This window comes from Mastigoproctus giganteus, chromosome 8 (genome assembly GCF_048544385.1).
Source record: "Mastigoproctus giganteus isolate SK-2022 chromosome 8, ASM4854438v1, whole genome shotgun sequence".
In the NCBI taxonomy this organism is placed as follows: domain Eukaryota; kingdom Metazoa; phylum Arthropoda; class Arachnida; order Uropygi; family Thelyphonidae; genus Mastigoproctus; species Mastigoproctus giganteus.
In genome coordinates, this window is record NC_143582.1 from 171,372,454 (window position 1) to 172,525,886 (window position 1,153,433).

A 1,153,433-nucleotide genomic window follows, 5' to 3' on the forward strand; every position below is an offset into this window, starting at 1 on the left:
GATCAGTCAGTCGTTCGTAGATTAATTTGAAATGCCTTATCGTATGTTTTCATTTTTATTTGTTGTCAGAATAGCAAAATTGAAACCACGTTTATTTTATTGTTATTGCTGTCGTATGCACCCAAAGAAGTATGTTAAGACTTGCTTGCCTCAGAATCAGAATTTTAAGTTCGAAAGTTAATATTTTTCACTCCTAAACCGCCACGGTAATAATTGCTATTATAATATTTGATGTGTAAACAGCTACGGATAAAATTTGGCAATGTTTATTTATTTATATAATTCTTTGTGTTATTTTAGTGAATTACTGTGGTTTTAATTTATAATTCTGACGAGGAATGCAAAGGCTGTTACTTGGAAATAATTATATACTAGAAAGCCTAACATGCTGTTCATCTAATCATGTTAAGTTAACCCTAAGATACTATTGATAAACGAATAGGCATTAATACTACCGTCATAAAATTTACGACTCTGTCAAAAAATATGTTTAGAGGAATGAATTTTTTTTATAAAGCATGTTGAAGTTGGAAACCTGTATGTATGTAAAGTTATTTTACATCATGTTAGCAAACTGAAGTATTTCACTCGATGCTGTCGTTATATTGATTTCTTCACAGTCTTGATAAACAGAAGGTGCACACTGTGTGCCATCCATTACCACTGGTTGATGCTTCTTGTATAGTGTCGTTGATAAGCTTCTTCCCAGCAGGCTTAGTCGTGGGAGGGGTGGATGTGATATACCTGGGGGTTCCAAATTACAACAGGGGAGGCCCCCTCTCAACCTCAGACTTTAATTCTTGTAACTGAGCCTTCTAGGCCCTAAGGCCTTCCACCATTGCATTTGGTACGCAATTCCAACTTATGGTAATACTATCAATCATAAAATTTATGATTTGTCTAAATATACAAATAAGTGAATGATCAGTTTTATGGTTTGTGATGTGTTTGTTTAAATCGATGTGATCATTGTTGCATCGTAAATATTATGAAGCATACTATTCTAGGATTAAAATATTTCCAAGCAATCCTGGGAGCAATTTCAACAAATAAAATAATGCATCAAAGCTTGAGTAATTGCTTGGAGTCTAGGGGGGGGGGGGTATTAGACAATGTTCAAAACGGTGGTAAAATTTTTTTATTGTACCTTCCTTTTGCCCATTCCTTCTAATAATTGGTCTGCACCTTCTTTAACTCTCTTTTGGTTGTCTGAGTTGATTAGAAATTTGATGCAACTGCTTTTGACTTACAAATTACTTCAAAGTGGCTAGTGAGCCACCTTTTGGAAAAGCAGTTTGCTAATAGAGTGAGGAACAGTTAAGTTATATATAATAAATTGCTTGAGTTTGGGTTTTCTAGTAATAATTTATCTGCTTTGCCAACACAACTTGTAATTGAGAATAAATTTGTCAAATTTCTTACTATACACCGAAATATATTTGGAGAGATTCAAAATAAAAACTATCTGGTTCACCAATGAATAAAATACATTTAAATAATGTGCTGGTTTTTCATCTCAGATTAAAAAAAATCTGTCCATTTTTAAAGGACAGATTTTTTAATCTGTCCTTTAAAAATGGACAGATTAAAACTCTAACAATGGAAAAGATGGATTTAATATACATTTTTTTCCATTAGGATTTTAGTATGATTTTTCATTATTACTGTAAATCTCCATAAAGACTTTTAGTAAAAGTGTATTATGGGAAAATATTGTACCATGTTATTTTAATCCTGAATCAGTCACATGGTTGATTTGATCCTGACAATATTTAAGCAATTTTTGCTTTGACTCCATCCACACAACTGAATTTCCTTATAGCTGTTTTTGAAAAGGTTTTCTTTGAATTTTCCCAAAAAATTCCAGAAATGTTTGTTAATTATTGCACAATTAGGTAAATTTCATGATTTAGGAGATTAGGCAAGTGAAGGCAGATTACGAGAAATCTTTGACAAAGGATGCTAAGAAAAACAGCAGGGACTTCTTTACTTATATAAATTGTAATCCATCCTGTGATTTCAGTATGCTCCAGCTTATATAACAGTATCTCATACACTACTGAATCAGACTTTATTAAAGTCAAAATAAACAATATCGGTTATTTTCTGCATATAGCTGATGTGCAGGTATGGTGCTTGGCATCCTTTATCCAAGCACATTCATTGCTTCCCAGGTAGTAGGTAGCCCTTTGGGATCTGCAGTGGGTGGAGAGACCAGGTAGTGAAAAAAATTAAATTTTCTACAAAGCCTGATAATTATAATTTAAATAATTATCAGGATTATATAATTATATATATTTTAATTATTAAAAGAAAAAATTTAATTTTAATTATTAAAAGAAAAATTTTAATTTTAATTAAAATTTTTCTTTTGGAACCTCAACACATTTCCTACTAGATAATGTTACCTCTGCAAAGAGGTCCAGAACTAAAATCCCATCAGATCTTACACCTGATAATTCATTCAACTTGTGAGAAACCCATAGGGAAAATGGCATGCTTCTTTATTCGGAAGGGTTGGCAGGTGCCCTTAAATGTGCAAAATATTAGCATTAGCAAAGGCACGTGATGCAAGAAAGCAAGCTTATATAGCATCAGCCAAAAAAAAAAAAAAAACCCTTATTTCACCTATCCACTCGCTCCAAATGTATGTCAAGTTTTGCCTTGAATCTATTTAAGCTATCGACTTCTACAACGACAGATGGAAGTTTGTTCCAGCAATCAACCACCCGCTGGCTAAAGGCAAACTTCCTCACATCTATCCTACAACTGTCTTTCCTCAATTTGACTTTATGCCCTCTCAGGCAATTATTCTTAGCAAGAGGAAGAATCCCATCCGCATTGAGTATGCTCAAACCATTCAAGGCTTTATACACCTCAATCAGATCACCTCGCAGGTGCCTAGTCTCCAGACACCGTAATTTGCAAAACTTAAGCCTTTCTTCATAAGAGCAACTCTTTGTTCCATTCACTAATCTTGTTGCCCTTCTCTGTACTCATTCCAACAGTTCTACATCCTTCTTAAAATGAGGCCTCCAGACATGTATACAGTACTCAAGGTGTGGCTTGACCATTGCCTTATACAAGGGGATAATCACCTCCTTATCCCTGCTAGAAAAATTGCTGTATGTCATTGACAAGACACCATTAGCTACTCTTGCAGACCGCCTGTACTGTTCAGAAAACTTCATATCTGCCTGCACAATTACCCCCAGGTCCTTTTCATTCTCTACCACTGTCAGTGTGGTACCACAGAGTTGATACGTTACTCTGGGATTACTTATTCCCATATGTAGTACTTTACTTTTGTCAATGTTATACTTCATTTAAAAGTTACAGCTGACAGTTACAGGCTCCGCAAAAACGATAAGTGTTTGCCTTTTATTTACATGATTGTTATTTTATATTGTACTTAATACGTAGTCATATAGTTATAGTTACGCTGGTTATTTTTTATTTTAATTTAGATAAAGAGTTTTTGTGGATTTTACTTACGATAGGTAAAACCGTTATTTTTGTTCGATTTTTGTAGCCATTGTTTTTGTATATAGGGAATTCAAAGTTTTTGTAGGGAATTCAAATTTTTTAATTGCGGTAGCTCTAACGCATAATTATATAGTAATACGCTTCACTGTTTCTATTTCATAGTTTCTATTCAAATACTACTGACATTTAATTTATTGATTTTATTAATTTAAACTACCATGCCCCGAACTAGAGCAGCAAAGCAACGGGCACAAAGTAGCAGGAGTGTTGTGACTCGGGGGAGAACTGAGGGGGGCGATTCTCCAACGCGTCACAGCCTAAAAAAATGTGCAACTTGTGAAATGTTTGCCGAACTCTCTGGAACGGAACATGATATTGCCATGGGGGATGTCTTTGTGTGTGCGCGATGTAAGGAGTGTAAGGAAATCAGGCGACAACTCAGCGTTGTTATGGGCCTATATGAGAGTTTGAAGGACAGGGTGGATGCCCTCGAAGGAAATAAATTGAGGGGCCCATCAAGCTCTCAGCTGCCCACATCAACGCCAGAGCTTGCACTTGGTCATCACGCAACACAGCGGCAACCCCCAAGGCAGAATGCGCTGGTCCCACAGGAACTATTAGTTGTTGGTGACTCTATTGTCAGGGAAACGGGGAACATGCTATGTAAAAAGGATAGGTGGAACAGGACCAGGGTATGTCTGCCAGGGGCAAAGGTTAATGACGTTGTAGAGCGGATATCATCTTTCAAGGGCACAAAAGGTGATATAGTTGTACACGTTGGCACAAATGATATTAAGAGTAGGAGACCGGCAGAATTACTCAACAAGTACAGGTCACTGTTGAAAAAAAGCCGAGAATTAGGGTTGAATTTAAAAGTGTCTGCAATTCTGCCCAGACACGATAGGAGGGAGTATATGATGAGAGCCTTGTCGATCAATTCGGCCCTGGAAAGATTGTGCAAGGCTCAAGGGGTAGAATTTTTTTCAGCCTGGACTGTACTTGTTAACAGGAGAGATTGCTTCTACAGGGATGGGATACACTTAAATAGAAAGGGTGCAAGAATATTTGCTGATGCTATCGAGGCAGTGTTAGGTGGGTCGGAAAACTGCTAGCTTGGGGGGATACAAAGACTAATAGTTTAACAGTAACCGCAGGCAGAGGTGAAGGTGATTCTTGCACAACTTCTATTAGAATAAGAAGCGACCTGGAGCGAGGGGTGTTGGGGGTTTCAGGGACGGATGGCAGTCATCCTGGAATAGTTGGGTATATGGGATGTGTTAGGGTAACAAGGAATAGGCATAGGAGCATGTATGCTTGCATGTATACCAATGCTAGAAGTATAGTAAATAAATTTGATGAATTTGAAGTGTTGGTCAAGACATCAAAGGCGGATATTGTTGGGATAGCAGAGACGTGGTGTCACAAAGATATAAGGAATGCAGAACTGGAATTTGGGGAGTACAATGTGTACAGAAAGGATAGACAGGACAGAAAGGGAGGAGGTGTTATGCTGTTAATTAAGAAAAACATAAAATCAAAAGAAGTGCATCCAGTTGATATAGATGGACAGTGCACTGTTGAGTCAGTTTGGTGTGACATAAGCACTGCAAAAGCAAAAATAAGAGTAGGAGTGTGTTATAGGCCTAATGACTCGAATGAGTACAATGAACAATTGTACAGAGAAATAGAGTGGGCCAGTAAATCAGAATGTCTTATAATGGGGGATTTTAACTTCCCAGATATTGACTGGAACTTGTGGGTTGGTCACTCACACACTAGTCAGACTTTTGTGGATTTATTGGATGATTGTTTTCTGCAGCAGCATGTTCGAGAGGCAACCAGAGAAAGTAATACTCTTGATCTGGTTATCAGCAGTGATCATTCGTGTATTAAGAATTTGCAGATAAAGGAACCACTAGGTGGCAGTGATCACAGTGTGCTGAAGTGGGATTTACTCAAAGAGGTAACTACCGTCAGGGGTAAAGGAAAGGGTTTTTGCTTCCGTAAAGGGGAGTACAGTGGTCTCAGACAGTTTTTAAATTCTGTACAGTGGGATCGACTGACGATGTTACCAACAGTAAATTCTAAGTGGGAAGTATTCAAGGAATTAATCGTGGAAGCTACTAGACTTTTCATACCGATGAAGAAATATTGTTCAAGGTTTAGGCCTAAATGGTTATCAAATGAACTAATGAGACTCGTGACAGAGAAGAAAAATGCATGGGATGCATATAAATTATCAGGTGACGCAGAAGCCTGTGGCAGATATAAGCTAGTCTGTAATCAGGTCACAAAGGAGGTTTGGCAGGCAAAGGCGGATTACGAGAAATCTTTGGCAAAAGATGCTAAGAAAAACAGCAAGGATTTCTTTACTTATATAAACTCTAAAAGGAAGGGGCTGAATATGATTGGTCCACTTGACATCGATGGTTCGACTGTTGATGATCCTGCTCAGATAGCAAACAAACTGAATGAGTATTTTGCATCTACATTCACACGTGAGGAATCATTACAGTTTGAAAATGGAAGAAGGTTATCAAATTGTAGCAGTGTGCTTAATGATTTTGTAATAACTGAGAGCAAAGTGGAGGAGAAATTGTTGAAGTTAAACATAAGAAAGGCACCTGGGGCGGATGGGATCTATCCAGTTATATTAAAGGAGGCGGCAAAGCAACTAAGCAAACCCTTAGCCATAATTATGAGAGCATCCTTGGATTCAGGGGAGGTTCCCACGGACTGGAGATGTGCAAATGTATCCCCAATTCACAAAGGAGGTTCGAAGGGTGACACGAATAATTACAGACCAGTTAGTTTAACTTCTGTTCCGGGTAAAATAATGGAGTCACTGGTTAAAGATGCATTGCAGGATCATCTAGACAAGACTGCAGCAATAATTCAGACACAGCATGGGTTTGTTAAGGGAAAGTCTTGTCTGACAAATTTGATTGGTTATTATGATGTGGTCACAAAGGAACTGGATGCAAAAAATAATTTTGATATCATATACTTGGATTTCAGGAAAGCTTTTGACACTGTTGCGCATGGAAGACTACTGTACAAATTGGAGCAGAGTGGTATTAAGGGTAAGTTGCTACAATGGATAAAAGGATGGTTAAGTGGGAGAAGACAGAGGGTGGTAATCAATGGGTGCTGCTCTTCGTGGACTAATGTTATTAGTGGAGTCCCACAGGGTTCGGTGTTGGGGCCACTGTTGTTTTGTATATTTATCAATGATATTGATGAAGGTATATCAGGCTTAATGTCGAAGTTTGCAGATGACACGAAGGTTGGCAGGGTTGTTAATGACAGTAATGGCAGTGTGCTACTGCAACAGGATCTAGATAATTTGGGCAGATGGGCTAAGAAGTGGCAACTGAAGTTTAACCTTGACAAATGCAAAGTACTGCATATGGGTAGAAGTAACCCCAGAGAAACGTACCAACTGTGTGGTACTACACTTAAGGTGGTAGAAAATGAAAAAGACCTGGGAGTAATTGTGCAGTCAGATATGAAGTTTTCTGAGCAATGTAGACAGGCTGCTAGGGCAGGTCATGGGGTTTTGTCAATGATATATAGGAATTTTGCTAGCAGGGAAAAGGAGGTGATTGTCCCTCTGTATAAGGCAATGGTCAGGCCACGCCTTGAGTACTGCGTACAGGTCTGGAGGCCTCATTTTAGGAAGGATGTAGATTTGCTTGAGCGTGTACAGAGAAGAGCAACACGATTGGTGAGGGGAATGAAGGGATCCTCTTACCAAGAGAGGCTTAAGTTCTGCAAATTGCAGTGGCTGGAGACTAGGCACCTGCGCGGTGATCTGATTGAGGTCTATAAGGCCTTGAATGGGTTGAGCACGCTGAATTCTGATGGGATCCTCCCACTTGTTCAGAATACGAACCTACGGGGACATAAGTTCAAATTAAGAAAGGATAGATGTAGAATAGATGTGCGGAAATTTGCCTTTAGCCAGCGGGTGGTTAATTGCTGGAACAAACTTCCATCTGTCGTTGTGGAAGTTGATAGGTTAAATAAATTTAAGGAGGAACTGGACAGGCAATTGGAGGGTATGGTGTGATTTTTTTTTTATTTTTTTTTTGGCTGATGCTGCATAAGCTCCTACACTGCTTTCTTGCATCAAGTGCCACTACTACTTTTTTTTTTTTTTTTTTTCATTTGCCACCTCTCAGCCCATCTGCCCAATTTTCTAGATCCTGTTGCAGCAGTGTACTGTCATTAATAACTCTGCCAACCTTCATATCATCTGCAAACTTGGACATTAAGCCTGATATACCATCATCAATATCATTTATAAATGCAGAAAACAACAATGGACCCAACACTGAACCCTGAGGGACTCCACTAATAACATTAGTCCATGAAGAGCAGTGTCCATTGATTACCACTCTTTGTCTTTTCCCACTCAACCATCCCTTTATCCATAGCAGCAATTTGCCTCCAATGCCACACTGCTCCAATTTGTGCAGCAGCCTTCCATGTGCAACAGTATCAAAGGCTTTTCTCAGATCCAAATATATGATATCAAAGTTAGTCTTTGCATCCAGTTCCTTTGTGACTACATCATAGTATCCAATCAAATTAGACAAGACTTCCCCATAACAAACTCATGCTGTGTCTGAGCTATAACTGAGGTCTTGTCTAGATGATCCTGCAATGCTTCTTTAACCAGTGCCTCCATTAATTTCCCTGGAACAGAAGTTAAACTAACAGGTCTGTAATTACCCGTGTCTCCCTTATCAATGCTGTGGGGACATATTCATTAAACAAAATGTGAGCAGCACTCAAAACAGTTCCTGTAAGCCACTCTGTATGTGGAATGCCATTTACAGTAATTCCCCACAAGATTCTTAACTGAAAACTGAAGAAGTGACAGCTGCCAAATGAGTAGTTATCCGTAGGGATGGGAATCTATTCCCCACTAGGAATCTTTCAGTTGACTGTCTCATAATTCTGCTATAGCTCATTATTTGCACTCTCCACGTAGGCCAAATGTTCATAATCCACTGAAGTGCACCCAGTGCCAGAAATATGGATTCTCACAAATGGCCTGATGTGCTGTCCTTGCATACATATAATGTAGCATAGAGGGCCATAAAATTACAGTATGTTCAGCTCCAAAGCCCATATGTATTAACTGCTTTTATATGCTGAACATGTCAGTGGTAGAAAGAGAAAAAAGAGATTTTGACTTAAGACAAAGTTGATTATAACATGCTAAGAAGCAAGAAAAGTGGCAAAACCTATAAATAGCAGCAAAGTATATGCACATAAGGTTGCAGGGAAACATCGCAACAGAACACAAACTAAAAATGGCTACCTTACTTAAAGAATCACTTACTCCTCCATGCTATTTATTAATGTCACAAAAACCCACGGAGAAAGACCAATCAGTTGTCACTCACATCTATACCTCTTGCAGTGCCCCTTTAACAGAACTCAGTAGCTAAGGGAAATGCAAAAAACTGTAGTAGATCCCATAACAAAAAAAAAAAAAAAGGATTTGAAGTGAAGGAGCTACCAGATGAATCAGTCTTAGAACTTTTTGTAGGTGAACAAATGGATGCTGGTTAGTTACTGGCCATTCTTTTCCAAAAAAGTATAAAAAAAGGCTGAGAAATATTATGCCTCTACACTTTAGAAGCTGACCAATTAATTCACCAATTTAAAATAATGGCTAAATTCCTACATTGGAATTTTTGTGAATTCCAGCAAAATATAGATGAAATCAAATAAAAAAATAATGAAACAGTTTACTTTTGCTTGCTAGAGACAACTGAAGGTAAATAATCACCCAACCTTACATAACCTTGCCATCATTTGTAAGGATAGAAGTGGATCATCTCTGTAAGGATAGAAGAGATGATCCTCTTCTATCCTTACAAAAGATCTCCATTTAAGGCTTTGCTGCTCACGACCAACATTTAGGCAGTCAATGTTGGTCATGACTTGCTGTTCAATTTCTGTTAACAGTGTAATCACCATGTTTGTCACCTGGGACTGACCCTTCCCATCCAGGTGTTATGATCTTATACTGCAATTACCTTCCCCAGTTTTATTATTAAGGGATTTCTGTGTCCATAACACCTTATAAGGGTAGTGCTTACATAAATGAGAGGGCTGTTTATAGAGCATAGGCTTAATGACAGTGACCCTTTTAAAGGTTGAAACTAAGGTATATTATTCCCACATCGGGTGCGGTGCCCCCTAAAACCTCTCAGCCTTTTAGACTGAAACTCATTCAAAAGAGGGTAGTTAGTTTAATTAATGATCCATCTTTAACGTATTTGTGTGTGTGTATATAATAATTCACACATACTCATAATAAATTAAACCAACCATGAGTCAAGCAAGGTCATCAACAGTTAACCCACAGACATCAAATGGCCCAATGTGATTCAACCCCTTCCTTCTATTGTTAATGTAAGCATAGAAGTCTTTGCTATTTTTCTTTGCCAGAGACTAGCATAGAGTTGTTGCTTCATATACCTCCATGCTGCTGAGATAGCACAATTTGACAGCCATATTTTTTGAGGAAAGACAGTTGTAGAATAGATGTGCAGAAATTTGCCTTTAACCAGCAGGTGGTTGATTGCTGTAACACTTTTTTTTTTTTTTTTTCACATGCCTGCTTATATATTTTCTGACATCAACCTTTCAATCTGTTCCCTTTCTATCGAGCCTTCACTTACTTAGGAGGTGGAGGAGAACCCATATGGAAGTGATAACTTCCCTACTAAGTGGGGGGACCATGCTTCCCTTTTAGATTATCTTTGTGGAAGGTTAATCAGATTGAGTGGAATGCCTTCCAACACCTGGCAAATTTTGACATCACTGTGGTCAGTCAGATAGCCCCTTAACAATGGGGTGATGTACATCATAAAAAATATTGTCCATACAGCTGCAATTGCAGTTCTAAAAACATTGCACAGTTTCCTCCATTTCCAAAACCATGTTGTAATGTAGAATATACAGGAGCAAAAAACAAAGCTCTGGGAAAGCAAAGCCAGTGATTTGCCACAGCTAATCTCATAGCTTTTAAACATGCACATGTACTGAAGCACATTATATCTGATGTGACAGCCAGAAGCAATCCTGGACCTGTTTTGCTTCTTCTATTATGTAGTCAAGCAGCTCTAAAGTGGTCTCTTGTACCCTTCATTAATCCTGGAATATAGTGGATGCCCTTCAATACTGTTAGTAAGGGTATACCGCCAAGTGCAGTTTTGGAAACACTGCATCTAGTAGTATACTAAATGTGACTACTCAGATGTTAACCAATGTAAGGAGGGGTCGAGGTGTAGTGTCCACACTACATAGAGGAACACTACCCTTCTGTGTAACTAAGCAATATTAGGTGGGTGATGATTCTCATCTACCACCTGATATTAGTATTAGTAATGGCGCATGGTGCAAGAAAGCCTATGGCTTATGCAACACCAGCCAAAAAAAAAACCCGAATAAAACAATGATAAAAAATAAATAAATAATAATAATTAATAAAAGAAAAGGAAATTAAACCTATCATCCTATGCGCTTCCCTGACCCGAAGGTACTATCCAGATGACCTTTGAATTTCTCCAAACTGTCAGCCTCTACCACCAATGTAGGCAACTTATTCCAGTAATTTATAACTCGCTGGTTAAAATAAAACTTCCTGCAGTCCAATCTAAATATTTCCCCGTAACCTGAATTTATATCTCCTAGTTTTAGCATCATTTATAATCTTGAAAATTTCATCCTCATTCATTTTACTGATGCCTCTCAGAGCCTTAAACACCTCAATCAAATCTCCTCTAAGGTGTCTAGTTTACAAACTCTGCAACCCACATATTCAAAGTCTTTCTTCATAAGGACGCCCTTTTGCCGATCTCACCAGACGAGTTACCCGTCTTTGCACCCTTTCAAGAAGCTCGATGTCTTTCTTTAGGTGCAGTCTCCATACTTGAACACAGTATTCCAAGTATGGTCTAACAAAAGCCTTATATAATGGGATTATCACGTCCCTATCTCTACTTGCAAAAGTTCGATAGATCATCGATAGGACACCATGGGCCTTCCTTGCAACCTGTTTGCAATGCTCAGAGAATTTCATGTCTGACCGTATCGTAACACCCAAGTCTCTTTCCTCCAGTACTGGGTTTAGTTGAACTCCACCAAGCGAATAAGTTATTTTGGGATTACTGTTTCCCAGGTGTTAATACTTTACACTTTGTTGGATTAAAGCATAGCTGCCATTTTTCTGACCATTCCTGAAGCCTATCTATATCTCTCTGAAGAAGCTCAGCTTGACAGTGATCGTTAACTACTCTACCAATTTTAACATCATCTGCAAATTTAGACATCACGCCCTCTATCCCTTCATCGATGTCGTTTATGAAAATTAAAAACAACAGTGGTCCTAATACTGATCCTTGGGGAACCCCACTTCTTACATCAACCCAATCTGAGGAATAGCCATTTATCACAACCCTCTGCCCTGAAGCCATCCTGCTATCCATCTAAGGATTTTCCCAGTGATTCCAACCTGTTCCAGCTTATAAAGCAATGGCTCATGTGGGACTGAGTCAAAAATTGACTCTGCCTATCCAGTACCACCACTTTGCTTGGAGGCTTGAAGTGGTGAAACCCCATGTTTAGTCTGCAGAGTGAAGCTCCAGTAACCCCCATTTCTTCCATCATGCAGAATTATTAATATCTTTTGAGGTTCTGGTGGTGGCAGTGTGCTGGTGTGGGATTTGCTCGGGGATGTGGCTGCCATCAGGGGAGAGGCTTTTGCTTTTGTAGGGGTGACTACAGTAGTCTCAGACAGTTTTTGAATTCTGTGCAAATCTTCCTTCCATTTTGAGTGGACAGATCTAAAATAGTGTTGTCTGCTAAATATTCCACCACAAAAACTATTTGTAACTATCTAGGAGGCATCCACATTGGCTAGGGTATAATCTAGCTGCCTCTACTCTGCCGAGTAGTGTGTATGTGCAAGGCATTGTCAATGCCTCGTTATTGCAAGGAGCTGGATATGTTCTTGCTGTGTGTATGGCATATACAAAAATTTCATCATTTCATAGACCATGTCCCTCCCTCTACTTTTACTTTATCTACTGAATGTATCATGAATAGTCAAACTAATAGAACAGATTTATCTGTGAAAAGATCTAAATCTCCCAAACACTTATTCATTCATTTTACAGATATACGTGGTCTCAGTTCCAATGGTGATGATCCACTTTCACTTACTTTTTATGACAGAACCCCAAAAATTGGTTACTCATCTCAGTTGTCCTAATTATTTGCTGTACGATTCTTTTCGCTTCAACAGTGGTACTTTTGCATATGTCCACCCTGATATTCTCTGTTACAGACTTAGTAATTTGGAATTCCCCAATTTCAGTCTTCTCTTGCTTAAAATTTCTCTATCTCATTCTGTCAAATTCATTTGTTGCCTTTAATGTTCTCCTAATCCAAAGTCACTTGGAACTCTGACTTCCTTTCTCTGAAACTTAACTTTCTGCATTCCAGTGTTCCTAATACTGAGGTAATTTTTCTAAGTGATTTTAACATTCAAAACTCTTAACTGGCTTTAGTTTTGTAGTAACACAGACTCGGGCTTTTGCAATAACTAATGACCTTGTACAGATTATTAATTTATTTACCATAATAACTGAAAATCCCAGCCACACTCTTGAACTTTATCTCATAAACAATCCTTCAAAATACGCAGTCAAGGTGGGTGGTCCTCTAGGTGATGGTTTCTTCTCCAACGAGCCTTTTTCTTGTGGCCATTCTCAGCTCCATGTTTAGCATTATAGGAATGTGAAATGAGATGACCTGCAAGATTTCTATTCTTCTTTTCCATGATTGGAAAAGAAGAATAGAAATCTTGTCAATGTCAATGTTTGTTGTCTGAGGACGAGGAAGAATGCCACCAGCATTAAGCATACTCAGTCCATTCAAAGCCTTGAAAACTTCATTCAATTCACCTCTCAGGTACCATATCTTCAAATGATGCAATAATGCTGAATCCTATCTTGGTAAGAGAAAAACCTCACTGCCTTTCTCTGCACCTGTTCCAGCAGTTCTACGTCCATCCTAAAATAAGGCCTCTAGACCTGTATGCGGTACTCAAGATGCAGCCTGACCATTGTCTTATACAATGGTATAATCACCTTTTGCCTCTGCCAGCAAAATTCTTGTATATCATTGACAAAACCCAATGAGCTGTCCTGGCGGCCTGTCTATACTACTGAGAGAACTTTACATCTGACTGCACAGTTACCCCCAGGTCTTTTTCATTGATACTGCAAGTGTAGTGCCACACAGCTGGTATGTTAATCTGGGATTACTGCTACCCATATGTAGTGCCTTTCATTTGCACTGTTAAAATTGAATTGCTATTTCTCAACCCATCTGCATAATTTTTCTAAATTTTTTTGCAGTAGCATACCTTGATTACAAACAGCCTCCGTAGGCGAGTGGTCAGGAGCGTGAGTGCAGTAGCACACGCTCTTTGAGTAGACCGGAGTTCAAGCCCCTGACTGCTGAATACGGTCGATCTGCCAACCCGCACTGGACCAGCGTGGCAGATTATGGTCCATTTCCCTCAGCATGAATTGTTGAGGAGGCTTCCATCCTGCAGTGGGTTGATAATGGCTGCACTTCACCTTTTACCTTGATTACTGTCATTTACCACCCTGCTGACCTTTGTATCATCTGCAAACTTAGACATTAAGCCTAATTTGCCTTCATCATTGTCAAATATAGAAAACAACAATGATCCCATCACTGAATCCTGGGCACTCTACTAATACCATTAGTCTACAAAGAGCAGTGTCCATTGATAACTACTCTGTCTTCTACCACTCAACTTTCCCTTAATGCCACTGCTCCAATTTGTGTATTTTGAAATCCAAGTATATGGTATCAGAATTATTTTTTATATCCAGTTCCTTTGTTATTTGCATTATAGCATAGAATCAGATTGGTCAGAGAAAACCCGATTGGTCAGACAAAATGGATTTGCCCTTATTTTCCCTGGAATAGAAGTTAAGCTAATAGGTCTGTAATTACTCCTATCACCCTTTGATCCCTCATTGTGAATTGATAACACATTTGCATAGCTCCATAGGGCCCTCCCCTGAATCCAAAGATGCTCATAATTATGGCTAAGGGTTTGCTTACCTTCTTTGTCGCCTCCCTTATTATAATTAGATAGATCCCACCATCCTGGTAGCCTCTTTTTTTTTTTTTTTTTTTCTCGGCCTCAACAGTTTTGCTTCCACACTCTTCTCCCACTCAACCATTCCTTTATCCATAGCAGTAACTTGCCTTGCCTTTAATGCCACATTGCTTCAATTTGTACATCAGTCTTTTATGTACAACAGTGTCAAAAGTTCCCCCGAAATTTTGTAGATATCAGAATTACTTTTTGCATCCAGTTCCTTTGTTACTGCAATTCTCCAATTGGGCAAATTAGTTGATTTTCATCCTCTGAAAACTCAGCCCTGTCGCAAAAAAGGAGTAACTGCCCCCATGCTCATCTTCAATGACAAGATTGCATATCTCTATTAGGGATTATCCTGACTTTTCTTTTGACAAAAGCCCATCACAAATATTGCTTCCTCTATATCTAAAAATCTGTGTTTTTTCCTTTTGCACTCATCATTAATTTCTTCTAAACAGCTACTCTGTAGAAATCTCAAATATACACCCTACCGTGGAATTTGTTCCACAGCTGGGATTGTGCACCCAAAACCTCTATGAGGCTTCTCAACTTCATTCAGATGAATTAATGGCCCATCTTTTATAAAATTTCTCCTTTCTGTCTCATAGATGTTTTGTTTCTGCTGCATATCTTTTTTGTACATATTTCCATGGTCACTGTTCTTCTGATTTGTCATATGCCCTCTCCCTCTTCAAAACCAGTCTGAACATGTGCCATAATCAGTCAGCTTCATAATCTGAAGCTGACTGTCCAGTTTCAGACTCACAAACTCCCTTCAACTTCTGTTTTCTGGAACACTCTTCCTTCACATGTAGGTGCCTCTGTGGGCAGGAGCAGCAGTGCGTAGCACACGCTTCTTGATTAGACCGGGGTTCGAGCCCGTGACCATCAAATACGGAGGATGTGGAAAGGTCACGGAATGACCACTGAATATCCCTGGAGCAATATGGCCTTAGTTGCTAATGCTCCTAAAAACCAAATAACAACAACAACAACCTTCACATGTATTTCCTGAAAATTAGAATCTACAGAAATTGAAGTGTAACATTTACAAGTATCTTCTGGCTTCTCGTGGTACTAAGTACCATGAGAAGCCAGAAGATACTTGTGTTGATCATGACATGTATGTTCTAATACCTTTTGCATTGAGAAGTTTATTAAAGAAAAAAAAAAAAAAAGAGTAGGAATGAGTAATTCCCTGAAAGATAACATCGCCATCCAATGTTCTCCCCAGAACATTTTTCCAGCCGGGTGGCATTATGAAGGAGCCGGGTGGGTAGGTGTAATACTTCTCATAGTATGTTCGAATTAATATTGATCAAGATCAGTGAGCAGTACCTCGAAATCACTTAAATTTTAGCCAGGCGGTCAGTTAAATTCACCAGGCTGTGCACCCATTCAATAGGTACTGGGGAGAACACTGCCATCATATGAACTACCCCAAGCTGTTCCATTTTTCTGGCTATAACCAAATTTATCCCTGGTTGTCCCCGGTGAGGAGAATTCAGTGGCCAAACCATTGTGTACTGTGGAACTCCACTCTGTTGTCCTTTGTCACTTGGCAGTATGGCCTTCAACTACAGTTGAAACTGTCCTGTAAATAAGTGATCATAACAGAGACTGAGCCATGAAGTCTTGTATCAAATATCGCTCGCTCTCTCTCTCTCATGAACTGTGTGGATAATGATGTAAATATTTGTCATTTTATTTATCCTTCTCTTTCAACTATGTATATGTAATCTATAGTTGTACAATAGAGTTTACCTTTTACTTGTAACTGTATTATTTTTATTTACAATTAATAAATTTTTTTTGTAATTTTCATTATAATGTAGTGTGTGTGTGTGTATGTATATATATATTATATATATATATATATATATATATATATATATTATATATATATATATATAGCAAGTAGATTCAACTGCAATAACCCAATGCTCTTAATAAACATTTTCCAACATCTCTGCAGTATCATTTTACTCCCCAGCATTACCTTTTGAATGAAAAATGTAGAACAGACACTTGATTTCACATCAATGGTTTTACCCATAAAAGAGCTCTAGGTTTTATTAAGGCAAATGCTATTGGATCAGATGCCAATCCGTTTAGAAATTAAACACCTTTCACGAACATCTAAGGATCACTTGCTTCTTCTATATAACTGGGTGTTGCTATGAGAGCAATTTCTGGAATAAGAGAATTCCAGAATATCCTTGCCTTTTCTAAACTAGTTAAGGATAGTTCCAAATAACTGTCATCCTTCAGTCTTATCTGGTATTTGAAGCAATGCCTCTTCTCCAGACTGCAGTGTGACTTGTGAAGGAACAGGTCTACTTTAGACCTGTTAATTAGATTTAATTTAATTAGATTAGACCATTTAATTAGATTAGAAACATCTATATGAGATGCTTTCCTAAAACAAGAGAACAGTTCCTTCTGTTAAGTTGTATGACACAACTTGGAGATTTAGCATTTCAAAAGACCTTTATACCATCATCCTTCGATCATGTTTTAATTCATTTAAGATCCACCCACACTTGGGTGGATCTTAAATCTTGGCAAAGATCTAAGGATCTTTTGCCAAGATCTAAGGATCTTAGATCTTGGCAAAAGGACCCACACTTGGTCCTTTTGCCAAGAAGAGAGAGAATTCAAAGTGATTCCATTACAGAACAACTTGCTCTAACTGAAAATGGAGCTTTGTCAATGACTTCAGTTCATTTTCCAGTTATGCAGCATGAGGGTCGTTGAACGGCAACTGCAGCAAGCCATTGATCACCTCTAGTCCTATGCAGTGGTTAATGGCTTCAGGTTCTTACTATAAAAGACTGTTTGTATACATTTTTTGTAAACATAATATTCATTGAGAACTTGAATTGAGATAGAACAAAATTCTATTCCAGTAGTGTATACAAGATTCTTAAGACTCATATTTGATAACAGGTGGCCTTTCTTCATATATTCATCAATTATGCACAAAGTACATAAGTGGGTTCAACATCCTCCATGCTCTCTCTTCTATCTCATTAAATGCGTTCTGATGGGCGTCTATGAGAGCTTGAAGAGTCGGGTGGATGCCCTCGAAGGAATTAAATGGGAGGCCCATCAAGTTCTCAGATGCACAACTCAATGCCAGAGCACACTCTTATGCACCAGGCAACACAGCGGCAACCTTAAGAGCAGAATGTGCTGGTCCCACAGTAGCTAGTTATTGTTGGTGATTCAATTGTCAGGGAAATGGGAAATATATTGTGCAAAAAGGATAGGTGGAATAGGACCAGGGGTATGTCTGCCAGGGGCAAAAGTTGATGACATTGTAGAGCAGATATCATCTTTTAAGGGCACAAAAGGTGATATTGTACACGTTGGCACTAATTACATTAAGTGTAGGAGATCTGCAGATTTACTAAGCAAGTAGAGGTCAATGCTGAAAAAAACTTGCGAGTTAGGGTTAAATTTAAGTGTCTGCAATCCTGCCCAGACACGATAGGAGGGAGTATATGATGAGAGCCTTGCCAATCAATTCAGCCCTGAAGAAATTTTGGGCTCATGGGATAGAATTTTTCTCAGCATTGTTTGTGCTTGTTAACAGGAGAGATTGCTTCTACATTGATGGGATACACTTAAATAGAACGGGTGCAAAAATATTTGCTGATGCTATTGAAGCAATGTTAGGTAGGTCGGAAAACTGCTAGCTTGGGAGGATTCATACACTAATAATTCACAGACAGTAGCTGCAGACAGAAGTGGAAATTATTCTTGCACTGCTTCTATTGGAATGAGCAGCAGCCCAGAAAGCCAGTTGCTGGGGATTTCAGGAACTGCTACAAGTCATGAAACAAGTAAATACATGGGCTGTGTTAGAGTAACTAAGAATAAGAACAGGTGCATGTATACTTGCATGTACACCAATCCTAGAAGTATAGCAAACGAATTTGAAGTGCTGGTTAAGACATCCAAGGCAGATATTGTTGGGATATCAGAGACTTGGTACCACTCAGATATAAGGGATGTAGAATTGAAATTTTGGGAGTACAATGTATACAGAAAGGGAGGAGGGGTTATGCTGTTAGTTAAGAAACACATAAAATCTAAGCAGGTGCATCCAGTTGACATAAATGGACAGTGCAATGTTCAGTCAGTTTGGTGTGACATAAGCACTGGGAAAGCAAAAATGAGTGTAGGAGTTTGTTATAGGCTTAATTACTCTGATGAGTACAATGAACCATTATACAGAGAAATAGAGTGGGCCAGTAAATCACAGTATCTTATAATGGGGGATTTTAACTTCCCATATATAGACTGGAACTTGTGGGTTGGTCACTTGCACACTAGCAAGTCTTTTGGGGATTTATTGGATGATTGTTTTCTACAGCAGCATGTTAGAGAGGCAACAAGAGGAAGTAACACTCTTGATCTGATTATCAGCAGTGATTATTAATGCATTAAAAATTTACAGATAAAGGAATCACTAGGTGGCAATGATCAGTGTACTGATGTGGGATTTACTTAAAGACGTAACTATCATTAGTGGTAAAGGGAAGGGTTTTTTGCTTTCGTAAAGGTGACTACAATGGTTTCAAAGATTTTTTAGGTTCTATACAGTGGTACCAACTGATGATGTTACCAGCAGCAAATCAAAATGGGTAGCATTCAAGGAAGTAATTTTGGAAGCTACTAGGCTTTTTGTTCCAACTAAGAAATACTGCTCTAGGTTCAGGCCCAAATGGATGTCAGATGAACTAATGAGACTCGTGGCAGAGAAGAAAATTGCATGGGATGCACATAAATTGTTGGGTTGCTCTTACGAAGAAAGGCTTAAGTTTTGCAAATTACAGTGTCTGGAGACTAGGCACCGGTGAGGTGATCTGATAGAGGTATATAAAGCCTTGAATGGTTTGAGCATGCTCAATGCCGATGGGATTCTTCCTCTTGCTCAGAATAATCACCTGAGAGGGCATAAATTCAAATTGAGGAAAGACAGATGCAGAATAGATGTGAGGAAATTTGCCTTTAGCCAGCAGGTAGTTGGTTGGTGGAACAGACCTCCATCCCTTGTGGAAGTTGATAGCCTAAATAAATTTAAGGCTCAGCTGGACAGGTATTTCGAACGAACGAATGGAGGGGTGAAATGGGAGTGGTTTTTTTTTGGCTGATGCTGCATAAGCTTGCTTTCTTGCATCATATGCCTCTACTAATGCTAATTGTCAGGCAGCACAGAAGCCTATGATAGATAAAAGCTCATCTGTAATCAAGTCCCAAAGGAGGTTAGGGAAGCGAAGGCAGATTATGAAAAATCTTTGGCAAAGGATGCAAAGAAAAACAGCAAAGAATTTTTTACTTATATAAACTCTAAAAGGAAGGAGATGAATCAGATTGGTCCACTTGATATCAATGGTTTCACTGTAGCTGATCATTCTTAGATAGCTGCCGAACTAAATGAGTATTTTGTATTAACAGGGAGTTAAATGATTTTGTAATAACTGAGAGCAAATTGGAGGAGAAATGGAAATTAAACATAAGAAAGGCACCTGGGGCAGATGGGATCAACCAGTTATATTAAAGGATGCAGCAAACAAAGTAAGCAAGCCCTTAGCCATATTTACGAGCACATCCTTGGATTTGGGGGGAAGCCACATGTACTCGAGCCGTGCAGATGTATCTCCAATTCACAAAGGGTGATCAAAGGGTGATACAAATAATTACAGACCTATTAGTTTGACTTCTGTTCCAGGGAAAATAATGGAGTCACTGGTTAAAGCAGCATTGCAGGATCATTTAGACAAGACAACAGTAATAATTCAGACCCAGCATGGATTTATCAAGGGGAAGTCTTGTCTGACCAATTTGATTGGATACTATGATGTGGTAACAGGAATTGGATGCAAAAAAATAATTTTGATATCATATACTTGGATTTCAGGAAAGCTTTTGATACTGTTGTATATATGGAAGACTACTGTACAAATTGGAGCAGTATGGCATTAACATTGACAAATGCAAAATACTGCATATCGGTAGCAGTAACTCCAGAGAAATTGGAGTGTAACACCAACTATGTGGTGTTACACTCAGGGTAGTGGAGAATGAAAGAGACCTTGGGGTAAATGTGCAGTCAGATATGAAGTTTTCTGAGCAATGCAGACAGGCTGCCAGAGTAGGTCATGGGGTCTCGTCAGTGATATACAGGAATTTTGTGAGCAGGAATAAGGAGGTGATTATCCCCTTGTATAAGGCAATGGTCAGGATACAGGTCTGGAGACCTCATTTTAGGAAGGATGTAGAGTTTCTAGAAAGAGTACAGAGAAGGGCCACAAGACTGGTGGAGGGAACAAAGAGATGCTCTGATGAAGAAAGGCTTAAGTTCTCCAAATTTCAGCTTCTGGAGACTAGACACCTGCGAGACAATCTGATTGAGGTGTATAAGGCCTTGAATGGATTGAGCAGGCTTAATGCTGATGGGATTCTTCTCTTGCTCAGATTACAAACCTGAGGGGAAATAGATTCAAAATTGAGGAAAGACAGTTGTAGAATAGCCAGCTGATAGTTGATTGCTGGAACAAAACTTTCATCTGTTGTTGTGGAAGTTGATAGCTTAAATAAATTCAAGGCAGAACTAGACAAACATTTTGAATGAATGGATCAGTGAAATGGGAAGAGTTTTTTTTGGCTGATGCTGTATAAGCTTGCTTTCTTGCATCATGTGCCTCTACTAATGCTAAATGAGGTAGAAGAGAAAGAATGGAGGATGAGGAAATTAGATACACTTTACTGTGTCTATATCATGCACTTGTGTAATCAAAATTAGATTATTGATCCCAGGTGTATGCATCTGCCAGAAACAGTATTTTTCAGTAGCTAGAACCTGTCCATCTATTAGACTATTCACATTGCTATTGAACCATTTAAAACATCTCCTTGTCCAAAGTTTATATGTGGAATCAATGAACTGTCCTTATTTCTTTGATGAAAGCAGTTAACTCTACAGTATGCTTTTAAACTGAAATCCATACCATACCACCCCATGTGAATTTTTGAGCAACACTGGGAAATTTATATCAACACTTGTCAGAAACTGCCAACCATCCTTTCAGTATTCATATTCAAGAGCTACTCAGAGATTTAACCCTGCTACTTCTTTGTTAACAACTGATGAGACCTGGGGAAGGTCAACAATTACATCTTCTGTCTACCTGCAACTCTACTCAGTACAGTACACCAAGTTGAACATTCTAACTTCTTGTCAGTGTACATAGATGGTTTAAAGCTAGAACTGTCCATCAGATCTGCTCTGTCTCTCTAGATACTACAATATCTGAGCAGATTCCACCTGAATGCAGCATACACTTACAGATTGTAACTATAGAGCCGGCCTTGGATTACCACCACCACCAAAAATGTATTATATATATCTACTGATTCTGTCAGTTCATTACAGCCTTATCAATGATGAGGTATAATCCTCGTCCAGTTGTCCTGTTCCAAGCTTAGCAGATGTTACAATATCTTCAAGGAACAGAATTTAACATTTGCTTCTGCTGATTCCAAGCCACATTGGAATCGGGGGCAATGATCTGGCTCATGCTGCAGCCAAATCAGTCATTTCCTTGGATAACTATCACTTGTCAGTCCCTTATATAGACTACAGGCAAATAATCCACAGCAAATATTCTCAGTAGCAAGATTCTTGGCATGGAAAGACTTCAGACAAATTAAACCACATTAAGTTTGTAATTAAGTAGTGGCAGTCCAGCCAGCACAGGGTTCAAAGAGAGGAAAATGTTCTTGCTCAGTTCTGCATCAACATAGCCTTCAGTTACAATTACTACTACATCTGCATGGGACATAGTCATTTTATGCATTGTTTTCTGCTAAGAGCAAATGACCCTCCTGCTTCATCATCCTTACAGTTTTTCACATTTTAATAGATTGTTCTTATTTTATTCAAGCACAACATTTATACATTCTATTAAATCAATTTTTTCATGTTTTCCTAGATTTTCCTCTTATTTTTGCTTGACATTTACACTTTACTATTTTTAATCATCTGAAAGCTGTATATTCAGGCTGCCTTTTCTAACATTTCTGATGTTTTTAAAATTCTCCAGTGAATTTATTTGTATACTTGTATTTAAAAAAGTCATTTTAATTTATAAAACTTTACAAATTATAATTGTATTGTATTCTGATATGGCAATCTATTTATAGATTATCAAGGATGAGCATTTTATATTGATGCATTATATCCCAGGATGCTGATGCATCATAAAATTGACACCAAGAAAAAAATGTGTATCTGTTGCTGTGTACCAGAACGGGCTTTCTACGTGTGCTATTGCTGATAAAATAGACTGCCACCAGTCAACAGTATCCCGGGTGCTGAAATTAAAGCTTGAAACCAGTGATGTGAAGAGAAGACCTGGATCAGGCCGTAAGAGAGTGATTACACTTTCCCAAGATCAATATTTGAAACTGCTATGCCTTCGTAATCACCATGCCAGTGCTCTTGATCTAAAACTGGACTTTGAGATGGTCTCTGGTGTTGACACAAGTGCATGGACTATCCAAAGACGGCTTTCTGAATGTAGTCTGCATGCCTATCGGCTCAAGAAGAAGCCTTTGTTGACCGAACAAATGAGGAAGAAGTGACTTGCTTGGCTAAAACGAATGTTTCATGGACAAAAGAGTAATGGGACACTGTCATCTTTTCTGACGAATTGAAATTCAACCTGCATGGCTCGGATGGGAAGCGATATGTCAGAAGATGAAAATTGTAGGCATATTGTCCTGACTGCATAACACCTGTAAAGTTCCCTGCCTGTCAGATAGTCTGGGGATGGGATGAATTAAGTTTATTAATGGAATGGTGAATGCTATGTTATGTTATGTTATTTGGTTTTTAGGAGCATTAGCAACTAAGGCCATATTGCTCCGGGATATGCGGTGGTCATTCCCTGAATGACCTTTCCGCATCCTCCGTATTTGGTGGTGACGGGCTTGAACCCCGGTCTAATCAAGAAGCGTGTGCTACGCACTGCTGCTCCTTCCCACCTGGCTACGGAGGCGCCTAATGGTGAATGCAGAAACCTACACTGCTATCTTGGAGAAGTGCCTGAAACCCATTATTAGGGATTCTCCAGCATTTTTCAACAGGACTCAGAACCTTGCCACACAGCAAAAGTGGTAAGTTTTATGCTATTTAGATTTAATGATGAGTTTGTCTTCTCGTCTCACAAGGCTTAAAACATACTTACACCGTTTTCCCTCGTTTTTCTCCCTTAAGATGCAGTCATCCCACAGAAATGCTGGCATTACAGTGTTGAACTGGCCTGGCAACAGTCCAGATTTGAATCCTATTGAAATTTGGTGGTACATAATGTCATCTAAAATTGCTCAGAAGAAGCCAACAAATAAGATTCAGCTGCAGGGGAGCATTTTAACATTGTGGTACCATGAAATTGGACAGTCGTATATCCAGAAGTTGATTAACTCTATGCCAAATCATTGCAAAGCTGTAATTGCAGCTCAGGGAGGAACAACAAAATATTGAGGACTTATTTTGCTGATTTACAGTACATAATACTATTACATTAACTTATCATTTCAGTTTGTACACATAAATGCAATAAAATGTATGTTTGGTTGTCATGATTGCCATTTGCATGATTTCTCATGTTTCCATTAATTACGCATCTTACCCTTTGGGAAGATATTTATGGCAATTAGGTATATCAGGTGGAGTCTTTTTATTGAATTTCATTCACAGAGATATATATCCCATCTAACAAAGGCATTTCAAACATTTCTTCAACCCAAATACAGTGCAAAACACATTATTTGCAAAGTTCACAAGTGATGCAGTTTTTTTGTCCACCACTGTAGACTGTCACACCACTTACTTTATGGGGCATGGAGGCCATGATTGAATCAAATTTCACAAAACCGTCTGTCATAGAAATATTGTGTTACTTACACATCTCCTCATAACATAACTTCAACTTAGCAAGTTCAAGCTCAATTCGCAATTAAGTTGTAATCACATAATTTCACTGTTGAATGTTCAGTATTGACTTAACACTAATATAATTTACTTAGTGGAAATTTGGGTGAATCCTGCAAATAACAAAAAGACACAGACATTATGGCAACACATCCTTCACGGTCAATGATCAAATTGGCACAGCTCGCTCTGCAGTTCCTTTGACCTGTTTTGTCGCCTCTAAAAAATGGGTATTGGCAAATCACAGACCAGGCATTGAATCAACCACTGGGAGCAAAATGTGAAACTGTGTAGCGCTCAGTTCCGCCTACGGCTCAACTTCAAAGTTTAAAACGATTTCGTGTTTTTATTAATTTATTATTGAAATGATTATTGGAAATACAGGCATACCTCGAATAACGAATAGGATGCGTTCCACGAAATTACTTCGTTAAGCGAAACTTCGTTTTCAGAGGTAAAAATACTATGGCCAGAATAGGGATACGTTCCCACTTAAAGAAAATGAAAAGCTTTTTTTTTCGAACAAAGAAAAGTTTTATTAAATAAACAGTCAACTTACATACAAAGTGAAATCTCATTTTAAAATATGAGTCTAAAGTTGATTGCTTATGCTTTTTTTCTCTTTCATTTAACAATTGCCTATACGGAGTTATTGCATTTAACACTGATCGCTTAACAATAAAACTTCTTCCTAAATCAGGATCATTTTCACTAAAAAAAATTAAAACGTTTTCAATGTCATTTAAGCACCTTTTTAAATCTTCGGTTGTTAACACTTTTTCGGCAGGAACTTCTTTAACTTCGTCTTTATTATCTTTGTCTTCGTTGCTAACAAGGTTTTCTAAATCTTCCACTGAAAAATCATCATCTTCTGCATTCAATAAATTTCTAACATCCTCTTCATCGACATTTTCGAAACCTATTGATTGAGCCATCTGGATAACTTCATTTCTAATTTCTTGGATGTTATTTTCTTCTTCTAGTACAACTTCTGCCATATTTTGCGCCAAACTCCATTTAAGCATTTCTTAGTGACTTCTTTCCAAGAACTATCAATGTTTTCAATTGCGTTATTAATGGTGTAATTTTTCCAAAAAGTTTTAACTGTCATTTCCTCTTTATCCTCTAGTTCAGTTAAATTGCTTAATGTTCGACGCAGATAATAAGCTTTAAATGATGCTATTACTCCCTGATCCAATGGCTGAATCAGGGAAGTTGTGTTTGCTGGAAGAAACACAACTTTGACAGGAATGCATGTGTCCAACGTGTGAAGATCAGTAGGATGTCCCGGAGCATTGTCTAACAACAAAAGAGCTTTTTCTTCAAAGTTGTTTTTTTTTTTGACAATACCGTTTTACTTCAGGACAAAAGTGGTTAACAAACCAATCAGTAAATAACTCTTGGTAACCCAAGCTTTTCTATTTGCTTTCCATATTACAGGTAAATTCATTTTTATGTTACCTTTTAACGCCCTCGGATTTTCTGAATGATAAACTAATAACAATTTTAATTTATAATCGCCAGAGGCATTTGATCCAAAGAGTAACGTTAAACGGTCTTTGGCTGCTTTGAACCCAGCAGCGGATTTTTCTTCAATAGAAATGAAGCTTTTTGTTGGTAGCCGTTTCCAGAACAAACCGTTTTCGTCAACACTGAACACCGAATTTGGTGGAAATTTTTCACGTTCAGTTATTTCCTTTAGTTTTTCTGGAAACTTATTTGCAGCTTCTCCTGTTAATTTTACACTATGAATCCTGGCCCCTTTTTTAAATTTCTCGAACCAACCACGAGAAGCCCCAAAGGTTTCCGTAATTTCTTCAGTTTGTTTAGATTTCAGGTGATTAAACTGGAATATTTTTTTTATGTTAAATGGGACTTGAAATTGCGGACTTCGTTATATCGAAGCTTCGTTATCAGAGGTAACGTTAACCGAGGTATGCCTGTAGTTGTTTTCCCATGAACCAAAAGTCTTAGGCTGTGGTTGGGCCTGGATGGCCTGGGCTCTGTTTAATACTTGTATTAAATATAGCAATTCTTTTTTTAATTTAATTTAATTTTTTTTTATTATGGAAATACTATATGCGAGACCTGTTAATAAAAATATTCATTGCATTGCATTGTTCTTCACAAAATTTCATATAACTCTGTTGACTCTATATTTAGATTTAAAAAGCTGGGAGTGCTGTAGTTCTGCACTGCCAACCAATGAGCTGTACCTGCTGCTCATTGGTTGGTAGTGAGGGGGATCTTCCCTGGGCAAATTTTTAGAAAATTATGGTGTCAAATGTGCCAAATTTTTGAATTTGGGTATATTTTTTACAACGTTTTAAACAGTTTTTAATGATTTTTTTTTTTTCTGAGATCTCAAGAAAATTATTTTATCATTTTGGCTGCTTATTACTTTTTCCACTTGCCCTGCACTCTCGCTTCTTTGTTGCAATGTGTTTAATAAAGTCACCTGTTTCTTTATTTGATACTTAAATAATATTGTCCTTACATAATAAACAATGCTCTTTCTCATTCCCTAGTGGTGGTGCTTTTAAATAATGATGTCATAAGTGCTAATGTGACATTTCAAATTACAAAAGTATAGTAAATTTGACAACACTGATTTAATAGGTATTATTTATTTATTATTCAAAACATTTTTATAAACATTTTCACAGTAAAAGCACGTTATCATATTTCTTATTGCAATTTCTCTTTTTTACTGTTTGTCTGTGGCTGCATGATGGCCCTGAATAAGCCATGGTTATGGTTTTATTAAGCATTTTAATTATTAATTAAGTGTTGTGATTGGAAATATTTTATTTCTTTTTAACTTCCAGAATGCTGTTCCTGCAGAAAAATGAAGCTCTTTTACACACACACACACACACACACACACACACACACACACACACACACACACACACACACACAGTTAAACCTTCTGGCTGGAGGAGGTATTGCTGTATTATTTTCCTTGAAGCAAATGATTTTACTATGAGGATTACAAAAACTGGAGTTAAAAAATGTGCAGAAATGTGTATTTTTTTAAAAAATATTGTAAGCAATAAGTAAGGAGCCAATTAAATGTTATCAACAATTACTATTTATATATGCAACCGCACTTGTAACATTTACAAGTGATTGGAATAATTTAAGGATGTTGATTAAAATAATATTTTAAAGTTATCTGTTTTGTTTGAATGCCTTTTTTGCTTTAATAATTACTTTTTTAAAATTATCTACTACTTGAAATAATAAATTCAACAATTGTTCGTATTACTTCCATTGATTAAACCCCTAATCCATCAACAGTTGTTAAACTTTCAGTGAAATTACTGTTTCATTTCTTGTCCCATTATCACTGAACTTGTCTTCTGCTGCCCGGATCTGTATCTTGGCACTGGAAAAAATTTTATCCCCAATTTTCAAGGTCATCAGTGCATATTTCCCAAAAGTTATATCTGCTTGAAAATTTGACAGTTTTCCTAGCTGCACTAATTCCTTTTCAATGGATGATATCCCTTGTATGTCATTTTCTGGATTTCCCATATTAATTCCACAATTTTCAAAACGTTTTTTTAATAGTTTCATTGAAAACTGCCTGCCACACCTCTTTGATCTATTCAGCAACATCAGAGAAATTAATTTGCTTTATAAGTTGTTTTAAATTTTCTGCAGAGTCTATTTTTGTCACTAATGTTGTCAAAATCTGTGTCCTGTAATGTAGTTTAAACATTTAAATGATACCTTGGTCCAAAGGTTATAGGGTACTTGAAATATCAGCCAGTATAAATGCCAACTAAACATTTGACAATACATTTTTTGTATGGCATGTCAGATTATTTAAGTAATACTTTCCTTAATCTCAGGACTGGATCTGCTTGGTAGTTTTGTTTTTTTATTTTAGAATTTTATTATTTATTAGTTTTAAATGATTATTTTATTGTATTGTAATATTAAATTGTACCTAGCTGAACTTTTTTTTAATCATCACAGATTTTTTTTATTTATTTTTTGGTGCTGTTTGAGATTTGGACTAATTTTGATTGAAGGCTCCTTGCTCTTTGACTTAACAGTTTGTAATTATTGTATATAGTTTGTCACTAATTGTGTTTGATTTTGACTTTTAAACTGTATATAGTTATTTTATGTTACACAATACTAACTTATATCCTCCACAAGGGATTCAGACATTATGAATGAAGAATATGACCGAAATCGAGGTATTCTCTAGGAAAACTATTCCCAAACCACCTGTTAAAACAAGATCGTCATCACTCCACACTCTAAAAGGAAAAACTCAAAAGGAAAAGGTGCTGATGTAAGTCAAGAAGCACTTTCAGACTCTAACATTTAGAAAAAGGATAAAAATCAAAAAAGAAAGAAGGAAGATAGTATAACTGAGAAACCTGGAAATGAAGGATTAGAGTATGTCCAAGAAATCTGTAAAAGATTGAAAAGTTTTTTATGGGATGTGACTGTTAATGTCCCTATGGCAGAAATTTGAATAGTACAGCAGGCCCCCGTTATAACGCAGTTTGCTTTATGCTGATTCGCTATGATGCTGTTCTTATATTATAACCCATATCTGACTATAACGTTTCATTTGATGGAATCAATAGCTTGAAAATGAATAGCAAAACAGCATTAAAATGTTTCCCACGCTGACTTGAGAAATTTTCCCACGCTCAGTGAAATTTTCTCCCACGCTAATTTAATTGCAGTACAGTAACTTGTTACGTAGTTCCCAGATCAACATTTTAAAAAAATGATCAAGTATATTGCTTGTAATATTTGTGTTATATGCATTTATCCGAAGTCTAGTCATCACTCACTACAGTATTAGACATTGTGCGTAATGGACAGTTTACTTGAACATTGTATCGTACTTAATGCAACCAACGCAGTTACATTTTATAAGAGTTAATAGAGTTTTATATAAGAGTTTTATAAGAGCTAATTTTGCATTAGCCAGGTAAATCCCAAGATTTCTAAGGATTTTTTTTCCCCTGAAAGATGACTGGCTTTCATTTTACTTATATTGTACAGCAATATCAGAACTGTAGCACGCATTCCTGTGCTGCCAGTAAGCAAAATATAATTTGCTGTCCTAAATGCAGAATACTTACTTTTGTTGGGGCTGTTTACTTTTGTCTTTACCAAAAGCTTCAGTTTTTCATTACCAGCCATATTTGCACCAACCAAAACTGTAATTGTCTCCATACTATTTTTACCACCTAAACATTTATCACCTCAAATTTGATAGGATATTATGATGTGGTTACAAAGGAACTGGATACAAAACATAATTTTGATATCATATATTTGGATTTCAGGAAAGCTTTTGACACTGTTGCGCATGGAAGACTATTGTACAAATTGGAGCAGAATGGTATTAAGGGTAAGTTTTTACAATGGATAAAAGTGTGGTTGAGTGGGAGAAGACGGAGGGTGGTAATTAATGGGTGCTGCTCTTCGTGGACTAATGTTATTAGTGGAATCCCACAGGGTTCAGTGTTGGGTCCTCTGTTGTTTTATATATTTATCAATGATATTGATGAAGGTATATCAGGCTTAGTGTCGAAGTTTGCAGATGATACAAAGGTTGGCAGGGTTCTTAATGACAGTAATGGCAGTGTGCTACTGCAACAGGATCTTGAAAATTTGAGCAGATGGGCTGAGAAGTGGCAACTGAAGTTTAACCTTGACAAATGCAAAGTACTGCATATGGGAGAAGTAACCCCAGAGAAACATACCAACTGTGTGGTACTACACTTAAGGTGGTAGAAAATGAAAAAGACCTGGGAGTAATTGTGCAGTCAGATATGAAGTTTTCTGAGCAATGCAGACAGGCTGCCAGGGCAGGTCATGGGGTTTTGTCAATGATATATAGGAATTTTGCTAGCAGGGAAAAGGAGATAATTGTCCCTCTGTATAAGGCAATGGTAAGGCCACGCCTTGAGTACTGCATACCAGTCTGGAGGCCTCATTTTAGGAAGGATGTAGATTTGCTTGAGCGTGTACAGAGAAGGGCAACAAGATTGGTGAGGGGAATGAAGGGATCCTCTTACCAAAAGAGGCTAAGTTCTGCAAACTGCAGTGGCTGGAGACTAGGCACCTGCGCAGTGATCTGATTGAGGTGTATAAGGCCTTGAATGGGTTGAGCATGCTGAATTCTGATGTGATCCTTCCACTTTTCAGATTATGAACCTAAAGGGACATTAATTCAAATTAAGAAAAGACTGATGTAGAATAGATGTGCAGAAATTTACCTTTAGCCAGCGGGTGATTAATTGTTGGAACAAACTTCCATCTGTTGTTGTGGAAGTTGACAGGTTAAATAAATTTAAGGAGGAATGGACAGGCATTTGGAGGGAATGGTGTGTGTTTTTTTTTTTTTTTTGTTTTTTTTTTGTTTTTTTTTGCCTGATGCTGCATAAGCTCATACACTTGCTTTCTTCCATCACATGCCACTACTACTCCTACTCCTACCTTTAAAATCAGTGTCTTGTTCAGCAAACATTTAAAAAATAGGTATGTTTCATAAACTTTGAATATGTCTTTTGGTTTGTAGTCCTCCATAACTTTTTTTCAAAACTGTTTCTTTCCAATGGGTATAGTCTTCTTCGATTTCAACTCCACTTTCATCAGAAATAACTTTTTGGAGTAAGCCATGGCACTCTTCAAATTTGTCCCGCCAACCACAACTGGCTTGTAATGTTTTATGCCCAGAAAAGATGCATGCTCCACAGCCTTTTCTTTTATTAATGGCCCTGATATCAGCACATTTTGGTCCCAGATCAACTTCATCCACTGGCAGATGTAATTGTGATTATCCAAGGCAAACAGCAGTGCAGAAAACACTTCAGGGCAACACATAATGAAACATATGTCACTGTTCAAGGAACATAGAAGCAACATTAAAAGTGTGATCAGAAATCAGTATGCTTGTTATATTCAATCAGTTCAGTGCAGTTTCATGGCGAATGGAGACCTGAAGCCATTTTGGAACATGCTTAAAAATTTTAATAACTGCTTAACAGGAACCAGGATCATTGAGTCCAGTGCAAGCCTACAACTTGTGACAAAACTAAAGCAGATCTTTTTGCAACTTTTTTCACCTCATCTTCTGAGAAAACTGCAGCTACGGCTGCTTCAACTTATCAATTTCAAGTCATTAAGGATGATACACTTAATAATCTCTCGGTGGACACAGCTGATATTATTTAAGCGCTTCGGAAACTTGCAAACGATTTTTCAGTTGGGCCAGATAAGATTCCACTTATCTTGTGGAAGAAATGCTTTCCACAATTTAAATATATAATATTGTATATATTCAATCTTTCCATTAAGACCGGTATTTACCCCACTCAATTCAAAACAGTCATTGGTATTCCTATCCCAAAGAGCAGTGCAATCCACTCACTAGAAAATTACTGTCCCATCTGCCTTCTGAACTCGCTGGCAAGAATTCTGGACACAACCGATTAATGGAATATTTTCAGCACTTCGTCTGTGACAACCAACATGGCTTCACCAGGGGCTGCTCAACTATCACCAATCTTCTCACTATCTGGCAGCAGGTTCTAGACACCATTGATTGCGTAGGACAAGTTAATGTGATCTACACAGACCTTACTAAGGATTTTGACAGTGTCCAGCATGATCAACTTGCTAAAAAACTAAGTCACTATGGAATACTGGACCCTCTACTATCCTGGTTGATGAATTATTTTTTCCATCGAGAGGAGTACCACAAGGATTATCTCTTTGTGCCTCTTTTATTCGCCATCTTTGTCAATAATCTACTGCAATTTGTTAAGAGAGGTGATATTAAGATCTTAATGTTTGCTGACGATGTGAAACTATATTCACGTATCAACAGTCAAGGTTAATGCAGTTAACCTTCAGGCTGCTCTCAACTCTTTCACTAATTGGGTTGCTTTGAATGGTCTGGAGGTTAATCCTAGAAATGCAGCTCTATTTCCTTTGCAGCTTCGAGGAAAACTAAGGTTTTGGTTAATCGATATTACATCAAGGAGATGCCGGTTGCCAAAGTTAAAAATGTTAGAAATATATTAAACCAAGCGGAAAAAACAAATTGGCTTCATTAAATGGCAGACGTACAGATTTCAAGATCCACAATTCTCTATGCTCCTATTCTAAACAGCTGTACTCCGTATACTGGAGTTTGCTTCTCCTTTATTGAACCCACACTATACATACTTAATACAGCAAATAGAATCGCTGCAGATGAAATTTGTCCACTATCTTTCCAGATGTAATCCCATGTTTTACCACAGAATCTACTGGAATCTCTGTTCCTACTTCAAGCTTAAATCTTTGGAAACTCTGCAAACTGTTCTTGATCTAAAACTGTTGTACCATATCTTTGCTTGTTCAACCTACTTGGCGGATCTTTTATGCCATATTGATCTTCATGCTCCAGTGGTGGCTACTAGACAGAAGACTACATTCCACATTGGTAACTCTAGATTAGACAACTTTCCAACTGTATATGGCTGTGAACAAGAAAGAGTTTCATAGAACTATTTGCAGTAGGTTGACTGGTTGACAGATGAGTTCTGGGTCAATGATGTCCTCATTAATTCGTGGGTATGTGATGATGTTCCCTGCAGCAACCAGCTCTCTGCGATTTTCTTCATGGCACTGGACTTGACGTCACGAATACCTTTTTTAATCCATGAATTGGACTTTTCCCGTTTGAAGAACTCTCATTGTACAAAGTGTGTTATTATACTATTTATTTTTGTTTTGTATAATCTTTGTTCTGTTATCTTTTTCTGCTCTATTATACACTTTAACTGGGCACATGTCTGTTGTGTATGTTTAAAAAAAAAATTAAATAAATAAAAACTGCCTCAGCTACATTTTCATAAAGACATAATTTCGCATGCTTCCGACTGGGTCCTGTTTCTTTAAACAGTTTGAAAATTGAAACACAGTTTTTCAGAATACTACTGGCAGGAATACCAAATTTTAAAGCAATTTTTTTTATTTTTTTTTAACACCCCAATTTATACTATTAAGCATTTCCACTTTTTCACACTACATTCAAGGATTTCCTCTTAGGCACTGTAAGGTTATTTGTGCAGCAGCTAAAACAAAACTGAAATTAGGGAACAATTGTACCTACCATGTAAACAGTGAAATTTAGTAAAAGTGTGGATGACTTATTTATTCAAAACAATGGATGAATTTCCGGAATAAAGGAAAATCGCTCTCTCCTAATTCTCTAATAGGATGCTTACAGTAGAAAACAGGTTGACCAGACCCAATGTTCGCATCAGTAATATGCTTTAATCTTTGCTAGTGGCTCTGAACACATAGATAGCAGTTGACCAGTTCAACTTCTCAGTTCAGTAGTGTATAGGTTGTACAGGTTTTATTTCTTCCTTTTAGCCATTTCTGACCTACTGCTGGGCAAAGGTCTTTTCGAAAACCTTCCATCTTTTTCTATTCCATGCCGTTATTGGCCAGTTCCCTCCTGCAGTGTTTTATGGGCACCACTAAATTGTAGAATGTTTTAGTTCTTAATTTGTGGAATTAATCCCTTTATCTCCTAAAAGCTAAAGGAATTAATTCTTAATCCTTTTAGCTCTTAATTCATACTTTTTACAGCATCAGCTTTATTGCCTAAAGGCCAGAGGTGCAAACAATGCATACCCAGGTCTCTCATTTCATTATATGGAAATTTTTTTCATTATACGGAAACTATTTTCAATCTAATGACCGAGGGGGAATCAAAAAAGTTTGTTACATAGAAAAATTTGCTATATGGAAGTTCATTAAAGAGAGGTCCAACTGTATGTGTTTCCTAAACCTATGTATCCTAAGATAGTGATTTTGATATTGAGCCTCAGTGCTTTTTTTGTAAAAAAAAATAGGTGCCAGTACTCATTCTTTGCTATCAGGAAAAATTAAAAATTAAAAGGAAATGAAAATTACAGTACTCTAAAAAAAAGTATTTCCTGATATTGTTATTTAGTAGTAATGTTTTTAGAATAAGAACAACAAATTAACTATATTAACACAGTTTATTAAGCATAAATTTATTATTCAAGTACATATATAAAAAATAAGTGAAATGGGTAAAAAATAAGTAATAAGTAAAAATAATTTCATAATAAAGTTTTTATAGAATATTCCAAATTTTTATTGAGTTCTCATCCAACACACTATGCCGGCTTCTTTTCTTACTGTTTGTGCCTGTTGATGAATGATATTTCCGAAGCAGCCACCAATCAATATATTTGCTAGATCGAAGGAATCGAAGGAATAAAATGGTAGGCCCACCAGTGACCCTGTCACTGGTGGGCCTACCATTTTAAGAAATAGAAGTGAAGAAATTGTTTTTGGTCATCAACGAAGCTTTGGTTGGGCTGACGATCAGATTCGTTTGTGAAAATCTTCATTCATATTCACTCGATGAAATTGGTATCGTACTCAGAGCTTTCATCAAATGCTCTTCAATTTTTCCGAAACCGTCTTTTCAATTAGGTATTCTTGAAATCCACGAATTGTATCTCTTTCGTTTAATTGAAGCCTAATTGACAATTTTCTAACTTCATTTGCCAACATTTCACGTTTAGAAAGTTGAATACCTTCATTCCTCATTTTCCTTCTCTCGTCATCAATATTGTCAGTAGTTCTTAAATTTGAATTTTTTTCTTTCTTTTTTTTTTTTTAACTGTCCAAAATGTAATTGTCATTCGGATATTCAGCTACCATGACCATGTAAACAGAGATGGGAAAAATGTGGATAATGCACTTCCGCCAAGCAACATGATTATTTGTCAAAGTAAAATTAAATCACTCTCCTAATTTTGCTAATTATCAAAAAAAAAAAAAATCTCATTAAATGTTTTGTTTAGTAAATATAATCTTGTATTATACTTAATAAAATTTTTGAATATTTTCAATTTTAGGTTCATCATTGTTTTTATTTATTCATCTTAAGCAGTGATCCTTTTGGGTTGTAAATTTTCTAAAGTGAGCATTTAAAAGCAAAAATAAGATATTTTTTTTTTTAAAAACAAAAGAAAATCATATTTTTATGATTTGAATAAAATCTAAAATATAAATTAGTGACAGATTTGTTAAACATAAAAGTATTGGGAATTTGCATTTTTTATATATAGCCTGAAAATAAAAAATGGTAACATGAAAACAGAAACTTCCTTTTACATGTAACAAGATATGGAAAATGTAACGTACTAATTTTTCTCGAACCACTCAGTGCGGTCCCTGAAAAAATCTAACTTTGAATGTGGCACCTGTATCGGAAAAGGTTGGACGCCACTGCAGTAGAAGGTGAACCAGAGCCCATTGGGAATACCCCTTGATCTGCTCACTGTTGACCAGTGCAACTTCTCCGTATGTGGGACAGGTGGTCGGATAGGTTTCACCAGGTACCCCTAAGTTGTAGAATGATAATCCCTTTAGCTCTTTCAATTCTTGCTTAGCAGCAGCACTAATTTTCTAAGTTGCCTGAAGGCCAAAAGTGCGAACAGTGCGTACCCAGTTAAGTCTCTCCTATGCCGTTTGTTATATGAAAATTTTCTTTGCTCAACGGAAACTATTTTAAATGTAATTTCCAAGGGGAATTCAAAAAAAAATTGCTATAAAAGGAGTTCGTTAAACAGAAGTCCGACTGAGTAATTTAGAATTCTAAAAATGGTTATAAAGTTTTATATAGAAAATATCTTAACATAGACAGTGAAAAATGCAAATTTAGTTAAATAACTAAGCTTGTTTGAAAAGTAGGTAAACGTGTGAAAAAATTTACGGAATATTACAAATTTTGAAGTGTACAGCATCCAAATGTCACTGAAATATGGTTAATAAAGGTGCATGTATGCCGTACTATTGCGTTGTCCCAAAAAAAGCACTGTCGAGCCTGATGCTGAGAAGAAAGAATTGCTTAAACAGTTGTGGTTGAACAATTTTATAGATATTAATATAAGTGAGAAGAAGTTTTTAGAAGGAATTGAGGTTCAGACTGTAAATAAAAACAAAAGTTCTAGCATGAATAATTGGGTAATTCAAGTGTCTCCTGTATTATGGCAAATTATTAAGAAAAGAACAAGATTGTATGTCCATTGGACAGCCTGCATATTCAAAGAAATTTTGCAGTAGTTCAATGTTTTAAATGCATAATGTATGGACATGTGTCTAAATACTGTAGAAAGGAGGTGCTGTTCTATTGAAGGACACTCTTTCTGGAACTGCTCTAATAGAGAAAAACAAGCTGAGTGTTGTAACTGTAAGAGGAGAAAAGTTAATGCTTCACATGTGGCTGTTGATAAAAAATGTCCAGAGTATATTAGGACTTTAGAGATATTTAAAAAGATTAATTATGGGTAGAGAAGTAAGTGTTTTACAATTGAATGCCCAGAGATCTAAAAGTGTTGCAGCTCAAATTAGTTATTTGATGGAAAAGGATGATATAGCAGTTGTCCCCCTGCAGGAGCCATATGTAGCATGTAAACAAGTAAGAGGATACTCACCGAGGTATAAGATTATATCTGACAGTGACTCGCCGGGTGCCGCAGTCATAATTAGAGGCAATGACTTTGCTGTTACTAAGGTTTTGGCCTTATGTAGCAAAAATACTGTATGCTGTGAGGTCATCTGTGGCATTGGCAGGGTCTACTTTGTGTTCGTATATTGTCAGTATTCTGATGATATTGAGCCTTATGTGGGATGTCTGGAACGTGTTTATGAGATGGCTGGTTCCTGTGGGGGGGTGATAGTTGCTATTGACTGCAATGCAAATTCTCCACTTTGGGATAGCGAAGATACTAATGAAAGAGGATTAGTTCCTGAAAGGTTTGTAGCTGCCTCTGGGATGGAGATATTAAACACACAAGAGCATGCTCCAACATATTTAACAGTCTATGGGCAATCACATATTGACTTTACTATGGCAGCTTATGTATTAAAAATTAAGTTAAAAATTGGCAGGTGTTGGAAGATTGCACAACTAGTGATCATAACAGCATCTCCTTCAGTATTGTTAATAGAGATGAAATAAGAGAATGTTATGATACTAGGAGATATTTGATTAAAAATGCAGTGTGGCATAAGTTCCAAAGTTTGTTTTTTTATTATCATTTTTTTTTTTTTATGGTTTTTTTTTTTTTTCAAACCCCAAACACGAGAGGTATTAGCACCTATAGTACTTAGTACAGTGCTTGGGTTGGAGGTTGACGAGACGAAAGAAGATATGTGTTGACATTGGACTTGAACTTCTGCAGACTGTAATTTTCAGGAAATATGTATGAAGGAAGGTTGTTCCAGAAAACGGCAGTTGAATGAATGAACGAGGAAGATGAAAAGTTGGTTCTGTGAGTTTCAAGTTGGACAGTAAATGGATGTTGGCCGGTGATGGCACGTGTTCGGACTGTTTTGAAAGAGAGAGTGGGAATTATAGAAGCCAATTCAGAAGAACAGTGCCCATGGAAGTATCTGTAGAAGAGGCATGCAGCAGAAACAGTACATCTATGAGACAGCGAGTGGAGAGACTCTGTTAGAGATGAATCATTAATTAACCTAACTGCCCTCTTCCGAATGGAATCAGGAAGCTTGAGAGAAGTTTGGGGGCACCACCTCAGATGTGGGAACAATATTCCATGGCAGGGCAGATTTGCAATTTATACAGAGTGAGCAGCTGTTTGGAAGAAAAGTAACGTCGAGAGTGACAGAGAAAACCAAGTTTTTTAGATGCAGAGCAAGCAATATTTGAAATGTGCTTGTGCCAAGAATGATTAGAAGTCAGGGTATTCCCCAAAAGAGATATATCATTTTGCCTAGAAATCGGAGTGTCATTAAAGATAAGCATAGGAGCAGAAGAATCCTTTTTTGCAAGATATAAGACACGACTGAGTTTTAGAAGGGTTGAAATCAACTAAGTTGTCTTTGCCCCAGTGGAGAATTACCTGAAGATTGGCATTTAAGGAATTGGTAGCAGAATTTCGACAAGTTGAAGATGATTGAGCAGGGCAAGGTTTCTCAAAATGGAAAGTGGAATGCAATGTGCTATCATCGGCAAAATTATGGATAGGATTTCCAGTCAATGGAAGAAGGTCATTAATATACAAGAGGAAAAGAGTGGGGGAAACCGGCATTAGTGGAGAAGTTAGAAGACAGAGAGCCATCTACCATCACCCTCAGTGAGCAGTCAGAGAGAAAACTAGATAACCAATTACTAAAAACAGTTGGCAAACCATAAGATGGAAGCTTGTTTAGAAGACCTTTATGCCAAACACGATCAAAAGCCTTTGAGATGTCAAGAACAACTACTTGTGTTTCAAACCTTTCCATTGAATTAGTCCATAAATGGGTAACATAAGCCAGAATATTACCAGTGGATCGACACTGACGGAATCCATACTGGCGATCGTTGATCAGAAGGAAGGTTTCTAGGTAGTTTAAGAGTTGGCGGTTAATTGATTTCTCCATTACTTTAGAAGGAGTAGAAGTAATTGCAATGGGACGATAATTAGATGGGAGGGATTTGCACCCTTTTTAGGAACTGGCTGGATATGAGCAAATTTCCAAGCAGAAGGTAAAACACCTTTGGAATAAGAAAGTGAAAAAAGGCGGCAAAGAATAGGGGTAAATTCAGGAGCACAGGTTTTGAGAACAAGTGGAGAAATACCATTGGAACCTGGAGCTTTCTTAGCATCAAGACTCGTCAAAATCCTTCTGACATCCTTTTTGACTGAAGACCACAGGAGGCATTGAATGGAGCATGTTGGGAATGGTGGGAGGTGTTTTACCAAGATCATTAATACATGAGTTGGAAGAAAAATGGGATGCTAGCAGGTCAGCTTTATCCTTGGCTGTAGTGACAACAGAACCATCTGGTTTGGACAGAGTTTGGACAGATATTGCTCCCTGTTATAGGCAAAGTGTATACTCAAATTATTAAGAAGGTTTCATGTGGATGTCCACAAGGCTCAGTGATTGGCCTATTTGCATGGAACATTGTATAAGATGAATTTTTAAAGAAACTGATTTCCGGTATAATGTTTATAGAGTATGCTGATGATTTAGCTGTGTTAGTACAAGGAAATTCTTATTCTTTGTTTGAAAACAGAGTTGCAGAGGCTCTAGATATGTTAGAAAATTGGTGTCAAAATTATAAGTTGCAAATTTCCAAGGAAAAGACTGTTCAGATGCTTGTGAAGGGGTACCTTAGCATAAATCGTGCGCCTGCTGTTAGGCTTAATAGGGATGTGGTTTGGTATGTTAGAGTCACAAGGTATTTAAGCTTGTACCTTGAGGAGCATCTCTTTTTTTTACTGGGCATGTCAAGTTTTTAAAAACCAAGATTTGAACATTATATGCTAAGCTTCAGAGGATTGTTAGGACTAATTGGGGGAATCAAGGGACAATCTTTAGATTTATTATATGACTGTTTGTTCCTCATATAATAGGAGTTATTCTCAAGTTGATTTGAAATCTGAGAAAAAGAGAATTGTTTTGCAAATAATGAATATGTGGCAAAATGATTGGGAAAATGCAGAGAAAGGCCATCATACCTTTGCTCTTCCTCCATAATAAAATTATAAATCATGATCTATGCCTCTAGAGCTTGGGTTCATAGAATTAATAATGTTATTATACAAAAATATTTGATTCAAGCTCAGAGATTCGCTCTTCTTGGGTTGACACCTGCATGCTGAACTGTCTCCTCTGAAGCATTACAGATTATTTCTGGAAAGCTTCCTGTTCAGTATGGGGTTTTGTTGGCTGGATTATTATATATATATATATATATATATTTTTTTTTTTTTTTTTTTTTTTATGAAAACCCCAAACACTAGAGGTATTAGAACCTGTAGCGCTTAGTACTGTGCAGGGGTTGGATGTTGGGAAGATGAAAGAAGATATTTGTTGACATTAGATTTAAACTTCTGTAGACTGTAATTTTCAGGAAATACGTATAAAGGCCGGTTGTTCCAGAAAACAGCAGTAGAATGAATAAACAATGAAGAGGAAAAGTTGGTTCTGTGAGTTTGAAGTTGGACAGTAAATGGATGTTGGCTGGTGGTGGCACGTGTTCGGACTGTTTTGAAAGATAGAGTGGGAATTATAGAAGCCAATTCGGAAGAACAGTGCCCATGGAAGTATCTGTAGAAAGGGCATGCTGCAGAAACAGAACATCTATGAGACAAGAGTAGAGAGACTCTGTTAGAAATGAGTCATTAATTAACCTAATTGTCCTCTTCTGAATGGAATCTTGAAGCCTGAGAGAGAGGTTTTGGGGACACCGTCCCAGATGTGGGAACAATATTCCATGGTGAGGCAGATTTGCAATTTGTACAGAGTGAACAGCTGTTTGGAAACGCCGAGAACGAAAGAGAAAACCCATATTATACAAAACATAATATTACGAGGACTATTCTGGCATAAAACCTTGTCCAGAGGAAAATAGGAGTTATTCTCAAGTTGATTTGAAATCTGAGAAAAAGAGAATTGTTTTGCAAATAATGAATATGTGGCAAAATGATTGGGAAAATGCAGAGAAAGGCCATCATACCTTTGCTCTTCCTCCATAATAAAATTATAAATCCAAAATTAAAACCATGGCTTCAATTTGTTTTCATGCTACAAGCCTCGTTAAATGGATTGGCATATAAATTGCCATTGTTAAGATTTTGTGAGTAGGGTGGTCATGTGTTTGTGGTGAATCGGAAACATCTGAACATGTTATGCTGGATTGTCATTGTTACTTGAATATCAGATCTAAATTGGAAAGATCAGTTGGGTATTTTAGAGAAAAGGTGACTGGGTTCTTTTTTTTTTTTTTTTTTGTTAGTTATTGGCGCATCGGCTTCTGTGGCCATGATGTACCTCCCAAAGTTTTTCCATTTTTACTCTGATTCGAACCCACGACCTTTGGGTTGCCAGGCAGGCACTTTACCCACCTGGCTAACCCGGTCGGCACTCTGGGTTCTGTTCACAGATTGTCGCCTATTCGCATATTTTAATGATTTCATGAGTGAAGTATTTAGAAGACTGAATACTCTAATGCGAGATAGTGGTGGCTCGTGACGGGAACAGGAACCCACCTGGTTAAAATCTACAGATATGAAGTACTCAGGTAGATTCTTCATAGTTGGGGCTAAGTGGCCAAATTGGAAGTTCAAAGAGAAAGAAAAAAAAAAAAAAGGTTAATGGATGCTCTCCCCTTAACCTGGAAAAATCCCTCAAGTTATACTTCTAGTTCTAGTCTATTGCTAAAGTTGTTGGCTGAAACTTCTGTCTATCAATACCACCACTTCTGTTACATCCTGATGGTTCAATTGCATCCTCAAATAAAGCCAAAGCTAGCATCCTATTTTTTTTTTTATAATTCTTGTACTGCCGATCTTGGTAAACCACCTGCTGTCATACCAGTGCACTCTACTCAGTGCCTCCTGTGGTCGTGTGACAGAAGAATGTTAGAAGAATTCTGAACAACCTTCATACCAAGAAAGCTCCAGGTCCTGATGGTATTTCTCCACTTGTTCTCAAAACCTTTGCTTTTTACACTTTTTTATTCCACTAGTGATTTTCTTTCTGCTTGGAAATTTGCCAATGTCTAGCCAGTTCCTTAAAAGGATGAAAAATCTTTCCTTTATTCTAATCTTCTAATTTTCTATTAATGCTGATGTTCCCCAAAGTTCAGTTCTTTCTTCCACTGACTAGAAATCCTATCCGTAGTTTTGCTGATGTAGCACACTACATCTAACTTCCAGTTTGGGAAACCTTGAAGAACTATTCTGGAAGTACAAACAGTGTAAACTTTTCAAATATCCACCACCAATTTATTAAATGCTGAGCTTTGTCCCATTGCCAAATTATCTCCAGGTAATTCTCCAGTGAGGAAAATAAAATTTAGTTACCTTCAGCCCTGTCTTATTTCTTGCAAAAAAGAGTACTGTAATATTTTTTTTGCAAGAAAGAGTACAGTAGTCTGTACTCATCTTCAATGACCCTCAGATTTCTAGACAAGATCACATATCCCTATTAGGATTATTCTGAATGTCTGTCTCTCTCTCTTCTCTTTTGACATAAGCACATCACAGATATACTGCTTCCCCTGCATCAAAAAAACTTTTTTTTTCTTTTTTGTTCTCACTGTTACTTTTCTTCTAAACAAAATTGCTCTGTAAAAATCTGAAATCTTTCTTGCACAGAATAATATTGCTCAAAACTTCTCTCAAACTCATTCAAAGGAGGACAGGCAGGTTAACCTGGCAGTAGTGGCACCCATGTTTCTAGCTAAACTGGTGGTTGGGCACCTGTAACATGTCAGCAAAATAAAAATAAATTTGTATGCTTACGTACATGGCTTAATCAATACTGTACTGTAATATATATATATATATATATACACACACACACACACACACACACACACACACACACACACACACACACACACACACTAACTAATTGATATTTCTGTTCACTGACTTAATTTTTACAACCAAAAAAAAAAAGAAAACAACACAGTAAAGGCCCACTACCCACGTTCAGGTAAACCTGTCAGTTATTGCCTGCGCAGGCACGCCTGTAATTATTAATGATAGTCGAATAGGGAAATCCCCCAATCTGGCAGTGCACCTACCACATCGCTACACACGCTCAAGTTTGCCTGCACAGGTCACTCCGGTTCAGGCAAATCGAATGATTTTTCATATTTCCTCCGGTCGCCTGTGCAGGTCAAAATAACTGTGCAGTTTTATCATCCACACGCTCCGGCAGACCTGTGCAGGCATAACTGACAGGTTTACCTGAACGTGTATAGCGGCTTTAAAACTGCATAGTTAATTTGACCTGCACAGCTGACCGAGGAAATATCGAAAAATCATTCGATTGCCTGAACCGGAGTGACCTGTGCAGGCAAACTTGAGCGTGTGTAGCACCGTGGTAGGTGCACTGCCAGATTGGGGGATTTCCCTATTCGACTATCATTAATAATTCCCGCCACAGCACCAAAAAGAAAAAATCGATCCTTAATTATTAGCCAGTTTAGACCTCCAAAATCTAACTTTATGACAATGTCTTGCAAAATTGATATCACCTTCCCCATGAATTAGTAGCGAGTTGGACAAGGAGAGTTGGAAAAGAAGCTTCCTATATCAAAAACAAAGGTAAGCCTTGTTGATTCATAATAAATTAATAATTACATAAATTCTATGAAAAAAAAAAACGCTTTGTTGCAAATAATAAGCCAACTATTGTTGAAACGTCATCTGTCGATGCCATGGTCAGCCGACTGAATGAATGGTGACAGGTTTACTGGAGCGTGTGGATGCACTATGGACGTCTGGTAGACCTGTACAGGCATATCTGTGCAGATATAATTGACAGGTTTACCGGAGCATGTGGATGCACTATGGGTAAAAAAGATAAGCATCAGTCAATAACAAAGAAAATGATATGCACATATTGCAACTAACACGATACATGTTAGTCGGTATCTCACTTGCAAGTTTACGAAGCTTAAAAAATTAGGAATGAAGAGCAAATTCTGAAAATTTATTTTTGTTTTTTATATGATTGAAGATTTCAGTGAAGGGAAAACAAATTTCACCTTAATAATGTAAAAACCCACAGAATTCCAGCTATAGGTATTATAGCAAATGGAGGAAGATCGACTTGACTACCTATTTATAACAGATTGTACAAACAAAAAGCCCAATAAACTGAAAACTGCAAAATGGGATAAATCAGATTGGTCCACTTGATATCGATGGGTCAACTGTAGATGACCCTGCTCAGGTAGCTAACAAACTAAATGAATATTTTGCATCGACATTCATACATGAGGAGTTATTCAGCGAGAGGAATGCCAGAGATGTATTCAACTCTAGCAGTAAGCTAGAGAATCTTGTAATAACTGAGAGTAGTGGAGGAGAAATTGTTGAAGATAAACACAAGAAAGGCACCTGGGGTGGATGGGATCTATCCAGTTATATTAAAGGAGGCAGCAAAGGAAGTAAGCAAACCCTCAGCCATAATTATGAGAGCTTCCTTGGACTCAGGGGAGGTACCCATGGACTGGAGATGTGCAAATGTGACCCCAATTCACAAGGGAGGATCAAAGGCTGACACAAGTAATTATAGACCTGTGAGTTTAACTTCTGTTCCCGGAAAATTAATGGAGGCACTGGTTAAAGAAGCACTGCAGGATCATCTAGACAAGACTTCAGTTATAGCTCGGACACAGCATGGTTTTGTTAAGGGAAGTCTTGCCTGACCAATTTGATTGGATACTATGATGCAGTCACAAAAGAACTGGATGCAGGGAATAAAAATATCTTAGAAAGGCTTTTGATACTGTTGCACATGGAAGACTGCTGCACAAATTGGAGCAGTGTGGCATTGGAGGCAAATTGCTGCTATGGATAAAGGGGTGGTTGAGGGGGAGAAGACAGAGTGGTAATCAATGGACACTGCTCATCGTGGACTAATGTTATTAGTGGAGTCCCTCAGGGTTCAGTATTGAGTCCATTATTGTTTTCTGTATTTATAAATGATATTGATGATGGTATATCAAACTTAATGTCCAAGTTTGCAGACGATACGAAGGTTGGCAGGGTTGTCAAGGACACTACTGACACTATGCTACTGCAACAGGATCTGGAAAGGTTGAGCAGATGGGCTGAGAGGTGGCAAATGAAGTTTAACATTGACAAATGTAAAGTACTACATATGGGAAACAGCAACCCCAGAGCAACGTATCAACTCTGTGGTACTACACTGACAGCGGCAGAGAATGAAAGGGACCTGGGGGTGGTTGTGCAGGCAGATATGAAGTTTTCTGAGAGTGCAGATGGGCTGCAAGAGTAGCTCATGGTGTATTGTCGATGATATATAGGTATTTTACTAGCAGGGATAAGGAGGTGATTATTCCCTTGTATAAGGCAATGGTCAGAATGCACCTAGAGTACTGTATACAGGTCTGGAGGCCTCATTTCAAGAAGGATGTAGAGATGCTGGAACGAGTACAGAGAAGGGCAGACAAGATTAGTGAATGGAACAAAGGGGTGCTCTTACGAAGAAAGGCTTAAGTTTTGCAAATTACAGTGTCTGGAGACTAGGCACCGGCGAGGTGATCTGATAGAGGTGTATAAAGCCTTGAATGGTTTGAGCATGCTCAGTGCTGATGGCATTCTTCCTCTTGCTCAGAATAATCACCTGAGAGGGCATAAATTCAAATTGAGGAAATACAGATGTAGGATAGACATGAGGAAATTTGCCTTTAGCCAGCGGGTGGTTGGTTGCTGGAATAGACTTCCATCCCTTGTCGTGGAAGTTGATAGCCTAAATAAGTTTAAGGCTCAGCTGTACAGGTATTTCGAACGAACAGAGGTGTGAAGTGGAAGTGGTTATTTTTTATTTATTTATTTTATTTTTATTATTATTTTTTTTTGGCTGATGCTGCATAAGCTTGCTTTCTTGCATCAAATGCCTCTACTAATGCTAATGCTAATTGTTTTTGTTTTATGGTTGTGACTTACAGAAAAACGGTTTTTTAGAAAAATATCACAAAGGCATTTAAAATTGGTTCTTTTAAAACCGAACATATGATAACAATGAAAGTGTACAGCATTTTAATGATTTGAATTTTTTTTTTTTAAATTTGATTCTATAAAGCTGCTGATTCTACTAACCAGTAATCATGTTAACTGGCAACTACTTATTTTGTTTCACCTTACGATGGACTTACGATTGTCTCCAACCGGACCATGTGGTCCTTCCTCTCAGCCAATAGTTTGTAAATGCCCTGGCCCCTTGTTTTGTTTTTGCATCCTTTAGTTGAAGTGATTTTTTGTGTTGTGGTTATTTGGCATAAATTTATATAAAACTAATACAACTAATACAATACAGTTTTAAAAATGACCTTTTAGAGAGTAAAAGTTTAGTTATATAGTGAAAATTACCAAGGATTCTGAGGCCTTGGAATGAATTACCAAAAAAAATGTAACTGTGTTATTGGGTACACATTACGATATTTTTGCAATATGATGGTGTCTTTGGCAATGGATTAATAATGTAAAGTGAGAGTACAGTGTACTTCATTCTCCTGTGAAAGGATAGGCTTTACCAACCCCAGGGGCTCACATCTGGTGAGTATGGACTTGGCACACCCAGGGTCCTCAGCTGGATATCATCATTCTTCTCTTTCTTGGTGATTTCCTTCTACTTCTACCATATGGCTAATAATAATAATATATAAACATATTCATTTATTACAAAGTCCATTTTTAACCCCGTGAGAAATAAATATTCATTTTGTATGGTTAATACAAAGCTCAGCACAGTTGTTTTATTATTGCTCCATGATCAGCACCCAGTTTTCTGTTTCCCGAAAGATAGTACTGACTTGTTTATTTACGTTTATGTAAAGAAAGCCAGTTATGGTAACTACAACATAAATACATTAAAAAATATATATCAATTGCTAGTCAGTTGCAGTTGTTATGCCATGTTCAAAGTATCTTTTGTTATAATCTAATTTTTGTGCCATTTTTAAACGGATTTGAGCTGATATCTTTTTGGAGCTTGTGCCATTAAATTAATTCAGAGTCTGTTTATGTTAAAACTCACTAGCAGTTATGGCAACAAAGCCTAGACAGAGAGAATTAAACCTGGAAATTAAATTGAAAACTATACAAGAGCTTGATAGAATGGAACAAAGTAAAATTGGCATTGCAAAAGAATACAATATCGATTTACCTACTTTGTCTATAATACTGAAAAATTTTTTTTTTTTTTTTTTTATGTGAACCCCAAACACGAGAGGTATAAGAACCTATAGTACTCAGTACCGTGCTTGGGTTGGAGGTTAAGAAGACGAAAGAAGATATTTGTTGATATTGAACTTGAACTTCTGTAGATTGTAATTTTCAGAAAATACATATGAAGGAAGGTTGTTCCAGAAAACGGCAGTTGAATGAATAAATGAGGAAGACGAAAAGTTGGTTCTGTGGGTTTGAATCCTTGAAAAAGTTGGTTCTGTGGGTTTGAAGTTGGACAGTAAATGGATGTTGGCTGGTGGCGGCACGTGTTCGGACTGTTTTGAAAGAGAGAGCAGGAATTATAGAAGCCAATTCAGAAGAACAGTGCCCATGGAAGTATCTGTAGAAGAGGCATGCAGCAGAAACAGTGCGTCTATGAGAAAGCGAGTGGAGAGACTCTGTTAGAGATGAATCATTAATTAACCTAACTGCCCTCTTCTGAATGGAATCAAGAAGCTTGAGAGAGGTTTTGGGGGCACCACCCCAGATGTGAGAACAATATTCCATGGCAGGGCGGATTTGCGATTTATACAGAGTGAGCAGCTGTTTGGAAGAAAAGTAACGGTGAGAGCGAAAGAGAAAACCAAGTTTTTTAGATGCAGAGGAAGCAATGTTTGTAATGTGCTTGTGCCAAGAGAGATTAGAAGTCAGGGTAATCCCCAAAAGAGATATATCATTTTGCCTAGAAATCGGAGTGTCACTAAAGATAAGCATAGGAGCAGAAGAATCCTTTTTGCGAGATATAAGACAAGATTGAGTTTTAGAAGGGTTGAAATCAACTAAGTTGTCTTTGCCCCACTGGAGAATTACCTGAAGATCGGCATTTAAGGAATTGGCAGCAGATTTTCGAGAACTTGAAGCTGATTGAGCTGGACAAGGTTTCTCAAAATGGAAAGTTGAATGCAATGTGCTATCATCGGCAAAACTATGGATAGGATTTCCAGTCAATGGAAGAAGGTCATTGATATACAAGAGAAAAAGAGTGGGAGAAAGAACTGAACCTTGGGGGACACCGGCATTAGTGGAGAAGTTAGAAGACAGAGAGCCATCTACCATCACCCTCAGTGAGCGATCAGAGAGAAAACTGGATAACCAATTACTAAAAACAGTTGGCAAACCATAAGATGGAAGCTTGTTTAGAAGACCTTTATGCCAAACACGATCAAAAGCCTTTGAGATGTCAAGAGCAACTACTTGTGTTTCACCGAACCTTTCCATTGAATTAGTCCATAAATGGGTAACATAAGCCAGAATATTACCAGTGGATCGACACTGACGGAATCCATGCTGGCGATCGTTGATCAGATGGAAGGTTTCTATGTAGTTTAAAAGTTGGCGGATAATTGATTTCTCCATTACTTTAGAAAGAGTAGAAGTAATTGCAATGGGACGGTAATTGGATGGGAGGGATTTGCCACCCTTTTTAGGAACTGGCTGGATATGAGCAAATTTCCAAGCAAAAGGAAAAACACCTTTGGAATAAGAAAGTGAAAAAAGGCGGCAAAGAATAGGAGTAAGTTCAGGAGCACAGGTTTTGAGAACAAGTGGAGAAATACCATCAGGACCTGGAGCTTTCGTAGCATCAAGATTCATCAAAATCCTTCTGATATCCTTTTGACGGAAGACCACAGGAGGCATTGAATGGAGCGTGTTAGGAATGGTGGGAGGTGTTTTACCAAGGTCATTAATATATGAGCTGGAAGAAAAATGGGATGCTAGCAGGTCAGCTTTATCCTTGGCTGAAGTAACAACAGAACCATCTGGTTTGGACAGAGGTGGGAGCAGAGATGGGCAAAAGTTGCGGCCAATAGCTTTGGCAAGAGACCAGAATGCTCGGCTACCATTAGGGCAAGAAGCAAGTTTTCTACTCTTAGCCTGTTCAAACTCTAGTTTGAACTGATTAATAACTGCTTTACAATTGTTGCGAGCTTTGATAGGCAGAAAATGAAACTGAAGAATTAGAAACAAGCCAATTACGATATGCAACGTTCTTCTCTTGGACAGCCTTAGCACATTTATTGGAAAACCAAGGTTTAGATAAAGGACGAGATTTTAAAGTGGAGTGTGGGATAAAGGATTCCATTCCTGCAAGAATAATTTCACTGACACGATCTGAGCAAACGTTGACATCAGAAGTTTTGAAACAGTAATCAGACCAAGGAAAAGAAGAAAAGAAGTCTCGCAGGTCATCCCATTTTGCATTCTTGTAATGCCAAACAATACGAGGTTGGGAATAGCCATGAGATAAAGGTTCCATTGGAGAAGAGACAATCACCAGGTTGTGATCTGAAGTGCCTAAAGGACCTCTCACTTCAACCTTGTACTTAGAAGGGTTGTTTGTGAGAAAAAGATCAAGCGTATTGGCTGTATGATTAGGATTGTCTGGTATTCTTGTAGGTAAATGAACAATCTGTGCTAGGTCATTAGTAATTGCAAAAGCCTCAGCATCTCGACCTGCTGGGTCGGTGTGACTAGAAAACGGAAGCCAGCTGAAGTTGTGAACGTTAAAATCACCAAGGAAAATTACCTCACTGTTAGGAAAGTTGGAGTGGAGAAAGTCAAGTTGCAAAGAGAGGAAGTCAAAGAGCTCCAAGTGATTAGTGGAGTTGGGAAAATGGTAGAGACAACAGATGAATTTTACACAATGAGGTAGAGAGATTTTAAGCCAGAGAAGATCAAAGAGAGGAGATTCCAAATTGCCAAGTCTCTGACAGGGAATATCAGAACGGACATATGCACAAGTACCACCTTTGAGGCGAAAGGAATCATACAACAAATAATTTGGACATCTGAGATGAGCAGTAGTTGAATCAACTGATAACTGAGATTCAGTCAGAAAAAGTACATGGGGTTTGGAAGACTGTAAGTGGAAATGGACATCGTTGAGATTGGAATTGAGACCACATATATTTGTGAAATGAATTAGGAAGTCCTTGGGAGGTTTAGATCTTTTCGCAGATAAGCTTGCTCTATTATTTTGACAATTCATGGTGTATTCAATACTTGAAAAAATTGAAAAAACTTGACATTTTTGACACTAGAGCAGCAATAAAAATCTCGAAACTTTGAGTGGTACTAACAAGAACAGTTTGCAGAAAAAAGTGGAATGTCTCGGATGGTATCTGAAATGTTATTATTGCTTGTGACAGTATTGCATTAAGTGTAATAATCAACTGTTTTAGAACACTTGGCTTTGAAGAGAATATCATCAAAAAATTGGTCTAGAAAACAAATGTGATTGGCAGTGTCGAGAAATAGGGCCTTTGAATGGGCATATGGATGATGAAATTGCTATCACAGCAACACCAGAAGGGCTACCAAGTAAAACAAGTTTTTTTTTTTTTTTTTGTTACCAATGGTGAAATTGAGAAAGCACGCACTCTATCTTCTAAAAAAGATGCCCAAAATGAGTTGAACATAATACAGTAAACCCCTGCTATTCACGATCGCTGATTTAATATAAAATGAAACCAAAAAAAAATGTGAATTTTAAAGCGCAGTGAACATTTTCTGGCATAAAAAAACATGGGTGTGGCTAAAATTATCTTTCCCGGTAAAAACAGCACTCAGTGGGTGGGGGAGAGGTGACAAAATCGCGAGCGTGGATGTTTCTCGCTATTTCTTGTTCAGTATGTGTTATGTGCTTGTCGTGGAAGGTTTCGTCGTTTGCTTTTAATTTATATGCTTACAAAAGTGATAAATCTACCATTCTGCAGTGTAAAACAGACTTTTTCGAGTGTTTTAATGGAAGAAAGTGACTTTATTGTGGACAAGTTCTTTCTAACCCGTACAAAAATATGGCTACGAATAACAAAGGAAATGTGAAAAGATTAAAGAAGGTGATGATATTAGCAAATAAAATTGAGTTATTAGACAAAATTTCTAATGGTGAAAGTGTCTCCTCAGTTGGCAAAACATTATAAAATCAATGAGTCAACGGTACGATCAATCAAGAAATCCGAAGAAAAAACCCGCCATAGTGTCCGTGAAAACACGCTAATTGCTTCAAAAATTTGCTCTGTAACTCCTGATGTTAAATTAGAAAAAATTTAAAAGGCTTTAAATCTGTGGATAGAAGACCGAACTCAAAATAAAATTCCATTAAGTTCACTCATCATTCGTGAAAAGGCAAAACTCCTTTATCAACACTTTGGCGAAACTGGTGATAGCACTGGCGGGACAAGTGTTTTAGCTAGCAAAGGCGCTGGATCGAAAGATTTGTTTGAAATTTCTAATAAATATTACATTTAATATTAAATTGTTTCTTATTTTCATTTCGATGCCATATGCTTGCATTTCACTATGTACTGTCTATGTACATAGTCATATTATGAAAGTACATATAATACATACATGGACAAAATTTAAGACTAGTTTTTCTTATATATTTCATACTTTGGAATGGAACCCCTTTATTACTATGGGAGCCATAACTCAGTATTCGCGTTTTCGGTATTTGCGGCATTTCTCAGGAATGTAACCCCTGCAAATAGCGGGTGTTTACTGTAATAGAGAATGTGTTGGCCTGCAGTAATGTTGATAAAGAAACAACTATTAAAAATTTGATAATAATGCCCATGTTGTAGTTTAGAATATACATAAGAGAAAAACTGTGCAAACTAAATTAGATTAATTTTGAGGCAATGTTAGGTGGGTCGGAAAACGGCTACCTTGGGGGGATACAAGGACTAATAGATAGATTAATAGACTATTAGATTAACTGGCAGAGGTGAAAGTGATTCTTGCACTGCTTCTATTGGAATGAGCAGCAGCCTGGAAAACAAGATTCAGGGTATTTCAGAGCCTCCTGGGAGTCATTGCAGTACAAGTAAACACATGGGTTGTGTAGGGTAGCTAAGAATAGGAACAGGTGCATGTATACTTGCATGTACTCCAATGCTAGGAGTTTGGTAAATAAATTTGATGAATTGCTCAGAACATCAAAGGCAGATATTGTTGGGATATCAGAGAAGTGGTGTCACACAGATATTAGGAATGCAGAACTGGAATTTGGGGAGTACAATGTGTACAGGAAGGATAGACAACACAGAAAGGGAGGAGGGGTTATACTATTAGTTAAGAAACACATAAAATCCAAGGAAGTGAAGCCAGTCGACATCACTGGACAGTGCAGTGTCGAGTCAGTTTGGTGTGACATAAGCATTGGGAGATCAAAATTGAGAGTAGGAGTGTTATAGGCCTAATGGCTCTGATGAGTATAATAAGGAACTGTAAAGGGAAATAGAGTGGGCAGTAAATCAGAGAGTCTTATAATGGGGGATTTTAATTTCCCAGATATTGACTGGAAATTGTAGGTTGGTCACTCACACACTAGCAAGGCTTTTGTGGATTTATTGGATGATTGTTTTCTACATCAGCATGTTCGGGAGGCAACTAGAGGGAATAATACTCTTGATCTGCAGTAGTGATTCTTCATGCATTTTTGGCAGCGATCACAGTGTGCTGAAGTGGGATTTACTCAAAGAGGTAACTACCATCAGGGTAAAGGGAAGTGTTTTTGCTTTTGTATAGGTGACTGCAGTGGGACCATCTGATGATGTTACCAACAGCAAATTCAAAATGGGAAGCATTCAAAGAATTTACCTTGGAAGCTACAAGGCTTTACATACCACCTAAGAAATATTGTTCAAGGTTTAGGCCTAAATGGATGTCAGATGAACTAATGAGACATGTGCAGAGAAGAAAAATGCATGGAATACATATAAATTAATGGGTGACATGGAAGCCTATGATAGATATAAGCTGGTCTGTAACCAAGTCACAAAGGAGATTAGGCAGGCAAAGGCAGATTATGAGAAATCCTTGGGCAAAGGATGCAAAGAAAAACAACAGTTCTTTACCTATGTAAACTCTAGAAGGAAAGGTATGAATCAGATTGGTCCACTGGATATTGATGGTTCAACTGTTGATGATCCTGATTAGGTGGCTAACAAACTAAATGAGTATTTTGCATCTACATTCACCCAATGTCCACCCGGGGTGTACGGGATCTATCCAGTTATATTAAAGGAGGCAGCAAAGGAAGTAAGAAAACCCTTAGCCATAATTATGAGAGCTTCTTTTGACTCAGGGGAGGTACCCATGGACTGAAGATGTGCAAATGTGACCCCAATTTACAAAGGAGGATCAAAGGGGAACACAAGTAATTATAGACCTGTTAGTTTAACTTTTGTTCCAGGAAAATTAATGGAGGCACTGGTTAAAGAAGCACTGCAGGATCATCTAGATGAGACTTTAGTTATAGCTCGGACACAGCATGGTTTTGTTAAGGGAAAGTCTTGCCTGACCAATTTGATTGGATACTGTGATGTGGTCACAAAGGAACTGGATGCAGGGAATAACTTTGATATCATATATTTGGATCTGAGAAAGGCTTTTGATACTATTGCACATGGAAGGCTGCTGCACAAATTGGAGCAGTGTGGCATTGGAGGCAAATTGCTGCTATGGATAAAGGGATGGTTGAGTGGGAGAAGACAGAGAGTGGTAATCAATGGACACTGCTCATCGTGGGCTAATGTTATTAGTGGAGTCCCTCAGGGTTCAGTATTGAGTCCATTGTTGTTTTCTGTATTTATAAATGATATTGATGATGGTATATCAAGCTTAATGTCCAAGTTTGCAAATGATACGAAGGTTGGCAGGATTGTTAAGGACACTAATGACAGTACGCTGCTGCAACAGGATCTAGAAAAGTTGAGCAGATGGGCTGAGAGGTGGCAAATGAAGTTTAACATTGACAAATGTAAAGTACTACATATGGGAAGCAGCAATCCCAGAGTGACGTATCAACTCTGTGGTACTACACTGACAGTGGTAGAGAACGAAAAGGACCTGGGGGTAATTGTGCAGGCAGATATGAAGTTTTCTGAGCAGTGCAGACAGTCTGCAAGAGTAGCTCATAGTGTCTTGTCAATGATATACAGGAATTTTTCTAGTAGGAAAAGGGATGTGATTATTCCCTTGTATAAGGCAATGGTCAGGCACACTTTGAGTACTGTATACAGGTCTGGAGTCATTTCAAGAAGGATGTAGAGCTGCTGGAACGAGTACAGAGAAGGGCAACAAGATTAGTGAATGGAACAAAGGGTTGCTCTTACGAAGAAAGGCTTAAATTTAGCAAATTACAGTGTCTGGAGACTACTCACCTGCAAGGTGATCTGATTGAGGTGTATAAAGTCTTGAATGGTTTGAGCATGCCCAATTCTGATGGAATTCTTCCTCTTGCCCAGAATAATCATTTGAGAGGGCATAAATTCAAATTGAGAAAAGAGATGTGCGGAAGTTTGCCTTTAGTTAGCGGGTGGTTGGTTGGTGGAACAGACTTCCATCCTTTATTGTGGAAGTTGATAGCCTAAATAAATTTAAGGCTGAGCTGGACACTGCCATTTCCCAGTGAAATGGGAGTGTGTTTTTTTTTTTTTTTTTTTTTGACTGATGCTGCATAAGCTTGCTTTCTTGCATTATATGCCTCTACTAATGCTAATGCTAATTTAGATTAAAGAATTAATTGGTTTGTATGTTTCCTTTAATATTAAGACTATAATTTTTTTTTTACTACATTGTGATGCTAATTAAACACAAATAATATATTTTTATTTAAATTATAGTTTCTTTTTTCTTAGTATATCTTACAAGTAAAAGAAAATTAAAAAACAATTTATTATTCTTATTGTTGTTAGACAAGACTTTTGCTATTGTGTTTATTTTTGATTTTATTGTTTTATTTTGTTATATTTATTTCTTATTTTTGTTAGATGTATTCACAAAACAGTTAAGTTGTTTGATATGTGGTAGACCGTTACTTATAATGAGCTCAAGCATCATTATTACAAAACATGAAAATTTAGGTCCCCTGAACTTTTTATTAATGAGATTCTACTGTACATATTCATTGAGTTGGCTTTGCATTAGCAGCACCTTGTATAGGAATGGATTGGTCTATGATGCTGGTGAAGGCTAAAAGTTGGGAATTTTAAGATTGTTGTTTGAAAATATTCAGTTTTTTTAGTGCCTGTAAGGAAGAATGGATCAGTGTCAAGATGCCCAGTTGCCAGTATCTTGATAACAGCCAACAAAGTAAGTGGTCCCATTCTGTGGTATCATGTCTACTTTGACTGGCTCAACAGTGGTCAAACAATCAGCTTTAGGTCATATGTGGGACAGCCACTTGTGGTTAAAGCCCATGAAGAGCATCATGTGTCTCATCTTTTAACTTCAGTGACACAGCTCAAGGGCCCTGCAAACTACCCAATGCAATATAAAAATAGCAAGACCAATATCCACCTGAACTGGTGTTTTATATATATATAATATATATAAAATATTTATATTATATATAATACTGACTAGCAACACTGAGGGTTTCATTAAACTCTGCAGTGCTTCTCTGTGACGATTTCAGTACTCAGTAAATGCCAGATTATGTATGTTGTGTGTAATGTTAGGTTATGTTGTTCATCTGGCCACTTAACCTAGAGGCCCATGGAACACCATTGACCCTTAATTACCATACATTGACATGGGGGAAGAAACAGGCCTGCTTTGCTGTCAGAGCCAACCCCAGAGTCACCTGGACTTTCTAGGGACGGGCCCAGGAAGCCCAAGCCAAGTAAAGAAAAAAAAAAAAAAATCTTTAATGTGGGACCGGTGCACATTAGTAGTAGAGGTTGGGGGAGACAGGTATTCATGTGCCAGACACACTACAAAATAACACAAGAAACTGCCTTACATGGGTGCATCAGCACCAACATGTGGAAATCTGTTGCTGTCTGATGAATCCCATTTACAGTGCTATCGTATTAATGGGCATATTTGCATTTGGAGAAAGTCGCATAATGATGCTTGAGCTCATTATTAGTAACGATCTGCCACATATCAAACAACTTAACTTTTTTGTGAATACATCTAACAATAATAAGAAATAAAAATAACAAAATAAAACAATAAAATAAAAAATAAACACAATAACAAAAGTGTTGTCTAACAATAATAAGAATAATAAATTGTTTTTTTAATTTTCTTTTACTTGTAAGATATACTAAGGCCGTGGCACCTGGGTGTACTGTTGATGTTCAGCTGGAGATGTTATGGTTTGGGGACTTATTGTGACATGCCCTGGTCCTCTGACTATGGTTAATCAACAGCTCAGTAGGAATACCTACCTTTCTATTGTCACCAACCAAGTATATCCCTTCATGATGATAGTGTATCTAGACAACTCTGGTGTCTATTCACAAGACAACACATTATGCTACTAAGTCCAGCAGTTGCTTACTGTTTTCACGAACACAACAATGATTTCTTTGTCCTCCCACAGCTACCAAACTCACCCAATGTCAACACAGATGAGCATGTTTGGGACCTATTGGAAAAGGACATTTGATGCTTCCACCATCCACCTGACAGTGTGTGTTGGCATTACTCGACTTCTTGTGGACACTCTACAACACTTTTTGGAGTCCATGCCAAGGCATATACAGGCTATAAAGGCCACCTTTTGTCCTTATGGGCAAATGGTGGTCCTACGAGATATTAGGTGTTGCTAATGCAAAACTAACTCAGTGTGTGCAAATAAGAAGGTATATGTGCAAGTGCAATTTTTAAAGTTCACACTTTTAATCACTTTATAAATAGGAAAATGGAAGTAACTAATATTTTTTTGTTTACAATATAATTTTTTTTATTTTAAATTGAACTGATAAAAGTTTAGTTTCATTAATTTTGAGTTTTCAAACCTTTCAAGGATAGGTGGAATAGGACCAAGGTATATCTGCCAGGAGCAAAAGTAGATGATGTTGAAGAGCAGATATCTTTTTAGGGTACAAAAAGTTGATATTGTACACGTTGGCACTAATGAAAAATTTTGAAAGTTTCATTAAAAAATAAAGTGCATATAATTAAGCAATCCAATAAAATAAGGTCAGACATAGGTGTACTGCAAACAGAATTTAAAAAATCAGAAACGTTTCTTTTGGACAACAATCAGATGCTGTGCGACTGTTTTTGTTACAATTTAAGAACTAGGTACGAGATTAAAGAAATGAGTATAAGATTAAGAATTGTGCAGATGAAGAATTTTGAGTTCATGGGCACTGATAAGTATTTGGAAATTTTTACTTGTTTTTGATTAATTAATTTATTAAATTGTGTTTGACAAATAGTTTAATAGTCTTAGTCATGTTTGTTAGCTTATTTTTAAATTTAGCTAGAGATTTTGTCAGTTATGACTTATTATTCATAGCACTTTTCTATCAGTGTTTTGGCATGAATATTGTAGCATGTAACTAGTGGGTAATGGAATTGTAGGGTTTTAATTTTGATATAAGTGGCTCAAAGGTACTAATCGATACAGTAGACTGTCAAAATAACATGCCCCAAATAACGGAACATTCGAACTAGCGGCACATTGAGATCGGATGTTTACATACAGTGCAGATGTCTTGCAGTGCCAAAAAAAAAAAAAAAAAACTGCGTCACGTGATTACTGTATTTGTTTAAGTTTGCCATTTTGAAAGTGAATTCTGTACTGATATTATGGATTATACTGCTGTTTTACATTTATTTTAAATTAAAAACCCCTCACTATGGCTCCTAAAGTTAAAGCTTAGTGACAAACTTGATATAATAATAATACAGGGTGTCAGAAAAGTCGGAACCAATGGTAAAAATTTTTTCTTTACAGGTGAAAAATGGCATTAACACTGGATGAAAGGGCAGAGATGGTCCTTAGTGGTCATCAGGGCGATTTTGAGGATTCCTGAAGCACGGGTGTATGCTGTAAAAATCTGTTCCAGACTTTTCAGACACCCTGTAGAAAACAGAATGGGCATAAGTAGGAGTGTATTAATTGCAGAATATAACATAGGATCATCAAAATGTTTGTTTTTTATGTGCAGTTAATAAAATTGCATTGTTAATCTCTGTTTCTTATTTAGCCTCATTATTTCTGCATTAAATATATTAAAAATGAAACTTTCTAGATAACGGAAAAATCGAAATAACAGCATCTCGAATCCCCAAAGATGCTGCTATTCTGAGTCTACTGTAGTTTGGAATATATTTTTTTTTGTTTTTAGCTGAGAAATTTTACTTTTAGTAAGGATATAACATAGAACTCTGCAAATGTAACAGTATAGAGTAACATATAACTTGCACTTCATAGTGTAAGGTATAATATAAACTTCATAGCATAATATGTATGATTGCATTTAGGAATCTCAGCTTCCTGCAGTATTGTCAATTACTGTCTTTAAATGGAAATCATGCCCCAAGCTAGAGCAGCAAGGCAACTGGCAAATTTTGTTAGGCCATGATTCATAGGAGAATTGCCTGCAGTGGCTCGGGAAGAACCAAAGCAGGCGATTCTCTTATGAATTGTGGCCTAACAAAATATACAACTTGTGCATGGTATAGTGTATTTGTGTCTAACAGCACCAGGGGTTCCCCCATCTCCGTGTCGCTTTCATTGTGGGTGTAATAGTTCACTGTAAAGGCCAGAGATTTAAAAGTGTAGGGATTTTGTATATGTGTTGTGTTATGTACCATTGTTCTTCTGGCCATTTAGCTGGGCCCTAATGGATCCCAACGTTGCCTACACATAGCCCTGTACCCAGTAGTCTAATATTTTAGTCTGGCAGGCCCTGCCACCTAGTTTCCTGATATTTCAGTGGCTAGGACCTTAAAAAAAAAAAAAAAAAAAAAAACAGTGCACAATTCTAGGGGTGAGATGCCAATGAGGCTTGTAGTCAAAAGTGATACCCGATTGTAGCATTGAATTTAAATTTGGATTGTGTAGGGTGTATGTTGTGGTGTATAGTGAGTGAGGGGAGACTGAAGGCTGGGGTAAAAAGATAGAAGTATGGGGTCAGTAGGGAAGACGACCCCTATATGCAATGTTTGCAGACTTTCAGGAACGTAACATGATACAACCAAGGATTCTGTGTGTTCAGTGCAGAGGGCATTAAAAAATTAGGTACGAACTTGACATTCTGATGGGCATTTGTGGAACTTGAAGAGTAGGATGGATGCCCTCGAAAGAATTTATATGGGGCCTATCAAGCTCTCAGCTACCCAGCTCAATGCTACAGCTTACATTTGTGCATCAGGCAATACAGTGGCAATCCCCAAGGCAGAATGCAGTGGTCAAACAGGAGGTAGTTATTGTCAGTGAAATGGGAAATACATTATGCACGAAGGATAGGTGGAATAGGACCATAGTATGTCTGCCAGGTGCAAAAGTAGATTACATTATAAAGCAGATATCATCTTTTAAGGACATAGAAGGTGACATTGTACATATTGGCACTAATATTAAGAGTAGGAGATAAAGGATTTATTTAACGAATACAGGAATCGAACTGAATTAGGATTGAATTTGAAATTGTCTGCAATTCCGCCCAGACATGATAAGAGGAAGCACATGATGAGAGTTTTGTCAATTACTTTGGCCCTAGTGAGATTGTGCAAGGCTCAGTTGATAGAATTTTTCTCATTGTGGGGCCTGTGCTTGTAACAGGAAAGACTGCTTCTATAGGGATGGGATATATTTAAATAGAAGGGGTGCAACAATATTTGCTATGTAGTGATAGGTGGGATAGAAAATTGCCAGCTTGGGAGAATACACAGAATAATAGATTAATTAGAGGCTCGGGCAGAGGTGAAAGTGATTCTTGCATTGCTTCTCTTGGAACATGCAGCAGCCTGGAAAGCAAGGTGTCAGGAATTTCAAGCCCTGGAACAAGTAAATACAAGTTCATCATGGAACAAGTAAATACATGGATTGTGATAGGGTAACTAAGAGTAAGAACATGTGCATGTTCTTACTCTTGCATGTGCACTAAAGCTCTTGCATGTGCACTAAAGCTCTTGCATGTGCATTGTAAATAACTTTGATGAATTTGAAGTACTGATGAAGTTATTAAATGTAAACATTGTAAGGATAGCAGAGACTCAGACATAAGCTATGCTGAATATGAATATGGGAAGTACAATGTATACAGGAAAGGCACACAGAACAGAAGGGGATTGTGCTCTTAGTTAAGAAGAATATTAAATCTAAGGTAGTGCATTCAGTAGATATGGGAGAATAGTGCAAAACTGAGTCAGTTTGCTGTGATATAAACACTGGGAAAACAAAATTGAGAGTAGAAGTGTGTTATAGGCCTAATGACTATGATGAGAATACCAAACAGCTATACAGAGACATATAGTGGGCCAAATCAAAATATCTTGCAATGGGGGATTTTTGACTGGAATTTGTGAGTTGAAACATGTTAGAGATGCAATAAGAGGAAGCAATACTCTTGATCTGGTTATTAGCAGCGATTCTTCATGAGTTAAGAATCTGCAGTTAAAAGATCCACTGGGTGACAGTGATTACAGTGTACTAATGTGGAATTTAATTAAGGATATAGCTACTGTCAAAGGTAAGGGGAAAAGCTTTTCTTTTCATAAGAGTGATAACAGTGGTCTCAAACAGTTTTTAAATTCTGTACAGTAGAACCAAATGATGATGTTACCAACAGCTGATTCTAAATGGGAAGCATTCATGGAATTAATCTTGGAAGCTACTAGGCTTTTCATACACTATGAAATACTGTTCAAGATTTAGGCTTAAATGGATGTCAGATGAACTAATGAGACTCAAGGGAGAAAAAAAATGCATGAGATGCATATAAATTCTCAGTCGACACAGAAGCCTATGGTAGATATAAACTAGTCTGTAATCAAGTCACAAAGGATATTAGATAAGCTAAGGCAGATTATGAGAATTCTTTGGTGAAGGAAGCAAAAACAGCAAAGACTTCTTTGCTTATGTAAACGCTAGAAGGAAGGGGCTGAATCACATTGGTCCACTTGATATCGATTGTTCAACTGTTGGAGATCCTGCTCAGGTTGCGGACGAACTGAATAAGTATATTGCATCTACAATCACATAAGAACAATTCTTTAGGGAAGTGGATGCCAGAAGTTTACCAGACTCTTAAGAGGGAGCTAAATGATTTTGTGATAACTGAAAGGAAAGTTGAAGAGAAATTGTTGAAGCTAAGCATAACAAAGGCACCTGAGGTGGATTTAATCTATCCAGTTATATTAAGGGAGGCAGCAAAGGAGGTAAGCAATCCCTTAGCCATAATCATTAGAGCATCCTTATGGACTGGAGATATGTAGATGTATCCCTGATTCACAAAGGGGAATCAAAAGGTGACATGAGCAGTTACAGACCAGTTAGCTTAAAGTCTGTTCTCAAGAAAATAATGGAATCACATTATTTTCTTGGAATTATTTTCTTAGAATGGAAAGAAGTTATGCAGGATCATCTAGACAGGAATGAAATTATACTGCAGTCACAGCAGTATTTATTAAGGGGTGGCCTTCTGACAAATCTGATTGGATACTATGATGCAGTGACCAAGAAACTGGATGCAAAAATAATTTTGATATCATATACTTGGATTTCAAGAATACTTTGTTTTTTGATGCTGTTACAGACTGCTGTACAAACTGGGCAATATGGCATTAAGGGCAAGTTACTGCTATAGATAAAAGGATGTTTGATGGATGAGTGGGACAGATAGAGAGTGGTTATTAGTGTGCACTACTCTTTGTGGACTAATGTTATTAGTGGAGTCCCCAGCATTCAGTGCTGGACTCATTGTTTTCAATATTTATTAATGATATTGATGAAGGTATATCAGGCTTTATGTCTATATTTGCCGATGATACAAAGGTTGTCATGGTGGTTAATGATAGTAACCAGGGTGAACTACTGCAACAAGATCTTGAAAAAATATTTTGATGGGCTGAGAATTGGTAGTTGACGTTCAACTACCAATTCAAGTTAGTGTATATATGGGTAGCTATAATCTCAGATTATCATACCAAGTTTACACTCAGAGCGGGGGTTAATTTAGCATTCAGATATGAAATTCTCTAATCAGTGTAGACAGGCTGCTAGGGCAGCTCATGTGTTTTTATCAACGATATACAGAAACTTTGCTAGCAGGGATAAGGAGGTGATTATCCCCTTGTACAAGGCCATGGTTATGCCCCATCTTGGCTACTGTATGCAGGTGTGGAGGTCTCACTTTAGGAAGGATATAGATCTGCTGAAATGGGTGCAGAGAAGAGCAACCAGATTTGTGAAGGGATCAAAACTGAAGTCTTACCAAGAAAGGCTTCAGTAAAAAAGAATTTTGATGGCATTCTTTTTGTTTCTGAGACTACACACAAAACGGTGCATAAATTAAAGTTCAGGAAGGATAGATATGCAGAAGTTTGCCTTCAGTCAGTAGGTGTTGGAACAAACTTTCATCAGTTGTTGTTGTGGATGTGATTGGTTTAAATAAATTTGAGGAAGGAGTAGATAAATTTTTAGAAAGTATGGGTGGGTGAAGTGTGTATTTTGTTTTTTTTACCGATGCTTTATAAGCTTACTTTCTTGCATCATTTGCTAATGCTAATACTAATTTGGGGTACAGCATTTTCCAGGTTAGGTAGCAAACCTAGTTTGCTCCCTAATACTTACAAAATGAGGCTTTGCTTTATCTGTACAATAATTAATATAGCAGCTTGGCCATAGTGAATACCAGGAAAGTTTTTTTGTCTTATTGAGGAAGAATAGCTGTTGGTTGAAATTTGACACTTTGGGGGGAGGGTAGAAACTACCATCCAATCAAACATGTACCCATATGTTTAATTTGCTCAGTTTTTATTTAAGTAATTTTATATAAGTTATTTAATTGATTTTATTTAAGTGATTTTTTATTTTATTTGCTGTATTTTTCAAGATTTAGGAAAAGCAGAAGTAAAATAAAATAATATAAAAGTATAGGCAAAATCTGTATAAAACTTACTGTCATGATTTTACAATTTCTGCCCTTAAAAATGGCCATAGCATCTATTTTATTTTGTCAGTGAAACAGTTTCCTTGAGGTTGTCACAGACATTCTCTCAGATATGCCAGACAAGCTGTACTTGCTACCTGGGAGTCTAAAACGCTGATGGAACTGATATTCGGGTGACACTCAAGTCAAGTGGACCCAATTTCGGACGGTCCGTGACAGCCAAATCCTCTGCTTGCACCTTCACGATGGTGGGACTGTTAGTAATCCTGGGTATAACCTCCATGCACAAGTACATGGTGGGTGACCACCCAGGTGTGAACCAATGTAAGCAGGGGTCGAGGTGTGACGCCCACACCACACGGAGGAATGCCGCCCCTCTATGTTACCAGGCAGTACGAGGTGGGAGCTGGCTCTCATCAACCGGTGCAAAACCACCACTTTGCTTATTGAAGGCTTGAAGTGGTGGAACCCATGTTTAGTCTCTAGAGCTAAGTTCCTGTCAACCCTTCCCTATCTTTTCCATCATGCATTGACGTCCATCGTTGATGACTTTTAAGGTTATGATGAACATCGTGGCGAGATCTAATATTCCTTACATTTCAAGGGTACAGCTCTAAAATGGTGATCGCAGGAGAGCCGCTAGTTAGTACACCGGACCGAACCTGTTGGTAATTCTCTAGGAGGCTTCCGGATCAGCCACTGTATAATCTTGCTACCTCTACTTTGCCAGATAGTGACTGGAGGGAGTCCGAGTAGTGTGTATGTGGGGAGCATTGTCGAGGCCACGTTATGTCAAGGATCTGGGTATATTCTTACCATATCCAAAAATTTCATTACTTCATACAGCATGTCCCACCCACTTTTTCTTACTATTGAATACACCATGAATTGTCAAACTAATAGAGCAAGCTTATCTGCGAAAAGATCTAAACCTCCCAAGCACTTCCTAATTCATTTCACAAATATACGTGGTCTCAATTCTAATCTCAACGATGTCCATTTCCACTTGCAGTCTGCCAAACCCCATGTCCTTCTTCTGACAGAATTTCAGTTATCAGTTGATTCAACTACTGCTCAACTCAGATGCCCAAATTATTCACTGTATGATTCCTTTCGCCTCAAAGGTGGTACTTGTGCATATGTCCATTCTGATATTCCCTGTCAGAGACTTGGCAATTTGGAATCTCCTCTCTTTGATCTTCTCTGGCTTAAAATCTCTCTACCTCATTGTGTCAAATTCATCTGTTGTCTCTACCGTTCTCCCAACTCCACTAATCACTTGACTCCCTCTCTTTGCAACTTGACTTTCTCCAGTCCAACTTTTCTAACAGTGAGGTAATTTTCCTTGGTGATTTTAATGTTCACAACTCCAGCTGGTGGAGATGCTGAGGCTTTTGCAATTACTAATGACCTTGCACAGATTGTTCATTTACCTACAAGAATACCGGACAATCCTAATCATACAGCCAACACGCTTGATCTTTTTCACACAAACAACCCTTCTAAGTACACGGTCGAAGTGAGAGGTCATTTAGGCACTTCAGATCATAACTTGGTGATTGTCTCTTCCCCAATGGAGCCTTTATCTCATGGCTATTCCCAACCTTGTGTTGTTTGGCATTACAAGAATGCAAAATGGGATGGCCTGCGAGATTTCTTTTCTTCTTTTCCTTGGTCAGATTACTGTTTCAAAACTTCTGATGTCAACATTTGCTCAGATTGGGTCAGTGAAATTATTCTTGCAGGAATGGAATCCTTTATCCTACACTCCACTTTAAAATCTCGTCCTTTATCTAAACCTTGGTTTTCCAATAAACGTGCTAAGGCTGTTCAAGAGAAGAATGTTGCATAACATAATTCATTTGTTTCTAATTCTTCAGTTTCATTTTCTGCCTACACCAAAGCTCGCAACAATTGTAAAGCAGTTATTAATTAATCCAAACTAGAGTTTGAACAAACTAAGAGTAGAAAACTTGCTTCTTGCCCTAATGGTAGCCGAGCATTCTGGTCTCTTGCCAAAGCTATTGTCTGCAATTTTTGCCCACCTCTGTCCAAACCAGATGGTTCTGTTGTCACTTCAGCCATGGATAAAGCTGACCTGCTAGCATCCCATTTTTCTTCCAACTCATGTATTAATAATCTTGGTAAAACACCTCCCACCATTCCCAACACGCTCCATTCAATGCCTTCTGTGGTCTTCCGTCAAAAGTATATCAGAAGGATTTTGATGAATCTTGATGCTAAGAAAGCTCCACGTCCTGATGGTATTTCTCCACTTGTTCTCAAACCCTGTGCTCCTGAACTTATTCCTATTCTTTGCCGCCTTTTTTCACTTTCTTATTCCAAAGGTGTTTTACCTTCTGCTTGGAAATTTGCTCATATCCAGCCAGTTCCTAAAAAGAGTGCAAATCCCTCCCATCCCATCCAATTATCGTCCCATTGCAATTACTTCTACTCTTTCTAAAGTAATGGAGAAATCAATTAACCGCCAACTCTTAAAACTACCTAGAAACCTTCTGTCAATCAATGATCGCCAGTATGGATTCCGTCAGTGTCGATCCACTGGTGATATTCTGGCTTATGTTACCCATTTATAGACTAATTCAATGGAAAGGTTCGGTGAAACACAAGTAGTTGCTCTTGACATCTCAAAGGCTTTTGATCGTGTTTGGCATAAAGGTCTTCTAAACAAGCTTCCATCTTATGATTTGCCAACTGTTTTTAGTAATTGGTTATCTAGTTTACTCTCTGATCGCTCACTGAGGGTGATGGTAGATGGCTCTCTGTCTTCTAAGTTCTCCACTAATGCCGGTGTCCCTCAAGGTTCAGTTCTTTTCCCCCACTCTTTTCCTCTTGTATATTAATGACCTTCTTCCATTGCCTGGAAATCCTATCCATAGTTTTGCCGATGATAGCACATTGCATTCCACTTTCCATTTTGAGAAACCTTGCCCTGCTCAATCATCTTCAACTTCTCGAAATTCTGCTACCAATTCCTTAAATGCCGATCTTCAGGTAATTTTTCAATGGGGCAAAGACAACTTAGTTGATTTCAACACTTCTAAAACTCAGTCTTGTCTTATATCTCGCAAAAAGGATTCTTCTGCTCCTATGCTTATCTTTAGTGACACTCCGATTTCTAGGCAAAATGATATCTCTTTTGGGGATTACCCTGACTTCTAATCTCTCTTGGCACAAGCACATTACAAATATTGCTTCCTCTGCATCAAAAAAATTTGGTTTTCTCTTTCGCTCTCGGCATTACTTTTCTTCCAAACAGTGCTCACTCTGTATAAATCACAAATCTGCCCTGCCATGGAATATTGTTCCCACATCTGGGGTGGTGCCCCCAAAATCTCTCTCAGGCTTCTTGATTCCATTCAGAAGAGGGCAGTTAGGTTAATGATTCATCTCTAATAGAGTCTCTCCTCTCGCTGTCTCATAGACGTACTGTTTCTGCTGCATGCCTCTTCTACAGATACTTCCATGGGCACTGTTCTTCTGAATTGGCTTCTATAATTCTGCTCTCTCTTTCCAAACACATGCCGCCACCAGTCAACATCCGTTTACTGTCCAACTTCAAACTCACAGAACCAACTTTTCATCTTCCTCGTGTTTCCTGAAAATTACTGTCTACAGAAGTTGAAGTCCACTGTCAACAAATATCTTCTTTCATCTTCTCAAGCTCCAACTCAAGTACGGTACTAAGTACTATAGGTTCTAATACCTCTCGTATTTGGGGTTTACATAAAGAAAAAAAGTTTAGTCTAAATATATCAGAAACTTATTTTCAAACTCCTTCGGAAACTTTATTTGTCAGGAATAAAAAAAGTGCTGTTTTTAGGGAATAGTGTTTGCTAGAACTTCCTGTTCTATGAACTGTGTGTATGATATATTTTTTACTATAACACAAGTCATGGTTATATTCAAGTAGTGAGATGTAGCAAATTAGTAGAGAGTTATATTAGTACATAGACATTGAAATAATTTGAAAATATAACTCCCATTTAATGCAGGAGATGCATTCTTAACAACTTTGTGTTATGTGAAAATCCATATTAGCCAGGATACTATTTTTTTTTTTTGCAAAATTTTGTATAAAATATTTTTGTTTCAGTGACAAAAACATGACAAAAAAAGTTTTGCACTGTACAGTCTGTCCCTGACATACATAAGAGATATGTTCCAGGACTTATTACATAAATGAATTTTGCTCAGACTACAAACGAGGGGACTTAAATTCATACTAAGGAAGCAATGTTTCATGATAGATGTGAAGGGGTTTACCTTCAGCCAGCGGGTGGTTGATTGTTGAAACAAACTTCCATCTGGTGTTGTGGAGGTGGGCAGTTTGAATAAATTCAGGGAAGAACTGGACAAATTGTTGAAGGGATGAGCAAGTGATCTTGGAGGGGTTTTTTTCTGTTTTTTTTTTGACTGATGCTTTATAAGCTTGCTTCTTTGCATTCAGTAAGAATAATAATGATTATTAATATTGTTCAAGGTTTAGGCTTAAATGGTTGTCAAATGAACTAATGAGACTCGTAACAGAGAAGAAAAATGCATGGGATGCATATAAATTATCAAGCGACTCAGAAGCCTATGGCAGATATAAGTTAATCTGTAATCAGGTGACAAAGGAGGTTCGGCAGGCGAAGGCAGATTACGAGAAATCCTTGGCAAAAGATGCTAAGAAAAACAGCAAGGATTTCTTTACTTATATAAACTCTAAAAGGAAGGGGATGAATCTGATTGGTCCACTTGACATCGATGGTTCGACTGTTGATGATCCTGCTCAGATAGCAAACAAACTGAATGAGTATTTTGCATCTACATTCACACGTGAGGAATTATTAAGGTTTGAAAATGGCAGAAGGTTATCAAATTGTAGCAAGATACTTAATGATTTTGTAATAACTGAGAGCAAAGTGGAAGAGAAATTGTTGAAGTTAAACGTAAGAAAAGCACCTGGGGTGGATGGGATCTATCCAGTTATATTAAAGGAGGCAGTAGAGCAACTAAGCAAACCATTAGCCATAATTATGAGAGCATCCTTGGACTCAGGGGAGGTTCCCACGGACTGGAGATGTGCAAATGTATCCCCAATTCACAAAGGGGGATTGAAGGGTGACAGGAGTAATTACAGACCAGTTAGTTTTAACTTCTGTTCCGGGTAAAATAAAATAATGGAGTCGCTGGTTAAAGATGCATTGCAGGATCATCTAGACAAGACTGCAGCAATAATTCAGACACAGCATGGGTTTGTTAAGGGAAAGTCTTGTCTGACAAATTTGATAGGATATTATGATGTGGTTACAAAAAAACTGGATGCGAAAAATAATTTTGATATCATATATTTGGATTTCAGGAAAGCTTTTGACACTATTGCGCATGGAAGACTATTGTACAAATTGGAGCAGAATGGTATTAAGGTTAAGTTGCTACAATGGATAAAAGGATGGTTAAGTGCTAGAAGACAGAGGGTGGTAATCAATGGGTGCTGCTCTTCTTGGACTAATGTTATTAGTGGAGTCCCACAGGGTTCGGTGTTAGGTCCACTGTTGTTTTGTATATTTATCAATGATATTGATCAAGGTATATCAGGCTTAATGTCGAAGTTTGCAGATGATACAAAGGTTGGCAGGGTTGTTTATGACAGTAATGGCAGTGTGCTACTGCAACAGGATCTAGATAATTTGGGCATATGGGCTAAGAAGTGGCAACTGAAGTTTAACCTTGACAAATGCAAAGTACTACATATGGGTAGAAGTAACCCCAGAGAAATGTACCAACTGTGTGGTACTACACTTAAGGTGGTAGAAAATGAAAAAGACCTGGGAGTAATTGTGCAGGCAGATATGAAGTTTTCTGAGCAATGCAGACAGGCTGCCAGGGCAGGTCATGGGGTTTTGTCAATGATATATAGGAATTTTGCTAGCAGGTAAAAGGAGGTAATTGTCCCTCTGTATAAGGCAATGGTCAGGCCATGCCTTGAGTACTGTATACCGGTCTGGAGGCCTCATTTTAGGAAGGATGTAGATTTGCTTGAGCGTGTACAGAGAAGGGCAACAAGATTGGTGAGGGGAATGAAGGGATCCTCTTACCAAGAGAGGCAAATTGCAGTGGCTGGAGACTAGGCACCCTGTGTGGTGATCTGATTGAGGTATATAAGGCCTTGAATGGGTTGAGCACGCTGAATTCTGATGGGATCCTTCCACTTGTTCAGATTACAAATCTAAGGGGGCATAAATTCAAATTAAGAAAAGACAGATGTAGAATAGATGTGTGGAAATTTGCCTTTAGCCAGCGGGTGGTTAATTGCTGGAACAAACTTCCATCTGTCATTGTGGAAGTTGATAGGCTGAATAAATTTAAGGAGGAACTGGACAGGCATTTGGAGGGAATGGTGTGATTTTTTTTTTTTTTTCGGTTGATGCTGCATAAGCTCATACATTTGCTTTCTTGCATCACATGCCACTACTACTACTATTATAAATTTGGAATGGCAGTTCAAACCTGCCTGTGCACACACATTTTTGTTGACCTTAAAATTCAGCCTATAATTCCAAAAATTCAAATATTTTTTATTCTTTGTATAGTGCTCCTACTAATGGAAAATAAAAAATTGTGTAGTAATGGTAATACTACTCACTGGCAACTTTTTCTAGCATTTTCTAAATTATATTTGAATTAATAGTTTTGAGACATCTTAAGAAACAGTTACTTTTTGATTGTAGTAATACCACTCTGTAAATAAACAAAAACAACTTTCAAAATGTGGAAATTGTTTATTACAGTAAAAAGCTTTCATACAGCAACATCTGTAAGTCAGTGGAGGGCTTCACATGTTACAGTTAACATTAGTCTAAAGGGACATCATTGTTACAGTGCTGTACAGGATTAACAATAAAAAATTCAACAAGACTACTATATAACAATAAATACAACACTTGTGACCACTGTTTCTTGTATTTTCAGTGTCCATCAAGTTTTTAGAATTTCAAGGCTACATATTACTATTACCATCACAACAATCCATAATGTGTTTTGATGTCTTTCAGTGTGCCACTTTAACTATCCACTCTGCATGAGTTTTAAAATGGGCTTGTAAATAATAAAATCTGGAAAGTTTACTTTTATGAAAAAAAAAATAATAATACAAATGTATACAAGAAATGGCTAACATTTTATATTCTTTGGATGCCAATATAATAACAGCTTCAATTTAAAAATGTTCATCAGTACAAAGATACCACAATTATGTATATAAGAAACTTGCTTTTCACTGAATAGAATTAAAATGTGGAATAACACTGAATCGGTGCCATGTGTGGTAAAATGACTTATTATTAGGTCATTCCATATTCCATTTATAAAAAACAGTTAAGTTTTTATTCATTACTTTTTTCCCCCAAAACTAGAACATATTGCTAATTAAAAGTGTACCCATTCATCCCAACCATCATCTTTTCTTGTTTCTAATTAAGTGATTGTTATTCTTACTGAAACAATTAGTAGTTTGATCTTACTTCAGTATCCCGTTAAACGTTGGTGTTACTATTGGAGGAAGAAAATTTTTTACTATAACATTGATTACTTTCATTAAGAATAGACCCACCTGCCTCATTGCTGGAAATATTCAAATCACAATATAGCATAATATTTCAAACTAGTCTGTTTTACAGTATACTAAGAAAGAAAGAATACTACTGAACATGATATATTGTAGAATAATCAAATTCTTATCATAAACTATTAAATACAAGAGAATTGCTTTCTAGGTCTAATTCTAAAATAAAGGAAACAAGCATTTACATTTTCACAAATAGCTTGTTTCTTAAGGTAAAAGTTTATTTTTATAATGTAAAATCATTTTATTGCTAGTTATACTAATACTTATGTATTTTTTTTTTTTTTTTTTTTTTACATATTATTTATCTAGTTATAAGGATAATGATAGATGGTGTATATATAAAAATTAGTAGCAAAGATTGATTGCATATCTTACAACCAAGCACCCTTAAAAATTTACTTTATATTGTATTGCAGAGAAGGATGCAAACACTCTCTCACACAATTGTTTAATTTCCATATAAGAAACCATAACACAAAAATAAAATTTGGATGAATGACATACACCTGTTAGGCCTAGCCATATGTTGATTTTAATTTTTCTCCTTATCCATGTCAATAATGCCATAGATTTTATGTAATTGATATACTGTATGAATTTTTTCACATTCCTTAAAAAATAAGGAATAAACAAGAAAACTACAAAAATATACAATGGTGGTAGGTCTAAAGCAGGGCATAATGATAGCAGTAAAAAATCATGTTGACAAAGTATACTTTATTTGTGATATTGGAATGTTATATTATGAAAAGCATCTTGTTTATAAACCAGATTACTGATACATATACTCATTTAGTTAAGTGCAGTTATTGTCCTACATTGCAGTAATACAGCTAGAACATTCTCTTTCTCTCTCTCTCTCTCACACACATATGCACACCTGTAGTAAAGTAACAGGCTAATAAAATTACATTATTCCATTTGGTTCTGTAAATTGGATTAAAAAATATTGAAGAGCAATAGAAAATAAATGAACTTAAAAAAATTTCTGCAGTACTTCTAGTTAACTGGTAAAACTTCCCAAATAATAATTTCACAAGCCTGTACCCTTTGAATAATTTGCTTATTTTATTAAATATAAATAAAGCAAATGTTCAACTAGTTTAGTTCTGCATTGTCAATTACTGTCTTTTTTTTTCTTGCTAGCAAAGAAGGGAAGCTATGTAAATATAATTTGCAACTTAAATTATTTATTGAAGATGACCAAGACGTTACTGAAAAATTACCTTGAAATGACCATGCATTCTAAACAGAGATTAATAAACATCAAATTATGATAAAAAAATATTCTGATAAAGGTATTTGTAGCTGTTAAAATATATGTTGTTTTCAAGAGTATACCATTATGCATAAAACAAAAAGATTACAAAGTTGACAGCAACAAAAAAATAAATAATAAAACTTCATCTAGTAACAGTACAACTTCTTGTAAACTATGTTTACATCTTGCCAGCAAGTCTGACTAGCAGCTTATAATGAACTTAAACCATTAATCAATTAGTGATATTCTCTTTAGGCTGATGTGACAACATTGGCCTAAAGAGAATATCACTGAATCTACAAAACTAAAAGTTTAAAAATTTCATTTCAAAACATGAATAGAGAACTCATACATAAATTTCTACACTGATCAATCAGTAAAATTCGGAGTGGATGCTAAGTTATGGCAGGGAGCATACACAGTATTACAGGAGTGCCTATAACATCCACATGGTGACATATTTATCCGAGTTGATGGTATATCACATGTTGTGGAAGGCATTCAGACACAATCTTACAGGATCTATAACATGGAAGATCTTGTAAGATTGCATCCTGTAGAGGCTCTCCTGGAAGGTCCATCCTTCAACCCTACTCAAGATTTTCACTGTCCCTATGATCTCTTTCCTTCTACTACCAGGGTCAATAAACTTAATTTGTATTATAATTTTCTTTGTTGAAACCATCATAGCCTCCTAAGACTCTACAAACCACAGTTTAAATATCACAGACACTGTAAACATTAAAAATCCCAGTTAATCCAATTATTATGATTCATATGTTCCAGTTAAATGTTACAAATGAATGGAATCCTCTGGATTCCATTCATCTCATCTGATTATTTTAACTCACATGTGATTATTTTAACTATCCAACCAAAAATTCTTATAATTTTTCCACGTTTCTAAACACAAACTTATTAAAGGCATTCCTGCCTAAGAAATTTCCTTGTATAAGATGTCTAAATTTTTTAGTCCCAACATATTGTTCATAAGGCAAGTTATTTTCTCCAGTTTAAAGCTTTCCTGCACAAAATAGGAGTTTGCACATAAAATGTTTAAGCTTTTTCAGTATTTTACCATGTTTCTAACACATTCCTACTGTTTCTACTTCATAGTTTTGCAGAAGTTTTGCTGCTTGCTTCTCTCTCCTACATCATTGTTCATGGAACCCGTTCTCTAAGGCTGTTTATTTCAAATCAAGATACTAGAAGTGTTTTTGGTAAGGCACATTGAGAGAAGCAATAGATTTTCACCTGACTCCAAAGTTCATCATACCATGCCAAAGAACTGGTATTAAAAGTGGCAGGACAATATGAAGATGTGAAGAAGCAAAGCTTATATAGCATCCAACATAAAGAAAGCCTCTTAGTTTGTTTTCTCTCCTGAAAATATCTGCTAATTCTGATTTAAATCTATATGTTTTCTGACCCTGCAAGGCTATGTAGTAATTTGTTCCAGTAGTTAATAACCTTTGACTAAAAGAAAAATTTCTTACATCCAGTCATCTTTCTTCAGTCTATGGATTTCTACAGAGTCATCCTGTAGAAATATCTCTGTATTCATAACTACTCTTGTTCTCCTCTATACTCTTTTAAATAAATCTATTTCCAGGCCTGTATGTAACATGCAAAATGTGATCTGACTGCTGATTCATAAAGTGGGATAATTACCTCTTTATCTATACTCGAAAAATCATGCATATCTTTGACGGAATCCCATACACTCTCCTAGTAACCTTATGTGTTACTGAGAGAACTTGTTTCTGAACTAAACTACCAACTCTAGATCTTTGTCATCTTCGGCCATGTTGTGTATGTTATACACTAATTGAGAATTTAACCAAAGTTTACTGTTGTCTAGATGCGTCATTTAGAGTAATTGTATAATTGATCTGTCTTGTAGTAACATATCCTGGTTATTGCTATTAACAATCCTACCCACATTAATATCATTGAAAAATTATAATAAAAAAAAAACTCATGGTACCATTATTAGTAACATTAATTAAAATTATAAGCGCTACATGTAGTATATCAGCTTTCATTTTAGTGTTTGCAAGATGAAAATTTGTCACCCCTATAAGTAATATATTAAAATTATTAAACCTCAGCTTATTATCACCATAGAACTTCCACTATGCTTGCAGCCCCAGTGTGCACTGTGCCCTCAGCAAACATCTTGAGATGCTCTAAACTAAATTGTTTCACACGTTTCAGTTAGAAGAGCTAAGACAAAAGATATGAACCAACAGGCATCTTTAATGCCAAGAAGTAAGCCATTTTTATAAATAGTCTACTTGTTGGCATTAAAGATATCTGTTGCTTTTATGGACAAATCGCACCCCAAAAAGGTAAACAAAGTAAGGGGGAGAGGGTCAGCATGGCAACCAGTAACACCCATGGTGACCAACATAGAACAGTTTCATTAATCGCAGTCAGAGATTTGCTAATTGAGACCATTCAATAATCAATGAGTAACCAAATGTCAAAACATGAACAGGCTAGCATTTTTATGATGTTATTTGTTTAACAGTAGTGCTTCTTGACACAAGTTGTAATCAAGGAAGTTTGTTCTATCTTGAGAATTAAAACCATAACATTGTTTATGGAATTCTACTGGCTATCAAATACCTAAGACAAGATAATTCTCAGTACTACTAAGTTATGTATAATATGAACTTTCTTTTCCTTATAAGTTCTTTTGAGAATTATTTGTCAGTTAGTTCCTTGGAAAAATGTATTAACAGAATTTTACATATTTCTTTTAAGCTTTCCATGTTTGTGTACGTAGAATCTGTTTTTACATGGTCATTTCAAGTACACTTCATATGGTATATCATTTATGTATGAATTATCTTAATTTGTCTAGTTTTAAAAATCAGAGGACATCACACTTGTTGGCCAATGTAGTCTCATTTTGATTTACAAAAAACTGAAAATCAAGAAATTCTCTGGAATTCAGATCTAGAAGTTGATGAGATAAAATGTGATACATAAATAGATGTAGAGGATATTATTGCTTAAAATAAAAAAGTAATGATAAGTTCATTTTTTAACCATATTTTATGATTTTTTTATTATTATTATTTTAATTCTATTATGATTTTTGACAATAATGCTGAGAAATCATGTCAAAATAAGAATAAATTAATATTTAAATGCAAGGTTTTTATTTTTACAAAACTTAAAACTTTCATGAAGAAATTCACTCGCAGAACCCATATATGTCTGGGAAAATCAGTAATGAAAGGGTTAAGAACAAATATCAGATGAGAGTTAAAATCATGATTTAACACAATTTAGGAACCCTTGAAATTATATTTTCTTATATGCCATTATATCTTCTATTTATCATTAGTGATATTTTATAATTGCAAATATTACCAGTGTGCCAATAAATATACCCTTGAGCATTTTCTTTTAAATCTTCAAAATCACCAAACACTTTTTTTATTTTATCACCAGTTAAGAACTTGTTAAAGGAAGTGATATTGATAGACCTTGATTTCAACCTTTTTTGCATTTTTATTATTTATTTTATTTTAGCCTCTTGCAGCTATTTTATATGTTATTACTGATTCTTATATGTAAACCCTTTTAGCTTGTCTGTATTGAGGTATTGTCCCTATCTCGTTTAGATAGTAATAAATGATTTTATATATATATAAAATATATATACATACAGAGGAAACTCACATAAGTGTATAATGCTCAGGGCATCGTAAGCAAAAATGCATTTTAAATAGGAACCCTTTCCCCCATTTGGGGGCTATTATTTTATATTTCCTCAAATGTATTATGCTTTCTTTTTTGGCACCAACTTTTTTTTGAATGATATCAAAAAGAATAAAAAAATTTCATAAAAATTTTATTAGATTAAACTAAACATATATTAAATATTTTAAACATGATAAATGTAGTATTTTAACATAAAAATAATGCCTTAATAAAATTTCTTCATGCTATGGTAAATATGCACAAAAGATATGGATTACTGTGCTGGCAGGGAAAGCAGACAAGCAATGTTGAATTTAAAAACATGTGAATGCAATGATAAATGGCTAGACAACCAAGCTTTCTAACTTCAAGGCTTTGAGTAAATATGAAATGAACAATCATTATCTGTACCAGAAATGATTTCTATGAAGGAAACAAACTGCACTAAAAATGATTCATAGAATTCAGTCTCTATCATCCCTTTCCCAAAGAAGAAAGAGGATATATTCTAGGTTTATTCTTTCTTCCTAAGCTTTATTGCACCTTAAAGTGATAACAAGCAGGAAAGCATAAAAAGTTATAGATGTTAAAGAATGTATGGCTCTTAGGAAGATTGACATGAGGTCAGAATAAAAGTGTTAAAAGTGGAAGAGTGCTATAGGTAGGGAGTGTTACAATAGGAGTTTACTATATATATACCTTATATAATTAAATAAGGTTGCATATGGTGTTGGTTCTCACACTTCATGAATGCACACTTTATTGTTAAGTTTCACCTAACCTAAGTTTGAGAGGAATGTAACTTTGTGTCTTCGTTCAGTACTAACACCTTTTGTAGATTTGTTTTCTTGTGATAAATGGGTTATATTCTCATTTTCTAATTGAGAAAAAGTTTTGGTCCCATCATTTTATCCATAAGACGCATGCTATTTGTTCCAACATGGAAGGCTCTCACATAAGTATTTCCCATGGAAACATATTCCAATATTTTGTTACTTTCCTAACTCCATCTTTTTTTATGTTTATTTCCTTTTTAACTCCCATATAAAGCTGTTCTGTTTTGACTTATTATATTGATATACTCTACATTTAAATTATGGTATGCATTCAAATGGTAAGTTAGGTTGGTAAGGACAATTGTAAGGTGAATAATTTAACTTAACTTTTAACATTAAGTTTTATAAAATGAGCATATGGTAAAATTCCATGTGCCAGCACTCAAAACTGTGTATACAAATTTGGATACTTAATTTTTAAATAAATTATTCATAGTCCCCATATGATTTACCTGATAAACTACAAAATATAAAACATATTTTGCTGTGGGAAACAATATCAAACTAAGATAATATACCATGCTACATCATTTCGTTTGTTACAATAATTCATGATATTAATGAGTACTGCAGTGCATAATTGGTTGATTTTTTACCCTTTGTATCCAGACAGACACTGCTTAAAATGCCATAATAGCTACTTCTTAAGCAGTCCAATTTATATAAACTTTACAATTATCATCATCCTATTTATAATAAAACGAACAGAGTTAAAATTAACAAAGTATTTTTTAACTGCATTTAAAATTTCTTTCTAATATATTACTGAAGAAATATGTTTCACTAGCTTACTATTTTGTTATGAGAAAAAAAAAAGTTATTATTCAGCCATTAAAATTGTAGTTTTGATATGAAGTTGAAAATGTAAAAAGTATGTCTCACTATAATGTTGTCTTAGAGTTGTTAAATAATTATTTATAAAATACTATTTGCATATACTGATCAAGTAATTGTAATATTCAGGAATTAATCAGGAAAGCAGAGCACCCTTGAATTCTTTGTTAAAAAATAATTATTCACAAACAGAATGTAGAACATGTTTAATTTTTCTTTAAATAGAATTTTTTAAAAATTACTATTATAAATTTGCAATAAAGATGTAGAGGGTTTTACTCAGGTATTGTTTTTTACACTTTTCAGTTTTTGTTTGTTAGCAATTTGCACTTGCTCTCTCTTTAGTGCAGAGCAAATGTGAATTTCTACAAATAACTGTATCCTGTGTTATGAGTGTTTGTAATACCTTATGTTAGACTGTATATCTAGGCGCCTCCGTAGCCAGGATCAGCAGTGCGTAGCACACGCTTCTTGATTAGACCGGGGTTTGAGCCCGTGACAACCAAATACGGAGGATGTGGAAAGATCAGGAAATAACCACCGCACATCCCCGGGGCAATATGGCCTTAGTTGCTAATGTTCCTAAAAAACCAAATAACAACTGTATATCTAACAATTTTTCATTCTATTTTCAGATTTGTGTGTTAGTTCTTGAGGCATCAATAAATTTGGCACATTATCATTTAGTGATATTATCTGCCAAATCTGCATCTGGTTATAATAATATTATCTGAATATTATTGTGTAATGTTATTATTAACTATAATAATATAGTTAGTCTGTTGAGTGGATGAGAGTTAAATTTGATTCCTGTGATTTCCTTACTAGAAATTTTTGAGAAAACTGAGATCAATTCTGAGTTAACTGGATCACACAAAAGGTGTTCAGTTGTTTTCACCCCAACCTTGCTGCTCCAGTTTTTGTTCCATGAAACAGAAAAATTACTATTTTTATATGTAAAATTTTCAGATCGATTATATAGAATTAGATTTCAGTTATGTACACAGTTTATCTATAACTGACATCATTTAAGATGTGGCTGTTAATTGTTAATAAAAATTCTAGGGGAGTCCAGGAGTTAATATTTACAAGATTTGAGTACATAACGTTGTTTTGGAAGAAGACTGTCATAACTCAAAAATTATCATTTTTTAGTTTTTGATATGAAATAACTCCAAAAGACCTATTCTTTTATGAGAAAAGTGTCACAAGTTGCAGTTGCTTAGTAACTGCCAGATGGCCTTTGCGTCAGTTTGTGTTTCTCAACATTTCAAACATGATTATGCACAAGATTATGATAAGTCAGTTGTGTCTCTCAACTATTGTTGTGACAATATCACTGACAAGTGCTGTTATTTGTTTATTTTGCAGAATATCATCACGTTTTGAGTTGCACAGTGTTCTCCATAAGGTAAAGATAATTTCTTTGATTGTTTTTACTCTTTCAATGAATCATTTCAAGACATGCCATTATTCTCTAAAAATAGAAGAATTTATTTTGTAAATGACTGATGTGATAGTTTGGTTTTTATTATAATTTATTCATTATAACATTATGTATTTGAAAGATACAATGTCATAATATTGCTGACTGACTTTATTGTCTGTTTCAGCTAATTGTGCTGATCCCAATTTTACAACAGATTACTCACCTGTGGCATCTTCCACTGATTCTGACAACATTGAAAATTTTCAAGAAAATTAGAAATGAAGCTGGAATTAGTGAAATAAACATTGAGTAGTGAAGCTTCCTTGTAAAGTGGAAAAGACAGGAAACAAAAAAAAGTGACAGATAAAAAGCAAAATGTCTCAGAAACAGTGGACACAAAAGATCACAAAAGACTGGAACTTTTACAGAACAGGTAAAAGTAACTCGGAATGCTAAAAGGTTGTTACCTCCTTGTAAGTAATCATGGCATGTGATGCAAGAAAGCAAACTTATAAGCTTATGTAGCATCAGCCAAAAAAAAAATTCACACAACCATTCCCTCTAAATGTTTGTCCAGTTCCTCCTTAAATTTATTTAACCTATCAACTTCCACAATGACTGATGGAAGTTTGTTCCAGCAATTAACCACCTGCTGGCTAAAAGCAAATTTCCGCACATCTATTCTACAGCTGTCTTTCCTCAATTTGAATTTATGCCCCCTTAGGTTTGTAATCTGAACAACTGAATCACATCAGAATTCAGTGTACGCAACCTATTCAAGACCTTGCAGGTTCCTAGTCTCCAGCCACTGCAATTTGCAAAACTTAAGCCTCTCTTGGTAAGAGGATCCCTTCATTCCCATCAGCAATATTCCTCACCAAGGAATATTGGGAAATGGCAAATCTCCAAATACAGCATGATTTTATATCAGGGTACATAGATTCCAAATTCAAAAATACTGGTTCTGCTGATAACAAAAAAGGAAGTGCATTTTGAAGTACTTATGCCTTAAAAACCATAATGCTTCTTCATCTGAGCTGAAAAGAGAATGTGAAGAACATACAAGAGTAGTAGCAAGTGCAGTAACAGTCAGAAGATGCCTCTACAAAAATGGACTTGTAGCCCATCACACTAAGAAGAAGCCCCCTCGCACAAAAAATGAAATAGGCCCGATTAATTTGGTGTAAGGAGCATGTCAAATGGACCCCTAAGCAATGGAAGTCAGTTATTTTCTAAAATAAGAAATTCAACCTGCATGGCTCTGAGGGAAGACAAACGATTTGCTGCAGATGTGGTGAAGAATACCATCCAGACTGTATGGTGTCTATAGTGAAATTGCCTACCAGCCAAATGATATGGGGGTGCATTTCGTATCGCGGAGTAGGTCACCTGCAGTTTATAAAAGGTTCCGTAAATGCCAATGGATACCTGGCTACATTGGAAGGAAAATTGCTGCCAACCATTAGAGACCATTTCAACCTGCCAAGTAACTGCATCTTTCAGGATGGCTCTGCTCCTTGTCATCGGGTGAAAAGTGTAAGTAGGCACTTCTGTAGTTACTTTAGCTTCATTTCTGCATTAGAGGTTCAAAGTTTACATTTGTTACAGGTGAAAAAATGGTTAGAAGAGAACGGTCCGTTACAAACTTTTAGCTGACCAGGAAACAGCCCAGACCTGAATCCTATAGAAAACTGTTGGCATCGTGTGGAATCTGCAGTTACCAGAAAGGAACCAAAGACCCTTTGGAAATTTCAGGAAGCATAATTCGTGTTCGGAACCACAAACTATTAGTTGATTATCTTTAGAAATTGATCTTGCCAATGCCCCGAAGGTGTGCTGCTATCATCAGGGCCAGAGGCTGTTCAACTAAATACCAGTTTGCACCTGGTGAACTTTTAATTTTGTTTTCCATTTAAAATGATAAACTGAAGCAAATTGAGGGCAGAAGCTTTCAATTTGCTTCAGTTTGTCAAAAGATAACATTTCAGCCATAATTGTCATGTTTACCAAAACTGTTGTATAAAGGTTGCAAATGGTCATTTTGGAATATTTGAGAGCACCTGTCAAATAGTATTTAGCTTTGCCTTGACTATTAATAAATATCCTTTGTTTATAATTCTATTTGCAATGTGCTAGTCATTAATGTAACGTACTATCGTGAAAAAGGGTAAGAAATGTGAAATTCCTAGGTGATGCACTTTCTTTGAACACCAGTGTATATTCCTACATTATAATACTGTTTGACAAAAGATTAAAATTACTCTTAAGAAATGTAATGTTGTTCTAGTAGCTGGTTTTCATTCTTTTACACAATCTCCACAAATATTTATGCATAACTTTTCTTAGTTGAGTTCGATCACTTTTTGATTTTTTGTAACTTTCTCTAATTGTTTTGCTTATAGATTAAGTTTTGATTATAACTAAGTGAAGTAAATTTAATTATTTAAATTTAACAATTAAAATCAGTGGTTTTTAAATTGGATGGTACATCCCCAAATGGTGGTATGAGAAGTTTAAAAATTAGACGTGGAAAAACTAAACAATGAAGAAATATTGGGCCAACATTAGCCCTTTGCAGTATGCAATTTAAAGAAAGAATTAGCACTGTTGCATTTTATTATTTGCCAATTTATACAGTTATTAACAAATTCTTTCTACACTGTTGGCTATTACGTTTATATATATATTCATATTTTGATACTTTTAACACTAAAATTTCATCTGAGTTCTTCACTTAAAGCAAAAGTCATAGCAGCATAATTCAGCAATAATTTATACTTATGGCTTTCTGTATTTATATCAAAATTTTTTATTAAACTTTCAGTTGAATGAACAAATACTCTGCATGGAAACATATTTACTAAACTAAGGCAGAAAATAACTTCTTAATGATTATTCAAATGCTTACAGTTTTATAGAAAATTTTAAACTAAGTTAGATAAATTATTGATTTATATTTTGGAAGTTATTCAATGACTGTGGAGGGAATGTTGCATTATATCATTTGAAATTTAAATATTTCGGTACTGCAATAAAGTTTTGGTCAAGTTTTTTTTATTTTTTTTAACATTTTCCTCCATGGCAAAACTGGGTTCTTCCAAAATGAAGAACTTGCATGTCTGTTGCATGTTCTAAACTTCGTGCATCTGGTCTGGGCTGTGGTATGGAAAGGAAGTTCCCCCGGCCATATAAATTCTCTCCCTATAAATCTAAAATTATATATAGTTAGATATTTTATATGTCTAACTTTAAAATTTTTTTCTAAAATTTTTAGCTTGTTGGCAGCTATTTTATTTTAATAAATCTGTTTCTTTCTATGCAGAGCAGCAGTTTTTAATTCATGTTTACATACCTGTCCTCAAGTCATACATTAGTAATTTTCAGTTAAATTTATAAATACAGTACAACCTCGACACAATGCTGGTGTCACTTAACACTCTCATTATAAGCTAACCTGTTATAGCTGAAGATAAAATATTTACCCAGTTTTTTTCCCCCCTTTCTATTTATTAACATGAATATACAATGACTAAAGGATGACCTATTAAGCAAATTACATTCTGCACTTTCTTTTTAGTTTTACTATTTGGTTGTCAGATGAAATGGGGTTAAATCTTTTGAATGGTGAATGCACTGTCACCATTTTTTTAATAATGCTATACTTTAAAATTACTAAACAGCAGTTAAGGTTTCAAAATTGTCAGTTTTTGTTAACAATCTCATGCTGCTAAATGAGACATACCATAAATAAGAAATAAGTACAGCTACATAATCATAGCTTCAGACAAATATATGTAACATAATTATAATGTCACTTAGTTGACATCCTAAAAGTTTTGGGTTCAAGGGCTTAAAAAAAAAAAAAAAAAAAAAGTACAGTAATTTCATTACACCTACTATTTTATGAAGCGTGATATACTAACTTTGTTACAATGAGTTGTTTTATGTTTAATAATCAAATGCAAACAAATGTCTCTTTCCAATTTCTTTTGATGCCTTAAAGTAATAAGGCTTAATTAGAATAACATGTATCAATATTCAATGCTGCATTTCTTTACAGAAAGATATAATTGTTATAAACTTCTTTCAACAGACAAGTTGTATGGTATAAGCAAGTGTATGTGTAGTGTTGTTTTTTTTTTTTTTTTTTTTTTTGCTAACAGGTAATACTGGGTTTAAGGTATTCCTGAAAATTGTTGCATAGGCAAAAACTATTTCAGAAACCATTTCCCCATAGAAAATAGTGTAATAAGGGTGGGTCACCATCTGGATTCCAATGAGTAAAATCTACTATGAATAACACAAGTGAATTTCACAGTACTGTAGTATAATTACAGAGAATACTAACTGCAGCCAATAGCAAACTATAAAAATATACAAAATGTTTATCAATTTGTGCACTTATACCTTTGCCAGTTTTTGCTATTTTAAATGTGGTTTCATCTTGGGGGGGGGATATATATATATATACAGTTACGTTCCTGTGAAATGCCGCGAATACCGAAAACACGAATACTGAGTTATGGCTCCCATAGTAATAAAGGGGTTCCGCTCCAAAGTATGAAATGTATAAGAAAAACTAGTCTAAAATTTTGTCTATGTATGTATTATATGTACCTTTATAATATGACTATGTACATAGTGAAATGTAAGCATATGACACCGAATTGAAAATAAGAAACAATTTAATATTAAATTAATACTTATTAGAAATTTCAAACAAATCTTTCAAACCAGCGCCTTTGCTTGCTAAAAAACTTATCCCGCCAGTGCTATCACCAGTTTCGCTAAAGTGTTGATAAAGGAGTTTTGCCTTTTCACGAATGATGAGTGAACTTAACGGAATTTTATTATGAGTCCGGTCTTCCATCCACAGATTTAAAGCCTTTTCCATTTTTTCTAATTTAACATCACGAGTTACAGAGCAAATTTTTGAAGCAATTAGCACGTTTTAACGGATACTACGGTGGATTTTTTCTTCCGATTTTTTTGATTGATCGTACCGTTGACTCATTGATTTTATAATGTTTTGCCACTGAGGATACACTTTCACCATTAGAAATTTTGTCTAATAACTCAATTTTATTCGCTAATGTCATCACCTTCTTTGATCTTTTCACATTTCCCTTGTTATTCGTAGCCATATTTTTGTACGGGTTAGAAAGAACTTGTCCACAATAAAGTCACTTTCTTCCGTTAAAATGCTCGAAAAAGTCTGTTTTACACTGCAAAACGGTAGATTCACTTTTGTAAGGATATCAATTTATAAATTGATAAATTTATTGAATTTATAAGCATATAAATTAAAAGTAAACGACGAAACCTTCCATGACAAGCGCATAACACATACTTAACAAGGATGAGCGAGAAACATCCACGCTGCGATTTTGTCACCACTCTCCCCCCCACCCACTTAGCGCTGTTTTGACCGGGAAAGATAATTTTAGCCCATATTTTTTTATGGCGGAAAATGTTCATGGCACTTTAAAATTCACATTTTTTTTTTTTTTTTTTTTTTTCAGTTTCATTTTATATTAAATCAGCGACCTATGAATACGTGATACAGATACCGTGAATAGCGGGGGTTTAATGTATATCTATATATATATATATATTACATGCTGTTCCTTACAAATACATTGCAACTGACAAATATGGTAGTGGGTTCCCCCCCCCCCCATCAGAGGAAAATGTTTAGTTTTGTGAGTGTCCCATGTGCAATTAATGTTTCATTGATGTAATTTTTATTGTATCTAACTGAGGAAAGATAGGAGAGAAAATTAACATCCATAGTAATTATTTCTGTTTATAAAAATTGAATTTCTAATTGAGGGAATTATATTGGAGAAGAGAATGCAATAGCTTAGTGATCCACACTTGAAACCATTGCAGTAGCTGGTTCCCCCCCTCTGCAAGATATAGTCTGCCAGTTTCTGTTGTAATATTTTTTTTTTTTTTTATTAAACAGTGTGTGTACAGGTAGTTTTCGACTTTATGAGTTAATTTGTTCCTAGCACGCGCTCGTAAAGCGGGAATTTATTTCCCATAGACATAAGGTTAAAAATAGGGGTTACGTTCTCAACTATGAAATTAGTTAGCTAATTAGTTAGTTTAAACAATGATTGATTTTTCAAAAGAAATTAAAATGTAGCCTGTAAAATCAAGTAAATTATAATAATAGAGAAATTATTTACAACTTACAAATGTTAAAGAATGTTTATTCTTCATCATCATCGACTAAATGCACACTCGTTGATCATTCATTATTGGCTTGGCACTTGCTGACTCGTTTCGTTGCCTTCTTCAGAAATGTTTCAAGAGGCATTTATTTCCAAGATAATCTTCTCATTTAATTATAAATTTCATGATTGCATGCATAAGCAATTTTTAACGGCACACACAAACTGCAGCTAACAAGATTCGTGTGAAATAAGTTTCCGAAGCAAAAAAAAAAAAAAGGAATGAAGAGAAGATTCTGAAAATTTATTTATATGTTTTATACGATTGAAGATTTCAGTAAACGGGAAACACATTTCACCATAATAATGTAAAAAACCACACAATTCCAGCTATCGGTATTTTTGCAAATGCAAGAAGATCAAGTTTACTACCCATTTATAATTGCTTGCAGTAACAGAAAAGCCCAATAAATCGGAAAGTGAAAATTGTTTTTATTGTTTTATGGTCGTGACCTCCAGAAATGTGCTTTAGAAAAATATCACAAAGGCGTAATTGATTCTTATAATGGAATATATGATAACGATGAAAGTTTAGTGCATTTTAATGATTTGAATTGGTAACTAATACAATTTACAAACCACACTCGCGACCTTTTATATGGCCTTAAGGTCATGAGCGTGACCTTAAAAATGACATTTTAGAGAGATAAATAGCTTAGTTATACAGCGAAAATTTCAACTTCCGAGATCTTGAAACGAATTACCAAAAAACAATGTGTTATTGGGTTCACATTATGATATTTTAATGATGCGATGGTGTCTCTGGAACTGATTAATATCGTAAAGCGGGGTAAACTGTATTGTATAGCTATGCATGTGGTTTGGAATGTGGTATTTTTAAATGTATAACATTCATTTTTTGCAATTAATGTTCATATTTTCGATTTTGTTGATACTTGGGGGGGGGGGGGACTCGCAAACCCGGGAACTCAAAGCGAAAACTGCCTGTATATATAAGCAGTTTTGCATATAATGTGAGTGTAAACATGTTCCCTAAGAGATATATATATATATTATCCCTCTTAGGGAACATGTTCACACTCGCATTATATGCAAAACTGCATATAACGAGGTGGTATATTGAGATTGCACTGTGTGTGAGAATGAAATTATTTTTCTGATTTTATGAGGGTGATCAAATTAAGACTTTTAAAACCACTGAAATATTTTGTATTGGTCAATCAGGTTATCTTATATTTGGATCATAGCTTTTATGATTTTAAATGAATATATGCATTATAAGTTTTGAAAATTTAGAGCTCATATTTTCCAAGGGTAGTCTTAAAACAGAACATGTTTACTAGTTTCAGAAGACAGGTTCAGTAAAATAATAATCCCTGCCACCATTAAAACAATTTATACTTGTAGGACCTTAATGTCAGAAAATTTTTGAAAGCTTAATTTATTATAAATAAAGCAGTTTAATTTATTTTTAATATCAAAAGGCCATAGCTGACTAGTTTCCAAATCTGAAATGAATGGTGCTAAATTTGAGAAATTTTGGCAACTGTTTACAGTTTACCTGTTATTTAAATAATTTTGTTGTGCATGTTTTTTATCATATCTATGTGATCATTTATTAAGCTTGTGAATTTTTCTTTGACATATATTTCTGGACCTTCCAGATATATCATAAACTTAAAACCAAAATCTCTAGTTCTTAAAATATGAAATAATTTTTCTTAAAAGTTGAAACCATAGAAATAAACTTCATTTTATCTGTGAGGCTTAATGGATGAGCACATCACACCTGCCTTCTGTTAAAACTGAATCCCCAGCTTTTCATTTGCTCACTGCTGAATTGACGCTATGATAAAATTTAAGGATTTTTTTTCCCCCAAAAAGTTTTCCCTGTCTCCTTAAAAAAAGAAGGAAAAAAACCTTATCTGATAACTGGGGGAGCATGTGAAAAATTTGGAGGACAAAACATAGCTAAATAAATAATATCATTGAAATAGCAAAAATGAAATATGGGGGGAACATTGGAATAAGAGGATAATTAGAAAGTAACTATTTTAATTATAATGTAATACAACAGCATTCAAATCAGGAAAGAAAAATAAAAAAAAAAAAAACCTGTGTAAAATCTTAAGACTTTCCAATGTGAATACTAATATTTATTTTTATTTAATAATGACATTAATCTTTGGCTAAACTCAGCAACTGAGAAAATCATATTTCGCTTATTTCAATAAATTATATTATATTTTGCTTTATTTGACTGGAAGTGAGGAAAACCTAAATTTAAGAGAGATAAACATATCAGTATTTCTATCTTGTAATCTGCCAAAAATATTGTTGTATAAGATATATTTTTTTAACTGTTCTTTATGTACATTTTGAAACCTTGCGGCACTTTTTTTTGCTTAAAAACTGTTTTTTCTTGGCAAACATACACTATTTAGTTCTAACATTTTTTGGCAATATATATGATAGTTTGTTAGTTTTAAGGCAGTTCCATAATTTTATCATTCCGAATTATTTCTATGTCACAGTAATATGAAGTATGGACCTTTGATATTTGCATATTTTATCAAACAATAAAGATGATTGGCAGTTTGTCTTAGAAGTTTACACTTTTGATATGAACAAGTAAAACTTCTGATGACAGCAAGATACAAATGTAGTAATTTAACATTTGGAAATAATTTCCACTGTAAACACTAAGTGGTCCTGGAGAAACATTTCTATTTTATCGGAAGATTATATGAATTAAAACAGATAAAAATATTAAACTGTGTAATAGTAACCATTGACATTATGATTTTTATCAGATAAATCTTCCATATCTTACCTCACAAAGCATGTATTAAAAATGATTCACTTTGAGTTAGTTCATGGAAGACAGCATTAACAAGAAAACAAACAAACAAAAATCCTGCTGGATACACAAATATCCATACCTTTTAAGTACAGTCCCTGTTATGGGAGCCATACCAGTGCTCTTTGAATGTGGCCAACCTTATCAAGCTTACAGAACATTCATTTACATTATATCATTTACCCGGTAACAAAGATGCTTTCAGTGCATTTAACCAGTTTTTGAATTTTCACTAGAGGGGAGTGAGAGAACGTAGAGTCCTCATAAGAGAGGTAAGAGCAGTGGCTAATGTTGTAGCTTGGTGCATCAAAACCCCCATGTGAGGATTTGTGATTCCCCGACCAACTGCTCGTTTTGCTGCATCTACAGTATGTGAATATGCTAGTGCAACTCCTTTAAGTCTCTCTACTAAAGCTGACACTTGTGCTTCTGCTGCTGTGTGTGTAATTACTAGTTCACTCACTGTAAAAATTCTATCAAGAAGTGTAACACAAGAAGACATGTTTTCAACCATCCTATCAGATGATTCCATTGCACTTTTCACAAATAGCTTTGAAGCAGTAACAAACTGTCTGGACTCTGCAATAAGTGCCTCTTTTGCAGCAATAAATTTATCAATATCAATGTCAGTGGTACACTTTGGCTTATCGTAGTTCTGACCAAGATTTTTCAGATGCAGTACTAAAGCAGAAATTTCATGCTGGGCTTGAAAAAAAGCTCCATTTGGATCCAAATTTGGAGAGTCATCATCAAAATTGTGCTCCAGAGAGTCATTTGAAATGCCATTTGGATCAGCGTAACAGTCATTTAATAAAGAACCTAATTTAGAACTAGTAGGTGTTAGAGATACCACACTGTTGTCTTCACTACTAGCTCTTTCTCTATCAATGTTAAAACAACCATTAGTCATACTATAAACCATACCAATTCCACTAGGGTCCTGTTTTCTGAGTGGTGGCAGTATAGAGTAGGTAGAGGAGCTGATACCTCTTGTTGTTTCACCATTTAAAGAATTATTAGTGCAAAAAGAAATGCTTTCCATACCATTCACTGTATCTGAACATATCACTGGCTTTTGCAAAACTTTTCTTTGGTGTGGAGGTGTCTGCCCTGGTGAATGATTTCTTAGACCACCTGCTGGACTACTTCCTCTTCTTCTTAATACGGGAGACTTTCCTATTCCCACTGCTTTCCTAGGTGTTCCAGGAGTTGATTGAGATCCCTTATTGAAAGACCTCCTTAATCGATTCTAGAGAAAAATATACAGGATGAATAAATATTGATTTCTCTATAAAATGGTGGTTCTCAAATGTGTTCTGGATATAATAAACACTAGCTTTACAGGTTTTCTTAACAATGGAGAGAACAAAAAAGCATACAGTAAAATCTCAGTAATTCAGACTAGGGAAAGGCACAGTCCAAATTATAGAAGATAACAATATGTAAATATTTTCAAGTCATAGTTTATAAAACCAAAAATGTGTATTTATAGTCCAGCAACATATGTTAACTTATATGATACAATAACATAAATATGACAAAAAAATTATGAAAATGTTTATATCCAAAATAAAATTGGATGCAAAGAGTTTAAATCATATATAGACTGTCTCTCCTCAGCTTTAGTGTTTTTTGAATAAATTGGAGAATGGGGACAGTTATTAACGAATCTGGATAATTTTTTATAGTTGGATAAATTCCATCAGCTTTCGTTTTGTTCACTTTTGGTTGGAGTAGCTTCTCTCTTACTTTCCTTTCTGCTGTTATAAAATCATTTAACTTGCAATCCTATTAGAGAGAAATCTGCTAACCTTGTCTGTAAAAACTTTATATGTGAACAAAGATGTAAATTATTTATTCAGTTTATCAGCAACCTGTAACAGGATCATCAGTAGTTATGCCATTAATATCCAATGTACTTCATCCCTTTCCTTCAAGTGATACCATACCCTACTTTTCTTTGCAATCTTAGCTAAACTCTTCTCATAATCTGCCTTAGCTTGCAAAACACCCTGAGTAATTTGATTATGGACTAGTTTATACATACTGTAGGACTCGGTATCCCTTGAAATTTTATAATGCATTTTTCTTCTCTTCCATTAAGCTCATCAGTTAATTTGGCATCCATTTTGTTCTAAACCTTGAACATTGTCTCTTTGCGGCCTCTATGATTACCTCTCTGAACATTTCCCATTTGATATTTATACTTTTTTTGGTAACGTTTAGCTAGTCCCACTAAATTAAAAAAAAAAAAAAAAAAAACAGTTTAAAAAACATTTATTTGCTGATGTTATTAATTGCTGATGCTATCGAGGCAGTGTTAGGTGGGTCGGAAAACTGCTAGCTTGGGGGGATTCACAGATTAAAAGTAGCCGCAGGCAGAGGTGAAGGTGATTCTTGCACAACTTCTATTAGAATAAGTAGCGACCTGGAGCGAGGGGTGCTGGGGGTTTCAGGGACTGATGGCAATCATCGTGAAACAGATGGGTATATGGGATGTGTTAGGGTAACTAATAATAAGAATAGGAACATGTATACCAATGCTAGAAGTATAGTAAATAAATTTGATGAATTTGAAGTGTTGGTCAAGACATCAAAGGCAGATATTGTTGGGATAGCAGAGACATGGTGTCACACAGCTATAAGCAATGCAGAACTGGAATTGGGGGAGTACAATATGTACAGAAAGGATACACAGGATAGGAAGGGAGGAGGTGTTATGCTGTTAATTAAGAAAAACATAAAATCAAAAGAAGTGCATCCAGTTGATATAGATGAACAGTGCACTGTTGAGTCAGTTTGGTGTGACATAAGCACTGCAAAAGCAAAAATAAGAGTAGGAGTGTGTTATAGGCCTAATGACTCGAATGAGTACAAAGAACAATTGTACAGAGAAATAGAGTGGGCTAGTAAATCGGAATGTCTTATAATGGGGGATTTTAACTTCCCAGATATTGACTGGAACTTGTGGGTTGGGCACTCACACACTAGTCAGACTTTTGTGGATTTATTGGATGATTGTTTTCTGCAGCAGCACGTTCGAGAGGCAATCAGAGAAAGTAATACTCTTGATCTGGTTATCAGCAGTGATCATTCATGTATTTAGAATTTGCAGATAAAGGAACCACTAGGTGGCAGTGATCACAGTGTACTGATGTGGGATTTACTTAAAGATATAATTACCATCAGGGGTAAAGGAAAGCGTTTTTGCTTTTGGAAAGGTGAGTAGAGTGGGATCAACTGACAATGTTACCAACAGTAAATTCTAAGTGGGAAGCATTCCAGGAATTAATCGTGGATACTACTAAAAGTTTCATACCTATTAAGAAATATTGTTCAAGGTTTAGGCCTAAATGGTTATCAAATGAACTAATGAGACTCGTGACAGAGAAGAAAAATGCATGAGAAGAATATAAATTATCAAGCGACTCAGAAGCCTATGGCAGATATAAGCTAGTCTGTAATCAGGTCACAAAGGAGGTTAGGCAGGCAAAGGCAGATTACGAGAAATCTTTGGCAAAAGATGCTAAGAAAAACATCAAGGATTTCTTTACTTATATAAACTCTAAAAGGATGGGGATGAATCTGATTGGTCCACTGGATATCAATGGTTCGGCTGTTGATGATCCTGCTCAGATAGCAAACAAACCGAACGAGTATTTTGCATCTACATTCACACATGAGTTATTAAGGTTTGAAAATGGCAGAAGGTTATCAAATTGTAGCAGGGTGCTTAATGATTTTGTAATAACTGAGAGCAAAGTGGAGGAGAAATTGTTGAAGTTAAACATATGAAAGGGATGGGCTCTATCCAGTTATATTAAAGGAGGTGGCAAAGCAACTAAGTGAACCATTAGCCATAATTATGAGAGCATCCTTGGACTCAAGGGAGGTCCCCAGGACTGGAGATGTGCAAATGTATCCCCAATTCACAAAGGGGAATCGAAGGGTGACACAAGTAATTACAGACCATTTAGTTTAACTTCTGTTCTGGGTAAAATAATGGAGTCACTGGGTAAAGATGCATTGCAGGATCATCTAGACAAGACTGCAACAATAATTCAGACACAGCATGAGTTTGTTAAGGGAAAGTCTTGTCTGACAAATTTGATAGGATATTATGATGTGGTTACAAAGGAACTGGATGCAAAAAAATAATTTTTATATCATATATCTGGATTTCAGGAAAGCTTTTGACACTGTTGCACATGGAAGACTATTGTACAAATTGGAGCAGAATGGTATTAAGGGTAAGTTGCTACAATGGATAAAAAGATGGTTGAGTGGGAGAAGACAGAGGGTGGTAATTAATGGGTGCTGCTCTTTATGGACTAATGTTATTAGTGGAGTCCCACAGGGTTCGATTTTCGGTCCACTGTTGTTTTGTATATTTATCAATGATATTGATGAAGGCATATCAGGCTTAGTGTCGAAGTTTGCAGATGATACAAAGGTTGGCAGGGTTGTTAATGGCAGTGTGCTACTGCAACAGGATCTAGATAATTTGGGCAGATGGTCTAAGAAATGGCAACTGAAGTTTTAACTTTGACAAATGCAAAGTACTGCATATGGGTAGAAGTAACCCCAGAGAAACGTACCAACTGTGTGGTACTACACTTAAGGTGGTAGAAAATGAAAAAGACCTGGGAGTAATTGTGCAGTCAGATACAAAGTTTTCTGAGCAATGCTGCCAGGGCAGGTCATGGGGTTTTGTCAATGATATATAGGAATTTTGCTAGAAGGGAGGAGGAGGTGATTATCCCTCTGTATAAGGCAATGGTCAGGCCGTACCTTGAGTACTGCGTACAGGTCTGGAGGCCTCATTTTAGGAAGGATGTAGATTTGCTTGAGCATGTACAGAGAAGGGCAACAAGATTGGTGAGGGGAATGAAGGGATCCTCTTACCAAGAGAAGCTTAAGCCACTACAATTCTTCAAATTGTAGTGGCTGGAAACTAGGCACCTGCGCGGTGATATGATTGAGGTGTATAAGGCCTTGAATGGATTGAGCATGCTGAATTCTGATGGGATCCTTCCACTTGTTCATATTACGAACCTAAGGGGGCATAAATTCAAATTAAGGAAAGACATGCAGAATAGATGTGCGGAAATTTGTCTTTAGCCAGCGGGTGGTTAATTGCTGGAACAAACTTCCATCTGTCGTCGTGGAAGTTGATAGGTTAAATAAAGTTAAGGAGGAACTGGACAGGCATTTGGAGGGAATGGTGTGATTTTTTTTTTTTTGGCTGATGCTGCATAAGCTCATACACTTGCTTTCTTGCATCACCCACTACTACTACAACATCCAAGCCCATTATAATCACTTTTGTGAAAACGAAATCCCTTTCCTTTACAGTAGTTATTTCTTTGGATAAACCCCACATCAATATACTATAGTCTCTGCCACCTAAAGGTGCCCTTACTTGAAGATTCATAACACTACATGAAGAATTACTGCCGATAACCAGATCAACAATACTGCTTTCTTTTGTTTCCTCTCTAACACATTGGTTAGAAAGAAGTCACAACAGCAAATCGAGAAATGTTCTGTTACCAAGAGAGTTGCCAACCAATGTGTTCCAAGTGATATCTGGAAAGTGAATATTATCTCATGGCAAGACATTCTCATTAGTAAGCCACTGATCTTACGAAGTGATGAAGACAAATAACAATATGGACACAAATATACTCTTCACAGTCATTCTGACCACTAACAGACTCCTACACTTATTTTTGTTTTTCCAGCATTTATGTCATGCCAGACTGACTCAGTATTACCCTGGCCTGTGTCTACTGGTTGTACTGCTTTAGAACCCGTGTGATGCTTAACCAAAGTCATAACTCCCCCCCCCCCAATGATATGCTTGTCCTTTCTTTACACATTATAACTGCATATTCAAATTCTGAATCTCCCATAACAGAGTGACATTTTTCTATTATATCTACAATGTCGACATTTGATGACTTAACCAGTACTGCTAACTTGCCAAATTTATTTACTATGCTTCAGTTTATATATGTACCTATCTGTGTTTTTAGTAATTCTTACCTTTCCATGTAATTGTTTTTCCCATGTGAATCCCTCAGAGGCCTTATAATGCCCACCATACCTTGCTTTTCGGGTTACTTCATGCCACAATAAAAGTAATGCAAGAATCAATCCCACCTCAGTTTCTTTTTGATCTACTAATGCTGCTACAAAAGTCAATATCTTCTATTCGTTTGTGTATTTCATCTCTATAAAAGCAGTTCCTTTTGTTAATAAGCACAGGCCATGTTGAGAAATATTCTACCCCATGAGCATTACAGTTTGTCCAAGGCCAAATTGATTGACATGGCTTTCATCATAGACTTCCTCCAATTATGTCTTGGCAAAGTTCCAGACACTCAAATTAAGCTCTAATTAGTGACGGTTTCTTTAACATCTCATACTTGTTAAGTAAAGCTTCAGATTGCCTATATCTAACATTATTATTATGAAAATGCAGTGAAATATTGGTATAATGAATGCCACAGAAGTGAAATATTTAATATAACAAAATTACTTCAATGTCCCCTGCCAATTTACTACATTCTTATGTAAAAATATTTCATTTTAATGAATATCACTGTGATGAAAATATCAGTTTAGCACAATAAAAATGCACTGTGCTACAAAAAAATAACCATTATGACAAAAAATCTGCAAAACAAAAATCGTTCGTTTTGCAGATTTTGTTGTCACAATGGTTATTTTTTATTAATGGCAGAGAAGAAAAATGCATTATAAATCTGGTAAACACTTTTTTGGTCCTCAGCATCTGGCGGCACCTCCGTAGCCAGGTGGGAAGGAGCAGCAGTGCATAGCCCACGCTTCTTGATTAGACCAGGGTTCGAGCCCGTCACCACCAAATACGGAGGATGCGGAAAGGTCAGGTATTGACCACCACATATCTCGTAGCAATATGGCCTTAGTTGCTAATGCTCCTAAAAACCAAATAACAACATAACAACAGCATCTGGCAATGCTGTTATGTTCACTGGCAATGAACTCTCCCTTCTAAATGTGGGAATAAACGCCTTCTTCCACATGCATGCCTACCTGTACATATTATACCACTGATCTTTCTGTCTGCCTCTTCTTTCCTCCCCTCACTTACTTGAGAGGTTGAGGAGAACCCGTGTGGAAGTGTTCACTTCCCCGGGATAACCTCCTCATGTTGTGGAAAACTATCTTCCTTTTAGGCTGCTAACCCAGTGGAAGATTGATCCTTTTAATTTCTGGCAAATTTTCACATCTCTACAGTCAGTCAAGAGCCTATCAATGAAGCAGTCATGTACATCACAGAAATTGCCATCCATGCAACTGCAATTGTATTTCCAAAACCTGCTACCCAGTTTCCATTATTATCCATACCCTGGGAATTCAGAATGAACACCGGCAAAAAAAGCACAAAAGAAAGCTTAGGGGAAATTGTGACACTATTCTAACATAGTTAATTTCATATCCTTTTAAGGTGCACATGCTAAAGCATATTATATCCTATGTCAGTGCCAAAAGAAGGAACCCTAGATCCATTTTACCTCTTCTATTACCCAGGTGAGCAGATTAAGGTGGTCTTGGACAAAATCCGAAAAATGAATGGAACATACAAAGCACACCCCTCATCAGTACTGGAATATAACGGATGCACTACTGCGACTTTCTGCAAATTTTCTAACATCTCAGCAACATCATCTTACTCCCCCACAATTTCTGGTCATTGAACACAAAACTGAGAAATAGGCTCTTAATTTAACATCAAAGGGTGTTTACCCATATAATGGACCATTTAACATACACCAGCTGAAAACAGTTCTCACCCTTACAAAGGCAAGTGTTGTTGGATCAGATCACATCCATTATGAAATGATTAACCACCTTTCACCAAAATCCATGGACCACCTGCTCTTTCTATATAACAGAATCCTCCTTTCTATATAACAGAATTCATATTAGCATTAGCATTAGTAGAGGCATATGATGCAAGAAAGCAAGCTTATTCAGCATCAGCCAAAAAAAAAAAAAAAAACCCACTCCCATTTCACCCCTCCGTTCGTTCGAAATACCTGTCCAGTTGAGCTTTAAATTTGTTTAGGCTATCAACTTCAACAACAAGTGATGGAAGTCGGTTCCACCAACCAACCACCCGCTGGCCAAAGGCAAATTTCCGCACATCTATCCGACATCCGTCCTTCCTCAATTTGAATTTATGCCCTCTGAGGTGATTATTCTGAGCAAGATGAAGAATCCCATTGGCATTGAGCATGCTCAAACCATTCAAAGCCTTATACACCTCTATCAGATCACCTCGCCGGTGCCTAGTCTCCAGACTCTGTAATTTGCAAAACTTAAGCCTTTCTTCGTAAGAGCAACCCTTTGTTCCATTCACTAATCTTGTTGCCCTTCTCTGTACCCATTCCAGCAGCTCTACATCCTTCTTGAAATGAGGCCTCCAGACCTGTATACAGTACTCAAGATGTGGCCTACCCATTGCCTTATACAAGGGAATAATCACCTCCTTATCCCTGCTAGAAAAATTCCTGTATATCATTGACAAGACACCATGAGCTACTCTTGCAGCTCGTCTGCACTGCTCAGAGAACTTCATATCTGCCTGCACAATTACCCCCAGGTCCTTTTCATTCTCCACCACTGTCAGTGTAGTACCGCAGAGTTGATACGTTGCTCTGGGGTTACTGTTTCCCATATGTAGTACTTTACATTTGTCAATGTTAAACTTCATTTGCCACCTCTCAGCCCATCTGTTCAACCTTTCCAGATCCTGTTGCAGCAGCATAGCGTCAGTAGTGTCCTTAACAACCCTGCCAACCTTTGTATCATCTGCAAACGTGGACATTAAACTTGATATCCCATCATCAATATCATTCATAAACAGCGAAAACAACAACGGACCCAACACTGAACCCTGAGGAACTCCACTAATAATATTAGTCCATGTTGAGCAGTGTCCATTGATTACCACTCTGTCTTCTGCCACTCAACCATCCCCTTATCCATAGCAGCAATTTGCCTCCAATGCCACACTGCTCCAATTTGTGCAGCAGTCTTCCATGTGCAACAGTATCAAAAGCCTTTCTAAGATCCAAATATGTAATATCAAAGTTATTCCCTGCATCCAGTTCTTTTGTGACTACATCATAGTATCCAATCAAATTGGTCAGGCAAGACCTGCACTTAACAAAACCATGCTGCGTCTGAGCTATAACTGAATTCTTGTCTAGATGATCCTGCAGTGCTTCTTTAACCAGTGCCTCCATTAACTTACCTGGAACAGAAGTTAAACTAACAGGTCTATAATTACTTGTGTCAGCCTTTGATCCTCCTTTGTGAATTGGGGTTACATTTGCACATCTCCAGTCTATGGGTACCTCCCCTGAGTCCAAAGAAGCTCTCATAATTATGGCTAGGGGTTTGCTTACTTCCTTTGCTGCCTCCTTTAATATAACTGGATAGATCCCATCCACCCCAGGTGCCTTTTTTATGTTTATCCTCAACAATCTCTCCTCCACTTTCCTCTCAGTTATTACAAAAATCATCCAGCTCACTGCCAATGTTTACTTTACCTACATCATTCTCCTTCCTGAATAACTCCTCATGCGTGAATGTAGATGCAAAATACTTGTTTAGATTGTTAGCCACCTGGGCAGGATCCTCAACTGTTGAACCATCAATATCCAGTGGACCAATCTGATTCATCCCTTTCCTTCTCGAATTTAAATATGTAAAGAACTCTTTTCTGTTTTTCTTTGCATCCTTTGCCAAGGATTTTCGTAGTCTGCCTTTGCCTGCCTAATCTCCTTTGTGACTTGGTTACAGACCAACTTATATCTATCATAGGCTTCCATGTCACCCATTAATTTGTATGTATCCCATGCATTTTTCTTCTCTGCCACATGTCTCATTAGTTCATCTGACAACCATTTAGGCCTAAACCTTGAACAATATTTCTTAGTTGGTATGTAAAGCCTGGTAGCCTCCAAGATTACTTCCTTGAATGCTTCCCATTTTGAGTTTGCTGTTGGTAACATCATCAGTTGGTCCCACTGTATAGAATTTAAATACTGTCTCAGACCATCATAGTCGCCTTTACGAAAACAAAAAACCCTTCCCTTTACCTCTGATGGTAGTTACGTCCTTGAGTAAATTCCACTTCAACACACTGTGATCACTGCCACCTAGTGGTTCATTTATCTGCAGATTCTTAATGCATGAAGAATCACTACTGATAATCAGATCAAGAGTATTGCTCCCTCTTGTTGCCTCACGAACATGCTGATGTAGAAAACAATCATCCAATAAATCCACAAAAGCCTTGCTAGTGCGCGAGTGACCAACCCACAAATTCCAGTCAATATCTGGGAAATTAAAATCCCCCATTATAAGACTCTCTGATTTACTGGCCCACTCTATTTCCCTGTACAATATCTTATTATACTCATCAGAGTCATTAGGCCTATAGCACACTCCTACTCTCAATTTTGATTTCCCTATGCTTATGTCACACCAAACTGACTCGACACTGCCCTGTCCATCGATGTCGACTGGCTTCACTTCCTTGGACTTTGTGTTTCTTAATTAATAGCATAACCCCTCCTCCCCTCCTGTCCTGTCTATCCTTTCTATACACATTGTATTCCCCAAATTCCAGTTCCGCATTACTTATATCTGTGTGACACCACGTCTCTGATATCCCAATAATATCTGCCTTTGATGTTTTGAGCAATACCTCAAATTCATCAATCCAAGAGCTACTCAGAGAACTTAAAATCACAATAGAAAGGTTTTCTGATCACTGGCTGCTCAGTTACCAGCATGCAACTTCTCCCTTAAGAACTGGATGAAGTCTGGTACCCTGCCTTCTGTCTACCTTCAGATCTATTCAGAACACTGAGCGGAACATTCTGGCCTCTTGCCAGTGTCCACAGAGGTTCAAAGTTAGAATAGTGTGTGGGATCTGCTGCCTGTCCTTTCAGACAATACGATATGAGCAGATTCTCTCTATATGCTGTATATACATTGCATAGCTGCACTATAGAGTTAGCCTTGGATCACATAAGAACTCACTAATACCAATGGTCTATTACAAAGGTGGGTCAGCTCGGGTCCGTGAACGTGCATATTCCAGCCCATGGTCGTTTTCAAAATATATAGAATAAACAGCTTGCCAAAGAATATATATTATGAAATTATGTTTATATTGTAATTTTTATTATATTTGCTGTTATTAAATTGTTTTAACATTCTGATTGCACGACGTCTGTGAATCATTTGAATTTGTGCCATATAACATGACTCAAGTAGGCAGCAGTGTTGCGAAACAGTAAGCAAGCATAGCTTCTGGCAACACTGGTAAGCAGGCAGACTTGCATGCAGTCAGTAGTGGCTCCCGGACTCTTGGCTCTGCTGATTGTGCTTGCAATGCAAGTATATCATGCATTTCAATGGGAAATAAATCTTCTCAATAATTTGGAGATTTATTTTTTATGAAGGTATTTATTGAAACCTGGCTCAATGCATAATTAAAAATCTAAGATTATTAAGGTTTTTATAAAACCTTTGAAATTACAATAATTTTTGATTTAATTTTTTTCTTTTTCTGTCTATGAATATATTTATTAAAGATTATATATTTTTTTATTAGGATGGCTACACCATATAAACAGAGAAAGATAGATTTGGAACAATGTGCCTTTCGAGAACAGTGAAGAAACAACTAATTTTCGATAGAGAGAAATAATAAACAATAGTGTTTAATTTGTTTAGATGTGATTTTGATTAACAAAGAACATAACATCAGGAGACACTATACAACTAAACACACTAATTATGACAAGTTTATGGGAGAGGAAAGAATTATAAAAATTGAAAATTTAAAAAAATATTTAAATAAACAGAAGATGCTATTTTTAAAAAATACACACAAGAATCAAAAGCTGCAAAAGTAAGTAAGCTACATAATTGCATCATCATCATCAGTAATTCAGTTTTGTGACTGGTCAGTTCCTCTGAGCTGTTGCCATCTTTGTCTCTCCTGTATACAGCAGTGCATAGCACATGCTTCTCGATTGACCGGGGTTCGAGCCCGTGATCCACCAAATACGGAAAGGTCAGGGAATGACCACTGCATATCCCCGGAGCAATATGGCCTTAGTTGCTAATGCTCCTAAAAACCAAATAACAACAACAGCTCTCCTGTGCCATTTGTTTTAGTTAAAAGTTTTGAAGGCCTGCTTCATCCAGCAACATACCGATGAAGGTCTATTTTGGTGTACCCCTAGGTCATTTTCAAAAATTGCAATGTCCAAATTTTTTTTTTTTCAGATGGCAAATTTGTTAAAGACCGCATGCTAGCTGCAGTGGAAACAATATGCTCCGAAAATAAAAAGAAATTTGAAAAAACAAGCTTATCACGACGAATAGTAACAAGACAAATCGATGAAATGTCAGTCCATACAACAACAAAAAAAATTTCAGATTTTAATTATTATTCATTGACTTTTGATGAAAGCACTGATTTGACAGATACAGCTCAACTATATTTTTATCAGAGGAATAGATGTCGACTTAACTTAAAACAACGATGATGGGCGAAGACATATTTAATAAGATAAAAGAAGTTAGGCTAGAATACAATAACTTAATCGGAATATCCACTGACAGTGCCAGATCTACGGTAGGGAAGAACAAGGGTGCATTTCCATATTTGAAAAAGGATGTGGGAAAAAGTTTATAAGCTGAAAAATTTATTTTTCAATGCATAATTCACCAAGGAAGTCTAAGTTCCAAGATAGTTAATATTGAAAACAAAATGAACATTGTTGTAAAACAGGGGTGGGCAACAGCCGGCCCGCGACGATGTTGAATCCGGCCCCCTCGGTAAATGCATAAATATAGAAAATCCATACCTGACTACACTCGCCGTAAACGTTCGGCTTAATTCGGTTCAATCGGGAATCGCGGCCAGTACAACAGTAACCAAGTGATTCTACGCAGCGTCAAAGAGTTATTTCCTAATTATTATTGTAGCATCGATCGAACGAAGTTCCTTTGGGTTTGACTTCTTATTGAAAAAAATAATATTGGTGCGAGATATTTTATGTTTTATGCCTTTTCTAATTATTACAATTTTTAATTTAATATAATTTATAGCCCATAAAATGAGCCAATTAAAAAAAAAAAGAAAAATTGATGCCGAATGCCGCATTTTCAATGATAATTGGACATTCAGATATTTTTTTAAAAAATACATTAATAATTTGGTAATTCAAGTAATATAACATTTTTTAGGTTCTGATTTTTTTTATTAAATCGTTCAATCTATTCCGGCCCGCATCATGATGCGAAAATTTCATTCGGCCCACTGACGAAAAAAGTTGCCCACCCCTGTTGTAAAATGTATCAACGAAATTAAATCTAATGCCCACTTGGTCATCACGAATTTATGGAACTTCTGAAAGACACTGAATCTAAGTATTCCAATTTGACTTATTATTGCACAGTTTGATGGCTGTCGAAGGGAACAATGTTACAAGATTTCAGGGATTGAAAGATGAGGTCAAACTCTTCATAGATCTCAAAGGAAATCCTGTTCCTGAGCTAAGTGATTAAGAATGGATTTGAGATTTTAGTGGATACCACTATTCATCTGAATGAATTAAATGCAAAATTGCAAAAAATGAAAACCAAATAATAAGGGAACTATATGGAGCTGTGCGAGCATTCAAAAAGAAATTGCTACTATAGCAAAACCAATTTAATAATAATAATTTCTTTAACTTCCCTACGTTTAGCAGTTCATACAAGAAAACAAAACAAAAATTTATTAATCTTTTGAAAGGTGCATCAAGAGTTTGAAGAAAGATTCGTCGATTTTGCTGATAAAGAGACATTCTTTAAAATATCAAATGGAAATATTAGAAATGCAAGAAAAACAGAACTTAAAAATAAAATTTTTGGAATTATCTCAACATGAATTTTATAAAAATTTGAACTGAGAAGAATTTCCACAGGTAATAGATAATGCAAAGAAAATTCTGTCATTATTTGGGAGCACATACAAATGTGAAAAAATTTTTTTTTAAAAAATGATATTTATAAAATCCAAGAACAGGTCCCGAATTTCTGACGTAAATTTAGAAAATACTTTGTGCATTGCTACGACAAATATCAATCCAGATATTGATTCACTGATGTAAAATAAACAGTATCAAATCTCTCATTAAATATAAAAATAAAATATTGCAATTTTTGTTACTATAATTGTATTTTTCTTTTCTGATTAAAAAAATTAATTATATGTATGAGTATGTATGAATACTACAATAAATAACATAAAATTGTTTATGACAATTTTTTAATTATACACCATTTTAATAGTCCTAAAAAACGTTGAAAGCTGAAAAAAAATCTGGCCCTCACAGGCATTTTTTATTTGGTCCTCGTGTACCTCACAGACATTTTATCTGGACCTTGTGTACCTCACAGACATTGTATTTGGCTCACCATTTATGAAGGTTGGTCCCCCCCCTCTATTATATTCACACAATGATTCTTTGAGTGCCTTACAAGCTTTAACAGCGATGAGATGCACTACTCATCCAATCCTATCCCAGGTTCAGAAGATAAGCGCTCTCTATAAAGGTGGATTAGATATCCACTTTGCTGGATCCCCAGCCACACCGGGATTAGCAGAAATGATCTGGCTGACAGTGCAGCCAAATATGCATCAAGGCCATGGCAATCTGGTCTGTGCAAGGATTGTAAAGAGGAAGTGATTCTTGCTCTGCTCCACATAGGACAGTGTCATCTCACATATATTTTTGATGACCCTCTTATATGTGAGCAATGTTACACTGTTTTAACTGAATGTACTAATTTTCGAAATGCTCACTTTACCACTTTTAATCATCTGGCAATGACCATGTGTCAGCCAGCAGTTAATTTTTACACACTGTTAATGTCTATACACTTGTAGAAAATAAGACACTTTATTTTTACTTTAATACGACCTTTTATTTCATTCTACGAGGTGTGGCTATTAAATAATGAGACCACACACAGCGACTACATGCCAAGCACCAGCTGTGAAACAGCAGTTGATCTTTTCCGAAGTTACCTGCAAGTCAAGTTCCAATATGCTCATTTTCTTTGCAGTGAAACAGGTTTCCATTACCTTGTGTTTTTGCAATATCCCAGAAAAATCACACACAAAATTATTGAACAATGAATCAACCTCAGATTTTTAACAGAACTAAATAAAACACCAACTGAAAGTTATAAGTTATGACAAGGTTATGGGGAAGATGCTTTGTCAAGAACTTGTGTGTTTGAATGGAAAAGATTTTCAGAAGGAAGAGAACGTGGAAGACAAATGACCAAGCCATTTGGGATCCATTAAAACTGATGACAATGTGGATCAGGTAAGGATACTGATTAGAAGTGATTGTTGTTTAAGCATTAGATTATTGAATCAGAATGGACAAAGAAACAGACAAATTTTAACTGAAAATTTAGGCATGAAAAAAGTGCATGCCAAGATGGTCCCAAAAAGTTTGAATGAAGATCAAAGAATGAGAAGACTCCAAGTTTGTGAAGATATTTAAAAAAAAAAAAAAAAAACTGAAGGTCCAGACTTTCTGAGTACTGTAATTACTTGTGATGAAAGTTGGCTGTTCCAATATGCTCTATCAACTAAAATACTTTAGTATTAGCATTAGTTGAGGCATATTTTCTGCAGCAGCATGTTCGAGAGGCAACCAGAGAGGGTAATACTCTTGATCTGGTTATCAGCAGTGATCATTCGTGTTTAAGAATTTACAGAAAAAGGAACCATTGGGTGGCAGTGATCACAGTGTACTGATGTGAGATTTACTTAAAGATATAATTACCATTAGGGGTAAAGGAGAGGGTTTTTGCTTCCATAAAGGTGAGTACAGTGGTCTCAGACAGTTTTAAATTCTGTACAGTGGGATCAACTTATGATTTTACCAACAGTAAATTCTAAGTGGGAATCATTCAAGGAATTAATCGTGAAAGCTACTAAAAGTTTCATACCTATTAAGAAATATTGTTCAAGGTTTAGGCCTAAATGGTTATCAAATGAAGTAATGAGACTTGTGACAGAGAAGAAAAATGCATGGGAGATGTGCAAATGTATCCCAATTTACAAAGGGGATCAAAGGGTGAACCGAGTAATTACAGACCAGTTAGTTTAACTTCCGTTCCAGGTAAAATAATGGAATACAGGTCTGGAGGCCTCATTTTAGGAAGGATGTAGATTTGATTAAGCATGTACAGAGAAGGGCAACAAGATTGGTGAGGGGAATGAAGGGATCCTCCTACTAAGAGAGAGGCTTAAGTTCTGCAAATTGCAATGGCTGGAGACTAGGCACCTGTGTGGTGATCAGATTGAGGTGTACAGTCGGTCCTCGTATAACACGTGTTTACATTACACGAATTCGATCATACACGATTTATAAATAGGGGAACGATATCTTATATAACACGAACTGAATTCGCTTATGCACGATTCGCCTTTGCGTTTGCAAGAAATGGCAGCCGATCGCAGAATCACCCCAACTGAACGCAACACGATAGGAATGAAGAGAAGATTCTGAAAATGTATTTATGTTTTTTATATCAGTGAAGGAGAAACACATTTCACCATAATAACGTAAAAACCAACACAATTCCAGCTATCGATATAATCGCAAATGCAATTAGATGGAGTTTACTACCAGTTTAGCATTAGCATTAGCATTAGTAGAGGCATTTGATGCAAGAAAGCAAGCTTATGCAGCATCAGCCAAAAAAAAAAAAAAAAAAAAAAAAAGTAACATAAATAAATAAAAATAACCACTTCCACTTCACCCCTCTGTTCGTTCGAAATACCTGTCCAGCTGAGCCTTAAACTTATTTAGGCTATCAACTTCCACGACAAGGGATGGAAGTCTGTTCCACCCACCAACCACCCGCTGGCTAAAGGCAAATTTCCGCACATCTATCCTACATCTGTCTTTCCTCAATTTGAATTTATGCCCTCTCAGGTGATTTTTCTGAGTTAGAGGAAGAATCCCATCAGCATTGAGCATGCTCAAACCATTCAAGGCTTTGTACACCTCTATCAGATCACCCCGCTGGTGCCTAGTTTCCAGACACTGTAATTTGCAAAACTTAAGCCTTTCTTTGTAAGAGAACCCCTTTGTCCCATTCACCAATCTAGTTGCCCTTCTCTGTACTCGTTCCAGCAGCTCTACATCCTTCCTGAAATGAGGCCTCCAGGCCTGTATACAGTACTCTAGGTGTGGCCTGACCATTGCCTTATACAAGGGAATAATCACCTCCTTATCCCTGCTAGAAAAATTCCTATATATCATTGACAATACACCATGAGCTACTCTTGCAGCTCGTCTGCACTGCTCAGAGAACTTCATATCTGCCTGCACCACCACCCCCAGGTCCCTTTCATTCTCTACCACTGTCAGTGTAGTACCACAGAGTTGATACGTTGCTCTGGGGTTGCTGTTTCCCATATGTAGTACTTTACATTTGTCAATGTTAAACTTCATTTGCCACCTTGAAGCCCATCTGCTCAACCTTTCCAAATCCTGTTGCAGCAGCATAGTGTCAGTAGTGTCCTTGACAACCCTGCCAACCTTCGTATCGTCTGCAAACTTGGACATTAAGCCTGATATACCATCATCAATATCATTTATAAATACAGAAAACAATAAAGGCCCCAATACTGAACCCTGAGGGACTCCACTAATAACATTAGTCCACGATGAGCAGTGTCCATTGATTACCACTCTCTGTCTTCTCCCCCTCAACCACCCCTTTATCCATAGCAGCAACTTGCCTCCAATGCCACACTGCTCCAATTTGTGCAGCAGTCTTCCATGTGCAACAGTATCAAAAGCCTTTCTAAGATCCAAGTATATAATATCAAAGTTATTCCCTGCATCCAGTTCTTTTGTGACTGCATCATAGTATCCAATCAAATTGGTCAGGCAAGACTTCCCCTTAACAAAACCATGCTGTGTCCTAGCTATAACTGAAGTCTTGTCTAGATGATCCTGCAGTGCTTCTTTCACCAGTGCCTCCATTAATTTTCCGGGAACAGAAGTTAAACTCACAGGTCTATAATTACTTGTGTCAGCCTTTGATCCCCCTTTGTGAATTGGGGTCACATTTGCACATCTCCAGTCAATGGGTACCTCCCCTGAGTCCAAGGAAGCTCTCATAATTATGGCTAAGGGTTTGCTTACCTCCTTTGCTGCCTCCTTTAATATAACTGGATAGATCCCATCCACCCCAGGTGCCTTTCTTGTGTTTATCTTCAACAATTTCTCCTCCACTTTGCTCTCAGTTATTACAAGATTCTCTAGCTTACTGCTAGAGTTGAATACACCTCTGGCATTCCCCTCGCTGAATAACTCCTCATGTGTGAATGTCGATGCAAAATATTCATTTAGTTTGTTAGCTACCCGAGCAGGGTAATCAACAGTTGACCCATCGATCTCAAGTGGACCAATCTGATTCATCTCCTTCCTTCTAGAGTTTACATAAGTAAAGAACTCTTTGCTGTTTTTCTTCGCATCCCTTGCCAAGGATCTCTCGTAATCTGCCTTCGCCTGCCTAACCTCCTTTGTAACTTGGTTACAGATCAACTTGTATCTATCATAGGCGTCCGTGTCACGTGTTAATTTGTATGTATCCAATGCATTTTTCTTCTCTGCCATATGCCTCATTAGTTCATCTGACAACCATTTAGGCCTAAACCTTGAACAATATTTCTTAGTTGGTATGTAAAGCCTAGTAGCTTCCACGATAAGTTCTTTGAATGCTTCCCATTTTGAATTTGCTGTTGGCAATATCATCAGTTGATCCCACTGTATAGAATTTAAATACTGTCTCAGTCCATTGTAGTCGCCTTTACGAAAGCAATGCCCCTTCCCTTTACCCCTAATGGTAGTTACCTCTTTGAGTAACTCCCACTTCAGCACACTGTGATCACTGCCACCAAGTGGTTCATTTATCTGCAGATTCTTAATGCATGAAGAATCACTACTGATAATCAAATCAAGAGTATTACTCCCTCTAGTTGCCTCCCGAACATGCTGATGTAGAAAACAATCATCCAATAAATCCACAAAAGCCTTGCTACTGTGTGAGTGACCAGCCCCCAAATTCCAGTCAATATCTGGGAAATTAAAATCCCCCATTATAAGACTCTCTGATTTACTGGCCCACTCTATTTCTCCGAACAGTTTCTTATTATACTCATCAGAGTCATTAGGCCTATAGCACACTCCTACTCTCAATTTTGATCTCCCAATGCTTATGTCACACCAAACTGACTCGACACTGCACTGTCCAGCGATGTCGACTGGCTTCACTTCCTTGGATTTTATGTGTTTTTTAACTAATAGCATAACCCCTCCTCCCTTCCTATCCTGTCTATCCTTTCTGTAGACATTGTACTCCCCAAATTCCAGTTCTGCATTTCTTATATCTGTGTGACACCACGTCTCTGAAATCCCCACAATATCTGCCTTTGATGTTTTGAGCAATACCTCAAATTCATCAAATTTATTTACTAAACTCCTAGCATTGGTGTACACACAAGTATACATGCACCTGTTCTTTTTCTTAGCTACCCTAACACAACCCATGTGTTTACTTGTACCCCAATGATTCCCAGCAGTCTCTGAAATATCCTGCATCTTATTTTCCAGGCTGCGGCTCATTCCAATAGAAGCAGTGCAAGAATCACTTTCACCTCTGCCAGTGGCTACTTTTAATCTATTAGTCCTTGTATCCCCCCAATCTAGCAGTTTTCCGACCCACCTAACATTGCCTCGATAGCATCAGCAAACATTCTTGCACCCTTTCTATTTAAGTGTATCCCATCCCTGTAGAAGCAGTCTCTCCTGTTAACAAGTACAGACCAGGCTGAAAAAAATTCTACCCCTTGAGCCCTGCACAATCTTTCCAGGGCCGAATTGATTGACAGGGCTCTCATCATATACTCCCTCCTATCGTGTCTGGGCAGAATTGCAGACACTTTCAATTTCAACCCTAATTCACGGCTTTTTTTCATCAGTGACCTGTACTTGTCAAGTAATTCCGCCGGTCTCCTACTCTTAATGTCATTAGTACCAACGTGTACAACTATATCACCTTTTGTGCCCTTAAAAGATGATATCCGCTCTACAACGTCATCAACTTTTGCCCCTGGCAGACATACCCTGGTCCTATTCCACCTATCCTTTTTACAAAGCATGTTTCCCGTTTCCCTGACAATAGAGTCACCAACAACTACTAGTTCCTTTGGGACCAGCGCATTCTGCCTTGGGGGTTGCCGCTGTGTTCCGCGATGACCAAGTGCAAGCTCTGGCATTGGTGTGGGCAGCTGAGAGCTTGATGGGCCCCTCACTTGTAATCCTTCGAGGGCATCCACCCTATCCTTCAAGCTCTCATATAGGCCCATAACAACGCTGAGTTGTCGCCTTATCTCCTTACACTCCTTGCATCGTACACACACAAAGACATCCCCCATGGCAGTATCATGTCCCATACTTGACTGCTCCGCAAACATCAAGCAAATAGTGCATCTTACAAGGCTGTGATTCAGAGGACAACTGCCCCCCTCAGTTCTCCCCTGGGCCACAGCATTCCCATTAGCTTGAGCCCTTTGCTTTGCTGCTCTGGTTTGAGTCATGATTTAGATTTACTTTCAATAAAATTTCAATTTCTGTACAAAATTAAATCCTAAACTTGTATCCAAACACAGTTATAACGCTATATTTATGTTTCAGTAACGAGTGTTATCTACGGAATATTTACGTTTCAGTAACGAGTGTTATCTACGAAATATTTACGTTTCAGTAACGAGTGTTATCTGCGAAATCCCTTTATATAACTTTCGTATCAAGTTATGTATTAATTATTTGTTTTTACTAATTATTTATGTTACGTAACCTAAGTGGTTATATGTATAATTAATTATGTTAAATATAATTAATTATATTACGTTTGTAATCTAAGTCGTTATATGTATTTATTTAAACGTACAATTTAACTGCTAACGAAGTTCAACTAACGCTATCTAGTACGGTATATCGTATCACAAAGGCGGGAAAATTACGAACGGTTAGCGGAGTTGAAACACGTGGAAACCTTTACCGATACTTTTATGCAATTACAAGGCCGAGTAAAGAATAAATACACCAAATTAATCAGAAAATCACAAAATAATGTTATACTACTAAATTTAAATCAAAAGTTTTAGAAAAACAATAATTTCAAATCAATAAATAAGAAAAATCCACTTAGCGGCTTTGAAAACGACCGTCTCTAGTAGCCTGACATTAGTTTATAACAGATTCCACTAGCCGAAACGCAACTGGAAATTGTTTTTTGGTAGTAACCCCCAGAAATGTGCTTTAGTAAAATGTGAGGTGTTAATAGTGTATCTTGGCCTTTATGGTGTTGTTTATTCAGTTGCTACACACGCGCAGCTTTGTTTATGCGTATCAAGCGTGCCTCCTAGTTTTGTAATTGTGCTTTATTCCCTAAAAATTAGTAAAATACTTAAAAGGTATGAAAAGGAAGCGTCCTGGCGAAGACACTGCAGATTCAAAGAGAAGAGAAAAAAAAAAAAGCAATATCGATAAACAGAGGCGGACTGGGTCAAAAATTCTTACCCGGGAAAATTTATAGTGGCCTCATACTACGGTTTATGGCCAAAATCACACCGGCCACCGGGGTTACCCCGGTAAGACTTATGGCCAGTCCGCCTCTGTCGATAGAGAAAAAATATGAAATTGTGAAACGCTTTGAGCAAAATGAAAGACCATGTGATATTGCACGTGCTACAGACCGAAATGAGGCAACGCCGAGAATTGAAAAAATGCAGAGAAAATAAAAACAACTTTCATAGCAGGAACAACTCAAAGTGTAATTAAAATCCATTAGATTAAGACACAAAGAATTGGAAGTGATGCAACGGCTGTCATCTGTTTGGATAGAAAATCAAACAAAAAACAAGATTGCTTACAATAGAAGCAAAAGCAATATTTTATTACGTAATAGTCGTAATAAAATACGTAAGCATTTTATTACGACTTATGTATTATAATTTATACTTACGTATTACAAAATACGTAAGTATTTTATTACGACTATTTTATTTAATATAATAAATTTTTTACTATTTTATTAATAAACTTTTATTACGACTATTTTATTTAATATAATAAATTTTTTACTATTTTATTAATAAACTATTATTATTTAAATAAATAATAAAAATAAATATTTTTTATTATTTATTATATTATAATAAAAATAAAAAGATTATAATATTATTTTTATTACGTATTTTAATCGTTATAAAATACGTAAGTATTTTATAACGATTAAAATTACCCGATTATTTATTATGTTTGGTAATGTTTTGGTTCCAAATGTGTGTTCAATCTTGGGTGGTCGGCACCTAACCCCACTTTTCCCATAGGGCCTGTTGTTTATATTGCACGATTTTGCATTGCACAAGGATTTCTAGGAACACAACTATCGTGCTATACGAGGACAGACTGTATAAGGCCTTGAATGGGTTTGAGTACGCTGAATTCTGATAGGATCCTTCCACTTGTTCAGATTATAAACCTAAGGGGGCATAAATTCAAATTAAGAAAAGACAGATGTAGAATAGATGTGCAGAAATTTCCCTTTAGCCAGCGGGTGGTTAATTGCTGGAACAAACTTCCATCTGTCGTGGAAGTTGATAGGTTAAATAAATTTAAGGAGGAACTGGACAGGCATTTGGAGGGAATGGTGTGATTTTTTTTTTTTTTTTTTGGCTGATACTGCATATAAGCTCATACACTTGCTTTCTTCCATCACATGCCACTACTACTACTACATGATGCAAGAAAGCAAACTTATACAGCATTGGCCCAAAAAAAAAAAAAAAAAATTAAATAAATAAAATAAAAACGCGTTCCCATCCGGTCACTCCTAATGTTTGTCTAGTTCAGCCTTGAATTTATGTAAGCTATCAACTTCCACAACAACAGATGGAAGTCTGTTCTAGCAATCAACTACCTGCTGGCTAAAGGCAAACTTCTCGATTCTACATCTCTCTTTCCTCAATTTGAATCTATACCCCTTCAGGTTTTTAATCTGAGCAAGCAGAAGTATCCCATCGGCATTGAGCCTGCTCAAATCATTCAAAGCCTTGTATACCTCAATCAGATCACCTCACAGCAGCTGTCTCCAGATGTTGCAACTTACAGAATTTAATCCTCTCCTGGTAAGAGAACCCCTTTGTTTCTCTCACCAATCTTGTTGCCCTTTTCTGTACTCATTCTTGCAAGTCTACGTCCTTCCTAAAATGAGGCTTCCAGATCTGCATGCAGTACTCAAGGTGTGGCCTGACCATTGCCTTATAAGGTATAAAATCACTTCCTTGTCCCTGCTAGCAAAATTCCTATATATCATTGACAAAACTCCATGACCTGCTCTGGCAGGCCGTCTGCACTGCTCAAAGAACTTCATATCTGACTGCACAATTACCCCCAGGTCTTTTTCATTCTCCACCTCCCTGAGTGTAGTACCACACAGTTGGTATGTTTCTCTTGGGTTACTACTACAAATATGCAGTACTTTGCATTTGTCAATATTAAACTTCAGCTGCCACTTCACAGCCCATTTACCTAACTTTTCTAGATCCTGTTGCAGTAGCATACTGTTTTTACTATCATTAATAACCCTTCCAACCTTTGTATCATCTGAAAACTTGGACATTAAGCCTGATATACATTCATTGATTAAGCCTGATATACATTCATTGATATCATTAATAAATACACAAAACAACAATGGGCCCAGCACCGAATCCTGGGGGACTCCACTAATAACATTAGCCCACGTAGAGCAGCAATGTCCATTTATTACCACTCTCTGCCGTCTCACACTCAACCATCCCTTTATCCATTGCAACAACTTGCCCTTAATTCCATACCGCTCCAATTTGTACAACAGTATTCCATGTGCAACAGTATCAAAAGCTTTCCTGAAATCCAAGTATATGATATCAAAATTATTTTTTGCATCCAGTTCCTTTGTGACCACATCATAGTATTCAATCAAGTTGGTCAGACAAGACTTCCCCTTAACAAACCCATGCTGTGCCTGAACTATTACTGCAGTCTTGTCCAGGTGATCCTGCATCAATTCTTTAACCAGTGACTCCATTATTTTCTAGTGCAAGACAAAACAATATCCCAGACCAAAAAAAGCAAGAATGTCAAAAACAAAAACCATGCTCCTTGTTTTCTTTGATATTAAAGGAATTATTAAGGCTGAATAAGTCCCACCAAATCAGACTGTCAATCAAAAAAACTAATTGAAGTTCTGAGAAGGATGTGTGAAAAAATTTGAAGGAAGAGACCTAAATTGTGGAAGGATGGCTGGGTGCTCTAAGACAATGCTTCATCACACAATGTGCTCCCTGTTCACCAGTTTCTGGCCAAAAAAAAAAAAAAAACACTTGTGTGTGAACATGGGCTCTACTCACTAGGCCTAGCCCCTAGATGAAAACTGCCCTCAAAGGAAAGAGACTTTGAGATGTTGAGGACAAAGAAAAATTTAACTTGAGAACCCAAATCATCTTGAATGCCTTCGCTGACTCTTTTCAGAAACTTTTAGAATGGCATAATAAGTGCATTAATGATTACTTTGAATAAAAATAAAACCATTTTTGAGCTCCTTCATTTTGTGTTCTTTTTATTGCATCAGTCCAGAAACTTGATTGCCATACCTTGCATAATGTAAAACACACTATATTAATTATATACTCAAAAAATCATGGAAAAGAAAATATTCAAGAATTATATTTATCGTATGCCTGTTTATAAATTCTCACTACTTCTTAAACACTCAATTCTCTTCGCAAATTAGAAAGAGTAATAAAAAATACCATACCTGTTGTAAAGGAGATGCGGGAGGTAATGGTGGTTTTGGAGTTATGCCAGATATTCCATTATTCTTTATGACTAGTGGCTGACTTTCCATCTCTGTCATACTTGTCCATGACACTGAACGAGCTATGTTTGGAGATTGTAAAACCATGTTCAGTCCACTGCTAACAAGATCATCACAGCTACCACTGTGCAACACACCATTCTCCCTTGAATTCTCTGAGGTATGAACAAAATCTGTGTTGAAAGATTTTAGCATTACTGGAACACATGGCATGTGTAAATCTCCAAGGAGAATGACAGATGATGAATTGCTATCTGAGCTTGTTGTTGAGGATGGAGAGGTTACAGTTACTGAAGATAATGTATCAACACAGGATGCATATGCACAAGGTGCCAGTGGTGTGCTATTTGGAGTTGCAGGCCAGCTTACCACACTTTCATAGTGCGGTGTAGAAGCACAACTTGATGACTGACCAGAACTAAAACTGAAGTTTTCATAACCTTGAACTTCATCAGTAGAGTTATATATCTGACTGTCTGGATTATCATTTATCAGAGTTTCTCCATAAGATGTCATAGAAGAAGACAATGTTTCATAACCAGATGAATCACCACTGTAAAATTCATTATCTATCACTGAATTCAAATTATCAAGAGCTTGAAGAGTTTCTTGTATTAAGGGATTTTTGGTAGCATCCAGTGTTTGTTCCTGTTCATAATTTTTCTCTACTACCCAACATTTACTCAAATCTTGATTAATGGTTTCTACAGTTGGAGTTATTTCTATATCATCCAATCCACACTGGCCATCTGCACATTCCTTATTATCACCTATCATCCTCCGCATATCTTCTGCAGCTTGTCTAAAACGTGCAATGACTTCATTTTGTACTTCAGTACTAGGACTGGAACTTGGTGGAGGTGGAATGATATATGCAGTTATATCATCTTGTTCTTCATGATGAGAGCTGCTTTCTTTATTCTCTGTAGGAGGAGGAGGCACAGTTACACTGGCAATAAATGTATCAATATCTTCTGTTATAGGCAGTGTATCTAACATAACTGCAGGACTCTGAGGAAGTGGATGGATCATGCTACTAGCATGCAGCTCAGATAGTGCATCACAAAGATGGTCCAACTCCGCAACTACCCTTGCTGAGTCTACATTTCCTCCACCTGAGCTCTGTGTGGTATCATCACTTTCAATTCCTAGAAAAGGGAAAAGAACTGAAACTGGAAAAAGTTCACTGTTTCTGTGGCTTTATAGAAAGAAAGAAAATAAAGTAAATATAAAATATATACCTATTCCAATGAATTAAAATGTTTCACCATTTTACGCAAAACCTTTACAGATCTCTTTAGGTTGTTTGTTACAGAAATAAGTCATATAATCATTTTATTTTGTACTTCATTGTATCACTTAAATTCAATAATTTTACAATAAAAAGCAAAAGACATGTCCAAACTCACACACATTAATCTATATGTGCAGAGAAACAAACAAACCATAAAATTCTGGTATTTTTCATTACAATAAGTTGTACATTAAAAACTGGCAAAATTGGGTTCAAATCTGTAAGCTAACACAAATTATTTTATTCCAATTAAACAAAATTATTTTAGCAGTAGCATTTGTAGAGGCATATGATGCAAGAAAGCAAGCTTATACAGCATCAGCCAAAAAAAACAAAAAAACCCTTCCCATTTCACCCATCCATTCGCTCCAAATGTTTGTCTAGTTCTACATTCAATTTATTTAGGCTGTCTGCTTCTACAACAACAGATGGAAGTTTGTTCCAGCAATTAACCCCACTGGCTAAAGGTAAATTTCTGCAAATCTATTCTACAACTGTCCTCAATTTGAATTTATGTTCCCTCGGGTGATTAATCTGGGCAAAAGGAAGAATCCCTTCAGCACTGAGCTTGCTCAACCCATTCAAGGCCTTATACACCTCAATCAGATCACCTAGCAGGTACCTAGTCTCTGAAACTGTAAGTTGCAAAACTTAAGGATTTCTTCATAACAGCAATCCTTTATTCCATTCAATAATCTTGTTGCCCTTCTCTGTACTCGTTCCAGCAGCTCTACATTATTCCTAAAATGAGGTCTCCAGACCTGTATACAGTACTCAAGGTGAGGCCTGGCCATTGCCTTATACAAGGGGATAACCACCTCCTTATCCCTGCTAGAAAATTTCCTATATTTCATTGACAAGACACTATGAGCTACTCTTGTAGATCATCTGCACTGCTCAAAAAGTTTCATATCTCACTGCACAATTACCCCAGGTCCTTTTCATTCTCTACCATCCTCAGTGTAGTACCACACAGTTGATACATTACTCTGGGGTTACTGCTACCCATATGCAGTACTTTACATTTGTCAATGTTAAACTTCAGCTGCCACCTCTCAGCCTATCTGCTCAACTTTTCTAGATCCTGTTGTATTAGCATTAGTAGAGGCATATGATGCAAGCATATGTAGCATTAGCCAAAAAAAAAACCTATTTCACCCCTCCATTTTGTTCTGAATGCCTGTCCAGCTCAGTCTTAAATTTATTTAGGCTATCAACTTCCACAACAAAAGATGAAAGTCTGTTCCATCTATCAAAAGGTAGTTGATAGATGGAACAGACTTATTATCAAAATTATTTTCTGCATTCAGCTCCTTTGTGACCACATCATAGTATCCAATCAAATTGGTCAGACAAGACCTCCCTTTAACAAACCCATGCTGTGTCTTAACTATTACTGCAAATTTCCACACACCTATTCTACAAATGTCTTTCCTCAATTTGAATCTGTGCCCCCCTGAGGTTCTTAATCTGAGCAAGAGGAAGAATCCCATCAGCATTCAGCTTGCTCAATCCATTCAAGGCCTTATACACCTCAATCATATCACCTTTCAGTTGTCTACTCTGCAGGTGCTGCAATTTGCAGAACTTAAGCCTTTCTTAAGAAAGCACCCCTTTATTCCCATCACCAATATTGTTGCCCTTCTTTGTACTCATTCTAGCAAGTCTATATCCTTCCTAAAATGAGGCTTCCAGATCTGTATGTAGTACTCAAGGTGTGGCCTGACCATTGCTTGTATAATGGGATAATCACCTCCCTGTCCCTGCTAGCAGAATTCCTATATATCATTGACAGGATTCCATGACCTGCCCTGGTAGCCCATCTGCACTGCTCAGCGAACTTCATATTTGACTGCACAATTAACCCCAGGTCTTTTTCACTTTATACTTCCCTGAGTGTAGTACCACACAGTCGGTACGTTTCTATTTGGTTATTGCTACCCAAATGCAATTTGCATTTGTCAATGTTAAACTTTAGTTGCCACTTCTCAGCCCATTTCCCCAACTTATTTAGATCCAATTGGAGTAGAATATTGTCGTTAACAACACTGCCAAGCTTTGTATCATCTGCAAACTTGGACATTAAACCTTCATCAATATCATTGATAAATATACAAAACAACTATGGGCCCAACACCGAACCCTGGGGAATTCCACTAATATAATAACATTTGTCCACGAAGAGCAGTGTCCATTGATTACCACTCTGTCCTCTCCCACTCAACCATCCCTTTATGCATTGTAGTAACTTACCCTTAATGCCACACCTCTCCAATTTGTACAACTGTCTTCCATGTGCAGCAGTATCAAAAGCTTTCCTGAAATCCAAGTACAATATCAAAATTATTTTTGGCATTCAGCTCCTTTGTGACCACATCATAGTATCCAATCAAATTGGTCAGACAAGACCTCCCTTTAACAAACGCAAGCTGTGTCTTAACTATTACTGCAGTCTTGTCTAGATGATCCTGCAATGCTTCTTTAACCAGTGATTTTCCCCAGAACACAAGTTAAACTAATAGGTCTATAGTTACTTGTGTCACCTTTTGAACCCCCTTTGTGAATTGTTGATACATTTGCACACCTCCAGTCCATGGGAACCTCCGCTGAGTCTAAGGAAGCTCTCATAATTATGGCTAAGGGTTTGCTTACTTCCTTTGCTGCCTCCTTTAATATAACTGGATACATTCCATCCACCTCAGGTGCCTTCATCATGTTTAACTTCTACAATTTTTCCTCCACTTTGCTCTTAGTTATTACAAAATCACTTAGCTCTCTGTTAGAGTTTGATAAACCTCTGCACTTCCCTCATTGAATAACTCCTCATGTGTGAATGTAGATGCAAAATACTCATTCAGTTTATGAGCTAACTTAGCACGATCATCAATAGTCCACCCATCTATGTTTAGTGATCCAATCTGATTCATCCCTTTCTTTCTAGAGTTTACATAAGTAAATAACTCCGCTGTTTTTCTTTGCATCCTTTGCCAATGATTTCTCATAATCTGCCTTCATCTGCCTAACCTCCTTTGTGACTTGATTACAGAGTAGTTTATATCTGCCCTAGACTTCTGTGCCACCTAATACTTTGCATGCATCCCATACATATTTCTTCTCTGCCACGAGCCTCGTTAGTTCATCTGACATCCATTTAGGCCTAAACCTTGAACAGTATTTCTTAGTTGGAATGAAAAGCCTAGTAACCTCCAAAATTAAGTCCCTGAAGGCTTCACATTTAGAATTCAATGTTGGTAACATCATCAGTTGATACCACTGTACAGAATTTAAAAACTGTCTGAAACCCCTGTAATCACCTTTATAAAAGCAAAAGCCCTTCCCTTTAGCCTTGATGGTAGTTGCATCTTTAAGTTGTTGTTGTGTTATTTGGTTTTTAGGAGCATTAGCAACTAAGGCCATATTGCTCCTGGGATATGCGGTGGTCATTCCCTGACCTTTCCGCATCCTCCGTATTTGGTGGTCGTGGGCTCGAACCCCTGTCTAATCAAGAAGCGTGTGCTACACATTATTGCTCCTGCTCACCTGGCTATGGAGGTGCCACATCTTTAAGTAATTCCCACATCAGTATATTTTGATCACTGTCACCCAGTGGTTCCTTTATCTGCAAATTCTTAATGCACGAATAATAACTGCTGATAATCAGATCAATGGTATTGCTCCCTCTGGTTGCCTCTCAAACATGTTGCTGTAGAAAACAGTCATCCAATAAATCTACAAAAGATTTGCTAGTGTGCGAGTGACCAACTCACAAGTTCCAGTCAATATCTGGAAAGTTCAAATCCTCCAATATAAGACATTCTTATTTACTGCCCACTATTTCTCTGCACAATTGCTCATTATACTCATCAGATTCATTAGGCTTATAACACCCCCCTACTCTCATTTTTCCTTTCCCAGTGCTTATGTCACACCAAACAGACTCAACATTGCATGTTCACCAACATCAATTGGATGCACTCCCTTAGATTTTATATGTTTCTTAACTAACAGCATAACTCCTCCCTCCCTCCTTCCTGTCCTCTATCCTTAAGATATAAGGAATGCAGAACTGGAATTTGGGGAGTACAATGTGTACAGAAAGGATAGACAGGACAGAAAGGGAGGGGGTGTTATGCTGTTAATTAAGAAAAACATAAAATCAAAGGAAGTGCACCCAGTTAATATAGATGAACAGTGCTCTGTTGAGTCAGTTTGGTGTGAGATAAGCACTGCGAAAGGAAAAATAAGAGTAGGAGTGTGTTATAGGCCTAATGACTTGAATGAGTACAATGAACAATTGTACAGAGAAATAGAGTGGGCCAGTAAATCAGAATGTCTTACAATGGGGGATTTTAACTTCCCAGATATTGACTGGAACTTGTGGGTTGGTCACTCACACACTAGTCAGACTTTTGTGGAATTATTGGATGATTGTTTTCTGCAGCAGCATGTTCGAGAGGCAACCAGAGAAAGTAACACTCTTGATCTGGTTATCAGCAGTGATCATTCGTGTATTAAGAATTTGCAGATAAAGGAACCACTAGGTGGCAGTGATCACAGTGTGCTGAAGTGGGATTTACTCAAAGAGGTAACTACCGTCAGGGGTAAAGGAAAGGGTTTTTGCTTCCTTAAAGGGGAGTACAGTGGTCTCAGACAGTTTTTAAATTCTGTACAGTGGGATCAACTGACGATGTTACAAACAGTAAATTCTAAGTGGGAAGCATTCAAAGAATTAATCGTGGAAGCGACTAGACTTTATATACCGATTAAGAAATATCGTTCAAGGTTTAGGCCTAAATGGTTATCAAATGAACTAATGAGACTCGTGACAGAGAAGAAAAATGCTTGGGATGCATATAAATTATCAGGTGACGCAGAAGTCTGTGGCAGATATAAGCTAGTCTGTAATCAGGTCACAAAGGAGGTTCGGCAGGCGAAGGCGGATTACGAGAAATCTTTGGCAAAAGATGCTAAGAATAACAGCAAGGATTTCTTTACTTATATAAACTCTAAAAGGAAGGGGATGAATATGATTGGTCCACTTGACATCGATGGTTCGACTGTTGATGATCCTGCTCAGATAGCAAACAAACTGAATGAGTATTTTGCATCTACATTCACACGTGAGGAATTATTACAATTTGAAAATGGAAGAAGGTTATCAAATTGTAGCAGGATACTTAATGATTTTGTAATAACTGAGAGCAAAGTGGAGGAGAAATTGTTGAAGTTAAACATAAGAAAGGCACCTGGGGTGGATGGGATGTATCCAGTTATTTTAAAGGAGGCGGCAAAGCAACTAAGCAAACCCTTAGCCATAATTATGAGAGCATCCTTGGACTCAGGGGAGGTTCCCACGGACTGGAGATGTGCAAATGTGTCCCCAATTCACAAAGGTGGATCGAAGGGTGACACGAGTAATTACAGACCAGTTAGTTTAACTTCTGTTCCGGGTAAAATAATGGAGTCGCTGGTTAAAGATGCATTGCAGGATCATCTAGACAAGACTGCATCAATAATTCAAACACAGCATGGGTTTGTTAAGGGAAAGTCTTGTCTGACAAATTTGATTGGTTATTATGATGTGGTCACAAAGGAACTGGATGCAAAAAATAATTTTGATATCATATACTTGGATTTCAGGAAAGCTTTTGACACTGTTACGCATGGAAGACTACTGTACAAATTGGAGCAGAATGGTATTAAGGGTAAGTTGCTACAATGGATAAAAGGATGGTTAAGTGGGAGAAGACAGAGGGTGGTAATCAATGGGTGCTGCTCTTCGTGGACTAATGTTATTAGTGGAGTCCCACAGGGTTCGGTGTTGGGTCCACTGTTGTTTTGTGTATTTATCAATGATATTGATGAAGGTATATCAGGCTTAATGTCAAAGTTTGCAGATGACACAAAGGTTGGCAGGGTTGTTAATGACAGTAATGGCAGTGTGCTACTGCAACAGGATCTAGATAATTTGGGCAGATGGGCTAAGAAGTGGCAACTAAAGTTCAACCTTGACAAATGCAAAGTACTGCATATGGGTAGAAGTAACCCCAGAGAAACGTACCAACTGTGTGGTACTACACTTAAGGTGGTAGAAAATGAAAAAGACCTGGGAGTAATTGTGCAGTCAGATATGAAGTTTTCTGAGCAGTGCAGACAGGCTGCTAGGGCGGGTCATGGGGTTTTGTCAATGATATATAGGAATTTTGCTAGCAGGGAAAAGGAGGTGATTGTCCCTCTGTATAAGGCAATGGTCAGGCCACGCCTTGAGTACTGCGTACAGGTCTGGAGGCCTCATTTTAGGAAGGATATAGATTTGCTTGAGCGTGTACAGAGAAGAGCAACACGATTGGTGAGGGGAATGAAGGGATTCTCTTACCAAGAGAGGCTTAAGTTCTGCAAATTGCAGTGGCTGGAGACTAGGCACCTGCGCGGTGATCTGATTGAGGTCTATAAGGCCTTGAATGGGTTGAACACGCTGAATTCTGATGGGATCCTTCCACTTGTTCAGATTACCAACCTACGGGGACATAAGTTCAAATTAAGAAAGGACAGATGTAGAATAGATGTGCGGAAATTTGCCTTTAGCCAGCGGGTGGTTAATTGCTGGAACAAACTTCCATCTGTCGTTGTAGAAGTTGATAGGTTAAATAAATTTAAGGAGGAACTGGACAGGCATTTGGAGGGAATGGTGTGATTTTTTTTTTTTTTTTTTTTGGCTGATGCTGCATAAGCTCCTACACTTGCTTTCTTGCATCATGTGCCACTACTACTACTACTACTACTTTCTGTACACATTGCACAGAAAGGATAGACAAATTCTAAAAACTCCACAAATTCCAATTCTGCACTGCTTATATCTGTGTGACACCACGTCTCTGATATCCCAACAATATCTGCCTTTGATGTCTTGACTAGCACTTCAAGCTCATCAAATTTTTTACTATATTCCTAGCATTGGCATACATGCACCTGTTTCTACTCTTAGTTACCCTAACACAGCCCATGTATTTATTTCTTCCACTATGGCTCCCAGCAGTCCGGGAAATCTCCATTGCCTTGCTTTCCAGGCTGCTGCTTATTCTAATAGAAGCAGTGCAAGAATCACTTTTGCCTCTGCCTGCGGCTACTGTTAACCTTTTAGTCTGTATATCCCCCCCCCCCAAGCTAGCAGTTTTCTGACCCACCTAACACTACCTCAATAGCATCAGCAAATATTCTTGCACCTTTTCTATTTAAGTTTACCCCATCCCTGTAGAAGCAGTCTCTCCTGTCAACAAGCACAGAGTGTCATTAACAACCCTACCAAACTTTGTATGATCTGCAAGCTTAGATTTTAAGCCTGATATACCTTCATCAATATCATTAATAAATACAGAAATCAACAATGGATCCAACACTAAACCCTGGGGGCACCACTAATAACATTAGTCCATGAAGAGCAGTCCACTGATTACCACTCAGTCTTCTCCCATTGAGAGTGTGATTTTTGTGCCGGACCGTACCCATATCCGCAGCAGGTCTCCAAGGTGAACAGCCTCTAGTCGATAGAATAATGTCGGTAAGGGAAGTCAGCAAGACAGATCTGTAACCTCGGGACAAGGATTGGCTCTGATGACTGGGCCGGTCGGGCTAGGGTCCGAAGCGGGTATGGCACTGCACCGGGACTGGGCGAAACTGTCCAGTGATGGACCGGTTGAGCCCGGACCAGCGTCAGGGCCTTCTTGCGGAATGCCTCAGCTGCGCGGCATGCTGGGTGGCCCGCCTGGCATGGCTGTTTCATCCCTTTATCCATAGCAGCAATTTGATCCATGATGTGGTTGCAAAAAATTCCACTTCTATGATGTGGTTGCAAAGAATAATATCAAAATTATTCTTTGCAACCACATCATAGTATCCAATAAAATTGGTCAAACAAGACTTTCCCTTAACAAACCCATGCTGTTTCTGAACTATAACTGATGTCTTGGCTAGATGATCCTAAAGTATTCATTATTAGCCATAGGGTGCAAGGAAGTCTGAGGCTTATGCGGCACCAGCCAAAAAAAAAAAATTTCTGAATTACTCCGAGAGAGAGAGAGAGAGAGAGAGAGAGAGAGAGAGAAGGGAATCACCAAGAAAGAGAAGAATAGTGATATCCAGCTGGGGACCCTGGGTGTGCCAAGCCCATACTCACCAGATGTGAGCCGCTGGGGATCAGTGCTTCCATTACTTTCCCCGGAACAGAAGTTAAACTTTATGGCTAAGAGTTTGCTTACTTCCTTTGCTGCCTCCTTTAATATATCTGGATATATCCCATCCAGCATGTTTTTCTTATGCTTAACTTCAACAATTTCTTCTCTACTTTCTCTCAGTTATTACAAAATCATTAAGCTCCCTGTTAGAGTTTAATAAGCTTCTGTCCTCCATTTCCCTACAGAATTCCTTGTGTGAATGTAGATGCAAAATCCTCATTCAGTTTGTCAGCTATCTGAGCAGGTTCGTCAACAATCAATATCAAGTGGACCAACCTGATTCATCCCTTTCCTTCTAGAGTTTTTATAAGTAAAGAAGTGTTTGCTGTTTTTATTTGCATCCTTGGCCAAAGATTTCTCATAATTTGCCTTCGCTTGCCATGGCATCATTTGTGACTTGATTAGACTATCTACCATAGGCTTCTGTGTCAACTGATGTGTTTATATGCATACCATGCATTTTCATTCTCTGCCACCAGTCTCAGTTCATCTGGCATACATTTAGGCCTAAACCTTGAACAGTATTTCTTAATTGGTATGAAAAGCTTAGTAGCTTCCAAGAATAATTCCTTGGATGCTTCCCATTTAGAATTTGCTATTGGTAACATCATCAATTGGTTTCAATGTATAGAATTTAAAAACTGTCTGAGACCACTGCAGTTGCCTTTACAATAGCAAAAACCCTTCCCTTTATCCCTGATGGTAGTTACAACTTTAAAGTAAATCCCACATCAGTACATTGTAATCACTGCCACCAAGTGGTTCCTTTATCTACAAATTCTTAATGCATGAATAATCACTGCTGTTAATCAGATCAAGAGTATTAATCTCTCTGGGTGCCTCTTGAATGTGCTGCTGTAGAAAACAATCATCCAATAAATCAACGAAAGTCTGGCTAGTTTGTGAGTGACTAACCCGCAAGTTCCAGTCAATATCTGGGATGTTAAAATCCTCCATTATAATACATTCTGATTTACTGGCCCACTCTATTTCTCCATACAGTTGTTTATTGTACTCATCAGAGTCATTAGGCCTATAACATACTCCTACCATTATTTTTGCTTTCCCCCAGTACTTATGTCACACCAAACTGACTCAACATTGCACTGTCCATCCATGTCATCTGGATGCACTTTCTTAGATTTAATGTGTTCTTTACTAACAACATAATCCCTTCTCCCTTCCTATCCTGTCTGTCCTTTTTGTACACATTTTACCCCCCAAATTCCAATTCTGTATTCCTTATATCTGTGACACCAATTCTCTGATATCCCAACAATATCCTCCTTTGATGTCTTGACCACCACTTAGTGGTATTAGAATAGGAACATTGAACATTGGGACAATGAATGAAAAGAGCAGAGAGATTGTGGATTTGATGCAAAGAAGACGAGTGAAGATCCTATGCCTACAAGAGACTAGGTGGAGGGGAAATAAAGCAAAAGAGCTCTGTGAAGGGTATAAGTTGTTCTTTAGAGGAGCGGATGAGGGAGGAAGAAATGGAGTATTATGCCGACCCTATATGAACGTGGAAAGAAAGCGAGGACAAAGTAAAGATGAAGATGTCTTGACCAGCACTTCAGATTTATTTACTATACTCCTAGCATTAGTGTACATGCACCTGTTCATACTCTTAGTTACCCTAACACACCCCGTGTATTTTCTTGTCCCATGATGACATCCACCAGCCCTTGAAATACCCAGCACCTTTTTTTTTTACAGGCTGCTGCTCATTCTAATAGAAGCAGCACTTTCACCTCTGCCTGTGGCTACTGTTAATCTATTAATCTGTGAATCCTCCCAAGCAACAGTTTTCTGATTCAGTTATACAAGAAAGGAAGCTTATATAGCATCAAAAAAAAAAAAAAAAAAAAAAAAAAACTAAACCAAACCTTACACACTTTATTTGCCCATCTCTGCTTATAATTTGTCCTGTTCTTTAGATTTATTCAAATTACCAAAGGTTTTAGGATAAATGAAATATGCTTGAAAGGATATTTTTGCACATTTATTCTAAAACTTTTCACAATTTAAATTTATGTCTCCATGATCATTTACTTTATCAACCCATTTAAAGCCTTAAAAACTTCAATCAGGTCTCCTCACAGATGCTTAATTTTGAAGTAAAGCTGATTTCTTCAAGTAGATCCAACTCCCATACGAGATTTGTTTAGCTCAGGTGAAAGAAGAAGGTTCTTCTTCTTTCTCTTCTTTATTGTTGGTTTCAACTTCACTAGTACTTTCAAAATTACTCCACTTACTTGAGGAACAATAAGAATCAAGAGTTTGTACTAGGCACATCAGTGTTCTGAGGTTTAGCTGAAACTTGTACATCTTCACTGTTGGGACTGGATAAATAGCTGATGGCACATTTAGATGTTGCGTTGCAGCTTTGTTTATATTCAAAAATACATTCAAAAATAGCAGCTCAATGTATTTTTGGCTTTCATTATCCGTCTCTCATTTTCAACACAGATGACAGACATTATGCAGGGTTAATGAATTTTCTTTGTCATCCATTCTATCATCAAAATAACCACGATACCTTTGTTTTTCTAAAAGGCAGTGATTCTTTGTCTTTGATTCTGTAGCATATACTCCAAAATTAGAGTAAAATTCCTGCAGGCATAGTAAACGGAATCAGGAATTTTATGTACCTACAATGCAACATAATCTGAAAAAACATTCTGCATAAAAATAATAACATTAATAATAATAATTATTACATAACAGAGTTGGCATATATTTCTGAGAATTGTTCTTCTCATATTAAAAAATTTGTGATATTAAAAAATCATATTAGAAAAATCAAACTATTGAAGAAGGACTCACCTCTCTTTTCTAAGTTATCAGCCCCCCAAGATTCCACATAGTCTCCCATTTCTTCTTGTTCTTCAGCAATAGAGCCTGATACTCGAGCCCACTTTTCTAGTTCTCGGTGAAGTGCATTAGTGTCTAAGAATGGAGTAGGAGGGACATTTAATGGTAATGGAGCATCTCTGATATCCATATCTGGTGTTATGGGAGGAGGAATCATGGTTAAATCAATAATATCAGGGTCAAGGTAGAGAGTTCCTTCTGCAAATGGTAACTGGATTTGATTAGATTGTAACTGTCGTAATATTTCCACAATATGATTACTGGAGTCAATTCCTGGCAGTAAATCAGGACTGTGAAGACCAAAACTAGAATCTCTACGAACGGCACGGGGATGTGAATTTAATGAGTTCCTTATTGGTGTTGATCGATGAAGTGGACTGTCATTAGGTGTGCTATCTGTATCACTTTCAGATGGAGAAATCTCCTCATCCAAGATAATCTGTGCTTTTTCTGGTAATTGGTGTGAAACAAATTTATCACTATCATCAATCTGTGTGAGTAGAAGAAGTGAGTCTGCTGCTTTTAGTTGTGGCTGATCCAACCCTTCTCCATCATCTGGTTGTTTTCCCTCATCATCACCATCATCGCAAAGATAATTTTCTGCATCAATTACTATTCTGTTCATTTCAGTAATTCTTTTTATGACTTCATCATTCTTGGCTTCAAGGAGATGCTCATCACCTCCTGGACCATCTTCTAAAATTTCCATTGAGATAACACTTTGATAATCAATTATCCTACTCCTGTCATCATTATAAGACAAAGATGTTGCACTTGGCCTTAATTCTCTTTGTTTATCCTCAAAAGAACTGTTTTCATGATACAGTGAGGCTTTTGCAATTGCAGAATCGCTGCGACTAGCTGCAGTTATATACTGAGTTTCATTCATGTTGTGGTCTACAGATGAGGAAGAAGAAATAGGAAGAATACACTGTTCTCTGGAAGAGCTTCTGGATAACTGTTTTTCTTGCTGCTGCAACAGAATAAAATGATATTAATAAAAGTAATTAAGAGATGATGCATATCAATTATTTTTTCTAAATTTCCACTTTCTAAATGCTTATACGAAAACAAAACAACACTGACTTTAAGATTTGTGGAGTAGCAAACATGAAGCTGCCATGGCTTGCCTCTGCATAGGAGAATGTAGCTTTAATTAAATTTGAAATCAGCAAATCTTGGATTAGTTTTAGAAAAAAAATATTGGTGATGAGTACTAATGAGAATAATTTCCTTAAATGTTTAATTTAACAGTAAGTTACTTAACCCCTTTCTTTCACTCCATTACATTTTTTGCTCAGCTTTACTATAAAATGGTAAATGGAAGAATGTACCAGTACATAAAGTTAGTAAGTTTTCCAAATTTGATAATAAAATGACATTTATTTTTTAAATTAAATAACAGTATTAAATAACATAATAATATAAAATATTATGATATAAAACAGTAAAAGTTGAAATTTCAACTGGATAGCACCAGTCATCCTCGGAACTACAGTGATTTAAAACAAAGAAATCAAATGTTGTGGATCAAAATGAACAAAAGTTTTTATTTAGCCAGAAGTCACATTTCGAAATTCCTCTGGTCTTTAGCTCTTTCAGCTAACCTGGTAGGTCTTCTAAATGTGGATTACTCATGGGAATTGAGATCATCCTTGGCTTCTTTATTTGTTTTAGCACTGGTGAGAATGAGTCAAGGAATGTTATCAGGATAGAAGAAAAACTGTTCCCAGAAGAAAGGCACTCAGAGAATTCTTTGTTTTCACAAGATGTTACTTAAAGAACGTAAGTCACTTAAGTCTGATTTGGTATCCTCTTTAATCCACTTCACAAAAGAAGCTGTATATAGGATTTGAAGGTGGTAAGATTCCTTGAATTCTCATCATTATGCATACGTGTTAATGCACCTAAAAAGGTGCATTAACACATATGCATCATGCACCTTTTGTCCTCACTATGTCCATTTGTTTCCAATGGACAGATTTTTATGTAATTTTATTTTATATTTGTGCCTTTTAAAAATATTTGTTGAGCCATCCTAAATTTCATTAAAATAAGACTTGCATTACAAGGAAGGGAATAGAAATCCAGCAATTATTATTTCTTTGTCCTGTCTGTCTGCATGTAATAACTTGACTCCCAGAAGATGAATTTGTGTGATTTTTTTTTAATTCAGGCCTTTCAAAAAGATTTGTCCAGCCTTCCCAAATTAGAAAATCCAGCAATTATTATTATTATGTTTTTGATTTACATATACTATCCACATATCATATATTGTAGCTGAATCGCTGAACTCTATGCTTGTTGTCATGTGCTGGTTGAAGGAATGAATGGGCAATGTCACAGATGAATAGAAATGAAATTTTCATGGTATGCACATAAAAGTTAATGTTTTTTTGCTCTTTTTTTGTTTTGTTTTATATAAATTATTACTATTTGCTAACATGCATGAAATTGAACACATCTTTTGAATTCTTTTACTTACCCTCTGTACAACAATGAACACTGTATGAAGGCTTTTCTCATTTAGTTTAGTTTTTTTTTTTTGGATAGGTCCTGGTTGTTACACATGAAAAAGGTTCTCAGGGTGTAGTTCATCATAATACCAGGCCATGCCATGGTGAACATAGCATGGCCTGGTTCCAATCATATGGGAATAGTAGTTTTGTGAGTATGGATACCAAGTTATGCTACTTACTGAGTTATCTTGATTTCTATTTCCAGTTGTAAACTGGAAATATAAAATAAGAATTTAAATACACTCTTTAACATCTCATATATTATTTAATCAAACTGCAACGTGATTTAGATCCTGCACTCAGGGTGCCTATCCACCCACCAATGAGGAAAGAACAATCTCTGAAATGGTGCCATCTGGGTGGTGGTTCTCAAATGAGAATAAATAGCAGTTGAAGTGTTATTTATTTAAGGTGCATGAATAGGGCAACTTGTGGTGAAGGGATTCACAACATAAGATATATAATGATGCCATTTTATGCAAACTTACATTTGCTTTCATTACTATTACATATAGTTTGATGCTAACTATTGTATGGTTGGTGCAATACTCAACATAAACGTTACAAGGCTTACTTTAGTCTCTTTACTAGCTTTAGAGAAGAAATAATTAAATTAAAATTCAAAAGACTCAAAAATGATAAATGAACCATCACATATTTCTTCTAACTGGTGACTGTCCTGTTCCATGGAATACAGGATATTGAAGGGTGCATGTGTGCACACATGCACTGTGTTACTTCTCATTCTCTTGCAGTTCAAAGGCCAGTCTGCCACCATTCAATCTCAATATTTTTTATATTTTGTGTAATAATTCTTGAACCTTTTTGAATATAAATTTGTTTGTTTTCCTAAAGCTATTGAGGAAGGAAGGCATTTAAAAGTACTATAATCTACAGCTGAATATTAAATTGGTTGTTGCTATATTGCTTTACGTGAGGAAGGATGTTCTTCACATCATAGTGCCTATAGAGCGTCTTGTAATCAGTCGACAGGTGAGTAGATTTCTTTTCCAACTCAAGAAAACTGGTTCTGCTGATAGGAAAAAGGGAACCAGAAGCAAACGAGTCTCTGCGCCAAAACAAGACAGCGTTTTGAAGCGCTTATGCCTTAAAAACAGTAAAGCTTCTCTGTCTGAGCTGAAAAGAGAATGGGAAGAACATAAAGTAGTGGTAGCAATTGCAGTAAGTCAGAAGACGCCTCTTCAAAAATGGACTTGTAGCCTGTTGTCCTAAGAAGCTCCTCCTCGCACAAAAAATGCTCGATTAATTTGGTGTAAGGAGCATGTCAAATGGATCCCTGAGCAGTGGAAGTCAGTTATTTTCTCGGATGAGAAGAAATTCAACCTGCATGACTCTGATGGGAGACAAATGATTCACCATAGATGTGGTGAAGAATACTATCCAGACTGTATGGTGTTTGCAGTGGAATTCCCTACCAGCCAAATGATATGGGTGTGCATTTCGTATTGCGGAGTAGGCCACCTGCAGTTTATAAAAGGTTCCGTAAATGCCAATGGATACCTAGCTATATTGGAAGGCAAATTGCTGCCAACCATTAGAGACCATTTCAATCTGCCAAGTAACTGCATCTTTCAGGATGACTCTGCTCCTTGTCATTGGGCGAAAAGTGTAATTAGGCACTTAGTGTAGTTACTTTAGCTTCATTTCTGCATTAGAAGTTCGACAGTAAAGTGTTTACATTTGCTACAGGTGAAAAAATGGTTGGAAGAACAGTCTGTTACAACTCTTAGCTGGCCAGGAAACAGTCCAGACAGAGAATTGTTGGCATCGTGGAATCTGCAGTTGCCAGAAAAAAACCAAAGACCCTTCATGAAGCCATAATTCGTGAACTATCAGTTGATTATCTTCAGAAATTGATCTTGTCAATGCCTTGATGGTGTGCTGCTGTCATCAGGGCCAGAGGCAGTTCAACTAAATATCAGTTTGCACCTGGTGAACTTTTCATTTTGTTTTCCATTTAAAATGATAAACTGAAGCAAATTGAAGGCTTCTGATAACATTTCAGCCATAATTGTTGTGTTTACCAAAAACTGTTGTATAAAGGTTGCATTTGCTCAGTTTGGAATATTTTGAAAGCACCTGTCAAATATTACTTAGCTTTGCCTTAACTATTAATAAATATCTTTTGTTTATATTTCTGTTTGTGATGCTAATCATTAATGTAACATATCATCGCGAAAAAGGGTTGGAAATGTGAAATTCCTAGGTGATGCACTTTTATTTGAACACCAGTGTGTGTGTGTGTGTGTATATATATATATATATATATATATATATATACCAGTTATTGAGGTTAGTAGAGTGAAAGGTAAAATTTGTGATGAAGAGGCTATCAAGAAACTTGAAATATTAAAAGCATTACTTCATTATACATCAAGAGAATAATTATGTTGTCACAAAAGAGGATAAAACAAGATAATTGACATTATAAACAAGTTTTTGAACCAAAAAATACTATTTTTATATCCCATACAAAGATTGCACCCAAAATTAATAAAATAATTTTTATAAATTAAATAATTGTTATAATATTTATAAAATTGTTATAAAATTATTCCATAAATTCGGCATGAAAAAGTAATGAAATAAGTTTTGTTTTTCTGTTAATAAGTTTAATTATTATTATCGCCCTATACATTAAAAATTAATGACAGCTTGACATTAATGACAGCTGCCTCCATAATGCTCACCACCTCATACACATGCTTCACTCTCTAATTAGCATCTGATGATGCAATGGTATCAAATGTTCCACTGTAACTTTTTGTACATATTTTAAATATTTGTATAGTTTGTATTTATTTCAGTTAAATATTTTAGTCCTGCTCTTTCGGATGCAACAATATTCCTCATGCATTATGCAACCAGATGCAAAAGGCCTTTTCCTAAGTGATCTATGTAAATGCAGGTATATGGTATAAATAAAAAGGTAAATAATTACATAGTAATATATCGAGAAGGGCTTAGAGGGGAACAGGTATCCTGTGTGTTACCAGACACTCAGCCTAAAACACTGATGGATCCAATATCTCTCTATTACAGAAGATTTAGGAGAAGTCCGGTTGGCCTGCCTCCCTAAAATCCACTCATGCACACCTTCTCGATGGTAAGCCCTGTTACGTCACTTAGGTGGCAACGAACGTGTAGAGTGGTTCTCTTCAAGACGCCTGGTCAGCGTGAAGAGGAAAAGACCAAACCCTCCAGCAATGAGAGCACAACAATACAAATGGCCCTCAGTCCCCAGCAGCTTTCACTCTCCCTCTTACGGCAGCGAGAGGATCAGAGTGGAGACAGAGGGTGCTAAGAATCTCTGGGTACGACCAGGCTGCCATGCACGGAAATTGAACTTGGCCTGTTATAACGTACGATCACTCATCGGTGAAGACAGGATATTAGAGCTGGAAAAGGAATTAGAAAATGTGAATTGGAATATCATCGGTTTGGCTGAAACAAGAAGAAGAAATGAATCACTTATAAGTTTATCAAGTGGAAATCTGCTGTACACCAATGGAAACAGTGAAAGGAGTGAAGGTGGAGTTGGGTTTCTGGTCCATAAAGATTTTAAAAACAACATTTTGGAATTCAAAAGTACATCACCAAGGGTGTCAAGACTAATACTCAAGATTTCTAAGAGGTACAAGCTAAAGATTATAATGATTTATGCACCAACATCGAGCCATGATGATGAAGAGGTTGAAGAAATGCACACTGAAATTGAGTCTTCTAGATGAGCAGAAAACCCACTACACTATTATTATGGGGGACTTCAATGCTAAGGTTGGAAAAAGGCAAAACAGCGCAGAAAGAGGAACTGTAGGAAATTTTGGAATTGGTGAAAGAAATAAAAGAGGTGAAAGACTTGTGGAATTTGCAGCATCTCAAGGAATGTCAGTAATGAACACTTTTTTCAAGAAAAGGGTGAACAGAAAGTGGACATGGAAGAGTCCAAATGGATTAACAACTAATGAAATCGACTTCATCCTCACTAACAGAAGATATATTGTGAATGATGTTACCGTCCTGAATAAGGTAAATGTTGGAAGTGATCACAGAATGGTAAGATGTACTCTTGATATAGATGTAGGAAAGGAAAGGAAAAAACTGACTCGAGTAAATAATACAAAGTTCTTTGAAATAACAGAGGAGGAGAAAAAGCAGTATGTACTGCAACTTAAGAACAAGTTTGAGCTTCTGCAGACTGCTCAGGACCAAGATATCGACGAGGAATATTACAACTTTCTGAAAGTGATAAAGCCCAAGAAACCTATAGGGAAACAGAAATCCAAAGAAGAAAAAATTAGTCAAGAAACACTTGTCATGATGAACCAAAGACGACAAATGAAGAGCAAGAAAAACACTGATAGGGAGAAAATTGAGTATACGGAGTTATGCAAAGCCATTAGAAAGAGACTAAGAGAGGACATAAGAAGATTTAACACAAGAAAAGTAGAACAAGCATTAAGGGAAAACAAAGGATTTAAATCACCAGCCATGAGCAGTAATACAGAAAGACAAATGATACTGAAACTGAAGAATAGCGATGGTGTACTTATAAACAGCAGAGAAGGCATAATTCAAATAGCAGAAGACTACTATAGAGAATTATACAAGGATACCAGCAGTGGGGAAGATGGATTGCAAAGTAGCAACACATACGACATACCCGATATTCTTCCTGATGAGGTAGAACATGCATTGAAGAAAATGAAGAATCTGAAAGCCCCGGGGGAAGATAAAGTTACTGTAGAGTTGTTAAAATTGGGAGGAAGAGACATAACACAAAAACTGGCAAGGCTCTTCACAAAGTGCATTAGAAAAGGTGTGACGCCTAAGCAGTGGAATAATGCAATCATAGTTTTGCTGCATAAGAAAGGAGATAAATCAGAAATTGGAAATTATAGACCAATCAGCTTGTTATCCCATATCTACAAGTTGTTCACAAGGGTCATTACTAACAGATTAGAAAGAATACTTGATGAGAATCAACCGAAAGAGCAAGCTGGCTTTAGGACAGGATTCTCAACTATGGCTCACCTTCACGTAATATTACAGCTAATGGAGAAATCAAATGAATGTAAAACACCATTATGCCTGGCATTTGTGGATTATGAAAAGGCATTTGACTCCATACAGCATAAGGCAATGTTTCGGGCACTGGAAAGACAAGGCATTGATACCCCATATATTATGATTTTGAAGAAAGTATATGAGAGTGCTACCTCCTTTATTAGACTAGACAAAGACAGTAGGAAATTTAAAATCGAGAAAGGAGTTCGACAAGGAGACACAATATCTCTGAAGCTGTTTACTGCTGCTCTTGAAGAAGCTTTCAGAAGATTAGACTGGACGCAGAAAGGAGTCAATGTGAACGGAGAGTACCTAAACCATTTACGATTTTCAGATGACATTGTGGTCGTAAGCCACGATCCCAAAGAATTAGAGGAAAATCTTAATCAGTTATGCACAATTAGTAAGGATTTTGGACTAAAGATGAATATGGCTAAAACAAAAGTAATGATGAACAAGTATGCCACGGAAAGGGAAATAATGATTGAAGGAGCAGTAATTGAAAAGGTGGAGTCATATACTTATCTGGGACAAGTTATTAGCTGTAATAATGATAAATGGCTGGAAGTCAAGAGAAGAATAAATTTTGGATGGATAGCATTCAGGAAATATAGTCACATACTGAAGAGCAATATCCCGGTTTGTCTGAAACGTAAAATAATGAATCAATGTATACTCCCCACCATGACTTATGGAAGTGAAACTTGGGCACTCACCAAAAGAATGGAAGAGAAGCTGAGAACTACACAGCGAAGAATAGAACGAATTATACTGGGAATCAGACTGTAGATAAGAATGTAGATAAGAAGAGAAACACATGGATTAGGCAACAAACTCAAGTAAAGGACATTCTTATCAAAACTAAAGAACTAAAATGGTCTTGGGCAGGACCCATAGCTTGAAGACATGATGACAGATGGACTAAGAAAATAACAGAATGGTACCCAAGAGGAGCTAGAAGAAAACCTGTAAGACAAAAGCGGAGATTGATAGATGAAATTCATGAGTTTTTGGGTAGTAAATGGATGGCCAGTGCTCAAAACAGAAGCAACTGGAAAGTTGCTGGAGAGGCCTTCATCCTGCAGTGGATTGAAAATGGCTGATGATGATGATGCTTCAACAGATGTTGTTGTTATTTGGTTTTTAGGAACATTAGCAACTAAGGCCATATTGCTCCAGGGATATGCAGGGGTCATTCCCTGACCTTTCTGCATCCTCCATATTTGGTAGTCACAGGCTTGAACCGAGGTCTAATCAAGAAGCGTGTGCTACGCACTGCTGCTCCTACCCACCTGGCTACGGAGGCACTACTGTTCAACAGAGAATACTATTTTAAGGGACATTATGCGTATAAAAGAAAATGTCAAAGGATCAATCCATTTAAGATCAACAGTGATCCGAAAACAGCATTCAGGTGCTATATATCGAAGGTGGAACAGCTATTAATAATATGGATGGAAAATCAGATTCAGAAGCAAGTGCCCCTGAGTCCATTGGCCATTCAAGCAAAATCAAGAAGTATTTATTGAGATATTAAGGATAAGTACGGGGAACCCAACCCAAGCAACAAATTTTGTAATGTGTTGGAAAAAATTATTGATGAAGGCAGCAAATTTTTAACATTGACAAGACTGCTCTGTATTGAAAAAAAAAAAAAGAAAAAAAAAAAAGCCGGATTGAATGTACATTGCCAAAGAAGAAAATACAATGCCAGGTTTCAAGGCATCAAAAGATAGGGCCACGCTCTTGCTTGGTTCTAATGCAGCAGGAGATTACAGATTAATACCACTGCTTGTGTACCATTCTGGAAATCCTTGTACATTTAAGGGCATCAATAAAGCCACCCTACCTGTGCATTTCAGATTGAACCAGACGGCATGGATAACAATATCTCTCTGTGAGGATTGGTTTACATGCTTCTTCATTCCCGAGGTTTAAAAATATTGAAAAAACGACGTTCCTTTCAAGATTTTGCTTCTATTAGATAATGCTCCTGGACATACTATGCCCAAGATAATTTCACATGAGAGAGAATGTGAGAGTCATATTTCTACCACCAAACACTACTTCACTCATCCAACCTATGGATGAGTGTGTTATTTCGAATTAAAAACACACTATTTATGGACATTTGCTCAGCATTGTCTGCAGTACATGGTGAGAAAATTTATGTTAAGAGAGTTTTGGAAATCTTACAATATTTACCATGCCATCTTAAACATTAATAAGGGCTGGGCGGAAATTACTAAAAGTTGTTTAAATGGTGCATGGAAGAAAATATGCCCATGGCAAATAGAAGGGTTTGAAAATGATGAACATATGACAAGGTTACAGATAAGATTGTAATGGTTGCAGAGCTACTTCAGTTGGAAGTTGTTGCCAAAGATGGAGGATTTAATTAGCATTAGCAGAGGTACATGATGCAAGAAAGCAAGCTTATGAAGCATCAGCCAAAAAAAAAAAAAAAAAACTACCACTCCCATTTCACCCCTCTTTCATTCCAAATACCTATCCAGCCCAGCCTTAAATTTATTTAGGCTATAAACTTCCACAACAAAGGATGCAAGTCTGTTCCATCAACCAACTACCCACTGGCTAAAGGCAAACTTCCACACATCTATCCTACATCTGTCTTTCCTCTATTTGAATTTATGCTCTCTCAGGTGATTATTCTGAGCAAGAGGAAGAATCCCATCAGCATTGAGCATGCCCAAACCATTCAAGGCTTTATACACCTCAATCAGATCACCTCGCAGGTGCCTAGTCTCCAGACACTGTAATTTGCAAAACTTAAGCCTTTCTTCATAAGAGCAACCCTTTGTTCCATTCACTAATCTTGTTTCCCTTCTCTGTACTCATTCCAACAGCTCTACATCCTTCTTAAAATGAGGCCTACAGTACTCAAGGTGTGGCCTGACCATTGCCTTATACAAGGGAATAATCACCTCCTTATCTCTGCTAGAAAAATTCCTGTATATCATTCACAAGACACTATAAGCTACTCTTGCAGACAGTCTGCACTGCTCAGAAAACTTCATATCTGCCTGCACAATTATCCCCGGGTCCTTTTCATTCTCTACCACTGTCAGTGTAGTACCACAGAGTTGATACATCACTCTGGGGTTGCTGTTTCCCATATGTAGTACTTTACATTTGTCAATGTTAAACTTCATTTGCCACCTCTCGGCCCATCTGCTCAACATTTCTAGATCCTGTTGCAGCAGAGTACTGTCATTAGTGTCCTTAACAACCCTGCCAACCTTCTAAAGGTTGGCAGGGTTGTTAAGTTTGTATCGGCTGCAAACTTGGACATTAAGCTTGATATACCATCATCAGTATCATTTATAAATACAGAAAACAACAACGGACCCAATACTGAACCCTGAGAGACTCCACCAATAAAATTATTCCACGATGAACAGTGTCCATTGATTACCACTCTGTCTTCTCCCCCTCAACCATCCCTTTATCCATAGCAGCAATTTGCCTCCAATGCCACACTGATCCAATATGTGCAACAGTATCAAAAGCCTTTTTAAGATCCAAATATATGATATCAAAGTTATTCCCTGCATACGGTTACTTTGTGACCACACCATAGTATGCAATCAAAGTGGTCGGGCAAGACTTTCCCTTAACAAAACCATGCCGTGTCCGAGCTATAACTGAAGTCTTGTCTAGATGATCCTGCAGTGCTTCTTTAACCAGTGCCTCCATTAATTTTCCTGGAACAGAAGTTAAACTAACAGGTCTATAATTACTTGTGTCACCTTTCCATCCTCCTTTGTGAATTGGGGTCACATTTGCACATCTCCAGTCCATGGGTACCTCCCTTGAGTCCAAAGAAGCTCTCATAATTATGGCTAAGGGTTTGCTTACTTCCTTTGCTGACTCCTTTAATATAAGTAGATAGATCCCATGCACCCTGGGTGCCTTTTTTATGTTTATCTTCAAGAATTTCTGCTCCACTTTCCACTCAGTTATTACAAAATCATCTAGCTCATGCTAAGGTGCCTCTGTAGCCAGGTGGGAAGGAGCAGCAGTGCGTAGCACACACTTCTTGATTAGACCAGGGTTCGAGCCCGTCACCACCAAATACCGAGGATGCGGAAAGGTCAGGAAATGACCACCGCATTTCCCGGAGCAATATGGCCTTAGTTGCCAATGCTCCTAAAAACCAAAAAACAACAACAACAACAGCTCATGCTAATAGAGAATTGTTTGTTTGTTATTTGGTTTTTAGGAGCATTAGCAACTAAGCCATATTGCTCCGGGATATGCGGTGGTCATTCCCTAACCTTTCCGCATCCTCTGTATTTGGTGGTGACGAGCTCGAACCCCAGTCTAATCAAGAAGCGTGTGCTACGCACTGCTGCTCCTTCCCACCTGGCTACAGAGGTGCCAACTAATAGAGAAAGAAGAGAAGGGAATTATCTAACGAAGAAGTTACTGACTTGCAGTCAGCAACAGTGAAAGAAGAAAATGCTGACGAAGCTGAAGATGAACCAAATGACGCGCCGAGATGCTTCGTCACCAGAAAGATGGCAATAGCATTTCGTGAAATTTCATCGGCAATGGTGAGGTTTGAGAAGATGGATCCTGACAGTGAACGATTCTTAAAAGTTAACAGAGGGGTGAATGATATGATTACTTGCTACAAAGAAATCTATGATTAAAAGAAAAAAAACCACTGTCCAGTCATCCATTAATATGTTCTTTCGTAAGGTTGAACGGCTGACCCCTACTAAATGTGCACAGCGGCATACTTATCAGCTGAACACGTCAATTCTGGCAACGATGCTTGAGAGGTAAAACTGACACTATGCCTGTCTCCTCGTTTTTTTTTTTGTAATTGTATAATTTTTAAATTGCATTCTTTTGTCATTTTTCCTGCGCATGAGATAAAAAGTTGAATAAATACAATAAATAATTCTATCCACATGTTCGTCAAACATTTCTTTTTTGATTCAATCAATTCAGCGAGCACAGCTGCGAGTGCTGCACAAGCATGGGGAAAATTCCTACTTACGTAAAATCCGACTTACGTAGAGTTCCGCAGAACGCAACCCTTACGTTAATCAGACAGTGGCTATAAAAGAAATGCAGAATTGGAATTTGGAGAGTACAGTGTGTACAGGATGAAGCGACAGGATAGGAAAGGAGGAGGGGTTATGCTATTAGTTGAGAAACATAAAATCTAAGGCAGTGCATCAAGTGGACATGGGTGGACAGGGCAGCGTTGATTCAGTTTGGTGTGACATAAGCACTGGGAAAGCAAAATTGAGAGTAGGAGTATGCTATAGGCCTAATGACTCTGATGAATATAATGAACAGCTGTACAGAGAAATAGAGTGGGCCATAAATCAGATTATCTTATAATGGGGAATTTTAATTTCCCAGATATTGACTGGAACTTGTGGGTTGGTCAGTCACACAGTAGCAAGGCTTTTGTGAATTTACTAACTTCTTGTTTTCTATAGCAGCATGTTTGGGGGACAACTAGAAGGAGTAATACTCCTGATTTGATCATCAGTAGCGATTCTTCGTGCATTAAGAATCCACAGATAAAGGAACCGCTAGGTGGCAGTGATCACAGTGTGATTTACCCAAAGAGGTAACTACCATCAAGAGTAATGGGAAGGGTTTTTGCTTCTGTAAAGGTGACTATGGAGGTCTGAGACAGTTTTTAAAGTCAATACAGAGGGACCAACTGATGATGTTACCAACTGCAAATTCTAAATGGGAAGCATTCAAAGAATTAATCTTGGAAGCTACTCAGCTTTTCATACTACCTAAGAAATATTGTTCAAGGTTTAAGCCTAATTGGATGTCAGATGAATTAATGAGACATGTGGCAGAGAAGTAAAATGCATGGGATACATATAAATTAACAGGTAGCACAGAAGCCTATGAAAGATATAAGCTGGTCTGTAATCAAGTCACAAAGGAGGTTAGGCAGGCAAAGGCAGATTACGAGAAATCTTTGGCAAAGGATGCAAAGAAAAGCAGCAAAGAGTTCTTCACTTATGTAAACTCTAGAAGGAAGGGGATCAATCAGATTGGAAAACTTGATATTGATGGTTCAACTGTTGATGATCCTGCTCAGGTAGCTAACAAACTGAATGAGTATTTTACATCTACATTTACAGATGAGGAGTTATTCAAGGAGAGGAATACCAGAGGTGTATTAAACTATGGTAGTAAGTTAAATGAGTTTTTAATAACTGAGAGCAAAGTGGCAGAGAAATTATTGAAGATAAACATAAAAAAGGCACCTGGGGTCGTGGATACAGATCAATCCAGTTATATTAAAGGAGGCGTCAAAGGAAGTAAGCAAACCCTTAGCCATAATTATAAGAGATTCCTTGGACTCAGGGAAGGTACCAATGGACTGGAAATGTGCATATGTGACCCCAATTCACAAAGGAGGATCAAAGGGTGCAAGTAATTACAGACCAGTTAGTTTAACTTCTGTTCCAGGGAAATTAATGGAGGCACTAGTTAAAGAAGCACTGCATGATCATCTAAGCAACAATTTTTTTATAGTTCATACACAGCATGGATTTGTTAAGGGAACGTGTTGTCTGATCAATTTGATTGGATACTATGTGGTCACAAAGGAACTGGATACAAAATATAATTTTGATATCATATACTTGGATCTTAGGAAAGACTTTGATACTGTTGCATATGGAAGACTACTGTACAAATTGGAGTAGTATAGCATTAAGGGAAAAAAATACCGTAGACTAATGTTATTAGCGGAGTCCCCTATGGTTCAGTGTTGGGTCCCTTGTTGTTTTCTGTATTTATTAATGATACTGATGAAGGTATATCAGGCTTAATGTCTAAGTTTGCAGATGATACAAAGGTTGGCAGGGTTGTTATTATTATTATTAGCTATATGGTGGAAGGAAGCCTGAAGCTTATGCTGCACCAGACAAAAAAAATAAAAATAAATAAAAATTTCTCAATTACCCAGACAGAGAGAGAGAACAAGAGTCAGAAGTAGAATGGAATCACCAAGAAGAGAGAAGAATGATGATATCCAGCTCAGGACCCTGGGTGTGCCAAGCCCATACTCACCAGATGTGGTCGCCCCTGGGGTTAACTGTTAATGACAGTAATAACAATACGCTACTGGAAGAGGATTTAGAAATGTTGAGCAGATGGGCTGAGAGGTGGCAATTGAAGTTTATCATTGACAAACGTAAAGTACTGCATATGTGTAGCAGTAACCCCGGAATAACATATCAACTGTCTGGTACTACACACGGTTTTTTACTATTGTAAACTTTTCTCTTCTATTTCAAGGAATGTCTATTCTTCTTCCCGTTATCTTCTATGCAACTTTCCCTTCCCTTTCCTTCCAATCCCCATACTTCTCGTTCTTATCTCCACTTCCTTTCCCTAAACACCTTGGGGCTCCCAGGCTTGCCTGATAGCTCCAGTAAGTGTCTCTGGTAATAAAGTTGTAACTGTCGTGCCTCCTCGTGGCCATGGTTGGGAGTCAGTGGACAGGGGAGCAGGTGTCCCCTGGCTGCGGAGTCGCCAGGTGCCAGCACTCAACATAACACCACACATACTCACCAGGCTTGGCTTTCTGTCTTTCAGATGCTATAGCGGTATATAAGGGAAACCCTGGAGCCTGCAATTAAAAGAAACACATCTTGGCACATCTTGTATGGTACAGATTGAAAAGGACCTAGGAGTAATTGTGAATCAGATATGAAGTTTTCTGAGCAGTGCAGACAGTCTGCAAGAGTAGTTCATGGTGTCTTGTCAATGATATACAGGAATTTTTCTAGAAGGGATAAGGTGATTATCCCCTTGTATAAGGTAATGGTCAGGCCACACCTTGAGTACTGTATACAGGTTTGGAGGCATCATTTTAGGAAGGATGTGGAGCTGCTGGAATGAGCACAGAGAAGGGTAACAAGATTAGTGAATGAAACAAAGGGTTGCTCTTATGAAGAAAGGCTTAAGATGCAAATTACAGTGTCTGGTGACTAGGCACCTGTGAGGTCATCTGAATGAGGTGTATAAGGCCTTGAATGGGTTGAGCAAGCTCAATGCTGATGGGATTCTTCCTCTTGCCCAGATTAATTTTCCTGAGGGGACATAAATTCAAATTGAGGAAAGACAGTTCTGGAATAGATGTGCAGAAATTTGCCTTTAGCCAGTGTGTGGTTGATTGCTGGAACAAACTTTCGTCTGGTATTGTAGAAGTTGACAGCTTAAATAAATTCAAGGCAGAACTAGACAAACATTTGGAGGAAATGAATGAGTGAAGTGGGTAGGGTTGTTGTTTTTTTTTTTGGGTGATGCTGTATAAGCTTTCTTTCTTTCATCATATAACTCTACTAATGCTAACGCTAATATCAAATTACTTTTATCAGATCTGGCAAGAGCATTGGAATTTCACTCCTAAAGGTCTTGTCACAAAGAGAATCATTCCCCAAATTACCTTCATCAGCCCCCCCCCCCAGTTTGCCCCTGGTCTTTTTATCTCCTTCATTTTCACTGGCCATGGCTCCCTAAATGCAAAACCTGCTGAAAATTGGCATGTGGATTCTCACTGCTCATGTGGGTTCCCCAGAAAGCTGGGAACACATTTTGTACCACTGCCCAAACTACGAAGACCCCAGAGCGTGTCTTACTACATCCATGATGGCAAGGCTGGAGAAGAGCACTTTTCCCTTGCTGACCAGGACAGTTTCATCACGTGCTCACAATTCGCATAGGAAGAGTTTACGAAACGTAGGAAGAACCTGAGAATCCAGGCTAACTTGACTCCAGCTCAGTCTGAAGATTAATGTTCGACAATCTACATGGACTTGTCTATATAATAATCTAACCCACACAGGGTAGAACTCCTCCAGTGTACTTTGTTGTGGGACAGGTGGAACTGTCATCTTCATATGACCGATACCATTTGGCACTCCTTTCCCTGGTTGTGGATGGGCTCTCCAACCTAAGGACCTCGAAACTCTTCGCCTCTCCCTAACCTCACTCATCTGGAGGATGCCTTTGTCTTCATCCTCCCCCTTCTCACCTACCATTACTCCCCACTCTCAAACTATTTCCTCCACTCACTTTAATTTCGTCTCTCTTTTTGTTTTGTTTTTTTTCCCACTAGAAAGCTCAAGCAACTCTGAAGATTGCCTAGCCAAAGTTCTTTCCCTCTATTGCAATGTCTGGCCTAACCCTAAGGGGTTAGTTCTTCTTCTTTAAGATAAGGTAAGTATATATCTTATCTTATACTATGACTGGTATATCTTATACTTTATAATCTTCAGGCTGCGTCTTGAGGATCATGTCATCATAAGAGGAATATAATTCATCAATAAGATAATTTACATTTCAGATTCCTGTAATAACTACTAACTATCTTGGTATATTTTGGCATGTATTATTATAAAATAACAATAAGAACTTCTGGAACTAATCAGAAGTGCCTCTTCAATCAATTAAAATAAGAAAATATGTTAATATGGGTCATTCTATCATAAAAATAAATTATTTATTTTCTTCTTGAAAATTATTTTTTTTGTAAAGCTAATGTGTATACATTAAAAAAAAAAAACCTTACTTCACACTGTATATAAGGAGGAGGTGGAACTGCCAAATCCACTGTTCGAAGAGATGGTTCACCGGGACATGTTGGATAGCTCCATGGTGATTCTTGGACTGCATGGCGATTATGATAAGAAGGAACTAAAACAAAATGCAAAAATTAATAACAGAAATATTATCACAATTACTAATTCAGGCACTTTTTAAACAGCTGATTGTTTTCTGTAAATATTTTGTATAATCTACAAATAATATTTAAAAATTTTTTAGTAAAAATAGATTACAAATTATGTGTTGGCCATGTTATACATAAAGAAGCAGGAAAAATAACTCATTTTATAAAGGGCATCCTAAACAGTATTTCTTTTATATGTATGAAGATTATCCCAAAAGTAATGCATACTTCCCACATGCTCCTCACTCCAAACACCCATGGGACTGACATTTACCAAGATAACAATTTGAAGTGTAACCTCAACACAAGTGTGTTTGAAGCAGAGTTCCTGCATTGAATGTGCAGAAGATTTTTAAAAAAAGATAGTTATTATTATTAGCGGTATGGTGCAAGGAAGGCCTGTGGCTTATGCTGCACCAGCCAAAAAAAAAAAAAAAATTCTGAATTACCCTGAGAGAGAGAGAGAGAGTCAGAAGTAAAAGGGGAATCACCAAGAAAGAGAAGAATGATGATATCCAGCTCAGGGCCCTGGGTGTGCCAAGCCCATCCTCACCAGATATGAGCCCCTGGGGTTGATTTGCTATAGATTGAATTACAGTTTTAGATCAAAGAGCTTTGATTGTTGTTGTTGTGTTTTAGGAGCATCAGAAACTAATGGACATGTTACTCTGTGTATATCATCTGTAAATTGTGTGTTCCGAGGTCAATTTTCTGTTTATCTGGACGAAAAACCCAAGTTTCTGGGGGAGAAAAAAAAAACCAATCTTTTTCACAATGTGGCTGAGTTAATCAGTCTCACCTGAGACCTATTAACTCAGCCACATTGTGAAAAAGACCCATAAAAATTCATTCCATCATCGATAGGATTCGAACTCAAGTTTTTCCCAATTGGTGTGGGGAGGATGCTGATCCTACCAACTGTTCAATTTTGTTAAAAGAGCCAAAGATCTTTTAACAAAATTGAAATTTTACAGAGTCGAACACATAATTTGGCGCAAATTTATGAATTGTTGTGGAATGTGTATAGTGAGCCTACAGTAGATCATAGCACTATTTCACACTGGCCTCGGCAGTTTCAACAAGTTTGGACCAGTTTTGAAGACAAGAAATGCTCAAGCAGATTGAGAACATCTATAATTATTACCAACATTTTGAAAAAGATAAAATGTATGACCTGTGAAGAAACAGTCAATGAATCAGGAAGATCCTGATTTCATTGACTGTCAGGTGATCCACCTGACGGATCCCACATTTGCGCTTAGATGAGCAATGAGCAAAGCATAAAGAAATTACAGCTCAGTTACTCACATGTCACCGGATGTGAAGAGTATTTAAAATGCATTGTTGCCATTGGTGAGACATGGACATGCAACTCTGAATCTGAAATTAACTAATAATCAGCTCAATGGAAACATCCACCTTTGCTACACCCCTCTAATTGTTATCAGCAAGAATAATCAAAGGTGAAACAAATGGTCTACAATTACGAGGGCATTATTACCAGTGATCATGTGCCACTTGGAAGATCACTAACTGGAGACTACTGTGCAACATTTCTTCTTCAGAAATTACACCCAAAAATTCATCAGAGGCAGCCACAGATGCTGTGCTCATACTCCACAACTAAGGCCTCATATTACATAGTCTATACAGCTTATTTTCACCAATTACAAGTGAAAAACATACCCCCCCCCCCATTATAGCCCTGAAATGAGTCCTTGTGATTAAAATCTCTTCTCCAAGCTCAAAGAACTGTTGCATGGACAAAGATTTTTGTCTTTAGAAGCTCTGAGTGCAGTTATGACACAAAGCATCACACAGCTCAACAGACAGTTAAGTGGCATTCAAAAATTACCCAAACATTGGGAAGCAGTAATAAGGCATGAAACAGTCTACATTCAAGGTTTTTAATGTAAATTATGTTATAAAATATTAATTAATTTTAAATTAACTGCTTACAATGATTCTTGTACTACTTCTATTAGAACATGCAGCAATCTGGAAAACAAGGTGTCAGGGATTTCAAGACCTGTTGAGGGTCCTTGTCGAACAAGCAAATACATCAGCTGTGCTAGGATTACCAAGAGCAAAAACAGGTGCAGCTATACTTATATGTATACTAAAGCTAGGAACACAGTAAATAAATTTGATGAATTTCAACTACTGAACAAATGATCAAATGCAGACATTGTGGGGATACCAGAGACATGGTGTCACTTAGACAAAGGATACCTCAGAAATCGAATATGGGAAATATAATGTGTATAGAAAGGATGGACAGGACAGGAGGGGGGCTTATGCTCTTAGTTAAGAAGCTTAAAGCAGTGCAACCAGTAAAGTTGAGTCAGTTAGGTGTAATGTAAGCACTGGGAAAACAAAAATGAGGGCAGGAGTGTGTTATAGGCCTAATGACTATAATGAGTACAGTAAGCAACTGTACAGACATATAGAGTGGGCCAGTAAATTGGAATGTCTTATAATGAAGAACTTTAAGTTTCCAGATATTGACTGGACCTTATGGGTAGATCCCTTGCACAGTAACAAGACTTTTTGTGGATTTATTGGATGATCGCTTCCTACACCAGCATATTAGAGAGTCAACAAGAGAGAGCAGTATCTTTGATTTGGTTATCAGCAGTGATCCTTCATGCATTAATAATCTGCAAATTGTTTGTTATTTGTTTTGTTATTTGGTTTTTAGGAGCATTATCAACTACAGCCATATTGCTCCGGGATATGCGGTGGTCATTCCCTGACCTTTCCGCATCTTCCGTATTTGGTGGTGACAGGAATCTGCAAATAAAAGACCTCTAAATGCAGTGATCAAAACGTATTGATGTGGATTTACTTAAAGATGTAAATACTGTCAAAGGCAAGGGTAAGGGTTTTTGCTTTCATAAAGGTAACTACAGTGATCTTTGGCAGTTTTTAAATTCTGTGAAGTGGAGCCAGCTGATGAAGTTGCCAACAGCAAATTCTAAATGGGAAGCATTCAGGGATGTTATCATAGAATGCTACTTAGCTGTTTATACCAACAAAGAGATACAGAATAGAACTAAATGAATGTTGATCTGATGAGACCTGCGGCTGAGAAAAAAATATGCATGGCATGCTTATAAATATTATCTGGTGATAAGGAAGCCTAAGATAGATATAAAATAGTCTGTAATCAAGTCACAAAGGGGTTTAGAAAAGCTAAGGCAGATTATGAGAAGTCTCACAAAGAATGCAAAGAAAAGTAGCAAAGACTTCTTTACTTAAATATAAACAGTAGAAGGGAGGGGTTGAATCACATTGGTCCACTAGATATGACTAGATTAACTGTTGATGATCCTGTGTAGGTTGCAAACAAAACTGAATGGAATTCACACATAAGAAATTTTTTAGTTTGGTGATGCCATAATTGAGTTACTCTGGAAGAGAGCTTGATTTTGTGGTAACTGAGAGGAAAGTGGAGGGGAAATTTTTGAAGCTAAATATAAAAAAAAGGTACCTGTGGTGGATTGGATCTATCCAGTTATATTACAGGATAGACAAACTTCAGCTATAATTATGAGAGTATCCCTCAATTTGGGGACAGTCCCTACGAACTGGAGATGTGCAAATTATCCCAAATTCACAAAATTCAATGCCGCAAAGGCAATTGCAGCATCTGAAAACTAGTCACCTGCAAGGAGATCTGATTGAGGTAAGGCACTAAATGGATTCAGTAAGCTCAGTGCTGATGGAGTCCTTCTTCTTGCTCAGACTACACACATGAGGAGGCACAAATTCAAATTGAGGAAGGATGGTTGCAGATTAGATGTGCATAGAATTTGTCATCAGCCATAGGGCAGGTAATTGTTGGAAGAAACTCCCATCAGGTGTTGTAGAGGTGGATAGTTTGAATAAATATATGGAAGAAAACACCCTAATGGGTGTTTTCTTTTGACTGATGCTGTATTAGCTTGCTTTTTTGTTACATTTCCCACTACTACTACTAATAATAATAATAATAACCCTCATAACAGAACAGTCCAGATAGGTGGACTGTTCTGTTATGATAGGTGTTCGGATAGATGGACTATTAAAACTAACGGGGCTTGTGAGAAAGCTATGCAGGAATTTTGCCGCCAGGGACAAAAACATGATTATCCCATTGTATAAAATGTTTAGGCCACATTTGGAATATTGCATACAAATAGCCATTACTGTCCAAATCTCATTTTAGGAAGATTATAGATCTTCCTAAAATGGGATTTGCTGCTCTTCTCACCCTTTCTTGGAAAGGGTATGGAGAAGAGCAGCAAGATGAGCTGGAAGCATAATAGGATATTCTTACAGAAAGAATTCTGTAAACTGCAGAGTCTAGAAACTAGGCATCTACATGGTGATCTAATTCAACTATAGATGCTTTAAACGGATAAGTAAACTAAATGATGATGGCACTTTTACTGTTCCTGAGATGAGACAAATTTAAATTTTCAAAGAATGGCTGCAAAATAGATGTATGGTAATCTGCTTTCAGCCAGAAAGTAATAAGCTTCCACTTAGTGTTGGAAACATGGGTAGTTTAAATAAATTTAATACATTCACATGATGCAAATTTCAGCTGTAGTCCTATGGGTGAGCATGTTTTGATGAAAACTGCTCATTATTTCCCCCACTATTTCAGATGTATTTCTTCCTTTAAATGAGAGTTGGTATGATTTCATGATTAATTAGAGTTAATATCTGTGCTAATAAGTATTAATTACAGTTGCCCACCAGTAGGCTGCCTCTGCCTCGCAATATAACCTGCCACTGATGTAACGGATGCAGAAATTCACTAGTGTTCGTGCATGTTTGATGTTGCTGTAATAATCAGTTCGCTCATACTTTTCAGAAAGTAGGAGGGCATTAGAGAAGTTTATGTACTTTGCAATGTATAATAATGAATAATTAAAGATAAATTCTGTCAAAAATTGCAGCAATCCATCAGTGAATTACTCTGCCTGATGGCACTGATATATAACTGAGGGAGCAACCTCCCAGTGTTCAGTTATATTTTATGTGCTGCAATAGAAAATGTGATTTGTTTGTGTCCATTGTTTGTAAAACATCAATAATAAAAAAAAAGTTCCACACTGCTTTTTTTTTCTTAATAAGAAAATATAAAACATTATTTAATAAAAAAATAATAAAATACCATATTTGTCGGACAATAAAACACACCAGACCACAAGGTGCACTCAAATTTTAGAAGAATTTTGGAAAAAATATTTTACCACATATACTGTGTTTGAAATACACCTTCACAAGAAAAATATCATTTTCTTGGATGAAGGAGGACCAAAATGTTTTTATTTGGCATAAGAGAGAGAGTAGTTGGGTTTTCATACACTGAAGGTATGGAAGAGCTGCATAGCAATTTCCAGTACCCCAGGGGCTCAACACTGGTGAGTATGGGCTTGACAAACCCAGGGTCCCAAACTCGATATCATCATTCTTCTCTTTCTTGATTTTTTGGTGATTCCCTTCTACTTCTGACTCTCTCTCTCTCTCTCTCTCTCTCTCTCTCTCTCTCTCTCTCTCTCTCTCTCTCTCTCTCTCTCTCTCTCAGGGTAATGCAGGAATTTTTTATTTTTTGGCTGGTGCAGCATAAGCCTCAGGCTTCCTTGCACCATATGGCTAATAATAATATTAATAATAATAATCCTGTCCAGAAAAAGGTTCCCAAAGGGAAGTAAGGTACATTGTGGGGTCCTTTTTTTTTTTTTTACTAGCTCTAGGTAAGACATAGAAATAAAGGGTGGGTTCTAGTGAGATGTGTAAGATATGGAAATAAACAGTGACTTCTACTGAGATGCATAAGACCACTTGGATATGCTAAGCAAAGCAGTAACTTTCTCTGTTTTTTCTCTCTCAAGGGTGGCCAACCTTTTCATGCAGCATACTACATATGTTTATTAAAAGCGTCATCCATAAGCTACTACAACTGATACCCCCCCCCAAACTACAGATCATACCACCAAATGCTTTTGCTAACTACATAAAGGAATTAGAGTACACGCTAAGTTCTTGTAATAAAAAAATTCAAACAATTATGTTTATAAAATTAATTTTATTATTATTATTAGCCATATAGTGCAAGGAAGCCTGAGGCTTATGCTGCACTAGGCAAAAAAAAAAAAAAAAAAATTCCGAGTTACCCTGAGAGAGAGGGAGAGTCAAAAGTAGAAGGGAATCACCAAGAAAGAGAAGAATGATGATATCCAGCTCAGGGCCCTGGGTGTGCCAAGCCCATACTCACCAGATGTGAGCCCTTGGGGTTAGGTTAATGAATAAATGTACATTTGTCCTTATAGAATCGATGTCATGAGACACACTAATGCCTCGCAAGTGATAAATTAATTCTGAAAAGGAGAAAATATGAACCACGGGCTCCCCTCATGCTGAAATGTAGGCTATAATTTTTGGCAATAAAAGTGGAATATAAGCTATATATTCATTTCTCATTGTTTATGCATGTGGCACACATGCTGCAGGGTTGGCCATTCCTGCAATCTACAGGCTAATCTTGAAAAAAAAAAAAAAAAAATCATTGCATGCACGTTGTATACATTCATATCATAAGATGCAGCTTAATTTCAAGAAACATTTTCCTATGGTAAACAAACAAAGTCCTTTTGTAATCAATAAAAATTTTGCTCGATCAGGACAGATGCCTTTACAAAAGAATACTCTTTGAAGGAAAACAAAAATAACTGTTCCTGTATAATAATTAATTATATGTATCAAATATAATTGATATAAAAAGAGTGCAAGAGGATGGTAATGCACCTTCTGATCATATTTTTACAACTTGCTATAAATTGGAAAGTGTAGTGACAACTAGTAGCAGTAAACAGGAAGAAAAACAATGAAGATTTTAGCATTTCATATGTTGTTTCATATTTTATGGAGAAAATCATGCTCCCCAACATAGAGATAAGTTGGAAGAGCAGAGAGAAATATTCACAATTTTTTAAGGAAAAATAAAATATTTCAAAAATTGCAAATATGTCAGTCATATTCACATGATTTCAATAGTCTGAAGCATTTAGTGATTCACTGGTGGGTCACTCAATCTGAAAGACAGTTACTAAGCAAGGCACTAGTTTTGCAATAAAAAATAAAAAAATTTTTTTTCTCAAAACACTAGTAAACTAGGCAAAAGAATAAATTGTAGCACTTGTTGACCCACCAGAGGGTTGCTTCCCACTGCAGAAGCAGACAAGCGGTGAATCGTCAGTCAATCATTCAGCCTGATGAACAATCACTGAGCAACCTGCTGGTGGGTTGGCATTGTGTAAATGTGTTAAAGAAGGATTTGGCCAAATTATTTGAAAGAATGGGCAAATGGTGTGCATGTGTGTTTGTGAGTACTGTGTAAGCTTTGCTTCCTTGCATCATATTGGCAAGCTAACAGCATTTACCTGTTTCTGTCCTCCAAGGATCTTCTGCTTCCCACTGTACAGAAAGTTCTCTACCAGCTAGCAACCGATGGTATCCCTTCAGTAACAGCACTAATTCTTCAGCATCCCTGTCTTCTACACTAAATGTAAGGCTCTGTAAAAGTAATTTGAAATAGGTCAAATATATCACAATTTTTTAAAACAGGAAACTCCTGCAAAATCTGGCATTTTTCAGTCTGTAATTCTTTAAAATCCAGCACATTTTACAAAAACAATCATCAATTTACAATCTGGAATTATTAGGCAAAGAATGTGATGTTCATATCAACAATTGCATTTGTCTTTAAGAATCCACGAGGAAAAGGGTGACACTTAGTAATAATATTCACCATATAGTGCAAGGAAGCCACAGGCTTTTGCTGCACTGGCAAAAAAAAAAAAAAAATCAACACCAACTAGATAAGAAAATACAAATTATATGCTTCCCTCCTCATATAAGTAACTATCCAATTCACCTTTGAATTTATTTAAACTGTCAGCGTCAATTACCTCAAGGACAATTTGTTCCATCAATCAACAACTTGCTGGCTAAAAGAAAACATCCAATCTAAACCTCAATCTATGTTATTTGAATTTATGGCTCCTAGTCCTGGAATTCTTTATACAGGTGACCCCCGATTAACGCTGATCATTCGTTCCGGAAAAACAGAGCGCTAAGTGAATCCGCGCTATGCGAGCCCCGCTTTCCCATAAGGTAACATACGTATTTATGAGCTGCGGTCGGTGCCATAGGATATTTCCTAATGAATAATAAACAGTAATGAAAAGATGCACAAATGTCGGTCAAAATATTTAATATTCAAATATTTGCACATATAAAATATTCTGCATTACATACGTATAATTATGTGGTAACTACTTGCGTATCAAAAGTAAACTTAAAATTCCAATTAAAATGATGAATTTAATTGATTTCATTTAATTGATGAATTTAATCATGAAAAATGTGTGGATTCTGAGATGAACTTTGGCCCTCTTCCAAATAAACTAAAAGGGGTATTAATTTTAAATTCCCCGCAGCGTTACCATCCAACAATAAAGTCAACCGATCCTTTGCCGCTTTGAAACCTGGCATGTTTTTTTCTTCTTTCAATATGAAACTTCTTTTAGGCATTCGTTTCCACAAAAGTCCTGCTTCATCTATGTTAAAAACTTGTTGAGAAGTATAACACATAATACCCCTCTTCAATAATTTTAACAAGTTCTCTTTTGAAAGTTTCGGCTCCTTGATCTGCACTAGCGACTTCTCCCTGGACTTTAAATCTATTCTACCAGCCCTTACCAGTTTTAAATGGTTCCACTTTTTTTTTTTTTTTTTTTAGGCGAGTTTTCTTCAGATCATCATATTGGCTAATCTCTCTCTCTCTCTCTCTTTTTTTTTTTTTTTTTTTTTTTTAAATATTTAACTTAACTGAATTCTGCATTGGAATATTATCTTCAATAAAATTAAAGTCTTTCCATTTCAATCCTAATAGCTGGCCTAGTCCTAGTTGCTTGCAGTGGAACAGCTATCTTTCGCGCTGCTAAAATTAATTCTTTATTTTTTTATAATTGTTCTACAGTTAAAGTTGCAAGTCCTAAATTATGGCACACATCCGCTTGTCTTGGACCTGAATCGATTCGCTTCAAAACGTCTAATTTAATTTTCAAATTCAGTCTTTTTCTTACATTTATAGTCTTCGTACTGCGCCCAGACGTTGTTGCTTTTTCATTCCTATCGGTCATTATTAGCTATTCGAAAATGTAACTGCGTTGGTTGAATTAATTATGATACAATGTTCAAGTAAACTTTCCGTTATGCACGATGTCTAATACTCCACTGAGTGATGACTAGACTTCGGATAAATGCATATAACGCAAATATTACAAGCAATATATTTGATCATTTTTTAAAATGTTGATCTCGGAACTACGTAACAAGTCACTGTACTGCAATTAAATTAGCGTGCGAGAAAATTTCACTGAGCGTGGGAAAATTTCTCAAGTCGGCGTGGGAAACGTTTTAATGCTGTTTTGCTATTCATTTTCAAGCTATCGACTCCATCAAATGAAACGATTTCGTTAAATATGTCAAAAATGTAATCTGTAAAAGAGCGTTATAGTGATCTGTGACAGCGTTATAGTCAGATACGGGTTATAATATAAGAACAGCGTTATAGCGAATCAGCGTAAAGCGAACCGCGTTATAACGGGGGCCTGCTGTAACAGTGAAAATTCTGCTTCATTCATTTTACTAATCCCTCTCAGAACCTTATAAATCACAATCACATCTTCTCTGAGGTTTCTGGTTGCCAAGCTCTGTAGCCCATATAATCAGAGTCCTTCTTCATACAGTTGACCTCTTGCCAATCTCACCATTTGAGTTGCCTGTCTCTGAACCCTTTCAAGAAGCTCAATGTCGTTTTGCAGATGAGGTCTCCATACTTGAACACAGTATTCCAAATGTGGTCATACAATTGCCTTATACAGTGGGATTATGACCTCCCTATCCCTGCAGGATAACGTTTGATAAATCATCAATAGGACAGCATGGGCTTTCTGTTTATACTGCTCAAAAAAACTTCATTTCTGCCTGTATTGTAACTCCCAGATCCCTTTCTTCCTCCAGTGTTTTCAATTTAACCCCACCAAGTGTATAATTTATTTTGGGATTGCTATTCCCCAAGTGTAAGACCTTGCAGTTAGCTTCATTAAAATACAGCTGCCAATTCTCTGGCCATCTTTAAAGTGCGTGCAAATCATCCTGAAGGAGAACTGCTTGGCAATGACCATTAAGGATTCCACTAATATTTACGCCGCCTGCAACTTTTGACATCAGACCATTCCTTCGTTGATGTATTTTATGAAAATCAGAAATAACAGTGATCCAAGAACTGATCCTTGGGGGACCCAACTACTAACATTACATCAATCTGAAGAATATCCATTAATCAAAACCCTCTGCCATCTGCCCTGCAGCCAGGGTAGAAGGCAGAGATAAATTACCTTAAATTAAGGTAATTAAATAAGAGATAAGATAAAACTAAATAAATAAAAATGTAAGGAAAAAGTCAAATATGAAGTAATGGTAGGCTGGTGACAAATAAATAATTTATGAGTAAAAATTTGGTAAAAACACAATATGGTATGTCAAAAGTGGATAAAAATGCTGGCAAATGGTATAGGGGCAGAAAATAAAGCACGGTGAGGGAAAAGAAAAGTAGTGAAACAAAAGAGGTGAAGATACATAGAAGAAAGAAAGTAAGAGTGTCCATATTGCCCTCATGTTACATAATAGCTCAATGGACAGAAGAACGATGGGCAGAAAGCAAAGAGAAGAATTTACAGGATACCCAGGCAAGCTAGGGACATAAAGATCAAACTGTTTAGATAGGGCACTGGCTGAGTGAGTGTTAGTAGAAGAAGAAGAAGCTAATACCATATGCCCGTAATATATAATGTGTTTTGGAAGGGGGGGTTGGAAATATTCAATTGTGAATAAGACAGCAGTGAAAAATAAATACCCTGAATTTCCAAGAATTGCAGCATGTTTCCTTTAAAGCGGGAAAATGTATGGAAGAGCTGTATATCATTAGACAAAATTTGACATAAAAACATAGCAGAAAAGCTGGCACATTTGATTAGATGTTGAAAGGTGGATACAATAACTTTTTCTTTTATTTACACTTTTTTTTATAAACACTTTTTCTCATATCTAATTACCTTAATTGCAAACACTATGTCAGGGCTACCCTACTTATTTTTATGGAAGATTTATTGCTTTCACCCTCCTTTTTAATGAAAAAAAAAAATTATTATTTTTTTAATATGCACTTTTTTTTTTTAGTTTCCATTTAATATTCTTCTTCATAACTATATGTATGCATAGAAACAGTTTATTGATACATAATCAGGTAGTCCCCAATGAAATAACTGCATTAAGTACCAATCTTTTATAACAGGGGTGGCCAACTTAATTTGTGATGTGATCTACTTTTTTTTCTTCAAAATGTGGCGCAATCTACCATCTCAAGAATTTCATTGCACATGGTTAAAAAAGTTAATCAACACATATTGAAAAATGCTGTTTATAAATTTTAAAATTAAATACAATTGAAAATTCTTATTTTCACTATATGGCTAATAATAATAATAATAATTATTATTATTATTATTATTTTTCCACCTATTTGATGCTCAATATTTCTTTGCAATTTATTTATTATTTTTTAATTATTTTTTTCCTTATAGCTTCATTCCTTCTAATTGGTTTATTAATTCTGACTTTAATTTTGGATAATTTGATGTATCTTTTAGGTTATTTACGTTGTTTCCCTATCTTCCACCTTAATTTTTCTCTTTCCTACTAGTTTTGCCACCTTTACAATTCCATCTGTTTGCAATTTTTCTCTCTTTATTACTTCTACTTAAATATACATGAGGTTTTATATACTGTATTTCCCCATGTATAAGATACACCTTAATTTTGGGGCCCCGAAATTTGAAAAAAAATGTATTACATAAGGTTATTGAACTCAAGTTTTATTCATCATAAAATTCATACAACTCATCACGATCAAAACTCCCATCCATTAGCTTGTCCTCATCTGTGTCTGATGACGAATCACTGTCTTCATATATTGCCTCGTCCTCAGTTCCATCTATGGCATTTGAAATGCCGCACTTCTTAGATGACTTGACAACGATCTCAATCTTGATATTATCCCAGGATCTTTTCACCCAAGTACAAACTTCTCCAATAGTTGGTTTCTTCACTCTTCCTGCTGGTGTCAAGACTTCATCCATTGGTTCCATTCGTCTCTCATGGCAGCTTTGAAGGGTTTGTTAATGGTGACATCAAGTGGTTGGAGCTGGGATGTCAAAGTATGATGGCAAGTTTTGTTTTTTGCTCTGCAGCTATCTTCTTTGTATTTTTTGTAATGTGTGCCCTGAACAGATCAAGCACCAACAGGGCAGGTTTGTGTAAGAGCCCACCTGGTCTCCTACTCCAAACTTTCTCAAACCAGATCTTCATCCCATCCTGATCCATCCAATCCTTGTCATGAACGTGGACAATCACTCGTCGAGGAATGTCTTCTTTTGGCATTGTTTTGTGTTTGAAAATCAACATAGAGGCAGCTTGGTTCTGTCGGCACAACAAGCTAGAACAACTAATAATGGCTCTTTTCATGTACACTTGTCTTCACAGTTACAGTTTTCACCCCCTACTTATAAACAGTTCTGTTACTTGGGACATCAAATTGAAGGAGGACTTTGTCCATATTTGCAATCTGTCCCAACTCAAACTGATGTGTCGTCCAACATTGAATGACAAAACGATGAAATTCAAGGACCTTCTGCTGATAGCTTTCAGGCATCTTTTGGGCAAGTCTGGTGCATGTACGCACGCTTAGTCCATTCCGTTTCATGAACCTGAAGCACCAATTGTGTCCTCCGTTGAAATCAGTAACTTATTTTTCATCAGCAATTCTTCTTGCCTCATGCTGAACCATCTTTGTGAACACAGGAATTTCAATTGCCCTTTGCTCCTCAATCTATATCTTCAATTCCCTCTCTAAATTAGGCCATTTTGCTGACTTGCCTCTAATGGCCTTCTTCTGCCGTGGTGTTTTCAGTAGGGTTTCTTCTTCCCGTAGCCAGTCTTGGATTGTTTTCTCAGTTGGAGGAGGACCAAACTTACATTCAGCAGCACAATTTCCATTCACTTTTGCAAACTGGATCACTTTTAACTTGAATTCAGCACTGTACGAAAATCTTTTCTGAGCCATTTCTGGGCAGAACGTGGCAAAACGTAACCTAATATATCGGTAACAAGTGCGAAACAGCGGGAAATGCAAGTAAAAAAAAATCTCCAACCACTGTATAAGATGCACCCAGTTTTTAGACCCCAAATTTTTCAAAAAAAGGTGCATCTTATACATGGGGAAATACGGTACCAGTTTATTAAAAAAAAAAAGAAAAAAGAGAATAAGATGTGACTATAAAATAAAGAGGCTGACTTTTTAAGTATAAAAACACATGAATTTATACATCCAAAGACAACAAAAAACACGTGGGAAAGACTTTTTTTTTTCTTTTTCTCTTTTTGTGAAAACCCTAAAAACATGAGGTATTAGAAACTATAGTACTTAGTACCATGCTTGGGTTGAAGGTTGAGAAGACGAAAGAAGATATTTGTTGACATTACATTTTAACTTCTGTAGACTGTAATATTCAGTAAATACAGTATGAAGGAAGGTTGTTCCAGAAAACGGTATTTGAATGAATAAATGAGGAAGATGAAAAGTTGGTTCGGTGAGTTTGAAGTTGGACAGTAAACGGATGTTGGCTGGTGGCGACACGTTTTCAGACTGTTTTGAAAGAGAGAGCGGGAATTATAGAAGCCAATTCAGAAGAACAGTGCCCATGAAAGAATCTATAGAAAACGCATGCAGCAGAAACAGTATGTCTATGAGACATCGAGTGGAAAGGCTTTGTTAGAGATGAATCATTAATTAACCTAACTGCCCTCTTCTGAATGGAATCAAGAAACCTGAGAGAGGTTTTGGGGGCACCACCCCAGATGTGGGAACAATATTCCATGGCAGGGTGAATTTGCGATTGATACAGAGTGAGCAGCTGTTTGGAAGAAAAGTAACGCCGAGAGCGAAAGAGAAAACCAAGTTTTTTAGATGCAGAGGAAGCAGTATTTGTAATGTGCTTGTGTCAAGAGAGATTAGAAGTCAGGGTAATCCCCAAAAGAGATATATCGTTTTGCCTAGAAATCGGAGTGTCACCAAAGATAAGCATAGGAGCAGAAGAATCCTTTTTGCAGTCAATTGAACAGGGTCATTAATATACAAGAGGAAAAGAACTGAACCTTGGGGGGGCAACACCAGCATTAGTGGAGAAGTAAGAAGACAGAGAGCCATCTACCAACAACCTCAGTGAGCAGTAGGGAGTTTACAAAACTGGATAACCAATTACAAAAAAAAAAAAAAAAAAACACAGTTGGCAAACCATAAGATGGAAGCTTATTTAGAAGACCTTTATGCCAAACACGATCGAAAGCCTTGGAGATGTTAAGAGCAACTGCTTATGTTTCATCGAACTTTTCCATTGAATTTGTCCATAAATGGGTAACATAAGCCAGAATATCACCAGTAGATCGACACTAACGGCATCCATACTGGCAATCGTTGATCAGACAGTAGGTTTCTAGATGGTTTAAGAATTGGCAGTTAGTTGGTTGGTTGGCTGGTTGGTTGGTGTCGTGTCCATTTGAAGTCAAATTGAACCATGCGCTGATATCACTGCTTTAGCTAAGTCCACGATCTTTTCGTTATAAAGTTCTCCCTGAAAAGGGGATTCGTCCATGCTTTGCAAAGTCGCCTGAATTGCAGGACAGCTGAAGATGTGTTCCGGAGTAAGCTGTTCTTTCGGACAGTTTCTGCAAAGTTTATAAGTTCTGGTACCATCCGCACTAATTTTCATACCTGCCATGTGTCGAGTTCTCAGTCTGGCAATGGTCTTAGTGATGTTCCTATTTGCATTAATCTCGCAGATTTGGTGATCAGTTTCTATATGTTTCTGTCTGAGTCTGTGTCTGGCGATGGCGTTAGCATCATCTAGAGTTATGGTTTTTGAGGTGTTGTGATTTAAGTTTCTTGCCTCTTTTGCCAGTTTATCGGCCACCTCATTTCCTTCTATACCCACATGCGCAGGCATCCACTGTAGTGTGCAGCTCTTTCCCAATTGATGAACTGTCTCCAAATGTCGGTGAATGTCCTGTGTGAGTCCTGTGCATCCATGTTTTATTGCCAGCAGGGCCGCTCTTGAGTCGCAGAAGATTACAAGCCCTCTGGCTCTGTCTATGTCTCTTAGTGAAATATAACTATTTAGGGCCTCAAAGATTGCCCTTAGCTCACATGTAAAGTTAGAGGCGATGCTGCCTGCACCTATGCTTTGTTGCATTTTTGTAGTATTTTTCAGGGTGGTGTGTATGCCTGCTCCGCCCTTGAGGATCGTCTCGTCTGAGGATCCATCGGTATACATCTGTACTAAGTCACGCCTCGAATAAGTCTCAATTGTTTTGATTCCTATAGCTTTGACAATGGTCTCGATTTCTTTTTTTGTGCAGTGTTCCACGAGATCCAAGTTTATTGTGGTATTTTGGGGGATGCAAGATGGTAAGGTAGGCTCTTGAAGTATGTCATATTTTGTGAGTTCAAGATCAAGACTTTCTCTGATTTCCTTATCGTATTTCATGGTAGATGACCTTTTGAGTCTTGACCTGCAGTTCCAATTTATAAAGTTCCTACAGGAGATATGATCAATGTCTCTGCTGTTAGCCTTATTAGTGAATTTAATTGTGTGATATCTTCTTCTTTGATTTAGTGTCTGAAGGCCGCATTCCCGCTCTGCTTTGGTGTTGTTTGTAGACGAAACAGCCCCGATGATTATTTTGGCTGCTCTTGCTTGGATCCTGTCCAGTTTTCCAAGTGCAGACTCAGAAGCATGCGCCCATATTGGTGCTGCATATTCCAAATTAGCCCTGATAAGTGAGGTATAAGTTGTTTTAAGTGTTTTCGGATTTGCTCCCCAGGTCGTACCACATAAGCTTTTTAGGATGTTTAACTTCTTCAGTGCTCTGTTGGAGCTATTTTCAATGTGTTTGGTGAAACGTAGTTCTGTGTCGAGGGTTATACCCAGATATTTTGGGTTATCCATTTTTGAAGTGGGCACGCCGTCTATAGCGATAGCTGGGTTAAAGTTCTTTCTGCGGCTTCTGTCTGTGGTAAAAACTGTGTGGTTAGTTTTATGGGGATTTACCTGTAATTTCAGTTCTCTTGCCCAGTCCACAATTCCTTTTAGTGATCTGTTTATGGATATTTCTGATTTTGCCATGTCTCTGCTGGTATGCCATATTGCTATGTCATCTGCATAGCATGCAATCTTGGTGTCTTCGTCTATATGTTGATGGACGTTATTAGTGTATAGCAGGAAGAGCAGGGGACTGAGAACAGAGCCTTGCGGGACTCCCTGCCATGTTCTTCTGTCCCTGGAGTAGGCCCCATTATATCTTACTCTGATCTTTCTGTCTCTTAGAAAGTCTACAATCCATATTAGGGCGTTACCCTTTATACCATGTTTGTATGCTATTTCAATTAATTTCTTTCTCCAGACTGTGTCAAAGGCCGATGTCATGTCGAGGAAGACAGCAATAGTCTTTTTTGAAGGGTTTTCTTGCAAGCCGTCTATGATTGACTGACATAGATAAAAGAGTTGATCTTCTGTGGCATGTTGTTTCTTATAAGCTGTTTGGTAGAAATTTAATATTTTCGTTTTTGTGAGTTCATTCATAATTCTAGAATGTATTATACGTTCCGTGATTTTGCAGAGAATACTAGTGAGTGCAATGGGTCTGTAATGTTTACACTCGGTGGGCGATTTCCCCGGCTTAAGTAAGGGGACAATGATTGAGGTTTTCCATGCCTTGGGGAGTTTTCCCTTTTGCCAAGTTATGTTTATTATTTCCAGTAAGCATTTTGTAGCGGTTTCTCCAAAGTGCTTGACCATCTCCCCAAAAATTAGATCACTGCCTGGAGATTTTCTTGCATCAATGTTCCTGATCGCTGTCTTAAGCTCTTGGCAAGTTATAGCCAGGGGAGCCTGTAACCCCAAGAGGGCACGTCCCCAGGTGGAGGATCGGGGAATGCCTCCCATTGGGTGGTAGAAGGGAAATCAAATACCTTCCGCGGACCAACAGGTAGAAGTCCAACCTCTCTACGGCAATGGCAACCCTTTTTCCATGAGAAGTCAATGGCAGTTAGTTGATTTCTCCATTACTTTAGAAAGAGTAGAAGTAATTGCAATGGGACGATAATTGGATGGGAGGGATTTGTCACCCTTTTTAGAACTGGCTGGATATGAGCAAATTTCCAAGCAGAAGGAAAAACACCTTTGGAATAAGAAAGTGAAAAAAGGTGGCAAAAAACAGGAGTAAGTTCAGGAGCGCAGGTTTTGGGAACAAGTAAAGAAATACCATCGGGACCTGGAGCTTTCTTGGCATCAAGATTCATCAAAATCCTTCTGACATCCTTTTGACGGAAGACCACAGGAGGCATTGAATGGGGCGTGTTGGGAATGGTGGGAGGGGTTTTACCAAGATCATTAATACACAAGTTGGAAGAAAATGGGATGCTAGCAGGTCAGCTTTATCCTTGGCTGAAGTGACAACAGAACCATCTGGTTTTGAAAGAGGCGGAAGCAGAGATGGGCAAAAGTTGCGGCCAATAGCTTTGGCAAGAGACCAGAATGCTTGGCTACCATTAGGGCTAGAAGTAAGTTTTCTATTCTTTTCTGTTCCTGTTCAAAATCTAGTTTGGACTGATTAATAACTGCTTTACAATTGTTGAGAGCTTTGGTGTTGGCAGAAAATGAAACTGAAGAATTGGAAACAAGCCAATTACAATATGCAATGTTCTTCTCTTGAACAGCCTTAGCACATTTATTGGAAACCGAGGTTTAGATAAAGGACAAGATTTTTAAGTGGAGCGTGGAATAAAGGATTCCATTGCTAAAAGAATAATTTTGCTGACACGATCTGAGCAAATGTTGACATCAGAAGTTTTGAAATAGTAATCCGACCAAGGAAAGGAAGAAAAGAAACCTCGCAGGTCATCCCATTTTGCATTCTTCTAATGCCAAACAATACAAGGTTAGGAATAGCAATGAGTAAAGGCTCCATTGGAGAAGAGACAATCACCAAGTACTGATCTGAGGTACCTAAAGGACCACTCACTTCGACTGTGTACTCAGAAGGGTTGTTTGTAGGGCTTACAATACCAGGATCCTGAATACCGGGATACCAGGCATTTTTTTCTGGTATTAATTGTTGCTATTGATTGCTGCTAATAGATAAATAGTATTGATACAAAAAATATCGGTTTTTCAGTACTAATTTAAAAAAAATATTTGTTTATAATTTAATCACATAAAGGTTATAAAATCACCTCTGTGTGATTATGACATTGTTATCTCTACTAGCAAATGTTCGACAAAATTTTTTAAATTTCACTTCCATAATATCTCATTGACACAAAGGGTTTTTTTTTAATGTAAATATCGATACAAAGTAACTGTTCAGTTCATCTGCAACTTCAGCTATGTTATCTAATACTATCCCACATCCATTACATAAGGGTCCAATCTGATTTGTCCTTTTGTTCTTTGCATTTATATATGTGAAGAATTCCTTACCTGCACTCTTTGCTCTCTTCTTTATTCCTTATCCCCACTCTTTGCTCTCTCTCAGACTCAGTAAAGATACCTTTAGAAAATGATGAACATAATTCAAACATGGAAGACCAACATGGAACAGAACATCAGTGTTCTGCAAATTATTTCCAAAATAAGAAATTGTCCGACTCCAATGAGATTTTAAAAGATGAACTTGAGTTGGAAATTAATGAAATGCTTAACTATTTTTGCTAAAAAAGTTCAAAGCCTAGAAAATATGGACTGAGATCGTCTACGATTATCTCAGTACAATAGTACCAGAATAGAATTCGAAAGGGCATTTTCTGCTGCTAATCAAATACTGTATGTACCAAAATTAGATCCATTTTAAACGATCATACTATTGATTGCTTATGTTTCTTAAGAGCTCACTTCATTCAGGCAGGTAGTGTGGATGCTTAAACATAACTAAATTTCGCAGTAACAATATGTATTTTTTTTGTTTTTAGAATAACTGTATTTTTAATGATTTTTTTAGAATATTTATTATTGCAATAAAAGTTTATTTGAAACATGAATTCAAGTAATTACAGTACTTGTCTTTTTCCTTACTTTATTGCACCTAACTGTCATCAAAATTTATTGAGAAAAACGTTTGTTTTTGGAATACCGGTATCTCGGTTTCATAAATTAAAAATACCGACATACCAGTATTAAGATTTTGATCGGTATTGTAAGCCCTAGTTGTCTGTGAGAAATAGATCAAGCGTGTTGGTGGTATGGTTAGGATTGTCTGGTATTCTTGTAGGTAAATAAACAATCTGTGCAAGGTCATTAGTAATTGCAAAAGCCTCAGCGTCTTGATCAGCTGGGTCAGTGTGAATAGAAAACAGAAGCTAACTGGAGCTGTGAACATGAAAATCGCCAAGGATAATTACCTCATTGTTAGGAAAGTTGAACTGGAGAAAGTCAAGTTGCAAAAAGAGGAAGTCAAAGAGCTCCAAGTAATTAGCAGAACGGCAGAGACAGATGAATTGGACACAACGAGGTAGAGAGATTTTAAGCCAGAGGAGGTTCCAAATTACCAAGTCTCTGATAAGGAATATCGGAACAGACATAGGCACAAGTCCCACCTTTGAGGCGAAAGGAATATACAGTGAATAACTTGGGCAACTGAGATGAGCAGTAGTTGAATCGTTTGTTTGTTTGTTATTTGGTTTTTAGGAGCATTAGCAACTAAGGTCATATTGCTCCTGGGATATGCGGTGGTCATTCCCTGACCTTTCCGCACCCTCTGTATTTGGTGCTCACGGGCTCGAACCCCGGTCTAATCAACAAGCGTGTGCAACGCACTGCTACTCCTACCCACCTGGCTACGGAGGCGCCTTAGTAGTAGAATCAACCAATAACTAAGATTCTGTCAGAAAAAGTACATGGGGTTTGGCAGACTGCAAGTGGAAATGGACATCTTTGAGATTAAAATTGAGATCATGTATATTTGTGAAATGAACTAGGGAGTGTTTGGGAGGTTTACATCTTTTTGCAGATAATTTTGCTCCATTAGTTTGACAATTCATGGTGTATTCAATAGTAAGAAAAAATGGGGGGGGGGGGGACAAGCTGTATGAAGTAATGAAATTTTTGAATATGGCATACACATGGTAAGAATATACCCAGATCCTTGATGCCCCCCACATTCACACTACTCAGACTACCTCCAGTCGCTATCTGGCAGAGTAGAGGTAGCAAGATTACATAATAGCTGATCTGGAAGCCTCCTAAAGAGTTACCAATAGGTTCAGTCAAGTGTACTAACTAGTGGTCGGCCTACGAACACCGTACAAATGCCTGCTATTACTCAAAACTGGGTAATCTCATTTTCAGCCTGAAATTACTTCACAGAAAGTGCACGGTTATGAGGATAATTCTGCTGCTGAATTATCCTCACGAAGAAGCCACTCTCCAGCCACAATTCACTTAATTTGCATTATGAAGAATCTCTCAAAAGCATCAGAAGTTGGTTTATGCAGAATTACCTCAGGTATGAATTCTGCATCTTCCTACCTGCTAACCTTTAGTGCCAAACAAAAAATCTTGCTCTTGACATATTTAAATTTCATTCCCATAAGCGTCTTTTAATATGTCAAGTGTCTCATTTGCAGAGTTGTTTAACTTCACAATATTAATTCTTTGCTCTAAACGGTCAGCCGCTTTAGGGTAGATACAAAAAACATGCATTTCTACTCATTGTGAATGCTAGCACAAGACTGACCTGGCTGACCTAGAAGGTACTGATGCTACAAGTCAAAGCACATCAACATGTTCCTGTATCAATTTATGCTCCTCTGCTTCCACAAGCTAGTCTCAAAATTTAGTGTCCTTACTTTTTAGTCATATTTCATATATATATAATATACAAGTAGTCGTCAACTTACGACCTATGCGCTTTACGACTGATCGACTTACGACTGCATCTCGCACCGCGTTTCAGTCTGAACTGAGCATACATACAAGATTGTTGCTAGGAAGAATGCTATATGCAATTCAACCCCCTCTCTTAATTAATGCAATGCTCTTAGATTTTTCTATTACACTCACACGCCCTATCCTTGTGGTCCCCATAGCCCCAAAGCCTAATGGGAACAGTTGTGTGTGTAGCGTCGGCGCCTCCGTAGCCAGGTGAGCAGGAGCAGCAGTGCGTTGCACATGCTTCTTGATTAGACCGGGGTTCGAGCCTGTGACCACCAAATACAGAGGATGTGGAAAGGTCAGGGAATGACAACCGCATATCCCCGGAGCAATATGGCCTTAGTTGCTAATGCTCCTAAAAACCAAACAACAGCATGTAGCGTCAGTCCACTGCCCAGTAATGTGTGTTTGGTGCAAATAAGCTAGTCTTAATCCGTTTAGTCAGCTTTGCCATCACAGTTGAACAAAACATCTTACTGATGTATGTATGTCGTGATTCATGCATCTCGATCTCTGTTTGCATACATATTACATTCACTATTTTTGGTTCAGTTATATTTGTGTTAAAATTAGCATTTTTTTAAAACCCCTAAACATGTCAACCAAGAGGAAAGTGCCTTTGTCTACTCCTAGACCTGTCAAGAAAGAAAGAAAGGCCAATTATTTAGACGCAAAATTGAAAGTGATCAAGCAGCATGAAGAAGGTAAACGCGATCACACGTGATTTTAAGTTTTCTCATTCTACAGTGTCGACGATTTTGAAAGACAAAGAAAGGATTCGTGAAGTTAAAGGTTTGGCACCCATGCGAGCAACATTGATAACGAAACAACTTATAGGGCCCATCCATGAAATGGAAAAATTGTTTCTTTGGATGGAAGATCAGATACGGAAGCAAACACCCTTAAGCCTTCTTACAGTGCAGTCGAAGGCTAGAAGTCTCTTTCAGACGCTGAAGAAACGTGCCGGAAAAGATTACACTCAGACATTTATAGCAAGTACAGGATGGTTCAAAAGATTCAGAAGTAGATTCAACCTTCATAGGGTTCGAGTCACTGGAGAATCAGCAAGTGCGGATGTGGAAGGAGCTCAAGAGTTTGTTAAAAGTCTGGATGAAATAATTACGGAAGGAAGGTATCAACCAGAGCAGCTTTTCAACGTGGATGAGACTGAATTGTTGTGGAAAAGGATGCCAGAAATGCACTTACATTCACCAAGAAGCCAAAAGCATGCCTAGTTTTAAGGCACTTAAAGATAGGCTGACTTTGCTCCTTGGCGGGAACATCGCAGGTTTTAAACTGAAGCCTTTTTTTAATTTATCATCCTGAAAATCCCCATGCATTCAAGAATGTAAACAAGCACACTCTGCCTGTATACTTCCGTTCAAACCGAAAAGAATGGATGACTCAAGCATTGTTTGAAGACTGGTTTCTAAATTGTTTTGTACCTCAAGTTCGTGAATATTGCTTCGAGAAAGAAATTCCCTTCAAAATTGTATTAATCTTAGATAATGCACCTGGCCATCCACCTCCATCCAGATAGATGTTTATTTGCCGTCAAATACAACTCCACTCTTCCAGCCTATGGACCAAGGAGCGATTGCCACATTTAAGGCGCACTATCTTCGAACCACTTTTGCCCAAGCTATAGCCGCAACAGATGCCGACCCAGAACTATCTTTCCGAGAGTTTTGGAAACAGTACGATATTTATAAATGCATCAAAAATATTGCGGCCACTTGGGAGGCTGCGACAAAGAAATGCATGAATGGAATCTGGAAAAACTGTCCAGCGTTTTGTTAATACTATTGATGAATTTGATAGTGAACATGAACTTGAAATGGTTATGGAAAATATTGTAACACTAGCAAATGGACTTTCTTTAGAGATTGAAGTGGAAGATGTTGAGGAGCTGCTAGAACAAGGATCTGGAGAACTTACGAATGAAGAACTTCACTTTAGAAGAAGAAGAAAGGATGGAAGAAGAGAAAAATGAATATGAGGAAGAACTAGAAAGAAAATTCACCACTAGAGGGTTATCTGAAGGTTTTTCTCTACTAAATAAACTTCTTACACAATTTGAGGAAATGGACCCAAACATCGAACAATTTGCAGGGATTGAACGAATGGTACAAGATGCTTTTCGGCCACACTGTGAAATTTACGAGCAGAAAAGGAAACAAACAATTCAGACAAAAATCAACATGTTTATGAGAAAAACAACTCCCACTACATCAAGTGGCGGCACTGATGACCTGCAGCCAAGCAAGAGTGGTCAGTAAAATATTTCTTATTTATTTTCTACATATGTTTCGTTTAGTTCATTAAGATAAAATATTTTTTTTAGGTTTTATACAGTATTTGATATCTTTTTAATAATATTTTTTATTTTTGTAAACAGTAAACCAATTGTGTTGTACACAGTGTCTGATTTACCTAAACTGGTCCGACTTATGTCCAGATCGTTTTATGACCGGTCGGTTGGAACCTAACATGGTTGTAAGTCGACAACTACCTGTAGTATCATGCAATAGTCGCTGTACATTTGTAAATAATGATGGAATGAAAATAATAATTATTATGAAAAAAATACTATTAGCAATCTCACCTCTTTGTCTGGATCTTTCAGAAATAGTTCCACAGCATAAGACAGTTCATCTTCTTTTGTTACTTGAATGCAGGATACTTCTTCTATCTGAGCTAATGTGAGTGGCTAGAATAAAAATATGGAAGGTTTTTTTTTTTTTTTTTTTTAATCAAGTTCTAGTCTTTTTAAATGGGTAATGAAAATTCTGGAAGAGGAAGGTGAACAGAAAAAAAGCTGCAGGGATACCAAATTAGCTTTACAGGTATTTACATCCTTATATCAAAGATTTCAAAATGAAGTTATTCACTTCTCATTTGGTCTTAAATTAATCCATGAGCAGTCCTGCGTGGTTCTAGAGCCCATGATTACAAAACTATTTTCCATACAAAACTGACTCATACGAATCTTGGCAAGACTTTCAGCATCTGTGAAAGAGTAAACTTTCATTTGATACTTTGTGTACAGAGAACTGTTATCAATAAATGCCCTGAAAAGTGTTTGACGTGTCATCAGATCTGGCACACAGTTACCTAACTGATTAGCCCCTTCCACTTCAAAATTAAGTGGGCAGTCACTGATGAAATCTTCAGCATCTTTCACTGAAATATTACTCTTTTGTTCAAAATTTAAGTCCCACCACTAGGATCAGGTTAGAGCATATGGATGGATGCATGCATTTGAGATATCACTTGATCTCAATGTTCCATTTTTTTTAGAGAAAGTCTATTTGTCATAACACAGATGTGAATGGCAAGATTAAATTAGAAAGTAATGAAATTCAGTGCGATTTCATAAGTTTTTAATTTATTTTGCTTTTGGATAACTAGTTTTAAGTTATCCAAAAGAGTGATGTATGGAGATTAAAAAAAAAAGATACCTATAGAAAAAATGGGATATTAGGATATTAGTTTTATTATGCATGCAAGCCCCAGGCTTTGCTACGGATAAAAGCTGAAGCAAATCCAGGGGGCCAAAACAAAAACACTCTCTATGTATTTCCCTCCTCATTTAGGCACCAATCTAGCCATTGACCTTTGAATATTCTAAAGCTGTCAGCCTTACTTACCCATGAAAATAACTTATTCTGGTAATTAAAAACTTACTAAACCTAAAACTAGAAACCTACTATACCTAAAACTAAAACTTAAAAAAACCTAGCTAATAGAACAGTCTATATCTCTACCCTCATAATTTCAGTGAATGACCCCTTGTTTTAGTAATGTTTGTAACTGGAACAATTTCACCTTCATTCATTTTATCTCTCTCTCTCTCTCTCTCTCTCTCTCTCTCTCTCTCTCTCTCTCTCTCTCTCTCTCTCTCTCTCCCTCCCTCCCTCCCTCCCTTAAGGGTGCCCTTTTGCTAACCTTACCAGGTATGGTCTGTCTTGGGATCTTTTCAGGATTCTTTACATCTTTTTCTATAAGTGGTCCCATACTTGGACACAGTATTACAAGTGTGATCTCACAATTGCATTATACAGTGGGACTGCAACCACTCTATCCCAACAAACATGTTGATAAATCATCAATAGGGCACTATGGAGTTTCCTTACTGTTTGTCTACGCTACACAGAGAACTTCATATTTGCATGCAATTGTGTAGGAACGCCTTGGCATTGGGGCAGGTGCCAAGGGCACCAGTATCAGAAGGGCACCACTGACAGCTCACATCAGTTCTGTGCCAAGCTATTTCGACACCCAAGGCTAGCTTGGGTGTCAATATGGCGACAATGTCAAAATAGCTGATGAAATGGTGCCCCTAAACGATGTCCCATCAGCATGAGAGCAGGGGTGTGAAAATTAATTTTCACCAAATAGCATATTTTCAGAGGGCGATTCAAACCTGCATGCATCCTTAAATCTGAGTACAGATTTAAGGATGCATGCAGGACAGATCTATTTGCTGTCCAGAACTTAAGTTTGAAGGGACCAATCAGGCGACCACTTCATCAGCACATGCATCTTCTTCTTCAGGTTCCATATTCAATTTGAACGTTGTAAGCCAACATTTTCCAGCCAATTCTGTCTCTTGCTTTGTGAAATAGTTCTTGTGTCGTAAGACCCCCTGTCCATTCTTTGGTGCTATCAAGCGACTTTTTTCTTTTTCTTCCTTTTGCTCGTTTGCCTTTAATCTTAATCTTCCATTGCAGGATTAGTCTCAATATGCCCAAGGTAGACAGTCTTTCTCTTTGCAATTGTAGTTAGTAGTGCCCTTGTGGTTCTTGCCCTTACCTTGACAGATCGGGTCATTGGTGACCCGATCTGTCCACGGCATTCTTCTGAGCATCCAACATCTTGAAGGCTTCCAGTTTCCTGATTTCCGCATGACCCAGGTCTCACACCCATATAGGAGGGTGCTCCATGTGTAGCATTTGGCCATTCTATATCTTTTCTGGAAATCCACTTTCGTGTCACAGAGGAAGTTCTTAAGATTCTTAAATACCTCTTTGGTAATAGCAATTCTGCTTCTAATTTCTGTGTCTTGGTCATTATTATTTGTAAAGACCTTCCCTAGATATTTAAAGCTACTCACTTGTTCAATGGGAGAGTTGCCACAGCGTATTTTGGTTCCAGGCAAGGTGTTTGCTTATGACCAAAGTTTTGATCTTTGGCATTAATTGTTAAGCCTATTTGCTCACTGGCTGTTACCGCTATGTTGAGGAGTGTTTGTTGCTTTTCTTCTGAGGTTGCAATGAGGACAGTATCGCAGGTTACTGATAACTGTGTTGTCTCCTGTGTATACAATACAGGAGACAACACACATCATTGCCTCACTCCTTTCTGGATTTATACCCAGTCTTGTGTTTTTTCCCTCTACAGCAATTGCCGCTTCTTGCTCAAGGTATAGTAACCGTAGTATCTTTAATTCCTTGGAATTGATGTTTAGATTGTTCAAGAGCTGGAAGAGGATATCATATTTCAAGCAATCGAATGCTTTGTTAAAGTCAATGAAGCAGTCAAGTAGGTTTTCTGGTGTTCAATTTCTCTTTCTGCAAGTATATTCAGAGCAAATATTGCTTCTCCTGCCATTACAGTTTGTTTTTCTTATTTTTGATTACCTGCATTCCCTATACATAATTTTATCTTAGAGTACCGGTTGTTAAATAATTTGAATATCACTACTGGCTATACCACTGTCCTATGTATGGAAGTGGTATGTCCAATCCGAGAACTCCTAACATATAACATAAAAAACTTAAAAAAGTTGTACTAGCAGAGTTGGAAAAGAAGCTTCCTATATCAAAAATAAAGGTAATCCCTGTTGATTTATAATATAACAGAATATAGGAATTATCGAGCACTTAATAGCTCTCAATTATCTAGTCCAATTAAAGAAACCACTATTCTATGTATGGAAGTGGTATGTCCAGTTAAAGAAACTTTTTATAAACACAGAATATAAGATTGCTTTTAAACCTATGAGAAAAGACAAATGTTCTGGCTATAATTCACTACAAGCAAACAATCTAGTCTATAACATTTCATGTAGGGATTGTGATTCTTCATATTAGGACTCGACATGCTGTACTTTAGAAGAGAGGGTGAAGCAGCATTCGAATTAGTATATCATGCAATTACTGAAGGGCACACCTTTCTTCTTAATGAAGCCAAAATCCTCAACATTCAACATAATTATACAAAATTACTGTAGGCGAAACCCTCGAAATGAAACCACGAAAACTCGACTGATGTTCGTCATCCCTTTCTCATTTCACACTTCTGGTTGTTTATATGCATGCACCAGGGAAGTAGTTAATCTCTTCTTTTATATACTGCGTACATTATTCTTCGATGCTACCTGTGAACATGACACTCCAGTCGAAAAAGCTTCATCAGCTTTAAGGATAGTATTTTATTTGTATTTCTATTTGTTTTGTATAATTTATTTTATCACACTAGTGTCTTCCTTTTGCACTCATTTGGATTCAGGATGATTTATTATAGTTCCGAATGTTGCAGTTGGGGCCTTCAATTATTTCGGGTGCTGAAAAAATTTGTTTGAGTAATTTATATAATTTTAATTTAAGTAATATAGTGAGAATCAGAATTGAAGGGTTTCATAAGAAAATACTGAGGTTAATCTCTTCAATTAATTTGATTATTTATAACATGAAACAAATTGAATCTTGTTGTTCTTATATATTTTAATATAAACAATATTCTAGTAAAAGCTTATTTTTCCAGTACTCGGTACTTACCTCATTTATCTGTGTTAATTACATTGAAGTTTTTGAAGGTGAAGACATTAAAGAGAATAAATTAAAAGTAGAAAGATTAAGGTGCATTAGTAATTTAATTAATATTAAGCCCGGAGGAAGACATTTACCTCCATTCCCCTGGTTGTCATATATAAAATTACTATATAAACAGAAACTAAAATCTTAAACGTTGGAACGTAAAAAAGCCAAGAATCTAAACGACAGATTTTCAAAAACATTCATCGTCAGTTGACTGATGATTTAATGTCTTCACCTTCAAAAAACTTCAATGTAATTAACATGGATAAATGAGGTAGGTACTGGAAAAATAAGCTTTTGCTAGAATATTGTTTTGAGCAATTAACAAACGGTACTTTAAGATCTACTATAAATTCTTATTGTAATATTAGACCAATATTTTAATAATAATTAGCATACCTCAGCCATGCTGCATCACTTTCTATTTTCACTCTGTTTTCCCAGATGGATGCTGACACGACTAATAAGCAACACAAATATACTAGAATTTTTAAAAAATATTTCTTCAGCAAATTACACATTGCGTTCCTTAAAAAAATGTCTTGCTAACAACGTGATTCCAAATTTTGCTCGATCTTGTACAAGAGACACTTTAAAAAAATATCCATACATTATACACAAAACTTCACTTGCAATCATTAGACATGAACTATGGAATAGATTCTGTGATAAACACAGATTTTTACAACAAATACATTACATTAGCTATCAACTTCCACAACAAAAGATGGAAGTCTGTTCCACCAATCAATCACCCACTGGCTAAGGGCAAACATCTGCACATCCATTCTACAGCTGTCTTTCCTCAATTTGAATCTATGCCCCCCCTCAGGTTCTTAATCTGAGCAAGAGGAAGAATCCCATCAGCATTCAACTTGCTCAACCCATTCAAGGCCTTATACACCTCAATCAGATCACCTCGCAGGTGAGGCACCTCCGTAGCCAGGTGGGAAGGAGCAACAGTGCGTAGCACACGCTTCTTGATTAGACCAGGGTTCAAGCCCATCACCACCAAATATGGAGGATGCGGAAAGGTCAGGGAATGACCACCGCATATCCCGGAGCAATATGGCCTTAGTTGCTAATGCTCCTAAAAATCAAATAACAAACAAACAAACCTCGCAGGTGCCTACTCTCTCCTGGTGCTGCAATTTGCAGAACATAAACCTTTCTTGGTAAGAGTGCCTTTCTTCCCCTCAAAAGGTTCTATCTCAAAATGAAAATGCCAATTGAAGCATGGTCTGAGTTCATAGTTTTAACATAGTTCTATATGTTAAAAGCCATAGTTCATAGTTTTATATGCATATTAATGCCACACAACATATAGTAATCGGTAAACACTCTAGGAAATGGAACATGCTTACACATAAACCTCACACCCTTCAGACGTCTTCCGTCATTAATCTATCATCAAAAACATTTTCTTCTACAGAGTTCAGTATAGTTTCAATTTTGCTGTTAGCAATAATCAATACCCTATTAAAGAAAGCATAGCTAAATTACAAATAAAATTATAAAACCACCCTGATATACACCAGATAATGCACAAGACAAATGCTATTATTATTAACCTGGCAGAGATTCCTTTTAATTGAAAAAGTGCCAAAATGCTGCCAATTAATTGTTAAAACTAATTTAACAATAAAATTGTTAAATAGTTTATAATGTTTCTAAGCAACCAACTGAAATCTTGTTTCACAATCTTATAAAGAAATGTGTGTGTCATTTAATTAGCAGTCAGAAGTCAGAACTGTTAAAGCCTTCTAAAGAATACTTAATGTGAAATTTCGCATTTCATTTTAAAGCTGTGTGAAGCAAACCTAATCAGATATTAGTATCAGTAGTAGTGACAAATTATTCAAGAAAGCAAGCTTATATAACATAAGCCAAAAAAAAACAAAAAACATACCATTTCACATATTCATCCCCTAAAATATGTTTGTCTAGTTTTATTTTGAATATATTCAAACTATCCACTTCCACAACAATGAATGGAATATTGATCCAACAATTAACCATCCATTGGCTGAAGACAAACTATTCTGCACATCTATTCTTCAACCATCCTTTCACAATTTTAATTTATACATCGTGTCCATAGCCTGAGGAGAAAGAATTTCCTCAGCACTAAGTTTGCTTAAGCCATTCAAAGCCTGTAATGTGTTTAGGGCTAATGCCTCAGGCTGCAAGAAAGTCTAGACTATGTATAAGTTAAGTGCAAATGCATCATTAATACACAGCCAATTCTAAATTAGCAAAATATTTGCAAATGCGGCATCGTTTTAAGTTATATCTCATATTGTGAATATGTTCACAATGAGTTCCATGATATTGCACTACTTCGAATAAGTAACGCTTCACCTAAAGCAGAAGACTAATGTTACTTATTCTCAGTGGATACCACTACCCAGACGGCACCGTTTCAGGGTTATTTGGCCCTTCTTCGGTGGGTGGGTAGGTATCTATCGAAGAAGTACCCAAGTGATTGCAACATTTGGGTACCTACCTACACACCCGAAGAAGGGCCAAATAGCCCTGAAACGGTGCCATCTGGGTGGTGGTATCCACTGAGAATAAGTAACATAGTCTTCTCTTTTAGGTGAAGCGTTACTTACTCGAAGTAGTGCAATACCATGGCAACTCATTGTAAAGGTATTCACAATATGAGATATAACTTAAAATGATGCAGCCTTTGCAAATATTTTGCTAATTTAGAATTGGCTGTGTATTAATGATGCATTTCCACTTAACTTAGACACGGCCATTCAAAGGCTTAAACACCTCGATCAGATCACCTCACAGATGTCCAGTCTGCAGATGCTGCAATTTATAGAACTGAAGCCTTTCTCGGTAAGCCCAACCTTTTGTTCTCCTTAACAATCTCATTGCTCTTCTTTGCACCTGTTTCCAATAGATCTGCATCCTTCCTGAAGTGAGGCCTCCAGACGTATATGCAGTACTCAAGATGCTGCCTAACCACTGCATTGTTCAATGGGATTATCAACTCCCATCCCTACTAGCAAAATTTCTGTATATCACTGACAAAATCCCAATATATGTTCTGGCAGTATGTTTGCAATACTCAGAAAATTTCATATCTGACTGCATAATTACCATCCCCAGGTCCTTTTTCATTTTCCACTAACCTAAGTGTATTAACACAGTTACTGCGCCAACAAGTGTGTGTGTGTGTGTGTGTGTGTGTGTGTGCGCGCGCTCGCGCGTCAAAACCCAGGGGCTCACATTTGGTGAGTATGGGCTTAGCACACCCAGGGTCCTGAGTGCTGGATATCATCATTCTTCTCTTTCTTGGTGATTCTGTCTCTCTTTCTCTTCTCTCTCTCTCTCTCTCTCTCTCTCTCTCTCTCTCTCTCTCTCTCTCTCTCTCTCTCTCACCAAGTTAAACATAAGAAAGGCACCTGGGGTGGATGGGATCTATCCAGTTATATTAAAGGAGGCAGCAAAGCAACTAAGCAAACCCCTAGCCATAATTATGAGAGCATTCTTGGACTCAGGGGAGGTCCCCAGGGACTGGAGATGTGCAAATGTATCCCCAATTCACAAAGGGGGATCGAAGGTTGACACGAATAATTATAGACCTGTGAGTTTAACTTCTGTTCCCAGAAAATTAATGGAAGCATTGGTTAAAGAAGCACTGCAGGATCATCTAGACAAGAATTCAGTTATAGCTCAGACACAGCATGGTTTTGTTAAGGGGAAGTCTTGTCTGACCAATTTGATTGGATACTATGATGCAGTCACAAAAGAACTGGATGCAGGGAATAACTTTGATATTATATATTTGGATCTTAGAAAGGCTTTTGATACTGTTGCACATGGAAGACTGCTGCACAAATTGGAGCAGTGTGGCATTGGAGGCAAACTGCTGCTATGGATAAAGGGGTGGTTGAGGGGGAGAAGACAGAGTGGTAATCAATGGACACTGCTCATCATGGACTAATGTTATTAGTGGAGTCCCTCAGGGTTTAGTGTTGGGTCCATTATTGTTTTCTGTATTTATAAATAATACTGATGATGGTATATCAAGCTTAATGTCCAAGTTTGCAGATGATACAAAGGTTGGCAGGGTTGTTAAGGACAATATTGACGCTATACTGCTGCAACAGGATCTGGAAAGGTTGAGTAGCTGGGCTGAGAGGTGGCAAATGAAGTTTAACATTGACAAATGTAAAGTACTACATATGGGAAACAGCAACCCTAGAGCAACGTATCAACTCTGTGGTACTACACTGACAGTGGTAGAGAATGAAAGGGACCTGGGGGTGGTTGTGCAGGCAGATATGAAGTTCTCTGAGCAGTGCAGACACAGGCTGCAAGAGTAGCTCGTGGTGTCTTGTCAATGATATACAGGATTTTTTCTAGCAGGGATAAGGAGGTGATTATTCCCTTGCATAAGGCAATTTTTTTTTTTTTTTTTTTGGCGCATAGGCTTCTGTGGCTAAAATGCACCTCCCAAGGTTTTTGCAGTACTTTGATCCAAGCCCGAGACGGAATCGAACCCGCGACCTTTGGGTTGCCGGGCAGGCACTTTACCCACCCGGCTAGCCCGGTCGGCTGTATAAGGCAATGGTCAGGCCACACCTTGAGTAGTGTATACAGGTCTGGAGGCTTCATTTCAAGAAGGATGTAGAGCTGCTGGAACGAGTACAGAGAAGGGCAACAAGATTAGTGAATGGAACAAAGGCTTAAGTTTTGCAAATTACAGTGTCTGGAGACTAGCCACCTGCGAGGTGATCTGATAGAGGTGTATAAAGCCTTGAATGGTTTTAGCATGCTCAATGCTGATGGGATTCTTCCTCTTGCTCAGAATAATCACCTGAGAGGGCATAAATTCAAATTGAGGGAAGACAGATGTAGGATAGATATGCGGAAATTTGCCTTTAGCCAGCGTGTGGTTGGTTGGTGGAACAGACTTCCATCCTTTGTTGTGGAGGTTGATAGCCTAAATAAATTTAAGGCTCAGCTGGACAAGTATTTCGAACGAACGGAGGGGTGAAGTGGAAGTTTTTTTTTTTTTTTTTTTTTTTTTTTTTTTTGGCTGATGCTCCATAAGCTTGCTTTTTTCCATCATATGCCTCTACTAATGCTAACGCATAACTGTTGCATGCACACAAGTGTGTGTGTGTGTGTGTGAGAGAGAGAGAGAGAGAGAGAGAGAGAGAGAGGTTGAACATTTCACTATTATGAAAAAACTATTTATGAAATTTTTTCATGTACTTTAAAACTTATATTGAAATACTTAACTGCATTTACTAAACTTACAAATGTGTTCCTTAGACAAGTGATCTGACTGATTCCAAACTTGGGACTGATGAGTAGAGCTGTTTCTGGACTGGAATCCTATGAGATAAAAATCAGAGAATAACATCATACATGCATTTTTAGACCTATTTATTTTTAGAAATAATTTATAGAACTAGTACATAAAATTAATAAGGGGAAGACTCCACTTATGACTATGAGGACATACAAAATGAAAACTGGGATGATTTAAGTTTTCAAAGGGGAAAAATTTTATGAAAAGAATAAGATTAGACTCTTGGGTAATATAATAACACTGGTGTCCAGGCGCCTCCATACATGACCACCGCATATCCCTGGGGCAATATGGCCTTAGTTGCTAATGCTCCTAAAAACCAAATAACTAACTAACTAACCCTGAGTCCAAAGATGCCCTTATAATTAGCCTCAATGGTTCAATACACTCCCTCGCTCTCACCCTCAAACCTACAGGGCATATGCCATCAACTCTGGGAGTCTTTCTTGTCTTTAAGCTCAAAAGTTTTTCTAATAAACGGTCATCTGTAATTACAAGATCACCAATTTTGTATGGCTCCCCACTCACATTCACAGCCTCTTCTCAGCATGAAGGATCTTTCGTCAGTAAATACAGATGCAAAATGTAAGTCATTTTGAAAATGAGATTGCATACTCTAAGTTTGGGTGGACAATCCACTCAGTGCCTCCTGGGGTCTTCTATAAAAAGAATGACAGAAGAATTTTGAATAATCTTGATGCCAAGAAAGCACTAGGACCTGGTGGTATTTCTGCACTTGCTCTCAAATCTGTACTCCTGAGTTTACATCTGTTCTATATCACATTTTTACACTTTCTTATATTGGTTTTTTCCCTTTTGCTTTGAAATTATCATATCCGACCAGTTTCTAAAAAGGGTGACAAACCTTCCCATTGCACTTACCTCTACTTTTTCTAAAGTAATGAGAAATCCATTAACCACCAAATGATAAACTACCTCCAAACTATCCATATGATCAATGATTGCCAATATGGATTCTGTGGAACTCAGTGTCGATCCACTGGTGATATACAGGTTTGTTAAAATTAAAGTATCCTTATGTAGAGGGCTCTGGAGCGAGTTCTAAGGCTCTTACTGAAGAGAGATTTGGACAACAGGTACAATAAAGAATGTGCTCGCTATTTATTGGAAAATTATGTTATGCACATAATGTACCTTATTTGCATAATTGTAAGTTATTGCCACAGCGCCACTACTCAGCTCTACTGTACTGTATAAAAGCAAAGCAATCTCTTCCAAATCATACAGTAGATGTTTGCCTGCAGTACAGTAGCAATACCAACAATGTTGCAGGAAAAGGTGCTATTAGTGAAGCTGTACTATCAGAACAGCAACAATGCAGCTGCAGCTATCAGAGAATTCCAGCATTAGAAGCGCATAAGGTGTGGACCTGACTGTTTGTGCTGTCTGCAAAATGATTGCAAAATTTGAAGTGACAAGACATCTTCGTATTCAACCAGGTAGAGGTCGAAAACAAGTGGACTCCTCTCGTATTGAAGATGTGGCTATGACTGTCGTGGATTTATCAAGTCGATCTCCATGTGGTATGCAAGTGTGCCAGCTGTTTCTCGTGAAGTGGACATGCCATATTCCACTGTAAGGCTAGTAATGTGTCAAGTGTTGCGGTACTATCCTTACAAGATGCATATGCTACAGCAGCTAAAGCATGGTGATGCAGATCGTTTCACATACACACTTCAGTTTCTGGTGCGAATGGCAGTGGATATCACTTGGCCATGGAACATCCTTTGGAGTGATGAAGCCCACTTCTGCTTAAATGGACAAGTGAATATACACAACTGTTGCATTTGGGAAACAGAAAACCCTTGAGTTATCCAAGAGGTCCCACTGCATTCTCCAAAAGTGACAGTGTGGTGTGGATTTACGGCCACATTCATGATTGGGTTATATTTTTTTGAACAGATAACACTGACTGGACTCCGCACCTGCTCCGTCACTGGACAGCAATATTATGAAATGTTGGCAAATTTCGCAATACCAGAGCTGCAACAATGTGAGTGCCTCCGGGATACCACATTCATGCAAGATGATGTGCCACCCCACATCCACTGTTATGTCCAAAGATTGCTAAGGCAACACTTTACAGATGAATGGGTCATCAGCTGTTGTTTCCAGACATCTTGGCCACCCGATCACCGGACCTCACCGCCTGGCGACTTCTGGTTGTGGGGTTTTTTGAAGAACCAGGTGTATCGGAAAGGATGTCAAACTCTGGCAGATCTGAAGGTCAACATTAGACGTCATCTGCTGGCTATTCCAGTTGACATGTTACATTCTGCTGTAGAAAAATGCTGTTCTTCGAATGGAAACTGTTGTTGACCAAAATGGAGGGCACATTTAACAATTGTAGCACTGTTCAAGTGATTTGTATTGCCACAGCGCTATATAGTGACAAATTTTGTAACTATATTTTTTTTCCAATAAATGCCGAGCGCATTCTTTATTGTACCTGTTGTCCAAATTTCTCTTCAGTATGAGCCTTAGAACTCACTCCAGAGCCCTCTACATAGGGATACTTTAATTTTAACAACCCTGTACTTCCGGATGTTACATCTGTGGACAAATTCAATGTAAAAGTTTGGAGAAACTCAAGCAATTGTTCTTGACATTTCAAAGGCTTTTGATCATTTTTTGGCATAAAGGTCTTTTAAATAAGCTTTTTTTTTTTTCTAATTGAGTATCTAGTGTTTTCTCTAACTGCAGGTGATGGTAGACAGTTCTTTCTCCCACTCTTTTCCTCTTGTATACTAATGACCTTCTTCCGCTTGCTAGAAATCCTACCTATTGTTTTGCTGATGATAGCACATTGCATTCCATATTGCAAATATTGCTTCCTCTGCATCTAAAATGCTAAGTTTTCTTTATTGCTCTTGACTTTTTGGAACGAGATAAGTGCCATGACACAGAACTTTATGCTAATGCAAATGGATAAGGTTTTTTTTTTTTTTTTTTTAAATTTTTAGTCTTTTTGTTTAATTATCATATTTAATTGTGTTTTAAAAATAGCTTAAATAGTCTTAGTCACGTTCTTTAGCTTATTTTTAAAGTTAGCTAATCATTTTGTAAGTTACAACTCACTACTCATACCTTTATCCTATCAGTGTTTTGGCATGAATCTCGTAGCATGTATTGAGTAGTGCAGAGGAATAGTAGGGTTTTAGCTGTGATAAATAAGTAACTCGAAGGTTCTAATCGCTTGTTGGGCATATAACTTTTTGGTGTTTAGCTAAGGAATTTTTACTTTTTAGCAATAATATAACTAATTAAAATTGAGACTAACAGTTTAACTAAAGCTAAAGGCAGAGGTGAAAGTGATTCTTGCATTGCTACTATTGGTACATGCAGCAGCCTGGAAAGCAAGGTGTCTGGGATTTCAGGCCCTGCTGTGGATCATAATGGAACAAATGAATACATGTTAGTTAAATATTCTTCTTCTTAGTTAGTCTAAGAAGATTATTAAATTTAAGGGAGTGCATCTAGTTGACATAGGTGATGAGTGCAATGTTGCATCAGTTTGTTGTGATATAAGCACTGGAAAAACAAAACAGAGTAGAAGAGTGTTATAGGCCTAATGGCTCTTATAAGTGTACCAAACAGCTATACACAGAAATAGATTGGACCGGCAAACCAGAATGTCTCATAATGGGAGATTTTAAGTTTCCAGATGCAAACTGGAATTTGTGGGTTCGTCAGTCACTTGCTAGCAAGACTTTTGTGGATTTCTTGGATGACTGTTTTCTACAGTAGTATGTTAGAGAGGCAACATGAGGAGGCAATACTTTTGATCTGGTTATCAGCAGTGATTCTTAATGATGCAGATCCTTCATTAAGAATTTGCAGGTAAAAGATCCACTGGATGGCAGCGATCACAGTGTATTAATGTGGAATTTAATTAAAGACATAACTACTGTCAAGGGTAAAGGGAAAGGCTTTTGCTTTTGTAAGGGTAACTACAGAGGTCTCAGACAGTTTTTAAATTGTGTGCAGTGGGTCTAACTGATGATGTTACCAACAGCAAATTCTAAATGGGAAGTATTCAGTGAAGTTATCAAAGAAACTACTAGGCTTTTCATACCAACAGAGAAATACTGTTCAAGGCTTAGACCTAAATGGATGTCATATGAACTACTGAGACACATGGCAGAGAAGAAAGGTGCATGGGTACATGTAACTTGTCAGGAGATACAGAAGCCTGTAGTATATATAAATTAGTCTGTAATCAAGTCACAAATGAGATTAGGCAAGCTAAGGCAGATGAGAAATCTCTGGCAAAAAATGCAAAGAAAAACAGCAAAGACTTCTATGCTTATAATAACAGTAGAAGGAAGGTTTGAATAACACTGGGCCACTTGATGTTCATGGGTTAACTGTTGACTCTGCTCAGGTTGCAGACAAACTGCACAGGTATTTTGCATCTACATTTACAAATGAGGAATTGTTTAGGGAAGGGCAGCGGTTCCCAAACTTTTTTGACTCGCAAACCCCTTTCAACGTAAAATTTTTTTTAGCGAACCCCTTTCAACATAAACATTTTTAAAACGAACCACTAAGCCTATATTCTCTGAAAACTTATAATATTTCTGAATTTTAATTACAAAATATTTCTAGTACTATGTTTTTATAAGCGACACAGAATAATAATAATAATTTTAATTATTAAGTACCATTTATACTTTGTAAAGCAGTTATTAATCAGTCCAAACTAGATTTCGAACAGGCTAAGAGTATAAAACTTGCTTCTTGTCCAATGGTAGCCGACCATTCTGGTCTCTTGCCAAAACTACTGGCTGCAATTTTTGCCCATCTCCGTTCCCACTTCTGTCATGCCAGATGGTTCTGTTGCCACATCAGCCCAAAGATAAAGCTGGCCTGCTGGCATCCTATTTTTCTTCCAACTCATGTACTGATGATCTTGGTAAATCATCTCAAACCATTCTCAGTACACTCCATTCAATGCCTCACGTGGTCTTCCGTCAAAAGGATGTCAGAAGGATTTTGATGAATCTGATGCTAAGAAAGCTCCAGGCCCTGATGGTATTTCTCCACTTGTTCTCAAAACCTGAGCTCCTGAACTTACTTCTATTCTTTGCCGCTTTTTTTCACTTCCTTATTCCAAAGGTGTTTTTCCTTCTGCTTGGAAATATGCTCATATCCAACCAGTTCCTAAAAAGTGTAACAAATCCCTCCCATCCAATTATCGTCCCATTGCAATTACTTCTACTTTTTCTAAAGTAATGGAAAAATCAATTAACTGCCAACTCAAACTATCTAGAAACATTTTGTCTGATCAACGATCGCCAGTATGGATTCCGTTAGTGTCGATACACTGGTGATATTCTGGCTTATGTTACCCATTTATGGAAAAATTTAATGGAAAAGTTGGGTGAAACACAAGCAGTTGCTCTTGACATCTCCAAGGCTTTCGTTTGTGTTTGGCATAAAGGTCTTCTAAATAAGCTTCCATCCTATGGTTTGCCAGCTGTTTTTTGTAATTGAGTATCCAGTTTTATCTCTGACCACTGATTGGTTAATGGTAGATGGCTCTCTGTCTTCTAACTTCTCCATTAATGCTGGTGTTCCCCAAGATTCAGTTCTTTCTTCCACTCTTTTCCTCTTGTATATCAATGACCTTCTTCCATTGACCGGAAATCCTATCCATAGTTTTGATGACGATAGCACATTCCACCTTCCAAGTTTGAGAAATCTTGCCCTGCTCAAAGAGCTTCAACTTCTCAAATATCCACTACCATTTCCTTAAATGCTGATCTCCAGGTAATTTTCCAGTGGGGCAAAGATAACTTAATTTCAATCCTTCTAAAACTCAGTCCTGTCTTATATCTCGCAAAAAAGATTCTTCTGCTCCTATGTTTATCTTCGATGATGCTCCGATTTCTAGACAAGATCTTGGGGATTACCCTGACTTCTAATCTCTCCTGGAATAAAGCACATTACATATATTGTTTCCTCTGCATCTAAAAAAAACTTGGTTTTCTCTTGGCGTTACTTTTTCCAAACTGTTGTTGACTCTGTAGAAATTGCAAATCTGGCCATGGAATATTGTTCCCACATCTGGGGCGGTGCCCCTAAAACCTCTCTCAGGCTTCTAGATTCCATTCAAAAGAGGGAAGTTAGGTTAATTAATGTCTCATCTCTAACAAAAAAAAAAATGATGATCACCCCATATATTTATTGTGTCTGAAACTGACTAATTCAGCCACGGAGTGAAAAAAGCCCATGAAAATTCCTTGTGTAATCAATGGGATTTGAACCCGGGCCTTTTCCACCAGGTGTGGGGAGGACCATGATGATACCAATGTGCTACCACACAACAGTCTCATTTCTAATAGTCTATCCACTCTCTGTCTCATAGTTGTATGGATACTTCCATGGGCAATGTTCTTCTGAATTGGCTTCTATAATTCCCACTCTCTTTCAAAGCAATCCAAACATGTGCTGCAACCAGACAACATCCTTTTACTGTCCAAATTCAAATTCACAGAACCAACTTTTCTTCTTCCTCATTTATTCATTCAATTTTGTTTTCTGGAACAATCTTCCTTCTTATGTATTTCCTGAAAATTACAATCTACAAAAGTTCAAGTCTAATGTCAACAAGTATCTTCTTTCAACTTTTCAACCCATGCACGTTACACTAAGTACTATAGGTTCTAAAAAAAAAAAAAAAAAAAGTACCTGTACATAACAATGGTCCTTGAGAATCAAAAAAAAAAAACTTAGTATGAAAAACATTTATTTAACATGATATACTGTAAGATAGTAAACTATTTATAAGGGATTGTGGGAGATGTGGTTTATTTCTTTAGCAATTCTTTACTTTTTATTTAATTTGATTTTACTTTATTGTTTATTATTAGTTATATTTTGTAGTTTACAATAATATACCTAGGTCAGTGGTTTTCAACCAGGGTGCCGTGTAATTTCAGTTTAAGTTACCTAAAGTAATTATTATTTCTATTTTTTTATTTTTTTTTGAAATTTATACTTTTATTTCATTATAAAAAGGTGTACACTATCCATTGTACCATATCTTTTTAATTTTGTGGTGATCTATAATTGATCTTTATTTAGTACCTCTATATAAAGAATAAAATTATTATATAGGTATATGTCGAAAACCACTGTGTTGGGTATTTCTTTTGACTTAAGGGTGCAGTGAAAACATTACTGGGATACTAAGGGTGCCGTGAACCGAGAAAGTTTGGGAATCTCCAACCTATGTAAATCTAAGCACACGCCATTATAGAATTTTTAGTGCGAACCCCCGGAACACTTTCGTGAATCCCAGAGGTTCATGAGCCACCGGTTGAGAACCGCTGGAGTAGGAGGTACCAAAAGTTTATCAAGCTCTAATGAGGAGATAAATGACCTTGTGATAACTGAAAGGAAAGTGAAGGAGAAATTGTTGAGGATGGGGTGGATGTAATCTATCCAATTATATTAAAGGAGGTAAGCAAACCCTTAGCCATAATTATGAGAACATCATTGTTCAGTGGAGGTGCCTATGGACTGGAGGAGTTTGAATATATTCCCAATTCATAAAGGGGATCAAAAGATGACATGAGTAATTACAGACCTGTTCGCTTAATGCCTATTCCAGGGGAAATAATGAAATCACTGGTTAAAGAAGGACCATTTAGACAGGCATGCAATTATACTGCAATCACAGTATGGATTTTTCAAGGGGCAGTCTTTTCTAACCAATCTGATAGGTTACTGTGATGCATTGACTGAGGAACTGAACACAAAAAATAATTTTGACATCATATACTTAGATTTCAGGAAGTCTTTTGATACTGTTGCACAAAAAAAATACTGTACAAACTGGGGCAGTGTAGCATTAAGGTCAAGTTACTATGGATACAGGGTTATGTGGAAGAAGACAGAGTGGTTAACAATGGACACCAGTCTTCTTGAACTAATGTTATTAATGGAGTTCCACAGGGTTCAGTGTTGGTCCACTGTTGTTTTCAATATTTATCAATGATATTGATGAAGGTATATCAGGCTTAATGTGTAAGTTTGCAGATAATAGAAAGGTCAGCAGGTAGTTAACAACAGTCATCACTATCAACTACTAAAACAAGATCTTACAAAATTGGGTTGATGGGGTGAGAAATGGCAGTTGAAGTTTAACATTGACAAATACAAGGTATACTGCACATGGGCTGCAATAATCCCAGAATAACTTATCAACTATGTGGTACTACACTCAAGGTAGTAGAGAATGAAAAGGACATGGGGTAACTGTGCAGTCAGACATGGAATTCTATGATCAGTGCAGACATTCTGCCAGGATAGCTCATGGAGTTTTGTCAATGATATACAGAAACTTTGCTAGAAGTGATAAGGAGTTGACTATCCTTTCGTATAGTATAATGCAATAGTTAGGCTGCACCTTCAGGACTGTATACAAGTCTGAAGGCCTCACTTTAGGAAGGATGTAGATGTGTGAAGGGCAACCAGATTGGTGAAGGGAACAAAAGGGTGCCCTTATCTAGAAAGGCTTCAGTTCTGCAAATTGCAATGTCTTGAGACCAGGGACCTGCTGGGAGATCTGACTGAGTTGTTTAAAGCCTTGACTGGATTCAGTAAGCTGAATGTTAATGGTATTCCTACACTTGCTGAGACTATATGCATGAGTGGGTATAAATTCAAGTTGAGGAAGGATGGTTGCTTTTCTTCCAAACAGCTACTCACTCTGTGTAAATCTAAAATCTGCCCTACCATGGAATACTGTTCCCCTATCTGTGGTGGTGCTCCCCCATAACCTCTTTTCTCGGGCTTCAGGCTCCATTCAAAAGAGGACAGTCTCTCTCTTACAAAGTCTCTCCATTCCCTGTCTGCTGGATATTCTATTTCTGCTGCATGCCTTTTCTATAGATACTTCCATGAGTGCTGTTCTTCTGATGTGGCTCCTGTAATTTCCCCTTTCTCTTCCAAACCAGTCTGAATACGTGCCACCACCATCAACACTCACTTACTGTCCAACTTCAAACTCACAGAACAAACTTTTCTTCTTCTTCATTTATCCCTTCAACTTCTGCCTTCCGAAACAACCTCCCATCATACATATTTCCTGAAAATTACCATCTACAGAAATTCCATTCTAATGTTAACAAGTATCTTTTTTCACCTGCTCAACTTTCAAGCCATGCACAGTTCTAAGTACTATAGGTTAAAATAACTTTTATGTTTGGGGTTTTCATTAATAAAAAACACAGCTCAGAGACAATTTACTGACAATATAATAACTGGTGACAAATCCTTGATTCATTATTACTACAAGCCTGAAACTAAACAGTAGTATAGGGAGTAGGAATAACTATTTTTCACTAGATGACAAAGTTAAAAATATGCTCTGGCAGGAAAAGTTAAGAATTTTTTTTTTGTTTTTTTTGGGGAATTCATGGACTAATCCTTGTGAGCTTCCTGCCTAAAGAGTTAGCAAATAATTCAGAATAGCATAAATATTCTAAAGCTTAATTCCCCATATAAGCAAGGATGATTCCACATTGATTAAACATGTTAATATAATATGATAATACCAAACCACAGATACTATTAAATATTAAAAGTCACTGCAGAGAAGAAACAGGCCATATTTTGCATAAAGAATAGACCCTGTTCCCTGTGACTATTATTTGTTTAGGCTACTCAAGGGGCAATATTTTGAATGACATGATGACAACAGTTTTTGCTGCCCAAAAAAGCTGAGAGACTTTTTTGATGATATAACAGCACTGCTTCTATACTGCTAAAAATACAGTATGTGGAATGCAGATGAGACAATGAAAATATAAGTGTAGAGATACTGTCACCTTTTTACCTTTTAATTAACTAATACTATGTTGTTACTTCCAACTGCAAAAAAAAAAAAAAAAAATCTCAAAACAAATTCTCACAAAAACTGTTACTTTAGGACGATCCTCATAAATTTATTTTATTTTCCTACCTTAATATTTGTGGAGAAGCACTTGGCACCGTAACTGGGCAGCTCACTAATGATCTTCAAATAATGCAATTTTGCCTGGAGAGATGTTAGCTGTTTCTGTCCTGGAGCACAAAGACTTTGATTTTGCTTCAAAAAATGACTCAATAATTTTCTAAGTTCTTTTCTCTTCATTGTTTCCATTAAAGACAGTGGCACAAAACGATCCAAACCACTTTCTCGCCTATAAATGAAGTATATCAGTATAACTCTTATTTAATCCTACTGCCCATATATTTTTTATGGATAATCCCCAAACAGGAAACATTGTAAACCATTAATATTCTAGTACCATGGATAGGATGATTCCCAACCTGTACATGGTACTATATTTTGAACTATGAACATACATATACATATATATTATACATCTATACATATATTATACATATATATATTATACATTACACGTGGGTACAAATCATACATACAAGTGGGTTATACAGGTACTGCAAATAAAAGGGACTGGAATTTAAATATAGAAGAGAATATTCAGTTTTCTCCACTGCTTAAGGCCCAAATGTATTAACTGGTTAACTCTAACTACATTTATATCTTCAGCTTAAAGTGACTGTCTAAGCAATTTAAATTTTAAAATGCACATTTTAATATAAGGGACTACCCAAAAGTTATGAGTATGGCCATTTAACTATATTACTGATTATAGACTGACAATGATATGTTACTTATACTAGTATGACACTGATATGTTACTGGTAATACCTAATACTAATACTGGTATAGTATTAGGTACATTTATGCAACAGCTTTACCATCATTATATATACCATTCTATGTTGCATTAGTCATGTATGCGAAGCTGCTTACTACTCAAACAAACAACATCCTTTGCAGTTTGAAGTGCGCAATTCAAAAGGACAAAGCTTTTCTATGGACTTACAGAAACATATATGACAAATTAAAAGCAGCTTTTGAAGTTCTTTTATCAAATGCCCCACCTATACCAATAGTTTTTGGCTAAAGTGAAATTGCAGCTAAAAGGAAAGTATGTAATGGTACTGTGGAGATTCAGATAAAAATTACAGGAGATACTTGATTACAAATAATGACTTTTAGACAGGCTAAAAAAGAATAGAATTTTAGACACACAATAAAAGCATCATCATCATTCTTAATATTATGTTCCAAAGGCAATACTTCAAAGGGGATATAAACACAATATTAGTTAAGTTAAGTGACTCTTTGTTTTTAAATACATCCCCATAACTTTTGAGCAGCATCTTGTTTTCTAATTTGTTTGACCTATATGGCTTTGTTCACAAAAACTCTTACACTCTGAGAAACACATAAGGGGTTTATGAAATCGAATTTACATTTTTAATGAAAGCAGTGAAATGCAATGCAAGAAGTGAAAGAAATGATTGGAGAGTGGGTGCGAGAGTACACGTGAACAGGCGAAGTTTTTACGGGCTCCAGCAAATAGAGAAGTTTTGCTTTTTTATTGACTTAAATTGGCATATTAATTTATTTTTAGAGTTGCTTTATATTCCTAGTAACAATACTTTAGTTTAATTTGAATTTAGATAGAGATTTTGTAGGTTATTACTTAGTATCGGTAAGGGTATCAAATCTACGTGTTGAACAGGTATTGCAGCTCCCGCGAATGCAAAGTTTTTAATTATACTTAACCACTTTGACTTAATTGTTAGATTAAATTATTTTCTATAAGTAGCGTATAGACCTAGTCAAGCTCCGTGGTTTATTTTGAATTTATGTAGCATGATCTGGAAAGTAAATAATACCGCGTGTCTGCAGATTAACCATTCATAACTTGCCGCCATTGTTATATGATATGTGTGCAACGAACCAGATAGCGTAAGGTCTAACGGAAAAACTAGATAACGTAAGGCTTAATGGAAAACTAGATAGAGAGTACAGTAGTATCAATTAATCAGTAAAATTTATTAATCTTATTAAATTTCATTGTCAATTGAATTGTACTTTAACTAAATAAATATAGTGACCTAGTTAACACTCTATATATATATATATATATATATATATATATATATATATATATATATATATATATATATATATACAGGGTGTTTCAGTTAAACATTTCAGAACTTCTAAGAGGGGTAGGGTACATCCTGACAACTCGAAATCATATAGCAATGTGGGGTCGGAAATGCTTTCCTGAAGCGGTGTTGTACACAGAAGCACCATAAAGAAAAGAGGCTGTAAGTGAGAAATCGTTTTAATAATACATGAAAAGAAGCAAAAGGTACATGGATTAAAGTAAGTGTTCGAAGTTTCTTCCACGGGCTACAATGCACACCTCACATCTCCGACGCATGGACATCCGAACATTCTGGAATACTCTAGGCGAATTTCGAATTTCTTCGGCAGCTACTGCGATTCTTGCAACCAGCTCCTCAGCATTGTCAACAGGGGTGTCATAAACTAGCGATTTCATATGACCCCAGAAATAAAAATCAAGACATGATAGGTCGGGTGACCGAGCAGGCCAACGCACGGGACCACCACGTCCGATCCACTGTTGACCAAATGTGACATCCAGGTAGTTACGAGCATCTCCGCTATAATGGGCAGGGGCTCCATCGTGTTGGAACCAGATTGTCTGTTGTGTCGATGCAGAAATCTGTTCATCTCTCAAAAGTTGTGGCAATACTTGCTGCAGAAAGATCAAGTAGATAGGTCCGGTTAGACGACACGGTAACAGGTAAGGTCCAATGAGGTGATCTCCCATAATACCGGCCCATACATTGACCGAAAATTGAATCTGTGCTGCACGACGTCGTATTGCATGCGGGTTCTCGACCGCCCAGATATGGTCGTTATGCGTGTTGAAAATTCCTTCCCTTGTGAAGGATGCCTCATCGGAAAACAACACTTCAGCAGGAAAAAGGGGATTTGTAGCACATTTTCCAAGGTACCACTGTGCGAAAGCAATACGAGGTGCATAATCCTCTGGTTGCTGTGTCTGGACATGCTGCACGTGAAACGGATGCATGTCTTGTTCTCGGAGAATCCTCCAGACTCTGCAATGGGAAACCCCGACTGCGTTTGCTAGACTTCGTGTACTCGTTCTTGGATTCTCCTGTACATGCTGCAGCACATTCTGTTCGACGGCTGGAGTCCGTGCTGTTCTTACCCTGTCCCTGTCAGCTCTTTCAAATGAACCTCTCTCAGCTAACCTCTGGTGCAGTCTTGCAAAGAAATTATGACTGGGAATACGCCTCGTCGGATATCGTTCCGCATACAAACGCTGTGCGGCTGCCCCACTACAATTTGCAGCCCCGTACGCCAAATGCATATCGGCTAACTCTACGTTCGTGTAATCATCCATCCTACTAACTTGGCGTTCTTGTTCAAGAAATTCGAAATTCGCCTGGAGTATTCCAGAATGTTCGGATGTCCATGCGTCGGAGATGTGAGGCGTGCATTGTAGCCCGTGGAAGAAACTTCGAACACTTACTTTAATCCATGTACTTTTGCTTCTTTTCATGTATTATTAAAACGATTTCTCACTTACGGTCTCTTTTCTTTTTATGGTGCTTCTGTGTACAACACCGCTTCAGGAAAGCATTTCCGACCCCACATTGCTATATGATTTCGAGTTGTCAGGATGTACCCTACCCCTCTTAGAAGTTCTGAAACGTTTAACTGAAACACCCTGTATATATAGTGTTATAACTGCATTGGGATATAAGTTTAGGGTTATATTTTGTATTGGAATTTTATTGAACTTGAATAGAAATCATAACTCAGATCAGAGCAGCAAAGCAAAAGGCTCAAACTAATGGTAGTGCTATGGCTCAGGGGAGAACTGAGAGGGGGGGGAGTTGTCCTCTGAATCACAGTCTATTGAAATGCACTGCTTGTTTGATGTTTGTGGAGCAATCAGGAATGGGACATGATATTGCCAAGGGGAATGTCTTTGTGTGTGTGTGCGATGTAAGGAGCGCAAGGAAATCATGCGCCAACTCAGCATTTTTATGGGCTTATATGAGAGCTTGAAGGACGCGGGGTGGATGCCCTCAAAGGATTTAAATTGAGGGCCCATCAAGCTTTCAGCTGCCCACATCAATGCCAGAGCATTGCATTTGAACATCAAGCAACACAGCGGCAAACCCCAAGGCAGAATGCGCTGGTTCCAAAGGAACTAGTTGTTGTAGGCAACTAGAGGGAGTAATATTCTTGATCTGATTATCAGTAGTGACTTTATTGTCAGGGAAATGGGGAACATATTGGGCAAAAAGGATCGATGGAACAGGACCAGGGTATATCTGCCAGGGGCAAAGGTTGATGACGTTGTAGAGCAGATATCATCTTTTAAGGGCACAAAGGGTGATATTGTTGTACATGTTGGCACTAATGATATTAAGAGTAGGAGACTGGTGGAATTACTTAACAAGTACAAGTCAATGCTGAAAAAAAGTCATGAGTTAGGGTTGAATTTGAGTGTCTACAATTCTGCCCAGACAAAATAGGAGGGAATATATGATGAGAGATTGTGCAAGGCTCAAAGAGGTAGAATTTTTCTCAGCCTGGTCTGTGCTTGTTAACAGGAGGGACTGCTTCTACAGGAATGGGATACACTTAAATAGAAAGGTTGCAAGAATATTTGCTGATGCTATCGAGGCAGAGTTAGGTGGGTCGGGAAACTGCTAGCTTGGGGAGATACACGGACTAATAGATTAACAGTAGCCGCTGGCAGAGGTAAAAGTGATCCTTGCACTACTTCTATTGAAATTTAATTCAGCAGCAGCCTGGAAAGCAAGGAAATGGGGATTTCCAGGACTGCTGGGAGTCATAGTGGAACAAGTAAATACATGGGCTGTGTTAGGGTAACTAAAAGTAGAAACAGGTGCATGTATACTTCCATGTACACCAATGCTAGGAGTATAGTTAATAAATTCGACGAGCTTGAAGTGCTAGTCAAGACATCAAAGGCAGATATTGTCGGGATATCTGAGACATGGTGTCACACAGACATAAGCAGTGAAAAACTGGAATTTGGGGAGTACAATGTGTACAGAAAGGATAGACAGGACAGAAAGGGAGGAGGGGTTATGCTGTTAGTTAAGAAACACATAAAATCTAAGGAAGTGCATCAAATTGATGTTGGTGGACAATGCAATGTTGAGTCTTTTTGGTGTGACATAAGCACTGGGAAAGGAAAAAATGAATATATTATACGCCAAATGAATCTGATGAGTATAATGAGCAAATGTGCAGAGAAATAGAGTGGACCAGTAAATCAGAGTGTCTTATAATGGGGAATTTTAATTTCCGAGAGAATGACTAGAATTTGTGGGTTGGTCACTCACTATCAAGGCATTTCTACAACAGCATGTTCGGGAGGCAACTAGAGGGAGTAATACTCTTAATCTGATTATCAGTAGTGATTCTTCATGCATCAAGAATCTGCAGATAAAGGAACCACTAGGTGGCAGTGATCACAGTGTGCTGAAGTGGGATTTACTCAAAGAGGTAACTACCGTCAAGGGTAAAGGGAAGGGTTTTGCTTTCTAAAGGTGACTATGGTGGTCTGAGACAGTATTTAAATTCTATACGGTGGGACCAACTGATAATGTTACCAACAGCAAATTCAAAATGAGAAGCATTCAAAGAATTAATCTTGGAAGCTACTAGGCTTTTCTTACTAACAAAGAAATATTGTTCAAGATTTAGGCCTAAATAGATGTCAGATGAAGTAATTAGACATGTGACAAAGAAGAAAAATGCATGGGATACATAAAAATTAACATGTGACACAGAAGCTTATGATAGATATAAGCTGGTCTGTAACCAAGTTACAAAGGAGGTTAGGCAGCCGAAGGCAGATTATGAAAAATCTTTGGCAAAGGATGCAAAGAAAAACACAAAGAATTCTTTACTTCTGTAAACTCTAGAAGAAAGGGGATGAATCAGATTGGTCCACTTGATATCGATGGTTCAACTGTTGATGATCCTGCTCAGATAGCTAACAAACTAAATGAATATTTGGCATCTACATTCACACATAAGGAGTTATTCAGGGAATGGAATGCCAGAGTTGTATTCAAATCACGCAGTAAGCTAGATAATCTTGTAATAACTGAGAGTAAAATGGAGGAGAAATTGTTGAAGATAAACATAAGAAAGGCACCTGGGGTGGATGGAATCTATCCAGTTATATTAAAGGAGGTGGCAAAGAAGTAAGCACACCGTTAGCCATAATTATGAGAGCTTCCCTGGACTCAGGTGAGGCACCCATGACTCCAATCCACAAAGGAGGTTCAAAGGGAGACACAGGTAATTACAGACCTATTAGTTTAACTTCTGTTCCAGGGAAATTAATGGAGGCACTAGTTAAAGAAGCACTCCAGGATCATCTAGACAAGATTTCAGTTATAGCTTGGACACAGCATGGTTTTGTTAAGGGGAAGTCTTGCCTGACCAATTTGATTGGATACTATGATGCAGTCACAAAAGAACTGGATGCAGGGAATAACTTTGATATTATATACTTGGATCTTAGAAAGGCTTTTGATACTGTTGCACACGGAAGACTGCTGCACAAATTGGAGCAGTGTGGCATTGGAGGCAAATTGCTGCTATGGATAAAGGGGTGGTTGAGGGGGAGATGTCAGAGAGTGGAAATCAATGGACACTGCTCATCATGGACTAATATTATTAGTGGAGTCCCTCAGGGTTCAGTATTGGGTCCATTAATGTTTTCTGTATTTATAAATGATATTGATGATGGTATATCAAGCTTAATGTCCAAGTTGAGCAGATGGGCTGAGAGGTGGCAAATGAAGTATAACATTGACAAATGTAAAGTACTACATATGGGAAGCAGTGATTCCAGACTAACGTATCAACTCTGTGGTACCACACTGACAATGGTAGATAAAGAAAAGGACCTGGGGGTAATTGTGCAGGCAGATATGAAGTTTTCTGAGCAGTGTAGATGGTCTGCAAGAGTAGCTCATGGTGTCTTGTCAATGATATTCAGGAATTTTTCTAGCAGGGAAAGAGAGGTGATTATCCCCTTGTATAAGGCAATGGTCAGACCACACCTTGAGTACTGTATACAGGTCTGGAGGCCTCATTTTAAGAAGGATATAGAGCTGTTGGAATGAGTACAGAGAAGGGCAACAAGATTAGTGAACAGAACAGAAGGTTGCTCTTACAAAGAAATTCTTAAGTTTTGCAAATTACAGCGTCTGGAGACTAGGCACCTGCGAGGTGATCTGATTGAGGTGTATAAAAATTTATGCCCTCTCAGGCGATTATTCTGAGCAAGAGAAAGAATCCCATCAGCATTGAGCATGCTCAAACCATTCAAAGCTAAAGCTATGTGATTCCGATTCGTCTTTGTGCCCCCTACACCTCCTGCAAGTTGCACTGGTAGTGAATCACCCTGTATATATGTATATATATATTTGAGCAATACATATATACAATACATATATATAAATATACATATATTTGTATATATGTATATATATATTTGATAATGGTTTGAGCATGCTCAATGCTGATGGGATTCTTTCTCTTGCCCAGAATAATCGCCTGAGCATGCTCAATGCTGATGGGATTCTTTCTCTTGCTCAGAATAATCGCCTGAGAGGGCATAAATTCAAATGGAGGAAAGACGGTTGTAGGATAGATGTGCAGAAGTTTGCCTTTAGCCACCGGGTGGTTGATTGCTGGAACAAACTTCCATCTGTCGTTGTAGAAGTTGATAGCTTAAACAGATTCAAGGAAGAACTTGACAAACATATGGTGTGAGGGGATGGATGAATTAAGGGTGGTTTTTTTTTTTTTTTTTTTTTGGCTGATGCTATATAAGCTTGCTTTCTTGCATCATGTGCACTTGCTAATGCTAATACAAATTACTGTTTCTTCTAATATTAGTTTTAGAGAGAATTTCTTTATTCATATAGAAACACTATGTAATTTACATATACATCTACACAAGTTTGGAACACAATTTGCAAATGACTAAGTCATATGTTATGAATTCCTCTTGAAATTGCTTTCTTGGGAAATTTCAAAAAGGGATTCATGAATCACAAACTACAGATAAGGATTTTTGTAAATAATTATAAGAGATGTAGGAGCATAGCAAAAAGTGAAAAAAAAAATATATATATATACATATATACAGGGTGATTCACTATCAGTGCAACTTGCAGGAGGTGTAGGGGGCACAAAGACGAATCGGAATCACATAGCATTGCAGGGTCCGAAATGCCCTCGTTATGCGGTAGAGGACGTTGAACGGGAGGTCGCGTGAACAGCGATCTCGCTGGAAGTCAGCATTTGCGAACCGGTTCCCGAGGCAGTAGGATGGACGAATATTCAAACGTTGAACAGGCCAACATGCACCTCGCGTATGGAGCTGCGGACTGTAATGGGCGCGCCACTCTGTGCTTGTACCAGGAACGTTTCCCGCACATGCGTGCTCCTCATCATACGATTTTCACACGTGTGCACAGAAGGTTACGTGAGACTGGTTGTTTCACAAGAGGTACCACGAATCGAGAGCAAACAACGAGGACACCAGACAACGAGGAGAATATCCTATATCTTGAGAAGGCAATCCGAGTAAGAGTACTTGAGCGATAGGCCAACGATTGTGTATTTCCCAATCTACTGTACGGAGGATACTGTTGTTGTTGTTCTGGAGGCTTAATGGCACATAAGCTGCTAAGGCTATAATGTGCCTAGGAGCATACTGTCAACAAACCAAATGAGTTCATACCATCTGGAACGCGTCCAATCATTGGAGCCTGCGGATTATCCACTCCGGAGGACTCTTGCTACTTGGTTTCTTTAACAGAGTGCGGAAGACAGTGCATTTGCTGCATCCGTATTGTTCACAGATGAGGCAAGTTTCACAATCAACATAACGCCCATTTGTGGGCTTTGGAGAACTCCCATGGTACGCGAACACGTGCAACTCAATGCCGTTTCTCTTTCAATGTTTGGGCCGGCATTGTTGGAGACCATTTCATTGGACCGTACGTTCTGCCCCCATCGTCTGGACGGTAGGGCATACTTGATCTTTCTACAGCAAGTCCTGCTTGAACTTATTGAAGAAGCACATGTTCCTCAGTCATTGCGCCGCTCAATGTGGTTCCAGCATGATGGGGCTCCCCCACATTATACCAATGATGTCCGCCACCACCTAAACGTTACATTTGGACAGCATTGAATAGGTCGTAGTGGTGTGGTTCATTGGCCTGCAAGATCGCCGGACCTATCATGTCTGGACTTCTTCTGCTGGGGTCAAATGAAGACATTGGTGTACGAGACCCCCGTTGATTCAGTTGAAGACCTCGTCGCTCGCATCTCTGTAGCTGCTGGGGAGATTCGAGACACGCAAGGAATCTTTCAGAACGTTAGGGATTCCATGCTGCGGCGCTGTGAAGCCTGTGTAACTGCTTCTGGTTGAACATTCGAACACCTTCTGTAGCATGGCTTTTTACCAATGTAAAACTTGTCATTAAAATGATTTCTGTTAGACTAACGAGTTGTTCTTTCTGTTCTTTTTCTTTGCTTCTTTGTTCACGAGACCTTCCAGCATGACAAAGGCATTTCGGACCCTGCAATGCTATGCGATTTCGATTCGTCTTTGTGTTCCCTACACCTCCTGCAAGTTTGTCGCACTGGTAGTGAATCACCCTGTATATATATATATATATATATATATATATATATATATATATGTGTGTAAGTGTAATATATATGCTCAAAGCCCCGGAAGAAGCAGCAGACCGATAACAAAGTGAGAGAATGTTATATACAATTTTCATTGTTTATTATCATATTTCCAATTTCATTGTTTATTATCATTTTTATTGTTATTTTCATTGTTCATCATCATTTTATTTTTATTTCCATTTTCATTAATATAATTTTATATAGGCCTTCCAGGCTAAAGCTAGTTTACTTTTACTAACTTGTTAGTTTTTTTTTTATGTGGACCCCAAATACGAGAGGTATTAGAACCTATAATACTTAGTACCGTGCTTGGGTTGGGGGTTGAGAAGACGAAAGAAGATATTTGTTGACATTGGACTTGAACTTTAGTAGATTGTAATTTTCAGGAAATACGTATGAAGGAAGGTTGTTCCAGAAAACGGCAGTTGAATGAATAAATGAGGAAGATGAAAAGTTGGTTCTATGAGTTTGAAGTTGCACAGTAAATGGATGTTGGCTGGTGGCAGCATGTGTTCGGATTGTTTTGAAAGAGAGTGTGAGAATTATTGACGCCAATTCAGAAGAACAGTGCCCATGGAAATATCCTTAGAAGAGGCATGCAGCAGAAACAGTGCGTCTATGAGAAAGCGAGCGGAGAGACTCTGTTAGAGATGAATCATTAATTAACCTAACTGCCCTCTTCTGAATGGAATCAAGAAGCCTGAGAGAGGTTTTGGGGGCACCACCCCAGATGTGCAAAACAATATTCTATGGCAGGGCGGATTTGCGATTTATACAGAGTGAGCAACTGTTTGGAAGAAAAGTAACGTCGAGAGCGAAAGAGAAAACCAAGTTTTTTAGATGCAGAGGAAGCAATATTTGTAATGTGCTTGTGCCAAGAGAGATTAGAAGTCAGGGTAATCCCCAAAAGAGATATATCGTTTTGCCTAGAAATCGGAGTGTCACTAAAGATAAGCATAGGAGCAGAAGAATCCTTTTTGCGAGATATAAGACAAGACTAAGTTTTAGAAGGGTTGAAATCAACTAAGTTGTCTTTGCCCCACTGGAGAATTACCTGAAGATCAGCATTTAAGGAACTGGTAGCAGATTTTCGAGAAGTTGAAGCTGATTGAGCAGGACAAGGTTTCTCAAAATGGAAAGTTGAATGGAATGTGCTATCATCGGCAAAACTATGGATAGGATTTCCAGTCAATGGAAGAAGGTCATTGATATACAAGACGAAAAGAGTGGGGGAAAGAACTGAACCTTGGGGGACACAGGCATTAGTGGAAAAGTTAGAATACAGAGAGCCATCTACCATCACCCTCAGTGAGCGATCAGAGAGAAAACTGAATAACCAATTACTAAAAACAGTTGGCAAACCATAAGATGGAAGCTTGTTTAGAAGACCTTTATGCCAAACACGATCAAAAAACCTTTGAGATGTCAAGAGCAACTACTTGTGTTTCACCGAACCTTTCCATTGAATTAATCCATAAATGGGTAACATAAGCCAGAATATCACCAGTGGATCGACACTGACGGAATCCATACTGGCGATCATTGATCAGACGGAAGGTTTCTAGGTAGTTTAAGAGTTGGTGGTTAATTGATTTCTCCATTACTTTAGAAAGAGTAGAACTAATTGCAATGGGACAATAATTGGATGGGAGGGATTTGTCATCCTTTTTAGGAAATGGCTGGATATGAGCAAATTTCCAAGCAGAAGGAAAAACACCTTTGGAATAAGAAAGTGAAAAAAGGCGGCAAAGAATAGGAGTAAGTTCAGGAGCACAGGTTTTGAGAACAAGTGGACAAATACCATCAGGACCTGGAACTTTCTTAGCATCAAGATTCATCAAAATCCTTCTGATATCCTTTTGACGGAAGACCACAGGAGGCATTGAATGGAGCATGTTGGGAATGGTGGGAGGTGTTTTACCAAGATCATTAATACATGAGCTGGAAGAAAAATGGGATGCTAGCAGGTCAGCTTTATCCATGGCGGAAGTGACAACAGAACCATCTGGTTTGGACAGAGGTGGGAGCAGAGATGGGCAAAAGTTGCGGCCAATAGCTTTGGCAAGAGACAAGAATGCTCGACTACCATTAGGGCAAGAAGCAAGTTTTCTACTCTTAGCCTGTTCAAACTCTATTTTGGACTGATTAATAAGTGTTTTACAATTGTTGCGAGCTTTGGTGTAGGCAGAAAATGAAACTGAAGAATTGGAAACAAGCCAATTACGATATGCAACATTCTTTCTTGGACAGCCTTAGCACATTTAATGGAAATCCAAGGTTTAGATAAAGGACGAGATATTAAAGTGGAGTGTGGGATAAAGGATTCCATTCCTGCAAGAATAATTTCACTGACACGATCTGAGCAAACGTTGACATCAGAAGTTTTGAAACAGTAATCCGACCAAGGAAAAGAAGAAAGGAAGTCTCGCAGGTCATCCCATTTTGCATTCTTGTAATGCCAAACAACAAGAGGTTGGGAATAGCCATGAGATAAAGGTTCCATTGGAGAAGAGACAATCACCAAGTTGTGATCTGAAGTGCCTAAAGGACTTCTCACTTCGACTGTGTACTTAGAAGGGTTGTTTGTGAGAAAAAATTAAGCGTATTGGCTGTAAGATTAGGATTGTCCGGTATTCTTGTAGGTAAATGAACAATCTGTGCTAGGTCATTAGTAATTGCAAAAGCCTCAGCATCTCGACCTGCTGGGTCGGTGTGACTAGAAAACGGAAGCCAGCTGGAGTTGTGAACATTAAAACAACCAAGGAAAATTACCTCACTGTTAGGAAAGTTGGACTGGAAAAAGTGAAGTTGCAAAGAGAGGAAGTCAAAGAGCTCCAAGTGATTAGTGGAGTTGGGAGACCGGTAGAGACAACAGATGAATCTGACACAATGAGGTAGAGAGATTTTAAGCCAGAGAAGATCAAAGAGAGGAGATTCCAAATTGCCAAGTCTCTGACATGGAATATCAGAATGGACATATGCACAAGTACCACCTTTCAGGCGAAAGGAATCATACAGCGAATAATTTGGGCATCTGAGATGAGCAGTAGTTGAATCAATCGATAACTGAGATTCTGTCAGAAAAAGTACATGGGGTTTGGCAGACTGCAAGTGGAAATGGACAACATCGTTGAGTTTAGAATTGAGACCACGTATATTTGTGAAATGAATTAGGAAGTCCTTGGGAGGTTTAGATCTTTTCGCAGATAAGCTTGCTCTATTAGTTTGACAATTCATGGTGTATTCAATAGTAAGAAAAAGTGGGTGGGACATGCTGTTTGAAGTAATGAAATTTTTGGATATGGCGTACATGTGGTAAGAATATACCCAGATCCTTGACATAACGTGGCTTCGACAATGCTCCCCGCATACACACTACTCTGTCTCCCTCCAGTCACTAGCTGATCTGGAAGCCTCCTAGAGAGTTACCAATAGGTTCGGTCTGGTGTACTAACAGCGGCCGGCCTGCGAACACTGTTTTAGAGCTGTACCATCGAAATGTAAGGAATATTGGATCTCGCCACGACGTTCATCATAACCTCAAATGTCATCAATCATACTGCATGATGGAAGAGATAGGGAAGGGTTGACTGGAAGTTAGCTCTAGAGACTAAACATGGGTTCCACCACTTCAAGCCTCCAATAAGCAAAGTGGTGGTATTTCACCGGTTGATGAGAGTAATCTATCTCCTCGTACTGCCTGGTAACAGAGGGGGCTCCTCCGTGTGGTGTGGGTGCCACACCTCGATCCCTGCTTACGTTGGTTCACACCTGGGTGGTCACCCACCATGTACTTGTGAATAGAGGTTATACCCAGGATTACTAACAGTTCCACCATCGTGAAGGTGCAAGCAGAGGATTTGGCTGTCACAGACCGTCCAGACTTTGCCGAAATTGGGTCCACTTGACTTGAGTGTCACCCGAATATCAGTTTCATCAGCTTTTTAGACTCCCAGGTAGCAAGTACAGCTTGTCTGGCATATCTGAGAGAATGTCTGTGACAACCTCAAGGATCAAATTGGGTCCATTTGACTTGTGTGTTTGTTTGTTTTTTGGTTTTTAGCAACTAAGGCCATATTGCTCCGGGAATATGTTGTGGTCATTCCCTGACCGTTCCGCATCCTCTGTATTTGGTGGTGATGGGATCGAACCCCGGTCTAATCAAGAAGCGTGTGTTACGCACTGCTGCTCCTTCCCACCTGGCTACGGAGGCGCCGACTTGTTAGTTTGGTCCTTATACACCTAATTCCCTACTGATAGATACCATTAAATGAAATTGACTAATATATATATATTCAGTAGATTGTCGAGTTTCAGGGATAGATGGTAAAAAAAAAAATTCCCGGATAATCGATTTCCCAGTTAAACCAAAAATACAATATCTCCGACATACGTAAGAGATGCGTTCCAGGACTTCTACGTAAGTCGAGTTTTACGTAACTCGGGAATGACTAATAAAATATTGCTACCATATCCCTAATATGCCAAAATTACAAAAACTATGTAATATCCCCAGAAGAATGAAGAAAAATAGTTATATATTTTTAATTAGTTCAATTAAAAACTTTATCTGGGGACAGCGGTGAAATAGCGAAATAGCCAGAGTGGCACATAAGAAAAGAAAACATAAAAGAAAGAAAAAAAAAAAACGCATGTTATTGTACTGTGAAAACTGATATGTATTTCGTAGCCCTGGTTATTATAGTTGACTTCATTGATGCCAATCGCTTCACTGCTTCTCGTATTCTGACTTTCTCTTTTATTGTGCTCACAGTTGCCACTGACAAATCTGAATTCCGTGTGATACTTTTTAACATTTGGCCATTTTCATACATCCTTATTATTTTAATTTTCTGATCAACTCGATTGCTTTCCTTTCTTTATAGATTTACTAGTAGCACTGCCACTTATTATTATTATTAGCCTTATGGTGCAAGGAAGCCTGAGGCAAAAAAAAAAAAAAAATCTGAATTACTCTCTTAGTTGACACCATGCTAACAGTCAAAATTAAATTTTCTGAAAAGAACTTCTTATTATTATTACTATTATTAATAGCCATATGGTGCAAGGGAAGCCCTAAGCTTTTGCTGCACCAGGCAAAAAAAAAAAAAAAACTGAGTACCCTGAGAGAGAGAGAGAGAGAGAGAGAGAGAGAGAGAGAGAGAGAGAGAGAGAGAGAGAGAGACACCAAAAAAGAGAAAAATTATGATTTTCGCAGGGTTAAGGCGAAAACTCAATATTATCACCCCACGCAAGCTCACATTTTACTAAAGTTCAGTTCTGGAGGTCACTGCCATAAAACAATTTGCACTTTTCTGTTAATGCAATCTATTATAAACGGGTAGTAAACTTGATTTTATTGCATTTGCGCAAATACCAATAGCTGGAATTCTGTTGGTTTTTACGTTATTATGGTGAAATGTCTGTCCCCTTCATTGAAATCTTCAGTCATATAAAAAAAAAATATAAATAACGTAATGTAAGTCTGCAGCTAAGTAAATCGGGGACTTACTGTTTCGAAAAATGTTCACTAACCGATGTAAAAAGTATGGTGATAAATAAAAAATGATAAAACTTACCACCATGCGCAATCCGTGTGCCCAATAAAATGCTTCCCTTTATTTTTGATGTTGTTGAAATAGCTTCCCTTTATTTTTCACAATGTCACGTATGGTTTGGTCACCAACATTATAATGGTTCCTTAGAGATTTAAAAGATTCACAGTTTTCAAACTTTTGAATAATTTCAAGTTGTTTTCAATTGAAAGCACAACCCTTGTGTTTTTCCATCATTTTCGCGATTTCTAAACAAAAAAAAAAAATCGTTACTATAAAAAAAATTAAAAAAAAAAAAAAAAAAAAAAAAAACTGACTTCCCCTGACATAAATAACGAAACAAAATTTGTCCTTTTGTGGTGCGACGGAACACAATCAATGCGACACTAAAACAAACTAAACATTTGATCTCTTTTTTTTTTTTTTTTTTTTTTTTTAACAGCAGGTGCAAAGACAGCGGGGGTTGTAAAATAATACGCACACTAATCTCCCAACGACAACTTATATCTTGTTGCTTATTTACGACTTGAAAAACATCTGTTTATACCTATTCCGGTTATTACCTGAATTTTATGATTTCTGGTCGATTTTTTTTTTTTTTCATTTAGAATCTTTAAGTGTCCTGGTTAATCGAAAGTCTGCTGTATATGTTCACTAATTTATATAGTAATATTTGGATCACTGTAAAAGGAAAAATAAGCAAAATTGAGCTTCTGCTTAGATCAAATGACATTGATATTAGCATTAGTAGAGGCACTTGATGCAAGAAAGCAAGCTAATGCAGAATCAGCCAAAAAAAATAAAAAAATAAAAAAATAATAAAAATAAATAAATAAAAAATAACCACTTCCACTTCACCCCTCTGTTCGTTCGAAATACCTGTCCAGCTGAGCCTTAAACTTATTTAGACTATCAACTTCAACCAACCAACCACCTTCTCTGTACTCGTTCCAGCATCTCTACATCCTTCTTGAAATGAGGCCTCCAGACCTGTATACAGTACTCTAGGTGTGGCCTGCCCATCGCCTTATACAAGGGAATAATCACCTCCTTATCCCTGCTAGAAAAATTCCTATATATCATCGACAATACACCATGAGCTACTCTTGCAGCCTGTCTGCACTGCTCAGAAAACTTCTTATCTGCGTGCACAACCACCCCCAGGTCCCTTTCATTCTCTACCACTGTCAGTGTAGTACCACAGAGTTGATATGTTGCTCTGGGGTTGCTGTTTCCCCATATGTAGTACTTTATATTTGTCAGTGTTAAACTTCATTTGCTACCTCTCAGCCCATCTGCTCAACCTTTCCAGATCCAGTTGCAGTAGCATAGTGTCAGTAGTGTCCTTGACAACCCTGCCAACCTTCGTATCGTCTGAAAACTTGGACATTAAGCTTGATATACCATCATCAATATCATTTATAAATACAGAAAACAATAATGGACCCAATACTGAACCCCGAGGAACTCAACTAATAACATTAGTCCACGATGAGCAGTGTTCATTGATTACCACTCTCTGTCTTCTTCACCTCAACCACCCCTTTATCCATAGCAGCAATTTACCTCCAATGCCACACTGCTCCAATTTGTGCAGCAGTCTTCCATGTGCAACAGTATCAAAAACCTTTCTAAGATCCAAGTATATAATATCAAAGTTATTCCCTGCATCCAGTTCTTTTGTGACTGCATCATAGTATCCAATCAAATTGGTCAGGCAAGACTTCCCCTTAACAAAACCATGCTGTGTCTGAGCTATAACTGAAGTCTTGTCTAGATGATCCTGCAGTGATTCTTTAACCAGTGCCTCCATTAATTTTCCGGAAACAGAAGTTAAACTAACAGGTCTATAATTACTTGTGTCGCCCTTTGATCCTCCTTTGTGAATTGGGGTCACATTTGCATATCTCCAGTCCATGGGTACTTCCCCTGAGTCCAAGGAAGCTCTCATAATTATGGCTAAGGGTTTGCTTACTTCCTTTGCTGCCTTCTTTAATATAACTGGATAGATCCCATCCACCCCAGGTGCCTTTCTTGTATTTATATTCAACAATTTCTCCTCCACTTTACTCTCAGTTATTACAAGATTCTCTAGCTTACTGCCAGAGTTGAATACACCTCTGGCATTCCCCTCGCTGAATAAATCCTCATGTGTGGATGTCGATGCAAAATATTCATTTAGTTTGTTAACTACCTGAGTAGGATCATCAACAGTTGACTCATCGATATCAAGTGGACCAATCTGATTCATCCCCTTCCTTCTAGAGTTTACATAAGTAAAGAACTCTTTGCTGTTTTTCTTTGCATCCCTTGCCAAAGATTTCTCGTAATCTGCCTTCGCCTAACTAACCTCCTAACTGCCTAACCTCCTTTGTAACTTGGTTACAGACCAGCTTATATCTATCATAGGCTTCTGTGTCACATGTTAATTTTTATGTATCCCATGCATTTTTCTTCTTTGTCACATGTATAATTAGTTCATCTGACATCCATTTTTAGGCCTAAATCTTGAACAATATTTCTTTGTTGGTAAGAAAAGCCTAGTAGCTTCCAAGATAAATTCTTTGAATGCTTCTCATTTTGAATTTGCTGTTGGCAACATCATCAGTTGGTCCCACTGTATAGAATTTAAATACTGTCTCAGACCACCGTAGTCACCTTTACAAAAGCAAAACCTTTCCCTTTACCCTTGATGGTAGTTACCTCTTTGAGTAAATCCCACTTCAGCACACTGTGATCACTGCCACCTAGTGGTTCCTTTATCTGCAGCTCTTGATGCATGAAGAATCACTACTGATAATCAGATCAAGAGTATTACTCCCTCTAGTTGCCTCCCGAACATGCTGATGTAGAAAACAATCATCCAATAAATCCACAAAAGCCTTGCTAGTGTGTGAGTGACCAGCCCACAAATTCCAGTCAATATCTGGGAAATTAAAATCCCCATTATAATACTCTCTGATTTACTGGCCCACTCTATTTCCCTGTACAGTTTCTTATTATACTCATCAGAGTCATTAGGCCTATAGCACACTCCTACTCTCAATTTTGATCTCCCTATGCTTATCTCACACCAAACTCTCGACACTGCACTGTCCAGCAATGTTGACTGGCTTCACTTCCTTGGATTTTATGTATTTCTTAACTAATAGCATAACCCCTCCTCCCTTTCTATCCTGTCTATCCTTTCTGTAGATATTGTAGGAATAACTAAAATGTGGTGCTACCCTGAGATAGGGATGACGAATTTCATTATGGTGAATAAAATATGTTCAGGAGAGAAAGGAAGGTGAAGTTCGGGCTCTGGGAATAGTCTTGTTGCTTTCAAACTGCTTGAAAGCAACAAGATGGTTCCCAGAACCTGATCAAGTCTGGACAGATTAGCATTAGCATTAGTAGAGGCATATGATGCAAGAAAGCAAGCTTATTCAGCATCAGCCAAAAAAAAAAAAAAAAAAAAAAAAACAACCACTACTCCCATTTCACCCCTCAATTCGTTCAAAATACCTGTCCAGTTGAGCCTTAAATTTGTTTAGGCTATCAACTTCAACCACAAACCAACTGCCCGCTGGCTAAAGGCGAATTTCCGCACATCTATCCGACATCCGTCCTTCCTCAATTTGAATTTATGCCCTCTCAGGTTATTATTCTGAGCAAGAGGAAGAATCCCATCGGCATTGAGCATGCTCAAGCCATTCAAAGCCTTGTACACCTCTATCAGATCACCTCGGCGATGCCTAGTCTCCAGGCTCTGTAATTTGCAAAACTTAAGCCTTTCTTCGTAAGAGCAACCCTTTGTTCCATTCACTAATCTTGTTGCCCTTCTCTGTACTCGTTCCAGCAGCTCTACATCCTTCTTGAAATGAGGCCTCCAGACCTGTATACAGTACTCAAGGTGTGGCCTGACCAATGCCTTATACAAGGGAATAATCACATCCCTGTCCCTGCTAGAAAAATTCCTGTATATCATTGACAAGACACCATGAGCTACTCTTGCAGCTCGTCTGCACTGCTCAGAGAACTTCATATCTGCCTGCACAATTACCCCCAGGTCCTTTTCATTCTCTACCACTGTCAGCGTAGTACCACAGAGTTGATACGTTGATCTGGGGTTACTGTTTCCCATATGTAGTACTTTACATTTGTCAATGTTAAACTTCATTTGCCACCTCTCAGCCCATCTGCTCAACCTTTCCAGATCCTGTTGCAGCAGCATAGTATCAGTAGTGTCCTTCACAACCCTGCCAACCTTTGTATCGTCTGCAAACTTGGACATTAAGCCTGATACACCATCATCAATATCATTTATAAATACAGAAAACAACAATGGACCCAACACTGAACCCTGAGGAACTCCACTAATAACATTAGTCCACGTTGAGCAGTGTCCATTGATTACCACTCTCTGTCTTCTGCCACTCAACCATCCCTTTATCCATAGCAGCAATTTGCCTCGAATGCCACACTTCTCCAATTTGTGCAGCAGTCTTCCATGCGCAACAGTATCAAAAGCCTTTCTAAGATCCAAATATATAATATCAAAGTTATTCCCTGCATCCAGTTCTTTTGTGACTACATCATAGTATCCAATCAAATTGGTCAGACAAGACCTGCCCTTAACAAACCCATGCTGTGTCTGAGCTATAACTGAATTCTTGTCCAGATGATCCTGCAGTGCTTCTTTAACCAGTGCCTCCATTAATTTTCCTGGAACAGAAGTTAAACTAACAGGTCTATAATTACTTGTGTCAGCCTTTGATCCTCCTTTGTGAATTGGGGTTACATTTGCACATCTCCAGTCCATGGGTACCTCCCCTGAGTCCAATGAAGCTCTCATAATTATGGCTAGGGGTTTGCTTACTTCCTTTGCTGCCTCCTTTAATATAACTGGATAGATCCCATCCACCCCGGGTGCCTTTTTTATGTTTATCCTCAACAATTTCTCCTCCACTTTCCTCTCAGTTATTAGAAAATCATCTAGCTCACTGCCAATGTTTACTTCGCCTACGACATTCCCCTTCCTGAATAACTCCTCATGTGTGAATGTAGATGCAAAATACTCGTTTAGATTGTTAGCCACCTGAGCTGGATCCTCAACTGTTGAACCATCAACATCCAGTGGACCAATCTGATTCATCCCTTTCCTTCTTGAGTTTAAATAGGTAAAGAACTCTTTTCTGTTTTTCTTTGCATCCTTTGCCAAGGATTTCTCATAATCTGCCTTTGCCTGCCTAATCTCCTTTGTGACTTGGTTACAGACCAACTTATATCTATCATAGGCTTCCACGTCACCCATTAATTTGTATGTATCCCATGCATTTTTCTTCTCTGCCATATGTCTCATTAGTTCATCTGACAACCATTTAGGCCTGAACCTTGAACAATATTTCTTGGTTGGTATGTAAAGTCTGGTAGCTTCCAAGATTAGTTCCTTGAATGCTTCCCATTTTGAATTTGCTGTTGGTAACATCATCAGTTGGTCCCACTGTATAGAATTTAAATACTGTCTCAGACCATCATAGTCGCCTTTACGAAAGCAAAAACCCTTCCCTTTACCTCTGATGGTAGTTACCTCCTTGAGTAAATCCCACTTCAGCACACTGTGATCACTGCCACCCAGTGGTTCATTTATCTGCAGATTCCTAATGCATGAAGAATCACTACTGATAATCAGATCAAGAGTATTACTCCCTCTAGTTGCCTCCCGAACATGCTGGTGTAGAAAACAATCATCCAATAAATCCACAAAAGCCTTTCTAGTGTGTGAGTGACCAACCCACAAATTCCAGTCAATATCTGGGAAATTAAAATCCCCCATTATAAGACTCTCTGATTTACTGGCCCATTCTATTTCCCTGTACAGAATCTTATTATACTCATCAGAGTCATTAGGCCTATAGCACACTCCTACTCTCAATTTTGATTTACCTATGCTTATGTCACACCAAACTGACTCAACACTGCACTGTCCAGCGATGTCAACTGGCTTCACTTCCTTGGATTTTATGTGTTTTTTAACTAATAGCATAACCCCTCCTCCCTTCCTATCCTGTCTATCCTTTCTGTAGACGTTGTACTCCCCAAATTCCAGTTCTGCATTCCTTATATCTGTGTGACACCACGTCTCTGATATCCCAACTATAACTGCCTTTGATGTTTTGAGTAATACCTCAAATTCATCAAATGTTGTCATCATCAAATTCATCAAATGTTGTCATCATCAGATGTTGAGGACATGTGGTTAAAGATGACTAGCAGTAAAGAAGAAATGACAGTGGGGTTTATTACTTGCTAAAAGATTCTGAAAAGAACAATTCCTTAACTTAGTTCTCACTAAGAATCCAAGCAGTACCAAAAATAAGACAATTCAGGAACAAATAAAAGATTGGTTACTGAAACTGTCATTAGTTCAGAAGAAAGGGTCAGGGCTTTAATTAGAAGAAAGGAACTATGGTGGATTAAGGTACTTAAGCTATTTACCAGAGCTATTAATATGCTATTTGATATCAGTGCATTATAGCAGTGGTTTAAGGCATTTATCTTTGTGAAAAAAAAAAAAAAAAAAAAAAAAAAAATGCATTCATTCCAATTATGGAGTACTACAAGAGAAAGATGCCAAAATGGATAAAAGAAATGAAAGATTTAATCAACTAAAGGGGGGGAAAAAGTATGAAATAGTTATAGTTTATTGTGCAACACTACTTTATATAAATAATTACAAGCAAATATGTAATATTTGCTTGTAATTATGTAATCACTGACAGGGATAAGAATTACAAAAGCTGAGTATCAAAAATAACTAATGAAGGGAGCTAAGAATGGGAAAAGCAGTTGTCTCATATTCAAGGTGATAAGAACCTAATTTTCGGCATATGCTGTGCTTTCCTCCTAAAAAAAAAAGTTTGAGGACGCCATTCTGTCACATTTTTCACATAAAGTCATTTTTCTGGAGAGAAAGATATATCTAAATATAAGATATATACAAAGGGTACTAGGAAAGTTTTGCAATACAGCTTTGTTTATTTAATTTTTTCAAAGTAATTTCCTCTACATTCAATACACCTCTCCATCCTCCGAAACCAATCTTTAAACCAGTTCTGCCAAGTTTCACTAGGCAGTAAAGCACACTCGTTGTCCCAAGCCCGTAGAAGGTCCTCATCACTGGAAAACCGCCTCCCTTTTAGCTTCATTTTCACATGCGGGAACAGTGCAAAGTCGCAGGGAGCAAGGTCTGGACTGTAGGGAGGGTGCTCGAGAAGTTTCAGTCCTGTCGTGGTCAAATATTCGGTGCAGGCTTTGGCGCGGTTAGCTGGAGCATTATTGTGATGGAGGTACCAGGTGTCCATTCTTGACTTTGGCCGCAGGTTCTTCATAGATCCAATGACTTTAGGCAGGCATTGTTCAGTATACCACTTAGCTGTGACTGTCTTCTGCGTGTCCAAAACGACACGTTCCACAATTCCACTCGATTTGAAAAATACAGCTATCATTTTCTTCTTTACAGATCGGGATTTTCTGACAATTACGGGTGTGTCGTCATCATCAAAGACCCAAACTTTGTTTTGAGCCTTGGTCGGCAGATCGTAATAGTACAGCCAAGTCTCGTCACCTGTCACGATGTTGTTCACATACCGAGATTGTCCCTTATCAAACTTTTTTAACATCTCCCGGCACCAAGTCACACGTCGTGTCATCTGCTCTTCAGTCAGTTGATGCGGCACCCAGAGAGAACAAAGTTTCTTCACGTGCAAATGATCTTGCAGAATCGAACGAATTGCTGGTGCATTTAGGCCCAAAGTATCCTCTATCTGTTGGTAGGTCACTCGCCTGTTTTCGTCAAGCATTTTCCTCACAGCAGTAACGTTTTCCTCCGTAACTGACGTTCGTGGCCTTCCCGGCCTCTCAGAATCATCCAGAGTGAAATTTCCCCTTTGGAATTCTCTATACCACCGGAATATCATTGTACGATGTGGACAATCATCATCTAGTGCAAGAGTCATTTCTTCTAAGCACTGGTCTATGGTTAAACCACGCACGAAATTATACCACAAAACTGTCCTTATCTCATTTCGTGACCACGATACCATCGCAAGCACTTTACACTCTCACTACTAATGAATAACTGAGCCCATCGACTTGGCGCGGCGGCTACTATGCACGTATGAACATGTCTCAACATGCAGCAACAAGCAGCTTCCTGTGATTCATTGTTGCGTCATATTGCAAAACTTTCCTAGTACCCTTTGTAATATATATATCATTATATTTAGCATATATGACTAAAATATGAATAGCAAATGCTTAAAAAACGGTACTCACCTTGTATAAATCTGCAATAAAATTTTTTGGTAGATGGTGGTTAAATTTAGGTTGAAAGGAGCATTAAATAGAACTAAGGCGGGGAATGGATATAATACATATATAATATTATAAGGATACTATAATTTTACTATTTAGCATATATATAATGTATATACAGTAGAGTGTCAATAATATGAACTAATTGGGATCAGGGGTAATTCGAACTTCTGATTTGTTTGAATTTTCAAATTAAAAAAAAAAAAAAATTTTAGTAAATTTAGAAATAAAAACACTAAGTTGTATTTACGTATTTGTATGCATAGGTAATAAAACAAATGGAACTTTCAGCCACAATAACACACATGTTTAGACTTTTAACAAAAATAATTACTTTTTTTTTTGCTGCACCACTTCATTTCTTTATTACCAGATCTCTCATTCTTTTCAGCAAGAGTAGTTGAGTTGGACAGCATTCAGTTTGTTATTTGTTTGTCGATCATCATTCAGTTTGTTATTTGTTTGTCGATTCATCATTCAGTTTGTTTTTTGACTTTCACATATCATTTAATTTTGTTTATTGGTAAAGTAATAAGAGTGGTGCTTTATATCTTCATTTTTGTAGCCTGTGGATAATACTTCTCCGATTTTCGCTTATTAGAATTGCCGTTTAAGAGAAGCAAAATTTAATTCACAAACGTGATCACAATAACCACTGCTTACTGTAATTATTTTATAAAAAAATAAATAAATACAGGCTCGTTTGGATTACTGACGTTTCCAATTACTGACGTTCCCATTTTTGATGCTCGCTCTACTGTATATAATATATATATATATATATATATTAATATTTTATTCTTTAATTTAGAATAACAATTAACATAATAAATAGAATATAATATTTTTACATCTAACACTGTTGAAGTATAAGGATCTTGTAATATGGCATTAATGAGAACTGTATGTTTGGTTTCTCATGCACTAGTTACTGACATTATGTTATGCTGTTTACATCTTTAAAATCAAGACAAGCATCTTCATAATTACTGATAAAATAAGAGCATCAAAAATTTTCTCTTCATTCAGCAAAATGCATAAACATAAATGGGTTTATAAGGAAATACATTTGAGCAGTGAACACATCAAAAAATAACATCTTGAATGTACAGTATGCTAGCATTTTTATATCGGACATGGTCAGCCTTCTGATTTCAATTCTGCAATTTTGTTTTATACAAGCAAAACTTCAGAGGTGACATTAAATTCCCTCCCTGCAAGACACTCGAATCCCCCATCAGTGCTTTTTAATAATAATACTGAAATAACCATTTTTGACAAAGAGTATCCCAATGAAAAATTAAAATACACTGAAAGGACAGAATTCATGGGATACCTGTATCCTGGGCAATGCGACACGGTCACCCCTCTCGCTAGTGGACGAACCCCCCACTTGGCAGGTATATACGTACACTGCATCCACGTCGACGGTAATTTGATGCCAGTATGGATCAACATCACGAGTTAACCGACTTTGAAAGAGGAATGATAGTGGGTGCCCGAAGCATGGGTCACTCTATCACTGAAGTTGTACAGAAATTGTACTACCACCCGTTCGACAGTATCAGGAGTGTATCGGGAATACACCATTTCCAGAATAACATCTGATCGTGGACAGCACTGTGGGCAGAGAAAGGTGGTTGATGAATGTTGCCGTCAACTTATGTCATGCATTGTTTCAGCCAACCAGTGAGCAACAGTGGCACAAATCAACTAGGGAAATCTGCCAACTTCAACTAGGGAGGTGCCAGAAACATCTCTACCAAGACCATCAGGTGATCATTAGCTGCAATAGGTTATTATATTATTAGATATATGGCGCAAGAAAGCCCAAGGCTTATCCTGCACCTGCCAAAAAAAAAAATCCCGAGTTACCCTGAGAGAGAGAGAGAGAGAGAGAGAGAATCAAAAGTAGAAGGATATTACTAAGAAAGAGAAGAATGATGATAGCCAGTTCAGACCCTGGGTGTGCCAAGCCCATACTCACCAGATGTGAGTCCCTGGGGTAATGGGAGCCGCCAACCAAACAGCATCATTAACACTACGACAAAGGACTCTACGCCTCAACTTGGCAAAAGAACATAGGCACTGGACCTTGGATGATTGGAGACAGGTCTCCTGGTCTGATGCGTCCCGTTTCCAGTTATTTCAAGCGAATGAGAGGGTACATATCTGGTGGAAACTGCATGAAGCTATGTACCTGTCATGTCAAAAAGGAACTGTTCAGGCAGGTGGACAGTCAGTAATGGTCTGGAGTGTGTTCAACTGGCACACGTTGGGACCTTTGGTACATCCAGATGCACTCACGGGGCAATGGACTCTTTCAGCAGAACAATGCACCTCCCCACAAAGTCATGGTGACTAGAACATGGTTCGAAGAGCATTCCGCAGATTTTGCTATTATGGAATGGCCACCCCGTTTACTGGACTTGAACCCTGCAGAGCATCTTTGGGACTGTGGAAAGGTGCGTTCGAGCTTTGGATCCTCCACCCAGGAATGCGATGGAATTATGGACAGCGGTGCAGCAAGCATGGAAGGAAATACCTGTGGAACGCTTTCGTGAACTAGTGAACTCAATGTGTTGTCGTGTGACTGCCCTTATCTGGGTGAAAGGTGGGCCTTAAAAAAAAAAAAAAAAAAAAGGTAAAGTGCAGCCATTATCAACCCACTGCAGGATGGAAGCCTCCTCAACAATTCATGTTGAGGGAAATGGACCATAATCTGCCACGCTGGTCCAGTGCGGGTTGGCAGATCGATCGTATTCAGCAGTCAAGGGCTTGAACCCCGGTCTACTCAAATGAACGTGTGCTACTGCACTCCCGCTCCTGACCACTCGGCTGCTCTCTAAACCCTGATGAGTTTTTCTCATCAGGAATTTATTTCAATACAAATTACCATTATCCCTAGTGCAATTAAGAAAGATAAATACTTTCTTTAAATATAGCCAATAGAACAATACTCAGAAGTCTGGAACAGGGCTGTGATGCTATGCCAATATTCCCCCTCTTCCTTCATATTATGAAAATGTGGAAAAAATATTTTATTCGATCATGCAGAAGAATGAAAGTGAATGGAAGTTTTTATGCTAAAAGCAATATATAAGTAGTAACTGATTTTAAATTACTTGCTTGGAATATTGTTACTTTGTTATAAGGCAAAAAATGTCCTAATTAAAGACAGGATCTAGTGAAAATGACTAACTGAATTATATAGTGTATTTTTTCTTTTATGTAAAATGTACTGTATTTCCCCATGTATAAGACACACCCTTTTTCGAAAAATTTGGGATCTAAAAACTGAGTGCATCTTATACAGTGGTTGTAGGTTTTTTTACTTGCATTTCCCGCTTTTTTTTTTTTTTTTTTTTTCCGCACTTGTTGTCTTTGCGCTCATTGTTTCACACTTATTACCGGTATATTAGATTACGTTTTGCCACGTTCTGCCCAGAAATGGCTCAGAAAAGATTTTCATACAGTGCTGAATTCAAGTTAAAAGTGATCCAGTTTGCACAAGTGAATGGAAATCGTGCTGCTGAATGTAAGTTTGGTCCTCCTCCAATTGAGAAAACAATCCGAGACTGGCTACGGGAAGAAGAAACCCCTACTGAAAATGCCACGGCAGAAGAAGGCCATGAGAGGCAAGTCAGCAAAATAGTCTGATTTAGAGAGGGAATTGAAGATATGGATTGAAGAGCAAAGGGCAACTGGAATTCCTGTGTCCACAAAGATTGTTCAGCATGAGGCAAGAAGAATTGCTGATGAAAAAGAAGTTACTGATTTCAAAGGAGGAGAACACAATTGGTGTTTCAGGTTCATGAAACGGAATGGACTAAGCATCCATACATGCACCAGACTTGCCCAAAAGCTATGAGCAGAAGGTCCTTGAATTTCATTGTTTTGTCATTCAATTTGGGTTTTATTGGCGCATTAGCAACTAAGGCTGTAATGCGTGTTTTGTCATTCAATGTCGGAAGACATCAGTTTGAGTTGGGACAGATTGCAAATATGGACGAAGTCCCCCTTCAACTTGATGTCCCAAGTAACAGAACTGTTGATAAGAAGGGGGTGAAAACTGTAACTGTGAAGACAAGTGGACATGAAAACAGCCATTATACAGTTGTTCTAACTTGTTGTGCCGACGGAACAAAGCTGCCTCCTATGCTGATTTTCAAACGCAAAACAATGCCAAATGAAGACATTTGTCGAGGAGTGATTGTCCACGTTCATTACAAGGGTTGGATGGATCAGGATGGGATGATGATCTGGTTTGAGAAAGTTTGGAGCAGGAGACCGGGTGGGCTCTTACGCAAACATGCCCTATTGTTGCTTAATCAGTTCAGGGCACGCATAACAAAAAACAAACTTGCCGCCATACCTGGAGGCTTGACATCCCAGCTCCAACCACTTGATGTCAGAATTAACAAACCCTTCAAAGCTGCCATGAGAGACAAATGGAACCAATGGATGAAGTCTTGACACCAGCAGGAAGAGTGAAGAAACCAACTATAGGAGAAGTTTGTACCGGGGTGAAAAGATCCTGGGATAATATCAAGATTGAGATCGTTGTCGAGTCATTTAAGAAGTGTGGCATTTCAAATGCCATAGATGGAACTAACAACGAGGCAATATACGAAGACAGTGATTCGTCATCAGACACAGATGAGGACAAGCTAATGGACGGGAGTTTTGACAGTGATGAGGAGTTGTATGAATTTTATGATGAATAAAACTTGAGTTCAATAACTTTATGTAATACATTTTTTTTTTCAAATTTCGGGCCCCAAAATTAAGGGGCGTCTTATACATGGGGAAATACGGTAATTGATTTTTGAGTTTCTAGTTACTCTCTCTTATATAAAATGTGACAACTGCATCTGGATCTTTGACAATTACAGTCCGTACAGTTAACTGATTAATAATATTACATGAACCAAAAATAATATTACAGATCTTTTTTGTTTCTTTTAAAATATTAATGTTTCTAATATTAGGAAAGCCCTAAAACTGCAAGGAGGTAAAAATGACATCACCCTGGCATTTATAGATGAGTCCCACAAATGCCCAATTTTTCTTCTTCAGAGTCGTTTTGTTGCAGTTTTCATAATGAAAAATCTGTTCACCTCATATACGAATACAAGAAAAAACAGTAAATTAAAACTAAACAAGTTTTGCAGGCCCCGTCCCTTACGTCATCAAAGTGGCATTATAATCGACAACCCAGCAAAAATGATGCCTAAGTTGAGCAGATATTTTCCAACCTTTACTGTTTATGGAAGAGAAATTATTGAAGCTGAACTTTAAAAAGGTGCCTCGGGTGGGTGAAATCTATCCAATTATATTAAAAGAGGCAGCAAAGAAGGTAAGCAAACCCTTAGCCATAATTATGAGAATATCCTTGGATTCAGGGTAGGTCTCTATAGACTGGAGACATGCGAATGTATCCTCAATTCATAGAGAGATCGAAAGATGACATGAGTAATTACAAAATGTCTGTTCCTGAGAAAATAATGGAGTCACTGGTTAAAAAAAAGCAATGCAGAACCATCTGGACAGGAATATAGTTATACTGCAGTCACAGCATGGATTTGTTAAGAGACAATCTCATCTAACCAATCTGATGGGTTTATGATGCACTGACCAAGGAACTAGAGGCAAAAATCAATTTTGACATCATATACTTACATTTCATGGAAGGCATTTGAAACTGTACACATAAAACAATACTATACAAATTAGAGCAGTGTGGTATTAAGGGTAAGTTTCCGCTATATATAAAGGGATGGTTGAGTGGCAGAAGATAAGAGTGGTTATCAATGAACACCACTCTTCAAGGACTAATGTTATTAGTGTACTCCCTTAGAGTTCGGTGCTGAGCCCATTGATGTTGTCTGTATTTATTAATGATACTGAGGAAATAATATTAAGCTGAATGTCTAAGTTTGCAGTTGATACAAAGTTTGGTAGGGTGGTTAATGACAGTAATGATGGTATGCTACTGCAAAAAGATCCAGAAAAATTAGGCAGATGCCGGAGAAATGGCAGTTGAGGTTTAACATTTACAAATGCAAAGTACTGCGTATGGGCAGAAGTAATCCCAGAGTAACGTACCAACTGTGTGGTACTACACTCTGGATAGTGGTAAATGAAAAAGACCTGGGGAGTAACTATGCAGTCAGATATGAAATCCTCTAGGTAGTGCAGACAGGCTGCCAGGACAGCTCATGGGTTTTGTCAATATTATCCAGGAATTTTGCTTGCAGGGATAAGGAGGTGATAATCCCATTGTATAAAGCAATGGTCAACATCTTGAGTAGTGCATACAGGTCTGGAGACTTCAATTTAGGTACGATGTAGAGCTTCTGGAACAAGTACAGAAAAGGGCAACAAGATTGGTGGGGGAAAAGGGTTGCTCTCATCAAGAAAGCCTTCAGTTCTGCAAATTGCATCATATGGAGACTAGGCACCTGTGAGCTGATCTGATTGAGGTGTTGAAAGCTTCGAATAGATTGAGTAACTCAATGCTGATGGACTTTTTCTCCTTGCTTAGACTACACACATGAGGGGACATAAATTGAAATTGGGGAATGATGGTTGTAGAATGGATGTGCAGAAATTTGCCTTTAGCCAACAGGTAGTTGATTTCTGGAACAAACTTCAGTTTGATGTTGTTGAAGTGGACAGCTTGAATAAATTCAGAGAAAAACTAAACAAACTATTTGAGGGGATGAATAGGTAAAATGGGAAGGGTTTTTTTTTTTTTTTTTTTTTGGCTTATGACGTATAAGCCTGCTTTCTTGCAATGTTTGCCAATACTAATACTAAAGGAACTCAAGCTTGGTGCTGATCATTAAGTAATTTACCAATGTTGACATCATCTGCATAATTATGCAACACACCCTGGATCCTTTCATCAACATCATTAATCCAGTGAAATTGGATTAATTGGTCCCAGTATCAATCCTTAGAGAACTCACTTCTTACCTTAGCCCAATCTGAAGAACTGTTATTCTACAAGTTGGACTAATACAATCTTCTGAAACCGATGTAAATAATATTGAAATTATTTCCTACTTCCTGCTCACATGTGACACTGTCAAAAGAGCTATGCAGGATGATTAAACATTAAATTTCCCTTTACAAAACCATAAAAATCACTTCTATTTAAACAATTCTATAATGCACTCTTTATCACTGCCTCCATAATTTTCTCTACCACAAAAGTCACACTGACTGGTCAGTAGTTACTGCCTTCACTTTTGGAGCCACCTTTATGTTTTTGGGACACAGCATTTCTCTAATCCATATTTTCTGACAAATACAAAAAAAAAAATGCGGTTTTCAATGAAATCTAAATACATAATTTGGATAATAAATAATAAAATTTTCCACTAACTTACTCAACAGCTTTCACAGTAATCTTTCCTTGCATTCCACTATTCAGTGCATGTTGCTGAATATGCAGGGCTGCCAGTCGAAGAGCAATATCATACTTCAGTTCAGGAGCAAATCTTTCTTGAACAACATCATTACAGCACTAAAGGTAGAAAAAAACCTTCAAATATAAAAATTATTTTTTGACTTTTAAATAAAAATATTAATTAAAAAATTAAAAATAAGAGGCATGTGCACCGTTTTTTTTTATTACATAAAGATTATAAGAATGTTCACATTAGAAATTGTGTCTGTGAATAATTTATGAATCACATAATTAAAATTATACACTAAGTGATCACTGAATTATGACCACCTACCTAATACTTCTTAGGTTCTCCTTTTTGCACTCAGTACAGCAGCTATCCAATGTGGCTTTGATTCAACAAGATATCGGAAGCGTTCGGGAGGTATGACCAACCAAGCTGTGTGTAATGCAACCTGCAATGCAGGTATGGAGGTGATTGGTGTATCCAGACGCCTGATATGCCTTTCCATAGTGTCCTACAAGTGCTCTATGGGATTGATATCGGGGGAGTTTGGAGGCCAATCGATATGGTGGAAGTCAGAACTGTGTTCCTCAAACCATTCCTGCACAAGTGCCCAGTGCATAAGTAGAGGGCTCTTTGCTGTTTGAGAGAAATCTTTGGCAAAGGATGCCAAAGATTTCTCTTAATCTGCCTTTTCCTGCCTAACCTCCTTTGTGGCTTGGTTGTAGACCAGCTTATATCTATGATGGGCTTCCATGTCACCTGTTAATTTATATGTGTTCCATGCATTTTTCTTCTCTGCCACATGTCTCATTGGTTCTTCTGACATCCATTTGGGCCTAGACCTTGAACAATATTTAATCTCGAATCTACTGAAATGAGAGAAGCATGGAAACATTTTTTCAACTGTGGACTGTATCGGAATCATAGCTTTATTGCTCATAAGAAGTAAAATCATCAACATGTGCATGTTGTAAAAATGTATGGCCAGAGTCAGTTCATTCAGGAAATATTGTCGCACAGTCAGAAAACAGAATTGGTGCAATAGTAGACCTTGCTAAGGCAGTAGGAGAGGAAGATTTTAATGATAATTACTGAAGATGTTCAAGAATTACCGATAAAAAAAGAATCTAGCAAAGCAGATTTGGTGGAAATGGAATCGGAGGTAAACCAAATCAATTCAGATGTAGCACAGATAAAATTTCTGAAGTTCAAAATTTTACATTAAAAAGCATATGGAAAGGCATAAACTTAGCCGAGCAATTAGAATCTTATTTTTTGAATGCAGATCGTTCGAATGAAAGGAAAACAAAGTTTAAAAGGCAGCTTCAAAAATGTTTAGCTGCATACCATGCAATTTACAAAGATCTCTCTCTCTCTCTCTCTCTCTCTCTCTGAGTAATTCAGAGAATTTTTTTTTTTTTTTTTTTGGCTGGTGCAGCATAAGTCTCTGGCTTCCTTGCACCTTATACCTAATAATAATAATAATAATAATAATAATAAAGCATTGTCATCTTGAAAGACACCATCGCCATTCGAGAAAAAGTATAAAATAGTGGGGTGTACACAGTCAGCCAGCAGTTGACGATAGCGGAGACCAGTAATACATTGTTCCACATGCACCAGGGATCGAAGTTCCTGCCAGTGAAACATGCACACCATACAACTGCCTCCATCGAGCTGCACTTTTGATACCATGCATGATGGATGAAGAGCCTCGTGTTGTTGATGCCAAATCTGTACACTACCATCCACGGTGCGGAGTAATTAATGTGACTCATCCGACCAGCACTCCTTCCAGTCTTCTAATGTCCAACTTGCATGCTCTTTGCACCAGGCGAGTCTTTTATGCTGATGAACCTTGGTTAGGAGAGGATGCCGTAAGGGTCGTCTACTTGTATAGTCCATATGAGCAAGCATGCAATGCATAGTCATGCCAGATATTGTTCCGGGTTGGCCCATGTTGTATTGGGTAGTCAACTCTTCAACAGTGTTGCGCCTGTTTGCCTGTACGAGTTGTCGGACTCGGCACTCACCTCTAACATCAACCTTTCGCTGACCTTTGCAGTTTTGCCATCGGGTCGTTGTTTGACCATTTTGATGCCAGTCCTTGTACACTTTAACTACAGCAGCTCTCGAGCACCCCACCAGTTCAGCCGTTTGGGAAATCGAGGCACCAGCTCATCAAGCACCCACAATCTGTCCTTTATCAAAGTCCAATAAATCCTTCCTTTTACCCATCACGCTCAGAATTTTACTACCTACTGAACCACCGACACCTTATCTATGCTATGTAGATTGACTAACTGCTCACTCTCGTACCTCACGTGGTCAACGGGTCGCATTCAGTTTTCATAGGGGTGGTCATAATTCAGTGATCACTCAGTGTATATTAACTTTAATATAACTAAATTATATCAATTAACTTCAATCCTAAAATATGGTTTGTCTTATTTCTTACAAAAGAGGCTTCTGCACCATTCAACTTCAGCAACACTCAAGATTTCTAGACAAGATCACTTATTTTAATGGGAGGGGGTTAACACCGGTTCCTAATCTTTCTCAGCTAAAGCATATCAGAAATATTACCTACACTGTGTTTAAAAAAAAAAAAGAAAAAAGAAAACTATGTTTACTCTTTTCCTATTACTTTTCTTCTAAACAGCTACTGACTGTGCTGGTCAGCTGTACTATGGAATACTGTTTCCACACTTGAGGAGATACCCCAAAACATTCCCTTAAACTTCCAGATTCTAATCAAAAGAGAGCAATCAAGTTAACTAATGATTTCTTACTTGCAAACTCACTCCACTCCTATCACACAGATATTCAGTTTCTGCTACATATCCTTTCTACAGCTAATTCTACAATACATTATGTGTTGTTTGATGGGCTAAAACCAGCAAAAAAAGTTCATATCAACATGTGTCCAATTCTGAATTGTTAAGCAAGAAATCAATAAGAATAAATATGGATTTAGTATGAATAAACATTTTACTTGGTATGTCTCTGCTTATTCCAATTTACTATTTAATTATTGTAATTATAAATTATATTAATTAAAATTTGAACTATTAAAATAATTTTACTTATAATGAAAATAAAGCACTTCTAGAGATCAACAATGAATCTTCTGACTGTGTAATTAAAAGTGAGCACAGAAAAACTGCAGAACATGCATTCTAGGTGAACTGAAGGAACCATTATCATTAAAAGGAAATAGCAGACTGGCAACTTTTCCTCAGGAGACTACTTTAAAAGGGGGCTTGCAATTAAAATGGTTGCTATGAGGTATCAGTAAAGTTGTTGCCAACATTTCAAAATCTCTAATCAGAAGAAAAATTTGGGGCGAGGGATATTGTGAAGGTAATACTGAATTGTTTCTTTCCCAAGTAAAAGTAAAAAAAAAAAAAGTTGTTTTTTGTAGCTTATTTTGTAAATAATAATTTGTTAAATGTTTTTTTACCTGTACTCTGTAAGACTGTAATAGGTGCATTATGGTCTTAGTTACTGATACCAGTAAATCAAATAACAAACATTATTTCTAGGAAAAAATTAATACAGGGGCTTCTTTTGCGATAACTACTTACTTGAACAGATTTATAATTTTAGGTTTAGGGCCTTATCAATGCTACAGTTTAAGACAGTGGCACATAACCTTAGAATCACAAACAGCTGTACAGTTCTCTCTTTCCCAAAACTTTTCCATATAATACTATTAAAAAGGAATACAGGCATACTTCGCTTAACATAACCTCTGATAACGAAGCTTCGATATAACGAAGTCAGCAATTTCAAGCCCCATTTAACATAAAAAAATATATTCCAGTTTAATCACCTGAAATCTAAACAAACTGAAGAAATTACGGAAACCTTTGGGGCTTCTCGTGGTTGGTTCGAGAAATTTAAAAAACGGGCCAGGATTCATAGTGTAAAATTAACAGGAGAAGCTGCAAATAAGTTTCCAAAAAAACTAAAGGAAACAATTGAACGTGAAAATTTTCCAAATTTGGTGTTCAGTGTTGATGAAAGCGGTTTGTTCTGGAAACAGCTACCAACAAAAAGCTTCATTTCTATTGAAGAAAAATCAGCTGCTGGGTTCAAAGCAGCCAGAGACCGGATCAAATGCCTCTGGCGATTATAAATTAAAATTGTTATTAGTTTACCATTCAGAAAATCCAAGGGCATTAATAAGTAACATAAAAATGAATTTACCTGTAATATGGAAAGCAAATAGAAAAGCGTGGGTTACCAAGGGGTTATTTACTGATTGGTTTGTTAACCACTTTTGTTCTGAAGTAAAACGGTATTGTCAAAAAAACAACTTTGAAGAAAAAGCTCTTTTGTTGTTGCTCCGGGACATCCTACTGATCTTAACACGTTGGACACATGCATTCCTGTCAAAGTTGTGTTTCTTCCAGCAAACACAACTTCCCTGATTCAACCATTGGATCAGGGAGTAATAGCATCATTTAAAGCTTATTATCTGCGTCGAACATTAAGCAATTTAACTGAACTAGAGGATAAAGAGGAAATGACAGTTAAAACTTTTTGGAAAAACTACTACACCATTAAAAACGCAATTGAAAACATTGATAGTTCTTGGAAGAAGTCACTAAGAAATGCTTAAATCGAGTTTGGCGCAAAATATGGCCAGAGGTTGTACTAGAAGAAGAAAATAACATCATCCAAGAAATTAGAAATGAAGTTATCCAGATGGCTCAATCAATAAGTTTCGAAAATGTCGATGAAGAGGATGTTAGAAATTTATTGAATGCAGAAGATGATGGTTTTTCAGTGGAAGATTTAGAAAACCTTGTTAGCAACGAAGACAAAGATAATGATGACGAAGTTAAAGAAGTTCCTGCCGAAAAAGTGTTAACAACCAAAGATTTAAAAAGGTGCTTAAATGACATTGAAAACGTTTTAAATTTTTTTTAGTGAAAATGATCCCGATTTAGGAAGAAGTGTTATTGTTAAGCGATCTGTGTTAAATGCAATAACTCCGTATAGGCAATTGTTAAATGAAAGAGAAAAAGAGCATAAACAATCAACTTTAGACTCGTATTTTAAAATGTGGTTTCACTTTGTATGTAAGTTGACTGTTTATTTAATAAAACTTTTCTTTGTTCGAAAAAAAAGCTTTTCATTTTCTTTACGTAGGAACGTATCCCTATTCTGGCCATAGTATTTTTACCTCTGAAAACGAAGTTTCGCTTAACGAAGTAATTTCGTGGAACGCATCCTATTCGTTATTCGAGGTATGCCTGTATTTTCGAAATATGTTATTTTAGTGAAAAGTGATGGGATAATTACTATCCAAGATCAAGTTTCATACTTTTTTTCATGAGATGTAAAAACATAAATGCATATTTAAAGGTTTTTGTAATGATTTGAAAAATTAATATGGAAAACCAGATGTAATCAGTAAAATAGGCTTGAGTCAAAGAAAAAATTGTTAAAGCATTAGATCATAGTCAGACAAAGGTGGCATGCCACTAGTTGTGGTACATGACACAGATATTACATAGTATTGTGAGTAATATGCATTCTGAAAAAAAAATATATATATCTTATAACAAGTTACAATAATATCATATTCATCTCAAATTGGAATGGAAATTTTATTTTTTTCTTTACTATTCTATTACACATTAAAAAAAAAAAAAAAAAAACAACAAAACCCAGAACCTGAACTGTAAAATTATTGAAAAATATTGCTAACAGATTGTAAGTGGCATTTAATTTATACACTGTGATTATTGACCCTAGGTGGAAGTGATCATAGTGCATTGTTTGTGGGATTTACTCAAAGATGTAATTACCATTAAAAGTAGAGGGAATGGTTTCTGATTTTGTAAAGGTGACTACAGTGTCTTGGACAGTTTTTAAATTCTATACAGTGGAACCAACTGATGATATTACCATCAGCAAATTCTAAATGGGAAGTATTCAAGAAAATAATCATATAAGTTACTAGGCTTTACATACTATTCAAGGCTTAGACATAAATAGATGTCAGATGAACAAATGAGGCTCATTGCAGAGAAGAAAAATGCATGGGACACAAATTATCTGGTGATACAGAAGCTTATAATTAACTATATACTATCGGTGTAGGTACACCATAGTTTACCCATAAATTTGAACTACATATGTAGTGTAAAGGCATCGTTTTAATTGTATCTCATACTGTGAGTGCCTTCACAATGCTGGTATTACACTACTTCAAATAAATAATGCTTCTCTAGTAGCGAAGGCTACTGTTATTTATTCTCAGTGGATACTGAAATATAATAGATATAAACTAATCTGCAATCAAGTCACAAAGGATGTTAGACAAGATAAGGCATATTAAGAGAAAGCAGAAGGAAAGGGGTGAATCCATGGGTCCACTTGATATCGATGGTTCAGCTGTTGTTGATCCTGCTCAGGTGCTGATAAGCTGAATAATTATTTTGCATCTACATTCATGCATGAGGAACTCTTTAAGGGAGTGAATACCAGAAATTTATCAAACTCTACTAGGAGCTTAATAATTTTGTAACAACTGAGAGGAACCTGGAAGAGAAATTGCTGAAGTTATAAGTAAGAAAGCACCTGGGGTAGATGGGATCTATTAAATTATATTAAGAGAAGCAGAAAAGGAGGTACGTAAACCCTTAGCCATAATTATGAGAGCATCCTTGGATTCAGGGGAAGTCCTTGTGGACTAAAAATAACACTGAAAAAGAGAGAAATTCAAAGTTATAATATAGCTAAAACAATATGACTTGAGAGAAAGAAGGTATTTATAAACTATCTTGTTCTTTCATTTGTTTTTGCAGTCAGCAGGATTTAAACTACACTGAAATACAGTGGTCTTAATTCTCACAGCAGAACAATTTTGTCTTTGTAAAGAATTTCCCTGGCACTGCACTGCTTTCAAATAGAAGGTCTCATCAAAAGGTTAATCGGCCATTTGTGTGAAAAGATGAGATTGCTGTGATAACCTGTTTTAGGTGTAACCAGTCCCTCATCAGATAGCAGATAGTCTTTAACAATACTCAGACAAAACAGACAGCCTTAGCTATAGCACACCTTTCAAAAACTGTGATTTTGTATATCACATGGCAGCTAACATCGAATAACTTCTTTACAACTGTTCTGTCTGCATGTTGCCACGGGAGACCACCTGTTATCTGGATGAGGGGGATCAGCTATTCCCAAAAAAAAAAAAAAAAAAAAAAAAAAAAAAAGTTGTCATAGCAGTCCAATCTTTTAAACAAATGGTCGATTAACCAGGTAGGCCATTTGTTTGGAAGTAGTGCAATAACAGGGCAACTCGTTGCAAAAGCAAGTTTTTCTATCATGAGAATTAAGGCCATTGCATTGTCTATGGAGTTTAAATCTTGCTGGCCACAAAAACAATTTAAAGGCCAAGAAAGTCAAGTAAGCATGCTATAAGAAGAGAAATATTACTCTTTTGTTTCATAGATTCTTAAAACGAGTAATGGATTGCTTTCTTAAAATTATGAGCTTTTAAAATATTGATTTAATGTAAGATGTGGCAAATTTTAAAGGATTCCAGATTGTGCTGGATTTTGCAGAGTTTGCCCTATGTCTATGATGACTGGATTCTATTTGAGAAAATGCACTGTAGCAATATCTGTGGGTACTTTAGTTACATAACTATTATAAGGTTCATCTCTGCTGCATTATTTCTATTCCTAATTTATCAATTTATTTATGAGTTAATTTATCAAATGAGTGTATATTGTTAAATTAATTTGTAATTCTTAACTTAATTCAGTACATAGTGTATCATCTCTATTTCCACTATATCAATTTATTTTCATATTTTGTCTTTGCAAAGAATTAGCACACTGTCATATTCTTTATTGCTCTAAAAATCTACTGATTTCCAGTATTAGTTCTCCTAACTTATACATGAATTTATATTATTAAATAAAACTTTTGATTTCAAATGTTTTTAATTTTCTTTTAAATTTGTAACACCAAACTTAATTCAGTACACATTACAGGATTGGTTGGTTTGGTTTTATTGGCGCATTAGCTACTAAGGCTATAATGCGCCAAGACCATGTCATTTATAAAAAAGTTTAAACTTTCAGTGACCTAATTAGTTAGGTCACTATGTCCAAAGGTATAACAAATATATAAAGGAAAAATGTAAATTTTATATTCGATTAAAAATATTTATTGATTTCAAAAAGCTAAAAACAGCAGACACATTGTCATTGTCGGATAAAATCTGACTGAGTGTATATGGCTCAGTCAGATGACTAAAAGCGGTAAAACGGATATTTCTAAAATCTGGACAATCAATTAAAATGTGTCTCATGGATAAAACTGTGCCACAGTTCTCGCACATAGGACAGTCATCTGCCCTCAGCAGAAAAGAATGTGTAAGATGACCATGTCCTATGCGGAGACGAGCTAGAACAACTTCCTCCTTACGATTCCTGCGTAGACTAGACTGCCACGGTTCAATTACAGGCTTTATACGATATAATTTATTCGCAGTCTGTCTATTCCACGAATCCTGCCATTGGGAGTGAATCTTCTCGTGTATTATTTGCCTGTAGTCTGTATAAGGGACGAACAGGCAGCGGTTATTATTGGGAATTGCTGATTTGGCTGCGGCGTCAGCCAAATCATTTCCCCTAATCCCAATGTGGCTGGGAATCCAGCAGAAGCAGATGTCATATTCGCGTTCATGGAGAACATGAATCTTCTGCTGAATGCTAGACAGAACTGGATGAGGATTATACCTCACAGATATTAAAGTCTGTAACATGCTAAGAGAGTCGGAATATAAAATGAACCGTTGGTATTGGCATTTACTAATATGATCCAAGGCTAACTCTACTACGTACAGCTCTGCAGTAAATATGCTGCATTCAGAGGGAATCTGCTCTGATATAGTGCTGTCTGTAAAGACAGCAGCAGATCCCACATATGATTCTGACTTCGAACCGTCTGTGTAGACTGGCGCAAAGTCGGAATATTCAGTTCAGTGTGCTGAATGAAGCTGCAGGTAGACACATGATGGAGTGTCTGACTTTCCCCAGTTTCTAAGCGACAAGTCGCATGCAGGGACATGAGCATGCCAGGGTGGAAAGGGTTGCTTTGATGTTTGGGCAACCTTGTCTACCTTGATATTAAGTTCATTGATTGGCTCTTGGAGACGAATACCAAAAGGACGATTGGCAGTCTTACGGGTATTGTACAAGTTTTCCCATCGTGGCTCAAAAACGAAGGGCCACGTAGGATGGTCTGGCAGGGATTTCAGTTTTAAAGCGTACTTTAAAGACAACTGCTTACATCGAAACGATAACGGTGGTTCGTTTGCTTCGACGTATAAACTCTTGACAGGAGATGTTCGAAATGCTCCAGTAGCGATACGTATAGCCTGATGATGGACAGGATCCAGCCATCGAAGTACACTGTCTCTGGCTGAAGAATATACTTGGGACCCATAATCTAATTTGGATCGCACAAGTACACAGTAAAGCCGTAGAAGGGTGCATCGCTCTGCACCCCAAGATAAGGAGGAGAGCGAGTGGAGCATATTAAGGGCTCTTGTGCACTTTGTGCGGAGTTGACGAATATGATCCAAAAACGTTAATTTTTTATCGAATATGAGTCCCAAGAATTTTGTGTTCGCTGCTACTGGAATGGCATTTTGTCCGAGCCTTAATTCAGGTTCAGGATGAAGATTACGCTTGCGACAAAAGTGTATGCAAACGGTCTTCTCCGGCGAGAACCTGAAGCCATTAGCAAGTGCCCAGGAATTCAGACTATCAATGGCTTTCTGCAGTTGTCTTTCAATAACCCTCATGTTGCACGACTGGCAAAAAATGCTAAAGTCATCAACATAGAGACCACTGTTTACAGTTGGAGGAAGTTGTTCTGTGATGCAATTTATTTTGATGGCAAAAAGCGTGACACTTAATACTGATCCTTGTGGTACTCCCTCCTCTTGGCTAAAGGAGCGAGAGAGTGAGGATCCTACACGAACTTGGAACGATCGATTGGCTAAAAAGTTTTGAATAAAAAAGGGCAGATGCCCTCTTAGGCCTAGGCTATGTAAATCTTTTAAAATGCCAAATCTCCAAGTTGTGTGTTTTTTTTTTTTTTTTTTTTTTTTTTTGATTTGGTAGTTGTTGGCGCATCGGCTTCTGTGGCCATATTGCACCTCCCAAGGTTTTTGCAGTACTTTGATCCAAGCCCGAGGCGGGAATCGAACCCGCGACCTTTTGGGTTGCTGGGCAGGTACTTTACCCACTCGGCTAGCCCGGTCGGCCTCCAAGTTGTGTCATACGCTTTCTCCATGTCAAAGAACACCGACACCAAGTGTTCGCATTTTAGGAAAGCATCCCGGATGGATGCTTCCAATCTAATAAGATGGTCCAAAGTGGACCGGTTCCTTCGGAAGCCGCACTGGATGCTGGAGAGAAGGTCATTTGATTCTAAATACCATATTAAACGAGAATTGACCATTCTCTCCAGGATTTTGCACAGACAGCTAGTCAGAGCAATAGGACGATAATTGGTGGTGACTTTTGGATCCTTTCCTGACTTAGGAAAGGCAAGAACGATTGCCTTTCGCCAGGAGTCCGGAAACTGCCCTTCAGTAAAGATTCTGTTATACAGAAGGAGCAGACAATCCATAGATTTTGGTGAAAGATGTTTAATCATTTCATAATGGATGCCATATGGTCCAACAGCACTTGCTTTGGAGAGAGTGAGGGCTCTTTTCAGCTCCTCTATAGTGAACGCCCCGTTGTAGAGATAGAGGCCCTTGGACTTAAAATTAAGTACTTGTTTTTCCAGTTTATGTTTCAGGACCAGGAACTCTGGGGAGTACGAGGATGTTGCGGAGATGATAGAGAATGTTTCCCCAAGAGCATTGGCTATTGCAGTTGGATCTGCAATAGCGCATCCATTATAATCTAGGATTGAAGAAGGGTGGGATGTATATTTTCCCTTCATTTTCCGGATTTTATCCCAGACTACCTTAGAGTTGGTAGACTGGTTAATAGATGATGTAAAACGGATCCACGATTCCTTTTGACTCTGACAATGGATATATCGTGCTTTGGCTCGTGCACGTTTAAAGGCTATAAGGTTAGTCGTGGTATGATATCGGCGGAATATCCCCCACGCTTTGTTTTGAGCCTTTTTTTGCTGCTGTGCATTGTGAATTCCACCAAGGTTTGGGAAATGGTGGAAACTGGACAGATGTTTTTGGAACAGCATTCGCAGCTGCTTGGACAATATTTTCTGTGATGTACTTAACTGCATCATTGATAGGCTCTTGACTGACTGTGCTAAGATCAAAATTTGCCTGATGTTGGAAGGCAGTCCAGTCAGCCTGATCAATCTTCCACCGTGGTAACCTGAAGGGGAGACATGGTCTCCCACTGTGTAACGAGGTTATCACAGGGAAGTGATCACTTCCATATGGATTCTCCTCCACTTTCCAAGTGAGTGAAGGTTTGTTTGTTTGTTATTTAGTTTTTAGGAGCATTAGCAACTTAAGGCCATATTGCTCCGGGATATGCGGTGGTCATTCCCTGACCTTTCCGCATCCTCCGTATTTGGTGGTGACGGGCTCGAACCCCGGTCTAATCAAGAAGCATGTGCTACGCACTGCTGCTCCTTCCCACCTGGCTACGGAGGCGCCTAGTGAGTGAAGGGAGTAGAGAAGGGGAGCAGATAGAGAGATCAATGGCAGAAAAAGTACGGGTAGGCATGTGGAAGAAGGTGTTTGTTCCAGTATTTAGAAGGGAAAGGTCATTGTCATTGAGCATACGCTCTATGACTCGTCCCCTTCCGTTGATGTTAGCACTACCCCACAGGGTGTTATGTCCGTTAAAATCCCCGAGAAGTAAGAAAGGGGGAGGCAGCTGCGTAAGAAGATCATCAAGGTCTGCCTGGGGGATGTCAGTCCCAGGTGGCAAATAAATGGAGCACACAGTTAATAGAAATCCCACTGAAAGGCGAATTGCAACAGCCTCTATGCTGGTTGTAATTAGCAAGGGCTGCACTGGGGTCTGGTTACCCACAAGGATAGCCACTCCCCCATGTACAGGGATATCCGCAATTCTATCCTTTCGAAAAAATGTGATGTTGTGCATGGTGGGATCATCATTTGCCTTTAGATATGTCTCCTGCAAGCAAAAGCAAACTGGCTCGTGCTTTTGCAGGAGGGCCTTGATGTCATCAATATTTCGCCGGAATCCACGACAATTCCATTGTAGGAATTTAGCCATTATTTTGGCTTGGTGGGTCCATCAGGCGGCTTCCAAGGTGCCGAGGGCTTACTTTTATCAGTCTTGGATTTATCTTTTTTGGGGAAGAACGGATGCTGTCCCGTGTCCATTTCTTCCTCCGCAAAGAGTTCCAAGACTGAATCTTCGGGTACCTCCTTCTGCTCAACATCCATCTTATCTTGGATACTAGGGGAGACTTCCCCTTTCTTATTCTTTTCTTTCATAGTTACCTTTGTTACTTGTGGAGCGTTAGGAGGTACCGATATAGGAGTGGCAGCTGATTGGTCCTTCTGTGCAGGTTTTTGAGAACTTAAAAGATATCGCGCGATGGGAGTGAAAGACTCCTTTGGAGGAATGGTCATGTCCGTCTGAGTTCCGACGGAACATCTCCCTGCTACCTTCTGGGCGTAGGTAGGTTTGTTGATATTCAGGGGTTTGACCGATTTCCTTGCCTCCTGGTATGATATATTTAGCTCTGCCTTCAGCCGTTGAATTTCTTTTTCTTCTTTCCACCTCTGGCATGCTCGTGAATAGGCCGGGTGTTCGCCTTCACAGTTAATACAGGTGGGTTTTGCGGCTGAACATGCTGTTGCTTCGTGGTCCTTTGCACCGCATCGAGTGCATGCAAAGACTCCACGGCAGGCTATTTGAGAATGTCCATACTTCTGGCATTTAAAACACCGTAAAGGGTTCGGAATGTATGGACGCACTGAACAGTTGATGTATCCAGCTTTAATCTCATCAGGAGGTTTAGGAGAGTTAAAAGTCAGGATAATGCCCCTGGTTTTAACAATTTTTCCATCCCTTTGCACAGTAATTCTCTTGACGGCAATGACTCCCTGTAGTTTTAATTCGGAGCAGATTTCCTCCTCGGTTACATCGAGAAGGTCCCACTCCGAAATGACACCTCTCGATGAATTGAGTGTTCTGTGTGGTGTCACTGTTATAGGGATTCCTCCGATTGATGTTGTTCGGAGGAGATGTTCAGATTGCCTGTCATTTTTAGTTTCAATTAAAAGGTCTCCAGAACGAAGCCTCTTAACTGATTTGGGTGAACCTGCTAACCCATCTAACCCTTTTTGAATGAAAAAGGGCGACATTTTACCAATCGGTGTCTCATTGGTAGAATGCATAATTAAAAACCTTGGGACTGGCCCTGATGGTAATTCCGTCCGCTGCCTCTTTTTAGCGATAATGCTATCTGTTTCGCCGTCTAAATTTTCAGATAGGGACCGGGTTGGGGCCCCTGAAGAAATAAGTTTATCAGGATTCATTGAGGTTTTTATATTGTTCAGTGCCCGGGCTCCCCACCCACCACGGAGCCCAAAGGGATGCCCACTACCCGGCATGCAATAAATGCGCTCGGGAGTGGGACGCCAGGGCTACCCAGACACTATACCCGCACCGCCGCCAGCCTGAATCCTGTCCCTCGGACCATGAGGGTAGGGGCGTGGCATTGACACGGTTGACCCTCGCAGGCGAGCCTACTAGCAGATTGATCCTAGCTGGGCCTTCCAGGACCACCCGTCTTGTCGAAGCAGGGGCCAAAGTGGTGTATTGAAGCTGGGCCCCTCAACCACCAGGATCCCCCTTTCCGAATTTCCACGGGTCACAGCGCACGGCAAACACGCTGGATTCCATTGATGTAAGCCTGGAACCTGGGCTGTGGGCGTTGGATCCCAGTGATGCTAGTCTGGAAGTCCAGCAGCATCACTGGGAGGTCCCCTTACCGCGTACAGGTGCCCACGTCGAGGGGACACATTACAGGAACTACCATTCTGTTACTGCTTATTTCAAATTCATACACTTTTTTTTTTCTTTTTTTTTTTCATATTAACTACTTAACAACATTAACTGAATACACAAAACATTATGTCCTAGTGCCCTAGGTATAGCAGATATGGCATCTTGTGCATGGAACACATCATTTTACTTAGTTCACAATCTCTTTTGAATATTCATGTATTTTTTTTCTTCACATTATTTTTTTTAGCTGCCATCGCTCTTGAAGATATATATACATGCTTGCATTAACTATTAATTAATTTTTATTGTTTATACTGTCTTCTATCTCCATACTGTGCATATGCATGTGTGCATAGATAAACATCAGTTGATTTACAAGTACTCACCTGGACATAGAGATATTCAAAAGCAATTGAATCTTTCTGAAGTAAATCATAGGCATCTTTTGGAACAAATGTGACTCTAAATAAGCATCGTAGATGGTGCGCCCCTGGACGAGCTGCAATCTGAAATAGCAACATCTCTGAACAAAGTACATGTAAAAATTTTTTTAATGTTCAATTATTAACATTTTTGAATCTATCACTATTATTTTTATTTTTTATTTGTTCCAAAGGCCTGATTTTGAAAATATGCATATTGTTATATTATTAATATTATTGGCTATGCCCAAAATAAAAGCTTCTTTATAAAGTCTGTGTTTGTGCTATTTATCAGTGGTTAAGGGGGGGGGGGGGGAGTGAGGTGTGTTCAAAACCTCAGTGGTGGTTGGTGCTCAACCAAAGTGGTAAGCTAGATTGGATTTAGTTTTGTAGCCACAGACTATTCCATCTTACACTCTTTTATTCTATTGAAAGCTCTACTAGGAACAACTATGGAAAGTTCACCTAAATGACTGATTAATTTCATTTGGTGGTGACATGTTTACTAATGTTCAAAAAGATAACAAAAACTCTAGCAACAGACTGGCAAATTTGTTTCAGCAACTTTCCTAAGTCACCTAATTACAAAAGATATTCTGGACATGACAGACTTTCAGGTGGAGAAGGTTAATTTAGATTCATAGACACTCTCTACAAACAAAAGAATTGGACTAAGTATGAGTAATACCTTGGACATAGAGATATTCAAAAGCAATTGAATCTTTCTGAAGTAAATCATAGGCATCTTTTGGAACAAATGTGACTCTTCTCTCTCCGCCTTGCAGAAATTTTAATGGGGAATTCGAAGAAGCCGCCCTAGATAATTACCTCCTCCAACCTACATACTGGGGAAAATGTCTTATATTAACCAGATGAAATTGTGCAATTAAAGAATAAAACAATTTCAATAATTATTTATATAAAATACGCCCATGTATAAAGTTTAAAACTGAAATTGAACAAAACAAAAATTTACCAATCCTGGATCTCCATTTCACTACATGAAATAACTTCCTCCAGACAGTCATATACAGAAAACCTACAGACACTAAGGCTATTCTAAAATATAATTCCAACTATCCTCTGAACACAAAAATAAGCATCCTAAAGAGCTTCATCATAAGAGCCTACCATTTATGTAAAAGTGAAGGCCTTCAAAAAAGAAATTGATAGAATTTTCCGAAACTTCAGGAAAAAACAGTTACGAACACAAACTTATAGATACATATTTTAAAATAACAAATATTAACAGGCTAACAGAGTAACTTTCCTCTAAAACTTTAACTTCACTCTTAAAGTAACTAATTATTCACATAAATACTGCTTAATAATCATTCTGTGTTTTTTTTGGTAGTTGTTGGTGCATCGGCTTCAGTGGCAATAATGCACCTCCCAAGGTTTTTGCAGTACTTTGATCCAAGCCCAAGACGGGATTCGAACCCGCGACCTTTGGTTTGCTAGGCAGGTACTTTACCCACCCGGCCTTAGTGTGTAAGTAGACAGTGTAGCAAGGATGCAATTCAGGTATGTTTTTATTTATTATTATTTCATTTTATTTTTTATTTCTATTAATAACATTTGATCTACAAATATTAATCAATTAACCATTAAAATTTGTCCACCAATCAACAACTGATCAGAGTAAATTCATGTATTAATTAATCAGGTAAAGATTATTAAATAAGCTCAAAATTAATTTAAAAAGCACTGTAATTTAATTACCAATTAAATTACATTTAATTACCAATTAAATTATACAGTTCCATTACACATTCTGTTGTCTTTAGTCACTGAAGAACTGATATAAGAAGTACCATGAAATGCCAAGAATTATCTGGTTTTTTTTTGGTTTTTTTTAAGTTAACCTAGTATTGGGGTTGCAGCACTTTGTAGGTGCAGCTCCAAAATAATGTTTCCACATTAACCTTTACTTGATGATTAAATTTCTGAATTTTTTTTTTTTTAACCTTCCTAAACAGAGTAAAAATTTTACTGCCATAGTTTTGAAGGATTTTCTCATAGAAATTGGTTGCAAGAACCTGTCAGGTGCCCTGCCACTGTTTTTGAAACTATTTGGATTCTGCTTGAAGAATGGCATGTTACTCACAAACACCAATACTGCATTTGTTTAGTTTCAGGTTACAGTCAGTTCTGCTGTAATGTGGTACATGTGTTCCTAAAAATCTCTGCGTTATGCTATTTGGCCCAATAAAAATAACAGGGCTCAAAAAACAAAAAGAATAAAAAAAAGTTCATTCTGGTAAGTAAAACACCAAAAAAAGTTAGAAACCCAATAAAATTGCTAATACAGGTTTAAACATCTTAAATTTCTAATAAAAAAATAAATATTATAGTAAATACAGCACTATAACATATACATACTAATAGATATTTCTCTTCACTGACATCTTTTTTGTTGGATTGTAAAATTTAAAACAGAAAAAATATACACAATCAATAACAATGAACACAGCATGCACAAATTGCGCAAGTGAGATAAGGAGTAACAACAAGTTTATGAAGCTTAAAAAATAGGAATGAAGAGAAGATCCTGAAAACTTGTTTTTTATATGATTGAAGATGCCAGGGAAGAGGAAACACATTTCACCATAATAACGTATAAAACTACATAATTCCAGCTTATCACAAATGCAATAAGATTGAGTTTACTACCTGTTTATAATTAGATTGCACTAACAGAAAAGTCCGATAAAATGGGAACTGCAAATTGTTTTATGGCAGCGACCTCCAGAAATGTACTCCTCCTCTCACACTATCCCGCCTCAAGAAATTTCTGTTCAAACAGAAATTCTTGCGATAAATAAATATAATTTAAAATTTAATATAAAATACATTTAGATTTGAATATAAAATACAGTGAATGACAACAGTGTCTCCGACAAATACAACTACAGTAAATGGGAAATATAGCTCTCACACATTTGACGTTTGACATTTTTAAAGCTTCATAAACTTTTATGTATTGCTGCACAGGTCGCTATATTCAGCTTGGTGCTGGGTTTTCCATTCACCTCGTGTTACTTGCAGTCAAAATCGCGAATGAGCCAATGCAAAAATTGCATTATAGTCACATTGTTCCCTAATATATAAGTGGAGTTGGAGCAAATTCGCATTATAGCAGAACTGACTGTACCTGTTTTTCCTCTCCCACTAGGTCAATAAACATCTACCATCTTGCATTAGTTGTTTTTGAAAGGTTTATTGTTTTCCCACAAAGATGATAACTAGAAACTTTGTATTCTCTCAAAATGGTCACTACTTTCTGGGAAGAAACACGAGTAGTTTCAAATTTCATGCATTGTGAATGGTACCAAATTTGAAATAAATTTTGAAAATGGAGGTAATTAATAGTATGGAATACACATATTATTATTATTTTTTTATTTTTTTTTAATAATATTAGCAGTGGCAAAAAATAAACACTTCCCATTTCACCTATTCATTCACTCCAATAGTTTGTGTAGTTCTTCCTTGATTTTCTTTAAACTATCAACTTCCACAACAACAGATGGAAGTTTATTCCAAGAATCAAACACCCTTTGACTAAAGGCAAACTTCTGCACATGTTTCTGCAACTGTCTTTCCTCAATTTGAATTTGTGCCCCTTGTGTGTGGTCTCAGCAAGAAGAAGAATCCCATCAGCATTGAGCTTGCTCAATCCATTCAAAGCCTTAAAAACCTCAATCAGATCATCTCGCAAGTGCCTAGTCACCAGAGAGCAATTTCTTACCAAGAAGCCTTTCTTGGTAGGAGCACCCCATTTCTTCTCCTCATCAATCTCATTGCCCTTCTCTGTACTCATTCCAGCAGCTTTACATCCTTTCTAAAATGAGGCCTCCAGAACTGTACGCAGTACTCGCTCAAGGTGTAGCCAGACCATTGCCTTATACAGGGTGTTTCAAAAATGATGGTCGATAATTTAAAGGTGAAAAGTACAAACTAAAATAAGCAAAAAAGTCCCAGTGAACATCAGGCTGCAAATGAACCATTTGAGATAATGCACATTTTCTGTTAAGATCCACCACAGACTATGGCAGCACTAGTTTAGTAAAACTCTGTGTGAATCCTTTGCTAAGGGTGGTTTTATTAAACATAAGATAATACATTTTTAATTTTTGGTTTCAACACCACAGGATTTTACAGATATTACATGTTACAGGATGTTACAAAAGGTGTTAAAAATGTACTTGCATCCGTATGCAGCTTTGTAGTCTTCTCTGCATTGAGTTGCGAATCCTCTCAGGAATTCCTCGGTCATTTCTGATTTGCTGAAACGTTCCTTCAACCTGAAGCTGCAATTCCTGTGTTAATGTCAGAAGCGTATACCAAGCTTTTTACATGAACCCAGATACAAAAATCTATAGGATTTAAGTCTGGTGATCTGGAAGGCCACATTACAGGCCCACCTCTACCTATCCACCATTGACTATACCTTCTAGTTAGATACCGAGTCACAACTCGAGAAAAATGTGCCGGTGCACCATCATGCATAAACCACAGTTCTGGTGTTGCTGAAATGGAACATTATCATCATCAAGGAGGTCTGGAAGAACATTCTGCAGGAACTGAAGGTACAGCTCTCCTGTTAGCCTGTTTGGCAGAAAGTGTGGTCCAATTATATGGTCTCCTAGTAGTCCTGTCCAGACATTCAATGAGAGTCGTTGCTGATGTTCGTGACTTGTGAATTGCATTAGGATTATTGCCGGACCAAAAGTAACAGTTATGCAAATTAAAATACCATCATGAGTAAACCCAGCTTCGTCAGTGAACAAAATGTTGTTTAAAAATTGGGGGTTCAACAGGACACACTGTTGTTGCATCCACTGGCAGAAGTTCACTCTGGGAGGGTAGCCTGTATTGCTGAGACCTTGTGCATGCTGGATATGGTAGGGGTACAGTAATTGGCGAAGTAAAATTCGCCGCACACTGCTATGACTCAGTACATGCTCTTGCAGAGTAAGCTTCCTTGTCGAAACTCCTGCATTTTGTTCTATTTTTTCTAACACCTTTTCTCAACATCAGGTGTTATGTTTCTGGGCCTACCTGCTCGTACTGCATGTGCAAAGCACCCACATACTCTGCGTTGACGTACCCTGATTAATGTGCGCCTGTTGGGTGCTTTCAGCGGGGAAATGCTTCTTGGTACAAATGTGCAGCCTCGAGTGCACTGCCGTGGACTTTATCATACATGAAGTGCATGTCCGCATACTCTTTGTTGCTGTAACCTCTTTCCATGTTGACTATCCTTTGACAAGTACTAGTATGCCTGCTATGTCTCAGAGCATTGAAAGAGGGGAAAGGGAGAGAAAGAGCATAACCTGATCTAAACAAACAAGTCAGTGATGGAACCAAACTCTGTACCGTTCGCCTTGTAAGTGGTAGATCCCAACTAGAAATGTGCAATATCTCTTAAACGATTCACTTAAGGACCCGTGTTTACTAGGCTTTTTTTGCATATTATAATCTATACAGTTCACCTTTAAATTATTGACCATCACTTTTGAAACACCCTGTATATCATAAGTAGTCAGGAAAACATGAAACAATTTTTATTACCAGTAAACAAATGCAAGGAGCATATTCATTATTTCTGTAATGAAAGCAATTTGCACAATTTCTTAAACAACTTACCTTTGACAAAGTATCTTTGGGATCAAGAAGAGTTAGCCTATTTCTGTGAGCTACCTTAATGTGTTCCACTACCAAACTGAAGTGGTTCAAGCATTTTACAGATAACTTCTCTTGGAGGGAATTCAGAACATCCTAAAAATAAAATTAATATGACACACTACAAAAAAACTTAAAACCATTTATTATGCAATTAAATGAGCTGCATAAATGGTTGTACAATGTAAAATATGTAAAAAAATAGTTTCAGCTATGAAGTGGAGAAAGAGAGAGAGAGATTCTCTGAAATGGATATATCCATTTCAGAGAATCTATTAACAGCTGTATAATTTTTTTTCTGGACACTGCTACACAAAATCAGTCTAACTATTCACTATCATTTACATTTGTATTAGGAAAGTCAAATGCATAGTTGTAATTCTATTGCCAAAGAAGAAATGCTGGTGGAACCCATAGTAATCTAGCAAATTGTGTGAGCTGGGAAGAGAAAAGATACCTCTTGTTGTTCAATACGAATTTCCACAGATTCAAGAAATATATAAGGGAGAAAAGTTGGTCCCAAGAGCAGAAGTAGAAATGATAGAGAGAGAGAGAGAGAGAGAGAGAGAGAGAGAGAGAGAGAGAGAGAGAGAGAGAAACAAAAAAAACAGGCAGTTCAATGGGTACAAAACTGAACTACAAGTAGATGTCAACTAGCTGATGCAATGTTCAACTAGTTGAAAGAAAGAAACAGAATTATAGATAGTAATTCAGAAGAACAGTGCTCATACAAATATAAGTTAAAAGAAAAAAAAGTTTCAGCAGAAACAATGTCTGTGAGAAAGGATGTGGATAGAAAGGCTGCTAACTAACCTGACTGCTCCTGTTAGGAATCTACATATTCGCTCAAGATTCTTGGTTAACAATCCCAGATATATGAACAATATTCCAGGGCAGGTTAGTGAGTTTACAGAATGAAAAGCTGTTGTTTTTCTTCCTGAAGCTATTAGAAGAAAAAGCCTAGTTTTAATATAGAAACAATATCTGTGATATGCTTATGTCAACAAAGCTTAGTTATCTCCATAAAGATATATGAAATTTCAGTGTTCTTATAGAAGAGCATGGAAGCAGCTGTCTGTGTGTCTCTCTCTCTCTCTCTCTCTCTCTCTCTCTCTCTCTCTCTCTCTTTTTCAAAAGATAAGACAGGACTGGGTTTTATAAGGATTAATTATAAACTAAGTGTTTTCTTCCACAGAAGAATAGTCTGGAGAGTAGATATGATAGAACTAGCGGTGAGTATTTATAGATTTTTTTGGGAAGAGCAAGGTTTGCTAAAATGGAAAGCTGAAAATAGTATACCATGCAGTGGCAGATCCAAGAAGAGCAATCTGAGCACTGTCCACTTTTATATAAAGCCTAGGTACACAGGAAAAAATATCATGTTTTATGGTACTCATGTAAGTTATATGGTAATCCATGTTGTACATATATTATATAAAGGCTGGTTATAAATTTATGCTAAATTTAAGCTCAATTTTCAGTAAAATACAGACTCCCCGATTTACATAAATTCGATTTTACATAAGTTTTTGCCAGCTAGTGCAAACTGGGGGGGGGGACATATTTTACATCCCGTAGAAATAAATGCAGGAATGAAAGTATTGTGAAAATATCATAATGTGAACCCAATAACACATTTCATAATTCATTCCAAGACCTCAGAAGTTGAAATTTTTGCTATATAACTAAGCTATTTAACTCTCTAAAAGTTTCTTTTTATAATGGGAATTGTATTAGTTTTATATGTTTGTTTTTGTTATTTGGTTTTTAGGAGCATTAGCAACTAAGGCCATATTGCTCCGGAATATGCGGTGGTCATTGTCTGACCTTTCCGCATCTTCCGTATTTGGTGGTGATGGGCTCGAACCCTGGTCTAATCAAGAAGCGTGTGCTACGCACTGCTGCTGCTCCTTCCCACCAGGCTACGGAGGCGCCATTAGTTTTATATAAATTTATATCAAATAAGCACAACACAAAAATCACTTTTAACTAAAGGACACAAAAACAAAACATGCAGGCAACACATTTACAAATGCTACTATTGGTTGAGAGGAAGGGCTATGTGGTCTGGCTGGAGAATGCACTACAATCATTATTATCATATGTTCAGTCATAAGAATCAATTTTGAATGCCTTTGTGATATTTTTCTAAAGCACATTTCTGGCAGTCATGATCATAAAATAATTTGCACGTTCTGGTTTATTGGGCTTTTCTGTTAGTGAAATCTATTATAAACGGGTAGTAAACTCGATCTTATGCATCTGCGATAATACTGATAACTGGAATTGTGTGGTGGGGTTTTCATTATTATGATGAAATGTGTTTCCCCTTCACTGAGACACCTCCGTAGCCAGGTGGGAAGGAGCAGCAGTGCGTAGCACACGCTTCTTGATTAGACCGGGGTTCGAGCCCTTCACCACCAAATACGGAAGATGCGGAAAGGTCAGGGAATGACCACCGCATTTCCTGGAGCAATATGGTCTTAGTTGCTAATGCTCCTAAAAATCAAACAAAACAAACCCTTCACTAAAATCTTCAATCATATAAAAAACTTAAATAAATTTTCAGAATCTTCTCTTCATTCCTATTTACTTATACTTTGCACCTTACAGGATACAATAATACAGAGGTAAAATTTCTGCAGATCAACGCACAGAGGGCCAGAGCAGTAGCGGATCAGATCCGTATCAAGGCTGAAGAGGAGAATGTAGATGTCATGATAATACAAGAGCCATACTCACAGATGAAGATAGTCAGGGGATACCCCCTGACCTACAAGATAGTACAATTCGAGGATGACACCCCTTGGGCCGCAGTTGTGGTCAGAAATCCAGATATTACCGTGACCAAAATCACACAGCTTTGCACAGCCATTCAACTTCGCCACAAGATACCTCCAACTGGCTGCTAACAACCCTTCCCAGCGCTATAGTCGGTGCAGACGTGAACTGCCGGTCACCAATGTGGCATAGTCACACACCAGACAGACATGGCACCATAAACAGAACCATATTGGAAGAGTTCCTTGCAAATTCAACACTGACAGTGTTAAACCAACCAAACAAATTGCCCACATTCAGTAATATACTGTGGGAGGCTACCACAGTTGTCTCCTTGACTTCCAGGAACATCACTAATAATACTACCGACTGGTCCGTCCAAGAGGCCTGGACAATGTCCAATCATCGAGCCATTATGTTCTAACTCAACAGATCACTGATTAGGATACCTGCAGCTAGACAAACCACTCGCAGATATTACATTTCCAAAGCAAACTGGGAACTCTTCCAAAGTACCTTAAAAACCAGCATACAACAGAGACAGAGAGAGCTTGAACGCCTCGAAGATTCAGATCACCTCCAAGCAAGATAACAAAAATCATAACGAACACAAGTGAATCATTATTAAAAAGAAAAATCCAACTCCTGGGTCTGTGCTCTGGTGGAACCTAGAACTGTGACTAGGTTTGTGGTCAGAAGAAGCACAAACCAGAAGAAAGGCCTTTCTTACAAGGGTATCCCACAGACACGTTTGGGATTCACCACTGACATCACCAATAGCAAGACTATGGAAAAGAAAAAGCTGCAGGCTCACCTGCTGCAGGTGTGGCAAGATAGATGGGCCAACTCGCAAAAAAGGCGAAATCACCAGAAAGTTTCTGCCCAACACTGGCCAGGTTTTTCCAAACTCCCCACCCTGGTTCTCCACAGGCTTACAAGTAACATACCTTGTGACAGGACATGGAGCTCTGAATGCAAAGCTATCCCTACTCGGAATACAGGAAGATCCCACTTGCACTTGTGGGGGCCTGGAGAGCTAGCAGCACCTCATGCATGATAGCGAGCTATATGACGACCTCCGCAGTGCATTCATCACCAAAATACAGTATCTACCATACAGCCAGGAGCACATCTTAGACACCAGGGAGGAATATCGGGCTTTCTCCAATTATGTACTGGTCCTGTGCACAAGACGGAGAGCTCTTATCGCAGCAAACAGCAACCAACCACTTACACAATAAGGAAATGAACAAACCTTGAAGGCAGTAGTATGGCACAAGACGCCTGGAACCCAATGCCCTCTGCTAATCAAGGCACTAAACCCTGAATTGGACCTAAAGTCGAATCAATTAGAAATGACTCTATAAACATTGACACAAACACCACATGGATGGAAAATGACACAAGAAAGACTCCACAAATGCCGACAAGAAAACCTGGACCTTTTGACTGCAGAACGGATGGGAACCATCCCACGAACGATCACGCTTCAGTCCGATCTCTGCTGGGAACGGACTAGGACCACCAGCAGCTCTGCTGCCAAATGCTATATGGCGAGCTGAATGGGGGTACCCTAACCCTATTCATCTTTAATTCCCTATCCCCCGACAGGAGGGAGAGGAGACATGCTCTGTTTCTTCCCTCCCCTGCCGACCCATCTCTTCACCTGGTGAGGCATGGGCCTGCCTCACTGACTACCTGGGGTCGCCTTCTCTTTTGTCCCCATACTTCTGCCTTTCACCCCCCCACTTCAGCCTTCCCCCTACTCTACCTGTATACCCTATCCATGGCAGGGGGAGATAACTCTTCTTTGTCTCCCCCACCTGCCATCCAAATTTCCCTCTGGTGTGGCATGGGCATGCCACACTGCCTAGCAGGGGTCATCTCCTCTATCGACCCCTTACTTCTATCCTCCCCAGTCTTCAGCCTCCCCTCCCTCCCACTATTATCTTTCATCTAACATATAGGCCACACGTCTAAATTTAATAACAACAAAATTGTGCCCAACCTATTAGGCCTTTTAACACATCTCTCTCTAGCGTTCAACCCCAACCAGCAATTTGCTAACAGCAATCTTATTAAGAATTAACGTGAAACGCGTGGATTTTTTTTTTTTTTTTTTTAAGGTCCTAGCCACTGAAATTCCAGGAAACTAGGTGGCAGGACCTGCCAGAGCAACTTGTCATGATTCTGGATACACCCGGCTGGCCTCCACGTGGTGAGGTATGGGCAATGTCAGGCCCCACTAGGGGCCTGGTGGCCAATAAGCCAGACAAACAATGGGCACAACACATCACACTGCACAGACATGGCCCACACACTTTCAAGTCTCTGGCTTGACAGTGTACTGACCTTGATACAGCGAACACAAGCACAGATGGGAGAAATCCCAGGTGCCATCTGACACAAACATACCTTATACCTCTGCTTTCCAGTATTAGTCTCGTGACTCAGTCTTGTCTGGGTTATAATCTATACTACTGAATAAATCTATTGTACAGACAAAAATATCTGCCTTTTGCTCATGAGATTATATGTATTTTCAAGCTCCTACACTAGTAAGCGTTAATTCTAATTGCATATTAATTCCATTCAAGATTACATTCATTTCACCAATACATGGTCTCAGTTCCAATCCCAGTGATGTCCATTTCCTCATACAGTCTGCTAAGCCCCACTTACTTTTCTGACAAAACCCACATTATCAGTTGATTCAACTATTGCTCACCTCAGTTATCCTAATTATGTACAATTCCTTTTGCTTCAAAGGTGGTACTTGCACTTATGTCCACTCTGATATTCCCTATCAGACTTAGTAATGTGGAATTTCCTTTTTTCGATATTCTAGGTCTTAAAAATCTCTCCATTCCATGCTGTCAAATTGATCTGTTACCTCTATCATTCTCCCAACTAAACTAATAACTTGGAACCCTATCCCCCAGGGTTTGGTGTTGGGTACATTGTTGTTTTCTGTATTTATCAATGATATTGATGAAGGTATATCAGGATTAATGTCTAAGTTTCCAGACGATACAAAGGTTGGCAGGATTGTTAATGACAGTAATGATAGTACATTGCTGCAAAGCATCTGGAAAAGTTCAGCAGATGGGCTGAGAGTTGGCAACTGAAGTTTAACATTGACAAATGTAAAGTACTGCATATGGGTAGCAGTAACTGCAGAGTAAGATACCAACTGAGTGGTATTGCACTCAAGTAGTGGAGAATGAAAAGGACCTTTTCATTCTCAACTACGAAAAAACGTCAGATATGAAGTTTTCTGAACAGTGCAGACAGGTTGCAAGAGTAGATCATGGTGTCTTGTCAATGATATACAGGAATTTTGTTAGTAGGGATAAGGAGGTGATTGTCCCCCTGTATAAGGTAAAGGTCAGGCCACACATTTACCTTATACAGGGGGACCTTGAGTACTGCATGCTGGTCTGGAGGCCTCATTTTAGGAAGGATGTAGAGCTGCTGGAACAAGTACAGAGAAGGGAAATGAGATTGATGAGTGGAACAAAGGGTTGCTGTTACCAAAAAAGGATTATGTTTTGCAAATTGCAGCATCTGGAGACCTGGAAGGTGATATCTGATTGAGGTATATAAGGCCTTGAATGGTCTGAGCAAGCTCAATGCTGATGGGATTCTTCCTCTTGCTCAGATTACTCATCTGAGGGGACATAAATTCAAACTGAGGAAAGAAAATTGTAGAATAGATGTGCGGAAATTTGTTTTTAGCCAGCGGGTGGTTGATAGTAGGAACAAACTTCCATCTGCTGTAGTGGAGATCAACAACTTAAATAAGTTCAAGGCAGAACTAGAAAAACATTTGGAGTGAATGGATGGGAAAGAGTTTTTTTTTTTTTGGCTGATGTTATATAAGCTTGTTTTCTTGCAACATGTGCCTCTATTAATGTTAACTCTTTGACTTCCTTTCTTTGAAGCTTGTCTCTCTCTCCTGTCCAGCTTTCCTCATAGTGAGCTAATCTTCCTTGATGATTTTAACATTCACAACTCCAGCTGGCTTCTGTTTTCTATTCAGACAGACCCAGCTGGACAAGATGCTGAGGCTTTTGCAATTAGTAATTTTCGTTCTGCTTGGAAATTTGTTCATTCCAGCTAGTTCTTAAAAAAAAGGATTACAAATCCATCCTATCCAATTGTCATCCCATTGCACTTCTAACTTTCTAAAGTAAAGGAGAAATCCAATAACAGCCAACTCTTAAAGTATCTAGAAACCTTCTATCTGATCGACATTGCCAGTGTGGATTCTATCAGAGTTGACGAATCGAATCAAACCTTGCACAGATTGTTCATTTACCTAACAGAACATCAGACAATTCTAACCACACAGCCAACGCTCTTGATCTTTTTCTCACAAACAACCCTTGCAACTACACTGTCTAGGTGAGTGGGCCTCTAGGCATCTCAGATCACAACTTGGTGATGGCCTCTTCTCCAATGGCGCTTTTTTTCTTGTGGCTATTCTCAGCCTCGTGTTGTTTGGCATTACAAGAATGCAAAATGGGAAGCTCTGGAAGATTTCTATCCTTCTTTGTTTCCTTGATTGGATTACTGTTTTAAATATTCTGATATCAATTTTTTCTCAGATTGTGTCATTTAAATTATTCTAGTAGGAATGAAACCTTTTATTCCACACGTCACCTAAAAATCTTGTCCTTTATCTAAACCTTTGTTTTCCAATAAATGTGCTAAGGCTATCCAAGATAAGAATGTTTTACGCTGCAAATGGCTTGCTTCCAAATCTCTAGGTTCATTTTCTACCTACACCAAAGCTAGCAACAACTGTAGAATCAGTCTAAACTTGACTTTGAACAGGCTAAGAGTAGAAAACTTGCTTCTTATGCAAATGGTAGTTGAGCATTCTGGTCCGTCTTCAAAAATATGGATAAAGGGGTGGTTGATGGGGAGAAGACAGAGAGTGGTAATCAATGGACACTGCTCATCGTGGACTAATGTTATTAGTGGAGTCCCTCAGGGCTCAGTGTTGGGTCCATTGTTGTTTTCTGTATTTATAAATGATATTGATGATGGTATATCAAGCTTAATGTCCAAGTTTGCAGATGATACAAAGGTTGGCAGGATTGTCAAGGACACTACTGACACTATGCTGCTGCAACAGGATCTGGAAAGGTTGAGCAGATGGGCTGAGAGGTGGCAAATGAAGTTTAACATTGACAAATGTAAAGTACTACACATGGGAAACAGCAACCCCAGAGCAACGTATCAACTCTGTGGTACTACACTGACAGTGGTAGAGAATGAAAGGGACTTGGGGGTGGTTGTGCAGGCAGATATGAAGTTCTCTGAGCAGTGCAGACAGGCTGCAAGAGTAGCTCATGGAGTATTGTCAATGATATACAGGAATTTTTCCAGCAGGGATAAGGAGGTGATTATTCCATTGTAGGCAATGGTCAGGCCACACCTAGAGTACTGTATACAGGTCTGGAGGCCTCATTTCAAGAAGGATGTAGAGCTGCTGGAACGAGTACAGAGAAGGGCAACAAGATTAGTGAATGGAACAAAGGGGTGCTCTTACGAAGAAAGGCTTAAGTTTTGCAAATTACAGTGTTTGGAGACTAGGCACCAGCGAGGTGATCTGATAGAGGTGTATAAAGCCTTGAATGGTTTAAGCATGCTCAATGCTGATGGGATTCTTCCTCTAGCGCAGAAAAATCACCTGAGAGGGCATAAATTCAAATTGAGGAAAGACAGATGTAGGATAGACGTGCGGAAATTTGCCTCTAGCCAGCGGGTGGTTGGTTGGTGGAACAGACTTCCATCCCTTGTGGTGGAGGTTGATAGCCTAAATAAGTTTAAGGCTCAGCTGGACAGGTATTTTGAACGAACAGAGGGGTGAAGTGGAAGTGGGTTTTTTTTTTTTTTTTTTGGCTGATGCTGCATAAGCTTGCTTTCTTGCATCAAATGCCTCTACTAATGCTAATATTGGCCACAACTTTTGTCCACCTCTCCTCCTGCTTCTGTTAAAGCCTAATTGTTCTATAGCCATCTCAGCTAAAGATAAAGCCTATTCTGTGTCGCTTTTTTACACTTTCTTATTCCATTTCTTTCTTGTCCATATCCAGTCAGTTCTTAAAAAAGGATGACAAATCTCTCCATCCAATTGTCATCCCATTTCACTTCTAACTCTTCTAAAAGTAATGGAGAAATCCATTAACAGCCATCTCCTAAACTACCTAGAAACCTTCCATCTGATCAACGTTGCCAGTATGGAATCCATCAGTGTCGATCCACTGGTGATATACTGGCTTATGTTACCCATTTATGGACAAATTCAATGGAAAACTTTGGTGAATCTCAAGCAATTGCTCTTGACATTTCAAAGACTTTTGATTGTGTTTGGCATAAAAGTTATTATAAATAAGCATCCATCATTTGGACAGTCGACTGTCTAATCTGTAAATGACCAACTGGCATCCTACTTTTTCTTTTAACTCCTTTACTGACGACCTTGGTAAACTACTTCCTGCCATTCCCAGTATGCTCCATTCAATTCCTTCTGTGGCCTTCCATCAAAAGGATATCAGAAGAATTTTGAACAGTCTTGATGCCAAGAAAGAACTATGTCCTGGAGGTATTTCTCCACTTGTTCTCAAAATCTGTGCTCCTGAGCTTACTTCTATTCAGTGTCGCCTTTTTCAGTTTCTTATTCTACTGGTGTTTTTCCATCTTCCATCTGCAGTGCCGGCCACAAGCATGTTCAACGGTTCTGTCGAACAGGGCCCCATGCTCAAATGGTCAAAACAATATTGTTGATTAATGTATTAAATATTTTTTATATTTAACATTTTCTTCGGTATAATATAAAATTAATCATGTCTCAGTTACTGCAAAATTTGAAAAATTAAAAAAAAAAAAAAAAAAAAAAAAAAAATCGCTATTACACAAACACCCCACAAGTTTTGAACAGGGTGCTGCAAATTTTGGGGCCAGCTCTCTTCATCTGATCAATGTTGCCAGTATGCATTCCATCACTGGTGATATACTGGCTTATGTTACCCATCTATGGACAAATCCAATGGAAAAGTTTGATGAATCTCAAGCAATTGCTCTTGACATTTCAAAGGCTTCTGATTGTGTTTAGCATAAAGGTCTTCTAAATAACCTTCCATCTTTTGGACAGTTGACTGTCCAATCTGTAAATGAGTAATGGCACTAGGAGATGATTAGATGCTGGAAAAGATAAATATGGATGCACTAGATCTTAATAATTATAATTAGTAATGGCCAAAAGAGAAAGGAAAACAGGGCTTTTGCTGCACCAGTTAAAAAAAAAAAAAAAATCTCTCTGTCAAACTAAAATTATATCCACTTTCATCATAATCATTTTCCACCAGAAGCAACCAATCCAGTTGTCCCTTAAACTTCAGATTATCAACCTCCATCATCCAGAGGTATTCAACAATATGGATGACCAAACAATTTTCTTTAGATGCAGTCTATTACTTTTCCCAATAGTATGCCCAATATTTATCCTTCCTGGTTTAGAAGGTGGACAAAATTTTAAGACTCAACAAAGAGAATGCAATTCTTCATTGCATCCTCTTTGTTGGACCTTTAAGTTTGTTTGTTTGTTATTTGATTTTTAGGAGCATTAGCAACTAAGGCTATATTGCTCTGGGGATATGCGGTGGTCATTCCCTGACCTTACCGCATCCTCCGTATTTCGTGGTCACGGGCTCGAACCCCGGTCTAATCAAGAAGCGTGTGCTACGCACTGCTACTCCTTCCCACCTGGTTACGGAGGTGCCGGACCTTTAAGTAAACTAGTGAAAACTTACATAAAACTTTATGTAAACTAATGAAAATAAACATTTATGCAAATTAGTGAAAATAAAAGAAAAATATAAAACAGTGCTAAAACTTAAGAAAAGACAATAATGTGATATTCAATTTACCTGAACACTAGTAGTACTATCATATTTGAAAGACTTGGTTTGGCCATTTTCCAGAAATACCTTAAGGACATTTGGCATAAAAGGAACACAAGATTCCAAGGGTGAAGGCTAGATATATACAAAAAACAATGAATAATTTAATACAACAGAAAAAAAAAAAAAAAAAAAAAACATGCCTTGTCTTCTTACAAAAATATATTCATTTGTGAGTGTTATATAAACAGTAAATTTATTTTTTAACTCAATAACCATTTTAATAAATGTTTGCTTAACTAATAGTACAAAGCACTCACAAGATCTAGAAACACCTCTGAATTCAACATTAATTTTTAGGTAAATAAAAGAACACACATGGTGTTCTTTTATTTACCACAATAACAAAGGCATATGGTGCAAGAAAGCAAGCTTATATAGCATCAGCCAAAAAAAAAAAAAAAAAAACCCTTACCATTTCACCTATCCATTCACTCCAAAATTTGTTTGGCTGTCAACTTCCACAACGACAGATCGAAGTTTGTTCCAGCAATCAACCACTCGCTGGCTAAAGGGAAATTTCCACACATCTATTCTACAACTGTCTTTCCTCAATTTGAATTTATGCCCCCTCAGGCGCAGTATCTGAGCAAAAAGAAGAATCGCATCAGCATTGAGATTACTCAAAGCATTCAATTTGAATTTATGTCCCCTCAGGTGCAGAATCTGAGCAAAAGAGAGAAATGCATCAGCATTGAGCTTGCTCAAACCATTCAAGGCCTTATAAACCTGAATCAGTTTACCTCACAGGTGCCTAGCCTTCAGATGCTGAAATTTTTGCAGAACTTAAGCCTTTCTTTGTAACTGCAACCCTTTGTTCCACTCACTAATCTCATTGCCGTATCTCTGTACTTGTTCCAGCAGCCTTACATCTTTCCTAAAATGAGGCCTCCAGACATGTATGCAGTACTCAAGGTGTAGCCCAATCATTGCCTTATACAAGGGGATAATCGCCTCCTTATTCCTGTTAGCAAAATTCCTATACATCATTGACAGAACTCCATGAGCTACTCTAGCAGCCCATCTGCACTGCTCAGAAAACTTTATATCTGACTGCACAATTACCCCCCAGGTCTTTTTCATTCTCCACTACACTCAGGGTAGTGGAAAATGAAATCTGATTTACTGGCCCAAAAGAATTCAATGAATCTCTGTACAGTTGTTCATTGTACTCATCAGAGTCATTAGGCCTATAACACACACTCCTACCTCAATTTTGCTTACCCACTGCTTATATCACACCAAACTGGCTCAACACTGCACTGTCTAGCATTAGCATTAGTTGAGGCATCTGATGCAAGAAAGCAAGCTTATATAGCATCAGCCAAAAAAAAAAAAAACCTTCCCATTTTACCCATCCAATCACTCCCAATGTTCGTCTAGCTCACCATTAAATTTATTTAAGCTATCAAACTTCCACAAGAACAGATGGAAGTCTGTTCCAGCAATCAACTATCTGCTGGATAAAGGCACATTTCTGCACATCTATTCTACAACTGTCTTTCCTCAATTTGAATCTATGCCCCCTCAGGTTCTTAATCTGAGCAAGAGAAAGAATCCCATCAACATTCAGCTTGCTCAATCCATTCAAGGCCTTATAGGTGCCTAGTCACCAGATGCTGCAACTTGCAGAACTTAAGCCTCTCTTGATAAGACCACCCCTTTATTCCTCTCATAAACTTGTTCCCTTCTCTGCACTCGTTCTAACAACTCGATATGCCTCCTAAAATGAGGCCTCCACACAAATACTCAAGGTGTGGCCTGACCATTGCCTTTTACAACAGGATAATTACTTCCTTGTCTCTGCTAGAAAGATTCCTATATATCATTTACAAAACTAACTGACATGACCTGCTCTGGCAGCCCATCTGCACCACTCAGAGTACTACATATCTGACTGAACAATTACCACCAGGTCTTTTTCATTCTCCACCTAAACTGTGTAGTACCACACAGTTGGTACATTTATCTTGGGTTACTTCTACCCATATGCAGTACTTTGCATTTGTCAATGTTAAACTTTAGTTACTACTTCTCAGCCCATCTTTTCTAGATCCTGTTGCAGTAGCATACTGTCTTTACTGTCATTAACATCCCTGCCAACCTTTGTATCATCTGAGAACTTGGACATTAAGCCTGATACACCTTCATCAATATCATTAATAAATACATAAGATAACAATGGACTCAGCATCGAAACCCTGAGACATCGAGGGAATCAGCATCGAAACTCCATTAATAACATTAGTCCACATAGAGCAGTGTCCATTTATTACCACTCTCTGCTATCTCCCACTGAACCATCCCTTTATCCAATGCAGCAATTTGCCATTAATGCCATATGGCTCCAATTTATAAAGCAGACTTCCATGTGCAACATATAAGAAGCTTTCCTAAAATTCGAGTATATGATATCAAAATTATTTTTTGCATCCAGTTCATTTGTGACCGCATTGTAGTATCCAATCAAATTGGTCAGACAAGACTTCCCCCTTAACAAACCCATGCTATATCAGAACTATTACTAGTCTTGTCTAGGTGATCCTGCATCACTTCTTTAACCAGTGACTCCATTATTTTCCCCAGAACAGAGGTTAAACTAACAGGTCTATAATTTTTTGTGTCACCCTTTGAACCCTCTTTGTGAATTAGGGATACATTTGCACATTTCCAGTCCATAGGGACCTCTCCTGAATCTAAGGATGCTCTAATAATTACGGTTAAGGGTTTGCTAACTTCCCTTGCTGCCTCCTTCAATATAACAGGATAGATTCCATCTGCCCCAGGTGCCTTTTTTAGGTTTAACTTCAACAATTTCTCCTCCACTTTGCTCTCCATTATTACAAAATCATTCAGCTCCTTGTTAGAGTTTAGTAAACTTCTGTCCTCCCCTTCCTTACAAAATACCTCATGTGTGAAGCTAGATGCAAAATACTCATTCAGTTTGTCAGCTATCTGAGTAGGATCATTAACAGTCGACCACCAACATCAAGTGGACTAATCTGATTCATCCCCTTCCTTCTAGAGTTTACATAAGTAAAGAAGTCTTTGTTTTTCTTTGCATTCATTGCCAAGAATTTTGCATAATCAGCCTTTGCTTGCCTCACCTCCTTTGTGACTTGATTACAGACTAGCTTATATCAACCATAGGCTTCTGTGTCACCTGATAATTTATATGTATCCCACACATTTTTCTTCTCTGCCCCAAGCCACATTAGTTCATCTGACATCCATTTAGGTCAGCCTTGAACAGTGTTTTTAGTTGGTATGAAAAGCCTAGTAGCTTCCAAGATTAATTCCTTGATGGCTTCCCATTTAAAATTTGCTTTTTTAAGGATCATCAGTTGATCCCAGTGTATAGAATTTAAAAACAGTCTGAGACCACTGTAGTTACCTTTATGAAAACAAAAACCCTTCATGGTAGTTAGATATTTAAGTAAATCCCACATCGGTACACTGTGATCACTGTCACCTAGTGGTTCCTTTATCTGCAAATTCTTATGCATGAATAATCACTGCTGATAATCAGATCAAGAGTATTACTCCTTCTGGTTGCCCCTCGAACATGTTGCTGTAGAAAACAATACTCCAATAAATCCAAAAACGTCTTCCTAGCGTGCAAGTGACCAACCCACAGGTTCAAGTCAATATCTGGAAAGTTAAAATCCCCCATTACAAGACATTCTGATTTACTGGCCCACTATTTTTCTCTGCAAAATTCTTCGCTGTACTCATCAGAGTCATTAGGCCTATACTCCTACTCTCATTTTCCCTTTCCCAGAGCTTAAATCACACCAAACTGACTCAAAATTGCACTGTCCACCCATATCAACTGGATATACTTCCTTAGGTTTTATGTGTTTCTTAACACCATAACCCTTCCAACCCTGTCTATGCTTTCTGTACACATTGTACTCCCCAAATTTCAATTCTGTATGACACCATGTCTCTGATATCCCAACAATACCTGCCTTTGATGTCTTGATCAGCATTTCAAATTAATCAAATTTATTTACTATACTTCTAGTACTGGTGTAATTGTTCATACTCTTAGTTACCCTAACCAGCCCATGTACATGTATTTACTTGTTCCATGAAGACTCCCAGCAGCTCTTGAAATCCTCAGCAACCTGCTCTCTAGGCTGCTGCTCATTACAATAGAAGCAGTGCAAGAATCGCTTTCGTCTCTAACTGCAGCTACTGTTAATCTTTTAGTCTGTGAATATCCCCAAGCTAGCAGTTTTCCGACCCACATAACACTGCCCTGATAGCATCTGCAAATATTCTTGCACCCTTTCTATTTAAGTGTATCCCATCCGTGTAGAAGCAGTCTCGCCTATTAGCAAGCACAGACCATGCTGAAAAAAATTCTATCCCATGAGCCTTGCACAATCTGTCCAGAGCTGAACTGATTGACAATGCTCTCCATCCTATACTCCCTCCTATCATGTCGGGGCAGAATTGTAGACACTTTCAAATTTAACCCTAACTCACAAATTTTTTTCAACTTGTACTTGCTAAGTAAAACAAGTACAGGTCAATGTTGTAAATTTACAGTAAATTTATTTACTATAGTCCTAGCACTGGTGTACATATAAGTTCTATATTCCTAGTATTGGTGTACATACACCTGTGCAAATGTCACTTTCACCTCTGCCTGTGGCAACTGTTAATCTATTAGTCTGTGGCTCTCCCCAAGCTAGCAGTTTTCCGACCTACCAAACACTTCCTCCATAGCATCAGCAAATATTCTTACACCCTTCTTATTTAACTGCATCCCATCCCTGTAGAAACATTCTCTCCTGTTAACAAGCAGAGACCACACTGAGAAAAATTGTACCCCATGAGCCTTCCACAATCTCTCTAGGACCAAATTTATCAACAAGGCTCTCATCATATACTCCCTCCTATCGGGTCTGGGCAGATTGCAGATACTTTCAAATTTAACATCTACAACTTTTTCAACAGTGACCTGTACTTGTTAAGTATAGTCTGCAGATCTTCTACTCTTAATGTCATTAGTGCCAACGTGTACAACAATATCACCCTTTGTGCCCTTAAAAGAAGATATCTGCTCTGCAACATCATCAACCTTTTGCTTCCAGCAGACATACCTTGGTCCTATTCCACCTATCCTTTTTGCACAATATATTTCCCATCTCACTGACAATAAGTAGCTCCTGTGAGACCAGCACATTCTGCCCTGAAGATTGCTACTGTGTTGCCTGATGCACAAGAGTGAGCTCTAACAATGAGCTGGGCAGCTGAGCGCTTGATGCCCCACCCCCATTTTACTTCCTTCGAGGGCATCTACCCTACTCTTCAAACTCTCATAGGCACCCATCAGAACACTGAGTTGGTGCCTAATTTCTTTAAACTCTGCACCTAGCACCCACAGAGGCATCCTCCTTGGCTAGATCATGTCCTGTCCCAGAAAGGTCCGCAAATATTTCATGTTTCACATTTTTTTAAGCTGTGATGCATTTGAGAATCGTCCTCTTCTGTTCTCCCCTGAGCCACAGCACTCCCGCTACTTTGTGCACATTGCTATCCACATAGTATGGTAGACCAAATGTATAAGAGCAGCTGCAGTACTTCAGTACAATTATTACAGGTATATTGTGGGAGAGGTAAATGATATCACTGAACTCAGAAAGGCACCATCATAGACATATGAATAGTGCATCATTGCAGGCAATAATGGCATTCACTTTTGTATCAATACATATGCCTATGATCTTCAATCAATGAATAATTATGGGGAAAAACCAGAAAAGTGAGGTACAAATCCAGTATGGAAGGGCACACTCCACAACCCAGCCCACTATGTACAAAAATCAGGAGGTAATATTGCAGGCAATCACCAAAAATCACATGGCAAGAACCCATTTTTACCAGGATAATACATGAAGAGCTCAAGACAATGTACGGAAATATGCAAGTCTTTTCTATATGGGTGGAACAGAACAATACATTGTCAAAAGTGATGTCAGAAGGTGGCAATGATTGATGAACTGGCAACACTTAATTTAATCAGACCAATCACAGTTTCTTAGTTGCTTAGTACTTCACATTCACATGTGGATGTGAAGGAAGCCATGTGAAGTAATGGACCCAAAATACTTTCTGCTTACAGCCCGGGATATTGTTGGCTGCATTATGATGAAAGGAAGCAAACTTATGCAGTATCAGCCAAAAAAAAAATATTAAAAACTGTCCACAATGTTTGTCCATCCCTCATTGCCACAAATAAAAGTTTGTTTTGATCATTAATTACTCTCTGGCTGAAAACAAATTTTTGAACATCTGTTCTGCAACTATCCTTTTTCAATAAAATTTACATCGACTTATGTACATCATCTAAGAAAAGAGTAAGGATGCCATCAGCATTTAGTTTACTAAATCCATTTAAGGCTTTGAAGTGTTTAATCAGATCACCTCATAGGTGCATAGTTTCCAGAACCCAAGCCTTGCCATGCCATGTCTTTAAATAAGACATTTTCCTCACAGGTAACATTCATAAAGAACTAAACTATTCTAATGCATTATACGCCACAAAAAATAATTTAAGAAATAAGCATAGAGTTACAAATCCTTTCACAGGTTCTTCTACTCGTGCAAAATGAGTAAGAACAAGGATTAAAAATTTTCCTTTTTCAAATTGCTAACATTGTCTTAAAAGAGGCTTCTCTAATCTAGTGTATAGCACTTCTTACAGCTATATTCTTTGGCACCCACCTCTAATATGCTCCGTTAATTCCTGCTTAATTTTATTGTTGACAAACCTATTCCACAATTCTATGTTTCCTCCCTTCTTTATGTTTAAAGCAACCTGGTTAAATTTCTTGATATAAGACAGTGGTATCCAATCTTTTCCCATGCGGAGGCCACATTCAAAGTTAGATTTCTTTTGCGGGCCGCACAGAGAAAAAAAAATTGTGTGTCACATTTTTTATATCTTGTTACTCGTAAAAGGAAGTTTCTATTTTCATGTTACCTTTTTTCTTTTCAAGCTATATATAAAAAAAAATGCAAGTTCCCAGCACTTTTATGTGTGCAAAAAATTTATGTTAGTGATATATTTTTTAGATTTTATTAAAATTATAAAAATATGACTTACTTTTTTTTGAATATACAGTCGAACTTCCCTATAACAAATTCGATAAATCCAGCGAAAAAATTCGTTATAGAGAAATTACGTTATACAGAGAATATCTTTTTTTATTAGAAACTGTTATCTAATTAGAAAATGAAAACGAATCTACATTTATTTTTAATGTATTTTATTTCAAAAACATACTTATTTAAATTACGTTTACACAATTTTCGCTGGTAAGTATCACAAATTAAAATCTGTAATTTTCGTTTGCACAGTACAATTAAAAAAATTGTCTGATTCTCAAAGAAAATCTCACATTTGTTCAGAGCATTAAAAATATTATCAGGAACATTTTCACAAAACTGTAGACCCATAAGAACCGTTAATCATTTCTTTGCGAGTTGGCTTTTCTACGGGTTGATCTGATGCGTCATCGTTAATTTCTTCGTGATCATGGTCGCGTTTAACACTGTTCAGCAGTATTTCATCTTCATTTGGATGTTCCGCTGTGATCTACATAAACATAACTATCCAGTGTTATTTCATTTTCGATGTTTCGGGACGATTCTAATAATGTCCAAAAGTTTTTCAGTTGTGAAAGGGGCAGTTCATCTTGTTCGTCCAGTCGTTGTTTGACTTCTGTATTCAATGCAAATCCCGCTTTCGAAAAACAATTTTGAATAGTATATTCAGTGACATCGTTTGTCCAAACTTTTGCCAGTTCAGAGATGCAATTTCTAAGGTTAATTGTAACCTCCAAGTTTCTATTTTCTGATAACGCATTGACAATCTTCATTATTATTCTCTTTCAATAATGAAATTTAAAAATTTTAATAATGCCTTGGTCCATTGGCAGGAGTTTTGACGTTACGTTTGGTGGTAAAAACAACTTCGCACTTTTAAGTTTGGCAGAAATACTGACAGGATGTGCCGGACAGTTGTCAGTTACCAACACGATTTTCCTTTTTTTATACGCTTGTCTAGTTTTAATATCCATTCTTCAAAAATATCACTTGTCATCCATGCTTTTTTATTAAAAGGTGTAGTTAACTTCCAAAGATTGTGCCTCTAAAACATCTTGGGTTTTTTGATATTCCGATGACTAAAAGTCTTACTTTTTCACTTCCTGTCATATTTGCTCCAACTAGCACAGTGATTCTTTCTTTGCTTTGTTTTCTGCCAAAACATTTATCATCCTTAAAAGCAAGTGTTCTATTCGGTAAACATTTAAAGAATAAACCCATTTCGTCAGCATTAAAAACATCCTTACGCTCAAATTCTTCCAAAATCTTCTTTAAGGCATTGTTCCTCCAACTGTTGCAATCGTCTTCGCTGACATTAACACTTTCTCCACAAATAACCTTTTCCACAATTCTGTGGCGCTTCTTAAATTTATCTAGCCACCCAGTGCTCGCATTAAATTCTGTATGTCCAAAGGACTGTGCAAATTTCAGAGCTTGTTGCTTAATTATTAGGCCCAATATTCTTTTCACGCATCATTTGCACCCATTTTAGAACAGCTTTATCAACATCTTCGTATATACACAATTTAATTTGCTTCTTGTCTGCTCCTCCTTCAATAGCATTTAAAATTGATTCTCAATTTTTTTTAAAATCTTAGATAAACTGCTTGCAGATATGCCATATTTCTCCGCAACATCTTTTTTCTTAAAACCTTGGTCAATATCATAACAATCTTTGCTTTATCATTACTACTTAAACACTTTCTCTTCGACATTGTTTTCGCAATTTGGCAGAAATACTGACTTAAGTAAATTAAGAGACACAGGGGAATCTGTATTCGTCCCCTCTTCAAAACTGTGATTCTTGGATGGGATGAATGGTTTTGGCTTACACGCTCCCGAGCCATTTTCGGTTCCGGTGCATGTATGGAGGATACTGCCCTTGCTCCTGGGGTGATACATGCTGTGAGCCATGATGCTGCCGATATTTAAGAATGTACTATAACGCATTAAGTATTACTGTTGATAAAGGAGGCGGATGCCTTTGAAAGATATGGTTGTGTTTTTATCACTTTTATTCTGTGATTAATATCATGTTTTATTTTATTGTACAATTTATATGCTTTATTTTTATTGTATAAAGAGTGTATATTATTTTGTTTTATTACCAGTTTAATTTTAATCCAGTTTTCACTATACCATTTTTATTGTAATAAAGTATCAGTTTTACGGTTGGTGTAGTTATATTGCAGTTATTATGAATTTGAACATATTCAACTCCAGAGGCCTGTTTGAAGGACTATCTTCTCGAGGTTAAGTGTGGGCAACAGGGGGTCCCCCACTAGAGGCCCAACAGCTAAATGGTCAGAGGAATAACTATAACACGACACTACACAACACTAATGGACACATTACACTTTTTGAAAACCTCTGGCCTTCAGAGTACACATTGCGGAGATGGGGGGAATCCTTGGAGCCGTCTGACAACTAACACACACTTTACTTCTTACGAAAAACTGGGGTGCAACATGTCATCAAAGATTTATTTCTTGCACTCACACCTGGATTTCTTTCGCCAAACTGTGGTGCTGTCAGCAACGAACATGGCGAGTGCTTCCATCAAGACATCGCAGCGATGGAACAATGACACAAAAGCAAATGGAGTTCCGCCACGTTAGCCGATTATTGTTGGATGGTGAAAAAAGGGATGCTCCCAAAGCTGAATACAAGTAAAAGGCAAAAAGATCCCATTTTTGATATAGGTATGTAGCTACATCTTACTGTAGCTACATCTTACTGCCATAAAAATAAAAAATACTTTGTATAAATATAAAAAACTTTTTTCGAAAACAAGAGCCAATCTGCCATTGTAAGCACTATTTCCAGGTTTAGCACCCAAAAATATATAAAGTAAACTTATTTTTATGCCTGTAACAAGATAGAACCCAAAATTTGTTGTTCAGTGTAATTAAAAAATAAAAATTGGAAAAAACTTTTTTGGTTACAATATTTATCTTGTTTTTGTGGTTTAAATCAATCAGATGTAAACTAGTGTTTATCCTTTCTCTTGAAATGCTGAAATGAAAACAGTAAGTCTTATGACTCATCCTGAACATATATTTTTATATAAATCTTTTAAATATATTATACACAAAGAATAATACTTACTGAATACAAGGGTGAACCATTAATGACAACTCCTTCTGCAAATCTAACTCTAGAAGGATTATTTTTTAATTTTGCTTTTTTGGCTGCAGTTAGGAGAGCGGATTTTCGAGTAGTCTGAAAAACCAATGGAGACTCACAAAACTGATATATTAAATATTTTTGCATTACCATTTAAAATATATACTCAATGTACAATACTTCTAGCAGACGAGCTTATTGAAATCAATGGGATAATTACAAAACATAAATATTAAATTATGTTCAAATTTACAACATTAAAATTGACTGTGTACAATAGGCTTTAAACAGTACAAAATATATGTATGAACACCGACAAGAGCATTATTGTTCTACTGCTTGAATCATACCAGTTACTCAGTGGTAGTAACTAGTGTTGGAGAGTACATACTAATAGTATCAATATATCAGTTACTTGAGTTTGAGATTCCAGGATGACTGCCTCATTGTTTACAGTACTTCAGTCAGTCAGCCAGTTTATTACCCTTGATCCCAATGTGGGTTGGGATCTAGCAGAAACAAATGTTGAAACAACATTCAGAAAGAGAATGAAGTGTCTACTGGACCCAGGTAAGGTATGGATGAGGATTACATCTCATTGTCGATAAAGCCTGCAGTATGCTTAATGAGTTGGTATACAGCATTACACCTTTGGTAATTGTGGATTTTAATGTGGTCCAAAGCCAACTTTAGAGTGTACAACTCAGCTGTGTATATGCTGCATTTGTAGCAAAGCTTCAAAGATATAGTGTTATCTGGAAAGATGGCAGTAGATCTTACAAATGACTCTGACTTTGAATCATCAGTGAAGACAGACAAAACGTCAGAGCATTCGGCTCAGTGGGCAGCATAAAGTTGTTGGTAGACATAAGATAGGGTTGATGGCCTTACCCCAATTTTTAATGGATAAGTCACATGATTTTGAGCATGCCAGGGTGGAACTAGTTGCCATGGTGACCAGCAACATACTCTACTGTGATGATAAGCTTCTGAGCAGCTCTTGGACATGACCAAAGGAATGGTTGACAGTCTGACGGGTGTTATAAAGAATTTTCCATTTTCCAAGGGATTTTAAACTGAAAGCACACTGTTGGGATAACTGTTTCCTACAAAGCAACAACGATAGCTCATATGTTTCGACACTGAGACTGTGGACGGGAGATCTTCGAAATGCTTCACTGGCAATAAGAATCGCCTGATGGTGGATGGAGTCCACCACCGGAAAGGCTCACCTCCCAAGTGAGTGAAGGTGGAGAAGAGAAGCATACAAAAAAAATTGAAAAATCAAAAGCAGAAAACGTACAGGTAGGCATATGGAAAAAAGGTGTTAGTTCCCACATTTAGAAGGGAAAGGTCATTGTCATTGAGCACATGCTCAATGATACATCTCCTTTCATTAACGTCGGCACTACCCCACAGGCTGTTATGTCCATTAAAATCTCCCATTGGTAAGAAAGGGGGAGGCAACTGCATGACAAGGTCATTAAAGTCTTTCTAGAAGATGTCAGTCCCAGGTGGAAAATAAATGGAGCAGACTGTTAATAGAAGCCCAACCGTAACATGAACTGCCACCACTTCTAAGTTGGTGGAAAGCGGCACGGATAGGAATGGGGTCTGGTTGCCACAAGGATGGCAACTCCTCCATGGGCAGGTCCATCCCCAGTTCTATCCTTACACATGATGGCAGTATTATGAAAGGAAGGGTTTTCATTTGCTTTCAGATATGTCTCCTGCAAGCAAGAGGAAACTGGTTCATGTTTCAGCAGGACAGACTTCATGTCTGTTAGTATTTTTATGGAATCCATGACAATTCCCCTGCAGAAATTTAGCGATTATTTTGGCTTGGTGGATCCATTGCGCAGCTGCTGAAGTGCTGAGAGCTTACTTTTCTCGGTCAGGGAAGTATGTATGCCGTCCTGTGTTTGTTTCTTCCTCCACAAAGAGTTCCAAGACTGTTTCATCAGGTACCTCCTTCTCTTCAACATCCATTTTTTCTTGGGAAGTAGCAGGTACTTCAGGCTTCATATTTTCTTCTCAAGCAATTTCTTTGGTTAGTAGTGGAGCATTAGGAGGTCCAAAATGGAAGTGGCAGTGATTGATCTGTCTGTATGGGTTTTTGTGAGCTTAATAGGTAGCAATACAATGGGAATGAGTGACTCTATTGGTGGGATGGTCATTTCTGTCTGAGTTCTGATGGAACAGATCCCTGCTTCCTTCTGAGCATAGGTAGGTATGCTTATACTCAGTGGTTTCACCACTTTTCTTGCTTCCTGATATATTCAGCACTGCCTTAAGTCACTGAATTTCTCTTTCTTCTTTCCACCTCTGGCATGCTCATGAGTAAAAGCTGGGTGTTCTCCTTGGCAATTAATGCAGGTGGGTTTTGTAGCTGAACATGAAGTTATGTGGTCCTTTGCAGCACATCAGGCACGTGCAACACTTTCATCAGGTACACCTTAGAGGGTTTGGGACATGTAGCCGCAACAGACAATATAAGCAGCTTTGATTTCATTAGGAGACATTGGTGAATTAAATGTCAGAATGATGTTTCTTGTGGGAGCAAGTTTCCCATCCCTATGCATGAAAATTCGTATTGCAGCTGTCACCCTTGGGGTTTTAATTCAGAACAGATTCCCTTCAGACACTTCCATGTGATACCAATCGGTGAAGACACCACAGGATGAGATCAGTGTCTTGTGGGTGATAACTGTGATTGGCATCCCCCCCCACAGATGTAGCTTTGAGGAGCTGTTCTGTATGTTTGTCACTTCTGGTCTCTACAAGGAAACATCATCATTAATTACCTTTGCCCGAGCCAAGCCACATGACAGATTTAGGAGAGCCTGCCAGCTCTTCCAAACCCTACTGGATAAAGAAGGGTGCTATTTTTCCTATAACTTTCCCACTTGTAGATTGTATTATCAGGTTCTGGACCTGATATTATCTCTGTTTTCAGTCTTTATGCTGAGTTGACGTCAGCAGGGTCAAAATTCACATTTTCAGATATAGACTGGGTTAGGGCCATAGAAGAAATACTTTTATCAAGATTCATAGTTTTTTGTTTTTTATCCAGTGCCCAGGCTCCCCACCCACCATGAAGCCCAAATGGGATGCCCACTACACAGCAAGCAATAAACGTATTCAGAAGTGTGACACCAGGGCTACCCAGACACTATACCTGCACCTCCGCCAGCCCGAATCCTGTCTCTCAGACCATGAGAGTACAGGTTGACAAGGTTGACCATCGCAGGTGAACCCACTGGCCAACTGATCATGGACGGGCCCTGTCATTTGTCAAAACAGGGACCAAAGTGGCGTGTCGAAATTGGGACCCCTCTTTCCTAATTTCCATGAGTCACAGCACACAGCAAACACACTAGATTCCTATGATGTTATCCTTGAACCTAAGCTGTGGGCATTAGATCCCAGTGATGCTAATCTGGTAGTCCAGCAGCATCACTGGGAGGTTCCCCCCCTCACCATGTGCCAGTGCCCACATCGAGGGGACCTGTATGCAGAACTCAAAACATGGCCTTACCATTGCCTTATACAGCAGCATAATAATTACCTCTGTATCCTTGATGGAAAATTACTGTATATCGCTGACAGAACCGCATGACTTATCCTAGCAGCCTGTCTACACACCTCAGGAAACTGTCAAACTGCACAATTATCACCAGGTGTTTTTGTCACTCCACTATTTTGAATTTGGTATTCTAGGATTACTGCTTCCCACATGCTGTACCTGGCATTTATCAATATCAAACTTCACTTGCAACTTCTCATCCCGTATCTTTAATTTTTCTAGAACATGTTATAGTAGCATACCCTGGTTACTGTCATCATGTTGCTAGCCTTTGTATCACCTGAAAATTTGGGCATTAAGCCTGATATACCTTCATTGATAGATACTGAAAACAACAATGAGCCCATGTGGAGCTCCACTAATTATATTAATCCACAAGGAGCAGTTCCCGCTGATAAAACTGATTGGCATCAATTTCCTCCCTGAAATCATTTTGACAGATTCTAATAGGAAATATATTCAAAAATTCAGATATGTGCTTAAAAATTTCTCATCACTCTCAGCTTTCAAATATCACAGGTTAATTACCGAAACCAAGACCTGCAGTTGGTTTAATCATCTTTTCCGCCTATTTTATCTACTTATTTATTTTAATTTTTCTTTCTAGCAACATTTGAGAGATTTCTACAATGTTCGAGAATGTTCCAGAACTTTCTAGAATATTGTTATGTGTGGAAGAAAGGTCAAAATGTTTCTGGAAGATTCTAGAACTTTTGACGGAGTGCTCTAGAAAGATTGTGAGCCTTCTAGAAACTTCTCCACCAGTATATATATATATGAGTGGGTTCAGCACCAAGCAAGCACTCGCTCTCTGAAATACATACAAGTGTATGTATTTCAGAGAGAAATTGGTGAACAAAGTGAACAAGTGTTTTAGTGAAATAGCATTTGTAAACAAGTGTTCTGTGCATTAGTGTAAATCATGAACCAAGTTTAAATTATAAATAAAAATCTGCAATTTCTAAATTGTATTCTTAGGTGTGCATACCTCAACCATAAATGAAATATGTCATGTTCTTGCCAAAATAAGCCTCATAGCTTTTGCTACATTTGCAGAGAAGTGGTGTTAAAATGGCAGCAGGAACCACTGTCACAGCTTGTGAGAAAAGCCAATGAACTCTGTTTTGGATGCAAGGTTGGAGATCAAGATAAAGTATAGGCCCAAAAGATCTCCTATAGCTCATGTTCAAGGACATTAACAGGCTGGCTTAGAGGTAGTCATAAATCAATGCCTTTTGCTGTTCTGCTGACAAGGTTGCAACCTCAAGATCACATAAACAATTTTTACTTTTGCATGACCGATATTTCTGGTTTTTCTGAGAAATCCAAGCATAAAATAGAGTATCCTAACATATGTTCTGTTCTAAGGGTGGTTCCTCGCAACAATACAATGCTGGTGCCAAACCACCAGAAACTTATGAACTCGATTCTGATTCAGGATCAGAAAAGGAGTCTCCAGAAGATGCAGAACCCAGAACAAGTACAGATCCAGACTTTTCAACTCTGGATACTGCAAAGCTACATCTAATCAGACAGGCAGTATTAAATGATCTGGTTAGAGGTTCATACCTCTCCAAAACCAAGACTCAATTACTAGGATCATGGCTTCAGCAATGGAATCTTCTTGATAAGGGTGTCAAGATGTCATTTTATACAAAGAGGCAATCTGACATAGCAACCTATTACTCCATGGATGGTACTTTGGTTTATTGTAACAATGTCCAGGAATTAATGAAAGAGTTACATCTGGAGCACATCCCCGAGCAGGGGTGGCTCTTCATTTATTCATCCAAGGTCAGTTGGAAAGCAGTTTTACTCCATAATGGAAATAAGTATCCATCTATACCATTGGCCAGGTGAAGGAAAGAAACGTTTGAGAACCTACAGGTTCTTTTGAAAAAAAATATGCTATCAAGAATAAAAATGGAATATCTATACTGACCTAAAAGTGGTAGCTTTGCTGACTGGGTTGCAAGGTGAATACACTAAGTACTGCGGATTTTTATGTGAGTGGGACAGCAGAGCAGAGAATTGCCACTACAGGGTAAAAAATTGGCCAGACTGTTCAGAACATCACCAGGCCAGAAAAATGCAGTGCATCTTCATTTGGTGGATAAGTCAAAAATCTACTTACCTCCACATTGCACATCAAGCAAGGTTTGATAAAAATATTTGTGAAAATGGTGGACGAAAAAGGAGAAGGATTTTCCTGTATGAGACAAAGGTTCCCTCAAATCAGTGAGGCCAAGATAAAAAAAAGGAATTTTTGTTCTAAAGTCAAATTGCTATTCCAAGATGAGGAATTCACTAAAAAATGAAATGCTACAGAAATAAGAGCCTGGAAAGCATTTGAAAATGTCTGCTGGAATTTTTTGGCAATGAAAAATCAAAATTACAGTAAAGTTGTGAATGAGCTAATTTTAGCATACAAAAGGTTGGGATGTAATATGTCATTAAAGCTTCATTTCCTACATTCCCATTTACTTTTTTCCTGAAAATTTGAAAGCAGTCCCTGATAAACACAGTGAAAGGTTTCACCAAGATATTTCTCATATGGAAAAAAGATGCCAGGGAAAATGGAGTCCAAATATGTTAGGAGACTCCTCTTGGAATCTTGTATGGAAAAACACCAATCAATGATTATAAAAGGCAAATTGCTATTCCAAGATGAGGAATTCACTAAAAAATGAAATGCTACAGAAATAAGAGCCTGGAAAGCATTTGAAAATGTCTGCTGGAATTTTTTGGCAATGAAAAATCAAAAATAGAATAAATAGAATAAGGTCAATAGACCCATTTTTCAATATTTAGTATTGTATGTTTGTATTGTTGAAATTGTTTGTTTTGTATTGTTTGTATAGTATTGTATTGTTGAAAAAAAGCCGTGAATTAGGGTCGAATTTGAAAGTGTCTGCAATTCTGCCGAGACACGATAGGAGGGAGTATATGATGAAAGACCTGTCGATCAATTCGGCCCTGGAAAGATTGTGCAAGGCTCAAGGGGTAGAATTTTTTTCAGCCTGGTTTGTACTTGTTAACAGGAGAGACTGCTTCTACAGGGATGGGATACACTTAAATAGAAAGGGTGCAAGAATGTTTGCTGATGCTATCGAGGCAGTGTTAGGTGGGTCAGAAAACTGCTAGATTGGGGGGATACAAGGACTAATAGATTAACAGTAGCCACTGGCAGAGGTGAAAGTGATTCTTGCACTGCTTCTATTGGAATGGGCAGCAGCCTGGAAAATACGATGCAGGATATTTCAGAGACTGCTGGCAATCATTGGGGTACAGGTAAACACATGGGTTGTGTTAGGGTAGCTAAGAAAAAGAACAGGTGCATGTACTTGCATGTACACCAATGCTAGGAGTTTAGTAAATAAATTTGATGAATTTGAGGTATTGCTCAAAATATCAAAGGCAGATATTCTTGGGATTTCAGATACATGGTGTCACACAGATATAAGGAATGTGGAACTGGAATTTGGGGAGTACAATGTCTACAGAAAGGATAGACAATAGGAAGGGAGGAGGGGTTATGCTATTAGTTAAGAAACACATAAAATCCAAGGAAGTGAAGCCAGTCGACATCGCGGAAAAATGCAGTGTCGAGTCAGTTTGGTGTGACATAAGCAGGAGATCAAAATTGAGAGTATGCTATAGGCCTAATGACTCTGATGAGTATAATAAAAAACTGTACAGGGAAATAGAGTGGGCCAGTAAATCAGAGAGTCTTATAATGGGGAATTTTAATTTCCCAGATATTGACTGGAATTTGGGGGCTGGTCACTCACACACTAGAAAGGCTTTTGTGGATTTATTGGATGATTGTTTTCTACATCAGCATGTTAGGGAGGCAACAAGAGGGAGTAATACTCTTGATTTGATTATTAGTAGTGATTCTTCATGCATTAAGAATCTGCCGATAAATGAACCACTAGGTGGCAGTGATCACAGTGTGCTGAAGTGGGATTTACTCAAAGAGGTAACTACCATTAGGGGTAAAGGGAAGGGTTATTGCTTTCGTAAAGGCGACTACGATGGACGGACTGAGACAGTATTTAAATTCTATACAGTGGGACCAACTGATGATGTTACCAACAGCAAATTCAAAATGGGAAGCATTCAAAGAACTTATCTTGGAAGCTACTAGGCTTTACATACCAACTAAGAAATATTGTTCAAGGTTTAGGCCTAAATGGATGTCAAATGAACTAATGAGACATATGGCAGAGAAGAAAAATGCATGGGATACATACAAATTAACACGTGACACAGAAGCCTATGATAGATACAAGTTGATCTGTAACCAAGTTACAAAGGAGGTTAGGCAGGCGAAGGCAGATTACGAGAAATCCTTGGCAAGGGATGCAAAGAAAAACAGCAAAGAGTTCTTTACTTATGTAAACTCTAGAAGGAAGGGGATGAATCAGATTGGTGCACTTGATATTGATGGGTCAAGTGTTGATGATCCTGCTCAGGTAGCTAACAAACTAAATGAATATTTTGCATCGACATTCACACATGAGGAGTTATTCAGCGAGGGGAATGCCAGAGGTGTATACAACTCTAGCAGTAAGCTACAGAATCTTGAAATAACTGGGAGTAAAGTGGAGGAGAAACTGTTGAAGATAAACACAAGAAAGGCACCCGGGAAGTAAGCAAAGGAAGTAAGCAAACCCTTAGCCATAATTATGAGAGCTTCCTTGGACTCAGTGGAGGTACCCATAGACTGGAAATGTGCAAATGTGACCCCAATTCACAAAGGAGGATCAAAGGCTGACACAAGTAATTATAGACCTGTGAGCTTAACTTCTGTTCCAGGAAAATTAATGGAGGCACTGGTTAAAGAAGCACTGCAGGATCATTTAGACAAGACTTCAGTTATAGCTCAGACACAGCATGGTTTTGTTAAGGGGAAGTCTTGCCTGACCAACTTGATTGGATACTATGATGCAGTCACAAAAGAACTGGATGCAGGGAATAACTTTGATATTATATACTTGGATCTTAGAAAGGCTTTTGATACTGTTGCACATGGAAGACTGCTACACAAATTGGAGCAGTGTGACATTGGAGGCAAATTGCTGCTATGGATAAAGGGGTGGTTGAGGGGGAGAAAACAGAGAGTGGTAATCAATGGACACTGCTCAACGTGGACTGATGTTATTAGTGGAGTCCCTCAGGGCTCAGTGTTGGGTCCATTATTGTTTTCTGTATTTATAAATGATATTGATGATGGTGTATCGGGCTTAATGTCCAAGTTTGCAGACGATACAAAGGTTGGCAGGGTTGTCAAGGACACTACTGACACTATGCTGCTGCAACAGGATCTGGAAAGGTTGAGCAGATGGGCTGAGAGGTGGCAAATGAAGTTTAACATTGACAAATGTAAAGTACTACACATGGGAAACAGCAACCCCAGAGCAACGTATCAACTCTGTGGTACTACACTGACAGTGGTAGAGAATGAAAGGGACTTGGGGGTGGTTGTGCAGGCAGATATGAAGTTCTCTGAGCAGTGCAGACGGGCTGCAAGAGTAGCTCATGGAGTATTGTCAATGATATTACAGGAATTTTTCCAGCAGGGATAAGGAGGTGATTATTCCATTGTATAAGGCGATGGTCAGGCCACACCTAGAGTACTGTATACAGGTCTGGAGGCCTCATTTCAAGAAGGATGTAGAGCTGCTGGAACGAGTACAGAGAAGGGCAACAAGATTAGTGAATGGAACAAAGGGGTGCTCTTACGAAGAAAGGCTTAAGTTTTGCAAATTACAGTGTCTGGAGACTAGGCACCAGCGAGGTGATCTGATAGAGGTGTATAAAGCCTTGAATGATTTAAGCATGCTCAATGCTGATGGGATTCTTCCTCTAGCTCAGAAAAATCACCTTTGTTGTTGTTGTTGTTGTTATTTGGTTTTTAGGAGCATTAGCAACTAAGGCCATATTGCTCCGGGATATGCGGTGGTCATTCCCTGAATGACCTTTCCGCATCCTCCGTATTTGGTGGTGACGGGCTCGAACCCCGGTCTAATCAAGAAGCGTGTGCTACGCACTGCTGCTCCTTCCCACCTGGCTACGGAGGCGCCCCCAAAAATCACCTGAGAGGGCATAAATTCAAATTGAGGAAAGACAGATGTAGGATAGACGTGCGGAAATTTGCCTTTAGCCAGCGGGTGGTTGGTTGGTGGAACAGACTTCCATCCCTTTTGGTGGAGGTTGATAGCCTAAATAAGTTTAAGGCTCAGCTGGACAGGTATTTTGAACGAACAGAGGGGTGAAGTGGAAGTGGGTTTTTTTTTTTTTTTTTTTTTGCTGATGCTGCATAAGCTTGCTTTCTTGCATCAAATGCCTCTACTAATGCTATACATGATCCTGCTCGGGTAGCTAACAAACTAAATGAATATTTTGCATCGACATTCACACACGAGGAGTTATTCAGCGAGGGGAATGCCAGAGGTGTATTCAACTCTGGCAGTAAGCTAGAGAATCTTGTAATAACTGAGAGTAAAGTGGAGGAGAAATTGTTGAAGATAAATACAAGAAAGGCACCTGGGGTGGATGCGATCTATCCAGTTATATTAAAGGAGGTAGCAAAGGAAGTAAGCAAACCCTTAGCCATAATTATGAGAGCTTCCTTGGACTCAGGGGAGGTATCCATGGACTGGAGATGTGTAAATGTGACCCCAATTCACAAAGGAGGATCAAAGGCTGACACAAGTAATTATAGACCTGTGAGTTTAACTTCTGTTCCAGGAAAATTAATGGAGGCACTGGTTAAAGAAGCACTGCAGGATCATCTAGACAAGACTTCAGTTATAGCTTGGACACAGCATGGTTTTGTTAAGGGGAAGTCTTGCCTGACCAATTTGATTGGATACTATGATGCAGTCACAAAAGAACTGGATGCAGGGAATAACTTTGATATTATATACTTGGATCTTAGAAAGGCTTTTGATACCGTTGCACATGGAAGACTGCTGCACAAATTGGAGCAGTGTGGCATTGGAGGCAAATTGCTGCTATGGATAAAGGGGTGGTTGAGGGGGAGAAGACAGAGAGTGGTAATCGTTTGTTTGTTTGTTATTTGGTTTTTAAGAGCATTAGCAACTAAGGCCATATTGCTCTGGGATATGCGGTGGTCATTCTCTGACCTTTCCGCATCCTCCGTATTTGGTGGTGATGGGCTCGAACCCCGGTCTAATCAAGAAGCGTGTGCTACGCACTGCTGCTCCTTCCCACCTGGCTACGGAGGCGTCCGAGTGGTAATCAATGGACACTGCTCATCGTGGACTAATGTTATTAGTAGAGTCCCTCAGGGTTCAGTATTGGGTCCCTTATTGTTTTCTGTATTTATAAATGATATTGATGATGGTATATCAAGCTTAATGTCCAAGTTTGCAGACGATACGAAGGTTGGCAGGGTTGTCAAGGACACTACTGATACTATGCTGCTGCAACAGGATCTGGAAAGGTTGAACAGATGGGCTGAGAGGTGGAAAATGAAGTTTAACATTGACAAATGTAAAGTACTACACATGGGAAACAGCAACCCCAGAGCAACGTATCAACTCTGTGGTACTACACTGACAGTGGTAGAGAATGAAAGGGACGTGGGAGTGGTTGTGTAGGCTGATATGAAGTTCTCTGAGCAGTGCAGACGGGCTGCAAGAGTAGCTCATAGTGTATTGTCAATGATATATAGGAATTTTTCTAGCAGGGATAAGGAGGTGATTATTCCCTTGTATAAGGCAATGGTCAGGCCACACCTAGAGTACTGTATACAGGCCTGGAGGCCTCATTTCAAGAAGGATGTAGAGCTGCTGGAACGAGTACAGAAAAAGGCAACAAGATTAGTGAATGGAACAAAGGGGTGCTCTTATGAAGAAAGGCTTAAGTTTTGCAAATTACAGTGTCTGGAGACTAGGCACCAGCGAGGTGATCTGATAGAGGTGTATAAAGCCTTGAATGGTTTGAGCATGCTCAATGCTGATGGGATTCTTCCTCTTGCTCAGAATAATCACCTGAGAGAACATAAATTCAAACTGAGGAAAGACAGATGTAGGATAGACGTGCAGAAATTTGCCTTTAGCCAGCGGGTGGTTGGTTGGTGGAACAGACTGCCATCCCTTGTCATGGAAGTTGATAGCCTAAATAAGTGTAAGGCTCAGCTGGACAGGTATTTCGAACAAACAGAGGGGTGAAGTGGAAGGGGGTATTTTTTTTTTTTTTTTTTTTTTTTTGGCTGATGCTGCATAAGCTTGCTTTCTTGCATCAAATGCCTCTACTAATGCTAATGTAACATTTTCTTAAAATATATGAAATGCTTTTTACTAGAAACTTAGTTTTTGACTTTAATCCCTTCTCCCTTAAATTTGATGGGTGTTATTACAGCAATATGGTTGCCATATTTAAATTCAGCAACATCGAATCCACAAGAATCACCCTGAATTTTAACAGCGAGCAAAAAATTTGGGTTTTTTTGATGAACAGTGTGACCACTCTCTGTCTTTAACCACTCAGACATCCTTTTATCGAGTTGAATGCTCAACTTTTGAATGGGTTGAGCATTCAGCTTGCTCCACCCATTGAAGGCCTTATACACCTCAATTAGATCACCTCACATGTGCCTATTCTCCAGGTGCTAAAATTTGCAGAACTTAAGCCTTTCTTGATAAGAGCACCCCTTTGTTCACCTCACCAATCTTGTTGCCCTTCTTTGTACTCATTCTAGCAACTCTAAATCCTTCCTAAAATGAGGCCTCCAGACCTGTACACAGTACTCAATGTGTGGCCTGACCATTGCCTTGTACAATGGGAAAATCACCTCCCTGTCCCTGCTAGAAAAATTCCTATGTATAAATTGAAATGTTTTGGAGTAATGTTTGATATGAAATTATGCTATAATGAAACATAATAGTTATTTAAAGCAGAGATTAACTCTTGCTTTTTGGGATATAAAATGCAATTTAGTATGTGTGTATAAAAGAAGAATAATTTTAAAATGATAATAATGCATATTTAGTTTCTTTAATGTTCTTTGCCTTGAATTGTTCATGTGTGGGCTTTTCAAAAATTGAATCCAACTTATGAGCAGAATACTGAGTCTAGAAGAAGTGTAATCTGAAATTTGGTTTACCAGCTATGATTTCAAGTTAAATATTGAAAACAACTAAAAGAAATTCCAGTCTTACATAAATGAAGATATAGTAAATTCCTGTTATTTTATTAAATAAGAGTACCTATCTGCAAATTTGATCATTCACATACTGATATTTTCCATATTATGTGGTTGTTGTGGTATTTCTGGCATAAGGGCTACTCAGTCCATAACCCCAAGAGCTCACATCTGGTGAGTATGGGCTTGGCAAACCCAGGGTCCTGAGTTGGATATCATCATTCTTCTCTTTCTTGCTTTCTTGGTGATTCCCTTCTATTTCTGAATCTCTCTCTCTCTCTCTCTCTCTCTCTCTCTCTCTCTCAGGGTAACATGGGATTTTTTTTGTTTTGGCTGGTGTAGCATAAGCCTCAGGCTTCCTTGCACCATATGGCTAATAATAATACTGCACCTTCCAAATTAATTTAGTTCACTTATGAGAACTGCATGAGGAGCAGTTAGAAATGGTTATACATTTGTGTTAAACAGAGAAAGAATTCAAAGATTTGCTTCTTTACCTATGATATATTGAAAGATAGAGGTTGTTGTAAATCTTAAATGAAACAAAGACGTTTGTCAGGCATTGTTGAACAAGCTACATTCAAGGAGTAAATGTTTTACTGTAAATGAGTGTGAGCAGTGCGCACACTGTGGAGCATCATTTCCTGTAAGCAGGTAGAGATGTGTGAGGTGAATGTGACCTATTCGGGTTCTGGCTAAGATTACTTCTTCTTTTCTATTTTTACAAAGGCTAGATGCCCATACTTGTGGTTCAGATTTTAGTTCAAATAGCTTGTTATTTGTTTGCATTTTCCACAGATTATAGGGTTAGAAGGAGTTGATAAATAATATTTTAACATTGTGGATAATGCGATAATGGAAATTGTAATGAGTTTAAAAAGGAATTTTTATTATGCAGAAGGAAGTCAAGTTCTATAATATACACAAGTTGTATAATAAGTTGAATATCCTACATATTTTTTGTAGGATATTCCTGTAACCTTGAGTTTATTCAATTTTTGCAGTACTTGAGGTAGTTTATTTTGTACAAATTTTTATAATTTTTTCACAGCCATTTATAGAACTATTTAATTTTCTAAAACAACCTTGATCTAGAAGCCTAGAACAAGAAAATAACATTTTATCAATGATCCATAGACAAGAAGGATACATCCATCAATTACTCAAGATGGGTAGGCTATGTCTAACAATTCAGTTGCCCTAAATCAGACAGACTTCCAGCTTGTACTGACATGTGATGACAAAGTAACGATTGATGTACAAACAGGTATAATTATGCATATAAAATGTTAATAATATAATGACAAAATGAATGCCATAGATACAGTGATTAAAAATATAAAAAAAAAATATATGCTAATGGCACAAAACAACTTTAACTTCTTACCTGGGATAACATATTAAACAGCTTCAACTACATAATTAAAATTGGGATTTTATCAATTTATTTGCTTATTATTAACTTGTATATAAGTGAAATTTTTATAATGTCCAAAATAATTAAAACTTCTGCTTACATTGTTTGTGTATGGCTGGCAAACAGTGAGATTTACTGAATATTTGCAAGACCTGAAAAAATAAAAAGAAGAAAACTTTTTTGTAAAATTTTCTTTAAAAATTTTTTTTGAATTAATATAGTTAAGAATTTTAAAGCAGAGCATATATATACAGATATATACAAACCTCTCGACTTTGAGGAATCAGAAACCGGAAAATTTTATATACAGCTTTCAGCTGGAAGAACCCAGAAATTAAGAAAAATTTCACAAAAACATATTTTAATGAGAACTGCGATAAATGCTTTGGTGTAGATTAGATTGTGTTAATTACTTCAATACAGAAATTTTAAAAATACAAAGATACAAATAAAAATACAGAAATATAGAGATAATTTAATTCCATTACTTATCTATATAACCTATAATCCATATAATTAAATTCAAGGAAAATGATTAATATTATGTCTTATCCAACCACTGGTGGATATACAGTACTTCAGTTCATATAGGGGCATTTGATAAGGAAGCCTTGCAAGTGGAGTGTTCTAGAATTTGTTTTTGGATCTGAATTGTAAAGAAACAATTTTATGAGTTCCAAGGTGGTTTATACATACTCTCCTTTAAGGAAAGGATAAGCCAGGTTATTATACTTTAAATATAAATTGGCTGATATTAAATATCATTATTGTTTTCTTGATCAGTCCTAATGTCAAGATCTATTTATCAGAAAATCATTATATTAAAAATCTGTTTTCATTTAGTGTAGAAGGATGAATATCCAAACTTCTAGCAGAAAAAGAGACATGAACAAAGGCATTATTTATTTCAAATTATAATAAGTAATTAATGCATATCGTATATCATCATAATGGGAAAATTATCCATGTCATTATGAAATGCTACAAACCAAAATTTAAAGTAATTTGTTTGTTTGTGTGGTCTATGGTCTAAAAGCTTTTATTTTTATTTATTTTTTATTTTTTTTTCATTCAATTATATAGCGTTGCTACTAAAAAATTTTGTATTTGCGGACCTCTTTGCTGAGGAGGCGCTCCTGCAAAAATTAATATATAAATCTTTATTATAAAAAAGAAGTACAACAACCCTTCATAGTGAGATGTTAAGGGTAATTTAAAAAATAATTAGTGCTACTTAAAAATCAAACAAGGAAATTAAAAGTTAAATCTTACTAAATGGACTCGCCATAATCACATAACATACATTAAAACATATTCCAAGGATTATACATTAAACATACATTAAAACATATTCCAAGGATTATACATTAAACATACATTAAAACATATTCCAATTAAAATACACCATGCTTTGACTACTGTCATAATGTGAAACAATTGAAAGAAATAGTAGTTTTTCCTAATTTCAAAAAATCTACACTAAAAGTGTTTTCATAGAATGCACAAAATTATGCATTTTAAAACTGAAATTAATTGAAGAATTTTATTCAGCATAAATGATCTGAATTCTGGTTTATTACATTTTTTGACAAAGAAAAAAACATCTCTTATTCTGCATCTGCATAGCATACTGTGAGGAAGAATAATGATGCGTAAAACAATTTTTGACGTCTTATGATATATCTCAATCCCATTCTACTTCATCTGTACTGACAAACATGGCCTATTTTCAACAGTCATCTATTGCTTCTGAACCTTTGAATCACACAGGGAGATAATTTTAGTGATTGAGATATGAGAAGTATACTATGTTATAATTGGGAGCTAAGTGATTTTACTCTGTGATAATTTATACAACAGGAGTAAGATGCCTGGGTTGACAGAACCCACCAATTATATTAAAAAAGGCAGTAAGAGAGGTAAGCAAATGTTTAGCCATGATTATGAGGTCATTCTTAGATTTAGAGGAAAGTCCCTGCTGACTTGAAAGTGAAAATGTCTCTTTCTGTTCATAAAGAGTGAGTAATTACAGACATGTAACCTTGAATTTCATCCCAGGTAAAATAATGAAGCAGCAATTAAAGAAGTACTTATAATCTTCTTGACAGAATGCAGTTATACAGCAATTACAGTATGTATTTGTTAAGAGAGAAACTTGATCTGACCAAATTAATTGGATACTATAATGCAATAACAATGGAACCAGATGCAAAAAATAATTTTGACATCATATAATTAGATATCAGAAAAGCTTTTAATAAGGTACCACACGAAACTATATATTAGAATTAGCATTAGTAGAGGCATATGATGCAAGAAAGCAAGGTTATACAGCATCAGCCAAAAATTCCCACCAAACGTTTGTCCAGTTCTTCCTTGATTTTATTTAAGCTATCAAACTTCCCTCAAGTGTCCACATAATCTGAGCTGTTGTTGGGTTTTTAGGAGCATTAGCAACTAAGGCCATATTGCTCCGGGAATATGCGGTGGTCATTCCCTGACCTTTCCACATCCTCCGTATTTCGTGGTGACAGGCTCAAACCCTGGTCTAATCAAGAAGTGTGTGCTACACACTGCTGCTCCTTCCCACCTGGCTACGGAGGTGCCTCATAATCTGAGCAAGGGGAGGAATCCCATCAGCACTGGGTTTGCTCAAACCATTCAAGGCCTTATACACCTCAATCAGATCACCTCGCAGGTGCCTAATCTCCAGATGCTGCAATTTTTAGAACTTAAAACCTTTCCCGGTAAGAGCAACCCTTTGTTCCCCTCACCAATCTCGTTGCCCTTCTCTGTACTTGTTCCAGCAGCTCTCCATCCTTCCTAAAATAAGGCCTCCAGACCTGTATGCAGTACTCGCCCAAGGTGTGGCCTGATCAACTGCCTTATCCCTGCTAGCAAAATTCCTGTATATTATTGACAGGATGCCAAGAACTGCCTAGGTTCCCTGAAGTGCAATGCACTTTTCTCAATGATGCTCAACTTCATACTAAAAAAGTTGCTACCCTTGCAAACCAAGTTGAGTGTGGATTTGCAGAGGAGAGTGACTTTTTTAGAAACCATAGAACAATCCAGTTGCTCACAGCATATATCACCTACTTGCATGAGTAAAATTATTTGCTCCAGCAATATATCAGAATCTGCTGAACTGGTTGTAGTGGCATTTGTATTTCTTATGGCTTTGAGAGAATTGAACAAGTCAGTAAAAATAATAATTTTGAGATGGACTTTTCCCAGATATGGTTTAAAGCTAGTAGAATGGCTTGCAATTTGGCAGTGAAGATTCTGCATTCATTTGGGAGCTGCTGAATAAAGATGGTATTTGGGTATACTGGACTACTACCTCAATTTTCGTCTCTGTTTTTGAGATATTAGTGTAAATCTGGGTATTGGACTTCATATGATGAATGCTACTGCTGAAGGTTTACTTTAGATAATGAAGTTTTTCTCCTGTGTTCAAATTAGAAATTGCATAATGGTTAACTATTTCCTACAGTGAAGTCATTTGTAAGATAGAATTTGCAATATTGTCCAGATTGAGGTGTCTATGTAGTAATAGTTCTTTTAAATGTATTCCTGGGGGGCAAATGACATTTGGATGCACTTGATTGATGGGTGAAAACAAGAGCTCCAATTCTGAATGCACTATATTTTGGTAGCATAGTATATTAAAAGGTTTTTGTCTCTGTTACTGTAGTGGCAGTCATATGCTTCAATGTAGAGACTTTCTACAGGAGAGGTGCAGAATACTCCTGAAACTAGTTGGAGCACATTGTAACATATGGGATTTAGCCATTTTAAAGCACCTGGTTTTGCAGAAACATAAATTGCTGCACCATAATCAAGTCGAGATCTTACTAGTGTTCTGTACACTACTAGGCAGAGTAGTAGTGTACATCTATCTGCTTCCCACTTCATTGCTGATAGGCCTTTCAGGATGATTAACTTCTTTAGACATGTAATTCAGAGTTGTTTAACATGTTTTAGAAAGGTTAATTTCCTGTCTAAGATAAGGCTGGAATTATCTTACCTTCAAAATTTCAGTTAAAGGTCAAGGTTCCTTTTTCTTCCTTTTTTTTTTTTTTTTTTAGTACAGATTCAAAAGTCATATGTTTGTGCCCATTTATGACTTCATTTATTGGTTAATTTTAATGGAAAATGGGGTACTGACCTCTGTGGAACTCTCCTCTTTGGAGAAAGACTTGAGAGAGTGGTATTTGCACATACCTGGAAAGTCTGATTATACAGAAAGTTCTGGATGTAGAGTGGAAGGTGTCCCTGTAGGCAATATTTATGTAAATCTTGGATAATTCCATGCCATCATGCAGTATCGTAAGCTTTTTTGATATCAAAACAAATTCACGATTTGACATTCCTTTCTAAAAAACACATTTTGTAATGTGTTGTTTACTAACTGTATGAGTAGATCAACTTTTAATCAGTTTATTTCAGAAGCCACAGGGTGAAAAAAGATGTTGTTTTCTCCTAAATACCACGAGCCTTGTATTAATCATTTTCCCCATGACCTTTCAAAGGCAGTTAGTTAATGCAATGGGCTGGCAATTTCTTGGATTTTTGAGATCTCTGTTTGGTTTTGGGAAGACAAGACTACTGCATGGTGCAAACCGTCTGGGAACTGATTTTTTAAGAAAATTTATTATATAAATTAAGTAAGGCTACTTATCACTGGTCAACTAGCTGCTATAACAACATCATATAATTAATTCTGTTAGGACCTACTGCACTTTTATTTGAGTGTGAGAGGGCTCTTTTGACTTCTGGCATTGTAAATGATAGATTGTACTGTTCACTTTTTTTTTTAGTAGTAAATTTTACAGAAGATTTTTTACATACACACACATATATATATATATATATATATATATGTGTGTGTATGTAAAAAATCTTCTGTAAAATTATTCTTCTGTATTCTGTGCCATATATATATATGGCACCTCCGTAGCCAGGAGCAGCAGTGCTTAGCACACGCTCCTTGATTAGACCCGGGTTTGAGCCCGTTAGCCACCAAATACGGAGGATGCGGAAAGGTCAGGGAATGACCACCGCATGTCCCCGGAGCAATATGGCCTTAGTTGCTAATACTCCTAAAAACCACACAACAACATATATATATATATATAGTTTAGAAATGGCAGAGTATTATTCTGGTTTCATCTTTCTTATTTTGTTCCAAGCACTTTGTGTATTTCTGTATATGGTTGAAACAAATTTGATCCTGGATGCTCTTTGACTAGCTCTTCTGATATACTGTGCTTTTATTCTTGCCTTTTCAAAAAGAAGGAGGAGATTGTCTATGGTAGAAAATATATGAAAAACATTCCTGGCCTTCTTTCTCATCTGGCTTGAGAGCACTCTTCATTCCAACAAATTTCTGATGCATGAGGGAATGCATGTACATCATCAGTAATGACTGCTCTGCAGCATAAATTTTCATAACTGTGACATACACAATTGCCATATCTAATGTTTGTTTCTGAATATCCAGTTTGAGTATGAAGTCCTGCTAGCTGTCTGTGCTTTTTTTCAGTCAGCTTTGTCTATTTTCCATCTAGGATTTGTCAAGATTTGGTATGCTGTCTTTTTTTTATCATGTTAATGATTACTTGATAGCAGTCTCTATTCAAAGGATTATTATGTATTTACAGTTAAGTATCATGTTATTTTTATCATGTTAATGATTACTTGATAGCAGTCTCTATTCAAAGGATTATTATGTATTTACAGTTAAGTACTGGACATAAAGCAGATGGTTTCTGACAAGTACATATATGTACAAATGCCATTGTTTAGTAGAGAAGTTGTCCTGTTCAATTAGCTGAACTCTTGGATTAATATCTGTATTTCCCCACAAGGAGTGGTCCATTTAAATATTCCAGCATGCAAAATGAGGGGGGGGGTAAAAACTAAAAAAAGTTTTTTATGAGGGGGGGGATAGTTGTCTTACTCAGTAATCTGAGCGATTTAAGGTTATTTCTTGGTTTAGCAGTAAATATATAGTTACAATTGTTATTAGCACTCCAACTGCTATACATACTGCAATTACTTCCAGAGTGGAATTTAATATCAATAGTTGTGAAGGTATGTGTGAGCTGACAAACACAGAAACTCCATCTCAGATCTCATTGTCTGCTATTTGGTCTTTCTGATATAAAGTTATAAAGTATAGTTTTTTGCTAGAAAGCTTCAGATATGTTTCTTGCAGAGATAAGCACAAAGGAATACATTGAGTGATGAGGTCTTTAATATCTTCTACATTAGACTGGGAGCCTTTGCAATTCCATTTAGAAAACTATACATTATTTGGTTTTAGTGAATCTTTTCAGCGTCTTTTTGTTCAGCGTCTTTGGCCTTTTTGGTTTAGGTTTCTTCTTTGAAAAAATATGGTTTCCCTGTATACATATCTTCTTAAGTAAAGATCTTGCGTATAGATTTGTCTCTAGTTCATTTTTGTCTTCTGTTTCCATTTGGTTTGTTTTTTTGTTCTACACTATTTTATTTTACTTTACTCTATTCCTTTTTTGAGTTCTCAGCATTGGATGCAATAGAGATTGGTGTGTTGATCATCTATCCTAGTTGTTTTGGTTGGGTCAGTCTGAGTAACTCTTGGGACCAGTTAGCTATGGATTCATGAACTTTATAAGAAACAAAGTTGTGACTAGAAAACACTAACTCAAAAAGAACTGTCTCTTTATTGCAAGAGTTATGTCACTTAGAAATTTCTTTGGTATCACCTCATTGCTAACACTTGGCAATTGGTCCTTGAGGTTGTCACAGACATTCTCTCAGATATGCCAGACAAGCTGTACTTGCTACCTGGGAGTCTAAAACGCTGATGGAACTGTTATTCGGGTGACACTCAAGTCAAGTGGACCCAATTTCGGCGAAGGCCGGACGGTCTGTGACAGCCAAATCCTCTGCTTGCACCTTCACGATGGTGGGACTGTTAGTAATCCTGGGTATAACCCCCATGCACAAGTACATGGTGGGTGACCACCCAGGTGTGAACCAACGTAAGCAGGGGTGGAGGTGTGGCGCCCACACCACATGGAGGAACGCCGCCCCTCTATGTTACCAGGCAGTACTAGGTGGAAGATGACTCTCATCAACCGGTGAAATACCACCACTTTCCTTATTGAAGGCTTGAAGTGGTGGAACCCATGTTTAATCTCTAGAGCTAAGTTCCGGTCAACCCTTCCCTATCTCTTCCATCATGCAGTATGATTGATGACTTTTGAGGTTATGATGAACGTTGTGGCGAGATCCAATATTCCTTACATTTCGAGGGTACAGCTCTAAAACGGTTTTCGCAGGCCGGCTGCCAGTTAGTACACCGGACCGGACCTATTGGTAACTCTCTAGGAGGCTTCCGGATCAGCTAGTGTATAATCTTGCTACCTCTACTCTGCCAGATAGTGACCGGAGGGAGTCCGAGTAGTGTGTATGCGGGGAGCATTGTCGAGGCCACGTTATGTCAAGGATCTGGGTATATTCTTACCACATGTACGCCATATCCAAAAATTTCATTACTTCATACAGCATGTCCCGCCCACTTTTTCTTACTATTGAATACACCATGAATTGTCAAACAAATAGAGCAAGCTTATCTGCGAAAAGATCTAAACCTCCCAAGGACTTCCTAATTCATTTCACAAATATACGTGGTCTCAATTCTAATTTCAACGATGTCCATTTCCACTTGCAGTCTACCAAACCTCATGTACTTTTTCTGACAGAATCTCAGTTATCGGTTGATTCAACTACTGCTCATCTCAGATGCCCAAATTATTCGCTGTATGATTCCCTTCGCCTCAAAGGTGGTACTTGTGCATATGTCCGTTCTGATATTCCCTGTCAGAGACTTGGCAATTTGGAATCTCCTCTCTTTTATCTTCTCTGGCTTAAAATCTCTCTACCTCATTGTGTCAAATTCATCTGTTGTCTCTACCGTTCTCCCAACTCGACTAATCACTTGGAGCTCTTTGACTTCCTCTCGTTGCAACTTGACTTTCTCCAGTCCAACTCTCCTAACAGTGAGGTAATTTTCCTTGGTGATTTTAATGTTCACAACCCCAGCTGGCTTCCGTTTTCTAGTCACACCGACCCAGCAGGTCGAGATGCTGAGGATTTTGCAATTACTAATGACCTAGCACAGATTGTTCATTTACCTACAAGAATACCGGACAATCCTAATCATACAGCCAATACGCTTGATCTTTTTCTCACAAACAACCCTTTTAAGTACACGGTCGAAGTGAGAGCTCCTTTAGGCACTTCAGATCACAACTTGGTGATTGTCTCTTCTCCAATGGAACCTTTATCTCAAGGCTATTCCCAACCTCATGTTGTTTGGCATTACAAGAATGCAAAATGGAATGACCTGCGAGACTTCTTTTCTTCTTTTCCTTGGTCGGATTACTATTTCAAAAGTTCTGATGTCAACGTTTGCTCAGATCGGGTCAGTGAAATTATTCTTGCAGGAATGGAATCCTTTATCCCACACTCCACTTTAAAATCTCGTCCTTTATCTAAACCTTGGTTTTCCAATAAATGTGCTAAGGCTGTCCAAGAGAAGAATGTTGCATATCGTAATTGGCTTGTTTCTAATTCTTCAGTTTCATTTTCTGCCTACGCCAAAGCTCGCAACAATTGTAAAGCAGTTATTAATCAGTCCAAACTAGAGTTTGAACTGGCTAAGAGTAGAAAACTTGCTTCTTGCCCTAATGGTAGCCGGGCATTCTGGTCTCTTGCCAAAGCTATTGCCCGCAACTTTTGCCCATCTCTGCTCCCACCTCTGTCCAAACCAGATGGTTCTGTTGTCACTTCAGCCAAGGATAAAGCTGACCTGCTAGCATCCCATTTTTCTTCCAGCTCATGTATTAATGATCTTGGTAAAACACCTCCCACCATTCCCAACACACTCCATTCAATGCCTCCTGTGGTCTTCCGTCAAAAGGATATCAGAATGATTTTGATGAATCTCGATGCTAAGAAAGCTCCAGGTCCTGATGGTATTTCTCCACTTGTTCTTAAAACCTGTGCTCCTGAACTTACTGCTATTCTTTGCCGCCTTTTTTCACTTTCTTATTCTAAAGGTGTTTTTCCTTCTGCTTGGAAATTTGCTCATATCCAGCCAGTTCCTAAAAAGGGTGACAAATCCCTCCCATCCAATTATCATCCCATTGCAATTACTTCTACTCTTTCTAAAGTAATGGAGAAATCAATTAACCGCCAACTCTTAAATTACCTAGAAACCTTCCGTCTGATCAACGATCACCAGTATGGATTCCGTCAGTGTCGATCCACTGGTGATATCCTGGCTTATGTTACCCATTTATGGACTAATTCAATGGAAAGGTTCGGTGAAACACAAGTAGTTGCTCTTGACATCTCAAAGGCTTTTGATCGTGTTTGGCATAAAGGTCTTCTAAACAAGCTTCCATCTTATGGCTTGCCAACTGTTTTTAGTAATTGGTTATCCAGTTTTCTCTCTGATCGCTCACTGAGAGTGATGGTTGATGGCTCTCTGTCTTCTAACTTCTCCACTAATGCCGGTGTCCCCAAGGTTCAGTTCTTTCCCCCACTCTTTTCCTCTTGTATATCAATGACCTTCTTCCATTGACTGGAAATGCTATCCATAGTTTTGCTGATGATAGCACATTGCATTCAACTTTCCATTTTGAGAAATCTTGTCCTGCTCAATCAGCTTCAACTTCTCGAAAATCTGCTACCAATTCCTTAAATGCCGACCTTCAGGTAATTCTCCAGTGGGGCAAAGACAACTTAGTTGATTTCAACCCTTCTAAAACTCAGTCTTGTCTTATATCTTGCAAAAAGGATTCTTCTGCTCCTATGCTTATCTTTAGTGACACTCCAATTTCTAGGCAAAAGGATATATCTCTTTTGGGGATTACCCTGACTTCTAATCTCTCTTGGCACAAGCACATTACAAATATTGCTTCCTCTGCATCTAAAAAACTTGGTTTTCTCTTTAGTTCTCGGCGTTACTTTTCTTCCAAACAGCTGCTTGGAATATTGTTCCCACATCTGGGGTGTTGACCCCCAAAACCTCTCTCAGGTTTCTTGATTCCATTCGGAGAGGGCAGTTAGGTTAATTAATGATTCATCTCTAACAGAGTCTCTCCACTCGCTGTCTCATAGATGCACTGTTTCTGCTGCATGCCTCTTCTACAGATACTTCCATGGGCACTGTTCTTCTGAATTAGCTTCTATAATTCCCGCTCTCTCTTTCAAAACAGTCCGAACACGTGCCGCCACCAGCCAACATCCATTTACTGTCCAACTTCAAACCCACAGAACCAACTTTTCATCTTCCTCATTTATTCATTCAACTGCCGTTTTCTGGAACAACCTTCCTTCATACGTATTTCCTGAAAATTACAATCTACAGAAGTTCAAGTCCAATGTCAACAAATATCTTCTTTTGTCTTCTCAATCTCCAACCCAAGCACGGTACTAAGTACTATAGGTTCTAATACCTCTCGTGTTTGGGGTTCACATAAAAAAAAAAAAAAAAAAAAAACTGGGGCTGAGAGAGAGAAAGTTAAAGAAGTGGTCAGGCCCATGCTTTACTAAAGTTTTCATGGCCCACATGAAAAAATTTGAAAGGATTAGATGTGTGCATGATAACACTAGATGCTGTAGGCCACCAATTCCTGTTTGGGCAGCAAAGATAACAAAATTGTTCAAAAAATTGTTTCAACATCAAGATGAGATATTTGTATTACCAGGAATGTCACTTAATACCTGAATATTCCACAGATGGGCAGACCTGGGGTAATGTACTCAATTGTAAAATTGCACACTGTGAGAGACTAGGCTCAAAATGCTGCTACAAAAAATGCATAGCCAGTTGTTACCTGTTACTTATTCACTCACTCACACACACACACACACACACACACACACACACACACACACACACACACACACACACACACACACACACACACACAGTGTGTGCACGATGTAAACAATGTAAGGAAATCAGGTGACAACTCAGCGTTGTTATGGGCCTATATGAGAGCTTGAAGGACAGGGTGGATGCCCTCAAAGGATCTAAATTGAGGGCCCCATCACGCTCTCAGCTGCGCCAGAGCTTGCACTTGATCATCACGCAACACAGCATCAACCCCCAAGGCATAATGTGCTGGTCCAACAGAAACTAGTAGTTGTTGGTGACTATTGTCAGGGAAACATGGTATGTAAAACGGATAGCTCGAACCGGACCAGGATATGTCTGCCAGGGGCAAAGGTTGATGACATTGAAGAGTGGATATCATCTTTTAAGGGCACAAAAGGTGATACAGTTGTACACATTGGCACTAATGATATTAAGAGTAGGAGACCGGCAGAATTACTTAAAAGTACAGGCCACTGTTGAAAAAAAGGCGTGAATTAGGGTTGAATTTGAAAGTGTCTGCAATTCTGCCCAGACATGATAGGAGGGAGTATATGATGAGAGCCTTGTCGATCAATTCAGCCCTGGAAAGATTGTGCAAGGCTCAAGGTGTAGAATTTTTTTCAGCCTGGTCTGTACTTGTTAACAGGAGAGACTGCTTCTACAGGGATGGGATACAGTTAAATAGAAAGGGTGCAAGAATATTTGCTGATGCTATCGAGGCAGTGTTAGGTGGGTCGGAAAACTGCTAGCTTGGGGGGGATACAAGGACTAATAGATTAACAGTAGCCACTGGCAGAGGTGAAAGTGATTCCTGCACTGTTCTATTGGAATGTGCAGCAGCCTGGAAAATAAGATGCAAGATATTTCAGAGACTGCTGGGAGTCATTGCGATACAGGTACGATACAGTTACATTACATTGCATTAAAAGTAAACACATGGGTTGTGTTAGGGTAGCTAAGAATAGGAACAGTTGCATGTATACTTGCGTGTACACCAATGCTAGGAGTTTGGTAAATAAATTTGATGAATTTGAGGTACTGCTCAAAACATCAAAGGCAGATATTGTTGGGATATCAGAGACATGGAGTCACACAGATATAAGGAATGCAGAACTGGAATTTGGGGAGTACAATGTGTACAGAAAGGATAGACAGGATAGGAAGGGAGGAGGGGTTATACTATTAGTTAAGAAACCCAAAATCCAAGGAAGTGAAGCCAGTCGACATCGCTGGACAGTGCAATGTTGAGTCAGTCTGGGATGACATAAGCATTGGGAGATCAAAATTGACAGTAGAAGTGTGCTATAGGCCTAATGACTCTGATGAGTATAATAAGAAACTGTACAGGGAAATAGAGTGGGCCAGTAAATCAGAGAGTGTGATAATGGGTGATTTTAATTTCCCAGATATTGATTGGAATTTGTGGGTTGGTCACTCAGACACTAGCAAGGCTTTTGAGGTTTTATTGGATGATTGTTTTCTACATCAGCATGTTCGGGAGGCAACTAGAGGGAGTAATACTCTTGATCTGATTATCAGTAGTGATTCTTCATGCATTAAGAATCTACAGATAAAGGAACCACTAGGTGGCAGTGATCACAGTGTGCTGAAGTTGGATATACTCAAAGAGATAACTACCATCAGGGGTAAAGGGAAGGGTTTTTGCTTTCGTAAAGGCGACTACGATGGTCTCAGACAGTATTTAAATTCAATACAGCGGGACCAACTGGTGATGTTACCAAAGCAAATTCAAAATGGGAAGCATTCAAAGAACTTATCTTGGAAGCTACTAGGCTTTACATACCAACTAAGAAATATTGTTCAAGGTTTAGGCCTGAATGGATGTCAGATGAACTAATGAGACATATGGCAGAGAAGAAAAATGCACGGGATACATATAAATTAATGGGTCACATGGAAGCCTATGATAGATATAAGCTGGTCTATAACCAAGTCACAAAGGAGATTAGGCAGGCAAAGGCAGATTATGAGAAATCCTTGGCAAAGGATGTAAAGAAAAACAGAAAAGAGTTCCTTACCTATGTAAACTCTAGAAGGAAAGAGATGAATCAGATTGTTCCACTGGATATTGATGGTTCAACAGTTGAGGATCCTGCTCAGGTGGCTAACAAACTAAACAAGTATTTTGCATCTACATTCACACATTACTCGGGAAGGGGAATGCCAGAGGTGAAGTAAACACTGGCAGTGAGCTAGATGATTTTTTAATAACTGAGAGGAAAGTGGAGGAGAAATTTTTGTTGAGGATAAACATAAAAAAGGCACCTGGGGTGGATGGGATCTATCCAGTTATATTAAAGGATGCAACAAAGGAAGTAAACAAACCCTTAGCCATAATTATGAGAACTTCTTTGGACTCAGGGGAGGTACCCATACACTGGAGTTGTGCAAATGTGACCCCAATTCACAAAGGAGGATCAAAGGCTGACACAAGTAATTATAGACCTGCGAGTCTAACTTCTGTTCCAGGAAAATTAATGGAGGCACTGGTTAAAGAAGCACTACAGGATCATCTAGACAAGACTTCAGTTATAGCTCGGACACAGCATTGTTTTGTTAAGGGAAAGCCTTGCCTGACAAATTTGATTGGATACTATGATGCAGTCACAAAACAACTGGATGCAGGGAATAACTGTGATATTATATATTTCGATCTTAGAAAGGCTTTTGATACTTTTGCACATGGAAGACTGCTCCACAAATTGGAGCAGTGTGGCATTGGAGGCAAATTGCTGCTAAGGATAAAGGGGTGGCTGAGGGGGAGAAAACAGAGAGTGGTAATCAATGGACACTGCTCATCGTGGACTAATGTTATTAGTGGAATCCCTCAGGGTTCAGTGTTGGGTTCATTATTGTTTTCTGCATTTATAAATGATATTGATGATGGTATATCAAGATTAATATCCAAGTTTTCAGATGATACAAAGGTTGGTAGGGTTGTTGAGGACACTACTGATGCTATGCTGCTGCAACAGGATCTGGAAAGGTTGAGCACGTGGGCTGAGAGGTGTCAAATGAAGTTTAACATTGACAAATGTAAAGTACTACATATGGGAAACAGCAACCCCAGAGCAACGTATCAACTCTGTGGTACTACACTGACAGTGGTAGAGAATGAAAAGGACCTCGGGGTAATTGTGCAGGCAGATATGAAGTTCTCTGAGCAGTGAAGACAGGCTGCAAGAGTAGCTCATGGTGTCTTGTCAATGATATACAGGAATTTTTCTAGCAGGGATAAGGAGGTAATTATTCCCTTGTATAAGGCAATGATCAGGCCACACCTTGAGTACTGTATACAGGTCTGGAAGCCTCATTTCAAGAAGGATCTAGAGCTGTTGGAAAGAGTACAGAGAAGGGCAACAAGATTAGTGAATGGAACAAAGGGTTGCTCTTAAGAAGAACGTTTTAAGTTTTGCAAATTACGGTGTCTGGAGACTAAGCACCTGCGAGGTGATCTGATTGAGGTGTATAAAGCCTTGAATGGTTTGAGCATGCTCAATGCTGATGGCATTCTTCCTCTTGCTCAGAATAATCACCTGAGAGGGCATAAATTCAGATTGAGGAAAGAGATGTAGGATAGATGCGCAGAAATTTGCCTTTTGTCAGCGGGTAGTTGGTTGGTGGAACAGACTTCCATCCCTTGTTGTGGAAGTTGATAGCCTAAATAAATTTAAGGCTCAGATGGACAGGTATTTCGAACGGTGGGTGAAATGGAAATGGTTTTTTTTTTTTTTGGATGATGCTGCATAAGCTTGCATTCTTGCGTCATATGCCTCTACTAATACTAATGCTAGTCCCCGTAATTTGAGCAAAATTTCAGATCTCCTTTTTTTGGTAAAGGGATGAAAATTGATTTCTTCCAATCTGATGGCCACTGTCCCGTTTCCCAAATTTTTACGGAAAAACTCGGCGCCCTTCACACCAGTAGTTTTAATCGATTCCACTGGGATTTCATCGATTCCAGGTGACTTGCCACAAGTTAGTTCTCTGATGGCTTTTTCGACTTCTTCCTTCTGTGGAACTGGTTCATGATCACACTCTTGAAAAATGGGGTAGCAGATCATTAGTGCCAGCAGGTGCTCGGAAGAGCTGCTCACAGTATTCTTTCCACCTTCCTTTGATTGTGTTCTCCTCTGTTAAAATTTCCCCTTTGGAGTCCTTAATTACATCATACATCTTTTTAGTGTTGTTTCGTTTATTGTGGTATTCGATTTCTTTACACTTTCAATTGATATAATCCTGTTTGTCCTGGCTTAAACAGTGCTTGATGACTTTGCTTAATTTCTGATACTCTTAATTTCCTTGTACACTCTGGGCTTTTGCAGTTCTTCTCTGTTCAATAAGTTTTTAAGTGGCTTCTGTAATCCAATGCTTCCTGATCTTTGACCTCTCCCTAATATCTATTTGCTGAATCCTTAATAATGCTTTTTGTATTTTCTCACATTTCCTCAGGTAGCATATCATCATCTAGTTCTAATAGAGCTTGAAAATGATTGCCTGTTTCAAGCATAAATCTTTTGGAATATTTTCTACATCCAGTCGTCTAGGGAAAACCTTATTCATGATCTTTTTCAGCTTCAGCTTGAGTACGATTTGGAGTAGCTGATCGTCACTGCCACAATCTGCTTCAGGAAGTGTTTTTGTTGTGATTACACTGGAACACCACCTTTGCTGCATAAGGATATAATCAATCAGATTCCCTGTTTTATGATCAGGAAATTTCCACGTTTAGAGCCTTTTTGGGTGCTGCTGAAAGCAGGTGTTACATATGACAAAACTATTCAGATGACAAAATTCAATTAAACTTTCACCCCCGCTCATTTCTAGTGCCAAGACCAAACCTACCACATTCCGGACTAGAAGAAACTGTCTTGCCTACTTTTGCATTAAAATCACCCATGAATTTCAAAACATCCTTTTTTGGGACCAGATAAAAGCTGACTGGAGATTTTCATAATAAACATCCATATCTTCGTCTGTGGATGTTGGTGCATATGCAACTAAAACTGTAAGATTTACTGGCTGGATCTGAAGTCTAACCTTCTTCATTTTATTATTAATAGGATTGTATCCAAGAAGAGACCTTGAACATTCCTTAATCAAAATGACAGTGACACCATATTCTTTTACTTGGTCACTTCCAGAAAGAAACAACCAAAAAACCCATTTCCAGTTGGAAATAAACCACAAATAATCCAAATTATAACCTATTAGCTTTCAGATATGTAGTTGACATCCTCGTCTTAAATACTAACTTGAACCTATAGCCAAAGCAATTTACCCTGGTGAACTTAAGCTAAATAAATTCCACCAATCACACAGCCAACTTCCTTGACCTCAATATATATATATATATATATATTTTTTTTTTACGTAAACCCCAAACACGAGAGGTATTAGAACCTACAGTATTTAGTACAGTGCTTGGGTTGGAGGTTGAGAAGACGAAAGAAGATATTTGTTGACATCGGACTTGAACTTCTGTAGACTGTAATTTTCAGGAAATACGTATGAAGGAAGGTTGTTCCAGAAAACGGCAGTTGAATGAATAAACGGGGAAGATGAAAAGTTGGTTCTGTGAGTTTGGAGTTGGACAGTAAATGGATGTTGGCTGGTGGCGGCACGTGTTCGGACTGTTTTGAAAGAGAGAGCGGGAATTATAGAAGCCAATTCAGAAGAACAGTGCCCATGGAAGTATCTGTAGAAGAGGCATGCAGCAGAAACAGTACGTCTATGAGACAGCGAGTGGAGAGACTTTGTTAAAGGTGAATCATTAATTAACCTAACTGCCCTCTTCTGAATGGAATCAAGAAACCTGAGAGAGGTTTTGGGGGCAACACCCCAGATGTGGGAACAATATTCCATGGCAGGGCGGATTTGCGGTTTATACAGAGTGAGCAGCTGTTTGGAAGAAAAGTAATGCTGAGAGCAAAAGAGGAAACCAAGTTTTTTAGATGCAGAGGAAGCAATATTTGTAATGTGCTTGTGCCAAGAGAGATTAGAAGTCAGGGTAATCCCCAAAAGAGATATATCATTTTGCCTAGAAATCGGAGTGGCACTAAAGATAAGCATAGGAGCAGAAGAATCCTTTTTGCGAGATATAAGACAAGACTGAGTTTTAGAAGAGTTGAAATCAACTAAGTTGTCTTTGCCCCACTGGAGAATTAGCTGAAGATCGGCATTTAAGGAATTAGTAGCAGATTTTCGACAAGTTGAAGCTGATTGAGCAGGACAAGGTTTCTCAAAATGGAAAGTGGAATGCAATGTGCTATCATCAGCAAAACTATGGATAGGATTTCCAGTCAATGGAAGAAGGTCATTAATATACAAGAAGAAAAGAGTGGGGGAAAGAACTGAACCTTGGGGGACACCGGAATTAGTGGAGAAGTTAGAAGACAGAGAGCCATCTACCATCACCCTCAGTCAGCGATCAGAGAGAAAACTGGATAACTAATTACTAAAAACAGTTGGCAAACCATAAGATGGAAGTTGTTTAGAAGACCTTTATGCCAAACACGATCAAAAGCCTTTGAGATGTCAAGAGCAACTACTTGTGTTTCACCAAACCTTTCCATTGAATTAGTCCATAAATGGGTAACATAAGCCAGAATATCACCAGTGGATCGACACTGACGGAATCCATACTGGCGATCATTGATCAGACAGAAGGTTTCTAGGTAGTTTAAGAGTTGGCAGTTAATTGATTTCTCCATTAGTTTAGAAAAGAGTACAAGTAATTGCAATGGGACGATAATTAGATGGGAGGGATTTGTCACCCTTTTTAGGAACTGGCTGGATATGAGCAAATTTCCAAGCAGAAGGAAAAACACCTTTGGAATAAGAAAGTGAAAAAAGGAGGCATAGAATAGGAGTAAGTTCAGGAGCACAGGTTTTAAGAACAAGTGGAGAAATACCATCGGGACCTGGAGCTTTCTTAGCATCAAGATTCGTCAAAATCCTTCTGATATCCTTTTGACGGAAGACTACGGGTGGCACTGAATGGAGCGTGTTGGGAATGGTGGGAGGTGTTTTACCAAGATCATTAATACATGAGTTGGAAGAAAAATGGGATGCTAGCAGGTCAGCTTTATCCTTGGCTGAAGTGACAACAGAACCATCTGGTTTGGACAGAGGTGGAAGCAGAGATGGGCAAAAGTTTCGGCCAATAGCTTTGGCAAGAGACCAGAATGTTCGGCTGCCATTAGGGCAAGAAGCAAGTTTTCTACTCTTAGCCAGTTCAAACTCTAGTTTGGACTGATTAATAACTGCTTTACAATAGTTGCGAGCTTTGGTGTACGCAGAAAATGAAACTGAAGAATTAGAAACAAGCGAATTACGATATGCAACATTCTTCTCTTGAACAGCCTTAGCACATTTATTGGAAAACCAAGGTTTAGATAAAGGACGAGATATTAAAGTGGAGTGTGGGATAAAGGAGTCCATTCCTGCAAGAATAATTTCACTGACACGATCTGAGCAAACGTTGACATCAGAAGTTTTGAAACAGTAATTCCACCAAGGAAAAGAAGAAAAGAATTAAATTCTTGTAATGCCAAACAACACGAGGTTGGGAATAGCCATGAGATAAAGGTTCCATTGGAGAAGAGACAATCACCAAGTTGTGATCTGAAGTGCCTAAAGGACCTCTCACTTTGACCGTGTACTTAGAAGGGTTGTTTGTGAGAAAAAGATCAAGCATATTGGCTGTATGATTAGGATTGTCTGGTATTCTTGTAGGTAAATGAACAATCTGTGGAAGGTCATTAGTAATTGCAAAAGCCTCAGCATCTCGACCAGTTGGGTCGGTGTGACTAGAAAACACAAGCCAGCTGGAGTTGTGAACATTAAAATCGCAAACGAAAACTATTAACAATACTTCTCCTTCATATAATATTAACATATATGAAAAAATAAATAAATTTAACTTTGATGTCATGTATCTTACCAACTGGCATTCCAATATTTCCAACAAAATACATAAAAATATAATATGTATCCAAACCATAAGACTAGCTAATATATGCAGTAACCAACTACTGTTCATCAAAGCTCTACAACTCTTTTATAATAAGCTGGTCAACAATAATATCCCTATCTACTTTATTAAATACTCTTTCAGTACAGTTTACCATGTTATCAGTAATAAATTCAGTTATAATTTACTATATACTGGTCAGTTCTAAATGTATATGTATAGTTGTATATTATCTGGTGGAATTCTACTACTTGGTAAATAATAGCTATACATGATTTCCGATGTAACTATTTTCTTGGATTGATGCTAACTCTTTACTCACTAAGTTTCTACTCTTATGTTTTTACTTTTCACAAATATCCAATGGATTTGTTTTAATAAACATTCACGAAATTACTTACAATTAACTTCCCTTCTGGACTCTTGGCTTACTTTTATTTATCTGCCCATATTGTGTCTTGGCTGATTTCCAATGATTTGTTTTAGGATACAGTTGATATCATATGTAGAATTTACCTTGGGGATCTTGGATTTTTCAAGCTTATGTTAACGTACTATACCTTTGAATATCCATTTCTAGTTTTTTTCACAAAAATCCTATAACAACTCTCTGATTTTAGTGACTCAGGTCTATACCACTTAACTGTTTCATGTCCATAAACTTGTTTCTTGTTCTTTTATAATTGGATTCTTAACTACATTTCCAATGGATTAGTCAACTGGTTCTTTATTATTGGATTCTTTACTACACTACCAATGAATTTGTCAACTGGTTCTTTATTATTGGATTCTTTACTACACTACCAATGAATTTGTCAACTGGTTCTTTATCCTGGGATACATTTACTATTCTTTCTTTCCACAGTGAATCCACACCCAATACTACATATAGATATATCTAAATTGATATACAGGGAATTATTTCCTGTTCTTACATATTGTAGTTAGTTCCTTAGAATTATTTCATTTACATGGACTTATTTCCTGTTCTTTTATAATTGGATCCATAACTACAACACCTTTGGAACTTTATTCACCATGTTACTTATATCCCTGAAATGATATCACTACATTTTTGGATATAAAGTCTACTGATTATTTTTTCTTAGTTTCATTTACTATTATTTCCATATTAAATTCACACCTGATTCTAAGTGTGGATCCATCTAGTTTTATATACATGGATTATTTCCTGTTCTTTTCCTTATATGTGTCCTTGGAATTGTGGCATATTCTTGGACTTATTTCATCTTTAGTCACCTGGAGTTATATCACTTCATTATTGTATATAATGTTAACCGATTCTTTTTCCTTGGTTTTATTTACTGCTATTTCCACAGCAAATTCACTCGATACTACCTGTGAATTTATCTATTATTATTTACATGGAATTATTTCCCGTACTATAAATGTTTCCTTGGAATTTTCTTATACATTGACTTTTTGCATGTTATTTCTTGTTCCTTTATGTCATGTTCTTTTATAATCGATTCCATAAAATGCACCTCCTTTGGATCTCATGTCACCATGTTACTTATTTCTTTGCATTTTAACCAGTTCTTGCTCCTTGGATGCACTTTCATGATAATTTGGATAAATTATAATTATTAATTTATTTATTTCCTCAAAATATTTGATGATTCTTATTTACCATACTCTTATACGTTTACTTTTCAGCTTATTATAATCTATGTGTGTATGTTTTTTGCCACTGTACAATTTTTTATATATTAAAGGTAATGTTTAATTTTGTATGACTGTATCATTCTAAAGCCATACTATTCCAACCTCATTTCTTTTTCTTTCAACACTAATTATAAATTATCTTCATGCACTTCTATTCTAAATATGACTATAGAGGTCTCTATTTTCCTGCTATTTTGAATTTATTCACAGCTTAATATTAAATCAGCTTCACTGCTATAAACTGCTTTCTCATGTAGATATATTGCTCATTTGGTTTAAGCCTGCATACATTCATCTATGCTACTGAATTTGTGCATCTCAGCTCCCCACCTTTATTTTTCCCAACAGCTCATTTTCTCCTCACATTTCTTGAAATACTCCAGGTATTGTACACTTTCACAGTCTTATCATACTTTCGGTTTCGTTTTAGATTCGTTTTCTCTGCATGTCTTGACTCATATTTTTCCTTTCAATACAATCATTTGGTATTAGCTCCCTTTTATACTAACACTTACTTTTTTTCATCTTTCTGCTGTCTAATTCTAAATTTCTTCCCTACTATCCTACTTCTATTGCTATTTTTCATCTTTATTTCTTTAAAATATTCCTTTTCCCTTCCCCATCCTCAATTTAAAACTGCACTCTTATACCATTTGCTTGTTCCAAATTTATTTTCAAAATACACTGATTTCTTATCTATACAAAATTAAATCCTTCACTAAATTCCACATATTTATATTAAATATATTGATATTAACCATTTTTATCCCAACACAATGCTTATTTTTACCTAAATTAATTTTTTACCTAAAAAATTACACTGCATTGGGACTACCTTGTCCATACCGTATTAAAAAGTACTAATTTCATTTCATTCCTTTTTGACCTTTCACTTTTCTTCTACTATTATATACAAGTATAGAAATGCAATTCCTGATACATGATCAGGTATAGTCCCCTGATGAAATACCTGATCATGTATCAATATTTATTTCTGCTGACATCAGATCAAGCATTTTGCATTACCTATATTAGACCTTTTACTAAAATTGTTTTTCCCCGTATCTGATGACAGCTATACCATTTTCATTTTACTTTTATTTAAATTTTTATTTGCATTTTATTAATATTTCGTTGTACTAATTTTACTTTACAGTTCCTCCACTTAATACTGGCTTGGCAATTCAGCCCATAATTTACTTAATTCATCATAACCTCTAAGATATTATGATATATCTTATCCTCTAAGATATATAAATAAAAGAAAATATAACATTCTTTCACTAATCTACTACTCTTCTTTTCTACTTTCCTCACCCTTATAGTTACTGGCACCTTATGATCTTTCACATCCATTTATACTTACTTAATTTAATTTAATATTAATACAAATTACATACTCTTGCATCCTTTAATGCTGCTTTGCACTTTTAGGTGCATCTGTCATACCTAATTTATTAATCTTGCTTTCACCGAAAACAATTCATTTCATCTATTGTTTTACCTCTTTTCTATGTGACTCTTTAAACTTTTCTTTTAAAGAGTTACATTAAAAACTCATTTATATATATACACACACCTCTTCTGAAAAGTGGGTGATTAGATTGTTAGTGTACGAGGAAAATTCCAGCATGCGAACTAATTACAAAAAATATAGACTCCATTGCATATCACAACAAAGAAAATATAAATATATCGATTTTTATTTCTGTCATGCCTACAATAGAACCTGTTCATTTAATTAATTTACTTTCTCACAGAGATGAGAATAAATAAATTTCCTAAACACTAAAAATAAACATAAATCAAAATGCTTTTTTTTTTTAAATTTGTTCAAGCAAAGAATTTATTTTTCTTCATAATAGGTAACACATTTTGTTTCTGTTACAGTTTTATTTTTAATTAATTTATTTTTTTTCCATCAGTCTGCATTCTCTCTCTCTCTCTCTCTCTCTCTCTCTCTCTCTCTCTCTCTCTCTCTCTCTCTCTCATCAACACGAAATAAACAAAAGTAAAATTAACTGCCAAAATTAAAAAACTTTTGTTATTACACACTGCAAGATTTTTACAAATCCAGACTAACCTCACCAATTCTATCACATGTTCCCTAGGAGCTTTAACTACATCCTCTCCGTTTATCTTAAGTATCTGGTCTCCAGGTAAAAGTTTGTTTTCACTTGGTCCCCCTAAATTTAGGAGACAAATGTGCTTAAAACATCATTATATATGGTATATATCAGCAAATAAAATGAAGTGACCTGTTAAATTAACATACATTAGTTAATCAACAGCATAAGAGAGTAACATCATATACAAAAAATAATAATACTCTGAAACAAATCTGAGGAATGTACAATCATCCACCAAGAAAGGAATAGCTTACGGCACAATTATTTATTGGCATCATCTGTTCATTATTGTTGGGTGTTTTGGACTTTTTTTTTTAGCATATTAGTTAGTTTTGTCATAGTGTACCAGTTGATACAATCATGATTCTATATTATGTCTGCAAAATTAGCTTGTGAACATGCACATGCATGCATACAGATATTGGTTTGCATGCTACACAGGACAAAGGATCCAGAATAACTCACAAAGAACTCACTCACCCCCCCCCCACACACACACTAGGTTTGTTTGTTATTTGGTTTTTAGGAGCATTAGCAACTAAGGCCATATTGTCTGGGATATGCGGTGGTCATTTCCTGACCTTTCCGCTTGTTTTGTTATTTGGTTTTTAGGAGCATTAGCAACTAAGGCCATATTGCTCCGGGATATGCGGTGGTCATTCCCTGACCTTTCCGCATCCTCCGTATTTGGTGGTGACGGGCTCGAACCCTGGTCTAATAAAGAAGCATGTGCTACGCACTGATGCTCCTTCCCACCTGACTACGGAGGCGCCCCACACACTAGGATGACTGATTGTAATCAAGTCACAAAGGAGGTTAGGCGAGCAAAGGCTGATTATGAGAAATATTTGGCAAAGGATGCACGAGAAACAAACCAAAGACTTCTTTACTTATGTAAACACTATAAGGAAGGGGATGAATCAAATTGGTCCACATGATATAGATGAGTTGACTGCTGATGATCCTTCTCAGGATCATCAGCACAAACTGAATGAGTTTTCTGCATCGAGTCACACACACACACAAGGAATTCTTTTAGGAGGTGGATGCCAGAAGTTTATCAAACTCTAACAGGAAGCAAAATGATTTTGTAATAACTGAGAGGAAAGTGGTAGAGAAACTGTTGAAGTTAAACATAAGAAAGGCACCTGTGGTAGCTGGGATCAATCCAATGATATTAAGGGAAGCAGCAGAGGAGGTAAGCAAACCCTTAGCCATAAGTATGAAAGCATCTTTGGATTTGGGGTAAGTCACTGCAGACTGGAGATGTGAAAATGTATCCCCAATTCACAAAGAGGGATTAAAGGGCGACACGAGTAATTACAGACCTGATAATGTAACTGTTGTTCCCTGTAAAATAATCAAGTCACTGTAATTCAAGGTAATCTAGACAGGAAAGCACTTATACTGAAATCACAGGATGGATTTGTTAAGGGAAGATCTTGTTTCACCAATCTGAGTGGATATTATAATGTAGTAACAAAGAAACTCTATGCAAAAATAATTTTCATACCATATACTTGGATTTCAGGAAAGCTTTTGATACTGCTGCACACAAACGACTACTGTACAAATTGGAGCAGTATGGCATTAAGGGCAAGTTACTGCTATGGATAAAGGGATAGCTGAGTGAGAGAAAACAGAGTGGTAATCAATGGGCATTATTCGTGGGACTAATGTTATTAGTGGAGTTCCCCAGAATTCAGTGCTGAGTCCATTGTTGTTTTCTATATTTATTAATGATATTGAGGAAAGTTTATTGGGCTTAATGTCAAAGTTTTCAGTGATACAAAGGTTCGTCGGCTGGTTAATGGTGGTATTGCAACTAGATCTAGAAAAATTAGGCAGACTGGCTGAGAAATGGTGGATGAAATTTAACATTGGCAAATGCAAGGTAATGGATAGTGATAGCAGTAATCCCAGAATAATATACCAACTGTGTGGTACTACACTCAAGGTAGTGGGAAATTAAAAATACCTGGGGGTAATTGTGCAATTGGATATGAAGTTCTCTGAGCAATGCAGGTAGGATGCCAGAGCAGCTCATGGGTTTTGGCAATGTTATACAGGAATTTTGCTAGCAGGAATAAGGAGGTGATTAACTCATTGTATGAAGTAATGGTCAGGCTGCATCTTGAATACTGCATACAGGTTTGCAGGCCTCATTTTAGGAAGGATGTATAACAGTTGGAATGAGTAAGAAAAGGGCAACAAGATTGGTGAGGGGAACAAAGGGTGCTCTTACCAAGAAAAGGTTCAAGTCTGCAAATTGCAATATCTGAAGACTAGGCACCTCTGACGTGAGCTGATTTGGGTGTTTAAGGCTTTGACTGGATTGAGCAAGCTCAATGCTGATGGGATTCCTCCTCTTGCTGAAGCTACATGCAGAAGGAGGCATAAATTCAAATAGAGGATGGCAGTTGCAGAAGTTTGCCTTTGGCCAGCTGTTTGCTGGAATAAACTTCCATCTGTTGTTTTGGAAGGTGATAGTTTAAATAAATTCAAAGAAGACCTGGACAAACTATTGGAGGAAATGGATAGGTGAAATGGGAAGTGCTTTTTTTTTTCTTTTAAACTGATGCTGTATTAGCCTGCTTTCTTGAAAAATATACCAGTACTAATGCCCAAGTCTCGATTGAAGAAGCCATTCAAAAATTCCTCTAGTCTCCAATGGGATTTGAACACAGACTTCTCCCAAATGTGACGTGAGTAATTCCCTATTCTGTCACATTCCCTATTCTAACTCATTATCCTCCATCACTTATGGCCAATATAATGAAAACATGGTCAAGGGTGAAGAGTTGTCTGATTTCTGCAAGCAAAAAGATAACTGTAGAAATTTGCCACAAAATTTCTGTATATGTGGTTGATGTAATGTCAAGAAAATAGGTATCCAGTCATCCCAGCACTTATTTAAGAGGTGCCTTCACAGGTAGCAGGGTGGGTAGCATCACTGCACTCTGACACAAAGTGGAAAAGTCCTAAATTCAATTCTTGTTGCTAGCCAAAATTAAAAATACATCCTATCGGATTGGGAGAAACTGTGGGCTTTTCACATTATGACAAAATTAGTTGGCAAAGGTTGGACAGTTTTTTCTCCCAGAAACTATGGTTTTCATCCCTGAAGGAGAGGTAGACCAGCCACATTCATAAAATACAGTAAACCTCATACCTTCAGTTGTCTAAGCACAAACAATAGGGTCAGGTTAGTCTGACCAAAGAGGAAACATATGTTAGAGTGATTTCACGATAAGGATAATATGTTTTTTCATATTTCATACAGGTTCATATATACACTGCCCTACCATTAATATCTAGACACCTGCCTTTAGACAAAAAAAGAGCTTTTATTGTGTCATTTAATATTTTGTGCTGAAACCTTTTGCTTTTATGATGGCCTTCAATCTTTGCAGCATACTCTCAACCAGCTTTTTATAAATGTCAGGTGACATGTTCCTTCACTTGGCCTTTAATGCAGACCACCTTGTTCTTTGGGTGATCTCAACGTGCACATACCTGATGATCCAATACATCCCAACGGTGCTCGATAGGGTTCAGTTCAGGACTCTGGGCTGGCCAATTTATGACAAAACACACCCTTTTACACATGCATGTTCTCAAATCACTCTGTTAAAACCCAAGCAGTAAGGCATAGTGTCTTGCTATAAGGCATAGTTGTCTTGCTGATACAGGTCCTCTCCGAAGTATTGCCATAATGTTGGAAGTGCATAATTGTCCAGGTGGTCCTGGTATTGCACAGCATTCATGATTTTGTCGATAACGACTAATCGGCCCAAGACAAACCATGAAAAGCAGCCCCATACCATGATACTGCCTCCACCAAACTTCATTGTTAGGAGGATACAATCAGGAAGGAACTGTATCTCTGGCATTCGCCACACCCAGGAACACCCACCAGACTGGTAGAGTGAAACCTCAACTTGTCTATCCATAGGACTGTTTTCCACTGCTCTACTGTCCAGGATTAACACCATGTTAATCAGCATCTAGCATTAGCATAGGCATACGATGCAAAAGAGCAAGCTTATGCAGCATCAGCCAAAAAAAAAAACCTCCCATTTCACCCCCTCCATTCATTCCAAATGCCTGTCCAGCTCAGCCTTATTATTTAGGCTATCAACTTCCACAACAAAAGATGGAAGTCTGTTCCATCAATCAACTACCCACTGCCTAAAGGCAAATTTCTGCACGTATTCCTCATTCTACAACTGTCTTTCCTCAATTTGAAATGGTGCCCCCTCAGGTTCTTAATCTGAGCAAGAGGAAGAATCTCATCAGCATCAAGCTTGCCCAACCCATTCGGCTTATACACCTCAATCAGATCACCTCGCAGGTGCTTACTCTCTGGGCATTGCAATTTGCAGAACTTAAGCCTAAGTGGTGAAGTGATGAATGGCTCGTGAACAGCTGCACAACCATTGTAACCCATAACATGAAGCATCATTTGTATTGTACTAGTGCTGACATTAGTCCCAATACTCTCACAGAGAGTTTGTGTGACTTAAGACAATGGCAAATTATGATTTGGCACACAGTTCTTTGCAGAATTCTCTTGTTCCATTCTGTCAATTTTTGGGGTTTACCAGGCTGTTTTTTGGCAGATTCAGTCCCATTCCTCTTCCATTTGCATATTACATCACTAACTGTTTACCTAGGGATCCCCAGAGTGACTGGGATGTCTCATACAGAATGCTTGCTTATGTGGCATCCTACTATCATTCCATGTTGGAAGTCTGTTAATGTTGTTGAAGATGTCACTTGCATGCCCACTTTTGAAATTGTCTGTTCAAAGCCCAGTGTGCATATTACACAGTAGTTGGGTTCCCATAAAATATCGTGTAGTGCAAAACCGTGTTATACGTGACTAAAAACCAGTACAAAAAGGGTGGGGGGGGTTACATTCCAAAAGCTAACAAAAATACATCATTTTATAAACTATCGGAAACTTAATTTTTATTAAAAATAGTAATAACTAAACAAATGTTCTACAAACTGTGATACATATATGTCAGATAATGTACATTCATTTAATTTCCTGCCTCTTCACTGCTGCTAAGCACAATCAAACGAGAACGTTTTCTCTGTTGCAGAATATCTTCACCTTCTGATTTTTCTTCTCAGCATCTAGATTTCATTTATCTTCTGCTCTCTTTAAAAAATCAGTAATCTGGGTTTCTTTGCTTTTGCTTGATAGAGCTTTGTAAATTGCATGGTATGGAGCTAAGCAGTTTTGAAGCTCCCTTTTGAAACTTGTGTTCCTCTCAGTCGAAGGATCTGCATTCAGAAAATAAGATTCTAATTGCTCAGATAAGTTTATCCCTTACCATATCCTTTTTAGTGTAAAATTTGGAACTTCAGAATTTTAATCTGCGCTATCATCCTCTGAATTCATTTGGTTTACCTCCAATGCCATTTCCACCAAATCTGCTTCACCAGCCTCTTTTCTACCAGTAATTCTTGAGTGTCTTCAGTAGTCATATCATCAAACCTTCCCCCCTCCTACTGACTTAGAAATATTTACTATCGCACCGATTCCATTTTCTGCCGGTTCGACCATATTTTCTAAATGAACTGACTCTGGCCATACATTTTTCCAACATGGTTTTAACGTTGACGGTTTTCTTTCTTTGAGCGATCAAGTTATGATTATGATACAGTTCACAATTGAGAAATGTTTCCATGATTTCATCACTTCAACAGATTTGGAATCAATTTTTTCCAAAATCCATTGTAAATTTCCTGATGTAATGCCTTGATCTAACAGCTTAATTAAAGAAGTTGTATTAGGTGGTAGGAACAGTACTTCAACATTTTCGATGACTTAAATCTTTTGGATGGCCTGGCCCTGGCGCATTATCCAATAGTAATAAAACTTTTACTAGATTTTTTCTGCTTTAAATAGTTTACCAAAACTGGCATAAAACAATTTAGAAACCATTCCTTTAATAAATTGACAGTTACCCAAATTATGCCCAAGTTCCTTAGGCATAATTTAGGTAACTGCCAATTTAAATAACTGGAATTTAATTCACAACAGAGAAATTATTGCAATACAGTTCTTAAGAACAAAGTTTAGTAATGCTGCAAAGTCGCAATTTTTTCCCCCCCTTTTGTGGTCTCAAACAAGCACAAGTTCAATAGCACAGAACCTCACACAGGGATTTCCGAACAAAATAAAATATGGGGATTTCCCAATAATTTTTTTTGCATAACGACTAAGCGAGTCAACAGTGGGGATTCACAAAAAAAAAAAAAAAAAGAATGGAAATGTTGAAAAATTGCATCCAACGTAATAATAGTAGGGTTTTCTCTGCACAAATCTCAAAAATACTGTGCTATGCAAGATTTGCCGAAATTCTCTAACTGCATGAAGCCGTGATATATAAGTACCATGTTGTGCAGGAATTTCCGCAATTTATCAATTGTGTTAGAACGAAATCATGTTGTAGAAGTACCATGTTATACGGGGATTGCCTGTATTTGCAAGGTGGAATAAATAGTTCTGTTAAAAAAAAAAAAAAAAGTGAAGATGGAAGCATAATTATACAAAATATCATAACTAATAGGAGAAGCATAGCAAATAAAGGAATTAAGCAAAATTATAAGCTGAATTGAAAAGCCAATTAGAGAGAAGGTAAAGCAAAAAATGATTAAGCAAAAATGATTAAATTAAAATAAGAAGGCAACTATAAAGCAAAAAATGATTAAATTAAAATAAGGAGGTAACTATAAAGCAAAAAATGATTAAGTAAAAATAAGGAGTGATGGCCAACATTAGATATGGGTGGGTAATCTTGGTTAAGGTCCAAAAAAGAGGTAGAGCAAATATGAAATTCAAATTTGATGTTAGCTAAAAGTAAAAATTGATATATGATCAAATACTACACTTCCACCACCATGGTTTCAGCAATGCTGGCATAAAAATCACTGCTGTTATTAAAGACAACTCCATGTGTAAGTACTATGAAAATGTATATATGTGTATATACAGATCTTTGTATCCACATGGCCTCAACAATAAATTCTTTAACAAAATTTTATTAAGTAATAGCTCTTTAAACACCAACACTGTATATATAAATTATTCAAGCTTGATCATATTTTGCAGACTCCTAAATGTAGACACTCATGTGGAAACAAAAATATAGTCCTTACAAAAATATCAAACTTGACTTTAAAAATATCCTAAATTCTTGGGATAGCACAATGCTTGACATACTGAAAATAAACCACTTCTTTTTAGCATTAAAAAATCCATAATTAAAGCTTTGGTTTCATTCTACCATAAATTTATGTTTAATAACATCTAACTTAAGTACATCACACACGACATTAGCCTTTACAGAATTGGTAATGTTACAACTTGAATTTTGCTCTATCAAACAACATTCCAACTTGAATTCTGCTCTATCAAATTTGCACATAAATGGTTTGACACAATATCCTGGTCTTCCTTGCTCAATAAACATAACCACTTACTACCTTCACATAGCTTTTACAACTTTAATGTACATCATTGCTTTTATTATGAATCTCCCTTAGGTGTCAAAATTTGTAACTACAAGCAATTGGCCACTAACATAGGAAATATTCAACTAGCAGATCTTCTCTTTCCAGAGGTGTATAACCAAAAAAAATAGTACCGGAACACTCATTCTCCAGAAAACTATATGATAATGCCAGATCGACTGTACAGTAACTGAATCAGACTTCAGACTCACGGTTCATAGAACAACCAGTTCTAGCATTCAGCTCATGGCGAATCAAAATGCAGTGTTCGCACACATCACAGTATATCTCATTCATTGGATCTCTTTATCTAACACATTGTATTTTGTAAGAAACGTTCAAGTTTCATTGCAAAATTTATATTTTTGTTTTTAAATAAATTTTTAAAGAAATCTATTAATTTTAAAGATTACTATTAATATATATATTTTTAGTAGCAATGGGTAAAATAGATATTTCTCCCTCCCCTTTGATTATGCCATTGTGTCATAATATTAGGTGTATTAATTTAATGATTTTCTATTATGACATTTAGAAAAAAAGTACCGGAACATCGTTCCGGCCTGAATACCCCACTGTCCCTTCCACTGCAAAAATCCCATCTATACATGCTATGTTGACCAATATCATGGGCACATTGTAACAGGAAATCTTAATATCATTAAGAACAAAGCTCTTAAAACGGGGGCTCACATCTGGTGATTATGGGCTTGGCACACCCAGGGTCCTGAGCTGGATATCATCATTCTTCTCTTTCTTGGTGATTCCCTTCCACTTTTGACTCTGACTCTCTGTCTCTCAGGGTAATTCGGGAAATTTTTTTTTTCCCGCCTGGTGCAGCATAAGCCTTACAACATGTAGCTAATAATAATAACAGCTATGGACAAAGGATTCAAATTCAGACAAACACATAAGGATTATTTAAACAACATTAATAAAGACTTATTTATATCTGAATCTCATGCCTTTTGCCAATAAACTTTGCCAAAAATACAGGCGACCCCCGATTAACGCTGATAATTCGTTCCTGAAAAACAGAGTGCTAATGAATCAGCACTAAGCAAGTGCAGTATTCCTGTAAGGTAACATATGTATTTGTGAGTTAGCATTAGTAGAGGCATATGATGCAAGAAAGAAAGCTCATGCAGCATCAGAAAAAAAAAATGCTCCCATTTCACCCCTCCATTCGTTTCAAATACCTGTCCAGTTCAGCCTTAAATTTATTTAGGCTATCAATTTCCACAGCAAAGGATGAAAGTCTGTTCCGCCAACCAACTACCCGCTAGCTAAAGGCAAACTTCCGCACATCTATCCTACATCTCTCTCTTTCCTCAATATGAATTTATGCCCTCTCAGATGATTATTCTGAATAAAAGGAAGAATCCCATCACCAGCGAGCATTCTCAAACCATTTAAGGCTTTATACACCTCAATCAGATCACCTCACAAGTGCCTAGTCTCCAGACACTGTAATTTGCAAAACTTAAGCCTTTCTTCGTAACAGCAATCCTTTGTTCCATTCACTAATCTTGTTGCCCTTCTCTGTAATTGTTCCAACAGCTCTACATCCTTCTTAAAATGAGGTTTCCAGACCTCTATACAGTACTCAAGGTGTGGCCTGACCATTGCCTTATACAAGGGGTTAATCACCTCCTTATGCTTGCTTGAAAATATCCTGTATATCATTGACAAGATACCATGAGCTACTCTTGCAGACCGTCTGCACTGCTCAGAAAACTTCATATCTGCCTACACAATTACCCCGAGGTCCTTTTCATTCTCTACCACTGTCAGTGTAGTATCACAGAGTTGATACATTACTCTGGGGTTACTGCTTCCCATATGTAGTACTTTATATTTGTCAATGTTAAACTTCATTTTCCACCTCTTACCCCATCTGCTCAACCTTTTTAGACCCTGTTGCAGCAGCGTACTGTCATTAGTGTCCTTAACAACCCTGTGAACCTTCATATATCATCTGCAAACTTGAACATTAAGCTTGATATACCATCATCAATATCATTTATAAATACAAAAAACAACAATGGACCCAACACTGAACCCTGAGGAACTCCGCTAATAACATTAGTCCACGATGAGCAGTGTCCATTGATTACCACTCTGGGTTTGCTTACTGGCTAAGGGCTTGCTTACTTCCTTTACTGCCTCCTTTAATATAACTGGATAGATCCTATCCACCTCGGGTGCCTTTTTTATGCTTATCTTCAACAATTTCTCCTCCACTTTCCTCTCATACCACTTCCATTTATTTTCAAACTCATTGAACGTGACTGCAATACCAGTCCGGGAACTTTACTGGCATACCTCATACACAGGTTGTCTCCTTTACAAAACTAAAACATTATTATATGAATAGGATACATAAGGGCTAGGCAAACCCAGGGTCCTGAGGATGGATATCATCATTCTTCTCTTTCTTGGTGGTTCCCTTCAACCTCTCTCTCTCTCTCTCTCTCTCTCTCTCTCTCACACACAGGGTAATGCAGGAATTTTTTTTTTTTCCCCTTGGCTGGTGCAGCATAAGCCTCAGGCTTCCTGGCACCCTATAGCTAGGCGTCTCCGTAGCCAGGTGGGAAGGAGCAGCAGTACGTAGTACACGCTTCTTGATTAGACCGGGGTTCGAGCCCATCACCACCAAATATGGAAGATGCGGAAAGGTCAGGGAATGACCACCGCATATCCCGGAGCAATATCGCCTTAGTTGCTAATGCTCCAAATAACAAACAACAACAACAGCAACCCTATAGCTAATAATAATAATACCATCCAAAACAACTTCCAGTTGATAGAGGCTATCTTCAAATTATTACTCCCCAACTGGAAAATGCGAATGCTGTACATGACAATATAATCATAAAACTATAATCATGGCAGGATTTACACACCCCGAGAAGGCCCAAAGCATATTTTCATTCAATGAGCTGCAATCTGCCACAATCGTTATGCACAAGTTTCAAACACAATTTAAATAGAAGCCACCAAATACTGTTACAGTTCTGCAATAGTATAGAAATTCATAAGGGACACCTCCTTATGCAATCATTTCAACCAAAGTGGTGGGGAAACAAAAGTCAGAATGGGTGCAGTATAACTGGTTCGAGGAAATTTTATGCAAAGCTCAAGGAAATACATACAATATGCCAATAAGGAGCTTAATATGTCAAAGCCAACATCTTAATGTGTTAAATTGCCATCTGAGAATGAAAGCAAATAAGTTAGAGCTCATACAAAAGCTGCTGTTCCATCACGAATTACAATTTTGCAATTATGCTGTTGTCTATTGCAGTGTGTGCCCATTTTTCAAATGGTGAATAAAAACTCAAAATATCCTATATCTCATAGAAGTGGTTTCAGCATAGGCATGCACACAGGGAGGTTGGGGGTCATGCCCCTCTGAAATCTTGAAGGGTCCCTTGTAGCCTCATGTGTCAAACATTTTTGATAAATCACAAAAAAAAAAAAAAAAAAAAAACATTGTTGAATTTTAAAACTAAAGAATTAAAATAAATAAATAGATATTTTTATTTTATTCGTTTTTAATGTGTAAAACATATTCCGATATTTGAATTTCCATGCTCATTTCATTTGAGACAGTCGTCCACTACGCTGTGTGACAGTAGCCTCCAGAACATATGCAACATATCGGTACTGTTCGCAGCACCTGCCCTCATTAAACAAGTAAACAACGCTTTTCATATATATCTTTACTTTACACTTAATCTATATTTTTTTTTTGGTGATTCACAGAATTTGCGGAAGGTCTTCTTGGTGATCACGAAATGTAGGGGTTCGCAAATGAGTTTATAATAATGAATAAGCCAAAATTAAGAAGCGTCCTGATGCAAGGACGGTTGAACTACTTATTGCTTTCATACATGGAACAGGATTTAACTGCTGCAGTCACTGTAGAAGAAGTAATTGACGAATTTGTCACCTTTGTTCCTTATGAAATTAGAATATTATAATAAATAAATAAACAGACCTAAAAATATTGTAAACCTAAAAAGGTTGAATATTTATTAGTTACGAACTATTATAATGTATTTTAATGTATATGTTTTTTTAAATAAATTATTATATAAATGTATTTTTTATATAGAAATCTATATAAAAATATATTCATTTAAAAATAAAATATTTTATTTTTTATGGGGGGACCCAAAATGTGGTTGGCCCAACTTCTTGTTTTAGGCTGCGCACGCCTATGGGTTTCAGGTTTGTATCTTGTACTATATTCAGACAACAATGTAGTCATCCTGTATTATACTGTATTTGGATTTTATAGTAAGATTTGTAAAGCCATCTGAAATTTCACTAAAACTGGACCAATACATAATATCTAAAATTATTTATATATATAAATGAAAGTATATTTTGAATTTGAGGATATTATTCGATAACGTCAAGTGAGATTAAGACAAACTTGATTTCAGACTTAAAATTATTAATCCCCAACTCAGTTACCCTCTATATATAAATGAAAGTACATTTCAGATGTTTGGACATTTAAGTTTTTTTTTTTTTTTTTTTTTTGGCTGATGCTGAATAAGCTTGCTTTCTTGCATCATATGCCTCTACTAATGCTAATGCTAAATGCTAAAGAAGTTAAAATCAGATCAACACTAAATTTTCAGAGTAATTTGTGAAACTTCCTTGAGAAGGTTTTAGGTAGGCTCAATTTTTATTCCATAATGCCCTCCTCCCCTGTTCCTTCAAAAACTTTTCACTAAATTAGAAACAAGCTCTGATCCATTTCAAAATGTCAGACTTATATAAAATAATACTGGGAACTATTTAACAAATTTCATGTCAAGAAACTGGGCCATTTCTGGTCCACATGTTCCCTTACTCCCAAACTTTACAACATACTGTTACACAAATACCATCACATTAACCCTCAGAGGCAAGGCAACACTATGGATATGACTGTTGCCTGTTCATAACAAACTGAAAAGGTCTAGGTTCAAATTCAGTTAAGATCATTTCAAAGGTGAGTATTCTCCAGATGCTGCAATTTGCAGAACTGAAGCCTTTCTTGGCAACAGCACCCCTTTCTTCCCCTCACCAATCTCATTGCCCTTCTCTGTACTGTTTTTAGCATCTCTACATCCTTCCTAAAATGAGGACTCCAGATATGTATGCAGTAACTCAAGGTGTACCCAGATCATTGCCTTATACAAAAGGATAATCATCTCCTTATCCTTGCTAGCAAAAGTCATGTATATCACTGACAAAACCTCATGAGCTGCTCTGCAGCCTGTCTGCACTTGAGAACTTCATATATCTGACTGCACAATCACCCCAGGTCTTTTTCATTCTCCGCTACCCTATGTGTAGTACCACACAGTTGGTACATTACCTGGGGTTACTGGTACCCATACGCAGTACTTGGCATTTGTGAATGTTAAACTTCAGTTGCCACTCCACGGCCCATCTGCCTAACTTTTCTAGAACCTGTTCATTACTGTCGTTAACATCCCTGCCAACGTTTGTATCAACTGAAAACTTGACATTAAGCTTGATAAACTTTCATCAATATCATTAATAAATACAGAAAACAACAATGGACCAAGCACTGAACCCTGGAGACCCACTCTCCATCTTCTCCCACTCAACCATACTTTTATCTACAGCAGCAACTTGCCCTTAATGTCACACTGCTTCAATTTGTACAGTAGTCTTATGTGCAACAGTACCAAAAGTGTACCTGAAATCCAAATATATGATATGAAAATTATTCTTTGCATCCAGTTCCTTTGTGACCATATTGTAGTATCCAATCAAATTGATCAGACAAGATTTACCCTTAACAAACCCATGCTGTGTCTGATCTATAACTACCGTCATGTGTAGATAATCCTGCATTACTTCTTTAACCAGTGACTCCATTATTTTCCTTGAAACAAAATTTAAACTAACAGGTTTGTAATTACTCGTGTCAGCCTTTGATCCTGCTTTGTGAATTGGGGATACATTCACACATCTCCAGTCTGTGTGGATCCCCCCCCCCTGGATGCTCTCATAATTATGGCTAAGGGTTTGCTTACTTCCTTTGCTGCCTCCCTTAACATAATTGGATAGATCCCATCCTCTCCACGTGCCCTCCTTATGTTAAATTTCAACGATCTCTTCCACTTTCCTCTTAATTATTACAAAATCATTTAGCTACCTGTCAGAGTTTGATACACTGCTGGCCTCCACTTCCCTTGAGAATTCCTCCTTCAAGTTAAAAATTACAATAAGTATGATCTTCACAAATTTTATCTAGACTGTCTTGCTTTTTTTAAGCCTTGAAAAATATGTCTTTCAGTAGAAGAACTGGGCCTTTGTTTCCTGATCATAACTAAACAACAATTTCTCTTCAATAATGATGGAAGAAACAAAAAAGTGAGTCAGCAGCAGCACACTCATAAATACCCTGACATGTGAAAACTCACTACAGTGAGATCATGCAAGGAAAATTGCTGAAACAAATCTTGTATTAAAATTTATTGATATGTTCCATAAGAAATATCGATTTCACTAGCAACTGCAAAGAGTTAAAAAGTCAGATGTTGATCACTCCAGATCAGAAAACAAACAAGCAACGGAATCATTTGTTTTTGAAGTTGAAGGCAGGCAAGAGTGAGGATCACCTTCAACAGACAAGTGACCCTCTTTAAACTTCAAAAGCTACTAAAAAGTCTTTAAATGAGATATAGCACCTTTCTCTAAAGCTGTTTTTAATATTTTGTGGTTTCTGTTGCACTTTTCCCTAATTTGAAACAAAATTTGATCATGCAAATTTGCTGCTCAGTAAAATCACTGATTTTAAAATGCAATGAAACAAAGTATCGTCTATTCAATGAAGATGCTATTTCAGGCCGAATGCAGATAAAACACAAAGTGGTGATCCATTATAGTTATTATGTCTACTTGAGTCTGCAAAGTTATGACATTGCAAGTTCAAGATATAAAGTGAGTCCCCTGAATGTTTTTATCATACCTTGCATATTTGATAAGTTTTACAGCTTTACTAGACTTTTCCATTTGTAAAAATATCATATCCTAAACATAGTAACCTTAGCTATTTTTAGTGCAGGTGGGACTTAAGAACTGAAGAACACAATTTTTATGCCTGAGGAGACCTCCTGAACATTTATCTCTACCTTGTGAACTAACAGCAATTCATGAAATACACCAAAAGAACTGCTGAAGAAAGCACTGTCTAAAATTAAAACTAAAAAAACTCTTTTCATCTTATCATACAGTGATAAACATATTTCCTTATTGTCTTAAACACAAATTTCAAGGCTAAAAATGGAATGGAGTATACCAGACCATTCAGGTTTGTCATATGCATTGATAATGCCATGTACAGACTTGATTACTAAAAATAAGATATTTTATTAACTAGCATCATTTCATAAAATCTTCCATTTCAATTCCTAGTCCATTTCTATTATAAAGTCATGTATTTCATTTTAGTTTTTGCTGATTTTGTAACTTCCTCTCCCTATAAACTGTCCTGTCTGCCCACTCATTGTTTCTCTAATTAAATGTCTTCATTGTCTTGGGATTGCTTTCTTGCATCATTTGCCACTACTAATACTACTAAACTAATATTTGTTGTTGTTTGTTATTTGGTTTTTAGGAGCATTAGCAAACTAAGGCCATATTGCTCCGATGATATGCAGTGGTCATTCGAACCCCAGTGTAATCAAGAAGCGTGTGCTACGAACTGCTGCTCCTGCTCACCTGGCTATGGAGGCACCTAATATTTATCTGGGAAGGTCCTCCAAGGCTTTATTTCATCTTTCAGTCTCCACTGGGTAAGCAGTTTGTGTAATTTTGGTTTGTATATGGCACAGCCATTCAGCCCAATTGTATAGCAAGTTTGAAATATTATGTTCTTTTTGGGGGGGGGGAGGCATCAGCACCTTGTGGTTCGTGACAATGTTGAGCCTCAGAAAACAAAATCCTTTTTGTTCTCCTTATTAAATTCTGTCCTTTTGTATTTTATTTTGCAAATTCAGCAACCTTCTGCCATTAATACAAACGATAAATTAGTGGCAAAAGATAGACCATCTGGCTTTGATATACTTTCATAAGTACTTCTTAAAACAATTACTTTCAATTTCAATGCAGTGTTGTGTCAATGAAGTAGATTTGTAATTCTTGCATAATTTGCCCTTTGCATACACATTTAGTGGATTTCACTGTTTTCTTTACACAAAATAAATGTGCTGACTTACCTTCAGTAACAAATCTCACAATGACAGGTTTCTCACTACCTGCCACAAACCCAAAGCCCATTTGTGAATCTCTTATGAGTTCTATTTCCCTGGGTTGAGGTGGTTCATCATCCACATCTTTTCTTGGGTCTTCATATGTTGTGGTTTTATTGATATGGCTGAAAATAAACAGTCATTTATAAACAGAACTGCAATTTATTCCAAGTGAAAATGAAACAAAAAATCCCTCCCTAATTGCCTCCCATGATAAAAATAACCAGCATTTTTGATGTGAAAACATCTTTGGCAGGCACCTACTACATTTTTGGACTGAAGCAAAACCAATTGGTAACAAAATTTTCTTACGGAAATGAAGCAAATGATATCACTTCCTAAATGACGCTACTCAGTCACTAAAGTTGATTTGGTAGAATAAGTAGCAGATAGTAATATTATGCAAGAATAAAAGCTTTCCCCACTTAACCCAGCCTGGTCCGAAGTCTAGACAATCCAACCCAAGCCAAAATTTGTTTTTCAAATTCATTACCCATATCCGACTCAAACCAATTTTTATCCCAGCCCAACTGAAATTTTTAATATAAATAAAATCGCTAGCATCAGTTTCTGAAGTTTCATAATAATAAAGCAATAAATTTTCGGATTCAAAATTCAATATTAATAATTATATTGACAATAATAATTATCCAAAATAATTATAAAAAAAGAAAATGTAATAAATTTAATTTAACATAATTCCAAAATGAATATCAATATCCACCTCTATCAGCCACCTTCTCTTCATATGCTATTTACTGCAAATTGTTGAGCAAAATAAAATAAAGTCAACTCTGTCACTACTTTCAACGTTCTTGTGCTGCTAATCAGGCTGCACTAAAATTTCTTTCAGAGCTTGCACTGCTGGTGAGTTATTTCCACGAAAGAGTATAAATTTCTGTGAATTTTGGATACAGTGAACTATGCCTTATTGGCCAATTAAAAGTGTCAACAGAGACAAAAAATACACATTTTTTTTTTGGAAAAAACCTTTTAAAAATTTAAATACACAAAAAAAATATATGTAAGAAATAGCCCAAAATTTTTGAAATAACAATTCATTTTGATTATTTGTAAATCGGCCATCACCTTCATGATAAAGAGTAGGGTTATTGACGCTCGACCTTCCACCGGTAAGTAGCCAGCTCACGCCCGCTACTTATTCTACCGAATTAACGTTAGTGACTGTATTAGTGCCATTTATGAGGTGATGCAATTTGCGTAATTTCCATTTCACATTTTCTTCAAAGATGTTTTCACAAAAACTAAATGGCACTAACGGTGCTAATCATAGCATCGCTATGATTAGCATCACTTTTTTTGTTTTTTTTTTTTAAATTAACTGATTTTTTTTTCTTTTTCAGTGGTTAATAAATTATAAATTATCTACTTACCAATTCATTACTAACTAATTAATTAATATTATATAAAGGTAATTGTTTTTACTCCACTGCACACACCTCACACTGTAATATTAACTTGACATATTGTAATACCTGTAATCATACAGTGTATGAATAGTTAGTGTACGAGGTGCAGCATGCATTTCAGACTATGACAGTCATGAAGCTATGTTGCTGTAACAAGATCTAGAAAAATTAGGCAGATAGGCTGAGAAATGGCAAGTGAAGTTTAACATTGACAAATGCAAAGTACTGCATACGATTAGCAGCAACTCTAGACAAACGTATCAGTTGTGTGGTACTACACTCAGGTAGTGGAAAATGAAAAGGACCTAGGGATAAGTGTGCAGTCTGATATGAAGTTCTCTGAGCATCGTGGTTTTGTCAATGATATAGACAGGAATTTTGACAGAAGGGATAAGATCATTATCCCATTGTATAAGGCAATGGTCAGGCCACATCTTGAGTATTGCATACAGGTCTGGAGGCCTCATTTTAGGAAGGACGTAGAGCTTCTGTAACAGGTACAGAGAAGGGCAATGAGATTGGTGAGGGGGAGAAAAGAGGTGCCCTTACCAAGAAAGGCTTCAGTTCTGCAAATTGCAGAATCTAGAGACTAGACACTTTCAAGGTGTTTTGATTGAGGTGTTTAAGGCTTTGAATGGTTTGAGCAACCTCAATGCTGATGGGATTCTTCTTAATCAGACTTCCACCCTTGTTGTGGAAGTGGATAGTTTGAATAAATTCAAGGGAGGACTAGACAAATTATTTCAGGGGATGGATAGGTGAATTTTTTTTTTTTTTAATGCTGTATAAGCTTGCTTTCTTGCAATATTTGCCATTATTGATATATACAGGAATCATTTAGTACTAGTATTAATACTAATACTAAATGATTTCATAAATTAAATGATTATGATGCAATTTTAAAAACAATATAAATAAAACACATATTTAGCATTTCTACTGTGGTTAATATAATAAGCACATTATAATAATTCCTTATTTATGTATTTAGCAAACTGATAACAAAAAAAATGAGAAAAAACTGACTTTTATGCATGAACTGAGAACAATTCATTTCTGTGCATCCATCATATTGCCCATTCACTCCTCCAATCAGTATATGACAACTAATATAATATCTAGTGTTTCAGCTACAATATGTGGTTTATGGATAGCCAATGTGATATATATATGAAAAAAAGTGAGATAATTACTGGATTTCTATTGGTCCAATTTTAAAGAAATTTGAGAGGCTCAACAGATCTTTCTAAAAGAGCCAAAACTCACAATTTCATGAAAATCCATCCACTGAAAGTCCAATTATTACATGAAGTTAGACAATAGGCAAAAAAGAAATAATTGCTGGGATTTCCGTTGTCTGATTTTAATGAAAATTCTCATAAAAATCCATCCTCTGGAAGTCATTATTACATGTGGATGGAAAACAACCAGAGAGACATAGTGAAAGACAATATGGACTTTATGTAAATCTGTTAACATGCCTAGAAATGACAAAATACTTAGTACAAAATAAAAATATTTTTCAAGGATCATTTTTTTGAAAGAAAATTGTATTTATAAAAAAATACTTTATATAATATTGGTGTAAATACACCATAGTTTACCCATAAGTTTAACTACATAAATAGTGTTAAGGCATCATTTGATTTTATCTCATATTATGAGATAAAATCAAACAACGAGATATAAGGTATTGCACTATTTCGAATAAACAACATTTGTCTAATATAAGTGTTATTTATTCTCAGCCGGCACCACCACCCAGACAGCACTGTTTCAGAGCTTGTTGGGTCACTCATCAGTGGGCAGGCAGGTACCCTGATAATGCATCACATGACATTATTACTTATACCATTTGGCATCTCTCCTATTGTGAAATTAACTTCCCAACTGTGATGGCATGTTGCATTAACAGGGTACCTGCCTGCCCACCGATGAGTGAGCCAACAAGCTCCAAAACAGTGCTGTTTGGGTGGTGCTGCCCACTGAGAATAATTAACAGTAGTCTCCTCTATTAGACAAATGTAGTTTATTCGAAGTAGTGCAATACCTTGTATCTTGTTGTGAAAGTAGCCACAATATGAAATAAAATCAAATGATGCCTTAACACTACTTATGTAGTTAAACTTATGGGTAAACTATGGTGTATTTACATCAATATTATATAATTAATTTCAACCCATAACATATTATGCCTTGTGAATATAGTCTTCTAAATAAAAAAATACTGTATTATATATATTTCTTTGAGTGTGGTATCATCCAAATGGTATGTTATTCTAAGATTGCTACTACCCAAATATAGTATTTTTTGATGGTTCAACCTAAACTGCCATTTTTCAGATCATCTGTCCAATTTAATTAGATCTTGTGATCACTGTCATTAACCCCCCCTGCCAACCTGTTTCATCAGAAAACTCAGACATTAAACTTGATATGTTTACATAAATATCATCGATAAATATTAAAAACAGTAACAGCCAACTAATAAGATCAGTTATCTTCCATCCATTTATTCTGCCACCAATATCACACTGCTCCAATTTGACAGCAGTCATTCATGTGGAACAGAATCAAAAGAGCTTTACTGAAATCTAACGTACATGATGTCAAATTATTTTTTGCATCTGGTTTCCTGTCCCCCCCCCCCCGATACTTCACAGTTGTTAATCTGATTAGGTTGCATGGCTAACTGGGCAAAGGTGATCCGTTCATTAACAATTCACTCTGTCACCTGCCAAGACAAATACACATATTTAGGTTTATGTATCCATATTCTGACATACGTCACACACTTTAGGCTTCCGTATCACCTCATAACTCATATGCATCGTATTCATTTTTCTTCTATGCCACAAGTCTCATCAGTTTATCTGACATCCATTTAAGTCTAAGCCTTGAATAGTATTTCTTAAGTTGGTATGTAAAATCTAGTAGCATCTATGATTACTTCCCTGGATAAAGATAAATGACTGAATTGCATTCAATCATTTACCTTTTGGCATTTCAATTAATGAATCCAAAAAAACACTCAAATAACAGCACAAGAATACAAAAGCCCTGGGTCAATAAAGAATGCCCACCTGTACCAAATGTATTTTAATTTAATATTACTTTAAATTAATATATCAATGTCCATTCATCAATGGGCTATTCTTGTTCTAATCTTCCGGAATACATGTCTTTGTGTGTGCGTGATGTAAGGACTGTGAGAAAATCAGGCGACATCTCAGCATTGTTATGGGCCTATACGAGAGCTTGAAGGACAGGGTGGATACCTTCGAAGGATCTAAATTGAGGGGCCCATCAAGCTCTCAGCTGCCCACATCAACGCCAAAACTTGCACTTGATCATCACGCAACACAGTGGCAACCCCCAAGACAGAATGTGCTGATCCACAGGAACTAGTAGTTGTTGGTGATTTTACTGTCAGGGAAACGGGGAGTGTAAAAAGGATAGGTCGAACAGGACCAGGGTATGTCTGTCAGGGGCAAAGGTGTTGATGACGTTGTAGAGCAGATATCATCTGCTAAGGGCACAAAAGGTGATATTGTTGTACACGTTGGTACTAATATATTAAGAGTAGAAAACCGGCGGAATTACTTAACAAGTATGGGTCACTGTTGAAAAAAAGCCATGAATTAGGGTTGAATTTGAAAGTGTCTGCAATTCTGCCCAGACAGGATAGGAGGGAGTATATGATGAGAGCCTTGTCGATCAATTCGGCCCTGGAAAGATTATGCAAGGCTCAAGGGGTAAAATTTTTTTCAGCCTGGTCTGTACTTGTTAATAGGAGAGACTGCTTCTACAGGGATGGGATACACATAAATAGAAAGAGTGCAAGAATATTTGCTGATGCTATCGAGGCAGTGTTAGGTGGGTCGGAAAACTGCTAGCTTGGGGGGATACATGGACTAATAGATTAACAGTAGCCGCAGGCAAAGGTGAAAGTGATTCTTGCACTGCTTCTATTGGAATGAGCAGCAGCCTGGAAAACAAGATGCAGAGTATTTCAGAGACTGCTGGGAGTCATTGTGGTACAAGTAAACACATGTGTTGTGTTAGGGTAGCTAAGAATAGGTACAAGTGCATGTACACATCAATGCTTGGTGTCACACAGATATAAGGAATGCAGAACTGGAATTTGGGGAGTACAATGTGTACAGGAAGGATAGACAGGATAGGAAGGGAGGAGGGGTTATGCTATTAGTTAAGGAACACATAAAATCCAAAGAAGTGCAGCCAGTCGACATTGCTGGACAGTGCAGTGTTGAGTCAGTTTAGTGTGACATAAGCACTGGTTGATCAAAATTGAGAGTGGGAGTGTGTTACAGGCCTAATGACTCTGATGAGTACAATAAAAAAATGGAGGATTTTAATTTCCCGGATATTGACTGGAATTTGTGGGTTGGTCACTCACACACTTGCTAGGCTTTTGTGGATTTATTTGTGGATAATTTGAATTCTCTCAAGTCTCTGAGAAAGATATTCCTGTTGTGGGGCCCAAATAATATCACAATAATCAAAAATGGGAAATATAAGTGGCTTGTAGTGAAGAATTATAACTTTGTCACACTTGAAAATCATGGAAGAACACTTAATTACTCCAAGAAGTTTGGAAGCCTGAGGTATTACACGATCAACATAGGATGAGGGATGAAGATTAGATTGAAATAGGATACCTAAGTCCTTGAATGTATCAGTACTTGCAATTAAAGAGTTTCCAATATGTATAATAATCAGTAGAGACAGAGGGTCTAACTGCACGATTCGAACGAAACCAACGTAATTTACATTTTAATGGGTTTAGAAACAAGTTACTTTTATTGAGCTAGAGTGAGAGGGAATCAAGACAGCACTGGAGTTCATCATTGTCAGTTGAAGAATAAATAATTTTGTAAGGTTTAATATCATAATTGTATAGAGTTCCCACTCAACATTAAGAGACTGAAATCAAGTTGACAGATAGGTAATGTAAACAATAAAGAAGAGTGGACCCAAGGAACACCTTGCAAAACAGTAGGAGTTGATGAAGTACCATCACTCATTACAGATTGTCTGCAATTTCTAAGTAGCGAACCAAGCAAATCCAGTAAAGGAAACCATAGATCATAAGATGAAAGCTTGAAGAGCAGATCATTGTGTACAGAGTCAACTGCATGTGAAATATCAAGGAAAAGCGAATCAGTTTGATTTCCTTTGTCCAAATTTGTTTGTAGGAAATGAGAGAATAAGGCCACATTTGAAAAAAGTTGATTTCCTGAGAAGAAAAGCATACTAATGCTTTTCTTCTCAGGAAAGCAATATTAGTTCCAACCTTCACCCTTTTATCAATGATCATTGATAAAAGGGTGAAGGTTGGAACTAATATATAAAGTACGAGTTCAAAAATGTTTGCAATTGTATTCAGTACAGTAAGAAGTGAGTAGTTATTAGGCATAGCTTTCTCACCCTGTTTTTTATATATCGAGATGATATAGGCTTCTTTGAATGCTGAATGATAACAACCACGAAAAAGCCAGTAATTCAAGAGATTTGTAAGAATTGGAACTAGAGACAAACTACTTTTCTTGAAGAAAAGAGCAGGCAGAGTATCAGGACCAGTGAAATATTTAAGTGGAGAAATGGCTGACTGGGCATCATCAGTAGTGGTTAAACGAATGTTCAGTAGAGGTTAAATGAATGTTGAGAATAAAATCTCAGGAAGTTTTGAACTATTTAAAATATGAAAAAAAAAAAAAAATCTGCTTCTGTAAGCTTGCTCACATATTTATCTGTGAAAGTATAGTTGTTGGAAATAGTATACCTAATCGCACAATATGACCAATTAGATAGAGATAAAATCTAGATTTCATTAGTATGTTAACCTATCCTATATACCAGGGGTGGCCAACTTAATTTGTGATGCAATCTACTTTTTTTTTATTCAAAATGTGACGCGATCTACCATCTCAAGAATTTCATTGCACATGGCTAAAAGAGTTAATCAATGCATATTGAAATTGTTGTTTATAAATTTTAAAATTAAATACAATTCAGAATTCTTATTTTAAATTAACATATATTTAAATTTTTAATTTATGTGAAGTTTGTGTCTCATGTCACCTGCCACGCTTTCAAAATCGAGGATATACTGTGATAAGGCCGACAGTAAAGAATCTTCTGTATGTAAATCCGTAAGATTAGAGAAATTCTTCGTCTTTGTTTGTTTCAAATACAAAAAAGCTGATTCACATAGATGTGTGGAACCAAAACAGGAATTTAAAAGTCCACTGCATTTTTTTACATTTGGGAACTTCTCTCGGCAAACATATTTCCAAAAGTCTTTTTCTGATGATCTAGCTTTTAGGAAGATATTGTTTCGCAATGTAATAATTTCTTTTCAAGCAATATTTTCTCAATGTGAAAAATCTCAGCGATTTTTTCTTCAATTTGTTTCATATCTAAGTCGACATTAAATGGATAAAAATGTATTGAACAATGTCTTCAATTGTTTTAAAATCATCGAATCTGGTTTCAAAATCATCCACAACTTTCTCAATATCAGAAACATATTTCTCACTATTAAATTCAAAAACAGGATTTCACATCTGGTAAGTATTTGCTTGGCACACCCAAGGTCCTGAGCTGGATATCATCATTCTTCTCTTTCTTGGTGATCTCTCTCTCTCTCTCTCTCTCTCTCTCTCTCTCTCTCTCTCTCTCTCTCTCTCTCTCTCTCTCTCTCAGAAATTTTTTTGGCTGGTTTTTGCCATAAACCCCAGGCTTCCTTGCTCCATACGGCTAATAATAATAATAATAAATAATATTTTTGCAAATGATCTTGCATACTTGCAAAATGTTAGAATTTTTTTTCTTTGAGATCCTTAGCCATTGCCAAAAAGTAATATTTATATGTAGAAATAATATTAATCATGTCACCCACATTTTTATTTTTTCCAAATTCAGATCACTTTAATTTTCTGGTAAAATCTGACAAAAAAAGCCAGATCACATAACCACTCCATATCTTGCAGCTGCTGATAATCATCTCCCCTTTGATCAGCAATTTTTTTTAAATTTCAAAATCTCTGTAGAAACTTACTCCGACTCAGCCACCTCACATCTGTGTGTAATATCAGATCTGGTTCATTTTCATCGAGTTGCATTTTTAAATGTCTCCTTTGAAGAGATTGTCCTCTGCTGGAATTCACGATTTTGAAAGCTATATCCATAACATTTTTAACACTTGTTGGTGGATGATACAGTGGCAACTCAAAATCTGGAAATTTGTCATCCTTTTGGCATAATGTGATGGATCCATTAAGATGCCCCGTTACTGCTTTAGCTCCACCTGTTGTTATTGACACGAGCTTACATAGTGGTAATTTAATTTTTTTCAATAAAATTTTTGAGTGTGTTAAATACATCAAGACCTCTAGTTCTTGCTTTTAACAAAACCATATCCAGCAGTTCTTCTCTAGAGGCAGAATCATTGAAAACCATATGAATAAAAATGAGCAATTGAGCTGTATCACTGACATCTGTAGATTCATCTAGTTGTAAAGAAAAGGACACACAATTAGCCAACTGAGCACCAATTGTTTGCTCACATTTTTACTCATTTTTTCAATGCATTGCATAACAGTATTTCGAGATAATCACGATCTTGAAGAGCACTTTTAGACATTTCAAACCAAACAACAACATTTTTCTTTTATCATTACAAAAAAAAGTATTCTAGTTTTTTATGTATTCTAGTTTTTAAAAAGTATTCTATGATGAAAATGATACGTTTTACTCTTTTTCGTAGTATTCATTTTAAATCAGAGGGTATTAAATTAACATATAAGTACTGTCCAGTTATTAATATTAAGTAAGCTAAATAAGAATTCGATACATACACTGCTCTCCACAATGTAACTGCGGGAATTTTCGCTAGACAAGCCTAGCGGCTGCATCGCAACAAGGGTAGTCACATGGTTCAACGGATTTGTAAGAAGTTGTATGCAGTGAGGTGCATAATAGTAACATTTAGATTTTGACTAATCTATTTTTTATATATATTTAAAATTCGTCGTGACGTGATTGACTGAAATTAAAGCCGCAATCAACTTGGTGGCCACCCCCTGCTATATACCTATCCTATTTGTTCTTTACATTGATTAATTTCTCTTTCATTATCATTATTAGCCATGTGGTGCAAGGAAGCCTAAGGCTTTTGCTGCACCAGGCAAAAAAAAAAAAAATTCTGAGTTACCCTGAGAGAGAGAGAGAGAGAGAGAGAAAGAGAGAGGGGGGGGGGAATCATCAACAAAGATGAAGAATGATGATAATGATATCCAGCTCAGGATCCTGGATGTGCCAAGCCCATACTCACCAGATGTGAGCCCCTCTCTTCATCCATCTTCTCACCTAGTAGTGTATGTCGATGATATTTCCATTCTGATCACAGAAAAAGCCCTAATCAGCTTCAACTCAAAATCTCTGCCTTGCTCTCTCTGTGATGCATAATTGGCTTCAAAAGAATCAGCTTATACTGAATCCAGAAAAATCAAAATACATGGTGTTCAGAACGAAAAACAAACCACTAAACTTTGATTTATACGTAACATACAAAGAAAAACAACTTGAAAGGGTGAATGAGACCAAGTTTCTCGGAATCTGGCTAGATGGTAAACTAAGTTGGGTAAAACAAATGATAACCCTACGAAAGAAAACTTCGTCACTAGCAGGAATACTCGCCAGGGGCTCTGCCTGGGTGTCTCCTTCCCTTCTCAGACTAGTATTCCTTTCTTTAATTCAGTCGCACCTCACCTATGGAATTATCTCATGGGTACCACCAGCCAAGAAAACCTTGCGAGAATTAACTCCATTCTCAATCGATGTGTTTGTTCAATTTTGGGGCTTCCCTGGAATGCAATGATTAGTTTGATTGAGATACAAGGAAGTGAGATTCCTCAGCATCTATCAACTGCTACAGAAAGCCAAGGTGGTCTTTGGTTACACTGCTTTGAAGACACCAGAGTTTCCCCCTCTCTTCAGATCCTTTTTCATAACCAGAGAAGAAGAAGAAATATCATACAATCTGAGAAATGAAGCCAACCTGAAGGTTCCACTTTTCAGAAAAGCCATAGGTCAGAAAAATATAAAATACAAAGGCACTAAAACCTGGAACAAACTTCCTGCAAAAATCAAAAATGTCACCTCACTAAACCGATTCGAGAAACTACAAATTGAACACATTATTATTATTATTACTAGCCATATAGTACAAGGAAGCCTGAAGCTTATGCTGCACCAGCCAAAAAAAAAAAATTTCCGAGTTACCCAGAGAGAGAGAGAGAGAGAGAGAGAGAGAGAAGTAGAAGGGAATCACCAAGAAACAGAAGAATGGTGATATCCAGCTCAGGACACTGGGTGTGCCAAGCCCATACTCACCAGATGTGAGCCCGTGGAGTCTGATTCAAATTACCTTCAACTCAACTCCTGAATTTTAAAACCACAGAGGAAATCATTATCAATATGGAAATAACGTACAAATGTTAAAGGAAGCAATTGGCAAATAGTTGATAAATTTCTGTGCATATATCTCATCATTTAATTGTAAAAATGTTCACAATGATATTATTGGTGATGGTTTGCAAAGTATTCTGTAAAGAAATGTACAAAAAACTCCAATTTATTTATGTCTTTTCTGTTGAACATTACCTTCTGTACAATTTCAGAACTGCATATTTTTCAATTGTATATTTTTATCATTTTTTAAGAGAACACTGCCTAAAAAGCCATTGGCTTATGTGTTCTCCCTCAAAAATGTAACATAAAATAGGGATAAATAAATTATTATGTTATAATCTTGGAATTAACTGAAAAATGTTGAATTTTTCAAAGCCTTTTCGTTTTGCACTCGGTACTTGCCACTTAATATTGTAATTTTCCTGACTGTGTGCATTTTTCACTTTTTTTTTTTTTTTTTAAGTATTATTTAGTAACCAGATCCTTAGCATTCCAATGCGGGACATTTTTTCAACCCCTAGAAACAATATACACACACAAAATATAAATTAAACACATTGACCTTGAACTAAACTTATAAAAAAATCAAACTTCTTATATATATATATATATATATATATATATATATATATATATATAAGAAGTTTGATATATTTTTTATAACTTTAGTTCCAGGTCAATATGAGATACAGTACAGATAAAATGATGCCCTTTTACCCTACAAACGTAGTGTTTTCGTTTAAGAGTGATCTATTTATATTCTTAAATATATGATGCCTTGTTGCATTTAGTTTAACTTATATATATATATATTTTTTTTTTTTTTGTTTGTTTTCACAGAAAGACTAAAATTCAGTATACTGTTCCCCTCGTGTTATGCTACGTAACACAACTTATACGTAACTAACAGAAGATTGCGTGAAGGATGTGAACTGAAAAAAATAATTGTAATTAGAGGGGGAAAAACCACTTATTAGAGGGGGTCATGCTTTAAATCGATTTTCATTTTAGGTTAGTGAAAAAAGGTTAGATTTTTTTTCTGTGAAATAATAATAAAAATACATACTTCTTTTAACTATAATAACAATAAAAAATAAATATATGTATTTTTCCACCGAGTGAATGTTTAATTCTTCATAAGAATTAGCAAAATTGCACTTAACTTGTAGTATTGCTTTCAGCGCTTCTACGGTCAACTGTGCTTTTGCTGACATCCACAGCTTATTTACCATTGAAAAAACTCTTTCGGCTGCACCATTTGTTCTCGGCAAACATAATGCATAATGTTCTCACGAAGTGGTGTTAAGTATGGAGGCTACATGTCCAATCAGGGACAGTTTGCAATGCTGGGCAAACGATTGAAATCCGGGACGTCTGGTCACTTTACGTATGAACATTTTTAAAGTTCAATTTTTGTTCGCACATCTCCACCTTACTTTCCCACTTATTTAGACAAGTTACTGTCAGAAACGTGTATAAAATGTTGTAATTATTTGCAATTTTACGTTTTCCCCCTCCCTTTAGTATACATAAAGTTATTTTCTAGTTCAATTCGCAATTACACTAAAAGGGGCACACACCGATTTATTACCGATCAGATTAAATTTAAAAAACCGAGACTAAGTTAATATCGAACACTGCCGCCTCTCTACCTAAGAGCAATTGAAAATAATTAAAGATTCTATAACATTCAATCTGCAGATGAAGAGATTAAAAGCTTACCTACATATCGTGGTGTAACTTGTTATGTCATAAAATCTAACCTTTTTTCAAGGAAGCGATTAACTCAGGTAAAGAGGTGCAAATCGGCTAACATAAAAAAATATTTCTTTCACCTGAAGTGGCTCTTGACGACTTCGTGGTGAATACTGCCGATTTAGAGTCTGAAGTCAGAGGTTTACATACTGTGATGCGTATCTTAGTGCCTCGAGGGTTTGCGTCGAAAATATCTGAGAGAACCAAAAAATAATTTATAAATTTTGTTTTAAAAGTCGATGAAAGAAACGGACCAAAGAAAAAAATGAATACAAAGTCACTTTTGGCCTAACACCAATCCAATTCTTTGCAACCTTAAGAGTTTATACAGTCCGATTATAACACCAACATCTGGCTCTTTATAATGTAGCCCCGAACAAATGTTTATTTTGACTTTTTTCTAGATAAACCACATAAGTAACAAAAGCATCGTACGATACTGTATTTAGGAGCAGAGCACATTTTTTTCTAAAAATCAGCGGGTAAAACTCAATAACTTACACAATGTGGTGCTAACGTTACGCTTTGGTGGACCTTGAGCTGTGGATTTCTTGGGATAAAAGGCCAAAGTATGCCGTTTCTAAGTAAGGCGTCTTCTACCACATACTCGTATTTAACTGGCAGACATTATTTAGCTGAAATGCAGTACAGTTCTGAGAAGTACTAAAACCTACAAGAGTGTATGCTAAACGTTAATTCAAGCTAACAGGAAAAGTGCGTGTAAGTAGACTAGAGCATGTTTTATACCACTAGCTATAACAACTAGAACCCCACATGTGGTCACTGCAACACAACACCGATCTGGAATGATCGTCTAAACTAGCAAGACTGTTACAGCAGTTCTAATGATGCAGCGATAAAGAATGTCATTTAGCAAGCAATACCTCTCATGCAGTAGGGACTGTAACATCGTTATACGCGCGAAATCTACGGGCATCCCCCCTTTCGAACCGCAGACTGTTTCTACTAGTCTCCCAACCTTCAGTATCTTCTGTGTATGTTCAAACATTGCATGCGAAACACTCGCTAGTGAAAATTCGTGCAGTTTTGAAAATGAATTTAAACCACAAGAAATCAGAATCGCTTTCTACCACTTTATTCCAGTAGAAAGAAAGCCGTGGGAAAAACGACGACCAAAACAGCCACAATTTAATGGCCAAAAGTTCTTTTGACAACAAAACCTGAAGTATATTCTGTTCTACGTCTGTTTTAGATTCCCTATTGGGTTTGTTCTATGGACATTTATTTGTTTGTCAGAGACAGAGAAAATAAAATCCTTGCAGCAAATCGTATTATTATGGGCAGAAATACACACTAAGTAAATAACCTCTGAGTGAGAAAAAATATCTTCAAATATTAGTAAAAAAAAAAAAAAGACAGAGTTGCTGTCTTTTTGACTAATATTTTAAGAGATTTTTCCGCTGCTTAGCAAGCGGACGAAAGTAAGCTACCGTAGAAAATGAGCAAAGGTCTATAAAACCAATTTGAAGGCATAAAAAATATAAATAACTAACAAAGGAGATGCACAAGAAATGCAAAAGGAGACAGTTAACCAAAATATATGCAGAAACTGCGCTGTAAAGGAGAGCACGAACATCTGAAACGTTCATGAAAATGTAAACTGCGTTGGAGAATTTGTATGCGAAAAGGGATCAATACAAAACTAAAGGCCGCAGAAAACATTTGGTATTTCTCGGAGAAGTGCTTCCCGGAAACCACAAATTTAAGATGGAAAGAATATACCTCACACATATACAGATGCAAACGAAAGCAACATCAAAAGTAACAACATAAGATCAATTCGGTGTTCCGAAAATGGTTCCAAATAAACTGGAGGAAGGAAAAGTGTGCAGCGGATAATGATGGTAGAGAGTTGTTAAACAGTACAACACTGAACGTTAAAAATATTTGCGAATATTTTAGGGCAATCCACCCTAATGATTTCAAACATTCAGTGTTCGTCGCATTAATCTCTAAAATAAATAGCACGTTACACATCTGGTTCACACTTGAACCACATCAATTAGTAAAACTAGCCAAACTTAAGTAATGCTTGTTCTAAACCACCTGATTTTGACCAGTTTTCCTACCTAATATGTCTAAATTATAGATAGATGTCTATAATAGATGAGGGTCTTTTTATTTTATTTTAAAATTACACTATGTAAAGTTTTGGGAAAAGGACAATAAGTAGACATTCTTATTACATCAATAAGAAATTGGAGATTATAATGGTTCCGAATAAAAGTGATAATAATGAAACCAAGTGACTGCTTTTTAAAGTATCTTAGAAATTTAGAAGTAAAAAAAAAAAAAAAAGTTAAAAACTTCTCTAAAAGTGGTCGACATAATTAATCAATGTCAGTAGCGTTATTCTCAATCAAAAACTTCTTGAATCTAAAGTGACGGCCATATATTGTTATAGCATTTCCTTTCTTATTTAAATTCAAGACACGAATTTAAAGAAAATTCAGTAAAAAGAAACAAATCCCGCAGGTAGAAAGTTGAGGATAACAGTGGGATGAAAAAAAAAAAAAAAAAAAAAAATCAAATGAATGATATATCGTGGAATCTTTGCTTTTATTAAGATTGTTATGTATGAAGTGGGTAAATAAAAATTTTAATTTTTATTCGAAAATTTATAATCACCATGGAAGTGACAATTGTGAACATCCAGAGTTTAACAGCAAAGGTTGCGAAGATTGGAGAACTTTGAAATTCACACTTAGAGAAAGAACTGAGAAATATAGTTTTCTCTCAGTCTTTTCTCGGTTTTTTATTTTTATTTTTATTATTATTTTATATATATATATATATATATACTTTACCAATTAAATTAGATGTGAAGACAGTATTAAAGGTGGGTTCCAGAAACTCTGGATCCTGCCTTTTAATCCAGTCTGTTATGTAGTGGTGGGTTAAGCATAGTGTTTCTCAAACTTACAATAATCGTGTTCACCTTTTGAGAGTTTAGTCTTACCGGCGTACTAATTTCTCGGGCGAAGATAATTTGGGGATAGTTTTAATACTATATTATTTAGACTAGAACAAATGCAATATAATATATGGTATTCAGTTGATATATAATAAAAGCTATACATGAATACTATATATATAGAAATAATAATTAAAAACTGGAAGTGATAATAAAAATCAACAAACATTCTGACGGGACAGTGCAGATTACATATGGCTGATTCGTACCAGTCTGAAATTAAAGTATGCATAATCACTTTTCTCTACATTTTACACTTAAAATTTTACACTGAGCAATAAAGGTTTAGTAAAAATTTACCAAAGTGCACTTTTTGAAAAACTATTGTCACTGGCATTCTAAAATTAACCCAATTACTGTATGAACAGTAGAGTTCATTCGCAGAAAGGGGGGAAAACAAGTAGTAAACAAACAACATAATTATCATGTGATTACTTCCCACAGATGTCAGGTAAAACGTTGTTTGGGTCACTCATACACTTGCTTTCTTGCATCACATGCCACTACTACTACTACTACTACTACACACACACACACTTGAGCTAATCCAAATACTGTATACCGGATCATTAACAGCATACTCTAATTAATTAGATGGGAGGGGGGAAAGAAAACCCGAAAATTCAAGGATTATATATCTCTATCATTTTTTATGATAATTGTGATCCCATAAGAGAAGAGTTTTACACACTGCAACATATAAAGGGTTTCAAGTTTTGATTCATTAAAGCTGTTGATTCAATTAACGAGTGATTTCATATAAGCGAAACTCAAACCAAGTGTTTTAAATTGTTTTCTGCAGCTAAAAAAAAAAAAAAAAAAAAAAAAAAAAAAAAAAAAATGATAAAGTAAAATAAAAAAAATTGCCGTGTACCCTTTCGCGTACCACACTTTGAAAAACACTGCTTTAGCATAATGGCAATCGTCAAGATAATAGAAATTTTTGCCGCATTTAATTAATTAATTAAAAAATACCTCTTTAATATCCCTTTTACCTCCCAATTTTGTTGCATTGCTGGAAATTACTGCCTGTTTGTTCCCCTTTCTGCGAATGAACTCTACTCTTCATTTTTAAAAGACTTTTAAAAATGAATACGCTGAATATGAATATGAGTTAATAGCTCATCTATTAGCTCGAACTACTCAAGGTTCACTTAATAAAATTACTTAAGTGATTCCTAGTCTCTTCTCTGTTTAGTATTCCTTGTCGTTTTCTTCTCTTCTCTTCTCCTCTACTCTAGTACAGTACTACCCAAACAGTGCAGTGCTAACCAAATGCAACTTTGCTAGCCTAAAGAAAGTGTGTATATACACAGTATATTTCCAGTGGTTGTCAGTTACTTTTTAAAGAAACTTCCGGTTCCTGAAAAACCAATACGAAGTAACGACGGTGAGATGCATGAGCAGCGTTACGTACACGTATATAAATATGTATTGTTTTTTTTTGTTTTTTTTAATCTCTCTCTCTCTCAAATATTTATAAAATGTGAATTTTCGAAGTTAAACTATTTGTGTGATAGAAAAATTAAGAACTTCGCATACTATTATACATAAATATAACAACAATCTTTATTACAATAAAAGTTATAGAGAATGAGCTTCACAAATGAAGAAAGGAAAAAAAAAAAATCTGCAGTATTAGTTTGTGTCTGAGTCCGTGTGCAGCTACAACACGTTGAAGGTAAACTTCAATTCCTTTTAATCCTCATGAGCTCCATAAGAATCTCCTTTAGGTCTATGTTTATACTGTATCTAAACGAACATGTTTCAGTCTGGCAAGGTCGAGTAATAACAGTTTACGGATGATCTAAAGTTTTAGGTCATCCATCCTCTGACAGCACATAACCTCAATATTATCTCGATTCTTTTTCTCTTTGTTAGTAAAAGAACATGTTTCTAAAACCTTCGACGTTTTATTAAAAATCACGGTAAAAACCTATAAAATATACAATATATGAGGGGGGGGGGTTCGAAAAAAGATTTGTATTCGCCCAAAAATAGTTGTGATAGAACGGTGAAACAAACACCATGTACACTTTTTCAACATAGTCACCAGAAAAAATTACACATTTTTGATACCTCTCAATACATTTCTCAGGCCAGTTTTGTGGAAGTCCTCTGTCCTCCAAACCACGACTCGGCAGTAGAACTCACCTCATCGTCAGCAGCAAAGTGTTTTCCACGAAGAAAGAACTTCAGGGCAGGAAAGAGAAAGAAATCCGAGGGTGCACGGTCGGGAGAATAAGCAATATGCGGCAATATTTGAACTCCACATTCGTGGGCGGGCACACCTCAGTGCAGCATGCGAGGAATGAGCAGGCACACTATCATGCAGCAGGCACGATATTGTCCTTTTTCTTTAGTCTTTTTCTTTAACAGCATCACGTAGGAGATTAGAATAATACTTCGCAGTCACAGTACAGCCCTTTTGAAGGTAATCTGTTAGTATTGCACCATGCGGATCTCAAAAAAACTGACAGCGTCACATTTCCAGCACTTGGTTGCACCTTTGCCGTTTTAGGGGGATTGTGATTCTGCATGCTTCCATCGTTTTGATATTTATTTAGTTTCAGAATCATAGTGATGGATCCAAGTTTCATCCATAGTGACTAGCCATGAAAAAAAAACTCTTGCTTTTTCCTGGCACATCGACAACATTTCATGTGCACATTGTGCCCTTTCCTTCTTCTGATAACGGGTCAGAAGTCTGGGAACCCATCTAGTAGACACTTTACTCATATGCAACTATTGATGGATGACGTTCTCCACAGACCTTACACTAATTTGGAGCTCTGCAACTAGTTCTTTGAAGCTAATACGGCGACCTTTCAGATTAATTAATGCCTTAATTTTTGCAACACTCTTTTCTGTTACAGCAGTTGCTGGACGTGCTGGGATTTGTATGGTTGTTATAGAGATGTCAAGATGTCAAAATAAAAAAAAAAATCATATTTCTATCACAACTGGGTGAATACAAATCTTTTTTTTGACCGTCCCCCTCATATATAAATAAAATAAATAAATTTTCTGTTTATACTCCGGAACCACCACATAAGGTCAGAGGAGTTCACAAGATAGAGAGAATACAAAAATATTTTACTGTATTTAGTAATTAAGCGGCTTGAACTTGTAAGGGGTCCAAATGTCAATTAAGAGAAATAATTAGAATTAAGTCAAATAATTTTAAGTTTTTGTTATTGGTTTGCGGCGCATCAGCTGTACAAGTGCGCATGCTCACAGGTAAATTTGCATGTTAATCAGAAAGAATAACCGGGAATAACTTAGGACAGAGGTTCCCAAACTTTCTCGGTTCACGGCGCCCTTAGTGTCTCAGTAATTTTTTCACGGCGCCGCTAAGCTAAAAGAAATACCTAACATTCCGTTTATTAGGTAGTTAGGTCCAAGCAACTTAATAAATAATGTTGAAACTGTGAACTACTTCGAGCTAGTAATTCTCGCGGTGTCCGACAGATATCGAGTATCACTGTGTTTCCCTCGAAAATTTAAAATATCCGCGGCGCACAGTTTGGGAACCGCTGACTTAGGAGGGGGGAAAAAAAAACTTCCTTCGTTTAGGATCCGCTAACTTCAAGAATTCCTCCATCTCCAATGGAATCAGAACCCAGATCCATCCAAACAAGTGAAAAATGGAGAAATCATATTGTCACGGAGAATCTCATAAAGAGAAATAAATAAAATTGGAATAATTCATGTGAAAATGAATATAAGAAAAGGACAAAAACAACTTCAAAGTAGTGTCCGAACAGTAAATATTGCTTTAACGTTATAGCGGACTTCTCATTACAGTTCATATTAGTAATAATGTTTATTGTAAGGTAGGTAATCGAAAAGATGCATGGCTCTTTTCGTAACTTTTTTTTTTAAGTACGACCATTGATTCTATAAGAAGTGGGCACGTTGGCCAACAGGTGCAGTAGTGGTCTTGTTATCTATTAATACGCAGTCATTAACGCACATGCCATAAGAATGTAACTTTTACTTAATCTGAATTAAATAAATAAAAAAAAAAATAATAATAATAATAACAAGCTTCTACTGTTTTGTTCAAATATGGGAACATACGAACGACTTTTACATGAACGTCGTTTATGTCCACATGGGAATCGTTTTACGCCAGTACGCTTTTTGTTCATATTCGAAGTAAAGTGTAAGATGCAATTTCGATACACAGTACACTGATATGTAGCACATCTGTCCCTTTACCATAGACTATAAACATTTTTTTAAAAAATATAATGTAACTAGAGGAAAAATTGGGGAATAATCAGGAGGGTCCTATAAGGCTCAGGTGGGCCTTATTGGCACAGGCTTTAAGGTATTTTTCCAGATATGGCTGTTCATATATGAGTGAAATGTATTTTGTTTTCTTTACATAAAACGTGAATCAGCCAAAGTAAGGGTTTCAGAGGGACTCAGAAACGGTATGATACAGCAAATGATGATATAGCAGTAAGGTCCGCAGCAAAGCAGTTCCAAATTCCTTGGAGGGCTCAGTTTCAAAGGAAAAGTGATGGGGGGGGGGGGCTGGAAGATCTAGAGTTTCGTCTAAAGACACCTGGCCTTATTTGTAACTCCAAGACTAGTCATTTGATTATTTCAAGAAAACTATTAAACCACGCATTAACTAGGGCAAATTTTGATTTGCTCTAGTTAATGCTAATTTTCCAACTTTCCAAATTGTACCAATCAAATTCTTCAACTCGCCAAACTTCAGTGGCATTCATTAGCATTATATAGGTATACCAAATAAGTTTGGTATACCTAACTTCGAATCTCTTAAAACCGTTAAGAGATTCGAAGTTCACTTTGGAAGGGAGAAAAAAATCAACATTCCACTCATTTACAATGCCTAAAAAATTATAAACCAAATCAATTGATAACACTTACTTGATGAAATATGTCTTCCCATCTTTATCTAAAGCAGCCTCCCAGCCATAAGGAAGCGAGGTTCCTCCGGAGTCCCAGGACTCCACCGGAGGCAACCATGAGGATACTTTAGTCTCATGGCTAGAAAGGAAAGAAAAGAGAGGGGGGAAAAAAAAACTATCAAAAATATTACACTAACATGGATTCAAAGCACAGCAAGTTTTTATTTGTTTTATACTATATTTTGGTTATATTTTTGATTTTTAAAATGAATGGATGCCAACTGGAGAACCCTTTTTTTTTTAAACTTAAATTGACAAAACATTAAAGAGTATTAAAGACCAAAAGAATAAAATTTCGAATATTTTGTTGTGATAATATTAAAAACCCCGAAATTTAATGTAATTGAATATTGATTATAAATATCAGTAAATTACTAACATTTTATATTTTCAGTTACACTTTATTAAACGTGTTAAATTAAAATTTAATAGAGTGATTAAACATAAATTTCACTGTTATGATATTTGAAATTTGTCCCACGAGATGGGCTCTACACTGCTAATGTATATGTTACACCCGATTTTAAAATCGACCAGTTCATGAAATAGGAAAATTTTTGTCCATTCCGTGAATTTACCTCTCCTCTTCCCATTTCATGAACCGGAAAAAAACTCGCCCAGTTCACGAACTGGCCGGTTTATATTCTACCCAATTCATGAACTGTAGTTTGCTGAAAGAATTCCCATAATCTTATATTGGGTTGGAATTAATAGTAACCTCAACGGTACGTATTTGTGAATACAGTATACAGTTACATCGGTTGTGCTGAGCCGTGACAAAAGCAGTGATTTGCAAGCACATCTCACAGCATAGCTCTTACCGTTGATAATGACTGGCTGCGTTTTTCCTTTTTTGCTTAGATTAAACTGGAAGTCTATACCGTCTGTTTGAATGTGTTTGCTAGACTGATAATTACCGCAAATAAAAGTCTAGTGAAAAAAAAAAAAAAAAAGAAAAGAAAAGTTAGGTTAGTCTATACAACTACTCGGAGGGAGTCAAGAGAGGGGGGAAAAATAAAAAACACGACTAATGTTTTTTTTTTTTTTTTGTTTTGTTTTTTTTTGTCACTTGAATCCTCACGAATAGTCGTGTATACTAACCTAACCTTTTTTTTTTTTTTTTTTTTTTAGCTAGACTTACACACCTAAACGGATAACGTACACTAAAGATTAATCCAAATAACGCGCGATTCGAAATTTTATTTTATTTAATAACTAAACAACGTTTCTATAACCTGTGATAATCATTACAACATTAATACGTTAGTGTTAGTGTCAGTGTCCTTGGAGTTTTCTCTCCAAGAATAGTTAAGGCCATTCCGTTCTAAGAGTTTAGTGTTTTATTTAATTTAATATTAGATAGTGAGGTAAACTCAATATTGAGGTAAACTCCTCTTATTATTTTACTAATATTAATTTAATATTGTATAACTAAACAACTTTTGTGGCCGTTCAGGCATAAACAGTTTGTATACTCTAAGACATGTTTTATTCATATTATTATTTGATATTAAATGGCCAGTTCACGAAATGGGTAGGACAATCAAAATTTTGCCGGTTCACAGAATGGACAAAAATTTGCCCATTTCATGAAGTGGTCAATTTCACAATCTGGATGTCATATATACATCACTTGTGAAGTGATAATTGTACCAAGCATGGTAAAATTCCACAGTTCGTCAGGAATTAGAAATAGATATGGTTGCTTCACAGAAAATGTTTCCCTCTATCCGAATTAGTAGCAGACTGTTCCAAAGCTGTTATTATGAAGTTATATACCGATTGATAAACGAACAGCAGGACAATCCGCCATTCAATTAAAGAGAAAGAAAATAGAAATGAGATTGCAAAGGGATACGAGATAAGTAGAATGTTTGGTATGTACCAACAGGGCAGTAATAGTGGTGACAGTCACCCGGAATAACAACACAGGTTAATGCGTGCCAATTTCTTTTAGAGCATATAACGTAACTTTCACCAGCTGAGTATAACCGTGTCGCAATTGTAAGTGATATCCAAGTCAACATCACCAACAGCTGCGACTTATGTGGCGAATTCAACAGTCGAAGTCTAGAAGATAGTGTGCCAATCGGACGAAATGACCAGGAGACTGTTTTGTTGGGAATCGTTAGTTCCTCTGATGTGTTGTAAAAATATCTGGCAGCTGTGAACCATCTGAACGTTGTTGCTGATGAAGTACATCGGTTAATATCACCGTTGAGGAGCAACGGCGTTGGCGTCTTTCAACTGGTCAGTCGCCACGACACCCAGCCAAATGTGCAGATATGGTTTGCAAAACATTCAGGAATTTATTCTCCTTCCCTGACCTTCCACTCCTCAGGCTTGAACTCTATCCAGTATCAGTTAAACGAGGTCGAACTGGCTGTATGACACGTGAATCCACCACAGCCACTGTGTCGCAGGTGTAGAACGCTCTGCAGACACAGCGGACAACAAAATCTCCCGATATGTTTCGTATTCTTGTAACACCGTCCCCCCATGTTTAAGGATAATCTGAGCCCAGAGAGGTCCAAAGCATTTCATTTAACATGAAACTATAAAGTATTTTATCGCAATGTAAGAGCTTCAGGAGATATAACGGAGTTCAGAGTCACACCAATTTTCGGAGATAGCGCCCATTTTTATTATAACTTTTAACTTACTTAGCACACAGCTAAGCAAGTCCTGCAGGTCAGTAACCTTTAAAACGTTTTTTTTTTTTTTTTTTTTGTCTCAGCTGCAGCTTTCGTTTTCACTCCAATTTTTTTACAATTTTATGTTTACTAAATTACCCATCTCGGTTTTCATCTCTTCTTCTTTAGAGTAATCACATAATGAAGAATGCAAATTTTATAACCTTTCTGTAAAATGATTTGATCCGTATATTTTAACAGTTTGTAGAAAGAGTATTATGGCCCATTTGAGAAAAACAAGAATCCCTTTAGGCCTCTTCAGTACCGTTTTGTATGAAAGTTTCTTGTATATATTTTAGCTTCGCTATTCGTTTTAATGATTCCTTAGCTAAAATCTGCTTTATTATATGCTTAGAATTCATTTTAATTATATGCTTCTAATGCATTTTAGTTCCGCCCCATCACCCTATTCTTGTTGGCGTTTCGAGTACTAGTGATGTGCATGACACCATCTCACATCCAACTTATTTACGAATCTTTTTAAATTCATTATACTTTTTAAATTTGCAATAGAATAAATTTCTCTCAAATAATAATTCCTATTGTTAGCAAGTGTATTGAAAAAAAATATTATGCATTAGAAAAACAAAGATAAATCCCGATAAAAATGAAAAGTGATCATTGATGTTTGGTGGGGGGGAGAGAACCGACGGGATCCTACGTAGAAGTGGCCGCTTGAAGTTTGTACAATTCAGCGGCTTCAAAATTACTATCTGAAGTGACTGCTTTTACCTTCGGGGTAATTAAGGTCCAAAATCGTAAACTGCAGCAAAATTGGTGTGCAAAACTTAAGGACCAACACTATTTCTAAAGGTTACAACCACAAAATCTTTACTTAAGGTACTCTTTACTGATAAGAGTAGATTCAGTCTCAGCAACAATTCTGGACGTCAGCTAATCTGCGAGAGGTTGGCACACGGTATCACCCCGCAAACATCACTGAAAGGGATCGACATGGCACTCGAGGTGTTCTCCTCTGGGAAGGGGTTATATTTTGGATGGACGTACACAACTCCAGATACTGGAAGATGGTTCTGTAACCGGTGCACGCTACAGCACTGAGGTAATCCTTCCCCATGTGCGTCTATTCCGAGGTGCCACTGGCCCCTTGTTCGTGTTTATGGATGATAACGCCACACCCCATCGCACTGCAGCTGTTGGTATGCTTTTGGAAAGTGAGGGCATTGTTCGTATGGATTGGCTTGCTCGTTCCTTCGATCTAAATCCCATAGAACACATATGGGATGCTCTGGGGAGACGCCTAGCGGCACGTCCACACCCACCAGAAAATGTTCACCAGCTGAAGATGGCGCTGACAGAGGAATGGACGATGTTACCGCAAGAACTTATCAACAACATTGTTCTAAGTATGAACAGGCGGTGCAAAGCCTGCATCAACATTAGGGGTGGCCATATCTCCTACTGAGGACCACCTCTTCCCTTAGAGGCGCCTCCGTAGCCAGGTGGGCAGGAGCAGCAGTGCACAGCACACGCTTCTTGATTAGACCGGGGTTCGAGCCCGTGACCACAAATACGGAGGATGCGGAAAGGTCAGGTAATGACCACTGCATATCCCCGGAGCAATATGGCCTTAGTTGCTAATGCTCCTAAAAACCAAAAATAACAATCTTCCCTTAGTTCCATCTTTGGCAGTAATGCATCTGTATCACGGCAGCCATTGCTATGTTGCCATTTTGGAATAAAGTCCCTCAGTACCGTTATGTTTCCTTTATCATTTCTGTACCTCATGAGGTTCCTTTGGTATGCTTTTCCTATATCCAGGCCACTCCTATGAGAAGCTACAGGTGAAAACCTGACTGGTCCTTAAAATTTGCACACCAGTGTATTATTTTACTAATATGTAAAAAAAAAAAAAAAAAAAGAAGTAAACTGCAGCCATTATCAACTCACTGCAGGATGAAAGCCTCCTCAACAATTCATGCTGAGGAAAATGGACCATAATCTGCCACGCTGATCCAGTGTGGGTTGGCAAATCGACCGTATTTAGCAGTCAGGGGCTTGAACCCCGATCTACTTAAAGAGCGTGTGCTATGCATTCCCGCTCCTGACCACTCGGCTACGCAGGCCACTACTAATATGTAAACTCGCTGCCAAGTGGTCATGCATTCATAATGAATGTCTGAATATTATTTTTCTCCTACACTTTACTGCAAAGGAGAAATAACGCTCGAATGTAAACAGCACACGAACAGGATGACTCAATTATCCGCTGAGAACTAAGTTTCGTAATAAGCCACTCTGCATCAAACGAGCGCGCACATCATAGAGGATATTATGCATGCACAGAACGCTTTTCTGGGTTATCTTCAAACCACACGTTGACACATTCATTCCATACGGGTGGCTTAACAGAGTACTGTCCTCTGTGAAAGTATAATGGTTTCACCAATTGTCATTCGTTTGGAAGGAATTTTGGTTCGAATCCCGTCGGAGACAAAAATTCTCACCGTCTTTTAAATCGAGACTACAGTTAGCTGGCAGTGAAAGTAGATGGTTCACTTGTTGATCATGCAGATCTTGCACTTCATGCAAGTCGGCTCATGAACACATAAATAACAATAGAGTACTTCTTGTATTGGAGATAACACTGGACTGTAAGTTAAAGGAAGAGACACAGGATATGTTTTATTAACGAATGCTTATTTTAATCTTTTGAATGTAATAACTTATTCTCAATTTAAGACCAAGTCCTCGAGCTAAATTTCAACAGAGATGACCAAAAAAGCAATCAAGTGTAAGGATTTCAGAACAATTGATCTGATATCGCACGCAGCAAAACTGATGCTGAAGATAATGAATAGAAGATCGATGGAAATATGGAGAAAATCAGAGGAGAGAATCACGATGGGTACCAAGAACGGGAGAGGAATGCGATAGGAATAATGAAAATTTTGGTGGAAATAAATACAGTAAATAATAAGAACGTTTGTTTAATTTGTCGACTTAAAAAAAAAAAAAAATCATTTGACAGAATAAACTGGAAAAGGTAATGGGGATATTGAAGGGTATTAGAATTGTGTGGACTGACAGAAGACCAATAGAGAAACTGCAAGGGGGGGGGGGGTCAAACAAAGGGTTCTACTAAGAATAGATATACGAACACGGGAAAATGGAAGTTGATAGAGTGGGTAAGACAAGGGTGTCATCTCTTCCAAATATTGTTCAATATACAAGATAGTTATAAAGCCCTTAGCTATTTTTAAAACAGTATAAACTGTAAAACGAAGCATAATAAAGAAAAAAACTTTTACACAATCAGCCATAAAAATTTAATCTTTTTTTTTTTTTTTTTTGAGAAATAAAAAAAAAAAAAAGCAGTTCCACTGTTCACCACTAAAGGACCAAGATTTATATATTAAGACGTTACAGTGCACTTATAAAAAAGTGAAAGTAGCATTTTACACTAGTGTTGTACTGTAGGCAAAAGGGTAAAGCCAACAGATGATGCTGCAAGACTTAATAGCATGTTTTTATGAAAATAACCACAATGTTCTTAAGGTCATTCCATCGTTTTCAAGCTCTCAAACAGGTAACACAACCTCCATGTTCAATACAAATCGTGATTAACATGATTATGCGATATCAAGAAATAGGAAATCTCTGGGTTTAGACCACAAACTGAGCGTTCTCAAGTTCGACAGGAAGGTGTTGCGCAAATAGCTGAATATATCGATGAACAGGTTTGCCTCCAGTGCTCATAGCCCTTCAAAACTATATAGGCTTCTGAACCTGTTGATGTGCCTTTGAGCACTACCAGGAAGGTTCTTCGTGTTTATATGCACCAATTACCATCTAAGATCACAAGGGCATATAAATTCTCATTCGCCGATAAGCCTAAGCACGTGGTCCAACGGTACTGAAAAAAATGAAACTAAGGAAATCTTGGTTGGCAACGTGTTCTGGGCTGGCGAGCACACTTTTTTCATTGAACGTGGTGAACACAAATCAGACATCTCACAAATCATACAGATCGTTTTCAGAAAGTTCCTCTCCATCCTTCAAAGGTGATTGTGTGTTGCAGTTTTACCGCTTCATGAAATCATAGAGCCATTCTTTTTCGAACGACCTACCTTTGATAGACTATCAAAAGTAAGCACTTTTGATAGACTATGATGCACTTGAAGTAGGCACTTGAAGACACAATCATCATGTATGATGGAGTACCATCACATATAATAGCTCAACAGTTTCTACTCTACTGCGGGAAACATTTACACTCGGTAAAACAATCAACAGGTATTTCCCTAACGCTTGGCCTTCGCGTTCTTCGAACTTTTGACTCCTGCAGATTTTTGACGAAAGGGATATTAAAAAGACCGCATTTACAGAGATAAACCTGTTCGTTAGAGTCTTTAAAGTATAATATTCGACATGAAGTTTCGGCTATCTTTACGGACTTTCTGCAAGAAAATGTGAACAATGTTATTCCGCGCCTACATATGGATCAACGAGGTTATCCTGCAGAATACCTTTCATAATGCTGTATAATGGTAATTTCTCTACATACTTGTTTTTTATTACAATCAAAAACCTTGGAACTATGGTAGTGAACATTTAAAACTTTAGTTTCTTTAAAAAAAAACGCCATTAAATTTTAAGCCTGACTTTATTTGGCTTCGTTTTACAGTTTTAAAACAAACAAACAAGTACAGTAATCCAGACTTATCAGCCTTATATAACACAAGGGAGGCTTGACGTAGCTGAGTGGTCAGGAGCGAGAGTGCATAGCACGCGTTCCTTGAGTAGACCCGGGGGGGTTCAAACCCGTGACTACTAAATACGATAAATATTTGTATTGACGATTTATTGTAAACTCTACTCACTTGGTTGTCGTGCCGGAGTATAAAACAGAAAATGACCAAGTTTGTTTATCAATTCAGCAGTATTTACTTTTGAAAATGCTATGCACTGCAAAAAAAGGAGCAAAAATACTCAAGAGAGGTTATGCGGAAATCGCAGGGAAAATTCAGAGATTGATCGTAGGATGGCTGTAGAGCAGGATGCAGATGATTGTGATTAATAGTTATTTTCAGATTGGGCTAAAGTAAGAAGTGGAGTTCCCCGAGGATCGATACTGCACTGGGACCACTGTTGTTCTTGATTTTCTTAAATGGCATTGATCAAAGGATGGAGCATTGATCAAATATATCAAAATTTGCAGATGATGTCAAGATCGTTAGAGTAGTTAAGGATCAGCGCCAACCAGAGCTTCTTAAGGATGACTTAGAGAAACTTCATGCAGCAAAATTCAGTTGTTACACTTGAGGAATAGGAACTCCAAAATAACTTAGACACTTGGTTGAGCTGAACAAAAAACTGAGGAAGAAAGAGATTTGCCCGTGGTGTCAATAAGACACTACGAGCTTTTCTTGTAAGACCGCAAGTGGAATTCTGTGTTCAAGTGTGGAGACCACATCTAAAAAAACATAGGCTCAGGAAAGGGTCCAAATACGGGCAACGCGCCTAGGTGATATCAGAAAAAGGGTTTCCATATGAGGAAAGACTTCGATTACATGGGCTAAAGAGCTTAGAAACTACTCAACTTAGAGGAGACCTGATTGAGGCATTAATATAAGCCAGATAACGCAAAAAAGACACAGGCTTATAAGCAGGTTATATTCTCCCGCTAACCTTCATTATAAGCAGGTTATCGTCTCCCGCCTAACCTTCACCCCACGAAACGCAGTAACTATGCTGCCAAAAGTAGTTAACAAATACAAATTATGCGCTTCCCTCCTCAGATAGATAACTATACAGCTGACCATTTGAATTTCTTCAAACTGTCAACCTCAGCTACCTGCGGGGTAAAATTTTTCCAATAATCAACGACTCGCTGTCTAAAAGACAACTTCCTGCAATCTAGTCTAAACCTCTTCCCTTGTAATTTATTCTATAATTCTTTATAATAGTGAAAATTTCGTCTTCACTCATTTTACTAGCCCCTCTCAGAGCCTTAAAAACCACAATCTAAGATGCCTGGTTGCCAAGCTCGGTAGCCCACATAATCGAAGTCTTTCCTCGTACGGTCGCCTTTCTACCGATCTCACTATGCGCGTTGACCGTCTTGGGACCCGTTGAAGAAGCTCAAAGTCTTTTTTCAGATGAGGTATCCATACTTGGACACAGTATTCCAAATGCGGTCTTAGAACTGCCATATATAGTGGGATCATGACCTCGCTATCTCCAACAGGATATTGTTCAATAAATCATCGACACCATTGGCTTTTCTGACCGCCTTTCTACACTACTCAGAAAACTTCATATATGCCGGTTTCGTAACTCCCAGATCCCCCCCCCCACTACTGTTTTAAATTCAATCCCACGACGTGTATAAGTTATTTTAGGGTTGCTGTTCCCCAAGTGTAAGACCTTTCATTTTGCTGCATTAAAACATAGCTGCCACCTTTCTGATCATTCTTAAAGCCTATTCAAATCATCCCGAAGGAGTGCTGCTTGACAGTAATTATTAACAACTCTCCCAACCTTTATTCCTCCGTCGATGTAGTTTATGAAAATCGGAAACAACAGTGGTTCAGGAAACGATCCTTGGGGATCCCACTTCTGAAGTTACAACAACTGAAGAATATCCATTAATCACAACCCTCTGTCTTCTGCCCTGCAGCCGCCGTGAAATCCATCCTAGAATCTTTTCAGTAATCCCAACATGTTCTAGCTTATATAGTAACCTCTCATGAGTAATTGATTAAAATCCAAATAAATTATGTCGAAATTGTTCCCTACATCCAGCTCATGAGTAACTGTGCTAACATAACTTTCCACGTTAATTAAACATGATTTTCCCCTTAACAATGCCATGCTGTGTGTCCTTCAGAATGCCATTTCTATCTAAATATCCTGGATAGCACTCTTAATCACTGCCTCCAAGATTTTTCCTACATCTGAAATCACCAGATAAACCGGTCTGAAGATACTGACTTCGCTCTAAAAACTGCCTTTATGTGTTGGTGATACATTGGCACTCTCCAATCCAAAGACATCTCACCAGAGTCCAATGATGTCCTAATTTATTAACCTCAATGGTTTAATACACTCTCTGGTCGCGTTCCTCAAAATAGCTGAATATAAGCATTTAAAGGTGTATGAGAGGTAAAAATAAACCAATGAGGGTGGAATTTTAAATGATTCAGAACTAGGGGCTATAAATTCAAATTACGTGGAGAGTTTTATTTTATTATTCCAGCTAGTGGCTAATAACCACTAGCTGGAATAATTTGGCTTCGTCAGTCGTTGAAGCTGACGGTTTGGGAAAATGCAAACGTTTGAAAGTACGTTGATTTCATGATGATAATCAAGGGTTTGGATTTTTTTTCGAATTGTGTCGAAACAACTAAGACAATGAGTCATCACTTTCTTGTGTCTGAAATACTTATTTTTTTGGACGGTTTTCCTTGTGGAAAATGCTTGGACTGGAAATCATGTCTCGACAAGAACTTTTGTTTGTCCCCCCCCCCCCACCACCACCAAGTCGGTCGATTTAGTCAGTATCGGGCGAGGGCTGAATGATTTCATCTCTGGGAAACTATATATATATATATATATATGCACACACACACACACCTCATTGCATTAGTTGCTTTGGCGTAAAACACACACACCACTCACCCACCTTTTGTCGCTTTGCCAGTTTTTCTGAAAAAGTCCATACCATTTTTTCCTATCGAATTGGATTTTCTAACCCACGTCTTATCCACACAATGTGGAAGGACAGAGATTATAACTACCGTGCTAGCTAGGTGGACTAATAACCAAGTAATAATAGATATATAAATAAATTTTATTTGTATATTATCGGGAAAGCCGAAGTTCAGTGTTGGCATTAGAGGTGAGCGGACGCGCTTAGTCAGGGCTCCTCAGTTAAGTGGTTTACTTTTGGATCGTGCTTTTAAATATTTGATTTATTTAGATATTGTTGGATTATTTTGTTATAGGTTTCCTGTAACAGTTTGATTTTAATAATATTATAGATATAATTTTTTAAAGTTAACTTTCATTGATATTTATTTAATTTTATAATGGTAGTTACGAGATCTGCCTTAAACACGCCACAAGGTATCGTGACTCACACGGAAATAGCCGATGGCGATTTACGGGTGAGTCATGATTTAATCCGTTGTGGAACCTGTGGGATGTTTTCCAAGGTTGACTTGGTGACTAATCCTACCTCACCTGGGGATTCTTTTCTTTGTGATCGATGTAAGGAGTGCACCGATTTTAAATTACAATTTGATGCACTGATGGAACAATTAGGGTCTCTGAAAAAAACGAGTGCTTGCCCTCGAGAATAATGCATCTGGGAGCTCGTCAGGGACTCATGACTCCAGCAATCTACCAAGTGATGCACACCCGATTCGAGCCTCAAAACAGAAAAACCAAGTGCAAACTACTCTGGTTAAAAAGGACATTGTTTTATTAGGAGACTCCATTGTCAGGGAAACGGGGAATATTTTTTGTAATAAGGATAGATGGATTAGAACCAGGGTATGTCTGCCGGGAGCAACTATTGATGATGTCACCAACAGATTGTCAGATTTTAAAGGGGGTAAAGAGAATATTATTATTCATGTGGGGACTAATGATATTAAACGTACACGATCGGACGATTTGTTGGAAAAATACAGGACCATGCTGAGGAAATGCCGCGAGCTAGGCCATAATGTCTATGTGTCTGCAATTCTAATTGTTTATAGAGTAACGTTAGAAGTATCGTCAATAAAATGAGCGAATTCGAACTGCTGGTTAAAACAAGTAACGCGGACATAATAGGGCTTACAGAGATGTGGTGCTACCCGGAAATTGGGGATGATGGGTTTACGTATGGCTGGTATAATGTATTTAGGAAGGATAGGGTAGATAGAAGGGGTGGTGGGGTAATGCTTCTTATCAGAAGCAGCCTGAGTGCGACGATAGCTTTCCCGGATTCAGACATTTCACATGCTAGTATAGAGTCTGTATGGTGTGAGATAGTTGTAAACAAAGGTATAATGCGAGTAGGAGTAATCTACAGACCAGGTGATTGTGAAGATTATGAAAAAAGCCTCTACATGCAAATGAAATGGGCAAGTAAGCATCAATGTCTTATTATGGGTGATTTCAATTTGCCTCTAATTGATTGGAGTAAATGGGAAGGAAACTCGACATGGGCAACAAAATTTTTAAATCAACTAGATGACTGTTATTTGTATCAACATGTCAGGGAAAGTACTAGAGAAAAATTTATCCTAGACCTCATTATCACCCATGAATCAGATGACATAACAGGGTTGACAGTAGATGAACCAATAGCAGGAAGTGTTCACGGAGTTCTATGGTGGATGATGATGAGATAGGTAGCAGAATTAAAGGCAAAGGAATGGGTGTTAATTTCAGAAAAGGAAATTACGATGCCTTAAGGTACTACATGGCCTCTATTAACTGGGTAGATATCGTGCAGAAAATGAATACATTTGAACTGTGGTACGCTTTTAAAACATTAATCACAGATGCCTTGAATGAGTATATACCATTAAAAAAAAACTCAACGAGGAGGGTTCCAAGTTGGATGAATAGTGAAGTTGCCACATTACTTGAGCAGAAAAAGGTGGCATGGAAAAGTTAAAGAGCAATAAAAAGTACTGAAGCCTATAACAGCTACAAGGTGATGTGTAATAGAGCCACAGAAAAGGTTCGACAGGCAAAGGCAGTTTATGAGAAATCACTAGCAAACAGAGCAAAGGGGGGGGGGGGGTAAAGAATTCTTCACATATATAAATGCCAAGAAGAGCAGGACAAACCAGATCGGACCTTTACGTAAAGGAAAGGGGATAGTATTAAATACACCAGCTGCCGTTGCAGATGAACTCAACAGTCATTTTGCATCGATATTTGCAGATGAAAAACATTTTGTGGCAATGGGAAATTGTGGGAGCGAAGTTAAAAAATATGTAATTAATGATATTGAAATTTCGCAAGATTATTTAATGAAAAAACTTTCGAGCCTACAGACCAGTAAGGCTCCTGGAGTTGATGGAATATACCCAATAATCTTAAGGGAGGCGGCAAGCGAGTGCATTGAACCATTGAGGCTAATTATGCGAGCATCACTAGACTCTGGGGAGATTCCCTTGGATTGGAAAAGTGCAAATGTATCTCCCATACATAAGGGTGGCTCTAAAAGTGAAGTTGGAAATTATCGACCTGTCAGTCTGCCTTCAGTAGTAGGGAAAATCATGGAGGCAATGATCAAGGGTGGAATTCAGGATCATTTGGATCGAATTGAAATTCTCAAGGATACTCAGCATGGTTTTGTAAAGGGAAAATCATGTTTAACAAATCTGGTTCGCTATTTCGAAAGGGTCACTCACGAGTTGGATTTAGGAAATAATTTCGACATTGTTTATTTAGATTTCAGCAAAGCTTTTGACTCAGTCCCACATGAGCGGTTGCTTTATAAGCTGGAACAGGTTGGAATCACTGGGAAAATCCTTAGATGGATAGCTTCAGGGCAGGAGGCAGAGGGTGATAAATGGCTATTCCTGAGATTGAGTTGGTGTAAGAAGTGGGGTTCCCCAAGGATCAGTATTAGGACCACTGTTGTTTTTAATTTTCATAAACAACATCGATGATGGGCTAGAGGGCGTGATGTCTAAATTTGCAGATGATGTTAAAATTGGTAGAGTAGTTAATGATCACTGTCAAGCTGAGCTTCTTCAGAGTGACCTAGATAGACTTCAGGAATGGTCAGAAAAATGGCAGCTATGCTTTAATCCAACAAAGTGTAAGGTATTACACCTGGGAAACAGTAATCCCAAAATAACTTATTCACTTGGTGAAGTTCAACTAAACCCAGTACTGGAGGAAAGGGACTTGGGTGTTACGATACGGTCAGACATGAAATTCTCTGAGCATTGTAAACAGGTTGCAAGGAAGGCCCATGGTGTCCTATCGATGAGCTATCGAACTTTTGCAAGTAGAGATAGGGACGTGATAATCCTATTATATAAGGCTTTTGTTAGACCACACTTGGAATAGTGTGTTCAAGTATGGAGACCGCACCTAAAGAAAGACATCGAGCTTCTTGAAAGGGTGCAAGGACGGGTAACTCGCCTGGTGAGATCGGCAAAAGGGCTTCCTTATGAAGAAAGACTTTGAATATGTGGGTTGCAGAGTTTGGAAACTAGACACCTTAGAGGAGATTTGATTGAGGTGTTTAAGGCTCTGAGAGGCATCAGTAAAATAAATGAGGACGAAATTTTCAAGATTATAAATGATTCTAGAACTAGGGGGCATAAATTCAAGTTACAGGGGGAAATGTTTAGATTGGACTGCAGGAAGTTTTATTTTTGCCAGCGAGTTATAAATTACTGGAATAAGTTGCCTTCATGGGTGGTAGAGGCCGACAGTTTGGGGAAATTCAATTGTCATCTGGATGGTGTCTTCAGGTAGGGGAGGCGCGTGGGATGATAGGTTTAATTTCTTTTTTTTATTATTAATTATTATTATTTTTTGTTTTGTTTTTATCACTGTTTTGTTCGGATATTTTATTTTTTATTTTATTTTATTTTTTTTTTGGCTGGTGCAGCATAAGCCATAGGCTTTCTTGCACCATGCGGCCATTACTAATGCTAATACTAATAGGGTCAGAGGAGTTCATAAGGTAGAGAGAATACAAGAACATGGAAATGTTCTTGTATTCTAGATATGCACATTAGGTAGATTTCTTAGGAAGATAATAAACAAAGTTTACCAAGGGGGGCTCACATCTGGTGAGTACGGGCTTGGCACACCCAGGGTCCTGAGCTGGATATCATCATTCTTCTTTCTTGGTGATTCCCTTTACTTCTCTCTCTCTCTCTTTCAGGGTAACTCATTTTTTTTTTTTTTTTTTTTTTTTTTTTGACTGGTGCAGCATAAGCCTCAGGCTTCCTTGCACCATATAGCTAATAATAATAAAGTTGAAAATAAACTTGTCAGTCATTTGGAGAGGTTCAGAGGGTGGGGAGGGTTCTTACAGATCTCCCTTCAATCGGATTTACAGCGATCTCAGCCTGAGTGAGTTAAGGTTTTATTCCCACATATGATGCAAACCATCCCTCGAACATACACACTTACAAAGTTCACAGTAAGAACTATTAAGAAAGTCCTCCCGTCTTAACGTCAGGCCTTTCTCCACACAGTGTGAAAAGACAACCACCATAACCATTATGCTACTCACGAGGGTAATTTCGCATTGTGCGAATCTGTATTGTTAAACAAAAAATATTACTTCATTATCAAAGAATCTCCTGAGTCTCCTCCCCTCACATCCTTCTTATGGCATTTTTAAACGCCAATAGATTCTCTTTAAAGATACTTTCAGCTTTAGCAACATTAACAGCAGTTAAGACTAGCACTAGCTGATGACAATCTGCAACCAGGCGATTCTTCAACCTGAAGTTGTTTTTTCCTTCCTTAAACAATCCACATCACTTACAAACATTATTTGCGTCCACTGCTGCTTCGCCATACACAGTCATAATTTCTTTGTGGATTTCTATTGATTCCCTACCTTTTCCTACCTCACACTTCTTTTTTTTTTTTTTGTTTATGTGTCTATGCGATTTGTTATTTCTAAAACTGTACATCGCTATACACTCATATCCGAAAGGAGGTCAATCAAATTTGTCACACGGTATTCTATAAACGTTCAAATCACATTTTCATGCGAACCTGTGGTTTTTAAATTCCAACACTGCAGATCTTACTTTCCGATTTGCCTTCCTAGCTGCAAATCCTAAACATAATCGAAGTTTGAACGGCCACTAGTTCTGTCCTCTGAGGAATTCGTCCCTTTCTTTACAGTTACTGTAAACTCCAAAGTGTCATCTTTCAAGCGAAACGATCTAAAGAAAAGGTGTGTACCCAAAGTAGAAAGACGAGGAGAAGAAACGAGCAATAATTTAACAAAACACAAGTTCCTAAGAGAACCACGTTGTCTCGAGATGCTTCATTTGCATCTGCCTTGGCCATCAGCGTTAAGCAGGAGAAGACCCATTAGTAACCTTTCCTTGTCTCAGCTGTCGCCGCCCACTTGAAAGGGCAATGAAGGGGAACAAAGTAACGAAACTAATGGCAGCGTAGTTACAGTGTTTCATGGGGTGAAGGTTAGCGGGAGACGATAACCTGCTCATGCCAACAACGGTAGGCGCTCTCTCTCTCTCTCTCTCTCTCTCCTCTTACACACACACAGATGGGTGAACGCTACTGCAAGCCACTATGCGTGCAAAGCGACAGTAACCAACGGCACGAGCGACGACAAGGAAAATCACCGCCAACAATGCAGAAAATGTGTGACCTGATTAGACAATGAATATTCTAAGAAATTAAAAGAGGTGGAAATTCCTGTAGACGACATTTAAGTGCGAGGGGTTAGTTCCGATTTGATTCTTCTTCAGTCTTTAAAGAATGTCTACATTCATATATGATTTCTCACGTATGCTGTTAAGAGTCAAAATCTTGCAGGTCCTCTTCGTATGTTCGGTAAAATGCATACACTACAGAGAAAGTAAACCTACACCCTGAACAACAATGCGTAAGAGAAGTCGGCAAATCATAAATGAAATATTTTATACTTTACAAACAAGAAATAAGGCAACTTAGATAAGATATTTGGTGGCTGACTATTTCTTTTTTAAGAATATTACACTTGGTATTATAAAAAAATGATCAGTTGGAGAAACTACCTGCGTTACCGTCGCTTAATTAAATACAGTACTGTATTAGTATTTGCTATATACGGCTCAAAGCAGGATCGTGCAAATGGGGGATGCATTGGATGCGCCGCACCAGAGCCGCGATATATGGGGCAAAAAGCGAGGAAGCTCAAAATCAAAATCTCAACATAAATAAACGAGACCCCCCTTAACTCCAATTGCATCCGGGTTCCCCAAGTACCTTTGCACGGCCCTGGTTCAAAATAGTAGTATTTATCATACGGTGCAAGAAAGCTGGTGGTGAAGGGGGGGGAGAACTATTTATGTATTTCCCTCCTATCGTAGCAGATCCGCTGACCTTGACAAAACCATCGACACTTATTCTAATGTTAATAACAATTTTACACAGTGAGTTCTTAATAACTACGTACTGGTAAAGGAAATTTTCCTAAACTCCAGTCTATATATTTTTTTTCCCTTAGTTTCAATGCCGTGAAAATTTCATCATCATTCATTTTCATTCACTATATACCCTCTTAGACTTCATAAACTTCCGTCTTCGGGTAGGGGAGGCGCGTGGGATGATAGGTTTAATTTCTTTTTTTTATTATTATTTATTTATTATTATTTTTTTGTTTTGTGTTGTTTTTATCATTGTTTTGTTCGGATATTTTATTTTATTTATTTATTTTTTATTTTTTGTCATCTAACATTCCGGGCTCCTTTGCGATGTATTTTCTATAGTTCCTGGTGTTAATTACCTGGTCTTGGCAGAAAACAGAAAATCAACCTCAGAAAACATGCAATTTACTGACAATATACACGGAGCAATATGGCTTTAGTCACTGATGCTTCTAAACCCTACAACAATAACAACCTAGTCTTGGATGGCGAGCATGAATCCTTCAGTCTCGAGGAAGAGCGTCCTGCTCGTGAGCCATACTTGGAAGCCATTTTATCCATGTGATCTTGATGGAGGTCATTGTAGTGTCTACCGTGGAGTGTCTTTCTAGCTTCGTTTGTGCAGTCTAGGCGGGAGGGGATCTCCTCACTTAGGCTGAGTGGGGTATGCCGCTTGTCTCTCTTCCTTATGACCTGACTCTAGCACGGTTATTTCTTGGTATGCTCGCATGATGTACCTGTCCATTTCGATGCTGCACTTCATGCGTTGGCGTTTTCTTCCTTCCCGGGTGGTAACTAGTGCAGTTGCGCAGAAAGCACTTCCAGTTGGTGGGGCTAGATGGTCTTGCCCTTCTCTTGTGGTAGGCATGCGGGGGACAGCGCTACTTGCTCCACTGTCTTCCTCGGGAGACATTCTCCGACTTTTCGAACCAACCCCTCTGAATAAGGGATCAACGCGAGTGACTTTATCCTGCGCTACACTCGATGCAGTATGATTATTATTTCTTTTCGACATCATCCACCTATGGAGGTTATTATTATTATTTTATTTCTTCTCGTTATGGTTTCCCTCCCCACGCATGTCTGCGAAGGGTACTGGTATGTAGGATGTGTTCATGTCTAACGGCAACAGGGGTTCCCCCATCTCCGCGTTGCTTTTATTGTAGGTGTACCAGTTCACTGGGAAGGCCAGAGATTTAAAAGTGTATGGATTTTGTAAGTGTAGTGTTGTGTATCGTTGTTCTTCTAGCCATTTAGCCGCTAGACCCCTGCTAGGGTCCAACGTTGTCCAAACTATGCCTCGTGGAGGCAGACCAGGTACACCAGCATGTACACCAAGGGTACTGGTAACAGGGGTGCGTGGGGCGTCAGGCTATTATTATTGCTCGAGGCACTGTCAGACTATCCTGCAGATGTTCAGGATCGCGGCTTTCTGGAATTCCATGTAGATGTTCTCTGGGATGCCTATTTCGGTTAGATTCTTATGGGGCTCTTTAGCACCAACACCGGTGATTAATACAGTGACGGGATGGTCGTTACTTGTTCCATATGCCTAATCTCTTTGACTTCCTGTCTGAGGCCTGTGTACATCCTGATCTTTTCCCTCGTAAGTTTTCTGGAGGTTACTGGTGTTGGGCACCTATGTCGATCAAGCAGGTAGGTTTTTTCTTTTCGTCAGTGAGGGCTATAGTCAGCCTATTGTGCGGAATCATCTTGACCCTTCTTATGGTGCAGTCCGAGTACAGCTCGTGGGTGTAAGTACGGCCTGAGATTCGTACATGTAATACAGTATACTTTCTTTCATTTTCTGGTATTTCTTTACTAGCCTCTGAAGCATTACCCTGGTGATCTGATCGTGTCTTTGAGTGTACTCTGTCTGGGAAATCATCCTGCATCCGGCGGTGATGTGCTAGTTTGGTTCTGGGATAAAGTGGCATCGTCGACATGTGTCGTGTGTCACTACAGGGTCCTTGGCGTAGTTCCTGATATTGATTACCTGGTCTCTGGTGGGAGCATGAATGCTTTGGTCTCGGGGAAGGGCATTTTCCTGGTGAGCCATGCGTTGGAAGCCTTATCTGTGTAGTCTTGATAGAGGACTACACGAAGTGTTTTCTTCGTCCATCTTTCTTTCTTCGTTTCTTGCGTCTGAGTGGGCAGAGTCTCCTCGTTCAGGTTGAAGGGGGGGGGGGCGGCTTGTCTATATTTATTGTGGCCTGGTAGATTGACGTTGTGTGTGGGTTTTTTTTTTTTTTTTTTTTTGGAAGAAATCGTTCAGGTTCTCAATCGCTTTATTCTGTTGAAAGGGAATCTCTCCATTTCTTCATAATGCAATTGCTGACCACTTTCCCCCCCCCCCATTTACAACAAAAAAAAAAAATAATAATAAATTTTCTGTTTATACTTCGACACGACAACCAAGTCCGTAGAGTTTACAATAAATTGTCAATACAAATATTTATCGTATTTAGTAGTCACGGGCTTGAACCCGGTCCACTCAAGGAACGCATGCTATGCACTCTTTCTCCTGACCACTCGGCTACGTCAAGCCTAGTTTCCCAGTTACAGAATCACCCTGCGGGTACTCTACAAAAGTATCACCAGTGTTACCTGCTTGAACACAATTACCACCACATTCTAATCAAAATTCATTAGCGCCAACTACAGTTCAAAGTATTTTATTATTTTTTTTAACAGAAAGAAACAGCTAGAAGATATCTTGATATCAATAAAACGAAGGTAGTGAATCGAAAAAGACAGGGGAAATAAAAAAAAAATTAAATAATGTCACCTTATCAGAAGAACTTGACAGCAATTCTCCCTGTGAAGAGTGCTGGAGAATGATATTACTACTTAAAAAAAAAAAAAAAAAAAAAACCAACTGGATCAAATATATTAAATGCTTCATGAAATATGTGCACTTTAACCGAACCGTACGTAACTCATATGTAGAAGAAAATTGGAAATGAAAACATTTTAAAACAATAATGATTAATGTAACATATCTCCTTAAATTTTCTTTGACTGTTAACATACTTTTTTTTTTTTTCACGTCATCATCATGAACTTGGTCTGGCTTAGGTCTTTTAAGACCTGTTCCGTTGTAGCTCTTGGAGGTGGTCTTGATCTCGCCATTATGGTCTTTGACGACCAACATCTATCTTTCTTGTCTGTAAGTTTGTACTTTTTTTTTTCAGTGATTTTCATTTTTTTTCTAGTGTTTTTTTTTTCTTCTTTTTTTTTCCCAGTGCTTTTAATTTTTTTTTTCATTTTTTCATTTTCATTTTTTCCATTTTTTTCACATTATTATTTTTTTATAATAAAATGAATATGTTGTTGATTGCACTGTATTTAAGTAATAAATAAACAAATATTGCTTTTTCTTAATAGATATCATTTTCTTTAAAAAGGGTGACATATTGTATGTATTTACCCTACATGAATTATAACGCATTGTCTTATCAGCTATCATTACAAATATCAAACGAATTTTAATTTAGACTTCAGTTTCAACGATGTTATCCCAATTTTTTCTCAAAGTCTGTAATTTTTTTCGTTCATCACTGATTTGCACCATGTACCAATTTCGTTATTCCATGCATAACTCACATTTCAGGCAAGATTTGACACCCCCCCCCTCCATGTATAAACCTGTTATCAGGATGCGACAGCTCATCTTTTCCGCATATGGTTCAGTTATCGCCCACAATCTTTGTTTAACATGAACAAACTGCCCATCTCAAACTTATACATGATTGATTGCTACCCGGGATTAATTCCTATCGGTGATTCTAGCAAACACTGACACGGGGAAAAAATTCAGATCCAAGTGATCAAACTTTAATGATACACCTAACACATGACAGGAGCACGCGTTCCATGAAGACCGTTAAATTATGAAATATGGAATGGAGGGTGGCAGAAACATTTTAGTTACATGGAACCATCTCATAATTTAAGTTAGAAGAGATTTTTCAGCCAAGCATTTTAATTAGCACACAATTACACCGTAGTATTTTAAAAAGCATTTGGCCTCAGCTCTTCTCAGGAGCAGAGAAAATGGATTAACTTTATCTTCCGTATTTGCTGCGAAAATAGCGAGGAACACTAGTTTTCCATAGTCCCATGCTGTTACTTTTAATACCATCTTGTGGCCTTTATCGACAGTTACATCTGTTTTTCGGCAGGAGAGCATCATTTATATTCGAACTGCCAATAAATACTCACATCTAATGGTTGCTGTGACGGCGGCTTCATGTGACATGACGAACGCAGTCGTGCGCAGTACATTACAGTGGTCTAGCCAATTTCTGATTAAGCATCAGGTGGAGGAATCAGAAACGAGAAAATGTTAATTCCCAAATCACTCACCAAAAATTAAATTACCAAGGAGCTATTTGATCCTGCTATATTAATGATTATTTAATATGGTATGTTAAAATTCACGGCGATTCTTATAGATTTCATCTTGCTGAAATCAAATATGGCAACCATATTGCTGTAACACCCTCCAATTTTAAGGGAGAAGGGATTAAAGTCAAAAACTCTACGTTTCTGGTAAAAAAAGATTTCATATATTTAAGAAAATGTTACATACAGTACTAAATATTGAACAATGGGTCTATTAATCTTATTCTGTTTACAAAAATGTTTATCTAATAATAAAACACCTATTTTGTCGTTTTCCTTTTATAATCGTCCATTGGTGTCTCCCGTACGAGATTCCAACAGTAGTCTGTCAACATATTTTGACTCCATTTTCTCTGGTATCTTTTTTCCATTTGAGAAATATCTTAGTGAAACCTTTAACCGTGTTCATCGGAGGCCGCTCCAAGTTCTCAGGAAAAAAGTCTAAATGGGAACGTAGGAAATGAAGCTTTAACGACAGATCTTGGTTTTCGGTCATTAACATAAGATGCTTGAAAACCGAGGGTGATGAGAACTTTTTAAGCCCATATCTAAGTTTTTGAACTTATTTCCTACAACAATCGATCGAAATTATTTCAGGGAGGAAATTGATGCCGACCAGTGTTATTTATAAGTGAATCTAAAACTAAAAAACTTAACTGTTATAAAATTAATAGATCTTTAACAAACTTAATTGCACATTACATATTATACTTTACAATAGCTTCAGCCGAAACGGATCAGAGAACTTAATCTCAAAATATTGAGATTGAGTATCCGAGTGGGCAGGAGCGGGAGTGCAGTAGCACACGCTCTTTGAGTAGACCGGGGTTGTTGTTGTTGTTATTTGGTTTTTAGGAGCATTAGCAACTAAGGCCATATTGCTCCGGGATATGCGGTGGTCATTCCCTGACCTTTCCGCATCCTCCGTATTTGGTGGTGACGGGCTCGAACCCCGGTCTAATCAAGAAGCGTGTGCTACGCACTGCTGCTCCTTCCCACCTGGCTACGGAGGCGCCTCTAGTAGACCGGGGTTCAAGCCCCTGACTGCTGAATACGGTCGATCTGCCAACCCGCACTGGAAGAGCGTGGCAGATTATGGTCCATTTTCCTCAGCATGAATTGTTGAGGAGGCTTCCATCCTGCAGTGGGTTGATAATGGCTGCACTTTACTTTTTTTTTATATTTTCCTTTAATACGGTTGAGGTTTCTGCGGATTCAATGCATGGATGCATTCTCAGGAGTTACAGAAATCATTAATTAGACAGTCAATAAATTGCTACCACTGACGGAGTCCATTTAAAAAACTTTTCTTAAAGATAAATTTCTTACTTTAACTCAGGGCGGCAGCACAGATCACAGAGACTACAAGAATAGTGCCATATCGTTTGATGCCACGTGGATTCGAATAAATGGTGGGTAAATGCACACTACCCATTTGGCTAAAGTTATACATTTTCTTTAGCTGAAGTGGAGGCTAATCTACTCCATCCACAGAAATTTTCCTTTTTTAATTCCTTAAGCATGTTATTAAAACATGCATGCAAGAATATAACTGTTATTTAACTATAAGATAATAATCATGTAGAAAGCCAGAGTTTCATCATGTAATCGTGTACTGTACTGTACTGTACTGTACTCTTCCGGTTGTGATGCTTGTACTATATATACTGTGAAAGTAGGCTTACTGCCATAGCAGAGTGGTGATTCACGAGAGTGAATTAGTACACACATTTGAGTTGACCGTAATGCGAGCACAGCCCACGTGATTGCTAAATACGGCGATGTTCTTATATCTTGTGAGCAATTCTGACCCGCTGTGGCCGTGCAATATGGCCGTCCAGTATAAACTGAAAATTTATTTTATAATGTGATTCCGATTGGTCGAACAATCAAACTTACTGGCGTTAAAAAAGGATCAAAAAGTGTAGACAGAAACAGATTACAGGCAAGATGTGTACCGCTTCGATGGTAGTAGCTATTTATATTGCATTAAAAAAAATAAATTAAATTAAGTTATAGTTTTAAAAGTGTTCGACTACTTTTGAATTACTCTGCACATAAAATTAAATAAAATTCCAGTTTAGAAATATTAAGACACATATATATATATATATATAGAGAGAGAGAGAGGGGGGGGGGATCCAAAAGGTAAGATTCAACAACCTCAACATCAATCCTGAAAAGCTCTGCAATGGCAAATCCTACAGAAAGGAAGTTCTCAGAAACTCTTACTTGCAAATACAGATGTAAGGATACAGTTTCAGCACCTTGTTCGGCCAGGCACAAGCCACTGGACTTTTGGAACCCGACCTCATCAAGAAATAGGTGTCAGGATTGTCCTACCTACACAACTCTAATCCCCACAGAAGAAGACGACTGCTGGAAAATTGAACTTCCAAATTTTTATTTTGCTGTATCGCGTTCATTCCTGTTGTTTCATATGCTGTACGTTGTTTGGATGTAAATATTTGTGTTTATGTAAATATGGTGAAACTTCCATTTGTGTGTGTGTTTAAGCAGAAGGTATGCTTCAATTGTCAGGGTATTATATTCTTACCAGTTTACAGTAGTTCAGTAGTAAAAGCCTTTGCGAGTAATTAATAACTCAAATATTCTATATTCCAGATAAAGTGTACTTGTAAATCAGATATTATGTATTTCATGTATTTTATAATTGTAACATAGATGTATATTTTGTAACATAGTTGTATATGTATGATCACCCTCTAGCCAGTGGCTGTAACCGGGTGTTCTCCTAAGAGAAATAAACTGATGATAATAATAATAATAATAAAAGATTGGTTGGAAGTGCAAAGGGTTGTTCTTACGAGGAGTCTTAGGAGATATGAACAGCTTGTAGTTGTTGTTGTTATTATTTGGTTTTTAGGAGCATTAGCAACTAAGGCCATATTGCTCCGGGGATATGCGGTGGTCGTTCCCTGACCTTTCCGCATCCTCCGTATTTTGTGGTCACGGGCTCGAACCCCGGTCTAATCAAGAAGCGTGTGCTACGCACTGCTGCTCCTGCCCACCTGGCTACAAAGGCGCCAACAACAGCTTGTAGACTAGACACACACACACACTTTTAGAGTGACCTAATCTAGGTGTTTAAAGCTGTTAAAGGAATAAACAGGATGAATGAGGGAGATATATTTGCGTTGGCAGATGAATAAATTAATAAAATTTATATTAATTTTTCACAAGTTGCCTTCCAACGTAGTTGAGATTGAAAGTAAAATAAAGTTCTTGAAGGAAATTATTATTTATTTAATTGAAATGGGCAAATTGCGATCGAGTCAGGTTCCCCCCCCCCTCCCACTACTCCCACACACCTTTAGGCGATGCAGAATAAGTTTGCTTTCTTGCATGATTTTTACTAACACTAAAACTAATTATCGTAATTTCCACATTTTAAAAGGATTATAACTGAAGGAAAAAAAGTAAGAGTTCAACAAGTTTTAGTTCCATCGGAAGACGAACTGCTTCTAAAGCTCCACAATAATTGCACAATGTTCTTAAAAGTACCTTTTATAAATATTGGATAATTTACATGACTAACTATATTAGATTTCGCTGCGCGATAAGCCGACCGGGCTAGCTGGGTGGGTAAAGTGCCTTCCTGGCAACCCAAAGGTCGCGGGTTCGAATCCCGCCTCGGGCTTGGATCAGAGTAGAAAATGCAAAAACCTTGGGAGGTGCAATATGGCCACAGAAGCCGATGCGCCAACAACTAAAAAAAAAGAGTATCAAACAGAAGCTGCGCAATAAAAAAACTTCCACGCTATATTTTGAACGCAAGTGTAAATACTATACTTTATTTAAACATAGACTGATTAAACCTCACAAAATACCAACAACTCATCTGGAAAGAGGACAAGGTTCTCAAGAAATATGCTAGCTCAACGTAAATTTCTTATCTCTTCTGAAACCATATACGGCACATTTTGCGCCGTAAATATTATGATTGTAAACTGCGTGTGTTCTATGGTCGATTTTGCCTGTATGATGGACGAAGAATTCTAGTTTCCGGGGCAAAAAAAAAAACATGCTACCCTAGCCTGAGACAGAATAACTCAGCAACGTTGTGAAAAACACCCATAAAAATTCCTCCCGTCATTGAGGGAATTGGAACTCACGTCTTTTGTCTTTTCTACCAAGTGTGGGGAGGACGGTGATTAGATCCCATCTGCTACCAGCGAGGTCAACTATACATATATGAATGTACTTGAGTTCAGTAACGATATACCGGTACTTTTCAAAAGCAGAATTTCATAGTCCAGTTGGTAATAAGGACTTCGTCTGTTAAATCAAAAGAGCCGGTTCAAATATCGTCCATAGCAACACGTTCCTGAGGGGAAGTTACACAGTTCATATTAATGTGACTTTAAGATAACGTATTGTGATTCTGTGAGGAGAGAGAGAGAGAAGTAGAAGGGAATCACCAAGAAAGAGAAGTAGAAGGGAATCACCAAGAAAGAGAAGAATGATGATATCCAGCTCAGCATACTGGGTATGCCAAGGGCTCAGGACCCTGGGTATTGAATAAGTTCAAATATCGGTAAAAAAAAAATTATCTGCTTTGACAATAAATTCAATTTAAAACTTATCACGTGGAAAAGTGTATTTTCTTAAAATTAAGTTGTTAGGAACAGCTTTGACTTACTTTAAAATTGGCAGTTTGCAGCATCACAAAGGGACTATCTTAGAAAGTTGTACTCGAAACGGTTATAAAATAAAATTAACTTATTATTAATTAGTTTCATTTGCTGATTACCATTAAAACTATAAAATTAACTGAACAATTACAATAAATTAATAATGTGCCATTAAAGTAATGAAATTACGTTAACGTTCAATATGAGGCTTTTTGTTGTAAATTTAAAATTCTTTTATAATAACGTTCAATATGAGGCTTTTATTTTAAATTTAAAATTCTTTTATAAAACTGTTTTAAAAAGAACGCAATAGAAAAAAAATTCTTACAATAACATAATACGATATTAAAGGAACAGGAATATATTTCACTACTTTTTTGTTATTTCCCCACCTCTATTTGTTTTGGTTTCATCCTAAAGATAAAAAGTATTTTTATTTAGGATGAAAACCAACTTGTAGTAAAAGCTAACTTGCAGTAAAAGCTCCATCTTAAATATTCTTATTTCATATCAGCTAAGATAAGTTTTTGTTATGAAAATTAACTTAAGTGCCGTTTTAAATATTCTAAAAGCCAACCAAAGGTAATTTCTAATTTGAATATATTTAAAGTATTTTAGGAGTTTATATATAATATATCTACTGTACAATTTATCAGTAGAAATGGAATTTACAAGTTATTAGCTTCATAAGTCACTTCACTAACTTTCTATTAGTAGATAAATCTCGTGATGAATATCTTAGTTGCTCAGTTCTTCACCCCGTGCGTCTTACAAATGTTAGTTATAATAAAAGGATTTCGAATTGACAATCAATTAATTTCGAGAATTTACTGCTATTAAATGGGACTTTCTTTCTTTGGAAAAATAGATACTTTTTTCTTCTTTAGCGGTATTAATTCTCTTTTCACTACATGCAAAATTTATACATGGGCTTCCTGAAACGCTTTATAATTGGGAACCTTAATGAGACGTAACCGGATCCTTAATCTACTTTTCGATTTTTTTTTTTTTTTTTTAACTAGCCTTTATCGTGCTATCGGAAGTCGAATTCAGAGTTCCGTTCCACGGTTCGATTTAGCTAACGTAAGGGAAACTTCGAAAGCTCTCTAAATTTCAATATTAGAAGAAAATAATTAAATAATTAATTTTATTCACATATCTGTTTTCATTTGAAGCTTTATTTTTAAGAATGTCAGCTCTCGGTTTTAAAATAAAACTCTAAAAGAATAGTCTGTATGCCTTCTTTATTGTTACTATTAAAACTTGTATATCAAAATCCGAAACTTAAATACTTAGAGATTCACTTCAAGTACACAAATTTATCTTATTCAAACAAATTCGCTTCAATTAATAATGTATGAATAAACAAGAATTACTCTGGTCTCCTTTCCCAATGTTCACTTCTTGCTCGATTATTCTAATCGCACAGAAAACGCGCATGTTCCTAATAAAAATCATATTTAATAACCACGTTTTCTGTGCGATTATCTAAATATGGCGAGGTGGCATGTATTTAGGTTTATGTTAGCTTTATGTTTATGTTTTAGGTTATTGGTGCCGGAATACTAATTTATGACCACAATCAGCCAGATAGGATGATTGTGCTCCAGTAGAAATCCAAATCCGCCTGAAATGAATCGAAGCCATACAATAGGTGCACTGCATCTCAATGAGCTCCAAGTGACGGTGTAGTGTCAATAGGTGGAGAAGATGTAGCGGGACAGTTCTCAGTAGATGGGGTTTGTATGATTACATTTGTTCTCCTGTTATCTGTGCATTCCTCCTATGTCTAATCATAACACTTTCCCTCTTCTTAAATATCTTGTTAGCCAATTCCTGAAAGACAGAGAGGTTTCCCTAGTTTCGAATAAGAGATGATTTCATTTCCGATAGGAAGGCTCTTGTAGAGACAGACAGACAGCTGCCAGCTTTCTGTCTCTTGTAGACTTCATAAAGACAGGATGGGGGCAGGTGTAGACAATACGCGCGATCAGTCCTCAATATTGCCACGTAGGCAGTTTTCTGTAGTGCTGAGGCCCAAGTTTGGCCACCATGTCATATATGTAAATTATTATTATTAAATCCGTTTATTACTCTAGCAAATGTTTTCTTTCATCCCTTTTACACAGTCGCACGGCTTGAACAACTACCAGATTGACATTGGGCACAAGAAAGTTCTACCCAATTAATTATGTGACTATCTGCCTGTTTATGTATTCTTAATATACATATTAAGAATGCAGCACGCATTAAATGAAAAAGCTCAAATTTACATCATATTCCTTGAAATAAAGGCAGCTTTCGATAATATGTCGTTACCTGCACTTGAAAATATACTGAAAGTTTATTTCCGCATTGAGAGAAAACTATTGGAGATTATCAAGACCATTTTGAAGCCAAGGCGGCTAATTGAACAACATCAAGAATTCCGTGCAGAATAAACCTCTCACTTGGGGCATCCCTCAAGGAGGTATTTTATCAGCTTTGCTGTTCGCTGCCGCCCTGGAGCCTTTTCTGGCGCGGAATCAGAATTTTATTTCCTACGCCGATGATATAAAATATTTTGTTGTCTCTAACGAAGGATCTTTGGTATCCGATGTCAACTGCCATGCCAACGCTAAGCTGTATGAACTGGAGTCATACCTACGTAAAATCGGTTTATGGCTAAACTCAGACAAGTCAGCACAACTGACAATAGCTAATAAGAAGATAAAAAATTGAATCAAATTATCTATTAATGGAGCACAGATTAAGAAAGTCAACTCATACACCGAGCTAGGAGTGACGTGGGACGAGGGCGCCTTACCTTCCAAAGGCACTTTCAGAACAAGAGAACAAAAACTCTTGCTGCCACATGGACTGTAAGACAGGAAATAACTGGGATTTGAAACGAGCAACTAGTGACCCAATATATCCAAAGATGTATCGTTCCTGTATCCTTATATGCTTCAACAATTTGGTCCTCTGCCCCAAATACCTATATTAGGAAATTTCTCAGCCTGGAATACTGGTTGCTCCGGTGGTTGAATAGGATTGCCGGGAAGCCCTTCACAATTTCGAAATCCATACTGTACGCAAACTTGAACACAGCTCCGGGGATTCAGATGATCACAATACGTAACATCTGCACTCTGGCACAACTTCTGACTGGGAGTTTAGATGCACCTCAAATTGAAAATCTTGTAGTAAGGCCCCGCCCCGGAGCCCGCTTCCACAACCCTCATAGTCTCCGAAGCGCTCTCAATAACACGGACGGATTAAGGCAGATGTTTCCTGCCAATACTCTGGAGCTGTTTAGAGACTTCAAAATAGACCCGGACAGGTACTGGCATGAGAAAACTTACAGGAAGCTCATTTCAGGGGATCTGCATACGAAACTACAAATATGAACAAGAATGTAATTCAAGAAAGACTTCAAGTGCTCTCGAACTCATAAAAATCTTAAAGGAACGATATATTGGGTTTCCAAAAGATTCTTATATTTCTCTTAAGACTCATATTTGTCATTCTCTGAACAAAAGGGTATTCCTTTTGTTCAGAGAATGACGATGAGGACCAATTCATAGTGTAAATGACGATGTAATTTTTCCATGTATGTATAATGTTTTGTAATTTTGTAATTTTTCTACGAATGTATGATTTCTGTATCTATGTAATTTTTCCTCTATATTTATAAATCTTATGTATTTGCTGATATATTTATCCGACGTTACACTCTAATAAGTTTAGTTGGATGTATGTATGAGCCACCCTCCTAGATAATTTCTGTACAGGGGTGTTTGTTGAATAAACCGATGATGATGATAATAATAATAAAATATATGTCATATTGTCAATGAATATGTCTGTTGAACTGAGATAATTCCTTAAATGGCGCGCTCCTTGTGTATTAGTCATGTGACTATATGGCTCTTTATATATTCTTAACATTCATTTATGTAATATTGTCAATTACTATGTCTGTTGAACTGAGACTTCTTAAATGTTACTCTCCTTGCGTATTAATAAGAAACCCCTTGGTTACGCACACCGTTTCTGTGGTAAGGTGTACACTTTAATCTGATTTAAATTAATTAATAATAATAAAAAAAATAAAATAGAAGGGTGTACAAAATGGCAAGAATTTACAATATTTACAAAAATGCAATTATTCACAATATTACAGGAGGCAATTATTTACAGTACCTTACAAAATTAAAGGTTCGATAGTGATTTTATGTTGCATTTTCACTTGTTGCAGGGTATTACGCTGAGTCGAGAGAAATCATGGGATACCTATCTAGTAACAGGTAGGCCCGCCTTTCGTCCGGATAAGTTCAGTCACTCTGCGAGGCATTGAGTCCACTAGTTCACGAAAGCGTTCCACGGGTATTTCCATCCATCCTTGCTGCACCACAGTCCCTAATTCAGTAGCATTCTTGGGTGGAGGATCCAAAGTTCGAACGGACCTTTCCTCAGCATCCCAAAGATGCTCCACAGGGCATATCCGGTGAACGGGGAGTCCATTCCATGGTAGTAAATCTGCGGAATGCTCTTCAAACCATGTTCTAGTCACCACGGCTCTGTGGGGAGGCGCACTGTCCTGCTGGAAGAGTCAATTGCCCTCTGGGTGCACGATGACCATGAAGGGATGCAGATGGTCTGCAAGGAGGGACACATAACTGGACCGTTCAGAAATCCCAACGTGTGCCAGTTGAACACGCCCCATACCATTACCGACAGTCCACTTGCCTGAACAGTTCCTTGTTGATATGACGGGTGCATAGCTTCGTGCAGTTTCCACCAGATACGCACCCCCCCCCCCCCGTCCGCTCGAAATAACTGGAAACGGAACTCCTCGGACCAGGAGACCGGTCTCTAATCATCTAAGGTCCGGTGCCGATGTTCTTACGCCCAGTTGAGGCGTAGAGGCCTGTGTCGTGGTGTTAGCAAAACTCTGGTGGCTGGGCGTCCCCATAACCTATTACGGCTAATGATCGCCTGATGGTCTTGGTGGAGACGTTTCTGGCACTTCCCTCATTGAAGTCGACGGTGATTTGTGCCACTGTCGCTCTCCGGTTGGCTAAAACAAGGCAAGACCGACGTCGACGGCCACGTTCATCCACCACCTTTCTCCGCCCACAGAGCTGTCCACGATCAGATGTTATTCCGGAAATGGCGTATTCCCGATACACTCTTGACACTGTCGAACGGGGACAGTGCAATTTCTGTACAATCCCTCTTTCAAAGTAGGTTAACTCACAACGTTTATCCATACTGACATCAAATTACCGTCTACGTGAATGTAGTAATGTAGTGTACCTATATACTTGCCAAGCGGTGGGTTCGGCCACTAGCGAAAGGGGTGACAGCGTCGCGTTACCCAGGAACTATGTATCCCATGAATTCTGTCCTTTCAGTGTATTTCTTAATTGTAGTACTACATCTTGTAAGCAATTAGCATCAGCCCATTCGTTATATAAGTTTAAATTTCCTGTACTGGTGACGCGATTATAGAAAGCAATTTTAAATCATTAGCATTGCCTCATACAACCCATAAAGATTGATTCAGACACATTATTAAGTAATTCACTTACATGCTAAAAAGTAAAGAACCAAGAATAGATCCTTCAAATACCCCAACTGGAATGTAAATGTCAATAAAGGATCACGAATAACATAAGCACGGAGTTTTAATAAAAGAGGCTCGTGATTTAAAGAATAAAAATCCCTGGAGAAGTCGATGTAAACAACATCTAAATGCATTTCCCTCGCAACTGCGGTTGCAAAAATGAAAACAAGTTTGTTGTTACCGATCCTCCAGGTTTAAAACTGCATTATGCATGCATTAGCATACACTGTTTAACACTATGTGACATTGAAATTGCAGCATCTCGAAGGAACAGGAATGCAGGCAGAATCCTTAAGAGTAATGATAGCCAAGGAGTTAAGGAACACGTTATAAAAGTTGAAGACGCTGAGTGTATGTATGTGTGTGTGTGTGTGTGTGTGTGTGTGTGTGTGTGGGAACACATTTAATGAGCGCGCGCGCACACACACACAGAGAGAGATTATATTTATCTGTATGAACACAGATCAATATTATGTAAATCCACCAAGGTTCCGGATAGATTAAGCTAAGCGTCTCGGCATCAAGTCGTACGGGTGTCGAATAGCCTCCTGCAGTATTTTCACACCAAGCTTCTTCCACCTGGTCTGTGGTGTATGCTGGCTATTTGTGACTCTGTTGATGGCAACCAATCATGGTTGGACTTGGCGCATCATGGCCTTAGTCGTCCTTGCGCCATTGGATTTTTTTTATCAAATCCAATCATGGTGCTCAATGAGTGAGAAATCCGTGGACTGCGTTGGCCAAAACAATACGCCAGCACCACGAAGACACTCAAAGAAAACCCACGTGTTCGGGCGTTATCCTGCTGAAAAATAGCGTCAGGCACCCCAGTAAGAAAGCAGAGCGTGACAAGTTCCACAATCTCAGCGACATAGCGGCGAATAGTCAGATTGCCGTTGACAAACATCAACGATGATCAAAATGATCGCTCCACACACCGTAACAAATAGGGCGTTCAACAATGGCTCTAGGATCACTGAGTTCACCACGTCGTCGCCACAAGAGCATGCAGTGATCATCGCACCCCAAGCAGAAGCAGCATTCATCGCGGAAGACCACTTGACACCATTCTGTATTCCAGGTGGCCTGTGCGCGGCAGCGTTCCAGATGCTGTCGATGACGAGTAGCGGTGATTCGTGATTTTTTATTTGAATGAGCTGTCCCAGATGTTGACCAGATTCTCGCCCATAAGCATCTTATTTCTCATCTAGCATAATTGCAACACAACCTGTTAATAAGTTAATAAGTAATGGTCCTTGAGGCTGTCACAGACATTCTCTCAGATATGCCAGACAAGCTGTTCTTGCTACCTGTGAGTCTAAAACACTGATGGAACTGATATTCGGGTGACACTCAAGTCAAAGTGGACCCAATTTCGGTGAAGTCCGGACGGTCTATGACAGCCAAATCCTCTGCTTGCACCTTCACGATGGTGGGACTGTTAGTAATCCTGGGTATAACCTTCATGCACAAGTACATGGTGGGTGACCACCCAGGTGTGAACCAACGTAAGCAGGGGTCGAGGTGTGGCGCCCACACCACATGGAGGAACGCCGCCCCTCTATGTTACCAGGCAGTACTAGGTGGTAGATGACTCTCATCAACCGGTGAAAAACCACCACTTTGCTTATTGGAGGCTTGAAGTGGTGGAACCCATGTTTAGTCTCTTGAGCTAAGTTCCGGCCAACCCTTCCCTATCTCTCCCATCATGCAGTATGATTGATGATTTTTGAGGTTATGATGAATGTCGTGGCGAGATCCAATATTCCTTACATTTCGAGGGTACAGCTCTAAAACGGTGTTCGCAGGCCGGCCGCTAGTTAGTACACCGGACTGAACCTATTGGTAACTCTCTAGGAAGCTTCCGGATCAGCTAGTGTATAATCTTGCTACCTCTACTCTGCCAGATAGTGACTGGAGGGAGTCCGAGTAGTGTGTATGCGGGGAGCATTGTCGAGGCCACGTTATGTCAAGGATCTGGGTATATTCTTACCACATGTACGCCATATCCAAAAATTTCATTACATCATACAGCATGTCCCACCCACTTTTTCTTACTATTGAATACACCATGAATTGTCAAAATAATAGAGCAAGCTTATCTGCGAAAAGATCTAAACCTCCCAAGGACTTCCTAATTCATTTCACAAATATACGTGGTCTCAATTCTAATCTCAACGATGTCCATTTCCACTTGCAGTCTTCCAAACCCCATGTACTTTTTCTGACTGAATCTCAGTTATCAGTTGATTCAACTACTGCTCATCTCAGATGTCCAAATTATTTGCTGTATGATTCCTTTCGCCTCAAAGGTGGTACTTGTGCATATGTCCGTTCTGATATTCCCTGTCAGAGACTTGGCAATTTGGAATCTCCTCTCTTTGATCTTCTCTGGCTTAAAATCTCTCTGCCTCATTGTGTAAAATTCATCTGTTGTCTCTACCGTTCTCCCAACTCCACTAATCACTTGGAGCTCTTTGACTTCCTCTCTTTGCAACTTGACTTTCTCCAGTCCAACTTTCCTAACAGTGAGGTAATTTTCCTTGGTGATTTTAACGTTCACAACTCCAGCTGGCTTCCGTTTTCTAGTCACACCGACCCAGCAGGTCGAGATGCTGAGGCTTTTGCAATTACTAATGACCTAGCACAGATTGTTCATTTACCTACAAGAATACCGGACAATCCTAATCATACAGCCAATACGCTTGATCTTTTTCTCACAAACAACCCTTCTAAGTACAAGGTTGAAGTGAGAGGTCCTTTAGGCACTTCAGATCACAACTTGGTGATTGCCTCTTCTCCAATGGAACCTTTATCTCATGGCTATTCCCAACCTCGTATTGTTTGGCATTACAAGAATGCAAAATGGGATGACCTGCGAGACTTCTTTTCTTCTTTTCCTTGGTCTGATTACTGTTTCCAAACTTCTGATGTCAACGTTTGCTCAGATCGTGTCAGTGAAATTATTCTTGCAGGAATGGAATCCTTTATCCCACACTCCACTTTAAAATCTCGTCCTTTATCTAAACCTTGGTTTTCCAATAAATGTGCTAAGGCTGTCCAAGAGAAGAACGTTGCATATCGTAATTGGCTTGTTTCTAATTCTTCAGTTTCATTTTCTGCCTACACCAAAGCTCGCAACAATTGTAAAGCAGTTATTAATCAATCCAAACTAGAGTTTGAACAGGCTAAGAGTAGAAAACTTGCTTCTTGCCCTAATGGCAGCCGAGCATTCTGGTCTCTTGCCAAAGCTATTGGCCGCAACTTTTGCCCATCTCTGCTCCCACCTCTGTCCAAACCAGATGGTTCAGTTGTCACTTCAGCCAAGGATAAAGCTGACCTGCTAGCATCCCATTTTTCTTTGAGCTCATGTATTAATGATCTTGGTAAAACACCTCCCACCATTCCTAACACGCTCCATTCAATGCCTCCTGTGGTCTTCCGTCAAAAGGATATCAGAAGGATTTTGATGAATCTTGATGCTAAGAAAGCTCCAGGTCCTGATGGTATTTCTCCACTTGTTCTCAAAACCTGTGCTCCTGAACTTACTCCTATTCTTTGCCGCCTTTTTTCACTTTCTTCTTCCAAAGGTGTTTTTCCTTCTGCTTGGAAATTTGCTCATATCCAGCCAGTTCCTAAAAAGGGTGACAAATCCCTCCCATCCAATTATCGTCCCATTGCAATTACTTCTACTCTTTCTAAAGTAATAGAGAAATCAATTAACCGCCAACTCTTAAACTACCTAGAAACCTTCCGTCTGATCAACGATCGCCAGTATGGATTCCGTCAGTGTCGATCCACTGGTGATATTCTGGCTTATGTTACCCATTTATGGACTAATTCAATGGAAAGGTTCGGTGAAACACAAGTAGTTGCTCTTGACATCTCAAAGGCTTTTGATCGTGTTTGGCATAAAGGTCTTCTAAACAAGCTTCCATCTTATGGTTTGCCAACTGTTTTTAGTAATTGGTTATCCAGTTTTCTCTCTGATCGCTCACTGAGGGTGATGGTAGATGGCTCTCTGTCTTCTAACTTCTCCACTAATGCCGGTGTCCCCCAAGGTTCAGTTCTTTCCCCCACTCTTTTCCTCTTGTATATCAATGACCTTCTTCCATTGACTGGAAATCCTATCCATAGTTTTGCCGATGATAGCACATTGCATTCAACTTTCCATTTTGAGAAACCTTGTCCAGCTCAATCAGCTTCAAGTTTTCGAAAATCTGCTGCCAATTCCTTAAATGCCGATCTTCAGGTAATTCTCCAGTGGGGCAAAGACAACTTAGTTGATTTCAACCCTTCTAAAACTCAATCTTGTCTTATATCTCGCAAAAAGGATTCTTCTGCTCCTGTGCTTATCTTTAGTGACACTCCAATTTCTAGGCAAAAGGATATATCTCTTTTGGGGATTACCCTGACTTCTAATCTCTCTTGGCACAAGCACATTACAAATATTGCTTCCTCTGCATCTAAAAAACTTGGTTTTCTCTTTCGCTCTCGGCGTTACTTTTCTCCCAAACAGCTGCTCACTCTGTATAAATCGCAAATCCGCCCTGCCATGGAATATTGTTCCCACATCTGGGGTGGTGCCCCCAAAACCTCTCTCAGGCTTCTTGATTCCATTCAGAAGAGGGCAGTTAGGTTAATTAATGATTCATCTCTAACAGAGTCTCTCCACTCGCTGTCTCATAGACGCACTGTTTCTGCTGCATGCCTCTTCTACAGATACTTCCATGGGCACTGTTCTTCTGAATTGGCTTCTATAATTCCCGCTCTCTCTTTCAAAACAGTCCGAACACGTGCCGCCACCAGCCAACATCCATTTACTGTCCAACTTCAAACCCACAGAACCAACTTTTCATCTTCCTCATTTATTCATTCAACTGCCGTTTTCTGGAACAACCTTCCTTCATACGTATTTCCTGAAAATTACAATCTACAGAAGTTCAAGTCCAATATCAACAAATATCTTCTTTCGTCTTCTCAACCTCCAACCCAAGCACGGTACTAAGTACTATAGTTATAATACCTCTCGTGTTTGGGGTTCTCATAAAAAAAAAAAAAAAATTACAAAAATAACAGAGAATTCACTTGAGTCAATCTCAAATGAACAATAAAGATAAAAAGATCACAAAGCGACCTTTATTCTCGCGGTGGGGATGGGCACCCACACCCCACCACGAGGAGGTAGGTCTCTACTAACATATAGCTCTAATTAACATAATCAAAGTAGGCTCACTTTGATTATGTAGCAAATCGAGTAGCAAAATAACAATAACTATAAAATAACCACACAAGTCACACATGTGGCAATAACAGAAAAGTCCTTGTATCTGCAAGAACTTCTTTCTCACCAGACTTGTTAACCAGTTCATCATGACACACACACACACACACACACACACACACACACACACACACACACACACACACACACACACACACACACACACACACACAGAGAGAGAGAGAGAGAGAGAGAGAGAGAGAGTTGTTGTTGTTTTGGTTTTTAGGATCATTAGCAACTAAGGCGATATTGCTCCGGGATATGCGGTGGTCATTCCCTGACTTTTCCGCATCTTCCGTATTTGGTGGTGACGGGCTCGAACCCCGGTCTAATCAAGGAGCATGTGATACGCACTACTGCTCCTTCCCACCTGGCTACGGAGGCGGCAGAGAGAGAGAGAGAGAGAGAGAGAGAGAGAGAGAGAGAGAGAGAGAGAGAGAGAATCCCCCGACTAATTGCATCTAGATAATAAGATTATCCACCCCAAGAAGAATCACCCCGTAGCCAAGATCGGTGCTCTACCCTAGTTCCATCAACCCAACGGGACTGTGGAACGACCTCATCCACAGATCACAACTATACCTATTATCCATAATATGTCCGACTTTTTATGACGTATAGCGCCCTTTTATAATCTGAACAGATCTTATCAACAGTCATGTGGTTCGAAGGGAACTTACGAATCCAACAATTTACATGTTAGGGAACCTGTTCTCTATTTATACACTGTCGGTATGAATGTTCTCTCTCAACAGTGCCCGCAGAAGCAGTCATCACTCCTGCAGTGCTTAGCAACATAGCACATTGCGTCGGAGCCAGGAGATCAAGAACTCTGTGGGAACTCGTCCACAAAAATTCGTGCTCTGTAAATTAAGATTTTCTTAATTACTCCTGAGACTTGTACTATAAAATTATACCTGGGCCTTTCCCTCGCCACGTTTCTTGTAAAACACATTTCATTGTCAAAAATCTGTCCTCCGATATATCACTGCTTTTCAAATTTCTTTTCCAAAGCTGTTCTATCAGATGTTCTCTAGACACGTTTTTATCTATGCCGAAAATCACAAGCTTAGGGCTCAATTTAGAGGGTCTATCTACCCATAACCCAAATTCAGTTACATTTTCAAGCAGGACACTGTTCTGTCGACGTCTTGATCTGAAGTCATCTCTATCATTACTCGTTTATCAGTTTTTGTTCGTACCGCGATCACTTTCATGTCCTCCAACACTGGACGAACAGTCTTAACTTCCTCGCTAGAGCTATAACTCTCTGATATAGCTTTAGATTTGGGCTGTTCCACCTGTGCTACAGGCCTAGAACCAGCTACTTCTGCAAAAGTCCTCTCCTGGACGACTCGACCAGGAAAGAGTTGCGATTGCTTCGCCATCAACACCTTGTTCTCAATCTGAGTCTTAGTGACTACAGCTTCAAGTTTATCCCATAATGTTGTTGTTATTTGGTTTTTTAGGAGCATTAGCAACTAAGGCCATATATGCGGTGGTCATTCCCTGACCTTTCCGCATCCTCCGTATTTGGTGGTCACGGGCTCGAACCCCGGTCTAATCAAGAAGCGTGTGCTACGCACTGCTGCTCCTGCCCACCTGGCTACGGAGGCGCCTTGCCATAATGTAAAGATATTCAATATTACTGGTCTGGGTAAGTCCAATTCATCGGCCATGATGAATTTTCTCAACTGCTATTTTACTCTACGCAGTTCATCAAAATCAGCGAGACCCTGTTGTTGCTCTTTGTTAATCACTTCAGCGAAATCCTCCATTCCCAGCGCAAAACTCTTTGCCCCAGATCCCTGGGTAGTGGTCAGGGTAATCGACGAAACGGCCAGTGTGCACGGGGGTCCCTTTCTGCCAGTCAGGGTTCAACGGTTTGACAGGTGATGGGGTGACAGACAACTGATGTCACAGCTCGTTGAATGGTAGCCGGTGTGACTGTAGTTACAGCTTAAACCTATCCGCGGACAAGCCCTCCCCCCGTTCTGCAGTCCTCTGTCATGCTCCACTACTCATTTGACGAGCAGTCGTACCTTCCCGCAGCCACTGTTGCCAACTTTTGTACACTGTGTCACTGTCAAACAGCCTCTCAGAGGCCGATAATCCGCTCTGTCGAAGTTGCTGGTATCGGTGACCAACGTGATGACGCTTCGGCATTCTCTACGATCTTCTCGCACTCTGAAGTCGGTTCCTGTGAAACAGAAGCCTGTTAACTGTATTGCTTTGAATTCCACGATCTCTACGGTCATTTTCATATCAGCCAAAGCTCCCACCCGATTTGTCCTGTATTTTAATCGTGTATATCTCGGGGCAACTCAACGCCTGTCAATTTGCGCGTGCTTCCGATAAATCCTTCTGGGTGCTGCAATTTCAATGTCACAGAAATTGCCGTGATATATGTCGTGATTTCTGTGATAGCACCGGAATTGAATTTAGCTAAAGAATTTAGTAGAACTATGAGACAATAATTTTATATTGCAGACCTTGGGGTTTTTTCCCCCCCTCCAGAAAAGATCATTAATTGCAATGTAATTATTTTCTCAAAGTTCAATAACTTGCATTTTTACCTATCTGGCCATTTTTACCTACCTTTTAAGAGACTGATCAACGACATCCTTGGCTTGTTTAATATGAGAACTGGTACGAAAGTAATGCCTCCTAATTTTTTGCTTTTAAATGTGGCGCGGTAGTTCATTTCGTGTGTTACTGAGTGACCACTAGAGATCATTAGCTTCACGGTGAAACTTTCACCATACTGAGTGGCGCTGTGATCTGGCTCGTGAGTGCAGCATACGGAAAGTTCAAAATGGTGGATGTTACAAATATACGTATCAAGCAAAGAGTGGTCACTGAATGTCTTACCAAGGAAGAAGTGACGCCTATCGAAATCAATACGCGTCTCAAAATGTTTGTGGTGACAATACTTTAGATAAAAGTGATAGGGTTAGACACTTTAAGAGTGGGGAAAGTGACATTAAAGTGACTTTTATAGTGTATTCGTGTCTAACGGCACGAGGGGTTTCTCCCAAGCCCGGAAGCGGCTGGCCAGTAACGCCAGTGACAACAGACAAGAGCCGGATCGATGAGCTGATCAAAGATCATCACGAATTGAGCGATGCAGTAGATATAGGGAAACCTGCTGTGATAACTATCAAAAAGGAACTAGACTACAACACGTTTTTCGCCCGGTGGGTCCGGAAAATGCTGACACATGAACACAAAGGAACCCGAAAATCATCTGCAAAACTGGAGTGCACTGTTTTTCTCACCCCTCTTATAGTCCGGATCTTGCACTTTCCAACTATCACCTCTTCGGCCCGCTGAAAGATGCACTCCATGGAGCCCATTTTGCGGCCGACGACCAGCTCAAGCACAGTATTCACAAATCCCTCTGGAGTAAGGACTTTTACACGATTGGAATACAGCGTCCGACTCAGAGACGGCGGAAGTACGTAGAAAATGATGGTGAGTTTGTGGAAAAATAACAGTATGTTTATTAATGATTGATGATTAATTGATGTAAAAGGCGTAGTTGCAGGAATTAAATTTTCAGAGGAAAAAAATAGGAGGCATTACTTTCGTACCGCTCCTCGTACATTCTGTTTACATACTAGTAGATTCACATATAACTCCAAGATGAAACGACAATCTATTGTTTTCTATACAATCATACTATTAATATTATATATAATACTATCATATATTATATAATTATATTATTTGATACAGGGTGTCTCAAAAATATTGGTACAAACGTTTAGGAGAGGTAGGTAATATCTAAAGGAATGTGAATCGCATAGGAACCCATAACCGGAAACGTCACAGTAAGTCGGTAGACAGCGCTGTTCATCAGTTCGCGAGAGGGAAAATTTCTGGTTTACTCATTCAAGCAGTAGTCGCCGCACGAAGAGCATGCATCGATATACGAACTGTGAGCTGGCAGACATGCACCTAGTGTATGGATTAGCAGAGGGCAATGGACGAGCCGCTCAACGAATTTATGGAGAACGCTTCCCAGACAGACATGTACCGGACCACCGTTTGTTTGCGCGTGTGCATCAAAATTTGTGCGACTATGGGTCATTTAGAGGTAACAGGAGTAGTGCGGTCAGACCACGTTCGACGCGAACTCCCGCCATGAAAGAAAGTGTGTTGAATGCCGTCCAGAATAATCCTACTACCAGCACACGTGCCGTTGCCTCTGCCTTAGGAGTGTCTCGTTGCAGTGTACAGCGTGTTTGGCAATACGATTCCTTACACCCCTTTCATCTCCAAAGGGTTCAGTTACTGCTCCCCCAAGATCATCCTGCACGTGTGGCTTTTGCGCAGTGGCTTCTCCAAGAAAGTGTTCAAGACTTGAACACTTTCCTTGAATTTTCCAACCTATGTTTTGTTCACGGATGAGCCTTATTCAATCAGCACAATGCTCATGTGTGGGCTCACGACAACCCACACGGTGTGCGCCCCCATGCGGCACAACATCGCTTCGCAATAAATGTGTGGGCAGGTATGGTCGGTGACTGCTTAGTCGGCCTATACCTGTTACCATCCCGCATGAACTCCGCTAAATATCGGATCTTTCTTGAACAAGTTCTACCAGGGTTACCTGACGACGTTCCAGCAAATGTGAGACGCAACATTTCGTTTCAACATGACGGGGTGCCTGCCCATTATGGAAGGTGTGTTCGTGACCATTTGAACAAGCATTTTGGGCATCAATGGATTGGCCTTGGTGGACCTGTTACCTGGCCCCCACGCTCACCTGATTTATCGAGCCTTGATTTCTTTCTGTGGGGGGGGGGAGGTCCTCGATTTTATCGTGAATTAATCGCCTGTGGAGACGGAAATGGATCTCGTGGCGAGACTCATCTGCGCTGTTGCTACTGTCAAAGAAACTCCAGGTGTGTTCGACCGTGTCCGCCAATCCATGCTGCGTCGGTGTCACGCATGCATCGCGTCTCATGATGGAACCTTCGAGCATCTGTTGTAACATCATGAAATGCATCGATCTCGTACTCCATTGTTAATATTATGTCAAATAAATGTTTGCCACTAATTACTGTCTTGTGTCATTTCTGCTTCTTGTGCCTCTGCTACTACTTTCCCGTGACGTTTCCGGTTATGGGTTCCTAGGCGATTCACATTCCTTTAGATGTTACCTACCTACCCAATATTTTTGGGGCACCCTGTATATACTATAGATATAATCATATTATTATATTCACATATTACTCCAAGATGAAACGAAGTGAGTGATTCACCATTTTGACTATTCGGTTCAACTACTTTAACGAAATAGTTTTTACGGTTTTTACCTGTCTAGTTACACGAGATAGTTAATATTCACTAGCAACTTCAATAATCGTAAATCTACAATTAAGTCACACTACTCTCACGAAAGCGCTGACGACCTAGGCTAAAATAATGTTTCTGCTAAATGATTCTAAGGTTTAAATGGCTTTCTACACCTAAGTGAGGACTTTAACATTTGGGTATTACATTAGACTAGTGCTTGCTCTATTTAATAACCATACAAGTGCAATGGGAGGAGTTTCATTATTGAATATAAGATATATTCTCAATGGGTGAATATCTACTCATGCCTATTTTTCAGTGCATTATGAACTTAGGTCTCATAGGCCTTCAGGTTTCCAGATGTTGAGAATTACGGTATAAATATATATATATATATATATATATATATATATAAAAATATATATATGGCAAACCTTCCAGACCCCTCACCTCTCACGCGCTTCAAATTTGTTTCGGAAGTGGTAAAGTGGATAACGACATGGAAGAAAAAAAAATAGGTTGTCACTATTGCGATAACAGGGTACCTGGCCACCCACCGATGAGTAAGCCAACAAGCTTCGAAAAGGTGCCGTCTGGTTGTGGCATCCACCGAGAATAAGTAACATTAGTCTTCTCCACTGGTGAAGCGTTACTTATTCAAAGCAGTGCAATACCTCGGGAACTCGGTACCTGGCCACCGTAGCGAAGGTACCGAGCGAAGGTACCATCATTTAATTATATCTCATATTGTGAATCTTCGGTACCGTAGATTCACAATATGAAATATAATTAAATGATGCATTCATACTACCTGGGTAGTAGAAATGATGTAAACCTATGCATAAACCAACTCTTTAAAATTAGTCATATGTTTTGTTTTTTATTTTATTTTGCTTTGTTTCGAACATCACACTGGTATACATGATCACTGTTGACTGTAAACTATGAGCGCAGAATTCCAAAAAAATAAAAAAATAAAATAATAATAATAAATAAATTGGAATTATTGTACGACACATTCCATACAGCTCCCAATTGACATATATCACGAATTGTACTTTTGAATAGTGAAAGAAGTGTTATAGGCGTTTCCTCATTATTACTTTATTATTAATATAGTAGTAACAGTAGTGGTGGTGGTAGCGCAACACTGTTTTTCAGAAAGACATGGCCAAAAAAAAAAACTACCAGTAATCTCACACTTTGAAGCAAAAATGTCTCGATTGAGCCACTTGTCTCTCCATGTTAAGTGCTGCTCCTACACATAAAACAAGAAATAACGAAACAGTTTTGTAAGGTCACAGAGAAAATAAGGCAAGCTGATTTCGGTACATTCTTTAAAAGTTTTCCTAGATAAGTGAAGCTAAACTCCACGGTGATGTTTTCGACGGACCAGAGCTGCAGCAAGACGATAATTTCATAACTCTGTTGTTTCAAAAAGAAGCGGGAGCATTCAAGAGCGTTGTCGAAAACTTTAGGCATTTATAAATCAAACACTATGAGAAGATTGTGAACAACACGCTTACTGATTTCAAAAAACTAGAATGTTAACATGAGTGTGGAAGGTTCATTCTCTGCACAGCCATTTTGAAAATTTTCAGAATCTTGATGCAGTGAATGAACAGCAGAGTGAGAGGTTAAACCAGCATATCAAGACTTGGTGCAGTGAGTTAAAAGCAGAGTGAGCGGTTATACCAAGATATCAAGACTATGGGGAAAAGATAACACGCTAAGAGGAATGAGGCGATGATGGATGACTACTGTTAGCATTTGAAAAGGGATTCATGTGATGAGCACAAAAGCGTTTCAACAAAGCACAAATTATATATTAAAAAAAAAAAAAAAAGCTGTCAAATCGCCGAGTAAAATATTGATTTTGTGAAATAACCGAGTACTTGTATATATCACCCTTTTTTTCCCCTAATACTCTTCTGTATTGAAAACGTATCTGAAATACAGATGTAGTTTGCTGTAAGTAGTAAATTTTTAATTTTTCATTTTGTGTAAAAATTGTAGATAGAACAAAATCAATTATAGGTTTGAAATCAACATTAAAATTGTGCAAATTCACGTATATTCATTTAAAAGTTTTTTTTTTTTTTCCCCGCTTTGTAATGCTGTCCTTCCTAGCTATTTCGGTTCTCCAGGGTGTAAAGCGGCTGTAAAAATATCTTCCCAATTTATTGTTCGTGTAACACAAGCAAACGTGTTATTTTATCCTGACCTCCGTTTCACCGCCGACCGGGCTAGCCGGGTGGGTAAAGTGCCTGCCCGGTAACCCAAAGGTCGCGGGTTCGCATCCAGTCTCGGGCTTGGATCAGAGTATAAAATGCAAAAATGTTGGGAGGTGCATTATGGCCACAGAAGCCGATGCATCAACAACTAATAAAAAAAAACCTCCATTTCACCTCAGACATATTTTATTCTCGGATTTCAACAGAACTTCTGTCACTGCGATATATAACGCGAAGACTTTTCTCCTTGTAACATTAAAAGCAACTGCAGACATTCCAAACCCTTTCATCTTGGTTATAGTAATGAAAACCGTATCAACAAAATTAGTATCTTAAAATTCCATTAAGCAACTTCAAAATAAAAAATAAAAACACTTAAAAGATTTTGTCACTGAACTGGAATGACAAAATGTGTTTTTCCTTATTAGTTTTCACAGCACATGACATGGAAATATGATGCGAATGCTGATGAGGAAAAACCGATTAACGGCTATCACATTTTTATTTTTTATTACACTTAATTACAAGCCAGAACTCCTCTCAAACAATTGGTGCCAGTTGCTGACGTCGACAACTGCTGTCTATCATGTGTGGGGCGTAGAACGATCGAACAGCTACTTGGAGTTTCATATACGTTATACCGAATCGATCACATAAGCCATTAGCTTGAGCGATTATTGAATCATTTAAGTGAATCATCGATGGCAGCAAAACCGATATCAAAAATAATTTATTCATGCATCACCGCGAAGGTACTGTTCGATAAAATGATGGGAAGGCCTTCTTCATCTTTAACAACACGAGAAACTAGTTTTAACCACATATGTAGAATCAAGTCAATACTTCACTCGCTGTCTTTACATAAACGACACCTTGTGAATGTGCAAATCTTTTGCATTTGCTTTATAATTAAATTAAATTATTTTGATAGGGCATTCTCATCTTTTAAATGCCAAACTGGTTTAATTATTGCTAACTAAGTCTATCATAATATTTCAGTCCGCATTGTGAGAAATAAAATCAGAAATGAAGCTTTCTAAACCAACACTTTTCGACAGCTAAGAAATTTCAACGACAACGAATATTAATAGAAAGACTTTAATTTGATAAATAACTAAAGAATTTACTGTAGAAGGAAAAAATCATAAAAAAATAAAATAAATACACCGTAATTTGTAACAAATTATGCATAATATACAGTATTCGGTGCTTCAAGAAGAATATAATTTGAAAAACACGTTATATTTCACTTTTAGTCAGCTAGCAAAAGACAATTTTACAAAGAATAATAAATTCAATAAGTCACGATAACAGTACTGAACTACTCTTCATCATCTATAGTTTGATGATGAAGAGTAGTTATCAAGAAATTGATCACACCTTACCAAACTGTGGTTCGGCCGAGAATTGTATATTTTTCTCCCATCCTGAAAACTCGTTAAAATTACTACACGCAATTTAAAAACAAGATACGGACGCCTAATGTTTTACTTGCCTAGTTTATACTTAAACAGCCAGAGAATACCATTTCATAAGCATTACTTTATCTTTCCTGTTAACCCTGGAATAATATCACAAATGCACAAAGCTACAGAAATACCTCTCAGATAGACAGGCAGCAATCAATTTTGCAGCAGTACTCCAGCTACTCCTGCAGGCAACTCTCAAATCAGATAATGAACTCAATTATTATATTGAATTCACTGTCTCCAAATTTAGCCAAGACATCATAACATATAACTCAAAGCAAACGAGTTAATGACAACCCTAGTCATCAATTTTCAAATCGCTTAATTTCACTGGTAACGTGAGCATATCTGTACAGATCACCCTTACCCTACAGGAAAAAAAAAAAAACGCTAATCTAGTTGTCATGTGCAACTAGGACAAATGTCGACTTCCACAAAGACTTCGGGATCATGTTAACATGAACCTTTCCTTCCGTTTAGTTGCCTAAATGCGTCTTTTGGGCAAAGCCATAAAAAGACTACATGAATCATCAAGCAAGAAAATGCTACTCACCAGAACAAATTAATAATCCCAAAACGTACAGGAACACATCTGTTCTATTTTCACATATGGCGTCGAAATTTTGTCCGATTCCCCAGAACCCAATTAAAAAAAAAAAAAAAAAAATCACAGCTCTAGTAGTGAAACTTTAGCAAGATTACCTGTCAGTTTGGGATTTCCATTTACTATATCCGATTCTATGTAATTGTATTCCAACACAATTATTATTTCCATTTACTATATCCAGAGGCCAATTCTATGAAAACCTAAAAATAAACCTGTTTCTAGGACTACAACTGAATGGTAATAATTAACAGTTGTTTATACATATTCCAAGATGCGAAATTACTGAAAATATTACATACTGTGCTTGCACTTCATACAGCCAATTATAATAGTACACGCGTTTCAATTGATCTTAGAGCCGACGTGACTACTATATGCAATTAATGATTATTGTCAAAAACTAATCAAAAATTCCCCTGACTATGTGATGCTACTTAATCGTAATCTACACAAATAACTGCACTTCACAAGTAGTTCTTTCGGTATGCAATTTCAACTTATTACTGGTCCTTTCTCGCATAACTCGTTCAGTATGAGACATCAACTCTTATACTGATCTCCTCCTCGCATAATTCTTCTACATCACAGATGCTGCGCACTAGCTCGCCTATTGATCTTTTTTTTTATATATATTATAATACCAAAAGGCGACTTAAAACCTCATGAGTCAACTAATGCACCCGTGAGCGCCACTCTAACAACCTCCAGAATACACGGTCAGAGATAAATCGTTAACATGGCTATGGAGCCGAAAACAACAAAGCATGCCTAACCAACCCAAATCCCTAACTGCAAGATTCCTGAAAAACATTAAATGCTATGCCAGATATTCTTGTACCTATTAACAATAAGACTCAAACCCACAACTCTCCAGGCTACAAACCTAAACCCAACCAACTAGTAACTGATCGACTAACTGAATGTAAACGAGTGCTCCAAACATTAATGCAGCATTACCCGTTCCACAAGCATGCATCCATATGAAGACCTTCTGTTCAAGCGTGAAACAAACTATCTAAAAGACCAGTGTTTTCAAACCTCTAAGCCACCAAACAAACTGAAGACAGCTGACATATTCGTAATGAATCGTATGGAATTCTGAAGTTAAAAATATAATAATTAATTAATTCAAAATATTATATTTAAAAAGTCACGAAAACAGGTTGCCATGTTTTCGGTCCACTTTATCCGATAATGAACAGTCTTCGTTCTTAGAAACATGTTCATTGTGCTTCTCCTACACCAGGGGTCGGCAACTTTTCTGAGTAAAGAGCTATTTTTGATCTAATTAAAAAAAGAGAGAGAGAATCCGAAGAGCTGCACTTCAGCTCAAGCTAGGGGGAAAGGTGGGGGAGCTTTTTAAGAAATGGAATAGAGTGGGAAGGTGTTTATTTTGAAATACAGTAAACCCCCGCTATTCGCGGGGGTTACGTTCCTGAGAAATTCCGCGAATACTGAAAACGCGAATACTGAGTTATGGCGCCCATGGTAATAAAAGGGTTCCGTTCCAAAGTATGAAATATATAACAAAAATTAGTCTAAAATTTTGTCTGTACGTATTATGTGTATTTACCTACATAATATGACTATGTACATAGACAAACGTAGAGAGTAAGTACATAAAAAAAAAAAAAAAGCATAAGGCATCGAAATGAAAATAAACAATTTATTAAATGTAATACTGTACATATTTATTAGACATTTTAAAGAAACCTTTCAAAAACATATCAAGAACATGGGTTGCTGGGCGAAAAATAACCATATCGATTTTTAAATCTTTCAAACCAGCCTTTGCTGGCTAAAAAACTTATCCCGCGAGTGCTATCACCAGTTTCACTAAAGTGTAGTGTTGATAAAGGTGTTTTGCCTTTTCACGAATGATAAGTGAACTTAACGGAATTTTATTTTGAGTTCGGTCTTCTATCCACAGATTTAAAGCCTTTTCCATTTTTTCTAATTTCACATCACGAGTTATAGAGCAAATTTTTGATGCAATTAGCGCGTTTTCACGGACACTACGGCGGATTTTTTCTTCCGATTTCTTGATTGATCGTACCGTTGACTCATTGATTTTATAATGTTTTGCCACTGAGGAGACACTTTCACCATTAGAAATTTTGTCTAACAATTCAATTTTACTCGCTAATGTCATCACCTTCTTTGATCTTTTCACAGTTCCCTTTTTATTCGCGGCCATATTTTTGTAGGATTAGAAAAGAACTTGTCCACAATAAAATCACTTTCTTTTAACTTTAACACGCTCGAAAAAGTCTGTTTACATCAACACACTGCAAAATGGTAGATTTTTCACTTTTGTAAACGTATCAATTAAAAGCAAGAGATGAAACCTTCTATGACAAGCGCATTACACATACTGAACAAGGATTAGCTTGAAACATCCGCGCTCGCGATTTTGTCACCCCCCACCCATTGAGCGCAGGACACTTCCTTTTTACACCTTTTAAGTTATTTTTACTCATTTTTAGAGAATAAAGCACAATTACAAAATGAGGAGGCACACTTGATACACATAAAGCTGTGAGCGTGTAGCAAAACGAATAAACAACACCATAAAGGCAGAGACAACTCTATTAACACCTCACTAGCTCACATTTTACATTTCTGGGGGTTACTACCATAAAACAATAAAAACAATTTCCAGTTGCGTTCCTGCTAGTGGAATCTGTTATAAACTGGTAGTGAACTCTATCTAATTGCATTTGCGATAATACCGATAGCTGTAATTGTGTTGGTTTTTAAGTTATTATGGTGAAATGTGTTTCCCCTTCACTGCTATAAAAAAATAAATACATTTTCAGAATCTTCTCTTCATTTCTATCGTGTTGCGTTCAGTTGGGGTGATTCCGCGTTCGACTGCCATTTCTTGTAAACACAAAGGCGAATCGTGCATATGCGAATTCAGTTTGTGTTATATACAATATCGTTCCCCTAAATTGTGTAAGATTGAATTAGTGTAGTGTAAACACGTGTTATAAGACGACTGACTGTACTACTCTGTGGACTGGGCAAAATGATTTTAGCCACACCCATGTTTTTTTCATGGCGGTAAATGTTCCGGCGCTTTAAAATTCACATTTTTTTAGAGAGAGAGAGAGAGAGAGATAATCTTTTATTACCCTTCACGGCCATAAAGCCAGGGGCTTACAGTTTCCCAAACTTGCGAAAATTGAACAATTATTTACAAAAAGGTAATTTTACAAAGAAAACATTATAATACAAAGGAGAGAACTCCTTACGAGAGTTAAATCTGCTTGAGCTGGCTTAACATCGAGATAAGAGCACCAGCTCAATCAGACAGGAACAGGTGCAAGGTATACATCAGTCATTGCTGATTAGTCCTACTCGTCATAATTTTTTTCCGGTAAGTCCGGTCAGCAGCGAATTTGTTCAGGTCGGCGTCCAGTGCCTGGGTTTGCTTCAACATCTGCTGAGGAAGGAACCTGTCCGAGAGATGGAGTCGTGCTGAATGCGAGTAGAGCTCGGGATTGGCCCTAAGGGCAGCAGGGGGGATCCTCCAGCCACAGGTATCCCAGAATGAAGGTGTTGCCATTATGCCTGTTATCATCTTGACTGTTGCTAGGAGGCGTTGGTCATCGATTAAGGTGGGAAGCCGTGGAATTCCGAGAGAGTTGGCAAGCTGTGTGGTACGAATCAGAGCTGGAAGGTTGTGCTTCCTGTTGGCCCACTTTAGGAGCCAGAATTCTGTGGCAAAGAGTGGTTTCTTTATTGACGGTGCCGCTGACGCCCAAATTTCAGCAGCATAGAGTAAAGGTGGAAAGATAACTGTTCTTATGTACCTCACGGTTATCTTTTTATCTGTGATATGAAGGAGATGCTGTTTTGCTATCCACCGGAGTCTTGATTGCTTCATAGTTAGGAGAGTTACTGGATTTATTATCCAATAGCTTGAAAGCGGATTTCTTGTAGAATAATGCGACGCCTCCACCCTTGCGTGCAATCCGAGGTTTTTAGGTTTAAATCAGCGACCGCGAATACGCGAAACCGCGAATACAGATACCGCGAATAGCGGGGGTTTACTGTATTATTTATTAATAATATTTCTAATTAATGTGACTTTTGCAGCTGAACTTCTTGAGCGAGTCTCTCAACATCAGGGAAGTATGCCGTAATTTTCATCTTTAAGCATGCTGGGAGACTCGCATTGTTCAGACGGTTTCTTGATTTATAGTTCATGTTCGAAAATATTTGCCCGCAGAAATTCGTTGAACCAAAAACTGAGAGTCCAAACGAAAATATTTTCAAATTTATATACGTGTTCGGTACACTACGCATCGAACACAATCTGGTCTTGCTTTTTCAACTCATTTATCGGCAACCATTTATGTAGAATTGCAAGGGCAGCCTTTTGCCTCTCCAAATCCTCAATTTCAGTTTTAAGGCATTTTAGTCTTGCACTCCACATGTCCTTGATTTTTAAATCCTCTAACTCCATTTCAAACTTTGGTTCATGTAGGCTAAAAGTTAAAGAGCCGCAGGTTGCCGACTCCTGTCCTACACAGTGAGTAACTGAATTTTTAAAACGAACATCATTCATTCGCGCTCCCCTACACAATTAATATCAGATCGCTTATACTAAAATCGTTTTGGCCTCTACTGATTCCATCTTAATCCATTAAGACAGTAGTTTCCAAACTTTAGGTAGTACCCAGTTCCCAGATTAAAAATATTTTCATTGCGCTTTCTTACTGTATATAAATATCACATTAGCATACAACGAATCCAGAAAATGAACTAAATAAAATCACAGACTATACTGTACTTGGAAAATTAATTAAATAAAAATTTATTCCTCATCACGGAATCCCAAGTGATGAATACTTGTGAAGCAGCAAACGTAAGAGAACATCAAATACCTTTCGCAGATTTTATCTTTGCTAAAGAGCAGAAGAGACATTCAAACATCTTCTCCTTCCTTCATTTAATTAATAATCAATATCGCTACCTCTGACCTCTAATTTCTAACCATGAAGACCAAAACCAGTCCCAAAAGCAGAGTCTATTCGGACAAACTGTATGTAACAATAACGAGCACCACACGAATAAATAATAAACAGACATAAATAATAATATACTTTTCTTAACCAAACGCTGGCGCACTATGACGGCCATGAATCGGGTTAAACTCCCACTAAACCAACCAAACCACTGCAGACCACCGGCTGAGAAACACTGTCCTAGAGAGCCTAGACAATGTCGTACTCCCCTTGAGTTTAAATTGCTTCAGTTTAAAAACCACTGCAATAATATATGTTCTTGACACCCCTATGAAAGACCTTTAACCATATTATATCTTATTTGTATATGATGCGTATGTTATATGAACTGAAGTTGAATGAGTTTTTTCATTAATTAAACACCATTTAATTTAATTAATTAAATACAATTTAATTAATTCTCATACAAATACTGGTCGTAAAAAATGGCTGTAATTCAAAAAAAAATAAATAAATAATAAATAAATAAATAAAATAATAATAATAATAAAATAATGTAAACCCAGGCACTCACCAGAATGTCATATCTCAAAGAATTAATGTTGTCCTTTGAAAAGAAAAATAAGCCATTTCAGGTTATATAATTATAATTTAATGCACCTTTAAGTTCTAAGTATGCAGTAGAATAGTGGATATCATCGTTGCTCTTTCACATTGTATGGAAAAGGGTAGAGGGTTCTATTCCCGTCGCCAACCGCAATTGAGAAATACATTTCTGGTCAGCCGAGGGGAAAATTTACGGACTGTTTTCACGTCCTGTCCGGTTCTTTTCATCTCAGAAACAAAGAAAATTGAATACATGCAATTCACAGACCAGACATTCTAGAGCGTCATGGCCTAATCTGCCTTGTCCAAAATTCAAAGCAACCCAACTCATCCTCTAACTATCAACCTGTGATAGACTTGCCTATACACTTCACAATATGCACAATAAAGGATTACTTTATATATGATTAGTGTTTTATTTGTTCTTATCTAAACTGATTTTATCGATATGTCTACACTCAACAAACAATTAAATAAAAATCTCACTTTGCCTTGGAGTTGGGGGGATACCATTTTCGGAGTGTATTCTATTCAGTCAACGGTACACTGTGCAATTAACCTTTTTTACGCTATTTTTAAAGTTCATTTTCAAGAGATTCTATAAAATCTACCAAATTTTATATATAATTTAATTAAACAATGATATAATTATTAAGGTAATTCAGAAAGTAAGCAGAAGTGAGTTATGAGCTCGTTATCATTAAATACAGCTTAATTCCATTCAATGAGATACATACCTAGACACTTTACGTCATTATTAGCATTCGTTAGAGCAAGAAAGGCAGAAGAAAAACTTCCTTTAATCCATTTAGAAGGAAACAACCGTATTGTGTACACAAGAGTAACTCTCTTAAACAGCACGTACATACACAAAGTTCATGCTTTATTTATTTCTAATGACGACCTACTGTACAAAGAAACCATAAAACAGCGGAAAAGCTAATTATGTATATGAGAAAAGCCTGTTCACTACCTTAATAACACCGAAAGGAAAAATAATGACTCCGTGGCAGGATTACTAGAGCTCTGGTTGACTGAACTTCTGTAAATTAATGAGCAACTGATTTAACATGTTCAGAGAAAGGAAGACAATATTATCACGACATCAGTGTCCAATTAGATGTCAGGCAATTATACAACTCCTTATACTGTAGAAACGCAAACTTTCTCCGTGAATAAGAACCAGCTTATTTGAAAATAGCAGATTCTTTCAATTCTCACATCTACGAGGACAACATTTTAAAACTTTATGTTCCTAAACTAAACATATCAGCTATGTCTACAGCTAAATTCTCAGTAAAAGCAAGTCCTGCAGAAATACTTGTCTGTACATGGTTTGTTTCATATGAATGAAATGAATGAAACGAACCACTTAAGATGAGCATTTCCTTACCAATATCAGTATGGTAGGTTATACAGGCTCCTACACATTCAGTGTTTCCTAACATAATTTCAAAGGCATTATCATTCCTCTCCAAATATCATCCATTTCAACCACAGTAATATGAAAATGGAAAGACATTCCGGTTATACTCGTGCACAATTTATTGGCTTATACATTGAAGACAGCAATGCATTGAAATGCTAATCCGCTTCTTTAACCAAAAAATGCAGCTTCCAAAATCTTAATAAACCATCTTATTTAAGAAACCTGAATCTATTTACAGTTTCTTTCCAAAGCATCCCACATCGCTAAACCCTGTATCGACGGGTGGTTATGTTAAAAAATTTCGTATCTCTTGGCGAGAAGATAAGAGAAGATTGAGTGCTGATGAACTTCATCAATAAATTCAGGAGGATACTGCAGGAAGATAAGAAAGTAGTCTTGTCAAAGTGCGATCGAATAAATAATAAGAAACTCTAAAACGTCATCAGTTTTAAAAATATTTTACATCGCGGATCTATACTAAGTAAAGATTTTAAACATAGTTGGCGGTTACTTTATCTTCCCAAATGGATGCAGATAAGGCCAACGCAAACATTTTAGTTTGTTTTTTTACTTAAAGGAAAGAATAATCCCTCATTTTCTTTTTACCACATAAAATTTTGAGAATGCTTTCAATGAGCAACCATTACCGTTTTGTTTTTCAATTGTACATATAAATCGAGAGCTCTTGCAACTGCATCTTTAATGCGTTGAACTGGACCTGCCAGCTATGTGAATTAATAATGTGTTTGCTGTTAAATAAACTAACGGAAAGTAAACATCGTATCTAGTTGGTTATGAAAAAGCCGGAAACTCGAAAGGATTTCCGTTTAGATTAATGATACTATTTCCGGCTCTTCTCTGGAGGCATATTCCAGAGACATTCATAGGAATGTTTGGATACATCAAAAACTAATGAAAATAACTTCCAACCTCCCAGTCTAAAATTTTCCATAAAAATGGAAACCCATTTTTAAATAGTAAACTATTCGAAAAGTCAATTGTTGTTAAGCTTATCGAAAAGGGAAATACTAGTGGGAAAATTTGGCACCTAACATTTCAGAATTAAGATAACTTGTGCCACAAGAGCAGAATTGAAAACGATCAATATTGGAACTAATGCAACAGTAGAAATTTCTTTGGTCATAAGGTAAAGGTCCAGAATTTTTAGAAAGCAAAAAGAGAATAAAAATACAGCCGAAATAATTTAAATCTAAAACACGTCATCAGCTTTAAAAATGATTTAACGCGGAAAAAATAAGCATATTTGAGATAGCCATCATAAACAAAAATCGAGATCGAATTGGACCAAAAAGATACAGAGAAAAATCTAGGACGGGAGGTTCATTCCCTAACAACTTATCAAGGACCTGAAAATATATTCAAAGTTCCAAATAGAGCACTTTTATTTTCTCCTAGGCCTTTTCTTTCCAATTCGACACTGGGCAAAATGATTTAAGAGCGCACTGGATCAGATTTCTAAAAATCGTAGTTTATTGACACATCCAATTATTGTCGCGACTGTGGAATATGCTCGAAGCTATCTCTAGCCGGTCGAGAGAGAGAGAGAGAGAGATCGTGTGTGTGTGTGTGTGTGTGTGTGTGTGTGTGTGTGTGTGTGTGTGTGTGTGTGTGTGTGTGTGTGTGTGTGTGTCAGAGAAAGCGAAGAAATTAAGTTCAAAGGTGTTTTGTTGAACGAGAATAACTGCCTGAAGAAAAACATTAATTCCCTGAAAGAAATTGTAAGAATCAGGGGACACAAAAGGCACTCAGATATCCAACTCAGTTTGTATCTTCTCTCGAGCATCTGGCTGCACAGAGGGAACACCAGAATCAGAAGACACTCGTCTCACAAGAAATTGTAATTCTGGGCGACTGAGTTATCACAGAAACACGGAATATAATGTATAACAAGGAGAGGTGCAATAGGAACAGAGTGTGTACGCCAGTGGCCAAAATTAATGATTTAAAAGAATTATTATCTTTTAATGCACGGTGTCAAACTCAGAAGTGCTCGTGGGCCGCATAAACGGCTCTTGGGGGAATAGCCGTACAAACCGTTCGAGTAGGACTAGGGGGTCGGAACTAAATAAATAAATTTTCTGTTTATACACCTGGACGACCACACGCGGAGAGGAGTTTACTAGTGTGCACACAATACACCAGCGCCAATACTGAGAGAAATAAAAAAAAATATTTTCACATTTCCTCTTGCGCAAAAATACGTGACGTCATGATCATTTACACTTATGAATCGTAATAATACATAGCGGATTCTATTTTATAAATTATATAAAATAGAATTATGTAATAAGTTATGAATTTATTTATTTTATATTAGTGTATCACCAATTTTTCATTATTTCCATATGGATTTAACATTGTTAATCTGTGAAAGTTGACGACACTTAATTAGGGATGCAAAAATATCTGCGGATATTTAGGCAGAATTATCTGTTTTGGAAAACTGTTAGTGTGTGAGCTATTAATAGTGGTTAAAAGTAGAATAGATTAGATTCTTGCATTGCTTCGAACAGTTCTATTTCGAAGTATACTGATGAAGTGGAAGTACGGAGCCTACTCAATGTCCTTATGATATTAATGCTGAAAGAACTAAAACTGGCTGTAGGGCCATGGAACTGTGGAGTAATAATGAGGAATTACTGAACATGGGTGCAAAAGGTTTTAAAAGTAACCTATTATCCAACTCGAAAATTCCTAGAAAAATTCTGTAGGAAGCAACTTCACGGGCCGTATTAGAGTTAAAACAAACAAATAAGACACTCTCGTATGTTTTCATACCAATGCTCGTAGTGTCGTTAATAACTACTGTATAATGAAATCCAGGTACTGGTTAAGTCAACAAATAGATATATATCTCCAATATTAGAAACATTGTCTCATTCTGATATATTAGTCGAGGAATTTTAATATGGTAAATACTAAGTGAAAAGAACAAATAGACTTGAAAGAAAGGAAGGAGGGTTGTTTTTAATTGTCAATTTAAAGCATAACCCTCCTTCCTTTATTTCAAGTCTATTTGTTACCCACTCCATTCAAGGAGTGGGTAACTAGTAGATGAAACATTACTGGGCATATTGCAGGGCGGTGATCCTATCTGGGAACATCTTTTTCGCTGCGCTTGTGCTTTCTGATGCATCACAGCGATATCATTAGCATTAGGTCTGGAGATAACGTGGAGGACATGAACAGCAGGATTCAAAACAGATTCAAGACCTAGAAGCCTACCTTTCTGTATTTGGACTCTGCATGAAAGTCTCACCAGTTGACGTTTCCTAATTGCGCAGTCTATGATAAATGGGTCCGCTATATCTACCATCAAATAGTATACTGATAAGAATAGTTTTTAACCAAAGTTGTAATTTTTTCCACATGTGGAAAAAAATTTAATTTTCCAGCTACGGCGGCTGCTGAAACAGCAACTTATACATACTATTGGTTGCAGGAATATTATTATTCATGTTTACTAAATGAAATGTATGCCGCAGAGGAAATTTCAGCCATTCATGGGAGGAGGCTGGCATTTCATGTAAAGGTGATGATCGATATTATTTCCGAACCAAAATTAGGGTTACCAGAGAATAACCTCGTCCATCCATGTATATTATGTTCAGAAATTGAGTGCGTTCTCTGGTCGTTCTGCCCGTTTTGCTGGACGAAAACTCGAGATTCTGGGGTAAAAAAAAAAACCTCGCTATCTAAGCATCAGACCGACTAACTCAGCCACGGAGTGAAAAAAAAAAAATGACCATAAAAGTTCCTCGCATTATTTCCAGGATATAAACCTGAGCCTTTTTTTATCCTCTGAGAGGACAGTGATTATTACCAATGTGATACCCGCGAGGGCGGTCAAAAAGTATAGGAAAAAAACTGCTCCACAGGAGTTCCCACATCAACCCCATATGAACCTCACGTTGTTTTACGTGTGTAGTCTTCCTGAGATGTTAACCTCAAATTTATTTATTCATGACTACCACTCACCCAGGAGTAATTCGCCTGTGATACGATCATAAATTCTGTGCTCCGCGACGACGATGTCTGGCTCCCACAATGGGCACGAAATAATAATGGCCGTTGTAGCCGAGTGATCAAATGGGAAGGTATATTTGTACACGCGTTTGAGTTAACCATGTTTCAAGCTTGCATAATTATTAAGATGTTACTGTTTTCTCTTTATCTTATCTTGTGAACTCCTCTACTTCTGTGTGGCCGTCCCGAAGTATAAAAATAAAATTAAAAAGGTATTTTTATTTATGAAATATTGCCGTTACCGTGTATTTGATGTACAGTATATTGAGTCACCACGCTGTGGTACCGAATAAGAGTTTTAATGTGGACACGAATGTCATTTAAGACTACCTGGAATCTGTATTACTTTATCTAAATTACTATTATCTTATATTAGTTTTACGTTATTCACGCTATTCTTATGTTGTCTTTATTCATATTTTATCTTTATTGTATAAATTTCATATTTACAATAACGAGTTCTTCTTCTTCTATAACTATGTTGAGTCTAATCATACAGTCCAGTCACAATATTATAACCACACCCCAATGTAGATATCACACAAGCCTAGCGAATCATACGGCGCACGTGTTAAGTTCACACTCCGCAAGCATATAATGCTTGATGTTCAACATCCGTGAACAGAGCAACAGCCTCTGTCATGGGCAAAGCAAGTGACCTATCAAACCTAGTAAAAGGCATGAGCATCGACTATCGGGCCAGGGGTGCCAGCATTTCCGAAACAGCGGACTTCGTGAAATGCTCACATGCTGCAGTGGTGAAAGTGTATTAAGACTGGACGAATGGGCCAGTTTTGACGACCCGACGTGCCAATTGTGGAGCCCCTTATGCCATTGATCCCAGAGGTGAACGTCGGCTGAAACGGTTGGTCAGGACTGATCGGCGCGTTACTGTTGCTCAACTGGCTGTCCAAATGAACCGTGGGGCCACCAGAAAGGTCTCCAACACACAGTGCAGCGAATCCTGTTGCGCAATGGGCTCCGGAGCAGACGCTTGGTGACAGCACCCATGCCGACGGCCGCTCATCGCAAACAACGCCGTCAGTTTGCAAAGCAATACCGGCACTGGACCCCGGCCGAGTGGCAACGGGTGGCCTTCTCCGATGAGTCATGGTTTCTGCTCCACTGAGTGGATGGACGGTGGCGTATTAGGCGTGAAACCTCCGAGAACAGACACCCGGACACGACTGTTGGCAGAAGGCAGGCTGGTGGGGATGGCGTTATGGTCTGGGGAATGTTTTCATGGCATGACATGGATTGGGTCCGCTGATACCTGTGGAGGGCACCCTGAATGCAAATGGTTACCTATCGATCGTCGACGATCAGGTACATCCGTACATGTTGACCGTGTTCCCTGGGGGCGATGGTATCTATCAGCAAGACAATGCGCCATGCTATGTCGCCAGAATTGTCCGTGAGTGGTTTGAGGAGCACAACGAAGACTTCAAGCTACTCTCTTGGCCACCGAATTCCGCGGATCTTAACCCAATTGAAAATCTACGGGACCACCTAGATCGACACATCAGACGGATGGATCCTCCACCAAGAAACCTACAGGAACTCCGGGGTGCACTGCAGTCTGCATGGTCACAGATACCCGTAGCAACCTTTCGCGGACTTATTGAGTCACTCCCATGGCGGCTGGCTGCGGTGCATGCTGCGAAAGGCGCATATTTTGGATACTAGGTAGGTGGTCATAATAATGTGACGGGACCCTGTAGTTAGGAAATTAATCCCTAATATAGTTAGGGAAAAAATATAGTAATTAATCATTATGTTGCGTCTGTTTTGTGCGACGTATAGGAAAAAATGAGAGTAGAAGTATGTTATAGACAAAACGCTATGATGATTATAATGAGCATCTTAACAGACAAATAGGGTATGTGCCAAAAATCAGAATAACTAATTATGGGACTTATACTTTTCCAGAGACTGGCTCTAACTTTGGTGATTATAATGTGTACAGAAAGGACAGACAACAGAAGCAGGAGGATGGATTTGCTGAAAGGCTGCTTTCCACATCAGATTGTCCGTGAGTTTGCACAGCATGCCACAATGAAAAGAAATATTTTCCTATCTGGTTTTCAATAAAGATTCATTAGACATTAAAAACCTTCGAATAAAGAAACCACTGGCAAGCAGTGATCACACTATATTAATGTGCAATCTATTTTAAGAACTATTCTCAAATGAAAGAGTTTATTTATTTATTTTTTTTTTCACAAGAAGGATTACAATAGCCTTAGACACACTTCAAGTTCTTCTCAGTGGGACCAAATGGTAATTTTAGTCAATACATATTGTATAGATACTGAGGGAAATATTCAAGGAATTTATTCTAGAACAGGGATATCAAACTCGGAAGTGGCCAGGGGAGCACAGACAGTTCTCAGAGAGCTAGAAGGCCGCACTAGTACCAATGAATATACTGTTTGCATATCAGTGGCATTATTCCCATATTAAATATTTTCTGCTTGAGCAAAAAATACGCAATCTCATAACCTTCAACATTCATGAAGGTTTGAATAACTTATGAATTTTATTTAAATTTTATATTAGTGATCTTATATGCAGTAAAATGTGTTGTGAAAGTTAAAAACACTTGAGACCGCGCAACAAACGCTTGAAGGCCACCAGTTGGACATGCCTGTTCTAGAAGATAACTAGTGAAAACGCTAGTTATATACTGTAGTATTGTTCGAGATACTGTATAGACCAAAATTCAAAAAAAAAAAAAAAAAAAAAAAAAAGCAAGCTGGATCGACACCTACGAGAGGAGGAAAACACGAATCCCGGTAAAAATATCCCATTTTCTTGTTAAGATACGTAAACATTTGACAATAATTTGTATGATTTTTTGCAAATTTCGTGATTTTGATATAATTAAACTCTGATTATTGTCAGTAATGTGGTGTTTGTGAAATAATTGCATACTGTCATTATTTTAGCATTAAAAAATAAATATTTCCCTTTGTTTCCTATTTTGTTTTCTCATATTGTCTTATTATAATGAAAATGATGATTATTATGTTGAACAATTCGTAAATGAATTAATTTATACAGACATCTAATAGCAACGAAAACGACAATTGTAATTTTATATTTATTCAAATAAGGGAAAAAAAAGCTACACATGGATAATAATAGACATTTAAATTAATGAAACATCAGAATTTACATGTAACGTATAACAATGTGCTACTGCTCTTAAAAATTCTGGTATAAGGCGATCGAATCCAGAAAAAAACATCCCCGGTAAAAATGTTCTATTTTCTTATTATTATAATATTATTTAAGTAGGTAAAACTCCAGATCAGTGATTGACAGGTGCCACTCAGCTTTCTCCGCTCACTGTCCTCCTACATTGATATGCCTAGGGTGTTTCTCTCCACTTGACGATGTTTTTAAATCACGAACTTGTTTACCGATTTTAAAACCGATTCTAAAATATCTTTCCGGAAGATATTTTTACCGGTTACCGGAAAGCACACAGGTAGACTACTGTTATTATTATTATTTTCATTGTGCAGTAAAGGCCTAGCTTCCTTACATATGATCAATCTAATATTAATCAACATGCTAATAAATATAGTTGTATTTCAAAATCCAATTATAATTAGAATTTTAAAACCAAATTATTCCTTGAAAATTATTTATTATGCGAGTCTCAGAAACATATTTTAATAAAGCGTTCAAAAAAGAAGAAGAAAACTGACTTTTAGATGACTTATTAAGACTTCAATAACATTAAGGAATAAAGTCCACGACAAGGAGTAAAGCTTTTCTAGACACAGAAGAGAAAATAAAATTGTATTCTCATCAGTTACTTTTGTGCTGTGGGACATACTTGTGATCTCTACGAAACCTGCCATATGCGAATTTCAGAAGAAAAAAATATAATAAAAACCTACCGGGAGAAATTACAAAAAGGCTGAGGGCCTCTGGAGGCGTCATGTTACAAGGAAAATGGAGGAGCGATGGTAGCAAGAACCTGGGATAATGTTTGTTTTTGGTTGGAATCAAGTCACTTTATTCCTGTTTATTATTATTTTTGAGAGTCAGAGCATGATCTCGTGCTTAGAAAAACTGTCGTATTTACAGTGGCGGTGTCGACTCTGATTCTACCTCCAATATCACGTGTTTTGAAGGCGTGAAAGCCGACCACTAAATCACTGAGTATTTCGGGGCATCACCGTCAATTCCCAAACGGCCCGAAGTCCAACGAGGACAGGCGCTGCTCTTCTCTGTATGAAGTGTCGCACAAGATGTACAGCATTGACACGTGCGAGGATTTCTGCCGAAGCAGAAAATTTTCCATATATCCGGAAAGTAAGGAACATGTAAGAAAGATTCCCTTTTTCCGATCGAAATGCTTCGGGGTAGCGACGCTGCATGTCGCTACAGTTGATGACAGTGTTTTTTTTTTTTTTTTTTTTTTGTGTCATAAATCGTGTACTGCTCTGTATTAGAACGGCTGGTTATCCCTTCCTATTGATTCGCTTTCAACAGGAGACCAACCAACGACCTTAACGTGAAGCGTGAAGGCTGCTTATCCAGAATAAATCTAGAGGAGATTTCTGGATGTAACCTTAACAGTTAGAAATATCGATATAATGCTAACGCTTTCTTGGCACGTATTTCAGTTTACACGCAATGAGACAACGCGTTTCTCTTGATTATGGAACGTTCTAAAAAAACCCTTATAACGATACTAATCGACTCTGCTTAAAAATATCTGATCTTTAACTTTTTTCTCAGTTCCGCAGTTGATGGTTATTAACACCACAGAAAAATTACTTAGAATCACCACACACACACACCGCTTCATGTCTTCCATTAAATTTGCTATGATATGATTATAAAATATTTTACACCAAGAATAGCTAACTACCTTCCTCCTCACAGCATCTTCTGAAACTAAAATAGTAGCCATTGTTACTTTTTTTTAGCAAGTGAATCCCAGCTTCTGCGAGTTCTGATTTCTTCGTTGGCAGACATATCTTGATATTTACTGAAAGAAAGGCAGCACAATTCCTTGTACAAACATTAAATAATAACAGACCAAAAGAACCACATCTTTATTCTCTTACAACCGAAAGAAAGTTGATCGAGAACTAAGAGAAGCAATTCGTTCCGCTGTGTGGAATTGAGGCTATTCCTTCCGGATCTCGCATGCACGATCAAATCCATTGGCACCACCAAAAAATAGCTGTAATGTATTCGAGAAATGTGCAGTTTGTTACTGAGATATGGGGACTGCCCCATAATACTCTGGATCAATCTTTATTCGACACCAAGAGACTCGATTGCATAGAAATAACAGATGTTCATTGAGTGTCACATGCTCCCTCATTGTATTTCACGCCTCAGTGTTTTTAAACTACCATCTCGCGTCACCAAGCAATTTGCAAAGTGTCTTATTCGAGTACAGAGGGGATTTGAGCATGGGGTAATTGTCAGAGATTGTTTCTTGCGCAGCTATTTGGGACTATAGGGGAACATTAGCATCATAACAGGCATGTGCACAGACAGTTAGAAATAAATCGTTTATAAAAAAAAGCCCTTAAATTTTTGTAGGTAGTGTGAAGGAGTAAAACTGAGATTATGTCGATAAATAGATTTATTCGGTACTTTATAAGCATATGACATAATCTACTAGAGGCTCCAAGCTGGATTACAAAGTGCGGTTAAGTAACAGATTATTAATAATTTTAAGTGATGTGCTGCTGTACACCTACCCTCTATCACAACAATAATAAAATAACAAACGTTTTATTGAAGTATAAAGACAGTTTTATTGAGGTGTCTCACTACCAGAAATACAGAAATTTTTTCGAAAATAAAAAGAAACAGAGTTAGGTGGGTTTTTCCTGACAAAACCATAATACAGGACTGCTTCTGTGATGGAAGAAGAGAGGAAAAAAAAGAAGGGGGGGGGGGGAACTTCTGTAGCACAGTTTTATTATGGGAGTCAGCTAGTTAATTAACCAGCACATGATAGTTGGGCGATAGCTAAAATTTGAAAGGTTTTGTTTACGAACAGGCTCCGTTTGTGTATGGCGCCTTCATTTTACCCCTTCACTCGAATTCATTCACTTTTTTGGGAAATTCGAAAGGAATGGACAAATAAAGGCTGAATTTCAAACGACTGCAAAGAGAATTTTCTTAGTACGGTTCTTCATATCGTACTGTAAATAGCTACGGAAAAACAAAACAACATGATGGATGGATGCCGATTGAGTTACTACAGTGAAACTAGTTTAAGATATATGATTTCGTCTAAGTTCAAATTATTTGGTCTGGAGAAATGGGAAAAATTAAGTTCATCCCGGTAAGAATGTTTTTTCGATTAAGAAAGTCATGTTGTTTGCTACCCTCAAAAAATCTTAAGAGTTTCGCCGCATAATGGGAAGCCTGAATATGTCCTCTGCCCAGTGTAACTTAAGAAAAAAGTGAAATCAACTGAGCATTCGGAAGTACCAAAAATGTTCATATCTCTAGGGTGTGGATAAGGGTTGTTCATAAAATTCGGGAAATTATGGTTTTTAATACCATAAGAGTTTTTAATACTGTATTAATTTAAAATGATATTAATGCCAACTTTTAAAGTTAGGATAAAATATATCACTACACAGTTTCACACATCAGCCAGTTCCTTGATTAAACTGTCTGCCAGGCTAATTCTTTTCAGCTTAATGCACACTTCCCTCCCTCCCACTATTACTCGTCTCATTACAGCCTATTGTATTATCTGTTTTTGATCGACGGTATTAGCCCTGATTAAACAAAGTGACGTGTTATGGTTTGGAAAGACGCACTTCATTAAAGTTGCGGGTGTTTCGCTCTGTACTATACAGCGCTTAGATTTATATATATATAATCTTTATTGTATACAAACATGGTATATACAATAGACCCTTCACAGCAGTAATGCCAGGGGTTTTACATTGGCTGGTGGACAATAATAGCCTTGGGGAGACGGGGCCCACATCGAAGTTCGGGCTCATCCCCCAGAGCCAACAATAAAATAGAATCAGTGTCAGATTGTTTACAGGATATATGCTTTTGACAGTATTTACAATGAAATAATAAAGATATTCGTATTTACATTATGTTATATTAATATTTATATTCATAAAGACATCGTGCTTTGAACATTATGTACAACACATTGGGCATTATTATGCTGCCCTTATTAATGTGCACTTTGCCTGGCCAAGGTCAGGCTCTTAAGGATCTGTCTTCGGTACCTCCGATCCTTCACAAACCTACAGAGGTCGCCGTCAATTGAAACGATTGTGGGAAGCATCTCCTTGGGGAGAAAGCGGTCACTGAGCGATAGTCTGTTATAGTGAGCTGTGAGCATGGGAGCTGACCTCAGTCCGGGTAGAGGGATCCTCCAGCCACACAGTTCCCAGATGCTTGGCTCCGAGACCATTCCGGTTGTCATCTTAACAGTGAAAACGAGGCGTTTTTCTAATACAAGATCTGGAAGTCGGGCAAAGTGAAGTGACGTCGCCATCGCAGTTGTCCTTTGCTGGGGTGGACGACGATGTTTTTGCGTGATCCAACGAAGGAGCCAGTATTCGGCGGAGTACACGCGCTTGATGTTGGTAGGGGCCGCGGACCCCCAAATTTCCGAGGCATACAGTACGACGGAGTATACTGAGGTGTATACGTACCGACGAGTCACATCCAGATCCCTAACGTGGAGCAGTTGTTGTTTTGTGGTCCAGCGCATTTGACAAAATTTTGCTATGAGCTTGTCAATGTGGGGGTTGAAGCTCAGTTTATAGTCGAACACGACGCCCAAGTCTGTATGCATCTTGACCGCTGGGAAGGGAATGCCGTCTAGTGAAGCTTGGATTTCAGTGGGTTGGCGCTTCAGAGAAAAGACCATTTGGGCTGATTTGGCGGGGTTAATGAGGAGGCCAAATTGATGGAGATAGGATCCTAGGTTATGTAACTTTTCACAGATCTTTTTATTGATGTTTGAGAGATGTTCGCCGGGGTTAATCTGAGTATATATTTTAATATCATCGGCATAGCAGAGTATGTCTTCTCTCTGTTGCACAAACGGAATAATAATTGCGGTGAATAATGCTCCGGAGAGAACTCCACCTTGGGGAACTCCCGCAGTGATCTTTCTCCAGATTGTGTGTTGATCCACTTTGAGAAGAATGGTTCTGTCAGAGAGCAGGGCTGTGATAAACCACAACATGTCACCTTTTATGTAGAAGTAGTTTTCTAGGAGGTGAACAAGTGAGGGGATACTGATGGAGTCGAAGGCAGCTTCCAGGTCGATGTAGGTGACAGAAAGCTCTGCTTTCGCTTCTAGTGCACTGAGAATGGTGTTGGTTAACGATGTTAAATTGGTGACTGTGGATCTACCTGGAATTCCATAGTGAATCTGGGGGGGTTTGTGAGGCATGATTTGATTGATGATGGTGGAAAGTAATGTCTTCTCCATGAGCTTCAAGAGGCTGGAAGAATGAGAGATTGGCCTGAACTGTTTAATGAGGGTTGCAGATTGGCATTTAGGGTGTGGCCTCACAGTATATCTGTTCCAGAGAGGGGGAAAGTATTGCTGCGTTAATACACGGTTAAAAATTGATAGTAGAGGACCGATTATAAACGAGCTAAGACATTTAATCATGAATTGTGGCACAAGATCGGGGCCTGCAGTTGCAGTGGGTGGCAATCCATTTATAGCAGTTATAAGCTGCTTCCTGGTGATGCGAACGGTGGCGAGCATATCAGTAGGGACGTCGTTGATGGGTAAGTTGCCTAGGTGCATCGGGGCCACATTGTTTGAGAACCGTGCAATGTGGTCCATCCACAGTTCAAGGTCCAGTGCTTTAGGGATTCCTGTGTGCTGAGAGTCATAAAACGATTTGCCTTTTCGTAGGGTTGAATTTAAATGCTTTTTAATTGCAAATATTTTCTGACGGTTGAAAACTGCCCGGGCTCTGGAGAAGGCAATACGATCTTGTATAGCGCCTGATTCTTTCCATCTCTTATGCAGATTTTGTTTTTGTTGAAAGCTGTTGTTCAGTGCTGGTGTCCACCAAGCTCTCGAACGGGGAGTGATGCAGACAGTCTTTGTAGCACCATAACTTGCAATGGTTCGAATCCATCTGGTCATGAGGTCCACAGCTAGCTCGAGATCACAATTATTGAGAGCCTCCCAAGGTATCGAGGATGCAGCTTCTAGACATCGTGGTGGATCAATGAATTTGGGTGCTGTGATGTCTTTTTTCTTTTTTGGGCCTTGGATATCAAAGTTAGGTGCGGCTAAGTGCAGGAGTATGGCAATGGGTTCGTGATCGGATTGAAATAGGTTTTGAGGACTGTCTTCGAGGTCGCATGGTGCTGAAGAGAACATTAGATCCAAGAGATTAGATCCTCTCGTGGGGTGGCAATTAAGTAGGCCGATACCCAGTGAATCCATTCTTCTAATGAGTTTCCTACTAAGATGTGTGAGAGTAGGTGGAAGATTGAAATCTCCACAAATAATGTGCTTAGCAGAGGCATGGAGGTGATTTACCAGCCAGTGGATCACATCTTCAATGATGTCACTGTTTGGGCCTGGTGGAATGTATACTGTTGCTATGTCTATCAGGTTGGCATTGAGCTTGAGGGATACCATAGCGGCTTCAAATGCAAGGGATTGGGTTACTACAGAATGTGCCAATGAGAAGATAGTGGTATTATAGAATATTGCGACTCCCCCACCTCTACGATCCTCTCTGGAGGAACTGAGCATCTGGTACCCAGCCTGAGGAGCACAGGCAAGGGAGTCCCGCCCGTTCCCAAGCCACGTTTCAGCAATGCAGAGAATATCAAAGGTTTTAGAGAGGAGAAGCTGTTCGACAGTGTCTAGCTTGTTACAAATACTCCTTGCATTTTGATAGACAATTCGAATGGTGGTAGCCATAGTAACTGGAGTTAGTACAGGTGGCTGGTCTCTTTTTAAGGTTCGCACTGGTCTACTGTGCATTGCCATGTGTACAGGGATATTCTTTACAGGTCTGAAGCTCTGGGGATTATCATTATAATCTGCTGAGAGTTGGATTGAATGATATGTGGACAGTTTGTTTCCTATGGTAAGTTTGTTCTCAGTGAAGTTATTTGATTTCTCATGCGTTTTGTTGGCTTGGGAGCTTGGTAGCTTTAATTGCTATTGCGTTTGATGTTGATGGTTTATTGCGGTTCTTGGCTTCTGATCTAGGAAGGGTTTGATGAGGGTTCCAGGGGGCCATAGCCTTGGATCCAGTACGAAGCTCATCTTCTCTGGGTGGCAGGTAAGGATGAAAGAGGCATAAGTTGGATACCTGGTTCTTCTCTGTCTCACATCAATATTCATCCCATGTACTTCTGTAAACATGGCCTTAATGCTGTCTGGTTTAGTAGTCGGTTCCAGTCGAGATATAAAGATTCGACCACGAGTCTGAACTGCTGTGATATTGTACGAATTAGCACGAATACCCTTAGAGGAAAGTTCTGTGGCATCTCTATTGCCGTGTCGTCTTCCATGTTCCATGTTCTGATATGTTGAATATGTCATCCGGGTTTCTTTTGAGTGAACATGTTGGTCGGTGAGAGATGCCAGGGAATAGAGGCTGCCTATGTGGCCTGCTGGTGGGATCTTTTGGTTATTCTCAGCATATTTTTTGCCGGTGACTACTTCTGCAAATGTGGGTCTTGTTGTACCCTTTCCAGTATGGATTGTCTCCTTTAACCTTTTAGATTTAGTAGTATTTTGGGTCGGTATTGTGGAGAGGGCCACCTGAGAGGTCTTTGCGTGGCTTCCCCCAGTGTTGTTAGATGCAGGTTTGGGTGAGTTACTGTCATTCAGCCCTGTGTCTCTGCTATTAAGCTGATTATTATCTCCTTGTGTTATAGCTACCATTGGGCTAAGGGTGACAGGCATATGAGGCATTGCATTATACAAAAATTGGGGAGTATAATTCCTTTTAGCGTTGGAATCATGTATCAATTCTACTTCTTGTGGCTTGTTTTCCGAGGTTCCCAGAGCCACGTTGTTGGATATACTATTTTCATTGGGAAAAAATAAGGTTGTTAGTTCACGCACTTGATTGGTTAGGAGACCTATTTCTTGTTTCATGTCATTGTTCTGTACACGAAGCTGCCGGTTCTCTTCAGATAAATTCTGCAGACTGTCAGAGATTGATGTGAATTTCCACATTATGTTTTCCAGAAATTCTGCAGTTTGCATGTGGAACAATTTCATGTGTTCTGTACAGATGCCATCAATGTATTTCAGGAACCTGTTTTGCTCATCATTAAGGAGGGCACTTTCCCCTTGGCTTTCTTTCCTGCATTCCACAGGATTTTCATGTGTCGCGATGATTGGTTGTTGACTGCAGACCTCTGGGTCCATTTCACACTGCGGGTTAACCGCTACTGAGTCAGTTTGACTTGCAGCGTGAGTCTGACTAAAGCTTGATGTTTGGACGTTTGTTTGGTTATTTTCGACCTCCGTATCATTCTGGATATCCACATATTCCGTTGCATTTGTTATTTGTTCTTTACTTTCTTTGCAGAATGGGCAAATGTACTTTTGACGTCGCTGCTTGTTGAACCGCTTGATATCGCATTTGGTACAGGCTGCGCAGTAAAATTGCCGACATGACGTACATTGGATTACTGCTTCCTGATGATCCACTTTACAACGGAAGCACGTGGGGGGGCTTGTCGAAATTTCTGATTCTGCCATTCTTTGCCTTTAGGTTGAAATTTGTCCGACTAATTACTTTTCTGCGAAGAATTAAAACCGTTTGTATTTTAGGCGTTCTCTTGACGATGGTTTGCCTGTGGGGGTCGGAATAAGGATTAGTATTCTTACAACCACTGTATTTCTGCTGAGAGGGGAGGTTTTAAAGCTGAAAGGATAGGAGAGTTTAACGTACCCTGCGGGTTCAGCAGCGCAGGACTTTGTGACTTCTCAAGGTTGACCACGATGTCGTCATATGCCTTTAGGGCACTATTGTTTGCTGGCTGTATACGGGTTAGAACTAATATAATGGAAGCAATAGCATAAAAAAGTATAAAACATGAAGTACCTGTTTGTTTGATGATGGTGATGATGGCTCATCCGTGTTGGGCGGAAGAAGAGGAATCTATTGGTACTTGAATCATGCTGTACGGTCAAGGATAAGTAACTAAAACTTGCTATCTATGAAGAGCATAACCGAACACGACATACATCAACTCGCGCAAGCGCACGCGATTTACCTTACCAGGTAAGTGGCTATTATGCAAAGCTTCATTAAGATACCCACAGAATGCTAAGAGATAATCTATCAAAGTGAAGAAAGTTTGGCTTTGACTGACTGAGATAGATTATGGCTGTCTTATAATTTAACCGCTAATATCTTAATAGGCGGTTTTTTTCCTTTTAATCTAATAGTTACTTGCTGCAATCAACGTGTTCTCAATACTTTCCTTGCTATATAATTATAATATAATCCACAAGTGTGTTTTTATTTCATTCCGCAATAGTTTAAAATTCTTGGCATTATTTTCATTATAATTCTTTATAATTTTGCATTAAGTGTGTACATGCTAATGAATGTACATGCTACAAAATAATGCCCAATAAAATTCCGTTCTTTCAGTAACTGGATTTTAATGGACATTACAAACAAAGCTTTATCTTGCTTATACAATTATTTATCAAATCTAGATGTGCCTCAAGGCAGTCAGAGTTTATAACGTCATATACGAAGATTAATTACTCTCACAAAGTACTGCATATGCAAAACTCGTACAGCTAGTCAAGAGATGTTATTTATTATATTATATATACTCTTAGATCACGTGTTTCGCAACCTTTTTTTCGAACCACGCACCCATACCCTTAACATGTCCCTTTCCCACCTTCCATATTACATACCAGGCACTAGTAACTTCTAATACTGGAGTATGACGTCTCTCTCTCTCTCTCTGACTCACACCCACACACATCTCGTGGGTTGCACAGTTGGTAGGATCGCCGTCCTCTCTACACCGGGTGGAAAAGAATTTTAAGGAATTTTTCCTTAAGGAATTTTAAAGAATATTTCCTTCTGTCATCGACGGGATTCGAAATCGGGTTCGAATCCCGTCGATGACAGAAGGAAATTTTTATAGGCCTTTTTCATACCATGGCTGAGTTAGTCAGTCCTGGCGAGAGTAGCACGGTTTTGATGGGACTAGTCCTTTCAACAAAGTGTTACAATAAGATGTCACATTAATATTATGTCCACTAGATGGACAGTAGAATAAGTGGATTACTTGAAGCGAACTCTTTGAGTGATCGTACAGAAACGGAAAAAAGAGGATAACGAAATAATAAAAAAAAAAAAAATAATAATAATAAACTCACTCATGATTCTAATATGGCCGCATAGAGCCAGAGGAATTTAAAATTACAGCTATCCGTGATTAGCTTGGGCACTGCAATTAATAAGTAGCAGGTTCAAACTCGTACAATGTTACTAAAATTACACAGCCTATTGTGAAATGTGGCGAGAGGATAATAGACAAGTACCAGAAAATTTGGCACTTGTCTCTTATCCTCCCGCCAGTGTAAGTCACGTCACAAGTAAGTCTAAATTCATTCGTGTATATTTATGGATATTTATATTTACTTAGAACGAAGGTTACACCCGTAACCACTCTAGTGGTGTAACCTTCGGTACTTGTCTATTATCCTCCCGACAGTGGTTACTGAATAACCACTGGCGGGAGGATAATAGACAAATACCGAAAATTCTGGTTACCCTTAATTTCATATGGCTGGACAATGTAACATACTCATTTCTACTTGGGATATAACAAGAGGTATTTCTACATCCGTAGCTTAACTGCATATCTCTGACGTGGTACTAGGAACATAGCGACTGTTCTGTCGAAAACTGGAAAACAGTAAGCTAATCTGCAAATCCCGTTTACTTTTGTACCACGCAGATGTTCTTATACGATGAAAACAACGAGGCTATGCACCCAGTGACATACAACCTAGTGGGAGAGATGTCACGATAAGTTTTTGAGACCTATAATACAAATGCAACAAGGTTTGACTGCTGTGTGATATCTAATGATATAAAAGACTTCAAACCTATTAAGCATACCAATGATTATATATCCTTAGAAAATGCAGTTAAAAAGCAGCAAGAATGGATTATAAAAATACATTATTAATTAATGCTCATCGGTGTTAGTTCTTTCATGTTCAGATTATTATAAAACGTGTATATGAGGTACAGTATTTTCTTAATGAAGCACTAGGGGGCTTCTCCCCTCTGCTCGTTGCGCTCGCTTCTTTTGATAAAATAAAATACTTACAAAAGCTTTCGACTGTGTGTGTGTGTGTGGGTCTCTCCCTCAGTTATGTATACATAAATACATTACTATATCTATATAATATCGGGGTAGATACACCATAGACAACTCTTAAGGAAAAACTATGATCGTAGTGTAAAAGGCATAATTTCAGCTGTATCTCTCATATTGTGCTCATCCTTCTCAAAGAGTAATCATGCATTGCACTTCCTCGAATAAGTAACGCTTCGCTAATAGAGAAGATTATTGTCACTTATTCTCGGTGGACACCACCACCCAGACGGCACCGTTTCAAAGTTAGTTGGCTTTTCATCGGTGGGTGCCTTTAACACTACGATCGTAGTTTTTCTTTAAGAGTTGCCTATGGTGTATCTACACCGATATTATATAGACATAGAATCTTAAACTCTTAAAATATTATGCCTTGTTGCATTTAGTTTATTTAAATACGTTACATATGGAAATCAGGAATGGTATCGCGTGGTCATATTAGATAAGCATAGCGCGTGACCACGCTTAAACAGAAGTTTGTTTTACCACAGTAAAACAAAGTTTCTATTACGTATTTTTGCTATTGTTACGTATTACCACATAACCCGCATCTCTCTTCTCCCATTGGCTGAATAAATATCATTAGGAGGAAAATTATTTTAATGTATAGAAAAGAAAAGATAATACATCGAGCTGAAGAAATCACCTGAAAAGAATGTTTAATAAATTTTCTGGTATTACTTATGTGATTAACGCAGAAGATCGTGAAACCAGGTTCCTCTAAATTGATAAATGAATTTGTGCCACATTGGTTTTATTCTTGCCCCCCCCCTGAATAAAACTAATGATTTTATTTGGGTTATAATTGGATAGGAAATAAATATACCATTCATTTTTAATAATTAAATCTTAACCCATATATCAAAAAAAAAAAAAAAAAACAACGATAGATCCTTACAACTTTATAATTCTATTCATTAAGACAATTTTTTTTTTTAAATTTAAAACGACACAAAATTAAAAAAAATAATAATAATAAATTAAATAAAAAAAAATTGCGATCCTCTCTCCAAAGTTGCTGTCGATCCCCGAGAGGTCGCAACCCAGTTTCAGAAACTCTGGATTAAGGAATTTCAGTATTCCTATAGTCCGCTTTGTTTAAGAAAATATAATAGGTTCAGAGTATCTTTATGAATACAGTATAGACTATTCCCAGTGGTGTGCTCTCATTTTAGGATTTTATCTCTGAATTATCCTAGGATCCTCAAAATTCTTAATAAACGTATTAATGGTAAGATTTATGCTCAGAATTTGTTGGGCTGCATTAAACTTTTCTCAGAGGCTTTATAGTAAATAGATCTATTTACTTGTATTAATATTGCTAAACAAGTTTAAATAATTTTAATGATATTTTTTTATATTTAGTATCCATTTTTTAGATATTTTTATGCGAAGTTTTTAATTTAATTTATAATTTGAGGTTCCAATACCTCTCCATCATTTTAACATATTGTACATTTTATTTTACTGTACGTATATTATACTATGGTGAATTATACTTGAGGCGCCAATTTTGATTGTGTAAATGTTACTATTTTTCATGGACTTATTTGCATATACTACTATTCAGTTTTCTTACAAATGTAATTTCTGTAATGTATTACACACACACACACACACACACACAGATGTGTGAGGATATGATTTGCAAAAAGTTCAAAAGATTTCACCTTCCTCCCTTAGCTCTTCAACTTTACATATCGCAGCCTCATCGAGCATCCGTGTCATATAGGTGAGCGACTTGTGAATCTACAAGACAACTACATGTCAAGATGCGTTTCATAATCTTCTAACTCCATTCTCCGCCGTGTTCAAACAGTTTCAGAGCCGAAAACCGAAACGTCAAGTTTTGGTGTTAAATTAATATTGAACAGCTAATTTATATTGAATACTGAACATCTATAGTAAATGGTAGATTAGAATGATTTCCAAGCCTTGTAGTTAGTGTCAGCACACAGCTGGTCGAAATGGCTGAAATCATTGTCAGAAGACTTCCGTAAGGTCTAGAAACCAACTGCCAAAACAAGCTCTTTCCATTAAAAACTATAAGGAATTTAAAAGATGGAAACTAATTACATTTGCAAAAGGAACATAATGTGATATTTGCACAGATTTTACACGTAATTTAATTTCCTTAAACTGCAATTGATGTTCTCCACTTGCTAACTTGTCAAAGATTTACTGATTTGGAATTAAACTCCAGAAAAGATAAGCCCAGCAAAATGTGTAAATTCTTCGTACGATGAGAAAAATAAAGGATAGCATCACTCTTTAAAGATATTAACACTCAAATTTAGTAATTAGTGAAGATAATGTAATTAAGATGTTGTTCAATGAGCTAATTACCATCACACACTTAACTGTTATCTTTCACTCGCACATGTTTCTTGGAGAAAATAAAGTTCATGTACCCCTCGGGTAAAAAGATGAGTTTCCTCAAAGAAACTGAAATATGTAGCAGAGGAAACAGTTATGAGTTACTGAATCCTTGGTAGTCTTCAAAGTTCACTATGAAGACTACCAAGTATTCGTTATTATTTATTCGTTATTAACAAAGTAAATGATAAGTGTGAAAATAATTACGACCAAAACCTTCTTGAATTATATTATTTGCATACTCATAACTAAAAAATTAAAGAAAACAAAAGTTAGGAAAACTGAGATAAGAAGTAGTTACGGTTAAAAATAAACGAAAATTACGATAGAAATATGACGTTATGAATGTTATAAAAATTGAACATAATTTCGAGGAAGATAAGAAATTTTTAAAGAAATTATATATGAATAAATAAAAATTGAATTATTAAAGGATGCTATGAAATACAAAGTCATGGGATACGAAACACGAAAAGAAAAAGAAAAAAAAAAAAACTTATGCAGGGGACACCCAATTATATTATGTGGACTGTTTCATGTAGAATTATATACAACAGAACCTGGATAAGAAATTTCTGCATAAGAAGTTTTCCCCTGTACTAGGTTTGATTTCTTAATTCCCGATTCTCTATATATTGTAATAAATAAACAAATTTTCTGTTTATACTCCGGGACGACCACACGGTCGGAGAAGATCACAAGATCGAAATAATACAAGAAACAGCACCACATTTAGCAGTCACGGACTTGAACCCCGGTCACTCAAAGCACGTGTTCTTATGTACCCTCTGGCATGGCTACTCGGCTACGGCCGCGTCAAACGTATTGTTTTCCCGCATAAAAAGTTCGTGATAAAGAATACACAGATTAATAAGTTTTTTTTTTTAAATATAGAAATTCTTTATTTTTATATTTCAAAAAAATTAAACAATATAAACATTTTGGTAATCGAACAAGTTAGTGAATGGCATCATTTTAGTTCGTAGTAAATCACCAAAGTAGGTGAAATGGCATCGTTTTTGTTACATCTCATATTGTGAATGCCTTCACAACGAGTTGTCCTGATATTGCGCTACCTTGAATAAGCAACGCTTCGCCAGCAAAGCCTAATGTTACTTATTCTCGGCGGATTCCACCACTACCCCCGAGTGGTGGTATCCACTGCCCTGATATTGCGCTACATCGAATACGCAACGCTTCGCCAGTAGAGAAGACTAACGTTATTTATTCTCGGCGGATCCTGGATGGTGGTATCCACCGAGAATAAGTAACATTATTCTTCTCCACTTGCGAAGCGTTGCTTATTCGAGGATTCCAGGTAGTGCAATATCAGGGCAACTCGTTGTGAAGGCATTCACAATATGGGATGTAACAAAAACGATGCCATTTCACCTACTTCGGTGATTTACTACGAACTAAAATGATGCCATGCACTAACTTGTTCGATTAGTGAATTTTTTGTAGTCTGGGGCTTTCAGCCCTAAAACCTTTTTAGTACAAACATTTTAATATAATGGAGTGACATACTGTTTTGCAAATTTTCATCGATATCCACAATTGGATATCATCGACCACGTGAAGCGTTTGCAGTTAAGTTCTGATGGTTTTGGACAGTTCTGAATTACTTAGTGCAGCGTTTCCCCAACTTTTTTAATCACGGAACACTTTTCATCTCACAACATATTCACGGAACACTTATGAAACACAAGTTTTGCGAGAGCCGAAGAACTGTTGCTAACATTTTATTACATATGGCGCACTGTGCATCAGGAGCTTCTTTATTTCTAACACATATAAAGCCAAAATTCAAATAACTGTCATTATACTTTCGTTTCGGTATTTTATTAGTTGGTTTGAAGTGTGACAATATTGTGTTGGTTTTCATCGACCACAGTTGCACTACTAGAAGTACTTTGCTTCTCGTTTAAAGTTCCTTTTTTCAAGCACCAATCCACGGTCATATATTTTAATAATAATATTTCAAAATACTAATAATTATCAAAAAAAATTTATACAACGAGGTGAGTTTAGTTATGATATCGGTTCGTTTCCTCCTCTGCTTCAACCCGTGTACTCCAGGCTAAATCGCACACGAATGGCATACTTGCTATACTAGATCACCACATCGCTACCTTTTCTTAGGTGTCATTACCTCTACGCATACTTCTCTATGCAAAGCCGGCCAAAATAAAGTGTTCAGCGCTCTATGCCAGGATTTTAATAACCGGAAAAAAAAATTGTTATAATGATACAAAAGTGGTGTACCCTACAAATATGCAAAATTTATTTATTTTATTTTTTTAATTATTAATTACGATTTTTCGGGGAACACTTGTTCACATCTCACGGAACACAGTTTGAGAAACGCTGATTTAGTGGATTGTTGCTGTATCTTATGTATGTTGGAAGCTGAATTTATAATGCTTTACGTATTTATTTCTAAAGATTACCATTAGTATTTTTGGTAATTCTTAAAAGAATAACCATTTTTTTGTATATCTACCGTTCGGCCCTAATTATTCGCTCCTCCTTGGCAGTTTTATTTTAACGCTACAAATATTAATTATACCGATGATTATATCATCAGTATAATTAATATCTGATTATGAGTATAATTAATATCTGATTATATGAGTATAATAATTATTGATTATACTAATCATATTATATTTTTCTAATTTCAAGGGTTATAGTTGGAAGGATGAACTCCAAAGGAACTTATCCTTCCAACTTGGTATTGAGTTTAATGAGCAGAATGTTAAGCAATTAGAAATCCTCAGTTTAAAAATGTTTCCAATAGGCAGAGAGTAAAATATTTATAAATTCTGAAATAGTAGTTAAAAATCATCTTTAACTTATGTATGTGTATCTTTTCATTTTTATTTGTGTAGTTATTATTTCATACCTTTAGGTCATTTTCTCTTCTAAGAAGTCTCCCCTCGTAAGAAATTCAAAACTCTCCAGTTCCTTGGAAAATTTCTTATCCGGGTTCTACTGTATAATTATGGATATATTCTGGATATATACAGTACGTAAAGAAAGAAATGAGGGGCATCACCGAAGCAATGCTTAAGTAATAAAAAAATTAAAGAAGCGAGGTACTAATTCAATGCAAGTACTGAAATGGTTTGAGAAAAAACGCTACCCTTACTAGTGACGATTCGACTTCTTGGTTATTCAACAAATAAATTTAGGGCAAAGGCCTCATTATACAAGAGTTATAAAACATTACTGTACAAGCACAGCACAGCCTCTCTGTGCGTAGCAATGAACAAACTAGGTTTGCTACTCAGTGCATCGATCTCATATTGTGGAGGCCCGTCGTCACGAGTTGCCTTGCAACTCGCATTGACGGTATTTGAACTATTCTAACTAAAAAGCACTTCTCCAAAGAAGCATTATAGTTACACAACGGCTGTAACGTGATATACGACACAAACTGTTCTCCTACAGCCAACTGTTGTACACAACTAAATGCGCGTACTGAAGAGTGATCGCATACCATCGTTGTGTTTGTTCTTATCTTCAAATAAAATCGGTTTATGTTCGTTCTGAAGTACAGAGATCACGTCTTTAGACAACTCAGAAAACGGGGAACAACTTTTCTATCGAAAAACACAAAGCAACTGATTAGGCAAAATTTAAATATAGAAATCTTAATATGTAAAGGGTAATACTTATTCCAGTGAACATCAAATCAAACTCAAAAATTTAAGCCAAAATATAACAAAAAAGTGGTTCAGACGATAAATAGCCTAAATCTAAAAATATGAAATATACCCTGGTGCTTTTAACTGAAACACCCTTTATATAACAACGCTATGGAATTTGTGCTCGCATTTCTTAAAGTTGGTTTGAACTCGACTTAAAATATGATATTTAAGTGTTTTTTTTCCCGTTTGATAAAATACAATTAAGTTTAAAATATTTCAAGTCTTCCATTAAATTCCCGTGGTCTTTGTAGCTATTTAAAATATGGAGTGCAGAGAAAGAGAGGAATGCATTTACTTAAAGTTAAAACTTCAAAACACAAGGATCTTCACATTATCACAACAAAAGTCTTCAACAGCAAAAACGAAGAGGCTTTTGGTTTTTAAAAATATGCATGTAAAATATTGATGCGCGAACCGGTTGGGAAGCCTTTAAACTCGCCCTCAAAAGGCAAAATATATTTTTGTTATCTACGGAAAACACCAAACATCGAGATTTCTTGCAATTTGTCAGAGGGCAATAAATGGGAATAGCTTATATTTTCGGATACACGAAGTGAAAGTGCAATGAAATAAAATGTACGGAGCAGTAATAAACTGGGGAACATCTTCCAAGAATGCATATTTTGGCTGGACGAGGCACTTCGCAATCTTTTATGGAATGGCGGAAAATGGCAAGACGATCGTTAAAGAGAAGGGAAGACGTCGCACAGTGGCTTGCTGGAATAATGAACCTCATCTAGGAACACCAAAAACAATTCTTAACGACATATCACAATATAATGGCCAATGCTCCGGAGAATGGCCCTCGTAATCGTCCGTAACTCAAGGATTACAGAATCTTTCAGATTAGTGTTTAATCCAGAGAACGTACCAAAGACGAGTACAGTTCCACCCACTTTTAGTAGTAGTGGCATGTGATGTAAGAAAGCAAGTGTAAATGTTTGTCCAGTTCCTCCTTAAATTTATTTTTGCCTTTAGCCAGCGAGTGGTTAATCAGCAATTAACCACCCGCTGGCTAAAGGCAAATTTCCGTACATCTATTCTACCTCTGTCTTTCCTCAATTGGGTAAGAGTTCATAATCTCGTCCACAGTTCGGCAAGGCAAATCTGAAATACTATTGCTTTAAGTAGTCAGAGTAAGTTCTCTAACAAACAAACAAAAAGAAAAAAAAAGGGGTCTTTAATAATTTAAACAGCAAGTTATACAAAGCCTTTTGAGAGTAAAATACATATAATATTTTTGCAGTCGGCGAACAAATTAGAGGGAGGGGAGCGATGGAACCCTGAGAAGTTTTAAGGAAATAAATAAAATAGGTATATGAAGTGATTGGTAAATTAAAAAAAAAAAAAAAAAAAAAGTCAGTGAGACGGTAAGTCTCCTTTCAGACATAAAAATTATCTTAAATACATCGCACAGCTGATTGGAAGAGAATTTTCAGAAGTAAAAAAATCTGGGGAAACCAGCGGAATGGTATGTCTCCTTTACTGGACTAAAACACAAATTTGAAATGAATTTAGAAAAGAAATAACCTAATAGAGGAGAATGGAGAGCGTGCGACAAGGCCTCTGTAGTCGATTGGCCAAGTGCGAGAGTACAAAAGTGCACGCGCTTTGAGTGACTCTGGTTCATGCCCGCGTGACTACTAAATGCGGTATAATGCCCTTGTATTCTCTCTATCCTGTGAACTTCTCTGACCTTATGCGGTCATCCCGGAGTATAAACAGAAAATTTATTCATTTTATTTATAAAAAGGGATGGCAAAAATAAACCTGGGAAAATATAGAAGGAGAAATTCATCTTTCGTAGTGTAGGGCTGCAACTGCTCATCTGAGGATTTCTGGGTTAAGGGGTTACTTTCGCCCACTGGAGTGCCTTGTGGCATCCCTTAACACAAGGAGCCGAATTTCTCCCATATTTTCCCAGTTAATTTTTTTATCATCCTTCTTTGTATATGTCGCATAACCTCCGTTATCTTCCATTAGGTTATTTCTTTTCTAAATTCATTTCAGTTTTTGTGAGAACTTTAATCCAGTAAAGGAGACACACCGACCCAGTCTTTTTCACTTCTGAAAATTCTCTTCCAGCCAGTTATGTAATATATTTAGGACAACTTTATGTTTGAAATTTCGTGAATTTTCCAACCGTTTCATTTATTTTATATAAGGGAAGATTTCTTTTTATCTCCTTTAAACTTTCGTTAAAATTTTTCAGATTTCCACCACCGCCCTCTTCCCTCCTGTTTAATCGGTGACTGCAAGAACAATATATGTATTAAACGGCCATATTGGCGGTTAATAATCCACGGTTTGGTCCGAATGAAGTAAAAAAAAAAAAAAAAAAAAAAAAGCTTAGAGGCAGAACAAGGACATTTTGTTTACATCTTTAATTAACCTAGGATAAAACAGCAAGCTGTTAAAAGAAACACACACAAATTTCCAGAAAGTACTAGCAAAACCCATATTTGTGGTTGCGAAGGCAGAAACATCAACAGCAATAATAGTGAAGTTACAAAGCGCAGGAAATCGATCATTTGATTATTGTCAGACATAAACCTGACAGGAGAATACCTCAGACAGCATAAAGTGGACTTCTGTTATAAGAACAAAGTGAGAAAAATTAATTTCCGTTGATGGAAACTACATGATAGTATGGTAAATTGGTGAATGCTATAAGAAGACAGCGATGTGGTTGCTTAATGCAAAAAAACATATGCTCCTGGCATTTGCAGGCACCAAAAACAAGGTTACATAGAAGCAACTATGTAACCTTGTTACATAGTTGCTTCTATGTAAAAAGAAGGCTATTTCGATCACTTTAGGCTAACTTTCTTGATCTGTTCTGAACATGTCTCGTTTGAAAGAATTTCTAGTTTAATGTTATGAAATTCCAATTAAAAAAAACAAAGCGGCAGCAAATGAACGAATCCCCAATTTCCTAAGAAGTAAATGTGTAATAAAAATACATCTATTATAAATAAGTATAAATAAATACAAGCAATACCTACGACATTCCAAGCTAATAAACAATGAAATACGAGTATATGCTACTTAGGATAAGTCACACATTATAAGAGTAATACTGACAGTTACAGATAGCCTTCTGTAGAAACTCTGGTGAATGTTATTATAATTATTAATGGAGGGAGGGGGAAAGCTGACTAAACGGTTCCCTTAAATCGTGAAATGTTTTAAAGAGATACGCATGTAGAGGGAGAGAGATCGAACAATTTATTCAGTTCAATGACAGAACTTACACAGGATTTAAAAATATACATTTATTTAAACAGCCAATTGTTATACATGTACTTATTTATTTTTTCTTTTTTTTTTTCCTGTAGCAGAACATCAGTATGGGTTTACAAACAGCTGTTTAGAACAGATGAGTCCAAATCCATGTACTTCTTTGGTCATCTGCTCGTTAAACCGCTCACCCATGGCCCTCTCCAGATCAACGCCACCGGTAGCTTGCAGGCATTGAATGCACTTTGCTTGATTGATTATTTCTTCTTTATTGATTATTTATCCGATATGAAATTTCATTTCATATTGGATAAATTTCCTTTCATTGCGAATATAATTTTCATTTGCGTTTCGATTGTTTTCGAAACACGACAAACATACGACCCATGGAACGCAAAACAAATTGTATTAAAAATTACATAAGAATAGTGACGCCGAAGGAATAGAGTAATAAAAGAGACAGCAAAACAAATGTCACAGCAAGATCAGTTCAAAGCTGCACTGAAACCGGACAAAACAACGTGTGGGATACTCTGGATCCCGACATGGTAATACACACACACACCAAATAACTGCCGAGTAGATAACCAAAAGTCTCTCTCTCAGTACAAATGAAATCATACTTTGCAAATTCGAAACTACGTCTTAAAACAGTTAGCACAATATAAAGATTAAAACTGACTATAACTTATTAACAGGAACCTACCGGCCACATAAGGGAAGACAAGACATTGCATTGTTCGTACTTTCTCCTGACGATGATGATAAAACAGACGGTTATGTCGCAAGCAGGAGGTTAGGTCCGACAACACTTTATACACTCAGCGGTCACAGCAAGGGGTACAGGGGAAGTGGCGGTTGTTACGACCCATCATAGCGAGGAAGATGTTGCAAGCAGCCTACTAAGGCCGCAATGTCGACAAGGATTCCGCATCTCAGTCTCAACGAGAGCGACGACCGGGTTCTCGGGCTAATTTTAAACATTGCGCTTTGGGTTGAGGCCAAACCATCCCGCGCGCGACGTGAATCCCCCACACATTTTCTTTTACTTTACCATAATCACGGTCTCTCTCTCTCAACATGAGAGAGAGACAGAGAGAGAGAGAGAGAGAGAGAGAGAGAGAGAGAGAAAAGAAGGAAAAAAATTAGAAAGAAAAAAAAAATTAAAAACACAGAGGTATATTCGTGCGCCGGAATCCTGTGTTCACACAGAGGGGGTCATACAGGTAAAGTTCACCCACTCTAAAAGTAAAGTAATACATATTAATGCTTTGTTAGAATGCGCAAAGCGGAAAATAGCGTACTAGCCAATCAATAAAAGCCATTACATAGCCAGCAAAGCGAACCCATATACACGAACCACTGGTAACAAGATTAACCCTTCACTCTGAATCGTTGTGGCGTGTTGTGTGCAAATTAGAAGCGAAAATTCCCCAAACATTAAAAAACTGTTTCGCCGATCCTCAACTGTGGTCATCAACACCTTCATTCTTCGGCGTAATGAAGCACAAAATTAAGACCAACCTATTATAATTTCAACCGTTCGCTATTAACGGAAATAAAACCGTATTAAAGCTATGCGCCGGCATTTTATGAAGAGTATTATATATTTGCAATCTACAGTGTGTGTGTGTGTGTGTGTGTGTGTGTGTGTGTGTGTGTGTGTGTGTGTTAACTGCCCCCATTTAATGCGTAAGCAAAAAAATCTAACGGAGCAAGCGATTACAGAAAGATTCTAATAGTTTTAAACAGTCCTAGGGATTCCTGATATGGTAGAGATGCGTTCTGAAAAATTTATATAACGAATCTAAGATGATGGAAATTCAGGGTCCATAAAACTGCTGCTAATTTTACAAAGTAATTTGTCTTAGGTGCATTTTTATTTAACTGACATTTCCCAATGTGGAAGACCATTCATAACTATCCCAAAATCGCTAATAACAATGAATTATTAGTAATTAACAGTTTGCGCACCTTAACTACTTATTTGGCATCGTAACTCAAATTCTGAAATGAGCAAAGGAAGAACATTAAACACTAGAAGAAATGGAGTGTGTGTATTCTCCTTCGCGAGAGGTCATTATCTAGTTCAGATACTAGCAAAGAAGCGACTGATTAAGACCGTGGAGCAATGAGGCGTTGCTACTATTGATGTCGTAGCTGCATGTCTGCTTAATTTCACCAACAAGTCACTTCACTGAACACAAAATCAATTGCTGAAGCTATTTTAGAGACGAAGTAAAGGCGGGGGATGTACAAAGACACCAAATAGAGTGTTCCACTTACACGAATTGCACTCGTAACTAATCACAGGATGCTAACAGTTCCTCTTCAGAGAAGGGAGATGAAACAGTGGTTCAGATGATTTCTTTGCATTCGAGCTCATTCAGCTTCATGTTCACTTTTGTACTTCTAAACAGAATCTTTGTTTGAACCTTCAGTGAAGTTCAATATAGGAAAAATACACAAAATTTATTTATTTTTCATAAGAGAAAATTCTACAGTGAGAAATAATGAAGTCGTGTTTTAAAGACGAATCACAAATATATTTCTAACAACTGGTTAGCATGTTTAGTTAGTTGTGTCTTGTGGCGTGCATGTTGGCAAATTATGTGGATAAAAGGCCTCGTACACTAAATCACATTAATGGGATTCGAAATGCGAGCTCACTGATGCAATGTATCCTATACGATCGTTCACAAACTTAGAAATAAACAGGGTTCTCATATAGATGAGAGCGTGATTGTTTCATACAGTGAACATGACACTTCAAATCAGTTTTCCATCTAAAAGAAATTGACTACCACAAACATTTCTTAACGATCGGGTAACTCATTTAATGTAGTTTCAAAATGCCCGACAACTGACGTAAATGACGAATTACTCGAACTATTCCGGTATTTTTCATTGTAGTGCTTCTCAATTTCCAGATGTGGTTTCTCCATTTGAGTTAAATATATGTGAAAATTTAAATGGATTAAGTCAGATTTAAATTCTCAATTTTGGCTCTTTCCTTAAACAAATAATACATGAGGATTTCAGCCGATGTAGCTCGGAAAACAAATAGTAATATAGTCTTGTTTAAAAAAAATGGGAAATAAATGTTACTGACTTGAAGGTAGGTTTTATGTGAGTGAAAAACCCCATCCTCTTAAAACGATAAAATCGATAATTAATGAATTTCGACTAATTGAAATCTCGAATTATGAAAGTGGGGGTTTCTTGTGCTTTAAGTTTTGATGTAATAAAATATACACTACCATACCAAAAGTATTCGGACACCATCACGTCTGGGCTCTCATAGGTAGCAGCTTGGTTATAACCACCGTTTCTCCCACACTGGGTGAAAATGGCCTCAGTTTGAATCCGGGAAATTATGTAAAGAATTTTATGGGCTTTTTCACAACGTAGCTGAGTCAGTCGGTCTCAGGCGCGGGTTCATGGTTTTTTTCGGGAGGAAAAATCATGCACGGTTCTTGAAGAACACACAACTTTACATATAATATACTGACGCCTCGTAGAAGACTTAGTTGTTGGTCTAACCTAATCATCATGTAGATCCACCTTTGACCCCAGTGACAACATCACTCCATCATAGAAATTTTCGACCAGTTCTTTGTAACGGAAAGCGGAAATTTTTCCGTCCAGCCATCAGTGCAGTCTCCAGTTCGACTGTAGAGAAGGAGCTCCCGAAGATGCCCGATCCAGGTGCTTTGCTGAAATTCATTTTACTCAAACTACGCTTACATTACTCGCTGGATGGGATGGAGCATTATCGTGCTAGAACAAGGGGGGAGGGTGATCATAATTTTGAAAACCTCACATTAGACTATGAAACGTTACTCACGAGTACTTGGTATCCGCACACAATAGAAATTAGGGACCCATGTTCAACCCGCTCTGTTTAAAGCCATCCATATTTGCGCATCAGAACGATGTCACTCTGTCATGACTGGGCACGATGCTACCTAACTTTGGGTGATCGGACAAGAACCGGTGTATTCAGCGTAGTTTGACCGCTGGCTTCGGAATAGTGTACACGTGCAAAATTTACATTTGCATGAGTTACTTAATCTATGTGCACAATTTTAGTTTCATTTATAAAGAGTAAGTGTGCAAAGTCAACTATACTAATACCTTAATTTTTCTCCAGCGGTGGAGCAGTCACTGGGGCAGGGAGCGTGTTGGTGGGAGCTTGAGAGGCTTGTGAACACCTTCTTAAATTTCTGGTGATTATCCGGATCCCTTTTGAAAAATTAGTTTGATAAAATTCGGCAGACTGTTTTAAACGGGGATGACGCTTATCTGAAATTCTCGAGTCAGTCCTTTGTTAACAAATTGGCAGCACACTCCTGAAACTAAGGTATCACAGTCTTAATGATACCTTAGTTTCAGGAGTAAGGTATCACAGTCTTAATGATCAAAATCGAAGCCACTACAGATACATCCATGGAGTCATATCCATAAACCAGTGTGTAAAAAATTACATAGATGGCAAGATAATCCTGTCTACTGATGATTGAACCAAACATACATATCAGGTTTCCAGTTCCACTGCCAGAATATTCTTTATCAGACTCATCTTCCAGAACTCAAATAGTAGTCGCTAATAACTAAATATGGAAGAGATTTGCAACGAATTCCTATAGTAATGCAGAAAGAGTTTAGAAAGGCCAAATCAATTATGAGGTCATAATATTTACAGTTACTGCTGAACCAGATGTTACACAAAAGTGGACGATGTGTTCAGTTTAGGAATGCGAGAAAGCACACTTGCAGTTATTATGACTATTTTATACCTTTCGTATTAGCTCCTAAATACATTAATAAAGAAAACTGGAAAAGAGAAAATGAGTGCGCACTTTTATTGTGCACAGGCATAATTCTATTAAACTAAACTTTTTAATGTGATATTTCTTACAAGGAAGAGCAATGGACATAACTAAAGTTTTTTCTGATTTATCCTTCAGTTAGCACTGCCGTTTTTACACATTTATCGATCGTCTACCTGCAAAGTGAAATAACATAAAAATACACTAGAGGTATGAAAAAGTAAATGTTGCAACTACATGGTAATAATAAAAAAGAAAGGGAAGGGGAAGAAAAAAGATTCCGAAAAGACTGCCTTTCCATGAAAAAAAAAAAATAAATAAAAAAATAACTTCCATTATTCATAAATGTTCTCCGTAAAGCATGAACAGTTGCCAGCATACAAATAGGTAAAACAGAAATTGTTTACCATTTTGACACGCACGCACACATAATAAGATAAATGAATAAACTGCATTTTATTTATTTATTCGGTATACGGTGCCAAGAAAGTCAAAAGGAAGCACAAAAATTAAGAGTTGCGCTGTTCTGCTGTTCTTACGTGATAAGACGAAGTTGTCAATTATTATGATCCTCCTCAATGAAAAAGATTTAGGGCAACTGGGGCTGGACGGCGAGTGGGTGGAAGATGACATCATTTGTTGGCATTACGTTCGTATTTCTGTAACGCGTGGGTCTGTCAGTTAGTTAGTTAGCTTCTCCGACGGCCTGAATGTCGTAACGAGTAAAATTCTGAGATCAACGAAACCTTTCTTGGGGAAAAAAAAAAAAAGAGGACGACAAACTGATAATTTTATGGGAGTTATAAAAAGCTAGCAACCAGCCAGAATGAAAGGAGAGTAGAAACGAAAACACGACAAAAATAAAGAATAGAAAAACAGTATAAATAAACGAGGATAGCAAAACTGGTCGAAGTTAAAAATCACTAAAGTCAACATTAGGAGCATATGAGTTCCAAACTCTTTTTCTGCATCCACTAAAATCCAATTTTATGCACTCTAAACGCATTAACGAACTTCCCCACTGCTAATATTAATTCCCATCTGAATAAATACACAAAAACTTCGCGTGCCCTTTCGATAAATCATCGAAGTAAAGCAGACCTTTTCGCCTACTACTGAAGTAAAGAAACGCTAGAGAAGATTCTAAGAAATGTCTTTCGTGAATCCGTTACGGCTGCACTGACAGTTCAATAACCCCTGCGAATCGCACAGCTTAAGTAAATACAGCCGAAATAATTAGCTAAATGTCGTGCGTCCAGGCCTCAGGCAGCAATTATGTCGAAGAGCTGTTAGCGCAGATAAAGAGGGCGTGTTCGAAGAGGGAAGAAACGGATGAAGATAACATGTATACAATAAACAATTCCAACACATTTGCACACGGAAGAGAAGCTAAGTAACATTTAGAATAGATATCTGTGGAGCTATACTTTTTTGAAACACATCCAAGAAAATAATATTAAAACAAAATACGAGTTCTGTAATGACAATAAAAGTAATAAATGGAAAATAATTTCTAGCAATTAAAATGCCTCTGATTAGCCTGTTTAGTGTTTAACTAACCACAATGAACTTAGAAATTTCTATTCAGTTCTGTATTGATTGCAGGACCTTCTGTTTGATAATCTTTACGGACCATTAGCAGCAAAAAGGAGACGATTCACAGTAAACGGAAGCCGCTACAGTTCAGAGCTGTTTTATCTCCGCAGGACAGGACGTAGTCTTTATGCCAATATTTACTTTTAGTCTCCCTACTCACACTTGTGAAGATAATTTGCCGATAAAGGAAATGTCCTGATTCTGTAGGCTTCATAATGGCGTTCTGTTGGAAAGAGGGAAAAAAAATACAACAGGTGGCGCCACATTTCCAAAGGAAAAGGAAATTGGATTAATGATACTCTGGGTAAATGTCTGATAATCTGTTCTTTCGTTCTCTTTTCACTATTTTTCTTTTTTTATCTTTCGTTTGGCGCCTAAACTCTCCAGACATCACTGGTTGAAAGCACAGAGAGAGAGAGAGAGAGAGAGAGAGAGAGAGAGAGAGAGAGAGAGAGACTCATCTGCAGTTCTACAAGCTAAGAATACCGAAAGTACTGGACAGAAGGATAAACCAAGAATTTTTTCTTTGATTAGCAGCCAGCTGCGTATCACTGACAGTCTCCCTAGAGCAATGAACGAACCACGACACACATGCACCATCTATTACAAAGCGATGAAGATCTTCCTTCATCTGGAACCTCCACTGGATGATTAATGGTAGATTAGCCATTTCTGTATCGTTCAGGATTACGTGCTGTGCTCTCATTTGTCACCCATTCACACGTCAACGGGATGAGGTAACAAATGTATACATCGATCGTCTAATACCCGCGTCATCTTACGATAATCTTATTGATCAAGAAAAGTAACAAATAAAGGAGCTCTACTTCATGCTTTTAGATATCTGCTGTAAAGGGAGAATTTAATCAACACTAAGCGAGTATACTTAGCTAACTCTTTGAAGCAACAAGAGCCTACAATAATGGAGCAATATCAGTTGCCAACATTCATTTCGACAAATAGAAGTCAATACTAGTGAAGTTTATTTCGCAACAATCCGCTTCTTGGATTTCATTCAATTTTCTGGGTTTAGCGCTGATGGTAATATTTACAAAGGAAAGAGCAGATAACCATTCTCTGGACGATGTTCATATCGACATTCAATTTCAAGTAGTTTGTCGAAATAACAACAGAATTAACAGCAACAAAATAATTATTAATATTACGCTAATCGCCAGCAATTATTGAAAAACAGTTAGGAAAACAATAAACACATTAAACAGAATTACAAAGAGGATATTAGTGAAACAAGTCATATCGCTAAGGTAACTATTAGCTACATGTGCACTAGTTAATTATGCATCATTTTAATTAAGTCACTGCTAAAGCAAAGTCATCTTTTCTCATGAAATGCTGTTAATTTTGATGGAAAAGGAAGTTATATCTATAGAAGAGGCGCAAGTATCCAATAAAAACTGGACTGTTGAATATCTGATTAATCTTCGCTTTCAACTGAAACTTGTAAATGGGTACAGGTTTCCTAGTAAAATACGGATCAGCAAAAACCTGAGAAATAACTGCTGAGTAGTACACGATATCCCATTCGAAAAGTCGGGGGGAAAACATTTTTAGGGAAAAGCGCCAAATGGGAAGTTAATCTAAGAATATCTTTTAAGATTAGTAGGAAGACCAATTTAACCGTTTGCAGGGCAAGCGGGTTCAGAGTTTAAATGAATACATTTACTGCTTATACGCCGGGCAACCACACATAAGATCAGAGGAGGTCACAAGATAAAAAGAATACAAAAATTTTAGGGTATTTAGAAGTTACGCGCGCTCGATCCACGATCAGCACAAGAAAAAGAGAGTTAGTGTGCAGAGGGTTAAATGACGAAACTACTTTCTTTAATACAACAACTGTCCACAAAATCTTTAATTATGATAAAGGAAAACTCACAAGAGAGAAAGATATCCCTGAGAAAAAAGCTTAGTGCTTTTTTTTTTTTTGCAGAGCCACAAGAAAACTTGAAACTTTTACACCGTTCTTTTCTAACCTACAAAATAACCGTGTGACGTAGGGACCGTAAACACAGGACAAGCGTGCAAAATTTGGCACGCTATAAAATTTTATTATAAGTAAAATCTTAAAATATCATACTGGCTTGATTCGTACAAGTTTAACATCAATGATATATTGGTGTCTATTCTGAATTCTTTTTAATCTGTATTTATCTTATAATTAAATGTCGCTCATCAAAAATTATACAAAAGAATTCAGAATTTACTCGCCATTAAGAAAAAATAAATACTGCACCACCACCATCTCTACATTTCAAATTTTTATATTCATTGTGTGTTTTCCTCTTGCGTGGCAGCTAGTTAGCGCGATACCTCGTGCTAGCTAAGCTGCTAAGAGGTCTAGGTTCGATTCCCGTCTGAGAATGGAGGAATTCTTTAGGCTTCTTCAATCGGGGTCGTAGTTAGATTATGGGAGAGGATATGGTTTTTCCCGTGAGTTATTCCGAGTTCTGTTACCCGCATAACATGCAAATCGTCTCCTGAAATCAACAAACATAATACAACTTTAGGGGCTAATGCGTGTAAATAACAACAAAATTCCACTGAAAAAAAAAAAAAAAGGTACTAATTAAGATGGGTCGCACATAAGAAATAATTTTACCTTTTAAACAGTTTCGGAGGTTATTTTTGGATTATCATTAGGTACTAGCACAGTAATTTGAACTAGAAAAATATGGAAAACTATCTAATGAATGGACAAACAGGTGGTTGTTGTTAGGTTTTAGGCGCATCAGTGATTTAGACCATATTGCGCTATTGTATATTATGTGTAAGTACCTGTTCACGGGCCGATTTGATTTGCATATTATGCAAGCTGAAAAATCCGGGATAACCCACAGAAAAAACCCTACTCCCTCCGCCTTGGATCGGCTAACCACAGCTTAAATTCCTCCAGTCTACAACGGGAAATGAACGCATGAACGCAAATTTCTCCAAACGAGTGAAAAGTGGAGAAACAAAATACCGTCAGGGAGGACTAAAAGCCAGGAAGTTAGTGTGTGCATACACTGGTGTTCAAAGAAAGTGCATCACCAGGAAGTTAGTGTGTGCATACACTGGTGTTCAAAGAAAGTGCATCACCCATTAAAATTGCAATTGTCGTCGGAATAACGTAAGCATACAATATTTCTTACAGATTGCATCAGATAAGATTGATACGCGTAGGTTATGGCGTAATATTGTATCAGCTGTTACTTTCAGCTATATAAGCATGCTCTGCAAGAGTTGCAGTCATTTCCTTGCTTGTTACGTGCAGGTACAGTTCACGCCACGAAGAAAGAGTGCTGTTGTTGCTTTACGTGAGGAAGGATGTTCTTCCCGTCATATTGCTTATAGAGTGTCTTGTAATCAGTCGACAGTGAGTAGATTTCTTTCCGAACTCAAGAATACTGGTTCTGCTGATAGGAAAAAAAGGAACCGGACTCAAACGAGTCTCTACGCCAAAACAGGACCACGTTTTGAAGAGCGCTTATGCCTTAAAAACCGTAAAGCTTCTTCGTCTGAGCTGAAAAGAGAATGGAAAGAACATACAGGAGTGGTAGCAGGTGCAGTAACAGTCAGAAGACGCCTCTTCAAAAATGAACTTGTAGCCCGTTGTCCTAAGAAGAAGCCCCTCCTCACACAAAAAAATGAAAAAGGCCCGATTAATTTGGTGTAAGGAGCATGTCAAATGGACCCACGAGCAGTGGAAGTCAGTTATTTTCTCGGATGAGAAAAAAACTGACTTAATAAAATAACTGAGAGAATTCAACCTGCGTGGCTCTGATGGGAGACAAACGATTCGCCGTAGATGTAGTGAAGAATGCCAACCAGACTGGATGGTGTCTACAGTGAAATTCCCTACCGGAAAAATGATATGGAGGTGCATTTCGTATTGCGGAGCAGGTCACCTGCAGTTTATAAAAGGTTCCGTAAATGCCAATGATACCTCGCTATATTGGAAGGCAAATTGCCGCCATCTATTAGAGACCATTTCAACCTGCCAAGTAACTACATCTTTCAGGACGACTCTGCTCCTTGTCATCGGGAGAAAAGTGTAAGTAGTCACTTCTGTCGTTACTTTAGCTTCATTTCGGCATTAGAGGTTCGACAGTAATGACATTTAAGACATTTTTTTTCACCTGTTACATTTGTTACAGATGAAAAAATGGTTGGAAGAACGGCCCATTACAACTGTTAGCTGGCCAGGAAACAGCTCGGATCTGAATCCTATATAGAACTGTTGGCATCGTGTGGAATCTGCATTTGCCAGAAAGAAACCAAAAACCTTTCGTGAACTTCAGGAAGCCATAATTCGTGTTTGGAACTACGAACTATCAGTTGATTATCTTCAGCAATTGATCTTGTCAATGCCTAGACGGTGTGCTGCTGTCATCAGGGCCAGAGGCGGTTCAACTAAATATTATTTTGCATCTGGTGAACTTTTCATTTTGTTTTCCATATATAAATTGAAGCAAATGGAATGCTTCTGATAACATTTTAGCCATAATTGTCGTGTTTACCAAAAAACTTGTATAAAGGTTGCAACTGCTCATTTTGAAATATTTTGAGAGCACCTGTCAAATATTACTTAGCATTACATTACTTTGCCTTAACTATTAATAAATATCTTTTGTTTACATGTAGGTTACATGTAAATTAATTTTGTTTACATCTACCAAAGTAGTTTATTTAATTAAATTGGCATCGTTTGGTTTATATTTTATAGTCTATACCTTTTGTTTATATTTCTATTTGTGATGCTAGTCATTAACGTAACATACCAAAGCGAAAAAGGGTTAGAAATGTGTATATATATATATATATATATATATACACACACAAGAAAGTGATATATAGTGAAACAAATCCAATCTGAAAACGTGGAGTAATCATTTCCATATTACATACAATAAATAATAGTGTAAATTAAGTCATATTCAAATTTAGCTGAGTTTTTACGAGTTAGAGGCCTACCTTCTATTAATGTTGATGTGAACATCATGCAACCAACTTGAAGAGGTTTTTCACTGAATTTTCAATAAATTTCTCAATTAATTCATTTTTAAAATTCGTCATCGAATGTATAAATTAATGTGATACTACTCAGAAATATGGAGACAATCATTTTTAGTGTTCTTCGCCTTCATCATATGGGCCGGTTAGTTGTATGGTCTGGTCCAAAAGTCATGTGCCTTGGGCACATGTCTTCACCAATTAGACATTATTTTTTATATAGTTAAGTTTGTTTTATCACCTCTGACACAGAAAAAATCCAGTTCTTTAGTATTTGAAGTACTAGAAAGATGCGTTCGAAAAATAACTCTTCCTGCATCGTTCACTGGACAAGTTTATTCCATCTAATAAAACGTATACCTCTCGGCTAGTACATCGTTCTTCCACATCGCGTAGAAAAAGGCCTGAATTCAAATCCCGTCAATACGGAAAAAAATTTAATGGAATATATATATATATATTTTTTTTCTTTTTCGGTCTCGTAAGAGGCCCACTGACTTTGCCACAGCTTCTAAAACGCCGATTATACAGTTGCAATTTCTCTGCTAAGGGGCTAATTTTAAAAACGTCACATAAATGAACACATAATAATATGTATTCATTTGAACATATACAAGAGGATAAGCAACTACAAATCGGCATAAAAATTGGTGATCGAGCCTTTTCATAAACAATTTACTATGGCCTCTACAACTTGATAAAAGAAAAAACAAAAACAAAACAAAAACAAAAACAAAAAAAAAAAAAAAACGACTGTATTAATTTCAGTCCCTCTGTCTCGGTAAAGTTTGAAGTGAATATGAACTTCCAGTATTCTGATTCCTGTGAAGATCTACAGAAATTATAATACTGGAAGTTTCCACCCCTGCCCATTTTAATTACCGACATTAGCCACTATTCTCTTTGATACGAAGCATCTGCGCTAGCGAATAAACGGCATCATTTTCGACGTTCACTTGATTTAAAATGAAATCAAGTAGCAGCGTAGTCACCGGAGTAATGGCAGACACAGCTTATTCCCACGTGCATAAGCGGAAGGTTTAAATCTCTCTTAAGGACACACTGACATTGATGGGGTGCTACACGGAATGAAGTGCTTGAGCGATACAGCGTTATCGTTAACTATCCGAAGCCGGTGACAGATCTAAGACTGCACAAACCCTTAACGTTCATAAGAACCAATTAATTATAAATTATGTTATCGTTAGTCCATCGTCCACCGCTTCTGCAGAGGTCAGAATGTCATTCATCAAAGTTGTGGCTTTTTTTTTTTTTTTTTATGTATTGCACCAAAAGCACACCACTCTGCCCGTCAAAAGCAGCAGGGAGCAGAAGCTGTTGGTGAAGAGAGAAAAAAAAAAAAAAAAAACAGAAATCTGGGTAATCTCTTGTTTCCATTTAAATGCGGCATCCCTATTATTGAAAAGTAAACTATTTGGGCTTGAGAATTGAAATCCTCACCATGGCAACAAGCACGGGTTATACGTCTTCCACGGACCGTTAGATCAAGCTTTCATCTTTTTCTTCCCACTTTCGCCTTATCAATTGGTTTTTGACTAGCATAATTTCTTGCTTCTCTTTCCCTTACAAAAAAAAAAAAAAAAAATGTATATATATATATATATATATATATATCGGATATTTGTTTCGCTGTTCTACACCTCTACTGCCCGCAAATGTGACAACTTTTCACTGCATTTATACTCCCTTTCCTCTCACCTGAAAATAAAATGGTGCTTTACCATTCATACATTAAATTATGTGCTGCACGAATTCACAAATAGTTGGAAACGACACGTAATTCTATATCTGTCATCAAGAATGCGCCATTTCATTTCCTAGTTTTTGTCAAGTGTTAGAAGATGTTTCTATTTGTGGATAGCTTTCTTTCTTTCAACTGCTATCGGAATAAATTCATAGATGGTTGCTACACATTAATAAAATTTCTTTTAGAAGAAACAATCCATTTGGTCAAAATAGATTCGTTTTAAAGACATGCCACGTACGGAATGGTTTAAAAATATTGCAGAGGTAATTTAAGAATTACATTTCCTTTAGATTTGTGATACGATCTTTTATTCACAAACTTCTGAATTATAAACATTTTGCAAAAAAATTATTTTATACAACAGGGAAGGTAGCTAACCTGCCTTAAATATTAAATAAAGTTCATAGATGAATTTGCTAACCCCGGGGGCTGACATCTGGTGAGTATGGACTTGGCACATCCAGGGTCCTGAGCTGGATATCATCATTCTTCTCTTTCTTGGTGATTCCCTTCTACTTTTGTCTCTCTCTCTCTCTCTCTCTCTCTCTCTCTCAGGGTAACTTGGGAATTTTTTTTTTCCTGGTGCAGCATAAGCCTCAGGCTTCCTTGCACCATATGGCTGCTATTAATAATAATAATATTAATAAGTAGATGGAATTAATAAGTCGGAAAAAAAAAGGCCTTGAAAACCAGATTGATTACACAAATTAATTTCTTGAATTCCTTGTTATACTACTGTAGATAAACTAAAATAAAATGATTCCAATCTAAAAAGTTTACTAAAGAAATAACTTTCACTGACTACATTGCAATGAAACAACACAAAATAAAGTAAAATAATATGCCGCATAAAAATGCTGAATGTAAAAGCTTTCAACTAGCAAAGAACGAAACGCAGGAACAAGCTGATACTTTAGGATAGGCTTCATGAGATCGTTCTGAATTTGCAGTACATTACCGGGGAGAGCTGCGTCATTTGACCTCAACGATTTTAGGGAAGGAACGTAGGGGGAAATAGAGCAAATGATTGGAGGATATTCTATTAGAAGCACGGAATACACTACGAATAGAGCGAAGGGTGCTTCCATAAACCCTAAATGGGAAAATGTAATATAAAGACAATACTATATGGTAGAAAGTCAGTAGCAGAATTAATATACAAGAAAGGGGAGAGAGAAGTTGTGTGGTGGGTGGAATAGAGGTGTAGTATTTAAGTAGTATTACAGAAATAGATTTAGGTGGATGAAAGCTTTCACGTTGAGTGTTCTTATGTTGTGCCATTTGTTTTATTTCACGTTATTTTCAGTCGTTTTATTGCAGTTCAGTCAGCGAAAGTTATCACTTAAGTAAACTTTTCAGTTTGGAATGATTGGTGTCATTTTATTTCAATTGCAGTAACACAACCAGGGAAGTCAAGAAATGATTTTTTATATATTATTACGTAGTGCTAAACATCTGTTCTCTATAACAATCAACTTTCAGCACTCATTCAATTTCACAAATTTCAACACTCATTCAATTCCATTCAGAAACGTAGACCTACTACATGAACTTTTCCTAGCCCCTGTGTCGTAAAGGCTAGCTGTAAAAATGCAGCAAATTATTAAATATTTATTCATTATCGTTGAGGTAAGAGGAGAGTCAAGTGTGTGCTCCATATCAAATTTTAGTTTTCTGTTAAACATATAGATTATCCTCACGATGTGGTGGCTATGTTTTCTCCAAGCACATCAGTTTATACTCCTACAAATTGACAGACTACAAATTGAAGTGCACAGTCCTTCCTCATGTTGCAGACAAATTGCTAATTCATTTGCCACTCGTTTGAAATGGTCTGGGGGGGGGGGGAAGAGAGAGAGAGAGATTCCGAGACTGAAGAAATTCTTAAAGGCATATTCAATAGTTGAGCGATCTCAGGTGGAGAGGGAGGAGTTTTTGTTTTTCTGTCCCGTCCAACTTGCAACCATCAAGAACATCGGGATAGTACATGCAAAATTTACACAAAAACGCATTACAAAAGCGATGGTAGGGAATATCTAAACCATTTGACTAATAATTCAGAGAAAGCAAGGAACAGAAAGGTGGTTCGTACTTATTCTTAATTTCTTGATGGCTGTCGACATTCCAAAAACATTATTGCATTAAAAGACTCTTTCAGGTTGGAAACAGTGGTTGTAAATTTATAGATATTTGGACAAACAGCCTCAGAAATTACAATCCTTCCGTCCATAACTGTATGCGATCCGTCTTTGGCACTACATTCCTATACGCCATGTAGAAGAGGAAGGCATTTCAAATTTTTATAGACACTTCATTTACCACAACACCTTTTGAATTTTCTTCTCCAAAAATTCAACGGTATAGGATTCACATGGCGAAGCTATTATTTCGCTTACTAAAACAAAGTGACAATTTTCCCCTTAGGGATCAACCTCCACATTCATAAAAAGCTCCTAAAGCAGTAATTATGAATTATCTGCACGTTATCTGAGCAAGCATTAGCGAAACTACGTTACGCAAATTAAACGGGAAACGTTTAGTAAGTTTTATGCGATAAGAAATCAAATTACTATTTTCCCAGTTTTCAAAGACCCCATTAGGGCACATCGAAGAAGGGAACTCTTCACTATCTAGCAGATTCCGAGAGCGAGAGAGAGAGAACGGCCATGAAAACTCCTCCCGCTCTGCCATTCCTGGAGCTTGGGGACATTTAGCACCATCTTCCTCAGGAAGATGCCAAAAATACCGAGGACTTTGCGCGACAGAGCGCAGACGTGTACAGGTGCAGTGACAGGGTGGCGATGTCACCACTGTTCGTCACAACGTCAGGGAGAGAAGCATGCCAGGAACAGGAACAAAGAGAGCATTGTTTGGATCCCGCTATGCACGAGAAACATCCCTTAAAATGCTTGAATGTGTGGGGGACTCCTCGTGAAGGGAGGTCATTCACGAGGATCGGGAGGCAGTAGCAGTTTTTTTTTTTACAAGGTCTGTTGTCATAACAACCGTTAGCTTTTCAAAATTTTCCTGTGATGACGTAACGAGATTATCATCTTACACTTACTGATCTCTATACAACACACGAACAAGCAGAAAAAAGATGTAAACAAACGGGTTTGTTTCATCTCAGAAACATCGAACAAGGTCAATTCGTCATTCTGTCTATTTATAGTGTCATCTCTGTTCTAAACCTGAAGAGAAAATCTAATACAAAGAAATTTCGTGAGATTGCAACTAAAGTTCCTTATGCATATGAAAAGCCAATAAAATTCCTGAGAGCTAAAAATTAGTCTCGTATCCTTTGTAAGTTAAGCAATAAAACCACGGTTGCTCGAGAAATGCAACATCACCCACCAGTTTCAAGTATATCGTTACTCAAAGCTGAGAACACTGCACTTGTTAAGGTTTAAATACCGTCGATGGCTGAAGCTATTTTTTAAAGTTTATACCCAGTACTGAGAATTATTATTGCAATACGTTGTTACAACAATAGTTTAGTAAGAATTCACAAGGCGCATCGTGGTCTTAGGTTTCATTTAACCCAGCGTGATCCGGCACGTTGTCGACGAGGCAATTTTTGAAAGTAAGGCGGATCCTTCAGTTGGAACATTCCCTTCCTTTATTGATATGGCTCAATCTGATTTATTTCTGTTCCCAAGTAGCAAAATTTCACTGAAAGGGACATATTTTCAGCCAACGCAGGAAGTTCAAATTTTTTATAGACACGTCATCTTTGAAGTGTCTATAAAACTTTGAACTTCCTTCAATGGCCGAGGATATTTCATTGTGTTCAAGAATGTTTTTATAACCTTCTTTTCTTAAAATTCCTTCGATCCTGACTACGTCAGGCGTATACCAATGGCACTAAAATGTGTATAATTAATAATTAAACCAGTTCCAGAAATGCGTAAAATCATGGCAAAAGAGAAATGTCTTCACGTAGAGCTGCCAAAGGAAATTATTTGCTTTTATTCCCTTTGAAAGGGGAGACAAAAAACTGATAAACTGAATTTTGTATGATGCTTTAATTACTGTTTCAGAACAGCATAAGAATCTGTGAGTCATTTTCTACTGCGAACGTCACTTTCATCTGGATACCTCTGCTCAAACGTATTTTGGCTGCAATGGAGAATAACGCACCACCAGTATATATGCATGTGATCTTACTGCCTCAATAAAATATCACTCCCGCCTAAAAGTTTGGAATCACAGCGTATGACGATGTAAAGTGTAATATTAAAAAAAAAAAAAAAAAAAACCACTACAAAGTATTTTAAGATTTTTTTAATAAGCTCTGAAAAATTTACAGGAAAAAAATATTGAAATGATTAATATAACAACTATGCTGATTTTTCATCAAAAATATCCTCCACTATATTTTATCACTGCTTTACACAAACGTGGCATTCTGGCGAGTACTTTTATAATATGTTTTAACTAAGATTATTCCAAGAGATCTGCAAAGTTTCCCATGAATTTTGTGAAGATGACAGTATAGATGATCCCACAAAAGCTCTATTTGGTTCAAGTCAGGCAATAGGGGTAACCACACCATAATCTGCAATACCCCTCCCATTCTTTAGTTCCTAGAAAGTCTCTGCACAGCTCGGAGCTGTGGTTCGGTTCACTGTCTTGTTTTATTATTAAATTTCTTTCACAGAGTCGAGGTCCAGCAGATTTACATTGTGTTCAAGGATGTTTTCATAGCTTTCTTTTCTCAAAATTCCTTCAATTCTGACGATGTCACCCATTCCAGAAAAACAGAAGCAACTGAAGATTATGTTAGAACCACTATCACCGTGCTTGACTGTACGCACTAAACAATGTGGCACCATTTTTGCTTCAGTTGATCGTCTCGCATAAATTCTACGCTTGAATTCAAAAATATCAAATTTGGATTCTTCCGTTCACACTGCAAAGTATTTAAAAAAAAAAAACCTGATATACTTCAATAGTCCAACGTTGATGGCCCTTAACCCCAAGCCAACCGTTTCTTTCGATTTTCCGGTTTTAAAAGGGTTTTCGGACTGCTGCACAACCATGAAGTTATGCTTGTTTAAGAAGTTTTACAGTGGATGTAGACACGGGAGTTTCTCTGTTCCTATTGAACTCAGCTCGAATTTCAGGTGCATTAAGTCGTCGATTCCGTTTAGAATGGTAGTTTATACCCTTTTAAATGAAACTCCTAGTTTTTTGCCAATACTTCTCAATCATGGCCTTAGTCGTCCATGCGCTATATACAAACTAAAACCAAACAAAAAAAAAAAAAAAAAAAAAACAATACTCGCCATGAAAACTTTTTTTACACAGAATTATAATAGCATTTCATTTTTTCAACACTCGGTTCCTTAATTCTTTCTACGTTTATCACAAAAAACACAAAACTTACAGCAAAGGCTCTTTCTAATGAGGGGTGTTCGATTTTATAAGTTATATCCCTTACTCCTCAATTTATATTATCGCAAAACACTCTGGAACCATCTACAATCGTCTATAATTTTGAAACAATACTCCCACTTTCTAGAATATTTTAGAATCATCTACAACGTTCTACCACACTGAGGAATCTTCTACAATGTTCTACCTCATTCAGGAGTCATCTACACCTCTCTAGAATATTCTAAAAATTTCTTAAATATTATTTAAGCTTTCTGATTTTTATACGTAATAGAAAATATTGGTAGACAAGTGGTATTTAAGTGACATTGGTATTTAAAAAAAAAAAAAAAGACTTGAAATTTAAGAAAAATGAAACGTGATTCCAAACTTTTAGGCCGGAGTGTATATGAAGTTTTCTCAATCCCACCATCACTTATATGGTGAAAATCCCAAGATCAGATGCCTCCCATCCCCAACAACTTAAAGCGTCTTTATGCTGATGAATACTAGCTTTACACTAAATCGCCCTGAAACACCATTATTATGCTTCCGCTAACACTCTCCATTATGATAGGTACCCCAGATTTCCGCACAAAATCCACGATATTATTCACAATGAAAATGCTAGAAAGAACGATAAGTTCTCCCAATATCTGGGATGTTTGCATCTAGTGAATTCTTATGTGTTCGTTGAAAGTCTTTACCTCTTAATTTACAAAACTGCATGCCCTCGTGGGTAGCACAGTTGGTAGAATCGCTATCCTCCCCACACCGGGTGGAAAAAGTCCTGAATTCGAGTTCCGTCTATGACATGAGGAATTTTTATGGGCCTTTTTTCACAATGTGGCTGAGTTAGTTAGTCTCAGTCGAAGGTATAATGTTTTTTTCTCCCGGAAATTCAGGTTTTTCATCCAGCAAACAGAAAATCGATCACAGAACACGCGAAATTTACAGAGAGTATACACGGAGTAATATGGCCTTAGTCGCTGATGCTCCTAAAACCCTACTCCAACAAGGCTGCACTTGGTTGATAGGTTCTATAAACCCGAATGCTGTCTACTTCACAGAATCTTAAAGCCGATTTACGTAAATTTATCAAGAATAAACGGTACGGAATCATAATGGCTTTTAGCTGCCGTTGCACCATAAAATCACCACCACCAACAACAACAACAGCTACGGAAGGCGAATTTTACAACTTCAGCATGCATCTTCTAAAGTGACTGGTCAGCCCTCAAGGAACCAACCAGCCCTCTTTCACATCTCTTCGTCCACACAGAAGTATGGCCGCCATGAACATGAAATGTAACTGCCACGATTTTCTTACGTTTTGAACAGTGTACGTTAGTGAATAAATAAATATCTTGCTTTAATAGAATAATATACAGAGAAGAGTTTCAAATCTGGATTTTGACTAGAGGACAGCCCAATTCTTCTGTCTTAGGACAAGGCAGGAGTTTATTTTAAGTGGTAATGAACGCGTGGGTTTTCAAGTGACAGATTCACGACCATCCAAACAATATGAACAGTATAAGCAGGGTAGGGAGCTAAAGAAAGCTACCTACGTAGAAAAAGTACTAAAAGTGAAATTTCATTAAAGATGAGAAAAAAAAAGTTGAACACTATAAAGGAGTTACCCACAGACAGAAACAAGGGGAGAAACGTACGTTCCGAACTCCTCCATTACTACATCCTGACTATTTAGCATTTTCTTCTTCTGTAAATATTTCCTAAATCGTATAGGAAACTATCATAAAATATAGTTACTACTATGAAGCTAATATTTCATATTCACCATTAAAAAGACACACACATGGTCCTAGAAGCCTATGTGTCGTTAAACTCAACAACAATAACTTCTGTATATAAATAAATTTTCTGTTTATACTCCAGGACGATCACACGGTCGCAGGAGTTTACAAGATAGATAGAATACAAGAAACAGCACCATATTTAGCAATCATAGGCTTGAACCCAGGTCACACAATGCACATGTACTTATGCACTCTATTGGTTGACAACTCGGCTACGGCGGACATGCCGATAAAACCACGAGTTGTGACGACATCACTTTATTCCCATTTTTTCGTTTGCTCAGTGGGAGAGCCACATCTCCAGTACTCAGGATGACAGGTCGTCGTCGTTTAGATTATTCTTTGAGATGGCGGGCCGGTGGATGACATGAAGCCGGCCAGTCGCAGGTGGAGGTGGCACGTTGGCTTAATGTGTCACGCAGTGTCGTCTCGGCAGTATGGAATCAGTTTCAGGAGAAAGGAACCATTACAAGAAGAGGTGGCCAGGGTCGTCCTACTGAGGACTACATCAACCAGAAAACACTGCTATCTGGCTCTAACAGCAAGCCGGAACCCTACGATTTCCTGCTATCAACTGTCTCTTGAGACTGCTGTGGCCACAGGTGAAAATATTTTCAATTGGACTGTCAAGAAGGCTCAATTCAAGTGAACTCTACACAAGGAAGCCAGTGGTTTTTATCCTATTAACCCCAAACCACCGCAGAGCTCGTCGAAACTAGTGCCATGAACATGTGACTAGGAGTCCTGACAAAGGGATATAGTTTTGTCCTCTGATGAGTCCCGTTTTAGCCGAAAATCAATTTTACGCATTATTTCATCTGGAGACAACAAGGAATGCGGTACCATCCCACCAACATCAGAGAAAGGATCACTTACGGTGGAGGAAGTGTTCTCGTGTGGGGCAGTAAAATGATAAACGGCGGCACCTCTCCATGTTTTTGATAGGGGTACCGTAACTGTGAGAGGTAAGAACAGATACTCGAACCGTATGTGCAAATTTCTAGGTTTCCAGACGGCTCAGATTTTCTTTTCATGCACGATAACGCTACTGTACACAGAGCTCAAGTGGTGGAGGAATATCTTGAAACTGAAGATATCCAATGACTGTCGAGGCCAGCACGGTTCTCGAACTTAAATCCGATCGAAGATTTATGGGACGCCCTTGGGCGTCGTATTGCACGCCGACAGCAACTCCTCGGTCACTTGGTGAGTTAAGGTTTGCGCTGCACAATGGGATTTGTTGCCACAGAATATTATAGATATCCTTATATCGAGCATGGTTCACCGCTGTCAGGCCTGTTTAGCCGTTGGAGGAGATCATACGCCGTACTGATCTCATGTGGCCATATTTTAGAGTATTCTATATCGACTTTTGTAATGTGACCTTTTCTGTAATTCTTATATAACCCCTATAAATGTCTCTTATACCTGTCCGAAGTTCGATCTCTTCATTTCATCGATATTCTCTGGTACACCACGATACCAAACGTTGTCCCACTTTATCGCAAGCTACACGAGTTGCATCACGTTTTGTACGTGTTCTGTTAATTTTGTTGAGCAGTGTATAATATATAGTAAAAAGAGAGAATTAAAATATAGGAGAGTGTAAGAAATCGTCACAGAAAATAAACAAAAGAAGAAACAAAAGCAGCTTGAATAAAATGACGAAATATAAAACGAAAGAAAGAGCAGTAGCGAACAATAAGGACAGTACACAAAAGGTAAAGAAGGGAATGTCCTCAACGGGTACTTTCAAGACGAACTTCTGAAGAGCTATTTGAACAAACGTAGCATAAATAATCATGGTGACGTGGAAATAAAGTAGAGACTACTTCCTTTTGTATCTAAAGCAGTTTCTATCTACTCCGTGCAGCGCTCTCTCAGCAGAGAATGGAAGAGCTCTCCTTGAAAGGAGCGTACCTGAAGTGATGCTCACCTGCAAGGAGCGGTAAAACTGAAATTAATTCTACAACTGAATTCGGAACAAACTTTCTTAAATTACTTTTTTTTTGGCTCGAGAAAACAATCTCATTATCAGAAGTGGTTAAAAAAAGAAATAGCATTGATAGGCTAAGAACTGGAGGTGAAGAGATGATGCAGTAAAAATTAAAGAAAAGAAATATACTTAAGGTTTTAAGTCGAAGAACAGATAGTAATCTAAGTAAATAACCTCGTTTGTGATGAAAAATAACAGGATGTTTCGGGAACTGGTAGATACCAGTTGCCTGTACACGGCAGACGTCATTTATCACACTTAAGGAAGGAACGGTCATATCGTTAGAATACGATTCTTTTCAATCATTCAAAAAGTTTGTCTCCGGAACTTAAAACTGTATAATAAACCAAAATCATTACTTTCGTAGAATATTTTAAACTAATGCAATGAGTTTCATTTAGTTTATATAACAATCCCGTTCTCACGACCTTAACGATAACATCCCACTGAAGCGTCTTCTTTACCCGGAGGTATTGCAGAACCCGCCTCTCTTGTGTCACTTGTCACAATGCCAATTCTCAATCCCAAGGCTGCAACTGCCGTCATTTAAAGAACTCCCACCTCTCTTTTGCTAGTGTATTCACAACAACGCCCTCAACACAACTGACTGTTGTTAACAACTAGACTTTAGAAAACTGCCAGCGCAATGAGAAAAATCCGAAACCAAATCGTGGATCAAAAAACACTGCCCGCAGCATTAAAAGATTTGTACAATTGGATGCGTCACGCAGTTATTGAATCGAATACAGTGTGCGAAAGACCATTTCAGTGGATTTCAGCCAGTTGGTATAAGGCTTAAATGCCTGCCATAATAGTATTCAGAGATGCTGCAACCAAAACAAAAAAAAAAAAAAAAGCTGATGCAAAATTTCATCAAGAGTAGGAAATTTTCATTTTATAATGTTCGGTTTTATTCAATCTTTTCTATCCGCACGCGCGCGAAACCTTCAAGTATAAATTGCAAATCAAATATCAGAGTTGAAAAGTATCGTCATCGACTGAGAATAACAGTGCCTTAAAAAAGTTAATCAAGTCACGAAAACAGAACTGTGTGTGTGTGTGTGTGTGTGTGTGTGTGTGTGTGTGTGTGTGAGTCAGATATGGAAATATTTTGCGAGTTTTCTACCTGGCAACGCTGAATTCCAGGCTGACTGATCCTCTTGCGGGATGCTGATGCAGCCACGATCGTAATTTTAGTCGTAAATTTAATTTAGTCAGAAGCAGTTCACTACAGGAGAAGTCAAACTGAATGTCCGATTATGAGACCTGCGACGATCAATAGAAAGCTGAAGGGGAAGAAAAGCTGACAATTCAGTATGCTGTGCAAATAATAGGAAGTCGATAAGGCAGCCCAGTTGACAATATCGTGTCTTTGCGGCCGTACGAGTTGTTCTGTGAAAGGATTATTGTACGCAGCATATAAATACTATAGAAATGAAAACGTGCTTTATTTAGTTTTATTTTCTTAATTTCTCTTTACCGTAATCATTACTTTTATGAATAATTTTGACCGTCTCGAGGAAAATTACGATTATGTCATAAAATATGTATATTTAACCGCACACACACACACACACACACACACAATCCCCACGAGGCCCTAAAACAAAATTCGTGCCCCAAGATCTTAGCGACACTCAGCTTTCTTGCGTGGATACTCGTAAAACTATTCGTTTTATACGTCTCTTAAATCCAAATTGCATCATATTACACCAAGAATCATTACTTAATTAGCTGATTTCTTTGAATGTTTCACAAACATAATTAGTGAAGCAATTAAATATACTATATGCCTATAAAAGGTAAATAGTTTGGTTCAGTCCAACGACATGGAAAAAATTATGCGTTTTCCAACATCACCACCACGCAACAATTCTCTTTGAAATAAGCTTTAATTTCTAAATCATCATGATACATTTCTTCAACTTCCTATCAAGTGAATAAAGGAGACTTTCTCAACTAGATAATGTCATTCACATCACATATCAAAATACCCAACTACACAATACCGTAAGTCAAATCATACAGATAGCGCTTTGATACCCACGAGGGTTCGTTTTCGTTATTTTTTTCCAATTAATATAACCTGTTGAACGACAAATTAATTTATCACACGTTTAAAATTAAAGTGGCTTCATTAAAATTTCGATATATAAGGAGGCTCCACAATTTCATTGCTATGACGCCAAATTCCTCGTCGTAAACATCGAGGTGGTACACAGTCAATTAAAAAGTGGAATAAGTTAGTTCGAGTCTCTACAAGGTCTTGGGGAACTTTCATAATACCCCGTTTTCTCAACGTAAATACACGCTTTTCCCAGACGTAAAGTACACTTTTATGAATGATACTGTAAAGAACATTAATAAGTACACAATATAAAAGTATCTGGGCGCTCAAAGGTAGTTGCAGAAAATGGCTTTTAACTCAAAAACCTAATACACAGAGCTACCACTGGCCTCGATCTCAGCCTCGCCCCTCCTACGTATATTTCTACCAACTTCCGGTAGGTTTCGACTGAAATTCGCCATATCTCCAGAAAAGCAGCCGCCAGGACTGGTCTGGAAGAGGGCTTGATCGTCTTTCTACAAAACCAGCCTAATCCTGGGCTTCCACTGTTCAGTGGGAGTTCAAGTCCGATCTCTGAGCCAGCCAGTCAAACTTTTCGATGTCATTATCCACAAACCAGTCCTGTAAGACTCTTGCTGTATGAGATGGAGCGTAGTACTATGTAGACAGTGCATAATTTCCCTATACCTATAAATTACTACCACAAGCGAACCAAGTCCGAACACAAGAGGAAACAGTCCCATACCATCCGGAATATCGCTACCAAACTTCGAGGTCGAGACTATGTTCCGACAGGAAGCACTCTCTGGGCAACCTCCAAGCCCAAACATGTCTCTCGGATTGAAACATATAGCGAGATCGTCAATCAACACCACCTTCTGCCACTGTTAGGATATACGTACGTCGGAAACGACACCACTACAAACGCTGTTTCGCATCGATGATCCTGAAATTGAGCTTATGCGCAGCTGCCCTTCAAGTGACGCTCCCGACGGATGTTTCTGTGGCATCTTGGATCTGTTCCGTGATGTTTTCCGCAGGGAACATGCACGAATTACCCTCTTTATGGTTCGTCGAACGGCGGATTTTGGGACGTTAAGACAAGTCGCAGTTGCGAGTACAGAAAGGTTACCGATGATTTTGCATCCGATCACTATTTCACATTGAAAGTTTGTAAGTTCCAAACCACGACCAATACCAGCTAGCTTCTGAGGTACTGCTGTTATAGAAATACGCCCACAAGATTTATTATTGATATGTCTAAGACTATAAACATGCATGGAGGACTTCCAGCACCGTACACAATATTCGCGGAAGACGTGGGTGTCCCAATGCTTTTTGTAATATAGTCTTGTTTATACTCTGTCGCTTCCAATGCTAAAGAATATTAGCATTAGAAGCAACAGAGAAAGGGCCCTCCAATAGAGAGAGTGGCACGAACAGTTCGTATGAGTAATACAGCCTTACCGCACAAATTTATATAAATACCGCAAAAGAAAAACTCAAAACTATTCAATGCCTCACATTCGACATGACTTTATTTTCTGTAATGTATTCTCATTGCTTGTTTTTTTTTTTAAATTCCATTAAAGATAAAATTCTGAGGCTATACTAATGTCCCTTCAAGACTCCTGCTTATCCAAAACATTCAAAAAACTTAGTATAAAAACGATGCAAGTACAAATTGTAAAAAATTCTGTTCATACTCTGCTGCACGGAGCCTGTTAGCAATATCTTTATTACAGCAGCAGCATCAAAATGCTCAGTTAACAAAGGCCGCATAATTCTGGGGCATCTTACTGATTCTAACACACAATGTCGTTAACGTCGAAGCACACTACAAAACCATGGCAAAACGCAGAAGTTTCAACCCACAATATCTCTTTTCAAGAATTTCAAGTGTTAAATCAATTATTCCATGATAAAGAAACATTATCCTCATTTCATGGTTGCCATGGGATCAGGTCTAATCACTAGCCTTGACTGTTTCTTGGGAAAAAGAAAATCAGCCTTTGCGTTACAAGAATTTCGTGGAAATTTTAATGCGCTTTCGAAGAAAAAATTCTTAGCTACTGGCAAGGTTCTTGATCGACATTACATTAAAAAGGAGACGAAGGCTCGTACGTGGAAAATGAAAAATGCAATAATACAAGTTCCGATATTCTGAAGTTCTGTGCATAGGCCATCTGCACTAGTTACATACTGATGGATTGGTGACATGCGCCACTAAGTGACCAGAATTCTGAAAGCACATGTGAAGTTCAAAGTTTTGGGCCGGTTACTCGAAATAATCTGAACTATAAGTGACGTATGGTGATGACAGAACAAAATATTTTGCATAGTATGACATTTGCTGAACTGAGAAACACAAATACGGAAACTGCTCTCTATTTTTAAGAAAACTAAGTGAATGAACAAAAAAAAAATATATAATAATAATAAATAAATAAATACATAGCGATAATAGAGGTCGCCTTAAATTACAATTTTCCCAGCGTCATTAGTTTCAAAAATTTGGCAAAAAACATGCTGCTGGAACGATGCCAAAATGCAACCCGGACAAACTACAAATTCCAAGAACATGCCAATTGCTTACCGGATACTGCAAGCAGGGCGGAAAATCCTCTTCAAGTTCAATGACGGCCACCTCGACGACTCCATGACCTGCTGCTCAGTTTCTGATTTCCGTCACCCTCCCAGCAAGCCACACCTTTACTCCCAGTCCTCAATAAGACGAAGTAAATATCACACGCACTCACGCATACACGCAAACAGAGGAGAAGGCGCAAGTTCGACCTAAAGCTTGCAGCATCTCACGAAATCCAGGTACACATTCGACTCCTGACACTTCGGTTGTGCGGACGAAGATTTCTCCATAGGTCTGAACAGCGGCAATTCCGCAATGACGGGCAGCCGCGGGGGATACCTCGTGGATCGCAGATCACAAGACGGTCGGATCGCCAGCAGCAGCAGCGACGACAGCCAACGTAGTAGAGTATATTTTCTTCCAGTACCAACCAACGGAACAGAAGAGGGGGGGAAACAAAATTAAAAAAAAAAAAAAATACTTCACGTCATCCACATCTTCCGTATCTCAGAGGCTCGCCGAGAGGAGCAACGGAGATATAATAAGTACCATTAGACGCATGGTGGTGCTGGAGCAACACGCAAAGCCCACAGTCCAATGAGATTCACCGTCAGGAGCAGGGCTAAATATAGAGCGGCAACTGCGATGTGTGCACGTGTTTGTGTGTGCGGAGGAGAGTCGCCCCACCCTCCGACCTCCCAGCCGTCATTACCGTAACGACTTGATGCTCAGATCAAACAGAAAACTACCATTTTCACGCTAGAGGAAAATGCCACCCCTGATAGAAGGGGAAAGGTCAGAATCCTGGGACACTGCAGTCGGGAGGTACAATTATATAAAGACTGATGTGTGTGTAACTTAGACAACCAGAAATCTTTTGACAAAAGAAATGTCCAAGCTGGCCATGTGACTGTCTTGTAGCTTCTTTCCCTCTTCCCTTTCCCCGTACACTTCCGGTATTCCTTAACTACCTCTGCTCCCAAGAAAGATAGTACACGCATAAATTATGGAGTAAAGAGGAAGATCGTCTGTAGTAACTTTCACAGCAGTATCGGAGAGGGTGAGCGGAGGAAAGGGGATGGTCTATGAAACGTTCCAAAATCTCGTTGAACTTCAACAAATAATTCAACTTCCCGATTCACTAAAAGGTGCATTTCAATTTCAGTTCTTATAACTAGTTGAAATTCTAAAATTTGAGTTTTAGTAATTCAGCGTAGACTTTTTTTTTTTTTTTACCCCACCCCCACAGTTGACCATGTTTTTGATTTCTTTCAAACATATTTTCTGGGATTTTCGGACTCAGAACTTTTTCATCAAATCTGTTTAATTATAACCATCATCGCGCTTTTGGCCATAATCTTCAGTTGCTGCTCAGCTATATACGGTAGACTTTCGAAATAACGGCACCTTCGGGGATTGAAGGCGCAGTTAATTATTTTTCCGTTATCTAAAAAGTTTCATTTTTAATGTATTTAATGAAGAAATAATGAGGCCAAATAAGAAATAGAGAGATTAAGAACGAAATTTTATTAACTGTACATAAAAAACATAAACATGTTGATGATCCAATGTTATATTCTGCCATTAATACACTTCTGCTAACGTCCCGTTCTATTTTATTTATTACATCACGTTTAGTCTGCGCGAGTAGCACAGTGGTATCGTTACGGTCCTCCCCATATCGGGTGGAAAATGCCTAGGTTCGAATCCCGTTGATGACGCGAGGAACTTTTATAGGTTTTTTTTTTTTTTTCACTCTGTGGCTGAGTTAGTGGGTCTCAGGCGTAGACAGCAAGATTTTTCTCCCGGCAAATCGAGCAGAGAACACACGAAATTTACAGACACAATACACATGGGTATATGAATTAACATTCCGGGTGATCGTAATCTAATGGTTTGGATTATATCAAGTTTGTCAATAAGCTTTAATGTTGTTCTTCTTTTCTTCTCTGTATGAGGTTTATTAACTTTAGGAGCCATAGTGAGGGGTTTTTAATTAAAAATAAATGTAAAACAGCGGTATGATTCGTGATATCAGTACAGAATTCACATTGAAAATGGAGAATGTAAACAAATACAATAATCACGTGACTTGCCGTTTTCTTTTTCCTTTTTTTTTTTTTTTTTTTTTTTTTCCGGCACTGCAAGACATCTGTGCTATATGTATACATCAGACGCAATGTGCCATTATTTGGTGTGCTGTACAAATGGTGCAGATACAGACGAGGCTGGCACAATATTAGTTATTGGTGCATTACTAAACTTAACTAAAATTAACTTAGAAAATCGAGGTACAATAATAATTTGTGATAAGTATTGAGAGGACAGATAAAGGGCAGGGCTAGACGCAGGCAATGAAGTTATAAAAACAGAGGAGAAATAATCGACATGAAGTTATAAAAACAGAAATAATCGTTATTGTCATATTTCTTAAGTTAATTGAACCACTGAATTATACAGTTGGCGGTTAGCAGTGGAAATAAGCGCATTTGACCTGTCAAATTCTTTGCAGCAATTTTATTATTCAACCTGTGATTTAGGCATTATGGGCCAGTAACAACTAGTAATTATTGCAATAAAGATTTCTTAATATCACCAAAGGAAATGCACTATCGTATAAAAAGCATTCCCCCATTCCAATATTATCAATAACTTGCATTTTTGGAAGAATTCCAAGTCACGGGGATTAAAATTTGTGACAATAATGCATAGTATTAATAGTGGATCAGTCACTCCAAAATAACCTACCCGTTGCTGTATGGGTGTTATTTTAAAACTTTCTGCCTTCCACAGAAAGAATGAAGCAATTTGGAAATAAATTTTAATTCAACATAGTTTACTCTAAGGACTTTTAACCTCTTTTATCTTCTCTTCGACATCATGACTCATCATTACTGTCCCAAAGTGTCGCTCTTTCAAAATGCATTTCACCGCAGAAATCAGACAGTAATCCAAAGAAGATATATCTGATAAACAGGATGGATGGCGACAGAAATTTATGACTTAAATCGTTGATTATCTCCAAGGTTATCAGAGCCTTTTGACTGAGAGGGTCGGATGTGATGTAGGAAAAGGATCCCTCTGTAGAGTTTCCAGCAACAGTTGCTCCTTTAAGTGCCTATGAAATATTAGCATCAATGAATATCGTCCCTCTTTGTCTCTCCCCCCCCCAAAACCGGATGCAATTACCTTTGTAACTGATGCTGAAACCTTTAACTTTTTTTTTTTTTTTTTTGTGGCGAGGGGATTCTTCTTTATTCCACTCCAATTGTTGTTTGGTCTCTAGATCACAGGGATCAATCCAAGTTTCATATATGGTCACCAACTGACTAAAAAACTTGTTTTTGAGTCCATGGAATTTTACAATTACACATAAAATTAATTTGTACATTGCAATTACCTCCTCTACTTTTCATTCAAATATTTTGGATACCCATTAGTATATATTTAGTATTTTTGTATTTTAACATAGTACAATGATCTTCAAAATCAGGTTATGAACAGAACAATGTTTTCCGCAGAACACACACATTCAAAGGTCGCACAGACCTGACTTCATCTTTGGTGACTACAATCCCTGTTCAATTCAAAAACCTAGTTCTCGATGGTACTATGTGATTGACAATCATTGTGTAATGTTTCCATCATATCTTGATGGATCTTCCTGTGAACAGTCCTTCCAAAAAGGAAGGATATTTCACTACCATGACTCTCTTTTATGATATTACTGGCTTCGGGGGACATGACTTTTTTAAAACCTAAAGTATAATAATATTTAAGATATTACAATAAAATTGGGTAACGTGCATAAAAATGTTTGTAATTTAATACTATCGTGTTTAATTTATTTTAAAATGATGAAATACACAGTGATCTAGAAACTTTCCAAACACCCCAATTACGATAAGTTCAGTAGCAACAGCGATCGATGTATTTTCGTCTTTCAATATTAGCGAAAATCTTATATTCACTGACGTGTAGCAGGATGTTTAACTCCTTGTAAGAAATCAGGAACAGCAGGAGCTAAAAATCCTGTCAAAAACTCTTATAAATTGTATTTCCACGCATCCTGTTTTCTACGTCTGCCTGCAACGAAAGTGTGCTGCAGGCCTCGGTAAAAAGGCTCACATCGATTGCTTCAGACTGAAAAGTGTAACGATTATGAAAACCACCGTTATATGTTTTTAAAACAAAACATCGACACATTACAACGCCAAAGCATGCCGTGATTAACCACTACGGCCATTACTGTCACATCCCTCGACATCGATAAAGTAAGGTCCTAGTAACGTCTGCAGAGGCGCAACTGAGCATGTAAAGCTCTTTCGACGTTCCAAACAGATTATCACGACTTTTCATAGTAATTAATGTAATTCAACTCTGCTCCCATTCGTGGTTGAAGCATAAAACCTAATACTGGGGAGACACTCTTTCCGTTTCCGGAGGGACAAAGAAACCGGAAAAGCCACCGAAAACACGTGTGACAATAACTTCCATACCCATCAGCGTGGTATCAACCCTCCCACCCCCTTTCCACCGGATGTCTCTTATTTCAAACAAATCAAGGATGCCGAACGGATGACCCAGTCGACACTGTTATGTGATCGCTTGATGGTGATGCGTTGCTATGGAGAAAAAATAAATAATTAAAAATTCCTTTTCATTAGTAATTCTTAGCAACCCTCTTCAATTCGTCTTTCCATCTAAAAAGGAGGGTCTAAAGATATTCGAAAACAGCATTTTTTTATATATATATTTTTTTTTTAGTTGTTTGTTTTCTGCTCGGATTTCCACATTTCCGGTGCTGGGTTACAGATTTGAGACACGCCACAAGTCTTTGGTTGTAAATGCGTGCTTATACATACCGTTTCTTCGCACTGTCGCTAGCAATTGATCATTGTGGGTGATGCCATTGAATGAGAAAAGCAAGTTATGCGATAGCATCCTGGAAACTACACGGTTAAATATCTCTTTACTTTTCGTACTGCAGCGAGCATAAAGTAGGAAAGCGTACGTCAATGTGCTCAATTCAGGATGTCCTCATTGCATGTGCGTTAAGTGCGTGTGATTAGCTAACATTTATAGCAATAACAGTAATCAAGATACATTGCTGTTGTGCTTCACATAGAATGCTTCCAATCGTTAGTAAATACAAAAATAACAACTTTTAAAACAGTAAACAGGTTAAATAATAGAGCAAAATTTAAAATTTGCTACAAAAGAAGATTGAATATGTAAAGTATTTTTATTGAAATTTGATAAAAAAAAAATAATCTAGAAAGTAAGTCCGCTATCAAGTCGAGATGTAATCAAGTGGAAAAGTAAATATATAAAAACCTTTATAATAATATGATTAGGAAATAACGATAAGCGGTAAATATTCATCAAGATTAAACACATACACTCGTATATTAAAACACTCTTATACCCCGTGGATTGAAAGGTAAAAAACCCAGGTTGTTTTATTGATACTTTATGTCACTTGCAAATCCTACCGTCAGATCCAAGTCATACTAAATAAGAGGGCCTCTCTCAGGACACGACTGCTAAATCTGAAGATCTGAGATCTTCAGATTTAGATCTGAAGATCTCAGATTTCTTCAGATCTGAAGACGGTCAGCAGCACGATATGATGATGTATATTGGCAAGATACCCGAAACGTTACCCAACTGTATATATTAGTTTAGGCTATGCTTAAATAAAATATATATTAATAACTCCACGTGGTAAAAGAGTGGTTAATTATACATATTAATAATTCTTAATGATCGGAAGACGGTTTTCATTAGGGAAGGCAATGATCACTGAACTATACGTACTTTGACGTGCCAAAAATACCATAATATATGCTCTAAGAGTGTGCTGTTGTTATAAAATTTGAAATATTTATAGATACTTTAGAAGACGAATCTACAGATTGAAAATTTTAAAACTGCTAGGAGAAATCTGTTGAAAATCTAACGGTAAAAGTTCGTAGAAATATCTGTACAAGGAATATTTTTGTTAAATGTGTTTTTACAACAACATAAAAATTATCATTCTGCTCATCTTCTATCAGACTGCAGTTCAGTCACGGTTGTCTAGACAAATTTTTGAAATAAGAATTTTTACGAAAATCAATTTACAATAAAGGCTTTATCTAGCATCTTACCAGCCAGAATGCACACGTAACCAACATAACACGCCTACGTGTCTCGCATTTATCGCTTTACCCATTTGTCAACGCGAGGTACCTAGGCAAGAGAACACATGATGGCATTAGACATGGAGTGAGATATTTTTAGACAGGTGGCAGAAGGCAGTTTCACTGTGCCTTCAGTGATATTTAAAAAACAGTACAGCATTTATTAGTGAGGTGCATAGTGTTATTTTTTCTGAGAAGAACGCGGGTTCGTTTTGGAACATTACCATACATACAAATCATTTTGCAATTCCTGGAGATATTCAGTATAAAACACCCAAACAGATCCACACCACGCGCCGCTACTGGGCAGCAGCTGAAGTGGAAGCCCTAAAACAGCGTTATCGTGAGGTCAGGAACGAATATACTGTTCTAATAAGAAAAAAAAAAGAAACAGTCTTGGAAGAACCCAGTCTCCAATGTTGGAAATACTGACCCTTGGGGAGTTGTATACAAAATAACAACCAATAAACTACCCAGAGGGGAGGTGATACCAGCCATCGAAACACCCATGGGCACCTACACCAAGACGTGGCATGAATCAGTAAATGAAATTCTGGATGTTACCTTTCTTCCTCAAATGATTTCTAACACCGCAGAACAGTTCCAGCTCTGCGAGGAGAACAACAAATACACACCCGCTCTCCAGGAGCCCCCTTTCACTCACACAGAACTCCTTCTGGCAGTGAACAAATTGCGAAACAGGAAAACGCCAGGAGCGGACTACCTTGAACCTGAGATTGTTAAAAAGGCAGTAGAATATATCCTGGACCTTATCTTAAATTTATTTAATCACTGCCTCTCTACAGGCCACTTTCCTCGTAACTGGAGATTGGCAAATGTCAGACTCATACTGAAAAACCCAACCAAGCCAGAAAGGTAACATCCATATAGACCGATTGGACTACTCTCAGTAATCAGCAAGCTCTTTGGGAACATTCTCAATAATAAAATTCAAAGTCACTACCTTGCCGCGGGCCTCTCCTACCCGAACCAGTTTGGTTTCCGGAGGGGGCGCTCTGCGGTTGACTCTCTTGAACGTATAACATAACAGCCCAAAACTGCAACAAAAAATATTTTCTGGTCATTTCCATTGTCTTTGCCGGGGCGTTTGACTCAATTTGGTGGCCAAGCGTCCTCGGCAGACTCAGGAAGGCAAATATCCCGGACAATCTATATGACTGCATACAAACCTATCTCTCTGACAGAATGGTCACTGTAACTACTCCCTACTGCCAAGTCACCCGAACTGTTCATCGGGGGTGCCCACAGGGCTCTGTACTGGGGCCACTACTTTGGAACCTTGTCCTGGACAGTTTCCTGGGCCTGGACCTTCAAGTATACGCGGATGATCTTGTCCTCATGCTACAGGCGGACAGCAGAGCCAAGATGGAAGCTACTGCAAACCAGAAATGGGTTAGTCTCAATCACCAGAGAATTTCCTCACCCAAAACTTCCTCGATACTCCTGAAAGGTTCTCTCGACATGCGCAGGCCACTGCAAATCAAGATACAGGATACCACAATAAAACTAGCGACAGAACTGAAGCATCTCGGACTTATCCTTAACAAGAACTTATCTTTCACCCCACATCTTGTACATCTGCAGAAAAAAATTAAGAGGTACTCAGCATTTATTGCCAGAGTTCGGAAAAATTGAGGCCTAAAGAAGAGGACACTCTCCCTCTTTTATAAAGCCATGTTTATCCCAGCCCTCTCATATGCTGCGGGTGTCTGGTTTAAAAAAAAAAGCTACCACGGCAGTCAATAGGAGAAAATTAGACTATACAGCACTCCATCCTACTAACCATCTCAAGGGCATGCTGTACTGTGAGCTCGCACGCACTCCAGGTCCTAGTGGGCTGTCTACCCCTAGACTTGGAAGTCATCCGTTGTGGCCTACACTACCACCTTTCAAAGGAAAGAACAGTAACTTGTATTGGTTTCACCAATACAAGTTACTGTTCGTCCCTCTTACAAGTTACAAGTCCGTCTCTCTGACAATCCAGAGGGACAAATTCAACCAAGGGCGCTGTGACCCGGAAATTTATCCCTGACATTCTGCAAGTCTGCCCACGTCAACCACCCTGGTTCTCAGCTTGCCTCTACACCACTTTTCTGCTCACAGGGCACGGATCCTTCAATGCAAAATTGGCCGCTTTCAGTATTGTAGAATCGCCACTATGCCACTGCGGTGAGGAGCAAACCTGGAAGCATTTAATGCACGATTGCCCTCTCTACGAAGACCTCCGTTGCCATTCTCATCACGAATATCCATTTCAACCCAAATAATCAGGAGCACCTCATACTGCTGGAGGATGACCATTACCTGGCTCTCTCGCAATTTGCCCAAGAGATGTTTACCAAAGTACCCTACCGTGACTCCCCTAGAGCCTACTGTTTAACCCTGAAAAAAAAAAGCAAACAGACACAAGACAAACATTTAATTACCCACTAGTGAAATTCGAACACCACCAACTCGCAGGACCGAAAACATCGCACGTTTCCACACTCACTAATTACTATAAAAGGACTAAAAGAAGACACCTACATCAAGAACAAGAAGAACTGTACTCGAAGACAACATCCCAAACTCAGACCTGCATCTCAAGGATTAAAAAAAAAAAAAAATACTGGACTGGACCATGAATGACAGTGCGGCTACACTGCCCAACGCCAATATTGGCGATCTGAACAGGACTCTCTTGCCTGGTTCCCCTTTTAACTACCGTTCCCTTGGCAAGGGGAGAGGAGACAGGCCCCGTCTCCCCTCCCCCTGCCAACCCCTCCTTTCACCTGGTGAGGCACGGGTCTGCCTCACTGACGGTCTGGGTAGCCTTCCCTATCATCTCCATATTTCTACCTTTTCCTCCCAGCCTTCAGTCTCTCCACCCACTATCTGTGTGCCAGTGAACACCCTATACTTCAAAATTTAACAACACCCAAATTGCTTCGCCCACAAAACTTTCGGCCCTTCAAATTCTAGCGCTATCCCTGCCGCGATCATCACTCCATATGTGTGTGCTGTTTTTTTTTTTTTTTTAAGGTCCTTGCCACTGAAATCTCAGGAAATTAGGTGGCAGGACCTGCCAGAGTAATCTTAACGTACTGGTGTACCTGGTCTGCCTCCACGGGGGCATAAGTGCGGGCAACGTCGGGCCGCAGTAGGGGGTCTGGCGGCTCTGGCCTTTACAGTGATCTGTATCACAAGACAATGTATACCACGCGGAGATGGGGGAACCCCTGGTGCCGTTTGACCCTAAACACACTTTACACCACATAAGACTGAAGAAAATCAGTGGAAACTGCACTCGTAATAATAATGTATTCCTCGAAAAGTTGCATAAACAGACGTAAAAGAGTGGATACATGTCTACACAAGCATGGTGGGCATTTCCAACATATTCTGTAATATTTTTTTTATTAAATTTTGTTGTATTTTAATTGTATAATCATTTATTATAATCTTAAGCTATATTAAGAAAATTAGCATGGCTTTCTATCTCTCGTACGTTTTTGTGGCGAGATAATTGCATCCGGTCTTAATGTTTACAGCAGAACAAATTTCGCGTTTACCACGAGTTGACTTGATAATGCGCTACTTTCAAACAAATAACATCGCTAAAAGACTAATTTTTATATATTTAAAAGAGGAGACACTGCACTGACAATTTCTGCAGAATTTACTGTTCTCTCATTGATAGCATGTGAGCACTAGTGACAGTTATTAACTATTAGAGAGAACTGCCATGTAGTCTGCGAACTTCGAAATGGACGTCTGCTGACGAGCTAGTGGGAGTCAGAAGTGTTCGAAACAGCTAAGTGGATATTCTTATTTATTGATTTGAAATTGTTTTTCTAAAACTTCTGATTTAAATTTAGTAGTATAGCATTATTTTGTGATTTTCTGATTAATCTGGTGTATTTATTCTTTACTCGGCCTTGTAATTGCATAAAAGTATCGGTAAGGGTATCAAATCCACGTGTTACAAGTTGCAGCTCCGCTGAACGAGAAGTTTTTTAGCCATATTTAGCCGCTTTATTGACCAATTGTTACATAAAATTTATTTTATATAAGTATCTTATAGACTTAGTCAGAATCCTTAGTTTATTCTGAGTTGAGACAGCGAGATTTGGAAGTTAATTAATACTTAAGTGTCCGTAGATTTACCGTTCGTAACTTGCCGCCATTGTTATACGACACAACGTTATATCCCGAACTAGATAGCGTAAGCTTAGTACAGTACAGTATATAATATAATATTGTCAATTAATCAGTAAAATCTATTAATTTTGTTAAACTTCGTTGTCAATTAAATTGTACTTTTAACTAAATACATATAACGACTTAGATTACAAACCTAACATAATTAATTAATACACAACTTGATACGGAAGTTATATAAACGGAACTCGTAGATAATACTCGATACTGAAAAATATATATAGCGTTATAACTGTGTTGGGATACAAGTTCAAGGTTATAATTTTGTACTGAAATTGAAATTTTATTGAAATTAAATCGAAATCATCACTCAGACCAGAGCAGCAAAGCAAGAGGCTCAAGCTAATGGGAGTGCTGTGGCTCATGGGAGAACTGAGGGGGCCAGTTGCCCTCTGAATCACAGCCTTTTAAAATGCACTGCGTGCATGATGTTTGTGAATAAATCGGGTACGGGACATAATATTGCCATGGGGTATGTCTTTGTGTGTGCGCGATGCAAGGGGTGTAACGAAATCAGGCGACAACTCAGCGTTGTTATGGGCCTATATGAGAGCTTGAAGGACACGGTGGATGCCCCCGAAGGATCTAAATTGAGGGCCCATCAAGCTCTCAGCTGCCCACATCAACGCCACAGCTTGCACTTGGTCATCACGCAACACAGCGGCAACCCCCAAGGCAGAATGCGCTGGTCCCACAGGAACTAGTAGTTGTTGGTGACTCTAATGTCAGGGAAACGGGGACCATGCTTTGTAAAAAAGGATAGGTGGAACAGGACCAGGGTATGTCTGCCAGTGACAAAGGTTGATGACGTTGTACAGCGGATATCATATTTTAATGACACAAAAGGTGATATAGTTGTACAAGTTGGCACTAATGATATTAAGAGTAGGAGACCGGCAAAATTATTTAACAAGTACAGGTCATTGTTGAAAAAAGCCCTGAATTAGGCTTGAATTTGAAAGTGTATGCAATTCTGTCCAAACACGATAGGAGGGAGTATATGATGAGAGCATTGTCGATCAATTCGGCCCTGGAAAGACTGTGCAAGGCTCAAGGGATAGAATTTTTTTCAGCCTGGTCTGTACTTGTTAACAGGAGAGACTGCTTCTACACGGATGGGATACACTTAAATAGAAAAGGTGCAAGAATATTTGCTGACGCTATCGAGGCAGTGTTAGGTGGGTCGGAAAACTGCTAGCTTAAGGGGGATACAAGGACTAATAGAATAACAGTAGCCACTGGCAGAGGTGAAATTGATTCTTGCACTGCTTCTATTGGAATGAGCAGCAGCCTGTAAAACAAGATGCAGGATATTTCAGAGACTGCTGGGAGTTATTGCGGTAAAAGTAAACAAATGGGTTGTGTTAGAGTAGCTAAGAATAGAAACAGGTGCATGTATACTTGCGTGTACACCAATGCTAAGGAGTTTGGTAAATAAATTTGATGAATTGGAGGTATTTCTCAAAACATCAAAGGCAGATATTGTTGGGATATCAGAGACGTGGTGTCACACAGATATAAGGAATGAAGAACTGGAATTTCGGGAGTACAATGTGTACAGAAAGGATAAACAGGATAAGAAGGGAGTAGGGGTTATGCTATTAGTTAAGAAACACATAATCCAAGGAAATGAAGCCAGTCGACATTGCTGGACAGTGCAGTGTCGAGTCAGTTTGGTGTGACCTAAGCATTGGGAAATCAAAATTGAGAGTAGGAGTGTGCTAGAGGCCTAATGACTCTGATGAGTATAATAAGAAACTATAGACAAGAACATCTAGACAAGACTTCAGGTATAGCTCGGACACAGCATGGTTTTGTTAAGGGAAAGTCTTGCCTGACCAATTTGATTGGATACTATGATGCAGTCACAAAAGAAATGGATGCAGGGAATAACTTTGATATTATATATTTGGATCTTAGAAAGGCGTTTGATACTGTTGCACATGGAAGACTGCTGCATAAATTGGAGCAGTGTGGCATTGGAGGCAAATTTCTGCTATGGATAAAGGAATGGTTGAGAGGGAGAAAACAGAGAGTGGTAATCAATGGACACTGCTCATGTTGGACTAATGTTATTAGTGGAGTCCCTCAGGGTTCAGTGTTGGGTCCATTATTGTTTTCTATATTTATAAATAATACTGATGATGGTATATCAAGCTTAATGTCCAAGTTTGCAGACGATACAAAGGCTGGCAGGGTTGTTATGGACACTACTGACGCTCTCCGGCTGCAACAGGATCTGGAAAGGTTGAGCAGATGGGCGGAGAGGTGGCAAATGAAGTTTAACATTGACAAATGTAAAGTACTTTATATGGGAAACAGCAATCACAGAGCAACGTATCAACCCTGTGGTACTACACTGACAGTGGTAGAGAATGAAAAGGACCTGGGGATAACTGTGCAGGCAGATATGAAGTTCTCTGAGCAGTGCAGACGGGCTGCAAGAGTAGCTCATGGTGTCTTGTCAATGATATACAGGAATTATTTTAGCAGGATTAAGGAGGTGATTATTCCCTTGTATAAGGCAATGGTCAGGCCACACCTTGAGTACTGTATACAGGTCTGGAGGCCTCATTTTAAGAAGGATGTAGATCTATTGGAATACAGGGAAGGACAACAAGATTAGTGAATGGAACAAAGGGTTGCTCTTACGAAGAAAGGCTTAAGATTTGCAAATTACAGTGTCTGGAGACTAGGCGCCGGCGAAGTGAGCTGATAGAGGTGTATAAGGCCTTGAATGCTTTTAGCATGCTCAGTACCGATGGGATTCCTCCTCTTGCTCAGAATAATCACCTGAGAGGGCATAAATTCAGATTGAGGAAAGACAGATGTAGGATAGACGTGCGGAAATTTGCCTTTAGCCACTGGGTGGTTGGTTGGTGGAACAGACTTCCATCCCTTGTTGTGGAAGTTGATAGCCTAAATAAATTTGAGGCTCAGCTGGGGAGGTATTTCGAACGAACGGAGGGGTGAAATGGAAGCGTTTTTTTTTTTTTTTTTGGCTGATGCTACATAAGCTTGCTTTCTTGTATCATATGCCTCTACTAATGTTATTATATTGTTTGTTTGTTTGTTATTTGGTTTTTTTAGGAGCATTAGCAACTAAGGCCATATTGCTCCGGAAATATGCGGTGGTCATTCCCTGACTTTTCCGCATCCTCCATATTTGGTGGTGACGGGCTCGAACCCCGGTCTAATCAAGAAGCATGTGCTACGCATTGCTGCACCTTCCCACCTGGCTACGGAGGCGCCCTACTAATGCTATTTTGGCCTTCTGGAAATAGGCTCTCAACTTTTAAATGCATGACCGATTAACGATTTTACGGTGCCACCTGCTTGAAAGCAGTGCAATACCACAGCAACTCGTGGTAAAAACGAAGATCGTTCTGCTGTGAGACTGTTACAATTTACTAATCACTATAAATTTTTCTGGGGTCCTCGCAACTGGTAGAGTAATTTGGACTTATGTCTTCCAGACCATTTGATAAAGGAGTGGGTTTGAATACCGTCTTGACGGAAAGAACTTTTATACGTTTTTTTCCATACCATAGGCGAGTTAGCGGGTCTTGGGCGAGGAATGCATAGTTTTTCTTCCGGAAACAGCTTTTTCATGTGCAAAACAAACCGGCCAAAGACCACAAGATATTTAGGGAGCTCTACAATGACGCCTCTACAGGGGGCTCAGAGGGGAAAACAGGCATGTGTTATCAGACACTCAGTCTGAAACACTGATAGATTTAATATCTTTCTATTTCAGAAGATTTAGGAGAAGTCCGGCTGGCCTGCCTACCTAAAATCCACTCATGCACACCTGATGGTAAGCCCTGTTACGTCACTTAGGTCGCAACGAATGTGTAAAGTGGTTGTCTTCAAGACGCCTGGTCAGCGTGAAGAGGAAAGGACCAAACCTTCCAGCACATGACAGCAAGACGAAACAAATCGCCCTTAGTCCCTAGCGGCTTTCACTCCCCTTCTTACGGCAGCGAGAGGATCAGAGGAAGCAGAGGGTGCTAAGAATCTCTAGGTACAACCAGGCTGCCATGCACGGAAACTGAACTTGGTCTGTTACAACGTAAGATCACTCATCGGTGAAGACAGGATATTAGAGCTGGAAAAGGAATTAGAAAATATGAATTGGAATATCATCGGTATGGCTGAAACAAGAAGAAGAAATGAATCACTTATAAGTTTATGAAGTGGAAATCTGTTGTACACCAATGGAAACAGTGAAAGGAGCGAAGGTGGAATTGGCTTTTTGGTCCATAAAGATATAAAAAACAACATTTTGGAATTCAAACGTATATCACCAAGGGTGTCAAGACACTCCTTCTATTCAGGATTTCTAATAGGTACAAGCTACAGGTTATAATGATTTATGAACCAACATCAAGCCATGATTGATGAAGAAGTTGAAGAAATGTACACCGAAATTGAGAGCCTTCTAGTGGAGCAGAAAACCCACTACACTATCATTATAGGGACTTCAATGCTAAGGATGGAAAGAGACAAACAGCGCAGAAAGGGGAACTATAGGAAATTCTGGAATTGGTGAAAGAAATGAAAGAGGTCAAAGACTTGTAGAATTTGCAGAATCTCGAGGAATTTCAGTAATGATCACTTTTTTAAAGAAAAGGGTGAACAGAAAGTGGACATGGAAGAGCCCAAATGGATTAACAACTAATGAAATCGACTTCATCCTCACTAACAGAAGATATATCGTGATTGACGTTACTGTCCTGAACAAGGTAAATGTTGGAAGTGATCACAGAATGGTAAGACGCACACTTGATATAGATGTAAGAAAAGAAAGAACTGACTGGAGTAAATAATACGAAGGACTCTGAGATAACAGAAGAGGAGAAAAAGCAGTATGTACTGGAACTTAAGAAGAAGTTTAAGCTTCTGCGGGCTACTCAGGACCAAGATATCGACGAGGAATATTACAACTTTCTGAAAGTGATAAAGCCCAAGAAACCTATAGGTAAAAAGAAATCCAAAGAAGAAAAAATTAATCAAGAAACACTTGTCATGATGAACCGAAGACGACAAATGAAGAGCAAGTTAAACACTGACAAGGAGAAAATTGAGTATACTGAGTTATGCAAAGCCATTAGAAAGATACTCAGAGAGGACATAGGAAGATTTAAGACAAGAAAAGTAGAACAAGCATTTAGGGAAAACAAAGGAATTAAATCAGCAGCCATGAGCAGTAATACAGAAAGACTAATGATACTGGAACTGAAAAATAGCGACGGTGTACTTATAAATAGCAGAGAAGGCATAATTCAAATAGCAGAAGATTACTATAGAGAATTATACAAGGAGCGAGGGAATGATGCCAGCAGTGGGGAAGATGGAGCGCAAATTAGTAACACATACGATATACCTGATATCCTTCCTGATGAGGAAGAACATGCTTTGAAGAAAAGGAAGGTTCAGAAAGCCCCTGAGGAAGATGAAATTACTGTAGAGTTATTAAAATTGGGAGGAAAAGACGTGACACAAAAACTGGCAAGACTGTTCGCAAAATGTATTAGAAAAGGTGTGACGCCTAAGCAGTGGAATAATGCAATCATAGTTTTGCTGCATAAGAAAGGAGATAAATCAGAAATTGGAAATTATAGACCAATTAGCTTGTTATCCCACATCTATAAGTTGTTCACAAGGGTCATTACTAACAGATTAGAAAGAATACTTGATGAGAATCAACCGAAAGAGCAAGCTGGCTTTAGGACAGGATTCTCAACTATGGTTCACCTTCACATAATATCACAGCTAATGGAGAAAGTAAATGGATATAAAACACCAATTATGCCTGGCATTTGTGGATTATGAAAAGGCATTTGATTCCATACAGCACATGGCAATGTTTCGGGCACTGGAAAGACAAGGCATAGATATCCCAAATATTATGATTTTGAAGAACATATATGAGAATGCTACCTCCTTTATTAGACTAGACAAAGACAGTAGCAAATTTAAAATTGAGAAAGGAGTTCGACAAGGAGAACACAATATCTCCGAAGTTGTTTATTGCTGCCCTTGAGGAAGCTTTCAGAAGATTAGACTGGTCGCAGAAAGGAGTCAATGTAAATGGAGAGTACCTAAACCATTTACGATTTGCAGATGACATTGTGGTCATAAACCACGATCCCCCAGAATTAGAGGAAAATCTTAATCAGTTATGCTGTTGTTGTTATTTGGTTTTTAGGAGCATTAGCAACTAAGGCCGTTTTGCTCCGGGGATATGCGGTGATCATTCCCTGACCTTTCCGCATCCTCCGTATTTGGTGGTAACGGGCTCGAACCCCGGTTTAATCAGGAAGCGTGTGCTACGCACTGCTGCTCCTGCCCACCTGGCTACGGAGGCGCCAATCAGTAATGCCAAGTTAGTAAGAATTTTGGACTAAAGATGAATATGGTTAAAACAAAAGTAATGAGGAACAAGTATGGCACAGAAAGGGATATATACTTATCTGGGACAAGTCATTAGCTGTAATAATGATAAATGACTGGAAGTCAAGAGAAGAATAAATTTTGGATGGGTAGAATTTGGGAGATATAGTCATATCTCCCAAATGGGTAGAATTTGTCTACCACGTAAATTATTATTAATGAGCCAATGTATACTCCCCACCATGACTTATGGAAGTGAAACCTGGGCACTCACCAAAAGAATGAAAGAGAAGCTGAGAACTACACAGCGAAGAATGGAACGAATTACATTGGGAATCAGACTGTTAAATAAGAAGAGAAACACATGGATTAGGCAGCAAACTCAAGTAAAGGACATTCTTATCAAAACTAAAGAACTAAAATGGTCTTGGGCAGGACACATAGCTCGAAGACATGATGACAGATGGACTCAGAAAATAATAGAATGGTACCCAAGAGGAGCTAGAAGAAAACCTGGAAGCCAACGACGAAGATTGACAGATGAAATTCATAAGTTTGTGGTAGTAAATGGATGGCCATCGCACAAAACAGAAGGAACTCAAAAATTTTTGGAGAGGCCTTCATCCTGCAATGGATTGAAAATGGATGATGATGATGATGATGACAGTGACGCCTCATGGTTTTAGTTACTTTGCGTAAATTTCAAACAAAATCCTACTGGCCACGAGAACACAATTTTTTTTGCTGTTGCTTTCCAAAGCAACAGCAAAAAAAGATTCCCCTGTTATATTTGGAGGGTAATCACAGCATAGGAAAAAAAAAACTTATTTCGTTTAAGGTAAAGAAGAAACGAAACATATAAAAATATATATGCTTTTGTAATAATCATGAAGGATAACTGCTTCATTACTTAACAACCCTCCGGGATTCGCCCTTAGGTGTATACCATATGCCGCCTAAAACTGTTAAAGTATAACGTATATGCAGTATTTCATTAAATAAATAAATAATATTTATTATTATTTGTTCAACGTAATACATAATAGAAAATATAGTATATTACATTCCGACTACTACAATTAACTATAATGTAGTACAACTAATTGTAAGTACATTTAATGTTGTTGATTTTATGAAGCATCAGCATCTCAGACTCTAGTGCTCCAGTCTGTCATAGTGTGTGTGTTCACGGGTCAATTTACATGTTGTCGGGCTGACTCAGAAAGTAACTCATGGGGATACTTTTAAGAATTCTCTGATCTCCGATGGGATCCTAACCCATACAACGGAAATCAAGTGGGGAAACATTATGCAGCTACGCCGGAAGACAATAGGTACAGTATAAATATTAAGCAATTAATTACGGAATTCTTATAATCCAAATTTAATTTTTTTAAAAAGTTTCTGGGAAAGCTGACTGGGACCGCATAGTAAAATAAATAAATAAATAAATTAATTAATAAATAAATAATAATAATAATAATACCAGTTGATCGAAGAAAGTGTACCGTACTACAAGTACGAACACCAGGCAATACCAGAGACCCGAACCCACAAGCTGTACTGGGACCGCGCCATAATAACGGATAGGACAATCCCGCACAACAGACCGGACATAATCCTTGTGGACAAGAAGGAAAAGGCTACCTATCTGATTGACAGAGCGGTACACAACACTGGCAACCTGCAGAAAACCCATGGGGAAAAAATCAGGAAGTACATGAATCTAAGATAGGAGATCAAAATTTGATTAGACCGGGTTCGAGTACGTGACCATCAAATACGGAGGATGCGAAAAGGTCAGGGAATGACCACCGCATATCCCCCCCGGAGCAATATGGCCTTAGTTGCTAATGCTCCTAAAAACCAAACAAAAAACAAACAAACAACAACAACAAGAGATCAAAAAGATATGGCATTGCAACAAGTAACGACCATCCCAATCATCGTATCAACTACAGGTATGGTGCCAAAGACCCTACTCAATAGGTGTCTAGCAGCAATAGGTGTCTCCCAGCGAACACCTACAAGGAACTCCAGAAAGTCGCAATCCTGAACACCTGCAGGATAGTCAGAGAGTTCCTCGACCAACAGTAACACCAGACATAACAACAACCACCCTGTGTACTTGGTAGCAATACCCGTCATGAGGTGTAATCCCCAATCAGGGAGAAATAATATAATAATAATATGTACAAATATTACATGCAGTTTACTTGGAAACGTTTGTGAACCTTTGTATTAATTCTCAGATAACCAGCATATAGAGTTAACCGTCACTTATTCCCAATGGATGCCAGATAATAAAGCTTTTGTTGTATTGATATTTTCCATAAATTATTCAAAAGAACACGGAAAGCTTTTAGAAAACTTGATCAAAGATAACCACCCCCCCTCCACAAAACCTTAAGGCCAGTACGCAGTGTTGCTAACGGAACCAACATTTTAAAACATTATCCTTAATATTACTCCTTGACACATTTAAAATTATATTTGGTTTTTTGTTTTTTTTTTCTCTTTTGTTACTATGATTCCTGAAATGTAATCAGTAAGTACTGTGAAGTATTTTTACAAATTCGATTGAAGTTATTATTAAAAAAAAACAGTAAAATTCCAATTTTTTTCAGATTATTAATCAGAATTGAGAATAACTATTAAGGCTGAAACAGAATAAGGCTCCTGGGTAGTGGGGTGATCCACTTATATTAAAGAATGCAACAAGAGAGAAGTACATCTTACCATTAGGACTGTTATTAAGAGTATCATTAGATTCTGGCGTGATTCCTTTGGGCTTGGCTAAGGCGGAAAGAAGTAACTATAGACCGGTGACTCAGACTTCTGTAGTAGGTAAGATAAAGGAATTAGTGATCGAGGATGCAATATCTTGATAAGAAAAGTCCTAAAGAGATCGCAGTTTGTGATCCTGCCTGACAAACATGTTTAATTACTATGATGACGTCATAAAGCATTTAGATGCTGGAAAGAAGTATTATTATTATTTTATTATTTTTTAAAATATATATATTATTTTTTTAATGAGAACCCCAAGCACCAGAGGAATTAGAACCTCTATAGTACTAACGCGCATGGGTTGAAGGCTGAGAAAATGAAAAGAATTTTGATACTGTATAGCTAGATTTTCGTAAAGTCTGTTTAGTTCCAAATGAGAGGCCGCTGTACAAACTGAGCGTTCAGGGATTACTGGGAAGTTCTTCAAAGGGAATAGAGGTTCGCTATGTGAAAGGAGATAGAAGGTAGTAATTAATGAGCATCCCTCCGAGATCAGTGTTGGGCCCTCTCTTGCTGCAGTTTCCTCATTGATACTGAATAGAGTATACAGGGAAGGCTGCCAAAGCTTGCTGATGATTTTAAGGTAGGGAGGATGGTCAACAATCACACCCACCTTTAAATCAAACTAAGTCATTCTGGATGCTACTTTAGAATGACGTGATTCAGTTACACATGTGGTCTCTGAGAGATAGCAACTGAAATTTAATCTTGCTAAACGTCAAGTTTTGCATTTGGGAATGAGAAATCTGGGAGTGACATGCAGGCTAACGATAACGGAATTAAAGATGGTCCAGAATGAGAAAGATTTAGGGGTTACGATACAAGCAGACATGACGTTTTTCTTGCGGTGTAAATAGGCAGTTTAGAGTGTACTAACAGTCATCAATAAGACATTTGCCAGCGGGGAGAAGAATGTTATTATTATTTTTCCTTTTTATAAAACGATGGTGAGACTTCATTTTGAATATTTTATTCAGGGTCTGGAGAACACACTTAAAAATGTGACAACCAGATTGGTTGAGAGTGACAAGGATTGTCCCTATGAGAAACGTTTTAGATGTGGGCTGCAAAGCCTTGAGATTGCACACGTCAAGGTTAACCTGATAGAGGTGTAAGGTTCTTGGAAGAATAAGCAGAATGAATATGGGATATTCCATTTTGTCAGGTGAAACATGAACAAGAGGTAAATGTAAAATTTTGGGAAGAAATAGGAGATTAGATCTCATGAAGTTCACCGTGATACAAAAACATATGTTTTTGATCACTGGAATAAGTTGCCTCCCAAGGTAGTTGAGGTAGTGAGTCTGACAAAGTTCAAAGTGGAACTGGATTGTTACTACTTTTTAGAAATGGGAAAATTGTGACTGACTTGAGGTGTTTTTTTTTTTGTTTTTTTTTTTCTTCCACTTCTTTATTTTTGCTTATGCGGAATAAGTTCGCTTCCTTGCATCATTTGGCCTGATTAATACTAATACTAATTTATATAATCGATTCATTTTATGACAACTAAAGTATGGATGATGTTAATTAACTGAAAATGTCAAAATATATTTAAAAAAATTACAGAATAGCAACGCTGCTTCCGAGAATAATATATTTTCGGAAATAAACAGATAATAATAATAATAATAATAATAATTTTCTCCACCTACAATTCATTTCTGGTTATCTGTCTCAACTACTGAGATGTATTAACAGCATTACAGAACACGGGAAATCGATAACTGTTAACTATGAGGAAAAACACACAGGGATATTACAAACGCGCCAGAGTTCAACAGGATTAACAAGATAAGCATAAATCCAATAACTGCGCAAAAAAAAAAAAAAAAAAAAAAATCCACAAAGTACAATTAATCTATCGATAGTCAGAGAAAACAATCCAGCTAGTATAGCAAGGCCAAAATGAACAGTGATTGTTAATGGGCAATGGGTGAATCAGTGAAGTTCAAACGTGGAAACTCTGAGAACTAAGCAATTATTTAAGGTTATCTATGCAGTGACCCTAGCGAGTAATACACGTAATAATTACGGAAGTCATGGGTTAGGGTTAATGAAATGTCGATCAATAAGTTATCAGCGAGAATTCCTAGGTTGGCATTGAGCACACGTTATTTGCCCTCTTGCATTGTTTTATCTCGTGTCGAAACTGACAAGTGCATCCTCTAGAGGACAACATATACCATTCTATGCTTCCAGTTCGTTAGTACAAGTTACGGTCAATGGTCATTGTTCACGAAAAGTCAGCTGACCACATTTACTTCGTTATATAGTTTCGGCTTCCGGAAGATCCTCACGAGAATGGCAAGTGCCAGACAGAGTGCATGCACGCGCTTCTACTGGGAATATACGAGTGCGTGGCATTGTGTGGCTAGACCCGTCTCGATATGTGCAGCATTTGTTTTCTATCGCAGAACTCGCGCTAACAAATAAAATCTGCCAGGCATTTGAGAAAAAATTGTTGAGAAATAAAGAGATAATGGCAGAAGATTATCTCCCAAAAGAGATTTATTATTATTATTAGCCGTATGGTGCAAGGAAGCCTGAGGCTTATGCTGCACCAGCCAAAAAAAAAAAAAAAAAAAAAATCTGAATTATCCTGAGAGAGAGAGAGAGAGAGAGAGAGAGAGAGAGAGAGAGAGAGAGAGAGAGAGAGAGAGAAGTAGAAAGGAATCACCAAGAAAGAGAAGAAGAATGATGATATTCAGCTCAGGACCCTGGATTTGCCAAGCCCGTTCTCACCAGATGTGAGCCCCTGGGGTAAATAACCGCAGAACTTCATTATCTCGTGAATGAAAAGAATTAAAACGATTTATGCAAACATGGCAAACGTTACGATCGATGATCGTCTACCATGTGGGAAAGGCCTTGGTTTAAATCCTGTCAGGACAGTAAGTTCCCCCTCCCCCGAAACTCGGGTTTTTCATCCAGAAAAACAAGCTGACTACAGGATACGCACACAATACAAGACTCCTCATAGCTTAAGCGCAAAACTAAAACAACTCTAGCATACATAACTTATTTTGTGGAGAAACGAACTCTGCCACTGCAGGGTTCCTTTCTTTGCCAAATAACTTTAAATATTAATTAAAGGAGATTGCACAAGTTAATTCAAAGTTGATTACATTTGCGCTGCCACATGAAGCTAAAAGACAAAACATTAACGCTTACAAAATGTGAAACTTGGGAATTATTGAAATAATTCCCACTAACACTTGAAAATGCGATAACCATTTCAAAAATATTGATAATCATTTCAGAATATTTATAATCATTTCGGAATATTGAAAAACGGTAACTATCAAAAAACAATGATAACTGTGACGATATAAAGAAGATGAAATATAATTTTAATGTTGAATTTACTGGAGTTGTGTGATTTTGAATAAGGAATTGCTTGTACACATTCGCTAACAAGTCAAAAGCCTATTACGCTCAAAGAACTATGAAAACAGTTAAAACTAGTCTGACATGCAAACGTGTGTTAAAATCATGAAAAATGGAAAGTTTGTTGTAACGGGCGCAAACCGTGCTCGGAACACGTAGATAACAGACCTTAAGTGTGCCACACTCGGGGCTCCTAACACATGCCGCGGAGTGCTGATGACAGCGGATAATTATTTCTCTCTGTGCTTGGGAAACAAGTACCCGTGCGACTCATCTGCATATTTCAGATTCACTCTGTTTACTAATACTAGGAACTTGTAGAGAGACTTTCAGCAAATGGTAGTGAGGATTAAACGCTTCCATTTCTCTCTGTGCTCTGCGGACGGCACTTATGCGATCTGAAGGATTTTCTTAATCAGTCACTAGTTTTCGTTTCTAATCAAAGCGATTACTTTAATTAAACCAATTACCAAGCACAATTTACGAAAGGAAATCTGTTAGGGCCTATTTGGAAGCAATTCAGATCTTTAAAAGAGGAGAAAGTATTCAGTTAATAGAGTGGATCTGAAATTCAGTCTCCACGCAACTTGAACGATAAACAAGAGTTTTGGAGCAATAAACATTAGCACCAGTACTGTTGTGAGAGAAGTTACTACTATTCATATACTGTTTGCTTTGCTAACAGTAGATGAGGTTTGTCATGAAAATAAATTTTGCGTGTCGCTATATTTAGTCGTGGAATCTTAAGAAAGGTTTTTATGTGCAGAGCAACAGAAGGTTGAGAAGGGGCAAAGGGCTGAAAGGTGATCTAGGCGATCAGAGCAGGCGATAATTAGCTTGAAATAACAAGAAACGTTTTTTTTTTAAACAATTAGTGTGTTTCTAATAGCTTAAATAAAATGAAGGCCCTGCTAAATAACGGTATAATAATTATCCAAAATGCTGCTAAATTGCTAAGTTTTTTTCTTTCCAGCAGGAAAGAAATGTTCTACTCAAAACTAAATGGAAGAAATACACTCGGAAAGCTATATTAAAGTGTGCAACATCTGAACATTTAACTACCCTACTCAAAAAAATATTTATGCAAGGTGAAAGGCAGAAAAGTGCTTACAGAAAAAAACCTGCATCTTGCTCCTCAATCAGAATTCGTTAATTCTAACTTCCGGCTTAGGTTCTTTGCGAATATGAGCTCTTTTAATAAGAAAGACGAACCTTTATCATATAATTTAGCGATGAGACATTTATTCCAGGTTTAGCATCGCATTTCTTTTTTAATCGAAGTTTTATTTGTACATGTAGAGAGGAAGGTCCTTGGAATGCATGAAAACTCAGAATGTCGCAGCACAGACATTTAAAAGAAAAATATTCTCAGCCCCGTTTTATAATTTCCGCGAAATTGGAACAATTTTCTTCGACTATCTAAGAAGTCTTCGCTCACTTTCAATGATGTTATCGTCCAGAATATTAAAAAAGAAAAAAAAAATATGAAACCTGGCGGAATTGTCGCCATTAAATTATTTCTTCCAGTGTGAAGATACTTTCCATTAGGCGCTAAAGATAACTGTGGAAGAACTTAATCCAAATGACTGTTTTTTCTCCAACAGTTTACAGTTTGGAAGAAGAACAACTAAAGTCGGTCGGAATGAACTACGAAAATGTGCATTTTACAACGTTAGTTTTGTCAAGAATTTAAATTTAGAGTAAGAATTGGACTGTTAAAAAAATCCCCCAAAACAATGCAACCAGAGTGCATTACTCATCTAATCATATAAGTAAAATTAAAATAATGTTAAACAGCTTATCCATTCCTGTACTAGTGAAAAACATTGCAACTTTAATTGGTTTAGAAAGAATGCCGCCTGCAAACACCAATGATACTGAAGTGTTTCACAATGCGCCTAGTTTTAATTTAATAAAACAGTTACAAATACAAGCGCGTGCACAATAAAGAGGAAGGTACAACCGTACTCACACCGAGACCTGCAAATAACAAAGTAAGGCAGGAGGGGATAATGCCAGTAATCTAACAATACCGATGACAGTGGTCTCATTAATCACAAAGCGGTTGCCTCAGCAATAAAACAAAGACTGACAGATACAATGGATGCAAATAATCAGTCGTTTTTTTTCCCCTTTTGTTTTTTATCTTCATATCCTATCATCAGTCCTCCGTCTTTTCTTCTAATGGTTTTCCGATATGGTATCTAGCATTTTATTTATTTGGTTTTTTTTTTTTTTTTTTTCTGGAATAAATATACAGACCAGTACTCATCAGTCGCAAAGGATGGATAATACCAACAGTGGCTGTTTTACTGTGAACTCTTTGTTGCAAAAATAAGCAAACTAAGGTGTGCCGCAACAACTCAGTGAATCATACTGTCGAATAAATCTGCTCTAGCACATTTTAGTTGAACATCTACAACGGTAAATATTATTTACAGAAAACACCTTCGCGTCGCTTTACTGGAAAAAAAAATTGAAGGAATGAGATCGCAAAGATACTTTGAGAAAAGACGATAAATCACCTACAGAGTTGTCGCAGACTTTTCTAGTGTAACTACTGATGGTGCAGAAACTAGATCTCCGTCTGCTGAATTCGGTATGCATTTCAAATATACAATGATTCTCAAAAAAGCACTGAGAGATAATTTTAAAAGTAAATCATTAAAAGAAATAATTAAAATTCCTGATGTGAAGATTTAATTAGCATAGCGTGACCAAATACGCGAATTGCTATACGCCAGCTGATGATATGCCACTAAGCTTAGAAACAGCTTTTCCGGCGGAGTCTCTTATTTTTAAATGCATAGCGGATTCGTCTATTGAGTGCTACGCGATTTAAAAAGATATTAGCAATGTAGCCTGAAACAGAAGTCTCACTTAGATTAAGTGCAATTGTTCACATGTTCGGCATGGGTTTGCCAATAAAAACCACTCGCCGGATGATGAGAAACCACTAAGCTTCAAGGAGTTGTTCTGGCGCGATGTTTATGATTTTTAATGCCTAGCGGATTCGTCTATTGAGTGATTCTCTGCTATTTAAAAAGCTATTGGCAACTTGGGTAGAACCGTTGATAACACGTATTTGTCTAAGGTGAACATAAGACCAGGTTTAAAGTTTAAGTGACAGCAGAACGTTACCCGTGATCGGACTAACAGTAATGTTAATAACATCTTCTTATATTATTATTTATTTTTATATATATATATTTTTTAATTTTATTTATTTATTTATTTATTTTTATTTAATTTTTTTTTTTTGCTATTGCAAGTTACACAAAGTTGAATTCTGAAGACAAAAAATAAACTTTCCCTCTTCTTTCAAGTAGGTGTCTTTTAGGTGGGAAATGTTCAGTGCGTCTAAAGACTTTTTCCTTAATTTTACCTCCGTCATAATGTAGCTCAAAATGGTCAGAGGCACCAGCACATTTTCTTATTAATTCTGGTGAAAGTCTGCACAACTTTCAATCTTTCATAGTATCCGTCCATACCAAAGTAATTATTTCCAAGTGGAACCTTCACTGTCCAAATTTTCGGCAATTTCAAAATTTTCGTTATTAAATTTCAGAAAATTTGAAAAAAATCAAATTTTCAAAAAAAAATAAATAAATAGAAATCTTTTAAAACAACATCACATTTAGTATTAAGATACAAGTGATCATTATTAGAAAGAATGCTATTCACATTTTAATTGTTCAAATTTTAATTAGAACTAGAATTACAAAAAAAGATGGGCCTACGTTGCATAACGCTATCATAAAAAAGACTTCTGCCGACTGAAGAATTCCTATCGATTACGAAGTCCTAGTTTCCTTATAAAAAAAAGTCCTAAATGTTTGTTCAATTAGTAAAAACATGAAATGATAAGATAGCTTAAATACTCGATTTAAAACAAACGATTTGCGGGACGAAGTGGCTGAGGTAAATCGCGTGCCCATCATCCTTTAGAGTCATAATTAAAGATATCAATACACATATATAAATGACATTCGCAAGGTTAATTTGCTATATGGGTACATGGAAATAGCTCTCAATATCCTCAACGTTACCAAAGATACGTAAACTGTGGCATCCTTAACTTTCTTTTGAGGACCAAGCATCAATCAGCAATAATAAGATTATTGCCACAATTTTTTTTTTTTTAAGTACAGTGCCCATACATAAAAAAAGTTACACACACGAACTATAATACAGTCGGATTTCCATATTCGCGGATTCGTGTTTTCGCGTTGGCGGTCACGAAATTTATCATACTAAAAATTTGGCTGCTGCTCGCTGCATTCACCCAGTGAGCGACATGCGAGTAGGACGGCCTGTGACCTTTGTGTGTGTCTGCGTTAGGCTACTTGTGCTTAAAATATTACTGTGATTAAGTGAATAAAAATAAGAATACCCATGGGTTCTAAACAAAGTGTATCCAATGATGGACAAAAGCCTAAAAAGGGCCAAGAAAATGCGTTTTCTAGATGTTTATCAGGAAAAAAGAACAGATTGTATAGAAGTCAAAAAACAGAAAAATTCGACAGCAGCGAATTCTCCGTTATTTTATCACAAAGTATATACTTTGTAACGAAACTTAGTGTCTCAAAAGAGTTTTCCTTGCTGTATCGTTATATGTTATTCATTAGAAACATTTTATATGAAATAGGCATAAGCCTCAAAGGTTACCAAAGATACGTAAACTGTGGCATCCTCAACTTTCATTTGAGGATCAAAAATGCACAGATTTTGTTCTATACAATGAAACCGAAATATTCAGTGTTGTTGTTATTGTTGTAGTTTTCCTTTTAAGACGCATCGATATCGTAGACTATACTGCGCCAACTAGATACTCACATGGGTCCTTTAAATAGACACATTCTACATGATCTTTTTTACCAAGCAAATCAAGATAGTCCACCCATGAGGGAAAAAAAAGTTAAAACAGTTACCCACATGCATAAACCTTTCCTACTCATACCTAAAAAAAAAAAAAAAAAAACAGCTTCACAGATTATCATAAGCGGGATCAGCTGAGGTTCAGAGAAGACGAAGTTCACCGACTTGTTATCTGATCGCTAGACTTATGGTTTGTTTAATGGTGACTCCCCAAAGTAACATTTTCTTTGTAACGAGACTTACTTAAATAGCCAGAGCAGGCAACAGTTCTCCTTTCCGCCACTTTTCTTAATTCTCTTTCCTTGCTGGGTCTGCATAAAGGAGTGCTGTTGCCCCGAACAACAATCTCTTGTTTCCGCTGTACCGAAAGGTGTAATGATCAAACTGCGGACCCACATCAGCCGCCGTAAGTCGTTTGTTTCTTCAACACCAGGGCCCTGTTTGCCATGCAATTCGCACTTCTTTATTTCTCTTTCTCCGGCGACTGGAAAGGAACGAATTTAGCAATGCGTTTCTTGAAGAACGGCCCTCGTGATCCATTACCCAATTACTATTGATCTTCCGGTTGCATGCGACATCACTCACGGAAGAAAATTTCGGCTTTAGTCAATTTCAGAAGGAACTAATTCACACGCGATTTTGCATAGCGCCCTCTAGCGACGTAAACAGATAATTAACGTGGGTGATTCAATCCTTCCATACAGAGCTTCTCATTTGTACGAGACCATAAGAGGTACTTTGTATGCGTGATGCAGTAGCTTAAAGAGTCTTATTCAGACTCCAATTGGCCCACTTGCATACGACTTTCGGGGAGAACTGAAGATTATAAAGAAGCTCTTAATGCTGAGTGATAGTTAAAGCGTGTGATTACTTCATGTGTCATTCAGCATTTAAAACTTACGTAATTTTACTTTCTTTTTTATAAGGGCCAATCAGTCAATAAGTGAAATTAACGAATTAAAATTCCTGTTCAGGTCCCCGTAGTACGCTGTTAGCAACACTATTCTGCTGTCAGTCAGCGAACTATAAATTAAAATGCAGACAAAGTTACAGAATATAATGTTGTTTGATAAAGGCCAGAAACTCAACAAATAAATGATGAATGCGCTGCGCAGCTTATAAGCAAGGATGACATATCATTGTTTTTTCATAAAACAGTGAAACCTTATAATGCTGTATCGAGTATTCATGGAAGCAGTTCGCTAGATTTATGGTTTGTTTAATGGTGATTCCCCAAAGTAACATTTTCTTTGTTACAAGATTTACTTTGTAACGAGATCTACTGGGACGAAATGTTTATTAAAACTATTGTATTAGTTTATTTAGGCCGTGCAGGCAGACAAAAAGAGGCCACTTTTTGTATGTTTAAATTAGTTTGTACATTCGTTCCTTATCAAATAAAAATATTTGTAAATTAATAAGAGGAGTTTACCTCAATATAGTACGTAGAACGTATTGAGCATTACAGCTCTGGTTCATACTATCAAATAAAAATATATAAAGCTCCCAAGCGCACGATCACAACCTAAAGTGTATTACGCCTGTAGAAGCGTGTGTTAACGGTGCGAATGCGTGCTGAAAAATCAAATAGGAATAACTAGCGGTGAAAAACCCTACACCCTCAGCCTGAGAAGATTTTTTCTACCAAAATGTCGGGTTTTCTCATCCATAGAACCGGAAAATCGACCAGACAATGGCCCGCAATAAAATAACTTGGAAAAAAACAAAGGAATACTTCCCAGAAGGACTGGAGGAATTTTCACGGCTTTTCTCGTACTGTGCTTGAGTTAAAGCTTGCTTAAGAATTGGCTCATGCTGCTCAGTCATCTAGAGTCTCTGTGCTGACTTCATTCATGGTGCCAAGTCAGCTGATGTTTCTGCGTGACGTTTCTGTGTCGACTTGGTTCATGGTGTCGGGTCATCTGGGGTCTCCGTGAGGCTTGACTCATAGTGCCTAGTCAACTTGATTGCTTCAGCTACGCATTTCTACGTTACATTGCAAATAAGGCCAAGAATTCTGAGACAATAGTTTGTAAGCTAAAGATTGATTGCAATTCTTTGTACGCTTTGGGTTTAATCTGTTGCTAGTATCATAATCTGCGTGTATCTCCTTGTGCCACTAGTATAAAAGTTTTATACAATTCCGCGCGGAATTGTATAAAATAATAATTAAAAATATATCCTCCAATCCTTATTTACGACATTTATATGTCTCCGTCAACAAAGCCACAAACATCTTCATTTTTACTTACGTTTCTCTTATAAAGATGTCCTGTGTGTGACCACTGCCAATCCGAAAGGCGAATGTTTGTTTAATAAAATGATGTCAGAGACTGTAAGATTTATTAATTATCTCTAAACACGCGAAACATTTGTTTGACTTGGGAGATTACTGAGAATAAAATCGACTCCCAGTCATATATGCTTAACAAGTCACCCATCCAGGGAAGAAAAAGAGCAGATGTCAGTTCTCAGACACGCAATTCACAAGGGTGCAAATAGAATCTCTAACGCAGGTATGCTGCAAAGGTCCCCCTCCCACTCTTTCTCTTCCTCCCCTACTCCAAAGAAGCGCAGCACAGGAAAGTATGAAAGGTTAGAGATTGCATGGCAAACTGCCAATGAATAAAGGAAAGTGAATTTGCACAAATTTCTGGGGAATATTTCGTTATCGATTGTGCACGAGAAATCACGGCACTTCCACTTTCAGCCTACTGCTTGCTAACAAATTCTTTCGCCTTAAAAGTGAACATGGGAGATTCCACTACAGTCCACGCGCAGCTATTGGGCTATTCTGATCTTAATTTGAATACTGGCATTTACCTAAGCGTAGTGTAATGGACTATTACTTCTGTTTTCCTGAACGTAACAGATTGAAAAGTTTACCAAGATTCGTTAAGGCAAAGTTAATAAGAGTCGAATCAAAATCAGCTGACAAGCTACTATATTATTCACTGTTCACTTAATGAATAGTCCTATATCAAGTATATTTTTTATTCAATACGCATCAGGATCTGTAGGGAATGTTTTATGGAATGGAGAGGAGTGGCCAGCAGTGAAAAATTCGTGACCACTATATATTTCGTTAGGTATTGGTCTTGTTAAGAGCCAAACAAACTAACACTACGTAAGACTATACACTAGTATACTGCATCCCTAACTCGTGAGTATATTCTTTGGTTTGCTGTTTGCTAGACGAAAAACTAGAGCTTCCAGGGAAGAGAAGAGATGGAGGGGGGGAACACCCAACCGTCACCTGAAACCAAATAACTCATCCACGTTGTGAAAAAAGCTCATAAAATTTTCTCGCGTTTTTAATGGCACTCAAACACAGACCTTTGCCACACGGCCTGGGGTGGACGTTATTACCATGCTACCCGCGAGGAATTGTATTTCGTTTTTAGTGTTTCGAAAGAGATCATCCACTTCGCGAATTAATTTTTAGAAAGGTGAACTCTTTCATAAACTTTCTCGAAATTTTATCAAAGACCTCTACTGATATCTTAAATATGGTCGAGGAGCATTCCATATTAAAAGACTTTCCTTGAAGTTCGTAAGGAGAATTATTCTGTTGTAGGATAACACGAGCAAATTTAGTAGTTTATTCTCAAGCTAAACCTAAGCACTAATTAACTGCTGTAATGTCTCATTCAATAACTTGTAAGAATAATACATCTTAAGCACTTTGCTTTCTAAAATTTCAAAGTATAAATTTAAAAGTGATGCACCTTCGGTAATAACGGTGCTTAATTTGGAATAATCAATTAAATAACAAATTTAATTCCACTGTCTTCCGGTTCACACTTTCAGGTACAACGCTTACTCGTATAATCACGGCCCTCCGACACAGTGTAGAAAAAGGCCTGGGGAATCCCATCCATAAAGAGAGACCTTTTATGAGCTTTTTCACACTGGGAACAAATTAGTTGTCTCACGCGCGGGTAGCAAGATTTTTTTTTGCCAAAATATCGGGTTTTCTCATCCATAGAACCGGAAAATCGACCAGACAATGGCCCGCGAAAAAATAACTCGGAAAAAAACAAAGAAAAAAAAAAATATATTGAAAGCATCACACACTAGAACCCAAGTCCGCATCAGCAGCAACACGGACTGCCCAAAACGAATATAATGTTCCAGTAGGGCAGTAGGCCATCCCCGGACAGCTGTCGTGTCGCTGAAGAACGGAGTCTGGTTTTCTCGGAAAGATTGGAAAGCAAAGTGGAGAACAGTCCTAGCAATTAACATGAAAGTGACATCCAAGGCAAAAAGGGACTATTCTAAAAGCAGAAAATAGCTTTCGCTAATACTTCTGATAAAAATATTTTTATTCATACTTCTCAGGTCTATTGCGAAAAGGAACAACAGAAGAGCACCAATATTACCGCAAATAATAACTGAATGTTATTTGAACTGTTAACTGAATTGTAAGCTGAGAAACCTATATGAACCATAAAGTCACGATCCATCAACAGTCCATACAGAATATCTATTTCACATTTATGCCAGCATAAAAAGAGTGCCAAGAAATGTATCTAAAAGTACAAAAAGTAGGCTTCTTTATCCTGTGAAAGTGACTTCTTCCGAAGAGAAGTGCTTTAATGAGAGCAAACACCTACTTTCCGTTCAGCAGTCCTTATGGAAAACGCGCCCGAATTTAAAGGCCAACCGCAACACGCACCCTCTTCCTGAATGGACGTACCTAAACAAGAATCTATTCTTTCATCTTCTTCGCGGCACTGAACGCTAAAGGGGCCCGCGAGGTCTCTAGTCATTTAAATACTTCCACCCCCTCCCCGGCTGCTGCGAGTGCATTTTTATACTCTTTTAATGGCATTACTACTGCAGTCGTTGCTATGGTAACTACATTCTTAACGTCACAGCAACAATACACACAACAACGGAAACTGCCTCTTTATTCACTGTTGGCAACCGGCACGAACTTTATGCACTTTTAAAACACTCCATAAAACCTCTCTGTGTCGGGGATGCCGGCCACACTCTCCCATAAGCTCTTGTGGCAAACAGGGAATCGTCACCTTAAGAAAAGAGGCGTTATCGCTGCAGATTTATGACTTAAGTAAAAGGATACGATTTTTTGCCTCGCACACTACAAGCCGAAATGAGCGCAAGCGCGCGCGCACCCACATGAACGCGAAAGTACGAACCTACCTAGTGCATACTAGGTAGGTTCGTGTCGGTGGCCATTGTTCCCAAGAATGTCGCGTGTGATTTCAACATTTTCCAAACGCAGCTTATTATTTCATGCGAATATAAAAGACGTGGCCACAATCAGAATACACCATTTAACTTCGCGTGCACGCAAACAAGTGATGACTACTACCCAATTACTACCACAACTACAACAGAAAACACGACGGTTTCAAAAATTTAAGGAAAGAACAATTAAATGGATAAGAGGTACGAAGAAAACCGTTTACTGACTAAGACCTTCGTATATTATATCAAGGTAATATCAACACCAAAGAAATTCATATACTGTCCAAGCTTCACGTGTCACTGCATACCGGAAAGTGCAAAAAGTGTGTTTGCGCGCGGGCGCTGTTTAGTTATTTTTGGCTACATTGCTACTGAGAAGGAGCGATCAAAACGAACTCCCCAGTACCCATCCACGCCACGAGGAAGCGGACACACAATTACGTGCACGCACTGTCCTGGACTAAATCCATCATGTCCTATGGGTGCCAGAATTCCCATACCATTGAGACCCAATCAATGGTACTAGCAAACGATTCCGCCCTTGCACAAGAGTTAAAAACAGAGTTAAAATAAGTAAGCTAATAAAAATAAAGAGATTTTTAAAAATATAATAAAAATAAGTAAAATAAATTAAAATTTAAAATAATTAAATAAATAATAAAAATAAGTAGAATAAAATAAAATAACGAAATTAAATAACAATAGATGATAAATAAAAATAAAATCCCGCACTCAGTGAGAAGCTCAAAAACCAGTGGGTGCCTGCAATCCTGTACCACAGGAAACGTATTCACCACAAAATCCAAATCATGTGTACCAGAAACTATGGCTTCTTGAAAATACAAGCCAAAATTTCTGACCCCTAAGGGCCTGGAAGAAACAGAAAATAAAATTCTCTGCTCTATGAACGGAGGAGCAAGTCCACATCAGGTAAATCAAAGCTAGGCAAGTCAAATCAGGTTAAGTCCAGTCAGACGCGTCCTATCCTAAATCAGCCCAGGTACGGCCAGAATAAAATAAGCTCTGGGAAAAGAGAATATCCAGCAAGCATTCTACAAAGGTACTTCCTATCGGGTAGGTCTATTTTATAATTATAATAACAGTGATGCGTACGGAGAATTCGTAGGTAATAATTTTGGGAGAATCCAAGAGCCTAAATCAAGTATCAGTTTGAGATTTTTTCCATGATTTGAAGTTTAGGGGTAAATTTCCAAATCAGTTGCGAGTTCTACACTTTAGCATGCACATAAAAAAGTACTAGTCGTAAGTTGATGGTAGCCGTAGATATGTTCACAAGAGGTCGAAATGGAGAAGCAGGGGGCAATCCAGCCATTATTTATTTTATTTTATTTTATTTTTAGCCCCGTAAACCTTAATTTTTAAAAAAAAAAAATTCAAGTGTTTATTTTGTTTGTTTTTGTTTTGTAAATACTTCTAGGAAATTTTTTGAATGCCTAAAACGATTCTTCCTTTTCCACGAAAATAGCTTCATTTCCTTCAACAAAATTAGTATAATAAGATTTTAATGTTTATCTTAAGTCACTGCAGTTGAGTTATTATAAATTTCGTCAGCTCAAGTTTATTTGTACTCGTAGGAACAAAGAAATCTGAATTAACAAGGCCGAAGTGAAATAATTTGGAATTTAGAGAAACCGTAACCAGTGATTCAGAATGAAGAGTAAAGACTAGTGCTGGACCATCTCTTAACATCCCTTCCTGTAACAAAGGTAACGTCTGATATAAAATTTCATGTAATGTGTCCAGTATCCCATCTGGTTTTCCAGAAGTTTCCGAAGGGAGTGCGGAGTGAGTAAATATTTATAATTTTTCTTGATGAATTTGTCAAGTGCTCTATGAGATCGCAGAATCAGTGGTCGAACAACGCAAATGATTCCTAGCTTTTCCAAATATTCAGCAGCCTCTACAGAGGCATTAATGTTCAATGACGAGAAATACTCCCAGTAGCACCTCAGCGGGCTTCACATATGGAAATCACGTTTCCGTATCTCAGGCTACTGAGGCGTATAAGATTTTCGGTTCCGAAACTCTGGACCTACCAGAATACCACGACAGAACTGCTAGTAATGGAGCTGAATAATGAAGCTGGAACAGAAATCACGTCTTTGTTCCAACATAAGCATTGTTCTAGATGTGGCAGTAGGGGTGGAGAGCTCGGAAATTCATGCAAATAAATTATGGGTCATTGTGCATAAAGATCTAGGATGTATAAATCCTGGCAAAGCCCACACACTACGCTTCTCCCTCTGAAGCTCCAATACCATTGCCTGTGGTCAGTCCTCCATTTTTTCAGTTCTATTCAGTTCAAATAGCCAAATAAATGTCGCCACTGGAATAACCTCGAGTATTATAGCTATGTGATGTTTAACTGCAAGAAATGGATACAATACTAATATGAGATATAAGCTTAGTTTTGGTGGCACATACCTACAAAAAGGAATATATTAGGGTCACATACAAAATCCCTTCAACTACCCATGTGTATTGTATCAGTAAAACTGAGTGTGTTCTCTGGTCTATTTGCCTGCTTAGCAGGACGAAAAACCCAGTTTTTCCGGGGGAAATCTTGCTATCTACTCGACAAACTTAGCCACGGAGTGAAAAAAGTCAATGAAAGTTCCTCGAATCACCTAAGCCTTTTCCACCCGGTGGTGTGGGGAGGACGGTGATGATACCACTGTGCTATCAGCGCAAACAGTAATAAAGGATTAGACAAAAACAGAGGGATCGTTCGTGGTTTCGTATCTTTGGATAATTTTAATTAAAACTAATAGTGACTCACAAGTATGTCGATGCGCAGGTGAAATTTCTGTCATTCTAATAACTTGTGAGTAATAATCTAATCAAGATGTTATAATTTTAATTTAACACAACTAATTTTATCGTTCCAGCGAGAGCAATAATCAAGCTTAGGTAAAGACATTACGTTACCACATACGGATTAGCATAACGTTATGACTAAGGATACCTTAGATCAAACTACCAGGACATCGCTTTTTTTGGATTAGAAGGATTAAGACTTCTATATAAATCTGACCTCACAGAAGGTCAACACAACACAGAATTCTAGTTGTATTTTATGTATACTGAGTATACAACGAGAATTTAGCACGCTGTATATGATAAAATTAGGAAATACAGCGCTCGTTGTATCATGGTTGTATACAGGAATGTATATAAAATATGATAATGCCAGGTCCTTCCCATGATCAACAAATTAAAGAAGTAGGCAATTACTTTCTAGCTGATGGACTTAAATTTCCTGATGATTATTGCCAGAAACTGTCCACTGGTGTGATAAATCTCATTATAGGACAAAATTAGCTGTAACAATTTTTGGTCAACTGAACCCTGGTGGGTGTCAAAATGAATATAATCACTGTCCTCCCCACACCAGGAGGAAAAGGCCTCAATTCGAATCCCATAATAATATTAACTTATAAGCTTAATCTAAGCCTATTAATCTAATTATGGGTGGGCTTTTTGTTTTTCACAAAAAGCCCACCCATAAAAATTCAATCGCTAAGTTACATGGGCTCACGTGAGTTTTGCATGGTTTTTGCCTCCCGGAAACTAGGATTTTTCGTACAGCCAAAAGGCAAATCGACCACAAAATACGTACAATTTACTATCGTCTCATATTCTTAGTTGCTTTGGCGGTTAACACACAAAGCACATACACGGAGGCCAACTGGTTTTTATGATACCGTAGTATTTTTCTGTGTAATGTAATTATCAATGTAAGATATACTTTGAATGATTTTGAAAAGGAAAATGAGCATTTTAAAACAAGTTTCATGGGGGTAGTTATTCTTTCTCTGAACTGTGCCGTTAAGAAACAGTGTGTGATATTTATATTTAGCCTTGAATTGTACAATGCGAGTAAAGATCTTTATTCATTATTATTCTCGCACAACTTTTTATTTGCTATTGCTGTGGAAAACATATTTTCTTAGAAAATAGCAGTAATTTCCAATGTCTTTTGTTTTCGTAGTTGAAGTTTTCAATCGTTAAAGCTAATAAAGAATTTTTTTTTTCCTCCGCAAACAGTGACAGGTCGAAATTTTTTATGGAAAATCACAGGGCGATGATAAGAGCACATCATCTTACATACCAGGCAAAAGAAAGAAGCTGCGAATACGAAGACTAACGCAACCAGAAATGGAAGATTTCGTTTCATGAATGTTAAATAACGGACCTATCCAACATATCATTCCAAGGAGACATTGATAAAATGTCAATTTTTTTTTCCTTCAGCAGGTTGATATAAATGTTACGTGATTGCTATATCTGAACTATTCCTTGATATATTAAAACGCAAGCACATCGTGCAGTTACAAGTTTTTTGAGGAAAATGCGGAAAAGAAAAAAAAACAGATAACGTCATCCAAGGGAACGGTATGTAAATTTAACACATAAATGCCACATTTTTACCATTCCAATTTTGAAAAATTATACATCTCTGAATGCCAAAAGGTAGGACTCGTAGTATCACGCGCGAGCTCAAGCACGCAAACGCGCAAATAAATAAAATACATTCGTTTTTAATGTTAACCATCAATGAATTACAATTAATAATTTCATATATCTGGACATCGATCTATAACGACTACATGAATTTTAATAAGTAAACTTTTTACCTAAAATTTCACACTGCAAATTCTGGTAAGAAGATTGAACCAGCTTGTCGAATTTCAATTCTGTTACCTACGACTACATAATAAAAAAGGAAGTACATGAGAAGAATGGAAAATATGTTCCCCAATTGTCATTCTTTTTAAAAGTGCAAAATTGATGCTTCGTCGGTATTGTTTCGAAGGCTACATTTTGGATCTTTACAAAAGTTCACAGCAGTTTCTAAGTTCTAGGCCTCTGACACTCTTCGTATTGAGAGTGTCAGAGACCTAGGAACATTATCTTTGGATGGAAGAAAATTTTTGGCACCAAAGACTAGCCATCTTTTCCATCAAAGTGATAATCAATGAGGCTAGTGTGGTATAGAGCAGCAGCATCTCCATGACAACCAAGAGGATATAAACGACATTAGCAGCTCATCATGCTCCATCACCCTGGAGCACTTACAAAGTGATGAGAGAAGAATCGAAAAATGGTAGTTTTCCCTCAGAATTTTTGTTAAATATGAGGTGATATACAATTATATCATACAAGTATTTGCATAATCTCTCTCTCTCTCTCTCTCTCTCTCTCAATTATTAAAACTGATTCAATTCAATTGTAAGTATTATCTTTACAATTCAAAACATGCCAATTCTTGTATGAATCCAGGTATTTGTTTAAATGTCTACATGGTAGAAGTACGGAGTAAATAAAAATGAAAACTATTAACGGCCCCTACAGTAACTAATCATAGTCATACGGTCTATAGATTGGATTATTGGAGCATATATAAAAAATATATACTACAGTAAATGGGCAACTAGAAGAGATCGCTCAGTCGCGATCCTCAGAGATTTCCACTATTATAATGTGCACAAAGAGAGCACAGCTTCCCCGCGTAACTTCAGAGCTGTGCAGAGTAATGATCATTGCAGGATTATGTTCCGGCACAATAATGCCATACAGAGAAAATGTCGAGTGCACTTTAGGCCACTCTGGATGTCAGAAGTCCCAAACGAAAGTTGGCTCCATGAGAAAGAAAAATAAAATAAGCACTTAATGGTGGTCTACTACTCCCACGTATATGTACTTTTCAATGGCAGTAGAACAAAGACGGTGATCAATCACTGAGCATGACAATGACCGAGATATATATAAAAAAAAAAAAAAAGCTGCGTACAGTATTCTACTTGACCTGGGAAAGTGGTAATCATAATTCTAAAACTATAGTACATCCCATTTCCTGATGCCTACAACATAAATACAATAGAGGAAGGAAATCTGAAGTATTAGCAATGTGATGATGGAAGCAATAGCTACACTAGTATACGGGGGAAATGGGAGTAAAAAGAAAAAAATTCGGTGTGCAGAGCAACCTCCTGTTGTTTTTGGAACCAAGATGCCAGAAAAATAATCTACTAGAGAAGATCATAAGTGGAAGTTACACAGCGATTTTTTCATTATAAACTTGACGCTTAGATAAATCGTGAAAGACGCGTTTTCTTTCTTTCTTTTAAAGATCTTCCTACCTAGTTGATCACCTTCGGTATCTCCGCAAGTCGGGGGGGGGGGGGGGAAAGGCGCCTCCTGTCTCCTAATGAACAGTTAACAAGGTGAACAAAAACTTTCCATAAACGATCAAAAATATGCTTCAAGTGAAAGTAGATAGATGCGAAATCAACTAATCGATCACAAATGTAAAACAGGTAGCGGAGATCAAGAGCAGTTGCTTAGTGAGCTATTTTCTCTGGAGGATGGATTCTTCCCTGGTAGATTATATGGATGATGGCTACTGCAGTTGCAGTATGCCTAGGAATAGGCGCATCAGCAAACTCGCGTTTCTTCTCTAAGGGCACACAGAGGTGGTAGAGGAGTCGATAGACCTGCACTTTATCAGAATGCCCCGCAACAGACAGTTATTCATTAGTGAGGCATGTCTGGTACATATGGTGTCTATCACACTCATACGCACGCGTGGAGGAGAAGATTATTCTTTTGATGTTTACTGCTATCTGAGGTAGTATATTACCGGGATAGATAAGCGGCACAGTGGTAGAACCACGTCACCGCTGCATGCAAGAGCACGTGATCATCATTATTCAGCTAGACCTCGCATATGTGGATATATGCACTGGTGTCAGCTGGCTGTCCGACTGCTTGCAGTCAGAGACAGCTGATTCAGTGAGTGATATATTGTGAAAAATTGAACACTTTTTCACCCTCGAGGCCAAGTGCTAGTGCGAATGTACATTAATAATAGCTAAAGTGGTAAAGAAAGCTCTATGGCTTGTGGTGCAATCCGTCTTCTTTACTGAATGTCAAAGCAGAACTGTACCTGGCACCACCATATGGCCTGACTTAGACAGGACTGTCAATACAGGAGTAAGCTTGTCTAAGTACAGAAGCATTATTCGTAAATATAAACGCATTTTGTGCTTCACAGTTTGAAGAGTTATTGCGTTTAACGATGGATCAAGATCCAGTTTTTTAACTTACTTCAGTCGGAAATGGACGGAAACATTGTGAGGCAACGAAGGCCCAATTTTAAACCATATTATCAGTGAAGGAATGATAATGTGAATGTCAAATTACTCAAAACTGTGTCCACCAGGTCCTCATCAAATTTCTTATCACAAGAAAAAACGAGGAATGAATTTATCATATTTTGGATTTTAATAAAGGGATGTAGGCGCTCAGCCCAGGTGGGCAGAATATTAGAAATACAAGAAAAAAAACAACTCAAATGAAGATTTACAACTGAATGGCTTTTCTGCGACTAACCACGTCAGGGATACTTTGCTGTAATTTGTTTGTAGAACTTCACTGTGCCAAAAACCTTTGGAATACGTAATGAAAAAAAACTAGATAATATTTTTCCACCTTTACAATGGGGAAAAGTTTTAAAAGTGATATCTGAGAAACTATAGACCTATACGCTGAGTACAGGTCTATTTTTGGGGCACCGTTCGCACGGACAACAGCCGCTATTCACCTAGGCGGAATCCACTAGAGGTCTCAAGACATCCGTAGGGATCTGCAGCCATGCTGCCTGCAAGTCTTTCTACAGTGTCGGAATAGACGACGGTTGCGTGTCCATGCGCCTCACTTCCCGTTCCAAAATGTCCCACAGGTGTTCAATTGGATTAAGGTCAGGCGATTTTGAAGGCCAATCAAGATGGGTGATATCTTCACTGTGTATCTCAAACCACTTATGCACAGTGTGGGCCCGATGACACGGCGTATTGTTGCCTTCGAAGATCCTATTTCGGTCCGGGAAAAAATGCAACGTGTCAGAGTGCACATGGTCTCCTAAGAGCTGCTGGTCGATTTGCTTGTTTCGCTGGACGAAAAAACCTCAGTTTCTGGGAGGGGGGAACCTTGCTATCTACGCCTGAGACCGACTAACTCAGCTACGGAGTAAAAAGAGCCCGTTAAAGTTCCTCGCGCCATCGACGGGATTCCAACCCGGGCTTTTTCCACCCGATGTGGGGAGGATGGTGACGATACTACTGTGCTACCGCGCACACCAAGGGCTGCTGGTAGACCTCACAAGTGAAACACTGGTCTATATGTACCAGGAGTCCTATTTTTGTCAGCAAAACATGCCCCAGTATTAAGTAACAATCGCCATCTGCCTGGATAGTGGGCACCATGCACAATGGGTCCACAGACTCGTGTTGATTGCGTCACACACGAAGGCGTCCGTCGGCATATTTCATCAGGTACAGTATTTTGATTCATCCTGATTGTATTTGGATTCAACAGCACACTCGTTTCCAGTCCTTCAGTGTCCAACCAGCGTGTTGTTGACACTACAGCCATCAATGATGATCAACAGTGAGGAGAGGATGCCTCTTGGGTCGTCTGCTGTGGAACCCCATACGTCCGATTGTGCAGCACATCGCCGTTTGGGATATTGTTCTTGCATTCCCCATACTGTATTACGATGTCCACTCTCGCAGTGACCTACCACTGAGCCCGTACAACGCGCTATACACCTTTACTTACCTCGAACATCCAGCTGCGTAATCATTTACAGTTCTGTCGGCGGGAGGTGTATTAATCCGTTCGACACCTTTGTATACCTTAACCACAGTGGGCCGTGAGCAACCCTAAAAGACCTGCTGTTTCCAATATGGAAGCACCCGACGCACGAGCTCCCACAATCATGCAATGTTCAAACTCCGTGATAGTTTTACTACGTCCTATAACTGATACTTTATCACGTTATCTTGCAGGACCAGATGCAAATTACCACTGTTCTAGCGCAGGAAGCCGTTCAGCTTTTTATAATGTGACTATGCGGCATAGTCCATTACGGATGGGATGGTCATAATTCAGTGATCACTGAGTATAAGTCTGACACTTCTGTGAGAGCAAAAATTAAAAATAAATGTATAATTTTATTTTCCAGCAGATCTAACCATCCATCTTTGGTATACAAAGCTATGGAGCTGTAGAGAGGTGGAAGGTTTCTTCTCCTTGTAACCATCAATATCAATTTCAATTTGTAGATAGATCGATTTTGAATAATAGGTATAGACAGACTGTCAAACCTTTCCATTCAATTAAAAATGGGCGCGTAATCCGTCATATTAAATATTCCATATTAAACCAATAAAAGTGTAAATCATTTGTCATTAATTATTTAGACACTTTTTCGTACACAGATCGCGCCAATATATCATTTTAAAATCAATTTTCTCTGACTCTCCCATTATACACATTTATAAAGTTAGCTTTCGTAGGTTTCGCTAAACCTGTCAGAATAAATTTATCTTCCTTCCTTTAACATGAAATAATTTTTCATGTTGAACTAATCGTTTTACAACAGAACTTGATAAAATCTGTCAGCACGTTTACCTGATTATGTATTTACCTCTCATATTATTCCGCTCAACCTACCAAAATATTCATCGATTAAGCCTTGACGTGCAACACTTAAACTATTTCTTGAGTTATCACATTTCTCTATGCAAAGCTGAAAAATTAGTCCTTGAACACGTTTGTTCGGTCAGTAGATTTGCTTATTATTTGATGTAACAGACGTCACATTATTAATCACACCCGTCTGTCCTAGGGTTCTGCTGTGAACTTAAAATCGACGCTATAATCCTTGTTTTAGTAGGAATTTATACTCTCGAGAGGGGGAATAATTTGTGAACGTTTTTCACACCGTGGCCGAATTAGTCGGTCTCGGGCAGAGAATGTACGATATCTCTTCCCGAAAAATCTGCCCTCAAAACAGACAAACCAACCTTAGAATACAGAACTTTACAGATAAAATTTATTAACAGGGTTACACGGGTTAGGTTAAGTGTGTGTTTAAGCACTAAAAGAAACTGAGGCCATTGAAGCATCAATATACTGCGCATAACTACGTATATTCTTTTTGCGATCTAACCGCAAATACAATTACTAATGTATTTACGATTAGATCCGTAAGGGTGTTTCCTAACGCATTTCTTGATCTGGACTGCAATCAGCCAATGAGAAAGAGTGCTCTAACAACAACCAGTGAGTGTGCTCCACACCTTATTTGCTTTGATGTTTATCATACACCATCGCAATACTGCTAGCGGAATTAAGAATTCTCCATGTCAACCTGACGTTCGGCAGAAATGAACTGTGAGAGAATGGTCACTGATTAAATTGATTTTACTAATTTATACGCGTGGTTTTATGTATTTATTTAGATGCTTTTAAGAATGATTTCAGTTTATAAATTGAATAAAAAATGGTTCTCTCTTCCACCCATATAGATCAATGGAACAGAGAACAATTTCGCTATTTTATTGAAGGAGTTAAGCGAAAAGTTTGGAAATTACTATGTTAGAACATAGAATGCTGGCTGAACAGAGAATAGTGGTATTGATGATTCAGCATTAAATAACAATTCTTCCCTACTCAATATTTTAACGCTTCTTTCTCTCTTTCTCCACAATTTCGCACAAAAATCTAAACAACAAACTTTTAAAATCCCTTCAAAAACCGAGAACTCGATTACTTGTGTCAATTTTCGTGCTCTCTGATGATTCTTACTAGTACAAGCTGCGAGAACTTGATTTTATAAGGCATCCGGGGAGCATCAAATCAACCTGATACCCAGATAAGAACAAAGCAGTTGCAATGTAAACCACTCAACCACTTTATCTTTTCGTAGCAGGTGACGCCTCCTAGCGATCAACTGTCAACTTGAATGTGAAAATATGGTAGAATACATCACATCTATTGAATACTTCGGTATCGATTTGTTTCTTCTTCCTAGCCCTTATACGCTAAACAATCGAAGCTGGAAAAACCTTCTGTGGGTTTGGTTAGGTGCAATATATAGGAATAGCTAAGAAGTACCACACTTTGATGGGCAACCTCGCAAATGCTATTGTATAAGAAAGCGAACTGCACACCAAAACAGCACCACGACGAAATAAACCTCACTTTTCATTATAATCAGAACTATAATTTATTTTTATTATTAATAAAAATATTCATGGATTTTCATTTCTATAAGTGGACCTGTAGGCAATGAGAGCCAATTTTTTGAAATAGCAATTTGCGAAAAATAACAAAGCAGACAGCAGAGTTATTTAGTTACTCTTGCGCAAAAACAACAAAGTTATGAGGTGTCAGCGTACTCATATCTGTAAATTTCGCGTATTCTATGATCAGGCTGCTTATTTTATTTCTGGGCGAAAAACCACAGTTTCAGGGAAAATGGTACCGGAGCGCTTACGAGTGCATATGCATGTGGTGGTGGTGGTGGTATGTGATATGGCTAAAGCATTTAAGGCTGTGAGGCATCAGTATACTGTGTCTCTGCAATAGTGTGTACTCTTCTCGTGTTTCTGCAATTTTGACAAAACTATATCATATCTCATCCCCAGTCTGTCCTAAAAGCGATTGGATTCATTAAGAGAAATGCATTTCGTTTCAAAAATTTTAGATATCTTTGCTTTCTTTATAACGCTACTGTTCACCCCAACTTAACAGTGTATCTTTCATCTGAGTTCCTATCAGGAGGTCTACTCATACAATTCAGCAGATAGGATCAAGCAGAGTAAGTGTACGGCTAAGGTTACGCAGTCGTTTAATTCAGCTGTCAGCAACACTGAGAGAAATTCGATAGCTCAGTGTTACGGAAACTAAGTCAAGTGTGTTAAGGTTTAAGTTTCGGCATGTGTACACTTCGCTGTGCTTATCAGGTTAAAAACTATAAGGCTGTAAGCTTTTTGAATTTAAATGAAAGAAATTACTATTGCATTATAGCAATATAGCGTTCTTGTAGTTGATAATTCTGCCAAGACGTCAATTGATCACATGAAAGAGCAGCCAAGAGTACGCACCCAATCCAAAAATAATGTCGGCCTTGTCTCACAAGCTTTGGTTCCTTTATTTTAATCAATATTACTGAATTTCCTTTGACTCACATCTATACTTAGGAATGAGCTAAAAAGAGATCTGCCATAAAAAAAGGGAGGTCTCAATCACGGACAAATGCAAAAGAAAGGGACAAAAAAAAAAAAAAAAAAAAAAACCCTACCATATGAGAGTTACCCGAGAACAACCTCATTCACCCAGGTATATCAAGTCCATAAATTGCGTGTATTCTCTGAACGAGCTGCCCGTTTTGCTGGATGAAAAACACAAGTTTCTGCAAGAAAAGCCTTGCTGTTCTAGCGTGAGACCGACTAACTCAGCTAAGGAATGAAAAAGACTATAAAAGTTCCTCGTGTCATTGACGAGGATTCGAACTCAGCCCTTTTCCACCCGGTGTGAGGGATAATACTGATTATAAACATTGTGCTACGTGCGCGGAGAAGAAATATGGGCAGAGAACTGCGCAGAATATTTTATATTTTTTCACATTATACCGTATGTAATAAAATAAAAAAGCAGTATCTGTTAATTATATTAGATAGAACTGCTTTTCCATAGTAAGTTAATCAATCAATTAAAATTATATGCGTCTGCACTCTTAGCCGCATATGGCGTTTACGAGCACGCATTTCACGAAGTTATTATAAAGGCATTTAACGATAAATAATACAAATTTATATATTTTCTAACTACTTATATATATTATTATTTAGATATATTATTGTTACATAATAGTTGTTTCATTCACAACAGGTACTATAGCAAGTTATAGTAATAGCCAAATAGTGCAAGGAAGCCACAGACTTTGGCTGCACTGGCCGACAAAAAAAAAAAATAAATAAATAAATAAATAAATAAAACGAGAAGATAAGAAAGAACAAGAACAAATTATTTGCTTCCCTTCTCACATAGGTAACTATCCACAGTCGACCTTTGAATTTATTCAAACTGAGCTTCAACTACCTGCGAAGGAAACCTCTTCCAGCAATCAACGACTTGTTGGCTAAAAGAAAACTTCCTACAATCTAATCTAAACCTCTTTTCCCTTTACTTTTTAACACCTAATTTTAAAAAAAAAAATATATATATATATATTTATTTAATCTATTATGAAATATTAGAATAGAGGTAAAATGTATATCAGATCAGATTAATGCCATCAATTGTAAAATTACACCAGATTAAAAATTACACCAGTCTGTAATCTAATTACTACTGTAAAATAATTGGTACTACAGTATACACATGAGGATATTTCCATGATATTCTCTGGGCATGATGATTCAGACCTGGTCCGATTTTTTAACTTCAACTTTTCACGTTAAGCCTCGTAATAGTGAAATTGGCAAATTTAAACCAGTGAGCAGATTATCCTCACTAGCCAATCAGCATAATATTATCGTCTTTATGGGCCCACAAGCATAAAGAATCGCTAGAGATATATTTTCATGTTTCTTTTTTTTTCTGATTTTAGTTTAGATATATTATACAAATATTAAGCATTTTTTTATTAATTTTTATCATTTATTTAAAATTTACATTTTTGCCATCCCGGACATATTATACTAATTTATTTATCACAGTGATCACACTGCTATTTGTTACACATACATTATAAATGGGTGATTATTGTGATGTTTTATTAAAAAAATAAAATAATGATATTCTCCATTAAGGGCAACTGATGGAGAATTTTCTTCAGACTGAGGATATTTCCAGGATTGAGTTCTCCAGACTTAAATCCTGTTATACTTGTGCCATACTATAGAAATAGAAATTTCGAATCGTCAATCGTTCTGGCACTGAAGTAATATGAGTGATGGACTGCTCTCCTGGAAATGCGGTCAGTAACTGCAGAAAAGGTGAACGCTTATTAACAACATAGGAGTTGGCTGTGAGTATTGTCTGGCTGTCAGGACTAATTATACTTTCCTATTAAAGTTCTTATTAAGGAATCTTTCAGAATATTATATACTGGTCGCAGAAAGGAGTCAATGTGAATGGAGAGTACCTAAACCATTTACGATTTGCAAATGACAATGTGATCATAAGCCATGATCCCAAAGGATTAGAAGAAAATCTTAATCAGTTATGCAGAGTTAGTAAGTATTTCGGACTAAAGATGAATATGGCTAAAACAAAGGTAATGATGAACAAGTATGCCACAGAAAGGGATATAATCATTGACGGAGCAGTAATTGAAAAGGTGGATTCATATACTTATCTAGAACAAGTCATTAGCTGTAATAATGATAAATGGCTGGAAGTCAAGAGAAGAATAAATTTTGGATGGGTAGAATTTGGGAGATATAGTCACATACTGAGGAGCAATACACCAATTTGTCTGCAACGTAAAATAATGAGCCAATGTATACTCCCCACAATGACTTATGGAAGTGAAACTTGGGCACTCACCAAAAGAAATGAAAGAGAAGCTGAGAACTACACAGCGAAGAATGGAACGAATTATAATAGGAATCAGACTGTTAGATAAGAAGAGAAACACAAGGATTAGGTAGAAAACTGAAATAAAGGACATTCTTATCAAAACTAAAGAACTAAAATGGTCTTGGGCAGGGCACATAGCTCGAAAACATGATGACAGATGGACTAAGAAAGTAACAGAATGGTACCCAAGAGGAGCTAAAAGAAAACTTGGAAGACAACGACGGAGATGGACAGATGAAATTCACGAGTTAAAAGAAAAAAAAAAAAAAAAAAAAAAAGAAGTGCACCCCTTTTTCCCTCCGGTTGTCATACATAAATAACAGAAGGTTTCTAATAACAGAAGGAACTGAAAAGCTGCTGGAGAGGCCTTCATCCTGCAGTGGATTGAAAATGGCTGATGATGATGATTAAGGTTCTAAAACTTGTTCTGCTGGTATAACAAACCCTTGATTTTATGGATCTCGATTTAATGGAAATCTGGTGAAATTTTTTCACCACCACCAGAGTATATTCAGGAGATTGGAAAAACCAGGAAACCATGTGTTACGGCAGCCGGCAGCAAGCATCCCGGTCTGTTAATGGATAAACTCGCTATCATATCGTGAATTGTTTCTCTTGATAACTAACTTAGAGTGTACCATCAGCAACTAAGAAAGCTGGTGAAAAGAGAAAGCATCTGAATGTTTCGCAGAAATTAAAGATGTTAGAGAAGTTAGACTCTGGTGTGACTGTTTTCTGCGTTTGTAAGGAACATAGCGTGAAAAAAAAAAAAAAAAGTCACACATCATAGAAAGCAAGGCTAAGCTTAAGAAATATGTAAGGAGTGTGACCCTGAAGATTCACCAGTATCTCAACTTCATGTTAGCCATATCTTCAGAGGATAAATTGTGGCCGTAATATGACAGCTTTCTTTAATACAATGATGTAAAATGATTATGCATTTTAATGATAAGAAAATAAATTAAGGAAAAAACTAAAAAAGAGGTCCGTGGTTCAAATCTCGCCAATGACGGGAGGAAATTTTACGGGCTTTTTCAAATCGACCAGAGAACATATAAAATTAATGGACATATTACACATAGATAGATGAGTTGGTTCTCGGGTGGCCTCAACATATAAGTTCGGTCGTGGGTGGCCGTAATATGACAGTTTCTTTGATACGTACTGATGCAAAATTATTATGCAATAAGAAATTATGTAATTGGTATCAACCGATAAAGTTTCAGTGTTTCTAATACATCCAGAGTATCTCTTTACATTTTCAATTATGTGGGATATAAATAACCGCCAAAAATTTTGATTTGACAGACATTCGCCATAACGCGTCCGTAAAATCAATGATTTACTATATTCATTTTCAGATCCTCATGAGGTAATTTGCACATTTCAGAAAATGGTATGCTTTATCCATAAGTTACTGTTGCGTTGTAATATAACGTAATTATGCACAAGTTTCACTGACTTTGCTATTAATTTTCAAACTATTGCATTTTTGTCATCTTTAACTAACTTTTAGCCACCAGTATACTTTATAAAATAAAAATTCTCAGTGATTATGAAATTTTTTTTAAAAAAAAATCTATATTGTCTATATACTCTCAGCAAAGCAGGGGTGCAACTAGTCTTCGCGTCATTGTTCATTTAATAAACTTTTGACCAACTCCAATAAAAAGCGAGATTCTTTGCGATATAATCACCATCTAAGACCATATTTCAGGAGTGTATTAGGTCTGTTCACGTGCCGGTTTTCTGCTGTCCGGTTGAAAAACCCAGAAATAAGTCATGGGTTATACTGATTTCATTTTTCATTTATTTGGCTTAAACTTCACTGTAACTTAGTGGCTAATACTTAGAGAGTTTTGCTATTTATTTTAAATAGAATTTAAAATAAGCTCATTGACAACTCCTTATCAATGAAACTGAAAGTTCCACTGATTTATTAATTTTACCGACAGGCAAACTACGACTATAAGTGACAACAACACTATAACTTCTTGATAATCGGCAAGTGCTGAATGGGGAAAATGACCTTAATCGCGTGCCAAATAAGAGTACCAATATCGTTCCAGAACAACAAAATGAAAGTCGCTAATCGTTTTTAAGAGGAAGCCCCGCTTTCTCCCGTACATTTTATTAAAAGATAGTCCGTGATGGCGATATTACGGTGATCTACATAAGAAGCTAACAGCTTTTGTAGGCTGTTTATGGTCGGAAAGGTGATCAAAATGTTGCACAGCCAACCTTCTTTTTATTACCTCGTAAATGTAACGTTCTAGTACTAAAAATGCGACAGCCATCCGTTCAGAAGTGTTGTCATCACGGCGCCACAGATAATTGTTGACACCGTTTTTGGCGCTTTTTGATAAAATGTGTTAAATGGTTTTGTTTTATCCGTCTATGCAAGTGATTTCAGCAAAACTAGTCGACAGAGAGATGAAATTCAGAACCTCATAATGATATTTAATCCATGGTTAAATGTTCAACTAGGAAGAAGAAATGGAGGGATGAAGGAAGTCACATTTAGTTAAAGCAATGTTTTTAAAAGTTTAAATAGGTCAGTTGAAATGGCATTTAAAGTAACTGAAAGATGATGGACGTAAAGGTAGTAAATTGTAAGTAAATCGTTTCGTTGTAAAGGTTATAATTAATTTATAGCGAAAGCTTAATGCGTCCACTACTCACCTCTTAATCCGTATTTATAACTTTTTGAAGTCCATAAGAAGATAAAAGTAAAAGTTTTAAAAATTACATTAATAATTAATAATTAAGATATTCTCAGAGAAAGAAAAAGATGTGCACTCCTTTTTCCCTCCGGTTGTCATCCATAAATCACTGTGTAAACGAGAAGAAACTAAAACCGTTGAGTCAGAAGCCAAGAGTCCAAACAAAAAGACTTTCAATGTGTTCATCATCAGTTGGCTAAGTAGTGTAAATGAAGGTAAGATCTATATAGTAATTCTAGCTCTCATGATGCGTTCTGCTAAACTCGTGGGAATTTAAAGCGCGCGAGGCTAGATATTATTGAAATATCGGCCGGTAATCTTGTGTTTAATATTTCCTGTGACGTATTATGCCGAAACCATTCTATTGCTATGGCTTCATATTATATTCCAATATGAAGCCTTAGCAATAAGCCTTAGGTTTCGGCATAATACGTCACTGGAAACATTAAACACAAGATTTCCGGCCGACCTTTCAATAATATGGAGCCTCGCGCACTTTAAATTCCCACGTGTTTAGCGTGACACATCATGGGAGCTAGAATTACTACACAGATCGTACCTTCACTTGCACTACTTAGCCAACTGGTGATGAACACATTGAAAGTCTTTCGTTTTGACTCTTGGCTTCTAACACAACGGTTTTAGTTTCTTTTCGTTTACACAGTGATTTATGGATGACAACTGGAGGAAAAAAGAGGTGCACTTCTTTTTCTTTCTCTGAGCATATCTTAATTATTAATTATTAATGTAATTTTTAAAACTTTTACTTTTACCTTCTTATGGACTTCAAAAAGTTATAAATACGGATTAAGAGGTGAGTACTGGACGAATTAAGCTTTCGCTAAAAATTAATTATGAGAAAATAGACAGTACTTTAAGACCTAGCTATAAAAAGCTTCTAGTTGTAAAGGTTATTAATTTGGGAGACATAAAAATGTGCCTCTATGAGGCACATTTTTTATGTCTCCTAAGACCAAGCAGGGTATCATAAGATAACGAAAGAGGCAGGAATGGCAGTTAAGAGGAAAGACCTGAAGCAAAGCAGGAAGCGAAGAAAAAGAAAAGAAGAAAAGTTTAAATTATAAGAAGACAAAAAGTACCTCCGTACTCTTATTATATTTTTTTAATTCTGACAAGGAATTCGAAAAATATTTTTATACTCTACGAATAAATGAAAATGAATGGAAATGGCAATGCAATAAGCCTTTATATTACATTATGATTTCATGTATAGTTATAAACGTTAACACTAATTCAAATTCATTGTTTAATTTAAATTTTTGAGTTAAATCTTAACCCTTCTAAATCTGCAATGATTTATTCACTCAAACAGCGACCAACGTAATTCAACCATCGATTTGTGGCACTCTTATCCCAGTGGTTACCAGCCATAAGCATCACTTTGTCCATTTGATCCGAAGCTGAGAATTGATGCACACACAGAAAACCACCGGAAGCGATTTAGCGTCTTAAGCTGAACAGCGAAACAACACTTACTTCATTCCAAATGCCGCAAACCACTGTTTATCCGGTTCTTTTATACCCGGCTGAAATTTGGGCATCTGCTTCGGCTTTACTTCAAAAACCGGTGTTCGCATGTGAATACTGGATTTGTAGCCCACTCTGAAATGGGCTACAAATAAGCATCGCCGACTTCCTCGATTGAGAACCACTGACATGGCTGGGCGGCTAAATGTACCCAGGCTCCCAAGGTTAATTGACATCAGGCGTTTAATGACTATTTTTACCGTTTAAACGGTCAAAATTTTAAACGGTGAACATTTCTACCGTTTAATGATAATAATGTTCAGAGGGGTGATAAACGCCCCGAACATCTGGGATTTTTGTCAGTGGCATAACTCTCCACCATCCTTGAAGTCTGACCCCACACTAATCCTCGAATACAACAGTCTGAAATTTTATAATCGATACCTGCCCAAGCACTCCCTAAAATACTGGCACTCCTGACTCTTGGAATTAACCTGCAGAAAATAGATACCGATTACAAATACAAATACCGTCGCATTCTCCTAGAGTGGATCGCATCTGTTAAACTGGAATAAATTCTTCCAAATCTTGTGGCTTAAAATGTGCCAGATTACTGAACATCGACACCAACCACCCATCTCTCCAATCCGTACTGCACTGTGTTTTTGAACGGCAACAGCAATTGTTTCTCATCTGAGTTTGTTTGATCAAAATCAGTGGTTTGGTTTTCATTCAACTTCCCTGCCATTGTTTTTAATTGTTCTTAATTAGTGTCTGCGTGGGTAGCACAGTGGTAATGTCAGCATCCTCCCCACACCAGATGGAAAAAGTCCTGGTTCGAATCAGGCATAGATAGCAAGGTTTTTTTATCCCACAAACTGTGGTTTTTCGTCCAACAAAACAGGCAAATTGACCAGAGAACACACACAATTTACAGTCATAAGGTATATGTAATAGATTACGTTATATTAGGGCCACCTAATATATTATATTATATTATATTATATTAGGTGGCCCTAATATAATAATTTGACATACATATATATATATACACAGTTATGCCCAGTTAATTTATTAAAGTACAAATAAAATAAAATATAAGTACAAAATTCAGTAGCTTTCGGAACACGTGTCCCTTTATCAACTGACAAATTTGAATACATTACAAGCAAATGTGGCACGTATTGTATTCAAATTTGTCAGTTGATAAAGGGACACGTGTTCCGAAAGCTACTGAATTTTGTACTTATATTTTATTTTATTTGTACTTTAATAAATTAACTGGGCATAACTGTGTATATATATATATGTATTTGAAACTATGGACCCCAGTACTCCAGGCCCATTTGTCACTATAATAATTTGAATTTTTGTTCTTAATTATTACTATGGTGTTCATATTTTTTTCTTTATATGTTCCTATTAATTATAATTTTATATGGTTTTTTATTATTATTATTTTTTTATTTTGTGTAGCATAATATCCTATGTGACGTTTCCTTTTCCCAATTTTTAATCACATGTATCATTTTCTGCCTTAACGTAAAACGCCTGGCCATGTCGCCGTGATAATTATTATTATTCCTCTTATTTGTACCGTACTTAGCAGCAAAAAAGAAAATTAATTAATTAATTAAATGTATAGCGCTCCTAAAGGGTTCCGGAAAGGGCGACCACATTTGTGAGTAGCGCTAGTGGATGTTCATATGAAGAACGATTTGGAAGGTGCGGACTGCAAAGCTTGGCAATTAGACATCTTATGGGGAGGAGCGCTGCTTGAGGTAAATAAGGTGGCCCTAAAGCGATCAGTAAAATGAACGGAGGTAGCAGAGACAAGAACCAGGGGGCAGGCACAAATATGAAATATTAGGGAGTAACAAATCTATTAAAAATATTACGTGTAAATGGCAGAGGCGGAGAGTTTAAGTTCAAAACGAATTATATAATTAATTTTTGGCGATAGGGAAGCGCTATATGAATGGCTGCTGTTTTTTTTTTTTTTTTCGCAGATGCCGAAAAGGCTGTTTTCCTATATCATTTAGTCATTCATTATAATAGAAGAACTCTTTATTGCATACAAAAGGCACACGCCGTACACAAATACCCTTCACGGCTACATGCCAGGGGGTTAATACTAATAATAAAGGAAAGCACTTTGTCCTTCATTCGCCGTGTTCCATTTTTTAGAACACATGATATGGAGCATCTTATGAGTTCTATTTTAAAGTGGGTAAAAATGTATACAAGTGTTATACTTCAAATATCTAATCTGCATAAAAAAACTGAATTTTGTCACAAAGCTTTATTCTTGACCTTAAATAAATTTCAGCAAACTACTAAAAGAGCGTTTTATCAGCAAATCAGCCTCTCTATAACATTCAGAGAGACGAAAATATAGCATGTAGTTCAGCAAAATTAGAACTAGTGCCTAAAAACCCATAGTTTTATTTTCACAAAGATCAACCTGTACGTTTTATTAATTGCAAACCTTAACTTTTGAAGTGCATGAGCATACAAAGAGGAGTATTCCAACTTATGCCCTTGTAAAGATTAAAGTGAGGGCCGTTGTCTGTTAGAAATTAGTAAGTTTAACAAGACTTGGAAACTCAATTATCTCCACACCACTCCAGCACATCAAAACTCTTTGAAGTTCGAAACTTTCCAAGTCTCTGAACGCTGCCAGAATTTTCAGTCTGTGAAAACAAGACAAGGTCTGGTTTCGCATGTACACAACTATCGAGAAACACGACCAACAGCCTGTGTGAAGAATACAAATAGAGGATGTAGACATAACCGTTCCAGCGAAACACTGAGAAAAAGAAATACTCACAGATTTACAGTTCTGTAGACCTAAGAATGTTAATAGTTTTCTGTTTATTCCCGAGTACAACACACTGCGAGGAAGCTTTGTTCCCAGTACGCTGAATTTCCCTACCAGGATCTTGAACATAAATACAATCGGTTTGTGCATTAAACCTGACATCAAACATTCAGTAATTCTAATATCTGAATTCCTTGAGCCAATTAAAACAGAGAAAGAGAGGGGAAAAAATTCCTGAAGCTTTTTCATCTGTTGTGAAATAAAATATTTATGTATTCCTCACTATACAACTGATAAACATTTCCACAAGGAACAGAAAGAATTGGTTATTTATTAGTATTAAAAAAAAAAAAAACCTTTTCATTTGGCTTTGTTTGGTAATTAAGATTCTAATTAAACACTGTTGGAAAAATTGATCCCAAGCTATTAATCCAAACGTGTTCTCATGAAGTATATATCAGGCGGCAGTATGCCAGTTCGTTATTTAAGTGCGTTGATTTCATGTTTTGTTTGGTCACAGCTGCAAACTTTTCATCTGCAGCTTAGCTAACAGGCCTTACTAGAACAGTGTATCTGTATTTGCATTTCTTCTCACTGTAAAGAAAGCTGCCATTACTTATTTCAAAAGAATATCTTAACAACTGGAAAATTCACATGTGTGTGGTGGGATGGGATCATCCTCTCTGATTTTGCTTGCCCAGTAAAAAGGTCTGGTTTAAATCCTATCGAGATTGGAAAATTATAACTTTTTTCCCGTTAGTCAGTCTCGAAGAATCCAATTCTTCACCCCACAAAACAGAGAAATGGACGTTTTGGAGTACACACTATCACCAGAAATAATCCGTCCTGACTTCAATTGCCTTTGAGCTAACTGTACAGGTCGCGTCCTCTTTTAATCCCCGTATTGTTCAATACAGTAGCAATACACCTACCTCAACACCATATTTTCATATTTGTTTTAAGTATCTTGGTACTCCGTACATCTAATTTTAAAAGAAAGAGGGAATAGGGAAAAACGTAGCTCATGCTCTCCTACAGAACATTTTGCGAGCTCTTCTGAAGAAACGCGTCTTACAATTTCACATCTTTAGAGTCCTTTCACGTGGTCAGCTCCACTGAATGAATTGTTGAAAAGTGATCTACAATCCAACACTGTTTCCTATTACACCTCAGGTGCAGTGGCGTGGAGTGTGGAAGCTGATCGTGGGACGGCGCTATTAATCTAAATAACATAAGTCACCTTCCCCAAACCCATCATCGTTTTCATGGGCCTAGGTTATCTGTAACCACTGTCTCTAAATTCCTTCCTCTTTCAAACTTGAAGTGTTGAATTAATCTTTGGGTGAAGGAGGGAAGGTTCAACTGGCACGCGTATCGTCGCCTTTAATTCATTCTGTGATGTATGTCTGCAGCACACAGACATCCTTTAGTATTATCACTGTTGAATAATACAGTATATCCTGTTGAAGAGGCCCAATCGCGATATACGAGGTTGCTAATCTAATTGAGTTTCCGATGACTTCGACCCGCATAGAAGTTTCTGACAAAGAACTGCAACAGAGAGAAAACCAGTCGTTTTCTCTAGTAATCTGGTTAGCGAAGAGCTCAACTCCTCCCCCTCCCACCACATACTCCAACTCGAAACAACGACGTTCGACCGAAAGCTAAACCCACCGCAGTTCGCTCTCTTCCCGTATTGGAAGACTGTGCTCAGTGACTGCCGATAATGAGCTGGCTCCGGCGTTCCTGAGCACGTCTGAGGCAGCTGTTGTGGTCAAAGTGCGGCAGTTTAAAAGGAGGGAGGGGACTGAACACCGATTTTACGGTGGCGAATATTGTCAACATTCGCGTCCCTTCTACGAATCGATGGCAGTAATGTCAAGCCCCGGATTATTCGGAAGACGAGGGTGGAGAAGGCAGAACGTGGGACCTGGATAGAGGAAGCATTAATGCAGAGAGGGAGGGAGACGGAATGAAAAGAAATATATCAGAAATAGTCAGAGAAGGAGGAGGAGTGTGAATAGGGAAGGAAAAAGATAAACATAAAGAAACACGTATCTTGACAAGCCAGAATACATCTGGCTCGTAAATTACTGGATATTTATGAATACATGTATGTATGTATGTATTCATCAGGCGCCTGCGTAGCCAGGAGCAGCAGTGCGTAGCACACGCTTCTTGATTAGACCGGGGTTCGAGCCCGTCACCACCAAATATGGAGGATGCGGAAAGGTCAGGGAATGACCACCGCATATCCCGGAGCAATATGGCCTTAGTTGCTAATGCTCCTAAAAACCAAATAACAACATATGTATTCATCTATAAATATATTCACTCTGAAATAGGCTAAAATGCAGACTACACAAGATGTCTGTATTAGGAGGGAGAGAAAATGTAACTCATTCCTCCCTAACCTCTACCAGAATGCATGAAACTGTTAATACTACAATTAAGATGACAAAATCTCTTGAAAAGCAGCAAAATGAACAATCTCCCCTTCCTACAATCATTTTTCCCCCCACCTGAAGATGCAAAAATGCTTTCTTTCTATACTTGCCCGTAAACCGCTCAGATGCGTGGTGGATATAAATTAGCGATGCAATTTGCATAGCCCCAGGCTACAATAATTATGTATATCACGAAGTAGCACCTAATTTGTTTGCTCTTCCAATCTTAGCGTTTCACAGCAACGCGCTGATTGTCTACAGACAACGAACGAGATTCTACGACTCGTTAAGCCTGGAAATGCACCCTCGGGCTACAGCATTTCATTAGCACAACGACTATAATCTCGGGATGGGATCAGAAACACAATTAAACCCGCTTGCAAGGATAAAGGAAACGCTTTATAGCACACAGTGCTTTGCAATGCAATGCGCCGCTCTTTCTTTGTTTCTTTTTACCTTTCTTTGTGCGCCTGAGTGTAAAGATGAAATTGCTTTATTGTCTGGTAATCTCTATGCTGCTGCTTCACAAAATGAGACCACTCATTTTCTTTGTTTTAAATAAGAAAGACGGTGGACTGATATGCAAACACTTAACTGAGCAAACGATTCCTATTCCGATGGTAATGCAAATATACTAATTATTTTTTTATTTTGTTTCATCAATGCTCTGCATTTGAAACTTCACAAATCAACTCTGTATCCGAAAATAACGAAAAGAGAGGTTTCTGTCCCCTGCGATAATTTAAAAAAATTACGCAAGAGAATCTCCATTAGGTTCTTGCTGTTACTTTCAGAACGCAGCATAATGGTATTTCTAGTTTAGCAAGTCACAATAAATAATCCGTTTCAGTTCTTATTGATTAAACGCTATAAAACCCCAGAAACAATCAACATTAAACTCAATGAATTTGCAGTTACACAAGCTGTATGTACAATTAAAACGATACAGAGAGAGAGAGAGAGAGAGAGAGAGAGAGAGAGAGAGAGAGAGAGAGAGAATGTTCGCTCAATAACTCCGAGACTGTGAAACATAGAGCCCTTAAACTCTATATGCATACTAAGTTTGCAGATGGCTGTTATTTACAAATCATTCTTTCTGTCTCTCTATGAGTTATAAATATTACTAATTTCTGCTAAAGTATAAAGTGATGGGAAAGGCAATGGCTAAGGGAAATTTTTGTTTAACTGTTTTTCAGACTTGGTAACGGAATCTCAGATTGGGCCGGGAAAAGCAATGCAATAACTAAATACCGTATAGGGAAGCGTTTCTCAAACTTTAGTGAACCATAGATTCACTTTCAGTTTGAAAATTTTTTTCAGGGATTCCCAAACTTAACAAAACTGTTTCTATTCTATAAATTCTTCCAGTTTTTTTTTTTTTTTTTTGATAATATTTATCAAAAATTACGGACATAATTCGTGTAATTCTACGTACCTCTCCCCCCAGGGGTTCCGTAGTGAATTTAGTATTAGTACAGTGTATTAGTATTAGTATTAGCAATGGCCACATTGTGCAAGAAAGTCTATGGCTTATGCTGCACCAGCCAAAAAAAAAAAAATAATAATAATAATAAAAATAAATAACAATAATAATAAAATAACAAAAAAAGGTAAAAATAAAATAATAATAATAAGAAGAAGAAAAAATTTTTAAAAAACAATAATTAATAAATAATTAAAAAGAAAAGGAAAGGAAATGGACAACCTAAGCGTTTCCCTCCTCCCGTAGGTAATTATCCAACTGGCCTTTCAATTATAACAATAATAATAAAATAACAAAATAATAAATAAAATAAAATGATAATAATAATAATAAGAAGAAGAAGAAGAAGAAGAAGAAGAAGAAAATTTTAAAAAAATTAATAAATAAGAGAAAATTAAGGAAATGAACAATCTAAGCGTTTCCCTCCTACGGGATGTAGGTAATTATCCAGCTGACCTTTGAATTTCCTCAAACTGTCAGCCTTTACAACCCATGTAGGTAACTTATTCCAGTAATTTATAACTCGCTGGCTAAAATAAAACTTCCTGCATCCAGTCTAAACATCTCCTCCCCGTAACTTGAAATTATGGCCCCTAGTTCTAAAATCATTTATAACCGTGGAAATTTCGTCCTCATTCATTTTGCTTATGCCTCTCAGAGCCTTAAACACCCCAATCAAGTCTCCTCTCAGGTACCCAGTTTCCAAACTCTGCAACCCACATATTCCAAGTCTTTCCTCATATGGACGCCGTTCTGCCGATCTAACCAGCCAAGTTACCCGTCTCTGGACCCTTTCAAGAAGCACAATGTCTTTCTTTAGGTGCGGTCTGCATACCTGAACACAGTATTCCAAGTATAGTCTAACAATAGCCTTATACAATGGGATTATGACGTCCTTATCTCTACGATTATGACGTCTTTATCTGTCCTATCGATGTTCGACACATCATCGATAGGACACCATGGGCCTTCCTTGCAACCTGTCTTCATGCTCAGAGAACTTAAAGTCTGACCGTATCGTTACACACCAAGTCTCTTTCCTCCACTACCGGCTATAGTTCAACTCCTGGATGTCCTTCTCTAAACTCTGTGCCAGCCGCTCACTCACAGAGGTCAGGGGCTGGTCTCTCTTGAAGACAAAATCACAGCCTTCAGGATCACCTTTCTTCTAAAGACATTGCAAATGAAAAACTCATATTCTGCCACCACCGTTAAACTACTGGCAACAGCCACAAGAGGGCTCTCTCTGTCAACAATCTTAAGAATGGACATAGCGCCAACACCCCTAAAACTGTCTTTCTTCTACAAAGACGCACTGCACCGTTGGAAGAAGCTTAACCTTAACCACACTCTTGAGGGAACATCACTTCCCGCAATACTCTCAGAACCACTCTTCTACAATAAACGAATAACAGACCTCACAAATGATGATCACTTCGTCCTTCCTACGTGGAACTGGGCAGGAATTAGGACCGTTAATGCAATTAAAACCGTAAATGCAAAGCAGCAGCACAGACGTCTAAAATCAGCGATTGCACAAGCTCTTCCAGACATCACTACAGCTAAAGCGATTGGAGATGTCGCCGGATCCTCACCAACCTTTATCACCACAACACCAAAAAACACTGTACCTCTGTCCCCTGCACCCTCCAAAAAAAAAGTCTATCAACTAATTATGTCTCGCCATACAGCCACGATCGTCCTGTCATCTACCTGCTAGGCTGTCCATGTACCCCCCCTCCACAAGCCACCATCCAACTTTCAATGGAACCTTCCGTAAAGGACGAAATGTTCCAAATCGGACGCAGACATCCAGTGGACACTGTGGCACAACATCATTCCCACTCCAGTCAAGCTACAAATTTTCGGGTTACGCACCTCAAACTACTGCCTCTTCTGCACCACTCCAGGTACCCTGGAACACACACACATACCTGGCGTGTCCGATGAACAAGGAACTGATCAAATATGCCCTGGATGCAGCAAAGCTTGCCTGCAACCACGCCTACACTCCGGAGGACTACTGGTACCTGCTCCACTCTGAGCAGACAGCACACACCACCTGCAACTTCTTATTCGTTGCCGCCAAGGCCGTCATTTACAACTTCTACTTGAAGCACATGAGAAGCAGTAACGACGTGCCTCCTGTCGACATGTCAGTGCAAAATCTCAAGTGGAGTCTACGGAGGAAGTTGCAGAGCAGACTTCTACTCGAATTCCACTGCAAAAGACCAGAAACTGTGGATCATCTTAACAGCGAATGGAACAGTGGCGGTCACCTCTTCACCATCACCTTCAATGTGTGAAATACGAGACTGACCTAATGCCAAGAAACTGTGTTCTTAATACCGTGAAATTGAAATGTTGAAACGTTTATATTTCTCTCTAAAAAGTTTCTTTACTTTTCTATTTTGCTTTTGTACATAGAATGTAAATAGTTGTTGAAAAAATGTATCTACTGTTCATGTTTAAATAATTTTAAAAAATATATAGTTCAACAAAATATAACACCAAGTGTATAAGTTATTTTGGGGTTACTGTTCTCCAGGTGCAATACCTTACACTTTGCTGGATTAAAGCATAGCTGCTATTTCTCTGACCATCCCTGAAGTCTATCGAGGTTATTCTGAAGAAGCTCTGCTTGGCTTTCATAAATGACATCGATGTCATTTATGAAAATCAAAAACAACAGTGGTCCTAATACTGATCCTTGTGGAACCCCACTTCTTCCATCAACCCAATCTGAGGAATAACCATTTATCACAACCCTCTGCCTCCTGAGAACCCCAGAAGCCTTACTGGCCTGTAGGCTCGAAAGTTTTTTCATTAAATAAATGTGCGAAATTTCAACATTATTAATTACATATTTTTCAACTTCACTCCCAGAATTTCTCATTGACGTGAAGGGTTTTCTTCTGTAAATATCGATGCAAAGTAACTGTTGAGTTCATCTGCAACTTCAGCTGGGGTATCTAATACTATCCCACGTCCATAACATAAGGGTCCGATCTGGTTTGTCCTTCTATTCTTTGCATTTATATATGTGAAGAATTCCTTATACCAACCCCCCCCCCCCCCTTTTGCTCTCTTTGCCAGCGATTTCTCATAATCTGCCTTTGCCATCTTAACCTTTTCAGTGGCATTATTACAGACCAATTTGTATCTATTATAGGCTTCAATACTTTTTATTGCTCTGTAACTTTTCCATGCTTTATATTTCTGCTCAAGTAATCTGGCAACTTTATTATTCAAATTCATTATCCAAATTTAGTTTACATTTGGTACCAATAAACTACTGTATACATATTTACATACATACGTAGTAGTAAGTGTCTTTTAGTTTTAATTAATATTATAATAGAATAGTCACACACATTTCTCCCAATATTTAAAGATTATATGTCTACGAATTACGGGAAAGCTCTAAAGTTATCTGGTGGGAAAACCTGCGATATTAAATTTTCCATATTAATTAATATTAATGTCATACACATGAAAATAATAATAATACACACGAAAGAGTGCCCATTATAACTGGCGGGCGAAGATTTAAGTATCATTTCGGAAGTGCAGTACTGTAATACGGTGGTAGAAGCCCGGTTCTTTAGGTAGTAAAAATAAAATAAGGCGTAAAGACGTCAAAAGATTAAAAAAAAAAAACAAACAAAAAAAAAAAAAGATGATGAAATAATGAATCAAACCAGACGATGAAAACTAAGTCTCTCTCTCTCCCCCCTTTGAAAACAACCTCTCTCCTTCCTTCTTGGATAAAGGGATAATCAGAATAATGCTTTCTAATATTATGCAATAACCACGCTGTCAAGAGTACACCCTGTAGACGGTTGCTATAGTAACTCTAATACCACACATTTATTAGAATTCCTCCGACTTTAAGTGCAAAATGGTTAGGAATGCATATTCAAATAAGCTTACGTGCTGTTTATGATGCCCCAAGACAGCATCAGCATGAGGGCCGTTTTGGATTTTAATATTTGAAATATACAAAGTAAACATTAGCTAGGGTGGCTTTATCTTCTGTAGGCTGTGTTTTCTCGTATGAAATAGTTGGAATACTGCCAGAAAAATTCCAGAATAAGTATTCACTGGGTTAAAGATTAGATAAGAAAAACAAATCATGGACAATGAAGTAAACAGCTTGTTCTGCCACTCCCATATGTGGTGTCATTAAAGTCCAATTTCTGTCAACCTGCTCTAAATCTCTCCATGTTGTGCCAGGGTCTAACTTATTTATAGTAGTGATTTCGGTAAGAAATACAAAATCAAGATACACAGGACAATTTCTTGATCATTATTAGACGCAGCAGTCACTTCGTAATTGATGTACAAGTACTACAGGAAAAAAAGAAGGAAATAAAGCGTAAAGATGACAAAAGGTTCACAAAAAAAGATAAAGGAATAAATCAAACTAGAGGATGAAAAATGAAAAAAGTCCATGTTTTAACTTTTCTAACCCCACATTATAACGATAACATGCAGTTAGAAAAGAGGAGGGAGGATTTCAAAACATTAAGGCCCAAAAAAGTAGCACAAACAAAAAAAAAAAAAAGGAAAAAAAAACTGCTAAAGTACATTCCAAATACGAGGAATGAAGGATCGTAATCATAAGCGCTATGCTAGTCGTAAAGGCTAGCATAGCGCTTATGATTACGATCCTTCATGCAGTGTGGCAAAAGTAAAGCCTAAACGGAAGGCGCTGTTATGGGCTTTTCACATCCGAGCTGAGTTAGCCGTTTGAAGATTTCGGCTGCCTTAATTCTCAATCAAAAAAAATAAAAAAAAAAAAAAAAAGGAAGAAGAAAGAAAGGAAAGAAAAGGAAATAAAAGAGACTTTTTAATTGTTTAACACCACCATTCCCCCAGTAATAATTTAATGCAACAGCTCTCATCCCTCGTCATTATGACGTTACGATATACAGTATTCCAATTAAAATCATATTATTTACGTCACATACCCACAAGTAACTCTTCATATCGTTTTGTTTAATTTCCAGAATGAGGAGGGGGAAGTGAGATAAAAGATTCATTCATTCCAGACACAGCAAGTAACGTTATGAATTCTCTACAGCATATTGTAAGTGAGCACTAAAAATATCGGCAAGCCTAAAAAACAATAAATTGATAAATCTAACATAAATAACACGTTGAAGTACTAGTTATTGCATGCTGCAATGAAAACAATTGTGCGCCTGTCATATTAGGACCACCTGAGAACCAACTCATTTGCCCATATGTATTACGTTCATTAATTTCGTGTGTGTTCTGTGATCAATTTGCGTGTTTTGCTTTGGACAGCAAGAACGAAAGACCTTGCTGTCCAAGGCTGGGGCCGACTAACTCAGCCACGGAGTAAAAACAGCCCATAAAAGTTACATCATTGACAAGATTCGAACTCGGGCCTTTACCACCCGTTGTGGAGAGAATGGTGATTATAATTCGTGTGCTATATGCAAGGACTGCGGTGAAAAATTGGGGGGGGGGGGGATACCATTCTAACAAATGAATGTTTATAAAATTATTTATTCATTTTTTATTCTGAGGATAAACCAAATTAGCGTCGGACAATTCATTCAAAACAAAACAACACATCAATGGAAGCACTGAGTCGATTTAGTGGTCTAACAGAGTAAAAAACAAACATTTTTATCAATCATACTGGTTGCACCAATGACAAATCGAAGTTAACTCCTCTATGTTTACATTTTAACTTTTTCCCCCCAACTATATCTACACCAGTAATTAAAATAGAAGTGTTTTTAAGTCCAGAAGTATATTAGCATTAGCATTAGCATTAGTAGAGGCATTTGATGCAAGAAAGCAAGCTTATGCAGCATCAGCCAAAAGAAAAAAAAAAAAAAAAAAAAAAAAAAGTAACATAAATAAATAAAAATAACCACTTCCACTTCACCCCTCTGTTCGTTCGAAATACCTGTCCAGCTGAGCCTTAAACTTATTTAGGCTATCAACTTCCACGACAAGGGATGGAAGTCTGTTCCACCCACCAACCACCCGCTGGCTAAAGGCAAATTTCCGCACATCTATCCTACATCTGTCTTTCCTCAATTTGAATTTATGCCCTCTCAGGTGATTTTTCTGAGCTAGAGGAAGAATCCCATCAGCATTGATAAACAGCTGATGTTTAACTTTTACTTAATATTTTACTTTTACTTATTATTTGGGAACTTCTTTGAAGATAATTCACCTCTGAGTTATCTTTAAAGGAGTAAAACGAAGTGAGTTATCTTTAAAGAAATTTCCAAATAATTGTTTATTGCAAATTTCATAACTAGAACTCCTTGGGCTTTAACTCCTCACATTACTACTTAATTAATATATCTGATTAAGTAATAATGTGTAGAAATATACAGTACTAATAATCTTTTATTAAACCGCAGCATTCGCCAACTATAAAAAAAAAAATTACACTATGCAGTGGAAATATTAATTTGATCTGATATTTCAGAATAATTATTTTATACATGACTATACTCGTATATATCAGTTTAATGGTCAATACAGTTTTATGTTATAAAACTTATTGTATGATTTTTATACTTATTGTATAAAACTTATCGGTATGCAGGTCAGAGGAGTTCACATCAGGACGAAACAAAATTAGAAAAAGCAACAAGGGTACATGCATCATAACAGCGAATTGCAATAATATATATATATATATATATATATATATTATATATATATAATACAGTTTTATGTTATAAAACTTATTGTATGATTTTTATACTTATTGTATAAAACTTATCGGTATGCAGGTCAGAGGAGTTCACATCAGGACGAAACAAAATTAGAAAAAGCAACAAGGGTACATGCATCATAACAGCGAATTGCAATAATATATATATATATATATATATATATATTATATATATATAATACAGTTTTATGTTATAAAACTTATTGTATGATTTTTATACTTATTGTATAAAACTTATCGGTATGCAGGTCAGAGGAGTTCACATCAGGACGAAACAAAATTAGAAAAAGCAACAAGGGTACATGCATCATAACAGCGAATTGCAATAATATATATATATATATATATATATATTGCACTTTTTCCCAAGAATAATAACAAGAACATATAGGCCGCCGTAGCCTAGTGGTCAGGCGCGCGGGTGCATAAGTACACGTGCCTTGAGTGACCGGGGTTCAAGCCCGTGACTACTGAATACGGTGCTGTTTCTTGTATTCTGTCTATCTTGTGAACTCCTCTGACCGTTTGGTCGTCCCGGAGTATAAACAGAAAATTTATTTATATAAACATGTTTGAAATGCTACAAGTGAAATTCTTAGCCTACTTATTACTAATGCTTAAAACGCATATTAAGGAATTTAAAACAAAGAAAGCAGTGGTAAAGAGTAATCACAGTGCACAAATAGATATTTATCAAAAAAAAAGGAAATAGTAGTAAATAAACTACCGTCAAAGGCTGGATTTACCATGGTGCAATGAAGTAGTTGCTTCAGGAGCCCAAGGTCGCAGAGCCTCCGGAACACACGCAATGAACTATTGATTCAAGGATCCCCATGGATCATATTGACGTTAAAGACTTTATTTTACTGGTGTTATTCCAAAAAAATTGTAACGAAAAATCGTCATGATAAAAGCGTTACGTACGTGAGGTCATCCTCCGCCAGAAGCGAATTATTTTAACTTGTATTGTCGCAATCATACTTGCATGATGGAAACAATAATTTATCTTCTACTGGACAAAATTTAATGCACGGAGCTTCATCTTAGCTCTATACTAGAAGAAAAACTTTCAAACTTCTGAAAATTGCAGTAGTTTTTTTTTTTTTTTCCCCCCAAGAAGAGTGGAAAATATGAACATGTGAGGAAATTTGCTCACGTAATAAACAGGATAATGTGGACGTATATCATATCGTTGGAAAGCTAAGGAATTTATAAACAGAAATATTAAGGTTTTTACGATACAAAAAAAAAAAAAAAAAAAAAAAAGCGTTAATTCGAAAACGCATCTGGTTTCAAGTCACCTGGTGTTTTCAGATTGAATGTGATTTTTTTTTTCTTTACAATTATACTTTGAGGCTGGAAAAGAGTTCTGCACATTTATGAAAACATTCTTCAACTTGGACATGTCATCAGATCTTTCGATAAATACTACATGTAATGGAACAGTCGTGAAGAGAATCCTCTTCAATGTAAAAATTATATATCCTACTTTAGTCATCAATACTTTCAGCAACCGATATGTAATTATTATTAATAAAATAAAAACACTGTTATATTATTATCCATGAATTTTATTAATATCTGAAAATTAAAACGTTTTTAATGCCTGCCGATGACTTAAATGTAAAACACGTTCAATATGCTAGCGGCAGGAAACATATACCTGCTGTTGTTGTTGTTATTTGGTTTTTAGGAGCATTAGCAACTAAGGCCATATTGCTCCGGGAATATGCAGTGGTCATTCCCTGACCTTTCCGCATCCTCCGTATTTGGTGGTGACGGGATCGAACCCCGGTCTAATCAAGAAACATGTGCTACGCACTGCTGCTCCTTTCCACCTGGCTACGGAGGCACCTATATATCTGCTACAGAATTTTTTTTTTAGATCTTCTAAAAATATGGGCCCATACCACCTAAATCCAGCATTCGCTGCTGTCAAAAGTAAGCGTTTTCAGTTTCCCAAAAGAAGGTGAGGCAGAATTATAGTGACCTTAAGCACTGTAAATCCGCCCCACTATTTGAGTTATATTCAGTGGAAACTACGGGCGCCTCCGTAGCCAGGTGGGAAGGAGCAGCAGTGTGTAGCACACGCTTCTTGACTGGGGTTCGAGCCCGTCACCACCAAATACGGAGGATGCGGAAAGGTCAGGGAATGACCACCGCATATCCCGGAGCAATATGGCCTTAGTTGCTAATATTCCTAAAAACCAAATAACAGTGGGAGCTACTGAATACTACTAGTAAATTTAACATTTACAAAAGCTAAATGGAAATGTTTAAATTCATTTCGCTTCTAACTGTTCCCCCCTTATATTATATTCCAATTGATCGAAAAAATACGTGAATATAATTTTTAGGGGGGGGGACTCATAAAAATCAGGGACATAACGGTGATTATGAAAACGGCAACGGCAATTTTTTTTTTTTTTTTTTTTCATAGTGATCCCAGGGGCTCACATCTGGTGAGTATGGATTTGGCACACCCAGGGTCCTGATCTGCGTATCATCATTCTTCTTTTCTTGGTGATTCCCTTCTACTTCTGACTCTCTCTCTCTCTCAGGGTAACTCAGAATTATTATTTATTTATTTTTTTGGCTGTTGCCGAAAACGCCTCAGACTTCCTCTCACCATATGGTTAACGATAATAAAAAAATTAAAAATTTGAAAAGTTTATACTGAATAAAATGAAAATGACTCAAGGCAGGTTATGAGTTCACGTCACAAGTTCAAAGAAATTGCACATGGAGTTACAAGTGTTGCCATCTATCGGACAAATAATGAATGTGTTACAGAAGAAATTGATGATTGCTTACGACTTATGTTAAAACAGAATATTAAAATAATCTGCACTTTGGTAAATTTCTTCTTCATAACACTCAAAATGAAATCGCTATTATCATAATGTATGATACCAGCGATCAGACTTTGACATTAATTAAATCTTTATCTCAGATTATTTTCTTAGCAAAGTATGTATAACTGTAATTTCCAGTTCGCACGCAGATCGCTGTCCTTCCACAACGTATGGAAAACCCTTGGGTTCCAATTCTATCAAGACAGGAGAAATTTTTATAGGATTTTTGCAAACAATAGTCAAGTCAATACGTCTCGGACGAGGGTGCAACGGTTTATCCTCCCGGAAACTCCAGTTTTTCATCCAGAAACATAAAATGGGCACACTCCTCACAGAATACACGCATTTGCATGGTGGTTACAGGTAGGAGATTAAAAGGGGTTGTACTCCTCCCCCATCAGGACCGAATTTACATATAGCATATAAGTTAAACAAGCTACAGCTTAGGGCCTCACATTAGAAGAGGCCTTGCTCAATCGCAAAGAATCCTTTTTTAATATTGTCACAGGCGAACAGTAACAGAGATGGGCCTCATATATGTTATAGATTAGAGCCACAACAAGTTTAAATCCGGCTCTGCCCCGCCTTAAAAAATTTTGGTTAATACTATAGGATGATTAAAGTTTAATGATTCCCAGGAACACTGCATTAGCCCCACCACTTTAGAAAATCCTGGGATCGCCCCCGTTCGCATATACAACACGTGACACTTATAACCTTATCTGCTTTGACATAAAATAAAAAAAAAAAACTACAAACAGCTTATCATGCTACTGACAAAATTGAAATGGGGTTCGAGTACTGTGCAATTTTCCTAAATACTGCAAGCGCACAGTGTTATTATTGACTGAGTGCATTATTATAACTCTTGTTATCCATACGACGTGAACGCTTTTATGTATGCAATAAGTTACATTTTAACATCATTAAATTTGGGCTGAGAAGTGGCAACTGAAGTTTACCATTGAAAAATGCAAAGTACAGTACTGCATATGGGTAGAAGTAACCCTAGAGAATGTGGGGAATGAAGGGATCCTCTTACCAGGAGAGGCTTAGGTTCTGCAAATTGCAGCACCTGGAGACTAGGCACCTGCGAGGTGATCTGATTGAGGTGTATAAGGCCTTGAATGGGTTGAGCACGCTGAATTCTGATGGGATCCTTCCACTTGTTCAGATTACGAACCTAAGGGGGCATAAATTCAAATTAAGAAAAGACAGATGTAGAATAGATGTGCTGTTGTTGTTTGTTTGTTTGTTTGTTGTTGGCGCATCAGCTTCTGTGGCCATAATGCACCTCCCAAGGTTTTTGCAGTACTTTGATCCAAGCCCGAGGCGGGATTCGAACCCGCGACCTTTGGGTTGCCAGGTAGGCATTTTACCCACCTGGCTAGCCCGGTCGGCAGAATAGATGTGCGGAAATTTGCCTTTAGCCAGCGGGTGGTTAATTGCTGGAACAAACTTCCATCTGTCGTTGTGGAAGTTGATAGGTTGAATAAATTTAAGGAGGAACTGGACAGACATTTGGAGGGAATGGTGTGATTTTTTTTTTTTTTTTTTTGGCTGATGCTGCATAAGCTAATACACTTGCTTTCTTGCATCACATGCCACTACCACTACTACGTAAACCCACTCCTAGATGGCAGCACGTAAAACCATTCTGCGTGCGCTCTGAACGCAACTTGTTATAACCATTATCGTGTAAGCGTACTGTAACTGAAAAAGCAACAGAAAGCATTAAAGGAACTTCAAACATTCACGCATTTATAAATCTATAGAAAGCAGCTATAGCCCTTTGCCAAGTGTTGTTTAACATGTAAGAGACAGATCCGTGGAAATACTGACTAAAGTAACTTGTCTTCAACACCGATTTGGTTACAGTTGTTTTTACAAGTTAAACAACTGAAGAAGATTTATAAAAGCAGTTTTGCAATATATATGTGCTCTTACGTTTAAAGTAGTTTAATACTTTTAGGTTATTTTAAATTAAGTTTCCATATTCCACTTAATTCTGAGCGAGGCTGTCCATCCGACTGGAATTTTAATAATTATAAAGCAGAGCCCAACTGGGACACAGAAAACATGAACACTTTGGCTTATGAAAAATTAATGAAAATAAATAAATGACATAATAAATAATACGTTTAGTGGAGAACTTAATATGGCAGGCTGTGTAAGGAAACAAGGTGACAACCTTGCGAGTATAGCAAATATATTATAAATTAATCCTATGCCATTTTTAATAATTGGAAAAGCGAAACCACTGATGTGGAATATTTTTATTTCCGCCCGACATTAAGTTCGAATTTCGGGCTTTTACCAAAGCAAATTTATATAAATTAATATATATATATTTAAATCCAACTCTTTTGTGCTCCCTAATTTATATGGGCCAGGGGGCAAGTGCCCCCCTTTCTCGCTCCAATTACGGCTCTGATGGTTACAATACTGTTATGCGTTCGCGGATCTATTTGCATCCTGTGTGGACTGAAAAATCCGGAATAACTTTTTATAAAACAATTAAAAGTCTACGCGGCATAAAAGATCACATTCGTTAAATTATAAAAGGATAAAACATTCAAAGTGCCTAAATGTTCGTGGTGGGCAGGCCGCATTACGCTATGGCCAAAGCGGCCATGGCCTCACCCGAAGAGGGAGCCTCGAAATCATAAGATTTCGAGGCTCAACCAGAAATCATAAGATTCAAGTAATAAATAGAAAGGTACAAACAGATGTTTTGCAAGTCGTAAATAAGCGACAAGTGACATTATAAGTCGTCATTGGGAGATTAGTATACCTATTATCTTTCAACCCCGCTGTCAACGTTTAGTTTGTTTTAGTGAGTTGCGTCGGTTGTTGTGTTCCGTTGCACCGCAAAAGGACAAATTTTGTTTCATTATTTGTCAGGGATGTCGAAAAAAAAATATATATATATATTTTTTTTTTTTTTTTTTTTGTTCGCTTTCAGTTAAACAAAAACTTATAATTATTCAAAAGTTTGAAAACGGTGCATCCGTTAAATCTCTAATGAACCATTATAATGTTGGGGACCAAACCATCGACATCACAAAAAATAAAGGGAAGGATCGTATCTGGACACGCGAGTAGTGCGTGGCAAGTTTTTTAGTTTTTATCTATCGCAATATTTTTTTACGTAGGTTGCTGAACATTTTTCAATACAGTAAGTCCCCGACTTACGCAACTACTGATTTAGGTAATTTTTTTTTTTTTATATTATTGTAAAATTTAAAACAAACAAAAATAAGCAATCAATAACGAAGATCAAGGCACGTACAAATTGCACATGTGAGACACGGAGTAACAAGCAAAAAAAAAAAAAATAGGAAAGAAGAGAAGATTCTTACAATTTATTTATGTTTTTTTTTTTTTATGACTGAAGATTTCAGTGAAAGGGAAACACATTTCACCATAATAACGTAGAAACCCACAGAATTCCAGCTATCGGTATTTAGCAAAATGTGAGCTCGCGCGGGGTGATTAATAGTGGGTTTTCACCTTAACCCTGTGAAGTTCTTTACAGAAAATTTCATTTTGACCGTTATCATGGTGCCGACTAAGAGAATAAGTGACAGCGCTTACTAGTAAATCTACCAAGAAAAGGAAAGCGATCGATTTGGATCAGAAAATTAAACTAATAAGGATGTATGAAAATGGTCAAACATTAACAAATATCGCCCTGAATTCAGATTTGTCAATAATAATATAATATCAATATGTTATTAGTCATGCCCAAGTTACGTAAAACTCGACGAAGAATTCCTGGAACGTATCTCTTATGTATGTCGGGGACTTCTGTATTTTTGGATTAACCGAGAAATCGATTATCTTTGTTTTTTTGTTTTTTGTTTTTTTGGATTTGTTTTTTACCATCTATCCCGGAAAATCGAGAGTCTACTGTACATAGTTTTAAAAATTTCTAATAACAAGAATAAACCAAGAAAACGTGTAATATGAAACCATTCTTAAACTTAACTTTAAGTGTTTCAATGAAAATTATTTTTGTCACAGTGAAGTAAAAACACAACATTTGTGACCTCTTAGTTGACATTTTTATCAAGGAATTATTATTCACAATATAAATATAAAATATACCTATGTAGTGTTTGTATTTATATATAAGTGTGTAATATATATATATATATATATTACACCTTGCGAGTATAGAAAATATTAATCCTATGCCATTTTTAAAAATCGGAAAAGTGAAACCACTGATGTGGAACATTTTTATTTCAGCCCGACACTAAGTTCGAATTTCGGACTTTTACCAAAGCGTAGACTTAAAAGCAAAGATTTAAATATAAATATATATATATATTTAAATCCAACTCTTTTGTACCCCCTAATTTATATGGGCCAGAGGGCAAGTGCTCCCCTTACGGCTCTGATGGTTACAATACTATTATGTGTTCGCGGATCTATTTGCATCCTGTGCGGGCTGAAAAATCCGGAATAACTTACAAGGAGGGAGAAGAGAGGGAAAAAAAAAAAAAAAAAAAAAAACACACAACTTACTATGTTGGGATCGGCTAAGCGCAGCCCTGATTTAAAAATCTTTTAAGAATTCCGGCGGCAGCATATCACCACAGCAACGATCATTGCAATAACGGATGAGTGAGCCACATGGGAATGACACAGTTGATTACGATACCAATACCTAAAATAACCTAGCATAGGAACTGCTATTCGTAAGTTTCAAGAGAGAGAGAGAGACAATGATGTCCTCAGGATGTTACCATTTCTCATTACAATCTAAAAGAATGCCAGATGGCATCATTTTCTTTTCCGTTTAACTCTTCTTGGAAGTTTTCAAATATCAACTTTTTATACTGCTGATATATGGATTCGCAATAATGACCAATATATAGCAAATTCAACCATGAAGACACTGGCACAACACCAGAAGGCTAGCGGGTGCATAATTTACAAATGTTAATTTTGAACTGTGCCGAAACTTTTCAGTTTTTTTTTTTTTTTTTTTTTATTTCTTCTTCTTCAGTTCTCTTTAGACGTGATTTATATCATTTATTTCAAAGAATAGGAAAAATGTGGTTATGAAGACTGCGTATTAATTTTCCTCTCGCTTTCTAACTTTCGAAATGGCACTGCTAAGCGTTTTTAAAATCTAAGTCTTCATTCCTTCTCCGTATTTAACAGATGACAGTCTCCCTCTTAGCTCACTGCGTTGCGTAATTAGAATTTCATTCGCTTCAGCGCTGAGAAATCCTCTCCTGAAGTGTTTTCAGAAGTACTAAAAATATTTGCAACAGTTCTGTTACATTAAAAAAAATGATATTTTCGATGCGATCCTAATTACAATGTACATTCCTGAAGGCGAGCTGTAACGTTATGCAACGTCAATACACGTACATTGTACACCTAAAGTATCAACGCTATCCAGCTCACAGTGCTAGAAATGCAATATGGAAAAACCCACGGGAGAATGAAAGGTTGCAAGGTGTAATGTGCTCCACATTACGGCCACCAAAAAAGTCGAATGAAAAGTTGGTAATGACAGACCACGTGTGGAACTCAGGCCATAACGTCAATATCATAAAGGCATAAAGAGCAGAATTCGCTGCACGGTTTTTTTTTTTTTTTTTTTTTTTTTTTGTAACTTACAAAAAAACATTCTGAATTACTCCTCGCTAGGCATAGTAATTCCAAACTGAGTAGAGACGAAAATTTTGTTATTCCTTACAGGTTTGCCCTTCCAAGCGTCTTAGTCTGCACGATACATCGCTATCTGCCACTCATTTGGAAAAGTCTATGTTGATTTGATTCCAGTCAAAGACTGGCGAAATTCTAAAAATCCCTTTCGATCGAGGTTATAGTTAGCCTATCACATATGGAAGGAATAGGGTTTTCCCGGATTTTACAGTCTGCAGCATACAAATCGGTGAAGACACTACATATATAGAAAAGGGCCATATGTGGTGGGCCCTTTAATTTCAAGACAGCGCAATTAACTTAAATGCACAGTCTTGAAACCACTTGAATATTTTAATAGGATTAGGACAAATCGACATCCACGGGTATCACTTTCAAAAAATTAAATGCTCTTCAAAAAGAATTAAATGCTCTTCTCATGATGCAAGTGAGTGAAATAATTAATGTTTAATAAATTATTGATGTATGTTTAGGAATACTTAATAATGAATTACATTCAACAATCATGATAATTCACTTCGAATTTCAAATTAAATGAAAGAGGTTTGCAGTGTGCTACATTTTATGTTGCTCGTTAGATTTTTATTTTTTAAATTAATTCAATACTTTCTTTTTCTGTGATTAATAGAAGCGAAAAGTAAATAATTAATTATCATGTTCCCAATTAATTTATAATTGGTTAATAACAGACAATTGTTTCCATTTCGCCGCATATACTTCCCAAAGTAATATTCACTCAACGTTTTGTAATACATTACAGTACAGCATTGCGCGTGAAATGCAATAGGTATTTCTAGCTCAATGATTCAATCGCTACTCTGTCAACGCTTTCGAATTCAATTTTACTTATTTCTTCCTGGATTTTAATAACACGTTAAAATATATAACATGTTTAACGTTTCTGCTGTGATTAATATAATAAGCAAATAGTAATAATTTATGGTTTATATATAAAATAGTAAACTGATAACAAAAACTACCAAAAAAAAAAAAAAAAGTTTTATGCGCGACCCAACATTTCATTTTTGCGCATTCGCTATATTGTCCTTTCATTTTTCCAATCGGCACATGGCAGCAAACCTAATATCCAGTGCTTCAGCTATAATATACGGTATATGGAAAGCTTGTGTGATATGTATGAAAAACAAATTAGTTAATGAAAGCAGTACATTACATTTCGGGTACATTAGCAAACAGTAATAATTCATGATTTTTAACAAAATAATTCAACTCATCGACATAAAAATTTGTTACAAAGACTCCTAAAATATTCTAAGTAAGCATCAAAATTCTGAAATGGATCATAGCTCCTGTTTCAAATGTACAATAATATTTTTGCAAGGGAAATGCTGTGAAATCAGATTTGAACTTAGAACCATCCGAGGGACCAACAGAATATGTTGAAAATATCACTTTCATTTATTCATGCCGATTTTTGTTGGGAGGGGGGGGGGGAGACTGTGAAAAAATAACTGGCCCATAATTAGCCTCAATTCGACTTTTCGTTCTAGAATGTGAAATATACTTTTATTTATATGAATAGATTTCTGTAGTCGTGGAGGGAGAAGCTATGATTAATCTTAAAAGTTTTCCACGAAACATATGCTGAAAATGACTGAACTTTTACTTATTAAGTAATGTCTAAACATCCGATAACATACTTCCATTACAAGTTACTAATGTAAACAGTACATTACATTTTAAGCAAATTCTGTATTTTTCTTAAGATTAATTGATTTCGTTTTCTGTGATTAACTGAAATGAAGAGTACATACAGTCAACTTCTTATCAATTACTTTCCAAAATTGAGCCGTTCAGTTTAATTACAACTGTGTAATATTTATTACTTTCCTCCCGTATATTCCCTTTTAGATGGGTTAGCATACATGCAAAAGCGCCTATGTGTCCTTCACCATATCCGTCTGTCTGTTCGTCAATCTGCATGTAACAGAGGGACTCTCAGTGGACAGATTTTCATGAAATTTTATATTTGGCTCATTCAGAAAGATATGTCGAGCCATCCCAAACTTCATTAAAATGGGACAAATAGAAATCCGTCAATTATTATTTATTTTTTTCCATTTAATTAATATGTTTGAAAAAAAAAAAAAAAAGAAATAATAATAATAATTCAAAGAGAAATAAATACTGTATTATACAGTAGTAATTCAACTGAACGGCTAAGTTTAGAGAAAGTAAAACTATAGTTTTTATTAAGTGTTCTATAAAGTAATCTTTGTAATTAATTGATAGGAAGATTACTATATTTACTTTACACTTCAGTCAATCACAGAAAAAGAAAAAAGATTCAATTACTTTTGAGAAAAAAATAGAATGCGACTAGAATGGTAAAATTTCATAAAAATTCACCCATTAGGATTATTACATGCAGACGGACGGAGAAGGATTGAAGGCAACAGGCGCTTTACGCATGAAGTTAATGCGCTAAAAATGCATTGAAGAAACATTTCAAAATGTGTGAACTTGAACTGGAAATATAATGTGCTTTTCTTTCTTTCTTTTTTTTTTATTCCACTTTTCTTTTTCCAAAATGAATATCTTTTATTATTTATTTAATTATTATTTTTTTAATGAAATTTGTAGCATTGAAGCTGAGCTGCAGACGTTTGTTTGGAAAATGGCTGCGAGTTGCTGGTAGATTAATTAGAGTAGATATTGATAAATTAAGTCACTACACAGACACATTTCTCATTAAATATACTACTTTATTGTATATATATTCAGTAAAATAAGCATTTTTCGACAAAAATACTTATTTTACTTTTATTTTATTTTTTTTATTTAGTAACTTTTAAAATCCTTCAATTTTTCTGTTTCATCTTCAAAATGGCACATGATGCGACTGTTGAATTTTGGTTATTCCATTCTACTCTAAAACATAAGGTATGCTAATGATAGTATAGCTGCTATCCTTACAACCAGAAGAAACTACTAACTTCAAAATAAATAGTACAGTGCACAGTATCAGTATTAAAAAAAAATTCAAATCGCTGCAAGGATGCCACGTTTAAAAAAAAATAAAAAAATAAACTGCAGCCATTATCAACCAACTGCGGGATGGAAGCGTCCTCAACAATTCATGTTGAGGGAAATGGACCATAACCTGCCACGCTGGTCCAGTGCGGGTTGGCAGATCGCCGTATTTAACAGACCTTGAACCCCGGTCTATTCAAAGAGCGTGTGCTACTGCACTCCCGCTCCTGACCACTCGACTACGGAGGCCTTTCCAGGTTTATTTAGCCATCAACCTTTAAAAAAAAGTCGTCCGGTTCCATACAATCAGGGGAATGCTGGGGGCATCTCGCTCGAACCCCTTGTTAAATTTTTAGGGATTATCCGAGTCCCTTGTTAAAAAAAATTAGTTTGATAAAATATAACAGACTATTTTAACCGGAGATAATCTTTACCTGAAACCCTTCTCCGACGAGCCCCCTGTTAGCAAATTTTTGTAGAGCATCCCTGTTCACAACCCTACTATAAATTTACATAAGCTCTCCAGTTCTACAAGATTATGCGGTCATTTATTCCAAAAGTTAATAACCATTTACCTAAAGAAAAGAATTTTCATACATCCAGTTTAGAACAATCCTCCCTTAATTTAAGTACGTATCTTCTAGTATGTGCCAACTACAAAAGAAAATAGATATTCTCCATTATTTAATTTCTTAAAGCCTTAATCTGTCAAGTCATCACAGAGACATCATCAGGTCTCAAGACTAACTCCACAGGACTGAAGCCTATCTCTCCCCTAGGAATAGTCTTTATACCAATACTAGCCTTGTGGCCCTTCGCTGCACATCTTCATGAAACCTAGATCCCCAAATCTGAATACGACACGCAAGGCGTGTCTGAACCAAGGCTTTATATAATGGAATGGTTATCTTTTTGTCTCTAGTGGAAAAACTCCTATACATCATAGCTAAAACGCCATATAACTTATACGTGTTATTTATTAATGGAACAACTAGGTTTCTTGTATGTTAAGTCATAGGTTTGGAATACTATATGTGCAACGGCAACCTTTGCTTTATTTAGACATCCAGATCCACGATGCGACTGTTCCCTGGGCCGATGCGACTGTTCCAATTCTCAGGGCCAATAACAATGAAATTTCTAACCCTTACAGTTTGGTAGAATTCCCCTCCCCCCCAAGGTGAATTATCACTTTTTTCAAAATATCTGACCCAGGGATAATTGAAGTGCGGTGGGGAAATAACAAAATGAATCCTAAGGGTAAAATGAAAAGCGTGAAATACATATTTTTCTGATTACTTTTTAAACTAAAAAGTTTTCAAAAAATTTTTAAGTGTTATTTATTAGGAAAACAATTACTAAAGCACTTTTTTTTTTTTTATTAATATTCACTTATGCAGATATCTAATTACAAGTTTAGGATTTTATCAACTCCACAGGTGAAAACAGGGGTCGGCAAATAGTCGATCAGAGCACATAGAAATAAAAATGCAATTTTCTGGAGAAAATAATTCCAGAAATCTAATTCGTCGCCTGATTTAATTTTAAATTTACTTCAAATATTTATGTAACTCCTTGCCTAATATGTTTTTTTTTTTTGTTTATTTAAGTAGCTCACATTGAGGGAAATGCTGAGAGTCCTTCGTTTAAAACATTGCTAGCCGGGTGGGTAAAGTGCCTACCTGGCAACCCAAAGGTTGCGGGTTCGATTCCTGCCTCGGGTTTGGATCAAAGTACTGCAAAAACCTTGGGAGGTGCATTATGGCTACAGAAGCCTATGCGTCAACAACTACGAAAAAAAAAAAAAAACTATTGATACAAGCATTAAGCAGTTTGGCAAGTTTACCTATTTATTTTTTCACTTGATTTTTAATCCCTATATATGTATATTCTAAATATATATAACAACATAAAATAATATCACATTTGCCTCAAATGGAATAGAAAGTTTATTATTTTTTCCCCATCATCATTCTATCGCAGGAAAAAAATTACAACAAAATCCGAGGACTCGAGGTCAAATCCAGAGAAGTGGCAACCTTATCCTCAGATGATATGTTTAGTTTTGTTTGGAAGGGATGCCAATAATAACTGGCATTTATTATGTCATGCTTGAAAGAAATAAGTTGCATAATTTTCCATTCCCCTAGTTTATTCTGACGTTATTTCCTTGGCAAGTTTAATAATCTCAAAGTTTTCCCTCTTCTCCATCCACTGCATTTTTATGTAATAATTTGATGGCGAACGGAAACTATTTTCCTAAAAATGGTTTCTACACTGTCTATCTTAAAAACCAAAAGCGAGTGCAAAAAAAAAAAAAAAAAAAGAGAGAGAGGGGGGGGGGATTAAAAAAAAAAAGAAAAAAAGCTTTTAACTGAAGATGTTTGCCAGAGTTCATTTCGCGGATGAGAGACCGAAATTGCTCCTGACACTTCAAGTGATTTGTTCCTTCAAAGCAGACCAGCCAGTCGGTCGATAAAAAAGATATCAATTGGCACCTTTGTCGACAGATGGAGCCACTTAGCAGCGAAAATTGAATTGTACAACAAAGGCATGAGTCATTTCTCTAATTTCTCTTTACTGAGAGGATAAAAGCCTCGCACTAGAAATTCCAGTTATTACATATAAATAAATATATATACAGGTAGCAATCGACTTTACGAGTTAATTAGTTCCTAGAGCGCGTTCGTAAAGCGGGAATTTATTTCCCATAGACATAAAATTAAAAATAGGGGTTACGTTATCAACAATGAAATTAGTTAGCTAATTAGTTTATGTTTAAACAATGATTGATTTATCGAAAGAAATGAAAACGTAGCCTGTAAAATCAAGCAAATTATAATAATAGAGAAATTATTTATGACTTACAAATTTTAAATATTGTTTATTCTTCATCATCATCGACTAAATGCACATTCGTTGATCACTCATTATTGGCTCGGCACGCGTTGGTTTGTTGCACAAGGAGTCGCCTTCTTCAGAAATGTTTCAAGACGCGTTTGTTTCCAAGATAATCTTCTCTTTTAATTATAAATTTCACGATTGCATGCATAAGCATTTTTTAACACAAATTGCAACTAACACGATTCGCGCGGAGTAACAAGTTTGCGAAGAGGAATGAAGAGAAGATTCTGAAAATTTATTTGTTTTTTATACGATTGAAGATTTCAGTAAAGGGGAAACACATTTCACCATAATCACCGCAAAAAAAAAACAAAAAAAAAAAAAAAAAACACACACACACACAATTCCAGCTATCGATATTTTCGCAAATGCAAGAAGGTCGAGTTTACTACCCGTTTATAATTGCTTGCAGTAACAGAAAAGTCCAATAAACCGTAAAGTGCAAATTGTTTTTATTATTTTATGATCGTGACCTCCAGAAATGTGCTTTACAAAAATATCACAAAGGCGTTTAAAATTGATTCTTATAACGGAACATATGATAACGATGAAAGTGTGGTGCATTTTAATGATTTGAATTGGTAACTAATACAATTTACAAACCACGCTCACGACCTTTTATATGGCTTTAAGGTCACGAGCATGACCTAAAAATGACATTTTAGAGAGATAAATAGCTTAGTTATACAGCGAAAATTTCGACTTCCGAGATCTTAAAATGAATTACCAAAAAACAATGTGTTATTCGGGTCACATTACGATATTTTAACGATACGATGGTGTCTCTGGAACTGATTAATATCGTAAAGCGGGGTAAACTGTATTGTATAGCTACGCACGTGGTTTGGACGAGGTATTTATGAATGTTTAACATTCATTTTTTGCAATTAATGTTCATATTTTCGATTTTGTTAATACTTGGGGGAAAAAACTTCTGAACCCGGGAACTCGTAAAGCGAGAACTGCCTGTATATATATAAATAAAGTACAGAAATTGAAAAAAAAAATTATAACCGCCATCAGCCTTAATTATAAAGTCCAAGTAAAAAACATAAATAAGTTTAATGATTTAATGAAACTGCCTTTAAAATAAAACGTCCAATTCAACGTAGGAGGTCATCCGGGAGTATAAACAGAAAATTGATTTTTATATTTTATAAAAATAAACTCACAACAGCGCAGTCAGTCAAATTAATTTAATACTGATCGAAACCTTCATCCGTGATGCCTTCAATTCATTTATGAAAGTGTTTTAAAAAAGAAAAAATCATCATTGTGGTGTTTCATATTGCTGCTAAGTCCTTCTCTGGAATTAGGGATTGAAAATGACCATAGAGAGTTGACAAGGATAGCAACATTATAACAGTTTTAACATAAAAAACGACCAGAAACTTTTCTTATCATGTCTAAATCAACGCCGACAAGGGAAGCTGGACAGCACGTGTCCGGCGAGGAGTAATTGGTTTGCGATAGGCTCGTTACGCGAAAGGCATGAAAAACTGCAATGATCGCTGGTAGCAGGTCGATAGCACAGAGGAACTGCGCGAACACTAAGCCACATTAGTGCTTCCAGGTGTCCGGGGGTTTCTCCTTGATTACAAGAAGCAGCTGACTGGGTTTAGAGGGAAGGGAGACGGTAATGGAGATCGTCTGCTTTTTGTCCTCTCTGACAGCAGGCAGTAAAAGTTTAAAGGGCACTTAATGGACTGAGATGTCCGTGAGCGGGATGACAACCGAGGATTCTGCAATCTCCACTTGGTGAGTTAAAGAACTGATAACCTTGTGACAACACCACCTGGGGATCACCCAACTGAAGAACCGACATAAACAACCTCATGTACCGCAGATCAGTTGTAGCATTAGCAACAACAGCCACTGGTGACAGCAGTCGGTTCGGTTCCCATTCACGTGAAATCAGACGTGTTTCTAATAGCCAGGGCCGAAATTTAGCCTCTTGAAAAGTCTGATCATATTTCAATCAAACCCTGTCCTGCCCTACCCTTTCCCATTTCTCTTTACAGGTCTGTTATTTTGGGAAATTCAACAAATAAATGGTAGTCTGTTATATCACGGGATTTTGTTGAACTGTATTTTAATGATTTTGTTTTTAACTGCTCTTTCTGGAGCTCTTCTTTGCCTTTTCTTTTACAAAGCGAAAAAAATTGGATTATTTCTATCCTTTAGCATCCGTCCTATCGAGAGCTTAGTATCAGACAACGTTAACTACAAAATTTCATTTTTGTTTTGAGAACTTTAGTTTAACTTTATACAAATAACAATGCATAGGAATGTATTTCTCTAGTAGTGTAGTTTACAAGTTAGTTTGGGCTATAAGCACATTTGCGATAAACCAAGAAAATGTCAAATGACTTTTTCTTGGTTAATTACAAAAACGTGTACCACAAAATGATTTTGTAGTTAACGTTGTCTGACACTAAACCCTCGATATGACGGTTCATGAAATACATCCAGTTACTGTTACCCACACGGGAAAGTCAAGCAAAAGCGGTGAAGCGTTCAATTAGCGAGGGCAACGCCTGCTTTTTTTCCTCAGGAAAAATTATAAAAGGCTTAAATATGCATACCTGATCGTACATTTTTGTTGATTGATAAGAGTTTTCTAAAATTAGAAGTGGGGAAATCAAAGAAACCATTTCTGTTGATAGATATCTCGAGTTTCAGCTTTGTACATAGAGTTGAAATTATAGAATTACTTAGTTAATTTGACCGTGATAAATTTTGCACCAGGGATTGGCAACGTTTGAAGTCGTGCGTGTATGGGGGACCGCCTAAGGGTTCACAGAAATTGCAACACGATCAATAAACACAGAGTAGTAAGCATTATTCATTTTTGTTAATTTTGTTTGTCGAGCAGTGGACTTCAAGATACTGGTTTGAAAGAAACGTGGGAAAGCATTTCCAATATTCTGACTGAAATAAACTACCATGACTTTACTTAGAATGTCTCTGATGATCTGAAGGTAATAAACACATTATATTGCACAGCAATATATTGGTCGTTCTTACTAAAAACTTTCAGCATATGTTTCAATGAAGACTTAATAAAGATTAATTTTGGAATTTTCGGAACAGTTTCCTTTTGAATGTGTGTGTTTGCCAGTGTACTTTGCAAGTATTAATAACGGGCAAAGTTACGATAGCACATTCACTGTACCATATTTATGTATATATATATATATATATATATATATATATATATACACAAAAAAGGTGTTATTAAAATTTAAGCTACAAATTTTATTTATATAACATATACCTTCAACGAAACAGAAAAATACAATGATCTCTGAACAGCAATTTTTACTTTTGTAGTACAGGTTTCAAAGTTTATTCTTTATTGATTTTAAAATCTATATTTATATAAAATGGAGCGGAAATTGCTTCTATACATACAAAAATTAAACAAAATTTATTTTTTTAAAAAATAATGGTTCTTTTGAACTAATTTTCAGCTATTCATTAAAAGGAAAATTTCGGTACAACGAAATGATTAATACGTCCCTGATAAGTAGTTCCCTGTAACAGGATGATACTGCATTTCCAATGCCGTAAAATACTGTTAAAATAGTTGGAAAAATATAAGCCATAATTCTTGGATAAATGTTATACTCAAACCTTAAGATCTGAGTATAACATTTAGCCTTGCTTCAAAAAGTTTAAACGAAGTAGAATAAAATATTTAACAAATAACATATGTACTCAAAAACATTACTTACTATACTGCAAGGAAGAATACAAAACAAAAATGCATCAACTGTTAATAAGCACCTAAGTTTATGAAGGATAAAAGTTCATGAGTAGCTTTTCACAGGCAAAACCAAGGCCAAATCTGCGACAGAGAACGGTATTTACCTAGTACAGCGTGCGGTTGGGTCTAATCACAGCTGAATGTTGCGATATCAAGAGTGCAGCCATTTGACAACCTCAAATTGCAAATTATCCAAACAAATGTAGGTAATTTGCAATTGTAATTGCCTTGTTTATGTCAGTCACGAACAAGGAAATTTACGAAATACTGGAAACTGCGATATTACGTGAAACTCCAGAGTGAAGAAACGTTTTCAGGGAAAATTTTTTGGGTACACATTTTGTTGTTGTTGAATTGTGAAGCGTTTACTTACGTTCTTCATGGAGAAGTAACATTTTTTTGTGCAAGTAAAAGGCACTTCCTCTATGGCTAGTTGTGGTCAATTAAAAAGAAATAATAATTAAATAATGAATAAATGGGTGTTTTATACTACCAATGTGGACATGGAAATACAAACAAGAACTTCTATTGCGTAGTAATAAAAGTTATTGTTTGTATTTCCATGTCCAAGTAAAAAGAAAAATGTCTAAGTAAAAAGCAGGCTACTTAAAAAAAAAAATAATAATAATAAAAAAAACCCTATTTTCTAGTTATTTCAATGTGGAGCCTATTCAGCCTTGTTTCAAAATAGCAAATCTAAATAAAAACACCCCGTTGGGGATAATTCAGGATCGTCCACACAATACACCCTCCTGTACTGTAAATGGCTCTTGAAAAAAAAAAAAAAAAAGTCAGTTCTAAATTGCTTACAATTACAGATGACCATCTGGTTTCCAGATGGCGCATCAAAATACCTCTCCTCACGATTTCTTAGGACTCCCTCATAGCCTAGTGGTCAGGCGCGCGGGTGCATAAGTACACGTGCCTTGAGTGACCGGGGTTCAAGCCCGTGACTGCTGAATACGGTGCTGTTTCTTGTATTCTGTCTATCTTGTGAACTCCTCTGATCATTTGGTCGTCCCGGAGTATAAACAGAAAATTTATATATTTTATTTTATTTATACGATACCTCTCCTCACGATTTCTTACGACTCCCTCATAGATACGATTAGGTTGAAATCGGCCCACAAATTTATTAGTGGAACACACACACACAAATATGGCGATTCTACAAGCCTTTCCATTTTTGTAAAGTACGTTAATAAATGTAATTTACAAACTATCAAAAAGAAAAGCCCTATGGATTATAAATAAATATAATTTATTTATTTATTTATTAGAATTATTTATAACGTTTCAGATGATAAAGATATCACGTAGGATGTACAAAGAGTATATGAATATAATCTTTATTTTGGGACATAAAGCTATTCACAAATCCCGTCATGGCTAACACCGGGGTCCAAGAATTGCAATAAAAGACACAGATAACAAATAACATAATTAATTAAATTAATAGGACAATAGCAGACATGAGATTAATCGCAATGCATTCTAACTTATATACAAATAAACCAGGAGTGAACAGGGCCGGTTGTTGTTGGGTTTTAGGAGCATCAGCGATTGCGGTCATATTGCTTCCGTGTATACTGTCTGTAAATTGCGTGTCTATTTTCTGTTTGATGAACGAAACACCCGGGTTTCCGAGAGAAAAAACCATGCTACACTCGCCTGAGACCGACTAACTCAGCCACGTTGTGAAAAATGCCCATTAAAAATTTCTCCCGTAATCGACGGGACTCAACCTTGGGTATTTTCCACCCGGAATGGGGAGGACGGTGATTCTACCAACTGTGCTACTCATGAGGTCTTCTATCCTCTCAACCTTCAACCCATGCACAGTACGAAATAGTATAGGTTCTCAAACTTCTCGTGCTTGGATTTTAAAAAAAAAATTTTAACTTCACTAATTTTAAGGTAATTGTTCACATCTGTATATTTCGGCTTTAATTCATTTAATGAATTTTTATGAGAATGTTTGTTTGTATCCAACTAATCCCTGGTCAATTTTAATCAATTGTTTCATTTCTTATTCTTCTTTGGGAACAAACAGTCCATTCAACGAAAACTACACCGTATTTTCAAATCATTCGACGCTACTAAACCGAGAAATAATTATTCACTGCAACCGAAGTAACACAGAGAGAGTAACTGCAAACGCCAGAAGAATCTTTGGTCAGTGCGTGTCATCAAAGTTCAGACTTGATTCCGTAATTTAAAGCAAGCATACTTAATAGTTTTTATATAGTTCATCTCTGATGATTTTTTATTCGTTGTTTAAAATAGTGTATTTTTTTATCTATGCTTTTCAAAGCCTAAAATAACTATACGGGGACAGTTAATCTCTCTCTGGTCTTCTTCTACATAATGCAAATTGACTGTTCTTGCATATTCTGGCAAATTCAGTACTCCCGATTACAATTCAGTTGGAATCGGCATTAAGCGTTTTGAAATGTTTGCATTATCTATGTTTCGGGATTCTCTTCTCTACTTTGGTTTCCCCAACCCTATTAGAGTATTGCTCTCTTCCCTCCCTCCTGCGGAGAGGACAGAAGGTATTGCACAACAGGATGAAGCAGGGAATAAAGGTACAACAGTAATACAAATACCACGAAGAAACTTTTCAAGCTATGTTTACATCATAGTAATAATCGTGATGGATTGGAAGATGTCACGTTCACAGCGGAGTGATGTACAAGGAAGTATGTCTGTCACAGTTCAAGGTCGTGAGGATGCGGAAAGACGTTTCCAGGGTACAGCAGGCAAACGGCTATCGTCTAAATTACCTGAAATTCATCCATTTGCATAAAAACGTGAAAGAAGTACGTAAGCAGCAGGGAGAAAAAAAAACACATGCACGCTCCAGTCAGAATTCCTTCGTAAAGAAAGTGATGGGTGGCCACGCTTCGAGCACTTTCCGTTAATTGCGGAAGCAAATATTTTTTTATCAAAGCCAGTCATAATGCATGTGATATAGTGTGGTTCATCAGGCGATAAAGCATACAATTAAGAAGACGCTTCCGTATGTCATGTGTGTTTTACTCAGATGAGCAAAAAACTTTGTGCATAAAAGGTATTCGTTATGATATGGCATTTAAATTTTCACTGGAAATAACCCTGAATACAAGTTCGATACGCTAACAGATAAAGTCTACAATAATTGTATTTGGAGAGAAGGAACAGAAAACAATACACCATAAAATCGGAATGCGCGGGCATCGACTCAAAGTACACTCCATAAACAATCTTAGGCTGAAGCACAGTTGCACCTTTGATCATGAAAAAACTGAACAAACAGACAAACTACGAGTGCGAGTATTTTTGCCATGCTAGACAATCGAACAACGAACTCGTAAACCTACATTATCCCAATGAACATTAGTAGCACGAAAGACAAGTCTGTTTTTTAAGTACATTAACACAGAATGTGGAAGGGCTTTGGAAGAAATATGAGTACAATGAGGTTACGTTAAAACTGAGCCTTTAAAAATGGTTAACACCTGGTATTTACAACACTTTAGTACAAAAGAAGACAAAAATCAAACACGCCAACAATAGCGTGAAAGCATGGGCTTCTTGTTGTCTAGGGAAGGCCATACATAAGACTATTAATAGAGCATAAAACCCATCCACTAGGTCGGGAGATAAAGTAGAGAAATTGAAACTAGAAATACAAAAAAAAACTGCAGAAGAAAAAAAAAAAAAAAAACCACGATAACAGGGCAAAGCTGTATGCAAAGGGGTCATCCATCCCCCGAAATTCCACGATGATGTGTTGAAAACACCTGAACTATTAAATTTAAAAAAAAAACGTGAAGAAAATTTTCTATGCGGAGAGATGAGTATTGTCAGAAGGCCCAAAATTATTTATTTTATAGTTTCCCAAACTTTTTATGACCTCCATCCCCAAAATTAAACGGATATCCTCTGCGCCCCCTCTTTGTTTATACTTTGCAATTTTGTAAGTATAATTTAGAGAAATAAGAAAATAATTTTCAAAAAATATAATTTATGAATGAGTATTTAAAAATGTAAAACACTGTTTTACGAAATTTGTAATAATATTCCAATTAATAAAAATAAGTTTTCCTTTTATTTCATTCTATTAGTAATTGCTGTCCTCTCTTCAATGTAAAAAAAAAAAAAAAAAACACAGCTTTCCATTAATCGAGCCTATCTCTGTGTCACCTAGTGACATAGAAAGCACCTTATCTCTAATGATGAATCGTGGAATGATGTAATAAATACAATTTTCAATATAAGATTGATTGTGGAGGGAGGGATATATTAGAAAAGTGAACAATGGCCATAAGCAGTTGAAGAAATGGAGGTAGAAAAAAAATTCAAAGAACTGAATAATAGTGGTAAGGGATTGTGTGGGGTAAGAATGTGGTGAAAGCAAAGATATTCCTTTCCGCAAAATGTGCTTAGTGTGAAAAATGAGCGAAAATGGTCGAAAGAGGGACGGGATAGAGTAGGATTGTTGAGGCACGGTTAGGCTCCTGATATATTTATAGCATACCTGTCTCCTATGCGGTTGTGTATAATTGTGCTTCCTGAATATAGCCATCTAATTATGTTTGTTGTTTAAAAAGTGAATAATCATGACTATGCGATATCAGATTATTTACAGTAGCTATAGATTGATGTTAAATGCATGCCTACCCTGTCTTCAGGTAAATATTTTTTCCCCATAATTTTTTGGGCAGCACGCTCTAAAAGCTTTGAATACGATGTGTTTGCCGACGAAATTCAACGCATACTGTGTAAAATTCCTGTCCTCGAATCTTCTCATCATATGTAAATTAACCCAGTATGTTTGTCGGAAGCGGAGGATACCTCCTGAGACTTTCCTACGCTTTTGAAAGAAGTGCCCTAATTACGGATAGCGGTATTACTGGAATTATTACGCAAATTGATGTGGAAAAAAAAAATTAAGAATGCAGATATCTGACGGAAAGGCATGAGCATGAACCTGTTTCGGCCACAGATATAGCTGATGATAAACCCTCTAGCATCACTTGATGAACAGACTTCTAAGCATCTTCTATTATCTTCTTCCCCAAAATTTATTAAGAATTCCTTAAATTAGACGCCAGTTGTTATTAATAAGTAAACTATGCTGTATGGTTATGCCTATAAGCATCGAAGTGATTTATTAATCGGATTGAAATTAGTGCATAGATTTGTGAGCATAAGAACTTAAAATACTATTTTCATAATGGACACAATTAAATCCTTAACTAAGTCAATTCCCCAAATTCTAATGCACCAGAAAATCAGAAGAGGAGGCATATTTCCGCAATATTCGAAACGTTCCCGTGGTTGTCTCTGTCCAGGCTCAACTTAGACACACGACTCGTCAGAATATCAATAACGAGCTACCTAGAGGTAATCTAAGAGACAAACAAGTATATTTCGTAATGCTCTTGAAAAAATACCTCAACTTAAAATGTCTGACATTGGACAGGTTAATTTCCCTTGATTTTAACGAGAGCTCAGAAGTTACAAGTTAATACAGGAGGAAGAGCAAGAAGAAATACAACCCAGAGCAGCTGAAGTAGAAAGAGACGAGGTCATTATACCCATAATAGAAAACGAGTGGAAGAAGGCTCTAATAAAATTCGACGGAATGGATCCCACAAAGACCAGCATGATACATTTCCGAAGTACAGACCCAATAGAATCCCGTGGAGAGTCACAGACCACCTCAATCGGCAATGGACAGGAAAATAGGATAAAATTTTGGCAGATGAAACTTCTCGGTGAGAGATGTCAGCAAACTTTGATGTGACGTGCGCAGGAAGACAGCTCACTGGTCAAGGTTTACATTGGTAGGGAATTCCAAGGCCGCAAATCTTCACACATGTCTTTATTTTTTTGAGCGGCGAGTTCAAGAAGAAACTTTTCCATTGAATATATTTGGATCTTTAAAGAAGAAAACCGGGCTCCTTCTAGAGAGTTCGAGAGTCGGTCTGGGAACCCTAAGCAGTGTGAAAAGTACAGGTAACATGTGACTGGGAAAATTTCCAGGTTCGCGACCGTGCACCACATTCGCTAAACTGAGCAGCGTGCATTCACGGAACAGGAGGTTTCGAAAATAAAAAGTGAGTTATAAAAGTAATTAAATTGGGATGAACAGTGAAGGAGATATAAAATATAGTGAGAAATTATTAAATGGAACCTGAATAATGAACTTGCAGCCAGTCAATCTCACGAAAGTCGGAGCAAGCCCTAATTAGTCTTATTCTTGGAAGAAGGTAACGGACAGATTCGTGCGACAGACTTCACAAGTAAACTAAGTAGACAACTATCTGACAAAAATCCTCCCCATGATAACAAATGACTCACACCAAAACCCTTTATGCCAAGGTATACTGTATACAGAGAGGCCGCGTGGTTATAAAAACCAGAAGTCTACGCGGGAAGGTGAAATCTTGGATAAACTGTTGCTCTATAAAAACTGGACAACTTCACGACCCAGGACTTTAACATCTTCCCCCATAACCTTGTCAAATATTATGTTAAGTAAGCCATATTGATGATGATGAGGATAAGGATGAGAAGGAAAACGATTACCCAGTGGTTACGACACTAGATTACCAGCCTGATAGACCCGGGCTCGAGTCCCACTTTGGCACAAGCGAACACCTCTTCATCACTCTGAGAGACCGGTATAATAATAATAATAATAATAGTAAAAAAAACCTCGCGAAACTAGCTTCAGCGGACTTATCTCCCAAGGTCTAAGGCAGATCGTGGCCCCATCTGGTGTCGCTCCCAAAAACTACCACTACCACTGGACGTAAGCCGAAGCTAAATAGGTCCACCTCCATAAAGGGATGATGATGTCGAAGAGAAGTAATACTCAAGTGCATCGAATGCGGCGCAGGATAAAGTCATTCGCGTTCAGGCCAGAGAGGTCGGCTCGAAAAGTCGGAGACAGACACAGACTCCCGAGGAAGACAAAGAAGCAAAGCAAGTGGCGCAGTTCCCCGTATGGCTATCACAAGGAAAAGGCAAATCATCCAGCCCAACTAACTGGAAGTGCTTCCTAAGCAACTGCGCTAGTAATCATCCAGGAAGGAAGAAAACGCCAACATATGAAGTGGAGCATCAAAATGAGTACATAATGCGAACATACTACGAAATAACCAAGCTAGAGACCGATATGACAATGTACTGGCCGACACTACATACCAAGTGGTTGGAACGATTCCCGGATATTCAAGTCAGCGAATAGCGGACCAGAGAATGACCGCCGTCACGAAGCACCTGAGAGCTCTTGTAATCTTGGATAAAATTAAACAGGTGACTAATTACAAAGAATACGGACAATATGGAACAAGAGGAGGAAGAGCAAGAAGAAATAAAACGCAGAGCAGCTGAAATAGAAATAAACGAGGTCATTATATCCACAGACCCAATAGAATCCTATGGAGAGTCAGACCACCTCAATCAGCAAATAATAATACTTCGACAACAACGGTGCACCACTAGAGGCCATCCATAAAAATCAGTAACCAGTCGTAGCCGAGTGGTCGGGTACATAAGTGCACGCACTCTGAGCGACGGTGGTTCAAGCTCGCGTGTCTGTTAAATATGGTGTTGTTTCCTTTATTCCCTCTCTAACTTGTTGACCTTGACCACCTGAGCGTGTGTGTTCGTCTCGGAGTATAAAGAGAAAATTTATTTATAAGGCGAGGTATACAGACACCCACATTACTGAAATTGGTACATTTTGGTTTACATGTATGTATATAGTCAATGTATGCAATTAAGAAGGCCGCTGCAGCCTAGTGGTCAGGCGCGCGGGTGCATAAGTACACGTGCCTTGAGTGACCGGTGTTCAAACCCGTGTTTCTTGTATTCTATCTACAGAATACAAGAAACACGCTGACCGTTTGGTCGTCCGGGAGTATAAACAGAAAATGTATTTATTTTAATTTCTGTTACTATTACTGTACTTATGATTTTATCATAAACGATGATGAAAAAAGATAAACTTCTGAAAAGTCAGGGACAAAAAGTGTACATAATTCCAAAAAAAAAAAAAAAAAAAATTTACAGTAACATAATTCTTAAAAAAGAAATTAAAAAAAAAAAAAAAAAAATATATATATATATATATATATATATAGTTAGTCGGTTTCAGGCGAGAGTAGCGTGTTTTTTTCTCCCGGAAACTCGGGTTTTTCGTCCAGCAAACAGAAAATCGATCACAGAACACACGTAATTTACAGACAGTATACACGCAGTAATATGGCCTTAGTCGCTGATGCTCCTAACCCCCCTCCCCCACCTACGTTAAGGATAATCCTTTATATTAGTGGGAATGTCTGAAAAGGGGCAAGAAAACTTCAATAATTAAGGATACAAAACAAGGAATCCTAGAGCGATAAAGGAACGTCTGTTGTCATCCTTGAACAGATTTCAACATAACCGAATAACTTCTACGCACTGGGGCTTATGATAGAACCAAGAACAGACAACCTTCAAAAGTAGCGGAAGTCACTCCTGCGCCTCCTCCACATATCAAAAAATTAAGGGGAAAAAACAGTAGGTACAATACTTTTGTATCTCAATAGGGGATTAAAAAGATAAGAAACTGATTCACTGATGAACTGAACATCAGCGAAATGTCCCTTTCTGTTGGAATCTAACCAACGATATGATCAGAGCGAAGAGAAATCATTCTCCCATGACAGTTAACTCGTTAATAATGGTTCCTTCCAGCATCAGTGAACAACAAACATTGTCCCTTAGGCAAGGTCGTCTAGGCCTAACCAGCCAGGCCTGCAAGGCTGAAAGTAATGTGTAGGAAGAGAGGCGGGGATCTCTCTCTCTCTCTCATGATTATTCAAGTGAAGCACCAGGAAACAAGTGGCTTTGCACTACTCGATGTAGATAACGCGTATAAAATATGCTCCTGTGCCAAATGCAAAACTGCAGGTGGAGGATAAAATGGGGGGAACGAAAAAATTATTTTTAATCTTTTAAATTATCAAAAATACTGGAAAATAAATACAGTAAGTTAATTCAAGGATACTGTTTCAAAATCTGAGGGGGGAAAGGGGTGTTCCCGAGACTTGTTTTTTAGGGGCCTACAGGAATATATCGCAGCACTTCAAACAGCCTACACTGTAACTGAACAGATGGGCGACTTAACTGTTGATCGCAAGTGGCGGCCTCTGGAGTTCTGCCAACTGGTTCTAGGACAACACCCCGACGGCACAGTTTCACCCAACGAGGTCAGCACGAGCGGAAAGATATGCTACCTTTTCCTAGAGTTTAACTGCAGTTATTCAATTTCTGTTTTTTATAGATAGCAATAAATATCAATATTCGCCATTTGCAAGTATCACAAGCTGCTCATAATTCCACAGGGAAGGGCGGTGATAATACAACATACTATGACTCACTACGCACACACAAATGACCAACCCGATAGTTTCCTCCATGATTCACCTGAACGAAGTGGTGCGTGATCAGGGAAGCCAATGAATTTCGTACCGCAAACGCTTCCGTCTTTCTGAGCACAATGTAATAGGAGTAACATAGAAAATGCCTCCCAGAAAGCCACTTAATTCCGAATAATACCTATGTAAAATTTTATTAGACCAGTGTTGAGCATCCACAACCAGATACTACTAACGTAGTCTCGAAGAACTTAGCTTGAGTGTTGGCATTCACCTGAGAATTAAAATGCATTCTATCCGTGAATTCATTTATAATAATAATAATAATAATAATATGTTACAAACTTCATTTCCCATAAAGGTTCGATGAAACTGATTTGTAAATTACGTTGTTGTGTTTTTTTTTTTTATAGCTAGCAGCCGTTTTTTTTTTTTTTTTTTTTTTTTTTTATCTACACATTTGTTCATAATAATTCAAGTTTAGGAAATCCATTATCTGCTCATTTGTAATCCTGCTCTTGAAGAATAACCACAAACAAGCAAACGATATATATATATATATATTATTGGAGAATGCTTTCTTATTTTTTAAGATTCGCTAATTTACTACTTGGGGATGTATGAATTATTCGTTCATGCATTTAGGCACAGTAAATTAGATTTACTGTGCCTAGCTCACTGGTTTGTAATGAACAATTAGATATACAAATACAGTATTATATTTGTACACCGTACCTAATTCTCCATTCTTCCACATAATCCATTAATAACCCATTCTTCCACATACTGCCAGAGGTAGCCGAGTGGTCAAACGTAAGGGTGCAGAAGCATACACGTTTAAGTTAACCGTGGTTCGGAGCGCGTGTGAATTAAATTCCGATTGTAACCATTATCGAAATGATTAAATGTGAACTCCTGAGACCGAGGGGTTGTGTCAGAGTATAAACATAACATATTTTCACTAGTAGTGTTGAACTTTAGACTAGGACGATTTTAATCCTTAATTATAAACAGAAATTATAGTTTTAAATGCGAATTATATATATATATATATATATAAAAGAGATTTTATTAAAGAGTAAAAACAGATAAAACATCAGAAGTTAAATAAACTGGATATGGCAAATGCACCGAAGCGCGCAAAGCAGCAGCAATGGATGCAATGTATATTATAGTAAATATGACAAATAAAAATAAAGAAGATGGCAGTTCGAAACACACAGAAAGCCAAAGGAAAAGAAAAAAGGATAGTCGAAAAATCAGCAATATATAGTAACCTTTAAAATAAAAACAATTACATCAAAATGTCAAAAGAAAGTAACGGCAGCCTACATCAGATAAAGGCAGGAAAATTTTAGCTAAATACTTCAAAACGGGGAAGAAAAGCAAATATGCAATTAATAAATAATAAAATCTGATGTCGGCAAAGTGAATATTGATACATGATCGGGGGGCGCCTCCGTAGCCACGTGGGAAGGAGCAGCAGTGCGTAGCACACGCTTCTTGATTAGACCGGGGTTCGAGCCCCTCACCACCAAATACGGAGGATGCGGAAAGGTCAGGGAATGACCACCGCATATCCCGGAGCGATATGGCCTTAGTTGCTAATGCTCCTAAAAACCATATAACAAACAAATATGAGCAGGGGACTACAATTGACACCGCATCAAAGGACTGCGTTTCTATACTTGCTCATAGCTGTGCAAGAGAAAATTTATAAATGTAAAGAAATGTAATCGAAACGGAAAGGTATCTCTTACAAAGTATGGACAAGGTAGTCCCTACGCAGTTTTTATAATGAAATACAATTAAGATAAAATTAAAACTAGTATAAAAAGGTGGAAGATTAAAAATATTATACCTGAAAATGGCGACGCGGAAATACATGAGGTCAATACGATAGCTATAATCAAAGCAGTAACAAATAGGGACAAATCTGTTATAAAATACAGCAACTAAAGTGACAGAGAACTACGGAAAATAGATGACTAGTGACCTCTATAATCAATTTGAAGACAGTACTTTTAGGTACACAGAATAAACTAAATTCTAGACAGAAAAGAAGAAATGTAGCAAAAAGTGCACCAGACAGGACTATATAAAAAATAAAAATAGAAATAAAACAGCAGAGGCTGTAGTTTTAAGCTTAGAATCGCGCAAAACAGCAGATGGCTAAAACTTTGATGGATGGTCAGGTGTAGTCCCCTGATGAAATACCTGATCATGTATCAATATTCACTTTGCCGACATCAGTTTTTATTAACTGCATATTTGCTTTTCTTCCCCGTTTTGAAGTATTTAGCTAATTTTTTTCCCGCATTTATCTGATGGAGGCTGCCGTTACTTTCTTTCTTTTGACATAATACATATTTTTTTTATTTTAAAGGTTTCTACATTTTGCTTATTTTCGGCTTTTTTTTTTTTTTTTTTTTTTTGCCTTTGGCTTTCCGTGTGTTTCGAACTGCTATCTTCTTTATTTTTATTTGTCATATTTATTATAACATATATATATATATATATATATATATATATATATATACACACACACACACACACACACACTGGGATATATATGTGTACTATATATATATATATACACACACATAAAATTTATTTTATTTTATGTGTTTATTTATAGGGTACAACAAAGAAGTCCAACTTGGATTTATTAAACTTGGCACTTTGAGCTAATGAATATAGTTTTCACCCCTAATACTTTTGTCCAATTTATCTAGTTGGTATTATAATTAACTAAAATATTGTTATATATATATATATATATAAGTATATAATAGATAATAATATAAATATATAAGTATATACTAGTATATATATATATATACACACACACAAACACACTTTTAAACACTGCCTAATTTTTCAATTAGATTCGAATCGGAAAAAAATTGAAGTGAAATCTGTAGTTGATATTATTTTCGAGGAATAGGGCCATAATAATAATAATAATTCAGTACTGTACAATAAAACCTGCTTATTTACAAATGAAAAACATGCTGTATTATTTACCAATATAATTTTTGAACAGCACACATTATCTAAATACTCGAACTGAAAACAATCCACCCGTGTAAAGTTTTTTGGAATATATTTATTATTACTAGTATACAAAATCATATGTTTTGAGGATGTTTTTCTCCTCATATTTTGGTCGTCTTCATCAGCGTGAAAAGGGAGGAACTGGGATTAGTCAAACCAGACAGCGTTTTTCCATTCCTATATTTTTCAGTGTTTTTGTTCCTGAACAGACTGTAAACGTTCTTTTTGTTGACAGTAATGGAAATCTGTTCAGTCGTCGTGTGCGATACCCCATCCGTGACAAGGTACGATGACTTATTTATTTATTTATTTTTTTTTTTTTGATTTGTTAGTTGTTGGCGCATCGGCGTCTGTGGCCATATTGCACCTCCCAAGGTTTTTGTAGTACTTTGATCCAAGCCCGAGGCGGGAATCGAACCCGCGACCTTTGGGTTGCCGGGCAGGTACTTTACCCACTCGGCTAGCCCGGTCGGCACGATGACTTATGCGATCGGAAATGCCTCTTTTATTAACAGTTGCACTACGTTGTTATTTGACTGACTAATTAGCCCTTTTATTACCCAGCACATATGTTTACGGCGGCCGTAGCCGAGTGGTCAAGCGCACGGGTGCATAATGTTCTTTGTTTATACTACGGCACGACCACCAGGTCAGTAGAGTTTACAATAAATCAATCAATACAAATAGTTAATCGTATTTAGCAGTCACGGACTCGAACCCCGATCCACTCAAAGCGCGTGTGCTACCGCACTCGCGCTCCTGACCGCTCGGCTACGTCAGGCCTAAAAAAGTACACGTGCCTTGAGTGACCGGGGGGGGGGGGGTTCATGCCCGTGAATGCTAAATACGGTGCTGTTTCTTGTATTCTGTCTATCTTGTGAACCCCTCTGACCGTTTGGTCGTCCCAGAGTATAAACAGAAAATTTATTATTATTTATATATTCCTCTCACATCAACATGCTGCTTCCGACCACACGATCACCGTTGGCTAGGTGTTATTTGGTAATTGGATAAGCCAGAGACACAAGTCGTCAGTAAAAACCCAAAGCGGAGTTGCAGTTGCAAGATACTTATACCAGCAAGTCTGGCGCTGACAACCATGGCACGTTCAAAGCTACTTAAATCTTTCGTTTTCCCTATTCGCGAACTGCATTATACACATACACCCTCCCTACGGATCTGCTCACCTGCTCTATATCCCATGGTACAAACTCACACACACACGATGCCGTTACTAAAGGAGCGCTCCATTTCTTGAAGCCTAAGTGTACCTAATAAAGTGGCCACTCAGTGAACAGGATAGAGCAACTTCCAAAAGCATACTTTCTCCTGATCCTAATTTGGGGAAACAACAATATCTTCGAAAGAATTAAACTAATAAATATACGAGGTGTGTCAAATAAAGTTTCCGGGCTGGTTCTGTTGTAGTCATGTTCGATGAGTTTCAAAATAAACGGAAGTGGTGTTTTGTAGTTCAAACATCCTCCACCAGATGGTGGTACAGAGATTGTCCGGCTGGCTGACAGGTTAAAGTAACAAACAGCTTCATTAGTAGCGTTAATGTTCCGTGGCACGATTATGCAATAGAGCAATGAACGAATATCAAATTTTGCTTTAAGCAAAATCTACAACAGAAACGTATGAAATGTTAAATCTAGAGAGTTCGGAAAATCGATATAAGAGATCGTCGTCTGACGCTCAGAATGATGGCTGATGAGTTGGATATGGATAAGGGTGTCACGATGCGAAGACTCCATCCAGACTTGTCACTGGAAATGAGTTGGATGTTTCAATACGGCCCAAAGACGAAGCGTCAGAGCATGCAGTAGACTTCAAAATCATCACCAAGGCCCAAAACTTTCGTTTGCAGAAGTCCAGGATCAAGACGATATCGGTCATGGTTTACGACAAACAGGGCGTGATTCACAAGTAAATTGTACTTGAAAGGGAGAGTTAATGCTATTCTACGTACAGGTGCATAAACTACTGAAGCGCATTTTCCAGGCGAGGCCGAATGGTAGCTGGTTTTTCTTGCACGACAGTGCCCCCGCCTATTCAGAAATTTGAAGACATTTCTGACGAAAAATGGCACTGCCCAGATCAACCATCCAACCTACTCACCCGATCTAGTACCAGAGAACTTGTTCTTCTTTCTCAAGGTAAAAATTGCCCTCGATGGAAGAAGATTTCAGGAAGTTGAGAATAGAAAGAAAAACGTAACCGCCGAAATGAACATTATCTTTTTGGACGCCTGCGCTGACTCTTTGTAGAAACTTTCAGAACTGTGTAATAAGTGCATTCAATCAGGTGGTGATTACTTTGAATAAAAATAAAACCATTTTTGTGCTTCTTCCCATTGTGTTCTTTTTATTGTATCAGACTGGGAATTTTATTGGCACACCTCGTATATATCAACATTCGGAAAGAAAGCTAATCGCTCTTAAACTTGTTGGGGAGAAGCTCACAAAAGAACAAGAAGTAGGGAATTTTCAATAAATTCCCCAGAAATATCCTAGAACGCGTTTATAACAGTAAGAGAGAAACCTTTTCTCATTTCTTCTCAATTTTGCACTTTCGTTTGTTGATTTCTTCTTATCACAATACACAGCGCAGGAAAAAATCTCTCAAAATTTCAGAAACATGAAGAATAATCAAGAGATAGGGAAAACCACGTCTCTAAACTTTGTTACAACATAGCCCGAGGTACCGTTGTATTTCTATTGAAGAGAGTTAAAGAGAAATATTTCTGCTTCTTGTTGAATTAAGAAGTGTATCTGTGTCGCTAAGGAGTATTTAGGCTGTTAAAGTGCTCCCAGAAATTCTTCTGGCGTCAAAGAATTCGAAATGCACCTTTGCTTGCTGTAAATGAAAAACGATTTCTCTGCATAACGTAGAAGAGCAATCCCACTCTGTTTCTTCCCCTGTCGGATGATAAATGAATGCTGAACTCCCTATTCTCACTTCCTCTGTAATTTACTTTAAAAGGATCATCTCGCACAACTGCTCCGCGGCTCAGCTGAAAGAGGAATCTCATTAGAAGACACTCCATTCATGTCGTAATCTGTTGCCAAATGGCAACCCACTCGCGGTCGCTTCGTGTCCGTCTGAACACACGCACATAGAAAGAGAGAGAAAGTTTCAGACATCTCGATTAGCAAAACAAAAATTATCTTTTTGTGGCTGCCAATAACAGAGACACAGCCATAAGTTTTCCTCGCGATTGCTAAGAGCATTATGAGACTACATCGTTGTGGAGCAACTTCTGCTAGTGCTTTCAGTGGGATTAAAAATAAATATAACTGTTACACGGGAACTGCGCAAAAATTTTCTGCGTCATCCATAAACTTTTTGTTTTATCGAAAAGAAAGGAAATAATAATAATTACATAACTGTAATATAATTACTGTAGTTCATGATTATTATCGTTATATACCTCATGTCTGTGGCAGAACAGTGAAAGCTGCTATAGACTCATCAAATTGTGCATAAGTAAAGCGCCTGAATTAATCTTCTAAGAAGAATATATCTACCATTAATTTCAAAAAAGAAGACCTGGTCTTTTTAGTAGGACAATTGCTATATGAGTGCAAATAAATCGGTCTTCATTCACCCCTTTGACTGCGTAGTACATTTAGGGAGGGGGATGGATTATAATACAATAAATAATAAAAAAATAATTTTATCACATTTTAATAAACTCGGCAATGCAAAGCAGAAAACCTGTTGGGGACGTAAAGACAATTCGTTTTTACGCGTGAATACGTTTTTAAATAGAATCAGGCAGAACATTCGAAAAGCAATTTCAACAAAATTAAAACATATTCAGAGATGCAACAGTTAGTGTAACTGTCAAATCTCAAACTGTGCAACTGTTGGCAGGAGCAGTTGAAAGTAGTCAATCCGTTAAAAAAAAAAAAAAAAAAAACACGGCATGGGGGGGGGACTCCAAATAGGCGTCCTCAAAGAAAGAATATTTCTTACAATGGGTGATGAATTTTTATTTTTATAGCAAATAAGGAGAATAAACTTGAAAGGATTACAAACAGTTCAAATTTTCATTCCATTCTGAAGAACCTTCTTACTAGAAATGCATTATGATACGTCAAAACCGAACAGAGAAAACGTAATTTTCTTGATATTAAATACAGAACAATAATTGCGATCACGTTTTACTTGTTATTGCTTATTTAGATGTGCAATCTTCAACTTTTAAAATTGTTAAAATAGTTGAACTGCACCAAAGGTTTCATTCGCTTCTTTTCCTAACTACCAACTTATACATTTCATGCTCTCCGTGACACTACAATAGCTTCGTCACTTGTCAATTGTTTGAGCAGTCTCGTAGAATGGAAGAATTTCTAAAGGCTTCTTCAATCGTGGCTGTAGTGAGCCGATCTCAGGTAGAGGAAGTGGAGTTTCTGATTGAGTTATTCAAGGTTTTTCAGCCAGTACAAAGCGCAAATCGGTCCGGAAACACACGCTTGTACAGGCATACGCAATATTGCAATATGGACTAAGTCGGTGATGCGCATAAAACCCAACAACATGCGCAATTCATAATAATGTTTCTCATAAAACGGCATATGCAATGGAGGATTATTATTCATTGGAGTTACGCACACGGTGCTTTAAGTAACCCCCTAGGAATAATTAATTATTATTTTAATGGTCCTTGAGTGATACCCAAATCCGTATGTGTGTATTGTATCAGTAGAAGTGTGTGTTCACGGATCGATCTGCATGTGGTGCGGACTGAAAAACTCGGAATAATTCACGAGGGGAACCCTACTCCCTCCGTCTTAGGTCGCTATTTACATCTCGATTGAAAAATACTTCAGAAACTCCTCCAGTCGTCAATGGAATTTGAACAGAAACCTCCCCCTAGGAATACGAGGAGGACAACAAGGGGATATTTTAGCACCTGCGAAAATTAGGAGTATTTATAACGAAAGTGTACGAGTACGAATACTTGATGACTCGCAAAGTTATGATTCGCAAAGTTAATGAGGAGATGAGAAAATAATAGGTAATGCATGTAATTTTTCTGTTCTTCTCTAGTACGAATACACAACAGAAGTTCTGAGAGTCTGATGTGTGATCCATCTGTATAAGATTTATAAGCACTGTTAACCATTCATCCCCCTTTTTTTTTTTAACCTTTATTTTTTATTATATATTTTTTATTTGTTTCCAGGAGAATTTTTTTCCATCACGTGGCCATTTCTCCTGCTAAACATGAGGCAACCGTTATCTGTACTTCCACTTTTCTGTTGCTGGCGAGAGAGGACGACATGGAACTAATTTTATTGAGTCAGACTTTTAAACGCATTAGAGGAATTTAACCAAAAAGCAGCTGAAGGGTTATTTTGAACACTCGAGAGCAGCAAGAGAAACGTTTGGCCCTAAGACTTTCTTAATATTTCTCATTCTTCCTTCACGTATTCCGTTATTAGCAAGTGTTTCAAAAGTTCCATTAGTTTTAAATTATTTTTGTCGCTGCCCGTCATATTAGTGTCACCAAGGGACTTCAGTGCGGGCGTGCAACTACGGCTTTCTGACACCTGTCGGCCAGTGTATCGCATTGAGTCTATCAAAAGGCATGTTTAAAACACCCTCGGGACAAATTGTACGAAAATGCAGAGAACTACGTACTTTAGCTCCTTAACTAAATATATGCCTTAAACGTGGAAGAATTAATGATGTCTGCTGCGCAGCAGTAAAAGTTTTGATATCCAAAAATCGCCTTTTAAAATTCCATTAAATCGTTAGGAATCCACTGTAGTCTAAGTCAGAAGCAGATAAGAGCAAAAGAAATTGTTTAGATTTGACGTCCAGTTTTCTCTTTATATGCACACTCACACACTCTTCTGAGATGACCGCTTACTTTGGGTAAAATTTAATTCACTCAGATATAATGTCAAAAAGCGTTTATGTTCCAAAACAATTTATAACTGGTGTTCTGATTGAAATGATAGTTCTCAAATTATAATTCTCCAGGTTCGATATAAAAGAATTTTGTAGTGTGTTCCTCCATTTTGGCTAATTTTAGTGACCCCATCTATTGATGGGACACTCAAATTAAATTGGTACGTTTCTTACTTTTTTTTTTTTTCCCCTCTCTCCATTCTTTTTCTTCCCCCAAATTCGAATACTCTCTGTAACCACGAGCATTTTATAAAATTGCAAAGGTTCTTCCAATTATTGATTAAGAAAGTTAAAAGAATACACACTATCTTCGAATTCAACAAATCGTGTCTTCCGTCAACTTATAAAATAAAAAAAATAAAATAAAAACCGGTTCAATTTATACTCCAGCAGAACCATCTAAATCAGGAGAGTTTACAACTGATCATTTTGACACTGTGTAATCGATACCGTAATTTTACACACTGAGTGGGATTAAACCACGTTCAACTCAAACGAATGCACTATTGCACTCCCACAATAATACACATTCCGCAACAGAACACTAGGGCCTTAACCACTCGGCTGCATCTTGTTTTAGTATTTTTATTCCCCAAATTTTTCCTTATCCTTATCAGGAAAAAGATTTAGGTAAAAATGGTTGCTTGTGCCAAGATCAGGGTAGTTTTTTTTTTTTTTTTTTTTTTTGATTTGGTAGTTGTTGGCGCATCGGCTTCTGTGGCCATATTGCACCTCCCAAGGTTTTTGCAGTACTTTGATCCAAGCCCGAGGCGGGAATCGAACCCGCGACCTTTGGGTTGCCGGGCAGGTACTTTACCCACTCGGCTAGCCCGGTCGGCTTCAGGGTAGTTCTTGGTGGTGCTGTGCTCACCTTCTTAACTTTGTAAAACACCATGGTATTGATTCATAATCTCAACTTTGGTCTGTATTACGGATTTGACTCAATCCCAACAACGCACACTTGGGCTATATTATGGATTTGATTCACAGTCTATCTCCATTGCGGACAATATCATAGACTTGACTGTGTATTTTATTTTATTATTATTTTATTTATTTATTTTTTCCTGGCTCTGTCGCCGTGGCAGACGGAATGGGATTCCTCTATCAGTACTAAAAAGCTCAAAATGATGGTAGTAGACGGTCTGCCACCCTTCTGGGGTAGAAAATAAAACCAACGGGATGTATATTCTTGCCAATGGGCTAAGAGGTTGATCATTTAACACAACACAACCCAACACCACACTACGCAGACACGCTCACCACTTCACTAATAGGCTTTGCTGGGTACAGTACCCTCGCATACACACGGCGGGGTTGTCACAGTCTGACTAGGGACTGCCTTTACACCCACACACATATTTTTATATTATCTATGAAGAATTACACTTCCCGAAGTGATTATAGAAATATAGCAACATCTATATTAAAACAGTGTTATACACCATCTGAGAAACTCGACACTGCACAGCTCACTTGAGCACACAAAGTGTGTTGTCAACATAGATCATCGATTTCCAGGAAATACTTTGACCAAACTCTACGAAGTTCTAAGTCTCAAACAATACATCTATCGTCGCTGCTGACTTGACAGTTTGGTATTCAAGACAGACTTGTGCGGTAAGACGTTTCTTTTCTCGCTGACTTCCCTAGCCACTCTCCTCAATTAAGAACTAAGAAAAGTTTTTCTTCCATTGTCTCTTGTTTGGGTGCTTATAAGTTCCCGTCCCGCAATACAGGAGCTGAATTTCTTATGCACCCATCCATTACATTTTACAAAATTAGAAGCAGAGTTTATATGGGCATACCGATGATTACGAACACCAAGAGATGGCGCCACAAGGCAAGAAAAAATACAATTGATTTGATCAAAAATTGATGGAATTCCTTACTGCATTAAACAATATCTGAAGAGATGACCAATATTCGTCTAGTGGAAATATTAAACGCTCACTAGTTTAGCACGACTTTCTTGCAGCTATTTTTCAAATAATTACGATTTCTTAACCACACATCAGTGAACTGAAAAGTTTATATCAATACAGTATTCAAATTCAGACAGGTTATGAAAATTTTAGGCTCCACGTAGCCGAGTGGTCAAGCGTTAGTGCACTAACACACGCGTTTGAGTGGACAGTCGTTCAAGCCAACGAAACTGCTAAATACGGTAAAAGGCTGTATTCGGTGTCGAAATAAGTACAGCAACTGTAAACTTCTCTGAGTGTCGAAGTATAAATAAATCCTTCCTCCACCCACCTATATCTAATCATCAAAATCTATCAACGGCGCAAAAATTTCCTACTAGAAAGAGAAATGTGGGCAGTTTGCTTTAAAATGCACTAGGTATTCGTGTCAGAAGCATTTGATTGCTAAGCAATGGAAATGTTAACGGTCACAGATCCCTGAAAAATTACTGAAACGCTAACACTACAGTGCATCTATCAGTAAAAACCTGAAGGAAGAAACTGGCTCTAATGACCAACTGCAAATAGAAGCCTATCTGTTGCCATGGTTACAATGGAGTTTGTGTTACACAATTACAACTGAGAAGTGTTATGAGATGGAAGAATATCATATAAAAAGGGTGCTGTGAAGCGCGGGCACACAGTTTACTTCCGGCCCAAAAATGCGATCACAGTAGCACTGTTTTTTTTTTTTTTTTTTTTTAATTTAATCTTTAAGTTTTCCGCTTTTCAAAATATTTTTGTATAATATTTCTCCATTATTATCCCTTACGATAATGATTAATAATATACTAATTTTCTCTTATACCCGGCGGGCAAATTCAAGAAAAAAAAATCTACACACTGCCTCTCCAAAATAACAAATATTGTAGAAACAAAGAGTACTGCACATTGCAACAAACCTGGTAACCACAATCAGTGTTGTGTAAATTAAAAACGACGAAAAGCTAATCAAATAAATAAAAATTAATCACTAATAAAAGACTTCGGGGTAAGGGCACTCACAGTCGCACCACCCACACGGGATGGCAGCTTGACCACTTGTCCGCCCTAGCCGAGTGGTGAAGCGCGCGGGCGCATAAGTACGCGTGCCTCGAGTGACCGGGGTTTAAGCCCGTGACTGCTAAATATGGTGCTGTTTCTTATATTCTGTCTATCTCGTGAAGTCCTCTGACCGTTTAGTCGTCCCGGAGTATAAACAGAAAATTTATTTATTTATTTATTTTTATTATATATCTGAGAACCCACATGAAAAAAAAAAAAACGTACACCGTGTATTAGCCAACAGGGACAAGGCTTCAACGAGCGGAAGTCAAATAAGTAACGAGTGAATTAGTACATAAACGAAATGAACTGTAAAAGTTAAAATCACACGTAGAAATTACATGAGAGATTGCTGTTTTAAATTACTGAGTTTCAGTATCTGAGCCTATTCAAGTCAAGTCCACAATGTCTATTCAAATAGTACGGAACTGGGTTCGCCACTTGCCACTCGTTTGGTGACTCTGGATTAGAATTATACTGAAGAATGGCGGAATTCTTAAAGACCACTGCAATCTGATCTCAACCGGAGATAGGTTACTCGAATCCCCACCTCTTCCTCCTCCGATTATTCCTTATATTTTTGGCCCCCACAATATCAAAATCAGCTCGTGAACACACGCTTCTGCAGATATAATACCCGATAAACCATACGAACTGGCGCACAACGACAAAAAAAAAAAAAAAAAAAAGTAGTCAATATGCCAGCAAGAAACCCAACGGATAGAGCATTGTAACGAACGTTTTTTAGCAAATGTGCAGTCGTCAGAAAAACAGGTTCATCTGCCTATTGCAGTTTAGTACTTATCGTATTAATAATTTCGCTTTAACAAGTAGAGGAGCATCTATTAAGAGACAATAACGTGCCGCTTTAAAGCAAGGCAGAGAAATTGTAAAATCAAAAGACGTGCATGCAAGCACTTCATTCTCTTCGCATCTATCGATTATATATTTGTCGAATTAATGCGATAAGTATTAATAGGAATAAATAATTCAATATTCATCGTTATTGCACACTACAAATTATTTTTGTGCAAACTACCCCTGTACAAATTACCCTTCATCGCTTGCTTATCTTCTCACTACACCTGACCATATCTTTCTTTTCATCTAAGTTTTAAGGTTTAGGCCACTAACAATGATGTTATACATTAAAAAAAATGTTTCTTCCTAGTGATATTTATTCGAGAAAATGGGAGAAGAAGGTGAGGCAATTACGTCACTATAATGCAATTAACCATTGACAACTGCCTCCATAACGTTCACCAACCTCGTGCACGTGCTTCGCTGTCTAACATTTGATGTTCCATTGTAACGTTTTTTGTATATTAATGAATATTGTATACAGTATTTATAAATAGTTTACTATTTTGTAAACATTTTAAATATTTGTATAGTTTGTAAATATTTCAGTTAAATATTTTAGTCCTGCTCTTTCGGATGCAACACTGTTCCTCATGCATTATGGAACACGAAACAAAAGGCCTTTTCCTAAGTGACCTATGTAAACGTAGATAAATAATTACATAGTGATATTTATTCGACCTTGAGAATTTCGAGCACTACAAATGCACAGGTAAATAATTACATAGGTCACTTCCTGATTAGATACTGATCAGTGCATATCGACAGGTGTGTCTTTTACGTAGAAAAGATTTGTACATATTTCGTGTGTATACCTCTACATTTTACTAGAAAAGCGTGCGCGGGGATGAGCGAGCAGGGGACGAAGCCCCTAGTAATAACATTAAAATTAAATTAAACATAATCAGAAAATTGGTTAAAATAAATCAAGATAGTTAAATAAACTGTTGTCTTTGGTTATTACCGAGTTACATAAAGAAGTAGGACAATAGGCAATACAGCCCGACATAGCCGAGTGATGAACTCAGAGTTCAGAAATACGCACGCGCTTCATTGTGACTTGATTTAAGTCCATATACCTGCCAAGTACGGTTAATGGTTGCATTCATTGTTAAAATAATTATGAAATTCCTCTGACCTAGTGGTCGAGCCGGGGTATAAACAAGAACATTCAACATAAAATAAGACACTAAAAGTAATAATAAATAAATAAAACGTTTCTTTTATATTTAGGCAAGACGACATCGGCGAGAGGGATTAAAATAGTTATTTAACAAGCATATTATCATTCAACATATTTAGTGGCACGTGGACTCGAACTATTGTCAACTTAAACGTGTGTAATACTGCACACCCGCGTTGACTATTCCGCTACGTAATGCTGACAGAAAGACATTCAAAAGGTACGCATATATAATGCGCAAAGATCATAATGCTGTAGTGGGAAGATTCAATTCTGACGTTAGAGTACATAATATGTCTATATGTATTGATATATGAAGGCCATATTCCTAGTTTCAGTCAGACAATGGGCATGTCTGCTGAAAAAAAAGACGACCTTACTGCGATTTTTCCAGTTTCTTTTCATCCAGCATTGGTATGGGAAATATTAGGGTTCATTATTCTTATACTAAGGCCTCCATAGCCGAGTGGTGAAGAGCGGGAGTGCAGTAGCACACGCTCTTTGAGTAGACCGGGGTTCAACCCCTGTCTACTAAATACGGTCGATCTGCCAACCCGCACTGGACAAGCGTGGCAGATTATGGTCCATTTCCCTCAGCATGAATTGTTGAGGAGGCTTCCATCCTGCAGTGGGTTGATAATGGTTGCAGTTTATTCTTATACTGTATTCCATTTTAGTGCTTAATAATTAGAGTTGGTTCAAGTTATCCAATTTTATTTAAATAAGATGTATTACTGATTTATTAAATAAGATGTATTACTGATTTATTTATATTCTTGTTGTTATATTTGAGAAAAACGACAATAAAATATGTCATAATGAGCACAATACGGATTTGGTTTCTTCTGATTTTAGCTCCCATTCTTTTCTAATTGTAATGGAACCAAAATATATCTCTACAATACTCTTATTTATAGAAGCAGTTACGATTTCCCTTTTTGCGTTTGAAAGAGGATCTCTTAAAAATAGTATCAAATAGCCATTACTGTAAACATATTAAGCTGGAGACGACAGAGTTTCTCATATTATTATTCTGATTTCTGTGATTACATCAATTCGAAAAAAGTCATTAATTAAATTTGGTGAATGAATTGCACTCAAGGATATCTTTCTTTCTAGTTTACATTTTCCTTATCTTCTATTCTCAGTTTATTCTTGTGTGTTGTAATAGAAAAATGAAGAAGGATGAATTCACAAACTTTGTCGAACAGTCTATTCAATATATAGTAGAGGCCACCACCCTGGTTTAATTTTTTTTTTCATTAGAATTTTCCTTTTATTAGTATGTCACATGAAGGCATCATTTCATCATCCTGTAATAGGCACGCAATGGCATCTTGCTAAATACTTCTCATTTACATTCAAGTTCTGACTGAGTAAGAGATGTGAATCCTGTTGCCTCATCCTGTGTACAAAAACGTCCAACGGCTGGCACGTGCCGTCAATTTCTATTTAGAAGCGATATGGGGTACAAGTGGTTAACTGCACGAAGAAATGCGTAATTATTGCACATGCGGAAGGCGATCTAGTCGATATATTCCCAAAAAAATAAAGGTTGGCATCTTACCTTTCAAGAATTCTTACAAAGAAATGGAAGAGGTCCTTAAAAAAAAAAAAAAAAAAAAAAAAATAGTATACTGTACAAGCACAGGACGGGCTTTTAAAACAGCTAAAACTCCATGATCATCGTGCAGACTCGCATACCTAAAAGCTAGGTAAACGTTGAACCATGTAGTAGTTTCCATCCGATCCATGGACTGGGTGCAGACTCAACGAGATTTATCGCCCTTCACTGCAGAGAAGTTTCCACTGAGTAAAACGGTTTGGGGATGCATACAAGTAAATGAGCGTGTACAATAAGCTCCGTAAGTGGTATTGTTAATGGTTACTATTACAAAAAAAATAAAAGAAAAGAAAATGAAAGCAGCAACTATGTGCTGTCGAAGGCCACTTAGAGGAAACAGAAAAGTATTTTCCACCATGACTTTCTTTTGCTGCACCCAGAGAGAACATGACACAATCGTTTAGTGAAGTTTCCGCTATATGAATGGTTGAATTATACCAAATACTGTACTATTTTATCGTTAGATAAAAAATTTCATTCGAAACTCCCAAACCCGATGCTTTCTGTTGTAGCAAGGATATAACCCACAAAAAAAAAAAAAAAAAAAAAAAAAAACTAATGGCATTTCATAGGACAGCACGTTAGCAGGTGGAAAACGAAAGCAATAAAATTAAAATAAATTATCCAAACCTATACGAAATCAGAACGCTGTTATTCAAGTTCGCAAAAAAAAAAAATAAAATAAAATAAAATAAAATAAAATAAAATAAACAACGAACAGGCTATATCCTATTATTACTTTTTTTTTAAATGGAAACCCCAAAGAAGCAAGGTATTAGAACCCACAGTACTTAGTACGTTTTGTGGGTTGAAGGTTGAGAATATGAACGAAAATATTGTTCACATTAGACTTCAATTTCTTTAGATTGTAATTTTCAGGAAACACATGTGAAGGTTGGTTGGTAAAGAAGTTTAACGGCACAAGGGCAATTTAGGCCAAAAAAGTGCCTAATCCAGTGTTTGGATAGATGCTGGAAATTTGCTTTATTTGATATTAGAGACGTTCATACAGTCTGGTTTTTTTGAGATAGGTGAAAAGCTGATCTAGATTAGCATTGTTTCCCAACAGATGGGTTAGTGACAAGGGTTCTTGAATTTGGGCCAGGGAGCAAAAGGTAGTATTTCTGATGTGAGAGTAAAAAGAACAGTCTAAGACAGTGATTTTCAACCGGGGTGCCGCAACAACATTCCAGGGGTACCACGTAATTTGCGTTTAAGTTACTTAAACTTATTATTATTTTAATTTATATGTTTATTTCATTATAAAAGGATGTACAGTATCTTTTTAATTTTGTGGTGATCTATAATTGATGTTTACTTAGTACTTCTATATAAAGAATAAAATTATATACTGTATATATATAATTTGTATTATGAAATGTAATTTTTATAATTATTATTGTAATAAATATCATATAACATATATATATTTAATATTATATATATACAGAGAGAGAGAATCGGATCTAACAGGCAGAAAATTGAGTAGGGGTGCCGCAAAATAAAATAAATTACTTAGGGGTGCCGTTATTAAAAAAAAAAAGGTTGAAACCACCGGTCTAAGAGGATATGGCGAACTGTCAGTTGTGATAAACAATGAGAGCATATAGGTGGGTCATCGCCCATGAGCAGAAACAGATGGGTCACGTGTGTGTGTGCCCTATGCGCAATCTTGCCAATATTATCTCTTCGTGTCTGTTTTGTGTGCAGCTGGAGTTCCATATTTGTGGTTCTTGTTTAATTTCAAATAACTTATTGTTCGTCTTCCAAAGGTTTAACCACTGGTCGCTACATATATGTCGGATATGTTTTACAAGGTCTATGTAGGGTACTGGTAAGATGTTGGTGCACTGCTCTTTGGGTGCTTGGCTGCCTGGTCTACTGTTTCATTACTTGTGATGCCAGAGTGCCCTGGAATCCAACAGAAACAGTATGATTCCTATCCTGCAAATGATTTAGACGAGACCGGATTTCTTTTACCATAGGATGTACGGTTGAGATTTTATTACTTATTGCGGACAGCGCACGCATGGAGTCTATATATATTAAACTACTGGGGGTGAGACGAATATTGATATTATCTATAACTAGATGGATTGCATACAGTTCTGCAGTATAATTACTACATTCAGTAGGAAGAGATACAGACACTGAATGAGGGAAAGACTGCTGCAGCACCTACGGCGACATCTGATTTTGAGCCATCGGTATAGATTATGCAGCTCTGCGCATTGCTAGAAGCATGTCCTGCGTGCAGTTGTTTTACGTTACAATTTTCCAAGTACTTTTTCCCCCATTGTTGGAAATAGGTGTCGCAGTAAGTTGAGTTTGTTGACCAGAGTGGATCAGGTATTCTGGTTTCTTTAAGTGTGTTTTCAAGTTGTACATTCCAGCATTGAATCAATTCTTGTAGTCTAATACCAGCTGGTTTATTGTTATAGAATGTTATCCATCAGGATTGAAAAGTAACGGTTGATTGGGATGATCAGGAAGGCTTTTAATTCTGGCTGCATAGGTGAGGAGTAACATTTTCCTTCTTAGATGGAGTGGTGGTTCGTCTGCTTCGATATAGGGACTTTGGACGGGGGATATTCGAAAAGCCCCGAGAACTGTACAAAGAGCACTGAGTTGTATGATATTCAGTCTTGAAAGTACAGTTTTCCTAGATGAGTCATGGACTATTGCACCATAGTCTAGACGTGACCTGATGAGAGATCGATACAAATGCAGGAGAGCGTATCTATCTGCTCCCCATGCCATAGCTGAAATGGCTCTGAGTATATTGAGTTTTTTCAAACAGACGGTTCTGAGGTAAATTATATGCATTGCAAAATTGAGTTTAGTATCTAGTGTTAAGCCTAAAAAACGTATATTGCTGACAAGAGGGATTGGTCGATTTCTTAATTTAAGTTCAGGCTCTAGATGTAATTTGGGCTTTTTACAAAAGTGAATCGTGACCGTCTTTTGTTCTGACAGGCGATAACCATTTTGTAGGGTCCACGTCTCCAACTTATTTATGGAAAGTTGTAACTGTCTCTCTATGCTGATAATGTTTGGTGAATGGCATGATAGGGCAAGATATATTTCTACAGTTTTGGGAATATTTTGCATCATGGTGTTTAGCCTAATTGCGAAGAAGGCGGAACTAAGGATAGATCCTTGAGGCACCCTTTCTTCTTGGATAAAATACTGTGAAAGTACATTCTGGTGACGGACTTGAAAGGTTCTGGGCTTAAGAAAATTCTGAATGAATTGAGGTAAGTGTCCTCTCAATCCGTAAGAATGGAGCTCTCGAAGAATGCCATGCCGCCATGTGGTATCGAATGCCTTTTCAATATGTAGACTGACCATTACTAGATGTTCATTTTTAACATATGCATTGCGAATGTTAGTTTCAGCTCTTATCATTTTCAGTTTTCGGCTCTTATCAGAGCAACTGCTTGAGTTGCTCCAACTTTTCCATAGATGAGTCGCATAAGTATATCACCCTTGGATTGACACTTCCCATATTCATATTGGCGATCATTGATCAGATGGAAAGTTTCATGATAGTTTAGAAGTTGTTGGTTAATGGATTTCTCCATTAATTTAGAAAGAGGAGAAGTAAGTGCAATGGGACGATAACTGGAAGGGAGGAATTCCTAACATTTTTTTTAGTAATCGACTAGATATCAGCAAATTTTCGAACAGAAAGAAGAAAGACATCAGTGGAATAAGAAAGTGTGAAAAAAGGGCGACACAGAACAGGAATAAGCTCAGGGTCGCAGGTTTTGAGAAAAGTGGAGAAACAACATCAGGACCTGGTGCTTTCTTGGCATCAATATTGTTCAAAATTCTTCTGAAATCCTTTTGATGGAGGGCCACATGATGCGTTGAGTGAGGTGTACTGGAAATGGCAGGAGGCAGTTTACCAAGAAAATCAATACAAGCGTTAGAAGAAAACTAGGATGGTAGCAGATCAGCTTTATCTTAGGTGCCAATAGAACCATCAGGTTTTAACAGAGGTGGGAGTACAGATTGGCAAAAGTTTCGACAAATAGCTCTGAAGAGGGATCAACCACCGTTTAGACAAGAAACAAGTTTTCTACTCTTAGCCTGTTTAAAATCTATTTTGGACTGATTAATAACTGCTTTACAATTATTGCGAGCTTTGGTGTGGGAAAACCTTCTTAGCACATTTATTGGAAAAATCAAGGTTTAGATAGAGGACGAAATTTTAAGATGGAGTGCGGAATAAAGGATTTCATCCTTACACGAATTATCCCACTGATATGCTTTGAGAAACACCCAACTTAAGAAAATTTAAGCCAATAATCCACACAAAGAAAAGAATATAAATTTAGGAAATCGTCCCATTTTGCAATTTTATAATGGCAAATACGAGGCTGAGAACTGCCAATGGCCACGAGAGAAAGGTTCCACTGGAGAAGAAACAATCACTAAGTTACGGTGGTTTCTTCACTAAGAAATCATCACTACTTTTATGGTATTCTGGTAGATAAATGAATAATCTGTACTAGGTTATTAGTAATTTCAACTGCCTCAGCATCTCGACCAACTGGGTCAGTGCGACTAGAAAAACTGAAGCCAACAGGAATTGTGAATACTGCAATAAACACCAGCCAAGCGATTAAAAAGTTTACTATAAAATAAAATATAATAAAATACTATGATACAATATCGGGAGACTAAACTATTACAATGAAATAAAATAAATTACGATAAAACAATACTAAAATCGTTAAAAATTTTTCTAAAATACCGGAACTTTCGGAGACTGCTGTCTCCTTCTTCAACAGTGTACTATTACTGCAGTGACACATCCTTAAGTAGCAGGCCCATGGCACTCAAACACGTGATTCATCAGGCACATGGTCGGCATTCCCCACATTCGCATCGGAAACGGAAGTGGCTCGGGAGCGTGTCGAACGGAACCGGTCATCCCGTCTGAGGACAACCGCTTCAAACAGGGAGCGTAAACGCATACCCCTGTCCCTGTTAATAGTTTTATGACTGGATGAACCGATTCGCAAGCTCTCGAGCCACTTGCGTTCCCAAAATCCATGGGCACGGTCAGTAATGACGCGTCCTCAGGGGAGGTCCGATGTTGCTTCTCCCAGAAATGCTCTGCCACAGCAGACCTCGCATAGTTTGCAGTCTTAATAGCGGTCATGTGCTCGGTCTGGGAGAAAGTAGAGCTTCAGAGAAAGGAAATTAAACAGTTCTAAGCAATTAGTGGAGTTGAGAGACTGCTAGAGGCAAATGAATTGGACAGAATAGAATATAGTTATTTTAGGCCAGAGAAGATTGAAAAGAGGAGATTCCAAATTACTAACCCTCTGACATGAAATATCAGAGCGAACATATACACAAGTACCACCTTGTACATATAATCATGCAATGAATAATTAGAACAATTGAGATGAGCAGCGATTGAATCAACCGATAATTAAGATTCTGTGAGAAAAAAGTAGGGCTTCGCAGACTAAGTAGAAATAGACGTCACTGAGGTTGAAATTGAGGCAACCTATATTTGTGAAATGAACGATGAAGTGTTTGGGAGGTTTAAACCTTTAAGCAGATAACTTTGTTCTATTAGTTTGATCACTAATGTTTGTTCTATTAGTTTGACCACTCATGATATATTCAATAGTAAGAAAAGGTGGGGAGAGGGATATGTTGATTGAAGTAATGAAATTTTGGATATGGCGTATACACGGCAAGAATATACCCAGCTCCTTCACATAACATGGCCCTGAGAATGCTCCCCCCACATATAAACCCTACTTGTATTCCCTTAGTCACTATCTGGCACAGTCGAAGGAGCAGGATTTTATAGACTAGCTGATCCGGATGTCTCCTAGAGAGTCACCAGTAGGTTCGGTCCGGTGGACTATCTAGCGGCCAATCTGCGAACACAGTTTTGCAGATGCACCCTCGAAATTTAAGGAAGATTGGATCTTGCCATGATGCCCATCATAACCACAAAAGGCATCATTCATACTGCATGGTAGAAGAGATGGAGTGTTGCTGTAGCTTTGCTCTCAAGATTAAACATGGGTTTCATCACTTCAAGCCTCCATTAAGCAAAATGATGGTATTGCGCCAGTTAATGAAAGTCATCTACCACTTGGTAACACAGGCGGGCGGCATTCCTCTGTGTGGTGTGGTCGTCACACCTCGACCATTGTTTACGTTGGTTCACGCCTGGGTGGTCGCTTCAGTATACTAGGTGGCGTATTTCAGGAATTGCGCACGGGGTTATACCCAGGGTTACAGTCCCACCTTCCTGAAGGTGCAAGCAGTGGATTTGGTTGCCACAGAACGACCGGGCTTCGCCGAAATTTGGTCCACTTGACTCAAATGTCACTTGAATATCAGTGCTATCAGCGCTTTCGAATCCCAGATAGCAAGCTCTAGTTTGTCATACATGAGAGAATGTCTGCGACAGCCTCAAGGACCAAAATGAATGAATTTAATTTAATGAATTTATTATATTTAATGAGTAAATGTCGGCTATTTAATAAATAAAACATGAGAGAGAGAGAGAGAGAGAGAGAGAGCGAGAGAGAGAGAGAGAGAGAGAGAGAGAGAGAGAGAGAGAGAGAGAGAGACTGTTTCTCTTTCCACTCAAAGCTAGTTACGCTTACAATATACTAACTTGGAAAGTTTTATTTTAAACAAAACTATGGATCCTTCGCAAATGAAGTGGGAATACAAAGCAGTCAAGACGAATCTCCATCTCATTAAATTTGCATATTCTTTATTAAATTACTTTCTCCGGCATCTCGAGATGTTATTGTCTGCTACTCATACCATAAACGAAGTTGGAAAAAGTGGATCCGCAGGAGGAGATAAGTACGACCTTTGTCTTGAATGCAACAAGAATGAAACAGTAAAAAAAAAAAAAAAAAAAATAGATTCAACAGTGTTCAAATTGCTCTTATAATGGAGGATATTGAAATATCATATGAACTGCCATATGAACAGTACTCATGCATGCTCGCCATACTGGAAATTCGGCTACAGATAAAAGACGTCTTTACATATTGCTTGAAATTTCGTTTCGCATAATTTATAAAACTGTATATTGGCATCATTTGACTGATTAGATATGTTAATCACTTAATAAAGTATTTAATTAAACTGCATTTTCATTTTTCTTCATTTATAAATATATATATATATATATATATATATATATATATATATATATATATATTATGAAAACCCCAAACACGCAAGGTATTATTTCATTTTTCTTCATTTATATATATATATATATATATATATATTATGAAAACCCCAAACACGCAAGGTATTAGAACCTATATTACTTAGTACCGTGCTTAGGTTGAAAAGGTGAAAGAAGATATTTGTTCACATCAGACTTGAATTTATGTAGATTGTAATTTTTAGGAAATACGTATGAAGGGAGGCTGTTCCAGAAAAAGGAAGCTGAAGGAATAAATGAGGAAGAAGAAGAGTTGGTTCTGTGACTTTGAAGTTAGACAGTAAGTGAGGGCTGACTAGTTGCGGCACATGTTAGATGTGGTTTGGAAGAGAAAGGGGGAATTATAGAAACTAATTCAGAAGAACTATGCCCATGGAGGTATCTATAGAAAAAGCATGCAGCAGAAACAGAACGTCTATGAAACAGAGTGGAGAGACTTCGTTTGAGATTGATCATTAATTAACATAACAGCCCCCTTTTTGGAATACAGAAGCATAACTCCTCTGACCGTTTGGTCGTCCCGGAGTATAAACAGAAAATTTATTTATTTATTTATAAGAGGAGGTTATGGGGACACCTACCCAGACGTGGGAACAGTATTCTATTGTAGAGCGGATTTGAGATTTCTATAAAGTGAGTAGCTGTTTAGGAGAAAAGCCAAAGCGAAAATCCAGTTTTTTAGATGCAGAGTAAGCTAAATTTTTGATGTGCTTATGATGCTATATTATGGATTGCTTTTCATTACCGTCATTTTGGAATTTCTGTCAGCAATTCAGCTTGGGAAAGCAGCGAATTACGTCACTTAGATTGCTGATAATTCTTACTGTGGTGTTGAGTATCACAAGTGCAGTGGCTGTCGATCATCTTTTTTTATGATAATGGAGTGTGCAGTGACTGTCAACCTCATTTTTTTTTATGATAACGATTGCGCTCCGGACAATTCGTGGTATTTAACTAATGATAAATGAATTTATGATTACTTAACAGCAAGAGCACATACCCCATCTGTTGACTTCTGATCGACAAATACAAGTTACTGTGAATATTTTAAATTCCGAAAGCTATAGGAAAATAAACTTAAAAGGTTAATAATTAATTTTAATTAATTTTATTAATTTAAATATTTTAATATTAATTAACTTTAAATTTTAATAATTTTTCATAATTTTAATTAAACTAATCTTAATAATAAAATATTAAAAGGTTAATAATAATAAAAGTCACAGCTGGTAATAAAACAGAGGGCAAGAGAAAGAGTGAAACAGAATGTTACAACCATGTTGAAAACATTCGGTGCTCACGAAGGATTAGCGTACCGTGAATTTATATCTGGGGGTCAAACAATTAAGCTGAGCGTCCTGCAGTAGCTACGAAACTCAGGTATAACCACTGATAGAAGTTGTGGAGCTAAGACGTCGCAACACGATAATATATATCTTTCATACAAGAATTTTTAAAGACCTCTTCAGTTGAGCTGTACTTCGACGATATCGGGAAGAGGGAGCACATTTTTCCAAGTAGTTTCGAGTCTTTCACCCAAAGATTTCACCAAGGATAACATTGGTAAAATTAAGGATAACATTTTCCTTAAATTATTCCAGCGGCTAGTCGTTCAGGTACCCAAAACAATTTTAGAGAACTTGGCAAATGTTCAAATCAAGTTTATCTGCTTCTTTTTTGCAGCAGCAGCATTTTGAATACAGACAACAGAGTGGCCTAAAGAAACTACAAAAAAACGGAAGCGAAATCCCATTTTACAGAATAATAAACGAGGAATTGGAAGAATTCATCTTTGAAAAGGATCTGATTATTTTAAATGATCCAGAGAGTATCCGGACCTATACCCAAAGAGTATGCTGCACCAGCACAGTTTGGCTGGTGTAGCATAATCCTTAGGCTTCCTTGCACCATATGGTCATTATTAATACTAATTTGATGAGGCATATGTTATGTAACTGACAAGTTACAGATCATTGGACTACTAGTGATCACATATGACTTGGAATACTTGTGTAGTAATAATGTACGAAAGGACATAAATAGATAAGGTGAGACAAGATGAATGGCATAATATGAATGGAGACGAGAAAGTAGGAATTCTTAAAAATATATTACAAATTTGTACAAGAGGTTTCCAGAGTTTAAATTAACAGAATTAAACATTACGAACGACCTGTCTGTTCCATGGTAAAGCCAGGACGTGACTAAACTGAGAAAAGAAGTACAAGTTGACATCTTCAATGGTTTCGTAGGCTAAAAATGCTAGAAGTGGCTTCCTGATATAATAGTAAATACAGTGACATTAGAAAGGGATATAATGGGTTGAGAGTTAAAAGCATAAACAAGGCACGGCAAGATTTTGTACAGAAGGAGGAGGAAATGTCGTGGGGATCTGTGTATAAGATTGTCATAGATAATACGAAAGTAGATCAAGTTGGATATACAATAACTGATATTCAAGGAGAAGAAACTATTGGTTGGAACGACACAATCGAAAAAACCTTGAACAATTTCTTCCCATTATGAAGAATTGTGAAAAATCATATGATTATCATAGGAAAATAAGGACAGGATGAGCATATCGTAATCGAAAGGGATATAGAGTTAAAGCGTGATGAATTGGATGATGCAGTTAAAGCAAAGTTAATAAAACTCCGGGAATTGACATGCCTGAGATGGATGTAGTGAAAAGGTTTTTTAGGATAAGACCACAAGTTTTGAAGTCGGTTCTTAATGGATGTCTGAAAGAATGTTGATTTTTTAATATCTGGAAATGTGCTGTGATTTTGAAGTAAGATGCTAGTCGAGCTGCAAATGATATTGGTTCATATAGACCAATTGTGTTGTTATCAGTTATAGGAAAATTACACTGCATTGTATAGTCCAATAAATGGTACGGTGGCACGCTGAAGGTTGATATGATGATGTTAATCATGGTTTGACCACATTCTCAGTTTTTAATAAAATACAATCCAATAAATGGTTTGCATGGGTAGCACAGTGGTACCGTCCGGAACACGGGGTGGAAAAGGACCCGTTTCGAATCCCGTCGATGACGCGAGGAACTTTAATGGGCTTTTTCCACTCCATGGCTGAGTTAGTCAGTCTCAGCCAAGGTTTTTTCGTCCAGCAACACGGGCAAATCTTTTTATTTATTTATTTTTTTTAGTCAAATAAATGAAAAATGAGCAGTATTTTGAATACAATAGATTGTATTGTTCTAATCTACGTGCTCCTACTCCTCCTCCCTAAATTCGCTGTTCTCTCTTGGAATTATTTTCTCTCATAAACTAGTATACTCGGTTATCGACCAGTAGTAGACTATAAGAATTTTTAAAGACCTCTTCAGTTGAGCTGTACTTAGACGATATCGGGAAGAGGGAGCACATTTTTCAAGTAGTTTCGAGTCTTTCACCCAAACAACGTGAAAATTTAAAGTGAACAGATAACGCACAGCGCAATATGGCCTTATATGTTAATGCACTATATAAATAACAACTATCAGGCAATCAATTATCAACTAATGTTAAATCAAATATCGACTGGGATTCTTTCACAGTTGTTATATAACCTGATGAAACGTACGTACTTTCTATGTCCCTGTGGCCAGATACAACACTCTTCTTCATAAGCCCTGAATCCATTACTCGCCTCCAATCAATAATGTTAACCTCGATGGCCATGCTCCCTTGATTCATTAAAAAATGGGGGTGGGGGAAGACTCGCGGGATCAGCTCCTTGCTATCTATCTGTGTTTCACTACTCATCCTAATATTTTTGTACATCGTCTTCTATTATGTATTTTTCAGCGTGTATTCCTTATATTAATTTAAGTTTTTTTTTTTTTTTTTTATTTCAATTATCATCTGTAAATTTTCTTTTATTTTTCTGTGTTATCCACTTCCACTTTTTAATTTTGACTTTCTACTTTATAAACTAAAATAAACAATGCAATAAAAAAAGTTGGGCATGCGCATCTCTAATACGTTTCCAATGGATTTGTCTAAAACCACTAAAAACTTATTATGGATACACATATCCACAGCAAACTCTGTAAAGTATTATTTATTTTAATTTATTTATAAAGTGTAAATATTTAGCTAATTAAATATGTATCCAATATCTTGCTTTGCATTATTTGTAGTATATCCTGTATATGCGTCTAGGGATATCTCGACAAAAGAGATGTTTTGAATAAATAAATTAATACTTCAATCTTCCTACAACTTCTGACATAGAAATCAATCTCCATATTCAAACCACTAGGCTCGAGGTGATTTTTTTTTTTTTTTTTGCTTTCCAACTGCACTAACTTCCAAAACTGTAAAGGAACCAACACTTATATACAGACTACGTCGAACAATATAAGCCGAATGGGGCAAAATATTTCAGTGCTATAATATAATAGCTCAAGCTATAATATAATTTTATTTAGCAGACCTATTTAACTTAAAATAAATGTATTTCCTATGAAGATGCAATTACAGTACTATTGCTCATACCACATATCCCCCCGGAACAATATGGCCTTAACTGCTAATGCTCCTAAAAACCAAATAACAAACAAACAACAACTATTGCTCATTGAAATTAGTACTGGAAGTCGACTTTTACTGTAGTATCTATAGTATCTATTTCAAATTTTAATCTATATATCTAATGAGCTTTAAAAATAATAATTATAATAATTCCCTCCTGTTTCATTTAAACCAGAGATAGACTTGTAAAAAATTGTGACAGGTCAATCTTGAGACCTTGTCTAGTTTCGAAGTAGCTCATATGGAAAGAAAGGTTTCCGGCCCCTACTCCTAGACATGCCACATATGGGTGTCAAATTTTAATGGTTAACTCATCGAGTGATTATTTTCATTTTGCATGTATGGTTATATATAAATCACGCCAGCTCTGTGTGAAAAGGCACTATTATCCAAAATCGAAAATTTCGTATCTTCTTCATAAGGCCACATCACATATAGGATACAAGAGTTTCGTTCTGGTCTGTGGTGACAGATGAGCAGCCCATTCACAAAAATTCCTACTTACGCCACGACTGAGTTGGATATACATCCCGTTTAACAACATTTCGAAGCTAGTTTGGCGTTCTTAATCTTCTTACGGTTAGAATAAGAAGATAATCTGAACCGTGATTCATCAGTAAAGGTTACTGATCTACTGTGGGTGTAGAAATCATTGAAACTTAAGCTATGAGTTCTATCAAAGTCAGCAGTATATAGTCCTCTATATACTGCTCTGGTGGATAACAAGACTTAATGATCCTATCGTAGTCAAGTCTCAGCTGAGAAGGTACTGCTCTTCTTTTCTGATGGGCTACTAAAACGAGGTATAGTCATTCTCTCAGAACAGACAGCTAAGTTTTCAATTGTTAGTTTCCTACAGATATATATATATATATATATATATATATATATAGTTTTCCACAGGCATCTCTTCAAAAGTTAGAACGTCTTATATACACATGTGTATATAAGACGTTCTAATCTCGTAACACGATATGTGGTGAGATGTATTTCCTCCATCGCCTTACATGCCGCTCCTGTACGGACTTCCTGGACTTTCGCGCCAGTTGACAATCTCAGGAGGTTCCTGACTGTGAAATACTGGATCCTGAGGTAGCTAAGCCGCTACCTAGGAAACACGTTTACCACCTCTAGAAGTACCCTTCAAGCAAACCTGGATACTAATCAACTGATACTAATCAAAATGAACGTATCTTCCTGTTTCCACGTCTGAAGAAAGCTCTTAAAGGCAAGCGTTTCCCGTCCGACATAATGATGCTGGCAGAGCCACAAAGGAAGCACTTCGCAGTCTTTCGAAAAATAGCTTGCAATAAGCATTTAATGCGAGGGTACGACGGTGGCGAAAGTGTGTTCAAGGGAGAGTATTTGGAGAAGGAGAAATCCACAAAAGATTAATATTTGTATATACAAGTCGGATGTATTATTATCATTATTATATGTACATATACGTATCTGTGTATGTACATATTCTGTGTAATTCTATATACATATCTCTATATGGAATTATACAGGAAGCATAAACATTTAAGGAAAAAAATAAACAGTCAAAGAATGGAAAAGGTTAAAATGTGAACGTATAGAACTTTAAATAGTAATTAGCAGGGAAAGATTTCCCTTAGGCAGCTGTGTACATGAAAGGAAAGGCTAATACGAAGTGATCAGCGTGGAAACTAGCAGCCGAAACAAAGTAAATATGAGAAAAAGACTTTCAGTTTGAAAAGGCACTGTGAAAAAGAGATTCTAATTATTATAAAATTAAAAGTAGACGAATAAGAAATGGGACCGATTCAATAGTGACAGTTCTGATTGGGCAATTTCATTAAATTATATACCCCCAGAGTTTCTGATCAGGCAAGGCAAACTTGTTAACCTAGGATAGTGAATAGAGGGTTACATGATTCCCATAAAGAGACCCAGCATTGCGCTCTTGTTGCAATCAATATTAATTATGTCTGCAGGATTGTACATTCATCTATATGTTGTGCATGAGTGATTAAACCGCTATGCTCTCTAAAAGTACCATGACTGTATTATTTGAGTATCCACCTCTTATTGGATATCGTGCAGCTCTAAAAGTGCATAGATAAAAATAATTCGCATAATTGGTAACAAAATACTGGTAATTTGCTAACTTTCAATTCCAGATTCTAAAATCATCAACTGGATTTTAAAATGGCTAAATAAGGTCGCTTGCCTACCATCTACAAGCTAAAAATCTGTCATGCTCTCTAATGTGAATATGCTACCTTGGAAGTATCATATAATCTCCAGGAACCTCGTGGTCTTCGCCCAGATTCTCTCCGGAAAATTAAGCTCACCTGATATCTGGGATATCATTGCTAGACCGTCAGATCGTAATAGTAGTCATACCAGCGCACTGCCAAGCTGCGTAGCATGACCTCCTTCGATACTATGTTTCCATTTAATTCCATGGAAATATTTAATAGGCTATCCATTGACTGTCAGAAGCTGTGCAAGGTCAAAACGTACAGATATGTATGCTCTGGTCCAACCGTATAGGTGATATAGCTTCTGGGATGCTATATTATCCACTTATTGTTGTATTTATGTATCTACGATTATTTATTTATGTTGTATTTATATAATCAGATGCTGTTTTAGGCCAAGTTGTATCAACTCATTTGAGTACTAGATAGATTACATAGATTGTAAATAGTATGGCAATATTTATTCATTATTATCGTGTAACCCATGTCCTCTAGCTATAGCTGTAAAGGGAGATTTCTTTGGAAATAAATTGATATTAACAATAATAACTATTCTTGCCTACAATACACGGTACTGAAAGCATGTTCCGTGTGCAAATAAATAAGTGTATTTGGGATGGTCAAAATTGTTGTCAACTAGGTGATAACGGCAGTCATAATAAGGATTGACGTACAAATAAACAATTTCACCAGAGCTCGTTTCAGTCACGTTAGGTAACGTCTTTCTAATGATAAAAAAATTAAAAATGATTCAGTGTAATGGTCCAACAGAAAATTCATCCGGTAAGCATTTTGCTTAGCGGATTCATTTGCATTTTGAAGCGGTATCATTCCACGGACTGGTGCAGAAGCCGCCTATATGTCATGATTCAGCATCAGAACAACGCTTAGAAGGAGCTGAGCAGAGCTGCCGTTTTGTTGACTCGGAAGCTGGAATCTGACAATCCCCCCTTCTACCCCCCAAACACACTCAAAATTTCAAGGCATTTCGAAGACATCATCATCATCATCAGCCATTTTCAATCCACTGCAGGATGAAGGCCTCTCCAGCAATTTTCCAGTTCCTTCTGTTTTGAGCACTGGCCATCCATTTACTACCCAAAAACTCATGAATTTCATCTATCCATCTCCGCCTTTGTCTTCCAGGTTTTCTTCTAGCTCCTCTTGGGTACCATTCTGTTATTTTCTTAGTCCATCTGTCATCATGTCTTCGAGCTATGTGTCCTCTCCAAGACCATTTTAGTTCTTTATTTTTGATAAGAATGTCCTTTACTTGAGTTTGCTGCCTAATCCATGTGTTTCTCTTCTTATCTAACAGTCTGATTCCCAATATAATTCGTTCCATTCTTCGCTGTCTAGTTCTCAGCTTCTCTTCCATTCTTTTGGTGAGTGCCCAAGTTTCACTTCCATAAGTCATGGTGGGGAGTATACATTGGTTCATTATTTTACGTTTCAGACAGACTGGGATATTGCTCTTCAGTATGTGACTATATTTCCTGAATGCCATCCATCCAAAATTTATTCTTCTCTTGACTTCCAGCCATTTATCATTATTACAGCTAATAACTTGTCCCAGATAAGTATATGACTCCACCTTTTCAATTACTGCTCCTTCAATCATTATTTCCCTTTCCGTGGCATACTTGTTCATCATTACTTTTGTTTTAGCCATATTCATCTTTAGTCCAAAATCCTTACTAACTGTGCATAACTGATTAAGATTTTCCTCTAATTCTTTGGGATAGTGGCTTATAACCACAATGTAATCTGCAAATCGTAAATGGTTTAGGTACTCTCCATTCACATTGACTCCTTTCTGCGACCAGTCTAATCTTCTGAAAGCTTCCTCAAGGGCAGCAGTAAACAGATTCGGAGAATTGTGTCTCCTTGTCGAACTCCTTTCTCGATTTTAAATTTGCTACTGTCTTTGTCTAGTCTAATAAAGGAGGTAGCACTCTCATATATTTTCTTCAAAATCATAATATATGGGGTATCTATGCCTTGTCTTTCCAGTGCCCGAAACATTGCCTTATGCTGTATGGAGTCAAATGCCTTTTCATAATCCACAAATTCCAGGCATAATAGTGTTTTATATTCAGTTGCTTTCTCCATTAGCTGTGATATTACGTGAAGGTGATCCATAGTTGAGAATCCTGTCTTAAAGCCAGCTTGCTCTTGCAGTTGATTCTCATCAAGTATTCTTTCTAATCTGTTAGTAATGACCCTTGTGAACAACTTGTAGATGTGGGATAACAAGCTAATTGGTCTATAATTTCCAATTTCTGATTTATCTCCTTTCTTATGCAGTAAAACTATGATTGCATTATTCCACTGCTTAGGCGTCACACCTTTTCTAATGCACTTTGTGAAGAGCCTTGCCAGTTTTTGTGTTATGTCTCTTCCTCCCAATTTTAACAACTCTACAGTAACTTCATCTTCCCCCAGGGCTTTCAGATTCTTCATTTTCTTCAATGCATGTTCTACCTCATCAGGAAGAATATCGGGTATGTCGTATGTGTTGCTACTTTGCAATCCATCTTCCCCACTGCTGGTATCATTTCCTCGCTCCTTGTATAATTCTCTATAGTAGTCTTCTGCTATTTGAATTATGCCTTCTCTGCTGTTAATAAGTACACCATCGCTATTCTTCAGTTTCAGTATCATTTGTCTTTCTGTATTACTGCTCATGGCTGCTGATTTAAATCCTTTATTTTCCCTTAATGCTTGTTCTACTTTTCTTGTGTTAAATCTTCTTATGTCCTCTCTGAGTCTCTTTCTAATGGCTTTGCATAACTCAGTATACTCAATTTTCTCCCTGTGAGTGTTTTTCTTGCTCTTCATTTGTCGTCTTCGGTTCATCATGACAAGTGTTTCTTGACTAATTTTTTCTTCTTTGGATTTCTGCTTCCCTATAGGTTTCTTGGGCTTTATCACTTTCAGAAAGTTGTAATATTCCTCGTCGATATCTTGGTCCTCAGCAGTCTGCAGAAGCTCAAACTTGTTTTTAAGTTGCAGTTCACATTGCCTTTTCTTGAAAAAAAGTGTTCATTACTGACAGTCCTTGAGATTCTGCAAATTCCACAAGTCTTTCACCTCTTTTATTTCTTTCACCAATTCCAAAATTTCCTATAATTCCTCTTTCTGCGCTGTTTTGCCTTTTTCCAACCTTAGCAGTGAAGTCCCCCATAATAATAGTGTAGCGGGTTTTCTGCTCATCTAGAAGACTCTCAATTTCGGTGTACATTTCTTCAACCTCTTCATCATCATGGCTCGATGTTGATGCATAAATCATTATAATCTTTAGCTTGTACCTCTTAGAAATCTTGAGTATTAGCCTTGACACCCTTGGTGGTGTACTTTTGAATTCCAAAATGTTGTTTTTAAAATCTTTATGGACCAGAAACCCAACTCCACCTTCACTCCTTTCACTGTTTCCATTGATGTACAGCAGATTTCCACTTGATAAACTTATAAGTGATTCATTTCTTCTTCTTGTTTCAGCCAAACCGATGATATTCCAATTCACATTTTCTAATTCCTTTTCCAGCTCTAACATCCTGTCTTCACCGATGAGTGATCGTACGTTATAACAGGTCAAGTTCAGTTTCCGTGCATGGCAGCCTGGTCGTACCCAGAGATTCTTAGCACCCTCTGCTTCCACTCTGATCCTCTCGCTGCCGTAAGAGGAAGAGTGAAAGCTGCTGGGGACTGAGGGCCATTTGTATTGTTGTGCTCTCATGCTGGATGGTTTGGTCTTTTCCTCTTCACGCTGACCAGGCGTCTTGAAGAGAACCAATCTACACGTTCGTTGCCACCTAAGTGACATAACAGGGCTTACCATCGAGAAGGTGTGCATGAGTGGATTTTAGGGAGGCAGGCCAACCGGACTTCTCCTAAATCTTCTGTAATAGAGAGATATTGGATCCATCAGTGTTTTAGGCTGAGTGTCTGATAACACACAGGATACCTGTTCCCCTCTAAGCCCCATTTTTGAAGACAGCGAACTCTAATGCGTCTTTGTATTATTATTATTATTATTATTTGTCGGATAAAAAATAAGAAATAAATCTAATGGGAATACTCCTGTCATTTCGCTGGCTACGTCAGTCTGGCGTGAAAAAGCCTCCAGAACTTCCTTCGTTCAGGGACAAATATTGAACCAGGACCTTTCCAAATGGCGTACAGAATAAAACCACTATGCTGCCAAGGGGACGCAGAGCTCTCTCTCTCTGTTATTAATTCACCAGCTGTTCTTATATCTTCATGAAGCAGTCTTGCGTTCGCACGTGTTTTGCCAACATTGGAAATGCACAGAAACAAAATTATCAAGGTTAATTAAAAACAGCCCTTAAAACTAATTAAGCAAGTTCTTTGTAGTGTTCGCTAATTTAGGGAAGTATAACTCTAGAATGCCAATAAAGATAATCAAACGTTACAAAAGGTAACTAACTGGAAGCTGCCAGAAGTGTGGTAAAAAAAATTGTTCAATCCTTCTATACGTCTAAATGACATCTGTTTTGTATATTGATCAAAAATGCTGAATAAAACTTTACTGTAACTGCCAGTACGCACTGAATAAACACCACCTTCTATCATTACTCTCTTCAAATTTTATAAGTATTATACTCATGAATTGCGATACCTATTTCCTTATACTCAGGAATTGCGATACATCGCAATTCCTGAGTATAAGCAAAAAATGAAATACGTGAGAAACAGTACACATGTTTAATAGAGGCCAGAAAGAATTTTTTTTTAAAAAAATTAGTATTATCTGGATTATACTGGTCAATTTATCTAACAGTATCCGGTAATTTTTTTCTAATAATGAAAGTGTGCACACTGTTGTTTTTAGCACAATAATCAACCTGCGCATTGTTCCACACTAAGAGTTGTCTGGCGCCACGCTGTTAACTACCCAAGACAGCGAGTGCGTAGTAGAAAAATTTCTGCCTACTGCATAATAAGAACAAGTTATTTATACTTTGTGTTACTTTATGAAACCTTATGTACGTTATTATTCAATAGAAAATAACAGTAGCGCATGTTATCTCAGTGCAACATCAATTTGTTCTAAAAACGCACTTTGACAATAAATGGCGTGTATTACCGACATTGGTAGGAATGACAGCCTAGCATAACAGTCGTTCTGTCAGAATGAATAAGCAAAAATTCCAACCAAAATTATAGCGAATGATTCCCAGAAAAATGAATTGTTATCCATTCCACAATTTATAATACTCAAATAAGATGTGCTCCACATGCAATCAGAAAGGTGTTTTTACAAGTAAGTAATTATGAAGTAGTCACATGATCAGCGCAAAAAAAAAAAAAAAAAAAAAAAAAATTGAAGAAAAATAAAAATAAACCACCATAACAGCAATGCTACCAAGAATTCAGCAGCTATAAGAAGGAATATGCAGTAATCTTTTTTATTATTATTACTATTGTGCCAAAGGAACTGACTGACGTCTCATTGTATACTTATGTGTTTTACGATCGGATTCCCTATTTACTGGATCAAAAACTCCAGTTTCCTCAGATTAACTTAGCCACCTTTAGTTCAACCACTTAACTTAACCACTTAGCCCAACTCCAGTTTGGATAATATCGCACCAATAATGAAAACACAGCAAGAACAACATAATTAATGGAGTCGCATGTAGCTGTGGATATGTGTTAAGCGGAAATAATATTAGGCATAATTAATATTTGTACCATCACTGCTAAAGCCCAAGAATCTGGCACCACTTCCTGTAATACTAAATAGCTGGGCTATTCAACAATCTGGAATTACTGGTAAAGGCTTGAAGCGCTCTTCATAACGCATTCCGTAAGGTGTGAGTGACGTAAACAGCATAGAAGTCTTGCAATACACACAGATCCTAGCGACTTATGCAATTTCTATCTTCAACCAGACACAAGCTGAAAGTGAGTGATATGTGGACGCCAGCCTGCTGCTAAAAGCGATAGTTTTGATATTGGCGCCTAAAACCGGATGTCGCATGTAGCTGTGTGTGTCCTGACAACAACACACGAACTGAACATTCAGTTTTTCAATTTGAATGTATCGAATCAAAAACGTTTCCCGATTGTAATAAAAGTAAATGTTGTCCGTCCCTTACCTTCTATTCTATGTGTCCCAAAAGTAGTCTCCCTTGAGACGATATAGTGAGTCCAGCGATTCTATCGCTCTTGGAAGCATTTCCAGAGCAACTCTTCTGTGGTATTCAGGTGATTCTGCAATTTTTCCTGTTTGAAATGCCATGAAATCTTCGCCCTTTGAGCGAAAAAATTAGTTATGGGAACAAAAAAACAGAGTTATATCTCTTTATTTCTCAGGCTAGCTTGGGCAGTAGAGAATCGCTAGGTCATTTTTCAGATATTTTCATAACACATCATCCAGCAGCTATAAAACTTCTTTACAGAAATAGAAAGAACAGGTTACACTGAGCCAAATTGTATTTGGCTCAGTGGAACATATTCTTGACACACGATATCAACAATCAGGGGCATATCCAGGGGTGGGCAGAGGGGGCATATGCTCCCCTTAACCAAAATTTGAAATTAAATAAAAAGAACGCAGGGGGCGTCTAAAAAAACAAATAAAATTTAAAGGCCTGGTCGCCATGCCCCCACTTACGATGATGCCTGCACCTGGTCGCCACCATGCCCCCCTCCCCTACGATGATACCTGGATACGCCACTGTCAAAAATATCAAAAAACGCAGTCAACATGCTCTTGACATTTCGAACACCAGTCTAAATGCGTGACAATTTGTAGCAAGACAACATAGCTGTGCCCCTCATTCTCCTAATTGTTTAGATCTATCTATCTTATTGTGATTTCTTCGTACTTTCTTAAAACTTATATTTTTCAATGAAAGTGCGGAGATTTATTAACGTTTCGGAGAATCAAACGAAAAATAGCAGAATGTGCAGAAGGGAATCAAAACACAGGGCTACAGATAGGCTTCTAACAGCGGCAGAATCTCTGGACCGGTTGTACCAAGTTTTAGGGGGATTACTTCGAGGGGAGACAGCATGGAATACCAGAATTAATTAATTAATTAATTATTAATAAAGTAATTATATAGTTCGATATAATATTAAAAATAGCAAGAGCTTCTTTTTTAACATTAGATTAGTAAAACATAGTAATAGAAGTCATCGGACTATAACTGTCATGTCATCTGAGAATAGGTTTTAATAAAATACAATCAGGAATTGTATTATAATTGTGATGATGAAGAGCGTATAAATAAATATTCCTTCGTCGGCTTGAGCATCTTATAAACTGCATAAAGTTGTTGTTACAGTTAATTTTTAGATGTTATTATCTCTGAAATTAACAGTGTTTTCTTTCCTTATATTTTCGTAGTGTATCAGTTCACGCACTAACACAACTAAATATAGACTAATATACGGTTCTGGCTGACGATACTTTCATTAAATGTGCCAGATACAAAATACTCTTTCCATTAAGAGCTATTTCCAGTAACAGATCACAACTAATCACCCATTTCAAGCCGTGCAAGCAGGCGAAGGGAAATATTTCCAGAGCTTGGACGCCATTCAATATTAGACTGATATTTCGAAGTGTGTGTGTTCCATAAAGTGAAAATATATTAAGGTGAAGGCAGACAGACAATGAAGCAAAAGGAAACAGGTCTAGACACAGAATTTGAACTTAGATTCTCAAACGAGTAACAAATGACGAATCCGCTATGCCATCCCAGAATATTTGTGATGAAGTAGGGAGCACTTTCCATTCCTCGTTCCCCTTTGTGATCTTAAAAGACCCAGCGTATCAGACTAATGTATATGTTCTAAACAATTTTTTCAGTTACTTTCAGCTCTTAATGAATGATATCTAGTAAGTATCTAAGTATCAGCACAGTAAGTACTTACTAACCCGTCATATATTAGTTTTTCGTGGTGCATGTGAGTGATTCCATTCATTTATTTCAATTTAAAAAAAAAAAAATGATAGTGAATGGCTATTTTAGCAGGGAATGTAGAAGTCCTTTCAATCAGAGCATCCATAACTAAACTATTTAAATTAAAGCCACATCCTTTGATTTAAATCAACATCCTTTTGCGCAATACTACTGAAACGAGCCAAATTCTTCTCCGCTCTAATTAGCAGGCAACACGGGAAAATTAAGAGTTTTAATTATAATCTATTAATCAAAAGGCCTTTCATTTAAAAGATTTAAATCTAATTCAGTATCTTTTTAAATTCCGATAGTGCAATCAGTCTTCCAAGATTCGCTGACCAAGAGCAATTAATCTTAGCTGCTTATGGAGGAGTGCCATGATGGCTGACAGATGTTTAGTCTACAACGATTCCAGGGCGTTGCCTCTACAATAGAGAAAACAGGAAGCGGTCTAGCTAGGCGAACTCGACGGATGTTTGTTAAATAAATCTGTTCGGTATCCAGTCTAGAAAAGGCAAGGATAAAACACCTAACATCCAAAAGGGGGCAGGGACAATATCTCACCTTGATAAAATCATTTACGAAAGGCGGTAAATAAAATCTATCATAATAAAACATTATTTTGCTTCACATTTAAGACTGAATGACAAAAATGGATACGATTTATGGATTAATCCAGTACTGAAAGCCAGTTTCATTGAAGGCCCTGCCTAAAACTAATGATGAAAACATACTGCTAGCTCTTTCCTAATGCGATGGCATTCGAAAGCTAAACCTTTATAGTGGTCTCAGAATCTTCTATACGGGGAAAACTGAACTGATTTCAATTTTAAGCTTCTAAAAGGAAAACCACCTTCCTAATTTGCAATAGTCGCATTATTTCGGTTTTAAGTTTCTCTTAATTTTCGAACACTTCTCTTGATTTTTTAAGCACAATGGCCAAAAAAACACGAAGGTTGGCCCTCGCATAGCACAGCTGGTAAGATCGCCGTCCTCCCCACACTTGGTGGAAAAGACCTGAGTTCGAATTGCGTTGATCACGGGAGGAATTTTTATGGATCTTTCTCACAACATGGCTGAGTTAGTCGGCCTCAGGCGAGAAAGGTAGCATGGTTTTTTCTCCCAGAAACTCTGGTTTTTCGTTCAGCAAACAGAAAATCATTCTATGAACAAGCAATTTACAGACAATATACACGAAACATCATGGCCTTAGTGGCCGATGCTCCTAAAACCCAACGACGAGGCATCACATCACATCATCACCCCCCGGGTGATGATGTGATGTGATGCCGGACATCTATTCTACAGCTGTCTTTCCTCAATTTGAATTTATGCCCCCCTTAGGTTCGTAATCTGAACAAGTGGAAGAATCCCATCAGAATTCAGCGTGCTCAGCCCATTAAAGGGCTTATACACCTCAATCAGATCACCTCGCAGGTGCCTATTCTCCAGCCGCTGCAATTTGCAGAACTTAAGCCTCTCTTGGTAAGAGGATCCCTTCATTCCCCTCACCAATCTTGTTGCCCTTCTCTGTACACGCTCAAGCAAATCTACATCCTTCCTAAAATGGGGCCTCCAGACCTGAACGCAGTACTCAAAGCGTGGCCTGACCCTTGCCTTATACAGAGGGACAATCACCTCATTTTCCATGCTATCAAAATTCTTATATATCATTGCCAGAACCCCATGACCTGCTCTTGCAGCCTATCTGCATTGTTCAGAAAGGTCTTTTTCATTTTCTACCACCCTAAATGTAGTACCACACAGTTCCTACATTCCTCTGGGGTTACTTCTACCAATATGCAGTAGTTTGCATTTGTCAACGTTAAACTTCGGTTACCACTTCTCAGCCCATCTTCCAAAATTTTATAGATCCTGTTGCAGTAGCACACTGCCATTACTTGCATTAGCAACCCTGCCAACCTTTGTATCATCTACAAACTTCGACACTAAGCCTGATATACCTTCATCTCATTGATAAATATACAAAACAACAGTGGACCCAACACCGAACCCTGTGAGACTCCACTAATAATATTAGTCCACGAAGAGCAGCGCCCATTGATTACATTTAATCATACCAATTACACTCAGTAATGAGTAACCAACTAATACATATGTACTTTTAGAGTAATACCAGAAGTGTAACGTGTCTGTTACTTGAGTTTCAATTTGCACGGCAATTTCCTTGCTGTTTACAGTACGGAATTTGTTAAACTGATATCATAGTACATGCTATAAATAAGTTTACGTTTGCTGTGTTAACTGATATACCGTCATATATGGTTTTAATTTATGGAGAGGGTCATAAGAATTCCGTAGCTGCTGACTGCAGAAACGTCGAAAATTTTTAAACTGGACAAGTACCAAATCATAAAACCCTTTCTGCCTTGACTTACAGGAGCAGGAACGATTAAACCATGTAAACGCTGGTAGAGTGAGATTTTGACTAAAGTGCTTGGTTGTTGTAGGGTTTTCGGCCCGCCAACAACTTAGGCCATATGGCGTTGTATATATATATTATGTAAACTGCGCGTGTTCTGTAGTCAATTTACTGAACGAAAAACCCAAGTTTTCTAGAGAAAAAACAATGCTACTCTCGCCCGAAACCGACTAACTCAGCCACGTTGTGAAAAAGGCTCATAAATATTCCTTGTGTTATTGACGGCATCCGAACTCAGGGCTTTTCCGCCCAGTGTGGGTAGGACTGCAAATGCTGAAGAGCAAATACTTCCATGCGGCAGGAGATATTTCAGATATCTCCTACAAGTAGTTCCTTCATATATCTCCTACCTACCTACTCTACCACCTTCGTATGGTAAGAGATACTTGAAATATCTTCTACTAAACGAAGAATCTTGAAGTTATCTCTTGCCACAAGTCCTAGAAAGTTGTCAGCTCGCCTAAAGCATATGGAGGAAATTACAAGAGCAATTGTATCCATTTCGTAGTACGCTTGTATAACAGCAGCTGCTGCCACAAGATATGAATAAATGCAGAAACTTCTGTCAGGAGCTAATTTTGCAATGTATACGTGATATGTGATACTCAATTTCTCAGCCATGTTCTAGCTACAGATGAGTCATGTTTTACAAGAAATGGAATTCTCTGAAATACAGACTTTTGAGATAAATGTTTTAGTAACTTTTTCCTTATTCATAGCTTTAGAATATGCTCCTATATTTCTTCCACGCAATTTTGAAACGTTCTGTATAATTTAAAAATATTATAGTTAGGGAAGGACGCTACGTGGTTGTTTTCCATTAAGGTTATTACTATATTAAAAACACTCTTATGTTTTTATTAGGCTGTTTGCGTACATTACTATACATTAATATGACGTTTCGGGTATATTACCGATACCCATCATCAGACAAAGCTGTTGGGGGAACAGAAAAATAGAAAGAGTTACAAATTTGAATATTTCAGAATATTATAATTACCAATAATACAATTACAATTACCGATTTACAATTACAATATTAATATTACAAATACGAATATTATAATTACAATTTACAAATTATGGTTATAAAGTATTAAATTTTAAGTTACCGTTACAATAGAAAACAGGAGATCTAAGATATATTACAAAGAGATTAAATTCTTACCTGCTGAAAGGCTCCTCTTGCCGATGCTTCCAGAAACCGGGTGTGTGCATACAGGCAAGAAGCCTGCCAGCAGTTAATTTATATATTAACTGCTGGTATAAATAGTATAAATTAATAGTTAATATAATAGTATAAAATAATCCTATAAATTAATGCAACAGTATAAATTAACTGTTGGCAGACCTCTTGCCTGTATGCACACCCGGTTTCTGGGAGCATCGGAGGAGTCTGTCAGCAAGTAAGAATTCAATCTCTTTGTAATCATCTTAGATTTCCTGTTTTCTATTGTAACGGTAACTTAAAATTTAATCCTTTATAACCATAATTTGTAAATTGTAATTATAATATTGGAAATTGTAATAGTAATATTATAATTGTAAATTGGTAACTGTAATTGTACGAGTACTCGTATTATTCTAAAATATTCAAATTTGTAACTCTTTCTATTTTTTTGTTCCCCCAACAGCTTTGTCTGATGATGGGTCTCGGTAAGATACCCGAAACGTCATATTAATGTATAGTAATGTAGGCGAATAACTTACATTACTATATATTATAATAAACTATAGCAGGGGTCGGCAACCTTTTGATTTGAAGAGCCATTTTTGATCTAATTAAAAAAAGAGAGAATCCGAAGAGCCGCACCTCAGCTGAAGCTGGGAGGAGGGGGAGGAGGGGAGCGGTGGAGTTGTTTAAAAAATGGAATAGGGTGGGAAGCTGTTTTATTAAAAAATATATATATTTTTTTGAAATATTATTTATTAATACTGAAAAAAACCTAACAAACATCCAATTAAGTACGAATTAATGTGACTTTTGCTGCTGAACTTCTTGAGGAGTCTCTCAACATCTGGCGAGTATGCCGTGATTTTCATCCTTAAGTATGCTGAGAGACTCGCATTGTTCAGGCGGTTTCTTGATTTATTTTTAATATAATTAATGTTCGAAAATATTTGCCCACTGAAATTCGTCGAACCAAAAACTGAGAGAGAAGTCCAAAAGCAAATAATTTCAAATTTATATACGTGTCCAAGTAAGCTACTCCACGCATCGAACACGATTTGGTCTTGCTTTTTCAACTCATCTATCGCCATTAGTTTGTGTAGAATTGCAAGGGTAACCTTTTGTCTCACCAAATCCTCAATTTCAGTTTTAAGACATTTTAGTCTTGCACTCCACATGTCCTTGATTTTTAAGTCCTCTAACTCCTTTCAATTTGTGCTTCATGAAAGAGCCGCAGGTTGCTGACCCCCTGAACTATAATACCAATTTTCACGTGGTATAAGACTAGTTTTAATATAATAATAAACTTAATTAAAATGATAAGGATGGGTAGTTATTAATCAGTTATACCTTGCATTATACATTATCCTGAGTAACTAAACAAAGCTCCATTGTAAAATTAATAGATAAAATTAATAGGTAAAGATAAATTCCAGTCAGACCAGTGTCTACTATAGATGCTCGTTTACTATTGTAATAAGTTCGTTATATTCCTGAAAATGGCATTACAGTCTACAAGAATAAAGAAAAAAGTGAAAATAAATAAAAATAGGCATCTGATGGGTGTGTATGTTTTTGTCATTTTATCAAAGCTGAAATAAAAATTCTGTTTCCTAAAAGAAATATTAAAAAAAAAAAAAAAAAAAACCCTAAGAGCAAAGAATTAAGAAGAAGGAATTTGAACATTCCAGTTTAATATAATCTTTTTACAGTGAAGATTTCGTTACAATTTACTATTACCACCAATTTATAGCAGATTTTTTTCAGATCTCGTTAGTCTAAACCTGTCGAATATGGTCTACCACACGACGACTGTAGCAGACATTCTTACCAAACACATTATGAAGGTCTGCTGGACCTCAGTCACTGACATCAGATGATTAATTACTATATGATTTTTCACATCGAGTGATGTCACACGTTCACTCAAATATTCCGCTCCTCTGTTCGTCCGAGATCAATTCGCTCACATCTCCCTCTTCTCCCTCCGGCTCCAATCTCCTCATTACTTGGTGTACGATCTCACTCGGCAGACGTGATGACAACGATTTAACAGCGACAGGAGAGAGACCAGTTTAATAAGCTGTCATTCATGACCCCATATCATCTGCTGACGAAGCATCTCCCCCCCCCCACAAATATATTGAAGAATAAAAGGAAGAAGAATCTCGCTGCTTTCTTCATACCATCGCAAAGGAATTTAAAAGGATGATGGACGGAGATGGCGGTAATTTAAATGAGGAAGTTTATCACTAGAAGGATACACTCTAAAGAATTATCATTACAGCATCCAATTAGTCCATGAAAGTACTTCGGCGAATTCAGTACTAAATTTAAATTTCGCCACTAATGATAAATTTCCTAGTCTCCGTACGGCAATTCGAAGACCACCAGTCTGAGTAAGATACTAACAATCTAGTTCAAAGTCCATAAAACAAATTAAGATCTCGCTGCTATAAAATGTTTTCAATATAATCTGAAAATCTAAAGAGGAGAACCATCAGAGTAGGCAAATGCCAATTCGTCATTCATACTCCTTAAATTAAGCCGAAGCGAAAGAAAAACACGTGTACCCAAAGCAAACCTACTAGTTCTGCCATCTAGTGATACCAGCAAAGAAACCTTTAGGCAATACGTATCAACACGTACAATTTAAAGCATATAAAAAAAATTACCTTCAGCTAGAAAAGGCCAGAGCAGTACAAACATCATCCAGCACCCTATTTTCCAACTATTAACCGACTAAAACAATATAATTAATCGCGAGTTCGGTCAAAGCTGAAAACTAGGTCACCATTAACAACTCGCACTTCGTCAACCGCATATGCCAAACACCATGATGAATACTGATTTAGACCAGCTTCATTCCTGTCATGCTTCGCCATTTCATCAATTCTGCAACGTTTATTAGAGATGCCGGCCGTTATCAGTTAAAATAATTGGATGTGAAAAGAAATTTCTCGACCGAAAGCAGCCTCCACTAACAACTTACAAACTAATGGCAGAAAAACCGGTAGGGTTTGGCATTCGAGATGATTCGGATTACTAATTGGTTAAACTTAAAGGCAAAAGATACTACACCCGCATGAAAAGATAAATACGCAAACAAGCAGATGTACGACTCCAAACCGTTGAATGACTGTCAGAGCGGGCATTAGGGCATTGTTACTTCTATGATTCGCTATCCAGAACTTCGGATTTATTTATTATTTTATTTATTTATTTTTTTAAATTACATTCTCTATCTCTAATGTCTTGGAATACGGTGATAAATTCAATTCAAGTATTTACACTGACATCTTTTTACGTAGATGCCAATAAAAGAATAACCACCATATTTCAGTCTAGCTAATTTCTTTTTGAATCAGATTCTTGGAGTATCCTCAACACTTTCCTACACCACAAAATCAGTATTCCACTAACCTGGTGTGAGTGTGTGTTGTTATTGTTTGTTATTTGGTTTTTAGGAGCATTAGCAACTAAGGCCATACTGCTCCGGGGATATGCGGTGGTCATTCTCTGACCTTTCCGCATCCTCCGTATTTGGTGGGCACGAGCTCGAACCCCGGTCTAATCGAGAAGCGTGTGCTACGCACTGCTGCTCCTGCCCACCTGGCTACGGAGGCGCCGTGTGTGTGTGCGCGCGCATATCCAAGAATCACTGATACCATGCTATTCAGTACTGTACTTGCATTCACGTTCCCGAAAACGCTTAGCGGACCGATTCACAGAACACTTGCATAGGGTATCATGGCAGAATGCTAGACAAAGCGGTAGACATTTTGGTGAGATAATGGAACGGCGCTCCGTTATCGAGGAGGGCACAGCTGGCAAATGCACACAGTGTAAATCCTGAATCCCGAGTTTCAGAGTTTCCGGTTAGCAAATGTGCGTCGAATTGGAATGCTCATAGTAGATTGCTACTTTACTTCGATATGCAAATACTTGGAAAAAATCGAAACTCGAGTATTAACATTGCGGGTAACGCCAATGAAGACTTCTTTTATATGGCGTCTTAAAACAGTGTGCATTCAAAGTGGTCAGTATGTATTCCTTATCACAATTGCTTTAGCATTTATTCAGTAGCGAGTATTTTATTAAAAATGTATTATTATATTTATTTATTACTATTTAAATCATGCAAACATATCGTGGCACCATATAATTTATTTATTACAATGCCATGATACTGCTTCCATGCATTAAATCGTGGCAGGCATTCGAAAGTTCAACCAGTACATGACAATTTTTTTTTCCTTTAGAATTTTTGTATTGACATTGTAGGAAGTATATCAATTACAAAAATTAGAACAGAGCGCAACGGATGGAAAGAATGACATACTACTGAGTCGGTCTTTGCGACCACGTGCATCTAACATGCTTCCAGAAATCCACAACGACTAAATTCTGTGGATCGAATCCAAAAGGTCCTTCAATGACGTGCTAAAAGGCATAAACACTCCGAAAGGGAAGAGAGTGGAACAAATTTCAAGTACTGCTGGTGTGGGTCCATTTCACAGTATCAGAGAATGGTACGAACTTCTCATCCGTGCTGCAATAAAAAAGGGTCCGTAATCCTCACGAGCATCGAGACAATATCCATTTCCACGCCAACAGTCGCTAGCGTCGTCGTAAAAACGACAGTGAACGGCAGGTCCGTGTGCGCAAACATCTGCCAGTGTTGTCGGGGAGAGCTTAATTTCGAAAACAAATCTCTCCTCTCACCGCAAAGGCAAAATCCTAGAGGAGTGTGTGGGTCGGAGAGTACGGAAAGGAGGGGTTACAATGTCCTCAGACAGCTTGAACGAAATAAACGATACGGTAACAATCCTTTATGGAGCGAGAATGCACGTGTGTCGGTGGCACGAGAATGTCTAACGAGCCCCGCAAAGTTCCTTAGCTTGTATGGAGGATGCTTTGACAGGAGTGAGTAGCGCACCATCGAATATCCATTTTCGCTCAGCTATAAATACGACTATGCCCTACTTATTTATTTATTTGTGCCTTTGCTATCGATACTATCGATTCTAACAAATCGGGGTGGGATTTAAAATTGGTCTCTGAAGGAGGCGATTGACTGAAGAAACAGTATCAAAATTTTATGAAAGCTTTGAGAAGTTGCTCTTTTTCTACGCTAACAATCGCTGCACTAACGCTGAGGCAGTGTTAGTGTAGCGACTATTGACAGAAAATTATTCCTTTTTAATTCAAATGCAATGCAATGATCATCAGGGGGAAAACGCTTTCACTGGAGCTGATCTCAGAGGTTTCCATCAGAAGATCCAGAAACAATGCACGTCAACGTTCGAATAGAGATGACGTAACGTTTACATGAGCTCTAACAAGACACTGATAGCACGCTCTTAGAAAACCACCAAATGATTACAAAATCGGGCTACAGTAATGTTCTGCAAGGGTTGTCATTACGGAAAAGATCTGCCGTAATAACAGAGACAATGCTGAGTGCTCACGGAACTATGATAATCAAGTGTGATGCCGTCGGAGACTTCCTCCTTCCAACAATTATCGAAGCAGTCAGCGCATCTTGCATTCACTACATCCGAGTGTTATCTTCTTCTTCATATTAACATCTGGAAAACAGCATCCTACTCAGAAATTAGTGTTAAATCGCTCTGTATCAGAAGACATTTTGGGTTTTTCTCAGCATTTTTAATCAGTACGCTTCCCTACATTTCAGAGAAAAAAATTACTTTCGTAACAAATAATATTTTTTAATCGTATTTCATAACTGAAAATATTTCTCAATACTCTGTCACATGTAAACTAAAGATTCCTGTTCCAGTGTTACTCGTATTGTATTAACTTAACTCTACATTAATAAATTAACAATGTATTGCAAGTTTAATACAGTAAAATTATTCCTGTATTAAAAAAAAACATACCAGTTTAAGAGAAAATATTTCCCAAATAAGAAATATACACTCGATTTTCTCACAAAGTAAAAATTAGTGCAATCAATATTGCTATCTGGCTATTTTTTTTTTTTTTTTTTTTTTTTCTTGATGGTTCTAGAGCATCATTTCCTCATCCGCTAGAAAATAAGGTTCTGGTTTCTTTTGCGTCATATGATATTACTCGTAATAGGTTTGTACCCTGCAGCAAATGAAATATTGCTCTAAAGAACAATATTAAGAATTGTAATTTCCGTGACCATTTGAAGTAATACATAATGCTCCTTTCGTAGAATACTACTCCATTGAATGCAGTAGTATTCTACGAATTCTACGAATATGTCATTGAATGAAAACCCACGGTTCCATGACCCACAGTTTATAAGTTCTACATTACAATCATGGAGCGCTGCATTTTGCTGGCCTAAGAATTGCATAATTACTGACAGACTAGAAAACACTTTTTGACTAAAGTCAAAAGGGGTTTTCTAGTCTGTCGATTTCAAGATCTCGAGGATTCTTCTTGACTAATAAATTTTGTTGAAAGTTTTTTTCTTAAGAGAAAATTCATTGAATATCAGGTGACGTTCTGGCTGTACATATTGTAGATAAGAGTAGTGTTGCCAATACTGAAATGCAAGATCGACGTTTTGGTTTTTCTTGTGAGCGAGCGGTATTTGCAATGGAAACTGTTACAACAATGCAAAGACTTTATCGAGCTCAGCCCTGTTCTCGATAATTTTTGGTAAGGGCATATTAGCGTCAAGAATTACAACTGTTGGGAGTGTCCACTTCAGATTCATTCCAAACCACGCAACGAGTTCTAGCCTTGATTGTTTTTCGTGCTCTGTGGGAATATGACGTAGTCGAGCTGTCAATGCGAGTGAACAGAACCATATGCGTTTGTTTACCGCGGAAACTAAATACTATGTAATGATAATGTTCCTGTGAAATGATTAATTTGTAAACTCCTCTGACATATGTGGGTATCCTGGAACATAAACAAGACATTTTTTTAATAAGCCGAGCAGATTTGAAGCATGCATCCACTAAGAAAGTGCCAACGCTCAGAGCGACACTCTCAAAGTTGGGTGTTTGTCTTTTTACTAAGGAGGTAATTTCTAGAAATTTATGGAATAACATCAGTACCTCATCACACCTCACCCAACTGTATGATCTTTCACTGGAGATAACCCGAGCGGGGAGTGAAACGTATGTTATGTATTTGTTTGTCTGATTTTAAAAAGGTTTAGACAAATTAAGTCCAACCGACTCAGTAAAATCGAGGCCGCGGGTTGCTATGCATTGCATTCCTTGGCGGATTTATAATTCACGAAAACTTTGATATTTAAACCAAGAGGCCATATATTCAGAAGAAAAAGCCGCATGGTCTAAATGGGGTTTTTAAAAAAAAAAAAAAAGGTAAACAGCCATTATCAACCCACTACAGGATGGAAGCCTCCTCAACTATTCATGTTGAGGGGAGTAGACCATAATCGGCCACGTTGATCCACTGCGGGTTGACAGATCGACCGTATTTAGTAGTCAGGAGCTTGAGCCCCGGTCTACATTAGGCTGCCGTAGCCTAGTGGTCAGGCGCGCGGGTGCATAAGTACACGTGCCTTTAGTGACCGGAGTTCAAGCCCGTGACTGCTGAATACGGTGCTGTTTCTTGTATTCTGTCTATCTTGTGATCTCCTCTGACCGTTTGGTCGTCCCGGAGTATAAACAGAAAATTTATTTTATTTACTCAAAGAGCATGTGCTACTGCATTCCCGCTCCTGACCACTCGGCTACGGAGGCCATTCATATACACCTTTTCAAATGGTAACGGTGTGAATCAGAATTCGAATGAAAAGCATTACCTTGAAAAGTGCTCACAAAAATCAGTTTATACCTAACATTAGATAGGAAACGAAAGTTTCTTTTTTAAATTAAAATCCGTTCCTCAAGATCTGGAAGTCATCCTAGGTATAACCCTTGATAACCCAAGAAAAAGAAGGGAAAAAAGCTCATCGATACTGCGGAATTAACATCATCTAATTCCCCGAGAGGGAAAGCATTACAGGAAAAGCCAATCAAAACGAAATTGTTAAGCTTCAGCACCCATCGAACGTTGACAGCTACTCCAAGAAGCCTGAGGGAACAAATTAACGAAGTATCCGTGTCCTGGGGTAACTAACACGACGCTCCATTTTTCTTTTTACTGTACAGAATTCGATTTAGAGGATACAACATATCAAGACGGATTTCACTTCTTCTAAGAGAGAGATGGAGATTAACAAGGTGGTTCAGTTAAGCCACACTGCTGATTTAAAAATACGTCACACAGTGTTCTATTTTCCGAACTACCTTCCTGCTTGAAGAAAGAACAGGCACAGCTATGATTAATAATACTTATTACAGTATATTCTCCTCTAAGCACATTATAATAGCCAAAGCAGCTTCTGCGCCATTACACCCAAACAATACAGTCTAGTTTCTTCATTTGCAAATAAATAGTTCTCTTTTTCTTCTCTGTTTTTTTTTTTTTTTTTTTTTTAAATGAAACGTGTGAATTGTAGTGAACACTCTAATTTGCGATAATTTTGTCAATGTAAAAATAGCAATACATTTAGTGCTGTCTAGCTTATTCTCTTAAGTAATAAGATTTAATAAAATACACGTTTACCACGTGAAATATTTAATCAATTTATTGGTATGATATGATAAAATGATACAGTTCGATCCAAATACCACAAGACGTTCTACATAATATCGAGTCTCCATCCATGTTAGGAACATTCAGAGAGTTAACGATCTCTCTCTCTCTCGCTTATGCTTACCAGCGAGGCTAGAATTGGCCACGGCGGCGTTAACTTACTAAGGCTCCATGATTTCGTAGGTATTTTCGAGTTGTGCTAGACAAGTCTGGGTCTAGCACAACTTAGGGTAGGTAAGCAGGCACGGTCGTGAGTTTCTCATGACATCGGCGGTTCTGTAAGGTCGAACATTTATTTATCAATCTACTTTATTTTATAGTTACAGTAAACCCTCGATTTAACGGATTTTGGATTTAACGAACCGGACAAATAATAATACAGTAATGTACATATTAATCTCGACCATATTATTTTTTTAGGTTATAGAAAACTTCGAAAACTTCATTGTTATTATTATTATTAATTAAAAATTAATAATAATTACCTATTTTCATTATTGTTTTGATAATTACCTACTTTTTTTATAATCAAATTCACAAAATTGTAGTCATAAAATTGTTTTTTATTCTTTCTGAAAACGTGTTTAAATACTGTTTTCCTAGATTACAGATAAGAGCAGGCGGTGACTTGCGAGCTGAACGTGACTAGGGACACTAAACTGCAGGTGTACCGACTCGCTTTGTTTCGGTTTCAGTCTACCTCAAGCTATTGTGCGGTCATGTTGTATATAGAGGGTTTCTGTGATTTCTGAATTGTGACTTTATTTATTAAATAATTTTGCAATCCTTACAATTTAAAATGGCATCAAGTGATAGAGGAGTTAAAAGAAAGCGTGTGAACTTAAATGTGGCACAGAAATTAGAGCTAATTGAGAAATTAGAATAAGGCGTCTCAGTAGCACATGTTTCTGAAATTTACGGCGTAAAAAAACAAACTGTTTCTGATATCCGTAAATCAAAGGCCAAATGGAAATATAATTTTATATTGTACAGTACTGTATTAAAGCTTTTTTTTTTTTTTTTCATTAAGAACAATAAAAAATGCTTCCCAGGTTACATTCGATTTATCGGACACCCTTTCACCCCTATTATTCCGTTAAATCGAGGGTTTACTGTATTATTATTATTATTATTATTATACAAGCGCTTAGCACGAAATTCCTATACAAAGTTGGCAAAAACATTTGGTGGCAATGGTGCGATAATTTTTGACTGAAGTTTAATAATGAATAGATACGCTATACACAACCGTAATGTGATCGGCTGCTTTTACATTCTATTGTAAAGTGTCGGCGTTTTGATCGTCTACCCATATCTAATGATGGGCATAATCGAATGATTAGTAATCGAGAGAGCTATTTCAACAAGCGAAATAATCGCATGATTAGTATTTACAAAGGGTACTAGGAAAGTTTTGCAATACAGCTTTGTTTATTTAATTTTTTCAAAGTAATTTCCTCTACATACAATACACCTCTCCCTCCTCCGAAACCAATCTTTAAACCAGTTCTGCCAAGTTTCACTAGGGAGTAAAGCACACTCGTTGTCCCAAGCCCGTAGAAGGTCCTCATCACTGGAAAACCGCCTCCCTTTTAGCTTCATTTTCACATGCGGGAACAGTGCAAAGTCGCAGGGAGCAAGGTCTGGTCTGTGGGGAGGGTGCTCGAGAAGTTTCAGTCCTGTCGTGGTCAAATATTCGGTGCAGGCTTTGGCGCGGTGAGCTGCAGCATTATCGTGATGGAGGTACCAGGTGTCCATTCTTGACATTGGCCGCAGGTTCTTCATAGATCCAATGACTTTAGGCAGGCATTGTTCAGTATACCACTTAGCTGTGACTGTCTTCTGCGTGTCCAAAACGACACGTTCCACAATTCCACTCGATTTGAAAAATACAGCTATCATTTTCTTCTTTACAGATCGGGATTTTCTGACAATTACGGGTGTGTCGTCATCATCAAAGACCCAAACTTTGTTTTGAGCCTTGGTCGGCAGATCGTAATAGTACAGCCAAGTCTCGTCACCTGTCACGATGTTGTTCACATACCGAGATTGTCCCTTATCAAACTTTTTTAACATCTCCCGGCACCAAGTCACACGTCGTGTCATCTGCTCTTCAGTCAGTTGATGCGGCACCCAGAGAGAACAAAGTTTCTTCACGTGCAAATGATCTTGCAGAATCGAACGAATTGCTGGTGCATTTAGGCCCAAAGTATCCTCTATCTGTTGGTAGGTCACTCGCCTGTTTTCGTCAAGCATTTTCCTCACAGCAGTAACGCTTTCCTCCGTAACTGACGTTCGTGGCCTTCCCGGCCTCTCAGAATCCTCCAGAGTGAAATTTCCCCTTTGGAATTCTCTATACCACCTGAATATCGTTGTACGATGTGGACAATCATCATCTAGTGCAAGAGTCATTTCTTCTAAGCACTGGTCTATGGTTAAACCACGCACGAAATTATACCGCAAAACTGTCCTTATCTCATTTCGTGACCACGATGCCATCGCAAGCACTTTACACTCTCACTACTAATGAATAACTGAGCCCATCGACTTGGCGCGGCGGCTACTATGCACGTATGAACATGTCTCAACATGCAGCAACAAGCAGCTTCCTGTGATTCATTGTTGCGTCATATTGCAAAACTTTCCTAGTACCCTTTGTACTAACTACTAATCTCTCGCTTCCCACAACACATTGGAGTGAGGCCACCGATCGAGGCAACATATATAGTGAAGGCACAGTAGTGCTTGTCCGTTCGTCATCACCGAAGCCCATGCAATGGGGAAAGGAAAGACCTTGTACTTGAACGAGGAATGATTTGCGGAGACCAGCATATTAGCAACCACAGGCATTGTCGGCTGTTCGAGGGTCATACTGAAGGTGTGACGAGAATGGTCCGAAACAGGACACAAAACCATCCAACCTCCCGGGACGGAGGAACCGCCGCTGGTTGACAGTCGATGAGAACGGCAGCTGGTGTACTGTCCGGGACAACAGACCGTTCACAATCCCTTAATTAACGACAAATTACACCAGGGAGCACAGAGAAACGTTTCCGAGCACACATCATCCAACCTACGCTCTTACGGATAGGCCTAAGTAGTAGGTGCCCTGTTCCATGTGCCCATGTTGATGGATCGTCGTCGACACCTCCGCCTGCAATGAGCACGGGAGCACTGTTCCTGAACAGTGGACGACTGAAGAGTCGCCTGGTCTGATGAATCAAGGTTCCACCTTTATTACACCGATGGATGGGTGCGTATTCCACGCGAGCAGGTGCAACCAGATTGCACGGCTGGACGAATACAGGCCGGCGGAGGTGGTATCACGGTTTGGGGATATTTTCATGGACATCGCTGGGTTCCCTCATCCCCATTGAGCACACGTTCACCGCAAGAACCTACTCTAGAATTGTTTTGGACCAAATTTTGCCCAATGTGGTGACTGTTTATCTAGATGGCACTAGATTGTTTCTCAACAAGACCACACCCCGTGTCACAAAGTCGCATAGTGCAAGAATGGTTCAGGGATCACGTCCAAATATTTCCTGTCGACCCCTGGCTGCCAACTTCCCCTGACATCAGTGCAATGGAACGCAACATTCGCCATTACACGCCAGTGGCTCGGTCCGTTGCCGAACTCCGGGATGTCCTTCTATCCAGCTGGTTTAGAATACCTGAGGATACTTCGCGGTCTCGTGAAGTTGATGCCACGCCGGGTGCAAGCAACAGCGAAAGGCGGCCCAACACGCTATTAGGTAAGCGTTCATAATGTTTTGGTTGATGATTAAATCGCCACCCTGGAAATATGGAAATAGTTCACCAATCAATAAGTAAATAGTTCACCTTCATCTGATTCTCCAACAAGTGGATATTAATGATGTGGTGCGAGTAAAGTTTTAATCGTGTATGTTTGTTCTTTTGCAAGACCTATACAATTCAGAGTAGGAAGTCCAGTGTCACAGTCATTTCCGGGCAATTTGCAACAGACGATTACTGAAATCATGCAACCTTCTGGGGTGAAGACAGGATTTCCATTGATAGGTTTAGCATCAGTTCTCACTTGATGAACTCTTTCACAGTTTTCCAAATGACAAATTGGGGGAGGACACATCGCTTGCACTAAATTTTTGATTATATGCCGTCGCCTTCGTCTAAAATATGGTCTAAAAGTAAATTTAAACAAGGAAACAGCGTCACCGAAATATTATCACCATCTTACATTACTGTTTATTGTTGATATTCAATCAGTAAGAAACATTACACTAATCATTAGGCAGGTTTTAAACTATAATTCTCTTACATAAAATATGCAATAAATAAACCTTTGGATGTTCAGACTTCTAGATCACCCTGAAATTGTATAAATGAGATGCATTCTACTGAAAATATGAGCATAATCATTGTTACAAATCCTTGACTATGCCTGAATTCTCAGCTAAAATTAAAAGCATCAAGAAAGAAAATGTATTTTCTTAAATAAATTTTAAAAAATGGCTCTATTTCCACGAAAGGAAACTACACGCTACGAAACATTTCATTTTGACAGAATATTTATCTGAAATGCGGTCAGAAAGCATTAAGTATGACACTAGTGGATAATGCTTGCTCCCTTATCATCTCCGCCTGTACAGACCCGTAGGAAGCATCAACGGACTTTTTACTCTTTAATGGTATTTTACACTTAGGAACACAATTACGGTGTCATGGAGGCTCCATATTTTGTTATGTGCAGACTGCCATGAATTATTAGCAAATAAAGAAAGTGGAATCAGAGATAAGGCACAGTGAACCATTATTCTTCCTAGTGACTGTGATACTCGGAAGACTTGACTTCGTAATGATTGATAGAATAAGAAGAAAGACAAATGGTTGCCTTGACAGTCACGTGCGCTAGGCAATGTATATTATTGTGTAAGGAAATAAGTTATGGAAGCTGACGTATGGGGAAACACTACGTTGGTATTGAAGCAACAGTCAGCGTGCGTCTAGCAATTTTCCGATGAGTTCTGGAAAAAGATAATGAGTTGATGTTAAATTCATACAACTCAAAGTGCGTCACAAGGGCCTGCATACAAAACACTTTAACCCATAAGTTACATACAAGATGAGCATAACAGAAAGAATACAAAAAGTTTGTGGCACCAATGGACCTTTCAAAAGTGCTTTCATTATTGTGAGTACACAGAGAACAATTAGTGATTACAGACTATAGAACTAGGACCCAATACTGGCAATAGTTCTGTTCATTTTTAAGGTAATCTCCCTTTTACCAAAGAGAGAAAATAAACAGATCTGTTTTACAGGGATCACCATTTAATTTTATTCGCATTAGAAAAATAATTCATCATAGGTCGTATCCCTTTATGTCATAAACTTAATAAAACGTCAAGTAAATATTATAACATATTTTTATTTCGTTATATTTCAGAACACTTACTTATTATTACAGAAGGCCCATTCACTATAATGACTGACTTTTTTTTTTTTTTCTTTTTCAGACGTCAAATTAAGAGAACTTACAAAAATAATTTATGTACAAATTATTGGCTTAGGGTCAGATCATTCGCGGATATTTAAAACTCGTTGACGGTTGGAAATGTGGACACGTTCAGCCGACCGGTGAACTTTGACATATAGCACTATAATGGAAACCTGAGAGAAATTGAATACTCTGGAAAATATTAATTAAGCCATTGCATTAACAAACGAGAGGTACGTGCTATAATATCCATTTACTAAATTCTCGCGCCTATTTTCATTGTGTACACTGTTCCAAAAACAATCAACAAGCATTTGGGCATATACGTACGTTGTTTACATTTACTGATCCTGTCTTTATTACCTTTAGATTTTGTGTCTGCTGTAGCCAATTTTGGGAAATGTAGTCAAATTGACAAATTACCGGTTGCCTTCCACACATAATGTTGCGTTATGGAGAGTGGCTGATTAAATTTGGGATCTACTACACAAGCCAGACATAGAAACGGTTATTAAGATCTAAATGGAGGTCCATTTAGATCTTAATAACCGTCCCTTGCTGAGGAAAAGACGGGATCGCTGCTTTTCTGGGTCTTTTGTCTCTTTGATTTTGGGAAAAAAATTGGTTCACGATTCACTTTATGACATCTTGTAAGATCTCCCATCCCGAAAAAGACTTAGTTTGTGCAAATAACAAGCATCGTATTGTCCTAGCTTATAGATATACATGCTGCTTCAAAGAGTTCAGTTTCTTTCTTGACAAAAATGATCAATATTAGCTTTATTTCGTTTGAAATTACTGGTTTTGCTTGGAGAAGACGTCACTGTAGGCTGCAGACTGCAGCCTACAGTACCAGACTTAATGACGCGAATTCGTAATTGGGAGATATATCTGCGAAATAAAAGAAAGATATTCCCTGCATTTGCTATTTCACTTCTGCAGATAACTGCTTTACTTAGGGGATATACCAATTTAAATCTAATACTACTTATACCATAAAATTCTTAAATCATTCTCATGTGAAAAAAAAAAAAAATAAATAAATATATAATCATTTACGTATGAAAAGAATGAACCCTATGAAATTAATACAGTCAGGAGATTCAATCAAGCATTTCCGCGCCGCACTAGCGCTACAACGCCGCTCCTTCTAATCAACAAATTGGTCCAAGAACAGCAATACTTACTTTCAGTAGTTGGTAGAATGAATTATGTGGGGGAAAGTTATACAGAGTGAAGGAAAAGAGCGGAGCTAGTGAATGAATTTGAACCGTCTGATGAATTTATCCTGACTATGGTATATTTTATGGTATATAAAATTCATAAATAATTTGTAATGTGTGTTGTCACCTTCAAAATATTCTATTTCCAACATATCTGCAATGGAAATATTTTGAAACGCTTTGAGTAGCGCCGTTGTACTGCTTCAAAACCTTCAAGGAGAGACCATTTTAAAGAATTTCGTTATTTGGGAACATGAAAAAGCCATATGAGATAAATCAGAAGAGTGCGGGAGATGTTTATGAATTTACATTTTTTGGTCAAACTTAACTTACCGATGAGTTGTTTTCTCTCGTAGACGAGATTTTTTTTCGGCATCATCTTGGTACAGATCTGTCTTCGTTTGCAGACCTTTGGTTAAAATAAATTTAACAGTTTCTATATCCGTGTTATGTTCTGCTAACTTTCAAACAGACAACTGAAGACTATTAATCTCCACAGGAATCACGTTTTTTTTTTTTTTTTTGCATCTGAATCAGCCTTGGTGATGAATAATAATAGCCAGGTTGTCCATCATAATTTATGACTTCCCTTCTTCCTTGAAATCTCTTAATCCAAACACAAAAAAAAAAAAAAAAAAAAAAGTTCTCTGCACATCGTTTCATCTTCAATAACTAATTGTAGAATTTTACATAATTTCTGGCAAAAAAAAAAAAAAAAAAACCTACGTCAATAAAATACTAATTTTTACCACAAAACAAAGTAAATCCAAACGACTCGTACTGAAAATTACTGCTGAGTGATGCAAGCACATAATCCAAAGAGCGCCACCTCACTCGTGCTACTTGACGTCGCATACAATATTAACCTGGCCACTTTTATTGTCAGACCTCGGTATATACACTGGTTTCAAAAACTTATACAATATACTAAAGTGTATTATATTTTCCACATTTCTATTAAAAACATCCAGTAATTGTTCATTACATATCCAAAAGATGACGCTGGTTTTACATACTGCATAAAAATTAATGGTGTGATCACCTTAAAGTGGTTACTGATGTAGCCTATCCATAAACCACACTTTCAGAGGGAATGTAGAAAACTGAACACATTCTTAGATAAGTAATCCAGCCAACCATGTGGCTGAAAGAAACTGCTGTACCTGCCCGGATGTTTGCACTGACAACTACAGGAAAGCTTTAGGATGATATACAGTGAGAAAAGGAATCTCGGTATTGGTTGTCCGGTTGTTCATTGGCTTTGGAGAGGATGCCAAAAGTCAAGGACTGGTAACAAAACACTTGCTGAGTCGGACACTGGGAAAGCAACCTTGGAATTCATGAATACAATCTTGTCAGCAAGTATTGTATTCATGAATTACTGTAAACTCCTCTGACCTGGTGGTCGTGCAGGAGTACAAAGAAGAAGAAGATGCAGGATGACAACACCATCTCGACAGCGTTCAGAGCTCATGACCATCATCAGGAACGTCTGTGTCTGCCTCCGCCAAATGAAGAATGTAGCACGAAGGTAGCCTGTATGCAAGAAACTGAGGACATATTTTTGCCGCACGACACGACCCAGAAGGGAGCGCTTTAATTGGTGTATACAGCATTTTAATGGAACCGAAGCCAATGAGAGGCACTGCGCCTGTTTCGGCAAGCATCTTATAATACAAAATTAGCCACGTATACCGGTACGTGCATATAGAGATGACATCTTGGTCCCCCATGTGAGAACTACGTGCACTAAGGGACAATTTCATCGTACAAAACGATAATGCTTAACTACTTCGTGCCAAAATAACTGATAGCCTATCTAGAGATGAACATCATTATCCGTATACCGTCGCAATATGAAATCTGAATGCAGTGTTTTACAAAGTTTTGTTGCTTGAGTCACACTTGGAGTTAAAAAAGAAGCTATATTCGCTGCACACATAATGAGTGATTGCTATTAAACTTAACTGAGTTAATCCTAATTCCACGATACACCAAAGGGCTGGGGCACACAGTTTCAGAAATGTATTGCTACTCTTCAGCAAACTCCAGAATCACTGCACGAGTTTAGAAGTGCTCTCCCGGACCAGTAGACGTCTTTGCAAGCTTAGACATCTTGGGAGCCAAATCAACAGCGTGCACCATTGGTGTAAGTTTGTACTGCAGTCAGGAGGACCGTGCCCTCCAGCTGATTGGCAAATTAAATTCCATCCAAAATTTCCTCTTGGCTTATTCTCTCCTTTAAAATTTGTACAAATGCATGCAATGCCATTTTAACATCTGTGACCTTATGTTCATCAACCTATAGCACTCATTAAACTCATTTAATCGAGAAGTTAGAATCGAATATTCCACCGGAACATTCGCGCAATATGCTCAGTTTTCTGAAAAATTATAGAACAAGTCTATATTGTATAGAAAGTTTTTTCACTACACAGTTTGCACGTCTTCAAAAAAAAAAAAAAAATCGGCACATATTATACAGTATTTCTGAAAATACCATCACCTGTTCTAAGGATAAAAAAAATAATACCAAATTGAATTTTTTTCGAAAATTAAGAGAATATTAATTCGCAATTATAATGACAGCGCTCCTTAATGTCAAATGGCCCGTGCAGATAGTTTATCTTTAATATTCTAATATACGAACATTATTATATGAGCGATGATTAGACCGATGATTCAGAGAGAATCTGGATTACACTATAAGTCTGAAAGTAATAAATAACTTTCAAAGTTTATCTTAAAGAAGATTACACGTCACAAAATCAATTGTTTGCAACAAATACACTGAAGCAGCATGACCTTCACGTCACATACCACGATTGGGAAGGGGGAAAACCAATAAGCCATCCAGGTATTAGACAGTTGCAGCCACACCAGCTGGGTAAAGCTCATTAAATGGGTCGAACATTAACGAAGAATACAAAGCATGAGCTATTTATGGAGCACCTGCCATGGCGTGATTGGCGGCAGTAACGACATTGCCCACCCACTAACGAGTCTGACACAGTGTAGCTGATTGTACTGCGGTGATAAGAGAAAAACAGCTGCCACAATAAAGAAGCATTTGTTTTCAGTGTACGCGGTTGTACAGAATATAACATGCACATTAATCCATCTAAGAATAAACTGTATTAATAATGTCCAACTTCGACTATACTATTGTTCCGTATAACATTACTTGCGGTGATCAATTCATACTTATATAACTTCCAACTTAATAATGGCTGTTGATACAACAGTGATAGTACTGGTTATCACCATCGCGTTAGGGAAACCATATTCAAAGAGCCGGGGCGAGAAGTTTCAGCATCCAAGGCACAGCTATTCAGAAGTGCTCCCTGCTGCACCGGTGCAGCACGTTTGGGTACAAGGAAATAGTTTTACTCGTAAAATCTGACACAAAGGTGGCTGTTCTTTAGGTTGTACTGTTGACACAGTACTGGGGTTCCTTGGAGGCAATTCGCATAGATATTAAAATCTCTGACGTGTTCGAAACGAGGCGAGGAAATAAGGGTATTGTGATCGATAACTCTGAGTTAAGTGAAGCGTGAACCATGAAGGATGTTAGCATACTTTTCCGTTGTACAAATCGAATGTTCTCTTTCTGCCAAAACTAGTGAAAATTTGGAAAATGTTATTTCGCTGTGCGGTTATAATCACTGCAGCATAATTGATGAAATATTTCAAGACAAGACAACAAGTGATTTCTTCCAAGCAACAGAAATTTGCAAGCAAGGCTTAATAAAATAATCAGAACTGAATTGCAAATTGGGTCCGGTACATCAAAATCTTTCTCATAGAAAAGTATGTATGGGGCGGAGGAAAGAAAAAAGAAACAAAAAAAAATTAGCAAATTACAGCGTGCTATATGAAAGTATTTCTTTGCCAGAACCAAATAAACAGAGGCTAATTTAATAATATGGAATAAAATTAGCTTCTGTTTACACTCCTCCACACACTGCGTGGGGAAAATCTCAATTCGAATCCCATCAATAACGCAAGAAATTGTGTGGGCTTTATTCACAACGTGGCTGAGTTAGTCGATCCCAGACAAAGTAGCACTTTTTTTTTTAATTTTATTTTTGTATCCAGGAAAATCGGGTTTTTCATCCAGAAAACAAGCAAATCAACCACAGAACACAAGCAATTTACAGACATTTTGTATACGAAATTATATATACGATTTTCCAAAATAACAGTCTGTAAAACTTAGGCTTCAGACTGTTTTGCAAAATTTTATCAACGAAAACAGAACTTTTCCTGATACAGTATGGACGGAAATGTCATCTTATAATCAAAGGACTACTAATAATCCAAAAACATTTAACCAGAATCGTGATAATCAGTTCGACGGCTGTCACCGCAACTGACATCATGTAATACGTGTGCCTGAACATCTGCAGTATTTGAAACAATGTGCAAAAGAAAAAGAGGAATACGAAAAATGCCAAGCAGTCACTGAAAGTTAAGTATAAAAATCAAAATGATTTCTTGAGTTCTTTGGAAAAAAGAAAAATGTTTTCTGTTTCGCGGCCCATAAACTTCTGTAAAAATGATAACTAAAATTAGTGAACGAGCAGATAAGGTTAAAATCATCACACGAAAAAAAAAAAAAAAAAAGAAGAAGAAGAAGAGAAACGATAGTGACAACCTCCTTACGACGTCTCCAGGATAACCCCAAAAGACTCTCTTAAGCTGTATTCAAACAAAGTTTCTATAAAAAGTACAGTGCATCGAAATGTGTTGCTATTTCTGATTCAAACGTAGCTCGTTTTGATAAAGCTTGCTAAGTGTAATAAGGTTAGATAAAAAAAAAAAAAAAAAAAAAAACCATCTGTGATCCGACCTGCCCTCAACCAAATCAGCTTGCTCAGTCATGTTCCTAGCAAAGACGATTGGATTTCTCAATGACTTAAACATCAACCCTGAGGCAATTTGTGTTGACAAGGCCTACAGAACAAAAGTTTTTGCTGATACCTACGCAATCTTGCAACTTTAGACCTTCATTCGCCATCACTCTGCGTGGCTTCTGTACTACAGGATGATCTGCGCTTCTGTTCCAGTCAGCCTACAGCATCCTCACACTCTTCGTGGACAGACGCTGAATGTATATTGAGCATTTATGTCGAACATAATCTGTCTTCGCCCTTTGTATCTTTATCTTTGTATATTTTATATTACCCAATATAGATATTGTATTGCTATGTTATGGTTGTCTTTACCCTCCTAGCATTTGATTGCTGTCTAGGGGTGAATGTAACTTTTACTTTATTTAAATTAAATTTAAAAAAAATAGCTGGAAATAGCTTTCAGAATAGCTGGAAGGTGTTGTTTGTACTCACACATATAAATTCATGGTTGGGTCCAGTCCAAGAGTACCATACAATAGCACCACGATTTAATTTAATCATCTGGTAAAGTAATGCCGCAAAAAAGATTAACAGACGTGCGGTGTTCCAGTATTTCAAAAACGAGAGCAGCTGTTCCCATACACATAAACCGGTGTAGGAGACCTAATTTCAAAAACTCATCAATGATACTAGAGTGAATCCGGCATCCGAGTTTCCACACCATAGGGAACTTGGCATAACGCAAAGTGCTTTGCTCTGACATCCCTAATGCAAGCGAAATTCGAGATTATGATAGGGCTATCTTAACAACGACTTTTATACACTAGTGATACATAAACTACATTTCACTTACTGAAGCTTGGTGTTATTGTAGAAGATGATTATTCTTTCAATAATGTTGCACATGAATTTCATTAATTAACTATGCATAAGCACAGGGCCGTGCCGAGCAATTTTAGTACCCGAAGTAAGAATAAAAAATTGCGCCCTCCCCTAAAATATATATATAAAAAAATATGACTTATTTAAAATATATTTCTGGTACACAAAAAAAGATTTTCGTCTTGCAAAAACAAGATGATAAACGGATTGGAATAATAAAAACATAAAAATCTAAAACGTCGGCAATTATTTAATCTTTCCTTTGGCGCCCCTTTCAGCTTTTAACCTGAGGCAAGAGCCTCGTTCGGCTCACCCTCGGCACGGCTCTGCATAAGCATGTATTGCATTTCATAGAATCTCTCGCGGTTAAGCACACCACACTGATTAAAATCACTCTCCTTCCACATCGTGTGTAAAAGGTAGATTCGACTTTTATCGGATTTTTTAACACCGTGGTCGAGTTACTCGTCCTCGGGAGAAAGCCGCATGGTTTTCTCTCCCGGAAATGGATTTTTTTGCTCATCAAATAGGAAAGCCGATCGAAGAATACACGTTACTACAGACACAATATATTAACGCTTCGTAACCTTAGTTGCATTTAACACATACACGCACACTATACCTCCACCATTCATGGAATATACGCCTCTAATCCAAAGAAACTGTTTAAATTTAATGAGACTAATCATAAATATTGAAAAGGTAAAAGGATAAAGATGAAGTGGGGCCGATTTTAAAGCGATTTTAATTTCAATAAATTAGCTATACACAAGCTTTGTACACCACGATAAACATTTATCGTGGTATATGAAGTAAGAATTTTTTATTTCTTGATGGATAACACCCGCGAAGAAAACGTCTCATTTAAAGACGTGATTAGAGCCGATTTCAATTTTTATTGTATTTACACAATTTTATAAACACTTTCAAAAAAAGCAGTTGGAAATAAAAAGGTACTCACTTTATTTGTAACACTAACTTACTAATTTTAATTGTAACAAAACTTACTCATTTTAACTGTAACAATACTAACTTATTGTAATATCTGAGTTAAACTGAATCCGATAATCACAACTTATAACAGTGTTGCTTGTGCATTAAGTGAAAAGGCAACTAAATCCTTAAGGCATCAGTACATTTTTTGTAACTGTGTGTATGCGAAAAACTCAAGTTACCGATAGATAAAACCATGCAAATTTCGCCTAGACCGAGTAGCTTGGCCACTGCATGAAAGAGCATAAAAATTCCTCCCGTCTTCAAGGGATTAGAACCAAAGTTTTTCTATGGTGTGGAAGAACGGCGTTCGTAACCACTGTGTCAACTGCGAAAGCCAATGATGAAAATCACTCATGTCATTGAAAAGGCAGACTGAAACCTTTCCAAGGTGTGTATATATATATATATATATATTTTTTTTTTTTTTTTCTTTTTCCTTTTCTTTTTCACTTTTATCTATCCTCTTGCCTTATTTTTTCATATCTCACGAACTATTAGAGTAATTCGAGGGGGAGTGAGGTACTATTGCTTTAACTACACTGCTTTCCGTTCGCCTTTAGTTAGCTAAATTAGCCATTTTCAGCAAATATTAATAATTTCTCAGTTGTGCTTATAATGTTGCAGCGATCGGTCGGTCTAAATATCATCCAGCCTGTATTCTTACAAATTATGGGTAGACATACCCCCTTTTTGGACGGCTAGATTTATACTGATTTATAGTCTTTACTATAACCTAATTTTAAATTAGATGAATTATCCATTATTATGGATTTTTGGTTTTGGCATACAGGCAGATGATAACAGAAACGGATGGCTCAGTCTAACATGGGTTGGTTATTTTGTAAGGATTTAGCCCTCGACAAAGTCTCTTGCAAAATGGGTTTCCCATGTAAGGCTTATTATGTTAACTAACTTAATATTTTATATTTTTTCATGTATTTTTGCATGTATATTGGATGTACGGTTAGCCTGTTTTCAAACTATGGAGGTACTTACATTACACTATAACTTATCCAATTTGGACATTATATATATATATATAAAGTAGTTACCACATTTATCTACGGTGGCACTAAAAAAGCCTTTTCTTGGGTATAACGTTGGACGAAATGAGTGGTCATGATATCAAACTCATTTAGAAAGAAAAGATCAAAAGTTGGAACAGTGAGTGAAAGCCCTTCAGGTATTCTCGACAAACCCAACTCTCTGCACTGTTACGAAGGCAAAATAAAGCATGGCACCTCTATGGTCTAAAGGAAATTACTTTCGTCGTTTTCTCCTGACAGAAGAGCGGTCTCGCCGATTTCCCCGGGGCTCTCTTTACCAAACACATCACACATTTATTTTTACAACGCCCTATTCAAAACGCTGTCTCTAACTTTATTCATGCATGCTAAGGTTGCATTAAAATATTTATTCTGTCGGGTGTACGGGAGGGTAAGATGGTGTTTTACAAGTGCCATAATTATTCAATGAAGTTTTTTAGTTTATTACGCTTTGGGGTGTTTTCAACCACAAGACTTCGTCCACGTTGTACAGTATAGGAAAAGGACAAATAAAAGTTGTTAAAGAAAAGACAAGTATTTTAATAATCGCTTATGATGTGAAGCCATCGCAAAGAGCAAACCCAATTTTCTTCTACAAAATGTGCTGTAAAACGGAGACATAAATCACTGTCAGGGGATAACTTATATCGGAGTATTCTGATACTGTTGCTGTTGTAAGGTTTTAGGCACATCAACAACTTGGGCTATATTGCGCCGTATGTAATATGTCTGTAAACTGCGTGTGTTATAAGTCGATTTGCTGGACGAAAAACCCAAATTTCCGTGAGAAAACCATGCTACTCTTGCCTGACAAAGACTAGCTCAGCTACGTGGATGTTTGTCTTTTTCACATCGTGCAAAATACCGATAAAAATCCACAAGAAAGATATTAGCAATTACAGATACATTTTAGTAGTCGTGACATTTGTACGGTGACCATGTGGACCAAAAGTTGTGCCTTTGAATATAATGTTTATGGTTAGTTCATGGTTGGCTGGCTAACTTGAGCAGATAACTAGCTGGTGGTAAGCCTAGCTGCATTTTAGCCTTGGGTTAAACGAAGTCCTTTTCGAGGAGTAAGCGGAAATTTTTATATTCATAACAAACATATATCTCTTATGCGCTCATATAAATAACTGTTTCATATAAAAATAAAGTTTTTATCGTTTAATTACACGTTTTGCCTTCCCTTTAGATGACTATAAATTAACAAAAATCCTATATATATTTGTCAATTTTATTTAATGGTATCTATCTGTAGGGAAATAGGTGTATTTGGACCAAAACTTTAAACTTTACCAAATATCATATATATATTTATATATAAGCATGTTGTAAAAATAGACGTCTGATAAAGTTTGCATAGATGGGGTAAAATTACACAAAGTGCCAAAGACTAGAAGGGTAAGGATAGTAGAAAAAAGATGTACTGTAGACTTTAAAAAGGCAAAAGAATGTTAATATCCTAAAAGTTATGATGAATTAAGAAAATTATGGGCTGAATTGCAAAGCCAATTTAGAGGTGAAGGAACTGTATAGTAAAATTATTAATACCAAATGATTAAACAAAATAAAGTAAAATATAATAAAAGGTGGTAGGGCTGTCATCAGATATGGGTGGGATCAGATAAAGTTTAGTTAAGTCGAATACAGGGATGGCAAAAATGCACTCTCATGTCAGCTGAAGTAAATTCACTTCAGCCGACTTTAAATTACATTTAATATATATATATATATATATATATATATATATATATATATAAATAAAGATTAGTAGGAGAAAAAAAGAGTATGACAAAAAAAATTAAAAGAAAATTGATTATGAACAAAGGAAACTGATAGATAGAAAGAATCTTACGCCCATAATAGTATAATAATATAATATGTAAATAAAAGATATAGAGATAAGAGAAGGAAGTATATAAAAAACATATATATATATATATAGAAATAAGCCCATATTATAATACAAAATGATACTGTCGTATATTGCGCAATCCTGGCGTCGTTATTAAGTGTCATCCGTCACAATTGGCGACAAGAATGTGCGATATACGACAATAATTTTTATATATATATACACCTCTTTCTCTTATCTCTACATCTTTTATTTACTTACTTACTTATACATATGTTTATATGGCTATATTTTCTTATTTTTGGACTTAAAAATACGTCTCAGAATTTTCTGCACATATTTTTGAAACGCCTTATATATAGTAAATAACTCGAGATATTTGTGAAAAAAAATGCAAGATTTTTACTTGTCCGAAATATAGTAATTCGTTAAAAAAATAAATAAAAAGCACGGACAACTACACATCACCTAAAGAATACAAAGAAAATTTATTTGATCACAATGTACTTGTGCCAATTCTGCGCAGAGCAGTATGTCTTGATCATACAGCAATCTTCTGTGAGGATCCAGAAAGCTGACCAAGTAAGTTAAAACCATGATAACGGTGATCAAGATACCTTTGGAATAAAAACTGCTATTTTGATATTCGCCAACAACGGTGGATGACAGTACTGATGGAGTGACAAGTGTTTAACACCAAACAAGCTGCTCATACTTCAAAAATACTTCAGTGTACACTCGATTATCTTCATCTCTCTGCGTACGTGAACTGCATCAAAACAACGAAATTTATTCTAGTTTTTTTTTTTTTTTTTTTGAACTGGTAAAAGCAAACGCCATGTTTTATACATGCAATGACAGCTACAGGTGATGAATTCGTTATGAATTGGGCGGTTCTAGTGATTTAATTAACATGAAATCAATACAAGGCTCACAATTCAAAATGTAGAATACTGATATTAATGCAAGAAACTAGAGTAAAACTGAAACAGATGCTATTCCACAAGTGTGATAATCCAGTCTTAAATATTTAATTAAATCAAAGAACTGAAACAGATATCAGCCACGTCTGCTTTTTGGTACCACAGATCATTCCATAGAATTACAGGTTTCGATCATAGTGAAGCTTAAGTGTATAAGTGCTTTGTATTTTTGCCTACTGGCAGAGGTCGTAAAGTTAAGCATTTTAAGACGCTGCCAATAGGCAAAATAATAATAAAATGCTCATTAATCAAATAGTTTATTATTAACAATGAAGTATGTACATGACATTACCGATGCGTATGACGAGCAGAAAGGACGTTCCAGTGAGCTCCGGTCCATTCTGAACCTTGCCTATTGCTTATGCATATTTGTTATGCCCACAATAAATATTCATTGATTCATAAATTAGGAATCTGTATCAAATAGTAAACCTATTCTTATTTCTCCAGGATATTGTGCGACCAAAGCAATTGAATGATGAAATATCAGTCCAGCCGAACTAAAAAAAAAAAAAAAAGTGTCACTGAGATATTTTCTCGTTTGATTCCAATTTCCAATATAAGACCATGGCATGAAAAGTACAGCTGACAAGGGATTCCGGAAAAAAGCTTTCTACGACAGTAGTTCATGATTTACGAGTTTTTTAGAGCTGGAAAGTAAAGCGGTGTACAAACAAGCTGGTCTAAAACAATTGTCCGAACATTCACAGCCAACACACTAGAGAGAAAAACAACATAGACAACGATGCAATGGGGACGATTTCAAAATAAGAAACAGAGAATGATAACAGAACACAGAAGCGTATTTTTAGGTTTTAAAAGTTCATCCAATAGTTGTATCAAATAGTATCACTTTAAGTATTTTTTCTAGCCTTTAATTAGATTAAGGCTTTGGAGAGCACCGACCCTTTCTTTGTGTCCAAAGCTATTAGTAACATATATAATACCAGTACTATTTTATGTTACACTGCGAAAAGGGACACAGTGATTATCTAGCTCGATGTCTTTGACAATGTCTGTGACAAGCTACCCCAGCTAGTGTCACTGACATTGCTCAAAGAGTCACTGTTTATTAGTACTTGTGAAGAACCGATATTTATCCGACAATAAACATTAAAAATGATGATGATAAAATTCGATTTTTCAAATAACATGATATGAATATCACTGAAAGAAAGAGGCTGCCTGGCAAGAATCGTTAGTTGTTTGAATTTCGAAACTACCACAATATTTCTAGTTTCGATATGCAGAGAAGAACCAAAGGATATTACGGCACACAACAGACAACGTCAGCTAAATGTCAACATTATGTAGCAGTTTCGAATGAGGTACAAGGTTTAACAATGTACATTCTCACTAATTTTTTTCCTAACAGCATGCCTCTCTCTCTAAATGTGCTCGGCATGAGGGCAGACTTACTGTCATCCATACATCGCTGCTAGGATACTATATTAGGCTACAGTAATACTGATCAATTTTGCAAGCGCCTCGCACTGTAGCATTACACTGGACCTTTGCGCGCAAGCGCACATCCATGAACAGATCGGTAAAAAGATTTCTGAGTGCGGCGGTGATATGAATTATAAAGATACTTACTTTCCACTCATTACACTTTTCCATCTGCAGCTCGAGACTGTGTACATCCACATCCTTTCTGAAACCTTGGGATAATACTACAGCGAATGGTCACACTACGGGTCCACCGTTACCCGCACGGCTCGTATTGACTTCACTTATCGAGGATACACGAGCCACGCGAAAGCCGGGGAGGTAGGAAGGAACGCAGCTGTTGGCGAAGTGCCCAAAAATAGATTGAGCCCGGAAGGTAAAACAGATAGATTTGAAAGGCTTGCGAAAATTCAGGGGAAACTTTTCTTAACGGAGTCTCCTCAGAAAAGAATAGTTCGGGCCGCATCAATGAATAGCGAGTGGGCGTCGGTGTATGTCAGTCGCAGTCAGCCTTAGTGTTCTACGTGATAAAATGCGATTTTGCACCTCCAAGGAAAACCGTGTCTTTTGGATAGGAGAGAAGTTCAGTTATGGATGAAAACACTGTGCGCGGTTGTTTAATAATAGAATGCATCTGCCAATCTGATGGCTCGTGAGATTTCAACATCCCAATCCCCACTGCACTACACTACAGAAATAACGGGAAGAACTGGAGATAAGGGTTCAAGTCATGCAGTACAGTAGTTTGTAGCACGTCCAGCTATGTATGAATGGATTCCATCAGTGGAAACCATTAAGGGAAAGAACTAACAGTTTCTATCTATGAACGCTTTTGTTGGAAAGAACAATAATTATCACTTTTAGATGATAACAGAACACAGAAACCATTGTTCATGATCATGACGTAATGGACGACATCTCATCGATTTCTTTACAAGCATTTTACCAGAGGATTACAATTTTTGAGGGTGACACCTGAATGGTGACTAATAATTAAAAAATGGATTCTTATAAAAATAAAAGAATGTTATCAGAACGACAACAAGGCAGATAAGCGCCATGTTTGGTGAGTAATGGCAGTACATCCCGCCTACTTGCCAACGTTCGTGTCAGGATGCCAACAGTGAGATTTTGAAAGATGTTTCCAATAAAATACTGTCTAGCTGAAGGCATTAAATTACAGATCTATGTCCCTTTATCAAGAAACAGTCAATATTAGCTTGTGCTTTTAGTAAATTTATAATATATATAAAACTGACAATTTTTTTTTTCGTTAACTTTATCTACTTCTTCTCAAATTTTATTATATTATATGATTTCATGAAAGTAAACATCATGAAGGAAGATGATATGCTACTAGAGCTTCGTATTCTGCAGAAAGTTTTCCAAGGCGATGCCTACTGAATCGAGTACCTCTATGAAAATGTTATTAGGGCGAAATTTAGCATACCGTTTAGAGTGGTTGACAATAGAATATCTGTGATCATTCATCACCAGTTTCCATAGCAACCAGGAAATCTGTCGGAGACCGGAGTTTTCAATGTATATACAGCAGGGTACGATGTGAAATTACACAATGAACATTCGACACGAATGGTCTTAAACATCAAAAGGCACGAAAGTTTCTGCTTCAAATTGGCCATATATGAATAAGAGGAGTCTCGGTGAGGTTTGTCTAAACATACAATTTCATCTGGGTCCAAGTGAATCTTGTTCTTTTAAAAAACCTAAAATAAACTTTGAGGTTGGCCGATCGATCAACTGAATACACACCCACCCACCCACACCGCACGGATAGAGAAGCAACGCGAAGAGACTCGTGACGGAGCTTGCTCGTAAGACAGCAATGAAGCAGAAACGTGCACAAAGAGTTTTTCTCGTGTTATTAGAAGCCACCGAATTCAGCCGGAGTAAAGTTATTAGTTCGTGCTCAACTCGCGATCAAATAAGATGAATAAAGCCGACTTGGTTCGCAGCTATGAAGAAGTTTGCGGATGGCATAAACAAAAAATAAGGAAGCAGGAGACAAAAATACAATAAAATAGCCCTCACTTTCGTTTCAGAATGGAATTAGAAACAAACCGTCTCGCTAATCCTATTGCTACTATGTTTTTACTGGTAACTGGAGCACACCAAGTATACCCATTACTTGTCGGTCGGGAGAATCCACTTGTACTACAAGAACAACTAAATAGATAAAAAAAATACCTTCAAAGCCGAAGAAATCCTCTTTTATTCCAGAAAGGTGTCAAATATATTGCCACTATTCCTATTTAATCCCAGTCAGGACATTTTCGAGTGAAACAGCAAAAAAGTAAAAATATCATCCTACGAGAACTACAATTCATGTGATGAAATAAATTTTACAGAGTAAAGAACTGAACTTCCCTTCTCCACCTCTATCTGGCAGTCCCAAAGAATAAGCAGAAATTTCTGAATTTATTTGTAACAAATAAATTCATTAAAGTTTGTTAAATTTACTAAAATTTAGAATATATTTCCTGTTACAAGGGATTAAGTCAATCTAAATGGAAGCATGGCCCTATAAAATGAGAATGTTTTTTTTAAAAAAAAAAGGCTAAAATTTCCCTAGCACATACATTTTTAATCTTCAAAATGTCTCTCTCTCTCTTTACGTAAACATTTCGGCTACCTTTCTACTACCTTCCAAATGCCTTTTCTCTAAAATGTTTCACAATTTCTGTGAGAACCACAATTAAATGAACCGAAATTAACTAGTATCAATGAATGCCTCACTATTTTTATTCTTCACCATTTTTTTTAACAGCCTAACACTCTTTTAACAGTTCAAACAAATAATCACAGACAGCCGAGTCCTATCGACAACTGCCTAAAATCCTGGTTAAAAAAATTCAATAAAATGGGATTGCCGATTAATAAGAACACCTATATTCACAATTTACTTTTTGCAGACGATCACGTGGTGTTAGTACAAGACTTAGAAGATGCAGACTATGCATGTCGTCAATTGTTTGAGGAATATAAACAATGGAGTCTAAAAATCAATTTTAGCAAGACTGAAATGTTGTCTTCAGGATTAGGACACATTCTAAATAATGCAGGTTTTAAAATCAAACAAGTCGATAAATTCAAATATTTGGGATCAATCTTACAAAGTGATGGATCACCCCAAGCAGAGATCAATAAGAGAATTGCAGACGGCAGAAAGGCTATCGGCATGTTAAATTCTGTTCTATGGAGCAGAAATATCCTAAATAAAACAAAGAAACTTATATTTCAAACGATTTACAAAGACTTCTATTGTATGGAGCGGAAACCTGGACGTTGAATAGGCGAGTGGAAAACAAATTGCTCTCCACAGAAATGAATTTTTGGAGACGCTCAACAAGAACTTTTTGAAGAGACAGAAAACGTAATGAAGACATAAGAGAGAAAATGGAAGCGAAAAAGAATATTACTGACACTATCAAGGAAAAGCGTTTAACATAGTATGGACATGTAAAACGGATGCAAGAAACCAGATATCCAAAGACTGTCCTAGAATGGATACCTTCTGGAAGAAGGAGAAGAGGAAGACCTAGGAGGACATGGATGGATGGAGTACAGGAGTGCATGACAACCCGAGGTTTAACCGACCAAGACACCTTGAACCGCACTTTATGGAGAGAAAATATTCCTACCAAAAAATAACTTGTAGGCTGAGGAAACCCATTGTAAATGGAAACACTCCTCTTGAAGAAGAAGCCAAGTCCGAACCACAGAAAGTGAAGAGTAGCACATCCAATTTCAGATCTCTCACAGTATTCATTGTTAATGCTGCTGTATGATGCCTGGAATTGCCTTCGTAAAAACTGAAGCCTTTGAAGTGCCGAGATCTACGTTTTCGTACTGATTTTTTTATTGGGCAAAAACATGAAATTCGCTTAATTTTTACCTGACTTAAAGCTCACAACGGCAATGAGCATTAATCCTTCAATGACTTGGTTTCATGTCATTGAAGGAATGACATGAAAAATTAAGGTTTCATGTTTTCGTCCGATAAACAAAAAGAAACACTCATTCATATATGAGCCATCCTCGTACTGCTTTGCTTAAATTAAACTATGCTATACATTGCTTTGCTTATACTATACTATACATTGCTTTGCTTATACTATACTATGCTATACATTGCTTTGCTTATACTATACTATGCTATACATTGCTTTGCTTATACTATACATTGCTTTGCTTATACTATACATTGCTTTGCTATACATTCTTTCGAATTAAACGCCAAATTTTTCGGATTATGAGCCATCCTCGTATTTCCCACACTACACTATACTATCCATTGCTGTACTATGCTATATATTGCTTTGCTTACGCTATACTACACTATAAATTATTATAAAATATCCAACGACGGAATTTGCTTTGAGCTCAGAAATACAAATATTAACCAGCAGATTGTTAAGCAGGGGTTACCCACGTGCTATAATAGACAGAATTAGGGTACAAGCTAAGGATATAATACAAAAAATACACCAACCAAGAATAGTAATATCAAAAATTTTTTATTTCTGTACCCTACGTTGAACAGTGGCACAAACAACTTAACAGATTCTTTAAAGATACCGAATTTAAAACTGTAGTCAGGCCAATACGGAAATGACACACTATACTGAATAATAACTCAATCCTTTCCTCGTTCGCAACACAAATAAATGACTTAGTATACAACATTTCTTGCGGTGATTGCGACTCGTCTTATCAGGGATCTACGCGGTTTCCTCTAAATTTTCGTGTTAATCAACACGCGGCCTCAGTTCGTGCTTCTCGTTAAGCAGCGTCAGAATTAGCCTTTCATGCCGTTAATGAAAAATACTTTTTTTATTTAAAGAAGCCAAAATACTTAGTGTCCAACGTAATTATACGAGACTATTACGTAGCCCAGTGGTCAGGAGCGAGAGTGCATTGTATGCGTTCCTTGAGTGGACCGGGGTTCAAATCCGTGACTACTAAATACGATAAATATTTGTATTGACGATTTATTGTAAAACTCCACTGACTTGGTTGTCGTGCCGGAGTATAAACAGAATTTTTTTTTTTTTTTTTTTATTAACTGCAGAAACCGTCGACATTAAATTACATGAGAATTCTGTTAATGTTCGCCAGCCATATCTAATCTCCGATTCGTGGTCTTTTACGCGCATGCACGAAGACAAATAACCCCTATTTAAGTTACATGCTCACCTCTATTCGGTAATTTTCATTCCTGTGATCACGATATACGGACGAAAAGTAATGTCAGCTTCAGGAAGTAAAATCGTTTTGCAAAATTTTCGTTAAATTAATTTTTAGTAATTTTAATTATTTCTTACTGTAATGTAAGATTTTCGATTTTTTAATTGTTTTCCTTTTAATTTCTGGAGAGTAACACACGGAGTTTACCTCATTATGATACTACGTATCATAATGAGGTAAACTTCTCTTATTCTTTTACAAATATACTATACTATACATTGCTTTTCTATACTATACTATACATTGCTTTGCTAAGCTATACATTCTTTCGGATTAAACGAGCAACGGCCATCCCAACAAAAACAAATGCAGTCATTGCCGAAAGTCTAAAGAATCTAATATCCTACCTCTCACAGTTCTCGTTTAAACAATGATCCAGCGTCGCGGATCAATATTAATTAAAACTGCATTCGACAGCCTTTCCAGAAATAAAAAATAATTAAAAAATAAATACGGACAGCACTGACATTGAATGACTAATAGTTAGTGATTATTCTAAATGAGTTCGGAATCACCAAGACAATTCTTGGAGCACTTCAAGACAGAGCAGTACAGTTATCTGGATATTCAGTCTGTGTTGGACTGCACTGACCTCCGTGCTGTCCTGAAGCTCTGTGACCAAGTAAACCAGATCGAAGGAAAATATATTTTCATTTTTTAAAATCACCCTAATACCAAAGGTACTCCATCTAAAAGCAATTAAGGATCTTACACGGAAACAATTAACGTTGAGGTGCCATAAACCACCTTCCATCCTAGACTCCTCTTTACTGCTGCCATTCATCAGCTACGCCAATGATCTGAAACTCCTCCATAGGATTAATCGAGCAGCAGAGACACCCCAACAAGAACAAATGCGGTTATTGCCGACAGTCTACACAAGTTAATATACTACTTCTCACCGTTCTAGTTAAAAAATAAAAAAAAAAAACAAAAAACGGACAAATAACATTATCTCTTAATATTATCCCTTTAATTGTAACCACATTAAGGGACAGTAGGGTCATTTTCGAACCGCAGCTCAGTTTTAACAGCGTTTAGCACAAACCCAAAACAAAAACCTACAGATACAAGTGGCGTGCCAAGCAGTACTTGCTACATGTTATCTCCTCTGCTGTAGTACACACTACAGCAGAGGAGAGCAGTACAACCTTTTTTGACTAGGGGGTCCAAACAGATAAAATTATGAAGGTCGCTTACTGGATTGATTCTAGAAGAAGAGGGCCGCGCGAACAGTTCCTTATCATTAATTAGGCACTATTCGAGATAGAATTTAAATTGTTATAAACGTTTATATTTAGTTTTATTTTTTAACCGAACGCAAAAGATACATAAAATGTGAACTGTTACGTTTAGAAAGGAGGAGGGGGGGTGAATCTTGGAAGCACAGCTACTACGAATTACCTTTACATACTTCGAAGAAGGCGCTAGACCGTGGCTAAATCGAAAATCTTAAGAAAATTCCACGAAAGGTGTACAATTTTTTTTTTACTCACAATATTAAAATTACTATTACCTCCTAAATTGGAAGGAGTAACCGTAAACTCAGTGTACTATATTGGAAGCAAGCTACTCTCTAAGGCAAAATGAATAGCAGACGCGAGTACAAGAGAGCTTGCTTATGCTTTCATCAGCAGCAACGCTATATTAGATCAACCTCGGTCGCCAACCAACAAGATTAGGTAGTGCTGCACACCAGCCAGGCAAGATCACATGATAAAAGAAATTACACTTAGCGCAAACAGACGTAAATCAGGGATCATGCAGAAGACGAATGATGCTATTTAGATGTCGGTAACCAGCGTCAAACAACTAGAATGGCTTCTTCAAGAGTGCTTAATAATCCCTTCATTCAAGTTGCAGCATGCGCATAAAAACAAAGAAAATAAACCTACCTTGGATGAGTCAGTAACCAGTGTATTTCTAAGTGCAAACTGACAAACTCAAAGTGCAAATTGACAATTAAAGATCTAATTAACAGAGTACAACTTAAACACTTACTTCATGTAATAGAGCCTTCCTTCCGCGGCAATGTGAGCAGTACATCCTTTGCGAATCCTCTGATTCAGTTCCGTTAGGTATTTTCCAACTTCCGCAGCATCCATCTCCACACAGTATCACAGAAAGCTCATCCGTCGTCCACGGGATGCTCGCGACGATAAATAACACTTCCGTAACACAAGAACATCGGCAGGTACTCCGCTAATAAGCAGATGATCGAGCAGCGTGGTGAATGTATCTTATTTCTTCATCCAGGTCCCTCATTAGTGGTAGTGGTGGTGACTGTTAAGAAGGAGGGAGGGGGAATGGAAACGTTTATGAGGTTCGAAGGTGAGAGGTCAGCGTGGCGTCCAGAACAGCGGCAGCAACGTCGACGACACACAAACGTTGCATTTTTTACCCTCTCCCCCCCTTCCAGAAATAGAGGGAATCGAACGAGTACGAGAGAAGTCGACACAAGGAACTCGGGCTGCTGCCACAGAAGCCGTACAAACAGCTACGGACCGGCGAATGCAATCATCTCCGGCGATCTGGTGCGCACGGCGATCTAAATGAGACAGTAGCGATCACATCAACTCCTCACTTGAAAAGCCTGTAAAAAGAAAGAGAAGAAAGTGAGCCATGAACTTCAGTAGTGGCTTTATACCAGTGCCAGTCTATGCTGTAAACAAGGGAGAATCTCTAACGTACAGTTAAAGGTCGGCAGGTTATGACAAGCAATCAAGTGATCACATTACTGCTATGTGCAGTCATTCCTTACTCTAGTCTACTTAATTAAATACATGATATATATGCAATTAATAGAGCGTTTCATATAAACAATTTCCGAAAGTAAATACTGATTTATATGCAGAACACATATCACAGAAAGAAAGTTGTATTATTTATAAAATTTCATATACGAAATTTTAATTATAAAATTTCAAACATATAGGAGCGCGTACTGTAAAACCGGATTGCTTAAGCCGGTCCATTTTTCTACCTTTTCCTTTACTTTTCTGTATTTACATGGAATGGCCTCCCCGCTGAACGGGCAAGCCATTCTATGGTGGTAAAATCTGCGGAATGCTCTTCGAACCATGTTCTAGTCACCACGGGGGGAGGCGCATTGTCCTGCTGGAAGAGTCCATTGCACTGTGGGTTCACGATGACCATGAAGGGATGCAGATGGTCTGCAAGGATGGACACGTAACCAGGACTCAGGTCAAGATAGACGGGATACGACTCCCCCCTGGTGACACAGACCAGGGTAGTTATTGATCACCGGCTATCCTTCTTACCACACTTGCAACATTTATATGCCAAAATCAGAAAATTCTCTGCCTCAATTATCAGTATCTCCAGAAGCGACTGGAGTCTCTCTAAGCGTACCTTACAGTTATTATAAAGCTGTTTTCTTACCTATCGCCACCTATGCTGCAGGTGCGTGGTTACACGTAGCGACCAATTGCAAAATCAAACAGAAGCTTAACTCCATCCAGAGAAGCATTATTCTTGCTACCCATCGCACTTCTAGAACTGTGTCAACTGCAGCTTTGCAAATAATATCTGGAAACATCCCCCTGTATCTATTCCTTATCTATAGAGGACTTGCCTACCGCCTGAAGAAAAGAATCACAACTGAAATACTGGATATTGAACTCAACCTGGGCAGTGATACCAAACAGGAAAGAGCTCGTTGCTATAACGAGCTAATCAATTTCTGGCAGACAAGATGGGACACGACCACAAAAGGTGTCGTTACGAGAACATTTATACCCGATGTCACATTCGCAACCAGCAAAGCGGTCAACAAGTGGTTCTCAATCAGCATGGAAACCTCCTTTCTGGTCACTGGACATGGATCTCTCAACCAGAAACTCCACCAACTAGGTCTACTAAATACCGATCTCTGTTTCTGTAGGTCTGTCGAGAGTTGGGAACATCTACTCTTTGAATATACTATCTACGAGGACCATAGACAACAACTCCAGGTAGCTAGTTATTGTTATTTTGGTTTTTAGGAGCATTAGCAACTAAGGCCATATTGCTCCGGGATATGCGGTGGTCATTCCCTGACCTTTCCGCATCCTCCGTATTTGGTGGTGACGGGCTCGAACCCCGGTCTAATCAAGAAGCGTGTGCTACGCACTACTGCTCCTTCCCACCTGGCTACGGAGGCGCCTCTCCAGGTAGCAATTTCGAGATTTTCTGCTGACCAAGTAGAACTCCTGGTACAATCCCAAAGGAACTTAGGTGCACTACAGCACTTTGCGGCGGAGGTATTCAAGTGTCGAAGGAGGATCATCCTAGAAGCTTCTGCAATTCAATAACTAATGGCCGCTTGGCTTAATGCCGACTCAGCACTTCGTTCGTCTTGCATGGGAAGAAATCAGTTCTTTTCTTTTTCTCTCTCTCTTCTTCTCTTGATATGCTAGCACTAGTAGCCCTAGCACGCTCCTGCTAGCCTTTTCCTATCCATCCCGTGTGGATAATTAATAATAATAATAATAAAAAAAAAATCCCTCTTTCTTTCTTTCTTTCTTAGAAAGAAAGCAGACAACAGCTAAAATAGTTAAGTGTTCACGTTTGTGATGTCACGAGTCTACAGCGAGTAGCTCAAAAGTGGTCGACACCCGTGGTAAGTGTCATATATCTCGTCACGTAACAGAGCAGCGGTCCAGCACATTGGCCCAAATAACCAGTGCAGCATAGAAACATTAAAATCAATATCCAGATGGACTATGCACCGAACATTATCACGTCAAGCTATGGCAGTCGAAAGCTGTCACGGATACTCAAGCTCACTTAAAACATAAGAAACTGTACCTTACATAGGCACATCAGCAGCAACACTGGACCATCAACATGTGGAAATATGTCTCCTGATCTAATGAATCCCGTTTCTAACTCTATCGTGATAATGCGCTTATCCGCACTTGAAAAAAGGAATGAAGCCGTGGCACTTGGATGCACTGAATATGTTTGTCAGGTTGGAGTCGATTGTGTTATGGGTTGAGGACTGTTTTCGTGGCATACCATCCTCTGATCACCGTTAATCAATGACTCCATGGGAAGACCTACCTTTCTCTCATTGCCGATCAAATATACCCCTTCATGATAACAGTATATCCCCACAATTTCGACGTATAGAAACAAGACAACACGCCATGCCACAAGGCCCGGTAGGTTGCTGACTAGTTTCAGGAACATGAAAATGAATTCTTCGTCCTCCCATGGGCCCCCAACTCAACCGATCTAACCGAAGTGGGTAAGTTTGGGACCTACTGGAAAAAAACATTCGGTATTGCTACCATCTATTTGGCAATATGAGAGAACTACTGGGCACATTGAGCAAGGCATGGGCAGCACTACTACAAGACACCCTGCAAACGTTGTGTTGAGTCCATGCCAAGATGAGCAAACGTTGTATTACGGGCAAAAGACGGCACAAGAGGTATTAGGTTGGTGTTAGCAAAGCCAACCTTAATATATTATTTTATTCATTACGAATAAACACATAGTTTGAAGAACAAATGAATGTAAAGATTATTCCAAGGCGTAGCGTGGCAAAGCTATGCGTGCGTTACTAACTGTGAGAGCTAATTTTAAAGTAGAATATTGATTTTACTAGTTGACTTATGAACACGACTACGTTACATAACATTTAATTACTTATAAGTTAGAGTAGCTGTGTGTTAAATGCCAAAGCACCTAAGGCTATGACGGGTCAGCACATTCTGTCTGTAACTGCATGTACTGTATTCTTCGGTCGTTTTGCTGTTTTCTGGACGAAAAATCCAAATTACTAGGGCAAGGGGATAAAAATATATAAACCTTTCAGCCCAGACCGACTAATTCATCCACGCTGTGAAAAAGGCCCATTACTAGGAATCAAACTCAGTCCATTTCTCCACAATCTACGGTGACTATTACCACTGTTCTACCGCAGCACAAAGTTTGGAACAAAAATATAAATCAATGATAAAGAAAAATATAATGTAAATAAACTGGTGTTCAAAGAAAGTGCATCACCTAGAAATTTCACATTTCTAACCCTTTTTCGCGATGGTATGTTACGTTAATGACTAGCATCATAAATAGAAATATAAACAAATGACATTTATTAATAGGTAAGGCAAAGCTAAGTAATATTTGACAGGTGCTCTCAAAATATTCCAAATTGAGCATTTGCAAACCTTTATACAACAGTTTTGGTAAACACGACAATTAGGACTGAAATGTTATCAGAAGCCCTCAATTTTCTTCAGTTTATACTTTTAAATGGAAAACAAAATGAAAAGTTCACCAGATGCAAACTTATATTTAGTTGAACCGCCTCTGGCCCTGATGACAGCAGCACGCACACCGTCGAGGCATTGACAAGATCGATTTCTGAAGATAATCAACTGATACACTGCTGTGCAAATTTTAGGGACCAGTCAGGTTTTCACCTGTAGCTACTCATAGATGTGGTCTGGATATGGGAAAAGCATACCAAAGGAACCTCGTGAGGTACAGAAATGGTGAAGGAAACAACACCGACACAACTACGGAAACAAAACGGTACAGAGGGACTTTATTGAAAAATGGCAACATAGCAGTGGCTACCATGATACAGATGCATCACTGCCAGAGATGGAACAAAGGGAAGGGGTGGTGGTCCTCAGTAGGAGATATGGACACCCCTAATGTCGATGCAGGGTTTGCACCGCCTGTCCATACTTAGAACAATGTTGTTGATAAGTTCTTGCGGTAAAATCGTCCGTTCCTCTGTCAGCGCCATCTTCAGCTGGTGAACATTTTCTGGTGGGTGTAGACGTGCCGCTAGGCGTCTTCCCGGAGCGTCCCATAAGTGTTCGATGGCAGTGATGCATCTGTATCATGGTAGCCACTGCTATGTTGCCATTTTTAAATAAAGTCCCTCTGTACCATTTTGTTTCCGTAGATCGAAGGAACGAGCAGGCCAATCCATAGGAACAATGCCCTCACTTTCCAAAAGCATATCAACAGCTGCAGTGCGATGGATCGAAGCTCCCCAAATCTCCTGGTTGGGGAGTTTGTGTGACTGTAGGATTTCTCATCACACCCTCAGAACAATCCTTCACTTCGGTAATTGCAGTTATCTCTAACGTAACTTTTATTATAGCCAAATTTTCACTCAAGTCTGAAGATACAGGGGGAATTATTTCAACCGAAATCATCACGGACATTCTCGGGTACAGATTTCACCCAATTTGTCTGTAATAAAATATATAGGAAACAGATTCTGACCTGTACCCATCCGCTACAGTAACTTAATGTGAATTGGATCCCCCATTGTAACAACTGAAGCTATCTTCACGACCGCGCATGACTTATTTAGGGCCTTTCAAGTTAAAATAAATGAGAGTAATAAGAGTAGCTGAAGCGAGCAGGATCTCGCATCACCACTTTATTGAGACGACCAAAAATTGACTAACTAGGGTTTCCCCCCCCCCCATTATCCTGTATAATTTTCCAGCTCCTTTTTCAATATTTACATTTTATTTACATATCAGTCTTTAATTTGTTTACTAACCTGCCTTACTAACTTACCTTCCATATAATATCATCTTTTGTAGTTAATCACAAATAGCGTATTTCGTGAACTGATCTTCAGTGACTGATTTAAGTTTCAACTCAAAGTTGTTGTAAGAGCCATGATGGAAATATGCCACCAGATGTTGATCTCAGTGATTAAATCAACAGGGAAATTTAGTGATGATATTATCCTCCAGTGTATATTGAGACATTACATGAAAAAATTAAGGTTTAAAAAAAAAAAAAAAAAAAAATATATGGAGTATGATCCCCCCCCCCCAACTAATAACATCGATAATCCTCTGGAGAGCAGAAGATTATCTATTTTGAAATCAACAAACAAATCCAGATGCACAGGATCTGAGCGAAGAAAAGAAGTTTACACCTACTTGACACCATTCCAGATATTACTTCTGCAATTTCACATCCTGATATCCATCTCTTTGATCACTGCAGTTTAAAAGCAATTAATTATATCTATCATTATATTTACATCCTGTGTTTTGCTCAGTTTGGATAACTAATTCCTTTTCCCTCCACTGAATCCGCTCATACTCTGCCACCTTCTCCCCAGCATAATTTCCAATGCTTCCTTCCTGCAGCGGGGTCTCTGTGTTCATCATTCGTTGCAATGTTGTCAAGTGCAGTCACTGTTCCATTATTCCGTGTCATGAATAAACTCGTAGTAAACAACTCACCAATATGCACACCCAATGAATATATTTAAACCGTTCCGTTCTCCGTAATTCCGATTACACGATTAGTGCAGTACCTTAATCAGCTTCTCTCAGCACAGCGTGCTTAAGTTTGTTAAACTGTCGGTGTTCTAAACATAATTTCCGTACTATGCTGACTGCTGGTGAAAAGTTCACATTACACGCCATTTCTTTTCATGTTGAGAAAGACTATGCCAGTTAAGGATACACGTGTTACTCTCAGCCACAGACAGGAGCGGTTCGAGGAAATCTACTGAAAAAAGCATTAGGGAGAAATTAAGTATTTTTTTAGCATCACAGGAATGATTTATGAGAGTAAGACTGAGAACTTTGCGGGCCAATCCACAATTGCGATTCAGTACCTTAACTCTCTAAGTACTGGTTCACCCGACCGATGTGCAATGTACCATTTTCAAGCAATCAAAGTAAAATTCGAAACAGCAGCGCTTGCAGTGAAATGAAAACAATGCTCGATAATCTCATACCGATACCTATGACTCCTGAAATGCCCAATCACGAAGACATGGAGTTTGTGAGATCTTTTTGACCACCAACTATGATGCCTATTCACAGCAGTGGTTTCCATAATTTTTCCTCTTCGGTTTACAGTGACTTCCCCATACTCTGTAGGTAAAGTTCTGTCAAAAGTCATTTTACAGGCTCGCCAATTACTTCTGAAGAACATGTTTAAAGAAACTTATCTTTGAGGTGGAATTACAAAGACGCACCTTGCCTTGAAAAATCCGTCTTGTGGCGGCGGTAAGTTCTAATCCAAGTTGCCGGCCCGCTGTATATCATTTCCGAGTGATCACTGAATTATGACCACCTACCTAATACTTCGTAGTTCTCCTTTTCCCACGTGGCATTGATTGAACAAGATGTCGGAAGCGTTTGGGACGTAGGGCCAACCAAGCTGTGCGGTCAGCATATCGGAGGCCAATCGATATGCGGAAGTCAGAACTGTGTTCCTCAAACCATTCCTGAACATCAAGTGCCCGATGGCTCGGCGCATTGTCATCTTGGAAGACACCATCGCCATTTGAGAAAAAGTGTAACATAGCGGGGTGTACAGAGTCAGCAAGCAGCTGAGACCACTGATACGTTGTTCACATGCAACAGGAGTCGATGTTCCTGTCAGTGAAACATGCCCTACACCATACAACTGCCTCCACCGGCCTGAACTTTTGATACCGTGCATGATGCATCAAGAGCCTCATGGCATTGACACCAAATCCGTACACAGACCATCCACGGTGTGGAGTAAATAACATGACTCATCCGACCAACACACCTTCTTCCAGTCTTCTAACGTCCAACTTGCATGCTCTTTGCACCAGGCGAGTCTTTACGCCGATGAATCTTGGTTAGGAGAGGATGCCGTAGGGGTCGTCTGCTGGTATAGCCCATACGTGCGACGCATAGTCATGTCAGATATTGTTCCGGGCTGGCCCATGTTGTATTGGGTAGTCAACTCTTCAACAGTGCTGCCCCTGTTCGCGTCGTCGGGACCCGGCGCTCACCTCGAACATCAACCTTTCACTGACCTTTGCAGTTTTGCCGTCGGATCGTTAGTCCTGGTACGCTTTAACTACGGTGGCTCTCGAACACCCCATTTCAGCTGTTTGGGAAATCAAGGCACCAGCTCGTCGAGCAGCTACAATCTGTCCGTATCAAAGTCCCATGGTTTTTGCACTAATCTGATCCAAGCCCGAGGCGCGATTCGAACCCGCGACCTTTGGGTTTCCGGGGAGGCACTTTACCCATCCGGTTAGCCCAGTCGGCTTACTACCTACTGACCCACTGACACCTTATCTATGCTACGTAGGTCGACTAACTGCGCACTCTCGTACCTCACGGGGTCAACGGGTCGCATTCAGTTTTCATATGGGTGGTCTTAATTCAGTGATCACTCAATGTATGTTATATTGATGGGTTGGTATCCCTAGGACAAAGTGACTAGAACGATTGTAACAGCTATTTGGGATTTTTTTTTTTTTTTTTTTTTTTTTTAATGATGTTTCCATCATAGTGTTATTTTCCAAGCTGTTACCTCGATATTACTTGGATTTAGCCTGTTTCCATTATCCTTATTACTTTACACACCAAAAAATTGCCTGGAAGACCTGGCGCATTATAACCGTAGTTGTTTTTGCGAAATTAAAACACAAATCAAAGCCTGGAAGTTGACGCTAAAATGACAGGTTACACCAGAGCCACGATGAGATATTTCTACATCTGAGGTGGCTATTAAAGATTCTACATCTCCCTTCCTCTCAATTAACTATATCATATGAACCTAAAACATTATATTCTTAATTCTTGGGCGCCTTCCGGTCTCGTAGGTGCCTCCACACTATTACTCTTATGAAGGCTCTGGTTTATCCTAAAAAGAAGAAATAAAATTAATCGATGTCGCAGACTCGCACAGTGGAATCATTCTTATTTTAAACAGATAGCTATTTTGCATGTTTTAAAGAACTTTAATGTAAAAAAATAATAATAAAAATTCATCATGTTCTTGTTTATACTCCGAAACGACCACCCCGGTCAGAGGAATTTACAATAAATTAAGAATACAATCGTTAATCGTGTTTAGTAGTCACGCGTGCTTGAACCACAATCCAAAGAGCGTGTTGGGACCATTGTTGTTTTCTATACTTATCAATGATATTGATGAAGGTATATCATGCTTAATGTCCAAGTTTGTAGATAATACAAAGGTTAGCAGGGTTGTTAATGACAGTAATGACGGTACGCTGCTGCAACAGGATTCACAGAAGTTGAGCAGATGGGCTGCGAGGTGGCAATTGAATTTTAACTTGGACAAATGCAAAGTACTGTATATGGGTAGCAGTAACCCCCCAAGTAACGTACCAACTGTGCGGTACTGCACTCAGAATAGTGGAAAATGAAAAAGACCTAAGGGTAATTGTACAGTCAGATATGGAGTTTCAGAGCAGCTCATGGGGTCTTGTCAATGGTATACAGGAATTTTGCTAGCAGGGAAAATGAGGCAATTATCCCTTTGTATAAGGCAATGGTCAGGCCACACCTTGAGTACCTGCGTACAGGTCTGGTGGCCTCATTTTAGGAAGGATTTTTAGGAAGGACTCGTTGCTGGAACGAGTACAGAGAAGGGCAACGAGATTGGTGAGGGGAACAAAGGGGTGTTCTTACCAGGAAAGGCTTAAGTTCCGCAAATTGCAGCGTCGGAGACTAGTGACCTGCGAAGTGATCTGATTGAGATGTATAAGGCTTTGAATAGTTTGAGCAAGCTCAATGCTGATGGGATTCTTCTTTTTGATCAGATTAAGCACTCGATGGAGCATAAATTCAAACTGAGGAAAGACAGTTGCAGAATAGATGTGCGGAAATTTGCCTTTAGCCAGCTGGAATTGCTGGAACAAACTTCCATCTGTCGTTGTGGAAATTAACAGCTTAAAAAGATTCAACGAAAAACTGGACCAAGTTCGGGAGCGAATTGATAGGTGAAATGGTAAGTTTTTTTTTTTTTTTTTTTTTGGCTGATGCTGTATAAGCTTGCTTTCTTGCATCATATGCCACTACTAATACGAATGTGCGCTACCGCACTCTCGCTCATAACCACTCGGGCTACGTCAGGCCTAAAACTGAATATTGCCATCTGGACGGAATTCTAACAAAGGCTTGCTGTACACAATATGAAAGGACAAATCGTTACTACATAAATGCGCTCTTATATCCAGCATCTCTTCTATTTGTAGAACACTGTTTCATAATTTTATTCTAATTCTTTAATCAGAATTTAATCTTTATTGTGCGTACACTTCTGTGTAAATTTATAAAATTTACACAGTAGTGTACATACCTTAAAAGAACGTTCCTGTGACTAAAATGCTATTAAATTACACGAATAACACTTAACTTCACGTTTTGAAAGCAGCAATCCGTTTATTGCCTCTACGATGAGAAATTCATATCACTCACTTTATAATGTTGAGAGAGAGACTGCTTTACAAAATCAATAAATGAAAATGAAGTATTGCTTTCAAAACGGGGCAGTTGTGTGTTATTTATTTAATTAAATATAGAGTATTCGTAATTTTATATTCTCGCATCACGCCGTTCACTCAACATAACAAGGTTCCCGTGAGATCAGCAAGCTTCGCGATATTTCAACATTGTAAAATGCAGAGACGTACGGAAACTTAATTATTCAACCGCCATTGTTTTCATCGACCAACAATACTCAGTAATTCAATTTGCATATTGTCCTTTGAAATACCGTGGTGTAGGCAAGGGGTACACACTGCACCGAACACGAAATCTTGATATGGCTTGTTCAATTGCTTCTTTACGGAGGAGAGAGCAGATTTCAAAATAATCAATGAAATAATCTTGATGTAGGTAAAATTCTGAATGCGTTGGTTCCACACAAATCAAAGGCTGTAAAAGGAGCCTGATTAGCTAAAATTACAAACCCACTCACGCATGTACTTTAACAAAGAATGTTGAGGTGAGGTAGAAATTTATATGCTTTTATAAGAATAGAAAAGCAAAAAAAAAACACGAAGTAAAACCTAAAGCCATGTAGAAACTAACTGAATACACAGAAACCTAATTCACTCCTTAGTGTGTCAACACGCACGCTTTTCTTTACAAATGCATGTTCCTTCCATAGTAAGTATCGGATTACACCCACACGGAAAGCTGATCAAATGAAAATGAATGCGTTTTACATTTTTGCACCTGATAGTAGTCCATGATTAGAAAAACTCTACTACTGGCTTAGCATGAACTGCGTTGCCGAATAAGGATACTGCCTGTTCTTGTGCTCTTCTGGTTTGTACTTAGGAAGTTATACCATAAATAAATTATGCGCTCAGGTAACAAAACTGGTATTCTTTAACAATATCACAAATGCATTCAGAGTTAGTGATTTTATTAGAACTGACACACCGTGTCTGCGTGAACTAAACAAAACGTATAAGATATGAGTAGGCGAACAAGTAATGAAACCGATTTCAGCACGTTTTGATAAACGCATGTCATATTCAAGAAAAGCGACAATAACGTAACAAGTAATACATGAAGAAGCTATCAGGTAAATGGAGAGGAAGCGACATGCTCCTTTCTATTCTAGGTAGTTCAGCACATCAAACAAGAATGATGACCACAAATGACGTCACGAATATTGCATAGAATTCGCAATTTCCAAAGCTTCGGAAAAAAAGTTTTAAAAAGCGTAGCAATAGATTTACACCAAGGTGCTTTCAAACGTGATGTGAGAAAAGTAGGGAAAAGAATTCCCGAAGACCACCACATGTCGATAGCTTGAAGCTAATTAACTTTAACTATCATAAGACTGCATAGCGACGAGTAATTACCTGAGCCAATTAATATAATTATAACTAGACTATACGTAATGCTAATGTGATTGTAATTGTGCTTCTTAAAAAAAAAAAAAAAAAGCTTGCTACTTTGTCTTAAATGTCCATGTTTATCCTGCTAACTTGAAAGCATTTAATCACCCAAGCAGAAATTCAGTATGTACTATTCTTTCGAGAAAAGCTGAGCTATTATGAATAGATTCCCAGCAGTCCACGAAAGACAGCAATACAAGCAAGTCGATACTCCGGAGTCCTATTACCGGTCCAGAGGGTTGTGTGTATTGAGGTGACGCTAATCAGGAAACGTGCTTGTTCGTGGCAGGTTCAGGGTTAGCTTGTAAGGACTGATAGGGCGTTGGAAGAAAGAGGTTGACTAAAAGTACATCTTTCTCTGTCCCTCTGGGAGAAGACATCAATTACAACAATGTTCTCGTAACAATCTTTCTTCATGTGCTCAAGTACACGAGCAAACACGTACTATCTCACAAAGGAATTATTTAATTGTTCCGTGTTGTTAAACTGTTAAAATCAAAAAAGAAAGAGGGGAAAAAAACAAGAAGCCAGGTCGTTTGCATTGTGGAAGATACTAATGAGCTTCTGTGTCTCCGTGGTCTTTAAATATTACGCGTGTACAATGGTCACGTATGTTCAATGAATTAAATGTCTTTCTTTTTTATATGACATCAGATTATTGATGGGATGTCATCGTGGTGGATTTGAACGATTATAATACTTTAAAAGTAGCGAATTTCTTGAAAATAGTGGCTAACTGTTCGAAATAAAGCCATACATTATTGTGAGGGGCTTTTTTTTTTCCCCTCCTTTTTTTCTTTTTTTTTCCCCCATCCAGTCGCTTTTGAATGTATGGTACTTTCGAACCGTCAAATTGAAGTATTGTTACGAGTGTACTGATTCGCATTCTGTCTAGTACGTCGCTAGCTCCCTGCCACAGATAGACGTAGATAACAGAATCGATAAAGGAAGCTGAAACGTGGCACAAATTTCGTATGTCGTCAAACTTGTTTTATTAGCAATCGTGAAAAATTGAAGATGAAGTGCTGGTAGAATCTGTAACGAGAGACAACTCAGAAAGTGGGGGGAAAAAAAGAAAAGAAATCCACATGTAAGCCAAATCTGTGGAATACATTGTTGTCGATGTCCAGACAAGGGGAAGAAGGAATTGTCATGACGTCAAAGGAACAGATACAATGGACAAACGAAATATGTCCAGCTGCCGCCAATTGTTGTTGTATGCTGGCAATTAGGCAGACTACAGGAACTGTCTAAGCGATTTCAAAAAGTTCACGTTGTAATAGCAGTTTTTAGCCAATGACGTCAACAATAGAATGCTATTAGGCAAACAAGTAACTAGTGATTATCTTGAGTCCTCTTCTGAAGTGGGATCTTACCTCAGAGCTATTATAAGGAAATGCAGTCCCATCCGCCTCCCCAACATGTGTACACTACGTTATTAAAAGTATCAGAACGCCGTAAGGTAACCACATGGTATATAAAATATCGACTATGTTAATAATATAATGGCATTATAGTAACGCATGAGTAAAAATTCAACTGCAGACCGCATGCATCTTGTTCTGTTTCAAGCAAAGTTCCGCTGCTAAAACGGGCCCAGCGAATTCGAAACGAATAGTTGAACCATGTTGTGGAACGGGCGTGTCCAATCCGCGGCTCCGTGTGACTCGTTCTTTCATACTGTGTGGTCCGAGCACATGAAAGACTTATGCCCTCACCACTCACCCCAATATTTAAAATTAGTGTGTCACAAAATACAGTATCAAATTGATTTTTGAAATATATCCGTTTTTAACAATATACTTTTTTCTGTATTTATCTTTTATGTATCTTCCTTAATATATTAATATTATTACACCCATATGATTAGAATGTTATTAGTATCATGTAATAAGAGTGTTGGAGTTTTGTATTTAATTATGAAAAGTAAAAAATTTGAAGTATGCAAATATAAATTTTGATCAACAGAAATTAAAATACTAATTTTAAGAATGTATTAGTGGTAAGGAACCGTTCTTGAAGGACGGACCTTCCATAGATGTATAGTTAGATATGCATGCACATTCTATCACTCGTTGAAAGTTTATCATATCACAACGTCTTCCCATGCTGGCTACAAGTAACACTACGTGCCAGCTGTACACATACTCATGCAGGACTGTTTGGCTGCATTCACCTAGCTTAGCTTTTATTACCGGGTGCCGTCCTCTAGTATGGACAAAGTCTACTGGTCGAAATACATGAAACGATGAATGATGCGTCCTACACTGTGCTAATTTTATGGAAGCGGCCCCTACACCTTCCAACATGACAACGCTCCATGTCACGAAACAAGGACTATGAAAGCTTCGTTTGAAGAGAATAATATTTGAGCATCGCAGTAGCCAACAATGAATCTAACTTCAACCCAACGTTTTTATTATTATTATTATTTTTTTAATTTTCTTCTTTTTATTATTATTATTTTTTTAATTTTCTTCTTTTTATTATTATTATTTTTAAAAATTTTCTTCTTATTATTATTTAATTTGTTTTTATTCTTAATATTTTATTTTATTTATTTTTTGTTATTTTAATTTATTATTATTATTATTTATTTATTATTTTTATTTTTTTTATTATTAGTCTTTTCTGTAAGATAACAAATTTGTACAAAACTGTTGTAAAGGAAGAATTACAACTTGTTGTCAAGAAATTTACTTTTCTCAACAAGTTCATTTATTGTAAACGAATTCTCTTGATAAATAAAATTGTATTGTAAAATTATTTTATTTATTTTATTTTATTTTATTTTTTTTTTTGGCTGGTGCAGCATAAGCCATGGGCTTCCTTGCACCATGTGGCCACTACTAATACTAATACTAACTGGATTCCTTGCATTAGTTTGCTTTTATTAATAATATTACTAAAACTAGAGTCGGTAATAACTAATCGATCACCGTACCAATCAAGCTACGTTTTAGAGCAGATGCAAAGTAAACTAGTCGGTTTTTAAAAAAAGGAGGAAAATTATTAAAATTAAATTTTTTTTTAATTTACTGTGTCAATGCAAATTATGGGTCTGCAATTAACTCGCGTTTAAATCAGTTTTCATAAGTTAAAATATTCTATAGCCAATACATTTTATCACTATGACATTAAAAGGTATGCACATTTTTTTTGCGAAATCAGTTTAAATTTATGAAAGGGATGGTAAGTTTCAAATAAGATACTTCCAAACAAGTTACAATTAACGGGGAAGCAAAGAACGTATGTAATTTGCTTTTATAATGCACACACTGGCCACAAAAAAAAAAAAAAAAAAAAAAAAAAAAAAACACGAACCTTTGTATTAAGACACAGTCAGAACAGAAGAAATGCAAATAGTGCAAAGAAAACTGCGACGTGGGGTAATGACATGCTGCTTTATTGAACATAAAGACTGCACATTCTATTTGACTTCAGTAATCTAATGCCAGAATGGGAAAAACTCTTGATCTACCAGATTTTGAAAAAGGTCTTATCGTGGGTGCACGTTTAGCAGGAACCACGATTCAAGAAACAAGAGATATAACTGGTTTCTCAAAGGCATCCATCTCGAAGGTTTTTAATGAACAGGAAATGAAGCGGTTCTTCCATATCTGAAAGGCATGAATGTTGCAGAAAAGCAATACTTAAAGAGCAAAGCTGTCGTGCTCTAAAGAGGTCGGTACGACACAACAGGATATCCAGTGCACAGAAAATAACATCAGAATTGAACTAAACCCAAAACTGCCCTATTTCAACCCGTATCATGCGCAGAGAATAAAGAAATTGTGTATTGGCAGTCGTCCGCCAATACTTGTTTCAGAGAAAAGCAATAAAATTCGCTTGCAGTTGTGTTGAGAACATCGTGATTAGGCAGCGGAACAATAGAAGAAAGTCATGAAGTCAGATGGCTAACGATACGCTTTGTTTTGCACTGATGGTAGGCAGAGAGTGTGGCGAGAACCTCACAAAGCTATGGATCCTACTTGCCTTGTTAAGATAACCCAAGAATCTGGAGGTGGATCGTGGTATGGGGAATGTTCTGTTGGCACAGAACGGGTCCGTTGATAAAATCGGCGTCGGTGGATGGTCGGGTGTCATTCGGGATACATATCTGAATTTTGTATTAGATCTACTGCACCCTTCAACGTTACACTTTTATCCTGAAGGTGATGGCCACTTTATGGATGAAAATGCAATAGCACATCGTGCCAGAATCGTGCAAGTATGTCGGAGAATACAAGGATTTCCACCATCTTCCCTGTTCCCCACATCCACCTGATTTCAATGCTATTGAGAATGTGTGGAATATGCCGAAAGAGAGCTATGCGGCAACGAGGTCCTCTTCCTTCAATCTTATAGCAGCTACAAGCGATATTTTGCTGGCAGAAAATATTTCGTTTCCGCGCATCCACCACTGCTCGTTCATTCCTACAACCAGCGCATGGCAATACACGTACTATCCGGTGCTTCAGCTATTTGTATACGTTATGTGGATAGCGTATGTCATATGTATGAAAAAAAATAATAATTAAGGATTTATATTGCTCCAATTTTAATGAAATTTGGGAATGCTCGATAACTCTTTCTAAAAGATCTAAGGATAAAATTTCATGAAAACCCATTCACTAGGAGCTAAGTTATTATTGTATGCGGACGGACAGACAGACGGACGGACGGCCGGCCATGTGAAGACAATAGGCGCATTATGCATAAAGGATAAATGATAAAGTGTTCATTGTTTAACGGCCCTGGGTTCCCCCCCCCATCTCCGCGTTATGTACTCTGCTTGTGTGTCACAGTACTCTGTGAAGGCTAAAGGTTTCAAAAAGTGTGAGTGTATCTTAGTGTTGTGTAGTGTCGTGTCGTGTTATGTTGTTCCTCTGACCATTTAGCCGTTGGGACCCTCTGTTGCCCATCCTTAGCCACGTGGAGACAGGTCAGGCAATATAGGGATCGCAATGGTACTCTGGCAGACCCTGCCGCCTAGTTTCCGAAGATTTCAGTGGCAAGGAGCTATGGTTAAAAAATAAAAAGTTAGAGTGAGTGGGGTCTAGAGATTGAGGGAGAGGAGGGGTGAAATAGTTTAGAATAAGAGAACCAAAGGGAAGGTGTTCCCATACTGCAATGGAGGTTTACTCCATCAGATGAAAAGGAGAAAGGAAAGGGGGAAGTAAAGTGTCAGCACCAGAGTGTACTGACGATCGCTCTTCTATCCTGTAGTGTTGTCTTTGCATTATGCCATCCCGGCGTCGGTAGTTCCTCTCAAAGCACTGATATCCTTGGTGGAGTCAGGTCAATGAGGTAAGGTCCAGGTAAATCATTTGTCTAGTTTCATTTGTGTTGTTAAGTCCGTGAAGTCAGTTCCGGGTAGATCACTTTCGGGCAGGATGCCTTTTTGTTCTCAGTTGTTCTTTTTATCTAATTCTTTAGTGCTTTCCGGTTTTGCATTATCGGGTATTTTGTCGTGCGCATCCTACGGAGTGCTGCCCAGGTCTCCCAAGTGCTGGATTCGTTTATCTGCCTTGAGTAGCTTAGGCTTGGTTGTTGCGTCAGGTGGTTTCTAGTCATCTTGGTCGGCATCATTGCGTTGGATGGCAACTTCTCGCAAATAAGTCTTGTGCGAATTTACTATATGCTTTGTACTCCTCCTCCAGCTTATGCAGCGAAGGTCTTCGTATTGTTCGTGCTGAAAAGTTTTCAGCTCTCCGCATGTTGGGTATCTCAACGACCATTTTCATTGCATTGAGCTTCGCATTAATCGCGCCTTGTCCGGTTAGAATATAAGCCGTCTTGAGTCCCGGGTGTAACCACTGTGGGGTTTTCGGGTAGAGTCTGATAACTTCAGGGATAAATTTTCGTGTTATTTATCCCTTATCTGAGTTTGACCATCTCTCCTGCCATGCTTACCGCAGGTGAAGCACCACTCTCTGTTTCTCCTGCTTCTTGCTGTTTTCTGGGTCGATTGTATACCCAAAAAAATGTGACCTGGGTTCCTCTTGAAAGCCAATACATTAGTCCACAGCGGACCACTTCTAGGTCCAGCAGACAGACTCCCGCCAGCGTAGGGTATGGGTGCTCATCGTGCAACAGGCATGGGTGATGGTAAGCAGTATATTTCTTTATATAGTATCTAGGATTTCTCTATTGACAGTTGTCACTGCCCTGTAGTACCAGATGGGCGAACCATAGGTTATCGCAGGGATGAAAACAGCTCGGTAATACAGTCCCAATGTTTTTTTGTTTTAGCCCCCATTCTCGTCTTGAGATCCTCGCAATCATGGCTGTATATTTCCTGAGCTTTTCCCTCAAGTAAAGAAGGTGTGGTCTGAATAATAAATTGGAGTCTATTAGTATCCCTGGGTATTTAAGCTCCTTGGTCAGTTTGACTGTTTTGCCGTCAACATTATGCATAATGTATAGCGTGTTAAGGGTCTAACGGCACTGGGGGTTTCCCCAATCTCCGCTCAACAATATGCTAACGCGCCTAACAAAATAATATAGGGTAAATTTTATTAGAAATATGTTCAAGTCTACAAAATATAGAATGATGTTATCCGCCAACTATTCTCACACTGACTGAAGGACTTTCTTCGCAGTTTTTATCGGGCATTATTAACAGGTCTTATTAGATATTATTCATAGTTTTTATTAGACATTACGCTTTAAACGTTTTTTTAAAATATGTATAAGACAACTCCAGCATTTTTCGCGGATTCCTCACCCCTCAGAATACCTGTACGGATTCCCAGAGTGGAAGGGTCCGCGACCTCTGTTTAATAATGTGAGTTTGATCATTTTATTGATTCTATGTCGTTTAATAAAATGTTAAAAAGATAATACATGTATATATTTTTTATATTATAATGACTGCACACTTGTTTAAGGTTGATTTATAATTAACGAACTAACACTACAGAATCATGTGAACACGAGTCGATACTGTTACAGAATCACACACCATATTTGTATTTTTATTAAAAAATACTCTGTAAATAAAAACTTATTTTACTAGATTCAAATGAGCGCCATGTATTTATTGTTACTTTTACATTGACTCAATTTCTATAAATACCTTTAATATGCAGGATATATTCTAAACTTATTTTACTAGATTCAAATGAGCGCCATGTATTTATTGTTACTTTTACATTGACTCAATTTCTATAAATACCTTTAATATGCAGGATATATTCTAAACTTATTTTACTAGATTCAAATGAGCGCCATGTATTTATTGTTACTTTTACATTGACTCAACTTCTATAAATACCTTTAATATGCAGGATATATTCTAAACTTATTTTACTAGATTCAAATGAGCGCCATGTATTTATTGTTACTTTTACATTGACTCAATTTCTATAAATACCTTTAATATGCAGGATATATTCTGAACTGATACTTTATCAACGTACAATATGTGTTATCACTACAGATTTGTAAGGAAAACAACACTTCGTTTTTTTTTTAACTCAACGCTTTCTCTCAAAATTTAGTTTTTAGTTGATAATTGCAAATCGACATTTTAGAATCAGTAATAGCATACAGTAGCACAGCTACCACCGCCACCCCAAAATACTATTTCATTTCAAGATTAGGCCAAATATTCCCGACATTCGACTTACTGAGTAATTACCAAAACTCAACAAAAAAAAAGTAGGCTAAAGTAAGCTAAATACTTATATAAGACCTCAATTTTTTGTGAGAAATAAAGGAAAAAATGACATAACCTATAACTAAACCATAAAATGAGGTCCAATGCCATTAAAATTCGCCTCTCGTGTCCAGCAATGATCAACCCTCAACACGCAAACCAACCATTTCCCCAAAGCAGGTGGCGAAAGACTGATGCTGTTGCTTCCGCAATTTCTTCTCCGGTTTGATGTCGCAACCCCTCCCCCCCCCCCCCCCACCGTATTTTCTGATACTCATCAACTGACAGTTTATTCTTGGGGGGGGGGGGGGAATGTAATAAGAGAAATAGAGAGAGGGGAGGCTAGAAAAGAATTCAGTTTCATTAAACTCAGGCGAAACGGATGCTCTACTTTCCAAGGAAATTGGGTTACCTGCATAGAGAAGAAAACTTATCCTGTTCTTTGTGAGTACGTTGCACACTACCCCGTGCAGCGCCTTCAAACACAAACAACTGCGGAAATGTTGGAAACGAGCTAAATTTCTTTTCTGGGAAATACAGCGTTTAAGAGTTATGCAACTGTCAGGATCCCAGGCAGAGCACATGTACAGTACTGCTAAAAATAACAAAAACTCAATTGGCTACTCGGAATCGCACGTGAAACCACCTGCGATGTCCGCCTTCGTTTTAAAAAAGTTCATTTTTTAACGCATCGTTTCAGAATATATATTCGATAGCCAAAAAATCAAACCGTTATAAAAATATTTTCTGGTACACTTTCACGTATGTCCTTGACCTTATATCTATAACTTTAACTTTCACATTTGAAGTAAGTAGTCACACTGTTTGATTACTGACGGTCTGGTAAGGGAATATAGGAGTATTTTACGTTTTAAAAAAAAGCACTAGTGAGGAGAATTGGAATACTTCACGGTTGCGTAGCTTAAGACGCACAACCACAGCATTTTGTAGAATTGCATAGTGTCATTTATTACGCCATACAGACCTTCCTGTTCCTAAATATGGCAGTAGAGTTGGAAAAATACCAGCACAATATATGTTATATTTCATCTTATTTGCATGCGTACTTACTTAAAGCCACTGTCTAGTTAAAATATCAACTTCTTTGGAACTTGTTGCCGCACTGACTAGGATATAATGCACCGGTACTCCAGTTCATGCGGTTTTTTGAGGTATTATGTGTGTACAAGAACATGTTCGTAGGCTGACCTGCATGTTGTGCCGTTGAAACAGCTGGAATAACTAAGGGGAAACCTTACTTCCTCCAGGTGAGATTAACAAAGTACAGCCTCAATCGAATAGGCCTTTAAGAATCCTTCCGGTTTTCTCGAATTCGATTCGAATCCATATTTCTCAAACCAGTAACACGTAAAAAAAAAACCAACATACACAATGCAAGCAGATATTAAAAAACAATAATAAATATGCAAGAATAATATAAAAGCATAAAACACTGCTTATAGAAAATAAAAGAAAAACACTGACAATACACATGCTTATTTGATTGGGCAGTTCCGCTGGCTTGCTTAGAAGTTGCAACGAAGCTACTATATATACAAGTATATTTGGTCAGCTGATTTTCCTATTTTGCTGAGATGGAAAATAAAAAATTAAAAAAATGGATAAATAAGAATATCAGATCGCCTCTCCTCCTTTTTGCATCACTCGATCAATTTCAATTAGACAGACACGTTGTTAAATGTTCTTGTTTATACTCCGGCGCGACCAGTGGAGTTTACAGAAAATCAATCAATAAATAAATAAATAATTTTCTGTTTATACTCCAGCACGACAACCTAGTCAGTAGAGTTTACAATAAATCGTCAATACAAATATTTATCGTATCTAGTAGTCACGGGCTTGAACCCCGGTCCACTCAAAGAGCGTGTACTATCGAGTGGTGCATACTTTGCTACATGTTTTTCTTTCTACAGGCCAAAATCTGAAAGAAAAACTGACAAGACATTGTCACTTTTTCTAGAAGCAGTAGCGACACCTAACATCTGACTTATAAAGCATCTGTTATAAACAATTGAGATTCCAAATAAATTGTTATTATTTTTTTTAAGGTAAAATTCTTTCCAAAACAATTTCAGAGCCACATTTAAAACAAGTTTTCACTTCGTTTGCAACGGAAAAATCTAATCTTAATAGGAATAAACCTTTTATTAGGTAACGTGCCAGAATTGTGCCAAGTGTTCATATGAACGTTTTGGCTTAAATTTGCCTCAGAAATCAGCTCCTGAAATTATGCCATGTTTTCGTAAATCACCCTGAATAAATTAAAAATTTATATATGTAACAACACCACAATTAAGGCCCCATATCATTAAATTAAATTTAATTTTATGTTATACTCCGGGAAGACTACATAAGGTCAGAAGGACAAATGGACAGAATACAATAACAGCACCGTACTTAGTAGTCACAGGCTGGGACCGCGGAAGCCTGTGTGCTTTTACTTATATACTAATACTTATATAAATTGATCTCGCAATGATTTGTACCTGTCCTATGCTGCTTTTTTCTTTTTCTTTTGTCGCTCAATTCGAATTAAATATTAGAAAAAATTAGAAATTAAAATGAAACGCACTGAGCACATTACCTACCGTATATTCCAGCGTATAAGACGACTCAGAGAAGCACTACAAATCGTTTAAAATTTTAAGGTTAACTTTTAGATAAAATATGAATCTAAACTTTAATTAAACTTATATTAAAATCTCAAATAAAAGTTTCATTTCAATGCCCCGAATATAATGAATTTCTTTTAAGATTTGAGCGATTTATTAAAAACTTTTCGAATTACGAGATTACCGACAATTATAACTAATTCCTAATCTGTAATTTTCTTAACTGATATCGACTAAATAGGAACGTTATTTTCTATCATGACTAAGGAATCGAGCAACTATTGCTGCATGACCTTTAATTCTGAAGCAATTCATTTTTAAGAAATGTATTACTCCACTCCATTGCAGGTTTTCGTTTTTCTTGAAAATTGCTAGGTGCTAAGACCGAGCTCAACAATCCTCCCCACTTAGCAAACAAATAAACCAACGTAATCATGAATTGCAAGATTCCGTTGGTGCTCTCACTCAACTACATTTCATGTATCTAAAGGATAAGGTGGGACTATTTCCACTTATCTCTACTTGGCTTTAGAAAAGACAACCAACCTTCACTGATTCCTGGAAGTACTTGCAACAATGAATGGCATAAATTTCAAAAAAAGAATGAAAACTGATTCTTTATTATATATAATAAGAATCCTTTTTTGCGGATATTGTTTCATTCCGATAATGAAGGAAATAAAAATCAGTAATTATTTTAAATATAAATTGTTGTGTACATCCGACGTTTTATTAATAAATTTATTATTAATATTTTTGATTATCGATTTCTTAAGGTAATAATTTTATTGGGGCTCTTAATTACCCGTCATAACTTTTATTCGTTTATGAAATTCTTAATTGAGAGCGAGGTAAACTAATCAGTTAATAGCGAAAGTGTTAGGCTACAGGTCTCAAATGAATATAAGCATAAAGTAATTTACTGGAATGCAGATAATTCAGTTGTGATAATTAGAAAATATTAATTAGATTTATTCATTTAGTAAGGGTTGCCCATTACTCTGTCGACAAAAAAAAAAAAAAAAAAAAAGTAACTCAGAATAAAAATTGCTTCACCGTGAAGAACAAATTATTTAAAAAGATTTTTTACGTAAGTTTTGCTTTATCTGAGAGAAACAGTTTCCCCTTTTACACGTTGTATATATCTTGTGTTACGTCCAAACCACACTTTAGGATTTCCAATTACCAGTCACGTTGTATTCAAGGTTACTAGAATTGAAAAGGAAAATATACTTACTGAGACTACCTAGAGATAGACATTACTCGGCTGGCTGGTTTTATTCTAAAGTGGCAACGCACAAAAAGATTGGATGCGGATATCAAATTGGGATTTCCTGCTGTGCCATGATGAGGAGAAACTGTAATCTCATTGTTCGACTGCAGAGCCCTTTATGAATTACTACAAACAAGGATGATTCGGATGATTCTTATCTAGCAATTAATGCTTTCAAGTGCGGACGCAAGTGAGTCGATAGTAGCGCCCTCTCAGCTGACCTTGAACACTAAATTCATACCAAGAATAAATGATACGTAGCTAGCCTTGTTTCTATAATCATTTGCACGGCACACCTCAAGAGATTCAGATGTGGTTCTCCTAGTCAAGTACTACAACAATAACAATTCGTATTAACTGGTCCAAACTCACTCTGGATTTTCCATTACTCGCATTCAATGTTATTTTCTTTTTTTTTTTTTTTATTCTATTTAACCGTCTTCAATTAATAACAATAAGTCACCTTACAATTAAAGATGTAAGGCATAAACATAAATCTGGCTACTAATTTATCTTGAAATCTGTTAGGGATAGATATAAAAAATCACAATTAGAAAGTAAAGAGGAAATTAAAATATGAATCAATTAATTATTGATTCATATTAATTATTGATTCGTCCCGAAGTATAAACAGAAAATTAAATTAAAATTAAACTTAAAATAAAGAAAAAACTACAATGCACAATTTTTTTATGAATGGATATTTCCTTCGATACAGTTTAGGATTAACAAGAAACTTCTTTCTCCGGTTCTGATCCCATGGGCAATCTTATGTTAACTATATATATGGGTAAATTACACATAAATATGGTTGATGAATCTAACTGCCTAAAACTACGTTTACACCTGGATACATATATCAGAATTTGTACAGCAACTGTATTAAAACAAATCGTACAGTAACTTGCATAAATTTATGAGGGTGTTTATATAACACCTGACATATATTTATGAATTTATGTCAGGTGTTTATATAAAAGTTTAGATATAAATCTGTTTAAAAAAAAAAAAAAAAAGCTAACTTGACAAATGTCATCGGGAGATTTAAGTTTCATGTTCATCAGTGGATTTATATTACTTTTGGTGAAATCGCAGTAAAGAAAAGGTGGATGATCAACGCTAATGTCTCAAACATTGCTTTCTTCTCTAATTGGCTATGTCAACAATAATGGTTTTTTATTTTATTTTTATTTATTATTTTTTTTTTTTGCCGTCATTTGAACTGAAAACATCGAAACAGATGTCAATACATATCGACTTTTATATTCAGATTTTTGTGAAATGTTCGCAAATTTCACTCTGTTCTGGACAACTTTTCGGTATATTGTACATGGTAACATCATAAGATACAAAATGTACTTAGAATGTCAATGTAGAAGCATCTAATGCAATTTGTATGCACATTTGTATCAGTTCATGTATCACAACTTGTCAAATAGACATGTAATTCATACAATTTCGATACATGTATCCAGATGTATACCCAAAAGTTAACGAGTACAAAAGCTATATAATATATTTAAGTTTAACAAAAAAAAATAAATAAATAAAAAAATAAAAGAAGAAACAGAATTCCCACACATACACACCAATAGTATATATTTAAGGAAAACTGATTATTTCAACGTCGCGATAATTTACATTAAAAGTTTGCTCCACTTAATTGAAGTGACAAAGTCGTAATTTGAAAATAAATTTTGTTTTAATATACTATTTAAACTAATAGCAATTTATCTAAAAATGATAATAAAGTAATTTTTATGTTTTTCCTTTTATCTTTATATTATTGTATAATTATTCGGCTGTATTTTTCCATTTATTGCATTTTTGTTTTATAATATTTGAAATATTTACTGATGTTTGTAGGTTTTCCCATTTCTGTAACTTAAAATCTTTTTGTATTTTTTGATGTTCATATATTTTTAATATTCATTTTTAAATAATATATGTATGTGTCTTTGTACATATTGATACACTTGATGTATATGATTACGTACATGTGATTATTATAACCTAAATGTAAATTACAAATGTATGGCTCCTTGCTGTTGTGATTAATAATAATTCCCCAATCAGGGAGAAATAATATAAGAGCAACAACAATAATAATAATAATAATTATTATTATTATTATAAAGAAAATACATAGCAAAGGAGCCCGGAATGTCAGATGACACATGTCGACGATGCCACCTGGCCTCAGAAACAATCCAACACATTACCGCGGGTTGCAAGGTGAGCACCCAGACTGAGTACATTCATAGACACGACCAGGTATCCAGGATAATACTTCAGAAGCTAGCGAAGAAATACCAGTTGACCAAAGAAAGTGTACCATACTACAAGTACGAACCCCAGGCAGTACTAGAGACCCGAACCCACAAGCTGTATTGGGACCGCGCCATAATAACGAATAAGACGATCCCGCGCAACAGACCGCACATAACACTTGTGGACAAGATGCAAAAGGCTACCTACCGGATTGGCATAGCGGTGCCCAACACTAGCAATGTCCAGAAAACCCATGAGGAAAAAATTAGAAAGTACAAGAACCTGAGACATGAAGTCAAGGAGATGTGGCATATGCAAGAAGTATCGACCATCCCGATCATCGTGTCAACCACCGTGCCAAAGACTCTACATAGCAGCCTAGCAGCAATAGGTCTCCCAGAGAACACCTACAAGGAACTCCAGAAAGTCGTAATTCTGACCACCTGTAGGATAGTCAGAGATTTCCTCGACCCACAGTAACATCAGACATTACAACCACCCTGTGTACTTGGTAGCAGTACCCATCACGGAGTGGAATCTCCAATCAGGGAGAAATAATACAAGAGCAATAATAATAATAATAATAATCTAGAGTACAATATTTACACAAATTACACAATTAAAAAATTAAAAAGATTGCATTATTGTGCATTCTCTCTCTCTCTCTCTCTCTCTCTCTCTCTCTCTCTCTCTCTCTCTCTCTCTCGGTCAAAACTGAAATGACAACGTCAGTGTTCCATAAACTTTTACACAATGTGATAAGAATAAGTTGAACTGGAAGCATTAAAATTAAAACCTTAAAATCGAAATTGCAAAAAAAGACAAAACTGCAATTGCATATACGCATGATAATTTTAAACTTCTTCAACTTAACGGTGTTTTCTACTGTTCACCTTTCTGGAAGAGGCAAGTGAAGTATGCTAGAAAATTTAATATAATAGTTAACTGATATCAGATCATTATATGAGGGAAAGGAAGGCGGACGGAGAGAGAGAGAGAGAGAGAGAGAGAGAGAGAGAGAGAGAGAGAGAGAGAGAGAGAGGTTGTAGTTAGAGAGAAGGATCGAGAAATAAGAAACAGAAAACAATAACTGCGATAGGCTGTGAGAGAAATGTTGATGACGTTATTCTTGAAAGATGACAACTAAAAAGCAACATTAAAGCTTTAAGAGGCTGAGAATTACCATGCATATACAGTGTCATCTATATAGAAATTATTTTCTCAAGGGAACACAGCAAGGTTTGTAAAAGAAAGGTCTTGTTTAAATTTTCTGTTTACACTCAGCGACGACCACATAACGTCAGAAGCATTCAAAAAATAGAGAGAATACCTGAACTTAGAGAGAGAGAGAGAGATAATCTTTTATTACCCTTCACGGCCAAAAAGCCAGGGGCTTACAGTTTCCCAAACTTGGGAAAATTGAACAATTATTTACAAAAAGGTAATTTTACAAAGAAAACATATTATAATACAAAGGAGAGAACTCCTTACGAGAGTTAAATCTGCTTGAGCTGGCTTAACATCGAGATAAGAGCACCAGCTCAATCAGACAGGAACAGATGCAAGGTATACATCAGTCATTGCTGATTAGTCCTACTCGTCATAATTTTTTTCCGGTAAGTCCGGTCAGCAGCGAATTTGTTCAGGTCGGCGTCCAGTGCCTGGGTTTGCTTGAGCATCTGCTGAGGAAGGAACCTGTCCGAGAGATGGAGTCGTGCTGAATGCGAGTAGAGCTCGGGATTGGCCCTAAGGGCAGCAGGGGGGGTCCTCCAGCCACAGGTATCCCAGAATGAAGGTGTTGCCATTATGCCTGTTATCATCTTGACTGTTGCTAGGAGGCGTTGGTCATCGATTAAGGTGGGAAGCCGTGGAATTCCGAGAGAGTTGGCAAGCTGTGTGGTATGAATCAGAGCTGGAAGGTTGTGCTTCCTGTTGGCCCACTTTAGGAGCCAGAATTCTGTGGCAAAGAGTGGTTTCTTTATTGACGGTGCCGCTGACGCCCAAATTTCAGCAGCATAGAGTAAAGGTGGAAAGATAACTGTTCTTATGTACCTCACGGTTATCTTTTTATCTGTAATATGAAGGAGATGCTGTTTTGCTATCCACCGGAGTCTTGAAGCACGTGTGAGGAGCATATCCATGTGGGCGTTGAATCGAGGTTTTGGGTCGAATACAACGCCCAGATCACGATGGCTGGACACAATTGGGATGAGGGTGTTGCCGACCGAAAGCTGGAGAGAAGAAGGAGTTTGCTTCAATGAATACACCATGAATTCGGACTTAGCAGGATTGATCTTGAGCCCAAACTGGCAGAGGTAAGATGTGACTGTGGTGAGAGTGTTGTTAATTTCCACTTTTACCAGATCTAGGCCTTGACCGGGAATGATGGGAGTGAGTATCTTGATATCGTCCGCATAGCTCAGTAGACATCGAGAATGTGCAACCAGTGGGAAGATAATGGATGAAAACAGAAGGCCCGAAAGGACCCCTCCTTATGGGACTCCTGCGGTGACGGATCTAGTAAGGGTGCGATCTCCTGTATGAAGCTTTATAACTCTGTTATTCAGAAGAGAGGAGAGAAAGCATAATATGTTCCCTGTGATCTGGAAGTGGCATTCCAGGAGCGTGAGAAGTTGGTTTACTTGGACGGCATCAAATGCAGCCTCAATGTCTAAGTAAGTCACAGCTAGTTCCTGCTTATTCTCCAATGCTGACAAGATAGTATTCGTGGTGGCTAGCAGATTGGTGATCGTTGATCTGTTTGGAAGGGAGTAGTGAATTTGAAATGGATTACTGGGCAAGATCTGCTTAGTGAGGATGGGGAGTAAGGCCTTCTCCAGGAGCTTCAGCAGGCTGGAGGAGTTAGAGATGGGTCGGAAGTGTTTAGGTTTCGATGGCGACTGAACTTTGGCTAAAGGTTTGATGAGATAGTTTTTCCACTGCTGTGGGAAAATTTTGTTCGAGAGTAACTGGTTGAAGATAATTAAAAGTGGCTGAATAATGTACGGACTTAGGCATTTGAGCATGAATTGGGGAACTCCATCATCACCGGTGGTAGACGAGGCAGGTAGAGAATTGATGGCTAAGATCAACTGTTGTTTTGTAATCTGAATGTTGTTCAACTTCACCGTATTAACCAGCCGCGCAGTTTAACCACGGTCACTGAAGCGCGTGCACGTCTGTACCCTCGTACTTAACTACTCGGCAGCCTAACCCGATATTAAAATGTGTTCTTACTTTTGTCTTTCGTAGGCGTTTATAGTTTCAACTGTAAGGTATTAGTTTGAATGATTCAATTTTAATTAAATTTTATTAACTGTATTCTGTTTACGTTTAGCGCACTGTATAACCACTTACGGAATACTGATGTTATAACCTTGACAAAAATAAAATGCACTGTATAATGAAATGAAATAAAAATACCAAAGCGAAGCTGTGCTTCCTTAGGCGAGTGTAAGCTCCTACTATCAATTTTTTTTTTTTTTTTTTTTTTTGTGCTTGTATGCTCGCATTGTTTGTTGCAGCTAGCAGAAATTCTTACACGTAGTTATAATAGTGTTTCATTTTGTTACTTATCATTAGTTACCGTTTCACATCCGCCAAGAATCGCAAGCAAAGAATGATGCAATTCTCAATTGAATTGGAATAAATAAATATAAAAAAAAAAAAGGGAAACTGCAGCCATTTTCATCCACTGCAGGATGGAAGCCTCCACAATGATTCATGTTGAGGGAAGTGGAATAAATATTGCTTACTAACTTGTCAAATAGGAAGCTCAGTCAAAAAGTATATCTTTGTCTTCCTATTTAAATAGATACAATTACAGTGAAACTTAGAGAGCTAACCTATCTTCCAATTATGAAGATTAAAAATTGGAATAATAATATTTTAGTGCGGAATGCCTCAAACTATGAGACTGTTTAGTGTAAACGCATCATTACTGCACAGTTGAATTTTGAGACAAATCGAAGTCTATACATTTAGGCATTTTTATTATATCATCTAATATTGTGAAATTATTCATAATGAGTTGCCTATTTCCAGTGGCGGATCCAGAAAAAAAAAAAAAAAATGACAGGAGGGGCACCATTTTGTGCACAAACAAGGCACAAAATAATGCACAGAACAAAATAAATATAAAACTCAAACATAATGTCACTGGTGGACACAAGCACACAGCTAGAGTCTGAATTACTTTGAAGTAAACATTACTCACGACCAAACTGCGTGACGCCTACTAGATTGGCGATCACATCAGCATCAGTGTTGCCAACTGTAATCAGTTGAAAATAGCTGAGCCACAATGAAAAAATAGATAAAATCCTATATTAACAATGGGGGAAAAAAAAAAAAAAAAAAAAGAAAAAAAAATATATATATATATTTTTTTTTTGTAACTAAAGGGAATTTAAATCGGTGTATATTCTCCGAAACACTATTCTTTCTCTTTTTATGCTTTTTAGCTTTTAACGTAATTATTTTTAATTTGAATTGGTTTCTTGATCTTTTCGTGTAATTTTTATAGTGAGTACTAAATTCTTGAGTTTTTAGATCTATATTTATTTCTTTATAAAATTATATGTAACAGTAATATAGTATGTAAAAGTAATTATACGTAACATATAAAGAAATAAATATAGATCTAAAACTGAAGAATTTACTCATTATAAAAATTATTTTTAATATTTTGGATTTAATAAATATTTATTTCGCTTTTAATAGTATTACACACGTAATGATGCCAAGAAAGTTTGAATCCGGAGCTAATAAAAGAAAACAACTCAGAGAAAAGGCAAAACAGCTAAATAGTCAAAAGGGAGCAATTTTGTCTTTCTTACGTCCTTCTGAAAATGAAGAATTTCATAGAACTGAAGATGTACCTCAAATTATTCGAAAGGAAAGCGAAACATTGTTATCAGTATCAGGAGACGAAAATGAAAAACATCAAAATAATGTACAAAATATAGAAGAAGTAAATGAAACGAGTCAACAGAATTTTGAAGAAAATTTTCAATCGGAGTCTGTACTTACCAGAAAGCAAGTTATCTCTTATCCTACTGATACAACCGTGTGGCCAATTAGTATTGATGAAAAATTTATCGAGCATATTTTAATAAATACGCCTCAGAATGTTGGTAAAATCGAAAATTTAAAAAAAAGAATACACAGAACGCAATAGAATATATGTCAGAAATGTAAATGAATCACATTTTTACTGTAAAAAGACGAATAGTACAAAGGAAAAACGATAGTGGCTAATTTTTTCAGAAAAGAGAAAATCAATTTACTGTTTTGTTTGCAAATTGTTTTCTAAGTCAAATAATAACTTAATGAAGGGTTTTAAAGACTGGAGAAATATAACGCAAACCTTATGTGATCACGAGCGTTCTACTGAGCACTTACGAGCGATGTGCACATATCGCAAAAGAAAGTCAAGTTCTTCAAATAGCTGTATTAATTCTGAATTGATGAAACAAATATAATCTGAAGAACACTATCGGAGAGAGGTTTTAAAAAGAATAATAGCTACCATTAATTCACTGAGTAAATTGGGACTATCGTTTAGAGGCAATACAAATGATATTATTTCTGATTCTTGCGGAAATTATTTATCGTGTGTCTACATTATTTAAGTGAATGTGATGATTTTTTTAAGCCATCACATTAAAATGTACGCCAACTGTGGTTCTGGCAGATTAAATTATCTTTCTTACCACACTTGTCATGAATTCATAGAGTTAATAGCTAATAAAACAAGAGAAATATTATATCAGAAATTAAGAAATCTGCTTATTTTGCAATAATACTCGACTCAACACCAAACGTTGCCCATATTGACCAACTAGCTATTATAATTAGGTACGTTACATCAAATTCTGACATTAGAGAAACATTTATTGGGTTCGTCAGTATTAACACAACATAATTCATTATATTTAGAATAGGTAGTATTCAAAAAATTAGAAGAATTATCTTTGGATATAAAAATGTGCAGAGGGCAAAGCTATGATAACGCTGCCAATATGAAAGGTGTCTCTATACAGGTTTACAAGCTAGGCTGAAAAAACATAGTCCCTCTGCACATTACATACCATGCTATAGTCATTCCTTAAATTTAATTGGCAACTATGCCGCGGAATCTTGTCCGGACGGAATCTTGTGCTACCTTCCGGAACGTAGAAACTATCTTAAAAATATTTTTGGACTATGCCTATTTCAAACGCAAGTGCTGAACGCCAATTTTCGGTGTTAAAACGAATTAAAAATTATTTAAGAAGCAACTTGCACCAAAATAAAACAAGTGACCTATCGTTATTATTCATTGAATCAGATGCAATTGACTCAATTACTTATGATGATATTATAGATATATTTGCTAAGGCCAAAGGCAGAAAAAAAAAATTTAGTTATTCTTTTTTTAATTTAATACATATATACTTATGTATGTATAATACTTTATTTTTAATAGATATATACCAATGCTGTGTTATTTTTATTTTATTAAAATGAGTTTTTATAGCAATGTCGACTTTTATTTTCAATAAATGAAAAAAAAAATATTTATGAATTTGATTAACTGAAATAGACGTTTGAAGCAATTTTTTTTTTTTTTACTTTGTACTGACTTGACCCGACCTTTTGGGGCCTCATAATTGTGTTGCGCCTAGGGCATCCAAAAGTGTAAATGCGGCCCTGGTTGCTTTTCTCAGTAGAGTATCGCCACCCAGACGACACTGTTTCGAAGCTATTTGGCCTCTCACTGGGTGGGTGGGCAGGTACCCGAGGTATAAGAGCTGACAACCAGTTGTGACTTATTTTCACAATATGAGAGATGCAAGAAGGCAAGCTTCTTTGACTAATAAAATTTTAAGAAAGCGCCAAACTGTGTGAAAATTTAAAAACTATGACATTGTTTAGTGAAAATGATGAGAGGGCAAAATAGCTTCGAAACGGTACCATCTAACTGGTGCACCAACTGAGAATAAAGCAACAGCAGACTTTTCTAATGGGAAAGTGTTATTTATTCGAAGTGTAGGACGAAGGCAATTCGTTGTGAACGATTTCACAACATGAGATGTTAAAATAATGATGCATCTACAATAAACAATTTCAATATATTGGAATAGTTTACACCTATCGGTAATGAACGAAATTTTTTGCTTTTTTTTTTTTTTTCCCTAAACAGTAGTCGAGTTAGTAGATCTCAACGGGGGGGTTGGATTTTTTTCTCTTTGCTTTTCATCCCACAAAACAGGACAAAGGACTATCAAATGTATGCAAGTTATAGACTAAATACACTGGGCTTAGTTGTTCGCCCCACAAAAAAAAAATAAATAAAAATAATAATAATAATAAAATAAATAAATAAACGATATATTTCGTTGATTCTTGGTGGTCTTGATATAAACGATAACAGACTGGACAACCACCAGAGAGTGAGTGTACCATATACTGCTACACCTTCGCCTACCTGGTTTTACTCAGTAACTTACGTATTGATATCCTTTGTAATCGATCACATGTCAAAAAAATCAGTAGCAGCAGGTAAAAAGGTAAACTGCAGCCATTATCAATCCGCTGCAGGATGGAAACCTCCTCACCAATTTATGTTGAAGGAAATGAACCATAATCTACCACGCTGGTCCAGTGCGGGTTGGCAGATCAACCATATTTAGCAGTCAGGGGCTTGAACCCCACTACTCAAAAAGCGTGTGCTATTGCATCGCGCTCTGACCACCTCGGCTACGGAGCAGCAGGTCAAGGACTTAAAAAAAAAAATATAATAGGATCGGCAAGAAAACGTTCTTGGACAGGCAGCTAAGTGGAACGAAAAATCATTTGGATCTATTATTATTTTTGCTTTGTTGGCATGGATACTGCATTCTGCATCGTTATTATTATCAGAGTTAGAAGCAAATCTGCTCCCTTTAGGATGAGTTTAAGTCTAAGCTAAAGTCTTTAGAAATAAAGACTTGAGCTTAGACTTATGAAACCCGTTTAGAAATAAAGGTGTGAAGGAACACACCTTTATTTCTTCATACAGTCATAACTCAGTATGACTGAATATTTAATTCGTGATTCCGAGTATTTATAAATAAAGCGGATAAACATATAGGAATTCAGTAATAAAGGTGTATTTTTTGCATGCCTGTTACAGTATGGGTAGAGAGTAAAAAAAGTGAACAACTACGGAACGCAATTTTTTTTTTTTTTTTTATTTGAAAGCGTGCCTAATTTCTACCTACATCAAAGCACATATGAATATACAACTGATCAGTACAATGAGCATTAAAAAGACGGAGAAAACAACTTACTGTGTACTACTCCGCAGCAACCAACAAATACAAGATCGACCACTTAATAAACGACACGTTAGGAAACCTGATCCGCTAGTCACTGCTGAAACCGAACACGCTAACGCCGTTGCTGGAATGACCAACGACAGCGGTGACGAGCAAGTGTCGTCAAGCGAACGCGAAAGAAAGAGGCAAAAATTTCACGTGTATGTTGAGTGCGTACTCACTCACTGGCGTTCGTGACTAGGTTTTGCAAGCATGCAGTATGAACACGCCTTTACCGAACTTCCTCGACGACACACAATTCCTGATGATGACGTCACACAGAAGCGAGCGAGCAAAGGTGGTGGCTACTTGACGAGAATTCTAGAAATGACATCAAAGAGTTGATTCGTGACATCGGTATCACGTGATGGTGCCACTTGTAGCATTCCAGTGTCAGGCAGTTAAAGGATTACGTACATTCGTGGACGTCAAGATAGATACAAAGACGTGTGTGTGCGCGCGCACTCTGAACTTTTTCTAGGGAGATACCCATAACAGACAGTTACAAGAAACCCGCTGAGCATGTGTTACAAAACAGTTACATGCTCATTTATTGTTAACATTCTTTTTGTGACTTATTTTAGAAATATGAAAAGTGAATGTCTGACTGGTCCGGGGATACACTATCGAAAGAGGCAGATTATAATGAAAGTTCCATTTGATAATGCAAAGAGAGTGATATACACTGTTTGCTTTAACCAAAGTTGGATGTTAAAAATAGTTCCTATAAATGCATACGCTGCAACAAAATAAATTCATCAAGTGCTATTGTGTTTTCCAGAGCAAAAACCGTGATTAACATTAGAAAGGTCATCCAGGAGATTGCAGAGAATTTTGGAAATGAACTTCCGGAACGAGAAAAGCAAAGAAGGAAAACTTGTATACAAGTATATTGTACACAATATATCTGCTCAATTCATAATGTTTCAAATCGTACTGCATTTGTTGAAAACGCTTTAATAGAGAAAATTCAGAGTGAGTTCCACTGATGAACACAATAATTGCTACAATAAACATTCAAAAACAAAAAACGCGCGCTTCCCCCCCCCCCCCCGTTATTATAGTCTTGCTCATAAATTTTGACAATCAGTATAAACAGAAAGGTCAAAAGATGGCTAACATAATAGCATTATTACAGTGATTTTCACGCAGGTTCTCCTTTGGAAATGGGATCAACTGAAATTATTGATCGACGGTCTACGAAACTCACGGTAACCGCTGTGAATAATTCCAAAAGTGCTGTGAAGTTATTAGAGTGAGATAAATTTATCACGCCGTAGTCGATATGCAAATTAATCGGCGTTCATTGCTGAAACACTTGTCTCCTTAATCTATGCTTGATTGTGGGGCATCCATCAATCATGAAGACTTACTGCAATGAAATATCCTGGAATGTCTTGGAGTTTTTATGAGAAATATTAGTTTGTGAAAACATCTATTTGTTAATGAGCACTAAGAAAATTAAATCGGATGCTGTTTATTAAGATTTCGTTCTTGGGCTCAGATTTGGAATGTTGTAGCGCGCTCGAGTGTGTATGTGTGAATCATAATCGATAAAAAATATATATAGTTTCTTTAAAGTAAACATCGAACACCATACCTCGTTCCATTTTGCCGTTACTGGATCACGGGAATCTAATAGCATCTCAAATAAAGATGAATTTGCTATACATTTAAAAATGTGAAACTCCGCTAAGTCAGCTCTTTCGAAATTCACTGGCTTCTCATCAGATGACGGGTGGTCTCTACCAGCGAATACAGTACAGTACAGTGTATACTTCTTACCTGATTTTAACTACTGAGTTTAAATGTTAGCCCAATACACATTTTCTTTCTTATTTATCAGATGTTCCATTCAGTACGTTGTAGCTTCTTTACTACTCGAATATGCAAACAAATATAATGAAAGTATAACAAAATATAGAATAAAACACATACGTTACACAGCTTCTTGGCTAGGAAAATTTAATTTTGTGCAACTTTCCAGAAGTAAATAAAAAGTAACTGAAAATTTTGAACGATACTCACGGATTGGATATCCCTTTTACATTAACACATTCTATCGCAGTAGGTTTATCTGACGCACTATATCTTTTCTTCCAATATTATTATTATTTCATACTCAATTCCACCTACTCGGCAGTATACGTAGAAACGAATTCACACTTAAGTCACTCCTTTTTCTACTGGCTAAACATGCTTTTTTCTTTTCTTTCCCCCTCCCCTTTTTTTAGCTGTTTGTGTATATTGTTCATGCAAAGCTCACTTGAATCTCTGACATCCCTGTACAAGCTAGGAAAGCGCATGAATAGGCAGCACCTGGTGGGTTCGTGTCAAGGACATCACTAAACTGTGAATAACAACTAAAGAAGGGAGATCAAACATTGAGTTCCACAGCGTGCATAAAGAAGTAAGGATAACAAAATGCGAGGGGGGAAGAAATATTTATTAAAAAATTAGAGATGTTAATTTCTCTTTTTTTCCTCTTACTTTCAATGGCACATACTATACAGTATTTTAAAAGTTCTGCCACTAATTTTAAAATTAGGACAAATGTATATCTTTAATCGAAGCTTTTCAAAAACTCATTTCGTTACCACATTGAAGTCAACCATGATTTAATTATATATATTCTGATGACTGTTTAATTATGAATTACCTATAAACATAAGTATTTAATCATTACCTATCACATGTTTATAGAAAAGAATGAGTAACTAAGTTTATTTTATTTAAATTCTTTAAATGTGAAAAATGAACGTGGTGTAATTAATTAGATTTTTATGAAATTAAACCCTGTTATACCACGTTGAAGGGATAGTTGCAGTCGCAAGCATAAAATAAAATGGGGGTGCCAGCGGATGTAGAGGCAAAAATTAAAACAACAGCTAGGAAAATTTATTAAATAAATAAATAAATAATCAGAAGCTTGGATACAACCAGGGAAGCAAAGCAGCATGGTTTACTGATTAATAAAGTTGGCGCAGCTGCTACTGGAAAGAAGCTAGGAACCCCCCCCCCCCCCAACACACACACCAAAACAAAATGCAGACTTACATTTTGTTTTGACGATTCGGCAATCGACATCTTACTTGCCTTTTGTTTGCTTTGTTTCTTATATTATTTAACGTCTGTTTTCTGTTGTTGTGTCTGTCTTGACTACTCGCATCAGGGCATCGATAGTACTTTTTCTATTAGTAAGCCATGACAGAAATGACAGAATTTCCCAAGGGCCGATGCCTCTTGAAAATGTGGTTATTGTAATTCCCCTAAACTCTCCCCCCCCCCCTCTTTTCTTGTAGGATCTCCATTTGCCCGTGCTTTAGGCGGAATGAGGGCTTTCCTAGTTTGTTTCCGATAGCAGTTGCGCCAACTTGAAGCAAGAAACCTTTCCGCATTGCTTCCCTGGGCGAGCCCAGAGTTTTATTTATTTCTGAAATTTTTCTAATTCTTCTTTTAAAATTTGCTTTTACATCGGCTGGCAATTGGCACCCTATCTTCATTTCTGGTTGCGGTTGCAACTATCTCTTCAAGGTGGTATAATTCCATAAAAAATCACTTAAGTTCGTTGTTTTTAAAGTGTTTCCCGCCTACCTGTGCGCAGATTTAAACCGAACTTGGCTAGGAAACCATGAGTACGGAAAATGGTGACGTGTCTCAAAGATTAAATGGGAAAATCAAATGAATAATATATTTTATTACCTTTATATTTAACTAGTTTATACCCGTCATAAAATTATGAGGAAAATATTACAAAGGAATAAAAAAAAATAACTACTGTATAGATGAAATTCATATATGAAGTAATGCGATTTAATTTTTTTTTTTTTAAATCTACCTTCCAAATAAAACTTTTCGTACAACCGTCACCTCTTCCAACCGAAACGTATCGCACTACTAAATATATCGAAACGCATTGCAAGCCTTCTGGCTATTCTGATCCCAATAAAGACAACATTGACAAGATCGCTGTGCATGTATTCGTAGTTTTTTTTGTCACCATAAGAATTATATTAATATGATTTTATGATTATATATATAACATTTTAAAATATGTAACCTTTAATTTTTATTTATTTTTTAACGGAAATTAAACAAAATAACTGGACGCTCACAATTGCGTTTTGAACCCAATAACGAAAATTTGTTATATTTTGTCATATTGAATAAATACTCCTAAACTGGATATTATTATTTTAGCTGCGGTGTTTTTATTTATTTTTTTTAATTACGTTTGGGCTTTCTTTTGAGAGGTATCATATTTTGATCTGATGCTAAATTACTGCAAGCCTTAATTTTATTATAGGACTTAGCCCCAAAGACCACTATAACCAGGAAAGCGTAAGAGAAATCTAAGTTTTGGGTGCTATTTTTCATGTCTTCAATATACTGGTAAATAACAGTAATTTTTCTTCATTTTTTTGTTTGTTTATTTATTAAAGCACTGTTTATAGAGCAATAGTATGGAAGTCAAAAACTTGTATACAACCGTTTTAAAAGGAAACAATTGTATAGAATCGTCCATGCTGTCTGTATTTCGCGTGTCCACAAAACTGAGGGGAATGAGCCTTTACACGATGACCATACCATACACATTTATTTTGGTAGAATCGTTATTCTAACAAAATAAATTCTTTAATTACCTAATAAAATGTTTTATTAGGTAATTAAAGAAGATTGTGTATCATAGTATTTTATTACAGATCTTGGCTGAACTCCAGTATAGGATAACGATGAAGGCGAGGAAACACGGCGATGATTGACAGGTGAAGGCACCTCCTCGCGTTCTGTGATTGGATGATTATTGTGGACGCGTTTTCTTTCTGATTGTTTTGTGTCATCGAGGAGGGGAAGGTGCTTAGCTTAGGTAGGATGTTTATCCCCCCATCCAGCTGTTTTTGAATCGGAAAATGAGTTCACGATATAAAAACAGCGGCAAGTGGGGGAAAAACACCCTAGTTATGCACTGAGTTGAATTCATTTTGCACTATCAGTGTGGCTAAAGCAGAAGTCTATAATGAGTAAAAAAGGATGAAAATATTTTCATATAAGAGAAAACTAGCATTGTCGGAACATATTTCATATAGTCGTTATAACAGTAATACAGAAATTATAAGCTCTAAAGGAAACAATTAAACGTAAAATAACAAAGCAGGAATCCACATTACCAAACTCCCTCAACTCTTCTAAAAATCAGATAGATTAGTGGGTCTCAAACTGTTTCCCAATTTCAGCACTTCACCGTGGGGCATTGCGCCCAATACTTTGGGGATCGCAATGATTTTCACAAGATAAAATTAAAAACTAATTTAAAAATTAGTTTTTACTAATTAGGTAAAAAAAAATTAAGTTCATAAGATCAGGAGAAAACTCGTTGGTAAGCTACGTTTGATAATAACTGCGTTAGACCACTTTCACCAGAGAATAATTATACTAATTTAAAGCAGGGCAGTATTTATATTGTTCAAAAAGCAACCAACTGGTAAAAATTCGAGATAAAGCTTCTTTTTTTTTTTTTTTTAATTATTTTGGTTCAAGTATAATTCCAATATAAAATAAAAGAATTTTCTAAAAAGTAAAATGTTAAATATTCACTATTTATTTATTTATTTATGATTATTATTTTTTATCGGAAAGCAGTGCCCTTCCGATATTAAAACTCACTGTAAATAGTACTTGTAGCAGTTCACTTTTATGATGATAAAACTTCCTAATATAGAATATCGATGGGTAACCAAAAACTAATCACTAGAAAATCTCTCAGGTCGGCCTCCACAATCCAGTAGTTCCCAACTTTGACACAGTCCTGCATTCGGATTTCCTGTGAGTGACATACTTCATTAACTACTCCATTAAAGCTACAAACTTACTCAGACCGTACTCATGCGATCATCTGTATTAAGTGCAATCCCACATCAAGTTTGGTAATGAATCTGCCAAATTAATTAACCTCCCCTCCCACCAGCCATACGTCGGTGACACACGCCCCAGAATTGCACGCGCCGGCAGGAAACGATTTCAGGACACTAGTCACTCGCTCCGAAGTTTATTAATTCCAATTCCCTAGAACCTTTACAGACACCGTGTTGCGATAAATTCAGCAATGCAAATTAACAGAAAAACCTTCAGCAAAGGCGTCACTTCTTAAATAAATAATAAGCGTGAGCGCGCTCGGTACACAGCGGGAGGCCTTGCCACTAGGGACAAAGACGGGACCTAACAGATTCGTGCCGTTACAATTTGTGTGAGAGAGAGAGAGAGAGACAGACACCATATTGAACGATAACCTATATGAGTCTGGTAAACCTTAATTCAAAGGCGCCTCCGTAGCCAGAAGCAGCAGTGCGTAGCACACGCTTCTTGATTAGACCGGGGTTCGAACCCGTGATCACCAAAAACGGAGGATGCGGAAAGGTCAGGGAATGACCACCGCATATCCCCGGAGCAGTTGCTAATGCTCCTAAAAACCAAATAACAAACCTTAATAGTGAGATCTTACTCAACTTACTTGAAGGAGAAAAATGAATAAATACTAGAAACTTTGTAAAATTATGCACATTTTACAACAAAAAAACAAAAAAAAAAAAAAAAACAATCTGGCACTCATATCAACATTCGTATTTGCTTTTAAGTATGACATTTCTCTCTTTTAGTACTATTTCTTATTCAGTAAACTTGCAATAGTAAACCTTAACTCGCATACCTTACCACAAACTGTTCTCAAAAACTATACCATCGTGGTAGCACAGTTGGTATAATTACCGTCCTCCCCACTCCGGCTAGAAAAGATCCGAGTTCGAATCTCGGGTATTTTCTAGTGACGCGAGTAATTTTTCTAGTCCATTTTCACAAAGTAGCTGAGTTATGCGGTCTCAGAAGAGGGTAGTATGCTTTTTCCCTCCCGGAAACTCTGGTTTTTCATCCAGCAAACAAAAAATCGACCAAAGACTAGACGCAATTTACAGATATATTATATACGGTGCAATATGGTCAAGTTGCTAATGTGCCTTTTTTTTTTTTGAAAAAAAAAAAAAAAATGTTTTAATGGCAATAACCAACTGAGTTGGTTATTGCCATTACGTATATTGGGTAACGTAATGGGTATACCGAAATATAGGTATATTTGGGTGTGGAAAGAAAAAATAATAATTAATAAATTATGAAAAGTTGTAGAACAATGTAAATACCTATATTTTGTAGAAAAATATGCGTATAATTATGTCATTTGGACATTTTTATGAAATTCATCTTATTTAGCCAAATGATAACTTTTGGGACACCCTGCATAAGTTCCACTGTTAGTGCTAAAATATTCATCGAACTATGCAACTGTAAATTACAGAAAATTTTAAATTACATCATCTGTCAATCACCCAGGGAAGTGCCATTTTTTAAATACTTCATTGTAATCGTCTGAAATCTCTAAAAATCGTTTTTGGGATTGATTATCACAAAGTTCTTTCTATATTAACATTAAAATTAAATTTATTTACCATTTAATCGGGATTTTAATCCGCCACTCCATTATTATTCAAATTAATCCGCTGGAAAATATGCAAAGCAGTAAAATGATTTTTTCTGTTTTCGTAAAAATATGGAAAAGTACTGAAAAATTGTTTTCTTCTTGAATTAATATAATACCTCCGAAAAAATATATCGTTTTTCTTTAGAAACTGAAGAACATCAAATGACTTTTCCACTTGCTAGTTAATTTACATTTATTTTTGCTAAGGATGTTAGTTTTTCTGTTCCCACAAGATGAACAATCTCTTTTGAAACCCATCAAGAGGGAAGGAAGTTTTATGGGCTTTCTAAGCAGTTTAGTTGTGGATTTTGACTGTGATCTTTATAGTGATTTTGATTGACCCCACTGTTCGCAAACTCCTAATCGAACAATTAGATAACTATGGTATTTGTAATCCTTTGTTAACTTGGTTTTCCAGTTTCATTTCTTCCAACTTCAGCTGCGTTGTTATTAAAAGAATACTTTCTCCCAGTACGTTGCTTTCTAAAGGATGTTCCAATTCCTATATTAACGATTGTTAGATGGAAAGATTTTGTTCTTCTAAAATCACCTTCAGCACCTACATCTTCAGCACATGCTGGATCTCTTTGGAGACTGGTCCAAGTAAACTCTAACTATGCTTAATACATCTAAATGTTCCGTAAGCAGCCTACTCATCCCCACAAGTAACTGAGGTTAAATAGGCTGATTAACAAGCTCTTCCCAATCTATTCGATTACCATATAGACTCTCTCCAGCCTGTCTCCGTAGTCAATGATTTGGGAAATACGTTCACTTGCAACGGTCTGTTACATTTAGACCTTAACAGTGTTGTTGCTCGTACTTCCAAACAACTTGCTTTCATTTGCTATCCTCTCCGTAATCGCAGCTTCCCCCACTCCCTCCCCGTCTCTTTAAAACCACGGCTCTTTGCATTCTCGATTTCAGCAACTAACAACTCGCTTCATCCAACACGTCTGACTCCCACTTTGTCAGTTAATATTAACTGGCAATGAACGGAAACCATTATCCCACCTCCTTTTTGACAATAACGGCATACTAAAACAGACACTTATTTTGACTATGTAGAATAGTAAAATTACAGTGCCTGTTATCTTAAGAGGGGTCCGTTTTCACGTTTCTAGCAAATAATTTACATTTACTTTTCTTTATGTGTGCCATTATTCGCTACGAATTCTCTACAAGTTATAGATTAATGTAAAACTGATGCTCTCGGAATCAATTTTATATTCAAGTTTTTCTTTTTTTTTTCATACCCTTAACTACGGCAATAACTACTTCTCCGTGAAGTATAGTGATTTCGCCACCTGTCACTCGTTTGGACAGATTTATTTATTTGCAACCTTCTCACCCACAGGGCATACAGAAACTAGATAATGGTGAGAAAGCTGAGAATTACAGAGAATCAATACAAAACAGTCAGTAAAATATATAGAAAATTTTTATTAATAAAACAGTGTAAAGAAAGCAATTTCTTATATATAGACTGTTTAAGTGTAAAATCTATATTGTGATTGTTTAATACCTGAAGGAAACGGAACAGAGGACTACCAAGTAAATGTTGAGCACGAGGGACAGGTAGTGAGAAATTAGTTTTATAACGAGAATTCAGGTGGGGTATACTGAAAGGTATTTGTTCAAGAAAAAATGGAGAATCGATAATAGAGTTTATGATACTGAAGACAAAAACAAAGCAATGGAGTTGTCGTCTGGTGTGAAGAGGAACGATTCTGAGGCGACGACAAAGAGTTCCATAGTTTCGAGGGTAAAAGGCAGTGCGGTTTCGAAAACATAAGAGTTTAATGAATTTGATTTTAATTCGCTCAAGTCTGTGAGAAAGATATTCCTGTTGTGGGGACCAAATAATATCACAAAAATCAAGAAGTATAAGCTACTTGTAAGGTAAGAATTATAACTTTGTCACTCTTAAAAATCGAGGAATTACGCTTAATTAAGCCAAGAAGTTTGGACGTCTAAGATAATCTGCGACCGACACGGCGAGAGGGATTAAGGTCAGATCGGAATAGGACACCTAAGTCCTTGAAGGTATCAGTACTTGTAATTAGAGAGTTTCTAATACAATAATCAGTAAAAAAAAAAAGGGCTGTCTAACTGCACAATTAGAGCGAAAGCGACGTGATTTACATTTTAATGGGTTTAGAAACAAGTTATTTTTATTCAGTCAGAGTGAGAGGGAATCAAGACAGGACTGGAGTTCACCACTGTCAGTTGAAGAATAGATAACTTTATAAAGTTTAATATCATCGACATTATCAGACCGAAATAAAGTTTACAGATCATTAATGTAAACAACAAAGAAAAGTGTACCCAAAGGTGAGCCTTGAGAAACACCTGTCGAAACAGAAAATGGAATTGATGAAGTACCATCGATTATTACAGATCAAGCAGTCAATCAAGAATATCCACATCTGGATTGGATTCCCGTTGATGACCAGAGGAATACCTGAATTCAGTCCTGTTTATAATAAGCTGATCTCAGGTGGAGGCGATAGGGTTTTCCTCGTGAATTTTTCTGGCCTTTTCAGCCCGCATAACATGCAAATAGACTCGTAAGCACGCATTGGTACAAACATAATACACAATAGTGCAATATGGTCTAAGTCGCTGATGCGCCTAAAAATCTAACAATAACAACAACAGCAGCAGCAGCAGCAGCAGTAGTAGGGCAATTACTTCCACGGGTATATTTTATTAAGCAGTTGTCATCAATTTTCTGTTATTCGATTATCTCTCACTTTATATACTGTATGTATCTTTTTTATTATACTGTATGCATTTCACTATTGTTCGTACGGTTTCATCTACATTAAAGAATTTTTAATCCTGTTGATAGAGTTAACAAAAATAAATATAAAAATTAATAAGGTCAAATGCAGCAAACAATATTCTTTAACAAAGGTCAGTAAGGTTAACGCCCTACTTTAGAGTTGTGGTCCAATTTGTTACTGCATGGAAGCTGCTTTGTGTGCACGAGCAATTTCTGTGACGGATGATTTCACAAAACATTTATGCCTATTTTGGAATTAATTAAACTTAAATATACTGTACATAATTTAAATATGTAAGTGTATGTATTCTTTGTGTATGTAAGTACACAAAGAAATTTCTTTAGCAGTGAAACTGCAGAAAAGCCAGCTGAAAGACAATGAATTAAAAGCACATATGAAAAGGACTCACAATCAAAACAATTGCTTGTGCTAATACCAGACTACGACGAAGCCGTAATAAACAACAACAACATTATTTTTAGCAATATAAACTGATATGAAAGACACTGAATATTCAATTGACAGAATGCAAAATGAATGTGGTAATATGCTCAACTTGTATGGTACCCGTCGTTAATGTAGAATTTGGCAAAACATTTGTTATACTTATGTTTCATTCAAGAATAAACTTCAGAGAGTTCATCGCACTTGAGAATTTTAGGTTCACGGCAATGCAGTTGTTTTGAGCTTCAAACCGTACTTTCCGTGTGTAGTCAAGTATATCGCAGCCTGGGCTGATTGTTCCATTTTGATTGCCACTTTATGGCTTTACTACAACCATCATACGATAAGCCAACTGAATACTGGCACTGACAGTGGCTTAGCTATTGGCTCAATGGAAAAATCATGGCAAAACTTCACTGACGGGTCTCATCCAGGAGAATATAAAGTTTCGAATGGACGTACCTTTGGGTTTGTGGCAATTTCCACTCACGCCTTGCTATTCTTACGCCAATGGTGAAAATAAACGATGAGACGTCAAATTAGGGACGAATATTATCTCACAAGAACTCATAACACTGGTCGACACCAAAAATGTTTCTGGCCTGAAAATAGTCAATTCTTCTTCATTTCAGCATGAGAAAAACGAATATAACATTTAAAACTCTTAGTTAGTTCTCGGTTCCACGATATAGCCCCTCTTATGATTTAGGGGAATATTGGTGAATGCTAGGGAATTTTGGAGTCTAAAGAATAGCTAGGTTGGTAACACTGAAACAGGAACCTATACGCCATGTTTTTTTTTTTTTTTTGGGGGGGGGGGTTGTATTTATTTTTTTTTTCTGTGCATTTCTGTGTATCATTTACCTTGCAAGTGATGTTTTTTTTTTTTTTTTTTCCCCAGGTTTATGGATAAAAATTACGTAAATGTGTTAACAGTGTTGACAATTTTTGCTATGCGTATGGTGATGTGACATTTTCTACTCAGAAACACCAAGTGACTCCACATGTGAAGACAGCCTACTACCATTATTTTGGGTGTAAGGTAGGGGATGAATACTGTGGATTTTAGTGTTTTGCACCAACCTTACGTAAAAATAAAAACACAAAGGAAACTGGACTTTTAATAACTGTGTTTATAATAAATTATAATAACCTGTATTTACAATAAATTTAACTTTACGATAAACTATACATATAAAATATTAAAATCTGCTACATTAAGAACAATAAAATGCATTAAAATATACTAAGTGAAAAGCGATAAAAAACCACAGCTTTCAAAGGCTCCAGCCTTCTTCTTCAGCGGTATTTTCTTATTCTGCAGTACATCTTTAAATATCAGCAGGTTCATGGTACTCATCACGTGTTTCATTCTCACGCGTTCCGTTCTCTTGCTTTGTGGAACCGGAAGTGGCTCGAGCGGGAGTCATACGGAACCGTTCATCCCTTCTGAGGATAGTGGCCTCAAAGAGGGGATGAATCCGCGTACCTCTATCTCTATTAATGTTGATTGTAGAACAGATCCGCAAACTCTCGAGCCACTTACGGTTCCAGAACTTATGCGCCCGATCGGTGATGATAGCATCGTCCGGGGAGATCTGGTGCTGCTTCTCCCAAAAATGTTCGGCCACGGCGGATTTGCCATACTACGCATTTCTTATTGCCTTAGTGTGTTCCCCCAGACGATCTTTGAGACGGCGTTTTGTTTCCCCTACATAACATTCCCCACAATCCGGGCACCTAATGCTATATACGACCCCACTTGTGTTCTCTTTTTGAATGGGGTCCTTAACCTGAGACACGATTGTGTGCAGCCTCCGCCCCGGAAGCTGCACACAACGTGTCTGGTACTTTCTTAGTATTCTAGCTATATGATCAGTCAGACCCGGATAATAGGGAATGTATGCAGTGGATGTTGGTGTAAAAGACTCGCCTCTCCTCTGATTTCCTTTAACATATTTATCTATAATCCTCTGGGGGTAACCACATTTTGCAAGATCCGTCGTGACCCGTTCATACTCTAACTTCCTATGATCGGAGGTACTGCAATGTGATTTTGCTCTATCAACTAATGTTCTTATCACACTGTTCCTATGATGGTTGGTCTGAGCTGAACTGTAGTGCGAATACTGCCCTTTACACATGGATTTCCTATATACCTTAGTCTTTAGCTGTCGGTCTTCCCTACAGACCAACACATCTAGGAACGGCAAAACTCCTCCTTCTTCTGCCTCCGATGTAAATTGTATGAATGGGGAGAAGCCATTTAAGATGTTCAACACCTGATCTTCACTCCCCTTCCGAATGATAGAAAACGTATCATCTACGTACCTTTTCCAGGGGCGCATAGGGAGAACACTACCATTAAATATTCTGGCCTCGAGCTCCTCCATAGCTAAATTAGCTACAATTGCGCTAATGGGGGGAGCCCATGGCTGTACCATTAACCTGCTTATACATAGTATTGTCAAACACCATAGTGGTGCTTGAGAGGCATAACTCTATTCCTTTCCCAATATCCTCTAGCTTTAGTTGTGTTCTAGTATTTAGGGTGGTGTCCCTCCGTAATGCCATGTGTGCACACCACACCCCATGGTCAATCGGAATACATGTAAATAGCGATTTCACGTCGAAAGATATCATGATTTCATTCTCTTCTATGCGTTGGCTTCTAATAAAATGCACAAAATCTTTACTATCTTTAATACTATATTCAGAAAGTCCCACTAGTGGAGATAATAATTTGGCTAAGAAACCAGAAAGTGCATAGGTTGGACTGCCTATAAATGAGACTATGGGTCTAAGTGGCACATCTATTTTATGAATTTTGGGTAAGCCATAAAATCTTGGCATATGGCTACCTGTAGCATGCAGCATCCAATATTGTTCCTTAGAAATTTTGTTAGATTTAAGCCAACCCTGATATCTTTAGTATTGTCAAACAATACATAGTATTGTTTGACAATACTATGTATAAGCAGGTTAATGGTACAGCCATGGGCTCCCCCCATTAGCGCAATTGTAGCTAATTTAGCTATGGAGGAGCTCGAGGCCAGAATATTTAATGGTAGTGTTCTCCCTATGCGCCCCTGGAAAAGGTACGTAGATGATACGTTTTCTATCATTCGGAAGGGGAGTGAAGATCAGGTGTTGAACATCTTAAATGGCTTCTCCCCATTCATACAATTTACATCGGAGGCAGAAGAAGGAGGAGTTTTGCCGTTCCTAGATGTGTTGGTCTGTAGGGAAGACCGACAGCTAAAGACTAAGGTATATAGGAAATCCATGTGTAAAGGGCAGTATTCGCACTACAGTTCAGCTCAGACCAACCATCATAGGAACAGTGTGATAAGAACATTAGTTGATAGAGCAAAATCACATTGCAGTACCTCCGATCATAGGAAGTTAGAGTATGAACGGGTCACGACGGATCTTGCAAAATGTGGTTACCCCCAGAGGATTATAGATAAATATGTTAAAGGAAATCAGAGGAGAGGCGAGTCTTTTACACCAACATCCACTGCATACATTCCCTATTATCCGGGTCTGACTGATCATATAGCTATAATACTAAGAAAGTACCAGACACGTTGTGTGCAGCTTCCGGGGCGGAGGCTGCACACAATCGTGTCTCAGGTTAAGGACCCCATTCAAAAAGAGAACACAAGTGGGGTCGTATATAGCATTAGGTGCCCGGATTGTGGGGAATGTTATGTAGGGGAAACAAAACGCCGTCTCAAAGATCGTCTGGGGGAACACACTAAGGCAATAAGAAATGCGTAGTATGGCAAATCCGCCGTGGCCGAACATTTTTGGGAGAAGCAGCACCAGATCTCCCCGGACGATGCTATCATCACCGATCGGGCGCATAAGTTCTGGGACCGTAAGTGGCTCGAGAGTTTGCGGATCTGTTCTACAATCAACATTAATAGAGATAGAGGTACGCGGATTCATCCCCTCTTTGAGGCCACTATCCTCAGAAGGGATGAACGGTTCCGTATGACTCCCGCTCGAGCCACTTCCGGTTCCACAACGCAAGAGAACGGAACGCGTGAGAATGAAACACGTGATGAGTACCATGAACCTGCTGATATTTAAAGATGTACTGCAGAATAAGAAAATACCGCTGAAGAAGAAGGCTGGAGCCTTTGAAAGCTATGGTTTTTTATCGCTTTTCACTTAGTATATTTTAATGCATTTTATTGTTCTTAATGTAGCAGATTTTAATATTTTATATGTATAGTTTATCGTAAAGTTAAATTTATTGTAAATACAGGTTATTATAATTTATTATAAACACAGTTATTAAAAGTCCAGTTTCCTTTGTGTTTTTATTTTTACGTAAGGTTGGTGCAAAACACTAAAATCCACAGTATGAATATACCCAACCTCAGAGGCCTGTTTGAAGAATAGGGGATGAAAACAAACCCTGGGCACCTCATTTTGCTGCAACACATGTGACGTGAATCTCCGTGGATGGTTGAATAACATAGGATGTTTAATGCCTTTTGCCATTCCAATGATTTGGAGAGAGCCTTCAAATCATGTAAATGACTGTTATTAATGCATGGTACTCCTCATCAGCATGGCATGTCAAAAAAAAAAAAAAAAAAGGAAGTGGACTGTGGAATACCCCAACATCACGTCAGCTATCCGACCAGTGGCACATGAGAGGCACATTTCTACTCAGAAACGCCAATTGACTCCACTTGTGAAGACAACCTACTACCATTATTTTGGCTGTAAGGTAGGGGATGAAAACAAACCCTGGGCACCTCATATTTTAACTAATGCCCAATGACTGTACCTCACCCTCCAGAAGAGTATACTTTGGAGTCTGATGAAGATGGGGACAGTGTGAGGAATGATGGTCAACCTGGGCCTTCAACATCACATGATCCCGACTTTGTGCTAGAATCTGAGTCACCGAGTGAGTCACACAGAATCACTCAAGGTGAACTAAGTGATCTAATTCGAGACCTAGATCTACCGAAATATAAAGCAGAGCACCTGGGACCAAGGCTCCAACAGTGGAATCTTTTGCAACAAAATGTCAAGGTGTCCGTGTACAGGAGCAGGCAGAATACTTTGACTCCATATTTTGAAAGTGAAAACAACCTTTTTGCCTGCTGTGATGTCAATAGTTTGATGACAGCTTTGAATGTGGAGCACAACCCACAGGACTGGAGGCTATTCATAGACTCATCAAAACTAAGTTTAAAAGCTGTTTCGCTCCACAATGGCAACGCTCTTCCTTCAATTCCTCTGACCATGTTGTCCACATGTCCTTAGATGATAAACTCAGTTTTCTGCCTCATGTGTCAAAACTCAGGGACAAAATCGGTGTTTTCACAGCCTCAGTTATCGGAATCTCAAGGAAAGAGTGGGGATTATCAAAGAAAACCTAGAACCTTTACTATAAAACCATATTTTTGCCTATTATATCATACGCAGCAAGTGTTTGGTACCAAAAAGTATCAAACGTAAAAGTGAAGCAGAAACTTATTTACACACAAAGATCAGTTCTTTTGACGATCAATAATATTCCACGGACTGTTTCAAACAACGCACTCCAAATATCTGGCGGTACGATTCCTGTAGATTTAGATATTGCTTTTAGGGGTTTGATTTACTACCTAAAAAAATGACAATATAAGACAATGCTTGGAATTACGACTGACCCTGCCAGCGACTTTAAAAGGGAGAAGAAAACGCTTTGGAAGGAATTTACTGTTGTCTGGCAAAAAAGATGGGATGAGAGCGAATTTGGGCTTGTAACAAGAAAGTATATTGCGCAAGTGGAATTCTCAACAACCCCTGGAGTTATTTCGTGGTTTAGACCTTCTATGACAACTTCTTATCTGCTAACAGGGCATGGGTCCCTACGGGCTAAGTTATTTGAGCGTGGCCTGGAGCCTGATCCGTACTGCACATGTGGGGAATATGAAACGTGGATTCATATACTGCTGAACTGTCCATTGTACTCTCAACTTAGAACGGATTTAATGTCTGCGGTTCCAAACTTATTGGAGAACAATGTAAATATCTTAGTTGAAGACCATAATAACTTTACTGCTCTGCAAATCTTCTCAAGATCAGTTTTCATATTGAGGACTCAGCTAAGAACTTCAGCTTCTTCTGGGAATTGACTTCACAAATGACCAAAAGAAAAAAGGTTTAAGTGTAAACAGAAGATTTAAGTTAATTGTTATTGTGTTGAGTTATGTGGATTGCTATTGTGTTGATTTATGTTAATTAATGTTGTGTTGATTTTGGCCAATCGTTATCGACAAGATTTATGGCAATTGTTATTGTAAAGATGTATGTTATATATTGTTTTCTTAGTTCTGAGTAATTCAGAGACTCTGAGCATATTTAAAAAAAAAAAAAGTATTGTATATATCTGTTTAATATAATAATTAGTGGGTGTAAGTGAGGATAATTTGTGGAAGTTCTCCACTAGTAATTCATTTGTTGACACCCACTGGTATTGCACTACATCCGGTGGGTGCGGGACTTGTGCATTCGGCACAAATACATAACGTAAACCCGGGCATAGAGAAGGGCACCGGGCAACAGCTGTCTTATATTGGCGGTGGTAAAATACCTCGTACATGTTTTTAGGCTAGATTTGTTGAGGTTCTACGCCAAAACAGATGAACTAGGTGGAGATGTGCTTTTGCCTAGGAGCCACCCTTGACTCTGGCATACACGTACGGAGTGCACCAGGAGATATAATATAATGCCTCTAGTATAATATAATATACATTAACGAGAATGTTAATGTATATAAAATTGTATATATGTCTTTTTGCAAATATTATATATACAAAATATATATATATATAATAATTGTGTGTGTATAAATAAATGGAAAATGGAATGTCCACATGAACGGTCTGCGTGGTAGCACAGTGGTATCGTCACCGTCCTCCCCACACCGGGTAGAAAAAGCTCGGGTTCGAATCCCGTCGATGACGCAAGGAACTTTAATGGGCTTTTTCCACTCTGTGACTGAGTTAGTCGGTCTCAGGCCTAAATAGCAAGGTTTTTTCTCCAGAAACTGGGGTTTTTCGTCCAGAAAATAGACAAATCGACCATAGAACACACGCAATTAACAGACATAAGACACAGCACGGCAGATGAATTTAATTATTCGGATGGCCCAAATATAATAGTTTTTTTTTTTTTTTTTTTTTTGTCCACATGAAGGAGACATATGAGAATACGAAATTAATTCTGGAAGCAATGAAGTGCAAAGTGTAAGATGAAAAATCTTACACGTTTAATATTTTAGAAAAGAGTGAGATTTATTTAAAATGAAGATTAGGAAATGGCAATATGGGGCAGCGGAACAGTACTGGCCACAAATACTAATTAGATAATGGGTCACAGGCAAGGGGATTAAATGTAGTCAAGGTAACAAGTAAAGGTTAGCGTGGGAGACTACGGGCCGAACGTGGCTATGGCTACTGGCGAGGAGGTGCGAACAATTTAGGCTAGGACAGAACAATACGAGAAGGACACAAACGGTCGGACATTCCTTTTGATCGGGGACCTCCGGAGTCCAGCCAGGTGGTAAATAGGGGTCAAATGCTCAGGTGAGATTTTAAAATTGGCGTCTGGCTGTGGGCGATCCCAAGGTTAGAAGATAGTGAAAAACAAATTCGTTAAAAGCACAAACAAAGTAGCGGCGCGCTTCAAAGGAACAGACAATCTGGGAAAATTATAATTTATTAAAATAAGAGGTTGAATTGTACATAGTAAAATTAGCTTGGGAAAAGTCGAAGGACGAATAGGGCAGAAAGAAAGTCGAAAAAAAGGAGAAGATTGGTTATAGAAAAAAAAGGGGCAGAACTGACATACAAGGGCGGTACATAATTCAGAGAAACAAAAAGTGAGAAACGGGACGAAGAAAGGGAGAGCCTTTTCGGAGTGGTTGGTAAAAATGGGAGTTAGAAGCCGAATGGAGTGGAGTGATGTGAGTATTTTTGGAAATGGGTTAATGTTATACTAAGTTGAGTTTTCTGTCGTGTTTGATAGTTGGGTGAGATAGTTTGGACACAACACACTGAATTGAGTTTGGTGATGGTTTTAAGGAAATTTAAATAGTCAGCGGACACAGCAGTTAAGAATTTCGTCAGTGTAAGGAAGAGTAAGTTAATAACAGTTAATAGTTGAGGGTTTCATCGTTGTAGAAATTATGTATTAGTAGCAGTTGAGTTTTTTGAGATGTTAGGAAGAGTAAGAAGATTAAGCCGGTCCATCATAGGAAGGCAAGAGCAGTGTCCGTCGTTTTTGCGAGTCAATTCGTCATGGATAGTGGCCGTATGCTAACGAGCACTGTCCAATAATTCTTATTTTAATAAGAAGTTTGTGAAAGGAGGAGTAAAGAAGGGTAGCGCCCTGTGAAGTCTTCTTCTTGAAAGTGTTTTTTATTAGGTGGAGCGAGGGTAGCCCCTGTGAGCTCTCTCTTGTGGACAAGATAGCCGTATAAGGTGAGAAAAGGCCTCAGGATGGAGATAGCAGTCCTCATATCGACGGAGTATGATAGTATGCAACGTGCCAGCCCAGTTCAGGTGTACAGTGAGTCCATCAGAATACCAGAATTGTGATCCTCACTAGAAAATTCGCTAGGAGTTCTAGAATGAATGCCCTGATATACGATGATGACATTTCCAACTAAGAGTGGGAGGATCCAAAACAGCGATGCACGACTAAGAGGAAATTAAGTAAGTGACTAACATAGTATTCTCGTTACCTTAAAGGACTTTAGGACCCTAATAACAGATTGGTGGAGATTTAAGATACTGAGAGATATATACATGTATAAAAATATATACGTAATATAGAGAGGGATAAGTTAGGTAATAATAAAAGAAATTTGACAGGTATAACTTTGTAATTAGTGAAAGGAACTAAAGAAGAAGAAAAGGGTGTTAATGATAGTAGTGGCTTTGATTAATAATAAAACACATGTTATGTTATAAGCAAAGGAGAGAAGGGGAATATTTGTCATAAGTTGTTTCCTGAAAAATGTAGGTATGATTAGCATTTTGGAAGGGGAGGGTAAAGTCCTAGACCAGTGTATAAGGTAAGAATTATGGAGCATGTAAGGAAATTATGGATCATGTGCAAGGATGAAACTATAACAGTTGCTGTACTAATATTGTTTGTGTTGTAAAGGAAGGGATAACGTTAATAGAGTATAACCAATGTACTTAGTTATATATATAACTAATACTAAGTAGACAAAGTTGAATATTAATAGTACATGCCTCAGTTTGTTTATATTTTTATGTTGTATATATATATAAATAAACTATGTTATATTATATATTTGTGTGTGTAGTTTGTCATCCTGGAACACCCATCTCTTCCGAAGGGAATTATAATTAATCGAGAAGTTCCCTTGAATTTGGAATTCTCCTAGGAAGTAAAAGTCAGATGCGTAAGTGGGGGAAAAAGGAATAAAGTGGACAAACATTAAAAGGGAACAAACGAAATAAAATTATGAATAAATAAGAAAAAACAATAAAACAAAAATAATTAAATATATAAATCATCGTCAATGAATTCCACCCCCCACAAAAGACCACCAATGGCAGCTCTGTGAAGACCTGACGGTGATTGCAATACTGCTGGACATGCAGTTGGGAAACACGAAGTACTGCTGTTTCCTGTGTGAGTGAGACAGTCAGGCTAAGTCCTCACACTACAAGAGAAAAGTCTGGCCTCTAAGGGAAAATCTGCGCCCCGGGGGGGCGCAGATTTTCTTCTGCCTCCTTTACACATCAAACTGGGACTCATGAAGAACTTTGTTAAGGGGATGAACCAGGATGGAGAAGCTTTCAAGTACCTGACAGGACTATTTCCACTGTTGAGTGATGCTAATGTTAAGGAAGGAATCTTTCTTGGTCCGCAAATTCGTGAATTTTTAAAGGATGAAAACTTTGAGCGAGTCCTCCAGGGTAATGAGCACGCAGCTTGGGAAGCTTTTAAAAGTGTTGTGCATGACTTCCTGGGAGACTGAAGAGCTGGAAACTATGTTAAGACTGTGAACAACCTTCTAGAAAAGTATCGTCAATTAGACTGAACATGTCACTGAAAATCCACTTTCTCGACTTTCATCTGTACTCCTTCCCTGACAACTGTGGTGCAGTGAATGACGAGCACGGTGAGCTATTCCAACAAGGCATTTCAGCAATGGAAAGGAGATATCAGGGTAGGTGGAACGCTTATATGCTTGCTGACTACTGTTGGACAGTAACAAGAGATGCCTCGGAAGTGGAATACAAGCGACAAGCGAAAAGAAGGCGCTGTCGTGAATAGTCCACATTTTGAGAAAGTACTTTCAGTTCCTGTGCAGTGTTCTTGTTTTTTTTTTTTTTTTTACATTTTAATTAAAAACAACTGTGATTTATGTTGTATCAAGAAAATGTAAATATAAAATTGTTTTAATATTACTTTTCACTCCGACTACTACTGAAATTATTATATTCTTAGACAATAGCGAAAGTACTCTATCTGAAAAACTAGAGGTAATAAAAAATTTCTGAAGTCATATTCGTTTTTCTCGACCCAAAATTAGTAAAGTTTGCTTATTTTAGGTAAGGAAACAAATTCAAAGAATTTTTTTGTTGAACAGTGATAATCTATCTGTCTTATACCAATTATTTCAATGGGCAGATGTTTCGATTTCATGCTTTCTAAAACCGCAACTCAGTCACAAATATAAAATTACCCGTATACTTTTGCTATGACCGATTTCTTCTGGATGACTCATTATCGTTTATTTTAATAGGTATATTTCGTGTAAACAAAGTAAATTTTCACTGAAACATTTTTGATCGATATTTTGTTATCGTTTACTCGTTACATGAATAATCATAAGCAGATATTTATTTGTTATCCTTTACAGGTTAAACGAATAATTATAAGCAGAAAACGAATGCCTTTGGAATTCACCGATAACCAACATTTCACCTTATAATCCGTTTTGGCTTTAACCGGTTTACATTATACTGTAATATCTATATCCTGAGTTTGGTCAACTTTGTTGAAAGGATCTAAGATGTGAGTGTAGCTCAGTTGGTTATGCTTACGTACTTCAGATAAAAACCATTGAGCAGCGTTTAGAAGGGTTTCTTACTTGACAACTGGTTGTCGACCACTGAATAGTTTACTAAGTGCTGACGGAAGTTTAGCTTAGGCCCTGAATCTCTTAATCTGTTGTAGAATTTCACACATTGTCTACAAACAAGGAAACTTGAATGGATCCATTGTTTAATGTTCTTGGCAAAGCATATCATTTTAGCAGCTTTTTGGTATGATAGTTTTTAATGCGATTTCGCATTATTTCAGCTTTATTCTTTACAATCTCAGTGTAAAATACCTATTTTTCTCATCTATATAGCGTTTGTGTTGGAAGTGCAACGAGTCTTGGTAGTTTCCTCGTCACAGTTTGCTTGTAATTACCCGTTCCGCATCTACTGTCTTACTTTTGCCGTTGTTGTCGTTAGATTTTACGACAAAGCAACTAAAGCCAAGGCATTAGTTGCTTTACCGATAAATGTACTGTTCCTGTAACTGCGTTATTCTATGCTTAGTTTGTTTGTTGGTTCAATGAAAAACTCAAGAAAAACATGTAACACCCAGGCCGGAGAAAAAAGTTCCTCCCGTCTAGACAGAATCCAGGCTTTTCTCACACGGTGTCGAAGAACCGCTAGCTTAAAACCATTGCTACTGTTTATCTGGCTTGTAGCCGCTGGAAGCTTGGGGCAGAGTGTATGTATTCGACAATTTACAGAAAAAATTTAAATTGTATTATCAGGAGACCAAAAGAGGTTCGTGTGTAGTTTTTGCAAGGTTAATATTTTGTCAAAAATTATGTGGAAGCCATGTAATCCATCAATGCACTTCGAAAGTACAAGGGACACCATGTCAGTTGATGTCTAGCAAGCATGAAGCGCCATTAGGTAAAACAGCAGAAAGTGACAAAAAGATGGCAGTTGAAGTTACAATTATTCAGGCTGTTTACCTTAGAGTATAAAATGGCCACAGATACTACACAAGCATCCATCAGTATGCATGGCACTGGAGAAGATATCTTAAATTAACGCACAGCCCAAAAATGGCTCAAAAATTTTAAATCAGTAATGAGTTACTTGACGATGGACCATAAGGGACGACCGGCCTCCACTGATTCAAATTCATGCCAAACATGGCAAGTGTTTGCAGAAATATTCAATGTAAGCAATGAAACCTTAGTTTTCGTTAACATCGACTGGGAAAGGTGTAGAAATTGAACAAATGGGTTCCACATAAACTCATTGCAGATAAATTTACTTATCACTACTTTCATATCACAATAACGAGCCACTTTCGGATCGGTTTAAAATGCGACGAAAATGGTTTATGCACAGCAACACCAAATGATCACATCATTGATAATTACCTTGTGCCACACACAATGAAGCTGCCCACTTCACCAATAGAAGATTTTGTAGTAACCCTCGTTGCAGCTGGGAGCGTACATAACGAGCTTCTACCCTCTTCCTAAACGATATAAAGTGTTTTTGTTTTTTTTTATTACGTTAAGTTTTAATTCTACCCTTAAAATCCTTAGTTTTCATTTGCAATTTTTTCGAAAACGTTTTGGATCACCTGGTATTTACATGCATGTCAGAGAGGATTATCCAATTAAAATGCAACTTATTTCTTAATACAAAAAATCTGTTAAAAACGACTATAGAATTTAAATAAAATTGAAACAAAATGTGTTGGAAGTGTTCATCTTTTCGAGTATTGTACGTTCACTCTTTTTTAATAAGTTTGATGTAATTCTACAAGGAATATGTCCATTAATGGTTCGAATGTAACTCTCAAAACGTTTGCTTCAGTTCGTCCAGAATGTGTGAGTCGTTGCCGTGAACCTTATTTTTCATCTCGAAGGAAGGTAATAGTTCAAAATAAAGCGTTCTCGGAGAAAAACTAATGTTATGTTCCGCTTTAATAAAGGTTGTACTGCTCCTCAAATACGATTGCTTTCACAATGAAACGACCTACTGCTACCTGACAAAAAAAAAAAAAAAAAAAAAAACATATCAAATGACATCATGTGCTCTGTTGCCACAGCGAACTCGACTCGATATAGACTGTTGATGCAACTTGTTACGCGATAAATCGATTATCCTGTACAAAGGGGCTCTTCTAATATGAAATTGAGAAGGGAAAAAAAAAAAAAAAAAGGGCCAAGGTAAAATAAAATACGCTTGATTTTTAGTAAAAATAACCTCTTTAATTACGTATTAGTCTATGCGGTGAAACAACTTCACAAACATTCAGTGAGCGATAAAGTAATAACACCTGAAGCTCAAGAAATTCTACTTAGTATTATCTTATTAGAGAAGGTACCATACGAGGCCACAGAGTTCTTTTAATACTTCAGATTTTACCGCTAGAAATTTCTTTCAGTGATTTCTTTTTTATTACAGTATACACTGAGTGACCACTGAATTATGACCACCTACCTAATACTTCGTAGGTCCTCCTTTATCCCTCAGTACGGCAGCTATCCGAAGTGGCATTGATTCAACGAGATGTCGGAAGCGTTCGGGAGGTATGATCAACCAAGCTGTGTGTAATGCGACCAGCAATGCAGGTATGGAGGTGATTGGTGTATCCAGACGCCTGATATGCCTTTCCATAGTGTCCCACAAGTGCTCTATGGGATTGATATCGGGGGAAGTTCGGAGGCCAATCGATATGCTGGAAGTCAGAACTGTGTTCCTCAAACCACAACAAGTGCCCGATGGCTCGGCTCATTATCATCTTGGAAGACACCATCGCCATTCGGGAAAAAGTGTAACATAGCGGGATGTACACAGTCAGCAAGCAGTTGACGATAGCGGAGACCACTGATACGTTGTTCGACATGCACCAGGGGTCCAAGTTCCTGCAAGTGAAACATGCCCCACACCATACAACCGCCTCCACCGGTCTGCACGTTTGATACCATACATGATGGATAAAAGGCCTCATGTTGTTGACACCAAATCCATACACGACCATCAACGGTGTGGAGTAAATAACGTGACTCATCCGACCAGCACACCTTCGTCCAGTCTTCTAATGTCCAACTTGCATGCTCTTTGCACCATGCAAGTCTTTTCGTCGATGAACTTTGGTTAGGAAAGGATGCCGTAGGGGTCGCCTGCTGCTATAGCCCATACGTGCAACGCATGGTCATGCCAGATATTGTTCCGGTGTACCTGTTGGACGTTTTATCCATATGGATAAAACGAGACTGCAACGATTTGAACACAGTTTCTACACAGTTTAGCAACTGACAGAGAATAAGCACAAATACTCCACGTTTCATAGTGCTACAAAAAAAAAAAAAAAAAAAAAAAAATCAAATCGCCATAGACTTTCTCGCAGCATCCTTCAATTCTCTTAATGTCATTATTGGGAAACTTGTGGTGCCCTAATAATGAAAATTGTTATAAAACAGTTTTCGTTATAGGATATCCCCATAAAAAAGACTGCTTATAAAACACTTGATATCTTTGTAGCGAAACATCGTATATAGATGGCAGCCTGTAATCATATAAAACTTCTTTTCACTCTTCAACGTTGTCCACACAACCTATCTGAACAATTACATTCAAGAAAAGCTTTATATTCAGTTTTCCTGTTAAAAATTCTATAGGGCGATTCTGTATTCAAGGCTGCAACTGTAGCCAAAAATGCTACTTCTCGATAGCCTTTTTTAGCTAAACAAGTTTCAGAAAATAAAATTATTTCAGCATCTCTTTTATAAGTGCATCTGATCGGATGGAGGGGTATGGGGAGTTTCAACGATAAAATTATATTAATAACCTCACTATAAACTCCCAAATTTCTTGTGTAAAAATTAATCATTTATATTATACAAGTTTTTTAAGAACTATGGCATTAGGATATGACATGTTAATATTAAATTTACATACATTATAATTACTGTATTTACCAAAAAAGTCAATAAATACTATATTTTTAAACGTCTGCACAGTACGATCACTAATCATTGTGTTATCATGAAGTAATCAATGTAAATTTAACAATTACATCTAATTAAATCTGAAATTTTCAATAATTAAAGTAGTAATTATCTCATCGATGGCGTGCATCAGGAATTTACGTGAACATGTAGGCTGTAATTTCGAAATTTAAAAACGAAAATCTTCGTACTGTTTTGTGTTACGATTTTCGTTACAAAAAATTTGGTTAACATGGAATATTTGTGTCTAGCCCTACATTTCGTGTTAAATGACTTTCAGTGCATATGAAATTACATCTGCAACTTCAATCAACACATCAGCACACGCAAACTTCAGTTGCATTTGCATGTGCGTTTTATAAAAATAGACTGAATTAAGCAAAATATCGGAATAACATAAAATTTAATACATAGCGCTTATCTCTTATAGACTATCAAGACAAGTTACCTTGCACTACACTACAAATAAGTAGCACCTCCTCCACTGAAGAGAAATACGATATAATGTTATTTATTTGTAATGTGGCGCTCCTCCACCACAGACGGAAGTTTCAGTCCATCTCATGCGTACTAGACATCTCGTTTTGATAAGCACCTAACTGGAAGCCCTACAATGGAAGTTTATTATATATCTCCTCACACGAGGTCCATTATAGTACCACTGAACGTACAATTTTCATCTACTCCAGTTTAAAACTATTGGATATCAGGAGGGCGCACTCACACCACGGACCTTTGAATAAAATTATTATAGAACACGATGTACTACAACTCCGAAACTAGATTACTTTCTAAGTGCCTAGATTTTCGAGTAACAGAAATTGTTTCATGTGAATTTAATGATACATCACGTGAAAAAAATTCGGTTACTCAACAACCTACTTCTGTTGACAACGAAATAAACACAGATTTGTTTGTAGAACCTACCAAAGTATCGAAGAACACCAAGGACTTAGTTACATCAATAGCACTGTGACAAATTTTATTTACTTACAATTCATCTTCATTCCGATACTAAATCACCCATCTCCATATCTATCTATCTAAATCTCTAATACCAGTGATATATGTAACAACGTCAGACAGCTGTGGACTAACCGTACATTAATGAGATGACACCAGTTGATATTCTTGCTTCCCAACATAGATCGAATTTCTTATAGCACAACACACTGTCCAAGGAATGTATAGATATCGGTTAAAGAACATTTGGAACAGTTAGATCTGCTTCTCTGACCAGCTAACTCCATGAATCTCAAACTAATTGAGATTTTACGATACAGAACTTAAAATGTGGTTCTAAGTTTTATTATAACGAGTTTTCCAATTTTACACCTTCATATTGTATAACATGAACCGCACACACTACTCTTCATTTACTCCCATGAAGTGATTAACCGCTTTCTATCACACCAAGTCAAATTGCTGCATATGTTGCCAGTCCTTTTAAATCTAGGAAAGAGCTGTGTGAAAGCAGCTCATGATCTGCGTTACGTCAGTGACAATGGTACGAGCCGACTGATACCTAGCTTTATTTCTCCCGTTTCAAAGTCCGGAAAGGACTTTGAAACGGGAGGAATGAAGCTAGGGAGTTTGAAACAGCCGGTCACAGTCTTTCCAACTATTGCTAACCTCATGCCCAAAATATAGAAAACTCTGCCTATTACTGCATGCTACCCGCTGGGCAGTCTTCTAATGCGCGCCGACCGGGCTAGCCGAGTGGGTAAAGTACCTGCCCGGCAACCCAAAGGTCGCGGGTTCGATTCCCGCCTCGGGCTTGGATCAAAGTACTGCAAAAAAAAAAAACTTTGGGAGGTGCAATATGGCCACAGAAGCCGATGCGCCAATAACTACCAAAAAAAAAAAAAAAAAAATTCTAATGCGCTAACACACTACTTGTACATTGTTCACAATAGAAAGAAAGTTCATATTTCACGCAACTGACTGTCACAATTTATCACAAAAGAATGGTCGCAATATATTTCTTGATCTAGGTATTATCTATTACGCAATTTTTTCAGTAAAATAAATAAATGTTATACTTCGAGATGACCACATAAGGTCAGTGAAGTTAACAAGACAAAGAGACACAAGAACATTTATCGTATTTAGTAGTCACGCGAGCTTGAACCACGATCACTCAAAGCGCATGTACTTCTGTACCCTGATGCTTGAACACTATTCCGCACTGCCATAACAGAGTAGAATGCTATACTAACCGTACCGAAAGGCTGATGAGGCGCATATGCGAAAAGCGACTAACTTTACTCAGTTAATAAATTACAATAAACACAAGTGTGGATCACAAGCACTTACTCAATTGTTCGATAGCTTCCTCTTCGAAACAGAACTCTTATGAACAGCACCGCGATTCTGCTTTTACCTTTTTTTTTGTCTCCTTTGTTTTTACTTTTCTTGGGCACGTCTGAACTCTCCTACACAAAACTAGTAAACATCCATCTTCTCCTAAATCCTACTCCTGATCCTCTTAAGACATGGCTGACGTCTTTACTGATATCCTTATCTACCGTCGCAAAGAGCGCCAAAGCACAGTACTTTGTAACTCAATTCTTTATTCGCTTCTAAATCCATACTATCCACGAGTGAGTAAATTCAAACTATACGAGGGTGATTTTTATATAAAAAATAATAGCCTAAGAACCGTCCATTAAGTAGAAATTTTCCAATGTTAATACTGTAGATAACGAAAAGTTTTGGAATTTGCGACTGAAATTTGCAACACAATTAAATGGTGTTATCATTAAATTAAAAATACAATAAATTCAAATCACAGTACTGTATTACGTTACAGCGGAAACTGCGTAAAGTGTCCCTAAACATTGCAGCACAACAATAATCTATAAATTATTAAATAAATAATCTTTATTTGAATAATGCAGTGTCTAGAGAAACAGTTAGTATAAGAGCTACGATGATCAATACGTCCTACGTTGTATTTCAATATTTGTAGAAGAATAAGAGAAATTTACCTCAATATGATACGTAGAACGCTTCCTAATGACACTCTCCAGCAAATAAACGAAAATAAAATTAACGCAAATTAATACAGTAATAAAATTAATTAAAAAACAAAAAAACAAGTTCAATGCAAATTTTGAAAAAAATCACAGGAATGGAAATTACCGAATATGTGTGAGTCGGAATCTTAAATAGAGAAATTACATGCCTTTACGCATGCGCGTAAAAGACCGCTATTATTTGTCTTGGTGCATGCGCGTAAAAGACCACGAATCGGAGATTAGATATGGACGACGAACGTTAATAGAATTCGCATGCAATTTAATTTCGATGGTTTCTGCAATTAACAGTCTAGTATAATTACGTTGGACACTAAGTATTTTGGCCTCACTGAATAAAAAATGTATGGTTTTCGTTATCGGCATGAAAGGCCAATTCTGATGCTGCAGAACGAGAAGCACGGAATGAGGATGCGTGCTATTTTAATCTCACACCCAGCGTACACTGCGTCGAGCCCTGATAAAACGAGTCGCAATCACTGCAAGGAATGTTGTATACCAGGTCATTGATTGTGTTGCGAAAGAAAAAAGGACTGAGCGATTATTGAGTACAGCGTGTAATTTCCGTATTGGTCTGGCCACAGATTGAAATTCGGTATCTTTAAAGAATCTGTTAAGCTGTTTGTACCACTGTTCAACGTACGGGAGAGAAATAAAGTATTTTTTTCCCTTTCTGACTGAAAGGAAAGGAAATTTTGTTTCAAAATTTGCATTGAACTTGTTTTAATTTGTTAACTGTTTTAATTAATTTTATTACTGTATTAATTTGCGTTAATTTTATTTTCATCTATTTTCTGAAGAGTGTCATTAGGAATTGTTGTACGTATCATTCAAGTAAATTCTCTAAAAACTCTAGATAAACAGTATATACTCATACAAATACTCTTATAAACAGTACATACGCGTTAAAACTCATCTCGGCAACAATTGCTAGGGATTTGACATATATGGAACTGATATTATTTGAGATGATACAATTGCAGAGGTAAATTTAATGGAAGTCGAAAGGCCCGTAGTATCTTACTCCCTTAGCGTTTTTTTGATAAATGTCACACGTTTGATCAAAAGAATGTGGCCCAATTTCTTTAGAAGGGTTCAGATTGGATACAGATTTAACATACACAGGGTGTCTATAAATTATTCAACGTATTAATGAACCTCGATTAAAACTTTATTGTACTAGATATCTTAATATTGTTTTCTGCAGCAAAGCAACTCAAATAAGTTTAGTTTTTTTCTCATGAGGTTGGCAGCCTTTATCCCAGCAAGCATGCGATAATACAACATTAAAATGGCGACAGTGCAAGAAAAAGCAATGTGGGAGTTGTGGCTGCATCATATCCAGGTATCATCGTGGGGGGAGGGGGGGGACATGACAACCAGGTTTTTGAGTGTGTTTTTTTTTTTTTTTTTTAAATAGACCTTCGAACACTTCCACGCATACATTTATACGCATGGTTAAGGGGGAATATGCTACCTCTGCCCCCCCTCCAATCCGCCTCCGATCAAAGGTTCCCTAGTGGAGATTTACTGAAATGCGGTTGCGTGATAAGAAATTTTTTGAGTTGCTTTATTAAATGCAGCAATACCTATTGCAATAATGTTTTAATTGAGCTTCATAATCAGACGAATAATTTATAGACACCCTGTATATGCAAAGGAAGTTATGATGAGCGACAATGGCATTAATTGTATGTTTAAGAGGTATAGACAGCACAGTTACACGTTAACCTAAAAGAGCGATAACTAGGTTACAGGTATTATATATACTTCTTCAACAAGCGAGCGTCTGTACTTAGTCTCTGTTGTCAACTTGTCACCGTCAATACACAAGCAGGTGTGATAAAGTCCCAAACATTATGGTAATTTGTCACGCCTCCAAACTTCTTGGAGGTAGCTGCAAGGTATCTCCAACTTACTTCTTCAAGTAAACTTTGATTAACAGAAAAATACATAGGAACACAGCAAATTAATAGGAAATTATATATATAAAGTGGTATCATTTATCCCGGATACCTTGTATTTCAAACAGTACAATATCGTGTAATGGACATAATAAAAATATAAAATTTCAAACCTGACCACACACACATACACACGCGCAAAGTACAAAACCACCTGCGTCATCTGCAGCTTACTTTCCAAATGGAAAGTGAACTTATGGGATCACCACATCTGTGATATAATCAGGAGTCGAAATGGAAAGTTCTATGAAGCAGAACGCTCGTTAATAAAATATCTTATTTTTAATAATCAAATAACTGAATTATATTACCGATACGTGTAACGAAACACAACGGCCTTCCGGTGCGCACCGGACCATTCCGCGAGAATCACATACAAGTTTATCGATAATGTACAGTTTGCTTCTGATCGGAAAATTTCACCTTGCTTCTCTCCAAATATCTACACGTCTTTTCTCATCACTCGACACGGTCCCATCAAATCGAAACTTGTTCAGCTGGGTTTAGAAAATAATGACATTCGCCTTTGTCAGCAGCCATAAGACTAGGAGCACGTTGTTTTCCACTGCCCTTATTATTGCGCCTTTAGAAATTCCCTACTGGAAAAAGTTCTGCAGTTTTCTCTCCAGTTCTGGAAATTATAGAAATCTGCTGGAACCCACCGATTTAGCACTACCTTCGGTGGGTGCAGGATCTGTCCCTTTTTGGGCATATAAGTTAATACAGGCCCACTTCCTCGTGCTGAGGGTGGGTACTACTTTGTTGCTGCCCGGTCAAAGTGGCACATACAAACCACACGCGACTTACATTTGGCCAAACTACAGCATTCTGTAAACAATACGATGATAACTGCCAGAGTTGAACTCAGTTCCAAGTGTCGCCGCTACACTGAACAGTTGCATGTATATAGGCATACATGATTTTCTTTAAAGTTATTGAGTGTTTTATTGTTATTTATGGATTTGAATGAGATGGTCTATAATCAGGAGTTTTCCTGCGTAACCGGATGATTGTATAAAAAAATTGTTTGTATGTATGCATACAGTATTTGTATATATATTAATAAATAAAAAAGAATGAAAATGAAAATTCCCACACTGAATGAAGTGAAAGTAGGCTCCGTTAGTCCTACTCAAAAAATCTACTTAATATTTATATTACTAATATATCTGGGTTACTAATTACTAATATTTCCAGCAGCCAAAGCCTGTCGCAAACAGAAGCACATTTAATGCTATGAAAAACTGAAGCTCTTTTCATAGGTATTTGTACTTATTAAAGTTAACGTACACCGATTCTAATAATAAAATAATCCCTTCAAAATCAGCGTTCCTCAGACTGTAGTCCGCGAAACTGTGGGGGGGGGGGGGTCCATAGAGGCACTCCGGGAGTTCACGAATAATGCTCGAAATTTCTTATATTTAAAAACTGAGAATATTTATAGCACACACACACTTAAGCTTGAGGATCGGCAAAACTAATTTAAGCTGAAAGGGGTCCCTTACATCAAAGCACAGATCTCAAGTGAACTTAGGTTACATTGTATATTCCACGCGCATAATTAAGAGAATGATATACTTCTTTCGTTAATCGACCTATAATATACAAGGTAAACTGAATGTGTGCAAAATCGATAAAGTTTGATCCTACGTTTTTTTTGTAAAATCCAATATGCCAAATATTTTATTAATGAGAAATTGATTAGCAATCACTTGAAATTTTATAATGAATGAAGTTAACCGTTTATTTTCAGCAATATCAGTGATTAAGTACCGCTTAAAAGCAACAGTAAAATTTGGAACAGCTATAAATGCAAGGTTAAGTACAAAAAATAACAGACATAGCCCGAAAGGATTCGTAACCAACAGGAGATTGGATTTATATATAAAACTTGATATTGTCGGCGAACATCTAACATTTCATATGCCGGTCTCGCAAGAATGACAATACAAATGAAAAGAAAAACACACACCAGGTTTCCTAAGAAAGAACTCCAAGAGACACTACTTTGTTTTCATGTATTGATTAACAATCTGAAAGACAATGCAATAAAATCATAATTGAAAAAAGGAAAGAAAGAAAGAAAGAAAACTCAGATGAAATAAGGTACGAGAAAACATTAGAATTCTTATTAATTCCACTCACCTATAATCAGTGAGACAATATTAGGCAATAAACAACGCTGAAGTTATATGGGAGCAACAACTGACAACTGGCTTGTGACAAATGACAGCATTTTTTGTAACGTCAGTGATGTGACTTACGACTTAAGTTTTCTGTCTGAAAATACAAGTAAGTAGTAATTAATAAACTCATTCTAATAATTATTACATTTTGATTAATATTTGAATTCTGTAAAGTGAAATGTTGGATGTTAAAAACAACATTACAATTATGAAGTTAATTATTTAAAGTTCATTTAATTATGGCACAGTTCATTCTTCAAAGTGTGCTCTGCAGTTAATTTCTAAGAAGCGGAAAAAGCAATAAAATATGTCCTGTGAGGAAACATGCTTACAAGGAGATGTTACAAAAATTAAGTAGCTGTATTGGGTGGTAATATTTGTCGTGACCTCGCGGAAAACAGAATCCCCTAACAGCATCGCAAATTCATTAGTTCCTTCGTATCACAAGGAATTCTTTCTGAAGAAACAAACAGCTTCTTAATGAGGATTCCTTACGGGTGTTCACGTGGGGATTGTCTAGTAAGTCGACTCATTAAGAAGGAACACACGGAGGAAGAGAGTTCAGGCTGTACTAGCAATTAGTGGAATACCTTTAATTCCACTCTGGAGAGCCCGTTTAAGACTTCTTAATCTTACTTGACGTCGGAAAAGATTCGGTCAAGACAGGGCTGCCACAGCCGACACATGAAGGTCACTTGTAAATAAAGCTGCACAGAAAATTGTACGCAGATAGCACTACCTATGTCAGCAAAGAGTTTTACAGCGAATTTTCATAAATACACCCTGTACTGGTTTTCGGCAACTGGAATTCCGGCATGAAAAAAAAAAGAAGAAAAAAATTCCAAATTTCCTTCGTATATTTTTCAACATTTTTGCTATTGCCATTGCATTAATACCCATCCGTGAGATATTCTGCGTTTTTCATTCTGGCTCACGAACACAAATACCTCTATAAACATAACAAGCACTTAACCAAATAAACTGCAGAGTATTATGTAAAGTGACACAAAATAACAAAATTAGCTAAGACAGCCAAAAAATCACAAACAACATTATCAATTAATACAACAGAAATGGTGTACTAAGGTGCGGTATCATTCGGGATCGCTTCCCTAATAGCAGTTCCAAAGTATCAACACTGAGTACGAAATATCAGGTTATACGAATAACAGAATAGAAAATTAAGTGAAACAAATTATACGACCTCACTGAGTACAATTCAGAGCAATTTCTAATGCCACGGTTCTTCAATATAACATAGAGCTTCACAAAGTAAATTATAAACTGTTCTTTTTAATATTTTAATTCTCTTTTATTGTTAATTTTTGAATTCTCATAATATTTCCTAATACAGTATAGCAAAATCTGCAATCTTACAGAAATTGCCATAAATCGAAAATACTTGTAAAAAGCAACAGTCTGTCTAGGCAAACTTTTAGAAAAATATAACTTCTTACAGTATCATGTGCTGTTTGAACTCTCTTGTCCAAATTGATGCTGTCCTCAAAACAGGCTTTTTCACTCAGGCAAGAGTGGTTTCTTTTGGAATTTCAGTTTGTTATTTCCTACCAAATATATGCAAACTGACCTATGAGCACACATAATTTATAGAATTGGCATTAGTAGCGGCATATGATGTAAGAAAGCAAACTTATAGAGCATCATCTAAAAAAAATAAATAAATAAATAACTTATCAATTCCCTCCAAAACTTTGTCTAGTTCTTCCTTGGATGTATTTAAGCTATCAACTTCCACAATGGCAGATGGATGTTTATTCCAGCAATCAACCACTCGCTAGCTAAAAGCAAATTTCTGCACATCTATTTCTGCAACCGACTTTCCTCAATTTGAATTTGTGGCCCCTCAAGTGAGTAATAAGGGCAAGAGGAAAAATCCCATCAGCATTGAGCTTGCTGAAACCATTCAAAGCACCTCAATCAGATCAGCTCGAAGGTGCCTAGTCTCCACACGCTGCAATTCGCAGAACGGAAGCCTTTTTAGTAAGGGCAGCCTTTTGTTCCACCAATCTCGTCGCCATTCTCTGTACTCGCTCCAGCAGCTCTACATCCTTCCTAAAATGAGGATTCCAGACCTGTATGAAATACTCACGGTGTGGCCTGACCATTGTCTTATACAAAAGGATAATCACCTACTTATCCCTGCTAGTAAAGTTCCTGTATATCATTGGCAAAATACCATGAGCTTTCCTGCCAGACTGCCTGCACTGCTCAGAGAAATTCATATCTGACTGCATAATACCCCATGTCTTCTTCATTCTCCACTACCATGAGTGTAGTAACATACAATTTGTACGTTACTCTGGGGTTACTGCTACCCATACGCAGTACTTTGTACTTGTTAATGTTTAACTGCGCCTCCGTAGCCAGGTGGGAAGGAGCAGCAGTGCGTAGCACACGCTTCTTGATTAGACCGGGATTCGAGCCCGTCACCACCAAATACGGAGGATGCGGAAAGGTCAGGGAATAACCACCGCATATCCCGGAGCAATATGGCCTTAGTTGCTAATGCTCCTAAAAACCAAATAACAAACAACAACAACAATAATGTTTAACTTCAGTTCCCACTTCTCAGCCCATCTGCCCAACTTTTCTAGATCCTGTCGCAGTAACGTACTGTCATTAACAACGCAGACAACCTTTGTATCATCTGTAAACTTGGACATTAAACCTGATATACCTTCATCAATATCACTGATAAATACAGAAAACAACAATGGGCCAAACACCAAACCCTAGGGGACTCCACTAATAACATTAGTCCACAAAGAGTAAAATAAATAAATAAATTTTCTGTTTATACTCCGGGACGACCAAATGATCAGAGGAGTTCACAAGATAGACAGAATACAAGAAACAGCACCGTATTCAGCAGTCACGGGCTTGAACCCCGGTCACTCAAGGCACGTGTACTTATGCACCCGCGCGCCTGACCAATAGGCTACGGCGGCCTTAGTGTCCATTGATTAGTACTCTCTGTCTTCTCCCACTCAATCATCCCTTTATTCGTAGCAGCAACTTGCCCTTAATACCACACGGCTCCAATTTGTACAGCAGACTTTTAGGTGCAACAGTATCAAAAGCTTTCCTGAAATCTAAGTATATGATATCAAAATTATTTTTTGCAGCCAGTTCCTTTGTTACCACACAAAGGAAATTAGATCGTAGTAATCCAACCTAATTGGTCAGACAAGATTTCTCCTTAACAAACCCATGCTGTATCTGAACTAAAACTGCAGCATTGTCTAGATGATCCCGCATTACTTCTTTAATTTAGCAGCTTATGCGCCATCAAAGCCCCATAACAACCAACTTCTTTACCTAGTGACTCCATTATATTTCCTGGAACAGAAGTTAAACTAACAGGTCTGTAATTACTCATGCAACCCTTTGATCCCCCTTTGTGAATTGGGAATACATTTGCACTTTTCCAGTCCGAGGGTACCTCCCCTGAATTCAAGGATGGTCTCATAATTATGGCTGAGAGTTTGCTTACTTCCTAATTGTCTCCCTTAATATAATTGGACAGAATCCATCTCCCCATAGGTGCCTTTCTTATGTTTAACTTCAACAATTTCTCTTCCACTTTTCTCTCAATTATTACAAAATCATTTGGCTTCCTGTCAGTTTGATGAACGTCTGGCCTCCACTTCCCTAGAAAATTCCTCATGTGCGAATGTAGATGCAAAATACTCATTCAGTTTATCAGCTACCTGAGCAAGATCAACAAAAAGTCGAACCATCGATGTCAAGTATACCAATCCGATCCATCTCCTTCCTTCTAGAGTTTGCATAAGTAAAGAAGTCTTTGCTGTTTTTCTATGCATCCTTTGCCAAAGATTTATTTCTCGTAATTTAGCTTCGCTTGCCTAACCTCCTTTGAGACTTTATTAAAGACTAATAAATGTATATCTGCCATAGGCTTCTGAGTCGCCTGATATATGCATCCCACGCATTTTGATTCTCTGCCACGAGTCTCATTAGTTCATTTAAGCCTAGTATCTTCCAGGATTAATTCCTTGAATGCTTCCCATTTAGAATTTGCTGTTAGTAACATTGTCAGTTGGTTCCATTGTATAGAATTTAAAAATTGTCTGAGAGCACTTACAGTGACCTTTACGAAATCAAAAATCCTTCCCTTTACACCTGATGGTGGTTACATCTTTAACTATATCAGACATCAATATACTGTTACTCATTGCCACCCAGTGGTTCCTTTATAATCTTATATTCCTTTATAATGAATAATCACTGCTAATCAGTGGCGTATTCAGGTATCATTGTAAGGGGGTGCATGGCGGCGACCAAGCTTTTGAGTTTTTTTTTTTAGAATGCTTCCTGCGTTCTTTTTCTTTAATTTCAAATTTTTGGTTAAGGGGTTAAGGGGCATATACCCCTTCTTCCAACCCCTGAATAAGCTCCTGCTGCTAATAACCAGATCAAGAGTATTATTCCCTCTAGTTGCCTCTCGAACATGCTGCTGTAGAAAACAGTCATCCAATAAATCCACAAAAGCCACGCTCTAAAACGTGAATTTAAAATTAGCGGCTTTTTTATTGTCCAATCATCAAGTGTGGTGGCTTCAAGTTTGATCATAGTTGTCTTGCAATGCCGTAGCTTGGCTTGCGTCAGATGTTTATGTTTTCGCCATTATCCAACCGCTGAAGAGCGTGGGTTTTTCGATTCTTGTTTATTTCAAGTTTCGCCTGCCGATACCGCCCACACCGGGTTAATAAACGAGTTTTAAAAGCTTATGTTAGATATGTTTTTAAAACCTGTTTATTAATGCCTGTGGATGTGTAAAGTGGGTAGGAGGAGGATAGGTTAAAAATTAATTTAAAAAAAAAAAAAAGGATTTTTCATAGTGGTGTTCATAATAGAGTGAAAATAAGGTTGACTAATTTTTAATTATTTCATGCCTTTATTACAAGCATAATAATGGAAAAATGTGTCCGCTAATGTTATTTTTTATCGCGCTCAGTGGAGGCTAAGTTGCAGTAAGCTATAAGTATAAATGTTTGCTGCATAGAGCTGATATATCAGTGGAGGTAAAAATCATGCTGGCCAGTGTAATCTGCGCCACATTTCTAAAGAACAGTTTAACGAACAGCAATAGTATATAAAATTCTTAGTAATATTTTTTTAGTTAAATTTTCTTAGTTATTCTTAGTTAAATATTTTTTCTTAGTTAAATTTTTGGTTTTGGGGCACTGTAGAAACATCGACGTTAATTTCATTAATACAAACTAGTGTACTAATGAAGACACTCAAATAGTCTCTTCACTCCTGCATACGTAAATAGTGACCTTCTTCGTTAACGAATCATTCCAAATTAAGCTGTTTCAAGTTGAAAGATCTTTGCAGAGATACATGAAAAATACAAAAGAAATTTTCACGCACCATACGGAAAAGCGTTTGAGGGTGTTATTCAGTTACCAATTCATGACGTAAATCCTAGAAAAACAAACAAAGAGTCAATGAGTTCATTATGTACCTGAAATTCTTTGCTGGAACAAGGAATGAAAAATCCTCCAATCCGAATTCTCAACGCCCCTCGTTAAGTGAAGAGAGCACAACATCCGTAGCCCCCCCCACTCCCCCTTATTAATGACGAAAACAGTGCACATACAGCGTGGCGGCGCAGTAACGTGATTCATCATTTCCAAGAAATTTCCAGCAGACGACACGTATCAAAGTCTGTGTTCTTTGCCCAACTGGTGCCGCTCGTTTATGGCATTGTGTGGTTACTAATTACAGTACACCTTAGCAAAGCAGACGCCTTCATATTGATCAGTTAAGATGATCTGTACATCCGCTGTTCGAGATTCACCCCACCAGAAAACCTTCTCCTAAGCCTGCATGTATTGAAATGGCAGTGAGCGTCGTCTGCGTAGCGTCTTCAGTAATGTGAATAAAATGATCATAAAGTGGAAGACAGAGTAGCAGGAATAGATTTTATTAAGTCTGGTAGAATTTTCTTCTATACGTGCATCGGAATATTTCAGACGTCCTGAGCGATTTGCAACAACGCAGACTCCTGCCAATTAAATTTGATTCCCTGGACATACAAGAGCTTTCCTGCCATGCTATCTTCTTACGTCTACGCTGCGCTTCATAAAGCTTCATAAATGAGTTTCATTCTCTGAAAAATGAAATAAACTTTGTCCAATCCTTTGTGGCTTTCCTCACACCTCTTGCTCATTAAACATGCAGGGGAAATTCAACTGAGCTTACATGCTGTTTACAGAAAGTACCAAATTGAAAATTAATGCACAAGTCAAGTCTTTTTCTTCTACTGTATATTACTTATTAAAAAAGGCAATATTCAGAACAAGAAGAAGAAGAAGATAGCGTTCTAATACAATCTTAAGAGCTCCAAGAATTATTTTGCATCACCTTTGAAATGCATGGGAATCACAACTGAAACTTCTCCGTTTTCCTCCTTTCAAATTTGAAATCATCGCTCCTTCAGTTTACTTCAATTTTCCGCACACACATACACTAAAAAAAATAAATATAAAAAAATAAAGGAAAATTCCTCCCTCCAGGTTTCTTTTCCTTAACCACGCTTTCCTAAGCTCCGCTATTGTTATTCCCTTAATGTAATGCAATAATCGCAAATAAATTATATACGGGGGAGAAATCAAAACCGCAACTCATTATTAATAGTTTAACTGTTTCCAAGAGATGTGTTTTAAAAAAAAAAAACGCATCAGAAATGAAAGAACTGCATGAACTTCTTTCCGAGAGCTCAAAGGAAATAGCACTGGTACAAACGAATTCGCTTGACGGCCAAAAGAATGAGAAAATGATAAAGTAGCATTAATGTAAAAAGTATGACGATGCAGGAATAAGGAAATTATAAATAAAACTAATATTATAAAGCGATTAGGACGATGACAATATTGTGGCAGGGGAGTCAGATACAACGCAAAAATCATAGTTCTTCACCAAATATTGTCAATTTATTAAATCTTCATACTTTCCCAATTCGCACTTCTTTCTTTCTAGTTACGAAGAACTGACACTCCATTAACCCTGTATGCAGAGACACGGGGAACTTCTGAAATGACCAAAGCAAACTGTCCAAAGTACTATCTTCAAATACACTCACGTGCAAAAATAAAGGAAGGTGTATAATTTTAGAAATATCTCATTACTACTTGTCGAGATTTCAATAAAAATTTATGTAGACATCTTATAGAAATGCATCACTCATAATAACTACTAAAGCACAATGAACTTGCGTTTCATGAATTACCAACTCATGTGCATATTTCATACCATGAAAGAGAATGAGATCACCCCTCACTACTATACAACTTCCACACCGAATCTTCATGCTGCCAACACTAGCATTCAGATCAATAAACAATAAATCCCATTCTCTGAGAGCATATTTTAGCTCATGTAGGGTTGGTTCTAGAGGTGGGGACTTGCAACTCATCATCCAAAGCACTCCAGGCATGAGAGTTGAAGTGTGGAGATCCGGTAGGCCACTTGGTAGAACACTAGCATCCGGTAGAACACTAGCATTCAGATCAATAAACAATAAATCCCATTCTCTGAGAGCATATTTTAGCTCATGTAGGGTTGGTTCTAGAGGTGGGGACTTGCAACTCATCATCCAAAGCACTCCAGGCATGAGAGTTGAAGTGTGGAGATCCGGTAGGCCACTTCATTTTCTAGATGTCTCAGATTTGAAGACATCCATCAACTGACTGAGTCCGATGGGATAATGCGTTATTCTCCATAAAAAAGGAGTTGAGAATTGATGACCAATTGCACCAATACGACTCCAAGATTTCATTTGTATATATTGTTAAGCAATCATGGTTCCGTGCTCAAAGACGAGGAAAAGGGCTCACGTTAGGCCTTCTCCTCTGATTCCACCCCACTCATACCATTATTCCCTTCAACCACTGACAAAAACTGAAACAGTCCTGTTTCCTATGTGTCCGTTTGGGCTGGTATAGCACACCACGTTCTCTCCTGATATACCGTTGAGAAACACTATTCAGGGTTAATCCTTACCCATCAGAAAATAAAAGTAGACTCCAGTGTTCGTCATGCCAACTATGATAAAATGGACAATCCTGTGGAATTGGGTTAAAAGAACCTTCATCACAGTTCCATGGTTTAGATTGCCGCACATTTGTTTTAGCGTAGATACAATACGATCTGCAGCCGATGAGTTCCAATGCAAGTTGCCATGCACATATAATTTTCCTATTGCGTTTGGATTAAAAGCTAAACGCAACAGAAGAACGTCTTTTGATGTTATTGCACCTTCACTAGTTACACGTTTCTACTGACTGGAATTACTTTCATAGCCTTGATATGATACTTAAAAAAAAATGAAAAAACTAGTCACCTCTGAGCATGGTTTGTCTCCGCTCCCTCCATCCTTTGTCTCCCCTCCCTCTATTCTTTCTGTTGATATATCAAATATGGATCTAATCTTTCTAAAATTATATAAAAAAATCCATTTTTTATTTACGCTTTCTAAGATAATTTAATTCTAATTTTAGAAAGATTACAGATATATCAAATATGGATCTAATCTTTCTAAAATTATATAAAAAATCCACTTGTCCTATTTCATTAAACACCTTAGTATATGATATTAACAGAGATTTTTTTTCACTAATTCTTCACTAAGCTAGAGTCCTCTCATTGGGAATGGACAGTTATGCTCCCAGCTTTCGCAAGTACGTACAACATTTTCTTCACTTTTCTAAATACAGTGGACGCTGCTTATTGTGATCACTTCTGGACTCATAAAGTCATAATAATAACCGATGGAACAAGAGTGAAGCTATTCAGCGTTCCTTACTGATGCAGAAGGGAAATATGTACACAAAAAGGTGGAAAAGGACAGAACAAAAATATGAATATCAAGAAATATAAAATATTTTACTTTGATTGACCTTATTTGTTCGAGAAAGTCATCGATAAAAATGAAACTGTCATAATGTTTCTGTAAATCCGTACAAACCATTAAAAAAATATAAACTAAATATTAAAATCAAGAAGTGTGTGTGTGTGTGTGCTTAGTAATCATCACCACTGAATTATGATTACCCACCTGACACGGATAGCAGCCGCTGTTCGCCTAGAAAATAACTCCACTAGACATCTCAAGACGTCTGTAGGGTATCTGCAGCGCTGCTTCCTGCAAAACTTTCTACAATGTTGGAAAAAAATTACAGTTGCGTGTTCATACGCCTCACTTCCGGTTCCAAAACATCCCACAGGTGTTCAATTGGATTGAAGTCACGCAAATTTGGAGGCCAATCAAGATAGGTAATATCTTCACTGTGCTCTTCGAATCATTTGTGCAGAGATACGTGAATGACGCGGTGACCTGATGTGTGTGACACAGCACATCATCGCCTTGGAAAATCCCGTTTCTGTCCGGGGGAAAATGTAACATGACAGAGTGCCATGTTACATTTTTCCCGGTGAGGTCTACCGGCAACTTTTAGGAGACTATGTCTCCTAAAAGCTGCCGATAGACCTCCCCGGTGAAACATCGGTCCATACACGCCAGGAGTGCTAGTTCTTTCCAGCAAAACATACCCCATATTAAGCAACCACCGCTGCTACCAGCCTGGATAGTGGACACCATACATGATGGGTCCATGGACGCGTGTTTCTTGAGCCACACACGAAGGGATCCGTCGGCGTGTTGCACCAGTTATTTGGGCTCATTCGACCAGACTCGTTTCCAGTCCTCTAATGTCCAACTAGCGTTTTGATGGAACCACATACCGTTGGCATTGGCACTACAGTATTCGCCGTCGACAATGATCAGCCGTGAGGAGAGGGTGTCTCTTGGGTAGTCTGCTGTGGAAACCCATACCTCTGAGTGTGCAGTGAATCGTCATTTGAGATATTGTTCTTGTATTTCCCATATTGTATTGCGATGTCAACTGTGGCATAGTAACCTCCTGTTGAGCCCGTACAACGCGCTGCATCTTCGCTCACCACGAACATCCACCTTGCATAATCGTTTACACCTCTGTAGGCGGGAGGTGGCTCGACCCATTCGACACTGTTCTTTGTACACCTTAACCACAGTGGGCCGTGAGCAACCGAGAAGACATACCGTTTCCGATATGGAAGCACCCGACGCACGAGCTTCCATAATCATGCCCTTCGGAAACTCTGACATATCTCTACAAGTCCCATAACTGCTACTTTATCACTTTGATTTGCACGATTCGACGGAAATTGCCACTGCTCTGCCGTACGAAGCTGTTCGGCTTTTTATACTGGGAGCTATACGGCACACTAAATTACAGGAGTGGTTACAATTCAGTGATCACTGAGTGTATATAATAACATACGTTTCTCAAGTTTTATTTATACATTTTGACTCAAACAGTGGAAATCGTGTCGCTTCTTATCTTATGCAAATCATTGCATTATTAGCAAAGTTAATAGCTATTCAAGTGACCTGCTCATTCATGTGCAGTTTTGTGGCTGGAAAAATAAAATTTTACTCCGAACCGCACAAATTAATGCATATAACTGCCATGAAAAGACAGAACAACACTTATGTAAGAAGAGAAAGCAATGATATTTATCATAACGAATAATAAGTAACGAGGCATAAGCAATGATACTTATCATAAAGAATGTACTGCCCTCGTGGATAACAAGGTGGATATAATCATTGTCCATCTCACACTGGGTGGAAAAGGCCTGGATTTGAATCCGTCAATAACGGAAGGAACTTTTATAGGCTTTTTTTTTTTCTCCCTTTTTTCCCATATCGTGGCTGAATTAGTCAGTCTTGGGTGAGGGTAGTATGTTTTTTGATGCCGGTAACTCCGGTTTTTCGTCCAGAAAACAGGCAGCCAACCACAAACTATGCGCAATTTACAGACACATGCTGATGCCTCATAGCAGTAGTTGTTTCGACAGTTAACAACCACACAAGAGGAACGAATATATTTTTAATTAAAAGAACAGTATAAATCAAAACGTCCTCGCGGCTAATAGAGTAGTTAGGGTTTGGATTTGAGTCTCATTAATTTAGGCAAGAACCTACTGGAGCTGCATTTATTTAGATTTCAGATTTGGTCCTGTATAGCATATCTAAAAATAACAACATAAAACAAAAAGTCATAAAAATATTGTATACGGAAAATGCTTACTACTGCATTTATAATGCTAGGGCAATGTTCTACTTTAACTTTTCCTTTCTAATAATATAATACATGCCACGAATGATAAGATTCGCGATTTTCACAAAAAACACATATTTATAAATTCTCTAAATATCAATAATTAGAATTTCTATTTAAGTCAAGACGTTTCTCTAGCAAACGACAGAAATAGATCAAAACTTTTTAAAAAGGACTATCCCAGTATTAAAAAGGGAAAAAAAGAATCCGTAACAATACGTAAAGACCTTTCATACGTTAAATGCTTGGCCAAGATAATTGACCTCATTGTTTACAACCAATTAGCACGGGGCTGCAAGTTACCACGAGCTTACTAACTTTTGATACCGAGCTTAGAAAAAGCCTGAATGCCAACAAACAGAGGGACGTAATTTACATCGATCTAGCCAAAGCCTTTGACTCGGTCCGCATTATAACTCTAATGAGAACACTCCACAACATAAGAATTGCCAGTTCAGCACTAGACTGGAGATGCGCCAATAAAACTCAAACCAAACTAGACTGGTTAAACAGCTTTTTTACTGAGAGAACCGTTGCAGTTTTAAACTCTGAATATTCGTCCTTCCCAACGCGTGAATGGTAATATACCAATTACCCTTAGCAGAGTTGATCCTCAGAGCTCTTCTTTGGGCCTACTACTGTTTGCCATTTTCATAATTGACGTGTATAACTCAATCAACAACAACCTAGTTGTGTTAACTTATGCAGAAGATATAAAGTCATGTAAGACCATAAAACAGTATTAATGACTGCAATTTACTGGAACAAGCAATGGAAAAAAATTCTTGAGGAAAAAAAAAAAAAAACCACTGAATTAACAATAAGGATTAACCAAACACATCAGTAAATGCGCTGTAATTACTTTTAAAGATTACCACAAAACAGAAATGGTTACTTAATATCATTTAGGTCTGACGTAGCCGAGTGGTCAACAGCGCGAGTGCAGTAGCACACGCTCTTTGAGTGGATCGGGGTTCAATCCCGTGACTACTAAATACGATTAACATTTGTATTAATTGATTTATTGTAAACTCCACTGACCTGGTGGTTTTGCCGGAGTATAAACAAGAACATCATGTACAAAAAGGGTAATTGACTCCGGAGTTAACTTTTGTCAGTCAGGCCACTTCAGTCGAGAATATTGGTCAACTAGTCAGAAAGGCGACCAGGATGTCAGGTATTCTAAACCGTCCTTTCAGAGATTTTTCCAACATCCGTTATATGAGCAAAATATACTAAATGATCGTAGATCCAATCCTGGAGTATTTCTCGTTCATTTGATATTAGCATTAGTAGAGCCATATGATGTAAGAAAGCAAGCTTATGCAGCATCAGCCAAAAAAAAAAAAAAAAACACTTCCACTTCACCCCTTCGTTCGTTCGAAATACCTGTCCAGCTGAGCCTTAAATTTATTTAGGCTATCAACTTCCACAACAAGGGATGGAAGTCTGTTCCACCAACCAACCACCCAGTGGCTAAAGGCAAATTTCCGTACATCTATCCTACATTTGTCTTTCCTCAATCTGAATTTATGCCCTCTCAGGTGATTATTCTGAGCAAGAGGAAGAATCTCATCAGCATTGAGCATGCTCAAACCATTCAAGGCTTTATACACCTCTATCAGATCACCTCGCCGGTTCCTAGTCTCCAGACACTGTAATTTGCAGAACTTAAGCCTTTCTTCGTAAGGGCAACCCTTTGTTCCAGTCACTAATCTTGTTGTCCGTTTTCTCTGTACTCGTTCCAGCATCTCTACATCCTTCTTGAAATGAGGCCTCCAGACCTGTATACAGTACTCAAGGTGTGCCCTGACCATTGCCTTATACAAGGGGATAATCACCCCCTTATCCCTGCTAGAAAAATTCCTGTATATCATTGACAAGACACCATGAGCTACTCTTGCAGCTCGTCTGCATTGGTCAGAGAACTTCATATCTGCCTGCACAATATCGAAGCACTAAAGGCCTTGTAAAAGATATCGAAAGAGTACAGAAGTTTCTTATTAAATACCTTTGCTTCAGAAAACAAGTAAACTATCATGTAAGAATGGTGCGCCCACTCCAAGCTCCTTACATTAGAAGAAAGAAGAACCCTACTAGACTTTTAACTTTTTTAAAATAAAATACCAATGCGCACCAATCAAGTAAACTTCTGGAAGAAATAAATCTTTACTGCCCACCTCGAAGTGAAACAAATCCTATTTTATTTAAACCGAGTTCTGCACGTATAAACCATTTCTACCATCAGATTAATAAGGTAATGAGATCCTCTAACCGCACAGACTTTTACCCTTTTTCTACTAAAGAAGCATTTACTAAGCAGCTCAAACGCAAGCTTCACGAAGACTATACATTTGGAGGAGAAAGCAGAAAATTATATGGAATCAGAATTAGTACAGGTAATAGATATATTTATGCATAGTACTTGGGGCTTATCTGGAGAAATAACTTTTACTCACCTATTGGTATGAACTTATTTTACTTAACTTGAAAATAAAATGTAAAGGTGATATCGTACTTGAGTTACACATCTGAACTGAGAAAGAGCGCATAAATGCACAACGGCATGCTGAATATGCAAAATTGCATAACACATGCTTAACTAATGATTTTATGTATATTTATTTTAATTTTATAATTGTAGTAGTTTAAGTACAATAGAATTGTACTTAAACAATACTTAATAGAATTGTACTTAAACCACAATCTTTGGTTGTATTGCTGTATTGCAGTGGTTTTCACCCTGGGTGCCGCGGCACAATAGGGTGCCGCAACAACATGCTTGGGGTGCCGTGTAATTTCGGTTTAAGTTACTTAAAGTTATTATTATTGTTTTATTTTATTTATTTATTTATTTATTTTGAAATTTATACATTTATTTCATTATAAAAGGGTGTAGGGTATCCATTGTACCGTATTTTTAATTTTGTGGTGATCTTTATTTAGTACCTCTATATATAAAGAATAAAATTATTATATAGGTATATATTAAAAGGTCGAAAACCACTGTGTTGGGTATTTCTTTTGGCCTAGGGGTGCCGTGAAAAAATTACTGGGACACTAGGGGCGCCGTGAACCGAGAAAGTTTGGAACCTCTGCACTGTATTGAGAGAAAGAAAAAAATTCCTTCCGCGAAACCTTACAATTCTTACAAAACTGCTTTGCCCAGTAAATTTTCTTCGTCATTAGTCCGAATCCTCGTGCGTACATTTCCAGAAACCGATGTGCAAAATTTTGTAACTGATTTACATCCGATAACAATGGTATTTGCATGCCACGCGCTCGCGAAACATGGACGGCGACGTGCGAGACAATTCAAACAAGTGGATGCGTACGCGAAACAAGCGAAAAGTTTGAATGTTAATGTCAGGCAGCCCCTAGCGTTAAAGAAAGCAGCAAAATGTTGTTCCGAATATTAAAACTACCGTTTGTCTCTTTTGCTAAAGAACTCTCAGTTCATACGAAACAATGTCAACCAATGTTTCTTGCTTCCGAATTCCTAACCCAGAATTTGAGTCGTCTCCACAAATAAATTTATTATTTGTGTAGGAGATTTTTATTCTATCTATTTATTTATTTCTATCTATTGAAAAAACGATGTGACACAAGCGACACAATACTTGACGTGAGTAAACAGTAAACAAAATTTAACCTAAATTTGTGGACACAACTACATGGAACAATGGCGAGCAACAATGCACTCACAACAATAAGAAGAAACGATGCGTGCGTTAAAAATAAAATAACACTTGCATTAAAATGTAAAGAAAAAATAATTTACATGAGAGCATAGTTAGTTGAGGAGTTTTGGTACATCAACTACGAGGGCATTCAAAAAATAAGTTACACCTGTCGCCATCTCTTGGTATAATTGCGGAACAAATGTGGCGCCTGCGCGGAATGGAGTTCATATCGTGCAACCCCTCCCTGGTAGGTGAGTTTCGTTGACGTAGCAGTAACAGTTGTGTAGGAGCAAGCGTTCATAATGGCACGTCAGTTAGAATGTTACTCCAGGTTCGAGGTACGCGGAACAGCATGATTTTTGTGGGCGAAACGTCTGAATTGTTCCGAGATTCATTGTGAAATAACGGCAGCGTATGGGGAAAATGCAATGTCGCGTCCAGCCGTAGTGAAGTGGTGCCAGCAATTTGATAGTGGTCGCACAGAATTTACGGATGCTGATCGAAAGGGAACGCCATCAATGTCGACCACTACAGACAACGTGAAGCAGGTTGATGAAATGATTTGCAATAATCGAAGAGTGACAGTGGCAGAAAATAGCAGAGAGTTGGATATTTCGATAGGCAGTGTTCATTCCATCGTCCGTGAACATCTTGACTATCGCAAATTGTGTGCACGATGGGTTCCTCGTTAACTGACAGACGAACACAACGGTCAAGTTTTTTGTCTTCTCTAGCCTTCCTTCAACGCTATTCTGTGGAAGGCCATGACTTCTTACACCGCATCGTCACTGGCGATGAAACGTGGGTGCACCATTTCACCTCAGAAACGAAGAGAGCGTCTATAGAATGGAGACACATAACATCGCATGTGCGGAAGAAATTCAAAGTTGCACCATCAGCAGGAAGGGTCATGGCCACTGTTTTTCGACGGTGAAGGAGTTGTTTACACGGAATTTATGGCAAAAGGCACAACAAGTAATGCTGCCTCATATTACCAAACATTACGGTCTTTGCAAAAAGACATGAAAAACAAGAGGCCTGGAAAGTTAAGCAAAGGTGTTGTTCTCATTCAGGACAACGCCATGCCACACAATGCACGCACAACACGACACATGCTCCAAAGTGATGGGAGGTATGGCAACATCTGCCGTACAATCCCGATCTTTCGCCTTGTGCCTATCACATCTTCGGCAAGCTGAAAGAACATCTAGAGGAACAACGATTTGCGAACGATGAGCAGATGCAAACAGCACTTCGACGGTGGCTGAATGACCAAGGAGTGAATTCCTGTCATCAGGCAATTGAACGTTTAGTCACACGTTCCGAGAAGCGTTTACACCAACTCGGTGGCCAGGTGTAAAAGTAGTGCAAGGAATGTGCTTTCTATTGCATAATATTACATCAATAAATTTCTCTTGGGCTACAATGGTCAAGCGTAACTTATTTTTTGAATTACCCTCATACTTTTGATCATAAGGGATATGATTATCCACATATGTATTATGTACAAGGGTGTGTCCACAGTCAATTTCCAAGTTAAGGGTGTCGAAAACCCAGGGATCTACTAACTACAGCCCAATTGAAGAAAGTGTTCAGAATTCCTCCAGTCTGCCGAGAAATTTTAACCTATATCCCTCCAAACAAGCGATCAGTGAGGTCAACCTCGTTTAAGCGAGAGATGGACTCCTAACAATTTTGCAATAAGCGAAATTCGCACAAACGGGATTATAAATACGTTATATTAGTGATGAGCCAGGACAGAATAAGTTAAGTGAAATATTTAAAATAGACGCAATAACCTGAAAAAAAATAATGATAAAAATACAGAACATTGATAAATTGTTTAACAGCTCTTTAACACAATCAACTTCTATCCAAGCCATTTCACTCCATCTGAGGTGAATTAGGAAATAATGAACTGCTTCCTGGTCAGCCACTGCTTTTATTTCTTTAATATTTCTTTAAAATGTTAAAGGTTAACATGGTTTAATATTTAATATTTTCAAGAAATTGATTTCATTATTCTTTCTACTTTTCTACATTGCCGTGAACGATTCAAACTACACGGGTGTTCAAAGAAAGGAATTTCACATTCTAACCCTTTTTCGCGATGGTATGTTACATTAATGACTACGTTACATTAATGAATTTTGTTTATAGAAATATAAACAAAAGATATTTATTAATAGTTAAGGAAAAGATAAGTAATATTTGACAGGTGCTCTCAAAATATTCCAAAATGAACATTTGCAACCGTTATACAACAGTTTTGGTAAACACAATTATGGCTGAAATGTTATCATAAGTCCTCAATTTGCTCCAGTTTATCATTTTAAAGGGAAAACAAAATGAAAAGTTCACCAGGTGCAAATTAATATTTAGTTCAACCGCCTCTGGCCCTGATAACAGCGGCACACCATCGAGGCATTGACAAGAATCAATTTCTGAAGATAATCAACTGATAGTTCGTAGTTCCAAACACGAATTATGGCTACCTGAAGTTCAAGAAGGATCTTTGGTTTTGTCTGGCAACTGCAGATTCCACACAATGCCAACAGTTCTCTATAGGATTCATGTCCGGGCTCTTTCCTGGCCAGCTAACAGTTGTAATGGACCGTTCTTCCAACCATTTTTTCACCTGTAACAAATGTAAACACATTACTGTAGAACCTCTAATGCAGAAATGAAGCTAAAGTAACTACAGAAGTGCGTACTTGCACTTTTCGCCCGATGACAATGAGCAGAGTCGTACTGAAAGATGCAGTTACTTGGCACATTGAAATGGTCTCTAATGATTAGCAGCAATTTGCCTTCCAATATTGCCAGGTATCCATTGGCATTTACGGAACCTTTTATAAACTGCCGGTGACCTACTCCGCGATACGAAATACATCCCCATATCATTTGACTGGTAGGGAAATATCGTTGTAGATACCATACAGTCTGGATGGTATTCACCAGGTCTCGTTTGTCTCCCATCAGAGCCATGCAAGTTGAATTTCTTCTCATCCGAGAAAATAACTGCCTCCCACTGCTCGGGACTCCATTTGACATGCTCCTTACACTAAATTACTCGGGCATTTTTCGTGTGAGGAGGGGCTTCTTCTTAGGACGACGGGCTACAAGTCCATTTTTGAAGAGGCGTCTTCTGACTGTTACTCAACTTGCTGCCACTCCTGTATGTTCTTCCCATTCTCTTTTCAGCTCAGATGAAGAAGATTTATGTCTTTAAGGCATAAGCGCTTCAAAACGCGATCCTGTTTTGGCATAGAGCCTCGGTTGCGTCCGATCTTTGCAAATCTTGGAAACAGAGACTCGTTTGCGTCCGGTGAGTAGATTTCTTTCCAAATCTTGAATTTGGAAAGAAATCTACTCACTGTCGACTGATTACAAGACACTTTATAAGCAATATGACGGGAAGAACATCCTTCCTCACGTAAAGCACTCTTTCTTCGTGGCGTCAACTGCACGTAACTCACTATCCTGACACAAGCAAGGAATGACTGCAACTCTTGCAGAGCGTGCTTATATAGAACAGCTGATGCAATATTACGTAATCACCTACGCGTGCCAATCTTATCTGATGCAATCTGTAAGAAATATTGCCATATACTTACGTTATTCGGACGAAATTACAATTTTACGGAGTGATGCGCTTTCTTTGAACACCAGTGTATTTCAATTTTGTTAAGTTGTAACTTGCCTGTGCTATAGCAGTCCGGTTACAGTAGTTATTGCTGCACAACAACAAAGCTATAAACAATGCATTTAGATCGGTGGCTGTTTAATCTTTTCTCTATACATGTTTGTCTACACACCTTTCAGCATTACTCGAACAGCTGCTGTAGAACTTTTAAAACTGACCACCAGATATCTATCCACCTTAAAAGATATAATGATTTCTCTCATGGCCGAAAAGCAATTACTTTTCCCAAGCACGCAAGCACGGGGGCAAACGTGTTTATTGGAAACAAGAGGCACGCACTACGCGTTCAAAGCTCTTGTTCTGAGTTTATGTGAGTCATTTTTCATTACCAGCCAACCATTAATTACAATGACAACAAATTAAAATTGCCTACACGCGATTTTTGCTTATTTTATTTCATCTACGGCTTCTTCCGTTTAGTATGGGAATAAGATTTAATGTCCTTCACTTTATAAACAAAAAAGCCTGAATTCTCTTGAGTCTACTTAACACAGAGTATCATGTCATATATCATTTGGAAGGAACTTCTGGAAACTATCCAATTATAAATGGGGAAAACAGAAAGGAGGAATTGTTTCAGGAGAGAAACACGTAGGAGAAAGCTAAAGCGAAACAGTGAGAGAAAAATAACTTGAACACAAAAAATGGTGACTGGAAAAAAAAAAAAAAACTAAAAAATTAAATGGAGAAATCAAAACAAACAAGAAAAAGAAATGTAGAATGAGCAAGAAAGAATATTTCTTTAAATTATTTCTTATTCTGGTATTAAACCGATTGAAAAAAGACATAAAGACTTCCTTTCTTAGCTAAATACCTTGAGCTAAACGAATCACCCATACAACACGAAAGCATTCCTTCATCATGCGTTCTATATAAAGTTCACCGGAGAAAACCACCTAATAGCAAGTTTCTAAGGGTGTATCTCATTATCATAATCCTTTCATATATTCGGCCTTTCATCCTTCTTCACCCTAACGGCTAGCAGAACGACTATAATCACTATTTTTCAACATCAGGTGGAAAACACCAGTGTTAAGTTCCGCCTCGACAGAAAGAACTTTTTTGGTTTTTTATTTACAACATGGCAAAGTTAGTTGTTCTCTGGAGAGAACCATGGTCTCCACTCCCGCGGTACCTTGAAATTTTCATCCTACCGAATAAAACATTCACATACTAATGCCTTATGGACCTACACGTCACGGCACAAATTCCAAACAACCCGATCCCATCCCTTTCGTAATAAGCCTAATACAATGACTATATAAATCCTCGAATATACCTGAAGCAAATTTGTCACCAATAAATGCAAATTACGCAACTTTCTGCAGCTCAGTCTTATCATGCAAAAGCCAGGAGTTTTTCCATGCATAATAGAATGTGAGATGCTGCATATACAACGGTTGATCAAACCGTTTGGTGAGTGTGTAACAAAAAGAAAACATTTTGATGTTCTTTAGGCCGTCAGTCGTATTTGATTGGATTTCTTGAATCGATTCAAATCATTTTCCTTTCATGTATTATTTTAATTTCGAGATCAGCCAAAAAGTCGAATGGCACTAGATCGTGTGATGAAGATGGGCGCGGTACGACAGAATGTTTCTGCCGATCAAATGACTGGCAGCGAGTGACGTGTGATATGATGCATTGACGGAGGCATTTTTCAAATTGTTTAAGGCGAATTGCATCTCTCAACTGTTTTAATCCCGTTTGCTAGTAATCCGCATTAAGTAATAGCGACACGCCGCGGTGCCAATTCTAATAACACCATCGCTTCACTATGAAAATGCATTAAAATGCATTCAGCATGACCGTCACATGTGATTTTGACTTTTGCGCCTTTTTTTTTACCTTCGTAGTTCCCCCATCATGGCAGCATCGCCTCCGTAAAATATAACAAGCAATTCCCGTGTTTCCGTCGATGATTTTCTTAAGTTGACAACAAAATGTAATGCCCACCGCACATTCTTCGAATTTCGTCATTTTTAGTATATTCGACAAGAGAGAGAGAGAGAGAGAGAGAGAGAAAAAACAAGTGTTCACTCAACGCCGCTTTCGCTAAATGGAGCATAACAAGATAAAATTTGGTGTACGCATTCTCAAAAGACGTGTTTTGAACTCTCTTTCTCATTCACAAACAAGAACTATAAGATCATTCATCGAACATTACGATGAATGATCTTATAGTTTCATAAAATCTTATGTCACCACAAGAGCAGACTATTTCACTAAATTTATTTGAACACTAAACTTTTGCTGTAAACACAGCAAAAGTTAATAGATCAGAGGTTAATAGTGTATAACGCCTTCTCCAAACCTCAATATCTTGCATAATCTTTATGAACCACCAATTAATGATAATTTTTCAAGGAAGTATTTCTATACCCAACTGTTTGTTTGTTGTTTGGTTTTTTAGGAGCATTAGCAGCTAAGGCCATATTGCTCCGGGATATGCGGTGGTCATTCCCTGACCTTTCCGCATCTTCCGTATTTGGTGGTGACGGGCTCGAACCCAGGTTTAATCAAGAAGAATGTGCTACACACTGCTGCTCCTTCCCACCTAGCTACGGAGGCGCCTACATACCCAACTCTAACAGTAGGTTTTTTTTTTTTTTTTAAATTAGGGAAATTAGATCGTCTTGAAGGGAGACACCACATGCCTATTTCCAATTCAGACCACAGTGGTTCTAATGAACTCAGATTGTGACTCTTAACGAGGCCACCCCTTAGAGCCAATTCAAGTGGACTCTACGCAATGAAGCCAGAGGTTCATATCCCGTTAACCACAATCCAAGGCAGAGCTCGTCGAAACTGGTGCTGTTGAAAATGTGACTGGAAGCCCTGAAAAATGGAGTACAGTTTCGTTCTCTGATGAGTCCCGTTATAGCCTACGACAGATTGCCGACGTTATTCATCTGGAGACAACGAGGAATTCAAAGTATTTTATTATTTTCTGCGGGCTCCAGGGTTTCCCCTATCCGCCAGACAACGAGGAATGCGATACCATCCTTCCAACATTAAAGAAAAGGACACTTACGGTGGAGGCGGTGTTCTCGTGTCGGACGGAATTAATGATCAACAGCCGCACCCCTCTTCATATTTTTGATAGGGGTGCCGTAACGGCGCGGATATACTGAGAACAGATCCTCGAACCCTAAGTGCGACTTTTTAGGGGTGTGGCTGGCCCAGATTTCTATTTTTATTTTTTTTTTTTTTGCATGCACCATTACACCACTGCACATAGAGCTCAAGTGGTGAGGAATATCTTGAAGCTGAAGATATGCAACGACTGCCATGGCCAGCACGATCACCAGACTTAAATCTGAGCGAACATGTGAGGGAGTCCTTGGGCGTCGAATTGCACGCCCACAGCCAACGCCTCGGTCACTTGGTGAGCTAAGGTCTGAGCTGGTGGAAGAACGGAATTTGTTGCCACAGAATCTTATAGACACCCTTATATCGAGCATGGTTCATCGATTTAGAGAATAGCTGAAAAATCAAATGGCGCCAGATCATGTGATTAATATGAAAGGCGAAGACGATCTGTCAGGCGTGTTTAGCTGTTACAGGGGATCATACAGATTTTTTGCATCCAGTTCCTTTGGATGCAAAAAATAATTTTGATATCATATATTTGGATTTCAGGAAAGCTTTTGACACTGTTGCGCATGGAAGACTACTGTAAAAATTGGAGCAGAATGGTATTAAGGGTAAGTTGCTACAATGGATAAAAGGATGGTTGAGTGGGAGAAAACAGAGGATGGTAATCAATGGGTGCTGCTCTTCGTGGACTAATGTTATTAGTGGAGTCCCACAGGTTCGGTGTTGGGTCCACAATTGTTTTGTATATTTATCAATGATATTGATGAAGGTATATCAAGCTTAGTGTCGAAGTTTGCAGATGATACAAAGGTTGGCAGGGTTGTTAATGATAGTAAAGACAGTATGCTATTTCAACAGGATCTAGAAAAGTTAGGAAGATGGGCTGAGAAGTGGCAACTAAAGTTTAACATTGACAAATGCAAAGTACTGCATATGAGTAGAATTAACCCCAAAGAAACGTACCAACTGTGTGGTACTACACTTAGGGTGGCAGAAAATGAAAAAGATCTGGGAGTGAATGTGCAGTCAGATATAAAGTTTTCTGAGCAATGCAGACAGGCTGCCAGAACAGGTCAAGGGGCATTGTCAATAATATACAGGAATTTTGCTAGTAAGAAAAAGGAGGTGATTATCCCTTTGTGTAAGGCAATGGTCAGGCCACGCCTTGAGTACTGCGTACAGGTTTGGAGGCCTCATTTTAGGAAGGATGTAGATTTGCTTGGGCGTGTACAGAGAATGGCAACAAGACTGGTGAGGGGGATGAAGGGATCCTCTTACCAAGCGAGGCTTAAGTTCTGCAAATTTCAGCGGCTGGAGCTAGGCACCTGCGCGGTGATCTGATTGAGGTGTATAAGGTCTTGAATGGGTTGAGCACGCTGAATTCTGAAGGGATTCTTACACTTGTTCAGATTACGAATCTAAGGGGGCATAAATTCAACTTGAGTAAAGACAGATGTAGAATAGATGTGCGTAAATTTGCCTTTAGCCAGCGGATGGTTAATTGCTGGAACAAACTTCCATCTGTCGTTGTGGAAGTTGATAGGTTAAATAAATTTAAGGCGGAACTGGACAAACATTTAGAGGGAATTGTTTAGTAAATATATATATACAGTATATATATTTTGGCTGATGCTGCATAAGCTCATACACTTACTTTCTTATATCACGTGCTACTACTGCTACTACTACACTGTGCTGATGTCATGTGACCATATTTTCGAGCATCTTGAAGAAAATTCTGTAATGTGCCTTTTTGGCAATTCTTAAACAATCCCTATAAATGTTCCTTACACTTGTCCGAAGTTTCTCGCTGTCTCCTCATTTCATCATTATTTTATGGGACACCACCATACCAAATTTTGTTCCGCTTCGTCGCAAGCTACACGAGTTACACGCGTTTTCTACGTGTTCTGTTAATTTTGTCGAGAAGTTTATGACAAGAACTGAAAAACAGCAATTTGGACATCGGTTTATCTGGGATGTGAAGAAAGGGCGAAGAACATCTGGTGAAACTAGATTACGGGGTATTAGTTGTACTACAAAGTAACAAATAATGTAGTTGAAATAGATTCTTGGTCAACAGATGTCTAACAGATTCAATCATGAAGGTGAAAAGTTTACCGAAAGAACTCTTTGCTCTGCTATTAAGCTAAATAGTCGCTATTCTCTTCAAATTATTCAAGCCTATGTTCCTACAACATCCATAGTGATGATTATGTTGAAGATTTTTATGAAGATGTATTGCGTCTTTACAAGCAGGATGTTCAGCATTACAATTTTACAGTGTAATACACTATAAAATTGTAATGAAAGATTTCACAGCGAGAATTGGCAAGTTCCAAACTGGGGAAAAATCTGTCGGCGCATATGGAACTGGAAAAAGGGATGATAGAGGCAATCTACTAATTGTCAACTGCGGAGAAACAAAATTTGTACTCCATTAACTCATTTTTCAAGAAAAAGGCCCAACGAAAATGGAATGGAAGAGCCCTCTTAGAAATGTTAGTGAAATTGACTGCATAGTGACAAACAATAAAACGAGTTTACTGACGAATCCGCTTCAACCATTTTAATGTTGGAAGCGAGCATCGGTTACTGAGAGCAAAAATCGTTTGCTAGAAAGAACGAAATATATTGATCGAGTTAACGAAAATGAAGATCTACACTTACCAACTGTTAGAAAATCGTCAGAACATTAAACTAGAACTGTCCAATCGTTTTCGAGAACCAGAACTGCCTAGCCGTGCTGAAAGACCTCCCTGAGAAAGAAAATAATGAAATTCGATTTTAAATTCAAATTTTATAATTAATTTTAAATGAAAATTATTTCATTAATGGAAATTACTACACTGGTGTGAAAAACTTAGGGACCAACACTATTTCTAAAGGTTACAACCACAAAATCAAACGAAACAGCCTGTGGCGATTTGCAGAACTGTGGCCGGTCAGTAGGAAGCTGGTACACATGCAACAATTTGAATCGTGCTGAGAGGGCTCACATAAACAGATATAAGCAGCAGTTCAGCAGTTATGTGCAAATTACCGAATGGTGAGCACAATTGTTACAGACGTGATTGGTTTCATGCAGTGCTACAGACAACGAAATGGCCAGTAGACAGCATCTGGATGACTTTACCTCTGGTCGAATAATTGGGAAGCTCGAGTAAGGTCAAGGTCGAAGTGCGAGGGATGTGGCTGCAGAGTTCGGTATCGCCCATAGCATCGTCTCACGTGCGTGGTCGGCCTCCAGAACGACAGGTACAGCTGTTCGAAGGACCAGTGGCGGTGGTCCACGAAAAATAACGCCCAATGATGACCGCTATATACTCCTACAGGCCAAGAGGGACCGACACCAGATAGCGGGATTCACTGCAAACCAGGAGCACAGGACGCAAGATATCGCGATTTTTATTGTGGCCAGGCGACTCCACAAAGGTGGACTGTTTGCCCGACGGCCAGTAAGATGTGTCCCTTTAACACCTGCCCATCGAAGACACTATTTACAGTGGTGCATCGAACACAAGTACTGGATAGCAGCGCAATGGTGTAAGGTACTATTTACTGATGAGAGTAGATTCAGTCTCAGCAGCGATTTTGGACGTCAGCTAATCTGGCGAGAGGGTGGCACACGGTATCACCCCGCAAACATCACTGAAAGGGATCGATATGGCGGTCGAGGTGTTCTCGTCTGGGGAGGCGTTATCTTTGGATGGACGTACACAACTCCAGATACTGGATGGCGGTATTGTAACCGGTGCACGCTACTGTACTGAGGTAATCCTTCCCCCATGTGCGTCTGTTCCGAGGTGTCATTGGCCCAGAGTTCGTGTTTATGGATGATAACACCACACCCCATCGCACTGCACTGCAGCTTTTGGAAAATGAGGACGTTGTTCGTATGGATTGGCCTGCCCGTTCCGCCCAGCCGATCTAAATCCCATCGAACACTTATGGGACGCCTGGGGAGACGCGTCCCATAAGTGTCCACACCCACCAAAAAAATGTTCACCAGCTAAAGATGGCGCTGGCAGAGGAAGGGACGATGTTACCGCAAGAACTTATCAACAACATTGTTCTAAGTATGGACAGGTGTTGCAAAGCCTGCATCGACATTAGGGGTGGCCATATCTACTACTGAAGACCACCTCTTCCCTTTGTTCCATCTTTGTCAGTGATGCATCTGTATCATGGCAGCCAGTGCTATGTTGCCATTTCTGAATAAAGTCCCTCTTTACCGTTTTGTTTCCGTTGTTGTGTTGGTGTTGTTTCCTTCATCATTTCTGTAACTCACGCGGTTCCTTTGGTATGTTTTTCCCATATCCAGGCCGCTCCTACGAGAAGCTACAGGTGAAAACCTGACGTCCTTAAGTTTTGCACACCAGTGTATTTATACATAATTGGTCTTAAGTGAAAAGACCTTTATATATTATTACAAAATACAGGCATACCTCGGTTAACGTTACCTCTGATAACGAAGCTTCGATATAACGAAGTCCGCAATTTCAAGCCCCATTTAACATAAAAAAAAATATTTCAGTTTAATCACCTGAAATCTAAACAAACTGAAGAAATTACGGAAACCTTTGGGGCTTCTCTTGGTTGGTTCGAGAAATTTAAAAAACGGGCCAGGATTCATAGTGTAAAATTAACAGGAGAAACTGCAAGTGCAGATGTTGAAGCTGCAAATAAGTTTCCAGAAAAACTAAAGGAAATAATTGAACGTGAAATTTTTCCACCAAATTTGGTGTTCAATGTTGACGAAAGCGGTTTGTTCTGGAAACGGCTACCAACAAAAAACTTCATTTCTATTGAAGAAAAATCAGCTGCTGGGTTCAAAGCAGCCAAAGACCGTTTAACGTTACTCTTTGGATCAAATGCCTCTGGCGATTATAAATTAAAATTGTTATTAGTTTACCATTCAGAAAATCCGAGAGCGTTAAAAGGTAACATAAAAATGAATTTACCTGTAATATGGAAAGCAAATAAAAAAGCGTGGGTTACCAAGGAGTTATTTACTGATTGGTTTGTTAATCACTTTTGTCCTGAAGTAAAACGGTATTGTCAAAAAAACAACTTTGAAGAAAAAGCTCTTTTGTTGTTAGACAATGCTCCAGGACATCCTACTGATCTTAACACGTTGGACACATGCATTCCTGTCAAAGTTGTGTTTCTTCCAGCAAACACAACTTCCTTGATTCAGCCATTGGATCAGGGAGTAATAGCATCATTTAAAGCTTATTATCTGCGTCGAACATTAAGCAATTTAACTGAACTAGAGGATAAAGAGGAAATGACAGTTAAAATTTTTGGAAAAACTACACCATTAAAAACGCAATTGAAAACATTGATAGTTCTTGGAAAGAAGTCACTAAGAAATGCTTAAATGGAGTTTGGCGCAAAATATGGTCAGAAGTTGTACTAGAAGAAGAAAATAACATCCAAGAAATTAGAAATGAAGTTATCCAGATGGCTCAATCAATAGGTTTCGAAAATGTCGATGAAGAGGATGTTAGAAATTTATTGAATGCAGAAGATGATGGTTTTTCAGTGGAAGATTTAGAAAACCTTGTTAGCAACGAAGACGAAGTTAAAGAAGTTCCTGCAGAAAAAGTGTTAACAACCAAAGATTTAAAAAGGTGCTTAAATGACATTGAAAACGTTTTAAATTTTTTTAGTGAAAATGATCCTGATTTAGGAAGAAAAGTTTGGGTATATGGGATGTGTTAAGCGATCAGTGTTAAATGCAATAACTCCGTATAGGCAATTGTTAAATGAAAGAGAAAAAAAGCATAAGCAATCAACTTTAGACTCATATTTTAAAATGTGATTTCACTTTGTATGTAAGTTGACTGTTTATTTAATAAAACTTTTCTTTGTTCGAAAAAAAAGCTTTTCATTTTCTTTACGTAGGAACGTATCCCTATTCTGGCCATAATATTTTTACCTCTGAAAACGAAGTTTCGCTTAACGAAGTAATTTCGTGGAACGCATCCTATTCGTTATTCGAGGTATGCCTGTAGTGTGCTAATTTATAATAATATATTTTTATGAGAATTAATTTATTGCATTTCATATCATAATAAGTTGTAAAGTATTGTATTTTTTTGGTAAACTGTTAAAGAAAACTACAATACCCTTTTCGATACAGTTTGGAAAAAAAGTAATGCCATCATTCTGTGTGCTACCTCGTGATGATGAACTGAACAAGGTGAGTTTTATTTAATTGTAGGAAATTAAATTCCGTCGTATTTAATTGTAGGAAAACAAGTTAACCTACTATAGAATAATGGCGTTATTCAGTATACGATGGGCGCAGCGACCTGAAATGGTCGTTGAAGTACTCGTTGAAACAAATTAGTTTATTGCACACATTTCCGAATGTCAGTAGCACTAGTTTCAAAAGGTAAAGCTTGTATAATAAACAGGGTACACTGAATTATATTATTCTTCTACGACTAGTAAAATAATAACGTTATTTGACGCTATCGTACAGTAGATTAAACGGTTTTCCTAAAGATAAATGCGAGAATTAAACCGTTTTCCTTTTTGAGTTCATCATCGCGAGGTAGCATCACTTTTCTCTCAAACTGTGTATTGAAAAGACGATTTCAGTTTTCTTTAACAATTTCTTTAACAATTAACAAAAATACAATATTCAACCTCGTACGATACGGAGGGATATCGTTTATGTCGGGCGCTAAAAATTCTCTTATTTTCAGTATACAGCTGTTAATTAATCGAATTACTTTACGTTTCTTAGATAAAACGATAAGTTTTCTAGATTGTCTCTTATGCCTTACGACAGCGATGACAATGCAAAAATAATACTTCCTGAAAACTGAGTTAACTCAATAAATCTTAAAATATTAAAACCGTAAGGCTCTAACGTCGACAAAGATAGAAATGCAGCGTGTGTTTGATGCCACTAATTAACGTAAAGCAGATTAAATTCATAATTTCCTTATGGTTACTTGATAAATTAACTCCCACTCGTATTAGTAAGCAAAGGCACTGCTGTTATCGACCTGTCTGCTACCTTGAATATTTGAGACATCTAAAATAACAGCATTCCGCATTCGACAGAAACTATGTCAATTTTTGTGAAAGCGATGGAATATCCTGACTTTTATTGTTCGTTTATTAATAATACATATAAAACACAATGAAGGTAATCAGGAATGCCCATTATCTGGTTGACATGTGATCATAATAACGGAGTAGTAACAACGGAGAATGCAGAAAGAAACCTTTTTTTTCTTTTGCAAACTCCAATAGTTCACAGATTGTACCGTTTTACCTCTCCTCATTTTCTGCTGAACATGCCTCGTGTCACGTAAGCTGGTTGTGTGTACATGACTGATGCAAACATGAACATCTGTGGATGAAAACTATTTGTAATATTCCAAATAGCCATCGTAGGGTAAACTAACAACAGTGCATTGAAAAACTACTCTGCAATACAGTAGGTACATGCAAGAAAGCAAAATGTCAGGGGAAATAAGTGACAGAGAGAGAGAGAAAGAGAGATAGAAATATTATGTTACTCCATAACAAGAAGCCTTATGAAACTGTGTCACATGGAGATTACTAGTTGAAGAGTGAAGATGATTACAGGGTGCTGAAAAGGCGTCTGGAAAGGTGCCAAACGTCCTATTCTCAATACGACCTTCATCTAATAACAGAATTAGGTCGGTCATTGTACGAAATTCATCGTTGTCCCTTTTCTGAAATAATAAAACGACCATTAAAGCGACCCCCGACTTCTTACGGTCAAATAAACTTTAACCGCAATTCTCACATTGGAGAACATTTAATATTTCTGATGGCATATGAGCCATCCTGATTATCAGGAGCGGAAAAAGAATGGTTCATGTGCTATATGTAAATAAATACTAAATTAAGCATACATATTGGGCCTACATAGCTATATACAGTTGTATTCATGTATTTACTTACGCTTCATTGTTTTTTTTTTTTTTTTTTTTCTCTCACAAAAAGTATAGTGGATTCGCCACTTGTCACTGGTTTAGAAGTTCCAGTCGAATTCTGTTGCAAACTGGAAGGAATTTCAAACACAAAGACCTGTTCAATCTCACAGATTTCAGACAGAGGTAATAGTGATTTTCTCTGTGAGTTGTTCCATTTTTATTTATTTATTTTTAACCTCACAGAGCATGCAAATCAGCCCGTGAATACACATCTGTTTACATTTACATATAACATACGGAAAACTAAATGAATTAGCTTTTCAAATCAGCAGGCGTATTAAATAGAAGTAATTGACATGGCAAAAGAATAGCCAAAAATACTTGGAATATTAATCTCCACAGAATTCACGCAATGCAGCTACACCAGCCTTTATTTATTACCAAACCAAACAAAGAGATATAAGCTCTAATACAGGTTATGTGTACAGTATTAGAACTGTAGAAGCGTGTGTTCAGGAACTGATTTATATGTTTTATGTTATATGAAAAATCAGGAACACCTCACCTTTGCTTGAGCCTGGCTTACTACAACATCTACTTCTCTATGGAAGTATTACACTTATGATGCCACAACAATTGTCAGCATTCTGTGCACAACAACCAATAGCCCTAGGTCAAACGATGAGAACAGGTCGAGATCACTACGGTAACCCCACCAAATTTCACTTTGGAGTTAATCAAATCTGAATGAAAACCATTACCATACGCATATCCAGATCAGATCTCAGCAGCGTGATTGCAATCATCCGATCTGAATACTGTGATTTCCTCTAAATCACTTTCTGCCTCTGAAGTAAAATTATTTTTCCACTATATCCCCTACGACAGGCGTCGGCTGTAGGTATGAAGTGATGGCTTTGGCTTATAGGAAAGTGAACTGTTATGATCATATCCCCTAATATGCACTCCCTGACAGTAGTTGACGCAGTCTGCGCGCGTAGCACAGTGATATCGTAACCGTCTTCCCCACCAGTGGTGAAAAAGGCACGGATTCGAATCCCGTCGATGACGCGAGGAACTTTAATGGAGTTTTTTTTCACTCCATGGTTAAGTTAGTCGGTCTTAGGCGTAGATAGCAAACCGCCCCCCCCCAGAATCTAGGGTTTTCTCGTCCAGCAAAACAGGAAAATCGACTAGAGAATACACGCAATTTACAGACATAAAACATGTATGGGCATATATAAGAAATTATGGGTGGCCCTAATATAATAGTTTTATTAAGGTTATTTTTATATTAAAACCATTCTTATACCATGTGAAAATTAATATTATGTTTATTAGGCTGTTCGCCTCATTACTATGCATTAGGGTGAGATTTCGAGTAACGTAACCGATACCCATCATCAGACCAAGCTGTTGGAGGAACAGAAAGTAGAAAGGGTTACAAATTTTAATGATTTACAATATTATTATTATCAATAATAAAATGCAATTACCAATTTACAATTACAATTACCAATAATAAAATACAATTACCAATAATAAAATGCAATTACCAATTTACAATTACAATTACCAATAATAAAATACAATTACCAATTTACAATTACAATTACCAATAATAAAATGCAATTACCAATTTACAATTACAATTAAGCTTTGAATTGCTGTTACAATAGAAAACAGGAAATCTAAGGTAAATTACTCCAGTCCACCTGAACCAGAAGCAAGGTCTGGTGATAGGTATCGGCAAGATCCTGAAGCAGCCTGAACACCAAACCTGATGTAAAGAGTACGGGAGCAAAGGTCACCCCAGGCTTCTAAAAACCACCGATACAGGATAAAAAGTTGGCACTCTCCTATTGGCTATTGGAGTTAATCCCTCGCCTATAAATTAACTACTGGCAGCCTCTTGCCTGTATGCATATCAGGTTTCTGGAACATCTGGAACAACTGGAGGAGTCTGTCAGCAGGTTACAAATTTGTAATTTACCTTAGATTTCCTGTTTTCTATTGTAATGACAATTGAAAACTTAATACTTTAGAACCATAATTGGCAAACTGTAATTGTAATATTGAGAATTATAATTGTAAATTGGTAATTGTATTTTATTATTGGTAATTGTAATATTCTAAATCATTCAAATTTGTAACTCTTTCTATTTTCTAGTCTCCCAACAGTTTGGTCTGATGATGGGTATCGGTAAGATGCCCGAAATGTCACCCTAATGTCTGGTAAATCCTACCATTGTTTGGCGCATAATGGCCTTTAGCTGCCGTTGCGCCGTAAAACCTCCAACAACAACAATATTACCCTAATGCAGTGGTTTTCAACCGAGGTGCCGCAAGAACATTCTTGGGGTTCCGTGTAATTTGGGTTTAAGTTACTTAAAGTTATTATTATTATTATTATTATTATTTTTTTTTTGAAATTTATAGATTTATTTCATTATAAAAACGGTACAACATCCATTGTACCGTATCTTTTTAATTTTGTGGTGATCTTTATTTAGTACCTCTATACAAAGAATGAAATTATTATATAGGTATATATTGAAAGGTCGAAAACTACTGTGTTAAGTATTTCTTTTGGCTTAGGGGTGCCGTGAACCGAGAAAGGTTGGGAACCTCTGCCCTAATGTATAATAATGTAGGCGAACAGCTTAATAAACTATATTATTGATTTTTCACGTGGTATAAGAGTGGTTTTAAAATAATACTAACCTGAATGGAAACAACCACGTAGCGTCCTTCCCTAACTGTATAATAGTTTGAGTTTTTTTTTTTTTTTTTTGAGTAGTTGATCCTGTGGTATAATTGGACCAAAATACTCTAGTTGATAATATTATTTTCTACTCAGCGTTTTGGTTGTCAAACCTTTCAAAAACTTTAGAGAATGTTAAGACTGTCACTGTTGATTATATGTTCAGGTATATTTGTAATTAATCATGATATCCAAATATCATAACCAATGAAAAACAGAATATAACTTAAATCTTGCATGTATTGTATAAATTTATGACTAAAATATATTTAATCTTATTTTTTTTTGCCGAAAATTAGTATTATCATGGCGAAATAATGGAGGAGGTGGACATTTTCTGCATCGGCCAAAAAAAAAAAAAAAAAAAAAGAGAGAGAGAAAGAGGGAAAAAAAAAAAAACAAGGAAAAAATTCTCAATCACATATACCTTTCGGGTTGCCAAAAAAGTGGCTATCCAATTCTACTTTGAACTTTACTAAACTCTCTGCCTCGACCAAGTTTCAAGCAGGTTATTCCAAAGATTTGTAAGTGCTGCCTGAAAGCAAACATCATGAGATTCAGCATGCAGGTAACACTACAAAATTTTATATTTCTGTCCCCTAGTTTCCTGTTTCTCCTACCAGTGAAAATATGCCTCGCTCATTCATTCTAGGGATTTCTTTCAGGGCCTTATATACAATACCTCAATACGCCACGCCTCGGGAGGTGTAGTGGCCAAGCTTTGTGGTCCTCACATTCCAAGCCATTCGTCTTATGGACATCGATTAGCACTCCTCTCCAATCTGGTTGTACTTCTTTGAACTCTTTCTAGAATCTCAGTGCCTTTCTTCATCCCCAGAAATGAAAACAATATTCTAAATAAGGTTTCACCATTATCATATATAAAGGGAGAATGATATCTTCTTCTCTACTTGTGAAGGTGCCACATATCACAGAGAGCACACCACGTACTTTACTAGCACTGCATTGAAATTTCTCTCAGCAAACCTTAACTTCCCTGAACTCCCTCATAAATGTCATTAACGAAGATAAGAAACAAAAGTGGCTGGCCCCAATACTGATCCCTGAGGAATGTTCATTCATGACTACTTTCTGTCTTCTATCTTTTAGCGAGCCCTTGATCCAATGAAGGAGCTTAACAGTAATTCCAATTTACCCCAGTTTAAATAACAGCCGTTCGTAACGAGCCATAGTAAAAGCTTTACTGAAGTAAAGGTAAATAATGTCAAAGTTGTTTCCTTCATACATCCGTTTCATAAATTCGTCATAATAATTAAGTAGACTGGTCACACAAGACTCGCCCTTCACGAACCTATGCTGTGATCCATTAAGGATACCATTCCTATTGAGATAGTCCTGTATCGAACGCTTAACTACAAACTGCATGATCGTTCCCACCACTGAAGCCAAACTCACTGATCTCTAGTTTCCTATCAGAACCTTTCACATCTCCTTTATGGATTGGGAAGATTTCTGTGCTTATCTAGTTCAGGGATCGTTCAGCAGTCTAAAGATGACCTCACTCACATTTCCAATGGGATGATGCACTTACATGTAACGTTTTTATTGTAACAGGACATATACTGTCCACTTCTGGATCATTCTTCTCCAAGATTGCTATATCACTTAATTTATACAAGTCCGACTTCTTGTTCCCTCGTGGTTCGAATGGTCTCTCAAAGATTGCAAAGTCAACTCGTCTGCCACTTCTACTGGGACTTCTGACACTTCCACCAAGGGGCCCATCTGATTTATTCTCTCTTCTTTGTGTTTATATAGAAAAAGAACTCTTTGTCTCCATTTTATCTCTCTTTCCTAGTGATTTCTTGTATACAGTTTTTGCCTGTCCTATCCATCACTAGTTTTGTTATATACATACACTTATAATTCTAATATAATTCGGTATTTCGTTATGGCTTATAACTCTAGGGCGCTTTTTTCTTTTTCTCAATCAGACCTCTATCCTCCCTTGTCATCCACTTGAACATTTTTGTTTTGAGGAATTGTTCACTGGAACAAATGCATTTGTAGCGCTCATGATAAATCCCTTGAACACTTTCCATAATGAACTAGCGTATAGCTAGCGCATCTGTTAAAAGGGCCCAAGAAATACTTCGATCACTTATATCCGCTCTCTTGAAATCGAAGCCTTTTTCGTTGATCACAGAAATCTCTTTGTATACTACCCGTCTTATGACATTCTAGTCACTATCTGCTATTGGTTCCTGCATTATCAAATTTTGTATTCAATTTGGATTCTTGGTGAGAACAAGTCAAGGATCCTCGAGCCCCTTGTCCTTTTTCTGATATGTTGGAATAAATTACAATCAACCAGATGGCCGAAAAATCCATTTCCAATCTGCAAGAAACAAGTTTAAGCGGTCCATACTGAGGCAATCACATTGGCTGCCATTCATCTTTCCCGTAAAGAGATTTTTCTCATAATCCCCAGAATCGTTTGATCTATTGATTAACTCTATGCCAGATTCGCTGCGAGTCTGCAACTGCAGATTGAAGAACAACAATTTTTTGACGTCTCTCTCTCTCTCTCTCTCTCTCTCTCTCTCTCTCTCTCTCTCTCTCTCTCTCTCTCTCTCTCTCTCTCTCTCTCCTGAGCTCAGTAATAATGGCTTTGAGATTTACTTCGCCATGAGCACAGCGGTGACGATCATCGGTCTCTCCCACGACGTGGAAAAGCCCTGAATTTGAATTCCATCTTGATGGGACGAATTTTCAGGGCCATGCAAAGGTACTTGTGAACCCGGGTACAAACGTGGTTAACAGGCCTCGTTTATTTACGTTGCGATTTTGATGGCTCCTTCGTTTGGGGGCCGTAGATCGTGGGTTCTGGTGCGGCGCATCCAATGCATCCTCCCTGCGAATTTTTATCGTGTTTTTTTTTTTTTTTTTTTTTTCACATAGTGACGAAATTAGTCGGCCTGAGGCGAGAATTGAATGATTTCATCTACCGGAAAGTCGAGTTTTTCGTCGAACAAACTGACAAAAGAATGTACGCAAAACAGACGCAATATACTGACGGCTCATAGCCTTAATTTCTTTGGTATTTAACGACACCCACACCACTTTGCAATTTATGGTTAATGACTTTAACGGCTAGCCTCTCTAGGAATCATCATTAATCGTTACCTATACGACTACGATTAATGTTATGTTTTACTCTTTGTCATCCATTGTGTTAAGATATTACCATCAGATGGCATGGAATGATCCAATTTTTTTCGCTGTCTGACATACCCATGAGAACAAGTCCTATGCCGTATATATTCTCGGCATAGGATAGTATTATAAGAAATATCTCTTGCTTCTAGCCTAAGACATTGTGGAAGTTAATTTTTTCGTATGATTTAAGAATTATGCATTACTTTCTTCCCAAAATAATACTTGCTAGCCTCTTGTAGAAATAATTTCTCATATATGGGAAAATCTGGGTTTTTTTTAATTATAATTACTATGGTGAGCAATATTGCCTCTAAATATTTTAAAGATTACTGACTTTCCCATTAGTTTTAAGATAAAATAACGTAGTAATTATTTATGTAAATTATTATGAAGGTGGGCTTAGTTCCTTTCATCTAGTCCTTTGTAATTTCCTTCTCAGTTTCCATTCACCGTGGCTGCAATTTTATTTTTTTCATTTCTTACTGAACGATTTGAAAGCAGCCATTTTCATTTTCTTTGTCTATTTATCCATTATCAAGTACAGATAATTATCTTCTATTTTTTTATAATTTTTGCCTGTTCTTCATGTTAATAAGTATACACCCTATCGTTTGTATTTCCAGCTGCCCAACTTAAATGCACTTCCCAAATCCATTTTAATCCTACAGCGATATCGTAATGATCTAATAAAAAAAAATGTTTATCACTTTAAAAATATATTTGGCTGCAAGTTTTGCAAAGTTATTTTGAGCAATAAAAACACGATTCTAGATATGAAAAATTTTGCTCGAACAGCAAAAACACTAGAGGGTAAAGAAATGTTTCATCTTGCAGTCACAAACACTTTTACACACACGCACATATATCTGACTATCTTTAGTGTTTCTCTTGTAAAAAAGATAATAAAATCGATACAATAGGGACATGTTTTCAGAAGCCTATCCCAGTGAGTTCCGCTAGGTGATTTTTCTCTGTCATCCTCAAAGATATACTTCACAGAATGACGGTAATAACATGCTACGATGCCACCTTGTAAGAGCTATGGTTTACATGCAACCAGAGAAGGACAAACCTCTCTGCGCATGCAAAACAGCTATCGATTTTAACAACACCGATCGAATGTCAAATACATTTATCCAATGACGGCCAACACCAGATTCTCATATCAGTCGGATACCTTGCCAGTCCACCATAGAAGCATCTTTTCATCACCTTGAAAAAAAAAGTGTCACCAGAGACTTACCGGAAGCAGTACAGAGGATTTCACAAAATTGAAAAAAGACCCAGCAGAATGAACTAGAGTAGAAGTATTTATTTGTATAGAAGATTTCTCTTGATGCAATACAAAAGTGCGAACACCAGGTGAAGGAATCAAAGGTTTCAGGTGTCACAATATCAGTTAGGCAACAATAATAAAAAGCGGCTTTATGTGTGATTTAAGGGGATATAAAGAGCTAGAATGACTTCGCAAGTTAGAATTTTATACATAAAACGACTTTCAATTTGAAAGTGTAGTTGGCATCTTGTGAAACAATTACCTACCAAGAGTGTCAGTATGACATTTTATTGATTCCTACTGAATAACATATAAAAATAACTAAACGATAGATACCGTAATTGTAAACGAATCTGAAGTTTACAGGTTAGCAATTCAAAACTTTCAGCAACTGATTAGGACTATTCGTGAAATATTACTGAAAATGCAACTGTTTAAGCTGAAACAGAGCCAACAGTACAGCTTTCCTATAATGATGAGCGACTCATGAATATAAAATTGCATGCCAATTTACATTAGGTCTTAAGTAAATGATTTCTAATTTGGAAACTGAAACACACACACACCGCCACTCATATAATAAGCGAAATAGCAAAAAGTAGGCAAATTGTGATGTAAAGAGTCTATCTTAAAATATTACCCGAAGTAGAAATGTGTAGCTACATGAGGTGAAGACTATTTAGAGTAATTCGACATTTTTTGCTCATCTGGATTTCGCTGTCAAATATGAAGCAAAAAGAACACTTTCAAATCTGCATCTCAGTGGATCAAATAACCTGTTTTCTCATCTTCTGTTTCCATGGTGACCAACCCGTCACCCCTCTTCCTCACACACACATGAACTGCAGATGAGTGACCTACTTAGACAAATAAAATACGGAAAGAAAAAGGGGCATCCTCCTTGGAATGCTACTTCAAATTGAACGTTACTTTAACAGTGTGCAGAGGAATCGATTCACCAGTCGGAATAGTGAAAGAGGAAATCACTTGAAAAAAGAAAAACATTAAAATTCCATTGACTGAAAGGCACGCGTGCAGTTTACAATTCCCCTGTTATTAAACACAGCGATCGCAAAACTTTATTTCGATAGTGATTTTTCTTTTCCCTCAACTGAGTTTTCGAAAACAATAAGTTCAGTGCCCCTTTTGGCTTCGCACAACTTCTGGAGTGCTTTCATTTAATAAATGAAACGAACTAGCCAAACAGGAGAATGTGTTGCGAAACATGAATATCAAACAAACAAAACGTTGTTACTCTTCTGCACCCCATTTGTTCTCTTAAAGATAACAAAATTGGAAAACTATCGAAAAATAAAGAATGTGAATTATATTAAGTGTTTCATTAAAACGAACTCCTCATTTACTGAAGATAGGAACTAAGCGACGCAATACAGGAGAGAAAACAGCAAGGCTTTACAAGGACTGCGCTTTATCAGTTAAACTTCTTGTCCAAACAAGTGTTGTTGACTCGGTTGCCATGGTATCAACTAGAGGGCTTAAAGGACTCAAAGTATCCTCGTCAGCAAGGTTGCTAAATATGATCAAGGAATATCTCTCTGTCACAGGCTTTCTAAATAAACCGCCAGAATGAGGCACTCACGCTCTCCACTCCCTTTCTTTATGCTTTTTAATATTCAAATTTTTCTGTATGTTAAATATTTATTTTTAATTTTCGAATCTACGAAAGTTGAATCCAAATTTCTCTACTTTCAGTCAATCAACGCTTTTTGTCCTCTCGTATGCGGAATCCCTAAGTTTCCGTAGCTATTTCTCATCGTTAATGCCCTGCAAGTAGTTTCTTTAAATAATCGACTTACTATGTTGTAGAATGTCATTCAGTATTCAGTGCCATCTGGTCAGTGATAGTCCGTTAAGGCAAATTTTATAAACCCTGGAGGAAGAAATGAGATGAATGTGTCGCAGCTACTCACAGAGTTATGCACGCAAGTCCGTGACTGTAAATCTAAACCTAAACAGACTAATGGAGCCAAATATTCCCTTGATTATAATCACGGAGGTCATCTACAGCCTTGGTAAATGACGCGAAGTGCTCGGAAAACCAGAAGACTGCACTCGACATGTTTGCCGATGCACCACTAAAGTTAGTCAAAGCTACATTGATCTCAAACCTGACATACAAAATCTTCAGCACACCGCTGCTTTTTGTTTCAAACAAAATGACTATAAAAACAGTATGAATTGCTAATTCCCAATTATTGAATTGCTATCCATCGCGAAAGTGAATGGCAGCAATTTTCCCCGTTAATTACAGTAAAATATTAGATTCCATGCAATCAAAGTATACTATCACTTAAAATACCAATCATGTCATCCTAATTTAACTAATTACATTTTGGACAAACCTGGAGATCCAGCCTCGTTAAATCAGGGACGCCTAAAATACAGAAACAAAATTCCACTCTCATACGGCCGTTTCGAAATTTTATTAGTTCTTATCAGTGAAGAAATAGGTAAAAGGGAAAGACCAAAAGAACAGACATTCTTCGGAATTATATAATTCGATTTGTAGTTTTAATTTATGCAATGCTTCGGTTACTGCCATTTGTTAGTCACCACGTTGACCATTTTTTCCATAAAAAATATATAATAATAATAATAACTAGGGGGCTCTCCCCTGCTCGCTTTGCTCACCAACCCCCGCGCACGCTTTTCTACGTAATATGTAGAGGTATGACGGAGTAACTCAAATATTTTCTATGTAAAAGACACATCTGTCGACACGCACTGATCGCTATCTGTCAGGAAGCTCAAGCGACCCTGGCAGAGGCCAGCCAGAGTAGAATGGGCAGCCTGGCTCACCTCCCAGTGGTGGTGGTGGCGGCGGGCAACGTAGGGCCCTGCGACCCAGATGTCAGAGAAACAACAGAACCCAACACAATCCTATACACAAACAACATGCCACACACACCAGAACTCGTTAAGAGGGCGGTGGAGCACATACCGGAACCCCTTCTGCACCTCTTCAACTGCTGCCTCAGAGTGGGCCATTTCCCAACTAGCTGGAAAACAGCACATCTCAAGCTCATCCTGAAAAACCCAACTAAACCACCTGAACAACCAAACTCTTACCGTCCCATAGCGCTGCTATCAACACTAAGTAAACTCCTGGAGAGAATACTACATCGAAGAATACTCAGCCACTACGAAGAAGCTAACCTAGAGTCACCCAGACAATATGGGTTCAAACCCGGACTCTCCACGATTGAAGCAATTCGGAACCTCCTAGAAAGCGCAGCACAATGTAATGAAAAGTACTTCCTGGTAATTGCGGTCGACTTCGCCGGGGCGTTCGACACCCTCTGGTGGCCGAGCGTCCTGGGCAGACTCCGCAAGGCAAAAATCCCCATGAATTTATATAATTGCATTAGATCCTACCTCTCAGATAGAAAAATCAGGGTAATGGCACCATTCCGGAGCCTGACAAGATCGGTCCGCAGGGGCTGCCCGCAGGGATCTGTCCTGGGGCCGCTCCTATGGAACATTGTTTTTGATGAATTCCTGGCACTCGACTTGGGTAATGTCAACGCACAAGCTTTCGCGGATGATCTCGTCCTAACGGTGGCAGCGAGCTCTAGATCACAGTTAGAAGCCCGTGCAAACCATGCACTGCAAGTGCTCCAGGACTGGGCAAACCTGCATACACTGGAGATTTCCCCGACCAAAACGAACTCAATTCTACTGAGAGGAACACTCGACATCAGACGGCCGCCCCAGATAAAAGTAAGGGGAAGCACAATCAAACTGGCAAAACAGATGAAATACCTAGGCATTATCCTAGATTCCAACCTGTCCTTTAAACAACACCTCTTATATCTGAAGGAGAAGCTGAGAAAATACGCAGCACTAGTAGTCAGAGTAACACGCAGAGACTGGGGACTAAACAAAAGAACATTATCCCTCTACTATAAAGCAATTTTCGTCCCAGCAATTACTTATGGAGCCCCAATATGGTACGTCAAAGCAAGAACTGCAGTAAATAAAAGAATCCTCGATACAATACAGCGAAAAATACTCCTCACCATCACCAGGGCGTGTAACACGGTGAGTACCTGTGCGTTGCAGGTCCTGGCGGGAACTCTCCCTCTGGACCTGGAGGTGGCGAGATGTGGGTTGATGTACTACCTGGCAAAGGGAACACCGACCACGTTTGACACTTTTACACTGGACCCTACAAACAACCACCGAATGGAAAAACAGAAAATCATGGAACACCTGAAAGAAACTTGGCAGAGGAGATGGCAAGAGACGACCAAGGGTGAAGTCACACGGAAATTTATACCCTACGTAGACAAGACCTATCCAAAAGCCCCCAAATGGTTCTACCCAGGACTGAACACCACCTTCCTCCTGACGGGCCATGGGCCCTTTAACGCAAAACTGAATTCATTCGGACTGACCGAGGACCCAACTTGCACCTGTGGCAATATGGAGACGTGGCAACATATCATGCACAAATGTGAATGCTATGAGGAACAAAGATCAGTACTCATCACCAGTATAAAATTTGTACCAAAAGACAATGAGCATCACCTCCTGGATTCGGAAGACGAGTACACCGCGTTCAGCCGCTACGCCCAGGACATCTTTAACAGAAGGAGAACAGAAATCGCTATCCGCAACAATATGGAAACATCTGAATAGAAGAACTCCATTGAAACTAACCAAGGAGGAGACTACAGCATGAACATACTGCATGACTACAACCGATCAGAAGAAATTACCAACAAAGATAACCCTCCATTCATGACCTGGTGCAAATGGCCAGGACTGATGCTCTCAACGAATATGACTACCTGAATTGACATCAAAGCAGTACTACAAACTGACCAGAGTCATCACTCCTCTTCCTGATCCCATAAGATGAACACGAGACAAGTGAGACTGAACCAAGACTGTGACCTACCTGAAGCGACACTGAACTGAATATCCAAAAACCATGACTGTGACCTACCTGAAGCGACACTGAACTGAATATCCAAAAACCATGACTGTGACTGCAGCTACGCTGTTGCCTCGCCTTTTGGCGATCTGGGTTGGACACCTAGTCTGGCCCACTTTCTCTCCATATCCTGGCGGTGGGAGGGGCCGGGACCGTCCCCTCCCCCGTCTCCCCCGTTTACTTCTCCTGGTGCGGCATGGGCATGCCACACTGATATCTGGGGTCGTCTACCCTATTGGCCTCATACTTCTGTCTTTCCCCTCCAGTCTTCAGTCTTTCCCCCCACTCTCTCTCTCTATACATCACAGTGTACGCCCCACACGACAAAAACTTAAACTTCCAAATTATAACAGCCAAATCGTGCATCAATTCCGAAACTTAACCTCATTAGCGAACCACCCCTTAAAATCGCGTTATTATTATTATTTTTACTTATTTTATTTTATTTATTATTACTATTTTTTTTTTTTTTTTTTTTTTTTTTAGGCCCTAGCCACTGAAATTTCAGGAAATTAGGTGGCAGGGCCTGCCAGAGTAAATAATTATGCTGGGTGTACCTGGTCTGCCTCCACGGGGCTGAGTGTGGGCAACGTTGGGCCCCAGCAGGGGTCTAGCGGCTAAATGGCCAGAGGAACAACGATACACAACACAATACTTCCAAATCCCATACACTTTTAAATCTCTGGCCTTAACAGTGATCTGTTACACCCACAAAGAAAACCACGCGGAGATGGGGGAAACCCCTGGTGCCGTTTGACACGAACACACTTTACACTTTACACTTTACTTACATTTCTGTCTGGCCCACAATTCTAGCATAACCACCACGCGATAACCTCTCAAATTTTTTTTTTTTTTACTTAGTTATTTTTATTATTTATTTATTTATTTTATTTATTTATTTTTTTATTTTTTTATTTTTTTTTTTTTTAGGTCCTAGCCACTGAAATCTCAGGAAACTAGGTGGCAGGACCTGCCAGAGTACTTATTTAAAATATTGGTGTACCTGGTCTGCCTCCACGGGGCAAAGTGTGGGCAACGTCTGGCCTCAGCAGAGGCCTGGCGGCTAAATGGCCAGAAGAACAACGGTACACAACACTAATCATGTACAATATCCATACACTTAAATCTCTGGCCTTTACAGTGTACTGTATCACACGACAATGTAAACTACGCGGAAATGGGGGAACCCCTGGTGCCGTTTGACCCCAAACACACTTTACACTTTACATTTCTGGCATTTACAGAGTCCTGTATATACTTCACAAGAGTACATATGGTGCAGTTGTGGGAGACCACAGGTGGCGCCTTACCCTAAACACTATGCCACTATGATCGCTATCTAATCTAATATATAAAAGAAAATAGAAAGTGTAAGAAAAAACTATAAAAGGTAAAACTGTGTGAATGTTAAGTGAATGAAAGTTATTATTAATTGCATAGTCTAGCTCAGCCTCTTCACTAGACAGACTGATCGCTATGCAGGCCCTCAGGGGCCTCATGGTTATCAAAGATGACACCATGCTGTAGCTTTTCCTAGCTGGCATGATGTGGGATGCTGACACTGGCCATTAGGGTAACCCCCAGGACAGTTTGGGACAGAACCGCAAAAAGCACGCTCCACCATAGGAATCTCTTTCCCTATATTCTTTGATTCCTACCACCTGGGGTGGTTGAGTCTCTTTCCCCATCTCCTTCTCCCACCCTGTATGGCCCCTACCCCATTTTGCCTGGTGGTTCACTCCACCACCCAATTTCAACTCCCACTATCTGGACCAAGATGGGCGTCCTGTACCACGGGTCCCCTTACTGTCTCCCCTTTTAAATCAGGAAGTACCTCAACACTGCCCCCTCTGTTCTCTATCCCTTTTACCTACCCTATTCCTATCTCCTTTCCTATATATATTATATATATATATATATATATATATTTTTTTTTTTTTTTTTTGGGTTCTCAACAGCCCCCCTCCCCCAGGCTAAGTGGTCAGAGGAAACAACACAACTCACACTAATACTTCACAAAACACACACTAAGACACACCCTGGCCTTATGCAGAGTACTGTATTCTACACAGAGTAAAAACGCAGAGTTGGGGAAGACCCTCGGTGCCGCCAGACAAAAAAACACTATGTCACTGTGATCGACATCTAATCAGGAAATGACTTATGTAATTATTTACCTGTGCGCGTCATTTTCAAGGTCGAATAAATATCACTATGTAATTTGTATTTACCTGCGTTCACATAGGTCACTTAGGAAAAGGCCTTTTGCTGCGGGTTCCAATAATACATGAGGAATATTGTTGCATCCGAACAGCAGGACTAAAACATTTAACTGAACTACAAACTACGGGATTCATTTCTTCTTCTTCTTCTTCTTCTTGGTCCTTAGCTGGCAGCTGGGGGAGGCGGTTGGCCACGCAACCAGTATGCTGCTGTAGGTGCCGCAGGGTTTCGGACTTGCTCTGTGATGTTCTTCCATACTTTACGATCCATGGCGTCAGTCCTGGCCTGGTTAAGGTCGAGACGTCGGCTCTTCAAGTCATTTTCCACTTGCTTGGCCCACGTTTTCCTAGGCGCGGTCCGCTGGATGCTCCATTGGGTGGGTCGTTGCCTCCAAAGGAGTGTGGATGGTATTCTGTTCGTGCCCATTCTACATACATGGCCAAACCATCTAAGCCTTCGCTTCTGGATTTGGTCGGCAATGGTTGGTTGCTGTTGGCATCTGGTGCGGATGGTATCATTAGTGATGCGATCACGAAGTGAGATGCCCAAAATCTGCCGCAGGCATCGCATTTGGAATACCTCAAGTTTGTTTAAATCTAGCTTGAGACAAATCCCTGTTTCTGATCCGTAAAGGAGAATGGGCAGGATCAAAGTCCGGAAGAGTCGGATTTTAGTCTTTGAGGAAATGTTGGTCCTCTTTCACAGACACCATTTGAGCGAGGCGAATGCAATGGCCGCCTGTCCAATTCTGCTGTGGATTTCCATGGTGGATGCAACTTTCTTCTCCTGGACCAGCGACCCAAGGTATTTAAAGTCCTGCACTTGCTCGATCTGGACGCCTTCGAGATAGATGGTGGCTTGCGACCCATCTGTTGTTAGGGCCTTTGTCTTATCAGCATTGATCTTCAAACCGTATGGCCGGGCAATGCGGGCAATGTCGTAGAGAATGTCCGTGGCTTCAGAGTCGTTACTAGCAAAGATAGCACTATCATCGGCAAACATCAGGTCAGTCACATAGTGATCCTTGTCATATTGTATGCCCCGTCTGTTTCTGAATGCTTGCCTCATAATGGCGTCGACCACGATGTTGAAAAGCAACGGGGAGGCTACATCCCCTTGGCGGACTCCAGTTTGGATGGCAAATTCCTCAGATAAATCGTTCTGGATGCGCACCTGGCTGGTTAAACCGTTGTATGCAGTTTGAAGGAGTGTGATGACTTTTCGAGGTACATGTTCGACCTCTAGTAGTTTCCATAAGGTAGGCCGATGGACACAGTTGAAAGCAGACTTAAAGTCAATGAAAACAATGACGGTTCGCTGTCCACACCGGATCCTCTCCTCCATCAGCTGACGGATGGCAAAGATTTGATCACAGCATCCTCGCCCGGGTCTAAATCCCGCCTGTTCTTCTCGACTGGTTTGCTCGCGATGTTTTTGCAGCCTTGACTGGATGATCTTCATAAAGACCTTTCCGATGATGGAAAGGAGGCTGATGCCACGGTAGTTCTTGCAATCCCGGTTATCACCTTTCTTGTGGATCGGTACGATAATGGCTTTCCTCCATGTTAGCGGAATTTGTTCAGTGCACCAGATGGTTTTGAGGAGTGAGTGTAGTCGGCGAAGCAGTACAACTCCCCCGGCTTTGATCGCTTCTGTGGTGACTTGGTCCACTCCTGGTGCCCTGCCATTCTTTAGGAATTGTATGGCTGCTTTCACTTCTTCTACTGTAGGCTCAACATCGACCATGGAGACTTCAGGGGGGATCGATCGATAGTGCGGCTTCTGGCGGTCCCTGAGGATTCATTTAACTAACTAAACTACAAACTGTACAAATATTTTACAAATTACTAAACAATGTGTACAAATATAGAATATTCATTAAAATAAAAAAATCGTTACAATGGAACATCAAATGTTAGACAGCGAAGCACATGCACAAGGTTGGTGAACGTTATGTTGTTAGTTGTCAATAATTAATTGCATTTGTAGTGACGTAATTGCCTCGCTCTCTTCTCCCATTGGCTCGAATAAATATCACTAGCAGGAAAACTTTTTTAATGTACATGTATAGAGAATTAATATATAAAATATAAGGAAAAAATAGGCCAGCAACATCTATATGGCGAATTTTTATATAATGACCCAACCTGCTAAAAATAAGAATCAAATCACACCGGTTGAGCAAATGTAGAATATATTTAAAATTTCAGCTATAACTTTTAAAAAATCTCCATTTACTTTATAGAAACCCTCGTGGGTAGCATCGGTACTCCTTCACACCGTGTGTAAAAGGCCTGGGTTCGATCCCGTAGCTTGTTCAAGGTGACAAATACAGTATTTCTTTCAATTAAAATAAATAATCCTTTTTATTGTATAGGTACAGTAAAACACTTCACGTCCCTGAAGGCTAGGTGAAACATGTTATTATCTGTAACGAATGGGCCTGGTGTACTGGGGTCCATGGTTATGAAAAATATATACATATTGTATTAAATTAAACTGGGTTATCATTGTATATATTTTTCATGTTATTATCTGTGAAACAGATAATAATAATAACTTGTTGCCCCGAGCCCGCAGGTTTTTTAAGGTTTCTTTGAAGGTGTCTTTGAAGTGTCGGAAACTTGATTATGAATGTCTTCCATAAAATAAAATGTCTTCCATTTGGCTGGTGAGCTGGATTATCTGCTGTTTCGATTTCTAATTGGTGCATTTCTTTCTGTTGATGATATGCGTTTCGTTTCATCGGACGAATTATATATAATCAGCAGGCTGAGTTTAGATATACCGAGGACATTTATGGGTTGTAGTGCTGAGTTGGGGAACAGTCTGCCCATCTGGTGGATTACTGTGAGATTTGTTCTTAAAAGTTGGCCACTACATGAATTGCTCCTAGCAGGAACTTGGATGATCTGGCTGATATCTGATGCTCTGATTATCTGAACGACGATTATCTTGGCCAACAGGCCGCCATAATTCTTAGTTCCAATGGTTTCATTTGTTTCTTGAATAGGACAGTGGAACACCCGACCATATCTCACAGCCATACGTTAGAAGGGGGTAGTGCAGCGCTGTACGTGATTAATGATCTTACTGCTTCTTGTTTAAATGATCCACATGGTTTTATATTTGCTGTGCTATGTGAGCATAGTGCTGGTTGAAACTCAAGTTTAAGTAAAATATGATGATTATCATAAGATGTGACTCTTGGTATTGGCTTATCCTGAATTACAAAAGGTGATAACTTTTCTAGGTCTTGTTCACATGCATTCAAATGAATTAAAATATTTATCATGGTGCTAAAGTGTTAGAATAGTTTATTTCTTCATGGATATCACCAACGAAGAAAACGTCTCATTTAAAGACGTGATTAAAAACAGTAATTCGTATTGAGATAGGAGTAACATTTAGGCCTATGGACTTATTTCTTACTGTGGCCGAGAGCCCGTCTCGAACAAGGCTAGCATGTGTTTTTTTTTTTTCCCCCTCTCCAAAAATTCTATTTTTATCATCCTAAAAAAAGTCAATCGACCATATTAATACACTCAATCGGCAGACACAGTACACTGATGCCCTAAAGATCTAATTCCATCAGTGCAGAGCATATTCTAAACCAGTGTTTCAAAATTCTTTGTCACGTGAGTCACACTTGGAATAAAAATGCGCTATTTTCACTGCCCTCCTAAAGAGTGATTGCCATTGAATTCAGTGGAGTTTTTGCTAATCTCACGGCATTATTGAAAAATATCACAATGCACAAAAGTGCTGTGACACAGTTTAGGAACCACTGTTCTAAACACCAAAGAATAATTATTTGGTATAACTCAGTGGTTCAAGAAGTCACAAGTGAATAGTAGGAATTGGCCTTGATTATTGAGCATAAAACCAGTTAAATCAAAATTAAGAACATAAGAGGGAATAATTTTTTTCCAGAATATAAGCCAATGCTATCTGAAAAAAAAAAATTCAGAGAATTCAAAAGTTTTAAGCTGCTTTTCTAATATTTCCATCTCCATGGTGGGTTTAACAGATATTTAGCTGTTCATTAGAATTAGTTATTCGGCTATTTCGAATAGATTTATTTCATAATTAAACAAAATATTTTATTTATTTACCCTTTGCACTTTTTAAGAAAAAAAATTTCCATAGAATTACCATTTTTATAGACAAAATTCGCGGCATTCTGTTAGAAATACAACCCCGCAAACAGTATATCAAATCTCGTCATGAGGTAGTAGATTTTCCCAACTGGTTGGTGCACATATCTTCACTAAACAACCCATTACATGGCAGCAGTCCGAGATAAAATAAATTCATTTCTGGCAAGTGGTGTAAAGGAGACAGCAACACGTGTTGGTAACACGGTCACACTTGTATGACACCAATAAACGATCCCATAAAATGTGGCTTTTCCGTTCGTTTCTGTGTAGCTGCCTTCGTACACGAGGAAAATGCACGAAAACAAAAGAACGCCTCACCACAACCTTTTATTTTCCAGCAGAAGAGAAATGACGTGAGCCAAGGTTATACGCAGCGAAGTCACAGTATACTTTTAAACAAAAAGTTTAGCATTATAATTGAATCTAACAAATCTGATTTAACAATAAAGAAAAGCACCTAGAGAAATGTCACCATGGCTGTGCGGACAGAGATTACATTCACTTTTAATTAAATTATGCAGAACAGATAGAAGATGATAAGCTTCTATCCTACTGTTATGTTTTATGCTTCACAAGAGGTTAGCAGGGTGACGAGCATATACACTGCTCATAAAGTATCTAGGCTGCTAGGATTTCAATGAGCCCTTAATTCAGCTTTCTCGACGTAAAACTCCTGGCCGTGAAGGGTCATATTATTGCAATGCAATAAAATGTTTTTATTTATTTATTATTTATTAATTTAATCAGGTAAAGAAAAGTTACATCCACCCCTTGACAGCAATCAAATGCTAGGAGGGTAAACAGAATTATAAAAAGGAATACAATATCAATATTCCGTAAAATAAAATATACAGCGATCAAGGCAATAATTAATTTCAGAAGTTAACAGATTGGGTTCCACATAATATTCTAAATACATTCAGCGTCTGTCCGAGAAGAGTGCGGGGACGCCGTAAGATGCTGCAGGCTGTCAGCTACAGGAGAAGAAGCGCATATCATCCTCCAACACAGTAGCCACGAAAAGCGATGGTGACATGAAAGATCTAAAATTGCAGGACTGTGTAGGTATCAGCTAAAACTTCTGATCTGTAGGCTTTGTGAATGCAAATCGTGTTTGCTGGGAACATATGGTTGAGCGAGCTGATTTGATTGAGGACAGGTCTTATCAAAGATGTTTGCAGGTTAGTTATTCTGCTGTTATTCGTGGGCAGGATAAGGTTACCGATGTTAGGAGCATCCAGTCTACCCGAAATGAGTTTGGAGAGGGTAATTATGTTGCGAGTGGTGATGATTTGCTTCCAAGGGACCATTCCATGCAGCGAATGTAGTATACCCCTAGAGATAGTAAGGATGTCCCGAAGTCCTATTGATGATTGCAGAAGCCAATATTCAATCCCCAAGAACTGTCGCAGGTAGACTGCAGGGGCAGAGGACCAGATTTCCGATGCTGCGTAGAATGCCACCGGTACCACACACGTTATGACAAACTTAGTTATCAGCTTCTTATTGCCGTAATCAACCATTTCCTGTCGAGCAGACCAAAGGGCTGCGAAGAATTTGTTTCTTGCTTCCTTGAAGTGCTCCTGAAAAGCAGGTTCGAATCCCAGACCAAACCTAGGTCCTTGTGAGAGTTGACAAGTTTAATTTGATGTCCATTTATAGAGATGTAGATTGGATTTATTCTTCTCTTTATAAACATCATCTGGGGGCAGATTTTTCGACATTTAGCTCAAGGCCAATGTATTGAAGAAATATCTCATCTGAGAGATTTGTTTTGTTGCAGCTTTTTGGACAGAGAGCACTTGCTCCGGCTGATCTGATTGAATGAAGAGCTTCAGATCGTCGGCGTACGATATCATCTTTCTGGACTTCTTCCATTAGGTAAAAATTACACTAACGAAGTCCTGACTCAATTGCCCTTCTGCTAATTCGAAAATTAGCGTTACCAGGGTATAAGTCCTCGTGAATAACCCAGCGGATGTAACATCATATTGACTGCATCACTCAAAATTTAGGCGCCTCCGTAGTCAGGTGGGCAGGAGCAGAAGTGCGTAGCAAACGCTTCTTGATTAAACCGGGGTTCGAGCCCGTGCCCACCAAATACGGAGGATGCGGAAAGGTCAGGGAATGACCACCGCATATCCCCGGAGCAATATGGCCTTAGTTGCTAATGCTCCTAAAAAAAAAAAAACAAATAACGAAATAACAGCTCAAAATTTAACTTAATATGTGATTTTTCAATTTTTTTTTCGGAATCTACAATTATAGTGTTGAAACTACCATGAGTTACAGCCAATTTAATTGAAACTGAACTTCCAACGAAACCAGAAATTAAAGAATTCGCACGGATGAGGATTTCTAAATAAAAATTCTAGATCCAGGAAATGAAACGTTCTCCGCCGTCCTTTGACTGCTGTGTTACCACGATTACAGACAAGGGAAGGTTTTCCCTGGGATACAGCCAACCAGCTTTTTAACCTTGAAGGAAAGACAATAGAGCTAATTGCGATAAGCGTATAACAATGCGAGGCATGTGATGTAATAAAAGAACTCGGTGTCACTAGGCACCCATAAACACTAAAAGCAATGATACCAACAAGGAGACATATCTAGAAGATGGCGAATGGGAATCCTTGGGGAATTATCACCGGGTCAACGTTCTGGAAAAGCGCTGTGAAGTCATGCGTAATTATTATTCATGAAAAGATTAATACAGATTCGTTCGTAAATATTATCGAAGCACAGTGCAACATACTCATAACTCCATGACACACAACGGTATATTCGGGAATCAGTCATATTTTATTTAAAATAATTTCATAAAATTTCTTTATCTAAAACCCTTCTCTGCAGAACTGTAGTCCTAATTTATCGAACTACAAAGAGTTGTCTTTTTCTTCATTTCTGATATTCCCAGTTATTGTTTTTTTTTTCTTTTTTTTTTTTTTTTTTCTCAGTATCATCTGGGTTATAATCCACCGAGTGACCAGTTTATTAGGCACACACACCGGATAGTGATGAATCCAGGCTGCTGTGAGGTCCGCAGCCCTCACAGCAGCCTGGATTCGTTGTGGCATGGACTCAACAAGCTATCGAAAGAGTGTCACCGGGATGGTGGTCCATGTTGACTCAACTGTAGCCCAAAATTATTACAAACTGGAACAGTTGCTGATCTTTACTTCGAAGAGCTCGTACACCTCATTCCACAGGTACTTAACTGGATTGTGGTTACATTCACTCGATTTTTCCTGAAATCCGATCTGTACAGTTCTGGCCTTGTGACATAGCACATTATCCTGTTCAAAGAACCCATTCGCAGATGGAGACATTACAGAAAAGAATGGTTTAGCGTGGTCAGAAAAATTTTCCACATAACCTGTGGGATCAAAATTTTGTTTCATTAGTACCAAGGGGCCCAATGTGCATCAGGTAAACATTGCCCACACCATTACACCACTATCAGCCAACATTGTTTACACCTTGCAAGATAGTTCCATGGATTCATACTGTTTTCCCCATATTCTGAATCCTTGCAAGATAGTTCCACGGATTCATACTGTTTTCCCCATATACTGATCCTCCCATCAGCGTAAAACAGCAGAAACCGAGATTCGTCGCACCAGGCAAGATCCACCCTTTCCCCACTGTTCGGTGTTAGTGTTCCTGTGCGCGCTGTAACCGCACCTACTTGATAACGAAATATCGCTTTTACTGATTTCAAACGATTCACTAAAGTAAACAATGATACAAATTAAAAATAAATAAATTATAAATTTATATAAGAATTTAAATCACTAACTACGTACAATAATATAACACGGAGTTAAATACAATTAAAATATAAATAAAACAACCAAATAAAAGCGCTAAAATATACACGATGCATGTACCGTATATATGATACGACAAGAAGCTTTCAAGGCACCGCCCCTCTTCTTCAGAATAATCAATGCCTGTGCATCGAGTGTGGCAGGAGAAAAGGAAAAGGGAAAAGAAGAGGGAAGGAGAGGAAGGAGTACGAGGCACAGAAAAATGTTAACCATTAAACTCTGTATTGTCAAGTAGCTCTGTTGTTAACTTTCCACCTCCCATTGTGTAAATCAGTGATCTCCATAACAGGGTGAACGCAGGTTCCAGCATTACGATTAATTGTGAAACACTCCGTTGCTATATGGAAGGCATCTAACCACGGGAGATGGCGTGTATCACGAGCATAATCCAGGTTTTGGCGCCTCAGCCGTTGCTGAGCATTACTGGTATGAGCAGCACTGTAATTATGACCCCGGTCTAACGGTCTAACCCTGAAATTCTGGATTATGCTCGTGATGCACGCCATCTCCCGTGGTTAGAGGCCTTCCATATAGCAACGGCGGGTCCACCATTAATCGTATTGCTGGGTCCCGCATTCACCCTATTATGGAGGCCACTATTTTACATTACAATGGGAGTTAAAATAATTTGACTCAATTTGGAGTTAAATTATTTTAGCTCATTTAAACTTTTAACTTTTATACGCCGTGATCACTTCATTGATTTTAATATTAGACAAGATGTCTTCTGACTCTCAGGGTTATGTGCTGATGGTTTGATGTGTTGGTGGTCGGCTTGGGAGATCTTGACTAACGATTGCGGATACGTCGAACCATTCATATGTCTATGAGAGAAGGAAGCCACTGTGTGATAATTTTACGTCTGATTGAATTTGAGAGTACTGTAGTGAAACATGCTACAAAAAAGTATTAAGGTAAATTCCTCTTTATTTCTGTATATTAATATAAACGTAGGACTCATTGAACATTATGGCTCTGTTTTATTTATCCTTCATGAATATGAATAGTCATCAACTTCTAGAAGTTGTTCTGCGTGTGGTGATAAGCTGCTTTCCTACTTTCGTTGAGTGGTTCGGTTGCAGTAAGTGTTCTGCTCAGCCTGGTGTTGACCCGAAATTACCATTGTCCACTACGTACGTGTCTGCTTCAATATGGCTGCCTTGTTGTTTGCTTGCCGATTGTCGCGTCGAAACCTTTGTCTGGTCCCACTGCAAGCCGCCATTACTCCATTACGACTACTGCTAGTCTGGATAACAAGGTATTCTAACTGCATTATATTTTAAGTATGAATATGAATAGATTTAATTAAACGGCAGCAAAATTTGCATTACTGATAGTAGGCTACTTGTGGTGCCTCATTTTGAGACAAAAATAAAAATTAAAGAGGGAAAAAAATGGTATGCGCACCCTGGAGTTTTCTTTGGGAGACTGCAAGAGAGAGAGAGAGAGAGAGAGAGAGAGAGAGAGAGAGAGAGAGAGAGTGTTCGATATAGTTTAATATATTTTAATTAATTGGAAGGAACTTCTTATTTGAATATGCGAATTCTTCGCAATGGTAGCGCCGCCTGGTGCCACTAGTTGAGTTATTCAATTAAGAAAGCATACATATTCCAGAAAATAGTGGAATTAAAGACAGGATAGAAAAAATATATATTTTTGTTTTGACAGGATAGAAAAAAAATATATTTTTGTTTTGACAGGATACAAAAAAAATATATATTAAAAAAATTATTAAGGTTGATTACATAAACCCATATTTGTGTCTGTAAATTGCGTGTGTTCTCTGGTCGATTTGCATGATTTGGTGGAGGGGAAGGGAACCTTGCTATCTAAGCCTGAGACCTACTAACTCAGCCAAAGAGTGAAAAAATTCCATTAAAGTTCCTCGCGTCATCGACGGGATTCGAATCTGGGCTTTTCCACCCGGTGTGGGGAGGACGTTGACGATACCACTGTGCTACACACGCAGACTAATGCCAGGATACAGGTCAGGGATAGACTAACAGAATTATTACTGAGTTAGCTTGATTTATATCGATTGGCCTTCATGGGTAGCACAGTTGGTAGAATCGCCGTCCTTCCCACACCGGGTGAAAAAGACCCGAGTTCGAATCCCATCGACGACAGAGGAATTTTATCTGCCCTTTTCATAACGTAGCTGAGTTAGTCGATCTCAAGCGAGGGTAACATGGTTTTTTCCTGCCCAAAGTTCGGGTTTTTTTTTTTTTTTTTTTTTTTTTGGCCCAGCAAAGCAGAAAATTGACTAGAAAACACACGCAATTTACAGACAATATACACGGAGCAATATGGCCTTAGTTGCTGATGCTCCTAAAACCCTATAACAACAAAAATAACAACAATTATATTGATTGATTTTTATTTATTTATTTAATATTTTTTTATTGCTGTGCCAATAACTTTAATCCCTTGACACAATCATCAATTCAGTGCAAATAATGACGTTTAATGACTGCTCCCATTCAACCACTGAGGATGAATCATATAATTTTCCTCCTCTTCTGCCTAAAACATGACATAAGACTCCTCATCGTTCACACAGGAAGGAAAAGAAAAAGAGCGACAATAAACTTAAGCTGCTTTCGTCCCAGTATGACACTGCTGCTTCTGCAGATGAACAAATCAAACTAAAGTCTAATTTCTCTCCTGGTAACAACTCTGCTGATTTCAAGGACCCCCCCCCACCCCTGCTTCTCCAGCTACTCCTATACCATGTACTCCTGTTGCGGCATCAGTTTTGTATAGCGCATTTGCTTCTGCCCTCAGTTCCTCCTCCAAGCTGGGAATTCCTTCCGATTCTGGAAATGCAGGAAAAAAAGCGTCTTGACGATACTCCCACCCCCTTCTCCAGATATTCTCTAAGCTTCATAAAGAACTGATATCTTTTATCGATTGTGATTGAACCAGATTCACAGAATCAGCAGGGAACTACATCCAAGATTGTGGTAAAACTTGAAGACAATTGCCACCGAGCTGCTAATTGACAACGAGAAGCTACGCGCCGTCAATGATGAGCTATGATCCAGAGCAACCATCCTCGAAAAAGTCCTAGACATTTTCACAACAAACCCACCAATATCTTCATATATCCCACATCATCATTTGCAGATCACCTTCTTCTGATACCAACATCCTTGCCGCAGTCTCTGCCCCAAAACCCAACCATCAGTGAACGTCCTTCTATTGAGAGCCAATGACACCAGCGAACTCAAAACTAGGTGAGGCTTGTACCCTAAGCGCTCGAAAGCGATTTCAAGAGGGTTAAAATAAAATCTCTCAGAGTGATCAGAAATCGCGGAGTCATCTTGGAAACCGCGTTCAAGCAAGATCACGATACCAACTCTTCCTCTCTTCTGCTGGCGTCGCCACATCCCCTCCAACAAGATCAAATCCTGCAATTCTCTTCTATGAACTTTTCTTCTGCAGTTCTCTTACTTTAAGAACCACATCGATTAGGATTCTCGTATGAGGAAGTAAAGGCGGGCACTGAGGAAGTTCCGGTTCAACACCAAATCAACCTCATCCTTAACTAATGCATAGTTGTCAGCTTTGCACCAAAGATCTATAAAGGAGTGCTATCCCTTAACCAGATGTTCCTGGGCTGTGGCTCCCACAGGTTTAGAGCATTTACAATAATAACCAAATGTTTTCTTTGCCTAGGGTACGGGCACATCACATAACACTGCACTCACAGCTCTCCAACCTGTGGTCACTGGGCCTGTAGTGGTCACATCATTGCAGAGTGCCCACACAAAGAAGAGCAGCCAGTCTCCATTAACTGAAAGAAACGCAAGAGGGCTTCACAGCATTCGGTGAGAGATACAATGCCTGTCCCGAATGCCAACGTGCCCTGGAAATGATACGGCTCAGAACTGCTGATGGCGAGTAACTCAGATAACTCTACAGTTCAGGATAAAAGATCTTCTGACGGATTTCACTCTCATTCTTCTTCCTGCACCACACAAAATCTTAAAATTAAAGTTCTTCAAATCGATGGAGTCGGCTGGCTGCAGAGCAAAATTCTGTGAACATGATCTCTATCCAGGAGCCCTACTTGAAGGATCAGCTTGGATATATCTCCAAGATTATTGGCTATTTCATTTAAGTTCGAGTGGTGCAGCCTGTTCCCCAAGACCCTAAAACATGCATCATCATTTTAAACAAAAAATTAGATGTTTTGTTATGCAGGGTCCCTGGTACAAACTGGCGACTTGTATGGAAATCACATTCTCATTTCTCTCTCTCCTTTTATTTTTTGTCAATGTACTGTCCCCCCCACTCTGCAGAATTCAGTGGCTCACTGGAGTTTCTTGGAGTTTGCACTCAACTTCCTCTATTCTAGAAATGTCCTCATTACCCCGAACGTTAATGACAAGTCCCATTTCTGGTTCAATGCTGTTTCTGACGCCAGAGACCTTCTTCTTGAGGGCATTATCTTAATTCATAATCTTGCAGTCACAATCGACCAGGCCCACTCCCACCTATTGAAGCTCACCCGACGAGTCGAACATTGATATTACACTCACTACCAGTGACTTTAATTCATACAGGAGTGTTGTCTAACTTCATCTGGCACATTGAAAATTCCAAGTCCAAATCTGAACTAGCTATTAGGGTCGACTTTTACGGCGCCTTCGACACTGTCTGGTTCTTACCGTCTCCGGTGTGCCAGATACTCCTTTCATATGAACAGATTATTGCAAAGTTACTTATCTGACTGCTCAGTAATTGTCATATCAAAAATTCTTTGTCTCTAGGAAGTTCTTTTGAGGGTGCCTCCAGGGGCCACTTATATAGAATTTTGTGCTTGAAGACTGGCTGGGCCACTCTTTCAAGAATTGTAAAATTATTGCTTTCGTTGATGATCTGACAATTGTGGTCTTGGGCAATTCTCGTGCGGTGTTGGAGGTGAATGCAAATCTGATTTTATCTGACCTTTCCACCCTTGTCATTGGCTAACAAACTTATAATTACTCCACTACAACAAAAATTATACTTTTTTTTAAAATTTGAGCCGCATCTCAGGAGGCCTCCTCAAATCAAAATCTTTGGCAAGCAGCTCCCTACAGGGACTCGGGCAAACCTCCTTGGGGTTATTATTGACCATAAGCTTTCCTTCGATCCTCATCTGATCCATATGAGTACTAAAATCAAAAAATTCAGAAGGATAATTAATAGAATTTCCAGGGGGGGGATGCTTCCGAAAAAAATACTGTAATACAACTACACTACTTAAATAGTTGTATTATAATTTAAATTCAAAAACTGGCTTCTTTCTCTGTCCAGGAACGACAGAGAAAGAACGACATTGTATACTACAGAAACTATCGTATACAATGTAATTAAGTGTGGAATCCAAAAGTAAATTTTATCTTAAATAATTGTTACTGTGAGATTTTGTGAATGAGTAGCTATTGAGTCTGCTCACTGTGGTAATACTGTACATTGTTAATCTTGACAAATAAAGCTAATGTTCTATACTGCAAAGTCATTATTTTACAGTCTTGGGAACTACTTTTCGACCAGGTTCGACCGGTGAATATAAAATATGCACTCCGCCGTGACCTATATTTTGCAACATTAGATCAATTAGTCTTTCGTTAATAACAAAATTTTGAAAAATCAGTTTTGCCATACAGTAATAGGTTTTCGCTAATCTCACTTCGTTCAACATAATACATACACACGTAAGCTTGCGTGCTCGTGTGTGTGTACGTATGTATGTTTTCAGTCTCTCTCTCTCTCTCTCTCTCTCTCTCTCTCTTTTCCACAAATGACAGGTACATGGCGTTTGGGGGCCCGCATTGAATTCCTCACTTCAATCAGCTCGTGAAGGTCGCTCGCACAATGGGAACTCGTTTCCGTTACATCATTGGTACCGAGAATGACCTTGGAACCCTGACCATCATTTGACACGTGACTATATGTTACTAATTACTAGCCTCTGAGTTACGCAACAAAGACTTTGAATCGGTATTTATTATACACTTTGCCATGCAATCCGAAGTCAATTCACTAGTCGAATGAGCTGGTTCATGGAAATATCCGTAAGGTGTACACGTTATATGAGTTTTCAATGCTTCAAGTTTCTGGCATAGTAATTATTACACTGTACGTATTATAAAGGAAACGTGTCGGAAGTCATCCATGTTGAATTCGTATGAACACGCGGTGGCGGATTACCCATTAAGGCAATGAGGCACGTGCCTAGGGGCCCCAGGCTTTGGGGGACCCATGCCAAGACATTTTCCTATAGTGTTCTAAAATAGATTAATGTTTTCAGTAAACATCATAAAAATCTTGATTAATTTAAGCGAAAATTTAAGCAAAAAATTCAAAAGTACAAAATTTCATTTATTTGCCACCTAACTTTTTTTTTTATTATTATTTTTTGGGACGTCCCCAAATATAATTTGCCTAGAGGCCCCAACTATCCTTAATCCGCCACTGTGAACACATCCGTATTCCTTATATTTACTATTTATCTTGTGAATAGTTTAATACCAGAGTTTCATTTGTGGTAAGCCATGAACCTTACCTAAACATATTTTATATAAATTTCTGTTATAAAATACAAAAATACAAGTAGAGAGAGAACACACACACACACACACACACACACACACACACACACACACACACACACACACACACACACAATATGGGGTTCGGCTGCCCATTGCTTTTAAAACAGCTTGTATTCTACGGTGAAATAGACTCATATAAATATTGAACTGTCTTAAGAGGAATACTGGACCATTCTTCATGAAGGAATGTTTCAAGCTCCTTGAGTAAAGAAGTTGGATGAAATCTGATTCTCACTCTCCTCTCCAAATATACCCACAGCGGCTCAATACATTTAGGTCTGGTGATTGTAGAGGTCATGGGAAAAGCTTAGCCTCAATTTTATGCTCCTCAACCGAAGATTAGATACATCTGGCTGTGTGTATTGGAGTATTATCTTTAAACATGGCTTCGTTTGTGAGAAACAATTTCTGCATCATTGGATGAACCTACTCGCTCAGAATATCAAAGAAATAGTAATTCGCCAGTTCAGGGTGTTGACAAGATCTAAAGAAAACCAAAATACTGTTGTCCAAACCACCGTTTATCTTTATCCATATTTGACGGTTAGCCAAGAGAGGATGGTGTGCTTCCTTTCGCACTCGCCAAACGTAAATTCTGTCTGATGTTGGAAAAAGTGTGAATGATGATTCAACTGAAAATATGACGTTTCCAATTGTCAAGTGTCCAGTTTTGTGTTCCTTACACCACTGCATCCTCTTTCTAACATTACCATAAGTAATAAGTGGCTTCACAATAGCGGCTCTGCCATAAATTTCAGCTTTATGACGTACTCGCGGAACTGTTTGCTAGAAACTAGATTTGTGGAGACTCACATTAAGTTCTACAGCTATTTTTGAGGCAAAATAGTTCTATATTTTTGGTTTACAATCCGTTTAGTGTCCGGTGGTCTCTTTCAGCCAGCTTCGATTTCTGCAACAATTCTTCCCATCATATTTTGATTTTCCATATTTTTTTTAGAGAAATACACATCGCTTTCTATAGAGCTACTCTGGGTACATTAAACAGATCAGCAGTTTTAGTCACTGATGTCCCTGCTAAGCGTGTACCTACAATTTGACCTCTCTGGGTCAAATTGTAGGTACACACTTAGCAGGGACATCGGTGACTAAAATCGGTGTACTGTATCTACAATTTTACTTCTCTGGGTCAAATTGTAGGTACAGTACACGCTTATCAGGGATTCAGACAGGTAGGTCATTTTATTCATGTACCTTCTTATATCACCTCTAATTAAACATTAATTTTTATTGTCTTTCCGTCACAGTACTACGTGCAAGAACCTCTCCAAAGGGGGGAAAAATTATCAGTGCATTTTTAAATACGTCACAACAGCCATTACAAAACTACTACTTTCATTATTTTGTCCATCCCCCTGTATATATACATGCACATAGAGTTATACAGAATAAATATAGTTAAGAACTTTTGTTATTGTAACAAGCAAGAGTTAATATGTAGTTAAATTTGAGTATTTCGTTTGTTGTTTTTCTAATTCTAGTAATTAATGTGGCACTAAATGCTAAGAATACTAAGATTACTCTTCAACAGTTCACAACCTTTTCCGGCTCGCGAACCCCTTTCAACATAATATTTTTATTGTGAACCACTAAGCGTATATTATCTGAAATAGTATAATAGTTCTGAATTTTTATTATAAAATATTTCCAGTACTAGGATTTTATAAGCGATATTGCGTAGTAATATAAAATTATTATTAAGTACCTGTACATAACATAGTCTTTGAGAATGAAAAAAAAAAATTTGTATGGAAACCATATTTATCTAACACGATATACTGTATAGTAGTACACTAATTATAAGGAATCATAGGAGCCGTGATTTCTTTCGTTGGCAAGTCTTTACTTTATATTTCATTTTATTTTACTTTATTCTACCTTTGTTTATTATTAGTTATAATTTTTATTTTTTTTTATTACCCTTTTACCCCAGCAGTATATATCGGCACGTTCGCACCCAATTTCCCCCATAAACATCCTGTCGCGCATGCTTGCTATGTATGCGGATATGCGGTTATACGCATTAATTAATATACAACTATTTTGTAGTTTACAAAAATGTCATTAAAGAATTTTTAGTGCGAACCCCCTGGAACAATTTCGCGAACCACCGGTTGGGAACAGCCACATGTTTGTTGTTTATTTGGTTTTTAGGATCATTAGCAACAAAGGCCATATTGCTCCGGGGATATGCGGTGGTCATTCCCTGACCTTTCCGCACCCTCCGTATTTGGTGGTCACGGGCTCGAACCCCGGTCTAATCAAGAAGCGTGTGCTACGCACTGCTGCTTCTGCCCACCTGGATACGGAGGCGCCTCGCTGCAGGAGATGGGCTCCTGACAAAATAGTAACCGTTTGTGAATTTGGACCTTGATTTTGGAAAGATTGAGAAACAATGCACCAGATGACGCCACCAATGCAACATCCGGTGTCTAAGAAGAACAGAAGTTGATTTTACTCTAAAGAAAATAAAAGCTGTAATGAAATGCAAATCAGTACTTTAATAGTAAAACAAAAATAAAGAACCGGTCGGTATTAATAAAAAAAAAGTTGGTGAAAATATGAAATTCACCCCCAAAACAAGATTGTTTAGGTATGTATAATTGTAAGTTCTAAATGACCTACATCTGACTAGATATCAGTAAACACACCTGCATGTGTTTACTGATATCAACAAGGCGGATAACGAACTTAGACTTTTTAACTGTATTCAACACATGACTCGAGTGAAAATAAGTGCGTGAGATGATGTATTATAACAGTTGGGAAATCCGGAGAGATAAGAATACTACTTTTGATAAGCCATAATTCCTCACGTACGTGTGAGTCTGCGCGCGCGTGTGTGTGTGTGTGTGTGTGTGTGTGTGTGTGTGTGTGTGTGTGTGTGTGTGTGTGTGTGTGTGTGTGTGTGTGTGTGTGTGTGTGTGTGTGTGTGTGTGTGTGTGTGTGTGTGTGTGTGTGTGTGTGGAGTGAGAGACTGATAACATACAACATGACAGGAGGTCTCTGCAGAACCGTAAAAAATCTAAACAGGCATTATAGTCAACCCAAATAAAAATATTTTGTGCGCCTTCACAATGACGAATGTTTTCTAGTTCGTTTTTTTTTCCTCCAAATATATTTAAAAATTACAACTATATTTTCTGTTCAATGAACACCGAAACAGGCAATAGCAGTGTTCAAGACAATCTCAGCTGTCTGTTGTGTCATATTTGAGTTATTCGACTATTGATAAACTTTACGAGAGAAATAAAAAAAATATATCAATTAATTAACTGCCAATTAAACGTATCCGGCCCCCTTCCACGTAAAGCCTGAATGATTCTCCATTAATGAGTTGGGAATTTGAAACCGTCGAAACACACATACATACACACCGTACACTGAAAGGACAGGGGAAAAAATGAGACAGATATTAGTTTCTATTTGCTTGAATCCTTATCTCTGGTCTTCCGGGACATATGTCTTAATTGCAGACATACATCCTCACGACAATCGAGACAGGATCTGCTATTACAAGAAAGAGAAGCTAAAACTACATTAATCTCAATTCAATTTCATCAACCGATCTTCTTCATCACAACGATCAATGCCTGTATGCAAGTGTAATGTGGATCGGTTAGTTAGGTCGAGTAATCATTGGCGCTAGACGTTATCGGCATATGGAAAAAAATGTACGAGAGAGAGAGAGAGAGAGAGAGAGAGAGAGAGAGAGAGAGAGAGAGAGAGAGAGAGAGAGAGAGAGAGAACACTCTCACACACAAAGATGCTGCAGGACTTATCAGATAACCGCTTCTTTGTACGGATAAATCACGTTCTACGATATGCCCCGAAGCATCACAAAGATGATGGTAAGAAGGGAGCGAAAGGGGAGGAGAGTAATCTTAATCACGTTTTCCGCCCCTTCTAAGTGACGCATTCGCCTTTCGAGAAGAGAACGCTAGGTTCTTAAATGTCATTATCTCACCCCTCTGAATGCAGTTGTGATTGAATAAGAGCTGAATGGATTTGGTGTGCACGCTGAAGACGTTATACGATAAGACAAATGTCTTCAAGGACGATTACAAGAGAAATGGAAGGTGATTTCCGCGTGACAACTCCATATCCTCCCTCCTCCAGACACATACACAAATTAATGGTTACAGTTGATGATTCAGCTTCTTTTGCACTGAAAGATGCTGAATTATTAAGAATATATTGGTGGTGATTACTGTAGTTCTAAGTCCCAGAACTAAGTGCAGTATTGTCATTCATTCAATACAATAGTATTTAACAGGGTTTTAAAGCCTTAATCATAATCTCTCTTCTCTGATCACAACTTCATCTCTAACTATGTACAGTACACGTACATAGATATTCTTATAGATATAGATACAAATTTGTATCTATAGATATATCTTATAGATTAAAAATTTGTATATACAGATATATACAGATTTGGGGGTCCGCGGCCCCTACCAACATCAAGCGCGTGTACTCCGCCGAATACTGGCTCCTTCGTTGGATCACGCAAAAACATCGTCGTCCACCCCAGCAAAGGACAACTGCGATGGCGACGTCACTTCACTTTGCCCGACTTCCAGATCTTGTATTAGAAAAACGCCTCGTTTTCACTGTTAAGATGACAACCGGAATGGTCTCGGAGCCAAGCATCTGGGAACTGTGTGGCTGGAGGATCCCTCTACCCGGACTGAGGTCAGCTCCCATGCTCACAGCTCACTATAACAGACTATCGCTCAGTGACCGCTTTCTCCCCAAGGAGATGCTTCCCACAATCGTTTCAATTGACGGCGACCTCTGTAGGTTTGTGAAGGATCGGAGGTACCGAAGACAGATCCTTAAGAGCCTGACCTTGGCCAGGCAAAGTGCACATTAATAAGGGCAGCATAATAATGCCCAATGTGTTGTACATAATGTTCAAAGCACGATGTCTTTATGAATATAAATATTAATATAACATAATGTAAATACGAATATCTTTATTATTTCATTGTAAATACTGTCAAAAGCATATATCCTGTAAACAATCTGACACTGATTCTATTTTATTGTTGGCTCTGGGGGATGAGCCCGAACTTCGATGTGGGCCCCGTCTCCCCAAGGCTATTATTGTCCACCAGCCAATGTAAAACCCCTGGCATTACTGCTGTGAAGGGTCTATTGTATATACCATGTTTGTATACAATAAAGATTATATATATATATATATATATATATCTATCTTATACATACAAATTTGTATATACAGATATATATTATTCTAAAATTTTATTTTATATTATTTTATAGATACGCTAAACTATTTTAGCTGTATTTACATTAATGAAATAGAATCGATGCTAATACGAATTTAGATTTAGCAAATGTTATCGTTCTTAGCTAAATTTAAATTTTCTGTTGAACTTACGAATTCCTGTCAGATGAATCTGTAAAAAAAGAAATTAAATACAATCCTAAAACATGTTAATAAAACTTGACCTTATACAGTGCACGCCGCTTATTGTGATCTCGGATAATATTACAACTTTTATGAATTCCCGATAAGACGTATAAGAATATATTTAAAAAACACCGCGAAAAATATCGATTTACATGTGCAGTAAAAGTGATTACACAACGTCTCGCTTTTTTCTCGAACTCTGACACGTTGCATGGCTAGTTACTGCTGTTGCTTCATATAGTTCGTATGGTTGTCGGGAAGGCGGGATTTGCCACTCACAAAGCTGCCAGAAGCATGGTGATGATAGATGATATCGTGCCAGTCATCATTGTTATTGTGGTTATTAACCGTTTCCAGGCAATGATGTCTGGTAAACGCTGCAGTTTAAGCTGTTCAGAAAGCTGCGTGGTCCTTAACTGTTGATTGATATTGATATTTATTACATAAAGCGGTCCCAGCCAACCATTGGCAACCCCGCTGTCAGTTACACATAATTTAGCAGTGCTCTTATATACTCCCTCACCTGTTTACCCAAGTACAGGGAGGGAAAAACCTACCATGACTAAAAAAGATTGATATGAATAAATTGAAAAATATCCTTAACTGTTGAGGGAGATGGTGCTTATAGTTTGTCCACTTCAGCTGCCAGAATTCACTCGCATATATTCTCCTCATGTGGGTAAGGGTGGCTGAAGCCCACAATTCGGCGCCATACAAAATGGCCGAATACACTGTAGTTCTTAAATATCGTGCGCTTGTTGTAGTCTGTTTCACGTGCAAGAGGTGCTGTTTTGTTGCTCAACGTAAGTAGTTCATTTTCTTTACAATCACGTCAATGTGCGACTTGAACGTAAGTTTAGTATCAAATGTTACTCCCAGATCTCTATGCGTCTCAACAACTGGGATAGGTTTGCCATTGAGTTTCGGGTGTTCGATCGTAGGCGAATTTTTGAGCGAGTACATCATGATTACAGTCTTTTGTGGATTTAGGGCCAAGCCAAATTAATCTAAGTACACGAATAAGCTCAGAAGCTTATAATTAATCTGGTCACACAACGCACTACTGGTCATCTCACTTTAGGAGGGATGCAGAACTGCTGGAACGGCAGAGAAGGGCAACCAGATTGGCGAAGGCAACAAAAGGGTTCTCTTACCTAGAAAGGCTTCAGTTCTGCAAATTGCAACGTCTCGAGACTAAGCACCTGGGGGGAGATCTGATTGAAGTGTTGAAAGCCTTGAATAGACTGAATAGCTGAATGTTAACATTCGCCATTAATTGTATTCTTCCACCAGTCTACACACAATGAGGGGGCATAAATTCATAAAGTTGAGGAAGGATGGTTGCAGGATAGATAGATGTGCGGAAGTTTTCCTTAAGCAGGTGGGTGGTTGATTGTTGGAACAGGCTTCCATCTGTTGATGTGGAAGTGGATGGACTGAATAAATTCAAGGGAGAACTAGACAAATTCTTCGCAATATGGATGGGTGAACTGTGTTGTTGTTGTTTTTTTTTTTTTTTTTTTGTCATTAATACTACTCCATCCGACCGATTGCGCCCCTTCAAATCTGAAGAGTTAAACGTAAATCTCCACAAACACGGGTTTTCACGTACCAGAGATGTGGGAAATGGCGACTGATAATTGCTCTTCAGCGAAGGTATCTAGAAAGAACTGTATGATATTATTCTCATTATGGTGAATAGCACCATCCTGCATAAAAATTAAGCTTCCAAGAAAACTACGTTCATTAACTTCTGGGATAACGTTGGTCCACAGTAAGCTAACATATCTGCGCCATTAATTGCACATGCCTCAAAATGCCCTTGATTGTTAATGGTTTAAAATTAAAATGCCCTAAATCAAAATCACACACATCTCTCGCCTCTCATTTGTGGGATAATTCCTCAACGCGCACATGACGGCTTTTCTCGCCTAAACAGTACAATTTGTGCCTATTGCATATTCATAAAGGTGACCGCTTCATCCGTCCATAGGAGGTTAAATAAGCATTCTGGATTCTGCAGGAACTTATTAATCATCTATTGGACGAAATCAGGACGGAGGCTTTGATAGTATTTTTTATTATTATTATTATTTTATTTATTTATTATATTAAGAGGTTCCTCCCAAAATTTGGAAACATCATTGTTCAATCTACAGGTAATTTAGATAATCACAATCCACTCCCTCCTCTGTTTCTTTCCAACTGAAGGGTGGAAAGACCCTTTAAAACGATACATTAAAGAAATACAAATATATATACATGATATATAGAAGACAGTTCAAAGTCCAGGTTAGCTCTCGAATTCTCCGATCCAATGTCATTCTTTTTTGTAACTAACGCTAAAGATAATTTGTTTATTAAAGTAAAGGAATATTTTCCTATTTCTCCAAGTCCTCGTGGGTAGCACAGTTAGTAGGATCGCCGTCCTCCCAACACTCGAATGGAAAAGACCTGAGTTCGAATCCCGTCGATGACGGGAGGAATTTTATGGGTTTTTTTCACAACGTGGCTGAGTTGGTCGTTCTCAGGCGAGTGTAGCAGGGCTTTTTCTCCCGGAATTTCGGGTTTTTCCTCCAGAAAAACAGAAAATCGACATCAGAACACGCGCAATTTAAAAACAATGTACACAGAGCAACATGGCCTTAGTTGCCAATGCAATATTCGTGGAAACAAAGTTTACGGCTATCAACCTGAACCACCAGGAGATTTGTGAAGTGGCTGTTAGAGGAATGGTTTCAGCGTGTTTAAAAAGTGGACACAACGCTCAACCAATTTATCACAACAGATAACTTTATTTAAAAGAGTACTTTGAGAAACCCTCGAGGGAGCACAATGGTTATAATCACCGTCTTACCATAATAGGGTAGAAAATGCCTGAGTTCTAATCCCATTAATGAGGCGAAAAATTTTTATCTGATTTTTTCACATCACTGAATTGGTCAGTCTCAGGCAAGGGTTGTATGGTTATTCTCCCGGAAACATGGATTTTCATCCAGCAAACTGACCACAAAATACACGCACAGTATACTATAGGAACGCACAATATGATATAAGAACTTGTGTGATATATGATAATTTTAAAGAGAAGGAACTACTACACAGCCACTATAAGGTACCAGACCAGATCAATACCATCGAGAATCGATTGAATATACATACGTTTTGAAGGTCCACATATTTATTTAAGTTGAAAGGCAAGAATAAATTAATTTTTTATAAAACCGACCGACTAGGTGTATGAACCTTGAGTCACAAGAGCGAGGGGGTGCCCTTATTTGTAATTCGAGGTACTTATAGCTGACTCGAGGTACTTATAGCTAGCCAAGGTTTTTCAGCTAAAATAATTTATTCCTGTCTTCCAGCTGAAAGAAACATATTTGAGTACTGGCGAGTCGCGAGCGGCTCAGCTTTCAATGGTGACAAAATAATGTTATTTTAATGGTACAAAGAATACACATCAATACAATACAGACATATGTATTCACGTCTTGTGACCTTATCTGCATTGGCAATTAACACACATAGCAGCTAGGATGGCATAAATAAATAAATACACTCGGAAACACTCAGAAGGGGAGGGGGGGAAACTGTCATATTAGAGTCAGCCGAGTAGTTTATGTCCATAAATTGCGTGTGTTCTCTAGTCGATTTGCCTGTCTTGTTGAAGGAAAAACCCAAGTTTCCGGGAAGGGGAGTGGAACTTGCTATCCACGCCTGAGACCGACTAACTCAGCCACGGAGTGGGGAAAAAGGGGTGAGGAAGAACAAAATTCCTTGCGTCATTGACGGGATTCGAATCCAAGCCTTTCCTATTATAATCACTGTACTGTGAATATAACCACATGACTAAACGCGGAGGGGGGAGAACTATGCTAATATTCGTAGGGTACTTTTCAGCACAACTGCCAGTCTTCAGGAAGGCATTATAACTATTCCAGAACGCAACGACAACCAGTATCATGGTTATGTGCATAGGCAATGAGACAAGACCGAAACACGTAAAACAGATAGAAACCATTACATGATCACCGAAGTTTAATATGGTCACGATGCAGTCCGCATCAAACTGTGCCTCTGACTTATGAGTACATACAGCCCTTGCGGTAGCAGAGTGGATATAATTACTCCTACTCACACTGGGTGGAAAATTCCAGGGTTCGAAACCCGTCAATGAATTTTTATGGACTTTTTCACAAAGCGACTGAGTTAGTCAGTCTCAGGTGAAGGTTGCATGTTTTTCCCCTGGAAAACTGGAGTTTTTCGTAAAGCAAAAAATGTAAATCTATCACAGAATACACGCAATTCACAATTCAAATTATTATATTAGTGCCACCAGTGATTTCTTACACATACCCGTTTGTGTAATAGGTCTGTAAATTGTGTCTGTTCTCTGGTCGATTTGCCTGTTTTGCTGGACGAAAAAAACCCTAGTTTCTTGGAGAAAAAAACCTTGTTATCTACGCCTGGGACCTACTAACTCAGCCACGGAGTGAAAATGCCCATTAAATTTCTTTGCGTCATCGACGGGATTGGGACGGTGACGATAACACTGTGCTACACGTGCAGACACACACGCAATTCACAGACAATATAAGACAATTTACAGACAACTAAGGCGAGGAGGCGACGATATTTGTCGCCTCGTAGCCTTAGTTGCTTTGACGCTTAGCGTAGCTCACTCACTCGTTCTCTCCCATACGTACGTCACACCAGTGCATCCATCTCGTACAAAGTCTGTATTGCGCGACTAATTTTCTACACTCTGGTTGTGTTGCTGGGTCTACTGCTTCTTTCTGTACACTATGACCGTATTCGGTTTGTAATAGCTGTACCGATACAGTATCCCATCCTATGCGGTGTCTTACTTATCGCAGTTTTCCAACCGTTATCGACATTCTACGGAAGTCATCACCTATTAGCTCAGCAAAGGTCGTGCTGTGGTTTCCTGTTACAAAATTGTTTCAACTGCCACCGAGCTCCGGATGCTTGAAGTAAGTGTGCAATCTTGATTATACTTAACTTTTGTCCACCACTGCTGCAAAATTCAGTATGAGGAAAGGAAAGAGCACTGTATGGTGACAGAAAAGTTTCTGAAAATGCAAAAGAAATCGAAAATTATTACGGCCATCTTTATTACACATTGACCGGCTTCTAATGTGAATGCAAAGCAATAACACTATTAAAAATTTCACTAATTGTCGAGACTACCCACCATCATAATTTTGAACACTTATTACTTCAACTGCATTTAACAAATAAATATACACAATATTTAGCTTTAAGTAATTCTCAATGTTTGGCAATAATCAATACCATGACTACTATGGCACAACGCATGTACCAATCAGTGTCACCAAGTTTCAGTACAGCGAATGCGGCAATACACTAGTGCGCAATAATTAAAAGCTATCTTTCTTATTGTCAAGCTTTATTGACCTGTATCCTTGACTGTTCTACGTAATCGCGTCACCAGACAAAACAGATGGACGGGAAAGTCGATTACAAATGGCAGGAGAAAAGTTTCCATTGATCTTATGATAGCTGTTGGTCCTGAGGGAACAGGATAACTGAGTCACGCTTATCATATGTCCACGACAAAGTCAAACTTTTCCATATGAGTGAGGTGCTTCCTGTCTGTGCTCATCTGATTGCAAAACAAGTAATAATAACAAAACAAATCAATGATGAAACACTCCAAAGGCTCAACTCACAGCGACAAGGAATTCTGAAACCAATTCAATTATCGATTATCCAATTTCCCTAAAGCCAGTGCGACAACAACAGCAGAAATGTTTTTAAGAGATGCAATATGCAGCGAGCAAGCGAGAGAGAGAGAGACAGTGGCTTTCTTTTTACAATAAAGTATGACCCCCATTCTGTAAATTCACCTTCTGGTTCCAGGGGGAGCCATCCACCGCGTTCAAATCAATAAAATGCTTGCAGCTAGAGCGGAAATAACCCAAACTCCGCGCTACAAACGGAAAGCCAAACCAAAGCGCGACACTGGCTATCGTGCACCAGAGACTTTCACTGGGTGGACCACACACACACACACACACACACACACACACACACACACACACACACACACACACACACACGGTCTCTTACAGAGTTTCTACCAACGTACTGCGACCGATGCTTTCCATTGGCCACTGAGGTCGTAAACTGTGCAAGTAATAAAGATATCCTAAGTGCGTGCTGTAAGAACGAATGGGGTATGAGAAAGATGATGGAGATGAAAAAATCGAAGATGCTTAGAGAAAGCATGGTCAAGAAGCTAAGAAGCTTTCTACCGTTCAGTGTTTCAACTGGAAAGAAACATATTTATTTTAAGAAAAGTTTCTTGTTTTGTGCTCTTACATGCAAATAATCTTGGAGATTTCTCTGAACATGTTTCCGATAAGATTTGCAAACAGTACTCAAATAACAAGACTTCAGTATATATCACGGAGAAATAATGCCTACTTACTTATCAGCATACACTACTGAAAAAGTTATCAAAAATTCCAGACAAGCCGTTTACTTCTGATAGTATATTTGGAAGACGAATGAGCAAATTTTATTTTTATTTATTATTATTATTTTATTTTATTATTCATTATCTTGTGTGTTTGTGTGTGTGAAATCTGTGCAGTTCGGCGAGTAACGCGGACAACAATAGAAGACAAAATCGTATTAATTCAATCTGGTTGTTAGGTATTTAACACAACCAATAGAATGACTACACATAAACAGAACAAATCAAACCCGCAGGGATCCGACTTCATAACAGAAGGAACAAAATGAAATCGCAAATGCACATCCAAGCTGACTGGACTAAATAACCTCGGATGGGATCTTAACCAATGAATGGCTACAAAATAAACTGGACTTTGTAAACCTCGGATGGGACAATGTCCCAAAAATGACATTCCACCGACTGAAGAAACTGCAGAGCCTCTCTGCACACTAGCCTTATTGGCGATCTGACCTGGCGACCTGCCTGGTCCACTTTTCTTCCCTTTCCCTGGCCGGGGGGGGAGGTGATGGTCCCTCTGTCTCCTTCCCTCCTTGCCACCCACACTTTCCCTTCTGGTGGGGCATGGGCATGCCCCACCAAATCTTGGAGTCACCCTCCCTATCGACTCCATTCTTCTGTCTGTCGCCCCCCAGCCTTCAGTCTCCCTCTCACTCTACCTGCACGCAAGCGAAAGCCCCACACATCCAAACTTAATTGCAGCCAAATTTGATTCGCCCACAATTTTCGGCCTCACAATTCTAGCATAACCACCACGCGATAACCTCTCATTTTTTTTTTTTTTTTTACTTAGTTATTTTTATTTTTTATTTATTTATTATTTTATTTATTTATTTATTATTATTTTTTTTTTTTTTTTTAGGTCCTAGCCACTGAAATCTCAGGAAACTAGGTGGCAGGACTTGCCAGAGTACTTATTTAAAATATTGGTGTACCTGGTCTGCCTCCACGGGGCAAAGTGTGGGCAACGTCTGGCCTCAGCAGAGGCCTGGCGGCTAAATGGCCAGAAGAACAACGGTACACAACACTAATCATGTACAATATCCATACACTTTTAAATCTCTGGCCTTTACAGCATACTGTATCACACGACAATGTAAACTACGCGGAGATGGGGGAAACCCCTTGTGCCGTTTGACCCCAAACACACTTTACACTTTTTACATAAACAGAGCTGATGTTCTTGCTCGGGTTTATGTGAATCAACGACTTCGACTATATTGCGCCATTATGTATTATGTCTGCAGAAGTGCGTGTTCACAGGGCGATATGCCGTATGTGCGGGCTGAAAAACCATGAAAAACTCAAGGAGCGATCCTAGTCCTTCCGCCTGAGATCAGCTAACCACAGCCCGATTGAAGAGGACTTTTAGAACTTCCTCCATTCTGTGACGGGACTCGAACGCAGACCTCCAAAACGAGTGACAAGTGGCGAAGCCACTATACTGTACTGCCACGGAGGGCTGTACACGGAGCAAGATGTTGAAAAGCATTTCACAATGGCGTTTCTTTCATTTCTAAACTTTTATCATTTTTTTTTTTTAAATTATAATTTTAAAGGTTCAAATAATTTATAATGATTACGGTGCCATCGAGAAATTGTCCAACCATGGCTCTCTATCTGGGAAACAGATACACAGAGAGAGAGAGAGTTCTATGAAGAAATCACCATGAGAATAAAATTCGGATAGATTCGTTTCAGAAGAATGGTTCAGTGTTCAGATGCTCTATACACAAGGTACCTTAAAAGTTATTTTGGCCAAGGTACCTTACCAGTCCTCACTTATGAAACAGAAATTCAGAAGCTGAGGGGAAAAAAAATAATAATAATAATAAAATCTGAAAATTGCTCAACGAGGTATTGCTCAAAAGGAACTTAATTATGTATCACATACCACAATAAAGTCACAAACGCTAAAACAGCAAGAGACTCAAATGATAATGAACGTGGCATTTCGCCAGAAGAGGAAAAAAAGTAGATATACAAAGAAATTTTGGAGCTGATAACCTTAATACAAAAACAGACAAGAAAGCCAAGAAAAAGTGGTCTAAGGCCGTTGAGAGACATCCACGAATTAAATGGACAAGAAATATGGTGAACACAGATTAGTGGAGAAAAACTGCAGAGACTTTAATTCTGCAGCTTATCAGCACAAGCTGATAATAATACCATTCACTTAGATACAATAACATCGACTTCGGAAAAAATAAAACAAACTAGAAGAACGGAAACAATACTCACAAATGTTAGTATAATTTAATAAAAAAAAATACAATGCTGGTCTCTGTTTACGAGCATGAAACTAAGTTTTAGGGTCAACTCTGTTATTATGAAGAAAGTACGGAATAAGCACCATATTTGAACACAAAGACTATTAAGTATCGTGTCTTACACTATTGATAACAACCAAACATTTCTCGCAACTGCATCTCAAAAAGAATAAATACAAAATTCCATCAAGCTAAGCATACGGTGGAATGTACTTTTCAATCCAAGCAGCAATTATTCGCACGACGTGTCTACCGGAACAAGCACAGAAAATTTATTATCCTGGAAAATAGATAAATATGCTACAGTTGTCAAAAGTGACACTAATGTCCCCCTCTTCTTTTTCTCCGACTCATTTGTGCGCATTCATTAACAGCACTAGCTAGGCGTGAGATGTCGCTGCAGAATAATCTGACAACATTAAAAGGGGAAATCAAGCAAAACAAGAACTGGCTGCCAGAACAAAATGGGATGGACAGTTCACCATTAATAATACAAAGGAGAAGTTAAAAAAATAATAATAAATAAAAATAGCATTCTCGTTTTACGCGTGCTGATGCCATATATACATGCTTTTCATATGCTGTTTATATTATGGTTTGGGAATTTCAAGCGATTCTGTTATCAAAGGTTTATTTTAATTAATATCATTTGTATTAGTATTAGACCCATTAAGTGATGCATTGAAAGCGCACCTTTTCCACAAAAAATAAATAAATAAAAATTAACAATCACTTATACTTTTCCTTTCGCCAAAATTGCAAAACATTTGTCATATAAAACTGATACTCTAATTTTGTTGAACCTTTTAATTAAAGTTATATTCAATTATATCCGTATTTTCTGGTTTGTTTTTATGGTTTTCCCAGTCAGTCAGTCTCCTTTCAGTAACCAGTAATCAACTGTCATCTTGACAATAACCTCACTTAATATCGCTTTTCCATTATCTTGATATCCTAGTGAAGTCATTCTCCTTATTGTTCACTGAGAGTTCCAAAATTTTCTTTTGAAATTTAATCAGCATTCTTTCAACAAATATTGTGAAATTTCATCCATCAAGTTCATATCCCCCTCTTATTCTCCAAAAGTTCTAAAAAACAGTTTTAAACTAAGTTGAACGAGGAACACTGCCCTTTCAACTTGTTTTATTTTTCCTTTTAAAATGTTCCTTCGATGTGAACTTCTTGATATGAGATTGCACAAAAACTCCATTAACTCTCCTGTAGGAGAGAGCTTGGACTACCTGAAAATGTCACAATTCTTAACCGCTATCTTCATAAGTTCCTTTGTCAAAACCCATTTTATGTGGAGGAAAAGCTTAACTAAAAAAGACAAATATTAACAAATGCGCATGAAAAGACCTGGCTAATATGGGCTGAAAGGCATCAAAACTGGACTGCTGATGATTAGAAAGCTGCGATGTGGTGTGACGAATTCAAATTCTATCTATACTCTTAATGATGCCAAGTACCGAGTTCACAGAAGAAGCAATGAGGCATTTCATCCAGACTCCGAGTAAGGTGTCGTACAAGCTGGTGGTGGTACTCTGGGAATGTTTTCACTGTATAAACTAACTACCCCTCTTCAAATACACCCAGGACCAATCAGGCTGGCTGTTCAGAGATTTTGGATAATCAGGATGTACTTCTAGACGACAGTTGCATAATATATCGTGTCTGTAAAGTGCGTGTATTCTATGGTCGGTTATGATGTTTTTCTGGTGAAAAACTCAAGTTTCTGAGAAAGAAAATCACACAACCCTTATCCAACTAAATGGATTACAGCGTGAAAAGATGCGTCAGGCCAGGATAAAATACTGATTTCATTCTGGCCTGACGAAAATCCAGTCCAGGCCATTTTCCAAGATATGAAAGATCATCAATCATAGCCATTGTACTAACCGCAAGGGCTTTTGAAGGCAGCAAACACACATCTATACAGGCTATTCTAAAAAGCTTATTGTGTAATTAGCATAAAAAGCCATTCTATTTGTTACACACACATAGAACAAAAAGCTGGTCGCGAGATATGCAGTATAGTTCAAAATTCAGTTACCAACTTCCTATATTGGTTTCAAGAAGATCGAATCGGCTTCTGTCACTCCTTTCAATGTTCTACAAGTATTAAAGTTTAACTATTAAAAGAAAACTGTTATATCTTTACTTTAATAGTATAAAAGTTTTGAATTATCAGCTTAATTATTACAAATTATTTATCTCTGAAACTTTACACATGAGAATTAGAGAGAATTCCATTAACATACGTCGTCCTTTCGTTATATCTGATACACGGAATCTTGTCGGTTAGCAGAAGTCTCCGAAATCTGTAACCTCCACAGGGTAAAATGGAGGTGTCCATGGACGGTTAACATGAAAGGAGCTGGTCCTTCTAACCTTCTCGGGTGGTATGTGTTCCTTTCCTTGATAAAGTAACTGGAAAAGCTTAGTGTCCAGCTTTGGAAAGGCCTTGTTTATGAGTCCGGTTTCTGCAGTGTTAACATTAAAGCCATGAAGCAAGTATCGTAATTCTTTTTTCTTTTTTGCCGTATAATTTTATCTTGTTATACCAAAATATCATTTTTTATTTCTCCAGAAATAAGATGTATTATTATGATGTTAACTTGAAAAAAGGCTCACTAGCCGACTTAGCATATGCCTATGGTAGTCTATGGCTGGGTTTGTAGTTATAAGGCAGTATCAGTCAAGATAAAGTTAGTGCTGAGACATCTCAGTTTGAATGATGGGAAACCTCAGAATATATCACAGGTAAATCCACAGTATTTAATTTAAACTGAGATCTATGAACAAAATGCACTTCTTATACAAACTGTTTCGGGGTCTGGCCCAAAATTTATATATTTTTATATTTTTATTAATATGATTCTATATATGTTTATTATATGTTTATAATTCTATATATTTTTATTAATATAATTCTATATATGTATTAGTTTTTTAGTAAGTAAAAATTTACCATATTAGATTAATTTTGTATAAAAAGAATATATAGAAAATAAAAATTTTAACGAGAATTACCTCTTTCAATTTGAAGATCATGTTTTCTGTTACAGAAATAAACAGTTTTAAAATACAATCGGCAAATAAAAACGGCTTAATTAATTTTACTTTATTATATTGCATTTAATTGATAATTTTTCAAGTCGAATTTTGGTATTTGTATAGGACGTTTGAGCAATAATTATAGGTATAGCATTGAATGCTAAAGATAAAAAACTTGAAATAGGAATACTTTCAGAATATGAAAATCTTGAGTAATGTATTTTGGCAGCTGCGTAACATTTGTCATAAATATGATTAGCATAACTGAAACTGTAATTATACTGGTATTTGTTATTAGCTGTACTTTCACGAATTTCTTTGACAAGTACATTAGGCATGACTAAGGGCGCCGGCAGGATATTTTGAAAGGAGTAACAGGAAAAAATATACCCCAAAAAAATACCCCATTTTCTTATTATTATTATAATACTTAAGATTTAAGATTTAAGAACATGAGAACATTTAAGTATTACTATTAAGATTATTGAAGTATATTAAGATTATTATAATACTTAAAGGTTTGATTATAATTTGCATGCTTTTTTGAAAATTTTAATCTGTGATTTTTGTGAACTCATATTATATGATTATAATAAAATTTTTAATGTTTTTAGTGGCCGTTTTGATTACATGAAAAACATTTTTTATTGCAAAAACAGTTTCTGAGATATAGACTCTTAACTTTTTTTTTTTTTTTTAAAACAATCGGTATGTCGGAATTTTGGGCGGCACCGACTGTTTCGATATACACAGAACTCGATAAATGTTTGCTAATGCGAGTTAGTGACATGAGTACAATACGGTATGATGTTCCATTCAAAAGGAATTTGTTGAGGCGAGAAACGCAGATCAGGAACCTTGGTAAATGAACCTAGAAATATTTCAGGACAAAGTGATTATTGCTATACACTGAGATGCTAAGGGAGATGTCCAGTGTAACAGCCATCAGATAAACACCGTAAAATATAGACTTCCATAAAGCTGCCATGCTAATTGTAGCAAGATCTCCCCATCGCACATAAATCTGGTATCTTCCGCATGCAGTAAACCTTCGCAGTTCAACATCCGTATACGTACTACTAATTCAAGGGTAATTTCTCCAACCATGAAATCATATACCTAATAGCAATCTCGTAGCTGTTTTATCTCAACACGGAATGAATTTCCCATTTCTGCAAGAAAACAATTTAACACAGCACACAATCCCGTGTAATGTGAGAAAATGGAGTTCGCCCACAATAGTACTCGCAAATAGTATTATGTAACGCGAAACAGTTCGTATCCTTGACAAAATGAAACAAGATAAAGTAACCAAACTGTTTTTTAAGAAGTGTGAATTAGTTATGTTTTACTTAGGTAATTGTCAGCATGTCTTAATGTGACAAACTGTAACTGCATGAAGATCTCTAGGTAGCATCCCCTTTTTCCAGCTGCGAACCACAGTATCGTTAAAAACAGTAATATATGTGTACAAATTAAATAAAAATAATAAAAATAAAACCCTGAAGACCGTTTGCGGATTCCGAGAGAGCGGAACACAAGTTGCGCTCCACTTCTTTATAGCAACATAATTATATATGCCTACCAAAATCATTTTGTTTATTTTAGGTTAAAAACTGCTCAATATGCACTGCTAGTTCAAAGCTTATGTATTCCTTTATACCGCCTAATAGCCTAGAAGGCGAATTTAATTCCAAGATGTGAGATATCAATAGGAATCAAAAATAATATAATATATATGAGTAATTATGAACAAAGGTTTTTTTTTTTTTTTTTTCCCCATTTTCGGTATGTGCCAAAATGGCACATGCTTGATGACACATTTTGGTATGTGCCATCAAGCATGTGCCAAAATTTAGAAGTTCTGAGTAAAAAAATGCGATCGCTAAACAAAAAGCATTTGTTGTTTGAATGAAACCATAGGCACAAAAAATCATAATTACATAAATGTGAAGTTAAAATCTGCAAATAATAATAAAAGGCAAACTGCTTCTCGATGAATAAGCTAAATAATGAATATTACTTCAAGTAGAGATGCAAATGTGCTGCTACAGCCAGGTGGGGTTTATTTACAAACACACTCTTTTATAAAATTATTAATGACCTCAAATCGGACAAAAACCTCTGTTCCGTTTATTAAATAACTTTAATTAGTTGTATTAAGGTACCAAATCACTCAAAGAACTCTGTTACTATGTGAGACATAGTGCAACAGGAAGTGAATAATAAAAAAAGAAGAAATCACCACTTTTTGTTATGTGCTAATTAAGGAAGAACAACAAATGACTTGGTAAAAATCGGAATTTTAGGAACTCTTAGTTTTTTCTTTCTACCTGATATCTGTGTTTAATTAGGAGGAAGGGGCACATAATGAGAATAATCCATCACAGCTTTAGTCAAGTGCACGGAAATTTAAATGGAATTCTAGCTTTTACTTGTCGCTATTCAAGTCCCTCATCCCCTCCCAGATAATAGAAAAGAAAAGCACGGCGGACCATTTTCTGAAGGTTGATGAAAATACTTTCCCGGTTTTTTTTTTTTTTTTTTCTTTTTCTTTTTTTATATCACTGCACATTTCGTTACAGCTCACTGAGACCATTACGATCCATCGGTGATTCCGAACCCTGCTGCTTTCTTTTTAAACACTGCACTCAGCAACTGGTTCCTGCAACAACCAAATTATCTTAACAAGGATGCGCGCTGAAGCAGAATAATTGCGACACGCGAATTGGGAAACAGTAGGCAGTGAAGAATTATCATTGGTTATTATCCAAGATATCTTCAATCAGGTAGTTTTGAAAGATTTTCTGGTGATAGAAGGGTTGGAAAGATGGTAAACGATAGCAACAGGGTATGCTGCTTCAATAAGACTCAAATAAATTATTTAGTTGTTCTTCTCTGGCAACATCTTAGTTCTCCTTAGGAAACTCCTTCAGTCCAGGATCCTATGGATCAAAAATCAAAACCATAATCACCACATTCTCTGCTCCAGAGGGCTCCCCCAAGGGGGCGTTCTCTCTGCCGCCCTCTTCGCCGCATCTCTAGAACCCTTCCTATCAAACCGTACTAATTTTACCACCTACGCAGATGATATTAAGTTCTTCGTCATCACAAAATGCCCCCAGTCTCTCCAGTCTATTACTGTGAGCTCCAACCGACAGCTACATGAACTGGAAAACTACCTTCATGCGATTGGGCGCTCCATTAATAAAGAGAAAACTGCACAACTCTCTATCACCAAGAAGAAAAATACCAACGATGTGGACATCATTATTGCGAATTCTCCAGTTAAAAAAGTCACCCAGCATAAAGATTTGGGTATCATCTGGGACAAAGACCTCACCTTCTTGCCTCACTTTAATGCCACTCGAACGAAAACATATTCGGCTTTATGGGCAGTAAAACAAGAGATCTCCAACTTCCATAACCCGGACCTTATCATCAAATACATTCTTCGTTGTATTTTCCCAATTCCATTATATGCATCGACTATATGGTTCTCAGCACCCTCATCATACCAAGCCAGGTTCCTCTCCCTGGAATTCTGGATCTTGAAATGGCTAAATAGGGTTGCCGGGCTAACACCTACAATCTCAAAATCTGTTCTGGTCACCAATCTTAATACGCTTCCTTGGAGGTATCACATCATCTCTAGGAACCTTCTTACCCTCTCTCAGCTTCTATCCAGAAAACTGAGGTCACCCGATATTTGGGATATCATCGCCAGACCGTCCGACAGGAGAAGATGCCAGTCCAACACCTCCCCATACAGATCGAAGCTGCGTAGCATGTCCTCCTTGGACAACATGTTTCCACACAACTCCTTCCAAATATTTAACAGATTAGCCATAGACGCTGAGAAACTTTGCAAGGACAGAACCTACAGATCTTCCATTCTTGCAGACATGTATGCCTTAGTCATGCTCTAGGTGGACTCTCTGTGATAATGCAATATCCACGCTTCGATGTATCCGGATGCACTTTTATTTGTTGTAACTTTATGTTTTTGTACTTGTTGTAACTTTATGTTTTTGTATTTGTTGTGACTTTATGTTTTTGTATCTTCACCAGTGGCTGTTTAAGGCCGTATATTGTATCTGGCTCTGTATACAATGCATATGTCTGTATTTTATGTTTTTTCTCTGTATATAACTCATGTCCTCTAGCTGCACAGCTGTAAAAGGACATTTCTTCGGAAATAAATTGATATTAATAATAATAATAATAATTTAAAGTACAGTATTGGTAAACATAAGGTTCGTCTATATTGTAACAGTAATCCTAGATAGCCTTGTTACTTGGCAGGGCAGAACCTAAAGTTGAGGGACTCTGATGCAAGAATTAATGTTGGAGCTACCCAGTCCTCCTTGCGGAAACTAAGAGGGGTCACCTTCTTGGATTTCAGGCCCTTTCAACTGGCGTCCTAGTTACACCTGCTGAAGTACCCTCACCCCCAAAGAACTTGTCTTGTTACTTGAAAGCAACAAACTTAAAGTACAGTAGTTTATAGAAAGTACAAAAGTTTTTACTTCACAAATGAAATAAAAACTTCTTTAAAAAGATAACTTACCTCTACCTATAGTTCTTTAGAAAAATAACTCACCTCTAGTTATACTTCTTTACAAAGATAACTCACCTTTAGCTATAGATAACTCACCAGAGGTAAGTTATCTTTATAAAAAATTTATTTCATTTATGGTTGTTGTTTGGATAACCAGAAGCTCGCAGGCTGTGTAATCCGCTAAGATAGTGTAGTTGATAATGAAAATGACTTAGGAGTAATTATGCATTCCAACATGAAGGTCTCTAAACAGTGCATATAGGCTTTTAATGATAAGGACAAAGAGGAAACTGTTTCATTATAAAGCCCTTGTCAAAAATCCTGCAACTTATCTGGATCATGCCCAGGATAGAGAAAGGATAAGCCTCATTGCAGTAATTGTTTTCCATTCCTGAAAATAAATAAATTAATAAAAAAAAACGTATTTAGGAATGGAAAACAATTACTGCAATGAGGCTTATCCTATCTCTATCCTAGGAATTATCGGCAGAAATTGGTTAACTGTTTGCAGTAGTTCTTGTCTTCTTTGAAATTGTTTTTTGTTTACTAGACGCGATATTCGTTACCGATCACGATCGCTTAAACACAGATTTTCAACCACAAACTCGCCGCTCATTTCTGGTTGATTTCGAATCAAACCGTTCCTTAAAAACTGTTATCCAGAAGAAACAGTAATCTGTTCTTTTTGAAACCTCAGCAAATTTAGCTGGTTCTCTAACAGGATGTCTTTTAGACTTGCCAAAACAACACTGGATATCTGAAAAAGGATACCCAGAAAAAGACAAATGTTAACAACTGCGCATGAAAAGGACTGGCTAATATGGGCTAAAAGGCATAAAAACGGAACTGTTGATGATTAGAAAGTTGTGAGGTGGTGTGACGAATCCAAATTCTGTTTATACTGTAATGATGCTATGCACCGAGTTGACAGGCGAAGCAATGAGCCATTTCATTCAGACTATCAGTGAGGTATCGTACAACCTGGTGGTGGTACCTTGGGAATGTTTTCACTTTATAAATTAACTAGCTATCCTACTTCAAATGCCGCACAGAATGAATCAGGCTGGATGCACAAAGAATTTGGATAATCAGGATGTATCTTTTTGGGACATTGACATTGCACGAAAAAAACATTATGGGAATTTATGGGATGTATATATGTGGGATATATCTTTTTCTTAACATTTTGAGGATATTCATGATTTCGATACTCCTGTATTCTAGAATTCCAACTGTCCGGCTCACAGGACTGCTATTGCTTCAAACCGACACGAGGAAATAGTAGGACATTTAAACTGACAAGAAAAGTTACTATATTTAATTAAACCACATGAAGAACGTACGGGACTAACGGAAAGTAAAAACACAACAGAAACAGCTCCGTTAGCACTAATCACTTCATAAGGTGATTAGTGTTAAAACAGGAATTACACATTGTCAATTTAAAAATTGCAGAGGACAAATTTTTTGTCCAGTATCTGTAAATAAGCCAGATCTTCTTCAACTGAAAAAATATATAAATAAAGGGGGAGGAGTAACATTAAGAAAGTCATCAGTCTTATTTTATGGCAGACGTATCAACAATTGATAACCGAAATATTATTATTATTATTTTCTCCCTGATTGGCGGGTTCCACTCCGTGGCGGGTATCGCTACCAAGTACACAGGGTGGTCATAATGTCTAGTGTTACTGTCAGTCGAGGAAATCTCTGACTAAGCGACTTGCAAAATCGGGCTAGCGCAAATCTCCTTACTATCTCCTCAGACAAAACAAGTTCAATACTTCTCAAAGGATTCCTTGACCCTAGAAGACCACCGCAGATTAAGATAAAAGGGAAAACCATAAAGTTGCTAACAGAAATAAAATACCTCGGAGTGATATTTGACAGAAACCTTAGTTTCACGCCACATCTCTGCTACCTGAGAACAAAAATAAGAAGATATGCGAGCCTACTGGCCAGAGTCACTAGGAAAGAATGGGGCCTGAAGAAGAGGGCCCTTGGCGTCCTCTATAAGGTATTCTTTATCCCAGCACTAGCCTATGCAGCTGGGGCCTGGTACACAAAGACTAGCACAGCTGTCAACAATAAAAAACTGGAGAAGACACACCGATCGATATTACTCATAACGACAAGAGCTTGTTGCACTGTGAGCACCCACGTGCTCCAGGTACTGGCGGGATGCCTTCCCCTGGACTTGGAGATTGCGTGCTGGGGGTTGCTGTACCAACATTCCAAAGGAAAAATAGTCTCTCATATAGGATTCACAACAGACCCAGCAAACTCCAAAACCGTGGAGAACAGACGGATTTTGCAACACGTGAAATCACTAGGGCAAAATCGCTGGAACCTCACTAACAAAGGCTCCATTACTAAGAAGTTTATACCGGATGTCGGACAAGTTTATCCACTCTCCCCAGCCTGGTTTTCGCCCGGACTCCAAACCACCTACCTCTTGACCGGACATGGCTCGTTTAGAAAGAGGCTATATGACTTTGGAATCTCAGCTACTCCGCGGTGCTCCCGTGGACAGGAGGAGTCCTGGGAGCGCCTGTTCTACGAGTGTGACCAATAAAAGGACCTCATGTCAACTATACACAAGATTCACTCGCTTCTTCGAAACCAGGAGGACATCGTTCTACAGGAGGAAGAGACCTACAAAGCATTCACACTTTTTGCGCAAAATCTGTTCACGAGACAACGGACCCTACCCTCCCCTTGAGTGGAAGTATCCCAAAAGTTCACAAATCCATGAATAGGACAATATCAATCACGAGACAACAGCCATCCCTCAATTGCCCAGAGTAATGGAAACACAACTAAGACTCTGGCTCAAATTGGTCAAAGACACCACAGAAGACCAGAAGAACCCCATCTTGCCCTGTTGGGCATCTAGACTAAAGGACATCCAAGGTTGTCATATGACTCAACATACACTGTTTCTCTCTTGAACGGTGCTTTTTTCAAGGAACAAGGATGCAAGGTACAAGGATGCCTTGCATCCTTATACCTTGGCAGAGGCATGTTGAAATCTCCTAAAATGGTTGTTTGGATATCGGGACGTAGGTGAGTAGAAATCCATGAGATAAGATCCTTTCTGATTGATGTGGTGCGTCCTGGTTGGATACTTGGCAGATTTGGATACTTTTTTTCATTTTTGCTGAAAATTGCAGTGATTGATAGTTTGCTTCAAACTGCTTCATAGTTTGATGTTTTACTGCAGTAGACATGTATCTGCCTGAAAGAGGTCTTGTAGAAGATGGCAACACAACCTCCTCTATTATCCTTCCTGGAATTTACAATATATTGATAATGAGTGGACGAGAAGAGCAATCCAAGTTGTTTTCCCTCATCAACCCATGTTTCCGAGATGCAAATGAAATCAATGTCTTCCTGGAGGAGCAGGGCTTGCAAGGTATGTAGCTTGTTAGCAAGGCTCCTAACATTTTGTAGAAAAAATGTTAGTGTTGTTTGGGTTACATCCATTTGCCTCTTGTCAATTGATTGCTATTAGTGTACACTAGGGGCCTTGTGGTTGGTATCTTTTTTTTGTTTCGATGAATGGCTTAATTAAGGCACCTGTCGGCCATACTGCTGGGTTGAGCACCTCGTGCAGATGTGCCCGAGGGCAAGACAGAACAAACGAGGAATATGATGGATATTTTTTTTGATGGCTCTAACATCTACCTTTACGCCAAGCTCTATGTCCAGGAAGCTTTTGATAGCAGTGGCCTGGGCAGTAGGCGCCAGCCTAGTGATGAATAGCTTGACACGGGAAGTCACAGCTGTGATGTTGTAAGTTTCGCAAACTTGCCTGAGCCAGAGTGTTTCCATGGAAGTTTCCGTCCGTTGAGTACGCTTAGTGGTTGACTTCAGGGCGTCCGTTCCGTCTGTATTTAACATGGTGCATCTGGTAGACCTGTCCACATTTGTGCTAGCAGCTGTTTGAACGACTCGTGTGCATAAGATCTGGTAGGTCCCTTGGCGTCAATCCGGAGTTTATGTACTGCTTGGTTGGCAGGAGAGAGGGCTGAGTTAGGTTCTCTGCCGTAATAGCCGAAGGCTTGTCAAAATTCTGTCGAAGGGTTAGTTGTTACATCAGAGCTGGAAATTGATCTCCCTGTGAATGCGCGTTGCGGGAGGGGGAAGACCAAGGTGCCCGTTTGGGTGGCATCTGGTCATTGTGATTTTGCTGGTTCTCTTTAGGTTGGTTGGTTGAGTTCGTTGGACTTGCTCTGTTGTCAAGTTGTCTGGCATGAGGCTCCACCTACGCGATTCTCTCCGCATCAGCTTTGCATTTGTATAACTTAACAAGTTCCTGTGAATAGGATGTTGGTAATGACCGAGACATCACCCAGTTTAGAGAGCTCTTTTAGGTTAACTAGGTCCGTGACTAGAAATGTCAGATCCTTAATCTGTTTTCTGATCACAAGTAGCTCATCTCTAATTTCCGCGTTCTGAATTTTGAGTCGATAATTATCGCTCAGAAGTTTTGCCAGATTCTTTTTCATCGGTTTTACCATATCTTCAAGACTGTGCCCTTGAGAAGATCTACTGAAGTTGTGAGGAGTAGGTAATTTCCTGTGTGGGATGAATGGTTGTTTGGTTAATGCGAGAGGGAGGGTGGTTGGGACAGTTTGCAGCTCTTCCCTAACATCAGGAGTTTCGAGGTAGCATGTCAGGCTTCATTCCCGTTCCTTGTTCTGTAGAGAGAAGCTGAGGCTCGCCCATAGTCAATCTTTCACATGACTCTTTATCCGAATCGATGTCATCCTGCGCGAGAGTTTATTTGTTGGGATTGCTTGGTTGGGTGGAGGGGTTTCTTTCTGATGCTTCATTAGTATGAAATTGTGTAGGGCTGTTCTTCTTCTCAGACTCTACCGAATGCCTACCACTCTTAGACCGTTCAGTGACAGGTGAACTGCGTTGGCTGGCTATTTTCGGAATTTCAAGCTCTCCGAGTGTTTTCTGACCTGACCGTGTGGCGCAATACATAGCCTTATTGTTGCTGGTTAGAACCTCACACGGAATTTAATTCTCACTGACAGCTACGTGGTCCTCTCAGTTGCATAGGGTAGTAGGCCTGACTACTGTTTTCTTCGTTGGCTGTTGACGGGGACTTCTACTCGTCTGTATTCGTGGAATTATTATGTTCAGTTACCTTTCTTTTCAATTTCGACCTTTTATTTAATGGTACTTTCTGATTTACAGGTGTCTTTCTGATTTACAGGTTTCAGTTTCGAAAGATTATTGACACAGCACGCCCTGAAGCTAAGTGAGCAGCTAATACATTGTATAGTAAGCGACGCAAGCTGCAAGACATTGGCTGCAAGTGCACATACTTATTTCAGATAAAGTCAGTTACCATACAGATAAATTTCCCTTAATAAGAAAAAAATTCCCTCATAAGAAAAAAGATACGAGTCGTATGCGAAAACTTTATTTTCAGTTTAAATTTCCTCAATGCAATCAAAGATTATACAGGATAATCTTAGATTGCACTGAGTAACGAAACTAATTGGTTTTTATCAACAACCTTGAATTAAACAGATGCTGCGAACGAAAACAGTAGAGACTCCACATGCTCGAAAAAATATTGTATACATAGTGTTATACCTCCAACAGAGGCAGACAAAAGGACCGTAATGTTTCGTACAATCGTTCAGAATTTTAACTTAATCTTAAGTGGGTCCTTAGCACTCACTCCTGTTGAGCCGACAAAGAGAGCCACCTTCCTCGCCATCGTTGTGAAATAGAGTTACAATTATTTATTATTTTATTATTATTGTTTTTATTTTATTTATTTATTTGTAAATAAATAATGACTTGTTTAATTAATTAATTAATTAATAATCAATTGTTCCGCAAGCTCATTTACCTTAGCTAATAGATGACATATGTGTAATAAAGAGTAAATCTTGTCTGCTTCCAATACTTTTCTTAAAATTGCTACCAACTCTATTATTTGACCAGTATGCATAATATCTTCACTGCATACCTGGAGGGGGGGGGTTTACTTTCCTAAACGCTGTCCACAGGTTCAAGCATTATTTATTTATGTTGCATAATAATAATAAATAAGTAAAGCAGAAGCTATGAAAAAAACAACAAAAGCTTACTTAGACTATTTATAATAGCGTGGACAAAATAATGTCATACTTTGATGGTTTCGGTTAAAATTGCACTATTTCCTGACAAATTTAACAGTCCGACAGGCAGAAAACAATTAGCTTCATGAAAGGCAATCATTTTTACCTTCATACAACAGAACCCACCACAATTTCAAATATTATGTTCAAGCTAAATTTAGCGAAAGGAATTTGTTCCTGTAGAATGAAATCTGAAACCGCATTTTCCGGTCAATCTACCACACTTCAAAGCTAGTGAATCACTGTGCACATGACGTCACAATGTGTTATTGGCAACTTGCCAGCTACTTGTAAAAACGGTGGTAATCCATAAATTATAACCCACTAGAACACATAGTTGTCCAGACAGAGGGGCAGCTGTGAGCAGACAAACAGGGTGGCTGTAATTAGTGTAATCCTTTGTCCAGCAAGTGGCTGTATCGCGGCTTTCATCTAGACATTCATATTTGCCTAATGGACCTTAACGAGAAAGTCTGCTTTTTCGTATAGATTGCTCACGAGAGAGAGAGAGAGAAAGAGAGCAGAGATAATAAACTTCAAACACTGAAACGCTTATAAATTTTGAACCACGGGCAGCCTTGGGTTCGACTCGGATATTCCTATAATTCATTATATTTCTGAATATAAACACCTTGACAATTAAAAAAAAAAATTAAATAACTGAATAGTTAATTAATGAACACATATTAAATTGTGTTTATTTATGCTGTACTTCTATTTATTGGCAAGCTGCTAAAATTTTACCGATCCTTATATACAAGGAGGGATCATTAACCTCAATATTGACTCTGCCATAACAAAAAAAAAAAAAAAAAAAAGATATAAGCGAATGAACTACTAGTGAAAAATATCAATTTTGCTTATGTGCATCACATCAAAAATTGGCAGTACCAATCAGGTTCCCGTAGCAAGTTTAGCAGCTGTTTGAAAATGGTGAGGCAAATAACAATGTGTCCGTGGGAAGGAGATACAAAAATGTCAAAGCTAAAATTCATAACCTTTGAGAGATATTTATGCTCGTACAACAATAAACGCCACACGATGCCGTAGATCATTGGAAAAAGTTAGACCACAAGCAGAATCATTCATTTACTAAGAAATGAATACATTTTTTGTCCAGTATCTGTAAATACTGGACGATAAGATAAACTACGTCCCTGGCTGCACAAATACCTGCGCAATTTATATTAGAAAATCCCGCTTAACCCACACCATAGCCACGGATTTGGCTCTGTCAGTCGGCACAGACTGATTTACATTGCAGGATACAAGCGGTATTCCAAACTGCGCTCCAACAAGTAACTGAACATTTAAGCGACACTAAAGAAATGTAATAAGTACTACAATCCCCCCCCCCCACCATGTGTCCTGCTTGCTGCTAGAATCATCAAAAGAAAACCTCTCTCTTCAAATGTTTTCCTTCTACATAAACGTGTACAAGAGAGTATTACTCCCTGAGATATAGGTTGTATGAAAGTTGAGATACGGGGAATACAAAAAAGGCACTTGATAATGGCTGCTTAGTAAAATTTCAGTGGAAAGATGTCTAGGTGCATTATCTAACCCTAACAACGTCTCCATGTTTTCGCAGATACTTCTTTATTTCTTTTGAATGGTTTTGCTTCTTTTACAAAGTAGCTGTAGCACCATTCTAAAAAAACAAAAAAAAAAAAATCGAAAATTATATCGTAACATTCCGTTTAAGTATTATTGTAAGTGGTGGCCAAATCCTTTCTTACGTAGCATTAAAACAAACTAAATATGTCAACGCTACGTAATAAACGTTATCATTGCATAATAACATGATGCACCGATCTCATATTGCGGAGGTACCTTCCCCACCAGTAGCCTTTGTATTGCACCTACTCACTGCTCCATTGGAGAAATATACTGCTGCTTTATTAAGTGTTTGCCACTGCTCAGACTCAAGTTTCATCTATGAGCAGGTAGGTGCAAAGACCTTAAAATCCAATGGTGAAAGTCATACACAATGCATGAGATGCAAGCGTTGGATGGAGGGGTTTCTTTCTTTTGCTTCATTAATATGAAATTGTGTAAGGCTGTTCATCTTCTCAGACTCTACCGAATGCCTACCACTCTTAGACAGGTGACAGGTGAACTGCGTTGGCTGGCTATTTTCGAAATCTCAAGCTCTCCGAGTGTTTTCTGACCTGATCGTGTGGCGCAATACATAGCCTTATTGTTGCTGGTTAGCACCTCACACGGAATTTAATTCTCATTGACAGCTCCGTGGTCCTCTCAGTTGCATAGAGTAGCAGGCCTGACTACTGTTTTCTTCGTTGGGGTTTTATAATAAACTTTAAATAAAGTTTATTATAAAACGGTTTTAATATTTAATTTGTGTGGAATTAATGGATATTTATTTGTTTCGTGGTTTTTAGGTTTTTGCGACAATTGTTTTTCAATTCTCATGGTGGCATGTGATGTTCGTTGGTTTTTTGGAGATTGGTGGCCTCCGTTTTTCCGTAATTCTTTCCGATTCGCTTGGCGTGATATGAGAATTGAAGGCATGATGATTTTAATTAATAGCTATTTTAATTTGATTTATTTATGACTATGCACGGGGGGGTTCATATTATAATCATTCACGATTGAGTGTTGAGAGATTAACAGTCCTACTAAAAAGGTATAAGGTTTCCTCCTATAATTTAAGATAAAATATTGAACATACATAAAGCGGCAACCTGAATTACAGAAGATTCGAATTCTTGAAATTTTATCACAGTATTACTAACAGTATTTAAAAAAGGGCAAAATGATGCAAGCGAGCAATTTTCTTGTCATTCATTTTTTTCTTGTTTTACACGTGCGGTTGATATTTTGTTGGAGTGAAATCGCCTGAAAAAAAAAAAAAAAAATGCTGATGCCAGTCCGGTGGTCACTCTGACTTTACAGCCTTCTCAGACCAGGAATCAGGTGGCTGATTCCTGGTCTGAGAAGGAATCAGGTGGCTGTCTGCATACCATTTTACTTTTCGTTTGGTTGGTTGGTAAGTTTTTATGGCGTTTGATGTGGTATTTCGTATTTGTGGGACATAGCCGTTATAACTGTTACCTATTACTGTTACTCGATGGACTACGGTCTGCTAAGCATTGAGTAACAGGATTGATGGCTTTCTAAATTACCTAACGAAGCAGGCCCGTCACGGGGTGGAACCCCTCAGGGAGAAATAATAATATAATAATAATATCTGGATTTGTTTCCGTTGACTATTTTGTGGGATTCAATTAAAGAGAGGGATGAATACAAACAGTCCTAAGAACCTTTATAAATGGAAGAAATTTATAAGTAGGAATCGCTAGGTAGTGAAGCTTGTCTATACCCAAAGAGACGTAACTCCATTATTCAACTTTCAAAAGTTGAAGATATGTAAAAACGTTCATAGAAAACAATTCAGGTCTTTACATGTTGTTGCACCTAGATAAAATAACACTTGTTTTTTCCAGCTTTATCTTTTTGTAAAACGGTGTTGCTTATTTTAGTATCAATATTTACGTTAACCTATGCCAATGTGTTTAGCAAATAAAATAAAAAAGTATTTTGTTCAAAATATTTTTCATTCGTTATGAATATTTCAGACCCTTTTGGTCCTCCTATGCATATTTTATAATTTTAAGTTACAGTTATTTATTCCTTTAAAGAAGAATTTAATGTTTATTTCATTATAAGTAATGAATTGAGTAATGAATTTTATAAGTAATTTTATTCTATTCAATTGAGTTTAGAAATACGAATCTAATGATACTGATCTGCATTTAGAGTTTATACTAAATGGTGTTGTTTAATCAATGGTCCAATAAAATGATTAAGCCAAAGAGATTCATTATCCCACGCATTAAAATACCATTTTCTGATAACGAACGAAGTCGGGTAAATTACAAGGAAATTATTAGATCGATCAGAAAGAAATTTGTATTGGAATATTGAAAGAAGGTATTATATGAATTTATACTCAAGAGGGAAAAATATTTAGCTCGATAGGTAGGTTTTCCATAGAATGACCCGATGATGAGAGGGGAAGGGGCTACTGTAACAAAACGTTTGCTATTTGTAATGGTTTAAATATGCATATAGCTAAAGAAGAATTGCATGTAAATGTAAAGACTCAGTAATGAAAAGTACACGGGGAAGGCTATTTTGTAATGGCGAAAGTTTGTAACAAAGCTGGAAAACGTATAATTCAAACACAATTACCTATTAATCCCCAAAAATTCAATCTTTTCCTTTAAAGAAGGGAGCTTTAAAAGCTTACAATGTTAACATGAAGATTGCCGTTTCCGTTTTTCATACACTCGACTTGATTTTCTCATAACTTATTTTCCTGTTTAGCAAAGCACAAACACGAATCTTGGTGTTCGAATGTAGCCAGAAAGTTTTAAGAAGGATATAATTACGATTGCTAGTAAAGTGAAATTAAAAATAGCAATACAGTAGTTTCTTTTTAATTAACTAATCTCTGAGGTGGGTTGCTAAAAAACTCCCCAGTTGAGGCGAGTTTCTTAAAAAGAATTTCTTGATATTTTTAAAATCCGATAAGTAAGACACAGTAACTAGCAGCCATTAAGCTAGAATTAATGTCAGTATTAACATCATACACATCTGAACTGTATTTAACACGCACCTTTCCCTGTCCATCTGTCTGAAGAGGTGAGCTACTTAAAAAGAAGCTCTTGCTATTTTTAAATTCAGCTTAGTCAGACACAGTGCCCAGCAGGAATTAGGCTATAATTGATGTATGTTGCTAGTAAATTAAAATAATTTATTTTTAGTATATTTTACCGTTTACCTCAATCCACTTATTACCCTTTGTTCGCAAAGATTTACCACCTTCTAAGTAAAAATTTTCAGTTTGCTAAACTGGGTCTCCCAGTGAGTTTCAAAAATTTTTGTCTTAAAATATCGCCTCCAACCGAAATACAATTTCGATTTTTTTTTATCACTAGCAAACATCTTTTTTTAAGGTGTGTGTGTGTGTGTGTGTGTGTGTGTGTGTGTGTGTGTGTGTGTGTGTGTGTGTGTGTGTGTGCGCGCGCGCCAAAGCAACTGAGGCTATGAGGCGTAAGTATATTATGTAAGTAATTTGAATTCTGTGGTCGATTTGCCTGTTTGCTGAACGAAAATTCCGAATTTCCAGGATAAAAAATCAGGCAACCCTCGACTGAGACCGACTAACTTAACCACAATGCCCATAAAAATTCCTCTCGTTACTGATGCGATTGGAATTCAGGCCATTTCCACCTAGGGTGGGATAGGACAGTGATTATATCCACTATGCTACCACAAGGACAGCAAACGTCTAATGGGTTCCAATTAATGCGCTAATGCGTTTTTCAGAGGGCATGAGTCACTAAATGAAGTTCAAGCCCACATTTATTGCTAAAGTGGTTATTCACTGTACAGGCAGTCCTGATTTACGTGACAGACGTGTTCCTATGAACAGCAACGTATATCGAAATAATGTAAATCGAATATCTATTTTACATAAGTATGACCCAAACATTATGACCACCTAGTTAACAGCGTGTAGAGGCGCCTTTCGCCGTGATAATCGCTTGCACTCGGTGTGGACACTGACTGCAGAAGGTGTCCTAAGGTATCCTGGACAGCCAAATAAAAGGATGTCACGAAGATCGGCAACGGAGCGAGACACTGCTATGGACTGGCGAATGCTGCGTTCCACCGCATCTCAGAAATGTTCAATAGGATTAATGCTAGGAGAATTTGGCAGCCAGAGGTGAACACGGAATGCTTGGACATAATCCTCGAACCGGTTCTGCATAATGCGGGTCTTGTAACATGGGAAGTTTTCTTGTTGAAAGAGTCCAGTGCAATCTGGATACATCGTATAGGGCAAAACCTGGCCAGAAACAATGGGAAAGTAGGATCTGGCAGTGAGGATGTGTTCAATGGCGATGAGCGGACCCAGTAATGTCCATGACAGCTTCCCCCAAACCATGATACCACCACCGCTGTCCTGTTTTCATCCAACTTGCTGTCTGATTGCAGCTGTTTACTTGCTCACCGTCGAATACGCACCCATCCATCAGAATGATGGATGGTGAAATCTTGATTCTTCAGACCTGGTAAATCTTTTACAGTCGTCCAGTGTCCAGGAATGATGCTCCTGTGCCTACTGTAGGTGTCGATGACGATTGGTCAACATGGGCAGATAAACAGGTCGCCGACTCCGTATGCCTATCAGCAAAAGCGTGGTCTGGATGTGTAAAGTGTGTGTGTTTGGGGTCACACGGCACTAGGGGTTTCCCCCATCTCCGCTAATGGCGTGCTCAGAAATGGTTCTGTGTGCGCTCTGGTTGTAGTCTGCTGTTAACTGAAGGATCGTGAGCTATCTGCAGGTGCGAACCGCCGTTCACTTCGACTGTAAACCAGTGGTGGTCTCCCCAGCACGTGGGTGATTGTGTGTCCCACTTCGAACCATTCCCGTTGCACCTTCATTACTGCAGTTCTTGAAGCCGACAATACTGTACTTTAGGTTGCTGAGATGCTGGTCTCCGCCTTCCTAGCACCTCAAATCATTCCCCATTTAAATTCCGTCAGGCTACTCGTGTCGTCACTATATATATTGCGTCCGTCGGTGATGTCACTTCTAGGTGCTATAGATGCGTTCACTTGGTGACAAGTGCGGTAATAATCTTTTGGCTTGTCAGTATATGTACAATTACACATTTCAAAGAGGAGGGCCACTCCTAAGATCAAATTTGTCGAATCGCCAATTTAATGTAAGCTTACTAACTTAACTACTCATAAAAACAAAATTAAACAAATCAATATTAAAACCGGAAAGCAAACAAATTATGCACACATGTATTGTGCTTTGTATGGAAACAAATTTATACATAAACATCTACTACTTCCATACTGTATTACTCATATAGAACTATTCAGTTTTAACAAACCAAGAACATAAAATGAATAAAATTCTGCATTTCCTTCTTATCCTCGTACAGTTAATGATAGAAGCTCAAAAGATTACTCAATAATCTATTGAACCTGCGCTCCGTTTCATGTTTGAGTCACCTTCAACGAGAACGGCCATCTCTTTTTCTAACAAACCGAAGACTCTAGCCATCCTCTTTGTCATCAGTTATTTTATTTTCGGTGCTGGCTACATTTCCTCTTCTTCATACACGCAGTCCGCGCGGTAGCACATTGGTTATAATCACCGTCCTCTCCAACAGAAAAGTCCCGGGTTCGAATCCCGTCAAAGACTCGAATAACTTTTATGAGTTATTCTCAGGCGTGGATGGACCGCAAAGTTGCCCCCCCCCCACACACACACACAAAAACTCGGGTTTTTTCGTCCAGAAACACACGAAGATATTACCCATATTACACGAAGATATTACCCATATTACTCGTGATCATCTACCCATATTACACATGGGTAGATGATCACGAGTAGGTTCTCGGGGGACATCTAATATACCAGTCCCCCCCCCCTTCACACGTCTGCATGTGTAGCACAGTGGCTATATTCAGAATCCTCCCCACACCGGGTGGAAAAAGCCCGGGTTCGAAATCTGTCAATGATGCGAGGAACTTAGGGGCTGTTTTTTTTTTTTTTTTCTCTCTCCCATTCCATCGCTGAGTTAGGTGGTCTGATGCGTAGACAACAAGGTTTCATCACTCCCCTTCACCTCGGAAACTCGGGGTTTTCGTCCAACGAAACAGGCAAATCGACCAGAGAACACATTCAATTTATGGACATTACACATGGGCATATACGTTAGCTCTTGGGTGGCACTAATATGACAGGTTTTCTTTTTTTTTTTTTTTTTTTTATTCACCCTCATGTACGCTTAACCTATCTTATTGCTCAAACTCAGTCAGTTCCTCTTTACTCAGCTCAGTAAACTATTCCAGGGTCCAATGCTGAGGTGACGCTTCGTTGAAGCCAATCTCATTTGCCAATTCCACAATCTCTAACTGAACTTCGCGGACATTGACAAGTTCTTGACCACTGAAAATGTTCTTCGGTCATATAATCCGCCCACACTAACCAGCGTAGTTGGAGTGACTTCTTCCAACGATGTCGCAATGTTGTCTACGGACTTCTTAATATTATATTCCCTCTCGAACTTCTCAAATGATGGCTAGTCCTCACAATGATCAGTTATTTGGTGATAATAGGCATTGAATGTTCTCATTGGTCCATAAGTTTCAGCAAACACGTCCTAATTGTTGAAATTCAAACGACTTAGATGTTGCCATACAGGTCTTCAACGATTACAGGATTTCCAGTGCAGTGAAAACAACAAGCAGTATTGTTGTTGTTGTAGGGTTTTAGGAGCATCAGCGACTAAGGCCATATTGCTCCATGTATATTTTCTATAAATTGCGTGTTCTAAGGTCGACTTTCTGTTTGCTGGACAAAAAAGCCGAGTTTCCGGTAGAAAAAACATGTTACCCTCGTCTTAGACCAACTATCTCAGCCATGTTGCGAAAAGACCCATAAAAATCCTTCCCGTCATCGACGGAACTCGTGCTCAGGTCTTTCTCACGTGGTGTGGGGAGGACGGCGATCCTATAAATTGCGTGTTCTAAGGTCGACTTTCTGTTTACTGGACGAAAAAGCCGAGTTTCCGGTAGAAAAAACATGTTACCCTCGTCTGAGACCTCGCTGAAAGAGCTCGCTGTTATAAGGAACTCGTCAACATTTGGCAGTCTAGATGGAACACTCACACACACAGGCTCCGTTACCAGAAAATTCCTCCCTGATGTCACTTTCACAACCCTGAAAACGGTAAAGACCTGTCTTTCTCTCACCTTGGAATCCTCCTACTTGGTTACCGGACACGGGTCACTCAACGAAAAGTTACAACTGGGTTTGCTACCAACAGATCGCTGTTTCTGCGGCAGTTCAGAGAATTGGAAACATCTTCTTTTCGAATGCAGGTTGTACGATGACTTAAGAAGGACCCTGCTGCAGGCTGTGCCAGGTATCTCAGAACAGCAACCAGAGCCTCTACTCCAAACACCTGACAATCTAAAGGCATTCCAATCCTATGCATCCGAAAGTCTTTGAGCGCAGGAAGCAGAGATACATAGTTGTTACTGCACCTAACAATACCTCTTCAGTGACTTAAAGAGTTCTATATTCGCATGCCACCATCTTCTTCATTTTTTTTATTTTTTTTCTTCTCCGTGTGCTGTCTGGAGTTCCCACTCTAGTGCAGCCAGTTTATTATTCATTCATTTTCATCTCATTTAATTAATTAATTTATTTTATTTATCTTTCTCTTCTTTATTTTCTAAATCAAATTATTCTTTTCTTTATTTTATTAAATTATTATTATTCTTATTTATTTAATTTGTTCTTCACGCACTCTGCCTTGAGATCCCACTCTAGCGCAGCCGATTTATTTATTTATTTTATTGTATTATTTTTATTTCTATTTTTATTTTTTATTTTATTATTTTTATTCCTATTTTTTTATTATATATATATATATTTTTTTTTAAATTAATTTTTTTTTCACGCGCTCTGCCTTGAGTTCCCACTCTAGTGCAGCCAATTTATTTAAATTGTTTTTTTCTTCTTCTTCTTCTTCTTATTTCTTTATTTTTTATTATTATTTTTTATCATTATTATTTAATATATATATATATTTTATTAATTAATTTATTATTATTATTTCACTTTTTTTTTCCTAACTGCACCACGGGTGGTGTTTTTTTTTTTTTTTTTTTCTTTTGAGCTCTTCTGTCTTTATCTCCTCCCTCTGGAATGGGCCCCCAGAGGAATCTGTTCCACCTTCTGGCAACACTAGGTGGGTCAGAGTCTCTCTTGAGACAGTACGTGTTTTTCTGGGACTGGCCCACCTTCCCGTGGTGTGGACGAGTACCCAGAATCATCTGTCCAGGCGACTGATGCTTCTGGGTAGCCAAGTGGCCAGAACATAACAACAGAACACACACATAATACACACAAACGTACGTCACACACATACCTGGCCCGTTTGTAGTGATACTGTTCTTCACAGAGCCACAAGGTGGAGTTGAACAAACGTTCTAGGTGCCGCCCTTACATATACACATGTCCACATGTCGTCTGAGACCAACTATCTCAGCCATGTTGCGAAAAGACCCATAAAAATCTTTCCCGTCATCGACGGAACTCGTGCTCAGGTCTTTCCCACGTGGTGTGGGGAGGATGGCGATCCTACCAACTGCGCTACCCACAAGGGTCACAACAAGCAATGCGTGTGGTTAAGATTTTGTCCCTTATAAAACTTCTCGACGAAGGGCTAGAAGAAGCGAAGAATTTTTAAGTTTTTAAATTTTAAAAACGTAAATCGGACATCGCCTGTATTATTTCCATTATTATACGCTGTGAATTCCTTTGAGCAACCTGGTTGTACCGAGTGAAAAACGTTGAAATCAGTATTTTAGTCCACGAATTGTATGGTTTTGCGGTATTGCAAATATCGAAATTAAAAAAAAAAAAAAAAAAAAAACTGCTAGGAAGCCAGACTGTAGGGAGAATGCTGAAAATGTTTTTAAAAAGTAAGACTTGTTAGATTTGCATTCTTTGAGCATAATGTTACACACGTCGCAAGGTTGAGCCAGCAGCACGCCACAAATACGCTGCAGAGCTTTCAAGTGGAAGATTCAATATAAGAATATCCAACGGATCAGTCCTCTAGCAGATCCCAGAACGAAGTGGTATTCCCCTATCCACTAATTTCGGCAACGTCATTCTGCTCAGTTCAAGTACTGCTATGAGTTATTGTAGCTTGTCAGAAAAAGCTAAGTGATCATGAAAATGTCTCTATTCTTTATTTTATGATCGAATATTAGTTAATTACTCTCTACGACTCCAAGGTTTCCATGTACGCCGATGTCAAAGAAATGAAATCGCTACCCAAAGATATGGTGATAAGAAAATATAAAGAAAATCTTAATTTTTTGGTGGAAAGTTGGAGCAGTAACATTCCCTTCACGGCCAAGTGAGACGAAGACCATGGAACAAACAGGCTACCCATACAGCACAGTGGAAACAGTGCAGTTATATTCTAGACGTTCTGCGAGTGACAGCCCAAACAAGTTCCTCCATCATGTGATTGAGTGTGGTTTTTCAAACTTCCAGAAGCCAAATTTCTCCGAGAATCAGTTAAGTCATGAACTTTTGCGAATAAAGGTTTTTATGGGCGGCAGCTTTCCATGTTTCCGTGTTAGCGCACTGCACAAAGTATGCGTACTGAAAATTTTCCTTGTTTTTCCTTGTACGTTCTCAGACCTCTTAGGTTATTCTTCAGAAACTTTGATGCGGGTTTTCCAGAAAGCGCATCCTCCTGTTTGTGGACGGACGTGTTTTCAATATTTACGGTTTACCTGGTCGATATCAGTTTTGCGTACGATGTTCTAGTAGACTTCGGAACGTTGGCAGCTCTGAAATCCAAGCTGATTTCTGCCCTACAAGGCGTTCCAACTATAATAGAAGCCCTCTTATCCGACGAGATCGGGTTCGGACATTAGACGGTTAATCGAAAAAGTCAGTTAAAGAGGAATCTCTTGATTCCGCAATGTACATATCGTGTAAATGATGTAATTTATTTTATATTATTATGTTATAACAAGTATTATGAATAAAAAGTATTCATATAATGAATACTTTTATTCATTATATGATGGTTTTTGTGTGACATGATGCTGTTACTTTTAAACGCACACTTTCACTTTGGAAGCCGTGGTACTCTAGGATCGTTGTTTAATTGCCAGACTATGGAAATTTTCATCGAGGGAGTTTTATTACATTCTAATGAAGAATAAACACCGATGAGCAAACACATTATGACAGCGAGTCGTTATGCAAATCGAAGCAACTGCAGGTGAACTATGGCGCGTGCGGGGGTCGGGACACGGTATAAAATACACCTGATACTGAGCTCCGTTAATCAGTGTTACTCTTGTTTTTCAGATGGGAAAGGTAGCGGATTTAAGCGAGTTTGACAAAAGCCAAATTATGATGGCCAGACGACTGGGTCAAAGCATATCCGAAACGGCACGGTGTGGGATGCCTACGGTCAGCCGTGGTTAGTATCTACCAAAAGTGGTCCGAGGAAGGGAAACTCACGAATCGCCGGCGAGGTGTTGGACGACCACGGCTCATCGATGCTCGAGGTGACCAGGTGTTGCTGCTTCTCACCTGATAAGAGCAAGGTACCGGCCGACAACACAACAGACCATTTCATTACACTTACACAGTCAACACACTACATACAAATGGTTGGCTTTGGCGCCAGCTTCTTCACAAGGTGTACAACATCGGCTAATCGTGGAAAGCCTGGGGTCCGCCACAAAAACACATGAATAACCCTGTAGTTCCTGGTTTTGATTACCTGATTTTGCTTGACAAGCACGATTCCTTCGGTCTCAGAGGAGCTTTCCTTTCGTGAGCCAAGCGTTAGAAGCCATCTTATCCATGTAGTCTTGATAGAGGTTATTGGGTTATTGTAATATCTACCTTGGAGTGTCTTCTTCACTCATCTTTCTGTATTTGTTTCTTCTATCTGTGAGTGTATCTCCTTGTTGACATTGAGTGTTATGAACCGCGTGTCTATTTTTTTATGACTTCGTATATTGCTGCTGTTTTCCTGGAAGTAATTCTGCAGGTCCAGAATCGGCTTCTTTTGTTCAGTGAGGTGAGTCAATCCCCTCCCTCCTTTAAGGGTTATCATCAGCCTCTCCATGGCCTACTTCGGCTGATGTTGGCAGCTCTTAGTCATCATTATCCTGGTCGATCTCATAGGCTCCTCCAGCTCGGTGTTGGTCCGATCTACGATCTTGGATAAGAGCGTTAGTACTGGGACTGCGTAAGTCTTTATGGCTATGATCATGTTCCCACCATTCAGCTGTGATTTTAGTAGGCTTCTCAGTTTCTGATGGTATTTCAGGAGAGAGAGAGCCTTGATCTCCTTCTGCTTTAACTGGTGGGCCTTAATTATTCCCAGATATTTGTGTGTGTCTCTCCCTCTGCCATGGCTGCAATCTCTTCACCGGTCTTCAGCTGGTATTTTTCCCACTACATGTCCTTGATGTAATCGATGGGTATTGCATTTATCTGGCCCAAATTGCATCCTGATATCAGTGCTGAACTAGTCTGGGATCATGAGTAGCTGTTGGAGTTAATTCTCAATTGCAGAATAGAGTTTGATGTCATCAAACTCACATCAGGTGAGACAGGTTCTTCCTCCTTTCTTTTAGGATATGGCAGTCTTGCGGTTATTGAGCATGGTGGTCAGAGGGCCGAGTGCTAGACAGAACCATAGTGGGCTGGGGGCATCTCTCCGGAAGATTCATTTTCTGATGGGGATAGGTCTGGTAGCGATGTTCTCCAGCTTGATGATGCCATGGTTCCCATAGTTGCTTATAGGAAGTGTGTCAATGTCGGGTTGACTAGATTTTCACTCTCTCTCCCTGTCATCCCACTATGGGTACAGAGTCGAAGGCTTTGTGGTAGTCGATGCAGGCCGCTTTGCATGTAGGTACTTCTTGCAGACTTACTCCATAATTGCAGCGTCAATAGTCAATTTCTACCCTTTCATCCTTTGCTCATCTGCTCGGCCATGATGTTCTGGCTCTCCAAATGGTCTGATATCAGTTATGCAGCTGGTCAGGATCTTGTACATTGTTGGGAGATAGGTGATTGGTCTATACATTGCTGAGTTTACGGTGTCCTTGTCAGCCTTCAAAAACAAAGGCCATATTGCTCCGGGGATATGCGATGGTCATTCCCTGACCTTTCCGCATCCTCCGTATTTGGTGGTCAAGGGCTCGAACCCCAGTCTAATCAAAAAGCGTGTGCTACGCACTGCTGTTCCTGCCCACCTGGCTACAGAGGCGACCTTTTTTAGAACATTTAAAGAATAAAGTTGTTTAGGGACAGTACACCCATAACAGCTTTTACTGAAGGGTTCAATGTAATACAGATCAACGGTCAGAGATCGTATCCAGTGGCTCTGCAGTTGGTCGAACACTCCAAGAAAGAAAAATGTGACTGTATCCTTTTGCAAGAGCCGTATACGACGAATGATAAGGTTCGCGGATATCCCCTTGATTATAGGGTTGTTCAGTCAGGTCACGGTTGTCAGGCTGCGATAGTAGTCTGCAACAGAGAACTGGTGGTTACCCAGTTGCAGAAGTTGTGCTCCATAGACTGTGTTTGTGCGGAGGTTATTGGCTCATTTGGCAGAATTTACTTGGTTACTATTTACACCCAGTATCGGGAAGAACCACAGGCCTATCTGCGGTACATAGATGAATCGTGTGCTGTGTTAGCAGGAAAGAAAATACTCATAGGTATAGATGCTAATGCCAAGTCAGTAAGCTGGGGTAGTACTAATTCCGACTATAGAGGATTACTCTTTGAACATTGTATACTGGCGAATAGACTCGAGATCCTAAATATCCTTAAACAACCTTTTATCTTTTCTACACTGCAAGGCGAGTCTAACATCGATATTACGCTTTGCACTGGTAACTTAGTCAATGAAGTCACGAAATGGTCCGTGGAGACCGAATGGTCGACTAGTGATCACCGGGTCTTATGATGTGGATCCGTCCGTTTGAATGCAGAACTGTCATTTATGATGTGGATAGATTTGTGATGAGTACCGTTAACTGGAGAAGGTTTAAGTCAGTCTTAAACGACGTAACTGCCGATGGAGCCTGGAGACAACGATGGCGTCGTAGCCTGTCGGCCCAAAGAGTTTCTTTAATTAGTGAGCTTATTCAGAAGGCTTGTTGTGCTTCCATGAGGAGAGGAAGGAATAGAACGACGTCTGTTCCCTAGTGGTGCAGGGAGTTAAGCAGACTCAGGCGCCTTGTCAATCAGACTCGCAGGAAGTTTCAGCAGGACAGACGGTCAGTCTACCAGCACCTGTACGACTACTGGGAGCGATATGCTGCGGCAAGGAGAAACTATACCAAGATGATTCGTGACTGCAAACGGAAGGCTTGGCAGGACTTTGTCTCCGACAAAGGCAACTCGAATCCTTGGGAACTGCCGTACCGGTTAGTTATGGATAAGGTTAGACTTGACCAGATCTAGCATTCGGTTTTCGGGGATTCAGCGAGTCTCAGACCTGGAACGACACTATGCTAACGGTACTTCGTGCGCTTTTTCCTGTCGACGACGTCGATGATGAAACCGCCGAGCAGACTACTATTCGTTTAGCTAACCAGGATGGTAGTTCTGGTGCATCTAGTGAGATGTTTACCCTAGTTGAACTTGAGTGGGCTGTTAAGCGCATGAGAAATCGTAGGGCCCTAGCACTGACAACATTTCAACAGAGGTCTTGAAGGAATTTTTCTGGTAAGGTCCTGACTTATTACTGTCGCTTTACAACCAATGCCTCGAAGGGGCACGTTTCCACAGAGTTGGAAAGAAGCAAGACTCATCGTTCTCCTAAAGGGAGACGATTGTGAGAGGACTGACCTGTCTTCTTACAGGCCCATTGTCTTGATATCTGTTCTTGGGAAGATGTTTGAAAGGCCCATTATGAATCGTTTAAATAAAGTGTACAGAGACAAACACCAGGAGTCCAACCGGCAGTTTGGCTTCAGACTGGGCCGTTCAGCCGAGGACACCGTGGTGAGATTGCTCTCGCTGGTACATGGCTCTGAGAGCAAGTATGTCCTGTACATTTTCCTTGATTTCAAGGAGGCTTTGGACCGCCTATGGTGGGAAAGCATTCTATGCCGATTGAGGCTTGGGGACTGTCCGAGTGATCTACTGTGTCGTGAGTAGATACTTTCACGATCGGAGAGTGATGGTCTATAACTGTTTCGAGAAAGTATGTCATACGGTCTCCAGAGGAGTTCCGCAGGGGTTCATCAGTGGTCCTTTCAGGTGGAACTTCATCTTGGACGAGTTATTAAACCAAGTCTGGAATGTTTTGGAGATCGTAGCTTACGCAGACGATGTTGCTGTACTGGTGTGCGGTAACGCCCGATTGGAACTGGAACAAAAAGCCAGTTGGGTATTGAACAAGATACAGACTTGGGCCTCGGTTCACAAGCTAATGATATCGTAAAGGACTTCTTAGTCCGAACAGATATCCCACAGTAGGCCTTGGTGGGCTCTCCTTAAGTTTTGCTCCAGTGATTAAGTATCTGGGAGTCAATCTTGATCAGAGACTGAGTTTTATTCCTCATGCGAAGTTCATGAGGGACAAGATCAAAAAGCTGTATGGGAAGCTGAGGAGAATTGCCCAAACTGACTAGGGTATCAAAGGACGGAATTTAGACATCCTATATAAGTGCCTCTTTGTCCCCATTATTACCTATGCCTGTGGAGCCTGGGGTCAGGCAATTGACAGGTGTGTCAACTGCCTGACGTGTCATCAAGTGTGAAGCGACGCTTGATGGCGGCTCAACAATTTGCGCTGATTTGCTGACCAGAGCCTACCGCACTGTCTCCACAGAAGCTCTGCAGATTAGCACTGGTGCAGTGCCAGTTGACTTGGTAGTTCTCAAGCGACTCCTGAGATACTGAACCAAGAATAACTTACCCACGGAGTTGATGGGTGTCCGTTGTTGCCCCGATGCTGGAAAGAACTTATGGCAGACCCGACTTAAAGGATGAGATCAAGCGTATATCGCTAGAGGTCCAACAGCTCTGGCAAGAGCGTTGGGCGACGTCCTCAAAGGGCAGAGTGATGTTTGATATATTGCCTGACGTTTCAAAGTTGGAATAGATACGTAGGTGGCCTAAGCTTGGGGTCTTTCAGGCTATGGTTGTTACTGGACATCGACTTCGGTTGTGGCTGCATCAACTAGGCCTCGCGGACAGTGATCGCTGTCGTTGTGGGCAGATTGACGATAGCCAGCATGTAATTTTTCAATGTCAGCTATACGACATACCAAGGCGAAGGCCCCTTAGCCGGTTAGGGGTATCCTCTCCCCATGAAATGCAAAGGCTTTTTGATGATGAAAGTATATATAAAGTTTTCTTCACGTATCTAAAAAATGTAAATATTATTCGTAGTGCTCAGGGCACTACTTGAACCGATGGGTTCACTTTATTCCCGCATGCTTGCGGATGTTAGCGTTGTGTTGCAACTGCTTGTCGTTGCTTATTTTAGTTTTGTATTATATGTACATGGTACTTTTAGACTTCTAAATTGATGTATAAAAATTTCTTTTGACTTCTAAATTGATATAGTTTTTAGATTGTGGTTGAATTAAAGCAATCTGAATTCTATGAACTTAGAGCTATAAACGCTGGTGGAAATCTAAGGGTAGTAGCGATCTGCCTCCATGGGGCTAGGGATGGTAAACTTCCCTGCAGCAGGGCGAGTCCTTGCCACTCGGAAGGCCAAATAGGTCGAGGTAAATAGTTAAATTGCGTTGTTGAGCTTTTGCTCAGGGAACGCTCCAATGAGTGTAAATATGATGATGATGTCCCTGATCGATGCAAGAAAGAGAACACAAATTGCAATTAATGATGCACGCCGTTAGCCCAGGGCTCCGTGCAATGAGCATCCAAACTGGACCAGACTATCACCGTTATGGTGGGACCTCACTGTCTCTCTCAGGATAGAACATCCGTCGCAAATGATAGACGATCCGTCACCAAATATGCGGACTCCTACTAGACAATGATCTCTCTGGACGGGACTCTTTCTCCCATTTGCGATGCAACGACTGGACATGACCACAGCAGCTCTGCTGCAGCACGCCACCTGGCATTCTGAACTGGGCACCCTTGCCCAGTTCACTTTTAAAACCCCATCCCTAGGCAGGGAGGGGATGGGCCTCTGTCTCATCCCCTCCCCTGCCTCCCCTGGTGAGGCCTGCTCCACTGACACCTGGGATCGCCTTCTCTTTCATTCCCATACTTCTACCCATTCCCCCAATCTTCAGTCTTCCCCCACTCTACCTTTACCGACCGACCGTGAATGTCCCAACTGCAAGCTGCTAAACTTCAATGGGAAAAATTAATCTAACCTTCATTTAAAACCTATCTCGATCTTATCTAAACCTCTAGCATCTACTCCATTTTTTTTTTTTTTTTTTACATAGGCCCTAGCCACTGAAATCTCAGGAAATTAGGTGGCAGGGCCTGCCAAATTAAATAATTGTAATACTGGAGTACTTGGTCTGCCTCCACGGGGCCAAGTGTGGGCAACGTTGAGTCTCAATAGGGGTCCAGCGGCTAAATGGCCAGATGAACAACGGTACACGACAGTACACATGTACAAAATCCATACACTTTTAAATCTCTGGTCTCAACAGTGTACTGTTTCACATGCCAATGTATACTATGCAGAGATGGGGGAAACCCCTGGTGCCGTTTGACACGAATACACTTTACACTGTCTCTGATCGAGTGGTCCGCTTGTAGTTGTTGTGACTTGCAGTTTGCGCATGTTGGAGGTATTTCTGTGTTGGGGTATTCCTTGAATTCGTGGCCCTTCTTAGCACAGTGGCCACATGTGGGTACAGTTTGGGCGCAGGTATGCGTAGTGTGTCCCAAACGACCACACCTAAAGCACTTGTGGACGGTCACATGCTCGTTGTATCGATGACTGTCCCAATTTATAAATACCCTATTGTGCTGGTTTATGGTCGTCCATGCTGCCGGCGAGAGCACCACCACCCAGTTTGTGGCAGTGCCTTATCTGGATTTCGTCTGGTACCTAGGTGTTATTAGTGTTATTGGGTGAGCTTCTGGGTGATCCTGTTGAAGGTTCCTTAAGCATAGTTCATCCCAAAGCGTTACTAGTGTCAATTCTTTGTCTCATATATGATGATACTGGGCCCTTTCTTCCTGCGGGGTGCAGCTTCCAGGCCAAGGGTGTATATTTTCGGGTTTGCTATTATCTTTTGGGTATCTTCTTTAGTTAGGGTTTCTATTATAAAGCCAGTGTTTCTTGTTTTGTGGACAGATTTAATTCTTTGTTTTGAGATTTTCTGCCAGTTTTGTTGTTACAGTGTTTTTCACTGCCTCGCTTGTGGCGTACTCTTCCGTGGAGGTTGGTCGCAGGATGACCAGGTTTGGAATCGGCAATAGTGTTTTGCGTTTGGTTGTTGCTGCAGGTGGTTCCTGTGTGTTGGTACTATGTGCTTGGGCATATGTGAGGGCACGCTGTGGCATTTGGTTTTCCCCGCATTCCATCTATGCTTGTAGACATGTGGTAACTCTTTCACATGCGTATCCACTAGTTGTTTCCATTTTGTGGAAAATGGTGACTATTTGGGCGCTGAGGCCAGAGGACACCCTACTCGGGTTCTCCTTGAATAAGTTTTCAAGGGCCGTCTTGAGAAAGAGGGACTTTTGGTAGACGGTATCCTCTGGTAGAGCAGGATCCAGTGGTGGCTCATGTTGTTTATCTTCGCTGTTCCTTCTGTGAACATGTAGTGTCCAGTTGCTCGTTCGTCACTTTCTGGGATAGCGTTTCTGGTTCCAATTTAGGAAACGTCCTTTTTATATTCTTCCACTTGGTCTGGGTGTCCTCAGAATGACATGGAGGATACCCCAGTCAGGTGTCCTCCATATCATCCTGTTGGTCTGTAATTATCTGAATGTACTCATACTGGTTTGATTTCTGGGAGTCCTTGCATTTATCTGATTTCCCTTCCATGCCAACACAGTTTGCATAAACGGAGCTGTTCGGATTAGTGGGAATTTGATTGTAGGGTTTAATATTTACTGGCAATTGATGTCAGCCACAAGTTCGCAGGAAACTTTGGTGGCTACTATTGAGCCGTTAAAATTTTGGGCTAATTTCCAGTTGCTTGTGGGAAGGGGGGGGAGCCTAACTCTGTCAAGGTAGGTGATAGACGTAAGAGTGCCCGCCACATGAATGACTGGAGCCAGGGTATCCCAGCAGCACATCGCCCAAAGCATGACACTGCCATCACTTCTCCAGGTAAACGACGCACACATACCCGGCCGTCCACATGGTGCAACACGAAACGTGATTCATCGGATCAGGCGACGTTCTTCCAATCATTCAAGGTGCAGTTTCGATGCACGTGTGCCCATTGTAAGTGCTGTCGCCCATGAACCGTGGTTAGTATGGCCACTCGGAGTGGCCTGTGGCTACACAGCCCCATTTTCAGCATGGTTCAGTGTACTGTTTGTGTGTATTGTGACGCATTACTCCCGTCATAGGCATTCTAATTACTGGCGAGTTACGCCACAGTCGCCCTTCTTTTGCCACATTCCATCGATGAGCCGTGGGCGCACAACACCTTGCCGGCAGTTCGTAGGTTTCCCTGCTCGGACCACTTTCGGTAGGTACTAACCACAGCTGACAGTGAGCATCCCACCAGCTGTGCCGTTTCGCATATGCTCTGACCCAGTCGTCTGGCCATTACAATTTGGCCTTTGCCAAACTCGCTTAAGTCCGCTGCCTTTCCCATCTGAAAAACAAGAGTAACACTAATTAACAGAGCTCAGTATCGGGTATTTTTTATACCGTTTCCCGATCCGCGCATGCGCTATAGTTCACCTGCAGTTGCTTTATTTGCGTAATGACTCACTGATCATAATGTTTTGGCTCATTGGTATATGATAAGTTCTGAATCGACTCCAACGCTCTGGCTGGTATAAACCCATCCACCATCTTCAGTCTGTTAGCTTTCATCCGCAGGGATTTTGTGCCTCTTAAAGCAGAAAGCGGTATGTGCAACTGCTGCCAGCAACATGGTGATGATGTCACACCAGTCATCATCTTTATTATCGTAATCAATCGTTTCCAGGCAACGATGGCTGGTATGCATTGTAGTTTAGCTGTTATGCAAGCTGCGTGATCCTTGACTGAAGGGATCAGATGGTGTTTATTGTTTGCTCACCTCAGAAGCCAGAATTCAGTAGCATATATTCCCCTAATATGGGTGTGGGTGGCTGATGCCCACAATTTGGTGCCATATAATTTGGCCGAATACACTGGTTTTTAAATATCGTGTGGTCGTGCACATTCAGACAACCAAACAGCACCTGTTTGATTGTCCAACGTAAATAGCTCATTTCCTTTACAAACATGAATAATTCCAGAAGCTTACGATTTATTTGGTCATACAATGCACTAGTGGTCAAGGAAGGTTGGACGATAGTAAGATTCTTAATATCGTCTGTGTAAGTGCATACATCATCCCTACCTTTGCAAAACGGGATCAGCGTGGCGGTAAAGAGCAGTCCGGATAAGACTCCACCTTGTGCAACTCCTGCATGGAGTTGGCATTGGTGTTTTGATTGTCTGTATGCAAATAAATGGACCTACAGGTAAGTAGGGCCTGTAGAAACTTCAGTATATTTCCTTTTATCTGGAAGGCATGTTGCAGCAGATGTAGTAGGGATTGCACATTCAGACTATTGACGGTTGCTTTTATATCAGTATATATTATTGCAACTTCCTTTCCTGCTTGGAAAGCATTCCCTGTCGCGGTTTGTACTATTGCTCTACTTTCGTCGAGGCACCAGAGCGATCCATGCGAGCAATAACTCGGGGAAAAAACCTAGAAATAATTTCAAAAACCATACCAAGTAAAATTCTGACTACATTTAGATATATACAAAAAATACAGATTTTTATCTATGCAGCCAATAGTCAACGCGAGCTCGTTGTTTTCAAGGGGAAAACTCAGATTTAACGCCGGGTTTAAAGAGGGAGCATCACTTAATCTGGAAGGGCGGTTAGGAGGGCTTTTACTGTAATGTCCACGTTCAAATTCGTACAGTTCATTCGTTCTTATGTGGCTTTCTGTTTGTGAAGTTGCAAATCATGCCTCAACGTTTTGCCCCTTCATTTATACAAAAATTTGCATAAAATGTACTTATCCAGTTGGTAGTACCATCCTAATACCTTTGGTAACACAATGTATATATATATATATATATATACATTGTTATCATACACAATTTATCATATACAATATATATGATAAATCCAGTTGCTTATTTTCTGGACCAGAGTTTCCATAATTCAAAAAACAGTCAGAACACAAGTTCTGGACTGAATTTCTTACCTGCGCATAAATTTCTAATTGTTAAATCTCCTTCGTAGCTAATACTGCACCAGGGTGTCTCGAAAATATTGGTACAAACGTTTAGGGGAGGTAGGTAACATCTAAAGGAATGTGAATCGCATAGGAACCCATAACCGGAAACGTCACGGGAAAGTAGTAGCAAAGGCACAAGAAGTAGAAATGACACATTAGTGACAAATATTTATTTGACATAATATTAACAATGGAGTACGAGATGGATGCATTTCATGATGTTACAACAGATGCTCTAAGGTTCCACCATGAGACGCGATGCATGCGTGACACCGACGGAGCATGGATTGGAGGACACAGTCGAACACACCTGGAGTTTCTTTGACAGTAGCAGCAGCGCAGATGAGTCTCGCCACGAGATCCATTTCCGTCTCCACAGGCGATTCATACACGATAGATTTGAGGGCTCCCCACAGAAAGAAATCAAGGCTCGATAAATCATGTGAGCGTCGGGGCCAGGCAACGGGTCCACCACGGCCAATCCATTGATGCCCAAAATGCCTGTTCAAATGGTCACGAACACACCTTCCATAATGGGGACGCCCCGTCATGTTGAAACCAAATGTTGCGTCTCACATTTGCTGGAACATCGTCAAGTAACCCTGGTAGAACTGGTTCAAGAAAGATCCGATATTTAGCGGAGTTCATGCGGGATGGTAACAGGTATGGGCGAACTAAGCAGTCACCGACCATACCTGCCCACACATTTATTGCGAAGTGATGTTGTGCCGCATGGGGGCGCACACCGTGTGGGCCCTCTGCTAATCCATATACTAGGTGCATGTCTGCCAGCTCACAGTTCGTATATCGATGCATGCTCTTCGAGCGGCGACTACTGCTTGAATGAGTAAGCCAGAAATTTTCCCTCTCGCGAACTGATGAACAGCGCCATGTACCGACTTACGGTGACGTTTCCGGTTATGGGTTCCTATGCGATTCACATTCCTTTAGATGTTACCTACCTCCCCTAAACATTTGTACCAATATTTTTGAGACACCCTGTATATGTGTGGCTTGACGACATCTGCAATGCCAGTATAATTCTAGTCAGAGGCATTCCACAGTACTGAGGGTAAGCCTTGAATTGTTATTTTCATGTCGGCAAGGAAGTAGCTGGTTATTTTCCTTCAAGAATATCGTACAAATACGAATATTAATCGACACTGCACTGGATAAATAAGACAAATGTCATTTCCTGACTGTAATAAATAATTAATTACGGCAGCAAACTGAAACTCGTCCATTTACGTATATTGTAACCTTTAAGCTGTTATGGGATTTTCAATAAAAAGTTGGTCTTGTTTTCCTTAGCAGCTATTTATTGACCCACTGTAATTTCATTCCCAAGTCGACAACACCTGTCAAGTACAGTGGTGAATCATGATAGAAGCAAAGGTGTGGTCCCTAATTCGATCACTAATTCCACATTCAACTCAGACAACTGTGTCCTTCAACATAAGAATTCTGTTCATGTACGTTTCCTTCCTTTTTTCCTTCAGGTCGCCGGTAAAGGTTGCGAATGGCCCTTGCATGTCCTATTTATAACGAAACCATGACTACCATTGTGAAATGTTTTTTTTAAATGTGCTGGGCAAGGAAGGAATAAAAAAGCACCAAGCATATAGACATGTTGATAAAAAAAATATATAGGTCTGTAACTACTGCAATGACATTGTTTGCCACGTGAAACTGTTAAGAAATATTACCGTTAATGTAAAGAGGAGGAGGAGACTACAAATGAGGTTAAGTTGCCGAACCAGTCTTATACTTTAATTTCATTGCATTGAGATTCTAAATAAGAATGCTCTATTTTAAAAGAGAAAATGCTAAAAACTGGAGGCCTAAAATGAGAGTACACTGCCTTTGGTTTCCTTCCCCACACAAATAATAATAACAACTAATTTATTAATCAAATAAAATATTCCGAAACATCTACAACATAGTGATTTCAAGGAAACTAGGAAAAATACTCCCAGAAAACAAACCCACTCAGGAAGAACTTTCCCCGAAGAAATAATAACTGAAAGCTGGAATTATAATAAATAAAAAACACTTTGAATTTCTATGTTTATGGTACTTTGTGATGCTTGCAATACGTTAATTTACTTTTTCGTTTTGCTTTTTGGTCATATACAATTATTAAAGTTTGAGGAGATTATAAAATTATGCGAAAAAGTATTTAATGTGTGAAATAGGCGTATCCGAAGAAGACGAATGTTAATTTAACACGAATATTCATCAGTGGTGTTATAGAAATTATTCATTTATTAGAGTATGCTGCCATTGTGATGGTTATGTTATCATAAGGAGACACATAATTCTTCTTCTTTTCTTTTATTTTATCAAATTATGTCAGTTCTATAGATTGGCCATGTATGAAAGGAATATTTAAGTTATTTGAAGTGATGTTGAAAGTGAATCTTTACACTATTTGAATTGTTTATCTGACCCGTAATATATTATATCTAGTTTGTCTTCTAGAAGTAGCATTGCATAAAAAAAACAAAAAAAAAAAAAAAAAAAAAACAAAGAAGTACTTTTTTATACTCCAACAAGGTCACTCGGTCAGAGAAGTTTACAATTAATTGTTTTTAATGAATACAATCAAGTAATTCATCATTAATAAACCAGAACATTAACAATAAACTATTTTATTATAATCATTTATATGGTTTAAACAATGATTATATAGGTAGTCGACAGTGACTGAAAATGCTCGAATTTCACTTTTTGAATTTTAAGGGCTAATTTGGACTCTTACACATTTAGCAATCTTAAATTTATGTTGAATAAAACAATTGATTGCGTCTTCAGTTTTATTCCTGAGATATATTCCTGAATGTTTTGTTTTATGGGGGTACTTTTTCCGGGAGTATTTCTTCCTGAGGGTATTCCGAAATATTTTCGACGAGGGTATTTTTTACAGGGGCATTTTTACTCCCACTAACTTTCAGTACAGATAAATTCAGCATTACAGACTCTTAAAATCGAGAGTATTAATTAGATGGAGGTAACTAATTCCCGGAAGTTGGTAGTGCCGCTTACACGGAAGTCACGCACTATTTAGCAACCACGCCTCACTAATTTCCGAATAACACTCCATAAATATTCCATATAGTGCATTCTCTCTGCCTAATTTCAGTAACTCCTAACGCAGTTGTAATGTAATCAAGGGTGAACTTTTTCAGCCATTTTAGCATTTTATTTCTTGTTTTTTTATTACATGGATCTTGCCAAGAGATATTATAATTACTTGATATTCAAAAATAAAGGCATTTCGATCTAGAAACCGAAGTACTTTTCGAGTAATTTAAAAGCATGACGACTACCCGGGTCGTATTAACTTAATTAAAATGTCATGTAGCTAAGTAGGCTGGCACACATCCGATCGGGCTGTAAAGTAAATCCCAGCATGTGAAAAGCATCCTCTAAGAAATCAGTTTTGAACTTAAGGTGATAACAATAACTATTAAACTTACAAAGCTGTAACTAAAGCAGAAAACTTTAATCAAATAACAAGTTTCAATATATTTGTAATTTTTATATTTTTCTCCCATTTCTTGTTCATTCTCATCCCATATCTTGTTCATTTTCGAGATTACGTGTATTCCATTACAATAGATTACACACCCTAGTAAAAACAAGTCTGAATCTATAATTAAATAATCGTAGCATTCCTTAAACCATGGTTTTTCCAAAAAAATTCATTTCCAAGGACCCTTTTATAATTTCCCTCACCAAATATTTTCCTAAAGGGATTAGGATAATCTTAATTTTCCTAAGGGATTTTTTTAAAGATTTTCTGACTATCAAAGATTGATATTATTTAACTAATAATTAACTCGTTTTCTTTTTTTTTCAGGATAAAAACTCCGAATTTCGTCAAGTAACAAAAATTAAAAGAAAAAGAAACTGAAAAATCACGCACAATTAATTCGCAAACCGCACAGATTAGAAAAACTCACGAATCCCAGGAGTCCGCGGCCCATTGGCATAAACTTTTTGCAATGAGGTGTAGGTCCTCTCGTATCATCACACATGCTGCTGAAATCGGTCACTGAATCTTAGCTTTTACAGAAAATTTACTTCACTAAAACAGGAGACGCACACGTACGCACAGATCGATACTACGTGGGGTCTCGGCTAAAGAAAAACCACAGCGTTCTCATGAAGAGTGAATTCCTTAAGTCATTCGCATTTCAATTGTTACTCTGTCGCTAGGGTAAAGAAATAATTTTTCATTCAGATATTCCAGTATGACAAGTTCCGTCGCACTCAGCGAAATATATATCCATGTGCTAAATCTACCAATCACGTCATTCAATGTAGATACTAGTGGGTGTATGTTGTCATAACAAAAGCCAAACTGCATCCCTCACCATTGTTTTCCCTTATGTAGTTTCAAAATGCCAGGATCTACTACTGTAAGTACGACATGACACAGTTTTCGTCCGCTAACACGATTGTAACGCATAACTACACGGTGAACTTGTCCCACACTGGAAACATCAGAACTCTTGTGCCTACAAATGGAGAGGTAAATGGCCGCAGAGTTAAATAGTTGACTGGATTATGTTATGAAAATAATGGTCTCAATAATTTTCACTGCAATATATTTATACTTCCAAGTTGCACAACACCAAATAAAAAGAAATTATATTATCACTCTAGAAATAATTTTGAATACAGCTAATTTCGTTATTTATTTTATGGTCTGAAAAACTGAAAAGAGCCTTAATAAACCTTAACATTAATGAATATAAATGTCCTCATTCGCATATTCACGAAGCATCTCACACTGAAAATGCATTGCACCTCCATTCCAGTAATACTGGAATTATTCTAAAATTTATATAAAAAATAAAAAAGACACTTTATTTTATTTTTCTTTCTTTCTTTTGGTCGTTATACAGAACTTTCTTATTTATGCTTATGTATATATTCTTTATGCAGTGTACATCTTTCATCTCTTCTTGCGTAAGTGTATGTATTTTACTTTTTCCTCCCAAAATTCAAAGAAATCTATAGTTTAGCCTCTCTTTCCCCGAAAGGCAATTTCTAGGTGACGGGCAACCAACAACTTCTCGAATCTTCTCGACAGCTAATACTGCACCATCTGTTTGGCTTGATGACAGCTGTACAAATACGGTGGTACCGAGTGCAGCCTCATTTCGGGGAACAGTACAGGAACACTCCGCAAGTTCCTACTGTTTGCCCAGCAGTAGCCGAGACAAAATGCTCTCTTTCAATCCCTCTGTACAACAAGGAAATCAAGTAGTTAATTTGAAGAGCCCGGAAGTCTTCCTCATAATAACTAACACTACAAAGAGAGCCTGTAGCATCATTTAGAATTTGAAATTAGAATGTTAACTATTACGTAATAGGGAGAGGATAAATATTAAGATACCGGCTGTGAATTTCCTACACGTAACTAGCATTAGGGAATATGTTTATCACTAGTGAAGCATTATAAATGTAATATTACTTAATTAATGTGTGGATATACTACAAGCAGAGTATTCATTGATTCATTTTAAAATCACCAAAGAACCAGTATAAGGAATGTGACAAATAGTTGATAATGAATAAAAATTAAGTTTAGCACACTGATCAGAACTTCGTATTTGTTTATGCAAGGCAGTTATTACGATTCGAGAGTTCGTACTTTTTACGTTTTAAGTTTTGATTTCAGAAACAATTAATTTGGCAAACCAACAACGAATCATGGCCTAACAGTTATATTTCTGTATATATGATTGCACAATACCATTGGATTTAAAAATTATCCTTAAAAAAAGCTTTTTTCTTCGTCAATAATCCTGCTTATTCTATTTTACATACCGATCCTTCAGATCATCAAAACTTGAACATCGTTCACAGCATTAACTGATATCATAGTGTAAAAGCTAAAAAAATAGTAAAAAAACATTGTAAACTTTCATATTATAATTCGCGAATCGTAAATTGGTTTGCATAAACAAATTCATATTTTTGATCAGCGTGCAATATATGTGGTTCCTTTGTAAGTGTTAAAATTATTTTGAAATTGTGAATAATAATGAAACGAATAAATATTAAATTAAACAGATCATTTTCGTATTTTTATATTGAATCAATTCTGCCCTCTGTAATGCATGCAGAAGTTCTTTAATCGGCTTATAATAATATGGTATTATTATAAGTTGTTTTTAAGATTCCAGTCAAAATATTCTATTTTCACACGTTATTAAAAATAAACTAAACTAAAATATCGGCCATCTTTCTCAAAATGATGCATTTTAACTGCCTATATGGGGTTCAAAGTGCTAAAGAACATTATGCATTCACCTGCAGGGAAACTCACTCACCATGACTACTTTTCAGAGAGCAATGCCTCTGGATTTGTGAGTTTTGTTCTACTCCCTCCCGCCACACGAAATACTTGGCTTATCTTCCATAAAGCTATTAAAGTATGATTATCTTCCCCAAATATTTTAGGACAAAATTGAAACTTTTTACAAATGAAATTTAACTTTATATTTTTTTTATTATTTATTATTATTATTTTTTATTTTTATTTTTTCCCGTTTTGCGAAACAGCGCTTTGTTAATTTTGTTTTTCAAATCTAAAATATTCAACGAATACTCGTTACTGTTGTTCAATATACAATTCCCAGCATGGTTATAAAGTCAGGATAAAAAATAAGTATATTTTCTGTTCATACTCAGAGACTGTCACACGAGGTCAGAAGAATTCAGAAAAAATATATGTCGCAAGAATACAGCGGTATTTTGTGATATTACGTGAATTAGAACAGCTGAGAGAGAGCCAGTCTGCACTTGATTGGAGTAGCACTCGACTGCGATCATAATCCGTTTAAGTCTCTTGGAAAAAATATGCATATGCCAACCCAAAATATCATTACAACTATTCTTGTGACGTTTTTCTTATCAAAAAAAAAAAAAAAAAAACAGAGAGAAACAAAACGAGAGGTAAAAAAAGAAAAAGAAAAAGAGAGAGTACTAGTAGTAGTAGTGGCATGTGATGCAAGAAAGCATGTGTATGAGCTTATGCAGCATCAGCCAAAAAAAAAAAAAAAAAAAAAAATCACACCATTTCCTCCAAATGCCTATCCCGTTCCTCCTTAAATTTATTCAACCTATCAACTTCCAAAACGACAGATGGACGTTTGTTCCAGCAATTAACCACCCGCTGGCTAAAGGCTAATTTCCGCACATCTATTCTACATCTGTCTTTTCTTAATTTGAATTTATGTCCCCTTAGGTTCGTAATCTGAACAAGTGGAAGGATCCCATCAGAATTCAGCGTGCTCAACCCATTCAATTGAATGGGTTGAATGAGAGAAAAGAAAACGAGAGGGAAAAAAAAACAAAAAACACCTCTACTTTCAACTGAGTGGAAAGAATTTGCAGGAAAGCCCCGGTGAATTATTTACTTATTAATGTACGTCAATTCATAATTTTTTCTGTTTGGGTGATACGCTTACAAAAATATATCACTCAACCAAACAGAAAAGAATAAATTTTCAATACTTTATTCAAATTTTTGTTGTTATATTCTGTTTTCACCATACTATGAGATATCATTGTATATTGTCTGTAAAGGGTTATATCCTGCAGTCGGTTTGGCTGCAAAACTCGAGAGTCGTGGTGGCGGCGAGAAGACGTGCTACTCTCGCTCAACTAACTAGGGAACAGCGTGGGGGGAAGGGATATGTAAAAATCCCTTCTGCCTTTGCGAAATTCGGTCTCAGGTATTTCCCACACACTTGGTCAGCTGTGTTAATGTGATTTTTAAGGAAAAATGTAGCCAATGTAATAATTAGCAATTGACTGTAACGGAAGTCGGAATCTATGTGCTATTTTGCAAGTAATCCGTAGTAAATACAATGTATTTTACTTCATGTGGATTTACTGTTTTCTACATAAATTGAACGCGTTGGTCGTAGCATAATATTTTTTACTACCAGTTTCACAAAATCAAAGCTAGCTCAACTATCTCACTCAACAAATCTTCTGTGTGAATTATTCATGATAAGTAAAACTGGTTAAGTAATTTTGTTTCTTTTAGGTTAATGGTCGCTTTCCCCTGACATTTTTCTTTTTTAAAAAATACTATAAAGGACTTAAAAATAATCTTCTTTGAAGTCTATACATTTTAGTCATGATTCTGATTCTTTGAGAAGCATCAAAGTCTTTAAAATTCAAACTCATTCAAAGTCTTGATAAAAGAACCATGTCACACAGTACAGTATTTATTTATCGTCATGGAATCCAGTACTGCGGGCCCATTTACCTACATGTTTAACCTGATGGTTGGAGAATAATTTAATTTCAAGTGTGTTATGTATGCACTTTTAATTTATTGCCACATACCCTAGCTCTATATTATTTTAATTTCTGATAGGGTGAATTATGGGGCACAACTCAAAAGGGAGGAATTTATTATATTTGTCAAATATTAACGCATTTGTTTTATATCACATGGAAGAACCTTTAATCCTTGGGCAATTGTCATTCTTACTCCACGAAGCGTTCTACCTTTCTCTGTTCCATAAGGCCACAGACGTGAGTAGGCCTCAAGGCAGAGTGACGGCGCGTGACGCTGTAGAGAGGAAACTAAGTGTGACTGGTCTGTCAAGGAGACCCGGGTTTGTGTTTTCAATTTTGAGATGAATCACCGCTCTGCAAAGAATTAAATGAGTACGGCGCAATCTCCATGGTCTGATGAGGGAGGACGCCACACGGACATGCAGCAGACAGCTAGGCGATAAGACAGCTTTCGGGAAATTATTTTCGCTGTCATTCAAGCAAGACCTAACAATTTGGCTTCTTTTTCCTTTTCGCCGGTTTGGCAGAGTGCTTGCAGCAAACTTGGAAAAGTGAAGTGAATTGAGATTGCTTATCCATGCACTAGTTTAACATTGTAATGAACTTTTTATGCTTTGAAATTCACAAGTGACTAGCAACCCTTCTTTACCATTACCTTCGAGAACAATCCTAAGAATGGACCTATTTACATTATGCATGTAATTTATCTTTTGATTATTTATAAAGGATGATAGCTCTTATCGTTTATTTTTCCTTCTGAAAAGTATATAAAGGTGTGTTTAAGTTATTCCAGTTTAATTTTTTTTTCTTAAGTATAGTATGTAATATTCACACATTTGATTTATCTTTTCCTCTTCACATTCTTTAAAGTTTAAGCAGCAGAATAATTTTGAATCATATTTAAAAATATTCGCATGTCTAATATGTTCAGTGACTATTCTAATTCAACTGAATTCATTTATACGTTCTATCTTTAATATTATTTCTGGGTTTTTCAGAAATAATATGAAAAGCCTTCGTCCTATTGATCAGCAATATTCTGTGTTGCTTATGTGGACTTAAACCCTTATTACTTCAATTTACTTCCAGTAGGCACTCCTGACAAGCGCAATGAATAGCTTCTCTCCGATCTCAAACCTTGTTGAAAAGGCCTCAGCTCTAATCCCGCTGCTAGCCTCGAGTGACAATTTCATGATTTTTTTTTTTTTTTTTTTTTGTTTGTTTCCTGGAAGATTGTTCACACCTGATCAAAACTCTTTCATCAGTAATCAAAACTTACAATCCTTCATTATTTATATTATTCCGTAAAGTCGGGGGGGGGGGAGAGAATTCATTTAAACCCATTTTTCCGAGGGAATTCCTACTTCATAAAGAGAGAAATTAATGCATTATGAGAAGCTAGCCATCAGATATTCAGACTTTACAAGCGATCCACCAGTACCTTATACGTGAAGGAGGACATTTATTTAATATACGTACAAAGGAGATAGTGTTCATATCCTGATCTACCAATCCAATGAATTCAAGAGATTACAGTATAATAATAATAATATTTATTGCGAGAGATATAGTAGAGTACAAATAGTTTTACTCAGCATAGCATCAATGCCATAAATCGGAACAAAAATTTATATAAAAAAGGAAAGAAAGAAAAAATCTCTCCCAATTAAAAAAGAATCTTATCGACATTTCGCATTTACCTATCAGGTATTAAATTAACTTGTAAAAAAAAAAAAAAAAAAAAAATGATCAAAATCAATATTTCTCAAATTTTGGCAAGGCGCCCGCCACTTCCCGGTGGAAAAGACTCCCGCCACAGGGTATGGCGGGAGTCTTTTCCACCCGGTACAGGAGAATGATGATTAAAACTACACGGGAAGGGGGAGAGCGAAATGTGAGCAAAAATATTTGAGAATTACTGGTCTAAGAAGTAAAACAATTGTTATTATGAAATTAAAATAGGATTAATTAATTACTTTATTGAGATCGTTATAAATTATTGAGATCGTTTTGTTGTATGTCAACTTAATTTTTTACGGAAACGTTGCTATTATGAATAAAGTACTTCGCTAATTTGAAAAACACCCTCAATCAGGGCAGAAATTTTGAGCAAATCTGGGCTTTCGTTAAATGTAATCTCTGCAATGAACACCTGTCAGGAGTATTATCTTCTAGATTTCGTGCCTAGGCAAAAGTGAGACGTCGGTGTCTGAAAACTGTGCATCTGTGGTCAATTTTTGCGGGTTTTTTTGGATGAAAAACCTTCTTTTCCGGAGGAAAAAGCCACTTAACTCTCGCTAACTAACTTTCCGTAACCGTTTTACAAAAGCTGACAAAAATTCCTTCCTCTAGACGGGACTCAAACCGTGGGCTTCTTCCATACGCGATGAACGGGCAAAGATTGTGACCACCGCACTACCGCAAGGGCACAAGGTACGATCAAAATGTTTGAGGACTGAATTTGTCAAAAAATTCATTCATTCTTCAATTTTTATATTGGGTGGTTTTTGTTGCCTACGTATGTGTAAATATTTATGATTGTCCGTTGTTTAAGGTTCGTAATTTCGTTTCGTCGTTTTTAAGAATGCCGCTTTTTGAGCAAGGAACTCGATAAAATTTTGCTTTTTTTTTAATGAAATAGCCCCAGAGACTACAGAAATGATTGTTCAAGTAAAGTTTAAGATGAAAAAAGCTTTATCAAGAGATCCGATATCTGAATGATACAAGCGCTTCAAACATGAAGCAGTATCACTGAAGACGAAAAAAGGTATGAAAAACCTAGAAAAATCAGTAAATGACAAACTTATCTCCCGAGTAAGAGGCATTATAGATAATACAGTCTCTCGAGTTGAAATATTACTGAAGACATAGTCTCTTAAGTTGGAATATCACCTAGTAGTGGCTAAGCCATCGTATCTGGCATTCCAAACGTCAAAAAAAAATCAAAAAAAAAAAAAAAAACAACCACCATGTAACTTCTTTGTTCTCACGTTTTAAACAACAGAGCTAATAAATTGCATTATTAAGAAAAAGAACATATGCGGAATCCTTACACAAATTTAAATTAACTTCAACTCTTGTGAACTTACTAAAACCACAGCGAGTATTTTTGCATGCTAGAAAACCAGTGCTATCTGTATGCAAACAAAAATATATAAAAAATAATTAATTAACAACTGATATTAACAAATTAAAGTTAGAAGAATAAGAATATACGCCCTCACCACAGGAAACATTCTGCAGAACTTCGTTCTAATGGCACAACCGCTGTCTGCAAAACAAGAAGGCAACCGACGGAGTCCCATCGGCGAATGCTGATATCTCAAAATCAAATAAAATAAAGAAGGAAGGATGATAATTTTTACTTCATTTATTTCAGTTTTTAATTAATTCTTTTATTTATTTTTTAGATATTTGTTTGCCTACAGGTAGCGGTGGTTTCCTAAAAAACAAAAATATTTGTTGTAGTTTCAGCAATACGTTCAAGTGGGAAAAAATTGCTGAAGATCAAATAGAAACATGAGTTAAACTTCAAAAGAAGTGGTTGAAATTTTTTGTTATCATGATCCAGAATTTATAAAAACAACAGTGATAGGAGATGAAATATATTTACGACTCGCATCGTCAATCCTCTGAATAAAAGACACATGACCACCACGGAAGACAAATTTCAGATTGACAGATCTGAAGGAGAAGTTATGCTGTATTATTTTTGACTATAAATAGACTACAGATTTATAAATCATTAAACACTTCACAGGCAATCAGAAGGAAGACGCTTCATTTTCGGGTTAGATAAAAGAAAACTTTACTCTATAACAACGCTCCTGCTTCTCGTGAGACAATTGTTTCTGAATACCTTTCTAAATACACTCTCTAAACTGTCATACAGAATCTTTATTCACCTGATCTTGTGCCATGTGATTTTTTTCTAAAGAGCTTATTAAAGGAATGGAATTCTCCGGTGAAGCAGAAGTCATGGCAGCTACGATAAAAGCAATGAAAGATGTTTCAAAAAAATTACTTCGAAAAAGCTTTTCTGCAATTATATAACCAAAGGAAAAACTGTGTAAATGGCTGAAGTCATTATTTTTAAAAATTCAATGTAATTATTTGTAAATATTGTATTTGTTTAAATAAAGATCAGTTCAGGAACTTTTTGATCCCGCTACTCTTCTTACTTTTGTTTTGTTCCTAAAAGTGTTTCCAAGTTGGATGCCCCCCACCGCGTACCACTTGAAAAGTACTGGTGGTCTTGGTGGATCACCTAACTGTTTTCTGCCTGTTTAACAAATGGAACATGCTTAGATGTCAAGTATTTAAAAATTACAGGGAATTCAACTTTTAATAAAATTAAACTCCATAACAAATAAAAAAAGCGTTAGTATTTTAATTAATTTTGTTACACAATTTTCTTTTTTTTTTCCTTTTTTTTTTTTTGAAATCGCAATTTCTCCGACCAGCAGGAGTCTGCTACATAGTTTTCTTCTGGTGGTGGTGATGGGGGAGGGGGTTGGATACCGTCTCCCCAAAATCTAGTGCATCCCAGGGTACCTCTCTAGAACTACTTGCTCAGTCATTTTATCAACGGTCTGGAAGCAGAAATTAGATGAAATACTACTACGATATAAATACCATAATACCATAATTCACTGAAAATTTTTCCTCTTTTTTTTTTTTTTTTTTTTTTTTTTTTCGGACAAAAAAATTTTAAAAAGATGAAATTTTTTTAGAATAGTATCCAACTTTTACCTCTTTGGACTACACAATTTCGAAAATTTTCGATATAAAATATAAAGATAGAGAAGTCCGTTTTCGCAATGGGGTCAGGTAACGAGGTTCGTCATAAAAAATGCGATTGCGTTTAACAACAAAAAAATAAATAGTGGGAAATATTCAAAAAACACCTGAGAAACCTCTGCTGGGTTGATAATGTCGACAAAAGCAGAGTCAGATGTTGGATGAAGAGTGCAAGTGCATCGGAACAACGAGAAGGGGTCTTCCGCCACCAACTACGCAACCGTCGTCCAACCGTGCTGATGACATCATTTAACAGGATCAATATATCACATACAGGGAGTTGACACTACAGCACTAAATTATTGAAGAAAACGTGTATGTCATACTTAAATACTTGCCATTATTCAAAGGTGTATTCACAGACTGTTCCACGACAAATAACATTAGACTTCAGAGGAAGAACATTTCTTCTTAGATGTTAGACCGGTATAAGCAGATGGGGATGCTTTCCTTTTATGGTTTGGTAATGGTGATGCCATTACCAAACCATTTGAGCCAAACATTAAAGACAATCCTCTCCACAGATCATCTCCTTTGTTCGAGTAGACCCCCCCCATGCAAGAAACTGAAGACAACTTACTTTTCAGGAAGAAAAAGTGACATCTACTGTCTTCTAAGACATGATAAGGTAATTTTGATGGGCATTACGATTTAAAGAGAAACCATGAATTCTGAAGAATCACTCCCTTAAGAAACCTAAATAGCCGGTTACAGTGAGATATGCCAGAAAAAAGACATGTATCCTTCTCCTGCACCAAATAACAAGACCGCATTCAAGTCTGCAAGCAATATGAACAATTCACATCGTCATTAGTATGTAATAGTATCGGAATAAAACGCAAGGAAGCAACATGGCTGCTGTTTTTTATTGTTGTGCTAAAGCCACTAAGACTATGGAGGCGTTAGTGTAATGTGTCTGTAAATTGCACGTATTCTTATACAACTCTCGCCCAAGAAAAATTAACTCGGTTACTGTGTGGAAAAAAAAAAAAAGTCCACAAAAATTCCTCCCGTTCTGAGGCGATTCTAACTCAAGCCTATTCAACAAGGTGCTAAATGCATTTAGCATCTCCATATGACATCGCAGAACAGAATTAATACGTTACATATAGGAAGTTCACTACAGGCTGAATTAGTGAAGGGAATGTAGATGTAATAACTTCCAGAAAAGGAACTACTGACCGTGAACCAATGACAGCGATCATAATATACTGATGTAGGGTTTACTTAAAGTTATAAGTTCTGTCAGGGGTAAGGGGAGGGGACTTTGCTTTAGTAAAGGTAACTACAGTAGTCTTAGAAACTTTTCGGTGAGACCAACTGATGATGTTACCAAATGCAAATTCTAATGGGAAGCATTCAGGGAAGTCGTCCTACAAACTACTAAACTTATAGTTATACCAGAATTATACCAGAGATACTGTTCGAAGTGAAGACCTAAATGGATTTCATACGATGTGATGAGACTAGTCAAAGAGAAGAAATATGCATGGGATGATGATAACCCATCATGGGACACACAAACATACAGTACGTAAAAATTAGTCTGAAATAAATTCACTAAGGTGGTTAAGGAAAACTAAGGCAAATTGTGAGACAATTTGGCTTAAAATGCAAAGAAAAGTACCGAAGAACGTTTTGCTTATGTTAACACTAGAAAGAAAGAGATGAACTACGATTGGCCCACTAGATATGAATGACATAACTATAGATGATCCTGTTCGGGTTCTTGAAAAACTGAATTAATATTTTGCACCTATATTCATGAGTAAAGAAATATTTAGAGATAGGAATACCAGATGTACATCGAATTATAATTAGTGGATAAATGATTTTGTTATAAATAAGAAGAAAGTGTAAAAGAAATTGTTGATAATAAAAGTAAATAAGACACCGGAGACACAAGGAATTTACAGAACCTAATTATATCAAAAGAGAAAGAAGTACGCAAACCTTTGGCCATAATTATGAGAACATCATTGGATTCAAGGAACTGCACATCTCCAGTCTCATACAGATTGGAGATGTGAAAATGTACTTCCCTATTCCCAAAACTGAGGAGAAAGGAGTGAAGTGAATAACTAACCTGTAAGCTTGAGTTTTGTTTCACGAGAAATAATAGACTTAGTAGTTAAACGAGTATTTCACGATCATCTTGACATAGATTTGAATAGAGGAAATCTTGTCTAACCAATCTGATTAGTTACCATGACGCAGTAACACAGGAATTGGATCGAAAAAAAATAATAATAATTCTTCCACCATATATTTAGACTTCAGTAAAGCCTTTGCCACTGTTCCACATGAAAGACAGCTGTATAAATTGAAGCGGTATGGCATTAGGGACAAGTTACTACTATGGATTACTACTATTAAAGGGATGGTTGCCTGAAAAATGACAGAAGGTAGTTATAAATGGGCACTGCTCTTCTTGGGCTCATGCTATTAGTGGAGTCACTCAGGGTTGAGTGCTCGGACCCTTACTATTTTCAATATTTATTAAAGGTACTGATGAAGACATATCAAGCTTACTGTCAAAGTTTGTGGATGATACAAAAGTTAGCAGGGCGGTTAATGATAAGAATCAATGCGTACTACTGCAAGACTTAGAAAAAATTAACAGACGACCTGAGACGTAGCAATTGAGATTTAACATTGATAAATGCAAGGCACTGTATATGGGCAGAAGTAATCTCAGAATAACGTACCAATTCGGTAGTACCATACTCAATGTGATGGAGAACGAAAGAAACCTAGGAATAATTGTAACAGTCCTACATGAAGTTCTCTGAAGCAGTGCACATGGGATTCTGTCAATGCTGTAAAAGAATATTGTCAACGGGAATCACAAGGTAATTATTCCATTGTACAAGATAATGGTTAGGCCATATTTTTAGTACTGAATACAGTTGTGAACGCTTTCTGTAAAGCAGGATGTGGATCTCTTGGAACGGGTACAGAGAAAAGCAACCAGACTATTCAAGACCATTAAATGGTATCCTTAGCATAAAAGACTTCAGGTCTGCAAATTGCGGCACCTGAAAACAAAGCCATGCGAAGAGACCTAATTGAAGTGTTTAAGGCTCCAATTAGATCTTAAACACTTCAGTACTTAGACTTCAGTAAAGCTATTAAAGTTTATTAAATGGATTGTAATGCTGATGGAATCCTTACTCTTCTTTTGGACAATACACATTAGGAGACATAACTTTAATTGAAAAAGGAATTTTGCAGGATTTACACAAACTTTTTCATCTGTCTTCGGTTTATACGAACAAGCTGATGTAAAATTACACAGAAGCCTCCTCAACCTTCAGATAATAAGTTAGTCGCCTCATGTAGCTTTGCTGCTGTTGGACAGTTTTAGAAAGCAAAGTTCACCTATGGAAAGAAAGTGAACAGTAGATCTTGATTAGTAAGTACAGGAAAAAAAGACCTTTCCGACAAGGAGAGGTTTAAGTTTTATATTTTGGTTTCTGTAGAAAAGTCCTCTATGGTGGGGATTATTATGAATACCATTTACAACTCGAATGCAGTACCAACTTATGATAGGCAATTCAGAAGTTTTTTGTGCAAAACCTTACAGGATCAACGCGTAATGTTTTGTACGAGTGAACTGCAGTTAGATAGGGCACTCGTATCGACTGTTTATTATATATATAACAGATGGAGGAAAGCGAATGTTCATTCAGTAATGATCTTTTGTTGAGAAAAAAAAAACTGCAAATGAATTTCACGATCGGACAATGATTAAGTTTCACGTATTGTTAAGCTAAATTACGTGTTATAACGTAATTAGGAAAGTCTTAGAAAACCTATCTCGCCACAGATGAAGACTGCACGATACAGTAAAAGCATTCTGAAAGTAATGTGAATCATGTTCTTCAGCCGTGAGGTGCTTGTTCTACCACTAATGGTGATGATTTGCGACCTCCTTTTTGTAGGAAGCAACCTGAACTTCTGAAGTGCAGTGTCACTTATCTTCAAGACAGTACGGTATTCTATCACCATCGAGGAGTTCGATCTCAGTTGCAGAATTTAAATTAGGAGGTTCTTTTATACCCCATTCTCCATGCCTATCACCATGCAATTACTTTTTGGTTACGCTGTTGAAAAAGCCACTTAGAAAAATTGGTTTGAATGTACAGATACTATCAACACAACAGTCAGAAAATCATTGTCTCCTGAGCACGGTCAATTACAGCACCGCGACTATTCGTCTGTCTCACCATTGGGAAAAGCGTACGTCAAACTTAATACGAGTGACTTGGTAAGAGATAAATGCAAGTTGATGTGCCATGTTTCTATTGACTGCTTGTGTCTATGGAGAACGCTGATCACGTGCAAGAAACATCCGAAATTCTCCTCGTATAATTATTGATAGGATTTTCGATAGAAGTTTATTAAAAATGAAGAGAAAATACTGCCAAGAGGTCCCTGCATTAAAGATCAAGAATATATAAACTTAGGCACTCAAAATGACTGTGGAACTTGATGAACTCGGAAAATACCCATGGATATCATGTAGTTAATGATGGTAATCAACTGTTGTCTTGCAATTATTTCACGAATATCTGACAGTACATTGGCAAGCATGTAGTTGTCTAGCAGCTTCATATTAGCGCTAGATGCATCTAATTCGAAAACCTAAAGATAAGTCACGAGTTAAACTTGGTGACTGAGGCCTCCGCAGGCTTGTGGAGGCATTATATTCAAAAGCATTATAAACATCAATATGGAACACAACACGAGCCTTTTGGAGTTGTTTTATCAGAACATCAAAATATTTAAGATTTTAAAAACATTGTTTTTTAAATTACTCGTAGCATGTATTGCTCATTAGTGTAACTACAGTACTTCGTTTTGAAACGGCCCGTCTTTTATGAGCAGCCATAAAGAATATGATTTGATACAGACTTTGTAATGTGTTTTGTCAGATGTCACAAATCACAACCAAGTAATTATTCTTCGCAAGGTTTTTTTTGTTGTTGTTTAACAGGAAAATACTTATACGGGCATGCATAAATACGTTCGATAACTGCCACTTAAAACAAGTTCATGGTTTTATTACTATTTATTGTCCACATTACCCTTCCCCTGAGCCTCCTCCCCAAAAACTGCAAATTTCTATGGAGCTCCTTTTTTTTTCTTTTTTCTTTTTTTTAAGTTTAGTGTTAGTATTAGTGGCCACATGGTGCAAGGAAGCCTGTGGCTTATGCTGAACCAGCCAGAAAATAATAATAATAATAATAATAAGAAGAAGAAGAAGAAGAAGAAGAAGAAGAAAATAAAAATAAAATAATTAATAAGAGAAAAGGAAATAGATAACTTATGCGTTTACCCGCTCCCGTAAGTAATTATGACCTTTGAATTTCCCTAAACTGTCAGCCTACACATGTAGGTAAGTTACCTACACATGTAGGTAACTTATTCCAGTAATTTATAACTCGCTAGCTAAAATAAAATTTCCTGCAATCCAGTCTACACATCTTCCCCCTATAACTTGAAATTATGGCCTCTAGTTTCATTCATTCATTCATTTTACTCATGCCTCTCAGAGCCCTAAACACCACAAACAAGTCTCCTCTAGGGTACCTAGTTTCCAAGCTCTGAAACCCACATATTCGAAGTCTTTCCTCATATGGACGCCCTTTTGCCGATCTCCGCAGGCGAGTTACCGTCTTTGGACCCTTTCAAGAAGCTTAGTGTCTTTGTTTAGGTGCCGTCTCCACACTTAAAAACAGCATTCCAAGTGTGGTCTAACAAGAGCCTTATATAATGCGATTATGACGTCCTTATCTCTATTAAGCAAATATTCGATAAATCATTGATAGGACACCATGATCATTCCTTGCAACCTGTCTACAATACTCGGAGAACTTAATGTCTGTCCGTACCGCAACACCCAAGTCGCCCCCCCCCGACTACTGGAGTTAGTTCCACTCCAACAAGTGTATAAGTTATTTTAAGCTAGATTAACGCATAGATGCCATTTTTCTCACCAAGCCTGAAGTCTATCTATGTCACTCTGAAGAAACTCTGCTTGACGGTGATCATTAACTAATCTACCAGTTTTTACATCTGTAAATTTTAGACATCACGCCCTCTACCCCTTCATCGATGTCATTTATGAAAATCAAAAATGACAGTGGTCCTAATACTGATCCTTGGGGAACCCCACTTCTTACATCAACTCAATCTGAGGAATAACCATTTATCGCAACCCTCTACCTACTGCCCTGAAGCTATCCTGCTATCCATCTAAAGATTTTCCCTGTGATTCCAACCCGTTCCAGCTTATAAAGTAACGGCTCATGTGGGACTAATTCAAAGGCTTTGCTGAAATCCAAAAAAAAAAAAAAAAACAATGTCGAAATTATTCCCTAAATACAGCTCTTGAGAGACCCTGTTAAAACAGCTAACCAGATCAGTAACTAAATTCATTTTAATGAATTTACTTACAACGATACAAACTAGCATAGCCATTACTATAAATAACTAAATTTTTTCAGACTATTGAATTTACTTCGTAAGTAAATTCGACAAAAAAAAAAATATACTCGTATTTCTAGTGTGGATTTGGTATCTCTTTAATTTAAAAACTTCTTAAGCTCCAAAAAATATCCATTAGTAATTATATTATAAATTTATAGTATGAACCGCAGCTGTAATGCTCGATACGTTCTAAATTGATATCAGTATTTGTAAAAGAATAAGAGAAGTTTACCTCAATATGATGCGTAGCACGAATTAAAACAGGGGAGGAAAAAGCGAAAATATTACATTACAGTAACAAATAATTAAAAATCAATTGAATACAATTTAACGGAATTAAAAATTAAGTAAAAAATTAATTAAAAGAATTTAACCAAAAAATCGTTTTGCAATTAATTTTTTTTTTTTTTTTTTTTTTTTTTTTTAGCGCATCGGCTTCTGTGGCCATAATGCACCTCCCAAACGAGGCGGGATTCGAACCCGCGACCGTTGGGTTGCGAGGCAGGCACTTTACCCATCCGGTCGGCTAAATTCTTTTAATTAATTATTTAATTAATTTTTAATTGCGTTAAACTGATTTTTAATTGTGTTCAATTGATTTTTAATTATTTTTTACTGTAATGTATGATTTTCGATTTTAATTTTTTTTTTTTTTTTTTTTTCGTTTTAATTTCTGGAGAGTATCATACGGAAGTGTTCTACGTATCATACTGAGGTAAACTTCTCTTATTCTTTTACAAAATTATAAATTTTAGACATAATTTCTACTTCTTTTTTTTTTTTTTTTTTTTTTTTGCATACGAGTCATGGCCATCAGCGTTTAGACTTAAGACACTTATAAATGGACGTCTTGTACTTCTATTAATGCAAAAAAGGCATTACAATCCTCATTTGGCACACTATGGCCATAGATGCTGATGCGCCTAAAAAAATTCCCAAACAAACAAACAAACAATCCTCATTAAAACTTGCGAATGCATACGGTAAGAATATCGGGGAAAAAAGAAGAAATGAATACAGTAATAAATGAATACAGTACTCGATTAATATGGAATGAGATGTTTTTAGTCTCCTCTCGCGCTAAATGGTATTAGAAGTTGGTATTTTTAGTGAAATAGGCATATTATATATCAGTAAATGCTATAGATAATAAGTCAATATTTCTTTCAATAAAGAAATAAGACAAACTATTTTTGGCTAATGTGAAATTTTATAAAATTTTATGGTAATAGCATTATCGCTAGTGCCATATAGTAACCCTTAGTCAGTTATTTAAACTGCCACAAAAGCAACTCAGGTCACAATATGCAATGTGTTAACTCTAAAAAGATCTGCTGCTTATTTATTTAACGGTGGAAGCAGCTCACACGTATTTCTGTGCATTCTCTCCTATATACTCAACACACACACACACACACACACACACACAGCACTGAAATTGGGTTGCCTATTATCTATATCTCATAAAGATATAGATACCGAATCTCACGGCCATTAGCGTTTAGACTTAAGTGTAAGGGATTAGGTTAGTAATGAAAGAAGATTAAGTGTTAACCAGTAAAACAATTTAATTACAAATAGATACAAAATCTATTTGTAATCAAAGTTATTCTGTATCTATTTGTAATTAAATTGTTTTACTGGTTAACACTTAATCTTCTTTCACCATGGTTCCCAGTAAAAACAGGCCCATTTGTCCTCATAGGTTAGTAATGTTTTAAAGCAAAAGTGTTTTCTGATAAATAAAATTAGAGTTTGCATCAATTTTGACTAGGTTTTCCTTTTTGGATGAATTATTTTAGTTCAATATATTTGCATATCATTTTATTTTCATGTTTAAGCGATATGCCTTTTAGCAGTAAACTTACAACTACGTGAAACCGCTTTCATAATGAATGTGCGTATATTTCAGGAGAAGCTTATAATTTTATACGTTAAACAGGATGTAGCTCACAGAATCTCATGAAGACAGTACAGGAAGAAACGAAGATGAAGTCCTACAATACTAGCAAAACCGATTAAACAACTTCGTAACTAGACTAATTTGTTTGTCAGAAATAAACTCTAAACATGTTCCTAAATTACGCGTGCATAATTTGTTCCCTAGACTACCGTGATGTACCTATGAGATTTCCAACGTTTCGCCACAGGTCGGTGATTTCAAGATACAGTATTTCGCAAGTTGTTAGCCCCCTGAATTATTATGTTCTGCAGGGCAGAGAAACATCGCAGTGAAGCCATAAGATTAGGGGCATTATACAACGTTATAGAAAAGGATACAATGCATCGTGACTGTAAACGTGCATGACGGTGTATTATTTTAAGTTGCTACTAGTTTCCGCTTACTTTCCCGTCTTCTCAGGTATTCAAATTAAATAAAAGACTATTGATGACATACCCTTTCAAATACGAATTTAGGAAATAAAATATATCATTTAAAGATATTTAATCGCTTACAATTCATCAAAGCATCTAATATATCTTCTTGCCTCAGGAAAACTAAATCACATCTTCGATATTTATAGCATCAAACGTTAAGTGAATTTTCCTTCCACGGAAAATTTTGCATGTTGAGTGTTTCCGCACTACACAGACACATACACATATATAAACACACAGGGGCAGCTGCTGCTGCAGGTAGCTGATTACTGGACCATTACATACATTTATCACCACTAAATGTTTCATAAATAACGGTAGACTCCTTATGCAAATAATTACCGTAATTATCTAATGGGAGACATACAGATGCTACCTGGGTTCAGTGAAATTTCTAACCGTAAAAGAGCACTTTCAGAAGATTTTCTGTGGTGATCTACTGACCTAGGGACCTTTAATAAAGGGGACGTCAGTAACACGAGATTTTAATATTTACAGGCCTGTTTTCCGGACAAACTATGTCCAGGCACGAAATGTCTATAAATTCTAGCACTTTATGGAATATTTTAGCGTGGCAACTGCCGTATTACTGCGTGTATTTAATGATATGATGTTGTCCTTTGTAAGCAACGTGCTTTTTTTCCACATTAATTGTTCGATATGCTTGACAGCTGCGATATCTTCGTTACGTTTATTAAAATTTAAGAGGCAGTAGGTTACAGTTAGTGGATATTATTAGAGCTCCAGTCTCAGTTATATGATGAATGCGGTTTCTAAAAGGATATATAGGTGATGTAAAATTGCAACATTATAGCTAAACAAGTTATACTAATATTAGGTAATCACTACAAAAAATAAAGGTAAGAAATTATCAATAAATGTAGTACAATAAAATATAATTAAAGAACAACAGAAAATCAACTGAAATCGATGGGCAATAAAGCGGTTTCCCAATTCAATAACGGTTTTAAAGATCAGTTGAAATCAATGGGATTTCTATAAAACTTAAAAGCCCCAAGTTTTAAGGAATTAAGGATTACCAACTATATGGATAACCAGCGATGGGGAAAGTCACGTGCATTAGCTTTGAATAAACTTACGAATTAATTTTCAGGAAAGGAAAACTTATTGCTATTATGTGAAATATAAAACGGTAGAAATGTCTTAAAACTATTTAATGCGACAGTGAATCAATTACCTCTTAGATAAATTTCACTTTTAATCCTATTTATCCCCTATTTCAGGAACTACTCCTATTCCAGCTCTACCTCCAGTCCAGACCAGCATCTCTATCATCACCATCTCGTGATACCACCATCGTCACTACCACCATTTTTTTTTTTTTTTTAAAGCTCAAGTACCATCTTCACCACATCTTCGACTTGAACAGTTGGTTAACAAACGTGTATGACGCCGAGTTACATCACTGTCTTTTTGACTTCTATTTCCTGCTAACCTCAGGCTGGTCCTCAGGCGGGGTCTGCATCCTTACTCTGGTGCAGGATGATTTTTTATTAATTATTATTTTTTACCACTTTATTAACTTATTTTTATCTTAATTTTTACTAAATTTTATTTTTATTTTATTTATTTTTTTTACTTATTTTTATCTTTAATTTTTCTGATTATTTTATTATTATTATTTTTATTTTAAAATTTATTGTTAAAATTACCTTTATTTGCTCATACTTTGAATGATTTCGACATTCAGTACGTGACACTCGAGATTTGCTGCGGTTCGCGCTCAGTTGTGGCCCGCCTCCTCACGGCGTAGACGGGTATCAGAAGGCACCACCCTGGTGCTTGTTGCTTCCTGATAGCAAAGCGGCCAGAAACAACTAAACAACGTAACAAACCACGGCACAAACATAGCATTACACATATTTCTGGCCTTTCTGCAGAGTTTTTGTAACATCACAGTGTACCAGGGCGGAGTTGAACTAGCGTTCGGGAGCCGCCTTACATAAGACACTATACATGTCTACATGTCTATTTATCCCCTAACCACTTTCACTACGTTGAAAGTTTTCGAAAGTATGTGAGCCATTGTATCACATAGCACCACAAAGAGAGGAGTGACATAGCTATAATACGGCAAAAAATACTGGGTTAGGTTTATGTTAAGCACCAATGCAACTAGGGATGTGTGGTGTCACTATGTGTGACTGTAATTGCGTGTATCCTTTGCTCAGTTTTCTGGACTGAAAACCCCAGTTTCAGGGAGAAAAAACCATGCTATCCTCGCCTGAGACCGCCTACCTCAGCTACGCTGTGAAAAAGACCCATAAAACTTCCTCGCGTCATTGAGGATTCGAATCCATGTCATTTCCACCCGGTGTGGATAGGACGGTGATTATACCAACTGTGCTACCACGACGGCTTAATGTGTTTGTCGCAACGTCTCCAGAGATTTGGACATCTAGCATTATAGCCTTCTAAAATTTGGACATCTAGCATTATATCCTTCTAAAATTTAAATTCACAATACTGTGAATTTAAATTTTGCACGGTTATAATTCTAGATGAAATTTGAAAGGAAAGAGCGAGAGGGGAGAAAGAAAGAAACAGTTTGTATAAATTTCACAGATAAGAAATTAAAGAATTTTCATGAGAGGTAGAAGTCGTATTTTCATACAAGATGAATTAAATGACACGCAACCATATTATATTTTCAGCTGTTTCAATTATTACTATAAATAAAATAATACTTAAACAGAAAGTTTCAACTATTATTATAAGGTTACAATAAGTTAGATTTCAATTATTATTATAAGGTTACAATAAGTTAGATTTCAATTATTATTATAAATACAGAGCATCCACAAACCTTTACAAAACCAAAAACGTTACTGTGCGGATATCGCTCGTGATACAAACCTGAAACTACTTCCCGTTAATAGAGGAGATCTTCAAGTTTTTATCACCAACCAGAAAATGTTCGCGTTGCAGTAGAAGGCAATATATAATCGCAAAACTATAATCATGGAGGAATTTAACCAACCCTAAGAAGGCGCAGTGTGTACTTTGGTTCAATGAGCTGCAGCCTGCCACTGCTGTTATGCATAAACTTCGAACACGGCTTTAAAAGAAGCCACGGAATAGACCAGCAGTTGTACGGAAAATTCATAAAGGACCCCTGTTTAAGCAATCATTCCGGCCGAGATGATGGCCGAACAACAGTCAGTGAGTACGCAGTGGAGCTGGTTCGAGGAAGTTTTACGCGAAACCCAGGGAAATCCCTACGACATGCTACTGTGAGCTTAACATGCCAAGGTCAACAGTGCGTAACATGTTACGTCGCCATCTGAAGAGGAAACCGTGCATGTTACAGCTCGCACAGAAGCTGGCAATCGATGACAAAATCAACAGGATGGAATTTTGTTGGGAAATGTTTCAGATTGTGGACGACGGTGAGGATTTTCTGGAACGCATCATCTTTAGCGAACAGAGCACTTTTCACGCCATTTGGAAAATAATCAGGCAAAATGTGAGAATATAAGGTAGAGAAAATTTCAGGAAATTTTTCAATACCAGCGCGACAGTTGGAAGATTTGTCTTGAGTTGTCGTAAAGCGTGCGAACCTTTCTTCTTTGGAGAACCTACCGTCACAAGCATCGTGTTTCTGGACATGTTACACAAGCTTCTTCTGCCCCAAATGCAGGCCGACAATGATGGTGATTTGAATTTCTAATAAGACGCAGCTCCGCCACATTACCGCAAACAATTTCATGCATACCTGAATACAGTGTTTTCTGGAAAGTGGATTGGAAAAGGTGCACCGATTTTGTGGCCCCCACCCGGCCAAGATCCCTTATCTCACTCTTTTATATTTCACTCTCTGAGGATTCATGAATGAAGACGAGGTGTACGTTCCACATATGCCAGGAACTATTGATGAAAATAAACCACACATCTGTGAAGCAATTGGCCGCGTTTACAGGAAAACGTTGTGCCGATTATGGGAAAAATTGAATTATACGTGGAATATATGTAGAGTAACTAAAGGTATCACGTTGAGCATCTCTAATTAAAACTTGAAAATATCCTATATCTCCCGTACGAGGTTTCAGCTTTGTAACGTGTACTATAATCACACAATAACGTTGTAGTTTTGTGGGCACCCTATATAATGTTGAAGTGTGAGCACCCGCTCCTTTCATTATGTCTGAATGTGACCCAATGCAGCGTTTGAACATCATCTGGGCAATTTCTGATTGATATTGACATTTATTCTTCCAATATGTGAAGACTGTTAGACCAGTTGACAATAATGTGTGAAGACTGTTAGACCAATTGATAATAATGCTTTAAACTTACTGAGCTGTACATCATCCACAGTAAAATGAACGCTATCTATGGTGGATTTGTCACTTTCAGCTGCTAAAACGAATAATACCTCGTACATGTATAATGGTACGACGAGTAACAACTAAAACGATTTTGAAATTCTGGCGACATGTTTTTACTTGGCTAGCCCTAATTCATTTCGCAAACATAGCAGATCAAATTTTATCAATGCGAGAGGGGGGAAAATCATGTTGTTTTGAATGTGTGTTATATTAAAACAATCGTTTTCATTTTATTCCCCCTCGTAAAATGAAAGAATGATGAAAAAGGAATCGTGACTAACTGGTACCTGTGACTCACTTAACAACGGCTGTAGACATCGATCATAACGACGTATGCAAACCGAACAACAGCAACACAATGACACGCCAATCCAGAAATTACTTTTAACAGAAACGCTAATTATTGAGCATGTAAGCCACATATCAATTTTGATATGCTAAAGCAGTGGGAGCAACACGATACAAGTCACGTGTCATTAAGATGTGTCAGACATCGCCAAGTGTCACAAACACACCAATGTAAGGCTTGGTTACGAAATCGATGGTGTACGCAAGATAACAAATTTTAAATAGAACGATTACTTATCCTGCAACCTTGAAACACCAGCAGGATCACAGAGATGGGGTTAGCTCTCAACAGGTACTGTGAAACCGACAGTACATGTGCAATTAGGGCGGAAACATCCTGTCACCTGCCGTATGAATTTTCCATGAATTCCGAAAATGAAACCTTAAATTTTCATTTTTAGTAGACATTTAGCAATATTTAGTGTAGTTAGTGGTTTACTGCCTTCAACTAAACGTATTTTGGATAGGTACATTAAGGTGAACATATATACTGGAAGTGAAAAATCCCATCATAATATACTTAGCTTTAAACAACAAAATGATAGCATTATTTCTCATCAGCAGTTAAGTGTTCTAAGAAAATCAATTTGGTATTTCCTCGTGTAACGAATTCATCGAATCCGAATTCGTTACACGAGTAGAAACAACTCATATGGCTAGAGCAAAACAAAAGACAGATTCCCATTTCAGGCTCAAATGGGATTCAGAAATTCCGCTAACACATCATGCTCACTCTCTGAAATATCTTTTCAAAGATAATGAAAAAACAACAACAAAATTCTAAAGAAAAGTTAAGATGAGCTGAAAAGAGCAGGGAAGGGGGAGCTCCATGTGAAAGTCGCAGTAATAAAAAATGTGACGTCGCATTGGACGGTAGGTTCCTTTGCTGCAAAAATGTTTAAAGTTTAAATTAGACTTAGCTTGAGTAAATGTTTTCCAAGTTGTGATAGGTGCAACCCATCCCTATTGGATACCCTTGTCATGCACACTATGCGGGAAAAAAATATCTGACGGCATATGAAACATTTTAATGACATATGACACGCAAGGTTGCGGTCGCTGCAATCCAGGCAGCCGATTTAGCGACCTGCTTGACAGATAGCAAGGATTTTAATTTAGCAGCACCTAAAATTTCATTACTACGTAGCTGTACAGTAATTATCGTATTTTGATTGTCTGGCTGGACTGTTCCAGGAACTCTGAGCTCCTATTCAAGCAAAAAAGTTATGAAAGTAAAGATTTGAATGTACTGAAAAAAACTGAATTGCGGAAAATAACGTTACGGGCAACTTTTCTATTCCCCCCCCCCCCCCATTTACATCAAGTAGAGATGTATAATTTTTCACTATTCACTGGACCGCAGGGTTGTGTTAGTGAGTTTAAATTTTATATATATATATATATGTATATACATATATACATACATATATATACATTGAGTGATCACTGAATTATGCTACCCCTATGAAAACTTTTTTTTTTTTTTTTTTTTGGCGCATCGGCTTCTGTGGCCATAATGTACCTCCCAAAGTTTTTGCATTTTACTCTGATCCAACCCGAGACGGGATTCGAACTCGCGACCTTTGGGTTGCCAGGCAGGCACTTTATCCACCTGGCTAGCCCGATTGGTCTACGAAACCTGAATGCTACCCGTTGACCACGTGAGGTACGACAGTGCGCAGTTAGTCGACCTACGTATCATAGATAAGGTGTCAGTGGTTCAGTAGGTAGTAAAATTCCGAGCGTGATGGGTAAAAGGATTTATTGGACTTTGATAAAGGACAGATTGCGGGTGCTCGGCGAGCTGGTGCCTCGATTTCCCAAACGGCTGAACTGGTGGTGTGTTCGAGAGCCGCCGTAGTTAAAGTGTACCAGGACGGGCGTCAAAATGGTCAAACAACGACCGGACAGCAAAACTGCAAAGGTCAGCGAAAGGTTGATAATAGAGGTAAGCGCCGGGTCTGATGACGCGAACAGGCGCAGCACTGTTGAAGAGTTGACTACCGAATACAACATGGGCCAATCCGGAACAATATCTGCCATGACCATGCGTCGCACGCTCGCACGTATGGGCTATTCCAGCAAACGACCCCTACGGCATCCTCTGCTAACCAAGGTTCATCGGCGTAAAAGACTCGCCTAGTGCAAAGAGCATGCAAGTTGGACGTTCGAAGACTGGGAGAAGGTGTGCTGGTTGGATGAGTCACGTTATTTACTCCACCGTGCATCGTCGTGTACGGATTTGACATCAACAACATGAGGCTCTTCATCTATCATGCATGGTATCAAAAGTGCAGGCCGGTGGAAGGGGTTGTATAGTGTGGGACATGTTTCCCTGGCAGGAACTTGAACCCCTGGTGCACGTGGAACAACGTATCAATGGTCTCTGCTATCGTCAACTGCTTTCTGACTGTGTACACCCCGCTATGTTACACTTTTTCCCGAATGGCGATGGTGTCTTTCAAGATGACAATGCGCTGAGCCATCGGGCACTTGTTGTGCAGGAATGGTTTGAGGAACACAGTTCTGACTTCCAGCATATCGATTGGCCTCCAAACTCCACAGACATCAATCCCATAGAGCACTTGTGGGACACTATGGAAAGGTATATCAGGCGTCTGGATACACCAATCACCTCCATACCTGCACCGCTGGGCGCATTACACACAGCTTGATTGGCTATACCTCCCGAACGCTTCCGACATCTTGTTGACTCAATGCCACGTCGGTTAGCTGCTGTACCGAGGACAAAAGGAGGACCTACGAAATATTAGGTAGGTGGTCATAATTCAGTGAGACGCGCCTAAAACCGATAATCAAGAAATATGTTTCAGCTATTGAAAAGCATTTACTTCATGAAATTTATCAATCAACAATGGCGCCATATTGCGAATTATAATAATTATATATATATATATATTATTATTATTATAACTCAAAAAGAATTTGAATAAAAAAAATAGTAACACCTAGGTGGAATGTAATCCTATGTTCTCTTAATATGCATGCTAAGAAGCTGTGGTGCTTACAAATAGATACACAGGCTCTTTCATTATTATAAATCGTGCAAATAAATTTCCTATTTATACTCCAGGACGACCAAATGGTCAGAGGAGTTCACAAATAGACAGAATACAAGAAACAGCACCGTATTCAGCAGTCACGGGCGTGAACCGGGGTACTCAAGGCACGTGTACTTATGCACCCGCGCGCCTGACCACTAGGCTACGGAGGCCTTTTCAAATGTTGATAACGTTGATTCAGATACACTACATATTAGAGACTGTTCAGTTTTGTCCGAGCAGAAAACGGGGACAAACAGAGTAGTCAATTTTAGTTATTCCACAGCCCTATAAGTAAACCGGATAAGCGCGACGATGTATCAGTGGCCTGAAACAAGTTTGAATAGGATAGCAGATAAGTTTACAATTTATGCAAGTGTTTAGAGTTGTGTGAGGAGCCTGAGTTGTTAATTTCGTACACCAGTCGGGCAAGATGAATTATTACCCACTGTTTTAAAAACTGATGTATCGTTGTGATTCGAATTTAAAATTTTTAAATGTTGAAATTTTAATTAACATTGCTCTATGATAGAAAATTTGATACAATGAAAGCTAGAAACGTAATCAGTATCATTTGATTATTAAACAATTGAAGCTAACGAGAACAATAACACTGAATAAGGATAAAATATAATTTAGATAAAAGAATTAAAGATAATATAAATTTTTACAAAAAAAAAACTGATGAAAGCCTAAATACGAGGACTCCTTACTGAACTCACGTTTGCATCTGTTGGGGACGCCAATACCATTATCCTCAATCTGTTCTGTGTTTAAAGTCATTAAAGTAAAAACACCCCACACTCAGTAATGGCATTTGATTCCACTCAGCCAAGGAATTAACTGTATTAGTCGACGTTTGCTAGACAAGTCCCAACCCGTAAGCGCAGTACAGTCTGTCCTCGTATAGCACGATAGTTGCGTTCCTAGAAACCCTCGTGCAATGCAAAATCGTGCAATATAAACAACAGCCCCTATGGGAAAAGTAGGGTTATGTGCCGACCACCCAAGATTGAACACACATTTGGAACCAAAACATTACCAAACACAATAAATAATCGGGTAATTTTAATCGTAAGTATTTTATAACGATTAAAATACGTAATAAAAATAATATTATATTATAATAAAGTATTTTTTAATACTAAAAAAGTATTTTTTACGGATAAAATACGTATTTTATTCGTAAAAAATTTATTATATTAAATAAAATAGTCGTAATAAAATACGTATTTTATAATACGTAAGTATAAATTATAATACATAAGTCGTAATAAAATATTGCTAATGCTTTTGCTTCTATCGTAAGCAAACTTGCTTTTTGTTTGATTTTCTATCCAAAGAGATGACAGCCGTTCCATCTCTTCCAATTCTTTGTGTCTTAATCTAATGGATTTTAATTACACTTTGAGTTGTTCCCGCTATGAAAGTTGTTTTTATTTTCTCTGCATTCTTTGTAATTCTCCGCGTTGCCTCATTTAGGTCTGTAGCACGTGCAATATCACATGGTCTTTCATTTCGCTCAAAGCGTTTCACAATTTCATATTTTTTTCTCTATCGACAGAAGCGGACTGGCCATAAGCCTTACGGGGGAAACCACGGTGGGCCGGAGGCCGGTGTGATTTTGGCCATGAACCGTAGTATGAGGCCACTACAAATTTTCCCGGGTAAGAATTTTTGACCCAGTCCGCCTCTGTTTATCGATATTGCTTCTTTTTTTTTTCTCTCTCTGAATCTGCAGTGTCTTAGCCAGGACGCTTCCTTTTCACACCTTTTTAATTTTACTCATTTTTAGGGAATAAAGCACAATTACAAAACGAGGAGGCACGCTTGATACACATAAACAAAGCTGCGCGCGTATAGCAACTGAATAAACAACACCGTAAAGGCCGAGATACACTATTAACACCTCACATTTTACTAAAGCACATTTCTGGGGGTTACTACCATAAAACAATAAAAACAATTTCCAGTTGCGTGTCTGCTAGTGGAATCTGTTATAAACTGGTAGTAAACTCCATCTAATTGCATTTGCGATTATATCGATAGCTGGAATTGTGTTGCTTTTTACGTTATTATGGTGAAATGTGTTTCCACTTCACTGATATAAAACACATAAATACATTTTCAGAATCTTCTTCGTTCCTATCGTGTTGCGTTCAGTTGGGGTGATTCCGCATTCGACTGCCATTTCTTGTAAACACAAAGGCGAATCGTGCATAAGCGAATTCGGTTCGTGTTATATAAGATAACGTTCCCCTATTTATAAATCGTGTATGATCGAATTCGTGTAATGCAAACACGTGTTATACGAGGACCGACTGTACTAGTAGACTAAGCTCAAATTCCCATCCTCTTCAGGATTGTTGCACAGCAAGACGAATACGTCGATCATCGTTGGCATTCTGCCAACGGCCATCGTTCTGTTGAATAGCTGCTCTCATTATTGGCTGAAATTCGATGCTATTATTTCGATTTAGAGCACTTGGCATCGGCACTCAGTAAACAAAACCTCTGTGCATTTATGTTTCTATAAACTGCGAACATAACCAACTATATTGTCATAGCCTTTAGCGAGTCAACGTTACGATTTTGTTACCAGCAAATCTGAATGACAGCTGGTAGTTCAAAATTCGTAGTTCACATTACAATCAGATGCTCAACCATTCCAACTTTAAACATAAATACTCTATAAACAAAGCTTTACAATGAACTATTTTAGCCTTCAGGTATATTTGCAACTGAGAACAGCTAAGAATTATAATTAAAAACTCTTCTTTCGGGATACTTTAAAAAGATTTAATCGCGTATCCTCTTCAGAAATCTACAAAGAAGCGAATAAGTGTTATGTAATCAACGATAGATGAGCAGATAATTTTTTTTTTTATTTTTTTATTTTGTTTTATGCAAATGAATAAAGCAATCTGCTTCATGTAACCATTACACAGAAGTAAAAACCTGTCTCAATTTCAAGCTAAACAGAATGATATATGCCTAATCTTTGAAATTCTTTTAACGATACTAATGTTACCACATTTCATGTTGAAAATTCACAAAACAACGCTAGTGTAAACTGAAACTACCATTGGTATGTTCGTTCGTTATGAACATTATTCTGGAATATTCCCAGCGGCTCATTTGATATTGAGGGGGAAAGTTATTGAGATGGGGGAAGAGAGAAGTTCACGCCGATAAATAAACGGCGTGACCTTCAAGGGCAAGACACAAACGCGATTATCTGATTACACAGACAGATGTGTTATTTGTTCTTCTCTCAACGTCTTTGTCCCTAGTAGGAAAGAAGCGCATCTTCCCGTCCACCGCTCATTGAAATTGCTGTCGCCCTATCAAGCACGTGCAGTTCTCTCTTCTTTCTCCCGCCCTATCCCCGGTTACGAAGTAATGTTTCCAAGTCCCCTGCATGCCGAAAACGCTCAACAAGACGCTAACATTTCATCCAGAGTCGTTCGCTGTGACAGAAACTCTCTTACACGCCCGGGAAAAGAAATTGCTCTTTCCGCTAAACAAAGCCTCGTGACGCGTGGGACTTGAAAGCGTTTCGTTGCCCGCACGGAGTGAATGGTTTCGAATTTACTTCAGAAGGGTCGCACATTAGACACTTCCTTCGGGTTTCTGCGACGCAATTCGTTGCTAGAAGTCGTACGGGCTATTGGATTGGTGCGTTACGATAACAGGGCACCTCTATGACAGTAGTCAAATGGGTCCTTCAAGGATTTCTGTATGAACTTCAGGTTACTGGTGTAGAATATGAAAGAAATATCAAACTCTTCAAAGAATCAAAGAGTGCGTCTTTCTTTAATCTTTTTTTTTTTTTTTTTTTTTAAGGGCCGCTGATAATATCTCAAATAAACAGTATTCTTTTCGCTTATAACTAAACTGCACGGGGGAACTTAGAGTAGCATGAACAAAAAAAAATGTCAGAATCACTCGAAAAACCCATAAAATAATTTCTTTACGTTTGTGATACGCAAAATGATCAACAAAAATCAAAATGTGTTGCGATAATCTTACATGCACATTCAATAAATAATAAATAATTACACTGTTCAACATGATCAAGGTTAACATCGGTTGACTTGTCCTGACTTTTAGTTCATATTGTATCTGCTATAGGTCAATGATAAAACTATAAACTATTGTATAATGTCACCCATCCATTACTTCATACATGTTCAAATAACACATTTGAGTGTCTAGCAAAAGAAAAAAAAAAACCTTCTTTACTGGTCGTGATAAAGCTATCTCACGTAAAAGTTTGTAAATGTTTTATTCAAGAAAACTAATAATCAAGTTTTGCGAGGCTTGAAAGGAAAAGGAAAATATGCAAATAAAGAACACGTTGATCGGAGGAGTAATTCAAATTAACTTCTGCGCATACGCAATGTGTACTACAAAAAACCGCATTAGCAAATTAATGCTCCCTGTGAAAAAAAGAAAGAAAAAACTCTCTCTCTCTCTCTCTCTCTCTCTCTCTCTCTCTCTCTCTCCCACTGCTGTTATATATGGCGGCCCTCAAAGACTACACAAGAAAACAAATAATGAAAAACAATATACAGCAATATCCTGCATAGCACTGATAATTGATACCGAAACTGTTCCGTGTTTTTAATTATTATTTGTCTTTTTTTCTTTTACTATTATTTTTTATTTTTATTTTATGTTATTTATTTATTTTTAACTTTGTCTCTGCTCAGGAAGATGAGGCGACCCTGACGGAGACTATCCAGAGAATTATGGGCAGCCTGGCTACCTCCTAGTGGTGTGTGTGTGTGTATGTGTGTGTGTTCGGAAACATGGGGTTCCACAAGGCGCCCTGCGGCCAAATGCCAGGTCACACAACAGAACCCAACACAATACGGCACATTCACCACACAACAGTTTTCTGCCATTTACAGTAGTACTGTATTTCTTCACAGTGTGTATATGGCGCAGATGTGGGAAACCACAGGTAGCGCATTATGCACACTATGTTCCGTGTTATGTGAAACCATGCTGATTGAGGTATAATTAAAATGAGTTTTAATTGAATGCGTACCAGAGAAACAGTCTATAAACAAATTATAATAAATCTATAAACAATTTGCGCTTGATAGCCAATTAAAAGGATTTGAATTTAAAAATATTACAAAAATTGCATTAATGAAAAGGAAACATCATGAGAGATGAGAAAAAAACTTTGTTTATTTAGCTATTTCAATAAAAAAAAAAGTCTGGTGAAGTTGTCTCTTCTTTTTCTCGGCGCACAAGTCTTTGTAGCATCGAATCGCATCTTGTAAAATTTGCCGTACCTTGAACATACATACGGATCTCCATTCATAATCGCCTCACAGGCCATGTCAATCCCCAAAAAAAAAAACTTTCTCCAATTCTTCTGTTGAAGATTCTTTTGGTGCCACTTCAGAATTGTTTTCCTTTTCTTCATATGCAGTTTACTCATAAATTTCAAGGAGAGCTGCATCATCTAAGCCATTTGCATGTGAGTCAATGCAGTTACGTACATGGCAGTGTCCAAAGTTTCGAATCCTATGTCTTTACCGATCTTCACAGTGTCTTCGGTAATTGTCTGAATTTGCGATTCAAAACCAGTGAAATAATTTGCCAAATTGGGCAAAATGTGCTGCCAAGCAGAATGCATGTTGTTGGCAGTGATTTCTAGCCAATATGCAAATATATTTTTGAGTCCCATGCTGGATGGAAAAAAAAAAAAATTTCCCCCGCCTTCTGCTTCTCTGAACTCCCCCCCCCAGGGCAGGGCAGTCCCTCTTTCTCAAAAAATAAATAAATAAATAAATAAATAAAAATAAAATAAATTTATTAATTATTATTATTTATTTATTTATTTATTTTTCTCCTCCTCTCTCGCTCTTTTCTCATTCTACCCTGGATTGGGACTTCCCTGGGCTAGGGAAGTCTCCCTCCTCTCTTCCCCATTCCCCCTCTTCATCTTTAGATAGTCCTATTTCTTCCCTGGGAAACCCATTCCTAAGGGGGCAGGATGAGCAGATAGTAGGGAGGAATGCCTTCCTGCAACTAGGGACGAGTGCCTGGAAGCGGCCATCCTGTTAATGGCTGCTTTCAGGTAGCCAAGAGGCCAATACACAATACAGTATAACAAGACACACACAGACAGTGTTTATTTTCTTTCCTGTCCTTCTGTGCGGGATGAACGTTTTTTCTTTTTTTCTTTTTTTTTTTTCTCTTCTTCTTCTTTTTCCTCTTTTCTCTCTCTCTCTCTCTCTCAACTATCCTTTTCCTGCACAGGCAGGAAAATCAGCAAAATATATTGCTGATAATGGCCCTGCCATTATCAGCAATATAGGTGAGTAATATTAAGGCTCCACAATAAAACTGGTTATTATGTTTTCTTGTATGTAGATTAATATGTTTACGTCAAAACATTTACACATCTTACTTTATGACTACCATGTACTTTCAAGTGAAAATGCAGGTTTTTTTTTTTTTTTTTTTTTTTTTTGAATTTTGAATATACTCTCAGTTAACAAGCTAATTAATTTTAGCTTTATCCCAGTTAGGGATTTATAGTATGTCTAATTTTGACTTCATAGTAAAGACACAGACACATAAAAAGAAAAGAGAACTCATTAGATTTTAATAAAGTACTACCATAATTAAGTAAAATATAAATTATATTTTAATTATCACAAAAAAATCTCCTTGGAGGACAATCAATTTAAACTATTGTAGTACGCTTCAGAATCACATAATAGAAAGATTTAACTGCAAAATAAGACAAACACATTCTTCTTACCTGTGTATAATGAAACCCATATCCTTATCCATATCCAAGCTTCACTGTGTACTACGGTCTTGTCAGTGTACTACGGAACAGGGTGATTAGTAGGAACGCCCAGTTGGCAAAAAAAAAAAAAAAACCGCACGCGAGAGCACACGCATACACACTCATTCAACTCTCTCTTACACACATCTCCTGGGTGCGAAAGAGAGAGAGAGAGAGAGAGAGAGAGAGAGAGAGAGAGAGAGAGAGAGAGAGAGAGAGAGAGAGAGAGAGAGAGTATTAGAATGCACTGCCTAGGAAACGAAGAGGAAAAAAATTAATGACACGATGAGAAATATCTCTTCTTCTTCCCTGGGGGGATCTCAGCTTCCATTAGCATTGTTAATTGGTTCTTCTGATTAATTATTGCGATTAAATGTTCATATCCTACATATCACAGTCACGTTGCCAACATCATCTGGATTGATTCCTTCCAGAATCAATCAACATAACTTGTGTGGTTTAGTATCTCATTTTCTTTAATTCAGTTTCAGGGCTGTTTATCAGTTTAATGTTGTGCAATATAATCGCACTTCTGAACGCGAAAAACCATGTTTTCTTTTATGAAAATACTCGGTTATCCACTGCTGACATTACTCATTAATAACGTGTAACATCAATATAATAATGATAAGGCAAGAATGGTGAATTCGAAAGAATAATAGCTGGAAACAACAAACAATTCTGCGTCGCCAGGTGACGATGTATAAAAACTACAGATAACAATAAAAAACAAAAAAGAAAACCAGCTAATAAAGGAGAAAAAATGACAAACACCCCTTTCTGAACAGTACGCGCCAATTTCTCGATTTTGATAATGACCGTTTTATTACGCCCCGTAGCTGTTTCGGGGACGTAACGAGACTTGGCGAGTTCTTGGCAGAATGCCCAAACAAGAAGCCACACAAGGAACAGATTGCAGACAATTCCTCATCAGATATGACGATGGCACGGCCTTGTTTCGATTTTAAACAAGGTGTTTTCCATCAAACATAATAGCATCTACTGTATATACTTCGCTATTTTCTTTTTTAATTTACTCGCTATTTCTAAGGGATAGTAGAAGAAAATACGACATTGCTATGCCAAAACGGCACCTGGCGAAGTTAAAGCAAAGGTTTTCGACAGACTTCATTGTCAGGTCGAAGAGAACAAGTGATACTCGCGCTTGACATCTATTCAGCAGCGAATTCGCATTCCCAAGAATCCGCTAGGCATCCTTGTAAAATAATTTTCAAATAATAGCATTAACGTTTACACGAGGATGATTCAAATGTGAATGAAATTTTTAATTACCAGCCTAATAAGGTTCAGAGGTACGAAGAAGTTATAATGTCATCACAGGATGGAGAAATGACTATTAACAACATGTTGGTCATTTGAGCAGTACATGGTTCTACAATTTTTTTTTAACGAAAATATAAAACCAAACAAAAATTTTGCTAAACTTAAAGTTCGATGGGATAATGAATGTTTATCATAATTATAACTGTAATAATTAACGAAGGTGATGAAAATGTAGCAAATGAACTCCATGCCTGGTGACTGGAAAAGTTTGCGAATGTTTCTGGGATACGATAGGCGTGGAAGACTGGCGGCGCTGGCATTGCTTGTTTACTTGTGTAAACAAGCAATAATACACATATGTGTATTATTGTTTGCTTACACAAGCAATAATATACATATGTAATCCGCATTAACTCAAGGAAACCCTACTCCTTCCGACTTAGATCAACTAACTATATCCCCAATTTCAAGAGGTATTTTAGAAATTCTTCCATTCTATGATGGGACTCGAACCGAGACCTCTCGAAACAAGTAACGAAATCCATATATTGAATCGAATGACATTTAAGTCATCGAAAGAAACGATAATGTCAGAAATATTATCAAAAGGCAGAGATAAACAGTTGTAGACCTACTACGATTACCAATTTTTTAAATGCATTTAGAATTAATTAAATTTGTTCTGCATAATGAGATCTAAGAAAAAAATTCGTAGATATGATTTAGTTATTTCTGCTACATTTTAGGTATGACTTGGATGCTTCAATTTCTGCTAAAAATCCAATTGAAGGAAAAGGAAAGGAGGGGTGGAGAAATTTGTGACTATGCCTGTTAGATAGACAGCATAGTAATAAATGTTACTTAGAAATTTTTCAGATATAATGGTCGACCGTTCCTAGAGGCTTAAATTAGGGTGGACATAAACAAATAACAGAAGGGGGGAGGTGACAAACGCCAATCTTGTTTCTATCGGCTGGTCACTGGGTTTCTTGATTTTATGTAAGGAATAGAGTCCAGGCTAGTTAAGGGGTGGCAACATTAGAGGGGACAAGCGTGTTTTATTTTCTGGGAAAAGAGAGCGAACCCACCATCTTCATCGTGACATAAGAAGAAATATTCTAAGAAATTTCTAGTGAGTGAAAACGGATGGAACTGAGTTACATGGATACTTTATAACTGTAAAGAAAATACAACTCTGTTTGGTTAACCTCCCTCCTGACCATTCCGAAGTTACACGGATTGAACTTCAGACCTGGTTAGTAACAAGCTTAGCCCCTACTCAACAAACTGTTGTAGGTGGAGACTTCAATATGCCAGTCCCAAGACATGTAAAAGCTCTACAAGACTTAACGTTAACCTTGAATTCTTTATACCTTAGGAGACATATCACACCGCCAACGAGAAAAGGTCAAGCTTTAGACCTAGTAATCCACAACTTCCCCAACTGTAATAACATACCCAACCCCTTCACATTCTCATCAGATCACTCACCTATCTATCACCTGTACCTTCTCCATACCAACGTTATCGGAAAAGAAAATTAGAAATTACTATTCGGATACTCATTCTGATCTGATTTTTTCTCCAAAATTCCTGAAACCTGATATAGTTATCAACCATCTCTCAACCATTAATTGGGATAATTTATCGTCGCTATCCGTTGAAGAAGCAATCCAGACCCTAGTCGAGCAATTGAGATATATCGCCACGATCGGAGCATCTAAACAAGTCAGAATTACTGAGAGAACCCAGCGGTGGTGCCATTCGGATATGAAAATTGCCTTTAGAAGTAAGCAGAGGGCATACAGAAAATGGTTAAAATCGAGAAGCAGTACAGACCACGAAACCTTTAAAAGAGAGAGAGAGCTCGTTTCCTTCGCTTCAAGAGAGGAGCACATCAACAGTATATTATCCCAAATTACAAAAACCAGGAGAATTTTCCCAAAGCGCAACAACCATCTCAACATGGATGAAAAGCTATTTGAGGAGTGGACTCGCATTTCTTTCGATCATCAAGATGCAACCACTGAATTTTCGCCCCTACCTAGTGTAAACCAGAACACTCTTTCTGCCATGGATGATGTTATTATCACTAAGCAGCAGCTCATTGACGCTATAAATGGCCTGCCCAACAGAGCTACTAAGGGCCCTGACGGTATACCGCTGTTTATAGTTAAGGTGTGCTCTGTGTACATAGTGGATCTTCTCTTAAACATCTTCCAGAAGATTCTAAAGACAGGCACCATACCGGAAATCTGGAAATCTTCTTCTTATTATTATTATTATTATCAGTTTATTTAACAAACACCCCTGTACAGAAATTTCCTAGGAGGGTGGCGCATACATACATCACTTATTAGAGTGTAACATAGGATTAAATATCAGGAAATACATAAGATATATACACATAGAGGAAGAATTACATACAGACATCATGCATTCACAGAAAAATTACAAAACAATATATGTACATAGAAAAATTACAAAATTACAAAACAATGTACATACATAGAAAAATGACATCGTCATTTACACTATGAATTGGTCCTCATTTTTTATTCTCTGAACAAAAGGAATACCCTCAGTCCTATAAGAATCTTTTGGAATATAATATATCGTTCATTTAAGATTTTTATCAGTTTGAGGGCACTTGAAGTCTCTTTTCAATTACGTTCTTCATCATATCTGTAGTTTCGTATACAGATCCGCTGCAATGAGCTTCCTGTAAGTTTTCTCGTGGCAGTACCTGTCCGGGTCTATTTTGAGGTCTCTAAGCAGCTCCAGAGTATTGGCAGGAAACATCCGCTTTAATCCGTCCGTGTGGTGGAGAGCGCTTCGGAGACTATGAGGGTTGTGGAGGCGGGCTCCAGGGCGGGGCCTAACTACAAGATTTTCAATTTGAGGGGCATCTAAACTCCCAGTGAGAAGTTGTGCTAGAGTGCAGATGTTTCGTATTGTGATCATCTGAATCCACGGAGCTGTGTTCAAGTTTGCGTACAGTATGGATTTCGAAATTGTGAAGGGCTTCCTTCACAATTATGTCAAACCTGTCCCTAAAATTGGAAATCCCAAGATGCCTAAGGACTTCCATCCAATCTCCATAGGATGCACATTATTAAAGATATTTGAAAAACTCATACACCCAGTGATTATTCAACACTGTTTTGCTCACCGACCACCATACTTCCACACAGTCCTGCACCATAGGTCCACGACCTCTAATCTCCTCGATACTCTCTTCAGAGCACAAAAAGCCTTGAATGACAGAGCCCAACTAGACATAATCTTCTTCGATATCAAATCTGCCTTCGATACTGTCTATATTCCTACACTTATACGCATCTTAATAGAATATTTCAAAGTATCTAACCAAATTGTCAGCATTCTGAAGTCCTTACTACAGCGGAGACACTTAATTATAACCAACGGAACTCGCCAGAAAACAACTTATGCAACGAGGGGTGTACCTCAAGGTGGGGTGATGTCGACAACCCTCTTTGCAATCCTACTTGAACCATTCCTCGCAAAAAATCCAAATTTTAGTTCCTTCGCTGATGATCTAAAATTCTTTATCAATTCAAAAGACCCCAAACAGATACATGAAATTAACAATGAAACCTCCAAGCAAATCCAACAGTTAATTAACTTTTTACAGCGAGCTGGACTCCAACTCAACAATGCCAAGTCAGCGGACATTACAATCACAAAGAGGAAGGTCAAGAATGACATTCGAGTTATGGTTAATGGTGAGTCAATCCCCAAAGTTTCATTTCATACTGAAAGAACCCTGATCCTCTTTTACAAGGCTTTCTTCATTCCAGCCTTCAGCTATGCAGCAGGGATCTGCTTTAAAAAAGCAACCGCCGCAGTCAATAAAAGAAAGCTAGAAACGATACAGCGCAGCATCTTACTTATTGTCTCCAGAGCATGCTGCACAGTCAGCTCACATGCACTGCAGGCCCTTGTGGGGCTCATACCCTTGGACCTGGAGATTGTCCGCTGTGGCATGATATATCAACTATCAAGAGGAAACAGTGTAACTTGCATTGGCTTCACCACAGACCCGACCAACAACAGCAACGCAGAAAAGAAACGACTAACCAAATATCTTCAACAAACCTGGCAGTCCCGATGGGCGGACTCAACTAAAGGTGAGATAACCCGGAAGTTCATCCCGGACATTACCCAAGTGTATCCCGAACAGCCAAACTGGTTCTCACCGGGGATCTACACCACCTTTCTTCTAACAGGGCATGGCTCTTTTAATGCCAAGCTGTCAACTTTCGGCATCAGGGATTCCCCATTATGCCACTGTGGAGAAAACCAAACGTGGTCACACCTAATGCACGATTGTACCCTCTTTGAGGACATCAGATGTCATTTCATCACAAAGATACGCTTTAATCCGAAGGAACGGGAGCACCTTATATTACATGAGGAGGAGCACTACAAGGCCCTCTCGTGCTTTGCACATGAGCTGTTTACCCGGCTAAGGGCAATGACTAAACCTCCCCAGGCCTGATGCAGGACCATGACCAAACTGGATGAGACCTTGATCCCATGACCAACGCCGGCATTCAACCGATCTGTGGACAAGTCAGTAGAGACCTTGTCCCTGGATGTACCTCCTGGTGAGGCCAGTGTTGTGATGCTGTCCTGAACCTGCTGGCCTAGCCACCACTCTGCAGATAGGCTGCACACATGCCATATTGGCGACTTGTGCCGGTTCCCTTGTCCGACCCTTTCTATTCCACCCCGGCAGGGGGGGGGTGGAGACGGTCATACTGTTTTCTCCCCTCCACGCTACCCTCATTCTTCCTTCTGGCAGGGCATGGGCATGCCCTGCTGACACCAAATTGAGGCCTCCTACTCTATTGGCCTTATCCTTCCTCCTTTAACCCCCCAGTCTTCATTCTCCCCCCTCTCTATCTTTACACAAGCGAATTCCCCCACACACATAAATTCAATGAATCCAAATTAACTTACGCCCATATTTCGGTCTATCCTTATTCAAGCGACATCACCCTACGCAATCGAGAGATATCACACATATATCTATACATATATGTGTAAAAAACAAAAAAAAAAAAAAAAAAAAAAAATTTTTTTTTTTTTTTTAAGGTCCTAGCCACTGAAATCTCAGGAAATTAGGTGGCAGGACTTGCCAGAGTGAACTGAAGACTATCAGGTACCTGGTCTTCCTCCACGGGGCGTAAGTGGGGCAACGTTGGGCCTCAGAAGAGGTCCAGCGGCTAAATGGCCAGAGGAACAACGGTACAAAACACCACACTTCCATAATCCACACACTTTTAAATCTCTGGCCTTCCCAGTGAACTGGTACACCCACAATAAAAGCAACGCGGAGATGGGGGAAACTCCTGTTGCCGTTAGACACTGAAAACACTTACACTTACACTGACCTGGGACTAACGTGGGATGAAGACTTAAATTTCGAGAAACACTTCCTCGCAAAGAAGAAGAAGACATATGCTACTTTCTGGGCTATCCGCCAATAGCTCGCAGGCTGTCACAACACCAGACTGATTGGACAATATATTAATAGATGTCTCACACCCATACCACTATATGCCTCAGAAATCTGGTCCTCTGCATCTACCTCTCGATGTAATAAATTTCTATCAATGGAATATTGGATTCTGCGGTGGCTGAACCATCTGGGAGGGAACCCCTTCACAATCTCGAAATCCATTCTCCTAGTCAACCGAGGCATGACCTCCTGGAAGCTAATTGTCCTCAAAAAAAAAAAAATCTGTCAACGCTTACCAAGCTGCTAACTCGCCATATTGATGCCCCATCAATAAAAGATATCATCGCACCAACAAGAGGAAGAAATAGAAGCCATCCCCCACTTAGGATGAAGCTATCAAACTTGGGCTCCCTAAAAGGGATGTTCCCATGTAACACCATTGAATACTTCAACACCTTCTCCATTGATCCGATAAAGTTTGAAGTCAACAAAACCTACAGAAGCCAAATTATAGACCAAATCTGGACTAAATCACCAGGATTGCTGTGAAAATTGAGCAGTTTTTATTAGAAATTTGATGATATGACCAAATAAAATGCAATAATGTAATGAATAAATAAATCGGTTATGTTAGTTACTGATAAAGAAGTCAACCTATGTATTTAACTCTTCAATTATCAAGATCTATGTTAATTCAAAGGGAATATATTTAGTAAATGTATATATCTATTTAATAGTTTTTATTATACAATAATTATATTGTAAAGAGCTGAAAATTTGTACAAAAGTGTATAATGTATATTTTATAATTTCTGTATACCCTTCTAGCCCACTTGCTGTACAGGGGGTGAACCTTGTGTTAATAAACTGATAGTAAATAAAAAATAAATAAATAAAAAAAGAGATTTTCATTGGTAGGGCCAGGACCTTTAGAAAGGAGGTGGCGAAAAACACAAGGGTGATTACAGTGTAGTGCAGTTATATTTATGGTTTGGTACTAGTGTGGTCGGAAAAAGTGAAGAGGTGAAAGACGAAGTGTGGAAAAAGGCTATAGTTTAGTGTGGATATGCTGCTTTAAGCGAAAGGGTAAATAGGAGCTGCCGATCAGTGAAGTGAAGTGAATATGGGAAGAAAATCGCTCCAATTTCTGGAGATCTGATTCAAGGATATACTTTCAGAGGAGGGAATTGGCGAGATGGACCCGAGATGTAGGTATAAAGAATGGCAATGATCAATTCCTGAGAAACTGTACGTGCCTCTTTTCTGTTTACACAAACACTCACTTTATTTGGGCTATCTTCCCTATCATCCACATACTTCTAACTGTTCCCCCTCCTTCAGTCTCCATCCCTACTCCATCTTAAGGCCGCCGTAGCCTAGTGGTCAGGCGCGCGGGTGCATAAGTACACGTGCCTTGAGTGACCGGGGGTTCAAGCCCGTGACTACTGAATACGGTGCTGTTTCTTGTATTCTGTCTATCTTGTGAACTCCTCTGATCATTTGGTCGTCCCGGAGTATAAACAGAAAATTTATTTATTTATTTATTTTATTGCGCGCGCGTCCCCCCTCCCCATACAATAGGCCCTTGCCACTGAAATCTTCGGAAACTAGGTGGCAGGACTTGCCAGAGTACTGAGGCTGCTACACACCTTCAGGTAAACCTGTCAGGTATGCCTGCGCAGGCACGCCTGTACAGGTCTACCGGACGCCCGTAGTGCATCCACACGCTCCGATAAGCCTGTCACCATTCGTTCAGCCGACTGACCATGGCATCGACAGATGACGTTTTAGCAATAGTTGGCTTATTATTTTCAACGAAGTGTTTTAAACATAAAATAAAACGTAATATACGGCTCAAAGATACAATCTTTGGATTATATCTTTGCGCCATATGTTAAGATATATTTTTCAATGGTTAAAAAAAAAAAAAGAAAAGTTTATTCACATGTGAACTTGTTAAGTGAATTGCAGTTGGCCCCTAAAGATTGGCATAATTATTTGCGGATGAATGGAGAAACTGATTTAGAGCTTCTTTCATTAGTTACTCCAGTAATTAAAAAAAAAACGATACTGTTATGAGGACGGCCATTTCACCGCACGAGAGATTAACTGCAACTCGGAGATTTCTTGCAACTGGAAGAAGTTAATAGTGATTTTTTTTTTTTTCATAGAATTCATGTAATTATTAATGATAGTCGAATAGGGAAATCCCCAAGCTGGTAGTGCGCCTGCCACGTCGCAACACACGCATAGGTTTGCCTGCACAGGCCACTCCGGTTCAGGCAAATCGAATAATTTTTCATATTTCCTCCGGTCGCCTGTGCAGGTCAAAATAACTGTGCAGTTTTATCATCTACACGCTCCGGTAGACCTGTACAGGTTTACCTGAAGGTGTGTAGCGGCCTTTAGCGTCCCTCTGCTGCCTAACCTGCCTCCTCGGGGCAAAGTGTGGGCAACAGGGGTCCCACTAGGGGCCCAACAGCTAAAAGGTCAAGGAACAACACGACATGACACTACACAACATAAACACACCCTTTAAACTTTTTGAAAATCTCTGGCCTTCACAGAGTACTGTGGTACACAGAGTATACAATGCGGAGATGGGGAAAACCCCTGGGGTCGTTAGACAACTAACACTTTGTTACCAAATGTTTTTATGCTTGGAATACGGGCATACGACTCAGTACTGTAGCCACACATGTCCATCTTGTGTTGTGGGCACTGTGCCCGAAGTGATCATGTATATGAAGAATGCCCGAATAAAGAGGAATCCCGTTATTGCATAAATTGCAAAAGGCGCAAAAGAAACTTTCAGCATTCTATCAAAGGTCCCAGCTGCTATGAACATAAAAGAGCTTTAGAACTGGCAAGACAAAATATTTCTGATGATTTCTGTACAGACTGAAACTAACAGAGAAAATAATCAATCCACTATATTTCTACAACTAAAAATGTTACAGATAAATGACCAACGTTCGAGAGTTGTAGCTGATGAAATAAGGGTGTCTGCTGAGGGAAATTCTATTGATTTTGCAGTAATACAAGAACCTTATTCTGTTGAAGTAAATAATGGGCAATCTAAAACAACAGGTCTTCCTATAAAAGCAAGGGTAATTCAACCGGTATCAGTGAATCCAAAAACTTGTATTATTGTTTTTAATCAAAGAATTGATGTTTTATCAAAATCTTTGCTTTGCATGTGTTACCTGTGTTCTAATAACATACTATTCTGTGTCATTTTATTTAATATCTCTATATTGGCCTCCTACGGAAGATTTTAATGTCTCTCTGAATTACTTGGAATATGCAACTACACTTATAGGTCATCATTAAAAGTTTCTTATAGCCTCACATGTTAATTCCAATTCGAACTTAAGGTATAATAAGAACACAAATTTTCCAGGTCATCTCTTTGGAAGACTTTTTTAATCAGTCAATTTAACTGTTGTTAACAGACCTAGCCAGTATACAACCTATAGTAGATCGACAGGCGAGTCAAATATAGATGTCACTTTGGTTTCCTCTTCTTTTGCAAATCTAATATCAGAATGTCAGTCATTACACATTGGATTATTAGCGATCATCGTGGGGGAGTTTATCTTGTTAAGTCAACACATTTTCTATGATGTTCATTTTCATCAATTCCAGAAATGATTAGATTTTCCCTCAAAAAAATTAACTGGACTTATTCTGAAGACTGTTAATTTGGATTTTCCCAATCGAGAATTGTCAATAGCCTTACTTTTGGTGGTCTAGTGAGCTGTCTAATTTAAAAAGACAATTATATGCTGTTCGGAGATGCCAACGCCATCGACACCGGCCTTCTGCCACAACACATATTGATATCAAGAATACTTATATAAAAGCAATCATAAATAGCAGGCGCACTAATTGGATGAAATTTAGTTCAGTCATCTGATCTTAATAATCCTTGGAGACTTCTGTATAAACTGACGAAAAAATCGACTGCAATTCACCTGAAATTTTTGGGACAGTACAAGGAAGTGGGAATGAAACTTTGGATTGGCAGGAAACAAGTAATGTAATACTGTACTAGATAGGCTTTTTCCTATCGATGATGAAGGATTGGATACAGAGTTTCATTTATCTATCAGTAAAGCTAATGATAATTACTTCACCAATGAGAATTCAGACCTATTCAATATTGATGACATCGACTCAGTATTTAATAAAATAAAAACTTCAAATGTCCTGGTTCAGATCTTTTAGAAAATATCTTTATATTAAGGTTTTGCAAGATAAGAACAAGGGTTTTGATTGTACTATACAATAAGTGTTTGTGTGAGGGTTTATTTCCTACTAGTTAGAAAACAGAATTATGAAAACTTATTCCTAAGCCTGGAAAATCAAGAAATGATGCTAGATCTTATAGGTCAATTGCTTTGTAGGCTAATATCGGGAAGATACTGGTTTCCAAAATAATAACTTCCCTCCTTCATGAGGCTAATTTAATATCCTCTCAGCAATGTGGATTTTGCCCTGGATAATCCAGTGAGGAAGCACTCTGAATTTTCATTCAGATAAAAAAAAATTCTGTATAAACTGACGAAAAAATCGACTGCAAAATAGCAAGTACATAAATATGTACTTGCTATTTTCTTGGATTTCGAGGAGACTTTCGACTCCATTTAGTGGGAGAGCTCCCGCACAATACTACATCAAACTCATTTCCCTGAGCAGTTATATCACTCTGCACAAAGTTATTTTTCACAAAGGAAAATACTGGTGAAATCAAAATTTCTGTGTTGAGCGGAAGGTTACTCGGGAAGTGTCCTCAGTGCTCGATTTTGGGACCATTAACGTGGAATATAGTATTACAGGAATGGTTAGCACGAACTTTTGATAGGACTAGACTTATTGAATATGCTGATGATTTAATTATTTGAATTGAAGGTAATTTCAGAAGGGATTTAGAATCTTCTGCTAACCATGTATTAAAGGATCTGCAAAAATCTTACCATTAGTTTTTCTAAAACTAAGATGATTATTTTGAGACTAAATTAAATCTAAACAATACTTAGATCTAATCTCATTGTGCAGCTATTTCAGAAGCATTAATTATTATGCTCATCGAAAAACAGTGCTATCGAGGCATATTTCAAAAATTACGCATCTACAGTTGTTCTAAACCTTAGTTTATTTAGACACCACTTTAAAATTCAACACAATTGTTTGTATCACCTCGTTAACAAACACATAAAGACCAGGACCTGGAACACCCAAGAAACTCTCTGCTCAGGAAGGGAAAAAGAAACCTTAAGAAAAAAAGCAACGGTTCCTATCCCCAGAAAACACAGAGAGAAAGAGAAGCATAAGCGAAAATGAAAACTGATTAACAATTTTCTGATGACAGATGGGGACCAATTTGATCTCTGGAGTAATTAAAAAAAAAAAAAAAAAAAACTTTCAATACTAGTCAAACGGAAATCCTCACAAGCTGTATCACGTAATAATGTAGTTTGCAGCAGCAGCAGCAGCATCATTTTAAATTTTCGAAGTTTATATTTTTCGAGGCCGACAAATGTCACTGCGTAACTCTTGCAGCAGTTGTTTCAAAACATAACATTTCTTTCAATGGGCATGTGCCATAGCCTACAAGAATCCCCAGATTTAACTCCACGTAACGCTTATATCTCAAAAGAAAAGTACACCTGCATTGTCCTCAGAATACTGTCCAGATAACGAATCAAATCAAAGAAATTCAGACAATGTTGGCAAATAAGCCTCGAGGGGTAATGTAGAACCTGAGCTCAAGAGTGGACGAATGTCTGCACAAGGCTATAGGCCACCTTCATGAGAGTGAATTCCAAAAGTAAAATATCTGCCTAAAATGATTGTGTATATTTCACTTTTATAATCCGGTTTTTATAAATAAAGTGTTTTCTATTGTCTTCTTATAAGTATTTAAAGAGATGTCAGATTAAGGCAGACTATACAACAGCATGGTGTGCTCTTCATATTTAACCTTTTGTAAGTTTTAACTACATACCAATTTAAATTTTGACATATTTTACTATTTTACTTGTTCTCTGTTCAATCAATAAGGCAACACCATCATTAAAAGTATTCAAGAGATGCAACCATTCGGTCACCAACGTTACTCAATTATTTATTTGATGATTCCAAGATAAGCAAGTAGCAACAAATTGAGAATTACCGCAGCTACCACGGTAATGTAAAAGAATTCTCCAAAAATCCATCTGAAATTCTCAAACTATAATAACACAGCAGTTTTCAGTCCTATAAAATTAATGTCTGTATATTGTTCACCTGACAGAGAAAACAACATCTGCAATTAGCAAAAAGAAAGTGAAACTAGTAAGTGAAATTTATTAAACAAAAACAGCACCATCAAACTGACAAATACCTTCTGCGATCATATGAGAATGTCACACACGCGCCTGCGGAGACTGCACGTAGATGGTTTCGATCTGAATATAAAATTCGATGTCTAGACGTTACATTAAGTTCAGCAAAAACACTCCGGTTTAATATGATTGAAACAGGGCTCTAACATCAAAGAGGATAAACATGACGTGGAAAACAAATGTTGATAAAATAATGGAGCTAAACTAATAACTAAGAACAATAAATAATGAAGCTAGCTTCAATTTATGCAATGATCAAATACTTCACTGTTCGGGACCAGTTAATTAATATTCAGAAAAGGCACTTATTAATTATCCAAATTAAAGGATGAATATTTCTTAGAGTTATCGAGACACTTTTTAGTACTAACTGGAAGACAATAGTGAAACTCCAGCCGTTTGAATAAAAGTTCCCTTATGAAGACAAACTGAAACCACACTTGTTAAATACTCACAGAGCTAGACAAAACCATTACAAAAATCCCCCAAAAATAATCAGTGTTAAAATTCATACTAAAATAAAACAGAGGGAGGGAGGGTTACATTTTATTCTTTGTAAACAAAAAGCGAAAACATCAGTAAGAGAGATGGGGATGTATAATCTTGAAGTTTCTGAGTAATACATTTATTTCTTTTTTCTTTACTTCTGACTTATTCTCTTTATTTCCGCTTTCCAACCAATTAGGCAATTAAATACAAGAAAGATATTCTAACAATCCCTTGTTTTTTGCTTTGTTTTGTTTTTTTACCGTCGTCTTCCACACATATTTATTTTCAAATCCCTTAGAAATTTTAATGCTGAGAATGTTTGAGTTTTTGTTGTGAGTTCTGTAATGGTTTTTCCCTGCTCTGTTTAACAAGTGTTGTTTTTAGTCCGTCAAACATAAGGAACTTTTCATTCAAATGGCAGGTTTTTCGTTGATGAGATGCTAATTAGGAATAAAACGGCCGTCTGCAAACTGTCGGAAATTTCGATAATTGTGGCAAATATTCATCGTATATCCTGGATTGGTACGTTTCCTGAATATCAGCACGTCACGGAGAGTGAGGTATTTGCATAAGATTAAAGCTACAGGAAGTTTACTAAGAGAACAACCCAACTATGTTTTTGATTTCCAAAAGTAAAATATCTACCTAAAATGATTGTGTATATTTCACTTATAATCCGGGTGAAGCAATATACTTCACCCTTGGAGCAGCGCTTTTTATTTAGAGTAGTGCAATACCAAGCAAACTCGTGGAAAGTGCCTCCACAATATGAAATGCACTAAGTAGCAAACCCAATTTTCTCGCCACTACGTACAGAAAAAAGCAGTGCCCGACAAGTTCAATGACTTAATATTTATGATTAGTAGTTTTAATAACGAAGCTAATAAGTGAGAGCATTAAATAACTAAGCTAATTTAAAGACGTCACGTGGCATAAATTTTTTTTTTGGCTGATGCTGCATAAGCTTGCTTTCTTGCATCATATGCCTCTACTAATGCTAATAAATATTGTTAGACATCAAAAGCGACGAAACTCACTTCACAAATCCACAAAGAAAATCATAAAAGCCTTGAACAAGTAAAAAGGTTTTAAAGAACAAAGGATTGAAAAACATTAAACTGAAGTAAACTATTTTAACGTGAGATAACAGCATCAGCAGCCAGTCAAACAACTGATGGCAGTCTCCTCAAACATGTATGAATATAGCTCATAACACAGCTCAATTCATATGAATTATTTGTGAGCTATGTCAACAAAAATTTCCAGACCAACTAATCAGTCTTGAATGCTCTCGCAAGCTTTCAAGACTGATTAGTCTGGAAATTGAACATTTTATTAGGAAAATACGGAGATGACTTCCGCATTGTCGTCATCTGTGTCAAGCTCTCCCCCCCCCCCCTATTTGTTCGTTTTCCCTAATTATTTTCGGAAGCAACTGTTGGTGATTGATTATAACTAACATTTCTTTAGCACTTAATTTATTCTAACATTAACTTATTTTGGCAACATACAATTTCTATGTTTGTAAGAAGGAAAAACAATTCTCACAAACAGAAATTATAAAAAAATTCTATCAGCGATGCCTTATTTGGGTTTATTCAAATAACACAATAAACACAATACAGGAGAATCAGGTCACCTAAACTATAATGTTAACAAAAAAACACAACTATATTATAAAAATGCACACTGCTTTATGATAAGTACTTGAACAGCTCTATACTGCATGCAGTGCGAAAAAACTTAGTTTAATGCGTTGATCTACCCCGCCTGGAAATAACCCTGAAGGGATGTTGTTCTTGTTTGGTTTTTAGGAGCATTAGCAACTAAGGCCATATTGCTCCGTGAATATGCGGTGGTCATTCCCTGACCTTTCCGTATTTGGTGGTGACGGGCTCGAACCCCGGTTTAATCAAGAAGCGTGTGCTACGCACTGCTGCTCCTTCCCACCTGGCTACGGAAGCGCCTCCCTGAAGGGATCAATGGGTTAATGTACAGGGAAGCATAAATGTGAAGCAAGCCTTGTATATATTCATATGGACCTGTGAAGAACAGCGCTTGCAATAAATCAAATCAAGGAAGCAAATTTTAAAATTTAATATTATTCTAAACATCTTCCACGAGTAAAGCATTTCTGGTTTGCTCCAACACAATATTCGTTAATACAATTAAGTTCAGGGCAAGAGCTTCAAGCTGCGAAAGTAATTGTACATGTTAAGAGCTTCAAGCTACGAAAGTAATTGTACATGTTGGACATAGCATCTTTCTGTAAGTATCTGTGGGCAAATTGGGTTTGCGACTTAGTGCTTCGACATAACATTATAGAGGCACTTCGACATAACATTATAGAGGTACTTCGCCACGTGAGTGAAGAATCGAAACCCGTGTATGGGTAACGGCATACACTTTAAATAAAAAGCAATATACTTCACCCTTGGAGCAGCGCTTTTTATTTAGAGTAGTGCAATACCAAGTCAACTCGTGGAAAGTGCCTCCACAATATGAGATGCACTAAGCAGCAAACCCAATTTTCTCGCTACTACGTACAGAAAAAATCTGTGCCTGACAAGTTCAATGACTTAATATTTATGAACAGAACTCAAGAGTTCACTCCGTATCGAGGGAATTCGCCTTTTCTACAGTGTGAAAGAATAGTAATGGTAGCAGCTAAACGGCATACTTTATATGTTTACAATTCTATCCTCCAGAACTATCAAATTTTATGTAAAATTTATACTTTTATATACTTCATCTCAGTTCATGTGGTTCATTTCACGCCAGATACTAAGATGCCCGCATGCTATTATGTAATGTACGTGTACTGTACTGAAGAAGTGTTTACTAGACTCTCCACATGATGTCCACGTGTGGATATTCTCAACACGATATGTTGAAACCGATCCGATCTGCTGTTTCAAATTTATTGCATTTTTTTATTGGACGGGTGGGCACTGGGATGGGGAAGGCTACGGAACCAGAATCACACCTAAAATCCTCCAAGGACCAAAAAACAATGAGCTGAAAATTTGGTGTATATCTAAGTTTACCTTCTCGAATAATGCTCGAAACATACTTTAATAGTCACTAGGGTTCATCTCGCTAATTTTTACGTTTAGGCTATTTGCTGGCTAAACCTTTTTTGTCATAAAAAAAAAAAGGGCTGAAAGTTTTGAATTTGATTTTGAAATTAGGCTAAGTATTATCATATAAATTTTACGATTCTAAATTAAAATTTTGCCCCAGTCAACTTATTTTTTCTCAGTTCAAACTAAACCAAAGATGGGAACAACTTTCCCACTGAGAAAAAAAAAAAAAAAGCAGTTGATTTAGCAAAATTTTAATTTATAAATCTTAAAGTCTAAATGGCAATACTTATCCAAATTTCAATATCAAATTCAAATACAGTATTCCATTCCAGAAATGAGAAAAAAGGTTCGGTCGACAAAAAACTTAAACCAATAAGCGAGATAGGCTCCAATACATTTCAATTGAACCATCATGTATATACACTGATTTCTGAAGGAGGATTTATGGAAGCGTAATTGGTCTTAAAAGCTTCCAAGAGACTAACGAAATATACAATGAAACTTTGGTGTCGATCCGACTTTCCTTTTCAAGTGATGCTCGAACATCCAAAATTAATACAGATTTCTGTAGGGGAAGGAGAAGGATTGGAAGGAGGAAGGACTGGTGAACCGAAATTGATCTTAAAACTTCCCAGAAAATAAGAAAACACGCTGAATATTTGGAAGATCTTACTTTTCCTTATCGAAAACGGTCAAACAGAATGGAATAAGCTTCCATTTATGTACACAGATAACTTTAATTTTAAGAAAACAGAATTTGCGAGTTTCTACTGGTCCAATTTTAATGAAATTTGGAATTCTCGACAAATCTTTATAAAACAGCCAAATATGCAATTTAACAAAAATTCGACCAATGAGAGTAGAGTTGTTACATGCGAACAGACGGACAGATATGATAAAGACAATGGGGTACTTTGCAGATATGCGAAGGCGTCTAAAAATTGTCAAAAATGCATTAAATTAGTCTCAACCGTTATAATAAACATTAGAAAGGCTAGGTAGGTCTGCGCAGATAGCATAGTGGCATCGTCCCCCTCTTCCCCATACCGGGTGGAAGAGGCCCCGGTTCGAATCCCGTCAATAACACGAGGAACTTTTATGTTCTTTTTTCGCCCCGTGGCTGCGTTAGTCGGCCTTAGGCGTAGATATCAAGATTTCCCCCCCCCCACACACACACACACACGAAAATTCGGTATTTTCGTCCAGCCAATCAGGCAAATCGCTCAGAGAACACACGCAATTTACAGACACTATTAAATACACATGAGTAGTTGAAGTGACCTTTCTAGGTGCCCCTAAATATAATAGTTTTTAGTAGTTATCTCGTTGGGACATCCAGTGATTCTTATAATTTTTCCCTTAAACTACTGCTCGCAAACATGTTTAACTCTATGCAGAGTGTGAGGAAGCAGACCTATTCCAAAGGGAACCACTTATTTTCATCATTCTTACTACTTCCTCCTCCCTTTTGCAGAGAAGCAGAAAGGAGGAAGGGGAGGGGTAAGAATTACATGCACACAAAAGCTCTTTTCAATAAAAGAAACTATAAAGATATATAACCACATATTAAACCAACAAATGTCGTATTGGTTAGGATTAGTTTCATGCTGGCTATCTTAAATTTGTAATTAACTCGAAGATTAATTAAACGCTAAAATGAAAAGATCTAAGTACAATATAGCTTACCTATCTATATACTCGTTCCTGTTTTGGTATATTATTTTAGTAATTAGATCTTTCGAACAACAGTTCCTGCTTAATAAGGTATGACAAAAGTGAGAGAGAGAGAGAGAGAGAGAAGACTATTTTATAATGAATGCTATGGGCCAAGGACATCAGCCTTTATTGGCTAGAGGCCAAAAACAGATAAAATGCGGACAGCGAGTCGTGGGCCGCAGTAAGGTTTCTTGATACTAATTATGTATTTTTCAAAACAGGATTTCATTTTTGTTGATCAATGTGTTAGCAACGATGTACAACAGTACAACGATGTACTCTTTTACACGTAATAATAAAATAAGAAAATTCAACGTTTATCAAATTGCACTAATAAGCATTGATAACGTTGCAATGGTATTATTAAATACTGAAGAAGAAGCATAAAACATAAGAAAGCAATATCAAATTAAAATTTAAATATAATCAAATATTACTAAAGAGGAATAATTTCAGAAGTCAGTGCGAAACTATAGTTTGTGACACGCTAATTTTAAGCTTGGAAGGGGAGGGAAACAGCTGATACAGGAATTCCATTCTGGAATGCACTAATTACTACAATTAATTTACAACATTAGTCTATAAGCGAAAAATGATTACACCAATCAAGAAGCTGAAATGGCTAAATAAAAATCTATTATAATATATACCGCCTATTTTAAAACTTCACTATAACGAGCTTTAATGCACCTAGATTTACATTAACCACCTCAAAAATTAAATAAATATCTTCCCAGCATTTATTTTCTTTTGTGTAAATTTAATTTGTACCCCGAAGTTTTCTGTTGCAGTTGTAAAGAAGACTGATTTAAATGTTTTGTCAAACAGTTTTCACTCGTTTACACAGTATAGAAAAAGTCAAGCATTCACAATATACTCGCTATATTTTAATTTTTCTTATTTCTTTAAAAAGTATAAAAATAAAGGGCGTAAATTTAAAGGGCAATCATTCATACCAATGCTATGAAGAGACAGAACAGAAAGAGGACATATACAGGACGTTTTATAACATGTATTTTGAGGATCTGCATACAATGGGAAAAAAGTTCACATAAACACCTGTCCATGTGGCCATGTGGAGTTTTCAATAGTAAAAAAATAATAAACAAGAATAATTTATACAAAATACGTGTTTGCTTTTTCTTATTTTTTTAAAAATTATTTTTAACAAATGAAAACTTTACAGCCCGGAACGTTTTAATAGGACTGAAGACGGCAAAAACACTGAGTTCCCGAAACGCAGTCATAACTAGTTAAAGTGTTTGGCACTGGGGTGGTTCAATTCCCTTAATATTGTATCATTTCGATAACAAATTACTTAATCAACCACGTGATATAACAGTGTAGTGTCTATCGATTCATTAACATAATAATGAACAATCACGTAGACTCCCTCTTCCAAGTAACTCTATAGCCATTTTTTTAAATTGAAACAGACACTGCTCTGTAACCATACAGAATCGGGTACATACGTATTTATATTAATTTTTTTTTCACAGTTTTTAGGTCCTGAATCACCCTGGATATTTGTATAGTGTCAAAAAAAAAAAAAAAAAAAAAGATATTTTGGAAGAAATGTGAAGGTAAATTTACATATTTTTCTTATTACTCGTAAATTTTACTAAGATAAAAATTACAGTTGAAATACAGGCTGAAAATAGAAAAGGGGATATTGTTACATCTTTAGTAGCTGCAGATATTCACTAAATAGACCTATAACACTATATTGCGCTTCAAAGAGGGATCAGTAAAATAGGATTCCATGGGTTACCACCAGGTAATCAGGCATTCGTGCGTGCCACAAACAAACAATAATAAATAAACATTTTTATAAATAATTATTTTTATAATCTGATACAACCTCAGGTTGACCCGAAAAGTTTACAACGTTGCCAATTTTTATAAGCAAGTCGATATACCACTACCACAGTTAAAGACGGGTAGCGCATTTTTGAAGAAGAATTTGGATTTGATCGCCCAGCATGCATATCCGTGTCCACGTTGGCTCTTTCACGATTTCAAGACCACGGTCGACACTCTAATATCACTTGAAAAAATTGGAAGTGATCTGCAACGCCCTCCAGGATGCTTCATGCATGAAGCACAATCTTGCAATTCCTGGCTAAGGTAAAAAAAAAAAAAAAAAAAAGCGCCGCGAGCGCACCGCACCCTTCGTTGTGAAGCAGAATGAAAATCTCTGATCGACAATGTCAAAAATCATTTAATAACATTTCCTGGTAAGCCATATTGTGGAACCAAACAAAGTAAATTACTTTTCATAAAGATTTTTTTAATGTTTGAAGACAGTTATGGAAAAAACATACACAAACGAAAACTACAGTACATCCTTAAAGCTTACTAATAGATACTGAGCTAATCATAAAAAATTCTGTGGATGAGTTTCTTTGGTCAAGCAACTTCTTGGACAGCTAAATATATAACATACACCAAGAAAATTGATGTTTTGATCGGTTCTGAGATCAAACAATGGAGCTTGCAGCTTTTATTAAATTCATTACTGTTACAAATACGAAAAATAACAAACCGAGTGATTTTTCGTATACCTACATACAGAAAAGATCCTATATCAGTAATATTCTAACTTATTTTCTGTTCCAAATGACTTCCTTGTGCAGTACAAGTGGACAAAATACATGCATACTACTTAACAAAATATTTCACTTAAATTAGGATTACTCTGTGGAGAGATTTTTTTGAGAGAGAGACTAGTTAGTATACAAGAAAAGGCCATTGGATTTAGAAAAGACACTTTCTGTTGCGTGCCTTAATTTTGTCTTGGGCGATTATTGTAAATGCAGAACTGTTCTTAAGAAAATTCTTAATTAGAACCCACATAACGTATCTTTCCCGTTAATTAAAAACTTCAAGTTTATGCGATAGAAGACAAAGGAGAAGAGAAAGGATGGGGAGGGAAGCCAACAAGTAATGTTCGTCAACGATCCACTAACCGGCTGGTGTAGCAGTTTTTATTTCCCAATTACACTCTCGTCGGTGTTGTTCGCCAGCGCCCTATTGCCATCCCGGGTGTCAGGCAATGTTATTGTCAACACTACATCACACCTCTTGCCAAGTGGGGCATGCTGGAGTTCTTCACTTAACGATGGCTTACAGAAGCCACAACCCATGGAAGCCTATTATCTCGTGTGCAAGAGGTCCTTACCTCAGGCTAGATGAAGAACAGATGATATTAAGTCTACTAGGTAAATATTTACTTCTTGTGATACTAGAAGCTCTTGTGTCGCCGTTGCCGGCGAAAAGGAAAAAAAAAAAACCACATATACCGTTACATGAAGAGAAAGGGACTGGAAGGGGAGGGGGAAATGACAGCAAAGAAGGATTTTTCAGCGGGTAACGGTTTCCATGAACTGCTTTAAAAAATAACGGAAAGTGCTGATAAGGTGGAATGGGCAGAAGACAAATAGGGCACACCCTGCTGGGTTGTTGAAATCAAACGTCAGAAATTGGTGGAAGTTGATGTTCCTATTACGCTATAAATTGTATAAAGCCATATTTAACAATGCAAGAAACCGCTACGACAGAAAATATTTCAAATTAAGAAAACAAAAAATGTTCGAAATTAGTAAAAAATGAAAGAGCTTTTTTTTTTGTTTATATCTGTTTTAAAAAAAACAAGAAAGGAAGGAATACTCTAAAAATTAAAAAAAAAAAAAAGTATACACTTGACTCCACACAATTTAAATATTTATTGAGTAGAAATCAGAAAAAAAAATTTTAAGATTATTTCCTACCAAGAAAGTCAAGCCCAATTAAAATACTAAAAAATATCACAATCTCGTCGATGTTTCCCATCCAACTTGGAGTATCCGTTATCAAGACAAAGTTCAGCAGGTAGTAGGTATTATATGCAAATCAAGCAACCCGTAGGAGACGTGGTACCTGCTCAACTTTGTATTGATAAGGATACCCCAAGTCGGATAAGAAAACATCAACAATATAATATTGAAAGAGAATGGGCCTGTGGCACTGGTTTCCATGATTTTGAAGAACAGAATACAGCAGAGCCAGTGGAAGCAGTAACTAAAATAAATTTAATAAGTTTTAATACAAGTAGCTTTCGGGGTAACGAACCCCTTTCTCAGCAAGAAAGGTACCTACCTACATACAGAAAAGGAAACATAACATAAAACGTTAGGAATGGGATAAATTGTACTAAATATGAATGATCCGGTCTAGTGAATGACTGAACACTCTCGCGCTCATGTCTGCGCCTCCCAGTCATCTGGGCACGCACAGCATATTTAGTATAATTTATTCCATTCCTAACGTTTTATGTTAGGTTTACATTTCTGTATGTATGTACCTTTCTTGCTGAGGAAAGGGTTCGTTATCCCGAAAGCTACTTGTCGTATTAAAACTTATTAAATTTATTTTAGTTACTGCTTCCACTGGTTCTGCTGTATTCTGTTCTTCTAAACAATATTATTATTACTTGGCTTTCCTTTTGGTAGGAAACAGTTTTAAATTCTCTGTCTCATTTCTTCTTTAGAGACTCATTTTAAAATTGCATAAATGGAGGTGTGTGTGTGTGTGTGTGTGTGTGTGTGTGTGTGTGTGTGTGTGTGTGTGTGTGTGTGTGTGTGTGTGTGTGTGTGTGTGTGTGTGTGTGTGTGTAGACAGAAAAATCCAGAATTAACTCGTAGTGAAAAAAAAAATGCTACTCCCTCCGTCTAACTAGGCTATGGCTATCGGGCTAATTAGGCCAGAAATGCGGCATTGATGAATTCTTACCCATCTCTTTAGAAATGAATCCCTTTCGCGTATTTCCATTCTCTTATTTCTCGAGGAAGCCATCAGCTCTTTGTTGTCAATGTGTAGTCTTTACACCTTGTCTACTGCAGTAGGCGATAGAGAAATGCGGCATTGATGAATTCTTCAATAGGAAAATAAATACAGTACTGTCTATTTCAGTATCCACAACACAATGATTTTTTCTGAACAAGCAGCTAGGCGCTCGGGTAACTCCTCCCAAAATCGGAAAACGAAGAGGCGTCAGCTAAAGACAATGGATTTCTGAATAAACAGTAAATAAATAGACCTCAGTTTAAACTACAAAAAAAGCTGGATCCATAATAAAGTTTTCCAATAAATTACGAAGTAATAATGCCTAATACCTTCAGGATATCATTGAAAACAAATGGTGCATTTTTAAATCGGTATATTGGTTACGTTTGTTTGTGAAAAATATTTAAACGACATTCCCTAAGGTAGGTTGTCGTTTAACACCTGTCTGTCCTTTCGTGGATGATATTTTTGATTCATTGGCCACTGCAGCATCCCGCAGTCGTTAACCACACAGAAAAGACGAAGCGTTCACTTTTCTTTGACCACCACAAAGAAATAACATCCGCTTAAGTGTTCTCTGGGGTTTGTCAGTCACCACCTTCGAAATAGACTAGGATCCGCAACAAGCAAGACGGAGAAGCAGCTGTCAGCAAGTGTGCGAAGAAGGATGATGGCCAGTTCCTGGCTGAGAAAGTGAAGAAGCAAGAAAAACGCTGCACAAGCTGTGCACAAAATAAAAACATTCAGGTGACGCAAAAATAAAATGGAGTAAGAAAAGAAAGCAATAGGGATGATGGGACTATGAAAACCAAACTGCCGACAGGCACACGGCGAGAATATGCAAACCGATATATTTGATCCTGAAAATAATCCCATACAAAAATATCAGTTTTATTAGTAGATCTCATGGAATCTCTTTAGCTCTGTCTCCCCGCCTCTACCCCTCCCCATTTCTCTTCGCGAAAAAATTTTTGCAACCATGCAAACGTAAACTAGGAAAATAAATTTACCTAGAAGAATACTCACTTTCCCAACAAGGTCACTAAACCCCATTGTATGTTTTTATCCATTTGAACAGATATCTGAAGAGACATTTACCCATCTGTTTAGAAATGAATCCCTTTCGCGTATTTCCATTCTCTTATTTCTAGAGGAAGCCATCAGCTCTTTGTTGTCAATGTGTAGTCTTTTCACCTTGTCTGCTGCAGTAGGCGATAGGCAAACTGTCGCCATCTCTAGAGGATATTATTCGCTCAGCCTTTGATCCTAAGCTTAAGTGGTTCGCTAAATGTTATCGCACACTAAATAAAGTGGTTGTAAAGCCAGCAGAATTTAATTCAACACCTTATGGAAAATCTTCAGATTCTAAGTAGACAGACTGATCCTGGATGCACCCTTAGCAAGTGATTGTACGTTGGGGCGGCAGGAATGACAAAGGTTGGCTCAACACAGTAAATGTAAAATATTGCCTATTTTTAAGATTTTTGTACCGTACTGTATGGTATCCCTTTGCTGAACTTTAACTTTTGTCCAATTCTAATCACACACAATCGAGAACAGTGTCTTATCGGCCCGGGATCCCTTTTGGTTTCTACCACTACCAGTGGACCACAAAAATAAAATATCATTTGTTTTACCATTCTCAAAAATAAAACAATGTAATCGGAAAACAGAAATATTTCTAATCCACCTTCAAAATTTGCTCTTACATATTTAAAAATAAGCAAATCAATAAAAAAAATAAAATTAATAAAATAAAAAATTTATTGACCTGTCTGTCTGTAAGCAGTTCGATTGATGCACAATCATTTCCATTTCGGCTTCGGGAAATATAAACGATATAATCGTTTATATTTCCCGAATTACAGACGGGAACGCTTGTATCTTTTTTCTGTGTAACTAATTCGTGGTAACATATTGAGCAGGTCCACCCTATCCTGAAGCCCCATATGGATCGCAGTTTGCGTGCCACTAATGTAAAAAAAAGAAAACTGATTCTGAAAAAATTAATAAATTAAGACAGGTTGAAAGCGAAAACCAACCATTCTCGAGGTGGTTTGGCGACAGAAGTCTGACATAAACCAACATAAATAGTGCATTCGACGATTTTGTGTATACAGTACTGTAGTACCATTCCTGACTGTATGAGATACTAGCAAATCTAACATAATCAGCGGCGGTGCGAGCCTTTCTAGTTCAGCCCGAATGCTTCATTATCTACCTGTCATAAAGGCCTTTTTTTTAATGAAAATTCCAAACAAAGAAAGGTACCAGAACCTACAGTACTTAGTACCATGCTTGGGTTGAAAGTTGAGAAAAAGACAGAATATACATGTTGACAGACTTGAATTTCTGTAAATTGCGATTTTCAGCAAATACTTGTGAGGGGAGGTTGTTCCATAAAACAGAAGTTGAAGGGATAAATGAGAAGCAGAAAAGTTGGTTCTGTGAGTTTGAAGTTGAACAGAAAAAGAATGATGACTTTTTGAATGGAGAAGAAACATGTGTATAGGACAGAGACAACGGGGAGACTTTTTAAAAGGCACATCATTTTAACAGACGGCAACCTCATTGCCGTATTTTTAATAGAGTCTAGAAGCCTAAGAAAGGTTATGGGGGCACCGCCATCATATGAATATTGTATTGGAACGATATTCTATGGTAGGGCGAATTTCAGATATGTACAGAGCGAAGAGCTGTTCGGAAAAAAAGTAATGCCGAAAGAGAAACACAAAAACAATCTTTTAGATACAGAGTAAGCAATATTTGTGATATGCTTATGCCAGGAGAGATTATAAGTCAGGGCAATCGAACAGAAATATGTGATATTGTCTAAAAATCTGAGTATCATCGAAGATAAGCACAGGAGCAGAAGAATCCTTTTTGAGAGATGTAAGACGGAGCTGAGTTTCAGGATTGAAATTTAAAAATTCTCTTTTTTTTAAATTCTTCACTTCAGAATTACCTGAGGATCAGCATCTAAGGAATTGGTAGTGGACATTCGAGAATTTGAAGCTGTTTGTGTGAAGGGCAAGGTTGCTCAAACTGGAAGGTGGAATGCAATGTGCTCTCATCAGCAAAACTATGGATTGGATTTCCGGTCATTAGAAGAAGGTCATTAATATACAAGAAGGGAAAAAAATGGGAGAAAGAACTGAACATTGGGGGAAACGCCTGAATAAGTGGGGCAGTTAGAAGACAGCGAGTCATCTACCATCACCCGCAGTTAGCGGTCAGAAAGAAAACTGGATACCCAATTACAGAAAACAGTCGGCAATCCATAAAATGAAATCATATTTAGAAGACTTTTATGCTAAACATGATCAAAAGCCATTGATATGTGAAGAATAATTGCCTGAGTTTCATCAAACATTTCCATTGAATCTGTGCACAGATGAGTAACATAAGCCCGTACTGTACATCACTAGTGGATCAAAACTGACGGAATCCATAGTAACGATCATTGATCACATGGAAGGTTTCTAGATAGTTTAGGAGTTGGTGATTAACGGATTTCTCCATTCCTTTAGAAACAGCAGAAGTAAGTGAAATGGGACGACAATTGAATGGGGGGATATATAACCCTTATCAGTAAACGGTTGAATATGAGCATATTTCTAAGCAGAAGGAAAAACACCAGTGGAATAAAAAAAAGTGTAAAAACGGGACACAGAAAAGGAGTATAGTCAGGAGCGCAGGTTTTTAGAACAAGTGGAGAAATACCGTCAGAACTGGAGCTTTCTTTGCATCAAGACTGTGCAAAATTCTCGTAACATCTGTTTAAGAGGAGACCACAAGAGGCATTCAGTGGGGTGAACAGGGTATGGTAGGAGGTGGTTTATCAAATTCGTCGATACAAGAGTTAAAAGAAAAGTAGGATACTAGCAGGTCAGCTTTATCATTAACTGAGGTGGCAATAGAACCAGTTTTAAGAGAGGTGTAAAGATGGACAAAAGTTGCATCCAATAGCTTTGGCGAGAGACCAGAATACTCGACCATCATTTAGATAAGAAGCAAGTTTTCTACTCTTAGCTTGATCAAAATCGTGTTTGGACTGATTAATAACAGCTTTACAATTGTTTCGAGCTTTGGTTTAGGCAGAAAATGAACTTGGAGATTTCGATGCAAACCAATTGCAATATGCAATGTTCTTAACTTTCTGAGAAAAGCAAGGTTTAGAAAACGGACGAGATTTTAGGGTGGGTTGTGGGATAACGGATTCCTACAAAAATAATTTCACTGACACGATCTGAGAAAACACTGACATCAGAAGATTTTAAACAGTAATCCAACCAAGGAAAAGAAGAATAGAAATCTCGCAGTCATCTTATTTTGTATTCTTCTATTGCCAAACAACACGAGGCTAAGAAAGGCCACGATAGAAAGGCTCCATTGGAGAAGAGAAGAGACCAACCATCATTAAGTTGTGATCAGAATTGCCCAGAGGCAACTCACCTCGACCGTGCACATGACAAGGTTGTTTGTGGAAAAGAGATCAAGCGTGTTGGCTTGTCTAGTATTCTGGTAGGTAAATGAACAATTTGTGCAAGGTCATTAGTCATTGCAAAGGCCTCAGAATCTCGACTCCGTGTGACTAGAAAACGGAAGCCAGGTGGAGTTATAAACATTAAAATAACCTCACTGTTAGGAAATTTTGACTGGAGAAAGCTGAGTTTGAAAGAAATGAAGTTTAAACAGTTCAAAGTGATTAGTGGAATTGGGAGAACGATGGAGGCAACAGATCAATTTGTCAGAATGGGGTAGAGAGATTTTAAACCAGAGAAGATCGAAAAGAGGAGATTCCATACTAAGTCTCTAATAACAGTGAATATCAGAGCAGACATGTGCACAAGTACCACCTTTGAAGCGAAAGGAATCGTATAGCGAATAATTAAGACGACTGAGCTGAGCAGTGGTTGAATCAACAGAGAAATGGGATTCTGTCAGAAAAAGTAAGCGGGGCTTAGAAGACTGTAAGTGGAAATGGACATCATCGAGATTGGAATAGATTAAACGATTAAATGTTTGGAAAGTTTACATCTTTTCGCAGATAAGTTTGTTATATTAGTTTAACTATTCATGCTGTATCCAGTAGTAAGAAAAGGCGGGAAGGGCATGTTTTATGAAGTAATGAAATTTTTCGATGGTTTGCATGCAAGAATATACCTAACGCTTTTCCCTGATATAACGTAACCTCGACAATGTCCACCGTATACACTCTACTCGAACTTACTCCAGTCACTCTCTGGCAGAATAGAGGCAACGAGATTATACATTAGCTGGTCCGGATGCCTCTTAGAGAGTGACCAGTAGGTTCGATCCGGTGGGCTATCTTGCGGCCGGCCTGCGAACCAATTTTAAAACTTTACCCTCGAAATGTATAGAAGATTGGATATCGCCACGATGCCCATCATAACTTCAAAAGACATCAGTCGTACTGCATGATGAAAGAGATAGAGTGTTGCCGGAGCTTCGCTCTGGAGACTAAACATGGGTTTCACCACTTCAAGCCTCCACAACCAAAGTAGTGGTACTGCACCAGTTCATGAGAGTCATCTACCACATAGTAATGCTCGCCTGCCCTGCGATCTATATGCACTGATCTAAGGATAATTTTTGAGTTGTAAAATCCACTTGAATTTATCTGAAGTAAAACAACATTATTTCTGGATGTCAGTCTATGTTTATTCGTTGATACATCGCCCGAACAACAGGATCATCCACTGACAATATATACTGTACATATCATGAAATTAACAATCAATACGTGTTAATATGTTTATAATGATTCCACTTCCAAAAATACTACATGTAGGCTATCTAATTCTCAATGTCTATCGAACTGTTTCCATCTACCGGACGGATTTCTCACAGTATTATGTTTAATCGGCATACCGCATGTTTATATTGCTTTTTAGAGCATTTTTTCGCATGACAATGTGAAATATATAATGTTAATATGCGAAAAATGTCAGCATACAAACCCGCCACATTTCATTCATATCTCATTTTTTATTTAGGTATATAATATTTAGATAGACAGTGTTAGAACAAAACACAAGATATGAATAAAATAAGTTACGCTGATGAATTTAAATTTCATTAACAGATGTTAATTTATTACCTCAAATACATGAAATGTTGTTCAAGAGTAAAATTTAATTGGGGGGGGGAGTGAGAATATAATTCCCGAATCATGGAGACGACTCTTACACTTTGCGAATTCTCGAACAATTTATACGTAATGAAATTCTCGCCGTTCTAACCGTGTTATCGACTGCCTTTATCACACATGCGTTTATTTTACGCCGAGTTTACTAGTGCGCCGATTCTGTTATTTCATTCACGCGCCACGCGAACATAACAATGGAAGAAACAAGTGGTAATAACATGACTTGGTCATCTGCAAATATAAATAACAACGTTAACAATAAACTCCCTGTAAACAGCACGTCTGGCGTTAACAACTAGCCTCCACACACTTGACAATAACTCTAACTCTTCTATATAAATTGAGATGTTTCCGTGAATTTAACATGACGACCAATATTATCGTTGCACACAATGAAATCTTGGCTTGTACAACATAAATGCTTCGTCTAGCGAGAAAAGAAATCATGGAAATTCTTACTCGGTAAACTTCCGCGAGTTTTAAAAGCCAATTAGATCAAATCACTGAGGTAGAGAAAAATAAACTCATTAACAACCAAGAACTCCGCGCACAGAACGAAGAAATAAAACAGGAAATTTGCTCGATAAAAGGCCAGATCACTGACCTGAAAAGCTGCATGATGCTGTGGGGTAAGCCAAATTACCAAACAATACCGCGAGTGCCTCAAACCTTGGAGCCTGAACGCGAAGAGCATGGCGCTATACTCCATAGAAGCGGACAGGATGCCCCCTTCTCGGTTATTAATGCTGAACCATTAGTGGGACATAGACCAAAAGATGCCATATTAAATATCCCTCCCGTCACTCCCTATCGGCGAAACAGAGAAACTAGAGGACTAATCGAGCAACCACCGGTGATAGATAATCATGAGCAACAGCCCCTGTTAGAATATATGCAACAAGGATCTAAAACCCCTACCCGAGCCCCCCCCCATCTCCCTTACCACAAGATCTATCTTGCTCTTACTCTCCGGCCATGTGTGAGGCAAATAGAGTGTGCCCTGAAAAGTATCCCAGGCTGACATATGCGGAAATAACATCAAACGGGAATACAAGGAAAACCTTATCCCAGAAGACTTATGAGAGAGAGCAGGATCAGAGTGTGGCGAAGGCTACCAACCGAAGAGCAACTTCCATAACAAATGTACGCAATAGCGAGATCCGGAATAATAACTCTTATCCCTCTACACAATCTCCGAACTATAATTTTAATGTAGATACAGCTCATACAAACCTCCCAACAGATGGCCAATTGGCAAGGTGGTTCAATATTACAGCCGTCAGAACCCGAGAGAAAGTCTTTGTTACTAGGCTTGCCCCGAACACGCAGGCGAATGACATAAAGGCCATGTTTGCTCAAGGATTCGGAGTCCACACAGAAGTAAGACAGCTGAAAACAAGGCATCCTTCTTATGCGTCATTTTTGCTCACATGCTCCCCTGATGACCTAAATCTAATCCTTGAAAACAACAACTGGCCAGTGGGTGCACTAGTTAAACGATATCGAGAAAAGAACACCGCATATGTGCAAAGAACCAGTAGTACGCATCAACCTACATAGCCACTAAAGCAACGGAATGCCCTTTCTGGAGAATGCCAGACCACTTGCTTTTTTATTCAGAATGTTAGAAGTGTTGTTAACAAACTGCACACATTGCAGACTTGCCTACTCCTTGAAGAATATGACTTTATGTGTATAGTGGAGACTTGGCTAAATTATAACAGGCAACTGGATCTGCTGGTACAATCCTCCAGTTACAGATTTATTGGGAACAACAGAATAGATAAGCGGGGTGGAGGAGTTGCGATCCTTTATCATGAAAGTTTACATCCTATAAGAATTAAACAAAGTCAGTCTGAACACTTTGAAGCCATATCCGCGTCTTTCACGAGGAAGGCTCAAGAAATCCAAGTCTGCCTTATCTATCTTCCGCCGGAACACAGTGCTGACACCAGGACCGAGCTTCTTGTGTGGATTACAGAGAATCTGGGCACAGATATTCCCATGATTGTAACTGGCGACTTTAATATGCCTAGCCCAAGACACGATCAAGCTAAAGAATAAGTCTGCCCAAATGACCATAACTTACAAGCAGAATAAAAATGACATCTCGATCTCTGTGAACGGGTCTAGTGTGGAAAAAGTGCACTCTCACCTGGACCTGGGTCTTAAGTGGGATGACAGACTCACCTTTGCTCAACACTTCGCCCATATGAAGACAAAAATATTCGCCGCTTTATGGGCTACTAGACAGGAACTGGTAGGAATTAGGGATCCTCAGCTAGCGACCAAGTACATTTTAATGTGTGTCCTGCCAATTGCAATGTATGCCTCGCAAATCTGGTCTTCAGCTCCAGATTCACATTATAAGTCCGTCCTTGGGATCGAGTACTGGTTCTTGCGATGGCTTAACAGAGTTGCTGGCCACCCTTTTACTATATCAAGGGCCATTCTCTACTCAAACCTTAACATCACACCCTGGATGCAGCGGACAATTAACAGGAACATACACACTCTCGCAAAATGCTCACAGGCAGAGTAGATGCTCCAGTCCTGGATAATATTCTAGTTAAACCGCGTGCCACTGCTAGACGTTGCGGAGAAGTAAATAATCCACTGCGTTCAGTCCTGAACAATCGTAGTAGCCTGCAAAGATTCTTCCCATCAAATGCAGCTAAAATATTTAACTCACTACACATAGATGCCGAAAAACTGTGTGAGGATGCAGCATACCGGAAAGAGATCTTCCAGAATTCGTACAGGCTTACTGAAATATGAAACGGCTGCAAAGAACCAAAGAATTGTGAATAAAAGTGAAACTTTCTGCTTTAAGAACAGTAATAATTTGTTGACTGGAAAAATATACCTTCTGTAACAGTTATGTTAATATGTAAGTTATAGATGGCATTATTAGTGAAGTGTAAATATATGAGTTGTATAATGTATGTACAGAATCATTAATGTGTAATACTGTATAAATCATAAACACTGTATATATTAAACATAAAATGTGTATATAATATTTCGGGACGAGACTACGTGTTCAGTATATGTAACCCACTGCACGTAGTATCTCGTACCCTGATATGTACTTAGCACCCTCCTGGCACTTTGCCGTCCCGGGGTGGTTTCCTTATGGAAATAAACAGATAATAATAATAATAAAAATACCTTGATGCAACCCTCCAGACCTTAGGACTGACCCTACTTGATACGCTTCCGACTAGGGGAGAGCAGCATTTGGATTTATTATATCATAATCTGATAAACATCAAAAATGTCACCCCTCAAACTAAATTCCAGTCAGATCACAACCCAATATGTTGTGAAATTCCCCTATCCAATAGTGCAGGTGAGCAACGCATCGATGGGCAAATTCGTCAAACCAAGAAGATATACTCTCTTAAGTTCATTAGACCTGAGATTATTTTAAAACTTCTCAAGACCTACAACTGGAATGCTCTATACAGTAAACCGGTGGAAGAAGCTGCCAACTTGATAGAGAAAGAGCTCCTATTTATTGCTGACCTGGGTGCCTCAAAAGACGTAAGCGTCACGGACAAAACTAAACCGTGGTTCAACGAAAATTTAAAACAGGCGTTTGTGGCCAAGCAAAAGGCTTATAGGAAATGGAAAAAATCAGGATTGAATGAAGACTTCACGGACTACAAGAATAAAAGAGCCATTTTCTTGAAAAAGAAACGACATTCACGCTACGAAGAGATTATTAGAAAGCTTCGACATTCGAAAAGAATCGTGAGCAAAAAGGCCGCTAAATTTGAAATGGATGAAACCACATTCGGACACTGGGCTAAGGAGTGCTTTGAAAGGATGCCAGTTGAAGGTAAAGCAAAAAATGTACAAGGATATCAGCTGGAGAATATGGCACAACATATTTTAGTGAGAGGAGGCGTTTGTGAGAATGCTTTATCCACAGTCACGATTTCTAGAGAAGATCTCATCAAGGCCATCAATTCCTTGCCTACCAAATCTACGATTGGCCCCGACAGGTTTCCTATCTTTATTTTAAAAATATGCAGTGCCTATATTGTTGATGTGCTGTTGCACATTTTCCAAAACATCTTGAGAGATGGAATCCTCCCCGAGAGATGGAATCACTACTTTGTGCGACCGGTGCCAAAAAAGAAGAATCCTAAGGTTTCTTCAGACTTTCGGCCTATATCCATCAGTTGTTCTCTTTTAAAGCTTTTTGAGAAAGCCATCCTTCCTGCTTTAACGCAACAGTGTTTCGCGCACAGGCCACCCCACCTCCATACCGTAGTACCGAGACGATCCACTACTACTAATCTGTTGGAGACTCTCTTCAGAATGCAGCACGCATTAAATGAAAAAGCCCAAATTGACATCATATTCCTTGACATAAAGGCGGCTTTCGATAATGTGTCACTACCTGCACTTGAAAACATATTGAAAGTATATTTCCGCATTGAGGGCAAACTATTGCAGATCATCAAGACTATTTTGAAGCCAAGGCACCTCATTGTACAACACCAAGAATTCCGTGCAGAATACACCCTCACTTGGGGCATCCCTCAGGGAGGAGTTTTATCAGCTTTGCTGTTTGCTGCCGCCCTAGAGCCTTTTCTGGCGCGAAATCAGAATTTTATTTCCTACGCCGATGATATTAAGTATTTTGTTGTCTCTAACGAAGGATCTCAGGTGTCCGACGTCAATTTCAATGCCAACGCTAAGCTGTGTGAACTGGAGACATACCTACGCAAAATCGGTTTGTGGCTAAACTCAGACAAGTCAGCACAACTGACAATAACTAATAAGAAGATAAAAAATCAAATCAAATTATCTATTAATGGAGCACAGGTGAAGAAAGTCAACTCATACACCGACCTAGGAGTGACGTGGGACGAGGGCCTAACCTTCCAAAGGCACTTTCAGAACACGAGAACAAAAACTCTCGCTGCCATATGGGCTGTAAGACAGGAAATAACTGGGATTCGAAACCAGCAGCTAGTGACCCAATATATCCAAAGATGTATCGTTCCTGTATCCTTATATGCTTCGACAATTTGGTCCTCTGCTCCAAATACTTATATCAGGAAATTTCTCAGCCTGGAGTACTGGTTGCTCCGGTGGTTAAATAGGATCGCCGGGAAGCCCTTCACAATTTCGAAATCCATACTGTACGCAAACTTGAACATAGCTCCGTTTTTTTTTTTGTTTTTTTTTTGATTTGGTAGTTGTTGGCGCATCGGCTTCTGTGGCCATATTGCACCTCCCAAGGTTTTTACAGTACTTTGATCCAAGCCCGAGGCGGGAATCGAACCCGTGACCTTTGGGTTGCCGGGCAGGTACTTTACCCACTCGGCTAGCCCGGTCGGCCATAGCTCCGTGGATTCAGATGATCACAATACGTAACATCTGCACTCTAGCACAACTTCTCACTGGAAGTTTAGATGCCCCTCAAATTGAAAATCTTGTAGTTAGGCCCCGCCCTGGAGCCCGCCTCCTCAACCCTCATAGTCTCCGAAGCGCTCTCCACCACACGGACGGATTAAAGCGGATGTTTCCTGCCAATACTCTGGAGCTGTTCAGAGATCTCAAAATAGACCCGGACAGGTACTGCCACGAGAAAACTTACAGGAAGCTCATTGCAGAGGATCTGTACACAGAACTACAAATATGATAAAGAAAGTAATTGAAGAAAGACTTCAAGTGCCGAACTCATAAAAATCTTAAATGAACGATATATTGTGTTTCCAAAATACTGTTATAGGACTGTGGGTATTCCTTTTGTTCAGAGAATAAAAATGAGGACCAATTCATAGTGTAAATGACGATGTCATTTTTCTATGTATGTACATTGTTTTGTAATTTTGTAATTTTTCTATGTACATATATTGGTTTGTAATTTTTTCTGTGAATGCAGGATGTCTGTATGTAATTCTTCCTCTATGTGTATATATCTTATGTATTTGCTGATATTTAATCCTGTTACACTCTAATAAGTGATGTATGTATGCGCCACCCTCCTAGGAAATTTCTGTACAGGGGTGTTTGTTAAATAAACTGATAATAATAATAATAATAATATATTTCAAATCGTTATAACGGATTACAAGAATGGCTTAAATTCAATTGCGGCTACATTGATTATTAATTTATTTGAAATCGTTGTAGTATTGAATTATTTTCTAAGCGGCTACCAGTAATGGAAAACCCACCAGTGCATAACAACAACTAAGATATCTTAAATTACGGGAAAATATAGAACAGCTTCTTAAGTACGTAATCACTTCGCATTACTTCAAATGTTTATAACTCTTTAATATTTTTTGTTTAACTGCGAATTTTGAAAAACAGTAATGTAGAGATTATGGAAAGGCACCTCCTTACCTTCGTCTTCACCAATGTCTTTAATTGATGAATGAGTAATGAAAAAAAAAATAGATAAAGTGAAAAATTGTACTACTAAATGCTTACAACACAAGTGACCTGTGCGGTAAGTGGGCTGATGTGTTACACAACGCGATTAGGCATTGTTTTCAGTTACGTAGTAATGCCTGTAATTGGTGCTAATTAGCAGAACAAGTCGGAAACGAGCGATATTTAATTAGCCAGCAAACAGTAGTGTGGTGGTATGGATGTGGTGATGTATTAGAGCTCACTGATACATCGTGGCCCGTACATTTGAACTTCAATACAATTAGAGAGAGAGAATGCTGATTTGCAACAGCTCTTCACCCCAGAATGGATGTATGTTGCTATTAAAAATCAAATGACTAGGTAACACAAAAGGGTATCTGGGATTCAGGTGTATTACTCGAACTGTCTGGCTTGTAATGCAGAAGAATCATTATATGCTGCTTTAACTCAAAGAAACTTCTCATTTTTTACATATTCGAAGCGCCCTCTGAACTATCCCTGTGCAGAGATACTGCAGACTGATTTTTCCACCCAGCTGGAAAATTTTTCTAAATTACAACAAACTTCGTCTTTTTCATGTGATTACCAGTTAATTAAATTAGTCTTCAAGAAATGTGACAACGTTACATAATTAAACGCTAGGCTATTGATCCCAGCTAATAAAATTTTCTGAAAAGTCTAAAAAAGCGCTGCTGTCAGCAGTAGAACACTCAACAATGGAAGGTACTATTGGTCAATGCTTACTCCACATTACACATGTATTATATGCAGAGCTTGCACACTTAGGAAATATCAACAGCGGGCAGCAAACGACGAAATGTCACATTAGCCACAAGCCTTTTCTTACGCCTCCATTCTTGCCAGCACGCTGTCATCAGAGGCTGAAAAGGGATAGCTAATTGTTTTGTTTAAAGCAGTGGTTTTCGACGGGGGTGCCGCGGCACACTAGGTTGCCGCAACAACACTCTTGGGGCCCGTGTAATTTGGGTTTAAGCTACTTAAAGTTATTATAATAATTATTATTTTTTTATTTGTATATTTATTTCATTATAAAAAGATGTACGTTATCTATTGTATTAATTGTGTGGTGATCTATAATTGATATTAATATTAATTGTGTGGTGATCTATAATTGATATTCATTTAGTACCTCTATATAAAGAATAAAATTATTATATAGGTATACATTAAAAGGTCGAAAACCACTGTGTTAGGTATTTCTTTTTACCTAGGGGTGCCGTGAAAAAATTACTAGGACACTAAGGGCGCCGTGAACCGAGAAAGTTTGGGAACCTCTGGTTTAAAGGGTCACCTGATATTTTCTTTTATTTATTTATTTATTTTTATTTTTTGGAGAAAAAATGAAACTAATAAAAATATTTTCTGCACTTGCTCATAGATTTTGTTGCATAATGTTAAGTGCATAAAACAAATGATAGGAATTTGTCGTCATAACAACACCCTAGGTGAGAGGACTGCTTCTGTTTCACAAAATTTTGCAACGCTCTTATTAACTACACATATAAAAGTTAGCAGAATAGCAGCACCGAGAAGCGAAATGTATTTTCGATTTTTATCTTGAACAAGTCGGTGCCTTTTAATTTTCATTTTTAAGATCTGGAATGCAATTATCTGTGGGTGACTTTCTGTCGATTTTTGCTATTTTTGTTTTTTCTATTTGCAATCCGATTAAATTGGATTCTTCTGTCGTTTTCACCAGATAATGCTGGAAACCTGCATTGACCAATAGGTCCCATTTTGGAAACACTTCAGCAGGCGTTGAAAGGAATGCATTAGTGACATAATGGTGGCGACATAATGATGCAATTATGCAACTTTCCGTGCATGCCTAAGAACACAAAATCTTGGCAATCTCCCTGTTTACATCGTGTAGCATTCACCGAGCTAGTTCAGCGAGCCATCTTTCAACGCGATGAGAGGGCGAGTTGTACGTGTATCGAATAACACTCCGTACTTCTCCCCACTCTGACCATCCATTCACTTAGCGGCTTCACCTTACCTACTGTATCGTTAATAATGGAGTCGACAAGCATCACCAATCTCTTAGCGTTACTGTATATTAATAGACCTTATTTAATGGGCTCTTGTGTGCCACGTCATTTATTTATACTTTCCTAATCCACTTTGCAGCTCACCTAACGTGGTTAACGCTCTTATTTAACAGCTGCAACAAGCGTGCTTTAATCCTAGTTGTTAAATGAGGTGCGTGCAAAGATATGATGTGGTGTCTTGTTCAATCAAACTAAGGCGATGATATTCTCATTTTAAAATATACAGTGTCAGGTAACGTTGAACTATCAGTAATTTCATTCAATCGTGATTTCTTAATAGCATGACGGTTTAACGTAATTAACATACTGAAATAAGTTTTGCATTAATAAATATGTGGAGTGTTTATGGAACCATGACAACAAAAAAAAAATAAATAAATAAATAATAATAAAACCTCCCATCAAACTTTAGCAGCTACACCCAATATATAACTGTTCAAGTAACTGGTGGTTAGGGTGCAGGTAGAGAACTCCGCATATTCGAAGTCTACATGACTCCACAAATACATAGCTTTGAATTTGTATAAAATTTCCTCCATAGAATACCAGTATTGACTCCCCTAGTCACATGATCCTGGGTACAGTGATGGAAATAAATTCGAATTTTACTTTTGCGCGTCAATATCAGTAAAACTGAGTTTTATTTCCATTCTTTGTTAGGTACCTCCGAGACAATACAGTGGTTTCACCACTCGACTCCAGTTCGGAGAGGTTGCACTTCAATTCCATCGTCGACTGGAGGAATTCTCAAAGGCCCTCAGTCAGTCAGGTCTATGGTTAGCCGCTCTCAAGCGAATTGTGTAAGTTTTTTTTTTTTTAACTCCCAGAGAATTATTCTTGGATTTTTTCAGCCAGCACAACATGCAAATCGGTCTGTGAATACATGTTGCTTGAGATATAGGTAAAATCCGTTGCAATGAACTTCTGAAGGATACACGAATTATTTTGCAGTATTGAAATTTTGTTCTAATGAATCGCTGAAAATCTCTAATTGCTGAGAAATATTTCAAAAGAACCATTATTTGTACAAACCAAATCTGCCGCGCTTTTCCTAATACAGGATCCATTTTATTTTACTTCAATATCAACTTTAAAATCAATAATAAATAAACAGAATCGCAAAATACAGACTGAAAAATAAAAATATTTGTCGGTAATAATCCACACTCTCAGAAATACAATATACAGTAAACATACCTTATCATTACTTTTCATGTATTAATATGCCAGTTTTTGTTTTCAATATTTAACCTTTTTTTCGCGCTTTGATCCTAAAATTCAACGTTAATTCAATCGAAAATGTGTGGATTCAGATTGCTTTTTTTTTTGGTAGTTGTTGGCGTATCGACTTCTGCGGCCATAATGCGCCTCCCAAGGTTTTTGCAGTACTTTGATCCAAGCCCGAGACGGGATTCGAACCCGCGACCTTTGGGTTGCCAGGCAGGCACTTTACCCACCCGGCTAGCCCGATCGGCGATTCAGATTGCACTAAGTTAAATTAGATTACTAATTCTAAGGATATTAAAGCTTTCTTCTTTTTTGGGGGGGGGGGGTAAATTTATTTTCCTCGATGTGATTTTTTATTCCTGCAAAAAAATAAAATAAATAAAATAAGTAAACTATAAAAGTAAGTAGGTACGCAAAGTCATCTCAGAAAAGGATGATGCGCATCATCTCACGTCATCCATTTTTTTTTTTGGGAGGAGTGGTTGGTGAAAAGAGGCCGGTACCAGCTTGAATATGAGCATAATCACTCAAAAATGTGCACCACTTATTAGGGTGCAACATTTAATTACTTTGCTGCATCTTTTAAAATTTCCATTTTTATCTTTACTTGTTAACCAACATTTTAGACATAATTGAAAGACTTATGATTGACTGTGATGTCATTTTATCTTTGTATGTACAAAATGGATTCAGATAGAAGAGTAAAATAGTTATGTCGTTAATCACTTGTTCAAATGTTCAGCAAAAATCTTATTAAGAACAGTTTCAGGATTAATGTCAAATGAAATCATTATGCATATACAGTAATATCTCTCTCTATTCATGAGAATGAGTTAATTTTATATGCGTCTATTTTACCTTTAAAAATGTACGACTTTGTTTACATACCTGATACCATCTTATTTCATTGAATGCATCTCACAATCTTATTCAACAACTTTAGTAAGACATGGCAGGTGAATCCTAAACAAAAATAGTCCAGCTCCGCGAATTCCATTTCAGCCTCTGGAGTTGTCGTTGAAGGCTTATACGTGAAATGGCACAAAACCTGGCTGAAGTTCGAAACAGTCTAAGAACAGCCTCATGTAGCGAGGAATATCAGTAGTCCTCATGGTTGAAGATCAGTTTAAGACTATATTTTCTACTGCTATTGTTTAAGGGCAGTTGCGAATAAACTAGCAGCATTCAACTTTTTTCTTTTTTTTTAAGTTGTTGGCGCATCGGCTTCTGTGGCCATAATTTTACTCTAATCCAAGCCCGAGGCGGGATTCGAACCTGAGACCTTTCGGTTGCCAGGCAGGCACTTTACCCACCTGGCTAGCCCGGCCGGCAGCATACAACTCAAATATAGTATCAATAAACTGGCGAGGACACAGCCAGACAGTTCGTCGTAAACATCAAAGCAGTTATTGATACTTTTTAAAAAATACTTTGAAAGTATCAATAACTGCTTTGATGTTTACGAAGAACTGGCTGGCTGTGTCCTCATCAGTTTATAAAACAGTAGATTTTGCTGTAGATGAATAAATCTCAAATTTTTTTTTTTTTTTTTTTCAATTCGTGGTGTATTAAAGAAAGAGGAGGGGGTTGAGAATCTCTCTTTTTTTTTTTCTCTCTCTCTCTCTCTCTCTCTCTCTCTCTCTTTTTCTTTTTCTTTAATATGCCACGGGAATCTTTTTTTTAATTTTATTTTTTTAATAAATACATTTAAAAAAAATTTAAATAAATAAAAAAATATATTTATTTTAATACGGCAGGGGAACCTCTCTCTTTTTTTTTAATACGCCACGGGAATCTCTTTTTTCATTTTATTACTTTTTTTATTTTTAATACGGCAAGAGTACCTCTTTTATGTTATTATTATTTATTTATTTATTTTTTTAATACACTACGGAAACATCTTTTTTTTTTTTTTTTTTTTTTTTTACTTCGCCACGGGAACCCCCCCCCCCCCACTTTTTTTTTAATATGCCACGGGAACCTCTTTTATTTTTATTATTAATATATTTTTTAATACACTAAGGGAACCTCGGTTTTTTTTTTTTTATACACCGCGGGACCTCCCTCCCCCTTTTTTTCCCTAGAATGGGCCCCTCCCAGAGGAATCTAACCCACCTTTTGGCAACATCAGATGGATCAGAATCTCGAATTGAGACATCACGAGCACTATTGGGACTGGCTCACCTTCCCGTGGTGTGGACTGACGCTTCTGGGTAGCCAAGTGGCCAGAACAGAACAACAGAACACACAAACCTCTGTCACATACATATCTGGCCCATTTGTTCTCTGTGAAGAACAGTGATACGAGGCGGAGATGAACTTACGTTCAAGGAGCCGCCCTTTACAAAAATGCTTGTCCACAGTATCAACAAACTGCTTAAATAACTAGCATAAGTAAATTATGAGTTTTTAAAACTGAATTTTTTTTAGAAATATTCAACAAAAAAAAAAAGGACTCGGAAAACTAGAATATTTGCTGAATGATCAGTCAGAGGAAATAAAAAACCTGAAGGATTTCGAAAATAACTCCACTTACCTGATCAGGCCCGCTAACTGAACAATGAAGACCACTGATCTAATTCCTCTACTGTATACCAACCACTCGGCTTACGTGATGTCAAAATTCCATATCAAATCTATCTGTATACTTCTTGAAACTGTCATGGCATGGCCACATGTTTTCTTTCTTCATGTATCAGATGTAAATAGTATATATTAGCAGGAAAACTGATCAATCAACTATAATTAATATTAATTACAATTAACTGAAGGAGTTTATAATTAGATAGAAATAAAGGGAATTCTTGTAATAGTGTTTATTTGAAGCTTCGGTACTTACTGTGCTGAAAAATAAAATACCAGTCTGTATACTGTACAGTTATTTACACATATTACACAACATCCCATCACCGCTGCATAGCTATGGGTTTTACCAAATAACAACTATCGTGTTCTACAAATTAACAAATAGCATAAAGAAATAATAATAAGCAAAAAAATTATAAAAATTAAATACATATTTCAAGTAGCAAATAAGCATATTTCTTGGCTAAATGCTAATGACTATTTGACGAGGCGTACGTTATTTATTGGAGTCCATAACTGAAAAATGAATTTATTGATTTCAAAAGCAAACAAAAAAAAAAAAAAAAAAAAAAAACACAGAAAGAGATCGCAATAAGTGCACTGTTGAGTGGATAGAACTTGAAATGTTTACAGTGAACAAATTTCCTGTGTGTGTGTGTGTGTGTGTGTGTGTGTGTGTGTGTGTGTGTGTGTGTGTGTGTGTGTGTGTGTGTGTGTGTGTGTGTGTGTGTGTGTGTGTGTGTGTGTGTGTGTGTGGTACAATTACGTGCATGATTAAAAAAATTGTACGTCCTCAAAAACTTACACATGGCTTCAGGCGAAGCTTTTCTGTAGCGATTCGGCGTTTAGTTTGTGTATACTGATGTGCTGTGTTGAAATATATATCATGACGACTAAACAGAAATGGAGAGGCTATTATTCAACTGCGTTGGTCTAACCAATTCCAGCTTGAACTGTCTCCATCGGTGTTCCTTAGAGTGACAAAAGGTCGAGGAGCAATATTCTCCTGGATTTCCGATCTCTCATTCTATGCAGAAAATAAAACCAAGCGAACCTTTATTTTTTTATTTAGATATACGCCAATGTGCCAAGGCGTTTCTCGCTATGTTTCAAGCATTTCCTCAGAAAGGCATTATAGAAAGGCATACTATAGAATCAAGGTTCGATAAAGTCATGCACAGCAAGGGTTATTTACCGATGCTGCTTGCACTGGGGCAATCACCTCTAAACTGTAACTACTGAGGTTCCTGTAGGCGTAGAGTGCATTGTCTTCCCAGCTTAGTATATTCGGGGCGCACCTCCATTAATTAAAGTTTCCATTTGCTATCATCATCTTTGAAAGGGCTCAATGATCTTATTACACTTCAAAGAGAAGTAAATAACAGGCAGACAGTTAAGGTCATACGGAAGAGAGTCAAAGTCTTACGAATCATTGGCATTCTTTAACTTATGTATTTCTCTAGGACAAAACTGACCACAAAAACTTGTGATCGTTTTGATAAGGCGAAGAAACCATTCTCATATAACTATAGCAGTTCTTGGTCTAACAGCTAGAAAATAAGTGTATTGCATGCGAGGTATTACTAAGTATTCACTGCTGTGATATTAAAGGTTGTGCTCATTGTTAACCCATTCAGAACTGATGGTATAACTTTTCTTTGTGATAGTGCTTTCTTTTTAATATTTTATTTAATACGTTTGCTTCTGTCTTATTTGCGTCATATTTATCACTTCATAATAGACAACAGATGCCATTAATAAATTTACTTTTGTTCTGTTTACTAATGACTGGTAGTTATATATTATTTTCTTTTTCTTTCTTTTTTTTTTTTTTTTTTCACTGGACATAATGAAGGGCAGTCCAACCTTTTTTGGCCAAGGGTCAAACCAGATAAAATTCCGAATGTTGTTGCGGGCCGCATGGGTTCTACCATGAAGCAGGCCATAAGAGCAGTTCCTTAACACTAATTACGCAATTTTCGAAATAAAAATTTATTTATCAAGATGTTAGTTATCTTGTATATAGTTTAGTTGGTGTTTTTTTTTTTTAATTACATTTAAGAATTAACAGGAAAGTCTAATAATTATTAGATAACACTAATAACATTCTCATTATATGATTATAATAATATTGTTAAATCTTGGGAAAGATACATAAAACGTCCTAAGAAAGAAATGCAAAACTATCGACTATTATAAAAAAGAATATTTGCAAAACTCAAATTATATTTTGTAATACGCTAGTTTTAAACTTGGGGGGACGCAGTAACACTTCAGGCTGCCTATATTTCCGTGGGCCCCACACGGTCCTCGAGTTAACGCTACTGATAGCGAAAACAAACAATATCAATACAACTCATATGCCGGAAGCTTTCAACACATACAAAGGCTTCTATCTAAGTAGACCTATGTGCGCCTAGAAACACTCAAGGCACTTGTGGGCGTCTATTGTCAATTTGCTACTAAACTGCTAGCGCAGTTGAGACCACTTCTGCTATAGAATTCGACATAGTTGCTTTATTAAGTTATGGCAGAAAACCTCTATAAAATAATTATATAGATACAAAATTCTTCAAACAATCTACAAATTTCTAAGTTAAATTTTAAGTCAGAGAGAGAGCAGTTTGATTCTCTCTGAAAAGATATCCTTAAATTAATTCATTTCCTTGCTTTATAGTCCTACATGGGATTCAGGTCAATAGTTCAGAAATTATTATATAACTTTTAAAGAAATTAAAGACTTTCCTTTTAAAGAAATTCATTATTAACTTAACTAATTGGAATTATTCTATTCTTAGATATATAATATCTAAGAATATCTATTGTTACTTATTCTCAGTGAGTACCACTCACTGAGAATAAGTAACCACACCACAGAATAAGTAACGATAGTCTTCTCTATTAGTGAAGCGTTAGCCTAGTGGTCAGGCGCGCGGGTGCATAAGTACACGTGCCTTGAGTGACCGGGGTTCAAGCCCGTGACTGCTGAATACGGTGCTGTTTCTTGTATTCTGTCTATCTCGTGAACTCCTCTGATCATTTGGTCGTCCCGGAGTATAAACAGAAAATTTATTATTTACTTATTCGCGGTAGTGCAATATCATGGCAACTCGTCGTGAAGGCAGAGCACAATATGAGAAAGAGCAAATGATGCCTACAACAACTACTTTGTAGTTTTTTAAGAGTTGTCTATGGTGTATCTACACACTGATATTATATAGAAATTAAACTCTTAATGTATTATGCCTTGTGCATTTAGTTATTTTAAATATTGTCTATTCTTAGAATATCGAGCTTTTTATAAAAGATTGTTTCAAAACTGTACACAAAAAATGTAGGAGCATATTCTACGGAAAAATAAGAAAAACAAGTTCATATAAACATGTTTAAAAAGTCATTATTTTGAATATTATCATTAGTCATTTCCTTGTTCAACGCAGCACTCAGCGCGACGAATCCACTATTCCCTAGCATGTTTTATAGTTTCAGGACTATTCTTAACCCTTTTTTCGCGATGGTATGTTACATTAATGACTAGCATCACAAATAGAAATATAAACAAAAGATATTTATTAATAGTTAAGGCAAAGCTAAGTAATATTTGACATGTGCTCTCAAAATATTCCAAAATGAGTATTTGCAACCTTTATATAACAGTTTTGGTAAACACGATAAGTATGGCTGAAATGTTATCAGAAGCCCCCAGTTTCCTTCAGTTTACCATTTTAAATGGAAAACAAAATGAAAAGTTCACCAGGTGCAAATCTAATATTTAGTTCAACCGCCTCTGGCCCTGATGACAGCAGCACACCTTGGATGCACTGACAACATCAATTTCTGAAGAACGACGAACTGAGAGTTCGTCGAGTTCGTCGTTCTAAACACGAATTATGGCTTCCTGAAGTTCACGAAGGGTCTTTGGTTTCTTTCTGGAAACTGCAGATTCCACACGATACCAACAGTTCTCTATAGGATTCAGGTCCGAGCTGTTTCCTGACCAGCTAACAGTTGTAATGGACCGTTCTTCCAAACATTTTTTCATCTGTAACAAATGTAAACACATTACTTTCGAACCTCTAACGCAGAAATGAAACTAAAGTAAGTACAGAAGTGCGTACTTACACTTTTCGCCCAATGACAATGAGCAGAGTCGTGGTGAAAGATGCAGTTACTTGGCAGGTTGAAATGGTCTCTAATGGTTGGCAGCAATTTGCCTTCCAATACTGCCGGGTATCCATTGGCATTTACAGAACCTTTTATAAACTGCAGGTGATACAAAATGCACCCCCATATCATTTAGCTGGTAGGGAATTTCGCTGTAGACACCATACAGTCTGGATGGTATTCTTCACCACGTCTACGGCGAATCGTTTGTCTCCCATCAGAGCCATGCAGGTTGAATTTCTTCTCATCCGATCGGGCCTTTTTCATTTTTTGTGTGAGGAGGGGCTTCTTCTTAGGACGACGGGCTACAAGTCCATTTTTGAAGAGGTGTCTTCTAATTGTTACTGCACTTGCAACCACTTCTGTATGTTCTTCCCATTCTCTTTTCAGCTCAGACGAAGAGAAGCTTTACGGTTTTAAGGCATAAGAGCTTCAAAACGCGGTCCTGTTTTAGCGTAGAGACTCGTTTGCGTCTGGTTCCTTTTTCCTATCATCAGAACCCGTATTCTTGAGTTTGAAAAGAAATCTACTCACTGTCGACTGATTACAAAACACTCTATAAGCAATATGATGGGAAGAACATCCTTCCTCACGTAAGGCAACAATAGCACTCTTTCTTCGTGGCGTGAATTGCACGTAACTCGCCATCCGGACACAAGCAACGAATGACTGCAACTCTTGCAGAGCGTGCTTGCATAGCTGAAGGTAAAGCTGATGCAATATTATCATCACCTACGCGTGTCAATCTTATCTGATGCAATATGTAAGAAATATTGCCATATACTTACGTTATTCGGACGAAATTACAATTTTACGAGGTGATGCACTTTCTTCGAACACCAGCGTGTGTGTGTGTGTATATATATATATATTTTTTTTTTATTATTTTTTTTTCTATGTAGGTTTTTAATAATGTTTTTCCCTTCTCTTCCTGTTTAACCTTACGCGTTGGGCTGGGGACGGGCATCTAGCCCAGGTTGGACTTCTACGAATGATGGTTGTTACCTTGATATGTTGTGATTGGACCGGCCCGACGTGCCAGCGACGGAAAGAAAAAGCTTTACAGTGCTGTGTTGTAGACCTCTCGGCTAAAGGTCAATCATAACAACACATTATTACACAATAATATACGAACACCACAATAACAGGAAACCGTCTACATTATAGAAATAAATAAAGAAATAAATTCGCCTTGTGTGGTAATAGGAGCAGAATAAACCATGAATTTCATGCGACCCTACAAAAAAATTTCTAAGGGTATGAGGTCGGGTGATCATGATGACCATTCTACAGGGCCGTTCCGACCAATCCATCGGTTATTATGTTCCGTATTTAAAAGTCAGAAACTTCACGGGAAAGATGGGCTGGTGCATCGTCGTGCATAAACCATATCCTCTGCCGACTCAAAAGTTATATTCCAAGCCGCCTCAGTAGCCAGGTGGGCAGGAGCAGCAGTGCGTAGCCCCCGCTTCTTGATTAGACCGGGGTTCGAGCCCGTGACCACCAAATACGGAGGATGCGGAAAGGTCAGGGAATGACCACCGCATATCCCTGGAGCAATATGGCCTTGGTTGCGAATGCTCCTAAAAATCAAACAACAACAACAGTTATATTCCAACAAATTATTAAAATAATTCCCACATAATTCCCATTTTACCTTGCTAGTAAAAATTAAGAACCAAAAAGATTGTCTCCAAACATTAAAGGAAAAAAAAGTATGATGATAATGAGTGCTGACAATCGCATGCGGGTTTTCTTCTGTTCAAATATGAGTGTTTCGGAGTGGAGAATTTCATTTCTTGCAAAACATGGTCCATCTGTAAACAGAACGTGGCTGAGAAATTGGCGATCACGGTTACACTGCAAAATGAGTCACTGGAAAAAGTTTTCTACTTCATATCTTGTGAAAACAGATCGTGACCGGACGGCTTCAGCTAGACCTAAATTTAGTTTTCAAATCAATGTGTTGTCACTTAAGTGAAATCAAATTGACTGGAGTACCATACAGGCGTCTATCAATTGAAATTGATTGCGCTGGTGCATATAAAGAAGAGGAGAACCGTATCTAGGCTCTCTTGGTTGGTCAATTGAATGGAGAGAGAATGATAAGTATTAGAGGTCACATAAAAAAATTCCTTCCGTGTGTAAATATTAATAGTAAAGCTTGGTCCAGATGGTTTAGTCCAAATTTACACGTCATCTTCTTCTTGACAGGACATGGATCACTTTTTGCAAAGTTACATGAGTTAGGTTTTGTGGACCGTTCTTCTTGCGTCTGTGAAAGATGAAACTTGGAGACATATTATATGACTGTTATGAATACTCCGATCATAGGGAGGAATTAATTGCAGGGTCGCCGAATCTGCATGCGTTGAATCCTAGATGTGATCAACTTCTGGTAGGAACAGAGACAGATTTCAAATCCTTCCCAAGAGTTTGCCGTCTAGGTATTTCAGAGACGGTTAATTCTATTACAAATAGAGGAGCAAGCAAATTAATTGCTGCATCGTGTAATGAAGCTGACTGTTTTGTGGCTGACGGAAAACAACCAGGTTGGATGATCATTAGAACGGATTTCAAAATTTCAACAGGGTAGGCAAAATTTCAAAAGGTACTGCCGATCACACACGGAACCCAAATCACTACCCAGGAATGTACGTTTAAACTGTGCGTGGATGCTTCGGTATTTCTTAAAATCCAACATGCTTACACCCGCTACGTGTTGAACGATTTTATGGAGTACTTCTGGCAGTCGGTTTTGGCGTCTTCGCTTTTCTTTTACGACTGGACTTCAAGGACTCTTCATCGTTTTCATTTGCAGTATCAACTTCTATGGCTGTTTCTTCCAAATTCCCTTTTAACATTTTTGGAGAGATGTAAGGCTCTGAAGATGTGGGTGGAGCTTCTACGGCTTCTTTGTTCAACTCCATCGCACGCTTCAATTTCTTCCGCTGTCGAAATAGCTTAGATCTCTCCTTTGTCTTGTACTCAATGGAGGTGGTTTCAGTAGTCGCACTGCACATGTACGCGCTCTACACGCCTTACAATGCTCACTATTAGTCTTCGACATGTTGAATTATAAATTTTTTTCCATCGAAATTTTTTATTAAATACAGTGGAGAATGGCGAAAGAAACAGCATGACGCAGTCAGTAGGGGTACTGATTGGGTCATGCGTCCCTAGTGATTGGTACGGAGTGGCACAATGGTGGTGGTGGGGATGAATCATTTCGTGTTGCATTTTCTAGGCGATTTTTGTCAATCCAAGGATTGCATTGCATGTGTACGTGCGCTATCGCCTCAAAACGCTCACTACAGTGAACCCTCGCTTTACGATTGGTTCATTTTACTATCAAATCACTTTAAGGTGGACACTCCATAACAAAATACCGTTCACTATACGATATGTAGTAAGCTCCGGTCACTGTGATCACGTTTACGAATTGAATTTTAATTCTATTAACGGCGATTCTAATAAGCGAAAATAGGAGGAATATTATTCGCAGGCTATCTTTACTTTTATAGATTTACACTTTATTACCTTACCAATTAACAAAATAAAATGATACGTAAAAATCGGAAGAATATTCTTTACAAGTTGACAAAAGAAAAAGAAAGTAAGGCAACCACACCGCGCATTCTCAGGTGGTTACCCTCCAAATTACTAACCGGACCTAACGTTTTTAAACTTCGAAGATCGCACAAGAACCGGGTCTTTAATTCTAGTACAATAGTTGGCTGTTCTGAGTGCCTTAATGCGTGTACTTATGGCAACGGATGCATTTTCGTTACGTTTTTTGTCAATCGACGAGCGCAAGTTACTCCCATCTGAAAACTGCTTGGAGCGCGCCTAAAGAAGTTTCACTTCAAAAAGTGATACGCTTATCAATAAAATCCGAATTGGACGACCAGCAACATAATAACTAGTTACAAGAAGCAGATTTTTGTAAATTGATACAGAATAATCGGTGGACTACGCAAACCAAATTGGGCGACATTGCCCTCGTGCTATCCAATGATCAAGAAACTGATACAGTCAAGTTCTGTGTTATGTTAATACCTTCTATTACAAAACAGAGAGGATTTGGTACAACACCATATTAGCGTTCTCCCATATTTTCCACCCAAAGAAAAATATCATTAATGAAGTTAAACGATGACAAATCGTTTAACTTCATTAATTCAGTTTCGTTTCTTTTCATTGAAATTTCTACTAAACAATTAATAACAGATTTGAATATACAGTATTTAGCGAATTTTAACTCCAAAACATATAACACTTTTGTTACCTTACAAAAATTGCACAAACCTACATAGTCATAACTGAAATATTATTAGCTATATGTGCAATCTTAATGATAGTGTAAATGACGATGTGCAATCTTAATGATAGTGTAAATGACGATGTGCAATCTTAATTCATAATGTAAATGACGATGTCATTTTTCAATGTATGTATAATGTTTTGTAATTTTTCTATGAATGTAAGATTTCTGTATCTATGTAATTTTTCCTCTATATTTATATATCTTATGTATTTGCTGATATTTTATCCCATGTTACACTCTAATAAGTTTAGTTGGATGTATGTATGAACCATCCTCCTAGATAATTTCTGTACAAGGGTGTTTGTTGAATAAACTGATGATAATAATAATAATAATGAGTTAAAATCACGCACAACCATTATGTAAGTAGAGATGATTAGGGGCTTTGATATTAGGAAGATTATCAAAATTCTAGCAAATAATCTAGAAGAGCATAATTTTGCATGGAGAGATGAGATTACAAAGCAAACATGGTGCTTGCATTCAGTTTCACGTTACTGCATTATAATAGCCAACCGTTGATCTTCGATATAGAATAAGTAAACTAAACTTAGGACTGTGTGGCAACACGTCTACAGTGTATTCATAGGAAACTTTATTAGCAGCCAGTATCAATTAAGGCATTGTTATAACATGGCACGTGAAGTACAATCGTTGTATTTGAGAACAATATGGCAAACGCTCAAATGGATAATTGTGTTAATTCCATGCTGCCCATTAGATTTTCGCATCCCCCCCCCGCTTCGCATAATTCGCAGTTGAAACCTATTCAGGCAGTCAATACAATAATCTGTTACGCCTGATGAACAGAGAAATCAATGTAACGGAACGAATAATGCATTAGTCGCTGGTCTACTGCCATTCCTCTTTCGAGGTTTCATTATTAAGATGGAGGAAGACATATACAGTCACCTTAGTTAGCGGTAATTCGCTTTGAATATTCTACTCCAATCTTCATCGAATATAGTAGTTTTGTAGTGAGCCGTAATGCAAAAGCAGTTTTTCTTTGGGTTATACAATCATATATCAGTCCTGACAAATGTTTAGAATTCCACTAGCAACGACTGTTCAAATGTAATTTAAGAAATCCTCCTTGGTGCACTTATACGATTTGCTATTGTCTCGTCTCTCTATGAGTATTCCTTTCCAGTTATCTCCAAGTGAGTTTGCATAGGCAAAGAATGAGCGGGAGGGAGGAAGACATAAAACTAAGTTATTATTCGTACGTGCATAAATTTCACTTTAACAGCCACACGTCGATGAGACCACAGGGCATAAAAGTAGCAGCTGATTGCCAGATAAAAATAATAAAGTCTGTATCTGCAAACTCTAGTATTTCTTTCCAAATCCCCAAAGAGAGCTCCCACCGTTTCTTGAGAGGTGCGCCGAATCTGCTTAGGGCATAATTTAAAATTTCAAATATCTACCGAGAGCATTAACCAGACCAAAAGCGGGCTAACGGAAACTGCAGCCAGGATTGTTTAGCGCATGAAGCGTACCGACAGCATCATATATTGATTGTTGGCTTGCTCTAAATGCATTCTAGACACGTGAATTGAATGGCATCTGCAAATAATCTTTTATAGGATTTACTTCGATACATAGATATGTACTTTATTTATTATTCATTCATTCTCTAGGTTACTCACATATGGAAGTTTTTGACTTCATGAAACATGCAGCAATTTATTTATGTATTTAGGAAAAATTTCTATTTAATAAAATGATGGTTCAGCTATGCAAATTTGAGATGATTCCTTAAAAATACTTTTAACTACCATTCACATTCCTCTCTGTCAGTCTAGAAAATTTTTGGAACATTTAATTGAAATTTTATACGAATTATGAGGTGTAAAAAAATGATACAGTAGACTGTCGAAATAACAGCACCCCAAATAACAGCACATTGAGATCAGATGTTTACATACTGCGCAGATTTCTTGCAGTGCCGGGAAAAAATAAAACGGCAAAGTCACGTGGTTAAATTCGCAATTTTGAAAGTGAATTCTGTACTGGTATCACGGATTATACAGCTGTTTTACATTTATTTTAATTCAATTAAAAACCCCTCACTATGGCTCCTAAAGTTAATAAACCTCATACAGAAAAGAAAAGAAGAACAACACTAAAGCTTAGCAACAAACTTGATATAATAATAGAAAATAGAACGAGGTGGAAGAAGGATGTATTTATTATTTCTGCATTAAATATATTAAAAATAAAACTTTCTAGATAACGGAAAAATCGAAATAACTGCATTTTGAATCCACGAAGTGCCTTTATTCTGAAAGTCTACTGCAGGGGTGGCCAACAAGTCGATCGCGGCTTTAATTCGGTCGATCAACGAATTTTAAACATATATAAAAAATAGATTATTCTAAATCTAAATGTTATTATTATTATGCGCCCCACTGCATACGCTTATTACAAATCAGTTTAACCATTCTACTCTTGTCGCCGCGCAGCAGCTAGGCTTGTCTAGTGCAGAGAGTATTGTTAGCCCGAGAGTATTTACTTTCCCTGAAATTATAACCTATCCATACTAATACCCAGTTATCAATATCGTAATGGAGCAACATCAAGCCTGAGTGTAACTGTTGGGTATCTATTGCTAGTCGAAAGAACAAAGAGAATATTCCCATTGCAGCTAGACAAAGTTTGTATCTCAGGGAACGTGAAAACCTCTCGCTCTAACTAGGTTATACAAATTTCTCTCCATACCAAATAAGGAGTGAGGCAAAGTCTCCCTAGTCCCTACAAGATCTAGAAATGAACTAATTAATGTGTAAAGGGAAAAGAATGCAGTAGGTCAAGCCCTTTTCGCCAACTGCGATACCCAAAAGATTTTACGACCAGGGTAACTAAACAGAAGTCATGAGAGGTTGGCAAGAAGGAAAGCCAGCGTGAGAAAGTGAGTGGGCGTCCCTTTTATTTATTTCCAACACCAAGGAACCCAAATAAGTTAACCAGAGACAGAAGGACCATTTGGAAGCATGAGTCCTCCCTGGACCGTCTTGGGCAGAAAACTCGTGACTTCCAGTCGCCAATGAGAGAGTTTAGCTCCAGAAGACAAAGGAGAGCACAGAATATAAAAAGGGCCCGTATGAGACCAAAGGGGTGTCTCCGTCGCCACCGCCGAAGGCCCTGTTGGTTCTGGTCAACATCGGTCCTATGTTCCTCGGAAGATCTTCACCACCATCAACATAAGTCGCCGCCGTATAGCGAATCCCTACGGTCATCGATGCCGATCGCTGCCACTGTCTAAGCCTCCATCGGCTTCTAGCCAAAGCCTCTTCAGAAGCTGCCTGCACCATCCCGACAGGCTGAAGAAATAGAACTGTGATGACCAGAGGAGATCACGGTCCACTCCACTATAAAAGGAAGCCGTGTAACAGACTCCAGGACACACCAACTTAACCTGGTAAGTAAACCATCCTTATGTATAAATGAACATGTGTGAAACAGCCAAATATACTTTAAACTCAATGCTCCCTTTCTCATTTTCTTTTATATGTGTAAATTATAATTATTCCAAGAAGGTGTTATAGCTTACATTCTAGTATTGTTTATAGGATGTTAGAAGCAAGGGACAGGATTTGTTTAGAAAGATAAAATGTACAATCGTCTGACCATTGAATGTACAATCGCCTGACCATTGAATGTACAATCGCCTGAAATCGCGAGACCATTGAATTTTGTAGCTTTAACTATGTCTTACTGTTAGCATATCGTTGCACTTAGAATTCATGCACACTTTACTCACTGTTCTATTATTGTGCGAAAGCAGATTGTGTACATGACCTTGTTGTTTATAATAAATGTTGTTAAGTGTTATTTGCATGTCGCATTCACTCTGTCAACATCCTAAACCACGCCAGGGTAAACAAATAAAGAAAATGGATTTTGCGGGATGGAAAGATGCTAAGTGATCTTTCCATTAAAAACACAACGCGATCTGTTGCCGCAGAAATCTAGGGCCACTAAAACCCCTGATTTCCGAGGGATCAGATTACTGTCCAAACTGATCGCTTAAATTGAAGCAGGATAGACGGCACAGGCGTACCCCGGAAGAGAGAAAGGGAGTTAACAAACGGAGAACAGTATTACTCTGTGGTCTAGAGAAAATTCACGCAGTTTAGTTGTGGAGAGCATAATGTATTTGTAGAATTCTTATTTAGCTTACTTAATATTAATAACTGGACACTACTTATACGTTAATTTAATATCTCTTGATTTAAAATGAATACTACGAAAAAGAATAAAACATATCATTTTCATCAAGAGTGGGAACTAGAGTACTTTTTTGTAATGATAAAAGAAAAATGTTGTTGTTTGATTTGCAATGCTTCCGTGACTAGACTCAAAAAAGGAAATATAGAAAGGCACTTCAACGCACTTCATGTTGGGTCCCCTTACCGCTTTCAATATTTATTAACGATATTAATATCTTTACGGTAAATATCAATCGCACATGATGCAAGAAAGCAAGCTTATAGCATCACCCAAAAAAAAAAACACCTTATTTCACCCATCCACTCGCTCCAAATGTTTGTCAAGTTCTGCCTTGAATCTATTTAAGCTATCAACTTCTACAACGACAGATGGAAGTTTGTTCCAGCAATCAACCACCTGCTGGCTAAAGGCAAACTTCCACACATCTATCCTAAAACTGTCTTTCCTCAATTTGAATTTATACCCTCTCAGGCGATTATTCTGAGCAAGAGGAAGAATCCCATCAGCATTTGAGCATGCTCAAACCATTGAAGGCTTTATACACCTCAATCAGATAACCTTGCAGGTGCCTAGTCTCCAGACACTGTAATTTTCAAAACTTAAGCCTTTCTTATTAAGAACAACCCTTTGTTCCATTCACTAATCTTGTTGCCCTTCTCTGTACTCGTTCTAACAGCTCTACGTCCTTCTTAAAATGAGGTCTGGAAGCCTCATTTTAAGGATGTAGAACTGTTGGAACGAGTACAGAGAAGAGCAACAAGATAATAGTGACCTTAGAAAAAATAAATTAAAAGAACTTAAATCCATATTATTTGCGCAACAAAATTTCTTCATGACACCTAATTTACAATCTAAAGTAGTAACTGTAGCATCACTTAAAGGGTAAAAAAATGCAACCCATTTTCTGATGGTCAGTTCATCAAAGACGCATTTTTAGAAATAACAGATTCTCTTTTTGAAAATTTTAAGTACAAAAATGAAATTAGAAATGCTCTTCAAGATATGCAATTATCTCGAAATACTCTGATGCAAAGCATCGAAAAAATTATTCGTATGGTTTTCGATGATTTTTCCACTACGGAAGAACTGCTGGGTATGGTTTCGTTAAAAGAAAGAACTATGGAGGCCTTGATATATTTAACGCATTCAAAAATTTTATTGAAAAAACTAAATTATCACTATTTAAGCTCGTATCAACAACAATAGATGGAGCCAAAGCAATGACAAGGCATCTTAACGGATTCATCACATTGTGCCAAAAGGATGATGAATTCCCAGAGTTTTTGAGTTATCACTGTATCATCCACCAACAAGTGTTAGCCAGCAAAAGATTAAATACTAAAAGTGTTATGGACATAGCTTTCAAAATCGTGAAATCTATCAGAGGATAATCTCTTCAAAGGAGACTTTTCAAATGCAACTCAATGAAAATGAACCAGATCTGATATTACACACAGATGTGAGGTGGCTGAGTCGGAGTAAGTTTCTAGAGATTTCGAAATTTGCTGAATGAAATTTAAAAAAATGTGTTGATCAAAGGGGAGATGATTATCAGCAGCTAAAAGATACGAAGTGTGGTTGTGTGGTCTGGCTTTTATGGCAGATTTTACCAGTAAATTAAGTGATCTGAATTTGGAATTACAAGGAAAAAATAAAAATGTGGATGGCATGATTAGTAATATTTCTGCATATAAATATCAATTTTTGGCAATGGCTAAGGATCTCAAAGAAATAAAATTCTATCATTTTGCAAATATGCAAGTTCATTTGCAAAAATATCCTGTTTTTGAATTTAATAGTGAGAAATATGTTTCTGAAATTGTGAAAGTTGTGGATGACTTTGAAACAACTGAAGACATTGTTCAATATATTTCTTATCCATTTAATGTCGACTTAGATACGAAACAAATTGAAGAAAAAATCGCTGAGATTTTTAACATGGAGAAAATATTTCTTGATGAAAAATCCATACAACCCTCTCCTTACTAATTCAGCGCCACGTTGTGAAAAAAAAAAAAAAAAAAAAAAAAAAAATCCACAAAAATTCCTGCTGTTATTAGCAGGATTCAAACCCGAGCATTTTCTACCCCGTGTAGAGAAAACGGCGATTATATCCACTGTGCTACCAGCACGGGCAATTCAGAAGCGAAAAAGAAAAAAAATGTATATTTAAAGATCATTCTAGAAGATTATTGATTTTAATGAGCTGGGAATAATGCCTTTATTATAAATCTTAACGCATACAGAATTAGTCTATTTTACCACTTAGTGCTTTGACTCCACCATGATTATTTAAAAAAAAAAAAAAAACATGTGACCCTCTACGGGAAACAAAACTCCTAACCAGTTTGCTCAGCAGCTTTCAAATTTGACATTAATAAGAAACGTCGTACGAATAAACCAACAATAAACATCCAAGATTTAATTTTCCTCCCCTTTACACTGCCATAATACTACAAGAGTATGAAAGAAGCCATAAAAATGGATCATAAAATTGTTTGCATTTTTCAACATCGTTGCAATATTCATTTGACTACGTTGTTGCCGTAAACAAGACATGGCCACAAGGTTATCTGGCCAACATGCGCTTACTTTCTTATCTTTTCCACTAATCTGCCGTAACAAATGAAGTAGGTGTTGAACGGGTGCCAAAAAATAATATAAAATACCGCAAGGAATATAAATGATCCCGACTGCAAGGAAATGAAGAAAAACATCTTAACTGGGAGTACGTCCTCGATAATGTCGTCTAAAATTAAATGAATGAGATTTCTGGAACAGTGCGATGCAGAGAATGCTCAGTAAAAACACGTACAAATAATAAAGCCAAACAAATGAAAATAATTATTTAAAATCGATTAAAAAAAAAACATAAGAAATACAGTACGTACTCGCTCGTGGTAAAACGTAACCACGAGCGAGGTATTATTATCAACAAACGAATATGACACAACTAATACAAATTCAGTCGTGACGTAAACTAAACGAAAAATAGCCTTGCGGCTGTTTTGTTTACTTGGGCATAATCAAATGAATATTGTAGTGGCGAAGTAAAAGGAGATTGTTTTATGGCCGTCTTTACTGCTCCTCGTGCTGCTGAACTATTACTGAATTCAAAAATTATTCTTGGATGACTCTTGTTACCATTCATATAGCGTTTCTTACTGTTGTCGTATTTTCTCTTAAGAAACAGGTTAAGATATTATTTTGTATTTAAATATTAGGTCACAGAATTTTTTGTTTGGTTTAATCAAGTTTGATGTTAAAAATTATTAAAATGAAAAATCACAAGTAATGATTTTTTTAAAACAAACTACAGCTTCAGATACCACTTACTCCCTTCTGGATATCTTTCAGTCAGTCACATGTGAACAAAAAATTGGCTTAAATACTCATTTGTACTGTTCGTACAGATTACAAACATTTTAAATTAAACATTTTTGAATTATTTTAAACATAAATTTTTAATTCATGTTTAGAGTTTTAAATTTCATTTGAATGTTAATTTACTTATGAAAACAAGTTACAAGGGAACCTCTGCAAGGTTTCTTTGTAATACTGTCACAGGACTTAATGGATCGCTGTTGCTATTTTCAAAGTCCTTTGATTCGCTCTATCCAATTGCCTAACAAATCTTAGAAAGTAAACATTCAGCATCATTGACATATAGACATGTATAGCATCTTATGTAGGACGGCACCTGAACGAAAGTTCAACTCCGCTTTTGTACACTGTGATGATTACAGAGCACTATAAGCCGGATTTCCCATTAAGCACCATAGGCACAGTGTCTAGAGCCTACGAAGGAAGGGGAAAAAAATAATAAATAAACGATTCAACATTAATTTGACATTAATTTTACTAACTAAAAACGAGCTGAGAAAACATATGTACAATCGACTCTAGGAGCTTCAATTCAATACGCATACGCTATCTAGCGACTTCTCGAAACTAGAAGAATCGAGGTGATGGTCACTCCGTCAATTGAGGTGGTTTATCAATTATTATAGTTGAAACTTGAGTCGCGTTAACTAATGCATTTCGCAGTCCAAGTGTTAAAATAGAAGAAAAAATTTACCCCCTTATTTTGAGCACATTTCGGAATAAAAGTGCCTACGGCCTAGGAACACCAAAATGCAACCGTGAGAGCACTGTAAAAGGCCAGGTGTGTGTGTGTGTGTGTGTGTGTGTGTGCTGAAGTGGGATTTACACAAAGAGGTAACTACCATCTGGTAAAGGGAAGGGAAGGGTAACTCGTAAAGGGAAGGGTTTTTGCTTTCGTAAAGGCGACTACGATGGTCTGAGACGGTATTTAAATTCTATACAGCGGGACCAACTGATGATGTTACCAACAGTAAATTCAAAATGGGAAGCATTCATAGAACTTATCTTGGAAGCTACTAGACTTTACATATCAACTAAGAAATACTGTTCAAAGTTTACGCCTAAATGGATGTCAGATGAACTAATGAGATATATGGCAGAGAAGAAAAATGCATGGGATACATATAAATTAATATGTGATACAGAAGCCTATAATAGATATAAGTTGATCTGTAACCAAGTTACAAAGGAGGTTAGGTAGGCGAAGGCAGATTACGAGAAATCTTTGGCAAAGGATGCAAAGAAAAACAGCAAAGAGTTCTTTACTTATGGAAACTCTAGAAGGAAGGGGATGAATCAGATTGGTCCACTTGATATCGATGGTTCAACTGTGGATGATCCTGCTCAGGTAGCTAACAAACTAAATGAATATTTTGCATCCACATCACATATGAGGAGTTATTCAGCGAGGGGGAATGCCAGAGGTGTATTCAACTCTGGCAGTAAGGTAGGTAATCTCGTAATAACTGAGAGTAAAGTGGAGGAGAAATTGTTGAAGATAAACACAAGAAAGACACCTGGAGTTATTATTATTATTATTATTATTATTATTATTATTATTATTATTAGCTGTATGGTGCAAGGAAGCCTGAGGCTTATGCTGCACCAGCCAAGAAACAAAAAAAAATTACCCGAGTTACCCTAAGAGAGAGAGAAGTAAAAGGGAATCACCAAGGAAGAAATAAATGGTGACATCCAGCTAATGACCCTGGGTGTGCCAAGCCCATACTCACCAAATGTGAGCCCCTGGGAAGACTACTGTACAAATTGGAGCAGTATGGCATTAAGGGCAAGTTGCTGCAATGGATAAAAGGATGGTTAAGTGGGAAAAGAAAGAGTGATAATAAACAGACACTGCTCTACGTGGACTAATGTTATTAGTGGAGTCCCCCAGGGTTTGGTGCTGGGCCCATTGTTGTTTTGTGTATTTATCAATGGTATCGATGAAGGTATAGCAGGCTTAATGTCCAAGTTTACAGGGTTTTTAATGACAGATGATAGTACGCTACTGTAACAGGATCGAGAAAAGTAGGCAGATGGGCTGAGAGGTGGCAACTGAAGTTAAACATTGACAAATATAAAGTACTGCATTTGGGTAACCGTAACCTCAGACTAACGTATCAACATGGTGGTACTACAATCAGGTTGGTGGAGAATGAAAAGGACCTGGGGGTAGCTGTGCAGTCAGATATGAAGTTTACTGAGCAGTGCAAAAAGGCTGCTAGAGCAGCTCATGGTGTCTTGTCAATGATATAGAGGAATTTTGCTAACAGGGATAAGGGGGGTTACTATCCCCTTGTATAAGGCAATGGTCAGGCCACGCCTCAAGTACTGTATACAGGTCTGGAGGCTTCATTTTAAGAAATATGTAAAGCTGCTGGAACAAATACAGAGAAGGGCAACGACACTAGTGAGTGGAACAAAGGTGGTGTTACCAAGAAAGGCTTAAGTTCTGTAAATTGCAGCTTCTGGAGACTAGACACCTGCGAGGTGATCTAATTGAGGTGTATAAGGCCTTGAATGGATTGAGCAAGCTCAATACTGATGGGATTCTTCCTCTTGCTCAGATTACTCACCTGAGGTGGCATAAATTCAAAATGAGGAAAGGCAATGGTAGAATAGATATGCAGAAATTCACCTTTAGCCAGCGGGTGGTTGATAGTTGGAACAAACTTCCATCTGTTGTAGTGGAGGTCACCAACTTAAATGAGTTCAAGGCAGAACTAGACAAACGTTTGGAGTGGATGGTTGGGTGAAATAGGAAGGGTTTTCTCTTTTTTTTGTCTGATGCTATATAAGCTTGCTTTCTTGCATCATATGACTCTACGAATGCTAATGCAAGTTCATGGTAATCCAAAGAAAATGGGACCAAGGCCAACCTGGATTACTGATAATAAATAAAATTACAAAAAAGTGCATTTTGTAATTATCTCTCTATACAAAAAAAAAGTTCTCCTCCTGGTGATATTTATTCGACCTTGAGAATACCATACAGCAGTTGTGGGTAGCCAATGGGAGAAGAGGGATGCAGGTCATGTGGTACAAGTGGGTGGGGTAATTATGTCACTACAAATGCACAGGTAAATAATTACATATGTCATTTCCTGATTAGATATTGATCAGTGCGTTTTGACAGGTGTCTCAAATCCATGGCATTTGATTTGCTAACATAGTAATTAACACAATGCCACAACCTGATTGGCAATCACAGATTCCAAGAGAACACAACACCATCTGGATAGGTCCAGGAGAAGGGGAGTATTATAAGTTCATAATCTGGTAACAGTTCTTGAGGATTTCCTTCCTGTAGGGCTTGTCTTCACAGAACCTATCAGGGTGGATCCTAAATTTATTGAAGATCCGAAGACAATTGGCTGGAAACATGTTCCTCAGGGAATCGATGTTTGACAGAGTAAGACGTAGAGGGAGACAGGAGTCGGGGTGCTTCCCTCTTGCCCTCCTCGGGCCAGAGATTAATGCGGATACTGATGGAGCATCAATTCGCCTCGTTATAAGCCGTGCAAGCGTGAGAACATTTTTTGTCATGATGATATGTCTCCAAGGACTGGTGCCTAGATTTGCTTGTAGGATAGATCTGGAGATAGTTAGGGGGTGGCCTACCACCCTGTTCATCCATCTAAGCAACCAGTACTCTAAACTAAGATACTTCTGAAGGTATGAGGCAGGGGCAGATGACCAAATTTCCGAAGCATAGAGAGGAATCGGCGTAATACACCTCAGGATGTGCCGAACAAGCAGCGCTGGCTGATGCACACCAACGAGCTCTTGACGCACTGCCCAAAGAGCAGCGTACGTCTTCTGCCTCATCCTGGCAAAGTGAGGCTGAAATGTGAGCCCAACGTCCCAGGTGAGGCCAAGATCAGTATGAGAGGTCACCTTTTGCACCGGTTCCCCACTCACAAAGATTTGGATATCATTTTTGGCTCTCTTCTTGGTTATTGTCAGTTGTGCTGATTTGGAAGGGCTCAGATGCAGCCCTATTGTGGCAAGATAACTTTCCAAGCTCAATATCTGCCTAGAAGCTTGCTGGTTGATATCATGAATCTGATGATTATGATCTGAGCTCACGTAGAACTTCAGATCGTCGGCATAGGAAACAAAGTTCGGATTCTGAGCAAGGAAAGGCTCCAAAACTGCTGCAAACAGTATAGCTGACAGTACACTTCCTTGTGGGATGCCTCTTGAGACGTCAATAGTTTCTTGGAAGTCATTGTGGGTCACAGACAGATGTCTAGGAAGTAAAATAGACTTCAAAATTTGAAGTAAGGTTTCCGCCAGGCCGAAGTAGTGTTTCAGAATGGTAAAAAGAGCTGGGAGGTGTATTCTGTCATAAGCCGATTTTATGTCGAGGAATATGATATCAATCTGTGATTTGTTGTTAAGGGTGTGCTGAATTCTGAAGAGGGTATCAAGAAGATTGGTAGTTGTCGATCTCCTTTGTAGAACGGTATGGAGGTACTCGGGCCTGTGTGCAAAGCAATGCTGGGCAATTGTTGGCTGAATTACTTTTTCGAAAATTTTGAGTAAAGAACAGCTGATGGATATTGGTCTCAGGTCTTTAGGAGATTTGGGTTTCTTGATATTTGGAATGGGCTTAACATGGTAAGTTTTCCAAATTGAAGGAACTATTCCAGATTGCAGGATTTGTCTGAAAAGGTGAACGAGAAGGTCGACTATATATGGGCTGCAAATTTTGATAATAAAGAGTGGGAAACCATTCGGACCTACAGTGGCTTTGTTGGGTAGTTTATTGATGACATCAATTAGGGTCTCTCTAGTTATTTCTATTTCAGACAAGTGTGCCCTAGGTAACCAGTTCTCCTGCGAGAGAAAGGAATCAGAGTCAGGAAAATCTGCCTGCTGTAAGCTGAACTGTGCCCATTCCTGGACAAGCTTTTTGTCAATGGCTAGGTGATGATGATGATTCGAAAGGATCCTTCTACCACTCTTCAACCTATTGAGAACAGCTTGGTTAAGGACCAGCCTTTTTTTTTTTTTCAAGAAGCAAGCTCTTTCTTTCTTAAAGATGGAATGGTCTGAGGGAACTTGAGTTTTCTGCTATTTCCGGTAGGCCTTCTGCTTCTTGATGAAAGCCATCTTAGTTTCCTTATTGAAACCCCGATTCGATCTGTTACCACTCCTGGTGATTCTGGCTGCACCATGTAGTGCAATTAACTTCAGTTGTTCCGACAAGAGCATAATGGCATCCTCCAACGGCTCAGAATAGAGACGTCCCCAGTCAAACCCAATCAAGCATTGGAGAATGATCTCTGGCTTCAGATATTTGGTAGAGAAGGCTATCCTAGGTAATTCAGCAGAGTACTCGTCAGGTAACCCAAGGGAATTGTTCTGTAAGGATAGTTTACATGTAATTGGCGAGTGATCAGATTGGAATCGAAAGTTGCCAAGTAGGAGTTTGATATCTTTTAAGTTATGGAAGATTAGGTCCAGTGCTTGACACGCTCTAGTTGGTTGCGTCACTAACCGTGTAAGGTTAAAGGCCCGGAGAGTGGCCTGAAGGCCCTCAAGAGCATTCCCATGCCTGGGCAGTGGCAAGTTAAAGTCACCTGCTACAACAGTTGGAATTCTAGGCATTAAGTTGGTTGCTAACCACGTGAGCAGCTCCGCTCTAGAGTCATCATTGTGGTCCGGAGGAAGGTAAACCAGGCAGCATTGGATTTGAAGAAGAGGACTCCTCAGGGTCAGGGAGACTGCCTCAAAGTTGTTAGACTGGCTCACTCGTGTCGTTATTGGCCGGAAGCGATCGTTGAACAGGATTTCAACACCTCCGCCTCGCCCGTTAATTCTGTGATTTCCAATGTGTTTGTAAGGGGTGTTAAAATAGGTAAGATCAAGCTGTCTATCTGCCGCTAACCATGTTTCTGTAAGGCAGATGATATCAAACTCATTAAGCAATAGGAGAGTCTGGAGACAATGAAGCTTGTTTTTTAGGCTGCGAACATTCTGCATAAACCAAAGAATCTCTCCTTCGTGTGAACCTGGTAGCAAGTCATCCTTTTGTAGCTATGGCTGTTTATCTCGCCTGGATCCGCTATAAGCGATCGATCTGCTCCTCTCTTGGAACGGCTTTATAAGGGTGCCTACCGGCCAGCAGCTAGAATCCAAGACGATATGCTTTGCATTCGCAGGGCAGGAGATGATAAATGAAGAATAGGTCGGGTGTCTGGTTTTGATCGCTTTTGCGTCTAAGTTGATCCCATGTTCTTGGGCAAAGAGTGCCCTGATACTTTCCACTTTTGTTGCTGGTCCTAGTCTGGAAACAAAAATTCTCTCTCGGGTCTGGACAGCTGAAATATTATATATCTCCTCAAGTCTCCGCGACAGAGGGACCGAGGCAGGTTCAGTAGGAACCGACATATTAGGCTCCTCGCATGGAGTTTTGTTACCTTGTGTTTTCACAGTCAAAACACTTTGAGCGCAAGCCATTTGTGGCTTATGCCTGGGAAATTGCGCAAGATGGTTAATTTGGTCAGAGAGACAGAAGGCATCCGCTTGAGCATAGATCCGCTCCTCCCTGTTTTGGCGTGGGGTTTCTCTCATCTCCATCCTCTTGTAACCGCGCTGGGCCTGGTTCAGAACCTGGCCACCAGGCTTCTCGTGACGTCTTTTGCAAGGTTGGTGCAGATTAGATTCACCAGGAATAATACACTTGTCCTGTATAAAAGGGCTGTCAGCCCTTGAAGGTCGGATCGCGCTGATGGAGAGCGGTGTGAGGGGGATGAGTACACAAAGGGTTCAACATCACGGCCGGGGCTACGATCTGTTCAGTTGTTTTGTCTGCAAAACGAGGTGAACTGTGCAGATTTTTGAGATCTCGATTTCCTCGCTGGACGCGCTCAGTTTGAGTTGGAGGTCTTGGTAGTGCATCATCTGCTTCCTGTGAATGCTCCTGAGGTTCCAAATGGTCCATCACTGACGTCTGACTAGAGGGAAGACAGTAATCACTTATAAAGATTTTGAGATCCCTGAGTTGTTCATTCATTGTGAGCACTTGGTCGAGAATTTCCGTATTTTGGGCTCTGAGTTTTCTGTTTTCGTTATTGAGGCAGGCAAGAGAGTCGATTATTGGGGACAAAATCTCCCCGAAAGTGATCTTAAATCTTTCAGGGAGGGCATTGAGTATGGAGGTGTTGTCCCTTAGAGCGCTTTTAATTGACGAACAATCAAAGGGGCTATTAACCTGCAAGTTTGCGGAGGCAGCAGGAGCGGTATCAAACTCCCTATTCGAAGATGCAACGTCTTTCCCAAAGCATAAGCTTAAATCTCCAGGTGTTCTCAACGCAGGCGACACAATACTACCTTCAATCGAACTGCGCACATCAAGAACACCAGATGGAGTAATGTCAACCAAAATCCAAATCTGCAGCGCAGGAACAAGTTCTAATATAAATCTGTTCTGTTAATCTGGAGTGGTATCAGAAGTCCCTGGCTGATGACGGTATCACTGAGCAGAGGAAGAATTTAGTTGTGGAGAGCCTTGATAAAGGATGAGCCAGAAAAGTGCATCTGTTAAAACCTTTGCGTGTTCTTGAACACAACAACAATTTTGTATACGACGTCATCAGGACAACAGACGAGGCAACAGACTGTTTCCAGTTTGATTTCTTGAATTAACATTGAGGTTGAAAGTCTTCCTGCGATTAAAAGCAGCATTGCAGGTTTGAAGGGCCTTGAAATTATTGATAGATATGAATACTGTTTGATGCAGAAAGTTTAAAAAACGATAAATGACATGTAGCTTTCGGGGTTAAATGGGCCCCGTCGTCGGAAATTCTAACAGGATAAAGACGTTAAAGACAAAATTTTTAACGAATACAGAGTTATGGGTGCATGAGATTACACATTCAACTACTAGGTTGCTGCTCATTGTTGTTGCATGGACATGTGTGGATTTGCTGTCAGCGTTTATCCAGTTTCAAGATATTTTCCTCTAAAATAGGGTGTAGCCTTCTGACCTTGCAGCGATTCATAGTTCTTGAATTGCATGAGATATTAAGTGACTCTAGCCAGAGTCGGTGGCGAAAGCGTCGGGATTGGTCAATCACTTCGTAATCACGCTTGGGGTTAAAGTCATGGTGGGTCGACCAGAAGTGTTCTGCGATTCCGGATTGGTCAGTCGTGCTCTCCAAGGCGGTCTTGAAAGCGTCTCGAGCTCTCCCCTATGTAGCAGCAACCACAATCTTTGCAAGTTATGCGGTGTGGTATACCGCAAGTTTTAATTAAACTTTCTGGATCAAACAGTACTTATTGATCGTCATGGAATCCAGTACTACAGGCCCATTTACCTACAGATATGAGTATCTCCTCACATCCAGGAGACAAGTTTGGAACTGTTGCCTTAAGAGCCAATCTTAGGTCCTCGTAAATGGGGCATCAAATGGGATGTGGGAAGAGTCTTCCGGTAACCCAAATCGACAGGAAACCGTATTAGAAAGGCTGAATTGGTAAAGTTTTGCGTTAAGAGAACCATGTCCAGTTAGTATGTAGGAGGTAAACAGCGAGGGTAAAAACCTTTTCTGGTGGAGAAGGAGAGTAGTGTAGTTACGTCAGGAACGAATTTTTTTTATAATGGCTCCTTTTTCGGTAGAATTCCATCTATTCTGCCAGGTGTTGACTAACAAATTCCAGCATCGGGTTCAGTTTTGGGATCAGTCTGAGGGTTAACAATGATTCCCCGAAATTCCGTATAAATGCCTCTGCGGATGTAAAAACAAAGACCTCTAAACACAACATGCAAGTCAAGTGGTATAGTGCCCGCAAGAGTCTGTAGAGCTGGAGTTGATACTGTTTGGCAACCGTGAAGTAGACCAAGGAGAAAACAACATTGAATAGTAGATAACTTAGTTTGTACAGTTTTGAGTGCAGTACATCTAAACCAAAGACTGGCAGCATAGGTTGTAATTGGGATTATAGTAGCATTATAAAATAGACGTAGGGTTTTGGTGTTCAATCCCCACCCAGCCTTGTCTGATAATTTGGAGCAGCACTGCAGTAAACTCTTAACTTTGACGGACAGGTGTTAAATATGTGCAGTAAAGGAAAAGCGGTCGTCAATGATGACTCCTAAAAATCTGGTGCTTCAGACAAGCTGAGGTGATTTCTTGTCAAGTTTTACAACTGGTGGTCAACCATAGTCTGATGTGTGTTTAAAAACCATAATCTTCGAATGGTTGGGGATAATTTCAATTTGTTCTTAGAGGACCAGGACGATAGTTCAAGGAGTACTTTATTGGCATAGAGTTCTAAATCAGATCTTGAGTTTCCATTCACCAAAATGACAAGGTCATCTGCATATGCAAGTTATTGCACAGTTTGAAATTCAGTCGTCCTAATCAAAAACTAGGTCCCAAATCAAGGGACCCAAAATTGATCCTTGGGGGGCAACCATGGGAGACAGATCTTCGTGCTTTTAGTGATGACGGTGACAGTGCGATCAGCAAAGTAATTTCTAACAAGTTTATAAAGCTGAAGAGAGCAATGATTGGAACGAAGTCTACTGAGGGCGCTCTCCCACCATAAGCTCCAAGTCGATAAAGATCGCCATAACGTACTTGGAAGTGGAGCTTTTAATAAGGTGGTGAAGTTCTAATTAGGCGTCTTCGAATCTAAGCCCTTGCCTAAAACCGTATCGAAGAGAGGATGTGGAGCTTGTAGCTCCCTGCAGTGTGGCTATTTGATTAGGATTAGTCTCCCTAACACTTTTCAAGGTGAGAGAGCAAGGCTACAGGGCGGTAGGATCTGGCATTGTCCAGTGGTTTACCAGGTTTATGTAATATCTGAAGAATAGCGTGTTTCCATGGTTTAGGAAACGTTCCAGTATTTAAGCAGTTATGGAATAATTTATGTAGAACTTTGGGCGTGAGGTCAAAAAAATGTTTGATAAATATATTCATCATCAGAACAAAATTCAGTACCAACATTTACCTTTATCGCTAATAAAAGCAACAAGTTAGTTAATGTATGCAGTGCATTACGTTTCAGGCACTTTCGATTTTTAACTTAAATTTATTATTATTATTTTCTTTTTTCTGTAATTAATAGAAGTGAACATTAATATAGTTATCTCTTCGTAAATTAATTATTAAGATTATGACTTTATAGAACACTTAATAAAACTCTATAGTTGGGGTGCTTTAAACTTAGCAGTTCAGCTTAATTACAACTGCATAATATTTATTTCTCTTCTCCCGTATACCTTTTATTTTATTTAAGTCTCTCTCTCTCTCTCTCTCTCTCTATATATATATATATATATATATATATAGTATTTACAAATTATAGTATTTCTTCACAAGTGGCAATCACGTTCACAAATCTTGCGCAAATAACTCACGTGAAGCGTGCACGAACTACAAATTCTATGGAAAAAAGAAATAAAAATTCAGAGTTCTATTTGTCTGATTTTAATAAAATTTGGAACGGTTCGACAAAGTTTAATAAAAGAACCAAATAGTAAATTTAATGAAAATCCATCCACTCGGAGTCGAGTTATTACTTGTGGATGGACTTGGCGAATACATAATATACATATGCACGTATATATACGAAAGTGCCTAAAAAGTATCAAAAGATATCAAGATAATAAATAAAAAAACTGTGTGTGTGTGTGTGTGTGTGTGTGTGTGTGTCAGATTTGATGTCTACTCACGGAAGTCTTTTGATTGCTATTGACACCATTGTTTGAGTACATCCTTAACTTTATAGTTCATGAAGAATCGACATCCATCTTCATATAGCATCATTTTCAGCTTCCAAAAACATGAAAATCGCAAGTTGACAAAGTTCGTTAGTTCATTCTGTCCGAAGGACTCACTCACCTCCCAGTGTAGTTTCCTGGATAGTTGCCTTAGAATGCTGGGGCGTGTGGTTGCGCACTCTCGTGTAACAAAATGACAGAGTCAGTCAAACGTCCTAGCCTCTTGTTTCTGATGACACACCGCAGATCTACTCTGAGGATGTCAGCGTAATTTTGTGAGCGAACTGTTTCAAATCCAATCCAAACATGAAATTGTACTGCAGCAGTCCCTATGATGATTGTTGATTAATTAATAACAACCAGCATGAACATAACTTTCTAGTACATTCGAAAATCTCGAATTTCTTCAGCATGATGATGATTATTTTTACTGCATAATGTACCGCTTGCTCTCTGGTTAACAGTAACTGCACTATGCCTTACCCACAATCACCATGTGATCCAAGAAATAATTTTCTTTCCCCTCATACGCTTTAGGTGCTGCAGATACAATCCCATTCGCAAATGTTTGTGTTTTTCACAAACATTTATCCACCTCACACAGACTTACCTGCACAGTAATCTGTCATCGCTGATGGTATAAGCAGACTCTACTGATATCCAGCTCCCTGGCCACATCATCAACATTGTCAATGATCTTCCCTGATGCCGTTGTTTGCCACGTTTTTTTCAGCGACAACTGTGGGCGCTTGTCTTGAGCGTAGGTTATCCTCAAAAGTTGCTACCCCCACGCTCCATCGATTCACTCATTCATACTTTCGTGGGCGTGGCACAGAGTTATGGATACACCTTTAATCAGTGAATTTCTATTGGAGAGAGAGAGAAACTCGTTCCTCGTCAATGTAAACGCCATATTGCTAAGCATCACTCAGTAAAAATACTAATATTTCTAATAATAATATAATATTAAATACTAATATAAAATAATAAATTAATATAAAATTAATATAATAATAATAAATATTTCTTGACTAAATGTCTAAGAGTATGAAAGAGCATAGCGGAAGTGCAGTACCCAGCACAAACAACCCCTTTCATAGTCTTAGACATTTAGTCAAGAAATATTTTTAAATTAAACTACGCACACTATCAAGCATCTCTCATATTGTGAAGCTGTACTTCATAACTGGGTTATTACTATTGGAACACAGAGTACCTGCCCACATACCGATGAGTAAGCCAACAAGCTTCGAAACGGTGCCGTCTAGGTGGTGCTATCCGCCGAGAATAAGTAACATTAGTCTTCACCACTGGTGAAGCGTTACTTATTCAAAGTAGTGCAATACCTTGGGAACTCGTTGTGAAAGTGATCAGAATATGAGATATGAATAAACAATGCATTCATACTACCTGGGTAGTATAAATGATGGAAGTACAGTACCGATGCATAAACCAACTCTTTCATACTCTTATACAGTTAGTCAAGAAATATTTTTAGATTAAACTACGCACACCATCAAGCAGTGTTGAATCCAGAGTGTTTGCACCGGGGTGGGGGGTAGAATGTAAACTTCGGGGGATAGATGTAGTTATTGTGTATATTTTTTATTATTATTTAATATTTACAATATATATTTATGTTACAAACAAATCTGTATATTTATGAATGTTATAATAAGAGAATATGAGAAAACAAAAGGAAATATTTATTATTTAACATCTAAATACTAATAGTCAGTTCACAGAAACCAAATTACTGACAATAATCACAGTTTAATAATATGAAAATCACCGATTTGAAATTCGCAAAAAAATCATACAAATTATAATAAAACATGCATTTATTATAATAACCTTACTCTTCTTGCATATGTATCAATCATTTCATTTGCTGAATTTTCCGCTAAACTCATTCGGGCCTTCTAAGCATGTCTCATGCAATCTTGCAATATTTCAGTACAGATACATATACAGGGTGTTTCAGTTAAACGTTTCAGAACTTCTAAGAGGGGTAGGGTACATCCTGACAACTCGAAATCATATAGCAATGTGGGGTCGGAAATGCTTTCCTGAAGCGGTGTTGTACACAGAAGCACCATAAAGAAAAGAGACCGTAAGTGAGAAATCGTTTTAATAATACATGAAATGAAGCAAAAGGTACATGGATTAAAGTAAGTGTTCGAAGTTTCTTCCACGGGCTACAATGCACGCCTCACATCTCCGACGCATGGACATCCGAACATTCTGGAATACTCCAGGCGAATTTCGAATTTCTTCGGCAGCTACTGCGATTCTTGCAACCAGCTCCTCAGCATTGTCAACAGGGGTGTCATAAACTAGCGATTTCATATGACCCGAGAAATAAAAATCAAGACATGATAGGTCGGGTGGCCGAGCAGGCCAACGCACGGGACCACCATGTCCGATCCACTGTTGACCAAATGTGACATCCAGGTAGTTACGAACATCTCCGCTATAATGGGCAGGGGCTCCATCGTGTTGGAACCACATTGTCTGTTGCGTCGATGCAGAAATCTGTTCATCTGTCAAAAGTTGTGGCAATACTTGCTGCAGAAAGATCAAGTAGATAGGTCCGGTTAGACGACACGGTAACTGGTAAGGTCCGATGAGGTGATCTCCCATAATACCGGCCCATTCATTGACCGAAAATCGAATCTGTGCTGCACGACGTCGCACGACGACTTCTGTGTACAATACCGCTTCAGGAAAGCATTTCCGACCCCACATTGCTATATGATTTCGAGTTGTCAGGATGTACCCTACCCCTCTTAGAAATTCTGAAACGTTTAACTGAAACACCCTGTATAATAAAAAGCTTATAAAATGTATTGTTTATAAGCTGCAGCCAAACCGTCTTGTTTTCGGTATACAAAGGAAGAATTAGTCCCAAGTACTCTTGCTGTGAAAAAAAAAAAAAAAAAAAAGGAGTCTGAAAACCATAAAGTGAAACTGCCCACGGTTGAAATAGTGGCTGAAGTACACTTCTCTGTCTGTCCAAACATCGTTTAGCCCTTCCCCTGAAAGCCGCGGAACACTTTCGAATTACAATAGCATCATCCATCACTGAGGAACCAACTCAGGCGAACCTATTCACGGCCTGCGATCCAGTCGGTATTGTTTGCGATATACAAATAAAGAATTAGTCGCAAGTAGACCGTTTGGGTGAAGCACTATCAAGCGATGGTTTGTGTGAAAATAAAATAAACCATATAATGAAAATGCCGACACTTGAAATAGCAGCATTTAGAATTGGTGCAGCCATAAATATTGCCAATTTAATTATTTTAAAAATTTAGTGTCTTTATGAATTTTAGTGATTTATTTTCTCCGTGTACCACCTAACCAGTAGCACCACACTTTTCTGTGAATTTTTGTGTCGTGCTTATTTGACATAAATTTATTGAATTCGTAAGATTTATTAAATTGCGCAAACTGATATAGCCTCTAAACAGCACATTAAGAAGAAAATTTCTATTAAAATTAAACGAAAAATGTGGCGAAAATTTCAACGTCCAACGTCTTTGAAGTCAAGGAATACTAAAATAAAAATTACTATTTTTCTCCAGGGGGTGGAATTTTATTCCACCGGGGGTGAAACTCACCCCCGGTCACCCCCTTGCATTCAAAACTGCCATCAAGCATCTCTCATATTGTGGAATTATACTTCATAACTGGGTATATGCCCACCCACCGATGAGTATGCCAACAAGCTTCGAAACGGTGTCAAAGGGCTTAGAAGTTTAAATAACAACAAAAGTGACAATGTCAGCAGGAGACTGCACCACAATTCTTCAGTAACCATTCTCATAGTCAAACATGAAGTTCCAGTTCCATTAAATAACTGAATTCATGCGTCGTGTTCAGTAATAACTGAATTCATGCGTCGTGTTTAGTAATAACCCGAACTCACTGGTGTCGTTTCTTGGTGAATCATTATACGCTCTCACAATCACGTATGGGACAGAGAGAAAAGGAAATAAAAAAAAAAACAGCTTAATGTTCGCAAGCTGCCTAACTTTATCTGATGAACAGTGGACCGCTAAAGATAAAATTCGTCTTTTTAAGTGATTAATTTAACTTAGCTGAGCTAAAAATACTCCCGTAAGACAAATTAAGTTGTAAATTAGTGTAAGAATTTAACATAAGAGTAAATGAACAAGTTGTAGATAATTATCTGTTTTATAATAACTGAAATATAAATTATGAAGATGGCCATGAAGAAATAGTTTGCTATAGTTAGTTGGTGGCATGTTATTTTTTGTGGAAGATGTTAACGTAACCTTAGAGGACCCGCCCGGTGTAAGAACTGTCTCACGTGAATAAGTGGTATCCATCTGCTAAAATGCGCTAAAATTTATGGCAAAAATGGCAGAAAATGAATAATGGCTGGACATTTTCCCTTTCAAAGATAATGCTCATTTCATCTCCACAAAAGTGGAAAATACAGAACATCGTCATCTGAGGTAGCGAAGTACTACTTTTCATCTAAGGGAAGTGTTTAGGGCAGAGGTGTGCAGAAAAAAAAAAAAAAAAAAAAAAAAGGACTTGTGAGTTTCCTAAGGCTCGCGAAAAGGATATTCCCAATTCTAAGGAATTCCTCTGCGACCACTGCACGGTATAAACAACCAAAGCGTATGCACTGTTCTGAGTTTTAGGAAAGCACATGTGTCGAAAATGCCGTATATGATTACCTCAAACTCTACAGTAGAATAATTTTTTGTAATTTCGAATTTCTTACTATCTCATTATTGCAAGGAATTAGCCGATTTTAACACTAAGGACTTCTATACTAAAATAAAAAAAATTACCTTCCTCATAGGCCAAACCAAAGCTTCGTATCAGGAAAGTTGGTGTGATATCGCATATTTCGCAAAAGACCATCCCCACTGTATACGATGAGTAGCAGTTCTTCGTTCATACGATAAGATCCAGTAATCTTTCCTCTTCGATGGGTGGAAAGATTCATCGATCATGTAAAATATTCTTCGGGACATTAAAAAAGAATTTCTTTGGTTTTTCATGTATGCTTGCTTATTGGGTACTGCAATTCTGCTACTTTTAGAAAAAAAATAGCATTGGTCTGTTTAAGGAATATAAAAAAAATAGAAATTCTTGCAGAAGAATACCTAATTTTGGCCTGTTAAGTCTATATGACTTTGAAATTATTCAACAAATGCAAGTTGTAAGAGTAACGTTGTTAAACAATTGTTTCTTTCGTCAGTAAGATATAACAAATTTCACTACACATATTCGGCTATTCTGAATATGTGTAGTGAAATTATGAATATAAGGAATTCCTTATATTCAATGGATGAATTAGAAAACGCTAAGATGCATCCTAATGTTTCTTCATTATAACTGTAGAGGGACACTCCATAACTAAATATTACTAATGCAATGCTTAGATTGCTAACAATCAACTACGACAGTTTAAAAGAGATGGATCAAATCAGGCAAAGAAGGAGACAGAGACTGCCAAATTGAGAAAAGCTGCAAACTAAACTGAAAATCATATCTCCATGAAAAAAAAAATCAATCAACTGAGCGAAAATTGACTTTTTAGGGCTAGGTTTAAATTAGTTTTATGCGTGATTTTAGATCACTGAGCAATCCTTTTGGTTGAAATAAAAATGTATACTCCATCACTGTATAATATAATATTATTTATTTTATAATCCGAAAAACAAAGTGAATAAATATTTTTAGGGGTGGGGATACCAGAAGAATACCAAGTTATAAGTGGGCGTTAAATGTTTTTCTCGCGAAAAGGGTATTCCCAATTCTAAAATCTTTGCATCTTCCTCTTAACATAAATGATTTTATATTAAGAGGAAGATGCAAAGGGAATTTTTGAAGCTAAATAAGACACCTGGGACCGATGGAATCTATCCGATGATACAAAAGTAGCAGCAAAAGAGCTGATAATACACAGGCATGTTGGTTAATGACAGTAACCAGGCTAATCTACACCAACAAGGCCTAGATAAATTAGGTAGATGGAATGAGAAGTGGTAAATAAGGTTTAACATTGATAAATGCTAAGTACTGCATACGGGTAGCAATAATATGGGAATAAGATACCAATTGGGTGGTACCACACTCAAGGCGGTGGAAAACAAAAAAAAAAAAAAAACCCTATGTGTAATTACACAGTCCTACATAAATTTCTCTGAGCAGGGCAGGACTGCCAATTGAGTTCTGCCAATGATGTATAAGAATATTGTCAGCGGAGACAAGCAGGCGACTATCCCGTTGTATAAAGCAATGGTTATGACGTATCTTGAATATTGCATACATGGCTGGAAACCTTATTTTAGGAAGGATAATGTGGATCTGTTGAAACAGATGCAGAGAAAAGCGACGAGATTAGTCAAGGGCACAAAAGGATACTCTTACCAAGAATGACTTCAGTTCTAGAAATTGCATGTCTGAAAATTGGACACTTGCGAGGAGGCCTATTTATGGCTTTAAATGGGATTGAATACACTAAATGCTTGTAGCATCCATACTGTTTCTTGGATGATACACTTAATGGGACATAAATTTATATTAAAAAAACAGGGGGGAAAAAAAGATAGTTGCACGATAATGTCCTAAAATTTGCTTTCAGCAAATTTATTGTTGAAACAAACTTTCATCTGGTGTTCTAAAATCAGATAGTTTAAATAAATTTAAAGGAGTAGACAAATTATTAGAAGGGATAGGCAATGAAGTGGGTAGAGATTTTTCCTTTTGTTTTTGACTAATGCTGTATAAAGCTTGCTTCCTTGAATTTTGCAACTACTAATATTAATTGTATATATGTAATATACAGTAATACACGAAGAGTATTTAGTCATTTCTAAATATCTGTTGCGTTTTCTTACAAGACCTATTCAAGGGTAACACAATGCATATAAACATCGTCCTCCCGAAATCGGGTGGAAAAGGTCTTGTTTCAAATTCGGCCAATGATGCGAGGAATCTTTATTGGGCTCTTTTTAACGTGGCTGAATTAGTCGGTCTCAAGCGAGGGTAGCATGGCATTTGTTTCGTCCAACAATCAGGTTAATCAACCTCAAAACATGCGCGATTTACAGACATAATACGGTATATACGTCACAATATTCTCTAAGTCGCTGATGCGCCAAAATCCGTAAACAAACAGACAATTCTTACAAGGTCTAAGAAATACTTTGTATTGGAACACCGATAATTTTTCACCAATTTTTGGAAAGTTTCAATAGAAACATTTCTCCATTCCTCACGCAGGAAATCTTTTAATGCTGCTTGTAAAGTCGGCTTATAATTCATCGTAATACGCTCAATAAGGTTAAGTTCAGGTTTCCAGCAAGTCATTCCATCAGCAGCAGTACCCTGTTGTTTCCTTCAAACCAGGTCATCAGGCACTGCGCTTTATGGAAGGGAGCATTGTTCCGCTGAAAGGTGTGTGTGGGCCACCGTAAAATTCCAAGCATAGAAGTACAACATTACCTAGCATATCACGGCAGGAAAAGCTATTCATTGCGCCATCTACAAAAATCAGCACAATCTGATGCCACACCACGGAAAGCATTTCTATGTCACACTATCATCACTGAACTTCACAATTAAGAAGATACAGTCCTAAGGACGTGTTCACTTGATTGTTGCCAGACACCAAATTCTTCCCTCAGATTAAAACAACGTAACCATCCTTCCGGAGAAGAGATTTCGTCTGGTCCAATGTCTAGTATCTATGAAATCGGTACCATCGTACCGTCATTGAGCAAAACAGAAAAGAGAAATAAGAATAAGAATTGCAATATGTAAAAAAGCTTTTGAGAAGCGAAAAAGAATTTTATGTCGGAGATTGCGAACTGGTTTAAGAAAAATATTGGTAAGATATCCGTTACTGAGTGTGATAATTTGTAGACCAAAGGCATGGACATTGCGAATGGAACATGGGAAAGTTCTCAAATACGGATGTGGAGATGGACAGAAAAGTTTCGATGGATCGATAAAGCAAGAAATGAGGGGGTTTGAAGAAGGGTTGGTAAAAAGATGTTTGGCTGAAATAATGATAAGGCAAAAGAGAAATCGGATTGAACATGGGTTGCGAGAGAGAGGGGGGGGATGATGTACATAAGAAGATAAAGAAGAGAGCTGAGGGCAGGGAGATATAGAGGAGTTGTTCAGCTGTATACTTAGCATACCCTCGGCAGAACATTAATGATGATGATTTTCGACATTTTTCTGCTAATCACACGTGAATGCTGCTAGCATTCATGTGTGTTAAGGCATCCTAAAACACATACAGTATAATCTTCATAATCTGACTTTAGCATTAGTTGAGGCATATGGCTTAAGAAAGCAATCTTATACAGCATCAGCCAAAAAAAACCTATTCCCATTTCACCCATCCGGTGACTCCTATTGTTTGTCTAGTTCAACCTTAAATTTATTTAAGCTATCAACTTCACAACAACAGATGGAAGTCTGTCCAGCAATCAACTACCCGCTCGTTAAAGGCAAACTTCCGCGCATCTTTCCTCAATTTGGAACCAAGCCCTCTCGGGTTCTTAATCTGAGCAAGAGGAAGAATTCCATCAGCATTAAGCCTGCTCAAACCATTCAAGGCCTTATACACCTCGATCAGATCACCTCGCAAGTGCCTAGTCTCCAAACGCTGCAATTTGCAGAACTTAAGCCTTTCTTCGTAAGAGCACCCCTTTGTTCCTCTCACTAATCTTGTTGCCCTTCTCTGTACTCGTTCTAGCAACTCTACATCCTTCCTAAAATGAGGACTCCAGACCAGTATGCAGTACTCAAGGTGTGGTCTGACCATTGCCTTATACAAGGGGATAATCACCTCCTTATCTTTGCTCTGGCAGCCCATCTGCAACTTGTGCTTAATCTTAGACAACTGAGAGCTAAAATGGACGCTATGCCCATGTAATAAATTCGTAAATTCGATAATATAATTACTAATTATATTGTTTTCTTCTTTAGCTTTAGTTTTTGTTAATTTTATTTATTAATTTTAATAAAGAAAATTACAAAATACATTATTTTACTACTCCGTATAATCCTAGTTGACTGCGGTACCGTTTACCTCGGATTATCGAGAGTACTGTACTGTATTCCCAAAAAAATTTACTTCACAAAAATTCACAAAAAAATTCAAAAAATAAGTCAGTCTTTCGTAGCAGTCCAATCGGTATATGTTCCCGTTTGTAACTCGTTTAGAGGTGTCTGCATTCGACTCCCTTCGAAATACAAAGAATATCTGAAGTCCCTTTTAAATCTTTGTTGTAGGCAGCCGATTTCAGAAGGAAGATGTAGAATCCCCCCCCCCCCCGTGAGCTATTCCAGGTTTTTCAGCTTTCACAAGTTGCAAATCGGCTAGTGAACACTATTTCTATAAATAAATATTATAAATAATGAGCAACAAGCTCCACTGCCGTTAAAATAATAATATGAATCGGTAATGAAGTTAACTCGTTCAAGTATATCAAGAGCACGTTAAAATTTGAGAAACGCTAGTTTATTTCACCCAGTGACCACTGAATTATGACCACCCATCCATAATGGACTATGCCCTATAGCTCGCAGTACAAAACCAGAACAGCTTCGTAGGCACAGCAGTGGAAATATATATCTGGTCGTGCAAGTCAAAGTGATAAAGCAGCAGTTATGGGATGTAGTAAAGATATCACGAAGCTTCAAATGGGCATAACTGTGGGAGCTCGTGCATCGGGTGCGTCCACATCAGAAACGGCACGTCTTGTCGGTTGCTCACAGCCCACTGTGGTTAAGATGTACAAAGATTGGTGTCGAATGGGTCAACCCACTCCCTGCTGACAGAATTGTAAAGGAATACGTAAGCTGGATGCTCGCGGTAAGCGAAGGGTGCAGCGCGTTGTACGGGCTCAACGGCAGGTTAAAGTGCGACAGTTGACATCGCAGTACATTATGGGAAATGCAAAAACAATATCCCAAATCACGACGCCGCACATTCAGACGTACGGAGTGCCGCATCAGACGACCCAGGAGACATCCTCTCCTCACTGCTGATCATCATCGATGGCGAATGCTGTGGTGTCAACAACACGCTGGTTCGACCAACGTATTGACACAGCACACTAGTTTCCGGGGGACTGGAAATGAGTGTGCTCGTCGGATGAACACACTCGTGTAGCACCAAATTCCTGGTGCTACAAGAGTCAATGGACCCATCGTGCATGGTGCCACTATCCAGGCAGGTGGTGGTGGTGGTTGCTTAATATGGGATATATTTTGCTGACAAGAACTAGGATCCCTGGTGCGTATGGACCAACTTTTCACGGGTGATGTCTACCGGCAGCTCTTAGGAGAACATATGCACCCTGTCACGTTGCTTTTTTTCATGGGATCTTCCAAGACTAAAATGCGTCGTGTTATCGGACCTGCACAAGTGGTTCGAGGAACACGAGTCACCGAATTTGAAGGTTAATCACCCATCTTGTATGGCCTTCAAATTCACCTATCCTCAATCTAACTGAACACCTGTGGGATGTTTTGGGAACGGGAAGTGAGGCGTATGGACTCTCGCAACCCTCATCTATTCTGACACTGTGGAAAGCTATGCAGATCTCTATGGACGTCTTCAGACATGTAATGGAGTCAATGCTCAGGCGAATAGCAACTGTTATCCGTGTGAACGGTTGTCATAATTTTGTGATCACCCAGTATATAAATCAGATTTTCTCAAATTTTTCGCTCATTAATATGTGATCGAAATTGTCATTTTCCGCACTTAGACATTTCTGTTAATAATTATTTTCACTCGTACACAAAAACATTAGAAGCACGATTTGAGGTATATTGAGTTTTCAGCGCAAGAGCTAGAATATTTGGAAAAGGTATCACCGTTGAGACTCGTTGTGAAACCAGTGTTTAACGTTTTTGCATAGCGACTGAGAGACAACTGCGTTTCGAGCTCTAATGCGAATAAAAATGTGTATTACCATACTGTGCCCACTTTGACAAGAGTTCTTATAAACAAATGACGCAACATCATTCAAAATTCGTTGGAATGTTCTAAGGAAGGAATCTGGAAGTTCTTCGTGGTACACTATTTCCTTTAATTCTTTCCACGTACTGGAAACTTCATTCGGTCTATAAAACCTATATACATACTCAAAAACGAATTAAAAAGTGAAGTTACCATTTCTCTAATAACGTGCATGTTTATTAATAACTAACAACGGTTTGCAGCAAGGTGAGGTAAATTTAATTTTTAGTGGATGTCATTTCTTCTTTTATTCTCAGGACAATACTAACAGAAACATCAATTCATTCTGAGAGAAAAATGGACACCAGTACAACAGGCCCATTTGTCCTCATCAATTAATTCTCTCGTATGGCTTGCAGTTGGATGTTAGTAATTATTTATTTTATTTGAGGCGAAAACTATCACAAGTACTGAAGTCATTGAACTCAGAATAGAAATCATTAAGTACCAACGTGTTTGGTAATTTTATTTGCATTGCATGAAACATTTAATACGTTTTGTCGTATTTAAATTTCATTGCACGAAAATGTTATCTAAGCTCTGTTTTTTTCTGGTTCCGTTTACCATATGCCGAAGCAGCTAACTACGTAAAACCTTAGTAATTCAGATTAATAGGGAGAAGTACAGTCTGAATTAGCGAACGGTCCGAAATATAGAATATAATTATATGTAAATATTTTCAAGTCGTACTTTAAAAAAAATGTGAAAAGGGAAAAAATAATGAAAATGTTTACATTAAAATTGTTTACAAAGAGTTTGTATTAATGCTTAATTCAAAACCAACTGCTACAAACTCTTTGTATAATTTTTATAAAGTTCTGTTACCTTCTTCAAACACTGCTCTGTTTGTTCTACTATAACACGGGCTTCATGACATTTTATTAAGAAGTAATAAACTTTTAATTAATTTAAAAACTATTTGCAATAAAAATACTTCTAATAAATTAAAAAATCAAAACATTAAAAGTATTAATAAATTAAAAATCATTTAATACTTCGTAATATACTTATGAAGACAGTATTATAGCAGAACAGAACGGTTTTTGAAGGAATTAACAGTTCATATTGAAATCCATATCCGAATCACTGCAAATCATGCGATTTACAGTAGACCTCATAGAACGAGATTCCAGTAAACTCGAAATTGGCTTTGCTTTGCAGTTTCGCATTCCCAGCTGCACCCATTATGAGAACACAATTTAAAGAACCATCTCTAAATAGAAACCGAAGAACAGAAGCAGAACTACAAATTATCGGACGTTTTCGGAATTATAAATTTTCTGATGCGTCTTACAGATGAAAATACTTTCTATCGCTACATCACCGGGTCTTTTCCCTAGCGTGTTCTGAAACTTAACCTAAATAAAGCTGAATAGAGACAACAATCAAAACTTTGGCCAACATCACTCTTGGCTTAGAAACACCATGGACAATGTGGACATTGTCGAAGCCTTACACATCTTAGACGATGAATTTGCGCTCGAGCCAAATCGTTCTTTTCCATAAGGAAATCAATCTTCAAGGAGCGGTTTGTTCTTTTTGATTGCAGCAGTTACCACCCAGGGCTGTCACGCGTTTGTATACGACATTCACTGGTTTTGCTGTTTGGGACATTAATTATTTACTACGGGGTCAAGTAGTGGTGCTGTTTCCATGCAAATTCCAAACCACTCCTTGACGATTAGAACACGTACATCAAATTACAGGTCAAGGGTTAGATTAATGGTAGAATAATAAGTATGGCGGACTTGCCTAATTGGGTGGATAATGTAATCCTGTAGTGCAAAATTTACCAGTAGATACAGAATTAAGACTAACAAGTCTGGTATAAGTGAATCAGCTGATTTTTCTAGCATGCAGCACATCCCCGAATGAGAAAATTGTGAAAAACAGAAGGCACACCAATTTGGCAAAACAACGTGTCTAGGACTGAGTTATATTAGAACTCTGCATGTCAAAACAGTGAAAATCCAAGCCGCACTCAAAATCACAATATTCTACTGTGATGTAAACTCGAAGAGAAGACCTATGAGTTATATGAATATGAGTTAATGTGGTCGTTATTTATTCAGAAAACTATAAATTAATTATAAGTTTTAAGTTTTTTTTCTAAGTAGCAACTATAAGTCTAAGATAAGTTTTGAGCGAATAAGATGCAGATATCATTTCAAGATTCTGATATGATGCCTATTTTAATACTGTACAGCATTATAATTTAAAAGAATTAGGTCTATCAAGATAGAATGCAAGGCTGCGATGCTTCAGCTCTTACGCTGATGACTCGAAATTATTTGTCATCTCTGATGATATGAAAAGCATTAAGAGATTAATCAAAAAAGTCCTCCCAAATAGCTATCACCAAGAAGCGGGATGGAAATATGATATTCAAGCTCTAATAAATGGCAATAAAGGCTCCAAGGTTTCATCCCACACGGATCTTGGTCACACCTGGAATGAAAACCTTACTTTCCACGGCCATTTCATCTAGACAAAAAAGAAAATATCGTGTGGTTATAAAATAAGTTTCCCTATTCAGGATACCCTAGTGTCAAAACTGTTAGAGATGGCGCTCTGAAAATCAGTGGGGATGTAATTTAGGGTATGGGGAAGCGATTTGTAGAAAAAATAGTTCAAATTTCTACCACCGGGGGGGGGGGAAACGGCGCTACACATTTACTGTACTGTGCAGTTGTCATTTACTTTAAGACACGCTGCTTACGCAAATGACATCCTGTTAAATAAAAGCAGAAAGACCAATGCCACTGTCAATAACCATTATGGCTCTTACAAAAAAGGAACGTGCTCTGTTAGTAAAACTGTTCTACCAGAATAACAGTAACGCTAATGCAGCACTACATGAATATCGGAAACTTAAAGGTTTGCGTAAAGGACCTTTGACGTCAGTGGGGCTTCGAAAACTAATAAGAAATTTGAAGCGACCGACCCTGGGAGATAGGTGTAAATCTAGGCAGGGAACACCAACGCATCGGAACGGAGGTAGTGGATGAAGTGGCAGTTGCAATGGTCAGAATGCGAAACACTACCAGTCAGAAGTACCAGAAGTGTGTCAAGAGGCTTGATCTACTCTACGTAAAGTGCTTTGAATAATTTTATGCTGGCTGCCGTACAAGATTCACGAAGGAAAAGAACTAGTCTTGTGATCAGCAACAACGAATAGACTCTACGATTTCTGGCTCGTATGGAACCTGACGATACCTGGGCTCCAATGATCTTGTGGTGTGATAAGGCCCGTAAGGTGTACGGTAACTAGTGCATGGTACTGCGCTCTTCTAACAGATCACATTATTCCCGCTCTGAAAGAAAGGCAATGCTTGGAGACCGTAGTGTTCGTGCAAGATGGTGCCCCTCCCCGTGTTGGTCGACAAGTAAAACAACTGCTCCGTTCAACATTCGAAAATGATCGCATCATTTCTAGAGACTTTCCGGAGTTCTCGCCAATCCGACCAGCAGATCTCAATCCTTGTGATTTCTGGCTATGGGTATATCTGAAAGACAGAGTTTACTGTGGCTGCATACAGATGCTTGTCCATTTGAAAGAACATTAAACACCATGGAGCCAACATCCCCAATGAGATGCAAAACTGTGTCGCATGCAGCCCTCCGTTTTCAGAATATCATCTCAAGTGAAGAAAAGCACATAGAACAATATCTGTAGAATTCTAAGTTCTGTTATTACAAACTAATCCTAAGTTAAATGTTCCATCATATATTCACAGTAACATTTTCTCCCCTGGTGGCAGAAATTGGAACTAATTTTTTTTCTTCTACAAATCGCTTCCCCTTAACCTAAATGACATACCCACTGATTTTCATAGAACATATCTCTTAACCGTTTTGACCCTAGGGTCTCCTGAATAGGGAAACTTATTTTATAACCAAGCAGTACATGCAGTGTACTGGGAGATCTGTCAGGAGCTTGTTGGCTTTCAGAATACGTACCTCATTTGCAAATACACTGAAAGGTGTATTTGCAAATCCTCACGCACATCACTTTACACGCGTCTAAGTTATGGTCCTCAGCCACATCAAGTATTAAAAAGGAATCCGTAGAAACTGAATATTGGATTCTGAGGTGGTTAAACAGGATTCACGGTATTTCCTTTCAACATATCTACATCTGCATCTATACTACATGTTAACGTGAACATTACACTATGACTAATCAAAATTCTGGGAAAGAACCTCATTACTCTTATCAAACTATTAATTAATAGGAGAGATTTCCTCCAAAGTGTGAGAAAACATCTAAGCATCGAGTATCTATCCTAGAGAGCAACATAAACAACGTTATAGGTCAACTCTTACCAAACCTTGTCTCCCTTAGATACATACTCCCAGCAAACATTATTGAACATTTCAACAAGCTGCAAATAAACCCAACAAATGACTGGATGATGAGAAATACAGGAAGAATATCCTGGAAGACTTGCATCGAAGCACTGGCCACCCAGTGAATTCTGACTAACATGATCATGTCAAGCCATCTACCAATCCATCACGTGCCATATACACACGAACTTCTGTACTTGAAGACTTTGGCTGTCTTTTTAATAGATTGTAAATGAATTCATATTGTAAATTTAATTAATTTTCCAGTGTTCAAAGGTAGGTTGTTCCCTCATGTTAATATATATACACTGATAAGCCGAAATATTATGAACAGCAAGTCGTTATGTAAATCGAATAAACTACAGGTGAACTATGGTGTGTGTGTGCACAGGACAGGACACGGTACAAAAAACACCTTATACTGAGCTCCATTAATTAGATGGGAAAGGCAGCAGGCTTAAGCGAGTTTGTCAAAAGGCCAAATTGCAATGGCCAATCCACTGGGTCAGAGCATATTTGAAATGGCACAGATAGTGGGATGCTCTCAGTCAGCCATGGTTCGTACCTACCGAAACTGGTCCGAGGAGGGAAAACCCAGGAACGGCCAGTGAGGTGTTCGATGACCATGACTCATCGATGCTCGAAGGGTCTCCCGGATGGTATGTGACAACAGAAAGATGACTGTGCCACAACTAGCCAATAATTGGAATGCTGCTGACAGGAGTAATGCGCCACAACACACAACACATCGAACCCTGCTGAAAATGGGGCTGCGAAGCAACAGGCTGCTCTGAGTGCCCATGCTAACCATGGTTCACCGGCAATAGCACCTACAATGGACACGCGAGCATCGAAACTAGACCTTCGCTGATTGGAAGAAGGTCGTCTTGTTCGACGAATCACGTTTCCTGTTGCATCATGTGGATGACGGCCGGATATGTGTGCGTCATTTACCTGGGGAAGTTATGGTACCTGGATGCACAGCGGAACAAACACAAGCCGGTAGGGGAGGTGCCATGCTTTGGGCGATGTTCTACTGGGATATCCTGGGTCCAGTCCTACATATGCCGGGCACTCTGACTTCTACCACCTTCCTAAACATCAACAACTAAACTACTAAACTAAACTAAACAACAAACACAGTGCAAACATAATATTACACACATTTCTGGCCAGTTACGCTACTCTGTAATCATCACATGTACAAAGGCAGAGTTGAACTTTCATTCAGGCACTGTCCTACATAAGATACTATATATGTCTACCTAAACATCAGGCTACTGGGAAACTCCGGGCTGTGCTCAGGCAAAGAAACACACCTAAAAATCATTGCTGACCAGCTGCAACCTTGCATGCAATGGTCTTCCCCTCTGGTAGTGCCATCTTTCAGTGGGATGATGCGTCATGCCACACTGCCCATATTTTTCAAGACTGGTTCACTGAACATCAGGAAGACTTCCAGGTATTGCCATGGCCAAAAAATTCCCCAGACATCAATCCAATCAAGCATCTGTGGTTTGTGTTGCGACTTTCTAGAGTTCCTTGTAGATTGCAACTTTCTAGAGTTTCTTGTAGATTGCAACTTTCTAGAGTTCCTTGTAGATTGCAACTTTCTAGAGTTCCTTGTATGTGTTTGCTGGGAGACCTATTGCTGCTAGACTGTTATGTAGAGTCTCTGGCACCACACCTGTGGTTGACACGATGATCAGGATGATTGCTACTTGTTGCATATGCCACATCTCTTTGATCCTCTATCCTAGGTTCGTATACTTCCTGATTTTTCCCCATGGGTTTTCTAGAGGTTGCCAGTGTTGGGTACCGCTATGTCAATCAAATAGGTAGCCTTTTTCTTCTTATCCACAAGGGTTATGTCCAGTCTGTTCTGCGGTATTGTCGTATCCATTATTATGGCGTGGTCCCCGTACAGCATGTGGGTTGGGGTCTGTTGTACAGCCTGGGGTTCGTACTTGTAGGACAGCACACTTTCTTTAACCAACTGGTATTTCCTTGCCAGTTTCTGATGTATTGTCCTGGCTACCTGGATGTGTCTATGGGTTACTCAGTCTGAGTGATCACCTTGCATCCTTTGGTGATGTGCTGGATCGTTTCTGAGGCCAGGCTGCATCGTCAACATTTGTCATTGAACACTCCAGGCTGCTTGGCGATATATTTTCTATAGTTCCTGGTGTTGATTCCCTGGTCTTGGATGGCGAGCATGAATCCTTTATTCTCGGGGAATTCATGCTTCACGTGAGCCTTCATGGCTCACGAGCCTCCCGCTCGTGAGCCATGCATTCAAAACAATTATATCTTTATAATCTTGATTGAGAGAATTAGAGTGCCTGCCATGAAGTGTCTTCTCTGCCCATCTTTCTAGCTTCATTTGTACCTCCTAGTTGTGGGGGGAACTCCTCGCGTAGGTTGAGTGGGGTATACCACTTGTCTATCTTCCTTATGGCCTGGTGGAGTGCTGCAGTGTGTTTCTGGACGTAATCCTTCAGGTTAACTATCGCTATCTTCTGTTGCTCAATGAGGTCTATCAGGCCACTTACTCCTTCTTCCCGGGCAATTGTCAGTCTCTCCAAGGCAGATTTCAGGTGCTGTTGGCGACTCTTGGTCATCATTGTCCTTGCCTTTCTCATGATATCCTCCAGCTCGGGTTTGGTCCAATTTTTGACCACAAATGAGTATGTTAGCACTGGGACTGCATGGGGTTTATGGCTTTAACTGTGTTCCCTCCATTCAGCTTTGCTTTCAGCAGGCTTCTGAGTCTCTGATGGAATTTTTCGGTCAGGCAGGCCTTAATTTCCTTGTTCTGTAACTGCTGAGCCTGCATCATCCCCAAGTATTTGTAGGCCTGTCGCTCTGCCATGGCTTCGATCTCTTTACCAGTCTACAGCTGGTAGTTTCATTTGACGAATTATCCCTGAAACAATCTGTAGGTCTTGCATTTGTCTAGACCAAATTCCACCCTAATAACACTGCTGAATTCTTCGGTGATCTGGAGTAGTTGCTGAAGGTGCTTCTCGGTTCTCGCGTAGAGCTTGATGTCATCCATGTACATCAGATGGATGAGGGTGTACAAGTTCTACCTTGCTTCTTTGAGGTTATATCCGTACTTGGTACTGTTGAGCATGGTAGATAGCGGACTAAGTGCTAGACAGAACCACAATGGGCTCAGGACATCTCCCTGAAAGATTCCTCTCCTGATGGGGATTGGCCTGGTTGTGATATTTTCGACCTTAATTGTGGTACTCCATTTCGCTGTCGTTTCTCCTAGGAAGTTTGTCACTATCCAATTGACTTTGTAGATGTTCAGCGCCTCTATTAGCCAGCTATGAGTTATGGGGTCGAAGGCCTTGCGGTAGTCGATGTAGGCTGGGTACATATTGCGGCACTTCTTGTAGGCTTGCTCCATAACCACAGCATCTATGGTTAATTACTCCTTGCAACCTTTCTGTTGTTCGGCCATTATGTTCTGCCTCTCCGAGGGGTCTGATATCTTCCAGGTTATGCAGCTGGTCAGGATCTTGTACATTGTTGGTAGGCAGGTGATAGGCCTATATTTTGCCGGGTTTCTTGTATCTTCATCTTTAGGCTTCAGATATGCGATTCCTTGAGTGAGAAACTTTGGGATTGTCTCTGGGAGCCTAATCCTTCAGGTGAACTGATCTGCCAGGTGCTTGTGTGTGCAAGTGACTTTCTTGTACCAGTAGTTGTGGACGTTATTTATTCCTGGAGTATGCTAGTTGTGACAGTTTTTGATCGTCTGTTTTATTTCTTCTTCCCGAATCTCCCACCTTCTCATTTCTTGTACACCCTTGGTTTTCTTGCGTTCTAGTTCTATGCAGGTGGATCAGCTGTTAGGTCTTACTTGTCTTCTCCATATGTTTTCCCAGAACTCCTCAATCGTCTTCTTCTCCGGTGGTCCGTTCCCTTCTTTCCCGTCTTCTCCGAGATTCCTGTAAAAGCCTCTTTGGTCTTCATCAAAGATTCGGTTGTTTATTTTCCTCTGGGAGTTCTCTTTGTACAGGCGTAGTCTCTTGCTGAGTGCAAGGAGGTTCTGCTTCAATGTGCCATGTACTCTCCTATTCTCTGATTTTTTGTCTCATGTTTGCTATGGAGGCTGTCTCTCTTGAGGATGCTCTTCACTTTTCCAATTAATTTCTCACTCCTATTGCCCCACCACTCGTACTGAGTCAATTGGCCTACCTTCCCTCTTAATTCTTCTGTCTTCTGCCGAAGTCTTCTTTCCCAAGCTTGGTTCCTTATGTTTTCGATTCTTCTGCTGCTGGTCTCTTGCTTCTCTTCCATTAATCCTTGTGGTTGCTACTGAAGCACAATACACGGCTGTGTGAATGGTCTCCAGAGTTGCACCATTACTGTTGCGGTAACGTAGTATCATGTGGCATTTCCGTGACTCTCCACAAGGTTCTATTCGGCCCTCTGCTTCGGTATCACGTGAGTCTTTCTCGTGTCCATTCTTTCGAATTCTGTTAAGGCCTTCTTCCACTCGTCCTGTATTCTGGATATCATGATATCGTCTGTATACACTTCAGCTTCTGTGGGATGTATTTCTTCTTCCTCTTCCTTCTCCAGTTCGGTTGTGGTATGTTCTTCTGCCTCTGGTTCCATATTTTTTATCCTTTGTACTTGATCGCTCATGTCCAGCTTGATTTTTGCCAATATTGCAGGAGCTCCCAGGTTCTTCGTGACGATGGTCCTTCTCTGGTCCACTATTCACTGACCAACTGAATATCTGGGAATCGTTCCAGCCACTTGGTACGTAGTCTCTCCTGTGAGTTGTCATATCGGTCTTCAGCTTCTTCATTTCGTAGTATGCTTGCATGATGTACGTATTCATTTCGATGCTCCCCTTCATGCGCCGTTTTCTTTCTTCCTGGGTGGTCACTAGCGCAGTTGCGCAGGAAGTACTTCCAGTTTGTGGGGCTGGATGGTCTTGCCTTTTTCTTGTGGTAGCCATACTCCATTGTCTTCTTCGGGAGACCGTCTCTGATTTTTCAAACTGATCCCTCTGCCTAAGGTCACAATGTGAGTGACTTTGTCTTGTGCCACTCGATGCAGTATGATTAATATTTCTCTGCGACATCATCCATCTATTGAGGTAGACCTGTTTAGCTTCGGCTTATATCCGGTGGTATTTCTCGGAAGTGACACCGGATGGCGCCACAATCTGCCTTAGTTGCTACTCCGACCTTGGGGTAGGTAAGTGCCATGCAGCAACTTTCATGGTGTTTGTTTTATTAATTTTTATTACTATTAATTTATTTATTATCATTATTCTAATTTATTACTAATATTATACTGGTCTCCCAGTGTGAATGAGCCGCGTTCACTTCTGCCCAGGTTTACTCAAACACAAGTCAATCGTGCTGGTAGTCCAGTGTCGTAACCACGGGGCATCATGCCCATTATTATTATTATTATTATTATTATTATTATCGACACTGAAATACCAGCCTGATGGACCCAGGCTCAAGTCCCGCTTTGCCGAAGTGAACATGGTTTCATCAAGCTGGGAGGCCGGTAAAATAATGGTAATAAATAAATTAATAATAATAAAAAATAAAATAAACATCGTGATGCTGCTCCAGCTGACCTCCCCTCCCCAAGGTCATAATTGCGCTAAGGCAGATAGTTGCACCATCTGGTACTACACTCAACAATTAACACTACTACTAGACATAAGCCGAAGCTAAACAGGTACACTTGCATACATGGATGATGGATAGTGTCACTAGCGTTCAGGCCTTAGGAAGAGGGGTCGGTTCGAAAAGTCAGAGACAATCTCCCGAGGAAGACAGTGGAACAAGTGGTGCTGTCCTCCGTATGACTACCACAAAAGAAGGTCAAGAATAACCAGCCCCACAAAGTGCTGCCTGTGCAACTGCATTAGTGTCCACTCAGGAAGAAAGAAAACGCCAATGCATGAAGTGGAGCATTGAAATAAATACATTCCACATGTGAGCATACTACGAAATAATCAAGTTAGAGACCAATAAGGAAATTTACAGTTCAAGACTACATACCAAATGATTGGAACGATTCCTGGATATTCAGATCATCAAACAGGGAATAGCGGACCAAAGAAGGACCATCATCACAAAGAAACTGATAGATCCTACAATCCTAGAAAAAATTAAGCAGGATGAGAGCAATCAACTACAAAAATATGAAGAAAATGGTCAATACAGAAGCAGAGCATACTACTACCGAACCAGAAGAGTAAGAGCAAGAATAAATACAACTCACAGTAGCTGAAGTAAAAAGAGATGAGGTCAGGATATCCAGAACAGAAGGCGAGTGGAAGAAGGCCCTAACGGAATTCGAAGGAATGTACCCCACAATGATCCACATGATACCGAAGCAGCCCAAGACAACCCTGTGGCGAATCACAGACCACCTCAACAGCAAATAAATTGCATTACCTCGACTACAGTGGTGCAACAGTGGAGACCATCCAAACAGCTGTATACTGTTTTGCCATAGCAGCCACTAGGATTAATGAAGAGAAACAAGACCAGCAGCAGAAGAACAGAAAATAGAAGGAACTGCAATCATGCAAAAGAAGACTTCAGCAGAAGATAGAAGAATTAAGAGTCAAGATGGGCCATTTGACCCAGAACCAATAGGGTAATAAGCAAGGAATTGATTGGAAAAGTGAAGAGCATCCTCAAGAGGGAGACAGCGTCCACAACCAACCTATTATATTAGGTCAACTGAATATAAATTCATCTGCTGTGCTGTATGTCTTATGTCTGTTAATTTCATGTGTTCTATGATCGATTTGCTTGTTTTATTGGGAAACTGGAAAAAAGGACCAGAAAACTGGGGTTCCCAGGCTTTTTCACCCAGTGTGGGGAGGATGGTGACAATACCACTGTGCTAAAAAAAAAAAAAAAAACCTATTACATTTAGGCCACTGGAATAATTAAATTCCAGTGGCCTAAACAGAATGTTATTTTCTATAGACGCTTGGGTAGTAGTAGTAGTAGTAGTAGTACCACCACAGTGTGAGTTTCTTGTTTCGAATTCAAACCGTATGTTACGGTTGAAACAGCTAATGCATATATATACGATTATCGATATATAGATTGAATTCAAGGAGAAATTTCCTGATATCCTGATTTTCATAAGAGCGAAATGGAACCTGTGGTAAACTTAAGCTTACATCTCTCAAAACTTGAAGCTTTGTCACTATCCTTGATATCGATGCTTTTCTTCAACGTTTAGAAATAAAAAACTGGTATTTCTACTGATGTAAACTGCTATATTGGAACACCTTGACAGTGTTAGAGATCGTCTAAAATACGACATATCCGTTCAGATAGAAAGCTTTGTACCTTATGTAAGTGATTGTGTTAATTTTTATACTTTTGTCTTAACATTTTAAACTTTTGTGATTTGTAGCTATCCATGTAAATTTTATCAAAAAAAAAAAAAAAAAAAATATATATATATATATATATATGTTTTTCACATCAAACAAGTACAGAACACAAAAAAAATCTTTACTTTTCAGGTTTTCAAAGGCAAAGTGTGTCTCTAAACATGGCAGACAAAAATAGTATCAACACAGGAAATAAAAAACTTTACATTCTAGAATAAGAAGGAAAAATTTTTTTTCACCTTGCAGAAAGGACCGATAGATGGCGCCCCATCCATAGTTATGGGTAAAATATATATATATTTTATATATTTATATATATATATATAAATATATAAAATATATATATATTTATATATATATATTTATATATATATATAAAATATATATATATATAGATGGTAAAATATATATATATTTAACCATCAAACATAAAATAAAAATCTTTACTTTAAGCTTCTCGCAGGCAAACTAGACTAGCAATAACGCAGTATATATTTCCAATATTATCAACATTGGAAATAATGAAAAAAAAAAAAAAAAACCATTTTTGTTTCAGCTACATAGAACCAGAAGAAATAAACAATGATCGACGCCCAGCTCTGCGAAGGATGGCCCACAATTCACTGCAGAATACAGGTCTCTTGACGTCACACTCGCATATTTATACCTATATCAGCCACATTTACACACATTCATACAACTTAAAGGGTAGCCCATTGGGTAAGCACCAAACAGTCAGCACAGATGACATGGGGTCGAGGCTCAGTAAAAATAATAAAAAATCATGCAACACCATCTAGTGAGCAAACTAATAACTAAAATAAATGTTTTCCCCCTCAATCACAGAGCCAAACACACTGCACTCAACAGCAAATCACAGAGAGGCACGTGAACAGCACAGCAGCCAATAAGATAGCTTGTATGACGTCACATCGTCTACCATTACGCTCGTTCTTATCACCGCCTTAACTACTAGGAACCACTAGGTGGCAGTGATCACAATTTACTGATGTGGGATTTACTTAAAGATATAATTACCATGAGGGGTAAAGGAAAGGGATTTTGCTTCTGTAAAGGTGAGTAGAGTGGTCACAGACAGTTTTAATTCTGTACAGTGGGATCAACTGATGTTACTAACAGCAAATTCTAAGTGGGAAGGAATTAATCATGGAAGCTACTAAAAGTTTCATACCTATTAAGAAATATTGTTCAAGGTTTAAGCCTAAATGTTTATCAAATGTACTAATGAGACTCGTGACAGAGAAGAAAAATGCATGGGAAGCATATATATTAACAGCGACAGAGAACCCTATGGCAGATATAAGCTAGTCTGTAATCAAGTCACAAAGGAGGTTAGGCAGGCGAAGGAAGATTATGAAAAATCTTTGGCAAAGAATGCTAAGAAACACAGCAAGGATTTCTTTACTTATATAAACTCTAAAAGGAAGGGGATGAATCTGATTGATCCACTTGACATCGATGGTTCGACTGTTGAAGATCCTGCTCAGATAGCAAACAAACTGAATGAGTATTTTGCTTCCACATTCACACGAGGAGTTATTAAGATTTGAAAGTTGCAGAAGGTTATCAAATTGTAGCAAGGTGCTTAATGATTCTGTAATAACTGTGAGCAAAGTGGAGGAGAAACTGCTGAAGTTAAACATAAGAAAGGCACCTGGGGTGGATGGGATCTATCCAGTTATATTAAAGGAGGGAGCAAAGGAAGTAAGCAAACCTTTAGCCATAATTATTAGAGCATCCTAGGGTTCAGGGGAGGTCACCAAGGTCTGGAGATGTGCAAATGTATCGCAAATTCGCAAAGGGGGATCGAAGGGTGACACGAGTAATTACAAACCAGTTAGTTTAACTTCTGTTCCGGGTAAAATAATGGAGTCACTGGTTAAAGATGCATTGCAGTATCATCTAGACAAGACTGCAGAAATAATTCAGACACAGCATCGGTTTGTTAAGGGAAAGTCTTGTCTGACAAATTTGATAGGATATTATGATGTGGTTACAAAGGAACTGGACGCAAAAAATAATTTTGATATCATATACTTGGATTTCAAGAACGATTTTGACACTGTTGCACATGGAATAGTGTACAAATTGGAGCAGAATGGTATTAAGGGTAAGTTGCTACAATGGATAAAAGGATGATTGAGTGGGAGAAGACAGAGGGTGGTAATCAATGGGTGCTGTTCTTCGTGGACTAATGTTATTAGTGGAGTCTCACAGGGTTCGGTGTTGGGTCCACTGTTGTTTTGTTTATTTATCAATGATATTGATGAAGGTATATTAGGCTTAGTGTCGACGTTTGCAGATAATACAAAGGTTGGCACGTTTGTAAATGACAGTAATGGCAGTGTGCTACTGCAACAGGATCTAGAAAATTTGGATAGATGGGCTGAGAAGTGACAACTGAAGTTAACCTTGACAAATGCAAAGTACTACATATAGGTAGAAGTAACCCCAGAGAAACGTACCAACTGTGTGGTACTACACTTAAGGTGGTATAAAATGAAAAAGACCTGGGAGTAATTGTACAGTCAGATATGGAGTTTACTGAGCAATGCAGACAAGCTGCCAGGGCAGGTCGTGGGGTTTTGTCAATAATATATAGGAATTTTGCTAGCAGGGAAAAGGAGGTCCCTCTGTATAAGGCAATGGTCAGGCCACGCTTTGAGTACTGCGTACAGATCTGAAGGCCTCATTTTAGGAAGGATGTAGATATGCTTGAGCATGTACAGAGAAGGGCAACAAGATTGGTGAGGGGAATGAAGGGATCCTCTTACCAAGAGAGGCTTAAGTGCTGCAAATTGCAATGGCTGGAGACCAGGCACCTGCGCGGTGATCTGATTGAGGTGTATAAGCCCTTCAATGGGCTGAGCACGCTGAATTCTGAAGGGATTCTTCCACTTGTTCAGATTACGAACCTAAGGGGGCATAAATTCAAATTAAGGAAAGACAGATGTAGAATAGATGTACGGAAATTTGCCTTTAGCCAGCGGGTGGTTAATTGTGGAACAAACTTCCATCTGTCGTTGTGGAAGTTGATAGGTTAAGAAAGATGGTTACGGTACACCATGACAAGATTATAATATTGTTAAATACAGTAAATACGAGTACTTCTGATGAAAAACACTACAAAGGAAGAGCGAGAAAGCGCATATAATGAAGACAGTACACGTAGGAAGCCCTGAAGTACTCGGTTTCTGCTTTAAACCATTAGTTTCTACGAGTAGAGGAAGAAAATTACGAGTAGTGCCAATATCATCTTAGTAACAGTACTCTTACTTTTCTCAGATAAAATTATATATATTATATTGAGGTTAACTTCTCTTCATATATTTCATAAATCAGATTAAATTCATACTAATGCAGAAACTAAGCAAATAATGCAATACAGAATAATAATGTGGTTTCTATTGCATTCAGCCAGGTCTCAATGAGGTGCTGAACAGAATCAGGGAAATCATCGTATAATTTCCGCTTGAGAGAAACTCACGAATTCCCTCTCACTGAAAGAAATTTCTTGGACCAACAATGAAATGTGCATATCAGATGCGTTTCTTTGCTTGTGGGCAAAGAACTTGATGATCACGCATTCTTCATTTCTGCTGAACTCTGCAATTTGCAATTTATTACTCTCAGCCTCTATTAGTCATCATCTTGGTAAATGAATTTTCCGAAACACAGTTAACAATCGCCATCATCAACAGTTTTATACCTTACTTAGAATATCATTTGCAGCTACCTGGGCAATTTCATGCCATAAAAGCATTAGATTAGTGAGCATTACTTTGTAAATACTGTACATACGATAGTCAATTCGTCTAATGTCACCTTTCTGTGGCCCCAGTAACAGTAAATTTTTTTGATAAGTTTTCCGCACCTACATTTAACTGTCGTCTTCGACAGTTAAATATTAAATGTAGGAAAACTGCTACCTTTGATGTTTTATGCCCTGTAAAATGGCTCCTTGCGTTACTCTTTAAAGTTTAAAGTCTCCGTGTCAGAATACGCATACATCAGTTGTTTTGTCCACCCGTTGTACGTCACTTGAAAATGCATCCTTTACTGCCAAAAAATATTTGTTTCTTTAACTGTACACAACTTAACGAATATTACAGTAAAACTACTTTATACCGCAATTAAGTAGACCCAATTTTTGAGACTGTTGTGAGGAGGTTTACAACGCTGTACAGAGATTTTTTCGAAGTCATCACATTTACCCTTGAACATTATTACACATACTACTTGTTATAATTATGAAAACAACTAAAATTATTACTATATTTAATACCAATCATATACCACGTGAAATTAATAATATAGTTTATTAAGCTATTCGCCGAAACTACTATACATTACGGTGGCGTTTTTCAGACATCTTACCTATACCCATCATCATACCATGCTGCTGATAGACTCCTCTTGCCGATGCTCCTAGAAACAGAGGCATGCACATCAGATTTCTGGGAGCATGGGCAAGAGCAGTCTGTCAGCAACATGATCTGATGATGGGTATCGGTAGGATGCTTGAAACACCTTAATGTATAGTAGCTTAAGCGAATAGATTAAACTATATTATTAATTTCACGTGGTATATGAGTGGTATCAAATACAGTAATAATTTTAATGGAAAACAACGACGTCCTTCCCCAAACTATATGAAAACAACACCAACAATTATTGAAAAGACTGCGGAAATAGTATTTATTATTTGTGGTATAAACAATGTGAATATTACATTCACATTGTTTATGTGAATGTAATATTCAGTGTGAATGTAATTGTCAATGTCTATGAAAGCATAATTAGTATTAGTATCAGAATGGTCTCCAGACGCTGCAAACTGCAGCATTTGGAGACTAGGCACCTGCCAGGTGATCTGATTGAGGTGTTTAAGGCTTTCAATGGTTTTAGCAAGCTCAATGCTGATGGGATTCTTCCTCTTGCTCAGACTACGCACAAGAGGCGGGCATAAACTCAAACTGAGGAAGGACGTTTTGCAGAATAGATATGTGGAAGTTTGCCTTTAGACAGCGAATATTGATTGCTGGAACAAATTGCCATCGGTTGTTGTGGAAGTTGATAGCTTAAATAAATTCAAGTAAGAACCAGACAAACTATTGGAGGGAATGGTTAGGTGAAATGGGAGGTGTGTTTTTTTTTTTTTTGGCTGATACTGTATAAGCCTGTTTTCTTGCATCATATGCCACTAATGCTAATGATAACGATGCTATGAAAATTGTGTAACTTGAATGTGGTAAGAAAATTATGAGTGAAACTAATCGCTCATACTTTACTTATCGCTAGTCACCTCTTAGAGGGAAAATTTTCTTTCAGAAACCATCCATATTAATGATCTAAATTTGGGTAACTTTCTATTGATTTTACCATTTCATTACTTAAAATATTGGAATTGATATGTGCATCAGTGAGACTACTTAATCAGACATCTCCGTAGTACTCCCTCCTTATGCTCAAGGCTCCAGCGGTTACAGAATTTCAAAAGACACTTCCCTAATGTGACTCTGGACACTCTCAACTCGCTCAACATCGACTTCGACCTGTGGACGATAGACAAGGCATATCGAGATGGCATCTTGTCCCATCTTGCTGTTTGTAAAGGACATTTATGTAAGTGCCGATCTTAGCCGATGTAATTTCATGTTCAGCTCAACTTGTAGTCCTTTTTCGCTGTAATTACTACTACATTCATTTTTACATTTTGACTATTATCTTTGCTTTGATCTATTAATTATTATTTAGTTATTATTATCATTTTATTTATTTATTTATTATTTTATTTATTTATTTATTATTTTTTTTATAAATCAAAATCACTTGTATAAACAACTAATTGTAAGATTCCTCTGGCTTTCTGTGTAAGGAATCACTAGTGTATAAAATTTATGTTAATAAAGAATCTTATTATTATTATTAATCCTATAGAATTTGAAATAATACCTTTACCATCTCAATAGATGGCATTAAATATAAATAGGTCCGATTTATAAAAGCGGATAAATCCATAATAATTTTTACTTTTAATTTCGTAACACAGAAGTTCATTTTTATAAGAACAGGTGCGTTTTATGTTTCGTAGGCAGGTTTCGTAATTATCAGAGGTTCATAATGTAGAGGTTTTCTTTGTACTAATGAAAGCTAAAATTAAGCTAATGAAATTGCCCTGAAAGGCGTCACATTTCCTTATACGGAGTTTTCCGTTGGGATCTTCGTAAGTAGAGGTTTTACTGTAGCTCTTTACATACTCGTACCTCAAGAACAAAGATCTTCAATCACGCAAACATACAATAAAGCATTAACTACTTTTTTTGTGGTTATCAACCACAATAGAGCAGTGTTTATACACTGCTTCTATACTGGTGAGTCCAACAGAAGTTAGCTAACAACAACAGTTCAAGCTGAATTCTTAACAGAGTTCATGCCAGACATTTTATTTTTATTTTATTTTTAACATATAATATATACAACAGGCATGCGCCCAGTTAAAGTGAATAACAGAGCAGTAAAAAAGATAAAAGAACAAAGATTGTACAAAACATAAAAATAAGTAGCATAATAATACACTTTGTACAATGAAAATTCATTCAAACGGGAAAAGTCCAATTCACGGAAATAAAAAAGGTATTCATGACGTCAAGTCCAGCGCCATGAAAAATCGCAGAAAGCAGGTTGCTGCAGGAGACATTATCACACACACACGAATTAATGAGGACATCTTTAGCCCAGAATTCATCCGTCAACCAGTCAACTTAATCCAAATAGTTCTGTGAAACTGTTTCTTGTTCACAGCCATATCCAAGTCAAACTTGTTCATGAGTGCCAATGTTCTTTTGAAGGAGGAGTTCATGGATATCTCTAATCTACAGTTACCGATGTGGAATGTAGTCTTCTGTCTAGTAGCCATCGCTGGAGCGTGAAGATCAATATGGCATAGAAGATCCGGCAGGTAGGTTGAACCAGCAAAGATATGGTACAACAGTTTTAAATCAAGAACAGTTCGCCGAGTTTCCAGAGATTGAAGCTTGAAGTAGGAACAGAGATTCCGGTAGAAGATCCTGTGGTAAAACATGGGGTTACGTCTGGAAAGATAGGGGATAAATTTCATCTAGAGCGATTCTGTTTGCTGTATCAAATATGCATAGTGTGGGTTCCATATAGGAGAAGCAAACTCCAGCATAGGGAGTACAGTTGTTTTGAACAGGAGCACAGAGAACTGAGGATCTTGAAATCTGTACGTCTGCCGTTTAATGAAGCCAATTTGTTTTTTCGCTTGGTTTAATATATTTCTAACGTGTTTATCAAATCACATGCAGCGGTAAAAGTAACTCCCAGATTTTTAACTTCGTCAACTCTGGAAATCGGCATCTCCTTGATGTAATATTGATTAATTAAAGCCTTGGTTTTCCTCGAAGCTGCAAAGGAAATAGAGCTACATTTCCTAGGATTAACCTCCAGACCATCAAAGCAACCCAATCAGCGAAAGGGTTGAGAGCAGCCTGAAGGTTAACTCCATCATCTTGACTGCTGATACGTGAATATAGTTTCACATCATCGGCAAACATTAGGATCTTAATACCACCACTCTCCACAAATTGCGGTAGATCGTTGATAAAGATGGTGAATAAAAGAGGCAACACGATTTTTCTAACCACACTCATTTTTCATTGTTTTTTATTTTTACATATTTTGAATAAAATTTGCTTACAGTTATTTTATTTAATTTTTTTCCTTCTTTGCAGCTGGGTGAATGATGAAAAGTTAACTTTAGTAATCGTTGAAACCTCTGAGAAAGAGGATTTCACCTCTTCATACCATTAGGAATTTTTATTTTCCAAAGGTTTGTAGCGTTGAAATTAGATGACAGTTTGGTTTCAGAGGTTTTACCAGGTACACTATAGCATCAAGTTATAGATATAAGAGAACAGTAAATATATATTAATTATACTCGTATATAATAAATAAAGAAGTTTACTGTTTATACTCGAGGTCCACCAGATAAGGTAAAAGGAGTTTATAAATAAGGCGAATACAATAACATCACCATATTTAGCAGTCACGCGAGTTTGAACCACGATCAATAAAACACCTGCATTAATGTACCTTCGCGTTTAACCACTTAGCTACCGCAGCAGCACTATGTAAAAACATTAAATGATAGTTCAAACCAACAGCAAGTAAAAAATGTTTCACAGCAATTCTGAGATCTCATAACGTTATCTAGGCCCAAATCACGTGAAAATAAATAATGGACTGTAAATTAACAACAATAAGGGAAGTAAATCTTATTACACAAAAATCTGCCCCGTCCTGAACCAGACGATTATGAAATAACATAACAGTGGTTTTTAATTAAAGCTAATTAATATCTTTTAAGGAGATTTTGATATTTCCTAAGTCAAGAACCAAAAAAAAATTTGTGGTTTAATTATAGCAGGAAGTGCTCTAATACACTTCTTTATGTGATAGTTCATCATTTCTTTTTAAATTTTATTTGCATTTAACTACTCACCAATTAATTATCAGAATATTTCAATAACTAATGCTTGTTTAACCAACATTAATTAAACATTCTCATAATGGACAGCAGCATTAATTATCTAGTAACTCATCTGACCTGTCTATTTATTTGACACGATAATTAAATATTGATCTATTTATCTGCCTCACAATTAACCAAAGTTGAGTTCCTTCCTGTGTACTTACGGTTTGCATTTTGAAAAGCTTTTTAAACCAAAATGCTGCTGTAAAAACTAACGTAAAAATAAATGCCACAGGATTTCCTAACCTACTTTTACAGTTTGCAATCAATTTGAAGTTTGGGAGACTTCTTGTAGTATATTATGGAGTATATTGATGCATCGTGCATAATAATGGGAGATCAAACTACCAATAGGATGCAACATGAAGAGATGAAAATTTTATATGTAATTCGGACACGGTGTAGGGGGAAAAAAAAAAAATATATATATACAGTATATATAAAAATTTCTCCAGTTTCCGCGGTATTGTAATCCAAGTCTTCTCTACAGGGTGTGAAAAAACAGCAAACGTAACCATTGTGCTAGCCGCGAGAACAAATAAGGAATACGATCCAGATAAAAGGTGACGATGCGTTACAGGTAACAGTAGGGGCAGTTTCATAAAACATCATTATAATAATAAGGATTCTAAAATTTTTTCAAACAATATTTAAAAAATCGCGTTGGTCTGCCGCAGTTTTTTATATCATTTTTTCCTGTAAACTTATACGCTGGTTTAAGCAATACACTAATAAATTAAAAAGATATTATTTTTTTAGTGCTAAGCCACACACGAAAACTGTAGGAACATGATACTTTAGTAGAATGTGCTGATCGAAGGCTCAGAAGACAAAATATTTGTTGACAGACTTTAATTCTGTACAGTGTAATTTTCGGGAATACGTGCGAAGGAAGGTTGTTCCAAAGAACAGAAGTAGGGTAACAAATGCGGAAAAGTTAATTCTGTGATTTCGGAGTTGGAATGAATGGATGGTGACCGATTGAAGCAAGTGATTTGACTGGTTTAGAAGAGAGCGGTGGAATTCATGCCAAACCGGAAGAACAGTGCCCATGAAAATAACAAGAGACACGCATGCAGAACAAACTGAATGTTTATGAGAGAGAGAGAGAGAGAGAGAGAGAGAGAGAGAGAGAGAGAGAGAGAGAGAGAGAGAGAGAGAGAGAGATTTTGTAAGAGAGGGGTTATTAATTAACCTCGATATCCTCTCTTCGATAGAGTCAAGTAGTTTAATAGAAATTTTCGGGAACAACCCCAGATGTGAAAAGGGACAGTCCGGGATTGTTCAGAAGAAAACTAACCGGAGAGATTGACGCTCATAACACAAGTATCATGGGATACTCGCAATTATGAAAAAAATACGCATTTATTTAAGAAATTAACAGCGTATTGGAGCACCTTTGGTCTTAAAGCCTGCTTCAATGCGTTAGTATACGTATTAATAATGCCAAATGATGCAAGAAATCAAGCTTATACAGCATAATAATAATAATAATAAAAATTCCCACATCATCTGTCCAACAGTATGTATATTTCTTCTTTGAATTTATTCACTCTATACAATTTCACAACAACATATGGAAGTGTGTTCCAACAATCAATCACCCATAACTGAAGGCAAACACCCGCACATCAATTCTGCAATCAACCGTTCTCAATTTGAATTTATGACCCCTCATGTGCATAGTCTGAACAAGAGGAAGAATGCCATCAGCACTGAGCTGTCTGAATCCATTCAAAGCCTTAATCAGATCAATCCATTCAAAAACACCTCAATCAGATCAGATGGAAGGTCTGTTGACGCTGAAATTTGCAGAACTGAAGCCTTTATTGGTAAAAACATGAGCATTAGGAGTGGCAAATAATGCAAGAAAGCAAGATTATACACCATCCGTTAAAAAAAACGACACTTCCCATTTCTCCAACATTCCTTTGTTCCTCTCACCAATCTCGTTGCCTTTTCTGCACCACTTCCAGCAGCCCCTTCATTCCTAAAATGAGGACTCCAGACCTGTATGCAGTACTGAAGATGGGACCTGACCATTGCCTTCTACAATGGAATAATCACCTACTTATCGCTGCTATCAAAATTCCAGTATATCATAAGCACAACGCCATGAGCTGTCCTGGCAGCTTGTCTGAACTGCTCAGAGAACTTCACATATGACTGTATAATTACCCATAGGTCTTTTTCATTTTTCCACTACCCTAAGTGTAATACCACACAGTTTGTATGTTATTCTGAGATTAATGTACCTACATACAGTACCTTGGATTTATCAATGTTAAACTGCAATTTCCATTTCTCATCCCATCTGCCTAAACTTTCTAATTTTTTGCAGTAGCATACCTTAATTACTGTCACACCATTCTGCTAACCTTTCTATCATCTGCAAATTTAGACATTAAGCCTGATACGCCTTCATCAATATCATTAATAAAAACAGAAAACAACAAAATCCCGAAAACTGGCGGACACCACTAATACCATTAGTTCATGAAAAGCAGTGCCAATTGATAATCACTCTCTGTCTTCTCTCACTCAACTATCCCTTTATCCATTGTAGAAACTTAACTTTTATGCCACACTGCTCCAATTTATGCAGCAGTCTTTTATGTGCAACAGCACATAAAAGACTGCTAATTACGCAATTACATTATATACCAGAGAATCAAGATGAATGCGCACTGGAGCAGGAACACAACTACAAAGCACTGGAAAATTTTGCACATGATCTTTTTGACAGAAGGCATACTCTTCTACCCACACAACCACAATAGCAATTCTCAGGCCCACAATATATGACTTTGCAAACAACCATAGACAGTCACCATTCCATGGACAGTCACCATCAAGACAATCCACAAAGGGACTGCGTTCCAGGAAGAAACAACATAAACTTAAGTAATTACAGACTGGACCAAATACCCGCATTGACAGACCTGACTAATGGACCTGTCCTAGGGCTAAGTGACAACTACGGACAGGATCCTACAACTAATGTCCATGACTCCAGACAGAGACATAAGTAACCACGGACTGGACTAAATACACACAACTACGGACCTGACTAAATACCCACAACTACGGACCTGACTAAGGGAGTCCTGCTGCCAAGTGACAACCACAGACCGGAACCTACACCCGGATTTGCCAGGCAATATGGCAACCTGTGCCGGCTCCCTTGCTGGGCACTCTTTCCTCTCTTCCCTGGCAGAGGGGGAGGTGACAACTCTCTTGTTTCCCCCACCTGCCACCCCACATTGTTTTCTCTAGTGGGGCATGGGCATGCCCCACTGACACATGCTGGGGTCGTCTACTCTATTGACCCCAGCATGGTATTTTCCCCCCCAGCCTTCAGTCTCCTCCCCTCTCTATCTGTATGCCATGGCAAGACCCACACCAAAATTCTAGCTGCTCCAAATTATTTCGCACGCTCCTCGGCCATTAAATTCTCAAACGCAACTTCAAACCAGGAAACATGTATGTTATCAACATCAATGCTCAAATGTTATTTTATTTTATTATTATTTAATTTTTTTTTTAAATTCATTTTTATTATTTTTTTATTAGATCCTCACCACTGAAATCTCAGGAAAATAGGTGGCAGGACCTGCCAGAGTAAATGCAAACTACTAGGTATCTGGTCTGCCTCCACGGGGCGAAAGTGGGGAAACGTCGGGCCTCAGTAGGGGTCTGGCGGCTAAATGGCCAGAAGTACAACGGTACACGATACGACACATTTCAAGATCCATACACTTTTAAATATCTGGCCTTTACAGCGAACTGCGTCATCACAAAAATTAAACTACGCGGAGATGGGGGAAACCGCTGGTGCCATTTGACCCTAAATGCACTTTACATTTACCTAAACAAGTATATAACAAAGGCCCAAAAGTTTTTCCTCCTAGCCACCTTGAGATCTTGCCGTACAATTTAAACTGCGGCTCTACAAGTTATTTCAGGTAAAATACCTATAAAATATGAAGTCATTTTGATTAACATTACCTTTGATTTAATCCAAGGCTAAATTTAACCGTTTTGCTTTCTGGACAAGGAGTCTAAGTTCAAAGTTGCATACTCTGGGGTTGGCTGCCTCTCCGATGTGTAAATGTGTTTCTCCGGAGACTGTCCAACATTTAATATTTGAATGTAGTTACTACATTAATTATAGGTGTGAATTACAGATGTTAACTAATGTTTAGGATGAATGTGATCTCCCGAAACTTGTTGAAAAAAAATAAAATTTTGGGGCCCTGACAAATTTTGCTGATAAGGTATTCCATAGAAGGAGAATAATAAATGTTATGTAATTGCTATTTCTAGATTGAATAATTGGCTGAATAATTTTCTCAATTTAGTTGAACACTTTGGTGTTGACTGCTTACTGTGGTTTTCTCACTTGGCAACATTATTAAATTTCTGTTTGTACTTATGTTTAATAGTTGTTTTGATCTGAAAATTTTTCAGATCTTATCTTAACTATAAATATTGTAAACGATTTAAAATGGTAAAATCTTTATTGTAAATATTGTAAACGATTTAAAATGGTAAAATCTTTACTGTAAATATTGTAAACTGCTTAAAATTGTAAACTCTTTACTGTAGATACTGTTAATAGGTTGAACTTGCCTTTTGTGGTACATAAAAATTCTGTGTTGCTACTTGTTCTGGGTCTTGAAAAAAAAAATTAATGTAATATGTTAATTCTGGGTGATTTTTTCCTGTCCTAAAGTACTTTAGGCAGGAGTATTTTACTGCGCTAACATAGATTGGAATATTAACAGTACTTTTGTTTGTCCTCTTGTGTTAGATTTTCTCTTTGGCGTTTGTATACTTAGTATTCTGTGTTGAAGACTCTAGTATCAACGCTATATGCTATGCATGAGGTTGTATAGTAAATGGGTATTTCTCTTACAGGTTCTGAAATGTTTTAGTTTGGGATCTGATGCTGACTATTTGGCAGTTTGGATGTGTAAGGACCATGAGTATGAACCTCTTTTAGGACCTGTTTACTTGATACTCTGTTGTTGAGTATTGTAGCTTATGTATTGGAAGATACATATGAGATTGAATCTTTAGTCGACATCCCTCTCATCGGTTTTGGACTGTATTAGTTTGGAACTGATACTGTTGTCTTGCCTAAAATATTGGGATTGTTCTCCCTTCACAGCTGTGTTGATGTTTCAGTTTGATACGTATCTTTGTAATTACTGTATATTGTATTATAATTTTGACATTGTTGTTTAATGGCTTACATTAAGAGGGGTTTCTTGTTGCAGGGGATAATTCTCCAGCTATTAGATTATTTTTACCATGGTATTGGTACAGGCAACCACTGTATATTTGTAATTTAAGCTTTGATTGAGTAATGATAATAGTACATGGCAACCTTTGTATAATTATATTACAAGTTTAGATGTTAACGGTTTTAAACTTTCTTTTCTAACTTCTTCATTTGCGGGGGATGTCTTATTCTTCTTCCACTTCTTCTTTCTGCTTTCTCTCCGCTCCCATCTCCCTAAATAAAACCTTCTATTTCCTATCTTCCTTTCACTTGAAAACTCGGGGCTCCCAGGCTTGCCTGAAAGCCCCAGTAAGTGTCTCTGGTTGAAAGTGGAACCTGGCACCCCTCCTCATGTCCAAGGTTGCGAGTCAGGGGGCAGGGGACCTGGTGTCCTCTGCCCCCAGGTCGCCACGTGCCGGCATTCAACACTCAACATAACAACACACATACAAATCCTACATAGATACACTTGCCGGCCTTGGCCTTTTGCCATTTCAGAAGCTACAGCGGTATATAGGGGAAACCCTGGAGACCGCAATTAAACAAATACACCTTGACCTAAACGTCATTGCTGACCAGGTACACCCTTTAATGACAACGGTCTTCCCCTCTGCTGGTGCCATCTTTTAGTAGGATAATGCGCCATGCCACACCGCGCGTATTGTTCGAGACTGGTTCGCGGAACACGAGGAAGACTTCCAGGTATTTCCCTGGCCTCCAAATTCCCCAGACATCAATCCCATCGACCATCTGTGGCTTGTGTTGGAACAGCAACTCCGATCTGCGGCATCTCAACCATACACCTTACAGGAATTAAAGGATCTGCTGGTTACGTGTTGGTACCAGATATCACTAGACATATTTAGAAATCATGTAGTGTCCATGCCTCACCGGGTACGAGCTGTTTTGGCTGCATGTGGAGAACGAAGATCATATTAGGTAGGTGGTCATAACGTTTTGGCTCATCAGTGTATACTATAAATATAAGTAAAGAAGTCTTTGCTGATTTTCTTTGCATTCTTTGACAGAGACTTCTCGAAATCTGCCTTAGCTTGCCTACCTCCTTTGTGGCTTTATTACAGACTAGTTTATATCTACCATATACATCTGTTTTCACTTGGTAATTTATATGAATCCCATGCATTTTTCTTCCTTTCCACGAGTCGCAACAGTTCATCTAACATCGATTTAGGTCTAAGCCTTGAATATTTCTCATTTATAATTGGCTGCTAATAACATTATGACTTGCTTCCACTGTATAGAATTTAAAAACTCTCATACCACTGTAATCACCTTTACAGTGGAAGCAAAAGCCTTTCCTTTTACCCTTGATGGTAGTTACATCTTTAAGTAAATCCCACATCAATATAATGTGTTCACTGCACCTAGTCCTTTTATCTGCAGATTCTTATTGCATGAATAATCCCATTAACCACATGTAACTGCAGAGCTCGTCGCAACTGGTACTATGAACATGTGACTTGGAGCCCTGACAAATGGGGCACAATTCTGTTCTCTGATGAGTCCAGTTTTAGCCTACAAACAGATGCTAACGTTATTTCATCTGTAGACGACAAGGAACGCGGTACCATCCCTCCTACATCAGAGGCGGTGTTCTCGTATGGGGCAGAATAAAAGCCAACGGCCGCGCCCTTCTTCATAATTTTGATAGGGACACCGTAATTGCGCAGAAATACCAAGAAGAGATCCTCGAATCCTATGTGCGATTTTTTAGGGGTGCGGCTGGCCCAGATTTTTTTTGCATGCACCAGAACACCACTGCAAGCTCAAGTGGTGGAGGAATATCTTGAAACTGAAGACATGCAACGATTGCCGTGGCCAGCACGATCACCAAACTTAAATCCGATTGAATGTGGAACAACTTTGAGTGTCGCATTGTAGGCCGACAGCCAACTCTACGGTCACTTGGTGAGCAAAGGTCTGCACTGGTGGAAGAATGTGATTTGTTCCCACAGAATCTTATAGGCGCCCTTATATCGGGCATAGTTAACCGATGTCAGGCCTGTTTAGCCATTGGAGGAGGATCATAGACCATACTGATGTCATGTGACCATATTTTTGAGCATCTTGCATGAACTTCTGTAATGTGATCTTTTGTTAATTCCTATGCAACCCCTATAAATGTCCCTTATACTAGGCCAAAGTTTCTCGCTATCTCCTCATTCTATGGTACACCATCTTACCAAATTTTGTCCCGCTTCATCGCAAGCTGTACGAGTTAGGCCACGTTTCTGAGCAGTGTATTAGTCTGTGTATCTCCCAGACTAGCAGTTTTCCAATGCACACTTACACTGCTTCAATAGCATCAGCAAATATTCTTGCACTCCTTCTATCTAAATGTATCCCATCCCTGTAAAAACTGCCACTCCTGTTAACAAGCCCAGACCAACCTGAGAAAAAAATTCTACCCCATGCACAGTCTCTCCAGGGCAGAATTGATTAACAAGATTCTTATCATGTACTTCCTCCTATCGTGTCTGGGCACAATTGCGGACACTTTGAAATTTAATCCTAAATCGCGACTTTTTCTCACCATTACCCTGTACCTGGTTAAGTCCTCTTTATGGAAGACGTTCTACTAAATTCCACAAGAAGTTGCTGGTATTTTGTCTCACTGCTCTTTAAAGCATTCGTGAACTCAAACTAACGAAAAGGGCCATCTTAGCCCCTTACATTACTTGGAGTTCATGTTAGTTCACGTTAGTTAGTTTTGTTAATTTCAAGTAATCCTAAAAATTATGGATTTGGCTGAGATCGGTTCTTTTATGCTGTCCATTGCAATGTTCCGTTATTATACTCTCCAAACCGCGCGTTCACAATCCTTGCTTTGCGATACAGTGTTAGTGGTTTGAATATGTAAGCCCGAATAAGCAATAAGGAGGCCACGATGTATTGTACTCAGAATCACCCAAAAGGTCAAATAGGATGTAGGATTCATGGTGCCATGCACTGCGATCAGTGTATCTAGTTCATTTTTGAGACACACACTACACCATGACATCTCCCCCTCCCAATTTTCCATTTCGGAGAACACAGTCAGTTGTGTGAGTGTTGTCTGTGCATTCTCCACACCCAAATACTCAATCAGACTAATAGACCATGCTGGTCTGATTATGAGTATTAATTATTATTATTGGGGCACTAAATGTGGCTCCTAGGGGGGGGGGGGCCCTAGGAGCCACATTTAGTTTTTTGGGGGCGAGGGCGCTTGTTGTTTTCATGAAGTACTTTTTTAACGAAATATGGACAAACCATTCCACTAATCCAGATATGAATCGTTTTTTATTTTTTTCTATTATATGTATTTTATTTCTTTGAGATTAAATATATTGAAGTAAATATTAATTTATAAAAGTATCTATATTCATAACTAAATTTCAGATCAAATTTGTTTATTTGCACTTATTCTGAAACTTGCGGGTGCACATGAAATTTATGAAATTTTTAAAGAGAATCAAGGTATAAAAGTTTGGGAACCTCTGCTCTAGAATAAGATGGCAGGATGAGCTAAGTTACAGTCATAAGGCTCATCGGCGCTTTTCAGTCAGCATTTTATGCCTGTTCGGTCATTTCTTAGACTCAGTGTCATCCCTGGACTTCTAATTTGTTCAAAATGTTGCCAGCTGTCGACACTTTGGACGTCTAATTTCCGAAAAATAATCCTACTATCATTCCCAGCTGAAATTCTATTCGCTCTCTCCGTGTGATCTACGTACGTCGTACACAGTTGAAATGAATTTCAGTCTAACCGATGGATAATAATTATAAGCCAAAATATATACACATGTCACAATTTCCAGCACTCAGAGGGATACTCCCATAATTTTTGGTAGAAAAGGATACTTATGCATGGCAACAATATGATCAAATAATAATGTAATTTGTTATAAACTAACGGCGACCTGAACCAAACCCTAACATAATATACTACGTGAAGTCATTATGTACAAGACAACGCGACTACGGAAGGTGCCCGTTCACCGATTACAGTGATAATTAGAAGAGCTAATGATCACCTGCGAGGAATATTTACAGAAACTATTACTACTAAAAGCATCGGGCTTCATCAATGGCGTGGACGGTTTTGTAAAGTCGTGGTACCTGCGTGTATACCGGTGAACCTTACAATAAAGATCTTATTTATTTCACGTTCTCTGTAAAGGTAGTGGGAAACACGATTAGATGCAGCTTCAGAAGTCTGAAAATAGTGATTAATGTGGTGATCATTACATTACCATCCACGTTGTTCATTGCTAAATGCATATTTTATGATAATAAATTAATATTTTAATGTTTTTATTTATATTTTTATTTCCTAATATGCGATATTAGTCTTTATTTTGTCATTTCACTAAAACTAAAAATATCACAATTAAAATAACACTTCATTTCTTGTCGTTTTTCACTATTGTTATCATTAACAAAACTTATGCTTGCTTGGCCCTCATGGTAGTACAGTTGGTATAATTACCGTTCTCCCCATGCCTAGAAAAGAAAGATCTGAGTTCGAATCCCATAGCCGACCGGGCTAGCCGAGTGGGTAAAGTACCTGCCCGGCAACCCAAAGGTCGCGGGTTCGATTCCCGCCTCGGGCTTGGATCAGAGTACTGCAAAAACCTTGGGAGGTGCAATATGGCCACAGAAGCCGATGCACCAACAACTACCAAATCAAAAAAAAAATCAAATCGAATCCCATCAAACTGGACTCTTCTCCCAAGCCGAGTTTTTTTTTTTTTTTCCCCACCCAGAAACTCAGGTTTTTCGACCGCAAACAGCAAATCGACCGCAGAACAGAGGCAATTTACACACATATTATATACGGTGCAATATGGCTTAAGTTGCTGATGCATTTATACCCAACAACAATCAATCAGGCGCCTCCGTAGCCAGGTGGGAAGGAGCAGCAGTGCGTAGCACACGCTTCTTGATTAGACCGGGGTTCAAGCCCGTCACCACCAAATACGGAGGATGCGGGAAGGTCAGGGAATGACCACCGCATATCCCGGAGCAATTATGGCCTTAGTTGCTAATGCTCCTAAAAACCAAATAACCAACAACAATCAACCAACCAGCTTATATTTCATTATTACCATCACTTTGGATATTTAAATTATTATAAATTTCATTTCTTTCAAGTGAAAGTGCTTCTGCAAGCAACTCGAGTTCCTCTTTTCTCACAAGTAGAATTATCCAGATGATTTTGCTTCTTGCCGATATTTTTCCAAGTTATAATTTGGCAACACCTAATCAATACACTATATAGGGACCCTTTGTGCTCCAAAGCCTACTGCAACAAACAGCAAATCCATCACATTTCTTAATTCTCCTGATGACACAGCCTTAAGCTGTGCTAAACAGATTTTACATCTGCCATATTTGACAACGTCCCACCTTCCTTTATCCTCTGATTACACGCAACTAAATGGGTGTGGCGAACTAATCTACCACTATTGTTATGCAGATGAGGGAGAAGTGTGCGTTAAGCCTTCTTCCAATGGAGGGACAACGCTGGATGTAAGTTTGGTTCCAACAGTAGCACGTGCAAGGGAAATAAGTGAGGGTAGTTCTCAGAAGGAAACTCAAAAAAAAAAAAAAAAAAAAAAAAAAACCAAATAAGAGGAATTATATTATACTTAATAAACTCTGTGTATCGTTACCCGATTTCGTGGTTTATATAGATGTACAGCACAGCCAAGCGACCACTGATTCCAGGCGGAAAAAATCCAGAAATTTTAAGATCCACAATTTTCTGTTTAAATTACAGCAACATTTCTTGGTGTTTAAACACAGTTTGGAAGTTTTCCAGGCTAAAGCGTCATTAATGGTGCAATATCCATTTGTTGTCTTATGGCTCCATCTAGAGACAATTATCAATCGTTCTTTTCATCACGCTGATTGGTGTGATGTGCATATTCTAATAACTTCAAAAATAAATAACTGAAAGAACGAGTCATGCATCAGATTACCCGCTAAATGGAGTCCTTCTCGGAACAGCGAATGACAATCTGTACGCCGAGACAACGGTGATCATCCCACTGGATACTGAGAGCATGAAACCCCTCCAAGGTTTGTTTGTTTGTTATTTGGTTTTTAGGAGCATTAGCAACTAAGGCCATATTGCTCCGGGAAATGCGGTGGTCATTCCCTGACCTTTCCTCATCCTCCGTATTTGGTGGTGACGGGCTCGAACCCCGGTCTAATCAAGAAGCGTGTGCTACGCACTGCTGCTCCTTCCCACCTGGCTACGGAGGCGCCTACCCCTCCAAGGAAAGTATAACAACGGCACAGTCTCTATAATAGAATGCAGTACTTTTTCTTCAACGCTCAGCAAACGGAAGTTCTAACGGGTTCCGTGTAACGTTGAATATTTATACAATAACACTCCTTGACAGTGAATAATGTGTCCAAGAGCTTCCGGGCACTTTTATGTAGGGACAGCAACCTCCCCGCTGGTGATGTACGGTGTAGCATGTCGTGTTTTGGCGAGCTAGTGATCTACCCGCAGAGAAATATGTACACTATTAAAACATTAACGCATTGTAACTCAACATACCCACTTATGACCAAACATCGTCTGAGGGTGAAAGCGTCATTTTATATCCCCAACGGAAATCTAAATCAACTCATAGAACAGTAATGAATTGGAATCCGCGTTAGCGGAACAGAAGGGGACGGCATGTGCCCAGTCGCTCATTATCGTAATGATGGCAACACTAATAAAAACCTGCAGTAACCATCCCTTTTCTCCTCCCTTCTGGATTACCTGTACACCAGACGAGGGACAATTAATAAAGCAATTAATAATTAAATTAACATGGTGTGCGGATGGTGGCGGAGTAAAACTAAATGGGCCCAATATTCCAATCGACAACTTGGAGAAATGAAAAGCTGGACGATTAATCAAGCTCATCTGTCTGCTTATAATACAGACGAGGTCGGTGGGCTGTAACGACGTAGAACTCGATGGGTTAAATAAAATATAAATTTCGCATTTAGGTGATTTATGAGTAATCAAAGTAAGGCCATACCATATTCGAGTAGTCATGTCTAAGTACAGAATTACACACGCCACATATTTCAATCAACGCAATGTGCGATGACTTTTGTGAATTTGATGTAATTATGAATGACAGTACTATATCCTATACGGCTACCTCGAAGTATAAACAAAATATTTATTTTAGACTACCACAAAGTTGATAACAGAGTAATATAAACTGCATTTAACATAATTATGAACAATATAAACGATTAGCAGAATGGTAGTTATAAACCAAAAACAGAAATTCCACAACCCGACTTACCAATCAAGTAGCAAGACAATAATAAATGATAGTACCAACTTTTGTCTCTACCCTTTATTGTGCATTTCATAAAATCGCGCCAGTTGTTGCAATTCGTTTCCCCATCTCAACGACGATTAGTTTCTAGCAACATTAGTTTTTACTTTTCCGTGAGCATTCCCGAACCTCTCAGTAAGTTGATCGATTAACATTAACAGAGTAAATCTGAAACCATCAAAAGAGACCATTCAGCAACATAATACAAAGTGAGAGACTTACCTTTCGAATCCCACAGAAAATTAAAACTGTTTATCCGTTTCAAAATAAAGGTATCCAGATGTACGGTAAGCCACACTGCCCGCTCGACATAGTTATTTACGCCTGAAAATAAAAATAAATAAATAAACACAGATTAAGACAAAAAAATTGAAAATAGTTTAAAATAAATCAAACTGCTAATGTCAGAAAACAGCGAATATCTATCCTTAATTCATTACGATCATGTCATTTCCCATGAAGAGAACTGAAATATTTCCCATAAAGTTGTCTCACTAAAAGTAAGTTTACCAAGTTGAAATTATCAGCGATAAATAAACTCCTGTTTCTATTACTCAAACTAAAATAAATTCTTTGGCTGAGTATCCAGTTTTCAGTAGAAAATGGGAGAGAATTTTTGTTGAATTTCTCTAATGGTTAAGAGTCGTGTTAGTAATTATTCTAATAAGATGATTCTTACTAGAATCGGAAATACAGCTGGTATTGAAACAGCGCTCTGTGAAGCTCAAGATGGATGCTACTTAAAGGACGGGAGAACTGGCTCAATTCCTCCAAGAGCTCGTCAATAGGAGGTAGGATATCGGTGCGCGAACCGGGAATAGGTTGTGTTTACTTCCACTTGAATGTGTGGTTGCTGATCCGCATTGTAGTTGGTTGATGGGTTGTAAAATTGGCATATGATCGCTCCTCTTTGTTAAGGGAAGATCTTGACTTATCAATCTCATTAGCTACTATGACAGAGTAACAAAGGAGCTACATGCAGAAAATTAATTTTGACACCGTAACTTAGATTTCAGTACAGCTTTTGAAATTGTCCCACAAAAAAAAGACTGCTGAGCAAATCAGAGTAGCGTAGCATTCAGAGAAAGTTACTGCTACGAATAAACGAATGGTTGAGTGGCGAAAAGACAGAGGGTTGTTAAAAATGGGCAACGCTCTTCTAGGACTCATGTTATTAGTGGAATTACTCGGGGATCAGAGCTGGGCGTCTTACTGTTCTCTAAACTAATTAACGATATTAATGAAGGCATATAAAGTTTAATGTCTAAGTTTGCAGATGATATAAAGGTTAGCAGAGTGACTAATAACAAAAATCAAGACGAACTACTGAACAACACCTAGGAAAATTGGACAGATGTGCGGAAAATGGTCAATTGATGTTTAATATTGATAATTCAAGGTAATACAAATGGGTAGCGGTAATTCCAGAATAACATACCTATTGGGTGGTACCATACACTTTGATAGTTGAGAACGAAAGACATCTAGAGTAGAGGAAATTGTACAGTCCGACATGGAGTTCTCTGAGAAACGCAGACATACTATTAGGACAGCTCTTGGAGTTCAGTCAAAGATATACAAGAATTTTTCCGGCAGGGACAAGGAGGCGATCAGTGATTAGGCAATGGTCATGCAGCATCTGGAGTACTACATACAGATCTGGAGTCCGCATTTTCAAAAGGATATGGATCTCATGGAAAGGATGCAGAGAAAAGAAACGAGATTGGTCAAGGACACACATAAAAGACTTCAGTTCTGCAAACTGCAGCGTTAGGAAACTAAGCACTATCGAGGAAACTTGATTGAAGTGTTGAAGGATTGAGGAAACTAAATGCTGATGGCATCATTACTCTTTCTTGGATTACACAGAGACGAATACATAGGCTTAAATTTAAAAAGGATGGATGCAGGATATGCGAAAATTTACTTTCAGCCAGGGTGATTAATTATTGGAAGAACAAACTTCCATCTGGTGTTGCAGAAGTGTAGTTCAAATAAATTTAAGGAATAATTAAACAAATTATTACAGGGGATGAATAGATGAAGTGGGTGTTTTTTTTTTTTTTTTTTTTTTTAGCTGATACTGCATAAGCTTGTTTCCTTACATTAATTGCCACTAGTAATACACTAAAATACGTTAATGTTCTTGCAATCAATATCGTATAAAATAGTCATAATAAAAATCACAATACATGACGCCACACTCAGATTTGTTGTTATTTCCAGTAGTAATTTCGGCATAATTTTATCTTTCTATATATTAAAATAATTTTCCTCCTAGTGATATTTATTCAGCTAATGGGAGAAGAGGGATGCGGGTTACGTGTAATATTACATACGTAACAGAAGCTTGGTAAAACAAGCTTCTCTTTTAGCGTGATCATGCTAGATAAACCCAGTGCATGCGCTTTATTTGTCTAGCATGACCACGCGGTACCATTCTTGATTTTCATGGTAACGTTTTATGTATTCATAGCTGAGGAAGAGACACACACACACACAGTGTCGAAAGCTTCTGTAAGTATTTTATTTTATCGAAAGAAGCAAGCGCAGCCCCCTAGTTTATTATTATTATTATTTTTTTTTTCCTTTAAGCAAAAATTTAGACTGGATTTATCAGTCAATAGTATAATTACATCACGTCTGAAACATTTATCAATAGTTAGGCCTAATTTGAAAGGAATTGTTACATTTACCAGTTTCCTGACAGTTAAATACTAGTTGATTAAAGAGGATATCTAGAAGAAACTAGGGAACACTTTTTTATTTGGAGCTATTCTTTCTCCACGTTTGTTTATATCGCTCTAGCATAATTACTGCTAATTAAGTTTGCCCAAGTACATTTTAAAGAAAAAGAATTTCTACTGCTTTAGGAGGCAAACTGGAAAGTCTTTTCTGGTCCTCAAATAACGGTATTGAAAGTAAATTTAAAAAGGAAATAAATAAATAAAATCTCTGAATAGCCTCCACATAACATGTCCGCTTTCCTAACATACTCCAAAATACTGTAATAATTATTATTATTAATATTAATAATAACAAACTGCAGGGTTTCTGAAGCTTTCGTACAGTACTGCGGTCCGCTTATTGCAAGACCGCCACAAAGAAAACCCCACTTCTTTGATCACCCTGGGGAGGAATGGCAATATAAAAAAAAAAAAAAAAATTAAATGCTCGGTCGCTTTGAGCACTTCTGTCGATGTGATCGAAGCGCTCAAAGAATGCGTATCCTGAAAGGGATGGGGGTAGGAGAGAGAGAGAGAGAGAAGCAGGAAACAATGAAGGTGTCTCTCACACCTAAGCGACATCTACGATATCGGCGTATATAATTAGAGTCCCTCTCGCACGTTTTTTATTTGTTCCCTACCGTTTCTATCGCCGGTCAGTAGATATCAACGTTCTGAATCCTATACACCAAACAGATACCAAATAGTCCTTTCAGAATATTCATAATCTCAGGTTAATAGTAAGCTTTAAGTGAATGAAAGAACCAAGCGACCCAATGATCACTTTTTGTGCTGTGGCGGAAAAAAGAAAAAAAATTTAATATGGATTTCCATCTTCTCAATTCATTCATTTCATAGAAAGAAAAACTAAGTAGCTCAAAATTACCACATTTTAACAGAGCAATATTTCTCTTAGAGATCTTGGAAGAGCACTTTTGTACCAGATACCACTCAAATGTCATGAGAATGTATTTAAAACCAAAGATTAGTTTGACTTATCCAATTTTACATCATGTTCCAAAATATTTCCCCCTGGGACTTAATACACCACGCCCAACAATTCTGCCATTGTTGGAAGCATGTCTGAAATTGTGTTTTCGCAATACTGTCAAGTATCACCTAAGATCTTTGCTGAATCTGAACGATATTTAAATCTCTTTCCTCTGAGCTATTACGAAGGAGGATGCGAGACTACAGGCATTGATACTCTATGATATACTCTCAAACCACCTGTAAAACTTGAAATGCATTCAATCCTGAAACAAAACTTCATGCAAACTCTTTGTTCTTTTGAATCGCAGATTACTATACACATCTTTGCTAAATAATATCCCGCACGTGATTAAGGCAACACATAATAGCGTATGATAAAGTAAACTAGAGGGCGAAAATATGCTTATCACTACCGAAATGGATATATTCGCACTGTTAACGTGTTTATGTAATTATCATCATAACTGTCTTCTGGGTGGTTCCTCGAATATAGCCTAACGTAATTTTCACTTTCCTTCTCTTTTGCAGATACCTTGTTTATTTCAATTTTTCCATAAGTTGAAACAATATGCAACGTGTCTAAATCCAGGGCAGAATATTTTTATAAATGCATGCTTTAACGGACCATATGGGGGGGGATAGAGCCTGTCCGCTAAATCTGATATCAATCTTATATTCGTCTCTGAATGCCGTTCCACCGTCATGTGATACATCTCCCTTTGATCTAGAACTCTTCCCGAAACAGGCTTCTTGCCCGGCTACCCTTGGACTTGGGTGGAATCTCTACTACAGGTACCTCATTTCCTGCTTCCTGGAGATCTATGTACGACGCCGGCCACCTTGGCTCCCAAGGTAGCTTATCTATCCTTCTGCTGACCTGGAGGCCTCACGGGGCAGGATTTTCAGGGCAGACAACAGTGGTAACATTCCACTCCGTCGAGCGATTTAACTCCTGCTTGTCAGGAGGCCTTTTCTGATTCTGTGGGGGGCACTGCCCCTTAATGTGGGATCTACTATCCGTAGTAGGATTTAACCTTCTTCCTACAATGTCTTCTCTCTCTCTCTCTCTCTCTCTCTCTCTCTCTCTCTCTCTCTCTCTCTCTCTCTCCTTCTTCTTCTTCTTCTTCTTCTCTAGGTGAATCGGCACTTCTATTGCTGAATCCAGGAGGATCTGGGAGTGGGATACCTGCCGATGACACAAGGTTTGCCTTGGGATTTACTTCTCCGCGATTCTGAGTGCTCTGCACTCAACCGCACATTCTTTCTCTGTACCGCCCTCGTGAGTAGAACAGTTGGTAGAATCGCAGTCCTCTCCACACTAGGTGGAAAAGTCCTGAGTTAGATGACGGGAGGAATTTTTATGGGTCTTTTTCACAACATGACTGAATTAGTCGGTCTCAGGTGAGGATAGCATGATTTTTTTTAACCCGGAAACTCGGGTTTTTCGTCCTGAAAAAAGAAAATCGACCACACAACACACGCAATTTACAGACAGTATACACGGAGCAATGCGGCCTTACTTACTGATGCTCCTAAAAACCTACTACAACAACTGGGGGGTTGTCCTCTACAATACCCCCTTTGTCTTCTCCTGTTATCTAACATTTAAGCTATACCCAAATTCCTTTTCCCTCACACCACCTTCACTCTCGCCCTGGCCATAGTGTTGATGGCCTGTAAGTGTTATATCTATCAAGTGTTCTTATCTTCCGTGCCTGTTCTAGCTTCCTTTGTCATGGCATGTCAAGGAGGTCTCTTCCTGATTCCCTAGTGCTCTTGCCTCCTGGTAACTAAGTGACCAGTCGAACAACGCAAACAACACACCACTCACATAACCTACACTACCAAAGTTGTACATCACAGAGTACCTAACGAGAATATGTGGGAAACCACAGGAACGGGCTGACAAACACACTATATTCATTATACCACCCTTTAAACGGTACCGACTCATCCCTTTTTCTAAGTCCATCAGATCACGTTGCTTGATAATGTTGATCAAGTACTTCATATTGACCGCATTCCACGAACCTGCAGTATCACATTTACCATTTCTCACCGCGATACGTGTGCCACCAGGTAGGGGAAACGGTCGATTGCTAAAATACGGGGGTGGTCACAATGTTTTGATTGCGCAGTGTATTTTAACTGAGGGTAAATATGAGACTGAGGCAGTTGCGTCATCTAGATCCATAAGAACAAAAAGTTTAGTGGACATTGTCCGTAAACTGAGGAAGAGAATCAGATTCGAAAAATAAGGAGGATGGAAGATTACAGGCTTTTTACATTCTCATAAACTCTCGGATCATCTTCTTTTCGAGTGCTCATTCAATCCTGAAACAAAACTTGATTCAAAATCTTTGTTCTTTTGAATAGTTCGCTCATTAAAAAGTCGTAGATTAGATATAATAACAGTGAATCCTCTCTTTAACTGAGATTCGTTAAACAGGAGACCTTTTGCACTGTAAATCTGTGAGGATTTACAATGCAAAGGAAAATAGTGCAAATCTGTTATGAATGAATTTTTTGGTATTTGGTAAGCATTTTTTAATGCTTTGAAAATTCAGACTGATGACTAATAAATTCCTGCCCTATTTAAAAATTAAAAATGTGTTCTGATATAAACCTTAATGGTCCAGCAAATACAGTATATTATTAGTTCAATATAACTACGGCCCCTGTAGTTTTTACATCCGAGAGGGAGACCATGTAACAGCAAGCAGCACCGCCATGTTGGATAGTGAAAAGTTCAGTCCTGCCAGTTCGAACACGTTGCGCTTATAAAATAAGTGTCGCCTCCAATCATTGAGCGCACGCATTACATTATTTCGATATGCACTTTGATGTACTTTTTTCGCTCCTCCGACTCGATAAGATCTAGTAATTCCCAACTAGTGGCATAGCTAATTAGCTTGCCATCACCTAATTATCGTCCAAAGTAAACGCCAAGTATCACACATGCTGTCAGAAATGCATAAGCACTCTGTAAAACTTTGAAGTGATAATAAAAGAATATGTTAATCTGTGTACACTTATTAAAAGTATTGTTTCTATAAAATTATTGGCGTTACTTTAATAACAGTATTATAACTTCTGTTGGGGATGATCTCACCCTGTCCAAGATAAAAGCCGCTATAGAGGGTATGGGAGCTCAAGGAAGAAAGGTTGCTAGTTTGGAATTATAAATAGTGAATAGCTTTAAAGAAATTGTAACGTTTAAGTTACAATTAAATTTTGTAAATATTTTCACAGAAAACACATTACGGCGCCACCGTAGCCAGGTGGGCAGGAGCAGCAGTGCGTAGCACACGCTTCTTGATTAGACTTGGGTTCGAGCCTGTGACCACCAAATATGAAGGATGCGGAAAGGTCAGGGAATGACCACCGCATATCCCCGGAGCAATATGGCCTTAGTTGCTAATGCTCCTAAAAACCAAATAGCAATTAGTTCAAGCATTACAATTAGTTCAAGTGTGGGTCACTTGAACTAATTGTAATGCGAATTAAACACGAAAAATATTAGACCATTCGTGAAACAAAATGTCCTCAATTCCCCAATAGACGTGGGCAAAGTTGGTGCTAACGACCAACTTTTTTCAGTTCATCTCCGAGGTACTCAGTGAGACTTGATATCTAAGGCGGCAGCTGGCCAGAACAGATACTTGAAGTCTTCCTCGCGCTCTTCAAACCATACAAAATACCCCTGCGCACAGGAATAAACTGTGTATGTGTGTGTGTGTGTGTGGTTTCGACATTATTCACCTCTTTTTGACAATTGCGTGTATCCTTGGGTCGGTTTTTTTGCTGTCTGCTGGACGAAAAACATGAATTTTCAGAAGAAAAAATAATGAAATCCTCGGCTGAAACTCACTAACTTAGCCAGCTTGTGGGGGGGGGGGAAGCCTATAAAAATTCCCTTGCTGGTAATAAACACGCAACACCCTGCTGATGGATCTTATCAACGATATTCAGGAACGTTATGGCGTATCTGAACATCGCTGAAGATCAGGTATACCTGGCAATGTTCAGACATGCTATGGCTTTCACGGTGCCCTCCAGTAAGATCAGAGGATCAAAAGTATACCACAAAAACATACTCCACGTCATTACACCTTCTCCAAAAGCCTCGTAACTACAGGAGGTTTCACCTCGGTGCTGAAAATCGGAAATCTGAGACCTCGGACGGTAGGACCACACGACTTTTCCCCAGTCATTCTGGCCCCAATGCAGCAGTATTTTTCGTTTGGTATCCGGAATGAATGACTTCTGTAAAGGTTTCCTGCACCCCTAGTTCAATCATTGTAGATACGCTATACGAAAACCTCCACAGTCTTCGCATGGTGTGGGTACACTGCCTTGCAGTGTTCCCCCATTAAATTCAGAAGTTAATTTTTCCGCGTTTTGCAAGGATTAATGTCGACAACCCACTTCAGAAATCCAGTACCTCGCTCTGTCACCTTACATTTTCGACCGCAGTTACGTCTGTTCACGAGTGTTTTCCCGGAGTTTTTCCATTGGTTAAAGAACCGCACAAAGCTGTTCTTTGAACACTCCATAAGTGTAGCCGTTCTTCTCTGCAGTAGAATCTGCTAAACACGCACCTACAATCATGCCTCTTTGGAAATCCTTGAGATCCTCTCCGTTCCCCATTGCCGGAGAGCTCAATTTTGGACAATAGTTGAATCACACAGCTTTACAGCGCTTTCCTGAGCGAGCGAACGAGCGCGCGCACGCACGCACGCACGCACACGCACGCACGCACGCACACACACACACACACACACACACACACACACACACACACACACACACACACACACACAGGTCACCTCCGAGATTTACATATTTCTGTTGATTTGTTGGAAATAGCACAAAACATCCACGGTCATAAAAAAGTGGCTACGGAGTGTAGCTGCCAAATACAGAGTACACTTTCTCTCATAATAACGGCCGGCACCTTCAGGAATTCAAGGTGCGGTTATTTCGATTTTCCGTTATCTAGAAACATTTAATATGTTTAATGCAGAAATAATGAGGCTAAATAAGAAATAGAGAGATTAAGAAAATAATTTTATTAACTGCTCATAAAAAACATAAACATGTTGACGATCCAATGTTATATTCTGCCTTTAATACACTCCTGTTTACGCCCGGTTCTATTTTCTTTATTATATAAAATTTAGTCTGCTTGGGTAACACAGTGGTATCGTCACCGTCCTACCAACACCGAGTGGAAAAGGCGCGTGTTCGAATCCCGTCAATGACGCGAGGAAATTTTATGAGTTCTTTTCACTCCGTGGCTGAGTTATTCCAAAAAAGTTATTCACTCTGCACATATCTCATATCCGCCCTACCATAGAATATCGTTCCCATATCTGGGTCGGTGTCCCCATAACCTTTCTCCGGCTTCTAGACTACATTAAATAGAAAACAGTGAGGTTAATTAATGACTGATATCATTGTCTCTACTCTGTCTCGCTTCTACTTTCTGTTTCTGCTGCATACGTTTTCTGTAGATACTTCCAAGGGCGCTGTTCTTCTGAATTGTCTTCTATAATTCCCGCTATCTCTTCCAAACCAGTCCGAGCACGTGCCGCAACCAGTCAGCATCCTTTTACTGCCCAACTTTCAACTCACACAACCTACTTTTTTTTCTTTCTCATTTATTGAGAAAGAAGAAAAGCAGGTTGTGTGAGTTGAAAATTAGTTGGGCAGGAAAAGTGACAAAACAGTAGTTTTGTCACTTTTCACACGTTTGGAGATGGCGAACTTCGAATCCTTTTGGACAGTAGAGGATTTCTTAAAGGATTCTTCAATAAGGGCTTTAGCTAATGGATCTCGGTAAGAGGGAGAAAGATTTTTGCCCCCGAGTTATTCAGTGTTTTTCAATTAAAACACTGAAACAACATCAAATCGTGAATTCAGCACATCAAACCAATTCGAAAACTGGTACAAACACAATCCTCCGTGAAAACCCATATAACATAATACACTATAGGAACTACCGCATTATGGACTGAATAGCTAATGCGCAAAAAATTCACAAGAACAAGAACATTAAACAACACAAGAATTGGTATTATTACTTGTGGATTACCAGTATTAACTTCAAAAACAGATGCAGCGCCGAATGATCAGTTAAAAGTAGAGATATGAACGCTGTGTTGAATCCAAGTACAGGAACTCCCCGACTTACGTAAGAGTTGTGTTCCACGGAACGCTACTTAAGTCGGAATTTACGTAAGTCGGAATTTCGCCCGTGCTTGTGCAGCACTCGCAACTATGCTCGCTGAATTGATTGAATCAAACAAGTAATGTTCAACAAATATGAAAATAGAATTATTTATTCTATTTATTCAATTTTTTATCTCATGCGCAGGAAAAATTACAAAAGCGTGCAATTAAAAAATTTTCGAAATTATAAAATTACAAAAAAATAGAGGAGACAATCATAACGTAAGTTTTACCTCTAGAGCATCGTTGTCAGAATCGACGTCTTTAGCCGATAAATACGCCGCTTCGAAGGTTAAGGGCTGTGGAGATTTAGAGGGGGTCGGCTGCTCAACCTTACGAAAGGATAGATTAATGGATGACTGGACAGTGGCTTTTTTCTTTTCATCGTAGTTTTCTTTGTAGCAAGCAAGCATATCATTTACCCCTCTGTTAACTTTTGGGAATCGTTCGCTGTCAGGATCCATCTTCTCAAACCTCGCCACGACTCGGCTTCTCATTTGGTTTATCTTGAGCTTCGTCAGCATTTTCTTCTTTCACTATCGCTGCCTGCAAGTCAATAAGTTCTTCGTTAGATGATTCCTTCTCTTCTTCCTCTATTAACTCCTCCATGTTTTTGGCAAAACCTGCACCTGAAGTAGCTCTGCAATCTTTACAATCTTACCGGTAATCTCTTCATATGATTCGTTTTTTTTTTTTTTTTTTCAAACCCTTCGAAGCCTTTTACGTGCCGTGGGCATATTTTCTTCCATGCGCCATTTAAACAACTTTAATAATTTCCGCCTAAGCCTTATTAATATTTAAGATAGCGTGGTAAATATTGTAAAATTTCCAAAAGTCTCTTAACGTAAAATTTTTCTCATCGTCTACTGCAGACAATGCCTGAGCAAATGTTGTACGTAAATAGTGTGCTTTTAAATTCGAAATAACACCCTGATCCATAGGTTGGATGAGTGAAGTCGTGTTTGGCGGTAGAAATATCACTCTCACGTTCGAATTGAAATCATCTAGATGCTTAGGGTATCCAGGAGCATTATCTAATAGAAGCAAAATCCTGAAAGGAACGTCGTTGTCTTTACAATATTTTTCAACCTCTGGAATTAAACAGCATTTAAACCAATCCTCAAAGATAGATATTTTTATCCATGCTCTTGTTCGTTCTGAAATGTAAGGGTAGGGTGGCTTTATTGATGCCCTTAAATGCACGAGAATTTCCAGAATGGTACACAAGCACTAGTTTTAATCTGTAATGTACCGCTGCATTAGCCGCAAGCAAGAGCGTGGCCCTATCCTCTAAATCCTTGAAACCTGGCGTTGCCTTTTCCTCTTTGGCAATGTATGTTCGATCCGGCATTTTTTTTTTTTTCAAATACAGAACAGTCTCGTCAAACGTTAAAAATCTGATGCGTTGAATAGCCGCCTTCATCAATAATTTTTTCTAAAACATCACAAAATTTCTCTGCAGCTGCAGAATCGGCACTGGCGACTTCACCGCATACTTTAATGTTTTGGAAACCAGCACTATGCTTGAACCTATTAAACCACCCGTTGCTTGCCAAGAACTTGGGTTGGGGTTCGCCGTACTTATCCTTAATATCTTCATAAATACTTGTTGCTTTTGCTTGAATGGCCATTGGACTCAGGGGCACTTGCTTCCAAATCTGATTTTCCATCCATATGATTAACAGCTATTCCATCTTCGAAATAGCACCTGAACGCTGTTTTGTGATCAATGTTGAAGTGCGTTGATCCTTTGACATGTTCTTTTATACGCGCACTGTCCTTTAAAATGGTGTTCACTGTTGAAGCAGCGAGACCTAATTCCCTTGCAACAGATGACAAACTCTGTCCTGCTTCGTACTTCTTAATTATTTTCATCTTATTTCTAAATGAATTTTGTTTCGTTTCCTGGCACTCCCACCACTTGCACTTTCCGTTGGTCGCTTTCCCTTCATCATTGTAATACGTACATAGGAATGAAGAGAAATTTCTAAAAATTTGTTTTTTGTATGATTGAAGATTTCAGTGAAGGGGAATACATTTCACCATAATACCGTAACGTAAAAACCCACAGAATGCCACTTATCAGGATTATCGCATGTGCAATAAGATCGAGTTTACTACCCGTTTATACAGATTTGCGCTAACAGAAAATCCCAATAAACCGGAAAGTGCAAATTGTTTTTTGGTCGTGACCTCCAGAAACATGCTTTAGAAAAATATCACAAAGGCGTTCAAAATTGATTCTTATAACGGGAACATATGATAACGATGAAAGTGTAGTGCAATTTCCATTATAAATATGACCTTTTAGAGAGATAAATAGCTTAGTAATATAGGGAAATTTTCTACTTCCAAGGACAGAAAAAAAAAAAAAAAAAAAAACACAATATGTTACTGGGTTCAACATTACGATATATTTTCGCTATACCTCCATTTATTCCTACAGATGCAAAATACGTTTCCTTTTTTTTTTTTTTTTTTTTCAGTTTGCACCGGCCGGCAAAAACTTACGTAAAGTCGAATTTCCGTAAGTCGAGTATTACGTACGTCGGGGAGTTCCTGTATTGAATATCACAAAATACGAAAATATTCTTGCAGTTATTGTAAACTACTCTGATCCTACGAGGCAGTTCCGAATATAAATAAAAAATTTACCAAGCTGTTCTTGGCAAACCACATCCTGGAAGATCTGCAACGCTACTGGTATTATGAAAATTTTGTACTGTTCTGTAAAGTGTAGGATGCGATGTGGGATGTTCTGTAAAGTGTGGGATGCGAAGGTCGTGGAATAACATTTAGATTCATCCATTCCCACTGTAGAACTTTGCACTTTTATGTTTTGCACAAAACTTCACGCTTTGCGCCATTTTCACAATAAATCTTTTATTTTTCCCCCCATTACGCAAAGTATGACAAAAATAAAGTGTTTAATAACATGAGTAACCAACTCGGCATGGCAAGTGGTAACCAATAAACACTACGTGCACATCAGCGTACATTCCGCAATACAGTATACAGTATAAGTCGAATAACTAAATTACTGCATTGCGTATACATTGTGTTAAAACAATACTAAATTTACAATTACAGTACTAACTCAAAATAAAACAAGAAGCACTTCATCACATACGCCGATGATATAAAATTTTTTATTGCCTCAGAAGATCAGAAATCGGCTGACTACCATAACCAAGTGGCTAATACTAAAATGAAAGAACTTCAAGAGTATCTATATTGTATCGGGCTGCAGTTGAATGAAAAAAAGACGGCACAAATGACTTTCACAAATAAAATAAAGCTAAACAAAATGGAAATATTTGTGAACGGCATCCTCGTCCAAAAGGCGCAGTCACCGGTTGATCTTGCACCCAAGTGGAACGAAGGCCTGACCTTCCGCCCGCAATTCGCATACATCCGTAACAAAACATACGCGGCGCTTTGGGCAACCAGGCAGGAGCTCACCGGTATTAGAGACTTCTGATGAAGCAATACATAAACAGATGTGTTACTCCTATTCCCCTATACGCGGCACAAATCTGGTCTTCAGTTCCCGAAAGCAGTATCAAAGCCTTTCTAGGACTCGAATACTGGCTCTTGAGATGGCTGAACAAAATTTCAGCTAAGCCTTTTACCATCTCAAGAGCTATACTATACTCCAATTTAGAGGTCACACCCTGGAGACAAATAATCACGTCAAGAAACATAATGACCCTCGCTCAGCTTTTAACGGGACTACAGGATGCACCGAAAGCCCGAGAGTGGATAATAATACCCGGCGAAAAACCAAGACGAGTTGCAGATAAGGAACCGCAACTCAAAGCGGCATTTACGCAGTTGGATAGCCTCGGGAGATTCTTTCCAGCAAACCTCAATATCAATCCTGAAAAGCTCTGTAATTGCAAATCCTACAGAAAGGAAGATCTCAGAAACTCTTATTTGCAAATATAGATGTAAGGATACAGTTCCAGCACCTTTTTCGGCCAGGCACGAGCCACTGGGCTTTAGGAAACCCGACCTCATTAAGAAATAGGTGTCAGGATCGTCCTACCTACCCCACTCTAATCCCTACAGAAGAAGACGACTGCTGAAAAATTGAAAACCTTTCAAATTTTTATTTTACTCTATCGCGGTCATTCCTGTTGTCATGTTTCATATGCTGTACGTTGTTTGGCTGTAAATATTTGTGTTTATGTAAATATGGTGAAACTCCCACTTGTGTGTGTTTAAGCAGAAGGTATGCTTCAATTGTCACTGTATTATGTTCTTACCAGTTTACAGTAGTTCAGTAGTAAAAGCCTTTGCGAGTAACTAATAACTCAAATATTTTATATTCCAGATAAAATGTATTTATAAATCAGATATCATATTTTTCATAAGTGTATTACATTTTGTAACATAGTTGTATATGTATGATCATCCCCTAGCCAGTGGCTGTAACCGGGTTCTCCTAAGAGAAATAAACTGATGATAATAATAATAAAAAAACATACCATTACACTTTCTGGTATAAATATGGATACAAGCGATTTTTCAAAAATATTTCATTAGAAAATTAAATGCAAAATGTAAGAACGAACACTATTTCTAAAGGTTACAACCACAAAATCAAACGAAACAGCCTGCGGCCGTTCAGTAGAAAGCTGGTGCACATGCAAAAATTTGAATCGTGATGAGAGGGCTCACATAAACAGATAAAAGCAGTAGTTCAGCGGGTTATGCGCAAATTACCGAATGGTGAACACGATTGTTACAGACGTTCCATTGCATTCATACAGTGCTAGATAACTAAATGACCAGTAGACAACACCTAGATGACTTTACCCTGGGCCGAATAATTGGGAAGCCCGAGGAAGGTCGAAATGCGAGGAGTGTGGCTGCATAGTTCGGTATCGCCCATCGCATCGTCTCACGTGCATGGTCGGCCTTCAGAACGATAGGTACAGCTGTTCAAAGGACCAGTGGTGGTCGTACACGAAAAACAATGCCCAATGATGACCGCTAGATACTCCTACAGGCCAAGAGGGACCGACACCAGACAGCGGAATCCATTGCAAACTAGCTGCACAGGACCCAGGCTATCGCGGTTTACTGTGGCCAGGCGACTCCACAAAGGTGGACTGTTTGCCCGACGGCCAGTACGCTGTGTCCCTTTAATACCTGCCCATCGGAGACGCCGTTTACAGTGTTGCATCGAATACAAGGACTGGACAGCAGCGCAATAGGGTAAAGTACGCTTTACTGATGAGAATAGTTTCAGTCTCAGCAGCGATTCTGGACGTCAGTTAATCTGGCGAGAGGTTGGCACACGGTATCACCTCGCAAAAATCACTGAAATGGATCGATATGGCGGTCGAGGTTTTCTCCCGTCTGGGGAGGCGATATTCTGGATGGACGTATACAACTCCAGATACTGGAAGGCAGTAGTGCAACCGGTGCATGCTACTGTACTAAGGTAATCCTTCCCCATGTGCGCCTGTTCCGAGGTGCCATCGGCCCCGAGTTCGTGTTTATGGATGATAACGCCACACCTTATCGCACGGCAGCTGTTGATATGCTTTTGGAAAGTGAAGACATTGTTCGTATAGATTGGCCTGCCCGTTCTTTCGATCTAAATCCCATCGAACACATATGGGACGCTCTGAGGAGAAGCCTAGCGGCACGTCCACACCCACCATAAAATTTTCACCAGCCGAGGTTGGCGCTGACAGAGGAATGGACGATGTTACAGCAAGAACTTATCAACAACATTGTTCTAAGTATGGACAGGCGGTGCAAAGCCTGCATCGACATTAGGGATGGCCATATCTACTACTGAGGACAACTTCTTCCCTTTGTTCCATCTTTGGCAGTGATGCATCTGTATCATGGTAGCCAGTGCTATGTTGCCATTTTTGAATCAAGTCCCTCTGTACCGTTTTGTTTCCGTTGTTGTGTCGGTCTTGTTTCCTTCACCATTTCTGTACCTCACGAGGTTCCTTTGGTATGCTTTTCCCATATCCAGGCCACTCCTATGAGAAGTTACAGGTGAAAACCTGACTGGTCCTTATGTTTTGCGCAACAGTGTATTACTGATCAACAATAGAGAGAATTCCCTGTCTAAATAGGCTAATTAGACTGCAAGAAATATATAATATTTACTAGTTAATTTTTTTTAATACGTAAACTCTATTCCAGTTGATACTCATAAGTTTTCTTATTTATATCTATCATTTATCCGACTTCTTTAAAAAAAATTTCTTTATTTTTATGAAAATAATCAAAAATTTACTCAACTTTAGATCATGGAATTAGATCATGTATATCTGTAATTAGGTACGACAGCGAGTGTAATTCATTTACTCAGCACACTACATTAGATCTAAGGATGTAAGGTGATTCGGGAAGTGGGAGGAATAGGAAATCGAGCGAGCCACGTCTTAAAAAAATGTTTTATAAAATTTACCATGTTACTTTGACTGGAGGATGACCCTTAGCTGAAATTCTGAGTGAGAAGCCTCTTGTGAACAAATAAGGGAGCATACCTTTGCTTACACCTTGCTAAACTGTTGATAATAATATTATTGAAACCTATTACCAAGTCATAACTTGGCAACAAAAGCAATTATTTAACTGCGTAATTCTGTAATTAAAATCGAATTATTTAATTATGGTTAATAATAATTAAACTCCATTATTTTTAAACAACTCTCGAATTATATATATATATATATATATATACACACACACGCAAAACTCAAGGACATGGACAACCTAACAGAGGCAAAACTTATGAACCTAAACTTAATAATTAAAATTTATTATAAATTTATAAGTAAAGTTTGATTATTTAATTACGGTTAATAATAATTTAACTCAATTCCTCGTAAAAAGCCTTTCAAATGATATATACGTCTTTATAGATGCAAATCTCAAGAACGTGGATAACCTAATAACCATAATAATAACAATAATCAAACTTCAATTTTATACCATCAGGGAGTCCTGAAACAGTGACTGATGACGTTACAATACCCCAATATCTTTAAAAACAGTAATATGTGTACAAACTTATAAAAAAAAAAAAAAAAAAATATATATATATATATATAAATATACAAACTGTTGCGAAATCTCTAATACGCTTTTATGGAACACCAGTTTCCAGGCACACAAGTTAAAAAAATACTGCTTATGTATATAAAGTGCTTAGCATCATAGTCTAAAAAAAAATACTGCATAACAGACACAACGATTGCACCGATAACTATACTACAGGAACACAGTTACATGATAGGTTTGCGGGGAAGTGCTTCATAAGAGTCTCAAGTTTTTAAAATTGAACCTAAAACAAGAAAAAAAATTATGCCCTACCCACCACCGGGGGACGGCAGCACCTCTGAGGAAACGTCCTTTACACAAGCAACTCGCCAAAAACAGATTTGTTGAGGAAACATCAGAAGCCACTCATGGAAAAACTTATTATTATCAGTCACGTGAGTTCGTCAGAAAAGAACGTACGAGCAGAAAAGGACCGTACAACGATTATGAGAGTTCATCCGATTGCAATGGACCAGCACAAATGATGGAGCTTCTTGCGTTACTCTATCAGTCAATGCTTCGATTGGTAATATACGTGCAAGTCCGTCTGAAATGGTCACTCCAGCTGGCTTTCTCATCGATGCTAAGAGACAAGGAGGAAGAACCGGAAAGGTTTAGGCATTCTCAAATGGAAGGTGTGTGTGTGTGTGTGTGTGTGTGTGTGTGTGTGTGTGTGTGTGTGTGTGTGTGTGTGTGTGTGTGTGTGTGTGTGTGTGTGTGTGTGTGCAGAGCAGCAAAAAGAAAAAGAGGGAAAATCGAAGAATTTTCCTTCACCGCAGCACCAAATAATATTATTTATTTAATCCTTCTGCAAGCGTAAACATATTTCTAAAAAAAATAAATGTAACTTGCAGTCAAAATGAAATCTCTTCGGTCCACAGATAACCACTTCATTTTAATTATAACTTAATACTAAAAATTACAAAATAATGAAATTTTACAATCATTATTTTATTGAAATTACGTTCATTGCTAATTAGTAAGAAGCAGGCCTAATGAATCAGTCCTACAATTATTTTTTTAAAACCTGCTATGTACTCCTTAACAAAATATAAATGCAAAAAAAATTTAATGATTTAAGATCAACATCAATACATTTTCTTTTTTAAAGGAACAGACTGTCTGTTCCTTTTAAAAAGTCCATTGAACTCAATGGAGTTTTTCGTAATCTCGCAGCACCCTTGAAAAGGGTTGAGGCATATTAATATGCCGAGGCATACGGGTGGGAATCATTGAACTAGAGAGTTGCAAATAGGATATTATATGTATTATTTTTCGATTTACAAGAATATTTACACTTATACAGATTGTTATTTGAAATAAATGTGCACACATATACACAATGAAATTAGTATATAAAATTGGATGACTGAGACCACAAAAAGGAGGACGGAGACCACAAATATTCTAGGAATCTGGGCAAGTTGAACGCAGTGTTCATTTTACCTGTCCGATTGCACTACTTCGAAGTAAGTAGGACACCATATTGGTTTTTCATTGTAGTTGTTCTTTTATCGGATTTTGATTGAAGTCAAGCAAGGAGACCATAAAGCTTCTCGTGGATTGTTTTTCTGCATGCGTTATTTGTAGTTTGGGAGAGTCAATTACACTATTGTAATAATATTGTTTTTATAACGCCTCTTCGTGAAAGTCAGTGCAATTTTTTGAGGATTCACATGCAGCTCAGCCATTGCAAGATATTTCAAAGAATATCGATTTGCACAGAGATTTGCTGATTTCCGATATCCTATGCAGACCACTGGACATGAAAAATAGCTTAGGATCATCAGCATAGGAACTAAAGTTTTTTTTTAATGAAAAACCTAAACAAATGGTATTAGAACCTATAGTACCTCAATACTATGTATGGTCGAAAGGTCATTTCATTTGCATAGGAAATAAAGTGAGGGCGTAAGGTGAGGAATGGTTCCAAAACCACAGCAAAGAAGGTAGTTAACATCACTCCAACCTGAATGACGTCATTCCTGACACTGTAGTTGGCTTAACCTGGTATTATACCACCTTCAGGACAAGTGGCATGTCTATTTGAAGTTCTAAGCGGTTAATGAGCAATGGGATTCACCTTCATCTATGACAACTTTCAGTATGTTGTCAGTAAAAGCGAAACATTCAGTTGGTGAGATAAGGTCGTGGATGGCAAAACCTCCTGTCCTGAGAAATTAATTAGCTAAATTACAATTTTTTGAAGTAAAAATAGGTTACACAATGGCCTTACCTTACGATTTTATCTCAGCATTTTACCCATCGGTCTTTTTACTAAATTCGCAGTTTTAGCGTTTTAACTAAATTAGCAGAGCATAATTAAAAATTAAGGATATTTCTCCATTTTTATATATAATTTTTTGTTAATTTATAATCATATTGGTTTTATAATTATTAATTCGAGACTGATCAGAGAATATGGACATGACGGGAAACTTCCCTCTCGCAAAATTTTGTTTCGGTTCTTCAGGCTGTCACAGGCATTTAGGTATGTCAAAGGTACTCTCAGGTATGTCAAGCTGGGGTTGCTATCTGGAAGTCTAAAACGCTGCTGAAACTGATATTCAGGTGACACTGAAGTAAAGGGACCGATTTTCGGCGAATTCCGATCGGTCTGTAACACCTTTACATTGGTAGGACTATTAGTAACCCTGCGTATAACCCCCATGTGCAAATCCTCAAATACGGCACCCACGCGCGAACCAACGTCAGCAGAGATTGAGGTGTGGGCCTACACGACAGGGAGGAATGCCGTCCCTCTGTGTTGCCAGGCAATACTAGGGGGTAGATGACTCTCATCAACCGGTGCAGTACCACCACTTTGCTTACTGGAAGCTTGAAGTGATAGAACCCATGTTTAGTCTTCAGAACAAAGCTCTGTAGACTAAACATCGGTTCCTTGGTGATCGCCCCTTCTCAAATGAAGTATTTTTCTCGTGGCCATTCTTAATCTCGTGTTATTTGGCATTACAAGAAGCACTGGCATTCTCCAGAACAAAGGGCTGGAGACTAAACATGAAAGAAATGGGGTTCACATCCCACCCCAACTCTTCCATCATGCTGTAAGATTGATGTCTTTTTGAGGTTACGATGGACACGATGGCGAGATCCAATCTTCCTTACATTTCGAGAGTATAGCTCGGAAACGGTGTTCCCAGGCCGGCTGCTAGGTAGTCCACCGGGCCGGACCTATTAGTATTTCTATAGGAGGCTTGTCGGATCATGCAGTGCATAATCTCGATGCCTCTACTCTGCCAGATACTGATGGAGGGGGTCAAAACAATACGAGGTATTGGTATTGTTATTTCTGGCGCAAGGGCTACAAGGGCAATATTGCGCCTCAAGTACGAGAGGTGATCATTTAATTCGCAGACTGGTGCAAGATTTTATATTTGCCGCGCGAACTTTCCATAATATTGTCGCTAGATGCGTACTCCCTGATCGCTACTGTGCAGACTCTGTGTGCGCATGCCAGTATTTGTCGAGCTAGTGTTGCGTGAAGAGAGTTTTTTTAGCCACGTGTTTCTGACGATCGTTTTGAAGCAAGTATCATGTCGTACACGTTGAACAGCGATAAGTGATTCATTATTGTGTCAGACGGGGTTTAAATGCATCGGAAATACTGTGTAGTTACAGAGATGAATGAAACGTATGAAAGTGAGTGTCTTGGTAGAACGGCCATATTCCGGTGTGACCGAACTTTCCGGTGTGAAGTGGTTTCTCTATCAACACAATGCCAGGCCCCATATGCGATACGGCTAATATTGTGCAGGCAGTGATCACTGCCATAGGTGCCGATGTTCTGCCACAAACCCTTATTCACCGGACTTAGCCCGTGTGATTTCTTCCTGTTTTCACGTCTGAAGAACGCTCTGAAGAGCAAGCGTTTCGCATCCAAAACAACGATGCTCGCAGGGCCACTTCGCAGTCTTTCGAAAAAAACGGCTTGCAAGAAGCATTTAATGCGTGGGTTCGACGGTGGCAGAAGTTTGTAAAGTTCAAGGAAGAGTATTCTAGAAGGAGAAATTCACGGAAGATTCAGATGATAATAATTAATATAAGGTCTTGCACCTGTCCGCAAATTAAATGATCACCCTTCGTAGTATACATGCGAGGGGGGCTTTATCGAGGACACGTTATGTCAAGGAGCTGAGCATTTTCTTGCCGTATGTAGGGCATATTCAAAAATTTCATTACTTCATACTACATGTCCACTCCACCCTTTCTTACTAATGAATATATCATGAATTGTCAAACTAATACGACAAACTTATCTGCAAAAAGATCTCAAACTCACAAACACTTTCTCGTTCATTTCAAAAATACTGTATATGTGGTCTCAGTTCTCAATGTGAATAATGTTAATTTCCACTTACAGTCTGCCACACTCCACATACTTTTTCAAACAGAATCCCAGTTATCGCTTGATCCAACCACTGCTCACTCATCTCAGTTGTCCAAATCATTCGCTGTATGATTCCTGTCTCTTCAAAGGTGAGACTTGTGCATATGTCCGATCTGATATTCCCTGTCAGAGACTTAGTAATTCGGAATCTCCTCTTTTCGATCTTCTCTGGCTTAAAATCTCTCTACCACATTCTGTCAAATACATCTGTTGCCTCTATAGGTCTCTCAACTCCACTAATCACTTGAAACTTGACTTTTTTCAGTCCAACTTTACAAACAGTGAGGTCATTTTTCTTGGTGATTATAATGTTCAAAAATCCAACTGGTTTCCGTTTTGTCACTCGTACCCAGTTGGTCGAAATGCAGAGGCTTTTGTAATGATTAATGAGCTCGCACAGCTTGTTCATATACCTACCAGAATACTAGACAATCCTACCCACACACCAACACGCTTGATCTTTTTCTCACAAACAACATTCTAAGTACGTGTTCGAGATGAGTGGTGGTGGTCTAGGAACCTTAGATCACAACTTGGTGATAGTCTCTTCTCTAATGGAACCTTTCTCACGTGACCATTCTCAATCTCGTGTTGTTTGGCATTACAAGAATGAAAAATAGGACGTGCTGAGATTTCTTTTCATTTAAGTGAAATGATTTTGTAATAACTGAGAGGAAAGTGGAGGAGAAATTGTTGAGGATAAACATAAAATAGGCACTCGGGGTGGATGGGATGTATCCAGTTATATTAAAGGAGGCAGCAAAGGCAATAAGCGAACCCTTAGCATAATTATGAGAGCTTCTTTGGATTCAGGGGAGGTACCTATAGACTGGAGATGTGCAAATGTAACCCCAATTCACAAAGAAAGGAGGATCAAAGGCTAACACAAGTAATTATAGACCTGTGAGTTTAACTTCTGTTCCAGGAAAATTGATGGAGGCACTGGTTAAAGAAGCACTGCAGGATCGTCTAGACAAGACTTCATTTATAGCTCAGACACAGCATGGTTTTGTTAAGGGAAAGTCTTGCCTGATCAATTTGATTGAATACTATGATGCAGTCACAAAAGAACTGGATGCAGGGAATAACTTTGATATTATATATTTGGATCTTAGAAAGGCTTTTGATACTGTTGCACATGGAAGAATGCTGCACAAATTGAAGCAGTGTGGCATTGGAGGCAAATTGCTGCTATGGATAAAGGGATGATTGAGGGGGAGAAGACAGAGAGTGGTAATCAATGGACACTGCTCATCGTGGATAAACTGCTCATCGTGGATAAACATAAAGTCCCTCAGGGTTCAGTCTTGGGTCCATTGTTGTTTTCTGTATTTATAAATGATATTTATGATGGTAATCAAGCTTAATGTCCAAGTTTGCAGACGATACAAAGGTTGGCAGGGTTGTTAAGGACACTACTGATGCTATGTTGCTGCAACAGGATCTGGAAAGGTTGAGCAGATGGGCTGAGAGGTGGCAAATGAAGTTTAACATTAATAAATGTAAAGTACTACATATGGGAAACAGTAACCCCACAGCAACGTATCAACTCTGTGGTACTACACTGACAGTGGTAGAGAATGAAAAGGACCTGGGGGTAATTGCGCAGGCAGATATGAAGTTCTCCGAGCAGTGCAAACGGGCGGCAAGGCGCCTCCGTAGCCAGGTGGGCAGGAGCAGCAGTGCGTAACACACGCTTCTTGATTAGATCGGGGTTCGAGCCCGTGCGCCACCAAGTATGTAGGATGCGGAAAGGTCAGGGAATGATCACCGCATATCCCCGGAGCAATATGGCCTTAGTTGCTAATACTCCTAATGAAAAAAAAAAAAAAAAAAAAAACCACCAAAAACCAACCAAAAAATAACGAGCTGCAAGAGCAGCTCATGATGTCTTGTCAATGACATACAGGAATTTTTCTAGCAGGGATAAGGAGGTGATTATTCCCTTGTATAAGGCAATGGTCAGGTCACACCTTCAGTACTGTATACGGGTCTGGAGGCCTCATTTCAAGAAGGATGTAGAGCTGCTGGAACGAGTACAGAGAAGGGCAACAAGATTAGTGAATGGAACAAAGGGTTGCTCTTAGGAAGAAAGGCTTAAGTTTTGAAAATTACAGTCTGGCGACTAGGCACCGGCGAGGTGATCTGATAGAGGTGTATAAAGACTTGAATGGTTTGAGCATGCTCAATGCCGATGGGATTCTTCCTCTTGCTCAGAATAATCACCTGAGAGGGCATAAATTCAAATTGAGGAAAGACAGATGTAGGATAGATGTGTGCGGAAATTTGCCTTTAGCCAGCGGGTAGTTGGTTGGTGGAACAGACTTCCATCCCTTGTTGTGGAAGTTGATAGCCTAAATAAATTTAAGGCTCAGCTAGACAGGTATTTCGAATGAACAGAGGGGTGAAATGGGAGTGGGTGTTTTTTTTTTTTTTTTTTTTTTTTGGCCGATGCTGCATAAGATTGCTTTCTTGCATTCATATGCCTCTACTAACACTAATGCTAATCTACAGATATTGCTCCTCATCTTCATTACTTAGACTCGGCGCTTCACACTATTAACCCAGAGCCTCTGCTAGTTTTAATGGATGCAAATTCTAAATCTTCTCTTTGGCACAGCAAATCCACTCATACAAGAGAATGCCTTTTAGAGAACCTCATTTTATCTCATCAACTGAACATCATTAACCTTCCAGGCCAGCCTTATACCTTTTCCAACTCCTTAAAACAATCAAATATAGACATTACATTAGTAACTAATAACCTACTCGCATTTATTCATAACTGGAAGGTAAACACTGATCTGACTACATCGGATCTTAGGGTCATCTCTTTCCTATTACGAAAAGCAGCTAAAGTTTCGAGGCAACCTCCATGGGACCTTGTGAGATATTATCGCTTCGTAATATTCATTGGAGCAACTTTGAAAATTCAATAATCCAGGACTTTCCTTCAGATGATACTAAAGCTATTTCTGACTATAATCCTGAAGAATTAGCACTTCTTATTCAAAAGACAGTTCTGGAAGCCACTTCCAGATCAACAAGGAAGAAGTTCTTGACCACCAAACCACTCCTTGGTGGTCACAGGAACTCACGATACTAAAACGTAAAGTTCTTTGAGCTAGAAAACCCTTTTAAAAAGCCTGAAGAAACAACAATATCTTACCATCAGAACTCTCAAGACTACACCAAGAATTTAAAAATACTAAGAAATTATATGTCAAAACTATCAAAAAAAAATAAGCTGGAATCCTGGCAAAATTTGGTAAAAACTGCTGGTAACGAGGATCCATGGGGTTTGATTTACAAAATCTGCAGAAACAAAATAAATCCAGGAGATATCCTTAATACTGCTATAACAAATACTGAAGAAATACTGATTAAACTGAACCAATACTGTCAATAAAATACTAGATAGGCTCTTCCCACAGGACGATCCAAGCCTTGACTCCCCTGTGCAGACTGAAATCATAACTTTAAATGAATCGTATTTCACCCCAACTTGAACGTTGCCTCTCGCATCGGATGAATTAAAATCTGCAGTTAATTCAATGAAAAGGACAAATGTCCTGGACTAGATCTACCGGAATGTATTTTTCTTAAACGCTTCTATGAGCTACGACCAAATCACATGCTTTTCCTCTTTAACAAATGCTTAGAATTTAGCACCTTTCCTGTTATCTGGAAGTCAGCTTTATTGAAAATTTTATCAAAACCAGGAAAACCTCAGCACGACTCATAATCTTACAGGCCAATTGCCTTGCTTTCCCACTTAGGAACTCTACTTGAACGTTTAATCAGTCTTAGCTTAAAGAAAATTAAATCTTTGCTATTTTTCGAATTCAGTCTTAGAATTAATTCACTGCTTGCGGAGACCAACTTAAATTCGTCCCTTTAATATGGCTTTACACCAGGCCGGGGCTGTGAAGATGCATTGTTTCAAATGAAAAAGCTCATAGATGAATCCACATTTAAATAAACTTTAATTTTATTTATAGACTTCGAAGGTGCTTTCGATACACTATGGTGGGGGAGTGTCCTTCGTTGTCTTAGAGTTGCAAGTTGCCCTCAGTTATTATACCTTCTCATAAAGGACTATTTTAGTAATCGCTCTGTCTTAATACAAACTAAACACCAGTCTATATCCAGACATATTACTCGTGGCTGCCCCCAGGGGTCTATTCTTGGACCCCTGGTGTGGAACTTAATCCTAAATGATTGGCTTCTCCTCAATGATGACCTGACTAATATAAATACAATTATCCACAGAAATTCCAGAAGGGATCTAGAAACTTCTGCAAATAATATTCTCTCCAGACTATCCGACTGGGCCACTCAAAACAAGCTCACCGTTTCAGTGACAAAAACAAAAATGATGACTAAATTGTGGTAGGCCTGCAGTAATAAAATATCAAGGAAATTCACTTCCTCTAGTCTCCACACACAAACACCTTGGTGTTCTCCTAGATGACCGTCTGGTCTTCTCGTCTCACTTACAGCATCTCTCTAAAAAGATTAAGAACTTTACATCAATGCTCTTCAGAATTTCTAAAAAAGAATGGAAGACTAAAAAACAATACTCTTCGTATCTTGTATCGTACTGTCTTTATCCCAGTTCTATCATATACCTCCTGTATTTGGTTTCAAAGGGCCACCCTTCTTACCGCAAAATCTCAACTGGATACCATACAAAGGTCTTTTCTCTTGGCGATGCTCGTAACATGCCATATAATCTCCACACCGGCCCTAGAAGCTATTGCAGACATTTTACCCGCTGACCTGCATGTTATTTATAAAGGTCTCTGCTATTATATTAGGAAAAGAATACCTATTACCCTCCTTAATATTACTGTCGATCCAACTGCTGACCCAAAGAAATAAAAAGAGAAAGGCTGGAATCTTCTACCCAACTATTAGCAATCCAGGTTGTCCTTGTCTACTAAGGGTATTGTAACCAAGTCGTTTATACCTGACATCTCATTTACCTCTTTCAACACTGTAGAAGAATGGTTCTTCACCAGTCTCTGCACATCATACTTAATAACAGGTCATGGATTATTGAATGCAAACCTCTTACAGTTTAATCTGACCACTACAGACAATTAGCTATGCGGTGGCATCGAGGACTGGCAATACGTAATTTACTCTTGCCCAATTTACCAAGACCTTCGGCAACAAATTTCAACTAAATCTCACCACTTTGCTCCTGGAAACGAACACGATTTAATTACAAATAAGGAAACTCTTGAAATCTTCTAAGAATTTGCAAAAGAAATTTTTAACAGACGGCGCCAGCTAACCGGCTTCCCTACAATCAGGATATCTGCCTTATAACTGAATTGTGATCTCATCTACCATCATTGACTGTATATGTTTTTGCTCTCTTCCTGGCAGCAGTTCCACTGTCTTCTGTTCTGCCATGTGTCACCCTGGCCAAGTCTACCTCTACCTGAAATTTTATTATGAAACAAGGGGAACCAGACTTTACATTCTGATTTCTCTGACGACTCGACTACTGCTGATTGCCATCCCATCACTAAGCTACATGACCACTGCTCAATTCATTATTCTTGGCGGTTTTTATTATTTTTTTTATTTGCCTATAATCATTTTTTTGAGAATTCTTATTTTTATTTATTTATTTATTTTATTATTAATTTTATTATTATTTATTATTATTTATTTTATTATTATTATTGTTTTTATTTATTTTATTATTATTGTTTTTTATTTATTTTATTTTTTATTTATTTATTTATTTTATTATATTGTTTTTTTAATTATTTTATTATTTTTTATTTATTTTATTATTTTGTATTTATTTATTTTATTATATTGTTTTTTATTTATTTTATTATTTTGTATTTATTTATTTTATTATATTGTTTTTTTATTTATTTTATTATTTTTTATTTATTTTATTATTTTTTTTTTATCTGCTGGTACCACCGGGTTGGGCTCCCAGTGGTGCGGGATTTGCTGGCATCCACTGGAATTGATTTTTCCTAAAGTGGATGAGGGATTCTTGCCTTGTCACTTCGTTTGACAGTACGCGTATTGTTGTGGCCCGCCTGCTCGTTGCGTGGACAGGTACTAGGGAGCAGCCATTCTGGGGATCGGTGCTCCCTAGTAGCTAAGTGGCCAGATACAACAAAACAACAGAACAAGACACACACACACTTCGCAGACAAAGCACCATACTAGTATCTGGCCATTTCACAGAGCTCTGTACTCATCACAGTGTACCATGGCGGAGTTGAACTAACGTTTAGGTTGATATGGGGCTTTGATAGCGCATCAGCTACTTTGGCTATAATGCGCCTTAACGTTTAGGTGCACCGTACATAAGACACGACATATGTCCACATGCAAGTTGAATTTCGATTCGTCAGAAAAGATGACCGTGTCCCATTGCTCTTTTGTCCAAGAAACATGCGTTTTAGCCGAAGCAAGCTGCGTCTTCCTCATTTGTTGGGTCAACAAAGGCTTCTTCTTGGGCCGGTAGGCATGCAAACCACATTCCGAAAGCCATCTTTGGATAGTTCGTGCACTTGTTTCAACACCAGAGACCATGTCAAAGTCCAGTTTTAGATCAGGAGCACTAGCATGACGATTACGAAGGCATAGCCGTTTCAAATATCGATCTTGGAAAAACGTAGTCACTGTCTTACGGCCTGATCCGCTTTTAAGCTTTAATTTGAGCCAGTTTCAAGCTTTAATTTCAGCACCCGGGATACTGTTGACTGGTGGCAGCCTATTTTATCAGCGATAGCACGCATAGAAAACCCTTCCTGGACAGAGCAACAGCTACACTTTTTTTTTTTCTTGGTGTCAACTGAACATATGGAGCCATGCTTACACCGCCGCAAAACAGAATGCTAATCAGCGTGTTTTTATAAAAACGTTTATAAAAACGCCGTTTTTATAAAAACGTCTGATGCAATACGTTGCAATTACTGTCTGATGCAATAGAAGCGTTATCTGACGCAATACCTTTGGTTTGCGACAAACAAAATGACTGAAATCACATAATATCTTATACGTTTCACTATGAATGTTACTTTTTTTAAGGTGATGCAGTTTTTTGGTCAACCACTATAAAAGTGGTGTGTTTTTTTTTTTTTTTTGTTTTTTTTTTTGGCTGATGCTGTATAAGCTTGCTTTCTTGCATTATTTGCCACTGCTGTTAATAAAAATAAGAAGAGAGGATAAAGGGATGGAAGCAAATAGAGTGCCAGATATTATTCGCTTTATTTACAAGATTTCTCCAGTAAGAAAAGGTTCAAGACCACTGATATATTCGTAAGGTATGGGCATTCAGGTAAACTTGACGTTAGCTAGAAAACTGACACGTATAATAAAATTCCCCTTATTATTATTATTGTTGTTGTTGTTGTTATGTGAAGCTTCCATGGATTGTATCAAAGCGAAACCAAATGGATCCATATATGACTTAAATCAAACTGCGAGTTTCTTTTTCATTTAACAGATACCTTATGAATATTCAAATTTCAACTGAGTGCTGGAAACAGTTTTCTACATCTAGACTAAGATTTTAGTACACATGAGAAATGAATTTATATACATATGAATTAATATTCATTTAGTTATTCATTTATATAATTAATGAATTAAGAATTAAGTTCGGATAGACAACTTGTGTGATCAAGACCCGCTAATTTTCTTAAAATCGAACAAATGCTAAATTATTGTAATTTTCTCTTGTAAAGAATCTGTCCTCATTTTGAATTTAAATCAATGTTTTGAATTTAACCAAATAAAAATAAAATAATAAATATAATAAATAGGACATTAAGAAATATTAAAATTTTGAAATATTATATTTTAAGTCAGGAAATCTCTTACCTGGGATATTGGGAAAAATCACAATAATTTAGGATGTCTGATTTTATGAATATTAGCGGGTCTCGATCACAACAGGATTCCCACAATGTTTTTTATACAATGTTAATTAATTAAGCGTGAATGCAACACACTTCAAAAATAGTACCAAATTATGTCGCTAATGAGATTAGCCTTAAGAAAACCTGCTTTTTTATTTTTTATAGCCAAACTTCTTCAGTAAATGAATCGAACTTTAATGATTAATGATAGAGATCAAACTTTAAGGATTAATGATAAAGATTGAAAATCAAACTAATAATAAAGGGAACCTAAAAGTAGCATTAAGTCACTTTAATAGATATTTTCATTTTTAAATTTAAGTCGTTTTGGTGGACATTTACCACCACCAGAATGGCTAACAATGGAGGGCCATCTTGAAACTGAAAATCTAGTTGCTCTCGAAAGAAGCCTCAGCTATTTTGAATTATAACCCATAACAAATCCAGTGTGTTATGGGTTATAATTCAAAATAGCTGAGCATCCGAGACGTAGATCGTTGACAAATAGCAGACTGCATATGTTTGTATTGTACCGGTTTCACCACATTATTCCTGGAAATAATTATTAAGTAAATTTTCTACGAAATAATTATAAAGTTAGTTAGTATTCTAGAAATCGCATGGGCCAACCAAACGACCCTTTATCTTTAATATACAAGTATCACGGTGCGAATTTACAAGGAACTTAAAGAAGGAACGAAATAAAAAAAAAAAAGCAGAGAAAATAGATTTACATATCTTTAAAGACTAGACTCACGTACATTTCCAACCCCTGTCGGTAATTATAAACTATGAAAATAACAAGTTTATCTCGTTCTTATTCAGCTGTTTCTGGCAACACATCACCCAACGGTTTATTTGGAAAATTCTTATTCAAATGATCATTCTTTGCATATTTATCCTCCATCTCCTTCCGTAATTCACCACGTTGAAAAGTGAATGATATTGGATATCACTAGAAAAATTAGATCCAAGAAGGTTATCTCTACACTGAAATACAGAAGACTAATCAACCAGAATCTCTAACAATTATACCCATGCAATATATTATCTCCAGTCTATCTCTGTATAAAATATTTATATTTATCATTGTATATGTATGTGTATATGCATGTTTTATATTTTTCATGGAGAAGCAATTTCAAATAAACTGATTTAATAATAACAATAATAATAATAATAATAATAATAATAAGAAGAAGAAGAAGAAGAAGAAGAAGAAGAAGAAGAAGAAAGTTTCAGCTGGAACAGTGTTTACTTTATTACACAGCATAAAATAAATTAAAATTTTTCAATAAAAAAAATCCGTACTTGTACATTGTATCCAATTGATGGACCTTTATGGATAAAACAAAATGCGTAAAATTTACTCTTGCAGTTAAATTCAAAACGATCCAATTGATGGACCTTTATGGGTAAAACAAATCGTGTAAAATTTACTTGCAGTTTAATTCAGAACTTCCCTATCAGATGCTGAGTTTGTGAACAACTAGTTACTAATTAATAATAATAAAAGCCTAATGAACCGAGTGGTCCATTCGGCACGGAAAGTGCAGTAGTGCACACGCGTTTCAGTGAATCACGTGACCACTAAATATAGTTAACGATTGCATTCATTGTCAAAATAATTAATTGTAAACTCCTCTGACCTAGTGGTCATGCCGGAGTGTAAACTAGATTAGAAAACATGCGAAAAGTATGGTAAACGGAAACCTACTTAAAACAACAAAAAATAATAAAAAATTAAAAAATATATAAATAATAATAATAATAATAATAATAATAAATAAAAATCAGTTAAAACTGATTTTTTGTAACGTTTACGTTCATTTTCAAATGTCCATCAAAATACATTCTTTTATTTTTTCACTGTCATTCCTAGCACGCTTTAAGTTTAAATAAAATTTATTCATGCCACGCCAAATTATCGAAAAAAACACCATAAGTGGCACACCCACAGAGCTTTTAACAATACGTTGCTAGACTTCTGATGTAGCTACACAAAGCTCGTCTCCCAAGATGCTCACTTGTTCAACGTTCGTTCGTGATAGCACGCGAATCTCTTCTAAATGCTCTCTCAGCTGATAAGGGGTGATTTAACAACTACGTGCCACGGTCAAACAATGAAAGAAATGAAAAAAGCAATTAAAGTTGTACTCGTCGACAAATAAAATGAGACACAAATTTATACACCACAGAAATTTCCCACTCTGTTTTTCATGGAAAATCTGGAACCTAATATTCGAAATTTTCCATTTTCCTTTTATTTATATTTGTTCATTTAAATAAAATGCATAAAAAATTGAATATTGAAAAAGAAATGCAGTAAAGTGAACAAGAATAATAGTCACTTAATAATAATTAAGTGTCTATTCTTCATGTTTCCCAAATGGTGGAATTTTATAAAATAAAGATTTGAAGAAACAAAAGTATAGGTAGCTACTACAGCAGCAAGAATACATTGTCGGTAAACTGAGTAACAAGAAAACACCGTGTAAAAATTAAAATAAGAATCCCTTCGTCAGACGTGAACAATGTTTTATAATAGACCATCGGGTCATTAGTTTGAAGTACTTTAATGAAAGTAAGTATTCATTAAAAAAAAAATAACGTATTAAATCTTCGCCTTTAATGTAATAAAAAATTGAAGAAATCATGCAAGATAGCCGCAAAAACCTAAGCTCATTAAGTGCAGTATAATAACAGCTCTTCGAACATCTTTCCTCGGCGTTCATTATGCATTCAGCTTCACAACGATCGTTTTATAGATCGCTTTTCGAGACAGAAAATATTCGCTCACATAAAAAGACAAGAAGCGAATACACTAGAGGGATCTTCGTTAGGAAAGAAAAGTTTTTTTGAAAATATCCAATCTGATGTGCATGAGAATAATTACGCAAACACGGAGAATTACCTACAGTCTTGATGTTGAATTTCAGCTTTTAACACTGAAAGCACCCTTTCGCAAGTTGACTATCTACAGCATCATAATACACTTCAAAGGCGAAACGCCATCACAAAACTTCTTATTCAATTTGGCATAAATTTAATTTATTCCTATCTGAATGGGTCATGAATTTAACAGTTTTCCTCAGGGGTTGAAGAATCTAAATACTGAAATTAAATACGGAAAAATATGTAGAAGTCATCTAAAAATAGTGTTATTTTTGTGACTTATAATGAATACAGTTAAACGTGTCAGGAAAAATAAAATGTGAACAGAATACGGGTGCATATGTATTAAGTGTCAAAGCAACTAAAGCTATGAGGCATCAGTATATTGTGTCTGTAATTGCATATGTTCTTCTGCCGATTTGCTGTTTGCGGAAAGAAAAATCTGAATTTCGGAGAAACAAAACCGTGAACTCTCACCTGAGACCGACTAAGTCACATGAGAGAGAGAGAGAGAGAGAGAGAGAGAGAGAGAGAGAGAGATTCCTCGCGTAATTGATGGAATTAAAACTCACACCACCTTTTTCCAACCGCTGTGGGAGGAGAGTGATTAAACAATCAACTCTGGGTGGCTGATCGCTTATCTGTTTATGATGGAATTGTGCTTTGAAGTTAACTGATTGTTTTTCGATAAGCGTCGAGGAAACTAATGCCATGAAGGCCACTTAGTGGTTAAAACAGTCTAGACACCTAAGCCGAGACCGAATGACTTGTTTGACACTGGAAAAGTCTTTTCATTTTATTAAGGTTCGTATATAACGGTTTCTACTTTGGTTTGGCGACAGAAATAGTACCTAGACCTTTCTATAAGTGTGACAAGGAACCACTCAAATGTCAGGGAAGACATATTGCTTAGCGCTTAAACATTATTCAATCCTTTACCAAGCAATTTTTAATTGTTTATATATCTATCTAATAATATTGAAATGGTTGGAGAAAACTGTCTTCTAGAAAATCGAAATGTCTTAAGAAGTAATTTCTCAGAGTGTCATCAAATGCTAGGTGTAAGTAATAAACTGAATAATTTACTATATTTTTGCAATTAGTCGTTCTCCTTCTCTTGGTCTAACTCGCCCAGTTATAATGTTGCAGTTGCGATGTAATTATATGGAGTGAATTTAATAATTATACGTAGAAGATATTGTCACCACGTGCTTCTAGTGATGCACAACTTCTCCCACAAACTGGCTCTGAGCAAGTATTTCACGTACCAAAGAGAAAAGAAAGACCGAAAGAAAAACAGAATGCGACAGCTAAGTGCTTCCGCAGTGAAGCGAAACACAGCTCACAATGGCTTAATGGGAAGTTTGTATCGCTCGCGATAATTAACAACTTCCTACCGGTTCATAGAAAAGGTATGAAATAATCGTTTGGACCATGTGAGAAACGAAAGAGCTCAGCCTATTAAGCACCTGGAGGTAAAACACCGCACGGCTTTGAGATGCTTAAGAGACTTGTTTTCAATTTACTGGTTCCCTTTATCTTCGCCAAATAATACCAAACAAAAGTTGTCAATTTTGCTTTTATAACAAATAAATGAAAACATTTGCTTGTAGGTAGGACGAGTAAGAATTACCAATCTTGTAGCACTTGTAAGTCATTTAATTTTATTTTCAAATTCCGCTTGTTATTATTTAAAATCTAATCACGTAAACGTGGTTTTATTATCGCATAATGAAAATGGCCTGGGTTTAATTGCTGTCGCCAGCTGAAATCGAAGTACGTACATTTTCCTCGCCAGGACAGGCAGAAACCGTTATGAGCAATTTTAACTATGTGGTCGAGCTAGTATGTACCAACAGGAAGTTAAGACAGAGGTTATATGGTATTAGCTCCCGGAAACTCCTGTTTTTATTTGCGTAAACAGGCGAACCAACCAAATAATACCTCCTGATCAAAGTAAAGGGGTGGGGTCTCTTATGGGCACCCATTTTCCAACTAACCCAAGCACCATAACCCAACTAACCAATCAGGACAGTACAATGTATTGGGGCCTTAGTGCATGGTTGATGTTCGGGATCTTTACCTTTTATTATAAGTGTGCTTTAACCTTTTAGCAAATGTCTCAAAGCCTCCTTCAGAGTCAGGGGCTAGGTGCTTCGCATCCGGTGCACCCCTTCCCCTATTTTGCGCAGTCTTGTAGCCAACTAACCAAGTATCGTGTATAAGAGATGAGTGATCCGGAATTTTTCATCAAATTCAGTGAACAATAAGGAACACAAGGTGTCAGTTGTCTTTTCAATTTGAAACGTACTATAACGTAACAATTGGGGAAAAAAAGAAGAAAACTGAAGAAAACGACGCAATTTTTGGCAGGTTGTACCTTCACTCAAGCAACTTTGCATCAATATCACGGGGCACTTTGTGAATGATTCAAAAAACAAAAATGGCGAGTATTCAGAAAAAAGCAATATGTCTGGTGTACTCGCAAGAATCTGATTACAGTGCGGCGGAACCATTAATGTTAATAAGTGCAAGCTAGACCTTTAAACTCCACCTTTCGAGAAATGATGCAAAAGTTTCTAGAACCAGGTGGTATATTACAGAAGTGAATTTCTTTCGTCTCAGAATAAAAAGTGTAGAAAGGGAAGCCTACAAAATTCCTCAAGTTAATTAAAGTTATTTACGGCAATAATGCATAAGGTTCTGTATAAATCTTTACTCTTAAAGGTGCAATTAGTACAGGTACATTCGATGATTGAACAAGGCATCCATTCTTCGCAGTCTACATCTGAGGCATTATTGACACAGCTAGTTCGTGAAGAGAGAGCATGTTTTCGGAAGCGGATACTCTTCGTCGCTCTCCATATAAGTGAAAAAAATCGACTTGGAGAGGGATTTCAATAATCCGCACGAACATTCTTGAAATTCTGGAGATTAATTGCGCGGTCATGCAGATTAATGAGCGAAAAGTGACTGTAACAGGAAATGTGCATCTGAACATTCTTAGATTGTTTACAGCGCTCCAACCGAAGGAATTACAGCTATCAATTATCTTTCAGTAAGGTGGTGTACCACCTCGCTGGAGTAGTGTGTGCCGGCCTTCCTGAACAAAACATTTTCAGAATGATGGATTGACCAGGATGGGCTGATCCCATGTCCGTCATACTCAATCACCCACCCAACATTATAACTGTGGGGATCGTGTCAAGGACCGTCTATACAAGACGCCTGTATAACAAAAAAAAAAAAAAAAGTTCCTGGTTCATCCGTTGCTATGCTCTGTAATGGGGAAAATGTTTATCTAAAACTCTATAAAATATATCTGAATATTATGAAACATTAATATATATGAGGTCTAAAAACCTAAACTACCCATTTTTTCATTGAAATATTATAAAACTGGTGAATACCACCAGCCAAGATGCTTTCAGTGGTAAACTACTTAAATATATATTAAGTAATTAAATATATATCAGTCTTTAATGCTACTGGAACACATTTAACAAGTAAAAATAAGACGGTCTCTCAAAACGTTATCGACATCGGTAATAAAACAACAATATAGCCTAATATCCTTTTTTCCCCCTCAATATATATCCCCTTGAGTTCAATATATGTCCTCCGATTTGAGGACAAGAGGAAATATCTAAAGATAAATCGGTCAACTATTGAGTGCCAGGCACTCAGGATGAACGGTCCATAGTCACGAATGGTCGTTTAGTGTAGTATCTCAAATAGAGCTTTATGGTAAATTAAAAAGGTTTCTAGTACCCCGGCTTGGCCTAAAACTGAGGAACTAACGAAAACGTTGTCTATTTGAGTCTTTCCAGTGGTTGTGAATGACAAGGGTGGGAGCAGCAACTCCGACTTCTTCCTGGAGAAGCGATTAGAGTTTTGGGGGCAGGCGAAGGCAGTGCAAGACTCAGCGCAGGTGCCTCCCACCACCGCCGCCTCAACACTGGCTCTCTGAGTACCTCCTTGCCGGGACAACTCCAGCTTTGAAAATTGTTAAAAAATACTTCTCGTCGCAAAATTTATAAATCACCTTCAAAGAATTAGCAACATTTTTGTCACCAAAAGGAGAGTTAGTACAAGGAAGCGCGCTATCGAAGTGCAATAAAAAATTGTTTTTTTAATTTTAACACAAAAAGTAAATGATAGATTTCAATCGGAATAGTTTTCCCTTGATAAGCATCGAATAACGCATAGCTAATGTGATTTTTAAAATTTTAGCACGGAAATAGAGGGGGCGAAAATTTACTCATATTTTCCTGTCTGGCGCCGCCATTTTTAATTTTAAAAAATATTTTAAAATTATACTTTAAACCTACTCGTTGAGCTCTTTCCAAAGGTGTATAATAAGCTATAGGTTGTCGACAACATTTTTTGTCCCTTCACATTTTACCCCCCCCCCCCATTTCTCACGATCATTATGACGTTATGTTGGCCCACATGATGTACAAACCCATGCAAAATTTCAAGTCAATAGGTTGAGTGGTTCCAGAGATACAATGCTGTGACCGACGGACGAACAGACAGACAGACAGTCAACCGAGAGACATTATAAGGGTTCTTCGTTAGACTACGGACACTAAAAATAAATAAATAAAAGGGAAAAAGAGGAGTCTTTGTTCTGGTCTATGACAAAGCCAATTACAGCTTCCTTGAGATCGTCATCACTTGAAAATTGATACCCATACAAATATTTCCTTCGATTTCTGAAGATGAAATAATTCCTGGAAGTTTTCCAGGAGCAGTGGTCGTCTTCTATGAATTCTCGACCCCATTTAAACTTCTTAGACAAAACTTTATCTAGTATTGAGATGATGCAACATCAGCATATACAGCTTTCATGCGTTCATGAATAGACAAAACTTTATCTAGTATTTAACCCCTGGAATCCGCAAATCTCTCAGAACAATAAGTGCTCTATGGGACTTGCGTACAGGAGCACTGTTATGAAGAAGCAAGAACCTTGTGTGTGTCAATTTCCCTCTTCTCTGATAGATACTTTATTGCCTCATCATAAATTTTTGAGAACAACAGAATTTCTTAATCAGCATGATATATATCAAAAGAATTCCTTCTATATCCCAAAAAGGTCACCATGATCTTCCTGACGGAAAGTTGAGTCCTGAACTGTTTTAGAGCGGTGGTGGACCATGGTGTTTCCACCGCACAGACTCCTGCTTTGTTTCCCCAAATCCCAGTGATAGCTACACGTATCATTACCAGCTGCAATTCTTGAAATCTGTAGATCTGCATCATGAAAGTGTACATTTTCCTCACAAATGTAGTCCCACTGTTTCTGAAGAGGTGTAAGCATTCTTGACACCTAACGAGAACTGACCTTTTGACATGGCCAGGTCATTACTGACCTCCTCAAAAATATTGCATTCTCTGGCAATCATACACACTTTAATACGTCAATCCTGCATAACCAAGTCTTCAATTTTTTGGCACATATCTTGAGATGTCACTGCCGTTGGTCGTCTTCTATGAATTCTCGACCCCATTTAAACTTCTTAGACAAAACTTTATCTAATACTGAGATGATGCAACATCAGCATATACAGCTTTCATGCGTTCATGAACAACCTTTGATCCATTTCCTTCTTTTGTCAAAAATTTGATGATGGCCTCATGCTCCAATTTTTTGATATCCATGTTTCACTCTAGGTTTAACTTTAAATCTCTTTATCAAGTTCTTCCGTGTTTTAATGTACTGAGATGTAAAACCTGCGCATTTATGAGACATTTATGAGAGCATGATAAAACTAAAGTATTTTATATATCAAGTATATTTATAGTAAAGGCAGTTAACTCACTAAATGCCTCTCGTACATAATAAGGGAAAAATTATGGAAATTCACTAAACAAAAACTTTTTAAGGAAGAGTAAGAAAAAGTACAAAAAAATAATCAAAAGTTTATTCATACTCAAAGGAGGCAGTAATATATTTTTTTTTGGCTATTTTTTGGCTATTTTTCTGCGATATTATTTCTGTGATTTTTTTAAACCTATATCACTTAGATGGCTATTAAACAATCCATCTTAATGTTCATGAGGCCACACTTAAAAGTGTGACTGCACTTCATAAAAGGTTTTCATGTGTATTTCCAAGTTATTTCGCCATTGGGTTGCTAAATTTAGACATTTACAAAAGTCTGCTTTATACAGTGCTGTAAGATAGCCATTCTATCTCTCCGTCTTTCATTTCACCATTATCGCAGTAAGTCTGGATAGTGGTTAAGCGTTTGCTGACTTTTCTGTACACAAGCTTCTGGTCCTTAATACGGCTTAGTGATAAAAAAAAAAAAGTGGAAAAAGCTTCTTCAGAACTATAACGATCTATAAAAACTCCATAAAAATTCTTGCCAACTTCTTTTCTTGAGATAACAACAAAAAATAAACTCTGAAAACGCTTTTGGAGCTAAAGTACATTTGAAGTTAGACTTATCAACTATAGGCACCCGTGGGCATTCCCCAGACTCTCCTGCTTAGATAGACTACCTTGGTATCATCGATGATGCATCATAAACGATGCGCCTCACGTAAGCGTTTAACATGAACGGCAAAATATGTTTCAATGGGGGAAAAAAACAAAACATGCATATATATATATATATATATATATATATATATATATATATATATATATATATATAATTACAATAATATGTAAGATAAGGATTTAAGATAAAGGTTTTGAAGAGTGCTTAAGGTACAATACTGTACAATAAAAGCTATACCATAGAGCCCTAAGGCCAAATTAATATGCATACAGAGTTAGCATGAAAGTACTTGCATTTATTTTAATATTAATTATTTGTTTATTTATAGGGTAAAAATAAATAAACTAGCTCGGGCTATCTAAGTCTTTTGGCCACATGGCTCACCGGGTATACTTTTATAATGTAAATTCAAAAATCTTATCTTCCTTTTTTGGCCTATTAATTGGCCTTAGGGCTCTATGGTATAGCTTTTATTGTACAATATTGTACTTTAAACACTGTTCAAAACCTTTATCTTAAATCGTTACCTTACATGCTATTGTAATTATATATACAAGGTGTCTCAAAAATATTGATACAAACGTTTAGGGGAGGTAGGTAACATCTAAAGGAATGTCAATCGTATAGGAACCCATAACCGGAAACGTCACCGTAAGTCGGTACACGGCACTGTTCATCAGTTCGCGAGAAGGAAAATTTCTGGTTTACTCATTCAAGCAGTAGTCGCCGCACGAAGAGCGTGCTTCGATATACGAACTGTGAGCTGGCAGACATGCACCTAGTGTATGGATTAGCAGAGGGCCCACACGGTGTGCGCCCCCATGCGGCACAACATCGCTTCGCAATAAATGTGTGGGCAGGTATGGTCGGTGACTGCTTAGTCGGCCCATACCTGTTACCATCCCGCATGAACTCCGCTAAATATCGGATCTTTCTTGAGCAAGTTCTACCAGGGTTACTTGACGATGTTCCAGCAAATGTGAGACGCAACATTTGGTTTCAACATGACGGGGCGCCTGCCCATTATGGAAGGTGTATTCGTGACCATTTGAACAGGCGTTTTGGGCGTCGATGGATTGACCGTAGTGGACCCGTTGTCGGGCCGCCACGCTCACCTGATTTATCGAGCTTTGATTTCTTTCTGTGGAGGTCCCTCAAATCTATCGTGTATGAATCGCCTGTTGAGACGGAAATGGATCTTGTGGCGAGACTCGTCTGCGCTGCTGCTACTGTCAAAGAAACTCCAGGTGTGTTCGATCGTGTCCGCCAATCCATGCTGCGTCGGTGTCTCGCATGCATCGCGTCTCATGGTGGAACCTTCGAGCATCTCGTACTCCATTGTTAATATTATGTCAAATAAATGTTTGCCACTAATTACTGTCTTGTGTCATTTCTGCTTCTTATGCCTCTGCTACTACTTTCCCGTGACGTTTCCGGTTATGGGTTCCTGTGCGATTCACATTCCTTTAAATGCTACCTACCTCCCCTAAACGATTGTGCCAATATTTTTGAGACACCCTGTATATATATACAACTTGTGCAGAAAGCAAAACAAAACACATCTATCATATCAGTACAGTATTTCAAAATGAAAGCAATGAACAAAAATAAAGTCATATAAGGTGAGCATCTATAATGATCACACACACGATTCACATGGAATTATCATGCTCTGGTTGTCACAACGAAACCGACGAAATAACAATAGTCAGAGTGTCATAAATTGTTCTGGTTCAATGTATTTATGGCATGTGCACCAATCAAACACAAGAAACTTTTTCACAAAGAATATCATGATAATGCTGAACAATTTAAAATTCATTTTAATATAAGGAATGGAATTGCACGTTTTCTGGTCAGAAGCGATTAGCGATCTAATGCGACTTGTATAACAACGGGTTTTATTCACCACAAGCTATAGTAGAATGTCTACTATTCTAAAAATATTAACATTCCAACAGAGGCTGTAACTCATTGTGCAATTTTTTATATGCTTACAGAGTGACGTTGAAAGTCATTATGGACAAGGAAAGTTTTTCATACTCCATTCACCCAAACTGTTTCCCAACAATTACGTGACGTATTTGACCACGCCTCAAAGAACACGAAGAATTCGTTGCAAAAAAAAGTGACGTCATGAGACATGTGATTTTCAACAGCTGTCATCGTTGTCCTTACATTTCCTAGCGCTTAGTACGCAGGGGTTGAAGGAAAAAACGTAGAACTAGAGCGCTAAGTGGAAAAGGGCCAAGAACCGCTGATGAGACAAACATTAGGGACATGGAGGGGGGGGGGAGTGTGCTAACGTCAAACAGACTTCCTTCTAACGAATACAGGGCAACATAAAGTGAGTTTGATATGACTGAAGCCTGCAAAAACCTCAGGACGGTTTTTACCAATAACCTTTGTGTGCTGACCTCCAAAAGAGAGGTGTAGTGAGATAACTATTTACGGAGCCTAACGAGCGAGTTTGTAAACTACACCACTTAACAAGACCTTTTTTTTTTTTTTTTTTTTTTTTTTTTTGTCTGTTTTATTTGCGCAAAATGGAGAGATTGTCCACAAACACCAATTTTCTCAGTAAAAGTAGCTTTTGGCACTTAAGTATGGGTTAAGTTGCACTTCATTAACAACTGTAAGTATATACTATAGGGTATATAGACCTAAGCCCTTGCACCGACTTTACACTTTTTTGTACACTAAACATATTTAGAATCGAGCGAGGCTGCAGATAACCTAACAAGATAAAAAATGGCTTTCTGAAGGTAAATGACTTCTTGTTCCAACCATTAATTTTCCTTCACAGAGAAGCCACTAACTTACTTCCGTTCGTTGGAAGCCTGAAGGCATTCGTTTTCACGGCTAAGTTTCTGCTGTAGGCGGATTACTCCAACAAATCGGCCGGAAATCCTCATCTTATTTTCCGTTTATGTTACTTTCATGCCATGATCAAATGGCACATACCAGTGAGTGGGTGATGATAGGAAAGCAGTCAACTGTTGTTACGCGAAACACCAATAGTGGATTATTATTCCATTATCATTAACAGGGGAGAAGAAATTATACATTCTCGACCTCCCTGCCAGCGTGACAAAAGGCTACACGTGATCTTTAAAATCCATTCTAAAATAGTCATTCGGAATCCTGATTCTTCGCTTCCCCCCCCTCCCCCCAGCAGCCGAAGTGTGTGCAGGACTATCGATGTTTAGAGTCAGGGCTACGGGAATGTGCAGTCGTGAAAGACATCAAAAAGACACTTGAACATACACAAAATAGACAATCGTATATATAATAATTAAAATTAATTATTTAAAACAAATAAATTAAAATTATTTTATTTCATTTTATTTTTCGATATTTATTCCATTATCCGAAATTAGTTAATACGAAATATAGATTACACAAACCAATAAAAAAAACTTAACGACGCATGCATTTATTTATAAACATTTTAACAATAAAGCACACTTAACCCAGAGCAGCTAATGAGAAGATCTACATTGCTCACATTGAGGAATAGTTGCGCCTCATCATTTAGGCTTATTCAACAGAAACTTTCCGAATTTGGGGAAAAACAAGGCGCAGGAAGAGACATTTTCTCTGTGTATTTAGTCTTCTATTAATACAATACTTCGGATTTGTTCTGCACTCTTGCTCCTGAAGTGGACAGGAGAAAGAGTGCAGTAGCACAAACCATGGGTCAAGCCAGTGACCGCTAAATACGATTAACGTTTATAGTCGTGATTTACTGTAGATTCCTCTGGCCTCCTAGTGGTCGTGCAGGAGTATAAAAAAGAACATTTAAAAATAAGATTTTAAAAAACCGACTCCTCATTTTTACCACAATAAAATGGATCATACATGCTGGTTAATCTCCAATTAGTTCTGAAAATCGATGTGTCGTTATATCTCTTTTACTAGTTAATATTATTTAGTTAGTTATATACGCAGCACATAACAGGCTAAATTATCTACCTACACTGGAACCTTGCTTATCCACGCTTTCATCAACCGTGCATTTAATTATCAATACGGCCCTTCTTTTTTATGTTATTTAAATTATTTGCCTTGACGGAGACATCGTTTATCATTATTTTTTTTTTCTTAGAAAGTACTATAGTGGATGTCGAATGTCGGTTTACTGTAAATTGCGAAACCACAGATTGGTTTGGGTTTTTTTTTTTTTTTTTTTTTGGAGCATTAGCAACTAAGGCCATATTTCTCCGGGGATATACGATGGTCATTCCCTGACCTTTCCACATCTTCCGTATTTGGTGGTCACGGGCTCGAACCCCGGTCTAATCAAGAAGCGTGTGCTACACATTGCTGGTCCTGCCCACCTGGCTACGGAGGCGCCGAAACCACAGAGATACAGTATTTATTAATATATAAAATAATATACCGTGGATCCACAAGGACGGTAATGAATCAGATTGGTGCACTTGACATCGATGGTTCGATTGTGGATGATCCTGCTCAGATAGCTGATAATCTGAATGAGTATTTTGCATCTACATTCAAATAGTTTATCAAACTGGGTGCTTAATAATTTTGTAATAACTAACAGCAAAGTGGAGGAGAAATTGTTGAATTTAAACATAAGAAAGGCACCTGGGGTGGATGGGATCCATACTGGTATATTAAAGGAAGCAGAAAATGAGTAAGCAAACCCTTAGCCATAATTATGAGAGCATCCTCGGAATCAGGGGAGTCCCTACGGACTGCAGATGTGCAAATGTATCACCAATTCACAAATCTAAGAGTGACACGAGTAATTACGCACCTGTTAGTTTAACTTCTGTTCCGGGGAAGATAATGGAGTCACTGGTTAAAGATGCATTTGCAGGATCTTCTAGACAAGACTGCAGTAATAATTCAGACAGCATGGGTTTCTTAAGGTCTTATAAATTTGATTAGATACTACAGTATGATGTGGTTACAAAGGAACTGGATGCAAAAAATAATTTTGATATCATATACTTGGATTTCAGGAAAGCTTTTGACACTATTACGCATGGAAGACTACTGTACAAATAGGAGTAGTATGGTATTAAGGGTAAGTTGCTACAATGGATAAAAAAATGGTGGTTGAGTTGAAGAAGACAGAGAGTAGTAATCAATGGACGCTGCTCTTTGTGGACTACTGTTATTAGTGGAGTCCCCCAGAGTTCGGTGTTGGGCCCACTGTTGTTTTGTATACAGTATTTATCAATGATATTGATGAAGGTATATCAGGCTTAATGTCGAAGTTTGTAGATGATACAAAGCTTCGCCAGGTTGTTAATGACAGCAATGGCAGTGTGCTGCTGCAACAGGATCTAGAAAATTTGGGCAGATAGGCTGAGAAGTGGCAACTGAAGTTTAACATTGACAAATGCAAAGTACTACATATGGGTAGAAGTAACCCCAGAGAAATGTACAAACTGTGTGGTACTACACTTAGGGTGGTAGAAAATGAAAAAGATCTGGGAGTGGTTGTGCAGTCAGATATGAAGTTTTCTGACAATGCAGACAGGCTGCCAGAACAGGTCATGGGGCACTGTCAATAATATACAGGAATTTTGCTAGTAGGGAAAAGGAGGTGGGTATCCCTTTGTATAAGGTAATAGTCAGGCCACGCCTTGAGTACCGCGTACAGGTCTGGAGGCCTCAATTTTAGGAAGGATGTAGAGTTGCTTAAGCGGTACAGAGAAGAGCAACAAGATTGGTGAGGGGAAAGAATGGGTCCCCTTACCAAGAAAGGCTTAAGTTCTGCAAATTGTAGCGGCTGGAGACTAGGCACCGGCGGGGTGATCTGATTGAGGTGTATAAGGCATTAAATGAGTTGAGCACGCTAGATTCTGATGGGATTCTTCCTCTTGCTCAGATTACGAACCTGAGGGAGCATAAATTCAAATTGAGGAAAGATAGTTGTAGAACAGACGTGCGGAAATTTGCCTTTAGCAACCGGGTGGTTAATTGCTGGCACAAACTTCCATCTGTCGTTGTGGAAGTAGCTTAAATAAATTCAAGGAGGAACTGTACAAACGTTTACAGGGAATGGATGTGTTAAATTGTTTTTTTTTTTTTGGCTTGGGCTACATAAGCTCATACGCTTGCTTTCTTGGATCACATGCCTCCATTACTACTACTTGAAATTTTCCTCCCTACATTTCGTGCGATTGTTTTAATTGAAACAACAGCGAAGTGACACACTTTTTTTCTACTCTATTTCTTTCTTTTCGTTATAAATAGTTCTTTTCGATATAATGACTATTCGATATAATGGATGTTTTCGTTGTAAAATGTCCACTAAAGAAACACGCCCTGTTATATTTACGGAAATAAATTAAAACCACTAAACGCGGGGGGGGGGGAAGAAAGAAAGAAAAGAAAACGAGAAGATAAGCTAACATCAGGTTATCTCCTTTAAGTTAATTTTATCTTTTATACTTGTCATAAAAATGTAAAATTAAGTTATACATAGATAAATTTATCTTGCAGGTAAATGCATTTGTAGTACTCTACATTCTCTCCCCTGAGACAACAGAATCAGTTTGTCGCTGGGCAAAAAGATTATCTTTGTATCCAGACGTTCCTCAGTCTCATACAGTTCCTACGGTTCTTATCAATAAGAAATCACTCTCAATGGAGAATTATATTTTGTCTTATGATTATGTTTAGGGCACCGACAATAATTCAAAGTACCAAACTGTTTCTGTTCAGGCAAAAACATTCATTAGTAGACTGAAACCGCTAACCATTGCAGAGGACATTCAAAAGGTCAAAGTTATACGCCGTAAGTCAAAAAATCGTATTGCTTAAAAACTGCTCGAATACATTAGTGCCAATTCCACCAATTTGTTCGAATTCTGCTCTTCTTTTGGTATTTATCCTAAGGCTTTCAAAAGTTCACACTTAATTCTTGCTCTCTAACTCATGGAAATAAATCTGATCCATGTCGACCCATCTCCCTTATTAATACAAACCAGGTTTTAACCAGGATCATCGAAACTGCGACGTTCAAGAATTTGAGTGTCTACATCTATCTTTGTATCCACAAATTTCACTTTGGGTCTATGCCCAGTGGATAAATGTTCTCCAATTTGGCTTTGTTTTTGCACTTCAAGCGTGTTAATCTACGTAGGTAACAATCGCCATATCGATTATCTATTCTTAAACAATCAAAGCTTTTGATTCACCCAAAATTTCTTCACTACAAATTACTATCTTAGAGTATTATTACCTTTACTTAACAATAATTCAATTAAATAGCAGATTAGCGAATGTTGTTCTCGAAGGGGCTTTATCCTTCCTCTTTTTTTTTAACCCTTGCAGAGTGCCACAAAGCTCTCCTCTGCGCTCTCTACTGTTCACTATATATTTTATATATTTCAATAACATCACAAAAGCGCTCCAAATTTTCGATGTCGAATTGCAAATGTTTGCTTATGAACGTAATCTACAAGGTTAATGAATCAATCCTTGTCTCGAATTCCGAAAAAGTTAAATTTTAAAAATAAGATGGCGGCCCCATCCTGGGGGCGCCATTAAATTATCTTCAATTAGATTCTAAATTATAATTTGTTACGTAATTTTGTAACTTTTGGCTTGTTCTAAATTATTTTAGGAACGTTTCCTACTGCAATACCCTTTCTCATCCCCTCCCCCCTTTTATGATATATAGTTTATTTTATTTTTGCTCATTTGGTTTGCCATGCTCCTGGCATTTTATTTTGTATTTTAAGCAACAGTTCAAGTTTTAATGCTGTCCCAAAGTAGCAGTGTTTGCTATTCTTATTTCTTAAATTAAAATTTTTTTAAATTTAATTTTCTCAATTTTCTAAATATTCTTAACATGTATCCACAAATAAGTCAATTTGAAGGCCGCCATAGCCTAGTGGTCAGGCACGCGGCTGCATAAGTACACGTGCCTTGAGTGACCGGGGTTCAAGCCCGTGACTGCTGAATACGGTGCTGTTTCTTGTATTCTGTCTATCTTGTGAACTCCTCTGACCGTTTGGTCGTCCCGGAGTATAAACAGAAAATTTATTTATTTTACAAGGTAGTAGTGAGTCAGTTAGTTAACGCACGCTCATACTGCCCTCTATATTCTAATTTCTGTTATATACCGTATTTCGGCTGAACAGTTACTATCAGTCGAATGGTGTTGCCATGTGAGTGCTATATTCTGTTTCTGTTACAGTTTTTCACTGCATAAGGACCACTATTATTCAAACCCATTGCATCCGCGGATCAATCAGGTATTGATTCGTGTATGCTTGGATTTGTCTGATGTTTGAAATGCAGTGATTCCCTGACCATTATTGTCCCTGTGGTCCTCCGTCGAGATGGGGCATAATGGTCAGTCTTTCATTTTGTTAATGGTTTTATTTGGTCCAGTATTGTAGTTGGTTTTAGTTTCATTTTTAAGTGATATTTCACATAATTCGGAAAAGGGTGCCATTCTGGAGGCGCCATTAAATTATCTTCAACTGGATTTTAAATTATAATTTGTTACGTAATTTTGTAACTTGGCTTGTTCTAAATTATTTTAGGAACTTTTCCTTCTGCAATACCCTTTCTCCTTCCCCCTCTCCTTTATGTTATTTTATGATATATGGTTTATTTGACTTTCGCTCATTTGGTTTGCCATGCTAACTGGCATTGAATTAATTATTTTATTTTGTATTTTAATCAATATGCGGTGGTTCAGGCATCAATGCTTCTCCGCTGTTTGGTATTCTTATTTTTTAAATTTAATTTTCTCAATTTTCTAAATATTCATAGTGAGCTTGCATGCTAAAAACATACAAATATCGGACTTAGCCAAGAGAAATAAATAAATCTGATAATCTCCTCTCTGCCAAGGTTTGGTTATCGAGCGTTCCTCTAAGGGAACGCTCGATAAAATTCGTCAGAAATCATGAGATTTGTAATGCAGAAATAAAATAAGAAAAAAATTCAACCAAAATAACAAATGGATGTGCTGATAACATCACGCAATGCAGGGTGAAACGATAAATTTCGCCATTTGTCTTTATTTTTCTGAGCAAGGTGTAGATTAAGCTATCTGATAAGCAGAGAAAATAAGAAGACGCTGTCAGCCAGTTAAAAGGGCGGAAAGATAAATGCCTCATACTGGCTAAAATCTTTAGACCGCGTTAAAATACAGTATATAAAGTGAGAGTTCTTTATGGGAAATAAAACAGACGCAAACTACAGAGTGATAATATGAAATCCATTAACAACAAAACGATAAAAATATTGAATTTAATATTTTAAGTACTCTAAAAACCCATAAATCTAAAACATCAGCCAAGCTCGATAAGTATCCATAAGCAGCCATAAAAAATACTGCTTACGTGATAGGTTATTCTTTATAACATCCATACAAAAAGAGAAACTACTTAGATATTACATAAATAGTTCTTTATGTTATATATCTACTTAAAAAATTTAAGACAATAATAGGTCTTTAGGTCTATTGAAGGTACAAACTCAATTTTAATAACAGTACATTTTTATAAAAGACGGACTATAATGCCACCAATTTTGCTGCTGAAAAGACAAAATTTTTAACAAAGCATGAATCTCTCTGGCTGTGAGGTTTGTAATGAAAAAATGAAAAAGACGAAGAAAGAAAGAAAGTTTCACACAAAATAACAAATTTATGTGCTGACAGTATCACGTTTTTGTCAGCGCCAAATGCGCTTACGCGATATTGACAATGCAGGATATCGCCAAACTTGGATGTCCTCCTGTCGCACTGCAGGTTCAGAGTACACAGCTGTAGCATTTTAAGCAGGGAAAAGTGGAATTTTAGTAAACTTTGGGCATCCACATATAAATAATTTTTATTATTTATAAAACATTTTAAAAAATATCACTATCACCGCTTTGGTAATCGACAGTTTTACAACGATTTATGGCCTCTTCCAAGGAAAAGAACACTGAATTTTCTAACTCTTCTTGCCCAAACAAAGCAGGATGAGGGGAATGATGTAACGAAAGCTTACACTGATTTAAAAGATAAATTACAAAAATTGCATTCCGATATCCTGCGTCCTGTGCTCCTGGTTTGCAATGAATCCGGCTGTCTGGTGTCAGTCCTTCTTGGCCTGTAGGAGTATATAGCGGGCATCATTGGGCGTTGTTTTTCGTGGACAACCACCACTGGTCCTTCGAACGGCTGTACCTGTCGTTCTGAAGGCTGACCACGCATGTGAGACGATGCGAAGAGAGATACCGAACTCTGCAGCCACACTCCTCGCACTTCAACCTTCCCAATTATTCGACCCAGGGTAAAGTCATCCAGCTGTTGTCTACTGGCCATTTCGTTGTCTGTAGCACTGTATGAAACCAATCGAACGTCTGTAACAATCGTGCTCACCATTCGGTGATTTGCACATAACTGATGCTTTTATCTATTTATGTGAGCCCTCGCATCACGATTCAAATTTTTGTATGTGCACCCGCTTTCTACTGAACGGCCACAGTTATGCATATCGCCACAGGCTGGTTCGTTTGATTTTGTGGTTGTAACCTTTAGAAATAGTGTTGGTCCTTAAGTTTTTCACACCAGTGTTTTACCTAGTGCGCCATAGTCAATAATTCTTGTTTCTTGTTCTGAACTAATAGCACAAAAGCACTGTTAACCCTACAATATAATGCTAACTTAGCCACTGACGAAAATGTTAGTATCAGATTATAGAGTTAACAGCACAGAATCGCTGTAATAAACCTATAATCTCTTGAATTTTAGTCCCTGACGAAGGAAGGGGTAGATACACTGAACTGAACTATAAAACGACGACTGATGTACTGTAATCTCCAAATGACGTGTTATAATGCTAAAGCTGCCGGAAAAGGTTTGGGTAGACTTCAGAAATTGACGGAAAGAGATGGGAAGGTTCTCAGAAGAGTGGCCCGCAGTTCCTGTCCTCGTCGGAAACTGACAACCAAGAATTTAGAAAAGAAGTACAAGGATTTTATGGAAGCACACAAACCAAACATCACGGAGCACAATGTACCCCGTCGACTTACCTGGTGTAAAACCCATCGTAATTGATCCCAGGAACGTTTTTGCAATCCGATACCCGTGTTTGAGTCTGGTAAATAACCGAAGAACGTTATTTAGTGTCTGTCGCCAGAACTGTAAAATCTGGCAGAGGATTTCACTGTCTGGGATTGTTTCTCGTACTGTGGGCCTAGACCACTGGTCATCGTTCCTGGAACAATGAATGCCATGCGGTACGCTGACATCTGACAATTCCGACAACTAGTTCCATAACCCTTCAGAAACTCTTCCTACACTGTGCCGGCAGTATAGGAGAGATTGTTTCAGCACGACAAAAGAAGACCCTCCCCATACTTTTCATTCTTACAAATTACTGTGTCATATGGGCAACATTCATGTAGTGACTTCCTCTGAAGACACTGGCGTGCAAAGGCTTCGGACTGCCGAGATCTTCGACTATAATCAGCCCGAACACCTTTGAATTGTTCCATAGAGTTGACGTAACAATCAGCACTTGAACTAACCCCTTTGTTAAAGGAGGAATGAACCAACTACTATTGGTTGGTTCATTCCTCCTATTATCAAAAATTGGTTCGGGATCTAGCGACGAGGATTCGATGTGTACTTAAGCATAAAAGTGAGTCGGCAACACATTATTAAGTATTTTATCACTTAAAGGTTCCTTGAAACATACAGGTGCCCCGATATTTTGGCAATACCGATGTAGCCGAATGGTCAAGCGCGAGAGAATACTACTACACGCGTTTGCATGGACTGTAGTTCAAGCGGGTGTGACTGCTAAATGCGGTTAACAATTGCATTCACTACAAATTCCTCTGACCTAGTGTTCGGGCTGGGGTATAAACAGAAAATTTTGACTTCCGCCGTAGCTGAGTGATCAACCACAAGGGTACAAAATTACGCGCGCTTGAGTGACCGTGGTTCAAGCTCACATGACTAATAAATACGGTTATTTTCTTGTATTCTCTCTATCTTGTCAACGCTAACTTTGTGTCGCTTTCTTATCCTCGAATATAATATATACACTGTACAGTCAAAACATTATGACCATCTATTCAATTGTGGGTATGTCCTCCTCTTGCCGACAGTCCCGCTGCCACTCGGCGAGATATGGACCCTATAAGGCACCTGAATATTGAAAGAGGCATATTGTACCACATAGCCAGGGTTTCATCGAAATACACTGGGTGTCACGCAGATCTGCGATAATCTGTGGTAAAGGATCCAAACATGGATCTGTCAATCAACTTAATTCTAGAGACGTTCTATGGGATTCATATCCGGCGAATTCGGCAGCCTTAGAGTCCCTTTTGTGTTCAGCGAACCGCTTCGAACAAATACTAGGTAGGACGCATTAACCTGCTGGAACACATCTATGCCATCCGGGAAGAGTCACCATAAAGCGGAGTAAATGATCATCTGCGCGTTGCACAGTGGTATCGTCAACGTCCTCCCCATACCGGGTGAAAAAGGCCCGGGTTCGAATATCGTCGATGACGCGAGGAACTTTAATGGGCTTTTTTCACTCCGTGGCTGAGTTAGTAGATCTCAGGCGTAGATAGCAAGGTTTTCCCCCCAGAAACTAGGGGTTTTCGTCCAGCAAAACAGACAATTCGACCATAGAACACACGCAATTAACAGGCATAAGACGCACAGCACGGCATATGAATTTAAATATTCGGGTGGCCTAATATAATAGTTAGTAGTCAAGGTGTAAATGATCAGCCACAATTCCATCTCGTGTAAATGTTGCCTCGTCGGTGCACAGAATATTGACAAGAAAGTCACGGCTGTTGATGATACGATTAAGCATCCATAAACAAAATTGCTCACCCGCAAGTGAATCTCCTGCTTACCATCCTGAACTCTCTGCGCATGGTATGCATGTAGACCGTGTTCACGCAGTGTACGCTAAACGGTTTTGGGATGACTCGTTCTTGCAGCAACTCTTCGTGTGCTAGTGTCACGATATCCAGCATCTCTTCTTCTGCTTGTGTAGAATATGATCGGTCGCGATGCCCTTTCGCAGTACCGCACTTCCACAAATCACGCTGGACTTTATATATATATACTGTATATACGTTCGCTTGTTTATTACCACTTTTATAAAGCCTTCTTTTTGAACGATAGTCAACTAAAGCGTGAGCACAAGTTTACCCTTGCGTTTGGTTACCAGGCTACGGCAACTTATGAGGATTATTCTTTATTATTTATTTATTATTATTTATTTTATTTTTTTTTTCATATTTCGATTCAATGCTACTGAATCCGAAATCCGAACATAGTAAAAAGTTAAACCTTTAGATAAATCTCCATCCCAAATACTACATAGAATTTAGGATGTGGATTTATACACAAAATAAAAAATATATATACACTGCATAGTGTATTTATTTATATAACCAACTCTTGATATTTTTTAATTTCATTTATTATTTACTTATTTTTGTGCCAACATTTCCTAAGGAATAAATTACTTAGATAAATAGGAATTCAAGCACACTGATGTCATTTAAGATATATTTCAAAAATATAGTATCACTCATGCCAACCACTATATGAGTTCAGATGCATACGGTAAAAAGCGTCAATGATATCCAACAGGATACAACCAAAGTAGCAAATAACTTGTAGCATACAAGTACGCAAGAAACATGCGTTCCTGGCACAAGTAGGTCAATGCCACATCTAAAAAAGAAAACAATTTTTTTCATATTGTGCTTATATAAAATAACTAGTTCAAAGGTGTGTGTGTGTGTGTGTGTGTGTGTGTGTGTGTGTGTGTGTGCGCGCGCGCGAGCAAAGCAAATATAAATTCTCTGTTTGCATTTAGACCACATATCTACATTTTTCAACACTTACGAAAATCATAATTTCCAACGTCTTGATCTGGTAAGTAGGAATCTTAGCATGGCGTAACTTCTTTCCTGTAAATTATCTTAATATTCAAGATATTTTGAAGATAACATTATCCTGAATGTGAAGTTTTTAATAAAAAGTGGTTTCATCATCAATGTAATCTGCAGTTTATTCTGAAGTCCTCGCTTCAAGTAATGAGATGCATAAAATGAAGTTATACCCGACCATTAATCAGTCTCATAAAAGTAACTGAAATGAAATTAATCCCGAGAGTGGAAAAGAGAAAGCATTTTGTAATGGGGGTCAATGTCCAACATGGCAGAGGTAAGATAAGAAAAAGGATGTCTTTAATCCAATGGCAGGATATTAAAAATCAACCAACCGAGTAGTGGAACGAAACAGAATTTTCTCGAAGTGAGCTGTGAATATAAGTGGTAGACCAAGTTCTTGCCTTATGTGATCTATGATATGCGCGAAAGCTGCCATGGACGTCGCCATGCCATAAAAATCTAGTTTATAATAGCGAAAGAAACCCCTTGAAGTAGATGCTTAGTGACAGGTCAACAACACGGAATTGGCGAATTTATCATTACATACTTAGTGCTTGAAAGAGTTGGTTTATGCATGGGTACGGCATTTCCATCATTTCTATGAATGCATAATTTATTTGTATCTCATATTGTGATCCCTTCACAACGAGTTGCCGAAGTATTGGCCTGCTTTGGATAAGTAACACTTCACCAGGGTTGTCACTCTTCAACTGGGTTGTCACTATTGCAACAACAGGGTGCCTGCCCAACCACCGATGAGTAAGCCAACATGCTTCGAAACGGTGCCGTCTGGGTGGTGGTATCCGCCGAGAATAAGTAACGTTAGTCTTCTCCACTGGAGAAGACTAATGTCACAACTAGTTGGTTGTGAAGGGGTTCAAAATATGAGATAGAAAGAAAATGATGCATTCATACTACCTGGGTAGGTAGAAATGATGGAAGTGCCGTACCCACGGATAAACCAACTCTTTCACACTCTTAGACATTCAGTCAAGAAATATTTTTCCATACTTAATGCTTGTTTGCATGGGACCAAAGCAAGGGGGGATTGAAGAAATGCATACCTAATTTTGTGGCACAGGTATTCATAATTTAACCAGTTGAAAATGAAACCAATCTGAATAATGACACGAAGGACGAAAAGCATTTCCAACGCGCACTTATGAAGCAATAATATGAGTCGCATATATCGACTCACAATCCGTTCACTGACATTACTCCAAATCTCATTTGGAAAAATTATAAACTGCATTTGGCAAAAGAAAACATACTCAATAGAACCTGCACAGAATTTTACAGTAATAGGCAGGCATAACTGCAAACTCTGAAATGATAAAAAAAAAAAATCCAAGTAATCGACTTATATAATTAATAAACTATAATCGTTACGGCTGATTACAGAATTTTTTCTCCTTCATTTCATCAACACGTGAAATAGGATAAAACTGCTTCAAACTCAGCATTAATCGTTAATTACAATGAAATTATTAAAGACCATAACTAAAAATTAATTAAAGCTTTTCGATATTTGTTTCTATAATATGAACGAACTTTACTCTTTTTATACGAAAACAACTGTAACTTAATTACCTGCACATTTTCCCTATTGTGCAATTTTCTCCATATCCATTTCTGTTTAACTCTTTTCTAGAAAAATGCATTCACCATATATTCGATGGCGACCATGCACGTGTGCAGCTTACAGGAAACGTTCCTTTTAAGCGGCACATGTATGTGATCTCACACAATTTAAATACATTGCGCTTACAGTTTCTGTTCATCCACACTCAAGTGATAAAGTATGCCATTCCATACTCAGAAACAGCTGGCCAATAAAACAAATAAAATTAATAAGTTCTGTTCAAACCTCGTGTTCTGTTGCTCGTGTTACGACTCTGCACAGCACTTTAAAAAAATTGTGGGTACATTGCTCATGAACATAAGACGATGTGCATCATTCAAAATATATTCAAATTGCTACAGGTAAAACAACATCCCCAGATCTTTACACCATAAGAAGTAGTTAGCCAAAATCAGTGTCAAATGACGAATGAACGGCACATAACCATTGCAAAGACAGCAACTGACCCTGAAGGGCCTATTTGTTGTGTGCTCCGTGAAGGAGAGAGAGAGAGAGAGAGAGAGAGAGAGAGAGAGAGAATGATATGGCCAAAGAAACGATTCATTGAATACTAAGGCAGCACCATTGTCATCCTTAAAAATTACGGCATGTGCACACAATGCATGACGATTTACGGAAGTGATGAACATTCTGTAAGGATGTCTGACCGTTCGAATCCCTGACCCCAACTTCACGTGACACATGATGTCCTCTGATGAATAAATAGCTTTTGACATGCTTGTGCTTATATCCGGAATGCGCGTTACTAGTACCCGTAGGCTGCCTTTATACGTCACTCAAATAGTCCTCGCGCTGAGAAAGCGATAGTAAGGGGAAAGTCCCCTAAATCGCACTGGTGCATAAATCGCCTCACGGCCAGTGTAAAGAGAACGAAAATACAGTACTTAACTGAAATCTGATGATTCTGTACTGAGCGAGTCAGTATTTTCATGATTGGTGCGCATGCCATTAGGCGCAGTGCCAGAAACTTGAAAAAAAAAAACAGCCACATTGAAATTATTCTAAAGAAATTTCAGTAAGGATCTATCGCTTTGATGAGTAATGATAACTATAATTTTTTGTGTATTCACTGTAAAAGTGAATACACAAAAAATACTTACTAAATTCAATGTACGTATGTTCCGCTCTTTAACGCTACAGTTCAGATTTTTAGGAATCACTATCCCGAATCGCACCGGTGCGATTTGAGAAATGACTATATTTTAAATAAACGTTTCTTTATTTATTTCTTCAGATTGTAAAATAATTAAAGTGGAATATGGAAAACGGGTTCCCAAAGGTATGATGAACGCAAAAAGAATTCAAATTATGGAAATTGACCTTAATGAGTGCTGTTGTAAATATAATATTTCTAAGCAGACATTTGTGCCACTTTTAAAGGGAAAGGTGAAGCGAGGAATTCAGTTTCCATGCAGATAGGCAAAAAAATGTAAATGGAGAGCCAGAAAAAAAACAGGTCTCACAGTCCTCAGAAGAATGGTTTCATTACTTGTGTGCAGAATCAAGTGTGGAAGATATTAATGTTAGTATTAGCAGGACTAATTGATAAAAGGAAGCAGACTATTTCCTGGGTAGGCAAAAAAAAAAAAAAAAAAAAAAAGAAAGGGAAAAAAAAGGGGAAATGAAAAAAAATACCTCAATCATTCATATTTTCTCCCATCGCTAAAAAGTGACTATGCAGTTCTGCTTTCAGTTTTACTAAACTCCATCTCAACCACAGTGCCGATAACTGATTCCAATGATCCATAACACTCCCCAAAGATATCATGGACTTCATAAGATCCAGGCTTCTCTTATCTCTAAGAATTTATATTTGCTGGGCCCATAGTCCGCCTCTTCTACCAGTAATAATAACATTGCCATGCATAAAATGCAATCAGTGGATTAATGAAAAATGTGTCGGACTCAGTGAAAAGAAAAATTAAAGAAGTTTTGATACGTTTGATAAATTTTTAAATTTCAGCGGCAAATGATTATTTAATTTCTTTGTCTTTTGATTTCTTTCATTTTTATAATGTTTAAAAAATCTCTTTGAAACTACAGTAGACTTTCAGAATAACGGTACCTTCAGGGATTCAAGGTGCCGTTATTTCGATTTTTCCGTTATGTAGAAAGTTTTATTTTTAATATATCTAATGCAGAAATAATGAGGCAAAATAAGAAATAGAGAGATTAAGAATGCAATTTTATTAACTGCACATAAAAAACATAAACATGTTGATGATCCAAAGTTATATTCTGCCTTTAATACAGTACTGCTTACGCCCTTCTATTTTCTTTATTATATCAAGGTTAGTCTGCGTGTGAAGTACAATGGTATCGTCATCGTCCTCCCCACACCGGTGGAAAAGGCCGGGTTCGAATCCCGTCAATAACGCGAGGAAATTATGGGTTTTTTCACTCCGTGGCTGAGTTAGTCGGTTTCAGGCGTAGATAACAAGGTTTTTCCACCCAGAAACTGCAGGTTTTCGTCCAGCAAAACAGGTAAATCGACCAGAGAACACATACAGTTTATAGGCACAATACAAATGGGTATATGAATTAACTTTATAGATGACCCTAATGTAATGGTTTGGATTAGCAGAGGCATATGATGCAAGAAATCAAGCTTATACAGCACCAGCCAAAATAATAATAATAATAAAATTAAAAAATAAAATAAAATAAATAATATATATATATATATATATATATATATATATAGAATATTAAGGATAATAGAAAATTATTAGAAAAAGTAAATCAATCCAATAATAATACCATCAGGGACCTAATAAAACGCAAAAAAAAAAAAAAAAAAAAAAATTATTATCGCTTTTTACCGACAATCTAGATGATTTAAACTGGGGCCAACCATCCAGAATGAAGACAAAAAACAAAAAAGAGGTTCTCTGTTTCTGTGATGATCAATATATGCTAAGTAATTTAAATCTAAACCAAATATAAACCAGTATAGGTCAAATATATATATCGAATGTAAATAAATCGAATGTAGATAAAAAGTTAAGAATACCAGTATTTTTCGCCTTTGTGGAGTTCAGGTTCTATTATTCCTACTCCTTTAGTTTTTCTTCTTATTATCTACATGTTTCTCTTTGCGTTAACTTAAATTCAATTATTTATTTATATTTATTTTTACCGTATCCATCACATAGGAGGCACCACTTATTATTTTGACGACTATTACATTATGTCCTGGATACGGTCAATATGTAGTATGTATTATATATTTAATCTTATTTTAATCATTAAATTACGTTCTCTGTCGGGTCAACGATGATTAATATATGCTTACATTTACATCTTACTTATATTTCTTACATTTGATTCTAATAATTCTAAAATTTCTTAACTTTTTATCTACATTCGATTTATATTTGTCCTATACTGGTTTATATTTGATTTAGATTTAAATTACTTAGCATTTGATCATCACAGAAATAGAGAACCTCTTTTCGTTTTTTGCCTTCATTCTGGGTGGTTGGCCCCAGTTGAAGTCATCTAGATTGTCGGTAAAAAACGATAATATTTTTTTTTTTTTTTTTTTTTTTTTTTGCGTTTTCTTAGGTCCCTGATGGTATTATTATTGGATTGATTTACTTTTTCTAATAATTTTCTATTATCCTTAATATTCTATAGACATTATGGGTGTATTGCATGATTGCTTGCAACTGCATTGACCCATAAATATTAGTTACAGTTACTGTCGTTTTAACTTTCTTTCCTTTTTTATCACTAATATTAGATAAGTGTATGAGTAGGGTGCTGACCTGTCAGGTGTAGTTACAATAGAAAAAATTAAAAAGTGACTGAAAAATAAAAGCAGATTACATAAAATTAAATAAAAATATATAAATGGTACTTAATGCTATAAATCGTAAGATTTTAACTATGTCATCAAGGGCCGGCAGCCAAAGCCAAAGGAAATACACAAGATGCTTTTTTGCTGCATTTACATATCAGCACAGAATTTACTCTCAAAATAGCGAACGTGAACAAGTATAGTGATCACGTGATTTGCCGTTCTCTTTTTCCCCCCCTCCACTACAAGCACATCTGCGCTATATGTAAACATCCCATCTCAATGTGTCGTTAGCTCGAATGTTCCGTTATTTAGGGTGCCGTTATTTCGACAGTCTGTTGTATATTCATTCCCCATTTCCCTAGCACTGAATTGTGATTAGGCAACCCCCCCACCCCCCTATGTGATTTAAGAAACTTGTTACCAAAATCACTCGGAGAAAAATCTGATTAATTTGTAAAATAAAAATAAAATAATCACATTACGTTCTGAGGGAAAAACTTTATATACAATATTACAAATATATGAATTTTAAAAACATTTTCATTTCTTCAAATAACTATAAAACTAAACAGTAGGGCAATTAGACTATCTTACCTTATATCAGGAATGGCCAATCGGCAGAATGCGTGCCACCTGTGGCCCAAACAGCCCGGTGTGAAAAAAATAATAATAAATAAAATAAAATAACGTAAAAAATTGTATACGTGATTTGAAAAATCATAAAGGACGCTAAACACATGAAATTACGGGAACCGTGGTTCATATTTACGGCATTTTAACATTACTTTAACTCAGATAATTATAGGCGTTAGTGAGCTCCTCGTGACAATTCTGTAAGGACGAACATTTATTCGTCAACCCACAGCTTTCCAAACGTTTTTGACGCCATATGACGTATGTGCCAAAAATTATTTGATACTCGACCAAGAATTTTATAATTATTCTACATCCCACCCTTTCTGTTCCTTATTTTTAAGTTGAAGATAAATGCAACAGTATGAAACTTCCACTTTTTCGAATTAAAAACAGCAAAATAAGAGAGGGAAGAAAGATGTGCATTACTTGGCGAAAGCTCCAAGACAATCTGGAATCGACTACGTCAATTCAGCTTTCAAAGAGAAAGAACGTGTCCAGAGCTCACTGGCCGCCGAGTATGAAGCACGTGAAGAAATAAATGCAGTAAATGTTTAATACATCATGTCTATATGTAGCAACTACTAAGTAGTTTCAAAATTGGCATCATCTAAGTTTATCTCATATTGTGAATACCTATATAACCCGAGGCTATTGCCCTAAACAAATTATGTAATTTTAATACATCAATTAATAACTGCATTGTAATCAATCAATTACATCAATATATATAACGAAAGGAAATCAGAATGAAAATAATGCTGATATGATGCCAAAACGTGGCAACATCCTTTGGGACAGGACGCGATAGCCACTTTGAAAATCTCTGCGTTAACTTAGATTAAATCTGTTTTATAAACGTGAAATTGTTTTAATTATTTTATTAAGAACGCCTACAATAAAATCCGTTTACGTCGTTAGCAAAAAAACATTTGGTGGTGCCAGGCGCGGATCAGTGAGGGAAGGCGATTTGCTTTCCGGTAGCTTCTCGATCCACGCTTAGGTTACGCGACGCATTTCCAACAAAATAATGGCACCTGCAAGAAAATGTTGGCCTTCCCTACCTATATTACCCTGGATATGGTTATTAGACAGTATAGTACATTTCAAACTACACAAGATTTAATTCCAATCAGATGGTGCCACTCTCCACATTGTCCTCAGCATATTATAATATTTTAAGCAAAATGTAGTATACGTTAACCAGCAGACTAGAAAACTTATTAGACTGCTGCTATTCACCAACATCGAGCCATGACGATGAAGAGGTTGAAGAAATGTACACCGAAATTGAGAATCTTCTAGATGAACAGAAAACCCACTACACTTCAATGGGGGACTTCAATGCTAAGGTCGGAACAAGACAAAACAGCGCAGAAAGGAGAACTATAGGAAAATTTCGAATTGGTGAAAGAAATGAAAGAGGTGAAAGACTTGTGGAATTTGCAGAATCTCAAGGATTGTCAGTAATGAACACTTTTTTTCAAGAAAAGAGTGAACAGAAAGTGGACATAGAAGAGTCCAAATGGATTAACAACTAATGAAATCGACTTCATCCTCACTAACAGGAGATATATCGTGAATGATGTTACCGTCCTGAATAAGGTAATTGTTGGAAGTTATCACAGAATGGTAAGATGTACACTTTATGTAGGAAAGGAAAAGAAAGGAAAGGAAAAACTTGACTCGAGTAAATAATACAAAGGTCTTTGAGATAACAGAAGAGGAGAAAAAGCAGTATTTACTGGAACTTAAGAACAAGTTTTAGCTTCTGCAGACTGCTCAAGACCAAGATATCGACGAGGAATATTACAACTTTCTGAAAGTGATAAAGCCCAAGAAACCTATAGGGAAAAAGAAATCCAAAGAAGAAAAAAATATTCAAGAAACACTTGTTGTGATGAACCGAAGGCGACAAATGAAAAGCAAGTTAAACTGAAAAGGAGAAAATTGAGTATACTGAGTTATGCAAAGCCATTAGAAAGAGACTCAGAGAGGACATAAGAAGATTTAACACAAGAAAAGTAGAACAAGCATTAAGGGAAAACAAAGGATTTAAATCAGCAGCCATGAGCAGTAATACAGAAAGACAAATGATACTGAAACTGAAGAATAGCGAGCGATGGTGTACTTATAAATAGCAGAGAAGGCATAATTCAAATAGCAGAAGGCTACTATAGAGAATTATAGAAGAAGCGAGGGAATGATGCCAGCAGTGGGGAAGATGGATCGCAAATTAGCAACACATACGACATACCCGATATTTTTCCTGATGAGGGAGAACATGCATTAAAGAAAATAAATAATCAGAAAGCCCCGGGGAAAGATGAAGTTACTGTAGAGTTGTTAAAATTGGGAGGAAGAGACATAACACAAAAACTGGCAAGGCTCTTCACAAAGTGCATTCGAAAAGGTGTGATGCCTAAGGCGTGGAATAATGCAATCATAGTTTTGCTGCATAAGAAAGAAATTGGAAATTATAGACCAATTAGCTTGTTATTCCACATCTACAAATTGTTCACAAGGGTCATTACTAACAGATTAGAAAGAATACTTGATGAGAATCAACCGAAAGAGCAAGCTGGCTTTAGGACAGGATTCTCAACTATGGATCATCTTCATGTAATATTACAGCTAATGGAGAAAGCAAATGAATATAAAACGCCATTATGCCTGGCATTTGTGGATTATGAAAAGGCATTTGACTCCATTCAGCATAAGGAAATGTTTCGGGCACTGGAAAGACAAGGCATAGATACCCCCATATATTATGATTTGAAGAAAATATATGAGAACGCTACCTCCTTTATTAGACTAGACAAAGACAGCAGGAAATTTAAAATCGAAAGAGGAGTTCGACAAGGAGACACAATATATCAGAAGCTGTTTACTGCTGCCCTTGAGGAAGCTTTCAGAAGATTAGACTGGTCGCAGAAAGGAGTCAATGTGAATGGAGAGTACCTAAACCATTTACGATTAGCAGTTGACATTGTGGTCATAAGCCACGATCCCAAAGAATTAGAGAAAAATCTTAATCAGTTATTCACAGTTATTAAGGATTTTGGACTAAAGATGAATATGGCTAAAACAAAAGTAATGATGAACAAGTATGCCACAGAAAAGGACATAATGATTGAAGGAGCAGTAATTGAAAAGGTGGAGTCATATACTTATCTGGGACAAGCTATTAGCTGTAATAATGATAAATGGCCGGAAGTCAAGAGAAGAATAAATTTTGGATGGACAGCATTCAGGAAATATAGTCACATACTGAAGAGCAATATCCCAGTTTGTCTGAAACGTAAAATAATGAACCAATGTATACTCCCCACCATGACTTATGGAAGTGAAACTTGGGCACTCACCAAAAGAATGGTAGAGAAGCTGAGAACTACACAGTGAAGAATGGAACGAATTATATTGAGAATCAGACTGTTAGATAAGAAGAGAAACGAATGGATTAGGCAGCAAACTCAAGTAAAGGGCATTCTTATCAAAACTAAAGAACTAAAATGGCCTTGGGCAAGACACATAGCTAGAAGACATGATGACAGATGGACTAAAAAATAACAGAATGGTATCCAAGAGGAGCTAGAAGAAAACCTGGAAGACAATGGCGGAGATGGATCGATGAAATTCATGAGTTTGTGGGTAGTAAATGGATGGCCATTGCACAAAACAGAAAGAACTGGAAAGTTGTTGGAGAGGCCTTCATCCTGCAGTGGAATGAAAATGGGGGATGAGGATGATGATGATGATGATGGCACTACCTGGCTCCGCGACACATTTTGTTCCCTTCTCCTATGCAAATGAGTATGCTCATAATGCAACCAGTCCTTTGATGAACTGAAAAATAGAATTTTATGTACATTCAAGAAATTTCGACATTAACCCACTAGTAACCGTAGATGATGGACTTAACGTTTGTGAAAATCGCTGCATTATAATTAAAAACAGCGTTAAGAGCATCTTCGCCAATTCATGCTTGGCGACTGACATGCAAGTTACACAATATAATATATACAACGCAAAGTAGTTATAAGTTATTAGTCTGAATATATAATCGGTGAATTTGGGTCCCTCTCTTGAACTGAAACCACATACATTGGGCCCCAACATCCGATGGTAATCCGCTCCCCAAAACCCATTGTATGTTCAAAATATTGTAAGTTAAACCAATAATACATTTATTTCCTGTAATTCGTTCCCCAACAACACATAAAATAGGTATTTCTTGCATGTAATAAAATAGGTATTTCTTCATTTTTACATTAAAAATGAGGTTTTTTTATAAAGTTTATTTAATAGATAGTCATAAAATATCTTAAAATAAAAAAAATAAAAAATAGACTTGAAGTGCAGAGCTGATGAAATCAATGGTAGCGTAGTGGTGGTGGGTCTATATCAAGCGTCAAGCGTCTTTTCAGTCTTTTGTTGCTACTGGCAAAGAAACTGTCCAAATGGACTGATTTTGACGACGTTTTTGTAGCTTCCTGAAGTCCAGTGTCACTCTCCGTAATTTTCTTCAAGTCTTGTAACTCCTCTGTTGTTAACTCACACCCATGAGCGTCAATAGGGTCCTCCACATCCTCTTTGCCAACCTCCAGACCCATTGATTTACCAAGAGTGACAATATCATTTGTCAAAGCACTATCACCTTCAAATCCGTCAACGTTATGAATAATTAAAGGCCAGATATTTTTCTAGGCTGAATTTAAGCACCTGGTGGAAACATCATTCCAAGAACTTACGATCCGCCTCACACAGTCCAGCATGTTGAACTTCGACCTCCAAAAATCTTTGAGGGTGAGAGCATTTTCACCAGAGGCCGCTGCAAAGCAACTTGCGAACATTTTCGTGGTGTAGATTTTCTTTAAGTTTGCAATCACTTGCTGGTTTGGTTGAAGAAGAGGAGTGGTGTTGGATGGCAAAAATTTGACTTGAACAAAGTCAAATTGTACCTGAAGCGATTGAACAAGGTTGAGATCATGGGCTGGCGCATTATCCAGCAGGAGCAGTGCCTTCACAGGAAGCTTATTTTTCTCAAGATAATTCTTTACTGAAGGACAGAAAGCTTCAAGCTCCCATTCATTGAAGACAAATCCTGTAACCCAGGCCTTCTTGTTACTGCGCCAAAACACTCCCAGCATGAATTTGTTGACCTTTTGTTGTTTAAATAATATGGGGTATTAGAGTGACACACAAGCAAAGGCTTCAGCTTAAAATCTCAAGAGGCACTGGCACCCAACAGAAGAGTGAGCCTATCTTTCATAGGCTTATGTCTGGGTAAACTAGCCTCATCCTTAGTGATGTACGTGTTCCTGGGGCATTCGCTTCCAGAAGAGGCCGATTTCGTAAATGTCAAAAACCTGCTGGGGACGATAACCCTCCTGATCAATAACTCTTGTAATTCAATTTTAAAGGTCTCAGCTGCTTTATTATCAGCACTGGATGCCTCCCCACACCTTTCAACACTTTTGATATTCGCCCTTTTTTTTTTGAAGCGCTCGAACCAGCCTCTGCTGGCTTTAAAGTCTTCAAATCGCACAGCATTGCCACTGGTTGATGGAGCTTGAAGTTTCAGATCGTCATAGATCTGAAACAATCGTACGAGTTATGTTCCGCGAGCCACACGTTGAACGATAACGTTGTTCAACAATAACAAAGACGCTAATTGGTTGAGAACAATCGTACGAGTGATGTTTCGTGCGCCAAGCGTCTGAAAATTTCCACCCATGTATCGTTCCAGCTATACCGGAAAGCCATCGGTACCTGCAAATATCATCGGTCCTTAAAATAAAAGATGGTATGGATGATAGGTATATCGGTTCCTGATAATATCGGATGTCGATGTCATCGTAAGTCGAGGCCCTAGTCCTTTAAAGTTAAATTTGAAATACGAACATCCACCAATATTACTACAATAAGCCAAACCGATCAACAATCAATCAACCAAGGGGATTAATTGAGATTTCCAAGTGTGGTGCCCATATGTATCTAACATTATGCATAATCGTTTCCTCACGTTATAAATGTAACTAGAAAAATACAGGTAGTTCTCGACTTTACGAGTTAATTCGTTCCTAGAGCGCGCTCGTAAAGCGAGAATTTATTTCCCATAGACATAAGGTTAAAAATAGGGGTTACGTTCTCAACAATGAAATTAGTTAGCTAATTAGTTTATGTTTAAACAATGATTGATTTATCGAAAGAAATGAAAACGTAGCCTGCAAAATCAAGCAAATTATAATAATAGAGAAATTATTTACGACTTACAAATATTAAAGAATGCTTATTCTTCATCGTCATCATCGACTAAATGCACACACTCGTTGATCACTCATTATTGGCTCGGCATGCATTGGTTTGTTGCACAAGGAGTCGTCTTCTTCAGAAATGTTTCAAGAGGCGTTTGTCTCCAAGATAATCTTCTCTTTTAATTATAAATTTCACGATTGCATGCATAAACATTTTTTAACGGCACACACAAATTGCAACTAACAGGATTCGCGTGGAGTAAGAAGTTTAAGAAGCTTTAAAAAAAGGAATGAAGAGAAGATTCTAAAAATTTATTTATGTTTTTTATACGATTGAATATTTCAGTAAAGGGGAAACACATTTCACCATAATAACGTAAAAAACCACACACTTCCAGCTATCGTTATTTTCGCAAAAGCAAGAAGATCGAGTTTACTACCCGTTTATAATTATTTGCAGTAACAGAAAAGCCCAATAAACCGGAAAGTGCAAATTGTTTTTATTGATTTATGGTAGTGACCTCCAGAAATGTGCTTTAGAAAAATAACACAAAGGCGTTCAAAATCGATTCTTATAACAGAACATATGATGACCATGAAAGTGTAGTGCATTTTAATGATTTGAATTGGTAACTAATACAATTTACAAACCACGCTCACGACCTTTTATATGGCCTTAAGGTCCCGCTCGTGACCTTAAAAATGACATTTTAGAGGGATAAACAGCGACAAAATTTCAACTTCCCGAGATCTTGAAACGAATTACCAAAAAACAATGTGTTATTGGGTTCACATTACGGTATTTTAACGATACGATGGTGTCTATGGAACTGATTAATATCGTAAGTCGGGGTGCACTGTATTGTATAGCTACGCACGTGGTTTGGAATGCAGTACAGTATTTATGAATGTTTAACATTCATTTTTTGCAATTAATGTTCATATTTCCGATTTTGTTAATACTTCATACTTGGGGGGGAAAAAATTCGTAAACCCAGGAACTCGCAAAGCGAGAACTGCCTGTATATGAATTGCACAGGTCCTTTAAATTTTAAAAAAATTTTAAAAAAAGTTGTAAATTTAATCATATTCTTAGTGATTTATTTAGAAATCTTATGATTCTAGTTGTGATTCCAACAAATTGAGAGAAAAATAAAATAAAAAAGCGTTGGCAGCAACATTTATGGTGTCACTTTGTCCCTGCAGAATACTGAATGAAGCCACACATTGTCTCATGCTGCTGTTCGACAGATAAAAAATAATAATAATAATAAAAAAAACTTGAATCATCCGTTCCCTCTCTTCCAATTGACCCCATCACTCTTTGCCGTCGTCACTGGACGAAAGAAGTCGGTTTGAGCGAGACAGCGTCTTGTCCAATAATGGACCACAACATGACACTGGGAACTGTCTTAAATTGATCTCTACCTGCGCACTCGACTAGGGAATAAAAACAAAAGTAGAAAAAAGAAACAACTTTTTTTTTTTTTTTTTATCCCCAGAGAAAGAAAGAAAGTAAAATCACAAGAATATTATACGCCAATTCAGAGCTTATAGAGAAAATAAAAATAGAATGCACAAAGCAATAAAAATGTACTCTTTTTGTTTTAATGATTTTTCAGGATTTCTAAATATATTCGAAATATCAGATTCAATTAGAGATCGAATATGTAACTGAAAATCTGTGAGTTTTTTTTTTTTTTTTTTGTCAGCCTCGCCAACCCTATACCAATATACACTAAAATAAATTTTAGTTTAAGTTTTCATGGGCGCCTCCGTAGCCAGGTGGGCAGGAACAGCAGTGCGTAGCACACGCTTCTTGATTAGACCGGGGTTCGAGCCCGTGACCACCAAATACGGAGGGTGCGGAAAGGTCAGGGAATGACCACCGCATATCCCCGGAGCAATATGAAAACCAAACAACAAAACATTAAGTTTTCATTGATTAAATTGAAATTTGCTTGAAGCCGATAAGGGGGAAAAATGGAAAGTGTCACTGTACCATTCACACACGATCCTTAATTTTATTGACAACGCACTGAGCTGTGACGATATCATATGTAAATTTCTCTAAAAATTCTATCCCCCCCCCAGTGTTGCGCCCTATTACAGGAAGTGCGTGCATTTTTCGGTAGCTTTATTTGGATCGCAGTCCCTAAGTGTAACGAATGTATTCTTATTTAAGCTTATTTTTTTAATCTCTTGACCGTGGACAACATCTGTTTGTAAACTGATATATCAATAAAGTAATGTCTTTAAGGTGGGGTTATGTTATGTGTGTGATAAGCACTAAAGTAACTAAGTGTGTGAAGCGTCAGTATATTGTGATAATAGTGTACTGTATTTTCGTCCTTAGGGCGGAAACACACTATTATCACTTCACGAGACTTCACTCGTATACACATATCTAACGTCAAATGTGGGGAGCTATATTTACCAATTAGTTTATTGCTCGGAGACAGTGTTGCGATTGGCTGTATTCACAAGATAACACGTCGGGCTGCAAGGCCAAATGACATTGTCAGGAGCTCAGATTTTTCTGTTCGAACAGATATTTCGTTAGTTGTGGCCGCGTGACAAGAGGAAAATGGAGGAAATGCTAATATAAAATTAAATCAGAGGACAAACAAGTCGATCATTTCAATTTGCACAACTCATAATTTCTTACAACTTCAATTTTTAGGGTTGGGAAGTAGTTTTTTGTTGTTATTAAATTTCATTAAAATTTTTTGTTTCGTATTTTGACAGAATAAGTCCATATTCAAAATTAAACTTGTAGTATTTTAACTTTCCTTAAACATACAACTTAATTTTTCCATAGCGCTGATTGAATTTCGAAATTGCGTATTTTGCCCTTGAATGTCATCCTTAATTGGATTATATAGGAAATTAAATTCTTCTTTATTCATCCATAAGTACATCCTAAAACGATTGTTAACTTCTTCAAGTCCTGCAGTAAATGATGAAATTCGCCTTTTTCTGTTCTCTTCCAGTTGACGTCGTGTATCCATTGCGTACTCTCTTTTGTTTTCACGGCTATAAGAGAAGCGCGTGCATTTTCTAAATCTTCTTCAAAATCTGAAGAGGAGAAGAGGAGGATGAACTGTGACAATTCATTTCGCTTCAGCTTTCCTCAAAGAGAATGACACATACAACGTTACAGGTTGCCAGACGTATCCCCTTTGGAAGTATAATAAAATTTCCATGGTACCCCTTTTTTAACATTTGAAAAAAGCAGAAATCATAAAACACCCTGTTGAGATGATTATTTATGAAGAAAGAATTAACTGACGATAAAGTTGTTGAAATGCACCCTGAAAGACTCAAAAAACAACATTTTATCCTATTTACAAAGGGAGTTACAGAATATTTATATTATGTTACTTTGTAACCTTTTACATTCTACTTGACTTCTTTTCATTTCGTTGTAATGGTTTAAGGCTCAGGCAACAAACTTTTTTTTTTATTTAAAATTCCCAATATCAATATCGATTTGCTGTATGAACAATATGTTTTGTTGAAATCATTCCGGAAGAAATACTGAGACAAAAGACCTCAAAAATACCACAGATGCTTGGATAAAAATTTTAAATGCGTACGAAGCACGTAATACAGAAAAAAAATATTAATTTTATTTTTGCTTTGCCTCACTCAAATGCAATGAGTGAGGGAGTATTTAGCTCAATGTTTAACGCGTGGAAAAAGGATAGAAATAAGAATGTTGAAGGAGAACTGTTGCAGAAAACCAATCACAATATGTCATGCAAAGAATTTTACGCATATGCACTAAAAAATGAAAAACTGTTAAAGAAAATTATCTCAAATGAAAAGTATTGCTAGGTAAATATTTTCTTTTTGATAAAATAAATCAGGTTTATTAAATATGTATTGTAAACAATTATGTAAAACATTTGATGTTAATATTTATAAAAAGTTTCCTTTAGTGTTTACTCTTGCAATAAAATTTTCCGAATTAAAGCACGGGCTATAATTCGGTTAATTTTATTAAAATTTGACTAATTTTGCATTCCACGAACTTGTAAAAATCAACAAAATATAGAAATAAAATTATTGTTATTAAAATTGTTCGGTTTTCTTTTAAAATATAATGCCAGTACCCCAAACATAAGCATGAGTACCTTGAGATCAAATTTTTAATCTGGCCACCTTACATTACAGTGACGTTTCTTCTCCGACCGACTTCCCAGTTTACATTAAACATGGTTGTTGTTGTTATTTGGTTTTTAGGAACATTAGCAACTAAGTCCATATTGCTCCGGGATATGCGGTGGTCATTTCCTGACCTTTCCGCGTCCTCCGTATTTAGTGGTGACGGGCTCGAATCCCGGTCTAATCAAGAAGCGTGTGTTACGCACTGCTCCTGCCCATTTGGCTACAGAGGCGCCCATTAAACATGGACCACAGAGTACTACTCTGTGACAAGGACATGACGAGATTCACATGATGTGATAATAGTGTGTTTCTGCCTTAATTGCGAGTATTCTGTGTACTATTTGCTTGTTGCCGGACGAATAATCTGAGTTTCCAGTAGTAAAACCATGCGACCCTGGGCGGAGATTGACTAAATCAGCCACGCTGTGAAAAAAGCCCATAAAATTTTCTCACCTCATTCACGGGATTAGAACGCCTTTTCCAGCGGGTGTGGCGAATAGAATTTTAAAACAACCACTGTACTACCGGGAAGGCACCTATAGGGCATTAACATGATATATGTATATACTGTATTCTTATATACAGAGCACATTACTAATTATCACAATACCTTATAAGTATCGATCTACCACTCTGCTGATAAGTTTCCATATCAGAGAAAGGGAGAAAAGAAAAGTGCTATCTGAAAAATTACCATGACAAAGACACGCTAGGGAAGACGAAAACAATCATCACAAGAGTGGCTGCACTGTGTACTCTCTCTCTCTCTCTCTCTCTCTCTCTCTCTCTCTCTCTCTCTCTCTCTCTCTCTCTCTCTCTCTCTCTCACACACACACACACACACACACACACACACACACACACAACGAAGTATACAGCGCTAGAGATGGTGGTCACTATAAAGAAGGATCCTTTGTTTCGTATATCGTGCACATCGAAGCAAAGTCTCTTAATTATTAACAGTCTCATCTCATTTGCATAGTTCTCCTTTCAACAATAGGCCATGGAGCTCGCTTTAGGCTACCACCCCAACATCTGCACGCTACATGAATTGCACTTAGCAGCTGGGGGAGGAGAGAAAGTAAAATGAACCCTTGTCACGTGCTGTGGGAAAGACTGGTTTTTCAAGCCACGAACGCAATTCTTGTTACAAGTTAAACACCATCTCGCCTCGGGGGAAATACTTAGTTGTCAAACGCACCACTTCCTCTAGCGACATTTCCCCACACGTCACGAAACGTATAAAATACCATTCATGACAACAAACAAACTTAGGAACAGAAGCTAAAATATTTTTCAGAGACAACCAATGTCGACAGTCCCAGGTCCGCTCGTGCGAGTTAAATTTCCTGCTCTTTATTCCATTACTAGTTCAAAAATTACATACCTGTTCTGTGTTCTGAGTCTAATTTCACGCTACAAACCACAGTGAGAGATGAGAGAACAAGATGAACTCTAGTCACTTCGCAGAATGCTTTCGTCTCAGTTGCAGGAATAATATTCTTTTGACTGTATTTTTGGAGGTCAACCAGCACATACCATGGAGAAAATTATAATTTCTAAAATGTATGCAGTTTTGCTATAAAAAGCCAAAAAATAATAAATACATAATTGGGAATATAGTCAAAGAACAAGTGACATTTTTCACAACTGATAATAGATAGGTTCACTAAAAAAGCTAACCAGGGATGATTTCTAAATGACAACATAATGCCACCACTTATTTTTATTGTACCGTGTAGGCGAAACATTACCGACTAGATCACAAACAACAGCATCGCATAAACTATGAGAGGCTATACAAAGTTGAATCAGTAAACTGTCACAAGCGATCGCAAAATTGTTATGGCTTTGCAATTCAGCCAATAATTTTCTTAACATTCTTTCGCCTTTTTCAAATCTACATTACTTATTTTTTCTACTATTCTTACCCATCTAGTCCTTGGCACTTTGTGTAATTTTCGCCGCCATCTGTGCAAACTTTATCAGACTTATATATTCTCTCTCTCTCTCTCTCTCTCTCTCTCTCTCTCTCTCTCTATATATATATATATATATATATATATATATATATATATATATATATATATATATATATATATATATATATATATATATATATATATATATATATAATGGCCTCCGTAACCGAGTGGTCAGGAGCGGGGGTGCAGTAACACACGCTCCTTGAGTAGACCGGGGTTCAAGCCCCTGACTGCTGAATACGGTCGATCTGCCAACCCACACTGGACCAGCATGGCAGATTATGGTCCATTTCCCTCAGCATGAATTGTTGAGCAGGCGTCCATCCTGCAGTGGGTTGATAATGGCTGCACTTTACCTTTTTATATGAATATACACTTAGCGCCCACTACATTAGATATACTCACCCTTTTCATGAAATGGAACGCTCCTTCAGTAAAAGCATCACATGTTCCTATAACGTGATATAAAGAAAGTGGGTAGATAAGAAGAGATGCTACAGATATGCAATTCATTGCGAGAGTATACAAGATGAAAGATTTAAGTGATTTTTAACGTCGTATTCTAGTCCACGCCAGTATAATCATCTCGGAAATGCAACCCTGCTGGGCCTTTCACGTAAGATTGTCTCTCAGGTGTATTTAGATTGTTCCTATAACCATAAAATATCCAGCCAAAGGCGATCCTGTGTTCGGAAACAGCTCGATAATGCCAAATGCTGACGGAGGCTGACAAGGCTTTTGCAGGGTAACAGGGCTACAGTCAGTCAAATAACAACCCAGTACAATAGAAACCAGAGGCATTTCAGAACGCACAACTCGTCATACCTTATCAAGTATTGGGGTATCACAGCAGACAACCGAATCGGGTTCCACTGCTACAAACAAAAAACAAGGTACAGTTACAGTGAACTCAGAGTAACCAATACTGGAGGGTGGACAACTGGAAAATGACTCCTTGTCTGATGAGTCCCGGTAGACTCACGCTATTTTCTCAGTCTATGAACCCATTCTGCCAGGTATCAACACTGCAGGCTGGCGGTGGTGGCGGTGTAATGGTGTGGAGAGTGTTTTCTTGGTGGACATTAGGCTCCCTGATACCAGTAGAGCAAACAGTTGGATGCTACAGATTATCTGGAATTTGTTTTCTACAAGGTGCATTCCTCCCGGCTGTACTGTATCCATCTGAGAATGAGTTTTTCCAACAGGATAATGCCATGCCACAAAGCCAGAATTTCACAAAACTGGTTACAGGAACACGAAAGTGAGTTCAGCCTACTGTGGTGGCCTCCAAAGCCAGCAGATCTAAATCTAACTGAACACCTGCGGGATGAGGCGGAACGAGCTCTTTTGAGTAGAAATACACAGCCATCCAATTCGCAAAAGTTGCGGAAAGCAATGGAGTCATCATGGACCATCATTCCTTTTGCTCGCTTTCAACACCTCATAGAGACCATGCCACAATGAATCCCACCAGTTCCGAGGATAAAGAGGTACCTATTCGCTGTTAGCTGTATCTAATAACGCGGATTCAGTGTATTTATAATCATTCGGTCAATTTATTTTATTTTATTTTTTTTTTTCTGTAGCGGAAAGCTGAAAAGTACCGTACCTGGCGATCCATACAAGATATATACTGTTGCACAAGACTGTATTATGTACTACAAGTTTCCGAGATATTATGTTCTCCCTCTTTCCGCGTAATGAAGATGGAGAAGGGATAACGTAGTTTTTCAAAAAGCTTCGTGTAAATACACGAGGTTGTTTGTTTGAAACCACAACAAAGTTTTTTCGTCATTCATCATTCGCAACCAAAGTAAGCGATGTATATAGACTGCTCCAGTCTTTCGATTACCTAATTTTCAGCTGGTTTTTTTTTTTTTTTTTTTTTTTTTCTCTCCCCAAATTTTATATTTTCAGTTAGTTAAACTCATTAAATCAAAAAATTATATTAATGTTCTGGTTAGTAGCTACTGGCACGTCAAAAACTTTACAACCCTTAATGTCAGTAATCGGTCTCTGCTCGGTGTTGATTGGCTCGTAATGAACGGAGTTAACTCTGCATTTCAGCTATTCTAAATATTCTGATTCGTTCTAATGATTAATGTAAATAAATTACTTTAGTCAAGCTCAAACACTTATTCATATCCGATATTTCTGTCAACGAAACCTAACTGTTTGCTTTATCTCATTCGCACCACACCGCTAAAGACATATTGGAAAAGTTTCCTGAATGTGTACAGTGCCCAGAAATGTAAATTTCAGTATGCTAATAGCAAACACATGGCTGAAAAGTTTGTGCCAGAGAAACTCGTGAAAGGAGAGTTTGAAAGATAAATTACAGTTGGTGTACAGATGGCAGAAGAAAATACGGCACCGTTCCGAGAACTCATCGATAAATCAAAAGGTTATGTTTCAGCATATGAAATGTATCGTTAACATTCGGTAAGGCTTTTTCCCATCCCCAAAAGACAAACAGTGACTGCCGAGGAAGGACGTTAGAGCAAAGCAGCCATCTAGAAATGTTGACAAAAAATAAAAAAATAAAAATAAAATCATTAAATGTGGTAGTCCACTCATAACCTTCGCGTTATACGGTCTTCGTTATGGTAACAGAACCGATTTAATGCAGCCCCCCAAAAATATACACAGTTCTATAGCTAAAGGGAAAAACTTTTGAATTACATAAGCGGTCAAGATAACTCCTAATGTCAAAACACACACTGGTATTAAATCTTTTCAGTGAAGGTGTTCCTAGATCTGGCATTGAATGTGCATTCTCTCTCTTCTGTGTCTAGCACTAATTTCCGTTAAAGGTAAAAGGTAAAAATTAATTTTTCTTTAGTGTGTTTATCTCTCGGTGATCTCTGAGTCAAGGTCCTCTTTAGCCTTGGCATAATTAGAACCGCGCCAAACAAACAAGAAAAGTAGTCATGTTCACTTGCGCTTCGCATTGCAATGAGTCCCCTTTGTTGAAAGTGCACACGTAAGCGATGACAGTACAGGGTCTGTCCTTGTACAAAGCGAGGGAAGTACTTTGAGATGAGTGCATGTTAACAATGACTATTGAAGATTGTTCCGATCGCACAATTCGTCCAACGGAAGGCATCTATAAGCAAGTTCGCAGAACTATTTCCGAAAGCGTCTTCAGATGCGTTCGGCAGAGCGTGAAAATGTCCTTGTAGCGTCACACACAAACACGGAGCAGCAATGGGAATATTCCAGGTTCGTCACCCCGATTAAACGGAAGCAAGAAAACAATATGTCCGTCCATCTGATTTGACCTGACCCACATATAGCTGGATGTAACGAGTAACCGTCGTCATTCAGCTGGTCACAAGAATCCCGTGGCAATCAGGAAGCTAATTTCATCAGTAAGATGTGCGTAGCATAACTGACCATCATACCGAAATTACACTACTAGTTTAAGAGATGCATTTTTAAAAATAGAAACAGTGATTTTACTCACACTTTTCTAAGAATTGGGAAATATTTTCGATTTTTAAACACCAGCTCACAAAACACGTACACAATTCATTTTGCTAAAATCTCATCGAGGATATCGTCTAAATGGTTAATACCGATCCATTAAATCTGTGCCCAGTAATTAATTTGCTTCAATTTAATTAGTTCGCCCAAATTCGAACGAAACATTTAGGAATTCTCGTGGTCAACAAAACTCCAAGGTAGATGCGAGAGTAGCTTGTATGGCTTCGCTCGGAGCAATATGGCCTTAGTTGCTAATGCTCCTAAAAACCAAATAACAACAACAACAACATGGCTTCGCTACAATTCACGCAACGATGCAACCATACGGCTCACGGCGCTAGCTCGGTACTGCATGGAGAATTAACCATACAAAGCAGATAATTAAATTTTTCAAGACAGCCTAAGGCTGTTAAAGAATTACAGAATATTCTGTGCTCTAAGCATTGCTTTCATCTTTTTTTTTATCTCTAATCTTTTCTTCGTGCATTCATTTAATTATAGCAAAACAGCAGAGTTTGTCCAAGCAGTAACGGCATAAGAAGCGAAAAGCGTTCATTAATTGAGTTGGAAGATGAAACAAACCAAAAAATAAACAAATAATGAAAGAGGAAACCGAGGTGCAGAGTATGGGAATACGATTAATGAGCCTGACTTTATTTCGACTTTCACCGCAATGAAAAAAAAAAAAAAAAAAAAACCCAAATACCTGGAGATTTCAATAAATGTAAGAGTACAGTATATACATCGATGAATAATTCGATAATAAAAAGGATTTTAACAGGCTGCCTGCTTTTGTGAAGATATATAAGTAGAAAACACTTAGAAGCCGCAATATGAATTACCCTTTCCAGATTTTTTTTTTTTTTTTATTATTATTATTACTTCGACGCATTCACCTGAAACGATAAATTGAGCACAGAGAGAATTATCCTGACTATTCGCGTATGCCAGCCCAGGATTGATGCTCTGCCTTCACCGAAGATTCCCATGTCGTTTTTTCTTTCTCTTCCGATATTCAGGTTTCTCGAAATCGTTTTAAGATAGGGTGAGCAAGGAAATGTTATTCTTATAATTTCATCCAAATGGCCACGCTACTTGCAACGTACATGCAGCATGCTCGATGTCTGACAGATGGCAGTCATAAATCAAAAATATACTGGATACAGTCAGAAACTCTCTCTCTCTCTCTCTCTCTCTCTCTCTCTCTCTCTCTCTCTCTCTCTCTCTCTCTCTCGTTGTTGCCTCCTGCACGTAATACTGGAATATGTTTATTTATATGTAATAAATGTCAGCTTTTATTGCTAAGTAGAAAAGTGAAGTTCAAGGAGGAATAGAGAAATGGAATAAAAAAATGTCCACATGCCAAATGAACCAAGAGAATGGGAATAATATTTTCGCGTTTATGGATAGGTGTATGTCACAAAACCGAACAGTCGTATTTTACCGTCGTATTCTGCTCGCAGAAGCATAACTAGGTACTCATTTTAACACAGAGGGGAAATTCCTCAAACTCCCTCCCCACTAATTTATAAAAGCTAGGGAAACCATTGAAGAAAATAATGGTGAGACAAAAGGGAACTTGTGAACTTTCTTCTGAGACGCTCAATTTTATAGTAACGGCAGATAACCCGGCACAAACGCGCCTTCCACTGCAAGCATTACAGAAACAACATTCCTTCAGTTTTTCATGGTGAAATGTGGAACGGGATATCCCTAGCCTGAACAATCTGAAATACATCACAGAACCTTCTTTCTGGAGTTAGTGAGAAGTATCTAGAGACTCTGAATGTTATCTGTCTTTTACCATAAGCTCATCATCTATATTTCCTTATAAGATAACAGTTTCTTAAAAGATAGCCCACTATTCTCGGAAAATTGGTTTTTCTTCCAGTAAAGGCTGGAAGAAAAACCAAGTTTCCAGGAGATTAAATCATGCAACCCTCACCCGAGACCAACTCAACTAAGATGTCGAAGATGCCCATAAATATATCGGCGCCTCCGTAGCCAGGTGGGAAGGAGCAGCAGTGCGAAGCACACGCTTCTTGATTAGACCGCGGTTCGAGCCCGTCACCACCAAATACGGAGGATGCGGGAAGGTCAGGGAATGACCACCACATATCCCGGAGCAATATGGCCTTAGTTGCTAATGCTCCTAAAAACCAAATAACAAACAACAACCATAAATATTCCTCTCCACTTGAGAGGATTCGAAGCCTGTAGTTTACCATGAAAGAACGATGATCGTAACCACGACGGTCTTTGTGCTTACAAAGAAACCTTATTATTATAGTACACACACTGTATAAAGTAAATTATATACTCATCTAGTGTACATAGATGAAATAAGTGATATATATGCAAGGACATCAACAACGGCCGAGTAACGTTTAATGGTTCAATGGCACAAAGACACTGCAAGAGTGATTCATTGCGATGGAGTGTGATCGGCAGGATATCAACAGTCCTGAATATTGCCCAAATATAATATCCCGATTGTGCAGGCAGTTCCAGGAGACAAGTAAAGTTTACAAAAGAACTATACAAGGTCGGTCAAGGTTCATAACACCAGCATATGATCGATACTGACCATGACTGCTAGGTGACATAGGGAAATAACAACATGGAAATTCTCTTCTGAATCTGCAGCCGTCTCAGGACGAACTATCTCTCACTGTACGATCCAAGAGCAATGGTGCGCTGTAACGTTCATGTATTCATTCAATGTTTAGTCTGTAGACTTAAATCTGAAGTGAATACACGTTGATATCCAACAACTGTTGATGTATTCTCAGTAAGGCGTGAGAGAGAAAGACCAGAAACACACCCCTAAACATCAGTGAGTCAGGTACAGGGACAAAATTTTTTAACTCTATGTCAGACACTTTAGAAGCCGTGGTTATTGTTTACTCAGCTATCTAGATGTCTCGATTCACTGAAACCTTGAATTTTCTACTTCACCAATAGTTATCATGAGGGACAATTTGTATTTTATTTGTTCTGTAATTCTCAATAGAGATAAAAAAATAAATTTTCTGTTTATACTCCGGGACGACCAAACGGTCAGAGTTGATCTAACTTGACTAAGTGATACTGACTCCAGTAGTGCTCAATAACAAATGATTATATGGCATCCAGCAACCAAACCTCTTTGGATGCCATATCTGACTCCATCATACTACTGATGTTAATTTATCATTATGTTTATTTTTATTATTTTATTTTATATATTATTTTATAGATTAAATATATATTTTATAGTTATTAAATATAGATTTCATAGAACTAAGAGATTAGTTCATTTATTTTTTTATTATTTTATTTTTTATTAGATTTTTTAAATTTATTTTATTTAATTTATTTATTTTTATTTCCATGTATTTAGTCATTTTATTACTTTATTATTTTTATTTTATTTTATTTTATTTGTTCATTTTTTGAAAAGGTTTGGACATTCATTACGTGACACTCGAGGTTTGTTGCGGTTCGCACTCAGTTGTGGCCCGCCTCCTGATGGCGCAGACGGGTATCAGTACGTACCTTCCTGGTAGAAAAGTGGCCAGAAACAACTAAAAAACAACAAACAGATACACGGCACAAATATAGCACACTTTCTGGTATTTCTGTAGAGTTTTTGTATCATCACAGTGCACTACGGCGGAGTTGAACTAACGTTTGGGTTTGTTTGTTTGTTGTTATTTGGTTTTTAGGAGCATTAGCAACTAAGGCCATATTGCTCAGGGATATGCGGTGGTCATTCCCTGACCTTTCCGCATCCTCCGTATTTGGTGGTGAAGGGCTCGAACTCGGTCTAATCAAGAAGCGTGTGCTACGCACTGCTGCTCCTTCCAACCTGGCTACGGAGGCGCTAGTTTTTGGGAGCCGCCCTACATAAGACATTATACGTGTCTACATGTCTACTAATGTTATTTATAATGCTTCCTTTTATAGTTCTCCTTTTACTACAGTATTTTGTTTGTTGTTTTGAAAAATCCCCAAAGGATATGAACAGATTCGATTTGTCGGCGTTTTGTGTCTAAAAATACGCGTCAATCAAACCTATTTTATTAGCGATTATTAATTTGTTTATTTTAAACGTAAGTTATACTCAAAACATATTACTCACGTTCAAGCGTTGAGTATAATAGAATAAACAGCAAATACATAATATGCCATCTGAGTTTTAACTTATCAACAACACACTGGTTGCCACTAGATGAGAATAAGACAGTGGATGAGAATAAGACAGTTAATTAGTGATATGGGTATCAATTCCCATTCTTGCGTAAGGTTTGAAGTGAACTCAGCCAGCTTTCTGTGAGAGGTCTATGATGAACAACCCTCCAACCCAGATCATCCCAGGCATGCCCTATTAGATTTAGGTCTAGTGATCTGGCTATCCATACAGGCTATACTGTATTCTTTTCTCGCTCGAAATGTTATTCATCATCATCATTTATTAAAAGAAAGTTTAGACCAATGTACAAAAGGGCGAAACATAAGGATCCAGGATCTCATTTCGATAAAAAAAACTTACAATCCTGAGAATTCCCAGCGGGAATACATCGAAATCTATACGCTCATTAACCGTACCATTAAACCACGGTATCCAAACGTCTCTTTCCGCAATGTCAGCAGATGGAATTTAGTTTCCCATTCCCCCCACTGAAAATTCTGTATTTTCCTGTATGTGGGTGATCTCGTATGGAGGTCATGGGATCATCCACTAAGATGTTCTAGCTCCACAAAATAATCAAGCTGATCTTTAGAACACACATAGACATGGCAATACACTAATTCATTATGCGATGTTCTCTTTGGTCTACCCGGACATATGAGTAAAACTTCTTCGCGTTTGCGAAGAATTTTGACCTGAAAATTTTAACTACAGTTGACGGTTGGATACTATGGAACATCGTACTTGATGAGTTCCTGAATAAAGACCGGCAGAATGTCCAATCTCAAGCATATGCAGACGACTTAGTCCTTACCCTTGCCACTGATACTAGATCCCAACTGGAAGCCGCAGCAAACAGAGCACTCGGAACTTTACAGGACTGGGCCTGGCACAACCACCTGGAAATCTCACCAGTAAAGACAACCTCCATCCTGCTTTTTTTTTCTTTTTTTTTTTTATGTGAACCCCAAACACGAGAGGTATTAGAACCTATACTACTTAGTACCGTGCTTGGATTGCAGATTTAGAAGACGAAAGAAGATATTTGTTGACATTGGACTTGAACTTCAGTGGATTGTAATTTTCAGGAAATACGTATGAAGGAAGTTGTTCCAGAAAACGGCAGTTGAATGAATAAATGAGGAAGATGAAAAGTTGGTTCTGTGGGTTTGACGTTGGACAGTAAATGGATGTTGGCTGGTGGAGGCACGTGTTCGGACTGTTTTGAAAGAGAGTGCGGGAATTATAGAAGCCAAGTCAGAAGAACAGTGCCCATGGAAGTATCTGTGGAAGAGGCATGCAGCAGAAACAGTACGTCTATGAGAAAGCGAGTGGAGAGACTCTGCTAGAGATGAATCATTAATTAATCTAACTGCCCTCTTCTGAATGGAGTCAAGAAGCCTGAGAGAGGTTTTGGGGGCACCACCCCAGATGTGGAAACAATATTCCATGGAAGGGCGGATTTGCGATTTATACAGAGTGAGCAACTGTTTGGAAGAAAAGTAACGCCGAGAGCGAAAGAGAAAACCAAGTTTTTTAGATGCAGAGGAAGCAATATTTGTAATGTGCTTGTGCCAAGAGAGATTAGAAGTCAGGGTAATCCCCAAAAGAGATACATCATTTTGCCTAGAAATCGGAGTGTGACTAACGATAAGCATAGGAGCAGAAGAATCCTTTTTGCGAGATATAAGACAAGACTGAGTTTTAGAAGGGTTTAATTCAACTAAGTTGTCTTTGCCCCAATGGAGAATTACCTGAAGACCGGCATTTAAGGAATTGGTAGCAGATTTTCGAGAAGTTGAAGCTGATTGAGCAGGACAAGGTTTCACAAAATGGAAAGTTGAATGCAATGTGCTATCATCGGAAAACTATGGATAGGATTTCCAGTCAATGGAAGAAGGTCATTGATATACAAGAGGAAAAGAGTGGGGGAAAGGACTGAACCTTGGGGGACGCCGGCATTAGTGGAGAAGTTAGAAGACAGAGAGCCATCTACCATCACCCTCAATGAGCGATCAGAGAGAAAACTGGATACCCAATTACTAAAAACAGTTGGCAAACCATAAGATGGAAGCTTGTTTAGAAGACCTTTATGCCAAACACGATCAAAGCCTTTGAGATGTCAAGAGCAACTACATGTGTTTCACCAAACCCATTTATGGACTAATTCAATGCTGGGCATTGAATTAGTCCATAAATGGGTAACATAAGCCAGAATATCACCAGTGGATCGACACTGACGGAATCCATACTGGCGATCGTTGATCAGACGGAAGGTTTCTAGGTAGTTTAAGAGTTGGCGGTTAATTGATTTCTCCATTACTTTAGAAAGAGTAGAAGTAATTGCAATGGGACGATAATTGGATGGGAGGGATTTGTCACCCTTTTTAGGAACTGGCTGGATATGAGCAAATTTCCAAGCAGAAGGAAAAACACCTTTGGAATAAGAAAGTGAAAAAAGGCGGCAAAGAATAGGAGTAAGTTCAGGAGCACAGGTTTTGAGAACAAGTGGAGAAATACCATCAGGACCTGGAGCTTTCTTAGCATCAAGATTCATAGAAATCCTTCTGATATCCTTTTGACTGAAGACCACAGGAGGCATTGAATGGATCATGTTGGGAATGGTGGGAGGTGTTTTACCAAGATCATTAATACATGAGCTGGAAGAAAAATGGGATGCTAGCAGGTCAGCTTTATCCTGGGCTGAAGTGACAACAGACCATCTGGTTTGGACAGAGGTGGGAGCAAAGATGGGCATAAGTTGCGGCCAATAGCTTTGGTCAGAGACCAGAATGCTCGGCTACCATTAGGGCAAGAAGCAAGTTTTCTACTCTTAGCCTGTTCAAACTCTAGTTTGGACTGATTAATAACTGCTTTACAATTGTTCCGAGCTTTGGTGTAGGCAGAAAATGAAACTGAAGAATTAGAAACGAGCCAATTACGATATGCAACATTCTTCGCTTGGACAGCCTTAGCACATTTATTGGAAAACCAAGGTTTAGATAAAGGACGAGATTTTAAAGTGGAGTGTGGGATAAAGGATTCCATTCCTGCAAGAATAATTTCACTGACACGATCTGAGCAAACGTTGACAACAGAAGTTTTGAAACAGTAATCCGACCAAGGAAAAGAAGAAAACAAGTCTCGCAGGTCATCCCATTTTTCATTCTTGTAATGCCAAACAACACGAGGTTGGGAATAGCCATGAGATAAAGGTTCCATTGGAGAAGAGACAATCACCAAGTTGTGATCTGAAGTGCCTAAAGGACCTCTCACTTCGACCGTGTACTTTGAAGGGTTGTTTTGTGAGAAAAATATCAAGTGTATTGGCTGTATGATTAGGATTGTCCGGTATTCTTGTAGGTAAATGAACAATCTGTGCTAGGTTATTAGTAATTGAAAAAGCCTCAGCATCTCGACCTGCTGGGTCGGTGTGAATAGAAAACGGAAGCCAGCTGGAGTTGTGAACATTAAAATCACCAAGGAAAATTACCTCACTGTTAGGAAAGTTGGACTGGAGAAAGTCAAGTTGCAAAGAGAGGAAGTCAAAGAACTCCAAGTGATTAGTGGAGTTGGGAGAACGGTAGAGACAACAGATGAATTTGACACAATGAGGTAGAGAGATTTTAAGCCAGAGAAGATCAAAGAGAGGAGATTCCAAATTGCCAAGTCTCTGACAGAGAATATCAGAACGGATATATGCACAAGTACCACCTTTGAGGCGAAAGGAATCATACAGCGAATAATTTGGGCATCTGAGATGAGCAGTAGTTGAATCAACCGATAACTGAGATTCTGTCTGAAAAAGTACATGGGGTTTTACAGACTGCAAGTGGAAATTGACATCGTTGATATTAGAATTGAGACCACGTATATTTGTGAAATGAATTAGGAAGTCCTTGGAAGCTTAAAGGCTCTCTGAACATAGCGAGTCTACCACAAATCAAAATCCAAGGGAGAACTATCCGGTTAACAACTGAGATGAGATATCTTGGAGTGATCTTGGATAGGAACCTATCTTTCACACCACACCTGAAATATCTACATACCAAGATTCGAAAATATATTGCACTAGTGTCAAGAATCGCACGTCGGGACTGTGGATTGAAGCGACGCGCGCTCAACTTCTTCTGTAAGGCTATGTTCACCCCCATAATCACTTATGCATCAGGTATCTGGTTTTCAAAGGCCACCACAGCAGTTAATAAGAGGAAGCTTGGCTCGATTCAGCGCGTCATCCTGCTCACCATCACCCGGGCCTGCTGCGCGGTCAGCACACATGCCTTGCAAGTGTTGGCCGGCGTACTACCTCTAGATCTAGAAATAATCGAATGTGGTTTTCTTTATATGCTTTCCAAAGGTAAATCCATCTCCTCTCTGGATTTTACCACGGAACCCTCAAATAACATCAAGGCCGAGAAGAAGCGCCTCACTGCATACTTGCAGCAGGTCTGGCAGTCTAGGTGGACACAGTCTACAAAAGGAGAAGTTACCAGAAAATTCATTCCTACAATAGCAACAGTATACCCAAAAATTCCCACATGGTTCTCCCCTGGCCTATACGTCACTTTTTTGTTAACTGGTCATGGATCTATCAAAGGAAAGCTCACTGCACTCGGGATCACCGAAAACCCACAATGCCTCTGTGGTTCCCTTGAAAGTTGGGACCACCTGATGTACGAGTGCGAAATATATGAATATTTGAGATGCCTCCTCCTGACTAGGATACATTACCTTCCTAAAAACCAAGAACAGCACAACCTCGAAAGAGAAGAAGACTATGCCGCCTTTACGCGCTACACACACAAGACTTATTCGCACGACCGAAGACCCTACCATGGATATAGTCACTATCCGGATCATCATCAAAACCAATAGAAGAACCACCTATATTTTGGGAATCAATGCAGAGGCCTACCAACAAATGAGACTACACCACCACCACCAAATCTGAGAAGATCCAGTATAGGACAACAACAACTGCATTCCTATTTATATCCATACTGACTTAGATACAGATTCCGGATGACATTACCACTGAAATTGACATCACGACCGGACCTGAATGAGAAGAGCAAGAAGATGGTGCCAAATGGAGATCACGCTTGTGCTCTCTTGCACGGCAACTTTTGTCCCACTTTCGCCTGATGGATGTATTCCATTGTACCTGGGGGATGCCTTCTTCTTCATCCCCTATTTTTACCTGTTCCCCTTTTCTTGACTCTAAAGCCCACCCGCTCTAACTCTCCTTTTTTTTTTTTTTTTTTTTTTACATTGGTCTCTGTCAGGAAGCTTAGGCAACCCCGCCAGAGAATAATGGGCAGCCTGGCTACCTCCTAGCGGTGTGTGCGGGCAACGTGGGGTTCCACCAGGAGCCCTGCGGCCAAATGCCAGGACACCCAACAGAACCCAACACAAAACTACGTATTCAACACAGAACACTTTACTTTCTGGCATTTACAGTAGTTCTGTATTTCTTCACAGTGAACATATGGCGCAGATGTGGGAAACGACAGGGGGCGCCTGACCCTAATACTATGCACACTATGCCCGTTAGATATATCAACAGCAGGTTATTTTCGCACAAAAATACTCGTAATTTTAGAATCGACAAACGAATAATAACATCGAATTCATTTCGGATATAAAATAGGTGAACTATTCGGATATAAAAATATTAAAACAACCTGAAAGTCTCAAAAGAGAGCGAAATAGAGGCATGGAACTACAAGAGCGGAAATATTATTTTAATCTGGACAATTTCAATGATTAATAGAATTTGATTATTATCGCGAAAAAAAAAAAAAAAATACTGATCTGTTTACTTCATTCATCAAAGTGTGGGGATGAAACAGGAGAGACAAATAAAAAGAAGAATTTCTAGTAATCTCGGCACAGACAAAACTGGAGAACGTACAATTGAAATTTATAGCGTTTAGAGGACAAGGTGGATTCACGTGGCAGAATTTAGTGTCGGATTTTAAATATTTGAACAGAACAAAGGCAAACTTTTTTTTTTTTTCGACAAAGTATCTAGCTGTCAGAAAAAAAATATGAAAAAGAAAAGAAAAAGATAAAAAGCAGATTGGTAGGGATTGACGGCATATGCATTGCTTTTTAAGCGGTAAGAGGGGGGGGGGGGAGACCGGAGACCTTAAAATACAAACCATTAAGGGTAATGATGACATTTTGCAGGCGAGCATATCATAAACTAAGTCAATAATCTCAGTCATTATTTTCACTCCTACGTGCTTCGAACTAAGCCGGAGAAGGGAGGAATTAGAGAGAAAGGGATGGTTTTAGTATTAAGTACCAGTACTAAAATACTGAGTGCATGCAGGAATCCTGACGATATTATTACACGCGATGTTCGTGATAGCATTTAAACGGTCTTACAAGATAATTTCTAGTAAGCGTTCGGGTGAAATGTGAGAATGAGTTTTGTGACAAGATAAGAGGCAGGTAACGTTTTTATGAGTCGCCCATCTGTTTATGATCCCTATGTCACTCGGGGAGCCAAGCACTACATATAACAATAAGGAAACTATATCACCAGAAATATCAGAGAGCATTTCCCAATTGTACCACCAGATTGCGCTGGCTAAAACGCGCCAAAAACTTTTGTTTTGACAAAAGTACTGCAGCAAGCTAAAACTGCAATCAGGTGAGATTTTACAAATATCGACCTCTAATATCTAATTGCTCACCCCACTACGAACAAACTCTTAAGAATTGATTAATTATTTGCATAAGCAGGTATGTAATTAGTAAACAATTAACATGTGTATTAATTGCCCGGTTTCTATCAGCTTAAAACACCATTAACTTTATTACGGCACGTTTGTAGCACTCAAAATAATTAGCAAGCTTAATTATTAAATTAACACATAGCTATGAAATGAACCATGTATTCTATAGCACTCAAACAAAAGCGGGTCTCGCTTCGACTTAAAATATCAGAGGAAATTTGACCGATTTTCAGTGTCCAACTTCCATATCATTCCAAAAAGTAAAAAATCTAATTTTCATTAGTTTTATACAATTCCGAATTCATTAGTTTCATACAAAGCTGGATTCATTAGTTTTCATATAATGCGAATAAAATCTTGGATCTATCGTCCGAAGCAGTCTCATTTTCTGATAGAAACTTGAAATATATCCAATAAATATTTCTGTACATTGTTCCTTACAGTAAAGTGCCGAGACGTCCAGGATTATGCGGGACAGTCCCGGATTTCAGTCGTTTGCCCCGCATTGCAAACTGTCACGGATTGGACATGTAGCCTCCATACTTAATGGCAAACATAATGCAAATCATTTGCATTATGTTTGCCGGGAACAAATGGTGCAATCGAAAGATTTTTTTCGGTAGTAAATAAGTTGTGGACGTCAACAAAAAACAACTGACCGTAGAAACGCTGAAAGCAATACTACAAGTGCAATTTTGCTAATTCTTGTGAATAATTTTACGTAGAAATAGCAAATAATGAAAAATTATTAAGAAAAATATATTTAATTACATTATTTAATTTCTCCTGTTTTATTGTTAAAAGAAGTATGTATTTTTTATTATTAGTATTTTTTCATAGAAAAAAACAAACCTTTTTTTTACTAAACAAAAATGAAAGTCGATTAAAAACATCGACCCCTCTAATAAGTGTTCCCCCCACTTCTAATAACTATTTTTCTCAGTTCGTGTTCTTCACGCAACCTTCTGTTCGTCATGTAGCGTAACACGAGCGGTACCTTTCCTTATTTAAAATATAATATTTCAAAATTTTTATATTTCTTAATATCCTATACATTATATTTATTATCCTATTTTTATTTGGTCAAACAACGTTTTAAATTCAAAATGAAGACAGATTCTCTACAAGAGAAAATAACAAGAAGTTATTATTTGTCCAATTTTACGAATATTAGCGGGTCTCGATCACTCAAGCTGTCTGTCTAACATGAGGGATACCTATACTGAATTTCAGCCTTTCTGTGAAAAAAAAAAATATATATATATTTGTTTTTGTTTTTTTAAGAAATGTGTATTTTATTTTATAATTTTAGTTCAAAGAAGTATATGTATTTAATTTATATTTTGTATGTGAATATTTTTTATATAAAAAAAATATATATATATATGTGCATTTCATCAAATCTACTACTTTCTTCCTCATAGATCCACTGTGACTAATCTCTTAGCCACCACCAGCTCTACCCTCTCTGAGTTTGAATCTCATGCAGAGCTTGCAGTCACCTATGTAGACCTCGAAGCAGCTTTCGACTCAATAAACGTTCCTGCAATGCTGAAGCTACTTTCAGACCATTATCAAATCAAGGGAGACACTCTACAGTTCCTCACTGCACTCCTTCAAGATAGAATAATCCGGCTTACTGTCCACGGCCAAACATACGAGCGATGTGTCTCTTCAGGCGTGCCACAGGGTAGTGTCTTATCTGGGCTCTTGTTTACAGCGCTTCTCTCGCCGCTTGTTGAGTCCAGGCATGATACTCTTATGTTATGCTGATGATATGAAACTCCTCACACTGATTTCTCCACATGATGATCTTCTCATTATTGTTAATTGATGCTATACAGCATCAATTAACAATATACTCCTGGAATTTGCAAACTAACTCAACCAGTTTGGACTAAAAATAAATCCAGAAAAGTCTGAATTTATGATATTCTCATTAAAGAAAACGCCTTTCTATATTCAGCCAACACTATGCAATTCCCCTATTCCCATCGTCAAGAAACATACTGATTTGGAGGTTGTTTTTGATCCTAAGCTCTGCTTTGGTAACCACATGGAAAAGCTGCTCACTCAGGCAGCTCGATTCCGATGGATGGCCAAACAGCATTTGCATTATATTAATGAAGTAACGACCACCAGAAGATATATAAAAAGCACAGTATACTCTACGCTTCTATGTGCTGCAGAAGTATGGGCATCTGCTGCCCCTAGCACACTTCGACCACTCATTTCTACTGAGTTTTGGCTCTTAAAATGGGCCATAAACAAACAAACTTCCTCCACAGTTAAGGACAACTGAAATGGCCAGTTTGATAAAAATTCACAGGCTTCCCACGCTGATTAGGATGAAATCCTAATCAGCGTGGGAAATCCTAATCAGTGCCTTACCAAAACTGTAAAAATGATCAGTGGCAAGATCTCGGCACCATCATTCTTGGACCTGTGCTCTTGGAGAGTCCCTCAGCCTTCCCTCAGACCGACTCCAACTCTGTGCCCCCATCTCAGCCGTCTCCACCTATTCGATAGGTTTCTGCTATATCAGCTACTTTCATGTGCCCAGTCTTTGGATGCTGACCTTAATAAGATTTCTTCTGATAAGGAGTACAGACGCCGCATCCTTAAATTGTACTTCCCTGTCCCTGATCCTTCTCCTTGAAGCTCGCCTTAATACTGCAATCCAGCAATATGACATGAAGATGGCTTACCAACCAACCTTGCAGTTTTCCACCTATATATTCTTTGTGCATTGTGATGTTTATAATTGTATTATACTTTGAGTGTTGAGCTGTATTTACTTTTATTCGTTCACATATGCATTTTATATTTAATTTATTAATTTCTTTTTCTTACATATTGTAATATTACTGTTAACCTCTGGCCTTGTGGCCGCGAAGGGCTTATTGCAATGTATCCATGGTATTGCTATTATTATTATTATTATTGCAATAAAGATTTCTATTTCTAGGGTGTTGTAAAATCCAAACCCCCCACCAGATGTCGCCCATTGGAATACTAAGGATCTGGTCACTTTATCCTTACAGTTTGTAAGTATTGTCTTTAGTCATAGGCGATCATAAAATATAAAATTTTCCTCCAAACATTAAAATAATTATTACTGATTAATGAATGATTTCCTTATGTATTTGCACACATCATGAGAACGAAAACGCAAGTACTGTCACCGTCCACGGTGTATTAATATTCGTTTTTAATAAATGGTTTAAGAACAATATTTTGTTATGCGAATAACAAGTTAGTTCATGTACACAATGCATTACATTTCAGGAGCATTCCATTTATTTATTATTTTTATATATTTCTTATTTATTTTATTTATTTTTTTTTTTTTGGTAAATTAAATGATTTTTATTATTTATTTATTTTTATTTTTTTTTTTTTGTCTGCAAATAACAGAAGTGAAAAGTAAATATAGTTATCTCCCGGAAGACCATTGTCAGAGGAGCTCACAAGATAAAGAGAAAACAAGAAACAGCACCGTATTTAGTAATCACGCAGGCTTGAACTCAAACTATATTTATAACTATTATAACTGGTTACTCAAACTATATTTATAACTATTATAACTGAATAAATTTTAATAAAGCTTATAACTTAACAGAACATAATAAAATTCCATAGTTTTGTGTTCTGTACACTTTGCCGTTCAGTTTAATTATATCTATAACTGTCTCACTCTCAATCTCTCTCTCTCTCTGTATATATATATATATATATATATATATATATATATATATATATATATATATATATATATATATATATATATCTGATAATTAAAATAAATATGATATTTAAAATAAAAACATCAGCCAGTAGTACGGCAATAATGCAGAGCGAAACGAAACGCAAAATAATATAAAATAAACAAACAGGGAAGAGAAAGTTTGTTTATTTTATATTATTTTGCGTTTCGTTTCGCTCTGCATTATTGCCGTACTACTGGCTGATGTTTTTATTTTAAATATCATATTTATTTTAATTATCAGATATAATTAGGCATCATGTGGAGGATGTGCATTTGCTGCCTCTAATGATAGCTACATAGCCATATTTATTTATTTTTATTACTTTTGCCTAACTTTTACCTCACATAATATATATATATATATATATTAGTGATAAAAAAGAAAGTTAATAATTATAACGGCTGTAACTGTAACTAATATTTATGGGTCAATGCAGTTGCAGAGCAATCATGCATTACACCCATAATGTCTATAAAATATTAAAGATAATAGAAAAGAATAGAAAAAGTAAATCAATCAAATAATACATTCAGGGATTTAAGAAAACGCATAAAAAAAAATATTATGGCTTTTTTCCCACAATCCAGATGACTTCAACTGGGGCCAACCACCCAGACTGAAGGCAAAAAACGACGACAAGAAGTTCTCTGTTTCTGTAATGATCAATATATACTAAGTAACTTAAATCTAAACCAAATATAAACCAATATAGGCCGAATATAAATCAAATATAGTAATTAAAAAGTTAAGAAATTTTAGAATCAAAAGTAAGAAAATATAAGTAAATTATAAATGTAAGCATATATTAATCATCGTTGACCCGACAGAGAACGTAATTTAATGATTAAAATAAGATTACATATATAATACATACTACATATTTACCGTATCCAGGACATAATGTATTAGTCGTCAAAATAATGTGGTGCCCCCTATGTGATGGATACGGTAAAAATAAATATATATAAATAATTAATCAATAAGCCAATCAAATCTAAGTTAATGCAAAGAGAAACATGCAGATAGTAAGAAGAAAAACTAAAGGAGTAGGAATAATAGAACCTGAACTCCAAAAAGGCGAAAAATAGTGTTATAGATAAGAAATAGTTTCTCCTACTTCCTCGGATTGAACTTAAGTAAACTTAAATGAATTTAACTATGTAAAAAAAAGAAAAAAAAGTGATACACTGTAATTTGCAAGCCGGTGGGTACAAGTTTTCTACGCCGTAAGACACCAAGAATGCAAAGTGTATCCTATGTACATATATACATGGCACTAAATATGACAATTATTGAACCAATAGGTTCAGAAACCAAATTTTTGAAATGAATTATGCTTATCGCTTTCCTGAAGTGGTATTTCAGGTAAGCGATAGGGAAATTATTATTAATTAACTTGTTGTACAATGCTATTATGTTTGCTGAACAGTTTTTATTATTATTGCAAATATAAGCAATCCTCAGACATTGGGATAAAATGATATTAGCATGCACTGATTTTGATATACTGTATTAGATCTCCAGTTTGTAAAGCCGACTACATTGAAATTAAATGCGTCTCTTTTATTATATACGTTTACGTCTATATTATTATGGAATATTTCTATATGAAGATCCAGGTAATTTGCAATAGTATCAGAACTATTCATTTTTTCTAATACAAGTTCTTCTGGATATAATTTACTGTAATCCTGGACAAATCTACGTATCTGAATATAAGTAGGTTATCTTGGAATGCTCTTTCTGTATAATATAGATAAAGGTTTGCGATTATGCTTGACTTCCCATATGGATGCCAGTCACTTGCAAGTATAACGATGTTCCGTCATATACATAATTATTGAAGATGCATAAATTTATTAGAGTATCCCAATAGGTTAAATCAAACTTTATAGCATTTTTGTTTTCCAAATATAGTTTCTGGAGAACGACTTTTAAATTATCAAGATTAATGCTCGTAACATTTGACTTTAACAGTCTATTTATGAGCATTAATCTTGATAATTTAAGATTATGCAGAATATAATCTTAATCTTTATCTATATTATACAGAAAGAGCATTCCAAGATAACCTACTTATATTCAGATACGTAGATGATCTATTGTGTTTAATTGTCCACATTTTGTCCAGGATTACAGTAAATTATATCCAGAAGAACTTGCATTAGAAAAAACTAATAGTTTTGATACTATAGCAAATTAACTGGATCTTCATTAGAAATATTCCAAAATAATATAGACGTAAACGTATATAATAAAAGAGACGCATTTAATTTCAATGTAGTCGGCTTTACAAACTGGAAATCTAATATATCAAAATCAGTGCATGCTAATATCATTTTATCCCACTGTCTGAGGATTGCTTATATTTGCAATAATAATAAAAACTGTTCAGCAAACATAATAGCATTGTACAACAAGTTAATTAATAATAATTTCCCTATCGCTTACCTGAAATACCACTTCAGGAAAGCGATAAGCATAATTCATTTCAAAAATTTGGTTTCTGAACCTATTGGTTCAATAATTGTCGTATTTAGTGCCATGTATATGTACATAGGATACACTTTGCATTCTTGGTGTCTTACGGCGTAGAAAACTTGTACCCACCGGCTTGCAAATTACCGTGTATCACTTTTTTTTTTCTTTTTTTTTTTTTAACATAGTTAAATTCATTTATATAGCTAAATTCATTTAAGTTTACTTAAGTTCACGCTGAGGTAACATGCAAATTCAGCTCAGAGTCCTACTATAGGAACGGGTTTGCGATCCCGGGCATACCCGAGCCACAACTTATATCTTGTAATGTCTTTAAGCTATCCTGCACTCTTTATTTTTATTTCTCCGAAATTATTAGGGCAATCCGAGGACGTAGGAAAAACTATTTCTTATCTATAACACTATTTTTCACCTTTTTGGAATTCAGGTTCTATTATTCCTACTCCTTTAGTTTTTCTTCTTACTATCTGCATGTTTCTCTTTGCGTTAACTTAAATTTGATTGGCTATTTGATTAGCTAATTGATTAATTATTTATTTATATTTATTTTTACCGTATCCATCACATAGGGGGCACCACATATTATTTTGACGACTATTACATTACGTCCTGGATACGGTAAATATGTAGTATGTATTATATATTTTAATCATTAAATTACGTTCTCTGTCGGGTCAACAATGATTAATATATGCTTACATTTATAATTTACTTATATTTTCTTACTTCTGATTCTAAAATTTCCTAACTTTTTAATTACTATATTTGATTTATATTCGGCCTATATTGGTTTATATTTGGTTTAGATTTAAATTACTTAGCATATGTTGATCATTACAGAAACAGAGAACTTCTTGTCGTCATTTTTTGCCTTCAGTCTGGGTGGTTGGCCCCAGTTGAAGTCATCTGGATTGTGGGAAAAAAGCGATAATAATTTATTTATTTATTTATTATTTTTTTTTTTTTTTTGCGTTTTCTTAAATCCCTGAATGTATTATTTTATTGACTTACTTTTTCTATTATCTTTAATACTATATATATATTCGTACCTGCATATAACGAAATCGATCGTTCGCTGGAAAAAATTCGTTAAGCAGAAATTTCGTTATAAAGAAATACAGTACAACCTTTTCAACAATGAAAAATATTTGTAATGCAACATTCTGAAATAAATATAGTAAAATATGGAAAATAATTCAGAAATAAGTGAAAATTAATCAATTTTCTAATATTTGAAAACAATTAATTTATAAATATATACCTATTAAGAAATTACTACTTACATGATGTGCACAATACACTGAGTGATCACTGAAAAATGACCACCTACCTAATACTTCGTAGGCCCTCCTTTTGCCCTCAGTACAGCAGCTATCCGACGTGGCACAGCGTTCAAAAGGTATAGCCAATCAAGCTGTGTGTAATGCGGTCAGATACGTAGGTCAGCAATGCAGGTATGAAGATGATTGGGGTATCCAGACGCCTGATATGCCTTTCCATAGTGTCCCACAAGTGCTCTATGGGATTGATATACGGTGGAGTTCGGAGGCCAATCGATATGCTGGAAGTCAGAACTGTGTTCCTCAAACCATTCCTGCACAACAAGTGCCCCATGGCTCGGTGCATTATCATCTTGGAAGAGACCATCACCATTCGGGAAAAAGTGTAACATAGCGGGGTGTACACAGTCAGCAAGCAGTTGACGATAGCAGAGACCACTGATACGTTGTTCCACAGGCACCAGGGGTCCAAGTTCCTGCAAGTGAAACATGCCCCACACCATACAACCACCTCCACCGGCCTGCACTTTTGATACCATGCATGATGGATGAAGAGCCTGATGTTGTTGGCGCCAAATCTGTACACGACCATCCACGGTGTGGAGTAAATAACGTGACTCATCCGACCAGCACACCTTCTTCCAGTCTTCTAATGTCCAACTTGCATGCTCTTCGCACAGAGGAGTCTTTTAGGCCGATGAACCTTGGTTAGGAGAGAATGCCGTAGGAATCGTCTGCTGGTATAGCCCATACGTGCGAGAGTGCGACGCATGGTCATGCCAGATATTGTTTCGGGTTGGCCCATGTTGTATTGGGTAGTCAACTCTTCAACAGTGCTGCGCCTGTTCGCCTGTACGAGTCGTCAGACCCGGCACTCATCTCTAACATCAACCTTTCGCTGACCTTCGCAATTTTGCCGTCGGTTTGTTGTTTGACCATTTTGACGCCAGTCCTGGTTCACTTTAACTACGGCGGCTCTCGAACACCCCACCAGGTCAGCCGTTTGGGAAATCGAGGCACCAGCTCGCCGAGCATCCACAATCTGTCCTTTATCAAAGTCCAATAAATCCTTCCTTTTACCCATCAGGCTCGGAATTTTGCTACGTAGGCCGTAGGTCTATGCTATGCAGGTCGACTAACTCCGCACTCTCGTACCACACATGGTCAACGTGTCGCATTCCGTTTTCATAGGGGTGGTCATAATTCAGTGATCACCTAGTGTATATTAGTACACTTTCAAGAATTATTTTGCAAAATATTTGGTTATTTTTTGTTGTACACTGGATCATACTGTACATCGTTAATAAAAATGTTCGCATTTTTTTAAACATTGAAATATATTTTCTGGCATATTTTCTTCAACTGACGGCCTCGACGCAAAGTTTCAAATGCTGGAAGGTTTATTAATATTGTCTTCATTTTCATACGACTCATCGTTCATAATGTCACTAGTTCTTTGAATACGCTCCAAACTGCTGGAGTCACTCGAATATTCAGCTATTATGACATCTTTATCAATTCCTAAAAATTAGTCAAGAACAATTTCCCCACTGATCAAACCTCGCTTGGAATTATTCCCAAGATTGCTCAATATCTCTCTCTCTCTCGTAATGTTTTTTTTTTTTTTTAAGCAAAACCTGCTTTTGAGAAACAATTCTTAATCGTTGTTTCCGTCACATCTTGACTCCACACTATCGCAAACTCTGATATGCACATGTGCAATCAAGAAGCGTGTGATACACACTGCTGCTCCTGCCCACCTGGCTACGGAGGGGCCTGTCAGTCAGATGAACTAATGAAACTTGTGGCAGAGAATAAAAGTGAATGGGTCGTATATAAATTATCAGGAGAGAAGAAGCCTGTGGTATGTATAAGCTATTCTGTAATCAAGTCACAGAGGAGGTCAGGCAAACGAATGAAGATTAAGAGAAATCTTTGACAAAGGATGCAAATAGGAACAGCAAAGACTTATTTACTTATGTAAACTCTAGAAGGAAGGGGGATGAATCAGATTAGTCAACACTTTATATCGATTGTTCTACTGTTGATTATCCTGCTCAGATAAATGACAAACAACGACTATTTTGCATCTGTATTCACAGATGAGAGTTATTAAGGTAGGAGAATACCAGACGTTTATCAAACTGTAACAAGGAACTAAAGGATTTTGCAATAACTGAGAGCAGAGTGGAGGAGAAATTGTTGAAGTTAAACATAAGAAAGACACCTGGGGTAGATGAGATCTATCCAGTTATATTAAAGAAGGCAGCAAAGAAAGTAAGCAAAACCTTAGCCATGATTATGAGAGCATCCTTGGACTCAGGGGAGGTTCCTCGCGAACTGAAGATGTGCTAATGTGTCCTTAATTCACAAAGGGGATCAAAGGGTAACACGAGTAATTATAGATCTGTTAGTTTAACTTCTGTTCCGAGGAAAATAATGGATTCACTGGTTAAAGAAGCACTGCAGGATCATCTAAACAAGACTGCAGTTATAGTTCAGACACACTTTGTTAAGGGGAATTCTTGTCTGACCAATTTGATTGGATACTATGATGTAGTCACAGAGGAATTGGAGGTAAAAATAATTTTGATATCATATACTTGTATTTTGGGAACGCTTTTGATACTGTTGCACATGGCAGGCTATTGTTAAAATTGGAGCAGTATGGCATTAAAGACAAGTTGCTGCTATGGATAAAGGGATGGTTGAGTGGGAAAAGACAGAGAGTGGTAATCAATGGACACTGCTCTTCGTGGACTAATGTTATAAGTGGAGTCCCCCAGGGTTCAGTGTTGGTCCCGTTGCTGTTTTCTGTATTTATCAATGATACTGATGAATGTATATCAGGTTTAATGTCCAAGTGTTCAGATGATAGGAGGGTTGGAAGGGTTGTTAATGACAGAAATGATAGTACGCTACTGCAACAGGATCTAGAAAAACTTGGGAAGATGGGCTGAGAAGTAGCAACTGAAGTTTGACATTGACAAACGCAAAATATTGCATATGAGTAGCAGTAATCCCAATACTTCCCTGAGTGTAGTACTGTGCGGTACTACACTCAGGGAAGTGCAGAATGAAAAAGACCTGAGGATAATTGTGCAGTCAGATATGGATGTGAAGTGTTCTGAGCAGTGCAGACAGGCTGCAAGATTAGCTCATGGGGTATTGTAAATGATATACAGGAATTTTGCTAGCAGGGATAAGGAGGTGATTATCCCCTTGTATAAGGCAATGATCAGGCCACACCTTGAGTACTGCATACAGGTCTGGAGTCTCCATTTTAAGAAGGGTGTAGAGCTGCTGAAACGAGGACAGAGGAGGGCAACGAGATTCGTGTTTCTAAATTCTCTTACCAAGAAAGGCTTACGTTCTTCAAACTGCAGTCTGGATACTAGGCACCTACGAGGTGTTCTTATTGAAGTGTATAAGGCATTGGATGGTTTGAGCAAGCTTAATGCTGAAGGGATTTTTCCTGTTGCTCAGATTACGCATCTGAGGGATGCATAAATTCAAATTGAGGAAAAACAGTTGTAGAATAGAAATTTGCCTTTAGAAAGCAGGTGGTTGATTGCTGGAACAAGCTTCCATCTGTCGTTGTGGAAGTTGACAGCTTAAATAAATTCAAGTAAAAGCTGGACAAACGTTTGGAGTGAAGGGTGGGTGAAATGGGAAGGTAGATTTTTTATTTTTATTTATTTATTTTTATTTATTTATTTTTTTTTTTTTTGGCTTATACTGTATGAGTTTGCTTTCTTGCATCATAAGCCTCTACTAATGCTAATGCTAATGATTTTTTGTTGTAGTCCAACTCTTAACTACTTTACTCCTTTGAAATATCGGGGTGGTTTACTTTTGCCTATTACCAAAAGCTTCAGGTTTTCATTACCAGTCATATTTGCACCAACCAAGACACCACTCAACATTCACTCCTTACTATTTTTACAACCTAAACATTTATCACCTTTAAAGGTCAGTGTCTTGTTCGGCAAACGTTTAAAAATAGACCTGTTTCAACAACGTTGAATATGTCTTTGGTCTCATTGTCCTCCATAATTTTTTTTCAAGACTGTTTCTTTCCAATGGGTAGTCTTCTTCAATTACAACTCCACTTTCACCAGAAATAAATATTTCGAGTAAGCCACGTGCGTTTTAAAGTTGTCAAGCTAACCAGAACTGGCTTGGAATGTTTTATGCCCCAGAAAAGATGCGTACTCCATAGCCTTTTCTTTTATTAATTGTCCTGATATCGGCCTGTTTTAGTCTCGAATCCACTTCATCCACTTAAAAACGGCTTTATCTATATCTTCAAACAACCATAATTTCGCACGCTTCCGAGTGGTCCCGTTTCCTCAAACAGTTTGAGAATCAAAACACCGTTTTTCAGAACTGTTGACACGCTACTGGCAGGAATAACAAATTTTAAAGCGATTTTTTTTTTAAAGCCCCGATCTACACTATTAAGCACTTCCACTTTTTCCAGTCCACTCAAGGATTTCCTCTTAGAGATTGTGTTACTTGTACCTACCATGTAAACAGAAACAGCTGAAATTTAGTGAAGGTGTGGATGACTCATATCTGCGAAAGAACAGATGAATTCCTCGGATAAAGGAAAATCTCTCTCTACTAATTCTCTAATAGGGTGCTTACAGTAGAAAACAGGTTGACCAGAGTCAGTGTCCACGTCAGGAATATGCCTCAATCTTTGCTAATGGCTTTGGACACACGATAGCAGTTGACCAACGCAACTTCTCAGTACCGTAGAGGCGGTTGTATACGTTTTACAGGCACCACTAAATTGTGGAATGTTTTAGCTCTTAATTCTTAATCCTTTTAGCTCTTAATTCGCGCTTTCTACAGGATCAGCTCTATTACCTAAAGGCTAGAGGTGCGAACAATAGTATCCACGTATCTCGAAATCAATTCGTTATATGGAAATTTTCTTCGTTATAGGGAAACTATTTTCATATTGTAATGACCAATGGTAAATCAAAAATATTCGCTACATATAAAAATTCGCTATTATGGATTTAAATTACCCTTGTCTCCTCCCTAACTGGCAGTTTCTCTCAATTCTTAGGGTATCCTGAATGATATTGGCAATATTCTTTGCACCACCTTTGTTCAAAAAAAACACCATCTCAACAAAATATATTCCTCCTACCTACAAATGCGGGCCATGCTAATAAAAATTGTCCACCTGGAGCTTTACAATTCCATCAACTCTCGAATTAATCCACAAGATTAATTATTTAATCTTGTGGATTAATTTCAGCATAATCCTATATTTATCCAAAAGATGGTCTAGTTGGTGTACGTTTAATATCCTTAGTCCCTACATGAATAATAATTCTATCTTTATCTCCCTTAAAATCCGCTAATATGTTGGTAACATCATCAATCGTTGCTCCTGGCAAACACAGTCTGGTTCTGGACCACGAGTCTTTATTACAAAAAATGATACCCTTTTCCCTGGCAATAGAGGCACCCTATAAACCTAGATCAGCATGCACTTGACTATTCTTTTCTGGGAACCGAATCGGGGTTGCATCACTTGGTAGGTCAGGAGATACTAGAGTCCCTAATGAGCTCCCAGTTACATTTGTTTCTAGGGCAAGCACTCGTTTCTTCAGTGACTCAAATTCTTCTCGTAACGCACCAAGTTGTAAATTAAGATCGGTACATTCCTTACATAGGTTGCATAGGTTGCAAGGAAAAGAATCGTCAGTTGAGCTAGGTCTGTCTACTAAATCAGCTTTAGAATACATGCCATAGGCTATACAAACGAAGAAGTTGCAACTCACACCGGTAATGCCCGCAGGTATTTCCGTTTGAGTTCTGATGTCCACGGACTTTGTACTGTAAATGGATCTTGTTACAACCATAATTTAAGTAAAATTTAAACTTAAGAAAAATTACAAAATTTAAATTTACAATATATTACAGAATTTATGTAAAAGCAGCTTGAAAACAATTTCCAAAGAGGAATCAAAAAATTGTCATAAGTGGGACAAAAAGTTGAGTAGTTGGGTGTCACGTCATAAACTTCACCATTTAAGACTACTGTAGGAAAAGAAACCATAACACCATGAAACTAAACTAATGCTACAATTAGTATTAATAAGATCGAATGATGCGAGGAAGCGAACGTATTCCGTATTACTTGGTAAGGTGTGATTCTGCTTCATGAGTACAAAGATATCCTAATATTCAGAATAAAATGAAATTAATTTCGTGGTATATTAGTATTCCTTTTTCTACAGTAATGTTGGAGACATAACCACACGTGCCATTATACTAAAGTTGTAATTATAGTAAAGTTACATCATTTAATTATGTTATTCTTAATGTAATTCATGTAATCATATGGTTAAATACTCACCATTTTGCTCTAATTCTCCTGGCTCTTGATTGTCTTCTTATATTTATTATTTAAGATTATATAATATTGCTGTATAACATTATAATTGCTATTTTATAGTGCAGTACCGGATAATTAAAATAATTCACACTTATATACCAATTTCATTTCATTAAAAACCTGGTGGTTGCAACACGGTTGCGGACCGCCACTGATAACAACAAAAAGAAGCAGAAAATTAACCAAAGTAATCTTATTTCCATAAATTAAAGAAATGTCGCGTTTTTAATAAGGATAAATACTAATTATATAAATTAAAATCGCGTTAATGTGCTCATTGTTAATCAATTAAATAGTATTAAACGGAAATCATGCCTCACACTAGAGCAGCAAAGCAACAAGCAAAAAGTAGCCAGAGTGCTGTGGCTCGGGGGGAGAACCGAGGGGGTGAGTCTCCAACACATCACAGCCTAAAAATATGTGCAACTTGTGAAATGTTTGTGAAACTTTCTGGAACAGGACATGATCTAGCCAAGGAGGATGTCTTTGCGTGTGTGCTAGGTGCAGAGAGTATCAAATAATTAGGCGCCAACCCAGCGTTCTGATGCACGTCTATGAGAGTTTCAAGAGTAAGGTTGATGCCCTCATAGGAATTAAAATTGGGGACCCGTCAAGCACAACTCAAAGCCAGAGCTCACACTTGTGCATCAGGCAACACAGCAGCAATCTTCAGGGTAAGAGGCGCTGGTCCCACAGAAGCTAGTTATTGTCGGTGACTCTATTGTCAGGGAGATGGGAAATGACATTAGGAGATCAGCGGACTTACTTGACAAGTGCAGATCAATGTTGAAAAAAATTCCCCAGTTAGGGTTAAATGTAAACGTGTCTGCAATTCTGCCCAGACACAATAGGAGGGAGTATATGATGACAGCCTTGTCAATCAATTCGGCCCAGGAGAGATTCTGCAAGGCTCATGGGGTAGAATTTTTCTCAGCCTGATCTGTGCTTGTTAACAGGAGAGACCGCTTCTAAAGGGATAGAATACACTTAAATAGAAAAGGTGCAAGGATATTTGCTGATGCTATCGAAACAGTGTTAAGTGGGTCGGAAAACTGCTAGATTTGGGGGATTGACAGACTAATAGATTAACAGTAACTGCAAAAGTGATTCTCGCACTGCTTCTATTGGAATGAGCAGCAGCCTGGAAAGCAAGGTGCTGGGGATTTCAAGTACTACTGAGAGTGGTACTGCATCATGGTTCGAGTAAATACATGGGCAGAATTAGGGTAACTAAGTGTAAGAACAGGTGCATGTATACTTCCATGGACACAAATGCTAGGAGTTTAGTATATAAATTTGATGAATTTGAGGTACTGGTTAGGACATCAAAGACAAATCTTGTTGATATATCAGAGACGTGGTTTCACACAGATATAAGGACTGCATGATTGGAATTGAGGAGTACAATATGCACAGAAAGAATAGAAAGGAAGGAGGGGGTTATGGTGTTAGTTAAGAACACTAAATTTAAGGAAGTGCATCCAGTTGACATGGATGGACAGTGCAATGCTGAGTCAGTTTAGTGTCACAGAAGCACTGGGAAAGCAAAATTGAGAGTAGAAATGTGTTATAGGTCTAATGACTCTGATGAGTACAATGAACAACTGTACAGAAAAATAGAGTGGGCCAGTAAATCAGACTGTCTTATAAAGGGAATTTTAACTTCCCAGATATTGACTGGAAGTTGTGGCTTGGTCACTCGCACAAAAGCAATGCTTTTGTTTTTATTGGATGATTGTTTTCTGCAGCAGCAGCAGCATTTCGAGAAGCAACCAGAGGAAGTAATACTCTTGATCTGATTATTAGCAGTGATTCTTCATGCATTAAGAATCTGGAGACAAAGGAACTACTAGGTGGCAGTGATCACAGTGTGCTGATGTAAGATTTACTCAAATGAAGAACTACCATGGGTAAAGGGAAGGGTTTATACTTTCGAAAAAGAGACTACAGTGGTCTCAGACAGTTTTCAAATTCTATACAATAGGATCAACTGATGATGTTACCAACAGCACATTCTAAATGGGAAGCATTCAAGGAAGAAATACTAGGATTTTTGTCCCAACAAACAAATACTGTTCAAGGTTTAGGCCTAAATGGATATCAAGTGTACCAATGGGACTCGTGGCAGAGAAGAAAAATGCATAGATTATGTATAAATTATCAGGTGACACAGAAGACTACGGTATATATAAGCTAGTTAGTAATTAAGTCACAAAGGAGGCAAGCAGAGACAGATTATGACAAATCATGGCAAAGGATGCAAAGAGCAACAGCAAAGACTTCTTTACTGGTTATGGATTCACTGGTTATGTAAACTCTAGATTGAAGGCGATGAATCATATTAGTCCACATTATATCGATGGTTCGATTGTTGATGATCCTACTGAGGTAGCTGACAATTTCGATTGTTGATGATCCTACTGAGGTAGCTGACAAACTGAGTGAGTATTTTGCATCTACATTCATACATGAGAAATTCTGTAGGGAAGTGGAGGCCAGAAACTTATCCAACTCTAGTAGGCAGCTAAATGATTTCGTAATAACTGAGAGCAACAAAGTGAAAAATAAATTGGTGAAGTTGAATATAAAAAAGGCACCTGAGGTGGATGGGCTCTACCAAGTTATATTAAAGGAAGCGGCAAAGGAAGTAAGCAAATCATTAGCCATGATTTGCTTACTTCCTTAGACTCAGGAGGGGTCCCCACGGACTGAAGATGTGCTAATGTGTCCTTAATTCACAAAGGGGATCAATGGGTAACACGAGTAATTACAGACCTGTTAGTTTAACTTCTGTTCCGAGGAAAATAATGGATTCACTGGTTAAAGAAGCACTGCAGGATCATCTAGACAAGACAGCAGTTATAGTTCAGACACACTTTGTTAAGGGGAATTCTTGTCTGACCAATTTGATTGGATACTATGATGTGGTCACAGAGGAATTGGAGGCAAAAATAATTTTGATATCATATACTTGTATTTTGGGAAAGCTTTTGATACTGCTGCACATGGCAGACTATTGTTCAAATTGAAGAAGTATGGCATTAAAGACAAGTTGCTCCTATGGATAAAGGGATGGTTGAGTGGAAGAAGACAAAGAGTGGTAATCACGTACACTGCTCTTCGTGGACTAATGTTATAAGTGGAGTCCCCCAGGGTTGGGTGTTGGGCTCTTGGCTGTTTTCTGTATTTATCAATGATACTGACAAATGTATATCAGGGTTAATGTCCAAGTTTGCAAACGATACGACCATTAGCACGGTTGTTAATGACAGTACACTACTGCAACAGGATCTAGAAAAGTTGAGCAGATGGGCTGAGACTTGGTGACTGGTGTTTAACATTGACAAATGAAAAGTAATCCCAGATTAAAGTACCAACTGTGTTGCACTACCCTCAGGGCCGTGGAGAATGAAAAAGACCTTGGGGGGGGGGGTAATTGTGCAGTCAGATATGAAGTTTTTCTGAGCAGTCTCGTCGTGGTATCTTGTCGATGATATACAGGAATTTTGCTAGCAGGGATAAGGAGGTGACTATCCCCTTGTATAAGGCCACACCTTGAGTACTGCATACAGGTCTGAAGGCCTCATTTTAAGAAGGATGTAGAGCTGCTGGAACGAGTACAGAGAAGGGCAACGAGATTGTTGAATGGAACAAAGGGTTGCTGTTACCAAGAAAGGCTTTAAGTTCTGCAAATTGTAGCGTCTGGAGACTAAGCATCTTCCATGTGATCTGACTGAGGTTGTATAAGGCCTTGAATAGTTTGCGCAAGCTAAATGCTGGTGGGATTCTTTCTCTTGCTCAGATTACTCTCCTGAGGGGACATAAATTCAAACTGAGGAAAGACAGTTTTAGAATTGGTGTGCGGAAATTTCCCTTCAGCCAGAGGGTGGTTGACTGTTGGAACAAACTTCCATCTGTGTGGCGGAGGTCGACAACTTAAGTTCAAGGCAGAACTAGGCAAATATTTGGAGTGAACTGATGGGTGAAATGGGTAGGTGATTTTTTTTTTTTTTTTTTGTGCTGATGCTGTTTAAGCTGTTTGCTTTCATATGCCTCTGCTAATGCTAAATGATATTTACAATATTGATGGTATAACATTTTGAATAGACTGTTAACCGGGGCGTGAAGATTGGTAAATAGAATAAAGGGTTGCTGTTACCAAGATCGGCAAATTGCAGCCTATGGAGACTAAGCATTTCATTAGATCTATAGTTCAATTTTTCTTGAATAGAAAAACAGAAAGGGTGATTGTTTCACTCTAAGAAAATTATATCGAAAAGGGTGTTTTAACCGACTGAAGAAATAATCAATTCTCCCTTTTTATTTGTGAAGATAACAATATTAATATAAATATTTTTATATTCATTTTTATCGCTTTTATGTGAGCGCAGTTCAAACGTTGAACGAAATTATTCCAAAAAGTGAGTACAGAATAATTACAATTTTCATTCCACTGAAATTTATTCTCTACATATGAATTTTCTTCCAATATATCAGATTATTGTTAGGTTTTATACACGGTATTTCTTAAAATTTCATTCTAGATATGAAGTAATTACTTGTAATACAGAAATGAACAAGTCTACTGTTTATCCAAAATAAAAAAAATAAAAATAAGTAAGGAAACTGAACTATTCCAAGCGAACTGAATGGATTAAGTGGTATATTCAGAACAAAAAGAAAGAACAGCTTCTGTCATCTTTGTTGGATTGTATGAGTGTTTGAAATATTTTCCTTTTAAAAACACCTCCCTTCGCAACCCTTACAACTATGGCGGAAAGAAAAAAAAAGAGAAAGAAAATCTGAAACATGCACGTTGAGAATATAATAAAAAGGTCTTAAGTATGAATATGAAGAACTGAGTAATTAAAATTCAAACGAGAACAGGTTGAAACTGAATGAGAAAAAAGATATGAAAAAAAAGCAGTCTTCAGAAAAGAAGAAAAACAGATAAAGTGAATGTTTATTTTTTTTAAGCTAGCTGCTAAAAAAAAGTAAGTTGGGGAAGGGCAGAGAAACAAGCAATTTTTTGTGCTGCGCTTTGATCAGATTAGTGAGTCGCCGTTATAATTAAGGCTATGTTTCGATAAAGTTTCTTAAGGAAAAATGTTGGTTATTTAATTATGTCGCATTTTTCTGAAGTTAAATTAAGTTGTGCAGTAAGTAAGTAGATATATTTCATTAGCTACACCTTAAACAGACCCATTCGTATATGAGAAATTCCTTGCAATTATCTTTAACTCTCAGTATCAAATGAAACCATAAAAGAAGCAGACTCCTGAGGATGTACCGTAGCATAATGAGGACTCTACAATGACGTCACTGGAAAGTTTTGTCAGAATTCTTTATAACCGGCATCTTTAAATCTTCCACAAGAAGAATTTGCTAACATGTGTTCCTATCTCGTGGGATATTGGCCAGATGAAACTCCTTATTAGGTACTAAGATGAGAGACGGAATAGTATAGAGCAACACGTGATACGTCTTTGATTCCTAAAATTCACTCGGATGCTTAGCTTTAAGATTTCTATGCAGAAGTGAAAATGGAATGAGAGGAAATACAAGTCTAGCGAAGAAGTACTAGGAGAAAAATATTACGATCGGAAAATTTAAAAAAAAAAGCCGGATAAATCATCTAATCTACAAATAAATAGTGAAATTCCTCTAAACTGGACGTTTTTGCATTAAAATTTAAAATATTTTCTACACTCAGTGTGAAAAATTACCTTCAAGATCAGTAGATAATGTCTTTTAAATAATAAAAGCCAATCAACTGAATTAATAAATACATGCAAATTGTACTGCTTTAGATTTCACGATGAATGTTCTAAATAGATAAAAAGTATTTGCTGCTAGCATCACTCTTTCAATATATTTATTTCTTTAACAACAATAACAGTAGCAATGAAAAAGGTTGACGCCTTTACAATTGTCATGGAAACAAAATCATCTGTCATCTAGCTTTCACTTACGATTAGGAGAGAAAACAAGAGATGCTTGTAGTTAATACACATCTCTATCGGAAAAACAGGCAGACAATCCGCTGTCCATTTCTGTATTCTTTCAGAAGAGAAGTTATCCATCATGATTAATAGAGTCGAAAGAAGACAAAAGCTGGAATAATCGACAAGGATCATAGTTGCTCGGGACACAAAAAGGTGCGTGATGTATCAACACAAAACTACCATTCATCATAATGTAGCAAACAGGTGACAATGCACTCAGACCATACGTCAGATGGCATGAATGTTACAGTACACTGGTCTATCATCATTCATCGCGCAGAAAGACTCAAACAGACAGAAAACCAGCAAGTAGCCATAAAAAATACGAATCTTCTAGATAACAAACCGTTTCCAAAGACGCATTCAAAACTGACAGTCCATTAGGATGTATATTATACAGGACCTGTAGATTAGAAGCTATAATACACTTAAAGCAGTTGTAAGAAAGGGGTAAATGGGGAAGTACAACATGCATTTCAACTTTTGAAAATTTTCTTTCTTAACATATACGATTTACGTTTGAAAACACTAGCAAGTAAATTTTAATAAATAAAACGTTATGTCAACACAGAAAATTGCAAATAACAATATTTATATTAATGAAAATAAATGGCACCTCCGTAGCCAGGGGCAGTAGTGCGTAGCACACGCTTCTTGATTAGACCGGTGTTCGAGCCCGTGACTACCAAATACGGAGGATGAGGAAGGACAGAGAATGACCACCGCATATCCCCAGCCCAGATAAAGGGTGGGGGGTTGGCGTCACGAAGGGCATCCGGCCGTAAAAATTGCATGCCAAAACAATAAAAAAACCGCTGACCCCCATATATAATGGGAAAAAGCCAGGACAAAAAATATATATATATATATTAATGAAAATAAATAATACTGAATAAGTACAAACTACTATTTCAGAAATTAACGTCAAGCTGAAGAACGAATCAAAACATGGGAATTATGAAAATGTCTTGAAAAAAAGTTATGAAAGAAGCACCTATTCCTTTACTTGAATATGGCACATGTCCATTAGCCAAAGGTTTTAAAAAACGTGGGGGGAGAGCAACTTATAAATGTCAGTTTTAGGAAACCGTTCTCACGAAAGTATGTGCTTAAACTGGCACCAAAGGACAGTCATGTGCGTGTTGGCACACCCCTTTATTCAAGTCACAGATGAAACGACAGCAAGTAATTAAATGGGCCTCTTATTGTTTTATGAAAAGCGCCACTCGGTCACGATCAGCAGAGTAATCAGTTAAAATAATATATAGATATATATAAATCTACATCTGCGTATACACGCGGTACTATTCGGAGCATGTGTTTAAATGGTTAAAAAATTTTCACGAAATATTATTAAAGGAGTAATCTCTCCCTTTCAAAGGATTAGTTAATCTCCAAAGTCAAAAAACAAATAAATAAAAAGACAAAAGAAAACAAAGAATGGTTTAGAAGAAATAATATAAGGAAAAAAGAGACTTAGTAAACAAATAAATTTAAAACAAACGTATAAAGTAAAATCACATAATCTGTATTAAAAATTGAAAAATACAGTGAGGAAGTAGTAAAAAAAAAAAAAAAGTTATCACGTACTTTAGATAATGAGATAAGGAAAAAATATTATATTCTAAATGCCTTAATAAAATGTAACAAATCACTTAACAGAATCTCTTAAACTAGCAGAACTATTCATTCATTGTATGATGAGTACATCTTTGAGTACTCATCATTATCTGATATAAGCACACCTACTCGAAATTACGCACTTTTTTTTAACACATATTTGACATTTTCTTGAACGTCTCAAAAGCGTTAGGTAAACACATTTAGAAATATCCTCGTTACACACAGGGCCTAGGTTAATTTTGTGTTTAATTCCCAGTGAGGCTAATTCTCATCTCGGGTCACATTAAGATGATATCGTCGTTATTGTAGAATTTGCTTTGTAATACACGAAAATCTAATTTTATTGTGTGTGTGTGTGTGTGTGTGTGTGTGTGTGTGTGTGTGTGTGTGTGTGTGTGTGTGTGTGTGTGTGTGTGTGTGTGTGTGTGTGTGTGTGTGTGTGTGACCCAAAAGTCTCCCTTGTCCTCATTACAGGTATGTGAATGAGGAACAGAGAACTTTCGTATATTTAGAGCCAGTTGACTAGGATTACGATGCTGTAGCAAATTAAGCATTGTAAGACTGATATTATTGTCAAACAAATTATAAATGGGGATTTATAACGGGAAATCTGCAGTGTATCTTTTTTTTCATTCGAGAAGAAACCAAAACGTCTTCTTTCTGCCATGGATGTTTTTCTGGTTACAAGAAAAACTCCTTCCTCTTTTCCGAGTAAAAACAAAAAAAAAACGAGAAATATTTTGTATTTCTCGTTTGTTGTTGTAGCTGTTGAAATAAATATTGATCTACCAAAGTAGGTTAAAGCAACAAAATGAAGCGTTATTGCAGCACAGACATTCATTTGGGCCTTTGGCTGCGATAAATGACTTCAAATCTGTCGACGCAACAATGGTGAATGATCCATTTGTTGTTGATCGAGGTTTCTATGGTAACCGGCTGCAGTAACAAAGATAGATCGACAGATTTTCTGGAAAAAGGATAAGCTGAAGGAAAGATTGTATATGAACGATAAATAAGAGGATCGAGATCAAGATAACTGCTCATGCACCATGCCTATTTACTGAAATAAACTTTTCCCTTCCTCCCTCCCTTCCACTTTCTTTCTCACAGTAAACAATAAAAAATTACGGCACATCTCATATCCCATAAACTTTCAAGCACACCAAACTCACGTAAAGAACACACACAAGCGCACGTGGGCAGTAAAATCCCTTGCTCTTAAATTCCTAGCATGTACGCATTTCGAAACTGTCAAACTCAACACTTCCTCGTCTAATTAACCTGTTATCTGACATAACCAAGATCCTTACCTAGCCTGAGCGTATTTATCTCATGCAAGATGTTTGTCTCCTTTACATCTTTCACGCCTACACAAACACTAAGATAAATGATCGCCATACCACACATTTCCTTCGTCAGGTAAATATACCGCAAACAAACCACGTGAAAGGAAACACGGATGAATTAATTTATAAGGACCACCTAAATGAAGTGTTTTGCATGTTATATTAGACAGGTGCATGATAGCTGGTAAGAGAATACAATTCGAGAGAAGGGAGTGACAATAATGACAGAATATTGAAAACAAACACACTTGGGAGGTTTACTGGAAGAATGAACCCAATATGAAATATAAGTGGATAATTTTATCCAAGTTACATTTTTTCTTTTAATTTTTTTCTGTTAATGTCAATACTAATGATCTCGTTCTTTCTGATGGTAACCAAATTAATACATCCATTAAGCTCCAAAAATGTGTTGAGTTTTAAAAAGGCTCCTTCTCTTTCCCTCCACATAAGATTTTCGGTATCCTAGCAACAAGTGATCTGCTGGCTCCTGTATCGTATAAATCTTGCATACCTCGTTCTCCCGCTTTACTGGACAATTTTCTCTTCCCAGGAATGCGGCTTTTAATCCTGCACTTCAGATGTTAAAATCCTAGTGTTCCAATGTGCATTTAAAATATAACGAAAGCGCTATTTTGCTTTCTGCATTTTACTGTCTTGAAAATGAAATTTCAAAAAACTTTGTATGGAAACCTTGCCGAAAGGTAGCATGTGGAGACGCCTGATGTCCTTACATATCAAATATGCATGAAGACAATTACTGCTATACGGCATTGTAAACTTTTATGAAAGGGCCACAGAACCAATTTCATGCAGACATCTCAATATGATGATGTTGTATGGGGTCATTTCAGTTATCCTTAACATGACAACACAATCAATTTAATTTATGATTGTACCAAAGGCTAGCTGTATTACTTAATTTTTTATTTATTTCTATCCTCTGAACACCAATGTGTATAGGAGATTCCAGCAGGGTTCGAAATGGAAAATTTTACGAAACAGAATGTTTTCAGCATAATACGTGCAGAAGGCAGTTAACGCGTACACATAATATTACACGATGAGTTCCAGCGTCCATTCCAAGCCTTGGGTTTCAATGAAAGCTACTGGTCTGTCGGCCAAAGTTAAGCAGTCAGTAGATCAAATTCTATAAACTACTGCATTTCCCTCAAGAAACAACTTCTCAGATATATTCAACTAAAATGAACAGAACCTTGAAATGTATCGCATTACCATCACCAGCGATCTGACTACCCAATTAGTAATCTCCCGTATTTAAAACACGAATGAAATTTATGTCTAATCCAATATCTTCAACTTTTTAAAATAGTTTGTTGATGACATATCATATATAATGTAGCCATTCAAACCTATACCTTGAACATGTTCACATCTGTTTTGTTAAGGTAACAAAGCGAGTAAACCCTTCAACTGAAATATGGCACCTGTAATCCACTCAACTAAGTTCTAATAAGCAACCCAGACAATCCAATCTGCGTTATGAAATTTTATTTTCACACCGTATAAAAAATCCATTACGTTCAGCAAAAAATAAAAAGCAGATGCGACAAGAAGCACAAAAACGAAACGCATAGTGTCCATAACGGCAGATGGCCTCAACAGGCGTACCTTAACAACGGAACACATCAATATGAAATATTAATACTGGGCAGGGCCAGCAAATGATTGGTCTCTTAATCACCTCAGTTAGCAAGAAAGCAGCCAAACAGCTCCGCAGCCCGTTGAGATCACCGGTAATCAACTGACGTCGATATCAGGGTTTAAATATCGTCCCCTGAATTCTGATATACTCTCATTCACAGAGAGTTCGACTGTCTCTAAGGGTCATATTGCGGCAATGAAAACAATATAATAATGGCCGAAATTAATTCTCATTTAGTAATTCAAAATCACACAATAGGCAACACAACAAATAGACTCTTAACTGGGCCAAGATATAGGCTGCTGCCACCTCAGCTACGCTTTGACAGCGAAGGCAATGAACTAGCTACTTGTAGCAGGTGGTTGCCAAGTCACTAGCATTAAGGTAAAATTCATACAAACTTAATCATAATCATCAAAACATTACACATTTACCTTGGCGAGAGTTGGAAGGTGATTTAAGTAATCTGAGGAAATTTATCTTTATAGAAAACTTACGTAATTCAAGATTTCCACAGACACTCGCGGGAACGCCAACAATAACACACCACTAGGCACTAGACGCTCGCTTGACAACTCACAAAAGTCTTACACTAAGAGGGCACCTAGGTTGGCACGTACAAGTGGTGGAGCGGTGGATAGACGGAAAACGGAAAATAGCGGTATGTAAACTTTAGTTGCATTGCGCCTGGTGCGAAGTTCTACGGGCTAATATATATAAACTGTATAATGGAATATGAACGGTTTAAAGCTCCGTTTACTATATCACACTGCATTTATTTCAAATAAAGTGTGATAAACAACAGAAACAGATTCTGATAAGCTTAAAAGGCAAGTTTTCTAGATTGCCTTATGCTGCTGTTGGCGACAAGAAAGAAATAATCCTGTATTATCATCAACATCAATCTTTCTTTCTAAATTTTCCGGGGGGATAAAAATGATTGGGAACACTGACTCATAAATTCTAAACGATTAATAACCCACAAATTTCTTGTCCGGAAAAAAAAAAAAAAAACAATAATTATCTTTTAAGGATCTTTTTAATTAAACCATTTCTAAAGACTTCTTCAAGACTACGGGATCGTTATAAATTACCAGATGTTGGTCAAATTATTTTCTTATGAGTTAAGAAAGGAGAAATATCCCATGCCAGAGTATAAATAGAACATTTTTATTTGAAGCATGAACAATTAACTCATTTATGAACAATGCTAAATATAGAAAATTTCTAAACTAACATATTCAATAAGAGCCTGCAATATCCATTGCACGAGATTCTGTTTTACGTATGATCAGGGCTGGTAGTGGAGGGTATACGCCGTATATCCTCTGGATTTTTTAGGTGAATAGCATACAACTTCCGGTTTTTGAAATACTTGAAAAAAAAAAATATATATATATATATATTATTATTAAAATATTAACTGAAAATTAAAAAGATAAATTTATTAGAATTTGATTCCTAGACAATACTTATAGTTTTATTATTTTTAATATATATATACAGGGCGTCCAGAAAAAATGTATACACACTTTGATTGTTAATAACTTCTATGTTTATTTTCATAAATGCAATTTTATAATTTTATAATGAAGAAAAAATTTTAGAAAAATTATGCAATAACACAAGTATTAAAATCGTCCTCCATTCTCATCCAGGCATTGTTTACATCGTCGAAAAACTGAATTGCATACATCACCTAAGATATCTCTTGATATTGCTACACATTTTGCTTCAACAGCTTGCCGTAATTCAACGATTGTTGCTAGTTTTGTGGTATAAACTTTATCTTTGAGGTATCCCTATAAATAAAAATCCAATGGCGTTAGATTTGAAGAATGCGGAGGGAACTCAACACTGCCTCTTCGTCCAACCCATCTGTTTGGGAAAGTTTCATCCATATAAGCCCTAACATCGCGATGAAAAAGGGGTGGGAGGGTTGCCCCATCGTGTTGAAAATAAAATTCATCACCCTCAAATAGCTCACGAATGTGTGGGACGGCTGATTCCTTAAGCAAGTTGAGGTAAACAGCACCAGTAACAGTTGCAACAAAAAAGAATGGCCCTATCCAACCCAAGGATGATAATCCACACCACACTGTAATACCCAGTAAATTCAAATGTTTCTCAGTAACGTGTGGATTCTCGGTTACCCAGTACGAACAATTGTGGCGATTAATTGTACCAATCAACTTGAATGTCGCCTCATCACTCCAAACGATCTTATTGGCAAACAGAGCGTCCTCTGCAGATTTTCTTAAAAACCACTCGGAAAATTCAATCTTACGATCAGGATCATCTTCGTTCAGGGCCTGCATTAATCTTGGAATGTGCCTTTTTCATTTTGCACGCTTTAAAATGTCATGCACACTGGATTTGGGAATTGCCGTTTCACGAGCAGCTTGTCGGACAGATTTCCTTGGTGTTTGTCGGAAAAGTTCCAGCACGTCTTGTGATCTCGTGGGGTTCGTGGATGTACGAGGTCTTCCTGATCACTATACTGTGTACATTTTGTACAGTGCCATCCGCCTCAAACGTATCACGAATACGCGAAATTGTGAGACACGTTGGTGGTTCAGTGTAGTATTCACTCCTAAACTGTCTCTGGACTTCGTTGATATTTTCCGACTTCCAATACCACTTCAACACAAATTTCCGTTGTTCAAATGTAAATCTGGTCTTCCCCATTATTACCACCAACTTGCAACTGAAAAAGAAAAAAGGTTACTGAGTTATGGGCTGATAAAGTGTGTATAGATTTTTTCTAGACACCCTGTATGTGTGTGTATATATATAAATATATACACACATACGGGTATACGCCGTATACCCTCTGGACGATTAATAAGCCTGGTATGCACAGTATACCCTCTGCTTTTTTGTAACATTCATAGAGTATACCTTCTGCTAATTTTAAGACTACAGCACTGCGTATGATAATATTAAGATGATGTAGAAAAATTGCAGATCAATAAAATTAATTGCTTTTCTGGTGTAATTTTTTGTTTTTGGTAAAATCAAGGCGTATAGTTAGATAGCCAGTTCTGCAACTACAAAAGATATATACATACTTATGAAATAAACCGAACTGTCCAGTGGACATTGCAAAACCTGGGATATAACGCCGTGCCCCAAAGGGTATCGCCACATTTTTTGTTTATACTCCTGCACGACCACGCGGTTAGAGGAGTTAAAATTAATTATTTGTACAATCATTAACCGTATTTAGTAGTCACGCTGCCTTAAATCACAGTTCACTCATTTTCATCGTTGCCATCGATATGAGGCCCATATTTATACTCGAAGTTGTCTCATCTGTGAGTTGAATGAAAGCCTGTTCCAACAGGCACATGACTGCCCTTCGGTGCCGGTTTAAGCTGAGATACTTTCCTGGGAATTGTTTCCTAACTTTCACTACATATAATGATGTAACCGATTGATTAATATATATTACTTAATAAATAGGTTAAAAAATTTACTTGCACGACATTTATATGTTCACATATTTCATCATCGGCGACCATTGACCTCTGGACATACCCTTTCTTTCTGAAAGCTAATAACTGATGTAGCCAATTTCACACGGGCGTGATTGTCTTTGTTACGGCTGCTGCGTCTAAAAATGTGCATCGACGACTTAAGCCATATTGCGGAGTATATATATATATAACCATACAAGTAAATTAGAATGAAAGTTAAAAAAAAAAAAATAATGCCAGCAGTATGGCAAGACAAGAGCGAAAATAGTCAAATTAAACCTAAATAAAGCAAACAGGGAAGGAAGAGAAAGGTAACGAGAGTAAAAATATTGCGGTAGAAACTCGCTAAAATAATTTAGAAAATCTAAATACAGTATAAGAATAATAATTCATTGAATTTTGAAAGCCAATTAAATAGAAATTTAACGACAGGAACCTCTGACAGGAACCAGCTCCAAATTTATGTGAAATATCACCAACAGAGATGTTAACCACTACAAAAAAATAAAACAAAAATAAACCAAAAATAGACTGACCATTACGCCCCATCTCGACAGAGGACCACGAGGCCAATCATGGTCAGGGAATCGCTGCATTTCGATCGCTTGACAAATCGCCGCAAAGGAGAATCGATCGAAAGATCAGTCCGCCATCCGATCCCCAGATCAAACCGCCAATGCAGGAGATCTGAACAGCGGTGGTCCTGATGCAGCGAAAATTAAAAATTGAACAGCTACGAGCACTCCAGTACTGCTGGCATTATTTTATTTTAACTCTCATTCTAATTTACTTGTATGGTTATATTTCAAGCATCATGTAGAGGAATGTGCTTTTTGCTGCCTCTGATGTATACTGTATCTTTTTATTTTATTTTATTTTATTTTATTTTATTATGAAAGATTCCTTTTCCAACTATTTTAAACGCTATTCAAATATGTGTATAATTATATATACACATATTTGAACTTATATATATATATATTAGTAGTCATCAAGGGCAATGTACTAACGTTACGTTGCTAGTAACGCTAATTATGGAGAACAAAGGGCGAACGGAACGGCCATCGATATCACGGTGAACAAATAAGGGAGCTGAGATAATAGTAAGAATCAATAAAATAAAAACATATAAGAATAAAAATATTAATAATAATAATAAGTATAAGTTAGTGCTGTTCCTCCTGTGATCTCTGCGCCTTTTTCAGGGGCTAGCCACCTAAATCAAAGGAGGAAACGGCAATAAGTGGGCATAGCCTCTTTTAAACCGGACCCCTAGGGGTCTGCGGGCCCCACTTTGGGAACAGCTAGCATAAGAGACAGTTATTTATATTATTTTGTGAAATTCGAGTACAGTGTGATAAGGTTCATCAGGTTTGATTATTTATTTTTTATTTTATTTTTTTTATGAAAACCCCAAACACGAGAGATATTAGAACCTATAATACTTAGAACATGCATGGGTTGGAGGTTGAGAAGCCGAAAGTAGATATTTGTTGATATTAGACTTGAACTTTTGTAGACTGTAATTTTCAGGAAATACGTATGACGGGAGGTTGTTCCAGAAAATGGCAGTTGAATAAATAAACGAGGAAGATGAAAAGTTCTAAGAGTTTTAAGTTAGACAGTAAATGGATGTTAGCTGCTGACGGCACGTGTTCGGACTGTTTTGAAATAGAGAGCGGGAATTATAGAAACCAATTCAGTAGAACAGTTCTCTTGGAAGTATCTGTAGAAAAGGCATGCAGCAGAAACATTATGTCTGTGAGACAGAGAGTGGAGAGACTCTGTTAGAGATGAGTCATTAATTAACCTAACTGACGTCTTCTGAATGGAATCTAGATTCCCGAGAGAGGTTTTGGGAGCACCACCCCAGATGTGGGAACAATATTCCATGGCAGGGCGGATTTCCGATTTGTACAGAGTGAACAGCTGTTTGGAAGAAAACTAACGCCGAGAGCAAAAGAGAAAATCAAGTTCTTTAGATGCAGAGGAAGCAATATTTGTAACGTGATTGTGCCAAGAGAGATTAGAAGTCAGGGTAATCCCCAAAAAAGATATATCACCTTGCCTAGAAATCGGAGTGTCACCAAAGATAACCATAGGAACAGAAGAATCCTTTTTGCGAGATATAAGACAGGACTGAGTTTTAGAAGGATTGAAATCAACTAAGGTGTCTTTGCCCCACTGGAAATCGGCATTAAAAAATCGGTAGCAGATATTCGAGAAGTTGAAGCTGATTGAGCAAGACACGGTTTCTCAAACTGGAAAGTGGAATGCAATGTGCTATCATCGGCAAAACTATTGATAGGATTTCCAGTCAATGGAAGAAGGTCATTAACATACAAAAGGAAAAGAGTGGGGAGAAAAAACTGAACCTTGCGGGACACAAGCATTAGTGGAGAAGTTAGAAGACAGAGCCATTTAATATCATTCTCATTGAGCGGTCAGAGAGAAAACTGTATAACCAATTACAAAAAACAGTTGGCAACCATAAGATGGAAGCTTGTTTAGAAGACCTTTAGGCCAAACACAACTGGAAGCCTTTCAGATGTCAAGAGCAACTGCTTGAGTTTCACCAAATTTTTTCCATTGAATTTGTCCATAAATGGGTAATATAAGACAGAATATCACCGGTGGATCGACGCTGACGGAATCCATACTGGCGATCGTTGATCAGACGGAAGGTTTCTAGGTTTTAATTGATTCCTCCATTACTTTAGAAAGAGTAATAGTAATTGAAATGGAACGATAACTGGATGGGAGGGATTTGTCACCCTTTTTAGGATATGGCTGGATATGTGAAAATTTCCAAGCAAAAGGAAAAACACCTTTGGAATAAGAAAGTGGAAAAAAGGAGGCAAAGAACAGGAGTAAGTTCAGGAGCACAGGTTTTGAGAACAAGTGGAGAAATACCATCAGAACCTGGAGCTTTCTTAGCATCAAGATTAGTCAAAATCCTTCTGACATCCTTTTGAAGGAAGACAACAAGAGGCATTGAATGGAGCGTGTTGGGAATGGTGGGAGGTGTTTTACCAAGATCATTAATGCACGAGTTGGAAGAAAAATGGGATGCTAGCATGTCAGCTTTATCCTTGGCTGAAGTGACAACAGAACCATCTGGTTTTGACAGAGGTGGGAGCAAAGATGGGAAAAGGTTGCTTATGTTTTCTCCCAGCCTAACATCATATATTAGTTAGTGGGCACGGCTCCATCAACTCCAAACTATTTCAATTTGGCTTGTCTGACACCAATCTCTGCTTGTGTGTTGAGGAAACCTGGACGCACATTCTGTATCGCCAATAGCTTTGGCAAGAGACCAGAATGCTCTGCTCCCATTAGGGGAACAAGCAAGTTTTCTACTCTTAGCCTGTTCAAATTCTAGTTTGGACTGATTAATAACTGCTTTACAATTGTTGCGACCTTTGGTGGAGGCAGAAAATGAAACTGAAGAATTAGAAACGAGTCAATTACGATATGCAACGTTCTTCTCTTGAACAGCCTTAGCACATTTATTGGAAAACCAAGGTTTAGAAAGAGGGCGAGATTTTAAAGTGGAGTGTAGGATAAAGGATTCCATTGCTACAAGAATAATTTCACTGACACGATCTGAGCAAACGTTGACATCAGAAGTTTTGAAACAGTAATCAGACCAAGGAAAAGAAGAAAAGAAATCTCGCATGTCATCTCATTTTGCATTGCATTCTTGTAATGCCAAACAATACGAGGATGGGAATAGCCATGAGATAAAGGCCTCATTAGAGAAGAGACAATCACCAAGTTGTGATCTGAGGTGCCTAAAGGACCACTCACTTCCACCGTGTATTTACGATTGTATGAGAGAAAAAGATCAAGCATGTTGGCTGTATGGTTAGGATAGTCCGGTATTCTTTTAGGTAAAGGAATAAATTGTGCAAGATCATTAGTAATTGTAAAAGCCTCAGCATCTCGACCAGCTGGGTCAGTGTGACTAGAATGCGGAAGCCAGCTGGAGTTAAGAACATTAAAATCACCAAGGAAATTCACCTCGCTGCTAGGAAAGTTGGACTGGAGAAAGTCAAGTTGCAAAGAGAGGAAGTCAAAGAGCTCCAAGTGATTAGTGGAGTTGGGAGAACGGTAGAGACAACAGATGAATTTGGCACAATGAGGTAGAAAGATTTTAAGCCAGAGAAGATCGAAAAGAGGAGATTCCAAATTACCAAGTCTCTGACAGGGAATATCGGAACGGACATATGCACAAGTACCACCTTTGAGGCGAATAGTTTGGGCAACTGAGATGAACAGTAGTTGAATCAACCGATAACTGAGATTCTGCCAGAACAAGTACATGGGGTTTGGCAGATTGCAATTGGAAATGGACATAGTTGAGATTTGAATTGAGACCAGGTATATTTGTGAAATGAACTAGGAAGTGTTCATTTCACATGGCAAAAAAAAAAAAAAAAATAGAACTGCTTGCCAGTGTCAGGTCGCATTTTTGTGTGCTCCTAGTTTAGTTACTATATTCTTGTATTAGCTTCACCAAACTGATCCATATTTGGCATCTACGGAATCCAGGAAGTGTAAGCTGTACGTCAACCCTTTCCATTTCATTCCACAAGTAACTGGTACAGTGCAATTTTTAGTTTTAAAATTAATATTAGACGGCCGATAATGTTACTGCTGATTGCCAGAATTCTGGAACAACAGGCTTCCAAGGTCAAAAGTGCTAGTATCGACCCTGTTGTTGGGATAATCCAATCAGTTCCCTTAGGAATTTTTCCCCACTTCAAATTCTAACTCCGTCTAAGTATAGATCTACCCTACAAGTATCCTTAAGGCTTGTAAACAATTTTTTGGAAATTTCCATTTGGCCTAACAAGGAAGAAATCTAAATCCTCTACCTGCCCACGAAAGGAATGTGCACAATTAAAACGTCTGTGACAGGCCAATACGTGCCTCCGGTGCTCAGCCAATTAAATGTAGCTCTAGCGTTTCTAGGAATAACTCCCCGACCAGCACTTTCAGATTTCCGTACAGGAAAACCACAATGAGAAAACACTTAGAAAAGCAAAGAATATGCGAGATGACATTACAATTATTGGACCGCCTGATTCGGACGGCATACCTGAATCGAGGACGCCCGGAGCAGTAACCAACAGAAGATCATAAACCACAATCTGTTGTGATCTTTGATCCCGGTAGCAAAAACAGAGATATAAAAATAAAAAATTCAGAATTGCATGCCACTTGTATTAGCGAGATAAATAATTTAAAAATATATATCTCAGCCAATGGGAAAAAAACTAGAAAACTGGGTACAACGTCTAGAGAAAATTGAGGATTTAACATTGCACAGAGAAGGGCAGGAAACAAGTAGCTTCAAGATGATTCTTGAAGGTATTAACAGAATAGACGATACTCTTGAAACATACCTAAGAACCCCGAATAGCTCAACTAAAGAAAAGGAAGCCATACTCAAAAGGGAAGTGGGTACTCAAACGTCAGAGCCTGTCTCTTCCGCGTCTAGTGAGACTGTACCGCAGCAACCTAAGGTGCCGATTAATAATAATAATAATAAACCTGTTCTTGAGGTCGCTAGTCCTCTTGAAGAAATGCTAAGGAATTCTGAATATTTAGAATTTGTCAAAAAAATCACACATAGAAAAAGTCCAGATTCCTTATTAAGAGGTGACAGATCCTCTCAGCTAAATAGACCGAACCAGGCTACACACCAGTTACCAACTGCACAAGGAGAAATAATGCATCAGAACACCAGAAGACCAACTAAAGCGGTCGTCAGAGGTTCAGAAATGAACTACAAAAATTCCAAATAGCCCAAATCAAGCTATCTGCAGCAAAACACAGCTGCAGTAAACATACAACAGCATTACTTCCGACCAACAACGAATAGTAATGCAACAAATACATCTGATGGTCACAACATGCCGTTTGAAAGTAGCTCCAAGACAGTTGAACCAAGAGCATGGAGTATGAAATCAGCACCTATCAGCAGTAAAGTTACTTCCAAGCAAGACAAGAAGACCTTCTTCACCCAAGCAGCTCAGAATCGTGATGCAGTTATTGGCTCTAACCCTAACACATTGGGGATTAAAACGGTGCAGCATAGAGGAAGGATTGCAAGGCCCTCCAGCATTTTTATAAGTCGACTATGCCCGGAAACAAAACTAGAACAAATTGAAACCCTTCTGAAGCAGCTCAACATACTCGGTACCCCCATAAAGGTCCACACCAGACATCCATCCTATTCCTCTTTCCGGATTAAGATCAAAAGTCCCAATATAGAAAGATATCTAAACACAGATATCTGACCCGCAGGTCTCTTGGTAATGCCATCGTTTGGCAATCATAATGAACAACCAGCGGTACAAGCGATCTCGAGACCAGAGACGGGCAGTGTGCCTCTCTCTGCATAGCTAGGCTGCGAACCAGACTGTCCCTTCCAACTTACAATCATGCAGATCAATGCACAACACCCTAGATGCGTTGCTGATGAGATCAGGTTCATTGCAACGGAAAATTTATTTGATATTATATGCATTCAGGAACCTTATGTCTCTAAGCACATTTATGGACAATCTTCCAAAGTTATGGGATATCCCATGACTACAAGAATCATCCAGTCCTCTGCAACAGATCCTACATCTGTCATCATCATATTCAACAACAAACTGGATATTACTGTTATCTCTGGCTAGTGTAATCAAAATTCCACCTGTATTTTAATCTCTACATCAACTTTCTCGTTCTACTTTCTGTCACTATATTGTCCACCATCAGAAGATATTAATTTATCACAATGATATCTAGAACAGGTGTTTGCTATTTTAAATCCCACATATCTAATAATTACAACTGATTCAAACTCAAAATCTTTCTTATGGTTCAGCAGTGTCTTGGACAACAAAGGTAGGATTTTCGAGGAATTTTTATTCACGTACAATTTAAATCTGCACAACTTACCCAACCAACCGCACACCTTCTCAAACGTCCACGGAGAATCAAACATTGATTTCACTATTTCAACGTCCGGCATGTCCTCGAGGATCTCTGATTGGACCATACATACTGACTACACAAACAGTGACCACCGAGCAATCACTTTTAAGGTATCTCTCCTTCCAAATACTACAGATCCCCCTCCTTCTCCTCCTCCAAAAGATCTTAGAAGATTTTCTTTCAAAACCATCAAATGGCCTTTATTTATTTCTTCAATTCACCAGGATTTTAACGTTGACACTAGCCGGTCTTTGAACCAGTTCAATGCCTCAGAATATGCATTCTATGTACAGGCTGCCTTACTTCGTGCTACAGAACGCTCCGCTAAGAAGAAAATTAGCAAGCATACTACAGTTCCAAGGTGGACAGCTGAACTTTTCACTCTGCACAAAAAAGTACACAAAGCACGCAGAGACTTTTAACGGAAAAGGTCCTGGCCTGAACCGGAAGTCACCAGACTAAAAAATATCTATAAAGGCAAGCGGAAAGAATACGTAAATACAATTGCAAAACAAAAACTTGCCTCCTGGCAACACTTAGTTCACTCCAAAGGGATTCTGATCCCTGGGGTCTATTATATAAAATTAGATTAGCAAAAACAAGTATCACTCTCATGAAGTGCACAACACTGTAGTGAACAATGACACAAAACCTACTAATTGGAATGACTCAGTTAACGCCATCCTGGATCTATTGCTTCCCCTGGACGATCTTCACCACAGAAACTCCAGAACAAATATCTATCAGGAATAGCAACTCAACCTACCATTCCTCATATGAAATGAATCTCTTCACTCTTCCTGAGCTAAAGCTGGCCCTAAGCAAAATAAATATCCATAAATGTCCAGGTTTAGATCTTGTGGAAAATGCTGTAATTATCAAATTTGCCGAATTCTTTCCAGAAATACTTCTATGTACAACAAATATCTTACTGAGGGGATATTTCCTAATCTCTGGAAGGTAGTTTTGATCAAAATTATTCACAAGCCGGACAAAAATAAATCTGATCCCAAAGCATACAGATCCATCTCTCTTTTTGGCAAACTATTTGAAAGATTGTTAGCATCTAGAGTAGCAGATTTAATTGAAGGTCAAAACTTAATGTCTCCATCCCAATTTGGCTTCAAGAAGAGAAAATCCTGTGAAGACGCCTTGGTCACATTCGTTGACTTCGAGGGAGCTTTCGATTCCCTCTGGTGGGAGAGCGCTCTCAATCGTCTTACCCAAGCCAAATGCTCTCAGCAACTATTCCAAGTTATTAGACGCTACTTTCAAAATAGACTCATCCAAGTAATCTAGAAACAGCAGCCTCTCTCAAGGACCATCTCAAGAGGATGCCCCCAGGGATCAATTCTGGGACCTCTCTTCTGGAACATAGTTTTGGACAGCTGGCTCACGTAAAAACCTGACAATATCTCTGCCTTCGCCTACGCCGATGATTTGGTTCTTCTAATTCCAGGGCGATCGCGTCTTCAACTAGAACAATCAGCCAATATAACTCTTTCTGAGCTAATCAAGTGGTCAAGTATACATAAACTGCGAATATCTGCCACAAAAACAAAGCTGATGGTTTTTAAGGGCAAGTTAGATTACAGAAGACCTCCAAATATAAAGATAGACGGAAAGCAAATCCCTTTGTTCCTGAATTAAAACATCTTGGTGTAATTTTAGATGACAGGTTAACCTTCTTCTCTCATATTAATCACCTCGCCTCGAAGATTAAGAAGTTCACTGCAGCAATTATCCGCATCTCCAAATCCGACTGGGGACTAAATAAGAAGACTATCTTGCTATATTATACAGCAGTATTCGTACTAATAGCAACATATGCTTCGTGAGTCTGGTTTCATAGAGCCGTTAATGTTAAACTCCGTTCCAAGCTCATCTCCATTCAACGGATTATGCTGCTTGCCCTGCTCCGGGACTGCAAGACAGTGTCCTCTGCTGCTCTGCAGGTCCTTGCTGGAGTCTTACCACTAGACCTTCATGTCATCTTCAAAGGACTATGCTAAATCTAAAGTACAGAGTTCCCGGCGAGATTCTCGGCATCTCATGCAACCTAGCTGCTAACATCAAAGACGAGAAACGGAGAATCTGGAATGAACTTATCAGTGTGTGGAAATCACGATGGGATTCCAGTACTACTGGTCAAGTAACCCGCTCTTTTGTTCCTGCAGTTACCTTTCCTCTCAACAAGAACGTCCGCCAATGGTTTTCTCCCAGCCTAACACCATATATAGTTACTGGGCACGGCTCCATCAACTCCAAACTATTTCAATTTGGCTTGTCTGACACCAATCTCTGCTTGTGTGTTGAGGAAACCTGGACGCACATTTTGTATCGCTGCAGCCTGTACCACGATGACAGATCTACACTACAAGCTGCTGTCAGCAACTTCTCTGAAGGAAATGAAGTGGCTCTGACTGAAAATTCTCAATCGTTCTCAGCTCTACAACAATTCTGCCCTGCTGTTTTCACCAAAAGAAAGCAACTCTTCTCAGGTTTATCAACATATCAACAAGGAACCAAACCAACACCAGCAATGTCTATAGATATCTCTTAAAACTGATATCGCCTGCCAACTACTCTTTTTTTTTTAAGCTGGTACCCCAGTTTGGGCAGCTGTGGATACAGGATTAGCTAACACCCACTGGTATATCACTACATGCAGTGGGTGTGGGTTTCGTTCTTCCGAGGACAGAAAAAGACTGCTGCCTTGTGGTTCCTGTGCCACAATTTATACTTCTCATTAGTTGCATGATGTGATTTGCTGTGTGAACATGTTACATTTTCATTACACTTATAACATTGTAATTAACACGATTATATGTATACACTTGGTCGTCGACTTACGACCTATGCGACTTACGACCGGCCGCACTTACGACCACCAAAAAATTATATATAATAAATAATGAATAAATTAATAATAAATCAGGAAATCACTACTGAGGACACCCATAACCCAGGTGAGGAGGCACGTCGATAACGGGAGGCCTGAGGACAGCACCAGGCACATACACTCAGTCGCTCTCTCTCTCTCTCACATACACCCAGTCGCTATTAAGCATCTGTTGCGTGTGGTGTATTAATTAAAATTCCACTGAAATACGCATAATATGTTTAGTAAAAGGAAAATGTCTTCATCTACATATACGTCAGCTAAGAAGTCAAGGAAAACTATTGATTCAGAGTGTAAAACGAAAATTATCCAGCAGTATGAAAGCGGAAAGAAAGTGAATACGATAGCACGTGACTTGAAATTATCACATTCCATGGCATCGACGATACTGCACCTATTATGTCTACAATTTTAACCAAACAACGACAGGAACCCATCCATGAAATGGAGAAATTGTTGTTTATGTGGATGGAAGATTTAATACAAAAAAAATACACCCATGAGCCTTCACACAGTGCAAGCAAAGGCTAGAAGTTTGTTTTTCAGAGTTTAAAATCACGCGCCGGAGACGATTACGCTGAAGATTTTCAGGCTAGTACTGGGTGGTTTAAGCGTTTTAAAAAAAGATTTGCTTTGCATAATGTCTCTATAAATAAACATCTCCTACCTCAACCCAAGAACATGACCCTGACGATGCACAACCCAGCACAAGCAAAGATTAAAAATTGATTTTGTAAATTTCATTTGTATTAATTTTTACATTAATTTTAGTGTTTACAGTACATTATGCACAGTATTATTTTTCACATTATGTACAATATAATTATAGATTGTAGTTTTTTTTTTTTTTTTTATAAACAGTACGAATAATAAACCAATTAAAATGTAGAGAACGTTTGAATTTAAGCTCATAGAGAGAGATACCTTCGTTTCTACGCCTAGTACAGTATCGCTAAGTAAAAGATAAAAACATTGCTGTATTTAAAATTAAAAATAAAAGATGATAAAAATTTAAAAGATTATAAAAATAATTTATAAAGATGATAAAAAGATTAGAAAATTTAAAAAATACTGCTAATAAATATATGGCCGACATACGACCAGATCGACTTACGACCGGTCAGTCAGAACAGAAGTCGGTCGTAAGTCGACGACCAACTGTATATCATTTATGTATCATTATATATTGTATCATTATATGTATCATATATATATCATTGTATATATATCAATGTATGTACATAGCGGTTTTGCCAGTTTCTGGCTAGGGCCGCTTGTTTTTGTTAATAACGATTTCCCACACTGAAAAAAATATGCCAGGATGATGCCAGTGTGAGATAAAAATAAGACCTGATTTGCCTGGTCACATTGTATCTTTGCGCGATTGGGCTTGTTATTACTGATCTGAGGGCTAGTGTTAAATTGCTATTCAGCAAATGCTTACGTTTGTGACAAAGGGCATTAAAACGGCGGAGCGACCACCACTGGCCGACCTGACCACTGGATCGTCGCTGCCAAGCAGCATCCACTAGGCATTACAACTGACGACACGTTTGGTCTTCTTACCGCGTGGTGTGGGATTGTGAGACACTGGCCCCCTGGGTTCTGATGTGGGATTTCGGCTGTCTCAGGCTCACTGAGGACACAAACATCGCTGATGGCGACCTAACACCACATAGGGTACCCTGGCTTCTCACACTATGTGTAATCTCCCTTCCCCGTTCTACCCCTCTTTAGTTTCTCCTAAAGGTAGGAGCCATAATGGGCATGAGAGGAGAGTTGAATTGAGTCGAACCATTATCAACCCACTGTAGGATGGAAGCGTCCTCAACAATTCATATTGAGAGAAATGAACCATAATCTGCCACGCTGATTCAGTGCGGGTTGGCAGATCGACAGTATTTAGCAGGTCAGGGGCTTTAACTCCGGTCTACTCAAAGAGTGTGTGCTACTGCACTCCCGTTCCAGACCATTGCTACGAAGGCCGCTCATCCAATTCCTGTACAACTGTAACTCCGACTCCCGCTCTTAGTCTTTACCCCCTGCGCTCCTCTTCAACAAAAACTTTTTTTCCTGGGTCCCCACCCCCCTCGGAGCCCTCGTCGGTAGTACAATTGGCAGAATCGCCGTCCTCCCCCACCCCTGATGGAAAAGACCTCAGTTCGAGTCCTGTCGATGAGGGTAGGAATTAGACGGTCTCAGGCGAAGGTAGCAGTTTTTCCTCCGGAAACTCGGGTTTTTCGTCAAACAAACAGAAAATCGACTAGAGAACATACAGTTTACAGCCAGTATACACGGAGCAATATGGCCTCAGTAGCTGATGCTCCTAAAACCCTACAACAACGACATCAGTTGTCCGCCCCTCTAATAATTTGTCTAATTCTTCCTTGAATTTATTCAAACTACCCACTTCCACAACACCAGAAGGAAGTTTTTCCAACAGTCAACCACCTGCTGCCTGCAACCATCCTTCCTCTATTTGAATTTATGCCTCCTTATGTATGTAGCAAGAGGAGAATGGCATCAGCACTGAGCTTGCTAAATCCATCCAAAGGCTTAAAAACGTCGAACTGAAGTGTGTCTTTGTAAGACCACCCTCTCATTCTCTTCACCAATCTCGCTGCCCTTCTCTGCACCCATTCCAGAAAATCTACATCCTTCCTAAAATGAGGCCTCCAGACCTGTATGCAGTACTCAAGATGCGGCCTAACCATTGCCTTATACAACGGGACAATCACTTTCTTGTTCCTGCTAGTAAAGTTCCTGCATATCATAAACAAAATCCATGACCTATCCAGGCAGCCTATCTGCATTGCTCAAAGAACTTCATATTTCACTACACATTTACCCACAGGTCCTTTTCATTTTCCACTGCCCTAAGTGTTACACAACACAGTTGATACATTAATCTGGGATTACTGCTACTCATATTGCTATTAATTGAATGTTATTTATGCTGTACACAGTAAATATGTTCCCTTTTGTGTATACTTTTTTTAAAAGAAAAAAATAATAATAAAATAAAACAATCTTGATAAGTTCCAAATTTTTTCACACTTTTAGATGAACAATATACAGGATGATTTTTTATTAATCACATTAATTCTTTTCTTGGCAATTTTACAAGCTTCAAATTTTTCGTACCAACAACATCATTACTCTGCAGAGAAAGGTTTGGGATTTGGTCGGTAACACTGAATACTCTCTCCTGACGTAATGAAAATGGCGGTGTATAGTATTAAATGAAAAATGTTTATTGTTTAGGAACACTGCAGATGTGGGGATTCAATTGTTTTTGCTCAAAGAAGATACCGACACCACTTCGACGTGCGTAATGGACAAACAAACCAAAAAGTGTTAAAGTAATTGGATCAATTTGAGAGAACTGCGCCGTGTTTCAAACGAAAGGAAATGTCATGAAGAACAATCGTTATTAAGAACTCCAGAGAGTTGCGAAGTTCGGACAAAGGGCCAATGTGTGGTGTGCACGCTACATTTGGCATTTATGGTGCAGTGTTTGCCGAAGGAAATATCACAAATAACGGTCTACTTCAATGTCATTAGGGACAATATTTGCATTTTTTTGGTACGGTTATAGCAATGATGTGGATGACAACTGCTTTCAATAGGACAGTGCGTCCTGTCATCCACAGGAATTTTTCTGGAGTTCCTAGATGCAGGAATTGTCCTGAAGTTCCTGGATGCAGGAATTGTACTGAAGGATAATCAGATATTTCATCCAGGAATTGTTCCTGGATGAAATATCTGATAACAATGTGAATTCTAACTGCTACCTTGAGGTATATGGCAAAGGGCTGGCCTCCAATTTCACCTGATTTAAATCCATGTTTTTGTTTGTTTTTATTTTTTTATTTTTGGAGTTATCTCAGAAGAATCCACGAACCATTCTTAAGCTGAAGAAGGCGAGCGAAGCTGAAAGTTTTCTGAAACACTGATTCTATAAAATATTTTATGTTCTTTAAATGAATACAATTTGTATAAGGAATAAAAATCACCGACTATCGCATCATATTTTCGTATTTTATGATCACTATAGCACCAAATAAGAATACTTCATGGCCAAACAAAAACTCCCGTTTAACAAAAACATTCCTTTATCTCAAATAAAATTTCAATAAGGATGATTGATTTAAAAATGCTTTACTAAGAAATTCACTCAGACTAACTGTATAAGAATTAACTTTTTTTTATTCAAAAGGCTAATTTATTTAATATTTTATCATCGTTGCTGGTTTGCTTTGCATTGCATCCGAATATTTGAAACCGATTATCTTTCCTCCAGGTAAAAGATGAAATCAATGAAATACAAACCTGCTAAAATAACACATTTGTTCTGGCGAAGATTTCTGAATTCTTCCAATACTTTCGAACAAATGTAATAATAAGAAGCACTCGAAATAAATCTAGAAAAATTCCATCTTCTCCCAGCATTAATTAGGCCTTCACCAAACTGTGATTCATCAGAAAAATTTTAATCAAATCTCTCTAATTATAATAAGCAGATATGCAAATCACTTTAATTAAGATGATGTTAAAATTCCCGTTATTAGTAAGAGTAGTAGGTGCTGCCCTCTTGTAGTGACTACGGAAACTCCATATACAAAATTAGCTAATCAGTTGATTCTTCTCAGAAGTAAAATAATCTCTAATCATAACCTTAATTTCCATGAATAAAACTGACGAAGAAGAATAATAATGATAAACACGATTTTCATGTTTCATTTAAAATTATACTGCTAGATGATTCCATACGCCCTAAAATATTATTATATTACTGACTTGTTGCTTAGGCCAATATACCCTATAGAAAATTCGAATACAAAGGACAAAGACTAGAGGGGGTCCAGCCCAAAATCAATTTATCGGTCTCTCAACATTCCTATCATTCCTATGAACCCACTTGCGCAAAACATGGTCTTAAAGGAGATTATTAAGTTTATTAAGTTCATGTTTTAATGTTACTACTATCTTACCTCAAGCTCTTCGATTTCTGTTAATGCAGAAGAACAAACCTTGATTAAGTGAGAGTCGAGAGCAAATTTAAATACTGAATAAAGTTCCTCCCAGTGTTGAAGTCACAGCTCTGATCGATATCTTAATAACTAACTAAAGTAGAGCTAACTCTTACATATATAAGGTAAACTGCAGTCAATCCACTGCAGGAAGCCTCCTGAACAATTTATGACCATAATCTGCAACTCTGGTTCAGTGCGTGTTGGCAGATCGACCGTATTTAGCAGTCAGGGGCTTGAACCCCGGTCTACTCAAGGAGCATATATATATATATATATATATAGCGTGTCAGGAGCGAGGATATATATATATATCCCCGCTCCTAACCCGCTATATACAGGGTGATTCACTACCAGTGCGACAAACTTGCAGGAGGTGTAGGGGGCACAAAGACGAATCGGAATCACATAGCATTGTAGGGCCCGAAATGCCTTCGTCATGCGGTAGAGGACGTTGAACGGGAGGTCGCGTGAACAGCGATCCCGCTGGAAGTCAGCATATGCGAACCGATTCCCGAGGCAGTAGGATGGACGAGTATTCAAACGTTGACCGACATGTACCTCGCGTATGGAGCTGCGGACTGTAACGGGCGCGCCGCTCTGCGCTTGTACCAGGAACGTTCCCGCACAGACGTGCTCCTCATCATACGATTTTCGCACGTGTGCACAGAAGGTTACGTGAGACTGGTTGTTTCACGAGAGGTACCATGAATCGAGAGCGAACGACGAGGGCGCCAGACAATGAGGAGAATGTCCTACGTCTTGCAGAAGGCAATCCAAGTACGAGTACGAGTACTCGAGCGATAGGCCAACGATTGGGTATTTCCCAATCCACTGTATGGAGGATACTGTAAACAAACCAAATGAGTTCATACCATCTGCAACGCGTCCAATCATTGGAGCCTGCGGATTATCCACTCCGGAGGATTTTTGCTACTTGGTTTCTTCAACAGAAACGGTTCGCAAATGCTGACTTCCGGCGGGATCGCTGTTCACGCGACCTCCCGTTCAACGTCCTCTACCACATAACGAAGGCATTTCGGACCCTGCAATGCTATGTGATTCCGATTCGTCTTTGTGCCCCCTATACTTCCTGCAAGTTTGTCGCACTGGTAGTGAATCACCCTGTATACTGCTCCTGACCACTTGGCTCTACGGCCTCCGTAACCCAATGGACAGAAGCGAGAGTGCAATAGCACACGTTCCTTGAGTAGACCGAGGTTCAAACCACTGACTGCTAAATACGGTCGATCTGTTGTATATATATATATATATATATATATATATAATTTCTCTTCGGCAGAAATCTGTCAGTTGTATTAGTTCCATTCAGAGATATAAGGAAATTTATTCAGTAACTGTTAAACCATGCCACTAGTATTAAGCTAATGTTTACCTATAAAGCAAATTAGACAAGTAGTTGGGGATTAAGAATGTGGAGCAGAGGAATGCGAGCAGAATATGCTAAATCGAAAAACGTAGTAAAGTTTTTTGCAGTTATACTGATAGACTAATGAAGGAAAAACGGTCTACAAAAATATTGTAATAGTTTTGTAACTGTATTGTGGACACCCTTAATTTCCAGGGATAATATTGACAAGAAAATTGGATTACCTTATTTATTTTTACGAAACTTGCCTCTCAACTGCTGACGTATTGATTAGGATGAAGTTAAACTGGAAAGAGTTGTGAGCGTTAAAACTTATAAAATGAAATCGCATAGAGGAAAGTGCACCTTTCTCTAATGTTCGTCATAGAAACTTGCTCATATAAAAATCAAACTGCTGAATCAAGAGTTCAAAAAGTAACTTTCGAATCGCCATCAGTTGGTTGCGAACGTTAGGAAGAAGGAGTGTTGTTAATATATGAGTCTCTAGTTCCTATAGCGCAACTCGAACGCGTTTGAAATTTTGTTATGCAAATTCCATATTAGGGAAAAGGCTGTATGAAGTTGGGAATTAGGCCTGAAAGCAGTGAATTGTGTTTAAACCACTCTATTGCTAATGCTTCATAAGTGGTTAATTTATAATTATATGATAACTGGATTATAACAGAATCAATCTGAATCAAGCTTCATAAGTGGTTAATTTATAATTATATGATAACTGGATTATAAGTCGGTGGAAAGTTGATTGGGCGTGTTGACTGACTTCAGTTGCATGCTATTGTGTACGCAAAGTAGCTTGGTGATAATAAGCCCTGCATTTAACTGTGAAGCTGTCTATATAACATGTGTTACGTCCTTGTTGAAAAGGGATTAATCAGAGGTTCCCAAACTTTCTCGGTTCACGGCGCCCTTAGTTTCTCAGTAATTTTTTTACGGCGCCAGCCCTAGGCCAAAAGAAATACCTAACATTACATTCCGTTTATTAAGTAGTTAGGTCCAAACAACTTAAAAAGTAATGTTGAAACTGTGATAATGTTGACACTGTGAACTATCTCGAACTAGGTAAGTATAAAGTGTAAAGTGTGTTTAGGGTCAAGCGGCACTACGGGGTGTCCCCATCTCCGCGTAGTTTACATTGTCAGGTGATACAGTACACTGTAAAGGCCAGAGATTTAAAAGTGTGTGGATCTTGGGGTGTGTAATGTCGTGTACCGTTGTTCCTCTAGCCATTTAGCCGCCAGACCTCTGCTGAGGCCCGACGTTGCCCACACTTCGCCCCGTGGAGGGGCGAAGGTACCCAGTAGTTAGTTTACTCTGGCAGGTCCTGCCACTTAGTTTCCTGAGATTTCAGTGGCGAGGACACTGAAATCTCAGGAAAAAAAAAAAAAAAAAAATTTAATTCGTTCGATTGCGAAGGGAGAGCGCTTGAAGTATGAAAGGCCGAAAAGGTGGGCGAGAGTGATTTGGATAAAGTTAGATTTTGACGTGTGGGCGTACGCTAGCTTGCAGATAGAGAAGGTGGGGTGAAGGCTGGGGGAAGAAAGACATAAGTGTGGGGTCGATAGTGAAGGCGACTCCAATCAGATGTCAGTGGGGCATACCCATGCCCCACCAGAAGGAAGGAGAGGGGTGGCGAGTAGAGGGAAAGAGGGGGACCGTCACCCCCCCTTTTCGCCGGGGGAGGGAAGAGACAGTGAGCCAGGCAAGGGAGCTGACTCAGATCGCCAGTATGGCTCTGCAGTAGCATTTCTGCTATTTGTTATATCATGGGTGAAATGTCCAGACAGGTTCCAGCGCCAGGGCTGGCACTCCATTCAGTGCATTCCCAGAATCGGGTCTCATTGAGGGTAATTTTGGTTAGCTAGGTTTCCAGCTGAGCTCAATGCTTGCTAGTTGTCTGTCAGGTACAGATTTTCACTTGCGGTGCCACTGTGTCAGGCGAGCGTTTTAGTAATTTCTAGAAAGCAGCTCCGTCTTGGGTAGTTGTCATATCTAAATGTCCATATGTACAGTGTCTTTGCCAGTTGTCCGGTCCGTGGATTTCAAGTTCGGGAAAGAAAGTCTCTTTAGGTTTTGTCTCTTCTATGTTTTAGCCATTCCTGGGGTGGGTTTCTTCCAGATAGATGAGTCTTAATAGGCGGGTATCCGTGTGATCGAGCTTCTCTCTGGGTCTGGTGAGGAGCGGAGATTACAGTATGCGCGGTTGCCTTGGTTGTGGCACAGGGAAGGTCCTTCTTCTGCCGAAGAGGTCTTGCGCGTATTTGGTCAAAGCTTTATAGCTGTGTTCCTCTTCCAGTACACGGTCCTCCTGATTTAGTAATATATATTGGGTCTCTGTAATTAGAAGGCAGCGTAAGTCGTCGTATAACTGACAGTGGTGCATCAGGTGCTCTCACGTTTCTGTCTGTCCACAGTGGCAGAGAGGTGTATCGCTCAGTGCAAAATCTGATAGCTTCTGTCTGATGGCACCATGGCCGGTGAGAAAGTATGTGGTTAGTAGTCCTGGTGAAAGCCAGTGCGGATATGTTGGGAATACAGAGTGTACTTTTGGCACGAATTTTCGGTAATTGAATCCTTTGGTGACTTTTCCCAGCGTGTTTGCCAAGTTTGTTGGAGGTGCAGGGTTAGTCTCTTCTTTTCTGTTTTGGTGTCATTTGTCAGATCTATCGTGAAGTTCTGGCAGGTAGCAGTTTGGCCTTTGGAGAGAGGGTAGAGGAGTCCACATCGAACGACTTCCAAGTCCAGGGGAAGGGCGCCCATGCGGACCTGGAGTGCGTGGGTGCTAATTGTATTGGAGGCTCTGGATATAGTGAGCAGGATGTATCGTTGCGTTGTTTCTAGCTTTCTTCTGTTTGTTGCGGTTGTTGCTTTTGGATACCAGACTCCCGGTGCATATTGGATAAATGGCAGGAAGATCGTTTTGTGGTAAAGGGCGAGGGTCTTCTTTCTCAGGCCCCAGTCCTTGCGAGTAGTTCTTGTGAAGAGAGAGGAATATTTTCTAATTTTGTTCCGGATATTGTTAATGTGGGGTGTGAAGGATAACTTCTTGTTTAAAATTACACCGAGATACTTTAATTCTGTTGTTAGTTTGACTGTGGTTTCCTGAACGTTTATTTGGGGAGGCCTCCTGATGTCCAAAGTTCCCCGAAGTAGTATTGAACTTGTCTTTGTTGGGGATATTGTCAGATTGTTTTGACTGACCCATTGTTGTATGGCAGCAAGCGCCCGGTTTGCAGTGTTTTCTAATTGAGCTCTACTGTCCTCAGCGAGCATTAGGACAAGGTCGTCCGCATAGGCCTGTGTCTTAGCATTCCCAATATCAATATTTAAGAAGCCGTCCAGGACCACATTCCAGAGAAGTGGGCCTAAGACAGAGCCTTGTGGGCATGCTCTATGTACTGATCTTGAGACTGAGCAGAAAGGGGTTGTGACAGTGATGGATCTATTTGACAGGTAGGTAGCAGTGCATTTATAAAGATTGATTGGCAGGTTAGCCTCTCGGAGCCTGCAGAGGACGCTTGGTCACCAGAGAGTATCAAACGTCCCGGCAAAATCCACTGCTATGACAAGAAAGTATTTTCTGTTTGTGGCTGATGTTCTCCAGGGCATCAACAGTTGAGTGTCCTCTCCGGAAACCGTACTGGTTTGGCGATTGGAGTCCTGAGTTGGTGTAGTGAGTTTCAATCCTACTCCGCAATAGGTGTTCCAGGAGCTTGCTTAACACTGTCAATAGTGCTATGGATCGACAGGACTCCGAAAGGTCCTGTCGCTTTGTAGGGTTTTTTAAGACAAGGCGAAGCTTCGCCACCCTCCATGCGAGGGGGAAGTATCCTTCTTTTAAGCATCTGTTGAAAAGGTTTAGTATTTGATCGGGAATGGCCTCAGCAGCCTTTTTTACAATTTCGGGCTCTAAGAGATCCACGCCTGGTATTTTCTTGTTCCGTAATTTGGCGGCTACATTTTCCAGGTCAATCCTGGTGAAAGGCTCCTCTACTTCTGCCGTGGTGTGGGTACTGTTTTGGTGGCATAGTAGCAGTTGTTCCGGCGTAATTGGGTCCTGGTGTTCCAGAAACATGGCGTCCAAGATGTTATTAATGGAGCCTTTCCACATCTTGGTATATTCTCTCTGTGGCTTCCTGGTTGCTGAGATAACTTCACCTCTTGGAAGATTTTTCGTGGTCACACGAAAAACCACTCCCCAAGGATCATTGTTTCCTTTCTCAAAGACCAGGTGCTCCCATGTACGTTGCTTCCGTTCCCGGATCTTAGCTGTGTATTGATTTCTGATTGCGCGGTATTGCTCCCGCAGTGCCTCCACTTCAGCAGTAGGCCAGCTGCGCCTCGACCGCTGGAAGCTTTTCCTGGAGGTGTTCATCTCCTGTATGAGTTGTTGGAGCTCCGGGGACCACCAGGGGGGACGGCCCCTGGGATCGGTCTTTTCTTTTTGATAGCTCTGTCAGCAGCGTCAGTGATTAGTTTTGTTATTATAGTTTGATGTTGATGTAGATTTAGTCTATCCGTTTCAAGTGCATTGCCAGTCATACGCAACGTCTCTTGGAACATAGGCCAGTCAGCCTTGTGGATAGCATATCTAAATTGCTTTTGCCTTGGTGTTGTTGTTCTGGTTATGGATCGTTTCAAGCTGAACGTGATTGTTCTATGATCAGACGCTGTCCAATCTTCGGTAACAGTCCACAAGGTAATGTGGTCAGCAATTAATCTGCTGGCCAGTGTAATATCTATTGTGGCCTCCCCCATGGTACTGGAGAAGGTCGGCAGATTATTTGGTCGGTTTAAGATGGTGAAATAACTGTTTGTGAGGAATTCCTCAAGGTGCTGTCCGTTTATAGCACCACGTCGTTCCTGGGTGTCACTGTTCCATGCAGGTGAGCGACAGTTTACGTCTGCACCAACAATTATTTTTGCGTTCATGAAGTCTGCACATATGTTCTACAGATATGTTATGGCAGGTAAGATATCCTCTCCTGGCCTGCAGTAGAGTGAAACCGCACAGAATTCGCCCAGGGCTGTGACAATGTGAGCGCACGCCGCCCATGGGAGACAGCAATTTGTTAGCTTGGTTACTCTACTTAGGGTTTCTTATTAGAACCGTTGTCCAAGGAGTTTCTCCATCTATTTGGACTAATTTGTAATTCAGGGGGTATCCCCTGACCTCTTTATTGTGGGTGTAGGCCTCCTGTATAAGCAGGATGTCTATGTTCTCTTCATCAGCTTTTTTGGTTAGCTGAGCTGCGACTGCCTTGGATCTTTGGGCATTTAGCTGGACGAAATGGACCCAATTGTCGTTATAGTGTTTAAGGCGTGCTGCCATAGTACAGTCTTAGTTGGTACATTCCCTTTGCTTTAATATGAACAGGGCACTTGTTATCCCTGATTGAATGATCCGCTTGCATTTGTTGCGACTTACAGTTTGCGCTTGTTGGCGGTTCTGCTTTTTTAGGGCATTCCTTGAATTCGTGGCCCTTTTCTGCGCAGTGTCCACATGTGGGAATGGTTTGGGCACAGGTATGTGTAGTGTGTCCGAATCGGCCACACCTAAAACACTTTGGGACGGTCACGTGCTCATTGTAACGATGACTGCCCGAGTTTATAAAAACCTTGTTGTGTCGGTTTCTGGTCTTCCAAGCTGCCGGCGACAGTTCCACTACCCAATTTGTGGCATTCCTTGACCTGGATTTTGTTTGGTAGCGTCATCGGGTCGATTTCCGGATGATCCTGTTGCAGGTTTCTTATGTAGAGTTCTTCCCGGAGTGTTGCTGGTGTTAGTTCTTTGTCCGTATCATATATGATGATACTAGGCCCTTTTCTTCTAGGGGGCGCTGCTTCCAGGCCTAGAGTCTGTATTTTCGGGTTTCTTATTATATTCTGGGCATCTTCTTTGGTAAGGGTTTCTATTATAACCCCAGTGTTTCTTATTTTGCGGGCAGATTTTATTCTTGTTGTTTTTAGATCTTCTGCCAGTTTTGTTATTACGGTATTTTTAACCGCCTGGCTTGTGGCGTGCTCTTCTGTGGATGTTGGTCGGAGGATGACCGAGTTTGGAGGTGGTAATAGCGCTTTGCGCTTGGTTATTGCTGCTGGTGGCTCCTGCGTATTTGTCCTCAGCGCTTGGGCATACGTGGGAGCGCGCTGTGGCATTTGGTTTGCCCCACATTCTTTGTATGCTTCTAGACGTGTGATGGCTCTTTAGCACTCAAGATACGTGTTCACTAATATTGTATCCATTTTGTGGAAGATTGTGACTAGTTGAGTCCTAAGGCTAGCAGATACTCTACTTGCGTTTTCCTTGAACAGATTTCCAAGGATCGTCTTTAGTAACAGGGATTTTTGGTAAACCGCACCCTCTGGCAGGGCAGAATCCAGCGGTGGGTCCTGCTGCTTGTCGTCACTCATTTCCTTCTGTCGACATGCTGTGTCCAGATGCTCTCTCATCTCTGTATGGGATCGTGTTTCCCGTTCCGGTTTGGGACCCGTCCTTTTGATGTTTTTCCGCTTGGTCGGGGGGGCACCCGGTCGGTTGTCCTCCATATCATCCATTTCTTCTGCGATGATCTGGACGTCCTCATACTGGTTGGATTGCTGAGAGTCCTTTCTTTTTTCTAGTTTCCCTTCCATGTCGACGCCGTCCAGATAAGCGGGAAGTAGTTTGTGGAGCCTGCTAGAGCTTAAGATTTGCTAGCAAAAGATGTCAGCCACAAGTTCGTAGGCCAATTTGGTGGCTACCACTGAGCGTTTAAGTTTTGGGCTTGTCCCCCAGTCGTTTGGGGGGTGGGAGAGAAACAGCCTTTTGTTAAAATTCCCCGAGACGAGAGGGGGGGGATCTGAAGGCGGCAAAGAAGTGGTTGCATTGAAAACGTTGGTAGGCGCACAGGGCAGAAGATAGCACATCACCATTTTAAGTCTATGGTGGGGGAAGCACAACAGTCGTTGTTTCTGGTTCAGATAGCACACGGTTTTACACAATTCGGCGGTTTACGGCACAGTTTGGTGGGGCAGTCTTTCAGCTCAGTTTTAAACACAGTTTGGGCAACTCCCCAGTCAAGTGTAAACTACCAACGTGGCTTCTGCTTTATATCAGTGCCTCTCTATGGCCCTGCTGCCAGCCACATGGTGACCATTGTAGTCTGAAAACAAAGGACACAGATAGAAACGCTGGTAATTTACTAATTTCCCAACTACGGAATCCTCCAGATAAGCTCTTTCAGGTGGAACACTTTTTTAAACTGATTAGACATTTTAAACACTTAATTTCCACACAAATTCAGGAGCGCGAAATAACGTGTCCGGTCGTAACGGCAGTCATATTGGCGATCACTCTCGAGCTAGGTAGTTCGCGCAGTATTCGACAAATGTATAGTATCGCTGTGTATCTCTCGAAAATTTAATATATCCCGCGGCGAACAGTTTGGGAACCGCTGGATTAAATACACTATAATATTGTTAGTATGGTGAAGGCATCTTTATACTGTAGTTATTAAAGTATGTGCTGATTTTATTAAAGTATGTGCGGATTTTATTGTAGGATGAGAAAACTAATGAGGCAGTATTAGAAAACAAATTTTTGAGTTGTCTGGTCAACTGGCAGTGATAATGCAGATTTTTTTTTTTTTTTTTTGTATTAGTATTTGATTGTTTTAGTAAAGGAGGACTTAATCTATTTTTTACTTTATGTATGATTTCTAGGATTATACTATGTGGATATTTTCTTTCTGAAAAAGTATTAGTTAAATACTGTAGTTTAGTGGTTTTCAACGGGGGTGCCGGGTAATTTGGGTTTAAGTTACTTAAAGTTATTATTACTATTTTTTTTTTTTTATTTGAATATTTATTTCATCATAAAAAGGTGTACAGTATCCATTGTACCGTATCTTTTTAATTTTGTGGTGATCTATAATTGATCTTTATTTAGTGCCTCTATATAAAGAATAAAATTATTATATAGGTATATATTAAAAGGTCGAAAACCACTGTGTTAGGTATTTCTTTTGACCTAGGGGTGCCGTGAAAAAATTACTAGGACACTAAGGGCGCCGTGAACCGAGAAAGTTTGGGAACCTCTACTGTAGTTCTATTTGTAAATCATCCTCATTTTAACAGTAGTTTTTTGCATTGTAGACCTGCGTATACGAGTATAAAACGAATCTGTTAACACTGTACGGATGAAGTGAATAAAAATGCAAAAAACGTCCTCTATGTGTCTTCTTTCTATAATTTATATTTAAAGTCATTATATAGTTATAGATTTTTAAGTTTAAAAAGTTTATACCATCGTCTTGTTCGAGTGTATATTTTAATCTATGGAAGACCAAATTAAATTTTGAGTAAATGTTATCTATAGTTTGTTTGTCACAGATTATGAGATATCATTCGCATAGAAATATATAGCTTTGGAGAAGGAGGACGCTTAAGGTTGTAGTCTTCTATACATGTTAAAGAAAAAACAGTTAAAGGAGCCGAAATATAGCCCATGTTCACACCTTAATCAGTAATATTAAGTTACCTAATACAGATATTTTAGCATCATTCAATATCGTATCGTTAAAAAACAATGTTGGCGTAGATTACACAGTATCTAAACTTGAAGAATGGCTAACACAGCAAACCTAACCTTAAACATTATACTGTACTCTCTCCTAGATAATACTGTCACACGTCTTTGGTCCTTGAGGTTGTCACAGACATTCTCTCAGATATGCCAGACAAACTGTTCTTGCTACCTGGGAGTCTAAAACGCTGATGGAACTGATATTCGGGTGACACTCAAGTCAAAGTGGACCCAATTTCGGCGAAGTCCGGACGGTCTATGACAGCCAAATCCTCTGCTTGCACCTTCACGATGGTGGGACTGTTAGTAATCCTGGGTATAACCTTCATGCACAAGTACATGGTGGGTGACCACCCAGGTGTGAACCAACGTAAGCAGGGGTCGAGGTGTGGCGCCCACACCACATGGAGGAACGCCGCCCCTCTATGTTACCAGGCAGTACTAGGTGGTAGATGACTCTCATCGACCGGTGATATACCACCACTTTGCTTATTGGAGGCTTGAAGTGGTGGAACCCATGTTTAGTCTCCAGAGCTAAGTTCCGGCCAACCCTTCCCTATCTCTTCCATCATGCAGTATGATTGATGATTTTTGAGGTTATGATGAATGTCGTGGCGAGATCCAATATTCCTTACATTTCGAGGGTACAGCTCTAAAACGGTGTTCGCAGGCCGGCCGCTAGTTAGTACACCGGACTGAACCTATTGGTAACTCTTTAGGAAGCTTCCGGATCAGCTAGTGTATAATCTTGCTACCTCTACTCTGCTAGATAGTGACTGGAGGGAGTCCGAGTAGTGTGTATGCGGGGAGCATTGTCGAGGCCGCGTTATGTCAAGGATCTGGGTATATTCTTACCACATGTACGCCAAATCCAAAAATTTCATTACTTCATACAGCATGTCCCACCCACTTTTTCTTACTATTGAATACACCATGAATTGTCAAAATAATAGAGCAAGCTTATCTGCGAAAAGATCTAAACCTCCCAAGGACTTCCTAATTCATTTCACAAATATACGTGGTCTCAATTCTAATCTCAACGATGTCCATTTCCACTTGCAGTCTTCCAAACCCCATGTACTTTTTCTGACTGAATCTCAGTTATCAGTTGATGCAACTACTGCCCATCTCAGATGTCCAAATTATTTGCTGTATGATTCCTTTCGCCTCAAAGGCGGTACTTGTGCATATGTCCGTTCTGATATTCCCTGTCAGAGACTTGGCAATTTGGAATCTCCTCTCTTTGATCTTCTCTGGCTTAAAATCTCTCTACCTCATTGTGTCAAATTCATCTGTTGTCTCTACCGTTCTCCCAACTCCACTAATCACTTGGAGCTCTTTGACTTCCTCTCTTTGCAACTTGACTTTCTCCAGTCCAACTTTCCTAACAGTGAGGTAATTTTCCTTGGTGATTTTAACGTTCACAACTCCAGCTGGCTTCCGTTTTCTAGTCACACCGACCCAGCAGGTCGAGATGCTGAGGCTTTTGCAATTACTAATGACCTAGCACAGATTGTTCATTTACCTACAAGAATACCGGACAATCCTAATCATACAGCCAATACGCTTGATCTTTTTCTCACAAACAACCCTTCTAAGTACAAGGTTGAAGTGAGAGGTCCTTTAGGCACTTCAGATCACAACTTAGTGATTGCCTCTTCTCCAATGGAACCTTTATCTCATGGCTATTCCCAACCTCGTATTGTTTGGCATTACAAGAATGCAAAATGGGATGACCTGCGAGACTTCTTTTCTTCTTTTCCTTGGTCTGATTACTGTTTCAAAACTTCTGATGTCAACGTTTGCTCAGATCGTGTCAGTGAAATTATTCTTGCAGGAATGGAATCCTTTATCCCACACTCCACTTTAAAATCTCGTCCTTTATCTAAACCTTGGTTTTCCAATAAATGTGCTAAGGCTGTCCAAGAGAAGAACGTTGCATATCGTAATTGGCTTGTTTCTAATTCTTCAGTCTCATTTTCTGCCTACACCAAAGCTCGCAACAATTGCAAAGCAGTTATTAATCAGTCCAAACTAGAGTTTGAACAGGCTAAGAGTAGAAAACTTGCTTCTTGCCCTAATGGTAGCCGAGCATTCTGGTCTCTTGCCAAAGCTATTGGCCGCAACTTTTGCCCATCTCTGCTCCCACCTCTGTCCAAACCAGATGGTTCTGTTGTCACTTCAGCCAAGGATAAAGCTGACCTGCTAGCATCCCATTTTTCTTTGAGCTCATGTATTAATGATCTTGGTAAAACACCTCCCACCATTCCTAACACGCTCCATTCAATGCCTCCTGTGGTCTTCCGTCAAAAGGATATCAGAAGAATTTTGATGAATCTTGATGCTAAGAAAGCTCCAGGTCCTCATGGTATTTCTCCACTTGTTCTCAAAACCTGTGCTCCTGAACTTACTCCTATTCTTTGCCGCCTTTTTTCACTTTCTTATTCCAAAGGTGTTTTTCCTTCTGCTTGGAAATTTGCTCATATCCAGCCAGTTCCTAAAAAGGGTGACAAATCCCTCCCATCCAATTATCGTCCCATTGCAATTACTTCTACTCTTTCTAAAGTAATGGAGAAATCAATTAACCGCCAACTCTTAAACTACCTAGAAACCTTCCGTCTGATCAACGATCGCCAGTATGGATTCCGTCAGTGTCGATCCACTGGAGATATTCTGGCTTATGTTACCCATTTATGGACTAATTCAATGGAAAGGTTCGGTGAAACACAAGTAGTTGCTCTTGAAATCTCAAAGGCTTTTGATCGTGTTTGGCATAAAGGTCTTCTAAACAAGCTTCCATCTTATGGTTTGCCAACTGTTTTTAGTAATTGGTTATCCAGTTTCTCTCTGATCGCTCACTGAGGGTGATGGTAGATGGCTCTCTGTCTTCTAACTTCTCCACTAATGCCGGTGGCCCCAAGGTTCAGTTCTTTCCCCCACTCTTTTCCTCTTGTATATCAATGACCTTCTTCCATTGACTGGAAATCCTATCCATAGTTTTGCCGATGATAGCACATTGCATTCAACTTTCCATTTTGAGAAACCTTGTCCAGCTCAATCAGCTTCAAGTTCTCGAAAATCTGCTGCCAATTCCTTAAATGCCGATCTTCAGGTAATTCTCCAGTGGGGCAAAGACAACTTAGTTGATTTCAACCCTTCTAAAACTCAATCTTGTCTTATATCTCGCAAAAAGGATTCTTCTGCTCCTATGCTTATCTTTAGTGACACTCCGATTTCTAGGCAAAATGATATATCTCTTTTGGGGATTACCCTGACTTCTAATTTCTCTTGGCACAAGCACATTACAAATATTGCTTCCTCTGCATCTAAAAAACTTGGTTTTCTCTTTCGCTCTCGGCGTTACTTTTCTCCCAAACAGCTGCTCACTCTGTATAAATCGTAAATCCGCCCTGCCATGGAATATTGTTCCCACATCTGGGGTGGTGCCCCCAAAACCTCTCTCAGGCTTCTTGATTCCATTCAGAAGAGGGCAGTTAGGTTAATTAATGATTCATCTCTAACAGAGTCTCTCCACTCGCTTTCTCATAGACGCACTGTTTCTGCTGCATGCCTCTTCTACAGATACTTCCATGGGCACTGTTCTTCTGAATTGGCTTCTATAATTCCCGCTCTCTCTTTCAAAACAGTCCGAACACGTGCCGCCACCAGCCAACATCCATTTACTGTCCAACTTCAAACCCATAGAACCAACTTTTCATCTTCCTCATTTATTCATTCAACTGCCGTTTTCTGGAACAACCTTCCTTCATACGTATTTCCTGAAAATTACAATCTACAGAAGTTCAACTCCAATGTCAACAAATATCTTCTTTCGTCTTCTCAATCTCCAACCCAAGCATGGTACTAAGTACTATAGGGTATAATACCTCTCGTGTTTGGGGTTCTCATAATAAAAAAAAAAAAAAAAAAAAAACCAAGTGTCCTTAGGAGACTCCAACAGACAAATGTGCCACAAAATCTCTACTAACGTGTCAACAGCTATCTTTACAATAGAAGTGTAGCAGTACCCACTTAGTTTCAAGACATTATACGCCCTGTAACAAAAGGTGCCCTAAGGGTTTTGTGCTGGGTCCATTATTTGGACCATAGTACTAGATCAATTCTTGGCACAAGATCCGGGTCCCACTGACAAGGTTGCCTTTGCTGATGAAGTGTCTTTTTGGTCAAAAGTAATACAAGAGTTTTGCTGGAAGAAAAGAGCCAATGCTGCCTTAAGAGAGCCGCAAGACTGGGCACTGACCCACATGCTAAAAATTTCGACGGAAGAAACTAAATCTATACTACTAAAAGGAACACTGAATGTACGCAGACCACAAGTGATCAAAATAGGTACTATATGAAAACATATAGTCCAAGAATTTGCATTAGCGTTAGCATTAGTTGAGGCATATGACGAAAGAAAGCAAGCTTATACAGCATCAGCCCGAGGGGGAGGGGGGGGAGAACCTTCCCATTTCACCCATCCGATCGCTCCAAATGTTTGTCTAATTCAGCCTTAAATTTATTTAAGCTATCACCTTCCACAACAACAGATGGAAGTCTGTTCCAGCAATCAACTACCCTCTGGATAAAGGCAAACTTCCACATACTGTACATCTATTCTACAACTGTCCCCTCAGGTTCTTAATCTGAGCAAGCAGAAGTATCCTATCAGCTTTGAGCCTGCTCAAACCATTCAAGCCCTTATAAACCTCAATCAAATCACATTCCAGGTGCCTAGTTTCCATATGCTGCAACTTGCAAAACTTAAGCATTTCTTCATTAGAGCACCCCTTTGTTCCCCTCGCCAATCTTGTTGCCCTTCTCTGTATTCGTTCCCACTACATCCTTCCTAAAATGAAGCCTGCAGACCTGTACGCAGTACTCAAGGTGTGGCCTAACCATTGACTTATACAAAGGGATAAATACCTCCTTGTCTCTGCAAACAAAATTCCTATATATCATTGACAAAACTCCATGACCTGCTCTGGCATCCCGTCAGCACTGCTCAGAGAACATCATATCTGACTGCACAATTACCCCCAGGTATTTTTCATTCTCCACCTCCCTGAGTGTAGTACCACACAGTTGGTAAATTTCTCTTGGGTTACTGTTACCCATATGGAGTACTATGCATTTATCAAAGTTAAAACTTCAGTTGCCACTTCTCAGCCCATCTGCCTAACTTTTCTAGATCCTGTTGCAGTAGCATATTGTATTTATTGTCATTAACAACACTGGCAACTTTTGCATCATGTGCAAATTTGGACATTAAGCCTGATATACCTTCATCAATATCATTGTTAATATAGAAAACAACAATGGGCTCAGCACCGAACTCCGAGGGACTCCATTAATAACTTTAGCCCACGTAGAGCAGTGTCCATTTATTACCACTCCCTGCCGTCTCCCACTCAACCATCCCTTTATCCATTGCAGCAACTTGCCCTTAATGCCATACCGCTCTAATTTGTACAGCATACTTCCATATTCAACAGTATCAAAAGCTTTCCTGAAATCCAAGTATATCATATGTAAATTATTTTTTGCATCCAGTTCCTTTGTGACCACATTGTAGTATCCAATCAAATTGGTCAGACAAGACTTCCCCTTAACAAGCTTATATTGTGTCTGATTACTGCGGTCTTGTCGAGGTGATTCTGCATCACTTCCTTAACCAGTGACTCCATTATTTTCCCCAGAACAGAAGTTAAACTAACGGGTCTGTAATTACAAGTGTCACCCTTTGTGAATTGGGGATACATTTGTACATCTCCAGTCCATGGGGAACTCCCCTGAATCTAAGGATGCTCTCATAATTATGGCTTACTTAAATCGCTGCCTCTTTCAATATAACTGGACAGATTCCATCCATCCCAGGTACCTTTTTTATGTTTAATTTCAATAATTTCGCCTCCACTTTACTCTCCGTTATTACAAAATCGTTTAGCTCCGCGTTAGAGTTTAGCAAACTTTGGTCCTCCCCTAACTTACAGAATTCCTCATGTGTGAATGTAGATGCAAAATACTCATTCAGTTTGTCAGCTATCTGAGTAGGATCATCAACGGTCGAACCACCAACGTCAAGTGGCCCAATCTGAATCCTCCACTTCCTTTTACAGATTACATAAGAAAAGAAATCTTTGTTGTTTTTCCTTGCATCCTTTGCCAAGGATTTCTCGTAATCAGCCTTCGCTTGCCTAACCTCCTCTGTGACTTTATTAGACTAGCTTTATCTGCCAAAGTTTCTGTGTCACCTGATAATTTATATGCGTTCCACGCAATTTTTTTTCTCTGGCACGAGCCTTATTAGTTCATCTGATATCCTTTTAGGTCTAAATCTTGAAAAGTATTTCTTAGTTGGTATGAAAAGTCTAGTAGCTTCCATGATTAATTCCTTGAGGCTTCCCATTTAGAATTCGCTGTTTTTAACATTATCAGTTAATCTTTATAGAATTTAAAAACTGTCTGAGACCACTGTAGTCACCTTTACGAAAGCAAAACCCTTCTCTTTACCCTTGATGGTAGTTACATCTTTAATTAAATCCGACATCAGTACACTGTGATCACTGTCACCTAGTGGTTCCTTTATCTGCAAATTCTTAATGCATGAATAATCACTGCTGATAATCAGATCAAGATCGTTACTTCCGCTCGTTGCCGCTCGAACATGTTGCTGTAGAAAAGAATCCTCCAATAAATCCACAAAAGTCTTGCTAGCCTGCGAGTGACCAAGCCACAAGTTCCACTCAATATCTGGAAAGTTATAATCCCCATTACAAGACATTCTGATTTAATGGCACAATCTATTTCTCTGCACAATTGTTCGTTCCACTCATCAAAGTCATTAGGCCTATAACACACTCCTACTCTCAATTTTTCCTTTCCCAGTGTTTGTCACACCAAACTGACTCAACATTGCACTGTCCACCCATGTCAAATGGATGGATTTCCTTAGATTTTATGTGTTCTTGACTAACAGCATAATCTCTCCTCCCTTCTTACCCTGTCTATCCTTTATGTACACATTGTACTTGCCAAATTTCAATTTTGCACTGCTTATATCTGTGTGACGCCATGTCTCTGAAATCCCAACAATATCTGCCTTTGATGTCTTGATCAGCACTTCAAATTCATCAAATTTATTTACTATACTTCTAGCATTGGTGTACATGCAAGTATGCATACACCTCTTCTTATTCTTAGTTACCCTAACGCAGCCCATGTATTTACGTGTTCCATGATGACTCCAAGGAGATCTTGAAATCCCCAGGAACTTGCTCTCTAGGCTGCTGGTCATTACAATAGCAGCAGTGCAAGAATCGCTTTCGCCTCTGCCTGCAGCTACTGTTAATCTTTTAGTCTGTGAATCCTCCCGAGCTAGTAGTTTTCCAACCCACCTATCACTGCTTCGATTGCATCAGCAAATATTCTTGCACCCTTTCTATTTAAGTGTATCCCATTCCTGTAGAAGCAGTCTCTCCTGTTAGCAAGCACAGACCACACTGAAAAAAATTCTACCTCATGAGCCTTGCACAGTCTCTCCAGGGTCGAATTGATTGACAAGGCTCTCATCATATATTCCCTCCTACGTGTCTGGCCAGAATTGCAGACACTTTCAAATTTACCCCTAACTCATGACTTTTTTTTCAACATTGACCTGTACTTGTTAAGTAAATCAGCAGATCTCTTACTCTTAAGGTCATTAGTGCCAACGTGTACTACAATGTCACATTTTGTGCCCTTAAAAGATATCTGCTCTACAACATCATCAACTTTTGCTCATGGCAGACATACCCTGGTACTGTTCTACCTAGCCTTTATCCTTTTTGCATAATATATTCCCCGTCTCCCTGACAATAGAGTCCTCGACAATAACTAGTTCCTAGAATCACCTCATATTTTTTAGTTAGTTTCATTTAAGTTATATATATATAGGTAACCCTCGTATAACACGGTAGTTAGGTTCCTATAAAATCTCGTGTAGCGCGAAACCGTGTTATACTGGACTAAGAATCAATTCAAAACCGGGGGATACGTTCCAAAACTTAATAAAAATACATCATTTTTTTATAACTATCCGAAACTTAATTTTTATTTAAAATAGTAATAACTGAAGAAACGTCTTACACTGTGATACATAATATGTCTGTTAACGTACCTTCATTTAATTTTCTTCCTCTTCATTGCTGCTAAGCAATCAAACGAGAACGTTTTCTCTGTTGCAGAATATCTTCACCTTCTGAACTTTCTTCTGAAGCATCTAAATTTCGTGTATCTTCTGCTCTCTTTAAAATATCAGTATTCTGGGTTTGTCTGCTTTTACTTGATAGGTCTTTGTAAATTGCATGGTAAGGAGCTAAGCTTTTTTGAAGCACTCTTTTGAACTTTGTGTTCCTTTTAGTCGAAGGATCTACATTCAAAAACAATAAGATTCTAATTGCTAGGCTAAGTTTATGTCTTGCCGTATGCGTTTTAGTGTAAAATTTGTAACTTCAGAATTTTCATCTACGCTATCATCCTCTGAATTGATTTGGTTTACCTCTTATGCCATTTCCACCAAATCCGCTTTGCCTGTCTCTTTTTCAACCAGTAATTCGTGAACGTCCTCAGTAGTCATATCATCAAAACCTTCCCTTCCTACTGACTTAGCAAGTTCTACTATCGCACCGATTCTGTTTTCTGCCGGTTGGACCATATTTACTAAGTGAACTGACTTTGGCCATACAATTTTCCAACACGTACGTGTTGAAGGTTTTACTCCTTTGAGCGATAAATCTATGATTACAATACAGTCCGCAACTGAACAATGTTTCCATGCCTCCATCAATTCAATAGATTCGGAATCAATTTTTTTCCAAAATCAATTGCAATGCTTATGTAATGAATTTTAAAGGTAGATATAACGCCTTGATCTAATGGCTGAATTAAAGAAGTTGTATTAAGTGGTAGGAACATTATTTCAACATTTTGGATGATTTAAATCTTTTGGATGGCCTCGCGCGTTACCCAATAGTAATAACACTTTGAAATCTAGATTTTTCCGCTTTAAATGGTTTTCGACATCTGGCACAAAACAATTTAGAATCCAATCTTTAAATAAATCGGCAGTTACCCAAATTAGGCCAATTTCCTTAGCCATAATTTAGGGCTGGAATTTAATTCACAACAAATAAATTATTCCAATACGGTTCTTAAGAACAAAGTTTAGTAATACATTGCCCGGAAAAATTTATAAATGATCAAATAAAAACCAAAATAATCTTACAAAAACCTTAAAAATTACGAATTGCGCGCTTCGAAGTCACAAATTTTTATGGTCTCAAACAAGCGCAAGTTCAATACACAGAACCAAACATGGGGATTTCCCAACAAAATAATATACGGGGATTTCCCAATATATATATATATATATATATATATATATATATATATATATTTTATAACGACTAGCAAGTTAACAGCGGGGATTCACAAAAAAGAAAGCGTTGAAAAATTACATTCAACAGAATAGCAGGTTTTTCTCCACACAAAAGCTCAAAAATACCGTGTTACGCGCGGTTTTCCGCAATTCTTCCTCTCCAGTATGATGAGTCCTTCATCATACTGGAGAGGGACAGAAGAAAATACTCGTCGTAACTATCCCACGAGGCCTGGAATTGAGGAAATTATGAGTATGTTGTTTCTGATTGTATGTTCACTCACTCACAGATAAACCACACAACTTTCGCGGCAGATCAACTAACTACAATCCCAAATGCATATACCTTTAGCAATTCCTATAATATGAATTTAATGCAGCTCTTTCCCAGAAAGTGACGAGTGGCGAAACAACTGTATCATCGTGGAGGAATTAGTTACAGCCGCATTCAGAATATCAGCACGCACGAATGTACCCTTGTTTATTGTACATTGTGTTCCTCGCACCTTAGTCTGTATTCACACCCTTCTGGCACAGAGCCGTCCCGGGGTGACCCAAGGTTTTTGGGAAATAAACTGATTTTAATAATAATAATAATATCGTGACAGTTTGTTCGTACTGTGCTCTCCAAAGCAGGCCAACTTGAATTTTGGTTGCCATTTTCTCATTACAAAAACTAGTAATTGAATGTCACCTGCTTTAAAAAAAAAAAATGAGGCAGTAAAAAAAAAATACAACCCAAGATAAAAACTTGCATTAGGTTTTTATCTTGGATCGTATATAATGTCTAATACGATAACAGACATGTTTATTGAACGCGTTTATATTTATAAACACGAACTTTTTTTCATTGCCAATTATCGTTGAAGATGTTCAAGCCTATAATAGCTGTTGCGATGATTATCAAAAGCCTCTGACTACCTGATGAGTCAGTCTCTGCCTTTGTTGTTATGTAGACAGGAATGCGTGCGCACTACCCAAACAAACCAAACTTTTCCAATTAGCAATTACTATTCGTACACAAACTAACAATGACAGACGTCCCTTACCATGTAACAATCAGTTCATGTTGGAACAGATAAGAAGTCCAAATCCGTGACTGAGTTATCAAATCAAACTGTCCTACTTAATTCCATTTCGTTTTATCTGAAGAACAGCGTCACACTACATTCAAGTGAATATTTGCAATTATTGCGCTTTCGTAAATGGAATTTCTGTAGGCAAGACAGCGGTAGCACAGTGCTGATAAACAATGGCATTCTGCAGGCATATCTATTCCTTCTATTTTTCCTTTATCGGTGATTTTCTTCTTTCCTACATCCATCATATCCGTATATACAGTAATACAAAGATTTAACGAATTAAATTGGATGATATTAGATGATACTGGACGAATTATATTGTGAATTTATTGGATGATTGTTTTCTACAACAGCATGTTCGGGAGGCAACTAGAGGGAGTAATACTCTTGATCTGATTATCAGTAGTGATTCTTCATGCATTAAGAATCTGCAGATAAAGGAACCACTAGGTGGCAGTGATCACAGTGTGCTGAAGTGGGATTTACTCAGTTAGTTAGTTAGTTAGTTAATTATTTGGTTTTTAGGAGCATTAGCAACTAAGGCCATATGCGGTGGGATATGCGGTGGTCATTCCCTGACCTTTCCGCATCCTCCTTATTTGGTGATGACGGGCGCGAACCCCGGTCTAATCAAGAAACGTGTGCTACGCACTGCTGCTCTTTCCCACCTGGCTACGGAGGCGCCTAAAGATTTACTCAGAGGTAACTACAATCAGAGGTCAAGGGAAGAGTTTTTGCTTTCGTAAAGGTGACTACGGTGGTCTGGGACAGTATTTAAATACTATACGGTGGGACCTGTGGGGTGTTACCAACAGCAAATTCAAAATGGGAAGCATTAAAAAAATTAATCTTGGAAGCTACTAGGCTTTTCACACCAACTAAGAAATACTGTTCAGGGTTTAGGCCTAAATGGATGTCAGATGAACCAATGAGAAATGTGGCAGAGAAGAAAAATGCATGGGATACATATAAAATAAGAGGTGACACGGAAGACTGATAGAAATAAGCTGGTCTGTAACCAAGTCACAAAGGAGGTTAGGCAAGCAAAGGCAGATTGCGAGAAATCTTTGGCAAAGGATGCAAAGAAAAACAGCAAAGAGTTCTTTACTTATGTAAACTCTAGAAGGAAGAGGATTAGATTGATTAGTCCCCTTGATATCGATGGTTCAACTGTTGATGATCCTGCTCAGGTAGCTAACAAACTGAATGAGTATTTTGCATCTACATTCACACATGAGGAGTTATTCAGTGAGGGGAATGCCAGTGGTCAATTAAACTCTGGCAGTGAACTAGATGATTTTGTTGAAGATAAACATAAGAAGGGCATCTGGGGTGAATGGGATCTACCGAGAAGGCAGAAAAGGAAGTAAGCAAACCCTTAGCTATAATTATGAGAGCTTCCGTGGACTCAGGGGAGGTACCCATGGACTGGAGATGCGCAAATGTGACCCCAATTCACAAAAGAGGATCAAAGGGAGACTAAAGTAATTACAGACCTGTTAGTTTAACTTCTATTCCAGAGAAATGAATGGAGGCACTGGTTAAAGAAGCATTGCAGTATCATCTAGACAAGACTTCAGTTATAGCTCGGACACAGCATGGGTTTGTTAAGGGGAAGTCTTGTCTGACCAATTTGATTGGATACTATGATGTGGTCACAAAGGAACTGGACACAAAGAATAATTTTGATATCATATATTTGGATCTTAGAAAGGCTTTTTATACTATTGCATATGGAAGACTGCTGCACAAATTGGAGCGGTGTGGCATTGGAGGCAAATTGCTGCTATGGATAAAGGGATGGTTCATTGGTTACTACTCTCTGGGAGCAGACAGAGAGTAGTAACCAATGAACACTGCTCTTCGTGGACAAATCTTATTAGTGGAATCCCGCAGGGTTCACTGTTAGGTCCATCGTTTTCTGTATTTATTAATGATATTGATGATGTCCAAGTTTGCAGACGATACGAAGGTCGCAGGGTTGTTAATGACACTAATTACAGTACGCTGCTGCAACTGGATCTAGAAAAGTTGAGCAGATGGGCTGAGAGGTGGCAACTGAAGTTGAACATTGACAAATGTAAAGTACGTACCGCATATGGGAAGCAGTAATCCCAGAGTAACGTATTAACTGTGTTGTACTACACAGTATAGATGTGGGGAAGTTTGCCTTTAGCCAGCTGGTGATTGATTGCTGGAACGAACTTCCATCTGTCGTTGTAGAAGTTGATAGCTTAAATAGATTCATGAGAAAGTTTTTTTTTTCTTTTTTTTTTGGCTGATGCTATATAAGCTTGCTTTCTTGCACCATGTGCCTTTACTAATGCTTTACTTTACTGAAAAAGTGCTGCACTATGAAATAAAAAACGTTAAATACTATGATGCTGTATTTTACTGCACTTTAAACTGTGTGGAGTTAGAAGAGCTTGAAATTTTACAGTCACATAGCAACACTGGAAACCACAACTTATTCGAAAACCTGAAGAGGTCTCAAGTACCCTCGCTAGAGGTTCAGATAACTCTCTAGTTGTGTTTGACACGGTCCTCCATGACAATTTATCGGCAAGATACATCGGTCGTCTGCCGCTCGTTTGGTAAGGTCTGGTTTCAAATCAAGTCGAAGAAATTTCTGAAGCCCATCTCAGGAGGAGGGAGCAGGATTTTCTTCTGAGTCATGCATTACATTTTTTTGGTCATAAAACATGCAAATTGGCACATGAACACACCCCTGCACAGACGTAAGACCTCTTAGAAAAAAAAAAAAAAAAAGTAAATGCTCTAGTAATTTTCTAATATAATTTTCTTTGATAATTTTCTAATATATTTAGAAAATTATCAAATAGCACTGTCCATTATACTATAAAGCAACATATCCTACGTCAAAAGTAAAGTAATATATAGTACGCTTTGTCATTCTCTCCTTTGTGTCACTGTCGCAAAGAATTTAGACATGTTCATTTTTCTCTTATTCATGTCATACCAAGTTGATGAACCAACGCCATACGTTTCCCAGTAGCTTCACCGAAATCCCACTGTCCAGTTTCTTTAACAATGCAACCTTTTCCATAATAGTTTAGGGCTACTTGCTTTTCATTTAGGCGGCATGCTTAAGGCAAATGTAAATATAATAAAAAGTTGGGTGAAGCTATTTCTGAGATAGCCTATATGATGCGTAAATAATAAGTGAAAATTACCATAACTTTCTCCCATTAATTTTTATCTGCTTCCCTTTTAGGTGTAAATACATTGCGTTTAAAATCGATTATTCGAAAAAATCGACTATTTGAAATATTCGCGGTCCCAACTGTTTGGATTCCACCCATTTCAGCCAGCGCACACATTAAGGAGTAGCCGGTCGATTCTGCTGTCCGTACGAAAAAGGGTAACCTGTCTGACAAGCTGCCGCTGATCATTTGCCCACCAAACTAAGAAAGGCAAAACATAAAACGTTGGTCTCTGACCTAGCCGCATAGGTCATTGTTAGCTCAGCATTGTTTTCCAAATTTTTTTCTCTTAGCAAACCCCCTTGAGTAACAAGAGTTTCTGCTACGACCCCCCATTTAATAGTTAATAAATTTTTGAAGTAAAATAACATTTTGAAGGTATTAAAGTTATCAAAAATAAAACTTCTGTAACACACAGTTTGTAACACAATTACAATAAATTTGAATTCTGTATTGTAATCACTTGGTAGTTAGGTACACATTAATATTAGAAAATAATTCCTAAGACGCGAGAACAGTTCTGATTTCCTTTAATAAATATATTGATAAATTAAAAAGAAACTAAAATAATAATAAGAATAACTGTAGAAGAAGGAAAGCAAAAAAGACAAGATACCTTTACAATTTTTTTCTCGTGAACCATCGACTGGTAAACGCTAGCCGAGCATATATCTAGCAATCCACTTAAGTATCGATGAGATAAAACCAATGTCTCTCTCTCTCTGTCTCTCTCTCTCTCTCTCTCTCTCTCTCAACTTATAAGAACAGAGGAAGGAAATTTTCCATAACCACAACTGAAATTAACATGGGTATTAAGCATGGCAGTGACAGTATACCGCCTCGCAAAATCCAACCCCACGTCGGAGCCAAATGGGCACGTGTGAGGTGGTAACAGTGCATTTTTGTACTTTCTTTTAAAATTAAATTATTATATTAGGTCCACCCGTAATTTCTTACATATACCTGTTTATATATCATGTCTGTAAATTGCGTGTGTTCTATGGTCGATTTGTCTGTTTTGCTGGATGAAAACCCCAAGTTTCTAGGGGGGGGGGAAATCTTGCTATCTACGCCTGAGACCAACTCAGCCAGGGAGTGAAAAAGCCCATAAAGTTCCTCGCGTCATCGGTGGGATTCGAACCTGGGCCTTCTCCACATTTTTTTTTTGTACTGGCTAACGTGGCTCATGAGAAGCTGTGACAGATCCAGCAAGCCGACAGCGGATAAAAAGTGCTATAAAAATCCAGAAGACTCTGTACAATGCAATCTTACAAATATGGATATTTACAGGTTATGGGAAAATTTGTAATTTGGGAATACTGTAATTTAATCTTTGATATGGAAAGGAATTTTGACTTTTAAGACAAGCATATATGGGATTGTTTGTTGTTGTTATTTGGTTTTTAGGAGCATTAGCAACTAAGGCCATATTGCTCCGGGATATGCGGTGGTCATCCCTGACCTTTCCGCATCCTCCGTATTTGGTGGTGACGGGCTCGAACCCCGGTCTAATCAAGAAGCGTGTGCTACGCACTGCTGCTCCTTCCCACCTGGCTACGGAGGCGCCCATATATAGGATGAATACTAGAGTTAGAGATAAGCGATTATAGGTGTGTAAATGGAATAGCACTCAAATGGAAGAGAAAGTAACATAAATGTATATGCCTGAGAGAAAAACGGGGGAAATGACAGTAAACAAAGGCAGCTGCCCGTACCAGGGAAGGAGTGGGCATTAGTGGAAAGGCGGAAAAGGGTTACTAGAAACAGAACAATAGGTCAACGAAATGCCGGTGATTAAGAAACGTTTGATCTATACGGCATCTGGACATTAGCATTAGCAGAAGCATATGATACAAGAAAGCAAGCTTATGCAGCATCAGCCAAAAAAAAAAAAACTTCCACTTCACCCCTCCCTTCGTTCGAAATACCTGTCCAGCTGAGCCTTAAATTTATTTAGGCTACAACTTCCACAACAAGGGATGGAAGTCTGTTCCACCAACCAACTACCCTGCTGGCTAAAGGCAAATTTCCGCACATCTATCCTACATCTGTCTTTCCTCAATTTGAATTTATGCCCTCTCAGGTGACTATTCTGAGCAAGAGGAAGAATCCCATTAGCATTGAGCATGCTCAAACCATTCAAGACTAGGCAATTTACAAAACTTAAGCCTTTCTTCGTAAGAGTAACCCTTTTTTCCATTCACTAATCTTGTTGCCCTTCTCTGTACTCGTTCTAGCAGCTCTACATCCTTCTTGAAATGAGGCCTCCAGACCTACATACAGTACTCAAGGCGTGGCCTGACCATTGCCTTATACAAGGGAATAATTGCCTCCTTATCACTGCCAGAAAAATTCCTGTATATCATTGACAAGACTGACAAGACACCATGAGCTACTCTTCCAGCCCGTCCGCACTGCTCAGAGAACTTCATATCAGCCTGCACAATTACCCCCAGGTCCTTTTCATTCTCTACCACTGTCAGTGTAGTACCACAGAGTTGATACGTTGCTCTGGGGGTTGCTGTTTCCCATATGTAGAACTTTGACAAATGTAATGTTATACTTCATTTGCCACCTCTTAGCCCATCTGCTCAACCTTTCCAGATCCTGTTGCAGCAGCATACCATCAGTAGTGTCCTTAACAACCCTGCCAACCTTTGTACCGTCTGCAAACTTGGACATTAAGCTTGATAAATCCTTAGCCATAATTATGAGAGCAAGAAAGCACTCATAATTATGTCTAAGGGTTTGCTTACTTCATTTGCTGCCTCCTTTAATATAACTGGATAGATCCCATCCACCCCAGGTGTCTTTCTTGTGTTTATCTTCAAAAATTTCTCCCCCACTTTACTCTCAGTTATTACAAGATTATCTACATTACTGCCAGAGTTGAATACACCTCTGGCATTCCCCTCGCTGAATAACTCCTCATGTGTGAATGTCGATGCAAAATATTCATTTAGTTTGTTAGCTACCTGAGCAGGATCATCAACAGTTGAACCATCGATATCAAATGGACCAATCTGATTCATCCCCTTCCTTCTAGAGTTTACATAAATAAAGAACTCTTTGCTGGTTTTTTTTTTTTTTTTTTTTTTTGCATCCCTTTCCAAAGATTTCTCGTAATCTGCCTTCGCCTGCCTAACCTCCTTTGTAACTTGGTTACAGATCAACTTATATCTATCATAGGCTTTTGTGTCACGTGTTAATTTATATGTATCCCATGCATTTTTCTTCTCTGCCATGTCTCATAAGTTCGTCTGACATCCATTTAGGCATATCTTGAACAATATTTCTTAGTTGGCATGTAAAGCCTAGTAGCTTCCAAGATACGTTCTTTGAATGGTTCCCAATTTGAATTTGCTGTTGGTAACATCATCAGTTGGTCCCACTGTATAGAATTGAAATACTGTCTCACCATCGTAGTCGCCTTTACGAAAGCAATAACTTTCCCTTTACCCCTGATGGTAGTTACCTCTTTGAGTAAATCCCACTTCAGCACACTGTGATCACTGCCACCTAGTGGTTCCTTTATCTGCAGATTCTTAATGCATGAAGAATCACCTACTGATAATCAACTCAAGAGTATTACTCCCTCTAGTTGCCTCCCGAACATGCTGATGTAGAAAACAATCATCCAATAAATCCACAAAAGCCTTGCTAGCGTGTGAGTGACCAACCCACAAATTCCAGTCAATATCTGGGAAATTAAATTCCCACATTATAAGACTCTCTGATTTACTGGCCCACTCTATTTCCATGTACAGTTTCTTGTTATACTCATCAGAGTCATTAGGCCTATAGCACACTCCTACTCTCAATTTTGATCTCCCAATGCTTATGTCACACCAAACTGACTCGACACTGCACTGTGCAGCGATGTCGACTGGCATCACTTCCTTGAATTTTATATGTTTCTTAACTAATAGCATAACCCCACCTCCCTTCCTATCGTGTCTATACTTTCTGTAAATGTTGTACTCCCCAAATTGCAGTTATGCATTCCTTATATCCGTGTGATACCACGTCTCTGATTTCCCAACAATATCCGCCTTTGATGCTTTGAGCAATACCTCAAATTCATCAAATTTATTTGCCAAACTCCTAGCATTGTTGTACACGCAAGTATACATGCACCTGTTCCTATTCTTAGCTACCCTAACACAACCCAAGTGTTTACTTGTACCCCCAATGACTCCCAGCAGTCTCTGAAATATCCTGCATCTTATTTTCCAGGATTCTACTCATTCCAATAGAAGCAGTGCAAGAATCACTTTCACCTCTGCCAGTGGCTACTGTTAATCTATTAGTCCTTGTATCCCCCCAAGCTAGCAGTTTTCCGACCCACCTAACACTGCCTCGATAGCATCAGCAAATATTCTTGCACTCCTTCTATTTAAGTGTACCCCATCTCTGTAGAAGCAGTCTCTCCTGTTAACAAGTACAGACCAGGCTGAAAAAAATTCTATCCCTTGAGCCTTGCACAATCTTTCCAGGGCCGAATTGATCGACAAGACTCTCATAAGTCCCGGTGGGCTAGCGTTTGGGTCGAAAAAGACCAGGTCACTTGTTTGGTAAGTTGTCAACATTTTCGCAAAGAAAAGACGAAAATGGCTATCCTGGGAGACGACGGCAGACATGAAAGGATTGTGCTACCCTGAGAACTAGACGGGAAAATTATGGGAACAAGCCTTGGTTTGCACACAGGGCAAAAGGGTTATGGAATTTTTAACAAATAGAAAAGGTGAAAAGTTACGAGAATTCTTGGGATTGGTGGAGAGTCCTATGAGGGGAAGTGCAAAACGACAGAGAAAAAGTGGGGGATGAGTGTGAAAAAAAGAGAAGTGGCAAGAGTAAGAGGAAGTGTGGCTAAAGGGGTGATCGTGGAGACGGAGAGTGAGGAAAGTAAGTCGGGCAGTGCAGAAATATTAGGAGTGCAAAAAGGGCCCTAGGCAGAAAGGGGAAAATAGTTAAGAGTAGAAAAGTAACGGGAAGGCTAAGGATGATAAGCAAAAATGTTATGAAAGACAGTTAAGTGAACCAGGAAGGTAACGACCCCTTGGAGAAAGGTACATCTGAATGATCTGTAGTAAAGGAGGAGTAGTATATTCAAAGCAGGAGAAAGGACGCCAAACCCATGCAGCCAAGAGTTCCGGAAAATTATCTGAAGCAGATTCAGGAGAAAGCAGATGAAGGAAAGCCTTAGAAGATAGCCTGGAGAGACTAAGATGAAGCTTGAAACCTCACTGGAGAAGAAGAGAAAAGGATTGAAGTAGGTGGGCGATATATTAAGTACACTTAGTTAACAAGAAGGATTGTTAGTGAAATAGGAGAGTAATTAATGAAAAGGGGGTAGCACTAGAAAGTAAAGTGAATGATAAATTATCTCTGAGGTAGATATACTAACAGAGTTTATTATGTTAAAAGGGGTTAGTGTATACTGCAAGGAAACCGAAGGAATGAGTAACAGATGAAATTGATATAAATAGATATAATGTGTTAGAAGGGTAGTAAAGCTTATAAAGAAGGATTCTGAATATGTTTTAAAATGATAGATAATTAAGTTAAATAAGCAACTCTGAATAAAGTGTTTTAATCTATGAAGATTTGTTGGTTTATCCGATGACTAGTAACAAGTAGGGACTTGAGGGTACTGAAGATTGGTATTGTAACAGTGTAGTGAGAACACAACTGAAAGATGAATGTAGTATATTTCATTGTGAACATATGAAACAGAATTAAATGAAACAGATATAGTAAATGTACAAGTGTTAGTAGTTAGTTAGAGCAAGAGGAATGAATCAGGTGTTTTCATATAATGGTCAACTAGGATTAGCTAGTGTAGAGAAATAGGAATAAGAATAGTATATGTAAGGAATTGTATATATGTCTGTACAATATTGTAATATGTTAATAGTTTTTTTGAAAATTAAATTATGTTTACTTTGATTACCATGTTCATGGAGTTTTTCTCGAGGAGAACAACACACTGCCCTAAACGATAAGCTGATACCATCTTGGCTGGGGAAACAGGAAAGGAAAACTCAGAAACTGGAACTTCTGATTTAAATACTTATAGTCAGGTTGCTTGTGGAACGATCCAACCTTTGAATATAAATAATTAAAAATAAAACAAATTTGGGTTACAAGGAACGTCCCCACAACTCAAAGCCAGACTGAAAATAATGGAAAACGACATAGCTTGAACACTGGACTGCGAATTGGAACACTGTATATACTTTCTTTAACAGGCAAGATGAAGGAGTTAATTGATATGACGAAGGAAAGGAAATTGGACATGCTGGGTGTTAGCGACACTAAACGGAAGAAAGAGGGAAGTGTATGAGAGAAGGATTTGCATTATACTGTAAAGGAGCAAACCAAACCAAATTATGATATTAGGGTCCCCTATAAATGATTACATCTACCCATTTAGACTACTATAGACGTCGCATCCCTGTACCTTCCTCCAACGCCAACTATGATGGCCATCGACGAAGCTACTAACTGGTTAATAAATAATCTCCACCCAGCAGCCACTCATATCGTATGTGGGGACTTCAATTTTCCGCCATCTACCCAACACCTCAAAAGTCGTCTCACAGAATCTCTCCAATCAATCCAAATATTCCAAGTTAACTACCAGCCAACGAGAGACCAAAAGCTACTGGACATAGTCTATTCCTCGGCAATATGCCGACTCGAAGAAACCACAGCCGACGTGTTTCAATCAAACCACCAACCAATGATATTTACAGGTCTTTTACCCAAAAAATATTTCAATACCCCCAAAACCAAATCTGTGAAAAAGGTCACCGCTCCATAATTTCTGAATCCAGCATTCTGCATTGAAGCTGCATCCACAGTCCCATGGAACATCTTAGATGGATGTGAACTGAGCCTCGCAATCGATTTAATGACCAAATGGATCAATACCATAGCCCTTCACACCGCTACCAAGACAGTCACCATTACTCCACTCTCCAGAGCATGGTGGACTCCCCAGCTCAACCAAAGTTTCCACTACAAACAATTACTACACGCCAAGTGGAAAGCTTCCGGCGATGTCAAAGATCGCATTTCATTCTCCAAAGCCAGGGCCGAATTCAACAGAAACAAATCAGCTGCAATTAAAAAGCACCTCGAAAGAACCCTAAAAAGGGGAAAACCATTCTACAGAACAAAGGCTAGTTCTTCCAGCAACATCGACCCAACTGACTGGCTCAACTACGTTGCCAGATTTTCTAATCAACCTCCAGCTCTACCTAATCTGCCACTCCTCAACCGCTCTCATCCCACTGAGAGTCTCGCTACGATCCGAATTTCCAAGCAACAACTGATGCAGGCCATTAATACTCCCCCTCTCACAGCAACCACCGGTGACAATGGCATCCCCCAGTTCATAATCAAATGTTTAAGCGTCTTCATCATCGATTCACTCCTCAACCTATACAACAGATGCCCCGAAGTTCATTTCTTTCCACCCCAGTGGAACAGGTACTCTGTCTGGCCCCTTTCTAAGCACCAACAATCGACGCTCCCAAGCCAACATAGGCCCATCGCTTGCGCCTCTGTATTGCTAAAAATTCTGGAGAAAGCACTGCTACCGTCTGTCACCCATCAAATTCTCTGTAACAGTCCTCCTCAAATACACTATGGGATGTCAGGAAGGTCAACTATAACTAACCTTGCGACAACCACTGCACATCTTAGAAGCCTTTGAACAAAGACAGGAATTGTCAGTTATATATCTTGACATCCATTCCGCATTTGATGCCATCTATATACCTAATCTCCTACGTCTCTTAGAAAACTACTTCAATTTTCACGGCGATGTTCTCTGGTTCCTAGAATCTCTCCTATCGAAGAGGACCCTTGTTCTAAAGATCGGAACAAAGACCTTCACGCGTCACATAACTGCCGGTGTGTCTCAAGGGGGGGGGTGTCCTGTCTGGCATTCTCTTCTCAGCAATCATGGTGCCATTTGTGAACAACAAGTGCAATTGGATCACATATGCTGACGATGTCAAGCTCCACACTAGGATATCGCCATCCAACTCGGCAGCCGAAACCACTCAGAAAATCACTAGCAAACTGCAGGACATGGCTGACTACCTCAATACCTTCAACCTCCAAATCAACCCCCTAAAATCGGCACAAATAATTTATTCACTAAAGGGCAGCCCAACAACGTTGGAGCCTGTGCTTAACGGCTCCTCAGTTCCAAGTGTTCAAACGCACAAAGATCTGGGGGTCGTTTTCGACTCCAAACTATCTTTCAACGATCACGTAAACCTCATACAGTCGAGGCTAAATTCACTACGCTGGGTCGCCAAACAACAGCTGCTCCACACCACCGACCCACAACTGGTAAAAAGATACATCGTATCAATCCTTTACCCGACAATATTGTATGCTTCAAAGATATGTGCCTCGGCTGCCGAATCCAAAGTTAAAAGAATATTCTCTGCCGAATTCTGGCTTCTAAAATGGGCCAACAGCAAACTCCACTTTCCCCAGCTCTCAGATCAACGCAGTTAGCAGAAGCCCTTCAACTACGCAGGCTCCGATCCTACATCGGAGAAAGAAGGCTGCTGTTCACCGTCAAGATGGCCACCGGTAAAATTACAGAGCCGAACTTCTGGGTTCACTGCTCTTGGCGCATTCCTCCCCCTTATCGCCGGTCTTCAGCACAGCTGCTAGCAAACCATAACCGGCTAGTACTAACCGACAGATTCCTGCCAAAGCAAATGCTGCCCTCACTGCAAGCCATCGACGGGGACCTCCAAGAAGTGGTCAATAATAAAAAATACAGGAAGGGAATCCTCGTCGAACTGAAAATGTAAAACTCTGCTTTGTTGCCTTCCAATAATCTGATGTAACTTATGCTTTTCTCATGTATATCTCTTTTGTAAATATGTTTTGTAAACCCCTGGCACCACCATGCCGTGACGGGACTAATTGTATGTCTATCATGCTGCAATTAAAGATTATATTCTATTCTATTCTATTTATTTATTTTGTCTGTAAATTGCGTGTGTTCTCTGGTCGATTTGCCTGTTTGCTGGAGGGGGGGCGAAACCTTGCTATCTACTCTGGAGACCAACTAACTCAGTCACGGAGTGAAAAAAGCCCACTAAAGTTCTCGCGTCATCGACGGGATTTGAACCCGGGCCTTTTCCACCCGGTGTGGGGGGGAGGACAGTGACGATACTACTGTGCTACCGCGCAGACACTGTAAAGGTGCAGAAGACAAATCCAGGAATGGAGTAGGTATAGGAGAAATTGTAAGCAAGGAGATAAATACAAGAATTAAAGTAGTGGAACGAATTAGCGAACGAATAATGAGACTCACCTTTGAATGTGAAGGGACAAATTTGATTCTAGTGCAAGTTTACGCACCCCAACAAGGAGCAGAAGACAGTGAGAAAATCGGATTTGAGGAGCAGTTGGAAAGTGTCATCCTAGGAAAGAGTGTGATAATTATCGGAGATTTAAATGCACAGGTAGGGCGAGAAAGAATAGGGTTGGAGAGTGTTATTGGAACTTATGGACATGGACATTCATTCGGTACACCTTCATCAAGTCCACCTCCTATAAGCCTAGGCTAATATGTGGATAATGCTACTTCAGTCAAAATTTCTTTACTGTGTTAAAACATTACATCAAACTATTTAAAATTCTTAAACGACACAACTCAAAAGGAGAGCATATACCTCTTAGCCATAGCCAAGAAGGATATAATCTTAGCTAACGTTGTCTCACATATCCTAATGGACTATGTTACCGTCCCTAGCCACGGAGAGGCGGGTGCTACTATCTAGCACCCGCCTCTACTACTATCTCCTCCTCGGACTACTTTCAATAGGTACTAACTACTGCTGACCATGAGCATCCAGCCAGCCGTGCCCTTTCGGATATGCTCTGACCCAGTCGTCTGGCCATTACAATTTGTCCTTTGTCAAACTCGTTTAAGTCTGCTGCCTTTCCACTCGGAAAAACGAGAAAAACACTGATTAACGGAGCTCACTATCAGGTGTTTTTTATTCCGTGTCCCGATCCGCGCACGCGCCGTATTTCACTGCTGTTGCTTCGATTTGCATAACGACTTGCTGGTCATAATGTTTTGACTCATCGGTGTACAGTATCAGCCAAAAAAAAAAAAAAAAAAAAAAAACACCCTTCCCATTTCACCCATCCATTCACTCCAGATGTTTGTCTAGTCCTGCCTTGAACTTATTTAAGTTGCTGACTCCCACTACAACAAATGAAAGTTTGTTCCTACTATCAACCACCAGCTGGCTAAAGGCGAATTTCCGCACATCTATTTTACAATTGTCTTTCTCAATTTAAATTTATGCCCACTCTGGTGAGTAATCTGAACCAGAGGAAGAATGCCATTAGCATTCAGCTTGCTCAATCCATTCAAGGCTTTAAATAATTCAATTAGATCACCTCGCAGGTACCTAGTCTCCAGAAGATGCAATTTGCAAAACCTAAGCCTTTCTTGGTAACACCAACCCTTTGTTCCCTCACCAATCTCGTTGTCCAATAAAAGAGGAGTTTGAAGAGAAGATCAAAGAAAGAGTATCAAGTACAATGACAGAAGATGTCAACGACGAATAGGAAAAAAATAAGAAGGTGATGGTATAAACTGCTGTACAAGTGTGAGAGAACTGAAGGAATTAGAAAAGAAAAGGAGACACACTGGTGGAATGGCAGAGTTAAAAGTGCAGTGAAACTAAAGAATAGTGCTTCAGGAAATTTATGAAAACAAAATCGGAAGAGAACAGAAAGGCATATAATGAGAAGAAAAAAGAAGCAAAGAGAATTGTAAAAGAGGAAAAGAACAAAAGTTGGATGGAGTTTACACAAAAATTAGAGGAGGATATTAACGAAATAGAAAGATTATATATGGGTTGTTGAGGAATAAGAAAAGGAACAATGAAGAACCACGGTTCCTAGTTGATATGGGTGGAAAATCAGTCACAGATGAGAAGGATATCAGGAAACAGTTGCAGGACTATTTTACAACCCTGTTTAATGCTAATGCCAATGAAAAGGAAGAGAGTGTAAGAAGAGAAGAATTCGCAGTGGGAAAAGAGAGCCCAAAAGTTGTCTTGGTGAAGTGAAAGAAGCAATGAAAAAGGCGAAGAATGGAAAAAACACCTGGAATTGATGAGTCACCAGTTGAAGTTATTAGGGTTGCTGCCAATATTGGATTAAAATGGCTCTATGATATTATCAGCCTAGTTTGGAAAGAGAAAAAAATACCAGATAATTGGACAAAACGAATCATCATACCATTTTTAAGAAAGGGTCCAGAAGAGAATATAACTATAGGGAAATCACTTTATTATGACACTGTGCTCAAATTTTTGAACGAATACTCGAGACAAAATTAATGAATAAATTGGAAGAGAGAATGAGGGAAGAACAGTATGGATTTAGAAGAGGAAGGTCAACGATTGACCTGATATTTGCTTTAAGAGAATTGTTAGAAAGACATTGGGAGTTTGCCGAGGGCCTCTTTCTGGTATTTTTAGACCTTGAAAAGGCATGTGATAGTGTGCAAAGAGAAAAAGTGTGGGAAAGTCTGGAGAAAATGTTAATAGACAGGCAGGAGGTTGTGATGATTCAAAATATGTATTCAAAGTGTGAAAGTTGTGTGAGGAGAATATTTGGGGACTCAGACTGGTTTCCATTGTCCAATGGACTTCGGCAGGGTAGTGTATTGTCACCATTACTTTTTATTATTGTCATGGACAATAGCTTGTAGCAGTGGACGATTAAAAAAAAAGATGGAACAGCTGTGTTTGGAGATGATGTTGTCCTCTGGGCAAACAAGGAGGAAGAACTTCAAGAGAAAGTAACACATTGGGAAAGTTTAGTCAGTGAGTATGGTTGGTCTAAAGATAAGTCGCCAAAAAAGCAAAGAGATGGTGATGAACAGAGGGGGAGAAATGAGTGTAAAAGAGATAAAATTAGGGAATGAAATGTTAGAAGTGGTGGACAATTTAAGTACCTTGGGAGTGTATTAACAAAGAATGTCAGCCTAGATATGGAAATAACAAGGAGAACAGCAGCTAGTCAGAGTTTCTTCTGTAACGTTAACAGCCTTTTATGGGCTAGGGAAGGTCCGATGAAATGCAAAAAGCTGATAAATTGGGCGTATTTTGTCCCTATTTTGACCTATGCTACTGAGACGTGGAGGATGAATAAAAAGCATACCAGCAGAATCCAAGCAATGGAAATGAAGGTGTTAAGGACTATGCTAGCTAAAACTAGAAAAGACAATTAGAAATATTGACATTATAATGAACTTGGGAATAGAAAGTTTGCCGAAGAAGATGACTGCATCACGTTTGCGATGGTTTGGACACATGAAGAGAATGAACTCGAAAATAATATCAAAAAAAAAAAATGTGTGAGATGGAAATGGACAAGAAGAGGCCGAGAGGAAGACCCTGGAAAAAATGGATATATCAGATTAGGGAAGATGTGGAAACGAAGGGAATTGACTGGGAGAGAATGACAGAAGATAAGATTTGACTCACCTGACCCAACACTAGATTGGAACAGCGAGGAAGATAGAGTGACAGTATTAAATACTGATTTAGAGATTCAGGTTAGGGTCTCCGCGACCTGTTGATGAAAAGTACGTATGTAAAGAAATAATTATATAAATAAATAAAGTGTGTTGCCAGATATTGTTCCAATATAAATACCAATAATTTAATCCTGCTTAGTTACACAAATTAATCAACCCATATAAGACAGAAGGGCTCTAATTTAAAAATAAACTTAACAAATTTCTAATGCTTTACTTCCTGTCAGAGGATGTTTTCAGCTGTGAAATATAAAATTGCTCACTAGGAATACAATATTACAATTCGAAAGGAAGGAAAGCAAGCGGTTATTTAATGTAAAATACAAACCTCAAAAAAGCATACATTATGATATACATTATGTATACATTATGATATAAGTGCAGCGAAAGGAAAAAGCGTGCGAACTCCTCGGAGAGCTTCCCAAAAGTTACAGTGACAGTCCGATGAACCCGAAGATGCTGATGACGGCAAAACCGAGAATGAAGGCATTCCAGCAATTAGTACTTATTTATTTTCTTCGGTGCGTATCAAAACATGACTCCCCGCCAAGTCTCAGGAGAGCGGTGAACTTTTGGTTCGATACAAACAAGTTTTATTTCAATTTCAAACACTCGATGATGCAGTTATAATAATTATGTTGACGTACTCTAGCGGCACATGAGGCAAACAACTTGAAAGTAAGTTAGCGTAACAAGGCAGCCGGGATTTGGTGTAATTAATTCTCTATGTCGAAGTGAGAGGTGATTAAAGGATATTAACGTTGGGCTGGAACTCTGCTCCGTTGAACATCTCTCTCTCTCTCTCTCTCTCTCTCTCTCTCTCTCTCTCTCTCTCTCTCTCTCTCTCACCCTCCCTCTCCTCTGTGTACCGAGAGGATTTTGGGAAGAAAATTTGCCTCTAAAGTGTCAATACGTCTTCTAAAAGCTCATCTGTTAGGTCAGCTAGTGGAACTCTAGCAACTTTGTGTAAACGTGTAACACTGCAAGAATGCAAGTCATAAGCTTAACGCAGCATATTAGTACTGTAGTGTGTTCCAAAGAAAAGATAGAAAAGCAAAGCAAATATGTGTAACAAGAGCCTCACGAATAGCGCAGTGGTTATAATCACCGTCCGTCTACACCGCCATTCGACCTCGGGCCGTTCACAAAGTGGCAGTTAGTTGGTCTCAAGTGAGGGTGTTTTGTCCCGGAAACTTCAGCTTTATGTCCAGCAAAATAGCAAACCCACCGAAGCACATATACACAGTTACACACACGATCTATTGACGCCTCGTAGCCTTGGTTCCTTTGGCACATAACACATGCCTAATTTAATATGTACCACATGAGCTGGAGACAATATAAACTAGGTCACATGCAACTGTTGTAAAGTGCCATTTACAGACAGTACTGATCGACTTAAAATCGAAGTCGCAAAATATCCATAAAATAAGTTCTTTGTTTACTATTGGGGTATTGATTAACTGCATTCATTGTTCATTAACTGGATTTTCGTTAGCCAATTCTTTAAATTTAACTTTCTAGAGGCCCTAGTATCTTCCTGACAGTATACTATAAAAATAGGGTTAAAAAATTATCGATAACTGTTTTTCAAATTTTAAAACTTCTTAACTAATGAACACATACTCATAAATATATTTTGTTAAAAAATTTTTTTTTGGATTTTTAATAACTCATGAAAAACGTTTTTTGCAATTGTTCAAAAAAATTAATAAAATCTTTAATTTTATTTATTTTTTGTTAATTAATTTTAGGTTGTGCGGGGGAAAAATGCCCTCTTCACTGTGCGCATCGCTGAGCGCAGGAAGAGGACACTATCAAAATTGATACATTCTCGTCTTCTACTTTTCGTAGCGGAGCTTCTTTCTTTCTAGTTAAATGCCATTATGAAGTCACAAACACTATTACTTTTAAAAAATTATAATTCAAAGATTTAAAATATAAAAAACAAACAAGCAAACATAAATATAAAAACAAAAATTAAATCTTAATAATACTAGTATTCCAACAATTTTTTTTTTTTTTTTTTTTTTTTTTTTATGTGAACCCCAAACTCGAGAGGTATTAGAACCTATAGTACTTAGTACCGTCCTTGGATTAGAGGTTGAGAAGACGAAAGAAGATATTTGTTGACATTGGACTTGAATTTCTGTAGATTGTAATTTTCAGGAAATACGTATGAAGGAAGGTTGTTCCAGAAAACGGCAGTTGAATGAATAAATGAGGAAGATGAAAAGTTTATTCTGTGGGTTTGAAGTTTGACAGTAAATGGATGTTGGCTGGTGGCGGCACGTGTTCGGACTGTTTTGAAAGAGAGAGCGGAAATTATAGAAGCCAATTCAGAAGAACATTGCCCATGGAAGTATCTGTTGAAGAGGCATGCAGCAGAAACACTACGTCTATGAGAAAGCGAGTGGAGAGACTCTGTTAGAGATGAATCATTAATTAACCTAACTGCCCTCTTCTGAATGGAATCAAGAAGCCTGAGAGAGGTTTTGGGGGCACCACCCCAGATGTGGGAACAATATTCCATGGTAGGGCGGATTTGCGATTTATACAGAGTGAGCAGCTGGTTGGAAGAAAAGTAACGCCGAGAGCGAAAGAGAAAACCAAATTTTTTAGATGCAGAGGAAGCAATATTTGTAATGTGCTTGTGCCAAGAGAGATTAGAAGTTAGGGTAATCCCCAAAAGAGATATATCAGTTTGCCTAGAAATCGGAGTGTCACTAAAGATAAGCATAGGAGCAGAAGAATCCTTTTTGCAAGATATAAGACAAAACTGAGTTTTAGAAGGGTTGAAATCAACTAAATTGTCTTTGCCCCCACTGGAGAATTACCTGAAGATCGGCATTTAAGGAATTGGTAGCAGATTTTCGAGAAGTTGAAGCTGATTGAGCAGGACAAGGTTTCTCAAAATGGAAAGTTGAATGCAATGTGCTATAATCGGCAAAACTATGGATAGGATTTTCAGTCAATGGAAGAAGGTCATTGATATACAAGAGGAAAAGAGTGGGAGAAAGAACTGAACCTTGAGGGACACCGGTATTAATGGAGAAGTTAGAAGACAGAGAGCAATCTACCATCACCCTCAGTGAGCGATCAGAGAGAAAACTGGATAACCAATTACTAAAAACATTTGGCAAACCATAAGATGGAAGCTTGTTTAGAAGACCTTTATGCCAAACACGATCAAAAGCCTTTGAGATTTCAGGAGCAACTACTTGTGTTTCACGGAACCTTTCCATTGAATTGGTCCATAAATGGGTAACATAAGCCAGAATATCGCCAGTGGATCGACACTGACGGAATCCATACTGGCGATCGTTGATCAGACGGAAGGTTTCTAGGTAGTTTAAGAGTTGGCGGTTAATTGAATTCTCCATTACTTTAGAAAGAGTAGAAGTAATTGCAATGAGACGATAACTGGATATGAGGGATTTGTCACCCTTTTTAGGAACAGGCTGGATATGAGCAAATTTCCAAGCAGAAGGAAAAACACCTTTGGAATAAGAAAGTGAAAAAAAGGCGGCAAAGAATTGGAGTAAGCTCAGGAGCATAGATTTTGAGAACAAGTGGAGAAATACCATCAGGACCTGGATCTTTCTTAGCATCAAGATTAATCAAAATTCTTCTGATATCCTTTTGACGGAAGACCACAGGAGGCATTGAATGGAGCGTGTTGGGAATGGTAGGAGGTGTTTTACCAAGATTATTAATACATGAGCTGGAAGTAAAATGGGATGCTAGCAGGTCAGCTTTATCCTTGGCTGAAGTGACAACAGAACCATCTGGTTTGGACAGAGGTGGGAGCAGAGATGGGCAAAAGTTGCGGCCAATAGCTTTGGCAAGAGACCAGAATGCTTGACAACCATTAGGGCAAGAAGCAAGTTTTCTACTCTTAGCCTGTTCAAACTCCTGTTTGGACTGATTAATAACTGCTTTACAATTGTTCCGAGCTTTGGTGTAGGTAGAAAATGAAACTGAAGAATTAGAAACATGCCAATTACGATATGCAACATTCATCTCTTGAACAGCCTAAGCACATTTATTGGAAAACCAAGGTTTAGATAAAAGACGAGATTTTAAAGTGGAGTATGGGATAAAGAATTCCATTCCTGCAAGAATAATTTCACCGACACGATCTGAGCAAACGTTGACCACAGAAGTTTTGAAACAGTAAACCGACCAAGGAAAAAAGTCTCGCAGGTCATCCCATTTTGCATTCTTGTAATGCCAAACAACACGAGGTTGGGAATAGCCATGAGATAAAGGTTCCATTGGAGTAGAGAAAATCACCAAGTTGTGATCTGAAGTGCCTAAAGGACCTCTCACTTCGACCGTGTACTTAGAAGGGTTGTTTGTGAGAAAAAGATCAAGCGTATTGGGTGTATGATTAGGATTGTCCGGTATTCTCGTAGGTAAATGAACAATCTGTGCTAGGTCATTAGTAATTGCAAAAGTTTCAGCATCTCGACCTGATGAATCGGTGTGACTAGAAAACGGAAGCCAGCTGGGGTTGTGAACATTAAAATCACCAAGGAAAATTACCTCACTGTTAGGAAAGTTGGACTGGAGAAAGTCAAGTTGCAAAGAGAGGAAGTCAAAGAGCTCCAAGTGATTAGTGGAGTTTGGAGAACGGTAGAGACAACAGAAGAATTTGACACAATGAGGTAGAGAGATTTTAAGCCAGAGAAGATCAAAGAGAGGAGATTCCAAATTGCCAAGTCTCTGACAGGGAATATCAGAACGGACATATGCACAAATACCACCTTTGAGGCGAAAGGAATCATACAGCGAATAATTTGGGCATCTGAGATGAGCAGTAGTTGAATCAACCGATAACTGAGATTCTGTCAGAAAAAGTACATGGGGTTTGGCAGACTGCAAGTGGAAATTAAAGAAAACAAGGGAAACTTTCCATAATAATATCGATAAATATGGAAGTATAATAAAAACTGGTTGCAAATTTTTTTAAATTTTTGAAACCAAAAAAATTTTCAATTATTTTTCATGTCATGTGAAATAAAATTTATACGTCAAATATGGACCGTTAAGGTCTACGTTTGACGTATAAAATTTAAACATGAAATTTAATGTCTAAAGGTAGCCGAGTGGTCAGGAGCGTGAGTGCAGTAGCACACGCTCTTTGAGTAGACCGGGGTTCAAACCCTTGACTGCTGAATACGGTCGATCTGCCAACCCGCACTGGACCAGCGTGGCAGATTATGGTCCATTTCCCTCAGCATGAATTGTTGAGGAGGCTTCCATCCTGCAGTGGGTTGATAATGGCTGCACCTTTACCTTTATGACAACTATTTCACATGAAAATTATGGATTCGTACACTGTACATGTCTAGTACCTAAAATTTATATTGAGTACTGTTTTTTGAAACTTTCCATTTTTATTTAATAATTCTTGACATTAAATAAATTATTAAATTAAAATTAAATAATATAATATAATTACATATTTCATACTGAATGATATGAAATTTTACTATTTATTGTAATAAAAATATTATTTTGTTTATTAACGAAGGAAAGTACAGTATTTAAAATAGTTTCTATTGCAATAAATAAGTAGTCAAACGTCACCATTCCAAAAATGTCATATATCAGTGTACGCTTTTTTTTTTTTTTTGGCGCGTCGGCTTCTGTGGTCATAATGCACCTCCCAAAGTTTTTGCCGTCTTTGATCCAAGCCCGAGGCGGGATTCGAACCCGCGACCTTGGGATTGTTAGGTAGGTACTTTACCCACCCGGCTAGCCCGGTCGGCAGTTTACGTAATTTATACATTTACGTCATTACCATGACTTTTTCGCATGGTGATGACATTTGTAAACTACCAATATATATACCAATTTTTACGTTTTTCCCGAATTCTTCTGGTCAGTGTGAGTATTAGCAAAATGCGGTTTACATTTTCAAACATTCAAACTGTGAACTTGTGTTTTTATTTTATTATCGAAGTAGTAGCTAAAACTACTACTTCGATAATAAAACTCAGTTTTAGCACAGAGAATATCAGTCATGTGCTCTCTATAGCGGTATCAGAGGGTTTTGATCATTTGTTCACTTATAAATGGTTGATTTTTCTAATTATTTGCCTTTTAAAATTCTTTTGAAAATAAGGATTTAGCTTTAGGACTGATACCGTTCCTGTAAGTACAAAGTTTGTATTGTCCCCCACCCGCCATATGTACTGTACGTGAGACGCTACTACTCTGAAGGGTAAAAAATTGGCAATTGTTCGAGTAAGCGTCATTCACCCATGTATGTGCATTATGTCTATAAATTGCGTGTTTTCTTGGCGTTTTGCATGTTTCGATGGTTAAAAAAAAAAAAAAATCCGGATTAAAGATGAAAATAATCTTGCTACCCTCGCCTGAGACCGAGTAACTCATCCTCGGTATGAAAAAGGCCCAAAAAGTTCCTGGTGCGGGGAGGGAAGTGACTATAACCACTTTACTACCCACGAGGACATCTGCTCTACTGAACAATATGTATGAAAATATATTGTATGCAAATTCCCCACGTTCATGCTTTTATGCAAAGTCCTCACCACCAGAGTAACAGGCGCTAATAAGTCGCTAAAACGACATAAAAAGAGCAACGGAAATGGCGCTGATCGTATTTATATGCCTGTTTTCAGGAATGAGCTTTAAATAAATAAATTTTCTGTTTATACTCCGCGACGACAAAATGATCAGGGGAGTTCACAAGATAGATAGAATACAAGAAACAGCACCGTATTCAGCAGTCACGGGCTTGAAGCCCGGTCACTACTTACTGCTTATGTAGGTCTTAATTGTTGCTTTAATTTCTAAGATTAACATATGATACACATATGTTAATCTTATTCCCATAAGATTAACATATGTATATTCCCATAATATATGAGACAAAAGATACAAAACTCAAATGGGAACACTGCGAAGAAATGCTGTCAAGAAAAAACATTTGTTAATGCCATTTATTTGGTTACCTCAAAGTAACAAAAAGAATTTACCCTGATATTATTAGCCCGTTAGTCCATATTTTTTAACTGAAGTTCAGTCTTTCTTAAAATATAATTAAAAGTTTCTTGATTCATTCTAATATATCAGGATAAAATGTCGCTTTTCATGTCCTTTTAATTCATTAAATAAATTATGATACCCCCCAAACAACTTTTTGTCTACTAGAATTTCCTCGATATATACCAATTCTTTCCCTATTCACTGTAATAAAAATAAATCCATGGGAAGATCAATCTCTTATCGGAAGATCAGAACGTGTTTTGATCTTCGTACCCTTTAGGGCAGGGATCGGCAACCTTTTTGAGTGAAGAGCCATTTTTGATCTACGAGCTCAAGCTGAGGGGAGGGGGAGGGAGTTAAGAAATGGAATAGAGTGGGAATGTGTTTCATTATATATATATATATTGAAATATTTATTAATACTGAAAAAACGTAACAAACATCCAATTAGGTACGAATTATTGTGACTTTTGCTGCTGAACTTCTTGAGTGAGTCTCAACATCAGGCGAGTATGAAGTAATTTTCATCTTTAAACTCGTATTGCAGACAGTTTCTTGATTTATTTTTAATGTACTGTAGTTCATGCTCGAAAATATTTGCCCACAGAAATACTTCGAGCAAAAAAACTGAGAGAAGTCCACATGCAAATATTTTCAAATTTATATACTTGTCCAGTAAACTACTCCACGCATCGAACACAATTTGGTCTTGCTTTTTCAACTCAGCTATCGCCGTCCATTTGTGTAGAATTGCAAGGGCAGCCTTTTGCCTCTCCAAATCCTCAATTTCAGCTTTAAGGCATTTTAGTCTTGCACTCCACATGTCCTTGATTTTTAGGTCCTCTAACTCCATTTCAAATTGTGCTTCATGTGGGCTAAAAGTTAAAGAGCCGCAATTACATGTTTAAAGAGCCGCAGGATGCCGACCCCTGCCTAAGGAAAATACATTAGTTTCCACGGGTAATAATGACACTATAACAAATAATAACACTGTACTCCTCTGCCAAGATCTGGTATAGTAAAAGTTCACGTGCGTATCTGTGTAAGCGCTAAAGCAACAAAGGCTATAAGGCTTCGGTAAATTATATTCTTGATCGATTTTCCTTTCTGCTGGATGAAAAACCTGAGTTTCCGAGAGGGAAACCATGCACCCCTAGTCTGGGACCGTCTAACTCAGACACGTTATAAAAAAAGAGAATAAAATTCCTGGCGTCACTGATGAGATCCGATCGGGCCTTTTCCGTCCGGTGTGAGGATGATGGTGATTGCAAGAATGGAATCACCGTCCTCCCACACCGAGGATTGTGTGTTGCTGATTTCATGCTATTGCATATGATCGATCTGCGTGGGCCGATCACAAGCAACAGCAGGAAATCACCAGCATAGTTTGGTCACCCTACTTAAATCCCATTAAATTCAAGAAGGGTGACCAATGAACGTTTCAGGGGGTTGTAGCTTCTCAAACATTCCCCCCCTCCCAGTACGAACTCTTACTCCACTCTCTGTAGCTTCACAAACATTTCCCCCTCCCAGTACGAACTCTCCAGGAACTTAGAAGGAGTCTATTACCAGAGGCATAGACCACTCGTATTTTCCTTGTTGCCTGCTTACCTAACAAATGCACTTATTGGCAGCATGTACAGACACTGTTGAAATTTGAGTGACCACACACCACTTAAATGGTGTGTTCTATTTAGTTATTCGATAAATTTAACTAAATATATTTTTCCCTTTTATTACGTATGTTGCTAAAGATACCTGTGGGATTCCATAAAAATAAGTCATACTCTACTTCTTTGTCCGTTGCGAAATTACCACATCTTTTTGGTCATTTGTCATTATTTTCATAGAATGACATAATAACATGAGACTTGGTCTCTTATGGTTTTCCAGATATCTGCTTTTAATCGTTTGTTATTTTAAGGCGCCTCCGTAGCCAGGTGGGAAGGAGCAGCAGTGCGTAGCACACGCTTCTTGATTAGACCGGGGTTCGAGCCCGTCACCACCAAATACGGAGGATGCGGAAAGGTTAAGGAATGACCGCCGCATATCCTGGAGCAATATGGCCTTAGTTGCTAATGCTCCTAAAAACCAAACAAAAACAACAACATTGTTATTTTAATCTTATAAAAGGGTCCGTGTACAGTTTCCAAAATTAAAAGAGCATGCATTATTTTAGAGATCCTCAGAAAGACAAATCCAATAAGTACCGTCTTAAGAAGAGACGGACGCCTTTATTACAGAAACCTTTACCAAACCAAAACAAACTTCGTGAACGAAATCCTGGAAATACTTGAATGATTATAGCAGTTCAAAATTCCAGAGAGTAGAAGATAAAAATGATAATAATAGTTAATATACTGAAAATTTAACCTCCAGGCTATATGTATAAAACGTAAAGTAAAGAATAACTTCTTTTCTTAGATGAAATCTGGCTTCCAGCAAACTGAAGGGGATAAAAAGAAGAGACACAATAAACACTTTCAAGGAAAATGAAGGAAGATTTGTAGCTAAAGACTAGTGTTACACGAGCAAAAAAAACAATTACACACTAAGAAGAAGTGAGTTCACACTATTTTTTTTTTTTTTTTAAAGTGTGTACAAATTCAAATTTTTATTTTTGACGGCATGCAGCTCGTCGTGAATACCCGTATAACAAATTTTATTTGTAGGTGCTTGTTTGTGTTCATGGGCCCAGATGAATGTTTTATGTGCTGGAAATTAAAGTTTACATTTGATAAATGCAAGGTACTGCCTTGTGGAGACTTTTTTTCATACTCTTATGGTTTTCCAGATATCTACTTTTAATTGTTTGTTCTTTTAATCTTATAAAAGGGTCAGTGTACAGTTTCCAAAATTAAAAGAGCATGCATTATTTTAACAACAGCAATCCCAGAATAACTTAGCAACTGGACGGTATCACAATCAAGGTGGCGGACAACAAAAACTCTAGAGATAAGGCGCATTGCCCTGTAAGTGCACGATGGTCCGCAAGGAAGTACACATAACCTGGACCGTTCAGAGATGCGTCTAGACGTACCAGAAGCCCAACTTGCGCCAGTTGAACCGTCCACCTGTCTGAACAGTTCCTTGTTGACATGACGGGTACACAGCTTCGTGCGGTTTCCGCCAGATACGCACCCTCCCGTCACGGGACTCATCGGCTCACGAGACCCGTCTCCAATCATTCAAGGTCCAGTGCCGATGTTCTTTCGTCCAGTTGAGGTTTAGCCCTGTGTCGTGGTGTTAGCAATGGGACTCTGATGGGTCGGTGGCTCCCATAACTTACTGCTGCTAATGATCACCTGATGGCCTTGGTGGAGACGTTTCTGGTACATCCCTCGTTGAGGTCGGCTGTGATTTGTGCCACTGTCACTCTCTGGTTGGCTGAAACAATGGGAGCCAGACGTCAACGGCCACGTTATCCACCACCTTTCTCCGCCCACAGCATTGTCCACAATGAGATGTTATTCTGGAAATGGCATATTCCCGATACACTCGTGATACTGTTGAATGGGAATAGCGCAATTTCTGTACCACCTCAGCGATAGAGTGACCCATGCGCCAGGCACCTACCAACATCCATTTTTCAAAGTTGGTTAACTAACGACAGTAGTATCGCAATAGGGTTTTAACCGATTTTCGGTATGGTAGTTTCGCCACTCGGTTAGGGAGGTGAAGAAAAGTTTTGCTGAGCACCATTTTGTTTTTCCTCTCTAGATGGACTTAGTGATATTTTCTTAATTTTATTTTTATCTAGTCTCGAACTCGGATCATTATGCTCAGTGGCTGGCGATGTATCCTCTCGGCTGGCGGTTTATGTTAACAGAGATACATCATCCGACATATGTAATTACTTTTTTGTTCTCCTTTCAATCCCAACCTCTGATTTTGGAAAGATGAAAATATGTTCTGATCTTTAGGTCAAACGAACCGACCCAAATATAGTAATTTATTTTGCGTAACGCCAGGTGGCGCTGGAGTGCTTTGTTAAAATTCGAAGTTTAACGGACACAAGTCAGACGATGACCACCAACTATGTTACAAACAGACTTTGCAGTCGAACCCGCATAGGTGGGGTCAAACTCGGTTTAGTCTTAGTGAAATTTCACCAGTGACTTCCGGTTACAGAATTGAACTGTACCCTCTAATCAGGGAGTTTAATGGCAGTTAGTCGTTCGTTCTCTTTGCAATCGTTACAAATTTCAGCATTCAGTCGGTTGGTGAAAAAAAAAAAAACGCATGAATGTGAGAGAGAGAAAAGCATATGCCAAAGATCTAGCTTCGACCTGCAGCGTATTGCCGAGGAGGTCAAGCAGTCGTCATATGCAAACGTATCACGCTTTCACTCACCTTTAACGAAAACCCAAACTACCGCTAATTATGTGCTTTTAATCGTTAAATTGAGCAAAATACTGATGACCACGCTAAAGTTGATTTAAAATCTTCGAAATGAATAGTTATTTTTAATCATACAATTTAATTTTGATTTTTTTTTTTCATTTAAGTTTACTTTCTATAAAAATACACACAAAAAAAAGCATACATAAAGCTAATGATGGGCTTTTAGTTCGTTTTTAAGTAACATGAATACACAAATTTGATATCAAAATGAAATCGATACTTTTTTTCGTTTAAGTCTACTTTCAAGTTTAAAAACAACATGAATTTAAGTAGGTCAAAAAGCGGAAGTTACATCCCATGTTTATACGTTCAACTGCAGTTTCAAATTAATCAATAACTTTGCTAAATCAAAAAAAAAAAAAAAAAAAAAAAAAAAGAAAAATCTTAAGTCGTTCCGTAAGTTTTATTTACTTGCTGTACAAATGGAGGAATCTAGGTAGGTGGCTGTGTGTGTGTGTGTCATGAAAAAAAGTCAGCCAAGAGGATACGTCACCAGCCACCGAGCACAACGACCCCAGTTCGAGACCAGGCAAAAAATGAAAATAAAATTAAGAAAATACTACTAACGACATCAAGGGAGAAAAAAATAAAAACAAGATAGCGCCCAGCAACACATTTTTTCACCTCTCCAACCAAGTGGCGAAACTACCATACCATTCAAACACTATTCCGATACAACTCACGACGTTTATCCATACTGACATCGAATTACTGTCTACTTGAATCTAGTGTACCTATATACCTGCCAAGCGATGGGTTCGGCCACTATCAAGAGGGGCGGCAGCGTCGCGTTGCCCAGAAACCAGGTATCTCGTGAATTCTGTCCTTTCAGTGTACAGTCCGACATGAAGTTCTCTGAGCAGAGGAGATGGCCGACTAGGGTAGGGTTCTCGACTAAGTCAACCTCGGCGTGAAAAAAGGCCCATAAAAGTTCTCGTTTCACTGACCGGACACGAACCCAGACCCAGGCATGAACTGATAAAATGCCATGAAAAAAATGTCATGTGAGGGTTGTCCGAAAACAACCTCATCCACCCCATGTATATTATATACATAAATTGCGTTTCCCGAGTTGCTGTAATCAAAAACCTGGCTATCCTCGCCTGAGATGAATTACCTCAACTAAGGAGTGGAAAAGGTCCATGAAAGTTACTCGCTTCATTAACGGAATTCGAACACAGGCCTTTTCCACCCGGTGTGGGGAAAGAGTTGATTACAACCACTGTGCTACCGCAACGACCTATATGAACTAATAAGTAAACCTTGTCATATTAGGATCACCCAAGAACTAACTTATATGCCCATGTATATATGTCCAATTATTTCGTGTGTTCTCTGGTAGATTTTCCTGGTTTGCTGAACAAGAAAACCCCCAAATTTCCGGGATGGGGGGGGGGCAGAACTTGCTATCGACGCCTAAGAGTGACTATCTCAACCAGGGAGTGAAAAAAGCATAAACGTTCTCGCGTCATTGACGGGATTCGAATCCGGACCTTACCACCCTGTGTGGAGGGAGGGATAATGATTATAATCATTGCACTACCGCGCAGACACATTAATTGATTAGTTAACCTAGAACAGTGGCATGCAAATATAGTCCGCGAACTTCAAACGATCCAAAAAAAAAAAAAAAAAAAAGGCGAATTTTCTACTTATTATGTGCGCCACAAATAGTAGTAAAATCTTTGTTGTATAGTTACAATAGAATATACAATATCCCATTACAGCTCTACAGCTAGGGGTTTTACAAATATGATGTTCTACACGTTTTATTACGAACGTAGTTGTCAATTATTATGAATACCTAATAATACAAAATAATACAGAGATATCTATTAAAAGTATAGTGTTCAGAAACTATCTGCAGCTACAGTTAATAAGAAAAAGAGACAAGCTCTTGCATGTGCACAGGTTCAAATTAATTTAATGATTGCAGTCTACCGACAATGCAAATTAGTATTAATAATGACCATATGGGGCAAGGAAGCATAAGGCTTATGCTGCCTAACCGAAAAATTTTGCGTGATACTGATCTTGATCTCCCAGCATGGTAAACTCCCTCAAATAACCGAAGTGTGATAATGCGAAGAAATTCTCCAGATAAGAAGGCAAAACATACGGTATGTATATGTATGTGTCCGCGTCATGGGTGGCTCCCAGGCTCTAGCCTATCTCCACCTATATATATATATATATATATATATATATATATATATATATATATATGTGTGTGTGTATACAGGGTGATTCACTACCAGTGCGACAAACTTGCAGTAGGTGTAGGGGGCACAAAGACGAATAGGAATCACATAGCATTGCAGGGTCCGAAATGCCTTCGTCATACGGTAGAGGACGTTGAACGGGAGGTCGCGTGAACAGCGATCCCGCTGGAAGTCAGCATTTGCGAACCGTTTCTGTTGAAGAAACCAAGTAGCAAAAGTCCTCCGGAGTGGATAATCCGCAGGCTCAATGATTGGACGCGTTGCAGATGGTATGAACTCATTTGGTTTGTTGACAGTATCCTCCATACAGTGGTTTGGGAAATACCCAATCGTTGGCCTATCGCTCGAGTACTCGTACTCGGATTGCCTTCTGCAAAACGTAGGACATTCTCCTCATTGTCTGGCGTCCTCGTCGTTCGCTCTCGATTCATGGTACCTCTCGTGAAACAACCAGTCTCACGTAACCTTCTGTGCACACGTGCGAAAATCGTATGATGAGGAGCACGCCTGTGCGGGAAACAGTCCTGGTACAAGCGCAGAGAGGCGCGCCCGTTACAGTCCGCAGCTCCATACGCGAGGTGCATGTCGGCCAGTTCAACGTTTGAATACTCGTCCATCCTACTGCCTCGGGAACTGGTTCGCAAATGCTGACTTCCAGCGGGATCGCTGTTCACGGCAGTTGATTTTGATATGTACTGCATTCGGTTCACAACCTCTATTCTAATATACACATCAGTGATCACGAGAAATATTTGAATGCCTGATTACGAGAAATATTTGAATGTCTGATTACGAGAAATATTCGAATTAACTTCTTTTTTTTTTCGTGTCTTCATTACCTCACGTTTTATTTTCTTCCATAACTGAAATAAGTTAGCTGTAAGAAGGATGAAGTTCGGCACATACACACACGTTACGTGTGTGTGTGTGTGTGTGTGTGTGTGTGTGTGTGTGTGTGTGTGTGCCGTTAAGAACACAGAGCAACTAAGGCTATATATGGCGCCTCCGTAGTCAGGTGGGAAGGAGCAGCAGTGCGTAGCACACGCTTCTTGATTAGACCGGGGTTCGAGCCCGTCACCACCAAATACGGAGGATGCGGAAAGGTCAGGGAATGACCACCACATATCCCGGAGCAATATGGCCTTAGTTGCTAATGCTCCTAAAAACCAAACAACAGTAACAGTAACTAAGGCTATGAGGCATCAGTAACTGCGTGTGTGTTTTTCGGTCAGCATGCTGTTTTCTGGATGAAAAATCCGATTTCCAGAAGGGAAAAAACATGCAACTTTCGCATGAGACTGACTAAATCAGCCACGTTGTGCAAAAAAATAAACAAATAAATATTCATCGCCTTATTAACGGGATTCGAACTCAGGCCTCCCTCTTCCGGCTACCGGAGGAAGAGCGATTATAACTGCAACACACTCATACATCTGGAGTACTCATCATACAGCTTGGTATTTCTTATGGCTTAGTGAAGTACTCGCTTGAATGCATGCCAAGCCTAAAGAAACAATGGAAAAAACTACTTAATAGAGGTTCCGGGACTGTGTTCAATTTCGATCTAGATATACCTCAGAAAATTGCAAATAAATTTTATGAGATCAATCCCATCTTCACGTTGTATCATTAAAAAATTTAAACTGAATATTTCCCTAAAATGGGTACGTCAAAAGAAGCAGTGCAAGTGGTAAGCCACATGATAATAAAGTAAGTGCATCGATCACTGATACAGAAGAATATCTATATTGTTTAATCAAATCAACTATTCAACAGAAGAATATCTGTATTGTTTAATCAAATCAACTATTCAGTCATTGATTAACCCAAAGAGAGTATTCCAAAGATTACGAGTTTTGCCTTCCCGAGCGTTCGAGAATTCAAACACAAGCTACTGTTGAAATCTTAGCTAGCATTCCCTTATCATTAATATCCTTATCCTTATCAAAAGACAGTTAGCTCTCTCTCGCTCTCCCACACACACACACACACACACACACACACATACACAAATGCTTTAGAGATAGAGCAAACGCAGAAGGGCTACCCACCTCATATGATACCACGCCCCCCACACACACATACACAAATGCTTTAGAGATAGAGCAAACGCAGAAGGGCTACCCACCTCATATGATACCACGCCCCCCCTCCCAATTTCATCTAAACAGAATTTAGGATCCCTATTGTTCATTATCTTCTTCTGTTTTCCCCTCTTTCTTGTATGATTACATTCGATGGAATCGTCAAAATCGATACCCACTCGTTTCACTAAGATGCCGATGATGGCCTCAGTAGAGCAGGAGTGTGTGTGTGACTTGTTTCTAGCGTCCTGGTCTATATATCTGTCGGTGCTGCATACCATCACTCTTTCTAACTGAAGATGCGTCGGTAAACGCACGCTTACCGATGCACTTCCGCCTCCATTGGCAGCCGGCGAAAATTCCACTTCGGACAGCAAAAAGGAGAAAAATATTCCTTCGGTTTCAGGATGAAGTAAACGAGATGTAGGGGATTAGGTAGTCGTTTGCTGCGGACTCAGCCACCGACAACTACAAATGTCACTTCACATCGACCCAGTAACATTTAATGTTGCAAAAGGGATCAGTGAGAGTCTTAACGTGAGAAATCCGAATAATCAAGTAGAATTTCAAGTTCTGGAAACACTTGCGTTCCAAGCCATGTGTTCCTACGTCATAAACGTCAGAGGGAAAGTCGTAAGTTTAAGAGCGATTTCCATAATAAAACAGAATTACTCGACCGCTGTTTAGTTGAATCGACGTACACTAGTTTTCCTAGGCAGTAAGTAAGTAATGAGAAAAGACTCCAAAACGTTTTTTCCATTCTGTTTACTTATACTTTGAATTTCATATTACACGTTTACTTTTGTAGCTGCTTTAGTGCCAGTGTGGTAAATATTCTTGGCTTACAGCGCTTTTTCACAAGAAAACTTCTAATAGTAATTATACTAGTATGCATATTTTATTAAAAATCTGCTTTTAATATAAACACAAGTAGGTGACCTTATACAATTTTAGGTGCTGATCCAGATTGTAACTAATTTTTCTCCAGCAAGGCAATATTTTTTTTTTTCACGAAAAAAAAAAAAAAAAAAAAATGCACTACTGCAAAATATATGCGCATTTCATACATTCAGCGGATAATATTTGGTAGAGAACAAATGGTAATAGACACAAGTACTCTGTCATCTCACTAAATCAGTACTTTAAATAGTGGTTCACCACAGTTTTTTTTTTTTTTTTTTTTTTTTACGGGTGGATGATTCGCCCATTTTTTTAAAAGTATTTTTGTGCTCAGCTGTACTATTATTTTTATCCGGTTACCAGTTTTCAATTTAGGCCAGTTATCAGTATGAGATACCCAAAGATATCCAAATAGTAAAAACTCCTATCGCAAAAAAGAGTTCCTTTCTAAAAAGAAAAAAAAAAATCTATCAAGGATCCTGGTATCCTTCAACGTTGACTCCCATACCTTTAGAAGAAACAAAAATATTTTTACAGCAATCACTGGATAACCACATTTATCTCGGATGCCACAAGCCGTTATCTTCTGTGCTCATCATATGAATCCCTTTTACAAACACAAATAATCTGCCATCACTGCCTCATTCCTTTCTACCCTAGTAAAAATGGTATGAGGCAGTGATGGGATGAAACAAAGCTTCCACTTCTTTTTGAGAAAAATAAAAATTATGAAATTATCATCTTAATATTTGTGGTCTGTCGTGTCGAAAACGCCAACCTTGAGTTTAGTATCATTATCTCAGGAAATATTAAAACGATGTACCGAAAATAGCTTCCCTCTTTATCAGTTTACAGTTTCATCAGTAGCAGAAGAACTCTGCTTGGAGAGACAATTGGCTCATTGATAAAAATTTTTGCTTCAAGGTGTGAGATTAGTCCAAGGAGGTCAGACCGACCAGAAGTTTCACAGATGCACTGACTGGTCTTTCGTTTCTGATTTGGTTTCGAAATCTTCTAAAAGTTCCCCTGTACAAGAAGGATAAACTCCCATGGCATTCCAATGCCATGATGGGATTTGTGTTGTTTCTTTTTCCGTAATAAAGATTGTATTATATTTATTTCTTCAATAAGCAATGGAACCTGGACTGTCCAAGGCATTAGTACTCGTTCTGAAGAGGTACAGCAATTTGAGCTTGACTTTGGCCCATATCAGAGACCAGTATTCACATCCAAACAGGTTTGATGGTGGCGGAAGCGAATGCCCAGATTTTTGCAGCAGCATTCAGTTTCGCAAAGTTTTGGGATTACACTGAAACCGAATATGACGATTGTTTCTGCACCTCCTATAAAATTTCCCCCATGACAGTATAGTGATTTCACCACTTAGTACTCGTGTGGACTGGACCTGGTTCAAATCCCGTCGACGACTAGAGGACTTTCCAAAGTCCTCTTCAATCTAAGCGGTAGTTAACTGATCTCAGGCAGAGAGTACAACGTCTACAGAAAGGATAGACAGGATAGGAAGGGGGGAGGGGTTATGCTATTAGTTAAGAAACACATAAAAACCAAGGAAGTGAAGCCAGTCGACATCGCTGGACAGTGCAGTGTTGAGTCAGTTTGGTGTGACATAAGCATTGGGAGATCAAAATTGAGAGTACGAGTGTGCTATAGGCCTAATGACTCTGATGAGTATAATAAGAAACTGTACAGGGAAATAGAGTGGGCCAGTAAATCAGAGAGTCTTATAATGGGAGATTTTAATTTCCCAGATATTGACTGGAATTTGGGGGCTGGTTACTCACACACTAGCAGGGCTTTTGTGGATTTATTGGATGATTGTTTTCTACATCAGCATGTTCGAGAGGCAACTAGAGGGAGTAATACTCTTGATTTGATTATCTGCAGTGATTCTTCATGCATTAAGAATCTGCAGATAAATGAACCACTAGGTGGCAGTGATCACAGTGTGCTGAAGTGGGATTTACTCAAAGAGGTAACTACCATTAGGGGTAAAGGGAAGGGTTATTGCTTCCGCAAAGGCGACTACGATGAAATGAGACAGTATTTAAATTCTATACAGTGGGATCAACTGATGATGTTACCAACAGCAAATTCAAAATGGGAAGCATTCAAAGAACTTATCTTGGAAGCTACTAGGATTTACATACCAACTAAGAAATATTGTTCAAGGTTTAGGCCAAAATGGATGTCAGATGAACTAATGAGGCATATGGCAGAGAAGAAAAATGCATGGGATACATACAAATTAACACATGACGCAGAAGCCTATGATAGATACAAGTTGAAATGCAACCAAGTTACAAAGGAGGTTAGGCAGGCGAAGGCAGATTACGAGAAATCCTTGACAAGGGATGCAAAGAAAAACAGCAAAGAGTTCTTTACTTATGTAAACTCTAGAAGGAAGGGGATGAATCAGATTGGTCCACTTGATATTGATGGGTCAACCGTTGATGATCCTGCTCGGGTAGCTAACAAACTAAATGAATATTTTGCATCGACATTCACACATGAGTTATTCAGCGAGGGGAATGCCAGAGGTGTATTCAACTCTAGCAGTAAGCTACAGAATCTTGAAATAACTGGAAGTAAAGTGGAGGAGAAACTGTTGAAGATAAACACAAGAAAGGCACCCGGGGTGGATGGGATCTATCCAGTTATATTAAAGGAGGCAGCAAAGGAAGTAAGCAAACCCTTAGCCATAATTATGAGAGCTTTCTTTGACTCAGGGGAGGTAACCATAGACTGGAAAAGTGCAAATGTGACCCCAATTCACAAAGGAGGATCAAAGGCTGACACAAGTAATTATAGACCTGTGAGCTTAACTTCTGTTCCAGGAAAATTAATGGAGGCACTGGTTAAAGAAGCACTGCAGGATCATTTAGACAAGACTTCAGTTATAGCTCAGACACAGCATGGTTTTGTTAAGGGGAAGTCTTGCCTGACCAATTTGATTGGATACTATGATGCAGTCACAAAAGAACTGGATGCAGGGAATAACTTTGATATTATATACTTGGATCTTAGAAAGGCTTTTGAAACTGTTGCACATGGAAGACTGCTATACAAATTGGAGCAGTGTAACATTGGATGCAAATTGCTGCTATGGATAAAGGGGTGGAAGACAGAGAGAGTGGTAATCAATGGACACTGCTCATCGTGGACTAATGTTATTAGTGGAGTCCCTCAGGGCTTAGTGTTGGGACCATTATTGTTTTCTGTATTTATAAATGATATTGATGATGGTATATCAAGCTTAATGTCCAAGTTTGCAGACGATACAAAGGTTGGCAGGGTTGTCAAGGACACTACTGACACTATGCTGCTGCAACAGGATCTGGAAAGGTTGAGCAGATGGGCTGAGAGGTGGCAAATGAAGTTTAACATTGACAAATGTAAAGTACTACACATGGGAAACAGCAACCCCAGAGCAACGTATCAACACTGTGGTACTACACTGACAGTGGTAGAGAATGAAAGGGACTTGGGGGTGGTTGTGCAGGCAGATATGTTCTCTGAGCAGTGCAGACGGGCTGCAAGAGTAGCTCATGGAGTATTGTCAATGATATACAGGAATTTTTCCAGCAGGGATAAGGAGGTGATTATTCCATTGTATAAGGCAATGGTCAGGCCACACCTAGAGTACTGTATACAGGCCTGGAGGCCTCATTTCAAGAAGGATGTAGAGCTGCTGGAACGAGTACAGAGAAGGGCAACAAGATTAGTGAATGGAACAAAGGGGTGCTCTTACGAAGAAAGGCTTAAGTTTTGCAAATTACAGTGTCTGGAGACTAGGCACCAGCGAGGTGATCTGATAGAGGTGTATAAAGCCTTGAATGGTTTAAGCGTGCTCAATGCTGATGGGATTCTTCCTCTAGCTCGGAAAAATCACCTGAGAGGGCATAAATTCAAATTGAGGAAAGACAGATGTAGGATAGACGTGCGGAAATTTGCCTTTAGCCAGCGGGTGGTTGGTTGGTGGAACAGACTTAAATCCCTTGTAGTGGAGGTTGATAGCCTAAATAAGTTTAAGGCTCAGCTGGACAGGTATTTTGAACGAACAGAGGGGTGAAGTGGAAGTGGGTTTTTTTTTTTTTTTTTTTTTGGCTGATGCTGCATAAGCTTGCTTTCTTGCATCAAATGCCTCTACTAATGCTAATGCTAATGCTAATGCTAAAAGTTGAAGAGGACTTCGTTGCCGAATAGCTCTCTCCAGCATGTACCACACATTCTCAATATGATTGAGATCAGGTGAATGTGGGGACAAGGGAAAATGGTAGAAATCCATGTCATGTTCTTCGAACCATTCTGGCACGATGCACTGTTGCATTGTCATCCAGAAAATGGCCATCGCCTTCGGGATAAAAGTGTAACATTGCAGGATGCAGTAGATCTTATACAAAATTCAGGTACTCCCTGAATGACATTCGACCTTCCAACGGTACCAGCAGACCCAGTCCATGACAACAAAACATTCCCTATACCATTATACCATCTCCAGATGCTTAACAAGGCAAAGGGTCCATCGCTTCGTGAGGTTCTCGCTACACTCTCTGCCTACTATCAGTGCAAAACAAAGTGTATCGTAATTGGTCTGACCACATGACTTTTACCCCATTGTTCCACTGTCCAATTACGATATTCTCGGCACCACTGAAGCGAATTTTTCCGTTTTTCTCTGAAACAAGTGGCTTCCGGATGGGCAAGCGACTGCCATTACCCAATATCTTCAATTCTGTGCGCATTGTACGGGTTGAAATAATGCAGTTCTGTGTTTGGTTAGATATTATTGAATCACATTCAATGTTATCTGCTGCACACTAGCTGTCCTATTTTTCCGTACTGTTCTCCTTAGAATACGACGGCTTCGCTCTTGAAGTATTATTTTTCTACCACATTTACGCCTTTCAGATGTAGAATAGCTTGATTTCCGGTCATTAAAAACCTTTGAGATGGATGCGTTTGAGAAATCAGTTATGTCTATTGTTTATTGAATCATGGCTCCTGATAAACGTGCACCCACGATAAGACCTTTTTCAAAGTCTGATAGATCACGCGTTTTCTCCATTCTGGCTTCATTTTACTGCAGTCGAACAGCCTGTGCAGTTTTTATACTCAACGAGGCAACGCGTCATCACCCCCACGTCGCAGTTTTCTTTGCATCTATTCGGAGTTATTTGCATTTCTTCTTAGATAGTATGAATCAGAGCTGTACTACTCAATATGTTCTACGTTGAAACTCCTCTTATTATTTTACTAATTGCATTTCTTCAGTATATGACTGTCTTAATACAAAGGTTTGTATTTTTTTGCCTAGTGTATGTATTACCTCCCATAAAATATACGCACTTTTATAGAAAAATTCCACTGACATCACAGTCTTCGCTGATTTTGTGCAAAAAAAAAAAAAAAAAAATATATATATATATGCCCACCAGGATAATAATGATAACAAAACCAAATAATATCATGATCGTGAACAGCCAATATCGGACTACATAACTAACACCAACCTTATGACCTAGTTTAATGATACCATGCAGTAGTCGTAGTTTAGCTAACTGAATTGTGTTACAAGTATTTTGAATTCTAGGATCAATTCAAAACCACGTCTTTCAGATAATCATAATGCTTCCGAAAATAACCGAGGTGTCCCTATTAAATTTACGTCAATAAAGAGTATTTATATTTTAACCATATGATAATCATAAATCATTAATAGAATTTACAGCCCTTGTTGAACATATAGGACAAGCAAATTTGTGTGGTAAATGTACTCCTAATTTTCATTGGCACTGAGATGAGTTCGTTATAGGTAGCGAAGGATTTTCCATTCAGAGAGAAGTGTTTAATGCTTAATGATTTGCGTTGATTTCGGTTCGTACGTTCTTGTCCTTTGATAACCGAACTAATGATCTCTTCATCAACCCACCCAACCACTAATATCTACTTCATAGTAAATCTCACCTGTCACAATTTTAGATCCGAAATAAATTTCATTAATATACGAGCTAGATTTAACACATTTCTCGAACTAGATCTTCATTACTCCAAATACAGTATAACTAAATGTAATGAGCAGTCGGCAACTTCCTACAAATTGAACGTACTTTATTAGCTGATGTATTCCTAATATTTTTTTTTTGGCCCAATAATAATTGATGAAAAGATCCAACTTTAGCCAATGTACTCGTATATCTTCCTATAATGTCGCATTATTGTCTAGGGCAAATCATATCGCTTTTGTTTAACCATAATACTGATTGACAATTTTAATACACATCTAAATTAAATTTAAATACATCTAAATTAAATTTAAATTTAAATAAATCTAAATTAAATTTAAATTTAAATAAATCTAAATTAAATTTAAATTTAAATAAATCTAAATTAAATTTAAATTTAAATACATCTGAATTAAAATTCTACAGTGAAACAACTACATTTATTTTGAATAAAGTCAAACACTTTATTTTACCCAGTTCAATATTTTAGCATACTACAACCGAAAGCATATGCTAGACTCAACTCGATGCCTCTAAGCGGCTATGGATTTTAAAAGTTGATGGTGTCATCTGCGGACTGGGAGAATAGTCAAAGAGCTTGTTGGTGATATATGGGGTCATGTGACTGCCATCCATACTGCTTCTGCTTGACAACTCTGTCCGAGACAACCTTCACACGCTACAACCATGTCAGCACATGACTTAGTATATGTCATTTATTGTCCAAGACAGCACATGTCGTCATGGAAACAGGATATGACCGAGCTAGCAAAGCAGAATTTGAAAAGGCTAACTTGGAATTGACAGTGTGAAGAAAGGATGATGAGAGAATAACGAAGAGATATGATAAAACTATTTGGAGAAAATGATCGTGAAGGACGATATTTTTACCGCTGTTATTACGTAGTTATTTCTGCAAAAACGGATAGTCTAAGAGAGTGGATATATTTCATTCAACAAGATATTTTATACAGAATTTTTTAGCTCCTTTTTTTAATAACTCAGAAAGAAAATGACAGAATTGTATCTGGCCTGTTTACCATTGCTGAGCTGGCTTACTGTCATATACACTGAGAGGCTACTTTATTAAATATCCCTACCTTTTTTTCATGAAATGATGCGGCCCTTCAGTAACAGCATCACGTTCTCGTATCATGAGTTATAAAACAGGTGGATAGATAGATACGTAGGGATGCTGTATGTGAGTAATTCAGTTCAAGAATGGGAAAAACCAGTGATTTTGTTTAAACCACAGAGGGCTCAATTTCCACCATGCTGCTAATAAGCGTAATTTCATCCCCAAATTTCTGGAATCTCTGTACCCGATGTACCCCTGTACAATCCTTGTCATCGACCTCAATGCTGCTGCCAAAACTGCGTAGACTTAAACTGAATGACAAGATAACACATCTGCGCAGTCAATAGCAGTCATTCAAGTATTGGAATCAAGTGAAGCGGAAATTAATAAATTTGCAACCCAATATACATATATACATATGGCAGGGACTTGCTCTACTTAATCGCAGAGCAAGTCCCTGCCATACTCAATACATATATCGCAGCATTTGATGAAAACACTCGCTGTTTCACTGTGCTACCAGTCAATTCTAGTCCAATTCCAGTTCAACAGATGAACTTTTTATATCATAATAGCAGATCATAATTTCACAAAATGAGGGATATACAATCGATCACACTGAGAAGCCGTTTTGTCTGGAAAAACTGCAGACTGCACTGAACAAAACAAAAGAAAACAAAATTCCCGGATATGACCTACTAGAAGCGGATGTAATTAAGAAGTTTGCTGGAATATTCTCGCATTACCTTTTGGCTACCCATAACACGTTTCGAGTTGGGTGTCTTTCCTGAAATTTGGAAGACAGGAATTATCGAACTCATCTTAAAAAATCCACTGCTGAAATTACGAAGTCTTATACACCAATCGCTCTTTTTCCCATTGCCAAAACTGTTTTAAAGATTACTTCACTTCCGGTTATAAAAATACTACGCCGACTCCAACATGGCCTAACCTCGCCAATTTGGATTTAGAAAAGGTTCAAGCACAGCAGATGCTATCCAACACCTGACAGCGGCAGCCACAGACACAACCAAATATGCCCTGGCCATCATGTTGGACTTTGCAGGTGTATTTGACCATTTGTAGTGGCCCAGTATTCTCGGGAGGTTGAGGCAATCCAATACCCCAGTAATCGAGCCTCAAAACAGAAAAACCAAGTGCAAAAAGGACATTGTTTTATTAGGAGACTCCATTGTTAGGGAAACGGGGAATATTTTTTGTAATAAAGATAGGTGGAGCAGAACCAGGGTATGTCTGCCGGGAGCAACTATTGATGATGTCACCAACAGATTGTCAGATTTTAAAGGGGGTAAAGAAAATATTATTATTCATGTGGGGAAAAATGATATTAAACGTACACGATCTGACGATTTGTTGGAAAAATACAGGACCATGATGAGGAAATGTCGCGAGCTAGGCCATAATGTCTATGTGTCTGCAATTCTGCCCAGACACGATAGGAGGGATTATATGTTAAGAGCCTTGTGGATTAACTCAAGACTTGAAGGAATCTGCAAGGCTTTAGGGGGGAAATTTCTATCAGCATGGCCCACACTTGTAGGTAGAAGGAATTTGTTTTGTAGAGACGGAATACACTTAAACAAAAGTGGTGCAAACGTTTTTGCCAGTATTATTGAGGATACCTTAAAGGTTCAGGGAAACTGCTAGTTAGGGGGGATGTGGGTAATACTGACACGCGTTTATCTGATAATATTGGTCAATGTAACTCTTGCACATACCTTAAGAGTTCTTATCTGTTACCCTAACTGGACGTATTATCTAGATGTTCTGGGGGCAAAGACGTTTCACGTGAGCGGGTAGCTAATATCAGGGAAGAGAGCCTAAAAAACTTCAAGGGTTGTCTTAGGGTTGTTAAATATACAAGAACAGTAAATCTTAATTGTTTATACAGTAACGTTAGAAGTGTCGTCAATAAAATGAGCGAATTCGAACTGCTGGTTAAAACAAGTAACGCGGACATAATAGGGCTTACAGAGACGTGGTGCCACCCGAAAATTGGGGATGATGAGTTTCAGTACGGCTTATATGTATTTAGGAAGGATAGGGTAGATAGAAGGGGTGGTGGGGTAATGCTTCTTATCAGAAGCAGCCTGAGTGCTACGATAGCTTTCCCGGATTCAGACTTTTCACATGCTAGTATAGAGTCTGTATGGTGTGAGATAGTTGGAAACAAAGGTATAATGCAAGTAGGAGTAATCTACAGACCAGGTGATTGTGAAGATTATGACAAGAGCCTCTACATGCAAATGGAATGGGCAAGTAAGCGTCAATGACTTATTATGTGTGATTTCAATTTGCCTCTAATTGATTGGAGTAAATGGGAAGGAAACTTGACATGGGGAACAAAATTTTTAAATCAACTAGATGACTGTTATTTGTATCAACATGTCAGGGAAAGTACTAGAGAAAAGAATATCCTAGACCTCATCATCACACATGAATCAGATTACATAACAGGGCTGACAGTAGAGGAACAAGTAGCAGGAAGTGATCACGGAGTTCTACGGTGGATGATGATGAGAGAGGTAGCAGAAGTAAAAGGCAAAGGAATGGGTTTTAATTTCAGAAAAGGAAATTACGATGCCTTAAGGTACTACATGGCCTCTATTAACTGGGTAGATATCGCGCAGAGAATGAATACAATTGAACTGTGGTACGCTTTTAAAACATTAATCACAGATGCCTTGAATGCGTATATACTATTAAAAAAATACTCCACGAGAAGGGTTCCAAGTTGGATGAATAGTGAAGTTGCCGCATTACTTGAGCAGAAAAAGGCGGCATGGAAAGGTTACAGAGCAATAAAAAGTACTGAAGCCTATAACAGCTACAAGGTGATGTGTAATAGAGCCACAGAAAAGGTTCGACAGGCAAAGGCAGTTTATGAGAAATCACTAGCAAACAGAGCCAAGAGGGGGGATAAAGAATTCTTCACATATATAAATGCCAAGAAGAGCAGGACAAACCAGATCGGACCTTTACGTAAGGGAAAGGGGATAGTAATAAATACAACAGCTGCCGTTGCAGATGAACTCAACAGTTATTTTGCATCGATATTTACAAATGAAAAACGTTTTGTGGCAATGGGAAATTGTGGGAGCGAAGTTAAAAAATATGTAATTAATGATATTGAAATTTTGCAAGATTATTTAATGAAAAAACTTTCGAGCCTACAGACCAGTAAGGCTCCTGGAGTTGATGGAACATACCCTATAATCTTAAGAGAGGCGGCAAGCGAGTGCATTGAACCATTGAGGCTAATTATGCGAGCATCACTAGACTCTGGGGAGATTCCCTTGAATTGGAAAAGTGCAAATGTATCTCTCATACATAAGGGTGGCTCTAAAAGTGAAGTTGGAAATTATCGACCTGTCAGTCTGACTTCAGTAGTAGGGAAAATCATGGAGGCAATGATCAAGGGTGGAATTCAGGATCATTTGGATCGAATTGAAATTCTCAAGGATACTCAGCATGGTTTTGTAAAGGGAAAATCATGTTTAACAAATCGAATGTTTAACAATCGCTATTTCGAAAGGGTCACTCAAGAGCTGGATTTAGGGAATAATTTCGACATTGTTTATTTAGATTTCAGCAAAGCTTTTGACTCAGTCCCACATGAGTGGTTGCTTTATAAGCTGGAACAGGTTGAAATCACTGGGAAAATCCTTAGATGGATAGAAGGATGGCTTCAGGGCAGGAGGCAGAGGGTTGTGATAAATGGCTATTCCTCAGATTGTGTTGATGTAAGAAGTGGGGTTCCCCAAGGATCAGTATTAGGACCATTGTTGTTTTTAATTTTCATAAACGACATTGATGAAGGGATAGAGGGCGTGATGTCTAAATTTGCATATGATGTTAAAATTGGTAGAGTAGTTAATGATCACTGTCAAGCTGAGCTTCTTCAGAGAGACCTAGATAAACTTCAAGAATGGTCAGAAAAATGGCAGCTGTGCTTTAATCCAACAAAGTGTAAGGTATTACACCTGGGAAACAGTAATCACAAAATAACTTATTCACTTGGTGGAGTTCAACTAAACCCAGTACTGGAGGAAAGGGACTTGGGTGTTACGATACGGTCAGACATGAAATTCTCTGAGCATTATAAACAGGTTGCAAGGAAGGCCCATGGTGTCCTATCGATGATCTATCGAACTTTTGCAAGTAGAGATAGGGACGTGATAATCCCATTATATAAGGCTTATGTTAGACCACACTTGGAATACTGTGTTCAAGTATGGAGACCGCACCTAAAGAAAGACATCGAGCTTCTTGAAAGGGTGCAAAGAAGGGTAACTCGCCTGGTGAGATCGGCAAAACGGCGTCCTTATGAAGAAAGACTTCGAATATGTGGGTTGCAGAGTTTGGAAACTAGACACCTTAGAGGAGATTTGATTGAGGTGTTTAAGGCTCTGAGAGGCATCAGTAAAATGAATGAGGACAAAATTTTCAAGATTATAAATTATGCTAGAACTAGGGGACATAAATTCAAGTTACGGGGGAAAATGTTTAGATTGGACTGCAGGAAGTTTTATTTTAGCCAGCGAGTTATAAATTACTGGAATAAGTTGCCTTCATGGGTGGTAGAGGCCGACAGTTTGGGGAAATTCAAAGGTCATCTGGATAGTACTTTCGGGTAAGGGAAGCGCATAGGATGATAGGTTTAATTTCTTTTTTATTTATTTTTTATTTTATTTTTTTTATTTATTAATTATTATTAATTAGTTATTTATTTTATTTATTTATTTTTTTTTGTTTTTATTATTGTTTTGTTCGGATTTTTTTTTTTTTTTTTTTTTTTCTGGCTGGTGCAGCATAAGCCATAGGCTTTCTTGCACCATGCGGCCGTTACTAATACTAAATACTAATACTAATCTATACAGATGTTTCTACTCATATCTTACACAGAGAAAAGTGACAACTGCCAACAGGTTCTAGCTTGTCAGCAGGCAGGTCACATCGGGGTTGCCCTCAAGGCCCGGTCATTGGACCATTCTTTTAATCCATTCTTCTGGATGAGTTCCCTGGAATGCTGAGTTCCTTGCTTCGCTGATGACCTGGTCCTGGTTATAGACACAGAATCTAGAGCCCAGTTGGAAACCAGAGCAAACTAAGCTCTTAGTAAGTTAGAGAGTTTGTCTACTACAAATAGAGTTTCTATCTCTGGTGACGAATCCAATTCTATTCCCTTGAAGGTTTACATACAGCTAAACAAACCTCCAGTTTAAAAAATTTCAAACATGACCATCAAACTACAACCAGAAATCAAATATCTGAGAGTCATCTTGGATAAGAAACTTTTCACCATCACCTGGTCTACATTTCATCTAAAATCAGAATGTGCACGACTATGAATGCCCGAATCAGCAGGGCAGACTGGGACCTCAAGCATGGTGCGCTGGCACTAATTTATAAATCCATCTTCATGCCTATTGTATGCTATAGTGCCGCAGTGTGGTGCACCAGAGCTACCCTGTACTGGAACAAAAAGAAGTTAGAACTCATACAAAGAGCGATGCTCCTCACGGTTACCAGAGCCTGGAGTATCGTCAGCACGCCTGCCCTTCAGGTGTTAGCTGGCTATCTGCCCCTTGGGATGAAGTTACTCTATGGAATGTTACAGTGTAACCTAGAGGTAATTAAAAGAGGCCTTTTCCAGAGGCTCAAGAAAGGGAAGCCCACCGAGATACTGAACAGGGATCGAGCTAGCGACCCCAAAAGGGAACATAAACAAATTGTTGAAAAGTTGCATGAAATCTGGCGGGACTCTTGGGACAGCACCACCAATAGTGCCATTACCGAACTCTTCCTCCCTTCTGCTGTTCGCTTCACCGGCCCCCCTCCTTTAATCTCACCATGTCTACAAGTGATATTTCTACCGGTCTGGGGGTTGAGCAGGATCCTCTCTGTACTTGCGGGGAACCTAAATCTTGGGAGCACATAATGTACTAGTCCTTTCACTACGAGGAACATAGAATCAGGCTAATCTCCAAAATCCAGGAAAATCTACATCAGGAACACCTCTTCTTGCAAGTTGAGTATCATTATCTAGCTCAAACGGAATTTGCGCAGTTGGTGTTTCAACTCTGACGTGAAAACCAGAGGAGAAACATTCGAGCAGTTACACTGTAACATTCCATAGAGTAACTTCATCCCAAGCTTACAAGATCTACAATCGATGTAGATTGTAGGCTTGTGAGCCCCATCACAAGCATTCACAAAACTTTGAGAACATGATAAACATTTGCTTGGGAACGAGCTGAGCCACGTTCCTAAACAGATAAGCCACGGAGATCACTATTATTTTCTTTCATCTAATCATGTAAGGCTACAACTCCAAAAATGAAAAGGGCACTTCCTATAAGAATCTACCATCTAATATAAGACCCATAATGCATGGACCTGTTCTCCCTATGCCAGCGGCAAACCATGTCCATGCATTATGGGTATCCGTTTTACCGCCAAGAACCATTTGCTTATTTTCCCCCTATGTTTTCTACACACACGCACGCACACACACACACACACATGCACGCACGCAGAGAGAGAGAGCAAGCATATTATGATGACAGTGAATGTTCCCAGAATTGAAATGTATGTGAACAAAGAACTAAATGATTTGGTAAGAGATTTAGAGGTTTCTAAATCTCTCACAGAGATTCTAATATCAAGACCTCAATATCAAAAGACCTATTTTCTACAGGAACGCTGTCCTCGAGGGTAGCACGGTGGTTATTATCACCGTCCTACCAGACCGAATGAAAAAATCCCTTAAAGGGAGGAATTTTCGTGGGCTATTTTGATTTCGCGACTGAGTTGGTCGGTCTCAGGCGAGTGCAATGAAGTTTTTAGTCTCAGAAACTTGGGGTTTTTGTTCAGGAAAACAGGCAAACTGACCATAAAGCACACAAAATTTATGGACACAATATATATAGACAAATCGACCAGAGAACACGCAATTTACGGACATAATACACAATGCACTGCAGATGGATTTAATTATTCGGCCACTCGAATAATTAAATAATAATGAATAAATAATAATGGCCACCCGAATAATAATAATTATTCGGGTGGCCGAATAATATACATGAATGGATGTTGTGGGGTAAACCTAATATGACAGTTTTTATCTCCACGGACATCATTTTCGTAGTAGAAACAACGGAGATTACTCATTCCATACTTTTCTCGGGTAGATTTATTTGTCCATTTTACCGATCTTTCTGGATTAACGATTGCCATGGGAGTTCTACTATATGAACTAAATGAGTGAAACCTGTTCATCGATTCCTCCAAAACTAGCTTTCATAAGGGGAACATTTTACGTTTCTGTTTTAATTCTTCTGTTCCAAATGCCATTTGGTTCTAATTACTTACAGAAGACAAACAAATCTACAAATATTTTAATAAATTTAAATATGAAGGTGTTGCAGTGCTAATTCAGCCTTTTCCTCTAAATCTATAATAAATATATTAATTTTAATTTCTCATAAATCCCCTATTTAGTTATTATCCAAAACCTCATTTATTAACAATTTTAGAGTTATTAAAACTGAGTATTGAAGCAGGTTAGATGTCCTTAAATCTTTAAATTGGAACCTGTTATAATGGCGACTTAAAATATGGCGAAATTAGCCACAGCAACTATGTAAAAAGAAAGCCTATCTAAGAAACTCTACAGAAGCCTGCAGTTGTTTGCCGGCAACGGCTATCTTGGGAGCCACCTACGGGTTACATTTTTATAAACACAGGAGATGCACTTAGCTTGACATGCAAATGATGACGACAGAAAGGGGGGAAATCAGAGAAAAAGATATACAGACACACCCGTGCGAACGGATATCGTAGATTCCTCCGAGCATCGTAAACTCGGTGAATATGTAAGCTAGAGGCTCTTCATTTTTCCTAATAAGGAGTTGGTGAAGTGTCTACACGTCTGGCCAGAATGTTTGGTACATGGCGTAATCAAGGATGATGGTGACTCCTTTGATTAAGTGTCCCATAACGTGGGAGTTCTCCAATAAGAGAAAGGAAAATATATAAACAATAAGGGAGAACTAGAGCTATAAAAGCAGGTCCTCGAGACCCAGAACAGAGTCGGAGTCCAGAGAGGGAAGTCGAGTCGAGAACGGGGAGGCCGAAGCAGAACGAGAGGTCGAGAGAAGAGGAGGTGACGAGAAGAAGAGACGTGAGAAGATACTGCAGAGGATAGAAGAGAATAGAGAAGTTCCAGTCACGGAGAACGGAGGGAAGAGCCGCCGCCCAGCCGTATCTTAGACTGGTAAGTTGATGATGAAAAGATGGATTCTTTCTAGCCTCTTATAATCTTGTAACTGATAACTGCTATGTTTAAGAATGATAATCCCAAAGAATATGATCTTATTATTATCATAATGATTTGATGAATTTATATCTATGTAAGATTTACTTTCTCATGTATTAAACTTTATTATGTTTTACACTATAGGAGTTTCTCATTCTCTGCCAAAACCTCACATGCAACCACTGAAACTAAATGTTAAAACATGATTAGAGGTTAATTGTGGTTATCGAGTAATCAGTTGCATGATTACCCGATAATAATAAGCACGACGCAAAGCCCAAACTGCGGGGAAAAGGTAGAAAAGGGGTAAATATCTCCATATCTCTTCTTCCCTGAGGATATACGAGGCTTTTGTCCTAAACCGAACCACTAGACGATAAACCAGAACTGAATATACTAAGGTAAATTAAGATGGCAGACCAAAAGAAAAGTGTCGGAAACGACGTAACTACACTTAGAACAAAAAGTATAGATTATGCCTAGACTAACTAGTTCTGATGCGGCCACACCCTAGTACACGCAAAACCTAAGTAAGTAAGTGTAACGAGTATATATATGTGTGTGTGTGTGTGTGTGCCGGGGTGACATGGTGCCCAGGATGGTTTTGAGTAGTGAAGAGAAACTGATTAAGCTTATAAGACTAATAAGTAGAAAGATGAAATGGACGGTGGTGTTTTTGAGTTCTTGGCAGAGAGAATTTTACTGTACTACTTTTATTTAGCTATGATAAAATATCAATATTATTATCATTACAGTTGTTTGATAATGCAGAGCAAAAAGTAGCAACATATTATAAAGCAAAGCAGTTAGCTGCATACATTTTGGCTTGGGAATATAGGCATGAACGAAAAAGTAGAAACTTAATAGTTAATAATATAAACATAAATGTTTTTAGAAGGTAAATAGAAGAGAATTAAAAGTTGCTGCTTGTTGCTGATGAAATTTTTGCATTTCTTATCTTTCTTTATATTGTAACTTTGTTTGAATTTTATGTTTCTTAAAATTTTGCGCGCTATATAAATTTTAGAAAAACTAGGATTAATATTGATAATGTTTGAAATGCCCATTTAGCCATAAAACGGTAAGTATATTTATTTGTAAAATTGGGATTGTACGGTAGGCGCATTGGTATTAACTTAATATAAGCGTTTAACATACAAATATTACACAGCAAAATGGAAAGTCCAAGCTTAGATGGGGCAAATTTAGAAATTTCTGAACCCTTATTTCCCACCCAACATGAGGCTGCACCTACAAGGGCACATCCGCCTTAAATTGCGGGTTTTCTTAATTTAGTTCCGATGTACTTTGGGAAAGACGATGAAGGGCCATCGGCCTCGTTCTTTTTCAAATCACTGGAAGAAACTGCAGGCATTGCAAACTGGTCTGGCAGAGAAAAAATAGCAGTGGTGAAAAGTCGCCTGAAGGGCCCCGCCTGTGATTTTCTCTCTCATTCAATAGAGTTAAGATCAGAAAAGGATTATGACAAGTTTAAAGAGGCATTCATAACACGTTTTGAACGTTCACAACCGCTCATATCACAATTGCAAAAATTTAGCTCTGCTAGGCAGGAATCTTCCGAAACAGTCATTCAGTTTGGCACTCGTTTAAACAATTTGTGTAGGGTTGCTTTTAAAACTGAGAATGAAACACCAGAAATACTTGCGTTAAGAGATCAGACATTATTAGCACAATTTTTGAACGGATTAAACCCTAGATTGAAACGTTTAGTTCTTAGTCAAAATCCAGCCACTTATCAACAAGCGCTAGAAATTTCGACTCGTGAGGAACAAAATGAAAGACTAACCCAAACTAAACACGTTACTATAAATTTGGCCGAAACTGCTAACGATCGAATTTTAACTCCTGAACAAGAACAAATAAATTCGTTACAACAATCACTAGAAGCGTTATCGACAAACAACACTAATTTACATAGCTTAGAAAGAAACTTGTCTACTCTTGCCAGCAAATTTCAGAATTTCGCAGCGGGAATTGACCAACAGTTACAAGAAATTAGACAAAATCAGCGTAAGCAGGGTTATCTGCCTAATGTGCGAGACACCGCTGTGAGGCCAATTGCCGAGAGCGCTCCGCACAGTGTATTGTTTACAAACAGAGAAGCTGCGCACCGCCAAGTAGGGTCAAATTACGGTAGACAGAGCAGAGCGTTAGGACCGTCGGAAAGAGATATAAACAGAGAGAGGAGCGAAAATGTTACGGGGAGACCACGTATCTTTACCCCGAGTCAAGAGGCCTCTTATCGGCAGGGCTATCGGAGACCAACAGTAGCCAGAAATGACTACACTAGCGCTCCACAAGTTAGGATGCCTTTTGATAACAGGGTAAGAAATCGTTTTCAAAATAATATAGGATCGAATACTTATGCTAGACCTAGAGGAATGTTATATAGGGATAATACTGAGTATAGACAACCTAGGGTATTCAATCGTAGACAGATTAATCATATGGGAGTGGCTTCAGACAGACAAATTGGTCAAAGGTTAAGTTGACAACCAAAATACTTCAAACAGATTCCAAAATATAGTAAGTATAGTAGGGCAGAGCATGGAATTTTTACAGCTGAGAACGATACAGAGTTACCCTTAGTGGCAGGCTTTATTCAAGGAATCCCAGCAACATTTTTAATTGACAGTGGGGCCTCAGTAACTTTAATTAGTGCAGAAATTTTTCACAAAATTAAAAAGGACAGATTTTTGAAACAAAGGCCACCTGATGTTACTGTTTGTGGAATCGGGGGAAATATTGTACCCTTGCATTCGAAAATTACTGTAAACTTAACATTAGATGGAAAAACATTTACAGAACATGTTCTTGTAGCCTCAGATACATTAAGCCCTAGATATGAAATTGTCCTGGGTTCAGATATCTTACGCCGTCATTCTTTTGTCATAGATTCTGGGAAGAGAATTTTAAAGTCTTTACCACTTGGTATTTGCATGAGAGAAATAGGCGTTAGGGAGAAAATCTTAAGTGACACAAAACCCACAGTAGGAAAACTAACTTCTAAACATATCTTACCACCTAATACTGAATCTATACTAACAGTTCAGTGTAATTCCAAGTTTCTCCCGGGGCAATCAGTAATTGTAGAGCCGAATTATAATCTAGGCCGGAGCGATGTAGCTGTGAGAACTTCAATTGACCAGGTATCTCAGGACAGAAGGGTGTCTGTCCTAGTGGCAAATGTTTCTGATGAACCATTACATCTACCAAAACGTATGGGAATTGCTGTTATAGAATGTATTAAAATGAATGAAGTTAATTTTGCAGGTAAACAAGATAACAGGAAAAAGCTGCCTCCAGTGTCGATTAGTGACTTCAAGCTGAATCATTTGACTGATTCACAGCGACAGGAGTTATCTCGATTACTACATAAATATAGAGACGATTTTGCTAATTCTCCATCCCAATTAGGTCATTCTACAGTTCTATATCATAGAATAAAACTTACAGATAATATCCCAGTTGCACAACGAGCTTATCGAACACCATATTCTTTACAAAACGAGGTCGACCGACAGATCGATGAGTTGTTGGACGCAGGCATAATTTCTCCAAGTACTTCACCCTATAGTGCTCCGATTGTTATGGTGAAAAAACCAGATGGATCGATGAGGATGTGTATTGATTTTAGGAAATTAAATTCTAAATCGGTCACAGACTCTTTTCCTCTCCCATTAATTTCACAAATATTGGACCTCCTTTCTGGATCCCGTTTCTTCTCAGCGCTTGATATGCAATCGGGATATTGGCAAATCCCAGTGCATCCCGCTGATAAGCATAAAACTGCATTTACAACGGGAAGAGGATTATTCGAATGTGAAAAACTCCCATTCGGCCTTCAGGGGGCCCCGGCTAGTTTTTCGAGGGCCATGACGATCGTATTGCAAGGTCTCAAAACGCAGTCCATTTTCTGGTACCTGGATGATATCGTGGTTTCCAGCAGGACGTTCTCAGAACACTTAGAGCGGTTGGAACTGGTGTTCCAGCGCTTGCGGCAGTATGATCTAAAGCTCAAGCCATCCAAATGTGATTTCTTAAAAGAAGAAATCACATACCTCGGCCATAGAGTCAGCTCAGAAGGGATCCGACCAGATCGAAAAAATATCTCCGCAATCGAAAATTGCATTCATCCTAGGAGTGTGAAGCAGGTGAGAAGATTCTTGGGAATGACAGGATTCTATAGAAAGTTTATCAAGGACTATGCGAAGGTGGCCAAGCCATTAACCGATCTCACAAAAAAGGACACCCCATTTAAGTGGGACGAGTCAACACAGTCCGCCTTTGAGAAATTGAAAATGGCCCTTATAACAGAGCCGGTCCTTATTTACCCAGACTTCTCCCAGCCTTTTTTCCTGGCCACAGATGCGAGTGAGACGGCCATCTCAGGAATTCTAGAGCAGAATACAAAAGATGGGGAGAGACATCCAATTGCTTACGTAAGTTGACTCTTAAAACAGGCTGAAAAATCCTACAGCACCGTAGAAAAGGAAAGTTTAGCTGTGGTGTACTCCATATCTCAGTTTCGCCCGTATTTGTATGGGAATTATTTTAAGATCATCTCAGATAATTCAGCATTAAGTTATTTATTGAAATTAAAAAACCCCACGCCCAGATTGACGAGATGGAACTTAATGATCCAGGATTACAGGTTTGATGTGATCAAACCTGTAATCCTGGATCATTAAGTTCCATCCTTTGTAATCCTTTTAAATGCATTTTACACCAGCCGGGTAAAATGCATTTAAATGCAGATTTTTTGTCTAGACCAGTGTTAGAAGAAGATGCGAAGCCTAAGTGCTTAAAGAAACCTAGAACTGAAGAAGTTGCGACAATGTCGACCAGAATTACGTTGGAAGCATTAGTAATGCCCAAGGAGGCTACTAAGAAATTAATGAGAACATTACAGAGGGAAGACAACAGTCTAAACGCCTTAATCACTCAATTAGAGGGAAATGGCCAAGCTTTAGCTAAGATTCCAGATTCTTATTATTTAAATGAGGGGATATTATATCATTACTCCTTACCTGATGCTAAATCAACTCGAGAACAGCCATTTGAACAAGTTGTGGTTCCACTTGTATTAAAAGGTCAGATTTTGGAAGCTTGTCACGGCAGTCCTTCCAGTGGCCATCTATCGTTTGACAAAACTCTACAGAAAGTACGAAGAAATTTCTTCTGGACAAATATGTACAAGGAAATTAAAGCTTATGTCAGTTCCTGCCCTTCATGCTTAGAAAGAAGAGGATATAATCCAAAAGCAAAAGCACACTTGCTGCGACTCCCCACGGGATCATCTCCCTGGTATACAGTGAGCATGGACATCCTTGGTCCATTGCCGACCAGTCTAGATGGACATAAATATTTATTAATGGTATTAGACTGCTTTACACGTTATGTGGAAGCAATACCTCTCAAGACACAGAAAGCAGAGGAAATAGCTACAGCTTTTGTAAATCATGTGGTTGCCAGACATGGAATCCCACAAACCCTGCTGACAGACAGAGGAACTAACTTCCTATCAACTTTAATGAAAGAGATCTATCAAAAACTGGGCCTTAAGAAGCTTCAAACCACTGCTTTTCATCCCCAAACCAACGGAAGAGTAGAGAGGCTGAATAAAACTCTGGCAGCAATCCCATCACATGTCGTGAATTCTACGCAATCAGACTGGCATATCTGTGTTCCATTGGCAGTGGCAGCATATCATTCAGCTGTACATTCTGCTACTCATGAAACACCAAATTATTTAATGTATGGAAGAGATATTATAATGCCACAGCATATTTGGACTTCAGAAACCCACCCTACATATGCCTCTTTGGAGCATTATTCAGAGCAAATGGTAGCAAGGATGCAGCGAACTTATGAAATAGTTCAGCAACATCTGGAAAACGCTGCACAAACACAAGAAAGATATCGCTCTACTAAGGCCGTAGATAAGCAGATTAGGGTTGGAAGCATAGTATATCTTTATACTCCGACGGTTAAACCAGGTAGGACACGCAAGTTGTCACGTCAGAGTAGTGGACCATATCGGGTTATATCTCAAGCATCTGAAGTCAACTATCAGATTCAACACATATATCACCCTAGGGATAAACAATTAGTTCACGTGGATAGGTTAACTAAAGTCATAGAACGCAAACCGTTTCCAGAACTACGTTTAGAGCCGTCAGAAACTATTTCCTTACCTGAACAAACCTCTGAACACACAAAACCAAAGGAGATATATGTTGAATCAGAATCAGAGGAAGCAGAATGGATTGACCCAGAGGTTTACCAGGTGCCAAGTTTGCCCGTTTCGATCCCGTTAAGGTATTTACCTAATAAGAATCAAAAACAATCAACAGTGGTAAAGCAAGAACAACAAACGGTATCACACAGTCAAAGGCAAGAGGATAATGCCACTTTGCCAGGTAGAAAACAGCAAGTGCATTCCCAGCCAACACACCAATACAATTTACGGAGTAGAAGTCATGAGCCTCATTCTGTATCAATCCCTGAGCATAAGGAAGAGAAAATACTTCCCCAGTCACAAAATGAGATAACTGCTCCTGAAATAGTTCAAACAACAGATGAAGAAATGGACCAAAGCGGTCCCTCCGAAAATATTGTGAAAGAAGACAAGGCTCAGCCAGCTCAAATTTGCTCTGAAGAAAGGGCAGAAGCAGCACCGACACACCCTGAAAATCCGAGTATGTATGATTGACTTGTACAGTGGGCAACAGAACCTATATTCGAACCCGATACCGAACCAACTTCGGAACGAAATTGGGCGAACGAGGGATATGATTATATAGTGAAGTTCCTAGATGCGTTGAAATGAGCATAATCCCAAGAATTAGCATTTTCATGTGTTGTACCTACTGGCTTAACTTGGAATCGAGGAGGTTACCATAATGAAAAAAAAAAAAAGGTGAATCGTCCAGAACTTTTAATTAACTAGTATTAAACGACCACTATTACTGAGCAGATAAAATTCTTCCCCCACAAAATATATTTTGAATATACAAAATTTAAAGGAGGAGAGGAAGAATGCAATTAGTCTAGGGTATATCCGGAAATCCCCTAGTTTCTTTTTGTTTTCTCTCTCTCACTGCATGTTTAAATTCAAGTTCAAGACAGAAGATCCAAGATTGAGAAAAAGAAAAGAATGATAATATTCGTTTTTTTTTGGAGATGAGAAGAAGCAATTAGCCTGGGGACGGCTGGTTCCTCCCAGTCACTACTTGTTTTTATCATGTTTATAAAGAATAAGAAAGAAAAAAAAAAAAAAGAGATATCATCTGAAGTCTTAAGGTTAAAATAAGGGGATCTTCTTCTTGTGCTGTTTTAAAAAAAAAAAAAAAAAAGAAAACTCATTTTTACTCTCAAATAAAGGTTTGGAGCAATCTAAATCAGAATTTTAGTTCTACAAATAATTTTAAAATAGAACTTTATCTACTAATTATAACTCTTTTACATATGGAATTAAGGAGTTATTGACATTGCATAGGAATGTCAAGACAGAAAATACATAGTTATTATCGATTGAACTGCATGAAAAAAAATAATAATAATAATTTTTTCAGCTGTCTTCTTCATGCTATATAAACTACGATTATCACTGTGCTAACTCACATCACTCAAAACCTATCTATAAGGAATGACATGTGGCTATAACTGCTCTGAACTTTGTGAAGCAAGACGTTTGATTTGAACAAATAAGGTTTCAAGGTAATGTCTATGAATTCCCTTTTTACTTTGACACATGCAGGTACCTTAATCATACGAAAATTTGGAGCAGAGAAATCTTTTGTCATGGATAAGGAAACCCCCTTCAAGTGAGTGTTCCTCCAGGAGTTCTTGTTAACTCCGGGACCTTTAAAGTTTTTGTTTATCTCACAAAAGGATAAGATTATTGAAGGAATTATACATTTACTAGGAAGAGACGAGTGTTGAAGATTATCTTGTGTTATATGTTGGAATCTGATTAGAAATAGACATTGTTTATCTATGTGATTTATGTAATAGTGGGAATAATTTTAGCACTTGTTTTTAGTATATAAAGCTCATACTAGGGTCAATATGGCAGACAATAAAAGGTATGTTTTTCATGATAAAGAGTGTGTGGAAGGTGTTCAAAATTATATGGAGAATGACTACATTCGCAGGACTGACTACTGGAAAATCAGTGAGATCGACTGCAGGAAGGGTAAGAGAGTACATAAATCATGCGTAACTGAATTTTAGACCGGAAGTAAGAGTAACATTGTTATAGGTTTTCCTATAAGAATCATCCAATTACGTAAAAATTGGAAGGAGGAAGAAGCAATTAGGGTAGATTCTCTCTCTCACTTTGTATATCTAAAGCTTAGAGAGATGAATAAAACTAAAGATCAACATTCAGATGTTGAGTGAAAGATTCTCCTTTTTTCTCATCAAAAAAAAAAATTAAAAATAAAAATAAAAATAAAAATATATGAGAGAAGGGAAGAAGAGGAAGAAGTAACAAAAGAAGCTTTATATTCGTCTTCTCACTCCTCCTGGAAAAAAATGAGCCTATCAAATTGAACAATCAAAAAAAAAAAAAAAAAAAATGTTCAACCCTGATTCTAGTATTTTAGGTTTTTGAAGTAAATTTAATGAAAAAAAAAAAAAAAAAAATCCACTATCTCCTACATTACAGTTTTATTTTACTTTAGGCCCAGAGAAAAAAAACAAAAGGGGGTAATGTTATTTTTGACAGAAATACATACCAGAATACTCATCAATATGAATTCTTCAGCACAGATTATGTTCCTGATAGTTACGCTACTTATTCAGTGTACGCCTTATCATACCGGTATCTTCATTCTTCAGCCATTAGATAGAGAGGCCATTACTGGTCAAACTATCATCATCCCCTGCAGATTAGTTTCAAATCTCACAGTCACTGTAAAATGGTTTTTCAACGGAAGAAGCACAGACCACCTTTTCAGACCACCAGGGCTTCCTGATTATAAAATCGTCGGATCACCTAGAGAGAATGATTTTGCATTGCAAATCACCCAACTACAGCTGACAGATGAAGGCAAATATTTTTGCCACGTTCAAACTAAGGATGGACGTCAGTTCCGATCAAGTACAGCTATTGTAACAATTTATGTTACGCCTTCACCACCTCTAATCGGAGAAGGCTCATTCCTTAATGGGAACGAAGGGGAGCAAGCCACTCTTACATGCAAATCTTTAGCAGGAAAGCCGCCAGCTATTTTGAGATGGATTCATTTTAATGGTAATTCCATCAACGGATCAGTACAAGCCAGTCAGGAATTATGGTCAGACAAAATAAGAGTGAACACTTATTTGAAATGGATAACCACTCTATCACCAGAGTATGATAAGAAAGCATTTACCTGTGTCGCTAATCATCTAACTTACTTGCATCCTCAAATGGTCTCAATCACAGTCCTAGTAAAGTATAAGCCAAGAATCACTATGAAAACAACCTCAAAAATCGCACGTGAATACGATCGGTTCAAATTAAAATGTGAAGCCAAAGCAAACCCAGATGTTTTCATTTACAAATGGTTTAAAAACGGAGAACTGCTAATAAAACAAGGAAACGCTTCTCTTGAAATTAAAAGCGTTATGAGAACAAATCATAACGATAACTTCACCTGCTTAGTTCGAAATGAACTAGGAACAGCCCAATCCTCCTTCGTAATGACAGTATCTTACGGACCCATTTTCATATCTAAATTGAGCGAAATTGCTACAATCCAAGGAAATCCAGTTTTGCTACAGTGCGAAGCTAGAGGAAATCCACTTCCAGTAATAAAATGGTATTTCGAGGGTAAGATTATTCAAAGCAGTATCATTTCTACTTTATCAATTTCTAAGATGACACGTCAAACGTCAGGTGGCTACACTTGTACAGCAGAAATCTCAAACTATCCTTTAGTGAAAGACCAGGCATTAATTTATATAAAAGGATCACCAGAAGGAAACTGTAAAACACACTTAGCAAGTTTAGGAGACGACGTTCGGCTACAATGTGTTTTTAAACATGTTCCTCCTCTACAGAATGTGACCTGGAAAAATACCATGACCAATGAACTGCTAACTACTCATTTGGAAGTATGGAGTCAACGAAATGTAACCAGTACTCTCAGCATCGACTCAGTCCAAGCAGAACAATTTGGCTTTTATGAATGTCTTGTATGGAATCAATGGGGCCAATTAAAATTAGTGGTGCATCTAGAAAGGAATTGGTCTCGTGAAGCAGTATACCTTACTTTAGGAATCCCAGCCATAGTGTTGATTTTAATCACACTAGGAGCAGTGTTATGGAAGCTATGGAAGTGTGGAAGCATCAATATGGAAACTTCAAATCAAACACATACTTACCAAGTTTATTATAGTGAGAATGACAACGATCGTGTGAGTATTACCAGCCTAGAATAAGAAGAAAAGGGGGAGGAAAAGCCTTTCTCCTCTTCCCTGACGTCTAAATGAACTTCAGAAGTGTTTTTATTTTTTTAGGAAACACTCAAACTGTGAGTGTGCAGGGACTCATTGTCCCGTGTGTGAAAAAAAAAAAAAAAAAAAAAAACTTTCGAGTGAATTAAAAGAAACACTTAGAACTTTGAACTTTATGAATACTTCTGTGGACATTCTACTGACATTCAAATGGAATTTTAATGGAATAACTATGTTAGAGTGATATACTTGTAATAGTAATTGTGAAATAATTATGGAAGTATTAATGCTTTTAAAGGTTTAAATTTTTGGAAAAAAAAAAGAGAAACATTTGATTGTTACTTTTTCTATTATTGGCCAGTGTTATTTATAGTTATATATTAGCATTATGAAAAACACATATATAAATATAATGATAAGAACATGTACTAATTTTGGTTATTTTATTACATGAACAATGTATCATGCTCGGAGAAAAATCTTGGAAGACGATTATACTATGGGAAGGATGTGCATCAATCTTAAAAAAAAAAACAGAAGTGTACTACAGCCTAACAGACTAAAGAAACATTGTGATTAGTGAATGTTATATGGACAATGGACACTTGAGAAGATATAAAGAAGATAAGAAATACTACACATTGTAAAACTGTGCGTGCATGATAATGCATGAAGATATCGAATGGAAGATTTAAGAACTTATTATTGTTCATAGTACAATATTACTAATGTTATACCAATATTATAATATAATAGATATTAACCTTTTAGTATTTTGTGTTTGAAAATATATATAGTTTAGTTGTAGAGGCAGTTGTAAAGGAAGAAGCCATCTTTTACTTTGGGAATCTTAGTTTAGGGCCCGATTTGGTTTTTCAGAATTGAGAAGAGTGATTTTCTTCTAAATCCCCAGTCTCAATTCTGAAAAAAGGGGGAGCTGAGGAAGATGTTGCAGTGCTAATTCAGCCTTTTCCTCTAAATCTATAATAAATATATTAATTTTAATTTCTCATAAATCCCCTATTTAGTTATTATCCAAAACCTCATTTATTAACAATTTTAGAGTTATTAAAACTGAGTATTGAAGCAGGTTAGATGTCCTTAAATCTTTAAATTGGAACCTGTTATAATGGCGACTTAAAATATGGCGAAATTAGCCACAGCAACTATGTAAAAAGAAAGCCTATCTAAGAAACTCTACAGAAGCCTGCAGTTGTTTGCCGGCAACGGCTATCTTGGGAGCCACCTACGGGTTACATTTTTATAAACACAGGAGATGCACTTAGCTTGACATGCAAATGATGACGACAGAAAGGGGGGAAATCAGAGAAAAAGATATACAGACACACCCGTGCGAACGGATATCGTAGATTCCTCCGAGCATCGTAAACTCGGTGAATATGTAAGCTAGAGGCTCTTCATTTTTCCTAATAAGGAGTTGGTGAAGTGTCTACACGTCTGGCCAGAATGTTTGGTACATGGCGTAATCAAGGATGATGGTGACTCCTTTGATTAAGTGTCCCATAACGTGGGAGTTCTCCAATAAGAGAAAGGAAAATGTATAAACAATAAGGGAGAACTAGAGCTATAAAAGCAGGTCCTCGAGACCCAGAACAGAGTCGGAGTCCAGAGAGGGAAGTCGAGTCGAGAACGGGGAGGCCGAAGCAGAACGAGAGGTCGAGAGAAGAGGAGGTGACGAGAAGAAGAGACGTGAGAAGATACTGCAGAGGATAGAAGAGAATAGAGAAGTTCCAGTCACGGAGAACGGAGGGAAGAGCCGCCGCCCAGCCGTATCTTAGACTGGTAAGTTAATGATGAAAAGATGGATTCTTTCTAGCCTCTTATAATCTTGTAACTGATAACTGCTATGTTTAAGAATGATAATCCCAAAGAATATGATCTTATTATTATCATAATGATTTGATGAATTTATATCTATGTAAGATTTACTTTCTCATGTATTAAACTTTATTATGTTTTACACTATAGGAGTTTCTCATTCTCTGCCAAAACCTCACATGCAACCACTGAAACTAAATGTTAAAACATGATTAGAGGTTAATTGTGGTTATCGAGTAATCAGTTGCATGATTACCCGATAATAATAAGCACGACGCAAAGCCCAAACTGAGGGGAAAAGGTAGAAAAGGGGTAAATATCTCCATATCTCTTCTTCCCTGAGGGTATACGAGGCTTTTGTCCTAAACCGAACCACTAGACGATAAACCAGAACTGAATATACTAAGGTAAATTAAGATGGCAGACCAAAAGAAAAGTGTCGGAAACGACGTAACTACACTTAGAACAAAAAGTATAGATTATGCCTAGACTAACTAGTTCTGATGCGGCCACACCCTAGTACACGCAAAACCTAAGTAAGTAAGTGTAACGAGTATATATATGTGTGTGTGTGTGTGCCGGGTGACAAAGGATATAATAGGCTACTTTGTGGAGACTCAAAGGTCTTATTTATGCTATTGGATCAGCAATCAGGTTACACTAAAATGCAAAAAAATCATAAAACTATAAGCAAGCAGTGGCCAAGCCTATACAGTCTTGTTTCAATAAAGTACTGAACGTAGTTTGCTGATACCAACGGAAGTCATCTCAAGTTCATTTTATATCTAATTAGAATTAATTAAGCAATTCGTAGAGGCTTGCATTAGTATCTTTGCAACCAATTTCCACGACTATCAGATGCGAAATTGAAAGAAGACATTTTCGTGGGTCAGCGATAAGAGAGTTACCTAAAGCAGGATAATTTGAAGGAACGACGACCACAGCTGAAAAACAAGTACGGACTTCAAAAATGTTGTTCACATCTTTTGTTTGGGTAAGAAAGATGCCAATTAGGAAAGTACTGTTGAAAATATGCTCGATACATTTTGAAAATTAGAATGTAAATGAGCTTGAAGGTTAATTTCTTGTGCTCACACATAAGATTCTTTTAGGTAAATCTTCGTTCTATCAGCAACAAAAAGGGTAGGCGATCCCAACAAGATAACTAGAGATAGAAAGAAGATACCAGGAAGGTGGAACGTAAACATAACGTTCATTTGAGACTAAAAGACAGAATTTATTCCAAAACGTCTAGTGAATCTACTTGAAATTTCATTTTTCATCTTTTCATCTTCTACTCTTTATCTGAGTCTTGTCCATTTTATTACAAATAAGACACAAGTTGTTATTTGGACAAATTAAAAAAATTTGCAAAATAGGGAAAAAAGTATTCCTCCAATTTATGGAAAATCCTTACGTGACACAATAAATGGATGTCAATTTGAAATCAGTGTAGCAAACATAGAAAATGTAACATGTTAGAATACAAACCACATTCCGCAAGTTTCAATTTGCAAGGAAAAAGTCTACAGAAAAAATCTGAAGAATCACGTGGATGTACAACGATTAGAGACTAATCTAACTTATTCAAAGATTTATTATCATGCTACAGGCTAATTTAGAACAATGTTTCACACAAATTCTTGTATAACTATTTATTTTTAATAGTAATGCACGTAGGCATAATCCTTAGCTACATTTCTATTTTATAATCACGATTTTACTGGTTATTGGCTTATACGGTGTGTGTGTGTGTGTGTGTGTGTTTCGATTGAAACACACTGAAAGAAAAACCCGAGTTTACAAAATAAAAAGCCATAAAATCCTCGCCTGAATCTGTCTAATTCTGACACTTCTGTGAAAAAAGCCCATAAAATTTCTTCGCGTAACTGACAGGATTCGGACTCGGGCCTTTTTTTCCACCGGTGCTGGTAGAACGGTGATTATAACCACCGTGCTACCCACAAGAACTCGACATTCGGCGTGAAGCAGGCTACACGAATTGGGGTGAAGTAAATCAAACTGTCAAAGTTCTCATGCAGTGTTTTAGAAAACAAATAACCGGTAAACATTTAAAAGCTACAATACACATCGTTACCCCTCAATTTTTAAGGGGTAATTGCTGTATGTATGTGGCGCATTATAGCCTTAGATGCTAATGCGCCATAAAACTCTAAAACAAACAAAACAAACAAGCTGTATGTATGCATGCATGTTACCCCTCAATTTTTAAGGGGTAATTGCTGTATGTATGTGGCGCATTATAGCCTTAGATGCTAATGCGCCATAAAACTCTAAAACAAACAAAACAAACAAGCTGTATGTATGCATGCATGTTCTTAAGGCTAGCACAGCGATGGTACGATTACAATCGCTGTTCTCCCACACGGCGTGGTAAGCCTCTAAATTTGAATTCTAGCTCGACGAAAAAGATACATTTTTCACATTGTGGTCGAGTTACTCGGTCTCCAGGAGGAGCTGCATATCCGTTTTCCCTGTTTACTTTGGATTTTCATTCCTAAAAACAAGCAGTTTATAATACTGCTTCAAAGCTTTACCTTTCTCGGTGTTTATACTGTGAATTGTGAAATATAATTTTCAAGATTCATTTCGCTCACATCACCCACCTGCTAACAGTTTCCGGCAAAGGACCAAATACATATACTCCACCCAACTTCTTAGATCTTGCTCCCTGAGACTTCTTGTTTCCAAAGATGAAATTGAAGTTCAAAGAAAAGATTTAACAACTTCTTGCTGAAAATCTCTGGAGGTATTTAACAGCAGCACAAAACAAAATTGTCAATAGTAGCAAAATCGTTGAATGCTTATACTGGCGTACTCATAGTTGCTACGTAGTAGCTGACACTTGTCACTTAACACTAAGTATTAAATCCCATGGGCAGAGCATAGAAAGGAACACGATGCAAATGTAAGTGAGTTAAATGAATCTTTATTTTAAAATAAATTTACATTATCTCTTGAGTAGCACCTCCTACATTCAAGTGTCAGAGATATTTTGGAGTTTTTAATACAAAAATATTAGTCATTCATATTAATTCGAAAGACCAAGCATTTGTCTTGTGTTATCATTTACTTGACCTTTAGAAAATGGGTATGCCTAATTATTTTTTACATACGCTGCCGTAGCCGAGTGGTCAGGCCAGATGGTGCAAAAGTACGCGTGATTTGAGTAACCGGGGTTCAAGCCAGTGACTGTTAAATACGGTGCTGTTTCTCATATTCTCTGTATCTTGTGAGCTCTTCTAACCGTGTGGTCATCCTAGATTATAAATAGAAAAATTCGATTTGAAAATCGATGTAATTTCAGCTCTGTGATTCTGAGTAGGCGTTTTAAGCTGACGTAAAATTAAAATATAGTTCAGCGACAAGTTTTGCCATCTCTACTCAGCAGTGGTCCCTATCTTTTGTCACTCAAGTCACACCTGAAGTTAAAAGACGCATATTCACGGCACACATGAATTGTCACTGAACTCGATGGTGATTTTTGTAATTTCGTGGCACACTTGAAAATGGTCGTGGCACATTAATGTGCTGGGACACACAGGTTGGGAACCACTGCTCTAATGATTCAAACATACATGAATTAGCAATAAATTTTCATCTTAAGTTTAAAAATTTATCCCGCGTGATTAATTTTTAAGGTTTAATTCAGTGAGGAAAATTTAAGTTAAAAATTAAACCCTAAATCCTATATGGTTTCTCATCTTTGAAACAGCCCCTATGCGCTTACTTAAAAGAAAAAAAGAAACAAGACTATTTCCATTACTATTTCTCCTTTTCATCAAGCAAATAGCTAGAAACCAAAGTTACCGTCATTCCATGTAATAAGGATGGTGTCATTTCCCGGGCATCATCAGGATAAATGGGATACTCCTGGCAATCGCAGACAACACAATGTCATCAACAAAGATCGTAAGATATAAGCAGTCTTCGTAACATTTTACCATCGACTACCTCCCACCGCTACTGTCATGTGTTATTTTCTTTAATCTTTTCATCTTGGTGTTAGGATCATTCTTCCTCCTTCTTTCAGAGACATTTTCTGTAATCACCATCTTTTGTTACTCACATTTCTAACTCATGTGTGAAGGCATCATTCGTGATCCTACCACTAACATATTTACATGGAATACAACAAATTTAGCTCGAAATGCTAGCTAAACTTCTCCATAATATCAAAAATTTCTGTAAAGGAATATATTTCTGTGAATAAATTTCTAAAGAATTTTAAAAAAGTCATAACACATAAAGAAAATATACTCTTAACTGCGCAAAGAGCAAGAACCAATTCCGCGCACCGCGTGGTATCTCTCATAAAGCTACTTCTTTATAAGTTATGTTGCCAACGTTAAACTACCGTAAATTCCAGCTTATAATTTGATCCTTGAAACACCTTGAAAATACTAACCAGTAGAGTAAAAAATGCACGAATTAATACCATTGAATTTACAATTTATTACATACATGTATATATGTTAAAATTTCCAAAGCTTGAAATAGGAATTACCAATTTGCTTTGGTAAGAGTCCGAAGTGCAAAGCATGTTCTACAGCAGCGGTTCTCAAACTGTGTTCCGTGAGATGTGAACAAGTGTTCCGCGAAAAATCGTAATTAATAATTAAAAAATAAAATAAATAAATTTTGCATATCTGTAGCGTACACCACTTTTGTATCATTATAATATTTAACATATACATTTTTTTTTTTCATTTATTAATATACTAGCATAGACTAATAATCAAATAGACCGCGGAACGATATTTTGGGAGCTTTGCATAGAGAAGTATGTGTAGAGGTAAAGACATCTACGAAAAAGTAGTAATGTTGTGATCTAGTATGCCATTCGTATGCGATTTAGCCTGGAGTACACGGGTTGAAGGATAGGAGGAAGCGAACCGATATCACAGCTAAACTCACTTCCTCGTATACATTTTTTTTTTTTTTGATAATTATTAGTATTTCGAAATATTATTATTAAAATATGTGATCATGGATTGGTGGTTGAAAAAAGGAACTTTAAAACGAGAAGCAAAGTACTTCTAGTAGTGCAACTGTGGTCAATGAAAACGAACACAATATTGTCACACTTCAACGTGAGAATGAACAATCGCAGCTTTTTGTTCCACAAAAATCCGAAGTGAAAAAACAGCAACCAACTAATAAAAGACCAAAACGAAAGTATAATGACAGTTATTTGAATTTCGGTTTTACATGTGTTGGAAATAAAAATGCTCCTGATGCACAGTGCGTCGTATGTAATAAAATATTAGCAAACAGTTCTTCGGCTCCCGGTAAATATGTTGGAGATGAAAAGTGTTCCGTGACTAAAAAAGTTTGGGAAACGCTGTTCCACAGCAATGATTCATTCACTTGCATTGATTTTTAAACAAGGGCATAGGGAAGATACGTCTGTTGTTCCCGTAAGGTTGTTTGGGTAACATATTCACTGTATTCAGAATGTAGTGGATATGTAACGCAGTAAACATTGCGGGGATAGCAACGTTTGCTATCAGAGTTTGCTATAATTCGCAAATGCGATTATCAAACGTACCTGGTGTACCTGGTCTCCCTCAACCAGGCATAGTGTGAACAACGCTGGGCCCCAGCAGCTAAATATCCACACACTTTTAAATCTCTGGCCTTTACAGTGAACTGTTACACCCAACATGAAAGCAACGCGAAGATGGGAGAAACCCCTGGTGCCATTAGACACAAACACACTATACGCTATATCTGTGAAGTGTGTGTCTTGTTCTGTTGTTTTGTTGTTTCTGGCCACTTAGCTACTAGGGAGTAGCGATCACCAGGATGGCAGCTCCCTACTACCCGTCCACGCCACGAGGAGGCGGGCCACAACAATACGGTACTGTCAAAGGAAAGTGACAAGGTAAGAATACCGCATCCACTGTAGGAAACATCAATTCCAATGAATGCCAGCAAATACTGTACCACTGGGAGCCCAACCCGGTGGTACCAGCAGATAAATAAAACAAAAAAATAATAAAATAAATAAAAAAAAATAATAATAATAATAAAATCATGTTGCCGGTCACCTCCAAAACACTCATTTTGGTGTTCACACCTCTGCTAAATATATCGAGCTTACCCAAATTTATCAGTCACACTGACGCAGTTTCTTTTTGATGTGAACACTGGACATCCACTCATTTCCAGTTTACTTCCTAACGGTGGCTTAGATCGAGAGACACTTCCTAATCCCATTTCATCGTGCTATTGTTCATTCCCTGAGCAACCCTTTCACGCCTGTTCTCAAATGGCACCCTCTACCTAGTCTTGCTGTCCCTATTTGCTCTCTTGTATTATTTAAATTACTTGTTTCCCTTTTAGCCACTATTTTAATTCTCACGCCTAAAACTATCCATTACTAAATCCGGTGTTCTTCCAAATTTAGCCGTATTTACATTAAAACTAAATATCCAATCTTAATACTTACTATTTTTAACTTAATACTTTGGCATTAATGCTAATGCTCACTTTCCATTGCCCTACCTGGATTTATTTTAGCAAAAGAAATATTTCTATTTTAATTTGTAAGATCTACATCTTACAGCTAGTAATGCATCAGGTGTTGCGATACTATCCTTACAAGATGCACATGCTAAAGCAGTTAAAGCATGGTGTGCAGATATTCGTTTCACATACGCACTTCAGTTTCTGGCGCGATTGACAGTGAATATCACTTGGCGATGGAACATCCTTTGGAGTGATGAAGCCCACTTCTGTTTAAATGGACAAGTGAATACGCACAACTGTCGCATTTGGGCAACAGAAACTCCTCGAGTTTTCCAAGAGGTCAGGTTGCATTCTCCAAAAGTGCCAGTGTGGTGTGGATTTACGACCATATTCATGATTTGGCCATTTTTTTTTGAACAGCTAACGCCGACTCGACCCCGCACCTGTTCCGTCACTGGACAGGGATATTATGAAATGTTCGCAAATTTCGCAATACCAGAGCTGCAATAACGTGGGTGCCTTCAGGATACCATATTCGTGCAAGATGGTGCGCCACCCCACATCCACTGTTGTGTCCAAAGATTGCAATGGCAACACTTTACAGACGAATGGGTCATCAGTCGTTGTATCCAGACATCTTGGCCACCCCAATCACCGGACCTCACCCCACCACTTCTGGTTGTGGGGTTTTTTGAAGAACCAGCTTTGGAAGGATGTTAAACTCTGGCAAATCTGAAGGACAGCATTAGACGTCATGTGCTGGCTATTCCAGTTGACATATTACGTTCTGCTGTAGAAAATGCTGTTCTTCGAACGAAAACTATTGTTGACCAAAATGGAGGACACATTCAACAATTGCAGTGCTGTTCAAGCGATTTGTATTGCCATATACTGTAGTGACAAATTTTGTAATTAATTTTTTTCCCAATAAATGGCGAGTGCATTCTTTAAGCTTAAGGAATAAGCGCTTCAAAACGCGGTCTTGTTTTGGCGTTGTGATCGTTTACATCCTGTTCCTTTTTTCCTATCAGCAGAATCAGTATTCTTGAGTTTGGAAAGAAATCTACTCACTGTCGACTGATTACAAGACACTCTACAAGCAATATGACATGAAGAACATCCATCCTCACGTAAAGCAACAATAGCATTCTTTCTTCGTGGCGTCAACTGCACGTAACTCGCCATCCTGACACAAGCAAGGAATGGCTGCAACTCTTGCAGAGCGTGCTTATATAGCTGAAAGTAACAGCTGATGCAGTATTACGTCATCATCTAGCGTGCCAATCTTATCTGATGCAATCTGTAAGAAATATTGCTATATACTTACGTTATTCGGACGACAATTACAATTTTAAGGGGTGATACACTTTCTTTGAACACCAGTGTATATGCCGACTTAAAAGTGGTAGCTTTGCTGACTGGATTGCCAGATGGATACACTAAATACTGCTGTGCTGTTTTTTATTCAGTGGGACAGCCGAGCGAAGGATTGCCATCACAGGGTAAAAAATGGTCATACTGTTCAGAAACCACACCAGGCCAAAAAAAGAAAAAATGTAGAGCATTCTCCTTTGGTGGATAAGCCAAAAATCTATTTACCTCCACTGTATATCAAGCTAGGCCACGATAAACGAGGGAATTTTTGTGGGTCCTCAACTCAAACTGCTATTCCAAGATGAGGAATTCACTAAAAAATTATAGGCTACAGAAATAAGAACTTGGAAGGCATTCAAAAACGTCTGCAGGAACTTTATAGGCAATGAGAAACCACAAAATCAGTGAAATTGTGGATGAGATAATTTTAGCGTATACAGAGAGAGTTGGGATGCAACCAGTCGTTAAAGCTTCATTTCCTACGTTCCCATTTAGACTTTTTTCCTGAAAACCTGGGAGCGGTGTCCGATGATAACACGGTGAAAGGTTCACCAAGATATTTCTCAAATGGGAAAAAAGAAACCAAGGAAAATGGAGTCCAAACATGTTGACACAGACTACGATTGGAATCTCAGACGGGAGACACTAATAAAGGGCAAAAATCGATAGAATATGTGTTTTCTTATCAGATAAACATTTCTGTAAATAGAATAAGGTTAATAGGCACATTGTTCAATATTTAGTACTGAATGTAACATTTTCCTAAAATATATAAAATCTTTTTTACTAGAAACTCAGTTTTTGACTTTAGGGGAGGGGAGAGAGAGAGAGAGAGAGAGAGAGAGAGAGAGAGAGAGAGAGATGAAACAAGAGAATATATGCAATAAATTAAAAAAAGAGATATGATAAAAAAGAGATCAAGAGAAAAAAATAAGAAAAGAGAAGTAGGTAACGAACAAAGAAAACAGTAAGGTAGGAAGAGAGATAGAAATAGAATAATAAGGTGCAATATCAGGTGACAGACAAACTTAAAAAATAACTCACAAAACTTAGTTCGTTTTCATGCAATAATGAAAAAAAAGCATTTCTTTGTGGCATTTTAAATTTCATTTTTATATTGAACACAGAAGTAGTTCCATGGAATAAAAAAAGAAAGTGTTTGATCTGAGAGTCGTGAATGAGCTGAATAAGATTAAAGTAAGCGAAAAAGATATTTGAAACTGCAACCCTGAACGGGAAGAGAAAGAAGAAAAAAAAAAAGAGAGAGAGAGAGAGAGAGAGACCTCACTTCATCGCTTTCTCTCTCTCTTTACTGACGAGTAATTTCTCTTTTCTTTGTCTAAAAGACAGACTTTCCGTTCTACCTGGGTTTTTATGAGATCTCAAGAGGAAAGAACAATCGATACAGCAAATGAAGAAGAAAAGACCTAAGTAGGAGAGAAGAGGCCCACAGCAGACAAAGATAAATGAAGTAAGCCAGGGACTTCTAAGTGCTCCATCCGAGAAAACACTGTTTCTCCCCAGATGTTTGCATTCTCTCTGGCTGTTTCTTACATCTGACCACACCAGAAACCCAGAGGAACAAATTACAGATGGTAGGGGAATGTTCCTCCTAAGAAAATCCCTCATCTAATGAAGTGAAGATGTTTCTCTTCAGACAAGTAAGTAATCATACAGGTTCCCTCCCTCCCTCCTACTCGAGAAAGTAATCTATGTAAGCAATGCGTTAAGGAAAATGACCTGAAACTAGGATGCACGGCGCTCTGGGGCTACATTACCATGGAGATACGTATGCATTAGTAGCTATATGCATTGTATTAAATCTTTACTGACTATGAGTGATCAAGGCAGCGTACGTAGAAATATCGCAATTCCTATTTTACCAATGCAATCCTTTATTTATTTTAATTTTAAATAAATAAATTTCACAACTTTCTAGCTTGATACTGGGGAGTGCTTCGGCTTTCTATCCAAACCAGAGTTTACCTTTATTATACCTTTATCTTTCATATACATGTACAAAGTTGGAAGATTATCCATATTATTAAGATGCCCATAAACTGATGTGTCCAAGATGTTAATTTAAATAACAAAATCAGAAATATTATCATAGGCGTGCGCAGCCTAAAACAAAGAAGGGGGCCAACCACATTTTGGTTGGCCCCCTTTTATTTTTATTTTTTATGTTTTATTTTGTTTTTTTATGATTTTATGGGGGGACCCCATAAAAAATAATTTTATTTTTAAATAAATATATTTTTATAAATACAATTTTGTTCGACGAATACAGATTATGCAGCGGTTATGCTATATGAAAGGAGTGTAAATTTGAAATACAGGAACGAATATTTTAAAACCTAAGAAATGTATTCTTTGGGGACTGTTCGAATCAGCATAAAAACATGCTTATGGTAAGGAAACGTTGAATGCATTATGGTTTGGGAGAAAATTATTTTAAAATATATTCTACATAATTAATTGGAAATATTGGACATTAATTAGACATCGAAGGAGGAAGAGGGATAATAGCGCCACGTTATGAATAAATTCATTGACTGAAGATATAATAACTACTTTTACGAATCTAATAAATAATATATATCTGTTTATATATATAGACGACCTCTGGCAACCAGACAAAAACCAGTTGTAATCAGCCTTCTGCACTAAGCGGGGCTC

General features: G+C 37.9%; 2 protein-coding genes across 4 annotated transcripts; one reads left to right on the plus strand and one right to left on the minus strand.

Moving 5' to 3' along the window:
• Positions 1-88,041: 88,041 nt before the first annotated feature.
• LOC150082006 (uncharacterized) lies at positions 88,042-609,176 on the minus strand. Of its 3 annotated transcripts, none has more exons than XM_090379053.1 (18): positions 608,889-609,176; positions 331,909-332,028; positions 311,290-311,447; positions 295,459-295,561; positions 272,852-272,903; positions 258,553-258,666; positions 248,290-248,397; positions 237,533-237,664; positions 231,845-231,964; positions 217,408-217,544; positions 186,354-186,573; positions 176,305-176,382; positions 166,806-166,910; positions 150,473-150,605; positions 142,878-143,002; positions 125,631-126,648; positions 113,214-114,421; positions 88,042-89,430 (listed from the first exon to the last, which is right to left on the minus strand). In XM_090379053.1, exons 1-18 carry the CDS (start codon positions 608,990-608,992, stop codon positions 88,414-88,416), a joined length of 5,052 nt encoding a protein of 1,683 aa, XP_090235179.1. In that variant the 5' UTR covers positions 608,993-609,176; the 3' UTR covers positions 88,042-88,413. The 3 variants fall into 3 exon arrangements, with proteins under 3 accessions (XP_090235179.1, XP_090235178.1, XP_090235180.1); XM_090379052.1 differs by having other exon boundaries at positions 125,631-126,651; XM_090379054.1 differs by lacking the exon at positions 608,889-609,176 and adding an exon at positions 440,174-440,275 and having other exon boundaries at positions 125,631-126,651.
• A 530,181-nt stretch (positions 609,177-1,139,357) lies between these two features.
• On the plus strand, positions 1,139,358-1,141,031 carry LOC150082007 (irregular chiasm C-roughest protein-like). Its single transcript, XM_090380395.1, has one exon. The coding sequence runs from the start codon at positions 1,139,358-1,139,360 to the stop codon at positions 1,141,029-1,141,031; it is 1,674 nt and encodes a 557-aa protein (XP_090236521.1).
• Positions 1,141,032-1,153,433: the final 12,402 nt, after the last annotated feature.

Excerpts from the sequence above, each read along its gene's own strand:
- LOC150082007 (XM_090380395.1), top strand. The coding sequence starts at position 1,139,358 with ATGAATTCTTCAGCACAGATTATGTTCCTGATAGTTACGCTACTTATT.
- LOC150082006 (XM_090379052.1), bottom strand. The coding sequence starts at position 608,992 with ATGGATGCTGCGGAAGTTGGAAAATACCTAACGGAACTGAATCAGAGG. Across the intron at positions 272,904-295,458 it reads CATGTGATAGAATTGGTGAG|GTCTTGCAAATATTCAGTAA; the intron begins GTTAGTCTGGAT and ends TTATTTTTTCAG. Across the intron at positions 150,606-166,805 it reads TGAAAGATCCAGACAAAGAG|AGCCTTACATTTAGTGTAGA; the intron begins GTGAGATTGCTA and ends TTACTTTTACAG.